This window comes from Schistocerca nitens, chromosome 6 (assembly GCF_023898315.1).
Source record: "Schistocerca nitens isolate TAMUIC-IGC-003100 chromosome 6, iqSchNite1.1, whole genome shotgun sequence".
NCBI lineage: Eukaryota > Metazoa > Arthropoda > Insecta > Orthoptera > Acrididae > Schistocerca > Schistocerca nitens.
Window position 1 is genome coordinate 710113443 of NC_064619.1, and position 948856 is coordinate 711062298.

General features: G+C 43.8%; 2 protein-coding genes, 1 non-coding gene and 2 pseudogenes across 5 annotated transcripts; 4 read left to right on the top strand and 1 right to left on the bottom strand.

Annotated features, from left to right (window-relative positions):
* Positions 1 to 11186: 11186 nt before the first annotated feature.
* Positions 11187 to 132651, top strand: LOC126262435 (dystrophin-like). 3 transcript variants are annotated; one of them, XM_049959079.1, is made up of 11 exons: positions 11187 to 11395; positions 13547 to 13677; positions 50891 to 51098; positions 51336 to 51579; positions 68139 to 68250; positions 69425 to 69591; positions 69852 to 69973; positions 70062 to 70247; positions 70344 to 70458; positions 82985 to 83546; positions 131783 to 132646. In XM_049959079.1, the coding sequence occupies exons 2-11, from the start codon at positions 13548 to 13550 to the stop codon at positions 131905 to 131907; spliced, it is 1971 nt and encodes a 656-aa protein (XP_049815036.1). In that variant the 5' UTR covers positions 11187 to 11395; position 13547; the 3' UTR covers positions 131908 to 132646. The 3 variants fall into 3 exon arrangements, with proteins under 3 accessions (XP_049815036.1, XP_049815037.1, XP_049815038.1); XM_049959080.1 differs by having other exon boundaries at positions 70065 to 70247; XM_049959081.1 differs by lacking the exon at positions 82985 to 83546 and having other exon boundaries at positions 131783 to 132651.
* Positions 132652 to 155427: 22776 nt separating this feature from the next.
* Positions 155428 to 749726, bottom strand: LOC126263583 (hillarin). Its single transcript, XM_049960675.1, has 11 exons — positions 749154 to 749726; positions 272201 to 272317; positions 236774 to 236970; positions 187996 to 188236; positions 187751 to 187833; positions 183933 to 184076; positions 183581 to 183799; positions 171780 to 171988; positions 164123 to 164253; positions 160499 to 160756; positions 155428 to 158075 (listed from the first exon to the last, which is right to left on the bottom strand). Exons 1-11 carry the CDS (start codon positions 749724 to 749726, stop codon positions 157773 to 157775), a joined length of 2475 nt encoding a protein of 824 aa, XP_049816632.1. The 3' UTR covers positions 155428 to 157772.
* Trnas-cga (transfer RNA serine (anticodon CGA)) lies at positions 158560 to 158634 on the top strand. Its single transcript has one exon. It is a non-coding gene; the product is annotated as a tRNA-Ser (tRNA).
* LOC126191895 (5S ribosomal RNA) lies at positions 172161 to 172278 on the top strand (annotated as a pseudogene).
* Positions 749727 to 936506: 186780 nt separating the features above from the next.
* On the top strand, positions 936507 to 936624 carry LOC126263989 (5S ribosomal RNA; annotated as a pseudogene).
* Positions 936625 to 948856: the final 12232 nt, after the last annotated feature.

A 948856-nucleotide genomic window follows, 5' to 3' on the forward strand; every position in this document is an offset into this window, starting at 1 on the left:
TCTACGGTGATCTGGCAGTGGACAAAAGCACGGTGAGTCGTTGGGCAAAGCGTGTGTCAACATCGCTGCAAGGTCAAGCAAGACTGTCTGATCTCCCGCGTGCGGGCCGGCCGTGCACAGCTGTGACTCCTGCAATGGCGGAGCGTGTGAACACACTCGTTCGAGATGATCGACGGATCACCATCAAACAACTCAGTGCTCAACTTGACATCTCTGTTGGTAGTGCTGTCACAATTGTTCACCAGTTGGGATATTCAAAGATTTGTTCCCGCTGGGTCCCTCGTTGTCTAACCGAACACCATAAAGAGCAAAGGAGAACCATCTGTGCGGAATTGCTTGCTCGTCATGTGGCTGAGGGTGACAATTTCTTGTCAAAGATTGTTACAGACGATGAAACATGGGTTCATCACTTCGAACCTGAATCAAAACGGCAATCAATGGAGTGGCGCCACACCCACTCCCCTACCAAGAAAAAGTTTAAAGCCATACCCTCAGCCGGTAAAGTCATGGTTACAGTCTTCTGGGACGCTGAAGGGGTTATTCTGTTCGATGTCCTTCCCCATGGTCAAACGATCAACTCTGAAGTGTATTGTGCTACTCTTCAGAAATTTAAGAAACGACTTCAGCGTGTTCGTAGGCACAAAAATCTAAACGAACTTCTCCTTCTTCATGACAACGCAAGACCTCACACAAGTCTTCGCACCCGAGAGGAGCTCACAAAACTTCAGTGGACTGTTCTTCCTCATGCACCCTACAGCCCCGATCTCGCACCGTCGGATTTCCATATGTTTGGCCCAATGAAGGACGCAATCCATGGGAGGCAATACGCGGATGATGAAGAAGTTATTGATGCAGTACGACGTTGGCTCCGACATCGACCAGTGGAATGGTACCGTGCAGGCATACAGGCCCTCATTTCAAGGTGGCGTAAGGCCGTAGCATTGAATGGAGATTATGTTGAAAAATAGTGTTGTGTAGCTAAAAGATTGGGGAATAACCTGGTGTATTTCAATGCTGAATAAAACAACCCCTGTTTCAGAAAAAAAATGTGTTGCATTACTTATTGAACTGCCCTCGTATTTCAGCACTTTTTCTTCACTTAGGCATCTATTCTTCCAGTAGTTATTTATTTTTTTGTGATTGAGTTCATTTGCACCAATTATATTTATAATTTTTATGATGCTTTTCATAACATCCTTTAATCTGTTATTCAGAATTAGACATTCCAAACTTTCTTGATGCAGTAAGCAGCGAATGGAGAGTAAATTTGTTAATTTTCACCTCCTCTTAACCAGTGATATCACAGGTGGACAGTCATTTGTATACACTAATATTAAATTGGTCGTATGTGAGCCATTATGCTACAAAATATTTGATTGGATCCATAAATTCTCATCCTTTTGTGTGACTGCTCATGCTAAGAAGTCCTCTACTATCATCCTGTCAATTGTGAAGCAACACACGGATAACGAAAAGAGAGCCTTTGAAGGTGTATTCGTTCTGGAGTCACATGCAACACAAACATATTTGCATATATTGTTAATTATTCCCTCTAACATGTATTTTGAAATCTGTTCTGTGTGGCAACATCAAATAAAATCCAAAAGTGTAAGCTTACTTATTTCTGCCAGTATTTGTTTACTGTTTGAAATACATTGAAACGAAGATTGTGAAACTGATATTGTACATTGCTTCATTAATTCACCAGCAGTGAAAGGTTTCATACTTTTTGTGAGAACGTTAGATACCATAATTCATATGATGCTTTCATGACAACTTCAGTTGCCAGCTGCTATTGACATAACATTTAGTTGATGACGAATTGTGGATTCTGGATGAGGTATTTTGCCACCTCTTTCATTTGAATCTAAAGAAGAAACTACTGTGAATAAACTATAATTACTCATGTAGTGGCAAAACCAATTGTATCTCTTCACTTCCACAACCACATTAAGCAAAAGCAGCACCTTCTTTCTATCCACTTATAAAGCAAAATTATTCTTTCCATTTTTCTTGGAAACTTTCTATTCTCTTCACTTATCTTCCACTTATTAAGTGTATTGTACAGTTCACCGTACATTATTTATTTTAATAAAAATAGTCACAGCAATAACGAGTACAAGTACACTTTGAAAATGGAGAATGCTCATAGTACCGAGACATAGTGCACAAATGACACTAATTGACATGACAAAGCTGAGGGTTAAGGGGCTGGGTGCACAGACAGTGCAACCCTGTTCTTGGCGTTTTCTTTGTGCAGCTCTCCCTTGGTATGCCTGTAATGCCACTGAGTCTTTGTGGAGGAGATTCTAACTCAGGTCCTGTCAGCGAGAGCAACTTTAAGAGTTCTCCTGTAATACGAATAATCGGAAAAAATACTTTTCAAGCTATTTATTCAGTGCTTCTTAAAATCGATAATGGGTTCCGAGTAAAAATTACATAATAGGCAAAGTTGATATTCGACTTCAAAATTAGGATAGGAAATTTCGGATGAATGAAAGAAAAGAAAAACACAAGAATAAAGGAACGTAGCAGTTAACATATGAGTGCAACTTTGCATAGTTTTAGATACAATTAAGAAATGAAAAGAACATATTGCGACAGGTGAATGAATTTTAAGTTAAATAAAAGCAGAAAAACTAAAGCAAAATGGCAAAGGTTGAATTTAAATTTGGTGGTGTCACAACAGTCAGTAATGGAAAGATTTCAGTGGGTAACAGTGGCACGCCCTTAATTCCCACAACAATGTCAGCCAAGTAGACAAAGAAATGATGAAACACACATAACTATTGTTAATGTGTTTGTAAGTATAAAGGTCGAGGTTTTGAAATTTATGGCGATATTTTTCCTGTTGTTTCACTTATAAACTATACACACTTTATCAATAACATTTTTTATGAAGTTTACTTGGCCATTAATAAATTTTACCATTGCTAGTTCCTCAATTCTGATACTATAGTCTGATTGTTTGTATCACAGATGGGTATCATACAATTTCACTTTCACTGTACAGTACTGGGCTAAGTGAAAGTACGATCACTGTACACCTATCCGTCAATTCCATTCCATTGACATCTAATGTACAATAATCTATGAACATTAACAACTACACTGGGTTTCTACATGCAAAAAGAGAGAGAGAGAGAGAAATGACGCCACTTGGTCGCCACTCGGTGGCATCACCAAAGTTGCATGTGGTTATAATCAAATACCTGTGGCACCACTTCAGTGATGCCACTTTTAGCAGTGCCACATAGGTTAAAGTTGCTTTAACTTTGTGACGCCACTTTCCTTCTCGCGTTTTTCGACTGCCATCTTGTACCTGAATTTCGAAGTACCATCGTTTTTTTTTTTTTGTTTTTGTGTCAATACTTTTGTCATGCGTATTTCTTACAGTACCTAAAAATGTCTAAAATTATACAGTTTAACGAGCTGTGTGAAGAGCGACTTTGTTTATGAAAACAGAAACGCAAGTGCAACCAATGCAGAAGTTTGAGCAATGCTTGAAATTGTGGATGGTCTCCATTTGTGATTCATTTATTGCAAAAGCTATAATAAACATTTGCAAGGCCTACATTAGACAAAGTGTTAAAATCTTCTAGAAGTGGCTGCAGGTCCACCTGGCATCTAAGAAGATTGATTTCTGAAAATGGTGTAGCAAATGTATAATCCCATTGTAAACAAAATAAATTATATTGAAAACTGGTTTAAGCATGTTTAGAAACAAAATCCTGCATTTAATTTTTTTTAGAAAAATTCTTTATTTCCAATCGTAATAATTATACAAGAATAACCCACCACCTTAATGATTAGTGGGTCCTAATATTCTACAATGTTATGTATAATGGCAGGTACTTCATATTAAAATATTTGCATTTAATTTAAAACATAAGTGAGATAGTGTGAGAAAGTTGGATGAAAATAATTTCATTACAGTGCTTCATCAGTACAAAAAAATATCTTTTTGTGCTGTATAGTAAGTGCCCAGCTATAATGACAACGAAATGGTGTTGCTTAGGATTACATTCCATGTGATGAGTACAAAGCAATGTTGATGACGTGATGTATCTGTTTTTATTTTAAATTATATGTGCCTGGATCAGTGATTACATTTAACAAGACACTCAAAATTTCTGGAACCTAAAGATTTGGGCATTGCAATTATCAAGACAAAATGGTCCGTTTATGTGGTGAGAATATACGATATTTCTGCTGTTTGATCTGTGTGTGAGTAAGCAAGTGTAATTAAGTTGATAGTGAAAAGTGACATGTCGTTCACGGCAACTCACTTAATTCTACAAATGATGAAAATTAATGCAATACTGGCAGTATATTCTGATTCCACTACTGGAAACATAAATGTACTAAATGCCTGTTCATTAAATTTGAGAAAGGAAGTAACAAGGTTTCTGGTGGCAGTATTTGACTGTAACTGTTAATAAAGGCACATCTATAGCAAATCACCAACAAAATTGTAATGTCTTTTTGTGCACATGCAGAAAACATAATTCCAAATTTTGGGCCAGAATATCTTTAGTATTGGTCTTATTTAACTAATGTTTAGCTTTTAAATGAATTTACAGGATTCAACATCCAATACATCACAAAGTAACCCTGAATTTGTACTTCTGAGGATGTGATACTGAAAGGTACTTGTTGATTTAATACGATTTATGGTTGTATAGATCGTGGGAGGAAGCCGCCTGGTAGAATTTTGTACAGAGCATAACTTATTCATATCTCACACTTGGTTCAAGAATCATGAAAGAAGGTTGTATACATGGAAGAACCCTGGATACTAAAAGGTATCAGATAGATTATATAATGGTAAGACAGAGATTTAGGAACCAGGTTTTAAATTGCAAGACATTTCCAGGGGCAGATGTGGACTCTGACCACAATCTCTTGGTTATGAACTGTAGATTAAAACTGAAGAAACTGCAAAAAGGTGGGAATTTAAGGAGATGGGACCTCGATAAACTGAAAGAACCAGAGATTGTGCAGAGTTTCAGGGCGAGCATAAGGGAACAATTGACAGTAATAGAGAAAAGAAGTACAGTAGAAGAAGAATGGGTAGCTTTGAGGGATGAAATAGTGAAGGCAGCAGAGGATCAAATAGGTAAAACGATGAGGGCTAGTAGAAACCCTTGGATAACAGAAGAAATATTGAATTTAATTGATGAAAGGAGAAAATATAAAAATGCAGTAAATGAAGCAGGCAAAAAGGAATACAAACGTCTCAAAAATGAGATCGACAGGAAGTGCAAAATGGCTAAGCAGGGATGGCTAGAGGACAAATGTTAGGATATAGAGGCTTATCTCACTAGGGGTAAGATAGATACTGCTTACAGGAAAGTTAGAGAAAGGAGAACCACTTGCATGAATATCAAGAGCTCAGATGGCAACCCAGTTCTAAGCAAAGAAGGGAAAGCAGAAATGTGGAAGGAGTATATAGAGGGTCTATACAAGGGCGACGTACTTGAGGTCAATATTATGGAAATGGAAGAGGATGTAGATGAAGATGAAATGGGAGATATGATTCTGTGTGAAGAGTTTGACAGAGCACTAAAAGACCTGAGTCGAAACAAGGCCCCAGGAGTAGACAACATTACATTAGAACTACTAACAGCCTTGGGAGAGCCAGTCCTGACAAAACTCTACCATCTGGTGAGCAAGATGTATGAGACAGGCGAAATACCCTCAGACTTCAAGAAGAATATAATAATTCCAATCGCAAAGAAAGCAGGTGTTGACCGATGTGAAAATTACCGAACTATCAGTTTAAGTCACAGCTGCAAAATACTGACGCGAATTCTTTACAGACGAATGGAAAAACTGATAGAAGCCGACCTTGGGGAAGATCAGTTTGGATTCCGTAGAAATGTTGGAACACTTGAAGCAATACTGACCCTACGACTTATATTAGAAGAAAGATTAAGGAAAGGCAAACCTACGTTTCTAGCATTTGTAGACTTAGAGAAAGCTTTTGACAATGTTGATTGGAATACTCTCTTTCAAATTTTAAAGGTTGCAGGGGTAAAATACAGGGAGCGAAAGGCTATTTACAATTTGTACAGAAAGCAGATGGCAGTTATAAGAGTCGAGGGATATGAAAGGGAAACAGTGGTTGGGAAGGGAGTGAGACAGGGTTGTAGCCTATCCCCGATGTTATTCAATCTGTATATTGAGCAAGCAATAAAGGAAACAAAAGAAAAGTTCGGAGTAGGTATTAAATTCCATGGAGAAGAAATAAAAACTTTGAGGTTCGCCGATGACATTGTAATTCTGTCAGAGACAGCAAAGGACTTGGAAGAGCAGCTGAACGGAATGGACAGTGTCTTGAAATGAGGGTACAAGATGAACATCAACAAAAGCAAAACGAGGTTAATGGAAAGTAGTCGAATTAAGTCCGGAGATGCTGAGGGTATTAGATTAGGAAATGAGGCACTTAAAGTAGTAAAGGAGTTTTGCTATTTGGGGAGCAAAATAACCGACTGATGTGTCGGCAGCTGGGCCAACACCTTGTAGATCGAAGTGGCTGAAAGTGCACGCTAAACTAACGCAGACGGGCGTGAAGTACTGGAACATGAGACTTATTAATGAATAAGAAGAAAAGTACGTAGCTGGAATAATATACTTAACTTTATTCTCTTGTTGGAATACATCTCTTGAATAGTAGTAAGCTATAAGCACTTATACAAATGGCGCCTTGCTAGGTAGTAGCTATGGAATAAGCTGAAGGCTATTCTATCAGTCTCTCGGCAAATGAGAGGAAGACTTGGTAGGTCTGGTCGCAAGCTATGTCGTCCGTACAACTGGGGCGAGGTCATGTCCGTGTCTTGTGACCTGCCATGTGGTGGCGCTAGGATTGCGATTACACAGTGGCGACACGCGGGTCCGACATGTACTACAGGACCGCGGCCGATTTAAGTTACCACCTAGCCAGTGTGGTGTCTAGCGGTGACACCACACCGACGATGGTCGAAGTAGAGAGGATATAAAATGTAGACTGGCAATGGCAAGGAAAGAGTTTCTGATGAAGAAAAATTTGTTAACATCGAGTATAGATTTAAATGACAGGAAGTCGTTTCTGAAAGTATTTGTATGGAGCCATGTATGGAAGTGAAACGTGGACGATAAATAGTTTAGACAGGAAGAGAATAGAAGCTTTCGAAATGTGGTGCTACAGAAGAATGCTGAAGATTAGATGGGTAGATCACATAACTAATGAGGAGGTATTGAATAGAATTTGGGAGAAGAGGAGTTTGTGGCACAACTTGACTAGAAGAAGGGATCGGTTGGTAGGACATGTTCTGAGACGTCGAGGAATCACCAATTTAGTATTGGAGGGCAGCGTGAAGGGTAAAGAGATGAATACACTAAGCAGATTCAGAAGGATGTAGGCTGCAGTAGGTACTGGGAGATGAAGAAGCTTGCACAGGATAGAGTAGCATGGAGAGCTGCATCAAACCAGTCTCAGGACTGAAGACCACAACCACAACAACAACAGATCGTGGGAGATGTCTAGATCCTATAATTGACAGATCTTCTGTTCACAGCTCGTGGTCTCGCGGTAGCGTTCTCGCTTCCCGAGCACGGGGTCCCGGGTTCGATTCCCGGCGGGGTCAGGGATTTTTCCTGCCTCGAGATGACTGGATGTTGTTGTGTCGTCTTCATCATCATCATTCATCCCCATTACGGTCGGAGGAAGGCAATGGCAAACCACCTCCACTAGGACCTTGCCTAGTAAGGTGGCGTAGGTCTCCCGCGTCGCTCCCCTACGCTCTGTAAAAGGAGTATGGAACTCATCATCTGAGTATTTAACAGTTTATCGCTCCTGGCCTGTATGAGTATATCAGTATGTTCCCTAATCAGACATCCCAAGCTTTTCTGATATAATTTGGAATCGTTTGTTAACCAGAAGTGCAATAGCTAAATCAGGTTATATCCACAGAAAAATGAATCATTTAAGCCCCGAATTTAAGAGAGAGGTCTTGATCTTACCCTATGCAAGGTAACACTAATTCGGTACAGCCTTAGGATGACAATTACCAGAGCTTTGCATGCAATTGGTACCTTTCTGATTTGTACTACCGATTACAGGTACATAGGATGGGGAAATTGGTAAATGTTAAAAAGCCATTGCAAACTACAATATTTATTAACATTCTCTTCGCCAACTGACATGGGATTTAACAGTAAAAGAATGGAAACTAACTTCATTTAATTGTCCTGTGCACATTCGCAACTGAGTGACAACTAAGTGGAGAAAGACCAGTTTGAGGTGTATTCTGTGCATTGAGGAAATGGATACTACATTTGGAGGGGATCTTAATCAGGCAAACACAAGATGTGCTCCATTAAAGGAAACTATGAGAAACGAAAGTGAAACTTGATACTTCAGCAAAGAAAGCTACAGACAGTGTGATACAAAATGAGGGAAGCAAGTTAGAACCCCGCTAATTAAAGTTTCGGTGGTTAATTACAGAATGGACCATTTTGGAACCAAGTATTTCTGTAAGTAAATACCAGGTGCTCATGTGAACTGAAATAATAATTCTAAACTGTTTGTTATTTAATTATTCTTCACAAGAATAAAGTTGAAATACTATTGATTCTTTCAATTACTCCAGGGTCCACAACTCATTATTAAGCATGCTTACAATTGGGTATTTCTTACCATTTCAGTGTGCTGGTTGTAACAGCTCCATATGGCAGCAACCTCTGCAGACATCCATCACTCATCTGTTGCAAGACTCTGATTTCTGCAACACCAGAAGTTTATCTGAGAACCTCAGCACTGAATGTACTACCAAATACTCCCAACAGTTATCTGACCACGCCCAGCAGTGAAAATATTATTCATAATCTCTATAACATCCCAACTCAATCTGACTGAACTGTATGCAATTATACGAATATTGGACTGCAGCTTCAGCAACCCCCAAACTATCTTGACTGTATTGTTTGTCCCCCCAAAGCTGACATGTTTATCCCTAAAGTTATCTGTCTTCACTCCAGTGACCAAACCGAGATCTCGCCCGCATTTTTTCACAGTCCTCGTCGACCAATTTCTGTCTCACGTTTCTGCGCTATGGTACAGACCAGTCAGACTCCAGAAACAGCACGTAGGAATAAACCTTATTTGGCGCACTTCTGCAGAGAAAAAACTACCAGAAGCTCCTAGAAGCGTCTCTCGAGGATTTGACGAGACAATAAAATGCCTCTCCGTTTCTACATCAGCCACGCCAACCGAGTACGTAGGCTGCATAGCAATGTGCCACTAAACATTCATACAGTTTTCTTAGCTTGTTCTTTCTGCTTTTGTGCCACGAAAGGTAAAGGAAACTCTCTGTGCTCCCTCACTAAGGCAGAGAAGACTCAGCTAAACTTGCATTAAATTTCATTTACCTTATGTCTATGATCACAATTTTTTTGTCATCAGACTACCGGCTTCGGTCTATAATGAACATCTTCAGATTTGTTTTATAAAAACATGTCTTAAATTCTCATTCATTTCAATGAAGTGGCACAAAATTGGAATTTGCTATTCGGAAAGATACTCAAAAATTAAAGTAAAATGCAGGTTATGCGGACACTTCCTCTTGGCATCGGTATTGCTCTACAGAGCTGAAAACAGGAGAAAACATAATATGATCCCAAGTTAAATTAATCAATCGTAAAATCAATGAAAGAGGTACATACACAAAAATTGGAAATACGACAGGCAAACGTCAAATATCGAAGTGTCACTTTTATTCGAGCCAGGACTGTACTTCTGGGTCTTCGTTTATGAGTACTGCTCCCATCATAAGTTTGATAGCACTGTGTTATTTCTGCGTAAAATCCACTTCCATTCTTATTCTTACTAGATCCTTGGCTCAATTCTAACGCCTTAAACCGAATGACGACAGCGAAGTTCTTACGAATAACGGGAACTGAAGCTGTATTGAAAAACACTGTGACTGAATTTTGACAGGTGCGCTTGGAAACAGCAACACACGGTGCCACTGACGTATCAGCCGTCATGCCATGTACTGTGGTGTCACTTTTGTTGTATGTGGGGATACGGCTTTAAGGCCCGTCCACACGCAACGATCTGTCTGTGCAAATGTATGCGCACATCACATCTGCGCAGACAGATCGTTGCGTGTGGACAGAAGATTTGCACCAACCTGAGGTGTGTGCAAACCTGGAAGTTGGAGTTGGAGGTTTGAGCGAAACCTCTCAAATCTGTGGGTTCAAACCACATCTGCGCAGACAAGTTGGAGCGTGTGGACAGGATATCGCCGCAAATCTGGCGCGAAACAGATGTTTGCTCAGTCTGTGTTTGTATTTGTGCGCACAGGGCATTAAAATGGCTGATACTAGTCAGTGTTCTCGAGAGTTTGTTAGTGAATTCATCGAAATATATAGAAATCACCCATGAATGTGAAAGATTAAAAGTAAAGACTATAGTGACCGAGACAAAAAGACAGCACTATACAATGCTCTAATTGAAAAATTGCGGGCAGCTGACGCCTCGGCAAACAGTGAAACAGTAATTAAAAAAAAATTCGTTGCGAACTGTTTACCGAAAAGTTTCGCCCTGCAAATCTCGCAGTAAATTTACGTGAGAAAACTGCTTTCGCTTTAGCAGCCACTGTCTACACCATTTTGACTGCTTTCTTTTTCCTGTGGTTGGTCTGAACGTTTTTTGCAACACACGTTGTGAACACAGACCACAACAGAACTTCCTCCATTTCTATATTTCAAAATAACTGAATTAAATTTTTGACGTTTACGGCGGGCGTAGCCGCTTGCCACTGATATTTCTTTTCTATACCGACAGATGGCGGGCGAGTAGTAGATTGGGGTTTGTGTCGTGTGAACACACCACATTTGCAGCGATCTTTTGCATGTACAGACATCTGCGCCAATGTCTGCGCAGACAGATCGTTGCGTGTGGACCGGGCTTTACTGTGGTGCGTATTTGCTACGATATACTGAAAACAGCGCTTCCCTGTATTTCCTCGTTCTGGATAAATTTTGGCTCCCCTATCTTAGAACTGTTTTATTCTGTATATATGAGGAATTGTCGGAATTAAAAACATTTGCCTTTTTCAATATAGTACTGATCGAAGACGTTTTCGACCAATCGAAGGTAGATAATTGCTGAGACAGTATCTTTGGCGTGTCTTTTTAAATATCTGGATTGCCGCCAATATTTATGAATTTAAATTTTGTTTACTAAATGTTATTGTAATTGTTATTGTGTGTTGTGGGGAGTGCAAATGAGCGAATATATGTTGATTGATATAGTGGAAACTTAAACAACGGATTAAACTTGCAGCCTTGAGTGTAGGAATAAATCGAGGAATACGTTGACAACAGGTGTAGACAGCAAAACAGGAAGGTAATTATTTAATTCTGTTTCAAGATCTCATGAATAGTTCGGTGTTATCTTTTACACCTGTTACATACACATATCAAAAAAGTATAATGAATTCAGATCTGCATTTGAAACACTGTTTTCCATGTAATACACCTGCTGCGTCGTGGCAGTAAGTCGCCAGTTCCTCTTGGACTACACTGTTATTTGCTGGTTGACTTCTCATGACTGTTTACGTATTACAGTATCGGCATATATTTTGTTCATCACAGTCGGTATTATAAACTACTAGAAGTAACTTTCCTCCCCTGTTTCAAGGTGTTTCCGTGTCGTAGGCTTGAGTGTTACAAATTTACGTTGCCTGCAGTTTTTTGTGTGTTTGGACCTCAAAATTTGCGCCTAGTAATTGCAGTGTTTTACAAGAACTCCGCTTTAGAACTTTTCTATAACTTTTCAGCTCTATCACTATGAATTTTTATGGCTGAGCGCTACTTAAGTGTACAAAGCATATTAGAGGAGTAGTAGTACCCGTTGATTACTCTGCGGGTAAGTGCCAGATTGTAGATCCCAGCCGGTCCCGGGTATTTTTCATGCACTTACCACTTTTGTCACCAGCAGAAATGATTTTTTAATATGAAAAATGCCAGGTTTCACTGTTACTTTTGAGTAGGCCTATATGTTGCTTTGTAATGCTCCTATAAATACAACTGTAACTTTGTTAAAAACTCAGAGAAAGATAAAGAGTACACCACCAGCAGTAGATATATGCCTAGTTGTGCTCAAACCAACCATTGGGTTTTGGTCAGCGTAACATATGCTGTAGAGATACCATTCAGTGGAATAGTCTGGTTTAGTTGACTATTCCTTATAGAAAAAGTTACTTCAGTAGCATCAATCCTGACGGTAATTCGAGATTTACATTCCCAAAACCAAAGTTTCCTTTATGTCGGGAAGCACTTAATATTAGTTATTTGTAGCGTACACTCAAGAATGTGTTGCAGGAATCTGTCTAAAGAACTGGCTTTGTACTAACTACTAGTTTTCATGAAACATGTAGGCTATACGTAGTATAATGTAATTTGCCATAAGCAATTTATCTTTCTTTCACACCAAAACGGAGTTCACAGAAAAAATACAATAAATAAGAACAATTGTCATAAAGATTTAAATTCATTTACTTTGAGCGAGAAAGGTGCCCACTTTTCAGAACACACATTTGAATAGCATGCCAGGAATCATAAAGATGCTACCATAAAGTACAGTTTAAGAGGAGACTGAAGGGTTTATTGATCGCAACTTTTTTTACTGCATTAATGAATTTCATTACATATCTGCATGACGGCAAAGGCATCGATAGGTTTAGTTGACTGGAATTTCTTAACAGGATCAATTGATGAATTTATTGTCTATCACGTAACATAGATGCTATGCGATATGACTTTGACACAGCTTGCCTGCAACAAAGCGATGTACACAAGTAAGCCTTGCAAACTGCTTTAGTACAGTGCTTGGCCACAGCACATCTGGAAGTGTTTCATTCACTTTAGTGTGCATATTTTTAACTATTTGTTGTAATCTTTGTAATTAATATGTGAATGAAAAACTATAGTCTAACAGTTAGGCCTATCTGTTCTTTTGTAAATATGCAAGTATTTTAGTTTTTCTAACATGAGCGTTTCCTCGGTGTTAATCTCTGGAATCTTCTGTGTATCCAATTTAATCTAACCCTTCCAGGAAAAATTATCAATGATATGCATTTTTTTTCGGTGTATTGTTTTGAGTAGGCTACAATTTTCATTTTGTCTTCCTGAAAGAATATGCTGGATGTTGGTGTTGTGTTTGTGTTTAAATCATGAGCAATCTTTCTTATTTTAAGACAACATTAAATTATCTGGTCCTGATGTTGTATGAAGGTGGTGACACAGTGTGAATTTTAAGAAAATCTCCCCATTTGCTCTATGATTACATCTATATTATTTAGCCTTATCTTTAGTTTTGCATGTGGTACACTTATGAATAATTTATTGTGAACAAATATTCAATATTAGGGAAGGATAAAAGTGATTTTGGTATTGGCTGTGCAAACGTGAGTACTTGATACAGCTATTAGAGAAAGACTGCTTCATTCTGTTATGCATGGCTACTGCAATTCTCATGCTACACATTTATTTTCAGGATGGGGGATAATCTGGCCTACAAAGACGAATATGATAATTTAATAAGGATGCTGGATGAGTGTAACATTGTTAGGTATACAGCTTATCGCACAGCAGCAAAATTAAGAATTCTTCAAAAGGCACTGAAAGGTAAAAATATATGTTTCACTTGATTAGTGGTTAGAAAGAAGTGAATTTTTTTCAATTAATTTAATGCTGATGGTATATGGAAGTTAATGTGGAATTTAAGGACTCTGGTAGTTAAAATAATTATGACCTTGTTTCTTGTAACATTTATCTAAAGTAAATACTACCTTTCATATATCAAAATTTGAGTTCTGTGAGGGCTGACAGCCTGAAGGACCTCTGTTTGATTCTTATTGGAATGTCATTTCAATTTATGACCTTTCTAAACATTTTCTATTGTTCAGTGACTTCACCTCTTCTTGGAATGTTTTAATTAATAATAATCTGACATATATCACAAAGAATCACTGACATTTGTGTTCCTGCTACAGTATATTCAAGTGTAAAAGAAGAGTTTTATACAACCATGACATTCGTTGGGGATAAATGAAGATACCACCAGTCCGCATTGACCTTTGATGATGTCATCAAGACCCCACAAATTCAAGCTTGTAGAATGTTGTAATCATTTCATCAGTCATTAAAAATGTGAACAGACACAAATAGTGCCAAATAACATTAAACTAATAAAAAAAACTAATAGCTGTGGGAATTAGGGAGGAGGAGATTAGTGTTTAACATCCCGTCGACAACGAGGTCATTAGAGACGGAGCGCAAGCTCGGTTGAGGGAAGGATGGGGAAGGAAATCGGCCGTGCCCTTTCAAAGGAACCATCCCGGCATTTGCCTGAAGCGATTTAGGGAAATCACGGAAAGCCTAAATCAGGATGGCCGGAGACGGGATTGAACCGTCGTCCTCCCGAATGCGAGTCCAGTGTGCCAACCACTCCGTGGGAATTAGGGGTTTGGTTGGCGACAGACTAGGTATATGACAATTGTAATAATTAAGACATACCAAATGAAATATGCAAAAATCAAGAATACGAAATCATCAGTCGAGCATTCAACAAAACCACAATAAAATTATGACCACAATGCCGCAAAGCTCCAAAAATGTAGGTGCTGGAAATTTCACTTTACTTTTACAGCTCGAACAAAGTATAAGATACAACGAACCCACACATACTTCCCTAACCGGCCAACAGAAACTTCACTTGACCTGTATAGCTCAAACAAAATCCATAAACCATACACAACTCGACAAATCTGGTGACTTAATACTTTAGTTGAAGACTGTGGTAACACAAAACAGAAACTCGGATTGTATAACTAATATTAATAATATAATGTCACATAGTGCAGCTAAAACAAATTCCATGGTACCTACTGATCCCAATACAATTAACAATACAAACCAAAGTTCGTAGAAAATTGCTTTAACACCAATTTATTACAAGAAACACACAATTGTGCATGTAAACACAAATACCATATTTACTACAATAAAAAAATAAAACCATACCTACCAACAAAAGTCAGCTGACAAATATGTCTGAACCGTGATTTATTTTGAAAGAATATTCTTAAGAATTTATTTTATTTACTAGCGATTCATCAAGACCATTAACACATTTAATCACACTATGTAAGCATGGAAGTAGTTGCCAGGGAGTAACCGATGAAATCATAAGCAAATTCCTTTTAACAAATGGGAATTATGTTCCCTTTAATAGTGCCTAAAAGCATTTTTTAAAAGAAACAGATTTAAAATTACAATCAGAAAGCACCCTCTAAATATCAAAATTACAATTTATTTAGAGGCAGAAAGAAACAAGTTTTGACTGTATGGGCTTTCAGGCAGAGAACCTTGCCACTCCCTTTTGATACTGCCATAGTCACAACCGCTCACAACAGCCTCTGAAAGACTACACTGGTGCAAATCTGCAACACACCATATTACTTTAAACTAAGAGTTTTAACAATTTACACAAGCACACAAACTATGCACCCCCCCCCCCACCCTCCCCCTGTCGGAGGGATGGAAATAGTACCAAACACTAACAATTAAAATATTAACCTTGCCACTAAAGGTGCAACTTGATTTTAACTTCTACTAAAAGTCTTACATTGAAAGGGTGGCAACTTTGTATACTAAAATGATCATTTAAATAAAAGCCCATGACATGCAATCTTATAAAATTCTACAAGGTTGGCCAAACAATAATTAAGATGCTCTACAGTACACAGATACCGCCTCTCAAGATCATAGGCAATAATATCAAAGTCTCCAAAGATCAAAACATATTTGAGGTATTAGGCCGTTACACTCCAAGCAATAAATTCATTAACACACCAAATCTGGCAAACATGACAGAGGCAGCTACTAATGTACGGTAGATTGATAAGGAATTACTGAACTGCAGATTGCTCTAACCCGCCCCTACTCCACAAGGGAAAAACGGACCACCCAATTTATAAACAACCACCTTCCCGCGGGTGGGCAAACGGAGAAGAATGGTGGGACGACCACAAAGCAAAACGGCTGGTGACCTCGCCAAGAAAACAAGTACAATTTAACAAAAGTAAATCAAACAACATATCACCAATCACTTAACTTCTAATAAACTGCGATTTCTCGAGAAGACCTGGCACAGCACCCCCAAACCGCTCTCCCGAACTGTCCGGTGCCAGCCGCTTCAACAGACACAGGAAGGCGTGCCGATCTGCCATCTCACGGCGTCGCAGCTCACACCGGCCGTGGGTTGACTCCTGTTGCTCTCGTGTCGACCGCAAAGTCACTACCCCTCGCTATATGCTGCAGCCCACTGGACTCACGTGGCGACCTCACATGCGCTGATGCTCAAGACGGACAAGTCATCTTGTGTCTCAGTGCGTGACCGACCAACCGATCGATCCAACCAGTAATGACCATTGCCTGAGCAAACTCGAGCAGACTGGGGGCCTAACACGCAGACTCAGATGCAGGAACAAAGCCCCGACCGGGCGATCACTCGCTGAGTTCTCTTACTGGTGGAGTGGAAAGACTCTCATTTTGCCGGCTTTAAAGGTTGATCCGAACAACAGACATACTAGCACTCAGACACTAACTGCCTAACAAATGCGGACGAGAGAGAGACTAGTAAGCTGGGGACGAGAGACTGACCAACTGGCGAGCTCATAGCGCCCCTTAAATGCACATGAACGGGCAACCTTTCCCACCAGAGGGAGACACCAAAGCTGCGATTGCCACAGCGGCGCCACCGTCAGAAACGGAGGGCGACTGCTTCACACTACGCGCTGCAGCGCGCTCTTCAAAGCAGCAATTTTTACCACAGCTCAATATCCATCAACCTAGTGATAGCAAAAATATGTCATCAACACAGTTTCTTGAATGACCAGCAGAGACTGTCAGGAAACCGTCTGTATAGAGCGCCATATGTTGTCCTGCTGACAGTACCATATACACTGCTCATTCTTTTGAGAAATGCAGCAACTTTAATCAGTCTTACACCTTCTTCACAAACTTGATACTTCACATACTCGTGCAGTGGTTAGCACACTGGACTCGCATTCGGGAGGACGACGGTTCAATCCCGTCTCCGACCATCCTGATTTAGGTTTTCCGTGATTTCCCTAAATCGTTTCAGGCAAATGCCGGGATGGTTCCTTTGAAAGGGCACGGCCGATTTCCTTCCCTCACCCGAGCTGGCGCTCCGTCTCTAATGACCTCGTTGTCGACGGGACGTTAAACACTTCACATACTCAGCAATTAAACTGAACAACTGTAGGAACTGATTCATAGTTGACATGGCATCCCTCATTGTGACATGCAGGGACCTACTCGCGAACTTCAGTGTCCGTAACTAACAAAAAGTGAAATATAAAATTAAATGTCCAACCATAAACAACACACTGCACTAATAATTCCAGCCCCCAAAACACATCTGTTTCCCATAATTGCCAACATTAAAATAACTCATTAATAAACCACCACAAAATCTTCCAATATTATTCTCACAAAGAACACATGTGGAGTCCAGTGAATCCCTAACATCACTTCAAACAATTTATAAGCATGAACATCCCACACTGGAGAGTGGCAGTGCATATTCCCAACATGCCCTCTGCAAACATGGTTTATTCAAATACATCCATCTTAACAGCTGGGAGGGGGTGGGGGAGTTCCACATACTTTGCTTGACCCTATTGGTTGACACAAATTCATATTGCAAAGAATACACATCCATAATCTATGGGTATGGAGAACATTTCTTTGCCAAAGGCACATCATCAAAATGTCTTTGGCACATGCTAAAATAGGAATATATAAAGAAGGCACTGAAGATGGTTGTATACTTGATAGTAGTCCATCAATAGAATGAGAAAATGAAAGTACGGTATTGATCAACTTTACATAATGTTTAAACAATGGAAAATCGAGGATGGAGTAATGACAGCATTATGAAAAGGATAGATTGCTATTCACCATGTAGTGGAAATGTTGGGTAGGAGACAGGTACAACAAAGACACTGCTAAATTGAGACTGAGGCCTCGGCAAACAGTGGTCATTTGTGTGTAAGCGGCAGTCTATCCTTTCATAATATTAACGCGACATTTTTTGTATTTGTAAGCTGCAGAGCAGCGCATGTAGAAGACTAATTCTTTGTGAATATTTAGTTTTTTCAACTCATGATTATTCTAATGATTGATAATAGAAATCAACAAAAGGCTTAACCTGTCCCTGCTACTCTGTCTTGCCGAAACGACCTTGAATGCTGACTCAGTTTCTGTTTATGTAATTGGAACCCAGCAGTGAACACAATGACACAGACCAAAACGTCTGAAGTCTACAGTCCAAAAAGAGTCATTTCAGTGACATTGCTGTTATTGTAGAACAGAATTAATATGAGAAAGGCCAGTCATTCACTGCAATGGACTAAATAAACTGTGGCATCCTCAGTACGCCAATAGGACTTGGACATGCAGTGACATTTTCAATGTACACTCACAGCTCTGTAGGAAAAAGAGAGAGCGAATCAGTGTCCTTGCAGGGAAAGGGAATGGAAATGTGAAAAGTGCTAGTGAATTAAGACTACTGCTTTTTTAGTAATGTATAATGTATCAGTGTGGTCCAAATATAGTTATATTCTTGTGACTGCCTTGCAACGGCCTTGCCGCAGTGGATACACCGGTTCCCGTGAGATCACCAAAGTTAAGCGCTGTCGGGTGTGGTTGGCGCTTGGATGGATGACCATCCAGGCCACGATGCACTGTTGCCATTTTTCGGGGTGCACTCAGCCTTGTGATGCCAATTGAGGAGCTACTTGACCGAATAGTATTGGCTTCGGTCAAGAATACCATCATAACAGCCAGGAGAGCGGTGTGTTGACCCCATGCCCCTCCTATCCGCATCCTCCACTGAGGATGACACGGCGGTTGGATGGTCCCGGTAGGCCACTCGTCGCCTGAAGACGGAGTGCTTGTGACTGCCTTAGACCACATACAAGCAGTCATATATATTGTTTCAAGATAAATGGCATGTTAATTTCAGTTTTAGAAGTGAAAAAATACTGGATCAGTGATCATTTTACATGCAGTTCAAGGGTTCATGAGTAAAATTCTCACTTTTAGTGTTTGACAGTATGTGAATCAAGTACATAATTCTAATTTTCCCTTTGGAAATCCTTAGCCATGACCTTTTTTGTGTGGTATTTTCCCAAAATACTGAAGTACAAACTACTTCACAAAAAAGAAGGTAAAACAAAACTCTTGTCTCATTTTTGTAAACGCTTCCAAAAACTTTTCAAGAAGAACGAGTGCTGTAGAATTTATAAACATTTAATACAGGAAGTTATTCTCAGCATGAAACAGTTTGGATTATGAAAATTCTGTCACATGAATAGTTTCCTTTTGACTTGTGAATACAAGAATCTATCAGTCACAAATTATTACTGTTGAAAATATTTTATGATTTAGCTGAAATCTTTTAATTGTGTGAACCATGATGTGTTTGTGCATAAGTTAAAATACTGTGGAATAACAGACACAACATACTTGTGGTATTAACTGTATCTGCATGACGGATGGTGTATCAGTTCTGTCTTGATCACAGACAATCCTTCTACTACAGTGAAGAGTATCTTAACAGAAACTCTTAGGTTGTTCTTTTTTTCTTTTTCTTTGTAATATAATTAACATTAGAACTTAAGCAAAGCAGTATTTTATAATCTTAAGTCATTTTGTTGTCTTGCACTTAAATAATGTAGATCTTTGACTTATTTCTACATCCCAGAGATTCATCTTTTTGGGTGCCATGAAATACAATTCATGTAATATATTATGGATCAACACTCAGTTTTGCAATACACAAATCCATTCTCTCCCAGCTACTAGTTTCTTACTGAAACACAGTCTGTGAAACAGTGCACACACAACTGCTTTTGTCAGTATTTCATCCACTTGTTCCTCAGAACTTATATGCGTTACATTCATCTGTCTTATATTGTGCAGCTGATGTGTGAAATTGTTCTAAATATCAACATTTTTCAGTCCTACTGTTCAATCAGGAGTATGAATGTCTTGGTGTCTTAAAAGTAGTTGGTTTTACAGATATTCTAAAATCTTCAAGAAGTTACTTAAGCCACAGAAATTGTGTTGCAACTGTTGCTGAAGCAACATGTTCTGCTTGTGTTGGAAAATAGCAAAGTATTTCTATGAGACTGAAGTACATATCTTTTTGCAGGTGTGAGGGCTTTGCTTTTCCAGTTAGAATCAACTCAACAAAGAATAGACATTGAATTCTCCTTTCAGTAGCTATGACGTACATAAATTTTTCATTTGAATTTAGAACAGCAGAGAATGTGACATTCATAGAATGGCAAGAACGGATTATATTGAGCTTTGGATAAAATCACACTAATGTTATAAACTGTTTTTGACAGTGAAATTGTGTAACAGTATTTTTCCTCCTATTTGTTCATTTACATACACCTTTACTATTCATTCAGCTCAGCATTACTTCCAAAATTATTACGTAATTTTTGTATTATTAGTATGTACTAATGTGCCATTTCTTCCTCTTCTTCATTAAGTTGTGTATGCTGATTTCATCTTCCCCGTTTTTTTTTTTTTTTTTTTTTTTTTTTTTTTTTTTTTTTTTTTTTTTTTTTTACCTAATGGCTAGCTGCAGAATAAACTCCTTATGTTTCATATGAGAAAAGGTGATGCTCATCAATATTTTGTGCTCGTAATGTTGGGTCTTTAGCATACATTCTAAAAGAGAACACTCATCATGTCGGTAAACAGCAAAAATAATACAATTTATTTTTTCTAAAAACTAGATTCATGCTAAACTGTACTGAATAAATCTACTAATGATCAAATAACTCATCTTGTCTGGAACAGGAACAAGTTGAGCAACCCCTCAGGGAGCTAACAACTCTTCTGTGGGTATGTCCTTGGTGAGCACAGGGTTCCAAGCTACTGGAGCACCTAAGTCCTTTCCTGTGCTGCCATCTCTCATGTCTTACTATCCTTCCTTCTCTCGCTCTCTTTCTCTTTGTGCCAGTCTTTGGTGTCGACCCCACTATTTCCTTAGTTCTGCCTTCCCTTCTTGGAATATTCTAATGTTTGGAGAGATTCTGGGAATCCAGCCAGTCATCGTAAACTTCATTCCACGATATTTCAACTGGACACCTGTCAGTCATCTACAGGAGAGCCATAAAAGACTTTCTCAGCTCTGCCTTATACAGTACAGTGATAGTACTGCCGCGCATGTGTTATAGGCAGTGTGAAAGAAGGACCACACTGCCCGGCAACAGCGCCCTTGCTAGTGGAACTACAAGGATCAGCTGTCTTCAGCACTGCCGCTCGCCACAGTTGTCGGAGTATTCTGGCATCTTCGTCTGGAGCAAATCTCGGAGATCGTGCTATTCCACACATTATCCAGCTGATAGCTGCTGTGGCGGTTCATTAGATTTTCCATGATGCGTATTTCAATGGAATCCTTTATAACAGAGTTCCAAAAAGGTGTTACTGTGGCCAAAATTAATTTTTTGTCACACTACATAGTATGTCCCAACAAAAACGATAAATTATTGACAAAATTGCCAATTACAATTGTCTTGTATGTGTGTGTTCTGCTGCGTAGATTTTTTATGTATCCAATTTTGTCCATTGAATGTCTGTTGGAGAAACAATGTTCCGCATCTGCAGACTTGCTGGGTTGCAGAAGGCGAGTGCAACGTTTGTGTTCTGTGCAGCGTCCTTCCACTGTGTGTGTTGTTTATCCTATATAGGACATACCACACTGGTAAGGTATTTTGTAAATTCCCACCTTCCACAATAACAAATTATCCTTCACTAATCCCATCTTGTATGAAATCTTAAATGGTGGGTGGAAAATAGCTTCCACCTGAAAATTATGAAGGATTCTTGCTATTTTGGAGGTAATGTTTCCAATGAAGGGAAGGAAAGCTAGGAGCTTTGCTGGCACATTCTCCTCTTTATCCACTTCCTGGTTCATGGTTTTAGCTGAGAATGCCCTGTTAATTTGCAGGGTTGAGAATCCATTGTCTCTGAACACTGTCCTTAAATGTGCAAGCTCTTTAGATAAATTATCTGCATCCGACAATGTACGGGCCCTGTGTACGAGGGTTTTGAGCTTACTCATGGTTTGGGATGGGTGGTGGGAACTTGAGGAGTGCAAGTACAAATCAGTGTAAGTGGGCTTACAGTAAAGAGAATGTCCCAAAGGCTGTCACTCTTCTATCTAACCAAAACATCCAGAAATGGGAGACAACCATCTTTCTCTATTTCCACAATAAATCGAATGTTCTCATGAACGGAGTTAAGATGATGTAAAAACTCCATTAACTTATCCTCTCAGTTGGGCCACACTATGAAAGCATCATCCATGCATCTTAAAAACACAGTTGATTTAGAAACTGCTGATTCAAGTGCTCATTCCTCAAAATCCTCCATAAAAAAGTTAGCCACTAGGGAGACAAGGGGCTGCCCATGGTGACACTGTCAGTCTTCAAAATATTCTTGGTTAAACATAAAGTAGATTGAGGAAAGAGCATGTTGAAACAAACCAGTGATGTGCGGCTGAAACTGTTTACCAATTAGGCCAAGGAATCAGCAAGAGGTACCTTTGTAAAAAGAGATACTACATCAAAACTCAGTAGAAGATCCGAACTACTTAAGTGGAGGTCTGTTGATAAAATTGGCAGAGTTCCATATATGATGTGGAAATTTGCCGACCAATGGTCTCGGCAAGAAAGCAAGATGTTTGGCTAAATCATATATAGGGTGTAAATATTACTCACTATAGGCTGTAAAGGAAGACCTTCTTTGTGCACTTTAGGATTGCCATACAGTCTTGGTGGTACGCTGCCATGAGTTCTTAACCACTTGTGTCTCTGGAGATAACAAGGAAGAATTCAGGAATGTACATGTCTTCTTTTGCACACATGCTGTAGGGTTGTGATTGGCATAGGCGCAATATTGAGTTCTTTACCTGAAACAGGCAGTGTTGCATTGCCCAAATTCTCCTCAGTCATGTTAACAATGGAATGTCGTGCAGTTATTCCCTGTAGCGATGACAGTTGTGGCATATGATCAAATTTTGACATCTGCCAAGAACTTGCATCCATATATACCCAATCAAACTTGGCTGAAGTCACTCCATCGACCTAGTCCCGTGATACAGGAGGAAGAAGTGCTGCACTCTTCATATGTAGATGGAATAGTTTTTCTGAAATGTCATCCAGCCTTTGTCTCGTATAACAGATTCTCTCCTTCACAGTAGCACGACTCACCTTCCCCGTTTTCTTCCATGCAGTGGCCGTCTTAATAAAATGTGTCACTTGGCAAATTTTGGTATAATGTCAGGGTCCCAACATGTCATTAAAAAACTTAAAGAACTTAAAAAGTTTTGCTCTTTTATCACATTCCTTGTCGAAACTTCTTACATGTAAGGCCTTCTCCTCCCTGTAAAGATGTTTGATGTGAAATTTAAAATTTTCCCGGCAACTCAAATGTTCAAAGAGATTCCGCAGTGGCAGCTGGTTCTCACAAACTTCATTCCACAATATTTCGTTAGAGTCACGGTGACGGAAGGACCACACCGCCCGGTGGCAGCGCCCTCATTGGTGGAACTGCAAGGATCAGCTGTCTTCAGTGTTGCCGCTCGCCGTAGTTATCGGAGTATTTGGGTGTCTTCATCTGGAGCAAATCTCTGAGACGGCACGATTCCACGCATTATCCAGCTGGTAGCCACTGTCGTGGTTCATTTTCCGCTTTGGGCTTTCCAACAGATTCTTCTATAATGGAGTCCCAAAAAGGTGTTGCTGGTGTGGGTTGTTTGTCCTATACCACACTGGCAAGGTATTTTGTAAATTACCACTTTCCCCAATACCAAATTATCCTTCACTGATTCCAAAATATCTGAAATCTTAGAAGGTGGGTGGAAAATCACTTTCTCCTGAAAATTATTAAGCACTCTTGCTATTTTGAAGGAAATGTTACCAATGAAGGGAAGAAGAGCTAGGGACTTTCCTGGCATGTTCTCTTTATTCACTTCCCGATTCGTGGTTTTAGCTAAGAATGCTCTCTTAATTTTCCAGGTCGAATATCCATTGTCTCTGAACACTTCCCGTAATGTGCAAGCTCTTTAGGTAATCTATCTGCATCTGACAATGTAAGGGCTCTGTGTACAATGGTTTTGAGCATACTCACGGTTTGAGATGGGTAATGGCAACTTGAGCAGTGTGACTGTATTTACGGTAAACAGAATGTCCCAAAGAGCCGTCACTCTTCAATCTGACCAAAACATCCAGGAATGGGAGACAACCATCTTCTCTAATTCCATAATAAATCGAATGTTCTCATGAATGGAGTTAAGATGATGTAAAAACTCCATTAACTTATCTTCTACATGGGGCCACACTATGAAAGCATCATTCACGTATCTCCAAAAAACAGTTGATTTAGAAACCGCTGATTCAAGTGGTCTTTCCTCAGAATCCTGCATAAAATAGTTCTCCTTTTGTTGAAGTAATTTTTACAATTTTTTCTGTTGTGTACACCAACTGGGGAAGAACACCTTAAAAGTATTTGCTGCATTCAGTGTTGAAAATCATATGCACACAATACCTGCATAGGCTCATATTTCCACTTCAGAGCCAACATGGCAGCCATTCTGATGTGGTAGGGTCATTATGTGCCCTGTCAGTTGAGCCCCTGACAACACAGGGCTCACACTGCGCATGCCTGAACTGCTAGCTCCCCACACATGTCAAGCAGTTGATGCCCAGTCCTTGATCGGAGTAGGTGGCATCAGGGCAAATCTTTTGCATGTGAAACATATTAAATTACAACAAATCAGGGCCATTATGATCTGGTCATCTCATTAGACCTGTATAGAAATTTCAGCCTGGGTAGTTTCAACCATACTGCTTTCCCCTAACCTGGCTATCCCATGGAAAGAGGGACAAGCCAGACAATTAGGAGTGAAACAATCTATTTAATACTTACTATGTACTCAAACTTATGGGGATGCTTCTATTGCAGCAGAGCCATTATTTTTTGTGGGACAGACAGTACATAAATTCGGAGAAGTTGAGTCATTGAGAAAACGGTGCAGTGGTTCGGTATTGATTGTAGCCTCCTCTGCTGCACTTTCTACAGCTCTTCAGGTGTGAACATCTGGGTGACAACAGTAACAATTGCCTCACACAAGACTTTGAATACAGGTGACAGAATCATTTTCCGCCAAAACCTTAGGCTCCAGACAGACAAGGAGCTACAGACTAACCTTAAGTGTCGAGGCGTACATTTTGTCCGATACATGCAAAAAGGTATGAAAGATAATAAAATAAATACAGGTGCCTTTATCGTGGCCTTTGTTGGGAATGTCCTCCCAGAAAAAGTTAGTCATGCTGCACAGGTCTGACATGAAAATATATATCCCACTGCCCATTAGGTGCTTCTGATGCCTGCCCTTTGGTGGTGGTGGTGGTGGTGGTGGTGGTGGTGGTTAGTGTTTAACGTCCCGTCGACAACAAGGTCATTAGGATTGGGAAGGAAATCGGCCGTGCCCTTTCAAAGGAACCATTCCGGCATTTGCCTGAAACGATTTAGGGAAATCACGGAAAACCTAAATCAGGATGGCCGGAGACGGGATTGAACCGTCGTCCTCCCGAATGCGAGTCCAGTGTGCTAACCACTGCGCCACCTCGCTCGGTGCACTTTGGTCATAGGTCATCTCACTGTTTGGTAGGCTGAAAATGTGGTAACTTCGGACAACCGCACCATGAAGATAGTACTTGTGAACAACCACCTTTGTCTATCAGTTGTGCAGAACACTATCCCCTGCGTTCATAATTTTGCCCAATCTTCAAGAAATACAAGAAATCACAGGGATATAAATCTGTTGGCCACTTATATATTGAGGCACACAAAAAAGATGAATGCATACCACCTGTTGGCATGGTTTCCAGTTATGGGGAGGCCCAGCTATCACTCCCACTACCTCAGTTTTTTCACTTCTCCCACTGCCCTCCTCTCTTGCAGTTCCCACAGCCCCCATCCTTGGGAACTACGTCCTGCACCCAGCTGGAGGAGCATTTACCTCCTCCGGCATCTATAGGTAACAGTGCTCCCTTTGGCACTCCCCTCCTTAGAAACCCACAAGCTTGTGGCCCGACAGCAGCCAATGGCTGAAGGAATCATGACCTGTGGGTTCCAGGGTGGCCCACTCTTCATCCATCCCCAAATTTTTCATGTATAGATCTTTGTACTGGCCCCTTCACACCTAACCTTGGATACCTGTTATCTGATCATTCAGTGGAACTGTGATGGCCATTACTATCACCTGCCGGCACTACATCTCCTTATCTCCTCGCATTCTGCAATTTGCATTGCTCTCCAAGAAACATGCTTCACCAATGACAATTCCCCAATGCTGTATGGCGCGTTCTGTCAGAACTATGAGAGGGTATCTGGAGGGGTCTGTATAATGGTTTGTACATGGAAGCAATAGTGCTGCAAGTGCAAATGACCTCAGCAGTGACCATTTGCAACATTTACATATCTTCAGATGGGTCACTTACCTGTAGTTGCCCACCTTAATCCAAACTTTTGACCCACTTTTCTCAAATTTGGGGATTTCAATGCACAGCATATTATTGACGCAAGGGGAAACAAATGGAACAAAATAAAGTTGAATGAAAATGCATACCAACAGACGCATGATGCATGGCTGTTCCTCAGTTTGTGTCTGAAATGCCTAACATAATTGTGTCCATAAAGGATCATGCACTGCTGGTAAAGCTCTTTAACATGAACGGTGACTGTGCACCAGTAGCTCAGCAGAAGTTCCAGTATGAAAGAAGGCATTGGTCCAACCTCTGCCAAGGGTCTGGAGAAAATTATGACATTCGAAAAGACAGGTGCTCTTGAAGTGCAATGTGGCAGAGGGTGAAAACAGTCTGACATCAGCAGAAGATCTGGCAACAGGATTACAGGAAAGGTCAAGTGTTGGTGTGCATACATGCAGTGCAAGGGGAATTGACCGAACATTGAAAATGCTTGTGAGCACTGTGCATAAAGTTCTACAAAACATCCTGCATTACTATCCATTCAAAATTACCCAGATTCGGGAGTTGCTTCATGCTGTCGGTGCCCGTGAGACAAACGTTTGCCCTAGAACTTCATTGTGCAAAGGTGGCTGTGTGGTGTGGGTAAATGGCATTGCGTATTGTAAGGCTGTATTTTTTTCAAGGAGATGAGGAATGCGAGACCTATTACATGTACCATCACTGGTAAACACTATAAGTGTCTTTTTCCCACCAACATCATTCCAGCTCCTCAGCAATGTGGATGTATGAGTAGGATGATTTTTATGCAAGGTGGCACTCCTTCGCAGATGCACAGCCAGTGAAGCAGCTGCTGCAGAGGCATTTCGGAAATGCCAGAACTATCAGCACATTCTGGATATGACCCCGAAGACACTCCGTTCTGTTGTGTAACGTGGTACCTCTCGATTTCAACTTGTTGCAGAATATGGCGGGCTGCATATTGAATGTGCCTTGCACTAGTCTCACAACAGAAAATGATGTCATTTTGCTATTTATGCAATTTTTGGCCTCAGGATAATTAAAAACCGATTCTTTTTGTGTTCGATGTGATACGACCTTGCTGTGTTGGATGGGCTCATCAAACAAACAGTGCCCAAGTTAAAAATTGGAAACGGTCTGTTTCAGGGTCCTAAAGTTTCAGAAAAATGAATGTAGTTACATAGAACCTATGCCATGCTAACTTGAGTTAAGTAGAAACTTAGGTCTTGGTCAGGCACTGAAGCATCATGTATGAACACGTTGTCTGAAAAGCTTTGTTAATTATCACTTGTTGCGAGTTGAAAACTTCTTTGAATATAGAAGAATTGCAGAAATTGTGTTTTGTGGTGGGTTTCAACAACTCTCTTATAGCCCATACCCCTCAGCATTTGGGAAAGAAGTCAGCGATCAAATTTGTGGGACTGCGTAGCAGGACCACAACATCAAGAGAAAACAAGATGATGACTGGGAAATTCGGAAAAGATGGTAACTGTTATTACAGGGAACAAGCAAAGACTTGGCATCTTGCAGTATATCGATCGCTTGGAATCAATCCACAACAAGAAAAACACCTCAGGTTCTAAAGCAGTGGATAACACAGGATATGCTTTTACATTCCATGCAGGTCGGCAACACCATTTGTTACCCAGAACATGTAGTGTTTTTACAGCGGAGCTGATAACCATTAATAGAGCCCTCCACTTTAATAAAGTGGCCTCACTTGACCATGTTTTAGTAAGTAGTGAGTCAATAAAGAGTCTTCAGGCCATTGTCCAATGTTACTATTGTCACCCTGTGGTCTCTGCCATTCATGACCTTCGTGCTGAACTTAGTCATAGTGACTGCTTGGTTGCCTTTCTGAAGGCCTGAAGCCATGTGGTATCCAAGGAAATGGACTGGCCAATCATTTGTTTAGAGGAGTGATTACTTGCACTCAATTTGTTATGTGAATCTCAGTTGCAGACCTGCGGGTGCAAATAAGACCTGTGATGACTCTGCTGCCCCTCCAATAAACTCCGCAAATCAAGGAGACTACTGCTGCATGGTCTTCCTCCCAGACGGAATAGGTCATTGTATGTCATCTCTGGAACACCTCTGCCTTCTGGCCCTCCATGCTGAAATGGCATTCTGAATTATTTGCTTCAAATATTGGCAAACTGTTCACGGATGTTGAACTTTTTCTCTGTTTTCTCCATCCAAGTGGTTTTTATTTTCAGATGTAAGGTTTTAAGCTACCTCCAGGGGAGGAGTGCAATAGTTGGGATTGGGGCATCTCCCGCTGCGATCTGATTCTGGGGAACCCTCATGCCTACCTCCTTGTCAAGCTCGCTGTTTAGATCCAGCCTGTCTCCTTTTCTTCTGCACCCTATTTTCTATTTTAGAGGTAGCACTCTCTTGAATAGGGGGTGCTCTTTAACTCCTTGCCTACACTAGAGCAGGGATGGGATGGTTGCAAGTGGGATGACTACCATCGCATACAGATGCCCGGTGATACCCACCTTCTCCCTTACCTTTCTCTCCTGTTTTTGTTATGATGTTCCAACTGGTATCCATTACATTTTTAGTCTTCTCACTATTACTGTTCTGAATCTGCTGACTAGAAGACATTTTTTGTTCCATAACTATTCTGTCCTCCATCCGTCCAGAAGGGTTTGAATGTGAGGTGGGTCTTTTAAGGCCACTGAATGAGCCTGGGAGACACCTCATCTGTACTGACCTGTACACCAGCCCGATTCATATACTTCTCTGTAAATTCTTTCTCAGTTCTGGTATCATCAATATTGCCTTCAGTGTCTTAGTCTTACCGCTCCTTCAGACTCTTATCATCAGAACATGTACTTCATCGACATCACTAATTCCAAAGGAAATATCACTCGATTGAGGGACTGATGACCTTTCTGTTTAGTCCCTTAACCTCCAATCAGCCAATAACCTGAATGAGACTGGTAAATATACAAATTTAAAATGTGGCTGTAACTTCTTACCTTTCTCAATTTCTACATATTTCTTCATGAGAAAGAGGGGGTCTGAAATGGACAAAAATTGAGATGCTCTCTTGTTTCCCTAATTAGATCCATGAACCATGGACCTAGCTGAGATGGGGTGGCTCGTTATCCTCAGTGATACAGAGCGCTATAATGTAGATGCAATGCCTACAGAGGGCTGTCTGTAGAAAGGAGATTAACCTATGGTTTCTGAAGGAGGGCAGCAGCCCTTTTAGTCATTGCAGGGGCAACAGTCAAGATGATTGTCTGATCTGGCATTGTAACATTAGCCAACATGGCCTTACTATGCTGGCACTGTGAATGACTGAAAGCGAGCCAAACTACAACAGTTATTTTTCCCTAGGCATGCTGTGCTACAGAATGAGTCAATGATGATGACATCCTCAAGTGTTAAACATTCTGGAAGTAAAATAGACCCTCATTTGGATCTCCAGTCAGGGACTGCTTGTAGCCCCCCCTGCGGGTCCGGGGATTAGAATAGGCCCGAGGTATTCCTGCCTGTCGTAAGAGGCGACTAAAAGGAGTCCATCCCCCTCACGGGGGTAGTTAGCGCCTGCGTCCGGAGACGGACGGTTTCACGACCTATAATCGTGGTCTTTTTGGTTTTTCCTTCTCGTTTCTTCCTTCCTTTTGTTGGTTCCTTTCTTTGCTCTTCTCCACTTCACTGTCTTCCTTACTTTTTCCCTTGACTTCTCCTTGCCTTCTTCTCCTTGCCTTCTCCTTGCCTCCTTCTCCTTGCTTTCTCCTTGCCTTCTTCTCCTTGCCTTCTCTGGTCTCCGCCTCGGCGTTTGAGACAGTCTGTCCTCTTTCTCCCTCTCTCTTCTTTTTCCTCTTCTTCCTTCCTCCCTGTGCGTGTCTGAAGGCCGACCCACGCGTTCGCACGCGTAGCCGGTGACGGGGTAACGCGTAAGTCCCCGCCCTGGGTAGACATGTAAGGCACGCGCGTACCCCCTGGTAAAGGCCAGGCCCGGGGAGGGGTGATTGCCTGAGCTGATACCTTCTGACCATGCCGATTGGTCCCTCCGTCTGTTTCTCGGGAGGTGTGACCTGAGGTGTAAACATTCACCTAAGGCGGGAGTGCCCTCTGAGAGGGTCCCCACAAGGAAGGAGCGCGCCATCGGAGACGCTGGCAATCATGGGGGATTCCTCCGCAATGGATTCTACTCCATCGCTTTCGACTTCGACCCACAAACGGAAACGTGACCAGCCAACAGTGACAAAAATACTACCGCCTGCCCCACAGTTCCTCGTAGTTTCTCGATCTGAGGACGGAAAGGATTTTTCCTCTGTCAACCCTTTCGTTATCCAGAAGGGCGTAGATGCCATAGCCGGATCTGTCAAATCCTGTACCAGGTTGCGTAACGGTACCTTATTACTCGAAACTGAGAGCGCCTTTCAGGCACAAAAACTGCTTCGGGCCACACTCCTGTACACATTCCCTGTCCGGGTGGAGGCTCACCGAACTTGGAATTCGTCTCGTGGTGTAGTCTATAGTAGCTCTCTCGACGGATTGACTGACGAGGAGCTTCAATCTTTCCTCGCTGAGCAGGGCGTGACGGCTGTCCATCGGGTCATGAAAAAGGTCAACAATGACCTTGTACCGACCCGGACACTTTTCTTAACCTTCGATAGTGTTAAGCTGCCATCGCGCATCAAGGCGGGCTACGAGGTTATTTCTGTTCGCCCCTATGTCCCGACACCTACGCGCTGCTACCAGTGTCAGCGTTTCAATCACACTCGACAGTCTTGTTCCAATGCGGCTAAATGTGTCACTTGTGGCAGGGATGCCCATGAGGGTGACTGTCCACCTCCGTCTCCTCGTTGTGTGAACTGTCAGGGTGACCATGCCGCATCCTCCCGTGACTGTCCTGTCTATAAGGAAGAACGCTGTATCCAGGAAATTCGAGTCAAAGAGAAAGTGTCCACCTCGGCTGCTCGCAAGCTATTGGCTAGTAGGAAGCCCACGCTGCTTCCAGCGGGGAAATACAGCACTGTCCTCGCCTCTCCTCGGACTACCCGGGAGGTAGCAACCCAGACATGCGATCTGACCTTCAGCACCACGGTCGTCCGTTCGGCCAGTGCTAAGATCGCGCGGTCGACGTCTCCTCTTCGTCCCATCACCCCACAGACACCAGCCCCTTCATCAGCTTCTGCTAAGACGAAGACCCAGAAGTCAGATGCACGGGCCTTCAAGAAGGAACCGTCCCGTGCAGACTTCCTACGTACCTCGACCTCCCAGCCTTCGTCCGGTACTTCCACCAAACGACCATCCAAGAAGGCTAATAGGAAGCACAGTTCTCCTTCTCCGCCACGGCGCATTTCTTCTCCTGCGCCACCCAGCGGTTGCCGCCCCAGGCCGTCATCCCTTTCGCCTGGCCGCACCGCTGGTAGCCGAACATCTGGCCGTTCACCGGCGGAGGAAGCTCCCCCTCCCGGCCATCTTCCCAAGATGGCCGATGAACCTATAGAACCAATGGACGATGACTGTCCGCCTACTGATAGCGGCGGCAGTGCTCGCTCGAAGCCAGGCCCTCAGCGGCCTTCGAGGTGACCCCTTCTCTCATCTTCCTTTTCTTCCGATGGCACTTATTAACTGGAATATTCGCAGCGTTCGCTCCAACCGAGAGGACTTGAAGTTGCTGCTCCGCTCGCATCGTCCGCTCGTCGTAGCCCTCCAGGAAACGAAGCTACGCCCATGCGATCAAATTGCCTTGGCACACTACACCTCTGTGCGTTTTGACCTACCCCCTGTGGTAGGTATCCCAGCTCATGGAGGGGTTATGTTGCTGGTCCGGGATGATATTTACTACGATCCCATCACGTTGCACACCGGCCTGCAGGCAGTTGCCATCCGCATTACTCTCCCCACTTTTACGTTTTCCTTTTGTACCGTTTACGCTCCATCGTCATCTGCCGTTACCAGGGCAGACATGACGCAACTTGTTGCTCAGCTACCTGCACCATTTTTGTTAACTGGAGACTTCAATGCCCACCATCCTCTTTGGGGCTCTCCAGCATCCTGCCCGAGGGGCTCCTTGTTTGCAGACCTTTTCAACCAGCTCAATCTTGTCTGCCTCAATACTGGCGCCCCTACTTTTCTTTCGGACACATCTCATACCTATTCCCATTTAGACCTCTCTATATGTACTCCCCAACTTGCACGCCGGTTTGAGTGGTATGCCCTTGCTGATACATATTCGAGCGACCACTTCCCGTGTATTATCCATCTCCTGCAGCATACTCCCTCTCCGTGCTCCTCTCGTTGGACCATCTCCAAGGCAGACTGGGGGCTCTTCTCTTCCAGGGCGACCTTTCAGGATCAAACCTTCACAAGCTGCGATCGTCAGGTCGCACACCTCACGGAAGTCATTCTCGCTGCTGCTGAATATTCCATCCCTCACCCTACCTCTTCTCCACGTCGCGTACCGGTCCCCTGGTGGACCGCAGCATGTAGGGACGCTTTACGTGCTCGTCGACGTGCTTTACGCACCTTTCAACGCCACCCTACAGTGGCGAATTGTATTAATTATAAACGATTACGTGCTCAGTGTCGTCGTATTATTAAGGAAAGCAAGAAAGCCAGCTGGGCTGCTTTCACCAGCACCTTCAACAGTTCTACTCCTTCTTCTGTTGTCTGGGGTAGCCTGCGCCGGCTATCTGGCACTAAGGTCCACTCCCCAATTTCTGGCTTGAAGGTCGCGAATGAAGTCCTTGTGGCCCCTGAGGCTGTCTCCAATGCCTTCGGCCGCTTTTTCGCCGAGGTTTCGAGCTCCGCTCATTACCACCCTGCCTTCCTCCCCCGCAAACAGGCCGAGGAGGCTAGGCCACGTGACTTCCGCTCCTCGAATTGTGAAAGTTATAATGCCCCATTCACCATGCGGGAACTCGAAACCGCACTTGGCCGATCACGGTCCTCCGCTCCAGGGCCTGATTCTATTCATATTCAGATGCTGAAGAACCTTTCTCCTGAGGGTAAAGGTTTTCTTCTTCGTACATACAATCGCATCTGGATTGAGGGACATGTTCCCGCATGCTGGCGCGAAGTCTATTGTTGTCCCGATTCCTAAGCCGGGGAAGGACAAGCACTTGCCTTCCAGTTATCGACCTATCTCGCTTACCAGCTGTGTCTGTAAAGTGATGGAGCGAATGGTTAACTCTCGATTGGTTTGGCTGCTCGAGTCTCGACGCCTACTTACCAATGTACAATGTGGATTTCGAAGGCGCCGCTCTGCTGTCGACCATCTGGTTACCTTGTCGACCTTCATCATGAATAACTTCTTGCGGAAGCGCCCGACCGCGGCTGTGTTCTTTGATTTGGAGAAGGCTTACGACACCTGTTGGAGGGCGGGCATTCTCCGCACCATGCATACGTGGGGCTTTCGCGGTCGCCTCCCTCTTTTTATTCGTTCCTTTTTAATGGATCGACAGTTTCGGGTACGTGTGGGTTCTGTCCTGTCCGACACCTTTCGCCAGGAGAATGGGGTGCCACAGGGCTCAGTTTTGAGCGTCGCTCTCTTCGCCATCGCGATCAATCCAATAATGGATTGCCTCCCAGCTGATGTATCAGGCTCCCTTTTCGTGGACGATTTTACCATCTATTGCAGCGCGCAGTGTCCACGTGTCTTGGAGCGCTGTCTTCAGCGTTCTCTTGACCGTCTTTACTCCTGGAGTGTCGCCAATGGCTTCCGTTTTTCTGCCGAGAAGACGGTCTGTATTAACTTCTGGCGCTACAAAGAGTTTCTCCCACCGTCCTTACGACTCGGTCCCGTTGCTCTCCCACTCGTGGAGACAATCAAATTTTTAGGCCTTACCTTTGACAGGAAACTTAGCTGGTCTCCACATGTGTCATATTTGGCCGCCCGTTGTACCCGTTCTTTAAATGTCCTCCGTGTTCTCAGTGGTATGTTGTGGGGAGCGGATCGAACCGTCCTACTTCGTCTATATCGGTCGATCGTCCGCTCCAAGCTGGATTATGGGAGCTTCGTATACTCCTCTGCACGGCCATCCATCTTACGCCGCCTCCACTCCATACAACATCGGGGTTTACGACTTGCGATCGGAGCATTTTATACTAGTCCCGTAGAGAGTCTTCATGCTGACGCTGGCGAATTGCCACTCACCTACCGGCGCGATATACTGCTTTGTCGGTATGCCTGTCGGCTACTGTCAATGCCCGACCATCCTTCTTATCGTTCCTTTTTTGACGACTCTCTTGACCTTCAATACGGGTTGTATGTCTCTGCCTTGCTACCCCCTGGAGTTCGCTTTCGTCGCCTCCTTCAACACCTTCATTTTTCACTCCCTGCAACCTTTCGAGTGGGCGAGAGCCGCACGCCACCTTGGCTCCAGGCTCAGGTCCGCGTTCACCTCGACCTCAGCTCGCTCCCAAAAGAGGTCACCCCCGGTTCGGTCTACCACTCCCGTTTTTTGGAACTTCGTTCGAAGTTCAACAACATGACTTTCATTTATACAGATGGCTCTAAGACCAATGACGGGGTCGGGTGTTCCTTTATTGTCGGGGCACAAAGTTTCCAATACCGGCTCCATGGCCATTGTTCGGTCTTCACAGCTGAGCTCTTTGCCCTCTACCAGGCTGTTCTGTACATCTGCCGCCACCGACATTCTGCTTATGTCATCTGCTCAGATTCCCTGAGCGCCATCCAGAGCCTCAGTGATCCGTACCCGGTTCACCCTTTCGTACACCGGATCCAACGCTCTCTTCAGCAGCTGGTGGACGTCGGTACGCCGGTTAGCTTTATGTGGGTTCCTGGCCATGTCGGTATCCCTGGGAACGAAGCTGCAGATGCCGCGGCCAAGGCTGCGGTCCTCCAGCCTCGGACAGCTTCTTGTTGTGTCCCTTCGTCCGATTTTAGCAGGGTCATTTGTCGGCGCGTTGTGTCGCTGTGGCATGCCGATTGGGCAGCACTTACCGACAACAAGCTTCGGGCCTTAAAACCTCTTCCCGTGGCTTGGACGTCCTCCTCACGCCCTTCTCGGCGGGAGGAGGTCGTTTTAGCAAGGTTAAGAATTGGACACTGCCGGTTCAGCCATCACCATCTGCTGACGGCTGCGCCGGCGCCGTTCTGCCCATGTGGGCACTTGCTGACAGTTCGTCACATTTTAATGTCCTGTCCCGATCTTAAAACACTGCGCCTCGATCTTAACCTGCCTACTACTTTAGATGCCATTTTAGCGGATGACCCACGAGCAGCTGCTCGTGTTCTTTGTTTTATCAATTTGACAAACCTCGCTAAGGACATTTGATGATGTTTTTTAATCCTATGCCTGTCAGTCTGTCTTTTATTGTGTTTTCCCTTTTAGTTGTTGTTGTCAACTTGTGCCTCGCGGTGCATTCTTAGAGTAGTCAGGGCGCTAATGACCATTGAAGTTGTGCGCCCGAAAACCACAAAAAAAAAAAAAAAAAAAAAAAAAAAAAAAAAAAAAAAAACAACTGCTTGTAGCATGTTGTCAGCAGAAAAAAAATAGCATTCTATGAGTTGGAACCGGGTGTGTCAGATACAGTGTACTCCTGATTATTCATGTGCGGATTATACGATTTGAGGATTATTCATCCATTAAAAAAAAGTGCAATCTTTTTCTCTAGCAGACAGCAATAAACAACCCACTGCGTGGCAATAAGTGCCAATTCCACTGTTTAAAAACTGCAACATGACAACAGATGGGCGTTTCCGTTGTGGTATAGGTCAGCCTGTTCTGTGTAAATAAGAAACAAACTCAGTTTCCTGATGTTAATCAGCATCTAAGTGTCAGCGAAGCAAGTTCAAAGAAATTTGTAAAAGAAATGACAGAGAAATGAAAGAAACGTGTTGACATTAAAACAAAATGAAGAAATAACAACTGTACAATTAATGAATCTAGCAGGAGGTTTAAGGGTTTTGAAGGTTTCGTTGAAGAAAATTTGAATGAGTGGCTGAAGATCGCACATGTGAACCTGGCTTCCAGTACACAAGTGACACCAAAATTGTGACTGCTGCTCCACTTGAAAACAAAGAAGAGGATAGCGCATGTGAAGTGGGGATGAAGACAGTGACCTTGTCGGTTATTGTACTGCATTGCAACACTTTGATATTCTCATAGATTTTAGTACATTGACATTATTGCTGCTAGAAATATTCGAAATGCTGTGTGAACAAATGGCAACTCCTCTCAGGAGACCAACACCAGACAGTTTTAAGGAATAAAAAAGTCTATTACCTATGCACAGAACTTGGATAAAACTTTCAAACAAAGAATACATGTTTGAAAAAGTCTTGGTTATTTGTGTTTTTCTATTATTTGTGTCTCTTCTCTACCACTTTACCCCAAATAAATGAGAGTATACTGTATTTTAATTGAGTAGATGGACTAGAAAATTTAAAAAAGAAATTGAATAGTTTAAAGTTAGGTTTATTGGGAATTCATGAATTGTGACAGCAGGACTTCTGGTCAGATGTGTGTTAAGTCTGGGTTCGAGTCTCGGTCCACCATAAATTTTCATTGTCATTATTCCATTATACAGCTGATGGTTGTCCATGTTCGCAAATGCGAATATGTTTCATGTCTTTCATAATGGCTGTAATCGATGCAGTGCTTGTTCATTCAGACACGTGTGTCCCCTGAAGTTAGTCAGAACCAAAGTTTGAAAAATGTACAAAGGCGTTCTACCGTATTGTTTCTTTTTGATGCTAGCTGTAATTTACCATCCCAGTGGACAGTAGTGTCAGTAGATTTTTGTATGGGTCCACAGCTGCTGTTAGTTGCTTAAAGGAAAACCTTTTCCTATATAGGCTGTATTTTTATTTTAAAATAAACACTTTATTTAATTTTTTATTTGTTGACATTAGGTCTGTCTGATTGCATCATAAGGCATTTATTTAGGAACACCCCGGATACAGAAAGTGCTTCTCATAATTTCTGATGTAATGTTTCACAATCTGCTTTACTGATGAATAAAGTTCTTAGTTGTTATGCTACACTCTCTGGCCAAAATCTAATGGATGTAATCCTTTTTTTATCCTTTCTTATCCTTAAAGTGGTTCTTTACTTCAGTAGCCATTTTCACTGGGTGTTCCTCTCACGTCCTGTGAATAGAAGTCGTGTTGTGTGAAAAACAGTCAATATTCAGAGCAAGCATTTTGATAGTGGCTATCGCAGGGTGGGTAGTCAGTCACCTTTCTCAACCTTAGGTAGCTTTTTGTAACAGTGTCGTCCTTTTCAACCTTTTTTTTTTTTTTTTTTTTTTGGGGGGGGGGGGGAATAAGTTATCTACTTTCTTCCCAAGTTTTTGTATTTGTGTTCATTCATTTAGCTTTTTGGAATGCTTCAGCGGTGAAATTAGTGAAAATCTATCTTTGAGGAACTACTGAAATTTGAGATAGACGGTCTTTTTTTTATTGTTTTCAAAGTTTTTGTATTTTGCACAACTATTATTAGTGTCCAATATATCTCTATTACAACTGCTTCTAATTTTGTTCCAGATTGTAATTTTGCCATAGAAACAAAACTGCTTTGTGATACCATGTACAATTCTGAAAATAAACTTTTGAGGTGCAAAAATGCAAATTCTGCAGTGACTGGCTTCAAATGACAGGTAGTTTGAAAAATAAAGTCTCTGCATGAGGGGGGGGGGGGGGGGGGGAGTTATTGAAACAGAACTGTTTTCCAATGTGTGTTCTTGCTCTATTAATTTTGAGACAAAAGGGTTTCAGACAGTTTTTAACCACTCACTTTTGACAAAACATAAGTGTGTCACTTGATATTCAATGTGGACCACATCAATTACATTTAGAAATTTCAGATCACACAACTTTCAAGTTCGGTATGTGCACCAGCAATACAGGTGTTAAGTACCAAAGATAGTTCCAGCATTGCTGAATTGATTTGGACAATGAAATCAGATATTTCCAGTTACTCTATGGATTTGTCCAATGTTATTTGTAACTTTTTTAAGAGGATACTGTTCTTGAATATTTTTCACTTTCGTCAAGAAAATGAGATACTTAACTGATGGACTGGCACCATATTTCCAGGAACATAAGTTAAAAGAACTTAGATATTGAGTTTCAAAGACACTGCCAGTATTAAAGATAAAAAAGGATTACAAACAACCATTAGATTTTGGTCAGAGAGTGTCGCATAACAACTAAGAACTTTCTTTATCAGCAAAGCAGACAGTGAAACATTACATAATCAATTATGAGAAGCACTTTCTGAATCCAGGATGTTCCTAAATAAATGCCTTATGATGTAATCAGATGGACCTAACTGTTATAACCTTTAATCACTACGAATTTGCGCGGATATGCAAAAGTAGAAACACTAGCGGGTTACATACTACTAACTCCGTATCCGTCATTCGACTGCCGTGCCGTGACATGCGGCCGGCGCCGTTCATAGCCAGGTGGTGCTCCCGCGCTCGGCCGAGCTTCGGAGCGCCTCTATCGCCGTGTTCGCGTACTGACGTAGCGGCACTTTTAAATGTCGTGGCTCTGTCGCAACACTTTTCCCCCCTGAAAAAAAAAAACTCACTTCCTGGGAGACACGGACAGTGCGGAGACATCCATGGCCTCTTGGGAGGCCCCGAGAAGATCCCGCGGAGAAACACGAGAGTATGGTCGAAAATGTCCAGGACGGAAGCTTGCGCGTGGAACGTGCCTCCTGGACGAGATGATGGGTGAAAACTCCGGAGCAGCATCCATAGGTGTCGTGGACCTGGGGGTGTGCTCCAGCGAGATGGGTCCCGGAGAAGGCGGCGTCGCAACTGGGGCCGGTTCCGGCGTACTCGGAAGCGGTAGCGACGGTGGCTGCAGCAACACGCCCGGAAGATCGGCAGCAGCGACAGGACTGGCTTCTCGGGCTGGTGGAGACGAAAGAAGGGGCGGTGGCACCGGCGTGGCCACCACTCGTGGGCGCATCTGGTCGTAATGGCGAACAACCGTGCCGTCGTCCGTACGTATTTCACAAAGCCGGCGGCCGCGAAGAGCCTGGACCACCCCTGGAATCCATTTAGGGCGAGATCCATACCCCCGTGCCCACACGTCGGTGCAGTAGAGTGCGCGGTTGGCGGCCATGCAAGAGTTCGGGAGGGCTGTGATCACCCAGAGGCGTGAAGCGATAAGAACTCAGAAATTGCAACAGAGCGTCATCTGTGGAAAAATCACTAAGGAATTTTTTCATTTGGCTTTTGAAAGTGCGGACAAGGCGCTCGACCTCCCCATTCGATTTCGGATGGAAGGGCGGTGCTGTAACATGATGAATCCCTTGTCCAGTACAAAAATCACGGAAGGCCTGCGAAGAGAACTGAGGGCCATTGTCCGTGACAATCGTGGATGGAAGACCTTCGAGCGCAAAGATTTTGGACAAAGCCAGCGTCGTCGCTGCAGTGGTGGGCGACGGATATCGAACAACAAACGGAAACTTCGAGAAGGCATCAATCGACAGTAGCCATTAAGTGCCGAGGAAGGGGCCGGCAAAGTCAGCGTGCACCCGTTCCCACGGCTGCGCCGGATCAGGCCACGGAGAGGGCATAGTACGAGGTGCAGCCAGTTGTTGAACACACTGATCACACGCAGCGACCATGTGGGCGATGTCCGAATCAATACTGGGCCAATAAACGTGCCTGCGGGCCAGGGACTTAGTCCGAGAAATCCACCAATGGCCCTCATGCAATAGTTTGAGAACAGCTTTGCGAAGAGAGGCTGGCACCACGACCCGTGGAGATGCGCCATCCGTGGCCAGAAGAACAACACCCTCACGAACAGACAGACGAAGGCGCAAGGCAGGGTAGTTGCGAAGGGGATCCGATGCCCGGCCCTTGGTCCTGTCCGGCCAACCCCGTTGAACAAAACCGATCACCTGACGCAGGACCGGGTCCCGCGCAGTAGCCGACGCGGCCTGCGAACCTGTAAGTGGAAAACCCTCGACCGCACGACGTTCTTCCTCATCAATGTGGAAACAGTAGTTCATCTCGATCGAAAACCGGGTCGGGGCCCATCGGCAAACGCGACAACGCGTCAGCGTTGGCGTGCTGGGCCGTGGGGCGATAGTGAATGTCATAGTGAAAACGAGACAAGTATAAGGCCCAACGTTGCAGGCGGTGAGCTGCCTTATCCGGAAGCGACGCCGAGGGGCTGAACAGAGAGACCAGCGGCTTGTGGTCGGTGATGAGGTGAAACTTAGAACCATACAAAAAAACGCTGAACTTTTTTAGAGCATAAACGATAGCGAGCGCCTCCTTTTCGATTTGAGAGTAACGCCGTTGAGCATCGTTGAGGGTCTTGGAAACGTAGGCGATGGGTCGTTCCGATCCATCCTCATACCGTTGGGCGAGAACAGCCCCCAGGCCATACTGTGACGCGTCAGTCGCCAGAACCAAGTGCTGACCCGGACGGAATGTGGCAAGACAAGGTGCCGACTGCAAATGAGCCTTCAGGCGGACAAAAGCCTGCTCACATTCGACCAACCGAAAGGAACGTTTTTGCGTAACAGCTGATGCAGAGGATGAGCCACTGCCGCCGCGGATGGAATGAATTTGTGATAATAAGAAACCTTGCCGAGAAACGCCTGAAGTTCTTTGACCGTAGACGGCCGGGGTAGAGCGGTAATGGCCGCAACGTGCTGTCGTAGAGGACGTATACCCTCACGGGACAAGTGGAAACCAGGATACACAATGGAGGGTTGGAAAAACTGTGACTTGTCCAGATTGCACTTCAACCCAGCTGAATGCAGGACCCGAAACAGTGAACGCAAATTGCGAAGGTGTTCCTCAGTGGAGGCCCCCGTGACAATAATGTCATCCAGGTAGTTGATGCAGCTGGGAACGGAAGCCGTGAGCTGTTCCAAAAACCGCTGAAAAATGGCTGGCGCGCTAGCGACGCCAAATGGTAACCGCTGGTACTGATACAACCCACAAGGAGTGTTGATGACGAGAAATTCCTTGGAAGACGCATCCAATGGCAACTGATGGTACGCCTCTGGTAAGTCAAGTTTGGAAAAGAACTGGGCCCCAGCGAGCTTGGTAAATAACTCCTCAGGACGGGGAAGAGGATAAGTGTCAATGAGGCTCTGAGCGTTGACAGTGGCTTTAAAGTCACCGCACAACCGCAGACTCCCGTTTGGTTTAGAAACCACCACGATTGGCGATGCCCATTCGCTGGAGGTAACAGGAAGGAGAATCCCTGAAGCTGTTAACCTGTCGATCTCAGCCTTGACAGGCGCACGCAACGCCATCGGAATAGGGTGTGCCCGGAAAAACTTAGGGCGAGCTGTAGGTTTAAGAGTAATGTGGGCTTCAAAATCCTTGGCCCGACCCAGACCAGCAGAGAACACGGACGAGAATTCAGAACACAATCTATCCAGTTGTTGATACGGAATATCCTCAGATATGAGGTGCACATCATCAATGGAGAACCCGAACAACTGGAAAGCATCATAACCGAACAGGTTTTCCGTGCCCGCATGATCCACCACATAAAACGTGAGGGGCCTAACAACAGACTTGTAGGCAGTGGAAGCATCAAACTGGCCAACGATAGGAATTGTCTGCTTATTATAAGTTCGCAGATGTCGCGTAACGGGAGACAATGGAGGGGAGAGCCCAACTCCAAATACGTGCGAGAATTAATGAGAGTTACTGCAGAGCCCGTGTCCACTTGCATGCGAATGTCTTTATCCAGAACACGAACAGTAACAAACAACTTATTTGTTTGAGAAAGCACACAGTTAACATCCATGTCCGATGCCTCGTCCTCGTCGACAGGAACTTTAGGGGACTGACACACAGAAGCAATGTGGCCTTTTTTCCTACATGAATTACACGTGGCCCAACGTTTTGGACACACGGCCCTGTCATGCTGTACGAAACAACGTGGACAAGAAGGAAGTGCGGAACGAACCTGCTTCTGTGGTTGCTGTTTTCGCTGCGAGCGTGGTGGCCCAACGCGACGTTGTTGACGCGAGTGAACCGCCGCCACATCGTCGTTCCCCTGTGAAACAGGCAAATTGTCCGCGTCGAAAGTGGTCTGTACAGCGCCCACATCACACCACGCGTCTATTTGCGCACCAGCAGCGTGAGACACTTCAAAAGATTGAGCGATGCTGAGAACTTCCGACAACGACGGGTTTTGCAGTTGTAAGGCACGTTGCCGAACTTCTTTATCAGGAGCAAGCCGTAGAATAGCGTCCCGAACCATTGAATCAGCATAAGACTCATGATGAGTGTCCGTGACAAACTGACATTTCCTACTCGGACCGTGTAGTTCCGCCGCCCAAGCCCGGTAAGATTGATGGGGCTGTTTACGACACCGGTAGAACGCCACGCGGTCGGCAACGACGTGGGTGTTTTTTCGGTAATAGTTTGACAATAATTCACACATTTCTTGGAAGGACAGAGAGGTAGGTTCCCGCAGAGGGGCTAACTGAGATAGCAGCTGATAGATCCGTGGGGAAATCCAAGATAGAAATAACGACTTACACATAGGAGCGTCGACAACGCCGAAAGCCAAGAAGTGTTGCCGCAAACGCTTCTCATAATCCTCCCAGTCTTCAGCGGCCTCGTCGTAAGGAGGGAACGGAGGCGGAGAAGAGGAAGACAGACGATGAGTAAGCGACGTCGACAACGCCTGAATAGCAGCCGTCAGCTGTGTTTGTTGTTCAATGAGCGCTTGCATAAGCTGTTCCATGTCTGCCCCGACACGAACACCCAAGTCCACAACGCAGGAAAAAAATATCCGACCTCGTCGCCAAAATGTTATAACCTTTAATCACTACGAATTTGCGCGGATATGCAAAAGTAGAAACACTAGCGGGTTACGTACTACTAACTCCGTATCCGTCATTCGACTGCCGTGCCGTGACATGCGGCCGGCGCCGTTCATAGCCAGGTGGTGCTCCCGCGCTCGGCCGAGCTGCGGAGCGCCTCTATCGCCGTGTTCGCGTACTGACGCAGCGGCACTTTTAAATGTCGTGGCACTGTCACAACACTAACATCAATAAAAAAAAATGTTAAAACTTTTAAAGAGTGATGTCCATAACACCCAAGGCAGACAACTTACAATCATCAGAACTTGCAACATTCATACAATACATAATGCCTGTGCAAAGGCTTTGAGTGTTTAGGTGGAGAAGCATCCAAATTTCTGGTCAGTGTTTTACCATTACTTTGACAGTTAACCTGTTAGGGGGGGGGGAGGGGGGGGGATTTGAAGGAATTCAGTTTAAGTTTAACGTTCCCCATCACAAGTTTTTGAAGTATAAAGCTGCAAGATGGCTTGATTTAGCCAACAGGATTTTGGAACAGCGGGATGGAATTCAGTGTTATTTTCTTAAGTATATATATTTGTAAAAAAGAATACTGATAGTGTTCAGTCCAAATCCTGTGATACCATCGTGAATGCTTTTTTAAAAAAATTCTTCAGTGAAAGCAGAATTTCACTTCGTAATTTCATGTGTAGAACTATTCATTAAGTTCGTTGAGTGTTTTCAAGGCCAAACACCTCTTATTAACAAGTTGCATAAAGAAATAGAAATTGTACTTCAAACCTTTTTGGCCTTTGTTTTCAAGGTATCTGCTTTGAGAAAATTTGAAGGTATTTCTGTAGTTCTTCATAATGAACTCTTTACAGTGGATAATATGCTTCCTCTTGAACAGCTAGTTGTTAGCAGGCAAGTAACCAAAGAGCTTAGTAAACTGGAAGAACATGACAAGTTGTGGTTTCTAAAGAATGCCCCAAAAAATTACACTGCAGCTTGCTAACATGTGATGGGAAAAGACATGCTTAACAAGTGCACCACTGCAAAGTTTTGTATTCTTAGACCCCAAAGAAAGAATAAAGAGCAGAAGCTGCAGTGACATGTTAAATGTTGCAAAAATAATGCCATTCATTGTGCTGCAAGATTACTTATTAGACAAGTGGGAGGTTTTACAGCTTGAAGAGGATCACCTAGCTTTAGATAACAAAGGTATTGACAATTTCTGGCAGGAGGATATCTCAAAAAACTCATAACCCATAGAGTTAAAGTAAACAAATATTTCAATACTTGTTAATGGCTCTCTTACATGGAAATGAAGACATAGAGGGAAGCTATACTGTTTCGAAGTACACACTAGGAGAAGACAAGGAAGCGATAGCCAAAAGATTTTTAAACGTGTTTTGACTGTGAGAGATGCTTTGGGACAATACCCCTATTTTCTTTCCGTGCCTATTGACCCACAATTTTTTAAGCTTGGACAGCAAGCAGTATTTATAGGGAAAAATGGGAGAGGAAAAGAAAATTTGAATTAGAAGAAAAGCAAAAACAGGAATAAAACCAAAAGTATTTTGAAGAGGAGATTAAAAACATGTCTGGTATCCTGGCCTGACGAGCTTGGAAGCCCACCAGAACACATGGACCCAGACGACAGCCACTAGGCAGTGCTCATAAAATTTGTGAGCACACTTCAGCACTATGTACAGGCTATGATGCCCATGCCCCCACCCCCCCTCCTCCGCCTCTAATGGTCTTCAGACGACAAGAGACACTGTGGTACTGGGGTGCAAGACTCACAAGTCTCTCGCAGTTGACTCACGTGTTGTGTGCAGCCGATCTTCTTTTCGGGTCAGATGGCTGCGTCGATCTTCACAACTCTTCTTCTCCTAAAACTATAGCTGGTTAAAGGAATTTCAAAATAGACTTCTTTTCTACTCTTGAAATGATTCTGTACTCTCAGGATACTTTTGTTCAACTCTGTTATATTGTCATCTCCACAATAAAACAACAACAAGTTTCACACAAGCGTTCAACTCTCACAAGTCAACCCCCTCCTGGACCATTAGATACTAAGAGATACAATTACAATATGTGTGGTTTAATAACCACTACAAAACGAGTTCTTGCTTCTCGCAAGTCGAAGACCAGAAAATCCAATGTAAATGTCTTTAGTTCCATACATAATTCATTATTCACAACAATACAGTCTTTACACCATCAAAGAATAGAGCGTGCTTGCTCCTTGTACTGGACATACAGCTTCTATGGCACGCGCTGCAAACACTTGCCCGCGCCGATCGACCGTCACTATTGCAGTATTTTCCCAATACACGTCCATCCTGCACACACAAAAAATGGCGGCAAGGTAGACACATCTCCACTCTCTCAACCTCTTACTTAAAATATCGGGTGTTTGAGACGGTGGAAAGCGAAGTGTCTCTAGAACTTACTGCACTCTCATATTGTTCATTGTACTCTTTTTGTTTGGTGCCTAATATTACTGCATCTAGGCTCTCAATTTGGTTCTCTTACCAGACTTCTCATTCTGCTGTGTTGTCTTTGTTGTCCATCCATTGGTGCTGTTGTCTTTCTGTGGTTATCAGCAACTCACAGTTGACGCCATCGTTTGGGTGGCCAGTGTCTCCTGGTCATGTCCGGTTACTATAACACAAATAACATGAAAAAATCAATTGACTATAAGACAGCAGCTCTGAGAAAAGACAAAAGAACACCAACTGTCTAAGGGGGCATGAGAAGAACTTCTCTCTCAAGCATCAGATAAAACAAAGGAAATACTTGAAAAAAGTTATATGAAGGCAGCAAAAGTGCCCCAGGATGTGACTGGTGGAGCAAAAATCATGAAAGTAGAAGAAAGAGTGAAAGGAAGGGAGATGGAAACCATTCAGAAAAATCTTGGGAAAAGAAAATCTGGTATGAATACTTCATTTTTTTTCCAAGATTCCTAAGAAATGGCAATGCAAAAAATATTTTGTTGATCTTGTTCCAGTCTTGAAGCACAGAATATCGTTACTTGAAAAATGTAATGTAGATTATTTTTGTGAATTACAGTCACCAATAATGAATTACCGATACAGGAAGTGCCAATGTACCTGCATATAGTAATAAATTTGTATGAAGGGAAAAATGGCCATACCCCATCCAGGACTATAATACAGAAATTAATTATAGCACCAACCGGCCTTTTTGACAGGGATTATATATATATACACTCCTGGAAATTGAAATAAGAACACCGTGAATTCATTGTCCCAGGAAGGGGAAACTTTATTGACACATTCCTGGGGTCAGATACATCACATGATCACACTGACAGAACCACAGGCACATAGACACAGGCAACAGAGCATGCACAATGTCGGCACTAGTACAGTGTATATTCACCTTTCGCAGCAATGCAGGCTGCTATTCTCCCATGGAGACGATCGTAGAGATGCTGGATGTAGTCCTGTGGAACGGCTTGCCATGCCATTTCCACCTGGCGCCTCAGTTGGACCAGCGTTCGTGCTGGACGTGCAGACTGCGTGAGACGACGCTTCATCCAGTCCCAAACATGCTCAATGGGGGACAGATCCGGAGATCTTGCTGGCCAGGGTAGTTGACTTACACCTTCTAGAGCACGTTGGGTGGCAGGGGATACATGCAGACGTGCATTGTCCTGTTGGAACAGCAAGTTCCCTTGCCGGTCTAGGAATGGTAGAACGATGGGTTCGATGACGGTTTGGATGTACCGTGCACTATTCAGTGTCCCCTCGACGATCACCAGTGGTGTACGGCCAGTGTAAGAGATCGCTCCCCACACCATGATGCCGGGTGTTGGCCCTGTGTGCCTCGGTCGTATGCAGTCCTGATTGTGGCGCTCACCTGCACGGCGCCAAACACGCATACGACCATCATTGGCACCAAGGCAGAAGCGACTCTCATCGCTGAAGACGACACGTCTCCATTCGTCCCTCCATTCACGCCTGTCGCGACACCACTGGAGGCGGGCTGCACGATGTTGGGGCGTGAGCGGAAGACGGCCTAACGGTGTGCGGGACCGTAGCCCAGCTTCATGGAGATGGTTGCGAATGGTCCTCGCCGATACCCCAGGAGCAACAGTGTCCCTAATTTGCTGGGAAGTGGCGGTGCGGTCCCCTACGGCACTGCGTAGGATCCTACGGTCTTGGCGTGCATCCGTGCGCCGCTGCGGTCCGGTCCCAGGTCGACGGGCACGTGCACCTTCCGCCGACCACTGGCGACAACATCGATGTACTGTAGAGACCTCACGCCCCACGCATTGAGCAATTCGGCGGTACGTCCACCCGGCCTCCCGCATGCCCACTATACGCCCTCGCTCAAAGTCCGTCAACTGCACATACGGTTCACGTCCACGCTGTCGCGGCATGCTACCAGTGTTAAAGACTGCGATGGAGCTCCGTATGCCACGGCAAACTGGCTGACACTGACGGCGGCAGTGCACAAATGCTGCGCAGCTAGCGCCATTCGACGGCCAACACCGCGGTTCCTGGTGTATCCGCTGTGCCGTGCGTGTGATCATTGCTTGTACAGCCCTCTCGCAGTGTCCGGAGCAAGTATGGTGGGTCTGACACACCGGTGTCAATGTGTTCTTTTTTCCATTTCCAGGAGTGTACATAAAAAAAGAAAGAAAAATATTGTACCATCTCTGTTTATTGAAATATTTGGCAGATTTTTAAAATGTTTTTCCACCTTGTAATCATAGTTTTCTAATATTTTTCCACTTTTTTCAAGTGGTACCATTGCTCTTCACACTACTATCACGATGTGAACTGATTCCCTGTCATTCACCTTTGATTTATCAAAAGCAGCTGCAAGATTGAGAGTCAATACTGCTTGATGTCATCTTCTATTTTTTTTACATGTAGCAATGAGATTTTTGGAACAGTGTTATCAGTCAGTGTTCATGGAGCTTCCCCAAAATAAAACCACTCTGATTCAAGTCTATTTGAAATTAATGTCACCAATTCAGATAGCTGTTTGGAGGGAAAAAGGGTATTAGATAGATACAGAGGACAGAAAGTTAAATGACCAAAATACAAGTAAAAATATTTAGTAGATTTTTCTTTTAATTTATTTTTAAAAGTATTTATATATAAAATTTATTATACAAATTTATAAAAAATTACTTATCTCATAGTTGGATTTCATATCTGCTTCGCTCTTGCCTCGTTCCAACTGCCTCTACTCACTCAGATGCTCTCCCTGTTTTCTGAAATAGCTGGTAATCGACTCCAAGCATGAACCTTAGCTATCTTTAAACTAATGCTTGACCGAAAACTGTTTATCTTTTTCAATAGTAATGATATTTAAAGCAGTACTAGGTGTTTTGACAAAAATATCAAGTTTATTTAACAAAATCTATTTTATGAATGTTCACCGATATTTCAGCTTTTTTATAGTTACATTAATTTTTTATGCCAAACTAGAGGGTAGCTCAACAAAAAAGTTAAAAATTAAAAAAAGTACTAAGTACAGTTATACTCTATGGCAAAGACTGTAAGGAAGTGGAATTTAAGCTCATATTTCCATGATCAGATACCAAAGGTATCTGTAAGTAAATCCCAGGTGCTAATGTTTGAAATAGAAACTCACATTACTCCTGCATAGACAAGGTATACGTGATAATGGCAGCTGTAAATTCCTTGGTGTCTATTTGGACTCAAACCTCTGATGGAAAAAAACACACTAATATTGTGCGTAGTAATGGCGGCTATGGCCTGTATATTCTCAGCTGGCCCTCCAAAATAGTGCCCACCCCCACCTTGCAAACTGTATTTTCTGTGGCAATCTATATCTTAGCTACTGCTTAGAAATATGAGTTTGTGTTCTAGATGTACACCTTAACAATGTACTGTTGTTACGTAAAAGAGCATTGGGGGTTATACATGGACTAAGTTCTAAAGAATGTTGTAGTAAAGCTTCCATGCAGCACAAATACTTCACAATCTGTTACTTGTAACTCAGTAAGTTAATTACTTTTTCTGTCTGCCAGCACCATGAAGTAACTAAACATAGTGATATATCATTGATCCACAACATCAGGTCCAAATGTAAATACTGCAGAGAAAGGACAAAAATTAAAGATGAGAGACGAGGTACTGGATTCTATTCTTCCTGGACGGTATGGCAGAACAATCTACCAGAGTACCTGCTCAAATCAAGTGCCCCCTTTCCCCCTCCTCCCCCCTCCCCCCCCCCCAAAAAAAAGAATGCTGGTATTCACTTGAATGAATTTTAAAGTGGCGTTTATTAAGAGCTCACTGAGGTAGTGTAGTTAGACATACCAGTAACATCTTTCAAATGTATTTATAAATAAATATGATTAGGGTTTGTTTTATAACCTTTGTAATACTAATGCATGAAAAATTGTATTGAAGTTTGATATATAATATTGATTATTGTAATACTAAGACCCAAATATATGGCATTTGCAAAAGTTAACATATTGGTGAATCCATGCAAAACTGTAACGACACTCATGTTCAGAACAATTTGAATGACTATAGATAAGATGTTCATAGCCACAGGACGTGTGCATTAGTATGTTCTGCAGAAACACTAGCATTACAGTAACCTCATTTTGGCATGTGTCCTGTTGCCTAGTAGGTACAGGGTCCACCATGGGCACTGATAACTTGTTCCATGTGTGATGGCATCAATGCTATAAGGCGCAGATAACATCCTGTGCTAGAGCCACCCATCCTGCATTTGCCTGGTTTCAAAGTTTGTCTGTGATGGTTGGCATTCTGTCATATTGCTGCACTAGTCATTTACACTGTTTCACTCTTGCGCCATAGCCGAGGAGGACACAGATCTGTCCTGGAAAGCCATTCGGATGAGGTGTTGATCTTTTAGGAGGGTGGTCTGGGTTGTGCAGCCTGACCCATCACGTCATGTTTTACGGCCTTCGGTGAACCACTACGCACACACCTGTTGCCCTTCCAAAACACTTCGTCCCACATGAGGAGCTATTTCGCGGATGGCTGCATCACTTTCTCTCATGCCAATGATGTGACCTCTTTCAAACACACTGATTTGATGGTACAGTTTATGCATACATCTGCAAGGCATCCTGCTCTCTTGCTCAAGTCATACTGACCCATTACCTTCAGTTTATAGTGACAAGAGCTGCAGGCACGTTTTACTGGTAGGTGGTATAGCGCCACGGTATCGATGTTGACCTTGAACCAGCAGGCCAACATGGTTCAAATGCTGACCATTTCAGCAGAACATACTAATGTACATGTCCTTTGAATGAGAACATCCTGTCTCTTGTTGTTCCGTTTTTTCTGAAGACGAGTATAAGTAAACACACAGACTAACTTATTTCTTACTGCTGGTGTAATTCTCTCCTGCACCCTACTATATACTTCTTTCATTAGTTTTTAAACAGTATTGGTATTGATAAAATTATCTCTGTTCCAGTGGAAAAATTGACCCTAGATGTCATAGCAAATGTTTTCACCAAGCATTGTCTTCGTGCTACAGAAAATGAAGTGTTTCTTGAACTGCCAGATTTGGAAACATTGGTATCTGATATCTATCTTGCAACAAGAACAGAAAACACTAACAACACAGATGCCAGCCTGTCTTCCCAGTTGGCCATTCATGTGTTGCAAGCAATATATCAGAGGTGAAATCTAAAGTTACATTTTACTGAAAAAAATCTCTTAATTTTTTATTTTTATTTTTTATTTTTTTCCCCCTTCTGACAAATTCAGTAGTGAAATACTTTTATATTTCATATATCCCTGGGGAAAAAGTATTATAAATTCAAAGCCATCTGTTTTTCATTTTGTAAAAATGCAGTAGCAAGTCATAAGTGGTGTGCTAAAAACTAATTTATTTTTACTTTTTGTGCATTTTACAGTGACGGCTGCTGCAGTGTGCAGGTGTTGCTTTTGAAAGTCATCTTTGTTATTTTATGTTCGTCACAAATCCAAGACAAGTACCAGTATCTTTTTCATCAACTCTCAGATCACAACAACTGTGTTTCAAGAAAAAAAATTGACTTGCTCTTGAAAGCAACTGTTAAACTAACAGATTTCCTGTCTGAGCCGTCATATTCCGCACCAAAGCTGATAGAGAACTCTGTTGAAAGTTGCTTTAAACATGTAAGTAATATTTTTTTCCTTCTGAATACTATCTTCAAACATGATTTTGTCTATTTGATTTGAGCTTATGGATTATATATGTAGAGAACAATGAAATACATACAGGATGTCTATCTTAAGAGTTGTCAGGCATATTTTCTCTGGTGTTTCAGCAGATATTTACACTTTTGTTTCTTCAGTGTGTAGCTGGAGTCAGCCCAAATAAATACTGCATCATGTCTTTCATGCAACACGCAATGTCAAAGGAAAATGTCGGTTTGTTTGCCTTTTTGAACAAAATTATTTTTAAAGTGGAATTTTACGTGCACATTCAATAGAGTGGTCCCAAATTATCTAGTGTGATATTCATTTTATCGATATGTATTAGTGGAGACAGTGGAACACAATGAACAAACGGTACTCTAACAGTGAAGGAGCATTACTGCTGCATAGCAGTAACAGTTAGCCCACACCAGAGCGTAGCTCAGTCGCTGCTGAATTCTGATTATTCTTCATGTTTTTACTGTCTCTGTTCACATTGATGAAACAAATATTGCACTAGACCAGGGCCAGTTGTGGCGTGCCAGACTTCACGTGTGCTAAGTATCCAGGCTGTGTGTGGAGTATGGCCCAGCCAGTCTCAGCTTTGCTTGGTCCTCCTCAGAAGTATCTGCCACAATGTGACATTTCATTTAGTATTACAGTGTGGCATTTATTGGTCGGCACAGCTCTCTGAGTTCAGCATAATTGTTCTGTCGGCACAGTTTGCCCTTTGCTGTTTGTTGGGGGCTGAAGGACATCCCAGATCCAGCGGCCATTTCCACGGAAAGAGGCAGTCTAGCAGTTTATCGTCACAGCCCTTTAAAATGAGTACGAATGACAGAAGAGAGTGATGATAATTCTAAATTCGCATAGGCAATGGGTACTGCGAATTTGCTTTGAAAGAACAATACAATACCGTGCAGAAGAATTAAAGATGTAGTTGACAATCAAAGAGCAAAAAATTACAACAATCAACAGTTTAATTTTTTTGAATGTCAAGAATCACTTTGTGGTAAATTTGTAGGTATGGAGCACATGAAGAAATTGGTGGTATGAATAGTAAAAAAAGTTACGGCTACACACATTATTCCATTGTCAGTTGCAACAATTTTCAGTGGAACTGAATGAAGAGTATGGAGACTTCATATATTATTACAGAGTATGTTGATTTATTAAAGGTGCATACCTGGAACAACAATTTGATTTAAAACTCACTATTGTTGAATTTATGAAGAAAAAAGGTGTTTAGGGATGAAAGATAGAACGTACAGAGTGGATTGCAGGCTTCGTATTTTAAGTGGCCTTGTCTGCACACTGTCGACAGTGAGACATTGCAAGGCGACTTCCTTCTGATCTGATGGGGATGCGTTTAAAAAGAAAATCATGTTGTACAAGGACAAAGACAGTCCAGTTCCATAAGCTCACTGGCCTTAAAGAAAACACAATATTTGAAGAATTCATCATAGCCCTGAAAGAATTGCAAGGATAATTTTTTGAAGTTTTTGAGGACACTGTCAATCTTATATCTGTTTTTGAGACTGTTTGCTGTTCCAGTTGAAAGTGTCCCTGTGCATGTTCATACGTAACTGGTTGAGTGCAAGGTAATTCCAGTTTTAATGTCAAATCTTGTAACACTGAAACTGTCCATGATGTCTACATTGCTTTCCTCAGCTAGAATTTCCTTGCCCCCTGTAATGAGATTGTGAAGTTCCACAGTATTTTGTTTAACATATTTCTGTGAAAGACCTTTTATTTGCCATGAAATTAAATAAGTCTCGATTAGATGGCAGCTTGAGTGCAAAACTCTATGAAATTGTCTGCATCTGTCTGAATGCTGACTGTTTGTACCAGATAAAAATTATATTGTCTTTAGTGTACCAAGGATAATTGAGTAATACTGAAAATTTGTTTTTTGTGATCTATGTTGTTCAGAAATGTGAAATATAAAACCCCTTTAAATGCGACATGTTCGCAGTTTTCCACTCTTCCTCCTTCTGGCATTCAGACAGTGTGGCATGGCGGTGAGGAAAATGTGCAGTGAGGCTGAACAGTTCAGCACTTATGTCTGGGCATGCCCCACGAGCTGAAATCTTGGCCACCCCTGCACTAGACTAATTTGGGACTAGTAGTGAAAGTGTGTCTCCATTTGCTTTGTAGAGCTGTCTTTAGTACACCACTGTTTCAGCTTTTTTTAAAGTTATTCTCTGGTTATTGCCATACATACAATAGATGTATACATGTGTATGATTGAAGATGGAAAAAACAAGGTTACATATATTTCTCTAGTGGACTGAATAAAGTTTGACAGAGCAGCAAAAGTGGCCTTTTTTTGTAATTAAATGAACAGTTGTGGAGCACATTGAGAAACTAATAATTTGGGACCGCTCTATTGAATGTGCGCATAAAATTCAGCTTTAAAAATCATTTTGTTTGTAATGGGAAACAAACCAAAGCTTTCCATCGACACTGGGTTTCACATGAAACATGTGCTGAGAAGTATTTGTCTGGACTGACTCCAGCTACACATGATGAAAATGAAGTTGCAAGTATCTGTTGAAACACCGTCAGTAATGCACCTGACTCGTGCCATATGGTGAGCATCTTTGGGAACTTATCCAGTCTTGACTGATGGCTGGGTACAGTTTGGGATTGGGTGAAACGAAGTTCCAGAGCTGGGGGGACAGTGCTGGCTTGCCCCTTACTGTAAATTCTAATGATGCTCCAATGATGAACCTCTCTGCTTAATTCTGCAACATTTTGTGCCACATTAAAACAGGTGTCTATCATTCAAGCCACCATACCACATTCACATGTCCACAGGCGACGTGAAAATTGCACAAATCTGAAGAAATTAGACTGTTGTGTCTTGGTGGCAAACAGCACAACTACATGTCCCTGCCCCAGGTTTGAGCTGTAGAGAACCACATCTATAGAAAGTTTATGCCATTTGAACACATGGCAGTGCATGCATTTCAGCAATGTAGCAGGATTGTTCTTCATGATCAGTCTCACAATATGCTGTCTGCCCTTGCAGACACTGTTCCGCGAAAAATGACGGATACAGCAGCCAGACTGAGCAGCACTTGAAAGAAAAGTTGCCAAAACAGATGTTCAGAAAGACAAAATGGTGGCTGTAGTACCATCTCGCTGTTTTGAACAATGGGACAAGAATGGGTGATGGTGAGATCTGAAAGCTGATGGTTTGTCAAGGATAACAAGAAGAGTTCTTGGCAAGAATTCTGAACTCCAGAACTTGTTCTGCTAAACCACCGATTTCATCACAGACCATCAGAAGAATTTCAGTTAAATAAAAAGTACTCTATTAATGCTTTTAATACAGAGTGAGATTTTCAGAACAGAAATTTTCCAGATAGGTATGGAGCATTTAACTTATGTTACCTCCCTTGTCAGCTGTGACGTTGGTTTCCATCACCACCAATTGATCACTATGAAAGCAGTTAGGAATTCATTTCTATCAATGATGTAGCAGATTTGGCATTGTCTTGGCACTTGACAAGTCGTTAGTACATGACAGATTCCACTATTACAGAATTACCCCACTAGCTACTTCAGAAATAATGAAGAGCTGCTGGTAAATTGCCACCTTGTCTGTATCTTACAATGCAGACATCTTCTTAGTTCTTGTACTGTATGACCCTGCTTTTAGTAACTATACAGCAGGTTTTCCTGCACAGGCATCTTCTGTAAGCAGAAGAAAATACATATTAGAAGGCATATGGTACTACCTGAACCCATAGGATCCTTGTGGAGCTCCATGCACAGGACTTTTCATATACATCATACCATTGTAGATACTGAGCCTGCGACACCCTATCAGCAAGCCACCATGAAGGGCATGGCAGAGGGTGTGCCCCATTGTACCAGTTATTAGGGTTTCTTCCTGTTCCATTCATATATGGAGAGTGGGAAGAATAATTGTTTGAATGCCTCTGTGCATGCTGTAACTATTTCTATCTCATCCTCACAATCCTTATGTTAGCGACACATAGGGGGTCATAGTACATTCCTAGAGTCGTCATGTGAAGCTGGTTCTTGGAACTTTGTTAACAGACTTTGTCAGGATAGTTTATGCCTGTTTTGAAGACCCACAGTAAACAGTCCCATTCTATTCTCATTATTTGTAGATGGTTTCTGAATTTTCTGCCCTTTTTCCAGACTGCTAGCAATCTCACCAAAGTTACAACTACTTTTTAACAAGCATTTGCTATCCTTTGAGCATGTACTAAGAACTGCCTTTTTTAAGTGGTTGTGGCAGATGTCAGTCTTATGCCAAGGTTGGAGCAAAAGGCTGCCTTGGGTCCTCAGGAGTCACAGCGTTTTAGATTTGACCTTTATTTTATTTTATTTTATTTTTATTTTTTTCAAAAAAATAAATAAATTAGAGAAAGCACTTAGTGTCCTTTCTAGATCATTATTTGACAATATTTAGATAATCAGCAAAATACAGATGGACCCAAACAGTGGAACAACTAATGGCTACCCCATAATTTACCCTAGCCTTGTTGTCAGGATTTGTTTGCCAGAAACATTCACAATGTACAGTTCAGAACTACAGTATATGCAAACCTGAGAGCACTGTGATGAATACCCCAGGTTTGACTAATGCATCCAGTACATAAAAGTCACTGAAAATCACAAGTAGGGACAATAAGCTGTGGTTGATGAAACTAGCCACCTGGTCATGTTGTATCTGTTCCTTATTGTAATCGAAACTTGGTTCCCTGTACAACTTTTACCCTCTAAATTTCCCTCTATTGCAACCATACTCCCACCTGTCAGTACTTGCTTTCTTTTTATTGGGATTAGTATATTCTTCGTGAAGACTAAGGATGTTCTCCATGTCCCATATGTCACACATATGAGGCAGAATAATTTTGTCATGGTTGGTTGTCCTAAGGATCTTTATAATGATGAGGGAATGTCAACTACCCCATGTGCCTTATATTTTGACTTATGTATATCAGTGGTCTGTCACAGTGACCCATAGTATTACTTTCCTTATGTCGTCTCCATCCACTTCCTGCTCCCTTTCCATAATACAGCCATCAAACTTAATCATTTATACAGCCCGTCTGTGTATTTATTCCATCTTTCAGCCTTCTGCTTTTTTGCTTCGTGCTGGATTGCTATTTGAACTCTTCATTTTCTTACAGGCTGCATATCATTTCTCCAAAAATTTGTTAAATTTACCCATAGGGGGCATTTATCTTTTCCACAACCATGCATGGTTCTATTGCTGTATGCTGTATCATGCTACTAGTGCATGTGAGTGTGAATGCACCAAGTGTGGTGTTGCCACATGTGCTTGTTTCAGTTGGCCAGCTGCTGGAGGCCACCTGTGGGAGGCATACACACAGCGCTGTCCCCGTAATGCCATCTGCTGGTGACTCGCACGTATATATGCATGGAGCAGCACTGACTGACACTCTCTCTCTCTCTCTCTCTCTCTCTCTCTCTCTCTCTCTCTCTCTCTCTCTCTCTGCATCACGCACACCAGTGTTCTGTGTCTTGTGGAGTCCAGAGAGGGTTATTGTTCAGAGGTTATCATTAAAGTCATATTTGTGTGACTTGGATCGTTTCTGTGTATTAATTGGTTACTACACAGTTGGCAACGTATTTGGAATGGTTTCGTGTTTGCAATCTTTCAATGTGGTTTCATCAGGCTTATTCATTATGGATGCTGTGCTACTGGCCCAGACTGAACAGCTTACTTCGGCTGTAATCACTTTGTCGGCTTCCATTAACAGATAGGGTGCCATTCCACTGGTTATTCCACCCATTTTTCCTCCATATGATGAGTCAGTCAAGGATTGGGAAGCTTACAAAAAAAAGACTCGGATAGTATTTTTTTGCTTTTGGTGTGACAGACTCAAATTTGTGCAAAGCCTTTGTCCTCTCGTGAGTTCCACCTAAAATTTATCAATTACTGTGTCAGCTTGACCCTTTACAAGAACTGGTTGCTCTTACTTTTGATAAAATGTGGGGTTTGTTGTCCATCTACCATCGCAAATGAATGCATATCATAGCGGTGTGACTTGAATTCTTCTAGTGCCACAAGAAACAAAACCAGTCATACAGGGCCTGGGCGGCAGATTTAGCCATAAGTGTCAGTTCGCTACTGATGCCCATAATAATTCTTATGCAGACTCTAATGTCTTCAAAGCAATCGTCTATCTGCCTCCAGACAAGGAACTGCGCCAGAAGGCTTTACTCTGTGAAAAAAAACCTTTGGCAGAAGCTTTCCAAATAGCACCGTCTTTTGAAGTTTCTCAGGCAGCAGTGATCATATTGAAGCATGGGGTGATGTGGCAGTAGTGTCAGAAGATGTGCCCACTAGCGCAACAGGTAGCTTGCACAAGGAAGCAGCAGTGATGGTGGTAAACAAGTGAGCCAATGCCAAGCTGGCCAAAGCCAGACCAAGCAGCCACAACTACCACTACACCAGTGTCAGCATTCTCCGTTTTCATCTTGTCCTTTCTGTTTTGTCCAGCATTAACATTTGGCATGCCCTAAGCACTGGGTTACTTGTAATGCTTGCTGGAAGAAAAGCTACATCACCTCTGTGTTTTTTTTCTCCTTAGGTTGATCAGGATGTTGATGTGGACATAAACTGTTTGACTCTGATGCTTGTGACTTCTCCCAAGTTGTTTATCAACTTAAGTGCTTTTTGCGAAGTTATTGGGCTAAAGATCGACATAGGTGCTGCAGTGACATTACTGAATTCTGAAACCTGGACAATTTACATCATCTGCTTCTTACAAGTCAGTGGTCTGTTCCATTACATTTTTGGTGGTTGCTGATCCCGGCGTTGAGAACTTGTTTGGAAAGGATGCATTTCAGGCCTTTGGATTTTCTGTCACCAATGCAGCTCACCTTGTTTCCGATTAGGTAGCATTTTACCAATTGGAAACACTGTGTGAGGAGTTTTTGGACTTGTTTTCGGAAGGTATAGGGTGTGTTACAAATTACAGGAGTCGCCCAGAAAGGTCAAGTGGAAGCAGAATTGTACAGACTTTAATCTCTAGGGTGGTGCAACCTGTTATGGCTAGGGAATGGTCATCTCCGCTGGTTGTAGTTCGGAAACTTTCGGGGAAACTTTGCATCTGTGGTGACTTCAGTACTACTGTTACCAGGCAGTCGATCATGGATTCGTAACCTGTACCATGCCAGGAGGAACTGTTGGAGAAAATATCGAGTGCCCAGTACTATTTAAAAATTGATTTGTCTGAAACATATCTGTGGGTTTCTGCAGACTTACTCTCACCGAGTTCTGGTTTTGAATACTTCTTTTGGTCTTCATCAGTATTTGTGCCTTCCTTTTGGTGTGGCTAGTGCTCCCGCTACTTTCCAACGATTTTTAGAGCAATTGTTATGCCTTTTCCCAGTTGCATTAATTATCTGGATGATATTGTCACAGGCCCTTCCACAGGCCGTCAATAGAAAAATTTGCACACTTTATTTTCTGTCTTACAGTCTGCAGACTCATGGTGTAACTCGCAAAATCTCTGTTTTTTAACCTTCTGTTGTTTATCTGGGGTTTGAGATCTCGCAGGATGGGGTTTGTTCTTTTCCAGACCACATCTCCACTGTTACGTCTATGCCTCGCCCCTTGTCCATGAAGGAGCTTCAAGCCTTTCTAGGGCAGATAGCCTACTAACATAAATTCCTGCTGGGGAAGCCAAATTGACCCATCTTGTGCGTGTCTTGTTACGCAAGAAAGTACTCTTTTGCTGGAGCCCGGATTGCGAACATGCATTTTAAATGTTGAAATCCAAACTCTCTTGGCCCCTTGTTTAGCTATGTTCTCTCCAAACCAGCACATGGTTTTGGCATCTGGTGCCTCAGTACGGCCTTGACACTGTCCTAGTATACCGATGTGCCAACGGCTCTGAACAACCTTTTGCTTTTGCCTCTAAATCTCATATTCTGTCCCCACAGTGTTACTCTCAGGTGGAAAAAGAGGTTCTTGCCATAGTCTATGCTCTCAATAAATTTCATATTTTTTTTATATGGCTCCAAGTTTCACCTTATTACTGACCATAAATGCTTGGTTTCATTGTTTAACCCTCTTCCTTGCCTGACAATGCAGCATACCACCTATAACACTGGGCGCTGCTCTTGTCTATCTACAATTACAAAATGGATTTTCGACCTATGTCTAAACATGCTAATGTGGACTCCTTGTCCCACCTTCCTTTGGGTCCTGATCTTGACTTTTATCTTGAAGAATTTCTGTGCTTCCATCTTGATACTGAAATGCAGGCTGCAGTCAAGGGTGTTCCAATTGTGAGTTCGTGCTTAGCAGCTGCCATTGCCACCGATCTGGTTCTTTGCCAGGTGGTTCGGTTTGTTGAACAGGGCTGGCCAGTTAAACCACCAGGTCAGGCTATGGATCCCTTGCACAACTGTTTTTCCTTACAGTATCGTCTCTCTGTTTTTGACGGAGTATACGGAAGACTTTTTTCCCAGGGTAGCCATTCCTGCTGCATTTTGGTGCAGGGTTCTGTCTCTTCTCCATCTTGACAATTCGGGAGTTTCATGCGCTAAACATGTTAGCTAGGTAACATGTTTTTTGGCCAGGGATTGATGGTGACATTGTTCATTTTATTACAGCTTGTGAGCAGTGTACCCAAGAACTGGCAGCTCCCAGAGTGTCTCTGTGCCCTTGACTCACTCCGTGCCAGCCATGGACAACACATTTCTATAGGTTTAGCGGGTCGCTTCTTGAATTCCTCTTCGCTCTTGGTTGTGGATGCATTTCCTCAGCTTCTTTACATTCTCCAGTGTGCGTTGACATTGGCTGAGGTCACAATTCGTTTGCTTTCGAGGTTTTTTCCTATTGAGTGGTTGCCGTGTACCTTAGTTTCTGATGATTGGCCCCAGTTAGCTTCCTGTCATGGCACTCATCATGTCACAGTTCCACCCTTCCACCCTCAACTAAATGGCAAGGCAGAACAACTAGTGCGTACATTCGAGCCCAAATCAAAAAGTTTGTTGTGGTTTCCTCGCCAGACAACACCCTTGTCTGTTTTCCGAGCACCTATCGCTTCTTGCCTGTGGTGGAGGAGAGCCCGGCTGAGTTGCTTCATGGCCGGCAGCCATGGCGGGGGGGGGGGGGGGGGCAGCTGCTTCACGCCGGGATTGCCGGAGCCGGGGTGACGGTTTGGTCACCGGTCCAAGTAGATAACAACCACTGTTGCCCACCATCAGGAACCCTGTCTTTGTAACGTCTGTATGGCTGACGGGCTGGTAACATTTATACCACTCATAATCATCTGTCTCACTCATAACAGATTCACCAATAGCCACAGTCAAACTTTAGAATGTGATGCCGCACTTTATTCTGTTTTTCAAGCAAAATTTAGTGCATATTCTTTGATCCATCTTTTTTTGAAAGTAAAAATGCGCCGAGTACTTAAAAATATGTATGACCTTTTTGACTGTCAACGATAAACTAAATATTCAGCTGAAGATGCAAACATACTTCAGGAACACGTGTACCAACAGCACAATAATTTTTTTTAACTGGGTGTGTGAAGACCTCAAAATTAAAAAATTCCCGTTACTTTTTTGTCACACCTCATATGTCGTGAAATCATTGCAACAGCATCGTGTTGCTGAAATACCTGTTCTTGAACTGAGTGCAGTTTTGTAAACCAGTCACTTTTATTTGCATTTCCAAAGTTCCTGTATATTGATGCAACTGAAAATGCAGTCAAATGAAACAACAAGTTTACTTTTGCCAGTCACTGTTTAAATACATCCACAATGTGTTTTGAAGGTTTAAACCTCCATCATCAGATGGATTTACGTAAGTTAGTATGACGAGTGCGTGTTGTGTTACGATTTTGGGGTAGCTTTTGGCACTGTCTCTAATGGCCACTGGCTCCTTACTCTGTCGTAACACATCACATGTAAACTGTCATATAATCTAAACAAAGATGAGATACCATATTCATTTAGGGAATACAATGTTTACATGCGAAGAGTTACAACAAAGAAAGGAGCCTTTGACCACAGGAGACAGTGTCACAAGCTACCTCAGAATCATAATACAACACACACACGTCATACTAACACATGTAAATCCACTTGATGATGGACATTTCAAATGCATTGTGGATATGAATAAACACTGACTGGTAAAAGTAAACTGGTTGTTTAATTCAGTATCGATAACAGTCACGGTAAAGCCTAACCTAAAATGTTCACATTTAAAATGAAAATGGGGTGCTAAATAATTCCAGTTAATTTCCTATGCTACTTATGATTCGGAGCTTTTCTCAAAACTGTGGTGAAGTTGCACATGTTTTGCTCCAAAACCATGAAAAGTGTTTCTGGGGACAAATGTAGCAATGAAAGGCATTTGAAAAAGTTTGGTGTTCTATACAAAACTGACTTTTGAACTGATGGAGTTTGTCAATGAACACATTAATTTTATCACACACATAAATAATCAGTAGATACTTCTCTTGAGATTTTGTATTATTAATGTAAATAACATGCTATATTGGTGAGGGATGCTTTGTGTATGTAATAGGAAAAGACACAGATGAAATGCAATTTGGTTGCCTGCTGAATAGTCTATACTACAGTGTTGGAACAGCCTGTGCTACAGGGTTTGGGGACATTTTAAGTTGACTGTATTCTGATCCACTGAAGAACAATATGCTAGCTGCAAAAGGCTGAAAGTACAAAATATAATATAGAGGACAGATAATGTCATGAGCATAAACAAAACCAAAAAAGAAACAATAAATTGATAAAAAAAAGTCTAGTCACCAAGGAGTGGCAGGTGAACACACATATAAAAGCTATTACAGTATGCTAGCTTTTGGAGCCAGTGGCTCCTTCTGGCAGTAGGGTTGAAGGGGAAGGAAGAGGGTCGAAGGAAAAGGACTGATGAGTCAGGAAAAGGAGTAGAGTTTGGAAAAGTCACCCAGAACCCTGGGTCAGGGGAGACTTACTGGATTGGATGAGAAGGCAAGACTGACTGTTGGGGGGGGGGGGGGGGGGTCACCGGGCAAGATTTGAGAACCCGAGAGCTTAAAGGTGACATTAGCCTACCTTCCACCTTCAATCTATCAGGTGTTCAAATCTCATCCAGTGCAATCCCCAACAGTCAGTCTTTTCTTCTAATCCCATCTGGTAACTCTCCCCTGACCCAGGGTTCTGGCTGACTTTTCAAAACTGTACCCCTTTTCCTAGATCTCACCAGTCCTTTTCCTTCACCTCTCTTACTTCCCCTTCAACCCTTCCGTCAGAAGAAGGATCCACTGGCTCCAAAAGCTATCGTACCGTAATACCTTCTCACTATATAGCGGAAATGGTCAGTCGCAATAGGCACAACAAAAAGACTCACACAAAGCTTTTGGCCATTAAGACCTTTGCCAACAATAGTCACACATACAGGTGCGTGAGTGCGACACACACACACACACACAGAACTGCAGTCTCGGGCAACCGAAAACACACTGCGAGTAGCAGCACCAGTGCATGATGGGAGTGGTGACTGGGTGGGGGTAAGGAGGAGGCTGAGATGGGGAGGGGGAGGGATAGTATGGTGAGGGTGGCAGACAGTGAAGTGCTGCAGGTTAGACAGAGGGCAGGGGAGGGGAGGGGAGGGGGAAGTAATGGAAAAGGAGGGAAATAAAAAGACAGGGTGTGGTGGTGAAATGACGACTGTGTAGTTCTGGAATGGGAACAGGGAAGAGGCTGGATGGGTGAGGACAGTGACTAACAAAGGTTGCGGCCAGGAGGGTTACAGGAACATAGGATGTATTGAAGGGAAAGTTCCCACCTGCACGATTTAGAAAAGCTGGTGTTGGTGGGAAGAATCCATATGGCACAGGTTGTAAAGCAGTTGTAGAAATGAAGGATATTGTGTTTGGCAGCTTGTTCAGCAACAGGGTGGTCCACTTGTTTCTTGGCCACAGTTTGTCGGTGGCCATTCATGCGGACAGACTGCTTGTTGGTTGTCATGCCTACATAGAAAGCAGCACAGTGGTTGCAGCTTAGCTTGTAGACCACATGGTTGGCTTCACAGGTAGCCCTGCCTTTGATTGGATAGGTGATGTTAGTGACTGGAATGGAGGAGTTGGTGGTGAGAGGATGTATGGGACAAGTCTTGCATTCAGGTCTATTACATAGGTATGAGCCACGAGGTTAGGGATTGGGAGCAGGGGTATATTGTGTAGGTTTGGTGGACGGCGGAATACCACTGTGGGAGGTGTAGGAAGGATAGTGGGCAGGACATTTCTCAATTCAGGGCACAATGAGAGGTAATCGAAACCCTGGTGGAGAATGTAATTCAGTTGCTCCAGTCCTGGGTGGTACTGAATTATGAGGGGAATGCTCCTCTGTGGCTGGACAGTGGGACTTTGAGAGGTGGTGGGAGACTGGAAAGATAAGGCATGCAGATTTATTTTTGTACAAGGTTGGAAGGATAATTACGGTCAGTGAAGGCTTTAGTGAGACCCTTGGTATGTTTTGAGATGGACTGCTTGTCACTGCAGATGCGATGACCACGGGTCGCCAGGCTGCACAGAAGGGAGTTCTTGGTATGGAACGGGTGGTAGGTGTCAAATTGAAGGTATTGCTGGTGGTTAGTAGGTTTGATATGGATGGAGGTACTGATGTAGCCATCTTTGAGGTGGTCGCCAGCATCTAGGAAGGTGGCTTGTTGGATTGAGTAGGGTCAAGTGAAGCAAATGGGGGAGAAGTTGTTAAGGTTCTGGAGGAATGTGGGTAGGGTGTCCTCACCTTCGATTCAGATAGCAAAGATGGCATCAGTGAACCTGAACCAGGTGAGGGGTTTAGGATTTTGGGTTTATAGGAAGTATTCCCCTAGATGGCACATTAATAGGTTGGCTTAGGATGGTGCCATGTGGGTGCCCATAGCTGTAACCCGGATTTGTTTGTAGATAATGCGTGACGGCTTTTCTCCGATTCTAACCCAGTGCTGTTTTCCTTTGTTACCATTTTCTTTTACATCACTGTATTCAATGTCTGTCCTTCTTTCTCTGCTTTCCTGTTTTTCTCTTGTTGCCTTACAAACTGCACTGTGCCTACTAACAAATCTGGGGTACGGCTAGGGGCACCTGCATGGCACCATCCGATGCCAACCTACTCATGGGCCATCTAGAGGAATCCTTCCTAAAAACCCAGAATCCTAAACTCCTCACCTGGTTCAGGTTCATTGATGACATTTTTGCTATCTGGATCGAAGCTGAGGACATCCTAGCCACATTCCTCCAGAACCTCAGCAACCTCTCCCCCATCTGCTTCACCTGCTTCTGCTCAACCCAACAAGCCACCTTCCTAGACATGACCTCCACCTCAAAGATGGCTACTTCAATACGTCCATCCATATCAAACTTACTAACCACCAGCCGTGCTTCCACTTTGACACACGCCACCCATTCAATACTAAGAAGTCCCTTCCATACAGCCTAGCCATTCGTGGTTTTCGCATTTGCAGTGACGAGCAGTCCCTCTCGAAATATACCAAGGGTCTCAGTGGAGCCTTCACAATTCGTAATTATCCTCCCAACCTTGTACAAAAACATATCTCCCATGCCTTATCTTTCCAGTCTTCCACCACCCCTCAAAGTCCCACTGTCTGGCCACATAGGAGCATTCCCCTCATAACTCAGTACCATCCAGGACTGGAGCAACTGAATTACGTTCTCCACCAGGGTTTCGATTACCTCTCATCATACCCTGATATGAAAAATGTACTGCCCACTATCCTTCCCATCCGTCCCACAGTAGTATTCTGCCATCCACCGAACCTACACAATATACTTGTCCATCCTTACACAACCCCTGCTCACAATCCCTTACCTCATGGCTCATACCCCTGCAATAGACGTAGATGCAAGACCTGTCCCATACATCCTCCCAACACCACCTACTCCAATCCAGTCACTAACATCATCTATTCCACCAAAGGCAGGACTACCTGTGAAGCCAATCATGTGGTCCACAAACTAAGCTGCAACCACTGTGCTGCATTCTATGTAGGCATGACAGCCAACAAGCTGTCTGTCCACATGAATGGCCACCAACTAACTGTGGCCAAAAAGCAAGTTGACCATCCTCTTGCTGAACGTGCTGCCAGACATGATATCCTTCATTTCTACGACTGCTTCACAGACTGTGCCATATGGCTCCTTCCCACCAACACCAGCTTTTCTAAATTGTGCAGATGGGAACTTTCACTGCAATACATCCTATGTTCCTGTAACCCTCCTGGCCTCAACCTTAGTTACTCACTGTCCTGACCCATTCAGACCCTTCCCTGTTCGTATTCCAGAGTTACACAGCTACCACCACACCCAGTCTTTTAATTTCTCTCCTTTTTCACTACTTCCTCCCCCATCCCCACCTCTCCGCTGCCCTCCCTCTAACCTGCAGCACTTCGCTGTCCGCTATCCCCCACCATAATATCCCTCCCCGTCCCAGCCTCTTCCTTACCCCCCCCTCTCCCCCAGTTGCCACTCCCATCATGTAGTGGTGCTGCTGCTCGCAGTGTGCTTTCAGTTGCCTGAGACTATGTGTGTGTGTGTGTGTGTGTGTGTGTGTTTTTTGTTTTTTGTTGACGAAGGCCTTAATGGCCGAAAGCTTTAATTGTGATAGTCTTTTTGTTGTGCCTATCTGCGACTCAGCATCTCTGCTAACATGGCGAGTAACAACTTCCCTTCTCATAATATTGTTACATCCCATTCTGGATTTTCCATTGTTTGATTGTACTGTAATACCTTTTGTGTGTGCATTCTCCTACCACCACTTGGTTAAGTAGATTTTTTATTTGCCCAACTACATTGTATTTCAAAAATTGATTATTTTTGAGAAAAAATAAATAGCTGTATTTATTACATACCTGTATGCAGACTTAGGAGAGCTATGTGTTTTTGGTACCCATTGTAAATAGTTGACAAACAAGGATGAAGGTCCTTGCAGCAGGTGATATCAGTATAAGTATGAGACAGCTATTGTAGGTCCTCCTCCACTTTTGTTGTTCAAGAACTATGGCAGTAGATTTACTTGTCTATATGAGAATAATAATGGCATTGTCAACTTTGATGAGACATTGTGGGAGACAGATGTCATCCAATTGAGAGTAGTTTATACATATCCAGAATGCCGGGTCTAGAGAGACCTCATTTTAAGGACCTGTTGCCCCATTATTTTTATTTTGACCTGAGCCCATGAGCGATTCTTCCTGTTGAATAACTGTTTTCACAATTTTCTTCAGCCTCTTCCCTATCTTTCCTCATAAAGGATCCTCTACTAATAGAAGATGACATTTTTTGTAACACTGTAAGTGTGTTTCTGCTGTTGCTGCTTAATAAATACTTGTAATATAATTGGGTAGATAAATAATGTACTCACAAAGCAGCGGCAGAACACGTATGTAAAAGAAGTCAGACCTGTGGTTCTGGGTGATGTTTTCAAAATCTACCCCTTTTCCTAGACATGTCCAGTCTTTTTCCTTCACCATTCTTCCTTTCTCTTCAACCGTTCTGCTGGAAGAAGGAGCCTCTGCCTCTGAAAGCTTGAATGATTATAATATTCTTTTATGTGTGTGCTCTGCCACTGGTTGGTGAGTAGATTTTTTTATCCATACAATTACATTACATTGTCAGAAATTGATCATTTTCTTAGTAAATACTTGATACTTGAAAAGAGTATTGTGGCACAAAATGCCAAATCTTCTACCATCCAAATTTCTTGTGAGTCAGGAGCATTTACTTCATCAACAAAGGATAATTGATTTCACTGATATGTTAATTAATGAAAGTGTATTGCGTGAATGACTGCAGTAAATATTTGTTTCAGTACTCTTGGTCTGACTGCTCATTTCCTTGTCCAAGGAGGAATACAGATAGAATATTGGAATTCATGTCAAGTGATGACTACCACTAGTTGATACAGTCTCCAGGCAGAACATGATCTCAGTTGCTGAGAAACTAGTGCTGCAGCAACACAAAGTGTTTTGTGTTTTTCAGTTCTCCAACACAGACTCTGTATTTACAGTATGGGAGGAGTTTCAAAAATTATTATTCCATTTTTTACAAAACACAGTATACTCTGAACAGCCACAGCTGTGGAAATATCTGAGGATGCAGCTATAAGTTATGAAACTGGTTGCTTCAGTAAAGGATGATTAAACAGCTATTGCAGTTCTTCATTTATCAAGATGGACTCCTGTTTTAAAATATTCACTGATCTTCTATTAACAGTGGCCATTAATAATTGGCGTAAGTAGTTTCTAGATAGTTTCTAGAAGCAGATGCTTTAATCCACGGGAAAGTTCATTGTTACCTCAAATTTCAGATCAGCCACAAATAATGTACCCTTTGGTGAATGGAAAAGAATTCTGTTACTAAGAAATATGTAGTTAGTAAGACTGCGTCATGAATCCATTCCAGTTATTTCCATTATTCTGGAAATTATATATGTATATTATTTTTGCTAATAATTTACGTATGATCAATCATTTTTCTTTATAGTGCCAAGGAAGTTTAGGGTTGACTGAGGATTCCTTTATGGAATGGCTGCTATGTGAGCCACAGATACTCATGTGGCATTCTGTGTTATATCGTATGCAATCAGCTGAATTAGGTGAGCTTAACATTTTATTTACATTTCCACTTAATTTCAGTTTAACTTGTGACAAATGTTCACTGCAACAAATACTCTACTTACAAGTAAAGATGTGTCATCTATAATTGTCTTTTGCTGATGGTATTAGAAACTAGTACACAGCCTCAATCGTCATGGTGACCATGTTGGGAAACAGGCTATAGATGTATTTCTCTGCTGTAATTGAACTCTTGTTGTTTGTATTCATAAATATTTTGCCAAACAAGTGTATATTGAAAGTGTTCAAACAATAGCAGTTGTTAGAGATAAATCAGGGTTAGGTCAGCCAGAAGCAGATGCAACCAAAGAGAACTGAGTGTAGTTCTCACTAGTACAGTTGTCATAGAACTTATTGGTGCTCTCTTTGAATATATACAACACATTGGTTTAAGGAGCAGTATTGTTATTGCTTCATTTGTTTCTGAACTATCCTGCATGAGTTTTCTGCTATTTTCTGAAGTTACACAGGCAAGACTGAAAGATTGTCCTGTATCTGTAGTATATTTTGTTCATATATCATATTAAAATGATAAAGGCTTATCTGTGCATAATAAATGTTGTGTCTTCTGATCACTTAAATATTTTGACTGGTGTAGCACATGAGAAAACTGATACAAGTCAAGACAGAAGCTGATGATATTGCAAGGGAGGGATACATTTTTTTGTTAAATTTTATTTTCATCGATGGGAAAATAAACAAGAACAGATGAAGCAGAAATGTTCTGTACTGAGCCGCGCGGGATTAGCCGAGCCGTCTAGGGCGCTGCAGTCATGGACTGTGCGGCTGGCCCCGGCGGAGGTTCGAGTCCTCCCTCGGGCATGGGTGTGTGTGTTTGTCCTTAGGATAATTTAGGTTAAGTAATATGTAAGCTTAGGGACTGATGACCTTAGCAGTTAAGTCCCATAAGATTTCACACACATTTGAACATTTTTTTGTTCTGTACTGAAAAATATACATGTCTATCCATAATGTATATACACACACCATATGATGAGCAGAAGTAAAAAAGCAGCTGGACGAAAACATGCTTATCTTTTTGTTGATTAGTGCTGAAGACTCAGTAATTATTAATTCCTATTGTCCAATGTTTGAATTTAACTTATTATTTTAATTGTGTTACTATCTTCACACATACCTTTCCTTTTTCCCCAGTTTGCCATTACGTCCGTTGTGATGTCTGCAAAGTCTATCCAATAACTGGACTTCGATACACCTGCTTGCATTGTTTCAGCTACAATCAATGTCAAGCGTGTTTTTTTACAGGGAAAGTTAGTAAGAATCATAAGCTGAAACACCCAATACAGGAATACTGCTGTCAGGTAAGATACAGTGGTCCAAGCAAGGGAACAATTTAGTCCCCCCAAGAAAATTGTTCAGATTGTCACCAAATTAACATGTTTATTCTGCAGGAAACTTCCTGCCTTATTGTTGTTGCAGTTATTGGTTTTAAATTGATCTCAATGAATCTGTTGTGTCTTTGTTGTAGAAATTATGTAGAGTCCATTACTTGTATGCCAGAGGCATTTTGAACAGTTATTATCACTGATGGTAGGATTTGTAATTTTTTCCCCCCTATTAGATAACTCCAAAAGAGGCAGCTACTGCCTTTCTAAAAATGCTGAGAAACCGGATTCACAAGGGTTCATCAAAATATTTAACTAATGAGTCTTCTGAATCTGTTAGCTCAGACATGCAGGCTAGGTAAGTATGGAGCTGGCCATTAATGATATAATCCACAAAGTTCATAATTTTAAGATCACAGTTTATTATATTAGTGTCATATTTCCAGTAGTAATTTGAAGAATGGTACAATAACAAGATTCCATCACAGCTATTCTAGAGCTGGAAATTCAGTCTATGTCCTTGATGACATTAATTTGTCTAGACAGACATTCAGTAGCTCAAGATTTATGCAGCAACTGCATCCCCAAAAGGAGCTACAGAATATTATACAGAATCTTGAAGAGCAAGAAAGGTTTGTCAATTCAACTTATAGATGTGTAATGATATGGAATCATAATTCTCGTGATATTTGAGTAATCTAAATAAATGACACCATTCTTTTTTGCAGGAAAATGGAGAGAGAGAAGGAGAAAAAAATGTATAACCAAAAGGAATTCACAACATGTCTACAAGAGCATCAAATGTGGCTTAATTCGCAGATATACAGGCTCAAAATTCTAATGGTTTGTTAATTAAAATTAATCTACAGAGGACGATACTACATATTTTAAATCTTCATAATATAAATGCCTTATGATTATTGTAAACATGAAACATTAATTTAAAAATAGCCATTTGCTTCATATTGAGCAGAAATTAACATATAGTGCATATAAAACTGTTGAATAAATATAAAATCATTAATTACAAATACTCAATATCTCTTTCACTGTAGTTGGGACAGAAAGGATATTATTATTATTATTTTAACCATATAGTGGATATGTTGAGTCACAGAGAGGCACAACAAAAAGACTACTAAACATGTAAGCTTATGTCTAGAAGGCCTTCTTCTAAAACAGACAACATTCATACTCACATCCATGTAAAAGCAGCTCACACACATATGACCACTGCTCTGGCCACCAGGGCCAGACTGCAAGCAACTGCACGTAATGGGAGAATCAATCTAGATGGTGGGGGCAGCTGGGGTGGAAGAGGGAGGGAGAGCTGGGTATGGGTTGGGGACAGTAAAATGCTGTTTGTGAGAGTGGCAGGGATGAATTGGAGAGTGAGTAGGGCAGCAAGATGCAGTCAGGAGATTGGACAGTAGGGGCAGGGGTGTGGGGAGGGGCGGTGGGGGTGGAAAAGGATGGTAGTAATTGGAGTGACGAATGACAGCTAGCTCTAAATGTGGAAAAAATATAAGCTGATGCTGATGAGTAGGAAGAACAAACCTGTAATATATGGCTACATTATTGCTAGTGTCCTGATTGACACAGTCACATTGTTTAAATATCTGTGTGTAATGTTGCAGAGCGATAAGAAATGGAATGTGCGTGTGAGAACTGTAGTAGGGAAGGCGAATGGTCAATTTCTTTTTATCAGGAGAATTTTAGGAAAGAGTGGTCCACTTGTAAAGGAGACCGCATATAGTGCACTAGTGTGACCTATTCTTGAGTGCTGCTCAAGTGTTTGATACCCCTGCCAAATCAGATTGAAGCAGTTCAGAGGTGGTCTGCTAGATTTGTACCAGTAGATTCGAACAGCACTTAAGTGTTATGGAGGTGCTTCAGGAACTCAAATGGGACCCGCTGGAGGGAAGACGACATTATTTTCGAAAAACACTATTGAGAAAATATAGAGAACCAGCAGTTGAAGCTGACTGCCAAATGATTCTACTGCCATCAACATACAGTGCGTGTAAGGACTGTGAAGACAAGATATGAGAAATTGGAACTTGTATGGAGGTGCATAGACAGTTGTTTATCCCTTCTTCTGTTTGGGAGTGGGACAGGAAAGGAAATGACTAGTAGTGATAGAGGGTACCCTCTGACATGCACCATACAGTGGCTTATGGAGTATCTATGTAGATGTAGATGAAGTAAAAAGACCGTGGATGTGCTTGTGGAATAGAAGGCTGTGGAGTGGAACAGGGAATGGGATAGGTGGGTGGAGGACAGTGACTAACGAAGGCTGAGACCCCGAGGGTTATGAGAACATCGGATGTATTGCAGAGAGAGTTTCTACCTGCACAACACTGCTAGTGTTGGTAGGAAGGGACCAAATGGCAAAGACTGTGAAGCAGTCATTAAAATGGAGAATATTGTGTTGGATAGTATGCTCAACAACTGTGTGGTCCAACTGTTTCTTGGCCACAGTTTGTCGGTGGCCGTTCATGCAGACAAACAGCTTTTTGGTTATCATGCCCACGTAGAATGAAACACAGTGGTTGCAGGTTAGCTTGTAGATCACATGACAGGTTTCACAGGTAGCACTGTCTTTGATATAATAGGTGATGCTTTTGGCTGGGCTGGAGTAGGTGTTGATGGGAGGATGTATGGGACAGGTCTCACATCTAAGTTTGTTACAGGGATATGAGCTGAGAGACAAGGAGTTGGGAGCAGAGTTTTTTGTAGGGATGGATGAGGATACTGTGTAGGTTTAGTGGGCGGCAGAATACCTCGGTGGTGGGGGTGAGGAGGATAGTGGGTAGGACACTCCTCATTTCAGGACACAATGAGAGCTAGTTGAAACCTTGGTGGGAAATGTGATTCAGTTGCTCCAGTCCTCGGTGGTACTGTGTCACAAAGGGAATACTCGTCTGTGGCTGGATGGTGGGACTTTTGGAGATGGTGGGTGACAAGAGATCCACAGATCTGTCTCTGTACAAACTTAGGAAGGTAATTATGGTCTGTGAAGACCACAGTGACCCCTTGGTATATTTCAAGAAGGACTGCTTGTCACTGCAAATGTGATGGCTTGTCTGTATGGAAGGGGATGGAATGGGTGGCAGCTGTCAAAGTGGAGGTATTGCTGGTGGTTGGTAGGTTTGATTGCATGGAGGTTGTGATGTAGCTATCTTTGAGGTCAAGGCCAACATCAAGGAAGGTGGTTTGTTTGGTTGAGGAGCACCAGGAGAAACAAATGGGGGAGAAGATGTTGAGGATTTGGAGGAATGTGGATAGGGTGTCCTCACCCTCAATCCCGATCATGAATATGTTGTCAGTGAATCTTAACATGAGTAGGGGTTTGGGATTGTGGGTGAGTGGGAAGAATTCCTCTAGATGGCCCATTAATAGGTTGGCATAGGCTAGTACAATGCGAGTGGGTCCCCATTGCTATACCCCAGATTTGTTTGTAGGTGATGCCTTCAAAGCAGAAGTAACTGTAGGTTAGGACATAGTTGGTCATGGTGACCAGTAAGGAGGCTGTAGATTTGGAATCTATAGTGCGTTGGGAAAGATAGTATTCACTAGCGGCTAGGCCATGAGGATTAGGGATGTTCATATTAAGGAATGAGGCATCAATAGTGATGAGCAAGGCACCGTGCGGTACAGGAACAGGAGACATGGAGAGTCAGTGTAGGAAATGGTTGGTATTTTTTATATAGCAGCGTAGGTTACTGGTGATAGGTAGAAGGTGTTGGTCTACAAGAGCAGAGATTATCTGTGGCGGCACAGTAACTGGTCACAATGGGGTGTCCTGTGTAGTTGGGTTTATGCACTTTAGGAAGCATGTAGAAGGTAGGAGGGTGGGGAGTGGTATGGGTGGGGAGAGAGGTAGACTCGGGGAGAGGTTCTCCGATGGGTCTAAGGATTTGGGAAGAGCCTTGAGATCCTGCTGGATTTCGGAAATGGGGTCAGTGTGGCAGGGTTTGAAGGTGGATGAGCCTAAAAGCTGGTGGAGAACTTCTTCCAGGTAATCCTTGCAGTTCAAAATGACAGTGGTGGAGTCTTTATCAGCAAGTAGGATAATAAAGTGAGGATCAAATTGTAGGTGGTGGATTGTTGTTCTTGTATGTAGTGTGTTTTGGAAGAAAGCCTTCTGGCTGAAAGCTTACGTGTGTAGTAGTCTTACTGTTGTGCCTGTCTGTGACTCGACATCTTTACTATATGGTGAGTAGCAATCTATCCTTCTAATAATATTGTCATTATTCCATCCTGGATTTTCCATTATTTGATTTTGCTTTTCTTCCATTCTGTAACACAGTGCTGTTTTCCTTTGTTACTAGTTTGTAATGCTACTATACTCAGTGACCAACCTTTTCTTTCCCTTCTTTCTTGTGTTCTACATGTCACCTACATGGGGAATGATGGTGAGACAATGTTCGAGGTTAAGAGATTCTGGGAAGTTAACAGGAGTTGATTTGGGGTCAGAGTGAACTGGGTCAGGCAGGATTCAATATTGGTTCCTGAGTGTGATTGGTAGGGTTGGTGGCCAAAAAGTTTTTCCACTGTAGGGGCAAGGAAAAGGAGAAAAGGTCATTAACAAGTCCAGCATGATTGAATTTGCGAGTAGCGTAAAAGGTCAGGCCTTTGGAAAGGATTGACACTTCTGTGGGGCTAAAGCTTTTAGAGAAAAGGTTCATGACTGTGTTTCTGGTCTGTTTAGGCCCTTGATTCTGTATGGTGGTGGGAGGAAGTTTTTGAGTAAAGCATAAATGTAGGAGGTCTGTGAGGCAGGGTTTGTCAGCAGTGAGGGGATGTGGGGGAGATTTGGAGGCTGTTGTAGAGGTGGCGGATAGTGGTGGTCCAAGGCAGGAGTAGGAACAGGGTGGAGAGTTTTTTGAAGTTTCATTGTGCATCTTGTTTTAGTTCCCGAAGGGCATGGGTTTCTGTGTGTGAGATGGGATCCAAGAATTTGGGATTGCACAGCAGGAGAATTTTGTGGGTAGAGAGGAGATACTGTAAGGAGGGAATGGCTTTTCACGACTGTGTTGGTGAGGGTGAAGGACTGGCAGAATCTGAACAGATGGTGGTCATTGTGGAAGGAGGGTTTGCAGCCAGAGATGGGTAATTAGATGGTAAATCTATTTGGGGGGATTCCATGAGCCAAGCAACAATGCAGGAACACTATGTGGGATATGGTTCTGGCTAGGGATAAGGAAACTTTTTGTATTGACACAGATTAAAGGAGCTAGAATCCATTGTGCAAGAAAAAAATACATAAATAATGTAGAAATAATTCTTGTGAGGAATTTTTTTAAATTTTCAAAAATACACGAAAATACATGGAAAAAAATCACAAATAGGATGGCGTGGATGAAGTATGGGGAAACAAGATGAAACCTGAGGAAGTGGGACAATATGGAAAGGCGAAAACGCACTGAAATCGACATGAAAAAACATGAAATCGAAGTTAAAAATAAGTAAAAAGTTTGTAATGTGGGTTACCAGTCCATAGATGAATATGTATGAAAAAGGAGGAAAGCAGATGTGTCAGGTCAGGCCAAATAAGTATGTGTGGACTGCAATGAGAAAGGGGGCTTGGATAGGGGTTGGTAGGATGAGGTACAAGTTCGTGTGGCATGGGGGAACAGAAAATAACATGCAAAAACTTGTGAGAGTTATGCAGGGAGAGTGACCAATTTGAAGGTCTAGCATTAATGATAATGGCAAGAGTAATGTGGGTCATGAGATGTTGCACCAACAATCAGCACCAACTTGTACCATGTGTTGTGCGCAGACAAGTCAGTTGGTACAGTATGGTTCGTAACTAAGGGCATGCAGAGCACTTTGGAAGGTGACATGTGGAACACAGGAAAGCAGAGAAAGAAAAGGAGGGGCACTGAGTATGGTAGCATTAAAAGATAGTAACAAAGGAAACCAGCATTGGGTTATAGGATGGAAGAAAAGCTTTTAAGCAAAATCAAACAATGGAAAAGCCAGAATGGAATAATGACAATATTCTGAAAAGGATAGATTGCTACTCACCATACAACAGAGATGTGAGTCACAGACAGGCACAACAAAATGATACTAAATGCGTAAGCTTTCAGCCAGGCCTTCCAAAACAGCCTACATACAAGAACAGCAATCCACCACCAAAAATCTAATCTCAACCTTATTATCCTACCTGCTGGCAAAGGCTCCACCACTGTTGTCTTGAACTGCAGGGATTACCTGACAGAAGGACTCCACCAGCTATTAGGCTCATCCACCTTCAAACCCTACCACAGTGACAGTTTCAGAAATCCAGCGGGATCTCCAGTCTCTCCCCAAATCCTTAAACCCATCCCAGAACCTCTCCCCAGACTCAACCTCTCTCCTCACCCCTACCACTTCCCGCACTTCTATGTGCTTCCTAAAGTGCAGAAACCCAACTAAACAGGACACCCCAATGTTGCCAGTTACTGCGCCCCCACAGAGAATCTCTACTCTTGTAGACCAACACCTGCTACCTATCACCAGTAATCTACACTGATATATAAAAAATACCAACCATTTCCTCCACAGACTCTCCACGGTACCTGTTCCTTTACTGCACAGTGCCTTGCACATCACTATTGATGCCACATCCCTTAATATGATCATCCCTAATCCTCATAGCCTAGCTGTTGCTGAATACTATCTTTCCCAATGCACTACAGATTCCAAATCTACAGCCTCCTTCCTGGTCGCCATGATCAACTATGTCCTCACCTACAGTTACTTCTGCTTTGAAGGCATCATCTACAAACAAATCTGGGGTATGGCAATGGAGACCCATCTGCATTGTGCTAGCCTATACCAACCTATTTATGGGCCATCTAGAGGAATCCTTCCCAATAACCCACAATCCAAAACCCCTAATCATGTTCAGATTTACTCATGACATATTCATGATCTGGATTGAGGGTGAGAACATCCTATACACATTCCTCCAAAACCTCAACACCTTCTCCCGGTCCTCCTCAACCCAAGAAGCCACCTTCCTCAATGTTGATCTTGACCTCAGAGATGGCTACATCACAACCTCCATGCAATCAAACCAGCAATACCTCCACTTTGACAGCTGCCACCCATTTCATACCCTTCCATACATCCTAGCCACCCATAGCCATCACATCTGCAGTGACAAGCCGTCCCTCTTGAAATATGGTCTTCACAGACCATAATTACCTTCCTAACTTTGTACAGAAACAGATCTCCTGTGGCTTATCTCTCGTCACCCACCATCTCCCAAAGTCCCACCATCTAGCCACAGAGGAGTATTCCCTTTGTGACTCATTACCACCCAGGACTGGAGCAACTGAATCACATTTCCCACCAGGGTTTCGACTACATCTCACCGTGCCCTGAAATTAGGAGTGTGCTACCCACTATCCTCCTCACACCTCCCACAGCAGTATTCCACCGCCCACTAAACCTACACAGTATCCTCATCCTCATCCTATACAACCGCTGCTCCCAACTCCTTGCCTCACATCTCATATCCCTGTAATAGACCTAAATGCAAGACCTGTCCCATACATCCTCCCACTGCCGCCTACTCCAGTGGGGTCATAAGAATCACCTATCCCATTAAAGGCAGTGCTACCTGTGAAACCAATCATGTGATCTACAAGTTAAGCTGCAACTACTGCGCTTCATTCTGCATGGGCATGCCAACCAACAAGCTGTCTGTCCACATGAATGGCCACCAACGAACAACAAACTGTGGCCAAGAAACAGCTGGCCCACCCAGTTGCTGAGCACACTGCCCAACACAACATTCTTTGTTTTAATGACTGCTTCACAGCCTGTACCATATGGATCCTTCCTACCAACACCATCTTTTCTGAACTGTGCAGGTGGGATCTCTCCCTGCAATATATCCTACTTTCTCGTAACCCTCCCGCCCCCAATCTTCGTTAGTCATTGTCCTTCATCCACCTATCCCCTTCTCTGTTCCTACTCCACAACCTTCTATTCCACAAGTGCACCCACAGTCTTTTTACTTCCCTCCGTTTCCGTCCCCCACCTCCACTATCTAAGATCCCGACTCCACTTAGGTGCCCTACGCTCTTTCCACCTTCTCCCTGTATGCTTCCACAAAGAGCACTTTATTGTGTCCCACCTGTACCCTGCTCTTCCTTCCCTTCCCCAATGCTGCTACCCCCACCACTCAGACTGCTTCTCCCATCATGCACAGTTGCTTGTAGTCTGGCTCCGGCAGCCAGAGACAGTGGTCATGTCTTTGTGAGCTGCTTTTGCGTGAATGTGTGTTTGTATGTATGTTGTCTATTTTGGAAGAAGGTTTTCTGGTCGAAAGCCTGTGTTTAGTAGTCTTTTAATTTTGCCTGTCTGCGACCAAACCAAAAACTACTTCCACAATGTTGTTTTACCTTGAATCTACCTCAACAATAAAAAAACCTGTAATGTGGATTTGTTCTACAGGAAACAAAGACTGTCTTAACAAAACTACCTTTCATTTTCACTGTCTCAGCTACCCCTCTTTTAGTGATCTTACAGTGGAACTATAGTACCTGGCTGAACTCGAGCAGTTCATGTCCCTCTTCTCCATCACAGGTCACACTACAAGAATCACAGTTATTGGCTGCTCACTTCCCTATAATCTGAAACTACAACACTTTCAATAACAATCAAACTAACACACGGATGTCTTCAGTGAGTGTTTGCACATTGTTCCATTGCCCACTTCCTCTGTTCAGGAACTACTGAATACCACACTCAATGCCTCAGATGGGTCTAGTGGTCTAGCAGTAAATTGCATGTCTGGAAACTGAGAGGTAGTGGAATCAAATCCTGGTTGGTCCATGTATTTTTTGACTGTTGCATTAGGCAGTGTGACTCATGAAATTGTTATTTATTATTATTATAAGCTTTGCAATGCAGGTGACGTAATATCTATTACATCAGTTGCCCCTCCCTTGATGCTGCTGTGTGATTTGAATACTCACAAGACACAAATAGCAGATGTCAACTAATACAATATCTGCTCTTGGATTTTAACCTTTCTCAGATGAATGCAGGAAATCCAACACATTTTAGTGTCACCCATACAATCAGTTTAACACCCTGTGGCCCAAGTCTTGCATCAGTAATGCAAAGCCATGTCCACAGTGACCAGTGTGACAATGACTATTGTCCAATCATTTTATCAGTACCACATTCTAGATCCCTGATGCTCTACTGCAATGGTCCGTATAAAGGGCAAGTTGGGATGCATACTCATCTGAAGCCTACGACATGATATTCCAAGAAAAGGACATTGATGAAATAATGCAAGAAGCAGCCATTGTGTTTTCCTATGCTGCACAATGCAATATGTTACTCTCCCAGGCCATGTCAACGTAAATTTGTTCCATAGTGGCCTCAATAAATAACTGAGGCCATCAGAAATAGATAAAGAGCATTTACAGCTGCAAAGCAGAGACCTGACTGGATAGCCGCCTGTGCTAGTGTGCCACTTATGTGATTTGAGTAGTGTGGCAGATCCGGTCCTAATCCATCAAGTGGATTAACAATTAGGACCGATGTGCCAGTCAGGCTGGAAGTGTTTTTTAGATTGTTTGTTATGTTCAACTAGATTAATACTGGGCTGGTACCCAGGGGTATACATATTCCACCAGGAGAGGGGGCGATGGGAGGTTTTGACAGGAAGGGCATCCAGCCATCCTCTAACACAAACATTGCCAAATCCAATAATTAAACCTCCTGACCCCACAATGGTATGGGATAAAGCCAGGAAAGGCATTATTTAATCGAATCAATGTAAGGGGAGTGTTGGGAACAATACATTTCTTCAGTGGCAGATGCATACGTATGAACAATAATGTTACGTGCAAATGGGCATTGTTTCCCATCTGAAATGCTCAGAACGTTTTATCAAGGAGTTTCATACCAATTCTAATGACAAAACTGAACAAAAAATGTGGACTTCGAACCATCCTTACTCATAATGGTGCTATTACAAACTAGGAATGTGCTACCACATTGCAAAGGTAGCTCACCGGGAACTGAACCATACACAGTAAAGTGCTTCACTACATTACTGACCATAGCAAAGCATCTTAATGATCCTTGTAAATTTGTGTTCAGTGCGTGTTAAGCCATGCTCTAGGGCATATTTCTGTTTGGTCTCCTAATGCTGAGGTCATGCTCTAGGGCATGTTTCTGTTTGGTCTCCTAATGCTGAGGTCATGCTCTAGGGCATGTTTCTGTTTGGTCTGCTAATGCTGTAGAGATGATCAGAGTTATAAAGACCCAGATACTAACTCCAAACTTGATAGCTGTTTAACATAGGCCACATTCTAATACCAACAGAACAAAAATCAATATTGATTCAAATACTGAGCTCAAAAGCCGATACTTGTATATTGTTTGCACCTGACAAGTTTTCATTTTACGAAAGGACGTACTATATAGTGTGATGACACCACATCATGACTGCGTGGAGGCTTTAGGCAATGTACCCTCTTTTATTAAGAATATCTTAACAGCATTGGCACTTTCAGGCTAGAATGTTAGTAATCAGTGTTTACAAGATAACAGAGTTCCAAAGGTTGCAGTCCTGAAAGCTGATCTCTTTACAATTGCCTTAAACATTATTGCTGCTATCATAGAACCATATCTATCATTTGTCTTTTATGGTAATCTTTGGAAGTCCCCTGCTGAAATATTGAGTCATGCTGCCTCCATAGCTGTCCATAATTGTGAAAGTGTTGCCAGTGCAGGATTTTGTGCACAAACAGACCTTTTGATTACGTTCCATAGATGTTCGATGGAATTAATGTCGGGCAGTCTGGGTGGCCAAATCGTTCACTCAAATTGCCCAGAATGTTCTTCAAACTAATCGCAAACAATTGTAGGCTGGCAACATAGTACATTGTCATCCATAAAAATTCCATCATTGTTTAGGAACATGGAGTCCATGAATGACTGCAAATGGTCTCCAAGTAGCAATTGGCCTAGAGGACCCAGTCTATTATGTGTAAACACAGCCCACACCATTATGGAACCACCACCAGCTTGCACAGTGCCTTGTTGACAACTTGGGTCAATGATTTTGTGGGTTTTCTGCCACACTCAAACCCAACCATCAGCTCTTACCAATTGAAACTGGAATTCATCTGACAAGGCTACAGTTTTCCGGTCATCAAGGTTCCAACCAAAATGGTCATGAGCCGAGGAGAGATGCTGCAGGCACTGTCATGCTGTTAGCAAAGGCCTTCACATTGGTTGTCTGCTGTCAAAGCACTTTAACACCAGATTTCACTGCATTGCCCTAAATGATATGTTTGTCATACATCCCACAGTGATTTCTGTGGTTGTTTCATGCAGTGTGGCTTGTCTGTTAGCACTGACAACTCTATGCAAACATTGCTGCTCTCTGTCCTTAAGTGAAGGCCATCGGCCAGTGCATTGTCCGAGGTGAAAGGTAATGCATGAAATTTGGTATTCTCGGCACACTGTTAATCTTGGAATATTGAATTCCCTAACGATTTCCGAAATGGAATGCCCCACGCGCCTAGCTCCAACAATGATGGCTCTGCCAATGCACTCCCATTTTATACCTTATGTATGTGGTACTACTGCCATAAGTATATGTGCCTATCGCTGTCCCATGACTTTCAGTGGATATAACAATTGTTCGAAGGACAATGAGAAGGTTGGCTAAGCATTTATTGATAAAAATTTTAATATTCAGGTTACTACATGGCAGTTTTAGTAGCCATACTCATAACTCTGACACATTTAAAGAAAACAACTTGCCAAAAATATATTGATATGCATTTATTCTTTCAGTAGTTTAACATGCTGGCTGTCACAAGGCCACTGGAGGCCACAGCAGTGCCTCACATCTGATGCCCCTGCCTGGTGGGGAGACATCCATCACTGTGCATGCTGCAGTCACCATGGTAAAAGTGATTGGCAGCCATTCTCTTGAGTCATTTATTACTCAGTGCCAATCACAGTCTTCCATTCGACCTCCAAAGAGCAGGACCCTTAGTGGTGCTCGTCTGGTCACTGGTCTGTGTAGACGTCATAAGCAACAATCATACTGATGCATTTGTTGAGAAAGTCTCCATGACGGACTCATTGCAGCTCTACCTTGACCTGTGCATGTCCTACATCTTGTTTTACTGATTTTTTAATGTCATTGTGCACCTTTCTAATCAGCAGCATAGCGTGTCAGTGCCAAAGACTCATAGTTTAAGTTAGCAGACATCATTCAACTGAAAAGTAACAGCATTTGGCAGTCCACAAGGTTCCATCTTAGTCCCTTTTCATCATTAACATTGCCATATTCTAAGATCACATTGCAGATGATACAAAATTATATATGATAGCATATAAAAGTCTTCAAAATGACTGTTTTTTTTCTTATATTAATGTATGGCTTATTGCCAATTCTTTCTCATTAGGCTTTGAAAAGACTCACTTTGTGCTGTTCAGAACCTACTAAAGATTTCTACCCAGCATTCATATAAAGTGTGAGTAGTTGCAGATAGAAGATGTTGACTGTGTTAAATTCATGGAATTACAATTTAATAATTATTTTATGTATAAAAAAAAAGGCAAATTCATCTTACAAAATCTGTGAAATTACTAGAAGATGATATGACTGACTAATAATTATCACCAGGAGTCAAAATTTCAGTACTGCCTATAGACTTAATAAAAGTAGAAATATTGTGTTCCTAGTTTTTGGGCTGTTAGTTCCTTCATCAAGGGTTTCAGAAGCTCGAGGAGAGGCTCACATCAGTCAGACTCCAGGATGCAGGGAACCCACTTGTCATGGAGCAAAGAGGAGAAAAAGATGAAAGGTCTTGACTTTTAAAGGGCTATTACGTTTTCATGGAGTAGTACAAAAACTGGCTTCATACAAGTACCCGGGATCATTCTACTTTCCTAGAATTCTATTTGTCATGACCAGAAAAAGTTCTCCATTTTGTACTATGTCTTCATAAATTTTGTTAATTTTTGTGTCAGCACCAATAGTTGCATTTACTGCTGAAGGCACAACTTTCAACAGAAGTTCCATTTATTTTTTGCATGCCTGTTTCCTTACTTATAAGAACGTTGTAAGGGTTCCGCACTATTTTTGTGTTTGCAACAGACACAGAAATTTAACCAGCATATTTATCTCTAAACAAATAAGCAATTTTATAAACTTTTTAATTTATTTCTTGTATATTATTGGTGTATTGTGAAATTTTTATTGAGTATTGCATGAAACTTTTGCTACACCAGTCATTGATTTGTGACACCTCAAAAACAAACTGACAGTTTTTGTGTGTTAGAATACGAAGCTTGATACACATTTTTTCTCTACCTACAGGAATACATCTCTTACATACAGTCTTCGAATGTTCGCCGGCCACTAGCTTGTATTGAAAGCACTCCCATTCTGCCAGCTCAGCATCGATTCTGTAATGTGTTTATGTCATCACAACCAAGCATTGCCAATCTCAGCCCAATTGTAAAGCAAGATAGTGATTTCAACAATGAGTTAAAGAAAATAAACTTCCATTTCTCTGATTTATCTGAAGATTGCCGTCAAGATGAGTTGTCAAATCTAACATCGGTGACATGTCGTCCTCGTGTGCCGAATAACTGTACATACTCAAAGAATACTAGGGTACTGGATGACTGTAGTGTTGAAGGCGACCTCTTGACATCTAGTGAACTGTCTTCTTGGTTGAACAGTCCACGGGTGCTGTCACTGCAGTGTGCACCAATAACAAACTGTACATACAGTGTAACAAATACAGGTGATTTTAGGGAAGAGACGATACAGAATGTACATAGTTTACATGAAAAATGTAAACAAACACCCTCCTGCATTGATGAAATTGTGGAGAGACTTCAGAAGGTTCTTTCATTAAACTTCCATTTTGATGGTATGTATTACAGAAGTGTTTACTTTCTCACACTATTTTATTGGCACTTAAGTTACTGAGAAGTTTAAAAATTTGTGTTCATTAAGTTGATAACTGTTGGAGGCTTGTTTCATGTGCCTAGGGACAAGTTAATGTGTTTAGAACAGCACATCACAGTAATGAATTACATGCACAGCAAACAAACTAAATTTGTTTAATAAATTACTGACACAGATTATGTCTTGACACGAGATAAGATAAGCATAGGCATTGAAGTGAGCTGTGGTAAAGCACCATAGGATGTTGAGATTGGGTGAGATGGTGCATTTAAAACAAGATAGATAAATAGAGAGAGGGGGGGGGAGGGAGACAGAGACGAGAGTTCACATCCTCATCGGGCCATCCAGATGTAGATTTTCACGAATTGTACAACTGATTAAGACGACGACCGGGCTTCATCGGGGCTCCTCATCCCCTGGGTAGGCGGAGTCCTAGTAGGCTGGTCCTACTTTACTTCCAAATCTTCTGTGATTATGTAGCGGTGATGCTTGCTTCTTGTCTTTTCAGTGTTTTCCCTTCTCAAGTTTTCATCTTTGCTGCCTGCTTTGCAGTCAGCTGTGGCGGCCCATGACAGGCGGGTCTTGCTGCTCTCTGTGCAGACGGCGTACGTAGTGCTCTACTGCAACGGCTGCTGGGCAGTCGCCGGCATGGTGGTTATCACTGCCTCTGCAACTCTGCAGTGTTTCGGCCAGGTGTGAGACGTTTTTGATTACTGCAGAGTGTGTAGAGACAACTGCTGTGGCTGGGTGCAACTTGATTGCCAGTGGCTGCTGGTGTGTTGCCACTTCTGTTGCCTCCCATTGATGAGGCTTCCTCCTTGTGTGTTTCTGCCCTGGGGGGATCGAAGTGCAGATCTTCAGGTGCGCCCTATCGAGCATGTCTTCCGTTGCCCCCTTCAGTGGAGGCGGAGGTGGCAGCATTGGTGTTGACCTTGTGTTTGTCAGCTGCCTCGCTGCCTGTGTGCCTGGGTGCGGATGGTGGAGGGAGCGGTTGGCAGTCTTCTGTGTCTGCTGCCCATGTTGGCGAGCAACAGCAGCCTTGATACCTTCACAGCTGCAGTAACTCGCCACATGTGGGCCACCAGACTTTGCACACTTGGGCTTGTGCATCCTTGGTATCGGACAGTTTCTGCCTGCATGGTTGCCTACGCACTTCATACACGCCTCAGGAAAGGAGCAGTGGCGAGCCACGTGGCCCATCCCTTTGTAACGGAAGCACTGCACTATGCTCCTCTTCTGCTTTAGATTTTCAACAGTGACCTTAGTGTTGCTCACCCGTTGCAGCTGGTAGAGCCGCCTGTTCACTGGGGTGTCGGTCATGATCACCAGCAGAGAAGGCAACTCCTTGTGTGTGACTGGGGACTTGACGCGTGTCACATTGCGCACGCCAAAGTCAAGCCATGCCATCTCACCTTTCAGGAGTTCTGGTTCCACCTTCTTGCTTGCACTGTGAATTCTGCAGTCGTCCGCTGCTTCATAAGCTGCAGGAAACCTTTAAAGCCTTTGACCACCTCAGTGACTACGGTAGGCAGCCGTCACTGCAACCGTCCGGTGGTAGTGTCTGAATGGGAGACAGTTGCTTCTTCTTTCGAGTGGCCAGCATGGGCAGCGGCCGTGGTCTCGGTCTGCTGGGGTGCTGCTGGCTCCTCCGACTGCTCGTCTATCGCTTCGTAACAGTTACCAGTAGCCACGGGTGGGGGGGAAGGCATCTTCCTGGGTTTGGCCGCACACCGAGCTGCCTCTTCTTCTGGGGTGCCTTTTTGATGACAGTTGGCGCTGCGGTGATTGGCCGTTTGTGGTGCTTGCCATTCAGGCAAGGCTGCACACTGGCCTCGCTTGGCGTCCTCTCGGCGGCCGGGAATGACATAGTGGGTGCATCGTGCACTATCATGTAATCTTCATCCGTATCGTAGTCCACGGACGGTGGCCAGGTCGTTCTAGACGGCGGGTCAGAGAGACAATCGGATGAGCAAGCTCCTCTGAATGGCGGTCTGCCACACCAGCGTCTCCAGTCGTCATAGGTGGGGGGCCAGATGGGGCTGTCGACCAAGCAGGCTTGGCTGAACGGTGATCCAGCACACCCATTGCTCTGTTCAGTTCCCCTCTGAACTCCAGGTTGCCCATGACATCTCTGCTCACTACTGGAGTGACTACTGATTAAGAGAAATGCAAGATGTGGTTCCTCTGAAAAAGTCATAGCTGATTTCTTCCACCTACTCCTATCCTATTCAAGCTTTTGCTAGATCTCTAATGATCTTGTCATCACCAGTATGTTGCATTCTGATTTCCTTTTCCTTTTTAGAAGATAATGTATACGAAATATTGAATTCATCATATTTATCAAAACAGGTGACCTGATTGTACAGACAGTACAGCAGAACAATTTATCAAGGGAACTTGAGTGAAGATTTGTACTTGTTTCACAATCACATCTCCTCCTCCTCCCCTCCTCATCAGGGGGCTCGCTGCTGTTTGGCAGGTTCGTGCTTGGTTACCATGGGGCCTCATCCTTTGCAGCACCTTTTTCCTTCCATGCTGCATGTCTATCCTCTTACTATTTCCGCATTTTCAATAGCTAACATAAGAACAGTCTCACCACTGTTTTTCGTTCTTTTCTTCCTTTCTTTGTTCACCTTCTTCAATCCTTCCTCTGCTTCTGTGTTTGAAGCTCCTCCTTTTCTTCTGCCTCCCTGTGCTCTCCTGAAGGCCAACCCAAGCATCTGACGTGTAACAGGTGATTGGGTAACACGTAATTGCCAGCCCCGGGTCCACAGGTAGGATTCGCACGTACCCCCTGGTACAGGCCACGCCTAGGGAGTGGTGATTGCCTGAGCTGCTACCTTCCCAAATTGCCGATTGGCCCCTCTGTCAGGTGTTCAGGAGGTGTGAACAGTTACCTAAGACGGATGAGACCCCTCTGAGGGGAGCCCCCAGTTGGAAGGAGCGCACCACTGGAGACGCTGTCAATCATGGGGGATTTTCTTGCAATGAGCCAATCGTGATCTAAGCAGTTCATGTCTATCACATGTAAATGGAATGAAGCATCTGATTCAAAGACCCTACCAGCTGCAACACGGTTCCTCGTGGTTTCATGGAGTGAAGACAGTCGGTCCTTTGCAACGGTAAATCTGTTTCTCATTCAGAAATGCGATTGCCGGCCCTGCGAAATCCTGCTCTCGTGTACACAATGGCACTTTGCTTTTGGAGACTACTTGGATTCTCAAGCACAAGAACTGCTTGCTGCTTCGCTTCTCCATGGATATCCTGTTCGTGTTGAGGCCCATAGAACTCTCGATTCTTCCCATAGTGTTGTTTACACTAGGCTGCTCAATGGGCTGAAAATTGTTCAAATGGCTCTGAGCACTATGGGACTTAACTTCTGAGGTCATCAGTCCCGTACAACTTAGAACTACTTAAACCTAAATAACCTAAAGAAATCACACACATCCATGCCCGAGGCAGAATTCGAACCTGTGACCGGAGTGGTCGCGTGTTTCCAGACTGTAGCGCCTAGAACCTCTCGGCCACACTGGTCGGCTCGATGGGCTGACTGAGGCAGAAATCCAAATGCACCTGTCTGATCAGGGTGTCATTACCGTCCATGGGTTGATGAAGAAGGTCGATGCCCACATGCACTCTTTTTCTCACCTTTGGTGCTTCCATCCGAGATCAAAGCAGGCTATGGAGTTATCACAGTCCGATTGTACATTCTGAACCTGATGCGCTGCTACCAGTGTCATCATTTCAATCACATTGGAATGTCTTGCCGGCACCCAGCCAAATATGTAACCTGTGGTAGGGATGTGCACAAGGGTGATTGTCTGCACCCTCCTCTCCACTGTATCAAGTGCAATGGCGACCGTGCCGCCTCCTCTCGTGGTTGTCCCGTATATCTCGATGAATGGGCTGTCCAGCAGATCTGGACAAAGGAAAAATTGCATTATCTGGTCACTTGCAAGTTATTGGCTAGTTGCAAACCCTGTCTTCTACCAGCTGGCACTTACAGTACTTTTCTTGCTATATCTTGCTCCATGAAGGACATGGCCACACAGGCGTGCAACCTCAAATTCAGCATTGCAGTTGTGACATTGCCCAGTGTCATGGTAGCATCGCCATCTCATCCAGCTGTTCAACAAGCCACCAAACATTTGCCTCCTGGGGCAAAGTCACCTGCTACACAACCAGCAGACAGGAAAGGACAGAAGGAATACTCTCGTGAAGAATTCCTACGTCCCTCCAGCCAGCAAACATCTGAGTCTTCTTCTGCCAACTGGAAAGGCTCCAAGAAGTCAAAGAAAGGCAAACGGTCTTCTCCTTTGCTGACTCAGAGACCCTCTTCTATAATGTCACCATATGATACCCTCGTCCAACCGACCTCATTGTCACTGGTGAGTGCCGCTAACCATTTATGTGCCCTGGACTCCGCAGATCAACAGAGGGAGAATGCCGATACCTCTGTAGATCTCATGGAGCAGCATCCTCCAGCCTCTGCGCCCTGTAGCAGCGAGTCTTTGAAGGCTAGCATTCAGCAGCCACCGAGGTGACATCCCTTCATTTGTTCTTTCCACCTTTCCTCATTATGACTGTCCTTCAATAGAATGTTCATGGCCTTTGATCGAACAAAGAGGATTTAGGGCTACTCTTAGAATCACAGAAACTGCTTGTTCTCTGCCTCCAGGAAACAAAATTGCGTTCTCATGACCGCTTTGAGCTCTCGCATTTCTTTCCAGTCTGATTTGACCATTTCCCCGAGGATGGCATTCTGTCTCATGGGGGAGTCGTGTTGCTCATACGGGATGACGTTCATAGTCAATCCATTTCCCTGACTACCCACCTTCAAGCTGTTGCAGTTCGCCCTTTCCTTCCTCACTTGACCTTTTCTCTTTGTATTGTTTACATCCCTCTGCCATTCTGTATCACAAGGGCAGACTTCCTCCACCCTATTGGGCAGCTACCTCACCCATTTCTGTCGTTCGGTGAGGTTAATGCGTGTCATCCCTTTTGGGGTTGTCCCTGAATCTGTCTGAGAGGTGCCCTCTTGGCTGACCTCAGTCAACTTAACCTCCTATGCCTTAACACAGGAGCACCCACGTTCCTTTCAGACTCCATGCACACCTATTACCATTTGGACCTATCTTTCTGCACTGCCAGCTTCCTCTTCATCTCGAGTGGTCCGTTCTCACTGATGCATATTTGAGTGACCATTTTCTGTGTGCTGTCTGTTTGCTGACTCCTATACTCCACTTATCTGCACACCCAAATGGATGAACATTTCCCCAGTTGTGATGACCAGGTAGAATACCTTAGAAACATTATCCTTACCGTCGCAGAATGTTCCATTCCTCGTACTTCCTCTTTACCACGGTCCCTCGGAGGACTGAGGCATGCCACGATGCAATTCACGTATGGAGACGTGCCTTCCACGTCTTTAACCATTCTCCTACGATGGCAAACTGCATTCATTATAAACAGTTGCATGCACAGTGTCATCGCATTCTTCACAATAGCAAAAAAGCTAGCTGGATTTCATTCATTAGTTCTTTTAACAGTTCCACTCCCTCTTCCTTCATGTGGGCCAGCCTCCGACGGCTATCTGGGACCAAGAAGTGTTTCCCAGTTTCTGGCCTGTCAGCAGCAGACAATGTCATTTGGACCCTATTGCTATCTCCAACACCTCATGCTGCCATTTTGCAGAGATTTCAAGCTCCTCCCACCATCACCCTGCCTTCCTCCATTGGAAACGAGTGGAGGAGTCTCAGACAATAACCTTCTCTTCTCTGAGTCATGAGTGCTACAATGCCATCTTTACAATGATGTAGCTAGATCATGTTCTCACTTCATCCCAATCCTCCACCCCACGGCGAAACAACATTCACATTCAGATGTTGCAGACCTTTATGCTTCATACATACAACCGAATCTACTGGCGTTAAGCCACTGTCATACCTATCCCTAAGCCCGGCAAGGACAAAAACCTTCCTTCTAGCTACCGCCTCATTTCTCTCACCAGCTGTGGTTGCAAGGTGATGGAACGTATGATTCATACCTGGCTGGTATGGTGCCTACAGTCTCGCAATTTACTAACCACTGCACAATGTGGATTTTGAGCATGCCGTTCTGCAGTGACCAACTCGTCCCTTTGTCCACCCATGTCATTAATGGTTTTCTGCGGAAATCCCAGAATATGGCCATGTTTTTTGATTTGAAAAAAGCCTACGACACCTGCTGGAGGACTGGTATCTTCCATACTCTCTACAGGTGTGGCTTCTGTGGCTGCATGCCCCATTTCGTTCAGCAATATTTAAAAGATTTAGTTTTCGAGGTAGGTGTGGATTGTGCCTTGTCATATACCTTTATCCAGGAAACTAGTGTGCATCAGGGTTCCGATTTGCTATCACCATTAACCCTATAATGGCCTGTCTCCTGCCGGGAATCTCCGGCTCCCTTTTTGTTGACAATTTTTCCATATATTGCAGTTCTCTATGGACTTGTCTCATTGAGTGCCGTCTTCAGCGATGTCTTGATTGTCTCACTCATGGAGCATCTACAATAGCTTTCGTTTTTCCACTGATAAAACTGTTTTTATGAATGTTTTGGTGGCACAGTTGTTTTCCTCCACCATCTTTACATCTTGGGTCTGTATGCAGAACCTGACGAACTACCACTGTTGTACTGCTGTGAATTTCTCCTCAGCAGATATGTATGCTGCTTGCCTGCCATGTGTGGCAACCCATCCTATGACTCCTTCTTCGATGATTCCTTTGATCACCAATATGGAGCACATCCGTCTTCTCTGTTACCTCCTGGGGTTCACTTTTGGCTCTTGCTCCGGCAGCTTAACTTCACACTACCAGCAACTTTTCCTTTACCACCTTGGCATCATGGAGTGGCTCATGTTCATCTTGGCCTTCGTTTGCTTCTTAAGGACACAACTCCAGCCTTACCCTATCACCTTCAGTTTCATGAACTTTGCATGAAACTTCACGATATTACCTTTGTGTACATTGATGGCTCTCGGATTGACCTTGGCATCGGGTGTGCCTTCGTCATTGGCACTGATGTTTTTCAGTATCAGCTTCCGGAACACTGCTCAGTATTTACAGCAGAGCTCTTCGCCCTGTATCGGGCCACGCAGTACAACTGGCGACACAAGCTTTTCAATTGCGTCACCTGCTCAGACACTCTCAGTGCCTTTCAAAGCCTCTGTGTGCTGTAAACTGTCCATCCCTTAGTGCTGCCGGTCCAGGAAAGCTGTCACTTGCTCAATCTTGATGGAAATACTTTGATGCTTATGTGGGTTCCTGGTCACATCAGTCTGACGGAAAACGAGGCTGCTGCCAAGGCTGCAGTCCTCGTACCTCAACCCACTAGTTCTCATATTCCCTCAGGTTACCTCTGTGTTGCCGTCTGTCAGCAGGTAGTGCCGTTTTGGTATCACCACTGGTACACCCTTCATGGGAACAAGCTCTGGGTTATTCAGCGTTTCTCAGCAGCTTGGACGACCTCCTCTCAGCCGTCTCGCTGTGAGGAGATCATTTAAGCTAGGTTGCATATCGGGCACTGTCTTTTTAGCCATTGCCATTTGTTAAGTGGCGCTCCCCCGCCACTTAGTGCGCATTGTGCTCATTCTTTGATGGTCCACCATTTCCTGATGGAATGCCCTTTTTTTTAACCACTTGCGCTCTCGTTTGTGTTTGCCATTTGAGTTATCAGCAGTTTTAGTGAACGATGCATTGGCTGTCAACCGCATTTTATTTTTTATCTGTCGCAGTAATATGGCGAAGGCTACTTAATTTTTAGGTCGGTACCTCCGTTTCTCTGTGGCATATTTTATAGACCTTTCTCAACATCCCTGTTTTTAGCTGTCTTCTCTTCCATGGATTGGTATTAATGTGTAGTCGATTTTAACTCCTCTCTTTGTGTTCTACAGTTCTGACATGGACGTGTATGACCTTAGTTGTTTTTGTGCTCTAAAAAAAGACAAAAACAAAAAAAAGTATAATTAAATGTTCCCCTGAGACATTTAAGTCTCTTTTTATTATCTACGATAATGATCAAAGCAGACGGAATGAATTAAAATTTGTGCTGCTGTCAGGTCTCGAACCCAGGTGTTCTTGCTTGCTAGGCAGAAATGCTAACCATTACACTACCACAGCACAATGGTCAACATTGCTGCATGAACTACCTAAGCCGAGTTTGTGTTGGGGAGGGCACTCGGTTTGTGCAGCAATGATGACCATCGTGCTGTGGTAGTGTAATGGTTAGCATTTCCGCCTAGCAAGCAAGAAGACCCGGGTTTGAGTTCCGGCCGCAGCATAAATTTTAATTCATTTCGTCTGCTTCGATCATTATCGTAGATAAAAAGAAAGTATGTTGTGCAGAGAAATCAGTCTAGCTTTCTACCATTTGGTTGTTTACTCATTTATGGGACATCTGCATGCTAGGATAATTGGCACTCTGGCCCAGTACAATTCAAAATTGTTGTTTTTATAGTTTGCTTTATGGAAAGAACTTTGTTATGGGATGAGATTTCTCATACAAAACAAAGAGTTCGATTTATTAGATTATTTACTTTGCAATGTCAGTGGAATGATAGCAGGTAGCATCAGTGGATGCCAATTTTTGACTATTTTTTCTTGACTAAGCCTTCAAAAGTTGTCATTGTGTAAACCAGAATAGTGATAGTGAACCTTCTTTGACATAGTCTGAGAACATGACATTTGTTTATTCTCATATTGACTGTATGGACTATGGACATTAACTTTTGCATAAAATCGCATCCTAAATTTTTATAATTGGGCTTTAAGAATTTGCCTGTGTCTGTAGTTCCAGCAACAAGAAGTAGTAGTAGTAGTAGTAGTAGTAGTAGTAGTACATTTCTATCTGTTGGGTGATAAAGTTATAGATTTGGTGCACCAGCAGATAATCATAAGGATCAATTAAATATTGCATGCAACTGCTCCTCTTATGCTATTATGTACTGTAGTAATAGCTGTAATTATTCATCCAAGAATCATATTACAATGATACAGGATCTTTCAGCTTAATACAACGAGAAACATAAGTCATACAGGGTGAGTCTGGAGGGAAAGTGCTTGCTTTGTGAAGTATTTCTCAGTCGGAATACTTCCACTAGGTCACAAGTAGGTGTAATTAAAATGTGTTTATTTGAACATGTAAACTTCAAACACAGTCTGCTGCTTCTGACGAAATGCAACAAATGAGAAGAAACATTCTCCAGAAATTATTCTTAGTAATTTGAAGGAAAAACCCATCACAAATGATTGTTCTCCAACAAAACTAAAATAGATTCTTGAGAGTGTAGATTATATTCTGCTGACCAATGAAAAGTTTATCTTCAAAACAAAGTACATATTTAAAGTTTTATCTAATGAACAGCACAGCTTGTCCACAGCGCAAAGCCCTAAGGCTCGGAGCACAGGTTATGGGAGCACAACCATCTCGGTGGCGGAGGCAATGTTCGATCCTAGTCGGTGTCCAGACGGTGATGGTACATCATTCACTGGCAGGTTACCCCTGTTGCTATCTTCTGCACCCGCTGGCTGGTTACCAGGAGGTCCTCTGGGGAGCTGAGCCAGATATCGCAGAAGCCAGTTGAATGCAGGGGTTGAGCTAACGATGACCCGCAAAGAATAGATGCATTGTGAGATGAGGCAGCGTTGAAGGCAAAGCTGAGAGACGCGCTACTTTGAGAAATGATTGTATTAGTGATTCTGTACAAAAACTTCATTGGGACGTATGCCCTATTCCAAGTGGTTTTCGAGATAGTACACATTTAATATACATTGTCATTTATTTTTCTGTATTATTTGAACTCTGTCATTGTTTACAATGTACCACAGTAGTGTAGAGGAAGTTCAGAAAACAGTTTGGTATGGGACATTTGTTGTCTATCAAGTTGGGAAACTATCTCAAATTGTCCTACATAAACCACTTAATCTACAGCACCTGCAAGTTGTGTGATATTTTCAGTATTCTTGCACTTTCTTTGAGCAAACTATTAGTCCTAGAGAAATAATGAATAGACATTTCTTGTAGGAAATTGGAGGGTACAGGTTATTCAAGAAAAACTTACAAAAGTGATGTGAAATGTTTTCTAGCTCAGAAACCATTTGAAATAGTTTTTTGTTCGCAGTTAGTAATAATATCATGCCTCAAAGCATGTACCGTTCCTCCTGTCTCATCCTGTACATACATACAAATGACTCCACGAAGCTGAACCATCTAAGATATCATAATTTTGTTTTCATCCAAATTAATTGTGGAAAAGTCCTCACAAAATTATGTATAGTCTCTTTTCATAACTATATTCATTAGAGTTATTGGTATGAACTTCACTTTTTCAAATGAAACTGCACTAATTTCCGCTGCTAGTCTTATAGTTCTAAAAGAGACAAATTCAGTGATGTTTCACTCTGTTCATGTTGTATGCAACTGCCATCTCAGGCTGATGGGGTACTCAAGCTTGAGTGTCTACTTAGAAAAGTGGAATACTGGAGGAAGTTTGATTTAAAAGTGATCTCGCAGGGCAGTCCATTACACAATATTAACACCCAAACCCCAAACTGACCTCATATGGCCAGTCCACCTGAGACGTGTGTGAGTGTGGATGAAAGCAGTAATAGTAACAGACCACATCCTGTGAAAAACTGTTGTCTTTCTACATCCATAAAGCCCTGGAGGGACTTGCAGGGCACCTTAAACACTATCAAGAAGCCACGAAATTGAACACTCCTGATTAACTGCCAAACTACTTGAAGAATATGCTATCAACAGTGAGATACACAAAAATTGTTGGACTAAATTGTTGTAAAGGAGTTTCAGCATTTTGGGCCAATATGGATATAGACATGAAAGAACTCCAACAGGAGTAGGGAAGTGAATGTGTGACTGAAGTTCAGAATTTCATGAAAAGGGTTGATGATGAGCTCCAGAAAGCATCATCCTTTATCGTGATATTCACTATACCAAAGTTGTCTGAATATATTGTGGCAAGCTTTTTTCACTTTAAAGTAACCATGTATACTGTGTGACATAGACCTGGCCTATGACTGGTCACCCAGAGTCTAACACTGTGTCAATTGCAACATGGGACAAATAACATGGCTACCTGCACAATCTGATAACTTTGTAGGCTGCAGCAGTTTCTGGAGGACATCTTAATTTCTGTTAGAGCTGTTGTATGACATCTGCACCCGTGGTCTAGTGGTAAACAGCGTGTCATCTGAATCCAACATCTGGTGGCGAAACCACTTGTTGCCTAAAATTTATAGTGCCTTCTGTCTGAATACTGAAGTCATGAGTGTAATGGTAACACAGCTACAACATATTTCACTTTCTGACACACTGGTAATTACAAGTCTGTCCAATAACATTTGTTTGACAGATTTCTTTGCAGACTGTCTGTTTGTGACACTGCATGTGCCAGAGCTGCCTGGGCTCTGTTAAATGAGACCCGATAGTGACACTGCGCTCCCTCATCCTCTGTTGAAATTGCGAGCTTCCACTCATTGCTCTGGGTAGTATAAAATGCTTTACTGTTGTTGAGTGATACACCACAAAAATGCCCACAATTTGTGTTTCACACTCAATGCCACTGGAAGCAGACAGTCCGTTTTAATTTGATGAGTATTATTATCACACGAATCTGCAAGACATAAGAATGGCACAAAATTAATTATGTAATTTGTGATCTAACCAGAATACCCCACTACAGTGTTTAATATTTTTAATGATGCTTTACATCTTGTTTCATTTCTTTTCAGAAGTGATTCTTCATGCAGTTTTATTTCTCAGGAATTTGTATTTTTTTGTCGAGCAACAGTAACTGTGGTTAATGTCATCGTCCAATTCCTTATGGTAAATATATACAATAAACAGTGTGAATGCCCCACAAGGTGTGCTCTGTAGCAGCACAGTCACACTGCATATTTTGAAGTGCATATATGGATTCATTGAGAACTTAATGGTGACTGAACGTGATATTAAGGTATTCAATTAGGTACAAACCACAAAACTGCCCATTTTAAGCTACCTAGAGTGGAAGGAAGTTGCTAGTGCTAGTGTCAGCAAATGTCTATCGGGGTGCCTAATTTTACTGCAGAGATTTAGCTCACTGGAAATGTGGTAATCAGTATGTTCACTTCACAACTATTCTCGTCCAATGAGATGATCAGAACTCAAATTCATATTGTTGGTGGTAAAGTCGAAGCCCTACAGAGACGTATGTATAGTAGTGATGCTTTGTATTCGTAAAGTGGACATCTGTGACCATTAACACACATCACTAAGTCAAGCTTATGAGAAGTTGTAGCGTGTAACGGTTTTCTTCAGGTATTGGTAAAGAATTTCTTCTAGTAATTTGCAGCTCCATTAAATAAAATGGAAAATAAGACCACTATTCTTGCTCATACACAGTTCTGGATCAAGCAGAAGGTTTATGAATTGTATTTGAAATTGAAAGTCATAAGTGAAACACACACTTGATTACCTAGGATTCCCATGTTAGTATACATAGCTATGTAAAAAAAAAAAAAAAAAAAAAAAAAAAAGCCGAAGAAAACCTAATTTATTGATTTGCATAACTCATTCGGGCAGCAGTGGAACAAAGTTGGCAGTCTTCTATTTACAGTTGTAAAATTATAACAGTAAACTGTGGTTGTGGTCAGAAAATCATAGCTATCTATAGCTGTGGCAGGGTCCATCCTGCATCTGCGTATTAGAGTGTTGAGAAACATACTGTGATATGAATTTATGTGTTGTCACACTGTTAAATTGACAAAAATTGTTGCAGAATTTTGTGTGCATCACAGGCCCCACTTTGTCCTCTTTTCTTATTGGGCTTTTCCTGTTACCCTGAAATCAATGCATAATCTGTGTGACTACATATCCAACATTCCATTCTTTCAAAAATATTGGTACCAAATAGTGATAGGAAAGCTCTTGTGAATGTACCTATGAAATTAATAATCAAAAAATCATAAATGAAGTTTATTGCATTACAGAAGAAGGCTGATGATCAAAAATAAATGAAAATAGGTATATCATTCATTTGTCACAATGCATTTTTAGTGTTCTTAAAATAAGCTTTCCCCTCAAGGTGAACAGGATAAGTGTGCAATTCATTTGTATGTGTAATTTGCTGTCGATCTGAAGCCATCTCTTACACTTGCATCTGGTAGCACAGCTTTACTGAGGGCAGGCTGGAGCAGTCTGTGGACAGCAGTGAGGATACTGTGAACAGTCCTTGATGTTCTCCATATTGCCCATGCAGCTGAGACTGGGCAATATTGCTGATGATGTATGGCATTGCATGAACAGTTCACTCACTTTCAGGATTGATGCTGAGTGATCCTGCTAAATTCTCACAATATTCTATTTTCGTACTGATAAAGTAATCCCTGTAGTCATGGTGTTCATGTGACAGAGAGATCGTAAATTAATTTTTTGAACCTAGGAAAGTCGTTCCATGCTCAAATCTCAACTAATTTTGTATTTCACATCGTGAAAGGCCTACAGAGCTATAGCAGAGAGCTAAAAAAGCAGTGTCATGTTTGCTCCGTGGCACCATGCTCGTGTCATGATCTGAGGCAAGGGTAGTTGCTAGTTGAGACCTTGTTGGAATATCAATGTATTCCATTATTTCTTTTTACTCAGCAAGTCTCCAGAATTCAATTCAGAAACAAGACAATAAGAAAACTTTTGTATTGTGCTGACTGAATGATAATCCTATTTTTTATTTATTTTTGTTTTTAATCATGAGCGTCCTCCTGTAATGTAATAAACTTCATTCATGATTATTTTATTATTAATGTCATGGGTTCATTCACAAGGGCTCTTGTATCACTATTTGGTACCAATGAACATTACCAGTATTCCTGGAACAGTGAAATGCTGGCTGTTTTCCCATACCAAACACACACATTTACCTAACCCAATAAGAAAAGACAGCAATGGGAGGATGGTGATGCATGCAGAACAATGCAATAATTTCTGTTGATGTAACAGCACGATGTCAGATAAAAATTTGCTTCACAGTATATTACTCAACATCTTAATATGTAATATAGACTCTAACAAACCTACAGATAGCTAAGAATTTGTGAGCCCAACCTTAGTTTGCCGTTGGCTCAGCTCCTGGTTTTAGTGTCACAACTGTAAACGGTAGACTAGGTTTGTTAACTTTGTTCCACTGCTGATTGGGTGAGTTATGCAAATCAGTAAATTATGGTTTCTTCGTGCTTTTATGTACATAGCTATGTAAACTAACATAGGAATTCTGGGTAATCAAGTGCTCGTTTCTCTTGTGACTTTCAATTTTGAATACAATTCATAAGCCTTCTGGCAACCTTATGTGAGCAGGAACAGTGGTCTGCCTTACGAATACCAAGCATCAACACACAGAAAAGGTCTTTTGAAAGATCCACAGGAGCCATCAGTGACGTAGATTTGGATTCTTTACATCATTTAGGGACCAAACAAGAGAAGAACATTAGGAAAGCAATGAACAGGCCAGTTACTATGCATGTATATAGATCTCAAGCTGAAACTGCAAATTAGACATTGCTCACATCTACAGTTTAATTTGTATCTTAATGAGTATATGTTTCAGTTTCTTCTCTTCTGGTCTGAATTCTCAAATGAATTGATTATTGTGTGGCATTGGATAGTTAGTTAATTGTATTTCTTATTGATGTCACCCCCATAAACATACTTCTGCTTTCTTGTGGTTGTCATGGAATTCTACTTGTATGGGGCACAACACTGCACACTGATGTATTTGATTTCGAGGTGTGAAGTATCTGATATCATAGTATTTCATGACTTCAAGGGCAAGGTTGATTTCCAGTTATTTTTGTTCCACTGAAATATTCTTTCTTCACAAACTGTCGGTACCAGATTTATATTAGTTGTAATCACAGTGGAAAATTTATACTTCAAAATTTCGTGATGTATGTACGAGTGGAAACCTATCCCTGCATGGCATTTACAGCACCCTTCCATGGTGGAAAGCTTTAAAAATGATGTTAGAAAATATCAGGAGATAGTGCAGCAGAAAAATCAAACATGGTGCCACCTCCCCTCTAAGAGCCTGTATCAGTAGAACAAGCATTTTGCTACATAGATGCCCCTGGTGCAGGTAAGAATTGGCAACATAGCTGCAAATATTTGGCAGCCCTGTGATAGTGCATTTACTTCTGTGTGTAGGCTTGCATTGTTCTGCTAAATTCACTTGGCATTTCCTTCCCACTTTGATGGCTTATACTACATAATCCTCATGTAAGATGAGACACTGAGCCAGAATATTTAATTTTTGGGCACCAGGAATTTCGTACTTCACTCAAGTGACAATTTTTCATATCTTTAACATTGCATTATGAAGTACAGCTACCAATAGTGGTATGAGGGATACTAGTTCTCAGCAGCGTCTCAATAGCTCAGTGGTTCTGCAGATATCTTGTGGTGCAAGGAAAGTGTGTTTTCAGTTCTAATCGTGGTCCAGTGCACTCAAGGTTCTTATTTTTCATTTTACTTGCTACAAGAAATTCTGTAACAAAATCTGAAGTAAACCTTTACACACTAAGCCATCTCATAAGCTCGACTCAGTAATGCGTGTTAATGGTCACAGATGTCTGCCTAATGAATAACAAGCAGCATCTCTATACAGATGTCTCTTTAGGGCTTTGACTTGACCACCAACAATATTAATTTTAGTTTTGTTCATCATGTAGGACCCATATCAGGGTTTCCACAGACTCTGGAAACCAGGGACTATCAGGGAATTTCAAACACGTCAGGGACACGAAAACACTGCAAAAATCTCATTTTTGTCTCAATTGATGAAATGGTTTGTTTACTGAGGTGTCGTGCGTAGTTGCTGGCTGGGTGCAGCTAAGTACATGTGCCACTTCCCTACTCCCTCATTCCTACTGCTTCTCCTCATCCTACCATGCCCCTCAGCTTGCAGTCAGCATCACTTCTTGTGGCTAGCCTAGAAGCTGCTGATGAGAGGTAGGGAAGCATCAGGAGTGGTTTGTTTGGATCTAATTCTAAGAGACTGTAGAGGTAACGGCCGGAGACGGTGATCATGTTTGCCTGAGTTGTGTGTGAGTGATTGTGTGAATGTGTGTGCGCTCTCGTTTTCTGACAAAAGCTAAGGCTGAACATTTAGTTGTGATATTGCGATTGTCTTTTCTACATTCCTGTCTGCGATTCGGCAATCGTCTTTATGGTGAGTTGCTACCTATCCTCACCGTGATCTCATTTCATCAACATGCTGTCTGTGGCTCATGAATAGCTGGTCACACAAATGGATTTCCATGATGGGCCAAAAGTGGAGGTTCTTTCTGCAGGTATCCATAATGGATCGGGCCTACTGATCTGAAGCCATTCGGTTCCCACTAATGTGCAGGCCCTGCCTGTCGAATCTAGTCTCACCGATCTGCCTGCAGGCCGGGTCTATTTGTAGATAATGCAGCGGATTTTCATGGTTTATCCATGGACCAAGGACTGCAGTGCTCCTCAGCAGGCCCTCCAGGGGACTCACGGTTCTTTCGTGAGTTCGTGTGTGGCGCACACGAGGCCCCCAAGCCATTGCCAGTTGGCTGCATTTCCTTCACTCTGTCCTCCCTCCTTATCCTCGCTCCTTCCCCATTGCCCCCTCCTTCCCCTCTCTCGGCGTTCTCATTTTATCGACCTGGCTTTCCGGCTGGTTCCCCCTATTGCTTGCAATTTTGTTCCTTCTGCCTGTTCTTTCACCATTTTTGGGGTTTAGGTCGCCACCTGAGGTTTAACCTCCACATCTAAATTTTCTGTTTTTAGTGTGAGCTATTTGGGATTTGGGGAAGAACTTCCTCCCTAGCATCTACGGTGTGAATTCCTCTTCCCCCTTCCTTCCCCTCTCCCTTCCTTGCTGTAGCCCCCTTCCACCCAGCTAGGTCACTAGCACTTGTAGTCAGTCCATATGGTGGGGATGTTATGTACCCATCTGGCTAACCCCCCTGATAACACCGGAATCACGCTACTGATACCTGAGCTGTCCCCTCCCCATGTATGCCAACGAGTTGTTGCTTTTCTTCTTGGAGCATTGGAGCTCCCAGCAATGGCCACAGTCCCAGTCAGCCCTTGCTGTGGCTGGATGGCGCTCACTGGAAGAGCTACTGATCGGAGTGGGTGGTATCAGGGCACATGCTTGGCACTTGAAGCGTATCAAGCTGCAAAAATCTGGCCATTTTCAAACAGCCGTCTCTTCAAATGGTGAAGGATCATTTAATGTTGCTTCATGTGACCCGGCAGCCTTCCCTCCCCTGGCTATACCGTGGGAGGAGGGCCAGGCTCGCCATCTTGCGATGAAACAGTTTCCTGCTACCTCGTCTATACTGGGACAGATGGGGACACATTCGCCACACAAAGCCATTGTTTTTTTGTGAAGAATATCGATGACAAGTTTGGTGAAGTGGAGTCTCTTAGTAAGATGCGGTCGGGCTCCCTTTTGATCAACGCTTCCTCTGCTGCCCAGTCCGCAGCGATCATCTTCGCAAAGTCCCAGTGTCTATTACTCCTCACCAATCTCTGAATATGGTCCAGGGAGTGACTTTTCATAGGGACCTCATCCTGCAAACTGATGAACTCCGGGCTAATCTGGAGTAATGCATGTTCATTTTGTTTGATGTGTGCACAAGTGTCGCAAGGACAACTGCACCGATACTAGTGCCTTCATTCTGGCTTTCGAGGGGACACCCTATCAGAGAAGGTCAAGGTTATATGTTACAGATGTGATGTGAATCCATGTGTCCCACCACCCATTAGATGCTTTTGGTGCTTCAATTTTGGGTATAGGTCTTCCCACTGTATGGCAGACCCTCTGTGTGGTGACAGTGGACACCCATTCCATGAGGGAAGGCTCCTGTGGTCCACCATCTGTGTGTATCATTGTCATGACTGCCACTCCCCTCACTCACTGGATTGCCTGGCTTACAAAAGAGAAAAAAAGATCCCAGAATATAAGTTTCTGGATCGCCTGTCTTATGCTGAGGCTCGTCAAAAGTATGACACTCCATCCAGTGTCACTATCTTCAACCTTTGCCTCTGTTGCATCTTTTCTTCCTCCTACCTCTTCCTCACCCCAGTTCCGTCCTCCCCTACCCTCCCGTCCGGGAGCCACTCCCCCTCCCTGCCTGAAGAAGAACTGCCCTCCTTCTTCAGCACATGCCAGTGATTGGGCTCCCCCTGGGACCTCCTTCCCTGGCGTCTTTCAGGCCGGAAGCCTCCTATCACCACTCAGCCATGAGACACATTATCTGTGTGCCCCAAGGTCACCTGCTCTCTTTTGGTTCCAGATCTTGCAGACATCTGTACTCCCTTTGTACCCTGCCCTCCACCTTTGAAAGAGAGGAAGAAGGAACGTAAGTCTCAAGACAAGCCCCCCCCTCCCTCCTCCAGTGCCCCCGGAGGTGCCATCTCCCCCATCGCAACCTGAGTCTACATCTACATGGATACTCTGCAAAACACATTTAAGTGCCTGGCAGAGGGTTCATTGAACCTCCTTCACAATTCTCTATTATTCCAATTTCGTATAGCGCACCGAGAGAACAAACACCTATATCTTTCTGTACGAGCTCTGATTCCCCTTATTTTATTGTTGTGATTGTTTCTCCCTATGTAGGTCGGTGTCAACAAAATATTTTCGCATTCGGAGGAGAAAGGTAGTGACTGGAATTTCGTGAGAAGATTCTCTCGCAGCAAAAAACGCCTTGCTTTTAATGATGTCCAGCCCAAATCCTGTATCATTTCAGTGACACTCTCTTCCATATTTCGTGATAATATAAAACGTGCTGTCCTTCTTTGAACTTTTTCGGTGTACTCCATCAGTCCAATCTGGTGAGGACCCAACACCGCGCTGCAGTATTCTAAAAGAGGACAGACAACCATAGTGCAGGCAGTCTCCTTAGTAGATCTGTTACATTTTCTGAGTGTCCTACCAATAAAATGCAGTCTTTGGCTAGCCTTCCCCACAACGTTTTCTATGTGTTCCTTCCAATTTAAGTTGTTTGTAATTGTAACTCCTAGGTATTTAGTTGAATTTACGGCCTTTATATTTGACTGATTTATTGTGTAACCGAAGTTTAACGGATTCTGTTTAGCACTCATGTGGACGACCTCACACTTTCGTTATTTAGAGTCGACTGCCAATTTTCGCATCATTCAGATATCTTTTCTAAATATTTTTGCAATTTGTTTTGATCTTCTGATGACTTTATTAGTCGATAAGTATCAGTGTCATCTGCAAACAACCTAAGAGGTCTGCTCAGATTATCTCCCAAATCGTTTATACAGATAAGGATCAGCAAGTGGCCTATAACACTACCTTGGGGAACTCCAGAAACCACTTCTGTTTTACTCGATGACTTTCCGTCAGTTACTACGAACTGTGACCTCTCTGACAGGAAGTCACAAATCCAGTCACATAACTGAGATGATATTCCATAAGCATGCAATTTCACTATAAGCCGTTTGTGTGGTACAGTATCAAAAGCCTTCTGGAAATCCCGAAATACGGAATCAATCTGAAATCCCTTGTCAGTAGCACTCAACACTTCATGCGAATAAAGAGCTAGTTGTGTTTCGTAAGAACGATATTTTCTAAACCCATATTGACTGTGTGTCAATAGACCGTTTTCTTCGAGGTAATTCATAATGTTCGAACACAATACATGTTCCAGAATCGTGCTGCATATTGATGTTAATGATATGAGCCTGTAATTAAGTGGATTACTCTTACTACCTTTCTTGAATATTGGTGTGAACCGTGCAACTTTCCAGTCTTTGGGTACGGATCTTTCGTCGAGCCAACGGTTGTATATGATTGTCAGGTATGGAGGGAATGCATCAGCATACTCTGAAAGGAACCTAGTTGGTATACAGTCTGGACCAGAAGATTTGCTTTTATTAAGTTATTTAAGTTGCTGTCTGTCTTCTTTTGTGAAGGCATTTTGGAAAGCTTTGTTTAGTAACTCTGCTTGGCAGCACTATCTTCAATAGTATCTCCATTGGTATCGTGCACAGAAGGCATTGATTGTTTCTTGCCACTAACATACTTCACATTTGACCAGAATCTCTTTGGATTTTCTGCCAGGTTTCGAGACAAAGCTTCGTTGTGGAAACTGTTGTAAGCATCTTGCATTGAAGTCAGCACTAAATTTCGAGCTTCTGTAAAAGATTGCCAATCTTGGGGATTTTGTGTCCTTTTAAATTTGGCGTGTTTGTTTTGTTGTTTCTGCAACAGTGTTCTGACCCATTTTGTGTACCAAGGAGGACCAGCTCTCTCATTTGTTAATTAATTTGATATAAATCTCTCAATTGCTGCCGATACTATTTCTCCGAATTCAAGCCAAATTTGGTCTACACTTATATCATTAATTTGGAAGGAGTGCAGATTGTCTCTCAGGAAGGCATCAAGTGAATTTTTATCTACTTTTTTGAGTAGGTATATTTTTCGTTAATTTTTGGAGGATTTTGGGGTTACAATATTCAGTCTCTCTACGACAACCCTGTGTTCACTAATCCCTGTATCCAGTTTGATGCTCGTTATTAACTCAGGATTATTTGTTGCTAAGAGGTCAAGTGTGTTTTCACAACTGTTTACTATTTGTGTGGCCTCCAGAACTAACTGCTAAAAATAATTTTCAGAGAATGCATTTAGCACAATTTTGGATGATGTTTTATATGTACCTCCGGAATTAAACATGTATTTTCGCCACATATCAAGGGTAAATTAAAGTTACCACCAACTATAATTGTATGAGTCAGGTACGTATTTGAAATCAAACTCAAGTTTTCTTTGAACCTTTCAGCAACTGTATCATCTGAATTGGGAGGTCGGTAAAAGGATACAATGATTATTTTATTCCAGTTGCCAACAATGACCTCTGCCCATACTAACTCACAGGAACTACCCACTTCAATTTCGCAACAAGATAAACTACTTCTAACACCAACAAACACACCACCGCCAACCGTGTTTAGCCTATCCTTTCGGAACACCATTAGGTTCTTCACAAAAATTTTGGCTGAGCTTATCTCTGGCTTTAGCCTGCTTTCAATGCCTATAACGATTTGAGCATCAGTGTTTGGAGCTGTGGTACTTTCCCAACACAGTTACAACAATTTACAGCTGTTATACTGGTGGTTCCTGTATCTATGTTCTTCCTGTGTTCGGCCAGCACCCTTTGTGACTGAAGCCCTTATTGTGTTTTCCCGAGAACCTCTAACCTAAAAAACCACCCAGTCCACACCACACAGCCCCTGCTACCCGTGTAGCCACCTCCTGCCTATAGTGGTCACCTGATATATTCAGCAGAGCCCGAAACCCAACTACCCTTTGGCGCAAGTCAAGGAATTTGCAATCTGACATCTTATTTATGTATGTCATCCCAATCTTCACCTACCAGAAATACGACATCTTGCTACCTCCTATTCTGCATTCTGTCTTACTCTTCGAGAAATACACTTCCGTGATGATCACTCGCCAACATTTCATGGTTATCGGGCATTCTGTTGGAACCATGCCGGCCCCAGTGTAGCGTGTAGCAGGGTCTGCACTGTGGTTCGCTCCGATGTCATTAGTGACTGGATTCCCCCTATTTACCAACCTGGAAGCAATAGTGGTTAAACAACTCCAGCAATCACCATTTGCAGTGTCTACCTCCCTCCAGGTAAGCCACTTCCTGTTGAACTGTCTACCTTAATCCAGCAATTCCTGCCTCCATTACTTCTCCTTGGGGACTTAAATGCCCACCACCCATTGTGGTGGTGGTGGTGGTGGGGGGGGGGGGGGGTCACTTCAGCTGGTAGGGGTTTCGTAATTGACCAACTTATTACAGACCTCAATTTGTGTCTCCTCAACTGTAGTTCCCCTACCCACTTCAGCACTGCTCATGGCACCCTTACTGCTATCAATCTCACAATCTCCTCCCCTGCTCTCGTGACTTCCCTACATTGGTCATCCCATGATGAACTTAGTGACCACTTTTCAGTGATTCTATCGTTCCCCTTCTGCCGCCAGGCAGACAGGCCCCCACGTTGGGCATTCTGCAGGCCCAGTTGACCTTTATATATGTCTGCTGTGCACTTAGATACCTTCCTCTCAAATTCTATTGATGCAGTCATCCAAGGCATCTCTGCCATTGTTCTTCGTGCTGCTGGCACTGCTGTCCCCCTATCCATAGGTCCCCCGTGTTGTTGACCGGTAACGTAGTGGACCAATGATGTAGCAGTCGCTGTCCAGGACTGCCGACGGGCACTGCATTGATTTAAACGATATCCTTCACAGGCCAACCTCCTTACTTTTAAGCATTTCTGTTACCTGAAACTTCCTGGCAGATTAAAACTGTGTGCCGGACCGAGACTCGAACTCGGGACGTTTGCCTTTCGCGGGCAAGTGTTCTACCAACTGAGCTACCCAAGCACGACCCTCGACACGTAGGAGACGAGGTACTGGCAGAAGTAAAGCTGTGAGGACGGGGCATGAGTCGTGCTTGGGTAGCTCAGTTGGTAGAGCACTTGCCCGCGAAAAGCAAAGGTCCCAAGTTCAAGTCTCGGTCCGGCACACAGTTTTAATCCACCAGGAAGTTTCATATCAGCGCACACTCCGCTCCAGAGTGAAAATTTCATTCTGGTTTCTGTTACCTTATTAAGTAGAGTGAAAAGAAATCCAGGGAATGCTATGTTTCTTCCCTGGGGACGTATGGCTCTTCATTGCTGGTTTGGTCCAAGCTCTGTAGCCTTCTGGACCTCCAGCAACAGTCAGCTGTCAAGGATCTTAACCTCCAAGGTGCTGTGTGCACTGATCCATTATTCCGTTCAGAACACCTCACGACACGCTTTGTGACGGTATTGGTGTCCTCTTCCTATCCTGCAGCCTTTCTCCAGCATAACAGACGCCCCTCCGCCCCCCCCCCCCCCCCTCTCCTCTGTTTCAAACTGCACCATACTGAGACCTATAATGAACCCTTCACTGAATGAGAATTCTTGCAGGGTCCTACCTCTGCAAGAGACACGGCACCAGGTCTGGATTCCATCCACAACCAGATGATTCAACACTTGGACATTCCCCAGAGGCAACATCTCCTAGGTCTTTAACTGCATTTGGCTCACCGGTACTTTTTCGTCACAATAGCGAGGCAGTATAATTATTCCCATCCTTAAGCGTGGGAAGAACCCAGCGTCTCACAGCAACTACTGCCCAATTAGCCTGACGAATATCCTTTGTAAACCACCCGAGAGGATGATTAGCTTCAGATTACGTTGGGTAATCGAATCTCGGTACCTTCTGTCCCCATATCATTGTGGCTTCCTGGCAGGATGATCTCCAACTTACTATTTACTCAGCTTGGAAACAGTCATCTCATAGGCTTTTACTAACCTCCAGCACCTGGTCGCGGTCTTCTTTGTCCTACATAAGGCATACGACATGGCTTGGTGCCATCACATTTTAGTTACCCACCATGGCTGGGGCGTCCATGGCCCCCTTCCGATTTTTGTCCACGAGTTTTTATCCCACTGGCTCTTCCGGGTTTGAGTTGGCACTTCACTCAGCACCCCTTGGATTCAGGAGAACGGTATTGCACAGCATTCTGTGCTAAGTGTCACACTTTTCTTCATAGCCATCAATGGGCTTGTAACTTGTACTGGGTCTGTGGTTGCCCTGATATTGTACATCGTCAATTTTTGCATCTGGTGAAGCTCCCACTTGGTAGCATCTGCTGAGTGGTGGCTCCATGGTGCCATCCAACGGACCTCTGCTTCCCTTGGCTTCCAGTTTCCTCCCTCCTAAACACAGGTTATGCATTTTTGTCATTGATCCACAGTACACCCCAACACAACTTTATTTAGGTGACCAGCTCCTCAATGTTGTAGCATAGTCCTGTTTCTTGGACCTTATTTTTGATAGCAAGCTGACATGACTGCCCCACATGCACCACCTAAAGACTACATGCATGTGGAAGCTTATGCTCTCCACCTCCTGGCCCACCAATCTTGCGGTGCAGATCGTACCACTCTTCTCCATCTTTACTGTGCTCTGCTCTTGAACAGACTAGATTATGGTAGTCAAGTTTATGGCTCAGTGACTCCTTCCACTTTGCAACTACTTGACCCTGTTCATCATTTTGGGGTGCGTCTGGCCATTGGTCCATTCACACTAGACCTGCTAACAGTCTCCCCGCAGAAGCAGTGTTCTCCCCTCTACACATATGACGTAGCCAACTCCTGGTTTCTTAGGCAATCGCCATTTACCAATTCCCTGACTATCCCATGTAACCTGTTGTCTTTGGAAACGAGGATTGTCTCCCTCTTGACAACAACCCACCAGTTGACATGTGTCTCACTTCCCTCTGTTGGGATCTCCATCTCCAGTCACTGGAATGCACCCCATGTATTTCCCCCCTTAACCCCCTCCTTTCCCCTTGGAGGATGCCTAGGCCACGGATTAGAACCAACCTATTCCAGGGTCCCATTCACAGAGTCCTCCATTTTGTTTCTCAGATCTCCCTCCACGGCATTTTAATTTGTTATGACTCAATGACCAGCCTGCAGGCTATTGACCGATGCTACTCTCATCACCCTTTGGTCTCTGCTATCCATGACCTTCTCTCAGCTCTTGGCCATGCCTCCTGCTCAGTTGTCTTTCTCTGTGTCGCAAGTCATGGGGGCATCCCAGGGAGTGAGCTGGCTGACCGTTCGGTTAGAGGAGCAGATACTTACCCCACTCCCTTTCATGATTCCAGCTGCGGATATGCAGTTCTACGTCAAATCTCTCTTTGCCCAAAAGTGGAATGACATCTGGTGCACTACTGCTCCTAGTAATAAACTCTTCCCAATCAAGGAGTCTACTACAGTTTGGTGCTCTTTCTTCCACTCATCTCGGAAGTAGTTTTATGTCATTTATGCATTGGTCATTCCAGGTTCACCCATTGTTTCCTCCTGTGTAACGAACCACCCCTCACAATGTGGTTGTGGAGCCAGACTGATGGTATCCCACATATTGGTCCTCTTCTTTGGCCCTTTGTACTAAGTATAGTTTTCCCAATTCCTTAATTTTAATATTAGCAGATGATTCACAGATTGTTGAACTGGTCCTCTGTTTCCTCCATGAAAGTGGTTTATATTTCCAGATACAAGGTTTTGCTTTACTCTTGGAGCAGGATCGGGTGGTTGTATTTGGGACCTCTTTTGCATGTCTTCTCGGTCTGGGACCCCATGACCACTCCCCCCATGGAAAGACCACTGTCTTTTTCCAGTTTTTGTATTTGGTCTCACCTCTTATGCCTTTTACTGTGTGTGTGTTTTAACTTCATTATTTTATAATTTGTTTCTCCTGACTGGATCCTCTTTCTTCTGTGATTAACTTCGGAATCAGAGGACTGATGACCTCACTGTTTGGTCCCATAACCCTCTCATTTAATCAATCAATCCTCAGCAAGCCAGACGCCATGGGCAATGGATTTCGGGAACTGCGACTGTCTCACCGCAAGTACATTGGACAGTCTGGTGTTTTATGGACATTTTATTTGTTCTAGTACATCTTGGCACTTAAAAAGTAGTTTCTATGTCAGAAAATATGTACGATAACAAGAAAATTGTGTCAGTCTCTGGTGGTTTGTACATTATGTACTCATATATTTCTTGGAAGAAAAATCACACAATACCTGTAAAATAATAGATATAACACAGTGGGTAATAACCGACAATAACAAACATAGTAAAACCAACATTTTATTGGTGGTCACCTACAGTGTTGGTTTACACAATTCTTCCCTGCCTTATATACTTCTTTCAAGAGGCCTACTTTTTTCTGAGGTTATCTCTGAAATCCATGAAGGTATTTTAAATCAGTCTTGCAACTACAAGGAAATGCATATTTTTGTCACTGAATGTGCTTCTTTCTATTTGAAATAAAGTAACATCAGTGGTCTTAATGAAACATACATACCATTCGGCTTGCTTTCTCCATCTAAAAACAGTTTATTACAAAAGATATTAATGTTAGTACTTAAGATTTTTGCACACATCAGGGAATGCCATGTGCCTTTCTTTCTCTCTTTTAAGATATTTCCTCATTTGCACTATTGTTTCTTGTACTGCCAACTTAAGTCCTAACTTACCCTTGAGATCTCAAAATTTGTCAGGACAAAATGCTAAAACTTGTTTGAAAATGAGAGAAATATCAGGGAATTTCATTTGGGGAAACTTGTGGCAACCCTACTTATGTCACTGGGATAGTTATAAAGTGAACATACTGATGACCATAATTCTGGTGTGTTAATCCTTAGTAAAAAGAAGTTAGGCACCCTGGCAGATGTTTCCTGGCACTAGCATTAGCAACTTCCTTTCACTCTAGGTAGATTAAAAAAATGGGCAATTTTGGTGATTTTGGTACATAATTGAATACTTGAAATATCACTTTCAATCACCATTAAGTTCTCCATGAATCCATACATGGACGTCAAAATATACAGTGTGCTTGCGTTGCTATAGAACATGCAATGCAAGGCTTCCACACAGTTTACTGGATATATTTACCATAAGGAATCAAACATTGGCGTTACACCACAGTTACTCATTGGTGCTTGACTAAAATGTATGAATTTCTGAGGAATAAAACTGCATGAAGAATTGCTTCTGAAAGGAAATGAAATGAGATGTAAAACATTAATAATAACATTAACTAATGTTGTGAGGTATTCTGGTTAGATCACAAATTATATAATTAATTTTGAGCTGTACTCATGTCTTGCAAATTAGTGTAATACAGTACTCATCATATTAAAACATGTCATCTGCTTCCATTGCTTTTGAGTATGAAATACAAATTGTAGGCTTTTTTAAATGGTGCATAACTATAAAACAGCAAAACATTTTATACTATCCAAAACGATGAGCAGTAGCTGGCAATTTTGATAGAGGTTGAGGGTGCACAGCACTGCTGCTTCTGCTACTGCTGCTGCCAGTTCCTAGCTAACAGGTCCTGGGGAGCTCTGGCACATGTGGTGTTCACGGGCTGACAGTATGCTAAGAAATCTCTCACAAAAATGTTACTAGACAGATTTGTCATTATTACTGGTCTGGCAGAAACTGAAATATGTTGTATCTGTGTTACCCTAATACTCATGACTTCGGTATTCAGACAGAATGCATCATAAAAAATTTTGGACAAGTAATGGTCTCGACTCCAAGATGTTGCATTCAGATGACACATGACCTACCACTGATCCAAAGATGTAGATATCGTACAACAGCTCCAACAGAAGACAAGCCTTCCTCTAGGAAGCCGCAGCCTATAGTGTTACCGGATTCTACAGATAGCTAGACAGAGTATTATCAGCATAGCCATATTATTTGCCCCCATGTCACAATTGTCATGGGCTCAGACACTGCAGCGCCATCTACTGGTCATGTTTTGTGTCCAAGAGTGTGCCATAAGAGTCAGGCTATGTGTGGAATATGTGGCTGCTGCCCACAAACTAGATGTTCAACGTACTGCCCCACCCATGAGTGTCAGATGCCCTGAAGTCCATCAGTTTGGAGCAAGGAACATCTTTGTAGAAGACAGAGATTTTTGGCACTCAACGTATCTTATACTCTGACAGGAAGAAGATATTTAGGATTACATAGTCACCCACTTTTGTGAAGTCGCTTGCCTCAGTGTTGCAGTCTGTACAGAATAGTAGTACTGGCATCCAGACTTTTATAGCTGAGCAGAGCGTATCAGCCTGCACTTGTGAATGCAGCTGCTAGCCTCCATCGCTCGTCCAACAGCAAAGCTCTCTTACAGCTGAAATAATTGTAGCTGCAAAACCTAATGTGAGAAATGATAACAGGCTCAGAGCAGACGGAGGTCACCAACAAAATGTTTCTGCTAAAACTACCTTACACTATCCACAAAATCCAGGCTGGAACAAAAAACAGTCCAAAATGATCACATCCGAAGCCATCAGGCCTTGCCACATCGGTCCTGTCGGATGGATCAGACGATGACCATATCATTGATAGTACGGATGTCCTTCGCCTCTGCTCCCCCTCCTCTGCAACCTCCACACTGTGGAAGAAAGGTAGAGGACAACCTCACTGTTAAGATGTGTTCCATACTTCAGTGGAACTGGAATGGGCTTACAACCCATGTGGAGGAACTATGTCTATTAGCTCAGGATAGGCAAATGCTTATCAGTCTTCAGGAGAAAACAAGGTGCTGCGGTATCAGTGCATGTGCGTCACAGGTTGACAATACGTTCCCTCTACCTGCACCCACATGAGGTGCGAAACAAAGAGGCTCTCCTTGACCACTTTACTCAGCTCAGCTCCCCCATTCCCCTTGTCCTCTGTGGTGATTTTAACACACACAGTGTGCTTTGGGGCTCTGCAGGCACCTGCCCCAGAGGTAGAGCAATTGAAAACCTCATGTGCCTGATTGTTGAACATAGGGTGGAGCAAGCACTTTGGAACCATACTAACCCAGTGATGTTGCTGTAAATCCTTGCTGGTGCACTATGAAATGAGCTCTCATACTCTGAAATTGTTTTGCTTTGTGGTCACTCAGTTAAATGACACACACACAACACCACTGATTTAAGTTGTAAATCTTTTCACTTTTATTTAATTTTAAGTACATTCTGCTGATGATCAATTCAGTAACAAATAACGTACGGGAATGCAGCTGAGTGACATCATCAACAAACGCCGATATTTAGGCAGGAGCATTCTCTACTCTTTCCAAGCCATATGCTGTTATGCTTTGAAAATGGCAGGGTGTGCTTATGCCGAAATACCAGCAGTTGTCAATGACTTCACCTGGCTGCATTCCCATAGGTTATTTGAACGTTGTGTACACTGGGAGAAAGTCGGGTCTCACATAGTTCACTAACAGTTCTCTTAATAATATTAATTGTTTATTCCTAAAATAATGGTTATTAACTGAGTTATGACCTCTCTACTTTCTCTAGTGTAAAAACCATTAAATTAAGTTAGTACCACATGTAGTAAGTTTTAACAGTTGCAATATATCCGATACAGATTCAGATATTGAAATCAAATGAAAGCTTTTTACGTTTTGGCCTTTACTGATCATCAAGCCTTGATGCGGAAATATGACTTGAGCTGTATCGAGGCCCTGTTCTTTTTGCATATAAATATTGTTGGAAGTATTCCCGGTTGTGACTTTAATCACAAGATTACTGTATATGAACTTTGTTACTTATAAACTGACAAAATTATTGAAACCTGATAATTAAGCACACCAACATACAGATGTTAACTGGGTAATGGGTAGCCTCAAACTGCCGACGTACAGTCCGATGGGGGTAGATAAAGACAGGCTCATGGCTAGTTGATGAAAATAGAAATTATATTTTGCTTTGTAATAATATGAGTCAAATTTACTGGTGGCGTAATATTGGTAATTCGTGCAATAATTTTGATTACCTTATGTTAGACAACTGGAAAATTGATAGTCAATGAACTATTTGGTTTGCCTGGCCTCTGGGATCTTTAAAACCAACCCTATTCTGAGCTTTTATGCTGGGGCCAGTGAGCCACTGCTTCGCATCAGACAACAACTCCTCATGGTGCAATAAGCCTATAAGACAATGTCCACACCAAACAATCTGCACCCGACAACATATTGTTACTCAGCTACCAGTGGAAAGGCTCATTCATAATGGGCAACAAGCAAAGGTGTTCTGTGGATTCTTGTGAAGGATTGCCTTTTGCAGTTGGGTGTGGCAGGTTTTATAGTTTTACACCAAGGTTGGAGCTGATCTCCACCTTGGCCGTTACAGAGGCCCAGAAAAACATGGTCCAGTCACAAATGGCAGGTGGCAGTGCTAGCAGAGGAGGGCATATTAAGTGTGTTGATGGGACAGTCATTGTTGTATTGTGATTTACGTTACGTCCAAAAGGATGGAAGCATTTCCAAAATGGCTATGTCTGTAAATGGTTCACGTGCCACCATGGTTAAAGTATACCGTGGATGGCAAAATGGCACTATTCAAAACTGGCACTGAGGCTATTATGGTACACCCTGGGCCATAGATGACAGAGGTGAACGATGGATGTGGAGATGTGTCCAAGCAAATAGGTGTGGAACTGCTGAGCAACTGACTGCCCAGATAAAGCAAAGAGCTACCAACAGTGTCTCCTTAAAGATCTTTTGGTGAACGTTGGTGTGTGTGAGCCTCTGCAGCAGGTGCCTTGTTCATGCACTCATGCTGACTGCATTTCTTCAGAGACAAATGCTAAGACAACAGGTGACCTTTCCAGATGAATCACGTTTTATGCTCCATCGGACAAATGGCAAACATCCTGCATCAATCGTCGGATGGGACCAGGCCGTTCCCTAGGTGACAGTGTCATTATTGAAGGCACAGTGGATCAACACAAGTATGCTTCTATCCATGGGGACCGTGTATTACCCTTACAGGCCGTTTGCTTTTCCTCAGCACGATGGCTTCTGTCAGTAGGACAGTGCAACGAGTCACACAGCTCACAGTCTACATCCATGGTTCGAAGAGCACCAGGATAAGTTTACTGTACTCCCCTGACCACCAAACTCCCATTATTTAGTCCGATTTGAGAATCTGTGGGACCACTGAACGAACAGTTCGGGCCATGGATCCTCAGCTGAGAAACCTAGAGTAGCAGGCCATGGCACTGGAGTTGGCATAGCTCCACATCCCTGTTGGTACCGTCCAGAACTTCATTGAATCTCTTCCTGCATGTCTCATAGTAGTCCACGTTGCAGAAGGTGGCTATTCAAGTTTTTGGCATAAGATCGCATTACTGGACAGTGTATTTTAGACTTCTTGAATTACAAGAAAGACTGCACTCCAAATTTTGTGTCTCAGTCTCTGTTTTTTAATGTTTTAGATAGGTAACTCAGTTTTAAAATTGTGTATACTGATGGTTCCAAACCAGGGATTCCCTTGGCTGTTCAGAGGTGTTCACTGAATGGGGGACACTGCAGGAGCCTCCATGAAGATTGCGTTCACCACTCGAACAACAAGCAATCGGGCGTCCCCTGGAAACGACCTAGTCGGCCAATCCTGCAAACACCGGAGCACCAAAACCAAAGATGACAAAACTCTCCGAAGAGACTCAAAAAAGGCCTTTATCAAGACCATCACTAGTGACAACTTCCTGCAATATTGAAGGCTTATCTGTAAATAAAGAAATTTTACTATCTGACATGTGCAAACGAAACAACTGTGATGTTTTAGTGTTACAAGAAACACACAGAGCACCAACTAGCCATAGACCAAAAATACAGGGCATGAAATTAGTCCTCGAGAGACCACACGAAAGGTACGGAAGTGCTATATTTGTGAAACCGAACTTAGACGTATGCTCCTGTGCTCTGACCTGCGAAAAAAATATAGAAATTTTAACTATTGAGCTACATTCATGTACTGTAACATCCGTGTACAAACCACCCAGTGCGAGGTTCAAATTTACGGAGCCTAGAAATTTCCATTCAAAAAACATTAAAGTTGTACTAGGAGATTTTAACTGTCACGGTCTCGCATGGGGTTGTTGTTGTTGTTGTTGTGGTCTTCAGTCCTGAGACTGGTTTGATGCAGCTCTCCATGCAACTCTATCCTGTGCAAGCTTCTTCATCTCCCAGTACCTACTGCAACCTACATCCTTCTGAATCTGCTTAGTGTATGCATCTCTTGGTCTCCCCCTACGATTTTTACCCTCCACGTTGCCCTCCAATACTAAATTGGTGATCCCTTGATGCCTCAGAACATGTCCTACCAACCGATCCCTTCTTCTGGTCAAGTTGTGCCACAAACTCCTCTTCTCCCCAATCCTGTTCAGTACCTCCTCATTAGTTATGTGATCTACCCATTTAATCTTCAGCATTCTTCTGTAGCACCACATTTCGAAAGCTTCTATTCTCTTCTTGTCCAAACTATTTATCGTCCATGTTTCACTTCCATACATGGCTACACTCCATACAAATACTTTCAGAAAAGACTTCCTGACACTTAAATCTATACTCGATGTTAACAAATTTCTCTTCTTCAGAAACGCTTTCCTTGCCATTGCCAGTCTACATTTTATATCCTCTCTACTTCGACCATCATCAGTTATTTTGCTCCCCAAATAGCAAAACTCCTTTACTACTTTAAGTGTCTTCATTTCCTAATCTAATACCCTCAACATCACCCGACTTAATTCGACTACATTCCATTATCCTCGTTTTGCTTTTGTTGATGTTCATCTTATATCCTCCCTTCAAGACACCATCCATTCCATTCAACTGCTCTTCCAAGTCCTTTGCTGTCTCTGACAGAATTACAATGTCATCGGCGAACCTCAAAGTTTTTATTTCTTCTCCATGGATTTTAATACCTACTCCGAATTTTTCTTTTGTTTCCTTTACTGCTTGCTCAATATACAGATTGAATAACATCGGGGAGAGGCTACAACCCTGTCTTACTCCCTTCCCAACCACTGCTTCCCTTTCATGTCCCTCAACTCTTATAACTGCCATCTGGTTTCTGTACAAATTGTAAATAGCCTTTCGCTCCCTGTATTTTACCCCTGCCACCTTTAGAATTTGAAAGAGAGTATTCCAGTCAACATTGTCAAAAGCTTTCTCTAAGTCTACAAATGCTAGAAACGTAGGTTTGCCTTTCCTTAATCTTTCTTCTAAGATAAGTCGTAAGGTCAGTATTGCCTCACGTGTCCCAGTATTTCTACGGAATCCAAAGGGGTTATAAAGAGACAAATGACGATGGCGAAATGCTGGAGACCTGGGCAGACCAGGCTAAACTGAAATTGATACATGACCCAAAGTTGCCTGCATCATTTAACAGCGGAAGATGGAAACGAGGATTTAATCCAGATAACATCTTTGTCTCCGAAAAGGTATCCCTGCAAACTGTAAAGCAAATCGAGGACCCAATTCCAAGATCGCAACACAGAGCAATAACTTGCTGCATTACTGCAGTAATCAAATCAGATGTAATGCCCTTTAAGAGACGCTTCAATTTCAGAAAAGCTCATTGGGAACTTTTTACAAAGGACCTTGATAAGGAGATCTTGGAAATTAAACCAGAGATACAATCATATGAAACTTTTATAGACCTCGTCAAGAAAATCTCTCGACGGCGCATGCCTAGAGGGTGCCGCTGGACTAAATGGTAGCAGCAAGGAAGCTCTGAAAAAGTATGACGAACTATACAATAAGGACCCCTTCTCAGAGGAAACGATCCAGGCAAGTGAGGCACTGATGTCTGGTATCTCCGAAGCGAGAAAGGAAAAGTGGTGCAACCTCCTTCAAGAGACGGACATGAAGCACAGCAGTAGGAAGGCATGGAAACTGGTCAAAAGTCTCAACAACGACCCAACAGAACCACAACCAAATTACAGTGAAGTTACACCCGATCAGATAGCTCACCAACTACTCATGAACGGAAAAACTAAAAGGAAGATCAGGAATGGCAAAATTAAAAGAAAATTGAACGAGGAGATTAGCTTCCTAGCTCGCCCGTTCTTCATTCAGGAGCTACAAGATGCCATCAATGATTTGAAAAACAATAAGGCCGCTGGCCTCGACGATCTGAGATCTGAGCAAATTAAACATTTTGGACCGGGAGTACAAGCATGGATCCTAGAGCTAATGAACAATTACAACAATGCAAATTCCTAAACTGTGGAGGAAAGCTCGGGTTATTGCGTTACTAAAACCAGGGAAAGACCCAGCTGAAGCTAAAAATTTCCGGCCTGTATCACTGCTTTGTCATTTATTTAAAGTGCTGGAGCGAATGGTCCTCAAACGCATAGCTGATTATGTGGACAAAGCCCTCATTAACGAACAAGCTGGATTCCGACCAGGAAAATCATGCTGTGGCCAAATTCTTAATCTCACACAGTACATCAAAGACGGCTATCAGAGAGGAGAAGTAACTGGGGTCGCATTCCTGGATCTCAGTGCTGCACATGACACAGTTAACCATAAGTTGCTTATGCAGAAAGTGTATAATGTCACTAAGGACTACATCCTTTCTATGTTCGTGCAATGTCTGCTACAAAACAGACGCTACTATGTAACCTTACAATCTAAAAACAGCCGTTGGAGGACACAGAAAAATGGACTTGCACAGGGTAGTGTCTTGGCTCCAATATTATTTAACATCTATACCAATGATCTTCCCATCAGCCACCAGACACGAATGTTCATATATGCTGATGATGCAGCAGTGGCCACACAGGATAAAACCTTTGAACAAGTGGAGGAGAATCTCACAGGAGCCTTAACAGAACTTGCTACCTATTACGACGGCAACAATCTCAAACCAAACCCTAGTAAATCTCAAGTATCCGCCTTCCATCTTAGGAACAAACAAGCCAAACGGAAACTCCGAGTCATGTGGCAAGGGGAAGAGCTGAAACATACAAACAGCCCAAAATACCTGGGAGTAACATTGGACAGAGCACTTACTTTTTAGCAGCACTGTCACAACACTAAAAAAAAGGTCTGTGTCAGGAACAACATACTGCGGAAGCTAACAGGTTCATCATGGGGAGCTCAACCACATGTTTTGCGCACCACGGGTCTGGTGCTGAGTATCTCAGCAGCGGCGCCAGTTTGGAGGAACTCTGCTCACACTAAGCAAGTTGACGTCGCCATAAACGAAACTGTACGTATTGCCACAGGATGCCTCAAACCAACTCCCACAGACATCATTTACCCCATCATAGGCATAGCACCATCCACTATCCGCAGACAAGTAGCCGCCGAGATCGAAAGATCAAAACAAAAGAATGATCCTCGACACCCGATGCATATGCACCGAAAACAACGTGTCCGGCTGAAATCCCGCAGGAGTTTCATTGAAACTACTGAAGAGCTCGCCACCAAGCCCGCCGCAAGGCGGCTATCTCTTTGGGAAGAAATGGTGCCACACTCCACAATGGAACTACTTGAGGAGGGATCTGCAGGATTTCAACTACCCTTTACAACTTGGAGGTCATTAAACCGGCTGCGCACTGGAGTAACTGGGTGCAAATCAAACCTATTTAAATGGGGTTACAGTGATGGCGACACGTGTGAATGCGGAGCAATACAGGACTTGGACCACCTACTGATCTGCCCAGATATGTCTTATGACATGCACTAAAGATGATATTTTGAAAGTCAATGACAAAGCAATCTATGTTGCTAATTTCTGGGAAGGGAAGATATAATTGGTGCATCCGGACACGGAAGAAGAAGAACTGAATGTGTCTTTAAGGTTCACCTTCCTCGTGAATGTATTGTGTTTAGCGCAGAGCTCCGTGCATTCCTGAAGGCATTGGGGTAGATGAGGTCAAACAGTTTCTCATCAGCTGTGATTCCGTTAGTGCCCTACACTCATTTCAGCACATGTACCCAGCAGAAAAAATGATCCAGCTAATACATGACCAACTGAACTTCCTTCAACAGTAGGAGAAGCAGGTGTCATTCTGTTGGGTACTGGGGTATGTGGAAATTTAGGCAAATGAACAAGCAGACGAACCTGCTAAGGAGCAATGCAGGGAACATGACGTGACACAATGTACGAGACAGGAAAATTAAAGAGACCTTTGGAGAAAGGAGAACCACTTGCATGAATATCAAGATCTTTGATGGAAACCCAGTTCTAAGCAAAGAAGGGAAAGCAGAAATGTGGAAGGAGTATAGAGGGTCTATACAAGGGCGATGTACTTCAGGACAATATTATGGAAATGGAAGAGGATGTAGATGAAGATGAAATGGGAGATATGATACTGCGTGAAGAGTTTGACAGAGCACTGAAAAACCTGAGTCGAAACAAGGCCCCCGGAGTAGACAACATTCCATTAGAACTACTGACAGCCTTGGGAGAGCCTGTCCTGACAAAACTCTACCATCTGGTGAGCAAGATGTCTGAGACAGGCGAAATACCCTCAGACTTCAAGAACAATATAATAATTCCAATCCCAAAGAAAGCAGGTGTTGACAAATGTGAAAATTACCGAACTATCAGTTTAATAATTCACAGCTGCAAAATACTAACGCGAATTCTTTACAGACGAATGGAAAAACTGATAGAAGCCGCCCTCGGGGAAGATCAGTTTGGATTCCATAGAAATGTTGGAACACGTGAGGCAGTACTGACCCTATGACTTATCTTAAAAGAAAGATTAAGGAAAGGCAAACCTACGTTTCTAGCACTTGTAGACTTAGAGAAAGCTTTTGACCATGTTGATTGGAATACTCTCTTTCAAATTATGAAGGTGGCAGGGGTAAAATACAGGGAGCGAAAGGCTATTTACAATTTGTACAGAAACCAGATGGCAGTTATAAGAGTCGAGGGACATGAAAGGGAAGCAGTGGTTGCGAAGGGAGTGAGACAGGGTTGTAGCCTGTCCCCAATGTTATTCAATCTTTATATTGAGCAAGCAATAAAAGAAACAAAAGAAAAGTTCGGAGTAGGTATTAAAATCCACGGAGAAGAAATAAAAACTTTGAGGTTTGCTGATGACATTGTAATTCTGTCAGAGACAGCAAAGGACTTGGAAGAACAGTTGAACGAAATGGACAGTGTCTTGAAAGGAGGATATAAGATGAACATCAACAAAAGCAAAACGAGGATAATGGAATGTAGTCGAATTAAATCAGGTGATGCTGAGGGAATTAGTTTAGGAAATGAGACGCTTAAAGTAGTAAAGGAGTTTTGCTATTTGGGGAGCAAACTAAGTGATGACGGTCGAAGTAGAGAGGACATAAAATGTAGACTGGCAATGGCAAGGAAAGCGTTTCTGAAGAAGAGAAATTTGTTAACATCGAGTATTGATTTAAATGTCAGGAAGTCGTTTCTGAAAGTAGTTGTATGGAGTGTAGCCATGTATGGAAGTGAAACATGGACGATAAATAGTTTGGATAAGAAAAGAATAGAAGCTTTCGAAATGTGGTGCTACAGAAGAATGCTGAAGATTAGATGGGTAGATCACATAACTAATGAGGAGTTATTGAAAAGAATTGGGGAGAAAAGGAGCTTGTGGCACAAGTTGACTAGAAGAAGGGATCAGTTGATAGGACATGTTCTGAGACATCGAGGGATCCCCAATTTAGTATTGGAGGGCAGCGTAGAGTTTAAAAATCGTAGAGGGAGACCAAGAGATGAGTACACTAAGCAGATTCAGAAGGGTGTAGGTTGCAGTAAGTACTGGGAGATGAAGAAGCTTGCACAGGATAGAATAGCATGGAGAGCTGCATCAAACCAGTCTCAGGACTGAAGACCACAACAACAAAATAAAAGGGGCGTGAAGCAAAGGAATATTTACTAAAAAGAATTACCAAGATCACAGCAGTTAATGTAAATTTAGGAGAGGCACATGTTGTGACACCAGCTTCCATCTCTTCTGAGAAACTGGTGTCAGGAGGGAGAACTCAACAGGCAGGAACCGGGGTTACAACATTTGTTTGGTTATCATCACTTGTCTGGCTAAATTTTCTTCAGCATCTGTGGTCTTAGAATTTCTTTTCAGTAACTATTACTTTTCTTTGTCCCCCCTTTTATTTTCTGATCTTCCCACCCCATGTCTACCACATAATAATGCACTTAGCTTTCCACTCTTAGTGACCCTTGCAGCATGTTCTTTCAGTAGTCTCTGTCTCCCTTATTGTTCTTTCTTTCACCTTTAAGCTCTCAGGTTTTCATATGTCGTCTGGTGCAGGCATCAACAATCATTCTTTCTTTCACAACCCATCCAGGACGTCTCTCCTGATCTGGGGTTCTAGTCAACTTTTCCATAACTCTCCCCATGTACCTAAACCTCACCAGTCTTTTTCCTCCATCCCTCTTCCTCTGCCTTCTACCCTTCTGCCAGAAGGAGCCATTGGCTCTACACGTTTGCACATTTCCATATCCGTTTCATGTGGTTTCTCCTGCCACGACTTGGTGGCTGATTTTTTATGCATCCAATTATCTTGTATTTTCAAACATTGATAATTTTCATTGTAACAAATATTTAACTAGTTGTTTTCATCGTATGATGCAAACAATGTTATATAATGTTTTCTAAATTTTGTTGTTATTTTTTGCAAATACAAGATGCTGCCTTACAAGCAAAATTGCCAATTTGAGGTACGTATTCTACTCACACAGCCACTGGAATGCTTATGTGAGGGCTATTCAGAAAGTAGGGAACGTTTTGGCATTAAAAGAAAGCTAAGTACAAGAAATACATTTTATTATATGCATCTGAAAGAGCAACTGACATTCTACTTTTCCACATAGTCACCAAGCACATTGAGGCACTTATCATAGCAGTGGACAAGCTTTGAAAGACGTTCGTCGTAAAAGTCTGCCGCCTGAGACTTCAGCTGGTGAGTTATGCCCGCCTGGAGTTCTGCGTTGTCATCAAAGCGCTGCGTTGCAAGCGGATGAGGGAAAATTTCCCATTTGAATGAATTAAGGAGTTCTTTAGTGCGGTTTGCCTTAAGAGGTCGGGCATTGTCATGCAAAAACAAAATTTTGGATGTCAGATTTCCTCGACATTTGTTTTGAATTGCTCTTCTATGGCTGTGCAAAGTTTGACAGTACCGGGCAGAATTGGCTGCTCCACGTTCGAGAAAATCAATAAGAGGCACACCTTGCCTATCCCAAGAAACTGTCGCCATCAACTTCCTTACTGACAAGGATTGCAAATATTTTCTTGGTTTTTGTGGGGACCTTTTGTGCCCCCACTCCATGGACTGTAATTTTGTCTCGCAATTGACATGTTTCACCGAGGTCTCATCACCGGTTACGATTTGATCCAGTAATGAATCGCCATGTTTGTGGTAGGCCTCCAGAAATGTCAATGTTGCCCCCATTCGCTCTTCTTTATGGTGCTTTGTAAGCATTTTGGGCACCCATCCTGCACAAAATTTGTGGTAGCCTAGCTTTTGAGTGACAGTTTCAAAAAACAAAGTCCGCGAAACATGTAGAAAAGAAAGCGAAAGCTCCGTTATTGTGAAGTGACGGTTTTCACGAATCGTTTCATCAACTTTAGCAACAAGATTGTCAGTCACAATGCTCGGGTGTCCACTCTTCTCTTCTTCATGAACCTTGGTTCGGCCATTTTTAAACTGAATGCACCATTTCCAGATGGAACATTTACTCATTACATTGTTTCCGTACACTTCGCACAGTTCACGATAAATTTCTATAGGTTTTAGGTTTTTTGTCAATAAAAACCATATCACAGACCGCACCTCACAACTGGTGGAATTTTCAATTGCAGCACACATTTCAAATTCGAATATTGAAAAAACCAGATGCACCGAGATGTTCCTGCTGTCACGGATGGATGCCAACTGAGCTGCCAAGCATGTGCATACTGAAATATATGCAATTGGTGCGCACCTAGCTGCATCAGACGGAAATGTTCCCTACTTTCTGAATAGCCCTCACTGTATTTGTCTTTTTTCCTTATGGTAATACACAAATACTGGTGCTCCACTTTATTTCTATTCATATCAGCAACCAACGTTGTCAGCTGAATTGAATAGAGATTGTCCATTATTTCAGAGCCCAAGAACTACTTCAAAAACTGTTGTCATCTGACACAGTCTAATGTAACAGGGAAATCTATTGTTGAATCTGAAGCAATGTCTTCTTTTATCCATTTGTATACTATGGATGAACTTTTCTTCGATTATTACTTATTTGTCAATATTCAACATACTAGACAAAACATCCAGCACTGTAGGATTAATGTCTTCAACATCAGCACTGACACTTTTTGATTCTATATGTAATTCTTCTATCACCATACCAGATTTCCTAGTAAAGACATACTCACTGTAGTCAGAAACATTGTCACTCCTGCATGCTATGATTCCAGACTCAGAATCTCCTTGTGGATCACCATTAGACAGATACGAAGTTACAGAAAACTTTACAGCGTATTGCCATTTCCTTGTGCCATAAAAGGATTGTGAACCTATTTGCTACTTTAATAACTAACCATAGTTTGGCATTGTTGCCTGTAAGCAAAATCCTTTTTATGACCAACTTGATTCATTTCAGACTGTAGAGTCATAAGATATTTAACATTACAACTCAACTTCTACTACTAAATAAATCCAAAGATGATTGTGAATCAGAAGACACACGAAGTAAAAAGATACTATCTCTAACAAGTGGTACTATTTGTACAGACAGACATGCAAAGATTCTGACTTGGATGCTCGTTGCTAACAAGTTTTGCACCTATGAGTATCAAATGTCTCTGGATCACAGAGAGTAAATGTTGCCTATATGCATTAGTGCCATAGAAAGGGTCAGAGAGTGTATTCAGTTCTCTCAATTACCCCTGATTTCTACGTTGCTTCAGAACATCATTGCCAAGTGTGGGGTGTACTGATAACAAGACAAGTGTTGTAAAGGATTTAAAGTATTGTGAAGTGTTTAGACTACAGCCCAAGATTTTAGGCTGGAGATTTTAAGGTGTTGCAGAGAAACTGGTTCTTCCTTTTTATACCAATGATCAACAAGCTGAGTTGTTGAAATTGCTTCCCCTAGTTTTTTTGCAATTTTTATAGTTTCCTTGAGAGACAGAAATTTTTTTTTTTTTTTTTTTTTTTTTTTTTTTTTTTTTTTTTTTTTTTTGGGGGGGGGGGGGGCCTTGCGCACTCTGTTTTTAATGACTTTGCACCCTTTATCCACATTCATCTCATAAAATTTTAGTATGAGTGCTAAAGATCACACTATTGTGCCCTGTTTTTGCCAGAATCTTGAAGGAAAAATACATGTGAAAAACTGAATTAGTTTGCAATACAGGGAACTGAGCAATAAAGATTGTTAAATAATAACTTTGCATCACGAGTTTAACATTGAGATACACACTTGCCTTGAAAAGTTACAGCAACAAAAAGGAAATCGCAAAATATTGTGGTCATAAATGCTTCCTTAAAATTTGATTTACATCATATAGTGTTTACAATGCCTACCCTATTGCAATACATATCTGCAGTCATTGAAGGAAGTACCTCTCAATAGACTGAAGAAATTCTTTCAATGTCAGTGCACATACTGTTCAGTGTAATGGTTTAAATCCTCTTGGGTCATCAGAACTAGTTCATGGATTTCATCTTTGAGCTTAGCCCATAGAAAAAAGTTCAGTCCCATGAAATCAGGTAAACATTCAGGACAACTGATAACTGAGCAACAGAATTCCATGACTCTCCTGCAGTCCCGCTGGTTAATCTGTTGAAGTGACACAATGCGAACAATACTGGGCTGACTCATTCCAAAGGCATTCATAATGTCTCTGGAACTAGCATGTGGATAACGAGCAACAGTTTCCAGGACATTATTTCATTCATTCTGCTCATTACAGACATGCCCTTTACTCTCTGATTAGTATTCTAGTGCCCTTCAGAGAATAGTTTTTGCACATCTACTGAATTGTCATTCTTGTTGGACACAGTCTACATACTTTTATGCATTCAACCTACTTTTCGTCTGTACCCCTTTTATATTGGTATCAATGTGGTGCAGCTCTGTTTCTTCCTTATCTGAAGTGACATACTCATATTTTAATATTTGGGTATGTCTATACACAACAGCAATTGGTTTCATGCCCAAAACGTATAGCCTAAATTCTAAATATTGGAATTACTGCAAAACTAATAAGCCGATTTTGGAGGGTGAAATGCCATTGAATATGACACTTTAAATACCAAGACACTAGTGCATAAATTACTATAACTCCATTTGAAGAAGAAGTTTAAACCAAAAGAGACTATACTCTGTTTAATGAGGATCTTCGTACTAGTCATCTGGATGAAAAGAGAATTATGGTATCTTAAAACAGTTCCTGAAATACTGGAGGTGAATGGCTTAGCTAAATTACTCTGTATTGATAATTCAGTCTTTATACAAATGTGTTTAATGAAGAGAGGATAGGCTAGTGGCCATATCCTTGGTTAAGGAAGTATCCCAGAATTTACATGAAATGATTCAGCACGGCAGGGCAGAGCATAGGCCTCCATTCTCCCAAACCTGTAGCCAGTGTCTTAACAAACGCAGTTCCTCATTCGGTTACAACTAAAGTGCGATGTAAATACCCTTGCAGACCATCCTGGGCTGTGAACTGGTTTCATCACATTTTAAATTCCACATGTAGATAGTTATGGAGACAAAAGAGACCCCCTTGACCATACAACTTTTGTATTTCCGTAAGGGGTAAAAAGAAGCAGAAAGAGCAGAAAAACTACTTTTTTGGGGGAAAGGGAGTGGGGTGGGGTGAGGGTTGGAACACCAAGCTAAGACGAGAATACATACTACTTTTTATTATTATTTGATGCTGTATTTTCTTGTAAAAATATGAAACTGCTACTTTTCTCAGACTTACAAAATTTAAGCTCTAACTCCATTAGCACAATGGGTATTGCATCAAATGGCAAATGAACTGTACTATCCCATGCTGTCATATGACTGTGTTCCCTCAAACAAAATGTCAACTTACCCGGTCTCTTTATGCATGGTACCAAATATTAAAATCAGTAAGTTTCCATATACTTCAGGAATAATATAAATAGTTTTACTCCAGTAATAAAACTGCCTACAGTCATGGAAATTAGTTTGTTAAAATATGTTCTGTTCAATAACAGATATACACTCCTGGAAATGGAAAAAAGAACACATTGACACCGGTGTGTCAGACCCACCATACTTGCTCCGGACACTGCGAGAGGGCTGTACAAGCAATGATCACACGCACGGCACAGCGGACACACCAGGAACCGCGGTGTTGGCCGTCGAATGGCGCTAGCTGCGCAGCATTTGTGCACCGCCGCCGTCAGTGTCAGCCAGTTTGCCGTGGCATACGGAGCTCCATCGCAGTCTTTAACACTGGTAGCATGCCGCGACAGCGTGGACGTGAACCGTATGTGCAGTTGACGGACTTTGAGCGAGGGCGTATAGTGGGCATGCGGGAGGCCAGGTGGACGTACCGCCGAATTGCTCAACACGTGGGGCGTGAGGTCTCCACAGTACATCGATGTTCTTGCCAGTGGTCGGCGGAAGGTGCACGTGCCCGTCGACCTGGGACCGGACCGCAGCGACGCACGGATGCACGCCAAGACCTTAGGATCCTACGCAGTGCCGTAGGGGACCGCACCGCCACTTCCCAGCAAATTAGGGACACTGTTGCTCCTGGGGTATCGGCGAGGACCATTCGCAACCGTCTCCATGAAGCTGGGCTACGGTCCCGCACACCGTTAGGCCGTCTTCCGCTCACGCCCCAACATCGTGCCGCCCGCCTCCAGTGGTGTCGCGACAGGCGTGAATGGAGGGACGAATGGAGACGTGTCGTCTTCAGCGATGAGAGTCGCTTCTGCCTTGGTGCCAATGATGGTCGTATGCGTGTTTGGCGCCGTGCAGGTGAGCGCCACAATCAGGACTGCATACGACCGAGGCACACAGGGCCAACACCCGGCATCATGGTGTGGGGAGCGATCTCCTACACTGGCCGTACACCACTGGTGATCGTCGAGGGGACACTGAATAGTGCACGGTACATCCAAACCGTCATCGAATCCATCGTTCTACCATTCCTAGACCGGCAAGGGAACTTGCTGTTCCAACAGGACAATGCACGTCCGCATGTATCCCGTGCCACCCAACGTGCTCTAGAAGGTGTAAGTCAAATACCCTGGCCAGCAAGATCTCCGGATCTGTCCCCCATTGAGCATGTTTGGGACTGGATGAAGCGTCGCCTCACACGGTCTGCACGTCCAGCACGAACGCTGGTCCAACTGAGGCGCCAGGTGGAAATGGCATGGCAAGCCGTTCCACAGGACTACATCCAGCATCTCTACGATCGTCTCCATGGGAGAATAGCAGCCTGCACTGCTGCGAAAGGTGGATATACACTGTACTAGTGCCGACATTGTGCATGCTCTGTTGCCTGTGTCTATGTGCCTGTGGTTCTGTCAGTGTGATCATGTGATGTATCTGACCCCAGGAATGTGTCAATAAAGTTTCCCCTTCCTGGGACAATGAATTCACGGTGTTCTTATTTCAATTTCCAGGAGTGTATTATGAACTATAAGCATTAGTCGGGCCGCAGTGCTGGTACAGTGTAGTTGTACACGCTGCACGAGAGCGCGCGTTCACTCGCGTTTGTGTGTGTGTGTGTGTGTGTGTGTGTGTGTGTGTGTGTGTGTCGACACATGCATTGAAAATATTGTTGCATTAAATAAAAGTTATTTGGCTCCTATCCTGGTGCAAGGTTCATTTCAGTTTCAGTGCTTTTGTTCTTAAACAGCTACAAATTTCATCTGATAAAGCTGGGTAGACACCATTCTACAATTAATAAATAAAAAATAAATATGTTTGTGGTCATTGGTGGTGACTATGCCCAGAACCTCAGCAGTGTTATTCAGTGGCGAATAACACTTATGTATGGGATTATTTGCTTGAGAACATCAAATTTTTCCTATTCATCTCAGTCAAATCATCAGTAACCATTGGAACTGATCATTTCATTCCTCAGATACTGTATGGTCTTGCGGTATCTTTTTGAGGGCCTCATATGGCATGCTGTATGATAAAACAGGGATGAAGGCATTAGCTTAGGTTGCTGCACTCTCAGTTTAAGAGCTTACCAGCTTCATCAGAGTTGTATAAATCTAATTAATGCTCCACATACCACATGTGACAGACCATGTAGTACCAACCAGTCATTGGGCCATCCTCTACCAATGGTGAGACATATATGTGGTTTGGAGGAGCCTGGGATCAGCACACTGCTCACCCAGCTATTGTCAGTTTCCCAGATACTAACCACTACTTCTCACTCAAGTAGCTTCTCAGTTGACATCATGTGGCTGAGTGCATCCTGTTACACGCTGCCCACTAAGGAAAAATCCCTGGCAGTACTGGGAATCAAATCCAGGCACAGCAGTGAGACACACTGACTACTGAGCTACGTAGGTGGAAACACGTTACTGAAGGAGCGGATGTACAACAGGGCACGGCTGCAGGTGTGTATTAAAGGAAGGGCATGTGTTGCACTGAGATTAACTTTGAATGTGGGCAGCAATTACTCATCACCTTAACAACATTTGCCTTTTATAGACCACTTCAGACAGGCATTTTACACATATAAAACAGCCTGTCCAGCTGATACTTCTACTATTACCTATTTTCAGAGACCAAGAAAAGTGTAACATTCATGTTCTTCATATCCAAGATAACTGCAATGAGTGAAGTGTGATCTCAATGCAATACGAAATTGTTTTTATGTGAAACGTGTTATTGCAATATGGCCCAACAGCCAGGAATGATGGTTTGGGATGCCACTTCTTTTCATAGCGGAACCCTTTCTGTTGTTATCCGTGGCACCCTTACAGCACAGCAGTTCGTCGATGATGTTCTATGTCCCATTCTGTTGCCCGCCATGGCAAGCCTTCCTGGGCTTACATTTCAGCAAGCCAATGCCTGCCCACACATGGCAAGAGTTTCTGCTGCTTCATGGTTGCCAAACCCTATTTTGGCCACTGAGGTTACTGCATTTCTCCCCAATCAAGAACACTGAAGCATTATGGGCAGGGCCTTCCAACCATCTCAAGATTTGGACAATCTAATGCACCAAGTGGACAGAATTTGGCATGGTATCTGTCAGGAGGACATCCAAAAACTCTATCAATCAATGCCAAGCTGAATAACTGCTTGCATAAGGACCAGGAGTGGACCAACATGTTATTGACTTGCTTAGTTTGTGAAGCTCTTTTTTTCGATAAACCATCCAATTTTTATGGATCTGTAATTATTTGTTTGCCCGTACATGTACGTATTTCCACCCCATATGGATAATTTCTTCATGATGCACTGTTTATTTTGTCTTGGAGTGTACATTCCAGTCAGAGTTTAGAATTTCATTGGTGGCAACATCTGGTTTCAATTAACTTTAGGTCCCTAGTACTCTGTTGGCATTGTTATCGTTTATAAGCAAGACTAGTTCCAGGATATTTCTATAGACACCCCTGCAGTTAACTAATTCTGTGTTAACATTTTCTTTCTCCCAGCTGTTGTGATGAATGCTATTCTGTCTGGAAACAGACTGCATCTTATCAGACCTGTGGAGGGATTTCTCAATCCTGAAAAAATCCACATATGCATGCCACATATACTCTGCTACCCTAGTATCAACTTCCTGTAAGTAGTGAATGACACTACTGTTCTCCACCCAATAACAGGGATGAAGAAATCCACATCCAAGATCATCACAGCCTCTAGTTTAACCCTTTCATTCAGCTCCAAACCCAGAGGACCATTATCATTTCTGGAAACAATGTTGCAAAATGGTCGCTCTGCTTCCTCACTATGGGAAAGGCTAGCTGTCTTTCCCAAATTAGCCATCTGCCTGTAGGAACTGAAGATGGCCTCTGAACTCAGGCAGCAGACATCATTCATGGCGGTAAGAGCCACGATTTGCATCCGGATGCTTTCAGTGCTCTCTGTCATTGCTGGCATTGTCTCCTTCACATCTTGGACGAGACCTCCTCCCATTTCTCCCAGCAAGCAAACGGAGTGGACACTGGCCTTCTTTTCCAACTTGCCCACTATTTCCCTGAGAAGAACCTGCCTAATACTGGAGTTCCTGATGACGAGCAATCCCACCATCTGCACTTGTCCGGACCTCTTGGGAAGATTGTCCACAGTTCCAACAAGTAAGGCGTCCTATGCTGGCTTGGATCTTCTTTCAGCAGTAGACAGTACCTCAAATCTGTTTTTAAGACATAAGGGTACAGCCATACAGCCGGTACCGACTTTCACTTTCTGCACAGGTTTTCACGAACTCATCATTGTTTGCCAGTCATTGTCAGGCAAGTGTCGGCCAGCTGTAATGTGATAGACTCCAAGAGGTATAAAGTATTCGTCCCGTGTGCCACAGTGCCAGTGCATCACAGGGGAGCAGCCATCTGCATAGTACACATCAGGTGCAGTCAGTATTCATCTTTTATCAAGTTTTGTCGAAACCATAAGTAATGTAACACTATGCTGAGAGTTTGAACTCACTCTGTGCAGACACTTACAGCACAGTAAACAGCTACGGTGCACTTTTACTGAGAGTCAGGTAAGAATACTGCTAAACAAACAATGTATACCATCTGGTTCAGAAAGGATAAGCTGTTTCTGTAGTCCACTCTGCTCAGAATGGCACTCAGAGGAAAATAATTAGTGGATATGAAAGATGAAGTGAGTATCTTTGTAAGAAACTTTGCATTAATTTGAAAAACAAGCACATTTGAAGGCATGCGTTGTCTCAGTAGACAGTGCTTAAAGTCATTTCCCTCAATATCACCTATGAATAAGTAAACCATTTATAATTAGAAAATTATTGTTTACTTTCAGTCTTCTCTTTTGTGTTGTCCATTATGTATAAATATTTTTTGTCCTAAATGTTTTCCACACATAAATTCAAATGTTCATGTACCTTACAGTTTATGTATCTTATTCCCTGAAAATCTTAGTTAACATCCTTAACATTTATCTGCTTCTATCTATGATGTTGAAGTGAGGCTCAAGTGAATGGCCTGATTGCTATTCCAGACATATACATCTGCCCCAAAGATCTGGCACTTCCTGACAATTTTTTGTACTTAACATACACCTGTAAAAACTGAAGAGTTATGCTTTCATCCTGTCATCATAATATTAATGGGATGAAAGGAACATCAAATGTTTATTGAGAATGGTGACAAATGCATGCTCCTTTCTTATAAGAATCATAGTCTTTTCATTTTGTTGCAAACTGACAAAATATCTTTAAATAACAGACAGAATGTGCAGTAACTTGTACAGATACAATTCTGACAAGAAGGCTACAACAGATCTTCCATAAGTATACAGATTAGTTAGGAAACATAAAGATCCACCATATATTTTACATAATTTTTCTTGTCTTTCTTGTGTGCTATTGTCTTTCTTGTGTGCTAGTCAAATACCAAGCCAATGATTTTGCTTTTGTATTGGAGCCATTCATTTATAGCCATGCTATAGTTTTTTTCCTGATTTTTAACCATCTCAGCTAGAGTAGCTATAGACTTATTATAAGATTGTCAATGATTAAAGGTCGTTAATTGACTGACAGACCTACTTAATTTATTTTCAGATTCATTTACTTGTAGAGACAACACTCAGTTGGAGAAAGCAGCTACTGAAATTGAAGAGTTACTTGCAACTTTAATCAACAGAATTGAAGAACGAAAGAAGACTACAAATGCAAAAAATGTTTAACATTTGTTTTGGCCTTTTTATTTAATATAAATAAGATTTCAGTCTACCTGAAACAAGGAAGAAGAGTGATTGTGGCACATAAAATAGGGACAGAGCTCCCTAGTAAAATAAAAGTAATCTTTATATAAAAGTGTTAGCCCATACATTACAATGTAACATTTGTTCTGGTTTCTAAGACAAAGAGACCACTACCTAAGCTGCACTGTTCCTGCAAACACAACTGCACATGTATATATGCAACACCTTGGCTCTTAATTGTAAGTAGGAGCAATGAACAGGAATGAGTACATATTACATTATAAATATGTAGCATGCATTGTATTAAAAAAAAAAAGTCAATTGTTGTTGTGGCCATAGTGCAAATAGTCATGTTTACAACCAAAACAGAGACTTAAAAGTCGCTCACTATCATGCTGTACTCAAAATTATAAATGAAGCAAATGTAAAGTCACTCAACAAATACAAACTGAAATTAATTATTTTGCTCATCAAGTGTGAATACTAATATTTGTCCACATATTTTTGTCTTCATTTCATGAAAGGGATAGTCTGGGCAACCAGTTTAACAATTCGTAAGATTCACTGGAAGTGGGACCCATACCAAATAGGGCTAACAGGGAGCATTGGATGGATACAAAAACAGGGCAGCACAAACGGACACAGATTTGTTTCTCATCGAAGAACATCATGGGAATACCTGAATTTGCAGACTGTTGAAGATAATGCCAGGTATCTTGCAAAAGTCTGCTTACAAATTTTTAACAACCAGCATTAAGTGAAGAATCCAGAGATTCTTCCTGCATTCCATATATGATTGGAATGGAAAGAAACCGTAACGTATGGTACCATGTATGGTACCGTCTGCATGCGCTTGACAGTTGTTTGTGGAGTATGCATGTAGATGTAGATAAATTCTTTCAGATTTTAGCTTGAATGGTACTGGTTTTTTGTGGTTGGTGGGGAGGAGGGGGAGGGGGCACTTAGAAGATTAGTGGTCAGTGGATTAGCAGTCACAAGACTAGCGTGGAGAAGGAAATTGTTTGTGTCCATTTCAAAGGACTCATACCAGCATTCACATTAACATTAACTGATATCATATGTGTGTGAGGTAGCTGCCCATTTTCCTGATAGTCACCATCTTCCATTCAGTGGTCATTTCACGTTTTCCCTCTGTGCACCTTGCAGTTGTATTGATGGCTTCTTGCTGTGAGTGTGAAGCAGCCGTTCACACCATTTGGTCTTTGGTAAATTGATGGTGAAGCTGTCACGATGTCTGGTAGACATATGGTACCGGTTACATGATTATTCTTTGTCAGACCTGTTTATCAACATTTTGTGTTTACTGTGATAATTATGGTGCAATATATTATGGCTATTACTTGTAATTAATTTGCACAGATCCATCTCACCATTCAAAACAGCCTGAACAAGCTGGTTATTCTCAAAAAGTTCTGAGAGTAAGTGAACCAAACATCAAAATTTATTTGAAAGACATGATGAATGACATTTTTGATGATAGTGATACTAATCCAGATTATGAGACAGAAAGTGATAATGATACAAATTCAAAACAGGCGCATTTGATGTAAGTAGAAAACAGTCATATCACCTTGATTCCTACTGTTGCGGTAGGGGAAATTGCTTCAAATGGAGAAAATCATAACCACCAACTAGTGTGAGAAAACACAGCATAACATTTTGCTGTGGATTCCTCATCTGCAATTTAGGGCTAATGCCTTTGGCAAGAATCTGAATGTTGAACAAGTATTGGGCCTACATTTTACTCAAGAGATTTTAAATGAGGTTCTACAATGGTCAAGCAATAAAATCAGTAAAATAAAAGTACTATCATATCTTTTGTGTGTGATATTTGATGTTCTTAAGCTGAAGGCTTTTATAGACTTAAAAGCAATTTCCAGATCTGACAACGAATCCATAAACTTTTCTAGTGAGTACCATAAGAAAAGTTTTTTGTTCATATTGAGAACTCTTCAATTTGGAAACAGACGACAGGGAAGAAAGGAAAGAAATAAGATTCAACTGACACAGTATCAAACATTTTTGATAGATTTATTTGGAACTGTCAGCATTGTTACTCTTCTAGCTGTACTGTTCGTAATGGTGAAATGCTTGTGCCCTTCAGCCATCAGTGTTGATTTCGTATGTTCCTGCCAAGAACACTGGTGAAGCATGGGTTAAAGACTGTGTATATGACAGACACCAAGGCTTGTATAACACCTACACTATGAGCTCTAAAACATTTGAAAGTTAATATCAAAATGTGAATTTATACTTAAAATTTTTGAGTAATGGTGTTTCTGTTTTGGAGCCTTGGTTGTTTATGAAAGACAGGCACAGCATAGGATTAATAGTTAAAATTTTTGTATCTAGATTTTTGAGAAACGTAGGATAGTCCTCTTTTTCGGAACATGACTTTCATATTTTCTGTGTTTTCTTTTTGGTTATTAATATTTTGATGTGGTTTCACTTTCACATGTTTGAAAATACATGTTGTAACTAGGTGAGATCAGTAAATGACCAATTTAAAGCACTCTTGTATAGTTTAATAGTAAACTTATGGGGTCTGACAGGCACCACAATACCAGTTAAAGGCTAAATGATTTAGGGAAACCATGGAATACCTAAAACACAATAATGAGTTGACAGATTCGAACCTTGCTCTTCCCAAATGCAAACCCTGGGCCAGTTTACTCAGTGGGTGCTGCAATAGTACTAAAATATTTTTCTTGCAAGAAGCCATGTATTTGATGCACAGAAGGGGGACAATAATTAAATGTGGGCACTATTGTTTGACAATAATGTTGCACATTGTTGCTATGTCAACACCAATTGCCCTGCAGTGTGTGAATAAAGAACTCAACTAAGTATAATACTTATTTTGAGCTCAGGATCTTGGTGCAAGAAAACTGTCTTGCTGATCAGTCATCTCATCTGGTGACTTTTGTAATGGTATATTAGAATCAAAATAATTTTCATGATTGTTGCTTTGCTATCTTTAAGGTACTGCTCTATCAAACTAACAAGATACAGTTTTTGTGTAGAGCTGGTATGTTCATCTGTTGTTCATTGTATCAGAGGAAAAGCTGTCTGATTGCTCATATATGCAGATTGTCAGTTGTGTACTTTTTATTCTTCCACCATGAAGTAGGTAGAAGAGTCCCATTAAAACCTTTGTTGTATTCTTCTTTTTTTATTTTAATACCTCCAGCCTGTAATGCGTAAACATCTTAACTGCATGTTCTGTCCTGTTTTCTGTCAACTCTCAGTCCTCTTCTTTTTCTTCTTCTGATTGTTGGTGATATTGATAATACTAATAGCTGCCACACCTATCTGTGAAGGTTTTCTCTGTGATTGGTCCATTGGATTACACTGAGGTAGAACAAATAACATGTAACCCTTTCCCCTTGAACACAGCTGCGCTTTGTTATGTGATGTGTAGTTTCTGTGAAGCCTTGATTGAACTTGGCTTTATTGGGTAATACACTTTTTACAGGCATTGTTTATAACACTACCATATTTACCCAAGTGTAAGAGGACCCTGAAATAAGTTGACGACATCCTTTTTTCCCTTTAAGAGGCTCCTTGAGAAAAATTTATTTTTAACATACTCTGACTAATCAAAATTACAAACTGTTTTATTGACTTAAAGTATCTGTCTAAGAAGTTAACATCATAACTATTCTAAATTTACGCTATTTAATGACAACATTTTAATAATACAAGGAGAAATAAACTAAACAAAAAGGAATGGTTTACATTAATTTGTGGTGGGTTTTTTATGCTGTTGTCAGTGGTATATTGGTGTCACTATTTTTAATTGTCATCATCCTAATAGCACAACTGTGCAATTTGTATCTTCAGTGTCACAAATGTTTGGCTGTTTCTTCTGAATATGTTGCTGTTTCTTCTGTATATGTTGCTATTTCTGAGGTGTTTACAGTGGTACCTGACAACACAACTGTTTCTTTCCAAATACATATCGGATTTTACTTCTCTCTGACATGAAAATGTTACAATGTTTCTTTCTGCCAAACACATTATTGGCCCAATGCTCACTTATTTGTTGCTTAGAACCAAATAAAATACATATTGATTTGGGTTCAGAATCAAGTATCTAATGTTTTTTAAAGGATATCATTTTTGTCTTTGAATGATACCTTTCCTTAAAAGCATAAATGTTTGTATATGGTACCCATAAATGCACGTATCAGAACTTTTATTGCAAACAAGTTCAATACAAGAAGAGTTTTTAAGATGATAGAATTTAATGGTTCTTTCTCCAGTGTTTCATAGAACTGTCAAACTTTGAGTAGAAAAATAGATCGTTTTAGTGTCTAATGTCTTACTGACGAGCATTCTTCCCACGCAATGTTTGCAAGTGGAACAGGATTTGAGGGATCAGATAGTGGTACCGAAAGTACCCTACGCCACACACCATTAGATGGCTTACAGAGTATGATGTAGATATAGTTTCTCACGTATACCTTGCACCTGTGCCGTGAGAGTCAAATATAAAGTGACTGTCCGAGCAGTGTTGATACTTTATCAAGCGCTTTGGCATATCAAGAAATCTCGAGCCTGTTCAAATTCGAGTATTGTTTCTCCAGCTTTGCCCTTCTGAATTCATCAAAATGAATCTGCACGAAACTGTAGAAGCTAAAGCTTTCTCTGTAAATGTAAGATGACCCCTATCTTCTCTACTAAACTACATATGGCCGAGCGGTTCTAGGCGCTACAGTCTGGAACCGCGCGACCGCTACGATCGCAGGTTCGAATCCTGTCTGGGGCATGAATGTTGTGATGTCCTTAGGTTAGTTAGGTTTAAGTAGTTCTGGGGGACTGATGACCTCAGAAGTTAAGTCCCATAGTGCTCAGAGCGACTTGAATTTTAAACTACATAAAAATGTTGACAGAGCAGGAGCAGTTTAATCTGCGAATATAAGATGACCCCGCATTTTTTGAATGGTGAATTTGGAGAAAAAACCCTGTCTTATAATGGATAAATACGGTTCAGTTCCTTTTGATTGATTCATGTCACAAAATTTATTGCTGCAAGGCATTTGTAACGCAATAAAACTGTGTTGCTGCCAAGAACTGTTTATTTTCTTGCAACTAATATGTTGTAAAGGAATTACATAAAACTATTTTTATGAATATATAGACACCAGTTCAGTACCACAGATTAATGCGTAAAGCATTTGCTGAACAAAAGAAGCTTTACGCTCTTCGTTTATTAGTTTTAGAACAAGTTACCTTTCGTTGTTAACCAGTCCTGGTGTTAAGACGTGTTGTACCATTCCTTACTGGTAAAATTGGTTTAAATAATGAAAGTGATTTTGAAGCAGAGCGATTTCGTCCGTTATGATACCATGGGTCCCAGCTTCTGAAATTCTGGAAAATTATTACTATTATTTTAATTTTAGGCAGAGAATTTAGATGGGGGCGACACTGCTCAACAATAGAGGTACGTGAATGTATTCATCTTTTTCCTTTCGTGGCCGCTAACGTCAATTTCAATATATTTGCCGCGACATTCAGAACCCGCAGTCTTTCTTTTCATGTAATTTCGAAGTCCACGCATTTACGTTCTAAGATAAATAAATGCGTTTAACTGTAATTCTTTTTATCCAGGCCACTGGGGATGATTGCACTCAAAATGTACGTGCCACTATCCCGTTCGTATGTTCGCATACATTTCCTACACAGATTTAACGGGTTTTTCTTTTACCACTCATTCGCGAATGTACGTGCCGTCTTATTTGATGTAGTCAGTTGGCCGTATTCTTTAATAACATTATTTGTAGTATTCAGTGGCTTAGTTTCCACAATTGATCTTTGCCTGTGTCGCAACAGCGCTTCACGCGAAATATTTACTACGCGACATCCACAATAACTTTTATTTCAAAATTTCGACGACCGACTGAATAAAGATTTTTCTAACAATAACATTAGCAAAACATAATAATATAAGAGGACGCGTTACAAATGGCGACAGAGTGCCATGACGTTTGTTAATTTTCAGAAAAATATTGTACAAATTTTAAGTGGAAATATTTAAGTAATTTTTCCCATCCACTATTGCGACTATAACCAATTGTTTCTTTTACATGCTACGCTAACGGCGTATAAGATCACCAAATTTACTAATGAAATCAGCCCATAAAATTCACATACATCCATAAAATAAAAATTTTGAAAAAGGAGGAACTTCTGGAACATCAAAATTTTAACCGACTACTGAGAAAACGACCGGCAAAAGAAAATACGTAAGGTAAGAGCAACAGCACTACTACGCTTTTAGTTGACCGTAAATGTGGGACTGAATAGCATTTTTTCCGACATCCACAGCGTAGCACGCATTTTTTTCAAAATTTCAATTTTTTTAGATGATTTATAGATTGCTGTTAGTAAAATATATGTGAATGCGTCACAAGATGGCGGATCATTTTCATTGATTGCGCGCGTAAAAGTCATTTATCAGTCTACTGTTTTACCAGGGACATATTTTACTACATTGAATTACGCAAAAGAGCGCGAAGTCATCTGAGATTTGTTTACGTGTAGTACGAGCCGCAATAGTAGTGAAGTTCGGCTGCACACTGCTTTACTATTACATACAGCTATGGTTGAATTAAGATCACAAACCAAAACGATGGCTAATTCGTCAGATGAGGAATCAGTTGCTCAACCTATACCTGACACAGAGATAGAAAATATTACCGATACCGCAGTCGCAGCGACTAGTACTCGGTCGCAAGCGACAGACGAAAATATGTCCACTCTAGAAACTGTTCCGGATTCCGCAGATGTACCAGGTCCAGCAGAGCCAGGCATTATGCAGATGTTAAGAACAATAACATTACAGATAGGGAATGTAACAACCCAAATGAATGCACAGGCAGAAAATGTCACAACGCAGATAGAAAATGTCGCAGCACACATAGGGAATGTAACAGACGAAATGAACAAGCTAGACAGTGATGTAAAAACCCTTACTGAAATGCACAATAACCTGACGACACAACTAAAAAGAGAGGTAGCGGCTCAGGTAATAGAAGTGGTGCGGGAAGATCTAAACTGTATGAATCGGGATATTGATAATTTGAAAACCACAGTTAAGGATGTGCCAAACCAGATAAGTTAGTTAACTGAAAATTTCAATGCCATGAGTGTACAGCAAACCGAGCTCAATACAAAAATGTAGGAAGCTGTAAATCAAGTTGAGGGCTTGACAAAACAGCAATTCGAGGACTCTTTAGAAGAAAGAGACACACACATAAACCGTACTCTAGAAACAGAGCTACAAAAAGCAATAAGTAACACAATGGAGCAAGTATACACTACACAAAACACATCTGTAGTTAAACTGCAAACTGACATAGGGCAGATACAGAAAACTTTGACACAGGACTTACCAGGTTGGCAGAATCAAATTGTCGAGCAACTAAACAGGAAACTTGGTACAATGAAAGAACGAAACCAACATGCAGCAGAACAAACAACTTGACAACATACCTACAGGTAAGAGCGATAGTGCGGTCAATGAATATCCTACCCCGAATGTACATGTGTACTCACCAAACTATGAGGTGTACGGTAACCAACGATACCGTGACGAGAGAAGGGAACAACAGATAGCTGAATCCACTTTGTCATCAGTTTTGTTAGAAGAGAGTCTTATGAAACACCGTCAATTCAAAGTGTTTATGCCGAAAAAAAACCATGCATCTGGTAATTTTTATAAAGTCATTCAAAAACGTATTGCCTAAAACGTGGTCGGAACAGCAAAAAATACAATATGTTACGGTTTATATCCAAGGTGATGGAGCGTTATGGGCGATGGAAATGTCAGACATTAGAATAGTTTGAAAACGCGTTTCTTTCAAAGTATTGGTCACATGGCGTTCAAGAGAGATTCAGAAAAGCCTTATTCAACCCTGGACAATATAATCCAAAATTTGGATCACTCCGAAAGTACTTTGAGAAATATTTAAATAAAACAAGATTCTGGGATGAACCAGTGACACACACGGACGTCCTACGCATTCTGAAAGCTAAACTACCGCTAAATATTCGGGAAAGGCTAGTACATGTACCTGAAAGCAATTTGGAGTATTTTCTGTCTGTCTTGGACTTTATTGACTTCATTAATGAAGACGCAAGACAAAGCCACCCCAATCATAATAATTTCCGTAGCAGCGCCAGGCTCAGTGCGGCGTCAAGATTGTAGCGTGCGCGGCTGAGTGACGACCGGCTTTTGTCGATTCCGCCGCACCAGCGCATATGCCAGGCCCGAATTCGGGAGGCAATTTCAATAACTATAATCAAAATTTTAATCTAGGATTAAAAAAAAAGAAATAATGGGGACAGAAACTACTCTGGCTAACCGGAAGTGAAACTAAAATAGGAACGATAACGGAAATCAATGGGGTAACGCTCACAGTAATTTTCAGCCTCAATTTAGCAACAACACGGCTAACCCACAAAATGTGCAGTGGCAGTACCAGATTAGCAATCAACACTATCTGTCCCAAGCTCAAAGTAACATTACGCCTGTAAACTAAGGCCAAAATCATGATCGCAATGTGTAATGAGGTAACAACACGTCGGGGGTGAATATCATAGAAGTGACGAACGAAACACCTACAAACAGTAATAATGGGGCGTTAAACTAAACGTGGCCTCATTATGCTCCCCAGTGTTGGCCATGAATAGTCGTGGGGGCGATCCATGCTACCATGGTAACTACTTGTTAAGATATCAAGATGAAACGGACATGCGTGATTTGTTAACCAATGAGGGAGAACCACAGTTGTATGAAGAGGATGGTATAGTGCAAGCTAGCATACAGGCTATAGTGGGAAAAATACCCTCTCATATCCTTGTGGATAAAGGCGCCGGCCGGAGTGGCCGTGCAGTTTTAGGCGCTACAGTCTGGAACCGGGCGACCGCTACGGTCGCAGGTTCGAATCCTGCCTCGGGCATGAATGTTGTGATGTCCTTAGGTTAATTAGGTTTAATTAGTTCTAAGTTCTAGGCGACTGATGACCTCAGAAGTTAAGTCACATAGTGCTCAGAGCCATTTGAACCATTTTTGAACCGAAGGCATTGTTTAAAGAGATTGACTGCCACAAAGATTTACCGACCTATCCTGTGCAGAACTGCAGGATATTAGGAGCCATAGGTGGTAAATCTAAATTAATTAAGGTACAAACCATGGTCGAAATACAAATTGAAGATATTGTTTTTCAGGCAATTTTTCTAGTAGTGGAAGGACTGACAGAACGGTGTATTTTTTGCTATTTTTTGCATGTATTTCTTAAGGGAAATTGTGCAAAAATTGACCTAAAAACTGGGAAGAGTTATCTGTTTATAAATGGGAAGAACTGTACTGCAGATTTGATAAAAGTCAAAAGCAGTAACGCCAAGCCTTGTCAAGGTATACACATCCAAATTTTAAAATTCATCACCTTTCGACGCCATGACTCGAACAAAATGTGGTGTCTGCAAGTAGAGCAGCACGAATTTGAGGTTAGAATATCAGAATGCACATGAATCTCTCAGCAACAAAAGGACGACCTCAGAAATGTATTGTTACATTATGTACGCGTGTTCGACAAGAAACCTGAAGTTATTAGAACGTATCAATATTGCATGGATGTTCGGCCCCATGACACGTTCCATACTGTGGTCACAAAGAGAGGCAGTGACCCAGGAGATAAAAAGGATGCTTGCATGGAATATTATAGAGACCTCCTTATCGCCTTATTGCTGTCCATTGCTTGCAGTAAAGAAAGCGGATAAATCGGTGAGACTTGTTCTCGATGCCAGGGAAAGCAATAAGATTATAGTTCTAGTAACCACCCGACCTGAAAACCTAGAACAACAATTGCAGCGGTTCCCTGGAGTACAGTTTCTAACTAGTGTGGACCTCCGTAGTTCGTACTGGCAAATTCCCCTATCACCTGAAAGTAGGAAATAAACAGCATTCATATTTGCAGGCAGGTCCTACCAGTATTGCGTTTTGCCCTACAGGTTAAACGTCAGTGCTGGTGTTTTCATCACTACACTCGACACCGTGTTAGGGCCTGACATCTTAGACAAACTCACCGTATATATAGACGTCTTAATAGCAACACCTACTTGAGATGAACATATAGAACTTTTAGACAGGGTGTTACAGAGGTTTTCAGCAGTTGGTGTTACAGCGAACCTTAAGAAATCTAAATTTGTAAGAAAAGACATCAAATTTCTCGGTCACATAATTTCGCCCGCTGGGATAAAGCCTGACCCTGAGAAACTATTAGCGATAAAAAAATTTCCAGCCCCTTGCACAAAGCAACAGCTAAAGGCATTCGTGCCGACCGGGGCGGCCGAGCAGTTCCAGGCGCTACAGCCTGGAACCGCGCGACCGTTATGGTCGCAGGTTCGAATCCTGCCTCGGGCATGGATGTGTGTGATGTCCTTAGGTTACTAAGGTTTAAGTAGTTCTAAGTTCTAGGGGACTGATGACCTGAGAAGTTAAGTCCCATAGTGCACAGAGCCATTTGAACCATTTGAAAGGCATTCGTAGGCTTGTGTTCATTTTTCCGCTGGTTCGTTGCGAACCAATTGCTCAATAGCCCTGTATTATCAGACCTATTAAAGAAGGACAAACTGGACGCAACAGTGCCAAGCTGATTTTGATAGTATAAAACAGGCTTTGGTAAACTCCAATATTTTAGGATATCGTGACATGAGCAAAGATTTTTGTATAGTGGCAGATGCTTCATTTTCGAGATTAGGAGCCTGTCTGTTTCAGCTGGACGAAGGTGGGGGCACAGACAATGTTAAAGTCATTGGTTTTTATAGCCGCACACTGTCAGAATGTGAACGCAGATATTTCACCACACTATTGTGTGGGCATTCAAGAAATTTAATTATTATCTATTTGGCAAACATAAACGAGTCTACAAGGACCACCAGGCGCTAAGCTATTTACTCACATGTAAATTATTACATAATCGCCTTACGCGGTGGGCTTTGTTTTTGCAGTCTTATGGTTTTGAAATAATATATGTGAAGGGCAAAGACAACGTAATCGCTGATGCACTGTCACGGTTACCCTAAGGATTATCCGAGTTTGAAGAGTTTATAGAACAAAACAGAGAATTTAAGGTTGTGCTCACAAAAGACACTAAATTTAGAAAATATTTTTTTAGATATGTGTAACAACATTGCGAAATTGCAGGAAGAAAATGAGCGGTGGAAGAAAGTCAGATTTCAATTAAACAATAACCCACCTGCACCAGTACGACAGCATTACAAGTTGTATAAAGATGTGTTATTGTATAGGAGAAACCTAAGCAGCGATGTATGTTGCGTTTGTGTACCCGAAGCGTGTGAGAAAAGTTTATTTTGGCATACTCATTTCACTTGGGGACACTACGGTGCCCGCAAGTGCTGTAAAAAGTTGAATGTGTACTGCTATTTTCCCAATATGCTTTGACGCACACAACAAATTTTGAAAACTTGTCAAAAGGCTAAGCCTGTCATTCTGAACTCCGAGACAGAGTTACATCCTATTTTACCAAAAAAAAAAATCTCTACAGCTGGTATGCATAGATGCTATGGGTCCTTTACCCTCAGCAAGAGGAGGGGTGAAATATATAATTGGTGTATATGATGTATTTTCAAACTATGTGAAACTGTATACCAGAAAAACAACCGCCACTAAGCCTATTATTAGACGTATGCTAAATGACTACATTCCGTCTGTCGGGAAACCGCAGGTGATCTTATCAGATAATGCAATCAGTTTTACATGCCATGCTTGGAAACAATTTCTAATAGAGCAGAAGGTGAAATAAATTTTGATATCCAAATATAGCCCGCAATCCAACCCAATAGAGTTTTTCGTGAACTGGACAGGTTTATGGGGTCGTATGTAGCCAACAAACCATCTAAATGGATTGAATACTTAAAACGTTTTTGAACAGCTAGTAAATAATCTTCCGATTTACGAAACAACAGTTACACCGTCGGAATTAATATACAATAGGAAAGAAAACAATGAATGGGTTATCCCAGGTCTGGCCATCCTGATTTAGGTTTTCCGTGATTTCCTTAAATAGCTCCAGGCACATGCCGGGATGGTTCCTTTGAAAGGGCACGACCGAGTTCCTTCCCCGTCCTCCCTTAATCCGATGATACCGATGACCTCGCAGTTTGGTCTCTTCCCCCCAAACAACCAAACCAAAACCAATGAATGGGTTAACCCCATCTCATCTGTTCCAAGACAACCTGGAGTTTTAAATGAAAGGGTAAGACAGGTATTGATCTCTATTACAGAACAAGCTCAACGCCGTACGAAACATTTTGACAAACAGCTACATGGTGTTACCAGATTTGTCGTTAGAGAAAAAGTATTACTTAAGACCCATGAGAAATCTTCTCTGTCAGCCAAGAAGAACGCTAAGTGGCAAATAAGATATACTTGTCCGTATATCATTGTACGTATTCCGCATGACGGATGTTATTTACTTGTGTATCCTCACAATGGTAAAATCAGAGGACTCTATGCACACAGAGACTTGAGGAAATTCCACCATGTTTAAGTATCACACTTTATATCTATATATGCACACGAGTGAAATAAGTAAACTATGGTAAAAAACAAGAAATACGATTAGGTTAAACTAGGTATATATTCCTATGTAGCTACATGAATCAGAGCATTTCACTACTTCTGTTTACATTTGTCAGTGATTGTGGACTCAGTACACAAGTAAGCTAGGACATACACATTGATGACTAGCAATGTTAACATAGGGTGTACTTGGGAGGTTGACTGAACAGTTTCTGATCACAGTGGTATTTTAGTTTTAAGTTTATGTACAAAGGATTCTGGAGCGATCAATTAGCACAGACCTCGGAACAAAATTATAAGGTACAGGGTAAGATACAGAAAATATTCGGCTCCCTAAGGTACTTAAGTATACGGTCACGCAAGTACATGCCATGTTGCAGAGTTTTTTTGACGTGTCCACATCACTGGGCTTTATTTATGAATATATCCAGCAAAACGATATTAAATTTTTTGGTGCTCCGATGATGATATGATTTCTGGCTGCTAATGAAAGTTTAGCGTGTTATACACCATACTCACGACAACCAGATCTAAGTAAAGTGCATCCAAAGATAGAGTTTAGGAAAAAAAAGACTAGTGTGATCTTACTGAAATAAAAATGTTTTCGAAATTCAGTATTCAGTTTATTCACCATTGACCACTTACAGCGGAATAGGTCTAAACATTAAATATACAATTAACAATAACTTTACAGTAAAGTTTTTACAATTTAATTCCTTTTCTTTTAGGAATATTCTTATATACTAATGTCAATGCTTATTTCAAAATATTCTGTTATCTTATAAAATGGGTGTTTGAGAAGCCAGTCATAAACCTTATGTTTGAAAATATTATTGGTCAGTGACCGAGCAGATGCTGGAAGTTTATTGAAGAGTTTTAAACTCATTATTTTATGTGATTTTGCAGTCTTTGTGAGTCTGTGTCTTGGTATGTCAAAGTCCAGTTTGCCTCTGGTGTTGTGGGGATGTATGTTCTCTCTGGTCTCGAACTCATTTAAGTTGCTTTTGACATAAAGCAGTGCTGTGTAGATGTATAGATTCACCACAGTTAATATCATGTGCTTGATAAAGAGGGGACTGCAGTCTCCCTTGGGCTTAGCTTTGCTTATTATTCTGATTACTTTTTTTTGAATTTTCAGAATTTCACTGACAAAGCAAGAATGTCCCCATAACAATATGCCGTAGGAAATGTGTGACTGAAAGAGGCCAAAATATACCACCTTTAGATACTCATCAGTGACTACATCTGTCAGTCTCTAGATGAGATAACACACTCTTGCTATTCTCTTGCAGATATGGCTAATGTGTTCCTCCCAGTTTAATTTTGAGTCAATGTGGAATCCTAACAATTTTACTGATTTGCTTTCAACAGCTGTAGTTAAACCCAGTATTAGTTCTTGTGTTTTATCAGGATTACACAGGAGTTCATTAGAAGAAAACCAATCCATTACTAGTTCTAGTTTTTCCTGTGTTGCCTGATGCAGTTCTGTTGTGTCATGGTGTGTATTGAGCAACGTTGTATCATCTGCATAACACACAACTGAATTTGCTCCTACATGGTAAGGTAAGTCATTAACTGCAATGATAAACAGAAAAGGACCTAGGACCGAGCCCTGAGGCACTCCAGTCCGAACTTCCTTCAGTGAGGAGCATCTATTTTTAATTGATACATACTGTCTCCTGTTACTTAAGTATGATTCAATTACATCCAAACATGGTTTATGTATGCCATAAAATTCCAGTTTTGCAAGTAGGGCGTTAGATGGTATGCAGTTGAAGGCTTTGCTAAGATCGCAAAGTACGACTGATACTAGATCCTTATTTTCGAATGCAGTTAACAGCTGGTTAACAACTTCAGTGACAGCAGTAGTGGTGTTTTTACCATGCTGATATGCAAACTGTCTGTTGGAGAGGAGATCATGCTTATCAAAATAGTTATTTAGTTGACTGTACATTACATATTCAAAAACTTTAGAGAAAATTGGGACAATAGAAACTGGTCGATAGTTTTGGGGCAGATGCTTATCTCCCTTTTTAAAGGCTGGTATTACTTTAGCAGTTTTGAGTGCATCTGGGAAAACTCCAGATTCTAAACACATATTAAAAATGAAAGAAAGAGGTTGACAGATAAGGTGTATTATTTTTTTCATTACATAGTTAGAAAACCAATAACAGTCCATACTTTTGGAGTTGGTGAACCTTGCCACAGCTTTTACAATATCCTCTGGGGTGACAACATTCCAGTGGAAAGTATGCATACTATGGGGCACGGCACCAAGATGATCTAGTGCACAAGTGCCATTTTGCTTGATTTTGTTTTTCAGCTCACTCACTGAGGTTAGGAAGTAATTATTTACTTCTTCTGGGACCAGCATTGCATCTTGTGTACGGGTTTGTGAATTATATTGGTTGATGATATCCCATGCTGCTTTACATTTGTTGGGAGCACTTTCAATGTAATGTTCACATGCTTGTTTTTTGGCCAAGGACAGTTTGTCTTTGTAGATTTTTTTACATTTTAGATAGGCTCTATAAGAAGTATTATCTAGCTCAGGTCCTTGATTACAAGAATTTTTATATATTCTGTACACTCTGATCATCTCCTCCCTAGTGAGAGCTAGCTCATCTGTATACCATTTTAGCTGTTTGTTTTTCTGTTTATGCTTAGGGCTACTTTTGATTAATGGTGAGCAGGAGTACCATAACTCTATGAGTATTTCCAGGAATTTTTTAAACACCATTTCACCAGCACCCTTTCCAGGTTGTGTGTTGTATACAAAGTCCCAGTTAACAGATATTCTGTCAATAAATAAATTAATATATTCATCTTTCTGCCCTCTTACCCATGTGGCATTAGACTTGATTCTGACTGATTTGTCTGATTTAGGCAACTGATCACAGGAGAATGTTAAAATCAATGGTTCATGATCAGCTAGGGCTCCACTGGCAAGTCTGACGTCTTACATATCTCTAGAAAAATTTACTATAATATTATCTAAGCACACCTTATCCCGTGTTGGTGTGTAATTTGTACATTGTAAATTTAGTGATCTTAAGATATTAAAAAACGTTCTAGTAACATGTTCATCACTGTTGGCCATTTCAATGTTGAAATCGCCACAGATAATTAGTTTTATGTTAGATTTTAGTATTTTCCTCATAAGCAGCTCAAATCTTTCGAAAAATGTATTTACATCTCCTCCTGGTGATCTATATAGGCTAACAATTATAGTATTCTCTACGTTTAGTCTTATACAGCTAAATTCTCCATCTAGTTCTGCACAGTAAGAGCTAACATCTACTCTAGTAAACATTATACTATTTGAGTGCAAGTACACTGCTGAGGTACGATTTGTAAAAAAAATTAACATATTTTGACTAATCAAAATTATTGATTGTGTACAGTTTAGTAACACAAGGAGAAATAAGATAAAGAAAAAGAAATGATTTACATTACTTTGTGGACTGTTTCCTTTTCTACCATTTTTGCTTAGTAGTCCTGTCATCTGTGATATCAATATTTTTAATCATTAATATCATCATCTTCATCCTCGTAATAACACAGCTGTGAAATGTTTATTTTCATTGTCAAAAATATTTGGCTGTTTCTTCCGAATATGTTGCAACTCTCAGGTTTTGGTTCCGGTTGGACCTGAGGATACTGCAGTTTTTTTTCCGAATATACATCGCATTTCAATTCTATACTGACGTCAGAATTTTACGCCTCGTGCTTCCAGACATAGTTTCCCCTGCTGCCCTCTCATTGGTTGTGTAGAATAACCATTCGCGTCATACAGCACAGTGACTGTCGAGAACATTGCAGCACGAAACACGCGATTCAGTCCGATTCTCAACTTTCGCTCATATCGTGATACAGTGACATCTGTTCGTGCTGTCTCCACGATGGGTCTTGCTGCTGTAATTTATTCTCATGACACAATTACAGTCAGTTCAATATGATTTATTTTGTTTGTTAGACATGTTACTCTGGATTAATTCCCCCTCTTGTATCATTTGAATATCATCATCGTGTTCTAAACCTGATTAAAAGCTGGTAACATGACTTACCTGGTATACTAATATGTATTATCATTATAGTCTTTCATAACCAAATAAAATATTGATCTAGGTTGTAAATCAAGTAATGTTTTTTGAAGGTCAATGGCTTCACTTCTGAATTTTACCTTTCTTTAAAAAAGCAGCATTAATGTTTGTATACGGTCAGCGATGTGTTATGTCACTTGGCAGCCGGCACTGGCGCAGTCACGCACTCGCTAATGGGAATCTCACAGAGTAAAATAATTTTTCACATCTCTTTTCATTCGATTTTGAGCATCTGATTGATGGCTTCCAAGATGATTCAAGAGAGCTAGTATCTGAAATAGTTGAAAATGAATGTAAATTGGTAAAAGGGTTGACAGCAACACTTTCCAATATCCAAAGTTGGCTGTAGATGCTCATCACTAATACTTCCAGCTTACGAACCCGACTACGCTGAATATCTTACGATTTTATGTGGTACTTTAGTTTAAATATATTTAGAGAATACTACGATATAGATAACGAAACTTACCTTATGTTTCCCGAAAAATTTAGTTCAAAGTTGCTGAAGACAACGCAGTCCAGAGAACATTTCGCTTCGCTGAAGCCCGGTTCATTGCATCACATTTGGTTCTTGTAATAAAAAATCTAATGCGTATTATAGCTCTTGTATTTACATACAAATCAATGATTTCCTTTTCAATTTTGGGAAATCTTGATTGTACCAGTGTTGCTAAAGATACCATCACGTGTTTGCAATGTGAAATGTTTGCTCCATGAAAAGAGCAAAAGTAATTTTGAAATCTGATATGTAGAAAACCATTCAGGTGATAGAGAAGTAAGCCCACTTTTTGAAACTACATTTATCCCCTTCAATTTCACTGTTAATTTTGCACTGACATGGCATTTTGCTGTTGCAATTCCAAATGAACTATCAATGTTTTTGCACTTAAGTGCAATGTATCCTGTCAAATATTTTAAGGCATCATGGGTAACGTCTTATTGGAGTTCACTGAATCACGAAGATTGCAGTCTCCAAACAATTCTTATTTATCTGAAATATGGTGATGTGTCAGCGACTTTGTTGCATAACTCACTAGAAGTAAAATTCTTGAATTTGCCCACTATTTCTTCTGCAGAATTTTGGCCTTTGTCCTCTGCAATGGAAGCAAGGGACAAAGGTATATCTGTAGCATTGTCAGTCAGTATTAGTGGGCATATTCTATTTTTCACCTCGGAGGGCTCCAAGACCTTGAATTCTAGAAAAGAAATTTTCGAGACACTCTTGATTTAGTGTGGCAGTCAGGATGTAGGTTGCCGCGGTACTTTTCACATCTGCAAAAAGTCAAATAAGTGAATTTATTGCTGAAAGAAATCCTTTTTGAAATGGGATGACACTATTTTTTTCCCTACTCACATATTTGAGCAAATTTTCCAAAAATATCTTTAAGGAATTTTCCTTACCTCTGAGGTTGAAACCATAACTACTTCTAAGAGGCACTTTCTGATCTTGAGTGTACCTTGAGTTCAACACTGAAAAGTTGTCAGTTAAATGAAGCTTCCTTTGTGATCTTTATGGAGAACATATCGCACAGCTTGGGCAGTGTGACATGGAAATAGCTGTGCAGCCATTCCAACATTCTGACGTGCACGTCTACACACATTCATGTGGGCTTCCGATATGTGATAGGTGGTTGAGAGATCACTTGTCTGGTGCTGCAGATCTTCTATTACAGTCATTGTAAATATGATACCATCAGGCGAGGTGATTCTGTCACCAACAAAGTTATTTCTTAAGAATTTTTGCAAATACAGTATGTTGTAAAAGAAACCTGAATCACATGTAACTGCTACAACACAAACTCCTTCAAGTTCTTTAATGGTTGTCTACAACAAATTTCTTGTCATTGTCACATCAAAGTCATAATTTATTGCCTGCTTCTACTTTGAAATTAAACTTCTTATCATGGCTACTTGAACGTTGTCGTGTGGTCCGAGTATGACATCGTCAGATGAATTATAGCTCACATGACTGTCAATGTTCATTTCATCAAAGCTTAGGGCAGCCATGACCTCATATGGTGTAAACATTGCCGACCTAGTCATAATTAAATGTAATACTTCCTTTAAAATGTGTAGCAGACAATGAGACTGCTTAGTCCTTCCTGAGAGTGTTGATCACCAGGGCAAAAGATGATTCTTTCTTCTTAAGTAAGCACATGCTTTTGATGACAAAGCTATCAAAGTAAAGGCATTTGCAGTTCCTCCGAATTCCACTTTACATATTTTGTTCTCTTCATCAGGTGCCAAATGTGACCTTGGGTGACGCACTGAGGTAGTATAGGCAAAACCTCCTTACTTACTCTTTCTGTATTGTTACTAGTGGAAACAGGTATCATGAGAAGTACACCCAGTTTCTTGGCTTTCTTCATGAGTGTAATTTTTTGCTCTAATAAAGGGTTTCTGCTCTTTACAATAGCCAATTCTAACAAGTCCTTAATTTATTGCTCATTGCTTGTAACAATCAGATCAGAGGAAATTTCCGTGTTAATTGACTTGTCCAGTTTTGTTTAATTGGGAGACAAAACTGTCAATGTTTTGAGGGACCTCTTCCACAGAGCTCTGTTGTTACTACGATCTTCTCTTCCTGTTACATCATCTTCTGTGTGTGTGGAACCCGCAGCACCAGGTTTATTTCCATGCTGACTTCAGCACCTTTTTGTAAGTAAATCCAATGACCCATTTTGCATGTCCCGATTGTTATCCTGTGGACAAAAATATTTGGGACTTATCCTTGCACTTTCAATATTGATCCTGTCTGTTCACATTGAAGTTCTATGCCAAGTCTTTCAGAAACCAATGATAAAGGACACCTTCATTTCTATGCCCAGAGTTACTACACTTAGCACAATACATGTTTTTCATTGTTTCACTCAGAAAATAGTGTGAACAACTCTGAAGATTAGAAAAGATATCACTCCATACCAGAATATGTCATAGGTCATAAACTACACTCAAGGTTGCAAGATCACAGCACTACCAACAATGGCAATGGGTACTGTGAACACTTCATAGTAGCTGCCCAGTGATGTCATGCCTCACGGGATTGGGTGACCAGCAGACATGCTGGAACCCAGGATAGAACCCCTGAGCCAACGCTTCGTCCGTAAATGTATGAAAACACCTATGTAATCTATTAAACAACATAAACATGTTTACCTCAGCAACCATAGTTCAATTAATTTATTTATTTATATCCCATAAATCCAATACTGCGAGACATTCACATAGATGTAGGACGTGTCAGAATTATTACAAATAATACAAAAGGAATACATAAAGGTACCTCTTGCAAGAGGATATCTGGTATAAGACAAAATACACATTAATAGGTACAGAAAAAATTACACTAAAAAAATGGTAGATCTTAATAGCTAAATGAAAGACACAGTAATGTTAACAGTGATTGTGAGTATTGGAATGCACAATAGCACATCAAGTTAGTAAATGAAAAAATCAATTACAGTTAACTCTACTGAAATATTCTTCTACCAAATAGAAGGAATTATCTAATAAATACTGTTTGAGCTGTTGTTTAAATTTGGGAAGCTCGTGGATACGTAATTTCAGTGATGGTGGGAGAGCATTGAACATCTAGCAGCTCATGTAATGGACTCCTTTTTGTACAATAGTAAGGTTTTTTGATTCATAATGGAGGTCCATCTTCCTCCTGGTATTGTGGGTATGGTATGAATCATTGGTTTTGTACAATTGTCCATTTTTACCAATGAAACATAACAGGGGGTAGATATATTGGCATGCAGTTGTCAGTATCCCTAATTTTCTGAAAAGGTTCCTACAAGAATGTCTAGGCTGGACTCCGCTCATTATCCTAATAACTCTCTTTTGGGCAATGAATATTTTTTTTGGATAATGGCTGATTACCCCAGAAAACTATGCCATACACCAATAGTGCATAGAAATAACTGAAATAAGCAGTTTTTGTGGTGTCTCGGTCACATTCAGTGGAAATAATACAAACAGCGAATGTTACTGAGCTGAGTTTTTTGTGGAGGTGCAAAATATGTTCAGACCATTTTAGACTGTTGTCAATGTGTACACCCAGAAACTTGGTTGACTCAACTTGTAGTAACTCACTACCATTCAATGTAATACTTAACTGATCCTCAACTTTTTTCCTTACTTGGAAATGTACAAACTGGGTCATATTAACATTTAGTGATAATCCATTATTTACAAACCAATTACATACTTCACAAAAGACAATACTGGCCGATTCCTCAAGATTAAAGTTGGGAGTTTTGTTGATGAGGACAGAGATGTCGTCAGCAAAAAGAGTAAAGTGAGTTTTAAAGCTAGTACACAAGGGAAGGTCATTGATAAAGATGAGGAAGAGAAGGGGGCCAAGTACAGAGCCCTGAGGAACACCACAGCCAATAGAGCCCCAGCTATAGATGACACAGAGTACCCCTCAGAGGCGTTCAACATGACCTTCTGCTTTCTTCCAGCTAGGTAGGATTTAACCCAAGAGCCAACTGAGCCACTTATACCATAATATTCAGCCTTTGCTAAGAGGAATTCATGATTAACTCTATCAAATGCCTTAGAAAGGTCACAGAAGATACCAACAGGAGACAATTTATTATAAGACTAAGATTTGATGGATGAAGGAAAAAATAGCTTGTTCTGTTGATACACCCTGTTGAAATCCGAACTGGCTACTGTTTAATAACTTATAATGCTTGAGGTGTTTAATAAGTCTTTTCTGAACCAATTTCTCGAGAATTTTAAAAAAGGTTGTTAAAAGGGAGATAGGCCGATAGTTGGTAACATCGGCTTTATCGCCTTTTTTAAAGAGAGGTTTGACAATAGCAAACTTTAGTCTCTCAGGAACAATCCCGCGCTGGATGTATTCATTGAATATGTGGCACAGTATTTTGCTTATCGACTTATAGCACTCCTTCAGTAATCTTGAAGAGATACCATCTATGCCAACAGAATTCTTGCTCTTCATCTCTCTAATTATATTCTCAATTTCATGTACTGTAACAGGAGACACTTTAATCTGCTTGGTTTTTTTCTTAACAGCTTTTTGAAGGGATAACATGGCTTCATTAACAGAACATGTTTCCAGTCTGTACTGCTGACGCCAGAAAGTGCTTGTTAAAAATTTCAGTGATTATTTCAACATTGTCATGAATGGTATCATTTGTTTTAATTTCTATTGTGTTTTCTGCAGCAGGGATTTTACCTGTTTCCCTTTTTATTATGCCCCATATGGTTTTAATTTTGTTGTTAGAGACATCAATTTCTGATTTTATAGAAATACTCTGTGCCCTTCTTAGCACTGTTTTAAGGATAGAGCAGTATAGTTTGTGTTTTTCCTTTCCTACACTATAAGCAGATTTGAGTGAGACATACAGATTCATTTTCCTTTTGCAAGACGTTTTAATGCCCAGTGTTAGCCAGTTTTTATTAGAGTAGGTTTCGCGTTTGGATTTTACAGTCCTTTTAGGAAAGGCTGCTTCTAATAGGCAGATAAATTCATTTAGAAAAGCATTGTACTTGTCATTAACATTGTCAAAGAGCTCCATCTGGTCCCAGTCTACTTCTTGTAGGGAATTACAGAAGCTATTGATAGACTGTGTGTTAATTACTATGAATGTTTTACTGCAGGAGATGTTCTTACAAAGAGGGCTAACATTATCAATTGAAAGCAGTTGACCATCATGGTCTGAGAGCCCATTCAATATACGTTTTACAGTTATGTTTAGAATTCTACTGCTGTCTAAGAAGATGTTGTCAATTCAACTTGTAGAATTATCTGCGATTCTAGTGGGAAAATCTACCAGTGCTGTTAAGCTGAAAGAGTTCATTAAATGTGATAAATCATTTCTTACCATGTTATCTGTAAGAAAGTCAACATTAAAATCACCTACAATTATAACATCTCTTGTTTTTGCAAAGAGATGAGTTAACAGAGATTCTAACTGTTTTAGAAAAATACAGATTTTGCCTGCAGGAGCCCTATAAAATGAAAGAACAGTAATTTCAGAGAAATCAGTACAGATTACAACTCCACAAACCTCACAATGTTGATCAATACAGTATTCACTCAAGTCTAAAGATCTATAAGCTATTTTGTTCTTAACGTATAAATCACCACTCTGCCCTTATCTAAAGAATGTCTAAAGTAAAGAGCTGCTAGGTTATAGTTATTCAGTTGCAGTGTGTCACAACCAAGTTTCATAAAGTGTTCACTAAAACAGATTACATCAGCATTATTAATAAAGTCGTTATCTAAAATGTTAATGGATAGCTCATCTAGTTTACTTAATAAGCCTTGAATGTTCTGATGGTAAACAGCAAATTTATTAGCACTGGCTGGAGATTTGGGGTGGTTGATTGGGTTAGTCTCTCTTAGAGTATTAACATTAGGCTTACTTGGAGGTGTAGTTATGACACAATTTTCCTTTCCTCGTGATGATACCATAAAAAATTCTGTGCATATATAAGACAACACTGTATTTTCGAATGACAAATTTGGGAAAAAATTTTGTTTTACAATCAGGTAAATATGGTAACTGCTCAAGTTGAGCAATACCTCTGGCTTTGGACACCAAAGTTTAATGTAGTAAACATTAAGAAATGCATTTTCCCCACACAGAATAATGGTAATTTTGCCGAGCAATACTTACCACTGTATTCTTGTTCTAAATGTAAGGATGTTAGTGGAGTGGTGTGGTGTGCTGTCATGTTTGTATAAGAAATGTTTAAAATGGAGAATGGAATATTTTTAATAGTCAGCTTTTATTGAAGCAACATGTTACATATAAACAATTAAATAGCCAGAACACACACAGATTTACAACAAACATATTTCATACAAATAATTTTTGTCTTAAAATTAAGAGCTTGGATTTACTTGACTTGATATAATACAATATAATGAATTTCATAATGGTGCTTCTGCAGCTCCATCATGATAGTTTAAAATATTAGCATGATCTGTATAATGACAAGAATGGAACAGTATACATAGATACTATGAAACATTTTGTTTCCCACATACAAGACATCTGATATTTGCATCAAATATTAGTTTCCTGCATAGATACCAGCAGTGATGATATATTAATTGACATGATTTGCCGGCCGAAGTGGCCGTGCGGTTAAAGGCGCTGCAGCCTGGAACCGCGAGACCGCTACGGTCGCAGGTTCGAATCCTGCCTCGGGCATGGATGTTTGTGATGTCATTAGGTTAGTTAGGTTTAACTAGTTCTAAGTTCTAGGGGACTAATGACCTCAGCAGTTGAGTCCCATAGTGCTCAGAACCATTTGAACCATTTTGAACATGATTTGTTGATGACTTGTGTAAATACAGTGTCTCAAAAATAGAACTCGAACATGAGATCGCAGATCTGATCGCCTGTATTTGTTTAGTGAAATGAAAGTGGTATGTAAAGTGTTGCAGTTATGTATATACAGTGCCTGTTTTGTAGGATGGCTGTCCATATATTTATAAATATAAACTTAGTTTTTCAAGTATATCTAATGGATTACATATGTTACATTACTGTAAAACTGAAGTGCGCACACACACATGCATCCAATCTCCTCCTCAACCTCAACCCTGCCCGTTCCCTCTCCCAATTATCACACTTGGAAATGTGATGTTCTCTCTCTCTCTCTCTCTCTCTCTCTCTCTCTCTCTCTCACACACACACACACACACACACACATTTTTAGCTTCCAGATTTCATTCTGTCCAACATCACTGTAATGCCATTAGTTGAGATAAGTGGATAAGTTGTTTGCAAAATGATGTAAAAAATAAAGTTGTCATTCATGCAATATAAATATCGAAAGGAGGGGGGAAGGGGGGAGACTGGTCATGAGTGCTAAAGAAAGTGAAGTGATGGCAGTAGTATGTCACATAACAACAGACAATAACACAAAATAAATAGTTTCATGTACAATATGTGGAACTACTGATAACAGTTCCTGCAGCTGTCAATTTTCATTTCACAAAACTGCTCTGTGCAGGAAAAGAGTATGCAGGAAGAAAATTGTTGGCCCACAAACCTCCCACCCCACCCCCCTCCATAGATATGCACATACACACCTCGACTTTTCATTTCTTTCATATATTTGTACACCATGCAACCAGTCACATTTCTAGAGAAGACGCTACTTTCATCTCCTCATTGAAATTGCTTTTTCCCCTCTTTATATCTGAGACTCGCATCATCATTTGACATTACTGTCTTTATTGAAGGGATTCACTTTAAAAGAAAAAGTGCTATCATGAAAGTGTCATTTAGTACTACCAAGAGGTTTTATTATACAGAAAAATATGTGGTTGCATGTTGAATTGAATGTGAAAACTCAGCCCCACAAATATGAAATAACATTATTATGTATTCTCTTTGCTCAACACATTGTTATAATTACAACAATAAATATCTGTTTCATTGGGTGAATATATGTGGCAAGATTGTGCATGTGGAGTCATTGTGAAAGGTTTATATATACTGGTGGTAAGGTAAACTCATTTTAAAAATATAGATGATGGTATGAATTTTTAAAGCTCATAAGCTAGTACAAAAATATTGTGTGTTAATTATTGTTTCTAATACCACACATCTTTAACACTGATTCATGCACGGTGATTTAATATTGGAGGATTCAGCTTTCTGTAAGGTTTTTAATAAAAACAGTCAATGCATTAGTGCAGACAGTGTCACAGTGAAAGTTAATAGTGATATAAAAAGCAACATTACAGCCATCAACACAACAAGAAATGTAATGGGAGAAAATAGTCAAACTCAGTCATGTGAGCTTGCACTCCTTGTAGATTTGATGTTTTAATTGTGTTAGCTTAATGGCTACTTGACTATGGGGTGTAGTCATCTGTTACAAAGAGCATCTGAATCGTTATCTGCTGCTCTTATATCTGAATACTTGTAGAAGTAATGCTTTAATCTTAACAATAAAATCTTTTAAATGGTATTAGTAACATTTACAACAGTTTTTCTTGCTTTTGGTTAGACAATCTGGTTCATGGCTGTGTATTTCATTTCCATGATAACATTTTTCTGACAAGATCTTGACTGTTTTGATAACACTTGTGTGATGAGTTTTGGCAACCTGCTTCAATTTCTTTTTGATGAATTTATCAGATATTTACAACAGTGTGTCAGAAGATGCTTCTCACCAGTCCCATCCATCTGACTGCCCCCTAATTCACGTGTGTAAATATCGAGACCATACTGACCTTCCTCAGGGAAACTTATATGAAATGTTACTATATCATCATCTGAGACTAAATGAGAAACAAATTTTGCAAGTCTTTTCTCTTCCACACCATTTTTATGCAGAGTTGCCATGAAGTCTGTAAGTGGTCGTGACATCCTGAACTGAAGCTCTAGCTCCCTGCCAGCGAACACCAGAGCATCCTGTTCAAAATAAAACAGAAATTACAGAAATATACAACAGACAACTATTTTATACATGATCTATATGCAGGTTTTGTCCCTCTCTCAAAATTTAAAAATGTGCGCTGATATGAAACTTCCTGGCAGATTAAAACTGTGTGCCCGACCGAGACTCGAACTCGGGACCTTTGCCTTTCGCGGGCAAGTGCTCTACCAACTGAGCTACCGAAGCACGACTCACGCCCGGTCTCACAGCTTTACTTCTGCCAGTATCTCGTCTCCTACCTTCCAACCTTAGGAAGTTTCATATCAGCGCACACTCCGCTGCAGAGTGAAAATCTCATTCTGGAAACATCCCCCAGGCTGTGGCTAAGCCATGTCTCCGCAATATCCTTTCTTTCAGGAGTGCTAGTTCTGCAAGGTTCGCAGGAGAGCTTCTGTAAGTTTGGAAGGTAGGAGACGAGATACTGGCAGAAGTAAAGCTGTGAGACCGGGCGTGAGTCGTGCTTCGGTAGCTCAGTTGGTAGAGCACTTGCCCGCGAAAGGCAAAGGTCCCGAGTTCGAGTCTCGGTCGGGCGCACAGTTTTAATCTGCCAGGAAGTTTGCTTAAAGAATGTTTAAGCTCTCCTACTAAAATATGTCTACTTTTCACATGTCTGACCACACATAGCACAATGCTTTGTAAGCTAATGGTGACTTATTCTCACTCATTATTTACATTTTCTTGTCATGTGGGTTTCTGAATTAGAGGGAAATTGCGAGATTGTAAAGTTAAATATTGAGGATCAATCCCCAGTTGTCTTGTTTTTTTCTGACATGGAAAGAAAAGATAAAGTTTGAAAAACAAGACACAGAAGCGTCTTTAGAGGAAAACTTAGTAATAGACTTCATGAAATATTCGTAACAAATTTTCCCCCTCCAGCTTGGAGAGTGGTTACTTAACAGCAACGAATATGAGGATATATGAGATGTTCTTTCTTAGAATGGTGAGCTGTAAAAGCATAAACTGTATCTGAGTGAATGTTTTAGATTACTGGTAAGAATACTAACAAGATTCAGTTATCATTGGAACTGTGTTCTTTTGGGGTCCACAGCCTCAATGGTTACCATGTATTATTTCTTATCATTGGTTTTTTTCTCAGCAAATAGGGCAGAAAGTTCCACATCTGTCGATAAATTATGGCAAAAAATATTAGCTCCAGTTTTAATTATCTGTGAAAGGTACAATAGTGCATTGCTGTGTGGATTTACTCAGTTATTTATATCTGCTTTTATGTGCTCGATGATTGGGGAAATCAGTCACACTATTCAGTAAACATCAGTTATGATTTCATAACTCAGTTAATCATAAGAGGGCAAGGACAGATTATGGAAAGTAAATAGTGGAGCTTTACTATTTTTGGTCAGTGACATTTTCCAGCACATACTGCGAATAGGATCTTGTACAGGAATGCTACAGGCTATTAAGAAAAATAATTACTCATCATTTAGTGTTACACAGTATATCAGATCCTCCTTCCTATTTCTGTTCATACAAAGAATTATTTGTGCATACACATGACAGGCCAAATGTATATCAGGGTAACACAATTGTCTATGCAATAACTAGAGTTAGGTAGGTTACAGGATATACAGCTTAATTACCAACAGAATACAGCTGCAGAAACATTGTAATAAATATAACTGATAGTACACATTGCATGGTAATTGTATCAAAAGGAAAATTTACCCATAAACTATAAAATTACGAGGAGACAGAATGGCTGGCCGCTACTTTCAGGAGGTAAAATTTCAATATTTCCAACAGATACCATACCTAAGTGCAAAAAAAGTGTCCTAGCTTTTGGAAACATTAGTTCCATCCTCAGGGAAAGTTACAAAGGAGTTTCAGGGTACTAAGGCTCCAGGGGAAGAGTTCCCCACCTGTTTTGAGGAAGAGGAGGGGGACAGTGATTTCTTCTATCGTTATTCATAATTGTTTTTCACTTACCTCTGCTCTGTAAATGTACTACTGCATCCTGACAGCCTCTCCCAGAATCTACATTTCTGATTCTCATGAATTTTCTGTTCACACCCAAAATAACTCTCTAATCAAGCTCTATCTTCAGACTTTTTCTACGGAGGGGGCATCATTTTTAAATGTTTTTTTAGTATGTGAAAATGGTTGTATTTCTTTGAGACCTTTCTGTTGCTTATATTCTCTCAATTCTATATCTCTACTCTGAACACCCCACCCTTTCCCCCTTTCACCCTTTACAATCCTCAAGATTTCCAATTAAGACAAAACTATCATTGATAAAAGAGTAATTTTCAATATGTTGGAAATCTTGTAATAACCCTGAGCTTGTTATAATGTAAGGGTGTTGAATATCACTTGCCTTGAGCTTTGCTCTGCTTTTCTACAGACATTTGTCACCTTTCATAATTATTCTATCTGAACCTACCTGGTGGGTTATTGGCACAAGTCCAAACAGCCGTGTTGCCTTTGTAGGGCCCCATTCACCACTGGCACAGTCTGGCAGAGGGACCATTACTGTCTGCAGTTCTTCACATGCAATCTTGAACTTGCATACACTCTTGAATTTCATGGGTTCACCCGTCAGGTATTCCTTTGGCGTGACTGCATTAGCAAATATATCCAACAGGAATGCTCCACTACAAGGAGCATGTACTCGAAATGCGACAATGTTTCCTACAACAGACTGGAAAACCGCAAGAAGGATTCAAAATTGTGTTTCTGTTCATGTACTTCATTTTTATAAAGCAAAGGTTTAAATTAATTCATGTGTCATTAACATGCCATTAAATTTCATGTGAGTAGTTCCCCACAGCTTATGATACTTCGGGAATGTCATGATCACCACCATAATCCGCTGTTCAAATAAGCAATTTTTATCCCAAAAGCAGCTTATCAGTGAGTCAGTAACATTCTTTAAATTATTAAGATACATAAGGGGGGTTGTATTTAAATAACTAACAAATGTACTCATACAAGTAGTTTTTGTAAGGCTTTAATTGTCACCACAAAAATATAAAGTTACATAATTAAGTTTATTTGTGGGTACATGCCTGCAGTCTTGGCAAACATTAAAATCTTCATGCCACAGTACCATAGCATGGCACTAGAGGACCCAAAACAATATGCACAGCCCATTGATAAAGTGCGGTATCACACAATAATTCATTTGCAGCAGGAGTAGAAAGACTGCAGCTGTGTCAGGCCAAAAACAAACCATGTGGATTGGCCTCATAGAGCTACCTCATTTCTGCTGCAGCTCCCATAAACAGATTACCTCATGATACTCAACTCCTTCAATGGGATGTGCTTTTTGTTTTGATGCATAATGGCATGTGCAATACTGTGGTGTGGAGATTTCAGTGTGTACAGAAACTTCAGACACATACCTGCAAAGAAACAAAAAATTTGTTGTGTTAACTTTATTTTTTGTGGTGATAGTTAATACTTTGACAACACTTTCCCCCTCCTTGCCCTGCCTGTCTTTCCATGTAGCATTCAAACACTTACTTGTAGACCTTCCAAATTTTTACTTACAGGACAGAAACCGTTAGCTAGAGAAATATTGAGCAAAGTATGTTTTAGATAAAAGAGAGCCATCTCAAAAACTGAGTGGCAAGTTTTGTTGTCTTCACAGTTATAACAATATAGAGCTGTTTACTCACCAATGTGTGATTCAGGTATATGTATATGCATTTATGTAATTGTGAAAAGGCACTAAATTTTAATGGAACTAAGTGCTCATTTTATTAATACCACGAGGTGACAAAAGTCATAGGATACCGCCTAATATCGGGCTGAACCTCCTTTTGTTCAGTGCTGTGCAGCAATTCGATGTGGCATGGACTCGACAAGCCCTTGGGAGTCTCCTGCCTCCATAGCCACCCATAGCTGTGAAATAGTTGCCGGTGCAGGACTGTACATGAACTGACCTCTCCATTATGTCCCATAAATGTTCAATGGGATTAATGTTAGGCAATATAGGTTGCCAAATCATTCACTCGAATTGTCCAGAATGTTCTTCAAACCAATTGGGAATAATTGTGGCCTCGTGACATAATGTTTTATCAACCATAAAAATTCCACTGTTGTCTGGGAATGTGACGTATACGAATGGCCTCAGCTTATTCAGCTGGATCGGAGGACCCAGTCCATTCATTGTAAATGCAGTCCACACCATTATGGAGCCACCACAAGCTTGCACAGTGCATTGTTGACAACTTGGGCCTACGGCTTCCTAGAGCCTGCACCACACGCAAACCCTACCACCAGCTCTTACCAACTGAAATCAGGACTCATCTGACCAGGCCACAGTTTTTCAGTTGTCTAGGGTCCAAGCCCAGGGGAGGTGCTGCAGGTGATGTGCTTTTAGCAAAGGCACTCACATCAGAAGTCTGTCGCCATAGCCCATTAATGTCACATTGCTCTAACAGATTTGTTTGTTGATTTCTCCGGTTATTTCGTGCAGTATTGTTTGTCTGTTAGCACTGACAAGTCTTACACAAATGCTGTTGCTCTTGGTCATCAAGTGAAGGCCATTGGTCACTGTATTGTCTGTGGTAAGAGGTAAAGCCTGATATTTGGTATTCCAAGCACACTCTGACAATGTGGATCATGGAATATTGAATTCCTGAACAATTTCTGAAATCAAATGTCCCATGTCTTTAACTCCAATTACCATTCCACGTTCCAAATCTGTTAATTCCCAAGGTGTGATCAAAATCAAGTCAGAAACCTTTTCACATAAATCATCTGAGTACAGATGACAGCTCCACCAATGCACTGCTCTTTCATACCTTGTGTACACGATACTACTACCATCTATATGTGTGCATATCGCTATACCTTGACCTCTGTCGCCCCAGTGTAGTACTCTAGCATACTGCACTAACAGGCAACTGCCGACTGAGCTGTAAGATAATTAGATAATTTATGTAAGAAATACCAGACAACAGATAATTTACTTTTTATCCTACACAGTACCTTAACATCTGCCACTGTCTCCCACTTTGGAAGACTGTGGCAAAGGAAAGGAGTGGAAAATTGCTAAGATGAAAGTCAAATCATAGAAAGCATTAACAGTGAAACATAACTTGCAGTTTAATTCGTAATAAAAGAGTTGTACAACAAAAATAAGTAACTCAAAATTCAATATTTTGAACATGGCTGACTTCAGCAACTGTCAGAAATCAGTAAGTGAATCCATAGCAGCCAACCAGTAGCAACAAAGGGGGTATTATTTGATTTTTGAGCACGGTTTCGATGAATGTAAACTCCTGTATTTATAAAGAAGAAAAGTTTACATCTGTCAAAACTATGGCCAAAGGTGGAGTAAAACCACATTTTGTTGCAGCTGGTTGGCTGCTTTTGATTCATTTGCTAATTAAAAGTTGTCTCGTTTGCATTTTTAACATAATTATAAGCCACTGTTTTAGTCATAGGATGAATTAGCATAAGCAAAGGAATTGTCCTATTAGATTACAAGTTCAATACTTTTCTTTAGGGATTAGACTATGAGAACTTATAATACTAAGAAATAGATAAATTAATCTGCTCACAGTGCTCGATGGCTGTTTGCCACATTTGAACCTCACATAAATAAACACATGAACTTCATGTAATCATTTTGTTAGACTTTTATTTTTGCCCTAAAGCCATCAGTCTTTCATTCTTGTGCTCTCCCAAAGTGATGAGCTATTCAGCAGTTGTGAAATGCCTGATATTTGGTTGACCTTAAGCATGTTAACGCTTGTCCCTTGATGGATAAGTCTGCCACAGATTTTTCACATGCAATAATTATTATGAGCAGATTCTTATAGAATACCAAAGGAAGTGCTACTTCAAAGTACTTCTTACAAACTTCTAATGATATTATGGATGTGAATAAACAATATGAATATTGTTTGATTTCCTTTGTCAAGAAGGAATTGTAGTGTAAATCCCCTTCACTTTGTTCTTCAACATACAGTTTCCCATGTACAATTCCAAATCAGAGCTCCACAAGTTAGTATACAGCTGACAAAAAATATATGATGGTAAGGTCAAAGATTACCTGCATCACAAACCGCTTCAAGCTGACTCCATCAAAACTATCGCCGTCACTATCGTAAAATTTCAAGTTATAGTGGAAAATCAAACTTGACTGCATGTTAGCTGGCATTGCTATTCGTACTGTGGCTGCACCTGAAAAATATTTACTTACTAATTAGAGCTGTATCTTTGATGTTAATTTAGGCAACACATAAATATAAATCTAGGAAAATGAAGTAAGTACTTAATTAAACACAATTTATGATAACTTGATGTACACATCAAGCAGGAAGAAGTACATACTTCACAGTATCAAAGCTAACAGATTCATGAATAATAAGAACACATTGAGAATCTTTGGAGAGTAAAATTTATCCTTCTGTTGGTAAGGAAGATAGGCTGTAAGATGAAATCAACCGGTAAGAGAATACATTTAGCGGTGGATATAAAGAATGATATGCTAATTACCAAATACTACTTGTAGTCTGGAAGCAAATTACAAGGCGACAATATAACTGTAGACTAGAAAGTAAGTGCAGGTGGAAACTACGACTTGGAACATAAAAAAAATGGAAATGAGAGAGAGATAAAATGTTGAAAAGACTGACAAAATATGACTGAGGAAGATAGGTGAAAGTGAGAACAGGAGGCAAAAGGATTAAAAAATTTTGAAAGTACTGAAGAACCAATTCCTATAATAAGGGTTGGAAAAAAGTGATTTTATGGATATTGGTAGAAGATATCTAAATAGCTTGAGTAGTGGAACCAAGTGACAATATTCTTGATTATATATTCCAGTGTGAGTTAACAAAATGGAAACTTAAAGTACTACCAATGTAAACAATAATAACTATAATTTTATGAATATAATAGAGGGAAACATTCCACATGGGAAAAATAATCTAAAAACACAGATGATGTGACTTACCGAACGAAAGTGCTGGCAGGTCGATAGACACACAAACAAACACAAACATACACACGAAATTCAAGCTTTCGCAACAAACTGTTGCCTCATCAGGAAAGATCTTTCCTGATGAGGCAGCAGTTTGTTGCGAAAGCTTGAATTTCGTGTGTATGTTTGTGTATGTTTGTGTTTGTTTGTGTGTCTATCGACCTACCAGCACTTTCGTTCGGTAAGTCACATCATCTGTGTTTTTAGATTAACTATAATTTTAATGAGTTATAATCATAAAATGATGACTGTAGCTTGTAAGTCATATATTGTACATGCTGTAACAAGTAGCCTGTTTCAGTTATGCAAGTTTTCTCAGTGGTAGTGCTGGTCTGTAAAGTATCAGGGAGATGCATTCAGTAGGTTTTCTAACCAACATGGATGATAGCCATGGTGTAAAGAAACCTCTTTACAAATGTATTGTGCATGGAGAGAGGAGTACCTAAATCTAATTAGTGGCAGAGGTCAATGCTAGTAGGTTTGGAAATATTTCGGGCAATGTTGATCTCATTTCAGGGCATGTCTTATGGGAATTATGGTATGCATGTAAAAGACGATTGATTCCAGTCCATGTCATTACTACTCAATGATAGGGATACTGTGTTTATGCTTCATTGATTTGTTACTCGTAATGAGTCCATAAGGACTGGCCATTTTTGATTTCTTCACACTTACAGGGCTTGAAGGTCAATGCCCAGACACCATTTTCCTAAAGCAGTGTAACACAGTTCTTAAAAAAAAATCATCTTTGAAGATTTCCAGTATAAAACATTAGCAAATGTAAGAGTAATTGAATGCATACAACAATAGAGATTGTAATTGTAAAGTCACTAGTTCTAATCTAATATTTGTCTACTTGCTTTTATTTAAATTCCATAAGGAAATGTTATTTAATAAATATGGAAACATAATTTTTAATAAAAATAGCTTGTTTTTATTTTTAATTACCAGAATGAAAACAAATCAAAATTTCATTCAGGCATGAGAAATGCCTTCTTGTCTTCAATAGTATAGTAGAAATAAAAAATTATTTTATTTGGATTTGAAGTTTCATGTTTTTACATAAAATTTTAATTATTTTGAGAATACTTGCATTTTCATACAAATGGTAATTAAAAATATGTCACTTTTAGTTATATAATTATGGTTTCATATTTGTTAAGTAACATTTTCACTTGTTACGAAACACGGAATTAAAAAAACTAAAAGTGAGATTCAAACCAGCAACTTAACACTTACAGTCCTATTATGCTACACATTCACATGCCAGCAACAATATGTCAATAAACCAAAACTGTTTTATATGTAATAGTGCTCACAAATCATTTTTTAGTTCTTTTATATTGCAGTGCTTTAAAAAACTGATGTTCAGATACCAACCTTCAAATCTTGTAAGTATGAAGAGAATCATAGAGACCCACCCAGTCTATAAGGTCTCCTTGTGTGATTGACTGGAATTGTCCACAGACAGGCTTCTTTATAATATGAGTTTCATCTATATAGGTCACCTTGTTGTAGAACCTGCATAACATTGTTCTAGTTCCACATTTTCCAGGTACACCATCAGTAAATTTCTATAATCTGGAGTGGAGTGACGTGAGAGCACAGGCATAATCTGTCAGCTGTCTTGTAAATTCTGATCAGCATTACTGAATGAACATCTCCAAATAATCAATGGAGAGGAATAATGATGATTAAGCCATTTACTCTCTCTCCTCCTTATCAGATGTCTTACATAGCTCTTTTCTCTCTCATCATATTTTGTCTTCTTGCTTTTCTCCACATCTTTTCTTCATTCCTCTCACTTTCATTTGTGCACTGACCCATTCCTGCTCTGATTACAAGTGAGATAACGTAGTGTTTAACACACTAAACTTCTGTTTATGAGAACAAGCTTCAGATCCTTGTTCAACCATCCAAATTTAGGTGTTTTGTTACACTAAATCACTTCACACAAATGTCAGAATGGTTCCTTCGATACACCCTTGCTGATTTCCTTCCCAATCCTTACCAAACCAAGCAAATGCTCAATTCAAAATGACTGTTTCACAGGGGGTATTAAATTCAAACCATTCTTCTTTCCCTCCTTACTCTATCGTATATTTAGTATCTGCCAGCATTCTGTGATTTATTTTAGCAACCAAGTATGATGCACAGACTACCTTTATTTTACAGTTGGTACAATGAAAAATTTAATTCAAATGTTCAACCCAATGTTATATCAATTTCTGTTTTTCTCTCATTTTTTCTAAGCAATATTATATAAATGCTGTTTGTAATGGTGTATAAAACATGATTCCACGTATGTTGCATATCTAATTGTAGCTCATCGGTGCAGATGGATTTGCTGCCTCTTCCACCTTCTTTGCACATCCATTTCTTATCTTCTATGATCTTCTCCAAATAGGTCAATGCTAGATGAGTTGGTTACTTGCCAGAGCTTGTGGTCTTCTTCCAGACCCTCACAAGTATTTCAGGTTATATTTGTGCCCCTTGAAATCTTTTGGAGCTGCTCCTTTTAACACTTCAGAGGAGCACCATGTTATCTCCTGCTTATAATGAGCTCACAGTAGAGGATTGGGGTTGCTTAATATACAGAAAAATGGTAGTTGGGAGTACAAACAGTAGAATGAGTAAAGATAATCTCTTTCTGTGTAGTGGTGGTATTGAGTGACGGGTTGGCATATAAATGAGAATAGACATAGTAGTTTGACTTTTAAACTTTTGCATCAACAAACAAAAACACACAATAAATCTGTGGTGCCATGACTATATAGCTGCTTGTGTGTCTTTGGGCTCTGAAGAACAATGTGAGCTCATGAGCTGAACTACTGTGTTTCATTTATTTTTATATTCCTATCCTCTCATTAATCTCCTCCCTTTACTTAGTTTGGCATTAATTTAAAACTATTCTCTGTCTGCACTTACCTGATTTTCTTTTTCCTGTGTCCTGTTTGTTTTTTTCCTGTTGATTAAAAAAACTGTTTTTAAATCCTAACAATTACTGTGCAACGTCTTTGGTCTCATTGTTTTCAGCCCTGCTGCAGTTTATTGTGTCTGGTAACAAGCCAATCCTTTTCTGTCTCAAATAGTGTGTGTGTGTGTGTGTGTGTGTGTGTGTGTGTGTGTGTGTGTAGAATGTTACAAGATGTGAAATTTCTGCCAGCTGAATGGTGCAGTAATAATGCTGAAAGATGAAAAGGCAAGTGAAGGCACATGTGCCAGCTGCTGTTAAAAAAACGATGGACACTGACAACTGCCACTAGGTTATCAGGTAGAAGTACTGCATCAGAAAAAAAGAAAAAAATAGTAGCAGTATTTTGCCTGGCAGAGAGGAGAATAATATGCAGTTGTGATCAGTCCTTCCCCAAAGAGTTCAGGAGCTATTTATTAAATTAATTTCTTCTATTTTTGCTTAATATGAGAGATTTTCATTTCTCATATACTAGCATTGGACATGTGTCTTCCTGCGCACTGATGAAATTCATTAATGCTATTGACAGGGATTATTACTGATGCTCAATTAAATGATAGGGGTAACACAACAAACTGAAAGTAATTTAAGTGGACACATAGATTTAAATGAAATCCAACAAGCATATTCTTTTTTGAGCCCATACATGGAAAAAATGTAAATGAAGTAATCAGTCAAAAGCAACAGATGGGTACCTCTCACCTATGTGTGCCATGTTAAATCAAACACTGATATTTTTTGTGGAGTCACACCCCTTACACTTCAGTATGTTTATTATGTAAATCCATTTGCAGATTTGTGTTTCCTAGTAGTGGGAAAAATCACTGGAAATTTGTGGTTACTGAAGTTCCTTTGTGATCAACAATCAGAAGTGGAACATAATAGTTCTGCTTAACATTCAGATGTACACATAAAAAATGCAATGCCAGGGCAGTCAAGGCTGCAAAACAGGCTTTCATTTCTAGTACTTGTATTTTTCATATATAAGCATTAGGCCATGGCCTGGAAGCAAGTTTCTGTGGCTAATGTTTTGTCTCCTAATGCTGGAGATGTAATAGGAGGCTTTAAAGTCTCAGATAGTAGTTTCGAACTTAAACTGTGTATTCATATCCATGCAATAGCCAGGCAGTGATGTCATCAGGTCACTTCCTAAGATCATGTAGTTGCACTGAAGTATGTTATGGAGCTTGTAATGTGGAAGGGTCAGCACTGTTTACTTTATTTATCAATGTCACCCCTAACTTGCTTAATTTCAGTTCTCCTTCCTTTCTGCTAAAGTTGTTTTCATACTTTGTAGTTTCTATGGCCTCTGGCCTCTGTGTACATTGTATCATAGTAATGATTGGACCCTGATAAAACTATAGTATCAGAAAGCAAATTTGTTGGCTACAGCCAATTTATTTGTGTTGCCTAGACACAAACTGCCTTAAAAGGAAATGGCTACTCTAACAAAGAGATAAATAAGGCACTACATCCTGAAGGATCTGGAGGCTCTACTGAAACAGAACAAGCTAAAGGAGTTTTCATCACATTCTTGAAAACAGTCACAGATCATGTCAGCAGGGTACTAAAAACCAGTGTTGACACAGTATTCAAGCAGACAAGAAAGTTGCATGAATATTTGAACAGTACAAAGGTTCTATGCTAGCTGCTTGCCACAGGTGGAGTATAACAAATCCCTTGCACATGTAGCTAAAGGAAGCATTAACACCTGGCTAGAGAATAGAAGACAAGTGTCACTGGGGCAAGACACAAACTGGCAGTATAAAATCACAGTCTGGGGCCAGGGAACCACCAAATTCTTCAGTACTATAGATTTGTCAAGGTCCAGTCATTATTATGCTAGAATGTACAGAAGTGCTCTAGAAATTCAAAGGCACAAAAACAACTTAACAGAAAGGAAGAAGGCTTGAAATTACACAAGTTGGTGGCCTTAGTGCTAAATCAAATAACACTAACTCTTTTGCATTACAAGCACCATAACTTACATCAGCACAATCTCAGATAGCGGACTGATGATGATGCAACCTAAACATTGCATAGATACATATAAACAGTTCAGCTTGAGTTTGTTTAAGTTTGACAGTACTGTCTGTCTTAATAGCCTGTGATGATATCTGCAGCATAAGGAGATGAAGCATTGGGTACAGAAACACCTTGTAGTTGGGCCTAATGCCTGAATAACAAAAATTGTGTATATTCTGACCATTACTTATCTTGAGTGCCTACATGTTCTATGCAGAGCAACAAACTCCAAGAGAGTCATACTTCTCCATCCTTCGTAACACTTCTGATCTCTCCAGTGTCTCACGCCTATTATGAGAGGGGCGGGGAGAGACCAACTCGGTGAAAAACACAACCTATTTAATGAACATGGCTCTGAGAATTAACCTACTTTGTATCTATCAACATCATTTTCAAAAATTCTACACCTCTTTTATCTATGACACAAAAGAGAAAAATTATCCAAAAGTAGCCCAATTTTCAGGTATTCTTATGGGCTCATTATCTCATCAAAGAAGAAAACACACAAAGTCACAATTGAAATATAAAGCGTTACAGACTTTTTAATTAAATAAAAATTTAATTACTGCACAATGATTAAAATTAGTTATAGTCAGTTTTACATTTATGAGTGACATCATCCTAAAAGTATGGTATTATAGTTACACACTATTCATACTTAAAGGAATGTGCAATAATATTCTTAATTACATTTTTTCATAGGGTGAAGGACTTTCTACATTTCTGGAATTTTATTTTCCAAATATATGTTAGTGCCATTTTAATTTGCTTTGCAAAATGGGGCTTTGCTCTTGCCTTTACTTGGTGTAGGAAGATACTTTACATATTGTGTTGGCTACTACACTAATTTTATCCTCCAATGAAGTGTGACATTGGGCTGGTGCTACACAAGTGCTATATCAATATTTTACGTCAGGGACAAGGTACTAAACAAGATGTATAGTCTTGTTACTGGTTGTCTTAGACCTATGACATTTGTAAATCTTTACCAAATCACTGGCATAGCACCACCAGATACTTGTCGTCAAGTAACTGTCAGCACAAAGAGAACGAATCACTCTCGTCAGAAAAACCACCTGCTACATGGGCACATTCCGGCAGCCCCAAGGTTTAGATCCAGAAGAAATTTCCTCAAGATCACTCCAGTCTTCCAAACAGCAGCATCTACAGCAAGAAAACAGTTGAGAATAGTCCTGATGGCCTTTCCCTTCAGAATACCTCCCAACTGGGCATGAACAGAATTGGATCAAATGCAAGTCACTCAACCACCTTTGTTCTGGAGTTTAAAGATCCAGGAGTAATGCACAGAAATAGCACTTTCCTGTGGATGCTGCTAACTGTGACTGCAGAGAAACAAGGGCCATGGACCACCTACTGTATTGTCAACTATTCCCTTTCTTCTTGCACTTGTGATGATCTGTTTGTGACACTGGGTGCAATTGAAGTTGTAAGATTTTGATCGGTACTTCTTTCTTTCATTTGTTTGTAATGGTAATTACCATTTATTGTATTTGTTTTTCTTACTAGAATAAAAAATGAGTTTACAGACAGCAGACATTTTTATAGGTGAATGTGTTTACCCCAAATAAAATAAAAATTCTCTGTATCTTTGTAACAAGATAAAAAAAATAGTGACTGTTCAGATTCTATCTCTCCAATATCATATTACTACTACATCACATTTTATTATATACAAAAGGCTTCAGTTATATATATCAGTCTTACCTGTTGCGTCAGTGTACATAACAGCCTTGGTGTTTGTATCAGGGAAATAGAGTCCATATCGAAAGAACAGAGAACGTACAAAAGGTAGTTCTTCAAATTCTTGAAGTGTAATTGGATTTTTTAGTAATTGCCATTCAGCTTGCAATGGAAAGAACTCATAGATGAATTCTCGTGGATCTGTGAGGAAGTAGTGGTCATCATATTCATACCTGAGCAAGAAAGAAATCAAAAATTCATTCAGTCACAGATAATTATTTTCTCACAAAAAGTATCTGAAACTAGTTTGTATTTCACCGCTGCAAGTTTTATGTTTATGACTACTTAACAGAAGCAGAAATGCGACAAACACTCTAAAATAATGAAGTGACATTAACAATAAAAGCCAGCGGCCATGCCGCAGTGATAACACTGCTTCCCGTCAGATCACTGAAGTTAAGCACTGTCGGGCTTGGCTAGGACTTGGATGGGTAACCACCCAGTCTGCCGAGCACTGTTGGCAAGCAGGGTGCACTCAACCCTTGTACGACAAACTGAGGAGTTACTTGATAGAGAAGTAGTGGCTCCGGTCTCTAATCTATTAATAAAAAAAATGAAATGAGCATATGGTGTTGTTGGCTGGGAGGCCCCATTCGGGGAAGTTCGGCCACCAAGTGCAAGTCTTATTTCAGTCAGCACCCCAATGTGTAACTTTCGCACCAATGATTAGGATGAAATGATGATGAGGACAACACACACCCAGCCACTGAATGGAGAAAATCTCCAACCTGGCTGGGAATCGAACCCGGGCCCACTTGCATGGGAGGTGAGCGCGTTACCACCCAGCTAAGCAGGTGGACTAATCTATTAATATTTCTGGGAGAGAGAACTGTACCTAATGCTGTCTGCTCACAGTAGACATAACAGGACACAAAGAAAATTGAAATTCAATATATTTATCCTAATCTGGTGCCTGAAGAGGGGCAGCAGCCTTTTCAGTAGTTGCAGGGGCAACAGTCTGGATGATTGACTGATCTGGCCTTGTAACACTAACCAAAATGGCCTTGCTGTGCTGGTACTGTGAACGGCTGAAAGCAAGGGGAAACTATAGCCATAATTTTTCCCGAGGGCATGCAGCTTTACTGTATGGTTAAATGATGATGGCGTCCTCTTGGGTAAAATATTCCGGAGGTAAAATAGTTCCCCATTTGGATCTCCAGGCGGGGACTACTCAAGAGGACGTCGTTATCAGGAGAAAGAAAACTGGCGTTCTACGGATCGGAGTGTGGAATGTCAGATCCCTTAATCAGGCAGGTAAGTTAGAAAATTTAAAAAGGGAAATGGATAGGTTAAAGTTAGATATAGTGGGAATTAGCGAAGTTCGGTGGCAGGAGAAACAATACTTTTGGTCAGGTGAATACATGGTTATAAATACAAAATCAAATAGGGGTTATGCAGGAGTAGGTTTAATAATGAATAAAAAATAGGAGTGCAGGTAAGCTACTACAAACAGCATAGTGAACGCATTATTGTGGCCAAGATAGACACGAAGCCCACGCCTACTACAGTAGTACAAGTTTATATGCCAACTAGCTCTGCAGATGATGAAGAAATTGAAGAAATGTATGATGAAATAAAAGAAATTATTCAGATAGTGAAGGGAGATGAAAATTTAATAGTCATGGGTGACTGGAATTCGATAGTAGGGAAAGGAGAGAAGGAAACGCAGTAGGTGAATATGGATTGGGGGGAAGAAATGAAAGAGGAAGCCACCTGGTAGAATTTTGCACAGAGAATAACTTAATCATAGCTAACACTTGGTTCAAGAATCATAAAAGAAGATTGTATACATGGAAGAAGCCTGGAGATACTGACAGGTTTCAGATAGATTATACAATAGTAAGACAGAGATTTAGGAACCAGGTTTTAAATTGTAAGACATTTCCAAGGGCAGATGGGGACTCTGACCACATCCTATTGGTTATGAACTGTAGATTAAAACTGAAGAAACTGCAGAAAGGTGGGAATTTAAAGAGATGGGACCTGGATAAACCGACTAAACCAGAGGTTGTACAAAGTTTCAGAGAGAGCATAAGGGAACAACTGACAAGAATGGGGGAAAGAAATACAGTCGAAGAAGAAAGGGTAGCTTTGAGGGATGAAGTAGTGAAGGCAGCAGAGGATCAAGTAGGTAAAAAGATTAGGGCTGGTAGAAATCCTTGGGTGACTGAAGAAATATTGAATTTAATTGATGAAAGAAGAAAATATAAAAATGCAGAAAATGAAGCAGGCAAAAAGGAATACAAACGTCTCAAAAATGAAATCGACAGGAAGTGCAAAATGGCTAAGCAGGCATGGCTAGACGACAAATGTAAGGATGTAGAGGCTTATCTCACTAGGGGTAAGATAGATACTTCCAGAATGAGATTTTCACTCTGCAGCGGAGTGTGCGCTGATATGAAACTTCCTGGCAGATTAAAACTGTGTGCCCGACCGAGACTCGAACTCGGGACCTTTGCCTTTCGCGAGCAAGTGCTCTACCATCTGAGCTACCGAAGCATGACTCACGCCCGGCCTCACAGCTTTACTTCTGCCAGTATCTCGTCTCCTACGTTCCAAACTTTACAGAAGCTCTCCTGCGAACCTTGCAGAACTAGCACTCCTGAAAGAAAGGATATTGCGGAGACATGGCTTAGCCACAGCCTGGGGGATGTTTCCAGAATGAGATTTTCACTCTGCAGCGGAGTGTGCGCTGATATGAAACTTCCTGGCAGATTAAAACTGTCTCGGTTGGGCACACAGTTTTAATCTGCCAGGAAGTTTCATATCAGCGCACACTCCGCTGCAGAGTGAAAATCTCATTCTGGAAACATCCTCCAGGCTGTAGCTAAGCCATGTCTCCGCAATATCCTTTCTTTCAGGAGTGCTAGTTCTGCAAGGTTCGCAGGAGAGCTTCTGTAAAGTTTGGAAGGTAGGAGATGAGATACTGGCAGAAGTAAAGCTGTTAGGCTGGGCGTGAGTCGTGCTTCGGTAGCTCAGATGGTAGAGCACTTGCCCGCGAAAGGCAAAGGTCCCGAGTTCGAGTCTCAGTCGGGCACACAGTTTTAATCTGGCAGGAAGTTTCAAGATAGATACTGCCTACAGGAAAATTAAAGAGACCTTTGGAGAAAAGAAAACCACTTGCATGAATATCAAGAGCTCACATGGAAACCCAGTTCCACGCAAAGAAGGGAAAGCAGAGAGGTGGAAGGAATATATAGAGTGTCTATACAAGGGCGACGTACTTCAGGGCAATATTATGGAAATGGAAGAGGATGCAGATGAAGATGAAATGGGAGATACTGCGTGAAGAGTTTGACAGAGCACTGAAAGACCTAAGTCGAAACAAGGCCCCGGGAGTAGACAACATTCCATTTGAACTACTGACAGCCTTGGGAGAGCCTGTCCTGACAAAACTCTACCATCTGGTGAGCAAGATTTATGAGACACGCAAAATTCCCTCAGACTTCAAGAAGAATATAATAATTCCAATCCCAAAGAAAGCAGGTGTTGACAGATGTGAAAATTACCGAACTATCAGTTTAATAAGTCACAGCTGCAAAATACTAACATGAATTCTTTACAGACGAATGGAAAAAGTGGTAGAAGCTGACCTCGGGGAAGATCAGTTTGGATTTCGTAGAAATATTGGAACATGTGAGGCAATACTGACCCTACAACTTATCTTACAAGCTAGATTAAGAAAAGGCAAACCTAGGTTTCTAGCATTTGGCAAACTTAGGTTTCTAGCATTTGTAGACTTAGAGAAAGCTTTTGACAATGTTGACTGGAATATTCTCTTTCAAATTCTGAAGGTGGCAGAGGTAAAATACAGAGAGCAAAAGGCTATTTACAATTTGTACAGAAACCAGATGGCAGTTGTAAGAGTCGAGGGGCACGAAAGGGAAGCAGTGGTTGGGAAGGGAGTGAGACAGGGTTGTAGCCTCTCCCCAATGTTATTCAATCTGTATATTGAGCTAGCAGTAAAGGAAACAAAAGAAAAATTTGGCATAGGTATTAAAATCCATGGAGAAGAAATAAAAACTTTGAGGTCCGCAGATGACATTGTAATTCTGTCAGAGACAGCAAAGGACTTGGAAGAGCAGTTGAATGGAATGGACAGTGTTTTGAAAGGAGGGTACAAGATGAACATCAACAAAAACAAAACGAGGATAATGAAATGTAGTCGAATTAAATTGGGTGATGCTGAGGGAATTAGATTAGGAAATGAGACGCTTAAAGTAGTAAATGAGTTTTGATATTTGGGGAGCAAAATAACTGATGCTGGTCGAAGTAGAGAGGATATAAAATGTAGACTGGCAATGGCAAGGAAAACGTTTCTGAAGAAGAGAAATTTGTTAACATCGAGTATAGATTTAAGTGTCGGGATGTCGTTTCTGAAAGTATTTGTACGGAGTGTAGCAATGTATGGAAGTGAAACATGGACAATAAATAGTTTGGACAAGAAGAGAATAGAAGCTTTTGAAATGTGGTGCTACAGAAGAACGCTGAAGATTAGATGGGTCGATCACATAACTAATGAGGAGGTACTGAATAGAATTGGGGAGGAGAGGAGTTTGTGACACACCTTGACTAAAATAAGGGATCGGTTGGTAGGACATGTTCTGAGGCATCAAGGGATCACCAATTTAGTATTGGAGGGCAGCGTGAAGGGTAAAAATCATAGAGAGAGACCAAGAGATGAATACACTAAGCAGATTCAGAAGGATGTAGGTTGCCGTATGTACTGGGAGATGAAGCAGCTTGCACAGGATAGAGTAGCATGGAGATCTGCATCAAACCAGTCTCAGGACTGAAAACTGCAACAACAATGACATCTTTAATCTATAAAGCTATTTACGCATTTTTTCCGCAGTTAGCTCCCAAGAATGAAGTTATATCAGAAAATGTGAGTTCTGGTACCCATATTTAATGTGATGTTACATCAGAGCTGTTCAAACTACAGGTAAGAACAGCCCATTTATGTATATTCTTTAATAATGACAGGAACTTGACTTGCTTACCCACGTTTTCCAGTTTATATAACAAATTTATGATATTATTCCCTATTAAATGTCTTACAAGGATTATCCTAAAAGGCAAACATGTGCAAAATTTTTCTGAAGTGCTTTACATTAGATTAATGGATATATAGATCATACTTTCATTTATCATTTATATTTGATCAGCACTGATATATATTTTGTGAGACTTGGCCCCTTAATTCATTCTGCCATTTTGACTTAACGTTTTATTTCTTTCATATGTATAGATTAATTTAAATGGAGCATGGATTGGCAGTAAATCAGTGGCACATGGTCACTCTTTAACTGTACATCCCTACCATGTTTGTCAACATTTTCCCAAGGCAGATTTACTTCACTGTCTACATACACATTTAATCTGACTTCTCTTCTGATACCTGACCTGTAAGAGTAGCTTGGCATAGTCCCTAACGTAATCAAGCAGTGTAATCCCTGTGAGGATGGGCCAAAGTATTAACTTTGTAGTAACGTCTTTCCGGCTCTCTCAGCCAACTTAGAACCATCTCTTAACTTTATAGTCGCCTACCTGTGTATTCCTTTAAATCTGATGATAAGTGAGTCGCTTGGTGCAAAACTGGAACTGTGTGATGGATATAACAAATGTTTCTACCTAAAGGATCGAAATAATTTCTTTGTGCTTTGTTAGAACACATCATATCACTGACAAAAAAAAAAAAAAAAAAAAAAAAAAAAAAAAAAAAAACACTCCAGTTCCAAAGATGCTGCAGGGTCATAAGCCTGCTATCCTCTAAATGTCTGTTACAAATAAACAAATTAATTATCTCCATAGGCAAGGATTAATGGTCTAAGGCAAGGCAAGCCAGTAAAGAAATTTGGAAAATTCCTGTAATTGGATAGGTAAAAAATCTACTCACCACACAAACTTTTGGAGCCAGTGGCTCCTGCTTCTGTCAGAAGGGTTGAAGGGGAAAGAAGACAGGTGAAAGGAAAAGACTCTTGCTTCCCCTTCAACCCCTCTGTCAAAGAAGGAGCCACTGGCTCCAAAAGCTTGCAGATATATTATCCATGCAATTACAGTGTATTTTCAAAACCTGATTATTTTCATTGGTTACAGGTGACTGTATATGTTCGGATGGACATGTGTGAGTGTGTGTGTGCGAGTGTATACCTGTCCCTTTTTCCCCCTAAGGTAAGTCTTTCCGCTCCCGGGATTGGAATGACTCCTTACCCTCTCCCTTAAAACCCACATCCTTTCGACTTTCCCTCTCCTTCCCTCTTTCCTGATGAAGCAACCGTGGGTTGCGAAAGCTTGAAATTTGTGTGTGTGTTTGTGTGTTTTTTATTGTCTCCTGCCGGCCGCGGTGGTCTCGCAGTTCTAGGCGCGCAGTCCGGAACCGTGCGACTGTTACGGTTGCAGGTTCGAATCCTGCCTCGGGCATGGATGTGTGTGAAGTCCTTAGGTTAGTTAGGTTTAAGTAGTTCTAAGTTCTAGGGGACTGATGACCACAGCAGTTGAGTCCCATAGTGCTCAGAGCCATTTGAACCATTTATTGTCTCCTATCAACATACCAATGCTTTCGTTTGGTAAGTTACAGCATCTTTATTTTTAGATATATGATTATTTTCATTGACATTTAAGATACATCATGTGTTACAACTCATTACTTCCTAAAATCTCATTCTACTATAGTCTGATGGGGGAAGTGGACCTTCCCAAAAGAATTGTGCAGCTGCGGTACAGTGACCACAAAATCTGTTGTCCATTTCCTGTCCAGCAGTGTAATGCAACGAGCGGTGATTTACAGTGATTCTATTTGTGTGATTTCAGTTACCAAAGTCAGTCAGTTCAGTTAATATATTTTGTGACACACTTAGTTATCCAGAAGTGATGAATAGGCATACTATAGTGTAAGAAAATGTGCATAATACAAAAAAGAGATATCTTCAGAGTAAAGAGCATTCGGTTGTCTCTAAGATTATTACAGCTTGTTTTAAAGAGTTGGCACAAAAATAACTGAGGGCTAATATTTCCAGTCCCAATCAAAGAGCTGTGATTTATACAGAAGTCAGTCTTGGCGTAAAATGCACTTCAGAAAGGAATGAAAAAATATACCATATGGTTTACTACAATTTCCAAGACAGAGAGCTAAGAAATTTTGGAAGAAATCCATTATTGTAAACAGATTTTGAAAACTAGTAATTTGACAAATGATGGGGGACTTCTGCATAAATAAAAAATACTGTGCCAACTTATTGCAGTAAAACAAAAGTTACATCTTTCTTGGCAGCATTGCATGAAATGGGATTTACCTGAAAGAGACCTCTAAATAAAAGAAAGTTATTGGCAGAGAGAAGTGATGTTATTGACTGGTGATGCAAATACTTGATACAAGTAAGGAAGAGCAAGACCATAAGTTCTTTTATATTTATGAAACTTGCATCGACTGCAAACAGTGTGGCAGAACTGCCAGAAAATAGTGGCAGAACTGCCAGAACAGCATTACTCTTAGCAAATGTTGGCAATACCATGGCATTCAGCAACATGTACAACATTAACAGTGAATATTGGACCCAATACGTGGTTTATTTGTTAGTCTACATCAATGTTATCCTCATCTGCATATTTTCCATAGCATATTATACATTTGTTCCAGTACTTTTTCCAATTCCTGACGCACTTCTAGAACTCTGTCACTGGGATATCGATTTAGTTGTCTCAGTGATGCATTTTTAGTCTCATCTGTGTTTGTAAAAAGATTGCCTTTTGAGTTTTTCTTTATGTTTGGTAGCAAAAATTCACATGGGGCAAGGGCACCATCATAGTGTTGTTTTTGGCCAAAAATTCAAGAAGACACAATGAGGTGTAAGCAGGTGCATTATTGTGGTGCAGAAACCAATAATTGTTCCATGAAAAATCCAAACTATTTGGTATTGTTTCATGCAAATGGCAGTGAACTTATAAGTATAGCATTTCTTATCAAATGATTTACCTTGTGGCAAAAAGTCTGGGTGCACTATGCAGTTAGAATCGAAGAGCACTGCTGAAGCATAACATTCACATCTGGCCACATTTGTTGAGAATTTATTGGTCTTGGCAATCGAGAATGCTACCACTGAGATGACTGAGGTTTAGTTTCAACAAAGTATCCATGAACTCATGTTTTGTCTCCTATAATGACCCGTTCTGTCATCTTCACCTTCTCCAAAACAGCAGTTGTAAACCCATGTTTCACTCATGGTAGACTCACCAAAAGCAATATTCAGTATACCTAAAACTTTCATGCACTTCATTCCATTCTTATAGCAAAATTTAATACAATTGCTCTGATTGATTTTTATGCAAAATAAACAATTGCTGATACCACTAAACTACATGTATTTTTTTTTAACAGCTGACAACAGACTAAATATCCAATATGCCTAATTTTATACAGATACTTTCAGACATGTTTACCAATGTTGTTGTTCTTGTGGTCTTCAGTCCTGAGACTGGTTTGATGCAGCTCTCCATGCTACTCTATCCTGTGCAAGCTTCTTCATCTCCCAGTACCTACTGCAACCTACATCCTTCTGAATCTGCTTGGTGTATTCATCTCTTGGTCTCCCTCTACGATTTTTACCCTCCACGCTGCCCTCCAATGCTAAATTTGTGATCCCTTGATGCCTCAGAACATGTCCTACCAACCGGTCCCTTCTTCTTGTCAAGTTGTGCCACAAACTCCTCTTCTCCCCATTCTATTCAATACCTCCTCATTAGTCATGTGATCTACCCATCTAATTTTCAGCATTCTTCTGTAGCACCACATTTCAAAAGCTTCTATTCTCTTCTTATCCAAACTACTTATCGTCCATGTTTCACTTCCATACATGGCTACACTCCATACAAATACTTTCAGAAACGACTTCCTGACACTTAAATCTATACTCAATGTTAACAAATTTCTCTTCTTCAGAAATGCTTTCCTTGCCATTACCAGTCTACATTTTATATCCTATCTACTTCGACCATCATCAGTTATTTTGCTCCACAAATAGCAAAACTCCTTTACTACTTTAAGTGTGTCATTTCCTAATCTAATTCCCTCAGCATCACCTGACTTAATTCGACTACATTCCATTATCCTCGTTTTGCTTTTGTTGATGTTCATCTTATATCCTCCTTTCAAGACACTTTCCATTCCGTTCAACTGCTCTTCCAAGTCCTTTGCTGTCTCTGACAGAATTACAATGTTTACCAATACAATGACCAAAAATTATATATTCCCCACTACTTTTGAACTCTCCTCCCGTAGCAAGAATTGCTGCATTTCAATGCACCCCATCAAGGAAAACTTCTGCCTCTTAGTGGAAGCACAATGTAGGAATAAGCCTTAAATTCTACAGTGTAACTTCACTATATTGTGTTTAATATCACAGAATATATCCATCTGTTTCTGAGGAGGTAATGGATGTATATGCATTCAGGTGAACAGGCAATCAGTTCTATATTTGTAATAGATACAGGAACACTGACTTATGACTTCTGTTCTTACATTAAAGTAACTTACTCTACAATGTTGTCCTTGGAAGGGGCCAATTTTCCTCTGTATTCCAGTAGAGTTAACACATTTATCTAAAAATACATGCTGCCTGGATGCATCTGTACACTGATTTAAAGCCCGCACCATGGAAGGCTTGGTACTATGTTGAGAAACAGCATGTAGAAGCACCTTGTGATACAGCTGGGTAGCAGAGTGAGGACTCGCTTGCTCACTCACAAGTTTACCAAAAGACTACACTCTGTGCAGCAATGACTGTTAAGATCATATTTTTCCAAAGTCATGCAAATGGCCTTTTAACAACTGGTAACGAGAAGAATTTTTGGGTACTTCACAATGTAGTTTTTAGTGTCCACTTGTAACAACTGTTGTGTTTAGTCTGGTCTCATTTCAGAATAGTTTTCAACAATGGAACCAAAAATCAAAATGCTACTGTAGTAAATTTCTATCTCAAGTATAGATACATTCTAATGAGTTGGATTTTTTTAAATGACCATACTTATGTTTCATTATTCCTTCTCTCTCTCTCTCTCTCTCTCTCTCTCTCTCTCTCTCTCTCTCTCTCTCTTCATTTTAACTATGGAAGTAATCAGTGGTTTAAAATATAATATGGGTAGGTAAGTAAAAACCTACTCACCAAGTGGTGGCAGGAGAAAAAATACATGAAAGATGTGGAAACACACAAGCTTACGGAGCCCGTGGCTCCTGGCAGAAGGACTGAAGGGAAAGAAAGAGGGGTGAAAGAAAAGGACCAATATGTTTAGGAAATGGAGAGAACTGAGAGTCAAGTGAGATTTACTGGACAGGATGAGCAGGAAGGACTGATGGTTAGTGCCTGACCTGGACAAGATCTGAAAACCTGAGGACTTCAAGATGTTCTCTACAACACAACATCCATGACCTCAGTGCCTGTTTCAACACACGTGCTATCTGCATTCTTCCCCCAAAGACCAGTTTCTCAGAAATCCACAGGTTGGAACTAGTGTTACAACATGTCTTTCACTATTGCTGTCCACCTAGCCTTAATTTACATTATTACTTTCTTTAATTTCCTCTATCTCCACACTTCTTCTCAGTAACTATTCCTGTCTTCATTTCTTTTAGTTTTCTACTTCTTTTATTTCCTGACACATTTATTTTTCCCTGTGCCCCACCTTTACCACTTCTTTCTGCCCTTAATAACTCTCACATGATGCTTAGTCAATAATCTCTGTTTTGCTTATTACACTATATTCCATCTTTAAGCTTGTCCAGTGCAATCCCCAAAAATCAGTGTTTCCTCCTCATCCTGTCTGGTGAGACTCCCCTGACCCAGGGTTCTAGGTGACTTTTTTGAACTCCCCCATTTCCTAAGCCTCTCCAGTCTTTTCTTTCATCCCTGTTCCTCCATATTCAATTCGTCTGCCAGAAAAAAGGAGCCAATAGCTCTGAAAACTTGCATGTTTCTTTAATCTTTGTATGCATTTTCCTACTGCTGCTTGGTGAGTAGAATTTATCGATCCAGTAATATTATGTTTTCAAAAATTGATTATTTCTGTTGTAGTCATGCACGAATTTCTGCTCTTACATTAACTGAAAATTATACTGGCAGGAAGAGCTTCTGATTGCAAAATAAATTAATTACCAAATTGCTAACCAGTGCAAACCCTCCAGCAACAGTACAAACCAGGAAGATAAATATCTGAGAATCTAGGCTTATACTATTTTAATGGACAGAAACATATGTTGACACATTCAATAATCACATAGTCACACTTGGAAATTTGAATATAAGTCGATCTGCAAAATAGTGGTAGCAGTTGTCTTTTTGAGATAGTGTGCAGTTTGAACCACAGTTTTCAGAAAGAGAGACGTATCAGTTAACTAAAATTTCGCAATAATGAAATTTAAATGTATTTTCTCTGTCTTTTCATTAACATATGGAACAAATATTTTCATGATTAACATATTTAGAGAACTGCTGCTGTATCCAACTATTTGCCACTGGCCAACTTCTTCGAAGGCTGGTGTGAAACTGTAATATTGTTTTACCATTTTGTTTGACAGAAACCGTGGTAGCAGCAGTTTCTCCATGTTCTCAAGCTATAGAATGAGTAACCTTTAACTTTTTCTGACAAGCTTCATTTTTAAGATTTGTAATTTACTACAAAATTTTTGGTTATAAATGATGTGTGACAAAATATTAAGCACATTCTTGTTTTTTCTCCATAACTGATATTCCTTTACAAAAACAATACTGTACCTTAAACTGTCAGACTTTCCTTTGCTACCAGCTTTTGGTACTTCCTTGGCATTTACAAGATGCCGGGCTCCCCAGTTACACTGTACAAAACGCCAAGCTCCAGCCACATAAACAGCATTCCAGGAATTTCTGAATCTGTTATCTTCAAATCGAACTCCAGGTTGGTACCCAGCAGATTTTGAATACCCCTTTATGACTACGCAGTGAAGACCAGCATAACTGCAAGACACAAACTTTTTAATTTAGTTTTAATTTCCATTTTTACATAGGTACATAGGTAGAATCCTTGAGTAGTTTGTTTTCTGTTGTACATTATATTCAAAATAAGATTCAAAACAGGAAAACTTCTTGCCTGCAAAGTCGTTTGAAAAGCACATGATAGCTTTCAGTTCCATGCTTTATTCCTCTTAGTAAACCCATAGGTGTATCTCCTCTCAGATTTTCATCAAACTGCATTGTATTCAGATTCTTCACTGTAATCCATCTGAATATTGTCCTGAAAAATAATGTTTTCATTTAGCCTCGTGTGCAGACATGCAAAAATCTCTCTCCCTCTCTCTCTCTCTCTCTCTCTCTCTCTTTCTCTCTCTCATGTATGAGGGTGCATTTAGTAAGCTATATAGAACTGTTTCATAATGATTTAGAAAGTTTTAGTGAGAGAAACATGGAATCTTATTAGAAAATCATGTACAGGCTTGTAATTTATAGTATTATTCACAGAAGATTGGTAACTGACGTCAATATCAACTAAATAAGGAACACAGTAACAGGTTTGGGACAGTATTTACTTACACAAACAAGTTGTAAATGATAAATGTCTGGCAAAAAATGGCCTATCTTACGGTAGTTTAGGCTCTGTAAACTTCAACAAAATGTTTATAGACATGTGTAAAACCCTAAAAAGCAAGGGAAACATACATTCTGATAGGGCTGACAAAGGAAAGATACAAACTGAAAATAAAAATTATAAATACCAAAGAAAGAACGCTCATACAGTGTCATAGTCAACCACAAAAATGTTCTACTGATGCAATGGAATATCAGTGGCTTAACAGCAGAACTTCCAAACCTTAAATACTCTTAAACTGATGAACTTCAAATTCTATAAGTAAATATCAAAACAATCTGTCTAAACAAACTTTGGTTAATAGAAGATTGTATAAAAGTTGTAAAAAACCTTAATAATTTTAGGTAGTTGGCAGCTTCTGTAGAAAAAACAAGTCTCATGGAGTCTCCTGCATTCTTGTTAGTTCATCAATTATAAAGGAAGAGAAAATTTTAATTATTTAAGTGACAAGTGTGTCTGAGAGTTTCTCTGTAGAGTTAAATGATCTGAATGCAGTGATTATTGCAATCTATATAATTCCTGGATGAGCTGTGACAAAAGTGTTCTTAGCTAAATTCCAGTTCCTCCTAACAAAAAAACTTCAGAAAGAAAGTAAGAAAAAAGTTGTGACTGCAGCAACAGGCTTTGACTTAAATGTGTTAGTTGAAAGCAGTGAAATCACAAAATTTTGCGACTTATTCAGAAATCAGATGTCAAGTTGACATTTACCAAAGTTAGTAGGGTAAACAGTAGGTTGGTGTCCTACATTGATAATGTTATGACAAACTACTAACTTGAAAATGAAAATAAGTACTGCTCAGACCTAGGTAATTCAGATCATTCAGCTCTGTTTATCGAGCTCTCACAAGCTTCAGGAAATGTATGTACAAAAGGAATTTCAATAAAAGGAATATGGATTTTTTTCTCAGTGAACTGAGTATTGTGATACATTAGTGCAGTGTCTGTATTTGACAGTGTCTGTAAAGTTTGATACAATGCTCCTTCAGATGTGCATTTGAGAACCACTCCTTACTTCTCCATAAAGTCCAAATAGAATGTGGGACAATGCTTTAAAGTCATTCAACCCTTCCTTAACAGGTTAAAAATGAAGAGTAAATGTAACTCAAAATCGAAACAATTACTTATACTGGAAAACAATTTCCCAAGGAGTCCCACATGGTTCTATACTCTGTTCTTATCTTTTTCTTCTCTACATAAATGACCTACCACTTGGAACAGATGCTGATTCAGTCTTATTTTGCGATGATACATCAGTTCTAATTGCAAATGAATTTCCTGAAAGAAAGTGTCCAAAATACTTAAGAAAACCATGTGTGATGTTCCATCAAAATGGACTAAAACTGAAAGTAACTAAAACCAAAATGATGCATTTTGAAGAAAAATAATTATAACAGATTGAAATAAAAATAATCTGAAATGGTCAGGATATTACAGAGTCAAATCATGTAAAGTTCTTAGACCCAAATCTTGATAAAAATTTAAATTGAAAGTTTTACATAGCCTACTTAGCAAATAAACTGAACAGCTTAGCATTCGCATGACAAGAGCTACAATCATACTTCAAGTCAATTATTTGTTATGGCATAATCTTCTGGGAAATTAAGTAATTGTCATGCAGCTTCTTGTATTACAACAGAAAATAATCAGGAACATGTTTACAAAATTAAAAATATTATCTATTACATCCATTTACATATATGAGATGGTGTTCTTCACATTTAAAAATCAACACACTCTTGACATTTTCCATTTCCACTACAACTATAGCACTTATCACAGAGAGAATTTTAAACTTCTGACACCCTTTTAAAACTCTAGGCCCAGACACGAGAATATGTGGGGTTAAAAACTACAATAAAATAAAAGGCAACAATATATTTAAAATGGATCTTTGTTAATGAAAAATTTCTCTTTGCTCTTGTGGTGTAACAGTGTTGTTGTTCTATTGAAGAATTTATTGAGGACAGTTCCACAATTGGAACAAGGGAATTACATACTCTATTTTTTGCTTACTGGAAACTACAGTATGTATTTGTGCAACAGTATCTCAGAAATGTAAGTATAAAATAATGTAAACTTTTTTATTTCTGTATTGCAAATCTTGACATGTCTCCTAGACATCAAGTCTAAAAATTTGAAAATTGTATGTAACAAGAGGAATAAATCACATTTCACATAATGACATCATTCAGTAATATCTTAACTAAATTGGCACAAGCCCAATGTATGCAGACAATGATTGTGGTTAGGAGGTAACTGAGAACAGAAGATATGACATGAAGGCAAAGTTGTCACCTGTGTTTGGACAGCTTAAAGGACAACAGTATACCTTGCCAGGGGACAGATATGGCCATCCAATCAGTAGTGGCCTAGTGACAGTTCACCAGTCTGCTAAGTTAATGAAACAGGCTTAAAAGGAAATATTAACATGTAGCTCCTATATTTCAGAATGCTATTCATTTGTTGTCAACATTGCAAATAATGAAAATCCTGCACTTAAATCCTCCAAAAATCATGTGGTTTGATGAAAAAGAGAACATAATACATGATAAGACTAGACAGTTTAGATAATGAATATTTTCTGAGCTATGTCAGACCTAATGTACCCCATCTTTTATCTAGAGAGGGGAAGATGTTTAAATGTTGTCGTAAGAGTTGAGTGGCAACTTATGTCAATACTGTTACTCATGAAATTTAATGATACTTGCTGTTGGCCCATCTCTTATAACTTACAGTAAATTTAGGATAGAGCCTCTGTGTATGAGTCATGTGAATTTTCAATGATTTCAATGTTATTTATGTCTTTGATACATGTAACTGGGGCAGGCATTATTTTTTCCTGTATTCCCTGGTGATTGTAAAATATTACTGCATAATCAAATTCTGAAATTTTCTTCATTCCTGTGAGAGATCTGTTAAGCATTTACAGCAACAACCAGTGAAGCTTACAAAGTAAATAGTCAAATTAAATATTTAGAAAATATATTACAGTAACGTAAATAGTTTATCATATGAAACAGTAAATTGCTTCTTAATTTTTTACCCTGATTTTTAGGTCCCAAGAGAGAGAAAATGGAATGGAAAATTTATTAAAAAGCACAATGTTGTTGTCAGTTGCAGTGAATTATGACTACAGTGTTTCCCTATTCTTTCTATTAACTCAGAAAACATTTATCCAGGTAACATTCCACATCTCACAGACACATATCCCACTGAAATACCACCATTACTGTATTAGTAAACATGAGATTACAGAGTGATTTACTCAAATTACTAAACCAACAACGTTATTGAACAAGCCAAGATCCTAACAAATTTTATACCTTGCTTTTTCAATGTCAGATCCACATCGACCAACTAACTGTCTCACCAAGTCTGTGAAAGTCTTCTGGTCTTCTTGTGCAACCTGAAAATAACATTTGTAAATTATTAGCTCCTCAAATATAAGGTTATCAGTAGAACATTACAGCAATTAAATGCAAAGAGGTAGTGACAACATAGTCTTCTTTCCCAATTATATCACATGACTTTAAAATAAGAAAAGAGGAATAACTTAAAAGATACCAACCGATATAGCAATTTGATCAACATCAGCAAACTCCACAGGATCATTGTAAACTTCAAATTTCGAGAGAGCTGGTGGTGCTGGCTGTGGTGCCTGACTGGGGTATGGTAGCAGCACATCATCTGTGTAGCCATCTCCATCATCCAGGTACAGAGACTCTGCCATCATGTACTCACTACGCTTCTCGTTGATCAGCTCCAACATCTCTCTGCTTTGCTTCTCAACCAGAGCTGCTGTCGCTGCCCTGTAACCATCGGCACCATGTTATAAAACTGTATTTGTCATTTGCTTCTTACATAGTGTGGATACAAAAATGATGGGAAAATTTCACAACTTTACTAAATATCAACAAATGTATATGTCCATTATGCACAAACAGGAGTCAGGTCCAACATCAGCAGATCCAGAGATAAAAAATTACACCTGTGTGGGAGTTGTTTGTAGGTGTAAAAGTCCTGTAAATGCAGTGATGGAAAGAAACTGGAGCCATGCAAAGGGACAATGAATGCTTGGAATGCAGGCTTCAAAAATTACTTTGAAAATTAGCAAAAAGTCAAAACACTAAATGTGGCTGTCAGTAGAAAAGGAACAAATTTCATCGTTTGGATTGAAATAGAGGGAGAATATAAATTCAACACATTTGAAGTATCACAACTAAGTATGATACAAGCTAGCTCAGAATACTCATCAGATTGAGGAAGTAGCTGAATTTTCATGCAATCGAGAAAAATTCTATTGAACAGCACAATGTTAGAGATCACACAATTATTGATGGCGAATAGATTATTTGTACCATTCCTCATTTAAAATGAAACAGATAAACTTTCCTGTAAGAGCAAACCATCAAATCTAATAACTCAGAATGAAGTTCATGACACAAGTGAAACAGAAGACCATAAAGCCAAAATAGATTTGAGACTACCCATAATTAAAGTGGCATTAAATTTCCTGTTACTGGTGCACTGAGTACGAAACTACTGGGTTGTAACAACTGCATTTGACTTGTAAGTTTGGTTAGTAACACAAGACAGTAAAAAGTTAATTCTCAAGAGGAGTGATGGCAACAGATCAAATACAACATGAGGTGCAAGTCTGCAATGACATGAAAGAAAGTGAAATGCTGGTAATTCACACTTGGGAAAACTGTCATTTGGAAATGGCAACTGCCTCTTTCTCATATAAAATTATACACCAGTCTGTGAAACGTAAGGACAAAAGTAACTTTTACATGATGTGTAACTGCCAAAGTAACAGCTCAACAAAACTTTCACCATACATAGAAAAAACTGCTACATTATAGTACCAAAGGTAACAGAAAGAAATATGCAATGAGACAAATGGAAATTACACTTTTATTCAAAAACAATGATTATACTGCAGTCATCACAATTTGTGATTGTCCACTGATCATTACAAAACACAGGACAAGGTTCTTAATAGGTTGTGATCACCACAGCCAGCAATGAATGCTTTGCAACAGGCTCCCATGCTGCCCCAAGGTTGGTAAGGAGTTTTCTGGCAAAGCATTTTATTCCTCCACCAGTGTATTGACATGTGCTGGACAGTCTTTGGAGCATGTTGATATACTGCAGTACGTCTCCCCACCACATCCCACACCTGCTCGCTTTTGGGAGAATGGGTAGGCCAGACTGTTCACCGAATATCCTCTCGTACCAAGAGTTCCTTCACCTGTGCTTTTCAGTGCCGTTCGGCATTGTCACCCACAGACTGAAGTCAGGGCTAAATGCACTCCTGAAAAAATGCATGTGGGAAAGGAGTAAAGTGTCACAAAAATGTTGACCAGTGAGTGCTCCATTTCCATAGATTTGGAGGTCAGCCATGCAACCTTATGACTCCCCACGCCATAACAGCTGGGCCACCTAAATGATCACGTTTGACAATACTCGTTGGTGCGTTATGCATTCCTACCTCCCACCACGTAAGAATGCAGCCAGAATCACTACTCAGACTGAATCTACTCTCATGTGATAAGAGCACAAAAGCCTACTTCTAGTTGGTCCAGTCCCCACGCTCTTGGCACAATCGCAAGCCGTGCTTTCCATGTGTGGGTGTCAATGGAATTTACTGGCCACTGAGCAAGTGTTCCTCCACTATGCAATCACCATGCCACTGTGGAACCTGAGATTATGTGCCTTGCAATCATGTTAAGTTTGGCTTCAATTGCACCCACTGTCTGACTTGGATCCCTTCTTACCCATTGCACAATTTAGCTGTCACTGCTACTGTAGTTAACCATGATTGATCACCTCCTCAGACTCTTCTCCTTCAAACAGCAGTGCCTGCATGCGTGTGAAACAATGTAGTGAGCAATAACAAACTCGTAGGTTTCGCTCATCACACTTTATCCTCCTTCCAGTTTCCTAATGATTCTTGTCCGTGTGAGGTCATCCAGTTGTTGCCTGTGGGCCATGTTGTAATGAAGAACACCATCACAGTGCAATGTAGCTGGTCACTGATTGACACATACTGTCTTTTCCTGTTGCTTCAACTGGCTCGTGCTGCACGGCTAGCCACATTTGGCACTGTAGTCACACTGACCTTATGGCCGTGGCATCCAGATTCCTGTGCACAACTGGGAGACATCTGACAACATGTTCCTGCACTTTCATTCATTTTCTCTGACTAGTTAATATATCGTGTTACTTTAACTTGTCTTTAAGATTTGCAGAACAGAGTGTTATATAATAGCTGAAGCTGATACATTCTACACCTGCTATTTATCTTCCTAAACCTGTTTCTGGCTGCCAAAGAAATCCTATATATTTCCAACAAAATATGGCTTTTCAAATCAATTGAGTTGCATGCAGAAGTGCCATTTTTAACACACTCCTTAAACAAGTGGAGAATAGTAGTCCTCACAGTAATTCTTCATAGTGCTGTTCTCTGCATTAATGTATAAAAGGTTACAAACTGTGTGATTAAGCCATTTGGAGACAACATATTGCTTCTGATATTATAATAACAGCATTTGGACAAACAAGGAGGCTCCATATTTTCATGAAGTACTGATAATGAGCATTAATGGTAATGATACTGTGGGCAGAGTAGGAACCATGTACTGAATGTCAAAGTATTGTGTCTGTAACAACTTTACTTGATTTGGTGGAAGTGTAGTCTGTTTTTTTTTTTCAGACATCCTGTTGGGTTGACATCGTAGACATGTGAGAATGACATGATGCGTTTAATTGAACTTCAGGATTCTGTCGCTTAGTGGTTCAACGATCGACGTATTCCGTTTTGCCTCACTAGTCTACTGAGGAGAGTCTTTACCCGGAGTTCGCTCACTGCTCCAGTGCCGCTGACAGATGTTCCATCCCAGTGCCCTTTTTCTGCTTGAGCTATGTCTTTCTAGAATACAGCTAGAACCAGACCACGCTTCTCCCTTCACATCTACCGACGGCCAAGATAGTGATGATGATGTTTGGTTTGTGGGGCGCTGAACTGTGCGGTCATCAGTGCCTGTTCAAAGGCCCAATTTTTACACAGTCAATTGTTTTTCACAATCCAATGTACTCACTGTCACAAATGATGATGATGATGATGATGATGAAATGATGAGGACAACAAAAACACCCAGTCCCCGGGCAGAGAAAATCCCCAACCCGGCCGGGAATCGAACCCGGGACCCCGTGATCCAGAGGCAGCAATGCTAGCCACTAGACGACAAGCTGCAGATGGCCAAGATAGTGTGTGCCTCTCTGCAATCGCGGCTTCTGCCAAATGTGATTGTAGAAAAACATCGCCTCGGTTTGGTGGAATGCTGTGTGGTGAGCAATGCACACTCTAACTCTTGCGTCAGGCAACTTGGTACGTGACGGTTAATGGGGAGAAAGTATGCAAATCGCGTCTCCATTTGACACATCTGGCGGCTTCGCCATTATGTACCACGCGTGGCACGCGAGACGACGATGGCCGTCGACTTGTCAGCGGAGAGGCGAGCTGTGGTTGGCGTTTGGTCTGCCAGATGTTGGCGTTCATTACACGCACGACTCTTGACGGCATCACCGCACAAATACTTCTCTTCCCAGACACGGACTATTTCCCACTAAGACCCACTCAGTGACTTGGATTAGCGGGCACGCTGTCCCCTACCTATTTAGTGGCGATGACAAATCAGCCCTCGATTTCTGGAAATACCTCTACGACCGTCATGTGCAGTTGACAAGAACTCTTAAGTACAAACAATATTTCTCGAACTTTCTCCGAAATGCTTTCTGCAGCACCCCTCGCAGCTGGATCATTCGTGCTAGGAGAAGCTGACATACGTTCCCCTTTTCTCCATTTGACAGAATGATCCCCTCAACTGTTATTCATACACACTTGCGAGAAGACGTGCATCGATCTGATTGGTCGCCACCACATGGGTTTTCTCCCACTGATGTCGAAGGCGATCGCATCTTTGCGAGGACATGCTGATACGATGGAAATGAAGTAACAATAATAGTAATCATAATAATAAAATTTTACCCATCCTTCTATCCTCCTTTCCTGTTTGGTAGTCTGAAGAGAGTCAATACCGATTACCGCCATTCAGTTTCAGTCGGCGCATCTACTCTCATTAGCTACATTGTCGGGTCCGGATTGCGCCTATACTGTTGTCAAACCACATACTATGTAATAAATAGAATTTCTTTTGTCGAAACGATTGTTTCAAGCCACTAATAAGCCATCAAAAATTACTTTTTTTCACTCATCATTCTTCTAACTGATATGATGTGTCGGGTCACAAGTTCCTCTCCTACGCCAACATTTTCATCTCAGAGTAGTAGTTGCAACCTACGTCCTCAATTATTTGCTGAATGTATCTAATCTCTGCGTTCCTCTACAGCTCCGTCTAGTACTATGGAAGATATTCACTGAAGTATTTAACAGATGTCCTATCATCCTGTTCCTTCTTCTTGTCAGTATTTTCCAAATTTTCCTTTCCTCGTCGCTTCTGCGAGTCTCCCCCTTACCTTATCAGTCCACCTAATTTTCAACATTTTTTTGTAGCGTCAAACGTCAAATGCTTTGATTCTCTTCTGTTCCAGTTTTCCCACAGTCCATGTCTCACTATACAGCGCTGTGCTCCAAATATGTGTTCTCAGACATTTCTTCATCAAATTAAGGCATATGCTGGATACCAGTAGAACTGGGAATGTCCTTTTTACCATTGCTAGTCAGCTTTTTATGTCCTTGCTCGGTCCGTCAGGGGCTATTTTGCTTCCTAGGTAGCTGAATTCCTTAACTTCATCTAATTTGTGATCGCCAATTACGATGTTAAGTTTCTGGCTGTTCTCATTTCTGCTACTTTTCATTACTTTCGTCTTCCTTCTGTTTACTCAAAATCCATATTCTATACTCATTAGATTGTTCATTCCATTCAGCAGGTCCTGTAATTATTCTTCACTTTCACTGAGGATAGCAATGTCATCAGCGAATCGTAACACTGATATCGTTTCACCTTGATTTTTAATTCTGCTCTTTAATCTTACTTTTATTTCCGTCATGGCTTCTTTGACACACAGATTGAACAGCAGGGACGAAAGATTACAACCTTGTCTTACATCTTTTTTCATCCAAGCACTTCGTTTTCGGTCTTCCACTCTTATTATCTCTTGGTTCTTCTACGTAGACCTATCCGTGTATCCTTGTAGCTTATCCCTATTTTTCTCAAGATTTCGAACATCTGGCACCATTTTACCACACATAGTCGAATGCTTTTTCCACATTGACAAATCCTATAAATGTGTCTTAATTTTTCTTTAGTCTTGCTTCCGTTATCAACCGCAACGTCAGAACTGCCCCTCTGGTGTGTTTGCCTCTCCTAAAGCCAAACTGATTGTCATCTAACAGATACTCAATTTTCCTTTCCATCAATCTGTATATTAATTTTGTCAGCGACTTGGAAGCATGAGCAATTAATGAGTGTGCGATAATTCTCACAATTGTCAGCTCTTGCAGCTTTGGGAATTGTGCGAATGATGTTTTTCCAAAAGTCTGGTGGTATATCGTCAGTTTCACACATTCTACACACACTTACGTGAATAATTTTTTTGTTTGACTCCGGTTTCTTCAACACGTCATCAGAAATGTCGCCGGCCGTGGTGGCAGTGCGGTTCTAGGCGCTTCAGTCCGGAACCGCGGGACTGCTACGGCCGCAAGTTCGAATCCTGCCTCGGGCATGGATGTGTGTGATGTCCTTAGGTTAGTTAGGTTTAAGTAGTTCTAAGTTCTATGGGACTGATGACCTAAGATGTTAAGTCTCATAGTGCTCAGAGCCATCAGAAATGTCTTTCCCTTCATAGTGGCCCTCAGTGTACTGTCCCCAGCGATCCGCTCTCTCCTCTGCATTTAACAGCGGAATTCCCACTGCATTTTTAATGTTATCGTCCTTGCTTTTAATTTCACCGGAGGTTGTTTTGACTTTTCTATATGCTGAGGCAGCCCCTCCGACCATCATTTCTTTGATTTCTTCACATTTTTTCACGCAGCCACTTCGTCTTAGCTTCCCTGCATTTCCTATTTATTTCACTCCTTAGTGGTATTTCCGTATTCCCGAATTTTCCTAAATATTTTTGTACGTTCTTCTTTTGTCGGTCAACTGCGGTATTTCTTCTGTTACCCACGATTTCTTCGCCATTACGTGCCTTGTACTCACTTTTTTCCCTACAAACTCTGTGACAGCCCTTTTTAGGGATGCCCTATCCTCTTTAATTGAACTGCCTACTGAGCTATTTATTATCGCAGTATCTATAGCTCAGAGAACTTCATGAGTATCTGTATCTATTCATTCCTTAGTACTTTTGTATCCCACTTCTTTGCGCACTGGTCTCTTAAACTTCAGCCTACTCTTCATCATTACCAAATTGTGATCTGAGTTTACATCTGCTCCTGGGTGCACCTTACAATCCAATATCTGATTTCGGAACCTCTGCCTGACAATGATGTAATTTAACTGAAATCTCCCTGTATCTCCCGGCCGTTTCCAAGTATACCCCATACTATTGTGATTTTTGAACAGTATTCGCTATTAACATCTGAAATTTATTGCAGAACTCAAAGAGATGTTCTCCTCTTTCATCCCTACTACCAAACCCACATTTTCCCGTAACCCTTTCTTCTGCCCCTTCCTTCCCCTACAACCGCATTCCAATCCCTCATGACTATTATGTACTGAATTACCCGTTCAATATCCTCATATACTTCCTCTATCTCTTCACCTTCTGCTTGCTACTCACCATGTGTATCTAAACTATTGTTGTCGGTGTTGGTTTGCTGTCGATTCTTATGAGAACAACTTTGACACTGAAATGTTCACAGTCACTTACCTCCCTTCTTGTAACGAATCCCACTCCTGATACGCCATTTTCTGCTGCTGTTGATGTTACCCTATACTCGTCTGACCAAAAATCCTTGTCTCCTTTCCATTTCACTTCACAGACACCTACCACATCTAGACTGAGCCTTTTTAGATTTTCTAGCTTCCCTGCCACTTTCAAACTTCTAACATTCCATGCTCCGACTCGCAGAAAGTTATCATTTCGTTGGTTATTCAATCTTTTTCTCATGGCCACCTCCCCCTTGTCAGACACCTCCCGGAGATCCGAACTGGGGACTAGTCCGGAATCTTTTATCAATGGGGAGATCGTCATGACATTTTACCAATTACGGGCCACATGTCCTATGGATACACATTACGTGTCTTTAACGCAGTGGTTTCCATTGCCTTTTGCATCCTCAAGGCGTTGATCATTGTTGATTCTTCCGCGTTTTACAGGCGCTTTCTGACCTCAAAGGTAAGAGAGTGCCCTGAACCCTCGCCCCCTTTGATAAGGTCGTTGCCAGAATGAGGATGACTTCTTATGCTGGAAGTCTTCGCCCACCATTGCTGATGATTTTTATTTTAAATTTAAGCAGTGGTGCGGTTCGAACCCGGAACCCAGGACGTTTTGATTACTAATAAAAGACGCTACAGCTATGCTCAACCAACACACATACTTTTCGTCATCTAGTCGTCCTAGCTCTCGCCAACATATATACATGGTTACATAAAGCGTAAAACAATTCTGTTCAGGTCCGTGAAAAAAGCGAAAAATCTAGAAAATTGCAATAAACCGTTTACAGCAAGACTTAAATGAAACGTTTTCTGAAAACCTAGAAAACTGAAGCTTTCGTACAAAATCGGCAATGACGTGCTTGCTAGGGACTATGAGCTAGACAAAATCATGTGTATTAGTGTCTTACCTTTCAAACGATCGACGATTGAATACAAAGGCTTTGCTGCGATTCAAACAAGCACACCTACTCTTGTAACAGGACCGCGTCGTGAGCCAAACCAACGATCTGCCGTGTAAAACTTAATAGTCTCTACGCGCGAGTTTGTGTACCAACAATAGCAGATATGGGGAGTGGCAGAAAAAGAGATGAGGGGTTCTGTTCCAGCACTGCTCTGCGAAGGTTCGCCGCCTACCTTGAGTTTAGATCGCGTAAGAAAGCAACTGCGACGAGGGAAACTGCGTAATTTCTCGTCAACAGCGTAACTACTAAACAAACATAAGTTACGGAGCTTTTACCGAGGCTATAGTATTTCACCTTGCGGCAGTCCAATTGCCGTTTAGCCGAATCATAAATAATCATTTCTAGAAATTAAACTTCCTGGCAGATTAAAACTGTGTGCCGGAGCGAGACTCGAACTCGGAACCTTTTCCTGAGCTATGAGGACAGGTCGTGAGTCGTGCTTGGGTAGCTCAGATAGTAGAGCACTTGCCCGCGAAAGGCAAAGGTTCGAGTCTTGGTCCGGCACACAGTTTTAATCTGCCTGGAAGTTTCATATCAGCGCACACTCCGCAATAGAGTGAAAATTTCATTCTGGATTTCTAGAAATGTTTGAGAATTCTGTGATGAATAAAACGTATGTATTGCAGAGCTGCGGGAGATGATGGGGTGGTAGGTGCACAGCCCTTCCCATCTCCCTATTGGACTCTCACGTCCACTTAATGTTTCTGTTGTCCTCTAAGATGCGTCTCATCTTTCTCGCCGACAGCCCCTTGACATGTTCCACACACATCAGCGCAACATGACGAGGAAAATGGTCTGGTATGAATTACTATCTAACGAAAGGTTGGAAGAATCTCCCAGGGTAAGGTCTGACATCGCTGTGATCGTCTCCATGTACTGCAGTACTGCCCTGTAGCTATAAGAGACTACAAAAGGTGTTGAAACTGCTATCCAAGGCAATCTGTCGACAAGCATGTGACCCTCCAATTATGGTCATACACGGCGTGCAACTGTATGATGTACATGAGACCAGTCAGAATTTTGAACTTTCAGGTACCTATCAACAAATGAGAAGAAAAGTATTACTTCAGGTATGTTTTGGTAGTATCGATTTTTCCTTGATTTCAATTCGTTTAGTTCCGTAAATATCAGGTAATGTGGCCAGCACAGATCTCACACTTGGAAGATACTTGAAAGCGATATCTGGTTTTTGTGAATACGAAGAAGGTGGGCTGCTTGTTCAGTACAGGTTGTTTCACAAATCGTTGTTTCAGTTGTATTTTTTTTGCATTTGTTTTAGGAGTGATGAACTTTTTTGAATTTTATATGCAGGTTGTTCCAGTCATAATGGACTAATTTGTAGGGCTAAGGAGAAGCACAAAAGTAGCGAAGTAAATATTTTTACGGACACTAACTAATGTTCAAACAAACATTAGTTTGACGCCTGCGTATTCTACGCGAATAAAGCTTTTTCATATCTGGGTAATCATCATCATCATCATCATCATCATCTTGGACAGTTTCCAGCCACTGGCTGGGTTTGTGTTCCCGACAGACCCAGCCAGTGGCTGGAAACTGTCCAAGATTATGATGATGATGATGATGATGATATCTGGGTAATAAATAATGAAAATAGTCTTATAGAGTCACCATGAAAAATTTAATATGAAAATGTGGCAGGAATAGTAAGTCATGAGAGGTGCTAAGTAATGCAACACATAGTTTTCTGAAAGCAGGATTCCAACACACCATACTATTCACTACTCTTTTTGCTACAAAACCCTGTTTTCAACATAATCTCCGTTTAATGCGACAGCCTTACGCTATCTTACTGGGAGGGCTTTGTGCCCTCATGGGTCGTAGCCATGGTCTTGCTGCATTAGTAAACTCCTCATAATCTACGTACTGCATTCCGCGGTGTGTATTCTTCATTGGGCCAAGGAGATGGAAGCCGGAAGGCGCGAGATCCGGGCTGTGGAGGAAGAGCAGTCTAATGAAGTTTTATGAGCTGTTCTCGGGCGCGCACACTTGTGTGAGATCTTGCTTTGTTACGTAAAAGGAGAAGTTCGTTTACATCTTTGTGGCGACGAACACACTGAAATTGTGTCTTCAGTTTCCTGGGGATAGCACAGTACATTTCAGGAGTTGATCGTTGCACCATGAGCGAGGTCATCAAACAGAATAAGCCCTGCAGAGTCCCTGAAGACGGTCTCCATGGCTTTACCGGTGGAGGGTGCGAATTTGGACTTTTTCTTCGGAAGAGAGATGGTTGGCGCCACTCCATAGATTGCCGTTTTGTTTCCCATTCGTATTGATGAACCTATATGTCACAGACTGTGACTATGGTCGACAAAAAACTTGTCACGGTTAGTCTCGTAACGCGCAACCAATTCAATTCAGCACAGATGGCCCCTCGTTGTTCTTTATTGTCTTCTGTTAGGCGGCGAGGACTCCAACGGGCACACGCCTTTCGAGAAACCCCACTGATGGACGAATGTGTCAGCACTAGTTACAGATACGTCCAGTTGAGAAGCGAGGTGTCTGATTGTGAACCGTCGATCACCTCGAATGAGAGTGCCCGCACGTTGCAGGAGTCGTGCGTGGCCGGCTGGCATGCGGGAGATCCTACAGGTATACTTCAGATCACAGGTGGTTCTGTGATGTTTTGAGGCAGTTTTCGTATCATCACTTGCGTTCACTCATTCAGGTTAGCGTGAACATGAACCAGGAAGTTTATTTCAAAATTCTCGGTGATCAAGTGTTGCTCTTGCTTCTATATCTTCACGATGAGCCTGCTGTGGACACTGGTCTTCCAAGTTCCAAGATGACGTGTTCACAGGGGTTGTACGCATGCAATGATGGGCCAAATCATTTGACCATCTGCTTAGCAGCTTGTCTGTCCTTCTTTGAAACGAAATACAGCAGTGAGTATTAGGGAACCGATAGTTTGTTGGTAGGTTTGTGGAGGAATGTAGCATTAGATGTGTACGCACAGGTCATGTAATTCGGGTAAATAATGGGCCGCTGATTTGCGAACCCGGTGACGGCGCCTGATAGCGACCCAGATGGTTTCAATATGATTTACATCAGACGAATTTGGACGCCGAGACATCAACGCGAGTTCACTACAATGCTCCTCAGAACACTGTAGCACGGTTCTGGCTCCGAGACACGGACAGTTACATTGCTGAAAGATGATATCGCCGTCGGGGAAGACATCAAACATGAAGGGATGCAGCTATCAACGTTTCTTCGATTACTACCACAGGTCCCATGCAAGCTCAGGACAATATCTCGAATAGCATAATACTGGTCTCATCAGCCTTCGTCCCTGGCGCGCTGCACGTTTCGAGTCGCCGTTCACCTCGACGACGGCGTTTGTGGCGACGACCATCGACCTAGTGTAGCAAAAATGTGATTCACCCGAAGAGCTGTCCATTGATCGACAGTCGAATCCCGATGATCCCATTCCCACTGCAATCGTAACTGACGATGTCGTTGGGTCAAAATGTGAACACGTAGGGGAGGTCTGCTGTGAAGCTCCTTGTTCAACAATGTACGATGAACGGTGTGCTCCCAACCACTTGTGGGTGCACCGGCATTGTGCTCTTTCGACAGAGGTGCCGCAGATCTCCATCTATGCTACATTACAGAGCAGACAAGACTCCGAACCCCACGTTCTGTGAAGAATCATGGACGTCCAACCACTCAGCGCCTAGTGGTAGTTTCACTGTCCTTCTACCTCTTTCCGTAGATGTTCACGACAGTAGCACGTGAACATTCGAGCAGCTTTGCCGTTTTAGAGATATTCGTTCACAGGCTCGGCGTAATAATAATCTGCCATTTGTCAAAGTCGCTTATCTCAAAGGATTTCCCCATTTGCAGCCTATAACTTCGTTCCCCTTCGTGTCAGCTCCGCTTACACACTTTTGTTACCGAGTGACGTGCCTGTAACGCCACCAGGCGGCATCCAACGCCGCGGTGGGCACTGGTCATAATTTTCTGACTTTTCGGGGTACGCTGCTGATTAATTAAACACTCAGGCACCCTAGCGCACCTGCCCTGGCCCGCTAAATCACCTCCTCTTAACACGCACAGAAAATATCCGTGACTATTTTGAACTGACGGAGCTACATAGCAGTCTTCATCTACGCAGTTTGGTAGCTCTACCGGTTCTAGTCACCAATGACTGGCTTCAGCTGGGTATGACATACTAGAAGAAACCGATGGGTTCTCTTCTGCCTTGAATTAAGGGCATTATCAAAGCTAGAGTTACATGGTATTAGCGTGATGTCTCCTGACAAAATATTTTTTGTCCGATGTACGTACTACACTGAGGTTATCATGGGATAGTGGTACGCACATATACATATGGTGACAGTATCGCGTACACATGGTATAAAAGAGCAGTACGTTGACGGAGCTGTCATTTGTACTCAGGTGATTCATGTGAAAAGGTTTCCGACGTAATTACGGCCGCACGACGGAAATTAACAGACTTTCAACGCGGAATGGTAGTTGGAGCTAGACACATGTGACATTCCATTTCTGAAATCGCTACAGAATTCAATGTTCCGAAACGCACAGCATCAGGATTGTGCCGAGGATACAAAATTTCAAGCATTACCTCTCACCACCGACAACGCAGTGGCCGACGGCCTTCACTTAACGACCGAGAGCAGCGGCGTTTGTGTAGAGTTATCAGTGCTAACGAACAAGTAACACTACGTAAAATAATCACAGAAATCAATATGGGGCGTATGACGAACGTATCCGTTAGGAGAGTGCGGCGAAGTTTGGCGTTAATGGGCAGCAGACGACCGACGCGAGTGCTTTAGCTAACAGTACATCACCTGCTGCGACACTCCAGGGCTCTGACCGTTATCGGTTGGACCCTAGACGACTGGAAAATCATGGTCTGATGACTGCCGATTTCAGGTGGTAAGAACTGATGGTAGGGTTCGAGTATGGCGCAGACTCCACCAAGCCATGGACCCAAGTTGTCAACAAGGCACTGTGCAAGCTGGTGGTGGGTCCAATATGGTGTGGGCTGTGTTTACAGGGAAGAGGCTGGGTCCTCTGGTCCAACTGAACCGATCATTGACTGACTATTGTTATGTTCGGCTACTTGGAGAAGATCTGCAGCCATTCAAGGTCTTCACGTTCCAAAAAAAACGATGTCATGTCACTGGACCACAATTATTTTCGACTGGTTTGATGAACATTTTAGACAATTCAAGCTCCTGTTTTGTCCACCTGGATCGCCCAACACGAGTCACATCGAACGTTTTTGGGACAAAATCGGGATGTCAGTTGGTGAACAACATCCTGCACTGGCAACACTTCCGCAACTGTCGTTGGCTCTAGAGGCAGCATTGGTTGGTTGGTTGGTTTGGGGAAGGAGACCAGACAGCGAGGTCATCGGTCTCATCGGATTAGGGAAGGACGCGGAAGGAAGTCGGCCGTGCCCTTTGAAAGGAACCATCCCGGCATTTGCCTGGAGCGATTTAGGGAAATCACGGAAAACCTAAATCAGGATGGTCGGACGCGGGATTGAACCGTCGTCCTCCCGAATGCGAGTCCAGTGTCTAACCACTGCGAGAGGCAGCATTACTCAGTATTTCTGCAGGCGACTTCCACCGTCTTGTTGAGTGCATGTCACGTCAAGTTACTGCACTACGACGGGAAAAAGGAGGTTCGACACGATATTAGGAGGTATCCGATGAATTTTGTCACCACAGTGTAATGGAGACGTATTCGCAAACGTTAGATAGTGCTATGTTTCCATTAATAGTGTCTATCGATTCCGCCAGATCAGTTATGTAACGACATTCCCTAGCGGATAAATAACTTGTTCTGTAAGACCGAGACAGGTCGAGCAATAAAGTTTTTTACTGCAGCTGAGACGTCTCGTTAAAATCCCTCTGGATGTACTGCCACGTCATTTTATAAAATACTTACAATGCTATACCAGACATCTCGGCCATCTTGTAGCAGCTACAACACAGCCAAAAATGTATGATTTAATATTTTTAGTATTTTATAAATTGACGCGACAGTACACCCAGGAGGATTGTAATCGCATTGACATTGATTGCGTAGACCCACCTATTTACAGGGCCTGGAGAAAAACATGGAAACGCCGCGAGAGTCACATGTACCGCGAGAAATGCATGTTCGAACATAAACGCAGCTGCTAGCCAAGTCTGCAGGAGCCGCTGTTGTATCTACAGGTGAACAACATCTGTACAATATCCTCAGTACGTTGCGTCTTTTCTACTCAGAACAGAGTTCTGTGCAGAACTTTTTCCAACTCAGTAGGAGATGATACAGCGGCCAATGATAAATATTTTGAGTAGATAGACAGTCTTGGCAGCAAAATAGGCTTTATTATTTAATATTTGGCCAATGACGCATCTCGCCTTGTTTAACGAATCTTCAGATTGGTCTTACAAAGAAATTACAAGCTTTCTTAAATATTTCATGTCCCCGGTTTAGTAATCCGGGTGCATTATACATTGAAGAGCCAAGGAAACTGGTGCACCTGCCTACTGTCGTGTAGGGCCCCCACGAGCAAACAAAAGTGCCGCAACACGACATGGCACGGACTCTACTGATGTCTGAAGTAGTGCTGGAGGGAACTGACACCATGAATTCTGGAGGGCTGTCCGTAAATCCGTAAGAGTACGAGAGGGTGGGGATCTCTTCTGAACAGCACGTTGCAAGGCATCCCAGATATGCTCTATAATGCTGGTAACTTTGGTGGCCAGCGGAAATGTTTAAGCTCAGAAAGGTGATTCTGGTGCTATTCTGGGTGTGGAGTGTCGCATTGTCCTGCTGCAGTCTCACAAGTCCGTTGGAATGCACAATGGACATGAATGAATGCAGGTGATCAGATAGTATGCTTACGTACGTGTCACCTCTCAGAGTCGTATCTAGACGTATCAGGGGTCCCACATCAATCCGACTGCACACGCCCCACGCCATTATAGAATCTCCTACAGCATGAACAGTCCCCTGCTGTCATGCAGGGTTCATGGATTCATGAGGTAGTCTCCATACCCCTACACGTCCATCCGCTCGATACAATTTGAAACGAAACTCGTCCGAAGAGGCAACATGTTTCCAGTCATCAAAAGTCCGATGTCAGTGTTGACGGGCCCAGGCGAGGCGTAAAGCTTTGTGTCGTGTAGTCATCAAGAGTACACAAGAGGGCCTTCGGCTCTGAAAGCCCATATAGATGGTGTTTCGTTGAACGGTTCGCACGCTGACACTTGTTGGAGGTCCAGCATTGAAATATGCAGCAATTTGCGGAAGGGCTGTACTTCTATCGCGCCGAAGGATTCTCTTCAGTCGTCGTTGGTCCCGTTCTTGCAGGATATCTTTGCAGTCACAGCGATGTCAGAGGTTTGACGTTTTACCGGATTCCTGATATTGACGGTACACTCGTGAAATGGTCATACAGGAAATTTCCCACATCATCCCTACCTCGAAGATGCTGTGTCCCATCGTTCGTGCGCCGACTATAACACCACATTCAAACTGAAAAAATGGCTCTGAGCACTATGGGACTTAACATCTACGGTCATCAGTCCCCTATAACTTAGAACTACTTAAACCTAACTAACCTAAGGACAGCACACAACACCCAGTCCATTCAAACTGAATTAAATCTTGATAACCTGCCGTTGTAGCAGCAGTACCCGATCTAACAACTGTGCCAGACACTTGTTGTCTTATACAGACGTTGCCGGCCATAGCGCCGTATTCTGCCTGCTTACATATCTCTGTATTTGAATACGCGTGCCTAAGCCAGTTTCTTTGGCGCTTCATTCCAGATGTATTCCGTTTAATCCACCAAATATTATTTGAGAATGTTCTGTTATACATTTGTTCCCTCCTGCGCTATTACAGTGTATACTTTATACATTTTAAGTTTTAAATCATTACTCATCCTTGCTCATTACATCCCATTTATATAAGCATATTATTTATATTTTTAATAAGGAATTTTATTAGTTTTCCACTGTTTGTTTCTGAAACTCATCTCTACATTTGACTGTTAAGATAACTTTGTCCTAATTCTCCTTCCATGGCGCTATCCGCTGTGATCAGCGCACTGTAGCTATACATTGTTATAGTCCAGTACCGAGTATTAATTTACTCGGCGAGCACATGTACAACGGCATTTGTTACATGTTTACATTTTGAGACGCATTTCTTTAGGCCCGATCTCGTTTTTGGTGTCTCTTGGACTGCGCTATCTACTGTAGAAGGTAATCTACTGCCTCTTTATTTTGCAGTACGTAGCTTACAGGCATAAGCAGTTTACTCGCCTTGAATGTCGTTCTATGTTATGTTTCTTTTTAATAGCGCACAGCGTTAAGTCTGTTAAAACTCGACAGGGGCAACTACCTACTAACGTCTTTTATGTACGAGTATTTTAAATTGATTTCCAGTGTACTCAACACTATTTTATATCAGTAAATCGTTTTAAAATGTTTCTATTGTGCGTGTTGGTTTTACTGATAGGCAAGACTGGCGGCTATTATATCCCATCTGTTTTTATATTGTACGGCACCAAGCAATGATCTTAATATATTGACAACCGTGTTTTCCTGCTAAGACATTTAAATGGACGACAGGATATGTGTTTAGCATCTGCTGTGCCAATAAGTTGTTTTTAATATTTTCCTTGATAGTCCAAAGTTTTACTAAACCGGAGTCATGCGGTTTTTAAGAAAGTTTGTATTTTCTTTATAATCTAATCTGAAGTTGCCTTAAACTAGACGAAATCCGTTATTGACAGAATATAAAATAATAAAGCCTATTTTGCAGCCAAGGCTGTTTTTCTCTTCAACTCAGCGTTCTGTGTAGTTCTGAGTGCATTATCTCGGAGACAAGTTATTTCGAACATATACAAATAGTTGGTTCTTGGGTGCTGGGTGCTTTCGTAAACAAAATAACTGAAATGTTTGGAGTTTCACGAGGTGCCGTATCGAAGATTTATACCGCATACAGGCAAAGCGGTAAGACATTATCCATTAAGTCATAAGGCGGACGAATGTGTGTGCTGCCGGCTGTGGTGGCCGAGCGGTTCTAGGCGCTACAGTCTGGAACCGCGCGACCGCTACGGTTGCAGGTTCGTATCCTGCCTCGGGCATGGGTGTGTGTGATGTCCTTAGGTTAGTTAGGTTTAAGTAGTTCTAAGTTCTCGGGTACTGATGACCTTAGAAGTTAAGTCCCATAGTGCTCAGAGCCATTTGAACCATTTTGAAAGTGTGTACTGAGTGATGGTAACGGAACTCCAAAAGTCAGTGCAGAACTGAATGAAGCATTCGCAAACCCTGCAACCGCCAAATCAACACGAAAGGAGTTCCAGAAGATGGGAACTGCAGGACGAGCTGGTATTCTAAAACCACCCATCAGTGATGCATATCCCCGTAATGGGAAAAGGTGGTGCAGTAGCCATAACACCTGGAGTATGGAGCAAAGGATGCCATTTGATCAGATGAGTCATATTCCACATTTTTTTCCAACTTCTGACCGAATTTACTTCCCAAGAGCCAAACACGGCGAGGATAGTTTGGGCAGCCACACCGTGGTATTCCATGAGCCTCATGGCTGTCACTCTGAAAGGTCGCACTACTACCAAGATTATGTGACCATTCTGGCTGATCAAGTCCATCCTATGGTACAGTGCTTGTTCCCCAATGGTGGTCGGGAGGACGACGGTTCAATCCCGTCTCCGGCCATCCTGATTTAGGTTTTCCGTGATTTCCCTAAATCGTTTCAGGCGAATGCCGAGATGGTTCCTTTGAAAGGGCACGGCCGATTTCTTTCCCAATCCTTCCCCAACCCGAGCTTGCGCTCCGTCTCTAATGACCTCGTTGTCGACGGGACGTTAAACACTAACCACCACCACCACCCAATGGTGGTGCTGTGTTCCCACATGACAGGGCCTATCTTCACACAGCTCACATCGTCCAGAACTGGTTCAAAAATGGTTAAAATGGCTCTGAACACTATGGGACTTAACATCTGAGGTCATCAGTCTCTTAGAACTACATAAACCTAACTAACCTAAGGACATCACACACATCCATACCCGAGGCAGGATTCGAACCTGCGACCGTAGCAGTCGCGCTGTTCCGGGCTGAAGCGCCTAGAAGCGCTCGACCACAGCGGCCGGCCTCCTGGACTGGTTTTGGGAGCTCGAGGATGAGTTTTCGCACCTCCCCTGGCCAGCCCCAGGCACCATATCTCAATGCAATTGAGCTTTCATGGTCTACTGTGGACAGAAGATTGTGTCTCTGCTATCCACTTCCATAATCGTTATACCTGAATCTGTCATTATTTTTCTGGAAGAAAGTTATAAGGTTTCCTTGAAAACCATGCAGAATCTTTATTTATCTATTCCAAGAAGACTGGAAGCTGTTTACAATGCCAACGGATTTCCTACACTGTATTAGGCATGGTAACTTGTTTGTGGCGTTTCCATATTTTTGTCCGTCCCCCGTACATCAGATGTGAGGTGTTCTGTGAAGAAAGATGTCATTTCTCCGATGCTTCATGAGAACCAGTTCTGGGTGCATGTCCATATCTATGTGAGTACGGCTTTTGGAGCACAACGAAATTAGGACATTACAACTCGGCTATCAGACCGCTCTACCAAGTTAGATGTATCGTACGCTGTGTGGCGGAGAACAACACTGATGGTGTAAAGCATTATGACCACCTGTTTAACTGTGTGGAACCGTCTTGGGAACATAATACAGCAGCAGCTCTGGATTTCACAAGTCCTTGGTAGGTTTCTGAAGGTATGTAGTACCAAATGTTTATACGTAGGCCACGCAATTTCCGTAAATAATGTGACGGTGGTTTCTGAGTGTGGAGTTGTCACCCGACAGCGTCCCAGATGTGTTTTTCAGATTCATAACAGGCGAATGTCGTGGCTAAGACATCAATGTGAGTTCACTACCAATCCCCATGCTCCTCAAACCACTGTAGTGCGATTCTAACGGTATCACACTGACAGTTATCCTGCTGGCAGATGATTTCGCCGTCGGGGAAGACATCGAACATGAGGGGATGTGATAGTCGGCAATAATGTTCACATAGTCCAGCTGTGACAGTGCCTCCGATTACTACCAGATGTAGTAAGGATGCCAAGAAGAGTGTCCCCCATAGCATAATAATGCGTCCACGACGCGGTACATACACGGAAGCGCCAAAGAAATTGGCATAGACATGCGTATTCAAATACAGAGATATGTAAACAGGCAGAGTACGGCGCCGCTGTCACAAAAGTGTCTGCCGCAGTTGTTAGATCGATTACTGCTGCTACAATGGCAAGTTATCAGAAATCCGGTAAAACATCAGATCTCCGACATCGCTGCGGCCGGAAAAAGATCCTGCAAGAACGGGATCATGACGTCTGAAGAGAAGCGTTCAACGTGACAGAAGTGCAACCCTTCCGCAAATCGCTCAGATTTCAATGCTGGGCCATTAACAAGTGCCAGCGTGCGAACTATTGAACGAAACCATCCATGTGGGCTTTCGGAACCGAAGGCCCACTAGTGTTCCCTTGATGGCTGCACGACACACAGCTTTACGCCTCGCCTGGGCCCGTCAACACCGACATTGGACTGCTGATGACTGGAAACATGTTGTCTGGTCGCACGAGTCTCATCTCAAGTCGTATCGAGCGGATGGACGTGTACGGGTATTGGACAACCTCATGAATCTATGGACACTACATGCCAGCAGGGGAATGTTCAAGCTGGTGGAGGCTCTGTAATGGTGTGGGGCGCGTGCAGTTGGAGTGATATGAGACCCCTGACACAACTCTGACAGCTGGCACGTACGTAAGCATCCTGTGTGATCACCTGCATCCATTCGTGTCCATTGTTCATTCCGACGGACTAGGGTTATTCCAGCAGGACAGTGCAACACCCCACACGTCCAGGATTGCTAGGAGAGTCTCCAAGAACACTCTTCTGAGTTTAAGCACTTACCCTAGCCACCAAACTCCCCAGACATGAATATTATTGATCACATGTGGGATGCCTTGCAACGTGCTGTTCTCAAGAGATCTCCACACATTTTCGACTGGCGACAAAGCTGGTGATCTGGCGGGCAAGGGTTGAAGGCTGACATCCTTTGACACGAAGAAGGCACGTTCGTGCAGCTACTTGTGGTCGTGCATTGTCTTGCTGAAAAATGGTGTCTGGGGTGCTGTGCAGAAAGGGTATGGCTATAAGTAGGCCACACTGGTCACAGTGCCTGGAAAAGCACCAACTGTGGTTTCTGGTTGTACTCAATAGCACCCCACATCATAAAGCCTTCAGTTGGCGCTGTATGTCTTGTGGGAATGCAGGCACTGTGGTGCCGCTCCCCCTGTTTGCAGTGAACCAAAATGCGGCCATCATTTTCAAACAAACAGTACCTGCATTCGTCCGAAAACACCATTTGACGCCATTCGTGTCGGCAGAAATGTCGTTACATAAACCACTGCCGCCTGGCATGTTGCTGCACATTCATGTCCATTACAATTATCCGGGCTGTTATGCCGTGGTCGGTTGATGAATTCTGTGTCTGGTATGGGAATCGACACAGAATTCATCAACCGACCACGGCATGACAGCGCGGATAATTATAATGGACATGATATTTCCGGCCGTGAAAGTCTACATTTTAGTATCATGCTGCACATTCGTCAAAGGTAGGCAGAGAAGTGGATGACGCGCACGTAAGCTGTGCCGTAATAAACGGCGACGGACTGTCACCCCTCATAGTGTACGACGAGTTACTCTGTTCCAGGAGGAGGACGCAGATCTGTCCTGCAGTGCCATTCGGATGAGGTGTCGATCTTCTCGGGGGTTGGTCTGGGTGGTGCGGCCTGACCCATCTCGTAGTGTTCTACGCCTTTCCGTAAACCATTCTGCACACACCCGTTGTGCTGCCGAAACGCTTCTTTCCATACGAGCAGCAATTTCCCGGTTGGATGCATCACATTCTCCCATGACAATAATGCAACGTCTTTCAAACTCACTGATTTGATGGTACGGTTCACGCATACGTCTGCGAGGCATCCTACACGGCTGCTGAAGTCACATTGATCCATTACCTTTGGTTTATAGCGATAACGAGAGCCGCAGGCACATTTTATCGGTAGGCGGTGTTACTCCGCAATATCGATGTTGACCGTGAACCCGCGGGTCTACATCGTTCAAATGCTAATCATTTCTGCAGAACATACTGATGTACGTGCCCTGTGAATATGTACATCCTACCTCTAACCGTTCAAGGTGTCCTGTCTTTTTCGAACGTGAGTGTATATTCCTATAGAGGGGAGACGTGTTAATTAAAAGTCGCTTGATCGCTGTCGGCGAATAAGTACGATATCGCAGTGTCTGTGTTGTCGAGAATTACTCTGCACTGTTCCTTCGGAGATGCATGCATGTATTTCATAACGGCTGTAATCGTCGCAGTGCCTGTTCCTTCGGATATGCACATATATCCGAAGGAACACTGCATCGAATTCTGAACAACATAGGCACTGCAATACCGATTAATTCGCCGACACCTGTCAAGAGACTTTCAAGTAACATGTCTCTCCTGTACGGGAATGTACATACTGAATATGGGAGTGCAGGTTGTAGACACTTGGTTGACGACATACGGAAGTATGAGTCTGGCCGTGAATCGTACGTGGATAGCAAAAGCGGTTAAGCCCACCGCTCGGGATAAGCGGGAAATACGGGTTCGACTGCAGGTCCGGCACAAAATTTCAGAGTCGTCATTCCTTTAAACAGCTGATGGTCGTCCATATTCGCAACTGCGAATACATATCATGTATTTCATAACGTCTGTACTCACCGCACTGCCTGTCCCTTCGGACACGCAGGCATGTCCAAAGGGACATTGCATTGCAATTGTGAATAACACAGGCAATGCGATATCGTGTAGCATCAGTTAACATTGCTGCGGACAAGAGACCATCGAGACTGGACCGTGGATGAGTGAAAACGTGTCGTCTGGTCGGATGAATCCCGTGGTGTTGTTGCATCAGGTCGATGGTCATCTCCGGGCATGCTGTCATTGAGGCGAACGGTGCAGTGCTGTGACCCAGTGCCAACTATCGCCGATGAACTTTGTAAACAGGTGAATGCAGCATGGATGGCTACACCACAGGACGCTATTTGCGCCTTACACGCTTCGATACCAGCACGCATGGAACAAATTATCAGGGCCCATGGCGGACCGCGTGCTGTTAGGCAACAGCACACATTGTGAACTGAGGTAACTAAAATGCTAATCATTTCTGCAGTATATGCTAATATACATGTCTTGCGAATATGAACATCCTATATCTAGTCGTTCAAGGTGTTTTGTTTTTCTGGAAATGAGTTTACATAATGAATGTACGAGTGCAAGTTGTAGCCACATGGTTGACGACATAGGAAGGGTCTGGCCGTGAGTTATGAACGGATAGCCAAAGCGGCCAAGGCGACGCTCGTGATAAGCGGGAAATACGAGTTCGAGTCCCGGGGCGACACAAATTTTTACTGTCATCATTCCATTATACAGCTGATGATGTCCGTATTCGCAACTGTGAATACATTTCGTATATTAACTGATACTTCTCATGCTCAATATGGGAACACTAATAGGGGCCATCTGCTGTCGATCCCTATGTTTAACAATGTATGCTGAACGGTATGCTCCGAAACACTTGCACCTGCACCAGCATCCAACTCAGCCGTCAGATATTCCACAGATCGCTGCGTTTACTGCTTTATAGAGTAGGCGAGCCTCAGACCTCCCCGTTCTATGATGACACGTGGATATCCATTGGCCCTCCTCGTGCTTCGACCGTCCTTCAACCAGTATCCATAGATGCGTCGACGACAGTAGTACCAGAACAGCTAAACAATTTCTCCGTTATCGAGTTGTTAGTTCCAAGGCGCCAGGCCGTAACAATCTGGGTTTTGTCAAAGTCGGTTATTCCAGTGGATTTCCCCATTTGCGGGGCCGTATCGTGTCTAGAATCATTCACCACTGGTCTCCGCTCCGCTAAAATGCTGTCCTTACCGCTTCACGAATTCTGTACAGAAGAAGAATGGAAAAACTAGTAGAAGCAGACCACGGGGAAGTTCAGTTTCGGTTCCAGAGAAATGTAGGAACACACGAGGCAATTCTGACCTTGCGAGTTATCTTAGAAGATTGGTTAAGGAAAGGTAAACATACATTTACAGCATTCGCAGACTTCGATAAAGCGTTTGACAATGTTGACTGAGATACTCTCTTTGAAATTCTCAAGGTAGCAGTGGTAAAATACAGGGGGCGAAAAGCTGTTTACAACTTGTACAGAAACCAGACGGCCACTATAACAGTCGAGGGGCATGAAAGTGGGAAATCAGTGTTTGAAAAGGTAGTGACACAGGGTTGTAGCCTGTCCTTCACGTTATTCAATAGGTTCAAGGGTTAACTGAAAAGTAGTGCCTCCACCTTCGTAATTCTTCAACAGTTGGCAGCACTGGTATGCGGCAGGTATTGGCTTGTTCCGTGCCCTCTTCAGCTCCAGTTGGCGGGAAGCCTTAGCATTGAACGGTTGTGTTGTTACAGTGTAAAGTATGGAACCCTGCGCAAACGGTCGGTCAATCTGATTTAAGTAAGGTGCGGTCATTGAATTCTTGACGGCAAAGGAGATTCATCAGAGAATGAAACCAGTTTATGGTGATTGTGTTGATGTGAGTACTGTGCGTCGTTGGGCAAGTAAGTTGAAAGATGTTGAGGCGGGAACATCTGACCTGCGTGATAAACAAAGAGTTGGACGTCCTGTGACAGCAACCACCGAGTTGCACAAGCAAAATGTTGACAGACTGGTTCAGACGATCGTCACATCACTCATAGAGAAACTGCAAGCACAATCCGCATTTCACAACACCATTGTGCTTCTGATGAAAACGCTGAGAGAAATGTGAGACTGTGGTTGCAGAAACAGAGAGTCGACGACTTCTTCCGTGACGGCTTCAAAAAACTTGTTCATCGTTGGCAGAAATGTATCCAATTGTCTGGTGATTATGTGGAAAAGTGAATATTGGTAATTAAAGATCGCATTCTACGGATTAATTCTGGGTTTGATTTATTAAAATATTCCCATCCAAACCCAATTAACGAAGGTGGGGGCATTACTTTTCATTCAACCCTCGTACATTTAATCGGCAGTAAAGGAAACCGCAGAAAAATTTGGTGAAGGCATTAAAGTTCAGCGAGAAGAAATAAAAACTTTGAGGTTTGCAGATGACACTGCAATTCTGTCAGGGACAGCAAAGAACTTGGAAGAGCAGTTTAACGGTATGGACAATGTCCTGAAAGGAGGATATAAGATGAACATCAACAAAAGCAAAACAAGGATAATGGAATGTAGTCGAATCGAATCAGGTGATGCTAAGGGAATCAGATTAGGAAACGAGACACTTAAAGTAGTCGATTAGTTGAGCTATGTGGGCAGCAAAATAACTGATGATGGAGAAGTAGAGAAGATGCAAAATATAGACTGGCAATGGCAAGAAAAGCATTTCTGAAGAAAAGAAATTTGTTAACATCGAATATGGGTTTAGGAGTTGGGAAGCCTTTTCTGAAGGTATTTGTCTGGAGTGTAGCAATGTGTGGGAGTGAAACATGGACGATAAACAGTTTAGATAAAAAGAGAATAGCAGGTTTCGAAGGTGGTGCTGCAGGAGAATGCTGAAGATTAGATTGATCGATCCAGTAACTAATGAGGAAGTAGTGAACAGAATTGGGAAGGCAAGAAATTAGTGGCATAACTCGACCAAAAGAAGGGATCAGTTGATAGGACACATTCTGAGACATCAAGGGACTACCAATTAAGTACTGGAGGGAAGCGCGTGGGGTAAAAATCGTAGAGGGAGACCAAGAGACGAACAGAGTAAGCAGATTCAGAAAGATAGTACTTATTCAGGGATGAAGAGGCTTGTACAGGATAGAGTGGCATGGGCAGCTGCATCAGAACAGTCTTCGGACTGAAGACCACAACAACACCGCATCACGAGCCAGCAACGCCACCAGGAGTGATGGCGAGATGCGTTCATAACGTTCTCATGGATTTATATTTTTGGGACGGGTGTTAGAGTGAATGGAGACTCCGTTGTCCGGTGACTGGCGATGACCCCCGTGACATTCCGACATTCCTGATGCGAGAGGCAGCCGATAGATATGCCCCGTTACGCGTAGCCTGGTGGAGTGAGGACCTTTGTGCTCCAGAGGACAGCATGTGATTACCGCTGGAATGCGCCCACTGACGTCACTAATTCCAGAGGCTCCCAGCCTGCTGCGGCTCCGGCTACAGCTTGCTCCAGTCAATTACTTCTCGAATGAGCAAGTCCCGTTCGTCCAAAACAACTAAGCGGACTCCGCCACGCCCCTAGCTAATAGAAGCCGGCCGGGGCAGATCCGTCTTCGGCGTTACCTGTCGTCTCACGCTTCCGACTGGAGTAAGCGCAAGGTGCGCCTACGTGTTTCGCTCTTACAGGTCCTCCTCCACTTACTTTCTCGGGCGTCGTTTTCCCATTTTCTGCACAATCGCTGTAGTCTGCATCTTCCACTTTGTTGTTTGTGCGAGCAACTACGATGAATACGGTACAACTGGCATTCGGGTCATATCGTCCGGTTAAATATGGCGCGAACGCATAAATATTATGCTGCACCACAGGTCAATATGCTACGGCAACCATTATTTGGCATACACATTCGCGGACTTCACGAACTCTCAACCATATTATCACCTTCGAACCTAGCCTATCGCTCGGGCTACGCTACAGGTCAGTCTGTCACCGTATTCATTTTAGCGACTCGTGTTATTTGCTGTTGTGGTCTTCAGTGTGAGCACTGTTTTGATGTAGCTCTCCACGTTAGTGAATACATTGCGTGCAGGACCGGACCCAGGAGGGGGGGGGGGGGGGGGGGGAACCTGTCCCGGGCGGCAATTTCAGGGAGTGCCAAATTAATATTCTTGAAGAAAAAAACCTTGTTTCATGAAGGGCGTAGCATCCAGCGCACATTGATCTATCGATTATTCATATGATTTTGAAACGCATCCCTGTTGGTTTTTGAACACATTCTCAGTTGATTTCTGAATGAATCAAATTTTTGAATGCGTGCATAACGTACGTGATGTCTCTGCCAGAGGAATCCCCGTCGCATCTAGAAATAAAAGTCTTTCCTATGTATTGTAACGGCATAGTTAAAGTGCCTAGCTCCTTGAGGTGTCTACACGACGTCCGTGTGTGAACACCACATATTATTCTTACTGCTCGCTTTTGTGCAATCAATACTTTCTTTCTAAGTGATGATTTACCGCGGAAAGTTATTCCTCACGACATTACAGAGTGGAAGTGTGCAGAATATCTCGGGAGGTTTATACGTTTATTTCCAAGATTAGGAACTTTACGAAGAGCAAAAGTACCTGAACTTAATTGTTTGAGCTCAGTAATATGCTTCTTCCAGTTTATGTTTCTATCAATATGTACGCCCAAAAATTTGGAGCGTTCTACCCAATATACTGACTCCTGCTTATGTGCTACATCAATTGTTGGCATGATTCAATTTGTTGTCGCGTTTTTCCAAAATTTAGAGAGAATCCGTTTTCAGAGTACCACGTAATAATTATTTGGAAACTATCAATCACTAACTCTTTTGTTGCTTTCTCTCTAATGGGATTCGTTATAACACTAGCAGGTTAACTGATGACTGCGCCGACAGGAAGGGCATACGGCTACAAAGCTAAGATAAAAATAAGTTTGCCAAACTGTGAAAAACAACGGACTTCTTACGAAAATATAGAGTCTAAGAAAGGGAGTTAGTTCCATAGATATTTGAAGTATTGATAATCTCACAGATATTTCTAGAATGAAATTTTCGCTGTGCAGCGGAGTGTGCGCTGATATGAAAGTTCCTGGCGGATTAAAACTGTGTACCGGACTGAGACTCGAACTCGGGACCTTTGCCTTTCGCGGGCAAGTGCTCTACCGAGTTCGAGTCTCGGTCCGGCGCACAGTTTTAATCTGCCAGGACGTTTCACAGATATTTTTACTCTTTTCTGGATAATCATACTGCAAAAGCTGTGGAATATATCATTCTAAGATCTTACGCTTTTTTCCCGAATTTAACCTGTCACTCTTTATAGAAGGACGCTGAATCAAGTTTCCAGGCTAGCAGATGGGACGTTGCGGTACACATATTGGAAAAACCAAACATCGTCGCTACGGCCCTGATGTCGGCTGATAGTGTATGCAGTGCTACATCACGAAACGATGTGTGCATAGTAATGAATGAACTAGCTTCTTACATTGTTAAATAACTCCTTTACAACACAGTACTGTAGGCTAAGTATAAGCCGAGGAAGGTAACACTGAAACAGGCTGGCCTTGTATTCGAGAGAGTGGAGTTTCCAATCTTGATGCGGTCTTCCTGGTTTTTCCGTGGTTTCCCTACATTATTTCACACAAATGACAGGATGGTTCCTACTATAAGGCCACAGCCGATTACCTGTCCCAGCCTTGTAAAATTAGGCATGTAAGCGTGAATTATATTATTTTTGATGTTCTTAAATTGTGGCACCATGACAGCTCTAAAATCCTTACAAAAGTGTTCCACGGGTGAATAAAAAGGTACTGTGCTACTACTAACACGATGTGTTATCACTTCCATCGGTGTCAGCGTCCTCGAAGCTGTTGCAATGTCTGGAACAGATCCCATTGCGATGGTACGAGTAATGAATAACAGCCAGAGTACAGTGACAGCGCAACACAGGACGTGCCGCGGAGCGACACGAATGCAGTGACACAACGGAAAAAGAGCAGTTGAGCAAGCACCAGCAGAGAAACGTGGCCCCACGAAACGAGGATCGTATGTCATCTTCCTGGTTTCTCTCAACGGCCAGCGCCGTTATGCAAACGAAAAATGAAAATACGAGTTTAGACAGAACGTGTACACGCTGTCTGTGAAGAGGGAGAAGTATTTTATTTCGGACGAGTTCCGGTCGCCAGACGCGGCGCCGTGAATGGACGCCAGTGTGCGTCTAAGGCTGGCAGGAGCCCGCATCGGCGCGTGCTTTTTGTCGGCCCGCCTTTAAATCAACGAGCCGGGCAGACGGACAGACGAGGAGGAGGTTTTTGTGAGCGGACGAGGCCGGAGGGTCAGTCGGACGGGCGCTCACCTCATTAGGCCGCAATCTCTGGACTCCGGAGGGCCGGCGCTGAGCACACTCCCGCCTCGCGGCCACCACCGAGATCAACAGCGCTGCAGTGGGAGGGAATGCTGGGAAGCTGTCTCCAAATGTTGGTCGCTGGCGCAGTAACGCTCATTACGTATCTACAGTGAACAGCCAAAGAAACTGGTACACCTGCCTAATATCGTGTACGGTACCAGTGAGCACGCAGAAGTGCTGCAACACGACGTGGCATGGACTCGATTAATGTCTGAAGTAGTGCTGGCACCATGAACCCTGCAGGGCTGTCCATCAAAACATAAGAGTACGAGTAGGTGGATATCTCTTCTGAACAGCACGTTGCAAGGCCTCCCAGATATGCTCAATAATGTTCATATCTGCGGAGTTTGGTGCCAGCGGAAGAGTTTAAACTCAGAACAGCGTTTCTGGAGCCGCTCTGTAGCAATTCTGGACTTGTGAGATGTTTTTGTTTTGCTAGGATTTCCCATTGCTTCCCACCCAGCGAGGTGGCTCAGTGACTAGCACACTGGACTCGCATTCGGGAGGACGACGGTTCAAACACGCGTCCGGCCACCCTGATTTGGGTTTTCCGTGATTTCCCTAAATCGCTTCAGGCAAATGACGGGATGGTACCTTTGAAAGGGCACGGCCGACTTCAAATGGTTCAAATGGCTCTGAGCATTATGGGACTTAACTTCTGAGCTCATCAGTCCCCTAGAACTTAGAACTACTTAAACCTAAGTAACCTAAGTACAGCACACACATCCATGCCCGAGGCAGGATTCGAACCTGCGACCGTAGCGGTCGAGCGGTGCCAGACTGTAGCGCCTAGTACCGCTCGGCCACCCCGGCCGGCACGGCCGACTTCCGTCCACATCCTTCCCTAATCCTATGAGACCGATGACCTGGCTGTTTGGTCCCCTCCCCTGAATCAACCAACCAACCACTGCTTCTCTTTCATGTCATACGACTGCAGTTTGGTTCCTGTGCAATTTGGAGACAGCTTTTCGCTCCCTGCAATTTATCCCTGCTACCTTTAGAATAAAAAAAAGAAATTTTATAGTCGACACTGCTATCAGCTTTCTTGAAATCTGGAAATGCTATAAACTTGTGTTTCTTTAACCTATCTCCTAAGGTAAGCTGTACAGTATCTACTCGCGTGCTTCTGCCTTTCTCCTAGAACCTTTCACTGTTTAAATTGCCTATCGCCGTATCTCCTGTTTGTCTTATTTGGCATGTGCCTCACACATTCGAACAGTACAGGGTATTTATAAAGTCCATGAAACATTTCAAACAAATCGTTACAGATAAACGGACAGAAACAACGTAACAAATGTTGCATTGCTTGAAGATAAACTCTCAACCTTTTTTTATATAAATACAGTGTCTATGAATGTTCGACGTGCCCACCGTTCGTCACGCGGCACACATTTAATCGCTAGTCTGATTCTGCTAACACCTGAGCGAGCATACCAGGTGTTAGGCAAGAACAGCTGCTGCGGTGCGGTGCCGTAACTCTCCGAGATCCTGTGGTAGACGTTGAACACAAGCCGTATATTCTCGATGTACCGTGGTGGCTACTCGAGCAGCATCACGTTTCAAGTTGTGGGATGAGCGACAGTATGCCAGGTGATACCACTGACAGTTCTCTAAGTCAAGAAGAAGGGTCCGTACACATAACACGTTAACTTTCTCCGAATCTCTGTCCTGTTCGACAGTTGCATGTTTATTCTCCGACCCTCTGTGCCTGTGTTCTATTCGGTGAACTTTTCTGAAAGCTGAGAAGTGGTTTCCTCACTGAAGATTAATTTGCTTGCAAAGTTGTCACTCTCAAGGTGGTCCTGCATATCAATGCTTAACCGCTTACGATGGATTTTTCCATGCTATTGGCTGAGGGATGTTCAGAGCTGCACTAGCTCGACTGGTAGACAGCGAGGAACTTCGTAACATCACATCCCTCACACGGTGTAATGTCTGCTCTGACCCTCCCGGTTCTCCGAAATGTTATGCACCGCACAAACAACCATCCTGGTCGAATTACTTGTGCCACTTCACTGTGGTGTTGTAAACAGGTGGTGTCTCTTGTGAAACATACCACGGAAAACTCTTTGATCTATTGGCTGGCAACTGGCTAATTCGAATACACAAGTTTCCTCTTCCTGGTTCGCCGCAATTTTCATGAAATAGTCGGTGGCGCCCCTGTAGGTGATTTTCGAAACTAATTCGCCGGCGCCACATTAAAACATACTCCTATAGTCCTTTATTTTATTATAACAAGTCTTTAGCTTCACAGATTAGACTTTTGCGTTTGTTCACTAATATGGTATTGTAGTTGTGAAAGAGGGAAATTGTACCACCGCTAGGGCGTTATTAAAATTTCGCGTGTTAATGTCCATGAGCCGTGCTGCGGTTCGCGTTGGCGCTGTTTGTAGGTTTCCGCCCTCTGTTGGAGGCCAGACGGTATCGTTTAGTTGGCATGGTTGCGGTTGTTTGTCTTCGTCTCGTGTTGACTGGCTCCACTCGGTTTTGCAAGCGTTGCCTGTCCGCTAGTGGTAGCAGCGGCGGTTATCGGTATGTAGTAACTGTTGCCCTATCTTTGGGGCGACGTCGTTGTTTTTCTGGGTCGTGTGGGTAGGGGGACAGGAGGAGCCAGGTCTGTACAGTGCGGTAACATGCCGGGACCACTGGCAGCACGCATGGACTGCCGGGTGGAAGGACTGTGGTCACCAGGATGAACGACCTCGTCGTAAACCGGATCCAGCAAGCTTTAAGATGAGTGCATTTCAATCCAAGTAGAGAAACCTACACCACTGTGACATCTCGCGAGTCTCCAGTGACTTGGGTTGGTGCTGCTGCTCCTAGTGTCGCTGAGGCGAAGAGCAGCGAGTGGAATGCTTGGGGAAGGCGAATTTTATTAGCTTTCCTCGACTTCTTATTACTATTTACTGCGTTCAACTTGTTACAATTTGTTAAGTTCAACCAGCGGTAATTGTTCTTGCCTTGTGGCCGCTAACGCCCCAGTTACCTGCCCTGGGGGTTAGTGTATGTAATGGCAGTGTACATTTCCTCGTCTTGCCGCTGCTGTCTGGTAGGGCGTGTAGTTTTGGCAGCTTACTTGATTGTACGCCGGCTGCTGGTTCTTCTTCTCTGCTGGAAGTGATTCCTTCCTCGTTCCGGGCACTCTAAAACACAGTATTCTGGGGACGTAGTTCAAAATGGTTCAAATGGCTCTGAGCACTATGGGACTCAACTGCTGTGGTCATCAGTCTCTACAACTTAGAACTACTTAAACCTAACTAACCTAAGAACATCACTCACATCCATGCCCGAGGCAGGATTCGAACCTGCGACCGTAGCGATCACGCAGTTCCAGACTGTAGGGGGACGTACTGCAGACCGCCGGTTCCGCTTTGGCGTATTGATCCATCGTTGCATTTGGTTTATCGGACGTCAGGTAGCTTCAGCAAGATTATCACTAGTCATTCGTTAGACTGCCACTAGTCTGAGTTACCATTTTGTGAAGTGAATGCAACTTTGAGTTGCCTATCTCATTGCTCGCGAAAGTGTTTGTTGCCAGACCTTTTCAGAGGTCGATTCCTGGAGCACTGTCTGTGACCCCCTGGTTCTTTTAAGACGTGTGTTCTAAAAGGAGGTCTGATGGCCAGTATTTCAGTGTAACGCTCCTTTAGCCCACGCCTTCTGCAGGTCTAATGTGCCTCAGTACCCTTTAAGGAACTTATGTACTGCTCCTTGTGTTTTATTATTGTAATATTTATTACAATACCTTGTAATGCCTACATTAAAGGTTATATATATCTAGTTAATAGTTCTGGTCGCCTTCTGGAACAAATCTAGCAGTGTAGTGATCAGTGGACGTTAAGGGTTGAGTTACAAACTTTACCGTCATCTTATTTCACCCGTATGGTGATCAGTTGCTGGTTTTTTTTTTTTTTTTTAAATTAACCTTTGCTTTTGTGTTTGCTGTTTTACAGCAATTTCTAAATTTTTTATATTATTGCCGTTCCTGGCGTGTAAGGCCTTCTGGCCAGATCACAATGGCTTACTTTTAAAACCTTATCTGCTGTATCTGTATTTAATGGTGAGTTGCTAAATTATAACTCACTGAAAACACTATTATTTACACAGTTGTTCACTCCTTCATTAATAACGTGTGGTAATTTTATTTATTGTTGAGTCTGGAATTACTGGTTTAAAATAAATTGTGTGTAACTGTAAAAGGCAACCAATAGTAACTGATTACGGCCCTGTCCACAATCGTAACAGAATCCGGCCTTCTTTTGACTATCAGGTTTCAATCCATTTTCAGTATTTTTATAAATTGTATTTGTCAAAGAAGGAATTTCTATTATGACTAAGGTATTATTAATATGTTGCATATTAATTGTCCAATTTCAGTCTTTTTATAAATGGGACCCAGTCGTTTTACGTATTTCTTAAGTACTGTAGTGTATGTACAGCGGCTCGCCAACCGTGACGTCCCTTATAGCGACGGTTTTGCTCCCCGTCACCTCTGACGCCACCTGTCACATGGCAGTCAGCACTGCAGCCGCCCAACCACTTTCCTGGCACGGTACGGCTCTTCTCGTTCATACTGTGAAATTGTCTTGGTGTGCTACTGGACTGCAGCTTTGTTTGGCCCGTTATTTTTATAGGTTCTCCTATGCCCCGCCGTTTTTAATAACAACTACCGGTTTTAGCTCACTATTTGTTCACGACTTGTGATTGTTGGGAGTGGCTCCAAAGCAGTGAACTTTCGCCGATGACTTGTTAGAAATACACTTGTTGTAGCTGGGATTCACAGTCATAAATTTTTTTGAAGGACATCATCTTTACACCAGTGACTGTCATATATTTTTATTGCACTATTGCAATTTCGGCCTTAGGCCATTATCAGGTGAATTATGGCTTTAAGCCATGTCAACGTAATGTAAGCTGACACATTTATACGTCGTTGTCAATGCTGTTAAATACATGAGGCCTCGCGCCTCAGTAGTGTGTTTACATTTTGCGGCGTGCACTGCAGCTGTAGCGGTTATAAGCTAAGTACTGACAAACTTATTTGTGCTCTGTAATACAGTTACTAAATTTAATAGATTTCAGCTGTGTTGCGTGCCGTTTGTTGCGAAATAACGACTTGATAAACTTTTGTAATCGTTCGCTCGCTGTGTTTTAGCGAGTTTTCAGTGTGTTGAAGTCGTTGGTAATTTTCGTGCTTTAGTTTTCAACTGACGTTTATTATTCTTTCTAGTGAAATATTTCAGTAAAATTTTCATATAGTGTTTTAACTTCGCTTAGTGTTACAGCGGTAGTTTAAATTTTTTGGTTGTAGCTAATAATTTTGTGAAGTTTTGCTGGTATTGGTATCGGCTGTGTTGTAGTAGTATTAATACAAGTAGTTGCTTTCTTAGTAGGCAGAGAATTTCGAGACCATTATTGTTAGTTCTTAAATAGTTCTACTGGTGTAACTGAACTTTGGTAACGTAGACGTATAGTTTTTTTTTCAGTAACTGTAAAATTTACCATGAGTGAAAAGTGTGGGCTCTGTCGTAGGTTTGTGAGTAGTGGATTACGGTGTGGGATTTGTTCAAAGTATTTTCATTGGGGGGAATGCACTGGGGAAGCCAGTGGTCATTTTAGGGAGATCCTCTCCTGGGAATGTAGAATCTGTAGTAGAAACAAGTTAATAGAGGAGCAGGAGCGTAAGATCTGTGCCCTTCAGGTGCAGTTACAATGCGCAAAGGAGGAACTAGATAGGTTGAGGAGGATGAAGGGTGGTGGGGAATGGGAACTGGCAGTTGGCAAGAAGGTAGCTAGGAAGAGAAGGTACTCAGACAGTTTTACTTTGCATACATGCAATAGATACGACCAACTGTCAGAGTTGAGTGGAGAGGAGCCTCGTGTAGCCGTAGATGTAGGTAACTTGCAGCAGTCCTCAGCAATTAGGAGGCCTAGGTTAGTTGCAAAGTCTAGCAGAAAGAAGGTTCTGCTGCTAGGTAGTTCCCACGGAAGAGGTGTGGGCCAGCAGTTGCAGGAAGTGTTGGGGAGTGAGTACCAGGTCACCAGCATTGTGAAGCCTAGTGCAGGGTTGGCTCAGATGACTGAAAGCATAGGGGAGTTATGTAAGAATTTTACGAAAGAGGATCAGGTAGTGATAGTGGGTGGAGCAGGGAACAGTCTCGATAGGGACGGGGAATATAATGTCAGTGGTGACTTGGTTAAGATAGCTACTCAAACTGGTGGCACTAATGTGCATTTCGTGCAACTGTTTCAGCGTCATGATCGGCCTCTCCTTAATGCGGTTGTTAGGCGCGTTAATGTGGGGCTGGGGAGGGCACTGATGGCGGAGGGCATGGATCACATCTCAGTGGTGCCAGTTGGGTCTATCAGCAGATGAGGTTTCACTAGGCATGGCCTGTACCTCAATAGGTATGGGAAGGGGAGGCTGGCTGAGCTTATAGGTGACAGTGTAGTGGGTGGTGGTGGTGGTGGTATCACTCATGGAAAAATTCCTGTAGCAGTTGGTGTTAGAGCTGCACCTTTTTTAGACTGAAGTCAGCTGATAGGTATACCTGCTTAAAGGAAGTGCCTCTAACTAAGGGCTCACCTACAGAGGATGTAATGTTTCCAAGTAGAGAAGGAATTAGCATATTTCATCAAAATATAAGAGGTATTAGAGATAAAGTTAGTGAACTGCTAATAGATGTTAACTCTGAAATTATTGGTATATCAGAGCACCACTTAAATAATTTGATAATTCAGAGGCTTCCTTTACCAGGCTACAGATTAGCTGGCTGTTTCTCAAGGAGTTCCTTGCGGGGTGGGGGAGTGGCTCTGTACGTAAGAAACAGTATTTCATTTGAGTCCATAGACGTATCACGACACTGCACTGAACAGATATTTGAAAGTTGTGCAGCATTAGTTGAATTTAGTGAAACTAAACTTTTAATTGCTGTTGTTTATAGGTCCCCTAACTCCGACATCAGAGCATTTTTGCTTAAGCTAGAGAGGGTTCTTGATTCACTTTGTAGGAAGTACCAGAAAGTATCCAGAATGAGATTTCCACTCTGCAGCGGAGTGTGCGCTGATATGAAACTTCCTGGCAGATTAAAACTGTGTGCCCGACCGAGACTCGAACTCGGGACCTTTGCCTTTCGCGGGCAAGTGCTCTACCAACGAGCTACCGAAGCACGACTCACGCCCGGTACTCACAGCTTTACTTCTGCCAGTACCTCGTCTCCTACCTTCCAAACTTTACAGAAGCTCTCCTGCGAACCTTGCAGAACTAGCACTCCTGAAAGAAAGGATATTGCGGAGACATGGCTTAGCCACAGCCTGGGGGATGTTTCCAGAATGAGATTTCCACTCTGCAGCGGAGTGTGCGCTGATATGAAACTTCCTGGCAGATTAAAACTGTGTGCCCGACCGACACTCGAACTCAGGACCTTTGCCTTTCGCGGGCAAGTGCTTCTGTAAAGTTTGGAAGGTAGGAGACGAGGTACTGGCAGAAGTAAAGCTGTGAGTACCGGGCGTGAGTCGTGCTTCGGTAGCTCAGTTGGTAGAGCACTTGCCCGCGAAAGGCAAAGGTCCCGAGTTCGAGTCTCGGTCGGGCACACAGTTTTAATCTGCCAGGAAGTTTCATATCAGCGCACACTCCGCTGCAGAGTGGAAATCTCATTCTGGAAACATCCCCCAGGCTGTGGCTAAGCCATGTCTCCGCAATTATCCTTTCTTTCAGGAGTGCTAGTTCTGCAAGGTTCGCAGGAGAGCTTCTGTAAAGTTTGGAAGGTAGGAGACGAGGTACTGGCAGAAGTAAAGCTGTGAGTACCGGGCGTGAGTCGTGCTTCGGTAGCTCAGTTGGTAGAGCACTTGCCCGCGAAAGGCAAAGGTCCCGAGTTCGAGTCTCGGTCGGGCACACAGTTTTAATCTGCCAGGAAGTTTCATATCAGCGCACACTCCGCTGCAGAGTGGAAATCTCATTCTGGAAACATCCCCCAGGCTGTGGCTAAGCCATGTCTCCGCAATTATCCTTTCTTTCAGGAGTGCTAGTTCTGCAAGGTTCGCAGGAGAGCTTCTGTAAAGTTTGGAAGGTAGGAGACGAGGTACTGGCAGAAGTAAAGCTGTGAGTACCGGGCGTGAGTCGTGCTTCGGTAGCTCAGTTGGTAGAGCACTTGCCCGCGAAAGGCAAAGGTCCCGAGTTCGAGTCTCGGTCGGGCACACAGTTTTAATCTGCCAGGAAGTTTCATACCAGAAAGTAGTTCTATGTGGTGACTTCAGTATTAATTTTGTACATGATTGTGCAAGAAAAAGGATGTTGGTAGATCTCCTAAATTCATATGATCTGATGCAAACTGTGTTTTTTTCCAACTAGGGTGCAGGGGAACAGTAGCACAGTCATAGACAATATTTTTATTCATTCTTCATTACTAGATTGGCATTCTGTTAGTAAAAGGGTGAATGGCCTTTCAGACCATGATGCACAAATTTTAACACTAAAAGGTTTTTGTACTCTAACTAATGTCGTATTTAATTACAAACTACGTAGGAAAGTTAATCCAACAGCAATAGAGAGTTTTTCAAAACTTGTCAAGGAACAAGAGTGGCAAGATGTTTATAATGCCGATAATATAGATGATAAATACAATGCTTTCCATAACACATTTGTCATGCTCTTTGAGAGTTGCTTTCCATTAGAACATTCTAAACGGGGTACTAGCAGTAATCGACAGCCCGGTTGGCTGACTAGTGGGATAAGATATCATGTAGAACAAAGCGGGAATTATATCAAAATGTTAGAAGCAGTCACAATCAAGTTACAGTAGCCCATTACAAACAGTATTGTAAGGTGCTTAAAAATGTTATTAGCAAGGCTAAAAGTATGTGGTATGCAAACAGAATATCTAATTCACAGGATAAAATTAAAGCCATATGGTCAGTTGTGAAGGAAGTGTCTGGTAAGCAGCACAAGGTTGACGATATAAAGTCAGTTTGCAGTAATAATATTTCTGTTACTGATAAATCAGATATATGTACAGTATTTAACAACCGTTTTCTGAGCATTGCTGGTGAATTAAATAAAAATTTAGTACCTACAGAAATCATATAAATTTCTTAGCAAATGCCTTTCCGAGATTGACGTCTGAAATACTCCTCCGTGATACAGACAAGAGGGAGATTGAGACAATAATCAAATCACTGAAGACTAAGGACTCTCATTGTTATGATGGAGCGTCTAGTAGAATATTAAAGTACTGTGCTGCACGTGTTAGCCCTGTATTTAGCCATATTTGTAATTTTTCCTTTAGGAATGGTCAGTTTCAAAATGGTTCAAATGGCTCTGAGCACTATGGGACTCAACTGATGTGGTCATCAGTCCCCTAGAACTTAGAACTACTTAAACCTAACTAACCTAAGGACATCACACACATCCATGCCCGAGGCAGGATTCGAACCTGCGACCGTAGCAGTCGCACGGTTCCGGACTGCGCGCCTATAACCGCGAGACCACCGCGGCCGGCTCAAATGGTCAGTTTCCTGAGCGATGAAAGTACTCAGTAGTAAAGCCGCTTTATAAAAAGGGAGAAAGGGATAATGTAGATAATTTTAGACCTAATTCTATGCCATCAGTGTTTGCAAAAGTTATCGAAAAGGCTGTGTATGTAAGGTTAATTGATCATTTTATATCACACGATTTGCTATCAAATGTACAGTTCGGCTTTAGAAGTCGTTTGACAACTGAAAATGCTATATTATCTTTTCTCTGTGAGGTACTGGATGGGCTAAACAAAAAGTTTCGAACGCTTGGCGTATTTTTTGATTTAACAAAGGCATTTGACTGTGTTGATCACACAATATTGCTCCAGAAGTTGGACCATTACGGAATAAGGGGAGTAGCTCACAATTGGTTCACCTCTTACTGTAGCAACAGGCAGCAAAAGGTCATTATTCACAATGTTGATAACGGCTGTGATGTGGGATCTGAGTGGGGTACTGTCAAGTGGGGGGTGCCCCAGGGATCAGTGTTGGGGCCGCTCCTGTTGCTTATTTATATAAATGATACGCCCTCTAGTATTATGGGTAACTCTAAAATATTTCTGTTTGCTGATGACACTAGCTTGGTAGTAAAGGATGTTGTGTGCAACATTGACTCGGTTTCAAGTAGAGCAGTACATGACCACAGTTCATGGCTTGTAGAAAATAAACTAACGTTAAATCACAGTAAGACTCAGTTTTTACAGTTCCTAACACACAATTCAACAAAACCTGACGTTTTAATCTCACAGAACGGGCATATGATTAGTGAAACTGAACGGTTCAAATTCCTAAGTGTTCAGATAGATAGTAAGCTGTCGTGGAAAGCCCACGTTCAGGATCTTGTTCAAAGACTTAATACTGCCATTTTCACTATTCGAACGGTATCGAAAGTGAGTGATATTTCGACACTTAAATTAGTGTACTTTGCTTATTTTCGTTCACTTATGTCGTATGGTATTATGTTTTGGGGTAACTCTTCCCATTCTAGAACGATATTTTTGGCTCAGAAACGGGCGGTTTGGGCAATAACTGGTGTGAGTTCACGAACCTCTTGTCGACCTCTTTTCACGAGTCTGGGTATTTTGACAATGGCCTCTCAATATGTATATTCCTTATTGTCGTTTCTTGTTACCAATATTAGTTTATTTCCAACAATAAGCAGCTGTCACTCGGTTAATACTCGGCAGAACTCAAACCTCCATTTGGATCGGACTTCCTTAACTCTTGTGCAAAAAGGTGTGCAGTATACTGCTGCATCCATTTTCAATAAGCTGCCACTCGAATTCAAAAATCTTAGCAGTAATCCACGCGCTTTCAAATCGAAACTGAAGAGTTTCCTCATGAGTCACTCCTATTTTTTCGAGGAGTTCCTTGAAAAATTAAGATGATTCTCATTGTATTACTGATAGCGTTTGTTTAAACTTATGGACTGATTTTCTTTCAGGTTCATGAACATTTATTTTTATCTGTTATTACTTTTTATGTTGTCAGTTCATGTACTGACACGTTCCATGACCTTGGAGATTTGCTCCTCAATTTAGTCCTACGGAACTTGACATTTAAATAAATAAATAAACATTCGTGTCGATGTTACACAGTGCGAACACACGTATACAGATAACATGATCTGTAAATGCACATGTTCGTTAACCCATCACTAGAAAAACATGCATTAGACCAAAGCTGCACACCAGTAGTCTGCAGCTATGGTCTAAAGCATGCGTTTCTAGTGATGGGTTAACGAACATGTGCATTTACAGATCATGTTATCTGTATACGTGTGCTCGCACTGTGTAAAAACGACACGAATGTATTTAACAGGATTGACAACGACGTGCAAATGTGTCAGCTTACGTTACGTTTACATGGCTTAAAGCCGAAATTGCTATAGTGCAACAAAGACATATAACAGTCACTGGAGTAAAGATGATGTCCTTGTTAGAAATAATCTTTGTGAGTACTCTTCACACACGGCTCTATAATGCTGCTTTTCAATAGCTCTTTATTGTTTACACCATTGTTAAGAATTCTTTCTAAAGTAATATTTTCTTATTATTTGTACGTATCATCATGAGGATGAGTCTTCAACTGACGCGAAACCGGACGTGACTTTTAATAAAAAGTATTCTACAGCAAGTGTGGGTCATTTCATTCGAAATGTGGAAATTTGGCTGCAGTTGCCCGCAGTTTAAAACAACATAATTAAAAATGCTTTGAATGTGTGTATTTGCCATTGTGTATCATTTGTTACGTTATATTTACACATTTACCTATACTCAATTTTTAAAAGAGTTTCGTGGACTTTTAATTGCCATGAATTCTAGGATATGCCAGAAGATTGCAAGAGTGGGATCGCGTACCAGACCATATGAAGAGGTGGTCGAGTTTGTCGTCGGCAGCCATTAGGAGCATCAGATGGGCCTTCTAGAACATAATTTGTTGTCGTAATCAGATGGGGCGGTGACCCTCTACAAAGCCACCAGGCAGTCGCCGCCCATCGAGCTTAAGCCTTATCCCGCCATCCCACACGTCAGCCTCCACTGGTGAATCACTACGATACTGCCTCCGAAGCTGCCCCCTGCCGCAAAGGCGGTCAAGAGGCAGCGAGGTTACGGGGGTCGATCTCCGCCCAGGCCGTCACCATTCCCAACAACGCCACCCGCATCCGCCCAGTGATGGTTAGGGTGTGCCAAAGCAACAGAGGTCGAGACCGTTCCGCAGCCCGCGGCAATCACGGACCAGTAGGGAGCGCTGCGCCTACGTCATCCGGAAAGTGCGCCATCCATGTTGCCTTCCCTACATGACGCCGATGTCACTGTCCTGAGTAGTAGTTCTGTCTCACTGAGTCTTCACACAGTTTATGTTCGAGCTGAGCGAGGCTATAATACCAAATGTTCAAATGTGTGTGAAATCTTATTGGACTTAGCTGCTAAGGTCATCAGTCCCTAAGCTTACACGCTACTTATCCTAAATTATCCTAACGACAAACACACACACCCATGCCAGAGGGACGACTCGAACCTCCGCCGGGACCACCCGCACAGTACTAAAGCGCCTAAGACCGCTCGGCTAATCCCGCGCGGCCAGTACCCAGAACAACCACCTCTGGCCGTAGTAACGGTCTTGATACACCTGGACCTTGAGTCAAACAGAGCTTGGATGGCGTGTACAGGTACACCTGCCCGTGCAGCTTCAACACGATACCACAGTTCATCAAGAGTAGTGACTGGCGTATTGTTACGAGCCAGTTGCTCGGCCACCATTGACCAGACGTTTTCAGTTGGTGAGAGATCTGGAGAATGTGTTGGCCAGGGCAGCAGTCGAACATTTTCTGTTTCCAGAAAGGCCCGTACAGGACCTGCAACATGCGGTCGTGCATTATCCTGCTGAAATGTAGGGCTTCTCAGGGATCGAATGAAGGGTAGAGCCACGGGTCGTAACACATCTGAAATGAAACATCCACTGTTCAAAGTGCAAATAAGAGGTGACCGAGACGTATAACCAATGGCACCCCACACCATCACGCCGGGTGATACGCCAGTATGGCGATGACGAATACACGCTTCCAATGTGCGTTCACAGCGATGTCGCCAAACACGGATGCGACCATCATTATGCTGTAAACAGAACCTGGATTCATCCGAAAAAATGACGTTTTGCCATTCGTGCACCCAGGTTCGTCGTTCCGTACACAATCGCAGGAGCTCCTGTCTGTGATGCAAGGTCAAGGGTAACCGCAGCCATGGTCTCCGAGCTGATAGTCGATGCTGCTGCAAATGTCGTCGAACTGTTCGTGCAGATGGTTGTTGCCTTGCAAACCTCCCCATCTGTTGACTCAGGGATCTAGACGTGGCTGCACGATCCGTTACAGCCATGCGGATAAGATGCCTGTCATCTCAACTGCTAGTGATACGAGGCCGTTGGGATCCAGCACGGCGTTCCGTATTACCCTCCTGAGCCCACCGATTCCATATTCTGCTAACAGACATTGAATCTCGACCAACACGAGCAGCAATGTCGCATTACGATAAACCTCAATCGCGATAGGCTACAATCCGAACTTTACCAAAGTCGGAAACGTGATGGTACGCATTTCTCCTCCTTACATGAGTCACCACAACAACGTTTCGCCAGGCAACGCCGGTCAACTGCTGTTTGTGTATGAGAAATCGGTTGGAAACTTTCCTCATGTCAGCACGCTGTAGGTGTCGCCACCGGCGCCAACCTTGTGTGAATGCTCTGAAAAGCTAATCATTTGCATATCACAGCATCTTCTTCCTGTCGGTTAAATTTCGCGTCTGTAGGACGTCATCGTCGTAGTGTAGCAATTTTAATGGCCAGTAGTGTATATGAAAAAACCTACATTAGTTAAAAAGTTATTCAACATGTAAACGTCACTACAGATATTCGGATTTAGGTTATGACGTGTTCGATATGCCTGCCAGCATTGGAGATGACGTGGCGCAGACGAACAGAGAAATTCTGCATGACCCGCTGAAGTGTCGGAATATCGATTCTGAACGGTTGTTTTCAGCTCAGCAATGGTTTAGCGGTTATTGCTCTACACCTTGTCTTTAATACAGCCCCATAAAAAGAAGTCGCATGTGTTCAGATTCGGAGGACATGGCGGTCAATTGACGCCCACACCAGTGGCCCGTATGCGGTTCGCAAAGTGCTCCTCTAGGACATCAAACACTCTCCTGATTCGATGGGGTCCAACTCTGTCTTGCATGAACCACATCTTGCCGAAATCAGGGTCACTTTGGATGATGGGGATGAAATCATATTCCAAAACATTCACGTTCCGTTCGGTAGTCACTGTGCCATCAAGGAATATCGCACCAATTATTTCGCACTGGACATTGCACACCACACTGTCACCCGTAGAGGGTGAAGAGACTTCTCGATCGCGAAATACGGATTCTCAGTCCCCCAAATGCGCCAATTTTGCTTACTGATGAACCCATCCAGATGAAAGTGGGCTCCGTCGCTAAAGCGAACCATACCAATTCCCATCATGTCCCGCGCCTAACCATGCAGTTTGAAGTCCTAATGCAAACCGTTCAGAAATCATGACGGTTTCATTTCATATATTTCAATAATTGCCACCCTCCATGTTTTACGTTGAAACTTTTGTTCCTCTGAGAAGACAAACATAGTTTTAGCTATTGCTTTCCTTACGCCTGTCTGAGATTTCATGGTCGGATCTTTCTTGACCTGTATTGTTCCGGTAAAAAATTTCGGTTTACACGATGTAATTTCTGTCATGTATTACGACCACCTCTTCACAAAGGAACAAATGTTTCAACGTAAAACATACGTTGTTACACATATAAATTTCCAAATTAAAAATAATGAGGTTTCGAAAATGATGAGGGATTCCAGAAAATTACAAATTGCTTTTTAATTTGCAAAGATAGACAAAGTCCTTTGAAAAATCGGAAACAGATTTTTTATTATCCCTCGTGCCTAAAAAGTGAAAGTTAAGTTCAACAGGGACACTTCTAATCTTCATGTTGTGCTAGGCAACTTTTTACCGACACTACAGTTTACGTATCTATAAGAGAGATCGAAAACCGAAATAAACAGAGAACAGGTAGTAATTAGAAACAGACAACAGAAGAAACTTTTTAATTTAGATGTAAACTAGAATGTTGAAATGGAAGTGACATACGAAAAGGTGCATTAATTCCATGATAGGGTCGTAAATTTAACTACGAAGAGCAAAATCTTTTAAATACACAGTTCCAGTGTAACCTGAATTCCACAAGTGACTAATACAACAAAAAATTACTGGCGCGAAGGGAAACTAGTGTGAGATGTCGCGAAATGAGTAAATACGAACAAACCAACACAGCAGTTAAAGTAAGGAACTCAATCGCAAGAGGACTGCACACAACTCGCGAGAACAGAAAGCAGCTGAAAAGTTATTAAGATAAACTAGAATCACAACTAAGGCAATTAAGGGCGCCACGGCAGTCGTAATACACAATAGAAATTACGCCGAGAAAACCGAGAAGTTTTTTACCGGACTGATAGATATCAAGAAAGATCCAACAGGAAACCTCAGATAGACGTAAGAAAAAAATAGATAACAGCATGTTTCTCTTCATTGAAGAACGAAAGTTTAAACGTAAAGTAACGATCCTGCGAATCCTCCAATTACGATCGCAAATGAAGGTGCATAAAGAAAAAAAAGTCTGTACGTCCGATTGTGAGTAGCATTTGTTGCCCTAATTATAAAATAAATAATTGAATTATAAAGATGCGTAAAGACTCCGCTATTACCGGCCCCAAGCCCGGGGAAGGAGGAGAGGGAGGAGTAGCAACCCCGTTGAGAAACCGGGGTCCATCCGGCTCGTACTACCCCGTGAGGGCCCCTGCCTAGGGTTACAGCTGAAACCCGGCCAACAGTCTCGAAGGCGGAAGAGGAAGTTTGATTTAATTCCCAACGGTGGAGAGAGAGGAAGAGCCTCGTGGAATGAACTACGAACAAACAATCAAATTTCGGACTAACAATCCGATCTTATCTTGGAACTGAATTCCTTACTTTGAATGTAATACAAGTAATACAATTGCAACTGAAGTACGGAAAGTCCGAAAACGAATGCACTACTCCAGGTGGTAACTCGAGACAGAAATCCACCACTGCATCAAGCAATGTCTGCGGGACCAAGGGTTATAGGGAGTCCCAACAACTGCAATCAGAAGGTTGAATCGGAGCGACCTTGGAATCCTTCTGAAATAAAATTCAAAAAGAAATTCTTTCTAGGCATTTTAAACGTAAATTCTATAATCAAGACTGGTAAACAAAAAGAACTAGAAATACTTTTAGAGAAAAACAAAACTGCAATTTTAGCAGTTCAAGAAACAAAGTTCCTAGATGAAAATGTTGTTGATACCTTTAACTACAGAATCTTCGAAGGCAAACTAGCAGTCAAAATTATGAATCAGATGCCATTATTGGGTACGTCTTTCCATCTTCATTAAAAGTGTAATAGAGAATGCTACAGAATGTAAATTCACCTCAGAGAGAGTATCTTTCCTGTCAGTTAAATGCAAAAACAACATATACACACTTGTTAACTGCCGTGCACCAATAAATGAAGACATAGGGAAAATCCACAAAAAACAGAGGTTGAAGTAACCATGTATGGAAAAATGGCACTGCCTAAAATCGGTGTTGTGGCAACTGTGGTGCACGATGGGCCATGGATGGGAGGGGTGAACTGCTATGGAGGTGTGTACGGGTGGACAGACCTGCAACTGTTGAGGGATTGATCACCCATATGAACCAAAGGGCTACCAGCAGTGTCTCATCAACGACCGTCCAGCGAACGTTGGTGCATACAGGGTGACTGCTGTTCATTGGTGACAAAGACTGGAATTTTCATGTCAGTACCGCATGTGGACGTCCACTGAGATGAATCTCGTTTTATGAGAGAGATGTCCTTTGGGTCATTGGGGTGTCAAGGCCGGAGGAGGGAGAGTTATGGTCTGGGGAATGTTTTCATGGCACTCCCTGGGCGACCTTGTCATTCTGGAAGGCATAATGGTTCAACACAACTATGCATCTGTCGTTGGAGGGCATGTACACCACTACATTCAGTTTGTTTTTCCTTGGTACATCTATCAGCAGGACAATGCTGTGCTCGCATAAGCTATCACCAGCACACTGGTCGGTGAGGATCGGTTAGTACACGCTGGATCAAGCGTGCCTATCACGAGAGAGGCCAGAGACACACCCACAACAAACACGCTGCCAACGCCCTTTCCACAGCATGTATTTAGCCCGCTGCCACTGACCGGAGGGCCTCACTCAATCATCCAGTTGGCATCTATCAGTTCTGTCACGGAGCGGGTTTAGTTCATCACAGGCTACAACAAAACATAGCGACCAGATTAATGACTACAGTGGGACTAGTTTCCTCACCCAGAACTGTATTTTACTAGCAGCGAGAAACTCAAGTTTGCAGAAGTAAGATTATCGATATTGACATTACATCAGTCTGCAAGAGGACTATTACTGATGAGCTTGCGCCACAAAACATGGACTCTATTCAAGTTAAGTAAATGTTCCACTATATGTAAATAAAGAACCGTGCTAATCCACGTGTGCATTTATATTGTAGAAGGAGGATGCCGGCCACCCATAACAACATCCTCTCCCATGCTTCCTTGTGGTACAAGACTCTACAAGCGAAATGTGTGACGCAGCTTGCAGTGTACGAGCATGGTTCCAAGAGTACCAGGATGGGTTTACCTCACTGCCGTAGACAACAGAGTCTTCGGATTTAAACCCAACCGAGAATCTGCCGCGTCACCTCGATCGGGTTCTTCGCACCATGGATCCTTAAACTACACTCCTGGAAATGGAAAAAAGAACACATTGACACCGGTGTGTCAGACCCACCATACTTGCTCCGGACACTGCGAGAGGGCTGTACAAGCAATGATCACACGCACGGCACAGCGGACACACCAGGACCCGCGGTGTTGGCCGTCGAATGGCGCTAGCTGCGCAGCATTTGTGCACCGCCGCCGTCAGTGTCGGCCAGTTTGCCATGGCATACGGAGCTCCATCGCAGTCTTTAACACTGGTAGCATGCCGCGACAGCGTGGACGTGAACCGTATGTGCAGTTGACGGACTTTGAGCGAGGGCGTATAGTGGGCATGCGGGAGGCCGGGTGGACGTACCGCCGAATTGCTCAACACGTGGGGCGTGAGGTCTCCACAGTACATCGATGTTGTCGCCAGTGATCGGCGGAAGGTGCACGTGCCCGTCGACCTGGGACCGGACCGCAGCGACGCACGGATGCACGCCAAGACCGTAGGATCCTACGCAGTGCCGTAGGGGACCGCACCGCCACTTCCCAGCAAATTAGGGACACTGTTGCTCCTGGGGTATCGGCGAGGACCATTCGCAACCGTCTCCATGAAGCTGGGCTACGGTCCCGCTCACCGTTAGGCCGTCTTCCGCTCACGCCCCAACATCGTGCAGCCCGCCTCCAGTGGTGTCGCGACAGGCGTGAATGGAGGGACGAATGGAGACGTGTCGTCTTCAGCGATGAGAGTCGCTTCTGCCTTGGTGCCAATGATGGTCGTATGCGTGTTTGGCGCCGTGCAGGTGAGCGCTACAATCAGGACTGCATACGACCGAGGCACACAGGGCCAACACCCGGCATCATGGTGTGGGGAGCGATCTCCTACACTGGCCGTACACCACTGGTGATCGTCGAGGGGACACTGAATAGTGCACGGTACATCCAAACCATCATCGAACCCATCGTTCTACCATTCCTAGACCGGCAAGGGATCTTGCTGTTCCAACAGGACAATGCACGTCCGCATGTATCCCGTGCCACCCAACGTGCTCTAGAAGGTGTAAGTCAACTACCCTGGCCAGCAAGATCTCCGGATCTGTCCCCCATTGAGCATGTTTGGGACTGGATAAAGCGTCGTCTCACGCGGTCTGCACGTCCAGCACGAACGCTGGTCCAACTGAGGCGCCAGGTGGAAATGGCATGGCAAGCCGTTCCACAGGACTACATCCAGCATCTCTACGATCGTCTCCATGGGAGAATAGCAGCCTGCATTGCTGCGAAAGGTGGATATACACTGTACTAGTGCCGACATTGTGCATGCTCTGTTGCCTGTGTCTATGTGCCTGTGGTTCTGTCAGTGTGATCATGTGATGTATCTGACCCCAGGAATGTGTCAATAAAGTTTCCCCTTCCTGGGACAATGAATTCACGGTGTTCTTATTTCAATTTCCAGGAGTGTAGAAATCTAGTGCAGCTGGCCACGGCAGCAGATTCGGCATGGCTCCACATCCCTTTCGGTACCTTCCAGATCCTCACTGAATGTCTTACTGCACATCTCGCAGCGACCTACGCTGCAAAAGATGGTTACTCAGGCTTTTGACAGGTGGTCACGTTAATGTGATTGCACAGTGTAGAAGGAATGCGCTATTCCCATCTCTGCATTGCCACAGATAGCACGTAGGTTTCTCCAGTTGTGATGAAGTAGCAGAACATGTGAAGGTCTAGTTGTCTCTTACCACATTAGGAAACGGCACTGAAGTCCTAACAGTTTCGTCAAGCTGATGTCTTCAATTTGGTAATGGAAAGAAACAAGGGAAGACGCCAGTTAAAATTGATGTATAAGTTACAGTGGCTATGCAGAGATGAAGAGGCTTGCACAGGATAGACTAGCATGAAGAGCTGCAGCAAACCATCCTACGGACTGAAGACTATCAGCATGACAAAAATGTCCAAATGTGTGTCAATTCCTAAGGGATCAAACTGCTGAGGTCATCAGTCCCTAGACTTGCACAGTGCTTAAACTAACTTATGATAAGAACAACACACACACCCTTGCCCAACAGAGGACTCGAACCTCCAGTGGGAGTGGACCATGACAAAGCGAAGAGAAATCTACAACAGACAATGGAAACGAAGCAAAGGTGATAAAAAACGGTGAGTATAAGGAAGGGATGAAGGGGACAAGGGAGACCAGCCACCTCCATCCCATCCCATCCCATCCCATCCCATCCCATCCCATCCCATGTCCTACGCTACCCTACCATCCTAGAATCCTCAAAGGAAATTAATCGTCGTCGGGGCATAAATTTTCGGTAGGCACTTCATATAGTCACATATGTGGCACTTGGGTGTGGTGGGCAGTCGTACCTCTCGTGCTCGAGCAGCTTCCTGGTGAGGGACTCCTTCTTCTTGTCGCGGCGCAGCGTCATGTTCTTCTCGAGGTCCTCGCGCTCCTGCTGGTGGCGCAGCGTCAGCACCTTCTGCTCGTCGGGCCGCTTCTTCTTCGTCTGCAGCTCGCGCTCGAACCTGCTCATCAGCCTCTCCAGCTCCTTCTCCCACTCGTCCTGCAAAAGAAACGCGAGCCATCTTCTTACTGCTTTACTGTCCTCTTTGCAGCTACCGTCACATTCAACAGTTATGGCTACAAAACGTGGACTAATTTACGATACTGTAAAGGTACCACGCAAAGTACTTTAGTTTGCCATTCCATACACTTCACTAGTGAAGTACTCGATACCATATCGCGAAAATAGGTACGTTTTACAACCACAGTCAACATTTTTGTCATAAGTTATTTAATATTGTAAGTGTGTAGAAATGTGTCACTGAAATAAAAAATATGACTATTTCCACGTTACAGCACAGCTAATGTCGCGTAAAATTAATGTTTTATACTATGTTCCACAATGCAATAAGAAAACAGTCAAACTAAAATGTGCAGTTCCTACACGAGAGCTTCCGAAAATGTTAACAGTCTAAATAATTTTGTAATGAGCATGAAACTTAATGTTGTTTGGATTTGCTTAAAAACCGTATTTCCTAAAGTTTGTATAAAATACTATTTTTTCTGTATTTTTGTAATGTACATTTTTCATCCTTTCGCAAAACATAATATTTTCCTCAAAGTTTTATGACATGATAACTTTTAACTGAAGGTCTAATGAACTATGAATTTAAACAGTGTTACGAAATTTCTTCATTCTTATAAGTATATAAATAGTGTGGCGGCACTGCCCATTACAGTTCATCTTTGTTTAGGTTTTCACAGTTTTTGTTATGTGTGTGTCTGAGTGCAGGCAGCAACGAGCAAACATCGTACAACTAAATAGAAATCGCGGAAGCGCTGTCACAGGGTACATATCTGAGGAGATCGGGCGCCGAATCGCTATCTGAGGAGTCTTGGTGCTCGGTTTCTATTTGAGGTAGGAATATGGGGTAGAAAGCGTTTTGTTTAACCCCGACCAGTGACCATTTGTACAGCGATTCGAACATCTGTCTTACTGTAGCTATGCTACTCTGGCAGAACGTGCGAATCGATTAATTCCTTTCGCAAAATTGGGGTTAAATCAGTGCTCAGCTAACGGCACCATTTGTGTGTGCACAATTCGCATTTTACCTACAAAAACTGTCTCCGTCATTCGGATTTCACGTCAAAAACAGCCACCCTGAATTAAATCCAGACTAAAGCGAGACTCGTCGTTCAAATTTTGTCCACAGTTGTATCAGACCTTGTTCTAAGATAAGTTTCAATTGTCTGAAAAAATCTTGTTTTGTTTGGATTTACATGCAAAAAACACGTTTTTGTAGTCGCTTTGCGCAAGGGTAGACAAATGGATGAATTCAAAACGAAATTTTTTAATCCTATAATCTTAATCCCTTGGCGTGCACTCAGCATCATGATGCCAATTGAGGAACTACTCGACCGAATAGTAGCCACTTCGGTCAAGAATATCATCATAACGACCGGGAGAGCGGTGTGCTGACTCCATGCCCCTCCTATCCGCATCCTCCGCTGAGGATGACACGGCGGTCGGATGGTCCCGCTATGCCACTCGTGGCCTGACGACGGAGTGTTTTTTTTTATAATCTTAATCCGTTGTCCAGACACGAAGGTTTGAAGTCGAGCTAAATGTAGCGCGTAAAAATCGTTCTTGCCTGAACTGAATCCGCGAAAACAGTTTATAGCTAATACAATAAACAAAAAATGGATTCTAAAAATAAAATTGAAAACTCGCTTCCAAAAATCTAGACTCATTCGGATTTTACGTGCAAAAACACTTTTCTGTGAATATTTTTTTCGGTACCACTTCTGAGTTTCAAACTTGTGAGAATCGTTTCAAATTTTGGAAGAATGTAGACAAATACATGTAGTTAATAGTCGCCCCGTTGTTCCGTGAAACCTTTACCCGTTGCCACGATACAAGCAACACGGTTCGAACGAGAGTAAAAAAGCTTATACTTGACCAGCCGTCGCCCGAGTCAACAAAAATCTACATCGTTGCCAAATTGTAGTGGTCTAATGTCAAAATTGTGGTAAGAGTATTAGTTGTGAACCAGAATCAAAAATGCTCCTATCGTAGCACAAAAATGGCGAACATGTCCTGTGCAGAATCTGGCACCTCCAGAGACATTTAAATCACTAAATCTTGACATATTCGCGCTTTTTTACGAGTTAATCCTGCTACTCACACCGATACTAATCTAACAAGTCAAAAAGCACTAATATGTCAAGATATCTTGGTTTACATGTCTTTGAAGTTGCCAGGTAGGTCGATAAGTTAGTTCCCTACTTTTGTGTCCCGAACTCTGTGTAGGACATATTCGCCTTTTTTGTGCTACGATAGGAGCATTTTTCATTTTGATATTATAAATGAAAAACAAGATTCATCATTTGGCAGAGTGCTCGAAGAAGATCCTGCACGCTAAAAGTATCAGACATTTATTTCAGCGCAGCGCAGAGAGCATCGTCAGCTCAGCAATGAGAAGTTAAGTGTCAACATTGTGACGTACCGCTACAATTTCCATTAGAACCCGTGACAAACTTCTAAAGGTATCTGATGCAAAACAGAAAGTTAATTACATTCTTAGTACTATTTATAGCGATCGTTCACAGGGACTACATAGTCGTAACATGGTATAACAAGTTTTATAATGAAATGCAACGTTATTTTTTTGCTTTCCTGCAGCGTATTTCGTCATGACTTGCCCGGATGGCTGTGCGTGTTTAAAGCGCTGCTTCTGGGGCGGGGAGCAGACTAACGACGAGGTTCGGTGTGCCAGGCAGCCAGGATGTGGTTTTTAGGCAGTTTTCCACATCTCACTACGTGAATACTGGGTTGGTAACCAAGTCCCATCTCCGTTGCACGATTCGAAAACATTTAGAAAACGTTTGCACTCTTTCACATGAATAACACTACACGCAGGCAGTCGGAATACACGTATTTTGTCCAGGGCATCAACAGGGTGACCACAGGAAGAGCATCCCACAACATCTGGAACTAACCATCTCTTCCTAAGCATGCCGACCCTGTGCTTAGCAGGGAGAAAGGAGCAAGAAAAGGAAAAAGAGGTGTATTTTGTCACGAACGAGAATGAGTAACGAATGTATGTCCTGGAACACTATAAATAAGATATTAAAGTGGAAATGAAATAAAGTTAGCTGAAGTAAGAATGCGGGACGACATCCGATGTCACCTGAAATTTTTGTTTTCTGTTTCTTTTTATGGAACTACATTGCTGTGGATTGTCGAGAGCAGGTTTTTTCCGTGCAATGAAAGCGCCCTGTACGAGTAGTGTGTACACTATCTCACAATAGAAATGTGAAGCACCTAGAAGAAATTATTGGATGTCAGTGTAACTTCATACATGTATGACGACACTGGCGGGTATGTAAGTGATTAGGTTTGCAATTGTCTGGAACAAGTAGAACGGCCACCAGAGTGCATTTGTGTTGTTTTTCCAGGTGTGGAGGAGCATATAAATGGTTGGAAAAACGTCAGATATTGAGTGACCACTGAGAAGGACAAACGAACTCGTGTGCCAATGAGCTATCAGCACGGAGTAGAGCTTGACAGTGACACCATGTGGATCTCCATTTGGCTGCCTGGCCCAATCGTGCAATATCCAGATTTGTGGGGCGAGTCCGCAGCTCGTGGTCTAGTTGGATCACGTGCTCCTGGATCACGTGGTCCCGGTTCGATTCCCGGCCAAGTCGGGGATTTTCTCCGCTCGTGGTCTGGGTGTGTGCTATCCTCATCATCTTTTCATCATCATTCAGGAAATGGCATACAAACGTTTGTGGATGTTCACCACTTTTCTTTTTCGTACCCAAAAATTCATTTACAGCAAGTTGCTTGTAATGAATGTCTTGCGTAAACGCACTTTCCGACGGTTTTCCATGGTTCTGCCATCAGTCAGAAGTGTTCGTAACTTCGTACACGTGCAGAACAAACAATAAATTTGAAACACCTAAAACGACAGTTTCTTATGTACCGAGTGTTTGACTGTCATACACTGGTGTCCAAAGTTAGAGCAACGAACCGCTTGTGTCTAATTCACCGTATAATCGTACAAACTGTCAACAGACGTCCGTACAGTCGTCTTCTGCACGGAAAATGGCATTCCGGTCAACGGACAGCCACACCATCGATGACGGCAGGGGACCTATCAAACGGGGTAGTCTTTGACGGGTAGTCCACACCCACAATCGCTGTGTACACAGTCACCGGCGGTGCAGTATTGCACAAAGAAGACGCCTACCAGACTCTACGCGGTACAGAGCCACAAGAAGAATGGAAGCAGGACAGTCGCAAACTGATGAGGCCCGATGGCCTAATGCGAATCGTTCTGGTGTTTCTCGGATGTGGCAACAATTTGTAGAGACCGAAACACTACCCCAAAGATCAGGACAGGGCCAACCACGGGTGATATCAGAAAGAGAGGACCGTTATGTGGATCTAAGGGCTTCGGCAGAGTGGCGTTTATTGATAGAGACCTGCTGTATGTGTACTTCTGATGCGTCTTCACAGAAGGGAACGTCTAGAGTGCAGTCGTCAACAAGACATCTGGGCCGTCGAAGAGTGGGCCAATGTTCTTTTCACAGATTAAACCCGATTTGGTCTGGAGAGTGATTCTCGATGGATTCCCATGTGGAGGGAACGTGGCACACGATTTCGGGACTCAAACATTATAGTGAGAAGGAGCCCTAGTGTTGTGGGCAGGGATTATGTTGACCATATGAACACCTCTTCATGAAACCGTATGGTGAATCGGCAAGGTTTAGCTGGTGTCAGGTATCGTGACCAGATCTTGGGACCTCTTGTGTGGTTGCTGCGAGGTGGTGCGCGCGCAGACTTCTTATTGGTGGACGATAATGGTCGACCTCAGAGATCAAGGGCTGTTGATGTTTTCTTGGAAGATATTGCACGCATGGCGTGGCCTGCTCACTCTCCCGATTTAAATCCCATAGAGCATGTGTGGGATGCTCTAGGAACACGGGTTGCATCACTTCAGCATCCACCAACCACTCTACAAGACTTGCGAGTAGCTCTCCAGGAAGAAAGGGCGTTATTGCCCCAAAGTGAGACTGATGATATTATTCACAGCATGCCTCGTCGTTGTCAGGCCTGCATTTCTGCCAGATGTGGTCACACCCCATTCTGAGCACATAGTTGTCGGGACGTGTGTGCAAATCCGTTAAGTTGAAAAAAAAAAAAAAAAAACGAATAACATTTCTGTTTATACTGTTTTGTGGAAAAATAAACGCAACATTGCAAAATTTCCGTTTGTTGCTTTAATTTTGGACATCAGCGTAGGTACAAATGCGAGGAGTGAATGAAACAAGAAAATAATCGTAAGAAACGTATGTCCGGAAGCAAATATTTTCCCTGGTAATGACCTATGCACAAATACAGTCTTGCCAATGCGACAACACTATTAATGTCTAAAGATACATTTACGCCGCTGCGTCGCTTTGGTCGAAGCTCCTTATGGAGAAGATGCGTATGTGGTTCTTGCATGATTGTGCACTGACACACTTTGATGAGGCTGTTCGGGAGCACGTGCACGAATCTTGTACAACAAGTGTATCGGTCGACTTCGCCAACACCTTGGCCTCCCAGGTCCACCGTCTTAAACGAGTGGATTTTTTTTCTTTTTTTGTCGGGATATCTAAAAGCTTTGGCGTATTCCAGTCCTGCGGATAGTGTCGAACTCCAGGAATGCGCGGCGGATGGTTATCAATACATGCGAAACACGTCTGGGATCTTTGAACATATACGGGCATTGGCGAGGAAACAAGATGAATACTGTCTTCGCATGAACGGTGGCCGAGTGGAACATTTGTTGTAATGTGTCTGTCCACATGCGCATAAGCCGGCCGAAGTGGCCGTGCGGTTAAAGACGCTGCAGTCTGGAACCGCAAGACCGCTGCGGTCGCAGGTTCGAATCCTGCCTTGGGCATGGATGTTTGTGATGTCCTTAGGTTAGTTAGGTTTAACTAGTTCTAAGTTCTAGGGGACTGATGACCTCAGCAGTTGAGTCCCATAGTGCTCAGAGCCATTTGAACCATTTGAACATGCGCATATCTCGTGTCCGGGTTAGAGGTATACACAGACAAATCCTTATAATGAAAGAAATTGATGTTTCATGTTTTTGGGTAAATACTCTCCAACACGTGATTCCCACCATTTCTTGATCAGCGGTGAGTCGCATGGCGTATGCGCGCCAGTGACAAGGCACCGCTATCTCGACATATTGGCGAACTATGCAGTTCCTCAGATGCCTCCTGACGCCACTTTCTTGCACTGTGTTGCCCACCCACCCCCTCCTTCCTCCACCGCCCCCAACACCACTGTTATAGGGATGTTACATCATTTTCCCATGAGACATTTTCTGAAAATTGTATCTGAAGGGAGAACTGAATTGCCGGGGCCCCTCCCTCTCCCAAACTCTCACTCCACTGGATTTCAGTGCGTGGGGTTTATCAAAAACATTGTTTAGAAAACGAAGATTCGAGATCTGGCAGATTTGAGACAATGGGTCTACACCGCAGTAGAGGCTGTGACACCTGTCATGGTTATGAACATGTGGCGAAAACTGGACTACCGTTGCGATATCTGTCAAGCTACAAATGGTGCCCACATTTACCTGTACAAACATGCATAAAAACGTTTGAGGTCTTGGGTGCAACGATGGACAAATAAAGTTATAAACCTTAATAGGTACTGAAATATAAAAAAATGTTTTAGTATAGCCCGGATACCGCATACGTTCTATGGGGGAAAACAATTGATTTAAAAGTCTATTTTAATTAGGATTATTTGCTTCCTTCTCTATCCTCTACTTGACCCTTTCGTTTTAGGGGCATTGTTTATTGTGTGTTAGCTCCCCGAAATGCATACTGGGTAAGTGCAACAGCACTATATGAGCAAAACATTAGCCTATTCCACTGGACAAAGACTTATACAGTAGAAATCTTGACGTTGGCTCAGCAGCAAAATAATCATTGGCCAAATTTCTACGAAGAATTTTATGAAATTTCCCTACAGTCCAAGTGTGATATCGGCGTACCCAGATCTTCCCAAATGAAATTCCATTTGTCTCAACCCCAGCAAGGTAAAATCAATAAATAATAAACACTTCTGGAGAAGTCTGCCCAGTGCTCTTCGAATAGTGAAAAAAATAAACGAAAAGTCCTAGTGGTGATAAAACTTGTGCTAGTTACATCCCTTCTATGTTCAGAGATTGCCGGCCGAAGTGGCCGTGCGGTTAAAGGCGCTGCAGTCTGGAACCGCAAGACCGTTCCGGTCGCAGGTTCGAATCCTGCCTCGGGCATGGATGTTTGTGATGTCCTTAGATTAGTTAGGTTTAACTAGTTCTAAGTTCTAGGGGACTAATGACCTCAGCAGTTGAGTCCCATAGTGCTCAGAGCCATTTGAACCATTTTTTTTGTTCAGAGATTTTGCTCCAAAACCGGAATATGTCTATGAGGACAACAATCGCGCTGCTTGATCTACTCTGTTCACGTGTCACTCACATCCCACATGATGCGAGGAAGCCCTGGGATATCAGGATCGCTAGTTCGGTTGCGTTCGTGTCCATGGCAGTGGAACATGCGTCGTGCGTCCGCCTGTGCTTGAAAATTATCGCTGTTTGCTCGACACGACACGACACGTTACAGACAACGGGCGGTCCTCGTTTGCTGTGTATACAGATAGCTTCTCTCTTTCCACAGCGACACACACTCACACACACACACACACACACACACACACACACACACACACACACACGAGCGGGCGCGAGTGTGTCAGTTCTTCAGAACGAATGGATATTGCTACGGGAGTAAACATTATGACCCACTGTGTCCTGCGATTGAGCAATGCGCATAATGTCGCTTCATAGAAGCTGACTTCAAAAATTAATATGAAAACTACGGCTGACTCGAGAAATGCGCAAAGTGACGAAAACTTGTTTTCGTAAGCTGCAGATTGTTTAGATTGGCAGCCGGCGTTAAGTCATGGAAGTGAACCGATATGCAAGTATCGGGCGGTTGTATGGAATGAGCGCAGTGACGTGTTCCCACATGGGATCTAACAGAATGGCACAAAGCAGCTTTTGTGTTTGGACGTGCCCTCTACTGCACCGTGAGTACAGTTGCACAATTTGTTCGTGTGCCAGCGCGGACTGTGCAACGTGTATACAGGGAACAGTGTACCACTAACAGTAGTGCATCACGACCTAAGAACAGTGATGACAAAAAAGGCATTGAGTCAGTGACAATTGGTTACAACCTGACAAGAATTGCTGCCGTCATTGCATGCTGGTCTATCTCAACATTGAGGAAGGAACTGTATGCAGAGGGTATTTGGAGTCGGGGAGCTTGGTAAAGGTCACTGTTCACAACATTTTTCTTTTAACTTTGGTTTGAAGAGTCGTTAGGCGTCGAGAGCGCGACCATCCAATGAAGGGTTTCACCCGCAGTGAGTGGAGCGTGTATTTTAGGCCGGTGGTGGTTCTGTCATTTTCTGAGGGCGATATTTGTACTATTACTTGGGCCCACTCATTCGTGTTACCGTGAACATGAATAAGGATCCAGAATGAATTTTCTCTCTGCAGCGGAGTGTGCGCTGATTTAAAACTTCCTGGCACATTAAAACTGTGTGCCGGACCGAGTCCCAGGTTAGATTCCCGGCCCGGCATCACAGCTTTAATCTGCCATGAGCCAGGATTTTTATTTCAACATTATCGCTGATCAAGGGGTGCCCTCTCTTCTACATCTTCAGAAAGCGTATGCTATGGACACTCGCGTCTTCTAAGATAGCATCCGCTGCGTTCACAGGCTCCACGTACAGGGATAGAGAAAAATACGGAAACACCAAAAACCCAACAAGTTACCAAGCCTAATACATTGCTCTAAAACCGCTGGCATTCAAAACAGCTTCCACTCGTCTCGCAATGCATATACAGGGTGTCCCATTCATCTTGACCACCCTAAATAACTGTTTGTCCATATGAAAATTACAAAATGCTTCGAGCAAATGTTGGTTAGTCGTCAGGGGGACATAATCAGCATGATTGCCTTCGTTGTAGCTATGTTTTTTACAAAGATATAAACAGCGGTATGACTTTTTTAAATGGCACCCTTAATTTTTTATTCTGTAATTCATTTCCTCTCCTAAAGACCTATTCAAAAATGTATCACAGTGTACCATTCACTGAAACACAACGGTATTAATTACATAACACAACAATGGCGTTGACGCTCCCATCGCTTAGTGCAGGTACTCGGGGTAATGGAACAGATCCACGTGCTGAAGTTGACAGAGGACATAAGTACAATGCACACCCATCATTCCGTCAACCATCGTCAGTTGAAGAGTTGTGTGAGGAGAATGTACACCAATGAAGAGAAGGCAGAAATGCTACTCATCTATGGGGAATGTAAGTTAGCAGAAAAGTAATTGCAATACTGTTTTCTTATGTACGGGCGCATTTAGTACAGTAGTTTAGTCCTTTTAAATACTGTTGTGTAGAGTAGGCATACAGTAAACGCTGTCCTTCCTACAAACTGCATCGACATAACGTTTCTTTTATTGTTGTCGTTATTAAAGGTAGGCGAAATGCTACGCAGGCAGCGGAACTGTACAGAGAGCGATATCCTGACAAGAACCCACCTTCCCGACGGATGTTTTCTCGTCTTGATGCGGCGCTTCAGGAAACGGGAAGTTTCAACCCATGACAACGGAATCGTCGTAGCACTCGCACAGACGAAGCTGCCGAAGTTACTGTTCTCGCTTCCGTTGCTATGAATCCACATGTGAGCACACGACAGCTCGAACACGAGACTGGCATTCCTAAAACCACTGTACATCGTATTCTTACAGGTCACCGGTTCCATCCTTACCATGTACACATACATCAAGAATTGCATGGGAATGATTTCTAAAATCGTGTAAAGTTCTGTCAGTGGGCACAGCAGCAAATCCTCGCCAACCCGAACTTCTTCTCCACTGGTCTGTTTACCGATGAATGTGATGAATGTTCCTTCTGAAACAAAGGAGAGGTAAATACAAGGAACATGCACTATTGGGCCAGCGACAACCCACGGTGGCTTAGGCAGGTGCAACATCAGCGTCAATGGACAGTTAACGTCTGGTGTAGGATGCTTGGTACTACAATTATTGGCCCTTATTTCATTAATGGTAGTCTAAACGGCACAGCGTATGCCAACTTTCTCAGACGAATTCTTCCTCCTCTTCTAGATGAAGTGCCGCTAAGAACCAGACTTCTTATGTGGTATCAATGGTTCAAATGACTCAGAGCACTATGGGACTTAGCTTCCGAGGTCTTCAGTCCCCTAGAACTTAGAACTACTTAAACCTAACTAACCTAAGGACATCACACACATCCATGCCCGAGGCAGGATTCGAACCTGCGACCGTAGCGGTCACGCGGTTCCAGACTGTAGCGCCAAGAACCGCTCGAGCACTCCGGCCGGCCTATGTGGTATCAACTCGATGGATGTCCAGCACATAATGCCTTGTGTGCACGTTGTGTTCTGAACCGAAGGTATCCTGCCAGGTGGATTGGTCGATTTAAATCCTCTGGACTTTTTTCTTTGGGGATACATTAAAGACGTCTATCGCGATATTCCAACTCTAGAGGACATTCACGGTCACCACTTTGAGCACCTTTGAATGTTCTAGTCCTGGGCAATGGTAAAGGAGAGTCAAAGTCAATTTTGCGTTATGTTTTTATTTGGTTTTCATTTGTTTTCTGAGAACTCCAGCAAGTGGACAAGTTTCTGATCCCGGGCTCAAAGTCAATGTCGTGTTATGTCATTAATAACAGTGTGTTTCAGTGAATGGTATACTGTGGTACATTTTTGAATAGGTCTTTAGGAGAGGAAATGAATTACCGAATAAAAAATACAGGGTCCCATTGAAAAAAGTCATACCGCTGTTGACATCTTTGTAAAAAAACAAAGCTACAACGAAGGCAGTCATGCTGATTGATGTACCCCTGACAGCTAGAGAACATTTGCTTGAAACATTTTGTAATTTGCATCTGGACAAACAGTTATTTAGGGTGGTCAAGATAAATGGGGCACCCGGTATTCAGGTCCCATACGGTTTTCAAGGGAATCTTTTACCGTCCTTCTGGAAAAATATTGGCAATTTGTGACAACGATGATTGAGTTGTATGCTATCACCCGCCCTTTTCTCAAAAGGAGACCACAATGGCTCGATAATACTAAGATCTCGCGAGTGTGGTGGTCAGGGGAGACGCGCCAATTCATCCTCACGTTCAGAAACAGTTCTGGACGATGCGAGGTGTGTGTGTAGAGGGACCCTGCCGTCTTGCAACACGCCGCCACTGGCGAACAAATATTGTACCATTGAATGGATCTAATCAGCCAAAAACATCACACCATACTTAGCAGGAATGTGACCTTATAGAGTAAACATGTGGACCATTGAATACCACGATATGGCAGCCAAAATCATCAACGAATCTCCGCCATGTTTCACTCTTGGGACGTAAACATTGCCTGAAGTCGGCAACAGTGTGCAACAGCACTCTTCCGCCCAAATGGCAATCTTCCATTTCTCCATAGTCCAGGTTTCATGGCTCCTGCACCACGTTTTCTTTGGGCCACTACTGAGTGGTTTTGGAACTACTTCACGCCCTGCAATTCCCAGCTTATGGAGCTCCCTTCGCGTTGTTTTGGTGCTGACGGATTCGCGAGTCCGACTCAGTTCTGCAGTGACCTCTGCAGCTGCCGTCCTATTTTTTGTCACAACGCTCTTCAATGGCCGTCTCTCACGATCACTCAACACACACTATCGTCCGCGTTGCGACTTAACGGATGATGTTTCTTCGCTTTGCTTGCATGCGGTACAATCTTCGAACCGGTCCTCTTGAAATACTAAATATTTCGGCTACATTGATGACGGAAGCGCCCACCATATGAATAGCAAAAATTTACCTACGTCCGGCTTCACTTAGCTCCGACATAACACACTGTCAACTGTTCTGAACACAACTGACGCCAGTAACGTACTGAGGCCATGGTACAGGTGAAACACAACAGCGCCACCTGCAGGCTTGGGCAGCACCTTCATTTATGTTTAACCATCCGTTTCTCGCGATCTTTCTATGTTTTTGTGCAACTGCTGTATGTGTTTCCAGTCTGAGAACACACACGGCCCCAATCGCAAATCGGCTGGCCCACTAAAACGCTCGATCTTAATCGTCGAGAAAATATGTGAAATGTTGCAATCAACGTACAGGCAGTTTGGTAGCTCCACTGGATCTAATCGTAAAGGAGTGGCTTCAGCTGCCTATAGTATGTACCTGAAGAAAGTTGTGGGCCTTCTTCTTCGGCGAATTTTCTCCATTTTCAGAAGTAAAGGGGATGTAACACGGTACTACCTTCAGCCCACCTACGGGGGGACGAATTTTTTGTGTTTAGTTACTTTTAAGATACTTTGCCAGTCGAGTATAGTGATATTCCACTCTTTGCCTATGGTGCAGACGGCAGAAGCTAAGAACCATTGTCTACTTTCGCTAACTGTTGCACCTTTGTACTCCTATCAGATTTAAATAAATGATTCAAAAGTCACATTTAAACTAGCTGCAACGTTCGCCACCTCACTGAGGTTTCGTTTTCCTATGATTCAAAACGTATATTTGTGTGAGCCAGTACTGCTATATAGCTAACAATGTGTCTGTCGCATATTATTAAGATACATGTTAAATACTGTAAGTGTTATGGAAGCCATGTGTAGCTATGACGTTAATGCCCACTAACATCGGATGAAATAATCTTTTTGAATGAACGGCAGGCAATCTTGTGAGTAAACATTATGTTGTGGTAATATCCAGCTTTATTTTCTTTTTCACACTATACTACATCGCGTACTGACCAGATGGATAACCGCGCGCGTTAGCGTGCCGCTTCCGGGATCGAATCCGCCCGGCAGATTCGGACGAGGGCCGCTGTGCCTGGATGTTGTTTTCAGGCGCTTTCCACATGTGACTAGGTGAATGCCGGTCTGGTACCCACGTAAGAACACGATTCGCAAACATTTAGAAAAACCTCAAACTACATACAGAGAGCTGGGGTACACACATTCCATCCCCAGGGAAGGAGAAGGGGGAGGGGTAAGGAAGTGCAGGGAGGATATCTGGCCACCCTCTACCACTCACATAGCCAAATCCAGGTTGACATACCGACCCTGTGAAAATACGGTTTAAAGGTACGAAAAGAAGAAGACTACGTCGCATACTAACGGAGTGCCCTTTTAATGAAATGATTTGCTTCTATAACTTGTAGAATACTACCTTGCATAATTCTGATGTCATTTGACAGTCCACTCACTTATTAAGATTGTCGTCAATACTAAATCACAGTTCGAAACCAACAGAAAATTCATAGATAACAGGAGAAATGATTTACACTATCCTACATTCCGCCTTAGTGTGGCACAGAAGGGAGTGGGGTATTCAGCATCAAAATCTTGGTCCAGCTACACAGTGATGTAAAAAAATTCAATAGGTAATGCATCTAAATTGAACAACTGAAAACGCATCTGCTGGACAACTCCTCCTTCCTGGAACATATCCCATTTGTTATCCATCAACGGATTTGGTTTTAACGTGATGGACCTCATCTCACCCTTGACTGAGTGTTCGTCAACATCTAGAGCAGACATTCCCTGAAAAGTGGATAGAAAGTGGAGACACGTTCACCTGATCTCACCCCACTCTATTTTTTCTTATGTTACTAAGTGAGAGGTCTTGTGTACAGGACACCTGTAGAGACGGAAGAGGTTTTCCTGGCAACGAATTTGCGCTACCTGCGACGTTTTTCAAACGGCAGTGGGGATATTGGAACTGGTACGGTAGAACTTTGTGCGACGATGTCATGAATCCACTGATTCTGGGAAAAGCCATTTTGAACGCCTGTTGTAACTGTAGCATGTTGTGAAACTTGTACACGTAACTGTAATTCATTATTACTCTAGCGTAGAATTAGGACTTTCGGTCTCTTTGACATCAAGTTACGTGGTCCGTTGCTAGTTCACCAACAGGGGCGACTATCTGAGGGTATGGGGGGAGGAGGGGGGTGTACTCAGCTGGAATTCTGTACGTTATGATCATGGTTCCGAAGCTGGGGCCCTTGGTTTGAGCGCCGCACGAGGCTAAGGCGGAACTTTAGTACATTTTTTCTTCGAACTTTCGACTCGGTAGTTTCCAGACCAGGGTCCCTTGACTCAAATTGTACGTATATCCTTCTCTATCATCCCTCAGAGTTTGTAACATTATCACATCATCAAGGAATCACCCTGTATACGTTCAGAATGTTGTATTTTTCATTCAGAAATCGTACTATGCTTGTAAAGTTGCTCGTTGCGCACCAAATCATAATGACAGGTCAGAATAATGACCTGTGGAAGATGCTAATAACCAAGCGAAATATGTAGCACTACTATTGTATGAGTGTTACTGCGAAATTTGTAAATACAGGATATTTCCACTTATCTGGATTAATGTGGACCCAAGACTGCACGGATAACAGAAAATACCGATAATCCAAAACACACATTTCTTTAACCGAGTACTGTTTTCTGTCTTTACGAAACATGCTACACGTCACATTTAATAGCCCATGATGTACGTGTTACTCACCGGAAACTGACAACTTACCTACAAAATTATACTTATAACCATTGTACTTCGTATCACGCGCTTTCAGTTCACTTTCGGAAAACATCGCCCAACTTCTTCTGTTTTTGTCCCTCATGACGGACCAACGTATTCCAGTGCCTCGATGTATATGATGACGAGTTCCTCGATCAAGTCGTTTCGCTCTTCTTATCTACCGAGCACACACTGTTCAACTGCTCATCCACTCGCGGATGTTTACGGTATCTACGACCACACAACCAGAAATTTATACCGTACGGTCGGACAGATGGGAACCTGTGTCACATTCCCCACTGCTTGAAGCTATTGTTGTTATCTTCCCGTTGCCCGAGCGTAACGCATTTCGTACATTACATCGAACACCTTGCATTTCCAGAAACTAAGGATGTCTGAATCTCCTTGTCCAGGCTATTTCATGAGACCCGACATGTAATGTTTTACAGTCGCGATCACACCTTGGTTCACTAGTCGTATGAGTGAAATAACAATGTGGAAGGTAGCTCAAAAAAGTGATTCCGTCATTCGAAACAAAGCACATCTTCCGCAAGATAAGGTGCGTTCTGCAGAAAAAAAAAAGCGCAGCATGACCATAAATAGAACGAAGCCTCTCTCTGTCTCTCTGAAGCCTTTCTTTACCAGCAGTATGTCCGGTGATATGCGCTTCAGTCCGAGAGACTTGTCTGCGTATGCATACCCTTCCCGTAAGTCGAGTTCTAACAGCATTGTAAATCCGTCCTGGAAGAAAACTATTCTGTTACGTGTAATTGAAGAAATAACCGCAAAAAACATCAGCTGTGCCTTTTGTTATCCCTAAGCTCCTCGTCTTGAACGGCAATTTCTCGGATCCCATATCGATGTTTAAATCGAGTCAGTCGTCCTGAGAAACCAATAAATTTTCCTTGAATCTTCAGTGTTTCATAGGAGTTTCCTACTTTATTAACATCGTATCTCATACTGGAAGTACTGCAATGCTTGTCTTCGAATCGAGGGTGCAGTTATTCACCCAGTTTCGCGAAACTTGGAAGTTGTTAGGCAATTTCGCTGTGACGGTCCGGATTGGTTGTCACTTCCTTTGCCTAATTTAACAGCTTTCGTTTATTTCTATATAAATCCCTCAGCAAAAATGTCAGTTGCACTTCTATCACCGGTTGCTGCTCTTTTTCATTGGCGCAATTTTCACACTTCTAATTTCCGAATTTTTTATAATGTTTGCAAAGAGGGTGGTTCGCGGGAAGAACGATTGCTGTTAAGTCTCCGTGTGACCCGAAATCTCTCTAATTTTCCCTTCATGGTCCTTTCGCAAGACGTACGTAGTAGGAAGCAATATGTTAGTTGGCCCTTGTCCAAACATATGCTCGCGGAACTTTTAATAGCGAACCACACCGTTATGCACAACTCACCTCTTGCAGCGTCTGCCGCTGGACTTGGCTGAGTATCACTGAGACGCTTTCACGCTTGCTGAATGTACCTGTAACGAAACAAGCTGCCCTTCTTTGACTCTTATCTACTAGCTCTCTCAATCCTGCTGTCTCCTTGGTGGATGGAAAACAAGCCCTGAAAATTCTTCCAATGACTCTTAGTCTGAAATCTTTCTTACCTGCGATTAGTTTTAAGCGGTCGTTTAATTTGAAATCATTCAGTAGTAAGCATACTCCTGCTTCCAGTGATTCTTATGCAAACTTGTAATCAAACGAAACGGGTCTTTCTGCCGATTTATGTGTAATACGTTACATTTCTTTATGCTGAGGGTGAATTGCCCATCGTTTGCAGCTGTTCTGCATTTTGGTATAATTTTTCTAGCGTTGCGTCTTCTCTGTATATAACAGCAAACTTACGACATCTTCTATATAGTGAAACGCAGTGGTACTATAACGATCCCTTAGAATACACCGAAAGCTACTTTTACGTTTCTAGATTTCTCTCCATTGAGAATCACATGCTGTGTTTTGTTTGCTAGAAATGCTTCAATCCAATCATACCGCTGTTCTGATAGTCAGCACCGTGGAATTTTGTTCATTAGGCGGCAAGGGGAATTTCACTGTTAAATGCAGAGGAAGGAGCGGATACGTGGAAAGAATACACTGAAAGGCTCTATGAGACGGAAGATTTGTCTGATGCGATAGAAGAAGAAACAGGAGTCGAGTTAGTTGAGATAGGGGGATCCGGTATCAGAATCAGAATTTAAAAGAACCTTGAGGAACTTAAGGTCAAAAAGGCAGAAGGGATAGATAACATTCCATCAGAATTACTAAAATCATTGAAGGAAGTGGCAACAAACGACTATTCACGTTAGTGCGTAGAATGTATGAGTCTGGCGGCATACCCTCTGACTTTCGGAAAAGCATCATCCACACACTTACGTAGACGGCAACGGCTGACAAGTGCGCGAATTATCGCACAGTCAGCTTAACAGCTCTTGCATCCAAGTTGCTTACAAGAATAATATACAGAAGAATGGAAAAGAAAATTGAGGATGCGCTAGATGACGAGCAGTTTGGCTTTAGGAAAGGTAAAGGCACGAGAGAGGCAATTCTGACGTTGCGATTAATAATGGAAGCAAGACTAAAGAAAAATGAAGACACGTTTATAGGATTTGTCGACCTGGAAAAAGCGTTCGACAATGTAAAATGGTGCAAGATGTTCGAAATTTTGAGAAAAGTAGGGTTAAGCTTTAGGGAGAGACGGTGACAATATGTGCAACAGCCAAGAGCGAATAAGAAGAGTGGACGCCTAAAAACGAAGTGCTCGGATTAAAAAGGGTGTAAGACAACGATGTAGCCTTTCGCCCCTACTGTTCAATCTGTACATCGAGGAAGCGATTATAAAAGTAAAAGAAAGGTTCAGGAGTGGAATTAAAATTGAAGATGAAAGGATATCAATGATACGATTCACTGATGACATTGCCATCCTGAGTGAAAGTGAAGAATAATTACATGATCTGTTGAATGGAATAAACAGTCTAACGAATACAGAATATGGACTGATAGTAAATCGAAGAAAGACTAAAGTAATGAGAAGTAGAATGAGTGAAGACAGCGAGAAACTTAACATCAGGATTGACGGTCACGAAGTAGATGAAATGAGGGAATTCTACTACCTTGGTAGCAAGATAACAAATGACGGACGGAGCAAGGAGGACATCTAAAGCAGACTAGCACTGGCAAAAAGAGCATTTCTGGCCAAGAGAAGTCTACTAATATCAAATATCGGGCTTAATTTGAGGAAGAAATTTCTGAGAATGTACGTCTGCAGTACAGCATTGTATGGCAGTGAAACATGGACTGTGGGAAAACCGGAACGGAAGAGAATCGAATCATCTGAGATGTGCTACAGACGAATGTTGAAAATTAGGTGGACTGATAAGGTAAGGAATGAGGAGGTTCTGCGCAGAATTGGAGAGGAAAGGAATATGTGGAAAACACTGACAAGAAGAAGGGGCAGGATGATAGGACATCCGCTAAGACATCAAGGAATGACTTCCATTGTACTAGAGGGAGCTGTAGAGGGCAAAAACTATAGAGGAAGACAGAGATTGGAATACGTCAAGCAAATAATTGAGGACGTAGGTTGCAAGTGCTACTCTGAGATGAAGAGATTGGCGCAGGAGAGGAATTCGTGGCGGGCCTCATCAGACCATTCAGAAAACTCAGGAACTGTATTTAACACCCTCAGGAAGTTATGTAACTATTTGATCACGTTACATGTATGTTATGTCATTGAAGTGTTCGTCGAAGGCTCTTCATTTATGAAAATGCAGCATATAATTTGACAGTTATAAACATTAAAAATGACAGTACGTCAGCTAATTCACCAAATTGTTTGCTTTAACTTAGCGAAAACTGTATCTCATCTCAATATATTTTCTCGATGTATTTAGGGTGACGTATTTTGCTAGTTCGCGCTGTAAATGCTTCTGTTAATCGATACTATTTGATTTAGCTTGATGTTACCCTGATGTCGACCATGATAGGCTTATAAAACTTGTTTTATCGTTCCGGTACTATCTATGATTATTGTTTCCATTTGACAATAAAAGTATACAAGGAGCAGTGAAACACGCACTCTTTATCTCTGCGGCTTCCGACGGAGTCACCGCCGCCTCTTGCACATCCGGTTCACCTCCATCCAGTCCACGTGTGCCCCTCCCGTGGCAAAGCAATTGTTGAGCTTGAGCGGCGCCCCGTGAAATGAGGTGTGGGCGCGCCCGGCTTCTGGCCCCTCCCCCCGGGCCGTTCTTCTGCCAGCAGGATGTCTCCGGCACTTCCTCAGGCGGCGACCACGCCCTGCAGAGCGGAAGAAGCTTCGCAGGGGCCGCACACGGTTACGGCGAGATCAATTTTGGCACTCGCTGCGAAACACCGCCTCGTTTACTTTGCGTTATTCATTCTTTCGTTTACCGAGTCCGTTCCGCCTTTGGTGGTCTCGAAAGGAACGGCATCCGAACAGTAGTTTGTGCTTCTTTAATTGGTGAATTTACCACTTAGGCCCACGATGCAACTTTATTTTCTTGTCTTTGCTCTGAGTTTGTCCCTTTTCAGTACTCTTTCATACGATAGCCGTGCTGCTGCTTTTGTTCTACCCTCCACATCAGCCGGCCGAAGTGGCCGTGCGGTTAAAGGCGCTGCAGTCTGGAACCGCAAGACCGCTACGGTCGCAGGTTCGAATCCTGCCTCGGGCATGGATGTTTGTGATGTCCTTAGGTTAGTTAGGTTTAACTAGTTCTAAGTTCTAGGGGACTAATGACCTCAGAAGTTGAGTCCCATAATGCTCAGAGCCATTTGAACCCTCCACATCATTTTGGTGTTTGTGGTTCTCTAGAGTTGAAACCCTAGCAAACTTCATTTTCTGCTTCGAAAGACGTCCCGTTACAACATGAGGGCTTCCGAGATGTTGGACCTCTCAGCGTCTCTTTAGTCCACGTCGTGGTAGTCTTCTCGTTCCAGGAGTAATCAAGTATTTGTTCGATAGTCAAGTTTTGTCCATCCATACAAGTGTCCAAGAAATATCAGTCTGCTTTTCCTCATGGTCTGCGAGATTCTCACCACATTCTGGTAGACTCTCGTTTGTTGTTCCAAAATTTCCAGCCTGCCTCAGACTGGACTACAACCATGATTTTTCGTAGGATTCTCCTTCCCGGGATCTCCAACTTCTCTAGCTTGTAGTTCATCGAGAGGCATTCACTGGCGTACAGGCCTTCTGTTTGACCATAGTGTTACAGTGTCTTAGTTTGTTATTCCAGAAGATGCACCATTTGTTGTGAAAGTTTTTAGTCAGCCCGTATGCTGTCTCCATTTTTGAGGTTCCATCCCCAATCGCAGCTTTTTGTAATCCATTTTCTTGTACGGTCTCACAGAGGCACTGGTACTTTAGTTTCTTTACCACAGTAATCTGGCCTACCTCTGTTTCATGTAATTTCGCTCCATATTTGGCCTTCATTACGAATTTGGTTTTTTTCTGTCCAGATTCAGCCGCGTTCTGTTGGCGATCCTTTCTAGTAGGTTGATCTGGATGGTTGCTTCCTCTGGGGCTTCTGAGAGTGTCGCAAAGTCATCCGCAAAGGCCAGGCTTTTATCCTAATTCTTTTATTTTCAAGTTTCGATTTCCAAATTCTCACAGTCTTTTCTAGAATTGAGCTGAACGATAGCGATGGTAGTCCGTCACCGTGTCCCACGTTCGTCTGGATTGTAAAGAGCCAGAACAGCTCTTCGTTGAACTTCACCTTGTTGGTTAGGCCTGTGACGGTCTCTCTGATTACGTACGCCAATTTGGGTTGCATTACGAATTCCCTGATGACCCCATCCAGGATCTTTCTGTCTACCGTGTCAAAAGTCTTTTTGAAGCATACAGAAAACACCACCATTTTACTAGAATTCAGCATTCTGTGACGGATGATTGACTTCGAAATAAGAATTTGCTCGGCGCAAGAGCGGCCTCCCCGAAACCCTCCTCAATACTCCCCGAGTTGTTTATCTCTTACCACTAACTGGGGATTCTACTCGTTTGACATTTTATTAATCAATACTATAGGCATTCTGTGCCACAACTGTTCTTGATCGCGCCTGTGTCCTCGTTTTGTAACCTGCTGCGAAATCTAGAGCCTTTTTTCAGATATCGGGAGGGTGAAGGCTTCCCTATTCATTCTGGAGATGATGAGCCAGTCTTATCATAATCTTCCCAAATGGTTTATGGCCAATTCCTATGAGACTCGCTTAAGACTGCGATTTCCCGAGGACTGGCAGTGTTTTCCAGCACTCGCTGGGAAAAAAAAAAACTTGTAAACGTCTTTCACAGAGTAGTGCAAGCTAAAGATGACCAATGATCAATTTCTGTTCCTGAGGCTAATTGGCTGAAAGGGATAAATGTTAAATAATTTCACGGAACGATTCAGAGCCCTCGACATAGAGGACTGCGCTGGAAGCTCTGGGAGGAGTTGGAAGCCCTGTGGGTGGAAGTGGTGTTTCAATTGTGTGTACGAAGTCGGGAGTGAGTAACCCTCAGTGATCAACAAATCTGTTCTGCCAACACGGAAAGCTTTGGAAAGTGTTCTGCGTGTGTTCCCTTGTAGGAGCATAGAATTCCAATTAATCATTTTCGGTCACGATAGTGAAAATTTCGGTTTTTTTCAAGCTTTCACGTACTCGGTAAACACAGTCGCTGCTGCTGATGATGATGACGACTGTAAATATGAAGGGACTCAGCTACGTGGTTATTAGTCTCTCGATCCTCTAACGACGTCTGAAGATGTAAGTACGTTCTGTACAAGCTATACGAATGGGTAAGTAAGCTACTAAAATTCACCTGTTCGAAGTAATACTAACGTGACTGCACGGCGGCTTGGTATGTGTAGTTATGTTACGTTCAGTATACAGAAACAGGTATTTTGTCGTCCGTAGCGGGTTCAAGTGCGAAGACTCAACAGGGTGGCCCCTCAACACTAAATCGGCGACGAGAGGCCCCTAAGTCGACATATAAAGGTGTTGTCTTTGACTTCTTAAGTAATAGAACCCACTACGTTGTCCTCGATGGCGAGTGTTCATCGGAGGTGAGGGTATCATCTGGAGTGCCCCAGGGAAGTGTGGTAGGTCCGCTGTTGTTTTCTATGTACATAAATGATCTTTTGGATAGGGTGGATAGCAATATGCGGCTGTTTGCTGATGATGCTGTGGTGTACGGGAAGGTGTCGTCGTTGAGTGACTGTAGGAGGATACAAGATGACTTGGACAGGATTTGTGATTGGTGTAAAGAATGGCAGATAACTCTAAATATAGATAAATGTAAATTAATGCAGATGAATAGGAAAAAGAATCCCGTAATGTTTGAATACTCCATTAGTAGTGTAGCGCTTGACGCAGTCACGTCGATTAAATATTTGGGCGTAACATTGCAGAGCGATATGAAGTGGGACAAGTATGTAATGGCAGTTGTGGGGAAGGCGGATAGTCGTCTTCGGTTCATTGGTAGAATTTTGGGAAGATGTGGTTCATCTGTAAAGGAGACCGTATATAAAACACTAATACGACCTATTCTCGAGTACTGCTCGAGCGTTTGGGATCCCTATCAGGTCGGATTGAGGGAGGACATAGAAGCAATTTAGAGGTGGGCTGCTAGATTTGTTACTGGTAGGTTTGATCATCACGCGAGTGTTACGGAAATGCTTCAGGAACTCGGGATGGGAGTCTCTATAGGAAAGGAGGCGTTCTTTTCGTGAATCGCTACTGAGGAAATTTACAGAACCAGCATTTGAGGCTGACTGCAGTACAATTTTACTGCCACCAACTTATATTTCGCGGAAAGACCGCAAAGATAAGATAAGAGAGATTAGGGCTCGTACAGAGGCATATAGGCAGTCATTTTTCCCTCGTTCTGTTTGGGAGTGGAACAGGGAGAGAAGATTCTAGTTGTGGTACGAGGTACCCTCCGCTACGCGCCGTATGGTATGTATATGTAGAATCTTACTGTAATATCGACTCCTTCGTAGAAAGTGAAACACGGCTTACAGCTGTCTCATCATACGCTAGACAGACGGTGTCCTACGACCATTTGACGCCGGAAGTCCTGGGTAGCTACACAGTATTCTTCAGAGACTCATCCCGCAGGCTTCTTCTTGAAGCAGGAGAAATTCTTGTACTATTCAACTCTGACATCTTCGTTACCAAGTCTGATAGACACTGGTGGTGTGTTTGTTGGTCTGTAGTTCTATGGATTGTGTGCAATTTTGCTAGTAGCCTTTCCATTTCTCCTGGATGTGATACTTAAGTCAGGAGTTGGAATATCTAGTTCGAGTGTTTCTGTCCCCGTTGCTCCTTTGGCTACTTTGTCATCCAGCTCATCACCTAGAATGCCGACAGCGATTCACTTGCTAGTTGGAGGTAATTCCACTGGACGAAACGGATATGACCAACAGATCTAATTTTTTTCCGCAGAAATTTGATGTGGACCTCTGATGTGACCTTTGCCAATGGACTTTAAATTGTTATCCTGTTTTATCTTTGTGGAGTTGCTAGAAGCCTTCAGTAGACGGTGTATGAATTGTTAGCGGTGTGCATTTTTTAGTCCAGTGGTCGGATCTTGGAATCTCTGCGAAAGTATGTAGCTACAATGCTTGTAATTACTGCCTTTGAAGTAATGAGAAGTTTAACTTTCACTCTGCTGCGGAGTGTGCGCTGATATGAAACTTCCTGGCAGATTAAAACTGTGTGCCACCTTCCAAACTTCACAGAAGTTGTCCTACGAAGGTAGGAGACGAGACACTTGTAGAAGTGAAGCTGTGACGACGGGGCGTGAGTCGTGATTGGGTAGCTCAGTTGGTAGAGTACTTGCCCGCGAAAGGCAAAGGTCCCGAGTTCGAGTCTCTGTCCGGCACACAGTTTTAATCTGCCAGGAAGTTTCAAGTTTTACTTTTTCTCGGGGACAAAATGCGGCTGATTTAATAATGCTCTAAGCGCTTCTGTAGCGGAGGGTGCTAATGTACGTCTGTGCAACGGCGCTCGACTCTGCGGTAAGTCTGTGCGAATCCCATTGCTGGAAAATTTTCCATCACTAGTATTCAGCCGGAAAGGGGAGGAGAGGTGCTGACGTGAAGTTCTTGATCACCAGTCTTTGTGTCAACGTCCTGGATCATATTCCAAACCTCTCTGCAGCATCTTATGGTGTAAGGGCATGTAATAGTGTTGATGGTGGTTCTTCCGTGGGATGGGGAGGTTAAGCTCGACGGTCCGGTTGGTGCTATTCCAGAAGAGTAGCCTCTGTGCCAGCAACAGGTTTCGCTCTCTTCCTTCCCTTCACCTGTAACAACGCAAACCAGCACTAACCTATAAAAGCACTCATCACTATCATCCACACCTGATACGTCATAACAGGTGGGAGGATGGCAATGGCAAACCACCTCGCTTAGCACCTTGCCAAGAGCGGTTACGCGTGATTGCTGCATATGCTCCCCTACGCTCATTTCTAGAGTATGGGACTTTTTTCACATTTGAATAGTGTGCTGGTGCTTGAGCCGTAGTTGTGTCCGGCTCTTCGTAAAGTGCGCCAGACGGAGTGCTTTCGCTTCGCGTCCAGTGTTTGAGGTGGCGCTTTCGGTTTGGCGCACTGTTCGAATCGCTACCGCCCTCTGGCGGGAGGTGGAGCAAGTGTAGGGTCGCGTGACGATCGCGGAATACGTAGTGAGCGGTGACCGAGAGAGGTGGTGGCGCGAGCGGGGCCCTGCTGTTGGGGGTCGTCAGCTGCTCGCCACGTGCTTTGGCCGACCTCTTGGCTGTCAGGGGCTGACTTACCCGCACGTACGTGGCTTATGAAGCTTAGAAGCCGTGGTGCAGGAGATCAGCACGTGGGGCCGTGTGTCTTCTTATCGGCCGTTGAAACCACTAGCAGCGGTTGGCTCAGACGAGCATAAGGAAGTGCAACGTGATCCAGGCGCTGTGGTGAAGTGTGAGAAAATACACTCCTGGAAATGAAAAAAAGAACACATTGACACCGGTGTGTCAGACCCACCATACTTGCTCCGGACACTGCGAGAGGGCTGTACAAGCAATGATCACACGCACGGCACAGCGGACACACCAGGAACCGCGGTGTTGGCCGTCGAATGGCGCTAGCTGCGCAGCATTTGTGCACCGCCGCCGTCAGTGTCAGCCAGTTTGCCGTGGCATACGGAGCTCCATCGCAGTCTTCAACACTGGTAGCATGCCGCGACAGCGTGGACGTGAACCGTATGTGCAGTTGACGGACTTTGAGCGACGGCGTATAGTGGGCATGCGGGAGGCCGGGTGGACGTACCGCCGAATTGCTCAACACGTGGGGCGTGAGGTCTCCACAGTACATCGATGTTGTCGCCAGTGGTCGGCGGAAGGTGCACGTGCCCGTCGACCTGGGACCGGACCGCAGCGACGCACGGATACACGCCAAGACCGTAGGATCCTACGCAGTGCCGTAGGGGACCGCACCACCACTTCCCAGCAAATTAGGGACACTGTTGCTCCTGGGGTATCGGCGAGGACCATTCGCAACCGTCTCCATGAAGCTGGGCTACGGTCCCGCACACCGTTAGGCCGTCTTCCGCTCACGCCCCAACATCGTGCAGCCCGCCTCCAGTGGTGTCGCGACAGGCGTGAATGGAGGGACGAATGGAGACGTGTCGTCTTCAGCGATGAGAGTCGCTTCTGCCTTGGTGCCAATGATGGTCGTATGCGTGTTTGGCGCCGTGCAGGTGAGCGCCACAATCAGGACTGCATACGACCGAGGCACACAGGGCCAACACCCGGCATCATGGTGTGGGGAGCGATCTCCTACACTGGCCGTACACCACTGGTGATCGTCGAGGGGACACTGAATAGTGTACGGTACATCCAAACCGTCATCGAACCCATCGTTCTACCATTCCTAGACCGGCAAGGGAACTTGCTGTTCCAACAGGACAATGCACGTCCGCATGTATCCCGTGCCACCCAACGTGCTCTAGAAGGTGTAAGTCAACTACCCTGGCCAGCAAGATCTCCGGATCTGTCCCCCATTGAGCATGTTTGGGACTGGATGAAGCGTTGTCTCACGCGGTCTGCACGTCCAGCACGAACGCTGGTCCAACTGAGGCGCCAGGTGGAAATGGCATGGCAAGCCGTTCCACAGGACTACATCCAGCATCTCTACGATCGTCTCCATGGGAGAATAGCAGCCTGCATTGCTGCGAAAGGTGGATATACACTGTACTAGTGCCGACATTGTGCATGCTCTGTTGCCTGTGTCTATGTGGCTGTGGTTCTGTCAGTGTGATCATGTGATGTATCTGACCCCAGTAATGTGTCAATAAAGTTTCCCCTTCCTGGGACTATGAATTCACGGTGTTCTTATTTTAATTTCCAGGAGTGTATATGTATAAGGGGTTTTTCAAGTTATAGTGAAGTGTATGAGTTTCTTCACCAGTGGTTCTGTTGGGGTCTTCCCACTACAGTTTTAGTTTGCCTGTCCGCGGGAATGTGGTAATTGCTTCTTGGTCGGGCCGTTTCATTCACTCCTCGATTGGGTGATTTAGGGTCGGTGTTGTGTGTCTCTGTGGTTCTGAGTCTGTACAGGCACCGCCCTTGCTACATCTTCTGGTTTCAGGTAACTGGGAGAGATGGTGGCTTGTAATGGAAGTTTTGGGGCTGATCTGCTGTGGCCCTGTAGACCACCAATAACTATTCCGACTATTGTCCCCTTTAGACGTGTCACTGCCTCACCGAGATAAGGAAAACTTTTTTTGGGAACTTTCTTTAATGTGAGGTTTGTGTGCTGGCTTTTTCACACTTATCTTGTAACAACTGACAGGTGTAACAAATGTAAGTTATGTAACTGGCGAGAGATAACTATTTTTACTTAGTACAAGCTAGCTACTTAAAATATTTTGGAATTGTTCCGTTATTGATATAACAAGTTTAAAATCTTCTTATTGTTAACGTCAAACCTTCCACTATTCCTTCCATAGAGCTATTTGCTATTTTGTAAAGTTTTTTTAACAGTTGTCTTATATATATATATATATATATATATATATATATATATATATATATATATATATATATATTCAGTCCTGAGACTGGTTTGATGCAGCTCTCCACACTACTCTATCCTGTGCAAGCTTCTTCATCTCCCAGTACCTACTGCAACCTACATCCCTCTGAATCTGTTTAGTGTATTCATCTCTTGGTCTCCCTCTACGATTTTTAGCTTCCACGCTGCCCTCCAATACTAAATTGGTGATCCCTTGATGCCTCAGAACATGTCCTACCAACCGATCCCTTCTTCTAGTCAAGTTGTGCCACAAGCTCCTCTTCTCCCCAATTCTATTCAATACCTCCTCATTAGTTATGTGATCTACCCATCTAATCTTGAGCATTCTTCTGTAGCACCACATTTCGAAAGCTTCTATTCTCTTCTTGTCCAAACTAGTTATCGTCCATGTTTCACTTCCATACATGGCTACACTCCATACAAATACTTTCAGAAACGACTTCCTGACACGTAAATCTATACTCGATGTTAACAAATTTCTGTTCTTCAGAAACACTTTCCTTGCCATTGCCAGTCTACATTTTATATCCTCTCTACTTCGGCCATCATCAGTTATTTTGCTCCCCAAATAGCAAAACTCCTTTACTACTGTAAGTGTCTCATTTTCTAATCTAATCTAATATATATAAAGTTAAAATCTCATTATTGGGAAGTTGTTAACGTCGTACCTTGCAATCTCCTTTTCATAAAGAAAATTTGTCAGCTATTGGAAATTGTTTTTGGAATTGTTTTCTCAAAAAAATGTCACACTTAAAAATTTATTATTCAGAAAGTTTTAAAATAAAAAGGTATCTTTAGCAGTGTGTGTTCTTTCACCAGCACCTCCTGGCCCCTACTTCCACGATAACGCTTTGGAATAACAGGTGTACTTGAGTTGTTGTTTGTGAACCACCCTAATCCGGGTCCGCCAGTTTACGTCTTGTGTAACAATGTCACTTTCCACTTTTCCCGTTCCAGTCACGAGTAGTTTGCGTGAAGAACGGTTGCTGGTAAGCATCCGTGTGCGCTCGAATCTTCCTAATTTTATCTTCATGGCCTTTTCGCCACATGTATCAAGGAGGAAGCAATATATTTGATTCTTCTAGGAACCAAGAGCTTTAACAGTAAACCGCGATGCAGAACGCCTCCCTTGCGGCTTCCGCTATTGCAGTTGGTGGGCGTCTCCGTGGCGCTTTCGCGCTTAGTAAATAAACCTGTGACGAAACGTGCTGTTTTTTCTTTCGAATTTTTCTATTTCCTCTATCAGTTCTATCTGGTATGGTTCCCAGCCTGACCAGCGATATTCATGTATTGGTCGTACGAGTCTCTTGTAAACTGCTTCCTTTGCTGGTGGACTACATTTCCCGAGGATTTTTCCGATGAAACTCACTCTGGCCTCTGCCTTACGCGCCAATAATTTTATGTGGTCGTCCCACTTCAAATCGATCCGTACCCATATTTCTAGATATTTTATGAAAGTTGCTGCTTCCAGTGATTGATCCGCAATCGTGTAGTCATATAATAAAGAGTGTGTGTTGTGAGTGAATTACCTCTCCCTGCACCAATTTGTAGTTTGTCTCACATGCCTCTCATCGCCAAGACTTTGCGCATTCATGCCGCGGTCGCGAGTGTGACATCGCGCGGCACTACGGGAGCTGCATCGATAGACTACAAGAACGCCTCAGGGTAGTGGGTGTCCTTGCACCTAACGTAGAATCCAATGGTTAGAAAATGATTATAACATAAATAGCGGAAACTATAGCAGCCAGCAGGAAAAACACAGCTTATGTACGTTTGTTAGAAGTGGAAAAGAGACAAATTCCTGGTAGGCATATTTGCCCTCCGGTCATCGGCAACAGTAGATTTGAGAGGAGAGATGGGAAAAACGGCGAGAGAGATACTGAGGTGACAGAACACAAGTACAGAAGAGACATGCAGAAAAAGGGGGTTAACTGGCAATGAGAAAATACTGCTTGGCAGTTACAGGGTGACAATTATTGACCAACATGAAAAAAAAAAGTGACTTAGTCACAAACTAGGGCGTGCACACACTTTATTCAACATGTAAACGTCACTACAGATATTCGGATTTAGGTTATGAAATGTTCGATACGCCTGCCATCATTGGCGATGATGTCGCGCAGACGAATAGCGAAATTCTGCATGACTTGCTGAAGTCTCGGAACATCGATGCTGTCAATGACTTCCTGAATGGCTGTTTTCAGCTCAGCATTGGTTTTGGGATTATTGCTGTACACCTTGTCTTTAAAACAGCCCCACAAAAAGGAGTCGCACGTGTTCAGATCCGGAGAATATGGCGGCAGATCGAGGGCCATACCAGTGGTCTCTGGGTACTCCAGAGCCGGAATGCGGTCCCCAAAGTGCTCCTCAGGACATCAAACACTCTCCTGCCAATATGCGGTCCAACTCCGTCTTGCATCAACCACATCAGGTCGAAATCAGGGTAACTTTGGATTACGGGGAGGAAATCATCTTCCAAAACCTTCAAGTTTTGTAGCTTGTTTCAGAAGCGGACAGCTACAACAGAAAATCGTTTTACCGATGGGCACCAGCAGGCACCGTGCCATCAAGGAATATCGCACCGATTATTCCGTGACTGGACACTGCACACTACACAATCACCCGTTGAGGGTGAAGAGACTTCTCGATCGCGAAATGCGGATTCTCAGTCCCCCAAATGCGCTAATTTTGCTTATTGATGGTCCAGTGCAATTGAAAGTGGACTTCGTCGTGGGTTTAGTCGCTAAAGCAAACCATACTAATTGCCATAATCCCCTACTGTCAACCGTGCAGTGCGAACCTCCTAAAGCAAACCGTTTGGAATTTATAACGATTTTATTTCATATAGTTCACTAATTGTCACCCTGTATGTTAATTATAGTTAAAACTTAAATTGTCAAAAGGAAGTGCTTCTTAAGTGCTTCAGCCTTTTCTTAACTACAAGAGTCCATTAAATTTTGCGGAGAGTGAAGGGTAGCTTGTTTCAGAAGCGGACAGCTACAATAGAAAATTGTTTTGCCGATGGGCACAACCAGGCTACTAGACAAATGAGATGTTGTGGTTACGATGGGATGACAGGTAGTAATCTCTGATGCAAAGTACTGGAGGGCATGCCACTGACGAATCAACGAAGTAGACGTCGCATGTCATAGGCACGTAAGTTCTATGGTCAAAACCTTCCTAACTGGGCGTTTGAAACAATGACGTGGCCAGACACAGGGACCGTGTAGATGTAACGCACTCAAGCATTCTTGGTTACCACCAATCGTCTAGAATTTTCACTAATCGTGGGGTGGTGTATTACATCGCTATGTTACAGATTCTGCAGGACGAGTGACTGTACACATTTACGGTCCACAAGCTGTGGAAACACGTTTCGAAACTTCTGGAGAACAAAGAGGCAAGCGGAAGTCTTTCAGTATGTGGCGACAGTATTATCTGTCTATTTTACGTGCTCGTCCAAAGCTCTACCCAAGTCATTCACCTTTTTATGATGAAATACTGGGATACCGTCGATAAGAACAGAAGGCAATTCTTCGTGGCATTCACAGATAATTTCAAATATGATGTTAAATTTACTTGGGCGCAAAACCAGAGGTTCAAACTAATGCCAAGTCCCACCTCAACATTAGCTATAGATTTTTCGTTCGTTTCTGAGATGGCAGTAATTATATCTTCAGGTCTGTCACTTAAAGACAGAGACAACAAATATAGAAATTGTGTTTACGCGATGTCATTGATATGTTTATGGGGCGCACTTCGCAGAAATCGAGTGTGAACATTATATCAGATTCATTCTTTTACGTTCCTGTTTGATTCGAAACACTGTGGCCTGCTCCTGAAACCAGCCTTTTATTACCTGGTGTTGCACCTTTTCTTTCGGTGCCTCCATATAGTCTTGCTTCACGTTGCTAAGAATTTCTGATTGCGTTTATAGATACAGGAAACAAACTGGACGATATCAACGTGCTGTAAAAGCTCTGAAGAATCTAAAGATAAACTAGAATTGCATTAAAATTATGTGTGTGAGAACCAAATAGCATTAGAAACGTACGAGAAAGTAGACGCAAGGGCAACTAGAGGAGTAAGTCAAGCTCGTAATTTACATCACCCGTAGTTAAGATAGAGGTTGCAAGAGAAACTATGTATACAAAATTTTAGAGTGTTTAGAGGTAATAAAAAGAATCACTTTCGTATGAGACAAAAATGTATCAGATACACCGTTCCCCGTTATGGGTCCGTGAAGTTTTTGACACTAGTGATGTTCAGAGACGGTGTTCAAACTGCCGCCTGATGAAGACTGTTTCAGAGGTGTTGCTGAAAATTTCGTCCGTTTACATCAATACACGACTAGCATCTGCGTACTACTGATTCTCTGACAAGCTCAAACAACAAGATGTTTCGCAAATAATGGTTCAAATGGCTCTGAGCACTATGGGGCTTAACTTCTGAGGTCATCAGTCCCCTAGAACTTAGTACTACTTAAACCTAACTAAGCAAAGGACATCACACACATCCATACCCGAGGCAGGATTCGAACCTGCGACCGTAGCGGTCCCGCGGTTCCAGACTGTAGGGCCTAGAACCGCTCGGCCACTCCGGCCGGCCGCAAATAATGACTGCAGCTTCGACCTAACTGCCATTCAGCTCTTCTGGAGCGTCGGTAGCTGTATTTTACACAAAACGCGTCATCTCACCCCCCTCCCCACCTCCCACCCCACAAAAAGAAATCAATACGAGGTCAGAAACATTTCTAAAACAACGTTCAGCACACAGCCGTTCAACACTATCTCTGAACATTACAAACGGCAAAACTTTCATGGACTCGTGGCGTGTAAACGGTGCACCAGAGACATTTTTGTCATATACAAACTGTTTCCATTTTGTTTCTCCTCTAAACCTATTATCCATAAATAATTTTTTACGGCCTAGGTATGTAGAAGATCTAGTTAAAGAATGTGAATCAAAACATACCTTTCGTACTAGAATAAACGGACATTTTTACAACACTGTCAGATCTGACATTAATAGCATTAAATGCATGCTGACATTAATAGCATTAAATACATAAAATGAAAATGACTTGGAATCTTTACGAAAGAAAATTGATAACTTACTATCTCAAGTGTTAAATGTCAGTATTAATTATGACAATAATCAAAGTCATGAATTGTACCCGTCCGAATAACCGAGCGCGTAGAAACACTTCCAGGACACTGCGGTGCGCTCCAATCCCGGATCAAATCTGCTCGGCGGATTAACGACAAGGGCTGGAAGTTGTTTGCAGGCGGTCACCGACATGGGACTAGGTGAATACCGGGCTCGTACACACGTCCTGCCTCAGTAACATGCTTCGCAGACATTTAGAAAACTTTCTACATCTGCATCTGCATCTACATCTGCGCCTTCAAGCCACCGCACTGCGCGTGGCTGAGGGTACCCTGTACTACTACTGGTCATTTGCCCTCCTGTTCCACTCGCAAATAGAGCGAGGGAAAAACAACGCTCTGTATGCCTCCGTATAAGCCCTAATTTCTCGTATCTTATCTTCGTGGTGCTTACGTGTAATGTATGTTGGAGGCAGTGGAATCGTTCGGCAGTCGGCTTCAAACGCCGGTTCTCCAAATTTTCTCAGTAGTGTTTCTCGAAAAGAATGTCGCCTTTCCTATAGGGATTCCCATCTGAGCTCCCGAAGCATCTCCGTAGCACTTATGTGGTGTTCAAACCTACCGGTAACAAATCTAGCAACCCGCCTCTGAATCGCTTCGATGAGTTCTTTCAACCAGACCTGGTACGGATCCCAAAAATTAGAGCAGTACTCAAGAACAGGTCGCACCAGCGTCCTACATGCGGACTCCTTTACATGTGAACCACTTTTTCTTTCTCACATGCCCGTTCCATCTCATATCGCTCTGCAACATTACGCCCCGGTATTTAAACAACTTGACTATGTCAAATAGTACACTAGTAACACTATATCCGGACATCGCAGGTTTGACCTTCCGACTCATCCGCATTAACTTACATTTTTTCCATATTTAGGGCTAACTGCTATTCGTCACACCAAGTCAATTTGTGGTAAGGTCTTATAGGACCAAACTGCTAAGGTCATCAGTCCCTAAGCTTACGCACTACTTAATCTAACTTAAACTAACTTACGCTAAGGACGACACACACACCCATGCCCGAGGGAGGACTCGAACTTCCGACGGGAGGAGCCGCAAGAACCGTGACAAGGCGCGGTACACCAAGTGGAAATTTTGTCTAAGTCGTCTTGTATCTTCCTACCGCCACTCAGCTTCGACACTTGCACGTGAGGTAACACTAGACACAGACATATAGGGTGACGTATAGGGTACACAAATGCCATCACGGGAAGTTGTGTTGGCGTCAAGAAGGGCTACCGGCCACCCACTATCACTAACTTTGCCAAATGCGAAATAACAGGCCGATCCCGTCGAGACACGCGATAAGGTCAGTAAGAGGAAGTCGAATCTGAAGTGATGAACTGTAGACGGAGAAAGGAGCAGAATGTTACCAGGTTGCAAGGGAGAAATCTGGCACGGATAAACGATTTCAGAAACTTGGGGTGCCTACTTATTTCCGGTGTAACATATGAGAGAGACTTCTGCTCTACAATTACTCGGATGAGAGAAGAATTCAATGGAACGTATATTCTGTTGACATCTACGAATATTTATGAAGTAGTACTGAGAAATACGGAGGAGGAACTTGCTTATGTGGAAATAGCTTAAAATAACTCTATAGCTGAATCAGTTGTTTACTACGTCACTCATCTTGTTGTGCTGCTCTAACTGACAGGAAAATAGAAGCAAGATGAAAACGATGAAAGTAACGAGCAGAATTCTCAGAAGACGCCGCTTACATTGGAAAACAAGACGATTAGCTCATGGAGGATTGCCATTAGACCATCCCGCTGCCTACAAACCGTAAGGAGGTGAAGAAGAAAACAGTAAGAAAACCTCCGTGCATTACTTGTAATCTAACAGAGATTTTCTTCAAAGCTTCAGCACTGTTGTGGTCTCTTTTGCCAAGACTTCGCTCAAATCCTTTATGCTTCCCATCTCACTAGTGTAGTTACAGTGAACCGTCAGAAATTACGATTTTTGATGAATGTAAGTGTTTGTTGGACACAAGAAAGCGACTGTCTCTCTAGTTTTCACTTAACAATGAGAGACCTCCACCGATATTTCGCAAGAAGCCTATCAGTGGATGGCGGCGCGTATTCTGTACAATCACTAGTCATTTCTTTCCTTGATCTGTTAGTGAACGATGTAAGCGAAAAATGAATAACTGTACTCCTATCCACGCCCTACCTTATTTTATCTTTCCGAATAATCCCTATGTGAACTATTCGATCTAGAAAATCCATACCACATACAGTTTCTGACTATATTTGCTCAACATTCCGCTAGCAGACAGTCTTCTTTCTTTCAACCATTTCCTTCTAACCATCTGATTATAATTTCAGCATCCTGTCTGAATACTTTACATGTCCTCTGTTAGGCCGATTTGATAGTGATCACAGAAACATATGCAGTGACGAAGAATTATCAGTACCGTAGTTTAATTTTATCTGATACGTTCACCCTCCCTTCATACAGCTGATTTAATCAGTAGTGCTACTTCATACTACCTCACATTACTGTTCCAAAAAAGTGTATTTAGTAACTCCAGAACATTATAACAACTGCATGGTACCGGATTTTTCTTCTATTTATTTGCGTTATATTGTACCTGCCCAGATTTAAAGCGATGTAAAGTTCATTGCAATACGTCGAAGCTTTGTCTAGATTTTGCTGATGTTCGTACTTGCTGAGCGATGATGTTTTCCTGTAGATTACAGTATTTTTAGTGACCGATATGAATGTTCTTTGCTCTTTGTATTAAGACGTATAAATCAAGAAATTAAGGTTGAGTACATGTAGTACAGCTTCTGGTAATATATGATAGATGAACTATTTCGTACCACAATTCGTAAGAACTCTACCTTAGTAGACCTTTTCGTTAACCTTTGCTTCACAGATTTTTACTTAAGTAAACATACGGAAAAATGTATATTTTATTAACGTTTGTTCTTTTGTGTTAAAACGATATATGCAGAAAGTAATCAAAGGATTAGTTAATTCCAAAATGTGGAATATTGTTGTACGTAAACATGTTTTGCAGCTTCTAGCTATTGTTCTGATTGCTCCTCATAGGTATTTACATTCGTAATTCCTGCCAAACATTTGTTCGAATGATTATTATTTTTTATTGGTAATATGCTAATATAATCCACTGTCACGGCATTTCAGTTATCAGGCCTCTCTCTGATGGGAGAATTTAAGAATCTTACTTTCTATAACACGTGTTAAGTTTTCAGTGCAGGTCTTGAACGCCGTATACACGTGACCAGTAGTGCGTTTTGGCTTTATGGGACGCACTCTTTGCCATACGATAGTTAATATACTACTTGAAAAACAAGTATAATCTACAGCAATTCTATTTTTACTTGAATATAAATGAACTTACCCTAAACTCCTCCCGAATCCTCTTGTCTTCCTCTTCCCGCTGGCGGGCAAATTTCCTGTACAGGTCATCCTCTTCTTTGCGGTGCTTCATCTCCAGTTGCGTCTGCTCATCCTTGTCCTGCAAAAAAACAACGAAACAATTATTTACTGCCATGTTACTAAAGACTGCAAGAGTTTTTGTTGTGAATTTTCCTTCAATTACGGTGTGGACACTTGTGTAAGGCATAGATTTCATACATGATTAAAAATGGCAATTTAAAAAGAAATGCTAATGAAAGGAAAACAGAAACGCAATATCTACTAAAACAAGTTTGTTTATCTTATTTTCAAAAATCATCGTTATTTTGTCGACCTTCATGATACATTGTAAGCAGTTGGTGTCGATTCCATAATTATTGCTAAGCTGCAGCAGTAAGACTAGGTGACTTTTTATTACAAGGAAACTTCTACCTCTGCGCCCATTCAGGGATATTTAAACAGATAAATAATATACCAGATCCTATGTACAGCTGCTTATGTTTCCAGTCAAAAGTTCGTTGTAGATTTCTTCAGGGATCGCCTCCGAATGTATTTAAGCATAAATATCTCTCAGATATCTCCTTCAAAACCATTTTTCTTTTACATGAATCATCGATGCGTGATGATTGTGATCACGTTGTTTCCTGAAATGTGCTAAGTTTAAGGATCGGAATGCATACTGTAAAATCACGAGTTTAAAATAAAAGCAACATGTCAACAAACGCACAAAATCAGAACCTACAAGGCAACTATGAAGAACCTGGCATTATTTGGGGCGGAGACGATAAAGCTAGGAAAAAAAAAACTGTGAGTAACAGGAAAAGAAAAGAATAAAATCCTTTCGAAGTCACTAGGGCCAAAAAAGGAGGTGAAAGGTGGGAACAAAGATAAAGGGGAAAGTAGTATTGGAATCTGACGACAATATCACAAGGAATCATACTCACAAGGACAAGATGGAGTTGACTAGAAATACCAGAAGAGCTCGGAAGACAATATTTAGGACGAGAAAGACAGTGGGAACAGAACGGGTTGTTGAACTGAGAACGAACTGATCTGAGATGGCGATTAAGAAAAGGACAACTGGAAGAATAAGTACACACTAACTTATATAGTACCGATAAGTTCCACAGAATGGGATAAGAACACACAGAGGAACATCAGTGGAGCAGACCAAGAAAGACAACATTGAAGGTCTCAGAAGAAGAGCGAGGGAGAGCAAGGAAGAGGGTGAAGAGGTTATGAAAGAAGAGCTAACCCATTCTATGAACGAATCTGCAGTCCTACAGTGGTCATAACAAAGGGAAAGTAAGAGTAAGAAGAAAAAGAAGGGAATGGGTATGGAATAGTTCAGAAAACTGAGTGGATTAATAATGGCAGATCAACTGAAATTCAACTTTCTACCCATTTACAGCACTATTACGGTGACTTAACAAGGTCGGAAGGTATCTATTCAATACATCTTGTTTGAAAAGGTACAGTGAACAGAGACATTAACTTGAGAACGCAATTAAATGTCGGAATTCTAAAATTATGTGTATTCGAGCGCATTTGTAAGTGTGCTATATTAGCTGCACCGGTAATAAATTTTCCTTTGCAGTCATGTTGGTACTATCTATGTGGTACAACGATCTATGTGATACAACAGCAACCAAACCTTATTGAAAGGTATTGTTGCAGTGACAAAATATGTACACTTCATTTCAGCTTATTTAGATCTATTCTCATCACTAAAAAATTAGTATGTTGCGCATCCAGACAACATACCGTCTGACCTACTTTTTTGCTCCTCGTAAAATTGTCACAACAGTGATGTAATTTTGAATGCCAACACTTCTGATAAATAAGTTATTTGTTTCACCAAATAACTTAACATATCCCGGAATCTATTGTCGAAGAGTTGCCTGAATGGATTGCTGACAACGCAAGCCATTCATGAAGAGAAAGAACAGCGGATCAAATAAGGATCCACAAAGCGAACGCTTCCCACGACTCAACGATGACGCAGCCGCAACTCAACCGCTAACACCGTTATAAGCGTCCCTTAGAGACAATGCAACCACTGTGTCTTCGTTCTATTGTTTCTAAAAGATAATTTCGTCTCCTTGAGTGTTCATCCTAAAGGAAGTTAATTAGCTGTATGTGTGAAAGGTTTTATATTTTCCCCGTCGTCAGAACCAGTCGCTGAAAACGCCCTGTCAATCAATGTAAACCTTTTTTAGTAGCGGCTAACGTGTATTCCGAATCTGTTTCCTAATAACATTTATGTAACAGTTCATTTATGTAACAGTTCCGCGAACAGACTGACGCCGCAGCCACGGTGAGCAGTAAAAAAGGAAAGGAAGGCAAATGTCATATGTCAGGATCAAAATATGGCGATGAGTAACGTAAGCAACTATATTAGGTCAACTCTAATCGCATTCGATATTTTCAAACTTCCCATTTCGAAATGAATCCGTCCGAAAGTTGCGTCAGTTCGAATGCGAAGGGAGCAATGACCTGTTGCATCCAGGTTTATTCGTGGAGTCGTGATCTTTACAAATCCATGTTCCCTGTGTTAAAATGCTCTCTCAGCGAATATGACACGATTTATGATAGCTGCCTATAACGACAGCCATGACAGCGAAACACAGCGTGGCAGCCTACACTACTCTGGTTATACTGTGAAAGCGGATCAAGGGGTCGTGGATTTTTGGAGGCTTTGGTGCAAGATGAAAAGGCATGCTGTTCGAACAAATCTGTGACGTGACGGTTACCGAATAATTTTCGGGACTGAACAAGGCATCATTCTAGTGTTTGGTTTTCCCAACTACGCCTCTTTGACCAAATAGACTTTAACCCCCCGTCCCCCCCGTAGCTGAGTGGTCAGCGCGACGGAATGTCAATCCCAAGGGCCCGAATTCGATTCCCGGGCGGGTCGGAGATTTTCTCCGCTCAGGGACTGGGTGTTGTATTGACCTAATCATCATCATTTCATCCCCATCGACGCGCAAGTCGCCGAAGTGACCTCTTTTCGACATCTGCCTTTGGGTCTCATCCTGTCTATCGTTCCGTAATGTTCGCGTTGCCATTGCGTGCAACCTGTCGCAGCTATGGTCTTCTTGCACTCTTCTACCTATATTACCGAAGGACTACAACGGTGCAAGGACATAGTTGCAGCTTCCTATCTATCGACTCACAGAGGCAACAAAAATTTTATTTTCAACATTCCGTATAATTATTTAGAGAATTTCAAAATGTAAAATACTGTTACAATCTACTCATTACGACATATAATCTTACGTTACAGGTTTCAGTTAATAACTGAAGTATTACAATTACAAACTGTATATTTATTGAGACAGTTAAGGGAGGCTAACTGATCGACGCGCAAATAACGCAGAATATATTCTTCGAACATTTGAGAACGAGAACACTTAGCGACTTCCAGCAAAGTACATGTAATTTGAAACTTAATTTATTACTTCTTTACTATAAATCTACTCGCAACACGATTTACAGACCATATCCACGCGTATACGCTTACAAAATTATAGCATTGTACGACGCATAGTTCTGGAGATAAACACTGAGATGTGTGTTCAACCATAACGCTTTTACATGCTTAACGTTATGTATTTAACAGGTGAACTCATTTCTAAAGTAATCAGACGTTTCGAGCTGTTTTATACACGAGCGTTCGACTCATTAAAGAATCGAGGGTGGGGAGTTACTGCTTAAAATCTCGAATAAAGAAGAAAAAAAGGAAATATTAAGGGTAACATTTCGTCAACATCGAGGTGGTAACAGACGGAGAGCAAATTTAGATTAGATTAGGCTGCGGAAGGAAATCAGTTTTCTTCAATTCAAAGGAATCATTCCTGCAGTTGGATTAGCCTTTTTAAGGAAACCACGCAAACGGTAAAACGGGATGTGGACGGATGGAAATTTGAATTCCGGTCCCGTCGCACGCGAGTGCAGTGTCTTAACCACTGCCCTGGAAAGTTCCACCAGGTGTCCTCATAAAAACTGACGCTTCTTCCCGCCGGCTGACACCTTCTTCTGGGCGGCTGTCTACCACCGTTATGTAAAACACCGCCTGGCTTCCCTCTGATACCACTTAGATGAGTGACGAAATCGTCTCGGGATATGAGCCGAATAACAACGCCGTCTTGACGCAACGTTTCCATGTTTTTCTTACCCGTCACACATCGGAGAACCTATAATATTACATTTCATTTATTGAGTCGAATTATATACTTCATATAACCATTTGGATCTTCAAAGCAATTATAGAAAAAAAGTGTGTTAATTTACGAGTTCCTCTCTCAGTCCGGACATATAATATACGGGGAAAAAAAGAAAAAAACGCACCACGAAGGAATATGCGAATAGGACGTAAATTATACACTCCTGGAAATTGAAATAAGAACACCGTGAATTCATTGTCCCAGGAAGGGGAAACTTGATTGACACATTCCTGGGGTCAGATACATCACATGATCACACTGACAGAACCACAGGCACATAGACACAGGCAACAGAGCATGCACAATGTCGGCACTAGTACAGTGTATATCCACCTTTCGCAGCAATGCAGGCTGCTGTTCTCCCATGGAGACGATCGTAGAGATGCTGGATGTAGTCCTGTGGAACGGCTTGCCATGCCATTTCCACCTGGCGCCTCAGTTGGACCAGCGTTCGTGCTGGACGTGCAGACCGCGTGAGACGACGCTTCATCCAGTCCCAAACATGCTCAATGGGGGACAGATCCGATCTTGCTGGCCAGGGTAGTTGACTTACACCTTCTAGAGCACGTTGGGTGGCACGGGATACATGCGGACGTGCATTGTCCTGTTGGAACAGCAAGTTCCCTTGCCGGTCTAGGAATGGTAGAACGATGGGTTCGATGACGGTTTCGATGTACCGTGCACTATTCAGTGTCCCCTCGACGATCACCACTGGTGTACGGCCAGTGTAGGAGATCGCTCCCCACACCATGATGCCGCGTGTTGGCCCTGTGTGCCTCGGTCGTATGCAGTCCTGATTGTGGCGCTCACCTGCACGGCGCCAAACACGCATACGACAATCATTGGCACCAAGGCAGAAGCGACTCTCATCGCTGAAGACGACACGTCTCCATTCGTCCCTCCATTCACGCCTGTCGCGACACCACTGGAGGCGGGCTGCACGATGTTGGGGCGTGAGCGGAAGACGGCCTAACGGTGTGCGGGACCGTAGCCCAGCTTCATGGAGACGGTTGCGAATGGTCCTCGCCGATACCCCAGGAGCAACAGTGTCCCTAATTTGCTGGGAAGTGGCGGTGCGGTCCCCTACGGCACTGCGTAGGATCCTACGGTCTTGGCGTGCATCCGTGCGTCGCTGCGGTCCGGTCCCAGGTCGACGGGCACGTGCACCTTCCGCCGACCACTGGCGACAACATCGATGTACTGTGGAGACCTCACGCCCCACGTGTTGAGCAATCCGGCGGTACGTCCACCCGGCCTCCCGCATGCCCACTATACGCCCTCAACTGCACATACGGTTCACGTCCACGCTGTCGCGGCATGCTACCAGTGTTAAAGACTGCGATGGAGCTCCGTATGCCACGGCAAACTGGCTGACACTGACGGCGGCGGTGCACAAATGCTGCGCAGCTAGCGCCATTCGACGGCCAACACCGCGGTTCCTGGTGTGTCCGCTGTGCCGTGCGTGTGATCATTGCTTGTACAGCCCTCTCGCAGTGTCCGGAGCAAGTATGGTGGGTCTGACACACCGGTGTCAATGTGTTCTTTTTTCCATTTCCAGGAGTGTAGATGTGATGTACATGTAGAGGCAAACAAATGATTACAATTTCAGAAAAATTCGATATTTTATTCAAGAGAAAGAGCTTCACAAATTGAGCAAGTCAATAACCCGTTGACCTACCTCTGGCCCTTATGCAAGCATTTATTCGGCTTGGCATTGATGGATACAGTTGTTGGATGTCCTCCTGAGGGGTATCGTGCCAAATTATGTCCAACTGGTACCTAGGATCGTCAAAATCTCGAGCTGGTTGGAGGGCCCTCACCATAATGCTCCAATTTCACTGACATCGATATGTTGTAGTTCCATGGAACATATTTTGTGTTCAGACATAATGACCATTCTAGACTCTGAGAAGCTCATCTGCAGAAACCAGCACGGTTTTAGGAAACAGCGGTCCTGCGAGACACAGCCGGCCTCTTTGTGCATGATATACAACAGGCACTAGATACCGGCTCCCTGGTTGGTGCCATATTTCTCGACTTTCGAAAGGCGTTCGACTCAGTTCCGCACTGTCGCTTGCTCCAAAAAGTGTGTGCTTACGGCCTATCCGATGACATATGCGGTTGAATAGAAAGTTTTCTAACAGACAGGGTGCAGTATGTCTTCCTGAACGGGGTGCCTTCAACAGAAACAAGCGTAACTTCAGGTGTGCCCCAGGGTAGCGTAATAAGTCCGCTGCTTTTTACGAATTACATAAACAATCTGGTTGATGGTATTGACAGCGGCCTTAGACTGTTTGCCGATGATGCTGTAGTCTACAGGAAAGTTGTGAACAAATCAATGAGGATTTGCAAGAAATAAATGCGTGGTGTAATAACTGGCTGTTATCTCTCAATATTAGTAAGTGTAACCTACTGCGTATAACAAGGCGAAAATCCCCATTAATGTGCGAGTACAAAAGAAATGCCCAGTCTTTGGAAGCGGTAACGTCCATCAAGTTTCTGGGTGTGACTATTCGAAATGATCTCAAATGGAATGATAAAGTTTCTGGGTGTGACTATTCGAAATGATCTCAAATGGAATGATAAAGTTTCTGGGTGTGACTATTCGAAATGATCTCAAATGGAATGATAAAGTTTCTGGGTGTGACTATTCGAAATGATCTCAAATGGAATGATCAAGTAACGGGTAAGGCAAATTCTAGATTGCGGTTTATTGGTACTCGTAGAATCCTGAAGCGAGGCAGTCCTTCAACAAACGAAATTGTTTACAATACGTTAGTTCGTCAAGTCTTAGAGTATTGTTCGTCTGTATGGGACCCTTACCAGTTGAGTCTCATTCAAGAGATTGAAAAGGTCGAAAGAAGAGCGGCAAGATTCGTCACTGGTACATTTAGCCAACGCGATAGGGTTCCAAATCTCATAGAAAGCTTGAAGTGGGATACACTTGCAGATAGACGACGCGCCAAACGGAAGGAGCTGCTCACTAAATTCCGAAATCTGATCTTCGCCGAGGATGTAGAGCATATATTACTACCACCAAGTTTCAAATCGCGCAGTGATCACCATTCAAAGATAAAGGGAAATAAGAACTCGTACTGAGCCGTTCAGACAGTCGTTTTTCCCTCGTGCCATCCGCGAGTGGAACAGAAGGGGGGGGGGGGGAATATGACTTTGGCGCGAATTGAGCCCTCCGCCACACACCGCTTGGTGGCTAGCGGAGTATATATGTAGAAGTAGATGTAGATGTAGAAACGTTCTCAATTGGGGAGAGATGCGGCGACCTTTGTGGATATGGAGGGGTTTGGAAAGCACGAAGACAGTGAGTAGAAACTCGCGCCATGTGCGGGCAGGCACTATCTTGCTGAAATACAGGGTGATTCAAAAAGAATACCACAACTTTAGGAATTTAAAACTCTGCAACGACAAAAGGCAGAGCTAAGCACTATCTGTCGGCGAATTAAGGGAGCTATAAAGTTTCATTTAGTTGTACATTTGTTCGCTTGAGGCGCTGTTGACTAGGCGTCAGCGTCAGTTGATGCTAAGATGGCGACCCCTCAACAGAAAGCTTTTTGTGTTATTGAGTACGGCAGAAGTGAATCGACGACAGTTGTTCAGCGTGCATTTCGAACGAAGTATGGTGTTAAACCTCCTGATAGGTGGTGTATTAAACGTTGGTATAAACAGTTTACAGAGAATGGGTGTTTGTGCAAAGGGAAAAGTTTTTGGTCCCTTTTTCTTCGAAGGTGCTACTGTAACTGGACTACAGTATCTGGAGATGTTAGAGAATTGGCTGTTCCCTCAGCTCGAACAAGAAGCACAACAATTCATATTTCAGCAGGATGGAGCGCCACCACATTGGCACTTATCTGTCCGTAACTACCTGAACGTCAACTACCCGAGGCGATGGATCAGCCGCCAGGCAGCCCGTGACAGAGCACTTCATCACTGGCCTCCAACAAGCCCTGATCTTACCCCCTGCGATTTTTTCTTATGGGGGTATGTTACGGATATGGTGTTTCGGCCACCTCTCCCAGCCACCATTGATGATTTGAAACGAGAAATAACAGCAGCTATCCAAACTGTTACGCCTGATATGCTACAGAGAGTGTGGAACGAGTTGGAGTATCGGGTTGATATTGCTCGTGTGTCTGGAGGGGGCCATATTGAACATCTCTGAACTTGTTTTTGAGTGAAAAAAACCTTTTTAAATACTCTTTGTAATGATGTATAACAGAAGGTTATATTATGTTTCTTTCATTAAATACACATTTTTAAAGTTGTGGTATTCTTTTTGAATCACCCTGTATAAGCTGAGGATGGCTTGTCATGAATGGCAACAAAACGGGGCGTTGGATATCGCCGACGTACCGCTGTGCTGTAAGGCTGCCGCGGATGACACCCAAAGGGGTCCAGCTATGAAATAAAACGACACCCCAGACCATAACTACTGGTTGTCGGGCCGTATGGCGGGCGGCAGTCACGTGATATCCCACCGCTGACACGGACGTTTCCGGTCAAGTCTTCGGAGGTGATCGCGGTTTAATTGAAAGCGGGACTCATCGCTGAAGACAATTCTACTCATGTCGATGAGATTTCAGGCCGAATGCGCCCGACACCACCGCATACTGGCTTGTTGGTGTACGAAGGTCAACTGTAGCCGGCTGTGAGCTCTGGCCACTAGTGAAGCACGAGTTTCACGTCAGATCGATAATAATAATGAATCAGGGGCTTGAAGTCCCTGCCTGTGGCGACTGCTCGGTCCTCTCGTTCTGTCGGTCCTCCAGGCCGACTGCTTCCTCCTTGACGCTGTGCTCGGCCCTGGTTCACCCATTCCTGCCAACATCGTCGCATTGTGGCGTCGCTCTTATTCAAATGACGAGCGATTCGCCGATTACTCGAACCGAGTTAGCCCAACTACACATCCTCTCTCAGTCGCTGACATCTGTGTATATTGTTCACGCGTCTGTCTGCAAGGTGCAGTTACTGCCCAGCTGAGTACAGGGAATAAAATTCGCAAAGGTTCTATGCCCTGGTTATCGACGTGTCCCCTACTTACTATCTTTGGCAGCTGTGCTGCACTGCTGCGTCACACATTCATCCATCGGCCGCCAGAAGTTTCCACTTTTGCGTTCTCCGTCGATACCTACATGAATAGCGATTTGCAACCAATTTGCGTAACTCCCTCGTTGTGAATTCTTTGTTCTTTTTTTTTTATATTTCATACTTCATCTCTTAAGGCAGAGATATTGTTCTCTGTGATGGCGTTTATTCTCCCGTCGACGGCGAGGTTATTGTAAACGGAGTATATAGGGGAAGAAGAAGGAAGGAAATTGCCAGTGCCCTTTTGTAGAAACCCCCCTGGCATTCGCCTTAACGATTTAGGAAAATCACGGTAAACATAGATTTGGATGCCCGGACCAGGATTTCGGTGCTCACGTGATTCCACGAAATCCCGTAGTGTTAAAGCAGCAAGGTTTACGTCGTGGCCTATTTTGAACTCATATGGAGTCTAATTCTAGAGAAAGACGCGTCGCGCTTTTGTATGTAATAACACATCTAGTGATTGGAGACAGTTTGTTATTTTTACGTACTTCAAGTTAAAAAGTATATATTTCCACTTTTCATTTCGTCTTTGGTTTAGAGGTGCGAAGACAGGTTAAAAATCCTTCTCCCTCGTTAAAACTTATGTAATACTTACTTACAAACAAGCACTGGAATAGGCTAATAAGAGATCATAAATCACTGCAGTAACAATACGCTAACGTGGAAATTTAGAGTTATTTGCGCGAGTGTCAATCTTCAAATGCGAGCGTACAAAGCAGGATAACCTGTTTCCTCCACACAATTGCTAGATCACGACTGGTACCTGCACCTAATGAGTTTTATTTTTTACTAGGGAAATAACAGCCTCGGCATGAAGCGTTGGCGCAATTTAAGGTTAAACTGAACTAAAAGAACGAACAAGAAACGCTATGTTTCGTAATCAGCGAATCAGGTAATTTCGTACCAGCTGTATGAGCCTTTCAATCACAACATCCTTGTTTGCGAGGATAATATTCTACAATGTCCCCTTGTCGGTAGACGATTATCATCTCTGATGACTTCACACTACGTTGACTATCTGATCTCAACTATCCGGACAAGCAATGTAATGTGGAAATGACCACCAGATGTCATGAGAGGCGGGGTTGGCAGTATAAAAGGAGGAGGGTAGTGTTGCGTTGCCAGTATGTAAGTACGCTGTTTAGGTTTTTATGTTGGTAACGCCACTTAGTGCTCTGTATGAAAATCGCTGACTGCGCTGTGTGCAGTCTGTGACTGGTTGGACTCATTGTTGGAATATTCGCTTGTGTAGTGTTGGGCAGGTGGATGTGACCAGCACGTAGCGTTGGCCAGTTGGAGGTAAGCCGCCAACAGTGGTGGATGTGGGGAGAGAGATGCCAGAGTTTTGAGAGGTTACTATGAGCCGACGATCTGGACGTGCGTCCGTCAGAAAAAGGAAATTTGTAAGACTGGATGTCATGAACTGATATATATATATATATATATATATATATATATATATATATATATATATAGGGTGAGTCACCTAACGTTACCGCTGGATATATTTCGTAAACCACATCAAATACTGACGAATCGATTCCATAGACCGAACGTGAGGAGAGGGGCTAGTGTAATTGTTTAATACAAACCATACAAAAATGCACGGAAGTATGTTTTTTAACACAAACCTACGTTTTTTTAAATGGAACCACGTTAGTTTTGTTAGCACATCTGAACATATAAACAAATACGTAATCAGTGCCGTTTGTTGCATTGTAAAATGTTAATTACATCCGGAGATATTGTAACCTAAAGTTGACGCTTGAAACCTCCGACGTTCAGTTGCGTGTTGTAACAAACACGGGCCACGGTCGGCGAGCAGCATCTGCAGGGACATGTTTACGATGACGACCGTGTTTACGAGTGTGGCTGTAGTGCACTGTTGTGGTTTGGTCTAGCTGTCGCAGTGCCCGCATGTAGCGCTTGCAGCTATTGTTATTCTGCATTCGTCTCCGCACGCAGACCAACTGTAGTACACCGTGTTACCAGACGTCTGTGATAGTGTAGTGTTTTAGGAACTGTGACCATGGTGTATTCGAACTCTGAAAAGGCGGAGATGATACTCATCTATGGCGAGTGTCGACGAAATGCAGCTGAAGCCTACAGGGTGTATGCAGAACGGTACCCGGACAGAGAGCATCCAACGTGCCGCACATTGCAAAACATCTACCGCCAACTGTATGCAACAGGTATGGTTCAAATGGTTCAAATGGCTCTGAGCACTATGGGACTTAACAGCTGTGGCCATCAGTCCCCTAGAACTTAGAACTACTTAAACCTAACCTAAGGACAGCACACAACACCCAGCCATCACGAGGCAGAGAAAATCCCTGACCCCGCCGGGAATCGAACCCGGGAACCCGGGCGTGGGAAGCGAGAACGCTACCGCACGACCACGAGATGCGGGCGCAACAGGTATGGTCGTAGCACGCAAACGGGTCCGTAACAGGCCCGTCACAGGAGAAGCGGGTGCAGTTGGTGTGTTAGCTGCTGTTGCCATGAACCCACACATGAGTACACGGGACATTGCGAGAGCCGGTGGACTGAGTCAAAGTAGTGTCATGCGCATACTGCATCGTCACCGCTTTCACCCGTTTCATGTGTCGCTACATCAGCAATTACATGGTGATGACTTAAATCATCGAGTGCATTTCTGTCACCAGGCATTAACAGAGAATGCCTTGCAGTTCTACCTGTTTACCGATGAAGCGGGTTTCACAAACCACGGGCCAGTGAATCTACGGAACATGCATTACTTCTCCGTGGACAATCCTCGCTGGCTCAGACAGGTAGAGCGACAGCGACCGTGGACTGTAAATGTATGGTGCGGAATCATTGGCGACCACCTCATTGGTCCTCACTTCATTGCAGGGGCCCAAACAGCTGCAACATACATCGCGTTCCTACAGAATGATCTGCCAACGTTGCTCGAAAATGTCCCACTGGAAACGCGTCGACGTATGTGGTATCAGCATGATGGTGCACCTGCACATTCCGCAATTAACACTAGGCTGACCTATGACAGGCTGTTCGACGGGCCTTTCATAGGACGTGGAGGACGCATAAATTGGCCAGCCCGTTCTCCTGATCTTACACTTCTGGACTTCTGTCTGTGGGTTACGTTAAAGGAGAATGTGTACCGTGATATACCTACAACCCCAGAGGATATGAAACAACGTATTGTGGCAGCCTGCGGCGACATTACACGAGATGTACTGCGGCGTGTACGACATTCATTACACCAGAGATTGCAATTGTGTGCAGCAAATGATGGCCACCAGATTGAACATCTATTGGCCTGACATGTCGCGACACATTCTATTCCACTCTGTAATTGAAAACGGAAACCACGTGTGTACGTGTACCTCTCCCCTCATGGTAATGTACATGTGCGTCAGTGAAAAAGACCAATAGAAAGGTGTTAGCATGTGTACGTAATGTGCTGTTCCAGTCTCTTCTGTACCTAAGGTCCATCACCGTTCCCTTTGGATCCCTACGTAATTCGGTGCTCTCCGATACACACGATCGAACAGCGGAGGAGTGGTACTCAAGCGTCAATTTCAGGTTACAATATCTCCGGATGTAATTAACATTTTACAATGCAACAAACGGCACTGATTACGTATTTGTTTATATGTTCAGATGTGCTAACAAAACTAATGGGGATCCATTTAAAAAAAACGTAGGTTTGTGTTAAAAAACATACTTCCGTGCATTTTTTATGGTTTGTATTAACCAATTACACTAGCCCCTCTCCTCACGTTCGGTCTGTGGAATCTATTCGTCAGTATTTGATGTGGTTTACGAAATATATCCAGCGGTAATGTTAGGTGACTCACCCTGTGTATATATAATGACTTTAGAACACTATTAAGGCAAATACATTGTTTGTTCTCTATCAAAATCTTTCATTTGCTAACTATGCCTATCACTAGTTAGTGCCTTCTGTAGTTACAATCTTTTATTTAGCCGGCAGTATTGGCGTTCGCTGTATTGCAGTAGTTCGAGTAACAAAGATTTTTGGGATATTCATGAAAGGTGTAGGTTATTGTTAGTCAGGGGCATTCTTTTGTAGGGGTTATTTAAAGTCGGATTGCGTTGCGCTAAAAATATTGTGTGTTAGTTTAGTGATGATCAGAATAAGTAAAAAGAGAGAACTGTCTTAGTACGTTCAGTTTTGCTCAGCTGTTTCAGTATCAAGTAACGTAGAAGCTTACCAGCACAGTCATTCTTTACATTCAAAGGGGAAGTTTCAAGTAGAGAAGCAGTATAACTGCAGAACTAGTCCTTCAGGAAAGCTCAGTGACTTCACACATGGACGAGTCATTGGTTGTACCGAATAACAAATCCATCAGGAACATCTTAACCCAGCTAAAGCTGGTCAAGGCGACTGCAGGTGATGCGGCTGTGAAGTGGAAACGAGAGAACAACCGCAGCTACTCCATGACCAGGCAGACCTCATGTTCTGATGAACTGACGAGCAAGGACAGTCGAGCACTGGGAAGGGTGCTTGTAAAAAAATTGCATGAGGTCAGCGGAAGGAACCCAATCGTGAGTTCCAAAGTGCTATAAGCGGTCCAGGTAGCACAGTGACGGGTGTGTAGGGAGTTAAAAACAATGGGGTGCAGTGGTGGAGCAGCTCCTCATAAGCCAAACATTACTGTATCCAGTGCTAAGCGACGCTCAACGTCCGCAGCTCGTGGTCTTGCGGTAGCGTTCTCGCTTCCCGCGCCCGGGGTCCCGGGTTCGATTCCCGGCGGGTTCAGTGATTTTCTCTACCTCGTGATGACTGGGTGTTGTTTGTTCTTCATCATCATTTCATCATCATTGATTAGCAAGTCGCCGAAGTGGCGTCAACTAAAAAGGATTTGCAATACGGCGGCAGAACTTCCCCGCTTGGGGCGTCCCGGCCAACAATGCCAATACGATCATGTCATTTCAGTGACGCTCAACGTGAGCCGGCCGCTGTGGCCGAGCGGTTCTAGGCGCGTCAGTCCGGAACCGCGCTGCTGCTACGGTCGCAGGTTCGAATCCTGTCTTGGGCATGGATGTGTGTGATGTCCTTAGGTTAGTTACGTTTAAGTAGTTCTAATGGACTGATGACCTCAGATATTAAGTCCCATAGTGCTCAGCGACATGTGAACCATTTGTGGTGTGGGGCGGCGGATAATTTATATGATTGCTATATATATGTTTGAATGTAAAATCAGTTCCTATTATTTAGAATGTTATTTATGATGTCTTTCGCCGTTCTCAACACTGGCTCTCTAATTACACTTTAGCAACCAGAAAGTGATTTAACAAAACGTGAATCCTGTAATTAGAATTCCTAGTGCCCACTTCATCTGAGAATACAATTATAGCTGCAGCTTATAGCTCTGAGGAATTAGGAGATTGTCTAGGATTTATAATCAAAAACGATATTCCCAAAATAGTTGAGTGTATTCTGAAAGTCACAATTGAAAAACACAAGTATCCATACAACCTAACTAACAGAGCAGTTCAGAGTCTAATGCGCTGATGCAACTATAAATGTCCGAATTAAATGTTAAAATGAATGCTCGCCATAATTTGATGAAAATATTTCATCAAACGCCACACTAAATAATTGGTAGAATGTCTGTCCCGCGACGGCACGTGAAAATACGACAATACGCAAACTGAAGCTAGATAATGAAAATCATCCCAGAATTAACACTTCACTTGAAAATGATTTCCTGGTTACGCGCATCTCGAGTAACTGAATACGGCATCCGAGGCTGTTTGTAGCAGTGATACCGACACGACGCGACTCCCGACACAGATGGCGTGCTATTCAGCGTCTGGAGAGAACTGGGGCCTTGCTTCCTCGCGCAGCGCTCTTATATATATAAAGCCGCGGTGCGGACGGCCAAGGGAACGCCTGATCAAATCGGCTCTCCCGACTAGCCGCTGTGCTAGTAATGCACCACTTTAAGTTACCTAATAAATCATAGCTTCTCTTGCTGATGGCCGATGAAGTTCTTAATTTAAATGTGCATTCAGCACGCAGTTAAGTATTGATGATAAAATTTTGACGTGGCTAAGTTAAATATTTTGGGCGAGAGAATTAATTTAATTGCACTGCACGCAGTAGATGAGCTCTGAACTGGTTCTTTGGAGATACGCTATCGCTATAATTTTATAGGTATTCAAATAAAACTTTTCACATCTTCATAGTTATAGCGGATCTCCAACCTATTTAAATCTAAACATCCTAGCTTTATTTATTAGCCTACTTAATCTATCTTGCTTCCTTAAGTTTTGAGACGAAAACCAGAAAATCATGAATTTCCACTAAAATCTTAATTTGTGAAATCCAAAGTACTGTTTTTATTATATCATTATGAAAGATGAATTTAAATATAAATTTTGAAGTCTCTAGCTCTTTTCTGTTGCGCCAATGATTTTTACAGAAAACGTCCAAATTTCGAAACTGGCTTAAGTTATCGAACTGATATTCAACACACACTAATTTAGTATTACTCCTGACATGCTAGAAATGTTTCAGGTTATTTGCTCGATTTCTAAAGTATTGCGCAACATTTATGACGTCAGAGCTAGTTACAGCAGACTGGCTGGCACACAATGGAAAGGCTGATATGAATTTACTACAGCGTGAGTAGGCTGCTTCCCTACAGTGGCTACATCCTCACTGTGCGTCTGAGGATGCTACTGCGCAAGCGCAACCTGCCTGCAGCAGACAGTGTTACGTTTCAACCAATAGGGCGGTTCGTTTAGAGAGGCGGCTCGCCTGGGAGCGCAGCACGTTGTGTTGTACAGCCAGCGAGTGAGGGCTGTCTGGCTAGCTGGCCAGCCCCATGTGGGGCGCGACCTTGCCGGGACGTTCACACTGCGGCGCGGCGCGGCGCGAGGCGCAGCTGGCGGGCCACTTAGGCCCGTGTCACGTGAGCGGTTTTCCGGTCAAAATCGACTACTCGGAGCAAGGACGCTCTTACTATAGTATTTAGGGGAGAGGGTAGGGGTACACCGGGCGACATGGAGCGTTTTTAATATTGGAAGAAGTCATAAGACAGTACCAGTTGCGACCCTGTTGAAACCTGCCTGATACCGACTACCGACTTTTAAATCATTTTCTTGGGAGAAAAACGCTTTACTACACTATAAGTTCTCGTTTGACTGAGAGCTGGGGTGGAGTGGGGGAGGGGGGGGGGGGGAGGGGCTGCCCCGTACCTTGCCCTCTGGGTACGGGCGCCGGTGATTCGACTTTCGTGCGCCTTTCGTGCCTCCGTGTAAATCAACAGCCAACCACATCACGAGTGTGTATACGACGTCAATGACCTATAGATTGTCCCGAGTGTGGGATTCTAAACTTCCGACTACGCTGTGCCCATGCGCATGCACAGAAGCTTACTGTGGCGTCGGAACTTAACACGTTCTGGCTGTGCTCACTCTTGTGATACAGGGTGTCTACAAACTCTGGGTACATCGCGAATTCTAATAAATAATAATAAAGCACAAGTATTTTCAACACCATCTCCGTGCTTTTCAATGCATAATTTGATGCGCTTTGCAAGATTAAGGGGAACTCGATGGAACAGGTCTGAATTGCCGTCGACTTTAGCAGACTAACTGGTAATGCGATCTGTCAGGTTGTTTAAATTTGTAACCTTCACAGAGGAAGCTTTCTCTTTCAGCGTACCCCAGAAAAAAAAATCAAACGGAGAAAGGTTTGGCGAACGAGGGGACGACTCCACATCACCTCTTCTCCCAATCCAGTGAGGAAAATTGTCATCCAACCAATCTCAAACAGCTGCTGCAAAAGAGGCAGGGGCACCATCCTGCTGAAACCAGTCCTGAAGTGCCTCACCCTGGTGCTCAGTTTGAGGCATCAATTTGTCTCTCAGATTGTTCAGATGAGTCTCACCCGTTACATGTTTGATCAAAGAAGGGAGATTCTAGCACATGAGCTTTCCACAAACCACACTACACTGTCAGGTTTTGGCGGCACTGTTGTTTGGATGGACTCGTTTATTTATTAATATTCATTAACATTTATAGAATATACAATATTTATTAGAATTTGTTAGCCTTGTCTATGTACACATACTTTGTAGACACCCTGTTTTTTTGTGTTTTCGTTTTATTGTCTTGTTTGCTTTGTTTTAGTGAGACAGAAGAAAACTGGACTAGATTTTGGTATTTTTCCTTCCAGTGTTCTCCTACAAGAGACGAAATATCTGAAAGCAAAAAGGTATTACCGTTTTACAAAGAAAAAGCCTCTGCATAACGCATAAATGACAACGTAGGTAGACAAAAATGATTTGACCAGTAAAATGGCTGAATTATTTGAAGAGAAAAATAAGTTTTGATGTTATTTGGCACTTAGCAAGAAAACAAAACACAGAGGATAAGGTAAAACGGCACTGACTACTGTGTTCTGCATATTGTTCGATGCGACTACTGCTTATATTTTCTAGGTTAAATAAATGTATATGTCTTGAAATGTATGGACACCATTTTTTCTATTCTTTCAGTTCTCAGGAGTGTACATAATTCATAACAGGACCTTTGACAAGGACATCCACTATGAATTTTGCTTTGGTCACTAATGAGTTCTATTATCAGTGGTTGTTCCTACATTTCGTTACTATATTTCGATTTTTTTACGTTAAATGTTCAAATTCAAATGTCTCTGAGCACTGTGGGACTTAACATCTTAGGTCATCAGTCCCCTAGACTTAGAACTACTTAAACCTAACTAACCTAAGGACATCACACACATCCATGCCCGAGGCAGGATTCGGACCTGCGACCGCAGCAGCAGCGCGGTTCCGGACTGACGCGCCTAGAACCACTCAGCCACAACGGCCGGCTACGTTAGAGGATAGTCCCTCATAACCTCTCTTTCATCGTTCAGGATCTTGACTGCCCAGCAAACAGTTCTCGTAACACCCGCGGGTTTGGTACTGACGTGTGAACTAAATTGACCATTCGAGGCAGACGAGATCGCGAGATTAGGCAGTGCAATTAAAACGCCAGGGGCATTTGTCTCGAGTAGCCAACTGAGCCAAGAAAGTCGGCAGTGTAGAAGGGGCCTCAGCCTACCCTAGTCTCTGCTCTTCTCTCTTTCTCAGACTCGTGTCAACAAAGCGGCTGTGGATATCAGGGGAAGAGGACCAATATTTGAGAATCAGGTTTGGTCCAGCTTAGGAAACATGTTGGGCCGACGGACCTAGAAAGTCAATCAACAGTAGCCCCATAGTTAGGGAATGAGCGTAGGGGAGGACATGCAGGAATCTCCGTTCTACGTCTGCATCTACTTCAGTACTCCACAAGTGTGTGGCGGAGGGTGCTACTGGTACGGCTAACTCATCCCCTCTTTCCCTGGTCCATTCGCGAAAAGTTCATGGGTAGAATGATTGTCGATAATCCTCTCTATTAGCTCTAACGTGTTGAATTTTCTCGTTCTGGCCATTTTGCGAGACGTGTGTGGGAGAAGTTAACGTGTTGTCCGACTCTTGCTTCCCCATCTAGGCAGGATCCTTGTGAACGTGCTTTGTCGTTTGTCTTACACCGGCTTGTTATAAAGTGTCAGGTTCGATACGTGTCGTGTGGATGATTGTGATGAGTTCTTATAGACTATAGTGTTGTGTATGTGTTGGCATGGATGAAAGGAAGGGAGAGGGTGAAACACTGTGCCGATACACAGCCTGCTTCTCTCGAAGAGCACCAAGGGCACTGTCGAGACACTGTCGAGACGTTTCGAATTTAATCAAGGACTCTAGCGCAAAGAGTGTTGATCAGGAAACTTTAAGCCACCACGACTCCTCGCGTTGCCGGCCAAATACTGGTAGCCACCTCACAGCAATGCGTCAGCTCATTAAGCAAATACCTAAGAAAAGGAAACCTTTGATTTCGCCCAGTGCTGTTAATTTACACTGATATTATTCTCCATCGGTGTTCGCAGAAATATATCCGTGAGGGCGCAAAAATCTAAATCTCCTGTTTTTGGTATAACTGATTCAATACGTATGTTTTTGGACAGGGTATTGTTAAAGCAAACACGGAAAAAAAGAGCTTCAACGCCAAGATGATTGTAACTGAGTCAGTGAGTTTGAGAACTAAATTTGGCATGACCTACACAGAAAGTATTGTTTCTCGAACGACTGGTAGGTGCCCACTCAATGTTTGTTAGACTCTGATACATTATTTGAGTGTTAGAAAAGTAATATCTGAAGATATTTGTCCGGAATCTATCTGTGTGCGGAAGTGAAACGCGGACAATAGGCAGTTCAGACAACAAGAGAATAGAAGCTTCTAACATGTGGTGCTACAGAAGAATGCTGAACATTAGATTAGTCGATCGAATAAATGAAATAGGCAGTAGTGAATCGAACTGAGGAAAAACGTTTATGGCAGAAGTTGACTAGAAGAAGGGACCATTTGATACTCCGCTCCTGTTTTAGTGTCTGTTTACAAATTCCTTAATGTGCGCTATAAAACGCGCGCTAAAGCGAACGGGAAAAATCAAGTTTGGCTCGACGCACTGACAGCAAGCTACCACGGCGTCGATGCTACGTTACATACCGTGGCAGTCAACAACACGAAAACAAGAAAAAGGTTTTGTGGGTGAAAAATGGTTGAACAAGCGGGAAGAGAGGAGAAGACATTTCTTCTAAAGTAATTTATTTCCGAGGACGAATAGTCAAATCAAATGGTTCAAATGGCTCTGAGCACTATGGGACTTAACTTCTGAGGTCATCAGTCCCCTAGAACTTAGAACTACTTAAACCTAGCTAACCTAAGAACATCACACACATCCATGCCCGAGGCAGGATTCGAACCTCCGACCGTAGCGGTCGCGCGGTTCCAGACTGTAGCGCCTAGAACCGCTCGACCACTCCGTCCGGCGACGAATAGTCTCTTCGAAATTATTTGGGGATGAGCGAGGATAATTATCGAATACTGCGACGCCTTGCCACCCTGTGGAACAGAAATTAACAGTGCACTGTGACGAAAGCAGTTGCTTATTCAGAGAAGCTATCGGGTACTCTGCTGGATCGCATTATGTGTGTGTGTGGGGGGGGGAGGGGGGGAGGAGAGAGAAAAATAAAAATACTTTTGATGTGAAGGGTGGGGGAAAGGGAGAGGAAGGGACGGAGGGAGGGAGGGAGGGAGAGAGAGAGAGAGAAAGAGAAGAGAGAGAAATAAAAATACTTTTGATGTGTAAACATACTAGCAGCACCACTTCACTTCGAGTTCTCAATATGTTTGTCTCGGCAGTACTGTGGTCGCAGAGTTTTTCTTCTTCTTTTTAATGTCGTTCATTGTTGTATGCGACCTAGTTTCTTATAATGTACAGCACATTTCGTTTAGTACTGTATACGTACGTCTCTAATAATCTGATTTTTGACCTCAAAAAAGCCGGCTTACGTCCATATTGTTCGATTAAAACACTCACATGTTCTTTGCACCAAATCACCACATTCAACCACCTTCGTTCTCGAAATCACCTTGTCGGCACACCGCGAGAGTTGCGAAGTGCACGCCTGCAGACCTCTTCATCGTTTGAAAACTCAGCGGCATTCCTGCGACGTCGTACCCGCTTCCACACACCTATGTACACTTCTGTTCGATTCCGTGCAACATGCAGAAGCAGTCTGGGGGTTGCGAGTTTAGACAGACCGCGCAGCTCGCAGTCTCTTGTGCGCGAAAAGGAAGATCTACGTAGGCATTTAAGATGACGCACCGCAACAGTCTAGTAATAACAGTCGCTTCCTGTCAAATCTGAGTGGGTGGATAAGCCTGCTATTGAGGCCTGGCTATCGTTCTCTGGCCCAGCGGCAACGGCTGGTACGGTAGTGGCTACCCCGGGCAGCAGCGCGCCGTTATAACGGGCGATAATTAACGCCACAGCGAAGCGCGCGGGCCGCCACCGCCTACTAAATATTAACCGCACCTTGCTCCCGCCACATACCGGCTCCTGCAGGTACCAACTTCTAGCAGGCAGTTCTCTCTCAGAAGAAACAAGATTTAACAAAGATATACCCAATCCAGAGGGGCAAACATTTTTTCTGATGCTCTGGAGTGAGCTTGCTTTGAAATGTCCGCACCAGTTTAGCCTTCGCTAACTGCGCTTCCGCACTTGTTTCTGTCACCAGAGCGCTACATTCGCTTAAGGGGAAAGGCGTAAAATGCGCGCAAGCCATCAATGGCAGATAGGTACACTACCCATGTCCAGATAGTCATCCATTTCACACGCGTAGACAGATTTTGTAATAATGTCTCGGGGTTCATATCTATTTCGGGGACGAATTGCGCCGTAAATAAATTGGCTACGATTGCACGATTGCAAGTCAAATACCGGAACTGTATATACCCTGCCAATTTTCCCAAATTGGAAATGACATTATGCAACACCGTAAGTAATGTTCGATCGGTTTCGGTCAATGACCGTTTTCGAACACCTACTGTACAAAACGTCACGATTACAGAAAAACCTGAGGCGAAAAGGATGTTCCAGAATTATAGTAAAAATACAAGCAATACTTAAAACTTGGCTTAAGAGCAGGAGTGAAACATGTTGTTGTTGTGGTCTTCAGTCCTGAGACTGGTTTGATGCAGCTCTCCATGCTACTCTATCCTGTGCAAGCTTCTTCATCTCCCAGTACCTACTGCAACCTACATCCTTCTGAATCTGCTTAGTGTATTGATCTCTTGGTCTCCCTCTACGATTTTTACCCTCCACGCTGCCCTCCAATACTAAATTGGTGATCCCTTGATGCCTCAGAACATGTCCCACCAACCGATCCCTTCTTCTAGTCAAGTTATGCCACAAACTTCTCTTCTCCCCAATCCTATTCAATACCTCCTCATTAGTTACGTGATCTACCCACCTTATCTTGAGCATTCTTCTGTAACACCACATTTCGAAAGCTTCTATTCTCTTCTTGTCCAAACTGGTTATCGTCCATGTTTCACTTCCATACATGGCTACACTCCATACAAATACTTTCAGAAACGACTTCCTGACACTTAAATCTATACTCGATGTTAACAAATTTCTCTTCTTCAGAAACGATTTCCTTGCCATTGCCAGTCTACATTTTATATCCTCTCTACTTCGACCATCATCAGTTATTTTACTCCCTAAATAGCAAAACTCCTTTACTACTTTAAGTGTCTCATTTCCTAATCTAATCCCCTCAGCATCACCCGATTTAATTTGACTACATTCCATTATCCTCGTTTTGCTTTTGTTGATGTTCATCTTATATCCTCCTTTCAAGACACTGTCCATTCCGTTCAACTGCTCTTCCAAGTCATTTGCTGTCTCTGACAGAATTACAATGTCATCGGCGAACCTCAAAGTTTTTACTTCTTCTCCATGAATTTTAATACCTACTCCGTTCTTTTGTTTCCTTTACTGCTTGCTCAATATACAGATTGAATAACATCGGGGAGAGGCTACAACCCTGTCTCACTCCTTTCCCAACCACTGCTTCCCTTTCATGCCCCTCGACTCTTATAACTGCCATCTGGTTTCTGTACAAATTGTAAATAGCCTTTCGCTCCCTGTATTTTACCCCTGCTACGTTCAGAATTTGAAAGAGAGTATTCCAGTTAACGTTGTCAAAAGCTTTCTCTAAGTCTACAAAGGCTAGAAACGTAGGTTTGCCTTTTCTTAATCTTTCTTCTAAGATAAGTCGTAAGGTTAGTATTGCCTCACGTGTTCCAACATTTCTACGGAATCCAAACTGATCTTCCCCGAGGTCCGCTTCTACCAGTTTTTCCATTCGTCTGTAAAGAATTCGCGTTAGTATTTTGCAGCTGTGACTTATTAAACTGATAGTTCGGTAATTTTCACATCTGTCAACACCAACTTTCTTTGGTATTGGAATTATTATATTCTTCTTGAAGTCTGTGGGTATTTCGCCAGTCTCATACATATTGCTCACCAGATGGCAGAGTTTTGTCATGACTGGCTCTCCCAAGGCCATCAGTAGTTCTAATGGAATGTTGTCTACTCCCGGGGCCTTGTTTCGACTCAGGTCTTTCAGTGCTCTGTCAAACTCTTCACGCAGTATCTTATCTCCCATTTCATCTTCATCTACATCCTCTTCCACTTCCATAATACTGTCCTCAAGTACATCGCCCTTGTATAAACCCTCTATATACTCCTTCCACCTTTCTGCCTTCTCTTCTTTGCTTAGAACTGGGTTGCCATCTGAGCTCTTGATATTCATACAAGTGGTTCTCTTCTCTCCAAAGGTCTCTTTAATTTTCCTGTAGGCAGTATCTATCTTACCCCTAGTGAGACAAGCCTCTACATCCTTACATTTGTCCTCTAGCCATCCCTGCTTAGCCATTTTGCACTTTCTGTCGATCTCATTTTTGAGACGTTTGTATTCCCTTTGGCCTGCTTCATTTACTGCATTTTTATATTTTCTCCTTTCATCAATTAAATTCAATATTTCTTCTGTTACCCAAGGATTTCTATTAGCCCTCGTCTTTTTACCTACTTGATCCTCCGCTGCCTTCACTACTTCATCCCTCAGAGCTACCCATTCTTCTTCTACTGTATTTCTTTCCCCCATTCCTGTCAATTGTTCCCTTATGCTCTCCCTGAAACTCTCTACAACCTCTGGTTCTTTCAGTTTATCCAGGTCCCATCTCATTAAATTCCCACCTTTTTGCAGTTTCTTCAGTTTCAATCTGCAGTTCATAACCAATAGATTGTGGTCAGAATCCACATCTGCCCCTGGAAATGTCTTACAATTTAAAACCTGGTTCCTAAATCTCTGTCTTACCATTATATAATCTATCTGATACCTTTTAGTATCTCCAGGATTCTTCCAGGTATACAACCTTCTTTTATGATTCTTGAACCAAGTGTTAGCTATGATTAAGTTATGCTCTGTGCAAAATTCTACAAGGCGGCTTCCTCTTTCATTTCTTCCCCCCAATCCATATTCACCTACTATGTTTCCTTCTCTCCCTTTTCCTACTGACGAATTCCAGTCACCCATGACTATTAAATTTTCGTCTCCCTTGACTACCTGAATAATTTCTTTTATCTCGTCATACATTTCATCAATTTCTTCATCATCTGCAGAGCTAGTTGGCATATAAACTTGTACTACTGTAGTAGGCATGGGCTTTGTGTCTATCTTGGCCACAATAATGCGTTCACTATGCTGTTTGTAGTAGCTAACCCGCACTCCTATTTTTTTTATTCATTATTAAACCTACTCCTGCATTACCCCTATTTGATTTTGTATTTATAACCCTGTAATCACCTGACCAAAAGTCTTGTTCCTCCTGCCACCGAACTTCACTAATTCCCACTATATCTAACTTTAACCTCTCCATTTCCCTTTTTAAATTTTCTAACCTACCTGCCCGATTAAGGGATCTGACATTCCACGCTCCGATCCGTAGAATGCCAGTTTTCTTTCTCCTGATAACGACGTCCTCTTGAGTAGTCCCCGCCCGGAGATCCGAATGGGGGACTATTTTACCTCCGGAATATTTTACCCAAGAGGACGCCATCATCATTTAATCATACAGTAAAGCTGCATGTCCTCGGGAAAAATTACGGCTGTAGTTTCGCCTTGCTTTCAGCCGTTCGCAGTACCAGCACAGCAAGGCCGTTTTGGTTAATGTTACAAGGCCAGATCAGTCAATCATCCAGACTGTTGCCCCTGCAATTACTGAAAAGGCTGCTGCCCCCCTTCAGGAACCACATGTTTGTCTGGCCTCTCAACAGATACCCCTCCGTTGTGGTTGTACCTACGGTACGGCCATCTGTATCGCTGAGGCACGCAAGCCTCCCCACCAACGGCAAGGTCCATGGCTCATGGGGGAAGAGAGTGAAACATATAAGTAAGTATTGCTTGTATCATTACAACTATTTTGAAACATTCTTTTCACCTCAAATTTTTCTGCACTTACGACGTTTTACATAGCACGGGCTGGATACTGTGCTTTGAGCGAAATGGTTCGCACATTAGAGAATAGTACAACGAAAAACCAGAAAAGGTTGCAAACTTCACTTTTTTTATTCACCCGATGACTAGATTCGGGCCGGGGCCCATTTTCAAATCATCATAACGCAGGCAAAATTCTGTTTCCGAAAATGCAGAAACCACATCAAAAATGTGAAAACGACCCGTTATAGCGCATCCAGCACGCTGAACGCTCGTGAGCAGCTTATGGTGTTATACAACGTCATTTCTACAGCTTAGTAAAGCTGTAGAACACAATCAACAAAAATGTTCCCAATTTCGATCACCGCTGCTCCACTAGCAGCTCGCCTTGAATTTAACCAGAAAAAATCTGGATCTTATCTCGAACAGCCTCAGAGTCCCGCGAAGGTCGAGATTATCACATGAAGAGTACCATCTCAATTGGAGAATCGTGGAGATCAAATTGAAGGAACTATGCTGCCATTCACCTGACTAAGGGAATTTGTCGGTACGCCACTCCTATGTCTGGGAAGCTAGGAGGTAATCTTGCCCTGAGAAGTTCGAGAAACATTAGGGCACCGAATAGCCACAATGTACTCACACTATTCTCCAACTGTGCTAAAGAATTCGTCTGAAAGTAAGAAATAAAATATATTAGAGACACATATGTGCCTTTGAATGATCCTCTAAACGTAAAGCAATTAGGAGTGCCGATTGAGAACGTAAAGTTCAGAGGTCAATTGTGCAGACTATATAGTCTCCTGTTGTGTGGTCTTGACATATTTCTATCGTGTGTGTCCGAAGATGTAACAAATGGTTCAAATGGCTCGCAGCATTATAGGACTTAACATCGGAGGTCATCAGTCCCCAAGAACTTAGAACTACTTAAACCTAAGTAACCTAAGGACATCACACACATCCATGCCCGAGACAGGATTCGAACCTGCGACCGTAGCAGCAGCGCGATTCCGGACTGAAGCGGCTATAACCGCTCTGCCACCGCAGCGGCGAAGATGTAACAAAATTACAAAAATTTTTCAGTCTCAGAATTTATTCAATAGGAAACCCTCCAAATATCAGGAAAGAAAATGTCCACTCTTAATCGGCACCTCATTTGCTCCAAATGATTTCGAGCATCATTCAAAGACGCGTCAAACGTTTAACATACACTCCTGGAAATGGAAAAAAGAACACATTGACACCGGTGTGTCAGACCCACCATACTTGCTCCGGACACTGCGAGAGGGCTGTACAAGCAATGATCACACGCACGGCACAGCGGACACACCAGGAACCGCGGTGTTGGCCGTCGAATGGCGCTAGCTGCGCAGCATTTGTGCACCGCCGCCGTCAGTGTCAGCCAGTTTGCCGTGGCATACGGAGCTCCATCGCAGTCTTTAACACTGGTAGCATGCCGCGACAGCGTGGACGTGAACCGTATGTGCAGTTGACGGACTTTGAGCGAGGGCGTATAGTGGGCATGCGGGAGGCCGGGTGGACGTACCGCCGAATTGCTCAACACGTGGGGCGTGAGGTCTCCACAGTACATCGATGTTGTCGCCAGTGGTCGGCGGAAGGTGCACGTGCCCGTCGACCTGGGACCGGACCGCAGCGACGCACGGATGCACGCCAAGACCGTAGGATCCTACGCAGTGCCGTAGGGGACCGCACCGCCACTTCCCAGCAAATTAGGGACACTGTTGCTCCTGGGGTATCGGCGAGGACCATTCGCAACCGTCTCCATGAAGCTGGGCTACGGTCCCGCACACCATTAGGTCGTCTTTCGCTCACGCCCCAACATCGTGCAGCCCGCCTCCAGTGGTGTCGCGACAGGCGTGAATGGAGGGACGAATGGAGACGTGTCGTCTTCAGCGATGAGAGTCGCTTCTGCCTTGGTGCCAATGATGGTCGTATGCGTGTTTGGCGCCGTGCAGGTGAGCGCCACAATCAGGACTGCATACGACCGAGGCACACAGGGCCAACACCCGGCATCATGGTGTGGGGAGCGATCTCCTACACTGGCCGTACACCACTGGTGATCGTCGAGGGGACACTGAATAGTGCACGGTACATCCAAACCGTCATCGAACCCATCGTTCTACCATTCCTAGACCGGCAAGGGAACTTGCTGTTCCAACAGGACAATGCACGTCCGCATGTATCCCGTGCCACCCAACGTGCTCTAGAAGGTGTAAGTCAACTACCCTGGCCAGCAAGATCTCCGGATCTGTCCCCCATTGAGCATGTTTGGGACTGGATGAAGCGTCGTCTCACGCGGTCTGCACGTCCAGCACGAACGCTGGTCCAACTGAGGCGCCAGGTGGAAATGGCATGGCAAGCCGTTCCACAGGACTACATCCAGCATCTCTACGATCGTCTCCATGGGAGAATAGCAGCCTGCATTGCTGCGAAAGGTGGATATACACTGTACTAGTGCCGACCTTGTGCATGCTCTGTTGCCTGTGTCTATGTGCCTGTGGTTCTGTCAGTGTGATCATGTGATGTATCTGACCCCAGGAATGTGTCAATAAAGTTTCCCCTTCCTGGGACAATGAATTCACGGTGTTCTTATTTCAATTTCCAGGAGTGTATTTCTTAATTTTAGATAAATCATCTCACAAAACATTTGATCTTTTCTCCTTTTTTTTATTTTCAAGTTTTGTTCTGAAAGCTGTTCTGGAAATGTCGAACTTTGTTCGAAGGAAGGCGTTTTAGAAATGAAATACCACACCAATGCTTTGTAGGAAAAATACGTACGTCTGGATGAGACTATCTTGTTGGCATCTCATTTGCTTTCCTAGCGTCTTCTGCTCTCGAAAATGTCCTAATTGTTAAAATGGCTGCCTTAGAATAAATGTTATAGGAATGTAACTTTTTAAGCGCAGAAGTCTGTGCTTTGAAGAGATGAAATGTTTGACACTTCGTTTACGTAGGTACCAGCAGCTGTTCGTGAAATATTCCAATTTTCCCTCAAATCACTGATCTTTTCTTAATTACCTTGATTACTTGCAAAGCAAGTAAACATCGTTTTGGTAAACTAGACCTCACACTGGTCAATTTAATACTCCATTTTCCCATTTCCCATTTTTCATTTGGCTATGAAAATTCGGAAAAGAAGCCTTTGTCTAATTTATTGGGAGTCAACGGCCTTGCCGCAGTGGATACACCGGTTCCCGTGAGATCACCGGAGTTAAGCACTGTCGGGCGTGGCCGGCGCTTGGATGGGTGACCATCCAGCCGCCATGCGCTGTTGCCATTTTTCGGGGTGCACTGAGCCTCGTGATGCCAATTGAGGAGCTACTCGACCGAATAGTAGCGGCTCCGGTCAAAGAAAACCATCATAACGACTGGGAGAGCGGTGTGCTGACCACACGCCCCTCCTATCCGCATCCTCATCAGAGGATGATACGGCGGTCGGATGGTCCCGATGGACCACTTGTGGCCTGAAGACGGAGTGCTATGTTTTCGTTACAGACATTTGACTAAAGATAAGCTCGCGTAAAGACTAGATTTTGATCTAAATGTCCCACAGGTTTGGTATCGCTCGGTCAAGGTATTGACGGCGTTGACTCCATTTCCGCCAGTATGTGCGTACCTGTACGACGAATATCTATGAAAACAAGAATGGCCTCCACTTTTTTCCACGTCGCAAAACGAGCGAATGTTTCGCTCTCGAAGAGAGACCGTGGACGGCTTAGAGAAGCTCCCGAGAGAGCAGCGCGGCCGACGCACAGTGCTCGAGCCTCGGTCTCTGGAGTGAGTGTCGCGCTTTGACGGCGTCCTTTCCTGCCGCCGCGGCTGAATGACACACTTTGCCGGAGTGGACACCGCCGCTCTCCGGCTCAGCTGCGACACCGGCGGGGCTCCTTTCACATGGGAGGTCGGCCGCGCATCTCGATGCATTTTCCACTCTCTGCGGGCAGTCGCGCGCACTGCAGCTCGGCGATAGTCGCCACATGGTAGCGTATACGTCTCCAGTGGAAGTGGGGCGCAAGACGGGTCACTTGATCCCTTCCCCATTATAGGTGGCCTCTACCTCTAGTCACCCGCCTCGAGATGACTGGGTGTTTGTGTTGTCCTCATCATTCTACCTCAATCAAGACAGTGGCGAGACTGGGCTGAGCGAAGGTTGGGAATTTGTACAGGCACTGATAAGCGAGCAGTTGAGCGCCCCACAAACCAAATATTATCATTATCATCATCATCATCTACCTCATGCCGGCACGGTAGCTCAGCGTGTTCGGTCAGAGAGCTGGTTGGCCTCTGTAATAAAAAAAGCTGAGTGCAAGGATCAACAACGAACTTGAACGGATGTCATGTGACGTCTGTAACGACCAAACACAACGATAAAGAAAAAAAAAAGAAACCTCTAGTTTATTAGGCACAGCATTCACACGAGCCCCCACTAATAACGCAGGCTCCCCAATTCACTACTACCGTGGATATACAGGGTATTCACAAGTAAAACTAAAGAAAAAAGTTCGTATAAACATAGGTCCGCAAATGTTTAGTTACAGAGTTACGGCTAATAAAAGATTTTGCCGGAAATCTAGAAACTTCGCTAATATCAAGCCATCACAAAACAGTGCGTGGTTAAAGTAAATCACGATTTACATTTATTTTGTTGTTATTGATCTGATGAATCTGATAAAACATGTTCCAGACGTGTATCTGCAGTAGTTTTCCAGAACATCCAGAGAAGCAAAGACGTAATTTAATAAAATTTTTAATTCATTAACTACTTGGCCCAAATTGTTTTTTTTTTTTTTAATTCCAGACAGTTGCACGAAGTTTTCAACAGAGGTTGCAGAGAATTTAATTTTGGAAAAATGATGGTAATAACGTTAACTGAAACTGTATGAATGTGTCAGATAATCTGCTTTCATTAATACCATAGCACACGTGAATTCATGTTAAACCTGCCTGTCGAATCTCTGGAACAGTTCTGAAGCGAATGCTTCGGAATCAAAGCAAAGCCACTAGCACTTAACTCCTTGGGCAGTTCGTGGATAATCCAAGACACCACTACCGATAAGAGACTGTGAACACCGACAGACACGAAATATTTTCTGAGAAGAGTCGTTTACTAGATTAGGTACAGCTTCGTCGACCAAACCATAGTACACTGAGGTTACAAAAGTCACAATATAGCTCCCAATATCGTGTCGGACCTCCTTTTCCCCGTCCTAGTGCAGCAACCTTACGTGGTATGCACTCAACAAGTCGTTGGAAGTCCTCTGCAGAAATATTGAGCCGTGCTGCCTCTATAGCCGACCATATTTGTGAAAATGTTGCCGGTGCTGGATTTTCCTCAAGAACTGACCTCCCTCTCGATTATGCCCCACAAATGTTCGGTGGGATTCATGTGCGGCGATCTGGGAGGCCAACTCATTCCCTGGAATTGTTCAGACTGTTCTACAAACCAATCGCGAGAATGCGTCACCCGGCGACACGGCGCATTTTCATCCATAAAAATTCCAGCGTCGTTTGGGAACATGAAGTCCATAAATGGCTACACATGGTCTCCCTGTAGCCGAACATAACCATTTACAGTCAATCATCGGTTCAGTTGGACCAGAGGACCCCGTCCATTCCATGTAAACACATCCCATACCATTATGGGAGCACAACCAGATGTAGCAGTGTCTTGTTGAAGCCGGCCGTTGTAGTCGAGCGGTTCTAGGCGCTTCAGTCCGCAACCGCGCTGCTGCTACGGTCGCAGGTTCGAATCCTGCCTCGGGCATGGATGTGTGTGATGTCCTTCGGTTAGTTAGGTTTAAGTAGTTCTAAGTTCTAGGGGACTGACGACCTCAGAAGTTAAGTCCCATAGTGCTTAGAGCCATTTGAACCATTTTTTTTTGTCTTGTTGACTATGCGAAACTCGAATCCTATCATCAAGTCTTACCTACTGAAATCGGGATTCGTCTGATCAGGTCATGGTTTTCCAGTCGTCTAGGGTCCAACCGATATATTCACGAGCTTAGGAGAGCCACTGCAGGTGGTGATGTACAGTTAGCAAAGGCACTGCTGCCAAATTTTGGTGCACTGTCCAAAGGGATACTTTCGTCGTACGTCCTATACTGATTTTTGCAGTTATTTCACGCAGTGATGCTTGTCTGTTAGCACTACCCAAACGCCGCTTCTCTCGGTCGTCAAGTGAAAGCCGTCGTCTATAGCGTTGCCCGTGGTGAGAGGTAATGCCTGAAATTTGGTATTCTCGGCACACTCTTGAGACGGTGGATCTCGGAATACTGAAGTCCCTAACGATTTCCGAAATGGAATGTCGTATGCGCCTACCTGCAACTACCGTTCCGCGTTCAGAGTTTGTTATTTCCCGTCGTGCGGCTATAATCACGTCGGATACCTTTTCACATGAATCACGTGAGTGGAAATGACAGCTCCGCCAATGGGCTGGCTACACTACACTACCGACATCTGAATACGTGAAGATAGCGTAAGTGTCGAACACTAGCAGTAGGTCCTATCGGTCTCTAGGCTTACACACTACGAAATCTAACTTAAACTAACTTCCTCTAAGGACAACACACACACACACACACACCCATGCCCGCCGGAAGACTCGAACATCCCACGCGGGGAGCCACGCGAACCGTGGCAAGGTGCCCCAGACCGTCGGCTACCTCGCGCGGCATGCAGGTACGAGTTAAATGCCTTGGCGACATCGCATTCACTAGTAGGGCTAACACTTTTTTGTCACCTCAGTGTAAATGAAGCTTGTGTGGAATATGGGATGCAAATAAACACAGCAAAAACAAACAGTATGGTCATCAGTACAAGACGCAGACGGTCCAATATTAAAATAGAACAATCTACCATTAGACAAGTAAGTGCATTTAAATATCTTGGAAGCACAATAACTGAAGGCTTGAGATGTCACCAGGACGTGAAAACTCGAATTGCCATAGCGAAGGAGACATTCAACAGAAAGAGGAGACTCTTACGTGGCAAATTAGATAAAGGTCTAAGGAAAAGGCTTGGCAAATGTTTTGTCTGGAGTGTGGCACTATATGGGGCAGAAACATGGACGCTGAGACGAGAGGATGAAGAAAGGTTAGAAGCATTTGAGATGCGGATGTGGAGGAGAATGGAGAGAATAATATGGATGGAAAGACTTGTAAGACGTCGTGGTCTCCTGACCTTCATTGCTTACATATTCTGCCCTCACAATCATATTCCGCACATCAAGACGATTAATTCGAACCCAAACTCGACAAGATAAAGTCACTGTTGTATGAATTCATGTAAACGATATGCAAATAACCAGTAAATCGCAAATGCGCTCCGAGATTGAAATACTCGAGGCTGGTGTACACACACACATTCAAGACACGATGGTCGCAGGGGCTTTTAGTTCGGGAGACGCAAACCGCACGCCGGGGGGCCGGTCCCTTCGGAGGACGACTCAGACTATCTATGTCGGCCGGTGACCGCCCATAGAGCAGACTGCATTTGCCCAAGGGAAAGGAGGAACGACCCCGTGTTCGGCTTAAAAGCAAATTCCGCTACATTGTGTGGGAGCGCCCAGCCTACGCATTCTTTACAACATAGTATGCAGTTTCAGAGATTTTCACAGGGAGACAGCAAACGCCAAACGCCGATGCTACAGATTTCCGGATTGGTCGCCTTAAACGAAACGCCCCCCGAGCAATGCTGATTGACAGACGATATTCCTGACGCCTTGAGCTGAAGGAGTAATGGAAGAGACCGAAAGATGGACCCCTTCACGTCTGGCATGGAGAGGGGCCGTTCCGTTGTCGCTCTCGGAGCGAGAACACGTAATGAGAGCGTGTGCGCTCGTATGTGTACTCAAAGAGCGAGGAACAAGTCTCTCCTCAGTACTTCACTGGGAGAGCACCTCTGTCAAGAGCGAATCGGAGTGTGGCTCTATATTGAGTCCTTGCGCACTGTGTCCTTGTTCACTGTGTTGGCCGACACACTTATTGGGCGGTGTGAATGGACAGAGTTATAGTTAAACGCCTGCAAGCGAATTTTTGAGTGCCATCGCGGTGGACTGGTTATCTGACTGGAGTACCATGCCAATAGTTAGACTAGGGGCGAATAGGAGTCCTTGACTTCATCAAGGCGTAGGGAGAGTTTGATTGGCGAAGGTCAATCCAGATAGAACGAGAGTTATCTTATTTGTCAGCAGCGAGCGGCGCAGACAGCAGTCATCGCAGCTTACGGTATTGTGCGCTACATCTCTTGCGAGCCCCATATTTCCTCCACAACAGTACACTTCACTGCATTTCACACATGACAGCCTCGACCGTACCTAGCAATATTCTAACGGATAATTATTCAAGTTTAGTAGGCACGGCTCTCAGCCATTCTGCGAAGTCAATAACAATCTTAAACTTTGTACAGAAATTTCATTAGCGAATCCTGTCCTTCAGAGGTAACTTCACATTCCGAAAAGAACCCGGAAATAACTTGTTCAATTCATAACTAAAAGTGCCATTGTGATTTTCTCAGAATTTTTGCAAAATAAATAATTTTCGTTAGTTTCATGTTTTTCTTACACTAACTAGCACTACTCCAGTACCCAAGTATCCCACTAGTTACGTAAGAAATTTTGTGAATTTTTGTGTCATTTCCTTACAGCGGACGACTGCAGAAGATATTTATTGCTGAAAGTTTTTCAGGCATTTCTCTTTAGAACGTTAGGAGCGTCTGTCTGACTTCTTTAGTAGTGTGGGGGTGGAAATTGCATCTTGTGGGAGCCACAGGGTAAAGGGTACATCTCAGATTAATCCGTTGCGCAGAATGACAGAATAGCACCCACACGCTCACAGAGTGAGTAATGAAAGAGTATTGGAAACGGTCGGTGAGAGAAGATGTCTGCTGAAGGCTGGAAGAGAAAGGAAAAATGGCTCTGAGCACTATGCGACTTAACTTCTGAGGTCATCAGTCGCCTAGAACTTAGAACTAATTAAACCTAACTAACCTAAGGACATCACACACATCCATGCCCGAGGCAGGATTCGAACCAGCGACCGTAGCGGTCGCTCGGCTCCAGACTGTAGCGCATAGAACCGCACGGCCACTCCGGCTGGCGAAGAGAAAGGAAAAAGAACTGGTTGGGACATTCATTGAGAAGGGAGTGCATGTTAGCGGATACTTTGGAAGGATTGGTTTGTGGGAGAAGACTGAGAGGGAGGAGGAGATACAAGATGATAGAGGACATAAAGGGAAGAGGAAATTGTGCAGACCTGAAGAGGATGGCAGAAGACTGGACAGCCCGGAGAACTGCCATGTGAAGACCTGCCTTTTGGCAAATCACTGATGACGATGATGATGATGATGAGTGTAAAAGTAAAAATGCATGCCCAAATTTCTAATATCTCGCTATGTCGTGTGAAGTGTCAACTGATTCATACACATACCACCATTTCTCTATGAAATAGGTGCTGACGATTTTGATACCTGGCTTTTACAATAATCTGCATTTAAATATCGTAATTCGGTGACTTCAGAAGTCCGTCTACGGAGCAGAAGTTAGCACAGATGACTGACTTCAATTTGTTTTTAAAAAGTGTTTTCACTGTATCATTAACGGCTGCATAATTTGCTTCTTTCCGTGTGTGTGGCCGCGAGGAGTAGCCGCGCGGTCTCAGCCGCCTTGCTACGGTTCGGGTGGCTACCCCCGTCGGAGGTTCGAGTCCTCCCTCCAGCATGTGTGTGTGTGTGTGTGTGTGTGTGTGTGTGTGTGTGTGTGTGTGTGTGTGTGTGTGTGTGTGTGTCGAAAGTTAGTTTAAGCTAGATTAAGTTGTGCGTAAGCCTAGGGACCGATGATCTCAGCCGTTTGGTCCCACAGGAACTTACCACAAATGTCCGTGTGTGGGAGAGATTCAGTTGGGAACTGCACACTGACACTTGCTAACGTAGCCAGTAAGCCGCAACAGGTAATCGTCGATATTAATCGTTGTGAGGACTAAGTAAATCGCAGCCTCGATCAAATTACTCTGAGACCGAAACACCTTCTTCGCGGAGCCGATGAACCGGGGCCGAGTGCGGGCGTTCGACTTTGTTCCGGCCGCAGTGGGCGTTCCTCCTGGCCGGCCGTTTATATGCGAGCGCGAGTCTGTTGTGATGCGGGGCAGCGCGCTACAAGACTCGTGGGGCACCCGGGGCGATTGTCGGCACCTGTGAAGAGGCCGGCGGTTCCGGCATTCTCCCATTTCATTAGCATCTCCACACACACCGAGGGGCTTTCACAATTTATTCCACCGCTGCTGCGCCCTCTGTCTTTCATATTAGCGACGTCGTATGCAGCGAACCGGTTGTAGGAGAAGGCTCGTGTCCAGGAATGCAATGAAACCGGTCCGGCTTGTCCGAGTGTTCCACCCGTATTTTACTCGAGCAAAGCAAACACAGTTAGCGGGGAAACTGTCTTTGTGACGCTTCGAGAGCGGAAAAAGGTCACTTTACATCTCGTTAACTACTTAGGACATGCGGAGATAGAGTCACTCTTTTGATTTACTATTCCAATAATGAGGCGAGAGTTGTGAACTCAATATCCTCCCTGGGTTATAAATACTTTACATCGTTAATGGTCACGACGATAAACTTGAGCGAGTTATTACGAATAAAATACTGGACTATCAGAAGTTGGCTGCAAGGCATGCGAGAAATCGTCCTGGCGGCTTTCAGTTAGTGAAAGCAGTGTAGGTGTCAAAAGCAGACAATAAAGAGAAGGGTTAAATGTCTTGGCGACATCGCATTCACTAGAACGGCAGGGCTGCCCTTTTGAAAAAGGCTGGTGGGGAGAAGCGGATGGTGCCTATTTGACCAGCCATCTTCAGTTAGTTTGATGATCTAGGAAAATTCAACTCATCCCGAATACATCTACATCATATTCCGCAAGCCACCTAATGGCGTGTGGCGGAGGGTACTTTCTGTACCACTATCTGAGCCCCCAAGCCGTGCTTCACTCGCGAACAGCGAGTGGGAAGGATGAATGTCGGAAAGCCTCTGTGTCTCAGTGTGGCATCGGAATCCGTGATAACCTCACTAGATTTTATCGAATTCTTTACAGCAATAAACACGCCGCCACCACTGTCGACTAACCTATCCTTAAGATAAATATTCCAATCTGAACTTAGGAGGAGGAGGAGGAGATTAGTGTTTAACGTCCCGTCGACAACGAGGTCATTAGAGACGGAGCGCAAGCTCGGGTGAGGGAAGGATGGGGAAGGAAATCGGCCGTGCCCTTTCAAAGGAACCATCCCGGCATTTGCCTGAAGCGATTTAGGGAAATCACGGAAAACCTAAATCAGGATGGCCGGAGACGGGATTGAACCGTCGTCCTCCCGAATGCGAGTCCAGTGTGCTAACCACTGCGCCACCTCGCTCGGTAATCTGAACTTAGTATTTCGTTGTCATTAACTTCCGATTTCAACTGCCCTGCCTCTAATACTATCTGTGCTTTACAACCTTCAGTAAGCGATACTAATTCTGGAGCCGGCCGGTGTGGCCGAGCGGTTCTAGGCGCTTCAGTATGGAACCGCGCCACCACTACGGTCGCAGGTACGAATCCTGCCTCAGGCATGGATGTGGGTGATGTCCTTGGGTTAGTTAGGTTTAAGTAGTTCTAAGTTCTAGGAGACTGATGACCTCAGATGTCAAGTCCCATAGTGCTCAGAGCCATTTGAACCATTTTTGAACTAGTTCTGGAACCTTTCTTTGGATGCTCCTGCAGTTTACTAAAATCATATTAACCTTTTCTATGTGTGACCTTCGACGACGGATGAGCCGGCCGAAGTGGCCGTGCGGTTAAAGGCGCTGCAGTCTGGAACCGCAAGACTGCTACGGTCGCAGGTTCGAATCCTGCCTCGGGCATGGATGTTTGTGATGTCCTTAGGTTAGTTAGGTTTAACTAGTTCTAAGTTCTAGGCGACTAATGACCTCAACAGTTGAGTCCCATAGTGCTCAGAGCCATTTGAACCATTTGAACGACGGATGTTCCCTGAGGATAATGTGGCTAAGTCATCAGACAAATCGTCTTTGATCCCAATCGTCTTGATCCACCTAAAAAAGCCCCATGTGTACGCCACATGTACTCCGCTAACCTAACAGCCGCTTCCTGCGTGTAGTGCATGCCTGATCTATTAAGGGGAATCCTGCCATTCTGTGCCCGACAGTGGAGGTCGAGAAATTCGCTTCCGATACTGTCGCAGAGTCGTCTGAGCCTCTGGTTTAGACCTTCTACTCTGCTCCAAACCAGAGGACCGCGATCAACCCTGGGAACGACGTTCCAAAGAGACGGCTTAGCCAGCACCCCGCTTGCGAGGCCAGTTGCCTTCACCAAATCAACCATCCGCCGAAAGGAGCCGAGGATGCCCTAAGAACCCAAGTGGCAGGCGTCATTCGTGCCGACATGTGCCACCACGTGCAGCGGGTTGCACCCAATGCGCTCAGTAGCTGCCAGCAGGGCCTCTTCCACCTCAAGGGTTTTGATTACCGCACTGCTCGTTTCTCGGGCCACGTAAAACAGCCACCACCAATATCAACGAGATGTTTATACCAGGAAGCACTCTCAGCTATCTTGTATAGTACAGCAGATGAGGACTCCAAGGCACCAGATCCTTAATTCACGACTGAGTGCTGTGCAATATGTGAAAATCTACACTTTCCAGTCACAGCTCGTCGCTATGGGCTAGACAAGTTTGAAGGTGTGTACAGCGAAGGTACAGGACCGTCCCTCCATATTATTCAGTACGAACATTGAGCGCCCAGTGAAGGTAACCGAAGATAAATTTAGGGAGGGAATTAAAGTTCAGGGACTAGAGATAAAAACAAAGTTTGGCAATGACAGAGACAAAAAAGGAGTTGAAGATGAATTGAATGGAATTGTTAGCGTTCTGGACAGAGGTCATACAATGAACGTTAATGAAAGTAAAAGTAACGGAGTGTAGTTAAATTAAGTAACACGATTCTGAAGAAGTCAGATTAGGAAATGAGATACTACAATGATAGACGAGCTTTGTCATTAGGTAAACAAAGTAACTGACGGTAGTCGGAGTAGAGAATGTATGGAAATTGGAATGGAGTTCCACTGCTTCTTGACAAGAGGATATATACAGGGTGGCAATTATTGAACTATATGGAAAAAACGTAAATTATTTACAAACTACGGCGTGCACACACTTTATTCAACATGTAAACGTCACTATAGATACTCGGATTTAGTTTGATATGTTCGATATGCCTGCCATCAAGTGGCGCAGACGAACAGCGAAATTCTGCATGACCCGCTGAAGTGTCGGAACATCGATGTTGTAGATGACCTCCTGAATGGCGTCTTCAGCTCACATTGGTTTTGGGGTTACTGGTGTACACCTTGTCTTTAAAATAGCCCCACAAAAAGGAGTCGCATGTGTTCAGATCCGGAGGATATGCCGGCCAGTCGAGACCCATGCCAGTGGCCTCTGGGTTCTCCAGAGCCAGAATGCTGTCCCGAAAGTGTTCCTCCAGGACGTTAAACAATCACCTGCTTTGATGGGGTCGAACTCCGTCTTGCATGAACCATATCTTGTCGAAATCAGGGCCACTTTGGGTAATAGGTATGAAATCATTTTCCAAAACTTTCACGTACCGTTCGGTAGTCACCGTGTCGTCAAGGAATATCGCACCGATTATTCCGTAACCGGACATCGCGCATCACACAGTCACCCGTTGAGGGTGAAGAGACTTTTCGATCGCGAAATGCGGATTCTTAGTCCTCTAAATGCGCCAATTTTGCTTGTTGACGTACCCATCCAAATGAAGGTGGGCTTCGTCGCTAAGCAATGCGCATACTAATTCCCATCATGCCCCACGGACAATCGTGCAGTTTGAACGTCCTAACGCAAACTGTTCAGAAGTTATGACGATTTATTTCATGTAGTTCAATAATTGTCACCTTGTAAAATGCAGGCAGTCAACAGCAAGAAAAGCGTTTCTGAAAAAGAGGCCTTTGTTGACATCTGATATAAATTTAAATGTTAGGTACTGTGTTCTCCAGGTATTTGTCTTCAGTGCAGCCTTGCACGGAAATGAAACATGAGCGATAGACAGTACATACAAGAAGAGAATAAAGGCTTCTGAAATGTGGCGCTAGAGAACAATGCTGAAAATGAGGTGAGTAGATCGGATAATTAATGAGAAGCTACGGAATGGAATTGGAGAGGATGGAAATTTATGACAATGTGAGCAAAAATAGGGATCGGTTAATAAGAGGCACCCTGAGACATCAAAGAATCATCAATTTGTCAATTGCGGTACATTTGAGGGATAAAACGTATACAGGGAAACTAGGGCTTGACCACAATAAGCAGTTTCAAATGGGTATACGCTGCTGTAGTTACGCAGAGAAGAAGGCGCTTTCACAGGATAGATTAACGTGGCGAACTGTAAAAAACTAGTCTTTTGAGTGAAGACCACAAATGCGAAAATATTCGTTCTGGCTATGTGTTAGATAATGTTATCAGACAAACGTTTAACGAATTGGCGTATCTCATTTTTCTCCCCTTAGTTCTGCCGTATATTATTATTTTGCTGCATATACTTTCCAGTAAATACCTACGATTTACAATCCTGAGACACTAACCACACAGTTAAAATGTTTTTCAGGAACTCACTGTAGTCGGCAGTATTTCATATTTTTTATCTTTGGTGAAAAATCTAAGGGGCATCTGTCTTGTTCATCAAACGGCTGGTTACATATATGCTGATGACTTCTTACCTTCGAAGCGAACAGATTATAATTTATAAATGCGTCGTATAAAACAAAAAAAAATGTGCCGTATTTAGTAGGTTGGTGTATACGTTCGCACCGTTTTTCCCTAAGTCTAATAAACACAACAGATAAATATAACAGAGACTTAAGTCATCAATAATTCTTCCTCACTACTTACAACAGTCTGCCAACGCTGCGGAAACTTTTCGATTCCGCTACTGTAGAAATCACGGGCTTTTTGAGGCGAAGAACTCGTCGATCCATGTGCGGTGCGCATTTTCATCCGCAAAGGAAGTTGCTTGAAGGCTGTTAGATAGACAGCGGAAAAAGTGAAAATCTGAGGGTGCAAGATCAGGTTAAGAACTTGGCAACGGCATGACTTTGCAATCCAACTCCTGTGTAGTGTTTTTTGTCAGTCTAACAGAATGCGGGCAGGCGTCATTGTGGAGTAACATCACTTGAAGTCTTCCTGGTCGTTGTACTTGGACTGTTGACAATAAATGTCAGCAGTGATGATAAAAACTCGAGGAAACAATTCGTAGAACATCACACCTTGCCATTCCACCAGGTGCATCACATTGCCTGTTATGAATACGCGCAGGTCTGTGTACGGGGAGTTGCTGCTTTGTTTGGGCTCATCCATTCCTTTCTTTTCCTTACGTTAGCATAAAGACACCATTTCTGGTCACCACGATACAGCACAGGTATGGTCGGTTTTGTTCACGAGCCAACTGATGACGAGGAAGCAGGGATGCACAGAGGGCCATTCGCTTACTTTCCCATTGCATGCAAGTGTCGCACGATGGTGGAATGATCACGGTTCATCACATTTGTCAGTTCTCGATTACACTGCCGTGGATCATTGTGGATTAATGCATTTAAACGATCTTCATCAAACCTCGAAGGTCTTCCTGTATGTGGAGAACCACTACTGTCAAAACGACTCTTCTGAAAAGGAGAAAACCATTTTCTTGTCTGAGCTGTGGCATTATCTCCAAACACTACACAAATGGTTTTGCGTCTCTCCGCTGCTGTCACCCCTCTACTGAATTCAAACAGGAGGTCACGGCGCAACCGTTCCGATTTCTCCACTGGGCACTCCATTCTCTAGCGTCCACAGCTCCATTCACTGCCTCTAAACGACAAAATGACAGCATGTAAACTCGAATAGCAACAGTGAACTAAAAAATAAAAAATGACAATCGATAAATAAACCCATAGCAACAGGAATACTAACATGCAAAACAAAAACGCTATGAACTTATGCACCAACTTAGTTTCGAGCCGAGATACCCTGCTTGGTGCGAGCAGTCGCCCTCGTAAATACACTCCTGGAAATGGAAAAAAGAACACATTGACACCGGTGTGTCAGACCCACCATACTTGCTCCGGACACTGCGAGAGGGCTGTACAAGCAATGATCACACGCACGGCACAGCGGACACACCAGGAACCGCGGTGTTGGCCGTCGAATGGCGCTAGCTGCGCAGCATTTGTGCACCGCCGCCGTCAGTGTCAGCCAGTTTGCCGTGGCATACGGAGCTCCATCGCAGTCTTTAACACTGGTAGCATGCCGCAACAGCGTGGACGTGAACCGTATGTGCAGTTGACGGACTTTGAGCGACGGCGTATAGTGGGCATGCGGGAGGCCGGGTGGACGTACCGCCGAATTGCTCAACACGTGGGGCGTGAGGTCTCCACAGTACATCGATGTTGTCGCCAGTGGTCGGCGGAAGGTGCACGTGCCCGTCGACCTGGGACCGGACCGCAGCGACGCACGGATGCACGCCAAGACCGTAGGATCCTACGCAGTGCCGTAGGGGACCGCACCGCCACTTCCCAGCAAATTAGGGACACTGTTGCTCCTGGGGTATCGGCGAGGACCATTCGCAACCGTCTCCATGAAGCTGGGCTACGGTCCCGCACACCGTTAGGCCGTCTTCCGCTCACGCCCCAACATCGTGCAGCCCGCCTCCAGTGGTGTCGCGACAGGCGTGAATGGAGGGACGAATGGAGACGTGTCGTCTTCAGCGATGAGAGTCGCTTCTGCCTTGGTGCCAATGATGGTCGTATGCGTGTTTTGCGCCGTGCAGGTCAGCGCCACAATCAGGACTGCATACGACCGAGGCACACAGGGCCAACACCCGGCATCATGGTGTGGGGAGCGATCTCCTACACTGGCCGTACACCACTGGTGATCGTCGAGGGGACACTGAATAGTGCACGGTACATCCAAACCGTCATCGAACCCATCGTTCTACCATTCCTAGACCGGCAAGGGAACTTGCTGTTCCAACAGGACAATGCACGTCGGCATGTATCCCGTGCCACCCAACGTGCTCTAGAAGGTGTAAGTCAACTACCCTGGCCAGCAAGATCTCCGGATCTGTCCCCCATTGAGCATGTTTGGGACTGGATGAAGCGTCGTCTCACGCAGTCTGCACGTCCAGCACGAACGCTGGTCCAACTGAGGCGCCAGGTGGAAATGGCATGGCAAGCCGTTCCACAGGACTACATCCAGCATCTCTACGATCGTCTCCATGGGAGAATAGCAGCCTGCATTGCTGCGAAAGGTGGATATACACTGTACTAGTGCCGACATTGTGCATGCTCTGTTGCCTGTGTCTATGTGCCTGTGGTTCTGTCAGTGTGATCATGTGATGTATCTGACCCCAGGAATGTGTCAATAAAGTTTCCCCTTCCTGGGACAATGAATTCACGGTGTTCTTATTTCAATTTCCAGGAGTGTACTAGTACACTTCGAGAAGAGACTCAATTGTTCAGTCTCACTGACGTCCCCGTCGTATAAACTGATTTGTTTCATTTCAGTGTTTCCATGGATCTGTGGTTCTACGCAGCCTCCCTTTTCACGTATCCCCCCCCCCCCCCTTCCCCAAGCTGTCAGCAGTGTTTCACACGTACCCTATGGGGAGAACCTCTGGTTGTAGTAATCGGAAGTAATACGAGGGAAACTGGAGTGCGGTTGAGAGTTTAGTTCACTTCTGGAGACGTGCCTTTTGTGCCAGGTCGGCACAAGTGTTCATTTGCCACGATATATCCATTACACCGCAGGTTCAGAGCTTTTGAGCGGGTTTGACTGGTATCATCCCCGTGGATTCCATTAATTTCATTTCAGTGAGTTTAATCCCGTTGACATTATCTCGTATGCGGAAGTATCAGCAGTGTCCAAAGTTTCCAGTCAGTTAGGTTCTCTAGAATTCATGCAAAACCAATACTCGCCTTAAGCTTTTGATCATGCGAAATAACGGTAAGAAAGAAAACGTATTACTGTGCTTTAGTCTAATACTAAATAAATATAACATTTCCGCATAAATAGGCGAAGAGATTTGTTCAAGTACGCTACTGGCGGCAAAGCAATGAAGCCGTAAGTATTGTAGAATACTTATGATTAACCATCCTGAGCGACCTAACGCGGAATAACCACATAAAACAGACGGTAGGAAAAGTGGATGCCCGACTGAAAACTCTCGTTCGACTGATTCTTGACTGTCGTCCATCAGTCTGTGACCCTTGCCAAGTCGGGCTAATAGAAGATTCAACGAAGCGCGGTGCGATTCATCACTGGACCATTTACGCGGCGAGAGAATGTTACGGTGATGTTCTACAAACTCCAATGGCAGAAGTAACAACAGAGGCGTTGTCCGTCACCGAGAGGTTTGCTGATGAAATTTCGAGAGCTTACGCTCCAAGAAGTGTCGAGAAACATATTAGGTCCTCGCAAATTCGTCTCGTGCAGTGAAAACGACGAGAAAATAAGATTCGGAGGTTTACCGAGTCAGTCTTCCCTTCTTGCCATTCGCGAATGTAACCGGAAAGGGTGGATGTAACAGTGGTACCAGAATTACCCTCCGCCACACATCGTCTAGTAGTTTGTGGAGCATAGATGTAGATGTAGATGCATGTAGGGTTTAAAACGCGAATGGACAATAAAGAATGTGAAATTTGCCCAGAGGAGGTTTTGCTCAGCGAGACTTAGTGGCGCGAAGCGGAAGGCGCCATTCATTCGTCGCGCCCGGTGTCTTTCGAAATCTGTTTCACTGCGGGTATTGTTTACGATTTTCTGCACCAGTGCTTAGGACCCAAGGCCTGACGACAATCCAGTAACGTGGAAAAGAATACGCCAGCTACCGTTTAATTTCTTTTGGGTCCTTGAAACGGACGCAAAACACACTTCAAAAAAATGGCTCCGAGCACTATGGGACTCAATTGCTGTGGTCATAAGTCCCCTAGAACTTAAAACTACTTAAACGTAACTAACCTAAGGACATCACACACATCCATGCCCGAGGCAGGATTCGAACCTGCGACCGTAGCAGTCGCACGGTTCCGGACTGCGCGCCTAGAACCGCGAGACCACCGCGGCCGGCAAAAAACACACTTCAGTGAGTGTTTCCAGATAACAAACCATCTGCGAGAACGAAGTACGAGGGGCGTACAATAAGCAATTCAACATATTTCTATCTGAAAGCAGGTTGGCTTTATTCGGGACTCCAATACACCACGTTATTTCCTACTCTTTTCGCTACAAAAAGCTCTATTTTTCAACATAACCTCTGTTCATTGTGACGGCCTACACGAACATACTGGAAGGGCGAGTATGCCTGTATGGTACCACTTTACCGGTCGACGTCAGAGTGTAAGTAGGCTGTTTAGGTTTTTATCTTGGTACCGTCACGTAGTGTTCTGTATGAAAATCACTGACTGCGCTGTGTGCAGTCTGTGGCTGGTTGAACTCACTGTTGGAATATTCGCAAGTGTAGTGTTGGGCTGTTGGATGTGAACAACGCGTAGCGTTGGGCAGTTGGAGGTAAGCCGCCAGCAGTGGTGAATGTGGGGAGAGAGATGCTAGAGTTTTGAAGGGTTACTATGAGCGGACGATCTGGACGTGTGTCCGTCAGAAAAAGGAAATTTGTAAGACTGGATGTCATGAACCATTAAGGTAAATACATTGTTTGTTCTCCATCAAAATCTTTCATTCGCTAACTATGCCTATCAGTAGTTAGTGCCTTCAGTAGTTTGAATCTTTTATTTAGCTGGCAGTATTGACGCTCGCTGTATTGCAGTAGTTCGAGTAACGAAGATATTTGTGAGGTAAGTGATTCATGAAAGGTATAGGTTATTGTTAGTCTGGGCCATTCTTTCGTAGGGATTATTGAAAGTCAGATTGTGTTGCGCTAAAATATTGTGTGTCAGCTTAGTGATGATCAGAATAAGTAAAGAGAGAACTGAGTACGTTCAGTTTTGCTCAGCTGTTTGAAAATCAAATAAAGTAAGAGTTTTTACAGCACTGTCGTACTTTACATACAGAGGGGAAGTTTCAAGAGCCACAGTCCTGCTGCATCAACAACCTCCCTATTACCCACGTACTGTTCCACACGGAGTGCATCTTTCATTACGCCAAGCAGACGGAAGGCAGAAAATGCATCATCCGCACTGTAAAGTGGATGAGAAAAAACAGTCCAATGAAGTTTTGTGAGTTCCTCTCGGGTGCGCACACTTTTGTGAAGTCTTGCGCTGTCATAGAAAAGGAGAAGTTCATTTGCATTTTTTGTGGCGACGAACTCGCTGAAGTCGTTTCTTCGATTTCCTGAGGGTAGCGCCATACACTTTCGAGTTGCTAGTAGCACCATGAGGGAGGACATCAAACAGAATAACCTCTTCAGAGTCCCAGAAGACAGTCGTCGGGGTACGCCTTTAGACTTTTTCTTCGGAGGAGAGTTGGTATAGCGCCACACCGTAGACTACCGGTTTGTTTCCCGTTCGAAGTGATGAACCAATGTTTCATCACCGGTGACGATGTTCGACAAAAAATTGTCACGATTAGCTTGGTAATTCACAAGCAATTCCGCACAGATGGTCCTTCGTTCCTCATTATGATCTTCTGTTACGCGGCGAGCAACACAACGGGCACATATCTTTGAGTACTCTGAATAGTGGACAAGTGTGTAAGTATTATGAGCAGAGACGTCCAGTTGTGCAACGAGATCTTTGAAGGTGACCGTTGATCCCCTCGAATGAGTGTCCGCACGTTCCAACATTGCAGGAGTCACAGTTGTGTGTGACCGGCCGACACGCCGGAGACCAGACAGGTTTGTGCGACCATCTTGCGATGATGACAGATGCCTCGCCCAACGACTGCCAGGTCTCCGTAGACATTCTGCAAGCTCCTATGAATATCTGCGATGCTCTGGTTTTCCGCCTAAAGAAACTCAGTGACAGCTGTCTGCCTGGAACGCACCTCCGTTACAGACGCCATTTTGAATGCTACGTATAGCGCTACCACCTACCGGAACTTCATGAAACTATAGAAGCTGAAGCGGGAATATTCCACGATATCCCACAACAAATTACGCATTTTTCCAACCGTCTGTGGCATATTTCCCATACCCAATCTGGGTAGCAATCAAAGTTTATTACAGTATTTACGATAGATTTACAATATTATACAAAAATATTGACTGATTATTCGTGTAGGAGATGCGCAGTTCTATGATGCCGAGTGTGATCTGTCAACAAAAACAAGATCGCGGCAAAGGAATTTTGTTTCACAGTGCTCTTTATGTGAGAAGTAGCATTGCGCTTCTAATGATGTCCTGTGAGAAAGCCATCAAACATAGGAAAAAAAGTAATTTCGATAAAATATAAAGGCAGAGCAGTAGAAATGTTAATGAACTCTGCTGTCATGTTTCAAGACATAATTACTTTGTTTCTAAAATTTGTTTCCTTCTATATTTTAAGTCCATTTTTGATTGTTATTTTGTTTTATTCGTGATTTGTTGATGTCTTTATACGAACTTACAATTACAGTACAAAGCAAGGTACTCCTCACGTAACAGAACTTGCATTTTTTAAGAAATAGATCCGTAACGTAAAACATCTTCTAGAAATGAAAAAGAAATCAGACTGATCCAGAAAGCCGTGTTGACATACAAAATAGTATTTATTAAACTCCTCAAAGAGAAAAAAAGATAAATAAAATTTTAAAAATGATATTTTGGCTGTGATGCCTTATACACTGACGGAAAAAAATCGCAACACCAAGGAGTTGTGCGACATAAACGAAAATTGGTAGGCGTGTTCCTATGTGTGAAAGATTGTGTCTATTCATATTTCGCACCAGTCGCGTAAGAGTGGCGTTAGTACCGCCACTATGAGGATGCAAATTAGGTTTGCTTTAAACACACGCTGTAAAGGTCATGAACGTTAGTTACCTTTGAGATTGGACGTTGTGAGCTAATGTTAGGCAAGAATGCCTTTAAGGGGCTCCGGAAAGGCTCAAAATCATGAAAAGTTCAATTTTTACTTTTTTGCGTTTTCTGAATCTGCAGACTATTACCTTTTAATAGATATATAATTTATTCAATTCCGAAGACTACAACTATTTTTAAATTTTTTTTGAAATGTGTTCTACATGGGCGTGACCCACTGTGGCGCTGTTAAACTGCTGTCAAATGGTGTTATTATTAACGTCCGTGTTCATCAGGTACATTTTAGTGATGTGAGATAAAGTATGTGTTGTGGCTAACCTGTGATGGTTCAATATATATCGCTGGTGTGATTGTCGATTGTTTCATGTTTATTTACTCTGTCGTTATCTCGAAAATATTCGTAATTAATTCTGTTTCTTGAGTCTCTGATTTGTTGAAGTATAATAATGAGTAAAAGTAAAGTTATTAGAAATCCTCTGAAGGCTTTTAAGAAAAGGAGAAATGTTGGAAAGCCAAAGCTATGTGTTATTACTGTAAACAATAAAGACGATGAAAATCCCCAACATAGCTTGTGTCCCAAAGAAGAAGACAGTTGGTGTAAATATAACAAAGGATTGCTAACTGGTGAAGTGTACACTCATAAGCATAGTCTGCCTCATGCAATAATGGAGGTGATAAAACCTATTTTCAGAGACTTAGCAGCACCTGAACTGTTGAAAAAGTGTATTCACGGAAAAACTCAAAACCCCAATGAAAGTGTAAATAGTGTTATACGGTCGAGAATCCCCAAGACTGTATTTGTTGGAATAGAAACACTTCACTTTGGTGTGTATGATGCTGTTGCGACTTTCAATGATGGCAACATTGTAAGGTGCAAGGTATTTAGAAATATGGGAACGAAGATAGGTTCTAACATGGTACGAGCGATGCTTGCTTTAGACAAGGAACGCCTTCGGGCTGCAGACAGGGCTGTAAAGAGTCTAGAAATACAAGCAAGAGTAAACAGGAGGAGGAACAAGAGGAAGCTGGAGGAGGAGTTTGCAGAGGATGAAGATAATCCATCCTATGGACCTGGAATGCACTAAAAAGTTAATCCAATCTTTGTCGCTCGATTCCCAAAACTTTTATTTTCTCATACTAATTACATGTTTTCTAAGGATCTTCCAAACATATTTGTTTCAAACTTTCAGTAAATGTTACACAGTACCTTCTGCATAATTTAACACAGCCTTTTTCCAAAAAACTGTATATTTTTGAATATATAAATAAAAAATTGCAAAAAAATGTTGTGAATTTTCATTACAATTGAAAAAAAATCATCTTTACTAACTGAACTAAAATTTTGTAAAATCCCTGTGTGAAGTTGTAGCCCATATTCCAATAAATAATCTTCCTACCTCAAATACTTTGTGAGGAAAGATGTAATTTATAAGCGTTATTTTAACATTGCAAGTATAGGGCGTTCCGGAGCCCCTTAAGGCGACCAAAACACCATTATCAGCAACTCACTGAGTTTGAATGACGTCGTGATGTAGGGCTACGAAAAGCTGGATGTTCCTGCTGCGATATTGCAGAAACATTTGACAGGATTGCTGGCAACGGTGGTGTCGAGAATGTACGGTCGCAAGACCGGAGTCCGGACGGTCACGTGGCACTACCGAGAGGGAAGACCATCGTGTTCACTGTATGGCTCTGGCGCATCGCGCTGCATCTGCAGCAGCGATTGCAGCAGCTGTTGGTTCCACAGTGCCGCAACGGAACTGTTACAAATCTATTACTTCGTGGGCAGCACCGAAACAGACTCACTCTTACTTGCATTCCAATGACCCCAAACCACCGCCATTTCTTTGGTGTCAAGCGACAGCTCATTGGAGGGCAGGGTGGAGGCCTGTTCTGTTTTCTGATGAACGCTGTTTCTCCCTCGGTGCCAGCGATGACCATGTTCGTTAGGAGGAGGCCAGATGAGGGCCTGCAACCAACCAGTCTGCGTGCTACACACACTGACCCCTCACCTGTAATTATGGTCTGGGTTGCTTTTCCGTATGACATCAGATGCTCTCTTGTGGACCGAGCGAGGTGGCGCAGTGGTTAGCACACTGGACTCGCATTCGGGAGGACGACGGTTCAATCCCGCGTCCGGCCGTCCTGATTTAGGTTTTCCGTGATTTCCCTAAATCGCTCCAGGCAAATGCCGGGATGGTTCCTCTGAAAGGGCACGGCCGACTTCCTTCCCTCTCCTTCCCTAATCCGATGAGACCGATGACCTCGCTGTTTGGTCTCTTCCCCCAAAACCAACCAACCTCTCTTGTGGTTATCCCATGCACCCTGATTGTAAAATTGTACGTCAGAGTGGCGATTCGACCTTTCGTGCTGCAAACACGAACAACTTTCCAGGGGGTGTTTTCCAACAGGATAACGCTCGCAGACATACCGCTTTTGTAACACAAAATATGCTCTACGGAGTGTCGACATGTCGCCGTGGCCTATTCGGCCGCCAGATCTGTCTCCAACCGAGCACACATAGGACATCATTGGACGAGAACTCCAGCGTCATCCAAAAACAGCATTAACCGTCCCTGTTTTGACCGGTTAAGTACTACAGGCACAAAACTCCACGCCACAGAGTGACATCCAACACCTAGACAATGCGTACACGTCGCATGCTTGCATTCAATATTCTGGCGTTTACACCAGCACTTTACATTTGCAGTGATTTATCTCGCGCTTACATTAACCTGTGATCTTGCAATGATAATACTTTAAATATGTTACCTAGACAAATGTATCCCCGAAACTTCGTTTCTCTGCATTAAGTATCATTTGGTGTTGCAATTTTTTTTCCGCCAGTGTATAACAGTGGCTGGTTACAAAACTTCACGTCCGATCATGTTACTGAATTTCTTGCATTAACTTAATGCCAATTCTAAAACGTAGACTGGCATAATAAAAGATCATTAGCATTCGTTTTGAAAGCTATTTTTACTGCTTATTTGCGTAACACGTTTCCTGTAGCCAGTATTCGAACCTTCAAATAACCCTCAATCACCCGATTTTTCTTTAACCACCCCCCCCCCCCAACCTTTAACCTTCACTGAACCGAGACGTTCCTCTTCTCGTCGGTTTCAGACGTTATTGTGCAACCACGCAGCCTTGACAGGAGGGTTAGTAACACTGTAACCGCATGTAACGGTGTGTTGCAGCCGGCAAACTATAAGAGTTTAAGGTGATCTCAGTTCGTAGACAGGACATCTTCTCCACCCACAGATTGCACGTTTTTCACCTTTCTCGGAACAAATAGTAAAATACGACTGTTATTAAGTTGTGCAGCTGGACGACTGGGGTACCACCGTAGGAATTAGTGACGCATGCCAGGTAGCGTACGGCAGCCGTGCTAGTTCTATGTTCGGTATTGGCGGTGGGATCAGTGCGCTACGGCGTCGGACTGTCCCTTCCTACAGATCCGAGGAACCCTCACAGAAACTATTGGGGACTCTGCTTCGGCGCTCTTCTGCAAATGTTAGCACTCGCCTATAAACCGCTGGCCAGAGACGGATCCGCCTCCGCGCCAAGGAAACGTTCTTCTCCTCGTGAACAGTCTCACAACCAAACAACCCAATCTTATACAGCGACAGCCAAAGCCCAAATTTTTTCCGTCGCTTTTCGAAGTGCTCAGTACGCAGTTTAGAAGAATCACACCCAATAATTGCTATACATGAGCAAGAATTCTGTAATTTACTGCCTGAAATGAAATGGCACCCATTACCATAACTCCTGATTGTTGGGCTGCACGGCGGGCAACAGTCTGGTTGGTATTCCACCGCCGTAGGGGGTTTCCAAATGTGTCTTCGATAGACATCAGGGCTCAGTTCGAAGCGGGGCCCATCACTGACGAAAATTCTAGTCCAGTCAAAAAATGTTCAAATGTGCGTGAAATCTTATGGGACTTAACTGCTAAGGTCATCAGTCCCTAAGCTTACACACTACCTAACTTAAATTATCCTAAAGACAAACACACACACCCTGCAACAGCTTTTAAGCACTATGCCTCGTCGACGTGTGTATCGTCACTGCCGGCACCGCATGCCTGTCAACAAACATATTATTAGCCTCGAGAATAAACTTGGAGGAAATGGAACAGCTCAAGCTGGTATATTAAATGAACCTCCGCCGGGACAAACCACACAGTCCATGACTGTAGCGCCCTAGACCGCTCGGCTAATCCCGCACGGCTAGTCCAGTCATATTCTGGGCGAAAGACGGGTCTGGAAATGCCCTGGACAGCGGCAGGATACCAAGCTGACTGTCTTCTGCCACTTGGAGCGACAGCCAGGACTGATAGTCTGGGATCCCAATTCCTTTCATAACAGAACCCCTTTGGATGTCATCCGCAGAACCCTTACAGCACAGCGTTACGTCGATGGCATCCTACTTCCCCTTCATGTCAAGCTATCCTAGGCTCACATTTCTACAAGAATGTACCAACCCAACCAAACCTAATTAATAGCCTGCAAATGAAGTAAATACTGGTGTAATGTCGTTCAGTTCACCGTCCTCAGTCCCCAATAGAAGCGCCTGTACTTTTACCCGTTACACCCTGTACGATGGGTGAATCTTGTTAACAAAAATGTCAAAAATGTTCCTGACCAAAAATTTATATCAAATTTTTACAGGACAGACTAACAAATATTCATTTGATGGCATCCTACTTCCCCTTCATGTCAAGCTATCCTAGGCTCACATTTCTACAAGAATGTACCAACCCAACCAAACCTAATTAATAGCCTGCAGTTGTGCAGCGACCGTAAACCATAAAATTACCAAATGAGCAGCAACCAGTCGCAAGATCATGTTTTCTTTATTTACTTTTGCAAATATATTTCAGCTGATTAACAGCCATCATCGGTGCTTTCAACGTGTTGAAACGTGTGCTGCACACGTTGAAAGCACCGATGATGGCTGTTAATCAGTTGAAATCGATTTGCAAAAGTAAATAAAGAAAATATGATCTGACGACTGGTTGCTGCTCATTTGGTAATTTTAAATATTCATTTGGACATAGGATTTATATTCTTCTTAACAACAATGAAAGGTTTTCCGTTAAGAAAGCACCGACGTGAAATGTGACAGTAGGGCATTTAAACCATTAGAAAAATTGTTTTCCAAATCGAGTACATATTCTTTCTCATTATATATATTTTAAACAAGAATTTTGTTCACAACAATGCGCTGTTTTGTTTTCTTACCCACCGTCGGTTTTATAGAAAACGCAAAGACTGTGTTTATCGCTTATCAGCTTATGGTTGGAATACTACTACCGAATCGGAATTTGCAATAATATTAACCAAGGATCAAGATCAGAGAGAGGGGAATGGGTAGAGGGTCAGAGAAGGGGGGCGAGGTGTAGAGGAAAAGGACAAAGAGAGGGGCTAGGAGGAGATGGACAAAGAGGGGAGGAGGAGGAGGAGATGGTGAGAGAGGAAGTGGAGGTGATGGAAAAAGAGAGGTGGCAGATGACGGACGGAGAGAGGGGGATGAGGTGATGAAGAGAGACGGGGAAGAAGGAGATTAAGACATACATTCAATTCCCATACGTATTTAGCAATTACCAATCATTGCCGAGTTGTGTTTAAAACGACTGTACACCAGATTCCAGGAGCGGGAAAATGGGACGTCTGTGGGTATAGGCAAACACTGCCTTTGCTGGTGATCCCACGATCACCATAGCCAAAAGAAGGCTCATGAATAGACCCCCGTGGGCGTCTTCCAGGTGGTGAGGTGAGTCACTCCACAGCACTTCTCCAGGCTCCAGGAAACAGGTTGCAGCACACCGCGTCGCGTGACAGTGTCAGGGTCTCGGAAGTGAGGGGCGAGTGGTGTGACGTCGTGTGTTCCAGCGGCCGTAACGGGCACGCAGCCCAAGCGAGACGGCCTGCCGGCCAACGCACAGTAGGCGACCACATCCTCGCACGCGGTCGGAGGCCAGAGCTCACGTTGAAACCTCATACTCTTGGCGAAGATGGATACTACACGATAAATGGGATTATTACCTTTCTGAATTTTCAGCTACACATCTACGTTTACGTATCCAACCTTACAAAATGAAGAGTGTAATGTAATAACGTCCGCCTTTTAAAAGCGAGTCTCGCAAACTGTACAGATCAGGAATGTCGGAATGCAGCAAGAGGCCGAAATCCGGAAACGGGTTGCTCGCTGTCGCTATTATCATTTCGCTGCGGTAATCCAGTCTTGTTACATCTGGCAGAGAACTTTCCTTTCTTTGACGCGCAGATTTCGCTTACTCTTTGTCAGCGGTCTTCCTTACTCCCCTCTGTCGAAGGGGCACTGGGTCTTTTTTTTTTTTAGTTGCTCATCTCTGTGTAGTCCGTTTATCACTACCTTCTTCTACAACTACATACATACTCCGCAAGCCACTGTATGGTATGTGGCGGAGGGTACCCTGTACAACTACTTCTCATTTCCTTTTCTGCTCCTCGCAAATATAGCGAGGGAGAAATGCCTGTCCATAAGTCTCCATACGAACCCTAATGTCTCTGATCTTATGTTCATGGTCCTTACGCGAAATATGTGTTGGCGGTAGTAGAATCGTTGTGCAGTCAGCCTTAAATGCTGGTTCTCTAAGTTTCTTCAATAGTGCTCCTCGACAAGAGTATATCTTCTCGTTTTTGAAGCGTCTCCGTAAAACTTTCTTGTTGTTCGAACCTACCGGTAACAAATTTAGCAGCTTGCCTCTGAATTGCACCAATGTCTCCTTTTAATCCGACCCGGCGCGGATCCCAAACACCAACAATGGATCAAAATAGTGTCCTATATGTGGTCACCTTTTCAGACGGACCAAGCCTTCCTAAAATTCTCCCAATAAACAAAAGTCTACCTTTGGCGTTCCGTACCACACAATCCTCAGATGCTCATTCCATTTATTTTATATCGCTTTGCAACTTTACGCCTAGATATTTAATCGACGGGATTGTGTCGAGAAGCACACTAGTAATGCCTTGCTCGAAGATTATGGGTATGTTTTTCCCTACTCTTCTACATTAACTTACATTTTTCTACATTTAGAGCTACCTGCTATTCATCACACCGACTAGAAATTTTATCTATGACATCCTACAGTCGCTCAACGACAACATTTTCCCATATTCCACAGCATCATCAGCAAACAGCCGCAGAATGTTGCTTACCATGCCCGCGTGGTCATTTATGTATACAGAAAATAACAGCGGTCCTATCACACTGCCTTGCGGCACTCCTGATGATACCCTGGTCTCAGATGAATTCTTGACGTCGCGGACAACACAGTAGATTCTGTTACTTAAGAAGTCTTCGAGCCACTCACGTACCTTCTCTTGAGGAAGAGATTCCCGCCACATGCGTCGTAATGAGCTTTCCTTGAGGATGCGGGCTTGCAGCCGGATGATGTCGATACCCTGTCACGATATTTTGACAGACAGCCATACAGCCATTCAGCCATTTTCATATTCCCTACATTGGAGATTTCTGATGCAGTGGCACACGCGCATATGTCTTCACTGGATAAACCGACCTCTTCAGAGTTAAGCGAATATTGCTCCATCTACGGCGCGCAGGCACGTGAACAACGGTGATGTGCATAATTAGTATTAAGTTATCAATATAATAGTAATAGTGATTGCTGCTGGATGCGCCATTATCCATAAAAGCCTGTCTTTTTGAAGGTATCAGAGAAATCACTGGTCCCAAGCTGCATCAAGTAGAAAGCCGCGTCAAGATTAATAAGCTCTTCCGTCAAACGTATTTCCACAGATTCCTTAATAACTGAATCCTACAAGGATTTCCTCGTTGCCATGATTTTGATGGTAAATCCATCGATTTTCCTACAATGTTCCGCTATGGCTGACTTACTGGGCTACGAAAGGCGAGATTGGCCATCATGTTCAGCTCATCTTTTACGCACTGTGAATGCTGTCTGACCAATGTCGGTCTTGCCATATAGACATAGTATTCTTAGACTCTAGCCTTTCGAAAACCCAGATCAGCCTTTCTTGAGCCAAAAAGACCAGAAGTTCTTATATGTGGCAGAAAGGTTACTTTGACATGATGTTCAAGGATTCTGCCTAACTTAGGTGAAATATTGGCCACACAGCTCCATTTCTTCTTTATCTTGTGAATGGTCACGTTTACTCCTCGTTTCAGTCGAATTTTGTAGGGAAGTGACGCCAAAATGACATGTCTTCCATAAATGTCATGCTTGGAGATTCCATGTTGGAGTAACATAACTCGTTGTTTTCGTACTACATCTTGCTTGTTTATAACCGTACGCTGCTTCAGTGCAATGGCACAATGAAGACTTATCACAAAAACGTCACTCTTGGTACGATTCGCTATAGATAAATGTCAATTAATGACGTTTCAACAGTAAAAGACTTCAGGGCATTGTAGGATTAAAGAGCTGTATGTGTTTACTGTAGCGAAGTGAATTGAGGGATGGAATTCCGAAGCTGAAGAAAGCAGATTTGCGTTCTGCTGTATTCTAACATGTTATTTTCATCTTGGCTTTTGTAAAAGAGTCTAGGACTATTTTATTAATTTAATAAAATTATGTTGTGCAATATTCGATGTTTTTACACATCAGAGCACTCTCTCTCTCTCTCAGGAGAGAGTCTGTTCCATTTTATGAGTTCAGTCCGATTAAAAAACGTAAATTGCTTTGCGGTAATGTTTGACTGTTCATTTCCGAATTTACTGCTATTACCGAGAGTGTGGTTAGGTAGGACTCTTAAGAGTGCTGCTTACAGTGCTACGACTGACACGCTTGCTTGTCATGAATAGCACATAACATCAAGGGGAGTAACTATTTTCACCCGAATCTCGATGCGACATATAACCACAAAAGTCGATAGTTCCCGAGAAATGTGCAACGTTATTCTGACGTCACTTCATAGTAGCTATCGTGTGAAACAAACTTCTCCTGTCAACAACGCCATTCGGCTATTTCTTTCTTTCTTTCTTTCTGTCGTATTACGCCGTTACTTTTCCTTTTCGGGACTTGACATTGTCCACAAGGAACCGGTTGGTAAATAGGCGGTGTAACAACCCTTTTGCCAGTACTAAAAGAATCGTAAGAAACCTGTTTCAAAGAGCTTTATAAATGTTGCCAAAAATGTATTGTTCTCACGGAGATAACCTTTAATGTGGGGTGATTACTTTTTAGTGGAACCATTCCATGGCCCCGTTATGACGAGTACTCGGTTTCCATTTGACTGCCCCTCATAGGACCACTGCAACACCTTGGGAATAAGTTCCGGTACACGTGGACGTATTCTGTCAGAAGTGTGGAACATGAGGACGATTGCAGCGAAGTTAGTGTCGCGACTGTTCTGACATGATCAGAAGCAACATCGCGTGGAAATCTGCAGGGGACGTAAACCACTGCTTCAAGACGATTCAAGCTTTCTTTCAAAGGTATTCACGGACAACGAAAGTTGATTTTATGGTTAAGATTCTGTAAACACGCAACAATCGTGGCAGTGAAAGACTCCTCCTCCACTTTTGTCCAAAGAGCTCGACAAGTAATATTAAGTACTATGTGGTCCGTTTTAGATGTTCGGGCGACGACAAGGAGAGGAAAAGTGCAGAATGACAACGGAGTACTCCACCATAAAAATGCACTACGGCTTACGGCATACATTATTCACGAATTTTTTTTATTACAAACGAGACTGAAGTTGTTCCCCACACGGCGTAATCACCTAACTGTGTGTAACATCTTCCTGTTCCACAATATGAAAATCAGGTTGAAGTGACAAAGATTGGATGCTACGGTGCAGATTCAAGGAGTTGCAGAGTTTGCTAAACACCCTATCAAAGAAAGACTTTCAGGATGCCATTGGAAAGTGACAGAAATATTCATAAATGTAGACAACATTTTCTATGGTGTACAGCGACCTTGTGTTGTTGTTGTTGTTGTTGTGGTCTTCAATCCCGAGACTGGTTTGATCCAGCTCTCCATGCTACTCTATCCTGTGCAAGCCTCTTCATCTCCCAATACCTACTGCAGCCTACATCCTTCTGAATCTGCTTAGTGTATTCATCTCTTGGTCTCCCTCTACGATTTTTACCCTCCACGCTGCCCTCCAATACTAAATTGGTGATCCCTTGATGCCTCAGAACACGTCCTACCAACCGATCCCTTCTTCTAGTCAAGTTGTGCCACAAACTCCTCTTCTCCCCAACTCCGTTCAATACCTCCTCATTAGTTATGTGATCTACCCATCTAATCTTGAGCATTCTTCTGTAGCACCACATTTCGAAAGCTTCTATTCTGTTCTTGTCTAAACTATTTATCGTCCATGTTTCACTTCCATACATGGCTACACTCCATACAAATACTTTCAGAAACGACTTCCTGACACTTAAATCAATACTCGATGTTAACAAATTTCTCTTCTTCAGAAACGCTTTCTTTGCCATTGCCAGTCTACATTTTTTATCCTCTCTACTTCGACCATCATCAGTTATTTTTCTCCCCAAATAGCAAAACTCCTTTACTACTTGAAGTGTCTCATTTCCTAATCTAATTCCCTCAGCATCACCCGACTTAATTCGACTACATTCCATTATCCTCGTTTTGCTTTTGTTGGTGTTCATCTTATATCCTCCTTTCGAGACACTGTCCATTCCGTTCAACTGCTCTTTCAAGTCCTTTGCTGTCTCTGACAGAATTACAGTGTCATCTGGGGACCTCAATACTTAGATTAAAACCAACGGTCATCATCGCAATAATATTTGTTTATTTACCGGTTTCGGCTTATGTTAAAGCCATCTTCAGAATCCTTGGCCCCCTATGGCTGGTGTTGGCGGCTCCTCGGTTTTCTCGTGATAGTTTTAACCTGAGTGACAGAAATGTTGTTGAGATCAGTGTATTTTCTCCCATGGGGTGTAGTTTTAAGGCGTTTGGCCAAACCAGGATCTTGGTAAGGAGTAACAAATTTAATACATTTTGGTACTGTTGGTTGCCACGTCCTGTTGGCGTGGAAGCCACGAGTGGGGAATCAGGGTACCCAGCTAGACGTGTCGATTATCACGTCAGTGCTACTGCGAGTACATCTCTCAGACACGCGTTGCACGATGAAGAGGCGTGTCCTGCGTGACCGTGAAGGTCGGCGTGGCCTTGCGAGGCTTCCAGCCTGACGGGACGCCGCTGCGCGCTGTGGAGTGGTTTTTGTAGCAGCAGTCGCGTCGAATGCGCTGGACGCGGGCGTGACGCAATGGTGGCCACGGGCCGGTCGCCAGGTGACTGCGTTTTTATGCCTTTCTGCGCCTCGTCTGTGGCATATAGCAGCCTCGCACCGGAAGTGGAAAACATGTCACCCTGTTTCCAGAATAAATTTTCACCCTGCAGTGAAGTGCGCTGGTTAGAAGCGTACTGGCCGGTTAAAACTACGTGAGGTGCTGGGACTCGAAACAGGGACCTGTTACCCCTTCCCTGTTACCTCAAGCGTACAAATTTTCTCGTACCATTAGCAGTATTATGCTTATAATCGTCTGCTTTCCGGTGTTCAGCCTAGCCGTTGACTCCATTTTGTGCGCAACTAGCTGTACATCGCATTGCTGTGGATCTGTCAGGTTAAATGGGAAAGAAAGCTAACAAGGAAACCTCCCCATCGTACCCCCCATCAGATTTAGTTATAAGTTGGCACAGTGGATAGGCCTTGAAAAACTGAACACAAATCAATCAACAAAACATGAATAAGTTGTGTGAAACTATGAAAAAATAAGCAAAATATACTGAGTAGTCCATGCGTAAGATAGGCAATATCAAGGATAGTGTTAGCTCAGGAGTGCCGTGGTAAGCAGCTGCGGAACGAGAGGGCCTTGGTTCAAGTCTTACCTCGAGTGAAAAGTTTACTTTCTTTATTTTCGCAAAGTCTTGATGTGTCCGTTCGTTCATTGACGTCTCTGTTCACTGTAATAAGTTTAGTGTCTGTGTTTTGCGACCGCACCGCAAAAGCGTGCGATTAGTAGACGAAAGGACGTGCCTCTGCAATGGGAACCGAAAACATTTGATCGCAAGGTCATAGGTCAACCGATTCCTCCACAGGTAAACACGTCTGATATATTCTATTCGACACTGGTGACGGCATGTGCGTCACATGACAGGAATATGTTGTCGACCCACCTAACTTGTACACTTGGCGAATGGGTAAAAAGATTCTTCTACCTTGCCCGATTTAGGTTTTCTTCTGGATGTGATAATCACTCCCAAAAAAGTGATGAAAACATATGAGTTTGACACATAAACTGAAAATAAAAAATTAAACTTTTCACTCGAGGGAAGACTTGAACCAAGGACCTCTCGTTCCGCAGCTGCTCATGCTAACCACATTTTTTTTTTAATCTTATTTTGTTCGCTTTTGTTCGTTGAATCTGCTCGGGGCGGACGTCGTAAGACATCCGTTTAAGTTCGTTGTTGATTGATTAACTCAGTTTTTTTTTTATTACAGAGGGATTTAACCCTCTGACCGAACACGCTGAGCTACCGTACGGGCAACCACTTTACCACGGCGCTCCTGGGCTAACACTATGCTTGATGTTGCTTATCTTGCGCATGGACTACTCAGTTTGTATATTTTGCTTATTTTTTCATCGTTCCACACAACTTCTTCCTGTTTTCTCGACTGATCTGTGTTCAGTTTTTCAAGGCCTATCCACTGTGCCAGCTTATAACTGAATCTGAGGGGGGTGTGATGGGGAGGTTCCCTTGTAAGAGGAAGCACACGTTTCTAATATGCATGGGAACTGGATATACGTCCTAATGTCGTTCTCCCTTCTGTCCGTGCCCGTCTTCTCCTCTTCCCCTCTTTGTGCACATTCTCCTCCTTCCCCCTCTCACTGTACACCTCCCCCTCCCCCCTCTCTCCATGTCCTCGTGCCCCCCCCCCCCTTGTAATTTTCCTCTCGCGCCTCTGTCCATATACTCTTCCCTCCCCTACCTCCCTGATCCTGAGCCTTGCTTATTGTTATTTTGCAAATTCAGATTCTATAGTAATATTCGAAAGCCGATAGGCCAGAAATACAACTTTCCTGTTCTCTGTGAGACCAGCTGCGAGTCAGAAAACAAAACAGCGCACTGTTCTGCACACAATTTATGTTTACAAATAAACACAATGAAAAAGAACACATACATGGGAGAAACAATTTGTATAACGGTTCAAACGCCCCGCTATCGTAGTTAAAATCACCTGCGACAAAGGAAACAGAACTGCACGTGTTTACAATAGAACATTTTCTTTCTCGCAGTCAGTTTTAACAAAAAACATTATTGTTTAAAAGCATGTGTAGTTCCTGTCTGTCTGCATGTTTAACGGACTATTGCTAAAATTTGAAGTAAATCCGTCAAGAACTTCCGAGATATTTTCTAACAACTTTTCACTGTTATATATTTTATACATATGTATTTGTATATTATGGATATCAAATAAAATATGTATCATATATTCGTCCAAATGTTTGTTAGAGTGACGTGTAAAAATTTGAAGTAAATCATTCAAGAACATTTTGACATTTTTGATAGCAACGTTTCCTCTTTCTATATAACATATTTATTTCTACACTCCTGGAAATTGAAATAAGAACACCGTGAATTCATTGTCCCAGGAAGGGGAAACTTTATTGACACATTCCTGGGGTCAGATACATCACATGATCACACTGACAGAACCACAGGCACATAGACACAGGCAACAGAGCATGCACAATGTCGGCACTAGTACAGTGTATATCTACCTTTCGCAGCAATGCAGGCTGCTATTCTCCCATGGAGACGATCGTAGAGATGCTGGATGTAGTCCTGTGGAACGGCTTGCCATGCCATTTCCACCTGGCGCCTCAGTTGGACCAGCGTTCGTGCTGGACGTGCAGACCGCGTGAGACGACGCTTCATCCAGTCCCAAACATGCTCAATGGGGGACAGATCCGGAGATCTTGCTGGCCAGGGTAGTTGACTTACACCTTCTAGAGCACGTTGGGTGGCACGGGATACATGCGGACGTGCTTTGTCCTGTTGGAACAGCAAGTTCCCTTGCCGGTCTAGGAATGGTAGAACGATGGGTTCGATGACGGTTTGGATGTACCGTGCACTATTCAGTGTCCCCTCGACGATCACCAGTGGTGTACGGCCAGTGTAGGAGATCGCTCCCCACACCATGATGCCGGGTGTTGGCTCTGTGTGCCTCGGTCGTATGCAGTCCTGATTGTGGCGCTCACCTGCACGGCGCCAAACACGCATACGACCATCATTGGCACCAAGGCAGAAGCGACTCTCATCGCTGAAGACGACACGTCTCCATTCGTCCCTCCATTCACGCCTGTCGCGACACCACTGGAGGCGGGCTGCACGATGTTGGGGCGTGAGCGGAAGACGGCCTAACGGTGTGCGGGACCGTAGCCCAGCTTCATGGAGACGGTTGCGAATGGTCCTCGCCGATACCCCAGGAGCAACAGTGTCCCTAATTTGCTGGGAAGTGGCGGTGCGGTCCCCTACGGCACTGCGTAGGATCCTACGGTCTTGGCGTGCATCCGTGCGTCGCTGCGGTCCGGTCCCAGGTCGACGGGCACGTGCACCTTCCGCCGACCACTGGCGACAACATCGATGTACTCTGGAGACCTCACGCCCCACGTGTTGAGCAATTCGGCGGTACGTCCACCCGGCCTCCCGCATGCCCACTATACGCCCTCGCTCAAAGTCCGTCAACTGCACATACGGTTCACGTCCACGCTGTCGCGGCATGCTACCAGTGTTAAAGACTGCGATGGAGCTCCGTATGCCACGGCAAACTGGCTGACACTGACGGCGGCGGTGCACAAATGCTGCGCAGCTAGCGCCATTCGACGGCCAACACCGCGGTTCCTGGTGTGTCCGCTGTGCCGTGCGTGTGATCATTGCTTGTACAGCCCTCTCGCAGTGTCCGGAGCAAGTATGGTGGGTCTGACACACCGGTGTCAATGTGTTCTTTTTTCCATTTCCAGGAGTGTATATTCGAAAGTAGGCATCTATGAACGCGCGTATTCGGATCTAATGTTCTATCAAAATTTCAAGTCAACCGACTGACTACTTTTCGAGTTTTGCGAGCACAAACATGTACAAGCTAGATTTATACGTATAATAAGACGTTTCGACGACCGACATGCTAGTCTTCTTCAGGTGCTGCGAGCTGTGCTCTTATACGTATTTGTTGCTTTAACTCCAAGCAAACTTTCTTTTATGTTTAAGTGTGGTTTTTACTGTACCGTCGGATTCAACGGACTTGACAGAACTGTTGCTTTTCTTTATTATTTAGTGGCACGGTTTATCGCACACATTGAAGAAAAAAGTGGACCTGTCTCCCACTTTTTATTGGTTTGCAATCTTTCTGTTTAATCACCTATTTTATTCTTCTTATATGTTGAGCGGCATCATGAGCCTATTTCTTGGATTAAGGAGAGAATTACAGTATGTGTGCATTCCATTCATTTTGTTGTAATAGATTCATCTTTTTTTACAGTGTTTTCATATGTTTACTGGTAGTAGTTTTGATGTTATCCATTTGCAAGGCCTCGTGGATGTCTCATTTTTTCCCAGAAGGAAGCTTTTACAACCACCGGAAAACTTTATCTTGAATTAGTTGCCATCCATTTAGTTTGAAATAGTTGTCATCTATATAGTCGGGTAGTGGAGGCAGTGCTCTGAACTGAGCAGCTATATACAGTAGTAATGCTGGGAGTACTGTTGCTCTATGTGATCGTATTTTGGTTCGATATTTAATTTATTGCTGATGAACAAGACGCCCAATGCCTTAGCGATTTGAAGGCAATTTGATATTTTTTCTATTATGTGATGTATGAAAAATAGTTGACGATACAGACTTATCCTGAGGTATTCTACGCTAACTGGTCAAGTAATAAAACGTGAGCCTGTTTGATACTGCCTGCAGTGCGACAAATCTATTGTGATCACATCTGCTCGGTATCGCCGCGTTACAGCGGCCGCTCAAGTGTAGGTTGCGTGGCGCTGGCCCTACGAAGATACGATTCCGTATCTCTCTCTCTCTCTCTTTTGCAGTCTCGGCTGGTAGTCAGTCAGATTCCTAATCGTCAGTGACTTAAGACCACTGTTTCGAGTTTCCGCGTGATTGTAAGATGGGTAACGACGATTTTGATTGGAGCTGCCACAAATCAGTCAGATGTGGCGGTCAAGTTCTGCAGACTACTACATGGCTAAGTACAGTACAGATCACTGTTTCCGGAGTCATTTGATGATTTACGTGGTACAACCTTATTGATTTCAAGTTTCCAAGGCAGCTTGGTCAAGTTGGTTCAACTTGTCTAAATGATTAACGTTTAACGATCTTTGTTGTTACCTGTGAAAATTCCTAAATTAAAAGTGAAATAAAGGTTTGTGAAATTTGTTTTAATCTAGTTTTTTCTGCCTGGTACCTTCTGCTGACTCATATTCTCACTAGCATCTTCAAGACGATTCATAATTCTTATACACGGTCCAGTTATATTAAGGGGAGGTTTACTATCTTTGGCCCGAAAAAAGCGTGTTCTTTGAGAATATTTTTTCTCGGGATGTGTTATAGATATCAATGTCAAATTTGGTCAAAATGTTTATTGATATTTCCTCTGCATGCTGGAATTTTTTCGACCGGAAATGTCTAAGAACAAAGGCGGAAGTGCTGTCGGAACGAAACAAAATTTCGATGTAGACCACCACGCGCGGTATGTCACAGGTCAGCCGGCTCATCTGAAATCAAAATTTAGTTGACGTTAGCGAAGTATGTAAGATTCTTTAGGAGTTCTACCTCACTTAAGTTCTTTGGACCATAAGAAACAAAATGGCGGCCATTTGAAAAAAAAATAGGGTTTTTTCATCGATTTTCGACCTCGTCGGCCTAGTAAAAATATTTATAGTTGATGGATCGGAATAAAAGTGTTACAACTCCAGGACAATTTAGTTAGCTTTGTCGGAAACAAAGAATCATGCCAATCGGTTCAGTAGATTTGAAGTTACCATACCGCGCGATAAAATAAAGTCATTTCGAGAAAAAACGCATTTGAAGTTTTGACTACATATAAATGCATATTATGCAACGTACGTTCAATCTGCTATTCCGGGTCCATAAACTAGTCCTTCCTCTTCCTCATAGAGGGCGTTCTGCTCGATCTGGGCCATCCTGCGCTACTCCAGAGCCGCTCGTACGGCCGGTGACAGGCGGTTTTCGGCCGCTTGAATCTGGTGGTCGTCCGAATGCTTGGCGAACTGCGTCGAATAGAGTCCCAGGGTCACGTCCATCGTTTTCATGGTCTTCAGAATTGCTGAATACCCTTCGTTAAAGCTGCTCACTGCCAGGAAAGTCGCAATCTCCACAGTCTTCGCACCAGAATGCAAATGCTTGAGGGCTAACTTCGAAACACACGCGTTCAAACTTTCATTTTAATTTTGTGTGTTTCCTCGCAAGCACCGGTACAATAACTCGTCCTCCGAAAGAAAAAGACTGGTGCGTGAAAAAGGCCGATTTCAGGCAGGTGCATTTTTTTGTTCAACCGCGAATAACAAACATTTCCGTTCCGTATTCGGAAAAACCGTTTCAGGGGTGTATTCCAAACACTTTTATGGATCCAAAAATGCAATTTAAAAATCGATTTTTTGAACCAAAAGATAGTAAACCTCCCCTTAATCTGACTACAGCGTATATTCGACGTGAACGTGCAATAACTACTAACAGACAGCAGGTGGCAGGTGGCAGCATCAGCAAAGAAGGTTAAAAAATGGCTCTGAGCACAATGGGACTTAACATCTGTGAACTACTTAAACCTAATTAGGCTAAGGATATCACACACATCCATGCCCGAGGCAGGATTCGAACCTGCGACCGCAGCGGTCACGAGGTTCCAGACTGAAGCGCCTAGAACCGCACGGCCACCCCGGCCGGCGCAAAGGAGGGTACGGTAAGCATGTCCGGAGGACGCGGAAAATAATGTTGTTCTTGAGAAAACGGAGCGATTTATCTGATGTACAAAAGGGTATGATCATTAGTTTCCGGACCAAAGGTGGAACCATTTCCGGAACTGCTAAGACTGTAAACTGTTCGCGTGCCTTTGTGGTTAAGGTATACCACGCATGGCAAAACGGAGCTACGCAAAACCGGTGCCGAGGTAGGTGTGGTGAACCAAGGGCCATAAATGACAGGGGAGGAGGAATGTACGGGCGGATAGACATGCACCTGTTGAGCAACTGACCGCCCAGATGGAACACGGAGCTATCAACTGTGTCTCCTCAACGACATTCAGCGAATATTGATGCGTATGGGTCTCGGCAGCAGGCGCTTGGTTCGTGCACCCATGCTGACTGCTGGTCATCGGCAACGAAGGTTGAAATTTGCACCCAAATACCACAATTGGACGTCCACTGGGTGGAGACAGGTGGCCTTTTCTGATGAATCACGTCTTATGCTCCATCGGACAGATGGCCTGTGGCGTGTACGGCTTGAAACGTCTGGACGCAAACACCCTGCAAGAAGAGCCCAGGCCTGAGGAGGGAGCGTAATGATCTGGAGATCGTTCTCGTGGCATTCCCTGGGTGATCTCGTCATTAGGGGAGGCACGAATAATCAACATAAGTATGCCCTCGGCACGATGGCATCTACCAGCAGGAGAACGCAACGTGTCACACAGCTCGCAGTGTACCTGCGTGGTTCGAAGAGCACCTGGATGAGTTTGCCATACTCCCCTGGACTCGAAACTCTCCAGATTTAAACCCAATACGGATCAGTGGGACCCCTTCAGACCGGCTGTATGCGCCATGGATCCTGAACCGAGAAACCTGGCGCTACTTGCCACGGCACTGTAGTCTCCATGGCTCCACATCCCTGTCGGGACCTTAGAGAACCTCACTGATTTCTCTTCTTGCACGTCTCGCAGAGGCCCACTGAGCAAAAGGTGGTCATTCAGACTTTCGACAGGTGGTCACATTATTGTCTCTAAGGTTCGGTAACTATTTCGATAAGTAGATAGCTTTTATTTTGTCGCTGTCTGGTGTAACTTCATTTAAGCTGCACCATTTAGCAGTAACATGTTGTTTTGTAGGCCAGGCAACCACAACACAACTTCGACTTTTTTTTCCAAAGAAAATTCCGCTGTATGAATGATTTTTATTAAATCTGCGACCGGTTTCGCACCACTTACCGGTGCATCCTCAGGCAATCTGTACAAAAAATAATATAATTAAAAAAACAATGGACGGAGGTTCAGGCACAAGGAGGCTGCAACATGGAATAGTTTCAAGTCATCGGGGGTATATAGCATCGCCTGTGATGATTGTGATTCGGAGTACATAGACCAGACAGGAAGAAGTTTTGACACCCGCTTTAAGGAGCACATCAGCGACCCAGGCTCAAAATGGGTCACCATATCACCGGTATCCAGAACAACATGCGGGTGTTACGCTTAGAAAGTAAGGGCAATACCCTTAATGCTTTGGAAGAGGTTGAAATCTTCAGAGTTCTGAAGAAATCCCCTAGCTCCTCACTTAGTGCCCAGAACGTTCTGAGGCACAAGGGTCTTTTAGAAAATTTTGATTACTTAAACAGGTAACCTTACACCTATAGCTTACTTGTTAGTAGGTTCTGTCCAATATATTTTTATCCACACTCCGGGCCTTAACGCTTTCAGAATTCTTATGGTTTTAGCTAACTGCCCATTTTTTTATATTGGCCACCTACTATGGTACTAGACTTTTTTTAAAAAAATAGACGTAAGGAATTGTTTATCAAATGTTTAGCTCCCGCCCCCCTCTGGCGATTCTCACGTCACTGCGTGAGCGATTTCCGAGTTTCGGCCAGTCAGTCAGGCTGTGTCCGCTTCGCGCGGCTCCTCTCAACTTGCACGGTAAGTTCTGATATGTTTACATGGCCCTAATTCCTCTGTTTGTTCATGCTAATGTTCCGCTCTTCGTCGTTCGTGTTTAGGGAGTTTTATCAGTATCGTATTTTATTTTTATTTTCTAGGTCACTGCCGCTCCCATCATTTAAAAATTTTTTTAAAAAGATTTTTAAATTTTAACTACCGCTTTCACCAGATGACGGCATATTGGACATGAATGGTGGGGATTGGCTACAGGGCAATGTTCAACGTTACTACGTCATAAATAGCGTATGTGAGTACTTTCTTGTTTCATTCAAAAAACTGGCTATTTAAAAGTTTAATTAAGACGCCAGAATTGGGGAATCGAATAGTTTATATGAGCTCTTATTGTATTATTTTTTGTACAGATTGCCTGAGGATGCACCGTTAAGTGGTGCGAAACCGGTCGCAGATTTAATAAAAATCATTCATACAGCCAGTGCGGAATTTTCTTTGGAAAAAAATGGCAGTAAACACGCCTTATTTCTGTATCTTAGCCACAGTTATTGCGTGCTGTCTATTGCAGGCGAATAGTGCTGTGTCGCCTGCAAAATGCATTACGCCGCACCTCTATTTATAGCGGAGTTCGACTCCGGGCGTCCTCTGCGCCCTGTGAAGTTCGTTTGCTTCTCAGAGCCTGCCCTTTTACTACGTGAAACGCAAATTCTATCAGCGTTTTCCAGCGAGAGAGGGCGGGCAACATCTTAATAAACTGAGTGTCTGAGCCAGAAGTCTAGTTGAAATGGGAACCTCCGCCCCGTTTTATTAGGTTATCCGACATCTTCATCTCGATAGCCTCCTTAATTACGCTGTCCCATAAACTTGTCGTTTGCACCACGTAACTGGTCTCGTCGTATTTCATTTCCAGATTATATTCGAGCCAGTGCTCGGCGGCAGCTGATTTGCTTGGTTGTTTTAGTCGTGTTGTGTGTGTGTGTGTGTGTGTGTGTGTGTGTGTGTGCGAAAGTTCTGTGGGCTCTCGTCTCGACCATTCTGATACTCTCTCCCATGTAAGACAAGCCACATTCTCATGGAATCCGGTACACACACAGCTTTCGGGAAACTACACTACTGGCCATTAAAATTGCTACACCAAGAAGAAATGCAGATAATAAACGGGTATTCATTGGACAAATATATTATACTTGAGCCGCGTGTACTTCCATCTTTCCACGGCTCGTTTCCTGAGCGTCGTGTGGAGCCAATATTTTCGGTAATCGACAGTGTTTGGGTGCGATCGGGCTGTAGCATCTCGTTCCTGTCTTTATTGCTTCGCTTCTATTTAGTTTTTTCGCGGTTGTTCAGGGTTGGTCTTTTATGAATCTCTGTCGTTTGAACTTCCACCCGTAGTGTACCTACTATCGATTGCGAGTTCTGTCTTTGGTGTAATTAGAAACTGTAGGTTGGTAACACGACAGACTCACGTGTTTACTGCAGCAGACTCTTTGGCCTGTACTATTTATAGGCGAGCGCGGTCACGCTGGAGGATGTTGTCGCGCAGTGGGCTTCGTGTCTGCTCTGGTGACGTCGACATCCTGCCTTCCGCGTACGGGTGTTGTTATCGAACCCGCACTTCTACCCGTGGAGGAACGCCGGCCTGGTTGGGCCCCTCTGTCCGCTCTTCACTGGTTGTCCGCGGGAGGCGGATGGCAGTCTAATCATCGCCTGCGTCGACGAACAAACTGTAACCAACATGGGGCGGTGGAGCCGCCGTTCGGCGAGGGTTTGAGTCCGGGAGCAGTCTGGGTCGGTGTCTGCCGGGACGACTGGGGACGGCTCAGAATTGTGCACAGCAGTCCCAGACAAACGGCGAAGTGCGCCGAGGGAAAGGAGAAAAGAAGTTAAGTGTGAATGCTTCAAGTTGCTCGTCCTTTGGGATTGAGTTCATCCAGTCGTCTTTCCCGCCTTGTAGCCACCGCTGTGGCAATCCTCTGTTCTGTTCACTGGTGCAATTCTGACATTTCAGATTCCTCCACGCAATGTTGCTAACCGGTGTAGTGGTGTATTTTGGTAGTTATTTGTGTACGTTTGCACTTCTATGTTTTGGTAGTTCGTCCTCCCGCCCTGTGGTTGCAGAATTTCGGGTGGTGAGTTAGTTCGTTGTCTCTCAAGATCTAGTGCTGTATTATTATGGTTAATTCTAGTTCAATCTAGTGTCCTGTTAATCCCTGGGTATATGTGTCCGCCATACTATTTGCGCTGTATTTATTCTAAGTGAGTTGCAGTGACAGTAGTTGGGGTTTCGAGTCCTGTCACGGAGCTGATAAGGGGTCACATCGCTTGTCAGTTGGAGGGTGTTACCTTAGAGGTTTGTTAACATTGGCATGTCAGCGTTGTCTGGTGCTACCGGGACCTAAAGAAGAACATTGTGCTGATTAGGGAATGTTGTTACACGTTCTTGTTTTCATTTCCATACCTGTATTTGTGAAGGCAACTGCATGAAGTACTGTTCTGAAGCTATGCTGGATCTTGCGCTCTTGGGATTTTTGGTTTTCTTTTGATCCCGACTATTTGGGTGTTAGGAATATGGAACTGTGTTGTTAATGTTTGGCTTGAACAGCGGATACGCGGCTAGTTTAGTACGTGTGTAGTGGTATGGCGTCCTCGTGAAGGCGTGCCCGATAGATTGCTATTGCGTCTCCTCAAAGTGTAATTTCCACCTTTCTAAAACCCCCTTGTTAAAAGGGAGGAAGAAAAAAAAAACTTTATAAATACCTTCTATTTGCATTAACTATCTTACCTGTCGCTTAAATAAATATCTACTCAGTGATTAAGCTAATGGGAGCATCTATCCTAAAAGCAACTAGCGCACTTGTGTTATGGTGACCCTCGTGCCTATTTTGGTCCGAAAGATTGTATAAACAGGCTTACATGCTCCGTATCGAACTTCTGATGTTTTTTGAGTGATTGTGGATTATTAAAATTGATTATAGTGCAAACGTTTGTATTTTAACAACCGTGTTTATGAGATATTAATGTGATTGGCTGGAATGTAATAAGAAGTTTTAGGACCATAGGTTGACAGGTAGAAAATTTGAAGCCATGCTGTGTTGTGAATTCATGTATTTACGTTTTATATTGCAATGAGAATTTAAATGTGGTAAACCCACGCTTTGTGACTAGTAATTAATGATTTAAGAGTGCGATCACTTAGCGCTTACTTATGTGTTGTGTTATTATTATTTTTAAAAAATTATAATAGGCGTTTTAGTTTCTTAAATTAAAACCTTTCCAATTCGAAAGTGGTGGTCCTCCCATTTTGGGCAATTGTAAGCATCGAATCAGGATTTGCGTAGTTGGTGTTATGTATTGTATGTTATGAATAAATTATTTATGTGTTAAATCACGTCTGATATGTCAATTCCTTGGCCCCGTCCACACCTTGGTCGTAGTCTTTTAATATTAAATGATCAGACCACCGTTCCAATACTAGAACTGACATGTGATTACATTTTCACGCAATTTGGGTGCATAGATACTGAGAAATCAGTAACCAGAATAACCACCTCTGGCCGTAATAACGGCCTTGATACGCCTAGGCGTTGAGTCAAACAGAGCTTGGATGGTGTGTACAGGCACAGCTGCCCATGCAGCTTCAACACGATACAACAGTTCATCAAGAGTAGTGACTGGCGTATTTTGACGAGCCAGTTGCTCGGCCACCGTTGACCAGACGCTTTCAATTGGTGAGATGTCTGGAGAATCTTCTGGCCAGGGCAGCAGTCGAATATTTTCTGTATCCAGAAAGGCCCGTACAGGACCTGCAACATACGGTCGTGCATTATCCTGCTAAAATGTAGCGTTTCGCAGGGATGGAATGAAGGATAGAGCCACGGGTCGTAACACATCTGAAATGTAACGTCCACTGTTCAATGTGCCGTCAATGCGAACAAGAGGTGACCGAGACGTGTAACCAATGGCACCCCATACCATCACGCCGGGTGATACGGCAGTATGGCGATGACGAATACATGCTTCCAATGTGCGTTCACAGAGATGCCGCCAAACACGGATGTGACCATCATGATGCTGTAAACAGAACCTAGATTCATCCGAAAAAATGACGTTTTGCCATTCGTGCACCCAGGTTCGCCGTTGAGTACACCATCGCAGGCGCTCCTGTCTGTGATGTAGCGTCAAGGGTAACCGCAGCCATTGTCTCTGAGCTGATAGTCCATGCTGCTGCAAACGTCGTCGAACTGTTCGTTCAGATGGTTGTTGTCTTGCAAACGTCCCCATCTGTTGACTCAGGGATCGGGACGTGGCTGCACGATCCGTTACAGCCATGCGGATAAGATGCCTGTCATCTCGACTGCTAGTGATACGAGGCCGTTGGGATCCAGCACGGCGTTCTGTATTACCCTCCTGAACCCACAGACTCCATATTCTGCTAACAGTCATTGGATCTCCACCAACGCGAGCAGCAATGTGGCGATACGATAAACCGCAATCGCGATAGGCTACAATCCGACCTTTATCAAAGTCGGAAACGTGATGGTACGCATTTCTCCTCCTTACACGAGGCATCACAACAACGTTTCACCGTGCAACGCCGGTCAACTGCTGTTTATGTATGAGAATTCAGTTGGAAACTTTCCTCATGTCAGCAAAATGGCTCTGAGCACTATGGGACTTAACAGCTATGGTCATCAGTCCCCTAGAACTGAGAACTACTTAAACCTAACTAACCTAAGGACATCACACAACACCCAGTCATCACGAGGCAGAGAAAATTCCTGACCCCGCCGGGAATCGAACCCGGGAACCCGGGCGCGGGAAGCGAGAACGCTACCGCACGACCACGAGCTGCGGACCCTCATGTCAGCACGTTGTAGGTGTCGCCACCGGCGCCAACCTTGTGTGAATGCTCTGAAAAGCTAATCATTTGCGTATTACAGCATCTTCTTCCTGTCGGTTAATTTTTGCGTCTGTAGCACGTCATCTACGTGGTGTAGCAATTTTAATGGCCAGTAGTGTAGAAATTCTTTAATGTTATATCGCGGTGGACGTGTACCTTCCTGCTCGTACCAGCGGCAGAGGTCCCTTTGCCGATCTTATAATGTAATAAAGGTGTAAGTAGTTATTTTTCCTAATAGAGAATTACACCGAGATGACAAGTGATGGGATAGCTTCTAATATCACGTCGGACCTTCCTTTACTCGGCGAAGTGCATCACCTCCACTGTAAAGAAACTCAACAAGTCGTTGGAAGTCCCCTGCAGAGATACTGAGCCATCTGCCTCTGTAGGCGTCCATAGCTGCCAAAGTATTTCCGACGCACGGTTTTTGTGCATTAAATGACCTTTCGATTACGTCCCATAAACATTCTATGTGATCCATGTCGGGCGATCTGGTTGGCTAAATCATTCGCTCGAACTGTCCAGAATGTTCTTCAAACCAATCGCGAACAACTGTGGCACGGTGACAAGACACTTGTGGGAACGTAAAGTTCGTGAATGGCTGCAAATGAACTCCATCTACCCGAATATAATCACTTCCAGTCAATGACCGGTTCAGTTGGGCAAGAGGAGTCAGTCCATCCCATGTAAGCATAGCCTATACCATAACGGAGTCACCACCAGCTTGCACAGTGCCTTGTTAACAATCGCGGTCCATGGAATCGTGGGTTATGCGCCACACCCGAACCCAGCCATCAGCTCTTACCAACTGAAATCGGGACTCACGTGACCAGGCCACGGTTTTTCCATTCGTCTAGGGTCCAACCGATATGGTCACGAGCTCAGCAGAGGCGCTGCAGAGGATGTTGTGCGGTTAGCAAAGGCACTCGCGTCGGTCATCTGCGGCCGTAGCCGATCAACGTCAAATTTCGCCGCACTGTCCTAACGGATACGTTCGTCGTACGCCTCACATTTATTTCTGCGGTTTTTCAAGCGGTGTTGCTTGTCTGTTCACACCGATACCTCTGCACTAACGCCTCTGCTCTCGGTCGTTAAGTGAAGACCATCGGTCACTGCGTTGCCTGTTTTGACAGATAATACTGAAGGGAAAGCAGAAAGGTGGAAGGAGTATATAGAGGGTCTATACAAGGGCGATGTTCGTGAGGACAATGTTCTAGAAATGGAAGAGAATGTAGACGAAGACGAAAAAGGAGATATGATACTGCGTGAAGAGTTTGATAGAACACTGAAAGACCTAATTCGAAACAAGGCCCCGGGAGTAGACAACATTCCATTAAAACTACTCACAGCCTTGGGGGAGCCAGGCCTAACAAAACTCTAGCATCTAGTGGGCAAGATGTATGAGACAGGCGTACTACCCTCAGACTTCAAGAAGAATATAATAACCCCAATCCCAAAGAAAGCACGTGTTGACAGATGTGAAAATTACCGAACTATCAGTTTAATAAGCCACGGCTGCAAAATACTATCACGAATTCTTTACAGACGATTGGAAAAACTGGTAGAAGCCGTCCTCGGGGAAGATCAGTTTGGATTCCGTAGAAATGTTGGAACACGTGAGGCAGTACTGACCCTACGACTTATCTTAGAAAATAGATTAAGGAAAGGCAAACCTACGTATCTAGCATTTGTAGACTTAGAGAAAGCTTTTGACAATGTTGACTGGAGTACTCTCTTTCAAATTCTGAAGGTGGCAGGGGTAAAATACAGTGAGCGAAAGGCTATTTACAATTTGTACAGGAACCAGATGGCAGTTATAAGAGTCGAGGGGCATGAAAGGGAAGCAGTGATTGGGAAGGGAGTGAGACAGGGCTGTAGCCTCTCCCCGATGTTATTCAATCTGTATATAGAGCAAGCAGTAAAGGAAACAAAAGAAAAATTCGGAGTACGTATTAAAATCCATGGAGAAGAAATAAAAACTTTGAGGTTCGCCGACGACTTTGTAATTCTGTCAGAGACAGCAAAGGACTTGGAAGAGCAGTTGAACGGAATGGACAGTGTCTTGAAAGGAGGATATAAGATGAACATCAACAAAAGCAAAACGAGGATAATGGAATGTAGTCGAATTCAATCGGGTGATGCTGCGGGAATTATATTACGAAATGAGACGCTTAAAGTAGTAAAGGAGTTTTGCTATATGGGGAGCAAAATAATTGATGATGGTCGAAGTAGAGAGGATATAAAATGTAGACTGGCAATGGGAGGGTAAGTGTTTCTGAAGAAGAGAAATTTGTTAACACCGAGTATAGATTTAAGTGTCAGGAAGTCGTTTCTGAAAGCATTTGTATGGAGGTAGCCATGTATGGAAATGAAACGTGGACGATAAATAGTTTAGACAAGAACAGAATAGAAACTTTCGAAATGTGGTGCTACAGAAGAATGCTGTGATTAGATGGGTAGATCACATAACTAACGAGGGGGTATTGAATAGAGTTGGAGAGAAGAGAAATTTGTGGCACAACTTGACTAGAAGAAGGGATAGGTTGGTAGGGCATATGAGTTATGAAGGGATCACAAGTTTACTATTGGAGGACAGAGTGGAGGGTAAAAATCGTAGAGGGAGACGAAGAGCTGAATATATCAAACAGATTCAGAAGGATGTAGGTTGCAGTAGGTACGGGGGGATGAAGAAACTTGCACAGGATGGAGTACATGGAGAGCTGCATCAAACCAGTCTCTGGACTGAAGACCACAACAACAACAACAACAACAACAACAACAACTGATTTTCCTAAGGATTTTCGAAATTCAATGTCCCATGTGTCTAGTTCCAACTACCATTTCGCGTTGACTCTGTTAATTTCTGTTGTGCGAGCGTAATCACGTCGAAATCTTTTCACAAAAATCACCTGAGTACAAATGACTGATCCGCCAATGTACTGCCCTTTTATGCTTCGTGTACCAGATACTACCGCCATATGTACACGTACACGTGCATATTGCTATCCCATGACTTTTTTCTACTCAATGTACAAGGCAGAGAATTTTTTTTCTTAGCTGGCTTCCCTCGTTTGTTGTACTTATCATCAGGGGAAAAAACGCAGTCGGTGCATTATAGAAGAGTCTAGCTTCAAATCTCGTAGAAAACCTACACGTTTTTCTAAAATACGGTTTCCCATGTAACTTTGTTACTTGATCAATTCGGAATTCAATCAAAACAAAAACAAACGGAGAGTTCTAGTTTTACGTGGCGATTACATTATTTAAAGTAACGAAATCTGATCCTTGTTCTAGATACGAACATTATCCTCCGTCGGATAGTTCGGTGCCAGTATCCATGGAAAGTACAGACGTTCGTTGCCTTGGTTGTGGACGGCAGCGGCATTTGCATTAACATATGAACCAGTGCACCAGACGAGAATCCATTGCTGATAGCTGCGCGACCGCATCACGAATTAGGATCGACGTTGTACTCACCAGACGAGCTAAGGCCGTCAGGAACCCTTTGCTGGTAGCTGGGCTACGAGTAAGAACGTAGCCCTCCTCCAGTGGCGTAGCGAAAGAAGTAACTGGCTCGATGAATGGCGCAATGTTTTCTTTAGTGAACGGAACAATTTTCCAGTAATGATCAGTAGCTACTGTACTCTTGCAATAAGGCCCATTCGCCAATAGGGGATATCAGAACAGCGTCCAGTGCCCTCCGCAATCCAGGAAATATCCCTGGACTAGTTATACCAACTGGTGGTAGTAGCGTGAAACAATATCACCGAAATTACATCTGACCACTCTAAGATCGACACTATTTACACTGTACTTAGAGGGGAAGACACTAAATTTGTTTTCCAAGACAGTATTTTCTTGGGATTGTGTTGTACGCAGTGTAAGACTTGTATTAACTATGTCTTGGGCGGTTGGTGCTCTGTAACTTGAAGAAATTGTACATATGTCGTATTTTTACTTAAGAGCCAGAGAAAGACTGCTTTGTCGTGGCATTTTATTCTACCAGGCTAGTTCGTGGCGTTGCCCATCATCAGCGGTATCTGTATTACAGGGAAGACACATATTTCTTATAATAAGTTACTTTCAGTGTATATTGTAGTGTCTTATTCTTACGTAATTTTTCAGTTCATTGTAATTCGAGTTGCATTATATGTGATGTTCTGTAGCGTATCGCTAAGACAGTATTTTGTAATGCAGATGTAATTATAGGATTGCATAGTATATATATATATATATATATATATATATATATATATAAATAATCAGCATAAGAAATTTTTACGAAATATATGCACTTGACATGGCAATTGCTGTACATGCAAATATTAGTTTCGGTATACATCACAACACACACACACACACACACACACACACATATATATATATATATATCAGTTATCTGCTATATTAGCAGGTCCTTTGCCTCTCCATTTTCTGCGATCCATTGCTTCCTTCTTAAGGCTGCTGTATGTTGTACCGTCCATCATGTCATCCAGTATCTGAAATCTCTTCCTTCCTCGCTTCCTTTTCCCTTCTACATAAGCTTCTAAAACTGTTTTTATCAGTCCGTCATTCTTTCTTAATATATGCCCAATCCAATTTCTTTTTCTTCTCTTTATTACATCTAGTAACTGTCTTTTCTCTCCCACTCTTCTCAGTACCTCTTCATTTTTTACTCTGTCCATCCAACTTATTCTTTCCATCTTCCGCCATGTCCAGATCTCAAAAGCCTCCAGCCTTTCTCTGTCTTTTTTCCTCATAGTCCATGTTTCAGCGCCACATAGAAGAACACTCCATACAAGACATTTTATGAGTCTCTTTCTGAGTTCTCTGTCCAGACCGCTGCAGAAGATTCTCCTTTTCTTATAAAACGCCTCTTTTGCCATTGCTATCCTTGTTTTAATTTCTGTGGTGCACTTCCAGTCGGTGTCTATCCTGCTTCCAAGATACTTAAAATTTTGCACCTGTTCTAGTGTTTCTCCATTCAGCACAATTTTTATTTCCTTATTTCCTCCTATTGCCAATACTTTTGTTATATTTGTGTTAATTTTCATTCCATATTTTTTTCCGTTAGTTGCAATGGTGTCCACCAAATCCTGTAATTCTTTTTCCCCTGTGGCTAGAAGGACCATGTCATCAGCAAATCTCAAGCATCCTTCTCTTCTTCCTCCAATTTCTACTCCTTTGTCATCTAATGAGCATTGGTCAATCATATTTTCCAAGTACAGGTTGAAAAGAGTAGGTGATAAACAGCATCCTTATCTTACTTCTTTCCCTAGTCTGATCCAGTTTGTACTTTCTCCTCTCACTTTAACTGAAACTTTTTGATTAAGATATAATGAGTTTATAAGTCTTCTGGTTTTCCAGTCCACTCTCTTTTCCCTCATAATAGTCGCCAGCTTGTCCCAAACCACATTGTCAAATGCCTTTTCTAAATCGATGAAGCACATATATAGGTCTATTCCTTTTTCAATAAACCTTTCTCCCAAGATTCATAGGAGCCCTATTGCATCTCTGGTGCCCGTATTCCGTCTAAAGCCAAACTGCTCCTCGCCGAGATTCTCCTCTATTACTTTTTCAAGTCTTTTATTAATTATTCTTAACATCACTTTGGCTGCATGTGAAATGAGGCTGATTGTCCTGTGCTCGCTGCATTTCTTGGTTCCTTGTTTTTTCGGTAATGGAATCATTACTGTTGTCAAAAAGTCTTCAGGCCATTCACCACTGTCATATATTTTATTACATAACCTCAATATTTCTCTTATTCCATTGTGGTTCAAGCATTTTAGTATTTCTCCCGGTATTGTATCTGTACTGCTTTGCCATTTTTCATTGCAGCAATGGCAGACTTTACTTCTTCCATTATGATGGTCGGTCCTTTCTCTTCATCACTTACACTGTTGTGTGATTCAAGTTCCAAATGGGTTCAAATGGCTCTGAGCACTATGGGACTCAACTGCTGAGGTCATTAGTCCCCTAGAACTTAGAACTAGTTAAACCTAACTAACCTAAGGACATCACACACATCCATGCCCGAGGCAGGATTCGAACCTGCGACCGTAGCGGTCTCGCGGTTCCAGACTGCAGCGCCAGAACCGCGCGGCCACTTCGGCCGGCGATTCAAGTTCCAGAGTTTCTGGTTTGCTATTTGTGTCATATAGCTCTTTTATATATTCTTCCCATCTCTGGAGGACATCGTCACGATCTTTGTACACTATCTCTTCGTCTTTACTCAAAATTTCCATAGTAGCACTTCCTGCTCTGTTTTGTTCCCATGTCATAGTCTTTACTCTGTTGTATAGTAAGTCGTATCTTCCCTTCCTGTCCAGTTCTTCAATTTCATCACATTCCTCTTTTAGCCATTTTTCCTAGCCTACTCTGTTTCTCTTCGCAGTTCATTATTTAACCGTCGGTATATCTTTCTTGCATCTTCAGTGTTCTTGTTTTTCAATTTTCTTCTCTCCTCCATCTTGGAAATCATTTCTTGTGTGACCCATGGTTTTTTTGACATTTTCCCTTTTAAATATCCTATATTTTGCTGTCCTGCTTTAATGATTCCTTCTTTCAGCATGTTCCAGTACTCGTTGGCATTATCAGGTGCTTCTTTGTCTCGTAATGTGCTTAGAAAGTCCCGAGACAGCATTTCTGTAATTTCTTTGTTGGACCTTATCTTCTCTAAATCCCACTTCTTCACCATTGTCGCCTGTTTCAGTTTTTTCATTCTTATTTCTATTTCTGCCATAAGTAAGTTGTGGTCACTATTAATATCTGCACCTGGTAATGTGTGCACCTTCTTGATTCCATTCCTGTATCTTTCTTCTACCAGTATAAAATCGATTTGGTTTCTGTATTTATCCCCTGGTGATTTCCAAGTGTAGAGCCTCCTCTTATGGTTCTTGAACCATGTGTTTGCCGCTATCAGCTGCCTTTCCCTGCAGAAGTCAATTAACCATTCACCTCTGTCATTTCTCTTTCCAAGACCATAACTGCCTACTATGTTTCCCTCTTTCCCTTCTCCCACAATGGCGTTCCAGTCTCCCATTACTATTTTGCAGCATTTTTTATTTTCGTCCATTATTCTCTCTATTACACTGTACGTTTCCTCTACAATTTGGTCATCATGTTCTGAAGTTGGCATATACACCTGGACAATCAGTAAATCTTTTTGTGCTCCTTTCAGCCTTACACCAATAACCCGGTCATTTGCATATTCTACATATTCCACACATTTAGCCAATTCCTTTGTCATCATTCCTACTCCATTAATTCCTTTTACTTCTCCTCCTGAGTAGTAGAATACATATTCATCTGACTGCAACTCTCCATGTCCATTCCATCTTACCTCAGCAACTCCTACGAGGTCCATATGATTCTTTTCCATCTCTCTTTTAAGGTTTTCTAGTTTTCCTGCTTGTAGCAGAGTTCTGACATTCCAGGTACCAATTCTCGTTTTGATTTTTTGCCTCCTTTCAAGTTGTCCCCCCCCCCCGGAGATCCGAATGGGGGACTATTTTACCTCCGGACACTGATTTAACATGAGAGGAAGCCATTTTTTGTGCATAAAATGGAGACTGCATTATGCAGGGAAGATAATCTGCGGTGGTATTCCGTTGCCTTCCGCAGTTCTGGAGGCCGCCCCCTAACATTGGATACAGACGCCTTTTGCAGCCGCCCGCTCCGGGTCAGACGCTGCATGAGAAGTATAGGTTGGAAAATGAAAGACCCCTAGCCCTCGAAACCTAATAGCGTCAGGGTCGGAAAAGAACAAGAGCTGGCCGAGGGTGGCCAGATAGGAAAGATAAAAGTGAGGAGCCTGGCATAAGTACTGTAAGTGGAAGCAATGCCAGTACTCAGCTCGGGGCCCCGTGGTCGCCAGCCACGTATCACTAGATGTGACTCCCTGAGGTGACAATATATATATATATATATATATATATATATATATATATATATATTATCTGTGTTAGCAGGCCAAAGAAGTTGTATTTTCATTAAATGTTCTGACTCAGAACTGCATTTATGATAATCAATAAAGTGTAAACGGCTCAAGTGATCTAATACAAAAAATTAGAAATGTTCACATAGAGGTGAATCCCAAATTTATTTCCTAACATTAACCAACACGCTCACTACGGTACCCGTTAACGGAACTATTGAAATTATCGAATGTAATCTATATGCACATCGTAAAATGTACGCAGTTGAAATTGACGCTCCCCCATAACTATTTTAAGTCCAGGAACCAGCTGTATATACAAGAACGCAGTTTAGCAATGGGAAATTGCTTTCCTCGTACACTAGTCGAAATTTTCTTCATCATATCGAGAAATGTTTTTAAAAAATTGTCCAGAATGCGCTTATAAAATTTAATACTACCGGAAATACGTAGATGATACATTAATTCTGTTTGAAGGAACAGAAAACTAAATAGACATCTTCCACTCACACTGGAAATGCCTACATAAAAATATCAGATTTACAATCGAACCTAACAAGATGATAAAATAAATTTTCTTGTTTTCGAAATCACATGAAACGAAACAATCCACAAGTCAACATCTACGGAAAACAAGTAACCACAGACTGTAATACATAATAGTTCATATAATCCAAAAGCACTCGGAGGAGCATATTTTCTAACGTGTACAGAGAGACTGCAACATCTGAATGAAAGACACTAAGAAGTACAGCAAAAAAGTAATGGTTACAACCCCAACATAGCCGACAAAATTTATAGCTGGAAAGAACACACAAGTGAAAATAAAATAAAAGACAACATTATTTTAGCAGAGACAAATTAGAGCATATTGAAGAAAAATTTCAGATAAAATCAGAGTAGCTCTGCAGAAAAGAAACCTAAAAATAGGCTTACGAACATAGAACACACAGCGATCACAAATTTGTCGTAACATTGAACAATCCTGTAAGCTTGAGCGTTCAGGTGTTTTATAAGTTAAAATACGATAATTGTAAGAAAATGTACATAGGAAAAACTGGAAGAACTTTCAAAACAAGATTTAAAGAACAAGTGGACCTAACTGACACGAACCTGTCTACTTTTACTACAGACTTAAAAGAAGAAAACCACACAGTCAGTTACATGACACTATGCCTATTACTCCTATATATTGCCGAAAAAGGCTGTTTCTAAACATTTTGTTAGAAACAGAAATTTTCACATATGTCACTAAACATCCAGACGTTTTAAACAGATCTAAAAACAAAAATCATCGAAAATTTCGCTCTTATGCTTGAATGAAGATACATTTCTTTGTTCTGCTAATAGGGATAATAATTAGAAGTAGGGTGCGTTGTATGAAGTATACCAAAAGTAATCTTTGCATGTACGGCAATTGCCAATGACACTTACATATATTTCCTAAAAAATCCTTATGCTGAATCCATACATGTATATATAAATCACGTAATCATATTATTATATGAACATTACAAAATATTGTCATTGGGATACGCTAGAGAACATTACATGTTAGGCAAGTCGAATTAAATCTACCGAAAAATCACATATGCATAAAGCACTGCAATATACACTGTAAGTAACTTTTTGTAGGAAATGCGTCATTTATGTAATATAAACACCGTTGGTGATGGACTACACCCGGAACTGAAAAGGTGACGTAAAATACTACCACAAAGCAACTTTTGCCTAACAGTTAATTAATAATATGACGTATATACAACTGCATTAACTACTTCTTCATCCTAGTGAATTCCCACTTTAGCACGATTCACTTTTTAGAATCTTTGAGCACCATTTTTCTCGGCTTTTGATCGGACAGGGTCGATCTATTGACAGCGGCCTGCCATCTCAGCCTATGTCATTCTACCATTGGTTTCCGGATTATCTACAGTTCTAGTGGGAGGCCCTCCCGCCAGGACATCAACCATCTCTTAGTTTTTTCAGTACTGGAAGATTCGGCACATCTCCGCAGTACAGTGGCGTTTGTGACATAATCAAGCACGAGAAGCCATTCTGCCACGACAGCGTACGCATTTCATTACATGAAAATGTCTTCTGATGGTCAATGTTACTACGCAACACTCGGGCCATAATCGGCTACAGGACAAACGACCGTGTCTTATGTCTTAATCTTCAGGTATACTGGCGTTTGCTTGCCACACTGCATCCTGGTGACCTTTTGCCATCAGACGTCAGCTACTTTGATTCCATTCGTTCTGCATTACTGATAGAACTATAGCATAGTAAATAGAACCCTATTTTCCTTAAATGCGCCCACTACTTTACATTTGGTCCTGTGTTTTGGTACGTTCCAGGATTAGGAATTGAAAGTAATCAGTTTTTGCTGTATTCAGTCGGAGACCAAACTGACGGAGGCTGTCATACCACGCCTGACGTTTTCGCTGCAATTCTTCCTTTAAGTAAGCAGAAATGGTGACTTCTTCACGTAAAACTCGCATAATACGTGAAAAAATTTTGTTGTTGTGGAATTATTGCTTTCGCGTCTTCTTTTTCCATTGCTTACTAGCGTATTTCTGGGTGTACATAGTTTAATAGTTTGACAGTACTTTTAATACTTTGATAGTACTTATTTATATACTTACGTATTGTTTTCTATGCTATAACTTTTATTTGTTTCTCTTCTTTGGTAGTACTTCCTGTGTGATCGTCAAAAATCAAAATAACTTATGATGATTACTGGACGGTGCAATATCATGAACATTAACGGTGTCTCAATTATTATTTGGGGGTGAATAGTGAACACAAAGAGCGAAACATGTAACGACTGTCTTTCGGGCACCTATTATGTACATGCGACTTGATCATACACCAGTAAGAGCGAGGAAGGGCTGAATCATCCACTGGTTACGTCACTGACCGCACGAACCGGTCGGCACGCCCCCGTGCGGGACTTTTCTGCAAACTAGGGGCTTACGGGACTCTTAACAGGTTGTGGGGAGACGGCTTTCTATCTGAGTTTCGGATCACACACGAAATGTTGGAGAGCCCTGCGACACGAGACAGACACTCCGAAAGGATGCTAGACGTTGCCAGTCTATGTGAAAATATCAGGAACGTATACCCGACATATTGGGAAGGTGTCATATAACTGAGTAGACATTACACAGGCGTAATCCTTTGTTTTCCTTAAGAGTTTGGACTTTATCAGAACGCAACATTGTCAGCATTGTCAAGAGAACATTACGCCGCCTGGTTTGAGGCGCCATGTCACGGATTGCGCGGCCCCTCCCGCCTGAGGTTCGAGTGCCTCCCTCGAGCATGGGTGTGTGGAAGTATTCCGCTTCTGGCGTTGCCCCTAATTATTCCCAAAAATTCTCCCAATAGGATCCACGATGCTATAGTTTTTTTTTAATTACATGATTATAAATCGGAAACATGTAAAACTGAAAATCCTTAAAAACTTAAAGTTTCAAAAAATGTTACTCAACGGATAAATAAATATAACGTTTTTATATTTCATGTGCTACCTCAGCTAAAAGAATGTTTCTTCAAGAAATGGTGCAACGTGATTTTTCTTGTCCGCCGCCACTGGCGTTTTCTACTTCCAACAACGCCGTGTAATCACTAGAGTACGACCAGCGGACGCTCTCGCAAGAGCCAGGCGGTGTATATTTACACTCCAGCGCCGTCATCACCCGAGAGCGAATATCGTGAGGCAATTAGCAGCGGCCCGATTCGAAACCGGCCGGCCGGCTCAGTGTTGCGGGCGGCGCGCTGCGTTTCTCTCGCGCCCGCAGACCCCCCGTGGAAACGGCAGCGGTGACGTCACCGCACTCGTCTTCCAGGCGTGACGTCCGGGTTTCGAAACTTCCGCCGCCCCGCTCGGCTCGGCTCTGGGGAAGCCGCGTTGCGTCACAAGTTTCCCCGCAGACAACTCACCTGCGGTCGGATATCCAGGCCGGGAAGCTGGACGTCGGGCGAATTCAGGCCGAAGAAAAAGGTCAGGTAAGCCATGCGAGATAGTTTGTTAGCAGGAGAATGACGCACGGTTTCCGGATGGTGGGTCATGTGCTTGCTACAAATATTGCTGGGACTGGGAGTTCACCATCTGTCGTGAAGCTACATCTACGAAGGTTACCCAAAAGGTAATGCATCGCATTTTTTTTCTTCAACAATTCTTTATTGAACATAATGAAAACTACACACACGAAAGAATGGTGTTTCATCTCCACATCATATTTTTCCACGTAATCTCCATCCTGTTCTACGGCCTTCCTCCAGCGCGAAACGGGGGCGTGTATGTCCTGTCGATACCAATCCTTGTCCTGGTGGCGGAGCCAGTGCTTCACTGTGTCAATCACCTCATCCTCCTTAAAATGTCTTCCACGAATGGAGGTCTCTAATGGCCCAAACAAGTGGAAGTCCGAGGAGGCTAGGTCAGGTGTGCCAGCCGTGGATGGTTTCCCCGACCGCTGCAAATCGTGGATCTCCGCCGAACCGCTTTTTGCTGACCTCACTCTCAGTGCCCAGCGACTGGCTGTACTTCTGTCGACAGCAAATGCTCCATAGATTGCACAAGCGTTTGTGAATATTCCCCACAGTTTCTTTCTCTGCAGTGAGAAAGCCAATGACGGCACGTCGCTTGTAACGTACATCACCAACAGACGCCTCTTTGAAAGTGTCCTGCAGCTACGCTGTCTGTCGGAAGTAACGGAAACTTGGAGCACTCACTCAGGAGACTTAAAATAATACATACGTAACGTTTCTCATTCGTAACATTGTTTTTGGCTGAGAAAAAATGCGGTGCATTACTTCCTGGCCAACCCGCTTACTTGCACAGGATGACCCAAAAGCCCGTTAACATTTGAAAATTCAATACTTCACGGAATGTCGTGTGACTTGAGCCTCCCGTCGGGTAGACCATTCGCCGGGTGCAAGTGTTTCAATTTGACGCCATTTCGGCGACTTGCGCGTCGAACTTCACGGAATAATGTAGGCAGACAGTAAAAATTGACAACACATGCTTGAAATGACATACGGGTTTATTGAAACAAAAGGGAAGTGCACACAACGACCAACAGATGGCGCTTCATACGATACGAAAGCAATCATCAGCATAACAGTTGGTTTTTAGCAAAGACGGTGTTTTCTGCGACAAAAGCTTACCATGTCGGCCGTCATTCATCAACAATACCTGTACTCGATGGACAGTTTTGTGAACAGCACCGTATAGCATATCAGTAGGTATGGTGAGAAACTGGCGTCGGATGTTGTCTTTTAGCATCCCTAATGAGGAGGTCGGGCGACTGCGGTAGACTTGCGACTTGAGGTAACCGCACAACCAATAACCACACGCATTGAGGTCTGAGAATCTGAGAGGCCTAGCATGACGGATGTGGCGGCTCAGTACTACGAATGGGAAAACCCGACGTGTACAATCGATACTGTATTTCCGTTCTCAACAACCGGTATTTTTCGGTATTTGTTTGGTTCAAATGGCTCTGAGCACTATGGGACTTAACTGCTGTGGTCATCAGACCCCTAGAACTTAGAACTACTTAAACCTCACTAACCTAAGGACATCACACACACCCATGCCCGAAGCAGGATTCGAACCTGCGACCGCAGCGGTCGTGCGGTTCCAGACTGTAGCGCCTTTAACCGCTCGGCCACTCCGGCCGGCATTTGTTTGGTCTCGGTTGTAACAGTGTTTCTTATTTTTTACTAATAACTGGTAAAAACCCGAAGTATTAATTAACCATAGCAGCAATACTAAAACTTTTGGTTTTTAAATAAACCAATTAAAAAAAGAGTAACTTTTTCGTTAAAATTTTCGTTGCTTTGAAATACTGCGTTGTTACAGAAAATGAGGAAACCATTACTGCTAGTTAAATAACAGTGTCGACAGAAACGAACAACAAACACATGGCATAAGAATGGCGTTGCTGCAAGAGTAGTGTAACGGAGCCCGTTACCGTGTGGCGTGGCAAACATGTGTACAGGCACTGTACGAGACTGGACTATACGGCACTCTCTCGCTGTTGCCGACGAACAGTAAATGTATTACAGAATGGCAACATTTTATGAAGTGCGGTATCAATGCGCAATGCCCCGTTTCCTTTAAAAGGGAGAAAACGTAAAACTCAACAATTCATCCATAGTTTACAACAAAAACAGAAAATACCTTCTGTGTTACCTCTGTGTCCATAACAAGCCTTTATTTGCTTGTGGCTTCTGAAAATGGATAATTAACATGGAAAACGTAGTTCTTGAACCTCAGTTTTCACCCTTTAGTGCTGACTATTCGAAGTGTCCAAATAGTGGTGTGATTCGATTACAAAACGATTTTTCAGAAGAATTTCAAAAAATTGGTATCAGTAGGAGAATACTGGTGATCTTCTGTAGTACGTAATGGACATTTCGGTAACGCCTAATAGATGGCTCTTAGCTATAGTTCATTTACTTGACAACTTCGTATTTTCAAAAATACATTGAGCTTTCATCAAAAATGGCTCTGAGCACTATGGGACTTAACTTCTGAGGTCATAAGTCGCCTAGAACTTAGAACTACTTAAACCTAACTAACCTAAGGACATCACACACATCCATGCCCGAGGCAGGATGCGAACCTGCGACCGTAGCGGTCCCTCGGTTCCAGGCTGTAGCGCCTAGAACCGCTCGGCCACTCCGGCCGGCGAGTTTTCATCCTTTGAATATTGTTTTATAATGAACTGTTGTTTAATTCTATTATTTCTGATATAACGTGTCGAATGTGCATGTGTCACTGTCCGCGCCAAATTGGTGGCGCAACGTGAGTCTTATTTTCGTAGCAGCAATGTAAGGCACTGAGCCACTCAGTCTGATGTTCCTAGCAAGATGTACGTACCAAAGGCTGGAACGCTTTTAATTTTTAACTTGAGCATGTCTGCTCTAAACTTCGACTATTGCTTTCTTCCAAAGTAGCTATACGTAAGAAATCTTTCTATGTTATGACAGTTTTCATCTTGGTTAATGTTTCTGTCAAACTTTTTTCGTATGTATTATTTTATAGGGCTTTTAAATTTTCATTCTGATGAAAACTTCCTTAGAGGTGTGGAAGCCTAGATAACTGTATTAAACAATGACTTGCAACCGTTATTTCTCCACTGAAACTTATGTGCGGTTGCTAAAAGACAGCCGTGTTCAAAACTGTAACTATTCAATCACTTATCATTTTTCGACAAGAGAAGCTAACCGTGGACGGACTAAGTTTTTTTTTTATTTGCTTATTTTATTTTATATTTCGATTCTGTGTCTTGAAACTGAGGGAGTCAAGATTTTTCAAATTTTGTTCGATTTCTGCGATTATTACAGGAAACAATGGGAATAAAAAACCGAAAATCATATTGCAGACACCGGTTATTTTGAGCGGTTTTATAACACTCGGGTTAAACTGGTGCTGAAGAAACTGGTTGTTTCAGCGATAACCCCATCCCTATTCAGTACGCGATCCTCACCAAAAGATGTGCACAAGAGATTTTTCATACATCTAGCAACCAGAATGGGATGAAGCTCCATCCTGCATAAAATTCGTATCTTCCAGCAGGTGTTTATCACCCAGGTTCGAGATGACTTGATTCCCTCTCTCACTACACCTCATTTTAAACACGATTCTCATGAGGCGTCTCTGACTAGTTGCAGTCCAGCACCACGTGTTTTTGCACTAGTTTCTGTTTTCAGTAAAAAACCATGTCATTTCAGGCATGTGTACCAACATTACATTATTGCCTACATTATTGCGGGAATTAGCGCATTTTCAAGTGTTGACGGACTTTTGGGTTACTCTGCACAACGTGAAACGCCTGAAGTTTTTAACTCTTAGGGGGTAGTTACGAAGTCCATGATGTACCTAAAAAAAAAGGTCCGCCAAGAACGACGTAACAAACGATGCATTATGAGAAAGACAGACTCTCAAAGGTTTCTTATATATATCGGCGACTGATGTGGGACTCAAATAGCGCCAGGTCAGCGGACGCTACAGGACCTATCTAGCGAAGCGGCAATAACGAAAGGAACAACCAAGTAACCAATCAGCTGCTTGTCGGTTTACGCATCGGTTCAAGTATTTATTCATTCATTTTAGTGAAACCAGTCTTTGCGAAGAACAGAACTAAAACAATCGTCGCAGACAGGCGCATTCAGTTCTGAGTGGAAACAATCGACCGTTCTGTCGTTGTTAAATCATCATTGTTGACGACAGTTTGTCATTGCCTGTCGTTGCTTTTATCGTCGTTCCCGTATTTACTTTTTACTGAGTGCCAATAAGTAGGTTTTAGGTCAGTTCTTCATCCGTGTTTATGAATAGGATTCTACTCAATAGTGAACTCTGTGGTTCAAATGGCTCTGAGCACTATGGGACTTAACAGCTATGGTCATCAGTCCCCTAGAACTTAGAACTACTTAAACCTAACTAATGGGACTTAACAGCTATGGTCATCAGTCCCCTAGAACTTAGAACTACTTAAACCTAACTAACCTAAGGACATCACACAACACCCAGCCATCACGAGGCAGAGAAAATCCCTGACCCCGCCGGGAATCGAACCCGGGAACCCGGAGTGAACTCTGTGGGACTGGAGGAAATTAGATGATTGGTTAAAAAGTGATCCTCACGAAAATTGAGTGCGATATACAGTATCGGCAAGGATGATTCATATTATGAAATTATATTAAAGAAATTCAAAGAATTAACAAATGATGGTAAGTATTTCCACACACACACACACACACACACACACACACACACACATACTGTACACTTTTAACAAATGACGCTCTATGCTTAAAAGGAAGGTGATTAAGTCACCAAACAATTAAAAACAATCATGCATGTTTTCCACTCACATCGCCTCAACGTTTACCTACATAGAATTATTGATGACGGGCGCAAACAGAGTGAAGAGAGAGGTGTAGCTTGAAGAAATTCAAATAAACAAGGAATTGTTCATTTATTAAAGTATAAATTTACAGTGTAGCAGCAGATATTGACCTTTAAAAAGCACAAAAAATTCACATTTAAAGCCAGAAGTACGGAAAAAAATCATATTTCAGAAAAGAATACATAAATTTTGAATATACTTAATTTATAGAAATATGCTCTCCTTGAAATAAGGGCATTATTTGCGTTTAAAAAAGTTGCCAATCCTAGTCATGTCGATAGAGTTCTCTTAGCAAATAAGAAAGGTCCATATACTGTCTTGTTGGACACGGAACAAAACACTAACTTTGTCGGAATCCCGAACGTATTCGACGGCTTCATATGGGTTCTCTGTCACCCATTAGCGTGTGGTTTCTCTGCATGCTTTTCCGCCATTTTCTGCAACTACAACCAAGCGCAGTAGCCGCGGTCTAAGTAAGTCGCTTGCCACGGTTCGTGCGGCTCCCCCCGTCGGAGGTTCGAGTCCTCCCTCGGGCATGGGTGTGTGTGTGTGTGTGTGTGTGTGTGTGTGTGTGTGTGTGTGTGTGTGTGTCTGTGTGTGTCTGTGTTGTCCTTAGCGTAAGTTAGTTTAAGTTAAGTTATATTACGTATTGTGTAAGCCTAGGGACCGATGACCTCAGCAGTTTGGTCCCATAGGAAGTCACCATAAATTTCCAAAAATTTCTGCAACTACAGTCCCTGGCACCCCTGTCGGCGGTTTTCCAAACTAACTTGCCGACTACAAAGGAAATAAAAGCATTAAAAATTCCTAAGAATTTATTCTTCCTTGCGTTACCTATTGAAATCAGTCATGAACTTTATCATTACCCTCTGTTCAGTGAACGTTTCAAGACATCGAAGCTTGGTTTTCGGAAATGATAAAAGGCAAACGCATCTTCTCGTGTGTGTGATATACGGTACGCCTGTCAAGCGATATAATGAAAGAAGTATTTCTTTTTAAGAAACGAATCTGCCTTTTTTTAATGCATCTATGTATGTATTCATGTTCCACGTCTCCTCCTCAAGCACTGGACCGATTTCAACCAAACATGGTACACACATCTCGTACTGTCTGGAAATAATCTCTGTGGACTAAGAACCACCTACGTATCAAAGGAGTTGGGGTGGGGGTGAAAAAGCAGAGTAGTTCAGGACGCGCCAGTAGCCATGCTTTAGCCAACCAGTATTTGAGGATGAGAGCACGTATAGACTTGGAACAAACATCACAAATAATTTCAAACCTTTATGAAACTTCTTCTTGCTGACGACCCTCAAAAACTAATTAAAGGAAAAAAGTTTATCACTTGTAACATGTTTAGTGCTCATGCAGTAAAAATGTCGCATGAAGTATGACGTTTAAATTTATTACTTGTTTACCACTAACTGTTTTCGCGACACATTTTGCAACAATATTCATATATACCACTGAATGTACCACATAAATTATGTCACTGTGCGACTTATAATTCAGGAGATAAGACGTCGTCATGCAAGACGTTCTAATTTATTACTTCTTTACTTCTAACTTTATTCACAACACATTTCTCAGAGAGTAGACACATATACCACTGTATGTACTAACTGCAAAATTTTATCATTGTACAGCACACAGTTCAGGAGATACTATGTCATAAACATTGAGATGTGTGAAAATGAAACTGCAGGGCGAAATTCGCTATAGGTACAAGCGAAATATGCGTACAAATACGTGTAAAACATGGTTAACATATATATTTGACATATGCATACGTGGGAAAAGCTCATCCTAAACGCTTCCAACGATTTCGACGAAACTTGGTACACATATTAGTTGCAATCAGAAAGAGATATTGTGGAGATAAGAACTACCAGCCTCTTATCTGAATTTTATGGTAATGTGGAGAGAGGAAGCGGAGGAGGAGATAGACAGCGAGGAGAAAGGAGCAGATGGGTGCAGATAGAGGAGGAGGGGGTGGACAGATAGCATGGAGGGGGAAATAGAGAGAGAGAGAGAGAGAGAGAGAGAGAGAGAGAGAGGAGAAGGAGGAGGACGAAATGGACAAAGAAAGGAAAGAGCAGCAGATGGACAGAGAGAGAGGGAACGAGATTACAGGGGGGTTGGGAAGATGGACAGGGAAAGGGGCAAGTAGGAGATTTAGAGGGGGGAGGAAGAAATGGAATTCCTGGGGGGAGCAAAAGACATTTAGAAGGGGAGGAACAAATGGAATCAGTGGGGGAGGAGGAGGAGAAGGTGGAATTGGAGGAGGAGGAAAAGGAGAAAATGGAATGAGAGGGGAGGTGGGGATGGAAGTAGAGGGAGTGGAGGAGATGCAGAGAGGGGGAATGGGTAGCTGAATAGAAGGGGAAGAGCTTACTGACAGAGAAAGGGGGTAGGAAGAGAGGGGCGGAGAGAGAGGAGATTAGTAGAGAATGAGAGGTGGAGGAGGTGGACTGAAAGAGGGGTGGAGGAGATGGAGAAGAAGAGGGAGGAGATGCGTAGAGAGGGGTGGATGGGGAAGACGTACTAATGAAAGAGTGGAATAAACACGTACTCAGATAACGCAGGGTGAGGAACCTAGAATGAAATAACAGTCCCGGTTGTATTCAAGAAAATGCTTGGAAAAAATGTACTCTTACTAGATATTATTTCCGAATCATTCCATGTCGTTCTGAGGTCACGTTTCTAGTTGGCATCCACATGCTACGGTGTGCCTGAGCGTGTATATAAGTTGGTGGCGAGCTACGGTGTGAGTCACACGCAGAACGCTGGACGTCAGCCACCGGACTGTGACGTCCCTTCCGGCAGCGCGTAGCCCCGTGACGTCACGGGGAGCCCGACGCACCGCTATTGCGCACGCACTTCCCCACTGGCTACGCGTCTCGTTGTCTAGATGAGCGTGCGTAGCAGCCTGCTGCGGTGATCGCAGACGAGGCAGATACCACGTAGCAGATGTGCGTTCTGCATTATAAATCACTCACAACGGAACGATTAGTACTTCGAACCCCATACCTTCAATTTGTGTTTCTTTTTCCCAGGCGAATAGTGGAAAGCTGTATTCGACCTTTTATTGTATTCGCGAACTACGTCGACAGAATTTCGAAGGTCCTTCAGCGATATTTTCTGAATATTTTGGTATGGGGGGCTCGTGGTTCCCGGTGGCTCGTTTTGACCTTTTGTTCCTCTTTATCTTTGAATCTGTACTGCACTGAACTGATCAGCAGAACAGTGTAAATGACGAAGGTAAGCGCCGATTGTCTTCTATGGAAATAAACTTCTTCTGTTCTCTCACTGTATTTGCTGTTGACAACGATGGTTCCCACTCCCCTGGATAGGTTTACTGACGAAGAACTGGCACAAAGACCAGCACGATGACACTGTGCTGAGCCGTGCCATCGGCGACGTCACGTCACACTGCTTTTGGTACTCCAATTCAGAAAATCTATCCCTACTGCCCTCATATATGAGAAACTCGAAGAGTTCTTGGAACATCTCAATGGCAGCGACAGTAACGTCCAGTTCACCACGGAGGTAGAAAAAGACAATGCAATGCCCTTCCTCGACGTCCTCGTCTGCCGCAAAGGAAATGCATGCCACTGCCTCTATAGAAGACCCACCCACACCGACTTCTGCTTGCACACCATCAGCCCGTCATTGGACAAGAAAACATTGGTGCATCGTGTAAGAACGATACAGATGTTGATAACCTGCCCCATGAGTGAGCCACATACTCAAGGTCTTCAGGAATAACGGCTATAAAATTCATCTAATAAATGATTTCAAGCAAGAATCACAACAAGAGTACCGACGAGGAACAGGAAACTTGCTCTCTTGCCGTTCTGTGGTTCCATGTCGGACAAGATAAGCCGGCTGCTGAAAAGACGCAAGATCAAATCGATCTTCAGGTCTCCGCCAAAAATCCAACAGTTAAAGACACAGCAGGTGTCAGAACACCTGGGGTCTACAAGATACCTTGCGAGTGTGGCCAGTCTTACGTCATACGAACAGTACGCACTGTGGAACAACACACGAAGCGCATGAAAGATTTTACCACCTACGCTACCGCGAGAAATCTGCTTTGGCTGAGCATGCTTTTAAAGACGGATACCGGATAAAAGTTGACGAAACCCCCCGTCATGGCTCTCGCTAAGGACGTCTGGAACTGTCTGATTAAAGAAGGCCACTGAAATAAAAATCACCGATAATTACACCTTCTGCTGCTTTGGATCATGATGTAATGTCCTCGAAAGGTTTTCAATGGTCACTAGTGGTTCCACTAAACCAGAGAAAACCCTGTGGTCAAATTTCACTCCAAATTGGTGCGTTTACATTTATTGGGGTTGCTGCCCCACGATTTCCTTAGAGAGGGGTTGAATAGTCCGGGGTGTTAGCAGTATCAAATGTTATCAAGAACGTCGTACTGTTGGCTCATCATACGGCGAACTGTAGTTTCCGACCTCGAAATATGTAGTCACACCGTAGCCCTCTGTGCCTCCTCCGAGGCCTTTCTATGTGAGCGGCGGCGTGTGTGAAATATCTTTTTCCTCGGGCACCCGTAACAAAAGCACGCGATTTCAACTTTGGTCGTCGGCGCTTCCGACTTCCATTACAGAGGGGTCAGAAGAAGGGCTGAAGTGTGGGTAACAGGAAGTGTGACGACCTTTCCCTCGTGTGACTCGTCCACGGTGGCGGTGGACAGAATTGAGGTGAAATTTGTTGCCGACGTGACGTCACTAACCCACGTTACATCTCACTTGAACATCTGCGCTGCGGCCTTCTTTTCGCATATGTTGACACCTCGAAGCGTCGCGTAGCCCGAGGGTGAAGTCGCAGGGCGACTTTTGTACCATCATACAGGTAGGTTGTAGGCACGATTGAGGCAAATTTCTATGGCGCAATGGTAAACAATTGCAGCGTTTTGAAAGAAAGATCCTTCCACTGTGATGCGCAGTGTATATCTGAAGTGTCCTTTTCTGCTAGTGTAATCTATTGGAGTGATTTGGGGAATTATCACTACCATTTCTCTGGCATTCCAGATGGTTGCCCTTGCAGAAATTTCGTAGCAGCAGTGGGGAGAGACAGTGTAAAGCGGTCGCTTTACTAACACTGCCGCGACCACCAGATGGGCGGCGTGCAGGCGTGCAGCCCGTTACGGGCGATTAGCGCCGTTTGATGCGACACTGGCGCAGGGGGAGACAGAGCTGCCGTGGGAACAATGGAGCAGGAAGTTGCGGAGCCCAGTGTGTCGCTGCGCGGACCGTGCCGCAGTGCCGCCCGGCTTCTGGAGGCACACTTTGCGGTGTTTCCGCCTTCCCGCGCCTTCCTGCGCGCTGCCACGGTCTCATTGTTGCGGGGAATCTGCCGTGCAGGAGCTGCTGTCAGCCCCGGGAGCTGAGAAAAATCGGCAGCTACCGATCCTCCCTAGCTTCTCACGGGTAACACTAACAAGGGAACCTCCCCATCGCACCCCTCTCAGATTTAGTTATAAATTGACACAGTGGATAGGCCTTGAAAAACTAAACACAGATCAATCGAGAAAACCGGAAGAAGTTGTGTGGAACTATGAAAAAATAAGCAAAATATACAAACTGAGTAGTCCATGTGCAAGATAGGCAACATCAAGGAGAAGACAAGCTGAGGAGCGCCGTGGTCCCGTGGTTAGAGTGAGCAACTGCTAAACGAGAGGTCCTCGGTTCAAGTCCTCCCTCGAGTGAAAATTTTACTTTCTTTATTTTCGCAAAGTTACGATCTGTTCGTTCATTCATTGACGTCTCTGTTCACTGTAATAAGTTTAGTGTCAGTGTTTTGCGACCGCACCGCAAAACCGTGCGATTAGTAGTCGAAAGGACGTGCTTCTCCAATAGGAACCGAAAACATTTGATCGCAAGGTCATAGGTCAACCGATTCCTCCACAGGAAAACACGTCGATATATTCTTTATGACACTGGTGACGGCATGTGCGTCACATGACAGGAATATGTTGTCGACCCACCTAACTTGCACACTTGGCGAATGGGTAAAAAGATTCTTCTACCTTGCCCGATTTAGGTTTTCTTGTGGATGTGATAATCACTCCCAAAAAAGTGATGAAAACATAAGAGTTTGTCACATAAGGTGCGACAAATGAATGCAACAGTTTCACAGTCGCACAGTTTTCCCTGTGCTCTGTCAAAACATATGTTTTTTACGTTTTCAAATGTTTCCGTGCGTAGACCGTCAAATCCTGCATATGTCCAAGCAAATCTGAACATGTCCTGGAATTTTGGAGAGCGAAGTTGATTATGTGTGAGTGCCTGAACTTTGATAATTATCTGAAAGTAAAAAATTAAACTTTTCACCCGAGGGAAGATTTGAACCAAGGACCTGTCGTTCCGCAGCCGCTCACGCTAACCACGGGACCACGGCGCTCGTAAGCTGACACTCTCCTTGATGTTGCCTACCCTGCCCATGGACTACTCAGTTTGTATATTTTGCTTATTTTTTTGATAGTTCCACACAACTTCTTCCTGTTTTCTCGATTGATCTGTGTTCAGTTTTTCAAGGCCTATCCCTGTGCCAACTTATAACTAAATCTGAGGGGGGGTGCGATGGGGAGGTTCCCTTGTAAGTATACGTATTCGTTTACGTATGATTGGTTACGTATCTAGGGATATATACAAGTCTTCCTATTGAATTAGTCTATACAGTAGTGAAAACAATATCAAAATAGCTACAGGTGCGATTAGCCGTTAGAAGCAGACAGAAAATTGTGGCAGGGGATCTTACAATATGCGGGGTATCATATTGCAAACTTTCAGGGACGATGGAAAAGGTTAAATGTATCAGTTTGATAAGAGACCCTGGTCTCGACCGAGTCGAAATGTTATAAGTGGAAGTTGTTCTGGTACCTCCGGCATTGGAAAATATGTAAGAGGTTATCATGGACGTACTGCCCACATTCCTGTTAGGTATCCAACTTGTTATTCGTGAAGGGCGTGCTTACAACATGATCGAGCCCCACCTCACTTTGTGTTGAGGGTTCGTGAACACCTGGATCACACGTTCCCTGACGAGTAGATAATGAGGCTGTCCTGTTTCGTGGTTAGCGTGAACAGCCGATTTGTGCGGCACGTGAAAAGTCTAGGATACGAGACCGAAGACGATCTCCTAGTGAGAATTCTCGCTGACCCGGATCTAGGGAGGAGGCGGGGGGGAGGGGGGGGGGGCGGGGAGGGGGCAAACCGGGGTATCTGCCACAGACGGCAAAATTAGAGGGGCGCCAAATTCATATTCTTGAAGAAAAAAACCTTGTTTCACGAAGCGCCTAACATCCAGTACACGTTTGTCTATCGATTGTTCATACAATTTTGAAACGCATCCCTGCTGGTTTTTTGAACATTTTGAAAACATTTTAAGTTGATTTTAGGGGGAATCCCCGTCGCATTTAGAAATAAAAAGCTATACCGCAAACAAAAGTGGACTGGACTATACGAAATGGGCCGAATAAACTGGAAATGGTGAATGCCAATCGCTGTTGTTTACGTGGTTGACTGGGTGTGCGCACGGTAAACGTTGTTATAATTATTAGCGACATCCATAGATTCAGTCTAGTAGAGTGGAAATAAACGACTAACGGGTAAGAAAGATTACATATTATCTTCTAAGTGTATCCAAGAAAAGTGCACGTCTTCGTGTCTCAGATTAACATTTCAAATGGTTCAAATGGCTCTGAGCACTATGGGACTCAACTGCTGTGGTTATCAGTCCCCTAGAACTTAGAACTACTTAAACCTAACTAACCTAAGGACATCACACACATCCATGCCCGAAGCAGGACTCGAACCTGCGACCGCAGCAGTCGCACGGCTCCGGACTACGCGCCTAGAACCGCGAGACCACCGCGGCCGGCATTAACATTTCATTAAACGTAAGGAACATTCTTTGGCGCCATGTATCTTATGATTTTTAGTTGCAGCATCTGTCACATACAAGTGTGTTTCTCTTTACTACTGATGCTGCAGGAGTGAAATCACATAAAATGCCATAAAACGTTTTTGCTGTCTGATGGTAGCCGTTTCGATTGAAACGGGTCACAATGTTTTATGTTATCAGTAGCTACCTAAAAATTAATTTCTAAAGATAGCTTCAGCTTCATAACAGCTTAGGGAAAAAAAAAGTTACTGGAAAAAGTGAGCTTCAACTAGGAGCAAACCCATTATTCGGTACGTAGAGAAATACGTCAAGTTCGCAAGAGAGTGGAGCATGTACAACCAAATGTTTCATATATATTTTATATAGGGTGTCTCATTTATCTTGACCACCCTAAATGAAACTGTTTGTCTAGATGCAAATTACAAAATGTTTCAAGCAAATGTTCTTTAGCCGTCAGGGGGACATCAATCGGTACGAGCGCTGCTGGCAGGTGGGGTGCACTCAGCCCTAGTGATGCGAACTGAGGAGCAACTTGACTGATTTCTGATTTCGCTTTGTGTACTAAAAACTTCACGAAATTCCTTTGCTTCTTTCTGTAGGTTTTATTTATATTTGAATATTTGCCTAGGAAAACAAAATTATGTAGGTTGCCCTGTGACTTGGGTGCCTACGTATTACATTTTGATTTGTTTATTAAAAAAAAGTCGAGAAAACGGTCGACGGTCGGGTCTTTGTCAGTAACCTAGAACTAAAAGACTGATGACTATGCTGTGTCAATATTTCGATGAAGATCATGAGGTGAGACTTGCTGCACCTCCAGGACATCAGGCTTTAACTCGCTCTTTGGGAACTCCTTCCGAAAGCGAGACGGCAGGTAATGATCGAGAGCGTAGAGGAGGAGATTAGTTTTCAGCGTCTCGTCGACATCGAGGTCGAGATGGAGCACAAGCTCGGACTAGGGAAAGGTGGAGAAGGAAATCGGCCGCGCCCTTTCGAAGGAACCATCCCAGCATTTGCCTTGAGCGATTTAGGGAAATCAAGGAAAACCTGAATCAGGATGGCTGGATGCACGTTTGAACTGTCGTCCTCCCGAATGCGAGTCCAGAGTGCTAACCACTGTGCCACCTCGCTCGGTCGACAGCGTCATTCAGTTATCTCGCTGCTCACAACATACTATAAACAAGCCGTCCGGCCATAGATACTTTGTGCTACGTGTGTGAATTTTCCAGAGTCCTGCGACTACCATTAAAATGGTGCCGCTTTGTTTTGAGTCATCAGCCTTCTGACTCGTTCGATGCTGCCCGCCAGCAATTCCCCTCCTGTGCCAACCTGCTTACCTCAGAGTAACACTTGCGACCTATCTCCTCATTTATTTGCTGGATGTATTCAAATCTCAGGTTTCTTCTACAGTTTTTACCCTCTGCAGCTCCCTTTAGTACCACGGAAGTTACTCCAGGATGTCACGCACAGATTCCCTACCATCCTGTCCCTTCATACTGTCATTGTTTTTCGTATATTCCTTTCCTCGCCGATTCTGCCGCGAACCTCCTCATTCCTTACCTTACCAGTCCTCCCAAGTTTCAAGAATTTTCTATAGAACCACATCTCAAATGCTTCGAGTCTCTTCCTTTCTGGTTTTCCCACAGTCCATGTTTGACTGCCATATAATGCTATGCTCCAAACGTACATTGTCAGAAATTTCTTCCTCAAATTAAAGCCTATGTTTGATACTGGTGGATTTCTCTTGGCCAGAAATGCCCTTTCTGCCAGTGCCAGTTTGCTTTTTATGTCCTACTTGATCCTTCAGTCATGGGTTGTTTTGCTACCTAGGTAGGAGAATTTCTTAATTTCATCTACTTCGTGATCACCTGTTCTAAAGTTAAGTTTCTCGCTGTTCTCATTTCTGCTCCTTCTCATTACTTTCGTCTTTCTCCGATTTACTCTCAGTCCATATTCTGTACTCATTAGACTTTTCCTTCCATTCAGCAGATCCTGTAATTATTTTTCACTTTCACACAGGATAACAATCAGCGAATCTTACCACTGATATTCTTTCATCTTTAATTTTAACCCCACTGTTAAACTTTTATTTTCGTTATTACAGCCCTTTTAGTCTGCGTACTTCGTTATTGCTCTTCCAGTCTAATTGTTCCCTCTTAGTTCTTGTATACAGGGTGTTACAAAAAGGTACGGCCAAACTTTCAGGAAACACACACAACGAAAGAAAATATGTTATGTGGACATGTGTCCGGAAACGCTTACTTTCCATGTTAGAGCTCATTTTATTACTTCTCTTCAAATCACATTAATCATGAAATGGAAACACACAGCAACAGAACGTACCAGCGTGACTTCAAACACTTTGTTACAGGAAATGTTCAAAATGTCCTCCGTTAGCGAGGATACATGCATCCACCCTCCGTCGCATGGAATCCCTGATGCGCTGATGCAGCCCTGGCGAATGGTGTATTGTATCACAGCCGTCCACAATACGAGCACGAAGAGTCTCTACATTTGGTACCGGGGTTGCGTAGACAAGAGCTTTCAAATGTCCCCATAAATGAAAGTCAAGAGGGTTGAGGTCAGCCGGCCGCGGTGGTCTAGCGGTTCTGGCGCTGCAGTCCGGAACCGCGGGACTGCTACGGTCGCAGGTTCGAATCCTGCCTCGGGCATGGGTGTATGTGATGTCCTTAGGTTAGTTAGGTTTAAGTAGTTCTAAGTTCTAGGGGACTTATGACCTAAGATGTTGAGTCCCATAGTGCTCAGAGCCATTTGAGCCATTTTGGTTGAGGTCAGGAGAGCGTGGAGGCCATGGAATTGGTCCGCCTTTACCAATCCATCGGTCACCGAATCTGTTGTTGAGAAGCGTACGAACACTTCGACTGAAATGTGCAGGAGCTCCATCGTGCATGAACCACATGTTGTGTCGTACTTGTAAGGGCACATGTTCTAGCAGCACAGGTAGAGTATCCCGTATGAAATCATGATAACGTGCTCCATTGAGCGTAAGTGGAAGAACATGGGGCCCAATCAAGACATCACCAACAATTCCTGCCCAAACGCTCACAGAAAATCTGTGTTGATGACGTGATTGCACAATTGCGTGCGAATTCTCGTCAGCCCACACATGTTGATTGTGAAAATTTACTATTTGATCACGTTGGAATGAAGCCTCAAGAGAACATTTGCACTGAAATGAGGATTGACACATTGTTGGATGAATCATTCGCAGAAGTGTACCCGTGGAGGCCAATCAGCTGCTGATAGTGCCTGCACACGCTGTACATGGTACGGAAACAACTGGTTCTCCCGTAGCACTCTCCATACACTGACGTGGTCAACGTTACTTTGTACAGCAGCAACTTCTCTGACGCTGACATTAGGGTTATCGTCAACTGCTCGAAGAATTGCCTCGTCCATTGCAGGTGTCCTCGTCGTTCTAGGTCTTCCGCAGTCGCGAGTCATAGGCTGGGATGTTCCGTGCTCCCTAAGACGCCGATCAATTGCTTCGAACGTCTTCCTGTCGGGACACCTTCGTTCTGGCAATCTATCTCGATACACACGTACCGCGCCACGGCTATTGCCTCGTGCTAATCCATACATCAAATGGGCATCTGCCAACTCCGCATTTGTAAACATTGCACTGACTGCAAAACCACGTTCGTGATGAACACTAACCTGTTGATGCTACGTACTGATGTGCTTGATGCTGGTACTGTACAGCAATGAGTCGCATGTCAACACAAGCACCGAAGTCAACATTACCTTCCTTCAATTGGGCCAACTGCCGGTGAATCGAGGAAGTACAGTACACACTGACGAAACTAAAATGAGCTCTAACATGGAAATTAAGCGTTTCCGGACACATGTCAACATAACATCTTTTCTTTCTTTGTGTGTGAGGAATGTTTCCTGAAAGTTTTGGCCGTACCTTTTTGTAACACCCTGTATTACCAGTCTTCTCTTATAGCTTACCCCTATTTTTCTTATAATTTCGAACATCTTGCCCAGTTTTAAACTGTCAAAGGTTTTTTACATGTCAACAAATGGTACTAACGCATCTTGATTTTTCTTTAGTCTTGCTTCCATTATCAACCGCAAAGTCAGAAATGCCTCTACTAATATATAAATTTATCTATTAAGTTTCCTGATTCGTTAAATATTAACACAATCGGCCGGTGATTATTGTCATCGGTTTGTAATTTAGCCTTCGATATGAATACATTTTTGGAAGTATTATTTGTATGAAGTACTGTTCCTCTGTGAGGGTTTGGACAGCACAGCCGCCGAGCACACTGCACGTGTGTGCGGAACATGGCGGAGACGTCTGAGGTTTGCAGCTATATTTTCTCGACATGCTGGTGGCCAGCGGTGATACGATAGTTCCACTCTGTCGTGTCCGGGCGGTGGCCGTTATCAAATTTATCCGTTCGCCGTTCTCGATCATTTCTGAAAATTAGCGTCACCCTCATCAAGAGAGCACCCTGGACGTGTACAATCGTTCGCACTCGTGCCAACTGGAGACAGCTTTGCAGAGTCCTGCAACGAGCATGACACCGCTGCCGCTTCCCCCGCACTTCTCGTCCGAGTAGTCCAGAGGGAGGGCGCGGTTCGTTAGCCCTCTGGCTCCTCGCCTCCGCGCCCCCACCGACCGAAAACGAGTAACGCAATAAACCACGGCCGGGACAGCTGCGCTTTTTTCCCTTCGCTCTGTTTCTACAACTTTTCCGGACGGTTTTTCGGGTGGGCGCGATAGCGGCTGCATGCTAACGATGGACGACGACCTCTCCACCCTTCCCCCACGGTGTATACTCTCTGGGACTGGAATGACACAGAGTTTCCTGTGAATCTCAAACTCATCTCATGCAGTGTTGCGCAACACTGTCCTTGTATTCCAATAGTCACGAATATGTAGTTACAATATCGGGAACGACTGCGGCCACGCTGATCTTCCTGTGTTTCAGTAATATTGAACACGATTAAAACAGTAATAATAGAGGCCGATTTCTATAGCGTTCGTCGAATTCGAGCTGTAGTACTTGATTTATCTGTTCGTAATACGTGATACAGCTACTGAATGAGAGACAGACAATTATGCATCAGTAAACACAGGACTGCTAACACGTTTCTCATTGACGCTGCTGTAGGGCATTTGGCTCTGAGCACTATGGGACTTAACATCTCAGGTCATCAGTCCCCTAGAACTTAGAACTACTTAAACCTAACTAACCTAAGGACATCACACACATCCATGGCCGAGGCAGGATTCGAACCTGCGACCGTAGTGGTCGCGCGGTTCCAGACTGAAGCGCCTAGAACCGCTCGGCCACCAGCGGCCGGCGCTGCTGTAGGCTATTAACATTTAGACGTTAACTGAAAACTATTGTGGAATCTTCTGAGGGAAATAAAAGAAAATTATCTAACAGTTTAGCATCATCTCACAAGACGACGTAGATACGGGCAGATAAACACATTAATTTTGTATTGGCAGTTATTAAAAGAAAATATTTAATTTCACTAAATCTCGACGTTTAAGTAATCGATAGTTCTTCGCTTTCAGAGAATACTGGACACTTTGGATTATGAAAGTGAAATTTACTGCAGGTAATGTGCCTGGATTTTACAACTACGATTTTTGGAAAGTTTTTGTCATTAAGGTGCAGAATCAGGGTTTACGAATTGGTTCTGCTAGATGGTACCACTTAATTGAAGGTTGTTACTGTCTGTGAGGAACGTTAACCAATGAGAAAGCGTTATTCCCAACTAAATCATTCTGAACTTAGACCACTGACTGGATGAAAACTCTCACTTGTTCAGCAAATTTGGAGAGTTGCTTTCAAATTGGGCAATCGAGGAGTAAAAATAGTACGCAGATTATGCCTCAGCTGTAGTTGTGATTGTATACCGGTAATGCTAACATTTGTTAATTTAACCGATAGTTAATCAATCATATGTTCTTGCCATACTTTATATATAGTACAGCTCCAAATGAGAACGTATTATTTAATTTGCATCTCATTGTAGATAAATATATTGAGTTTACAGTACGAAAAATATCTTTTCCCTGCCAGAGCTCGAATGCTTACTAACTTATCATTGGTCCCTGCCGTTTGCAAGTACAATGGACAGTGCAGAGAGGGCAGGTTCTGTTTCGAAGGCTGACGCAGCAGTTCTGTTGTAGATGCCAAGCATTTTCACGATACTATCTGCGAAAACATCGAAACAGTGTTGAACGAGAAACTAGTGCTGCGCCTAACGCTGAAAAGCGACAATCCAGAGACCACTGACACGCTGCCATTAACGTAAGTGTGTAACCTCCTTGCTCTACTTTAAGATCAATATGTGTAATTTATAATGTTTTTGTGTTTTTAGCAGTAACTAACCTGATTTTAAACTGGTATGCTTTTTGTTAAACGCTTTTCTGTCCAACCCATGGTCCGTGGCCGAAGTGGCCGTGCGGTTAAAGGCGCTGCAGCCTGGAACCGCAAGACCGCTACGGTCGCAGGTTCGAATCCTGCCTCGGGCATGGATGTTTGTGATGTCCTTAGGTTAGTTAGGTTTAACTAGATCTAAGTTCTAGGGGACTAATGACCTCAGCAGTTGAGTCCCATAGTGCTCAGAGCCATTTGAACCATTTGAACCATGGTCCGTAACGTGGAACTGTGCATTTGACTGTATTGCACCGTTTGCTACAGGTAGTCTAAAGTAATTGTTTTATGCATAACTAGGAATGTTTAACATTCCATTTGGGAGCATAAATTTATGGCATTAAGGATATTCTGGGTTTCACGATTCATCTTTTGCAGAACACTGATTGAGGGACTGAAACGTGCAAATTTATTTTTTTTTTATTTTTTTATTTTTTATTTTTTATTTTTTTATTTTTTTATTTTTTTGGAAAAGAGACAGGTAAGGGACTGGCGCAGCAATTGCCGAAGCAAATGTGAGAACCCTATTCACGTGACAGTGACTGGTGTGTCGGACGAACATTTTTTTTTTTAAATCCGGGATGCCGATAAGACCCTGATCTAAGTCACCTTGTTTCATCTGCATATTAAGCTATACGAGCAGATCCGATACATACAATTTTCAGTGGCTTAGTACTTCTAATTAACCAACTGATATTTAACTGCAACTGGCAGCAAGCTGGGAAATCGGTACTGGTGGCAAGAAGCAGAGACCCGATTTAAGTCCACCTCACACAGAGGTACGGTTTGCCGCAACGCCGTGGTCACACGGGACGAGGCGGCTAACGTTGACGTGCACGCAGACAGGATATCCCACGTCACGAGAAACAGAGCCGTCGGCACACGGCACGAGGTAGTTGACGTGATTTTGCGTTCTTCGCAATCTCAGCGCTCTCCACTGGTGGTTGTCGGCAAACCATACAGTTTGTTCACAATAATGTAATTTATACGTTAGCTCTATTAAAACGAACATCATCTTTCCCCACCACATGCTAGTCATGTTGTTCTGCCCGAAGTATACACAAACAAAAACTTTAATATCCGTGAACTTGTCATAAGGCGAAAATGAAAGATACATGTCCACTCAAGAAGGTACATGTACTCGCAGGAAGTTCACCAAATCAAAATCACTGCTGAGAGAGCGCACAACTCCATTTACATAACATCAAATATTACAGAAATTATGTACGTCTATTAATTTCTTACGAAACGGCCACAGCCTTTTACAGAATGCGAAAGTGAAAATATATATAGGGACACTATAAATGTAGTGTGTGGACAGTAAGTTGGAAGTGTGTGTCTAACGGGGAGCGTCCCGGACATAAGACCCTGCAGTCGCACTATCCTCTGTGTCCTCGGTGGCTCAGTCGGACAGAGCGTCTGCCATGTAGACAGGAGATCCCGGGTTCGAATCCCGCTCGAGGTACACATTTTCAACTGTCCCCGTTGGCATTTATCAACGCCTGTAAGCAGCTAATGGTCTGGATTTCATTGTAATTTCATATATCACTCGGTCCCATGTCGTAATAACTCGTCTACTAAGCCAGGCTGCAACTCACCTGTTTGAGCAGCCTCCTGTTCTGTATCTTCATCCCCGAAATGTTAATCACATTTAATTATACAACAAATCCTAACAAGGACGACACGTGTTCATAAATTTTAGATGGATCTTTGCATTAAAACGCCTTTCTCTCATTCCACATGAGTTACAACGCGATAATAAATAAATTTGAAAATTGTTTAACCACCAATATGGCGTTTCCCGTCATTTTATTACAACACATCGTACCAATAACTATTCGCTCTCGAGACATTCAACGTGCAACAGCATATATTCATAGGCTATAACGTATAACATAAGACTCATCGCATATGGACTTCTGCTGAATATGAGAGATTCAGTATGGCGTCTTGCTTTCTTCTTGTGACGTAGGGAGCGTTCTTGCTTCCTATTGGTTCTACTTTACGTGGCACGTTGTCGAAATATCGCGGCCTTATTTTGTATTTCATGTGACGAAATTGCTTCTCACGGAGAAACAGCAGGAAGAGATGTCACAAAACTCGTAGAGCGCCACATTCACGTTAGCTAACTCGTTCTGCGTGCCGACGGTTTAAGGCTGCAAAGCGGTGCGCCTAACTGTTTGTTAGTACTGGCTCTCAGGTAGTGTGTGTGTGTGTGTGTGTGAAATCTTATGGGATTTAACTGCTAATGTCATCAGTCCCTAAGCTTACACACTACTTAACCTAAATTATCCTAAGGACGAACACACACCCATGCCCGAGGGAGGACTCGAACCTCCGCCGGGACCAGCCTCACAGTCCATGACTGCAGCGCCGTACACCGCTCGGCTAATCCCGCGCGACCTCAAGGAGTGGAGACGGCTAGATCTAGGGCCGAGACTCTCACACTGTTAATACTTGGCACGACAACCGGCACGCTCGCTAGATTTCATGAATGACAGCGCGTGCAAGCCGGCTGCTCTGCAATCTTTCTTAAACAACTTTCAGAAAAACTACTTGCTAAAAAAAAAAAAAAAAAAAAAAAAACCCTCTGATCTCTCAGTCTCATTCGTCAGCTTCATCATGAACAAACTATCATTTCGTTAATCATTATAGTTATTGTGATATTCCGAAATTAAGGTAAGCCTCTATACTACATTCGAGTAGTCTACACTGAAAAATAGGGTTTACTATGAGTATGCGTTTTGTGTATGTTAAGTCATACACTGCTGCAGGCAAAATGTATTTGACATATTTAATTATTTTTTAAATTTGGGAGGAAAACTATGGCTGAGACATGAGTTTCTCCTGGCGTATACAACTTTCAAATAACTTCCGGGAATTCAGCCAGGTGTTATTTGAAAGATCTATGTCTGTTTCCAAACTCAATACATGGATTGTATGTAATGCACTCAGTTCCACACGCATGCACCAACGGTACAACCGGAATGAAATATTCATTCCTTGTATCTCATATCTCGTATCTCATTTTGGAAAACCATAGCACACAAAGAGGAGAGTGTTTTGCTGTTTGGTTAATATGCGAACCTTTCTTATCTACGGTGATATGGGAGTAGCAACAATTGTTTTTTTTTCTGTGGAATAATGTAATTTTTTAATGGCGATCAAGAATTGCCGCGGGTTCGCAGCAATACAATTAAAGAAATTAGACGTTTATTTTTATACGGAAAATAGGCTTCTTCATAAACGATTGAACTATTCCCCTCTGTTGCTAGTCTAGCAACACACAGTTTCAAGATTCTGTCGCAATTTCAATTGCATTAGAATGCTAATGAGGTGAATATTTGCAAATTCCGCTGTATTTAGGAAAAGAAGTAAATTTTTAAATGTCAGAAAGAGAAGTTTAGGCGTTACTCTAAACTCAGTACTGGTGACACTTATCTGAAGAAAGAAACGAGTAAGAAATCTGGTGAAAATAAGTCGCTGCTTCTGTTGCTATGTCGGCGGAATGCTATACTCTAGTGTATTATTACGAGGAGCGTTGATAAGTAGTGCAACCGGTTTTTTTTTCTTTCGGCGAATTTCGATTGAAAAAATGTGGAGCTTGTGCGACGTCGTGAAATATTCCCGCTTCAGCCCATACAGTTCATGAAGTTTCGATTTGTGGCACCGCTACGCGCAGCCTCCAAAGTGGCGTCTGTAACAGAGGTGCGTTCCAAGTAGACAGCTGTCACTGAGTTTCTTTTGGCGGAAAACCAGAGCATAGCAGATGTTCACAGGTGTCCGCAGAATGTCTTCGGAGACGTGGCAGTGAACAAAAGCACGGTGAAACGCTGGGCGAGACGCCTGTCATCACCACAACAAGTTCGCGCGGACCTGTCCGATATCCTGCGCGCCGGCCGGCGGCAGACAGTTATGACTCCGCCAATGCTGTAACGTGCGGACACTCGCATTCGAGGTGGTCGACGGGTCACAGTCAGAGAACTCACTGTTCGACTGGACGTCTGTCAGTAGTGCTGCCACATCTGTCGGGGTACTCACAGGCGTGTTCTTCTTCACCCACTCGCACCTTCCAATTTCCATCTCTTTGGCCCAATGCGGGAAGCAGTACCTGGATGATGGGGAGGTTGTTGATGCAGTACGACGTTGGCTCCGATGTCGACCAGTAAAGTGATACAGGCTCTCGCAATAATGTGGCGCTGAACGGAGACTATGTTGAAAAATAGAGTTTTGCGTCCAAAAGAGTAGGGAATAATATGGCGTAATGGAACCAGCCTGTTTTCAGAAAAAAATGTCTTGCATTACTTTTTGAACGCCACTCATAATAAAGAATGGCTAGAACTGAGACGTACAGAAGTATTTAATTTCTGAACTGTAAAATATGAATTCGCATGGGTTAGTAAAATTTTCTCGGGCTTCGCGTCAGGTGGTTAGAATCCCACGAGCTTTCGACCGAGCTCTTCTCAGTCATTTTCAAGTGGTAAGACTGACTGCTGTGTCGCCGTGGCCGCGTCGTTATATAGTCGCACTGCTGGCTGTGACGTCACTGGTGCTCTCTTCCTCGCCATATATGGTAATGTTTTCACTCCGCGTACGTCGCGCCCGTTTTAACATCGCGATAGCCGGGTCCGAGACTGCGCTGAGCTGCAAACCCCCTTCCTGGTTGATGGTGTTTTCAGAAGTTTTTATTTCAATAGCTTCTTTTATGACAGTATCCGAAAAACCCTTCATTACGACAGATGTTTCGTCGAATAGAATTCGGTGTCCATTTTGTAAGACGTGTTCTGCCACGGCTGATTTTTCTAGATAACGTACGCGTAAGCACCTCTCGTGTTCCGTCCGGCGTTGCTCCACCGTGCGTACTGTTTGGCCGACGTTGTAACAGCCAAACTGGCATGGTATCTTGTACACTCCAGGCTTTCTAAGCCCTAGATCGTCTTTCACAGGCCTCATGAGCTGACGAATTCTTGTTGGGGGTCTGAACACCGATGAAATGTTATATTTATTCAGGAGCCGGCTAATCTTTCCCGACACTGTACCACAGAAAGGCAAAAACACAAGTTCCTTACTTTCTTCTTCGGTGGTGTTCTCTCCTCTGTTGGTGCGCTTCTTGCGTGTCACACCAGATATAGCTTGTGACACCTGTCCGTTGCTGTACCCCTTTTCCTGGAAGACTTTTCGGAGGTGGCTCAGTTCTAGTGGCAGACTTTCAGCGTCTGAAACGACTTTAGCACGATGGACGAGGGTATTCAGAACGCCACGTTTTTGTGCCGGATGGCATTAATACAATAAGCATGGGCACGACCTTACAGGCTGTGACGTCAGACGGCAACAGTACTCCTTACTGGCCAGCAGAAGCAGCATTCACCGAACCCTACACGGAAAACAGCTCCGGAGCATTCATAGAAAACCGGTTTCTGTCGCACGAGCCAGCATGTACTGTATGTTTACAGAGAATTTTCCCCGTGTCAGAGGGACCTAATTAGCTGGCGTGCGCTGGGCGACCGGCAGGTGGCGGGTGAAAATGACATCCACGCTGCTCGGAGTTTTCCGCTTTCCCGATGCTCAGGACGCACGAGCGCACACGCCGACTCCAGTCGTCTGCGATGTCTCTCTCTCCCCCCTTCCAATCCCTACTCCACCCTTCTACGTCTTCATCCTTCGCTGTTCACCGAGCGTCCCTCCCTCCAGTGCGGGAAGTTGTCCGCCTAAAAACGCGTCCTGCATATTTTTCGGAAACTGGCACCTCATTTCGCCGAAACGGCGCAATCATAGAATCAGCGCACGTCTGTTATCCTTTATAATAGACTGCACTGCCTCCGCTTTCAGGGACAAGGTGCAGTCCTTGCGTCTAGTTATCAAACACACTAGTCAAGACGTGAGCGACTGCAGTACGGCCGAACAAAATCTCTGAGAAAGAGATGGCTTAAGGACACGCAGACGCACGAAGAATGGCACCTCTGTAGACGTGTGCAGTCATAGTCCCCATTAAAAGACACGGCTGAGGTACGACGTGGCAAGTGGTGTACAATGATCAGCCAACTACTTAATAACCGCTATGTCCACCTTGGGGATGGGTAACAGCGACGACGCGTCGTAGGTCCCTGGGGGGAATTGGCTCCACATCTGCACATACAAGTCACCTAATTCCCGTAAATTCCGGGGAAGGGGGGCGAAGAGCTCTGACGACACTATCAGCCACATCACAGACGTGTTCGATCGAGTTCAGATCTGGCGAGTTATCGGGCCAGCACATCAATTGGAACTTGCCACTGTGTTCCTCGAACCACTTCACTACACTCCTGGCCTCGTGACGTGGCGCATTATCTTGCTGAAACATGTCACTGCCGTCAGGTAATATGATCGTCACGAACGAGTGTACTTGGTCTACAACCAGTGTACGGTACTTCTTGCCGTTATGGTGTCTTGCAAGACCCATAGATGCCCACGTGAATGTTCCCCAGAGCATAATGGAGCTGCCGCCAGCTTGTTTCAGTTCCGCAGTACAGTTGTCAAGGAGGTGTTCTCCTGGAAGACAGCGGATTTGGGCACATACATTGGCATGATGAAGAAGTTATCGGGGTTCATCAGACCATGCAACGCTTAGCCATTGCTCCAAAGTCCAATGGCGATGGTCACGTGTCCATTTCAGTAGTAGTTGCCGATGTCGTGGTGTTAACATTGGCACATGCATGCGGCGTCGGCTGCGGAGGCCCATCGTTAGGAGTGTTCGATGCACTGTGTGTTCAGACACACTTGTACTCTGCTCAGCATTAAACTCTGCTGTCAGTTCCGCCACAGCTCGCCACCTGTCCTCTTTTTACCAGTCTGTCCAGCCTACGACGTCAGACATATGTAATGAGGGATGGCAGCCCAACCCTACTACATTCGGACGATGTTGCACCTTGGTTTTCGCCACGCGTTGAAGACACTCACCACAGCACTCCTCGAACGCCCAACATGTCGTGCAGTTTCCGAAATACTCGAGTCGAGTCGAGCCTCTGGGCCATCACAATCTGCTCTCTGTCAAACTCAGATAGAGAAAAATGTAATTATTATGAGGGGCAGTCAGATTAAAACCCACCACAAAGAGACCATGAAATGGCTCCACTCAACAATAATCACCACACGCATTAAGACATTTACCCCACTGTGAGACGAGACGACCAATTCCCATTTCGTACAATGCGCTAGGCACCTGACGGATCCACAACTGCAACCGCTCTTGCACGTCCTCGTCCTACTGAAACCGACGTCCACTCTTGTCTTTCTTGGGTTGCCAAAGATGTGAACATCCCACAGTGATATGTCCGGGCTGTACAGGGCATGTTGCAGTCTTTCCCAGCCAAATCACTGAAACGTTGTCTTCGTCCGATTGGCAGCGTGGGGGCGGGCGTTATCGTGCAACACAACGATTGCTATCGGAGACAGTCATGTGTAGAATCACATCGGTAGGAATCCGGTCGTGCTGCAAGAGTATGCACGCGCCTTCTTGGATCGCCATAATTATTCGCGTGCTCGGCCTGCTCCGCGAACTGGCTACACAGTACACACCTCTCACAGGTGCTGATGGGGTCAGACTTGCCGCGTTTGCCGCCATCTGCTTTGGAATCTCGTACGTCTCATGCTCAACAACAATAGTCCAGTCATTTTTTTAAGGGGTTACGTTCATGAAATTGGTCGAAAATGTCGACTATCAATTTATTTTTATCAGTAGAGGTCATGGACAATAAGTTCCCAAAGTTTCAATGATGAAATCGCATCCAGAGTGCCTGAAATACAATTAAATGCGTGACGCGACTTTCCTGCGACGCCTACTTTTTGAAGCAACACTTCAACATTTGCAGCCTTAGAGGGGTATCAATCCCTACATTCACAAGGAGAGGCTTCCAAATTGTGTAATGAATCTTGTAAAGCCCAATTACAGGTTTCTAGCCGATCCTAAACTTCTAAAAAAGGGTGGTCATGATAAAACACAGAATCGAAATGATTCCCTAATTTCACTCATATGCAAACATTACCCTAAAACCTTATTTTCATGTGCTACAGTTGTCAATGTTGCAACATAATGATGCAGTTCTTGTATCCAATGATGGGAACGTAGGGAGGATGAAGGTATTACAGAGAATGGACTTTAAGATAGGCAATATCATTCAAGACAGCTTGAGAAAGATAGATTTACAGTACCTCTCTGCAGCTGAAAAGAAGAATTGGTAACCGTAAGAAGGCAGAAAACGAGAAACCAGAACAGAAACCTTGAAGTGGAAGAGGACCCTGAGCACAAATATGGGGCGTTCTGAAGAGGTTGCATGAAAAAAAAAAAAAAAAAAAGTTACCCTGAATTTTAAATTGCACATCTGAAAATGATTTTTTTAGGTTTATGTACCTTTTTGCCACAATGCATAAAGGCTAGAATTATGAAATTTTATCCACTTATTTCTATAAGCCGCCAAGAGCAATTTTTGAAATTGTGAGTGTAAGTTGACGTATGGGGCAAAGTGCTTGGAATTTTGCATGAATATTATATTATACTTACAGAATTACAATTTAAAATTATTAAAATTCTCGTATTCGATATATTAAAAAAACCATCATTAGAGAAGGTAATCATAGGAAAGAGACTAAACACAGAAAATTTTGTAGAAATATCCTGAGAAGTTTCTGAGAAAAAGGTACACATATTTTTTTTTAAATAAAAGTTTTAAATTCCATAAAAAGTTAAGTACATGTAGTTCAATGAGCTTAACAGTAAATGTGTTAATTTCTTGTAAATTGTGGTACAAAATGTTACTTCCATCTATTCAAAATTGTGGATTTGGTGCATCTTTTAAACAGAGTTTGTTTTTATGAACGTCCCTCTTAAGATGGTTTTGTAAAGTTTCACTGCTTACGTCTCTCTACAAGTTGGACGGAAAATTATTTCTTGTTTCACTGTTCTTTTCTTGTAACTTCTAACACCCGTGGAGCATTGGCTGTACGACCAGTAATCCGGAACTATGGATTGTTGTTGTCCCATGCTGTGAAAGGCTATCTCGCATTGTGATTTAAATAGACAATATTTCATTACTCGATTCACTTACTGCTTTTTATGTTACGTGTTTGCCGTATTCCCCATACATCCTTTTCCTTAGCTTCATATGGCTGCAACACCTCTTGCAGGTTCGATCTCTGGTGCTGTCACGGTCAGAAGACAGATATTCTGGTAAGACAGTGAAGATGGGAAATCGGTAACAGATAGGGCAGCAAACTCAACTGCTTTATTTTATTTTGTCTTCTGTTTCACTAAGACAAACCACACTAACATCAAGAGCACACACCGCAAATGCATCTATGGCAGTATTACGAGTCGTGTTTAACAACTGCAGATTCAAATCGAGCAACGTATCTGAAATGGTCAGTTGATGCACTACCGCATGCTACTACGTAGCGTTTCACTATTTGAGTACAATGCCGGATAAAGCATTTGCATCATAAATGAAACACGTTCTGCGATCAAGACCGACTGTTAAGCAGGAATAAATACCATCAACAGACACTCTCTATGGGATAGCGGAGAAGTGCTGATTTTAATTTTCAACGCTAGTAGGATTGCTGACGTAGGACCGACCATACTATTTAGGTTCCCAGATATGTTACGACTTGTTACGTAGTAGAAATCAGTACATTCCTGGTAGATTAAAACTGTGTGCCGGACCGAGACTCTCACTCGGGGGCTTTGCCTTTCGCGGGCAAGTGCTCTACCAATTGAGCTACCCAAGCACGACTCACGACCCGTCCTCACAGCTTCAATGCAGAAGAGCTTCTGTGAAGTTTGGAAGGTAGGGGGCGAGGTACTGGCGGAACTGAAGCTGTGAGGACGGGTCGTGAGTCGTGCTTGGGTAGCCCAGTTTTTTTTTTTAAATCTCATTTTGTTCGCTTTTGTCCGTTGCATCTGCTCGGGGCGGACGTCGTAAGACATCCGTTTTAAGTTCTTTGTTGATCGATTAACTCAGCTTTTTTATTACAGAGGGCAGCTAATCCTCTGAACGAACACGCTGAGCTACCGTGCCGGCGCTCAGTTGGTAGAGCACTTACCCGCGAAACGCTAAGGTCCCGAGTTCGAGTCTCGGTCCGGCACACAGTTTTAATCTGTCAGGAAGTTTCATATCGGCGCACATTCCGCTGCAGAGTAAAAATCTCATTCAAGTAAGCAGCAATCTGCGCTGTTTGCTGACGATGTTGTGGCGTCCGGGAAGGTGTCGGCATTAAGTGACTGTACCAGGGTAAAAGATGACTTGCACAAAATTTCTAGTTGGTATGATGAATGGCAGCTAGCTCTAAAAGCAGAAAAATTTAAGTTAATACAGATGAATAGGAAAAACAAACCCAAAATGTTCGAATATGGCATTAGTAGTGTGTTGCTTGACACAGTCACGTCGTTTACATGTCTAGGCGCAACGTGGCACAGCAATATGAAATGGAAAAAGCATGTAAGGATTGTAGTAAGGAAGGTGAATGATCGACTTCGGTTTATTGGGAGAATTTTAGGAAAGTGCGGTTCATCTGTAAAGCAGACCGAACACAGGACACTAATGTGACCCATTATTGAGTACTGCTGGAGTGTTTGGGATCCGCACCAGGTCGGATTAAGGGAAGACGTCGAAGCAATTCGGAGGTGGACTGCTAGCTTTGTTACCGATAGGTTCAAGTGACACGCAAGTATTACGAAAATGCTTCGGAAACTCAAATGGGAATCCCTCGAAGGAAGACGATGCCCTTTCGGCATGGCACCGGTGTTTGAGGCCAACTGCTGAATGATTTTACTGCCGCCAATACACATTTCGTTTAAGGACCATGAAGATGAGACAAGTTAGGGCTGGTACGGAGGATTTTTAGAAAGTCGCTCTTCCGTCGCGAGTGGAATAGGAGAGAAAATGGCTAGCAGTGGTACAACTTCACTTCGCCGTGCAGTGTACGGTGGTTTGCTGAGTGTAGATGTACACTACTGGCCATTAAAAATGCTACACCATGAAGATGACGTGCTACAGATGCGAAATTTAACCGACAGGAACAAGATACTGTGATATGCAAATGATTAGCTTTTCAGAGCATTCACACAAGGTTGGCGCCGGCGGCGACACCTGCAACGTGCTGACATGACGAAAGTTTCCAGCCGGCTTGTCATACACAAACAGCAGTTGAGCGGCACTGCCTCGTCAAATGTTGTTATGATGCCTAGTGTAAGGAGGAGAAATGCGTACCATCACGTTTCCGACTTTGATAAAGGTCGGATTGTAGCCTATCGCGATTGCGGTTTATCGTATCGCGACATTGCTGCTCGCGTTGGTCGACATCCAATGACTGTTAGCAGAATATGGAATCGGTGGATTCAGGAGGGTAATACGGAACGCCGTGCTGGATCCCAACGGCCTCGTATCACTAGCAGTCGAGATGACAGGCATCTTATCCGCATGTCTGTAACGGATCGTGCAGCCACGTCTCGATCCGTTCACACTGGGAAGGTTTGCAAGACACTACCATCTGCACGAACAGTTCGACGACGTTTGCAGCAGCATGGACTATCAGCTCGGAGACCATGGCTGCGGTTACTCTTGACACTGCATCTCAGACAGGAGCGCCTGCGATGCTGTACTCAACGACTAACCTGGGTGCACGAATGGTAAAACGTAATTTTTTTCGGATGGATCCAGATTCTGTTTACAGCATCATGATGGTCGCATCCGTGTTTGGCGACATCGCGGTGAACGCACATTGGAAGCGTGTATTCGTCATCGCCATACTGGCGTATCACCCGGCGTGATGGTATGAGGTGCCATTGGTTACACGTCTCGGTCACCTCTTGTTCACACTGACGGCACTTTGAACAGTGGACGTTACATTTCAGATGTGTTGCGACCCGTGGATCTACCCTTCATTCGATCCCTGCGAAACCCTACATTTCAGCAGGATAATGCACGACTGCATGTTGCAGGTCCTGTACGGTCCTTTCTGGATACAGAAAATGTTCGACTGCTGCCCTGGCCAGCACATTCTCCAGATTTCTCATCAATTGAAAATGTCTGGTCAATGGTGGCCGAGCAACTGACTCGTCACAACTCTTGATGAACTGTGGTATCGTGTTGAAGCTGTATGGGCAGCTGTACCTGTACACGCCATCCAAGCTCTGTTCGACTCAATGGCCAGGCGTATCAAGGCCGTTATTACGGCCAGAGGTTGTTGTTCTGGGTACTGATTTCTCAGGATCTATCTACCGAAATTGCGTGAAAATGATATCACTTGTCAGTTCTAGTATAATATATTTGTCCAATGAATACCGGTCTATCATCTGCATTTCTTCTTGGTGTAGCAATTTTAATGGCCAGTAGTGTAGACAAACTGTACGCCGCCATCTCTCCTTCTATTTTCAACCAAATGATCTCGATAAAAATTCCTTCCACCACCCGGCGTCACAGCTTGCTAGCTCTTGGTCCAGACAGCTGATATTCGTATACCCTTTGAATACTCGGCACGGACGGTGAGCTGGGCTAAGGCAATCGATACAAATTGAAAATACTCGACCGAAACTGACGGTATTCCCGGGCTGCCAACCTTGCCTGACCTCGTTAGCAGGCAGCACAGAGCATGATATGTCATGTGTTTATGTATACGAAAGCAGGCGTGGTGCAAGGAATTGCCACATCAAACAAAACTCAGCACAGCGAATACAAAACAGACTGGCGACTACGGTGCCAGTGTACACTGATCAGACAGAACATTATGAACACCGACATACTATCGACATAATTTCGTCCAGGCGGCAGCAGTGTCAGCTGGCGATGTATTACTGCCGGTCAGACACACGCAAGGTGCATGCAGCGTCAGTGAGCGTGCTGTCCGTGAGTAGAATGTGGAAGGCGCGCGATCTATCTGAGTTTGACCGAGGGCAGATTGTAATGGCCCGGAGGCTCGGCACGAACATTTCGGAAAATTGACGACTTGTCGGGTGGTCGAGGAGTGCTATGGTGAGTGTCTTCGACACGTGGCGAAACCAAGGTGAAACCACATCGAGAGGTCGTGGGGTTGGGCGGCCATCCCGCATTACAGGTGTCGGATGTCGTAGGCTGGGAAGACTGGTAAAACCGGACAGGCGGCGAACTATGGTGGAACTAATATCAAGCTTTAATTCTGGGCAGAGTACAAGTGTGTCTGAACACACTCCTAAGAACCGGCCTCCGCAGCAGACAACCCATGCATGTGGCAGTGTAAACACCACGACATCGGCAACTACGAGTGAAATGGGCACGTCGCCGTCGGCAATCGACGCTGGCGCAGTGGCAGAGCGTTGATTAGTCTGATGAATTCCAATAAATTCTTCATCACGCCGATGGGAGGGCGCCAATCCGTCGTCTTTCACGGGAACAGCTTGTTGGCACCTGTACTGGGGGTCGGAGGCGAGCTGACTCCGGGGAACCTTCACGTGGACATCTATAGGTCCAGGGGAGTTCGTACAAGGCACCATGACAGCCAATGAGTATCGTACACTGGTTGCAGACCACGTGTAACCCTTCATGACGATCATGTTTTCCGATGGCAGTGGCATTTTTCATCAAGATAATGCGGCATGACACAAGGTCAGGTGTGTGGTGGAGTGGTTCGAGGAGTACAGTGGCGAGTTCCAATTGATGTGCAGGCCCCCCAACTCACCAGATCTGAACCCGATCGAACGCATCTGCGATGTGATTGAACGTGGCGTCAGAGGTCATCGCCCTCCCCCCGAAATGTACGGGAATGAGGTGCGTTGTGCGTGCAGAAAGCAACCTACGAAAGCCTCATTGCTTTCATGCCGCGACGCGTCGCCGCTCTTATCCGTAGCAAAGGTGGAGACATCGCCACTAGAAAGGTAGTCGTAATGTTCTGGCGGAATAGTGTACAGTGCACTGCATGTTAATCCAAGACAGGTTCTTGTTGTGGTCTTCAGTACGATGAGTGGTTTGATATGTCTATCTGTGCAAGACTGTCCCTTCTGCAGAAACTGCTGTCTAAACCCATTTCTACCAGTCCACGGTATTTATGCTTTGATCTCCCTCTAAGTTCTTATCACACCACACACACCTGATTTTGTTACCAAATCGACTGCCCGTTAATGCTTCAAGATGTGTCCCGCAGCCCGACTCCTTCTTTTACTCAAATCGGGCCATATAGCTCTGTTCTCACCAAATTCGATTCAGTACTTCTCCCTTGCTTATCTGATCTACCCATGTAATCTTCAGCATTCTTCTTACTACCACATATGAAAAGCCTCTATTGTCTTCTTCTCTGTTCCTTATCTACGTTCCACTTCCGCTAGAGGGTGGTAGCGACCCGAAGGAAGTGATTATCGACTGTACTACTCCCATCTACTTTGAGGATTTGCAGGCCTAATAACGTAAAGAAATTGGACCTATTTACATATTCGCCCAAATATTATACGAGTATTCTTATGGATACAAAATCTACGCTGGTATTGTCACTGATTTTCACTTTATTTTTCGTAAGTCTTCATTTATTGTAAATTGGAAGAATCTGTTATAATGGTTAAGATTTATATAAACATATGTACAAAGTTGTAGTTCATTTTAGCCAGCTGAAAGACATTTAAATTTCTTTTCAAAAATTCTTATGTCCATACGACATTAATATAGCTAGTCTTGTAATGGCAACATTTTTTAGAAGGTTTATTTGAATTTTATATATAGTTCACACATATTAATGTGACAACCGCCTATGTTCGACGTCAGTGAGCAATAACAGACGGTATGTGGCACCACTAGCAGTGGTGGGTATATAAAGAGTGGCAGTGGGTACGCGGCAAACAATGCAGTCCCTGTGGTAGCGCAGAAGCGAAGCGATTTATCTGACAGCCAAAAGGGTACGATAAATCGCTTTCGTGCCATGGGCGGAAGCATTTCCGAAACTGCTAAGTTTGTATACTGTTCGCTTGCCGCCATGCCAAAATGGGGCTATCCAAACCGGCGTCGAGGCAAATGTGGTGCGTCATGGGCCACAGATGACAGGGAGAACGATGGCTACAGTGATGTGTATGGCCGAATGGACGTGCTACTGTAGAATAATTGACGAGATGAACTAAGGTGCTACCAACAGTGTCTCCTCAATGACAGTTCAGCGAAGGTTGCGGCGTACAGTCCTCCACAGCAGACCTGCTTCATGCACCCCTGTTGATTGTTTTTCATCGGCGTCGAAGGCTGGAATTTCGACGCCAGTACCACAATACCGCGACTGGACGTCGACTGAGTGGTGACAGGTGGCTTTATCAGAAGAATCACTTTTTATGCTCCATCGGCGCGAAACATCTGAAACCAAACTCCGTGTAATAACAGTCCGAAGGGTCCAAGACGGAGGAAGGGGCGTTGTGGTGTAGCTAATGTTTCCGTGGCATACCCTGGGTGATTTCGTCATTCTGGAAGACACAGTAGATCAACAAAAGTATGTATCTATACTTGTGGACCTTGTACACTCCTACATGCAGTTTGTTTCTCCTCAGCACGATGGTAACTACCAACAGGACAATGCAACTTGTCACACGGCTCGGAGTGCACATGCGTGGTTCGAAGAGCATCAGGATGATTTTACGATACTCCCCTGGTCACCAAACTATCCGGGTAGAAACCCAGTCGAGAACCTGTGGGACCACCTCTGTCGGGTCTTTCGCGCCATGGAAACCAGGAAATCTCGAGCAGCTGGCCACAGTCGCCATACGAGTAGCTCAACATCCCTGTCGGTACCATCCGGTAGCTCACTGACGGTCTTCCCTACTCTCGCAGCGGTCTGCGGTGCAGAAGGTGGTTAGTCAGGCTTTTGACATGTGCTCACATCATATGCAGGGTGAGTCACTGACTACTGCCACCAATAATAACTCCGAAAGTATGACAGTAGCTGGAAAGTTTGTGGGACAAATGTTGCATGGGACAACGGGGGCCGTAACATGACGTTGGTTTTTTGTTGCTAGGTGGGATCGCTTCAGAGCTATGTAGATCAACTTTTATTTCTTTTTTTTTCTTTTTTTCATTTTGTAATGGGATGCTGTAGTTTGGTACTTATTTTCTGATAGCGGCTATCGAGACGGATCCAGTGATGTGTAACAGTAAGGTCTTTGAAGGTCAACGGAGGTCACAAAGGTGGCATGAACGTCCATTTACAGAAGGTGTTCGAAATGATGACCATTGGTATCAATGCTGTGCTGCAATGATGGATTGAGTGGTATTCCTTATCACTTCGGCACTTATTGAAGTACATGTTCTGACAGTTCCCTCCCGTATATCGTGCAAATAGTAAATATTTGCCGAATACGGCGTATCCATCTAATGCACCATTGACATGTAAACACCATTCGACGGTTTCGCAATACAACTCTAACAGGAACGGTAAGACGAGTATCGTCGAATCAAGCGAATTCGAATGATGTATTCCTTCGAAGAACAAGTCGATATGCTTCTCATTCACGGAGAACGCCAACGAAATTCAGTGAAAGCTAGAGACTTGTACGCTGAAAGATATCCTCAATGTAGTCATCCTGCACGTCGTACATTTAAATATGTATATCATAAATTGAGAAGAACTGGATCTTTAACGCATCGGAAACATATCCGGCAAAGGAAAGTTAGTAAGGAGGATACGGGAATTGTTACTCTTGCCACTGTAGTTCGAGATCCTTACGTTAGTTCGCATCAAACTGCAAGGCAATCTGGCTTGAGCCAGAGTAGTGTTGTTCGTGTTCTGCATCGCCATAAATATCATCCTTACCATATCAGTCTCCACCAAGAAGTAACTGGTACGGATTGTATGCGTCCCATTGAATTGTGCCGATGAGCTCAACTTCAGATTCAGAGGGGTTAAACATTTATTAATTTGATTTTATTTACTGGCGAGGCTACATGCACGAACTATGGAAATGTTAATTTGTATAACATGCATTATTGTGCAACTGAAAATCCATGTTGGCTGCGGCAAGTAGCACACCAAATACCGTGGTCGGTGAATGTGTGGTATGGGATTCTAGTGGACAGAATTCTATGTCGATATTTCGTCGAAGGAAATGTTAATGGTAGGAACTACACCTCATTCCTGCAAGAAACATTGGGTCTGTTATTCGAAGAAATACCTTTAGGAACAAGGAACAGAATGTGGTCTGAACACGATGGCTGTCCGGCACATTTTTCGCTGATGACTAGAAGTGAGTTGCAGACAATTCCCAAACCGTTGGATTGGACGCAGAGGAGATGTGTCGTAGCCGGCTCGTTCGCCAGACTTGACCCCTCTGGATTTTTTCTTGTGGGAATTCGTGAAAGACATTGTTTATCAAGACGTTCCAACTACACCTGAAGATATGCCAGAGAGAATTGTCAGAGCATTTGCTTTGATAAGTGCCGATGTGATAAGGAATACTGCTCAACCCATGATAAGGAGATTGCAGCACTGCATTGATACCAATGGTCATCACTTCGAACACTTTCTGTAAATGGACGTTCATGCCACCTTTGTGACCTTCGTTGACCTTCAAAGACCTTACTGTTACACATCATTTGATTCGTCTCGATAGCCGCTATCAGAAAGTAAGTACCAAACTATAGCATCCCATTTGAAAAAACAAAGTTGACGTTCATATCTCTGAAGCGACCCCACCTAGCAACAAAAAAACCAACGTCATGTTATGGCCCCCGTTGTCCCATGCAACATTTATCCCACAAACTTTTCAGCTCCTATCATACTTCTTGGTGGCAATAGTTAGTGACTCACCCTGTACGTATAAAAAGCTGCGTGTACTCGAAATCTTTTGCAGTTAACAACGCTGGTAGCTTTAAACTTTCGAAGTCGATTTTATTGAATGTTTCGAGTACCCCGAATATGAGGTCCGGACATTGCGCTTCAAATCCTAAAGTATGACAAAAATGGAAGAGATGTGATCTCCATACGAGATGAACCTGCCACTCTCAACGGCGAGGGTCAGAGTCACGTGGGAGTGCGTACAGCAGAAGCTCGCAGGACTCCGGGAGATGACGCGGCGGCCGGCCGGCGACAGGCGGTTGGTTCGCAGCGAGACTGCAGCGGCGCAAGTGTGTCGAGGACGCTGCTGTTCCGTGAAAGTCCTCAATACTGCCAGCTGCTGTCTCTGCTGCCGCCGCCGCGTCGGAAGCGCGCAGCCGGCACCAGACATGGCAGCAGCGGATGCAACGCACGGCGAAACCCCAGGGGGCCGGTTTCGTACATCGCGTTTCGCTAAATCTCGCCGCTGGCGCCTCTCTGCACACACTGCTTGCGATATGGACGCTCGCTGAGATGCTATCTCTTTGGTTATCATCTCTCACGAAAGTCGTTCCGTAGCGGGAACACCATTGTTAAGATAACTTCCCTTGTTGGTGATCTGTTTGGGCATAATGCGTAAGACAGGCACTTCTCTGAATTTTTGATACGCCCTTTCTTCTGTAAAATTACACATTTTTCACATCATTGCCGGCTCATCACCAGATGGAGGCGTTACAGCAACTTTACCTGGACCGTGTGCAACTAGAGGCTGCAGTCGTGATTCTTGTGGAAATAACGAATATTCAGTTACTGGTAAACGTAAATTTATGAAACGAAAAGTTTTTTACTGATATTTCGTGGCACAGGTGCAAAATACTAACGCGAATTCTTTACAGACGAATGGAAAAACTGGTAGAAGCGGACCTCGGGGAAGATCAGTTTGGATTCCGTAGAAATGTTGGAACACGTGAGGCAATACTAACCTTACGACTTATCTTAGAAGAAAGATTAAGAAAAGGCAAACCTACGTTTCTAGCATTTGTAGACTTAGAGAAAGCTTTTGACAACGTTAACTGGAATACTCTCTTTCAAATATTGAAGGTGGCAGGGGTAAAATACAGGGAGCGAAAGGCTATTTACAATTTGTACAGAAACCAGATGGCAGTTATAAGAGTCGAGGGGCATGAAAGGGAAGCAGTGGTTGGGAAAGGAGTGAGACAGGGTTGTAGCCTCTCCCCGATGTTATTCAATCTGTATATTGAGCAAGCAGTAAAGGAAACAAAAGAAAAATTCGGAGTAGGTATTAAAATTCATGGAGAAGAAGTAAAAACATTGAGGTTCGCCGATGACATTGTAATTCTGTCAGAGACAGCAAAGGACTTGGAAGAGCAGTTGAACGGAATGGACAGTGTCTTGAAAGGAGGACATACAGGGTGTTTCAAAAATGACCGGTATATTTGAAACGGCAATAAAAACTAAAGCGATAGAAATACACCGTTTGTTGCAATATGCTTGGGACAACAGTACATTTTCAGGCGGACAAACTTTCGAAATTAGTTACAATTTTCAACAACAGATGGCGCTGCAAGTGATGTGAAAGATATAGAAGACAACGCAGTCTGTGGGTGCGCCATTCTGTACGTCGTCTTTCTGCTGTAAGCGTGTGCTGTTCACAACGTGCAAGTGTGCTGTAGACAACATGGTTTATTCCTTAGAACAGAGGATTTTTCTGGTGTTTGAATTCCACCGTCTAGAACACAGTGTTGTTGCAACAAGACGAAGTTTTCAACGGAGGTTTAATGTAACCAAAGGACCGAAAAGCGATGCAATAAAGGATCTGTTTGAAAAATTTCAACGGACTGGGAACGTGACGGATGAACGTGCTGGAAAGGTAGGGCGACCGCGTACGGCAACCACAGAGGGCAACGCGCAGCTAGTGCAGCAGGTGATCCAACAGCGGCCTCGGGTTTCCGTTCGCCGTGTTGCAGCTGCGGTCCAAATGACGCCAACGTCCACGCATCGTCTCATGCGCCAGAGTTTACACCTCTATCCATACAAAATTCATACGCGGCAACCCCTCAGCGCCGCTACCATTGCTGCACGAGAGACATTCGCTAACGATATAGTGCACAGGATTGATGACGGCGATATGCATGTGGGCAGCATTTGGTTTACTCACGAAGCTTATTTTTACCTGGACGGCTTCGTCAATAAACAGAACTGGCGCATATGGGGAACCGAAAAGCCCCATGTTGCAGTCCCATCGTCCCTGCATCCTCAAAAAGTACTGGTCTGGGCCGCCATGTCTTCCAAAGGAATCATTGGCCCATTTTTCAGATCCGAAACGATTACTGCATCACGCTATCTGGACATTCTTCGTGAATTTGTGGTGGTACAAACTGCCTTAGACGACACTGCGAACACCTCGTGGTTTATGGAAGATGGTGCCCGGCCACATCGCACGGCCGACGTCTTTAATTTCCTGAATGAATATTTCGATGATCGTGTGATTGCTTTGGGCTATCCGAAACATACAGGAGGCGGCGTGGATTGGCCTCCCTATTCGCCAGACATGAACCCCTGTGACTTCTTTCTGTGGGGACACCTGAAAGACCAGGTGTACCGCCAGAATCCAGAAACAATTGAACAGCTGAAGCAGTACATCTCATCTGCTTGTGAAGCCATTCCGCCAGACACGTTGTCAAAGGTTTCGGGTAATTTCATTCAGAGACTACGCCATATTATTGCTACGCATGGTGGATATGTGGAAAATATCGTACTACAGAGTTTCCCAGACCGCAGCGCCATCTGTTGTTGAAAATTGTAACTACTGTAATTTCGAAAGTTTGTCTGCCTGAAAATGTACTGTTGTCCCAAGCATATTGCAACAAACGGTGTATTTCTATCGCTGCTCGTTTAGTTTTTATCGCCGTTTCAAATATACCGGTCATTTTTGAAACACCCTGTAAGATGAACATCAACAAAAGCAAAACGAGGATAATGGAATGTAGTCAAATTAAATCGGGTGATGCTGAGGGGATTAGATTAGGAATTGAGACACTTAAAGTAGTAAAGGAATTTTGCTATTTAGGGAGCAAAATAACTGATGATGGTCGAAGTAGAGAGGATATAAAATGTAGACTGGCAATGGCAAGGAAATCGTTTCTGAAGAAGAGAAATTTGTTAACATCGAGTATAGATTTAAGTGTCAGGAAGTCGTTTCTGAAAGTATTTGTATGGAGTGTATCCATGTATGGAAGTGAAACATGGACGATAACCAGTTTGGAGAAGAAGAGAATAGATGCTTTTGAAATGTGGTGCTACAGAAGAATGCTGAAGATAAGGTGGGTAGATCACGTAACTAATGAGGAGGTATTGAATAGGATTGGGGAGAAGAGAAGTTTGTGGCACGACTAGAAGAAGGGATCGGTTGGTAGGACATGTTTTGAGCCATAAAGGGATCAAAAATTTAGCATTGGAGGGCAGCGTGGAGGATAAAAATCGTAGAGGGAGACCAAGAGATGAATACACTAAGCAGATTCAGAAGGATGTAGGTTGCAGTAGGTACTGGGAGATGAAGAAGCTTGCACAGGTTCAAATGGCTCTGAGCACTATGAGACTTAACATCTATGGTCATCAGTCCCCTAGAACTTAGAACTACTTAAACCTAACTAACCTAAGGACAGCACACAACACCCAGCCATCACGAGGCAGAGAAAATCCCTGACCCCGCCGGGAATCGAACCCGGGCGTGGGAAGCGAGAACGCTACCGCACGACCACGAGATGCAGGCCTTGCACAGGATAGAGTAGCATGGAGAGCTGCATCAAACCAGTCTCAGGACTGAAGACCACAACAACAACAACAACATTTCGTGGCAGATTAAAACTGTGTGCCGGACCGAGACTTGGACTCGGGACCTTTGCCTTTCGCGGGCAAGGTGTCTACCGATGACAGGTAAAGGTCCGGAGTTCGAGTCTCGGTCCTTCACATAATTTGAGTCTGCCACGAAGTTTTATATCAGCGCAGACTCCGCACACAGTGAAAATTTAATTCTGTCAGGTTTTTTATGGTTTGGACACTTGCATTACACTCCACCGTGGTACCCATGGGAGATACGAAACACTAATGTACATTCTGCGCTTTATAAACACACATCCAGAGTATTTAGCTGCTTTACTCTTGCACACATTTACAGTAAGTAAACACTGGATGTAATTACAAAGATTATGAATGTGACAGATATCACATTTAGCTGTATCGCGATCTTTGACATGCATTACAGAAAGAAAAAAAAATATTTTACTGGTGTAGATAGTGGGTGTAAGCGAACCTTGAAGCTGCAGGTGTGGTTACATGCTGACAATATGTATGTAATATGGATAAAAAAAAAGGACGAACATATAAGAGTGTGTAACTTTAAATAGAGTTATCCAGTAAGTTATAGTGACACAGTTTACCGTCAACTCTGAGTCCTCTCTTTCTTTTTTTTTTTTTTTTTTTTTTTTTTTCCTTTTCAAGCCACTGTGAAGTACCACATATATGGGTTTCTCCCCCTTCCATCCGCGTTTGAAGAATGACTGGTTAACTGCCTCAGCGAGGGCTGCAATTTGTCTCATCCTTTCACCCTCTCCGAGAGCAATATGCAGGTGGTTGTAGTAAATGCCTAGTTTCCTCACTAAGTACTGACTCTTTGAAACATCCCCTTAGAAAAATTACTGTGATGGTAAACCTCTTACGTTATTTGATTTTCAAACAGCTGAGCAAAACTGAACGTGCTCAGATATGGACACACGTCCAGATCGTCCGTTCTCAAAATTCTGCCATCTCTCTCCCCACATCTACCACTGCTGGCGGCTCACCTCCAACTGCGCTACGCTACGCGCTGTTAACAGCCAACTGCCCAACACTACAATAGCGAATATTCCAACAATGCCAACCAGCCACAGATTGCACACAGCACAGTCAGTGATTTTCATACAGAGCGCTACGTGGCGTTACCAACATAAAAACCTAAACAGCCTACTTGCGCGTTTTAAGCAGGCTTTCATGAGAAATCTGGCGTCTATGTCTAAGTCTCTACCAGTTCAGTAGCATCTTTTTTGTGACATACAGGTAACCATTGTTTCACAGTAAATGTCACTGTGGTCTTACAGACACATTTACGGAAAAGAATCTCAACGTCAAAATATAATTAATGTAGAGTAATGAAATTTCCGGAATACATTGTCTAGGTAACCTATTTCTGTTATTAACATTGCAAGATCACAGTTAAATGTGAGCACGAGATAATCCATTGTAAAAGTGAAGTGGTATTACATTAATAACAGGTGTAAGCGCCAGAATGTTGATTGCAACCATGCAAACGTGCATGCATTGTGCTGTACTGGTGTCGGATGGTAATTTGCCGGATGGAGTTCTGTAAATGTGGCGCTTGCTGTTTGTGCATGGAGCTGGAGTTGTCATCCGATGATGTCCCGTATGTGCTCGATTGGAGACTGATCTGGTGGTCGAGCAGGCGAGGGCAACATGTCGACACTCTTCAGATTATACTGAGTTACAACAGCGTTATGTGGGCGAGCGTAATCCTGTTTGAAAAAACCCCCTGGAATGTTGTTCATGAATAGCAGTACAACAGGCTGAATAACCCAACTGACGTACAAATTTGCCGTCAGGGTGTATAGGATGACCACGAGAGCGTTCCTTATTTCATTCGAAATCGCACACCAGACCATAACTTCAGGTGTTGTTCCATTATGTCCAGTACGCAGACAGGTTGGTTGCAGGTCCTCAACGCCCCTCCTCCTAACTAACACACAGCCATCACTGGCACCGAGATAGAACCAGCTTTCTACAGGAAACAACAGACTTTCATCCTTCCCTCCAATGAGCTCTCGCCTGACAGCACTGTAGTAGCAAAAGGGGGTCGTTTGTGGTCGATACAGTACGATGCGTAAGAGTCATACGCCGAACACGACGGTCTTCCCTTCCGATAGTGTCTGTCACGTAGCCCTCCAGTCTTCTCGCGACCGTAAATTCTCATGACTACTGCTGCCAGCAATCACGTACGGTGGCTACATTCCTGACGAGTCTTTCTGCAACATCCAGCTTCTCGTAGCACTATTACACGACCTCTCCAAAGTCAGTGAGGTGTTAATAATGGCGTCTTTGCCGCCTTAAAGGCATTCCTGACTAACATCAACTCACCATGGCCAGTCCCAAAGGTAACTAACGCTCACGACCGTTGCAGCCTTTATTTAAAACAAACCTGATTTGCATACTTTTAGTGGCACTACTAGCGACTGACGCAAAATTTGAATAGACATCTTTCACATGTAGACATACGCTTACCGACTTTCGTTTATGTCGCACAACTACTACTTCTTGGAACTGAGATTTTTTTTTCTGTGAGTGTATTCAGCCAGCAATTGGAGATAAGTAACAGATGTTTAATGCAAGCGAGGAAGCAGCAGCTTTTGTTTTCAGAGCCGCTACTTCGCCCTTGATCAATATTAATAAATTAAGCACAAAACTAGAGCTGGCCTGTTTCTGCTACAGGCTACAATAATAGTACGTTATCAATTAGTTTTATGGGCTTTTTTTAAGTACCCTGCTTAGAAGAATGTCTTGTGAATTTTATTCTGTAATCCAGAAGCCACTTCATGGCCTGTGACAGGGTACAATGTGCACCACAATTTTCTCAGGGTACAATGTGCACCACAATTTTCTTTTCCTCCCTTATTCGAGAATAATCCACGTGGAAAAAGACGTCACCAGCACTTTGTGTGGGATGTCCCATCACCACCACTCTGTATGGGATGTCCCAGAAACAATTTTACAAACTTTGCTATCGAACTCCTTATATCAAATCATGAAAATATTTACAAACTTACGCCTGAAATTCCATTACTTTTGAGTGGTTGCAGAAGGAACATTTTACAACTGATAAGAACAAGTATTTCAGTCTAATAGAGTGTGCCTGCCAATGTATCCAGTTACTTCTACATTATGCAGTGCTTGACACTCCATGTAATTTGATGACAAAGACTCACCTTAAGTTTATTACATTGACCAAAAGATGATAATACTATCACAACTAGTCGTTTAATTTATGTATGTGCATAAGGCACAGTGTATATGTGTGTATGTCTGGGATCTCATCTGAAATCTTTGGAGAGATTTCAACTAAATTTGGCACAGACACAGCAGGTCAAATGGGTATCAGCACTGCAGGGTTTGTAACTTCCTAGCTGCTCTAGGAACACAGATACATGCAAGAAGTCTGTTTTGCAGCCCCTGGCCCATAGGCAGCAATCCACAACAGGTATGTTGTGTGTTAACAGTATCAACCTGCCAAATCAACCTGATTTGCTGTATATCAGGGGCAAGAAAGGGTTTTTCAGGTCCCAACATCTAGTGTGCCCTGCATTACAGAATGTTGTGTTAGAGTATTATCAGCCTGCTTTACCGACCTGCTTTGCATGACAGTCTGTACATCAGGGGCAAATAAATGATTTTAAAGCCTCTGAAGTGTAACCTACATTGCATGTGTTGTGAGAGCAATGTCAGCCTGCTTTATTGAAGAGTATTGTAGGGGCTACATGTGCTGATGAGTATGGCTGGTGACAGGTCGAGATGGAAATAGTGGAGGAGTGGACAGAGTGAGGGGGGCAGGGGGAGATGTATGAGGCAGCTGGAAGTTATGCAGGGGTAGTGGGCAAGTGATAAAGGAAGAGGGGAAGGTGGAGATGCAAACAGGGAGGGGTAGGATGGTATGGTGAGAAGGAGAGGGAGGAAGACATGATCAGAGAGAGGATTTGGAGGAAGACAAAGAAAGGGGAAGGAAGAGAAAGAGACAGACAGAATATGGAGAACATAGAAAGACAGATGTAGGAAAATGAGGTGGACAGACAAAGGGAGGAAGACGTGGACACACAGAAGGGACGAGGGTGTGTGTTTAGTATACATGTGGAACGCATATGCAGGCAAAGCTACAGCGAAAAGGCTTATCATTTAATAAATAAAGCTATATTGCAGCTTCTTGGCAGTGACGTTAATGGTTACAAACGTGGTTCCGTAACTGACTGGGCAACAGAAACCCGCGCTTGCGCGAGACAACACAGCTTAACAGTACAGAAAGCGTGAGCGACCATGCTTGTACTGTGCTTGCGGTGGCCTTACCGTAAATAAGCAACTGTCATCCATTTGTGTAAGCATTATGTGTACCCGCGTAATATCGTTCAGAAATGTGTGGATCTACAACTGTGTTAACAGAAGTGCTCCTCGTGGTAACAGATAGCTGTTCCAATATCTCTTCAGCGCCACCCGCTACTGATACAAAGAACTACCTTCACAATATAAATTTCAATTACAAAAAAGTCATTTACTCCTCCTGAGCATCTTTTAATGGTGCCACAATTGTATAGTGTTACTGGCAATACTTTACGAATGCCAGATTCTGTTATTTTGTACTACTTTCAATCACCCAGTACCTGTTAACATGGCAATAGAACAGGCGCTTCCAGTTAGAAATAATTTTAGTTAGGCACTGCCCAATTGTCTCACAGTAATATGCAGAATACAGCTGCGCTAGTGTACCTGAATCTTTTTTAAGTTATTAAAAACACACGTATATGTTGACATGGATATAAACGTACATTACGTAACTACACTCTTCACTGATCGAATGCGGCGGAATACAACGAGAAAAAAGTTATAGTGTGCAAACAAGTACTTGACAAGCTATTAACTAACGCACTTACTGTACGACGCTATTGAGTATGCAAATGTATCTGCGGTGTAAACGAATATCCAAGCAATAAATGGGAGTGTGAAACTATCATAAAATCAGACCGGTCGGTATGCAAGGGGCACTGGTTGTTAATTCAATTAACGAACTGGCAGTTGGGGTTGGTGGTGGGGGTTGGGAAGGGGGGGGAGGTAGGTAGGAAGGGGGATAACTCATCAGATGACTGTGCGGCACACAGCTGTCCTCTTCGTGCAGCCGCAGAATGCAGTACCTTGATTTGTTGCCGTAGCATAATCCACGGAATAAGTTGCTGGATAGCATTTACCGCCGCATGGAATTTAATTAGAGACATCATTACTGATACGTGGAACTTAGGGAAGGCAGGAAAAGGTGTGGACGGGGCCTAGTCAGTTACCGTTGGTTGCACAGTACACACGTACACTTTATTTAAGGAAATACTTTTAAAAAATTGAATAACAGTAGCTACGCTGACGGCTGAAGGCCTTATTAAGAATAATTCAAATTATTTGTCGGCTGAAGGCCACAAGCAATAGGAATAATTTTTAAACAATTGAGACAATCAGACCAAATAAAGAAGGGAGTGATCCACAGACAGTGCTCCAAGGATCGACCTGAGAAAAGACCCTACACCTGCGTAAGCAGTGAGACAGGCAGCCAAGAGTTATGCTCATTTAACAGGATGGCAACTCAAACTCGGGATAGCTCAAACGCCGGTCAACACACTCGCAAAATCCACCCAAGATGCGATAACCAATACCACGATAGAATAACAGTTAACATCGTCAGATGACAAGCGTTTAATTACACAAGGTGGCTCCACCAAATCCTAGTACGCAGACAACGTTAAGACCAAACTGCCTATTCAAAATCTGACTAGATGCACATGGAACCGCAAAAGACAAGTCCACAAACAACTCAAACAATGCTAAAACGGTCACTATACAGCAACAAGACGAATTCCACGTAGACATGAACGCCAAGAATACAGAAACGTCTAAAGACTACACACACGTCGTCCGAACGACCAAATATCGCTCGTTGCCAATCAAGTCAGGCAAAGGAAACGTCGGAATATAAAACCGCCAACTGACAGCTTGATTGCATGAGGTCACTTCGACGGACGGACACACACACATGCTAAATTTGCACTACTCGAATATAACGATCCATTCAACTTAAAACTCACTGAATCCGGACCTCGACGTGTTCGTGCACTCTCGCGACCACTTCCTTCCATCGGGCAGTGCGTGTATCGCCAGCTCCCTCGGCGAGTACTGGCGCTGTCGGACTTCATTGCTACTCCGTCCCCAACTGAGCTCCGACACACGACGACCCGGAAATACTAGAGGTCGCTCCAAGGATAGTACCGCAGTACTAGCTATCGCTAAACGCCGCTGCTGCCACTTACGGACAGACAAAGCTAGCAAACGTAGTGGCGCCAGTGAACGCACTAAGAAAACGAGAGGTCACAATCCGAATACAGCATGCCAACGTGTCAACGGCACAAACGCGAGCCACAGCACGGCTCAATTACTATGTCTGTCCACGCGCGTGGCAGTTCATATGAACGGTAGTAATCATATCATAAGATGTCAAATAATAAACATTGTTGATCTTTTAGAAGTATCAAGCAATCAGTACCAAACAAAAGAAAGGCAGCACATTTTGTATTATCGCGAAATATGGGAGAGTGTCACAGAAATGATACAGGATTTGGGCTGGACATCATTAAAAGAAAGGCGTTTTTCGTTGCGACAGAATCTTCTCACGGAATTCCAATCACCAACTTTTTCCTCCGAATGCGAAAATATTTTGTTGACACCGACCTATATAAGGAGGAATGATCACCACGATAGAATAAGGGAAATCAGAGCTCGTGCGGAAAGATATAGGTGTTCATTTTTTCCGCGCGCTATACGAGATTGCAATAATACAGAATTGTGAAGGTGGTTCGATGAACCCTCTGCGAGGCACTTAAACGTGATTTGCAGAGTATCCATGTAGATGTAGATGTAGATGTAGATGTAGAAATATGATAAACCAACTGAACGGTATCGACTTTGGAGAGACCACTACGTTGAACGCTTATACAAGTATTTTCGAAACCATTCGTTCAAATTAAATAGCTTCTAAAGAAATATGTTTCGATGAAAAACATATGGCCTCTCAAGTGAGCTTGCAGTGTTAGAGACATTTTGAAACAGTGCTGACGTAAGCTGTTGTCCGTTCTGCTGACTGGGAATGAGTATTACATTCAAATATCCACAATTCGTATGCCCGGGCAAATGTGAATCCATGAGGTATTCGACGTCTTGCTTGTCAGCAGCGATTTGGTGTTAAGCGTGCGCCGGCATTTTCGATAATAGGTTGATTGGACCTTACATTCTTTCATTCCGTCTCAACAGAAAGAGGTATAGCATCTTTGTGGAATGTGTTGCCAGGACTACTGAACGTACCTCTGAAAGAGAAAGGATGCACTTCCAGAAGGATGGGACACCAGCCCACTTCAGCGTTGCTGTCAAGAATCATCTGAAAGCCACGTTCGGGCATCGATAGATCGGCCGAGATTGCCCTGTGGCCTGGCCACCCAGGTCACGTGACCACACGTGTCTGGATTTCTTCCTCTTGGGGAAGCTGCTGCTGTATGGTGTATGGTGTATGAAACCATTGAGGAAAAAGAAGAAGAGCTCATCGCCAGAATTGCCGTCGCTGCTAGTATGGTTGCGGACAGGCCAGAAATCTTCGAACCGACACGACAGTCAATGGTCCGAAGATGTATCGCCAATGGCCGCGCATTCGAGCAGTTCTTGTGAATGCCGCTGCTATAATTAGCTTGCTGAACTACTTCTGTGTAAATCGTCCTAGAATCAGAAGCTGCTATCGGGGATCGTATGTACCGTAACTAAATATGTTTTTGGGTACTCAACCACTTGTATTAATTTGTACGAATAGTGTCGGAACACCCCGTATAACTTCAAAATTTAGCAAAATCAAGAGACAACTGAAACTAGAACTAGTTAACACTACTAATCTGACTGAAGATAAAGAAAAAAGGCAATACTTTGCTCTCATGGACCAGCGGTATCCAAGGAGCAACAACGTATTGTTTGCTTTTATCCTATGGCTTTTTTCTCATCACCAAAACATTGTTCATCAGACGTATCCATACGCCATGGAGGAAGAAAGATTTAGCAAGGCGCTGATATTATAATGAACCTCTGTGATTTTAAGGAATTTAATATCTTGAGAATTATGAGTGTTATCAGGAAAGACATGTAACATAAAATTAAACCAGAGAGTAAGGAATTGCTGGGACCCTTCCCACATTCCCACAGCAGCCGAGAACACACATAAATTCACTTAAAAAATCTAAATCTCCAAAAAATTAGTTGTTGCGAAAGCTCAGATTTTGTGCAAAAATTAAAAAAACGAGAAGTCGTACCAGTAGAGCGTGCAATTATAAAGTGAACGCTGAATAGTAAGGAATACGTCCTATTTCGCCGTTTTGGAGGCACCTTCTCCTCCTCAAATTGACACTCTCCATGCATACACTCCTCGCTCACACAACGTGGTATCGAAAAGTTCTTGAACTACGCATGCCAGTAGGCACAAGAGGCGTGCACCAATTGAACATGGGTATCTCGTGTGATCGGTATCATCAAAAACATTGACCAAATGGGGTACTGCGGAGTGAAGACACTGGACTCGCATTCGTGAGAACAGCGGTTCAAATCTCTTCCACAATAACAATTTACAGGGTTCATGATTTTTCTAAACCGCTCAACGCAAATGCCATCACTGTTTCTCCTAAAAGGATTCGGCCCATCTCCCTCCGCATCCCTCCACAATCGCAGCCTGTGCGCTCTCTCTCTTTCTCTTTCTTTCACCTCTGAGACAACAGGTGGAACATTATCTGTATCTCTCACTGTTGGCGTCTGACACCTCTATCAAGTTCATTACGGTCGACTGCACTCCTGCATAGTAGCTAAGGAAGCAGTACAGCATATCTGAAACAACGCTTTGACATCTCAGCCTTCTCAACAGATCTGTTGATTATTCTGCTCTAGGGTCATCAGCCAGATCACGTTATGTAGAAGGCACTACAATTTATCGAAGCAACTGCTTGACTTTTTCAGGTGGTTCATACTGGCAAGTAACGGATGACAGTGTCCACACTGCGCCAGTCTTCTTAAACCTCCTTTGCACCAAATCGAATTGAAGCGAAGCGAATGAGCATTCGTAAGTAATTCGTCAGTGTCCACTACGATTCGCTTGCAAAAAAAATGGTTCAAATGGCTCTGAGCACTATGGGACTTAACATCTGTGGTCATCAGTCCCCTAGAACGTAGAACTACTTAAACCTATCTAACCTAAGGACAGCACACACATCCATGCCCGAGGCAGGATTCGACCTGCGACCGTAGCGGTCACGCGGTTCCAGACTGAAGCGTCTAGAACCGCACGGCCACACCGGCCGGCTAATTCGCTTGCACGTATGAACAAGCGTTTACACTGGAGAAAACAGAATACGAGAAAAAGAGGATATAGCGTACCAATCCGACAGTCCTAGGGCACTTGTGTTCTGATTTTCCCTTACTTTTACGCTAATAATCGTTACACAGGCTTCATCGATACGACAGTAGCTATATCCACGATGTAAAACTGTGTTATTCACATAAGGTTAGTTTGCATGGCGAGCACGACGATTTTGACAAAGCTGGTATAGGAAAGGAAGAATGTAGACCTAGGCGTCTGAATTTGTAATCATTTGAGAAGAGCTTGAAGGTAGTGCATTTAACATTGAATTGCTGCTCCAGCCATCCTTAGCATTATTCCAAAAACTCTGCACATATCTAGGCTGACGCTTTTCGCTAGCTTGTCATTACAAATGCAGACGAAATTTACAAGCAGGAAACTAACAATTGGTGAGCAACATAACCTGAACGAGGGGTAGCATTTACTCCCTAGTTATTAGCAACTGGAGACATTTACGTTAAAACTGTTTCGGGTTTTAATAGCTGCTACATCTCAGCTAGTTCCAGATGTCTGCAGTGACATATATGCACTTCTAGTATATTTACTAAAGTACATACAAGAAATATGTCACAAAGTATGATAAATGAAATGAGAAGACACATACAATCTTTCACACAAGCTACTTGATAAAATTATCTAATGACTTTGTTACAGGGCAGATGGCGTGATCACGAATAGCTTCTTTTTTATTCGGTTATAACATAAAAAATTTCTGAAATGTGTTCGTCAGACTTGTAGCTGCAGCTACAACGAACGTAAGCAACAAGAACGATCAGGTCTTTCGCATATTTTTAATTTTAATCAGCATAATAGATACAAATTTGTACTTGTATACTTTCAAGTAAATTTATTTTGCGGTTACCTCTTAACAAAAATGAATACAGAGTTTGTACTTATTCACTCCGTTACCGCCTAATGAATTTATCGCCTTTCTGACTTCCCCACCTGGACCGTTAACAGCTTCGGCAATTTTCTGCCAGTCGATTTCTCTTTGTTCGATATTTTCGTCGTGGATCTCTTCGGTCTCACAACCGCCTATGACGACTGTATTCTGTTGCCGGAAACGTTACATTCTCTTGAGACCACTCCACTGCTCACGAAACTCACGCCAACAATAGAAGTTCACTCGTAAAACAGCAGACGAATGTTCTCTATTCTGCTAGCGCCAAAGCGGGGATGACGCGAACTTCCTTTCACGGTTCGTTGAAAGACCGACAATCAGCGGAACACGAGGGAGCGCTTGCGAATGCGAAGCGAACACGGCCGAACGGAACCGCTCGCAGTCGGCTGCCGCTTATCGCCCCCGTAAACGATCAAACGTATTTGACAAAACTGCTCTTATCTATCCACGGATTCGCCAAGCCCATACACGTTCAAACAACGTTTGTCAGTTTAACCCCATTTTCAAGCCGACGCTGTCCGTAATAGTTTTGACAGCTGTGAGAACGGCCACAAATGCAGACAAACCAGTCCTGGCATTAACTCTGGCACTGTGTTTAAAGAAGCAGAAGAAGAAAACACGACTCTGGTTCAGGGAGTGGCTTAAAATGAGAGATTTGCCCATTAATATCTGCTAAAGAAAAAATTACCATCAGAACCCGATGATTATATCAACTTTCTTCGAATGGATAAAGAAATTTTTTTAAAAAAAGGTTGTTAAGGCCCTCATAAATGAACAAACTCTGTCGAGTTCACTCTTATTTAGCCAAGGATGAGTCAAACAACCCCATACACATACCAAGAAAGCTTGTCACTTGAACCTTACTTTTGAAGCAGAGCCGGCCGGAGTTCTAAGCGCTACAGTCTGGAACCGCGTGACCGCTACGGCGCAGGTTCGAATCCTGCCTCGGGCATGGATGTGTGTGATGTCCTTAGGTTAGTTAGGTTTAAGTAGTTCTAAGTTCTAGGGGACTGATGACCTCAGAAGTTAAGTCCCATAGTGCTCAGAGACATTTGAACCATTTTTTTGAAGCAGAAGCTTTCCGACTGCGCTGTATTTTGACGTGTGAATGGATAAAATGCAGATAAAACATTTGTAGTAGCATGGAGAGCTGCCTCAAATCACTCTACGGACTGAAGACCACAAAAACAACACTGACTCTGCCAATGTGTTTAACGAAGAAGAAAACAAGATGCTGGTCCAGGGAACAGTTTAAAATGGGAGAGAAATATAAAACTGAAAACCTGTTAATGGATATGTTACATTCAGAACCTGATCAAATTTTTGCGGATGGACAATTAAACGTTCAGTAACTTGTTTAGCGTTACTTCGCTCTCACATTGAAAAAGTATATTCTGTTCTGCTTATTTCTCTAAGACAGTTCATTAAAATATCACAACATAGGAACTTACAGCCCACATCGTCCGTGGACGAAATGGAGAACTTAAATTTTTTTTTTTGTTCCACTTCCGCTTTTATGTGACTGCATGCGTAAAATATTGAATTTGTTCATAACCTTTTCATGCGTAATACACTGAAGCGCCAAAGAAACTGGTATAGGTGTGCCTATTCAAATAAAGACAAGTGCTTGCCGCAGTAGTTAGATCGGTTGCTGCTGTTATAATGGCAGGTTATCAAGATTTAAATGAATTTGAACGTGATGTTATCGCCGGAGCACGAGCGATGGGACACAACATCACCGAGGAAGCGATGAAGTGGAGATTTTCCCGCACGACTGTTCCACGAGTGGCTCCAAGTACTATGGGACTTAACATCTCAGGTCATCAGTCCCCTAGACTTAGAACTACTTAATCCTAACTAACCTAAGGACATCACACACATCCATGCCCGAGGCAGGATTCGAACCTGCGATCGTAGCAGCAGCGCGGTTCCGGACTGAAGAGCCTAGGACCGCTCGGCCACAGCGGCCGGCTTTCACGAGTGTGCCGTGAATGTCAGGAACCCGGTGAAACATCAAATCACCGACATCACTGCGGCCGGAGAAATATCCTGCAAGAACGGGACCAACGACGACTGAAGAGAATCGTTCAACGTGATAGAAGTGCAACCCTTCCGCAAATTGCTGCAGATTTCAATGCTGGGCCATCAACAAGTGTCAGCATGCGAACCATTCAATGAAACATCATCGATATGGGCTTCCGGGGCCCAAGGCCCACTCGTGTACCCTTGATGACTGCACGACACAAAGCTTTACGCTTCGCCAGGGCCCATCAACATCCACATTGGACTGTTGATAACTGGAAACATGTTGCCTGGCCGGGCGAGTCTCGTTTCAAATTGCATCGAGCGGATGGACGTGTACGGGTATGGAGACAACCTCATGAATCCATGGACCCTGCATGGACCCTGCATGTCAGCAGGGGACTGTTCAAGCTGGTGGAGGCTCTGTTATTGTATGGGGCAAGTGCAGTTCGACTGATATGGGATCTCTAGATACGACTCTGACAGGTGACACGTACGTAATCATCCTGTCTGTTCACCGGCATTCTTTCATGTCCATTTTGAATTCCGACGGACTTTGGCAATTCCAGCAGGACAATGCGACATCCCGCACGTCCAGAATTGTTACAGAGTGGCTCCAGGAAAACTCTTCTGAGTTTAAACACTTCCGCTGGACACCAAACTCCCCATACATGAACATTATTGAGTGTATTTGGGATGCCTTGCAACGTGCTGTTCAGAAGAGACCTTCAACCCCTCGTACTCATACGGATTTATGGACAGCCCTACAGGATTCATGGTGTCACTTCCCTCCAGCACTACTTCAGACACAGTCGAGTTCATGCCACATGGTAATGCGGCACTTCTGCGTGCTCGCGGGGGCCCCTACACGATATTAGGCAGGTGTACCAGTTTCTTTGGCTCTTCAATGTATATGTCTGGGAAAGACCCTATACCTCCACCATTTTGGTAATTGTCAACGCTATTTTGTTTTTATACTTGACCGCAGTTTCCATGGTTGTGGGAACTCACGGCATAATGAGATAAATTGAAATAAAGCAATTTTTCACGAAACATATGCGGTGAAACATCGTCATAAATAACCTTGTCAAACTTTCTGTATAAATAACCTTGTCAAACTTTCTGTCAATCAAATTTTTGGCATACGTCAAGCACAATCTATGCTTGACAAACACGTCAAACAGCACCGTTACCGTCAAATATTTGGCAAGCATAGTTAAATTTGACAAAATGTTTGATCGATTACGGGGGCCTTTACACCAGAGAGAATTGTCGTCCGCTTGTGTGCGCCCCGCTCTACAGGGTACTAAATTGGCCTCGTGCTAAAGTCGGGTAGGCGCGACCGAGTTGCTTCCAGACGAATGAGGGTAGAATGTCCAGAGCCGCCTACGGAAAGGGAGCTGCGGCCTTCTGGCAGCGCTGGGTCGCTCTACAGATTCGCCGTTTGTCACCCTCGGAAGCAGTTTCGGTGCCCTGGAACACGCGCAGAAGGCCACATGTCGACTTCCGGTAGGGGACTGTAGGCACGTTATCGTCATCCGTCTGGAAGCAACTCTGTTGTGCACCGCATGACTTGCGGACTTGTCCATAACAAGAATGTTGCAGTTGTTATCGGGATTAAACACAAATTAACCTCCAGTAGACATGAAAAGTAAACACATGTCTGGCGTGAGGTCAGTCGCTTGACGGCGCGTTTCGGCGCGGGCCCGCCCGTTGCCGGCGCGCCGTAAGGCACGGAAGCTCGCACTGGGGCGTATCGCTTTCCAGTCGGGTGTGCCGCGGCAGTCCTCACAGGGGAAGTGACGCGTCTCCTACAGCCTCTCCTTCCCAAGTGGCTCTTTCCGCCTTCCCGTGGTGCCAGATGTTAAGCTCGGCATTTTTGCCTTGCGACAAAAGGGAGAGCTGCGACCCAACCCGATGCGAAAGCGAAGGGTGCGTGGCACAGGGGGGAGCTGTGTCGAGGGACCGAACATCAGTCCGTTCTGTTCGCAGGGTACAGACCAGCACGTGCTCTGCATGCCGGCGATCTCGTTTGTCGGCGTGGGATCGCGGCGCGAGTCGGCAAGGGTGCTTCGCCGCGCCCCTGGGTAACCGGGGCGTGTTCTGCCAAACCCAGGAGGTGGTGACATTGCCTGGGCTAGGTTATATGGGCCCAGACCGCCGAACGACTGGGGGACCGGCCCGCCACCTGAGTAGGAGTGGGTCCTTGGCCAGGAGGTGGAAACTCGGGCAAGTAGGCGGCGAAGGGCGAGAGGTGCATCCGCCTCTCCAGAGTGCGGGGTGCAGTTGCCGAGGAGCGTCGCGTGAAATCGTCGATGACGGGGACACCGAGGAGGACCAGTGCGCTGGCGACGGCGCGCTGAACCTGGCAGTTCGGAAGTGCCCTTGACCTAGGGGCTAGGTCGGTGGGCGAGCTGCAGAAGTCCCCCCCCCCCCCCCCCATGCCAGAGGAGCCGGTCCGGGGCAAGAGACGGGCTCCCAACCCTTTTTTCATCACTCGTTGAATCATGGCTACAAACGAAACGAGTGATTTGTGTGCGCCTCAACGAGCTTCCGCTGCGCCTGATCCCTCTCCCCAGGACGAGCAGGGACAGGCAGAGAATGAGACAGTCATGCAAAGGTATACCAGAATTACGACGCTCGTGGAGCAACAAATTAAAAACGGCAAGATAAGCCAAGCTGGACTTGCCATCATTAAGAATGAGCTGGCAGCATGGGCTATTGCCCACGCTAAACTAGAAGGTAGGGTCGAAGAACTTGAAAAGGAGAACGATAGGCTAAGGAGGCAACCGGCAAAGACGTGGGCGGCCGTGGCCGCGCAAGCGCCCACTAAGCGCCCACAAAACTCGACCAAAGACACTATAGACAAAATCACAAAAAGAACAGGTACAGCAGTTTTCCTTAGGACACTGCCTGGGCAGGATACAAGTGTTAAGAGAATTCAAGAATTATTTACAAAAACTGTAGACCCTGTAAAAGATAAAATCCGAATCAAAAAAGTTAAACCAAGCAGAAATTCTGTTATAGTTGAAGTTGCCTCTGAGGAAGATAAAGACAAACTGCTGAACAACCAAAAACTGAACTCGGTGGTCAAATGCGAACCACCGAGGAAAAGAAATCCTCTCGTCATACTATATGACGTTCCCACGATAATGACTAATGAAGAACTCCTAGATACAATTAGACAGCAAAATTTTGAAGAAATAAATGAAGAGGAATTTAAGAACTGCTTTAAATTAAAATTTAAGACTGGGCCACGGGGTCGTGATGTTGTTCATCACGTCGCCGAGGTGTCAGCGCAAATGTGGAAGAACATTACAACAATGGGCAGAATATATGTTGGCTTCCATGCCATAAACACAAGGGATTATGTCGTGGTACGTCGTTGCCACAACTGTGGTGACTTGGATCACGTCTTAAGGCTGTGCACCAGGGAGCCGGCGTGCACTAAGTGTGGGGAACATGGTCACAGCCGCAAAGACTGCAAGGCGGCGACAGTCTGCATACCATGCAAGAATAGAGGGAAGAAGTCTTGCGGAGCCACAGGCAGGAATTGCCCGACATACAGAATGTTGGAGCAAAGATTAATCTCCAGAACCGACTATGGTTGAGCCCGGCATACCGAACAGGATGCCAAAGCGAAAGTCCCCGAGCAAAAAGAGGAGGGATGCCATGAGGGCAAACAGATTCAAGGGGTTTTTGAGGTCGCTCTCGGGCATCACTAAAACTGAAACAAAAGATAAGGCCACACAGACCGAATTTCCAACAATGGACATTGGCATACAAACCAATCTTCCCCTCATGGCCGAAACTCTCTCCTCTGGAAGCCGGGGAACAAAGTCGGAACTACACCAACAACGGCAAGGGCATCCTGTGGCTGTGGCAACGCCTAAAGATAGTAATATAAATAAACAACCCATTCAAGAAAACACAGTGACAAGCTCATGTACGAGCTCCACTGCACTAAGTTCACCAATAGTCAGACTGCCACCGGTCGATCCGGTTAGGGTGTACCCCAACTTGGAGTACACTATGCAACTATCCAGACTAGAGCAGCCGGCTACCCTGACCACTGCCTTACGACATGTGGTCCGTGTAGGACATGAAGACGGCAGGAAGATAACCTTCTCGGTTATGGAGGCTGTCGACAGACTCCAGTTAAAATCAGTGAATCTCCCCAACGACTTCGGAGCCTTGCGAGATCTGCTCAAGAAAGTGTTCGAGAGACGAGGTGAGAAATTTGACCTTAACGACATCTACGCACAATCAGCAATAGCACATGGACGAATTGCTTTTGACTGGAGTAAGACCTGGCCACATGACCGAATACATACGTACTTTCCCTAATGACAAAAATAACTATTGGACAGCTCAATACTCATAACAGCAGATTCGTGATGCAAGAGCTCCGAAGGGAGGTGGAGGTGAGGAGACTTGATGTACTCTGTCTACAGGAGCCATACTCCCTGGCTGGAAAAATAGCTTTTACTGCCGCGAGTTGGCAAGTAGTCAGCAGAGGGGATGACCCGAAGGCAGCGATTGTAATCACAAATAGACTCTTGAGAGTCACTACACTCACGCAATTCACAACTAGCCACTGTAACGTAGTGGAGCTACAAATCCCTATGGGAACAATAACTCTCATAAACATGTATTTTCAGTATGGGGACAATATACACTCCTGGAAATTGAAATAAGAACACCGTGAATTCATTGTCCCAGGAAGGGGAAACTTTATTGACACATTCCTGGGGTCAGATACATCACATGATCACACTGACAGAACCACAGGCACATAGACACAGGCAACAGAGCATGCACAATGTCGGCACTAGTACAGTGTATATCCACCTTTCGCAGCAATGCAGGCTGCTATTCTCCCATGGAGACGATCGTAGAGATGCTGGATGTAGTCCTGTGGAACGGCTTGCCATGCCATTTCCACCTGGCGCCTCAGTTGGACCAGCGTTCGTGCTGGACGTGCAGACCGCGTGAGACGACGCTTCATCCAGTCCCAAACATGCTCAATGGGGGACAGATCCGGAGATCTTGCTGGCCAGGGTAGTTGACTTACACCTTCTAGAGCACGTTGGGTGGCACGGGATACATGCGGACGTGCATTGTCCTGTTGGAACAGCAAGTTCCCTTGCCGGTCTAGGAATGGTAGAACGATGGGTTCGATGACGGTTTGGATGTACCGTGCACTATTCAGTGTCCCCTCGACGATCACCAGTGGTGTACGGCCAGTGTAGGAGATCGCTCCCCACACCATGATGCCGGGTGTTGGCGCTGTGTGCCTCGGTCGTATGCAGTCCTGATTGTGGCGCTCACCTGCACGGCGCCAAACACGCATACGACCATCATTGGCACCAAGGCAGAAGCGACTCTCATCGCTGAAGACGACACGTCTCCATTCGTCCCTCCATTCACGCCTGTCGCGACACCACTGGAGGCGGGCTGCACGATGTTGGGGCGTGAGCGGAAGACGGCCTAACGGTGTGCGGGACCGTAGCCCAGCTTCATGGAGACGGTTGCGAATGGTCCTCGCCGATACCCCAGGAGCAACAGTGTCCCTAATTTGCTGGGAAGTGGCGGTGCGGTCCCCTACGGCACTGCGTAGGATCCTACGGTCTTGGCGTGCATCCGTGCGTCGCTGCGGTCCGGTCCCAGGTCGACGGGCACGTGCACCTTCCGCCGACCACTGGCGACAACATCGATGTACTGTGGAGACCTCACGCCCCACGTGTTGAGCAATTCGGCGGTACGTCCACCCGGCCTCCCGCATGCCCACTATACGCCCTCGCTCAAAGTCCGTCAACTGCACATACGGTTCACGTCCACGCTGTCGCGGCATGCTACCAGTGTTAAAGACTGCGATGGAGCTCCGTATGCCACGGCAAACTGGCTGAAACTGACGGCGGCGGTGCACAAATGCTGCGCAGCTAGCGCCATTCGACGGCCAACACCGCGGTTCCTGGTGTGTCCGCTGTGCCGTGCGTGTGATCATTGCTTGTACAGTCCTCTCGCAGTGTCCGGAGCAAGTATGGTGGGTCTGACACACCGGTGTCAATGTGTTCTTTTTTCCATTTCCAGGAGTGTAGAACACTACATAGACCACCTAGCGAGAGTTACCACGGCGTTGCAGGGAAGAAAGGTTGTAATAACAGCTGACATTAATGCCAAATCCCCCCTGTGGTACAGTGGCACGAGAGACGCAAATGGTGAAAAAGTTGAAGAACTTATAATGGCATCACAACTTGTGGTGGCAAACAGGCCTGGCAATCCTCCTACCTACGCTGCAGGAGGGGGACAGGACACAAATATTGACGTTATCCTTGTAACTCCAAATACGGCCAACATTATTCAAAATTGGAGAGTCACAGAGAACGCCACCACAAGCGACCACAATCTGATATCCTTCACCTTGGGAGAAAGAGAGTGCCGCTGGGCCACGGGGTGGGAGGTGCAACTAAATTATAGAAGAGCTGACTGGGAACGCCTAGCTAGGGAGTGTGACATTCCTCCATCACCGGGAGGTGACATGCTTCTGGACATGGACGTGGACCAGAGAGCAGAGGAACTGGTGAATGCAGTGACAAGAGCGGTGAAGGCAGCCGTACCTACAAGGAGGAGGGCCATGGCGGCCTCTCCGTCACCATGGTCTGCTGAACTAGGAGAACTGCGTCAGTCTGTCAGAAGGCTGAGGAGGCACTACCAGCGCAGTGTCGTCTGGCAGGAACGACAAAGGTGGCAGGTGCTATATAGGGAGGAAAAGCGGAAGTTCCAAAAGGAATTACGTGAAGTTAGGATGAGGAGTTGGGAAAACTTTGTGCTCAATCAGCTAGTCACGGATCATGGGGGCTTCCGTATAAGTTAGTGAGAGAAAAAATCCGCTCTCCTCTGGAGCTATCAACAGTCAGGTGCGGGGACAGGATGACGGAGTCCTGGCAGGAGACTGCGGGGGTCCTCCTCCGGTCCCTGTTGCCTGACGACAATGCGGATGGGGAGACAGAGGGGCAGAAGCAGCTCAGAGATGAAGACCAAGAAGTATACGTTAATGAGACGGCTGTCTACCCCTTCTCAGAGGAGGAGGTGGCAACCCATATAAGATCATTGAAGAAAGGAAAAGCACCTGGGCCAGACGGCATTGTGGCGGAGGTGGTGCAGTTTCTGGCGCCTCAGCTGACTGCGCCACTAACACAACTATATAACGAATGCCTCAGACAGGTAAAATGCCCTAAGAGATGGAAAATTGCAAATGTAATAATTATAAAGAAAGGACCAGACAAGGACCCAGCAGAAGTGAAATCTTACAGGCCGATTTGCCTGCTGGATGTATTTGGCAAAATACTGGAGAAACTGCTGGATGACAGATTGACAGCACACCGAGTGTTGTGCGGGGTGAGCGACAGGCAGTTCGGGTTCAGGCCGGGGCGGTCGGCATCCGATGCAATCGCCCTGGCGGTCGAGGTCTGTGGCTCGACCCCACACAAATACGTAGTTGGCATCATGGTTGATATCAGTGGCGCCTTCGACAACCTGTGGTGGCCTTCGCTCTTCTCCTGCTTGCGGGAGAAAGAGTGTCCAGGGCCGCTATATGGTTGCCTGAGGAGCTATTGCAAGGATCGGGAGGTCTGGTTATCATCATCTAGCGAAAGAGTTGGAAAGATAATTACCAAAGGATGTCCACAAGGTTCCGTCTTAGGACCCCTCTTCTGGGACATCCATATGGAGCCTTTATTAGATAGATTACAACAAAGTGATGAGGTGCTAGAGGTGATAGCCTACGCGGATGACCTCCTCCTGTTGGTTGGTGGCCGTAGCCGCGAAGACATTGAACCGAAAATAGAGACAGCATTAGACAAATTACAACAGTGGTGCCACACGACTAAAATGACGATATCGCCCAGTAAATCCACCTACCTATTACTAAAAGGACATCTTATTAGAAATCCGACTGTCAGAATAGACGGTTCACCAGTTCTCCGACGACGCGAGACACCTTGGGAGTTATCATTGATGAGAGGTGGAGTTTCGGAAAACACATTGATACTGTCACTCAGAGAGCCCTTCAGATATTAAATAACCTGATTTCCATAGGCCATAAAAGATTCCATCTTCCTCCACACCTAATTAGACTCTATCACAACAGTAACCTAACCTCAGTTGTGGGCTATGGCTCGGGAGTCTGGGCGCACAGGCTCACGAGGGTTGTGCCCGCCATGGCGGTGAGAAGGGTCCAGAGAAGCATGGTATTAAGAGCTGTGGGAGCCTATAGAACATCTCCAGGGGGGGGGGGCCTATTAGTTATAATGGGGCTCTGCCCTCTGGACATAAAGATAAGAGACAGGCGGCTTGGGACTGGGTCAAGAAGGGAAATTACGAGAAGATTGCGGATATTATGGGTATTAGGGTGGGGGAATAAAGAGAGATAAGGAAAAGAGGGGAGGAGCTCTGGCAGGAAACTTGGGAGGCAGAAGAGGCTGGACGAAGAACCTTCCAGCTTCTACCTGATGTGAGGGAACGACTTGGACCGAAGTTTTTTGAGCCCACAAGAGGTCTGATCCACTTTCTCACTGGCCATGGACCCTACCCGACTTACTTATGTCGATTTGGGAAGAGGGCAACACCAGCGTGCGACTGTGGCGATCCGGAAGGTACACCCGAGCATGTGGTTTACGAATGTCCCCTCTTCAATTATATCGCAAACACACTACGAGACAGACTACCCAACCGAGACACATACCATTTACTCAGACGGGAGGAGACCTTTCAGACCTTAAACACCTTGGCAAACGAGGTATCTCGAAAAGTTCTATATGACTATTTAGGCGAGATACATTAAATAATGACAATTCACCACCGATTGCGTCCAAAAGCCCTATTCCCATGCCGCCTGTGCGCGGACTGGCCGACTACATCTAAGTTGGAATCCGCCGCGTGCAGGACTAGGGGGAATAGGGAACAACCACCGATTATGACACACACCGAATATAACGTAGGTCAAGTTAGTTAGATTGTAGGACTTAGTTATAGGAAATTAAGATAGGGACTGCAGCGAATTCAACATCGAGGCCTGCCCAGTGCCAGGGGCATGCCCTTCGGGGTTAGCTCGAAGAGCAAGGCATACGAAAGTAGGTTTACATCCTCACTGGCACACATGTGACGCTGCAGATTACATATATAAATTAAATTAGTTGTAGGAATTAGGTATAAACAGTATATGTAGATAGTAGATGCCCATTGTTATGTTAATAAATGTAGCTCACATACTAACATTAAACTAGCTGCAAAATTTACATATAAATGTATAACTGTTTAGGACCCACTAATGAATTAAAGAAGTGGGTTGATTTGTATAATTATAATGGTTTAACAATAAAGAATTAAAAAAAACATGTTTGTAACGTCATGGTGCGTGGTTGACAAGGGAGACTTTGAAGGTAGCGTTGTGTTAGTCATCTTGTGTTACATTCATCACTGTACAAGCGGCAAGCGACTCAAGTGCTCGGTGCTTTGCATTTGTGAGATACGTTCTGACATTCGCTACTGCAAGATGCAGTAGTCGTGCCGCTGAGATTGATCACCGATTGTGTCGTGTGTTTGAGGGTGGGGTTATGTGTCATTGTGTTGTGACGGAATGGTGCACAAAATTGAAGGCTGGTCGATCAGTTGCGCATGATGAAACCTTTTCGAGGGTAACATTCAGATGCGTCTGATGAACATGTGTAACATGTTGGCGAAATTGTGCATGGGAGACGTCGCTTCATAATTTCCAAAGTTTCTGAAGGTGTGCTTCAGATTTCAAATACAAGCCTCTAACACTGTTACCGAGGGGTTAGGTCAGCGTAAGTTTTGTGCAAGGTGAGTATCGAAATGCCTAACCGATGTTCGAAAAACTGAATGAATAGGCTCGGCCATGACATTAAGCGCTGCTGTGAAAAGGGGGAAGAATTTGTGAATAGTATCGTGAAAGAACAATACATAGGTGCAGTATGTGAATTCTGAAACTAAGGAACAGTCCAAACAGTGGATGCACAGTCATTCTCCCAATGATTCCCAAAAAATTCAAGTAGACGCTGTCAAACCGGAAAATAAAGGTTATAGCTTTTCGATAACTAAGGAATTTTGACAACAGATTTCGTGAGAATAAAGCGCGACAATACTGTGACAGGGCAGGTTTATTGTGAGATTCTTACAAAACTCCGAAGGTCAGTCCAAAATAAAAGGCGATTACCGATCTAATCATTTTCCTTCGCCACAATGCGTCACCACATACTGCGAATCTACCTCAAAAATCTACCAAACTACTGAGGTCATCGGTCCCTAGACTTGTACACTACTTTAACTTATGTTAAGAACCAACCCATGGCCGATGGAGTACTCGAACCTCCGGCGGGAGCGGCCGCGCAATCCGTAACATGGCGCCTCTAACCGCGCGGCAACTCCGCGGCTTAGCGAGATTAGGAAAGAGGCTGAATTACACGCCAAAAAAGGTCACTTGGTCGTACCGTTAGTGTGTGGTGAACTCCAAAAATCGTATAGTTTCTTCTTTGAACCCAGTAATTGACAAAGAGCGCCTGCTAATACCTGAGTTTATTTACTTGCTTCTCAGAAGTGTCTTGAGCTCTGCCTCTAGATCTTGAAAGTGGCAGCGACTTACCTGGAACAAGAAAGTTACACATCACAAATCAAAAACTTAGACCAGCCTTCAGTCAATATTCAAAAGTTTACAATAATCTCAACACACTGTACATCACAAATTACTAACTTCTACTAGTACTTTAAGGGACTGCTTATTACAAAATGGTTCAAATGGCTCTGAGCACTATGGGACTTAACATCTATGGTCATCAGTCCCCTAGAACTACTTAAACCTAACTAACCTAAGGACAGCACACAACACGAGGCAGAGAAAATCCCTGACCCCGCCGGGAATCGAACCCGGGACCCCGGGCTGCTTATTACACTAACTGCGAATCTACCAAAGGAAAAAAATGTGAGTTTTTACTGGGAGACTTTTCAACATCTTGCACACTTTCCGGACTTGGCACCAAGCGACTCATTTCTCCCTCAGAATGAATGTCTGGCTGACATCTAAGCACTTCAGGAACGACGATGATCTCTCGTAGGCTGTCAACAACTGGCCGAAGCAATAAGCGGCACCATTCTTTGATGGAGGGATAAAGAAACTAGCGTCCCGGTACGAATAATGTTTGAACTGGGGTGGTGAGTATGTGGAGGAGTAACGTCAACATGCAAGAACAAATTATGTAGCACAATTTTTATTTAATTTTTTAATTGCCGTCGGGGGTAATTTATGAACAGCGCCTATGCTTGCAGCAGTGACCATAAACCACCTCCTGACGATGTCGGGCATCTTGTGGTGTTACACCTAGCATGCCCCTCAGCTTCCACTAAGAAACTGAACCCAATGAAGGTGATGCTACTGCGTATAGCCTTGGATATCTCGTTCCTACTTGTAGACGTGATCAAGCAGCCACAGTAAACATGCATTATTCGAAGCTAATGGTTCAAATGGCTATAAGCTCTATGGGACTTAACATCTGAGGTCATCAACCGCCTAGAACTTAGAACTACTTAAACCTAACTAACCTAAGGACATCACACACATCCATGCCCGAGGCAGGATTCGAACCTGCGACTGCAGCAGCAGCAGCGCTGTTCCGGACTGAAGCGCCTAGAACCGCTCGACCACAGCGGCCGGCTATTCGAAGCTCATCACGGGGATGTAAGTAAACAGGAAGGGCAGCACTACTATAATAATAATAGTGGGAAGATGTCAATTTCGAGTTCTTAATTGCGATATATTCTCCATTCCAGATTTAAAACGGAGTAGTCGTCTTTAAAAACTTAAAAAACTCTATTTTTATTTTTTTGTTTAAAATATTCTCTGTGATCTCTTCTTTATCGTAGCGTTCATCCCAATTTCGCCAGACACTCCATTAGCGGTTTACAAAGCGATTTGCAGAAAAGTGTCTCATAGCGCACTCGCTGCATACGTCAGGTTATCGACGAAACTGGTGATCCCTTTTGTTCGACATGGTATCGCTTGACTTGCTGGAACGATGCCTAGGATGTTACACTCAAAATGCCAACAAAGGTTTTAACGCTTGCGTCTAGTCGACGTCTCCGAAAACCACTCGCAGCGGGAAGAAAATAGTCGATATCGCGGCCGCTGTGGCGTTATGTGCTTTCAACGACGGCTTAACAAGTATTATGAAAATTATGAAAGTTCTCTAACTTGGGGTTGGACCATCCTGTTACAACTTTTGCATAAAAGCGGACGAAAAGGGTATCGAGCGAGCAGAGGAGCTGCCAGAGAGGGCCGCAGGACCGTCATGGCAACCAAGAAGAAGGACGACGACCTCCTCTTGGATATAAAAGGACAGCTGTGTGGTCCAGCGACAGCTGACTGGAGGTAGATTTACATTAACTACAAAAAACCTAACCCAAAACTTATAACCCCTTTTTCTCGAAACATTTTTCAAATTGGGGGTGAGGGGGAACATATGATTTTGATTGAATCTTCTATCAGCATAAGTCGCCGTTTTTCAATATCCATTTTCGGTGCCCGCTTTTGTCTCAATATTTTGGGCAAAGAAAATGAAATTTAAAATTTTGTATTTGTGGGGATCCACAGCCTCCAGATGCTTAATAAACGTAAACTTAACCCGAAGTAGGCCGTAATGCGATGTTTATTTAACCGTGCGATTAGCACCTGTAAAACCAACATGAAAAAGCACTACATTCTCTGCATACATCGCCACAACACACCCCACATTAAGATAAAACATAACTGTATAAATTTCTTACTTACATTTGTAACATCTGTGTTTCGTGTGATTTTCAAATCAATCTTAATTACAAGTAAAAAGTAGCCATATTCTGTCATTTTACGAAAGGATCCACGCTACAGCATAGTCTGAACTTTCACCTATGTAACGCATCATAGCAACTGACAGCAGCTGCTAATTTATTGTCGCAGATACATATTCATCCAATGACTTTAAGACTCTTGATAGCACATATGATAGGCACGTTACATATATCGCTGGCGTGCCAGACGTAGTTGATGTCATTTATAAAAACAACCGGTGACCAAAGAATACATTAAGGGCATACAAATGGACATAAAATGTTTTATGCAGTACATGACATATCACCGGACAATTATTTTAAACGTCATATTAACAAACATGTCAGGTACGTACAAAATTCCACAAATGGTTGAAATAGAATACTCCATCAATTGCTGGCGTGCCAGGTATAACGAGTGCATTATATTGTAAGCCATCAATGTCCGAAAGCTATTTCTAGACACACAGAAGGCAGAGCTGATTATTTGTACAGAAAGATAACCCACAGATTTTTTTTGTTTCAAATAACAACCTATAAACAATGCGTGAAAGGGTGGCAACCAAATGTCACCAGCGTTATAAAATTACCAGCATTGGGAACATCAAGTACTTCATGATTTACAGGTGCATGATAGTATCATAATATAAACTACATCAAAAACCATGGGATCGGTTCAATATAAAGACAGATAACGTTGGAAATAACTACGAAAAAGGAGAAAGAAAATAAACATCTCATTACAGCTTACTACGGACCACGTTTACGTTTGTTAAAAAAAAATGAAATTTGTTTCGACACGTCACCATCTTGTTGGAACTTAATATTTTTCTATTACCGTATGCATGCTGATAGAAAATATATCGAAAATGATTTGTAGAAAATTACGTTATTACATGTCGAATAGGAGGGCTTCGAGAATTCCCGGCGGTTGCTAATGTTCTCGCTGCAATGCATCCTTGCACTTGGTGCAGCGGTTCGTGAGAAATAAAACTGTCATCAGATTCAGCATTACTTTTTATTTTACTTGAAAAAAATCACAAAATCACCTTCTTTTAATGCGTTCAAAGAGGGTTACCTCCTTAAGCGCTGAAATCGTGAGGAAAGAGTACAAATGGTTCAAATGGCTCTAAGCACCATGGGGCTTAACTTCTGAGGTCATCAGTCCCCTAGAACTTAGAACTACTTAAACCTAACTAATCTAAGGACATCACACACATCCGTGCCCGAGGCAGGATTCAAACCTGCGACCATAGAGGTCGCGCGGTTCCAGACTGTAGCGCCTAGAACCGCTCGGCCGAAAGAGAGCACTAATGTTCAATGTCTAGTTCACAAGTTATCAGGCATCTGTTGAAATACAAGTTTAAAAATTATAATGAATCAGGCTCCTATAAGGTTGAGAGAGAGATAAATGACAGCAACGAGGATCAACAGAGGAGCATGAGGACGCCTTAGCTAGCCTGTTGGCTGTGGTACCCCGCCGTCGGCGGCTGGCATCGCCCACGAGGTCCTCTGTTGATGGACACGGACGCTTGGTGTAGCCTTCTCCAGGACACCGGAAAAACTGAAGCTGAGCGACCCGCTGTGCGCTGTTTAAAAGCTCGCTCCCAGTAAGGAAATAGCACGCTGTCAGGGTGGGCAGTATTTTCTTAAACGGCCGTTCCCATAAAAGCTAAGTGCGTCTTACCAGCGAGCTCTCTTCTCCACGTCTGTTAGCCTGCCATTACCAGTCGGGACCTAAGCGCCAGCTGCTTCCCACGAACGTATCGCTGCGCTCCTGGCGTCGTCCTTCAAACCACGGAGCTTTTCTGACCACTATTGTCGTGACTACCAGTAATTACAGTTCGAAAGACGTTTGCCTAAAAATTAACCTGCCCAAAAATTACTCATGTGCAGAGGGAATAATGTTAAGTAATGTCCGTCTCTCTCTCTCTCTCTCTCTCTCTCTCTCTCTCTCTCTCTCTCTCTCATCTCCGGGAGAGACAGAAAATCGTGAGGTAAGTACTTGGTGTATTATGCTTACTACCTGAGCCCCCATCTTACTCTGTTACTCGTTCCTGTGAACGGGAACGCGTTATGCATATCTTGGTGCCTCCCGTGTCCATTTAGAAAAGGTAATGATTTTAATATTTTATATTTCTAGTTTTTACTGAGTTTAACGAAGGCGATGTTGGCCTGATATATTCGACGATGCCCTTTGTCCACACTGACTAAAGGATTTTTCTAAGAAATAACAAATAAAGGTATTTTCTGTTTCAATAGTTGATCTGTTTATACGTGCTTACAGGTTATCCAAGTCTGCACAACGCGATCGCGATTTTAAATAGGTGTATTTATTCTCTGTTTAGATAACGTGAAGATGCCTCAATAAGGCGAAACGCGTCGTTGAAAGATAAAAAACTAAAATTGCAACCAAGACTGTTTTTAACCAATACTGTTAAGCACTGGTTTGCTGTATGCCATATATGAATTGGAAGAATTTCTAAGAACTTTTTTATTTTAATTCATAACTTAGTCCATACGTAGGCATGAATGTATGTACGTATGTCCTCATAAACTACCGATTTCAATCACATTTGAAACACATATCACTTACTGCATGGAAAGAATCACTGTGTGGATGAGAACCACCTATCTACCAACGGGTGCGGTGGAGAATACTTCAGACATCCAGTATATGAGAATGAGAGCACTTAGTAACTTGCAACAAATTTTACACATTATTGAGAATCTTTATGAAACACTTGCTCGCTGACAACCCCAAAAAATGATGAAAGGAAAATAAAGTTTATCGCTTCGTTTTCGCTGTTTATGCAATAAAAATTCCTCATGAAACATAACTTGTAAGTTTATTTCTTCTTTACTACTAACTGTATTCACGACACATTTAACAGACGGTATTAACATGTAACTCTCTCTACATGTATACCTCGAAATGTAGCTACAAAAATATATAGTTGTACGACACATAGTTCAGGAAACACGACGCCACAGACATTGACCTACGTCATATGAAACTGCACGGCGAAATTCTTGCGAAAAACGTTGCATATATCTGAAATATGTGAGATGTGCGTGCGCAGGCAAAGCCACAGTTAAAAACCTCATCCTAATCTCCTAGAACGATTTCAACCAAATTTGATATCCATGCTAGTTACAGTCTGGAAAGAAATACTATAGGGGTAAGGTGAACCAGCCTCCTATCCTTATGAGCGTTATAATGTGCACATGGAAGAAGGATAAGGAGATGGACAGACAGTGAGGGCGGGGGGGGGGGGAGAAGGAAGAGATGGGTACAGATAAGGGGAAAGAGGAGACGGACAGAGATGGACAAAGAGAGGGAGAGCAGGAGATAGGCAAAGACAGGGGGAAAGTGACACAGACAGTGGGGGGACAATAAGGCATACAGAAATAGGGCGGAGGTGAAGACGGATGGAGAGGGGGGAGGAGGAGATGGACAGATGAGGGAGGAGGAAATAGACAGAGAGAGGAGGGAGGAGGAGATGGACAGAGAAAGGGGGGAGGAGGGGATGAACCCAGACATCGGGAGAAGGAGAGAAGGTCATAGGCAGAGTGTGGGTGGGTGGAGAAGGTGAACAGAGAGGGGGGAGGGGGGAGAAGATGGACACAGAGGGGGTGAATATGGAGAAAGGGAGAGGCAGGGGGAATGAGTAGATGAACTAATGGAACACTGTCGGAAATTTATTTAATACTGTTACCACGTCGCCTGAATGGTTGCATATAACATTTTTATATTGCAATAATGTGCCACACACGGATGAATTTCATACAAAAGAGAGCGCCTATGTTTAATTGGCGGTTTGATAACTTATTAGTCACTTTCTAACGAAAGGTGCCCCACAAATTTAATTACCATTGGCCCATAGCTAAAAAAAATTCAAAAATAATATTTAAAATTTTCCGCGATCCAGACGAAAGAATGTACAAATTTTTGTTGTCTTGGCTGTGAGAATAGAAGTCTCTGATCGAGTAATATTGCGTTAACTATTTTTCACACTTCTGTGAAAGGGTTTTCACAGTATCGCTGGTATTTAGGGTTTGAAATTTTATTTCTTGTTACTGCATGAAAACGTCAATAACCCTTCTCACTTAAAATGTGGTAATTTCAATGTCCCTTTTCATATGCAACCGTAAGACTAGTTAGCGTTAAGCGTACGAAAAATTATCATCTCAGGGACACATGTAAGTGACTAATTTTTATGGAAGTCCTTTCTTTTTTTTTACTTTAAGAAAAATCGACACTTACATGAGTCGTACCTCAAGCGGACCATCAAGGATACAATTACTTAGCATTATTTCCTCTGTACATGAGTATTCTTAGGCCCAATTAATTTTACGGCAACGTCTTTCTAACTGGCGGCCGTTAGAGAAGCTCCTTGGTTTAAAGGAGGAGGCCAGGAGCGAAGGGATATGTTAATGGGGGACAGCTGGCGGTTAGGACCCGCCAGGTAATGGCAGTCTAACAGACGTGTAGAGTTCCCTCAGAACTCGCTGGTAAGACGGGCGAAACTTTTTACAAGAACGACCGTTTTTACGGTGGAAACAGAAATTCGTGCCTACCGTGATGTCTGGTGTTTTCTTCCTGTGATCACAGGGTCGATAAGCCTCACTTTTGTGGAAGTTGTGGAGCAGGCAACAGGCTACGTCCGCGTCCAGCAAAGAGGGGGATCTCGTGGACAACCGCCAACGGCACAATACTGCGACATGCTACGGACTACAGACTACGAAGACGCGATCGTGCTCCACTGTTGATCCTCATTCCTAGATTTTTGAGTGTCTCTCGCTCGCCTCGGTCTTACAAAAGCTTCACACAATTTTCCCGTTATCAGTTTTAGTCATCAGTCTTCTGAATAGTTTGATGCGGCCACCACGAATTCCTCTGCTGTGCCGACCTCTTCATCTCAGAGTAGCACTTGCAATCTACGTCCTCAATATCTGCTGGATGTATTCCGATCTCTGTCTTCCTCTACAGTTTTTACCCTCTACAGCTCCCACTAGTATCATGGAAGTTACTCCCTGATGTCTTAACAGATGTCCTATTATCCTGTCCCTTCTGCTTGTCAGTGTTTTCCACGTATTCCCTTTCTCTCCGATTCTGCTCATAACTTACCTCGTTCCTTACCTTATCACTCCACCTGATTTTCAGCATTCGTCTGTAGTGCTACATCTCAAATGTTTCGATTCTCTTTTGTTCCGGTTTTCCCACAGACCATGTTTCACTGCCATACAATGCTGTGATGCAGACGTACATTCTCAGCAATTTCTCCTCAAATTAAGGCCTATGTTTGATACCCAGGAAACTTCTCTTGGCCAGGAATGCCCTTCTTACCAGTGTAAATCTTCTTTTGGTGCCCTCATTGCTCCGCCCGTCACTGATTATTTTGCTGACTAGGTAGCAGAATAACTTCATCTACGTCGTGACCATAAATTCTGATGTTAAGTTTCGGGCTGCTCCAGTTTCTGCTATTTCTCATTACTTTTGTCTTTCTTCAGTTTATTCTCAAACCATATTCTGTACTTATTAGAACGTTCATTCCATTCAGAAGATCGTGTAATTCATCTTCACTTTCACTCAGAAAAGCAAGGTCATCAGCGAATCTTATCACTGATTCACCTTGAATTTTAATCTCACTCCAGAACCTTTCTTATATTTCCATCATCGCTTCTTCGACGTGCAGACCGAACAGTAGGGGCGAAACACTACATCCCTGTCTTACACCCTTTTTAATCTGAGCACTTCGTGTTTGGTCGTCCACTCGCATTATTCCCTCTTCGCTCTTGTACATATTGTACATCATCCGTGTCTCCCTGTGGCTTACCTATATTTTTCTCAGAATTTCGAACATCTAGCATCATTTTACATTATCGAACTCTTTTTTCCAGGTCAACAAATCCTATGAACGTGTCTTGCTTTTTCTTTAGTCTTGCTTCCATTATCAACCATAACGCCAGCATTGCCTCTTTGGAGCGTTTACCTTTCCTAAAGCCAAACTCATCGTTATCTAACACACCCACAATTTTCTTTTCCATTCTTCTGTATATTATTCTAGTCAGCAACTTGGATGCATGAGCTGTTAATCTGACTGTGCGATAATTCTCGCACTTGTCAGCTCTTGCCGTCTTCCCAACTGTGTGGATGATGTTTTTCCGAAAGTCAGATGGTATGTTACCAGACTCATACATTCTACACATGAAGGTGAATAGTCGTTTTGTTGCTACTTTCCCCAACGATTTTGGAATACTGAATGATTAAACTACGGGTATTCACATGTCATGGGCTACGCTGCTTCTTAACCCTCCATCCTCACTACTTGGTATAGGTAGGTAGGTGATTCTTATTCTTTCCAGAGAATAGGTGATAATGAGTACGAAGTCTGGTTGAAAGTGGTAAACAGTTCAAGGAGGTTCAAAATGGTTCAACTGGCTCTAAACACTATGGGACAACATCTGAGGTCATCAGTCCCATAGAACTACTTAAACCTAACTAACCTAAGGACATGACACACATCCATGCCCGAGGCAGGATTCGAACCTGCGACCGTAGCAGCAGCGCGGTTCCGGACTGAAACGCCTGGAACCGCTCGTCCACAGCGGCCGGCGATTAAGGAGGAGCTAGTTAGTTAGGTAATGAGATGAGAAACACAAATTTATACAGATATAATACATCAATTTGTATGGATTAAGTTATGAACTAAAATAAGAGATACTTAACTACCGATTTAATGTGTGGCCCAGAGACAAGAGAGAGACGAGCATTAGGGAGGCTTATAAGATAAATGTTGATGGTGTTAGGACAGCAACCAGCCACAAATTTACTTTCAGTTCCTTTATTCAAAGGGTACCGTTACCGGTTTCGAATCGTTGTGATTCATCCTCAGACGGTTTACACGCTTTCTTTATGACATGTGGTGTGTTTTTTACAGATTAACTGTCGTGAAACGGCGGTTTGGAGTGTTTGTTTTCATAGCATTCGTCCAACAGATGTAAATGCATTCCAACTGCATTCTTGTTGTTGCACACGTAAATTGTTCTCACTGAACACTTTAGATTTGTCACTGAGAAGATTTCTAACACGCAACACATGTTTTGATACATACAAAGAAGCTCTCTGTAACACTTTAGATTTGTCACTGAGAAGATTTCTAACACGCAACACATGTTTTGATACATACAAAGAGCTTCTTTGTATGTATCAAAACATGTGTTGCGTGTTAGAAATATTCTCAGTGACAAATCTGAAGTGTTCAGTGAGAACAATTTACGTGTGCAACAATAAGAATGCAGTTGGAATGCATTTACATCTGTTGGACGAATGCTATGAAAACAAACACTCCAAACCGACGTTTCACGACAATTAATCTGTAAAAACCACACCACATGTCATAAAGAAAGCGTGTAAACCGTCTGAGGATGAATCACAACGATTCGAAACCGGTAACGGTACCCTTTGAATAAAGGAACTGAAAGTAAATTTGGGGCTGGTTGCTGTCCTAACACCATCAACATTTGTCTTCAAACAACAGCCACGGTCCCCATCACGTCATCATATGACAAAATTGCTCATAAGATAGGTTACAATGTCGGGCAGTAAGCTAGTTATCTAATAAAATAAATGTAGAGTGACAAGTTGCCTCGTGAACCGGCGCACCGTTCAGTTGTGTTGTCGAATAAAATTGCGAATGAAACTTAATTCGTAAGGGCCCATTCCTTAATTGCGCTCGATTATTTCTTTTCAAATCTCCACTGGTCCGTAAGTAAGGTTTAACGTACAAGATGGCTGAGGTGAACGGAACGGCCCTTCGCTGCTGGCGGGTATACGGCGTCCCTGACGGCAGCGCCTGTCCCCCGCGGGACGTCCTCTTTTTACGCAGCCCGCGGCAGCCACAGGCCAGCGGCCGCTGTCCGACACAAAAAACCGCAGCTTCCGGCGCGCCGGCCGCCTAATTCGCCGCCGCCGACTTAAATGGGGTGGTCGGGCGGCGGCTCACTCCCGCAGCGCCGCTTGTTTACGGAGACAGACGCCGTTACTGCTCCGAGTGCGTGGACAACGTCAGCGACATCTTCACTGCTCGCCTTTGAACTTACAAACCCACAAAAGGTAGCAAATGACGAAATTTTACTTGAATATTTTGTCCATAAAGGACGGAATCATGACGGCTGGCCGCGTGGTGTAGCCGTGCGGTCTGAGGCGCCTTACCACAGTTCGCACGGCTCCCTCCGTCAGAGGTTCGAGTCCTCCCTCGGGCGTGTGTGTGTGTGTGTGTGTCGTCCTTAGCGTAAGTTAGTTTAAGTTAGATTAAGTAGTGCGTAAGCCTGGGGACCGATAAACTCGGCAGTTTGGTCCCATAGTACCTTACCACGAATTTCCATGATAGCTGCAAAAAATTTTCAAATGTGTGTGGAATCTTATGGGACTTAACTGCTACGGTCATCAGTTCCTAAGCTTACACACTACTTAACCTAAATTATCCTACGGACAAACACAGACACCCATGCCCGAGGGAGGACTCGACCCTCCGCCGAGACCAGCCGATGATAGCTGCGGCTGTTGACAAATACAAATGAAACATTGCAGATAAACGGCTTCTGCGTGCTGCACATAATTTTCTTATATTTTACTTGCGCACCTAGACGCGTTCCGCCTTATTCACAAGGCATCTTCAGTGGCTGTCCTGAAATATTACATGATTCTTTTTTCGTTTGCACAAATATGTTATATAGATTCAAGAAAACAGTATGTTTTCGATGCTCTTGAGCCACAGTTACACAGTATTTTTGAAAGTACACGCCGCCATTTGACAGTACATTTCTGTATACTTCTTGTGTACAACCTAGATTTCGGCATTCACGCCGTCATAGTGTGCAATTTTACTGTTAACTGTGCAGGATGACATATACACAGTGTGACGGGACATCCTCCTCTAGCATTATTTTTCTTCAACAGTAGCCGTCGATACCAGTATCATTTTTCGAATTTTGTACAGATCAGTGTTATCTCTGTTGCTTTTCTGAAAACTTTCATATAATTTTATAAACAGTATGTTATATTTCAAGCTAAAATTTATAAAAAAGAGTTACTCAAGTTAATACTTTGGTCTCGATGTTATAATCGTTAAGTACAAGTTCTGAATACACAGATAAAAATTATTTTTTTTAAGAAACATTTGAAATTACGAACTATTGGCACACTTAAAATTTCTGTTAGTAATTACTCACTAATGTGCTGGTTACTATATTTATTTCTGGATTCATTTATGAAATAATTCTCAAATTTTTCATAAAAGACTTTGCTTATTGTGGGCAATAGTTCCAAGTAGAAAGAAGGGGGTAGATTACAAGAGTTCAACACATTTGCTTAATATAAACGGTGCAAAATTGTAATGTTAAGCAAATGTGTTGGACTGTGTATTTTGTCATCATGCACAGTTCACAGCAAAATGATGTTAACGGCCTAAGCACATTGCACACGATGACGGTATGAAAGGCGAAATCAATATATAGTCAAATGGCGGTATAGTCTTTAAAAATAAATAAATAAGACAGTTCATGCAAGTTTTTATACTAAAATGGAACCGTTCTTACTGATCACCGTCTAGGCTACTACCTCTAAGCCCAATAGCTTTCTCTCATGTGGAAAACTGGTTGAAAGGCAGTTTTTCTAGTTGCTGCTCTCTTTCCGGAACATAGCACTGTAACTGCTTTTTCTGTGTCCAGAGTGTCATTCGCTTTTGTAAGTGTTGGCTACCTTCTCATTTTTTTTCTTTCGATCGTTTTCGTTTGACTGTGTGTGTGTGTGTGTGTGTGTGTGTGTGTGTGTGTAGTGCGCAGGCGTACGACAATATGAGTGTGTGTCTATATGATTTTTATTTTCATTTATTTAGTTTGTTATTCTTCTTCTTAATTTTATTTCTTTTTACACAATTAGGAAAGGAATGGGAATTGTGATCATCTGTTGGGGCTCCTATCTGTCATACACTGACTAATCACATTAATGTGACCACCTGTCATAGGCCTGAATAACCACATTCGCAGCACGCACCCCTGCGAGACGTGCAAGTACAGTGTCAGCGAGCCTCTGGAAGGTGCCGACACGGATGTTTAGCCATTGCCAACTCCACAGCAGCGTCCAGCTGCGTAAGATTTCTCGGTTGAGGACCCATGGCGCGTCCCGCATTGTCGATTGGGTTTAAATCCATAGAGTTTGCTGGCCAAGGGAGTACGGTAAACTCATCCCAGTGCTATTCGAAATACGCACGGAGACTGCGAGCTCCTGGTGGATGCCGTCGTGCCGAGGAAAAACAAACTGCATCTACGGGTGGTCATGATCCCCAAGGATAGATGTACACTTGTGTTGACTCATTGTCAGGGACGATTCTAGAACTCAGTCAAGGGGGGGGGGGGCTAATGGGAGAGGGCGGAGGGGGTTTGGGGGAATGGAATATCGCTAAACAAAAGGAAAGTTGGGGTCCTCCACCGACAAACTGGTAAAATTTGGTGTTGCTTAAAGTAGTTTTTGGTGTTTTGGAGCTCACGGTAAAAAATGTGCATTAATAAATGATAAGACGCTCATTTTAAGTTAAATGATATTTATTGCTTTAGATAGTAAGCTGTTTGTCGCTCTTAGTCTTTTGTTAAAATGTGTTTGCGATACATTTCAACCAATATTGTTACATAATTACAAAAAAAAGATTCAATCTGTTGGAGTAATATATTCGCTGGTTTCTGAAGTCATTTTATCCAGTGTAATGTGATACTCCATTGGGGGGTGGGGGTGGGGGGATGGGAGAGGGAAGGCTACAGCCCCCATAGCCCCCCCCCCCCCCCCGCCTTGCCACAGCCCCTGTTCATTGTGCCTTCCAAAATGAGGAGATCACCCGGGGAACACCACGAAAACATTCTACAGTGTAAGTAGGCTGTTTAGGTTTTTTTATTGGTAACGCCACCTCTGTATGAAAATCGCTGGCTGTGCTGTGTGCAGTCTGTGGCTGCTTTGCATTGTTGTAATACTCGCCATTGTAGTGTTAGGCAGCTGGCTGGGAACAGCGCGTAGCGTTGCCCAGTTGGAGGTGAGCCGCCAGCAGTGGTGGATGTGGGGAGAGAGATGGCGGAGTTTTGAAATTTGTCATGAACTGCTATATATATATATATATATATATATATATATATATATATATATGATGACTATTAAGGTAAATACAACGTTTGTTCTCTATTAATATCTTTCATTTGCTAACTATCCCTATCAGTAGATAGAGCCTTCCATAGTTTGAATCTTTTATTTAGCTGGCAGTAGTGGCGCTTGCCGTATTGCAGTAGTGGGAGTAACCAAGATTTTTGTGAGGTAAGTGATTTTTGCGTTGCGCTAAAAAAAAAATATTGTGTGTCAGTTAAAGCACAGTCGTGTAAAATTGTTCAAAAAGGGGACGTTTCAACAGGACATAACGCTCCCTCCTCCAGCCTGCATCCTTCCTAAGATTACTGCAGTGTTAGCTTTCAGAAGTTTCACGCCGTTCACGCCAGTGGCTCATCTGAAAAGGCCACCCCTCGCCCTTAGTGGATGTATAGTTGCGACACTGTCGTGCAAATTCCAGCCTCCGTCGCCAGTGAACAACAGTCAGCATGGGTGCATGAGACAGGTACCTTCTGTGGACGCCCATGCCCAGCAAAGTTCGCTGGAAGTTCGTTGACGGGAGACTGTCGGTACCCGTTGGTTCATATGGCCGGTCAGGTGCTCAACAGGTGCACGTCCATTCGCACGTACCCGTCTCCGCAGCTGTCTTTCACCACTGCCATCTATGCCCCGTTTGTGCCACTGCATGTGTTCCCTCGCCTACACGTACAACAGAAGCATGCCCTCTCTGCACACGGGACGCTTGCTCACGCCTAAATGCATATTTACATTGAGGGACAGCACAAGTAGTAAGCAACAAGCACGTGGAATTTTATCACCGACATGTTACACGGTGTGCATAGGTAACTCAAATCTAAATGATCTATAAAAGAAAAAAGTTTGTCTTCAATAGGATAATTTTAGTTTGGAGCGTACCCTGACCGTTACATATTTCAATTGACGTGGGTAATGTAAATAAAATTCTGTTTCTTGAAACACGATATAACTCTCGGTTTTGGAAGTCATAATTTAAGACGGATATTTTTCCTTATGTTATTACAGCTGCAGCGAATAGCTGGTTTTTATAATAACCGGCAAGAACCTACCCACGACATGAGGCAGCGATTGGGGAGCTGTTGTTAGTACAGGCGTCACAATTATTACTAATAGGTTGGTGCATAACTTCATAGCGTTTTTGTTTTGCATGTTGGTATTGCCGTTGCTGTGGGTTCATATATCGATTGTAATTTTTTATTTGTAGTTCACTGTTCCTACCTGAGTTTACATATCGTTATTTCGTCGTTTGGTGATGTGAGTATAGCCGTGGACGCTAAAATAGGGTGTGCCAAGTGGAGAAGTCGGAACATTTCCGGCATATTATTTAGTTGGAGTTCAATAGAGGGGTTACAGCAGCGGAGGCAGCCAGAAACAAGTGCGCCGTGTATGCGGATAGTTCCATTGGACAGAGCACGCAAGAAAACGGTTTTCTCTTTTTAAGGGGACATTGTATGTCCTATGCCGCCAATGTTAAATTATCGAAATTTGTAACCCATTATCTTGGAAACTTTTTAAGACACCAACTTACAGTTTTCTATAATTATTGAATGCAACTTTCTAGATCCACTGAACTAGAATTATTACTAAAATTTTATTGTGGGGCACGTTATTCTTTTTTTATTTGACACTCAATTTTTCGAAAGAATTTTGTAAATGAATGAACATAAAAACAAAACAACTCAGAATATTTTAATTATTCTAGTTCCACATGTGTTGAATCTCACACTTGGCATGCTGTGAAAATTTCATGTCACTACCATCAGTACTTTTTTTAGAAAACGGGTCATTTATTGCAAAAAATGTAATTCAGAGATACTGAGGTTTAAAACTTTTTTTATTACAAGTTCTTATACAGACTTACGTTTCTGTGTCTTTTATGCACTACAATTGCCCTGGCCCATAGTCTGTGTCTTCTACAGTGTCGCAACAGCCCAGTACTTGCCTCCTCCTTTTCTTTCTTGCTTCTTTTGTCATTTTATGAGCAGCTAACTCTGCTTCAAGTACACGAAGCTCATCCAGTTCTCGCTGTCCTTTAGCTGTGCTCTGTCCAAATCTTACCCCTAGCTTCTCCAGAACCTTAAGTCTTTCATAGTTCCCACCATTAAAACTTATTACAGCATCAGACACTGCTAACTTTGGAGTCACAAGGCCAACAAATACATTTTAGGCACACGGCACGACACAACATTATTGAAGGACTCATTCACGTTCTGGGTCTTCCCACGTAAACACTTCTTTAGTCGCTCAAGATTTGCCAAATCTCTGTAACTAGGTTTCGTTGCATCCATTCCTGCCAAAGGAAGATAATGTTTATGTGTAAATTCTTGCAGGGTGCCAAAAAATTCAGCTTCCCTATATTTACACCAAGTGTTTGGTGAAGGTTGACACAAACCATGACATGGCTTTTCATCGGTTGATATTCCATGAAAGAAAGTCTCTCATTACCCGCAAATTTGCGTTTCTTGAATTTACTTGTACGCTTAGTCATTTTATTTGAGTATATAAAGCAATAGAAGTTAGCTTACTACAAAAATAGCCGATAATCACACTACTTTTAATGAAAACTAGAATCAGAAACAAAGGACTGATTTGAAACTTCCTGGCAGATTAAAACTGTGTGCCCGACCGAGACTCGAATTCGGGACCTTTGCCTTTCGCGGGCAAGTGCTCTGCCATCTGAGCTACCGAAGCACGACTCACGCCCGGTCCCGGAGTCGTGCTTCGGTAGCTCAGCTGGTAGAGCACTTGCCCGCGAAAGGCAAAGGTCCCGAGTTCGAGTCTCGGTCGGGCACACAGTTTTAATTTGCCAGGAAGTTTCATATCAGCGCACACTCCGCTGCAGAGTGAAAATCTCATTCTGAAAGGACTGATTTGTTTACTCGTAATGCCAACTTCTGAGACGTAGCAGTAGGCACAAAACAAAGCCATTCACAGCCTTCTAGACTGTATAGTTTCCAATATATGCCTGCTCAACTGTGGCTGTATAGGCGTAGCCGCGAAATTTGAGAGTCACACGTCAACATTCAAAATATTATTTGAAGGTCTCACAATTGTCTGATTTTAATGTATTATATACCAAAATTTTCAGTAAAGTCCAAAGTGCATTATGGAGTAGAAAACAGAAAATGTCAAATTTCCAACGAATTTCACGTACAATGTCCCCTTAAGGAGAATCGTTTTGACATCAGTTACTCTCCAAGTTCAGGACGATGAAGCTCGTTTAATCGCACTGATCCACAATGATCTACTATGTTGTTCTCGAGTACGGGCAAATGTAATGAACTGCGATACTTCCACCGCCGTGCGACATTTGTATGCAATGGTGGAGGTTCAGAAATCTTGTGTATGAGTACCGCATGCTCTAAGCCAAATTACAAAAATCACCAGGTGGCCATATGTGCATCTCTGCTTGCTCGTCGTCAACTAACTCGTGAACAGCACCGACCATTCCTACCTTGTATCGTTAGTGGTGACGAGAAATGGTATCTTCGTGCTAACGTGAGGAACGGTTGAGCCAAAACAAAGCAGCAGCTACCCTTGCAAAGACCCGCCCGAACCCACAAAAGGCAATGTTCTGCATGTGGCGGCGCAACCACAGTATGGTGCACTACTAATTGCTTCCCCGAGGTGCAACGATCACTGCTGACATTTACTGTCAACAACAGAGGCGTCTTGGAGACGCAATCCAAGAACCACGGGCAGGAAGATGCTACTCCACGATAACACCCGCTCGTTAGACTCAAAAACACTGTACACGAGTTGGGGTGGTTCAAAATGGCTCTAAGCACTATGGGACTTAACTTCTGAGGTCATCAGTCCCCTTGAACTTAGAACTACTTAAACCTAACTAACCTAAGGACATCACACACACCCATGCCCGAGGCAGGATTCGAACCTGCGACCGTAGCGGTCGCGCGGTTCCAGGCTGTAGCGCCTAGAACGGCTCGGCCACTGCGGCCGGCTTTTGGGGTGGGAAGTCATTCCGCAACCTCCTCGTTCATCTGATCTTGCATCCTTGTATTTTCACCTTTTCCGGTCTCTGTCGAACGATGTTCAAGTAACTTCCTTTCCGAATGAAAATGCGCTCCGAATACGGATGGATGAGTACTTCGCCCCAAAACCACGTGACCTCTGCAGTCGCGGAATCGAAAAGTTACGGCAGCGTTGGGAGACTGTTATAAACAGTGAAGCAGAATATATTCATGATGACTAAACTCTCTGTTATGAGTATCTGTTGTGTTTATTAAACTTATGGAAAAACGCTACGAGCTTATGCACCAACCCAAACGTTAGTATCCGTCACGTGTTATCCCTTTCTTCGATCTTTTTCGTCTCTGACAGGCGAAGCAGGCTGTTTTCCTTTCATGGGGACGGGGGAGAGGTAGGGGCAGATAGCCTCCCTGCCCCGCGGTAGATACTCCCTTTATGACCTGTTTCAGCTATGATTTCGGGATTTACAACCACGATCGCTGTTGCAGCATAATTAGATTCGTAACACGGAGACGTGTTACGAAGCTTCTTATACTTCAACACTGATTTCAGTGCTCACTGAAAAATAAAACTAGCGTCCGTTGTCACGCACAATGATGTAAGAAACAAAAAACTATCAAAGTTACGTTTCTTGAAATAAACACGCCTGATGGGGGAGACGTAATTCTCCCCAAAAGTACATTGTGAAGTTAAATAACGAACTAGTTACAGTTATTTCTGTTTTGCTGTTGAAAATATGTTCGTTACGAAATGTTTCCCACACCGACGCAACTGGTTCTCGTGACGGAAGCGCTGCAGCGCCCCTCACACCCGCGCCTGTGGGTGGTCTCGCTCCCGCAACCCCTATTAAAGCGTCCACCCGGCTTCCTCCCCTTTGCTTTGTTTGTCCTTCACTTAAGAACGGCCGTTGGTAGCGGGCGCGCCGACCTGTGAACCCGGTGCAGCTGAAATGTAGTTCGGCTACACACTAATTCAACTGAAGAGTGTAAACAGGATCTAAGCTAGACTGCGGTTGGTGGTTTCGCGGTGACTAGCGAGACAGTTTTGAGATTTCACGACTATTGTTCAGGGTACACTCGCTACTAGTCTTATACACTCCTGGAAATTGAAATAAGAACACCGTGAATTCATTGTCCCAGGAAGGGGAAACTTTATTGACACATTCCTGGGGTCAGATACATCACATGATCACACTGACAGAACCACAGGCACATAGACACAGGCAACAGAGCATGCACAATGTCGGCACTAGTACAGTGTATATCCACCTTTCGCAGCAATGCAGGCTGCTATTCTCCCATGGAGACGATCGTAGAGATGCTGGATGTAGTCCTGTGGAACGACTTGCCATGCCATTTCCACCTGGCGCCTCAGTTGGACCAGCGTTCGTGCTGGACGTGCAGACCGCGTGAGACGACGCTTCATCCAGTCCCAAACATGCTCAATGGGGGACAGATCCGGAGATCTTGCTGGCCAGGGTAGTTGACTTACACCTTCTAGAGCACGTTGGGTGGCACGGGATACATGCGGACGTGCATTGTCCTGTTGGAACAGCAAGTTCCCTTGCCGGTCTAGGAATGGTAGAACGATGGGTTCGATGACGGTTTGGATGTACCGTGCACTATTCAGTGTCCCCTCGACGATCACCAGTGGTGTACGGCCAGTGTAGGAGATCGCTCCCCACACCATGATGCCGGGTGTTGGCCCTGTGTGCGTCGGTCGTATGCAGTCCTGATTGTGGCGCTCACCTGCACGGCGCCAAACACGCATACGACCATCATTGGCACCAAGGCAGAAGCGACTCTCATCGCTGAAGACGACACGTCTCCATTCGTCCCTCCATTCACGCCTGTCGCGACACCACTGGAGGCGGGCTGCACGATGTTGGGGCGTGAGCGGAAGACGGCCTAACGGTGTGCGGGACCGTAGCCCAGCTGCATGGAGACGGTTGGGAATGGTCCTCGCCGATACCCCAGGAGCAACAGTGTCCCTAATTTGCTGGGAAGTGGCGGTGCATCCGTGCGTCGCTGCGGTCCGGTCCCAGGTCGACGGGCACGTGCACCTTCCGCCGACCACTGCCGACAACATCGATGTACTGTGGAGACCTCACGCCCCACGTGTTGAGCAATTCGGCGGTACGTCCACCCGGCCTCCCGCATGCCCACTATACGCCCTCGCTCAAAGTCCGTCAACTGCACATACGGTTCACGTCCACGCTGTCGCGGCATGCTACCAGTGTTAAAGACTGCGATGGAGCTCCGTATGCCACGGCAAACTGGCTGACACTGACGGCGGCGGTGCCAAAATGCTGCGCAGCTAGCGCCATTCGACGGCCAACACCGCGGTTCCTGGTGTGTCCGCTGTGCCGTGCGTGTGATCATTGATTGTACAGCCCTCTCGCAGTGTCCGGAGCAAGTATGGTGGGTCTGACACACCGGTGTCAATGTGTTCTTTTTTCCATTTCCAGGAGTCTATATTAAACGTTCCACCTTTGTTCAAACTAATGTTGTACTGATAAATTAGTCTCTGTATGTGTGTGGCGGGCGGGATGCAAGTTCTGTCTCAGATCATCTTTCTTCCCTCGGAGAAGGGGGGGGGGCGGGTGTGAGAGAAGGGGGGCGTAGCTAACCCACCGTACTCAGTCGCTGGGCACGCGCCAACTTCGAGCTAGCGACATCTGCAAAACTTCGTCGATAACAGCTACATTTTCATATAATAAGTATCGGTCAAATAGTTCCCATTCGAAGGCCGCACATTCCAGAATCGGAATGCCCCGCCAATCAGACAAAGTCGCCGTGAGCACAGCGGCAAACATCCGCAGATGCACGGAGTTGGAGGTACCCATTTGGTAGAACATCGTGTTCGCTGCGTGAAGAAGTCTGTAGCCGCCTACTGCACATCCCCATCCGTCAGGGTCTTTTTTAGGGTACCGAAGACGTGATAATCGCCTGGGCAGATATCAGGACTATAGGGCGGGTGCTCGTGTGTCTCCCACATGTGTTGGCGCTACTTCAGCGATACGACACTTGCGATACGGGGACGTGCGTTATCGTGATGTCGCAACATCTCTTGGCGCACTGTTCCACAAAGGAGATTTTCGGTCGCGCCGACCTGTGTACCCGGTGCAGCTGAAATGTAGTTCGGCTACACACTAATTCAACTGAAGAGTGTAACCAGGATCTAAGCTAGACTGCGGTTGCTGGTAACTCAGTTTCGCGGTGACTAGCGAGACAGTTTTGAGATTTCACGACTATTGTTCAGGGTACACTCGCTACTAGTCTTATATATTAAATGTTCCACCTTTGTTCAAACTAATGTTGCACTGATAAATTTGTCTGTGTATGTGTGTGGCCATGCTTTTATCAAATTCTTTGGGGATGGTTTTGCTGTACTTTTTAACTTCTTGGATCATGCGACTCTTCTCTCGAAATTTTCACGTCAGAGGGTTTCTTGTGCAGCGAGCGGCATTCTGTTCGGTATCGTGCGCAGTGGCGTTGTCACCTCTTCGAGAGTGGCGCCCAGGGTCGTGCGGTGGCTCCCCGCGAGTTGCCGCGATTGATGCGAACTGTGACAGTAGGCGCAGAGGCAGTCGGCTGTAGTGTGTCTAAGGCTGCGCTCACCAACAATGGTCGACAGACAGCATCGCCAGAGGCCGCCCCAAAGCATCCGCCAATAGCGTTGTCATAGTGCGTCAGATCTCCTTCGTCAGTTTTTGCAGGTTCAAAGGAGGTTAAGTTAGAATCTGTTCTGTGCACGAAGTAGGTTAGATTCTAACCTCATGGAGTAGGATGGATATCACGACGCCTCTGTTCTTGGATACGAGTGCTGCATAGTGGCTTCTGCTACTAAAGAGACGCCAAATACATGCGAATGAATTTTCCTGTTTCGTAAAAAACAAGCCTGGTACCATACACTCTGTCCTCAGTTATCGTAATAACCAGACGAGTTTTACGAATACATGAGACGACGGGAGGGACGTTCTGTTACATACTGGAGATAATTCGTGGTGACCCTGAAAAGCCAGTTATAAACACTCTGTTTCGCTGTATTTGCTTAAAGTAGTGCAGACGTATGTCGATTATCCTTCAATGGCTGGAGTTTAGCACACGATCTAAAAGCAAACATAATCAGTTGCTTAAGATACTCTGATAACCTACAGCACTTAAAAGTGGAAAAACATACCGTACACCAGAATGAAATTTTCACTCTTCACCGGAGTGTGCGCTGATTTGAAACTTCCAGGCAGGTTAAAACTGTATGCCGGACCGAGACCCGAACTCGGTACCTTTGCCTTTCGCGGGAAAGTGCTCTCCATCGACTGAGCTACCCAAGCACGATTCACGACCCGTCCTCACAATTTTACTTCTGCCACTACCTCGTCTGCTACGTTCCAAACTTCACAGTTCTCCGGCGAAATTTAAATATTCACTATGAAACTTCCTGGCAGATTAAAACTGTGTACCGGACCGGCTCACGACGCGCAGGAGACGAGGTAATGGCGGAAGTAAAATTGTGAGGATGGGTCGTGAACCGTGCTTTGGTAGCTCAGTTGGTAGAGCACTTTCCCGCGAAAGGCAAAGGTGCTGAGTTCGAGTCTCATTCCGGAACACAGTTTTAATCTGCCAGGATGTTTCTTACCGTACACCGCATTTGCAAACCACTTCATATTTACAGAATCACTACCCTGCTGGCATAAAACGCCAGTGAGCAGTAAAAATAATTTGTAGACAACTAATGACAACCTACCACAAAAAATATCCAGGACAGTGGCCATCCGGATGTAAGATACGCCACCCTTTTCACTTGACCAAATTATTTTTTGGGGCTCTAATCTGTGCCTAAAATTTGCAATGAAGATTTTGTCTATTTGTGGATTCGAATAAAACTGCGACTTCACTCCATAGATCCCAAGCTATATCGCGATTATATTTTTATCTTCAGGATGCCACGAACTCACTCTTTCTTGGACTAAGCTTATTAGTTTGTCACGCTCCCTATTTCGTGTGCAAGAACGTCGGTCGATTAGACCGAAGAAAACAAACTGATCTGAATTTCACCGATTGTCGTCCGAAGTCTGTACGTTCGGAAGATAAGATCGGCTATAGTGTGACTGCGCACGTAGAAGCGTACTTATTTGAAAGGATGAACTGTCTCCGGCCGATGTCGGTCGTCGGCAGAATCCACCGATATCGGAGCTACTGTGACCGCAGCACAAGGCGGCAGTTACTTGTGTAGCAGCGTGGTCCGGCTTGCCACTGCTAGAGGCACGTGTGACTCTAAGGTCTCTATTGGCATCCTGAAGAGCAGATCAATCGATTGTGTGCTATTTTGGAATTATGTGGAGCGGACTCTTGTGGAACATGTAATGAATGGGTGACATTGTGGCAGGCTATTGTGGGAATCCAGTCAATTATTCTTACTCTCTGGTATCCTGTCGCTATAGTGTTAATTCTATATGGTCTAGAGAGCTAAGTTAGGTCCCGGTAGCTCTCTTCTACCGAGTCCTCCAGATAGCGGTGAGAATTTTTGTACTAACTATAATGTTTTCGTGCCCTAGTTACGTTTATTCTCATGTCAATGTTTGAACAGTGCTGTGATTTCAAGTTGGTCGCGTTTTGTTAACATTCAGATCAATACAAAATTGTTGAGGCTTTCGTGGCCACTTGTTGACAAACTGCCTATTGGCTTCTGTCTCGGGTTCTTCGGCCGACGTTCATCTAATGATTTTTCTGACGTTTCGCCAGCACGAGTGGCTGGCATTGTCAAAGCTTCACCCTCCATTGCCGGTGGTGAACTGGAGCCGAGCTCGCGGGCGCAGACTATATGTACCTGGCGCGCCAACGTCCGAGGGCTTCTCCGCGGTCATTTCCGGTGCGGTTCTCCTCTTGCTACCTGCGACGGTCGTTCGCTGCAGTACGGGAAGCCAGGATCCGTTTACCTTAAGGCTTTCCTCTTTCTTGTTCAAACTGTTCGCGTGTTTTTGTATTTCTACAGCTTCTCTGAACAAGCGCGTGTGATAGTGCTTCTCTACAGCCAGAACTTCCGTGTCGGCGAATTTTATTACGTGGTCGGTCTCATTCACTGCGTGTTCTGCCACGGCCGATTTCTCCACCTGCCCCAACCTGCAATGTCGCTTATGCTCCTTGATCCTGGTGTTAATGGATCGTCCAGTCATGCCGACATAAACTTTTCCGCATGTGCATGGTATGCGGTATATTCACGACATTGCAAGTGGGTCTCTTTTCTCCTTCGCCGATCTAACTCTTTGATCTTCCTTGTCGGTTTGAAGATCGTCTTTACGCCATGTTTGCGCAATATACGGCCGATTCTGTCCGTCACTCTGGGAATGTATGGCAGAAAGGCCGTACCCGACATTTCTTTTTCTGGTTCCTTACTTCGCCGAGTGTTTGGCTCAGTTACACTTCTAATATAATTTGTGGAGTACCCATTGCTCCTCAGGACAGTTTCCACGTGTTGCATTTCTCGTTTGAGGTGTTGCGGCTCACATATTCGTCCTCTCGTTACGAGCGTACTAATCATGCCCCTTTTCTGGCTCAGGTGGTGGTTTGACAGTTTGTGCAGGTATCGGTCCGTGTGAGTCGGTTTCCGATACACGCTGTGTCCCAGGTTTTCGCCGTCCCTTGTGACCAGCACATCTAGAAATGGCAGTTTCTTGTCCTTTTCTACTTCCATGGTAAATGTTATGTTGGCATGGAGGCTGTTTAAGTGTCTTAGGAAGTCACCGAGCTGTTCTTCACCATGGCTCCACACCACGAAAGTATCATCGACGTACCTGTACCACACCTTAGGTTTGCAAGTCGCCGAGTCCAGTGCCTGTGCTTCGAATTGTTCCATGAAGAAGTTGGCCACCACTGGACTGAGAGGACTACCCATGGCGACGCCTTCCAGCTGTTCGTAGAAGTCGCCATTCCACGTGAAATAGCTCGTGGTGAGACATGCATGGAAGAGCTTTCTGATGTCTAGCGGGAAAATGGAGTATATTGGTACTGCCTGCCGATAAGGGGAATGCGACCGTCGTAATGAAGACCGAAGATTATGAGCAAAAGATCCGAGACCTATTAGATCCGACGACGTACCGAAAACTAAGCGCAGATCCGACGCAACGTATCACACGGAATACGAATCGATTGATCAAGGCGTCTTCTCTGCCGGCGGACATACAGAGAAACCTGCGCAACACAGAAGCCCTACCACCTCGGCTGTATGGATTACCCAAGATCCATAAGAACAACGTTCCACTGAGACCGATCGTTAGCGTTCCTGGATCACCGACATATAAACTGGCAAAACACTTGGCCTCTCTGCTCCAACCACACGAGGGGAAGACCGACACATACATTAAGGACTCAGGACATTTCACTGAGAAGCTGAAGAAACTGAAACTTGCACCAAACGACATCCTGGTCAGCTTTGATGTTGTTTCGTTATTTACGAAAGTGCCACTCAGTGACGCTCTGGGGCACATCGGTTCCATTTTCCCGCTAGACATCAGAAAGCTCTTCCATGCATGTCTCACCACGAGCTATTTCACGTGGAATGGCGATTTCTACGAACAGCTGGAAGGCGTCGCCATGGGTAGTCCTCTCAGTCCAGTGGTGGCCAACTTCTTCATGGAACAATTCGAAGCACAGGCACTGGACTCGGCGACTTGCAAACCTAAGGTGTGGTACAGGTACGTCGATGATACTTTCGTGGTGTGGAGCCATGGTGAAGAACAGCTCGGTGACTTCCTAAGACACTTGAACAGCCTCCATGCCAACATAACATTTACCATGGAAGTGGAAAAGGACAAGAAACTGCCCGCGAGCTCGGCTCCAGTTCACCACCGGCAATGGAGGGTGAAGCTTTGACAATGCCAGCCACTCGTGCTGGCGAAACGTCAGAAAAATCATTAGATGAACGTCGGCCGAAGAACCCGAGACAGAAGCCAATAGGCAGTTTGTCATTCAGATCAATAGCTACTCCACGCAATGTGGGTATCTGGGCCATCCCTTATGTCTTAGTTATGTTGGTTGCTTCTGGCAACAAATCTGTGTTTCTGGTATTCCTACCCAAATGTTCTTCCTTGTTAACGCATTGTAAAGGCCACCTTGATGACCGCTGTTTCGTTAAGAACCCCGAACGTGCCAGTTGATATTGGGGTTTGTACCTGTGTGTTATTTGGAGCCAGGCTCTTAAGTAATTTGGGTTTTAATTTGTCGTGTTGTAAGACAGTCAATATTTTAATTTGTCATGTTGTAAGCTAGTCAGTGGTAGTTATTAGATGGTGTTAGTTACAAAAAATGTTAAAACATGTGTGAAATCTTATGGGACTTAACTGCTAAGGTCATCACTCCCTAAGCTTGCACACTACTTAACCTAAATCATCCTAAGGACAAACACAGACACCCATGCCCCGAGGGAGGACTCGAGCCTCTCCCGGGACGAGTCGCACAGTCCATGACTGCAACGTCCCAGACCGCTCGGCTAATCCCGCGCGGCTGTTAGTTACAGAAGATCGCTATTTGATTCTAAACTATCAATACTCTTTTCTTGGAATCAGCACTGTTTTTAATAAGACGCGTCAGCTTCTATATGTGGAGACTGTTTGAAAAGGCTGTGCGCCTGAGATTTACGTTATTTCATATTTGTACGTTCAAGCTTTAAATTTTAAAGTGTTCATTATCGGATGTAATGTAATTATTGTTGCTCTTTTTAAAATCTGTTCACTGCAGTGAACTTCGCTATAACGCCTTTTACGAATTTTAACAATTTATATGGTGATTGCAAGTTCATTGTTCTGGAATTGGATGACGTGAAAATTGGCGTATGCGCAGCTGAGTTTTCTGTCTCAGGCATCAGTTTGTATAGTCGTTACCTAAGCTCTCTGAAACTGATGTCAATTTTGAAAGCCTCTTTTTCCTGAGTTACAGTCAGTGTGTAAATCTCGTAATTTGAGCTTGATTTCATGTGCGTTGTCATAAAACTGTTAAGCTGTTATTCTTGTAGCATGGTGTTATTAGAAACTGTAATATGAAGTAAGAGTATGTGGCATTTAATTGCGAAGGAATACTTAGTTTCGAGCTTTAATATTAAAATCCAAACTTTACTTAATAAATTACTTTTTGGTAAAATTTGTAAAGTAATTTCGGCCCAGCACCTTACACTTCCTCCCCGCTCCTACCACTACAGCATTCCCGTCCTTTAAACACTCTTTGAAACTCTGAAGACTTAGATTTAAACAAAACTAGAGACTTACTCCGGCTTTACACGGGTAACATTTACAAGGAGGTCACACGGCAATCGGATCTTCGTAATTTTTTTTATATTTGTGATACGTGAAGTTGAGAACTCAAACATCAATACTTTTAACGCAGTTAAACGCAACCCTCAAATATTGTCGAGGAAAGCGTCTTTAGTAGACTAAAGTGGTTCGGTGAACCATCTGTCAGGCACTTAACTGTAAATTTCGGAGTAAGCATGTAGATAGAAAGTAAGGTAATATTTTAGGCAGGTTGCGTGGGTTTGTGGTAGAATGATCGCCTGCAATATGAGGGCGGGAGCGGGGGTGAAGGGAGGCGTGGTTTCGATTCCAGCCTGATTTTTCCGTTCTCTTCAAGTACATACGTCATTTAAATATAATATTCATCAAATATATGTCAGTTAACACATATCTACAAGGGTCGTTCCGGAAGTAATGCGTCCTATTTTTTTGTGGTGAGTTGGATATCCGCGTCAGATGTCTAATGCTTGAACCTTCCTCTTTTCATTTTCAGGTGTTTCCGTTGTTCTGCGGTAATTGGCGCCAGCAGAGGAGTGTTCCAAAATGGAGTCTGATATGGATGCGCCTATAAAACAGCGATGCGTGATTGAATTCCTCCCCGCTGAAGAAATTGCTCCGATTGAAGTCCATCGACGTTTGCTACAGGTGTGCGGAGACCATACAATAGACGTGAACAATGTGAGGCGATGGGTACGACATTTTCAAGGTGGTGAAAATGGTGTGCATGACAAGGCACGACCCAGTCGACCCAGCACAGCTGTCATCCCCCGCAATGAAGAGCGTCTTGATCAACTTGTCTATTCTGATCGGCGGATAATTACCATGGAATTGTGTGCAAAGCTGAATATCGGCTGTAGCGCCTTGGAAACAATGTTGGAACATGTCGTTTATCACAGTCTGTGCGAGATGGGTCCCACGGCTTTGATGTATCAAGGATGTGCCACGAGTAGCTCCGTTCTGGGAAAACCGGCTCTAACTCTCTCGTGTGCGACGAAGTGTTGATAACACGGGTCGCCGTCGACTGTAGCGAGTTTTAACAACAATCGTAAGGGCCATGGTGTAGCATATCATTCGCACAACCGCCACTGAACCACAACAAAGACTAAGGAGACGGGAACGAGTTGGACGACAACTGGTGACCAGACACAGTCCCCGCAGTCCCACTCCTTGCTTTGGGATAGAGCTGTGTACTTCTGCTAACACCATGGCACACCACAGGACACAGGGATTAGCATTTACAAGCCGTCGGTAGAAAACGTACACGATAGTCCAGTTGTTGCCAGTTTGTCAACAGAGATTTTCGAACAACGGGCACTCCAGGAAAACAAATCAGTTGTATCGCTATGCGGTTGGTACTTTTGCAGTATGTACCCACTTGCACAGAAGACCTGAATGTTTACTGGTTCAAAAATGGTTGAAATGGCTCTGAGCACTATGGGACTTAACTTCTGAGGTCATCAGTCCCCTAGAACTTAGAACTACTTAACCCTAACTAACCTAAGGACATCACACACATCCATGCCCGAGGCAGGATTCGAACCTGCGACCGTAGCGGTCGTGCGGTTCCAGACTGTAGCGCCTACAACCGCTCGGCCACCCATACCGGCTGTTTACTGGTACATAGAAAATACCGTTAACCCAAAAATTCAACTTACCATCGAGAAAGTGTGCACTGGATAGCTTCATCCCTATGTTGTTGTTGTGGTCTTCAGTCCTGAGACTGGTTTGATGCAGCTCTCCATGCTACTCTATCCTGTGCAAGCTCCTTCATCTCCCAGTACCTACTGCAACCTACATCCTTCTGAATCTGCTTAGTGTATTCATCTCTTGGTCTCCCTCTACGATTTTTACCCTCCACGTTGCCCTCCAATACTAAATTGGTGATCCCTCGATGTCTCAGAACATGTCCTACTAACCGATCTCTTCTTCTAGTCAAGTTGTGCCACAAGCTCCTCTTCTCCCCAATTCTATTCAATACCTCCTCATTAGTTATGTGATCCACCCATCTAATCTTCAGCATTCTTCTGTAGCACCACATTTCGAAAGCTTCTATTCTCTTCTTGTCTAAGCTATTTATCGTCCACGTTTCACTTCCATACATGGCTACGCTCCATACAAATACTTTCAGAAACGACTTCCTGACACTTAAATCTATACTCGATGTTAACAAATTTTTCTTCTTCAGAAACGCTTTCATTGCCATTGCCAGCCTTCATTTTATATCCTCTCTACTTCGACCACCATCAGTTATTTTGCTCCCCAAATAACAAAACTCATTTACTACTTTAAGTGTCTCACTTCCTAATCTAATTCCCTCAGCATCACCCGACTTAATTCGACTACATTCCATTATCCTCGTTTTTGCTTTTGTTGATATTCATCTTATACCCTCTTTTCAAGACACTGTCCATTCCGTTCAACTGCTCTTTCAAGTCTTTTGCTGTCTCTGACAGAATTACAATGTCATCGGCGAACCTCAAAGTTTTTATTTCTTCTCCATGGATTTTAATACCTACTCCAAATTTTTCTTTTGTTTCCTTTACTGCTTGCTCAATATATAGATTGAATAACATCGGGGAAAGGCTACAACCCTGTCTCACTCCCTTCCCAACCACTGCTTCCCTTTCATGCCCCTCGACTCTTATAACTGCCATCTGGTTTTTGTACAAATTGTAAATAACCTTTCGCTCCCTGTATTTGACCCCTGCCACCGTCAGAATTTGAAAGGGAGTATTCCAATCAACATTGTCAAAAGCTTTCTCTAAGTCTACAAATGCTAGAAACGTAGGTTTGCCTTTCCTTAATCTTTCTTGTAAGATAAGTCGTAAGGTCAGTATTGCCTCACGTGTTCCAATATTTCTACGGAATCCAAACTGATCTTCCCCGAGGTCGGCTTCTACCAGTTTTTCCATTCGTCTGTAAAGAATTCGCGTTAGTATTTTGCAGCTGTGGCTTATTAAACTGATAGTTCGGTAATTTTCACATCTGTCAGCACCAGCTTTCTTTGGGATTGGAATTATTATATTCTTCTTGACGTCTGAGGGTATTTCGCCTGTCTCATAAATCTTGCTCACCAGATGGTAGAGTTTTGTCAGGACTGGCTCTCCCAAGGCCATCAGTAGTTCTAATGGAATGTTGTCTACTCCGGGGGGCTTGTTTCGACTCAGGTCCTTCAGTGGTCTGTCAAACTCTTCACGCAGTATCATATCTCCCATTTCATCTTCATCTACATCCTCTTCCATTTTCATAATATTGTCCTCAAGTACATCACCCATGTATAGACCCTCTATATACTCCTTCCACCTTTCTGCTTTCCCTTCTTTGCTTAGAACTGGGTTTCCATCAAAGCTCTTGATATTCATGCAAGTGGTTCTCCTTTCTCCAAAGGTCTCTTTAATTTTCCTGTAGGCAGTATCTATCTTACCCCTAGTGAGATAAGCCTCTACATCCTTACATTTGTCGTCTAGCCATCCCTGCTTAGCCATTTTGCACTTCCTGTCGATATCATTTTTGAGACGTTTGTATTCCTTTTTGTCTGCTTTATTTACTGCATTTTTATATTTTCTCCTTTCATCAATTAAATTCAATATTTCTTCTGTTACCCAAGGGTTTCTTCTAGCCCTCGTCTTTTTACCTATTTGATCCTCTGCTGCCTTCACTATTTCATCCCTCAAAGCTACCCATTCTTCTTCTACTGTATTTCTTTGCCCTATTCCTGTCAATTGTTCCCTTATGCTCTCCCTGAAACTCTGTACCTCTGGTTCTTTCAGTTTATCCAGGTCCCATCTCCTTAAATTCCCACCTTTTTGCAGTTTATTCAATTTTAATCTACATCCCTATATGCACCAGTAATCAGCCTGGCGCACAGATGTTAGGGCGCACAGAAAAACAATACACAAAGATCTAAAAGCCCATTAGGAATTTAACCTTCGTACAAAACGAAAAACAGATATTATGAAAATGTTTTTAGATAGGGAAAATAAAATATGAGAGCCGTTTTACTTACAACGAGAACAGTTTCTTATGTCAACTTCTTAATAAGCAACACTGTGGTGGAACGAGCACTACGGGCAAGAAGAGAGAATTTCAAGGCTAACGAAAAACAGCGGTCGCCAAGCGACGAGTTCTCCTCCCTTTTGTAAACAAGATTTCTGATCGCATCGGAAAAGATTTCACAAAATATGGAGTCCAAACAGTTTTTAAGGTCAGGAGAAAAATAAAAATTTCTTACAACCGCAAAATATGTACGGCATCCACTAGTGACACCTGGTGCGAATAAACTCCGTGAAGTTGAGACCAAGTTAACCGCGTATCTGGACCACGAAAAGAAGTATAAATACTAATATAGCTTAACAAAGGGGAACTGTCGCTTTCGATAAAAATGATTACCCAGTTAATTCTGGAAAATGATGTCTCACAGTTTGTAATGTATACAAAACACATCTCATGGATCACTGAATAATACAATAAACAAAATACTTAATATATCTAGATTGTATTATTCATAAACATAAGAACTTAAAAACAGATCTTTCGGATGTTTTGTTACGTACCTACTGCGTGAAACACTCCATTATCGAACTCTTTAAATTGGTCAGCATGACAACTATAGAGTCTCGAGTCCGCCCACTCCCATTTTATTCATTCGAATACAATGAGCTCCTCGGACGGGCGGATGCTGCATGCGGATGCACACGTCCCATATATGTAACGGCTGCGATCTCCGCCGAGTGCTGACGTAACAAGTCGTACGTTACAACAGGGTTGGCCGCCTGCCTACGCGTTGAAGTCTCCAGCGGCGGGGCAAATGGGCCAAGTTTACGACTCCTAATTTGATACGCTCTCGATCTGATGGAAAAGAGGGGAGGGGAGGGGTGGGGGGTTCGCAGCGTCCAGCGCGAACCCGTGACGTTTGGCCGCAGGCAGCGGCGGCTGCTTATCGCTGCGTGTTTATCTGCTTCCCGCTGTCGTGTAACGCCGCGTGCGTGGCTGGGCTGCTACCCACTCGCACGACCCCAAAAGGAGGAATGCGCCCACGGAGGACTGCCGACCGGTTTAAATGCCAACTGCAGACCGCTGAAACCCCTCGGTTCGTACACGTGACGCTCTTTCGCCATAACACGTTGTCACACACTTTGCGTTCCTAAAAGGCGTGAGTCCACCAGGAAGTTAACTTCCACAACTCAATTGAAAAAGCTACGTCTGCAAGTTCTTTGTTGTGGAAACATCTCTAGCAAGTCGACTTCCGCAAGTCCCGTCAGTTTCCACAAGCTGCTTCCGCAAGTTAGTGCAAACAGTTTCTTGCACTTTGCTGCAATTACTTGCCGAATTTGCGAGTTGCTGTAAGTTCTTCTCTAACTTGCAGAACTTTGGTGTGTTCGATACCAGTACGAAGAAGTCTTTCTCGAACAGGATCATGGCGCAAAGACAGAAGATGGTCAGAAACAAATCATTTGAACCAACAATCATACATTATTGGCCACTTTAAGCGAAAAAGTGCCAAATGAATTTACTGATTACTTTGTTTCATCACAAGGAGGGGTACACTGGCAATGCAGTCGTCTTTAAATTTGAATGGATTTTTTAATAAAAGTAATAAATACTGTTTGTAGAAATATGAAAGTAATTGGAAGCCTGTCTGTTGAACTAGTTCACCGCCTTTTTGTATCCAGCTCCCACAATTGTTTACACAATAGACAAGACATATTCAAAACTTCCACAGTTCGCAGCTCGTGGTCATGCGGTAGCGTTCTTGCTTCCCGCGCCCGGGTTCCCGGGTTCGATTCCCGGCGGGGTCAAGGATTTTCTCTGCCTCGTGATGACTGGGTGTTGTGTGATGTCCTTAGGTTAGTTATGATTAAGTAGTTCTAAGTTCTAGGGGACTGATGACCATAGATGTTAAGTCCCATAGTGCTCAGAGCCATTTGATCCATTTTTGAAAACTTCCACACAACATCTTCAGAAAGCTTTTATTCCGTGCAGAGTGCTCTGATTTTACTTTATTCAACAGTCTTCCCTAAACTTCGTTTTCCTAAATTTTTGCGAGACTGCTACGGTCGCAGTTTCGAATCCTCCCTCGGCCATGGATATGTGTGATGTCCTTAGGTTAGTTAGGTTTAAGTAGTTCTAAGTTCTAGGGGACTGATGACCTCAGATGTTAAATCCCATAATGCTCAGAGCCCTAAATTTTTGTTTTTCATAACTATTTTTCTTTAACAATGTTTGAGCAGTGTAGGGAATTTACCACACGACCTTCATCATTCAAGGACTTCCAATGGAAATAATCAATTACAATCGCTAGTTCCTTAATCCTGTTACGGTATTACGACTTTCTGTCCCTTACACCTCACTTTCGTCGTTCAAGCACCAAACTGTACAGCAGACAGTACTCGCAGCAAACACAGTTTTGGCGCCGACGTGTAAACAAAAATGACCACCAGTGAGAGTCTCGGTACAAGGAAATTGGAAATTTTTTGTGATAAGGTCTTATGGGACCAAACTGCTGAGAGCATGGGTCCCTAAGCCTACACACTACTTAATCTAACTTAAACTAACTTACGCTATGGACAACACACACACACACACACACACACACACACACACACACACACACACACACACACACACATGCCCGAGCCCGAGGGAGGACTCAAACCTCCGACGGGTGGAGCTGCACGGACCCTGACAAGGCGCCCTAGACCGCGCGGCTACCCCGCGCGGCATTGGTACAAGGATAATACGCGGTGTTACAGCACCATTACTAATGTTGTATAAGCTTGTGGTGTCAGCACTGTTTACCTTTTGGAGGATGATATTGTTTGGTATAGCGAAGTCGCAGCGGTAGAAATTTTAGCGAAATTCAGAAGAACTGCAGAGGTTCGACGAGACTTGATGTAGGGGCTGACAAGTGACTCTCTACATAAACGAAAGTATTTATTGCGCATAAATAGGCAAAAAGACCCAGTATTGTATGCTTACACGGCTGCAGAACGATCTCGGGAAGCAGTCACGTCCACGAAATATCTAGGAGAATGCGAACGATAGCATAAAAACTAATAGCAAGCAAGACAGCTGCCAGCTTGAGATTCATTGGAAGAACCCTCAAGAAGTGCTGTCCACCCACAAAGGAGATAGCTTACAGAAATCTCTTCCGACCAATACTTGAATACTACTTGTCAATCTGGGATCCGTATCAGACAAGATTTACAAACAGAGAAGATCGAAATAATAGCAGCATGGAAATGCTTAGCCAACTCCGGAAGCAGATGCTGTGTTCCTAATCACGGTACACCGTTAAAATTCCGAGAGCTAGGCTCCTAGAACAGTCAACAGATATATTGCTTTTTCCTATGTATATTTCACGGTCGGAGGAAGGCAACGGCAAACCACCTCCGTTAGAACCTTGCCTAGTACGGCCGTGCGGGTCTCCCGCATCGTTCCCCTACGCTCTGCCGAGAAGCATGGGGCTTCATCATCATCATCATATCTCACGAAAAGATCATGAAGGTAAAATTAGATTCATGTATAGTCCTACATCTACATGACTACTATGCAATTTACGGAGGGTTCATTGAACCACTATCACACTATTTCTCTGCTGTTCAGTTATTGACCAGCGTATGGGAAAAGTGAACTCTTGAATCTGTCCATAAGAGCTTGGATTTCTCTTACTTTATTTTTAGGATTATTTCCCTATATAGGGTGGTTTCAGTAAAAAACAGGGTGTGGCGCTTAAATCTGGACAAATTTCAATTTCCTGCCACATCGTAGATCCACCGAATGCCATAGGCATCTAGTGAACAGTCATAACCTCAAAATGGCCGACATCTTACGGTCAAGTGCGGAGTACAAACGAAGAGTCGCGATTATCAAAAGTCTTCGCGCTGGACGTTCGCTCACTGAAATAGTTCGATTCTTCAGGTACCTGGGATCAGCTGTTTACGACATTGTGGCCAAGTATAATAGTTGCTCACACGAGCCATTTAGCCCAAAACTGGCTCTCGGATAACGTTGACATTTTCTGGTCAAAGGAGTTCCGGCCCCCGAATAGCCTGGATTTGAAGCCCCTCGGCTACTACATTTGGAGTGTAGTCGAAGAGTTACCAATAAGACAAGGCACCCTAATGTCGTATCTGTATAACCGCTATCGAATATGGGCAGCGCTGTTTGAAAAGCGCATGCTATCACTTCGGGAGGAGATTGGAGACTGTCATTGCGGCTGAAGGGGGTTACATCGAGTAATGTACTCTTGAAAGATATTGCTACTTATATGTAAAAGGATTTTCATTTATATTTTGCTTTAATAAATTTGCTTTTTTAAAAAAGTTCCATTTGTCCCAATTTAAGCGCTGCACCCTGCATATTCGCATTCACATGAGAAAGGTCGAGATTGAAATGTTGTGAACAGATCTGGCCATGACGAAAAATGGCTCTGTCTTAATGATTGCCACCCCACCTCGCATATCACATCGATGGCACTCTGTCTCGTATTTCGCGATGATGCAAAACAAGGTGACCTTTAAACTACACTCCTGGAAGTGGAAAAAAGAACACATTGACACCGGTGTGTCAGACCCACCATACTTGCTCCGGACACTGCGAGAGGGCTGTACAAGCAATGATCACACGCACGGCACAGCGGACACACCAGGAACCGCGGTGTTGGCCGTCGAATGGCGCTAGCTGCGCAGCATTTGTGCACCGCCGCCGTCAGTGTCAGCTAGTTTGCCGTGGCATACGGAGCTCCATCGCAGTCTTTAACACTGGTAGCATGCTGCGACAGCGTGGACGTGAACCGTATGTGCAGTTGACGGACTTTGAGCGAGGGCGTATAGTGGGCATGCGGGAGGCCGGGTGGACGTACCGCCGAATTGCTCAACACGTGGGGCGTGAGGTCTCCACAGTACATCGATGTTGTCGCCAGTGGTCGGCGGAAGGTGCACGTGCCCGTCGACCTGGGACCGGACCGCAGCGACGCACGGATGCACGCCAAGACCGTAGGATCCTACGCAGTGCCGTAGGGGACCGCACCGCCACTCCCCAGCAAATTAGGGACACTGTTGCTCCTGGGGTATCGGCGAGGACCATTCGCAACCGTCTCCATGAAGCTGGGCTACGGTCCCGCACACCGTTAGGCCGTCTTCCGCTCACGCCCCAACATCGTGCAGCCCGCCTCCAGTGGTGTCGCGACAGGCGTGAATGGAGGGACGAATGGAGACGTGTCGTCTTCAGCGATGAGAGTCGCTTCTGCCTTGGTGCCAATGATGGTCGTATGCGTGTTTGGCGCCGTGCAGGTGAGCGCCACAATCAGGACTGCATACGACCGACGCACACAGGGCCAACACCCGGCATCATGGTGTGGGGAGTGATCTCCTACACTGGCCGTACACCACTGGTGATCGTCGAGGGGACACTGAATAGTGCACGGTATATCCAAACCGTCATCGAACCCATCGTTCTACCATTCCTAGACCGGCAAGGGAACTTGCTGTTCCAACAGGACAATGCACGTCCGCATGTATCCCGTGCCACCCAACGTGCTCTAGAAGGTGTAAGTCAACTACCCTGGCCAGCAAGATCTCCGGATCTGTCCCCCATTGAGCATGTTTGGGACTGGATGAAGCGTCGTCTCACGCGGTCTGCACGTCCAGCACGAACGCTGGTCCAACTGAGGCGCCAGGTGGAAATGGCATGGCAAGCCGTTCCACAGGACTACATCCAGCATCTCTACGATCGTCTCCATGGGAGAATAGCAGCCTGCATTGCTGCGAAAGGTGGATATACACTGTACTAGTGCCGACATTGTGCATGCTCTGTTGCCTGTGTCTATGTGCCTGTGGTTCTGTCAGTGTGATCATGTGATGTATCTGACCCCAGGAATGTGTCAATAAAGTTTCTCCTTCCTGGGACAATGAATTCACGGTGCTCTTATTTCAATTTCCAGGAGTGTATTTCGATGTCCATCGAACCTATCTAATCTGGATCCCATACTACACAGCAACACTGTAGCAGAGGACAGACAAACATAGTGCAGGCAGTCTCTTTAGTAGACCTGTTGCACCTTTGAAATGCAGTGTTTGGTTCACATTCCCCACAACATTATCTATGTCAGGGGCCACCAAGACTTCGGCTCAGGAGCCATGTCCTGCACAAGTGCTATAGCGGTCAGCCTCGCTGCACACTTCCCCCACTGCCACAGCACACTGCCTGAGTGCGCGGAGGGGGGTGGAAGGGGAGGGGAAGACTGTGAATGCGCCACATTTAAATGGCAGTGCTATCGCACTGCATACGGCTTGCTTTTATAGTTCACTTTTCTCTAAAACACTAATCAAACACAAAAGAAATGTCCAGTATTATTTAATTATTTGTTGCGCACTGAAGACATCATTTCCACCTGGTACAGACTGTTCGCATACAAACACATGAGGACAATTTCACAGATTGTCACAAGATCGTGATGTAATTAGTTCCATAATAGAAAAAGGTTTCTCATACTAATATGTTGATCGAAATATTCTAGCACTTTCGCAGCCTCATTATGGAGACAAGGAAAGCAGATTTAACGCAAAAGAATTTATTATTAAAACGGGAACTACCTTGCAGATCAATCAATTATATCTGCACATGCAAAGGGGCGCTTCCAACTGAAACGGTCTCGAAAACAGCTCGAAATGCATGTAAGATTGGCAGTGTCCTCGAAATAAGCAGGGAACTTTCCTTGCTGTTCTTTCAAGACCACAATGATTTATTCAAACCACGTGTTTTCTTTAATGGCAGTGAGCTTACGGAACTGGACTATGTTTGTCAAAAAGTATCCCTTCTACAACCCGATTTTCGTTTTAAATGCATGCCCACCAACTCAGAAAGAAATTGTTTCTCATCTTGCAGTGCCTTACTGTGGGCAGTATGCTATCAAGTCTGCAGTCCATTTCGGATTACAAATTTTCGTTCCTGTGCTCCTTTTTTACTTCATAAATTTAACAATGGAGTGTTTGAAATTGAAAAGTCGTTAAAGACATGGCCCCTGACTTAATCAACGTCGTTTACAGTGATAAATAAAGTCTCTATATTCTTCGTTCATTTCCATCGGAAGCTCGGAAGCTGTCGCAACTACCAGTGGAGTAGTTCAGTTATCAGAAGTTGAAAATCAAATGATAAATGATGTAGGTATCTCTGTGATTCGAAAAGTGGAAACTGACCGCTCAGCTTAGGAGGTGGACTCTGAAAACCTAGATATATGGAATCAATTTGAGATCCCCTGCCGGCCGCGGTGGCCGTAGCGGTTCTAGACGCTACAGTCTGGAACAGCGCGACCGCTACGGTCGCAGGTTCGAATCCTGCCTCGGGCATGGATGTGTGTGGTGTCCTTAGATTAGTTAGGTTTAAGTAGTTCTAAGTTCTAGGGGACTGATGACCTAAGAAGTTAAGTCCCTTAGTGCTCAGAGCCATTTGAACCTTTTATGGGATCCCCTGTCGAAAGAACTCACCTCATGAAAATAAAGAGCTAGTTGTGTTGGAAAGAATGATATTTTCTCAATCCGTGCTAACAATATGTCAATGGGTCGTTCTCTTCGACGGAATTCATAACATTCGGACATAGTATGTGCTCCGAAATCCTGCCGGAAATCGTTGTCAACGATATAGGCCTATGATAGCGGATTACACCTATTTCCTTTCTCAGTTACTGGTGTGACTTGCGCAACTTTTCAGTCTGATTTTGTCCATTATAAATGGTTTTTTGAAAGCCTGCCACTGTGAAAAGGAATGGGTTTGTTCATAAATAACTGTTCTGTTACCAGTCATGGTTTTCTTTTATTCATATTTTACACGACGCGTATCGGAAAATGATTCCCATTTTCAAATGTGTTTTCTCTTTGTACTATACTACGTTTACTTAATGTTTCCGATGTGGGGGGGAGAGGGGGTCTGCTTCGTTTTGTTGACTTTACTGGAATATATAAAAAAGGCGCAATTAGTTAGTTACCGATTTTTATATGTAGTTAGAGGGGAAATGTGAAAGAACTTGTACTTACAGTTTGTACTTTAAGTAAGTACTGTAAGTATAAGTTTTTCCAAATTTCGCCACGAACTACATATAAAAATCGACAACTAACTAAGAATTGGGCGCTTTTTTATATTGCACTAAAATCAACGAAACGAAGCAGAACCTCACACATCAGAAACATTACGTAAAAGCACCATAGTACAAAGAGAAAAAACACTTGAAAATGGGAATAATTTCCCGAAACGCGTCATGTAAAATGCGAATAAAAGAAAAACTTGACTGGCAGCAGAAAAGGCATTTATAAGTAAAATCAGTTTTCAGTCTTTACTTGCGAATCTTTTGGCGCGGGAACGGTTGTATGTTTTTGGTAAGTATGGAGCTATTGTCTCAGCATACTCTCAAAGGAATCTTAACTGCTATGCTACCTGCTTTTACTAAGTGACCTGAGCTACTGAACTACATCAATGATAACCACTTTTAAGTTACTAATTTTCACTTGTAGGTTTACCAATAACTGTTCTCCCTACGCACCGTTCGCGACTGGAACAAGAAAAGGAGGAAGTATGACTGGTACACAAACTACCTCCCACTACACACCTCAGGATGGCTTGCTGAGTATAGCTGTAGATATACGTCAGAAGCGCTGCAGTAGACTCACTTGCCACGATTAGTCAGCTGGGGCAAGAAAGTAGCTTGTGTGAAACAGTGGAATGAAGTATCCTTGAAATTGTGCTTAATTATAACTGAGTACTACATCTACATCCATATTCCGCAAGCCCTGTACCAGTATTGATCATTTCCTTTGTTGTCTAACTCGCAATTAGAGCGAGGGACAAACAGCTGGCTCCTTATGAGACCCAATTTCTGGCATCGTATCTTCGTGGTCCTTGTGCGGAATTTATGATGGTGGCAGTAGAATCGTCCTGCAGTCAGTTTCATATGCCGGTTTTTGTCGGTAATGTTCTCCGAAAAGAGTTCCACCTTCACTCCAGGAATTCCGATTTCAGTTTCCGAAAAAATCTCCGTAAAACTTGCTTGTTTTTCGAATCTACCAGTAACAAATGTAGCAGCCCATTTCTGGTTTGCATCCACGTCTTTCTTAAATCTGACTCAATACAGATCCCAAACAATCGAGCAGTACTTAAGAATAGCTCGCACTAGCATTCTATGCCGGCCGGTGTGGCCGTGCGGTTAAAGGCGCTTCAGTCTGGAACCGCGTGACAGCTCCGGTCGCAGGTTCGAATCCTGCCTCGGGCATGGATGTGTGTGATGTCCTTCGGTTAGTTAGGTTTAAGTAGTTCTAAGTTCTAGGGGACTGATGACCACAGATGTTAAGTCCCATAGTGCTCAGAGCCATCACTAGCATCCTATAAACGTTTGCTTTACATATGAACCACAATTTCCCAAAATTTTCCGAATAAACCAAAGTTGACCATTCGCTCTCCCAAAGACAATCCTCATATGCTCGTTCCATTTCATATTTCTTTGCAACGTTACACTCAGACAGTTAAACGACGTGACTGTGTTAAGCAGGGTACTACTAATGTTGCATCCGAACATTACGGATTTGTTTTTCCTACACATCCGTATAAAATTACATTTTTCTACATTTGGAGCTAGCTGCCATTCAGCAGACCAACTAAAAATTTTGTCTGTCATGCTGTATCCTTGTCACTCATCTTCGACACATTCCGCACGCCACAGCATCAACAATAAACAAATGGCCCTGAGCACTATGGGACTTAACATCTGAGGTCATCAGTCCCCTAGAACTTAGAACTACTTAAACCTAACTAACCGAAGGACATTGCACACATCCATGCCCGAGGCAGGACTCGAACCTGCGACCGTATCGGTGGCGCGGTTCCAGACTGAAGCGCCTAGAACCACTCGGCCACAGCGGCCGGCCAACAATAAACAAGCGTAAATTGCTGCCCACCCCGTCGGCGAGATGATTTCTGTATATAGAAAATAATAGCGGTAATACCACACTTCCGTGGTGCACTCCTGATGATACTTGTTTTTATTCCCCGTGTAGTGCCGTGGAAGAGCGTATGTGGAGTTTACAAGGTGTGGAGATTACTAATGGCAACTGAAGTTTTCAATCGCCAATCCCCACGCCCTTTCCCCCCCCCCCCCCCCCAACCCCCACCCCCGTCCCCTACGCCCATGCTTGGAGCTAGGTAGCGGTCCTGAATCGTATCCTGTTCCCGATAAGATGTTTCATCTTCTGGCTAATGTTCATCGCGCAGTATACTGCGCTACATGAGAGGCGTTGTGCACCACAGAGAGATTTACTGTCGAAATTCCGAGAACGCACGTTCGAAGAAGAGAAGAACCAGACAACGTATTACCTCTTCACACATAAATCAAGCGAAATGGGCACAATGGGGGAAAGTCGTTCTCTCCACGCAGCATTCGCTGGTGGAACAGGTAAGGACGGAAATGGTAGTGGTAACAGAAGCACTCTCCGCCATACACTGCAAAGTAGCTTGTGCTGTACAGATGCAGTAAAAAAAAGAAGAAAAAGAGTTTAATTTTTATTGTCAGTCCTGAGACAGGCGAAAACGCTGCAAGATGGTGTAACAAGTAGAATGTATGGTCGTGGTGCAGAAGTTGTTAGTGCCTCGTGCCGTGGATCAGTGGCGGAGCGCGGCCGCTGACTCAGGCGGGGGTCGGGGCCGCATTCCGGCTGCTACGTCACCGGCAGCAGGCAGAGGCCTCTCCCGGCGCAGGCCGCACTCCCCACACCTGCGGTCGGTTTGCGCCGCTCCGCTCCGTTCTGCCGATTTACCGCCCACGTTCTGAGCGCGCCGGCCGTAAAACGTGACGACGACTCCTTCACAGGAAATCCTGCTGGGATGAACCTCCTTTAGGCTCCTCTGGGATGGTCGACGGCAATCACAAAAGAAGGACATCGCCATTACAGGCCTTTACAGTCTTCAAGCAGGCAAGGGAGGAGGCCCTTATTTATTTGCCATTCCGTCACGGTTCCCTTAACGGCTCTTCCACGCCACGACCCCTTGTTCAAATTCCCCGTTGCTTCTTCCTGCTTCTACATAGTTTCTCTGAGGAACATCGAGCGAGACGTCTCATTATCCATTGGATGGGAGGGAGAGCGAAGGGGGAGGGGACGTGAGTCATGACTATCCTCAACATGCGCCCCACACCCACAAAAAAATTAGAAGAACCGTTCAGATTTTTGCATACAATGTGTGAGAAAAAAGCTGAAGCACCCAGGAAACATGGCCGGAGGTCAGCTTAACTCCGTGTACGTGAACATAACTGATTAAGAGTCGAAGTTCTCTGTGGCAGGTAGAACAGCCACCAGGTTGCATAAGTGCTGTACGTGTGCAGTGTTGTTACGAGGCCTGGTAGGGTACTTAAAGGGCGTGAAAGGCGTCGGATGTTGAGTGACCGTTGTGAAAGACACTGAGAAGCTGCACACTCGTGTCAGGCAGCGCTATCAGCATCTGACAAAGTTTTAACGGTGCCCCATTTTGGGTCTAGATTTTGCCAGGCTGGTCGAATCGTGCGGCATCCAGTATTTTGTGGCTTTCTGATGTGACAGCAGCCCAGTGTTGGAGTGCGTGGAAATGTGAGGACAGGCATAATCATCGTCAAGGTTGCGGTGGACCTCGTCTGGACACAACAAGGGAGGCTCGCCGTATTGTGCACCGAGCGCATCTTAACCCCTTCACGTATGCATCTGCCATCCGGGGGCGAGTAATGGACTCCTACAACATTTAGTGTTATCCATCAACATTGATCCGACACTGTCATCAGCTGGACGAGAGAATTACCGTCCCGTGTGTAGGCCACAGTTGACACAACACGAACGGCTGAGTCTGAAGTGGTGGAGTGACCGGGTTCCATGGGCTGTTGATAAATGGTGTCGCATTGTATTCAGCGATGAATGGCGATTCTACATCATCGTCTACATCTACATCCATACTCCGCAAGCCACCTGACGGTGTGTGGTGGGGGGTACCTTGAGTACCTCTATCGGGTCTCCCTTCTATTCCAGTCTCGTATTGTCCGTGGCCGGCCGAAGTGGCCGTGCGGTTAAAGGCGCTGCAGTCTGGAACCGCAAGACCGCTACGGTCGCAGGTTCGAATCCTGCCTCGGGCATGGATGTTTGTGATGTCCTTAGGTTAGTTAGGTTTAACTAGTTCTAAGTTCTAGGGGACTAAAGACCTCAGTAGTTGAGTCCCATAGTGCTCAGAACCATTTGAACCATTTGTCCGTGGAAAGGAAGATTGTCGGCATGCCTCTGTGTGGGCTCAAATCTCTCTAATTTTATCCTCATGGTCTCTTTGCGAGATATACGTAGGAGGGAGCAATATACTGCTTGACTCCTCGGTGAAGGTATGTTCTCGAAACTTCAACAAAAGCCCGTACCGAGCTACTGAGCATCTCTCTTGCAGAGTCTTCCACTGGAGTTTATCTACATCTACATCTACATCTATACTCCGCGAGCCACCTTACGGTGTGTGGCGGAGGGTACTTATTGTACCACTATCTGATCCCCCCTTCCCTGTTCCATTCACGAATTGTGCGTGGGAAGAACGACTGCTTGTAAGTCTCCGTATTTGCTCTAATTTCTCGGATCTTTTAGTTGTGATCATTACGCGAGATATATGTGGGCGGTAGTAATATGTTGCCCATCTCTTCCCGGAATGTGCTCTCTCGTAATTTCGATAATAAACCTCTCCGTATTGCGTAACGCCTTTCTTGAAGTGTCCGCCACTGGAGCTTGTTCAGCATCTCCGTAACGCTCTCGCGCTGACTAAATGTCCCCATGACGAATCGCGCTGCTTTTCGCTGGATCATGTCTATCTCTTCTATTAATCCTATCTGGTACGAATCCCACACCGGTGAGCAGTATTTAAGCAGTGGGCGAACAAGTGTACTGTAACTACTAAATGAGCATGTAACGAAGCGCGCTGCTCTCCGTTGGATCTTCTCTATCTCTTCTATCAACCCTATCTGGTACGAATCCCACACCGGTGAGCAGTATTTAAGCAGTGGGCGAACAAGTGTACTGTAACCTACTTCCTTTGTTTTCGGACTGCATTTCCTTAGGATTCTTCCAATGAATTTCAGTCTGGCATCTGCTTTACCGACGATTAATTTTATATGGTCATTCCATTTTAAATCACTCTTAATGCGTACTCCCAGATAATTTATGGAATTAACTGCTTCTAGTTGCTGACCTGCTATGTTGTAGCTAAATGATAAAGGATCTTTCTTTCTATATATTGGCAGCACATTATACTTGTCTACATTGAGATTCAGTTGCCATTCCCTGCACCATGCGTCAATTCGTTGCAGATCCTCCTGCATTTCAGTACAATTTTCCATTGTTACAACCTCTCGATATACTACAGCATCATCCGCAAAAAGCCTCAGTGAACTTCCGATGTTATCCACAAGGTCATTTATGTATATTGTAAACAGCAACGGTCCCCTGCGGCACACCTTAAATCACTCTTACTTCGAACTGCGGCGAGTATTTGGGGACCTGCGGAGCACTCCCTTCCTGCCATACTTTTCGAGAGAGACAGCGTTGTTACTGCTGGCGTCATGCTTTGGGGGACAATAGGGTACGATTCCAGGTAACAATTCTCAGGGACTGAGGGAACTGTGTTGACACAACGGTACTTCACGGACATGCCTCGTCCTCGTGTGTTACCTCTCTTGCGTCAGTACGGTGGTGTCATTTTTCAGCAGGACAATGTTCACCTACGCGTGGCACGTATCTGATTGAAGTGTCTGCGCGATGTTCAGGAACCGCCGTGACGAGGAAGACCCAGCAGATCTGTCAGATATAGAAAATGTATGGACTTACTCTAATGTCAACTCTGTCCGACTGCCAGTATCCAACATATCAAGGACCATCTCTAACAATTGTGGGACAGCATGCTTCAAGAGAGAAGATACAACGGCTTCATGACATGCGTCCTAGCCGAACCAGCGCAGTCATCCAGACCAAAGATGGTTCCGCGTCATGGCCTCTCAATCCGTGGAATTTAATTTCGTGCCCTGTTCGCCCTCTGGGTGGTTCACTTTTTTTATCAGTCAGTTTCTGTTTCCAAATTCCACACCTGACTTTCGGAGAATAAAGTAGCGTGAAAAGTAGGAGCCCTCAAAATAGGAAGGAATTGTAAAGTTATGTTTAAATGAGGACACTTTACAGTCGCTTGGGTGAAGGTCTGCTCACACAGCTGCGCTTGCGGCCTCACAGGTGACAGGGGTCTTGTAGAGACACACATTTACAAGCTGGCCGGACTCGTTGTCAAGAAGAAATCAGACATAGTTATTGGGTGGTCAATATAACTCCAAGCCATAGTGCTGGCTACGAAAATACTTACTGTTTACTTTTGGCTCTCTTAACGGATGATGTAATCGTTCAGTTTTTCGCCAGTTTTTGTGTCATGATTTATTAAACTCCGTGTAGTTGACTGGACCAAGAAAAATAACTATTTTAAGATATGCTGTATTTTTTTTCATTAATAACTGCAAGACAGCACTACTACAACGGAAAAGGCACCCAATCAACATGTCTCTGACCCCTTTGCAACCTATGACGCTTGCGCCACTGTACAAACACACGCAGTAGTCACTGGAGAGAACTCTGCGAGTAGTGAGGCGAGTTTTATGTTTCTGTAAGTATCCTTCTACGGCAGTATTTGTTTTAAAGTGCTGAAGAACATTTGGCGTTATTCTCGTCCGCGTTTTAAGAATACTTGAAAATGGCTAACGGCCGAAATCAGCTGCTCATAGCGTACATAAAAATCATTCTGTAACATGCAGTTGCCCTCAGTAAATTTGTGGGTGTGGCACCCGAAGTGGAAAAAAAGAACCTACTGCAGTTTAGAGTTCTAAGACACAGGTGCTCGCGTTGTTCTGAATGTCATGACTGTCATGCGCATGTGCAATGAATTAGTTCAGGAGTGCCGTACTCAACAACATGCACGACGACAGAGCCAAGCGACTAGCGCCCGATAGGCTAGACACGTTGTTCCCTCGGCCGTGCAGGATCGTCCAGCCACGGACCACGAGTCAGGAAATGAGCTTGTTTGCAGCAAAACAAGTATCCAGACGGACAGTGCGACGACGTTTGAAGCACCACAGACTGGCGGGGCAACACAGAAAGGAGCGACGACAAAACAGGACACAGTACTCGCAGCAGCATCCGCGTGTGGAGGCTCCGAGGAGCCCGACACCAGGCATGATGGTATGGCGTGCCACTGGGTACACGACAGGACTACCGTGTAATATGGACAGCAGCCGTTACTTTTCTGACCTGTTAAAGGCGGTGGTTTCCGACATCTTAGAGGCACCTGTGACGTTATCTTTCAACAAGACAACGTCTGACTGCATATTGCCCGTGCTGCCTTGAACTACGAGGGCTATTCGGAAAGTAAGTTCCGATAGGTGGCGAAACGGAAATGACAGTGAAAATCCGATGAAGCTTTGTACAGGTGGGTTGGGCAATGTCTTTAGTATGCCAGTCGATCGCGTCACGCTGAGCGCACAGTAAGCACGTAAAGATGTCTAGAACAGTAGAGCCTCACGACAAGTGTGGGTACCGGCGAGGTTTCACCCAATCATGAAAATCCACATAACATACCTACCCTGCATTTCCTTCTTCATGACAATTCTCGGCCGCACGCTCCGAGGGCATTGAGGACGCCCGTGCAACATTTTCGATGGGAAGTGTTTCATCACACACCCGCCATACAGTCCGGACTTTGCGCCCTCCGTTTTTCAACTCTTTCCTCAGATGACAACAATTTGAAACAGACAACGAACTACAAACCAACGTAGGAAACTGGCGGAGAGCACAGACGATTGCTTTCTATGACGAGGGTATTGGAAACTTTGTTCAACACTACGACAAGTGTCTACGTCGGTACGGCGACTATGTGGAGAAGTAGCTGGAAGGTGTAGCAAATTGTTGCAAATAAAACATTTTTGGTTTTGACCGTGGCCTCCATTTCACGACCGATCGGACCTTACTTTCCGAGTATCCCTCGTACATTTAATGTCGTGTGGCTAGGGCTTCCCGTCGGGTAGACCGTTCGCCTGGTGCAGGTCTTTCGAGTTGACGCCACTTCGGCGACCTGCGCGTCGACGGGGATGAAATGATGATGATAAGGACAACACAACACCCAGTCCCTGAGCGGAGAAAATCTCCGACCCAGCCGGAAATCGAACCCGGGCCCTTAGGAGTGACATTCCGTCACGCTGACCACTTAGCTACCGGGAGCCGACAGTCCTCGTACAGAGGTTGTTCGACTGTTGTTCTTTCCAGCAAGTTGTACAGAGCTCTCACTCATTGAAAACAGTTGAATATTGGCTGCGATCACTCACCAGCCAGTACAATCGATTTAACTAGGCGCAGAGTAGAAGCAGTGTGGGATTCATACCTGTATCTGTTACCAAAGCTGAGTTCGACTCTATGCCCAACTGGGTCAGAGTCGCTGTTATTGCCAACAGGTGGCAGCTCTGTGTACTATATGTCGCATCTTGTACACCTTCGAATCACCTACAAGTTTAATCGAGTAATCTTCCGCAATGTATGTGAAATGTCGTTGCTTGCTGTCCTTCCAGGTAGTTTTCAGAGGAGAGGCTGTGATGTCCTCGGGCCGATGCGTCCTTGTGGCAGCCGCCTCTGCACGGGCCACGAATATGAATATGCAGCTGGGCCGGCGAGCGTGCACGTGCTGGCCAGAGGGACCGAGTGTCCCTGACCAGGGCACCACGCCCAGGCTCAACACGCGACCTACACACTGGTTTCAGGGCCCTCTCCGCTGCGCTAAGTATGAAAGACCAGCAGAGAGAAGCTATGCTTGCAATAAAAATGGTGTCTGGCGTGGAAGCAGTCTCTCTCTTCTGCTCTTCAACTTTAATGTGTTGGAAGCAACGAAGGAAATAAATGATAGGTTGAAAAGGTGGATTAAAATACAGTTTTAAAGTTAATCACTGATTATTTGCCGTCATTTGTGAAAGTGAGGAAGACTTACAGGACCTGCAATTAACAGTCTAATACCCTCAGAATACGTACTGAGAGTAAACTAAAGAAAGCTAGAAGTAATGAGAAGCAACAGAAATGAGATTAGTGATAAATCTGACCTCGAAATTGGAGGACATCTAGTGGACGGGACGAAGGAAGCAGACACAAACAGAACGGTCCTGGCCAAAATGAAAGGCTTCATTAACCTGGGAAAAAAGATTCTGACGATGTGCACCTGCAGCACAGAATTATGTAGCAACGACTGCGCGAAAAGTGGGCAGAAGAGAATCTAAGTTTTCAAGATGCGTTGTGACCGAAGGATTTTTAAAATTAAGTGGACTGATGAGCAATGAGGGATTTCTCTGCAGAACCGACGAGGAAATGCAGTTAGGAGAAGGAATAGAGGACAAGATGAGTTTTAGAACATCAGCGAATAACTTTTGTAGCCGAACAGAGCCCTAGAGAGCGAAAGTTGTAGCAAAATTAATAGATTCGAAAATACATCCAACAAGTAATCAAGGACGTTGAGTTCTGTGCTGCCTTCGAGACGACATCCACAGTGTGTGGTAGAGCTTCGGCTACGGAGGCGGATACAGGCAAGGTGTCTGAAACAGACCCGAACAAGAGGAGGAGGTTCGCCCTCAACGAAGAATGAACTCTTGTGGTATATAAAACATCGACATTCCACTTAACATAATTATTCTGGAACATTTGGCCCTCTACACTGTATATAACTCTAGCGTAGTCACTGAAAAGACACAAGAGGAAGAAATTCAAAGCATTAGAAATACGATTATGGCACCATGGTGTAATGTTAAAAGTAAACTCGAAGGTTCATGCATGAATTAAGAGATACTGCACATACTGGAGGAAGGAAGAAGTCTGTAGAAAACAGTGTTTGGAAGGAGGGCACGATAATTATCATTACCATTATCATTACCACTACCACCACCACCATCATTACTACTTCTACATTACTGGCCATTAAAATTGTAACACCAAGAAGAAATGCAGATGATAAACGGGTATTCATTGGACAAATATATTATACTAGAACTGACATGTGATTACATTTTCACGCAATTTGGGTGCATAGATCCTGAGAAATCAGGCCGTAATAACGGCCCTGATACGCCTGGGCATTGAGTCAAACTGAGCTTGGATGGCGTGTACAGGTACAGCTACCCATGCACCTTCAACACGATACCACAGTTCATCAAGAGTAGTGACTGACGTATTGATACGAGCCAGTTTCTTGCCCACCATTGACCAGACGTTTTCAATCGGTGAGAGACATGGAGAATGTACTGGCCACTGCAGCAGTCTAACATTTTCTGTATCCAGAAAGGCACGTACAGGACCTGCAACATGCGGTCGTGCATTATCCTGCTGAAATGTAGGATTTCGCAGGGATCGAATGAAGGGTAGATTCAAAATGGTTCAAATGGCTCTGAGCACTATGGGACTTAACAGCTTTGGTCATCAGTCCCCTAGAACTTAGAACTACTTAAACCTAACTAACCTAAGGACATCACACACATCCATGCCCGAGGCAGGATTCGAACCTGCGACCGTAGCAGTCGCGCAGTTCCGGACTGAGCGCCTAGAACCGCTAGACCACCGCGGCCGGCTGAAGGGTAGAGCCAAGGGTCGTAACACATCTGAAATGTTAACGTCCATTGGTCAAAGTGCCTTCAGTGCGAACAAGAAGTGACCGAGACGTGTAACCAATGGCACCCCATACCATCAACCATCACCCCGGGTGATACGCCAGTATGGCGATGACGAATACACGCTTCCAATGTGCATTCACCGCGATGTCGCCAAACACGGATGCGACCATCATGATGCTATAAACAGAACCTGGATTGAAACTTCCTGGCAGATTAAAACTGTGTGCCCGACCGAGACTCGAACTCGGGACCTTTGCCTTTCGCGGGCAAGTGCTCTACCAACTGAGCTACCGAAGCACGACTCACGCCCGGTACTAACAGCTTTACTTCTGCCAGTATCTCGTCTCCTACCTTCCAAACTTTACAGAAGCTCTCCTGCGAAACTTGCAGAACTAGCACACCTGAAAGAAAGGATATAACGGAGACATGGCGTAGCCACAGCCTGGGGGATGTTTCCAGAATGAGATTTTCACTCTGCAGCGGAGTGTGCGCTGATATGAAACTTCCTGGCAGATTAAAACTGTGTGCCCGACCGAGACTCGAACTCGGGACCTTTGCCTTTCGCGGGCAAGTGCTCTACCAGCAGAAGTAAAGCTGTGAGTACCGGGCGTGAGTCGTGCTTCGGTAGCTCAGTTGGTAGAGCACTTGCCCGCGAAAGGCAAAGGTCCGGAGTTCGAGTCTCGGTCGGGCACACAGTTTTAATCCGCCAGGAAGTTTCATATCAGCGCACACTCCGCTGCAGAGTGAAAATCTCATTCTGGAAACATCCCCCAGGCTGTGGCTAAGCCATGTCTCCGCTATATCCTTTCTTTCAGGAGTGCTAGTTCTGCAAGTTTCGCAGGAGAGCTTCTGTAAAGTTTGGAAGGTAGGAGACGAGATACTGGCGGAAGTAAAGCTGTGAGTACCGGGCGTGAGTCGTGCTTCGGTAGCTCAGTTGGTAGAGCACTTGCCCGCGAAAGGCAAAGGTCCCGAGTTCGAGTCTCGGTCGGGCACACAGCTTTAATCTGCCAGGAAGTTTCATATCAGCGCACACTCCGCTGCAGAGTGAAAATCTCATTCTAGAACCTGGATTCATCCGAAAAAATGACGTTTTTCCATTCGTGCACCCAGGTTCGTCGTTGAGTACACCATCGCAGGCGCTCCTATCTCTGATGCAGCGCCAAGGGTAACCGCAGCCACGGTCTCCGAGCTGATAGTCCATGCTGCTGCAGACGTCGTCGAACTGTTCGTGCAGATGGTTGTTGTCTTGCAAACGTCCCCATCTGTTGACTCAGGGATCGAGACGTGGCTGCACGATCCGTTACAGCCATGCGGATAAGATGCATGTCATATCGACTGATAGTGATACGTGGCCGTTGGGATCCAGCACGGCGTTCCGTATTACCCTCCTGAACCCACCGATTCCATACTGCTAACAGTCATTGGATCTCGACCAACGCGAGCAGCAATGTCGCGATACGATAAACCGCAATCGCTATAGGCTACAACTCGTCCTTTACGTAATGGTACGCATTTCTCCTCCTTACACATCACAGCAACGTTTCACCAGGCAACGGCGGTCAACTGCTGTTTGTATATGAGAAATCGGTTGGAAACTTTCGTCATGTCAGGACGTTGTAGGTGTCGCCACCGGCGCCAACCTTGTGGGAATGCTCTGGAAAGCTAATCATTTGCATATCAGAGTATCTTCTTCCTGTCGGTTAAATTTCGCGTCTGTAGCACGTCATCTTCGTGATGTAGCAATTTCAATGGCCAGCAGTGTACTACTACTACTAATAATAATAATAATAATAATAAATACCAGCTTGGTGAAAGCTATGTCACACCACTTCCGCTGCTTTTGTGTCAAGTTCACTGACTATATTAACAAGGGAATTTTCTTTCGATCTCACGTGGCTGCGCAGACGCCGTTCCGGACCTTTGCACCACAAAAAAGTCTGAGATGATCACCCGGATTCAAACAAGGGACCTCCCCATTGGTAGCCAGAGACACTAACCACCAGACCGCAGAGGGGCTGCACGCCTAATGATGACAGATGTCCTTTTTTACAGGACGCTCACTGTTACTGGCGAAACTACTCACTGGAAAAACGCTGGAGGAAGTGCATTGACCGAAAAGATGACAACGTCGAAAAATACATGCGTTCTGTGTTTAAATGAACGCAGTCTTTCAGAGCCTGATCAGGAAATTTTCTCCCCTTGTTTGACGACGGATCAGGATCGCACTTGTAAGATTTCTCTGCATTTGAGCTCCGTCTATCAGCTTCTAAGACGAAGAATCACATCTTCGTAGCTCGTTGTTTCCCCATATTTATGAAGCCGTATTAATATTCGCTACCTGATATGATTTATGAAATATCTACGCGTAACGTTAAAAAGCAATATGAATTGGAATGAGCGCATAACGACCATAGTATGGGAGACGAATGGTCGACTTCGGTTTATTGGGAGAGTTTTAGGAAAGTGTAGCTCATCTACAAAGGAGACCGCGTATAGAACACTTGTGGGACCATTCTTGAGTACAGCTCGAGTGTCTGGTATCCTTAAAATATCGGATTGATGGATGATGTCGAAGCAATTCAGAAGCGTGCTGCTAGATTTGTTACCGGTAGGTTCCATCAACACGCAAATATTACAGAGATGCTTCGTGAACCCAAATGGGGACCCCTGGTGGTTAGGCAACGTTCTTTTCGAGGAACGCCACTGATAAAATTTAGAGAACCAACATTTGAAGCTGACTGCAAAGCGATTTTAGTGCTGCCTTCATGCGTTTCGCATAAGCAATGCGAAGACAAGGTAAGAGAAATTATAGCTCGTGCGGACGCATACACATATTCGTTTTTGCCGGCTCCATTTGCGAGTGCATTAGGAAAGGAACAGACCAGCAATGGCACATGGTAGCTTCCGCAACACACCATACCATATTATCATATACTTTTGGTATGGGGCAGCTTAGCCTGAAGTACATGACGGACCAATGAGTGAGCGAGTTATCAGAGCTCCTTACTTTATACAGGTTGAGAAAAGTAAAGCGACAAGGAATATATTTTATGCACCTTAAGGTAGGCAACCCAACTTACATTAACACCAGGGCGGCTGCTGCATGTTGGTCTGCCTATCCTAAGGTGCATAAAATATATTCCGGGACCGTTTTATTTTGCCCACCTTGCATTTTACAAGGCGCGTAAACAGGGCTTTGAACACTGATCAGCCAAAACGTTGTGACTAGCTGCTTGTTTGTCCGACTTTGGAACGAAATATATCATTAATACTGCGTATTAGGAATCCGAAAGTTTGTTGGTAGGTTTTTGGAGGTATGTGGCACTAGATGTTTATCCACATGGGGAGCTGATTTGTGTACGCGGTGATGGTGCCCGATAGGGATCCAGATGGGATCCACAGAATTTACTTCAGAATTTGATAGCCGAGACATCAACGTGAGTTCACTGTGATGCTCCTCAAAGCACTGTAGTACGGTTCTGGTTCCGAGACACCGAGAATTATTGTGCTGAAAGATGACATCGCCATTGGCGAAGGCATCGAGCGTGAAGGGATGCAAGTAGTTCGCAGCTGTCACCGTGCCTTCGATTAGTACCGTAGGTCTCATTCAAGCGCAGGGGAATGTTTCCCATAGTATAATATTGCTCCCATCAGCCTCCGTCCGTGGAGCGCTGCACGTTTCGAGCCGCCGTTCACCTCGACGACAGCGGTTGTGGAGATCACCATCTGTCCTGCTTTACAGAGCCGACAAGCCACCGAACACCACACTGTGTGAAGAGTCGTGGACGTCCAGCCATTATCGCCTGGTGGTAGTTTCACTATCCGACCCCTTTCCATAGATGCTCACGGCAGAAGCACGTGAACATTTGACCAGCTTCGCCGTTTTGAGATGTTTACAGACTCTTCCCTTTGTCAAAGCAGCTTATCTCAATGTATTTCCCCATTTGCAGCCCATATCTTCGCAAGGGTAATCTCCCGCCGGCCGGAGTGGCCGAGCGGTTGTAGGCGCCACAGTCTGGAACCGCGTGACCGTACGGTCGCAGGTTCTTATCCTGCCTCGGGCATGGATGTGTGTGATGTCCTTAGGTTAGTTAGGTTTCAGTAGTTCTAAGTTCTTTGGGAGTGATGACCTCAGAAGTTAAATCCCATAGTGCTCAGAGCCATTTGAACCATTTGGTAATCTCTCATCCATGTATGCTCCGTTTACATAACTCTTGCTATCGCGTCACTTCCCCGTAACACCACCATACGGCATCCAACGTCGTGGTGGGTAGTGGTCATAATGTTTTGGCTTTAATCTGTGTGTGTGTAGTTTCGCGCTTAGGTCTATATTAGCCAGTTCATACATCTGATATTGTACGCAGATACGAGATCAGCTCGATCACTCACATGCCCGGTAGTTGTTACATGCCGAACGTTCATGGTATTACTATTTTGTCCCCAGCATATTCTAAACAAGATATCAGTCTTTGGAAGGACACGGGTGCATCCAAACTCTCGTGTATATCATTAAGGGCAAAGAAACACGTCGTATGTTTGACTGGCAAGCTAACAACGCAAGGTAGGCGTCTGTCGCGTGACACACCGCGGACCTGGCTCCGCAGTTCAGCGTCTCTGGAATGCAGGTGGTGTGCGTTAAGAGCAGTTCCCGTTAAACAGCCGACTCCGGCCGCTAGAGGCAACTGCGGGTACAGAGACCCGGCTCACCCTGCGACCCCGTAAATCGTATCGCCTTGCGGCGCCGCCACGCCACCTTGCTAGGAGGCGTGAAGGCTTTCGCCCATTATCCTCTCGCCGGTGAAAATAGTAGGGTCGACAGCGGCAGCGATTCGCGGCAGCATGCCACGAGAAAAGAAGTATACTAGGCGCACTGAAATGTTTATCTTTTGCATATTCAACCAGCTACACAAAGCAGGTAGGAGTAAACGGCGTCGACATTCTGTATGTAAGGACAGATCCCGCAGTGGTTTTCTCTTTCAGAAATTGCTTTCGAATGTTTGTTGTCTGCGAGATTTATCATTCCGTGATATTCCTGCTCAAGTGGGTCTGGGTACCCACGACTGACACGCGACTGTGGAATCGATGACTTCAGGAGAGCCATGCTGAGTGTTACGCACGATCTGAAACTGTCCCATTAACTAGCGCCCGAGAGCGCTCGGTCGCGCCGAATCGCAGAGCCACAACATGTGCCGTGAGTCACGAAATGGGTTTGTTTGTAGTTAGACATGTACCCACACGAGTAATGTGACGTCTGGAACACTGCTAGTTGATTTCGGAGCGCTGGCAAGTTTATCCTGCATCGCCTGTCAAAGCGACAGTGGCGACCCCTATTTAGCCTATTTTGCTAGACTTTACAAATAACCTAAATTGGAACGATCACATAGAGAATATTGTGGGCAGAGCAAACCGCGATTCATTGGCAGACCACTTAGAAGGTTCAACAGGTCTACTAAAGAGACTGCTTACATGACGCTTGTCCGCCCTATTCTGGAATATTGCTGTGCGGTGTGGGATCCGCATCAGGGGGTCTGACGGATGACATCGAAGAAGTTCAAAGAAGTGCGGCTCGTTTTGTACTATCGCGAAATAGGGGAGATAGTGCCACAGACATGATACATGAATTGGAATGGCAATCATTAAAACAAAGGCGTTTTTCGTTGCGACAGGATCTTCTCACGAAATTTCAATCATCAGTTTTCTCCTCCGATTGCTAAAACATTCTGTTGGCACCCACCTACATAGAGAGAAGTGATCATCACGATAAAATGAGAGAAATCAGGGCTCCCACAGAAAAATTTAAAGGGCTCGTTTCCCGCGCGTGCCGTTCGAAAGTGGAACGGTAGAGAGACAGCTTGAAGGCGGCTCATTGAACCCTCTTCCAGGCATTTTATTGTGAATAGCAGAGTAATCACGTAGATGTAGACGTAGATGTAGACTTTCTTCCACTCCATTAGGCCGTCTGGTACAGCAACTGCATGTAGACTACTTGAATTAAAAACAATCTTGGTTGCAACTTATTCTTCTATTAACAATGCGTTTCGCCTTCATCGGCTATCATCAGATTACCTATAGATATAACAAAGTAAGTAAAAGGGTATGTTCGTAGCTTGCATTCTAAGGAATGCTACAACTGATGGTTGTCCGTATTTGCAACTGCGGATACATTTAATGAATAAGGAATTGTTACTGATCTTAAAATTTTCCTTTTACAACATATTAGGAACAATAAAACAGGTGTGTGTTACACTGAAGCGCGCGTCGAGTCAGATGAATCCACTGAAACTTTTTCTTTCTCCAACATTTTAGAAATCATAAAATGACTCTGTGCTAGATGGAAGCACGCATCGAATCGCATTTCGTTCTACACATTCTGCCAGTCTGGTCAAGACAAAATTTATGGCAAACATTACATTCCAATTTGTAAACCCCAGAAGACGCATGGCGATCTTTAGTAGGCCGCTCATTATGTGCGTAATACACTCCTGGAAATGGAAAAAAGAACACATTGACACCGGTGTGTCAGACCCACCATACTTGCTGCGGACACTGCGAGAGGGCTGTACAAGCAATGATCACACGCACGGCACAGCGGACACACCAGGAACCGCGGTGTTGGCCGTCGACTGGCGCTAGCTGCGCAGCATTTGCGCACCGCCGCCGTTAGTGGCAGCCAGTTTGCCGTGGCATACGGAGCTCCATCGCAGTCTTTAACACTGGTAGCATGCCGCGACAGCGTGGACGTGAACCGTATGTGCAGTTGACGGACTTTGAGCGAGGGCGTATAGTGGGCATGCGGGAGGCCGGGTGGACGTACCGCCGAATTGCTCAACACGTGGGGCGTGAGGTCTCCACAGTACATCGATGTTGTCGCCAGTGGTCGGCGGAAGGTGCACGTGCCCGTCGACCTGGGACCGGACCGCAGCGACGCACGGATGCACGCCAAGACCGTAGGATCCTACGCAGTGCCGTAGGGGACCGCACCGCCACTTCCCAGCAAATTAGGGACACTGTTGCTCCTGGGGTATCGGCGAGGACCATTCGCAACCGTCTCCATGAAGCTGGGCTACGGTCCCGCACACCGTTAGGCCGTCTTCCGCTCACGCCCCAACATCGTGCAGCCCGCCTCCAGTGGTGTCGCGACAGGCGTGAATGGAGGGACGAATGGAGACGTGTCGTCTTCAGCGATGAGAGTCGCTTCTGCCTTGGTGCCAATGATGGTCGTATGCGTGTTTGGCGCCGTGCAGGTGAGCGCCACAATCAGGACTGCATACGACCGAGGCACACAGGGCCGACACCCGGCATCATGGTGTGGGGAGCGATCTCCTACACTGGCCGTACACCACTGGTGATCGTCGAGGGGACACTGAATAGTGCACGGTACATCCAAACCGTCATCGAACCCATCATTCTACCATTCCTAGACCGGCAAGGGAACTTGCTGATCCAACAGGACAATGCACGTCCGCATGTATCCCGTGCCACCCAACGTGCTCTAGAAGGTGTAAGTCAACTACCCTGGCCAGCAAGATCTCCGGATCTGTCCCCCATTGAGCATGTTTGGGACTGGATGAAGCGTCGTCTCACGCGGTCTGCACGTCCAGCACGAACGCTGGTCCAACTGAGGCGCCAGATGGAAATGGCATGGCAAGCCGTTCCACAGGACTACATCCAGCATCTCTACGATCGTCTCCATGGGAGAATAGCAGCCTGCATTGCTGCGAAAGGTGGATGTACACTGTACTAGTGCCGACATTGTGCATGCTCTGTTGCCTGTGTCTATGTGCCTGTGGTTCTGTCAGTGTGATCATGTGATGTATCTGACCCCAGGAATGTGTCAATAAAGTTTCCCCTTCCTGGGACAATGAATTCACGGTGTTCTTATTTCAATTTCCAGGAGTGTAGTTCTGAACTTTATTATACGGTGGAAAAGCTATGCGGACCTCGAGATTTTTGAATGACTTAACCAACTAACACACTGCGGACATTGTATGCAAGCATCATTCCATTGCTCGCTTGACGTTCCTGTCATGATGTTATGGCGGCAACTCTGCGTATTATGTTTAAATGTGTACACTTCTTTGTGGGTGAGGTCCTACCATTGCACCTTCCTGCCCTGTGGGTACGACTTTATTAAGGTATGTTTCGCTCAGTTTGAAAATGTGCATTTTACATTCCATCCCACGGTTACATGATATAGTATTAGTTGTTATTGACTAGGTCACCGTCACTAACAAGTCCTTATTCACATCCAGAATCGTGCAATCTAGGATCATACCCTAATTTTATTTTGTTATCCCTAAAGATAATCTGAGGATGCCCCATGAAGGCGAAACGCATTGCTAACAAAAGAATAAGTTCCAACCAAGACTGTTTTTGATTCAAATATAGGAATAGGACTAACTGTGCAATAAATTTAACCGGGTCTTTCAAGAAATGTTTCACTGTTGATCTTCGGAGCAAACGACCATATCATTTGTAGAGCTTCAGCGATATCCTAGAATCCAGAACGTTATGTGATATGCGCTTTGTCATCATTCAGTATTTACTACACTGCGAGAACAATGTACCTGACATGCATACGATGTATGCACGACGTTTGCGATGATTCCATTTACTTTGAACCTCGCATGCGTTGAGTGCAACGGGACCCGCAACGAACACAATAAATTTGTTCAGCTCTGCGTTACTTGTCGATCGGCGGATCCGCTGAAACAGTGAATTACTCTGCCACCAGACAACGGAAGACCTGTGCGCTGTCTTGTGCTATTTTCAGTGTTAGAGTAATTCAAAACGGAGTTTCTAAAAAGAAAATTTACATATGACCAGTCATAATTTTGTCGCAATACGTAGCCTTGACCATTTCGCAAAGGTCACAGGCGACGATTCATAAACCCAGAGAAAATATTACGTTGCTAGACCGCCTGCCGCACTAGTGACACACTAACTGCAACCTGTGTTACGCTTTTTCAGTACGCAGGCTGTTACACAATTGCTGTTATATACCTTTAGTGGTTGAGTAGAAGACTTTGACATAGATTCAATGTGTTGGAATGTACGTCTGGAGGTGGCCGGTTTCCAAGAAAAGCGGCGTAACAGACTTGGCTTTTCAAGCTACGAGGTGCGGCTAGAAAAAAACCGGACTGATGCTGGAAAAAACATTTATTTACAATTATTTACAATTTCATGTTATCTCCTTCAATGTAATCTCCTCCTCGGTCTCTACACCGCTCCATAGGAATTTTCCACTGTTCATAGCAATGCTGCAGATCATCCATACATTACTTCCGTCGCTTTTTTTTTTTTTTACTGCTTCAACAGTCTCAAATCTAGTTCCTTTCAAAGCTGACTTGACTTTAGGGAAAAGAAAAAAGTCACAGGGGGCCAAATCAGGTGAGTAGGGTGGATGATCTAAGATGGGAATGTTGTGTTTTGCCAAAAATGTCTTCACTGACAACGCACTGTGAGCTGGGGCATTGTCTTGGTGAAGGATCCATGACTTTTTTCTCCACAAATCGTTCCGTTTTCTCCGTACTCGCTCACGTAGGGTAGCCAGGACGCTAATGTAGTAATGCTGATTCACTGTTTGTCCCTCTGGTACGCAATCAATGTGCACAATCCCTTTGATGTCAAAAAAAACAATCATCATTGCCTTGAATTTCGATTTTGACATTCGTGATTTTTTTTGTCGTGGAGAACCAGGAGTTTTCCAATGCATCGATTGGCGTTTAGTTTCGGGATCGTAAGTAAAAAACCACGATTCATCGCAAGTAATAACATTTTGTAAGAAGGTGGGATCACTTTCAATATTTTCCAGGATGTCAGAACAAATCATTCTTCGGCGTTCCTCCTGTTCAATTGTGAGACACTTTGGAACCATTTCTGAACACACTTTGTTCATGTTGAAACTTTCATGAAGAATCTGCCTAACACTTTCCTTGTCAACTCCTGTTAACTCAGACACTGCTCTGATTGTTAAACGGCGATCTTGTCGAACAAGTTTACCGATTTTTTCAATGTTTGCATCAGTTTTTGCTGACAATGGTCTGCCAGTGCGAGTGTCATCACTGGTGTCTTCGCGGCCATCTTTAAATCGTTTAAACCACTCAAACACTTGTGTTCACGATAAACAATCATCGCCGTACACCTGTTGTAGCACTACAAACGTTTCACTTGCAGATTTTCCTAGTTTGAAACAAAATTTGATGTTAACACGCTGTTCTTTCTGTACACTCAACATTTTCCGACGCACAGACAAAACGTCAACTACTTAAAACAGACGCCACGGGCAGACTGAGTGCAGGAGGCAGATGAAACTCGAGCAGTAGGCGGAGCGAGAGTCACGTGACAGGCCACGGGACTTTCAGCCTTATTGCATTCGTTTTATTGTTTCACCAGTATTAGTCCGGTTTTTTTCTAGCCACACCTCGTATAACGTTGAAAGTGATTTTTTTTTTTTTTTTTTTTTTGGGATGTTTCCTATATTGAGTGCTTACATGATAGCATCACATACGTTTTGTTTAAGGCACTGTACTCTCTGAGGAAGACTCATTTGCACTGGTTGTGGGTGCGGCAGCAACGATTCACTCTGTTACTAAATGGGATGTTTCAATAATAGAGGGTGTAATTTCGGGTATGTATTCCCAATACGAAGACAATAATAAAGCAGATAACCGGAAATGCTTGGATTCCGAGTTATGTCTTTCAAAACAGTGATATTTCCTGAAAAGTTTTTCTTCCAACAGGTAGTTTTCGAGAGAGAGGATGTTAACAGGGCAGTTAATTCCGAGGCGAAGGGTATATTAGGTGTTGTGTTTGGCTTTTGACATATAATCAGTACAGGAGGTGGCAGAAGTGAACTTCGTACATGGTTAGGCGGACGGCAATGCTGCGCTGGATCGTCGCTTTCCTGAGGACAGGTGCCCACGGCGAAGGTGTCCAGATCGGAAGACATTTAAGCATCTCTATCGCTGTCTTCGTGCTCATGGCAGGTTTACATCTCCCGGTTTGGAGACGGGACGACAAAAATCTACAAATCCAGATGTAGAGAAGGAGAGACTGAATTCTATGCACACGACTCCCTCTACCACCATTCGAAGGTTAGCACTGCATGCTCGTCACACGACTGTTTGGTCACTATTGGGAAAGAACCAGCTGTATCCCTATTATTCGCAACATGTACGGGCCTCTTCACCATCAGATTAGCCTGCACGAGCTACGTTCTGCAGTGGTTCTAGCTTAATATTATTCACAGATGAAGCACAGTTCACGCCAAATGGCATTACAATCAACAGGTATGTGCAAATGAAAACATGCATTCAGTTGTTCCATCTCATCACCTAGTGTGGTTCTCGCTCAACATGTGGGATGGTATCATTAATGATCGGTTACTTGGGTCCCACATACATGTAAACAAATTTTAGAGGCAGGCGTTCACAAACTTTCTGGAAAACACCATAGCTCATGTTTTTGAAGACACTCCACTGATCATTCTTCAACAAGCTCTCTTCTTGCATCATGGCACTCCAGCACACTTTAATCGTAGTGATCGCCGGTACTCGGATCGAATGTTTCCTGATCGATCGATTGGCAGATTTGAACCCTTCTGATTTATGTTTGTGGGACCATTTAAAATCATCCGTAAATTAGTTTCCAGTTCCTAACAAGAAGCCCCTCCGTAATCTAATTGTGGCTTGTTGTGATGAAATACGCAATATTCCTGGAATTTTGGATCGTGTTTCGCAGGGCCACGAGACGTCGATATGAGGCCTGTATTGAAGCAGCAGGTCGAAATCTTGAACGTCTTCTGTAACGACAACTACACGCGGGAAGAAAAACGTTTCGATCAATATCACTCTGACAGAAAGCTTTTGAAGACATACGTGCAATGAACTTTGTTTGTAGTGTACATATGGGGGAACATATGGTGAAACTATGCACAGCCTTTATACAGGGCGACTCACCTAAAATTCGCATCCTTTATTTCGTTTACGGTGCAAGATATCGGAACGAGATTTCCAGCAGATGATAGTACGCAAAAGAACAGGTAATTTTATCGTATGGGTAATATTCTTCACTCTTCCATTAACCGCCGTAATGAATCACGGTTGTCCTTTCTTAATGGGACGGTACTTTTTTGACGACATTCGAAAGCTCTTGACAACATGGGGAGAGTCATATAACGCTTTCTTATGTTATCGGTGAAACTTTTCGCAAAAGTATCCGAGAAACTGAAATGGAAAGACAACGTGGCAGCGACTGGCTATCCGGTGTAAACGCAACCAAATGGGTCGCTACAGTCCGAAACCAATGCTCGTCTGTCTGCCGTGCATCATGGCCCGAGTATATACTGAAGAGCCAAAGAAACTGGTGCACCTGCCTGATATCACGTAGGGCCCCCGTCAGCACGCAGAAGTGCCGCAGCACTGCGTGGCATTGACTCGACTAATATATGAAGTAGTGGTGAAGAAATTGACAGCATGAATCCTGCAGGGCTGTCCATAAATCCGTAAGAGTATGACGGGGTGGAGATCTCTTGTGAACAGCACGTTGCAAGGCATCTCAGATATCCTCAATAATCCAGAATGAGATTTTCACTCTGCAGCGGAGTGTGCGCTGATATGAAACTTCCTGGCACATTAAAACTGTGTTGCCGACCGAGACTCGAACTCGGGACCTTTGCCTTTCGCGGGCAAGTGCTCTACAGAATTAAAGCTGTGAGTGCCGGGCGTGAGTCGTGCTTCGGTAGCTCAGTTGGTAGAGCACTTGCCCGCGAAAGGCAAAGGTCCCGAGTTCGAGTCTCGGTCGGCAACACAGTTTTAATGTGCCAGGAAGTTTCATCATCAATAATGTTCATGTCTGGGGAGTTTAGTGGCCAGCGGAAGTGTTTAAACTCAGAAGAGTGTTCCTGGAGCCACTCTGTAGCAGTTATGGACGTGTGGGGTTTGGCATTGTCCTGCTGGAGTTGCTCAAGTCCGTCGGAACGCACAATGGACATGAATGGATGGAGATGATCAGACAGGCCGCTTACGTACGTGTCACGTGTCAGAGTCGTATCTAGAGGCATCAGGGGTCCCATATCACTTCAATTGTACACGCCCCACACCATTACAGAGCCTCCACAAGCTTGAACATTCCCCTGCTGACATGCAGGGTCCATGGATTCATGAGGTTGTCTCCATACCCGTACATGTCCACCCGTTCAATACAATTTGAAACGAGACTCGTCCGACCATGCAACATGTTTCCAGTCATCAACAATCCAATGTCGGTGTTGACAGACCCAGGCGATGCGTAAAGCTTTGCGTCGTGTAGTCATCAAGGGTACACGAGTGGGCCTTCGGCTCTGAAAGCCCATATCGATGATGTTTCGTTGAATGGTTCGCATGCTGACACTTGTTGATAGCCCGGCACGAGATCTGTAGTAACTTGCAGAAGGGTTGCGCTTCTGTCACGTTGAACGATTCTCATCAGACGTCGTTGGTCCCGGTGTTGCAGGATTTTTTTCAGGCCGCAGCGATGTCAGAGATTTACGGTACACTAATGGAATGGTCGTTCGGGAAAATCTCCACTTCGTCGCTACCTCGGAGATGCTGTGTTGCGTCGCTCGTGCACCGACTGTACACCATGTTCAAACTCACTTAAATCTTGATGACCCGCCACTGTAGCAGCAGTAACCGATCTACACTCCTGGAAATGGAAAAAAGAACACATTGACACCGGTGTGTCAGACCCACCATACTTGCTCCGGACACTGCGAGAGGGCTGTACAAGCAATGATCACACGCACGGCACAGCGGACACACCAGGAACCGCGGTGTTGGCCGTCGAATGGCGCTAGCTGCGCAGCATTTGTGCACCGCCGCCGTCAGTGTCAGCCACTTTGCCGTGGCATACGGAGCTCCATCGCAGTCTTTAACACTGGTAGCATGCCGCGACAGCGTGGACGTGAACCGTATGTGCAGTTGACGGACTTTGAGCGAGGGCGTATAGTGGGCATGCGGGAGGCCGGGTGGACGTACCGCCGAATTGCTCAACACGTGGGGCGTGAGGTCTCCACAGTACATCGATGTTGTCACCAGTGGTCGGCCGAAGGTGCACGTGTCCGTCGACCTGGGACCGGACCGCAGCGACGCACGGATGCACGCCAAGACCGTAGGATCCTACGCAGTGCCGTAGGGGACCGCACCGCCACTTCCCAGCAAATTAGGGACACTGTTGCTCCTGGGGTATCGGCGAGGACCATTCGCAACCGTCTCCATGAAGCTGGGCTACGGTCCCGCACACCGTTAGGCCGTCTTCCGCTCACGCCCCAACATCGTGCAGCCCGCCTCCAGTGGTGTCGCGACAGGCGTGAATGGAGGGACGAATGGAGACGTGTCGTCTTCAGCGATGAGAGTCGCTTCTGCCTTGGTGCCAATGATGGTCGTATGCGTGTTTGGCGCCGTGCAAGTGAGCGCCACAATCAGGACTGCATACGACCGAGGCACACAGGGCCAACACCCGGCATCATGGTGTGGGGAGCGGTCTCCTACACTGGCCGTACACCACTGGTGATCGTCGAGGGGACACTGAATAGTGCACGGTACATCCAAACCGTCATCGAACCCATCGTTCTACCATTCCTAGACCGGCAAGGGAACTTGCTGTTCCAACAGGACAATGCACGTCCGCATGTATCCCGTGCCACCCAACGTGCTCTAGAAGGTGTAAGTCAACTACCCTGGCCAGCAAGATCTCCGGATCTGTCCCCCATTGAGCATGTTTGGGACTGGATGAAGCGTCGTCTCACGCGGTCTGCACGTCCAGCACGAACGCTGGTCCAACTGAGGCGCCAGGTGGAAATGGCATGGCAAGCCGTTCCACAGGACTACATCCAGCATCTCTACGATCGTCTCCATGGGAGAATAGCAGCCTGCATTGCTGCGAAAGGTGGATATACACTGTACTAGTGCCGACATTGTGCATGCTCTGTTGCCTGTGTCTGTGTGCCTGTGGTTCTGTCAGTGTGATCATGTGATGTATCTGACCCCAGGAATGTGTCAATAAAGTTTCCCCTTCCTGGGACAATGAATTCACGGTGTTCTTATTTCAATTTCCAGGAGTGTAACAACTGCGCCAGACACTTGTCTTATACAGTAGTTGGCACCGCAGTGCCGTATTCAGTCCTTTTACATAGCTCTGTATTTGAATGCTAATGCCTATACCAGTTTCTTTGGCACTTCAGTGTATAAATAACACTTACGTGCTGCAATTTTGAGAGCTGGAGGTGGAGCGACTCGTTATTAACTTCACCGCCACTGATAACTTATAACTTTTGACTAGTCACTCTATCGAATATTTAAGTCATTCGACGTTTCGGTAGGTACAAGGAATTCAGCATGAACATTTTATTACACTGCCTAACAAAAGAAGCGAAGCAGGCAGGAGGGGAGGAGAAACGAAATAAAACTTAATGGTCTGGCTTGGTATGTGATTTTATTTCGGTAATATCATACTCTAGTCAAATTTACGAAGACCCTGGCGGTATGAGCCATTTACCAGAATGTCCTTGCATTTCTCGTGGCCTGGATGCGTATACATCCCTTCTGGCGTGGATAAGTACAATAATTCCCTTCGGGAGTGTGTGAAAGCGGTTGAATCCTCTTCTGAGCCAAACTGATCCATAACTGTGGTAACTGGTCCTTGATATCCTTCATGCTCGCACTGCAACAGAGCTGAAGTCTGAGCTGGTCCCATACATGTTTTATCGCGGATAGGTGTGTGGATCTTGCAGCCCATACTTAGTGACTTACTCCTTGGCGCTACAGCCCATGCAGGGCCTTGGCTTCCCGGACAATCTCCGCCCATTCTTCTCTGCTGGCTGCCTTGGCTCTCCATGTTCTAACTGCCATACTTCTCAAGTCCTCCACGTTTTCTAGCCATCAGGTTCTTGGTCTGCTTCTTATACGGCGTCCATGGGGTTTTCCTTTGAAAACTTTCATGACTGCGCTGCTCTCCACCATTATTTCTACATGTCCCAACCAACGTAGTCTATTACTCTTTATTTCTGTCACGATATCTGGTTTGTTGTACAATTCTCTGATCTCCTTATTATTTCTGAATCTCCAAAAACCCCAATGAGTCACTGGACCGTAGATTTTCCTAAGTATCTTCCTTTCCCATCTCAGCAACAACTCCTCATCATTTTGTGTCATTGTCCAGGTCTTCGAACCATACATCACCACAGATCTAACTACTGTACGATACACAGTCAGCTTTAGATTCCATCTAAGGCTCCTTGCTTTAAACAGTTTAACCAGCGCAAAGTAGCTCCTGTTACCAGCTGCATCCCTGCATGTATTTCTTCTCTCACATCATTATTCTCAGTTGCCAGTTATCCAGGACATTTAAAGTTCTCACAGCGTTCATATTCTTTTACGTTCAAAGTCATGATTCGTACTCCTTCACTCTATCTTTTCCTAGATGTTAACACATACTTGGTCTTTGACTGATTAATGCTCCATCTCCGCACCATATCTTTCTTCTTTTTCAAAGTTTTCTTCCAGATTCTGTTTCCTCCTGGATAACAAATCAATATCATCCGCATATGCAGGCTCCCGAGTCACTCTATGAAACAGTGTTCCCCCAGGGTTGTTGCTTTGTGTCCTTTGCATTACGCTCTCCAAGGCGAAAATGGCTCTGAGCACTATGGGACTTAACATCTGAGGTCATCAGTCCCCTAGAACTTAGAACTAATTAAACCTAACTAACCTAAGGACATCACCCACATCCATGCCCGAGGCAGGATTCGAACCTGCGACCGTAGCGGTCGCGCGGTTCCAGACTGTAGAGCCTAGAACCGCTCGGCCACTCCGACCGGCACTCCAAGGCGACATTAAACAGAATAGTGGAGAGCACATCACCCTGCGGCAGTCCTTTGTTAACTTCAAATGCCTTTGATAAAGGGACCTCGATCTTTAGTTTGCATATTGTGCTTCTCAAAGTCATTTGAACCAATCTTATCAGTTTGTTAGTCTTGCAGCCCATGGGACTACCTAAACATCACGCAGTCGCCGAAGATGGTCATTCATCGTGGCGCGGAACCGCGGTTCATCGCTGAAACACTGCGACGCTAGTCATCAGCAGTCGACACTTCCCGGTCACAGCATCGCTCACAACGCTGACGTTCGTGTTGTGGTGTTTGCAGCAGGCTACGCATGGGACGGCGACTGTGGCGCCGACCAGGGAAGTGTCCCGCTCTTCTACCGTGTTGTAGGGGCACGGCGGTGTTACACCTGGCGTCGTGATGTGAGGAGGCATCGGATGTGACTTCACGCCACGGCGGGTAATGACTGAGGAAACGATGGAGGCGTAAGAAAACCGCGTGGTTTCACCGCTGGGCGTCGCAGTTATGACCTCCATCGTAGAGGCGTCAAAAGGAGGGGTGAAATGTGCGTAAGAAGGGCTGTGATGACCTTCCTATCATGTGACACGTCCACAGTGCCATAGGGTAGAATTATGGTGCCAGTGTGACATCGTTAACCCACATTATCCCTCATATGACCTACTGAGCTGCGGCTTTTGGTTCGCATGTGTCGACACCTTGCTGTCTGAAGCTCGCCATGGCAGACAGAGACGGCGGTTATCGCTGAAACCAAAGAAAGTACACAAAATGACCAAGTGCTGTCGCTTCATATGACAAACCGCTCAAAATAACCGTTTCTGGAATAACCAATTTTCAGTTTCTTTATATGTACTATTTCCGATAATAAACATAGAAATCGAACAAAGACTGAAAAATTTTGACCTCTGAGTTTCAACATGCATAGAATCAAATTATTAAATTAAATTGGCAAAGAAAAGCTTACTCCATCCACCATTCACTGTTTTTTTCGAAGAGTGATACGTGGTTGAGTACTAAAAAAAAATTACATCCTATAGATTCCAATTGTTGGAAACTCTGCTCAAAAATCATGTTGTAGTCTGGGATCATACCACTATTTGGGCATTGTATGTATTGTATGTTAACAGGGGACCTAGAAACGACGGAGAGGCTCCGTCCCCGCCGCAGCCGCAGTGGTCCGCAACCCCACGACGACTACCGCAGCCCACTTCACCCCTCCGCCGCCCCACACCGAACCCAGGGTTATTGTGCGGTTCCGCCCCCGTGGGCCCCCCAGGGAACGTCTCACACCAGACGAGTGTAACCCCTACGTTTGCGTGGTAGAGTAATGGTGATGTACGCGTACGTGGAGAACTTGTTTGCGCAGCGGAATAATGGGAAGCAGCCCGCATCCGACGAGGCAGATGGAACGCCTAAAAGCCATCCACAGACTGGCCGGCTCACCGGACCTCCACACAAGTCCGCCGGGTGGATTCGTGCCGGGGACCAGGCGCTCCTTCCCTCTCCGAAAAGCCCTGCGTTACACCGCACGGCTAACCGGGCGGGCATTTGGACATTACAAATAGTCAGTGCTAAAGAATGAAAATTCAAATTTTTCGTGTTAATCTGTCTGGTTTGAAGGCATGCAAGCAGATAAGTCTTTAATTTAATACTGTTACCATAATTTCCTTCCTCTTTTGTCGTTTTATAGAAATGGAAGACAAATCTTGTAAAGCAAATGAAGCATTGTACTCCACTGCTACGTCACTTCGTAGAAATATTTTCAGAGTCGGGTTGCTGCCATTCTGCAATAGAGCTATGTCCGGCGACGACAGGCAGAACCTGCAGTATAGACCAGGTGCGGGAAACTCTTGCACACTGCACGTACGAGCGTAACTCAAGCTACAAAATACGGCAACACTGACGTTATTGCACCACCAATGCCGTGGCAATCCTTACGCCACGTGTTCGTTGCCCGTTTCTGTCGGCATTGTTGTTAAAGTAACACTGATTTCTTTTCGAATTTTGTGTAGTAACACAATGTTTCAAACAAATGCAAATTTTATACGAACAAAAATTGCTCCATTCTTACAAAAGGTTTATTTGAAAATGAATAATTTTAGCGCTGCTGCTATGGTTAATTGATATTTCGGTTATTTTTTACTCAGTTATTAGTAAAAAATTGGAAAAAACGCCTGTTACAACCGTGACGAAATAAATACCGAAAATGCCGCTTATTCAGACCTAAAATACGGGTATCGGTCTTGAGCCAGTTCGCTGGTCGATCATCAGCGATCGGCTTGTTATCTCTGGCGCGTCCCCGGGCATGAGCATCTTTGCGTTTCCGGCTGGGGCGCGCGGGACGGCGAGAGGCAGTCGGTTTGGGGCGGCCGGTGAGACTGGCGGAGTTGTGGGTCGGGCGTAAGCACATATGTGATGTCTGTTACGCTGGGGCTGTTAGCTAATCGTGAAACCCCTGTGGCGGTTACTGGTTGCCTGGAAGGCATTTCATATAAACTGCGCCAAGCCTCGCAGTGAGAGGGGAGTCCGGAGTTGGTGTTGGCCTAGATGTTTGTACAAACTGAGGTGCCTGTGTGAGAAGCACGGCGTGGGCCTGTTGGTTGCTTCGTCCTTCTGGCAGCCACCGCAAGCGGATGTTCGGCCGGAATGTCTACAGTTTGTGGTGAGCATAGTGTGAACAAGTTCTCGTAGGATGTGCTCCCAGCCTGACTCTTAGCCTGTGTTATTTGTGGGTGCCGACCCCTTGTCTGTTACTGCTTCCGGGTGTCCTGTAAGATTTCACAGCAAAACTGTGTTTTTGTGGCATTCTGTGTCTCTGGCTCAGCCTCCGCCTAGAAAGGGGAAAGATTTGTGCCTCAAGTGAAAAAGGGGGGGGGGGGTTCGATTGGACAGCTTTTGGTATTCCTTAATGCTGTAGTTTAAACATATAAAAAACATTGTTCTTTCAGAATAAGGGCCTGTTTCTTTGGGACACTGCAGTTCAAACAGGAGTGGTGGAATGTTAATGAGTATTTGCTATTCGTCAAATGAAGTGTATTTAATGTCATGCAGTTTTCTGGGGCACGCAGCTGTGTTATTGAAGTCATTTTAAAGTGTTCTGTCGGGTGAATGACTGCTCCCCACTTCAGTGTATTCTTTTGAGTAGTATTGTAAGGTTTTTTGGATATTTGTCAGTGGGGTGTATTGATTCAATTTTGTTTTTCTCTTTCTTTAGAATTACGGAGAATTGTTTAGTTTATCTGGTTATTGGCTTAACTCGCGCTTCATGCACTAAATCAGCTGATATTGAAATGTTTTTTTTTTTAAATTTCTGGTTAATGTCAGACAGATTCAAATGTAACTTCATTTATGTTATTTGAAATAAATGTGTTGGATTGACCTTAATGAATTATGTGCAGTCGAAGTAAGGGACCCAGTCCTTCATTAGTGCTGAAGAGTGGCGTGTGGTTCGGGTTGTGAGCCCCATGCTCGGGCCAGGTCTTAAGCGGTCGGTTTGCCCCGTCCCTTTGGCATCGACGAGAATGATGTCGAAGGGCGCGGTGCTCTTATACCATTACAGAGGAAGGTAGCAGGCAGCTGCGAGTTAAATTTCAAAGTTACGCGTCGCTGTGGGAGCCAATTACGCGGTTGTGAGAAAGTGATCGTTTTAATTCTGTCGCGCAGTGCACTTCCTGCCCACAGCGGCGGCCCGGTGTGAGGTTCGCCCGGCGGGCAGCCACGGAGGTGTGTGGCTGCGGCACGCGCCGGCCATCAGCTGCCCACACCCACACACCCACACACCCACACACCCACCCAACCACCCCGCCGTTTGTCACGGCGCGACACGGCTGTGCGTGCGTGCGCTGCGTGATTTACGCGCCCCACAGAGGCTGCCGCAGCGGCGCTTAGTTCCGGCCCTGTGTCCCCCTCTCTGTGTCACTCGGCCACGTCCGTTCAGTGACGCATTGCCGGCCAGCACGCTGTTACACAGCCGCGCGCGATATCCCTCTGTGCTGGGTCCGCCGCGAGCTGCCACTGTCCACTGCGTCCCGTGGTTGCGTCCGCGCTTCATATACGGGGTGACCCAAATGTTTGTTAATATTTGAAAAATGCACCAATTCGTGCAATAAAGTAGGCAGCTTGACTCACATGCCTGAAATAACATGGGGCTTTATTGAAATCAAAAAAGAGTGCAAAAATCGGGCAACAGATAGTGTTGGCCAGCAACTCGCCAGTGATGCTAACTACAGAATCTACATCTACATTTATACTCCGCAAACCACCGAACGGTCTGTGGCGGAGGGCACTTTACGTGCCACTGTCATTACCTTCCTTCCACTCGCGTATCCTTCGCGGGAAGAACGACTGCCGGAAAGCCTCTGTGCGCGTTCGAATTTCTCTAATTTTACATTCGTGATCTCCTCGGGAGGTATAAATAAGGGGAAGCAATATATTCGATACCTCATCCAGAAACGCACCCTCTCGAATCCTGGACAGCAAGCTACACCGCGATGCAGAGCGCCTCTCTTGAAGAGTTTGCCACTTGAGTTTGCTAAACATCTCCGTAACGCTATCACCCTCACCAAATAACCCTGTGACGAAACGCGCCCCTCTTCTTTGGATCTTCTCTATCTCCTCTGTCAACCCGACGTGGTACGGATCCCACACTGATGAGCAACATTCAAGTATAGGTCGAACGAGTGTTTTGTAAGCCACCTTCTTTCTTGATGGACTACATTTTCTAAGGACTCTCCCAATGAATCTCAACCTGACACCCGCCTTACCAACAATTAATTTTATATGATCTTTCCACTTCAAATCGTTCCGTACGCATACTCCCAGATATTTTACAGAAGTAACTGCTACCAGTGTTCGTTCCGCTGTCATATAATCATACAATAAAGGATCCTTCTGTCTATGTATTCGCAATAAACTACATTTGTCTATGTTAAGGGTCAGTTGCCACTCCCTGCACCAAGTGCCTATCCGCTGCAGATCTTCCTGCATTTCGCTGCAATTTTCTAATGCTGCAACTTCTCTGTATACTACAGCATCATCCGCGAAAAGCCACATGGAACTTCCGACACTACCTACTAGGTCATTTATATATATTGTGAAAAGCAATCTGTTACCGATAATCCTGGAACTATTGTGGAAACCCCACAGCGTGCCGAGAAACTCATGGTGTTGTGTGGATTTACCACATCAGTCCGGCTGGGTCGGAGGTTTTCTCCGCTCAGGGACTGGGTATTCTGTTGTCCTAATCATCATCATTTCATCCTCATCGACGCGCAAGTCGCCGAAGTGGAGTCAAATCGAAAGACTTGCACCAGGGAACGGTCTACCCGACGGGAGGCCCTAGTCACATGACATTTACATTTTTACCACATCAATCGTGATCGGACCCTTTTTCTTTGAGGAAATGCGGGATGTTACTTTTCAAACGTGTCACCGTGAGGGTATGAGGTACGCCGATATGTTACAGAATCGCATGATCCCTAGCCTGGCGCATAAACACCTGCTGGAAGATAGGTCGTATGCAGGATGGCGCTTCATCCCATACTGCTACACGACTGAAAGATCTCTTGCGTACATCGTCTGGTAAGGATCGCGTGCTGTATCGCCACTTCCGTCGCGCTTAGCCTCCCACGTCCCAAGACCACAGCCCGCGTAATTGTTGGTTGTGGGGTTACGTGAAGTCAAGTCTACCGCGATCGTCCGACTTTATTTGGGATGCCAAAGTACGACACCCGACTGCAATTTTTCACCACACCTACTTTTATGCTGTACAGTGTTGTTCACAACAGTGTTCCTCTACTACAGGTGTTGCTGTCCAATGACGGCCGACATGTTGACCGTTTGCTATAAAGAGCATCGTTTTTGGTAAAAATCAAGTGTTATGCTAATGACTGCTGTTGTGTCATATGAAGCGCCGTCTCATGGTCATTTCGTGCACTTTCTTTGGTTTCTTACCTCACCACCTACATTATTCCGTGAGGTGCCGGCCGCTGTGACCGAGCGGTTCTAGCCGCTTCAGTCCGGAACCGCGCTGCTGCTTCGGCCGCAGATTCGCATCCTGCCTCGGGCATGGATGTGTGTGATGTCCTTAGGCTGGTTAGGTTTCAGTAGTTCTAAGTCTAGGGGACTGATGACCTCAGACGTTAAGTCCCAGAGTGCCTAGAGCCATTTATTCCGTGAGGTACTGAAATGTCAAAAGTTAACGGACTTCTGTGTCATTGCGCAGATCTCACTATCTCTACTTTGCAGCCCAGTGCAGGATGAACGGTGATTCGAATATGATAAATCAAACGAAATATATGACTGGATAGAAGATTTCTTACGAGGGAGGTCGCAGCTTCTTGTCTTGGATGAGGAGTCATCGACAGATGCCGACTTCACTTCGTGGAAGAGAAGTAAGCTGCATCTGAGGAAACTGTCTTTGATTTCAAATTGCTGTATATAAGCTATTACCTGTGGTCAACAATCACGGAAGGCATCAATGCCAAGAGATGTGGAATGCGTCACAACAAACGAAAGGTGAATATCATGCGGCATTGCAATCTCAAATTCCTACAAGGGATTGGCTTGTTCATTGGGTTCATTTGGGTCGATCAACCATTTTCACCTTCATTCGACTCGGTTTAACCATTCTTCTTTCCCCTACACTTACGCGAAGTCAACATCTGCTATTCCCCCGGATGTGAGTTTAATTCTACTGGAGAAGCCAACATGAAGCACATCATGTTTTCGTGTCCAAATTGGACTGTCAAAGATCACAATTTTTTTTAAAATACCGATGAATATGGACTACCATCTCTCGATGAGCTTCTTGTATTTTGTTTTACTAAAGACATACGCGACTGGAGCAAGATGATACGATAATACGTTGTACCGTGAGAAGTACTTACGCCGTATTCTTCACAGTGGCTTGCAGAGTATGGTAGCATCTCGTCAGTCCAAAAGAAGTTTCGTGACTGGATTCATAAAAAAAAAGCAGATTTTCGGAAAAGAATTAGTGCACCTGGAAAGTCGACGTCGATTTTGATTCGACGATGGCATATGCCGCCTTGGCAGTAATAGATGTACTGATATTGGTTTCAACGTCGTGGGCCGGCAGTTACCGTAGTGGCATAGCTACCAGATCACAATCTGTTTCTACCCCTTAACAGGGAACGCTCACAGCCAGAAGAGTCAGTGTGCTGAAGACATGTGAAACAAGCACGTAAATCTGCCACGGAGACGCACTCGTGCTTCCTGCAGCAAACTGTTTGAAAGGCGTCAAATTGTGGGCTTCCTAGTTTGGCGGGACGGTCTCAGAGAACTGCCACGCAAGCTGGACGAGCTACGTCAGTTGCGCAACAGTGCTGCTAACATTGGTCACGTGAGCATCCTCACACCCATAGGCGAAGTTCTCGACGTCCACGCAGCACAGACGCCCGCCAGGATCGTCGTGTTGTAATGTCAGCAGTGGCGGACCGTACAGCTGCCACAGCACGGATAAGAGGGCCAGTGAGCCCAGACGTGTGAACACGAACTGTTGTGAACCGGTTATTGGGAGTGGGACTACGGGCAGGCGCACATCTCTAGCCCGTCTTCCACTCACGCCACACCATCAACGTTCACGAGTCGACTGTCGTTGTCACGGGATCACTTGGAATCGCTTGCCGTGGTCTTCAGCGATGAAAGCAAATTCTGCCTGCATGCAGGTGATGCTCGTTTGAGCGTACGATGTGGACCTGGTGAATGCTTTCTCGTTGAGTGCATTCGTCCAAGACACACTGGAATCACACAGAGCCTTACGGTCTTGAGTGGGATAAGCCAGAATTCTCGTTCACCTTTGGTATTTCTGGAGGGAACTCTTACCAGCACTCAGTTCGTGCAGTATGCTATTAGACCAGTACTTTTGCCGTTCTTGCAACAGGAAGGTGACGTGTTGTTCCTGCAGGATAATGAACCCTGACACACTGCCCATGACACTCAACCTGCTCTGCAAGTCGTGCAGCAACTTCTGTGGTCAGCACCACCTCAAGACTTTACAATCGAGCAGGTGTGGGGTATGGTGGGATGGGATGTTACTAGTGCGACTCCTCGACCAACAACTTTTATACAACTGCGCGAACAGGTGAAGCAGGCGTGGCATAACATATCTCAAGACAGTATTCACCATCCGTAGCATCGACTGGATGCCAGTGCCTGCATTGCCGCCACTGGTGTAGATGCGATATACCCTAGTCCCTATTCAATTTCATGTATGTGAGCTGGAAGCAAGGTTTTACGTAGATTTCAAAAAAATGGTTCAAATGGCTCTGAGCACTATGGGACTCAACTGCTGAGGTCATTAGTCCCCTAGAACTTAGAACTAGTTAAACCTAACTAACCTAAGGACATCACAAACATCCATGCCCGAGGCAGGATTCGAACCTGCGACCGTAGCGGTCACGCGGTTCCAGACTGAAGCGCCTTTAACCGCACGGCCACTTCGGCCGGCCGTAGATTTCACTATGTGATAATTTCTCCAGTTTTAAGATAAAGAGGATCCCTTGCGTCTGTTCCAGCCACGCAATTTGGTTTACATATTCACATTCATTTTATTCCTCTGGCTCGAACATGTTCGGATAGCTTGCTTTTGTTTCGTTATGAATACATAACCTTCCCACAGTGAACAAATCTAGGTGGTTACCGTGATTAAATGAGCACACACGAAGGGTACAGAATTCTGACGCAACTGTGTGACGCTATAACCGTACAACTACTCTGAGCGAGCGTAAAGTTAACAAGATCAATAATATAGCTAAATTGCGAGTTAACTGAGTTGCTTTTTCTCTCCAGCTAATGTTAGCCGGCCGTGGTGACCGAGCGGTTCTAGGCGCTTCAGTCCGGAACCCTGGTGACTCCTACGGTCGCAGGTTCGAATCCTGCCTCGGGCATGGATGTATGTGATATCCCTATGTTAGTTAGGTTTAAGTAGTTCTACGTTCTAGGAGACTGATGACCTCGGATGTTAAGTCCCATAGTGCTCAGAACCATTTGACCCGTTGAGAGCCATGGAGAGATCAATGCTGGGCTATACAAGAAAGGACAGGAAAAGGGCAGATGACATCCGGTCTGTGACGAAGGTTAATGACATCTTAGAGAGAGTAGGTTCCTTGAAATGGCAGTGGGCTGGCCACGTTGCAAGAAGAAAAGACAACAGATGGACGAAGCTAGTATTGGAGTGGAGTCCGAGAGAGCACCGGAGGCCTAGAGGAAGACCACCAGACAGATGGGACAAAGACATCAAGAAGATCGCTGGTAACACCTGGCAGAGAACTGCCCAAGACCGTCCCACTTGGAGAAGACTTCTGAAAGCCTACCTGAATCCACAACTCGAAGAGGCCACATCATCTAATGATTGAATTGGCTGATGATGATGATGATGATGATGATGAGGTCGTCTACTCTCGTCCAACTGACTTCGCAGTCAGACTCACTTTCGACCTGGATACGTATTTTTAGTTGTGATGAACACTCCCCCTGCCTGTTCGATATACGTTCGACGCTTCGTTAAATATTCCTGATCTTTCTAATTCGGGTTTCATCCAGCTCTCAGTTCCGAGTGTAATTTGAGCCCGACAGCTTTCCTGGAGAGCTGTAAATTCGAGAACTTTGTTACAAATGTTTCGGCACTTACTGTTAAAATTTTGATATTCGAGTTGTCCTTGTACGCAATCTAATTTTGATCTCTGTGTATCGACTAGCGAGCTTCTGCGAAACTACCATCTACTCTTACAAAAAGCTATATGCAGCCTACAAGTACTCTACTATCCAAGTAGCTGCTCCCTCTGTGTGGAGCACCCCTGACTTATCAAGGGCAGTCCTACAACTCTCCGTCCCAAAGCGCAAGTCCAGGGAACTGTAGCCAACACCGTCACAGAATCTCCATAATTCTCTCTCTCCTCCTCCTCCTCCTCCTCATACTGTAGTACAGTCCTGTCTTGCCTGGTACTCCCTCGTCAAATGTTGCACGTATAAAATACACTTTAGCTAGTGTTGGAGCTTATAACGGACTATGGTTACAGTTTTGACTACCTACTGTGCCATGGTTGTTAAGATGGTTAAACAGAAAAACTGTTCATAAAAGGTTCTGTTTGATAATGCTGAAACACAGTTGACGTAAAAGTAGTGATTATTTGCTAATCCACATAACGCTAAATTCATTACGCACAACAGTCTACTATGTACAGCCACTATTGTCCAAACTTACACTTAATTACGGTAAACTACTGTATTTGCTCCGATGCCGCGCGAGTTTGTTTCTTATCCACCCACCCTCTCTGACGTTCTATTCCAGCTCAGTCTACGTCTTTCAGATGTACACATTTCTGTCTGCAATATGAGAGTCAGAAAACTGTTGACTAGCACTATTCACGAATACTATTGTACACTTACCACGTCCACGTTCTACGAACGATCGCTGACGACGACCTTCGCGTATTTACTATCCACAACTCGCAGCTTAAACGCGCCAGAAAGTTTCACGTATTTCTCCACTGGCTTAGAGGTCGATACCAACTAACCATTAGACGAAACAATAAGTAAACGGAAATCGGAAAAGTGAATATACGGGGTGTAGCAGGTGGAATGGTCAGAATTCAGGGATGTGACAGGAAGCACTCAATTTGAAACAAAAAAACTTCATCTTGACATACCCCCTATTCCGAATGGTTTCAGCGACAGAACACCCTTAATTTACATTTTTCTTTGTGCTAGTAACGCGCAAGTTTGTTTCTTACCCACCCACCCTCTCTGACGTTCTATTCTAGCGCAGTCTATCTCGTTGCTTTCAGTCTCTTTGCTCGGGATGTTTAATAGCATAAACTAGCCAGGTGAACGCACAACTGTCCACGGCGCGTCATGAGTGAAGTAGTGGGGGAGGATTGAGAGTGCCTCAGAGGGAACCATCGGTTAATTGCGTTTGTACACGTACCTGCTAAAATGCCACACACCTATATTAATGAGTAACGAGCAGATATTGTTTGTTCACGGCTTTTGCGATGGTAGAGCTCTTGCTGCTGTATAGGGAGACTCTTTCCAAACGTGTTTTCAGCACACTGCGTGAAACAGGTATTCTTTCCAGTTCCCATTTTTCTTCTGAAAGTTTAGGTAAACAACCTGTGCCGGAGGAGCAACACATTATTGAAATGGTGCAGCGTAGTCTTGCTACCAGCACACCGCGACTTTCTACACGTATCAATGCTTAGGGTGAATGTGTTAGAAATACATATGTTTCAACTGATACTTTGAAATACGCATTTTGTAGTGTTTACTAACTGTTGTGCACCTATACATGTGTAAACCTCACAATGTATTGAATATCACAGGAAATAAATAACAATGTACATTAAATTTGTTCTGTCTTGGAAATCAATCGAATCAGAGCTTATGTATGGAATTTTGTGCTTCAATGATCGTTTTTCTCATATCCTTGAATACTGATCATTCCTCTTGGGACGCCCTGTGTATAAAATAATGTCGACTGTGAAGATATGCTCTCCTCACATCTCCCTCATAAAAATCGTGTTCTGGACAAGCATTGACAATGATTCTGGTTCATGATATTCCCCTCATGCACATCGCTAACCCGTTAAAATGTACGTATAGAATTACACCACACTCTCCAGTTGCCTTTTGCTATGAGTCACGTGATGGTGTCAAATCAGGGCAGGGTTTGCAGCGCGTAGTATTACTCCTTTCCGGTCATCTTCCCACCGAAAGGCCCCTCCGAATATCGCAGGCCCACACTTCGCCGTAGCCCGAGTTCCTGGATTCATTCAGCAGTCAACGGTATTCTTCTCTCCGTGGGCGGAGTTTTACGACGGCAACTTCGCCTCTTCACTCCTTTCGGAGTACAATGCGCCCGTCGCAGGAACCGCTACTTCCCGGAGAGGTGGGTTCACGGCTGCCGCAGTTCCCGTACCGAATTCCCGTGCCACCAGAAACTAACACAAGTCACCTCTCTCCTGTGGATCTTACGATGACTACTGGTGTGTAACAGGGGTCAACAGAACGTAAATGCTGACTTACTTGGTTTATCAGAATGGCCGGAGAACATACACTATGTGATCGAAAGTATCCGGGCACCTGGGTCAAAATTTCACAGGAATTCCAAATTGCATCAGGATCCACTGCAAGTGCTATGACAGTTAGGCGGGAGGTGAGAGAACTTGGATTTCATGGTCGAGCGGCTGCTCATAAACCACACATCACGCCGGCAAATGCCAAGCGACGCAAAAACGTTGTGTAGAGTGACGAATCACGGTACACAATTTGGCGATCCGATGACAGGGTGTGCATATGGCGAATGACTGGTGAACGCCATCTGCAGCGTGTGTAGTGCCAACAGTAAAATTCGGAGGCGGTGGGGTTATGGTGTGGTCGTGATTTTCATGGAGGGGGCTTGCTCCCCTTGTTTAGCGGGGCACTATCACAGCACAGGCCTACATTGATGTTTTAAGCACCTTGTTGCTTCCCACTGTTGAAGAGCAATTCGGGAATGGTGATTGCATCTTTCAACACGATTGAGCACCTGTTCATAATGGACGGCCTGTGGCGGAGTGGTTACACGACAATAATATCCCTGTAATGGACTGGCCTGCACAGAGTCCTGACCTGAATCCTATAGAACACCTTTAGGACGTTTTGGAACGCCAGGCCTCACTGACCGACGTAGATACCTCTCCTCAGTGCAGCACTCCGTGAAGAATGAACTGCCAGTCCACAAGAAACCTTCCAGCACCTGACTGAATGTATGCCTGCAAGGGGGCAAGCTGTCACCAAGGCTAAGGGTGGGCCAACACCACATTGAATTCCAGCATTACCGATGGAGGGCGCCACGAACTTTTCATGCAGCCCACACAATGTAACTGTCATGCATTTCCTTCTTCGTGACAATTCCCGGCCGCTCACTGCAGGAGAAATGAGGTCGCTACTGCAGCATTTTCCGATGGGAAATGTTCGATCACCACCATACGGCCCGGACTTCGTTCCTCCTGATTTTCATCTCTGCTCACTTGAACCGGTGACTAAGAAGACAGCATTTTGGAACAGACAACGAACTGCAGGCCAGCGTTTAGAATTCGCAGAAAGCACAGGCGTCTGTCTTCCATGACTAGGGTATTGGGAAGTTGGCACAACGCTACGACGTATGTCTGAGTCGGATCGGCGATTGTGTTGAGAAATAGCTGGAAGATGTAGCTAACTGATCCAAATAAAACATTTTTCATTTTGCGACAGATCGGACCTTATTTTCCGAATAGCCCTCCTATTACATACTTTCTATCGCATAATATATAAATAATTAGTACCTGCTTTACTCGTCCACTGTACAAAAGAAAGGTTTTGGCATAGCACTGGATCGCAATAAATATCTCTGTTCCTTGTCTGTGTGGGTTAGCTGCCTCTCACATTCTAGTACTCAATTGCTCTTCGTAGACGATTGTCTCGAATCGCCTGATCCACTAACTGAACGAATCATTGCTTGACGCTTTCTTCCTTCCCTGACTGCCTGCGACTCCTGAATGTCGATAAATCCTGCTTAAAATTTCCTGCGTCACTGCCACACTTTTCTGCCACGCATGGCAGTTACGTTATGTTGGCTGCATGAAATGAGGCAGAATCACTCAGCGTGAAGAATTCGATTGACAGCACGCGCTTAACACTTGGCGGGAGATTCTGTTGTTCCAGCAATCTTTGTTTGTTCTCAGAACTGAAAAGTGCTACGTGATTTGATCGACGGGCGTACTAGAGACACTGCGCAACACGTCTGTGCAGAACTTCATCGGATTTTCGCTGTGGTTTTGATTTTGCGATCGATCGGACTTGAAATTAAAAGGGCTACACTGCAGCAATCTAAGGATTTTTGGTAGTGACACAGTATGTGAGGAAGAGTAGTCTGTTGACAAATGGCGTCACATCGTCTTCAGCGATGTATATCGGTTCTGCATTATATCGAAGACCGTCGTTGCTGATGTAAAGATGAAGAAACAACATCTTGCACAATCTTTGTGTTATGACATGGGAAGCACGGCCCCAAAGCTAAGGACATCTGCTCCTGGACTGGTGTACCCTGTGGCAAAATATTGCGTTACAGCCTGACTCGTTGATACGCAGCTCGACCAGAATATGCGCATCATCACAAGTGCAATCAGAAATACTCCAACTTGCTGGCTGCCTATCCTCAACCACATACAGTAGCTCCCCCATTTTTGCGCTGTGAAGCTACTCTCATGAGGCAGTTTACAAAAATAGCTGCTAATCCTTACCTCCCTATACATAAGAACTTTCTTGTACTCAGTGGATACAGACTTCGCTCGTGTCACCAACCTCTACAAGGTTCAATATCTTTGGTGGACAACGAAGCAACAACAGCAGACCGATGGGCAGAAATGTGGCACAACATCGCTAACCCAGAACCGCTGAAGATACCCTGCGTCTCATCCAGGCCAGCAGAGTTTGAAGAGCATCGCAACATCCGGTATGCACTCAAGAGAATAAGGACAAATAGTGGAAGATATGCTGACTCGATGTACAAATGGGGATTAACATCGTCCAACTGTCACTGTGGTACAGAATGACAAATTGTTCAACACATCATACGTACGTGGCCAAATCGATCCTTTCCTAACTATTCCTGTTAGCAACTAAGGCATCAGTGGTGTACGTTCAGGAGTTGGACATAAGTCAGTGACCTTATGTGCTGTTTAAATACCGTAAATTTAATCAGCCTATAATCATAACGTTCTTGTTTATGTGTTAAATATCTGTATATGTGTTGTTAAAGAAAAAATGTTCCCATGTGTGATGTGATGCTAGCCATACGCTACGTAAATAATGGTTGGTGAGTATTGTTGCATCGAGGACAGAGGTTACATACGGCCAGTGCTTTGTTGAGGCGCACTACTGTTGACCTATTGTCACGATTTGGGGTGGCGTCTGTGGAAGTTACGCAGAGGCGCCGGGCGGGAACGTAGAATCACTCGCGACATTGGGTCGCCTGACGGACTGATGATTAAGCTCACCGCAAAAATATTACTCACTCCCTTAAAATAGCAGACTGGTCGGTTTGGAGCGCTGTCTATCTTGTAGAACTGGTACCAGGCGGTCATGTGACCCTGCACCGCTGATGTAAGGCGTGGAAACGAAGTTGTAAATGCCAGTCGGGTCGCGCAATCAGCACAGTCAAGTGGTCGCAGCCAAACTGTGACAGAATGACAGAGAGGAGCTAGTGTGTTTGGACGTGAATAACGGTGCCCGATTTGTTGATGTACCAACGCGGACCGTCCACCGTGTTTCACTCGCAGCCATTTAACGAGGTTTACGATCAGTGGGTGTAAAAAAGATCTTAAACGATAGGAACTAAATAAACTCAATGAGAATAGTTTCCGAAAATGACAAGAATTGCTGCTGTCAGTTGATGCAGGATACTTGTCAACGAACGAACACTGCCAGGGGAAATGGTACTTCAGAAAAGGCTATTGCTTACCGAGCAACATAAGGCTGTACGTCTTCAATGAGCCACACAACACAGTGACTGTCAATAAAATTGAGTATTTGACCGCATTGTCAATATGCAAAATTCTTCGACATTTCGACCACTGTTGCAAATGGCCTTCATCATAGTATTTTGTTTACTGCTGAATGATTTTTCCTCCCTTTAGTGTGTCGTGATGTTTTATCATCTTTGACGATCGGTATTTCTGTATTGCATGGTTTGCGAAGAAGGTTGTGATTTTATTTATCAGCATCGGTCACCCAAGGTTTGGGCAGTCTAAAGAGTGCTCGAAACTTGTTACGTGACCAGCGTATTCCTTTAAGGCTTACATGTAAAGCTGTGGAACATCCTTCGTCCTAGGTGATGAGGTTATAGGGGATCGAACAAAATTGCTTTGGGTACTTTCTACTTGTGCCACCGTGGAGGGGCAACTGTGCACACCTTGCCTAGTTGTATTATTCCTCATAGGGCGTCCAATATGCCAAACACTCTTGTGATTTTATTCCTCACTTTTTCGTCAAGGTACTTCTCTACTTCTGTACCCACCAAGGGGCTCCTGTGATGCATCAGAGGCAGCGATTTTGTATTGCCTGTAGGTTCTTTTAATTGGTTTCTCATGTAATCCCCGATGATGTCGAGCCGTCTAGTAGGATCTGTTCCGTTGTGGCGTGGTGGGCTTGTAATTTCGTGCGTTGGTTCCAATTCGGGTTTTTCAGGAATGGGATGAGAGCCACCATCATCCTCCTTGCCGCTGTCTTCTTCTCTCGGATGTGTGTCGTATAAAGCAGCTTTCAGTCGAGATGTGTCCCCCAAGTACTTCACAATATTTGACAATGTGATCGGTTGTTCTAATATCCAGAGCCTACCGTTGACAAACGATTTCCCTTCGTACAGACAGCGGCTGTTGTCTTGATCGGGTTAGTTGTTTTGTTGTCTTTTGCCAACTGTTCCATAAGCTCTCTGTATGAGGTGATCCAGTCGCTTTCCATTGGTAAGGAACGCTGTGTCATCTGCATACAAACAAACAGGCATGTGGCACAGTGGGAATGTTAATACTGAAGTTGAAAAGCAGCGCCGATGAGACAGAGCCTTGCGGTGACTAACCTTGATCTCGAGTTCTGGTCTTCGGTACGAACGTAGAGTCGCTTGTCGTCGAGAAAGCTATCAAAAATCTTGAGATAGCAGTCCGGCAAGGGAGTGGTCTGAAATAATTGCGCTGCATAACTTTATTAGTGGAAGGAACTGTTTTTGTAGGTTGATAGCATATTGACGACGAGGAGGAGGGGTGTTAGACATCTTTTACTGGTGTTTGTTTAATTTCTTGTTATTGGTGGAAGATGTTCTTAATTGGTGTTTGCACTATTTCTTGCCGTTGGCGGGAATAGGCGAATTAGAAACGGGAAGCAGTTACGGCGCAGCGTTGTTCACTTCTTGTCTAGTGCCCGGATAAGGCACCTGCGGCCGCTGTCGTCTCCAGCGCGCCTGGGTAGGTTGCTTTGCCACGGATGTCGTCCCGTGGCGCTGATAATGCTGACGGCGAAGACGCTGGAAGTCTGCACCCGTCTTCTCCATTTATGCTGGCGGGCCGCTTGCCTGTTTCTATCGCCTCTCTGATCTTCCTCCTCAAGGTAAGTGGCTATTTCGCCAGTGCGCCAGATCCTTGAAATATTACCTCTTTGCCACACTCCTCCAACGCTGAATGGGTGTGAGGAGTTACTGAGAAATGCCATTTGCAACAGCGGCCGAAACGTCGGAGAACTTTAGATATTGACAGTGTGGTCACATGCCCTGAAGAATTATATTGACAGTAACAGTGGCCGAGGAAGCCTACGCTTATAACATAGAAACTCTAGAGTACCTGACTGGACGCACCTAGAATGGTCCGAGGCTTCTCCTCTTTTCCAAGATACAGCCAAATGAGGCGATTAACCAACTGTGTCTGGAGAGTGACGGTCAAACTTGAAGTGCTTCTGTGATGTTTTTGGTATGCTTTTCGTACCACGACTCGGATACACTCATTCTTCTAACCATTAACATGAACCAATGTACCAGGATATTCAACCTCGTCGGTGACCAAGTGTTACCATTCCTCTATACCTTCAAATGTGTATGCTGTGGATACTCACGGCTTTCAACATGGCTACAGACGTGTTCACAATGTTTGCATGCATGCGTTCCTGGTTTGACGAAAGCTAAGGTACCCTATAACAGCCGGCCGCTGTAGCCGAGCGGTTCTAGGCGATTCAGTCTGGAAGCGCGCGACCGCTACGGTCGCAGGTTTGAATACTGCCTCAGGCATGGGTGTGTGATGTCCTTAGGTTAGTTAGGTTTAAGTACTTCTAGGGGACTGATGACCTCAGATGTTACGTCCCATAGTGCTCAGAGCCATTTGAACCATTTTTAAACCATATAACACCTCGCTGGACTACTGGACCACCAAACATTAACCCCACGGTTGAAACAGCAGGTGAAACGCAGCCATCGACGGAATTTGGAAGCTCTGCGGGACCTATCAGTGAGTAGCTTGAGCCGGATCCGGCATACCTGAAGGAACTTGTGGACTCTCTTCCTCGCCAAGATGAGGCCATTATGAGCGCTGGAGACTGTGTATAGCACACCACTTCCTGGTGTGACTAGTTTTCTTTCCGATGTGCCCATTCTGTCAGTGGTGCCCGCGGATCGACGTTCGGTAGCCCATCCGTACGACCGGAAAGACATTCCCACAGAGGTGGCCCTCGCGGTTCGTCCGTGCGCGTACTCTGGCGCCGTGGTTTTTTTTTTTTTCCTTTCTTGTTGTTATTACCTGTTGGAGGTGCGGCTACTGTGGTGTGGACCGTCCGGCAATCTCGTGCCATTTTCCGTAATTTCTTTCCTGTGGCCTTGCGGTCGCCGGACCGTAGCAACGTCCGACCCGCGCACTCGACAGCAGACACTATTACAGTTGCCACGAACCGGGGCCCTGACGACGAAGTCAGCACTTTCAAAGCTGGCACAGTCATTCGTAATTATTCGATACGGAATTCAATCTAGAGAGAAATTTTGCGTACGTTAATCACGGGGTGAGAGACCTTCCCCGCCTGGTCCAAAGTAAATGAGAAGTCAGCGAATCGTGTCCTCGAATAGTGTCCTCTCTTTCGTTGACAGCTTTTGGAGATTGGGGTCTCCGCTCCCCAAAGAAAGACGACCTTCATGTGGTCCTTAGGTATGCGAAGTGCTTTGCTTTCTTTCGTGGCTGTCCTTTCGTCTTTACCGGTCATTTCTTCTTCCGCCATTCGCTTTGCAGCTCTATCGAAAGTCGACAAAGACGGAGATTGACTTTTTTCCACAGATGTTTATTACTACACTTCAACGATTCCTGTTCAGATAATTCCCCTCTTGCTTGAACGCACTTTTCACAACGCCTCTGCCAGGTCTCTAACACTTGGTGCAGGCCATTCTTTGTCTGGACCTTGACAAAGTTCTCCAATCGAATGTTCCGAAGCTTTGCCTTTAGTGATGGGAATAAAAAAAGTCACAGGGTGCAAGATAGGGGCCACAAGGCGGATCGGGTACACAAGTAATGTGTTGAACCAGAAAGTACACGACTTGATTTTCAACGTGAGACCGGGCATTGTCATGATTAAACCGCCATGCAGTCCGAGAAGGTTCTGGTCGCTTCCTTGCAATGTGCTTCCTCAGTTTAGTTAATACTGACGTGTAGTACGCTAGCGTAACAGTATCGTAAGAAGGAACAGCATGCTGGTAAATCATTCCATAACAGCCACAAATATGACTGCCATTACTTTCCCAGCAGATGGAACAACTTCCGCCTTTCTTGGACACCCTGGCGATTTCCACACTATGCTAGCTTGTTTTACTTCAGCATCGTAATGATGCAACCATGATTCATGATAGATGTTAATCGATTACAGAAACGCATCCCCTGCATCAGCAGAGAGACGCAGCCATGCCCAAAGGCTATCGTTCGGTAGGCAACAGACGTGGCATAGTACGGGCACAACACGGGTCATTTGGAGATGATCATGCATAATCGTAAAGACATTACTATATGAAATTTTCAAGTACTTCACTGAGGATTCATGATAATATCCGCCGATTCTCACGGGCTATGTTGACTTCAATCATAGCAGAATCCGAAACACCAGGCCCATCTTGATTAACCAAGATAAGTCGGCCATCTCTGAAATGCCTGAATCACATAAACACTGTTCCACGAAGTAGTGCATTTTCTCCGTACGATTTCTGCAGTTTTTCGTACAATCATAAACCTTAAATAAAACTAGAAACAAAGACAATCTCCAAAAAAAGCGTTGTTGCTGCTGTGGTCTTCAGTCCAGAGACTGGTTTGATGCAGCCCTCCATGCTACCCTATCCTGTGCAAGCTTCTTCATTCTCGAAGTACCTACTGCAACCTACATCCTTCTGAATCGGCTTAGTGTATTCATTTCTTGGTCTCCCTCTAGGATTTTTACCCTCCAGGCTGCCCTCCAATACTAAATTGATAATCCCTTGATGCTTCAGAACATGTCCAACCAACCCATCGCTTCTTCTGGTCAAGTTGTGCCACAAACTCCTCTTCTCCCCAATTCTCTTCAGTACCTCCACATTACATACGTGATACACCTCTCTAATCTTCAGCATTCTACTGTAGCACCACATTTCCAAAGCTTCTATTCTCTTCTTGTCAAAACTATTTATCTTCCATGTTTCACTTCCATACATGGCTACACTCCATACAAATACTTTCAGAAACTATTTCCTGACACTTAAATCTATACTCGATGTCAACAAATTTCTCTTCTTCAGAAACGCTTTCCCTGCCATTGCCTGTCTACATTTTATATCCTCTCCCCTTCGACCATCATCAGTTATTTTGCTTCCCAAATAGCAAAACTCATATTCCCGCAGCATCACCCGATTTAATTCGACTACATTCTATTATCGTCGTTTTGCTTTTGTTGATGTTCATCTTATATCCTCTTTTCAAGACATTGTCCATTCCATTCAACTGCTCTTCCAGGTCCTTTGCTGTCTTTGACAGAATTACAATGTCATCGACAAACCTCAAAGTTTTAATTTCTTCTCCATGGATTTTAATCCCTACTCCAAATTTTTCTTTTGTTTCTTTTACTGCTTGTTCAATATACAAATTGAATAACATTGTCGATAGGCTACAACCCTGTCTCACTCCCTACCCAACTACTGCTTTCTTTTCATGACCCTTGACTCTTATAACTGCCATATGGTTTCTGTACAAATTGTAAATAGCCTTTCGCTCTCTGTATTTTACCGCTGCCACCTTCAGAATTCGAAAAAGAGAATATTCCAATCAACATTGTCAAAAGCTATCTCTAAGCCTACAAATGCTAGAAACGTAGGTTTGCCTTTCCTCAATCTTTCTTCTAGGATAAGTCGTAGGGTCAGTATTGCCTCACGTGTTCCAACATTTCTACGGAATCCAAACTGATCTTCCCCGAGGTCGACTTCTATCAGTTTTTCCATTCGTCTGTAAAGAATTCGTGTTAGTATTTTGCAGCTGTGACTTATTAAACTAATAGTTCGGTAATTTTCACATCTGTCAACACCTGCTTTCTTTGGGATTGGTATTATTATATTCTTCTTGACGTCGGAGGGTATTTCGCCTGTCTCATAAATCTTGCTCACCAGATGGTAGAGTTTTGTCAGGGCTGGCTCTCCCAAGGCTATCAGTAGTGCTAATTGAATGTTGTCTACTCCCGGGGCCTTGTTTCGGCTCGGGTCTTTCAGTGCTCTGTCAAACTCGACACGCAATATCACATCTCACATTTCATCTCCATCTACATCCTGTTCCATTTCCATAATATTGCCCTCCAGTACATCGCTCTTGTGTAGACCCTCTATATACTCATTCCACCTTGCTTCCCCTTCTTTGCTTAGAACTGGTTTTTCATCTAAGGTCTTAATATTTATACAAGTTGTTCTCTTTTCTCCAAAGGTCTCTAATTTTCCTGTAGGCAGTATCTATCCTACCCCCAGTGATATATGTCTCTACATCCTTACACTTGTCCTCTGGGCATCACTCATCACTGCTTAGCCATTTTGCACTTCCTATCGATCTCATTTTGGAGATGTTTGTATTCCTTTTTGTCTGCTTCATTTACTGCATTTTTATATTTTCTCCTTTCATTAATTAAAATCAATATCTCTTCTGTTACTCAAGAATTTCTACTTGCCCCCCTCTTTTTACCTACTTGATCCTCTGCTGTCTTCACTGTTTCATCTCTCAAAGCTACCCATTCTTCTTCAGCTGTATTTCTTTCCCCCGTTCTTGTCAATCGATCCCTAATGCTCTCTCTGAAACACTCTACAACCTCTGGTTCTTTCAGTTTATCCATGTCCCATCTCCTTAAATTCCTACCCTTTTGCAGTTTCTTAGTTTTAGCTTACAATTCATAACCAATAAATTGTGGTCAGAGTCCACATCTGTCCCTGGAAATGTCTTGCAATTTAAAACCTGGGTCCTAAATCTCTGTCTTACCATTACATAATCAATCTGAAACCTTCCAGTGTCTCTAGGCTTCTTCCACGTATACAACCTTCTTTCATGTTTCTTAAACCAAGTGTTAGCTATGATCAAGTTATGCTGTGTGTAAAATTCTACCAGGTGGCTTCCTCTTTCATTCCTTAGCCCTAGTCTATACTTTGCCTTCTCTTCCTTTTCCTACTATGGAATTCCAGTCCGCCATGACTGCTAAATTTTCGTCTCCCCTCACTATCTGAATGATTTCTTGTATCTCTTCATACATTTCTTCAATCTCTTCGTCATCTGCGGAGCTAGTTGGCATATAAATTTGCACTACTGTGGTAGGCATGGGCTTCGTGTCTATCTTGGCTGCAATAATGCGTTCACTATGCTGTTCGTAGTAGTTTATCCGCGTTCCTATTTTTTTTTATTCATTATTAAACCTACTCCTGCATTACCCCTGTTTGATTTTGTATTTATAACACTGTATTCACCTGAACAGAAGTCGTGTTCCTCCTGCTACTGAACTTCAATAATTCCCGCTATATCTAACTGTAACCTATCCATTTCCCTTTTAAATTTTCCAACCTACCTGCCCGATTAAGGGATCTGACATTCCACGCTCCGATCCGTAGAACGCCAGTTTTCTTTCATCTGATAAAGACGTCCTCCTGAGTAGCCCCCGTCCAGAGATCCGAATGGGGGACTATTTTACCTCCGGAATATTTTACCCAAGAGGATGCCATCATCATTTAACCATACAGTAAAGCTGCATGCCCTCGGGAAAAATTACGGCTGTAGTTTCCCCTTGCTTTCAGCCGTTCGCAGTACCACAACAGCAAGGCCGTTTTGGTTAGTGTTACAAGGCTAGATCAGTCAATCATGCAGACTGTTGCCCCTGCAACGACTGAAAACGCTGCTGCCCCTCTTCAGGAACCACACGTTTGTCTGGCCTCTCAACAGATACCCCACCGGTGTGGTTGCACCTGCGGTACGGCTATCTGTATCGCTGAGGCACGCTAGCCTCCCCACCAACGGCAAGGTCCATGGTTCATGAAAAATTCAAATAAACACTAGCCTGTGAACGCTCAGACTGATAATCTCAACGTAAAATTAAAAGCAAAGTAGGCACTAATCTAGACCCAAAAAATTATAAAAAAGGAAGCAAGCTTTTTCGTGGCCGTTACAAACCGGCGACGTAGCAGATGTATGGCACCACTCTTCCTGCAGAGTGCCGTGTTTTCGGCGTATAAAGCTAACTGTGCTTGTGAAGTACGAAGTAGGTCCTCTATATAGAGTATATAAGGACAGGATCAAGTGCGGAGCCTTGGGGAACAACAGGCTAGATTCCGCGTCGAGTGACACATGGATGGCTCTCGGGAAAGGTTTTTAGTGCACTGTGAATAAATTGTCTTCCTCTGCGACTAAGCGTTCAGTGTGTCTGATTGCCTGATTTCCCGCTACTGCCAGCGGTTTTCCTTTGGTGCGGTGACTCAGCCTCGCGATGCCAATGGCCCCGAGATCTGCGAAGCCGATAAGGGCCAGCAGTGCGGTGTGCTGATCCCACACCCTCCACACCACATGGTCAAATGATGATGCAGCAGGCTGTCAAAACGGCATGGTCCATGCAGCCGGAACATGTAGCTTCTGACGTAATACTAAAATAATTTTCTAGAGTTGCGAAGGTTGTCCTGTTGCTTCGTGCGAACGTTTATTTTCATTAGCTTGAAAAAGTAGGTTGTGAGTGGTTCTGACAAGTGATAGCACCGAATAGAGGAGGAGCGATGTGTGTTTTTTTTTTAAATTTATTGGCCTTTGGCATTAAGGGGCTCCGGAAAGGCTCAAAATCATGAAAAGTTCAATTTTTACTTTTTTGCGTTTTCTGAATCTGCAGACTACTACCTTTTAATAGATATATAATTTATTCAATTCCGAAGACTACAACTATTTTTAAATTTTTTTTGACATGTGTTCTACATGGGCGTGACCCACTGTGGCGCTGTTAAACTGCTGTCAAATGGTGTTATTATTAACGTCCGTGTTCATCAGGTACATTTTAGTGATCTGAGATAAAGTATGTGTTGTGGCTAACCTGTGATGGTTCAATATACACTCCTGGAAATTGATATAAGAACACCGTGAATTCATTGTCCCAGGAAGGGGAAACTTTATTGACACATTCCTGGGGTCAGATACATCACATGATCACACTGACAGAACCACAGGCACATAGACACAGGCAACAGAGCATGCACAATGTCGGCACTAGTACAGTGTATATCCACCTTTCGCAGCAATGCAGGCTGCTATTCTCCCATGGAGACGATCGTAGAGATGCTGGATGTAGTCCTGTGGAACGGCTTGCCATGCCATTTGCACCTGGCGCCTCAGTTGGACCAGCGTTCGTGCTGGACGTGCAGACCGTGTGAGACGACGCTTCATCCAGTCCCAAACATGCTCAATGGGGGACAGACCCGGAGATCTTGCTGGCCAGGGTAGTTGACTTACAACTTCTAGAGCACGTTGGGTGGCACGGGATACATGCGGACGTGCATTGTCCTGTTGGAACAGCAAGTTCCCTTGCCGGTCTAGGAATGGTAGAACGATGGGTTCGATGACGGTTTGGATGTACCGTGCACTATTCAGTGTCCCCTCGACGATCACCAGTGGTGTACGGCCAGTGTAGGAGATCGCTCCCCACACCATGATGCCGGGTGTTGGCCCTGTGTGCCTCGGTCGAATGCAGTCCTGATTGTGGCGCTCACCTGCACGGCGCCAAACACGCATACGACCATCATTGGCACCAAGGCAGAAGCGACTCTCATCGCTGAAGACGACACGTCTCCATTCGTCCCTCCATTCACGCCTGTCGCGACACCACTGGAGGCGGGCTGCACGATGTTGGGGCGTGAGCGGAAGACGGCCTAACGGTGTGCGGGACCGTAGCCCAGCTTCATGGAGACGGTTGCGAATGGTCCTCGCCGATACCCCAGGAGCAACAGTGTCCCTAATTTGCTGGGAAGTGGCGGTGCGGTCCCCTACGGCACTGCGTAGGATCCTACGGTCTTGGTGTGCATCCGTGCGTCGCTGCGGTCCGGTCCCAGGTCGACGGGCACGTGCACCTTCCGCCGACCACTGGCGACAACATCGATGTACTGTGGAGACCTCACGCCCCACGTGTTGAGCAATTCGGTGGTACGTCCACCCGGCCTCCCGCATGCCCACTATACGCCCTCGCTCAAAGTCCGTCAACTGCACATACGGTTCACGTCCACGCTGTCGCGGCATGCTACCAGTGTTAAAGACTGCGATGGAGCTCCGTATGCCACGGCAAACTGGCTGACACTGACGGCGGCGGTGCACAAATGCTGCGCAGCTAGCGCCATTCGACGGCCAACACCGCGGTTCCTGGTGTGTCCGCTGTGCCGTGCGTGTGATCATTGCTTGTACAGCCCTCTCGCAGTGTCCGGAGCAAGTATGGTGGGTCTGACACACCGGTGTCAATGTGTTCTTTTTTTCCATTTCCAGGAGTGTATATCGCTGGTGTGATTGTCGATTGTTTCATGTTTATTTACTCTGTCGTTATCTCGAAAATATTCGTAATTAATTCTGTTTCTTGAGTCTCTGTTTTGTTGAAGTATAATACTGAGTAAAAGTAAAGTTATTAGAAATCCTCTGAAGGCTTTTAAGAAAAGGAGAAATGTTTGAAAGCCAAAGGTATTTAGAAATATGGGAATGAAGATAGGTTCTAACATGGTACGAGCGATGCTTGCTTTAGACAAGGGACGCCTTCGGGCTGCAGACAGGGCTGTGAAGAGTCTAGAAATACAAGCAAGAGTAAACAGGAGGAGGAACAAGAGGAAGCTGGAGGAGGAGTTTGCAGAGGATGAAGATAATCCATCCTATGGACCTGGAATGCACTTGTCACAGAGTGATGTACTTCTCGCAAGTGAGAGACTGTTTGTTTACTCTTAGGACAATGTATCTTTGACTTGTTATATTGTATGTTCTGTGACTATGTAATAAAGTGTTGTTAGATTGCTAATCGCTGCTCTACTGTGATTCACGACACAAGAGTTTTTGGTGCCGAAACCCGGGACCGAACCAGGGACATTCTGCGTTTCAGATTATATTCTACGGCTATCGTCGCGGACATCACACAAGCTTTCCTTCAATTAACCTTAAACGAAAAGGACAAAGACTTGACCAGATTTTTCTGGTTCAAAATTAGCCAGGATCAAACAGGAAATCTTCAAACGACGGACGAACTAACAGAATACCGTTTTAACAGACTCCCATTCGGCCTGACCTGCAGCCCATTTTTACTTTCTGCAACACTAAGAGAACTTGCCGACAAGTGTATGACAGCATTTCCCACCGTAGCGCCACTTATAAACAAGACTGCATACATGGACGATTTTGTGATCTCAGTAGAAGGTGATAATTTGGTGATAACTATATACTATGAACTTGTAACCCTAATGAAACTGATCAGTCTCCCCTTATCAAAATGGGCTACCAACTGTGAACAACTCCACACTGTCTGGAGGGCAGAAGGGCGAGAACTCCACACACAGACTCAAGTTTTAGGTGTAGACTGGAACACCGCAGGTGACTACTTCTGTATCGACCCTAGCGAAATCATCAGAAGGTCGTCAGAAGAGCCAGCCACCAAACGACTCCTTTTACAATGTACGGCTAAATTCTATGACCCACTCGGACTGTTTTCCCCAGTTTCTCTTGTTGGGAAATTGCTATTTCAGGACACATGGTGCCGAGGAATTGGCTGGGATGAACTTATGCCCTGGGACTTAGGGGCACGATGGCGCACTTGGATATCTAGCTTACCTTCATTGTCACATATACGTGTCCCTAGATGGATAGCTACAGCTCATGGAAGAGACTCTCAGCTGCACGTATGCTGTGACGCCTCGGAAAAGGCATATGGAGCAGCTTTGTACATTCGTACTGTCTTAGATGATGACGTCGTAACCCATTTAGTCTGTAGCAAGAACAGACTTGCTCCTATTAAGAAGGTGACATTGCCTCGACTCGAACTTTTAGCAGCAGTAGTTGGGACCAGACTATTGTGTTACTTTTGCCGCTCAACAGACTTTAAAATTGCCCGTGCGATACTGTGGACGGATTCTACAATAACACTAAGTTGGATTCGCTGTGATCCTAACAGATGGAAGACCTTCGTTTGTAATCGTGTAACTGAGGTACAAACACACACGACTCCCACGCAATGGAAACACTGCCCAGGACCAGACAATCCTGCTGACCACCTCTCACGTGGACTCCTCGGCTACCAAATGAATTCATTGGACATTTGGTGGCATGGGCCGCCTTGGCTTACACGCCCCCCTGAATGCTGGCCAAACAACGATACTCCAACGATGGTACGACTTCCTCCCGAAGAAAAGAGGAAGAAAACGCAGAGCCAAGTTTTGTCGATATCTACGCCAACCAGCCTTTAGAACTTACTTAAATTCAGCTCATACTGGAAGCTCATTCGTATCACAGCATGGACTCTCCGTTTCCTACACAACATTCGTCAGAAGAATAAATCTTCAGGAGAACTTACTGCCACCGAATTATCAGCTGCCAAAATGTATTGGATTCAAGTGGGCCAGAGAGATTCCTTCCCCAACGAATTACATGCACTTCAGAATAACTTACCACTGCCAAGAGAGTCAAAAATCGCACGATACAATCCTTTCCTAGAAGATGGACTGATACGTCTAGGAGGTCGACTGCAGTGCACTAGCCTAAATAGGAAACAAAAACATCCTGTACTCCTTGACGGTTCCCACCACTTCACACAATTGGTTATTCGAGAGACACACATCCGCCTTCATCACTTTGGTGTTCGTTCTGTACTATCCGAACTGCGAACCGAATTTTGGATCCTTAGAGCTCGTCAGGCCATCAAAAGAATCCTACACTCATGCCTCGCCTGCAAGATCTTGAAGAATCCACTAGGGCAACAGATCGAAGCACCGCTGCCACCTGAACGAGTTTCACCTGCCAAACCATTTGCTGTAACCGGAATAGACTTTGCTGGCCCACTATTCATCAAAGTGGGGAAGGAAACGCACAAGTCATATATCACTCTTTTCACATGTGCTACCACACGGTCTGTACACCTCGAACTCTGTACAGACTTGTCAACGGACAAGTTTCTTATGGCACTTCAGCGATTCGCCGGAAGACGCGGACTACCCCACACGATATATACAGATAACGCGAAAACATTCCACGCCACGAATATGGAACTAGCCCAACTTTTGAAGGCATTAATCACCACAAAAACTTATCAGTTCCTCGCCCACTACGGTATTACTTGGAAATTCATTGTCTCCCGGGCGGCTTGGTGGGGAGGATGGTGGGAAAGAATGGTGGGCACTATAAAGCGTTGCCTACGGAAGGTACTGGGACTCGCAAAGCTCACTGAGGAACAACTGAATACCACCTTGATCAGTATTGAATCCGCGGTGAACTCCAGGCCCATCACACCAGGAGATGATTGTGATGCACTCACACCATCCCATTTTCTGGCGGGAGAAAAACTTACGACTATTCCGACGGGACCAGAGCCTTCAGCGAGCACGAATTTAACAAAGGAATTCCGACTGAGACAGCAACTCTGTGACAGTTTTTGGAACCGTTGGGTTAAAGAATACCTATTGGAGCTCCGGAACTACCACGAAGTTAAATGCCCATCGGGACGAGTCATCCCCTTTCGCCCTGGCGACATCGTGCTGATCCAAGAGGACCTTCGTCCGCGACATATGTGGAAGAAGGCCAGGATAGAAAAGGTACTATCAGGAAGAGACGGCAGGGTAAGGACGATAATACTCCGGACACCAGAAGGTCACATCATTAGTCGCCCTGTGCAGCTGGCCGTACCTTTGGAGGTCGACCAGGGTGGGGAGGATGTCACAGAGTGATGTACTTCTCGCAAGTGAGAGACTGTTTGTTTACTCTTAGGACAATGTATCTTTGACTTGTTATATTGTATGTTCTGTGACTATGTAATAAAGTGTTGTTAGATTGCTAATCGCTGCTCTACTGTGATTCACGACAGCACTACAAAGTTAATCCAATCTTTGTCGCTCGATTCCCAAAACTTTTATTTTCTCATACTAATTACATGTTTTCTAAGGATCTTCCAAACATATTTGTTTCAAACTTTCACTAAATGTTACACAGTACCTTCTGCATAATTTAACACAGCCTTTTTCCAAAAAACTGTATATTTTTGAATATATAAATAAAAAATTGCAAAAAAATGTTGTGAATTTTCATTACAATTGAAAAAAATCATCTTTAATAACTGAACTAAAATTTTGTAAAATCCCTGTCTTAAGTTGTAGCCCATATTCCAATAAATAATCTGTAAAACGTTCAACTTCCTACCTCAAATACTTTGTGAGGAAAGATGTAATTTATAAGCGTTATTTTAACATTGCAAGTATAGGGCGTTCCGGAGCCCCTTAACGATTTAGCCAGAAAAGTGAGTAACTGCAGATTTGGTACAGAATATCATACATGAATCATAGGCCTTAGAAATAACATTAATAGGTTAATACATTTGTACATTCACACACTTAATACAGCCCATATATTACAACTTCTTACGGTGGAACCTTTGCGTCTGACTTATAAGTGGATATCCGTCTCCTGCAGACACCAGGCAATACTGACTTAGTGCGTTGTGGGCAGCTGTCGAAACAGGTCCGTCAAAGAATTCCTGCTCTGATCAAGGCCTTAAGAAACTTGCAGGGTTCTGTTCTAACGTGAACCCCTGGCATCACATGACGGAGGTCTGCAATATCAGTTGGGTGGAATTCGCGGTATGGAGACGCCATAAAGATGTGAAGCATAACAGCCGTGACTGTCGGATGCGCGTTACAGTAGTGGTCTGACGTCTGGTTAGCTTCATTCGGGAGCACCAGGTTTTTCGCGCAATACTCGGCTGTACAGGGGCACAACGCCTTCATCGGGAGTGTTGTGCGGTCTCCCAATTCTGTGGCCATCCTTGATTAATCTTTTTCTTCGTGGCAAAAACAAAATCTTTATGTGGAAAGCAAGTGTAGTAAGGGCGGCTATCAATCACAGTTCGTTTCGCCAGGTGATCCGCCATTTCGTTACATGAAATACCAGTGTGTCTCTTGGTCCATAATAAGTGGACACCTTTATGTTAACCTTCACACTGGTAGAGTAACTTAATTACATCGAGTACATGGCGGTTGCCATCTGAGCTCTTGATATTCATACAAGTGGTTCTCTTCTCTCCAAAGGTCTCTTTAATTTTCCTGTAGGCAGTATCTATCTTACCCCTAGTGAGACAAGCCTCTACATCCTTACATTTGTCCTCTAGCCATCCCTGCTTAGCCATTTTACACTTCCTGTCGATATCCTTTTTGCCTGCTTCATTTACTGCATTTTTATATTTTCTCCTTTCATCAATTAAATTCAATATTTCTTCTGTTACCCAAGGATTTCTATTAGCCCTCGTCTTTTTACCTACTTGATCCTCTGCTGCCTTCACTACTTCATCCCTCAGAGCTACCCATTCTTCTTCTACTGTATTTCTTTCCCCCATTCCTGTCAATTGTTCCCTTATGCTCTCCCTGAAACTCTGTACAACCTCTGGTTCTTTCAGTTTATCCAGGTCCCATCTCCTTAAATTCCCACCTTTTTGCAGTTTCTTCAGTTTCAATCTGCAGTTCATAACCAATAGATTGTGGTCAGAATCCACATCTGCCCCTGGAAATGTCTTACAATTTAAAACCTGGTTCCTAAATCTCTGTCTTACCATTATATAATCTATCTGATACCTTTTAGTATCTCCAGGATTCTTCCAGGTATACAACCTTCTTTTATGATTCTTGAACCAAGTGTTAGCTATGATTAAGTTATGCTCTGTGCAAAATTCTACAAGGCGGCTTCCTCTTTCATTTCTTCCCCCCCCCCCCCAATCCATATTCACCTACTATGTTTCCTTCTCTCCCTTTTCCTACTGACGAATTCCAGTCACCCACGACTATTAAATTTTCGTCTCCCTTCACTACCTGAATAATTTCTTTTATCTCGTCATACATTTCATCAATTTCTTCATCATCTGCAGAGCTAGTTGGCATATAAACCTGTACTACTGTAGTAGGCATGGGCTTTGTGTCTATCTTGGCCACAATAATGCGTTCACTATGCTGTTTGTAGTAGCTAACCCGCACTCCTATTTTTTTATTCATTATTAAACCTACTCCTGCATTACCCCTATTTGATTTTGTATTTATAACCCTGTAATCACCTGACCAAAAGTCTTGTTCCTCCTGCCACCGAACTTCACTAATTCCCACTATATCTAACTTTAACCTATCCATTTCCCTTTTAAATTTTCTAACCTACCTGCCCGATTAAGGGATCTGACATTCCACGCTCCGATCCGTAGAATGCCAGTTTTCTTTCTCCTGATAACGACGTCCTCTTGAGTAGTCCCCGCCCGGAGATCCGAATGGGGGACTATTTTACCTCCGGAATATTTTACCCAAGAGGACGCCATCATCATTTAATCATACAGTAAAGCTGCATGTCCTCGCGAAAAATTACGGCTGTAGTTTCCCCTTGCTTTCAGCCGTTCGCAGTACCAGCACAGCAAGGCCGTTTTGGTTAATGTTACAAGGTCAGATTAGTCAATCATCCAGACTGTTGCCCCTGCAACTACTGAAAAGGCTGCTGCCCCTCTTCAGGAACCACATGTTTGTCTGGCCTCTCAATAGATACCCCTCCGTTGTGGTTGCACCTACGGTACGGCCATCTGTATCGCTGAGTCACGCAAGCCTCCCCACAAACGGCAAGGTCCATGGTTCATGGGGGAAGTAAAAATCGTAGAGGGAGACCAAGAGATCAATACACTAAGCAGATTCAGAAGGATGTAGGTTGCAGTAGGTACTGGGAGATGAAGAGGCTTGCACGGCATAGAGTGGCATGGAGAGCTGCATCAAACCAGTCTCAGGACTGAAGACCACAACAACAACAACAACATGGCGGTTAGAGTTGCAGCTCCATTGGTGCTTTTCGAGGTTTTCCAGTGCAGTCTTCGAATCCGAGACAATAAGGATGTCGTCGAACTGGTTTGCCTCGAACTGAAGGCATTCCTTAACTGCAAGAACTTCGGCAGTGAAGATGCTGGATTCCATCGGTAGCTTAAACGTAGCCCAAGATAGTGGATCTTCGCAGAAGTTAAGTAAAGCCGGTGCCGTCTCTCGTCTTGGAGGCGTCAGTGAATATTTTGACCGATGAGGGTCACGTTGATGCAATCAGATGGGAAACGCCAGGAGAAGTAGTGAATCTTCGATTCGACCCTCTGGAGTGATAGAAAATTATGGGCTGTGACTTCAACGTCGGGTCTAGGGGTCATGACTGTAGCGAAGAGGTGGCAAGATAGGCACCTGTCAAGGGCTTTGGCAAAAAGGGACGCGCAAAAACTTGCCGAAAGAAAAAAAAAGACGACTTAAGAATTAACCTGGAGAGGTACGTGAGCTCTCCCACGCTCGTGTTCCCACCTGTCTAAGCGTTTCCCTCGGCTCGAGAGCACGGATGCCGTTGCCTCAGTGTCATTTCGTCAACGCAACGTAAAGGAACGACTACCAGCGAACGGACGTCCACCGCTAACGTGATTTACTAGGCAACGGCGCGCTTCGTCACGCAGTTCATGTTCAACAATAGAGTTCGTGCGGCTAGTTTGTTATAATGTTTCAGGCCTGCAGGGTCTCAAACATTTACGAGCGGGTCTTGAAGCAAAATATAACACGTATGCTGCAATCCAGTTTCTGCAAACTGAGAACTGTAGAGGAACGCGACTGTCGGGGAAGAAATAAGAAATGTGGACAGAATACGTGATTTACTTGCATTGCCCCTCCAGGAAGTAGTTTTCAAATTATTACTCTTTATACCTCAAAACTACATTTCAATACACGCATACGTCCATTCCAGCTATCCTTGGCGCTTGGGCCGTTTGTGACTTTGATCGATACCTCTTTCTCTGTAAAGCTGTTGTGACATTCTACGTCGAAGTAAATTTGGATATAGGTGTTGTACTGGCCAATGAGAAGTTTCAAGTATATGCTTTCGACAAAAGTGAGATGAACAAAAGCGGATGGCGATATTTTATCACAGGAGTTTGACGAATGACAGCCCGCAGTACGAGTAATGTTCTGAAAGTTGTTGTAAATGGAAGAAAGTTGAGACACACAGAACAACAATGAAACACTGAATTCATTACTCTGGACTTACGATCCGAAACAAATGTTTTCAAATGTAAAAGTCGTCCAAATTGCTAAGAAGGGCGTGTGTAATTTTTAACGACGGATCATAACATGAAAGTCATGGGAGTCGTTATCGACACTGCAGCCTGCTCATTCGCCACGAACAGGGGCTACAAATGCCTCAAGCGTTCATTTTGGCATGCATGTCCAAAGAAACATTGCGTCCAAAATAGGAACAATACAGGTACTGCAATATCATACACTCATGCTCATAAATTAAGGATAATTGCAGAATGTGACGCCACACAACGTGGTACTACACAAAACTGGCGCTGATAGCATAGGCACTTAGGGAACACACACGACATAGATCTGTAAGTCCACGGTATTGGTGATAAGTTGAGAAAACCGTCCCGAAAACACATGTGCTACAAAACGCCACTGTTTCCTTTGCATGTACCCCGACATCAATATGGGATATGATCACCATGCACACGTACACAGGCCGCACAATGGGTTCGCATACTCTGGATCAGGTGGTCGAGCAGCTGCTGGGGTATAGCCTCCCATTCTTGCACCAGTGCCTGTCGGAGCTCCTGAAGTGCCCTAGGGGTTTGAAGACGTGCAGTGAAATGTCGACCGAGAGCATCCCAGACGTGCTCGATTGGTTTTAGGTCTGGAGAACAGGCAGGCAATTCCATTCGCCTGATATCTTCTGTTTCAAGGTACTCCTCCACGATGGCAGCTCGGTGGGGCCGTGCGTTATCATCCATCAGGAGGAAGGTGCGACCCACTGCACCACTGAAAAGGCGAACATACTGGCGCAAAATGACGTCCCGATACACCTCACCTTTTACAGTTCCTCTGTTAAACACATGCACGGGTGTACGTGCACCAATCATAATCCCACTAGAAACCACGACCTCCATACAGGTCCCTTTCAAGGGCATTAACGGGTTGGTATCTGGTTCCTGGTTCACGCCAGGTGAAAACCCGGCGAGAATCACCGTTCAGACTATACCTGGATTCGTCCGAGAACATAACCTGGGACCACTGTTCCAATGACCATGTTTCTGACACCAGGCTTTAGGGGCTCGCCGGCCGTGGTGGCCAAGCGGTTAAAGGCGCTACAGTCTGGAACTGCGCGGCCGCTACGGTCGCAGGTTCGAATCCTGCCTCGGGCATGGATGTGTGTGATGTCCTTAGGTTAGTTAGGTTTTAGTAGTTCTAAGTTCTAGGGGACTGATGACCTTAGAAGTTAAGTCCGATAGTGCTCAGAGCCATTTGAACCATTTTTTTAGGGGCTCTTCTGTGACCAGGGGTCATTGGAATGCAGCTTGCAGGTCTCCGGGCGAATAAACCATGACTGTTCAGTCGTCTAAAGACTGTGTGTCCGGAGACAACTGTTCCAGTGGCTGCGGTAAGGTCCCAAGCAAGGCTACCTGCTGTTACTGCGTGGCCGTCTGCGGGCACTGATGGTGAGATATCGGTCTTCTTGTGGTGTTGTACATTGTGAACGTCCCGTGCTGTAGCGCCTGGACACGTTTCCTGTCTGCTGGAATCGTTACCATAATCTTGAGATCACACTTTGTGGCACATGGAGGGCCCGTGCTACGACCTACTGTGTTTGACCAGCCTCCAGTCGCCCTAGTATTCTCCTCCTAACAACGTCATCAATATGTGTTTTTGAGCCATTTTCAACACAGTCACCATTAGCACGTCTGAAAACGTCTGCACACTTACACGCTGCACCGTACTCTGACATGCGTGTGTGGACTGCTGCCAGCGTCACCGAGCGACGACCGCAGGTCAAAGGCACCGCATAGTCATACCCCGAGGTGATTTAAGCCTGCAAACCGCCACCAGAGCGTTGTTCCACCATGTATCAGCATTATCCGTAATTTATGAGCATGACTGTATTCATCCACCGACGCTGGGCAAGCGACTCTCCTGTACGGCACCATACATAATGGAAGTAAGAGTGCAGGGGTCAACACTTGGTTGACGACAGATGGAAGTTTGGGTCTGGCCGTGGAGCGTTCTCGGATAGCCTAACGGTCCGATGACTGCTCGCAATAAGCGAGAAATTCGGGTTTGAATCTCGGTCGCCACAAAGTTTCATTCTCTGTTGGTCCATCATGGCCAGGGGACATCGGCTGGTAAGTAATTGTCAATGTCAATCAAATTCACCAACAGCCATATACTTTAAGATATTTTATTTTATTCTGAAAGCAACCAGTTTCGGCATTTCATTATGCCATCCGCAGGCTCCATACGCCTCTATTCAAACTCAGTTGCTGTCATGCCTTTGTATGAAGCAATTGTATAACGATTGCAACTCACGATATCCAGTGCTTTATGGCGCTAAACGACAAGTTCGTTTATTTGGGTAGAAGCGTATGGGTGCTGGGCATGGCATAATGAAATGCCGAAACTGCTTGCTTTCAGAATAAAACAAAATGAGTATACGGCTGTTGGTGAATTTTATTGACACTGACAACAGTTTTCACTGTCGTCATTGTCTATTATACAGCAGATTGTTGTCCACATTCGCGACTGCGAATAAATTTCATGTATTTGAGCGTTAAAGTCATCCAATGTGCGTAAGCAGCTGTACAATTATGGGCATCTGGCCAAAAATGGGCAGAGACCTAGATTAAAGGCAACAACACACCCATCTCAGCTATGACGCGCAGTGAATCATTTTCGGGGCGTCCAAGTTTCCCATGTGTTTACATTCCCCAGAAAGGCAACAGAGGAGGATACGCGATGCTGCAGGTATTTCGCTGCTACGCAAAAGCCGGACGCTGGAATGTCGCGCATGCGCAGACGGCGCGTTTAAATAGCGGCGTGACATCGCATTGCAGCTGAAGGTCGCCTCGGCGCTTGCGCAACACGCTGTGCTGTGCCGCGGAGCTCGCATCACAGCCCCCTGCAGCCTTATGCAACGCTCCGCTTCTGCATTCTCTTTCATCTGGGTGCAACGCCTTGTCGGCAGCTCCATCGGCATTCGAACTTCACGCCGCATGCCGACTTGTTTACGAGACAGTCTGGCCGACTGCTTCCTGCCACAGCTATGTGGAACGCAGTTGTGAAGCTGTGGCATGAAACACCTAGTCTACATTTCCACAGTATCGCTTCAAAATGTACTTACAGCAGGTTCTGTCAGAGTTGTCCACGGGGTACCATATGTTTTTGTATAGCCACCAAGTCACCCGTGACATCCACATCTACGTCTATAATCCGCAATTCACTTTGCGGGATGTGGCGGAGGCAACTGTGTGTATGTGTCAAGTTTCCTATTTTCCTGTTTCAGTCGCGTATGGTTCACGGGAAGAACAATTGCCGGTAAGCCTCCGTATGGACGGGCGAGCGCGAAGAATTATTCTACGCACGCACACACACACACACACACACACACACACACACACACACACACACACACACACACACATTATCGACACTGTACGAGAATGAATGGGCTCCTAAATAGGGAGTACATCCCATAGAAGATAGCTTGACTGTGAAATAGGCACAGGATCTGAGAACACAACTTAAAAATGGTTCAAATGGCTCAAATGCACTATGGGACTTAACATCTGAGGTCATCAGTCCCCTAGACTTAGAACTACTTAAACCTAACGAACCTAACGGCATCACACACATCCATGCCCAAGCCACGATTCGAACCTGCGACCGTAGAAGCCGCGTGCTTCCGGAATGAAGCGCCTAGAACCGCTCGACCACAGCTGCCGGCAACACAACTTAAAATCTTTTGTTAAGAAATAATGATAATAATAATAATAATAATAATCCCGTGGAGGCCCGGGAAAAGAATAGGCCTCCGGTATCTTCTGCCAGTCGTAAAAGGCGACGAAAAGAACAAACCACTAATAGGGCTAACCCCCCTTTTAGTGTGATTACTTGGTTCAGGACAGAACTAAAGAAGCCTCGGACAAGCGCCGTCATGGTCGGGAACGACGCTTGAACCCTATGCCCGCCCACAATGGTAACGACACTGCTAGCCAACTGGAAAATGATTTAAATCCAAATAGAGGTGTTTTGCAGGATATGCTTCCTGCAACCACCCTAGAAGGAAAACAGAGACAGGGGATGAGATGGTCAGATGAAGTTAATAGACACCTCATGATCTGTTATTACCAAGCAACAAACCTAGGAACCAACACAACTGGATACAGATCACAAGTATACACAACATTTATTACCAGATACCCAGAATTAAAATTTTTAACAGAACAACGACTAGCTGATCAGATCCGTGTGATAATAAAAAATAACAGGATACCCCAGTCAGAATTAGAAAACATCAAACAACAAGTACAACAAATACTGGAACAAAATAATATGCAATCAGAAGAAGAAGAAAATACAGCAATGGACTCAAACACCCCAGAGCAAACAAAGGACAACACGCATCAATTAAACAATCAGAGGAAAACGAAATCTTAAGACAGCTACCAGAACAAGTACAAATAGAACACGAAGTGACACACATGTTAGATATAGAACAAAAATTTCAGCTTACATATATAGAATACAAATACACAAATACAGACATTAGACCATTCTTGCATAGACCGCCAAATAACCCATAAGTCGAAACAACAATAAAAACTATCAACACAATCATACACAACAAAATAAATGAAAATACAACTATGGAAGCGTTACAACTACTGGTTTATATAGGAGCACTCACTACACTAACTATACACACTAGGCAGAGATCAGAACCAAACAATACACAGAAGAAACCCACAAAACCAGCATGCCAACACAGGCTACAGATCAGAATAAAAAAACTGAGAAAAGACATCGGACAGCTAACACAATTTATAAGAAATGAAATGTCAGAAAAAAAAGGAAAAAGGTTAGGTAAAATCTCACAACAAGAAGCGATAGAGCAATTAGATGAAAAGAAGCAGAAATTACAATCATTGGCCAAACGACTTAGTAGATACAAAAAAAGTGAAAATAGAAGGAAACAAAACCAAACATTCAACACAAACCAAAAGAAATTTTACCAGACAATAGATAACACACACATTAAAATAGACAATCCACCAAACATAACAGACATGGAACACTTCTGGAGCAACATATGGTCAAACCCGGTACAACATAAAAGGCATGCACCGTGGATACAAGCAGAAACAGACACATACAAGATGATACCACAAATGCCTGAAGTGATAATTTTGCAACATGCAGTCACCCAAGCAATTAATTCTACTCACAATTGGAAAGCCCCTGGAAAAGATAAAATAGCAAATTTCTGGCTGAAGTAGTTCCCCTCAACACATTCACATCTAACTAAATTATTTAACAGTTACATTGCAGACCCATACACATTCCCTGATACACTTACACATGGAATAACTTATCTAAAACCTAAAGATCAAGCAGACACAGCAAACCCAGCTAAATATCGCCCCATAACATGCCTACCAACAATATACAATATATTAACTTCAGTCATTACACAGAAATTAATGACACATACAACACAGAACAAAATTATAAATGAAGAACAAAAATGCTGTTGCAAAGGAGCACGAGGATGTAAAGAGCAACTGATAATAGATGCAGAGGTGACATATCAAGCTAAAACTAAACAAAGGTCGCTACACTACGCATACATTGATTACCAAAAAGCTTTTGATAGTGTACCCCACTCATGGTTACTACAAATATTGCAAATATACAAAGTAGATCCTAAATTGATACAGTTCCTAAACATAGTGATGAAAAATTGGAAAACCACACTTAATATCCAAACAAATTCAAATAATATCACATCACAGCCAATACAGATTAAGCGTGGAATATTCCAAGGAGACTCATGAAGTCCTTTCTGGTTCTGCCTTGCTCTGAACCCACTATCCAACATGGTAAATAATACAAATTATGGATACAATATTACTGGAACATACCCACGCAAAATCACACATTTGCTATACATGGATGATCTAAAACTACTGGCAGCAACAAATCAACAACTCAACCAATTACTAAAGTTAACAGAAGAAATACACTACTAAGTAGTGTAGTAGAAATACACTACTAAAGATAACAGAAGAAATACAGTAGAAGAAGAATGGGTGGCTCTAAGGGATGAAGTAGTGAAGGCAGCAGACGATCAAGTAGGTAAAAAGACGATGGCTAATAGAAATCCTTGGGTAACAGAAGAAATATTGAATTTAATTGATGAAAGGAGAAAATATAAAAATGCAGTAAATGAAGCAGGCAAAAAGGAATACAAACGTCACAAAAATGAGATCGACAGGAAGTGCAAAATTGCTAAGCAGGGATGGCTAGAGGACAAATTTAAGGATGTAGAGGCTTGTCTCACTAGGGGTAAGATAGATACTGCCTACAGGAAAATTAAAGAGACCTTTGGAGAGAAGAGAACCACTTGTATGAATATTAAGAGCTCAGATGGTAACCCAGTTCTAAGCAAAGAAGGGAAGGCAGAAAGGTGGAAGAAGTATATAGAGGGTTTATACAAGGGCGATGTACTTGAGGACAATATCATGGAAATGGAAGAGGATGTAGATGAAGACGAAATGGGAGATAAGATACTGCGTGAAGAGTTTGACAGAGCATTGAAAGACCTGAGTCGAAACAAGGCCCCGGGAGTAGACAACACTCCATTAGAACTACTGATGACCTTGGGAGAGCCAGTGATGACAAAACTCTACCATCTGGTGAGCAAGATGTATGAGACAGACGAAATACCCTCAGACTTCAAGAAGAATATAATAATTCCAATCCCAAAGAAAGCAGGTGTTGACAGATGTGAAAATTACCAAACTATCAGTTTAATAAGTCACAGCTGCAAAATACTAACGCGAATTCTTTACAGACGAATGGAAAAACTAGTAGAAGCCAACCTTGGGGAAGATCAGTTTGGATTCCGTGGAAATATTGGAACACGTGAGGCAATACTGACCTTAAGACTTATCTTAGAAGAAAGAATAAGGAAAGGTAAACCTACGTTTCTAGCATTTGTAGACTTAGAGAAAGCTTTTGACAATGTTAACTGGAATACTCTCTTTCAAATTCTGAAGGTGGCAGGGGTAAAATACAGGGAGCGAAAGGCTATTTACAATTTGTACAGAAACCAGATGGCAGTTATAAGAGTCGAGGATAATGAAAGGGAAGCAGTGGTTGGGAAAGGAGTGAGACAGGGTTGTAGCCTCTCCCCAATGTTATTCAATCTGTATATTGAGCAAGCAGTAATGGAAACAAAAGAAAAATTCGGAGTAGGTATTAAAATTCATGGAGAAGAAGTAAAAACTTTGAGGTTCGCCGATGACATTGTAATTCTGTCAGAGACAGCAAAGGACTTGGAAGAACAGTTGAACGGAATGGACAGTGTCTTGAAAGGAGGGTATAAGATGAACATCAACAAAAGCAAAACGAGAATAATGGAATGTAGTCGAATTAAAACCGGTGATGCTGAGGGAATTAGATTATAAAATGAGACGCTTAAAGTAGTAAAGGAGTTTTGCTATTTGGGGAGCAAAATAACCGATGATGGACGAAGTAGAGAGGATATAAAATGTAGACTGGCATTGGCAAGGAAAGTGTTTCTGAAGAAGAGAAATTTGTTAACATCGAGTATAGATTTAAGTGTCAGGAAGTCGTTTCTGAAAGTATTTGTATGGAGTGTAGCCATGTATGGAAGTGAAACATGGACGATAAGTAGTTTGGACAAGAAGAGAATAGAAGCTTTCGAAATGTGGTGCTACAGAAGAATGCTGAAGATAAGGTGGGTAGATCACGTAACTAATGAGGAGGTGTTGAATAGGATTGGGGAAAAGAGAAGTTTGTGGCACAACTTGACTAGAAGAAGGGATCGGTTGGTAGGACATGTTTTGAGGCATCAAGGAATCACAAATTTAGCATTGGAGGGCAGCGTGGAGGGTAAAAATCGTAGAGGGAGACCAAAAGATGAATACACTAAGCAGATTCAGAAGGATGTAGGTTGCAGTAAGTACTGGGAGATGAAGAAGCTTGCACAGGATAGAGTAGTATGGAGAGCTGCATCAAACCAGTCTCAGGACTGAAGACCACAACAACAACAACAACAACAACAACAGAAGTATTCAGCAATGATATAAATATGGCTTTTGGAACAGACAAATGTAAGAAAAATAGCATTGTCAAGGGAAAACACACTAATCAAGAAGATTACATTTAGGATAACCACAGCGACTGCATAGAATCGATGGAAAAAACAGATCCCTCTAAATATCTAGGATACAGACAAAAAATAGGAATAGATAATACAAATATTAAAGAAGAACTAAAAGAAAAATATAGACAAAGACTAACAAAAATACTGAAAACAGAATTGACAGCAAGAAACAAGACAAAAGCTATAAATACTTATGCTATACCAATATTGACCTACTCATTTGGAGTAGTGAAATGGAATAACACGGACCTAGAAGCACTCAATACACTTACACGATCACAATGCCACAAATATAGAATACATCACATACATTCAGCAACAGAAAGATTCACATTAAGCAGAAAGGAAGGAGGAAGGGGATTTATCGATATAAAAAACCTACATTATGGACAGGTAGACAATTTAAGAAAATTCTTTCTAGAACGAGCAGAAATTAGCAAAATACACAAAGCAATCACTCATATAAATACATCGGCTACACCACTGCAATTTCATAACCACTTCTACAACCCTTTAGATCACATAACATCAACAGATACGGAGAAAGTAAATTGGAAAAAGAAAACACTACATGGCAAGCACCCGTATCATCTAACACAGCCACACATCGATCAAGACGCATCCAACACATGGCTAAGAAAAGGCAATATATACAGTGAGACGGAAGGATTCATGATTGCAATACAGGATGAAACAATAAACACCAGATATTACAGCAAGCATATTATTAAAGATCCCAATACCACAACATATAAATGCAGACTTTGCAAACAACAAATAGAAACAGTAGATCACATCACAAGCGGATGTACAATACTAGCAAATACAGAATACCCCAGAAGACATGACAATGTAGCAAAAATAATACATCAACAGCTTGCCTTACAACATAAACTTATAAAACAACACGTTCCGACGTACAAGTATGCACCAGAAAATGTACTGGAGAATGATGAATACAAATTGTACTGGAACAGAACCATTATAACAGATAAAACAACACCACATAACAAACCTGACATCATACTCACCAATAAAAAGAAGAAATTAACACAACTAATCGAAATATCCATACCCAATACAACAAATATACAAAAGAAAACAGGAGAAAAAATTGAAAAATACATCCAACTAACTGAGGAAGTCAAGGACATGTGGCATCAGGATAAAGTTGACATTGTACCGCGAATAATCCACCATATCCACAAAAGCGCGTTTTAGGGTGTAAATCTGGCTTAGCTGTACTTCGTGGTGATGCATTCTGAGAGAGTCACTGACTTTTACATTTGGTTCACCGCAGAGGGCCCATTTTTCATCTCCAGTGATCTAACGACCAAAAAAGGAATCTGTGCCGCTGAAGCAATGCGTTGCATGTGACGGATCGGTTAACTTTCTCTTTACCAGTCTACTCTAAATGCTCTTGTAGGTCGATCAAGGTTGTTGGTTAAGCGTTTGACAGTTCCTCGATTTTCTGGTACGGATTAGCTTCCACTTCCGCTCTTAACATGTCATCGGTTACACTTATTGATCGTCCTGAACGATACGAATCGGAAAGATCAAAATTACCGGATTTGAACTTGAAAAAAGAACCTTTGCCATTTACGAACGACTAGTGCACCTGGATAAACAATGCAAATTTTTTGGTAGCAACTGTTGCGCTACTACCCTTGTGAAACTCAAACCGCATACAGTGCCGGATTTATAGCTCTTCTGGTATTTGGCTAGCTATTTCACCACAAACTGCAATGAGGTGATAAATGACGAACGAATATCGACAAGCGCAGAAACGACATTACTTTCCGGTCCCCTTAATTTATTCAAGTATGCGGGGTGTAAACCTTCTTATATTGTATACAGATTCTCTCATAATTATGACAATCAGAAATGATCCCTAATAACAACTTGCTTTACCAGAAGAGCTCCGTCCACTTGCGTATGCATGTGGTAACAGCGGAACATAACATTCACGCTCTCTGTCGACTATTAATCAAGACAGACACAATTCAGAACTGATAGTTAATAATCTTCGTCTGCCACTATGGAAAGGAGAAATACGGGAAGTAGGCACAGATGTTCACTCTACCTTATCTGACTGTAAGATTATCTCAGGCTGAACTTAATCACTGCATTATTATTTTGAAGTTTCATTAAAAGCTTTGCGAATATAATTCCTACCTACAATGGAAGGCTGGAAGCATATGAGATGTTACAACACACACACACACACACACACACACACACACACACACACACACACACAAGCCTAGCATTCGAACCGTCAATAAAGTTATGCAATTGTGCGCGACCTTGCAAAGACACAAGGAAACAATCGAACATGTAGCTGCAATAACACAAGAGCTGACATCAGAATTCTCGTTTTTTTTCTTCTTATAAGATAAAATTAATTGCATGTACAACTCTTAAAATAGCGATAGTAAATACAAGTGTTTTTACAAGTCTAACAGAGCAATAAACAAGACAACACTATCGTCAGGAACCGCAAGTAACTCGCTAAAAACGTAATATAACAGTTTGCAATCTGTATTATAGAAGAATACAAACTTCTCTTGTCTGCAGGTGATAAGTGTGTTCCTAGAGGGATGGACAGTATTAATGGATAATACAGGACCATTCGAAACAATGAAGTTAAGTAAACATGGGCTCTACAATGCATACTTAAAAACCAAGAGCGGTTTTTTATCTTCAGTATTGTGAGACACATGTCTTTTACTGAACGGGTGCGCATAGCTCTTAAGGTATAGAACCCTTGTTTACTGGACTTGTTTTTCTTGTCTTGGTCCATACTACCACCTCTGAAAGTTTGTCGGTGGAGTTCTGGTTTTCCTGTATATAGGCTGTTTCAAAGTCTTTGCGTCAAACGTCTAGGGTTGGCGGATCACGTCTTGGGGAACAACGTCTGGTAGAGAGAAAAATCTTTTCTGACGCTTTTCGACGATGCTAAGGTTCCTTTACTATTTATCGTCCCTCGGATGACGAGAGGTTACTGAACTAAAAGGATCTACTAATCAGGTGTGGTGCATACTACCTTCTCCAAGAAATTGGTGTGACTTTCAACAAGAATACCTTAAGAGTGAGTGTGTCTAAGTTTAGAAAGGTGATTTAGAAGCGAATCAGGAACTTAAATTTTGCTCGGCCTATTTCCTTTCACGCATAGTAGATGACTGGATTATAGGCAACCCACCTTGCATACGCCCAGGGGCATGACCAATACATAAAGAACCCCTAGAGAACATGTTGTCTCTAAGAAAATCTGTTCCGCATGACGCGATCTCCCGCCCATAGAATTTTGATGCAAAGACTTTGAAACACTCTACTTCAGTCACAGGTCGCTCTATTGCCACGCCATCGTCAGACGATCTTTTTAAAAAGAAAGAAAATCCAGGTGAGTAAAATACTGGGACACTAAATTGCAAATCAGACTGACTTCTATACCCAAATATGGTACACACTCGTACTAACTCGTCAACTGAGTCCGCAGCTCGTGGTCTAGTGGCTGGCGAAGCTACCTAAGGATCACGAGGTCCCACGTTCTATTCCCGGACTGGTTGAGCATTTTTCTCTGCCCGGGGACTGGGTGTTTGTGTTGTGCTCATCATTTCATCATCATAATCATTTGTGACAGTGGCTAGATAGGATTGTGAGAAAATTGGAGCGGGTAATAATTGGGACTTTGTACGGGCGCTGATGACCGCGCAGTTGAGCACCCCACAAACCAAACGTCTTCATCGTCAACTGAACAGGCTCACCAGATACATTTACGGTGTGAGCACATCTCCGCACCCGTTCAGTTGATGAGTTCCTAACAGTGGAAACTCACCGTCAACTTAATTTAGCCGCAAAATGGCCCAGTCAATAACTGAACACAGGTAAAGCATGAATGACTGTGAAAAAAGAAGCAAAATAGAAACGGTGAACGATCCAAGTTCAAGATGTGCAGCATCGAGCGAATTGCAACAGTCACGGCGTCGTGGCTGTGTGGTCACGCAGTTGGTCTGCAGAGCGGGAGATGCTGTTCAAATCTCCCTCGCGCCCCCTTTGTTTTTCAGTAAATTATGAACCTTCCGTCCGGTCATTGACGCGTCTGTTTTCCTTCTGTAGTCTTGGCAATTAACATACCATACACTCGTTACAGCATATGACTCATGTGGTAAGAATATATTACCGTCGCAAGTAAATGTGACCAATAGTGACAGCAGGCGAGATGCCGCATAAACCTCTCACAGAAAGGGAAACAACAAACAAACTGGTGTGAACTAAGTTACAACAAAGGAATTCAAGAGTGAAAACTTCCAAAACGGAACTAGCAGTCATAGCATGTGGTACTTTTGTAGCACAAACAGTACGTCTAGATGTTTTTTCCTTATAACTCGCTATTGCAAACAGATGTTACACCATGACACAGACAAAAATCTGAATACAGCAAACAGATATGTCAATACTTCCATGAGCGGACGGACTCTTCATAATTTTGTGGAAAAAAAAAGGGGGGGCATGAGGAGATTTGAACATAAATCAAACACCGTGACCACATAACAACAACGCCGTGGACTCTTCAACTGCCTTGATGTTGGATATCTTGAGCTTAGTCCGTTCATTGTGTCGATTCTGCTTTTGTCAGAGTTCAGTACACCTTCTTCCTGTTTTCACGCTTGATCTGTGTTCAGTTTTTGACGAGCTATCCTCTGAGCCATGTTACCACTCAATCTGAGAGGGGTGCGATGGGGAGTTTCCCTTGTATCGTATCATATCCAGGTATGTATAGTTGTGTATAGAAGTCAATCTGATTTGTAATATCGTACCCTAGTGTTTTAGTATCCCCCGTTTTTTCTTTCTTTTTAAACAGACCGTCTGATGGTGACGTAGTAGTAGGTCAAAATGGTAGTGACCAGAGGTTGAAATATTTAATAAAAAACATAGAAAACGATGAATGTATTTCCCTAAGCCGGTATGCTTAAATCATTTACATATAAGACAACCAACATCAAGTAATTGATAGGCGAGGTGAACGTGACTTGTTATCTGTGTTACGTTCCGAATTAATACAGTGGGCATAAGTTTCAACACAAAAAACTAAACTCCTCCCGAACAGGCCATGACGGTACTGACCGGCCGCCGTGTCATCCTCAGCCCACAGGCGTCACTGGATGCAGATACGGAGGAGCATGTGGTCAGCACACCGCGCTCCCGGCTGTATGTCAGTTTCCGAGGAGTTTCAACACATATGTGTAGTATTTTATGGCCCAGTGGTTTAGTGAGTGTCACAGGCTTTTGCTGTAGATATTAACGTATGCCAATGCAAAATTAACGTAAGATTATCACCCTTCCGCATGTAGGGCTAAGTTCAAGCTAATTTCTTAAGTACCTGTACATGGTGTTACGTCAAAATAATTTTTCAGACCAAATAATAAACAAAAAGCCTCGGTGGATAGAACATAAATTGCTCAAATACGCAGGGTGAATCATCTAAGACTTGCGCGACAAATATTGCGGAAATGGAAAGTACTAGTGATGAGCTGTTTTCACAGAATCGATTGTTAGTCAGGAGCTCGTACTGAAAGCCAATAAACAGATTGTAATAATACTCAGAAAGTGTTTTTTGTCCGACCATACACTTTTTTAAATGGAACAATGCCTATTGACATTAACAAACAAAAAGCGGGGTAAATTCGAATGTCATTGGTGTTTATTGTGGGAGTCTACTGCGAGTTGTTTACGCGATATCGTATTCTGGAAAGTTCCCTCACTGATAGTTGCACAATACCTGTGGTAGTACTCACTAAAGAACAGAAGTATACACACTAGTTTGTAGATTCTGACCATCACAGCGGCAGCGGCAATACACACTTAAAATCAGGTACGGAACAACTGCTGCACACGTGCTAGAATTTCAGGTGAGATGTCCGAGCAGGCTGCAGTAATACTTCGTTGCATAGCATCGGATGTAGTTGGTATGTCCTTGTAGATAGCATCTTTCTGCTTTCTCCTTTCTACAGGAGTCAAATACGGGAAACGGGCCGGCCAAGATACAGGTCCGCTGCGTCCAACCCAACGGTTAGGAAACAATTCGTGAAGACATGCTGTAGTAAGCCTACTTCGTGCACTGTGGGCTGGACAGTCGTGTTGGTACCACAGGTTCTCCCTAGTCTGCAGAGGAACATCTAACATCAGTGGAAGATGGTCCGGTAGGAGACTGCGATACTGGTGAGCGTTTGATGTTGCATCTATGAAATACGGACCTATGACCTGGTGGTTCACTATTCCAGACCACACGTTTACACTCCACCTGACGAAGCCAACAGGGATAGTCAACAGACCAGTAATGCATGTTTCGGCTGCTTACCTGGGCATGATTGGTTCAAATGGCTCTGAGCACTATGGGACTTAACTTCTGAGGTCGTCAGTCCCCTAGAACTTAGAACTACTTAAACCTAACTAACCTAACGACAGCACACAAACAGCCATGCCCGAGGCAGGATTCGAACCTGCGACCGTAGCAGTCGCGCGGTTGTGGACCGAAGCGCCTAGAACCGCTCGGCCACCGCGGCCGGCGCATGATTGGTAATTGTGGCTTTATCATTAATCTCTCCATACACCATGGGCATGTGAACTTTTTCTACATTCGTAAATCCCATCGTCTACTCACGACCTATTGCTTGGACTGCCACACACTAACTGATTAGCAAGTCGCACTGCACTCAAAGAACATACAAGCACACTGCAAGGAAACATAAGAACATCATTCGTAGCACCTACGCAGGCTGAATGACACAAACAAGTGTCGCTGTGGAAAGTTTTCATAATACGACATCTTGTAACGACTCGCACTGGAATGCTGCAACAAACACCACTGACATTCTAATTTCCCCTAATTTTAGTTTGTTAATGTCAGTAGGTAGTGTTCCACTTAGCGTTTGTTTTCACAAAAATACACTTTCTACGTATTATTACTACCTGCTTATTGCCTAACAATACGAGCCGCTGACTGCCAATCCACTCTGTGAAAACGGCACATCAATAGCACTTTCCATTTCCGCAATATCTCGGTGCAAATTTTAGGCGTTTCATCCCGTATATGGAAAGACAAAAACAAGTAAATTGTGTCTTCTATAAGGCGAAAATGTTACCCAATTTTATAACATGTTTACATACTTACTCCCAACAAATCTTTTTAAGGTTCCATGTTACATATTACATCCATGTCTGAGTCTCTATAACATAATAGATCCTCATAATATCAAGAAAGCTTTGATGGAAATATGTAACCGAGCCTTAATCTGGTTTTAATTTCACGTTTATTTTTTGCTGTCTTAGGTGTTTGTTGCATGGTAGTGTTAAGTAGTGTAAATCGACTTCTTTTTCAGTAAATGACCGAACCTACGGAAGATTAAAACTTTTTAATTTCGTACAGGTGACTCTGGTAACATCAGTGTGCACTTCACAGTCTCGGTGCCTTAACTCACTTTCAGCTTCATCAGGCTTTGCTTTCCTCTACATGAATGGATGCATACAGGAACAAAATTTAGCTTTATATTTCAGGGATACGGTCTGTCTCTTTTCCAGTTCCCCGCCCTTGTTGATGTATTTTCTGAATGTAGTCACTATATGGGAGTTTCATTCGTTAGAATTTGCCCTTAGTAACGTTTTCCTTAGCATCTGTGTCGGCTATTTTGATACTTATGATATCCACATTACCACACGAAGTTTACGTGAATGCAGACATATTGGAGAGTGCGGCAAAATTTATCTGTTGTGGAGTTTGCACACAGACAGTAACCGAGTACTGTACGGCGCTCGCTGCAATCGAGAAACTTATGGCAATGAAATTTTTAAGCAACAGGGAAGCTATCACTCTTTCTTTAATGCACTACTTCCGTAATACTAAAGACCTAACTTTGGAAGTTTCATTTACTTGATTCATCTATGCCGTTATGGATGTGGAAAGAAAAATAAGACGATGACAGTTTCCGGAAAAGAATTCTTTGCTCGGCTGTAAGGAAAGCCGAACGGTGTGCTTCGTGCTGGGGTCCGCAACGGCGAAAGCAGTGTTTACTCTGAGCGAGAGACGCACCTGCTCGCCCCGCACGACACCTTTCACGGAACGGCTGACAGGTGGAAAGCGTAAACAGGCTGTCTGCGAAACGAAATACTCTGGCGAACAGCCGTCAGTGTGTGTAAAGCCGCTGAGTTTAGGTTGCTGCAATCGGTTTCCACCAACTTTATGTCACCTATTCGAAACTGTCGACTGGGAGCAAAATTTATTTCTGTCCCAGCGTGACCAGCGGTATGTGGTAATCAGGGGTCATGGTTTATGCCAGGGTTCGTGTGAGCTGTTTGCTCTAAGGAGGTGACTTGACCCCGTCTTTATCGGAGAAAGGTGGCACCAATGACGTGATATTTCGGCTAGCGTTTATTATTCAGTATGTGCTATTGAAGACAGCAAATCGACGGCATCCTCCACAGATTGGAGGGTCTCTCCCCTATCTCAGTTACATAGCTCTTGGAAATTAGCAGTATCATCATCGGCTACCCTTTGGGATCACAAGAAACAACTTGTTTACTGCAGTACCAGCTACTGGGAAAACTTTGTTAAAAATGGTTCAAATGGCTCTAAGCATTATGAGACTTAACATCTGACGTCATCAGTCCCCTAGACTTACAAGGGAACCTCCCCATCGCACCCCCCTCAGATTTAGTTATAAGTTGGCACAGGGATAAGCCTTGAAAAACTGAACACAGATCAATCGAGAAAACAGGAAGAAGTTGTGTGGAACTATGAAAAAAATAAGCAAAATATACAAACTGAGTAGTCCATGCGCAAGGTAGGCAACATCAAGGAGAATATGAGATTACAAGCGCCGTGGTCCCGTGGTTAGCGTAAGCAGCTGCGGAACGAGAGGTCCTTGGTTCAAGCCTTCCCTCGAGTGAAGAGTTTAATTTTTTATTTTCAGACAATTATCAAAGTTCAGGCACTCACAGAGAATCAACTTCGCTCTCCATAATTCCAGGACATGTTCAGATTTGCTCGGACATATGCAGGATTTGACGGTCTACACACGGAAACATTTGAAAACGTAAAAAAAGATATGTTTTGACAGAGCACAGCGAAAACCGTGCGACTGTGAAACTGTTGCATTCATTTGTTGCAGTTTATGTGACAAACTCTTATGTTTTCATCACTTTTTTGGGAGTGATTATCACATCCACAAGATAACCTAAATCGGGCAAGGTAGAAGAATCTTTTTAGTCATTCGCCAGGTGTGCAAGTTAGGTGGGTCGACAACATATTCCTGTCATGTGACGCACATGCCGTCACCAGTGTCGTATAGAATATATCAGACATGTTTTCCTGTGGAGGAATCGGTTGACCTATGACCTTGCGATCAAATGTTTTCGGTTCCTATTGGAGAGGCACGTCCTTTCGTCTACTAATCGCACGGTTTTGCGGTGCGGTCACAAAACAGACACTAAATTTATTACAGTGAACAGAGACGTCAATGAATGAACGGACAGATCGTAGCTTTGCGAAAGTAAAGAAAGTAAAATTTTCACTCGATGGAAGACTCTAACCAAGGACCTCTTGTTCCACAGCTGCTCTCTCTAACCACGGGACCACGGCGCTCCTCAGTTCACTTTGTCCTTCATCTCGCCTATCTTGCACATGACCCACTCAGTTTGTATATTTTGCTTATTTTTTCATGGTTCCACACAACTTCTTCCTGTTTTCTCGATTGATCTGTATTCAGTTTTCCAAGGCCTATCCACTGTGTCAATTTATAACTAAATCTGAGGGGGGTGCGATGGGGAGGTTCCCTTGTTAGAACTACTTAAACCTAACTAACCCAAGGACATCACACACATCCACTGTGTCAATTTATAACTAAATCTGAGGGGGGTGCGATGGGGAGGTTCCCTTGTTAGAACTACTTAAACCTAACTAACCCAAGGACATCAGACACATCCATACCAGAGGCAGGATTCAACCTGTGACCGTAGCAGCAGCGCGGTTCCGGACTGAAGCGCCTAGAATCGCTCTGCTACAGCGGCCGGCACAAAACTTTGTTAGGAACAAATGTTATTATCATATGAGTTACATTTTGTTTCGCAGCTGGACAGGTACTCGTATAAAGTGTAAAGCACTGTACCACACATTGAAGAATTCCTACGCAAACAACGGTTAGTGTCCTCCTACGTGCCTCACTCGCGCTTAGGATGTGTCGTGCATTTTGATCAATAAAGATGCAGTTTGAACATTATGCTGTTAAAACGGGTGCGGAATATTGTCACCAGAAAGTCTTCCTCATCTGTGTGATAAAGTATATTGCATCATCCTAATACCTTTTATAGTACAATATCATCTTCAATCAGTGGATGTTTATGAAGACATTTTGGGTCAAGATGCGAGCCCTATTCGGAGAGCAAGGTCCGATCGGTTGGGAAATGGAAACCACTGTGAAAATCAAGAATGTTTTATTGGCAACAGTTAGCTCCCTCTTCCAACTACTTGTTTACATACTCCCTGCTCCTACTTAGCTATCTGCCATAGTATTGTACCGACTTCCCAATACCCTCGTAATAGAGGACAGCCGCTTGTGCTTTCCACCAATCTTCTGCACTGGTCTACAGCTCGTTGTATGCACCAAAATGTTGTCTTCCTTGTCAGTGGTTCACGTGAGCAGAGATGAAACTCAGGGGGAGCCAATCACAGGCTGTATTATGGACGATTAAACACTTCCCGTCAAAAAAGCAGCAGCAGCGTTTCATTGCCCCTGTAAAGTGCGACCAAGAGCCGCGCGGGATTAGCCGAGAGGTCAGAGGCGCTGCAGTCATGGACTGTGCGGCTGGTCCCGGCGGAGGTTCGAGTCCTCCCTCGGGCATGGGTGTGTGTGTGTTTGTCCTTCCGATAATTTAGGTTAAGTAGTGAGTAAGCTTAGGGACTGATGACCTTAGCAGTTAAGTCCCATAAGATGTCATACACATTTGAACATTTTGAACAGGCGCGACCAAGAACTGTCGTGAAGAAAGAAACGGACGACAGTTATGTTATGTGGGCTGCATGATATCAGGCGAAATCTCTCTCCAAGCCCTCATACCTAGCGGGAGACATTATTTCCTATGCGTTTTTACGCGCTCAGAACTAAAAAGAATGCAGCGACGCGATCGACAGCCATACAAGAGACACTGCCCAATGCATCTGTGCAAAGATTCATCAAATTGTCACTGTGGTTTCCAATTCACACCCGTTCGGACCTTACTTCGAGAACAGCTCTTTTAGTGTAGAAAAACGTCGGTGATTGTGCCACTCTGGTTTTTCCCCAGTTTAATTTCATATAATACATGGGCTGCAAGATATGGTGATGATTTTACAAGAAAACCGGAATCGTTCGTAACACACAAAAAGAACCTTTACATGCAGACAGTGAAAAAACTGTTGTAAAATTTAAGAGAATATCACCAATGTAGCAAATAAATTCGCGATCTTTCTTCTCGTTTCTGAAATCGTGAAACAGGGAAGCGCCTGGCAATTTCTTCGGTGTGCTGAGCAGGACAGAGGATGTTGTTGAAGCAGGCGCCTCCACGGACCGGCCGTACAAGCTGTGCTGTGGAAGCCATCCGGGCGGCGCACCCGAGACACACAATCTGTCACATCCTCCGCAGCCGCGGGCAGCAGCAAGGTACGCCGCTTCTGCACAATGGCCGATGAATTATTCAGCAGCAGCAGCAGCAGCAGCAGCGCGTGGTCACGTGACCTGGGATGGCCGCTCCCAAATGGAGATCGCCAGCCACTGGTCTTCCTTCTGGAAATTCTCCCCGAGTCGCCGCAAAAGAGCGAACGCGGAAACCTGTATTCCCGTGTACAACGTGTTCCAGAGCCTCACTTACCAACTTCGTGGGTGAGTCGGTGAGTCGATCAAAACGAGAGAAAAATTTCACCCCATTTTTTGATGGTGCTGGATCCCTTGTGTTGCAGGTGCCACTTAACTCTACCACAGTTTTACTTGTGCTGGCCGAATGGAAAGCTGGCCCTGGGGTGGAAGAACGTTGGCACTGACCACCGGTTCGACGCCAATCAGTACTGAAGAACGTTTCGTCCTTCCGGGGGAATGACAATGGTTCACATGGCTCTGAGCACTATGGGACTTAACTTATGAGGTCATCAGTCCCCTAGAACTTAGAACTACTTAAACCTAACTAACCTAAGGACATCACACACATCCATGCCCGCTGCAGGATTCGAACCTGCGAACGTAGCGATCGCGCGGTTCCAGACTGTAGCGCCTAGAACCGCTCGGTCACTCCGGCCGGCGGGGAATGACACTGTTTAGTGGTTGTTGAACACCACGAATGCTCACAGTAAACGACACCCCTTGTTCATTGCATATTAACCACACACACACACACACACACACACACACACACACACACACACACAACAGATGTACGAGTTGAGTTCAAAAAGTAAATTACATACTATTACGATAGGCCAAGTAACGTTTATTGAACGCTGTACTACACTGCAAAGTGACACAGGCACTTTTAACATTCCAGAATGAGATTTTCACTCTGCAGCGGAGTGTGCGCTGATATGAAACTTCCTGGCAGATTAAAACTGTGTGCCCGACCGAGACTCGAACTCGAGACCTTTGCCTTTCGCGGGCAAGTGCTCTACCAACTGAGCTACCGAAGCACGACTCACGCCCGGTACTCACAGCTTCGGTAGCTCAGTTGGTAGAGCACTTGCCCGCGAAAGGCAAAGGTCCCGAGTTCGAGTCTCGGTCGGGCACACAGTTTTAATCTGCCAGGAAGTTTCATATCAGCGCACACTCCGCTGCAGAGTGAAAATCTCATTCTGGAAACATCCCCCAGGCTGTGGCTAAGCCATGTCTCCGCAATATCCTTTCTTTCAGGAGTGCTAGTTCTGCAAGGTTCGCAGGAGAGCTTCTGTAAAGTTTGGAAGGTAGGAGACGAGGTACTGGCAGAAGTAAAGCTGTGAGTACCGGGCGTGAGTCGTGCTTCGGTAGCTCAGTTGGTATAGCACTTGCCCGCGAAAGGCAAAGGTCCCGAGTTCGAGTCTCGGTCGGGCCCACAGTTTTAATCTGCCAGGAAGTTTCACTTTTAACATTGTCACCCAGTCTTTGTGAATAACAGTCGGAATGTCCTACCAGACGCTACGGTCGCAGATTCGAATCCTGCCTCGGGCATGGATGTGTGTGATGTCCTTAGGTTAGTTAGGTTTAAGTAGTTCTAAGTTCTAGGGGACTGATGACTATAGACGTTAAGTCCCATAGTGCTCAGAGCCATTTGAACCATTTTTTGTCCTACCAGACGTTCAGTTCCTCGACGATGGTAATCCGCTCCTTGGTCACGGAGTAATTCGACAAAGGCTTTTTGAACGTACTCATCGTTGGAAAACCTTTGTCTTCCTCCCCACCTCAGATACTCTTCCAACTTACCGAAAAGGTGGAATCGCATGGTGCAAGGATCTGGACTTCCCTGCCAGCATAGGCCACGCTTGTGCAACCTTGGTCAAATTGTTGTCAGCATCTCACTGCGGTTGAACGGTATATTGCATTTGGTCGACGTACCGCCAGGTTCTAACAGTGAATGTGTGCGCAGTGCAGACGTACTGCCCACAATAATCTCACTGTCCCGCGTACTTCAACTCTGTAGTACGTTTTCAGTTAGCGCGCCATTCCACTAGACATCTGTGATGCACCTGTGTCTACAGGAAACCTGGAACGTGTAGTCTCTTCTGGCAATGCGTCAGTCTTGTTGCGCAGTGATGTGTACGGTATGTGTAACTTACATACAGAAGTCACCAGTCACCACGTACATGCAGGAAGAAAGCAAGATTAGCGTGCAATGTCAAAAATGGTTCAAATGGCTCTGAGCACTATGGGACTCAACTGCTGTGGTCATTAGTCCCCTAGAACTTAGAACTACTTAAACCTAACTAACCTAAGGACATCACACACATCCATGCCCGAGGCAGGATTCGAACCTGCAACCGTAGCGGTCGCACGGTTCCGGACTGCGCGCCTAGAGCCGCGAGACCACCGCGGCCGGCCGTGCAATGTCACGCTGACACAGAGGATACTAGAGACGGAGCACGCGCCTGCATTACGGTGGTTGGAGAAGGAAACTTGCCGTTTCCTTTTGAAGGGAACCATTCCAGCATTGATCTTTTCAAGAAAATTACAAGAAACGTACATTAGGATGGCCGGACGTGGATGTGAACCGTCCTCGTTCCCAATGCGAGTCCATTGTGCTAATCACTGCGCCACCTCGCTCAGTCCGACGTGCAAGACTTCCAAATGTAGTTTCATTAGAAACATTAGTAGAAGTCTGCGTGAATGCGCATATCCTCAGATATATGTACATCTTCATAAATATTCTACAGACAGCCGGCCGCGGAGGTCTAGCCGTTCTAGGCGCTCAGTTCGGAGCCGCGCGACTGCTACGGTCGCAGGTTCGAGTCCTGCCTCGGTCATGGATGTGTGTGATGTCCTTAGGTTAGTTAGGTTTAAGTAGTTCTAAGTTCTAGGGGACTGATGAGCTGAGACGTTAAGTCCCATAGTGCTCAGAGCCATTTGAACCATTCTACAGACAACTGAAGTCCATGACAGAGGGTACTTCTCATTGTACTACTTGTTATGGCTTCTTCGCGTTACACTCACGTATAGAGCGTCCGACTGACAACTTTTTAAACGCCTATGCGCTCGCTGTACTTAGTTTAATCTTGTCTTAGCAACCATTACGGGATCGATATGTACGGCGTTGTAGTATATCTCTGAATTCATTACTTATAGCTGGTTCTTGATACTTTCGATGTGCGCTTTCTCGGGATAGTTTGTGTCTGCCTTCAAGCTCTGCCAGTTCATTTTCTTCAACTACTTTGCGGACGGAAGCCTGCTCCGATACAAATATTCTGTATCTGCAGATACCGGCAATTATAGTCCGCCTCCTTAGTTGTCTGACAGTCAACACGGTAGCACAGCGTGTTCGGCCAGAGGGCTGGCTGTCCTTTGTAATAAATAAAAGTGAGTCAAGTATTCAACAATGAACTTGATGGGCGTCACTCAGATCAAATGCCGAGAACAGTGAACATTGACGAAGAAAATGAAGGCGACAAAAGATTGGTCAACGTGTCTGACTGCCAGTAGCGGGCCCGGGTTCGATTCCTGGCCGCATCAAGATCTTCTCCGCTCGGGGACTTCCGTGTTGCGTTGTTCTCATCATAATTTCATCGTCATCGACACGCATGTCGCCCAATGTGGCGTCAACTGCAAACACTTGCAACTCGGCGACTGATCTTCCCCCTGGTGTGGACTTCCGCTCATCAACGCCATACGATCATCTCATTTCATTTTTTTGCAATAATAATTACTTTGCTACCTGTCTACCTTCCCGGTTTTCCGCAGAATTACACATATATCCTTGCTTTGTTGTATCAGCAGCTGTATTACCTTTGCGTCATTCTTGTTTCGTCTGCATTAGGAGAGATCACGTCTGTAGTTAGTGTAATTACCAAATCTACCACAAAGCACATGAACACTGTTTTAGGACACTCCATCCACTGCAATCTTCATTTTATTGTCTGACCTCTGCTGCTCATACGACGCAAGAAAATTTCGCTACAAACTCACTGATGCTATTAACGTTTGCTAAATATATATTCCAGTACACAATGTAACACTTACTCCAGTGAAAATGTAACAAATCATCATGATTTAATACTGTGGTGAACTTTTCTTAAATATATATACCAGTACACAATGCAACACTTAATCCAGTGAAAAATGTAGCACATCATCGTGATTTAATACTGTGGTGAACTAACGTGTATTTGATAAACGAACAATACGATTAATATTTAACAGTAAGGAAGATGTGACAACTTACAAGACGACTTGATATGATTTCACAACGTTGATAAAATATTCCGCACAAAATTTCACAAAATCCGTTCAAATAATTGCAACAAAAAGTTAAATGAAGAATATGAGAGACTATGTTGCCTTAAACTATATTCATCACAAGCTGTTCCTAGTCTAAGTAACATAAATTACGAGTCCGAATTCAGCAGGAAAATACAAGCCAGGGGCAAGCATACCGTTAGCGTACCGTGCGGAACGAGCTCAAGTGATTCAGAAAATTGTAATATTCGCGGTTGCACACAAAAGAGTTGCAGATGTGAGTAGCATTTCTCTTACCCGCGCAGACTTCTGAACATTGGAACATGAAGAAAACGGCCTGAAAGACATGCAGGGGGATGGGCGAATGTATGTAAACACCAAAAACACAACACATTGCGAAACCTTATACGGTGAACGAAGTCGGTTGGCATTCAAAACAGCTTCGAGTCGTAATTCATAAATACAGGTCCTGTATGGTTTTCAAGGGAATAAAATAACATTCTTCTTGCAAAATAGTGGTAATTTTAGGTAACAACGATGAAGGTCGATAGCGATCACTTCTGGAGCTTCCTTCGTGTTGGTTTGGTGCTAAGACGGTTCGCGACTGCGACATTCGATTCTGCAATAACTTCTGGAGCTATCCTCCTCGTACTTTTCATCACGATCCTCTGCAATGACCATCTGTCACGATTACTCAACACACACTTTCGACAGCGTTGTGACGTGGCGAATGATGTTTCTCAGTTCTAAATGTGCGGTATAAATTTTCGATTCGATGCGTACTGAAACGCCAAACATTTCGGCTACCTTGTTTACGGAAGCACCCAACATAGAGCACCAACAGTTCGTCGGCCTTGGAATTCGCCTGTCTACGACGCAATGCACTCACAACTGCACAGGAAACTCTCCTGGTCACAGTTGGCGCTTGCAGTGTGTCGTGGACATCGCATCGGTTCCGTTCCTTGTCAAATACAACAGCGCCACCTGCCGGCTTGGCGAGCATCTAGATTTATGTTTAAGCAGGCATTTTCCGTGGTCTTTCCATATTCATCCCATCCCTGTACATCAACAATTTTCATCAATAGCGTCGCTTACGCTCCTCTAAACGGACTCTTACTTTATTGCTAAACGGACGTCAGTGCGTGTGCACTACGGAAGAACCGGTGGGGAGACTTTCGTTTCCTTATCCAAAGAAGGCATTTCGTGCGATGGGGAAAAGAATCTACGTCAGTCCTAGAAAGCGTTCCTTGACGAAAAACGCCATGCGAAAGTCTAGGACACGAAAAGCACAATTAGCGAGCGCCAAAGTGGGGTGGTAGACGAAGGAGTACCTCCCACCCCACCCCCTCCTCTCCCACGCACACATTCTTCCGACAGAAGAGTCATCCAGTGCGTATGTGCCAGACCGTAAATGAAACGAAATGAGCGTATGGCAGAGTTGGCCAGGAGGCCATTTCCGGGGAAGTTCGACCGCCAAGTGCGAGTCTTATTTCAGTCGAGGCCACATTGGGTGACTTGCGCGCCGGTGATGAAGATGAAATGACGGTGAGAACAACACAACATCTAGTCACCGAGCGGAGAGAAGCTCCAACCCGGCACACTGGACTCGCACTCGGGAGGACGACGGTTCACTCCCGCGTCCGGCCATCCTGATTTAGGTTTTCCGTGATTTCCCTAAATCGCTCCAGGCAAATGCCGGGATGGTTCCTTTGAAAGGGCACGGCCGACTTCCTTCCCCGTCCTTCCCTAATCCGATGAGACCGATGACCTCGCTGTCTGGTCTCCTCCCCCAAAACAACCCAACTCCTCCAACCCGGCCGGGAATCGAACCTGGGCCTGCTTGCATGGGTAACGAGCATGTTACCACCCAGCTAAGCAGGCGGACTGCCAGACCGTCTGTATAGAGGTTAAAAACCTCAGTACTCCCAAGAACTAATTTCTATAGACGTGTTTTGTTTTCCGCAGTCGCAGTTATACAAGCGGCATAGGTTACATACCGTCTTTTGTAAAAGTGTTATTTATGTTATACGTGTTCCGCTTTGTAACAATATAGTCTTATTCAGTGTAGTTTTGTTCGTTAAGATGCTGTAGCTTTAGCCTAAGTTCCTGTTTTGTTAATCTGCAAGCAACCTGTACATGTTCAAAGGGCGAAACTGTTCGTAACACAATAAAAGTGCAATTATACAGCTGTGGTTGTTTTTATTCCTAATTAACAATATGGTTCTTCTTGCAAATTTGTCTACCAAGATCTGAAACGGTTTTCATGTTTTCGATTACTAGAATTAAACAGTTTAAAATCACTATTACTGCTCACGAATTTTGTTTCCTATTTCATTTCTAATGTACTTCAATGCGTTCATGTTCGATTTTAGTACACTGAACTACAATGACGCAGAATATTCTCTCTCTCTCTCTCTCTCTCTCTCACTCACTCACTCACTCACACACACACACACACACACACACACACACACACACACACACAGAGAGAGAAAGAGAGAGAAAAAGAGAGAGGGGGGGAATCACTTCATATTTGTGTAGTGTTGGCAGAAGAGCTAACACTGTGTTTCTAGAGGAGGCCGAAATGCACGCGTTTAATTACACGCTGACTGGCGCGAGGTCTGGAACAGTTAAAGGAATTAATAGTAGCAAATAAAGTAAGTAGTTGATATAATACTTAACTTTAATCCACAATTGTAGAACATCGCTCTTGATGATACATGCTTTACATAATAAATATCAATTGAATACGGCGCCTTGCTAGGTCGTAGCAAATGTAGCTGAAGGCTATGCTAACTATCGTCTCGGCAAATGAGAGCGTAATTGTCAGTGAACCATTGCTATGAACGTCGGCTGTACAACTGGGGCGAGTGCTAGTACGTCTCTCTAGACCTGCCGTGTGGTGGCGCTCGGTCTGCGATCACTGACAGTGGCGACACGCGGGTCCGACGTATACTAATGTACCGCGGCCGATTTGAAGGCTACCACCTAGCAAGTGTGGTGTCTGGCGGTGACACCACAATTTGTATTTTTGTTACTTTTTGATTTAAATGCTTTCCATTATTCTAATGTGTACGTGCAATGTCAAATTTGTTGAATAAATTTTGAGAGCAAAAAGTTGGCAATGCGCGAACCTGGTAAACGAAAAGTCACCGGATCGAATTTCGGCCGCACCCATAAAATTTCCAGTTTGCTTTTATCCTAGCCTTCAGCTCTCAATGATTCGAAGATATGCTAGCAATGACAAGTGATTCGGTTTCCGCGTTAAACTATAGCTCCCTTGCTCCCTTTTATCCGGTCTCTGCGAAAGAGCTGTTATGCAGAAAGCGGTAACGATATGAAATGAACTTTTCTAGAACAGCAGCTTAAACGTAAAAGTTCGTTTATAACGTTTTTTAGATTATACAGTGTCTCCTGCAACCTATTTAAATCCAACTTCTGGCTCTGAGAACGGTAGTTTTGTAAACGAAGCCGTGAATCATCAGAAAAAATTTTGCTTGCAGTTCACTTTCCTGCTCTACGGTTAATTATCGAAAATACAAGTTCCTGTTGGTATGAGGTTCAGTGAGAATGCTTGTTGAAGAGCAGAAATGCCCACCTGTGTCATTAAAAGAAATGTGTGCCAGTGAACGTATTTTGCAGCCACAAGTAATTACAAGTGGGGCGGTGTATCTCGTTTCCCGTACCTGTTTCCTGATGACTAGTTCGTTCTATCACCTACCGCAGTTCTCTGAATTACCGCATCAGCACAGATTTCATCTCGTAAAATTGTTGTTGCGATCCAGGTGCTGGCCAACGGCAGGACAGAAGTAATTTATGAAAATCACTAAGAGAAATGCCGCTCATTAACGCAAGTTGGAAACAATTTCTGCTAGGTCTTTATTAACTGAAATCTCTCGTATTTCAGCAGCTGATAGTGAAATTAGTAACGATGTGTGAAACATACATGACAGAGTCCATTATTACAAACAGTCATTACGTAATCTAAGATACTGTATATCAAACAGTATCTACAGTAGAGTACGATAGGCGTACGTACACTAATGTGACTCGCAGAAGTACTGGACTGCTCACCCATAACTTTCGTTTGCGTCGAGACAATACGCATATTTCACGTCTAATTAGAAGACTTGGCTGGTAACAGAAACCGAAGATTACAGCTTATCTTCCGGCAGTCATTCACTTGGCTTAATGGTCTGATGACACACAGTTATTTCCTTTTAATAGCACTACGCGCCTCTGGACGTTCTATCCAGCACTGTTATGTCCCGGTGTTGACTATACTTTGCGGGTAATTTTAGACGTGGCATTACACCCTAAACGTAAAGTGTCTACTCAACTACGGAATAAGCCGCAACTTTTTCCTGAATAATGGCAAGAACAGAAGTTTCTTTGCGAATAGTTTCGAGAGTAGTTCTCACATTTCTGCCACGCTTAAAATGATTCGCTGTCTGCCATTTGCCTATGTCGTCAGTTACATTCACGCATTTATTTCACCGTAATCGCTATTTTCATGACAGGCATTCCAATTTATATGAAAATTTCAGTTCTACAGCAAGCATACGTCAGAACTTAGAAATCTGAATGGACGTGACTGATGTTTAGCAACAAGTATCGTAACAAAAAAGCTGCGTCAGTTTGTTGGTGAGGTATTATAATTTTTCTAACGTGTGATTTTCTTCTTAGTTAGATCACATTACGTGCCGGCCGAGGTGGCCTAGCGGTTCTAGGCGCTTCAGTCTGGAACCGCGCGACCGCTACGGTCGCAGGTTCGAATCCTGCCTCGAGCATGGATGTGTGTGATGCCCTTACGTTAGTTAGGTTTAAGTAGTTCTAAGTTCTAGGGGACTGATGACCTCAGAAGTTAAGTCCCATAATGCTCAGAGCGATTTGAACCATTTTTTTTCACATTACGTGTTGTGTTTTCGAAATGCACCAACTAGTTCCATATGTACAGCTAGAAGCCACCTTTTGCTGTATAATCGGTATTGTCGTTTTATATTAACGTTCTTCTGTTTGAATTTAAGGGGTAACACCACTGTAGAATTTTCAAGAAGGAATTTTTTATTGGCTTAACAGATGCTTCGAACCTTCTAAAACATGAGGCAAAAGGTCTAATCGCTGAAAAGAAGAAGTTGTTCTACGGAATTCCGATCTCATCGTTTAGCGCCTCGGATGACCCGAAACGGCCTCTCTGTTGCAACTCGATACTCCCTGTTGTGTTTGGGCAAAGTCAAAAGCATTTCAAAACATCCATACGTTAGCTAGGCGCCAAAAAGCGTCAGTACGTGTACGGAAAAGGCAATTCTTTCGCTTCGAATCTTGTTTTTTTTTGCGTGCAGTAGTGACTTTTGATAGTTCATTTGTGATCTTACAGTATACAATTTTGTCTTTCAAGGAACAATGAGTAGTAAGATAGCTAGGGAAACATCATGTCCAACGCGGCGTCGAAGCACTATGTCAACAAAGCGTCCAAAGAATAAACATTAGGTCGAAAGCAGTACGGAAGGAGTCAGTGCCTCTGCTAAGAAACTGAAGGACAGGGACCAGGATTTCGATATGAATTACGGATTTAGCTACAGAATTATAAATTTTCTTGCCGTTTTCTCTATTATTCCTCAATACGTGAAATGCAAAACTTGCAAATGCAGGCATCATGTTGCAAGAACCAAGTCGTCGAAGCTTAGGCTTCCAAACTGCTCAGAAGTTTTATAATCTATAAATATCACGTATCAAAATAAAACTGTATCATTCTACATCCCACTGAAGATACCTTCAAGTAAAAATTCGAAACGCGTCTGGGAGAAATAAAATGCAGAGCAGCAAGAAAAAGCGGTTTTTATTTACAAAACATGTGCTGAGAATTTGTTACACCAAGTAGTAAGTACATAACGCATACGTAATCAACTGTCGAATCGTTCTAGCATTGCGCCTCCTTGGAGTAGGGCTAAACTGAATTGCAAAGTTCTGTACGTTCATGGAATTGCCACGACCGATATTTCAATTGTCTATCATAAAACTAGCGGATATGACATCAATCGCAACAGTACGACGGGCCATTCCTGGGATAGCAGATAAATGAGGGAGTTTTCTGAAAGTAGATTTTTTTTTCATTTGTTCTTGTCTATAACACATTTCAAAACAGCACAAAGCATAATTCCAACGATTTTCAATCTTTTTATTTGAAAATGTAGCCACTACATTGAAACACCATTTCAAAGCGAACCACATAAGCGTTTTTCCGACTAGTTAATTTAAACAATATTTATTAACAACTGACTGTCCTTTTTTGGTGAAAATTGATCGCCTTTATTAAAATACTCGCCACTTATATAAAAATCAATATTTCTAAAATCATTTGTGTCATTTTTTTTTTCAGATTGAAATTGGCACTAGTTAAAGAGCACGCGCCAGATCGCCTCAAATTCGACATGTCTCAGGAGAATTGGTACAGTATAACCATTTTGTAATATTTTGTGACAGAAATGTTTTATAATGTACTTAAATATATTCTCAATAAACACCCCAGGTATTATTTCTTTATCGTCGACAAAAAAGAAAAAAAAACGCTTTTTTGGGACTGTTACACCCGTGTTACCTCTCAACAAAAACATATAGCGTGAAATAACTCACAAGATCCTCTTGCTGATTAGCTCTTTGTTCCGTAGATCGCTACGGTTTTGCAGACCGAGATACAATTTTGATCAGTCCGACATTTAGTGTAGCCATGTTACAACTAATATAGAGTTTCATAATAAAATAAACAGGTGTTTCAGTGAGACACAAATGTTGACGGAATAGGTATTTGGCGGCAAACTTCATAAAACCTGCAAGCACTATTAAGATTACAGTTCAACACTTTTTGTTCCTTTAAAGATTCAGGACAAAACCCGTAATCATCAAGTACAATTAAGAAAGGTAGAAGGCCTTGAGGTTCATCTCAGCGAGGAGTTTTGCCGTGTATTCTTTGAGTCAGCCGGTAACAGTTATGTGGACATTCCGATGTGTTTACTCTCTTGGATTTCGTCTCGCTGTCTGCTCTTTATTTTCTCCGAGCTCTCTCTTTAGGCTCTCGCTATTATGTCAGGATTATATAAGTTAATGGAACGCAGTCGACGTGGTGTACCGATTAGGAGTGAAAGTTTAGAGCAGGTGTCTCTATGACAGTCTGAACCATCTGGGCCGCCACCTTCACGCCAGGAATCCTAACGAAACACACACTGTAACTCAAACATATCATGTACTTGTAGGGACTTCCACAACTAAAACTTGGAGAGCAATAAAAATTGGACGAAACAGGAACAAACAAATCCGTTATTCATAAAAGCACTTACGGTCACCTCAACAACAAAAGATATGCCACCAGAAACAGCTACTGGAGGACAGCAACAGCCTAATAAAAACAGTCACGACACTGGTGCGAAAGTAATCACCGTTTGACGGCTGGAGCGACACTAGCGCTCCAAGTGGTGAGAAAGCACAGTCACATGCGTCGCACGGATAATCTTTGTTTATAATTATTTTCTACTTTATGAACGGAATAGTTGTTAAAATTCTACGTTCCATGCGTTACTAAGTTATCAAGAGAAGTCGAATCACACTGATTCAATGACATAAGCTATAGCTCATTCTTGAAGAAATACTTTCGAGTGTGTCTGAAGCAGCTTATTCCGTTGAAAGCAAGAGCATGTAAACACATCTCATACAAGAGAAGCATATATTTATGCTGTTGCCTGTTCTTATTATCATAGACCCTTTTCTTGACGCTCAAAAATTGTTTTATGGAGTCTAATGATTCGCCCATTCCTACACTTCATTCGACTTTCTAATACACGAATCTTTCTGAAAATGTAATTACTTATGCTTCAAAGGCGAATGCGTTGAAGACTCTTGTCGTTTGTGACTCAGATTTAGCAACAATTGCGGATTAGATTTCTTCTGCGTTGGGGAAACAATTTTATTGCTTTTCACGATTTTTTATTGCGTCTGTGTGGTCTTTCTTTAAGTTAGAGATGTGGTGGCTAATTTGGTACGTAAAATAATGTTTACATATACGTGTCCTGCATTTCACAGTCACTGATTTGGCTGAAAGTGTAGCGAACAAAATTGTGCTCTGTTGGATAGATACATGACGTCTTTCTGTAAAAAGTCAGGTTCTCTGGTATTTATTAACAATTTTTTATTGTTAAGGGAAAACAACTTTTTCACTAAATGTCTGTACGTTACAAGAGAACCGTGAAGAAACCGTGCTGTAGCGCGCCGTGTCGTATTTCCAAGTGTCTTTAGAGAATTAAATAATGACAAATATGGGGTTATTTTTATTTATTGTCGACTATTATCGCACTACATACACTTCTCATTGTAAAAACTATGTTACAAGTCCATATAAACGTTGCGACTTGCACTCATTCGATTTAGAAGTGGCACGTGCTGGCCGCTTGGGGCGCTGCTATCGCTTTGGGTAAGAAAAACTAGTGTCGCGACTGTTGGACAGCTGCGATGTGTACAATGTCTGCGGCCTTATTGTAAGTTCTTTGAATTATAGTTGAAGGTCGACTGGCCTTTAAATCTCGTGTATAACTGCGCCTCCATATCCTGGCTCCGAAACGCGCGAAGTGGATATGTGCGCATTGCTTCAAACTTCAAAAAATACACATCGAAGATATCCCAATTCTGCAGTTTTCACACGTGTAACTAACAATTTGTGCCAAGAGGTAAGTCATTAAAGCAGTAAATATTGACAGCATGTTCGACCTTCAGATTAGTTGCAGACAAAACAGACTTTTTCACCGTGCTGCTTACTGGTAACTGAAGCAGTATTTGCGAAATGGATATGAAAACGAACAAAATATTGATATTTGTTAAAAAATGTAGCTGACCTCTAGCGAGAAAGTTAAAAAGTACGTGCTGTCACCCCTTGGCGGCTAATGCTAGTGAGCTCCTGTTCCGCAGCGCGAAATACGAAGCAAATTACTTGCAAAACATCCGAAACATTTACAACGCCACATGCTTTGGTAGTCACATTGGTTGGTAATTTCCAAGAACGATTGCCTATCGAATCGCTGGGTCCAAAAGATACATATCGAACGTGCGATCGTAAAGCGATCATACGACTCTGGCGGGCGTTATGAGTATGTTTACGTTGGTCACTACAGCAACGACAAAAGAAGAGCGTTACAAAAATACTTGTAATTGCAAAGGAGACGACTTACCTCACTCGTCGTCGGTGTTGTCGTCATGTGGCAGTCCATTACGGTGGTCTGGATGGATAATTTCGAAGAGTCGAACCATGTATTCTTCCTGATACTCTTTCGTTTTCCTCACTGTCGGCAATGAAATTGTAACGGTATTTCAGCATCGAAACTGTTCTTACGAAGTTTTACACACTTCGCACCACCATAGTCTACACAGTCCCTTCTTTCCTTGTCCGGTAGTACTCCATATTTGCGACAAAAGTAGAACAATTTTCTGCGCTGGGTAAACATGGAATTAGATTCCTCCATGTGAGAGAATCCGCCGAAGAAACGTCAATAACACCAGACATCCCACTCGCTAACGACATAAATCGTCTGGGTTTCCCTTGCTACTCACAAATAATTCGAGGAGGTATGTAATTTAGAGCAAGTAAGTGAACGACGGAAAACAGATTCCTGATCGCACGTTCGATATGTATCATTTGGACCCAGCGACTTCGATAGGCAATCATTCTTTGAAATTACCCATTGGTTTGTTGCTTCCACGACCTCAGAATTAAACAGAATACATTAACAGTAGATTACAGGTAGGAAGTCGGCGTCTTAGCAAGTGAGGACTGCAGACTCTGTAGAGCGGTCGATCCTACAATATTGGGAAAAACAGCTGTAGACGTCACGGCCTACGTAAGTTCAGAAATTGTGTCCGACTAGTGCTGATCAAGGTATATTGAATGTTAGAGTCGTTTTTTGCAAACAGTTCGATATTTGTCATTGACGTGCGACTGATATATATAGTGAACTAACACATGCGTCTAGCGGGTGTCTGGAGGGAGAACCTAAGGTGCTGGTAGATGTCAGTACTGCGGCTGTCTATGTTCAAACTAAGACATTTTTTTGCATGTGTTATACTGACAGAAATAGAACTAGTGAAGCATGTCGTTACATTGTGGAAGGCATATCACCCTCTCATTTGATCCGGTCATACCTCTTGAATTATTTCAGCAATGGGAAGATACTGAGGGCAACTGTGACATTGAAAAAAGCTAAAGGTTTACTGACTTTGAAGTGCTCGATTACAACAGCCACAGGTTGAACAGTGTCACCTTTAAAAGCAAGTGAAAGATGTATATAATACGTACGTTTTACTTTAAGCTAGCGAGTCGCATTGGTTCGCCATACGACTTGCCTGGCGCAGCGGTATACATTGCGCACACAAACCTTGCTTAGTGCAAACCATATCAAAATCCCTACAGTACTTCCTGAGATTAGTATTCACAAACAGACAGAAAAATCGAGCGGGGCATACTAATTTATAATAAGTACAGATGACCTTTATCCCGTGTCGTCACACGGTCGGCTTTTTAATCCTGGTTTTGCATTGTTAGCTGTGTAGGGTGGTCGGTGCTTTTTTTGTCACCATCCCTTCGCACAGGACCGGAAACTGGGTACTCTGTCTGCTTACGTGTATTGTTATCGACGTGAAAGAGTGAGAACGTTTTCTATATGCTTGCGAATCGTGGAACTGAGGAGAGCCGTAGGTACCAGCCAGATAGTCACGTAATCGGATGTGGGAAACCGCCTAAAAACTAAATCCAGGCTGGCTGGCACACTTGCCCTCGTCGTTAATCCGCTGAGCGGATTCGATAAGGGGCCGATGCGCATCCCCGAATCCCGAAAGCGACGAGCTAACGTGCGCGGCTATTCTGCCGGCTCAGTTAAATGAATGGATCGATGGGGACGAAATCAGTAAAGACGCAACGACGTGAAGTGATACCAGCGCAAATCGTTCAGGTATACAGCAGCAACTCCTCCATTCCCTAATGGTGTTATTCCAACTGATTCAGTGAGAGAACCTCCGTTTGTAGTGTTCGGAAGTAATAAGGGGAAATAGATCTGGAAGGAGTTTTCAAATAGCCTAATGGCTGTTTTCCAATCCAGTGGTCAGGTCTTCGAATATTTTTGAGCGCAGTTAGATCGCTACGTGATACTTACCATTGGTATCGGTGTAGTGATTTGTTGTTGTTGTTGTTGTTGTTGTTGTTGTTGTTGTTGTGGTCTTCAGTCCTGAGACTGGTTTGATGCAGCTCTCCATGCTACTCTATCCTGTGCAAGCTTCTTCATCTCCCAGTGCCTACTGCAACCTACATCCTTCTGAATCTGCGTAGTGTATTCATCTCTTGGTATTCATCTCTTGGTCTCCCCCTACGATTTTTACCCTCCACGCTGCCCTCCAATACTAAATTGGTGATCCCTTGATGCCTCAGAACATGTCCTACCAACCGATCCCTTCTTCTGGTCAAGTTGTGCCACAAACTCCTCTTCTCCCCAATCCTATTCAGTACCTCCTCATTAGTTACGTGATCTACCCATCTAATCTTCAGCATTCTTCTGTAGCACCACATTTCGAAAGCTTCTATTCTCTTCTTGTCCAAACTATTTATCGTCCATATTTCACTTCCATACAAGGTTACAATCCATACAAACACTTTCAGAAAAGACTTCCTGACACTTAAATCTATACTCGATGTTAACAAATTTCTCTTCTTCAGAAACGCTTTCCTTGGCATTTCCAGTCTTCCTTTTATATCCTCTCTACTTCGACCATCATCAGTTATTTTGCTCCCCAAATAGCAAAACTCATTTACTACTTTAAGTGTCTCATTTCCTAATCTAATTCCCTCAGCATCACCCGACTTAATTCGACTACATTCCATTATTCTCGTTTTGCTTTTGTTGATGTTCATCTTATATCCTCCTTTCAAGACACTATCCATTCCGTTCAACTGCTCTTCCAAGTCCTTTGCTGTCTCTGACAGAATTACAATGTCAACGGCGAACCTCAAAGTTTTTATTTCTTCTCCATGGATTTTAATACCTACTCCGAACTTTTCTTTTGTTTCCTTTACTGCTTGCTCAATATACAGATTGAATAACATCGGGGAGAGGCTACAACCCTGTCTTATTCCCTTCCCAACAACTGTTTCCCTTTCATGTCCCTCGACTCTTATAACTGCCATCTGGTTTCTGTACAAATTGTAAATAGCCTTTCGCTCCCTGTATTTTACCCCTGCCACCTTCAGAATCTGAAAGAGAGTATTCCAGTCAACACTGTCAAACGCTTTCTCTAAGTATACAAATGCTAGAAACGTAGGTTTGCCTTTCCTTAATCTTTCTTCTAAGATAAGTCGTAGGGTCAGTATTGCCTCACGTGTTCCAATATTTCTACGGAATCCAAACTGATCTTCTCCGAGGCCGGCTTCTACTAGTTTTTCCATTCGTCTGTAAAGAATGTGTAGTGATTATCTTAGCCCAATGTCTCGGGTCAAGGCGACTCTGACGAACCATACTAAGACGGGTTTACAAGTGTAGTAGTGCCGAAAATCGACTCGACTCCGCCCGTGAACGTATCCTTGATAATCGGTGCTGTCATTTGACTCTGGCGTCAAACAATACTAGAGATGCGTCCGTTAGGGCCACGGACACTATACACGGTGATTCTTGACGTTTAAAAAGTCCCGTAGTGACGTAGATGATGCTGAGACAATGGATTTAGTAAGAGATATATCAGGTCGCAAATCTCTATAAACACCTCAAAAATGGATGAGAAATGTTGAACATGTGACACAGCAGATGACGTACCTCGCTGCGCGTTTAACTGTTGGGCCTGGGTGTGAAGGGATAATTGAGCGATACAATACTTGCATTCCAGCAAACGGCGAAAATTTCGAACACGTTTTGTAAATGTAATCTATTGTAAATGCAGAAGTTACAAAATTACTGTATTGCCCTCGCTGTAAGCAAGTGATAATTATTCTCATTTTCTGTTTCTTTCCTTGTGTCCATTTTTTTTTTGTTTACAGGCATTATTTAGTAAAGAAAACTTAGGTCATTTACTGGTAACGACGCAATTCTGAAGCTTATACTCATTTGCATGTGACGCAATACGGTAGGTTTTTGTTGTACTGTACTTTGCCAATAAGGCAGCGGAGACTGCGAGGTGGGAAAAAAAATAACACATCTTACCTCAATGTAAACACATAATTGTCTAACGCAATTAAAAAGTACTGCCTCCCAGACGCAAGACTCGAACCACGAGCGCCACGCACTAAAGAAGCGCAGAGCCACACCGTCGTGAATATGTGACTGGGTTGGGATGGTTAAGTGCGGCAGACAGACAAGATCAACGGCTGCACGTCATGTGGTGACACCACATGTTCAACATCTGTCATCCACTTTTGGAGTATTTTCCGTCATTTGCGATCCCATGTGTCCTTATATTAAATTACTTGTCTTGGCGTCGTCAAAGTTGCTTCGGAGGTTTTTAAACCACCCTGCAGAGCAGTGATTCCCACGCTGGGTTAATTAAGCCCTGAGGGATAAAAACAAAAGGTGTTGGTTGTGTTTCAGCCACGAAACAAAATCATTTTAAAATACTGATTACATAAGTTAATGATAATTAGTTCTGAAAATTCTAGAATTTACGCGTGAGATAATGTGGGGGAGGTTACAGCTCGCGAATGGAACGCATGAAGAAATTTTTTTTCAAATAGTCCATCCAGTAGACTTCGTACCATGAATCTGGGACAGTAAAATTGAAGCATATATTTGACATATGCTTGGAAAGCTGATGAAAACGCCGTCTCCGAATTGTAGGTAGTTTCCGCGATCGACCAGAAATTTCCAAATTGTCCACTTCGCAACTGATAAACGTACTAATTGACAGTACAACACATCTTCCACACTGCTGTAGGCAGTGATTCCAAGCTTTCTGAGGCCGTTATCCCTGACAGATATTAGCTAGTCCCCCGTCCCCCATCATCAGTATTAACACCTATCTAAACGTTAGAACGAATAGGCCTACGAACTTTGACCACTCGTTTTTAAAATAACGAAAGAAAAATGATAATTAGTTTTTGCGGGTATATATTAAACCACGAACTGATGAGTAAATGAGACAACTGGTGTTGCTTATTTCTAACGACTTTTGTTGACCTGTTTTTTTATGAATGATGAAACAGTTATCAGCGCATCGAGAGTGCTGCCTGCAACTCCTTTTAAAATATCAACATTGACTGATACACTTAACAGAACATGCTTCCTCTGCAGCATTCCTCCCTAGCGACACTTGCAACACCCATACAACAACCACATCCTTCATCGCCATTTACAAGCTGAAATTTGTACGGTATACTTAGGCCTACTGTTAGTAAATCACTTGATTTCTGGCGTTCTTACTTCTAAACTGGCATAAATTCGAGGATTTCAGGCTGCCAATGTTTTGTGCCTGACCACTGTTACTAATAGAAATAATAATAATATTAATAATAATACGAAGAAAGTAAATTGGAAAAAGAAAACACTTCATGGCAAGCACCCGAATCATCTAACACAGCCACACATCGATCAAGACGCATCCAACACATGGCTAAGAAAAGGCAATATATACAGTGAGACAGAAGGATTCATGATTGCAATACAGGATCAAACAATAAACACCAGGTATTACAGCAAGCATATTATTAAAGATCCCAATACCACAACAGATAAATGCAGACTTTGTAAACAACAAATAGAAACAGTAGATCACATCACAAGCGGATGTACAACACTAGCAAATACAGAATACCCCAGAAGACATGACAATGTCGCAAAAATAATACATCAACAGCTTGCCTTACAACATAAACTTATAAAACAACACGTTCCTACATACAAGTATGCACCACAAAATGTACTGGAGAATGATGAATACAAATTATACTGGAACAGAACCATTATAACAGATAAAACAACGCCACATAAAAAACCTGACATCATACTCACCAATAAAAAGAAGAAATTAACACAATTAATCGAAATATCCATACCCAATACAACAAATATACAAAAGAAAACAGGAGAAAAAATTGAAAAATACATCCAACTGGCTGAGGAAGTCAAAGACATATGGCATCAGGATAAAGTTGACATCATACCAATTATACTATCAACTACAGGAGTCATACCACACAATATCCACCAATACATCAATGCAATACAGCTACATCCAAACATATATATATACAATTACAGAAATCCGTAATTATTGATACATGTTCAATTACCCGAAAGTTCCTAAATGCAATATAACATGTACCGTACAGCAAAAAGGAAGTGACGCTTGATAAAGGTCCGCGTCACTCCATTCTTAACCAGACTTAAAAAAAGTCTGAGAAAGTAAAGAAATAATAATAATAATAATACAGGGTAGGCCCTAGAACAGTGTAGTAGTCATAACAAAGCTGATATTAAAGCAATTTTTGGTTTGTTATGAGAACTGCCTAAGACTCGGAGAAGGGTTTTCTTGATATATTTAAGCAAATGTGGTGTATATTTAGCAGTTTACTGTCTTGGATGCATAGTACAAAGTATTTGTGTAGTGGGAGGACAATGTAAGGAAGATATGGTTCACCCATTCGTTTCTCAATCTGTAACCTCCACTACGCTATGTCACGCGTTGAATTGCTGGTCACATATGGAATCAGTGCTACGATTTTACAAAATATTGATTATAGTAATGATGTTTAAACAAAAAATTTGAATTTCGTAACCGAAACACAACTGAACCCATTTGTTTTTACACCTTAGTAAATTACTTTTTATCTCTCAATGGGTAATAAACACCCCACCACCACCCCATTTGCGAACCACAGCTGTAGGGGCTACATAGTATTATTATTGAGAGTGATCAGACACAAATCATTGGCAGTCTTAATCTAGCAACCGAGTGATTCACACAGTAAGTACTAGTGCAGAGATTATAACTAGGTCGATGTTAAATGGGGGTGCAGGATGTGGGTGAAATAGTGTCGCTATGGAGGGGATTGGTGAAGAGGAAGCAAGTTTTTTAAGAACTCTCTACCCTCAAAGCAGAAAATTAGCTTTCTTTTCTGAGAAGCACTTACGATGCACTCAGTACTGCGTCATTATTCTGTAAAAATTGTTTCTTGTTATAAATTAACAGTATCAATTGTCTCACTGACTCACTAGTTCGTGGTTTAATAAAACATCTAAAAAACAAATATCGTTTATTTTTCGTCATTTTCAAAGTCAGAGTGTACAAAGACAATTCAAAAAACTAGTTAGCTGTTCATGTAGCGGGGTGATGGTTGGAAGGAGGGCGAGGTTGAGTAGTAGCTCGTATCTGACTGCACTCAAGGGTAGTGGTCTGAGAAGACTGAGGACCACTGCTCTAGAAAAATAGCGTGGCGCCACGACATGAAAAAGAACGCGATCAAAGAACCTTATGAAGGTGGTGGAAGGAACATTGACCGTTCGTCCTCGCAGTACCAAACGGGGGTGGCGGGTACTTTATGCTCAACTTTTCAAAATATCGTAATCTAGTCATGTACTTTATACCTTAAAAATATGAAAAAAGCGTTTATTGCTCTTAGTAATGTCTTTTACCACATTCGATGATGGTTTTAAATTTTTCAGTAAAACGTGACACAAAAATTTAAGTCTTAGTAGTGAATGTGACTTTTCACAACAAATTTCATATTTACGGTTTCACTTTCAGAACCCTTCTTACACAGCTGTATATCTTTAAAAAATATGGTGTAAATAAAAGTCAACGAGAATTAACGAAATCTGTAATTTTTTAATTTTTTGTTGCAGCGCACGCTGTGAGATATTCGTTTCTATTAGTAGGTTTAAGTTAACGGAGCTTACTCTTGTATAGAGGACTGTAGTAAAGGAGATTTCTGGATTTTCGTCGTTCGCCTGATACGGCTCGGCATTATTTGCCCCCGACCATTACCCAGAGGGATCCTGGAGGCCGGTTCCTGAATACCCCTCATAATACAAAAGCTACAGGGAGAATACTCTGATGAGCCAAAACATTATGATCACCTGCTTAATAACTTGTTTGCCCGACTTTGGAACGAAATACATCACTGATTCATCGTATCAGGGATCCAACAGTTTGTTGGTAGGTTTCTGGAAGTGTGTGCCATTTGTTGTCTACGCACACGTCATGTAATTCGCGTAAATAACTTGTCTGTGATTTGTATACGCAGTAATGGCGTCCGATAGGGACTGAGGTGGATTTGAATCAGTCGAATTTGGTAGCCGAGACATCAACGTGAGTATGCTATAATCCTCCTGAAACCATTGTAGCACGATTCTGACTCCGAGACACGGATAAGTATACTGCTGAAAGATGACATCGCAGTCGGGGAACACATCAAGCATGAAGGGATGCAGCTGGTTCGCAGCTGTCAGCTTGTCTTTGAGTGCTACCACAGACCCCATGCAAACGCAGGAGAATGTCTCCCGTAGCATAATACTTGCACCAGCGTGCGTCCGTTGCGCGCTGCTCGTTTCGAACCGCCGTTTACCTCTATGACGGACGGCGTTTGTGGAGACAACCATCGACCTAGTGTAGCGAAAATGCGATACACCCGAAGATCTGACACGTTTCCACTGATCGACGGTCGGATCCTGATGGTCTGGTGCCCAGTGTAATCGTAATTGACGGTGTCGCTGGGTCAACATGTGAAAACGTACTGGTCTGCTGCACCGCGCTATGTTCAACAATGTACGATAGACAGTGTGCTCCGAAACACTTGTGCGTGTGCCAGCATTGTGCTCTTTCGGTAGAGATGCCACAGATCACAATCTATCCTACATTACAGAGCAGACAAGCGAAGCCTCCGGACCCCACATCCTGTGCAGAGTCGTGGACGTCCAACTACTTAGTGGTGGTAGTTTTACTGCCCTACCTCTTTCCGTAAATGCTCACGACAACAGCACCTGAATATTCGGCCTGCTTCGCCGTTTTCCAGGCCCTGCGTAATATAAGTTATAATCTGTCCTTTCTCAACGGCCTTGCCGCAGTGGATACACCGGTTCCCGTCAGATCACCGACGTTAAGCGCTATCGGGCGTGGCCGACACTTGAATGGGTGACCATCTGGGCCGCCATGCGCTGTTGCCATTTTTCGGGGTGTACTCAGCCTCATGATGCCAATTCAGAAGATACTCGACCAAATAGTAGCGGCTCCGGTCAAAGCTGCCCGCACGCCCCTCACCCTAAGGATGACACGGCGGTCGGATGGTCCCGATGGGCCATTTGTGGCCTGAAGACGGAGTGCTGTCCTTTCTCGAAGTCGCTTATCTCAATGGATTTCTTCATTTTCAGGCCATATCCTTGCAGGGTAATCCCCGTCCGTATCAGATCCGCTTATATACTTTTGTTACCGCGTCACGTGGGCAGTAATAATGTTTTGACTTATCAGCGTAAGTTAGGTGCGAGAATAACGGTTCTCGGGGCCTCCGCGGCTGTTGCCAGCGCCCGTGCGTCTTGCGTACAGCCTGGAGCAGCACCCGCGCCCCCGGAAGCTGGAAGCTGAGAAGCGGCGGCGCGGTGCGGCGTTGCGTCAGAGGAGCGACCCAGCAGGTGGGCTTTCTCTGGGGTAATGACGCCCGCTACGCGGAAACAGCTTTCCCCGGCCCTCAGCGCCGGAAGGAATACCACGGATGCTTGGAGTACAGCCTCTCCGTCGCACCAGCAGCTCTAAGGTTGCGTTAAGGCTGGCGGTGTCTACGAGTCTACGACTCTCCGCTGTGATGTAATGCGACCCCGTGTCACACTGCAACACAGCACACGACACTATAATACTACGTTACCGTTGAATTTATTTATTTTTATTTTTATTGTTTTTTGGGGTCGTCAGTCTTCTGACTGGTTTGATGCGGCTCGCCATGAATTCCTTTTCTGTGCTAACCTCTTCATTTCAGAGTAGCATTTGCAACCTACGTCCTCTATTATTTCCAATCTCTGTCTTCCTCTACAGTTTTTGCGTTCTACAGCTCCCTATAGTACCATGGAAGTCATTCCCTCATGTCTTAACAGATGTCCTATCATTCTGTCCCTTCTCCTTACCAGTGTTTTCCAAATATTCCTTTACTCTCCGATTCTGCGCAGAACCTCGTCATTCCTTACCTTATCAGTCCACCTAATTTCCAACATTCGTCTGTGGCACCACATCTCAGATGCTTCGATTTCCTTCCATTCCGGTTTTCCCACAGTCCATGTTTCACTTCCATACAATACTGTACTCCAGACGCACGCTCTCAGAAATTTCTTCCTCAAATTAAGGCCGTTATTTGATATTAGTAGACTTCTCTTGGCCAGGAATGACCTTTTTGCCATTGCTAGACTGCTTTTGATGTCCTCCTTACTCCGTCGGTCACTACTTATTTTACTGCCTAGGTAGCAGAATTCCTTAACTTGATCTATTTCGTGATCACCAATCCTGCTACTTCTCATACTTTCGTCGTTCTTCAGTTTGCTCTCAGTGCACATTCTGTACTCATTAGAGTGTTCACTCCATTCAGCAGGTCATGTAATTCTTCTTCACTTTTACTCAGTGTGGCAATACCATCAGCGAATCGTTACACTGATATCCTTTCACTTTGAATTTTAATTCCACTCTTGAACCTTTCTTTTATTTCCGCCATTGCTTCCTCGATGTGTACAAATTGAACAGTAGGAGCGAAAGGCTTCATCCTTGTCTTACATCTTTTTTAATACGAGCACTTCGTTCTTGGTCGTCCACTCTTATTATTCCCTCTTGGCTGTTGTACATATTGTATATGACTCTTATGTCCCTGTCCCTATAGCTTACCCCTGTTTTCTCAGAATTTTGAACATCTTGCACCATTGTACATTGTCGAACGCTTTTTCCAGGTCGACAAATCCTATAAACGTGTCTTCATTTTTCTTTAGTCTTGCTTCCATTATTAATCGCAACGTCAGATTTGCCTCTCTCGTGCCTTTACCGTTCCTAAAGCCAAACTGATCGTCATCTAGCGCATCCTCAGTTTTCGTTTCCATTCTTTTGTATAGTATTCTTGTCAGCAACTTGGATGGATAAACTGTTAAGCTGATTGTGCGATAATTCTCGCACTTGTCAGCTCTTTCCGTCTTCGGAATTGTGTGGATGATATTTTTCCTAAAGTCAGATGGTATGTCGCCAGACACATAAATTCTACACACTAACGTGAATACTTAATTTTATTCTTTCTCTCGGAAGTGATTTTTTAAAAATACAAGGGGCGTTCCACATGCAATGCAACACTTTTTTTCTCGCTCAGTTTCGGTTGAAAAGAGTGGAAAGTATGTTGTTGGACATCGTAGACAATCCCACTTCAGTCCTTAATGAAGTTCCAACAGTCGGCGGTGGTAGAAGTAGGCATCAAAATGGCGTCTGTACCAGATGTGCGTTCCAGGCCAAGAGCTGTTACGCGGTTTCTTTTCGCGGTAAAGCAGAGCATCGCAGATATTCTTAAGCTCTTGCAGAATAGCTACAGAGACCTGGCAGTGAACAAAAGCACGGCAAGTCTGTGGACGAAGCGTTTGTCATCAGCGCAGCAAGTTCGCACAAGCCTCTCCGATTTCCCGCGTGCAATGACTCCCGCAATGTTGGAACGTGCACATAGTCTCAATCAAGGTGATCGACGGATCACAATCAAACTCCTCGCTGCTCAACTGGACGTCTCTGTTCGTAGTGATAACACACTCGTCCACGGATTGGGATACTCAAAAGATGTGTGCCCGCTTTGTTCCTCGCTTGCGCATTACGAGGCAGACATTGGCAATATTTTGTCGGACATCGTCACCGGCGATGACACATGGGTTCATCACTTCGAACCGAAGACAAAGCGGCAATCCATGGAGTGGCGCCACACCTCCTTCTTCTCCTCCGTAGCCGGCCGAAGTGGCCGCGCGGTTCTGGCGCTGCAGTCTGGAACCGCGAGACCGCTACGGTCGCAGGTTCGAATCCTGCCTCGGGCATGGATGTGTGTGATGTCCTTAGGTTAGTTAGGTTTAACTAGTTCTAAGTTCTAGGGGACTAATGACCTCAGCAGTTGAGTCCCATAGTGCTCAGAGCCATTCGAACCATTCTCCTCCGTAGAAGAAGTCCAAAGCTGCACTCTCAACGGGTAAAGTCGTGGCGATGGTCTTCTGCTACTCTGAAGGGGCTATTCTGTTTGATGTCCTCCCTCATGGTGCAACGATCAACTCTGAGGTCTGTTGTGCTATCCTCAGGAAACTGAAGAAACGATATCAGCGTGTTCGTCGACACAAAAATGAAAAATACACTCCTGGAAATGGAAAAAAGAACACATTGACACCGGTGTGTCAGACCCACCATACTTGCTCCGGACACTGCGAGAGGGCTGTACAAGCAATGATCACACGCACGGCACAGCGGACACACCAGGAACCGCGGTGTTGGCCGTCGAATGGCGCTAGCTGCGCAGCATTTGTGCACCGCCGCCGTCAGTGTCAGCCAGTTTGCCGTGGCATACGGAGCTCCATCGCAGTCTTTAACACTGGTAGCATGCCGCGACAGCGTGGACGTGAACCGTATGTGCAGTTGACGGACTTTGAGCGAGGGCGTATAGTGGGCATGCGGGAGGCCGGGTGGACGTACCGCCGAATTGCTCAACACGTGGGGCGTGAGGTCTCCACAGTACATCGATGTTGTCGCCAGTGGTCGGCGGAAGGTGCACGTGCCCGTCGACCTGGGACCGGACCGCAGCGACGCACGGATGCACGCCAAGACCGTAGGATCCTACGCAGTGCCGTAGGGGACCGCACCGCCACTTCCCAGCAAATTAGGGACACTGTTGCTCCTGGGGTATCGGCGAGGACCATTCGCAACCGTCTCCATGAAGCTGGGCTACGGTCCCGCACACCGTTAGGCCGTCTTCCGCTCACGCCCCAACATCGTGCAGCCCGCCTCCAGTGGTGTCGCGACAGGCGTGAATGGAGGGACGAATGGAGACGTGTCGTCTTCAGCGATGAGAGTCGTTTCTGCCTTGGTGCCAATGATGGTCGTATGCGTGTTTGGCGCCGTGCAGGTGAGCGCCACAATCAGGACTGCATACGACCGAGGCACACAGGGCCAACACCCGGCGTCATGGTGTGGGGAGCGATCTCCTACACTGGCCGTACACCACTGATGATCGTCGAGGGGACACTGAATAGTGCACGGTACATCCAAACCGTCATCGAACCCATCGTTCTACCATTCCTAGACCGGCAAGGGAACTTGCTGTTCCAACAGGACAATGCACGTCCGCATGTATCCCGTGCCACCCAACGTGCTCTAGAAGGTGTAAGTCAACTACCCTGGCCAGCAAGATCTCCGGATCTGTCCCCCATTGAGCATGTTTGGGACTGGATGAAGCGTCGTCTCACGCGGTCTGCACGTCCAGCACGAACGCTGGTCCAACTGAGGCGCCAGGTGGAAATGGCATGGCAAGCCGTTGCACAGGACTACATCCAGCATCTCTACGATCGTCTCCATGGGAGAATAGCAGCCTGCATTGCTGCGAAAGGTGGATATACACTGTACTAGTGCATGCTCTGTTGCCTGTGTCTATGTGCCTGTGGTTCTGTCAGTGTGATCATGTGATGTATCTGACCCCTGGAATGTGTCAATAAAGCTTCCCCTTCCTGGGACAATGAATTCACGGTGTTCTTATTTCAATTTCCAGGAGTGTAACTAATCCTTCTCGATTACAACGCATGGCCTCAGGTTTGCCCGCCCGGTAGGAGCTCACAGAATTTCATTGGACTGTTTTTCCTCAAGCATCCTAGAGCCCGGATCTTGCACTTTCTGACTTCCATCTGTTTGGCACGATGAAGGCCGCACTCCGTGGGAATCAGTACGTGGACGATGGGAAGGTTATTGATGCAGCACGACGTTGGCTCCGATGTCGACCAGTAGAGGAATGCCATGCGAACATCCAGGCCCTCCCAGTATGGTGGCTTAAGGCCGTGGAACTGAACGGAGATTATGTAGCCAAAAGAGTGGGAAATAATAGGTGTACTGGAATCTTGAATAAAACCAACCTGGTTTCACAAAAATATGTGATGCATTACTTACAAGGGGAGACCGCCAATTGTGAAATTCAGATTCGATTCATACTGCGCATAATAAAAGCTCATGGCCAGAGGTGTAATGTGGCAAAGCACCAAGATGCACTTCTCAGCCATTGTCGAGGAAATCGACAGTTAAAAGAAACCATTGCGGTGAAATACTTTCTACGATTAACAATTTTCTACAGCGTCGTGGCGCAGCGGTAAGCGCTCGGGTTCGTAATCCGAAGGTCGGCGGATCGAATCTCGCGCCATGCAACTTTTTTTTAGTGTTTGATTTTTGTAATTCAAATGTGAATACACACACACACACACACACACACACACATATATATATATATATATATATATATATATATATATATATATATATAATTCCCGGCAAGCAGTTGCAACAATTATGCATATAATAAGTTGTTGAAAGTCGTTTGTCGTGGAAAAACTGGCGACTTCGAACATCATTATGTTTTCCGCAAACAAAGTTGTATTTCACAAATGTTATTAATTGCCTTCATAATGTTAATCACGTATAGTTAACGGAAGACGTGGAAACGATATTCCGAAACGAATACGTATAGCGTAAGTCAAACGTTCGAATTAGAATAGAGACCCCACGAACACAAATTTGCTGTGGCAGGTATGAAATATAAACTCCGCCTTACTCGCTCGTTACACTTGAAGGACAGATGTTGAATGGGCCGAAACGAGCCGCCGCATAACAGCGTAGTTGCCTGCTAACGTCGAAAGAAGGTAGATGCGGTCCCTAGCGCAACTTACAACATCGTCGAAAATCAGTGTGGACGTGAGAGCTTTGGTACACCCTGTTAAACAAACGGAAAAATGGAGGCGGTACAATTGGAGAGCGATCCGCCTTCACCAACATGCATAAGCAATTCATTAATAGTTTGTGTGTGTGTGTGTGTGTGTGTGTGTCTGTGTATAAATTTGAATTACAAAAAAGTAATAATAAAGAAAAGTTGCATGGCGCGTGATTCGATCCGCCGACCTTCGGATTACGAACCCGAGCGCTTAACCGCTGCGCCACGACGCTGTAAAAAATTGTTAATCGTAGAGAGTATTTCACCGCAACGGTTTCTTTTAACTGTCGATTTTCTCGACAACGGCTGAGAAGTGCATCTTGGTGCTTTGCCACATTACACATCTGGCCATGAGCTTTTATTATGCGCAGTATGAATCGAATCTGAATTCCACAATTGGCGGCCTCCTCTTGTTAGTGAAAGCCCCTCTTATTTTTTGTTATGTACGATCATTGTACTTTTGAGTAAAAACAGGAAACTAGATTTGAGAGATGCTCTTTTTATAATAACGAAATATGGGAAATGTCAAAAACAACTTCGTAAACGCACACAACAGACACACTGCCAAAGTCAGGGACTTTTGTTTGCTATAGAGCCACTGCAGCTATCTAAGCGGTTACAGTGAGATCTTTGGAGTGTTCACTTACGATCAAGGAAGCTGCTTACCGTGACTAGAACGTTGAACGACATGTATCTCGGCAGTATAAGGGCAGACACCAGGCTGCCATACAACCGGACAACCCTCCTTGACCATGGTTCGACTGCGTGAAGCTTACTAAACGACATGTCACTGCCATCATTCGAATGTTGCTGGAACACGGGTGTTGCCCCACATTCAAACCGATTAAAAATTCTAGATTCTGGACGATGCTATGAGGATCAGTCCGATGTGGCAGGTTTGAATCATGTAACATTGGCATGCAGTAAATAAAAAGATTCACTAGAAGTATTGTTGCAACGGGTTTTCCCCATAGCCCGTAAATGTAACCTCTCCATTCTACCGATTCGATGCAAATAAATATAACTCATAGCGAAATATTTCAAAGAAGCTGATATACAAATTTGAACTGTAAGTTGCTGTGGTCCAAATATTCTTACGGAATCAGCCGCTTTAGAAAAGTGCGTTATAACTTTGTGTATTTATTTTTAATTAAAAACTTTTATCCGTACAAAAAACTCAGTTTATTGTTCCATTGCGAAATTTTAAATTACGGTAACCTTGTACTATCGTAACTCTTGCTGGCTGTACAGTCAGTGTCCGAAAGCTAAAATAAATCAATAAGTGCATGAATTAAAATGTGCACGAGCTCTGCCAGTAATAAGACTACATGGAGAAGTGACGTAGCTGGATGTGAGTACGAACGCAAAACTTGGGTATGGCTTTGGCGCAGTATATGTGTGTGCAAAACGAGACTATTTAGGGACGGACGACAAGCTCGGGATAGGGATCAGCAGTGCCGGTTACAATGGAACCGTCCCGGCATTTGCCTGGACTCATTTAGGGGAATTGCGGAAAACCCAAATCTGGATAGCCGGACGGGGATTTGAACTGTCAAGAGGAATAAAAGGAAGAGTACTGTTGGACTACGAAAATTGTAACCTTCCCAGTATTAAGTACGTTATATATAAGATCTTTGCAACAAATGCTCGAAAGAAACGTGCTCCTAAAATAGCGTGAACACCTCAAACTATTTTATGAGCATAACATGATGTTACAGGAGCAACGTCGTACATGACATAATCTACTACTAAAAAATAATCCATAAATTAAGTTATAATGCGCTTAATATATCTACAGGTATGACTTGTTTCTACATCAAAATCACAAGTGTCACTAATGTAGCCAGTGTATGATTCTTCCATTTCAGATACTTGAAAATGGCCTAAGGCCGAAATTGTACAATCGTACAGGAAATAAAGAGAATGGCAACTGGCGGCTTCAAGAAATCATTCAAAAATTCATCGCAGCTGCGAACCCTGTAGCATTGACAGTTATTTAAAAGAACTGTTGAAACCACCGAATCTGGTAAGTCATAGTCGGCTAAATTTTTGTCCTTATTTGACTGTATAGCTAATTTTCAGTGTTTTGGGGTAATTTTATCTTGGCTGCCGAATTCCAACGTTGCATGGTATTTTGCTTCGTAGTGACTAACGTTAAGAAATACTGAGAGTGAATGTTAACTATGTGAGAAACGTTGTCCATCAAGTTCGTAAAAGTAACATAATGGTGCATTTGTGTCACTATTACCAGTTACCACGTCACATACTACTCTGTGGGAATTCCAGATACGTGGGTACCGGGAATGACTGCTGAATAAGAATGCCGATATTATTTGTTGACATTGTCGAGTACATACGCAATAAGTTACACATTCGAAAAGCAAAGAAGTAACTGCATCAAGCCAAACTCCAAAAATACAATCCAACTAAAAAAGAAAAAAGTCTGACGAAGCTAATTGCGTACAAAAGATCGGCGCTCGGAGGCGAAGTCTCCAAATAGCAGTTCATCCAGTTTTCGTTGTGTGTATCATCGCTTTAAACAACTCTAAAGCTGTGAGTACCAACTTTCACTTACCTAAATTTTTTGATCCGTGAATACGAGAAATTACTTACGCGCATATAATGACTGACGACATCAATACGTATGCAGATGATTGTTAGGGGAACATGAGCCTGATTATAACTAATTGGTATGAAAAACAGTTGTCTGCTTTAGGACTGGCGACCGAATTACTTCATTGTCTGACTGGAATTTCACTAATATACAAATTGTAATTAATGATGAATTCGACTAACCAATGGAAATGGGGCTTAATAATGATTGTACTTCTTTTCACTCAGTCCTGATTAAGACAGTTTATTCAGTGGCCATATTTGGTATTTGCTGTACACTTTTTCACATAGTTTCGCTCAATTTTCTTCGTAATGGGCGCTTTTCCGATTAATTAGGTACACGTCATCACAGTCGATTGTATCGTATACTGGACGAGGTGGGAAGATTACAATCGTAAATGTTACGAACGGCAGCGACCCAGGAATTAGTAAATTTTTGACAAGATTGTATTATTTGATTACTAGTTTTGATAGATCTGCGTTAATAAAATGTTGCGAACGCACAAAATTCTCATCGAAGGCTGGCAGCGTCGGAAAATGTAAAACATAATAAAGCCTTCAATAGTCGGTCGAGAATGTCGCTCGTGTAAAAGCTGCTTTATGCTACTGATGTCTGTGTCGTTGCAATAGTAATCCTGCTCAGTACGGGAGCAACCGCAGTCAGGCATTCTGTTTACGCAGTCTGCCGAGCGGCCGATGATGCCTGAACGCGTCCTTGCCCGCGTCTCATCTGCCTATCGTGGTAAAAGTACCGCTAAGGAGTCCCGAGGGTCGACATGCTCGAAAATACACTCCTGGAAATGGAAAAAAGAACACATTGACACCGGTGTGTCAGACCCACCATACTTGCTCCGGACACTGCGAGAGGGCTGTACAAGCAATGATCACACGCACGGCACAGCGGACACACCAGGAACCGCGGTGTTGGCCGTCGAATGGCGCTAGCTGCGCAGCATTTGTGCACCGCCGCCGTCAGTGTCAGCCAGTTTGCCGTGGCATACGGAGCTCCATCGCAGTCTTTAACACTGGTAGCATGCCGCGACAGCGTGGACGTGAACCGTATGTGCAGTTGACGGACTTTGAGCGAGGGCGTATAGTGGGCATGCGGGAGGCCGGGTGGACGTACCGCCGAATTGCTCAACACGTGGGGCGTGAGGTCTCCACAGTACATCGATGTTGTCGCCAGTGGTCGGCGGAAGGTGCACGTGCCCGTCGACCTGGGACCGGACCGCAGCGACGCACGGATGCACGCCAAGACCGTAGGATCCTACGCAGTGCCGTAGGGGACCGCACCGCCACTTCCCAGCAAATTAGGGACACTGTTGCTCCTGGGGTATCGGCGAGGACCATTCGCAACCGTCTCCATGAAGCTGGGCTACGGTCCCGCACACCGTTAGGCCGTCTTCCGCTCACGCCCCAACATCGTGCAGCCCGCCTCCAGTGGTGTTGCGACAGGCGTGAATGGAGGGACGAATGGAGACGTGTCGTCTTCAGCGATGAGAGTCGCTTCTGCCTTGGTGCCAATGATGGTCGTATGCGTGTTTGGCGCCGTGCAGGTGAGCGCCACAATCAGGACTGCATACGACCGAGGCACACAGGGCCAACACCCGGCATCATGGTGCGGGGAGCGATCTCCTACACTGGCCGTACACCACTGGTGATCGTCGAGGGGACACTGAATAGTGCACGGAACATCAAAACCGTCATCGAACCCATCGTTCTACCATTCCTAGACCGGCAAGGGAACTTGCTGTTCCAACAGGACAATGCACGTCCGCATGTATCCCGTGCCACCCAACGTGCTCTAGAAGGTGTAAGTCAACTACCCTGGCCAGCAAGATCTCCGGATCTGTCCCCCATTGAGCATGTTTGAGACTGGATGAAGCGTCGTCTCACGCGGTCTGCACGTCCAGCACGAACGCTGGTCCAACTGAGGCGCCAGGTGGAAATGGCATGGCAAGCCGTTCCACAGGACTACATCCAGCATCTCTACGATCGTCTCCATGGGAGAATAGCAGCCTGCATTGCTGCGAAAGGTGGGTATACACTGTACTGGTGCCGACATTGTGCATGCTCCGTTGCCTGTGTCTATGTGCCTGTGGTTCTGTCAGTGTGATCATGTGATGTATCTGACCCCAGGAATGTGTCAATAAAGTTTCCCCTTCCTGGGACAATGAATTCACGGTGTTCTTATTTCAATTTCCGGGAGTGTACGTGACTTTACTACTAGGCGCGGTCGACTCACGTGGCTACGCACCGTTTGGGTCAAACTTGTTTGTCGAACTGGGCTCCCTGACGCCGCTGTCTGGGATCAGTTACCGGAGCCGCGCTGCTTCTACCGACCGACCACGGCTGTCTACATTTCGATGTCGGGACTAAGAACCATCTGCAGATAACATAGATTGCCCGTGCCGTAGCTGCAAGTGGGTCGACGCAGATCCCATCTTGTGCATTACGTATAAATGGTTGTCTTTTAGCGCCATCCCCTTTTGTACTTTTCCAAGCAGCCATTCGTAGTTAAAAAATATGTTTTTATACAATTTTATTAACACAGACCGATATGAAGACAATTAAAATTCACAGAAACTAGTAATCAATCACAAAATCTTTCCGACCAAATATTAACACTAATTCTACAAGTTAGAACTCCCGATCGCTGTACCTTTCATTATGGACGTCTCCACATTTCATCACGATCGAGGATTGTTTGGTAGTTCTTCAAACAAATTTTACAGATCCAGATACAATAAACGATGATCAGTTTCTATCGAGCAGGATCATCTTCAGATCTCTGAAAAGAGTACACATTTTATAGGCAACGTTTCTAACCAATGCCACCATTAGTAAAGAGTAGAGCGACTCATCACCTTGTAGTCTACTCACTGCGAAACCTTAATACAATGTAGAAGCATGAACCAGGGAAAGTCGTATACACAGGCTATTTTTGTTACAGTGCTAAGAAAGATATTCTTGATCACATGTATGAGGTGAATACAAACAGTGACCACCACACAGTAAAAGAACTGAAATAAATGTAGTCAAATATGCTAATGCAAACGTATGTTAAAATATTCTGGATACATGGCCTCGTTAGTCAGTTTAATGCTATGGTAAGATCAAAAACGAAATCATCTAATAAGATATAAGCCGGTGCGTACGGCAGGTTCATGCTTACTTCTTCGACACAAATGAGTTAGGTAAGGTTCGCTGGTAGCTGTTGCAAGAAATTTTGTTTGAAAGAGGTTATTCTAAATAGTTAAAAATTTACATTAATGATAAGATTATAAACGTTTAATTAAACACTAAAAAGACTGAAATATGTTCCAGTGCCGTTTACTGACAAAATTTTATAACAGGTTGAAAAATCAGCGCACACTCCGCTGCAGAGTGAAAATCTCATTCTGGATCTTTAGAAAACTTAAACATTGTATGTTTCGAGGCATATTTTCGTAATGTAGAGTATACGAGGTGTGGCTAGAAAAAAACCGGACTAGTACTGGTGAAACAATAAAACGAATGCAATAAGGCTGAAAGTCGCGTGGCCTGTCACGTGACTCTCGCTCCGCCTACTGCTCGAGTTTCATCTGCCTCCTGCACTCAGTCTACCCGTGGCGTCTGTTTTAAGTAGTTGACGTTTTGTCTGTGCGTCGGAAAATGTTGAGTGTACAGAAAGAACAGCGTGTTAACATCAAATTTTGTTTCAAACTAGGAAAATCTGCAAGTGAAACGTTTGTAATGTTACAACAAGTGTACGGCGATGATTGTTTATCGCGAACACAAGTGTTTGAGTGGTTTAAACGATTTAAAGATGGCCGCGAAGACACCAGTGATGACACTCGCACTGGCAGACCATTGTCAGCAAAAACTGATGCAAACATTGAAAAAATCGGTAAACTTGTTCGACAAGATCGCCGTTTAACAATCAGAGCAGTGTCTGAGTTAACAGGAGTTGACAAGGAAAGTGTTAGGCAGATTCTTCATGAAAGTTTCAACATGAACAAAGTGTGTTCAAAAATGGTTCCAAAGTGTCTCACAATTGAACAGAAGGAACGCAGAAGAATGATTTGTTCTGACATCCTGGAAAACATTGAAAGTGATCCCACCTTCTTACAAAATGTTATTACTTGCGATGAATCGTGGTTTTTTACTTACGATCCCGAAACTAAACGCCAATCGATGCATTGGAAAACTCCTGGTTCTCCACGACACAAAAAAGCACGAATGTCAAAATCGAAATTCAAGGCAATGATGATTGTTTTTTTTTTGACATCAAAGGGATTGTGCACATTGATTGGGTACCAGAGGGACAAACAGTGAATCAGCATTACTACATTAGCGTCCTGGCTACCCTACGTGAGCGAGTACGGAGAAAACGGAACGATTTGTGGAGAAAAAAAGTCATGGATCCTTCACCAAGACAATGCCCCAGCTCACAGTGCGTTGTCAGTGAAGACGTTTTTGGCAAAACACAACATTCCCATCTTAGATCATCCACCCTACTCACCTGATTTGGCCCCCTGTGACTTTTCTTTTCCCTAAAGTCAAGTCAGCTTTGAAAGGAACTAGATTTGAGACTGTTGAAGCAGTAAAAGAAAAAGCGACGGTAGTAATGTATGAACTTACCGAAAATGATCTGCAGCGTTGCTATGAACAGTGGAAAATTCGTATGGAGCGGTGTAGAGACCGAGGAGGAGAGTACATTGAAGGAGATAACATGAAATTGTAAATAATTGTAAATAAATGTTTTTTTCCAGCATCAGTCCGGTTTTTTTCTAGCCGCACCTCGTATATGATCAAGTGTTGTGATCGTTGTCTCGGTCAGATGGGCCTATGGTTTGGAACAAGGTCCAAGGGTGTATACACAACCATATATGCCTTTTTCATGGTATTTGATGAATTATAAACTGGCATGGAAGACAGTATGCCAGTGCTTTGTATCGCACCTAAAGGCAACTTACTTCATAAAAACAAGGACGATAAACCTCTGAACATAATCTTCAATGAACGAAATGAATTCACTCAAAATTTGTATTTTTAATATTTGGTAAGTTGTGACACTGACTGCTCGCGCCAGTGGTGTTATCCCGTTCCAACCAGTTTTTATTTATTTTAGAACTGTGTTTCAAATATGACAGGTTTCCTCGTTTCCATCCACGCGTAGTGAGGTATAATTTGCTTCTGCTTAATCCAGGAGCCAGACATTAGTCTTCTACAACACAGCTTTTCGCAGACCCCTCACAATATGCATTAATAGTTTATTCTATGTTTTAGTATCTTTTGTTTTATGTCTTGTCGAAATATCAGATTTTCTTAAACGATTCGAGATAATCTGTTGCCACTTTGAAGGCCACACAAGTTATTCCTCAGAAAAGCTATTTTAGTTATATATTATCTAAAACAAATGACATGTAAATTTTCATCTACCAAGAATATTTACGTTTTACTTTATTTTTCATGTATTCGTTACAGCGGACAGGCTTACCTAACTCGGTTGTGTCATAGTGGTAGCCATAGTGTGAATGTAACTACTCTACAATTTACCATATTGTACTACTTGATTGAGTACTGTCACAGTGTTAAGTTACTTCACTAGAATTTATAATGTTTAATTATGGCAAGTGATTTAAGGAAACGTGTCTCAGTTGTTTATTATTTGGTTGTCTTTATTTTCACTCAGCTGACATAGCACACGAAGATTATCCTTCTTAACACAATAATACACTCAAGCTTGTGAATGTTCCTTTACGTGTTAAGACTGTATTCCTTTTACTACGTCAAAAATAGAATGCTAATCAAGGTAGAGGAAGAAGCTGAATAACACGCCGAAAAAGTTATCTAGTCGTATAGTTAATGTTTGGTAAACAATGAGAATCGTAAAGAATTTTCTTCTTTGAATCCAGTAGCTGAAAAAGAGCGCATGCAGTTACCTGTGTTTATTTACCTCCTTCTCACAAGTATCTGGTCCCTGCCTATACATCTCCGTGAAAGTGGCAGCGACTTACCTGGAACAAGAAAGTTACACATCACTAATCAAAAACTTAAGCTAGCTTTCAGTCACTGATCAAAGGCTTACAATAATTTCAACACAGTGTACATATGTAATTACTCGCTTCTGCTAGTATTTTACGGGACTGCTTACTACATTACAGACTGTGGATGCTGATATTTGATCTACGTCAGCATTTTGCTGGAGAAATGTTGCAGATTACTAAGGCAGAATGCTGACGCCATCGGTAACATAAAAGAATTAGCATGTTCATTTCGAGAACGAAACGATTTCAGAGGCAAATGGAGATCTGTATGAATTTTTTCATTACTTTTTTGAAATAGGATTGATAAGATGCTAAGTCCCATAGTGCTTAGAGTCATCTGAACCATTTTGAAACTTGTAGGGCGTCGTCATGGGAACATTCCTGACACAATCAGGAGGGAAAGTCGAGGGACAGTATTGACCAGCAACGTCTCTGCCATTTTGTGGACATCATGCCAGGGAGGGTTCAAGCACTGGGTAGAACGTCAAGGCATTGCTTCCAATCAATCTAATCAAGCAAAAAAAAAAAAAAAGTTCAAATGGCTCTAAGCACTGTGGGACTTAACATCTGAGGTCATCAGTCCCCTAGACTTAGAACTACTTAAACCTAACTAACCTAAGGACATCACACACATCCATGCCCGAGGCAAGATTCGAACCTGCGACCGTAGCAGCAGCACGGTTCCGGACTGAAGCGCCTAGAACTGCTCTGCCACATAGGCCAGCTAATCAAGCAAAAGTTTTTGATTTCACAGACAAGCAGAAATGGGTACTTTCGAACAGACCGCATCGGTTTTGGTAAGCCTATTGTTTTTGTTTCACAATAAAATAACATTTTAATCCGTTCATGGTTATTGACGATGACATCCTGGAGACACTCAGCCGAAATCTATATTATTGTTGGACAGGTAAATACTTTCTCAGGCCGCACTTTATTGCTGTTAATTATTTGTTGCAGTATTCACAATCAATTTCGAAACACACATTCCATCATGAGATATATCTGGGAAACCAAACACATCGACAGTATATCGATTCAGTGGAACACATACACGCATGCAGAGTCGATAACCACAGGAATCTTGCAATAGCTTTTTCTCTTTTTGACTAATCCGATGCGTCCCACCACAAATTTCTCTCCTCTAGCCGCTTCATCTTAGAGTATAACTTACACCATACTTCCTTATTTATTTGTTTCATTTATTCCATTCTCTGTCTTCCCCTATAGTTTTTACTTTCTACAGCTCCCTTCAGTGCCATTGAGATTAATGCCTGATGTCTTAACGCATGTCCTACCATCCTGTCCCTTCTCCTTGTCAGTGTTATTCGTATGTTCCTTTCCTCGCCGCTTCTGCGGAGAATCTCCGTATTCCTTATTACTCCACCTGATTTTCAACATCCATCTGCAGCATCGTAGCTCAAACACTTCGATTCTTTTCTGTTCCGGTTTTCCCTGTGTGCACGAATCACTGCCGTACAATGCTGTGCTCCCCAAATGATCATTTCTTTTTGGATCTCTTCACGAATTTCCTGCAACCAGTTCGCCTTGGCTGCCCAGAACTTCCCATTTATTCATTGCTAAGGGCTTTTCATTGCTGTATTTCTGTCTTTCGCAGAGCATTTTTATACTTCCTTCTTGCGTCGCTCAATTGAAGTGTTTCTTCTGTTACCTAAGGTTCTTACCCAGTTATCTACCTTCTACTTATGCTCATCTATCCAACAACTGATCTCCCTTTCTAGAGAAGTCCACGGCTCTTCAGGTGAACTCCCTGTCCTGGTATTTCTTATCCCAGTATCCACATCTTTAGCAATATTCTGATTCTTCTCATCCAACTTATCACTGTATCACGTACCTAAATCACTTGAAGCTATGAGGAAAAAATTTCAATCACGTGAAGCTATGAGGAAAAAATTTCGGTTTTATTCAGTGTTTCCGGCCGGAGTGGCCGAGCGGTTCTAGGCGCTACAGTCTGGAACCGTGCGCCCGCTACGGTCGCAGGTTCGAATCCTGGCTCGGGCATGGATGTGTGTGATGTCCTTAGGTCAGTTAGGTTTAAGTAGTTCTAAGTTCTAGGGGACTGATGACCTCAGAAGTTAAGTCCCATAGTGCTCAGAGCCATTTGAACCATTTTATTAAGGATTCCAATACCATGTTATTCCCCACTCTTTTGGCTACAAAACCCTACTTTTCAACATAATCTCCGTCCAATGCGACCGGACCGTTTTACGTCACTTTACTCGGAGGGCCTGGTACCACCCTACTGGGCGACATTGGAGCCAACGTCTTGCTGCATCAGTAACCTCGCCGTCATCCACGTACGGCTTCTCACGGACTGCCTCCTTCATTGCGTCATACAGATAGAAGTCGGAAGGTGCGAGATCTAGGCTGTGAGATGGGTGAGGAAGAGCAGTCCAGCGAAGTTTTGTGAGAGCTTCTCAAATGCGCGGAGTAGTGTGAGGCCTTGCGTTGTCATGGAGAAGGAGACTTTTGTTTGCACATGCGCGGCGACGAAAACGCTGATGTCGTTTCCTTAGTTTCCTGATGGTAGTACCTCACATTTCAGGGTTGAGGTTTGCGCGATCTTGTTGCGATGATGACAGGCGCTTCGTCCAACGACTCACGTTGATTTTGTTCACTGCCAGGTTTTCCTAGACATTCTGCGGGGCCCTATGAATATCTGCGATACTCTGGTTTTCCGGCAAAAGAAACTCAATGACAACTCTCTGCTTGGAACGCACCTCCGTCACAGACGCCATTTTGACGGATACGTGTAGCGTCGCCACCTATCGGAACTGCATGAAACTATAGGGGTTGAAGCGGGAGTATTCCGCGATGTCACCAACAAATTCCAAAATTGGCCGAGAAAACAAACTGTTGCATTACTTACTGAACGCCCCCCAGCAGTATGGCAGTATGGCAGCATTCTGGTCGTTAGCGACTATCCATGCAAGGACGTATTCCATTGAATCGATATACTGTAAATGTGATTGGTTTCCTAGAAACATGTGATATGCCTATTTCGTAATTCGGTTTTAGAAATAATCTGCGTTACTGAAGAGCAGCCTGTGGAAGTCTACATCTTTCACATAATATTTTGGTAAACATTTTTGGATACAGTGATCAATAGATAATTATATTTTAACTAAAATTCAGTCTTGATCACAACACTAATGTCTCAATAACACAGGTAACCGGTTTCGGTTATGTTTATATAACCATCTTCAGACCTGTGAATTAATTTTAGAAAATACTAGAAACCAAATCATCAATGCTCCTCAATGAACAATTAGATTTTCGCGAAAAATATTTTTACGACCTTTTTGACGAAATTTTAGAATGAAGATGCACCTACTCTGTTGTTGTAAAATATAAGATAATTTACACCCATGGCAAAAGCTATGTATGAAAAATATGCTATACAACATATAAAATTTTTATTAAATTGAAATTGGTTATTATAAAAACTATTAGATCGATGAGTTCTAAATATTTAATCAGCGGTCTCATCAGTTATTCAGACATACACAATGCGGAACGTACTCTTGCCTGCTACCCTACTGCTATAAAGACTGTTACTATGAAAACTACAGTTAAAGTAAGACGATTTTGCAACATCCATCAAAGATGCAATTGTGTTGTAGATGACTCGGTATAATCGATATATACCACAACTCCAAGGACTTTTACATCTTTGATTTAACTGACACTGTAATAGTATTAAGGTTGCCCATAGAGGGCACAGCTATTACACATCGTAGTTTACCGATTTTATCTAAAATATAAATAAGTTTTACACATACTAACTACCTGTTAATCAGACATTTTAAATGAATCAATTTTATGTTATTAGTGTATTTTGTATTTTTATACTTTGACGATAGCGTCATATTATGAACGCTGATTGGCAGTTGTGAAGTAGTGTGAGAGGAAGCTCATGCTCTGCACTCACAACCATCAGTTGACTTCGTAGTAGCTGAGGAGAGCTCCGCCTACAATCCTCCAAGGAAGGCACGGGTATAATAAGTTTTATTTTATATTGTTAAAATTTTGTCGTCATTAGATACTTTTCATTTTATTTTAAGATTGGTTTCTAGTATTTTCTAAAATTAATTCACAGGTCTGAAGATGGTTATATAAGCATAACCGAAACCGGTCACCTATGTTATTGAGACATAAATGTTGTGATCAAGGCTGAACTTTAGTTAAAATATGATTTCACATAATAATTTTCAAGCGGTTTTTTTAAAGTTTCTCTGCATCTAAGCCCAGAAATGTTTGCAGCTCTGTAGATTGTGTACAAATTTGAGAATTTTACTAGAAAGAAAGAGTGTACGTAGCTTCTCCGTTTCCTCTAGCACTGTTAAGGGCGAGGCGTCCGTGTGGCTAGAGACAGGGACGCCATCTCGAACGACGGAGGCGTAGTGTCCTTGCATACGGCGAAGGACGCTGCTGCGGAGTACAGTGTGTGGAGTGTGGTTGAGTAACGGCGACCCACGCGGAACCAGTTTTCGGGGAGGCGTCCCACGGCGCTGTGACGTCACGCGCCGTGCCCGTATTTGGCGGCGTCTGCGGTGCGGCGCGGCGCGGTGCCATGTGATGCGCCGCCAGCCGGCTATACACTATACACGCCAGGGTGCGGTCGCTCCTCTCCACAACGGCGGGGCTGGAGGCGTGTGCACCGTCTGACTGAGCACTCTGTACAGTATGTTGTATACTGCAGTACTTCCAAATAAAAGCTGTGTACCGGGCGGACCTGTATGTGCGCCATCGTACCTCACGCACAGATCTATGCATTCCCACGTTCTCACTGTTATCTTGCGGAGCATCTTGTGACTTACGGTTCGAGGGGCTTCAGTACTTTTGCACAATTCTTTATTAGCCTTCCATCGACAGTGAGTCATATGGGAGTTTATCATTCCCCATAATTAATTGCACAGCAGAATGGCCCCTTGCCACGTGGTGTATGAGAGCTGTGTCGTCAGTTCAACTGTTGTGTCGCTACTACTGTACAATGCGTGTGCAGGTGAGAGAAGGCACAAGATGGAAGTCCGGTGCCGGCACACGGCCTACTCTTCTCGAATAGCACCGAGGAGGCTAGCAGGCGTAACGTTCCCATCCGATGGACGGTATACTGCCAGCTGAGTCACTCTCAATTACTTCACGAGATATTGCCAAAGGTTTAGAATCTAATCCAGGTCAATGGCGCATAGTCTGGCGGACAGCTTTCGTGCACGAGCCACGTAGCAGAACGGAGATGGACCATCAACTCGTGCTGTGTTTCAAGCTGTGTCGGTCAGAGATGACTGTTAGAGTAACGATGAGGCGGTTAAAGTGAAGTCAACGAACTTTTTTCCACTACTGTGACCACTGTTAGAAAGTTAAAAAGACATTTACAAGCTTAGTTTTGGTATTGATTGAAAGTGATGTAACCTCTCTTTCTATTCGCTGCATCATACTTCATATTTGCACACTGGATATTTTTCAAACCGAAGTCTTCAGTAGTCGATGTTACGCCACAGAGGCTCCGAGTACATGCAATGTGATCTTCGGTTGACAGTAGCACTGCCGTTGCCCTTGTAGCATTTAGTATTTCTAGATTTGCGGAAAGCATTTGACTCGGTGTCCCTCTGCAGGCTTTTAACGAAGATACGATCACATGGTATAAGTTCAGATATGAGAGTGGCTCGTAGACTTCTTGAATAATAGTTGTTGCCCTCAACGGCGAGTGTTCATCAGAGACAAGGGTAGCGTCAGTGGTGACAGAATTGCTGTTGTTCCCTATAGACATAAATGGTTTGGCTGACAGGGTGGGCACCAATCTGCACATTTTGCTGATAATGCCGTGTACGGTAAGGAGTCGAAGTTCAATGACTGTAGGAAGATAAAACTTAGTCAGAATTTCCAGTTGGTGTCGTGAATGGCAGCTAGCCCTAAATCTGGAAAAATGTAAGTTAATGCGGCCAGTATTACTAGTGTCCAGATTGACACTGTCAAGTCGTTTAAATATCTGGACGTAACTTGGCAAAGCGTTATGAGGTGGAAGTAGCATGTGCGAACTGTAGTAGGGTAGGCTACTGGTCGAGATGCTGTGGTTTTTTGAATTATGGTTTTGTACAAGTTGAGTTGAAAGGTGTAAAGATATTCAGGGAGTTTGTCGCTGCATTGCCTGCTCGCGCGGAATCACGAGTTAGAGAAAGGAAATTTTTTAGCACCACTTTCTCTTTATTGGTTTGGTTCAGATGCTTTGTCAAGACATGAGTAAATACAGTTATCTGCTGACACAGCTTAGATTCAGAGGTATACTTTCATCACCCCTTTTCTATTTCAGTAACGTTTTATATGGCAGAGTAATATTTCTTTAAATAAGAAATTGATTTTTTGAAGATTGTTGTACGTATTAAGGAATGAGGTTCATAATTCACAATACAGTTTTTGAATGCTTGTCTCTTCTACATTATTGAGTAAGTTCAGTTTCTACCACCGTCTCCTGACGGAAGTTTTATTTTCTAATCGTGTTTTGCCGCATTACCATTGGAGGAACACAGCTGGTCAGGCTTTACGTATGACGTGCTTAGCGCAGTTGCTTTTCCTTGCATTGCAGCTGGATAAAGTTTCCTTTCTTTACATGGTTTGGTGCTGCGCTGCATTTTAATTTTCATCACTAGTTTCCGTTGCCACAAGATAAGTCATTAAATTTTTGTTAGAGCCAGTTTAACATCAATCAGTAAGCAGCAAGATTATTCAGAGTCGTGGGTTGTATTTCAAGACTACCCTCAGGGTCATTTCACAGCTCATTTAATTTGTCAGCCAGCCTTACTGTTAGAGTGCAGTGTTACATATTCGTGTGTGGGTAATTTAGTGTTTCGGATTTTATTTTGTCAGTTTGCATACATAAATTTACAGGGCATTTTCACAGAGGCATTTTCGATATTCTTTCTTTCAAAATTAGATTTGCAATTTTATGCAGAATTTTTACTCTGTTCGTTTTCTGTGTTCGTACTGTGATGTCACGCGTTCTGTGATGTAACTGCAGTCCCTAATACACTATTTCACAGGAGAGCTTTTTTGCTATATTGTACGTTTTCTAACTGTTTTTGATAATAGTTAACTGGAATACAGCTATACAGTTTCAGATATATTCTGCGACTCTTTTTATCATATAGCGTTTCCGTAAGCACACCATTTGCGTCGTGCAGATTCACGTTACAACACAGACACAAACTGAAGTATAGAATATGAAACCAGGTCTCATACACCAAAAAATAAACAAAACAGTTACAAAACAAAGGTAATGAAAAAAATTCAGTGGCTGTCGAGCTTCTGTATAGACAACATGCCAAACATTTCTGTATGATTACTAACACGATTTGAGACTAATTCAGAGATTTTAACTGTTTTGGTTGGCAGGAGAGCCAACACCGTGTTACTAGAAGGAGGCAGAAAGGCACGCGTTTTAGCTCACGCAGGCTGGCGTGAGGTCTGGAACAGGACAAGGAAATTAGAATTTAGAAAAACGGACGTAGCTGGTGGAATACTTAACTTTAATCCGTTAATGAAGAACGTCGGTCTTGACGGTACATGAATCAATATCAATAGTAACTGATAATGGCGCCTTGTTAGGTCGTAGCAAATGACGTAGCTGAAGGCTATGCTAACTATCGTCTCGGCAAATGAGAGCGTATTTTGTCAGTAAACCATCGCTAACAAAGTCGGTTGTACAACTGGGGCGAGTGCTAGGAAGTCTCTCTAGACCTGCCGTGTGGCGGCGCTCGGTCTGCAATCACTGATAGTGGCGATACGCGGGTCCGACGTATACTAAAGCCCGTCTCACACGGAGCAAGGTTCGCTGCAAGTTTGCGAGATGGCGTGCATGCCTGCCGGCTTGCAGGGAAAGGAGCCGGCTATCTTCCATGCCGAAGCTCTCCCACGGTGCAAGATCGGCAGCTAGTTGTGTTGTGATCGGCTGCATGTTGTATCGAACGAAGATGGCTGCTTCAGGTACAGATGTTCAGAGCAAACTGGCATTATTAGCTCTTTTGGTGCTAAACGATGCAGAAATGCACGTTAATGGGAGAAGAAGAAAGAAAGAATGGATGAAAAACTGGTTTAAGAGGAGAAACGCTGGAAATGGTGCGCTCTTCATGCGTCATAAAGAGTTGAGGTTAGTTCGCATAACACCTACTTTTGTTTGAAAAGTATCACCATTTCATTACTATTTGATTTTATAAATATACCAATAATGACTGTTATATACGACTTTATTTTATAGGATAGAAGATCGTACATTCTTTGCAAATTTTATACGAATGGATGTATTGGTATTTTGCTTCTATCACTTCCTTGGACCACTGCAGTGCCATTATTTAATAATTATAAGAACTTCCTAGCGCACCTCACAACAGCAGAAAAGCTGCTATTAACAAAGGCTTCCCGCCCAAGCTTTCCGCGTCTGACGTCACAAACGAAACGCCTCATGATTGGCCAACGCAGGTAGCATGCAGGGAACCTCGCAAGAAAAATAGCACCGGACCTATCCTGGAGATCTTGCAAGGTTCCCAGCAAGGTAGCCCGCTAGCAGACGACGGAGCCCGCAAGGTAGCCGCCGCGCGAGCCAGCAAGGAAACTTACAGCGAATCTTGCTCCGTGTGAGACGGGCTTAACGGACTGCGGCCGATTTAAAGGCTACCACCTAGCAAGTGTGGTGTCTGGCGGTGACACCACATTAACAACCTGTTTTAACTACAGTGTCTTATTCAATCGTATGGAATTTATTCATTTCCTATACAGGGATGAGCCAAAACGTTATGACAATCTGTTTAATAGCGTGTTAGCTGGCCTTTGGAATGCAGTACGATAGCGTGCTAGAGAGTAATGTCTCCGAATTTTCTGAGTAACAAGTCTTAAAGCTTTTTAAATAAGACAGACGTTATTAACATTCTACGTCTTTATTCTTCATGTCTCTCTGCCGCCAGGGGGCTCTAAACCGTAACGTCTAACATGGCAGTATGTAACGTAACTACACTGATCGGACAGAGGACTGTGGCCACCTACCTAATAGCCGGTATGTCCACCTTTGCTACGGATAACAACGGCGACGCGCCTTGGCATGGAAGCTGGCTCGCTGGAGGGAGTTGGTAAAACATGAATTCCCGGGAGGGAGACGATGAGGTTTGACACCACATTCAGTCACATCCCAGATGTGTTCGATCGGGTTCAGATCTGGCGAACACATCGACTGGAACTGCCACTGTGTTCCTCGAACCACTCCATCACACCCCTGACCTTGTGACATGGCGGATTATCTTGCTGAAAAATGCCACTACATCCGCAAACACAATTGTCATGAAGGGGTGTAGGTGGTCTCCAACCAGTGTACGATACCCCTTGGCCGTAGTGGTGCCTTGCACGAGATCCCTTGGACCCATGGATGCCCACGTGAATGTTCCCCACAGCACAAGGAAGTCAGCGCCAGCTTGTCTCTGCCCGGCAGTACACGTGTCAAGGAACCGCTGCCCTGGAAGACGACTGATTCGCGCCCTCCCATCGGCATGATGAAGAATGTATCGGGATTCGTCAGACCATGTAAGACTCTGCCACTCCGCCAACGACCAGAGCCGATGGTCACGTTTCCATTTCAGTCATAGTTGACGATGTCGTGGCGTTAATATTGGGACATGTGTGGGTCGTCAGTTGCGGGGGCCCACGGTTAGGAGTGTTCGGTGCCACTCTGTGTTCAGACTCATTTGTACTCGGCACACAAAAAAAATGGTTCGAATGACACTGAGCACTATGTGACTTAACATCTGAGGTCATCAGTCCCCTAGAACTTAGAACCATTTAAACCTAACTAACCTAAGGACATCACACACATCCATGCCGAGGCAGGATTCGAACCTGCGACCGTAGCGGTCGCGCGGTTCCAGACTGAAGCGCCTAGAACCGCTCGGCCATCCCGGACGGCGAAATATCAATTAAGCGAAGCAACAGTGCTAAAATTTTTCGTTTTTAGATAATCTTTTCTTGAAAAAGAAGTAATTTTATACGTTCTAATAAGTAGATGGGGAAATAACCCTTGGTTCATAATCTTAACCTTCTAATATATATATATATATATACACTCCTGGAAATGGAAAAAAGAACACATTGACACCGGTGTGTCAGACCCACCATACTTGCTCCGGACACTGCGAGAGGGCTGTACAAGCAATGGTCACACGCACGGCACAGCGGACACACCAGGAACCGCGGTGTTGGCCGTCGAATGGCGCTAGCTGCGCAGCATTTGTGCACCGCCGCCGTCAGTGTCAGCCAGTTTGCCGTGGCATACGGAGCTCCATCGCAGTCTTTAACACTGGTAGCATGCCGCGACAGCGTGGACGTGAACCGTATGTGCAGTTGACGGACTTTGAGCGAGGGCGTATAGTGGGCATGCTGGAGGCCGGGTGGACGTACCGCCGAATTGCTCAACACGTGGGGCGTGAGGTCTCCACAGTACATCGATGTTGTCGCCAGTGGTCGGCGGAAGGTGCACGTGCCCGTCGACCTGGGACCGGACCGCAGCGACGCACGGATGCACGCCAAGACCGTAGGATCCTACGCAGTGCCGTAGGGGACCGCACCGCCACTTCCCAGCAAATTAGGGACACTGTTGCTCCTGGGGTATCGACGAGGACCATTCGCAACCGTCTCCATGAAGCTGGGCTACGGTCCCGCACACCGTTAGGCCGTCTTCCGCTCACGCCCCAACATCGTGCAACCCGCCTCCAGTGGTGTCGCGACAGGCGTGAATGGAGGGACGAATGGAGACGTGTCGTCTTCAGCGATGAGAGTCGCTTCTGCCTTGGTGCCAATGATGGTCGTATGCGTGTTTGGCGCCGTGCAGGTGAGCGCCACAATCAGGACTGCATACGACCGAGGCACACAGGGCCAACACCCGGCATCATGGTGTGGGGAGCGATCTCCTACACTGGCCGTACACCACTGGTGATCGTCGAGGGGACACTGAATAGTGCACGGTACATCCAAACCGTCATCGAACCCATCGTTCTACCATTCCTAGACCGGCAAGGGAACTTGCTGTTCCAACAGGACAATGCACGTCCGCATGTATCCCGTGCCACCCAACGTGCTCTAGAAGGTGTAAGTCAACTACCCTGGCCAGCAAGATCTCCGGATCTGTTCCCCATTGAGCATGTTTGGGACTGGATGAAGCGTCGTCTCACGCGGTCTGCACGTCCAGCACGAACGCTGGTCCAACTGAGGCGCCAGGTGGAAATGGCATGGCAAGCCGTTCCACAGGACTACATCCAGCATCTCTACGATCGTCTCCATGGGAGAATAGCAGCCTGCATTGCTGCGAAAGGTGGATATACACTGTACTAGTGCCGACATTGTGCATGCTCTGTTGCCTGTGTCTATGTGCCTGTGGTTCTGTCAGTGTGATCATGTGATGTATCTGACCCCAGGAATGTGTCAATAAAGTTTCCCCTTCCTGGGACAATGAATTCACGGTGTTCTTATTTCAATTTCCAGGAGTATATATATATATATATATATATATATATATATATATATATATAATTTCCGTCTGAGTTATTTCCCCATCTACTTATTAGAAGGTTAAGATTATGAACCAATTCGTTTCCCCATTCTTACCTATCTGAGCGAGAGCTCCGCCTTTTATAATCTCGATGTCGACGGCAAATTAAAGACTACCGCCTTTTTATCACCTGAAATACTGTTCGTGAGTGGATATTAGAAAAGAGTACCTCAAATCGCACGGTAACGTATTGTACCAGACAGCCGATCGAGTAACGGCTACATAAATGAAAAAAAAAAAGCAAGAAGAGTAAGCTGTTCTCCTACGGTATCATTTCATTACGCTGGATCCTGGCAAAGCTGCCACGTCAGAATAAATGTATACTGAAGAGCCAGTGCCACGAGAGGGTAGGAGAAACTTGCTCGCCGCCGCGGCATACAGAGAAACGACGCATAGAGAGTGTGTTGGTCTGCGTGGCGCGTCATCGCATCGCATTGACCCGCCGCGTCGGCAATTACCGCTGGCACGCCACGCAGCCCCGTCTGGCAACAGACTGCTTCCGGACTCCGGTCAACGGCGCCGGGCGTTTAACCCCGCTCTGCTGTCCGAGCTGGTGGCCAAAACACACGTGAATCAAGTGGCCTCACTGCGAACGGTTGTCCACGCTACGCCAGTAAAGCTTGTAAAGTATAGTAGCGGGTCTAGCAGGATTCTTTTTATTCATTTTTTATAGATGTATTGTGTGCATATCATGTGGCCAGTTCTTAATGGATTCATTCGATAATTAATAGTGTAAGCACATGCAGAGCACATGGTACAGGTCACAATATTCTTAAAACTCAGTGCTGATTCTGTAAGTTTTTGTTCTTGTGAGGAAATTCATTACCGAGCGAGGTGGCGCAGTGGTTAGCACACTGGACTCGCATTCTGGAGGACGACGCACCCCTGCCATCCTGATTTAGGTTTTCCGTGATTTTCCTATATCACTTAAGGCAAATGCTGGTGTGGTTCCTTTGAAAGGGCACGGCCGACTTTCTTCCCCATCCTTCGCTAATCCGATGGGACCGATGACCTCGCTGTTTGGTCCCCTTCGTCAAATCAATCAACCAACCAACCAACCAGGAGATTCATTGTACTGGTGGGAGGCTGGTTCACGAAGAAGAAGAAGAAGAAGAAGAAGAAGATGGTATAATAATATGAAGAAGAAGATGATGATATGAAGATAATGATAGTGTTTTGGAGTAGTTCTTAATTAATGATTGCCGGCCGCTGTGGCCGAGCGGTTGTAGGCGCTTCAGTCCGGAACGGAGCTCCTGCTACGGTCGCAAGTACGAACCCTGCCTCGGGCATGGAGGTGTGATGTTCTTAGGTTAGTTAGGTTCAAGTAGTTCTAAGTCTAGGGAACTGATGACCTCAGATGTTAAGTGCCATAGTGCTCAGAGCCATTTGAACCATCTGAATTAATGATTATGTGACTAATGTATCAAACATGAGTTACCTGCTTTAAAGTTTCGTTGACAAGGGTTTTCCTGCTATTAGTTTCCATTTACTCGTTCTGTAAAGCGCACGCTAAAGTGAAGTTAGAAGCGCTACCAAGTGCACACCGGTACTGCACGCAGACACAACAAGCAAGCTATCATGACGTCGAATGCTACAAGGAAACCAGCTATAAATCCTTTTTTCTTTGTGGAGCTGCATTGTATATCATGGCACTGAATAATACGAATAGTAGGAACCGGTCATTATTAGTGGCAACAGGAATAAGCAGACGAAATGAGATAGGAAGGTTGCCATTTCTACGGAGAAACTTTCAGTGGACAAATACTCGTTTCAAAGTAATTTGAGCGTAAACGAGAATGAAGTTGCCACATTCCGCCTTGTTTCCCTTGGAAACAACACTGTCGACGCGACGCGGAAGTTGTGAAGTGCAAAGCAGCAGACGATTTCATCGCTTGAAACGACACCCACGCACTAACGCTTCGGGTTCTATCGGCAACACCGGTGTATCACCGGAATCCCCTTTTACACATACGTATCGACTACCTTTTGTAAAACGTGCTCTGCAGCTCCAATAATTAGAAGAAATCCGTGTTACCACCGTAAGCTGGTTTTGGTGAATAATGCGTTCGGTAGGAAGACCCAGTTTCAAGTCGACCCTACACAACAGAAGAATACCATAAGAAAAAATGAAAGTGTACAATCATTTTATATAAATGACACTCAAACCGTAATATGCATAGAACTGCGTGTAGTTGCTTACCTAGAAATATATTATACTAATAACATCTTGGTAGGTGAAAATAACACCTAAAACGTCTTAGTCAAGTTACCAGTTGTCTTGGTCAAGAAAATTTGCATCAAAGACTGAAAGGAAAAGAGTTTATATGTTGGCATGTGCCTGCACTGCACCAGATGGTGTATAGAAAACGGACATACATTAAATTAATCGGTTAGCAAATAACGCAGGCCGCCTGGATTACAAGATCAGTAATGTCATATTAATTCATTCCCCTTCACAGCTAGGGAAAGTGACTGCATTTATTGTACCATTCAGTGTTGAGTCTTCTTATTTGGGATCTGACATGAGCAGCATTTGTTTCCTTGGAATGAAAAGTCAGTTTTACAGATGATGCGCTCTGAATTTATTCACCATAAAGATCCTAGTCAGTTAGTACATATTTATACAGTTCACACCAAGTATCGATAATCACAGTCCTTACACTCCGCCTTGAGCTCTGTCTCTTCCGCGAACAGACCCGTTACTCTACGGTGCAGCGAGATGCTACTGTTCTCTTGCCGGCCGTGCGTGACTAGGAATGAGAAAAACCGACTGGTTAAAACCGGTACCGATATTTTACTTCCGAATAACCGGTATTTTTCGGTATTTGTTTGGTCTCATTTATAATAGGTCCGTTTTTATTTTTTACTAATAACCCAGTTAAGAAAACGAAATATCAAAAAATGGTTCAAATGGCTCTGAGCACTATGGGACTCAACATCTGAGGTCATCAGTCCCCTAGAACTTAGAACTACTTAAACCTAACTTACCTAAGGACATCACTCACATCCATGCCCGAAGCAGGATTCGAACCTGCGACCGTAGTGGTCGCGCGGTTCCAGACTGAAGCGCCTAGAACCGCTCGGCCACCCCGGACCGCGAAATATCAATTAACCAAAGCAACAGTGCTAAAATTTTTCGTTTTTCGATAATCTTTTATGCGTACAATTTGCGTTATTTTGAAGTAATGTGTTATTACAGAAAATAAGCGATGAGTGTTATTTTAATAAGAACTCCGACAGAAAGAGCAACGAACACATGGCACATGCTGAGTCAATGATGTCATGTTACCGCTTGTCGTGCCTTAAAGTATGCGCGTACGCACTGTGTGTGCATGAGTTGCCCCTACCTGGTTTCTCGCTGTCGTCGCCACACGTTCGTTGTATTGCAAAAAGGCACCAACCCCTGTCTGAAAATACTTTTGCAAAGTGACGAAGCAATGAAGTACAAAGCTTCATTTGCTTTAAAATGTTAAAGATTACTCTGCATTTCTATGATGTAGTGAAAGAGGAAGGAAATCATGGTAATAGTTCATTCAGAGTATACAACAAATATATAAAGTAGCTAATCTGCTTTCTGTGACTGCTTAACTTCTTGTAGCCCTTCAAAACGGACGAATTAAGGGATAAAATAAAGTTCTTCATCACTCCATAGAACTGACTGTTCGTAACGCCTAAATAGTGGTATGATCCCCGATTAAAACAAGATTTAGTAATTTTTTTGTAGTATTCCACCACATATTTGTCGAGCATAGCAGCGAACGGTGGACGGACGAACTTTTCTTTTATTGTCTTTTTAATATTTTGATTTTATGTATTTTGATAACGAGACAGTCAAAAATTTTCAATCTTTGTTCGATTTCTACGTTTATGACAGGAAATAATAGGAACAAAAAACCGAAAGTCTGTTATTTCAGAAACCGGTTATTTTGAGCGGTTTTGAGAGTCAGGGACAAAAAGCGATATAACCGAGAACCGGTTGTTTTAGTGATACCCGCCATCCCTACGCGCAACACTATCGACCTACATTCCACTGACGGCAGTCAAAAATCTTGCAGGTATGGCACGCCACTCAGCGGAGTCGGAAATAACCGAAAAGATAAAAACAGAAAAATGAAAAACAACATCAAAAGTTGAGGTGTGATGATGTAGGGTGCTTACAAGCACCGTACAATCCATGATGTAAGTGTAATCGAGATGAAACGCACATCTAAAGACCCTGACTAGCAGACAGTAGACACGATACATTTACACAAAATAATAAAATGTCTTCTATACTGCAGTCGCGTGTTCTCCACATCGCATAATACAGGTCTTTTATAACTGTACGGCGTACATCAATAGGTATAAGATCTGCTTCAAGCATGGCGAGAGCAATGTTTCAGACATACAGGGTGTTTCAAAAATGACCGGTATATTTGAAACGGCAATAAAAACTAAACGAGCAGCGATAGAAATACACCGTTTGTTGCAATATGCTTGGGACAACAGTACATTTTCAGGCGGACAAACTTTCGAAATTACAGTAGTTACAATTTTCAACAACAGATGGCGCTGCAAGTGATGTGAAAGATATAGAAGACAACGCAGTCTGTGGGTGCGCCATTCTGTACGTCGTCTTTCTGCTGTAAGCGTGTGCTGTTCACAACGTGCAAGTGTGCTGTAGACAACATGGTTTATTCCTTAGAACAGAGGATTTTTCTGGTGTTGGAATTCCACCGCCTAGAACACAGTGTTGTTGCAACAAGACGAAGTTTTCAACGGAGGTTTAATGTAACCAAAGGACCGAAAAGCGATACAATAAAGGATCTGTTTGAAAAATTTCAACGGACTGGGAACGTGACGGATGAACGTGCTGGAAAGGTAGGGCGACCGCGTACGGCAACCACAGAGGGCAACGCGCAGCTAGTGCAGCAGGTGATCCAACAGCGGCCTCGGGTTTCCGTTCGCCGTGTTGCAGCTGCGGTCCAAATGACGCCAACGTCCACGTATCGTCTCATGCGCCAGAGTTTACACCTCTATCCATACAAAATTCAAACGCGGCAACCCCTCAGCGCCGCTACCATTGCTGCACGAGAGACATTCGCTAACGATATAGTGCACAGGATTGATGACGGCGATATGCATGTAGGCAGCATTTGGTTTACTGACGAAGCTTATTTTTACCTGGACGGCTTCGTCAATAAACAGAACTGGCGCATATGGGGAACCTAAAAGCCCCATGTTGCAGCCGGCCGAAGTGGCCGTGCGGTTAAAGGCGCTGCAGTCTGGAACCGCAAGACCGCTACGGTCGCAGGTTCGAATCCTGCCTCGGGCATGGATGTTTGTGATGTCCTTAGGTTAGTTAGGTTTAACTAGTTCTAAGTTCTAGGGGACTAATGACCTCAGCAGTTGAGTCCCATAGTGCTCAGAGCCATTTGAACCAACCCATGTTGCAGTCCCATCGTCCCTGCATCCTCAAAAAGTACTTGTCTGGGCCGCCATTTCTTCCAAAGGAATCATTGGCCCATTTTTCAGATCCGAAACGATTACTGCATCACGCTATCTGGACATTCTTCGTGAATTTGTGGCGGTACAAACTGCCTTAGACGACACTGCGAACACCTCGTGGTTTATGCAAGATGGTGCCCGGCCACATCGCACGGCCGACGTCTTTAATTTCCTGAATGAATATTTCGATGATCGTGTGATTGCTTTGGGCTATCCGAAACATACAGGAGGTGGCGTGGATTGGCCTCCCTATTCGCCAGACATGAACCCCTGTGACTTCTTTCTCTGGGGACACTTGAAAGACCAGGTGTACCGCCAGAATCCAGAAACAATTGAACAGCTGAAGCAGTACATCTCATCTACATGTGAAGCCATTCCGCCAGACACGTTGTCAAAGGTTTCGGGTAATTTAATTCAGAGACTACGCCATATTATTGCTACGCATGGTGGATATGTGGAAAATATCGTACTATAGAGTTTCCCAGACCGCAGCGCCATCTGTTGTTGAAAATTGTAACTACTGTAATTTCGAAAGTTTGTCTGCCTGAAAATGTACTGTTGTCCCAAGCATATTGCAACAAACGGTGTATTTCTATCGCTGCTCGTTTAGTTTTTATTGCCGTTTCAAATATACCGGTCATTTTTGAAACACCCTGTATGTAGTGTGAAATACGGATGAAAAAAACCGTTATGTGGCAGGCATTTCTAGAAAAATGAAGAGGTGCTTTTGAAGGGGGAGCGTCAGCTGCTCAACCAAAATGCAGACAACTACAACCATGTCCTACCCCCAGTCACCCATTGTTGGAAAAATGTTTTGTATGTAAGAGCGAAAATATAAAGAGTAAAAGCATTACCGCCGGCCGCTGTGACCGAGCGGTTCTAGGCGCTTCAGTCCGGAACCGCGCTGCTGCTACGGTCGCAGGTTCGAATCCTGCCTCGGGCATGGATGTCTGTGATGTCCTTAGGTTTAAGTAGTTCTAAGTCTAGGGGACTGATGACCTCAGATATTAAGTCCCACAGTGCTTAGAGCCATTTTAATCATTTTGGAAAGCATTACCAAATTACAGGGTCGTTGATTTATTTTTTCGTAGGCGACAATTACAGCTTTATGACCACGCCGGATATACTTCGTTGCCATTACCTCTATTTCATCGTCCACGACGGAAGCAAACACATTTCAGATATCAACTCCAACACACTGTCGAGGATGTAGGTTACGCGACGGGACGGCTGCTGAAACCGCAAAGCAGATGATGAGGTCAGTTTGTGGACACCCACAAGTTTGCGGGGGGCCAGCCTGCCGCAGCTCGTAAAATCCTGCCGCCCACGCTTCGCCACACCTGTGACGTCTCTCTCTGTCTACCCGAGCAGAGCGAGATGCGCGCACCGCTGGCAGGGAGTCCGTAACGGCGCGTGCTGCTCTGCAGTGCCCCATTCCCAGCCCGCGCGTTTTTTCGCACGCGAGCACTGTTCCGCAGGCGGTTTCCGCTGCTCGGCCGACATTCCGTTACTGTTCTCCCCCAAGGGGAACCGGGCCAAGTGCACCGCCGTATATAACAACAATTAACTCAGGCCGGCTCGCTAATTCAGACAGCTTCCATCATTAAAACTAAGCGGAAGCTAGGCCTACACCGATGCCCCGATAAACAGAAGAAAACAGTCTATACCGAAGGAAGTTGCAACACGCAAAGAGTCCCGTTGCAGAAGGTCTTCGTTCTAATGTTAAGAGACACCAGCTTACCAGGTGTAGAAGTATGAAACCGGAATTTACCTATAGATGTCGCTAGCCGTTAGTGTAGCGCGTGTGAGACCGCGTCTGCAGCGTCATCTGCGTCCTGTAACAGCTGACTACGAATGTCAACACACAGTAACCCAAGTTCCATACATTGGTATCTGTTTCCAACCCGTAAACATACCGAGTTTCGTGCCTGCGAACTACGATTTGCGGACAGCATTGGTTTTCTGTTATCACTTGAAGAAAACTACTGCAGAACCGCTTGTCGAAGATTTCGGCGAACATGCTCTTAGGAAAACACAGTGTTTTGACTGGTTCAAAAAGCTCGGAAGTGATGATTTTGACGTAAGAAACGACGAGTGCTGGAAATCACCGAAAAAGTTCGAAGACAACGAATTGCAGGCCTTACTCGATGGAGATGATAAACTCAACAGGAATTCGCGGAACATTTTAAGGTGACACCCAAAGCAGTTTCTCTACGGATGAAAGGTATGGGAAAGGTGCAGAAAGTCGGAAAATGAGTTCCGTATGAACTGAATGAAAGCAACCAAATCGAAGGACCCGCTTGTGAAATGTTGCTCGCCAGATACAAAAGAAATTCGTTTCTCCGTGGAATAGTGACAGGTGATGAAAATTGGATACATTTTCAGAATCCTAAGTGTCGTAAATCATGGGTGAATCCAGGCAAACCGTCGATATCCACTGCATCACCAAATCGCTTTGGAAAGAAGATAATGCTCTGTGTTTGGTGGAATCAGAAAGGTGTTATTTATTATGAGCCACTAAAACCTGGTGAAATCGTTAACACTCATCGGTGTCAACAGTAAATGATCGTTTGGAATCGAGCATTACGTGAAAAACGACCGGAATATGGAAAAAGCAATGCAAAGTCATATTGCTCCATGACAATGCCCCATTACACACATCAAAACGGGTCAGGTAAACGATCGAGGCGTTCAGTTGGGAAGTACTAGGGCGTGCGGCTTATTCTCAAACACATTATCATCTGTTTGCATCAATGCGACACGCTCTCGCTGAACAACGCTTGAGTTCGTATGAAAAAGTACGAAAATGATTCGCTGACTAGTTCGCTTCAAAATTATTTTTTTATTTTATATTATTTTGAATAAAATATTGTTTAGCAGTTTCAAACAACAGTCGTGTAATTATTGCAACGTAATTCCGGATTCATACTTCTACACCTAGTATTTCACAATACGCTTTGGTCTAGACACCTTTGTCTGTTCCAGTTGCAAGTAGACTGGAGATGATCTTTCCACCTCTTCTTAGGACGCCAAACATTTGAGACGTACATTTGTACATTCATTTAGGTATCCGTTTATTTGACAACCCTTGATCGTGTTCATGCCATTTCTTTCCGTAGTCTTCTACATTGCAAAGTATGCTTTTGATCCCCAGTTCATTTCTTATTTCACTAGTCTTTATCCGATCGACTAGTCAGGAACCAACTAGTGGTCTTAGAGTCTTATCTCTGCTGCTTCAGTCCTCCTCAGTTGACTGGCTGTTATCCCTACATTAGAAATGGTACTGCCATCACACTATAAAATTTTACTGCTTTCTTAAATTTCTACAGCTGAGTGAGATTTAAGGTACCTACCAGCTGTTGAAATTTTTACTGTTTGTATTCTTGATCATTGGATATAACATATCTCACATCCCAGTTATTTAAAAGTATTTATTTGTTCTAGAGGTTTACAATCAATTATTATTTTTGCTCTTAAATTCCCCTTACCATGCAATGGCTTTATGTTAGGTTTATCTTTAGATATCGTCATTTTATAATCATTTGCTACCTTATGCAAGGACCAAATTGTTCTCAATAATTTATCTTCCGAGCCCGCTACGATTATTTGTTCATCTCCGAACAGAAGTGCATTTATAACTTTATTGTTATACTTATAATGGTGCACTAATTTATTCTGCTATGTCTTCGCGGCATCATCTATGTGTATATTACATAACGTGGGTGATAGAGGATACCGTTATCTCACTCCTTACGAGGAGTTTTTTTGTTCTTTGATTCGGCTGTTTGAATTGCACTTATTAGATGGTGACGTAAACCAATTTTTTCTAAAATATCCCATAATTTAACTATGTTAACTTTATCAAAATCTTTCTGATAGTCGACAAAGGTGATTTACGGGGGATGATAATATTCTCTGTGTTTTTCAATAATTTGGCACACAGGAAAAACACTACCCAAGCAAGATCTTCCCATCCGAAATCCACTCTATTCTTCAGTAAGAAACGGTTCCGAAAGACTCTTTGGCATGTTTGTTATTGGTTTCGCACATGTCAGAGATCCAGAGTTCAAAAGAGTAATACTTCGATAACTGTCACATATCTTGCGGTCACGTTTTTTTAAATAATAGTATAACATGTGCTCCTGGTAAACGCTCTGGTACGTTGTAGCAAATTTTCGGTTACTCTTTCCAAATGTTCCCTCCACAAAAAGCATTAAGAACATCCATAGTCAGATTTGTCCAATATCTTTCCGTTCATATCTTCCGTTATTGCACTCATTGCTGTCGCTTTCCGGTGTTGCAGTTCACTCGAGTTCTTGTAAGGGGAGCCACATAGACTGAATCTTTCATAAAGTCCTTTCGTCCTCCCTCCTCCCAAAAAATCATACATTGAAATCAGGAGACGTAGGAAATTCGTAAGTCCCTTATGCTGTAGAAGGTGGGCTGTCGTACTCTCGTTGAAAATCACGCCGCACAGTTGTAGTTGAACTGTAGCTGTTGAAACGGAGAACGAAAAACGCCTTGTATTGCTGTGTTAGCGCCCTCTTGACTTAACGCATCTTGGGTAGTAAAAGATCGAGCGAGCTATCTGCACCAGACAGACGCTGATGAATACAGAAACGGCAACTTACAACCGTTGCCAATGTAAACTTTTAGTTTCGACACGTAAGTTAAAATTCGCCCCAGCTTTCTGTCTTCATTCATGCAGAATATATAATCTTGCGAAATCGGATGAATGTTTTACGAGAATGCAATGCAAAGATTAGACCTTTCCTTTCCATATACAAAAAATTCCTACGAGTAAAAGAAAATGGACATTTAAAGATATTCGAGGACTAAAACGTAGCGAGGCGAACGACTAACAACGCTCACAGTCGAATTTCTAGCCTTGACACTGGACGTCGAGACAGCGTTGCATAATCACCACAGCCAAGGTCAGTGCCGGGAGCTACAGTATCAGGTCACTGACAAACAGGACACGGGCTTCAGTTGCAGCACAGCACAGCACGTGTCTGCTGCAGAGTACTCTACTACCGTAGTATATGAAGCGCATAAACACACGCGAAAAGGGTAAAGGGTTCCCTGGCATCGCACCTCCCCCCCCCCCCCCCCCCCCCCGGGACACTGCGAAGATGGAAACCGACCCTCGCCACCTATGTACAGATAGCACTCCGTTCGGAGTTCATCAGAAACACTGGGTGGAAAGTTGGAGGGTAGTACTAGAGAACCTGGACATCCTACCAAGAGAAGAATCAGTGTCTAGCACAGAGCTACCCTACCCTGTGTGGCGAACTCTGGAGTGGGTGAGGATTGGACTGGCGGACTGCAAGACCAACACGCAGGAATCGGTCGGTTGGTTGGTAGATTTCGGGGAGGGGACCAAACAGCCAGGCCATCGGTCCCGTCGGATTAGGGAAGGATGGGGAAGGAAGTCGACCGTGCCCTTTCAAAGGAACCATCCAAGCGTTTGCCTGTCAGGGCGTTTCCTGTCAGGAAAGTCGCAGTTCGTAGTAATAGACGGCAAATCATCGAGTAAAACTGAAGTGATATCAGGTGTTCCCCAGGGAAGCGTCTTGGGACATCTGCTGTTTCTGATCTACATAAATGACCTGGGTGACAATCTGAGCAGTTCTCTTAGGTTGTTCGCAGATGATGCTGTAATTTAACGTCTAGTAAGGTCATCCGAAGACCAGTATCAGTTGCAAAGCGATTTAGAAAAGATTGCTGTATGGTGTGGCAGGTGGCAGGTGACGCTAAATAACGAAAAGTGTGAGGTGATCCACATGAGTTCCAAACGAAATCCGTTGGAATTCGATTACTCGATAAATATTACAATTCTCAAGGCTGTCAATTAAACTAAGTACCTGGGTGTTAAAATTACGAACAACTTCAGTTGGAAAGACCACATAGATAATATTGTGGGGAAGGCGAGCCAGAGGTTGCGTTTCATTGGCAGGACACTTAGAAGATGCAACAAGTCCACTAAAGAGACAATTACACTACACTCGTTCGTCCTCTGTTAGAATATTGCTGCGCGGTGTGGGATCTTTAGCAGGTGGGATTGACGGAGGATATCGAAAGGGTGCAAAAAAGGGCAGCTCGTTTTGTATTATCACGTAATAGGGGAGAGAGTGTGGCAGATATGATACGCGAGTTGCGATGGAAGTCATTAAAGCAAAGACGTTTTTCGTCGCGGCGAGATCTATTTACGAAATTTCAGTCACCAACTTTCCCTTCGGAAAGCGAAAATATTTTGTTGAGCCCAACCTACATATGTAGGAATGATCATCAAAATAAAATAAGAGATATCAGAGCTCGAACAGAAAGGTTTAGGTGTTCGTTTTTCCCGCGCGCTGTTCGGGAGTGGAATGGTAGAGAGATAGTATGATTGTGGTTCGATGAACCCCCTGCCAAGCACTTAAATGTGAATTGCAGAGTAGTCATGTAGATGTAGATGTAGATGAAGCGATTTAGGGAAATCACGGAAAACCTAAATCAGGATGGCCGGACGCGGGATTGAACCGTCGTCCTCCCGAATGCGAGTCCAGTGTGCTACCCACTGCGCCACCTCACTCGGTGCAGGAATGGGAATGAAGTAAAGGTTCCTGTGTGGATGGGGTGTACCGAGGTGCAACATGCGGGCTACCTGCTGCAGTGCCGCCTGCTGGGTGCCCCATGCACACCAGAAGATATTTTTGAAGTTAAGAACAAGGTCATTTCGCCCGCAGTTTTCTGGAAGAAACACTTGTTTTATCAGAAGCCGAACGCGGTCGCCTAACTAGGCAGCACTGCTCAAAGCTGGTGATAGGATCAGCGAGATCTATTGTAGAATAATGGAATGCTATGACCCATTTGGAGACGGACCCTGAGTGGCAATCAAAGTGGATTTCGCAATGAGCGATATTGTGAAACTAAGTGTGACTTGTTCGAGCGTGAAACGCAGATTACAGCTGACAGCGTCGCGCTGGCTGATTAAATTTTGTCTGATCTCCGGAAGGCGATCGATTTAGTTCCGCACTATGTACTAGTGCACAAGCTTGGTCTGTCAGTTCGTGACGCGTGTTCATATTCGTTCTACTGTAATAGTGCCGTTCTCCAACACAGGGACCCACATTCAACGACAGACTATTCAAACTCTTCTATACCTGCATCCAGTCACGTCTACGGACTAAGGATGACACGGCGGTCAGTGCTGCTGGGTCTTCAGGCCTGTTCCGATGAAGTCTATGTCTGTCTATAGGGGTTTCATTTATTTGTACTTGTGAAGGATCTTCAGTGGCTTGTAATGAAGTTTGTTTTTGTATATAATTTTTGCATTACGCTCTAATAATTACATATCTGTTACTACATTACGGGTTTTTGTTATTATTTTGTTGTTAGATGGAAAGCAACTTTTTCGAGTACAAGTTTAGTTGTATTAGACGAGCCACGTCCGAGAAGGACGAAGAATAAGAAGAAGAAAGAAACTTTGTCCGGTACTGGGACAGGTTTGAGAGGGAGTCAATCTCTTTAGGCACCTACACGTGAGTATCTTCGACAGCTCCCTCATCAGAAATATGTTAGCAACGTGTCAGTTTCCTTGTAAGCGAAACAGACACGTGAAAATCGTACAGCGAAGACTGGAGGTTTAATGTCAAGTTAAGGCGGGGTTTATGTTCTGATGCCTTCTATGGTTTCTACCGACTCATTCGAACAATCGCTGTTCTGTAATTATTTCCAGCAATATCGCACTTTGACGATTGTTGAGTCCTCTGGGCACACTCTGGAGGGTCGCACGTGAACTCTCTGCGGAGTTACTTTGCTCGTGGACAGTTAAACTTACAAACGAAAACAATATGTCAGAAGTAGTTTTTTGGCGCCTGTTATGTAGAGGATTTCTGAGATCTGATGAGAAACTGAAGACGTGAGGTTTCTGAGATTCTTAACTGTGTAGCTACGTTCCTTCGAGAAGAGCACAACGACGACGACAATAAATAAATAAAATAAAATGCATTGCTTCGTCATGATATCTCACGTTGTGTGCCAGTTATATAAAACAATACATACGAACTCAGGTAACTAACTCCAGAGGCATTTGCAACAATAACGTTTCTAAATAAAAATGTGTGTACCGGTAATGCTAAATGCATCTGCGGTCGGTTTTCATCGATTCTAACTTTTATGTAAAAGATGAAAGATTAAAGACAGTTTCTCAATATGACTTCAGGTGAAAAACAGGCACGTGTGAAAGTAGTTAAAAAGCTCTGTTTCTAAATAAATCCGAAATTCTTAAAACTGCAATGAAAGAAATAAAACTGCACTGAATGGGGCCTTAATAGCTTTCTGGAGATATTTTAGCATACGGTAATACATCATTGTAAATCTTTAGCAGCAGAGAATTAATTCGAAGCGACATCTGAGGTAGTTAAGCGTTGGAAAACTAAATTTTGGAGCCATTATTTCGCTACACCGACTAAGAAGCAGTGTATAACGAAAGAAGACAGGAACTAGTAATTAGTATCCCGCAACGCGCCAAGCTAATCCTGAGCATGATTAGAAGGAAGTACTGAGCCAGCAACATCCAAGAATGAAAGTGAAAATACAGCTAATTGGTCTTCTTTCGTTGTGTTCGTGACGCAATACTCGGGTTTATTTCGATGCGTTCATGGTGATAAATACTACAGCTCTGTCGCCGAGGTCGCAACAGCAGACAATACGATAACAATTTCTTGTAATGTTGTTGATGTTTGGTCATAGACATCCGTGACCTAAATAGTATCATCCTTAATATGTACTGAGTCCGGAAGTTTCCTCAAGTAAATCGCATACAGGTGACTGATAGTTATATCCCGGTGAGATACCAGATTGTGGAGCAGAGAATTTTACGTAATGGGTATCCACAGCTCTAGAATTGCATCATAATGAAAAAGTTCGCTGAATGACAAATATTTATTTAATGTGCGTGTGTATATGTGTGTGTGAAATCTTATGGGACTTATTTGCTAAGGTCATCAGTCCCTAAGCTTACACACTGCTTAACCTATATTATCATAAGGACACACACACCCATGCCCGAGCGAGGATTCGAACCTCCGCCGGGATCAGCCGCACAGTCCATGACGGCAGCGCCTTAGAACGCTCGGCTAATCCCACGCGGCAAATATTTATTTACGAAACAACTAGTTTCATGGCGTTAGAGCCACATCTTTAGGGTAACCTTTGTGTATAAACAGGAGCAAAAACGTAGAAAAATCATGTTTTGTGTACACGAAGCTATATATGGAAATTATGTACTCACATTTATTTAAAACATAGCTGAAGCGATAGCCAGTGGTCGACCCAACATTCTCTGTCCAGTTCTAACAAAAAAAGATCAACCATCAAGATGTCGGTAGTCAAGTTAAAACAAGGCAAAATGCAGCGAACATCATTTCGTTAAAGAAAACCTAGAATAAGGATAAAGCGTTGAACTAGATGGATGTAAAAGTATAAAACGAACGATAAGTGTACCCCTTTGGTATTGCTGTATAACATTTTTATTTGTTCCTTTCCCCAATCTTCCTTGGTCGTCTATTTTGTAAGCAGCATTTTCTGCAGATTTGACCTTTGGTATCTACTGTATAGTTAGGCCGGCTCTGCATTTAGGGAGCTATTTTACCACACGAGGTTAACGTACACACCTACACAAATCATTTGGTTTATACCTGTACATCCATCTAATTTGCCGCTTTATCGTTACATCGGCGCAAAAGCTGTGTGTCTTGTGAGTGCTGCTTGTCGTGCAGTTTGGCACCTGAACGCTGAAATTGTGGTTATGAGGAGTCGTCCTTCTTATTTAAAGTCGAAATATAGTAACAGTATTAAGGAACTAGCATTGATAATTAATAAGGTTTACTACCGACCAAGGCAAAATAAATACTAGATGTTCTCGACGTATGTGGTATGGTAAATTCTACACATTGCTGAGAACTAAACACTACAAGATTTGTCGTCTTAAAATTTCAGAACATTTACATTTATTTGCTGGAGAACACAGATACAAACATAAATCAGACAATATTTAGAAGGCAATGCATGGCACCTTTTTGATTTATCCTTGGTATCTTGTTTCCTTCCAAAGCGTCAAATAACATTTAAAAATGCTTTTTCTGCTTAAACAGAGCTAACTTTTACTCTATTGAGACAACTTTAATGAAAAAACGTTCCCCACCTATTTACGTTCGTATTTACGCACAGTGTCTTTTTACTTTCCGGTATTTGTTATCTCGTGTGGTTGAACACTCGTAACAAAGTATCAGGACCTCGTTCAATACTTGCAGTTTATCGCGAAAACAGATCAAACCACAGATTAAAGAAGACACCAAAGCACAAAATCCACCACTATAACACTCCTGAACGTGACAAGTAATTAACTTGTGATGTCGGTGTCCTGTCCAGTTCTTTTTTCCGTATACGCAGTCTTCAGGATATTGAACTTCAGCTCGGCGCAATCAACTTATCATTGACGTCGTCAACCAACTCGAAACGTGGTTGCCGGCTGATACACCCACCATGAATAGAAGATTTTTACCAGAAAGTGCATACCACGCCCGAGCAGACCGGTCGTTCTAATTCGTTATACTTTCTCCTAGAAACATTGTCACTGTAGGAGTTGCCCCAGTAATATTTACAATATCTCTGGAGAAACAGCTCGTCCCTAGTATCGAAAACCTTGTCTGGGGAGAGTGGACCTCCGCACCCTCTCATGGGGTACGAAGTAGCCGTGAATTGCGCAGGCAACCGAAATGCGTGATTCAGCTGCAAAGCGGCAGGACGAGGGGGCTTGCATGCCTGAACGCTCTGCCTGTGCCGTCTGCCCATCTGTTAGCACCTGTTTAGCGTCTTGTTACTGCCCTTAGAGCTGGCCAGACGGGCTTGCGGTGTATCGAGATATTTCAAACTCGCTAGTTCTAGTTTCTTAACGCACACGAACTGTTACAGCGGATAACTGTGGTGCTCGAAATGCACATGTGTTATCAAATACGATTAGGTGTATCGGATCAGATCCTATACAACTAATGGAGAGAGCAGTCTATGCTTCACATGAACAACGTCACTTTTTTTTTTACAGGCTTACACACTTCTTCATATATTTGGATATGTCTTTTTTATTGACACCAGCCTCCGTAGCCGAAGTCGCTAACGTACGTCTGTGCTGTGCCGGTGGACTTGGAGGTAGGCTGGTTCGAAATCTGGTCTCATGAAGTGCGGGAATGTGATACTGTTGATAGTGACCCATCCGTTGAATAGGTACATTAAGCTCTGTGGCCTCCTTGTGTTTTTCGAGAGAAAACCGGCACCGGGTTTCACTGTGTCCCTCCTCTTCATCCACCACAACACAACACAAAACAACACTAAACTGCACGAACACTCGTCACAGCCACCCACACGACACAGATACAGATTGGCATCACATAAGACGTCGGAGGCTGGCAACAGCAAACGACCTCCACTAGGATCTTGCCGTGGACGGCGGTGCAGGATTCCTGCATCAGCTCCATCATCGCTCATTCCCTGAGTATGCGACTGCTTTTTCGTTTGTTATTGATGAAATGCGACCTGGACACCTGAATGGTATAGCAACTGACTGCTTCAATTTGAAGTTGAGTCAGTCTATAGCGGCAAATATTTTTAGTTTCGGTCGATTATCATCATCATCATCATCATCACCACCACCACTCCCACCAACACATTCCGATCGGTCGGTGATAATACAATGGTATCAATACATAATTGTCCGCAGCTCGTGGTCGTGCGGTAGCGTACTCGCTTCCCGCGCCCGGGTTCCCGGGTTCGATTACCCGGCGGGGTCAGGGATTTTCTCTGCCTCGTGATGACTGGGTGTTGTGTGCTGTCCTTAGGTTAGTTAGGTTTAAGTAGTTCTAAGTTCTAGGGGACTCATGACCATAGCTGTTGAGTCCCATAGTGCTCAGAGCCATTTTTTGTTCAATACATAATTCGCCAAGAATTACTAATACTCAAAAAATATTTAATATAGATAACTGATAAAAATTCTTTTTCATTACTTCGGAGACGCACTACAAAAACATTTAAATATGTTAAATGACAGGACTTATTAATGCTCTCTGTAGATATTTTTTCGGCTTTCGCTTTCTTTACACGCACAGGCAACAACAGTTATCAATTCTCTGTAATAACATGAAATAAAAGCGAAGTCGAACAAAATATCTGTACACAAATAACGTTAGTATACGTGGCCCATGACTATACAGGAGTGGCACTTGAGGCTAAAAAATATACGGGGTGCCGCGCGGGATTAGCCGAGCGGTCTAACGATTGGATTGTTTGGGGGAAGAGACCAAACAGCGAGGTCATCGGTCTCATCGGGTTAGGGAAGGAAGGGAAAGGAAATCGGCCGTGCCCTTTCAAAGGAACCATCCCGGCATTTGGCTGTAGCGATTTAGGGAAATCATGGAAAACCCTAATCAGGATGGCCGAACGCGGGATTGAATCGTCGTCCTCCCGAATGCGAGTCCAGTGAGCGGTCTAACGCGCTGCAGTCATGGACTGTGCGGCTGGTCCCGACGGAGGTTCGAGTTCTCCCTCGGGCATGGGTGTGTGTGTTGTCCTTAGGATAATTTGGGTTAAGTAGTGTGTAAGCTTAGGGACTGATGACCTTAGCAGTTAAGTCCCATAAGATTTCACACACATTTGAACATTTTTTTATACGGTGTGACAATTATTGACCTATATCAAATAAAATTGTCATAACTTCTGAACGGCTTGCGTTAGGATGTTCAAACTGCACAGTTGGACGCGGGGCACGATGGGATTTAGCGACGAAGCCCACTTTCATTTGGATGGTTTCAACAATAAGCAAAATTGGCGCATTTGTGGGACTCAGAATCCACATCCACATTTCGCGATCGCAGAACTCTCTTCATCCTCAATGGGTGACTGTGTGATGTGCAATGTCCAGTCTCGGAATAATCGGTGTGTTATTCCTTGATGGCACGGTGACTACCGAACGGTGCGTGAAGGTTTTGGAAGATGATTGCATCTCCGTTATCCGAAGCCACCCCGATTTCAACAAGATGTGGTTCATGTAAGACGGAGCTCGATCCCATCGAAGCAGGAGTGTGTTTGATGCCCTGGAGAAGCACTTTGGGGACCGCATTCTGACTCCACCAGAAGCCACTGGCATGGGCCTCGACTGGCCGCCATATTCTCCGGATCTGAACACAGGCAACTCCTTTTTGTGGGGCTCTATTAAAGACAAGTTGTACAGCATTAACCCCAAAAACCATTGCTGAGCTGAAAACAGCCATTCAGGTCATCGACAGCATCGATATTTCAGCGGGTCATGCAGAATTTCGCTATCCGTCTGCGCCACATCATCGCCAGTGGTGGGAGGCATATCGAACACGTCATAACCTAAATCCGTATATCTGTAGTGACATATTCATCTTTTAGATCTGCCTCTCTTGCCCTTTCTTTCCGCATTTAAATTATAGGATATGGGTCCCGATTTTTTTTTTTTTTCGAACACACTGGTTTTCCTTTTTACCCAAATATCTTTCAGCACCTCTGTGCCATCATCAGTGGGCTTTTGCTTATTGTGAACTGTAAAAAGCGAAAATATTTTAGGCTGTAATTGATTTAACAAAGTGAGGCCTAAAGGAAGGTTTTGTTCGGTTTGCGACTTACCGTGATTTCTGCAGGACCAACTGTATGGCGTCCTGCACTCATAGCTTGTCATCTGCAAACCAAACGATGTAAATGTAAATTTCATGGGCGAGTTAACACATCACTCTATTTTTGAAAACGTTATTTTGGCGTGTCACAATGTTTTGCGTATATATTTGTTGCTACTCACGTTTTGTTCTGACTGATCCTTCTCCTCTTGGATGCCGAGCACACTGCACACGCATATTAATGTACTTTGTGTGTGTGTGTGTTTTTTTTAACGGTCTTAATACTCGGTAAAATTCAGTGCGCAAGATGTTGTTGTGTTTGCTAACACCGTCGGCGTTCATTTGTTCCCGGAGAATTTGGCGCCGAATTTGAATCATGAGAGAGAAAAAGTAAACAAAATTCAAATGCGAAAACTAACAACGGCCGTGAGAGCGTTGAGCTGACCGCATGTCCCCCGCATCCGCATCCGGTGACGCCTAAGGGCTGAAGATGACAGGCGGCCGGTCGGTGCCGTTGGGCCATCAAGGCCTGATCGCGCGGTGTTTGTTTTATGATATACCTTTTCATACGACATTGGAGAAGAGCCTTCGGAGAGTACTTCAACGACGTAACACGCGAGAAACATGAAACAGTAACAAGGTAACACCGCCGCAGATGACAGTCTTGCAGTGCGGAAAGAAGTTCGGGTGTTTACAGACGACTTGCAGAAGCTTCGTGCAGTTATCAGACATATTCGCTTCAAGAGCTTGACTGCTGTATCAAAACGAAGATGGATGAATTTCGTCTTAGGTTTTTCGTGAATACTAACTGTCCTTCCCCATGTATCTCAATGCACATCCTCGTGATGTGAACACAAAGCAAAAAAAAGTACTTCAAATATAAGTTTTATTAACAGAACTCCAAGTTCATTAAACACTGCAGTCCACAGGGCTAAAGAAGATCACTGACAGTTGAGTTGTGGTTGGCGCGGCTACTTCGTCCGTCTGTCTCGACCAATCAGATATCGGGATCTTGTTTACGTTTCTATGATGACACCTCAGTGTTGCCGCAGGTGTATAGACGTCTATTGTATTCAGTCACGTAGCTTCGGGAGCGCCAGCAGCATACTGAGGTGTCAGCTGTCAGGACTCTTCTATCTCAATTCGAAGTGTTGCTACAAGAATACAGTGGTTCCTCTTATACTACAGGTGCAGCCACGGCCGATACTCCATTGTTGTGATTTAATTTTAAGCCCCCTCTCCTCTCTCTCTCTAGGATGCATAATAAACTGAAGCGCCAAAGAAACTGGTACACCTGCCTAATATCGTGTACGACCTCCAAGATCACGCAGAAGTGCCACAACACGACGTGGCATGGGCTCTACTACTGTCTGAAGTAGTGCTGGAGGTATTTGACACCATGAATCCTGCAGGTCTCTCCATAAATACGGAAGAGTACGAGGGGGTGGAGATCTCTTGTGAACAGCACGTTGCAAGGCATCCCAGATATACTCAATAACGTTCATGTCTGGGGAGTTTGGTGGCCAGTGGAAGTGTTTCAACTGAGAAGATTATTCCTGGAGACACTCTGCAGCAATTCTGGACGTGCTGGGTGACGCATTGTCCTGCTGGAATTGCCCAAGTCCGTCGGAATGCACAATGGACATGAATGGATGCAGTTGCTCAGACAGGATACTTACGTACGTGTCACATGTCAGAATCGTATCTACACGTATCAGGGGTCCCATATCACTCCAACTGCACACGACCCACACCATTACAGAGCCGCCACCAGATTGAACAGTCCCCTGCTGACATGCAGGATGCCGGCCGGAGTGGCCGAGCGGTTCTAGGCGCTTCAGTCGAACAGCGCGACTGCTACGGTCGCAGGTTCGAATCCTGCCTAGGGCATGGATGTGTGTGATGTCCTTAGGTTAGTTAGGTTTAAGCAGTTCTAAGTTCTAGGAGACTGATGACATTAGATGTTAAGTCCCATAGTGCTCAGAGCCATTTGAACCATTTGAACATGCAGGGTCCATGAATTCATGAGTCTCCATACCCGTACCCATCCATCGGCTCGATGCAGTTCGAAACGAGACTCGTCCGACCAGCCAATATGTTTCCAGTCATCAACATTCTGTGTCGCTGTTGATGGACGGAAGTGAGGCGTAAAGCTTTGTGGCGTGCAGTCAGCAAGGGTAAACGAGTGGGCCTTCGTCTCCGAAAGCCTATAAAACCGAGGTAACTTAAATGCTGATCATTCCTGCAAAACGTACTAATGTACATGTGCTGTGAATATGAACGTCCTATCTCTAGTCATTCAAGGTGTTCCGTTTTTTCTAAACATGGGTGTGTATTGCACTCAATTTGTGGCTGAACAAGTGCTACGCTGCTGACAACTTGTGGCAGACGCGGCTAGCTGCATACGGAAGCCCGACACTGGAGTGCATCTAAGTACAGTGAATGTTTGCCGGTAGAGCTACCAACAACTTATTGTAATGATCGGCACCAACTCGCAAGTAGAAGAAAACTTGTACTAGAAGACTGATGCCCAGGTGTCTGCCCCTTATAACACCGTTGTGGCGGTGTTCATTGGTCTGCGGCCTGGAGATTCTCCACTTGCCGTTGGTGGGGAGGCTTACGTGCTTCAACGATACAGATAGCCGCACCGTAGGTGCAACCACAACGGAGGGGTATCTGTTGAGAGGCCAGACAAACGTGTGGTTCCTGAAGAGGGGCAGCAGCCTTTTCAGTAGTTGCAGTGGCAACGGTCTGGATGATTGGCTGATCTGGCCTTGTAACAATAACCAAAACGGCCTTGCTGTTCTGGTACTGCGAACGGCTGAAAGCAAGGGGAAACTACAGCCGTAATTTTTCCCGAGGGCATGCAGCTTTACTGTATGATTAAATGTTGATGGCGTCCTCTTGGATAAAATATTCCGGAGGTAAAATAGTCCCCCATTCGGATCTCCGGGCGGGGACTACTCAAGAGGACGTTGTTATCAGGAGAAAGAAAACTGGAGTTCTACGGATCGGAGCGTGGAATGTCAGATCCCTTAATCGGGCAGGTAGGTTAGAAAATTTAAAAAGGGAAATGGATAGGTTAAAGTTAGATATAGTGGGAATTAGTGACGTTCGGTGACAAGAGGAACAAGACTTCCGCTCAGGTGAATACAAGGTTATAAATACAAAATAAAATAGGGGTAATGCAGGAGTAGGTTTAATAATGAATAAAAAAATAGGTGTACGGGTAAGCTACTACAAACAGCATAGTGAACGCATTATTGTGGCCAAGATAGACACGAAGCCCACGCCTACTACAGTAGTACAAGTCTATATGCCAACTAGCTCTGCAGATGACGAAGAAATTGATGAAATGTATGATGAGATAAAAGAAATTATTCAGGTAGTGAAGGGAGACGAAAATTTAATAGTCATGGGTGACTGGAATTCGTCAGTAGGAAAAGGGAGAGAAGGAAACATAGTAGGTGAATATGGATTGGGGGTAAGAAATGAAAGAGGAAGCCGCCTGGTAGAATTTTGCGCAGAGCATAACTTAATCATAGCTAATACTTGGTTTAAGAATCATGAAAGAAGGTTGTATACATGGAAGAACCCTGGAGATACTAAAAGGTATCAGATTATATAATGGTAAGACAGAGATTTAGGAACCAGGTTTTAAATTGTAAGACATTTCCAGGGGCAGATGTGGACTCAACCCCAATCTATTCGTTATGAACTGTAGATTAAAACTGAAGAAACTGCAAAAAGGTGGGAATTTAAGGAGATGGGACCTGGATAAACTGACTAAACCAGAGGTTGTACAGAGTTTCAGGGAGAGCAAAATGGAACAACTGACAGGAATGGGGGAAAGAAATACAGTAGAAGAAGAATGGGTAGCTATGAGGGATGAAATAGTGAAGGCAGCAGAGGATCAAATAGGTAAAAAGACGAGGGCTAGAAGAAACCCTTGGGTAACAGAAGAAATATTGAATTTAATTGATGAAAGGAGAAAATATAAAAATGCAGTAAATGAAGCAGGCAAAAAGGAATACAAACGTCTCAAAAATGAGATCGACAGGAAGTGCAAAATGGCTAAGCAGGGATGGCTAGAGGACAAATGTAAGGATGTGGAGGCTTAGCTCACGAGGGGTAAGATAGATACTGCCTACAGGAAAATTAAAGAGACCTTTGGAGAAAAGAGAGCCACTTGTATGAATATCAAGAGCTCAGATGGAAACCCAGTTCTAAGCAAAGAAGGGAAAGCAGAAAGGTGGAAGGAGTATATAGAGGGTCTATACAAGGGTGATGTACTTGAGGACAATATTATGGAAATGGAAAAGGATGTAGATAAAGATGAAATGGGAGATATGGTACTGCGTGAAGAGTTTGACAGAGCACTGAAAGACCTGAGTCGAAACAAGGCCCCCGGAGTAGACAACATTCCATTAGAACTACTGACGACCTTGGGAGAGCCAGCCCTGACAAAACTATAACATCTGGTGAGCAAGATGTATGAGACAGGCGAAATACCCTCAGACTTCAAGAAGAATATAATAATTCCAATCCCAAAGAAAGCAGGTGTTGACAGATGTGAAAATTACCGAACTATTAGTTTAATAAGTCACAGCTGCAAAATACTAACGCGAATTCTTTACAGACGAATGGAAAAACTGATAGAAGCCGACCTCGGGGAAGATCAGTTTGGATTCCGTAGAAATGTTGGAACACGTGAGGCAATACTGACCCTACGACTTATCTTAGAAGAAATATTAAAGAAAGGCAAACCTACGTTTCTAGCATTTGTAGACTTAGAGAAAGCTTTTGCCAATGTTGATTGGAATACTCTCTTTCAAATTATGAAGGTGGCAGGGGTAAAATACAGAGAGCGAAAGGCTATTTACAAGTTGTACAGAAAGCAGATGGCAGTTATAAGAGTGGAGGGACATGAAAGGGAAGCAGTGGTTGGGAAGGGAGTGAGACAGGTAGCCTCTCCCCAATGTTATTCAATCTGTATATTGAGCAAGCAATAAAGGAAACAAAAGAAAAGTTCGGAGTAGGTATTAAAATCCATTGAGAAGAAATAAAAACTTTGAGGTTCGCCAATGACATCGTAATTCTGTCAGAGACAGCAAAGGACTTGGAAGAGCAGTTGAACGGAATGGATAGTGTCTTGAAAGGAGGGTATAAGATGAACATCAACAAAAGCAAATCGAGGATAATGGAATGTAGTCGAATTAAGTCGGGTGATGCTGAGGGAATTAGATTAGGAAATGACACACGTAAAATAGTAAAGGAGTTTTGCTATGTGGGGAGCAAAATAACTGATGATGGTCGAAGTAGAGAGGATATAAAATGTAGACTGGCAATGGCAAGGAAATCGTTTCTTAAGAAGAGAAATTTGTTAACATCGAGTATAGATTTAAGTGTCAGGAAGTCATTTCTGAAACAATTTGTATGGAGTGTAGCCATGTATGGAAGTGAAACGTGGACGATAAATAGCTTAAAGAAGAGAATAGAAGCTTTCGAAATGTGGTGCTGAAGAAGAATGCTGAAGATTAGATGGGTAGATCACATAACTAATGAGGAGGTATTGAATAGAATTGGGGAGAAGAGAAGGAGCTTGTGGCACAACTTGACTAGAAGGAGGGATCGGTTGGTAGGACATGTTCTGAGACATCGAGGGATCACCAATTTAGTATTGGAGGGCAGCGTGGAGGGTAAAAATCGTAGAGGGAGACCAAGAGATGAATACACAAGCAGATTCAGAAGGATGTAGGCTGCAGTAGGTACTGGGAGATGAAGAAGCTTGCACAGGATAGAGTAGCATGGAGAGCTGCATCAAACCAGCCTCAGGACTGAAGACCACAACAACAACAACTAGAACGTCCAGCCAAAAGGTTTATGGCGTCAGAATACACAGTCCCTGGCACTTGTTGTACACGTGCTTTTATTCTCTCCTGACAACTGTACCATTCCACTCTGCTGACGGCTCAAATGCACAGTGAGGAGGAAGCGGAAGCGCCAGGGCATGCGAAATGGCACGATGCCACAGCCCAGCACGGCACGGCACGGCACAGCTAACTGCATTCCGCATTGTTCCCGTGCATCCGCTGGGAAAGTAACTGCATCTGGGCCGGCCGGCTGCATTCTGCAGTTGGCGGCCGCGTGCGAAAAAACAGGCGGGCCGCCACCTCATCTGTACACTGCCGGACCCGCACTTGCTCTGCTTCATCAACAACACTTGCTCGAGTCGTCTCTCTCGTTCCGGGTGTAAGTATCGCACATTTGCAGTTTGTTGCTGAGCTGGATTGGTACCCTGTCATAAGAGAAAATGTAGCAAAAATGGTGCCCATATTCTAGGCAACCGATCACATACCACGGAACTTCCCGTGATGGGAAGGCTCCAGCGAGAGACACGGCGGTACCGATAGCGAAACCACTGGTGCATACCACGTCGGAGGTGTGTCTGAGCCGAAGACATACTAACGTAATGTTCCTGAAGAGCGGCGGCAGCCTTTTTTGTTGTTACAGGAGCAACTGATCTGGTCTTGATGATATGGCCTTGCTATATTAGTACTACGGGAATGCAAAAGCAAGGAGAAACAACGATGTTCAAAAAATGTTCAAATGTGTGTGAATTCTTAAGGGACCAAACTGCTTAGGTCATCGGTCCCTAGACTTACACACTACTTAAACTAACTTAAACCAAACCCGCACGGTTGGCCGAGCGGTCTAACGCACGGCTTTCCGGAGTGGGAAGGAGCGCCTGGTCCGCGGCACGAATCCGCCCGGCGGATTTGTGTCGAGGTCCGGTGACCCGGCCAGCCTGAGGATGGTTTTTAGGCGTTTTTCCATCTGTCTCGGCGAATGCGGGCTGGTTCCCCTTATTCCGCTTCAGTCACACTATGTCGGCGATTGCTGTGCAAACAAGTTCTCCACGTACGCGTACGCCACCATTACTGTACCACGCAAACATAGGGGTTACACTCGTCTGGTGTGAGATGTTCCCTGCGGGGTCCACGGGGGGCGGAACTCCGTCTAGGCGCCCGGTTAACATACAATACAACTTAAACTAACCTGTTCTAAGAATAACGCGCGCGCGCGCGCACACACACACACACACACACACACACACACACACACACACACACACACACACACACATGCCCGAGGGAGGAGTCGAACCTCCGGCGGGAGGCGCTGCAAACAACGATGTTGTTAATACGATACTGCAGTCCCTATGTTGTTCCGAAGTACAATGCAACGTTCCTACTTACTTGCATGTATGTTCGAAGGGGCCATGCATCGTACTTCGGAACAACACAGGCACTGAAATGCGGTATTTATCCGCCAACACTAGGAACGCGAGTTTCAATTAAAATGTCTCCCGTGTACCGTGATCTACATAATGGATATAAGAGTACGTGCTGTAGACACACGGTTGACGATATATGGAAGTTTGGGGTCCAGGCATGAGCTGCGAAGAAGAAAGATATCATTGTACTGGGCTGTATTGTAAAACTGTACTTTATTCAGCACTACTAGTTCAAGGCATGGCCCATTTCCTAGTGGGTCTAAAAATATAATAACACACTGTAACGAAAAAAAGTGAAAACACAAAACGCAAACGACTACACCAGATGTACTGTTTTTGTGCTCGGATAGTCTAATAGTACGGCGACCGCTCGCGATAAGCGGCAAATCCAGGTTCGGGTCCCGGTCTGGCACAAATTTTCATTTTCGTCATTCCGTTACACAGCTGATGGTTGTTGGTAGTGGCAGCTGTGAACACATTTCATGTGTTGCATCGTTAATGTTCATCGAGGAGGCAGTAACTGAGAAAGAAGTGAAACGTGGTCGCTGGTTAGTCCGCATGTTAATTTACACATAAAGCAAGCAGTATTGGAGAAAATTGGAAACAGAAATTAAGCTTAAGGAGAAGACACGAAAACAATTGTTTGCTGGTGACAGTTTTATTCTGTTAGCGACTGCCACGGACTTGGAAAATAAGTGAGCGAAATGGATGGTACGTAGAAATGATGTTAGAAGATGGTCAACAAAACTAAGCAATGGAATACAGCCGAATTAAATCTGGTGACGCTGGAGTAATTGGATTAGGAAATGAGACGCTGAAAACAGCATGTCAGTTTTGCCATCTGAGCATAAATAACTATATAATAAGCAGACGTATATAAAGCACGCAGGAAATAGTAGGTGGTGGTTGTTGGGATGTTTAAGGGGGACTAAACAGCGAAGGTCATCAGTCCCCTGAAATAGTAGAAAAGACTGTTCTGAAAAGGAGAAATTTATTTACATCTAATACAAATGCGATTGGAAGTCTTTTCCTGAAGTATTCTTTTGTGGTGTAAGTATGTGAAACGTGAAAGAGAACGGTGCAGACAAGGAGAGAACATACGCTTTCGCTACAGAACAATAGTGGAGGTTAGATGGGATAATTAATGAAGAGGTACTGAATCTAATAGGGGTAAGATTGTAAAATTGCACTTTATTCAACATTTCTGTTTCAAGGGACGCCCCATTTCCAAATACCTCTAAAAACACAACAACACATCGTAACGAAAAGAAAGATACAACATAAAACCTATACAATTACACCGGATGTTGTGTCTTTGCAAACCTTATAATTACCTAAAACAGAAGTCGATAAATTGTCTTCGCCTCGTCACACAAAATTCGCGTCATATACGTTTTAATAGTGTGTTAATTGTGTAGTTCTCGCAACCGCTATCACTCCAGACGCTTTGTATTTTACATCATGCACTTTGAGGATCATACTATACACAATTATGGGTGGCACGCGACTTTTGGATGACGAGACAAGATCTATGTACACACATCTGTTTTAGGTAATTATTACATCCAGTGGAAGTGTATAGCTTTTATGTTGTAACTTTCTCTTCATTATGGTGTGCTGTTACATGTTTAGATGCACTTGAAAGTGGGCCATGCCGGAGCCCAGTAGTGCCGAATCATGTGTGGTTTGAAAATACAGTCCTGTGGAATGATATCTTTCTTCAAGTAATATTTAATCATGCAGGGAAGAGAGAGAGAGAGAGAGAGAGAGAGAGAGAGAGAGAGAGAGAGAGAGAGAGAGAGAGAGTGACTTAGTGTAGGGGGGAAACGAGGGAAGAGGGAAGCTTGAAATTGGGTTGCAGAACTTATGCAAAGATGGAGAGTCTTTCACAGGATAAAATAGCGTGGTGAGCTGCATCAAAACGGGGGCAAGTTAACATCTCGCTTATTCAAATGGTTCAAATGGCTCTGAGCACTATAGGACTCAACTGCTGTGGTCATCAGTCCCCTAGAACTTAGAACTACTTAAACCTAACTAACCTAAGGACATCACACACATCCATGCCCGAGGCAGGATTCGAACCTGTAACCGTAGTAGTAGCGCGGCTCCGGACTGGAGCGCCTAGAACCGCACGGCCACCGCGGCCGGCCATCTCGCTGATGTTTACTGCTTGTCATCGATAGTCAGGACGGGATTATTCGTGCTGAACAGAGAGCTGAATTGGCGATACTCATTTGTAAACCATCTATGGTAGAGAAAACGAAAGATCGCGGATTCAGGCCGGGACAAAAAAATGAAACAAAAAGTGAAGGAGCTAGGTTAGTGTCCCGTCGATGTCTGGGTCATTAAATGCAAAGCACTGCCTCACGTAAGGATGGTGGAATGATTTCGGCATTTCTCGTAAGTGATTTAGGGAATCACGTGTGTCTGAAACCTGCTATTCACAAATGCGAGTCTAATGCCTTATCTCTACTGCACATCGCTGGATGTCGTGCAGGGGAACGAGTGACGTATGGCCACGAAGTTCTTTACGACAGCAATTCCGTGTGAAAGGCTCTCAGTTTTAAAGTGGCGTCAGTTGTAAATTATCACTCACCATTTAAAAGGTTGCGCCACCTTCTTCATCAGGTATTAAGCAGGCTACACCCTGCTGTGCAGGCTTTATTGGACGTGCATTATCCCTGCTGCCTTTCGTCGATGACGTCAGTAGTCAGTTTTAATAGCAACTAAGTAATCTGAGTTAATCCCAGAAATGTTGAGTGATAATTCGCATCAGTCACGAGTAGCATATCGAATGCGTGTTATGTAAGCCGACTTTCACTTTGGTTTTTCACGTTCCTTAATCGCTGAACGTTTGATGAACATAATATTGGTTGCGAAAATATCAATATAATTGTTATTTAAAAGGCGAGTTCGTCGGCCCCGAGTACATGAACAGACGGTGAATTTGACGTAAGACACTTGTCTATTATTGAGCTGTTGCAAGAGTGTAGACATCGATACCTCTTGGACCCATTATTATATATGGCTCGGCTATGCCCCATCAGTGGGGACGAGCCACGAGCTCTTATTACCTGCAAGAAAGGCGCGAAGGTGGTCAGTTTGAAGATTCGGCACATTGAGTGAAAGCGTCCGGGGCCCGAAACGTCGGCACGAATAGGGGCGCGATGTATGGGACAGTATATGGCGACCGTACGGAATCTTAATGAGCAATGGATAACTCGAGTTATTGCTGTATACCTTGTCCTTAATATAGACCCACAAAACGGAATCGCGTGTGTTCAGATTCGGATCATACGGCGGCCAATCGAGGCCCGTGCGTGCGTGTGCGTGCGTGTTGATGCACTCAGAATGGAATTTAACTCGACGTAGGTACCTGTTCAGGATATAATAAGCTCAGAGTTAACCAATAACTGTTTGATTTCAAGATCCCTTATCGTCACAGTATGTTCGCTGAGCCAGCTATATTGAAGAGTGGCAGCAGCAGGTCGAGAAGACACGGGCCGGATAGGTAGACGTTTACGGAAGTTAGTACAATTATATGTGTACCTCGAGAGTAGGTGGTCATCAGTCCCCTAGAACTTAGAACTACTTAAACCTAACTAACCTAAGGACATCACACACATCCATGCCCGAGGCGGGATTCGAACCTGCGACCGTAGCAGTCGCGCGGTTCCGGACTGCGCGCCTAGAACCGCTAGACCACCGCGGCCGGCAGGGTACGAATAGCCCGATACCGAATCAATAAGACAGCAGGCAACAGATCAAAAGTCTTAATGAGCCAATGAATAGCTTACAAAATCATCAAACGACGGGGAAGCTTACAGTGTTTCAAAAAGAATCACCCGATTTCACAAGATCATATCTCCTCCTTGAATGAGCCGTGTTGCACTTTTCGTTCGCATCGGTGCAATTCATTTATAACTGTGCGGGGCGATTGTCGTCGAGATTGCGATACCTCACGTTTACGACGTAGTGAGGGGCGTAGAGATCTCATACTGCACCGTAAGCAAATACAGTATGTGTGTCTCCGCTTCCAATAGCTTCGGTGGACTGCGACGCAGCATAGTGATAGCAATGAGTGCAGTAATTCCAGACATGCTCGCAAAAGTACGAGTGTGGTACGAGTTTGACGGCTGCCTGGATGTTAGTCGAGCAACTGGTGCAGGATATATTGAAAATATGTGAAAAGTAAATGCGCCTAAATGTAATTTTAAAAACAGATCTGAACTATTTAAGTTTTCCTTGAGAGATGTGAGTCTCAACTTTATCTACGATAATGATGGAAGCTGAACAAATGTACACTCCTGGAAATGGAAAAAAGAACACATTGACACCGATGTGTCAGACCCACCATACTTGCTCCGGACACTGCGTGAGGGCTGTACAAGCAATGATCACACGCACGGCACAGCGGACACACCAGGAACCGCGGTGTTGGCCGTCGAATGGCGCTAGCTGCGCAGCATTTGTGCACCGCCGCCGTCAGTGTCAGCCAGTTTGCCGTGGCATACGGAGCTCCATCGCAGTCTTTAACACTGGTAGCATGCCGCGACAGCGTGGACGTGAACCGTATGTGCAGTTGACGGACTTTGAGCGAGGGCGTGTAGTGGGCATGCGGGAGGCCGGGTGGACGTACCGCCGAATTGCTCAACACGTGGGGCGTGAGGTCTCCACAGTACATCGATGTTGTCGCCAGTGGTCGGCGGAAGGTGCACGTGCCCGTCGACCTGGGACCGGACCGCAGCGACGCACGGATGCACGCCAAGACCGTAGGATCCTACGCAGTGCCGTAGGGGACCGCACCGCCACTTCCCAGCAAATTAGGGACACTGTTGCTCCTGGGGTATCGGCGAGGACCATTCGCAACCGTCTCCATGAAGCTGGGCTACGGTCCCGCACACCGTTAGGCCGTCTTCCGCTCACGCCCCAACATCGTGCAGCCCGCCTCCAGTGGTGTCGCGACAGGCGTGAATGGAGGGACGAATGGAGACGTGTCGTCTTCAGCGATGAGAGTCGCTTCTGCCTTGGTGCCAATGATGGTCGTATGCGTGTTTGGCGCCGTGCAGGTGAGCGCCACAATCAGGACTGCATACGACCGAGGCACACAGGGCCAACACCCGGCATCATGGTGTGGGGAGCGATCTCCTACACTGGCCGTACACCACTGGTGATCGTCGAGGGGACACTGAATAGTGCACGGTACATCCAAACCGTCATCGAACCCATCGTTCTACCATTCCTAGACCGGCAAGGGAACTTGCTGTTCCAACAGGACAATGCACGTCCGCATGTATCCCGTGCCACCCAACGTGCTCTAGAAGGTGTAAGTCAACTACCCTGGCCAGCAAGATCTCCGGATCTGTCCCCCATTGAGCACGTTTGGGACTGGATGAAGCGTCGTCTCACGCGGTCTGCACGTTCAGCACGAACGCTGGTCCAACTGAGGCGCCAGGTGGAAATGGCATGGCAAGCCGTTCCACAGGACTACATCCAGCATCTCTACGATCGTCTCCATGGGAGAATAGCAGCCTGCATTGCTGCGAAAGGTGGATATACACTGTACTAGTGCCGACATTGTGCATGCTCTGTTGCCTGTGTTTATGTGCCTGTGGTTCTGTCAGTGTGATCATGTGATGTATCTGACCCCAGGAATGTGTCAATAAAGTTTCCCCTTCCTGGGACAATGAATTCACGGTGTTCTTATTTCAATTTCCAGGAGTGTATTATATTATATGAACTTCAATTCACGTGTTCAGCTTTTCCCCTTCTTAAATCGTCACTATTGCCGAGGCTCTGCGGTATTGGAATAGCACCCCAGCTTTGCACGTAATGGGAAAATATTGTCTGTATCTCAAGCGTATATATATATATATATATATATATATATATATATATATATTATTATTACCTCCCCTTTAGGAGAGCGATTGAACTTGAATTCACGATTTTATTTTTGGATGTTTTCCCTCTTCCTCCTCCAGAAACTCTTCATCCTATCAGAATGTTCTTTTTTCCGTTCGTCTGTCCACTTTTTCCCTGGTTCACATCCATGATCTTACTCCGTCACTCTTTGCTGTCTTCGAGATTTTGCATGTCCCTCTGGACCTCCTTTAACTACTGCGTGCTGCATTTAGTCTTTCTTATGATGTCGAGTAGTTTCTTTGCTGTTCTGGTTTTCTCCATCCTGTAGGTGTGTGTGTAGAACTTTACTCGACGTTCCCTGATTTCTTGCGTTATTGTGTTGGTCTCTTTCATCCAAATGCCGTTTTTGCTGACTGCTCCGTAAATCTTCCTATTTATTTTCGTTCCTGTAATCAGAGTTTTGTAATGTCTCAATTTTGCGTCCGTCGAAATGTATATGAGAGAGTGATCATGGATATCAGATCTATTCCAATATCGGAGCGCCTGGGCAATAGTGACGACTTAAGAACGGAAAAATAATCTGAGGCCGTAACCTGAGGTTTGTGTTAGGGAGGGCACTGGATTACGGTAGTCCGTGCAGATGTGTTACTTACACTGCTGCGGTGGTGTAATGGCTAGCACACCTGCCTAGTAAGTAAGGAGACCTGGCTTGATGTCCCAGCAGTGCCACAAATTTTAACTCATTTCTTCAGCTTCCATCATTATCGTATATAATTTGGAAAGTACCTCAACGTTGCATGCGGACACATGCAAGTGATATAACCTTGTACAATTTGATCGTTCTAATGAAAATAAAAACTATGCAGTACTACATCAAGGTAAAATTTATCCTTTCATACAGAAGAAACAGTAATCGGAAATCAGAAATCAGATGCATCATTTTAAACACAGTGTATTAATTTGACCAGAATATGATCCCAATGATCGAAACTGGTTGTCAGTAATGACTACTATCAATAAACCATTGTTTCAGCGGTTAGAGATGAAATTTTTAGAAATGTATGAGATATATACCACGGCTTGCAACGCTACTGTAGTGGCACCTATTAGGAAAGCTATTCCGTACCTAAGTTACACATGTCGTCGTCCCATGTTAAGACCATTGTCAGAAGGGAGCGCATGTTTGCCTGCAGACACTGCACCGTTACGATGCAGACAATAGGTGCATCACAGCGTGCGACTCAAACGGCGCGCCAGCTGGAGACGCACTCCAATTCTGAAGTACGCGGGATAGTACTCTTGTGGGAAAATCGTCTAAATTTTTCAGAGATTCACAGTGAAATTCTGACGGCGTATGGAATAAATCAAATTTCGCGTCAAAACGTATGTAAATAGTGACAACACTTTGAAGAAGGCCGCACAGACGGAGGAGATGCTGATCGGAAAGTCCAGATCTTGCACAACGCGATCTTTTCGGCAAGCTGAAAGAGCATCTGGGGGAGGAGAAGGGAAGAGATTTTCCTAGCATGAGGACGTTCATGGTTCTCTATTGGCTCCATGACCGAGGAGCCGTTTTCTTTCGTCGAGCAAAGGAACGGTTGGTGGAAAGTTCAGAGTATTTCAGGGAATTGGTGACTATGTTGAAAAATAGTATCACGCGTCTGTGTCGCTTTGATGTGTAGTGCAACACTTAATTAAAGCCACTCGACCTGGCGTAATAATGTATAACTTACTTTTTGAAGGCCAAATAAGTACGCCGAGCGAATTTTTCCTCTGTTCCGCCGGCCGGTGTGGCCGAGCGGTTCTACGCGCTTCAGTCTGGAACCGCTCGACCACTACGGTCGCAGGTTCGAATCCTCCCTCGGGCATTGACGTGTGTGATGTCCTTAGGTCAGTTAGGTTTAAGTAGTTCTAAGTTCTAGGGGACTCAGATGTTAAGTCCCATAGTGCTCAGAGCCATTAGAACCATTTTTTTCCTCTCCTTGCTTCACTGTAACACTGTAATCATCTTTGTTACCAGCCTACGTAGCCGAGGTCGCTAGCGCACGCCTGTTCGGTGACGCTCGACTCGTTGACAGCCGGTTGGAATCCTGGTGGTAGAGGATAATTTTACAACCAGTGTTTAGCCGGCAAGGGGAGGAGTGGCGATGGCGTAATATTGCCAGACTTGGTAAGAGTGTCCTGGATTAAATCCCAAGCCTCTTCGCAGTGTCTCATGTAGTGAGGACTTGTGACATTGTCCATGGTTATCCATCCATCGGAACGGGAGACTATGTACGGTAACTCATTGGGCACTGTTCCAGAGGAGTAACCTATTTGACCCGTGGACCATCTTACAACACAGACCTGACAGCACGCTAGACACTCGTCCATTACAGTCAGATTCACTCATGAGATGGACTTACGACAAATATCACACATCGCAAGGAAAGGGACGATTCTGCACGGGGGAAGAAAATCATTTAATATTAGGTGGCTGAACCGTCGCCTCTACTTATCCTAACCAACAATATCAAACGACTATTTCATTATATAAAAAGCTCAAACAACTCGTAATTCATGCTGGATCCAGAGAGCATCTCATTATCAACGTGACTGGTAACGTGTACTGATGACATCGAAGCACATTAACCATGTAGTTGCGTCTCATTCGTGCACATAACTCACGAGAGAATTACAGAGGATACGTCCCTTAAGAAGAAATTATCCCTGCATGACAACTGTCGTCCTGTAACATTGTTACAATCTCTTAAAAAGACACTACTGAGCCACAACGTCATGACCACCAGCTTCATAGCGCGTTGTTCTGCCTTTGGAACGTAATTCGGCAACGATTCTGCGTCGCACTGATTGGACAAGTCCTTGACAGGCTTGTGAAGGCACATGGCACTAGATGTCTTCGCACGGGTGACGCAGTTCCCGTAGATTGGTGTGTGGCCGCAGAGATTACGCCGTACAGCTTCCCGGATACGTTCAATCGGTTACCAATTAGGCGAATGTCTTGGCGACGACATTAGCGAGAATTCACTACTGTGCTCCTGAAACCACTTTTGCATAATTGAGGGCAGTTATGCTGCTGGAGGATACTGTCGCCGTCAGGAAAGACTGGAAACATGAAGGGATTGAGGTGATTCGCAATAACGTTCGCGTAGTCCTCACCTAGCAGGGTGCCTTCAGTGTCTGTCAAGAGCTCCCACGGAAGCCGATTTGAGCACGCACCATTGCACAATATTGCCCTCAACGGACTGCGTCGGTAGGGCTGTGCACGGTTCGAGCATCCGTCCGCCCGGATGACGCCTCATCTGGCCACGACTTCTGCCCAGGTATAACAAGTAACGTGACTCACCCGACTAGGTGATAACAGTCGACTAATCGACCTTCCAGTCGCGATGAACCTGTACCCACTACAATCGTAAACGACGTCGTTGGGATCGCGTAGGGGTCACCTGCTGCCGAGCCCCATGTTCACCAATCTGAGCTGAACGGTTACTCCCAAACACTTGTGCCTGCACCAACATTGTACTGTGTTGCCAGTTCTGCCACAAGTGGCCGCCTATCCTGCTCAGCATATCGGGCAATCCCCAGACTTATACGTACTCCGCTCAGGCGTGGACGTCCACTACATTGTTGCCTATCAAAATGGTTCAAATGGCTCTGAGCACTATGGGACTCAACTGCTGTGGTCATAAGTCACTTAGAACTAGTTAAACCTAACTAACCTAAGGACATCACACACATCCATGCCCGAGGCAGGATTCGAACCTGCGACCGTAGCAGTCGCGCGGTTCCGGACTGCGCGCCTAGAACCGCGAGACCACCGCGGCCGGCGCCTGTTCATCACTTCCCATACGTGCTGACGACAGTGGCAAGGGAACAGCGGACTAACTATGCCGTATCCGTTACGCTCATTCCCAGACATCGACTCATAACAATCAGCTCTTTGCGAAAGACTCTAATCTCAGTGGATTTTCCATTTGCGGCCCACACCGTCGCTAGAGTGGTTCACATTCGTGTATGCTCCGCTCATATGCATTTTCTTAATGGGTAACTTGCCCGCAATGCCATCAGATGAAATCAGTCTCGCGGTGGGCACTGGTCGTAATGTTGTCTACAGCGTTAATGAAATGCTCTGTTGCCCAAAAAAATTCCAATATCTGGAAGCCACGATGTAATAAACGTCAAACTCATAAGAAGTGCACTGCATCAGCATTCAGCGCAATCGTACAAAGCTTGTACGAGTAACGCCATCTACATTCTGTATATAAGGAAACATTACGCAGCGGGTTTCTCAAACAGACTCGCATTTGAACGTTGGCTCTTTCTGAGACGATGTTATGCCTCGTGTAAGGACGACGATAATCTTCTGGCATGTGTGTCGGTAGTGGCCTAGCCAATGGCGATTTACCGTTCCACTACAAGCTGACTCAAGACAGCAATTTACCCATGCTGTATTGACCTACCCAGATAAAGAGGTCTTCCACTGTTGCCCTGGGCAGCACGTTCTCCGGATCTGTCCTCCAGTGAAAGCGTCTATTCATGGATTGCCGACAGACTGACCACCTTTCAACAGGCACTACGATTGATGGTTTCTGGCATATAGTTGCTCAGGAGTATAGCTACTAGTATCTGTCATCCAACCGCAGTTCGACTTGATGCCTAGCCCCATTAGAGCCATTATTGCTGTCTGAGGTGCCAGCTCTGTGTCCTGAGGCACGTATACACTGATCAGCCAGAACTTTACGACCACCGACGTACTGACGATATAAACCCGTCCAGGATATAGCAGCTTCACATTGCGAGAAATGACTGCTAGCCAGATAAATGCCCGGTACATGTTTTGTCTGTGAGTGTACTGTCCGGAAGGAGTGGGGAGACGAGTGATCTATCAGGGTTTGATAGAGGGCAGATTGTGATGGCCCGGAGGCTCAGCACGACCATTTTGGAAACTGCACGACTTGACGCGGGTTCGAGAAGCGCTGTGGTGCGTGTCTTCAACACACATGGCGAAACCACGGTGACACCATGTCCAGATGTCGTGGGAGTGTGCTGCCAACCCTCGGATGTCGTAGACTTGGCAGACTGGTAAAACAGGACAGGCGGCGACCTGTGGCGGAACTAACATCAGACTTTAATACTTGTCGGAATACAAGTGTGGTTGAGCGCACGGTGCACCGAAACGATGGGCCTCCGCAGCCGACGACCCATGCATGTTAACACCACAACACCGACAACTACGACCGAAATGGGCACGTGACCGTCGGCACTGGACGTTGGCCCAGTGGGAGAGCTTTGTACGGTCTGATGAATTCCAATTCCTTCTTCATCATGCCGGTGACAGGCCGCGATCCGTCGTCTTCGAGGGAAACGGTTCCTGTACTGCGACATACTGGTGGCCGCTTCATTATGCTCTGGGGAACATTCACGCGGGCATCCATGGGATTAATGTAGCTGGCGCAAGCCACCGTCTTGGCCAAGCAATATCGCTGTTGGCAGACCACCTACATCTCTTCATGACGATCATGTTTCCCATTTTTCAGCAAGATAATGCTTCATGTCACAAGGCCAGGAGTCTGATGGAGTGGTTCGAGGAACACAGTGGCGAGTTCCAATTGTTATGCTGGCCCCCTACCTTGCCATATCTGCATCCGATCGAACACATTTGGCATGTGATTGAACGTGGCGTCAGAGCCATGGCCCCAACCCCGGTATTTACAGGAATTACGTGACCTGTCTGTGGAGATGTGGTGCGAACTCCTTCCAACGACCTACCAAGGCCCCATTGCTTCCATGCCACGATCCGTCGCCTCTGTTACCCGTGCCAAAGGTGGACATACTAGCTGCTAGCTAGATGGTCACGATGTTGTGGCTGATTAATGTAAATATTGTCATGTATTCTTCCTACAGTTCTGCCAGGGTGATCGTAAATTCACGTTCCAAACTTCAGGGCAGTGAGTAATACTATGAACAGGAACCCATATAAGAAAACGCACCGTTCCCGCTCTACGACGTTTCAATTCACATGTTTAACTTATCCACCTCTGCTTGTCGAATTGAACTAGGCGTGGCGCACTACTATTACTCCGAAACAGAACAGTACTAATGCACTACAACAGCGGCTCGATGTGGCGACCGCCAACGTTATTGCAGACACTGTACCTACGAAGCACGTTTTGGTAAACACTCTCCATGCCACCTTCAGTTTCTAGTGCAGCGGCCATAACTCGTGCCAGCAGATCTTCCTTTATCTGTAAAGAAGTCTCGTAAATTAAATTTAGCTCACGACCATACAAGTAGTAGTCCACAGGAGTTAAATCCGGCGATCGCGGTGGCCACGCGGTTGGACCACCTCAGCCTATTCGTCATTCGCCATATCGTCTGCTATGACGTCTCAGAAGCGCTCGCGAGAAGTGAGTTGGTGCGCTATCATGCTGAAACCACATTTCCTGACGGGCATTCAGTGCCACAGATTCCGAGAACTGGTCCAATACGTTTCATAGGAAGACTGAATATACAGGACCGGTCAGCTTGAGTGGAAGGAGGTATGGCCCAATCACATGGTTGTCCAGAATACCTGCCCACACGTTAATACGAAACCGGTGCTGAATCGCTGAACATGCGTGGCACGAGGTTTTCGTGTGCCCAGACATGGCTATTTCGCGAATTCAGAACACAGGTGCAGGTCTGTCAAGTCGACGTGGAAACAGGGGTGTATCGATACAGAGGTGCAGGAACAACGTGCAGCAGGCAATTCGTTGTGGAAAATCGGCTGTATCCATAGCGTATACGCTTTGTAAGTGGTACGGTTGTAACTGTTGCTCACGCAGGACGTCCCAGATGATATTTTGACTAACACCCACTGTACGTGCAATTGTCAGAGTACTCGTCGAGGGGCTCTCTTCAAAGCGATGCAGTAGATCTTCAAATTCGGCCGTGGAGCACCACAGTCCTGCCTCCTCACAGCGAAGATACCTGTTTCTCGGAGCCGCTGTGTAATTTGGACGTTTGTGTGACGGCGTGCTACGTTGCGGAAAACGTTCGTGATACAGTAAACTTGCAGCTCTTTCGTTACCTCGAGCTTTACCATACAAGGAGAATGTGTGCGTATTTCGAAAATGTGTACCGAAACATGTTTAGTGTATCGGAAAAGCACAGCCATTAAAAAAGGTCTCGCAGCGAGGCAGACATTAAGTGACATCAGGTGAGCTTTTGACGTAATATACATCACCCTGTGTACCCTACTGCATACCAGGACAAACCAACTCAGACTTTTCTCTTTTCTTCAGCAGACGTGGACGCTTTGCAACTCTGAACTGAAACCGTTGCAGAACGGAAGAGGAACGTTTCAGGACACAGGTTGCTGTTCAAAGTGTTATATACTCACTTCTCTGTACAAGTCCGACAACGGGAATTTCCGAACATTCTGTTCTATACATGCTAAATACTTAAATTGCATGATTTGTTATCCCTCGAGGTGTTGCAATTTTAGCTGCAAGCACTATAAGACGAAAGAAATTTCAGACATCTTACTGCAGTGGGGTGTTTGGTGAACTCAACGGCGACAGATGAAAACATGCGCCCAATCGGTAGTCGAACCCTGATTTCCCGCTTTGCACGAGGTCCGAGCACGTCCTCCGTCCGCTGCAGAGTAGCGTCCCCTGTTCATTACTGCACTTGCTCGAAGCCTAACTGTACTCCCGCAAGTGTTCGGATACTGTTGTGTATCTGCACTGACATACCGCAACGCCGTCTGGCGTATACAGGGTGAGTCACCTAACGTTACCGCTGGATATATTTCGTAAACTACATCAAATACTGACGAACCGATTCCACAGACCGAACGTGAGGAGAGGGGCTAGTGTAATACAAACCATACAAAAATGCACGGAAGTATGTTTTTAACACAAACCTACGTTTTTTTTAAATGGAACCCCGTTAGTTTTGTTAGCACATCTGGACATATAAACAAATACGTAATCAGTGCCGTTTGTTGCATTGTAAAATGTTAATTACATCCGGAGATATTGTAACCTACAGTTGACGCTTGAGTACCACTCCTCCGCTGTTCGATCGTTTGTATCGGGGGGCACCGAATTACGTAGGGATCCAAAGGGAACGCTGATGGACCTTAGGTAAAGAAGAGACTGGAACAGCACATTACGTCCACATGCTAACACCTTTTTATTGGTCTTTTTCACTGACGTACATGTACGTTACCATGAGGGGTGAGGTACACGTACATACGTGGTTTCCGTTTTCAATTACGGAGTGGAATAGAGTGTGTCCCGACATGTCAGGCCAATAGATGTTCAATGTGGTGGCCATCATTTGCTGCACACAATTGCAATCTCTGGCGTAATGAATGCCGTACACGCCGCAGTACATCTGGTGTAATGTCGCCGCAGGCTGCCACAATACGTTGTTTCATATCCTCTGGGGTTGTAGGCACATCACGGTACACATTCTACTTTAACGTACCCCACAGAAAGAAGTCCAGAGGCGTTAGATCAGGAGAACGGGCTGGCCAATTTATGCGTCCTCCACGTCCTATGAAACGCCCGTCGAACGTCCTGTCAAGGGTCAGCCTAGTGTTAATTGCGGAATGTGCAGGTGCACCATTATGCTGATACCACATACGTCGACGCGTTTCCAGTGGGACATTTTCGAGCAACGTTGGCAGATCATTCTGTAGAAACGCGATGTATGTTGCAGTGCTCTCCGATACACACGATCGAACAGCGGAGGAGTGGTACTCAAGCGTCAACTTTAGGTTACAATATCTCCGGATGTAATTAACATTTTACAATGCAACAAACGGCACTGATTACATATTTGTTTATATGTTCAGATGTGCTAGCAAAACTAACGTGGTTCCATTTAAAAAAAACGTAGGTTTGTGTTAAAAAACATACTTCCGTGCATTTTTGTACGGTATGTATTAAACAATTACACTAGCCCCTCTCCTCACGTTCGGTCTGTGGATAGGTTCGTCAGTATTTGATGTGGTTTACGAAATATATCCAGCGGTAACGTTAGGTGACTCACCCTGTATATTATATGTGAATGGTGTCTGTTCTTTCGGACATGCAAGTCCGAAAGAACAGACACCAATCATAGACACTAATAAGCCTAAAAATTATGACCAGTGATCACCGAGATGTTCGATGCCGCCTGGTGGAGTTGCGGGCACATGACGTGGTAACAGAAATATGTAAGCTGAGCAGACACTGGCGGAAGATGTGGGCTGCAAATGGGGAAATCCACCGAGGTAAGCGACTTTGACAGAGAGGAGATTATTATTACGCAGAGTCTGTGAACGAGTATCTCAAAAACGGCGAAATTTGTCGAATGTTCATGTGCTACTGTCGTGAGGTATAAGGACAGTGAAAATACCACTAGGCGCTAAATGGTTGGACGTCCACGACTCTTCATGGAACGTGGGGTTCGGAGGCTTGTCTACTGTATGAAGTAGGATAGATTGTGATCTGTGGCATCTCTGTCGAAAGATCACAATGTAGTGCACGTACAATTGGAGTACACCGCTCATCGTCAGTTATCGAACATGGAGCTCCGCAGCAGACCACTGCTACGTGATCACATATTGACCCAACGACATCGTCAGTTACGGCTGCAGTGGCAAAGGACCATCGGGAACCGACCGTCGATCAATGGAAATGTTTCGGGTCTTCGGGAAAATCACATTTAGGCTACACAAGGTCGCTGGTTGTCTCCACAAACGCCGTTATCGAGGTGAACGGCTGCTCGCAGCACGCCACGGACGCAGGCTGGTGGGCGACGTTCTCCTGCGCTTGCATGGGGCCTGTCGTAGTAGTCGACGACGCGCTGACAGCTGCGAACTACTTCCATCCCTTTCTGCTTCATGTCTTCCCCGACGGCGATGCTATCTTTCAGCACTACAACTGTCCATGTCTAGGAGCCAGAACCGTGCTACAGTGGTTTGAGAAACATTATAGCGGCGACTAAATTCGTCTAATGTAAATCCTGTGGAAACCATCTGGGTCGCTATTGGGCACCATCACTGTGTAGTCAAATCTGCGGCCCGTTATTTACACGAATTACATGACCTGCGCGTAGACATCTAGTGTCACATACCTTCACAGACCTACTAACAAACTGTCGGATTCCTCGTACGCAGAATCAGGGACATATTTCGTTGCAAAGACTTACAAACAAGCCACTAAGCAGGTGTTCATAATGTTTTGGCTCATCAGTGCAAATTTACTTTCGTGGTAATCGTTGTCATTTCTGTAGTTGCTGGTAACGCCTGTTTGGGAGGTACCCACCTCTGAAACAGGCGTTACCGACAACTACGGAAATGACAACGATTACCCCAGCGGCCCGTGCGTGGGGTAACCAGTGTGGGACAGTGTAGGCCGCGACGCCACGGGCGTGTAGCACTGCGGCGCAGCCGCGCTGGGGCAGGGGTCGCCGGTTCCAGCCGTGCTGCCACTGGCGGCATTTTGACCGCCGCGGAACCGTTAGCGGCTCTGCCGGAACTGACAGCCAGCTCGCTTCACGGGCCGTGTACCTCGGCAAACCTGCAGCTTTTCACAGTCGCTAAGTATATGGTCGGTGCCCGAGCAGAAACAAAACTTTAGTGTATAAGCACACGCACGGGGAGCGTACAGTGGCTAGAAAGCGCCTTTCCTGACAGTTCGGAAGGTAGCAGGAAAAGGGGGAAGGAAGGAAGAATTGGGTCTAGTGACCCGTCAACAACGGAGTCATTAGAAAGAGAGTACAGCGATTTGGCGATTAGCGATTTGGAGAAGGTACACCGAAGATGCACGAATGCATGTTTGAGGACGAGATTCTAGCATCATCAGTTCGTTAAGAAACCACGAGCTTTAGCCCGAACACTCATCGGCCATTGTCAGATGGTGACTGTCGTGTGTTTGCTGCTTTCGTCCCCATTTGAAGCGAACGCAGTGGTCTTATAACGAAAACACTACCTTATATGACGCTAAACTGGGCACCAGAGATATTACAGTCGTAGCACGGCCATTTAACGACAGCAGCAGCAACCACACGACAGAGTTAGCACTTTACAATGTCAAGGAGTATGTTTTTAACTACTTGACCCGGCTGGAAGCCATATAAAATTTTATCAGTAAAGAAAAACTGGTACAAATATGTAGTTCATTCTAATAATAATTTTATGAAAATTTAAATTGGTGCCTGCAAATGGCATATAATAGTGAAGGTGTGGCGAAACAAGCGCTGTATCATTTGAGGGATACACAGGCGAGCAAGTGTGCCTGGACTTTCCCCAGTTCACGACTACTAGCGGCATGTCACCATAGTTAAAGTTGCTTTTCCAAACTTTGTCAGCATGTGCTTTAGTATATTAATGTTTAAACTCTCACATCTCACACTGTCCAATTGAATATCTTTCCCTAATTACATGGTTTTGCGAAAAATAAGTGGCGCTAAATAATATAGCTAGAAAGTCAAAAACTTGTATGAAGCTTCAGTTCAACATAAAAATAGTAATTACATGACCCCCATTAAGCAACCTCTAATAGTTTTAGAGTAATTTAGTGAAAACTAATCGCATTCAGGAGGACGACGGTTCAATCCCGCGTCCGGCCATCCTGATTTAGGCTTTCCGTGATTTCCCTAAATCATTCCAGGCAAATGCCCGGATGGTTCCTCTGAAAGGGCACGGCCGACTTCCTTCCCTAATCCGATGAGACCGATGACCACGCTGTCTGGTCTCCTTCCCCAAACAACCCAACCCAACCCACTGAAAACTAAATTTCGAACAAAAATGTCCTTATCTGTAGTAGATTAAGTATCTCTTATATTAATGCTAGGAAGTTCTGATTACGGTACGTGATGAAACCTATTAAATAACGGAGCTATAACAAGTTTCAAGGCCTGGATGTAAATAATAACAAATAAAAGGTCTCTTAAAGTTGTAGTTCAGAGGTCATGTTCCACTGTCAGTTCCGTTCTAAAAATTCCACACGGCAAAGTTTAAATGCAGGCGAGCTAAAACTACTTCAGCCAACTTAACTACATTCATACAAAAATTTCGAAAATTCAAAATTAGTACATAACCGTGTTATAAAACATTAGTGCCCGAGAAAGCGGCCATTTAGGTGCTACTACCGGGGCATAGAGCGGATGACAGCAGGTGTTCCTTTGGCCATCCGCTGCGCCCGTATATACTGTAAATACGGCCTGAGAGGCAATACTTCGCACCCAGCTACCGTACGATTCGCGTCATTCACACGCCGGAGTACGCGCTGCCTCGGATGACGTCATAAACAGGTTGTTAATAAACGCATATCTTTAGTAATAATAGAAAGTGAACTCGCTTGGACTGCACACCGTCGTGGATCGTTTAAATTTCTGAAAAGACCAGCCGGCCGTGGTGGCCGAACGGTTCTAGGCGCTTCAGTCCGGAACCGCGATGCTGCTACGGTCGCAGGTTCGATTCCTGCCTCGGGCATGGATGTGTGTGATGTCCTTAGGTTAGTTAGGTTTAAGTAGTTCTAAGTTCTAGGGGACTGATGAGCTGAGACGTTAAGTCCCATAGTGCTCAGAGCCATTTGAACCATTTTTTTTAAAAGACCAGCTACAATACGGTCCGCGTTAGTCAAACGCCTGAGTACGCGCTGCTTCGGATGACGTCACAGTCCGAGTGCAATTAAACTCATGTTTTCGGTACAAATCAAAACTGAACTCACGAGGACTGTACAACGTCCTGGATCGCTTGGATTTTGCGGAAGTAACTAAGTGTGTCGCCAACAATGTTAACAAATCCGCGTGGCAAGTGGTGATAATTATTTTCCACTTTTGTGGCGAGCAATTATTTTGATTATTAGAAGTCAGGGTGAAAGACGATTTACTGGAAACTAGGGGTCACCTCTGAACCGCTCGACGTGCTGTACGGATAAAGACATTTATTAGTAGCCTGATCGTCAGGAATATTACGATATTGTGCGTGCGAAAATTTATCAAATATATCTGTCAATTAGAACTCAAAATCTTCATTTATAATCATAGTTCCGGACCGCGATGAGTAAATAAAGAAAAGAAGCATTCCTTTCAGTGGGCTGGACCAGAATGTGGACTTGCGGACTGGAAACTATGGTTAGTATCTTCTCCATCGTTTTCTGGCTGACCACAGAAATAGTTTCCAGGGTGTAGTAAAAGACGGCGAACATTATTCCAATATTTCCTGTTACTTATGATTTATTATTAACCGCCCCACAAAGGGATCGCTAGGGAACGTGTCCAGAAAAATGAACATGGTTCAATTTCCACATAAACTGGTAGAAATACCGGTACGTATTCTGTGCTTAGAAATACGGAAACAAAAATATTTTATAAAAATTCAAAATAGCGCGATATATTTCTTTGAAAATCTGAATATCTCGTGAACTATATCTGTTAGTGAGTTCCTCGAGCATATGTTGTTTTCTCATTTGCTCTTTTGACGTACTGGTAGGTCGTCCTGTACTGGAATGGATAATTCGATGTTGGGTGACCCATTTTAGTTGTCGTCCAAAGCGAGGAATAATAAGTGATTACTCTTGAGCCGATATTCATTTTTCTGAAAAAAGTATCCATTTTCCGTGAACCTGTATCCAATCATTTTTATCTTTTAAAGTATTTTGGCAACGCATTTCTTGTGCAGTGCAGCAATGATATAATCTACAGACTTCTGCCTCTTACATAGGCCAATTTTCCCAATATACTTATTTTGTGGTAGTTTTTACGACAAAACAAATGTACCTCTTGGCAAGTGAAATAATCATAACCATTTCATCCGAATCTAAAGCTATGTTATTGTTGTGGTCTTCATTCTGGTGGCTGGTTTGATGCAGCTCTTCGTGCTAGTCTATTCTGTGAAAACTTCTGTCCCTCTGAATATCTACTGCAACCTATAAGATTTGAACCCGCCTACCGTCTTCGATCCTTGGCGTACCTCTACAATTTTTACCAACCACACTCCCTTGCTAAACAGATGATTCCTTGAAGCCTCAAGGTGTGACCTATCAACTGATCTCTTCTTTTAGGTAAATTGTACCATAAATTAGTTTTTTCTCCAATTCGCTTCCGTAATTCCCCTTCAATTACTCGATTTGCCCATTTAATCTTCATGATTCTTGTGTAGCGCTACATTTCAAACACTACTGTCTTCTTGTCTGATTTGCTTATCGTTCATGTTCCAATCCTATACAAGGTTAGCAGAACGACTGTCTCAATTAGCTATTGCAGAGTTTTGAATCACTTCTCAGATTTTTTTCTGTATATCAATTTTAATATCTCTCAGTCACTCTTGTATTTGATATATAAATGACAGTTACGTGCAAAATTGTGTTGGTTCTTTTCTGAAGAATAAACAACGCTTCCACAGTAAACTCACAATATTAGCTACGAAATTAATGTTATGAGAGAGAGAGAGAGAGAGAGAGAGCGCACTTCCTCGCAGAGTAAAGTCCATCTGTCGAGTTGGTCAAGTTAGCCTAGTCGGAAGGCGTGCCTGGATTGATCACTGGATAAGAGCAATATCTGAAGGGAAGAATCACCTTCTCATTGTATTCCGACTGGATTCATGTGTACGTTCACCTAAATACTAAAAGATTGTTGTTACCTACTTAGATCACAATTTTCCTACTTTGCAGTTTGAAAAATACTTGCTACGATATTCAAGCCGTTTGTCCGTTTGTTAGCCGTTAAATGGTTCTGCTAACGAATGCCAAATCAACGTCCTTAAAATTCCTGTTCGTCAAGTCGTTTTGGAAAAGAAACAACATTGCGGGCACTAATGCAGTTGCTAACTGTACGGGCCGTTTTTCTTCTGGGAGAAGGCTGTTCAAAAAATGTGTGTGAATTCCTAAGGGACCAAACTGCTTAACTCATCGGTCCATAAACTTAAACACTACTGAAACTAACTTAAACTAACTTATGGCAAGAAAACACTCACACCAATGCCCGAGGGAGGACTCGAACCTCCGGCGGGAGGGGCTGCGCAGTCCGTGACATGACTCCTCAAACCGCGCGGCCACTCCGCTCGGCTTGAGAAGACTGTGACGGGTACACCTTCATATGTTGTAGCTGATGTTATTTCCGTAACGAACTGCTGCTACCGAGAATTTCATCTCCCAACGAGATGGGGCATCGATGTTGGTCGCTAACTAAACGGTGAACTTCGGCATCGCTGGATTCGGCTAGTGGTGAAGTTGATGTGACTCTGTTTCCTTGGCTCTTCAGGTCGCCTGACCTAATAACGCCCTACATGAAATGTGTTTGCAACACTAATAGCAGCCAGACCCAAACTTCAATATGTTCTCAACTATATGTGTGGCTGCGAATCGTGCTCCGATAGACAAGTGGTAAAAATTTTGGAAATTTGTGGTAAGGTCTTATGGGACCAAACTACTGAGCTCATCGATCCCTAGGCTTAGACATTAATTAAACTAAACTAACTTACGCTAAGGACAACACACACGCACACACGCACACACACACCCATCCCCGAGGGAGGACTCCGTCCTCCGACGGGGGAAGCCGCCCGGACCGTGACAAGGCGGCCTAGACCGCGCGGCTATCCCGCGCGGCAGAGGAGTTGTAAGGCGACTGCTCGAGACAAGCTTAAAACCCGGGTTCGACAATCGATCCGGCACAAATTTTCATTGTCATCATCCCATTATACAGCTGATGGTAGCCCATATTCGCAACTGCGAGTACATTTCATGTATTTCAAAACGGCTGTGGTCACCGCGGTATCTGTTCCTTCGACATGTATGCACGTCCGACGGAACTTTACATCGTAATTCGGATTAACACAGGTACTGCAATATCGCAATAAACCCTTGTCGTTTTCTTCTTTGGGGGTGCATTAAGGCCCTCGTTTACTCACCCTCACAGCCAAAAACACTGGAACAGATCAGGGAACTCGTCAATGCTGCTGTGATGACCGCTGTCAGGATTTTGCTACATAAGATATGGAACGAACTGGACTATCGTTTGGCTGTGTGTCATGTGAGCAGAGGGGCACTCATAAAACATATGTAGGGTGCCAAATGCAAACTTGTTGAGTTTACAGATATATTCATGCGTCAATCATATTTGTACAAGTACACAACGGGAAGTATCCCGCGCCATGTACTTCATAGTGGGTAGGAGAGTATGGGGGTAAATGTTGATCCAGATGGTTTCTTTGAATTGGTACGGACGATCTCCTTTGCCATCCATGCCCGAACCGTCTTTAATGGCCTTCTTCACTCTTTCTCCCTTTTTGCGTGCTTAATAGCCGCGACATCTAACAGATGTTCGATGCTAACGTCCCTCCTGTTCTTCCTCTTAACTTGCCACGTTCCTCCAAATATAGACGGCAGAGAGGAACAGCCACGCGCCTACAGGGACTCCTCTGGATTTCACCCGCCAGTTTCCTCTTGTAGTACGCCGGAACAGTGCTTTGCGTTTTCTCCTAGCGCGCGGCCCAAAGGCCGTATGTTCTCCGTGCAAGCGGCGACGGCTACGGGCAGAGTGTAGGAGGCGGGGCGGGGCGGTGCAGAGCGCAGAGCGGCGACCCAGCCGGGGGAAATAAAGTCCTTAGCGGGAGCAGCGGCTAAGCGACCTGGCGCGCCGATAGCGCTCGCTGCCTTTTGAGGAGCGTTTCGCGGCGCACGAGAAGGCCGCGCTTTCACACGGCACCGCGGGCCGCTTGTTGATAGCTGCGTCTCTGATGGTTGCCAAGAGCCGCGACATGGTGAGGCTGAAGTACCAGTCCCGAGCAGTGGTCGATACGACTCGGGCTTTAGCCGCCTGCTTGTCAGTGGTATTCCTTTACCGTACATCAGTTGGGCCCTTTCCATTCGCAAAATAGTAGGCATGCGACTCCAATCGGGCGCCTAGAGTCGTACGACTTGATAGTGCTATGGCCAACCGTCCAGTCTTAACAGCCACTCTCTCTGAACAACTGGCATTACGGTAGTTTTTTTTTTTTAGCTCGAAAAATGAACGATCCATATCTCATCCAATAAGTGCAAAATCATTCACAATTGTGTAACACTAAACACCACTAACGCAAGAACGTTCTATGAATGGAAGCCGTGTGGCTGCTGAAAGTACCGGGTGCTTATGATCAAAGTGCAGCTGTGGAAGCTGCGGGACCGATTTACGCTGAAAAATAGTTAGTTCCAATTTTAGTCACCAGGTTCAAACCACTGTTTGTATATGGAATGAAATCCACGCTGTCATTTGACAAGCCATAATGTGAGTGAACATTATGGCTACCGAGAAGACAGACCGTGCGCTGTTAGTGAAACTGTTTCATGTGAACGACAGCAATTACAGTGCTTCACTGAGAGACTATCGCCGACTGAAAGTTCTGAGGAGGGGTTTGATGTCGTTAAATAGTTTAAGGAAGATGATAAACAAGTACGAAACACGTGTGAGCGTGGTACGACACCTGGAAGAGGAGGGCGTCCTATTACGGCGGAAAGTATTGACGACGTTGCTGTTGCTGCAACTGACCACGCAGCAAGTGCCCCACGAATTGCCAGCGCTCGTGCAGTGTCGTCAGAATTGTCCATCCCACGGTCAACAGTACGGAAAGTTTTACGTCTATTGTAACTCCTACGTGTACAAAATACAAGATCGTGCAGCAGTTGAAACCTCATGATCCGCAGCAACCGTCTGAATTTTCTCTTCGGTTTCTGGTACGGGTCGAAGTTGATGTCTTGGGGTGCGGTAATATTCTACGGGATAACGAAGCACATTTTGCACTACAGGGTTCAGTGAATCCACAGAACAGCCGAACTCGGCGTACTGTTCATGCACGAAGAGCCATTGAACTCGCCGTATGTGAGTCTGCGGTGTGGATTTACAGGCATACTTATTCTCGGTCCCTTCCTCTCTGAAGAGAACACAGGCAGAGGGCCTGTCAGGTGTACCTTGACGGCTCCACGTTATCGAGACGACCTTGTACAGCAAGTGGTTCTGCTTTGGAAGAGCGCAGCTGTGTGGGAGCCATTGTGTTCATGCAAGATCGGGCAACACCTCATCTCGTTCGACGAGTGAAGGACCTGCTTAATGCAACCTTTTACATCTACGTGTACATGGACACTTTGAAAATCACGTTTAAGTGCCTGGCAGAGGGTTCATCGAACCACCTTCACAATTCTCTATTATTCCAGTCTCGCGCGAACACCTATATCTTTCCGTTCGAGCTCTGATTTCCCTTATTTTATCGTGGTGATCGTTCCGCCCTGTGTAGGTCGGTGTCAACAAAATATTTTCGCATTCGGAGGAGAAAGTTGGTGATTGGAATTTCGTGAGAAGATTCCGTCGCAACGAAAAACGCCTTTCTTTTAACGATTTTCAGCCCAAATCCTGTATCTTTTCTGTGACTCTCCCTCACATATTTCGCGATAATACAAAAGGTGCTGCCTTTCTTTGAACTTGTTCGATGTACTCCGTCAGTCCTATCTGGTAAGGATCCCACACCGCGCAGCAGTATTCTGGTTCAAATGGCTCTGAGCACCATGGGACTCAACTGCTGAGGTCATTAGTCCCCTAGAACTTAGAACTACTTAAACCTAACTAACCTAAGGACATCACACACATCCATGCCCGAGGCAGGATTCGAACCTGCAACCGTAGCGGTCTCGCGGTTCCAGACTGTAGTGCCAGAACCGCTCGGCCACCAGCGGCCGGCTAGCAGTATTCTAAAAGAGGCCGGACAAGCGTAGTGTAGGCAGTTTCCTTAGTAGATCTGTTACATTTTCTATGTGTCCTGCCAATAAAACGCAGTCTTTAGTTAGCCTTCCCCACAACATTTTCTATGTGTTCCTTCCAATTTAAGTTGTGCGTAATTGTAATACCTAGGTATTTAGTTGAATTTACGGCTTTTAGATTAGACTGATTTATCGCGTAACCGAAGTTTAACGAGTTCCTTTTAGTACTCATGTGGAAGACCTCACACTTTTGGTTATTTAAGGTCAACTGCCACTTTTCACACCATTCTTCTAAATCGTTTTGCTGTTTTTTAATCTTCTGATGACTTTATTAGTTGATAAACGACAGCGTCATCTGCAAACAACCGAGACGGCTGCTCAGATTGTCTCCCAAATCGTTTATATAGGTAAGGAACAGCAAAGGGCCTTGGCGAACGCCAGAAATCACTTCTGTTTTACTCGATGACTTTCCGTCAATTACTACGAACTGTGACTTCTCTGACAGGAAATCACAGATCCAGTCACATAACTGAGACGATATTCGATAAGTACGCATTTTCACTACGAGCCGAGCATGTTATCTTGCAGGTGCATGTCCTTCAAGCTCGCCTGATCTAAATCCACGTGGCTTTTGGCTCTGGAGGTATCTAAAAAACGCTATTATCACAGACGCCTTACGTCTCTAGCTGATCTGAAGGCCAGTATACAGAAACACGTTGCTCAGATTCCACCGAAACTGCTGCGGGCACCTGCTTATCACGTCGTTTTACGTATGCAGCATCTCGCCGCCATCTCCGGTGCTCATATTGAGCAAATTGTGTAAGCGTCTGTTAATAATAAAATCAATATTATGCCTTTCTCACTTGTTTGATCCTTTTCTGCCCAAGTCCCGTTCCTAATCCATTAAACATGAAAACATTTCTGTACGTCTTTCTTGCATTAACAGCACAAGATTTGCACCTGGTGGCCAAAACTGGACCGGTTCCGTATTAACGCATTAGAATATCTACCAAGTTTCGCTGCCACACGATAATTACAGCCCACATCGGACTTCCGTGCTCAGCTGCATTTTAATTACAACCACCCGGTACCAGCTGCCTAAACCACTTTCTTTTACTTTTCGTTTTCCCCTTAAAGAGAATATAGAGCTTTAGTCGTATTGGTTTCATGTGCCGAGAAATACTACATTCCCTCACGTTAGGCGTCGTCACAGAAGCTTTAGTCGTCTTGGTTTCATGTACCCAGAAATAGTTCGTTCCCTCACGTTAGGTATCGTCTTTATAGTGTCCCTGCCGTTTTAACTTCTTTCTGTCTAATCAGAATCGATCTTCTGTCTGTACGTTGTCCGTGTATTTGCCAGTAAACCAATAGCGACTTATGAGGGATCCTTTTGACTGTCTACTGTCCAACGTAGCTGGGTTCGACGGGTCCCGTTCTTGATGTGGAAGCTTTTCATGGCGAATCGTGAGTTGTCCATTCGCGCTATATTCTCCACAAAATTCCATACGCCTTTTCCACACAACGGAACCACATCGTTCTGCCACGTAATGCAGTTCTTCTGAGCTTTCGCGCATCCAGGTATCGCCTTGGACGTTGGTTCCCAATATTTTCCTCATTATGTGCCATTTCATTTTCTCGTAGGTATTGACAGCGACTGTTAATGATGTCTCAGCTGCCTGTAGGTGGCTGCAATGTTTGTATTTGGTTAAAACGGATTTCGCGATGTAAATATTCCAGCTGACTGTGTAGGCTTTAAGTAAATTTCTGTACACGTTCCGTTGGTCGCTCCCATAGTTTCACCTAAATTCCTGAAATGTTTCACCTGTGTTATGAGTGTTTCCAGGAGTGTGTAGGGCGAGTACATTTAATTCGTTTTCTAGTAAGAGGTTTGGCGGACGGTTTTGAAAGCGATATTGTGAAGATGTTCTGGGCTGTGTATGACTGCAGTAGTAGTCGAGGCAATCAGCGGTAGGGCATCAGCAAAGACGAGCCATTTGATATGGATTTGTGTGATTTTTGTTCCAACATTTATTCCAGGTATTCCTTTCTGACAAGTTTTGACGATCTTATCTGGTACCAGACTGAAAATGAGTAGAGATAATTCTTCATTTAACCTTACGATTCCATTTTTTAAGATGCTTTAACGGCTGTAATTGTGTAAGTCATTTGGATCAGTTGCTTACTAGTCACCCCGTGTTAATGGGATATCGAACAGGCTGGTGCAGCCAATCGAATCTTAGGCTCTTTTAAAATCTACATAAAGATCACTAGGCGAATCGGCGATGTAGAGTCGTCTTGAGGTTCCAGAACTGTATTTCGCACAAGAGGTATTGTCAAAAGCCTTTTATTTGTGTCACAATTTTCTTAAACTTTAGTTATCTGCTCTGTTACTGTAAAAACTTTAGTATTTCCAAAGCCACTCCAAACTGTTAAAGCTCCCATAAACGACCAAACATTTTGGCAAACTTAACTATGTTTGCCAAATATTTGACCATGTTTGTCAGACATAGATCGTGTCTGACGTGTTTGCGAGAAATTGTGATTGACAAAAAGTTTGAAAAGCTCGCGAACGTTGTTTGTGTCTATGTTTCGCCACGTGTCTATAGCGAGCTTATACGACTGTGGAAACTACGATCAAGGATAACAAAAATAGCGCTGACAATTACCAAAATAATAGACGTATCACATCTTTCTCAGTCTACACAGGAAGAGGTTATGAACAAAATCAATATTTTACGCAAGACATACAAGCGGCAGTGAAATGAAATAAAAGACATCGAAATTATCCGTTTGTCCTACGGACGACGTGGAGTACATATTCTCACGTTGTGATATTTTAATGGTCATCAGAGGATCAAGAACAAGAGAGTAAATTTTGGCATGCTTGCGTCTTCTTTTTCAATGTGAGGGCGATGTAACTCTATCAAAATTATTAAACGCGTCTTTGTCTATCCACAGAAACCTGATGTAATCATAGGTTCTGAGTACAACATTTCCATTAACAGGTTTTCATGTGTATATTTACCTCTCATTTTAAACAATTCCCTGGACCAGCGTCTCGTTTACTACTTCTTCTTCAAACAGTGCCAGAGTAAACGCCAGGACTGCTTCTGACAATTCTCACTGCGCCAAAGTCCTCACGAATACCGATAGTGCCGCGCTGTGAAGGCGCGGGGTCTCGGGCGCCTTGCCACGGTTCGCGTGGCTCCCCTCGTCGGATGTTCGAGTCCTCCCTCGGGAATGGGTGTGTGTTGTCCATAGCGTAAGTTAGTTTAAGTTAGATTAAGCAGTGTGTAAGCTTAGGGATCGATGACCTCAGTAGTTTAGTCCCACAAGAACATACCACAAATTTCCAATACCAACAGCGTTAAACTGAGAAACTTCGTTTGCACGTGTATAAATTTGTTTGACAAATCCGCGGCTAGTCAAGGGCGCCATTGACATACAAGTTTATTCGTTTATGAGGGCCTTTACAACCATGAACATCTCTATCAGCGATTTTTATTGGTTTAAAACGACAAAAGTGTACGTTTCTCCCTTTTACTTCAGGATAGCATCCAGGAGCACACTGGGAAGATGGAAAATACTTTCCGGATTAAAACTATTGGCGTATAATACACTGTAAAGCGTGACTAGCAAAGAGCAAAGAAATTGTGTGAGACCCTTCTTGGTCGCGATTGTATGTAATTGAAAAAAGTTTTTATATTGTTTATGTAGGCATTGTTAAGTCTTCATGAGTTGACAGTTTTGAAGCTTCGATTCGTGCAAGTACATACGGCAGCACAAAATTAACTGTCACTTATCTAGGAGGAAGGGAAACCCGCTCTTTTTGAATTAGCTTTTCAATATTAGATTTTCAGATGATACCTCTCTTCCCTTCTGTATATGTCGTTACGATCATGAACCCCAAAGCCGACGTCGCGAGGTATATGAAAGCGAATGTGATCTCCGATCTTTCCACGCTCCAGCGGCAATTGTCTTCCAGTCACAAAGTTAATTATACTGCATCACAATCACGTTTGGACATTAGTTAGTTTGCGTGATCTGTGTTGTGTTAGCGATCTGTATAACGTTTTAACAGTTGAAACAGCACATTTGCGTTTTTGTGAGGAACAACTAGACAGAGAGCGTGACGTGTACGGCGCTTACTTCCAGGAATAGAGAGCTGCTCTAGAGACGAGCGAGCCGGATTGATGACTGACACGTGCTTCGTCTAGGAATGCGATGCTGACGGGAAATGTCTGCGCCTTTTAAGTAAGACGCACGGAGCGAAAGTACCAAGGTGCATAAACGTCCATTTGGGAAGCGAGATGACGTCAGTTGTTCCGAGACGAATTACATCGAGATTAACTCGCCACGGAAAGAATAATCTACTAAGTGCAATGTAAGATGGAAGTATTTAGGATACGCTAGAAATTTAAGAAGAGATCGACCCGCCAGGGTAGGCGAGAGTGCTAACGCGCTGCTTCCTGGACTCGGGTAGGCGCGCCGGCCCCGGGTCGAATCCGCCCGTCGGATTAACGACGAGGCCCGATGTGCCGGCCAACCTGGATGTGGTTTTTAGGCGGTTTTCCACATCCCGCTAGGTGAATACCGGGCTGGTCCCTATGTTCCGCCTCAGTTACACGGCACGCAGACATCTGAACACATTCGCACTATTCCATGGATTACACTCGACGCAGACAGTTGGGGTACACTTATTCCCCCTTAAACATTAACATGCCAAATCCGATTACTCATGGCTGACCCTGCGTAAATGCGGGACAAGGCTCAAGCGATAGATAGATAGACAGATAGATAGAAATTTAAGAAGTGATCAGTCCACTAAGTGCTGTAATTCCTCATAAGAAAAAGACGTTTCAAGACTCACGGAGGTGACAAAAGTCATCGGATACGGCTATGCTTGTATGCAGACGGCTGTAGTATCGTGTATACAAGGTATAAAAGGGCAGTGCATTGGCGGAGCTGTCTTTGCACTTACGTGATTCACGTGAACAGGTTTCCGACGTCATTGTGGCCGCACGACGGGAGTTAACAGACGTTGAACGCGGAATAGCAGTTGGAGTTGAACGCATGGGACATCTCATTTAGGAATTCTTTAGGGAATTCAATATTCCGAGATCCACTGTGCGGACAAGACTGAGTTTCAGGCGCTACCTCTCACCATGGACAATCCAGTGGCCGACGGTCTTCATTGAACGACTGAGAGCATGAGCGTTTGCGTAGAGTTGTCAGTGCCGACAGCCAAGCGACACTTCGTGAAATAATCGCAGAAATTGAAGTGGGACGTACGACGAACGTACCAGTCAGGACAGTATGGCGAAATCTGGCGTTAATGGGCTGTGGCAGCGAATGCCTTTACTAACAGCACGCTTGCAGCGCCTCTCCTGGGCTCGTGACATACCGGCTGCACCCTACACGGCTGGAGAACCGTGACGCCGTCAGATGAATCCCAACTTCAGTTGGTAAGAGCTGCTAAGATTCGACTGTGGCGCAGACCCCACGAAGCCATGGATCCAAGTTGTGAACAAGGCAATGTGCAAGCTGGTAGTGGCTCGATAGTGGTGTGGACTTTCATGGAATGGATTGGATCTTGTGGTCAAACTGAACCAATCATTGACTGGAAATGGTTGTGTTCGGCCACTTGGGGACCACTTGCAGCCAGTCATGGACTTCACGTTCCCAAACAACGGCGGAATTTTTATGGATGACAATGCGCAATGTCGACGGGCCACAATTGTTCACGATTAATTAGAAGAACGTTCTGGACAAATCGAGCCAATGATTTGTCACCGAGATCGCTCGAGTTGAGTTCCATCGAACATTTATAGGACATAACCGAGAGAGCTTGGAATACGAACAATTTCCTCCTCGAATGCCGTCTTCAGATGTTCAAGGGTGTGACTAGTTGAGTGACTAGCTGAGAATCTCTCCCCCCCCCCCCCCCCCCACACACACACACAAAAAAAGAATTTGAATGAATTGGAATGAGCTTGGATCAGGAGAGCGGGGAGACCAGTGAAGATTGGCATATCTGGAGATACTACAGCCTGGCAACTGATTCAGTAAAGCAGCCACTGAATTACGAAATGTGTTTGCAGTTGCACCATCTTGTCGAAACGATACTGTTCTTGTTGTCCAACTGCTATGTCGAAGTTCTGCTAAGAAGATGGTTTGGAGCATCGTAATGTAGCGCTCGCAGCATGCGAGCGAACCGACCGCTGAGGGCCCTGTATCGCAGGCACTTGTCACTCGGTCGATGAATTCGGGCGTATGTATTGTGCTAACAGGACCAGGTGGTCCTTTCGTTCTTCTTCATTATGGAGCGAGTAGTGTTGACATTACAAGTCTGTCACAAAATAGTGTTGCGGTCTGCAACAGGTTGGCGGTCGGGGAATATTAACATGAAGGTGGTGGTTCGATAATGGTGTGGACTGTGTTTTTAATGGAACAGAATGGATTGGATCTTGTGGTCAAACTGAACGAATCATTGACTGGAAATGGTTGTGTTCGGCTACTTGGGGACCACTTGCAGCCATTCATGGACTTCACGTTCCCAAACAATTACGGAATATTTATGGGTGCCAATGCGCCATGTCAACAGGTCACAATTGTTCACGATTAATTTGAAGAACGTTGCGTCAGCGTGACACATCGTTGTTTACGAAAATTAGGCGGCAAGCGAACGGACAATACTCCGTGTTCGACATTTCAACTAAACTTTTAACTCTAATGGACAAATCGAGAACACCATCCACTCTATAAGGCAAATCGCTGTGCCATATTACTCAGTACAAAAACATGCGCTTTCCGTGACTGATCCTGTACGTACGTCATGCACTTGAGTACGAGAATACGTGCTCCAAATGTATCCCGAAGGTTAGCTGAAAACCGCGACATGAAACTAAAGGTATTATTGTAAAGGTGGTTCGATGAACTATCTGCCACGCACCTAAGTGTGAATTACAGAGTATCGATGTAGATGCGTCATTAGTGTCGTAGTTACCAGTGATCCTAACCCGACGGTATTTTGTCGTACAAGAAAGTTCGACCGTCGAGTGAATACACTTTTTCGCGTCAAAAGTGCGAGCGGAATATTGCACTATCAACGACTCTATAGATATTTGTATCCTCAGTCACACACCGTAAGGTGGTTTTCAGAGCGTAGGTGTGGATTCCACTTGAGGTACCGAGCGAGGTGGCGCAGTGGTTAGCACACTGGACTCGCATTTGGGAGGACGACGGTTCAATCCCGTCTCCGGCCCTCCTGATTTAGGTTTTCCGTGATTTCCCTAAATTGCTTCAGGCAAATGCCGGGATGGTTCCTTTGAAAGGGCACGGCCGATTTCCTTCCCCATCCTTCCCTCACCCGAGCTTGCGCTCCGTCTCTAATGACCTCGTTGTCGACGGGACGTTAAACACGAATCTCCTCCATCTCCTCCTCCACTTGAGGTCTTTCACTGGCCTGACAAAGACCTCGTCGGCGCATCGTCCTGTTGTCCCCGCTCCCCAGTCCTCCAGCCGAGTGCTGGGAGCTGCGATCGGAGCGAAGTGTTGAGACGGGCGGCTGGCAGCGAAGGCCGCTGGGATCTGCAATTCGGCGGCCGAGCAGCGCGCACGGGCTGTGGCCGCTGCAACTGGTTCTGGTAACGGCCGCGCGGGCGCTGCCGGAGACCGCGGACTCGAAGGCGCCACTTCTTCGCCACCGACTCCAGCGCCGTGGCGACGCTTATGCCCTTACGGGGCTGCGCTAATTGCCAGCAAACCTACCCTTTGACGTATCGTCGCGAGTCGTGTTATTGTCGTCTACTGGGAAACGGCAGCTGGGAATCGTAACTCGGCGCCGCGTACAGGGCCAAAGTGCACTAAAAAGACAACTCTGGTTGTGATTTGTAAGCGCTGACAGCTACTTCGTAAAAACTAAAACGGACGTGTGTCATTCTTGCTTCTGTACTTAACGGCGTAATTTACTCGCTTCTGAAGAGCACATAAACAGTCTTTTTACTTGCGCACATACGTCACGTCCAGCCAATGATCACTCACTCACGCTGGCAAACAACTACTTAGAAAGGTTAGAGTTAAGTTTAATAAAATCCGATACAGTTGGCGCTACACCTACGCTCTGAAAACCACCTTACGGTGTGTGACTGAGGATACAAATATCTGTAGAGTCGTTGATAGTGCAATTTTCCGCTCGCACTTTTGACGCGAAAAAGTGTATTCACTCGACGGTCGAACTTTCTTGTACGACAAAATACCGTCGGGTTAGGGTCACTAATAACTACGACACTAATGACGCATCTACATCGATACTCTGTAATTGACACTTAGGTGCGTGGCAGATAGTTCATCGAAACACCTTTACAATAATTCCTTTAGTTTCATGTCGCGGTTTTCGGCTAACCTTCGGGATACATTTCGAGCACGTATTCTCGTACTCAAGTGCATGACGTACGTACAGGATCAGTCACGGAAAGCGCATGTTTTTGTACTGAGTAACAATCGAACCACCTTTACAATAATTCTGTTATTTTAGTCTCGAACAGCGCGAAGAAGAAACGAACATCTACACCTTTCCGTGCGCGCTCTGATTTGCCTTATTTTATTATGATGATCGTTTCTCCCTATGAAAGTCGCCGTCAGCAAAATATTTTCTCATTCGGAGGAGAAAGTTGGTGATTGAAATTTCCTGAGAAAATTCCGCCGCAACCCGAAACACCTTTGTTTTAATGATGAGCAGCCCGACTCCTGTGTCGTGTCCGTGACGCTCTCTCCACATTTTTCGATAATACAAAACGTGCTGCTCTTCTTTGAATTTTCTCGATGCACTACGTTAATCCTACCTAGCAAGGATCCCACACCGCGCAGTGTGGGCGGTCTCTTTAGTAGATCTTTTGCATCATCTAAGTGTTCTGTTAGTGAAGTTTAGTCTTTGGTTCACGTTCCCCACAGCATTTTCTGTGCGTTCCTTCCACTTTAAGTTGTTTATAACTGTAATTCCTAGGTATTTAGTTGAATTTACGGCCTTTAGATTTGATTGATTTGTCGTGTACCCGAAATCTAACGCATTCCTTTTAGCGCTCATATGGGTGACGTCAGACTTTTCATTATTTAGGGTCAACTGCCAATTTTCGTACCAAAAAAATGGTTCAAATGGCCCTGAGCACTATGGGACTCAACTGCTGAGGTCACAAGTCCCCTAGAACTTAGAACTACTTAAACCTAACTAACCTAAGGACAACACACACATCCATGCCCGAGGCAGGATTCGAACCTGCGACCGTAGCGGTCGCGCGGTTCCAGACTGTAGCGCCAGAACCGCTCGGCCACCAGCGGCCGGCAATTTTCGTACCGTACAGATATTTTTTATAATCCGTTTTGGAGTTTGTTTTGATATTCTGATGACTTTACTAGACGATAAATGACAGCATCGTCTGCAGACATCCTAAGACGGCTGCTTAGATTATCTCCTAAGTTGTCTATATAGATCAGGAACAGCAGTGGTCCTATAACGCTACCTTGGGGAACGCTAGAAATCACTTCTGTTTTACTCGACGACTTTCCGTCAATTGCTACGAACTCTGACCTCTCTGACAGGAAAATACGAATCCAGTTCCACAACTGAGACGATATTCCATAAGCCCGCAATTTGATTACAAGCCGCTTGTGAGTAGCCTTCTGCAAATCTAGAAATACGGAATCATTTTGAAATCCCTTGTCAATAGCATTCAGCACTCCGTTTGAGTAAAGAGATAGTCGATTTCACAAGGACAGTGTTTTCTACATCCGTGTCGACTATGTTTCAGACCGTGCTCTTCCAGGTAATTCATAATGTTCCAACAGAGTATATGTTCCAAAACCCTGCTGCATATCGACTTTAATGATATGGGCCTGTAATGTAGTGGATTATTCCTGTTGTCTTTCTTAAATACTGGTGTGACCTGTGCAACTTTCCAGTCTTTGGGTAGTGATCTTTCGTCGAGCGAGCGGTTGTATATGATTGTTAAGTATGAGCCTATTGCATCTGCATACTCCGAAACAAACCTGATTAGTATACAGTGTAGACCTGAAGAGTTGCTTTTATTAAGTGATTTAAGTTGCTTTACTACTCAGAGGTTATCTACTTCTATGTTATTCATAATCAGTTCTGGGGTCCTAAACGGATAGATCGTATCTGGATGTGGGTGTCATGCAGTATTTTCTTTTTTCATTTTGACAGTGACGGCGTCGTACCTGTGTAGGTGCAAGCCCGATGATTGTTGTAAATTAGCTTTGTGTAAAGTAGCCTGGAAGCGTGTTCAGCAAGAACACTGATTCGTGTGTCACTGTGAAGTACTTGCGGAACACTATTAGGAATCAGAGTAAGACAACAAAATATTCGCGGGAATATAAGGGAAAATCGGTATTAAACAGAAATTTACCAAATAATGAAATTATCTCGTAAATATGCGCGGAATTACACAAAACGCACGTCGGTGGAAAGCTCACGTCGAAAATGAATGCAAAAAACCTAAAAAGTACTGTGCCGAGCAAATGCAAGAGTTACGCCGGCGTCGAAAGAAATGAAAAAAAAAGGCGCAAAGTGATTACTTAGCCGACCTATTGCGTTTATCACTGCGCAGTGTTATATCGAAGTCACCGAAGCTCATGACTGTACGCCTGTGATCCGCTTCAGGCGGTTGTCTATTTTATGAAACGTGGCACAGGTGATCATGCTGACCTCGTCGACGATGCTGTTACGCTCACCGTTAAACATCCCTCGATACACTTGCTCGAGTTCATGAGCCCACTGACCCTTGCTGCATATTATGAAGTTGTGATTGATCTATTCTACACCACCTGTCAAAGCTCTGAATTCCAACTTTCTGCAGCGCCGACGTGCAGGAAGAAAGCCACTGAGGTTCTGGAAAGTGGCAACAGGGATGTTGAGCCAGGCAGACTCTACTGTCTTGACCAACTGCGCTAGGTTTCTCGGTTGAGGATCCATGGTGCGAACAGCCCGATCGAGGTCGTTACACAGATGGTTAGGTTTAAATCCGAGCAGTCTGGTGGCCATGGAATATGGCCTCTTCGAGCCACGCATGTGCACTGTGAGCCGCGTATCACGTCGCATGGTCTTGTCGACAGATGCCATCGTGCCCAGGAAAAACGAACTGCATGTAGGGGTGGACATTATACCCAAGAATAAACGCATACTTGTGTTGATCCATTGTGCCTTACTCCATGACGAGATCACCAAATGATTGCCCCGAAAATATTCCCAAAATCATACCGCCTCTCCTGGTTGCAGAGTGTTTGCTTTCAGACGTTTCACACCTTACACTCCAAGGACAATCTGCCCGATGGAGAACGTGATTCGTCTGGAGAGTCCACCTATCACCACTCAGTGGACGTCCAGTTGCGGCTTTGCCATGCCATTTTCAGCCTTCGTTTACGATGAACAGTGGTCATCATTGGTGTATGAACGAGGCTCCTGTTACGGAGCCCCACACGCATCAATATCCGCTAAATGTTCGTTGAGGAGACACTGTTGATAGTCCGTTGGTTCATCTGGGCTGTCAGTTGCTCAACAGCTGTACGTCTATTCGCCTTGTCCCTGGTTTTGGATAGCGCAGTTTCTTATGCACGGTATACTTTAACCATGGCGGCACGGGGACGGTTTATAAATGCTTCCTCCCTTGCTCCAAAAGCCAGTTTTTATGCCCTTTTGGACATCAGGTAAATCGCTACGTTTCCGGATTACGAGGAGGACTGCACTTTCCCCCTCCACCCCCCGACATCTTCATATACCCACCACTGCTAGTGCTGCCACCTGCTGTCTGTGAGTGGTTATTGCACGTTGACTTCGAACACTGGCGATGGTCACATTAATATGACTGGGCTGTGTACAACTATTATACCACTATGTTTAAATATCATATTAAATATACTGACAGTGAAATTACGTATCAATACGAAATACTTGATATGATTTTGCGAGAAATCTCTGGTGCGAATCATAAACACACACTCAGAATTTTATGTTGTCAAGTGTAATACGTATGAAGGGTTTTCTTCCACTGGTTTATGGAGCATGTAACGACACGTGCGTTACTACCTCCACAAATTTCTAAACATCAATTCTCATTTCAGTCACATATGTAAGAACGAGCGCCCCCCCCCCCCCCCAATCGATGTCATTGAGACAGAGAAGATGCTCGCGGCATTTGCCTGGAGCGACTTTGGAAAATCACGGAGAACCGAAATCTGGATGGCCGGACGCGTATTTCAACCGTCGTCCTCCCGAATGCGAGTCCAGTGTACTACCACTGCGCAACCCCGCTCAGTCCTGTTGGTTGGAGCTAAATACCTCAGTTCAGCTGTACGAATTAGGTAGCATTTACAACAGAGGCACAAAACTGCTCACTGTCATGGCTACAAATATTAAGGATTTTTATTACAAGTGTTGTGAATTCGTTCACAGGACGCTACCATGCGAAGTGTTTTATAAAGCCAAGCTTCCTCGTGTGTGTAGTTTTGTTTGAATAATTGTTGTATTAATTAATGTCCTTGGTTTTACATGTTTCATTCACTAAGTAGTGAGTGCATCCCGATCCTGTTTCCACGTGCTAAAGTCTGCTCACCTTTCACCGTCATCAAAGCAGAAGCTAGTACCAGATAAATTAATATGTTCAGTACTCGACAAATGCAGTGGATTTACATCAATAACAAACCATCTCTATGTGACAGGTGTACGACGTGCCGTGAAACAGACAACGAAGCTGACTTCATAAGGTAACAAGTTGAATTCGACATTGTTCAGCAGATGATTCCTGTGAAAACAGTTTTTTTTTCAGTACATCTGACGAAGCTGAACTATTAATTACGTGAAGTTTGCATTTCAATGACACGTTCAGTTAACTCATTCATTTCATGGTAAGTATCGTAAAGCAAACTATTTAAAAACCATCATTTGTAAACTGGAATGTTGCTTACGCTAATACTCAAAAAATCAACATCCACAGTGGCCGCTGTATCTTCTATGCAATGCAATTTAGCTATGTACGTACTTACTGCGGAAGATTTATACAAATGTCCTTTATCACTTTGTGTGTTACATGTTAACACTGCATGCGAATGTACATTCCGATAGCCAGAATTATTCCAGTTAATGTGTCCCGTTTGTTGCGTTTGTTCCTAGTCCCAAGACATCTCGAAGTTAGAATAAAATTGTCAGTGGAGATAACAGGCCGTCCACTTATCAGATTATAACTTCAATGTATTATTTCAATTGCAGTGGCTCAGATACATCACCTTGTCGTTAGGTATATAGTGCAACTTCGATTATCGAGTATCTACTACACGCGATCTTTGCTATTTCAGTCAGATGTCTCTCGGTTAAATGAGTGTCATTCGTAATGAGGACATGACTAATTATGTGAAACGAGGCGGTGCCACGGCTGAAATGCCTCTGTGCACGCAATAATTATTAGTGTAAGTACGTGTTCGCACTTTCCATGGCAGCAATGTGTGGGGGCTGAGTAATATGTCTGGATTCCTCTCTTAATACTGGTTCTTGACACTATGTAAGTAGGACTTCGCGCGATAATTGGCGCAAATTTTCAAGCGACTGGCATTTCATGTTTTCCACGTCTCGGTGACGCTCTCGTGCGAGAGAGAAACACAACTGCAGCAATTCGTGCTAGCCTTCTTTGTTTGCGTCCAGTATCTCCTGTTGGTCCTACTCACAAGGGAACCTCTCCATCGCAACCCCCTCACATTTAGTTATAAGTTGGCACAGTGGATAGGCCTTGAAAAACTGAACACTGATCAATCGAGAAAACAGGAAGAAGTTGTGTGGAACTATGAAAAAAAAGCAAAATAAACACAGTCAGTAGTCCGTGTGGAAGATAGGCAACATCAAGGACTTCTTGAGCACAGCAGTGCCGTGGCCCCGTGGTTAGCGTGAGCAGCTGCGGAACGAGAGGTCCTTGGTTCAAGTCTTCCCTCAAGCGAAAAGTTTGTTTTCATTTTCAGACAATTATCAAAGTTCAGGCACTCACACATAATCAACTTCGCTCTCCAAAATTCCAGGACATGTTCAGATTTGCTTGGACATATGCAGGATTTTACGGTCTACACACGGAAAAATTTGAAAACGTTAAAAACATATGTTTTGACAGAGCACAGGGAAAACTGTGCGACTGTGAAACTATTGCATTCATTTGTTGCAGTTTATGTGACACACTCTTATGTTTTCATCAATTTTTTGGAAGTGATTATCACATCCACAAGAAAACCTAAATGGGACAAGGTAGAAGAATCTTTTTACCCATTCGCCAAGTGTACAAGATAGGTGGGTTCTTAACATATTCCTGTCATGTGACGCACATGCCGTCACCAGTGTCGTATAGAATATATCAGACGTGTTTTCCTGTGGACGAATCGGTTGACCTACGATCATGCGACCAAATGTTTTCGGTTCCCATTGGAGAGGCACGTCCTTTCGTCTACTAATCGCACGGTTTTGCGATGCGGCTGCAAAACACAGACACTAAACTTATTACAGTGAACAGAGACGTCAATGAAGAACGGACAGATCATAACTTTGCGAAAATAAAGACAATAAATTTATCACTCGCGGGAAGATTTGAATCAAGGACCTCTCGCTCCGCACTTGCTCACGCTAATCACGGGACCACGGCGCTCTTAAGCTTGCACTCTCCTCGATGTTGCCTATGTTGCGCATGGACTACTCAGTTTGTATATTTTGCTTATTTTTTTCATAGTTCCACACAACTTCTTCCTGTTTTCTCGATTGATCTGTGTTCAGTTTTTCAAGGCCTATCCACTGTGCCAAATTATAACTAAATCTGAGAGGGGTGCGATGGGGAGGTTCCCTTGTCAGTAAGCGAGCCACACACTACAGGAAAATTCTAGGATGGGTCGCACGGTTGTTTTATAAGAAATCTCCTTTGCAGACGATTGCGTTTTCCATGTATCCTACCAATGAACCGAAGTCTGCACCCTGTTTGCCCTAGGGTTGCTCTCTACCAAACCTACAGGTCGGTAGTTTTGGTACATCACATAAATAATGCAATAAATGGTAGTATTACCAGTAGCATTGGCAAGGAAAGAAACGTAAATGAGTGTGTAAGAGAGAAACTGGGAGTCGACGACTTTTCATTCTTTGTTTCCTTATTTGTTATGCACACAATTTGGACTACACATCATTCAATATTAATCCTCTGTGTATTTTGTATAAGTAACAAAAATTAATCGATTGTGTAACTTCTGCGATTTTATTTAACCAAAACAGTTACTTTTGATGCAAGTATAGTTTACATGCACAAATATAAAAAAATGTATATTATTATTGTTGTTATTTTGTACTCAATTGAACGCAATTCATCATGATCAAATGCAAGAGTTTCCTGTTACTACTGATAAATACCACAGTTGTTTATGAATAACATTTTTTATATATGGTTCGACGAAGCACTGAAACGATATTTGATATATTTCTGTTTTGTGTTTTTTTTTTAATTTTACCTTTTTGTTGAAGAAATTACCTGTTCTAGCGCTATATGATAAACCTGTACAAATTAACAATTTTCGAATAAAACCTGGGTTAAACTTTGACAATGCCAATTTTGCTATAAATACTGTTTATCTTTAAGTACAGACAGGAAAATAACTATCTAGAACAAAAATGTTCCGTAGGTTATCCGGCGCTTTATATATCCTCACACAGATTCTAGACGGTTGACTCCTTCCAGCTTTTAGGAGAATCTAGTGAGGCACTGGTCCCATACACAAATAAAGTGATAATTCTCAGGTAGCCCCTTATACGAATACAACACACCTAACCCACAGGTAACGTGGCTGATCAAAGCTACCAGGAAAGCTACTTATAACTAAATCTGAGGGGGGTGCGATGGGGAGGTTCCCTTGTGAGCAACTGTCCGCCCAGTTGAATCAAGGGATTACTAGCAACGTCTCCTCAACGAGCGCTCAGCGAACGTTGCTGCATACGAGCCTCGGCAGGAAGCTCCTGGCTCATGCACTCATGCTGACTGCTGTACATCGGTGACGAAGGCTGAAATTTGCGCACCAGCACCGTAACTGGACGTAGACCAAATGGCGACAGGTGGCTTTTACAGATGAATCACGTTTTATGCTCCATCGTACAGATGGAAATTGGCATGTACGGCCCTGCAACAATCGTAGCAAGGGTCCAGGCCCAAGGAGGGAGCGTTATGATCTGGAGAATGGTTTCGTGGCATTCCCTGGATGACCTCGTCATTCTGGAAGGGACAATGGATTAACATCTAGCCTTGAGGTCCACCATTCGTTCAGGTCCACTATACGTGTTGTTTGCTTTACCTCGGCACGATGGCATTCACCAGCAAGACAGTGCAACGTGACACCCAGCTCGCAGAATACGTGGGTGTTGGAAGATCACCAGGATAAGTTTACCGTGCTCCCTTGAACATCAAACCCGCCAAGATTTAAACCGGATCAGGAATCTGTGAGACCTCCTCGAACGGGCTTGTCGTGCCATGGATCTTCAACTGTGAAGCGTAGCACAACTGACCACGGCACTGGGGTCGTCATGCTCCACATCCCTGACTCACCTCCTGCACCGCCGCGCTGAAAAACGGCTATTAAGGCTTTTGACAGCTCGTCACATTAGTTTGACTGGAACGTGTAGTTGTGACAGCTCTCCTCAAGAAATAATTTAATAATGGAGGGAAGGGCGGGATGTAGCGGGGATCCAAAGTTTGACTGTACTAAACTGGCTCAAATGGATGTAGGGTGCGATAGTTATGGTAAAATGACGGGATCAGCGCAAGGTTCGGACAGAAAGCCACAGCAATTCTAACATTTCCGTAGGGTACGCTGGATTATTGGGTGACTGTTACCGTTGTAGCACCCAATTTTCGGTTAAATCTTTTTATTTTCTGCGTATGTCTGACATGACTTAAGATCATTCAAAATAACCGGTTTCTGAAATAACCGATTTTCGGTTTTCTAGTTCTGTTATTTTCTTTTATATACGTAGAAATCGAAGAAAGATTGAAAAATTTTGACTCTCTCACTTTCAATATACGAATAATGAAATAAAAGTTAGTCCGTCCACTATTCACTGCGTTTCTCGAAATGTTATAATGGGTTGAACAGAACAAAAAAATCATCAGTATTCTCCTACTGATTCTAATTTCTTTTAATTCTGCTCAAAATCATGTTGTAATCGTGGATGATACCACCATTTTCCCACTGCAAACAGTGTCGAAGGTGAAAACTGAGGTTTGTTTTGCGTGTTAGTCTGTCCGTTTGTAAGTGCTTCAGACAGATATAGGCATATGTTTTACACTAAGGCAAAAGATCAGCTGCTTTCTATTTTTATTGTATACTGTGAATGAATTTCTTTTAAGTTTTTAATGTATTACTGTTACCATGTTTACCGGCCGTTGTGGCCGAGCGGTTCTAGGCGCTTCAGTCCGGAAGCGCGCGAATGCTACGGTCGCAGGTTCGAATCCTGCCTCGGGCATGGATGTGTGTGATGTCCTTTGGTTAGTTAGGTTTAAGTAGTTCTAAGTTCTAGGGGATGACCTCAGATGTTAACTCCCATAGTGCTCGGAGCCATTTGAACAATTTTTGTTACCATGTTTACTTTCTCTTTTATTACTTCACAGAATTGGCACGCAGATTTTCAGTCTTTTAAAGCAAATGAAGCACTGTACTTCATTGCTACGTCATTTCGTACAAATATTTCCAGACTAGGATTGGTGCCATTCTGCAGTACAACGGATGTCCGGTGACCACAGCGAGAAACGACCGTATAGACCAGGTGGGGGCAAGCCTCGCACACTGCACACACAGGTGTACTTACGCCACGACACACAGTAACAGGGACATAATTGTCTCAGCATTGTTGTAATTTTCATGTCATGTGTTTGTTGCTCGTTTGCATCGACATTGTTATTAAAATAGCACTGACTGCTTTTTCTCATTTTCTGTAACAACGCAATATTTCAAACCAATGCAAGTTTTACGAATAAACGTTACTCCTTTAACAAAAATTATTTAAAAGCGAAAAATTTTAGCACTGCCGCTACGGCTAATTGATGTTTAAGTTTTTTACTTGGTTATCAGGGAAAAATGAGGAAAAAAACACCTCTTATAACAGAGACCAAACAAATACTGAAACATACTGCTTATTGAGAACCAAAATACCGGTATCAGTTTTAACTGATATTTTTTCTCCCATCCCTATGCTGGGTCCATAACCTCACGTGTTAAAACTTAAAACTGGTACGGCACGCAAGAAAGCCTAGAAGCAACGCAACGACCAAGCAAGTAGCTGGCTACTGTGGTGGTGGGGGAAGGCGATCCCCACGGCCCGTGGCGCGAACTGGCCAAGGTCCCCGGCAACAGGTGTGAGCTCCCGACACGCGATACCGATGCGCATCGGCCGATCAAGTTTCCACGCAACTTGCCTACTCCCACACGAGGTTTCCTGCAGCGGCCGCAGCACAAGCTGTTTGTTCCATTAATACGATAAAAAACAGCACCGTTTTAAGAGAAACAAGTTTTTTGTTTGTTTGTGATGTCATATCTCCTGAACTTTAGTGGTGGGAATCACTATAAAGGTACGGATGTTTGCAGGAAAATTAACATTGTCAGTTGGAATACTTCTGCACAATGTACACTCCTGGAAATTGGAATAAGAACACCGTGAATTCATTGTCCCAGGAAGGGGAAACTTTATTGACACATTCCTGGGGTCAGATACATCACATGATCACACTGACAGAACCACAGGCACGTAGACACAGGCAACAGAGCATGCACAATGTCGGCACTAGTACAGTGTATATCCACCTTTCGCAGCAATGCAGGCTGCTATTCTCCCATGGAGACGATCGTAGAGATGCTGGATGTAGTCCTGTGGAACGGCTTGCCATGCCATTTCCACCTGGCGCCTCAGTTGGACCAGCGTTCGTGCTGGACGTGCAGACCGCGTGAGACGACGCTTCATCCAGTCCCAAACATGCTCAATGGGGGACAGATCCGGAGATCTTGCTGGCCAGGGTAGTTGACTTACACCTTGTAGAGCACGTTGGGTGGCACGGGATACATGCGGACGTGCATTGTCCTGTTGGAACAGCAAGTTCCCTTGCCGGTCTAGGAATGGTAGAACGATGGGTTCGATGACGGTTTGGATGTACCGTGCACTATTCAGTGTCCCCTCGACGATCACCAGTGGTGTACGGCCAGTGTAGGAGATCGCTCCCCACACCATGATGCCGGGTGTTGGCCCTGTGTGCCTCGGTCGTATGCAGTCCTGATTGTGGCGCTCACCTGCACGGCGCCAAACACGCATACGACCATCATTGGCACCAAGGCAGAAGCGACTCTCATCGCTGAAGACGACACGTCTCCATTCGTCCCTCCATTCACGCCTGTCGCGACACCACTGGAGGCGGGCTGCACGATGTTGGGGCGTGAGCGGAAGACGGCCTAACGGTGTGCGGGACCGTAGCCCAGCTTCATGGAGACGGTTGCGAATGGTCCTCGCCGATACCCCAGGAGCAACAGTGTCCCTAATTTGCTGGGAAGTGGCGGTGCGGTCCCCTACGGCACTGCGTAGGATCCTACGGTCTTGGCGTGCATCCGTGCGTCGCTGCGGTCCGGTCCCAGGTCGACGGGCACGTGCACCTTCCGCCGACCACTGGCGACAACATCGATGTACTGTGGAGACCTCACGCCCCACGTGTTGAGCAATTCGGCGGTACGTCCACCCGGCCTCCCGCATGCCCACTATACGCCCTCGCTCAAAGTCCGTCAACTGCACATACGGTTCACGTCCACGCTGTCGCGGCATGCTACCAGTGTTAAAGACTGCGATGGAGCTCCGTATGCCACGGCAAACTGGCTGACACTGACGGCGGCGGTGCACAAATGCTGCGCAGCTAGCGCCATTCGACGGCCAACACCGCGGTTCCTGGTGTGTCCGCTGTGCCGTGCGTGTGATCATTGCTTGTACAGCCCTCTCGCAGTGTCCGGAGCAAGTATGGTGGGTCTGACACACCGGTGTCAATGTGTTCTTTTTTCCATTTCCAGGAGTGTATATACAATAGTATGAGAACCAGTATACTAACAAATGCGGTCAAATGGTATCACCTTTGACGTCAGTAGTACAGTAAGGTAACGAATGAGGAGGTTCTTCGCAAAATCGGAGAGGAAAGGAATACAGGATTATTACAAATGATTGAAGCGATTTCACAGCTCTACAATAACTTTATTATTTGAGATATTTTCACAATGCTTTGCACACACATACAAAAACTCAAAGTTTTTTTAGGCATTCACAAATGTTCGATATGTGCCCCTTTAGTGATTCGGCAGACATCAAGCCGATAATCAAGTTCCTCCCACACTCGGCGCAGCATGTGCCCATCAATGAGTTCGAAAGCATTGTTGATACGAGCTCGCAGTTCTGGCACGTTTCTTGGTAGAGGAGGTTTAAACACTGAATCTTTCACATAACCCCACAGAAAGAAATCGCATGGGGTTAAGTCGGGAGAGCGTGGAGGCCATGACATGAATTGCTGATCACGATCTCCACCACGACCGATCCATCGGTTTTCCAATCTCCTGTTTAAGAAATGCCGAACATCATGATGGAAGTGCGGTGGAGCACCGTCCTGTTGAAAGATGAAGTCGGCGCTGTCGGTCTTCAGTTCTGGCATGAGCCAATTTCCGCGGGCTACGCATGAAACTTGCCCGCACGCGTTCAACCGTTTCTTCGCTCACTGCAGGCCGACCCGTTGATTTCCCCTTACAGAGGCATCCAGAAGCTTTAAACTGCGCATACCATCGCCGAATGGAGTTAGCAGTTGGTAGATCTTTGTTGAACTTCGTCCTGAAGAGTCGTTGCACTGTTATGACTGACTGATGTGAGTGCATTTCAAGCACGACATACGCTTTCTCGGCTCCTGTCGCCATTTTGTCTCACTGCGCTCTCGAGCGCTCTGGTGGCAGAAACCTGAAGTGCGGCTTCAGCCGAACAAAACTTTATGAGTTTTTCTACGTATCTGTAGTGTGTCGTGACCATATGTAAATGAATGGAGCTACAGTGAATTTATGAAATCGCTTCAATCATTTGTAATAGCCCCGTATGTGGAAAACACTAGTAAGGAGAACAGGACATCTGTTAAGACATGAAGGAATGACTTCCGTGGTACTAGAGAGAGCCGTAGAGGGCAAAAACTGTAGAGGAAGACAGAGACTGGAATACATCCAGCAAATAACTGAGGACGTAGGTTGCAAGTGCTACTCGGAGATGAAGAGGTTAGCACAGGAGATGAATTCGTGGCGGGCTGCATCAAACCAGTGAGAAGACTGATAAAAAAAAAGAAGAGGTACAGTATATAGAAGAGACATAAGTGAATCAGATGGTGGAAGTCGGTATAGAGACAGGCGGCTTTCTGCGGAGTTTGTGTGTGCGAGCGTGCTTTTACTGCAGATAGGAAACCATTAGTGACACTGCCTGTTGCGTACATGAAGCGCGAATGTGACAATGGCACGCGGAAAACAGAAAGAGCAAAAATCGGGTCCTTAGAAGGAAATGGGACTCAGTAACAAATTATCTCATCGAAACGGTTACTTTTGCGCAAAGCAACGGCCACAAACCATTATTCTTGTCAACATGTTGCTGATTTACAGTTGCTAGTAACTGCCAGGTGTGTAAGAGAAATTTTGTCAAATCACAAACGTCTTGCATTCAAGAAATGACTGCAGAAACCTGTTCCAGTACCAAACAATACAAGTCAACATTCGAGTTTGCTAAAAAACATGTCATGGACTTCAGAATGGAGTAAAGCGATGACACAAACTTTAATTTAGGTGGGCGGATGGATTTCAATACTATTGGCTTGATCTGAGAACAGAGCAGCAGGTAAGAATGAGCAGAAATTTCGGTGGTGGAAGTGTTACGATTTGGGCAGCCTTCTGCAGTAAAGGTAAATCGCGCATTGATTGGCTGAATACTAGAATGAACATCAACACTGAGATGGTGGAGATAGAATTAGAATGTTCTGCTACAAGCAAAAGACGGTTTGAACATAAAAATATCAATCTCTTGCCATGGCCTGCACGTAGCCGAGATTTGAACCTCGTGGAAGACCTTTGGAAAATACGTGCAAGGCATGTTTATTGCAATGGAAAGCAATTTGAGGTCGTATGTGAGCTTAACAGCACGATATGAGAAGACTAGGAGACAACTGCGCTGCAAGAATAACAATCCCTAACAAAATCAATGCCGAAGAGAATCATTGAGGTAATTAGGAAGAAAGGAGTTTGGACAAAGTACTAACAACATAATAATAGAACAGGAGAGTGAGTGCCTTTATATTAGTTTCCATCCAAGAAATGGAAACCCTTATTTTGTTACTCGTGCTATGAAAGAATCTGTGTAATTCTGATATATCTGTTTATGTCTTATACGTATTGACTACTTTCATAATAAATTGGATACAATTATGTTTCAGACATTGTATTATTACTTTCATAGGAACCCTACCTTTACTGATTTCCACTATGCATGTGTTGTAGATTGATATAATTTTGCTGCTACAATCAGTGGTATATATGGATACTGTCTGCAAAGTAAGTTGTAAATAGAGTTAGTGGTAAAGAGAAATAACAAACTAAAACGCCACTCATGAAACTGAAGTTTTAATGCACAAAGCCGAAAACGAAAGCGATAAAAGTATTTCCTTTTATTATTTTGTGTGGCTGATACCTCATGCCCACGTCACAAAATACATATCTTTATCACGAAGGACGACTTTTTATTACTTCTTTACAACTAAATTTATTCGCAAAATATTTTGCAAACAGTAGCACGATATACTACTGAATGTACTTGCAAAATTCTATCATTAACGACACATAGTTCAGGCGTTACGTCATAAACACGGAGGTGCGCGAAAAACCAGCTTTTCTTATAACGATCACAATTCGTTAAGTAATGGGGGTGTGAGGATTATTGACATACGAGTGACACGCAGATAGCAATTAAAACTTTTGTATGTGAAGATGATCATACAGACTAAGACTGTTAGTGGATACACCTTTTTACTTCAGCAGCTGAAGGTCTTCGTCTCAACGTAATTCCAGCAATTTATCACAGCTGTGGAGCACACGCTTGTCAAAAATCTTTCATCCACACCACAGTTCCCTATATTCACTTTAACACCTTGGACAAACAGGTACCCTTTGTCGTGAAATTGTTGATCATGGTAAGCATGAGCTGAGAACATTGATTTTTTTGCGTTTTTCGGGTATAGTGTGAGAGTGGTTAATAATATCGCTACAAGTGCTAACGGGGTAGCACATGTTATAGGCACAGCATTGTGGAACCTCAGTTCACCTCAATGTCGATCGGGAGCGCAGCAGTCGACCTTAGAGAGCACTGGACAGGACGACGAGGAACTGTTTTGGAAATTTGTGGTATGTCCTATGCGACCAAACTGCTGAGGTCATCGGTCCCCAAGCTTACACAATACTTAATTTAACTTAAACTAACTTACGCTAAGGACAACACACACACACCCATGCCTGAGGGTGGACTCGAACCTCCGACGGGGGAAGCCGCGCGAACCGTGACAAGGCGCCCTTGACCGCGCGGCTATCCCGCGCGGCAAAGGAACTGTTATTTGTTCTTTGCGTCAGAAGCAAATCAGCAGCAAGGTGTACGTTACAGTAATTGGCACGACGACGGAACTAATTCCACGAATCAGTGAAGTATTTCACAATATGAAACTTCGTCCCACGTCCTGTCAACTTCGCCAGAGGAGGCTCAGGACGACAACATCTGTTGTGATATTATTTGAACAATTTGGTAATAATATGAGATCTTCGTACAGTTGCTATTATCAATTGTCAAACTTACAGACGCCCTATCGGCATAGTTAAAAAGCCATGTAAAATAATATATCATGTAACAAATTTTATGTGTCATCTATTGACAACTCAAAGTATGTTGATAAAATACTGAAACACTATACAAATTCATGACCCTGCAGTGCAATGTACAGTAACCAAGAAAACCGTTTTCAATTTAAAGCACAATCTAAAATTGTTACTTTTGCCTCTGAGTCATCAATCTAATGACTGGTTCGGTGTGACCCGCCACGAATTCCTTTCGTTGCCAACCTTCTCATCTCAGAGTAGCACTTGCAACCTACGTCCCCAAACTTTCCTATAGATGACCATCAGTTATAGTTTCGATCAGGAGACCACTATCAAGTCGAAGCAAAGCGTAAGCAGCTTGCCAATACAGCATTTCAAGCGAACAGCTTCGATGTGAGTACAAGTATTTGTTCACTTCAGATGTTGTAGTGAGAAACTGGTTACGTTTTGCTTCGGCTTGATAATGGTCTATTGATTGAAACTGTAGCATTGAGCATAAAAATAAACAGCTGATCGTCATCTACAATGAAGTTTCACAATTATTTGACAGCTGTAAAGGCCCGCCTCAACACAAATAAATCGGTCATCTTGCTGCCTAAGTAGCCGAATTCCTAAACGTGGTCTACTTCGTGATCCACAATTCTGGTGTTAAGTTTCCCTCTTTTCTCATTTCTGCTAGTTCTCCTTAGTTTAGTCTTTCTTCGATTTACTCTCAGTCCATATTCTGTACTCATCACACTGTTCATTCCATTCAGTATACCCTTCTTCACTTTCACTGAGGGTAGCAACGTCATTAGCAAATATTATCATTGTTATCCTTTCACCCTGAATTTTAATCCCACTCTTGAACGTTTCTTTTATTTCTGTCATTGCTTTTTCTATGTACAGACTGAATAGTAAAGGCGACAGACTACACTCCTGCCTTACACTCTTCTTAATCCGAGCACTTCGTTCTTGGCCTGCCACTCTTATTATTCCGATTTGGTTCTTGCGCGTATTGTATATTACCGATCTTTCTCTATAGCTTACCCCTACTTTTCTCAGAATTTCGAACATCTTGTACCATTTTACATTTTCAAACGCTTTTTCCAGGTCGAAAGATCCTATGAATGTGTCAGTTTTTTTTTTTTTCAGTCTTGCTTCTATTATTAACGGCAGCGTGAGAACTACCTCTCTGGTGCCTTTTTCAAATTAAGGCCAATATTTGATACTATTATACATATTTTGGCGATTTACGTTCTTTCTCTGTGCTTGTTTCATTGTTTATGCTGGTTAATACTTTGATTCCATTCAACGGGTCTTGAAATCCTTCCTCATTTCCACCGAGCACAGAAGTTTCATCAGACAATCCAACCGTTGATATCGATCCATGCTGACTTAATTCCACTTCTGAACCTTCCTATCAGTTTCTGCGTCTTCGGTGTACCGATTGAACAGTAGAGAAAAAGATTGCATCTGCACCTAACTCCCTATTTAATCAAAGCGCTTATCTCTTAGTATTCTGTTCTAACTACGTTAGTGAAATATAGTTTCTTTGGGCAGTTAAATGTTATATAACATATCATTACTGACTTGCTTAACAGCGATAAGGGGATTTCCCCTTCTGGGACACTTGAAGTCTAAACATCCTGTCTATAAATGTTGTATTTTCTGTATTCCATTTGTAAGGAAAAAGCGAGCAGGCAGACGTAGATGTAGAAAAGGCACGCTGGTTCCCAGTAAACTAATGAAACTGAGACAAGGACGTATACAAGAGACAACATGCGAGGTGAAAGTGAATGGATAGATGTTAGAGGTGAGGACTGGAGTGCGACAGGGACACTGTCTCTCCCTTCTTCTGTTTCATTTGGTACTAGAAAGAGCACTGCCGAAAGTAACAAGCCTATAGGCAGGAACTCAGCTAGGTACAAGCATCAACACCCTTTCCTTAGCAGAGGATATGGTTTGGATGGTAACAGTGTTAATGGACGTAATGAGAGCAGGCTTCAAGATGAATACGGATAAAACAAAATACCTCGGAGTGAGCAGAGAGAACGACGACAGACCTTTAGATGTGGGTGGTAAAATCTTCGAAAGCGTGATAAGGCTTCAAATATCATCGGGCAGTACTCAGTGAAAAAATGGTTCAAATGGCTCTGAGCACTATGGGACTTAACTTCTGAGGTCATCAGTCCCCTAGAACTTAGAACTACTTAAACCTAACTAACCTAAGGACATCACACACATCCATGCCCGAGGCAGGATTCGGACCTGCGACCGTAGCGGCCGCGCGGCTCCAGACTGTAGCGCCTAGAACCGCTCGGCCACCACGGCCGGCTACTCAGTGAAAGAAAAGGTTGGTACTCGTAAAGCTGCTCAAGACATGGATAGTATAGAGATCCACGAAGATTACGATCTACAAGACTATAGTACAAATCCGTGGTCCTGTACGTATCAAAGGCGTGAACTGACCCAAAAGACAGAAAGAAAACTCCTGACATTTTGGAATACTACTCTGAGGCACATTTATCGATCAGTGAAGGTTGGAGACGGCAGGAGAAAAAGAAAAAAAACGCGAAATACATGAGTTGTACAAATCTCTAGACACTGTGGCATTGATTAGAGAGAGGGGACTGAAGTAGTAGGGTACATAATTTGTCGAAAGGGACAGATCGCTAGGCAGGTGGTGGAAGAAGATATCAGAGGCAACAGACCAAGTGGAAGACCACGGCTGAGATAGGCTGACGGTATCAGAGATGATATTAGTACGATAAGACTAACTGGAGAAGAATACGTGGACTGAAGAAGAGCGAGGAGCCTGGCTGACGAGGCGAATGAACGACTGCCTTTCGTGTTGCCAACCTAGTAAGTATGCATTTGTAACTGATGCGAATACTTTGCGGTCCAAGTACACAAATATTCTTGTGCGACTTTGTTACACGCAAGGAGTGAGCGTATCCTAAATGTCATGAAGTCGAACGTGAGGCAATGCCGACGACATTTGTGGAACACCATCACAAAATGGCTTTGAGCTCTATGGGACTCAACATCTTAGGTCATAAGTCCCCTAGAACTTAGAACTACTTAAACCTAACTAACCTAAGGACATCACACACACCCATGCCCGAGGCAGGATTCGAACCTGCGACCGTAGCAGTCCCGCGGTTCCGGACTGCAGCGCCAGAACCGCACGGCCACCGCGGCCGGCAACACCATCACAGGGACAAAACATTATCACTTGACGTACCTACGGTACCAGTTCCATATTTAGCTGCTACCAGTGCGGAGCAAATTAGGATTTAAATAGTTTCGATCCTCGTAAACCACTGCGCGTTGATCTGGAAAATTGTTTCCTTTTTTGCAACGGAGGTGAGCTAAAACGTATCGAACATATGTGTCGCTGCTCCAAAGGCTACGTAATTGGTTTAGCAAGACACGCGGCCGTTGCGTAATGATCCGTGTCCATTCACCGCTGCTCCATTTCTGGTCTGGCGGCCTTGCTCAAGGAGTCGATTTTCCTGCGCCAGAAGTCTCTGATCCTACTGCCGCGCTGGACACTTCACAGTTGTGACTGCCTTCCGAAATAATCTAAATGCGGTAATTAACACACGTGTTAGAGCAGTAATTTGTGCCGGTACTGATGATATAGTGAGAGCGAACAATAAATTTCGGGAACAATTTGGAGACTTCTTACATCTCCATCGACTGTCATACTCTACAAACCACTGTGAAGTGCGTGACAGAGGGTATTTAGCATTGCACCTCGCTTTAGGATCTCTTCCCATTTGCGTATGGATCGCGGGAAAAATGCTTAAATGCATCTGTGTGCGATGTTATTAATCTAATCTTGTCTTCACGGTCCCTGGTTGTCGGAACTTTGTGAGTACGCTTTCACGGATATATGTGTCTGTCTACAAGTGTCACTGTTCACGTTTTCCAGTAATTTCGTAATGCTATCTCTTGGGTCAAACAAACCTGCAATTTGCATATTGTGTGGGTCATCTTATGACTGAAACGGCTTCATTCAAGACTCCAATAACGCAGAGTATACTGTTGTTTTCTCTAAAGTGTATCCAGCGGCAGTCGTTTGAGCCGTTGGGCCACGAACATTACGGAATTAAAAGATACTAGGTGCCTCTTGGAACAATGACGAAACCGAGCCAGGTGGCGCAGTAGTTAGCACACTGGACTGGGAGGACGATGGTTCAAACCCGCGTGCAGCCATCCAGATTTAGGTTTTCCGTGATTTCCCTAAATTACTTCGGGCAAACGCCGGGATGGAGGTTTTCCTTGATGTCTCTGATTCGCTTCAGACAAACGTCGGGATGGTTCCTTTGAAAGGGCACGGCCTACTTCCTTCCCCCATCCTTCCCTAATCCGATGAGACCGATGACCTCGCTGTTTGGTCCCCTCCCCCAAATCAACCAACAAACAAACCAACCGACCAACGACGACGAAGAAAGTACACTACCTGATGAAAAGTATGGATAACATTAGTGGACATTAATATACGATAGGTTCAGCCTTGGTCTTTACGGCAGCTTGAGCCCCGTTGGGGGCACTTTCCATGAGATGTCTGAACGTCTATGGAGGAATGGGAGCCCATTCCTCTTCAAGAGCCGAAACCAGTGAATGTAGTGACAGTCGACGCTTGGATCTGGAGAGAAGCCCCAAAGGTGTTCCATTAGGTTCAGTTCGGGCCTCTGGGTACGCCAGTCCAATTTAGGAATGTTATTACCCACCAAACCAATGAGCGAAAGTTGCTGCTTTATGACAGAGGGTACTGTCATGCTGTTACAGTCATCACCTGCGAACTGTTCCTCCAATGTAAGCAGCACACAATGGTGTAAACTGTGTTCCTATCCCTCCGCATTCAGCGTTTCCTCAAGCGCAGTAAGGGGACGATACAATAACCACGAGAAATACCTTCATACCTTAATAGCACCTCGTCCGCCGTCCATTGTTGGCATGCACATGTTGACAGGTGACGTTATGCTAGCATTCGCCAATCTCAGAACCTTCCTTGGAATTCCGCGATTCATTGCTGCAAATCATTCGTTCCCATTCATCCACTGTCTAGTGATGTCGCTGTTTACATCAGCTCAAGCGTCACTTGTCACTGACTACATAAATATACGACTTATAAGGACATCCTCGACCGCTGTACCCCATTCTTTTAATTCCCCATGCTCAGTCACTCATATAGTTGGACTCATGTTAGCACAAGCGAGTAACTTCTTCGGCCGATTTCATGCGATTTTTAGAGTCATCTTCCACAATACTCTACGTGCTTGCTCATCAGTACAAGATGTCTTCGTGGTCTTGGTTTAGCCATGGTAGTTCCTTCGCGTTTTCACTCCACAATCGCATCACCAAACAGTCATCTTGGAAAGCTTCAGAAGGGCTGAAATGACGCTGATAAATCAGTTACTCAGGTGACGTCATAGTTCTTGCTAAGTCGCGTATTTAAGGCTTGTTGGTTTTGGACGAGTATTTTATGTCCACCAATTTGATGCTGGATAGTATCACGACAGTTCAATAACTCGAAAATTTTCAACTGAAGCCAATTGTAGAAAATGGGAATACAAATTGGTTAAAATCCGTAAGGCATTTGAGTACTTCTATACGCATGAAAGTAAAAAGTGCTAACAGTTTGGAAAAAAGCGGAAGTGGGAGGGACGACTTTCTCACAGGTGACGGAAACGGATGGAGGCCCACATCGAAAAACCCCTCTCTCATTTACGGCGCTCTTCACCGTTTGTAGCTGCAGTTTATGGCGGGTCATGGCCCATCGAACATAGGCCGGTGTGAGGTGAAGCGTACACCATTAAGTTAAGTAGTGGTTTTGACTTTGTACATATGTACTGTTTGTGTTTTCCTTTTCTATTTCGTTTATAAATCTAAAGCTATGGTGTTCTTTTAATCATTGACAAAGGTCTTCTTAGGCACTTGTGGGTTTTATTGTTGTTCTGATGAAGGTTTAGTTATCTACTCCGAAACCTGGGTTAATACTTAACACTAGGTGCTTTTTTCCGCAATCGAGGCGGGTTTTTAGTTTTTTAATATATTAACCAACGATTGCTGACACGCTGCGATGTTGAAGGATCTTAAATTTTCGACTTCCCCTCCTTACGATCGGCGCGCCAGGTTTATCACATCACGTGGTACCCGCTAGAGGGAGAAAGTCTCATACTTCTGCCAGTCATGTAATGACGCAATTCCATTAGCCACCGGACGGTGAGTATTTCTGTAGCCCCTTAGCTAACAGACTGAAACCGAGAGTTGTGTGGAAGCTGTCTGATCGACCATCTTCGGCTGCAGCAGATGATCCGCGGAGTGCGGCGGCAGCAGATCCCGCACGGGGAGGCCGACGCGCGACCCGGGGGCGTGGGAGTGTGTTGCGCGGCGGCGCTGTAGGTCAGAGAGAGCCGCGTCGCCGCAGAGCCACGCCTTCACCTTGGAAGGCCGCCCATGCCCGCCGCCACCTGACCACCGCCCCACCCCGCTCCCCGAGAGTCATCAGCCGCGGCACGACTAGTCGCCGTGTGCCAGCCAGCTTCTGACCTTCCGCCTCATCGAGTTTGCCTTCACTGCTCACGGCGGCTTAACCTGTCGCGAACATGTTTCCGCTATGCTTTACGCTTGCACCAATATCCTATGCGTATTCCTTAGCCATGTTTTCCAAATCAGAAATAAAACCTCATATATACATTATGTTCTATTTCACTATTATTCCAAAAGAATTTCCAACACACAAGTGAAAAATGATCGGCGCACCACAAAGGAATTATCAGAATAGGATGGATATCGGGATATGTGATGTACATTTATAAACAAATAAATTTGTTACTTATAATCCGTCTTGATTGCAAATTTTTTTAAATTCGTATGACCGGTTTCGGTTCATCCAGAACCATCTTCAGACCTGTAACGACAATGATACTAATTTACTATTTCACGAAAGCAAATCTTTTTCATCCTATCTAATCAACATCAAACGTACCAGAGCGTACCTGATATTTCAGTTACAGGAGCAACCCGTCCAAATCCAGCAACTTTCACATGCTGCGTCACATAAAATTGGTTGGCAGAATGCACGTCATTTATATTAATTCTAACACTTCTACCGACAGGTGGCGTCTGGTACGTTTGTTACATTCCATTTGCACATAATGTATTCAGTAGATTTTTTTGATTAAATAATTAAAATCTGTAGATGTCAAGGTTAAAATCTGTACTTATCAAAATTAAAAAACGTAAAATTATCATTTTTGTACGATCTAAAAAACATAGGGCGATTTCTATATCTATGGCGCTGGTGTAGACTTGTTTTCCTCTACGGTCTGCTTCCGTGATTCCCGCCTTTTCGGTGTTGTGCCGCGATCCGGTCAGTTGTCTGACGTCCATCGCCGTGGACAAGAGGGCCGCGCAGGAGGGGCCCCGTCAACGACGCCAGGCGCTGCACGCATTTTCCAGCTTCTCCATCACGCACCATTTCTCATCCCTCGGCCTGGACCTCCACACGCAACAGTTGTCATCTCAGTAAGTCGTCATAAATACTAAAACAGGCGTTGTGATTGAACTCGCATTGCTCGTTGAGGATTAAATCCGGATCTTTATTTTTGTGGGTGTATATTTCAATTTCTTCCAAAATGTTAAGAAACCGTCCCTTATGAGCTCTATGCAGGATGTCTAAATTGTGTTCAATATTCGTGACTGAGTGCTTTGAGGCAGCCATATGCGCCCCAAAAGCTGTTTTGTTTTGAGAGTAGGTGTGCTCCCTGAATCTGGTCTGAAAGTTCTTACCAGTCTGCCCTATATATTGTTTACAGCAGTCATTACATTTGACCTTATATACACCTGAATCCTGAAATTTATTCCTACTATTACATATTTTGTGTAGGAGCTTGAATTTTAACGCGTTATTTGTTCGGAACCCTGCAATCAAGACGGATTATAAGTAACATTATGCAATCACCGATTGCTGCTATCCCATCAGACATTATGTCTGTTTTTGCAAAACATATAAATGATTATAGTTTCGGCAAAATTGGATGACTTATTCGAGAGAAAGAGCTTCACAAATTGAGCATTTCAATAACGCGTTGCTTCACCTCTGGCTCTGATGCAAGAAGTTAATCGGCTTGGCATTGACTGAATGAGTTGCCGCATGTCCTCTTGAGGGATATCGCGCCAAATCCTGACTAGAGATGGGCAAAGTCGTTCATCCTTGAGAACTAGTTCACTGGTCATCGCTCCTTTTTGGGAACCGTTCATTTTCACTCGTTCACCGTTCATTGTGCTTGGAATATGGTTCTTATGAAAAACTGAAAATTAGTAGCTTAGTTGACTGAAGATGGAAGGCGCCAAGAGGGGGCACTTGCCTCCCCCCTGGATTACACAGTTTTTATTCATAACAGAATTCTCACACACTTGAAATTTTCGTGATTCTGCAAAACATCTCGTTTAGCCAACTGTAGCGTAACGTGGCTGATCGCAGTGAAGTAGTATAAGGTGGCGCACGAAAAACCGGCCCCGAGTACAGACTGCTCGCCAATTACGCACGATTTGTTGACCGCTACGAGCAGAATAGATAAACATGTAATAATTAGGCAGTGAAGAAATAACAAGTAAGCTAATGCAAACAACTCCGAAACAACAGATGACGATTGGTAAGCGACAATGAGCAGTCTAGTACTCGGGGCCGATTTTTCGTGCGCCACCCTGCACCACTGAAATAATATTATAGGATTTATCGTATTCTCTGTACAATATGTGACACCAAACACGCGATTACGAAGCGCGGGCTTCATTCGGTTGTAAGTCGGTCTCCCTTCCATAACAATGAACATGCTCTTTTACCTTGGATCAAAAAAAGACGGAAAATGGCCACTCGTGTGTGCCGTGCCGACGTCCTTTGCATGTGTAATAACAAAAAAATGGAAATACGGAAGCGTTCGATCCCGCCCGTCTGCTTTGACCCATGACGTCACAAATATGGCGGAAACAAAAACAAACACACACACTTTCCACAAGAAGCCTAATGACACTAACGGGACAAGCGCGGGAAATGGGGTGTTTTGGGTGGGGGGCAAACTAAATATAAACAAATTTAGACGCCTTCCGTAGCTACAACGTGTAAGTGAAGACAGCCATGCATGAATACCCACCCACCTCCCCAGGGGTCGTAACCTCTGCAACCCATAGAAGATAGAGATGCTTCAGTAGCTGATTAGTGTTTTTTGTCTTTAAAAAAAAATCTCACGGGATAGAACGAACAGATCAGAAAAGTAAATAAAATAAGATAAAACAGAACTGGAGACAGCCACACTCAAACCAAACTCCGCGCCGTCATGACGTCACACACGACAACACCCTTACGTCACGGGTCAAAGCCGACGCGTGGGATCGGACGCTTCTGTCGACCCAAAAAAATTGCCTTTTGACAAGTATTTCTTCCGATGTTTATCGAAATAGTGAAGTAAGCTGATACGCCGTTTTGTTACGTGAAAAGTTGTATGTTTTACATACCACATAATTTTCATGTAGTTTACGTAATTATAAAATACATTTTAATTACCGGTCGTGGACGCTGAATAGAATACGAAAAGACCCAGAAGTTCAGAGTTCAAACATGTTTGAAACAGATCTAGAATGGGCGTGCGAAGCGAACGAAACGAACAACAACTCGATACGGAACTATGAGCAGTCGGCAGTGGAACTGAAACGAGTGGCAACGCGAAGGAGGGCGAGTCCGGCCGAGCGAGACGGAGACCGAGACCGAGAAAGAGACAGAGACGGGAAGGGGACCGAGGCTGGAACGAGAGCGAGACAGAAACAGACACGGGAAGGGGACCGAGGCTGGAACGAGACCGAGACAGAGACAGAGACAGAGACGGGAAGGGGACCGAGGCTGGAACGAGACCGAGACAGAGACAGACACGGGAAGGGGACCGAGGCTGGAACGAGACCGAGACAGAGACAGAGACAGAGACGGGAAGGGGACCGAGGCTGGAACGAGACCGAGACAGAGACAGACACGGGAAGGGGACCGAGGCTGGAACGAGACCGAGACAGAGACAGACACGGGAAGGGGACCGAGGCTGGAACGAGACAGAGACAGAGACGGGAAGGGGACCGAGGCTGGAACGAGACCGAGACAGAGACAGACACGGGAAGGGGACCGAGGCTGGAACGAGACCGAGACAGAGACAGACACGGGAAGGGGACCGAGGCTGGAACGAGACCGAGACAGAGACAGACACGGGAAGGGGACCGAGGCTGGAACGAGACCGAGACAGAGACAGACACGGGAAGGGGACCGAGGCTGGAACGAGACCGAGACAGAGACAGAGACAGAGACAGAGACGGGAAGGGGACCGAGGCTGGAACGAGACCGAGACAGAGACAGACACGGGAAGGGGACCGAGGCTGGAACGAGACCGAGACAGAGACAGACACGGGAAGGGGACCGAGGCTGGAACGAGACAGAGACAGAGACAGAGACGGGAAGGGGACCGAGGCTGGAACGAGACCGAGACAGAGACAGACACGGGAAGGGGACCGAGGCTGGAACGAGACCGAGACAGAGACAGAGACGGGAAGGGGACCGAGGCTGGAACGAGACCGGCCGACGTGCCGTTCGGGAACGAGACCGACCGTTTCCCGTTCCCGGGATTTTGTGGATGTCTGAATTGCAAGATTATCTTAATGTTCGCTGTATCTGTTGTGTTTTAGTACGTAGGCATATTTAACTTTAGTCATTGTTATTGTGTATATATTCTTGTGTTAAGGAGTTTAGTCCCCGTGGCATTTAAGTGCTCTATTTAATTATATTTAAGGTAGTGCTAGAGTTTCTATTTGGCAATCCGCCTAGCCACGACTGATGTCGGTTGCTCGGTCTGTCAGAAATGATGGGTCTATTCCTGAGCTCCGAATTGCCTTATTGATACTAAGGCGGTAGTTCTGCCGGAATCTCATTTGCACAAGTTATCCATTCTTGTGAGCACAAATAAAGCCACCTTTGCCTCCGTAATTTTCGTCCGCTGGCCAGCAAGCTTTGGTTAATGATGAAAAATCGCCAACTGGTCTTCGTCCAACCAAGTGGCTCGTGTTAGACGAGTTCCCTTTCCAGTTAGGATAAATGTTTCCTCCAACTCGTGGAGCCATCCTCTTTCCCGAGCCACGCTGGGTATGAGTTGCCCGAGCGTCTATTGCCGCTCAGTGTTCCAGGAGAATGAAGTAAGAGGTTAATTTTTCTAGTCCATCGTTATGCCCAAGAAGGGCGAATTAGAGTAGTTCTGAACAACCTAAGTATTGTGCACTATTAAGATATTTCTAGGTTTGGAGAAATTGCTGTTTGGTAAAATTTAGCCTTCTGGGTCGGTAATCCGGCGTATTTCACGATCCAACATGTTATAGAACTGAAAGATTTGGTTTTGATACATTTGCTGAGACGTGACTTAATTATTTGCTATTCATGTTAATTGGTTTAAATGAATCTTGTTTAATCTATGATTATAATTCTTAATGAGTGATCGTACTTAACGGTGTAACATTTAATGTATGTCTGATTGTCCCCTATGTCACCTACTAACTTCATTCACAGACTGGAATGTGATCTTTGCTCAAGTTTATGGGACTTTAATAACTGTTGATCTTCATCGTTTATGGTCTTAAATATATGTTTGTTAAAAACGAATGATCATAGATTCCTATTGTTTATTAAGTAATTCTTAAGTTATATAGCAAATCTTACGAGTGCAAATATTCTCTCATTGTTACACTTGCTTGTTCTGTGGTTTGTACTGAAGGGTGTGACAATAAATGCAAAGCGTTGGGGCGAATTAATCGTTTCCCATATCATTACCTTCAAAGATAACTGATTGTTTGTCGATTGTTATTGAAATTGGTTGGGAGAATAGTTTATTGACTGACGCCGTAGAAAGAGTACATCAAGGACCCGGCAACCATCTCGGGAATTTACCGATGTAACGCGTCAGCTGGGCAGAATGTGGCAGATGTCACGTCCAACAACCCCCCCCCCCCCCCCCCCCGCGACCCAATCAACACCAAGCCGAATAGTCGCTTGCATAAGGGTCAGTGGTGGATCAACGCGTCACTGAATTGCGCAGTTTGTGAAGCTGTATCTTCTAAGTAAATCATCCAGTTTTTCTGAAATTGTAACCATTTGTTTATGTGTACATGTGCATGATATCTACCGATTTCCTCCCATTCGGATAATTTCATCATGGTGCGTCGTTTTTGTTTTGTCTTTAGAGTTTTTATGCCAGAGCACTCTCTTTGAGGAGTGAATTCGTTCTATTTTGTGAATGCAGCAGAGTTTGCAATACTTACTGTAGGTGATATTGCATTTAAAAATGAAGTCTTGTATTTGACATGTTCTATTAATTCTCCTACTGGGTCCAGCAGCGGTCTAATAAGAATAATCTTAGGGGTTTAGTAAAACTGATAATAACATAGTTTTTATTTTATGTGGATGAATGTTTAAAATTTGTATCGGAATATCTGTAATTGAAGTTTTAAATTCTCATGTCGTTCCTTTTAGCCTTGTATCATGATCGTGGATACTAAAATTTTTATTTGTGTGTACTACAGACAGAACAACATGGCTAGTAGTATTAGATAAATGGTAAAGTGATTTGCAAGCCAAACCACGTTGGTAACCACGTCTGGAGTACTTCACGTCCCGTCTGAGGACGGCTTTGCGCTATAAGACAGACCGAAAAGTCGAGCCGATTTCCCCACAGACGGGGTACAAGGTACAGACTCCCCCCTCATCCACTGGATCCAACGGATGAGCGCTGCAGTCATGGACTGTGCGGCTGGTCCCGGCGGAGGTTCGAGTCCTCCCTCGGGCATGGGTGTGTGTGTTTGTCCTTAGGATAATTTAGGTTAAGTAGTGTGCAAGCTTAGGGACTGATGACCTTAGCAGTTAATTCCCATAAAATTTCACACACATTTGAATCTAAACGATGGGCATTCACATTAACAGCATTTCAGCATGTGATGAGGTTCGTCACAAAGTGCACCAATGGAAAACACTAAGTCCTCCTGCATTCGTTTGGACACATCCAGTACCGATACAGTGTTAGAGGCGTTGCAGCGAGAAATAAAACAGGTATCCTCGATCGTAGACAATGCGGAGTGGGAAGACCCAGCAGCACATTGCCGAGTGCGTGGGAGCAGCCGTGAGAAGCAGAACGAGGAGAAAGCACGGAGCTGGCGAGCGAACACAGCGGAACAGCTGCTGGCCCCCCGCCCCGCGCCAGATTTACGGCCAGCCGGAAGCGGCGTCGCGCCGCGACACGGGGTGTCCGATCGGCTCTCACTGCGTGCCTGCGTGTGCGTAGAGGCGCGCACGCCTGCGTTCCCGGTTGTCGCAACAGCTCACGCACACGCAGGTGTCGGCCCGGGACCGCGCCCCTGCGCCCACGGAGCACACGGAGCACACTTCTGTCGGGCTGATGCTGCTTCTGCCGAGTTCCCACCAGCTGGGCGTTCACCAGAGGGGAACAGCACACGCGCTGACGTCCCAACAGTTAGGGCTGTTGATAAAATATCGATTTTTTTTTCCAAAAAGCTATTGATATTTATCGACGGTATTCTTTCCCAGACAACGATATATGGATATCGAAATGGCAATATCGAGTCCCGATATTTTTATTTTATATCGTATTCTTTTCGCCATCTTCGCTAAATGTACGAAATTGTTCTTTTGAAATTGCAGTAGAAGATAATTTTACTTTAACACTGAGAATGACTTATTACTTTTTGAGTTGCCATAATGTCCTGTCTCTCTCTTTCACTGTGTGAAGGAAGTGTAGCTGGCACGAAAGTAGTAGTCCGATTACACGGGCGGGGGGGGGGGGGGGGGGGGGGGTGAAGGGGGGGGAGGTAGGGGGGGTGACTGTGTCTATCGAAAAACAATTTTTAACACCACAATGAGATTTTCACTCTGCAGCGGAGTGTGCGCTGATATAGAACTTCCTGGCAGATGAAAACTGTGTGCCGGACCGAGACTCGAACTCGGAACCTTTGCCTTTCGCGGGCAAGTGCTCTACCATTTGAGCTACCCGAGCACGACACACGCCCCGTCCTCACAGCACTTGCCCGCGAAAGGCAAAAGTCCCGAGTTCGAGTCTCGGTCCGGCACACAGTTTTAATCTTCCAGGAAGTTCCATATCAGCGCACACTCCGCTGCAGAGTGAAAATCTCATTCTTGAAACATCCCCCAGGCTGTGGCTAAGCCATGTCTCCGCAATATCCCTTCTTTCAGGAGTGCTATTTCTGTAAGGTTCGCAGGAGAGCTTCTGTGAAGTTTGGAAGGTAGGAGACGAGGTACTGGCAGAAGTAAAGCTGTGAGGACGGGGCGTGAGTCGCGCTCGGGTAGCTCACATGGTAGAGCACTTGCCCGCGAAAGGCAAAGGTCCCGAGTTCGAGTCTCGGTCCGGCACACAGTTTTAATCTGCCAGGAAGTTTCAATTTTTAACGCAACTAGTGTGCTATTTCTTCCCATCGGCATTGTTCAAAAACAATAATCTAAATGACGAGATTGATTTTTGCGGTGGACAGAGACGTGTGAGGGCATATGCTGACTTAATCTGCTCTCAGCACTACCAACAGATACTGCAGCGTTTAACTTCACCACGCAGTTTTGAGGCTAGAGCTACTAGGTCACTGGAGGTTGCAGAACTGAAAAAAAAAAAAAAAAAAAAAAAAAAAACCAGGAAAGCCGACATGAAGTGTTCCAGACAAATCCGATATGTGACGTAAGCGAACGATGGACTCATTGGACACCTTTTATTGTGCCACTTACACTCAGTTACCATTGTTAACAAAGTTGTTGTCATCAAGCGTGAACCTGCACCGTTTTCTTTTCCAGTCTTGCTCTAAAGGGGACAAACAGGCTGTTACCTTTTTGATGTACAGAATATCTAATAATAAATCAATACTGAAATATACAGATCTAAAACCAGCAGTGTATTTACAATGTGCAGCAAATATTTTTGTAGTCTTATACGTCGATATTTTTTTGAGTCGATATATCGATACACTTTCTCGATACATCGAAGGCCGAAATTGACATTTTATTAAGTATCGATGTATCGGATTCCCAATATTTTTAAAAATATCAACAGCCCTACCACCTATTTACTGCCACAGTCCAAACCTCCTTTTTCAGAACATTGTACCTTTTTCTATGGAGTGACCACTGTCTGGTGTGCATGTTCTCAACATCAAGCTGGGCTAGTCACGTGGTACTGGGACGAATGCAGCTTGTCTACAATTTGCGGTAATAGAGACACTTGAATATTACATGTACTCGAATTGTTTTATGTAAGTTTCTGCACGTTTGAGTTTTGGCAATAGCAATGTTGGATTACAGATATGCAATGACGAGGTTCTCCGCAGAACGGGCGAGGAAAAGTGTTTAAGGGAAACACTGCAGGAACAAGGGACAGGATCGCAGGACATCTGTTACGACATCACGGAGTAACTTCCATGGTTTCCAAAATGAAATTTTCAATCTGCAGTGGAATGTATGTTGATATGAAACCTCTGGGTAGATTAAAAATGTGTGCGGGACCGAGACTCGAACTTGAGATTTTTGAATTTCGCGGACAGGTACTCTACCGCCAGTAAAGGCAAATATCTCGAGTTCGAGTCTTGGTCCGGTACACAGTTTAAATCTGCCAGGAAGTTTCATTCAGCGCACACTCTGCTGCAGAGTGAAAATTTCATTCTGACAACATCCCCCGGGCTTTTCTTCCTGGAGTGCTGCCCGCATCTCGTGGTCGTGCGGTAGCGTTCTCGCTTCCCACGCCCGGGTTCGATTCCCGGCGGGGTCAGGGATTTTCTCTGCCTCGTGATGGCTGGGTGTTGTGTGCTGTCCTTAGGTTAGTTAGGTTTAAGTAGTTCTAAGTTCTAGGGGACTTATGACCACAGCAGTTGAGTCCCATAGTGCTCAGAGCCATTTGAACCATTTTGAACCTGGAGTGCTAGTCTTGCAAGTATTGCAAGAGACCTTCTGTAAAGTTTGGTGGGAAGGAAACGAGGTGACGGTGGAAGTAAAGATGTAAGTACTAGTCGTGAGTCATGCTTGGGTAGTTCAGTAGGTAGAGCACTGGACCACGAAAAGCTTTAGTCCAGAGTTCGAATGTCGGTCCGACACACAGTTTTAATTTGCCAGGAAGTTTCAACTTCCGTGGCAACAGAGGGAGCTGTAGAGGGTAAAATCTGTGGAGGGAGACAGAGATTGGAATACATTCAGCAAATAAACGTAGGCTGCAAGTGCTACTCTGAGATGAATATAAAATAAAAAAATAAAGAAAAATAAAATAAAAAGTGGTGCAATTTGTCGTCCAGATATGAGAGATTTTATATGTTGAAAAATATCGAGACACGGTGTATTACAGTCTTGTAGAGATAATTTGTATGATTTTACGGCCTTGTGTTTACGAGACAAGTGCTAGATAAATTTGCAAGTGTGTTTGAGTGCGTTTGAATAAACTACTAGTCAGTGTAAAAATTCTGGTGCTATGTTCATGAGCAGATAAAATTTGTATATGACAGTCTGTTTAATTTTCTCCAATTTATATAGGTTCTCAAACCCTTCTGTGAACCTAAGTATTTCTGTAACGTAATTCAATATGGTTCAAACGGCTCTGAGCACTATGGGACTTAACATCTGAGGTAATCAGTCTCCTAGAACATAGAACTACTTAAATCTAACTAACATAAGGACATCACACACGTCCATGCCCGAGGCAGGATTCGAACTTGCGGCCGTAGCAGTCACGCGGTTCCGAACTGAATCGCCTAGAACCGCTCGGTCACAAAGGCCGAGCGGTAACGTAATTAATTAGAACAGATTCGACAATATGAATAAGTGCAACAGAAAGCCTGAGAAGATATTGTTGACTGTCACTTCTTTTATTATTCCAAAATTCAAACATTGATCTTTCTTTTTTTATTTTGTGTGTGTAGTGTATGGTTTTACTTTTCTGATGAGATAGCGAAAAGTGTTGTAGATATTTTACTTTTCTATAAAAAGCAGGAGGGTAAATAAATAATAACTAAACATAATAATTGACAAGCAGGTGGTGCAAATCGCCTACGGTATTTATTGTAACAATTTCATATTTCCAAATATACTGTTTTTCGTGAAACTTCGGCGCCGTCTACTGTGTCATTCTAACGAAATTTATTAGAAAAGTTATTAGACAATACAAATAAATGCAGTAGAAAACTTAACAAAATATTGTTGGCTGTCACTTCTTATCACGTCACCGAAAAAACTTGAATAAAATGGATTTAAGCTATGATACTGCGGCCAAAGAGCACAGCACCATTGGTCTTCACATATTTTAGCCAGCTTCCTGGTATCACACTCGTAAGATGTCTGTGAAACGAGTATACGATGTTTCACTGTTCTTCTGAAGGTGATCAGTCTGTAGCATCGAAGTAGTAACACTTGACATACGCTAAGCGCTAAAACGCGCCATCCCATTATCACGAGACTTGAGCTTCGAGAGATGTTACGGGCAGAATTCTCGATCTGCGCCTCCTAATGACCACTCCACATTTATCTATGTGACCTTCGCCAGTGATTTCTGTACTGCCCGGCTGTAGATCTCTGGTCTCTTGGCATGGAAGTTCAGCAAGACCGCAATTTTTGCTCTGGTCTCCAAAGTGTTTTTGAATCGACCCGAACTAGTAAAGGGTGCTTTTTCAGCCCTCTTGTATTGAACCGCCGGCCGCGGTGGCCTTGCGGGTCTAGGCGCTTCAGTCCGGAACCGCAGGTTCGAATCCTGCCCCGGGCATGGATTCAAGGGGACTGATGACCTAAGATGTTAAGTCTCACAGTGCTCAGAGTCATTTGAACAATTTTTTTTTTTTTTGTATTGAACCATCCTGTGGCGTGCTTTCATTACTTTATTAACTCATTTCACAGAAAGAGGAATTTATTGCCTTTTCGCTTTTTGTTTCTGCATTTTGTCTGTCACTGAGCTGGGGAAGTTATTAGCCAATGCATTTGCTCAATGACGTCGAATTTCTGCCCCCTGTTCTCTTTGTTCAGTGCTTTTGCTTGCGTACCATCGTCTTGCATGCAGCCTTCTAGTGTATATCTGGTTGATACGACGTTGTGCCGGAAGATGTCTATTTCCTGTATATCTCGAAATTGTGTATAGAAAACCACAACATCAACAGACAATTTCTAACAGTGTGAGATGTTTCGCGACTTTGTCTGTAACCGTAATTTAGTTGTGTGAAAGTAACTCTGAAATATATTTTGCAATGGGTTAGTTATTTTAGGTTTATCCGCCCTCATCTTCAAGCTCCTCTACTGTGGAAATGAATACAATTACGGTACACGTTTTTGAGTAACTCCACTCACAAGTTACACTTGTGCTATCCGCAAAACACAATATATTGCTGCTGTGTGCCTAGTCCCTGTAGATGCTCACTTGTCTTCTGTTGGTCTGGTGCCAAATTTGCAGCCGCGCGGTTCGAGTTTTTCCTCGGGCATGGGTGTGTATGTGTTGTTCCTAGCATAAGTTAGTTTAAGTAGTGTGTAAGTCTAGGGGCCGATGACCTCGGCAGTTTGATCCCTTAGGAATTCACACACACATACACACATCAAATTTGAAATTTGTTTACCATCGCTTACCGTGTATGCGTCTTTTTTCTTTCTTTCTTTCTTTCTTTTTTTTTTTTTTTTTTGTAGTTCCCGAAATAATTTAATGTATTAAATACTATGCCATTGCAAAGTGTAGTACTGTCGTTTATACTCTGTTTTCCTTCCGATAATGACTTCTGTATGTGAGTCTACTTCATTTGGGTAGTCGTTCTGTGCTATTACCATATTGCCCCGAAATAAGCTGTACCTTTTATCAAATTTCACCCTGGAAAAGTTAGGATGCGTCTTATATCCGCTATCCTTTATTTATTTAATTTTGTACCTATCCTTTCTTTAAAAAAATTATGCGCATTTGCAACAATATAACTAGAGCCTGTAACCGAAACATTCGGCAAGGCATTTTACTACTCAACAATGCAAACTTTTACCGATAAGTTATTGGCGTTAACATGGTGTAGGTCTGTCAATAATGTTAAGTTAGCTTATAACTGAGTTTCAGTTGGATATCAGTAAGAAAGTCTTGATTTATGCCATATGAACGACCATTTAGGGCGAAAAGCATCATCAAGCCATGGAATTCGGTGCAGTTACGATGCAACATTCCAACGTACACTTGTGTATTATGCCAGACCCACAACCAACAAAGAGACGTCAATAAAGTATGGACTGAACAAATCAAATATGCGATGTTGAATTACTTCAGAAGAAAAATAGAAGAAGGCAGTTTCAACGAGAAAATCTTTCAGGGTTACCGAAATGTGACAACAAGATAAAGAGGACAAATGGGTCGCCTATCTAACGAGAAATAATCTGACTAGAGGCTTTGGAAACCACTAGCCTTAAACGTGGCACAAGGAGAATTCCGTGTGAGTATTGGCTGGTGCCATCGGTTTATGCGGAGAAACGGCTTTGCTCTCCGACGAAAAACTACAGAAGAACCAACAGATTTCATGGAGAAACTGGTTAAATTGCAGCAATACGTCATCCATTTGCGAAAGTGTCAATGATATTCTTTTCATCAGATTGGCAAAGCTGATGAAACGCTAGTATTTTTTTACATGCTGAGCAACACGACACTAGATATGAAAGGCGCAAAAAGTTCTTGTTAAGTGGAACCAGGAATGGAAAAAAATTGAATAACTGTGATGTCAGTTGTTCTGAAGAGGAAAACAATTCTCAAAGAAACCTTTTCTAAGGACTTAGTGATTCGCTGCCAAGAAAGGGGTTGGATAACAATACATCTGATTGTTGACTGGCTGTCTACTGTTTGGAATCGCAGAGGTGAAGCACTGCTGCTAAAAGAACTGTGCTATTTTTCTACGCTTTTAAGGGTCATCTGACTGCTGAAGTAAAATTTCCGCACAAGAGACAGACCTTGTAATACCAGGAGCAATGGCTTCAAAACTACAAACACTAGATGTGACCATAAACAAGGCGTTCAAGGACAACCTCCGAAAAAAAAGTCTGGTAACATTCTGCGAGAGTGGATGCTTGCATCGTATAATCACAGACCACGATCAAGGTGTTGAAGATATGATGCATATCGAACACCTTGGATTGCAGCGAGGATGACTACGCACTGTGAGAAGAGAATGAAGAAAAGGTTGTGTGTGTGTGTGTGTGTGTGTGTGAGTGTGTAAGTCTGGGGACCGATGACCTAAGCAATTTCGTCCCTTAGGAATACACACACATTTGAACATTGTTTGTTAGAACATGTTAACGGGGTGTACCTCTCGAAATTCATGGGTGCATCTTATACGTGGCAGCGGTTTATTATGGGGCCAATGCGGAAAGTGGTCAGCAAAAGTTGTAGGGCTCTGAGAAGTTGTGAACACATCATTTTAAAGCCTCTACAACTTTACTTGCGTATACTGCCAACAAGAATTGTATGTGAGCTGGTGTATGCCTGATCAGTTGAATATGTCTGTTGGTATTGCTTGTGTTTTGTGTTTTTCTTTTGTGCATTCTGTTGTCTGTTGTATATACCGTGCGGTAATCATTATAGTGGAGCTAATCACGGAGATATAGTATGGGCTGTAATTATCGTATAGCAGCGAAACTTGGTATATATGCTAATACGTTAATGCGGAACCGATTTACACTGGAAAAAATTAGTTCCAATTTTGGCCACCAGGTGCACATATGGCGTGTACAGCATCTCGTCGACATCTCCGGTGCTGATATTGGACACTCTGTGTAGGCGGCGGTTAATAATAAAAAGAACATTACGCTTTTCTCACTTGTTTGACCTTCTGTCCAAGACCTGTTCCCAATCCAGTACATGTGGAAACATTTCTGATATGGCCGAAAGAACAGACACCATTTTGATCCTGCGGCCACTATGAATCAACAGACAGAGGAATGTGTGTGTGAATTCCGAAGTGAGCAAATTGCTGTGGTCATCGGTCACTAGACTTAAACACTACTTAAACTAACTTATGCTAAGAACAACACACACACCCATGCCCGAGGGGGCACTCGAACATCCGGCGGGAGGGGCCCAACAGACATAGAAATTTCACATTAGCTGCCAGAAGGCATTGATTTAAATGTGGGGCTAGTTGAAAATTTGTGGCGGACTATGGTATCTGTTCGTTCGGCCGTTTCTGAAAGAAATGACACACACACACACACACACACACACACACACACACACACACACACACACACACGACTGCAGTCTCGGGCCACTATGGCCTCAGTTGCCTGAGAGTGCAGTCATGTGTGTGTGAGTTGTGTTTGCGCGCGGGCGCCTCTGTGTGTGTGTGTGTGCGTGTGTGTGTGTGTGTGTGTGTGTGTGTTTTTGACGAAGGCCATACTGTCCGAAAGCTTTATCTGCAACAGTGTTTAGGTTCTGCCTATCTGCGACTCAGTATCTCCTCTATATGGTGAGCAGCAACGTTGCTTTTCATAATATTGTTAAATTCCATCCTCGATTTTCCAATATATAGTTTATGACGGTCTTCTATGATCCCTTCAGTGCAGATGCAGACAAACTCCAAATCTTACGGTAATCGGCGAGATGCCGCGAGTAATGAGGCTAACGAGCAGGGCCGCTACATCAGTAGTGTGTGGTATAAATTGAGAATTTGGGTCTGCAGTAGGCGTGCTAGGGTAGTTTGCACACTGTGTCCAGATGCCGTAGTGGTCTGCAGATCTGCCTAGTAAGGAGGAGAGCCGTGTTTCGAATACCAGTCCAGCACAATATTTTAACCTTCTCCATTGATATAAATAAATGGCTACTGACGACTAATGTCTTTAATTGCTTTGGGTCTTGATTTTTAAACGTCTTAGTTCCATTCACAGCGCCATATTTGCACCTGGTGGCCAAAATAGGAACTAATTTTTTTACTAGCGGAAATCGGTTCCGCTTTAACGCATTAGAATATCTACCAGTTTTTCGCTGCCATACGATGATTACAGCCGGCCGTGGTGGCCGAGCGGTTCTAGGCGCTTCAGTCTGAGACCGCGCGTCCGCTACGGTCGCAGGTTCGAATCCTCCCTCGGGCATGGGTGTGTGTGATGTCCTTAGGTTAGTTAGGTCTAAGTAGTTGTAAGTTCTAGGGGACTGATGACCTCAGAAGTTAAGTCCCATAGTGCTCAGAGGCATTTGAACCATTTTTTTTATAATTACAGCAGAACTGGGTCTCTGTGAGCAGCTGCACTTTAACTAGAACCATCCTGTTTTATTTGATATCGCTGTTTCTTTAAAATGTTCACATAATAGGCAACCTCAGGTAGACGACATTTCCATAGAGAGGTCCCCCGCTATACTGTAAAAAACGACGAAAGGTTGACGTCCGCACAGTCAGGGAACCGAGAACAACAACACCCGAGAGGCGGCTAGCCCTATACGGTGGGCACGCTGGGGCTATTGCGCGGTGGGAAAGCATTGACCTTGCTGCTGGAACGCGCACGAGCCGCAGAGCAGAGCAGGGCAGAGCGATGCGCGGAGGCGGCACGGACCGCGCGGCGGAGCGGGGCGAAGCGCCCCCGCGTAGGCAGACCCAGCTGCGGCCGGCGTCAGTGACGTAGAGCCCAGCCGCGGGGGCGGCGAGGGGGGCAGGGACCAGGACGCAGGCGGCGAGTGTTGCGCAACACACACACACACACACGTCCCGGCTTACATCAGAATTGTGCAATGGCAACACAGCTTCATGACGGTGAATGCAATCTAACAGACATCACTAATGGCTCAAATGGCTCTGGCCACTATGGGACTTAAGTTCTGAGGTCATCAGTCCCCTAGAACTTAGAACTACTTAAACCTAACTAACCTAAGGACATCACACACATCCATGCCCGAGGCAGGATTCGAACCTGCGACCGTAGCGGGCGCACGGTTCCAGACTGAAGCGCCTAGCACCGCTCGGCCACTCCGGCCGGCAACAAAGTAGCAATACCAAATGATGCAAACTATACCAGTTGACTACGGACGCCAGTGAATCTAATATATTGTACATACGTAGAAAAAGAAATTCATTACTCTGCAGTTACAATCTTGAAAACAAATTGGTAGAAACAGTAAACACCGTCAAATATCCTGCAGTTTTTATCCGGAGGGATCTTAATTGGAATGACCACATATAACAAACAGTAGGGTGGTCGGTTGGTTGATTTTGGAGAGGGGACCATATAGCGAGATCATCGGTTCCATTGGATGGGGGAAGCATGACGAAGGAAATCGGCCGTTTCCTTTCAAAGGAACCAGCCCGGAATTTGCCTGAAGTGATTTAGGGAAATTACGGAAAACCTAAATCAGGATGGCCGGGCGCAGGTTTGAACTGTCGTCCTCCAGGATGCGAGTCCAGTGTGGTAACCACTGAGCCACCTTGTTCGGTAGAACAGTAGTAAAAGCAGATGCCAGACTGAGTCATAGAAAGAATCTTAAGCAAATTTACTTTATCCACGAAGGAAGTGACATACAATGTGCTAGTTCTTGAGTAGTGAGTACTGTTAATCAAACTTAAAGTCCTATCAAGGAGCATCGTTTGGCCGGCGCGAGAGCGTTACAGAGGTGCTACACAAACTCCAGTGGCAGACACTACAAGAGTGGCGCTGTGCATCGCAGAGAGGCTCAGTATTGAAATTTCGAGAGGATACTTTCTGGGAAAAATCGGACAACACATTACTTATTCTCACATCGTCTCGCGAAATGACAAAACCAGAAAATTCGATAAACTAGAGATCATACAGAGGCTTACCGACAATAATTCTTCCCACACGCCATTCGCGAGTGGAACAGGGAAAGTGTGGCGAACAGCCTGTGGATGGTTTCTAAGGCGGTTTGCCATCTACCTCAACGAATGCGGGCTGGTTCCCCTTATTCCGCCTCAGTTAATGTCGGCGATTGCTGCGCAAACACTATCTCCTCGGACGCGTACACCACACTTACTCTACCACGCAAACACTTGGGGTTACACTCGTCTAGTATGATGCGGCGGTGGGGTGGGTGGACTGCTGTGGCCTGTTGTGGGGCTGTGAACCACTGAGGGCTACGGCGGGACGAAGCCTCTCCCCACGCACACGCACACGCACACGCACACGCACACGCACACGCACACGCACACGCACACGCACACGCACACGCACACGCACACGCACACGCACACGCACACGCACACGCACACGCACACGCACACACGCACGCACACGCACACGCACACGCACACACACACGCACGCACACGCACACACAATGACCTTTGTTCCTTAACAGGTCCAAGAGACACGAATTAAAGCGTCTTTTTAACAATGTACAAAAGACCTAAATACTATACATTATTTCAAATGTAAGAATAATTATGGAAGTTTTTGGCCAGTGCAAAAGATGTACATTTCGTAGCCAAATGAAGGTAAACATAAATAATACTTTACTTCGTTCATCTCCTCCGATTCAATTTTTCCTCCTTCTTGACATACAATGGGTGGAATAATACCAAATCCTGGTAAAATTAGAATGCAAGCTTCTGGGTGCCCAAAGAATCAGAATAGGTGTTGATATAGAATCGGGTCTCCCCCTCCTGCAGGGTCAAAGAATGATTTATTTAGGTGTCGGTCTGTTAATAATATAGTTCTAATGTCTGAAACATGGTTTCCAACCTTGACTCGGTCCCTTCCATTCCAGTGTACTATTACAATACTGGCTTTGCTATCAAGCCCTTTCAGTTCCAGATGATCAACAATGATTTGTTTCAGATCATCGCACATTCCGATGCAGCGGGAAAATTCCCTCTGGAAACAATCCTACAGGCTGTGGCTAAACCATCCTTTCTTCCAGGTTTCGGGAGGACAACGGTTCAAATCGCCGCCCGGCCATTCAAGTTTGTTTCGTGTAGTTTCACTAAGTCGCTTAAGGGGCTCCGGAACGCCCTACACTTGCAATGTTAAAATAACGCTTATAAATTACATCTTTCCTCACAAAGTATTTGAGGTAGGAAGTTGAACTTTTTACAGATTATTTATTGGAATATGGGCTACAACTTAACACAGGGATTTTACAAAATTTTAGTTCAGTTATTAAAGATGATTTTTTTCAATTGTAATGAAAATTCACAACATTTTTTTGCAATTTTTTTGTTTATATATTCAAAAATATACAGTTTTTTGGAAAAAGGCTGTGTTAAATTATGCAGAAGGTACTGTGTAACATTTACTGAAAGTTTGAAACAAATATGTTTGGAAGATCCTTAGAAAACATGTAATTAGTAAGAGAAAATAAAAGTTTTGGGAATCGAGCGACAAAGATTGGATTAACTTTTTAGTGCATTCCAGGTCCATAGGATAGATTATCTTCATCCTCTGCAAACTCCTCCTCCAGCTTCCTCTTGTTCCTCCTCCTGTTTACTCTTGCTTGTATTTCTAGACTCTTTACAGTCCTGTCTGCAGTCCGAAGGCGTTCCTTGTCTAAAGCAAGCATCACTCGTACCATGTGAGAACCTATCTTCATTCCCATATTTCTAAATACCTTGCACCTTACAATGTTGCCATCATTGAAAGTCGCAACAGCATCATACACACCAAAGTGAAGTGTTTCTATTCCAACAAATACAGTCTTGGGGATTCTCGACCAGATAACACTATTTACACTTTCATTGGGGTTTTGAGTTTTTCCGTGAATACACTTTTTCAACAGTTCAGGTGCTGCTAAGTCTCTGAAAATAGGATTTATCACCTCCATTATTGCATGAGGCAGACTATGCTTATGAGTGTACACTTCACCAGTTAGCAATCCCTTGTTATATTTACACCAACTGTCTTCTTCTTTGGGACACAACCTATGTTGGGGATTTTCATCGTCTTTATTGTTTACAGTAATAACACATACCTTTGGCTTTCCAACATTTCTCCTTTTCTTAAAAGCCTTCAGAGGATTTCTAATAACTTTACTTTTACTCATTATTATACTTCAACAAAACAGAGACTCAAGAAACAGAATTAATTACGAATATTTTCGAGATAACGACAGAGTAAATAAACATGAAACAATCGACAATCACACCAGCGATATATATTGAACCATCACAGGTTAGCCACAACACATACTTTATCTCACATCACTAAAATGTACCTGATGAACACGGACGTTAATAATAACACCATTTGACAGCAGTTTAACAGCGCCACAGTGGGTCACGCCCATGTAGAACACATTTCAAAAAAAAATTTAAAAATAGTTGTCTTCGGAATTGAATAAATTATATATCTATTAAAAGGTAATAGTCTGCAGATTCAGAAAACGCAAAAAAGTACAAATTGAACTTTCATGATTTTGAGCCTTTACGGAGCCCCTTAAGGCAAATGCCAGGATGGTTCCGTTCAAAGAAGCAGAGCTTGGACTCCGTCGCTAATGACCTCGTTGTCAACGGGACGTTAAAAACTGCTCTTGCTTCTTCGACAAGTGCTAGTCCCGTAAGGTATTTTGGAGAACTTTTGTGAAGCTTTGAACATAGGAGATGAGGTACTGGAGGAAGAAAAGCTGTTACGGTGGGTCGTGAGTAGCGCTTGCATAGATATGTTCGCAGAGCAGTTGCCCGGGGAAATCAAAGGGTACAGTTTACAGTCCCACTGCCGGCACACGGTTTTAATCTGCGGAAGGATACCATATGGAAATGTAATTTTTGTGTTTTTTGTATTTATAGGAACAACTGAAACATCAGTCTTCCGAGGCGGTTTGATGGAGCTCTCAAAAATTCTCGATGAGATCGACTTGGAAGTTTTCCGAGTATCTTTAAAGCTCTACAGCAAGATCATTTTTCTCTATGGAACAGGCGGCTCTGCGGTGGAATGCTCGCTTACGACGTGGGCGACCTGCGTTCGATTACTGGGCGTCGTGAATTAATAAACACAGATGCATGTTCCGTGAGCATTTCCGCAATGCGTAAAATACACAAAGGCGGAAATAAAATTAATTTGTAATGTTTTTTGGTAATTTAAACAATCTTTATTAAGTCTTTTGCAAGACTGAAGCGCCAAAGAAACTGCTTTAGGTATGAGTATTCAAATACAGAGATATGTAAAAAGGCAGATTATGGCGCTGCGGTCGGCAACGCCTATATGACAAAAAATGTCTGCCACAGTTGTTAGATCGGTTACTGCTGCTACAATGGTAGGTTATAAAGATTTAAGTGAGTTTGAACGTGGTGTTATAGTCGGCGAACGAGCGATGGGACACAGCATCTTGGAGGTAGCGATGAAGTGGGGATTTTCCCGTACGACCATTTCACGAGTGTATCGTGAAAATCAGGAATCCGGTGAAACATCAAATCTCCGACATCGCTGCGGCCGGAAAAAGATCCTGCAAGAAAGGGACCAACGACGATTGAAGAGAATGGCTCAACGTCACAGAAGTGCAACCCTTCCGCAAATTGCTGCAGATTTCAATGCAGGGCCATCAACAACTGTTAGCGTGCGAACCATTCAACGAAACATCATCGATATGGGCTTTCGGAGCCGAAGCCCCCACACGTGTACCCTTCATGACAGCACCACACAGAGCTTTACGCCTCGCTTGGGCCCGTCAACACCGACACTGGACTGTTGATGACTGGAAGCATGTTGCCTGGACGGACGAGTTTCGTTTCAAATTGTATCGACCGGATGGCCGTGTACGGGTACGGAGACAACCTTATGAACCCGTGGACCCTGCATGTCAGCAGGGGACTGTTCAAGCTAGTGGAGGCTCTGTAATGGTGTGGAGCGTGTGCAGTTGGAGTGATATGAGACCCCTGATACATCTAGATACGAGTCTGATAGGTGACATGTACGTAAGGATCCTGTCTGATCACCTGCATCCATTCATGTTCATTTTGCATTCCGACGGACTTGGGCAATTCCAACAGGACAATGCGACGCCCCACACGTCCACAATTGCTAGAGAGTGGCTCCAGGAACGCTCTTCTGAGTTTAAACACTTCCGCTGAATCAAGAAGCTCCTCAACTGGCCTGATAAGGGCTGAGTGCATCCCGCTTGCCAACCGGACGGTGACTCATCCAAGTGCTAGCCAAGCCCGACAGCACGTAACTGCGCTGATCTGACGAGAACCTGTGTTTACCACTGCGGCAAGGCCGCTGGCAGTGGAACATGTACCATTGTTTAAAACCTTTCACCTGCTTGGCATCGAAACAAGGACTCCCACATGGCAAGAAATCTTTTTTTATTTTTTGAGTTATTTTTAAATAAACCAGTTTTTTAATTAAATCCGTCTACATGAATCTAACAATTATAGCTTAAAACGGCAGGCTTCAAAAGTGATAAGAAGTGAAACAGAAGCTTCGTAAGTCGAAGTTTCCCGTTTTATTAAAGTAGACAATAGTTTAAAAAAATAATCTAAAGGCATTATTATCAAAAACTTTTCCATTCAAGCACAGAGCCACACTACATGTCAAAGCTGATCATCCTCACGTAAAGGTGTTAAAGACGCTTGGAAAACTTCAAAGTCGATTTTCTCGAGGATATTTAAGAGTTGCATTGCTTTGGAGGATCGATATTTCATTTCTGAGCTTCACGGACAATAAAAAGGAGAAAATACAAAAAGTCTGGTTGTCGCGTGAAAGAAGAACTTTGAGTGTAAGAAAGACGTGACACATTTGGGGGTGAGAGTTCGAGCTGAGACGGGTAACCTGTGAAAAATTATCGAAACTGGCATATTGCTGACGATGGTTTTAGGGGCGGTTGGTAATTGGTGACAGAAGAAAGGAATAACGGACTTAACGTGCAGACAACAAGGTGGTCCTAGTACCCGCTCGGATTGGGGAAGGATATCGGTTGCGTTCTTTTCGAGGAACTCCGGCTTTTGCCGTAAATGTTTTAGGGATAGCACAAAAAAATGGTCCAAATGGCTCTGAGCACTATGGGACTCAACTGCTGAGATCATTAGTCCCCTAGAACTTAGAACTAGTTAAAGACCTAACTAACCTAAGGACATCACACACATCCATGCCCGAGGCAGGATTCGAACCTGCGACCGTAGCGGGTCTCAGGGATAGCACAGAAAACCTAATTTTGTATGACTGTGTGTTTTATATGTTCGTTCTACTTAACGTCGCTCTGGATAGTTACGCCTAGATATTTTACGGCAAACGCTGTGTCCAGCTGGTTGTCATCAATAGTATAGCTGTACAGTAGTGGATTTATTTTCCTATGTATTCGCAATATCTTACATTTATTTACGTTCAGGCTCAACTGTCAGAGTCTGCACCATTCATCAATTCTCTGCTGGTCATTCTGCAAATTCTTATTGTCTTCTGGCGTTGCTACTTTGGTAAAGACAACTGCATCATCTGCGAATAGCCTTAAAGAGCATCCGACACTTTCTACTAGATCGTTTATATATATTGTAAACAGCAACGATCCTATCACACTTCCCTGTGGTACTCCGGATATTAGCATTACATCTGTCGATTTAGTTCCGTAAGAGCGACGTTTTGAGTTCTATCTGCAAGAAAGTCTTGCATCCAATCGCAGGTCTGCTCCGATACTGCGTAAGCAATGAGGGACGGTGTCAGATGCCTCACTGAAATCAAGGAACACGGCATATATAATACAGTATATATAATATAATATAGTAAGTCATAGTATGCCACACCTTGTGCTCTCGACACAAGACGTTTCGGTTCAAAATGGTTCAAATGGCTCTGAGCACTATGGGACTTAATATCTGTGGTCATCAGTCCCCTAGAACTTAGAACTACTTAAACCTAACTAACCTAAGGACATCACACACATCCATGCCCGAGGCAGGATTCGAACCTGCGACCGTAGCGATCGCGCGGTTCCAGACTGTAGCGCCTAGAACCGCTCGGCCACTCTGGCCGGCCAAAAGACGTTTCGGGATATTATTTGTCATACAGACGTGGAAAACAAATTTTTTTTGTTATTACCTATCAAATGTCATATAAATTGAATAATGTAACCAGTGATGAAAAAAGTAGATTAATAATGAAGTTCGAGCGGGAGGTCCGCAGCTCGTGGTCGTGCGGTAGCGTTCTCGCTTCCCACGCCCGGGTTCCCGGGTTCGATTCCCGGCGGGGTCAGGGATTTTCTCTGCCTCGTGATGACTGGGTGTTGTGTGCTGTCCTTAGGTTAGTTAGGTTTAAGTAGTTCTAAGTTCTAGGGGACTGATGACCATAGATGTTAAGTCCCATAGTGCTCAGAGCCATTTTTTCGAGCGGGAGTCGAACCGACGCACCATACACGTTTCTCTTACGAAGCTCGAACGCTAATCACTTGACCACCACGAACTCTGACGTGCGGTACTAACGCAGAGGTACATAAACGACGTAACAGAAGCATACAACTTCTCTCGTGTTTTTCTCGGAATTGCCAGAGTCGTGCACCTTGCTACTTGGAAAGTATGTTGTTTTAATGGCCTACTAAAGGTGCACAAAGTTTCAAGTAAAGCTGTGATCCGAACGTCGTGGCCTCCCCTTTTCAGTCCAAAACGCCTGTGTTTACGGACAAGAAGAGAATAGAAGCTTTCGAAATGTGGTGCTACAGAAGAATGCTGAAGATAAGGTGGGTAGATCACATAACTAATGAGGAGGTATTGAATAGGATTGGGGAGAAGAGAAGTTTGTGGCACAACTTGACTAGAAGAAGGGATCGGTTGGTAGGACATGTTTTAAGGCATCAAGGGATCACAAATTTAGCATTGGAGGGCAGCGTGGAGGGTAAAAATCGTAGAGGGAGACCAAGAGATCAATACACTAAGCAGATTCAGAAGGATGTAGGTTGCAGTAGGTACTGGGAGTTGAAGCTTGCACAGGATAGAGTAGCATGGAGAGCTGCATCAAACCAGTCTCAGAACTGAAGACCACAACAACAACAACTACGGACCGTGAGGCGACAACCCTGGTAGCGCAGCAGGAGTGTAGAGCGCAAGCGGCGCCGTGTTGACCAGGAGGAGGCAGGCATTGCTGGGCAAGTGTACGGGCCGGACCAACGAGCTCACGCGGTAGCCGCAACGGGCCGTCACCAGCTAGCCCGGGGCCACCTCGCCTCAGCTCAGCTCACACAACCTTCCTGCTGCAGTCCTGCCGGCCAGCGAGGGGGCGCAGCGGGAACGACACCACTCTTCAGGTTCTCTGCGGTTTCCATACATCACTCCACCACTCTGACCACATCTGTAACCGGCAGGCCACAGTACCTGTGCATGGCCGAGTGTAGACTGTGTACCTGCAGCACTGCTCCGGCACGGATATGGAGAGGGGGACAGGAGAGGGTGGGGGGAGGCGTCTGAAATGAGCTGCACGTAATCTCAACTTTTCATAATTTTTATTTGTAGCAGAATTGTACCATCTCACCCAGTTCTCTTCTTTTATTAGATACTGGTTCTAGGATGACCTCTATCTTTGCTCAAAACCCGTGATCCATATAAACATGTTTTATGCTAAAGAATTATTACATTTTTGGAAGACGTAAATCTCCTCTACAAAAATCAACATGTCTGCCGCAAAGAGAGATCTTGCGAAACTCAGCCCACTCTGTTCCTCCATGAGATCCATAGCCCTACAGACAACGGTGCTCACATTGATGCCGTGTTTTTCGACTCCAGGAAGGCATTTGACAACGTCCCGCGCTACCGTTTAGTGATAAAAGTACTAGATTACCGAGTACCGGAATAGATTCGTGACTGGATTCAAGACTTCCTTGCGGATAGAACTGAAGACGTGGCTCTTAACGAAACAAAATCGATAGAGCCGTTATTGTTTACAATGTATATAAATTATCTAGTTGAAAGCGTCGGATGGTCCTGAGACTGTTGTCTGCAACAAAGTAGTAACGCCATATGACAGTATCGACTTGCAAAATGACCTGCAGAGGATTGATGAATGATGCAGGCTCTGGTGGTATGACGCTGAACGTACACACATAGGAAAAGAAATCCAGTACTGTACAACTACACTATTCCCGACAAATTGCGTGAAACGGTATCTACCGAAAAATTTCTAGGAGTGAGTATCCAGAGCGACCTGAAGTGGAATGATCACATAAAAAAAAAATAGTAGGTGGAGCAGATGGCATACAGCTTCATAGGAAGAATCTTAAGGAAATGTAGAAGAATCTTAAGGAAATGTAACTCATCCGCGGAGGAAATGGCTTTACATGGCGCTTTTTCGACCGATACTTGAGTATTGCTCATCAATCTGGGATCCTTGCAACGTAGGACCGACAGAAGAGGTAGAGAAGATCCAACGAAAAGCGGCGCGTATCGTCACGGGATCGTTTCGTCGTCACGAGACCGTTACAGAGATGCTCAGCAAACTTCGGTGGCATACTTTACAAGAGAGGCGTTATGCATCTCTGAGTGGTTTAGTATTGTAATTTCGGGACGAGTCGGTCAGCATTTTAATTCCTCACACACACACACACACGCGCGCACACACACACGCACACACACACACACACACACACACACACACACCTCGCGAAATGACCTCGACGAGAAAACTCGAGAAATTAGAGCTAATACAGTCTCCTACCGACAATCATTCATTCCACGCGCCATTCCCAAGTGAAACAGGGATGGGAGGGGGGGGGGGTCTCAGTTAGTAGTGCCCTAAGTATCCTCCGCACACATCGCCAGGAAGCTTGAGGAGTATTGATGTAGATGTAGACAGAGATCCCGTGTGGCTAGTGATGTGGGTCGCCCAAATAAATGCCCAGTGCGCAGGACATTTATAACTGGGCATTTGCCTGGGAATTTGCCTAACGCACTTTTGAGCGCCCAGAATCTGGGCGTTTATAAAAAAAGTAGAGTTTTTTTTTCTAACATTCCAACTTGCTGTACCAAGGATGAAGGCGTGTTGCTGACAGCTGCTTATTATAAATAATGCCCTTTTTCTTTTTACCAGTTCCACTCTTCACTCTCGATCTCTCCCCCTCATACTGGGACACACACACACACACACACACACACGCACTGCTGTGTAGTGATTGCCGGTAAAAAACATTGTCCTTATGTCACTGCTTTGTAATGTAACACAGTTTATAATACGTGTCAAATCTCTGAATATTATTGAAGAATTATTATTGTCAAAAAAAATTATTACTGAACATATTAAACAGCTGGCATGTGGTTCTTGATGATAAATGTATTCTTAATCATTAAATTGTTTTCAGTATTGTCAGATGTACCCGCAGTTGGTTTCTATTCTGCTCCTTTCTTTATCTACTTCCGCACGATTTCACTGCTGTAAAGATAAAATTGACCTCATCAAAAATGTAAAAAGTTATGTTTACAATCTAGTTTACTTCCCCTAATAACTCTCTCCTAACGCTCAAGCAACTTTTTACAACTTGGTAACCTAACCACTAAAGAAGCAGTATTGCAAAACACCTTTTCCAATACAAAATAACAGCTTAAATTTTTCTTATAAGCGCCGTTTATCAGTTAATCTTTAAAATGCACAAATGACCGGGCATTTAGGAATTTTGGGCATTTGGCCAGGCATTTACCCTGGACAATTGCCTCCAACTCATAAATGCCTAGGCATTTTACATCACTGCCCTTGTCTTCATTAACACGATATTCGCCCGAACGGTTTAGGAAAACCACGGGTAGCCCGAATCGAGAGGGCCACACAGACGGACACATACGGTGCCTGTTGTCGGGGAAGAGGAAGCCGGCGGTTTGTCGGAGCGGCCTGTGCTGCTGCTGCTGCTGCTGCTGCTGGAGACTGGAGAGGAGAGGAGAGGGGAGGGGAGGGCGTCGTGTTTCTCCGCGGCTGGCCGGCGGGCAGGTTTCCATAGCGGGGCGGGCGCGGAATGCGGCGCCGCTTTCAGCCCACTTTCCCCACCCCGCACGCACTCGCCGGCAAACAGTTCTTCACTGCAAAGCGTCGCTACTCACTGCTCACTGCTCATTGAGGCGCGGTTGTGCGGGCCCAGAATGGTCCGCACGGCTGGGCTCTTTGGCAGTTCAGAGCTCAAACGCACTCTTCGCCTCTGAGAGGGGCACCTTCCGGTCTGACCGTCTTCCATTTTGGATTTCGAGGTCGTTGTCGGGACATTAGTTTCCTAAACCACTACTGTACAGTTCACAAGAGTTATTTGATGATATTCACGTTAGATCTGTCTATGCGCAACTGAATAAAAACAAGTAATCAGTTTTCTGAATTACAATTACGTAATAATAACAGTAATAATAATAAAGCAGTTTGTGTTGTGTGAGGGTAGGAATTAAATTGCAAGATAAGATCGGACTGTTAGTTCCAAGTAATTGATTTTCGTGGTTTTCTCCTCTGGGTTCTTCCGATCTCTCTGCCGTTGGAGCGAGATTCTTCATCAGCCTCTGATAACGCTGACCAGGTTTCACCTAGGCATGGGCCCTTACAGGGTACTACCATCCGGAGCCAGATGGAACCACATTTTTATCACGAGCAACAACCAAGTCCACGATCTCTAAGACGTTTCGACGAAGACCAAAAACAGACCTTGCAGTCAAATATATGATTACCTCTCGAACAACGAGACAACCACAACATGCGTTCAAGAAGCCAGCAAAGACCTTGAGAGGTCCATCACATCGGAAGCCCTCATATTAGAACGGAAAATCTCTAAATACAATATCAAATTTAGAAGGGCTAAAGAAGAACTACAAAAAGTGAAAGAGCGTGGATGAAAGAACAAAAGCAACAGCACACTGATTGTATGACGGGATAATGGCAACAGGACAGCGTAGACAAAGAGAACAAAATGAATTTATAGGTAGAACTTCGTAGAAGTCTAGTAATCAAACTGTCTGTCTGGAATCTCTCTAGTAACAGCTCTCGTTTTTAATGTTATTTAAATCCTAATTAATAAACTTACGGAAATTTTATTTAAGACATAGTGAATGATGATTTTCATAAAAATAACATCTTTCTGTTTTCAATTAGTCTGCTGGTCATATGAAAAGAAATTAAAATTTCATACAGACATGTGAAATACATCATTAAATGACAAAATTATACACATCAGTAATACTGTCAACCTTTATACTTCCTTCACAATTTTGCCTTGATCCAATTTCTCTTCATTGAACTCCATACCCGCGGGACGTTAAACACTATTCTATCTTCTTCTTTCCTTGAGTTATAGAATCACATGCAGTTTTACTAAACTTAGGTTCGTAGGAGGAGTTGGGTTCCTAATGCGATGATAGACGGTCCACTCGCATTAACGTGACCACCGCCTGTTCTCCATGTGAAGCTTCAGAACCTCTCACAGACGACAGGTGGCAACGCTATCAACGGATGGCGTATAAAACGAGTTGGCGGAACGCGAAAACAGTGCAGTCGTCGAAAGTCGGTAATGAAGCGACTTAACTGACATCCAAAAGAGCATGACCACTGGCTTTCTGGTCAAGGGCGGAAGCATATCCGGATTTCTAAACTGTTGGCTTGCCGCCGTAGTTAAAGTAGACCATGCACAGCAAAATGGCGCCAGCCAAAACCGGCGACGAGGCGACTCTGGTGCACCGTGGGCCATAGATGACAGCAATTAGAACTATATATTAATATATTCAGCTACTGACAGGCGTTGATATACGAGGGCCGTTCAGAAAGTAACCTCCGGTTGATTTAAAAAAAATACACCAAGTTAAATAAAAATATTTTAATATATACATCTTACAACTACATCTTTGCACTATTTTTCTACATAGTCTCCATAGCGATTGAGCCACTTATCGTATCTCTTCACAAGCTTTGAAATTCCTTCTGCATAAAAATCACCCGCTTGTGCCTGGAGCCAGCCTGTGACCGCATCTTTGAGCTCTTCGTCGTCATCAAACCGCTGTGACCCGAGCCATTTCTTCAAATGCATGAAGAGGTGATAATCACTTGGCGCCAGGTCTGGGCTGTAAGGTGGATGGTTGATAACGTCCCACTTGAAGGACTCAAGAAGGGCCGTTGTTCTGCGAGCAGAGTGAGGACGGGCGTTATCGTGCAAAAAAACGATACCGGAAGTCAGCATACCACGGCGTTTGTTCTGTATAGCCCGTCGTTACTTTTTTATTGTTTCACAGTACACGTCTTGATTAATGGTCGTACCACGTTCCATGAATTCAACCAACAACACCCCTTTGGCATCCCAAAACACCGTTGCCATCAGTTTTCTGGCAGAAAAATCTTGCGAGGCTTTTCTTGGTTTGGTAGGCGAATTTGAATGTGCCCACATCTTTGATTGTTCTTTTGTCTCAGGGTTCACGTACTTAATCCAGGTTTCGTCACCGGTCACGATTCTGTTTAACAATGGTTCTCCTTCGTCCTCATAACGTGACAGAAAGTCTAATGCAGAGGCCATTCTTTGAGTTTTGTGGTGGTCGGTAAGAATTTTGGGCACCCATCGTGCACAGAACTTACGGTAACCCAATCTTGCTGTCACTATCTCGTACAAGACCAGTAGACAACTCCGACATTGAGAAACGTCGATTTTCACGAACTTTTGCATCAACTGTCTGAACGAGTTCGTCAGTCACCAATGATGGTCTACCACTCCTCTCTTCATCATGAACGTTTTCTCGTCCACTTTTAAATAAACGTACCCATTCACGGACAACTCCTTCACTCATAACTCTTGGTCCGTACACGGCACAAAGCTCACGTTGAATAGCTGCTGCAGAATATCCTTTGGCTGTAAAAAACCTTATGACAGCACGCACTTCACATTTGGCGGGGTTTTCTATTTCAGCACACATTTCAAACTGCCACAAAAACTAAACTAGCGCAGGTACGACGTTCACTCGACCACGGCTTGATGCCGACTGACCTGTTGAGTGCGTGAACGCACAGATGGCGTCGCTACTCCCCCCCACAACCCGCACTGTGACCAATCGGAGGTTACTTTCTGAACCGCCCTCGTATATCAACGGGGACAGGTGAAAATGTGTGCCCCGACTGGGACTCGAACCCGGGATCTCCTGCTTACATGGCAGACGCTCTATCCATCTGAGCCACCGAGTGCACACTGTCCCTCCCCAACGCACTCATTACTCGTGGAAGACATTATTAGCAAGTCGTGTAAGAGTTCGGGTAATATGTGTGAAAGAACAGACACCAGTTCTGATAATACCGGTCGTCACCTTCTTCTGTGCGGATGCACACATATTACCAGGACTCTTACGGGACTTGGTAAGAATGTCTTCCACGAGTAATGAGTGTGTTGGGTAGGGACACCACAAATGTAGTGTGTGGACATATAAGGTGAGAATGTGGGTCTCGCGGGAGGCGTGCGCGAGATAGTGCCTGCAGTCGCACTATCCTCTGTGCACTCAGTGGCTCAGATGGATAGAGCTTCTGCCATGTAAGCAGGAGATCCCGGGTTCTAGTACCAGTCGGGGCACACATTTTCACCTGTCCTCGTTGTTATATATCAACGCCCGACAACAAATGAAGGTATTAACATGTAGTTCTGATTTCGTTCTAGGCGGCTGCAGGTCATGGGTGAACGATGGCGAGACTTGTGCGGGGAACAGACATTCAACTGTTCAGCAACTGACTGCCCATGTGAGCCAGTGGGCTCCCAAACTCTCAATGAGCGTTGCTGCGTATGAGCGTCAGCTGCAGGTGCCTGGTTCATGCACACATGCTGACTGTTGTTATTCATCGGTGACGAAGGCTGGAATTTGCAGTCCAATATCGCAACTGGAGTGGCGATAGGTGGCCTTCACATATCATTGGGGTTTCATGGTCCGTCGGACAGATGGCCGTTGGGGGGGGGGGGGGGGGTTCAGCGTGAAATGTCTGAAAGCGAGCGCCGTGCATGCGTTACTCTCTGGGGGGGGATGTTTTCGTGGCAGTCCCCGGGTGATCTCGTCAACTGGAACGCACAGTGGATCAACACAGGTATGCATCGATCCTTGGGGAGAATGTCCACCTCTACATGCAGTTTGTTTTTATTCAGCGCGATGGCATCTACCAGCAGGACAATGCAGCGTGTCACATAGGTTGCAATGTACGTGAGTGGTTCGAAGGGCACCAAGATAAGTTTACCGTACTCTGATGGCCACAAAACTCCGCGGATTAAAACCCAATCTACAATCTGTGGGACCACCTCGGACGAGGAACCTATCGCAGCTGGTGATGGGACTGGAATGGGCATGGCTCCACGTCCCTGACCGTACCTTCCAGAACCTCACTGACTCTCGCACTCTCTTCTAGCAAGTCTCCCAGCAATCCGCGCTGAATAACGTGAATATTCAGGCTTTTGACAGGTGGTCACATTAATATGACTGGACAACGTAATTACACGAAGACTGGCAGATATTGGATGCCTTCTCAAGTTGCCGAGCACCAGAGTAACGTTCATCCCTACATAAACGAAGCATGCCCTCCGTCACCGCTATCTCGGCTTTCTGCAGATCTTTTGTCGTCGTACAAGCGCCGCTGCTTTTGAAATTTTACAAACCTCTACTCCTGCAATACAATTTAACTGCCCTTTAAGGGCTGCAGTTATGTGTTAGTGAGAGAATGACAATAAGGCAAACAGTTACAATTTGAGAAAGAAAGTTTAACCTACGTGACAGCCGGTGAGAGCGCTAAGCTAACTTTGACACTGTCTGCATATAAAATTCTCAACAGAGTAAGGGATTTTTACTCTTGCGTGACCGTCCGCCAGTGAGACATTCCTGCTGCTTAAGTTCTTCAGAGGAGCTGCAGCCCTAATTCCTGCCGATGAAGAAGAACGGTGTAGCATGCAGCCTCGACATTTTCGTGGCAGTGAGACTTGGTCATTGACGACAATTATGGAGGTAATCATCGTAAGCTCGGGATTTTCTCCCGCATCTGATGCAGCAAGTAAACCTAGAACTTTTTTATCCAAGGACTCTGTCGCGAAAGATTTCGTAGCCAACAGTACAGTGCGTTTTAAAGTTCTGTACCACACCTGAAATCCCTTAAAAGTCTCTCAATTCTTTTCGTAAATTGCAGGTTATCTTTTTCTGCAGTGATTATTGTGACTAAGCGAAACTAATTCGTCTGGCCCCTGAAACTGTGAGTTCTTTGCTCTGGGAGAAGGCTCATCAAACTATAACTCATGAAATATTACCTCACTTTATTACATACATGAATCAAATATTTACTTACCTCTGACACCTTTCTTTTGCCACAAGATTACTGGATAACAACCGACAATGACTAGCAAAGATAACTTGATGCACTAAGTAACAAACTATTCTCTTGAAGTGCAGTGTTTGACGTACAGAACAGTTCAAATTCATCTGAAAGTAACTATTCGTTGTCCCCAGACGATGGTGTTGACCACAGGATATTGAGCTAAGTGTGAGGGCGCTGCTCTGCTGACAAGGGAACCTCCCCATCGCACCCCCCTCAGATTTAGTTATAAGTTGGCACAGTGGATAGGCCTTGAAAAGTCGAACACAGATCAATCGAGAAAACAGGAAGAAGTTGTGTGGAACTATGAAAAAAATAAGCAAAATATAAAAACTGAGTAGTCCATGCGCAAGATATGCAATATCAAGGATAGTGCGAGCTCAGGAGCGCCGCGGTCCCGTGGTTAGCGTGAGCAGCTGCGGAACGAGAGGTCCTTGGTTCAAGTCTTGCCTCGACCGAAAAGTTTAATTTTTTATTTTTAGACAATTATTATCTGTCCGTCCGATGCGATGTAACTGCGCCGTAGTATGGGGACGCTACACCTATACAAACATCGAAACACACGTCAGTCGACTACTGCGCACGGAAGAGTGTGTGTTCCTGCTAACGAGACTCCCTGGCTGGCAGTTGACTGTTCGCTACTTTGGACGAGAGTGCATTAAATACGTGAGATGTATTCCGTGGGCAATATGAATCCAGCAAATATAGCTCGCGACTTCAATAACAATCACACGATTTTGCGGTGCGGTCGCAAAACACAGACACTAAACTTATTACAGTGAACAGAGACGTCAATGAACGAACGGACAGATCATAACTTTGCGAAAATAAAGAATATAAACTTCTCACTCGAGGGAAGACTTGAACCAAGGAACTCTCGTTCTGCAGCTGCTCACGCTAACCACGGGACCACAGCGCTCCGTAGCTCACGCTCTCCTTGATGTTGCCTATCTTGCGCATGGACTAATCAGTTTGTACATTTTGCTTATTTTTTTCATAGTTCCACACAACGTCTTCCTGTTTTCTCGATTGATCTGTGTTCAGTTTTTCAAGACCTATCCACTGTGCCAACTTATAACTAAATCTGAAGGGGGTGCGATGGGGAGGTTCCCTTGTGAGATGGAAGACGTACTCTTGAGGAGTGCGTGCCATACGTCGTTGCAGATTCAGTGAGGCCTCGCTAATGTCTGTGGTATCGATTCGCGTTGCCAGCTTTGGCGTGGCATAGCGATCGACCTCTGTACGATAAAGGAACGATCATTCTTTTCAGTAACTTAACTTTTTATACTTGTAAGTTTCGTATTTTACTTATTGTATTTGATTGTGATTACAACTCTTAGACCACGACATAATTTTCCGTATGAGCACTTCCTCCACACCTCTCCCTCCCTCCAACCTTCTCCTCCTCTGATTTAGGAAAAGCTTTGCACCATACTTAATGGAACACGCTCATTGAAATTCGGAAGTTATCAGGGAGTGAAAGACGGTCGATAAACACTACAGATAAGCAACAAACAGAAAAATTTTAAAGTGCGGTGCTATAAAAGACTGCTTACTGTTAAATGAGTAAGTAGTCGAGAAGTACTCCATCAAATCGGTGAAAAAAAATTGTGGCACTACTTGATTAAAAGAAGGGATCGGTTGACAGGACACATCCTTACACACACAGAATAGTTAATCTGATAATGAAAGGAAGTGCAAGGGGGTAAAAACAGTAGAGGAAGATGAAGGCTTTACTACAGTGAGCAGGTTTAAGATGATGTAAGTTACGATAGTTGTGCAGCGAGGAAGACTCTTCCACGCGATAGCCCGATGTGGAGAGCTGCATCAAACCAGTCTTGGGGCCGAAGACCACCACCAGATGAGTAACGTTCGCAAAAAGTACTGTCAACGCCCAGACTACAAGATGGTGCAGTTCTCCAGGGCTACAAGCCGCCAAATGAGCGGTGTTCCGTATCAGCTGCCGCGACTGCTGACAAACGTGGCACCGTGTCCGGTCTTCATAAACGCATAGCGGTCGCTTTCTCCTCATCCATTCGAAAGCGTCGAGAATCGTGCAGCGGCGTATCGCACCGCTAAACGCATCTGCAGCGACGACTGTCGTTCTGCATGCCTCCTCTACCCAACCCAAAACGGTCAACAGTACTGTGCAGTCTTATTTAAATTCTGAATGGTGGGCTTCATATTGTTCCCAAGTTGTGCAGCGACGGCGAACCATAAAATTACCAAATAAGCTGCTACCAGTCGCGAGATCATGTTTTCTTTATTTACTTTTGCAAATCGATATCAACTGATTAACAGCCATTATCGGTGCTTTCAACGTGTATGTTCCCTGAGTAGTAACACTGTCTTAAACAGTGATCACTTTATGTTTCGCGTCTGTTTGAGACAGTGTTATTACTTAGGGAACATACACGTTGAAAGCACCGATAATGGCTGTTAATCAGCTGATATCGATTTGCAAAAGTAAATAAAGAAAACATGATCTTGCGACTGGTAGCTGCTTATTTGGTAATTTTATTTAAATTCATCCTCCACAGTAACATACTTGCTGCTGCTGCTGCTGCACATGCTTTACTTCGCTGTAACAAGAATAGAGATAAATATAGTTGACAGAGTAGTTTCAAGAGCGTAAGAAAATTCACGAAAGAAAACTTAATGAGCGCACTAAGCGAGGTAGATGATGGTCAGGAGTCTTTATGCGGCTATGGAACAACATTAAATACTTTGCGGAAATGGTCGCGTTCAGAGTTTAAAAATGTGATACTTAGAAATCCAATTGTAGGATCATAGTCTAGGACCGATTATTTGGTTGCTACGCATCACTTTCCTATGATTCATCATTTAATTCCTCTAACCGACTCGATGAAACCTTTGCTACGTGTTCATCCGAATCTGTATGAGGTCTCTCTTCATATTTCCTGGACCGCATTATTTTCCTTCCATTTTCTAACTTACTCACCTTGACATTCTATAACCTCTTTCATGTTTTTATAGTTCTGTGCATCCTAGAGTGAATGGTTCAAATGGCTCTGAGCACTATGGGACTCAACTTCTGAGGTCATTAGTCCCCTAGAACTTAGAACTAGTTAAACCTAACTAACCTAAGGACATCACACACATCCATGCCCGAGGCAGGATTCGAACGTGCGACCGTAGCGGTCTCGCGGTTGCAGACTGCAGCGTCTACAACCGCACGGCCACCTAGAGTGAATACTCTTGTTAATTTTTTAATCATTGTACTAGTAGTAGTAAACAAGAAAACCAATAACGAACTCCGAAAGTTTGAAAAACGAAATCGAATCGATGTAGTCGATCTCAGAGATTTTGCCTCAGTGGGTCTGATGTGCAGTTGGCAGTTAATTGCGCTGTAATACACACAGAAGACACAGCATGCCTCGTATTACGCAACGTATTTTAATAGTTTTGATCTACGCAGTAATACTGCGGACACCTACGGACGGTAATTTTATTGCACAACCGGAGATATTGTGCAATATTACGTACTGAACATGGCTCTTTGTTTACAGCAGCTGCCGCTGTTGGAGCAACCTTGCCTGCTTCCGCTTATGACGTCATATGGACAAACACTGCCGTGTTACGGGAGGTGAAGCAAGCATGAGTTTTCGGAATACACACAAGTAAGCTCATCGAACTAAAATATAGACACGTAGCGTTCGGAAGGGCTTGCAGATGGAGTGGAACAAACAGCAGCTGTTTGTCACGAGTGAAGTAAGCCAGCCCCTTGCTGCCGTTCTGTCTGGAGTGAAATCGTGAGCAATGACGTAACACAGGGCCAGACCCTCCCCGCAGCCGGGACTGCTAACACACGCCTGTGGAGTGGCAGGTTCGAATCCTGGTGTCGGAAGGATTTTTCCAACAACAGTGTTTAGCCATTCATGTGATGAGAGGTGGTGGCGCAAAATTTCGTAGTCACCAGATTTTGCACCAATGTCGTATATTAAATTCCATACGTTCCCGTAGCAGCTGATGGAGCATATGCCACTGTTAACTGTGACCCTTCCATTATTGCTGTTCGAGAGGAGTAGGCTGGTTCCGGCACCGGATTTCAGCCTCTGCCTCCTCTCACCATACATCATTACAACACGCTGAGGTGACGAATGTCATGGGATAGCGGTGTGGAAATGTACAGATGGCGGTACATCGCGCACACACAAGGTATAAAAGGACACTGCATTGGCAGAGTTGTCATTTGCACTCAGGTGATTCATGCGTAAAGGTTTCCGACATGAGTATGACCGCACGACATGAACTGACAGATTTTGAACGGGAAATGGTAGTCGAACCTAGACGCATGGGACATTCCATTTCGGAAATCGTTAAGGCATTCAATATTTCGAGATACAGAGAGTCAAGAATGTACCGAGAATACCAAGTTTCAGACATTACCTCTCACCAGGGATAACGCTGTGGCCGATGGCCTTCTATTTAACGACCGAGAACAGCGGCAGTGCGTAGAGATGTCAGTGCTAATAGACAAGCAACACATAGTCAAATAGCATCAGATTTCAATGTGGGACGTACGACGAACGTATCCGTTAGGACAGTGCAGCAGACAGCCGTCGCCAGTGCCTTCGGTAACAACAAGACATCGCCTATAGCGCCTCTCCTGGCTTTGTGACCGTATCGGTTGGACCCTAGAGGATTGGAAAACCATGGCCTGGTCAGAACAGTCCCGATTTCAGTTGGTAAAAGCTGATGATAGGATTCGACTGTGGCATAGACCCAAGTTGTGAACAAGGCATAGTGTAAGATGATGGTGGCTACGCAATGGTTTTTCATTGGATGGACAGGATCCTCTGGATGTTCAGCTACTTCGAGACCATTTGCAGCCGTTCATGGACGTCATGTTCCCAAACAACGATGGACTTTTTATTGATGACAGTGCTCCTTGTCACTGGACAACCATTGTTCGCGACTGGTATGAAAAACATTCTGGACTATTCGACCGTCCGCCATGAATCCCATCAAACATTTATGGGACATAATAGAGAGTTCGTGCACGAAATCCTGCACCGGAAACACTTTCGCAATTATGGACGACTGTATAGGCAGCGTGGCTCAGTATTTCTGCAGGAGACTTCCAACGACTTGCTGAGTCCGTGCCACGTCGAGATGCTGCGCTACGCCTGGCGAAGGGAGGTCCGACACGATATGAGGAGGCATGCCTTGACTTTTGTCACCTCGGTGTGCATTCACATTCACGAAACAGATACATTAAAGACAGGTCACTCCTCTCGCCGAAAGGGTGGCATTGGGCGCGGAGCAGTAAACCGATTACCCGCTTCATCCTACCCATCGGGGTCTCCAAGCCAACATTGCCAGAGGGGAGTCTTTCCTTCACTAGAAGGCCAGTACAGTAGTGGATACATCTACTTCACACGAGCCGGAGAGAGGCCCAGGGCGTGGAAATAATGAGCATTTTACCAGCCGCTAACACTTAGGTCTTGAAAATGGTAATTATACGTGCAAGACCCCCCCATGAACCATGGACCTTGCCGTTGGTGGGGAGGCTTGCGTGCCTCAGCGATACAGATGGCCGTACCGTAGGTGCAACCACAACGGAGGGGTATCTGTTGAGAGGCCAGACAAACATGTGGTTCCTGAAGAGGGGCAGCAGCCTTTTCAGTAGTTGCAGGGGCAACAGTCTGGATGATTGACTGATCTGGCCTTGTAACATTAACCAAAACGGCCTTGCTGTGCTGGTACTGCGAACGGCTGAAAGCAAGGGGAAACTACAGCCGTAATTTTTCCCGAGGACATGCAGCTCTACTGTATGATTAAATGATGATGGCGTCCTCTTGGGTAAAATATTCCGGAGGTAAAATAGTCCCCCATTCGGATCTCCGGGCGGGGACTACTCAAGAGGACGTCGTTATCAGGAGAAAGAAAACTGGCGTTCTACGGATCGGAGCGTGGAATGTCAGATCACTTAATCGGGCAGGTAGGTTAGAAAATTTAAAAAGGGAAATGGATAGGTTAAAGTTAGATATAGTGGGAATTAGTGAAGTTCGGTGGCAGGAGGAACAAGACTTTTGGTCAGGTGATTACAGGGTTATAAATACAAAATCAAATAGGGGTAATGCAGGAGTAGGTTTAATAATGAATAAAAAAATAGGAGTGCGGATTAGCTACTACAAACAGCATAGTGAACGCATTATTGTGGCCAAGATAGACACAAAGCCCATGCCTACTACAGTAGTACAAGTTTATATGCCAACTAGCTCTGCAGATGATGAAGAAATAGATGAAATGTATGACGAGATAAAAGAAATTATTCAGGTAGTGAAGGGAGACGAAAATTTAATAGTCATGGGTGACTGGAATTCGTCAGTAGGAAAAGGGAGAGAAGGAAACATAGTAGGTGAATATGGATTGGGGGGAAGGAATGAAAGAGGAAGCCGCCTTGTAGAATTTTGCACAGAGCATAACTTAATCATAGCTAACACTTGGTTCAAGAATCATGAAAGGAGGCTGTATACATGGAAGAAGCCAGGAGATACTAAAAGGTATCAGATAGATTATATAATGGTAAGACAGAGATTTAGGAACCAGGTTTTAAATTGTAAGACATTTCCTGGGGCAGATGTGGATTCTGACCACAATCTATTGTTTATGAACTGCAGATTGAAACTGAAGAAACTGCAAAAAGGTGGGAATTTAAGGAGATGGGACCTGGATAAACTGAAAGAACCAGAGGTTGTAGAGAGTTTCAGGGAGAGCATAAGGGAACAATTGACAGGAATGGGGGAAAGAAATACAGTAGAAGAAGAATGGGTAGCTCTGAGGGATGAAGTGGTGAAGGCAGCAGACGATCAAGTAGGTAAAAAGACGAGGGCTAATAGAAATCCTTGGGTAACAGAAGAAATATTGAATTTAATTGATGAAAGAAGAAAATATAAAAATGCAGTAAATGAAGCAGGCAAAAAGGAATACAAACGTCTCAAAAATGAGATCGACAGGAAGTGCAAAATGGCTAAGCAGGGATGGCTAGAGGACAAATGTAAGGATGTAGAGGCTTGTCTCACTAGGGGTAAGATAGATACTGCCTACAGGAAAATTAAAGAGACCTTTGGAGAGAAGAGAACCACTTGTATGAATATCAAGAGCTCAGATGGAAACCCAGTTCTAAGCAAAGAAGGGAAGGTAGAAAGGTGGAAGGAGTATATAGAGGGTTTATACAAGGGAGATGTTCTTGAGGACAATATTATGGAAATGGAAGAGGATGTAGATGAAGACGAAATGGGAGATATGATACTGCGTGAAGAGTTTGACAGAGCACTGAAAGACCTGAGTCGAAACAAGGCCCCGGGAGTAGACAACATTCCACTAGAACTACTGATGGCCTCGGGAGAGCCAGTCATGACAAAACTCTACCATCTGGTGAGCACGATGTATGAGACAGGCGAAATACCCTCAGACTTCAAGAAGAATATAATAATTCCAATCCCAAAGAAAGCAGGTGTTGACAGATGTGAAAATTACCGAACTATCAGTTTAATAAGTCACAGCTGCAAAATACTAACGCGAATTCTTTACAGACGAATGGAAAAACTGGTAGAAGCTGACCTCGGGGAAGATCAGTTTGGATTCCGTAGGAATGTTGGAACACGTGAGGCAATACTGACCTTACGACTTATCGTGGAAGAAAGATTAAGAAAAGGCAAACCTACGTTTCTAGCATTTGTAGACTTAGAGAAAGCTTTTGACAATGTTGACTGGAATACTCTCTTTCAAATTCTGAAGGTGGCAGGGGTAAAATACAGGGAGCGAAAGGCTATTTACAATTTGTACAGAAACCAGATGGCAGTTATAAGAGTCGAGGGGCATGAAAGGGAAGCAGTGGTTGGGAAAGGAGTGAGACAGGGTTGTAGCCTCTCCCCGATGTTATTCAATCTGTATATTGAGCAAGCAGTAAAGGAAACAAAAGAAAAATTCGGAGTAGGTATTAAAATTCATGGAGAAGAAGTAAAAACTTTGAGGTTCGCCGATGACATTGTAATTCTGTCAGAGACAGCAAAGGACTTGGAAGAGCAGTTGAACGGAATGGACAGTGTCTTGAAAGGAGGATATAAGATGAACATCAACAAAAGCAAAACGAGGATAATGGAATGTAGTCAAATTAAGTCGGGTGATGCTGAGGGAATTAGATTAGGAAATGAGACACTTAAAGTAGTAAAGGAGTTTTGCTATTTAGGGAGTAAAATAACCGATGATGGTCGAAGTAGAGCGAAATGTGGTGCTACAGAAGAATGCTGAAGATCAGGTGGGTAGATCACGTAACTAATGAGGAGGTATTGAATAGGATTGGAGAGAAGAGAAGTTTGTGGCACAACTTGACTAGAAGAAGGGATCGGTTGGTAGGACATGTTTTGAGGCATCAAGGGATCACAAATTTAGCATTGGAGGGCAGCGTGGAGGGTAAAAATCGTAGAGGGAGACCAAGAGATCAATACACTAAGCAGATTCAGAAGGATGTAGGTTGCAGTAGGTACTGGGAGATGAAGAAGCTTGCACAGGATAGAGTAGCATGGAGAGCTGCATCAAACCAGTCTCAGGACTGAAGACCACAACAACAACAACGTACAAGACGGGACAAACTAAGTGGAACAAGAATTAAGGGTGACTACTGTATAATGCAGGGTGTTTCTAATAATATATACTCTCTTTAATTCACTCTTTTAATTAAAACAGACAAAATATTCAAAAAATGTTCAAATGTGTGTGAAATCTTATGGGTCATCGGTCCCTAAGCTTACACACTACTTAACCTAAATTACCCTAAGGACAAACACACACACACACACACACACACACACACACACACACACACACACACATGCCCGAGGGAGGACTCGAACCTCCGCCGGGACCAGCCGCACAGTCCATGACTGCAGCGCTACAGACAAAATAATGCGTTGTAGGTGGCAATTCAGAAGGCAGTGAAGATCTTAGCAACGCTACCATTTATTGCAGGATTGAAAATAAACGTAATGTTATTGTTTGGAAAACGGAAGTAGGCGCTAAAGACTTACTGGAAAACAGAGCATGTGCGAGAGGCTCGACAGTTTTGGAAAGTGGAATTTGGAACAGTACCACCGTCACGGTTACAATTTCGAGAATCAGAGGAAAGTTTGACGTCGATGGAATGGTCCATTATGCAAAGACACAGCGGAGGAAAGAGACGGTCAAAAGACAACAGAAGTGGTGTTGCAGTGACTCATGTGAACACACATTTGCCCAAAAGGTCTGTAGCAATGTTTTCGTGAGACTGGGACCAGTGAAGTCAGTGTTCGCAGAACTTCGCGGACGCAGAAGATGGAAGCCTTACGTTCCGGCTCTTCTCCTTGCTGTGAACGAGGATAATCCCGATATGTGAATTAAATCTCTAATTCTTGGGTCAGAGGAAGCTACCTTTAAACGCAACGAAACTGCATAATGTCGTGTACAGGGTTAACGAAAATACACCCGTAACTGAAGAAAGGCATGATAATCTACTAGAACGGTCAGTTTCGTGTCGTCTGTCGTCTAGAGGCTTAATCGGGCCGTACTACTTTGAAGCGGCTGTCACACGTCGCTCTTACCTAGAGCGGTTCCAGATGTTAACTTCAGGTCTTAACGTTTTCAGCGGTAAAGATTATTTATTATCTTCAACAGGACAGGGTCCACCTCACTTTCAAGTTGATGTGTGGGACTTTCTTAATAGAGATAGGCTGGACGAAGACGGAAGTGCTGTGGAGTACCCAGCTCGATCACCGGATTTAACGTCTTTAGACTTCCATCTTTGGGATACTGTTAAAAACACAGTGTGTAACACCGCAAAACCATAAACACTAGATGATCTTAGAGACTAAATTGAGCAAGCCTGTGATGCTGTTCGATTAGAAACGATTAAGTGTTACGTCACTCTGTTCTAGTTCGTCGTCGACGATGATTGTCGCGCGGGGTAGCCGCTCGGTCTCTCGGTTCACCAGGCTCACCCCGTCAGAGGTTCGAGTCCTCCCTTGGGCATGTGTGTGTGTGTTGTCCTTAGCGTAAGTTAGCTTAAGTTAGATTGATTAGTGAGTGAGCCTAGGGACCCATGACCTCAGCAGTTTGGTCCCATAGAACCTTACCACAAATTTCGACGATACTTTGCGGTGGAAGGTACTAATTTTGAGGGGGTACTACCTTCAGTTACATCTTAGTTTATATGCCATCATAAACGTTTTCCCTATCTTCTTTAAATAAAGATATATTCGGTTTCAAGGAGCATATATTTTATTTTGGAACCTCACATAGTTAAGCATAGCGGTGTTCGATGTACGTCCAAGGAATACGTGACCTGTGAAGGTTGTAATTCTTCGATTTTGTGTTTTCCACGTAAAAATCTACTCTGAAAAGACTATCTTGATATGGTGTACAGGATATTCTCAAATTCGCACCCAAGCTCTTCACAATGCGAAGTGTCACAGCATTTCAAAACAAATACTCCTCATCAAAAAACATCCCACGATCCCCCGTTTGCGGTAAAAAACCGATAGAAAGAGTACTTGCTTCATTTAGTCACAGGATGTATGTATAGTCACCTCGGTTGCATAAAATTATTGTCCAATTCACCATGGTTTCGTCTGCACTAAGGCAGTCTTCATCAGAATAGAAAATATAATGTCATGTCATTATATTTTATATTCTGATGAAGACTGCCTTAGTGCAGTCGAAACCATGGTCAACTTGACAATTTTATGCAACCGAGGTGGCTATACAGACATCCTGTAACTAAATAACCTGAACCCCAAACAATAAAAATGTTTAAAATTCCATAATTACCAAATCATGAAATATAACGCCACATTCCCCATGAGCGAACCTCATGACCACGGGTCAAATGCTAGGGAGAAGACAGGATTCCCGTTAGAAGAACAGTGTGTACACAGCATGTCCCATACTTGCATCTCCCACCTTCACGTAATACGGGAGAGTCGTTACTGTCCTTGATACATCAGCTTTGGCCTGCGGTATTCACATACGCGAAGCACACGGAAAATGTTGCGAGCAGATAGATAGGTAACAGCGGCCAGCTACTGTGGTGTGGAGTAACTGCAGTAACTGCGGCACTGAAGATGCATCGTGCGCTGACATTTATCCAGGTGATGTCATAACCTACTAATCACATCGTTAAGTTTAGACCTTCAGCAACAAGTCTGCCGCTGTAATTCCTTTACTTTAGCTACGAACGTAACGCTCGCTGTTCTTGGCAGTGCGCTGTGGTTTCTTTACCACTGACGGAAAGTAGGCACTTCGTTTAAACATATGGCTTCGAGAGCCCGAAAGGTTATCAGCCACTCACCCAGAGGGCCTTCTCCTGTAGAACGTTTGGCATCTTTATTCCTGAATCGTGAATGGGTTGCGCTTCAGTGCTAAGATCAGAAGTGGATGACTGCAATGAACAGACTTAATTACACGACGGGTAATTTCAGCAAAATCAGCCGAGGGCCTGGATTTATTCGGCTTTCTGTTTGCTAGCTTTCGAATCAGTGGGAAATTTATGTTAAAAGGTGGAATTTAGGGATCTGAACAACACTTCATTTACAGACTATTTGTGCTGGCGGATACAGGTACACTTAGACAGGAACTACTAAAATACGCACAAAATTTTTTGTATATCATTATTATTATCTGCGATTGTGTGGTATCTAATTAAAAAACAATTACAAATATCTAATCTACCCAGCCTAGGATTCTTACGAAGTAGGATTGACAGAAGAGATAGAAAAGATCCGCGGAAGAGCGGCGCGTTTCCTCTCGGTGCGTGAGTGTTATGGCGGTGCTCAACAATCTCCATTGGCATACGCTACAAGAGAGGCGTTGTCTTTCACAGAGAAGTTTACTATTGAAATTTTGAGAGTACATTGCGGGAAGAGTTGGACAACATATTATTTTCTCCACATAGGTCTCGCGAAGTGATCACAACGAGGAAAAGAGAGGAATTAGAATTCATACAGCGATTTACTTACAATCATTTCTTCTTCCATCATCATAACTGTACCAGAAGTACCTTCCGCCACACACCATAATAGGACTTACGGACTATGGATGTCAATGCCAACAGCTTTGGAAGGGTGTATAGAGTACCCCTGGGTATTTTGTGCTTTAACACTAGCCTAGCTACTTTACATGACGTTTCTGCGAACATGATGTGTTATGTCTTTCTTATTGGAAGGATGTCACATAATACTTCGATAAAATAGGTTGTATGGAGCAATTTCAGCCAAACATGTTGCACGCTGTCAGTTACTAACGATAATGGTAAGACTGCCCTGTCAACTTTGGGGTGGGGATTGGGGGAGCCGGCCGGGGTGGCGGAGTGGTTCTAGGCGCTTCAGTCTGGAACCGCGCGACCGCTACGGTCGCAGGTTCGAATCCTGCCTCGGGCATGGATGTGTGTGATGTCCGTAGGTTAGTTAGGTCTAACTAGTTGACCGAGCGAGGTGGCGCAGTGGTTAGCACACTGGACTCGCATTCGGGAGGACGACGGTTGAATCCCGTCTCCGGCCATCCTGATTTAGGTTTTCCGTGATTTCCCTAAATCGTTTCAGGCAAATGCCGGGATGGTTCCTTTGAAAGGGCACGGCCGATTTCCTTTCCAATCCTTCCCTAACCCGAGCTTGCGCTCCGTCTCTAATGACCTCGTTGTCGACGGGACGTTAACCAGTAACCACCACCACCATCTAACTAGTTCTAAGTTCTAGGCGACTGATGACCTCAGATGTTAAGTCCCATAGTGCTCAGAGCCATTTGAACCATTTGATTGGGGGGAGGGAGGAGGGACCTGGAAAGCCTGACTAAACTCAACCAAACTTTCTTCATATATTACTTTACTGTCAGCAAAAAATACTACGTGGATGAGGCACTCTTACAGTAATTAGAAGTAGAGAAGGGATTACTCGTAAAAATCTGAGTAATTCTGAAAATTTAATCTAATGTAGCGTACACATGATTTTTTGTTGGAAAACAAAAGAATTAACTCAGTAATCACCTATAGTAGATAGGATCTCGGTGCAGTTCACAAACTGCAGACACAATTACACAGTTCTGCGTGACAACTAAGAGAGTAATATGTCATAAAAATGGGAGAGGCTTACCAGATCGAAGATGACAAATGCGAACAAAATAGCCGCGAGTTCCTAAAAGGAAGCTCCAAACAGCATAAAAAACCAAGGTAAAGTCGCAGCTGGGCTGTAGTGGAGGACCGGAAGAATAAGCGCGATGTACTCTCTGCGGAGGTCGGTGACGTCCTGAAAATGACAACTACGAGGAAATGACAGTAGGCTGATTACAAGATGAGAGCTGGGCAGGATGGGGGAGGGTGTCAAGAAAGGCAGAGGCCGCCAGGTCGACGAGCTAAAGGCAGAACAGTCAATAAAACTTGCACTTACTCCAATCAGCACATCGTTCCACTGCTGCACAATAAGCAATAGATGTAAAGTTAGATATGATTTGTTAGAAACGCTGATCGTTGTTATACCAGTAATTTAATCAAGGTACATCATCAGAGGAAAGCCTTAAGAATAGGATTCAGAATTTTCTTCCTTTATTTTCCCGACAACTGCTTTGTAGCTCGTGGGTTCAGTCACCGCAGCGGCAACGCATCGCCGACTACGAAGAGCGTCTGTTTTTCTGCAGACGACAGAGCCAATCGCGCCTCTGAAAATACACCTCCTTTGTTCGCCGCCACGAAATGTTGACGGTGTGAACAGACGAAAAAAGTTCGGAGTGCGGATAGCTTGATGTCTGACTACATGGCATTCATATTGACTCATACGATCATGCAGTCTTTCTCTTTCTCTCTCTCCCTCTATCTCTCTCCATTTATATCATTACTCTGTAGCTCACAAGTGTCTGGCAGAGAGTTCTTGGAACCTACCAATCCACTTCCGAATAGCACGGGGTACAAATCGAAACCTAAATCTTTCGGTGCGACCTCTCATTTGGGTTTTTCTTTACGATCGTCATTTCTCCCTGTGTAGATGCAAGTCAGTGTTCAGAAGAGAAGGATGGTTGAAATTTCTTGGAAAGATCCAGCCGCAACGAAAATCGCGAGTTTCTTTTAATAACTCCTGCCCCACCGCGTTTTTCGTATTCGTGACACACTCTCCCCTGTTTCGGGATAATACAATATAAAACAAAACCAGCTGACCTTTTTTGAACTTTTCCTACGTTTTCCACATATCTTATCTGGTAATAATACCATACCGTGTAAGAATACTCCCGCACAGCACGGGATACGTGATAGCCCCTCGATCGTATCAAGCTGACGCAGACGATGTTCATTTTCTGTTCTGGCAGACTTCAAGAATTTGAAATGGTTTGAATCACGTGTCTATGCATGAGCAGCGCCTATTAGACGGAGGGGGTCCGACAGCCGATGAGTTCCAGTCATTCCACCAGCAAGGAGGTAGACGGCTCGTGTTGTCTGTAGTTTAACCATGCCTAAACGGTCAATACCGCGGTTCGATCGCTTCGGCATAGTTATTTGTGCCAGGAAGGGCTCTCAACAAGAGGTGCGTCCAGGCGTCTCGGAGTGAACCAAAGCGATGTTGTTTGGAAATGGAGGAGATACAGAGAGACAGGAACTGTCGATGACATGCCTCGCTCAGGCCACCCAAGCGTGGCTGCAGTGGATGACCGCTACCTACGGATTATGGCTCTGAGGAACCCTGACAGCAACGCCATCATGTTGAATAATGCTTTTCGTCCAGCCACAGGACGTCGTCTGATGACTCAAACTGTGCGCAATAGGCTGCATGACGTGCAGCTTCACTCTCGACGTCCATGGCGAGGTCCATCTTTACAACCACGACACCATGCAGCGCGGTACAGATGGGTCCAACAACATGCCGAATGGACTGCTCAGGGTCAGCATCACGTTCTCTTCAACGATGAGTGTCGCATTTAGCATTCCAATTTTCTGTACAGGTTCCGGAGCTCTCGGAACTGAGGTGATGCAAAACTTTTTTGATGTGTGTATTTGTTTGCCGCCAGTTTATGCTAGTCCCGTTCTCTATGTGGTCGCAATGCCAGTTTGTGGTTGCACAGAGCAGGAGGCTTTTGTGCGGTCCCAATTTGATGGGTCGCTCTTTCCCTAATCCTCCTAAATGGGAGGTGGTTGGAGAAGACTTGATTGATCTCAAGGGCGAGTAGTTTTCCCGTGAAGGACGCTGCTTTCCAACAAACGCTGCAGAGAAACTTGAAGTCCTGGCAGGAAGCAGCACCTTACAGGAACGGTTTAAGCGGCAGCACGAAACTGTCAACGGAAATGCCTACAGTCTGCTCCTAATTATGACTGGCTGGAACATCTAAATTTTACACAATTGCTGAGTGCTTTTGGGAGTTTGCGGCTTCGAGTACTCTACCGACAGTCCTCGAGGCGTGTAGAAGTCGTATGCCCTCTCGGGCAGAAGTGGTGATTCCGTAGTGTATTTCAGAACTCGAGAGAAGGTGATCATTCATGAGCAAGTGAGTTATTTCTTGTAGTACGGAAAAGAGAATCGGAAAGGGCATGCCCGACCTCTGGCGAGGATTTTGGATTGATTCAGTTCGGTTTTCTAAGTTTGATGTTTATCATTTAGCGAGCGTCCATACGCCCAATAGGCAAACATAGATTTAAGATCTATGAAAACTACGGTTCGGTCGTTTTGGTACAATAAATAAATGTCGCAGTAAATGGTAAGATTTCCGGTAGTGTTGGTGGCACTGGTGGGGAAAGACTCATGAATGAATGTTTGAGAGAGAAACTGGAAGACGACGAATTCTCTTAATTTTTTGTTCGTTTGTTCTGGACATAACTGGAAACGCACGTCTTTCAGTGTTTGTCCATTGTGTATTCTATATCCTTAGAAAATATTAATTGCAGAGAAATAAAAATTAGTTGATAGTGTAACTTCTGCGCTTTTATGTAACCAAAGCAATTAATTTAGATTCAAGTACAGTTTGTTTACACAAACGTAAAAGAAACATATATTATTATTATTTGGTACTCAGTAGACCTTTCTTCATTATGAGCAAAGGCAAGAGATTTCTCTTATTATTGATAAGCGCGAAAATTGGTTCAAGTGGTTCAAATGGCTCTCAGCACTATGGGACTTAACATCTGAGGTCATTAGCCCCCTAGAACTTAGAACTACTTAAACTTGACTAACCTAAGGACGTCACACACATCCATGCCTGGGGCAAGATTCGAACCTGCAACCGTAGCGGTCGCGCGGTTCGAGACTGAAACGCCTAGAACCGCTCGGCCACAACGACCGGCAGCGCGAAAGTTGTTTATGAAAAAAAGAAACATGACAAGCTTGGCAAAGCATCGACGCGACGTTTGATATGTTTTTGTTTGGCATTTTTTAAACTTTCCTTTTTAGATGAAACTGCGTTTGCTAGTGCTATATGATACGTATGCATAGATTTTTTTTTAAAAAACGGTACTATTGTGGTGTCACCGCCAGACACCACACTTGCTAGGTGGTAGCTTAAATCGGCCGCGGTCCATTAGTACATGTCGGACCCGCGTGTCGCCACTGTGTGATCGCAGACCGAGCGCCACCACACGGCAGGTCTCGAGAGACGTACTAGCACTCGCCCCAGTTGTACGACGACGTTGCTAGCGACTAGACTGACGAAGCCTTTCTCTCATTTGCCGAGAGACAGTTAGAATAGCCTTCAGCTAAGTCCATGGCTACGACCTAGCAAGGCGCCATTAACCATTTCAAGACAGAGTCTCATTTGTATCGTCAAGAGCGATGTAAAACTATGATGGATTAAAGTTAAGTATTACAGCAGCTGCGTACTTCTCTTTATAGCATTCATTACGTATCCTGTTTCAGACCTCACGCCCATCTGCGTGAGATTAACGCGTGCCTTTTGGCTACTTCAGTGTGGCGTAGCTGTCTTGTTACGCCACAACAACTATAATATCCCTCTCTCTTACGTTACTATATTCCCCAGGTTATGGAGCCCTTGATGTGTCCTCACTCAGTTTCTAGACGGTTCACTGCATCCAGTTTCCAGGTGAATCTTGTAAGACACTGAGTTCGCACGCAAACAAAGCGATCGAAATAAGGTAACTCCCAAAGGGTATGCAACACATCCAACACAGAGGTAATGCGTTTATGATCTAATCTGACCAAAGGTAACAGGAAAACTATCGTAGTCGACAGTTACTTTTGATGGCCTACAGCAGTTTCAAACTCTAGGCAGACACCTCGATTAGGTTGTGGAGCCAAGTAGATAGCTGGACGGTGGCGTTTAGTGAGGATTTAATTGTAGCCAACGAATTATATTCCTTTCCGTGGAAATTTGAGTGTGATGCTTTTGTGTAACTCTTTCGCTATTGATGCTGAAACGTATTACTGTTTCATTGTTCTTGTTCATATTTTAGGCATAAGTTTCCAAGAGCCAGTTGCCTGTTGGAGGCGGTGTGTGAAATGTTAGCGGCCTATATGTTCAGAGTCCACCTGTCGGATCTGTGAAACTAGAAGTGGTTGGACTGACTTCGGAGCGAGCCAAGGTGAGGCTGACGACCTTTATTTAGACTGCCTATGTGTGTAACGGCGCAGAGAATTAATCCGTGTCCACCAATAAACGATTCCGATTGAATTTGTGAAACAGTACATGGCGTAATTTGTCTCTCACACCGCAAATGGCCGAGAGCGCGTGATTCCGTCCGCGGCAGTCAGTGTGGTTTCGAGCGATGCCCGCAGAAGCCCAGTGCACGGACGAAGTGAACGTGTCACCTTCAATGGTAGAAAACAGAAATATATTCAGATATAAAACTGACGCTATGCACATCTCCTTCTTTAACTTCAGGTTGTAAAGCAAGACCACAAGGCTACAAGGACGTTCAAAACATATTTTTTTCTCGGCAAATTTCAGCCGAAAAGATGCAGAATTTGCTGTGGGACATCGTGGAGTATTCCCTCTTCAGCCCCTATACCGTCAACCCCTATAATGGCTCTACGTAGCCATCAGAATGGCGTCTGCAACAGAGGTGCGTTCCAAGCAGAGGGCTGTCACTGAGTTTCCTTTGGTGGAAAAACCAGGCTATCACAGACATTAATAGGCGCTAGCAGAATGTCTACGAAGTCCTGGACATGCACACAAGCACGGTGAGCCGTTGGGCGAGGCGTCTGTCATCACCGCAAAAGCGTTACGCAAGCCTGTCCGACCTCCCACGCGTCGGCCTGCCGCACACAGTTTTGTTCTCCTGCAATATTGGAATGTGCGGACACTCTCAGTCAAGGCAATCAATCACCTTGTTGCTCAACTGGACGTCTCTGTTGGTAGTGCTAACAGACTCGTCCACCAGCTGGGGGACCCAAAGGTGTGTATCCGCTTGATTCCTCGCCCTCTAACAGAAGACCATAAACAGCAACGAAGGATCATTTGTGAGGAATTGCTGGCGCATTACGAGACTTATCGAACATCGTCACATGTGATTAAACGTGTGTTCACAGCTTCGAAACGGAAACAAAACGGCAATCCATGGAGTGGCACCACAACACTTCTTCCTAAAGAAAAACTTCAAAACTGTTCTCTCAGCAGGTAAACTCATGGTGACGGTCTTCTGGGACACTGAAGGAGTTATTCTGTATAATGTCCTCCCGCACGGTGTAGCGATCAACTCTAAAGTGTATTGTGCTGCCCTCAGGACACAGATGAAACGACTCCAGATTGTTCGTCGCCACAACCTCTACTTTTGTACGACAACGCAAGGCCTCACCTAAGTCTGCGTATCTGAGAGGAGCTCACAGAACTTCATTGAACTGTTCTTCCTCATCCACTCTACAGCTCGGATTTCGCACCTTCTGATTCCCAACTGTTTGACCCAGTGAAGAATGCACTCTGCGGAAAGCAGTGCGTGGATGATGGGGAGGTTATTGATGCAGCAAGACGTTGGCTCCGGCGTCGACCAGGAGAGTGGTGTCATGCGGGTATATAGGCCCTCCTAGTAAGGTAGCGTAAGACCGTCGCATTGAACGGAAATTATGTTGAAAAATAGTTTGTTGCCGAAAGTGCAGCATAACTTATTTACCTACCCTCGTATTAATTAAAGCTTCTCTCACTAGACTGTACTCCTCGGCAGTTAAGGCAGTGTATTCTCGACTAGTTACTGTATTTTCCATCGTTTATAATGGTAAGGACACAAATTATGGAAGCCATTATCCTGAAGAGCTTGCTCATGATTTGCTTATAAAAGGTTATTATATTTGCCTTGACAACTGGTACACTGTTCCAGACTAACGAGTGAGAACACCCATATTATAGGCACAATGCGGCGAAGCAGAGAAGAGTTCCCTGACTTCATAAAAAATGAAATACTAGAGAAGGCTAAATGCGTAACGGTATACAGAAACAAGTTGATGCTGAAGTGAGAGGATGAGAGAGACGTGACCATCGACACATTTTACGGCGATGAATTTCCAGAAGTAAATTCAAAGTACCGCATTGTGAAAAGGCCACATGTCATCGACAGCGATAGGAACATGTGGATAGGTGCGATTTCCGGTTGAAAAGCTACCAGGTGACCAGAAGCAGACTGAAAACAAAATTATCAAAATATTTGTTGCCATTAATTTGACGTTGATTTTTCTATGCATAGTTCTGAGAAAACAACATGGTGGTGAAAAAAGGGGATCAGAATCCATGATTAGCCTCATGGGAAAGTTGGCCGTACTCTCTCCACAACAAGGGTCATCACTGGACACACACCTCGAATACTAATACTGACTCGTCTTCTACCCAGACAGTTTTCACAATTTTTGCCAAGCACCACGAAGAAAATACCAATAAGACGTTGAATACTTTCGAGAAGAGTCCTTCGAAAAAGGACATCTTATTAACGTGCAGAATGTGAAGTTCCTCTGAGCAGCACTCCGTTTTACAAAATTTCAGATAGAAAACGACATCAGGTTATGTGAAAATAAAATACATTTCTCTTGTCTAATATATTCTAATCTAGGCTAATTCTTTTCAGTTTTGGTCAATTGCGTAAAAAAACCAGAAAACCGTCTTGATGGTTGAGCGAGGCACATGGCGAAACTGCGCCAGACGTCGCTAGGGGAAATTTCCCTCTCAGGAAGAGGAGTGTGCACGAAAAATACTCACTTGAGGGGTTAATCACTGAATGAAGAAAAATATCTACATCTGCATACATACTCCACAAGCCAGTACGGCGGAGTGTCTGACAGTCATTCCTTTCCTAGTTCAGTTGCAAATGGAACGAGAGAGAAACGACTGTCTGTATGCCCCGTAGGAGCTTTGATTTTTGTTATCTTGCCCCTTCGCGGTCCTTGCGGAAAAAGTTTGTAAGCGGCAGTAGAATCGTTCAGCAGTCAGTCGCAAATGCCTGTTCTCTAAATGTTTTCAATAGCGTTTCGCGAAAAGAACGTCGTATTACCTGCATGAATTCACAAAGCATCTCGTACTAATCGCGTTCTGATGAAACCTACCGTAAGAAATCTAGCAGCTCGCTTCGGAATTGCTGCTATGTATTCTTGTAATTCGACATGGTTATCCGAAGCATTCGAGGTGTAACGACCGAATCATGGAGGGCTGCCAGAAAAAAAGTCATCCAATTATGAATATTAGCTGTAAGTATTGTAACATAGTTAGGGGTGCAGAGTGCAAGCCGCTTTCGTCAGTCCATTTAGAAGTCATAAGCAATCAGAGGCCACTGATTTCACGGTCACCGATTTCGAATTGAGAGGTGAAAAGCGAAGATCACGGGGTAGATGGCGGAAAGGTGTGGAGCAGTGATTTTGAAAAAGGGAACGAGAAGTGGACCGGAGTGAACGCAGAGAGTTGGTGGGAAAACAGGACAAGGTGGCTAGGCTTATGTCCCAAATAGACCCAGCCTGCAAAACTACTGATTGTTTTAATTTCAAGTTTCACAACGGGTAACAAATGACAAAATAAATATTTTTTCGTCTGATATAATTATAAATTAGGTTTCTGGATTTTTTTCCTTTACTCGTCCCTTGGATGTCGCCAAATTTCATGATTCTAGGTCAACGGGAATTATCCTACAGGTATTGATGAGTGAGTTTGCGAGTATCAAAATGTGGGACCTCAATAGAAGTAGCTGTTTGTTGCAATGACTGAGAAGATTACGTTTATTACATCAGCAAGGACCTATAGGCCTCAGTATGTGACACAAATTTCAACTTCATATGTCTTCCTCTTCCTGAAGAAAAGGGGTCTTAACAGACGGGGCGAAAAGACAAGGAGTCAGATAAGAAATGACAGTAAATTTGCCTCGCGTGATATAACTACAAATTTACAGTTTTCGGATTTATTTTTCTTTGGTTGTACTGTGAAATCTTCCTTTCCACCAAATTGCATGATTCGGCAAAGGGGGAGTACTCTTATAGGTTCCGATGAATGAGTTCCCCAGTATCAAAAAATGTGACATAAATGGCCGTTTCTTTTGACTCCACTGACTTAGAAGCTTCCCTTTTTTACACCGCTAAAGGACTATTTAGAATTTTAAATTTCAAGGGTGGCAGGGATAAAATACAGGGAGCGAAAGGCTATTTACAATTTGTACAGAAACCAGATGCCATTTATAAGAGTCGAGCGGCATGAAAGGGAAGCAGTAGTTGGGAAGGGAGTGAGACAGGGTTTTAGCCTCTCCCCGATGTTATTCAATCTGTATATTGAGCAAGCAGTAAAGGAAACAAAAGAAAAATTCGGAGTAGGTATTAAAATCCATTGAGAAGAAAAAAAAACTTTGAGGTTCGCCGATGACATTGTAATTCTGTCAGAGACAGCAAAGGACTTGGAAGAGCAGTTGAATGGAATGGAGAGCGTCTTGAAGGGAGGATATAAGATGAACATCAACAAAAGCAAAACGAGGCTAATGGAATGTAGTCGAATTAAGTCGGGTGATGCTGAGGGAATTACATTAGGAAATGAGACACTTAAAGTAGTAAAGGAGTTTTGCTATTTGGGGAGGAAAATAACTGATGATGTTCGAAGTAGAGAAGATATAAAATGTAGACTGGCAATGGCAAGGAAAGCGCTTCTGAAGAAGAAAAATTTGTTGACATCGAATATAGATTTAAGTGTCAGGAAGTCCTTTCTGAAAGTATTTGTATGGAGTGTGGCCATGTATGGAAGTGAAACATGGACGATAAGTATTTTTGACAAGAAGAGAATAGAAGCTTTCGAAATGTGGTGCTACAGAAGAATGCTGAAGATTAGATGGGTAGATCACATAACTAATGAGGAGGTATTGAATAGAATAGGGGAGAAGAGAAGTTTGTGGCACAACTTGACCAGAAGAAGGGATCGGTTGGTAGGACATGTCCTGAGGCATCAAGGGATCACAAATTTAGCATTGGAGGGCAGCGTGGAGGGTAAAAATCGTAGAGGGAGACCAAGAGATGGATACACTAAGCAGATTCAGAAGGATGTAGGCTGCAGTAGGTACTGGGAGATGAAGAAGCTTGCACAGGATAGAGTAGCATGGAGAGCTGCATCAAACCAGTCTCTGGACTGAAGACCACAACAACAACGGAGTATAAACCTCATAAACGTATAACGTCTACCCGGTCGTGAGAAAAAGGGTTTTCAACAGTCGGACAGAGAAACTGAAAACAAAGCGGTCTTATAAGGGTTCCGTTTTTACCGATTGAAGCACGGAGCCCTAAAAAAGAAAAAGAAAAAGAAAATCTGTTGTCACCGAGACCAAACAAATACCGAAAAATACCTGTTATTCAGAGCTAAAATATCGGTATAGTTTTTTGCCAGCGCTGGTGGGAGGCGGTGGTTGAGCGGCTGGTGGCGCTGCGCTGGAGCAAGCGGGCCGCGGCGCGGCGCTGTCCGCCGTGTTCCGGGCTGCGGCAGGTTGTCGACCTCGGCGGCAGCGCCCGCTGCGTCTGCCTCGGCCTGTGCCTCTCCGCCGGCAGCCGCCGGGGAATGAGGCCGCGTCTGCCGCCGGCACCTCCGCCTCTCTCAATGAGCGCCGGTGCCGCTCGCTGCTTCTTTCCGTGAATGACGAAAGCTGAGGAATGCCGGCAAGGGGTGTCTCCAGCCTTTTGGGTCAAAGTGAAACGTATGATAGTGGGTCCAGTTGATTATACTGACACAGGGTACTGAGCCGTGCGTGGCTCGTGTTGGTGCCATACCTCATTTGACATCCTATTTTTACTGTACCACCACCTCGTTACGTTAATTTAAATTACTGGTGTCACTCAGTTGCCGCTTTGCCTGCCCGTGAGTGGCAGCAGCGGCGCTTATCGATGTAAGCCGTAGCGTATGATCTTTGTTGACTGCTATTTCTTCCCGGCTGTCGTGTGTTTGGGGTTAGTTCGGATCTGCCAGTGAATTGGGAAGCGCTAACAGTGCAGTTCGGACCTGGCAGTGTTTGACTTAGGACGCGGCTGCAGTGAGGTCCGGACAGGCATGACTCGCCCGATGGTTGCCGATAAATGTCACTTGAGCGCGGACCACCTTGGTTGGTCCTCGGTCGGTCGTGTTGTCGGATGACGTGTACGTTGGCAGGCGATCGCTTATGGGATGCCTGCGTGTGCCGACTCGTCCTTGTTATTGCACAGTCGCTGCCGTTAGTATTGTCTCGTCCTTCGTGAAAGTGTTCGTGAAACTGTGTGTAGCTTGCTCAGTTATTTTAGTGCTGTCTCCGTGCTGGTGTGAATCAGCCAAGAAATCTCCTCGCGGCACAGTGAGCCGGGCCCGCTGGCGGTCTGTACGCAGTGTCGGAATGTGTGGGAGCTGTTCCGATTGCTTCGGCGTTCGTGGCTCACCGACGCAGGACAAAGTTGAGTGGTGATTTAATTACCAAAGCGGTCTGTTCACACTGTGCTCTTCGTTTTCGTGGTTGGCTGTTGGGGGCTATTCCCGTGAGCAACAGCGAGTTTTCGAGTTGGCGAAAGTTTGGCCACCATTCGGTGGAGTTTAACTGTAATTTGGTTATTTGAAGTCCAAGTGCATCAGCGGAATTTTCTGCATTGTGGCCGTTAGCGTTCCGGTTACCTGCCCTAGCCGCTGACGTAAAATTCAGACAGTGTCCTTTCCTCACCGTGTTGTCGTTGTCCAGCTTATGCATGCTTGGTTGTCGGCGGCTACGCCTTTTACGTTTTAGCTTTGGAGTTCCTTGTGTACTGGTCGGGTGGAAAGAAAGTCGTCTTGTCGGTGGGTCTGTTGGCTGTCTCGTGGTTGAGTTGTCAGCGGATCGGATGTAGTTGGGCCGACTACCTGTCTCCCCTAAGCGAACGTTAATATTTCAAGTGCGGACCGAGTCCCGGAAACTTCTGAGCGCCGCTGGCAGTACTGCCTTTTCTTATTGGTGTTTGTGTATTTTAATAGATGACAGCCAATGGTTTGAATTTGTGTGCTTTTCGCTGGGTTTTCAGTAATGGGCCTTCAGCCGTTTTAAAAATTAAAGAGGTTGTGCCCTTAAGCCATAACATCGTGTGACATATTCAGTCCACAGTTAAGCTCGGAAATTTGGGCTGTAATGTTTGGGCAACTAAATAAAGTTATATGTGTTCGAGTGTAACTGACACTCATTTTTGGCCCCTTTCCACAATTCTAACTACCTGTTCTGTCCTGGGGAGTTAACCAGGCGTTTCAGGTTCCAACGGGTGGAAATACCTATTTATTTTGTTGTGGACATACACGGAGTACACCGCATAACAGCAAAGTAGCTCATAGTAACTGTTCAAAGTGACGACCGCCAGTCTGTCATGCGTGGCAGCGGCGCATAAGTTCTGCTTCACTGTCTCAAGATTGCCTGGTGTCTGTTGTATCAAATACAGGCAGTTTGAATCCTAGTAAACATGTGTTCATCCGTTTCTGCTGGGGGGTTTCATACACCGTCTTGACGTAACTCCAGAGAGAAAAGTTCAGAGGTGTGAGATCCGGCGATCGCGCTGGCCGTGGGGCAGAACCTCCAATTCCAATCCGACATGTTTTTCAGGCGCTCGCGGATATTAACATCGAAGTGGGCTGGTGCACCGCCGTGCATCATTTCGCGGTCAACAAGGGGTACAGTATCCAAGAGCTGTGGCAGCACATCTCGCAGGAACACCAGGTAACGTGGACCAGTCAAACAGGAAGGCAGCAAATAAGTTTCTATTAGGCGATCTAGGTGGTCAAGGGTGCACGCTGCGGTATCACACACTGCCTGTTCCAGTGTGCAATAGACAGCCGGGATCCTTGCGAGAGAACGGCAGAACTGCATACGCCGTTGCACTACATCTTGCTTTCAACAATTACTGTGAGCTATGTTGTTGTTATGCGGTCTACGCTGTGTATGTCCATAACACAATAAATATGCACTTCCGACCATTGGTTCCCTATCTGACTATAATCGTTTGTGGACCCAGTATCACCTGTTCCAGCTTTCCACAAAAGGTTTGAGACAACATGTATGGCTTCTCACTGAGAGCTCGTCGGCATCTGGTCTTCTTTTTGGGGTTCACCAGACTTGTGACTAGTTTGATGTGGCCTTCTCCTGTACCCACATTTTCATCTCACGAGGCAGTTCGAGGACATCAGTCTCCTATAGCAGTACGTAGCAGTTCTAAAAAAACACTGTTAAAAGTCGCCTTTGAAAAATATATTTGTGACCGCTGTTAACTACAAATAAACACTAAGACAAAAAAAGAGACGCATCGCAAAGGAGTTACGCGAATTGGTCACAAGCTGATATTCATACAGATACCGACGGAAAATACAGAACTGGAAGCATATGGATGAATTTGTAACGCTGCAGAGCAATTTAACCGCACAGCTAGAAAGGATAGTAGGCAGGGGACATGTCGATACCAGGGCATATGTGAATTTCATTGCATGTCCTCAGTTGGACAGGAACTATGCCTCGCAGACAGACGCGTCAACACTGTACGCAGAAGTCAGCATTTTGAGAGGGGACGTGCGGTTAGGCTTAGAAGAGCCGATTAGAGTAATCGGCGAATCCCTCGACATTTCAATAGGATCGATGGCACTGTTAGACAATGTTGGCAGGATTGGGTCAACCGTGGCCGAACACAACGTAAAGGATCATTAACACTTTGCCGTCCGCACGTCTCGTACAAATACACTCCTGGAAATGGAAAAAAGAACACATTGACACCGGTGTGTCAGACCCACCATACTTGCTCCGGACACTGCGAGAGGGCTGTACAAGCAATGATCACACGCACGGCACAGCGGACACACCAGGAACCGCGGTGTTGGCCGTCGAATGGCGCTAGCTGCGCAGCATTTGTGCACCGCCGCCGTCAGTGTCAGCCAGTTTGCCGTGGCATACGGAGCTCCATCGCAGTCTTTAACACTGGTAGCATGCCGCGACAGCGTGGACGTGAACCGTACGTGCTGTTGACGGACTTTGAGCGAGGGCGTATAGTGGGCATGCGGGAGGCCGGGTGGACGTACCGCCGAATTGCTCAACACGTGGGGCGTGAGGTCTCCACAGTACATCGATGTTGTCGCCAGTGGTCGGCGGAAGGTGCACGTGCCCGTCGACCTGGGACCGGACCGCAGCGACGCACGGATGCACGCCAAGACCGTAGGATCCTACGCAGTGCCGTAGGGGACCGCACCGCCACTTCCCAGCAAATTAGGGACACTGTTGCTCCTGGGGTATCGGCGAGGACCATTCGCAACCGTCTCCATGAAGCTGGGCTACGGTCCCGCACACCGCTAGGCCGTCTTCCGCTCACGCCCCAACATCGTGCAGCCCGCCTCCAGTGGTGTCGCGACAGGCGTGAATGGAGGGACGAATGGAGACGTGTCGTCTTCAGCGATGAGAGTCGCTTCTGCCTTGGTGCCAATGATGGTCGTATGCGTGTTTGGCGCCGTGCAGGTGAGCGCCACAATCAGGACTGCGTACGACCGAGGCACACAGGGCCAACACCCGGCATCATGGTGTGGGGAGCGATCTCCTACACTGGCCGTACACCACTGGTGATCGTCGAGGGGACACTGAATAGTGCACGGTACATCCAAACCGTCATCGAACCCATCGTTCTACCATTCCTAGACCGGCAAGGGAACTTGCTGTTCCAACAGGACAATGCACGTCCGCATGTATCCCGTGCCACCCAAAGTGCTCTAGAAGGTGTAAGTCAACTACCCTGGCCAGCAAGATCTCCGGATCTGTCCCCAATTGAGCATGTTTGGGACTGGATGAAGCGTCGTCTCACGCGGTCTGCACGTCCAGCACGAACGCTGGTCCAACTGAGGCGCCAGGTGGAAATGGCATGGCAAGCCGTTCCACAGGACTACATCCAGCATCTCTACGATCGTCTCCATGGGAGAATAGCAGCCTGCATTGCTGCGAAAGGTGGATATACACTGTACTAGTGCCGACATTGTGCATGCTCTGTTGCCTGTGTCTATGTGCCTGTGGTTCTGTCAGTGTGATCATGTGATGTATCTGACCCCAGGAATGTGTCAATAAAGTTTCCCCTTCCTGGGACAATGAATTCACGGTGTTCTTATTTCAATTTCCAGGAGTGTATATTCGCTTGGCGCCGGCAGCGCTAATTCGGATTACTTGGCTTGTCGCCGGCCGCTTGTCACCTTTCCGTTGATGACGAGCTTCAAACACATTGACCTTTGCGCGCTTTAATTTTTCCGGAAATCCTCTATTTTGCCGTATCGTTCCACAAACTCGAATCTTCTTTTCAAGTAACTTCTCGGCAAGTTCTACACTGTTATAATAATTACCTACGTAGAAGTGATGCCACTTTCCATAAGAAGGTTTCGATAGTTCCATCATTGTTTTTGCTAAAGGTTGTCTAGCGCCGGAAATATCTTGAATGAGGAAATGTATCCCGTACTCGAATAACACAGCATCCGAATGAGTATGCCATAATTGGTAATTTTCGACAGATTGTAAACTTTAAAATATCGTTCCTTCATCAACTGAGATGTTTTGACTTAGATTAAACGTTTCTTTGAACTTTTTGGAAAAATAATCAATTAGGAATTGCACTTTGAAAAGCCGGTCGGCATTATCCGGTTTATTGTTTTTGTCGGAAAAATGTAAAAATGATAATATTTGTCTGAATCGGTTGCGGGACATCGTTTTGCGAAATATCGGTGTGTCTGTCAACGGATTCGTTGACCAGTAATCATCGATCCCAGCTTTTTTTACAATTCCCATAAGGATAGCAACCCCAAACCATTTTCTAAGTTCGGATCACGTAACGTCGACAAATTTGGCATTTTTTAAATCCAGTTTCCTTCTATTGCAATTTTGACTGTAATACTTGTTGGTTTCGTTGCTAATATATTCAAATAGATCGTTCCCAATATATAATTCTACGATATCCTCGACGCTCCGTGTATCTTTGGGAAATATGTGTGGACCCAGAGATCCTTCAAATTTATTATTGGTCTTCAGTAAATCATAGTCTGTCTTCTTCATCTGATTCATCCGAATCAGCTGGCAACAGTAGCGTTCGCCGAATTCTTCTTGGACGTATTTCACGATCTTCCGACGATTCTGCTTCACTTTCATTTTTGGTATCCAATGTCTTCTTCCGAATCGGCCAAGTCGTGCGGAACGTCAGGCAAGACGTCCGCGCATTCATCGTAAGTAATCGTATCGTCTCTTTGGTCAGCCATGATGAAAGTGCGCAAGTACTTATAAAAACAAAAAAGTTGTTGACGTGTGGAACTTATTGTTACCTAAACAAAACACCAACAGAATGAAAAAGATACTAAAGTGCTGTCACCGGCCACTGAGCGATACTATGCACATGACACCACTTTGGTGTCGCCGGCCGTTGACCGCTATTTCGGGCACGGCACCACTGTGGTGTCGCCGGTCAGCAAAGTGTTAATAGGCGGCTCACATAAACAGGACTGAGACAACAGCACCCTCGCGGCAACTGCCATTGACCTATACACATAAATAAGCCAGTTTGCGATGATATCGGTCACAATCAGCCTCGTTGACTGGAGTAGAGTTATCTTTACTGATGAATCCTGCTTCGGACTGAGCCCCGATGGCTAGCGAAGACGTGTCTGGAGACGCCTCGCACGACGGTGCGATACCAGCCTGACTACCGCCTCCCATACAGTCCGACAAACACGACTGACGGTCTGAGGTGCCCATTTCATTTTATGGCAGGACCCCTTTGGATGCCATCCGCGGCACACTCAAAGCACCGCGGTACGTCGACGATATTCTATGGTCCGTTTTGCTGTCCTCCGTGGCAAGCTATCCTGGGCTTATATTTCACCAAGATAATGCCCGCCGGCACATGGCGAGGGGTTCTACGGGTTATCTTCGCGCTTGCCAAACCGTCCCTTGGCGAGCAAGGTCCCTGGATCGCTCCCCAGTTGAGAACATTTAGAGCATTATGGGCAGGACCCTCCAACCAGCTCGCGATTTTGACCATCGAACAGATTTGCACGGCATACGTCAGGGGGACTCTGTCTGTCGAACAACAGCTTCCATAAAGGCCTGAGATGGACCAACGCGTTCCTGACTAATCCAGTTTTCGAAGCTCTTGCTCTTGAATAAATTACCCAATTTTTCTGAAATAATAATCGTGTGTGTCGTTAAATGTGCATCGCATATATAGAGTGTTGTGTCTAGACAAGACAGCCTAGACACAATGAGAAGAAGCCGAAAGGCACGCGCTTAAACTCACGCAGGCTGGCGTGAGGTCTGAAACAGGATACGTAATGAATGCTATAAAGAAAAGTACGTAGCTTCAGGAATACTTAACTTTAATCCACATTTGTAGAACATCGATCTTGATGATACATTAATAGAATCTCAATATCAATTGAATACGGCGCCTTGCTAGGTCGTAGCAAATGTAGCTGAAGGCTATGCTAACTATCGTCTCGGCAAATGAGAGCGAATTTGTCAGTGATCCATCTCTGGCTAAGTCGGCTGTACAACTGGGGCGAGTACTAGTACGTCTCTCTAGACCTGCCGTGTGGTGGCGCTCGGTCTGCAATTACTGACAGTGGCGACACGCGGGTCCAACGTATACTAATGGACCGCGGCCGATTTAAAGGCCACCACCTAGCAAGTGTGGTGTCTGGCGGTGACACCACATAGAGCGCCGTCCCTTTCGCATAATTCATTCGTGGCGGTTTTGTTTTCCTTTTTTTGTACCTTCATTCCTATCACCATGGTAGAGTTTAAGCCAACTAATTTGTAAGTGGTTCGTTCGAATATCGGTGGTAGCAACTTATTTTGTTTAAATTCAGTATTTATCAAAGATATAAATGTTAATTAACGAACGTAGAAACATAATTTTGAATAAAAACAACATCTTTTTGTTTTACTATTACAAATCACACGAAAATAAATTCAAACTTTGTGTATGTGCCTTATTATGAAATGAAAATGTTACATACATCAGTACTGTTCAATTACTAGAAATAGAAAGCATTTTATTTAAAGCCGCCTGGGTAAGTGCGCGCGTTAGCACGCCACTTTTGGGATTAGGGGAGTCGCGCTGGCCCTGGATTGAGTCCGTACGGTGTACTGACGGCGAGGATCGGTGTGCCGGTCAGCCTGGATGGAGTTTTCAGGCCGCTTCGCCTGGGTGAATACCGAGTTAGTGCTCACGTTGCGCTTCGGTAACACAACAGACAAACATTTTGGGAAGAAAAAAACAGCCCCACCCTTTCACATGCGATAACACTGGACGCGAACTGTACACGAACTCCTGCCATCCTATACCACAAACACTACCAAATCCAAAAATTAAAGTGCCGATCCCATTAAGATAAGGTACAGACGCCAGAAAAGAGAAAAAGTATTCCAGTGTATACTTGATGGTTCACATTTTGTACCAAATTTTAATGTAATCAAACTTTATTGTTCCAGAAACGTTTTCATGTCTAAAACATCGATGATGTATATATGCTGACCGAAGAGACATATGAAAATTTGTACGACGGCTGGGTTTCGAACCCGAGTCTCATGCTAACTAGGCAGATACGCTAACGACTCCGCCACCCTGGCACAGTGGCTTTGCACAACTGCGACGACTACCACAGCACGCTTCACTTTTCAACTGAAATTCCCATTCACGCCTCAGTCCATTGGTATTCATTCCAAATTTCAAAATGGTTCAAATGGCTCTGAGCACTATGGGACTCAACTGCTGAGGTTATAAGTCCCCTAGAACTTAGAACTACTTAAACCTAACTAACCTAAGGACAACACACACATCCATGCCCGAGGCAGGATTCGAACCTGCGACCGTAGCGGTCGCGCGGTTCCAGACTGTAGCGCCAGAACCGCTCGGCCACCAGCGGCCGGCCTATTCATTCCAAACTCGAATAGCATGTATTGTGAATACTCGAATTTTCTCACGATTAGTAATTAAAAATAAAACGATACTATTTTTAATAAGAAATTATTATTCAATGTTTGTTAATTAACATCCTCATTTGTTAATAAATATGGAATTTAAATAAAAGCAAAATATGTGGTTTCGAACGAGATTTCAACCAACAACTTCAAGATTACTAGACTTTTAGGCTACGCACTCAGCTACTAGCAATAATGTTAATTACCTCTACATATTTTGTAACTAACACCTGTCACAAATCTAATTTTCAAATATGAACGAAAGATGTTTTGCGCTAACGGTTTCTCACGATTCTTTGAAGTTTTATTTTGGATGTTCCTTGTATGACCGTCTGTAGTTCGCACTCCATGCGTCTACCTCTGTACGACTCAGCATAACTGCAGTTTTGACCCTGTTTTCTTTTTGCAAGTATACATGTCGCTCTCCCCCATAACCTATTGCTTGTATTTTTTCTTAATTTTGAAGGATCCGTTTCACCCGAAATCTTTCTCTATTCATGAAGTTCGTGCAAAAGGCATTGGATAATAGTCTCTGACCGAAACTGGTTCCGCATTAACGCATAAATTAAACAGCAGATTACGGTCTTATACCTTGTCATTTCTAAAACATTTAGAAAAACTTAAAACGCGAAATGTATGTATGGCGTGCGCATATTGTAAAACTAGAAAAACGGCGACAACCGGACAGCAAGTAATAAGACCACATGCTGTTTTAGAAATAATTTCACTCAGAAAACAGTCTACGCCTCTCCTAACTGGAAATCGCTAGCATTCTGCGCTCAGCTTTCATGTTCGTCCCGTAAATATTCTAAACGCAGAGTTACTATGAAAGCATTGCTTACATTTTAATACGAAATACATCACGGACTCAGCAGCGGAACCATAACATTGTGTCGTTTCAAGTATAGTAAAAGGCGTGTGAGACTGTCCGCATCGGAAAGCGTCGCATATTCTGCATTTCTTGCATATGCAAGACGCGACATAAGCTCCTAGCCACTTCTCATGGTGTTGCAAGAATTCGCCAGGGCTTTCCACTAAGGAAGTTGATGTAAAATATGCCTTCCACCGCTGAATCACGTAACGGCCAATAGAAAATCTTGTGGGATACGAAAATAAAGCAGCGTTTTCATCAGCTGCTTTAACGTGTTTTATCAACATATTAACTATGGCCATATTGTATAAGGAGTGCCTAAAAATTTTGTTGATATGGACTGACGTTTTACACTTTACAAGATTTTGCTGAAAAATGAATGAAAGTTTTGAAAACGTCAAAAACGTTACATTAGAACATTCATTGCCATGCCGCTCATCGACCAACGAATGCATTGCATAGCCTGAACGGAAAACAATAGCAAAATAACCTCGATGTAAAGTAGACTCGGCAAGTAACTGAAACGTTACGTTGTTACCGGAACAGATAAATATAATTAACGACGCTTCGACACTTATAATGTACTTGACTTGCCAACTCATTAAAGGCAAGAAACAACTTCTAACAACGGTGCATGTCCGTATTCAGCGGGATGAAGTACCTATTGAGTTGAATCCGAAAGCTAGAATAGCTGTAACTAAAGCATGCACCTAAACTCAGTAGTTCTGGGGTTTTGAAATCGACAGAGCGCCGGAAGTATGCGTCCAGCACTCGTATATCCTATTACAGACTCTTGTTTCATGATTGTATCGCTATCGGTTTCAGTGAGACGTATAATTAAACTTCAGCACTGCGAAACTGCTCGTGAAACTTACTACAAACCGGTCTAAATGGCTTCAGCATTTTGTAAACATGTATCGGAATCGTTGTCCGAATTTGACAGACTTATTTCGTCAATATACTTCATTACATCGTACACGAGTTTGCAGAATGAAACTTTCAGAAGGGGGATGTATTACATCAGGCACAACAGACAACTCGTTAGAAACTTTCAGCTAAAACACTTTTACTATTTTGCGCAAAGATAATAACCCGAAATATAATCTGGCCTGCAATTGGTAAACTCGCGGAAGAGATAGTCATTATCGGTTACTATCCCAGCTTGCCGATCACGATATTGCGTGTCATTAGTTCTCATGTTATACAACGTGATTCTTATTAACGTTTAAAAAATCTGCGAAGCCAAGAAGATGACGCTAAGGCAAGTAATTTAACTTACGACATTTGGGGCCGCGGACTTTGGTAAGTACCCCGAAAGTGGATGAGAAATGTTGAACTGTGACGTCACCAGATGACATATTTCGCCGCGCTTGCAGCAGCTGAGCCTATCGGTCTGTCACGACTGATCATCCCAACACTAGTCAAGTAGTCAAGTATTCACGTCGGTGTGGCTCCGGACCCATGTGCGCGACTTGACTGTATTGCGTCACAAGCAAAAAGTGCGCGACTCTACCGTATTGCGTAACAAGCAAAAATAAGTATACGCTTCCGAATTGCGTTGTTAGCAATAAGTGACCGACGGTTTCCTTATTAAATAATGTGTGTAAACAAAAAAAAAGAAGGGACAAAAGAAAAGAAATACAAAATAAGAACAGTTTTTACTTGGTCACAGAGAAGACAGGACTTCTGTAACTTCCACGTTCACAACACATTACATTTATGAAAGGTGTTCGAAATTTGCACAGTTTGCTCGAATGCAAGTATTGCATCACTCAGTTAACCCTTCGTGCCCAAGTGCATCAGCTACGCTTGCGAAGGGGTATGTCATCTGGTGACGTCAGATGTTCAACGTTTCTCATCTGCTTTTTGGGGTATTTTCCGACATTTGTGGACCCATGTGTTTTGTATTAAATTACTTGTCTTAGTGTCATATTCGTCGCTTCTGGGTTTTCTAAATGTTAATAAGAATCATCCTGTACAAAAACCATCGTGTCACGGGGCCTTTAGGACAGCACAAGCTTCACAGAAAGAGTGTGACACAAACAAACAGTAACGTCCACGCCATTAGGGAAATCACTTGGAACGTACCCGTCGAACGACAAAAAATCATCAAGAGCACAGCCAGAGTGCCTCGCAAGAACATAAATGGGCATGAGCGCCGTAAACAAGAAACTAAGACATTCGTGTCTAGACTTCTTAACTTAAAATGAAGTGGAAACTGCGAGCGATGTGCCAAAGCAACTCAAGAAGGGTAATTCCTTGGAGAAACGAGATTTACATGCAAGATCGGAATATAACTTTTATTATGAGAAGAACAGCTTTCTTCACAAGTGTGTGCACGGTACGTATTCTCGTTTCTTTATGAGTAACTTTCTGTCTAAAGTCATTCTTTCAACACATTATTTACAAAAGGTGAAAATGTAAGTAGTTAGTTTTAGCAGCAGGAAGAGTGAACAGAGGGAAGTTGATGTTATTGTCTAGGCAGTTCAGATGAGATACTGAAGGACACAGAGTGTTGCAGAGCCTCACCGACAAACTATGTGGGATGATACTTCACATGCAAGCACAGATCCTTGAGTGGGCTAGAACAAAAGTAGCATGAAAAAGGTGAGGCGCGAAACTGGCAGGTTCTAGGAAATTACAAGCTACTGCATTTTTAAGACCGAATATGTTTCAGTTGCATTTCAAAATTACTTTGTGTTCCGTGACGACATTATAATAGTTTTCAAGTGTGGTGTTTCGTTGAGGAGAAACTATTTGCGAAAAGCACTGGCGCGAGTGTTCCTGCAGACATCACGGTTCGGACACGAGACTTGGAGAAAGGGTTGCTCGCCCTTCCTGGCGTCGAAGTCTCCGGCTTGAGTAACTGTGTATATTATAGCGGCTGACGTAACCACTCAAAAGTTCACCGCCGCAACACAGTTGGAGACGTCGGCACCGAGCGGCTGCTGCCTGGACGCTGAATGGGGTATAATGCATCTAATGCGGGCGGAAGAAAGATATCCCGCGGATAAAGTGGTAGTAGTTCGCAATGGTATGCAGTATAGATGCAGATGATAGCTTCGGTATCTTGTCAGAGCATCTGAGATTGACTGCTTAAGAAATACCTATTCCTTAGTAAGCATATTATTAAAAAAATGCATTGAGAAAAAGCAATGCACTTTACACACGATTGTTTTCAGATGTATTCTGGCTAAGACGCGGAATGCTCGCCCAGATAGTAACAATTATATCTCAGTTAGCCTACATATTTTACAGAAGCCCCGGTGAAAAAGATAACGGCCTATATTTCGAAAGTCGCAAATTCATATTAGTGTGGTGGCGCTAGACATCTAAGTAGCCGGTTCGAATCCCGGCGGAGGAATAAATTTTCGTCACGATTATTTAGTTGACACCAGAGGATAAGGCACAGCTCCTAATCGCCAAACCGAACCCCAACATCGTACTTTCTACCGTGCCTGTGGAGCATGCGCATGTGAATATGCCTCTAACGATGCGTTCTTTAAGTAGCAATACTTTCAAAATCACTATACTGGCTTTTAGCTGTCCAACTATTTGCCCAATAACTTAATTACATTATTACATATTTTATTCACAACTTTAAGAGCATATTTAAAGAATCTCTAGCCGGCCGCGGTGGCCGTGCGGTTCTAGGCGCTACAGTCCGGAACCGCGTGACTGCTACGGTCGCAGGTTCGAATCCTGTCTCGGGCATGGATGTATGTGATGTCCTTAGGTTAGTTAGGTTTAAGTAGTTCTAAGTTCTAGGGGACTGATGACCTCAGATGTTAAGTCCCATAGTGCTCAGAGCCATTTGAACCATTTTTTTGAAAGAATCTCTTTACGTTGTTGATTACAAGAGGTATTACTTGTTACGGCTGGAAGAGATGGCAAGCTCTGCTGTAAATGACGCTGTGTGGAGTGGGGTGGTAGTAATACTAAACACTGGAATTGGTACTTTAATTTTTGTGAATACAAAAACGTATTGACCATATTCTCCCTGCTGTCAGCAGCGTCTTATACGGTTCATGTACTTTGCTGTAATGTCAAAATTTCTAACTGTACCATTTTTGTCTCCCATTGTGCGCCTGTAATTGAGGCTTTTTTACAATATCAAACAACGTTGTTTCTATTATTATTATTATTATTAATAAACAAGATTCGTCACAATGTAAGAAGTACAGATCGACGTTTGTTAATGTCTGCAGTGAAATGTTTCACGAAAACAGCCGCGGAATATACTAAAAGTAAGGTAGTGTTCGTTCGATGTAGTTCAATTTCAGCGCTGTTAATCGATGGAGCTGCTAGTGCGTTATGCAGAGTGCTTTAGCCATTACCTATAGTTCATCGCTTGGCTATGAGTGGAAAACTATCACTCCAGACAACTATGGCATCAGTCACATCGTATACTTCTTTCCGACGGCTTTCGAGCGCTAATTCAAGTGCCACAACGTCCTTCAAAAATAAATCATAGTTCCTTTAATATGTCTGTAAATAAAAGAGCTACGAGCTCTAACCACATTGCTTCATACTTGCCATTTGAGTACTGTAAGTTGTATGAGAAACTGGTTCTTTGACTTTGACAGTATAAGACAATTAGGGATTCCTACGTCCCTAAAAATATTTAAGCTTCGAGGACATAAGGCGCAACAAATGGCCGCATTAAAGCTGAAGACGGAACCGTAATGAACCGGACACGTTTCAAAAATTGGATGTACAGACGTATACCTGAAATAGTAAGTTATGTATGTCGACAACAAGTATTTGTTAGGTTAGCATAAGAACTAAAGATGTTCTTCAGAAAAATTAGTATAAAGCCTTATGTGGAAAGCCTTTTCCATTTCTCGAAATAATTCGACACCAATCAGAGGTAAGCAAGCAAGTAGCATACCAAACGAAAATGGGAATACGTTAATAAATTCAAGGCATTACTCGGGTCGCACAATCACCAGCATGCTAAAAATCGATCGACTAGATTAAAGAAACAATAAGGTTCATGTTGTGTAGCCTATGAGGGTCGATGCTAATATGATGCGGGAAGGTGCAACGACCTGGCGAACGAGTGAAACGGACGGCCTTCGAGCCATGGACGACGCTGACACCTTGTGCATCCGCGCTTTCTACAAAGGCACTACTTTTTTCGTGTTCATGGGTCTGTAAGTGGGTTGTACCTACACAGCGTTTTTTTTTAATTGTTAACTTCAGTGTCCTACATCTAGATCTCACATCACCAAAATCAATCTCCTCTCTCTCTCTCTCTCTCTCTCTCTCTCTCTCTCTCGCTCGCTCGCTCGCTCGCTCTCTACAGAGACAGACTTGCTGTAAATCTGTGACACTTTTTGAAACGCAGAAATTCGTTCTACGTACAAGATCAGAGTCAAAAGCAAAAAGAAAAACTCGAAGTTCATTCTTTTACTTGTGCCCTGACTTGTAATTTTGTGGTACATCTACCACTATTTGCGCAAAGATAGTCTTAAAAGAGGTCTGAAATACTACACTGCGCATGACAAATTCAGGAACCGCAACACGGATTCGAGCTGTGTTTGCGTGCTACTTAAGTCCTATAGTGAAAATGAAGTTCGCTTAAAGAAGGCGGTGCATCTGAAAGATGGAAAAACGGATCTATTTACAACTGTATTACATTCTATAATTTTTCCTGACTACATTTATATGTACTTTATTGTGTTCAGAACGAAAAATAACTGTATACTAAATTTTAGTTACGGCCGTGTACGTGGCCACACCCCATTATTTAAATTACAGAAAACCACTAGTTTTTTGAAAAACTGGAAAAGTTTAGCTTCCAGCGATTTAGCTTGGGGTAACACTGCTAGTTTCCAACATTTGTAAATAATCAACTTTGCCCCTGTTTATTTTCGCTCTGGTGAGGTGTTTAGTTTACGTCTTACTGAATGTTTGTTGGCTAAGTACCATAGATTTTTGTCAGTGTAGACAGTCATTAGTGTGCAACAAATATTAACAATGCTACAAGTCAATAAATTCTATAACAGAGAGTTCAAGGGTAACTACTTGACAGGTAAGGGGAATTCATACTACTGAGAGCAGCCAATGCGTCAATTCTTTAGGGAAGAAAGTCTCACACGACTCGCCTCCCGATGATTTAGATTTTTGTGTTAACAGTGATGCTGTTTGTCGTGGATGCTAAACCCTTCCTAGTAGATTGTTTTTCAGTTACTTTGACGCAATCTACACCACCATATTACTTGTATTTCTTCACTGTCTTTATGAAAGAAGATGCTTCAATAATAATCGGTAATTGATTACGAAATTATATCACAATACCCCCGGAATTTTACACATAATGATGTATTAAGTGTAGAATTCTATTCCTACGCAGATGTAATTTTTTTAAGCCTTTGTATATTTATTTATGTAAAATTTGTCTCCCTAGTACCCTCATGCACCAAAAATAATAGCCATTTTTTTCTGAAGTATGTAGACATAAGTAATATACATTCGCCAAGGACGCAATAAGTAGTAAGAGGAATGCCAAGAGGAAGCTTGAAGATGAAGAAATGCAGCAGGATGTAGACTACGCTTCAATAATGTTCTGACACACAATTTAATATGACTCAAACCTCAATTTTCAATTTCCTGCAAGTCGTACTTTTCAGAATTTAGGTACACATATCTCCTTAAGTTTGTAAAGCATTTTTATTATAACTTTCAGCTGTCTGTACCTGTCTATACCTGTCTATACCTGTCTAGTAGATGTAAACTTTACTGTAAGTTAAACTAAATTGTAGAGAAACAAAATCCGTTATATGATAAAAATTAAAATATGAGATACAATAATTTTTGTTCTGGTTAATATAGTTAATGTGCGGAAATAAGGGCAAGCATCTCAGACAATATATCATACATATCTAGTAAAAATCTGGTTTCCTTCACATGCCCATTCAGGGATTTACTGTTATCTGAATTTGAAGAAGTATTTTAGCAAATCTTGTGCAGCCCTTTCTTAACTATTGTTTTTTATAAACATTAATACATTCTAAATAGTTAAAAATACTTGCTAGTGGTTTAGAAAGTGCTCTACATTAACTGTGTTAAATTACAAAACTGTAAAACATTTGCAAAAGAAGTAGTCTCTGAAAGAAAGAGGTGCTGACGGACACACAATATGGAGAAGAAAAAGTACCCTGTGTCCTTAAGGTTCTTAATAAGAATTGAGATCTATTCTCTGACTACTCTATTTCTGAGATGTCAGCTTGGCAAGAATTACAGTTTAGACATTATGCCAAACAGCAGTAAATTCTTTAGACCTTGTGACATATCGCAGTAAATTTCTTCGTTGCCCTTTCAGACAAGTATTCTTTTTTACATAGTACGCGAAAGTATTCATTATACCGGGATATTTAAAATAAATACCTAAACGTAATCTGCGTGGGGCTTGGAGTCCAAGTGAGTATGTGTCGGACTATGAACCCTGGGGTTCTGGGTTCCTATGATTTTATTTCTTCTTTCGCTCATCGCTTCTTTCAACTGTGTTAACGTTTTTACCAGTGATAAATGTCCACTGTGTAGTTGGACAGGTCAGATAAAAAGAAGCAGGAAAGGAAGGACATATCAAGTCTAATGCGACTGACCAGTAATGTTCAGTGACGTTTGTTTCGGGTCGAGAACGTCTTTAATCAGACCAACTGCTTCTATACAACATAATTGTCACTGGCTGCTTAAAAGGACACGCTGACTACAAATTCTGTAAGCCATATTCATTGTGCTTCCATTGTGTCAAAGAGGAAATCATCGTTTGTCTGGAACTATACGTGTCTGGAGAATAATGTGACAATATCCCTCCATGGCTTACCGCAATGCGTCAGCTGCTAATCAGTTTCAAATAACATGAATTGCCTTTTAAACCATCTGTGTACTGTATTTATCTGTTTCGAGTAGCGTCACCTGTACTTAATACTGAATAAAAGTTCATTTTCAGACATTAATTTATGTGCAAAAGAAAGCTAGTATCTCGTCTCGGCTGCCAAGATAGACGTGGAAAAAGAGGCTTTCGCAGTTGATAATTAGTACCCATATACGACGCAATATTTTTGGGCGGGTAGTTGACAACGACACTAATGCATTTTATAATCGTGTCTAGCGCCAGATAAGTGCCCTGGGAAACGAATAACCTCTGATAGCGTCTGGCGGGGCGTTGGGGTCAGCACTTGTTTTCCGATGAGGTAGCGTCAGCAGGATCCTGGCTAAAGTACGCGCAAATGAGCCACTCCTATCCCGCGAAAGATACCATAGGCATCAGTTAAATAGCCTATTGCCGCTACGCCGTTTATAAATTCACCTGCGATAAGCCATGCAATGTTTTGTAGTGAAGTTTCTGGAATGGGTATGCCGGCATTGGACTGTCTCTATTGCTGTTTCGCGTAAAAAATAGTACATACGAGGTGTGGCTAGAAAAAAACCGGACTAGTACTGGTGAAACAATAAAACGAATGCAATAAGGCTGAAAGTCGCGTGGCCTGTCACGTGACTCTCGCTCCGCCTACTGCTCGAGTTTCATCTGCCTCCTGCACTCAGTCTGCCCGTGGCGTCTGTTTTAAGTAGTTGACGTTTTGTCTGTGCGTCGGAAAATGTTGAGTGTACAGAAAGAACAGCGTGTTAACATCAAATTTTGTTTCAAACTAGGAAAATCTGCAAGTGAAACGTTTGTAATGTTACAACAAGTGTACGGCGATGATTGTTTATCGCGAACACAAGTGTTTGAGTGGTTTAAACGACTTAAAGATGGCCGCGAAGACACCAGTGATGACACTCGCACTGGCAGACCATTGTCAGCAAAAACTGATGCAAACATTGAAAAAATCGGTAAACTTGTTCGACACTTTCCTTGTCAACTCCTGTTAACTCAGACACTGCTCTGATTGTTAAACGGCGATCTTGTCGAACAAGTTTACCGATTTTTTCAATGTTTGCATCAGTTTTTGCTGAAAATGGTCTGCCAGTGCGAGTGTCATCACTGGTGTCTTCGCGGCCATCTTTAAATCGTTTAAACCACTCAAACACTTGTGTTCGCGATAAACAATCATCGCCGTACACTTGTTGTAACATTACAAACGTTTCACTTGCAGATTTTCCTAGTTTGAAACAAAATTTGATGTTAACACGCTGTTCTTTCTGTACACTCAACATTTTCCGACGCACAGACAAAACGTCAACTACTTAAAACAGACGCCACGGGCAGACTGAGTGCAGGAGGCAGATGAAACTCGAGCAGTAGGCGGAGCGAGAGTCACGTGACAGGCCACGCGACTTTCAGCCTTATTGCATTCGTTTTATTGTTTCACCAGTACTAGTCCGGTTTTTTTCTAGCCACACCTCGTAGAAAAGGTCATGTAATATCAGGAGATGGTAAGGCGTTTTCTGAATCTAGAGGAAGGGCGGAATAATGTGGAATAACGTTCCGTCGAGGAAGAGGTCATTATAGACGCGACAATTTGTGTTGGACGGGAATGTGCAAGAAAATCGGCCCGTCCTTTCCAAAGGAACCATTCTGGCATTCGCTTCAAGCTGTTTAACGAAACCTTTGAAAACCTGATCTCATATGTGCGTTAGCAGCTTCGCCTTTTTACTTATGTCGAGTCTCAATAAAATCGTTTTGGGCATTAGATGTCATTCTATAAAATAATAGTAAAATGCAAAAACCACCGTTTTAAGGGATTTGCAGCTGTCTTTTCAGTGACGAGGCCTAATTATCAAAACGATTTTATTCAATATTGGGGGAGGAAATATACCGTGCTACATCTTTCCTCTGGATTCCAAGTAACGTCGTTATGTTTTTATTCAACTCCCTGGTTTATCATGTAAGAATGGCTTTCAAAACAATGCGCAGTTTATGAAAATACTGACCTATTGCTGTGTTACCGACTGCAATTGAAACGTGGAATGTCTTGTCAAGGTAGCCGTAGCGTCATAGCATCTGTAGAAACAGGTTAGACTACTTTACAGATTCCAGAATATGTTCCTTGAATCGTCTAGTGACACCAAACGCTAGTTTTGCAGAAACAATACTCTGTTTCAAGTCAGTGTCGAAGAAAGTTTTGATTTCTTCTTCCACGAGAGTAAAAACAAGATACCACGCGATTTTACCCACACTCCCACGGACGTGGTTATTACGAAGTCTAATGACAAAAAAGTAACTCTTCATAGACAATATTTAATGGGAGAAAATAAGTACATTTCTTTCTCTACAAACCATAAACGAGTTTATTTACTTAAGATGACGAATGCCAATTTAAGTTCTAGTGGGGGCAGGAATGTTAGTGTCATTGGAGATATGACGTGCAACATAAACGGATTAATGCCACACGGGTTTAACATACGAGACTTTCAAAAAGCGCTCGGTGTTGAATTTAAAATCTTGCCGCAGCGACTTGTGGCGCACGACTTCCTATAACGAGCCCTCTACAAGTGAAGAGCTTGAGTTTGGCCTTTCCCATTCAGTTTCATAGTCATAGTCTATGTTGCAAGCGCCGGTTTTCATACCCATTTCATTCTATCCCACACTGATGAAAAATCCCAACGTATATCTTATCTCCATGTCATAACTACGTATATAGCACCATAATACACAAGTAGGTAGATTATGTTGAGAAACTAGCTGCAGTACGATCTTACAGAGACAACATTACGGTATTACAGGGCTCATTACTTAGTAAACGGCGATTTATACACAACAGGAGCGAGAACTAAATAGATACTATAGAAATATATTATATTTAGTAAATCTTTAGTGAATTATATTAACATTAAAACATTTGTAGGACAGTATTCCATTAAGCATCTAACTTGGGTAAAAATTGTCGGGATTTTAGTGACATATAGTCAACATAAAACGTTAGTTTTGTGGTTACATTAAGGATCTCAAAATTGCTCTTTCCATCTTTTCTGTGGTCGTTCTTTACTTCATTTTTCTATGGATTTGTAATATTATATTATTTCTGACAGCCTATTATCGCCACTTCTCTTTCAACACGATCTAGCCATTTTATGTGATCTAGTTAAATTTTTCCGTGATACTCTTTAGATCTTCCCTTTTCATTCCTTTAGAACACCTTCAAATAAATTATCGTTTTAGTTATCACGTTACGGGAAACCTTATTATGGATGAGCTTTAAACTCATTTCCTTCCGAATGCGAATCCATCTCTCTCTACTCTGCAGCTGTCGTCAGTGGTGTGTTGGCTGGCTGTCACAGAAGATGGCATAGTAATACGCAGTTTATATAATGCGTGATTAAACAGACCATCGACGACGTCGCGCCGATAATAACCGTACATCTGCTGACAGGGAGAAGAAATAAGTTTGCTCACAAAACATATCAACATACATATGGCGAGCGAAAGGAACATTAAGTTCCCTGTGGGGGAAACTCCTGTCCGACACTGCACAACGCCCATTGGTTACTACGTATCCTTAAGCACTTGGTGAAAGTTTGCCTAAGCTTCTGTAGAACAATATTGCGCAAGCGTTTTAAACCCTACACCTGCAGGTTCAACGACTATTTTTGCACTTACAGTGAAGTGACAAAAGTAATGGGATCGCGATATGTACATGTACAGATGTCGGTAATGTAGGGTACAGAAGGCAGAAGATCTCAGTGCATCGGCGGAGCTGTCACTTGGGCTGAGGAGATTCGTGTGGAAAAGTGTCCGACGTGATTGTGGCCGAGCGACGGGAATTAGCAGACTTCGAACGCGGAATGCTAGTTGGAGCTAGGCGTATGGCACATGCCTTTTTGGAAATCGTTAGCGAATTGAATATTCCGAGATCCGCAGCGTCAAGAGTGTGCCGAGAATACAAAATTTCAGGCATTACCTCTCACCACAGACGACGCAGTGGCCGACGGCCTTCACTTAACGACCGAAAGAAGCAGCGTTTGCGTAGAGTTGTCAGTGGTAACAGACAAGCAACGCTGCATGAACTAACCACAGAAATCAATGTGGAACGTACGACGAACGTATCCGTTAGGACAGTGCGGCGAAATTTGGCGTTAATTGTGTATGTCAGCAGACGACCCACGCGAGTGCCTTTGCTAAGAGCACATCACCTGCAGCGTCTCTCCTGGTCCCCTGACCATAGCGGTTGGACTGTAGATGGCTGGAAAACCGTGGCCCGGTGGGATCAGATTTCAGTTGGTAAGAACTGATGGAAGGGTTCGACTGTGGTGCAGACCTCTCAAAACCATGAGCCCAGGTTGTCAGCATGGCATCCTGCAAGATGGTGGTGGCTCTGTAATGGAGTGGGCTGCGTTTACAGGGAATAGGATGGGTCTTCTGGAGCCACTGAACCGATCGTAGACTGGAATTGGTTATGTTCGGCTACTTGGAGACCATTTGCAGCCATTCGTGGCCTTTACAAAATGGTTCAAATGGCTATGAGCACTATGGGACTTAACAGCTATGGTCATCAGTCCCCTAGAACTTAGAACTACTTAAACCTAACTAACCTAAGGACATCACACAACACCCAGCCATCACGAGGCAGAGAAAATCCCTGACCCCGCCGGGAATCGAACCCGGGAACCCTGGCGTGGGAAGCGAGAACGCTACCGCACGACCACGAGACGCGGGCGGCCTTTACATGTTCATAAAAACCGATGTCATGACACCGACTCACAGTTGTTCGTAATTGGTTTGAAGAACATTCTGGACGATTCGAGCGATTGATTTGGCCACCCAGATCGCCCGAAATGAATCCCGTCGAACATTTATGGGACATGATCGAGGTACCAGTTCCAGCGAAACATCCTGCACCGGCAACAATTTCGTAATTATGGGCGGCGATAGAGGCTCAATATTTCTGCATGGGACTTCCAACGACTTGTTGAGTTGGTGCGGTGACAAGGTTGAAACGCAAACATCAGTGTACAATGGTTCAAATGGCTCTGAGCACTATGCGACTTAACTTCTGAGGTCATCAGTCGCCTAAAACTTAGAACTACTTAAACCTAACTAACCTAAGGACATCACACACATCCATGCCCGAGGCAGGATTAGAACCTGCGACCGTAGCGGTCGCTCGGTTCCAGACTGTAGCGCCTAGAACCGCACGGCCACTCCGGCCGGCCATCAGTGTACATTACAGGTGCAGGCAGTCATCAGTCTGGACAAGGTGAGCAGTTTCGTGAGGTGTTTCGCCAGTACTGACTGCTGCTCTTCGCGAATATTGACGCATTAATGGTAAACGCAAAGATCCTCTTTCCACACCGGGGTTGAAGGACATGAATTTCCCACGACCAACCGCGCCACAAATTGATGAAGAGGTTACTGGTGTCATGGCTGAAAATGTTGGACACTATGGAAGACCTTAATGAAGCGCACGACTGTCACGAATTCATGAAGGTGGTTTCTGTATCGCAGTCTAGCCCGCATCTGGATAATCAGGATGTTCCTTTATAAGGAACTCGTTGTGTATTTAAATTGTTACTTAAGTACCGAGCACCTCACTTTATCCTACTGAGGAACACGAAACAGCTGATTCACACACACCATTCGCACGTGACAACTGACACTAGGAAAACAAATATTTGATTAGTCTAGCAAAAACCATTTCTGGCCTTACGTGGGAACAGTGCTACGAATTTCTATTTTCGTGTTCCACGAGTAGCGTTGCATGCAGATGTGGGTAAATGTTTCATGGTCTATGTACGATAAACTTAAATAACATACATGAACATACTCACCCAAAAATGGTTTATAATCTAGTATGTTGTTGTTGGGTTGGCCTTCAGTCCGAAGACTGGTCTGATGCAGCTCTGCATGCTACTTTATCCTGTGCGAGGCTATTTATCTATGAATAACTACTGCTGCTTCCATTGTTTTGAATCTGCTTACTGTATTAATCTCTTGGCCTCCCTCTACGATTTCTACGCCCTACACTATGCCTCAACACTAAATTGGTGATCTCTTGATGTCGCGAATGTGTTCCATCAACCATTCTCTTCTTTTGGTAAGTTGTGCCACTAGTTTCTTGTCTCCCCAATTCTATTCAATACCTTCTCATTAGTTACGTCAGCTACCCATCTATTCCTCAACATTCTTCTGTGACAGCACAAGCTTCCATCCTCTTTTTGTCTCAGCTGTTTGTTGTCCATGTTTTACTTCCATACACGGTTACACTCCTGACAAATACCATCAGAAAAGACTGCCTAACCCTTAAAGTTACATTCGATATTCACAAATTTCCCTTCTTTTGAAGTAATGTCATTGCAATTGTAAGTCGACATTTTGTATGCTGTTTAACTCAGTCACCGTTAGTTATTTTGCTGTCCAAATAGCAGAAATCATTTATTACTTTCGCTTCGTGATACAGATTTTCGGAATTTAGCTTCCATTATTAATTTTGCGGCAAAGTGTGTTTAGATGTGGCGGGAATGTAAACAATAGGCTGCGCTACAGGTCAGTATGTTAACACAGCCTCTATTTGGGCTTCACATTCGTTGGTTTCGCCTGTCACAAGCATACTACCGGATAAACTAGACCACGGGCTACACTTCACATCAGTGTTTCACCACAGCGAAAAATCAGGGGGGAGGCTAATGCCAAACACCAGCCACGCGATGTCGGGGACAGTGACCCTTCTGAGGGGTGGCTACTCACCAGGTAGTAGTCGATGGGCTTTTCGCGGTGCTTGGAGTAGGCGCGCTGCAGCTCGGTGGCCTTGAGCGCGTGCGCGATGTGCAGCGCGCTGGCGTCGAAGCGGCCGTACTGGTAGCTGGAGCCGGGCGGGTCGTGGTGCGCGGGCGACGCGCGCCCGCCGAAGCCCGCCGACGGCCCGTGGCCGTGGCCGGCGCCCTGGTGGCCGTTCAGGTACGGCCGGATGCTGAGCGCGTCCGCGTCGAACGTGCCGCCGCGCCCGCCGCCGCGGATCTGCTCGTTCACGAACGTCGACGACTTGGGCACGTTGAGCGCCGAGCGGATGCCGACCGCCGAGCCGTCCAGGTGGCCCGGGCCGATCTTGGGCACGTGGCTGCTGCAGTACACCTCCTTGTCCTCCTGCCGGTGCTGGTTGTTGTAGTACGTCTTGAGCGTCAGCTTGGTGCCGCACGCCGCGCACTTGAAGCAGCCGCTGTGGAAGAAGGTGAAGTCCTTGAGCGGGCCCACGCGGTCCACCTGGTACACGGTCTGGCCGCAGCGCAGGCACGTGCTCTCGTAGAAGTTCATGCGGTACATGGCGGCGTCGCGGGATCGCACACTCACACGGGGGTTCGCGCGGAAGAGACGGATCGCTCCTACTGCTGCTGGTAGCGGTCGAGTCGCGACTCGGTCAAGCGCAGGCTCTACCTGCCCCGGCGGCGGCCATGTTGACACTACACGTCAGTGCGCGGGCCACCTCCGCACCTGCTGTGCTACCTGCGACGGTGCTGCGCTCTGCGGGCGCGCCGCCGAGGCTGCGGCGGCAGGCAGCGCTACCTGCTGGTGGACGCTGGAAGGTCGCGCCTCGCCTCGCCTCGCACTGCCTTACCGCTCCTTCTAGAGCAGTTATCCCCACTACCTCTCGGCGAATACATCTACATCCATACCTACAAGGGCTGTCTCGCGGTTCGAACAGGAATTTTCTATATAAACACACCCATCTCACATTTCTAATCACGCCTGCGATGGTGTGTAATTCTGTTGCTCTTGGTTTGTGCTCGATGGCGCTTCCAGTCTTGGGGTAGGATTAACATGCCAACGCAGCAAGTAACTGATGTCTTCAGTATTATTGCGTCAGTAGTGTCACACACATATTCGTCAAAACGTCCCCCCCCCCCTCTTATGGGTCCGCGTCCTCCATCGGCTCCTTGCCGCCCTTTCCTCCCCTTCGTTTTTCCTCTCCTTCCCCCCTTTTTAGTTTCCGATCATCTGTCCAGGATCCCCCCACCTGCCCTCGGCTGTGGTATGTCATATTTGCCAACTTTTTTAGTGCAGTCTTCAACTGTTCAGTGTCATTCGTCTTTCGAAAGTGTTGCGAACAGAAATCATGCTGTTGCTGGGTGTGAATTTTATGACTCTTGCGAACAGAAACCAGACTGTCGCCGTGTTTTTTAATTGTCTGCCTATTATTTTACCTGTCCGCTTCATATGTATTTTATTAGCATCATCATCCCTTTGTTTTTATGTTTTCAGTTCCACGATTTTTTCCGCCATGTTCCCATTTAAGTCTCCGATTTTATCGCCTGTCTTCATTGTTTATTATCTTCCTCTTTTTAAAACAAATTCTGTAGGCTGAAGAGCGGCATACTAAGCTGCTGCCAGCCCTCCCCCTTCGGGGGCTGTTGAAACTCAATAAAAAACAATAAAAAAAAGTTAATGTGCGGAAGGTTTTAAATAACGTAACATCCAAGCTAAGAATGAATTACCAAACGGCAGGCGGTGTAGGACAGGATGATTACACTTTCGTAGTGTTTTTGGTGAATCTGATTATTCAGAATTACTAAGTTACATTGTACAGTATAGTGGATGAAGAAAACGACTTCATAGATGATAACGAGATTAATAGTGTTAAACGTTGAAATCCTAGCAGCAGTGGCGCAAACAATACTCCTCAAAGATAAGCTAACAGTTCTTCGTGCCTACGAAGCTTCGCCACAAAAGAAGTCCAATACTGTTAGTACTACAACAAATTTATGGGAAGAACGTCTTATTTGTGATGTTTGTCATACACCTCCACATAAAGTTCCTACCTACAGCTCGTTATTTGCCTTCGGCAAATATGTCTACTGTCAAGAGCATGTTGTTTCATGCAATTTATGGTGCAACCTCATGTACATTGTTAAAGTCCGATAGTCGGCAAACTAAGAGTAACGCAAGCGAAAGATTTCACTATCATATTCGCAGTGATACGCCAAGTTTTTCATTACCAGTGGAACACAAAATTCCTGTTGGTTCGAGCCGTCAAAATTCCTTTGTTAGGGTTGCCATAATTTTTGACAAACCGGGACGTTTATCTTAAACTGACTAAATATGGACGTAATTTAGGAATCAGAAACCGGAACATTTCTCCTAAGCTTAAAGAAAGTGAAAAATGCGAGCAAATTGTCCCTTTTAGTTGCGACCGTAACGACAATCTCAGAAGAGACGAATGGGCACCGCAGACTGCTACCAACGTGACCTCCGGCCCCCATACGTCCAGACAACCAAGAGTAATGATCTGGAGTGCAATTTTGTTTCATAGCAGGACCCCTTTGGTTGTTATCTGCGGCGTCCTTACAGCAAAAAGGTACGTCAACGATTTTCTACGTCCCGTTCTGTTGCTCTTCAATGGAAGTCATCCTGACCGCACATTTCAGCACGTTAGTGCCCGCCCGCACACGGCGAGTGTTTCTGCTATCAGTCTCCATGCTTGCAAAACCTTGCCTTGGCCACAGGTCACCGGATCTCCCCCCAGTTGACAATGTTAGAAGAGTTATGGGCAGCGCCCTCCAACCAGCTCGGAATTTTATCGATCTATAGCCTTGCGAGAGCCAGCCCTGACAAAACTCTACCGCCTGGTAAGCAAGATGTATGAGACAGGCGAAATACCCTCAAACTTCAAGAATAATATAATAATTCTAATTCCAAAGAAAGCAGCGGTTGACAGATGTGAAAATTACCGAACCATCAGTTTAATAAACCACGGGTTCAAAATACTAACACGAATTCCTTACAGACGAATGGAAAAACTGGTAGAAGCCGACCTCGCGGAAGATCAGTTTGGATTCCGTAGAAACGTTGGAACACGTGAGGGAATACTGACCCTACGACTTATTGTAGAAAATAGATTAAGGAAAGGTAAACCTACATTTCTAGCATTTGTAGACTTAGAGAAGGCTTTTTACAATGTTGACTGGAATACTCTCTTTCAAATTCTAAAGGTGGCAGTGGTAAAATACAGGGAGGGAAAGGCTATTTACAATTCGTACAGAAACCAGATGGCAGTTATAAGAGTCGAGGGGCACGAAAGGGAAGCAATGGTTGGGAAGGGAGTGAGACAGGGTTGTAGCCTATCCCCGATGTTATTCAATCTGTATATTGAGCAAGCAGTAAAGGAAACACAAGAAAAATTCGGAGTAGCAATTAAAATCCATGGGGAAGGAATAAAAACATTGAGGTTCGCCGATGACATTGTAATTCTGTCAGAGACAGCAAAGGACTTGGAAGAACAGCTGAACGGAATGGACAGTGTCTTGAAAGGAGGATATAAGATGAACATCAACAAAAGCAAAACGAGAATAATGGAATGTGGTCGAATTAAATCGGGTGATGCTGAGGGAATTAGATTAGAAAATGAGACGCTTAAAGTAGTAAAGGAGTTTTGCTATTTGGGGAGCAAAATAACCGATGGTGGTCGAAGTAGAGAGGATATAAAATGTAGACTTGCAATGGCAAGGAAAGTGTTTCTGAAGAAGAGAAATTTGTTAACATCGAGTATAGATTTAAGTGTCAGGAAGTCGTTTCTGAAAGTATTTTTATGGAGTGTAGTCATGTATGGAAGTGAAACATGGACCATAAATAGTTTAGATAAGAGAATAGAAGCTTTCGAAATGTGGTGCTACAGAAGAATGCTGAAGATTAGATGGGTAGATCACATAACTAATGATGAGGTATTGAATAGGATTGGGGAGAAGAGAAGTTTGTGGCACAACTTGACTAGAAGAGGGGATCGGTTGGTAGGAGATGTTCTGTGGGATCAAGGGATCACCAATTTATTATTGGAGGGCAGCGTGTAGGGTAAAAATCGTAGAGGGAGACCAAGAGATGAGTACACTAAGCAGATTCAGAAGGATGTAGGTTGCAGTAGGTACTGGGAGATGAAGAAGCTTGCACAGGATAGAGTAGCATGGAGAGCTGCGTCAAACCAGTCTCGGGACTGAATACCACAACAACAACAATGCGCCAGTTGGATAGAATCCCTCAGGAGAACATTTAACAAATCTGTCAATCAATACTAAGGTGAATAACTGACTGCATAATGGCCAGAGGTGGACCAACTCGTTATTGACTCGGTCAATTTGTCAAGTTCTTTCTCTTGAACAAATCATCCAATTTTTCTGAAACTGTACGTGTAAATCACGTCTACCGATTTCCGTCCCATTCGGATAATTCCTTCGTGGTGCATGGCCTTTCTTATCTTCGAGTGTTTTAAAAATACTGTCTGCAAGATCATTAACATACAACATGAACAACAATGGTTCCAACACACTTTCTTGGTGCACATCCAAGAAAAGTATTTTCTACGTCTATCAACAACTCTCCATCCAGCATAACGTGCTGCGTCCTCCCTGCCAAGAAATTCTCAATCCATTGTAGTGTGACATATCACTTTGGTGAAGTAATGTTTTGCACAAGCATTTACCTAACCGACGGGATTGTTGATCGCCACCATAAAAAGATTTTTTAATTAATTAATCGGTATATCCTGCTGTTCGGATGTGTTTTTTTAGTTATGTGCATTTATTCTGGAATGGATGGACGCAGCGTATCTGCAAGCCGGGACGACGTAAGAAATATTACTACGTTCGCGGCACCAGCTGGTTGGCACTTTATTCCGTGTCGTCGGGTCCTGCCTTGGAGATACGAGGCGAGCCATGAAGGAGAACGGCAGTGACAATCCCGGTGACGTCACTGGGACAAGAGAAAACTTATCGGTATATTCAACTCCAATCTTTAACTAAGACAGGCCGCTTGGACATAGTCGGCATTAATGTATTTATGATGTTCCTAATAACGAATCAATTTTGCTATGCATGATCATTGTAAATGAGAGTTCAGTATAATATACTTTCTTTATGAGAAACACAGTGTTTATTTCGAGAATTTGGTCACTACACTGTACTTCCAGCAATACCTCCAGCATATTGGGACATGTTGGTGAGTATGAAGAAATAACAAGGTGAGCAAAAATGAATAACAGGAAATCGTAGCTCCCGAGCAAACTTTACCTCGCCGGTCAGTATCACGATAAAGAAGCAACGGAAGATGGTACCACTGAGCCTGGTGCTCACCATTCGACGGGCCTGAACCCACATCTCATTTTGTGCGCGACGCTGTTCACAGTTGTGGCGGGCCCTGGTAGCCATTAGACACTGGCCACCCGGGCAGTTCTTCTTGTGCCACCGAAGTGCGCAGAAGCAATCGTCAGTTTTTGTACCTGCCACACTGCGGAATTGTGTGCCTTGCGATTAACGGATTATGTCATACGTGGCATTTAAGAGGGGCGTTCAATAAGTAATGCAACACGTCTCTTTCTCGATCTATTTCGGTTGAAAAAAATGTAGAAAATTTTTGGAAATTCGTCGTAAGTTCTATGGGACCAAACTGCTGATATCATCGGTCTCTAGGCTTACACACTACTTAACCTAACTTAAACTAACTTACGCTATGGACAACACACACAGCCATGTGAGCCGTGGTAAAAATTGCTGTTTTGAAGAGCGCGCCGCAGTGCGTAGTGTGAAACAGTCGCCCTCCGTTTCTGTCGGTGGCGCCGCTGTGGCAATCGCAGCTTTGGTGTCTCCCTCTGGTAGGAAAGGTTGCCTGTTCACGTGCATTTAAGGGGCGCTATGAGCCCGCCAGTCGGTCAGTCTGGGTGAGTCTGGAGTCAGTCTGGGGTCAGTCTCTCGTCCCCAGCTTGCTAGTCTATCTCTCGTCCGAATTTGTGAGGCAGTGAGTGTCTGTCTGTCGTCCGGAGTGCTAGTATGTCGTTCGCATCAAGGTTGGATCGATCGGTTGGTCAGTCGCGCACTGAGGGACAAGATGACTTGTCCGCCTTGAGCGTCGGCGCATGTGAGGTCGCCACGTGAGTCCAGTGGGCCGCGCCGTATAGCGAGGGGTAGTGGCTTCGCGGCCGACACGAGAGTAACAGGAGTCAAACCACATCGGTCTGGCCGGGGCGAGCTGCGACGCCGTGAGACGAGAGATCGGCGCGCCTTCCTCCGTCCGTTGAAGGGGCTGGCAGCGGACGGTTCGGAAGAGAGATTTGGGGGTACTGCGCCAGGTCTTCTCGAGAAATCGCAGTTTATTAGAAGTTAAGTGATTGGTGGAATGTTGTTTGATTTACTCTTGTTAATTTCTACTTGTTTTCTTGGTGAGGTCACCAGCCGTTTTGTTTTGGAGTCGTCCCACCATTCTTCTCCGTTTTGCCACCCGCGGGAAGGTGGTTATTTATGAATTGGGTGGTCCGTTTTTCCCCTTGTGGAGTAGGGGCGGGTTAGAACAACCTGCGGTTCGGGTTGTTCGGTAATCTCCCTATCAATCTGCTGTACGTTAATAGCTGCCTCTGTCATGTTTGTCGGATTCGGTGTGTTAACGAATTTATTTCTTGTAGTGTAACGGCCTAATTCCTGAAATATGTTTTTACCTTGCCTATCATCTTGAGAGGCGGTATATGCGTACTGTAGAGCATGTTAACTCGTTTGGTGAACCTTGTATAATTTTATATAAGACTGCCCATGGACCTTGCCGTTGGTGGGGAGGCTTGCGTGCCTCAGCGATACAGATGGCCGTACCGTAGGTGCAACCACAACGGAGGGGTATCTGTTGAGAGGCCAGACAAACATGTGGTTCCTGAAGAGGGGCAGCAGCCTTTTCAGTAGTTGCAGGGGCAACAGTCTGGATGATTGACTGATCTGGCCTTGTAACATTAACCAAAACGGCCTTGCTGTGCTGGTACTGCGAACGGCTGAAAGCAAGGGGAAACTACAGCCGTAATTTTTCCCGAGGACATGCAGCTCTACTGTATGATTAAATGACGATGGCGTCCTCTTGGGTAAAATATTCCGGAGGTAAAATAGTCCCCCATTCGGATCTCCGGGCGGGGACTACTCAAGAGGACGTCGTTATCAGGAGAAAGAAAACTGGCGTTCTACGGATCGGAGCGTGGAATGTCAGATCACTTAATCGGGCAGGTAGGTTAGAAAATTTAAAAAGGGAAATGGATAGGTTAAAGTTAGATATAGTGGGAATTAGTGAAGTTCGGTGGCAGGAGGAACAAGACTTTTGGTCAGGTGATTATAGGGTTATAAATACAAAATCAAATAGGGGTAATGCAGGAGTGGGTTTAATAATGAATAAAAAAATAGGAGTGCGGGTTAGCTACTACAAACAGCATAGTGAACGCATTATTGTGGCCAAGATAGACACAAAGCCCATGCCTACTACAGTAGTACAAGTTTATATGCCAACTAGCTCTGCAGATGATGAAGAAATAGATGAAATGTATGACGAGATAAAAGAAATTATTCAGGTAGTGAAGGGAGACGAAAATTTAATAGTCATGGGTGACTGGAATTCGTCAGTAGGAAAAGGGAGAGAAGGAAACATAGTAGGTGAATATGGATTGGGGGGAAGGAATGAAAGAGGAAGCCGCCTTGTAGAATTTTGCACAGAGCATAACTTTACACTTGGTTCAAGAATCATGAAAGGAGGCTGTATACATGGAAGAAGCCAGGAGATACTGACAGGTTTCAGATAGATTATATAATGGTAAGACAGAGATTTAGGAACCAGGTTTTAAACTGTAAGACATTTCCTGGGGCAGATGTGGATTCTGACCACAATCTATTGGTTATGAACTGCAGATTGAAACTGAAGAAACTGCAAAAAGGTGGGAATTTAAGGAGATGGGACCTGGATAAACTGAAAGAACCAGAGGTTGTAGAGAGTTTCAGGGAGAGCATAAGGGAACAATTGACAGGAATGGGGGAAAGAAATACAGTAGAAGAAGAATGGGTAGCTCTGAGGGATGAAGTGGTGAAGGCAGCAGACGATCAAGTAGGTAAAAAGACGAGGGCTAATAGAAATCCTTGGGTAACAGAAGAAATATTGAATTTAATTGATGAAAGGAGAAAATATAAAAATGCAGTAAATGAAGCAGGCAAAAAGGAATACAAACGTCTCAAAAATGAGATCGACAGGAAGTGCAAAATGGCTAAGCAGGGATGGCTAGAGGACAAATGTAAGGATGTAGAGGCTTGTCTCACTAGGGGTAAGATAGATACTGCCTACAGGAAAATTAAAGAGACCTTTGGAGAGAATAGAACCACTTGTATGAATATCAAGAGCTCAGATGGAAACCCAGTTCTAAGCAAAGAAGGGAAGGTAGAAAGGTGGAAGGAGTATATAGAGGGTTTATACAAGGGAGATGTACTTGAGGACAATATTATGGAAATGGAAGAGGATGTAGATGAAGACGAAATGGGAGATAAGATACTGCGTGAAGAGTTTGACAGAGCACTGAAAGACCTGAGTCGAAACAAGGCCCCGGGAGTAGACAACATTCCATTAGAACTACTGATGGCCTCGGGAGAGCCAGTCATGACAAAACTCTACCATCTGGTGAGCACGATGTATGAGACAGGCGAAATACCCTCAGACTTCAAGAAGAATATAATAATTCCAATCCCAAAGAAAGCAGGTGTTGACAAATGTGAAAATTACCGAACTATCAGTTTAATAAGTCACAGCTGCAAAATACTAACGCGAATTCTTTACAGACGAATGGAAAAACTGGTAGAAGCTGACCTCGGGGAAGATCAGTTTGGATTCCGTAGGAATGTTGGAACACGTGAGGCAATACTGACCCTACGACTTATCTTGGAAGAAAGATTAAGAAAAGGCAAACCTACGTTTCTAGCATTTGTAGACTTAGAGAAAGCTTTTGACAATGTTGACTGGAATACTCTCTTTCAAATTCTGAAGGTGGCAGGGGTAAAATACAGGGAGCGAAAGGCTATTTACAATTTGTACAGAAACCAGATGGCAGTTATAAGAGTCGAGGGGCATGAAAGGGAAGCAGTGGTTGGGAAAGGAGTGAGACAGGGTTGTAGCCTCTCCCCGATGTTATTCAATCTGTATATTGAGCAAGCAGTAAAGGAAACAAAAGAAAAATTCGGAGTAGGTATTAAAATTCATGGAGAAGAAGTAAAAACTTTGAGGTTCGCCGATGACATTGTAATTCTGTCAGAGACAGCAAAGGACTTGGAAGAGCAGTTGAACGGAATGGACAGTGTCTTGAAAGGAGGATATAAGATGAACATCAACAAAAGCAAAACGAGGATAATGGAATGTAGTCAAATTAAGTCGGGTGATGCTGAGGGAATTAGATTAGGAAATGAGACACTTAAAGTAGTAAAGGAGTTTTGCTATTTAGGGAGTAAAATAACCGATGATGGTCGAAGTAGAGAGGATATAAAATGTAGACTGGCAATGGCAAGGAAAGCGTTTCTCAAGAAGAGAAATTTGTTAACATCGAGTATAGATTTAGGTGTCAGGAAGTCGTTTCTGAAAGTATTTGTATGGAGTGTAGCCATGTATGGAAGTGAGACATGGACGATAACTAGTTTGGACAAGAAGAGAATAGAAGCTTTCGAAATGTGGTGCTACAGAAGAATGCTGAAGATAAGGTGGGTAGATCACGTAACTAATGAGGAGGTATTGAATAGGATTGGAGAGAAGAGAAGTTTGTGGCACAACTTGACTAGAAGAAGGGATCGGTTGGTAGGACATGTTTTGAGGCATCAAGGGATCACAAATTTAGCATTGGAGGGCAGCGTGGAGGGTAAAAATCGTAGAGGGAGACCAAGAGATCAATACACTAAGCAGATTCAGAAGGATGTAGGTTGCAGTAGGTACTGGGAGATGAAGAAGCTTGCACAGGATAGAGTAGCATGGAGAGCTGCATCAAACCAGTCTCAGGACTGAAGACCACAACAACAACAAGACTGCATTTTATGGGCTTTTATTTAAATGGTCATTTTAGTATATAAAGTTGCCACCCTTCCACCATAAGACTTTTCCTAGAAGTTAAAATCAAGTTGCACCTTCGGTGGCAAGTTAATCTTTTAATTTTAGAGTTTTGTACCATTTCCATCCCTCCTATGAGGTGCATGTGTGAATTGTTAAAACTTTTACTTTAAGGTAATCTGGTGTGGTGCCACTATACATAACCTTCAAAGTAGCGTCTGTAGCAGAAATGCGTTCCACACAGAGAGCTGTTGTAAGACTATGTAAGACATCGTGGTCTCCTGATCTTTATTGCCTACGTATTCCACCCTCACAATCATATTCCGCACATCAAGACGCTACATTCTAACCCAAACTCGATAAGATAAAGTGAATGTTTTAATAATTCATGTAAACGATATGCAAATAACTAGTAAATCGCCAATGCACACCGAGATTGAAATACTCGAGGCTGGCGTACACACATACATTCCAGACATGACGGTCACAGGGGCTTTTAGTTCGGGAGTCGCAAACCGCACACTGGGGGGCTGGTCCCTTCAGAGGGTGACTCGAGCGTCATCTATGTCGGCCGGTGACCGCCCATAGAGCAGACAGCGTTCGCTCGATTGAAAGGAAGAACGACCCCGTGTTCGGCTTAAAAGCAAATTCCGCTACATTGTGTGGGAGCGCCCAGCCTACGCATTCTTTACAAATATAGCGCGCAGTTTCAGAGATTTTCACAGGGAGACAGCAAACGCCACACGCCGATGCTACAGATTTGCAGGTTGGTTGCCTTAAACGAAAAGTCATTCTCCCGTTTTAGAAGAGCAATGCTGATTGGCAGACGATATTTCTGACGCCTTGAGCTGAAGGAGTAATGGAAGAGACCGAAAGATATACCCCTTCACGTCTGGCGTGGAGAGGGGCCGTTCTGTTGTCGCTCTTGGAGCGAGAACACGTAACGAGAGCGTATGTGCTCATACGTGTACTCAAAGAGCGAGGAACAAGTCTCTCCTCAGTACTTCACTGGGAGAGCACCTCTGTCGAGAGCGAATCGGAGTGCGACTGTATACTGAGTCCTTGCGATTAAGCTTTGTTCACTGTGTAGGCCGCCACACTTATTGTGCAGTGTGAACGGTCAGAGTTATAGATAAACGCCTGCGAGCGAATTTTTGAGTGGCATCACGGTGGACTGGTTATCTGGCCTGTGTACCGCGTCAATAGTTAGACTAGGGGGGAATAGGAGTCCTTGACTTCATCAAGGCGTAGGGAGAGTTTCATTGGCGAAGGTCAATCCAAATAGAACGAGAGTTATCTTATTTGTCAGCAGCGAGCGGTGCAGATAGCAGTCATCGCAGCTCAGGGCATTGTGTGCTAAGCTCTTGCGAGCCCCATATTTCCTCCAGAACAATACACTTCACTGCATTTCATACGCGACAGCCTCGACCGTACCTAGCAACATTCTAACGGTTATTATTCAAGTTGAGTAGGCGCGGCTCTCAGCCATTCTGCCAAGTCAATAACAATCTTAAACTTTGTATAGAAATTTCATTAGCGAATTCTGTCCTTAAGAGCTAACTTCACGTTCTGAAAAGAACCCAGAAATAACTTGTTTAGTTCATAACTAAAAGTGCCATAGTGATTTCTCAGAATTTTTGCAAAATAAATAATAGTTTTCGTTAGTTCGGTATTTTTCTTACACTAACTAGCACTACTCCAGTACCCAAGTATCCCACTAGTTACGTAAGAAATGTTGTGAATTTTTGTGTCGTTTCCTTACAGCGGACGACTACAGAAGATATTTATTGCTGAAAGTTTTTTCAGGCATTTCTCTTTAGAACGTTAGGAGCGTCTGTCTGACTCTTGTAGTAGTGTGGGGGTGGAAACTGCATCTTGCAGGAGCCACAGGGTAAAGGGTACATCTCAGATTAATCCGTTGCGCAGAATGACAGTATAGCACCCACACGCTCACAGACTGTCATTGTGTTTATTTTGCGGAAAACCAGAGCATCAAAGATATTAATAGGTGCATGCAGATAGTGTGCGGAGACCTCGCAGTCCGCAGCTCGTGGTCGTGCGGTAGCGTTCTCGCTTCCCGCGCCCGGGTTCCCGGGTTCGATTCCCGGCGGGGTCAGGGATTTTCTCTGCCTCGTGATGACTGGGCGTTGTGTGCTGTCGTTAGGTTTAAGTAGTTCTAAGTTCTAGGGGACTGATGACGATAGATGTTAAGTCCCATAGTGCTCAGAGCCATTTGAACCATAGACCTCGCAGTGACCGGACACACGGTGAACCGTTGGGCTAGGCGTTTGTCATAATCGTAAGAAGGTAGCGCAAACGCGTCCGCTGTCCCATCTATCGGCCAGCCGCAAACAACTGTGTTTCCTGCAATGTGGGGACGTGCGGAGACACTCATTCGAGGCGATCGACGGATCTCGATCAAACACCAAGTTGCACTACTGCGCGACTCTGTTCTGGCAGTGCTGACACACTCGTCCACCAGTTGGCGTACTCAAAGGTGTGTGCGCGCTGGCTTCCTCGCCGCCTACCAGAAGACCATAAGCAGCAATGAAGGACCATCTGCGAGGAATTTTTACGCGTTACGAGGCTGACCGTGACAATTTTTTGTCGAACACCGTCACACGCGATGAACCATGAGTTCATCACTTCGAACCGATAGGTAGTGCCACTATACATAGCCTTCAAAGTAGCGTCTGTAACAGAGATGCGTTCCAAGCAGAGAGCTGTCATTGTGTTTATTTTGCGGAAAACCAGATCCTCAAAGATATTAATAGGTGCATGCAGAGAGTGTGTGGAGACCTCGCAGTGTCTCCCACTTCCTCTCCTCTAAAGAAGAAGTTCAAAGCCACACCCTCAGCCAGTATTGTCATGGCGAGAGTCTTCTGCCACTCTGAAGGGGTTATTCTGATTGATGGTTCAATGATCAAGTCTAAAATGTATTGTACTACCCTCAGGAAACTGAAGAAACGACTTCAGCTTGTTCGTCGTGTGGTGTCACCGCTAGACACCACACTTGCTAGGTGGTAACTTAAATCGGCCGCGGTCCTGTAGTACATGTCGGACCCGCGTGTCGCCACTGTGTATTCGCAAACGTAGCGCCACCACAGGGCAGGTCACAAGACACGGACTTGACCTCGCCCCCAGTTGTACGGACGACATAGCTTGCGACCACACGTATCACGTCTTCCTCTCATTTGCCGAGAGACAGATTAAATAGCCTTCAGCTAGTCCATCGCTACTACCTAGCAAGGCGCCATGTGTATCATTGCTAATTGCTTACTACTATGCAAGAGATGTATTTCAACAAGAACAAGACTACATTAAAGTTAAGTATATTAAAATCTCTCTTCTTTTCTTTATAGTTTTCATCCAGTCTCCTGTTTCAGAATTTACGCCCGTCTGCGTTAGTTTCGCGTGCTTCTAGCCACTCATTGTGTCGAGACCTTAGGGAATCGACACAACAATATTTTGGCGACGAGGATGGGATGCCGCGCCCACGTTGCAGTCTTTGTGTTATACTTGCTCTAATTTGCTTGTGTCATGGCTTCGCCGCATTCTCCAGATGTACTGTCCGAATTTTTTCGCTTGCAGAATCAGCAGACGCAGGCGTTATTGGAAGCCCTTGGACAGCTCGTCCAGGGTCAACGTGCGCTGCAAACCGATGCGGCGGCAGCCGTTTCATCGCTACCGCAGCCACACACCGCTGTCGCACCGCCATTTAGGCCCTTTGAGGCCCATAACGAGAGCTGGACTGAGTGGGCCGATCAGTTCCGGTTCCACCTCACAGCTTATGGAATTCAAGGTAAAGAGCGGCAGCCGTTTTTGCTTTCTTGTGTCGGTGTGTCTACCTACCGGGTGATAGTGAAATTGTTTCCCCGACGCGACGTCGCAACTCTGTCCTACGAAGAAATTTTGTCTGCTTTAGATGCCTATTTCAAAGAAACAGTTAATGTAGTTGCAAAACGGTATACGTTTTTTCGTACAAAACGTACGGCCGGTCAGACTAATAGGGAGTGGGTAGCAACTTTGCAAGGCCTTACTAGAGACTGCGCGTTTGCCTGTGAATGTGGCCTCCCATATTCAGATACTATGGTGCGTGATGCAATTGCACAGAACGTTTCTGATGTTCGCATAAGGGAACAGATTTTGAAGCTAGTTAATCCCTCCCTGCAACAAGTGATAGACATATTGGACAGGCAAGACACACTTGACTTTGCTCAGGAATCATTTGAAACTTCGCCAGCAGTGTGTCACATTAATCGGCCCGCCGGGCCCGCTGCACGGGACGCTAAGCGGCCCTCGCGCCCGACTTCGCAGCGGCAGCCTAGCTTGCAACCACGTGCGCCGCGTAAGCAAGCAAATGCAGTGAAATCTTGCCCGCGGTGTGCCACTAGACATTCGCGTGAAAATTGCCCGTCACGCCAAGCTATTTGCTTTTACTGTCAAAAGAAAGGACATGTACAAAGTGTTTGCCAGAAAAAGCTTCGGTCAGACAATCACACCAATTCCAGGCCCTTTGCTTCGCGCCGGAATCGAACCCAGGACAATCAGGCTCGTGTACCTTCGCCCATGGACATTCATGTAGTTCATGCCCACCCGTCCAGTGACACTTTAGCTAACAGTGACTGTGTTCGTCCCACCCAAAGTGTGCGTCGACGTCGCCGGAAATCCCGTAAAGTCGCAAGTGCTTCTGTACCTGTCTCCGTTCAAATTGCACGAGACAGTCGCTCTTGTCGTCAACAAGACAATAAACTTTTTGTGGACTTAGACTTTGCAGGACAAGTGATACCATTCCAGCTCGATACCGGAGCTGCTGTTTCATTGCTCAATCACGACACGTACAAACAACTGGGCAAACCGCCATTGCGTGCCGCAAATGTTACGTTAACTAGTTACTCAGGACAGCATATACCTGTGTTAGGACAGTGCAGCCTTCTTGCAACATACAAGGGACAGACAAAACTTGTGTCATTTTATGTTCTTCGTTCCTCTAGTGCAGTGAACTTGTTTGGTTTAGATTTGTTTCAATTGTTTAATTTGTCTATAGTGAATCAGGTCCTATCAGTGAATCAGACTGTGCCTTCCGCCAGTGTTTCTAGTCTTTGTGAAGAATTTGCAGACATTTTTGCACCGGGCCTTGGTTGCGCTAAGAACTATGAAGCGCATTTGGAACTGAAAGACAACGCGCAACCGAAATTTTTCAGAGCGCGCAATGTTCCCCACGCATTGCGTGATGAGGTCGCCCGAACATTAGCCGAATTAGAATCTCAAGGTGTCATTGAACGAGTGCAGGCTTCTCTCTGGGCCTCACCCTTAGTAATTTTGCCCAAACCTTCCGGAAAATTGAGACTTTGCGTGGACTTCAAGGCAACTGTGAATCCACAACTTGTGACTGCTACTTTTCCTTTGCCCCGCCCGGAAGATCTTTTTGACAAACTGTGCCCGGGAAAATATTTTTCAAAATTGGACCTAGCAGATGCGTACTTGCAGATACCTGTGGACGAAGACTCCCAGCGCGTCTTAGTGGTAAACACGCATCTTGGCTTGTATCGCTTCAAAAGACTGCCATTCGGGTGTGCATCCGCCCCTGCTTTATTTCAGCAATATTTACAAACTATTTGTGCGTCGGTCCCTACTGCTGCGAACTATCTGGACGATATTGTAATCTCAGGAAAGACAGAAGCAGAACATTTGCAACATCTCCGAACATTATTTCAGGTATTGCGACAAAATGGTCTTCGCTTGAGGAAGGACAAATGTGTGTTCTTTGCTCGGGACTTACCGTACCTGGGCCATGTCCTTAACGCCCAAGGTATACATCCGAGTCCAGAGCACCTTCGTGCCATTCAGGACTTGCCGTCACCGCAGAACTTAAAACAGCTACAGAGTGTGCTGGGTAAGGTAACTTATTATCATCGGTTTGTGCGCAATGCTTCTTCTATTTCAGCTCCGCTTCATCGCTTACGCCGTAAAGGTGTTCCGTTCGTCTGGACAACGGAATGCGAACGCGCCTTTCGCCAGTTGAAATCGGCGTTACTATCAAATACTTGCCTTACGCCATTCGATCCCCGAAAACCCCTTTTGTTGATGGTCGATGCATCGGATTTCGGGATCGGTGCTGTGCTTGCGCACAAGGATGGCTCGCATGATCGCCCTATTGCCTTTGCGTCCAAATTGCTCTCATCTGCGCAAAGCAATTATTCACAAATAGAGAAAGAAGCTTTAGCTCTAGTGTTTGGTGTAACAAAGTTTCACGATTTCTTGTATGGTCGTCATTTTACAATCATCACGGACCACAAGCCTTTGACATCGCTTTTTCATCCGAACAAGCCTGTACCTCCACGTACAGCGCAGAAATTCATTCGCTGGTCTCTTATTCTCTCGCAGTACCGCTACGATATCTTGTATCGGTCCACTGCTAAGCACGGAAACGCTGATGCGTTGTCCCGTTTGCCTGTTGCTGAGGATAAAGCATTCGATTCTTCCGAACTTGCTTGCATGTTCATTGATTCGGAAGCCGATGACGTGGTCGCATCGTTTCCGATTGATTTTCGTCGTGTAGCTACAGCCACAGCTGCTGACCCTGTCCTTGCTCCCGTTTTGCGTTTTGTTGCTACGCAATGGCCCTTGTCAAAGTCACGGATCGAGGATCCTTTGGTTCGCCGTTTTTTTGCTCACAAGGAGAGACTTTTTGTACGACGTGGTGTTTTGTTGTTGCGTTCCGATAATGATCAATCCCGAGTCGTAGTCCCACGTTCGTTACAGTCCTCTGTCTTACGGCTTCTTCACCAAGGACATTGGGGTATAGTGCGAACGAAACAACTTGCTCGACAGCACTGTACTTGGTTCGGAATCGATGCTGCGATTGCGAATATGTGCTCCTCTTGCGTGGCGTGTGCCGAACAACAATCCGCACCGCCGCGGAAATTCTTTGCATGGCCGAAAGCCACTTCCCCTTGGCAACGCTTGCACATAGATTTTGCTGGTCCATTCTGGAATGCTCGATGGTTGGTTGTGGTCGATGCTTTCAGTAATTTTCCTTTTGTTGTCCGGATGTCTTCCACGACGTCTTCTGCCACACTCCAAGCCTTGTCTGCTATCTTTTGCATTGAGGGTCTTCCGCAGACTATTGTTTCCGACAATGGCCCACAATTCTTGTCCGCAGAATTTCAGTCATTCTGCACGGCCAATGGTATTCAACATCTGACATCCGCGCCGTTTTCGCCTCAGTCCAACGGTGCCGCTGAACGATTGGTCCGGACTTTCAAGTCACAGATGTTGAAGTTGACAGAGTCGCATTCTCGGGAGGACGCTTTGTTGCTCTTTTTGTCCTCATATCGCTCTCAGCCCCGCGATGGTCGCTCGCCGGCTGAGTTGCTCCATGGTCGTCCTCATCGAACTCTGATGTCTTTGCTGCATCCGCCACATCAGGTTCCTGTGCAGCGGCAGACTCCTGCTTTTGCTCCTGGCGACGTTGTCTATTATCGCAACTATCGCGGTTCACAGCGTTGGCTCGCAGGGCGCATTCTTCGCTGCCTCGGCCGCGCGATGTATTTGGTTTTGGGGGCCTCTGGTGAGGTGCGTCGGCATCTCAATCAGCTGCGCCTCTGTCGTCGCCTGGGTTCTGCCGCTCCCCGTCTGCTTTCAGCGACGGAGCCGTCAGGTCAGCGCCCTGGGGACCCATCTACTGGCTCGCCTCATCCCCAGGTGTTACCGACGATGCCTTCCATTTTGCCTCATGGCGTCGCGCCGCCGCAGCCGCCGCCGGCGCCGCCAGCAGCGGACGCTTCGCTGCAGCCGCCTCGCGCCTCCCTGGGTCACGCGCCGCCGCTTGCTTCCCGTGACCAGCCGTCCTCCGCCATGGACCTCTTGCCCGCTCCGGACCAGATGTCGTCTTCGCCCGTCGGGTGCTCCGACCACATGGAGGTCGACCCCGCGGCTCCTCTTATATCATTCCGTGCGCAAACACCTCATGTTGACGTGCACCCTGGACTAGGTTTGCAGGCGTTTCCTAGCTCCCCTCGGACCGAATGGCCGGGTGCGGGTGGCACAGCCTCGCCTGTTGTTAGGCTCCCCACCTCATCGCATACGTCAACATGGGGTCCTCCCCACGGCGGGCGGAAGCCTTATCTCACGACCGTTCGCCGATTTGCGGGGGAGGAATGTGGTGTCACCGCTAGACACCACACTTGCTAGGTGGTAACTTAAATCGGCCGCGGTCCTGTAGTACATGTCGGACCCGCGTGTCGCCACTGTGTATTCGCAAACGTAGCGCCACCACAGGGCAGGTCACAAGACACGGACTTGACCTCGCCCCCAGTTGTACGGACGACATAGCTTGCGACCACACGTATCACGTCTTCCTCTCATTTGCCGAGAGACAGATTAAATAGCCTTCAGCTAGTCCATCGCTACTACCTAGCAAGGCGCCATGTGTATCATTGCTAATTGCTTACTACTATGCAAGAGATGTATTTCAACAAGAACAAGACTACATTAAAGTTAAGTATATTAAAATCTCTCTTCTTTTCTTTATAGTTTTCATCCAGTCTCCTGTTTCAGAATTTACGCCCGTCTGCGTTAGTTTCGCGTGCTTCTAGCCACTCATTGTGTCGAGACCTTAGGGAATCGACACAACACGTCGCCACAAAAATGCAAACGAACATTTCGTTCTTCATGAGAAGGCAAGGCCTCCCACAAGTCGTCGCACTCGAGACGAGCTCACAAAACTTCTTTGACTGTTCCTCCTCATCCACTCTGCAGCCTGTGTATCGACTATCTTTTTGACCCAACGTAGGAGGTACACCGCGGGAAGCAGTAAGTGGTTGATGAGGAGGTTACTGAAGCAGTGAAACGTTGGCCCCAACTTCGATCACTCGAGTGGTGCCATGCGGGCGTACAGGCCTTCCCAGTAGGGTGGCGTAAGGCTGTCACACTGAACGATGTTGAAAACCAGAGTTTTGTAGCCAAAAGAGTGGGAAATAATGCAGTGTACTGGAATCCTGAATAAAGGAAACCTGCTTTCAGAAGAAAATGTGTTGCTTCACTTATTGAGGGCTCCCTGTATTATGAACATTGGCATCAGAGCGCGATTGTATTCTTTTATTGCGGTCGTTGTGGGGTATGTGCAGGCTGCCTATCGATGTAGAGCAATCCTGCAGTTATACAAGGGAACGTCATGATTGTGTTGGCTGTTTGTTATTAGTGAAACTAGCAAAGTAGCGAGTGTTGTCACAGCATGGTTGTCCGAACAGCAGTTCAGAGGCAAGTGTTCCGCCGTCTGTTGTCTGGGCGGGGCCCACTGCGAATGCTGTCTCTGAGCGACATGAAGTTGTTAGATTCTGTTAATGTATCTGGGGTTGCTGTCTCTATTTGTTTTATCAAAATTCATCTGTGATGGGAAATTTTAAAAGCTTGTGCACAGGTGTGGGTCGAAAAAGTTGTTGTCGTCGGCTGGATGCGATTGCTTGGATTGTTTCAATCATCCAGCCCTTGGTGGAAATTTTGGCAATCTGTGTGGAATGGTTGTTAAGCACAGGAAGTAACAGTGCGGAATACTTGCCGTGGTTAGTTCCTGGTGGATCTTAAGCAACAGACGCTGTAATGCAAACGATTTATCTGTGGCGTTAGTGCGCTAATCATTGTCTAGTTTCTACCGTAGTTCTATGTGCTTTAAGAATTACTTGTCCCACACTGACCTGTGTGGGAAGAGAGTTCGTAGTTAATGAAAGTAAAATTTGTATCGCACGCGAGTCTCGCCTTGGAATAAACAGGTTAGTGCCGAATAGTCTAAGAAAAATTTAGTATTAATAGCTAGAACCGTGTGCTTAGCGATACTTAATATTAAGCCGATAACTGCCTTAAGTACGCTTTAGAATAAGCATTAGTTGGCTCCTAACTTGAAAGAACGTTATTGGTTCCGGGGTGATAATACCGGAACTTTACTTACTGGAGGAAAAGTGAAGAGGATGTTCGTGAAGTATCCAACCTTATTGACGTTGGACGGCAGTCACTTGTTCTTCTCCTATGCTGACATGTGTTGATTACTGTTCATGTGGCCCTAATGATTTTTTTTTCCTTTCTTTTTGTACGTGGAGCCGCGCGGTCTAGGGCGTCTTGTCACGGTCCGCGCGACTCCCCCCGTCAGAGGTTCGAGTCCTCCCTCGGGCGTGGGTGTGTGTGTTGTCCTTAGCGTATGTTACTTTAAGTTAGGTTATGTAGTGCGTAAGCTAAGGGACCATTGAACTCAGCAGTTTGGTTCCATAAGACATTACCACAAACTTCCAATTTCTGTGTGCGATCGTGTGAGCCGATGGCCAAATTCTGAAATATTGTAATTTAAGGACGCTGTCAATCAAAGTTTGAAATAAGTTATTGCCGGCAGATGTTTTTAGTGTTTTAGAGAATTTGTTGTTTTTTAGGATATTGCAAAATTTTGCCGTGTTTTAAAAGAAATTTTCTAATTCATAGATTCTTTCTGCTTTAAGGCCGCTTCATTCACATCGGTGACGCAACAGTGTCGTGACCGGCCCGTGACTGAATCTGCCCTCCGGCATGTGCCGACGCACTTGAGCGGGCGAGATGGTGAAGTCCTCGGACGACGATCTCATGCTGATTGCTATGATTTTGGATGAAGAAGAAGAAAAACAAGTGAAAAAACGAAAATGGGTCCATCAGACGCAGAGAAATAAAGCAGCACAAGGGGACTTTGCGACTTCGTACAGTGAACTGATGGACGATGGAGCAAAGTTTTATAAATATTTCAGAAGGTCAGAAAATTCATTCAGCTCAGTTGGAAGTTCGTTTGAAAAATTGAAACACTCTCTGGAGAAAAGCCATCTCACCAAAAGAACGGCTCGCCGCTTGCTTGTTGTTGGTTAGTACTGTTGTTGTTGTTGTTGTGGTCTTCAGTCCTGAGACTGGTTTGATGCAGCTCTCCATGCTACTCTATCCTGTGCAAGCTTCTTCATCTCCCAGTACCTACTGCAACCTACATCCTTCTGAATCTGCTTAGTGTATTGATCTCTTGGTCTCCCTCTACGATTTTTACCCTCCACGCTGCCCTCCAATGCTAAATTTGTGATCCCTTGATGCCTCAAAACATGTCCTACCAACCGATCCCTTCTTCTAGTCAAGTTGTGCCACAAACTTCTCTTCTCCCCAATCCTATTCAATACCTCCTCATTAGTTACGTGATCTACCCACCTTATCTTCAGCATTCTTCAGTAGCACCACATTTCGAAAGCTTCTATTCTCTTCTTGTCCAAACTGGTTGTCGTCCATGTTTCACTTTCATACATGGCTACACTCCATACAAATACTTTCAGAAACGACTTCCTGACACTTAAATCTATACTCGATGTTAACAAATTTCTCTTCTTCAGAAACGATTTCCTTGCCATTGCCAGTCTACATTTTATATCCTCTCTACTTCGACCATCATCAGTTATTTTACTCCCTAAATACCAAAACTTCTTTACTACTTTAAGTGTCTCATTTCCTAATCTAATCCCCTCAGCATCATCCGATTTAATTTGACTACATTCCATTATACTCGTTTTGCTTTTGTTGATGTTCATCTTATATCCACCTTTCAAGACACTGTCCATTCCGTTCAACTGCTCTTCCAAGTCCTTTGCTGTCTCTGACAGAATTACAATGTCATCGGCGAACCTCAAAGTTTTTACTTCTTCTCCCTGGATTTTAATACCTACTCCAAATTTTTCTTTTGTTTCCTTTACTGCTTGCTCAATATACAGATTGAATAACATCGGGGAGAGGCTACAACTCTGTCTTACTCCCTTCCCAACCACTGCTTCCCTTTCATGTCCCTCGACTCTTATAACTGCCATCTGGTTTCTGTACAAATTGTAAATAGCCTTTCGCTCCCTGTATTTTACCCCTGCCACCTTCAGAATTTGAAAGAGAGTATTCCAGTTAACGTTGTCAAAAGCTTTCTCTAAGTCTACAAATGCTAGAAACGTAGGTTTGCCTTTTCTTAATCTTTCTTCTAAGATAAGTCGTAAGGTTAGTATTGCCTCACGTGTTCCAACATTTCTACGGAATCCAAACTGATCTTCCCCGAGGTCGGCTTCTACTAGTTTTTCCATTCGTCTGTAAAGAATTCGTGTTAGTATTTTGCAGCTGTGGCTTATTAAACTGATTGTTCGGTAATTCTCACATCTGTCAACACCTGCTTTCTTTGGGATTGGAATTATTATATTCTTCTTGAAGTCTGAAGGTATTTCGCCTGTTTCATACATCTTGCTCACCAGATGGTAGAGTTTTGTCATGACTGGCTCTCCCAAGGCCATCAGTAGTTCTAATGGAATGTTGTCTACTCCCGGGGCCTTGTTTCGACTCAGGTCTTTCAGTGCTCTGTCAAACTCTTCACGCAGTATCTTATCTCCCATTTCATCTACATCCTCTTCCATTTCCATAATATTGTCCTCATAGTACTATATAATATAATTAACACACTTTGACACTTTATTGGTGATTAAATATATGAACTCAACACTCATCATTATTGGCTTCTGGATCATTGCCTTAAGTGTTTTCACGCGTTTCTCTCGATACTAGTTCATTACCGTTAAGATCACGTGTGAAATCTTCGTTTGTAATATCCCTACTGTCTACCTTTTTTCAGACATTTGGCCACAGAAGATACACTAAACACGGATTCATTTAGCTATAACATGGGGTATACTACGGTTCACGAGATCGTACGAGAACCTTGCAAGAGAATTACAAACAATATGCAGGACGAATTGATGCCTACTCTGACAGAAGAAATGTGGAAGAACACCGCTAAGGGTTTTTATGAAATGTGGCATTTTTTCTAACTTCATAGGAGCTTTCAATGGGAAACTGATTGCTATGCAGGCTCCCTCGAACACCGGATCACTATTCGTTAAATACTAAAAGACATTCTCCATAACTTTGTTGGGTCTTGTAAACGCTCATTGTAACTATATTGCTATTTGTGTCGGGGTATAAGGAAAGAAAATGTTACAGCTATAGCCAACACCCTCAAACACGTAGCTGGTTGTATTCGTTGGTGTAAAACCAGAAAAATGTACGTCTGTTCTTCAGTTCGGTGTTCGTGTATTTGGGATTGGGGAAATCATACAATAAAGGATAGTTGCACACTAATTCAATAAGCTTTTCATAGTTCGTGTCAATGACGATAAACTACTGCGCAAAAACGAAACAGCCTGACTATGCCGCAGTCGTGAAGTGAGAAAATATCGACCGCAAGAAATACGGGGATCACGGTACGGCGTCGGCGGTTTGCACTGTAACGGTCGCGCCACGGGCGAGTTTAACACCGACCTTTAAATCGCTAGAACACAACCTTCGAACACGTCGGCGGTAATGGCGGATCGGTCACGGCACTGTGAAGCGATCTTTATGGGGCTATTTAATATTTAAATTTTGCCTTATGGCAAAGGGGTGTGCCAGTTAGGAAGGCCGTGTTATTTGTACAGCTCTGTGTTCCAGAGTAAACTCTTTCTCGCGCTGGGTTGTTTTCCACCGCTGCAGTGGCGCCTTCGCCGCCCACCGGCGATCGGAAAGTGGAGAGCAGACGTCCCGAACACATCATGTGAGAAAAGTGCGAGTCCTCTTTCACGTGATCGATGTTTTTGGAATCCGAGCTGCTTGGCATGGAGGAAGTCATTCTGTTCGAGATATCTCACTACATTTAGGCTGAGAATATGTCCTAAGGTACTACAACAAATAGCTGTCAAGAAGGACACTGGACGATAGTTTTGTGGGTAACTTTTCTACCCTTCTTCAAGGTGAATCTGACCTGTGTTTCCTTTTAATTATTAAGCACAGTTTTTTTTTTGTTCGAGGGATCTATGATAAATTGTAGTTAAAGGAGGGGTTAACTCAACCGCACAATTCGGTTCAGAATCTGATAGGGGTTTCATCAGGCGCTAGAGCTTTGTTCAATTTTAGCAATTTCAGCTGTTCCTCAACACCACCAAGACTAATATCTACTACTTTAGACAGATTTTCATACCAGGGTTGTACCAAGTTGGTGGGGAGATAGGCCCTCACCCCGCCAAGGGCACAGGTACAGAAGGGGCGCAAAACAGAATCAGTTAAAAGAAATGAAGTTTAAAAATTAACCGGAGAAGTTCTTGAGTTTTCCTACCTCTCGTGTTCCCATCCTCAGCCTACCAGAAGAAGTTCAAATGACTCTGAGCACTATGGGACTTAACATCTGAGGTCATCAGTCCCCTAGAACTTAGAACTTCTTAAACCTAACTAAGTTAAGGACATCACACACATCCATGCCCGAGGCAGGATTCGAACCTGCGACCATTGCGGTCGCGCGGTTCCAGACTGAAGCGCCTATAACCGAGAAGAAGTGTTTCCTCTGCTCCGCGTCTGCAAAACGCACGCTGTTCTCACAGTCTCATTTCTACAGTTTCATTTCGCTCAAGTGGCATAAGAAAGAAACCACTTTTACTAACCAGGCGTCTGTCGGTATGCATGCGACAGCATCCATACGAATATGTTCCGAAACGCCGTACATAGGGATTCTCCAGTACTCATAACTCCGGTTCTGTTGGTGATAAAAAGTGTTCTGAATATCCCTTGACCTTGGGACCATTTGTATACCCAACAGAAAGATCGTCTTAGTGTCACTATCTTACAGTACTGTGTCAAAATATGAACATTACACACTTCCTCCTGCTTAGGCAAATGGGGCAATTCGGTTCATTCTTTCTTTATTCGATGTGATCTACGGTGGGCTTGACGAGGCTTACGGAGGCATACCAGTTCATGAGCGGTTCCTCGAAAAACCCCAAAAAAGGATTTTTAACTATATTTCTGCCGTCACTAGTGGACTAAAACCCAGCCGAGGAGTCCAAGATGGTTATCCACAGCTAATGGCTGAACTTTTTACGATATCTTACTAAGATCCCGATGTCGAACAACCTTGAAAATGTTCTTGAAATATTTATCCGTTTCCGAGGTACAGAGGTTCAGAGTTACCCTGCCTGCCCACTTAAAATCCGATCTTACGTTGAGGACAACACATCCACCCACGCCTGAGGGAGAACTCGGACCTCCGACGGAGGGAACCGCGCGGACCGCGAGAAGGCGCCCTAGACCACGCGGCTACCCAGCGCGGGGAAGAGTCAGGTGATTCATGTGAAAAGGTTTCCGACGTGTTTATGGCCACTCGACGGGATGTGAGAGACTTTTAAAGTGGAAAGATAGTCGGTGCTAGACGCATGGAGCATTCCATTTCTGAAATCGTAGGGGAATTCAGTATTCAGAGATCCACAGTGTCAAGAGTGCGCCGAAACTGCCAAATTTCAGGCATTACCTCTCATCATCACAGACGACGCAGTGCCCGGCGACATCCACTTAACGATCGAGCTGTCAGTGCTAACATACACTCCTGGAAATTGAAATAAGAACACCGTGAATTCATTGTCCCAGGAAGGGGAAACTTTATTGACACATTCCTGGGGTCAGATACATCACATGATCACACTGACAGAACCACAGGCACATAGACACAGGCAACAGAGCATGCACAATGTCGGCACTAGTACAGTGTATATCCACCTTTCGCAGCAATGCAGGCTGCTATTCTCCCATGGAGACGATCGTAGAGATGCTGGATGTAGTCCTGTGGAACGGCTTGCCATGCCATTTCCACCTGGTGCCTCAGTTGGACCAGCGTTCGTGCTGGACGTGCAGAGCGCGTGAGACGACGCTTCATCCAGTCCCAAACATGCTCAATGGGGGACAGATCCGGAGATCTTGCTGGCCAGGGTAGTTGACTTACACCTTCTAGAGCACGTTGGGTGGCACGGGATACATGCGGACGTGCATTGTCCTGTTGGAACAGCAAGTTCCCTTGCCGGTCTAGGAATGGTAGAACGATGGGTTCGATGACGGTTTGGATGTACCGTGCAGTATTCAGTGTCCCCTCGACGATCACCAGTGGTGTACGGCCAGTGTAGGAGACCGCTCCCCACACCATGATGCCGGGTGTTGGCCCTGTGTGCCTCGGTCGTATGCAGTCCTGATTGTGGCGCTCACCTGCACGGCGCCAAACACGCATACGACCATCATTGGCACCAAGGCAGAAGCGACTCTCATCGCTGAAGACGACACGTCTCCATTCGTCCCTCCATTCACGCCTGTCGCGACACCACTGGAGGCGGGCTGCACGATGTTGGGGCGTGAACGGAAGACGGCCTAACGGTGTGCGGGACCGTAGCCCAGCTTCATGGAGACGGTTGCGAATGGTCCTCGCCGATACCCCAGGAGCAACAGTGTCCCTAATTTGCTGGGAAGTGGCGGTGCGGTCCCCTACGGCACTGCGTAGGATCCTACGGTCTTGGCGTGCATCCATGAGTCGCTGCGGTCCGGTCCCAGGTCGACGGGCACGTGCACCTTCCGCCGACCACTGGCGACAACATCGATGTACTGTGGAGACCTCACGCCCCACGTGTTGAGCAATTCGGCGGTACGTCCACCCGGCCTCCCGCATTCCCACTATACGCCCTCGCTCAAAGTCCGTCAACTGCACATACGGTTCACGTCCACGCTGTCGCGGCATGCTACCAGTGTTAAAGACAGCGATGGAGCTCCGTATGCCACGGCAATCTGGCTGACACTGACGGCGGCGGTGCACAAATGCTGCGCAGCTAGCGCCATTCGACGGCCAACACCGCGGTTCCTGGTGTGTCCGCTGTGCCGTGCGTGTGATCATTGCTTGTACAGCCCTCCCGCAGTGTCCGGAGCAAGTATGGTGGGTCTGACACACCGGTGTCAATGTGTTCTTTTTTACATTTCCAGGAGTGTAGAAGCAATGCTGCGTGAAAGAACCGCAGAAATCAATGTGGGACGTACGGCGAACTTATCCGTTAGGACAGTGCGGCGAAATCCGGCCTTAATAGGCTGTGGCAGCTGACGACCAACGCGAGTGCCTTAGCTAACAGCACATCATCTACAGCGCCTCTTCTGGGCTCGTGATCTTATCGAGTGGGCTCTAGACGACTGGAAAACCGTGGCCTCATCAGACGAGTCCCAGTTTAAGTTGGAAAGAGCTGATGGTAGTGTTAGAGTGTCGCGCAGTCCTCGCGGCGCCATCGCCCAAGTTGTGAACAATGCACTGTGCAAGCTGCTGGTGGCTTCGTATTGGTGTGGGCCATGTTAACAAGGAGTGGACTGGGTCTGGTCCAACTGAACCTTTTATTCACTGGAAAGGTCATGTTCGGCTACTTGGAGACCATTTCCAGGCGTTCGTGGACTTCATGTTCCCAAATAACGATGGAATTTTTGTGTATGACAATGCGCCATGTCACCGGACCAGAAGTGTCCGTGAATGGTTTGAAGAATATTTTGGACAATTCGGGGGAATGATTTGGCCACCTATTCCCCTGACATGAACTCCATCTAACATTTATGAGACATGAAACTTCCTGGCAGATTAAAACTTTGTGCCGGACCGAGACTCGAACTCGGGACCTTTGCCTTTCGCGGGCAAGCGCTCTACCAACTGAGCTACCCAAGCACGACTCACGCCCCGTCCTCACAGCTTTACTTCCGCCAGTACCTCGTCTCCTACCTTCCAAATTTTACAGAAGCTCTCCTGCGAACCTTGCAGAACTAGCACTCCTGAAAGAAAGGATATTGCGGAGACATAGCTTAGCCACAGCCTGGGGGATGTTTCCAGAATGAGATTTTCACTCTGCAGCGGAGTGTGGGCTGATATGAAACTTCCTGGCAGATCAAAACCGTGTGCCGAACTGAGACTCAAACTCGAGACCTTTGCCTCTCGCGGGGAAGCGCTCTACCAACTGAGCTACCAAAGCACGACTCACGCCCCGTCCTCACAGCTTTACTTCCGCCAGTACCTCGTCTCCTACCTTCCAAATTTTACAGAAGCTCTCCTGCGAACCTTGCAGGACTAGCACTCCTGAAAGAAAGGATATTGCGGAGACATAGCTTAGCCACAGCCTGGGGGATGTTTCCAGAATGAGATTTTCACTCTGCAGCGGAGTGTGGGCTGATATGAAACTTCCTGGCAGATTAAAACTGTGTGCCGAACTGAGACTCGAACGCGGGACCTTTGCCTTTCGCGGGGAAGCGCTCTACCAAACATAACGAGACGCAGTCGAGAGGTCGGTTCGTGCACAAAATGGTGCACCGGTGAGACTTTCGCAAGTATGGATTGCTATAGGGGCAGGGTGGTCCAGTATTTCTGCAGGCGATTTCCAACGACCTGTTGAGTCCATGCCACGTCGAGCTGCTGCACCACCACTACACGCAAAAGGAGGTCCGACATGATACTAGGAAGTATCCCACGACTTTCGTCACCTCAGTGTGTAACATAGTTACATAAAATGACAATTTTTGTCCAATATTTCATTAAATTTCGTTGTTCACAGTATTATTTACCGATTACTGATGACTATGGTATAAACAGTTCATACGGTAAGAGAGAGAGAGACAGAGGGAAAGAAATGTATAATAAAGAACAGAACAGAACAAATCGAAGAGGAAGACTGGTTCAAATGGCTCTGAGGAAAACTGGTTGGGTTCGTATTTAGACATGGGCCGTTGCTGGAAACTGTAGTTGAAGAGATGACGAAAGGCAAAAATTGCAGAGAAATATATAGATACGCCTATGTAAGGCAGATCAATAACTGGTAAAGACTCATTAAGTTATCCCCTCGTTTAGTTTATTTTAGTTTAGCTGTCTTCACTTCCTTATTTCGACCTTTCGTTGCGAAATCCCCTAAACTTACAACTACTTATACCTAACTAACCTAAGGACATCACACACATCCATGCCCGAGGCAGGATTCGAACCTGCGACCGTAGCAGCAGCGCGGTTCCGTACTGAAGCGCCTAGAACCGCTCGGTCACAGCGGCCGGCTAAATCCTTCAGGACCAAAAGGAGTAACAACAGCCTCACAATATTTTCTTGTGAAGTTACCTGTGCAGAGTCAATGACAATTTTAAAATTATAGCATTTAGTTAATATAGCACTAGGAACAGCAACACAACGAGCTGAGCTTGCAGCATTAAAAAGTATTTGACTACAACTCTTTCTAGTTGAATGTCCGGGCAGGTAATGAAACTAGTTTTACAGAAATTATTTCTACTCAACACCTTCCACTTCGTCTGTGGCTCTACAGTCCACTGTGAACCTTGGCCCTTCAACAATTCTCCGCCAATTTTCATGATCCAACACGTGAGCTTTCCATCCCCCACAGCCCATTTTCTGAGGCCCTCCACCACTCCATCTGTCCAACTGGTTCTCGGTCTACTCAGAGTTCTTCGAACCTCTGGATTTCGATCGACTATCCTTTTAGCGACTCATCCATACCACGTATCCTATCATTTCGGTCTGACTGATTTCACAAATCTTCTAATTGGTGGATCTTTAAATAAAACGTACAGCTCATGATTGCACCTTCTCCTCTAACTCCCTCTTCAGAGGTTCGGGCAACGATTGGTCGAAGTGCCTTTCACTCAATGGTATCTAGCAGCGCAAATATCTTTTGGCTGGCTCTGAGCACCATGGGACTTAACATCAGAGGTCATCAGTCCACTAGAACTCAGAACTACTTAAACCTAACTAACCTAAGGACATCACACACATCCATGCCCGAGGCCGGTTCCAGACTGATGCGCCTAGAGCCGCTCGACCACCGCGGCCGGCGCAAATATCTTTTGGTGATAATTACCAAGTTTCTGAGGCAAATGTAAGTAATGGTCTTATAAGTGTTTTATAAATCGTTAATTGGCTGATACGAGTTGTATGCCTTGAAGAAAATAATTTTGCGCTGCAAAATCGACGACTTTCTGGATAGATTGCCTATAGATATTAAACTTTATCGTAGTTTGGCATAGAAGTAAAAATCCAAGTATATTAAGGGTAGCAAGTAATCATACTTTCATTGTGATAATATTATTTCTAAAATGGTTGACATTTGCTGTTAGCGAGTTGTGTCAAGCATTATCCATCAAACACGCTAATAATTAAATTAAGCTACACTCACTATTACCAATTCATCTTATAACATTCTTGGAAGGATGAGCAGGTTTAACATCCGGCTGCCGACATAAAATTTCGAAGCATCACCAGCAATATGCGAAGGCGCATACGGCAGTCACATTCTTTTAGTGTGAAGTTATCATTAGGAAAACGAAACTTCGTTGACGTTGCTAAATAGCTCGTGATATTGCGATAATTTTGCAGCAAACAAGAATATCGAAGCACTTTCTCGGAAGTGAATTTTGTTAATTACATCGCACCTACTTCTGATTGCCGTTTGCTGCGCCATGAGAACGGGCGGATGTTATTTTTCACTTGTTAGTAAAGGTGCACGTCGTAGGTTTGGCAGAACCGCATACAGTTTTGACGAAATTACTTATAATGAACACATCGATATTCCTGTTTCATCGACAAGGCTTCATTTCTACGTAAGATCAGGAAGCTTTGTCCAAAAGCTGACGATAGATTTTTTTGTTTCAGCTGGCCGACAGCTATTTCTGTAACTTTCTCACCTCAAAACGATGACAGTATCTTACTAGAGATGTGATATATTCTCTTTGATTCACACTTAACAACGAAATCAGTGTCGAATTCGGGAAATGTAATGGAAGTTTTACATTGGAAAAACCTTGCTGTTTTCAATAATTCATCAAAGGTAGGATTGTCATTGGTGCTGATGTATTTGGTGACACGACCCTTCAATGAACCGCAGCAGGTGTCTAAGACTTTGAATTCAAAACTTTCTGACAGAAATGAGGCAGCCGCGGGTAGCGCCCACTTGTATAGTAGCGACATGTCCATAGTTTTTAGCCTCTGTAAGATGACCGAACACCCACAAATCGATCACTTCGCATTTGTCTCGAGTCGATCCTCCATTTGTCATTTGGGTCCTTCATCGCGATAGTTGTACTGTACTTGTGACCTTAGACACTTGTACCCTGCCCAGTACGGGATATCGGTTTCCAGAAAAGTGTTAAAAACTGCGCCGGCCGGTGTGGCCGTGCGCTTCTAGGCGCGTCAGTCTGGAACCGCGAGACCGCTCCGGTCGCAGGTTCGAATCCTGCCTCGGGCATGGATGTGTGTGATGTCCTTAGGTTAGTTAGGTTTAAGTAGTTCTAAGTTCTAGGGGACTGGTCACTTTAGAAGTTACGTCCCATAGTGATCAGAGCCATTTGAACCATTTGCTAAAAACTGCTTTTGTTTGTCGCCAATAAGTCAGAGACAAATTTGGTTCTCGAGTCCAACAAAGCGCAAACCAATTAATGGAACATCACCATAATGTGTGCGCAAGAGCCACAAAATTGGGAGATGTCACAGAAGAAGCCTGTTGTTAGGTTGGGCAAAGTTTTGCGACCGTACGTGAAAATGGTGCCGTTTCTCTATACTATCGACTCGTGGGATGCACAAAGCGATCGCTCCTTATACGATGGGTTGTTTCCTTATGAATTCGGAATGACGACGTTTTCATTAAACGTGATTCCCCGAAGTTCTACACCTGTATGTTAACTGACAGGTGAATAATGGCTTACACTAATTACAGAAGTGTCCTATTTTCATCGCACAGCAAAGGGAAATCACAAGTAGAAGTGACGCAGTTAACATACACAGCTTGACCCATAAACAAGCGCAGGTTCCGTCTTCAGAGAAAATGCTCCTGTATGGGTGGTTCGCCGCAAAATTATCGCCAGATCACGAGGTATTGGGCTACCTTAATGAGGATGTTTTCCTGATTATATTCACAATAAAAATGTGACTGTGGCATATGTGACTTAGCACGTTGCGCCTGGTGCTCCGATTTTTGTGCCTTGAATGTTTTTTTTTATTTATTTTTTTTTTTTTAAATGATAGATGTCAATATGAGGAACGCACTTGTTCCATTGAGGCGAAAAAGTAAAAATCCAAGCAAACAGTGAAATACCAGAATGTATATGTTTTTAATTTTCAGTTATCGTTGATTGTCTAAGATTATATAATATTTGTGATGATAAAATCTATAGTTGATAAAATTTGAAACTCTCATTCCTTTTCTCAATAATTCCATTTTATTTCACGATGTCACAAAAAATATCGGTGTCATATACTTCCATGACAGCAAAAGGTAAATTGTATCTGAACATGGGGCGCAAAAATTCTAAGCTGTGGTCATAGAGACACTTTTTAAAGGTTATCCAGTCTCCTAGAGTTTAAGCAGTAGCAGCTACTTTTGGACCTGAGAACCAGGACGTTTTACGAGTCAAAGACGCTACCTCTAGACCACGAGTTCGCTCAGCCAGTACACTGTCAGCTTACGTGGATACACGCTATGCGAGCCGACGGATGAAGTAGCGTTGAAGCCATGGCCATCATTTTCTCGGAAAATATTGACTGTTAGCACCTAAACCAAAATAGTTACCCTTGTTTTTCACCCGTTTTTCACCCTGCTAAGTTTCTGCTGTATCAGACAGCCACCTATGTCTGGTTTCCCTTGTCAGATACACCGTATGCTTCACATCGTGGGGAATTCTGCAATATATCAGTAGTATAAGTCAATAGTAAACATGTAATATATCAGTAGAGCAAGTTAATAGGAAACGACCTTAATCCTGCGCAAAATATAGGATAAAAGGGTGGAATCGATTGAGTTCGTGTTAAAAGTACAACATTTACCCATTTATTGATAACACAAGTAGAATCAAACAATTACAAATTTAATTTGTTCTAAACAGTAAGTTACATTCATTAAATTAATTTAACCTGCATTGCATGCTTCCAGGACTAAATATTACGTCAAAAGCGATAAAAGAACGAATTATAAGACAACATTTATTTTAGTTTAGCAACGTGTTCAGTACGATATAGGATAGAACAACAAGGCGGTGAAGGCATGTTCATAACTATGCTGAGTCCAAAGGAATAAAAAATTTATTGTATATACAATTAAAATCAATTATTGACAGTGAGAAGATAAATACGATTAAGAGCGTCACTTCGCATTTGCGGGAGCCTGCATGTTTGCATATGAATGCCGTTTTTTCATATACTTCGTTACTCGTATGTCAGTCCACCGGCACACATCAGGGACAAGAATAATTGAGAAACTAACATGAAACAGTTCAGTATTAGAAAAGATCATTCGTGCCTTCTGTTAGTAACAAGTACAACATTAACGTATTAATCATAATATACGAAACGTAGCAAGCCACTTGTCCACTGGAAACATACACTTGTTTAAGGTCTGTAAAATCATGCAGCAAAGACGAAACACTGTGTACCACCAGTTTAATACAGTCAACTATTAACACAGTCGTTGGACGCACTGCACGTAGGTAGTCATTAGATAGTGAGTGTTACTCACGGTCGAGACACGTTGTGACCGCCGCCTGTGCTCGATGTCATCGTACAATAATCACTCAGGTCGAGGCAACGAGGAAAACAGTGCAGTAGTTTGTCGTAATGTGGGAACGGAGCGTTTTATCTGACGTCCAAAAGGGTATGATCATTGACATTTGGGCCAAGGGTGGAGGCATTTCCAAAAAGGCTAAGTTTGTAAAGTGTTCCTGTACTGCCATTGTTATAGTATATCTTGCATGGCAAAACGGTGCTATCCAAAACCGTCGCTAAGGCAACTGTGGTTCACCAAGGACCGTAGGTGGCAGGGGTGAGTGAAGGCTGCGGAGATGTGTATTGGAGAACAGACGTGCAACTGAAACTTCCTGGCAGATTAAAACTGTGTGCCGGACTTCGAACTCGGGACCTTTGCCTTTCGCGGGCAAGTGCTCTACCAACTGAGCTACCCGAGCACGACTCACGCCCCCTCCTCACAGCTTTACTTCTGCCAGTATCTCGTCTCCTACCTTCCAAACTTTACAGAAGCTCTCCTGCGAACCTTGCAGAAGTAGCACTCCTGAAAGAAAGGGGTAGCTCAGTTGGTAGAGCACTTGTCCGCGAAAGGCAAAGGTCCCGAGTTCGAGTCTCACTCCGGCATACAGTTTTAATTTGCCAGGAAGTTTCATATCAGCGCACACTCCACTGCAGAGTGAAAATTTCATTCTGGAAACATCCCCCAGGCTGTGGCTAAGCCATATCTCCGCTATATCCTTTCTTTCAGGAGTGCTAGTTCTGCAAGGTTCGCAGGAGAACTTCTGTAAAGTTTGGAAGGTAGGAGACGAGATACTGGCAGAAGTAAAGCTGTGAGGACGGGGCGTGAGTCGTGCTTGGGTAGCTCAGTTGGTAGAGCACTTGCCCGCGAAAGGCAAAGGTCCCGACTTCGAGTCTCGGTCCGGCACAGAGTTTTAATCTGCCAGGAAGTTTCATATCAACCCATACTCCGCTGCAGAATGAAAATTTCATTCTGGAGACGTAAAACTGTTGAGCAACTGAGCGCCCGGATGAATCAAGGAGCTACTAACAGAGTCTGCTCAACGACCGTTCAGTTAACGTTGCTGCGTAAGGTCCGCTGCTGCAGACGCCTGATTCATACACCGATGCTGACTGCCGTTCATCCACGACGGAGGCTGCGATTTGCACGCCAGTACCGCAACTGAACGTTCACTGAAAGGCGACAGGTGCCGTTTTCAGATGAACCACGCTTTATGCTCCATCGGACAGATGGACGTTGGCACGTACGGCGTGAAACGTCTGAAAACAAACAACCTGCAACAATCGATGTAGCGTTATGGTCTAAGTAATGTTTCAGTCAGTCGTATGGAAGGCATTTACCCATCCCTTGGGGGGGCACCATGTACACCCCTATATACAGCTTGCTTTTTCCTTGGCACGATGAAATCTATCAGCAGGAAAAATCTATCACACAGCTCGCAGTGTACGTGCGTGGTTCGAAGAGCACGAGGATGAGTTTACCATATGAACCGTGACTTATTTTCAAATAATATTCTTAAGAATTTATTTTCTTTACTAGCTATTGATCAAGAACATTAACACATTTCATCACACTATGTAAGCGTGGAAGTATTTGCCAGGGAGTAACTGATGAAATCACAACCAAATTCTTTCTAACAGTGAGAATTTTATTCACTGTAATAGCGCCTAAAAGCATTTTTTTTAAAGAAACAGATTTAAAATTACAATCAGAAAGCACCTTCTAAATATCAAGTTACAATTCATTCGTAGGCAGAAAGAAACAAGTTTTGACTGTACGAGCTTTCGGGCAGAGAACCTTGCCGCTCCCTTTTGACAGGTCGTAGATACGACCGCTCACAACAGCCTCTGAAAGACTACACTGGTGCAAATGTGCAACACACCAGATTACTTTAAACTAAAAGTTTTAACAAATTTACACAAGCACACAAACTATGCTCCCCCATAGGAGAGATGGAAATGGTACAAAACACTAACAACTAAAATATTAACTTTGCCACCGAAGGTGCAACTTGATTTTAACTTCTAAGAAAAGTCTTACGGTGAAAGGATGGCAACTTTATATACTAAAATGATTATTTAAATAAAATCCCATGAAATGCAATCTTATATAAAATTCTACAAGGTTGCTCGAGCAAGTTAAAATGCTCTACAGTACACAGATACCGTCTCTCAAGATGATAGACAAGATGAAAACATATTTCAGGAATTAGGCCGTTACATTCAAAGCAATAAATTCGTTAACACACCAAATCCGACAGACATGACAGAGGCAGCTCCAAACGACAGACAGACACTAACTGCCTAATAAATGCGGACGAGAGACAGACGAGCAAGCTGGGGACGAGAGACTGATCAAGAAAACAAGTAGAATTTAACAAGAGTAAATGACACAACATATCACCAATCACTTAACTTCTAATAAACTACGATTTCTCGACAAGACATGGCGCAGCACCCCCAAATTGCTCTCCCGAACCGTCCGCTGCCATCCGTTTCAACGGACGCAGGAAGGCGCGCCGATCTCCCGTCTTACGGCGTCGCAGCTCACACCGACTAGGCCGATTTCATGGGTTGACTCCTGTTGCTCTCGTGTCGACCGCGAAGTCACTACCCCTCCCTATACGGCGCTGCCCACTGGACTCACAGGCGACCTCACATACGGCGACGCTCAAGACGGTCAAGTCATCTTGTGTCTCAGTGCGCGACCGACCAACCGATCGATCCAACCGCCAATGACCATTGCCTGACCAAACTCGAGCAGACTGGTGGCCTAACGCGCAGACTGAGATGCAGGAACTAAGCCCCGACCGGGCTACCACTCGCTGAGTTCCCTTACTGGCGGAATGGAAAGACCCTCATTTTTCTGGCTTTAAAGATTGATCCGAACGAAATACATACTAGCACTCCGGACGACAGACACGAACTGCCTCACAAATGTGGACGAGAGACAGACTAGCAGGCTGGGGACGAGAGACTGACCCAGACTGACCGACTGGAAGCTCATAGCACCCTGTAAATGCACGTGAAGAGGCAATCTTTTCCCCTTTCCCACCAGAGGGAGACACCACCAGAAACGGAGGGTGACTGCTTCACACTACGCGCTACGGCGCGCTCTTCAAAACAGCAATTTTTACCACGGCTCACCATACTCATCTGACCAACCAGCTCCCCGCATTTAAGCTCAATCGAGAATCCATGGGACCACTTCGATCGGGCTGTTCACGCTATAGTTCCCCAACCCAGAAGCGTAGTTGGCCTCTGCAGAGGAGTCGCAATGGCTCCATATCTTTCTCGGTATCTTCCAAGACCTCACTGATTCTCCTCCTGCTCGTCTTGGTTTTGACAGGCGGTCACGTTAATGTGACTGGACAGTGTAGCATCCATCAGATTACAGCACCTGTTGAGAAGCTGCTCTCCGCGACCAGTTATGCAGTATACAGCTCTGTGTGTCCGACGTGCATGGAACATGGACACACTATCAGCAAATCCATACGCCACACAGGTTGCAGCGCCTCAAGACTTCTCGGCTTCGGAGGTCTACAGCAACTCCGCACGTGCGGATGACCACATAGCAACAACCCCGCTCTCAAAGCGTGGCCCGGCTACCGAGCAACCGCCTCTGTCCTCGCGGCTCCGCTCACTGCGCACAGCGCATGGCCAGATAAACACTTCTAAACCAGAGAGACATGCCACAATGAGCAGCGGTGAAGTACAGCAGGTAGAAGGCTAAGTCGAAATAGTGCCCATACTCGGCACAATTCTGTTCTCGAGCACAGGATGAGTTAATTGGCGTTCATAAACATCTTGAAACCCCGGGACTGGCTGTTGTGCTGTCATCATCATCATGATCCTTTCATCCTCATCGACTGCAGGTCGCCGCAGTGGCGTCAAATTGAAAGACCGTAACCCGGCGAACGGTCTGCCCGACGGGGGGCCCTAGTCATACGATAAAACAAATAAATTTATCACTACTTGTCTGCCGGCCAGAGTGCCTCGGGCATGGATGTGTGTGATGTCCTTAAGTTAGGTTTAAGTAGTTATAAGTTCTAGGGGACTGATGACCTCAGAAGTTAAGTCCCTTAGTGCTCAGAGCCATTTGAACTACTTGTCCACTCTACTGCGAAAGGGCTAGGTGTCCTTCCAGGGGAGACAGAGATCAGACAAACTCACGGCATTACAGCCATTCCCTTAATCAACAAGTTCGAGGTGCTGTCTTCCACTGGAAGTTCTGTGTGTTGGGAGCGATGTACGGGAGGGCCCGCGGCACCACTAACGATTTCGTTGCGTGTTGTAAGAATTGTGTATGTGTGTGCGTGGCGGTGCATTTTTGACTGTGCGGCATGGCTGTGTGTGGCGGTCCCGCTGAGGGAAAAGAAAAGCGCCGCTTCCAGTGGTAGTGGCTGGCTGTGGTCGTACAGGAACGGGAAGTATGTGTATGATTTGTTCCACTGGAACTCAAACTGACCATGTGAGACTTACTTCATCTTTTGGGAAACGTGCTGTGTCTCGTGTTAATGGGAGACAAACAAGAGAAGCTCAGACATACGCCGAAAATTGGTATCCATTAGGGATATTGCAGCAACGGATTGGAAGTAACACCAGGTGCACTCAGTAAGTATGCCTGTGGGCTACATTCAACATGTTGGAAAGGCCTCGGCAGCCACTGAGGAAATAGGGTGCAGGTACCTGCAGATTTTGCCGCTCGTTGGAACGAACGATGCCTGTCGTTTGGGGTCTGACTTCATATTTAGTTCATTATAGCGACTGGAAGAGAAGCTTTAGAAGACAGAGTTTGGCCGTAGAATTTCAGTGAAGCTTTGTCCCTAGTAATAGTCGTGGCCTCGTGGTTCTGAGCTGAGCGGAAGAATTGAACCGGATAGCAGGTCAGCAACTGGAAGCAGTTAATTCCATAAATTATCAGGGGATAGGCATTAGGAGTGATTTAAAATGGAATGATCATATGAAGTTGATCGTCGGTAAAGCAGATGCCAGAGTGAAATTCATTGGAAGAATCCTAAGGAAATGCAATCCGAAAACAAAGGAAGTGGGTTACAGTACACTTGTTCGCCCACTGCTTGAATACTGCTCACCGGTGTGGGATCAGTACCGGATAGGGTTGATAGAAGAGGTAGAGAAGATCCAACGGAGAGCAGCGCGCTTCGTTACAGGATCATTTAGTAATCGCGAAAGCGTTAGGGAGATCATAGATAAACTCCAGTGGAAGACTCTGCAGGAGAGACGCTCAGTAGCTCGGTACGGGCTTTTGTTGAAGTTTCGAGAACATACCTTCACCGAGGAGTCAAGCAGTATATTGGTCCCTCCTACGTATATCTCGCGAAGATACCATGAGGATAAAATCAGAGAGATTAGAGCCCACACAGAGGCATACCGACAATCTTTCTTTCCGCGAACAATACGAGACTGGAATAGAAGGGAGAACCGATAGAGGTACTCAAAGTACCCTCTGCCACCCACCGTGAGGTGCCTTGCGGAGTATGGATGTAGATGTAGATGTAGACTTCGGTGGTTCTGTGGCAGGCTAGTCTGCGACTTGTTCGAATTGTAGGGTCCCTATATATGGGTTAAGGTATCCAGTACGCATCAGAGTCTGCTATCCAGCATGCACAGAATATTTTCTTTTTAGATTTGGCGAATCCCCTCCATTCCAGATAACGATAGCTGTAGGAGATCCGGAAGTATCAGTGTAAGATGCAATGAAATGCCCCTCACAGGCGAATGTATTAAAATTATAGTGATTAACTGCCGAAGTACTCGCAGTATATAGAATACTGATTAGAATCCGAAATTGATAGCACTGACATCGGTGTGTGTGTGGGGGGGATTTAAAACGTTACTAATTGGTTTCTCTGAGAGCTTCCCTTTGGAAAATGGGGCGCTGTAAAGCGAAGTAGGACTACGAGGTGCGTTCAATAAGTAATACAGCACGTTTTTTCTTGGTTAGTTTGAACGTCGTTTTATGAAGTTCTGATGCGTGCAGTGCTATATGTAGCCTTAATAATGGCGTCTCTAATGGAGGTGCCTCGAGTTTCTTTTGGCGCTAAACCAGAGCGTGGCAGGTATTCACCAGAACGTCACAGATATTCAAAGAAGCTTGCAGTATGTCTACGCAGACGCGGCAGCGAACAAAAGCACGGTGAGTAGTTGGGCAAGGCGTCTGTCATCATCGCAACATGGTCGCGCATGGCTGTCCGATCTCCGGCGTGCAGCGCGGTCACACACAGCTGTGACTCCTGCAATGCTGGAACGTGCGGACACTCTCATCGACGGATCACAGCCAAACACCTCGCTGCACGACTGTACGTCTCTGTTGGTAGTGCTGACACACTCGTCCACCAGTTGGGTCACTTAAAGGTTTGTGCCCACTGGATACCTCGCCGCCTAACAGCAGACAATAGAGAGCAACGAAGGACCATCTGTGCGGAATTGCTTGCGGGGCTGATTGTCACAATTTTTTGTCGATCTTGATAGGTGGTGAAACATGGGTTCATCACTTCGAACTGGAAACAAAACGGTGATCCATGGAGTGGCGACACACCACCTCTCCTCCGAAGAAAAGTCGAAAACCTCACTCTCAGCTGGTAATAGCGACGATCCTACTGAACTCTGAAGCTATTATTCTGCTTGGTGTGCTCCCTCATACTACAACGATCAACTCTGAAATGTGTTGCACTACGTTCAGGAAATTAAAGAGACGACTTCAGCGTCTTCTTTGCCAGAAAAATGCAAACGAACTTCTCCTTCTTCAAGATAACGCAATGCCTCACACAAGTATGCGCACCCGATGGAAGTTTACAAGACTTCATTAGACTGTTCTTCCTCATCCGCCACAAAGCTCGAATCTCGCACTTTCCGATGTTAACCTGTGTAGCCCAATAAAGGATGTAATGCGCGGGAAGTTGTACGTGGATGATGGGAAGGTAACTGGTGCAAGAAAACGTTGGATTCAGGGTCGACCAGCAGTGTAGTACAATCGGGGCATGCAGGCCCTTCCAGAAAGATGGCATAAGGTTGTCACATCGAAAGGAAGTTATGTTAAAAAATAGCGTTTTTTAGCCTAAAGAGTGGCGAATAATGTGTTGTACTGTAATCCTGAATAAAGCCAACCTGGTTTAAGAAAAAAATATGTTGTGCCCGTTATTGCACGCCCATCATGATTTGGGCCGGCACTCTCAGGCAGCTACAGTTTACTGCTAAGGCAAACGAGTCCTAAGTAGCTTTTGTTACTTAGAGAGGAAAGCTCCACACATAGGATTTCAAGACACAGCAATGACTGCACTATGAGATGCGAAGCTGGACACGATTCCTGTTGATATTCTGGCTGCCGGAACGCGGGGAGATAATTAACAGGCGGCCTAAGTTACCGTCCGTTGAAATTGGGGGCGAGGAATCAGAGCAGCAAGTGGCATGCAGAGAGGATCGCCTCATCTGCGAATATAAGGAGCTCGTTACCCGCGGGCACCGCGTTTTCTCTCTTTAATTCCTCACCTGGCCGTTACGCTCTTCACGATGCTAACGAGGGAGCGGTCAGGCCAACGATGCGATCTCCATGCAGAGGGTAGTGGAATGTTGTTCGACTCTTCTGTGGAGAGGGAATTGGCAAGTCTCCAGCTAAATGTCTACATCTACATCTACATTTATACTCCGCAAGCCACCCAACGGTGTGTGACGGAGGGCAGTTTATGTGCCACTGTCATTACCTCCCTTTCCTGTTTCACTTGCGTATTGTTCGCGGGAAGAACGACTGCCGGAAAACCTCCGTGCGCGCTCGAATCTCTCTAATTTTACATTCGTGATCTCCTCGGGAGGTATAAGTAGGGGGAAGCAATATATTCGACACCTCATCCAGAAACGCACCCTTTCGAAACCTCGACAACAATCTACACCGCGATGCAGAGCGCCTCTCTTGCAGAGTCTGCGACTGGAGTTTGCTAAAAATCTCTGTAACGCTATCACGGTTACCAAATAACCCTGTGACGAAACGCGCCGCTCTTCTTTGGATCTTCTCTATCTCCTCCGCCAATCCGATCTGGTACGGATCCCACACTGTTGAGCAATACTCAAGTATAGGTCGAACGAGTGTTTTGTAAGCCACCTCCTTTCTTGATGGACTACATTTTCTAAGGACTCTCACAATGAATCTCAACCTGGCACCCGCCTTACCAACAATTAATTTTATATATCATTCCACTCCAAATCGTTCCGGACGCATACTCCCAGATATTTTACAGAAGTAACTGCTACCAGTGTTTGTTCCGCTATCATATAATCATACAATACAGGATCCTTCCTTCTATGTATTCGCAACACATTACATTTGTCTATGTTACGGGTCAGTTGCCACTCCCTGCACCAAGTACCTATCCGCTGCATATCTTCCTGCATTTCGCTGCAATTTTCTAATGCTGCAACTTCTCTGTATACTACAGCATCATTCGCGAAAGGCCGCATGGAACTTCCGACACTATCTACTAGGTCATTTATATATATTGTGAAAAGCAATGGTCCCATACCACTCCCCTGTGGTACGCCAGAGGTTACTTTAACGTCTGTAGACGTCTCTCCATTGAGAACAACATGCTGTGTTCTGTTTGCTAAAAACTTTTCAATCCAGTCACACAGCAGGTCTGATATTCCGTAGGCTCTTACTTTATCAGGCGACAGTGCGGAACTGTATCGAACGCCTTCCGGAAGTCAAGGAAAATGGCATCTACCTGGGAGCCTGTATCTAATATTTTCTGGGTCTCATGAACAAATAAAGTGAGTTAGGTCTCACACGATCACTGTTTCCGGAATCCATGTTGATTCCTACAGAGTAGATTCTGGGTTTCCAGAAATGACGTGATACGCGTACAAAAAACATGTTCCAAAATTCTACAACAGATCGATGCCAGAGATATAGGCCTATAGTTTCTGCTCGACGACCCTTCTTGAAAACTGGGACTACCTGTGCTCTTTTCGAATCCTTTGGAACCTTCCGTTCCTCTAGAGACTTGCGGTACACGGCTGTTAGAAGGGGGGCAAGTTCTTTCGCGTACTATGTGTAGAATCGAATTGGTATCCCGTCAGATCCAGTGGACTTTCCTCTGTTGAGTGATTTCAGTTGCTTTTCTATTCCTTGGACACTTATTTCGATGTCAGGCATTTTTTCGTTCGTGCGAAGATTTAGAGAAGGAACTGCAGTGCGGTCTTCCTCTGTGAAACAGCTTTGGAAAAAGGTGTTTAGTATTTCAGCTTTACGCGTGTCATCCTCTGTTTCAATGCCATCATCATCCCAGGGTGTCTCGATATGCTGTTTCGATCCACTTACTGATTTAACGTAAGAACAGAACTTCCTAGGTTTTTTGTCAAGTCGGTACACAGAATTTTACTTTCGAATTCACTGAACGCTTCACGCATAGCCCTCCTAATACTAACTTTGACATCGTTTAGCTTCTGTTTGTCTGAGAGGTTTTGGCTGCGTTTAAACTTGGAGTGAAGCTCTCTTTGCTTTCGCAGTAGTTTCCTAACTTTGTTGCTGAACCGCGGTGGGTTTTTCCCGTCCCTCACAGTTTTACTCGGTACTTACCTGTCTAAAACACATTTTACGATTGCCTTTAACCTTTTTCATAAACATTCAACACTGTCAGTGTCGGAAAAGAAATTTTCGTTTTGATCTGTTAGGTAGTGTGAAATCTGCCTCCTATTGCTCTTGCTAAACAGATAAACCTTCCTCCCTTTTTTATATTACTATTTACTTCCATATTCAGGGATGCTGCAATGGCTTTATGATCACTGATTCCCTGTTCTGCGCTTACAGTCGAAAAGTTCGGGTCTGTTTGTTATCAGTAGGTCCAAGATGTTATCTCCACGAGTCGGTTCTCTGTTTAATTGTTCGAGGTAATTTTCGGATAGTGCACTCAGTATAATTCACTCGATGCTCTGTCCCTACCACCCATCCTAAACATCTGAGTGTCCCAGTCTATAACTGGTAAATTGAAATCTCCACCTAAGACTACAACATGCTGAGGAAATCTATGTGAAATGTGTCCCAGATTTTCTCTCAGTTGTTCTGCCACTAATGTTGCTGAGTCGGGAGGTCGGTAAAAGGAGCCAATTATTAACCTAGCTCGGTTGTTGAGTATAACCTCCACCCATAATAATTCACAGGTAGTATCAACTTCTATTTCACTACAGGATAAACTACTACTAACAGCGACAAACACGCCACCACCGGTTGCATGCATTCTATCCTTTCTGAAGACCGTCTGTGCCTTTGTAAAATTTTCGGCAGAATTTATCTCTGGCTTCGACCAGCTTTCCGTACCAATAACGATTTCAGCTTCGGTGCTTTCTATCAGCGCTTGAAGTTCCGGTACTTTACCAACGCAGCTTCGACAGTTTACAATTACAATACCGATTGCTGCTTGGTCCCAGACTTTGCCCCGCACCCTTTGAGGCTGTTGGCCTTTCTGTACTTGCCCGAGACCATCTGACCTAAAAAACCGCCCAGTCCCCGCCACACAGACCCTGCTACCCGTGTAGCCGCTTGCTGCGTGTAGTGGACTCATCCAGCGGAACCCGAAACCCCACCACCCTATGGCGCAAGTCGAGGAATCTGCAGCCCACACGGTCGCAGAACCGTCTCAGCCTCTGATTCAGACCCTCCACTCGGCTCTGTACCAAAGGTCCGCAGTCAGTCCTGTCGAAGATGCTGCAAATGGTGAGCTCTGCTTTCGTCCCACTAGCGAAACTGGCAGTCTTCACCAAATCAGATAGCCGCCGGAAGCCAGAGAGAATATCCTCCAATCCATAGCGACACACATCATTGGTGCCGACATGAGCGACCACCTGCAGATGGGTGCACCCTGTACCCTTCATGGCATCCGGAAGGACCCTTTCCACATCTGGAATGACTCCCCCCGGTATGCACACGGAGTGCACATTGGTTTTCTTCCCCTGCTTTGCAGCCATATCCCTAAGGGGCCCCATTACGCGCCTGACGTTGGAGCTCCCAACTACCAGTAAGCCCACCCTCTGCGACCGCCCGGATCTTGCAGACTGAGGGGCAACCTCTGGAACAGGACAAGCAGCCATATCTAACCAAAGATCAGTATCAGCCGGAGACAGAGCCTGAAACCGGTTCGTCAGACAAACTGGAGAGGCCTTCCGTTCAGCCCTCAGGAATGTCTTTCGCCCCCTGAAGTAGAAGTGAAAATGAGATGGCGAAATAATTCTGGTGAGAGGAGTTTTGGAATTGTTCTAAAAAGAAAAGCGGGTCTTAGTGTTTATTACACTGCGCCGTGCAGTGTTTAGACTTGTCACCCCAGAAATGAAACCAAACGACGGACGTTATTCACTGAAACAGATGTTCGTTTTCTCATCAGTGGTGATTTGACGCAGCCCGCCGTGATTTACTCCTCTGCCAAATTCTTCATTTCAGAGTAGCGATTTGTGGCCCGTCTTTATGAACTGCTTAATCTTTTAGGAGAGAGTTTCCATTTTAAAGTAATTTTACGTGTATATAATGAAAATGAATGTGTCTTACAGTGACTGATTTATCTACAGTTCCCTGTTCGTCTAAGAGCAACAGGATCCAGCGGTCCCAGGTTTTTTTTTCATTTTTCATGATATATTATCATGTACTATAATGAATCGTTAATGGCTACCTTCGTTATGATTGAGATTGCATCAGAAACCACTTCTGTACCAATGATTGCAAATTTATGGTTCTAATTGGAACAATAATAATTCAAAAGAGTTATTTACATTTCTATATGTATTTCTCCACCTCTTACTTTTCCTGAAGAATTAAAGTTAAATGTACGCATTGTGATTGTACTAGTGGAAGCTAGTGTGGATTTGCATAATACAGTTAATTTATATTCATTTTTAATAGCAATTTCTGGTATCTACTGCTTGTCAGAAACTGCACATAGTTTTCTTACTTTGAAGTTCGATTCTTTAATTTGGTCGCGCTGTCTAGGCTAATCTTTAGTAAAATTTAAGATACAAAAGCCTCACAAAGTACAATAATATGCAAATGGAAACAGGCTTTGAATTCTCCTTAATTATCTTAATAGACTATAACCTATTGATACTGAATGTATATAGAGCCCCTGATGGGAACATCCAAACCTTCAAACACTCCCTCGAAGCACTACTCACAAAAATTCACTCACTAAACAAAAATCTATTAATAAGTGGAGACTTTAATATTGACTTCCTCACACCTGAAAAAAACAAAGATGAATTGTTGAATATTACAAATTCATTCAACCTATCCCCAACTGTAAACACACCAACCAGGATCACAAAAAATTCAAAAACAGCTCTAGATCAGATTTTCATAAACACAGACAAACTACACCACTCAATCTAAGTCATCAGCACAGGTTACAGTGACCATGAATACCAAATACTAACAGCGAATTTAAATTACACAGGACAGTATCCCACAATAACCAAAATGCAAAGGCAATTTAATGATGATAATATAAGGCTTTTTAACTATCTGTTAACGGCTGAAAACTGGGCAGAGGTCTATAAAGAAAATGATGTAAACTACATATTTAATTCCTTCCATGAAACATTTCTCCACCACTTCAATACTGCAGTTCCACTGAAATCCAGGAAAATCGGAAACAAATACACAAACTCATGGGTAACAAAAGGGATAAGGATTTCCAGCCAAAAAAAGCGTGACTTAAAAAATCACATGAAACACCATGACGTCGATGATCAGTTTATGTCATATTGTAAGACCTATTTTGCAATCTACAGAAAAGTTATCCAACAACCAAAACAATTATACAATGATAAATTTATAAAGGAATCTAACAATAAAATGAAAGGCTTGTGGACAGTTGTAAAAAATGAAACAAACAATAAGCAGCAGGTTATAAAGAAAACATTAAAACTAAACCTAAATGATGAAGTCACATCAGATCCCCAAAAAATAGTAAATGGTTTTAATGACTATTTTAGCAAAATAGCAGAAAACCTGATAAAGAACAACTGCTACAGACCAAATACTCAACACCAAACACTAATAGAAACCATACCAGTACAGGCATCAATGTTTCTTCACAAAATCTCCAATACTGAAGTACTTACAGCTATAAAAGGACTAAAGAATAAGTACTCCAGTGGTAGTGACAACATTCCTGATTTAATTGTAAAGAAATGTGGAGAATCCATTGTAGAACCCCTAACCCACATAATAAATGCATCCTTTACAAATGGAGTTTTCCCTGACCTACTAAAGACTTCTAAAATTACCCCACTTTACAAAAAGGGCTCTAAAAATGATGTAGCCAATTACAGGCCCATAGCACAACTCAGCTCATTCTCAAAAATATTTGGAAAATTATTTTACACCAGATTGGAAGACTTTACTAATAAACTATCCTTATTGATAAACACCAGCATGGTTTTAGAAAGCAAAAGACAACTACCACAGCTGTTTATGAGTATCTCAACAAAACCTTAAAAGCACTGGATAATAAGGAAATCACGACTGGTATCTTTTTAGATTTATCCAAAGCCTTTGATGTAATTGACCATAGCATACTCCTTAAGAAATTAGCAAATAAAGGTATAAGAGGAATTGCAAACAAATAGTTAGAATCTTACCTGTCAAACAGATTTCAAAAAGTTGAAATTAATTTTGAAAAAAAGAATACAACCACCCATCGATCTACTGTCCACTCCTCTGACACAATGCCCATTAGATATGGTGTGTCACAAGGCTCAATCCTGGGACCCATACTGTTTCTGCTATACATTGATGATATAAGCACGAAGCTTGCTACAGGACATACAACACTATTTGCTGATGACACAAGTATACTAATAATGGGTATTGATACAGAGGACCACAACCAAAAAATTAAACCGCTTATGTCGTCACTCAGCAAATGGTTCAACGAGAACAAACTGATTATAAACATACAGAAAACAACGTACATCAACTTCAGACTCTCATCCCAAAAACAAGAAACGCCTGATGTAATTCTAAATAACCAAGAGCTTATGTGTGTGGACTCTGTCAAGTTTCTTGGCATATGGCTTGAAGGAAATCTTAAGTGGGAGACTCACACAAATGATATCTCAAAAAAGCTGTCAACTGTGAGTTACATTTTAAGGATACTCAAAAAATCTGTCACAAAATCTGTTCTCATACATGTATATTATGCTTACTTCCATTCTACATTACAGTATGGAATCATATTTTGGGGAAACTGACCTGGAGGTAGATTTATTTTCAAAATGCAAAAACCGGCAATACGCATAATGTGTAATCTAAGACATAACGAATCATGCAGACAACATTTCAAAACAAATGGCATTATGACACTGCCCTCTGCTTACATTTATAATATCGTCTCATTTGTCAAGTCATACCTGTTAAACAATGACTGCACACTAAAATTCAATGGAGATATTCATAACTATGCAACGAGGCAGCAATCTGACCTACATATGATTCAGTCCAGAACTACCTGCTACCAAAAAAGTGTTTTAAATGTTGGGATACAAATGTATAATAATTTACCCAATGAAATCAAAGCAACAAAGAACCCAAGAGCCTTCTCACATAAGTTAAAAAAATATGTCTTGGACCATTGTTTTTATGCAGTTGATCATTTTTTGAAAGGGGTTAAAATGTAAACAATATGATAAATGTTCAATTAGGTCTGAAAATTATATACTGTGCATGTCTATGAAATATACTGGATTATTATATACTGTACATGTCTATGAAATACACTGGACTACTTTACTATTACATTTGTATTGGCTGTTTGTATTTTACCATACAACATTTGTATTTACTGTTTTGTTAAAGATAGCTAACTTCCTCATTGCAAAATAATGTAAAATCAATTTATTAAATATTACCTGTAAATATGTTCCCTTCACCTGTCCAATATCGTATGTACAACCTTACAATTCTATGATTTGTATTAACTGTTTTGTTTAATATAGATAATTTCCTTGCTACAAAATAATGTAAAAATCAATTTGTAAAAATTTCTTGTAAATAGCTCTCTTGACCTATCCAATTTCATATGTACAGCTGTACAATACTGTGATTGCCTGGATCAATTAAAAAAATACAATACAATACAAAACAGATTTTTCCAACGCTGCCACACAAGCCGAAGCTACTCAGTAAATGTGACTTGAGCTCAGACTGTTTTAAGAAGAAGGAATTAACTCTAAATGAGAGTTAAAAAGCATTCCCTATATGCACTTTCTGTTAACAATACAGTGCTTGATTCAGAGATACTGTTTAACTCAGACAATAATGTCTCCAGTTACAATGTACTCGTATTTATAACTGATTCTCACGAAATATCACTGCACACAATAAAACAAAGATTTCATTACCGTGTTGTTGTAAGATAAAGTCAAATGTTAATAGAGGTACGTTGCAAGCTACACACAACGTCTGTTATAACTATTCTACTCTCTGTTTACCCTTACTATTTTTGCCGTCTGCGATTACCCCCAATATCGCAGAAGTTAATCCTTCACGTCTTCCCTGGTATCATTTTGTCCATTCTTCTAGTTGGTGTTTTCCACGCATACTTTTGTTTTCCGATTTTGGCTAGAACCTTTTCAGTTTTTATCTTCTCAGACCATTTTAATTTCAAGACGCTTTTGTAGCACAACACTCCAGTTGCCTGGTTTCCCTCCTCATCTGTCAGTGATAATGGACAGACGACTTGCTGGAAGGGTAGTGCAAAATTGCAATATATCGTATACGATACGCTAGTGCCTCATTACTATTGTTCCGGCGGTTGCAATACTTTTCAAGTAAACCTGAAAACAGAAATCGAATGAATTCAGACACGCGCTGTTAGGGTCATAGTAGGTCGGCACAGCCCGCACGAAAGTGTAGCCGAGATACCGGGGGAACTTAAATGGGAATATTTGCAAGTAAGTCGCCGTTTTTCTCGTGGAACCCTATTGGGTAAATTTATTCCAGGGTAACTTGTGCGAGCAAAAAGGAAGTCCGTTAGGTAGAATCATCTCTCAGTCAGTGAGATGAGGGTATCATTTATCACCCACATTATTTATTACATGTATAGACAACATCGTAAAGACATGGCAGAATAATGTAGTGCATGAATACAACGTTACTAATAAGATTATAAAAACAATCCTGTTCACAGATCATCAAATAATCTTATCGGACTTCGAAGACAAGTTACAAGGAGCAATTTGATCGTTGTGCAAGGCAGAAAATAATTATAATATGATAATATCTTAAGATATAACTAAATAATAGCATTCCATGGTAAGAACCATTTAAGAATAAAACTAATAATGGATGATAAACCGTTAGAACAAATAAATGCTTTTAAATACCTGGGACGTGTGCTCTCATATATTACATACAGTGATCAAGAATTAAAACAGCAAATATTTAAACAGTTAGTAGGTACTAAAAATCGGACCCACCTCAAAAAATTTATGAATGAGACAGTACTAAAATTTTATTATGTGATTGCAGTAACAGCTCCAATGTTAGCTACAAATATTCCGAAGGCCACTAACTGGGTAAAAGCTCATAGATCGAAAAACAGGATGATGGAATTAGAGATGAACAAGGCTTCGAATGCGTACTTTAGAAAATAGAGGATTGCGAAAAGAAACAGGCAAATATTTATGTTAAAGGAAAAGAAATGTTGAGCGTTCTAAGAAGAGATGAAAAGATCAGTTACAGTCTACTTGTAATCAGAACAGGCAATGGTGCCCACACCAAAAGTTGGCAAGTGATGTTAGGAGATGTGCAGAGGCATATAGACAATCATTTTCCCGTCGGTTTATACGCGAATGGAATAGCAAAGGAAACTGCTAGTATTGGTACGATTTACCTCCACCATGCGCTATACAATGACTTAACAAGTATATAAGTAGACATAGATTCATGAAATTTTTAACTATGCCAGTAATTAGCTCGTACCAGTCACTTCTAATATGCGGAATAGGGTGATGAGTTTTGATAATGCGACAACTGTATCGAAAGGAGTGTGACTCGGTGAGTAAATGGTTGAGTACACGCCTACAGATCGGGGTTAACTGGGAAAGAAAATGTCTACAGATCATTAATGGTACATTCGAAAAACTGCTGTTAAGGAAACTAATTTCTCTCCAGAATTAAAGTTCTCATGGTGTGGGCAGTAGTGAAAAGTACTCTCCTACAAATAAGCATCTGCTACGAGGTATGCTGGTCAGGTAGACAGCGCCTGCAGACGTGCGGTTAGGCTACCGGCGCAGCAGGTGCGCGGCCACGTTACATCTACGGCGATCGACAAAGCGTCACGCATGCGTGGGCGGGTTGTAAAGCGCGGACGCAACCACTCACCGGCTGATCGCGACACAACGCTGAACGCAATTTTGTACACACTGTGGAGCTTCCCACGGTCTCTTCAGTGATGTAGCTACGTTTGTGCAATGGGTCACACTGAGTCGTGGAATGGGGTCGCTTCGAACTTTGGAGGAGACCGACGACCACGATATCTACTCTATTGATGTTTGTAATCGCAACACAAAGAAGGCAGGATACAACGAACGCCAAGTTGGAATGAAATGTACTATATGGTGTGAGATGCAAATGATTACTATTCACGCGCGACAAAGTAGACGATAGTGCCATGTGCAGGGTGCTCATTTTAAATGAAGACATTGAAATACCTCGAAAACTACACATCGTGTCAAAAGTAGTTATAGTTCCAATATGTTTGTCTCGGAGGAGGACATCCAACAATACCACACTCGACCCTCCACCCTAACCTGTGCATGAGTGGCGGTGGGCAACATTGAAATCTTCAGTAGGAACCCCCGCTTGTTGTTACAGATTACGATTCTACGGCAAAAACGACACGCTTTCTGTCTGAGGCATTTTCTACGTTTTGCCACATATGGCGCTGTAATCGGAGGAATAGAAATGGATACACAATACTAGTTAAGGATCTGCTACTCAATGGCCCGTGAATATCCAGTGACACGTGGGACCCTACCTCCATATTGTGAAGGTAGGACAGGCCAGAATTTCATACCTTCTAATTGGAAACGTCATTTGCAACGTTGTATTCCTCCAAGATATCGAACAAGGGACTACTCGACTTGCCACCTTGCCCATGTAGCGAACGACGACATATCATAACAGGCAGTACACTGCTCCCGAAGCTTACGGATCGTGCAGACGTAGAACAGGTAGCGGCTCTAAACATTACGATACATGCGCAGCGTTTATTGGCTACACACATACCTATCATTTGGAGAACAGATGTGCAAGTGGACTACGAATTTTGCAACCACAGAAGAAATAATTGAAATGATACCGATTTATGGAGACTGTAGGATAAATGTTGAGGCTATTGTTGCCTTGTATGTCGAATGTATCCCAGAGAAAGCTCACTCTCGTTCGTTCTTTGACAAGGTATGCAGCGTACAGACCGGCAAAAGGAAACGAAGCAAACGTGAAGCAGGAGGAGTTAATGAAATAGCTGTAGTAGCGCCAGTGCACCAAAACCTACGGACAAGCGTCCGGCAATTACACCGGGATTCCAGGAGGTCCGTAAATAGTGTAGTCACAATAGTGCATCATCGTAAGTACCATCCATACCGTTTGTCACTGCATCAAGAACCTCACGGCGCCGATTTCCATAACTGGGTAGCTTTTTGTGAATGGTTATGTCAACAAATCCAAGCGGCTCGTACGTTCTTTGCCGAGGACTGTTTTCCGGCGAGTCAACATTTACATACCATGGTAGCGTTAACCGGCATAACGTGCATTACTGGTGTGTAGTCAATCCCCACTCGTTATGTCACGTTGACCATCAGTGTCCTTGGTCGGTTAACGTATGGTGTGGCGTCAAGGGGAACAAACTCATTGGTCCGTATTTTATCGACGGTACGTTGAATGGACGCAAATGCCGAACGGTTTTGGAACAGGAACAACCGGTTCTACTACAGGATGTTGCCCTAGATGTTTGAATCGTATGTTGTTTCAGAACTATGGTTGCCCAGCGCATTACGCAATTGAAGCACGGAAGGTATAAGATCGTGTGGCGGTGGATCGGCAGAGGTGGCCCTATTAATTGGCACGCTACGTCGCCGGATTTGACGTCGTTGGATGTATTTCTATGGGGATATTTAAAAGATAAGGTGTACCAGCAAGTAGCAACTGGCCGTGAAGACATGGTCGACAGCATCGGAAACACTTGTGCTGCCATTCCCGCAGATGTGTTTCTTTCCTGTGGACGGTCATTTGAAAATCGGATCACTAAGTGTATTGAAGTTGGCGGTAGTACGTTTGAACACTTACTCTAATTGGAAAATTAGATCAGCGTTCGCCTCCACCTACGTCCACATTGGCGCGTCGAGTAGTCCTCTGTTCGATATGTCGGAGGAATACAACGTTGCGAATGGGGTTTCCAATCAGAAGCTACGAAATTCTGGCCTGTCCTATCCTCGCAATGTAGAGGTGGCGTGCCATGTGCCATCGGATATCCAAGGGCTATTGAGTAGCAAGTCGTAAATTACGATTGTGTAACCGTTTGTACTGTATTCCTCCGATTACAGAGCCATCTGTGGCGAAACGAAGCAAATGCTTCAGACAAAACGTGTGTCGCTTTTGCCATAGCTTTTGCCATAGCTTTTGCAATAAAAAACAAGAGTTCCAATTGAAGATTTCAAAGCTACCCACCGCCACCCACCCACGAAATGAGTTGGTAGGTCGAGTGTGGTATCGTTGGATGTCCCCCTCCGAGACAAACTGTTAAATACTTAACGTTAAGCGTGTAAAACTGAGGACTACCTTCCAACAAAGTTTTTTAAATTGTATAAACATTTATACAACCTATATTAAGAACTATTCACATTTTTCTCAAAACTGGACTTTTCTTAATCTATGTGTCGTGCAGCGATATAATTTTTTAGGTTTCTTTAATGACATGTTTGTATACTTTCTGTAGAATTGATAGCGAATAGAGTTAGTAATAATTAAGTTTTATTATATGAACAACGAACATTTAATAAGCGATAAAATGTTTTAATTTCATTGTTTTGTGGAGATTGCAAGGACCCACCACTCGTACGGAACCTCCAGAAATGACTCAGTTTAGCCGTAAAAGTGGTATAACGGGCGTACAGTATAACAGGCCACGTTTCCAACACGAGTTTTGCGATAATTAAGCCAGTCCGTCCTTGATCTGACTTACTGAGCCGCCGCTACGAATTCTTGCTACCTGTTAAATGGAGATTCTCTCGTGGTTTTATGTCCCCTTGCAGAGCCGAAGCAGCGCCGTCGGATTCTGAATGTGCAATACTACTATCTACGTTTTACGTAATGAACCAGTAATAACTTTTTTTGTGCAAATAAAATTTCCAGAGATGCCATTATGATGCGTTTATTTAAGAAACATCGTAACTTGTTCACATTGATTATAAGCTGACTACTAACGGCTCGAGAGGATGGTCTACCACATGACTAGATCGAAAGACTTCCTATCGGCGACTGCCGGCTATGACGCGCCGTGTGTAGCTTGAGCGTGGGATCGGTGTAGTTCTAATTAGTTAGTGAATCTTCGATTGTGCCAAAGTTATTCATTTATTTATTAATATCAACATTTCCTGGCATTGTAAAATTACTGAAAGACAGTATAGGATGTATCAACAAGACTCATCCGATTTTTTAAAAAAAGAACAATTATGTTATTTGAGAGAAGTTCGTGAAGAACGCGCTGTTGGAGAGAGCAGATTTTCCAATTTTTCATGGTTCCCGCTCGGTAGCTACAGTGTGCGCCCACTTCAGTTCTAGTAAAAATGGTGCTGGGACAACAGAAAGCGTTTTGTGTTCTACGTTCTGCGTTTTGCGCAGTGTGCGTCAGTAATAACTGTTCAGCGTGACTTTCGTACTTGGTGTGGTGTGGATCCTCCAACAGCACAGAGCACTAGACGATGGCATGAACAATTCCGAGAAACGAGTTAGTTTGTGTAAAGGCAAATCGCCGGGTTGTCCCCGTGTGTCTGACACAAACGTCGACCGCATCCGCCATAGCTTCACAAGGGGTCCGCCGAAATCCGTTCGCCGTGCAGCTCGACAGCTCAGCATGCCCCCGATGTCCGTCTGGCGTGTGTTGCGTCGACGTTTACACATAAACCGTACAAAATCAGCTACTGCAAGCTCTTCGTGGCGGTGCCAAACAACAACGTGTGGATTTCAGTAATTTCGTTCTTGGCACATGGAGAATGACAGTTTTCTTCCACGCTTAATGTTTATTGACGAAGCAACACTCCATTTAAATGGAATAGTGAAACATCATAATGTGAAAAAAAGGGGTTACGGAACAACCACATGAAGTTGTAAAACACGAGAGGGACTCTGCAAAATTTAACGTGTTATGCGCAGTTTCACGGGAAAAGGTGTACGGTCCATTTTTCTTTGCCGAGAACACTGTTACAGGAAACACAGATCTCGATGTGCTCGAGAACTTTCTTTTCCCACAGTTGGATACTAATTTGAAGGAATTCATTTACCAAAAGTGTGGGGCTCCGACACATTGGCATCTGGAGGTGCGGGAATTTTAAAATCAAAGGATTACTGAACGATAGATCGGTCGCACCGGACCAAATGATTGAGCCTTACATTGCTGGCCCCCAAGGTCACCGGACCTGACTGTATGTGATTATTTCTTGTGGGGGTTTATAAAAGACTCTGTTAATGTGGCTCTATTACCAACAACAATGAAGAACCAACAACAATGAATGAACTGTAGTTTCAGCAATATAGACGTGCCAAATCGGATGATTCTTTTTGATGCACCCTTTGTTTGTGACTAGTGGACTCTCCCTAATGCCTGAGTAGCAAACGCAACTTTTGTTGGCAAATATTTATTAATAAGAATTACTCGATTCGCGTCAGAAAAAAATGTACTATTCCTACGTATCTCTCTGCTGACATCACGAGCGATTTCTGCATCGGCACCTCATCCCAGTGGCTTTGAAAGCGCCAGATGGCCAACCGCCTCTGCTAGCCTGCATGGGAACTTACCGCTCGCTCTTAACTGCACAGGTACCGCAGCACTTACATAATCACTTCATATATGTGAAACAGCAAAACTGCAAATAAAGTAAAATGCGCTCTTATCTGCAAACGAGGGGACCTTACAAACTGGAAGCGAGAAAAAGTTCATGAAAGATTTCATATGACGTTTAAAGTTTGTTGGAAGTCGTTAAGTACTATTATTATCAAGCACTGTATGAGTAGAGTCTCTGTAATTTGGGCTCCATTTAAAAAAAAATCATATCTCCTGTGCTATTTGTCGTTCAATAATATAATTTTTGTAGGTATATTCAGAGATACATGTGAATACTGCCTGGAAAATATGTTGTAAATTGAGTTAGCCGTAAAGGAGTAATAAACTGACATTTTATGGCTGATACTGAAGTTTTACTGCATGAACAGTTAAAATGTAGTGAGTTCTTACTTTTTTCCTTTCATTATTTTTTGATGGGGCTAAACTGACAACGCCAAAAAGTTTCGAAAAGGTTTGAAGTTGCGTGTAAAGTTCGTTGGAAGTGTCTAAGCGCTCTTAGTGTCATATACTGGATGAGTATAGTCTGGGTAGTTTGTGCCCCGTGACTTACGTTGCCTCGTATACATAGTGTCTAACTTTATACTTAGTTTATTGTGTTAAGCCTTAATAACTTGGTAATGAAAACATTCCAGATTTTTTAAATCCGTCAGTAATCATATGAAATGCTGAAAACCGAAAATTTCGCTACCCACGGAAGCCAAGACAGACAACCTGTAACTGCGGGACCACGTGACCAGGTGACCATTTCAGCCGATCAGTAACATCGATATTTTCAGGCATGTTTTACATTAATTCTGCTAAATTACTGCTATTGAAACATGCTCTTTTGTTATGTTGTAACGCAAACCATTACACTACACATTCTCATAGTATTTTACTAAATTGTAATTGACAAAAGCTGTGAACATTACTTTTAAACACACTTTCTGACATTTAATTACACTGAAATATTTCCTTATTAAAGGTGTAGCGTAGGATTTGTGTGGTGTGGTGTCCGGGCTGGTGGTTATGTGAACCTGAGCATAGTTTAGCTATCACAATTATTAAAAAACTAAATACCTCACTCAACAAATTACAATAATAGAATATTTAACACTAATGAAAACTCAAATGTATCTTGCCCATCTCTAGTTCTTGAACATATCCGGTACCAGAACATGACACATAAATAAAAACTCTGAAAGGGGACTGTGCTATTTGCCATATCGATTTTCAAGAGGCTTCGGTCACAATTGTGGAAGAAGTTGTGAATCTGATAAATGTACTCAACATCTGTCGTATCGATATAACCATATTCTTTGTAAGTCAGTTCCTGAGACCACGGATCTTGGTGAGAATGGTTACTTCATTTTGTAGAGAGTAGCAGCAAGTAGTGTGTGTTAGTAAGTTTGGAAATGTACTTGGTTTGAAAAGGATGGAAGCTGGCCTTCCGTGCAGTGGAGGCAGCAGTGCTTAGAAAGGATTTTGCGATGATATGTTTTGATGAAAAATAGTACCTGGGACTGCATTAATGGAAGAATTATGTAAGCCAACGTGTGAGGTAATCCAGTTTTCTGTGTTTGTAATTATGTAGTTTCTTATTGTTAGAATATTGGGTATGATCGACGTTTGATGTAGAAATTTTATGATGCAATATACGGTTTTGTATTATAATTGAAACAAGTGTCAAGGAAAGTAATTGTGCACAGGAAAATTGGAACAAGTGTCAAGGAAAGTAATTTTGCATAAGAAAATTATTAAGAAATATTTTGCTAACATGTCTAGTTGTGAGATTATATATACTGTTGTTCTGGCTTAATCAAATGGTTCAAATGGCTCTGAGCACTATGGGACTTAACTTCTAAGGTCATCAGTCCCCTAGAACTTAGAACTACTTAAACCTAACTAACCTAAGGACAGCACACACATCCATGCCCGAGGCAGGATTCGAACCTGCGACCGTAGCGGTCACGCGGTTCCAGACTGTAGCGCCTTTAACCGCTTGGCCACACCGGCCGGCCTGGCTTAATCAAGCGTACTTTAACTTGGAATCTTGATCTCAATTATCGGTCGTTGAGTTTAGTTCCTCAATTTTCGTTCTTTACCTTTATGAATGTGTTTTGTATACTCGCATTCCACATCGCGAGTTGTGTGCTGCAAAAGCATTTTTATGAAAAGTGTTAAGATGCCGTCTTGCGCTGCGCATCACAAGTACGGTGAATGAAATTTGATTTTTGACAGTTTCATTCATTATCTTAATAGTAACAGGTTGCAGAACAGACGAACGTTCTATTCGCACAGGTAGGCCAACAAATTTAATTTTCATCAAAGTTCATGTCCATTGTAAGGCACAAAAAAATGGCTCTGAGCACTATGGGACTCAACATCTTAGGTCATAAGTCCCCTAGAACTTAGAACTACTTAAACCTAACTAACCTAAGGACATCACACACACCCACGCCCGAGGCGGGATTCGAACCCGCGACCGTAGCAGTCCCGCGGCTCCGGACTGCAGCGCCAGAACCGCTAGACCACCGCGGCCGGCTGTAACGCACAGTGATAGCCAGAGTGTTACTTGTGAAAATAATATATTAGTTCAAAGGTTGAATACCAGTAGAAATCTCAGTGAAGTGTTATCTTATGACTTTTCAACCAGTTTTATCAGAAAGTCAGATGCGTTAAATTTTATGTTCATTTACTGCGAAATTAAATTAACAATTCTGATACAGTCATTGTTTGCAAGACTAAGATAAAAATTAACAATATTCAGGACCAACATTTTGATGTGAGTAATTAGTTTTGCAACCAAATAGCATATGTAAATTTCATCGAAAACGGATTATTTAATGAACTGGCTAGCAGGGATTTCGCATCGTGTAGCGTGACCTCCGCATATTTGCGTTCAAAATTTAATTTTAACAAAGCTCTGTTATCCTACAATGAGATTTACGTATTTCGATATCAAAATAAGTTTCACCATTTTCTCAGATACCAACCCGACATCTGCAAACACAAGTTTAGAAGTTTAACATTAAGCTTTCAACTAATAATAATAATAATGATAATACAACCAAAAGCGCTACATACCTATCTACACTAGGAACAACAGTAATCACACAATTTTCTGCACTTAAATGTACACACAATATTAACCACAGTCTCAGAGTAATAAGATAACTAATTTAAAAAACTCTATTTACGAGAAACGTTAATACACACCTAAAACAAAACTGAATTGCGCACAGTACGTCATCGACTTTCAGTCTCGACCTAACACCGCGGAAAGGAGTCCAACGTTTTTAAGTGAGCCGAGCTTGGAGGCCAAGGAACTGGTCTATCTTTTGATACCCTCTATCCACGGTAATACACATTTAAGGTGCGCTCCGTGCTATACACGGATATCTGCAGGGGCGCCGCTGTGCACGACTCGCAATTTGGAGCAGTGAGGTTCGAATTTTTATGTAGCCTGCGAGTTCAGGTTGACCGACGTCTTCCTAAATGTCTTAAGGAACTGAAATTTTTGAAGGGACAAGGCTGATTTCCTTCCCAATCCAAGTTTGTTTCCCGTCCCTAATGCCTTTATCATTGATTCCTTTTTCCGCAGTGAACGAACTGCTATGCCACCCAAGTGATCAGGCATCGCGTAGCGGAAGAAAAGTTCACATTTCAGGGTAAGGCTGCTTTTAGGATTCTAACAAGCAACAACATCGCCCACGAGGATGAGGTCTGGCAGCGGATAACATTGCTCTTCCATGGTTTACACTTGATTCATTATAGCAGGAGATATGTGGCCGCACCTTGGGCTTAAAAAACGAATTTTCAACACTAGCGGGTGAGTCGCATGACAGTAAAAATATTTCGAATGATAACAATATGCTGCACAGTCTGACGACAGTTGGATTAAAATATCCATTTACTTTGTATTGTTCACTACTGCACAATTTCTGGTGTGCAGCCATTTTAAAGTTTGTATAGTGTAAGCCGTTAAGCGAACATACTTGGGTTACAACATCTGATCGTTCGTTTAGTCATGCAAAAGTTAAAACTCTGTAGGTTGGCATGAAGTCGTGAGCTGTAATTATACGTGGGCCAGTAGTTTTGTACTCTCCTCAGTTGTACGCTGCGTATTCGAAAATAAGGACCATTTGATTATATTTACGTTTTGGCAGTTCCCAACAAAGCAGCACGAATTCAACTTCTTTCGGTGGAAGCAAACAACGGTGGTTTCAAAAATCGTTGTTTTCACCAGTTGCGAAGGGCGTGTTGTCAGTCAGTTTTTCTGAGTAAAAGGACCTACAACTGCTCACATTCATCAGAAGCTGCGCCCCGTCTGTGGTCCTGCAGTAATGACCAAAGGAAAGATTAGACAGTTTTGTGAATACCTTGAAACAGGCTGCAATGGTGACGAGCGTAGTGGCGGGTCCATTATCGAGGCCAAGACATGTTGAAAATAGTGTATCAAAATAACTTTCCTCGTATTTGATGTGTCATCAGAATTCAGCTGCGCGGGAAATTGCTGTCTGGGATAGACCACCTGAGCAAGGCACACCCTCACATCCCCGTCCGTACCAAGGATAAGATTCCGCATTTCCCTTGGTAATATTTTGACAACTACTCTACAGACACGACCTCACATCCAGCGAATATTACCTCGTCTTACACTGAAGCAGTGGATTGCTGGACAATAACTGGAAGGTGACAAGGAACTTACGAACACTGTTGTTACCTGGTTCAATTCCCGGTCGGAAAACTTCTCTGCAGAGGGTTCGAAAGACCATAAGCATCGTTACGAAAAGTGCTTATAAGCGAATATCGATTACATGGTAAAATGATTTGGTTTCCTGGTAACGAAAACCGCTAATAAAAGCTTTTTCAATACAGCGCTCCAAAATTCGTCTAGTGTGATATTCTTTTTACCGGTATGTATTTACAGAGACAGTAAAACATGCTGCTGCCGTACAGAAGCGCTGCTCAGTCGCTGCTGGAGTACTAAGTTATTCTGTCTGTTTTACTGTCCCTCTTAGTACATATGTCCACCCCGATAGCTGCGTGGTCAGCGCGGCGGTCTGTCACCCCAAAGGGGCCCGGGTTCGATTCCAGGCTGGGTCGTTTACTCCGCTCAGGGACTCGGTGTTGTGTTGTCCTCATTATCGTTTCATCATCATCAGTGGAAGGCAAAGGGAAACCACCACTGGGATCACTTCCCTACACGCTCAGGCGGTGGACCTCTCTGACGAGGCTTGTCCCATGACAAGACCTGCCATAAGGATCGCTTTACCGAATAGGCACATAAAATACCGCTTTAAGAGTCATTCACTTCGTAACTGGAACCAAACCGTTACTGGGAGTCGCATGAAAGACGTGATTCCCAGTACCTGTTTGTAGTAACTCCAACTACAAACTGCAAAAACAAAATTGCAAATATCTGCCGAAACAACAGAGAAAATGCACTTGACGACTATTAGGAGAGAAATCCGGCATATAGACTCTTGTTCAGAAGGAATAGAACTCCTTGGACGACTAGAGATAGGACATTCAGATTCATAAGGCATGTACGTTAGTACGTTCTCCAGAAATGATTAGTATTTCAGTCACCTCGGTTCAGCATGAGTCCCGTTGCCTAGAAGGCACACGGTCCGCCATGTGCCTGATAACTTGTTCCATGTGTCATGGCATCGACACGTATAAAGCGCGGATGGTGTAGCCATCGCCGACCTTGGTGGCCACGCGGTTCTAGGCGCTGTAGTCCGGAACCGCGCTACTGCTACGGTCGCAGGTTCGAATCCTGCCTCGGGCATTGATGTGTGTGATGTCCTTAGGTTAGTTAGGTTTAAGTAGTTCTAAGATCTAGGGGACTGATGACCTCAGATGTTAAGTCCCGTAGTGCTCAGAGCCATTTGAACCATTTGGTGTAGCCATCCATGCTGCATTCTCCTGGTTCCAAACTTCATCTGTGGTTATCGGCATTGGGTCACAGTACTGCACCTGTCGTTTCGCTATATCCCACACATTTTTGATTGTAAACAAATCTTGTGATCTGGCGGGCCAGGACAAAAGGCTGACATCTTGCGCCATCAAGAACGCAGGTGTTCCTGCAGCGATATGTAGTCGTGCATTGTCTTGCTGAAAAATGGCGTCTGCGCTGTTGTGCGGAAGGGGTATGGCTACGGGTCGCAGGCTGTCATTCACCTAGGTCACACCGGTCACCGTGGCCTGGGCATGCACCAACTGTGTGCCCGGTAGCATCACACAGTGTAAGGCCTCGCGTTGGCGCTGTATGTCTCGTGCGAATGCACTCACTCTTACGCCTCTCGTCTGTTTGCCGCAAAGCAAAATTATCAAACAAGCGGAACCTGATTCGTCCGAAAACACTATGTGATGTCAGTCCTGTCCACAGTGACATCGCTCCATACACCATTGCCGTCCAGCATGTTTCTGCACATTCGTCAAGGGTAGGCGGAGAAGTGGGCGAGGCTCACGTAACCCGTGACGTAATAAACGGCGACGGACTGTCAGTCCTGATAATGTGTGATGTGTTACACTGTTCCCCTGCTGTGCCAGAGCCGAAGAGGATACAGATCTGTTCCGGAATGCCATTATCGATCTTCTCGGGCGGGGGGGGGGGGGGGAGGTGGGGGGGGGGGCAAGGAGGTGGTCTGGATGTTGCGACCTGGCCCATCTCATCGTGTCCTACGGCCTTTCGTGACCCATTCTGCACACACCCGCTACACTGCTACACTGCCGAAACACTTGGTCTTATACGAATAGCAATTTCCCGTGTGGACGCATCACATTGTCTCATGTCAGTAATGCGCCCTCACTGATTTGACGTTACGGTTCGCTCATGCATGTGCGAGGCATCCTTCACGTCTGCTCGAGTCATACTGGTCTATTATCATCGGTTTACAGCGACAACCAGAGCCGCAGGCACATTTTACCGGTGAGTGATGTTGCGCCGCGAATCGATGTTGCCCTTGAACCTGCGATCCGACATGGTTCAAATGGTAATCATTTCTGCAGAGCATACTAATGTACATGTCCAGCGAATATGAACGTCCTATCTGTAGCCGTTCAAGGTGTTCTCTTTCTTCTGAACGTGAGTGTATACACGGGGTGAACGTTCCTGACGAGAAATGGAAGAAAAAAGATGTAGTGAACATGTGTTCGGAAATGCATGGTTGACACGGTAGATGTCAAGTTCCTCTGACCGTGTGCCGTTGTCTGCTGCCGGCTGCGTGACTGACGCAGCGTACTGCAACCAGCAGGATGGTCCGGTATTCCTGTCGGGAACAAGTCGAGATGGTATCTATGCACAGCCAAGCCGAAGAAACAGTCGAGAGACAGCACAGCTATACCAAAACAAGTACCCCGACAGACACCAGCCACACCACACGACATTTCAAGCCATTTCTTGGCGTTTGTGTCATCATGGGTCCTTTCACACAGACGAACGTGCAGGGAGGCGTCGGACTGCGCGTACATCAGATTTGGAGGACCGGGTTCTACAGGAAATTGAGACAAAGCCTAGGACAAGCTTCAGGCAAGAGGTCAACCAAAATGGTGTAAGCCAAAGTATGTGTGAACGGTTGCATTGCGTCCCATGGAGGCCACTTTGAAGATCTGTTGTAACGTGGATGCGATGCAGCTCTGTACTGTGTTCGGGGACGATTTATTGTCGTTCCAGGCACACCGACCATTTCCGGACTCATGTTCACACGATCTTTTTTCGTCCATTTCCTGTAATGTTGGCAGAAGAGCCAACACCGTTTTGCTAGAGGAGGCCGAAATACACGCGTTCAAAGCTCACGCAGACTGGCGTGAGGTCTGGAACAATTAAAGGAGTTGAGTCTAATAAATAAAGAACGTAGTGGCTTGAATACTTAACTTTAATCCATAATTGTAGAACATCGCTCTTGATGATACATGCCTCACAATATAAATAACAATTGAATACGGCGCCTTGCTAGGTCGTAGCAAATGACGTAGCTGAAGGCTATGCTAACTATCGTCTCGGCAATTGAGAGCGTAATTTGTCAGTGAGCCATTCCTATGAACGTCGGCTGTACAACTGGGGCGAGTGCTAGTAAGTCTCTCGACCTGCCGTGTGGTGGCGCTCGGTCTGCAATCACTGACAGTGGCGACACGCGGATCCGACGTATACTAATGGACCGCGGCCGATTTAAAGGCTACCACCTAGCAAGTGTGGTGTCTGGCGGTGACACCACATTTCCAGTCAGGAATATGTCAGTTTTATTAATGTTCACCCTGTATATATACGACCAAATCACCTTTATTTTTCGAATGCGCCTCGCATATTACGTCACAGCTGTTAAAGAAATACGCGGTGTCGTGGTGTCATGTTTCTAATTTTGAAGTCTGGCCGATCCATTACATTTTAACAATGTATGACAAGACAAACTTTCAGACTACAGCCAAAGTATGTCACCTTGATGGGTTATGATGCACTGACTTCAAAACGGCTACACAGCCGAAACCGCGCAATAGCGATGGCCAGAAAATAAAAGGACATTTTAATGCAAATAACGACAGTCCGTGCGGCAGGCTGAAAGCGTTCAAAAATATGTTATTTTCTATGAGCCCCTTTGCACCTAAGGCAGAAAAAATACATTGTGATGATAATGTTGACGCTGCAAAGCTGTAATAGTGGTGCTGCTGATGTGAGATAACGACGATGCGCGTGATGAAGTTGAAACAATGTTTATCGTAACGGAACTATAAAGAACTAGTTATCACACATTGAAAGGATGGGCAAGCAGAACTAGGGAGAATGGTAGGTCACGGCAGGATATGATTGGGACGGTTAGTAGGATGGGTATGCGTCAGGATGGACTGCAGGATTGGAGAACCCAAGTTGGTTGACCTACCGGCGGGAGAAGCACAGAGGTGCATGGAATGTGAGATGTGGTGTAATGGATCGGCAGGGCACCCGGATTGGAGTTAAGAGGGTACACTGTGAGGTGCTAGGGTCAAGTTTTCTGGTTTGCGTACTGGACTCGAAGGTTCTATATGAAGAGGTGTGGCAGCTAGATAAGCTGGTATAGCGTGCTTCTTAGGGAAAGTAAACGAGGAAGCGAGGAAGAGTGCATACCTGTTGAGCGTTTCAAAAGGATTTGTAAAATTTTTGATGAGCAGAGGTTCAGGCAGCATTATTTTTCGAACTCATCAGAGATTTTTAGTGATGATTATGATAAGAGGATGTAGATCTCAGGTCCAACAAACCGTCTGAGATGTAAGGCATGTTGTAGATCGCAAAGAAAGTGGTTTCTATGACATCTTCTCGAGTAAGGTTATCTCAGTTCTAAGCGACCCCTTTATTTCTGACAATTGATTTCAGTGTACTGTCATCAAAGAATTTATTTCCCTATTACTGCTTGTCATTGGATTAAAAGGTAAATGAATCTTTTTATCAACTTTTCTTCATTTATACGTATAACGTTCTGCAAGTACTCTCGTGTAGTAGACCATGCCGGAATGTCCGACAAGTCTACATTTATATTAAAAAGCAGCCAGTGTGAAGTTACTAGCGCTAATAACCATTCATGATTAGTGCTAAGCTTCTCATACTAATATTTATGTCAATTTCTTCAAGACTGACGAAAAACAATAACTTTGAAGAACTTACCTCTGCTCAGCTGGTCCTTTTGTCTACTACTTTATGCTAAACTCTATCACTGTTATCTGTCTATATGAGATGAGTGTTAAGTAAGGAGATGAACTTCAGGATGTGATTCCCGACAGGGAAAGGAACTTCAGAGTTCATATCCTGCATCAAAACCACTACTACACCTGTTACCTACAACGCGTGTAAAGATGATGTCCAACGGATTGTCCTACATGAGAAAGATTCTGTCGCTAGCTGTTGGAATAGCCACCATTATTATGGGATTCCTCCTGTCAGTTCTCCTCGTCAATTACGCGACCTGTGATGGAGGTGACATCATGAACGTACACAGTGGTCATCTGTGGACCATAGAAAATCTCTTGGGACTGGTTGAATCGTTACATCAGCAACAATTTAGTACCAGTTCTTGGACAAGAATTATTGACGATCACCGACTTGGATCTTCTTTTTTTTACAACGTTTTGACTGACATACTTATCTGGATTCCCGGCGGGGTCAGGGATTTTCTCTGCCTCGTGATGGCTGGGTGTTGTGTGCTGTCCTTAGGTTAGTTAGGTTTAAGTAGTTCTAAGTTCTAGGGGACTGATGACCATAGATGTTAAGTCCCATAGTGCTCAGAGCCATTTGAACCATTTGAACTTATCTGGAATCCTACAGAACATGAACACTCTGCCTCTTTTGCTGCAGTACAACAGGCAATGTGGCCAATGAGTGATGAAATACCAGTCCACTTCCGTATCTCTGTTTGTCAACGCATGAACAACACCATCCCCAGGAAATGGATAGGGCGAGGAGGCACTTACCCCTGTCCACCTCGGTCACCAGACTTTAACCCTCTTAATACTTATTTCCGGGGGCATCCGAAACGTGTTGTGTGAACGGAGTGTCCCTGTAGCCTGTGATGCTATTCGTCTGTATCTTGGAACATTCCAAAAGAGTAAAGCGTTCCATGATCCGTCGTGTGAACGCTTGCATTAAGGCCGGTTCCCACTAGGGCTGCCGCGCGTCAAAACCGCGCGTCAGCGGCGTGGTTGCCATGGAAACGGCGTCAGCGGCACGGCGCGGCGGGCTCTGCGTCGCGGTTTGACCATGTCGAACCGCTTCCGCTGCCGCGTGCCGCGTGCCGCGCTCCAGGTGCGCGCCGCCAATCACAGAACGCGCTGAGCGTGACGTCAGTTACGGCACCCCGGGCACACGAACTTTCGCCGAACCGCTGGCGCGGACGCGGCGGCAGCTATGAAATACTTATCATCCAAGGAAACTATTCGGCAGAAAAATTTGATTCTTGGGCATGTTACAGCCTGATATCTTCTCTCGATAAAGGACCGAATTTCTTTTCGTTATTCGTCGTGGTTACTTGCTGTATCGCATTTACGTAAACCTTTACACGAAATTTTAATGAGTGTGCAGAGGTAAAAACGCATTGCGTGGACTTTGCGTACAGTTCACTTTAGGTAATACATTATTGCGTATGAAATTTAGTCAACATATCGAAATTGTTTTTAAAGCTGAGAGCAGATCGATAGCTATCACCGTTCTCGAGATATTGAATGATATGTCGGCGGACGTGCTGTGCGGTGATCGCGCGCGGGTCGCTCGCGACGCGACCGGTACTTCGTCCTGTTCGTCGTAAACCATGTGGTTGTATCAACCGCAAATTTCGTAAACGGTTCAAGAAATCGAAACGTGTTTTTTTGCAAACGATAACTTGTGAAAAGTCATGTATTTCGTCGCATGATAAATATCCTAAATCTGTTTACCTACCGAGATATGAAAATAACTACAGTTTTTCAGAAGGGATAGATGAATTTTTTTAAACGGCATTTAATAGCATGTGGAATGAGAAGTTAAACCGAAACTAATTTGCTGGTATGTCATAAGATGTAATTTACTAAATATCTACAGCTATTGATTATTTCCTTTGGTAAGTAACAAACTTTTTTTTTCTTTATCCAGTGTACTTTACCGATTCAAGACGCGTTTCGCCTTTTACTTTTACGGCATCTTCGGTGGAATCTAGAATGATTCAGTTTTGTTTTGATATGTGATACTTGCAGATTATAAAACAGTTCACATCTTTTTTTACGTGAATGACTGATTACTTACAGTGAATCGAGATTTTGGCGGACATATACGTTTCCCTTCACCTGGTCACATGCTGGAGGTTGAACTAAAACTTAGATTATGGAACAGAAGCACATTTTCATGTTCGCTCTTTTTTCTTCTGTCACTAGTAGTAGACGTTTTACCGAAAACTCTGATTTGAAGTCGTAACTACAGTGTGTTCACCTCATGTCCCTTCCTGTCTGGTTTGTTTATGTACATGTTGCCAACCCGCTGAATTATATGCTGAAAACTAATGTTTGTTTATTTTTGTTCTCATTATATCTGTATGTGTGTGTGGCTAACCAGTGATAGTTATAGAAAGTTGAAAGTGAATCCAGTAGTTGTCAGACAGTGGTTGAACGATTTGGTGTTCAGCTGATTTCAGTTTTGGTTTAAATGTTTTGTGGAGGAGTGCATGGAAGATTAAATTCACTGCTTACATTAATAGATTATTTAAAATAGTAGAATAGTATTTCAACAGATCATTTTTATCAGAATACTATCACCCAACCCCCTTGTCCTCACTCTTTGACGCCCCATAATACGTCTTGTCAACTAACCCCTATTGTTATCAAAGTTGTGCCGTAATTTCCTCTTCCTCCTCTATTTAATTCCGTACCTCTTCTTTAGTCACATGATCGTCGTATCTAATCTTCAGCATTCTTATTGATCACCACGTTTTGAAAGCGTCCATTGTCTTCTTGACAGAACTGTTCATCGTCCACGTTTCACTTACATACAAGGCTGCACTCCACACAAATACCTTTGTAAATATCCAACCATTAGAATTTATATTCGATGTGAACAAATTTTCTTTTTCATACCGCTTTTCTTGATATTGACAGTCTTCAGTCAGGTTTGCATCTGCACCAAGAAATGCCTTACAATTTAAAATCTGGTTTCGAAAACTCTGTTCCAAATATATATTATTCTTTCGTGATTCTTAAGCAAGGTGCTGGCGATGATTACATTATGCTCTGTGGGAAATTCTATCAGGTGGCTTCCACTTTCATCCCTTCCACCTAGCCTTTGTGTTCTTACTGTTTTCGTGTACCTGCTACCGTATCACATTTTAAATTTTTGTCTCGCTTAACTATCTGAATAATCTCTTTTATCGTACATTGTTTCAATGTGTTAGGAGATAGTGAACAATCATGAACGGTAGTCATGAAATCTGTTTATGTTGAAATGAGAAAACATGAATAATCAAATATGTGAAAGAGTACATTGTACAGAAAGTGAAAAATTGGTATGTCTTCACCCAACTTCGTCTTCATGTAGGTGTAAGATATAGTTATTCAAACACACCGGTCGTTTCGGTGGGTCCCACCCCGTACCTCAGTGGCTGTCCGTCATTGGCTACCGCTGGTGTCTGCCGCTTCCAGATGGGAACGCCAATTCCGCGAGCCGCCGCGTCAAAGCGGAAAACGCTTGCCGCTGCCATTGCCGCACGCCGCTCTGCCGCGCTCTAGTGGGAACCGGCCTTTACATTCCACGACACCCACATTGAACGTCTTTTGTAATTTGGAAGAAATAAATACCACTTAGTTTGTCATGCGAAGTACAAGATCTGGCTGCCCTCTGCAGTAGACATCTTGCAACTATGTATTCATACTTGTATTGATAAGCACTTGCATGTCTCAGAGGAAATGTTGTCAGTCTTCCGTAAGCTAGAGTAGCCTCGTCTTTGCTTCAGAACCGCAAAGGCATGTCTTAAGCACGCTACTTAAACTCTGAGATTCGCCTGCGTATAGTACTGGTTTGCATGGATATCGGTTAACGAGGCCCCACGTGGCTTGTGCGACAAATGAACATTGTTGATTTCCGCCTTCAGCCGCGAACACGCTTTCCTGCTTGTTGGACGTGCCGAACTATTTCGTATAGACGTTTGTCATGTGATACTGAGACAATGAAAAACGTCGGCCAAGACTATGGTGAGAAGATCTCTTCCTTGTGCAGTCTTTGTGTAATTATAGAGCGGTTGGACAACAACATGAAATATGACAAACACAACACACTACCGTGTCTAATATGGTATAGAAAAACCAGTTGGCATTGAAGACAGCTATCAGTTGTCTCGCAATGGATAAATACATGTCCTGTATGGTTTTAAAGGGAATCTTATAGCATCCTCACTGCAAAATAGTGTCAGTTCAGCTAACGAAGATGGAGGTGGATAGAGATCACGCACCCTGCTTTCCAAAGTGGACTACAAAGGCTCAATAATATTGAAATCTAGTGACTGTGGTGGCCAGGTGAGACGCGACAATTGATGGTCGTGCCCACAATACCACTGCTGGGCGATGCTAGCTGTGCGAACCAGAGAACCTGTCGTCTTCGAGCAGAGCATCATCACTGGGGGACATCCATTGTACCAATGGATGCCCCTGAACACCCAAAACGGTCACATAATCTTTGGCAGTAATGCAACCTCGCAGAGTGACCATGGGGCCCATGAAAAACCACGATATGGCTGCCTAAAACATCACCGAACTCCTGTGAGATTTCGCTCTTGGGACGTAACTCGACCAGAATTGGAAACAGTGAGAAACAAGACTCACATGTCCAAATGACTTTCTTCCGTAGGTTCTCAGTCCAAGTTTTATGGCTTCGGCACCGGTCATTTGCATCAATGGTGAGTGGTACTGGTGTTCCAGCTCGGCCTGCAATCCTTGCTTATGGAGCTCCCACCGTGTTGCTTGGTGCTGACAGTGCTCCCGAGTGCGACATTCAGTTCTGCAGTGACTTTTGCAGCTGTCGTCCTCTTCTTTTGGAAAAAAACGACATTTTGTAAATGGAGCCCGCATCTCGTGGTCGTGCGTTAGCGTTCTCGCATCCCACGCCCGGGTTCCCGGGTTCGATTCCCGGCGGGGTCAGGGATTTTCTCTGCCTCGTGATGGCTGGGTGTTGTGTGCTGTCCTTAGGTTAGTTAGGTTTAAGTAGTTCTGAGTTCTAGGGGACTGATGACCGTGGCTGTTAAGTCCCATAGTGCTCAGAGCCATTTGAACCATTTGTAAATGGAGTGAGTGATTGATTATTTTGTAAAATTTTTTTGTTTATTTATAGATGCAATCACATTCTTATGACACAGTCATAACCGGTTTCGACCATACAATGACCATCTTCAGATTCTAAAGGCGGCATACACTGAACACAGGTTCATGCGTTGTCGACGTTTGACACTGTGCTGACCGCGACTAAGACTCACAACGGGTTGAAGACGTTGTGCAGATGCCGTTCGCGGTCAAATACAACAGCGCAAGCAACAGACATGGCTAGCATCTTCATTTATATTCAAGCATGCATCTCCAATTTTTTCTTTGGTTTCACCTACTGCTTGCTCAGTGTATAGATAGCATTGGGGGCATACTACAATCTTCTCACACTCCCTACTCAACCACTCTTTCCCTATCATGCGCTTCAACTCTTATAGGCCTAAATGTCATGTTGTTTTATGTACAGTTTGTAAACAATCTTGCGTTGCCTATATTTTACCACCGATACGTTCAGAATTTTAAAGAGAATATTCCAGTCAATGTTGTCAAAAAGTTTTGTCCAACTCTATAAATGCTACAGACAAATCGCGCAGGTTTTTGCGCAGAAAAATCCTAGCATGAGTATCCGCCTTAAGGGCAGGTTCTCATTCAAAATGGTCGAAAATTCCATTTTTTATTGCATTTTTTAAAGGTATACGTGCCTAGAATGTTTTGCACGAAAAGGTTTTTTTATATCGCGCGATAAAAGAGTCTCTACAGCCCACTGTTTGAAACAGTGTCATGGTCGCCGTGCGACGCTCTCGGCTGGAGACGGCCGGCTCAGGTAGAAAACTTGTCGTCCCGTGACGCACGTTCAAAAACGATATATGTTGCACTATGCATGCAAACATATTCGCCGAAAAATCGGACGAACAACGTTTGCCGGCTGCCGAATGCAGCATATTCTGCTCAGCCAGGTCGGATTTTCTCACTAAGAAGAGGGAATTGTGTTAGAGAAAGGATTGATACACGGTCCTGGAATTACAGACTAAACGTAAGTACCGAAAACACTTTTTTCGGTCAAATTTTGTTCAAGATTGGTTAAAACGTAATGTTTGGTCCGCCATATCGGGTTAGCCATTTTGAATTTAGAAAATCTAACATCGGATATGTGTTCAGCGACGTCAGACATATATAACAACATGTAGTTTGTATGCAAATTGAACTAATAATATATATGAATGTTTCCCCTAAACGTCAAACAGGTTTTTCTCGAGAAACGATTTGTTAAAGCTGTGTACAGCATAAGATAAAAAAGGTTCACCCTATTAACTTCTACCTTTGATCTCCGAAATGTAAACACTTTTCTTGGGAGCTTACACCTGTAATATATGAAGTTTCTTAATATTAACTGTTTTTCGTCATGCCATAAAGAGTGAAAGAAGCAAACAAAAATCGAACTCAAAGTTCGAGTTAGCGCATTGTCATTAAATTTGAGGTATTTTCATTGTGGTTAGGTATAAGTCGTCATAAATTTAATATAGTATCGACTGATGTTATTCAGTTTTGATTTCAGGTAATTGCTGAGGAGCTATACTGCACACAATCTGCATACTTCAAACTCCCAGGCCCTTCATCAAACCATAGTTACGGCCATCATTTTTTGTACTGAAAATCTAAAATAAAGTTCAAAGTATGATCAGGCATAACCCGAAAAAGATCCTTTGTATGTTCAATAATTTCCGGTGTGCAGCCGGATCCCGTGGGCAAAGAAGATGACAGACTGAGATTCATTGGAAAAATCGTAAGGAAATGCAGTCCGAAAACAGAGGAAGTAGGTTGCAGTACTGCTTGAATACTGCTCACCAGTGTGGGATCTGTACCAGATAGGGTTGATAGAAGAGATTGAGAAGATCCAACGGAGAGCAGCGCGCTTCGTTACAGGATCATTTAGTAATCGCGAAAGCGTTACGGAGATGATAGATAAACTTCAGCAGAAGACTCTGCAAGAGAGACGCTCAGTAGCTCGGTACGGGCTTTTGTTGAAGTTTCGAGAACATATCTTGAAACGTCCCCTTAGAAATAATTAATGAATTACTGTGCTGGTAAATCCCTTCCGATATTTGATTTTCAAACAGCTGAGCAAAACTGAACGTACTCAGAGATTTCTGTCTTTACTTATTGTGATGATCACTAAAGTGACACACCATATTCTTAGCGCAACGCAATCTGACTTTCAATAATCCCTACAAATGAGTGGCCCTGATTAACAATAACCTACACCTTTCATGAATCACTTACCTCACAAAAATCTTCGTTACTAGAACTACTGCAATACAGCGAGCGCCAATACTGCCAGCTAAATAAAAGATTCTAACTACTGAAGTCACTAACTACTGATAGGTACAGTTAGCAAATGAAAGATTTTGATAGAGAACAAACAATGTATTTACCTTAATAGTGTTCAAAAGTCTATATATATATATATATATATATATATATATATATATATATATATCAGTTCACGACATCCAGTCTTACAAATTTACTCTCTCTGATGGACACACGTCCAGATCATCCGCTATACCTCTCCCGACATCCACCACTGCTGGCGGCTCACCTCCAACTGTGCAACGCTACGCGCTGTTCACATCCAACTGCCCAACACTACAATAGCGAATATTCCAACAATGACAACCAGCCACAGACTGCACACAGCACAGCCAGTGATTTTGATATAGAGCGCTACGTGGCGTTACCAATATAAAAACCTAAACAGCCTACTTACAACCTTCATCCAGGAGTCAAGCAGTATATTACTCCCTCATACGTATATCTCGCGAAGAGACCATGAGGATAACATTAGAGAGATTTGAGCCCACACAGAGGCATACCGACGATCTTTCTCTCCACGAACAATAGGAGACTGGAATAGAAGGGAGAACCGATAGAGGTACTCAAGGTATCCTCCGCCACACACCGTCAGGTGGCTTGCGGAGTATAGATGTAGATGTAGATCCCGTCGACATTCCGTCACGATACTTCGGCCCAGAGACGACCGGCCATCTTCAGTTGAGTGGACAACTACTGAAGAGCCCGGGTGTATTCAAGGTATCTACGCCGCATCTCGAGCATGCGAAATGTGGTGGCGTCCTTCGGCGCATGAGTCAGGTGGTGACATTCGCGGGACAGCCGAGTTGCGTGTGCTACCCACGGTGGTGGAAGTGAGAGACGATCTAATCATTGAGTATCACTAGTTGCTTATTCACCTGAATAAGGCCGGACGGCTTGGGCTTAAACATCGCGGCAGAATGTCGACAGCACACCCGAAAATTATTAGAAGAAGAAATACGCCGGAAAAATTTCAGGAGTTAGATCCTTTGTATGTCTTTTAAGTGTCTCAAAAGAAATTCCAAACTCTGCTTGTTTTTGCTCATTTGAATGAGATCGTGGTCTTAAGTCCTGAAAACGAGCAGTGCTCGCCGAACACACGGCTATGCCAGTGAGTAGCGCACCCGCGGCCAGACGTACAGCAGGTAGCGCGCCGCCTACTTAGGGGAGTGAATCAGAGCGGAGAGTCAGCGAGAGTGGCCGCCATCCGGGTCAGGAATCCTCTGGGCGGGCCAGCGGGCCGTCTGCAGGCCCAGGGCGGCACGCGCCGAGGCCCGGCCAACAGGAAGCGCCGGCGTGCCGGGCCCCATTCCGACCACCGACTGCCCACATCCACCACTGGCCAGACTCTGCCGCTTACGTGCTCGGTCTGTATCGGGAACACTACCGCATACTCTGGGCGCGCAATATGAAGGGTGTTTCACTATCTACGGTGAGAGGGGGAGGGGGGCACGGGTATTCATTGCGTACCAGTGTCCATTTACCCTTTACCTGTTCCAGTCGCGTATGGTTTTCGGGAGGAAACGATTACTGGAAAACAATCATATAGGCTCGAATCTCTCTATTTTTATCTTCACGATCTCCATTATCTCTTCGGCAGGCATGTGTGACAGGCAGCAATATGCTGAGGAGACAAAAGTTCAAGGGATAGCGATAAGCACATGTACAGATAGCGGTAGTATCGAGTACACGAGGTATAAAATGATAGAGCATTGGTGGAGCTGCCATTTGTACTCAGGCGAGTCATGTGAAAAGGTTTCTGATGTGATTATGGCAGCACGACGGAAACTAACAGACTTCGAACGCGTAATGGTTCAAAATGGCTCTGAGCACTATGGGACTTAACGTCTGAGGTCATCAGTCCCCTAGAACTTAGAACTACTTAAACCTAACTAACCTAAGGACAACACACACACATCCATGCCCGAGGCAGGATTCGAACCTGCGACCGTAGCCGTCGGGCGGTTCCAGACTGAAGCGCCTAGCACCACCGCTCGGCCACATCGCCCGGCGAACGCGTAATGGTAATTGAACTTAGATACGTGTGACTTTCCGTTTCGAAAACGGTAGAATTCAATATTTCAATGATTCCATTTCGCATTTCATCACGGGCTTCAGTATTTCGAGATCCGCTGTGTCAAGAGTGTGCTGGGAATACCAGATTTGAGGCGTTACTTGTCATCGTCGACGACGCAGTGGCTGCGGCTACTTGCGGTAGAGTTGTCAGAGCTAATACACAAGCGACACAGCGTTAAACAACCCTAGAAAAACTGTGAAATTCGGTGAGTGCCATTGCTAACAGCAAGACATCGGCTGCAGCGCCTGTGCTGGGTTCGTGACCGTATCTGTTGGGCCCTCGACTAATGCAAAACCATGGTCTGGTCAGGTGTTACTAAGAGCTGATGACAGGGTTAGACTATGGCGCAGGCCCCGCGAAGGCATGGACCCAAGTTGTCGGTAAGGCACTGTGCAAATTGGTGGTGGCTCTATAACGGTGCTGGATGTGTTTACAAGAAATTCACTGGGTTCTCTGGGCCAGCTACATCGACAGTTCACCGGAACTGGTTATAGGATGCCAAATAAAACGCCTTTCCGCCGGTGTTTGACATCCTCTCTAAACAGCCGAGTCCTAAGTCCGTCTCTGAAAAGATACATTCAGGGGAATAGATATCTTCGGCTACTTGGAGACCATTGTATCCTTCTCTGAAAAGATTGATATACAGGAAAATGGTTATGTTCGGCTACTTGGTGACCATTGCTGCCGTTCATAGACTTCATGTTCTCAAACGGCGGGCTGGCCGTTGTGGACGAGCGGTTGTAGGCGCTTCAGTCTGGAACCGCGCGACCGCTACAGTCGCAGGTTCGAATCCTGCCTCGGGCATAGATGTGTGTGATGTCCTTAGGTTAGTTACGTTCAAAAATGGTTCAAATGGCTCTGAGCACTATGGGACTTAACATCTATGGTCATCAGTCCCCTATAACGTAGAACTACTTAAACCTAACTAACCTAAGGACAGCACACAACACCCAGTCATCACGAGGCAGAGAAAATCCCTGACCCCGCCGGGAATCGAATCCGGGGACCCGGGCGTGGGAAGCGAGAACGCTACCGCACGACCACGAGCTGCGGATGGTTAGTTAGGTTTAAGTAGTTTTAAGTTCTAGGGGACTGATGACCTCAGATGTTAAGTCCAATAGTGCTCAGAGCCATTTGAACCATTTCGACCCAAACTGCGATGGAATTTTTATGGATGAGAATGCGCCATGTCACCGGGCCCAATTCTTCGCGATTGGTTTGAAGAAAATTCTGGACGATTCGAGCGAATCGTTTGGCCACCCAGATCGCCCGACAATGGACATAATCAAGAGGCTAGTTCGTGCGCAAAGTTCTGCACCGGCAACACTATCGCAGTTATGGACGGCAGTAGAGGCAGCGTGGCTTAGTATGTCTGCAGAGGACTTCCAACGACTTGTCGACTTCTGGAGTCCATGCGCTACGCCGGGCAAAAAAGGTTCAACACGATATTAGGAGGAATCCCATGATTTCTGTCGGCTCACTGTATTAGTTTTCTAGGAATGTGTGTTCTCTGAATTTTAGTAGTACGCCGTACCGGGATGCAGAACGCCTCTCCTGCAGCGTCTGCCACTGCAGTTGGCTTTGGCGCTTACTAAATGAGACTACAACGAAACATGCTGCACTTCTTTGGATCTTCTCTATTTCCTCAGTCAATCGTATCTGGTGCAAGTCGCAGACTAACGAGCGGTATTTATGTATTGACCCAATGAGTCTTTTTGTAAGCTACCAACTCTGCTGATGGGCCACATTTCCTGGTGAATCTTACAGAGAATCTCATGATTAACTTTATGCGGTCGTTGCACGTCGCTGTGCAGGCACACTCCTAGATGCTTTCTGGAAATAACTGCTTCCTGTGATTTTCTGCAATTTTGTAATTATACAATAAAGAGTATTTCTTTAAATTTATCCATGTCATATGGATGTTGTTTGAGGTCTGCGACTGTATTATAAGATGATGTGGAATAATTTATACTGCTGCAGTCTCTTTTTACTAATATTTTATCAGCACAATGAATTTCGGTAGCATGATGCCATCATCAGGTGCATTATACAGTTACTTATACATCAGCTGATAGGTTATGTATATTAGCTGTGTGCGCCAGAACTCTGATGTTTGACTTATGTATTCTCCTTCTTTCAATATACATAATGTGTTCCCTTTGTCCTCTTTAGTTATTATAGCGTTATGTTTATTTAGCTTTTTGTTTATATCTCTGAGTGTTCTTCTGTTCTCTTGATGAGCATCATGACTTGTTTATTGTTTGTATAGTTCATTGTTTATGGCTTTCATAGCCTTCTGAGCTATAACTGTCTTTTCGTTATTGTTTAACTTTGCTATATATGTGGCATTTTTTGTTGCAACAATAATATCTTTCATGAGTTTGGGATTTAGTTCAGGTTGTACATTATATTTGAGCCCTTTGTTTAACAAGTTGTTTTCTCTGTCTGTGAATATTATCTCTGTCTGTTTGGTAACTCTATCGTAAAAATAATGTGTGTGCATTGCATTGTTACTTTTGTTATGCCTATGTAATAATGTTAACTTCTTCAAAAACTTCTCCAACATTGAATGTTTATGTCATTGACAGAATAGTTTTCAGTAAGTATCCATGTAGCATTCTCCATATTGCCAATACATCTAGATAAAAATCCTCATCTTCACTACAGGTATATATTACTGTGTTTGAAATTGTAAGTAGTTTACCTTAGATTTTAAAACTCTTTGGAAAGATGTAAACAGATGTTTGTGAAAATGCTAAGTTGTGATTTACCTGTTACTGTGCTCTGTCTGCCAGAAAATGAAATCGCCAACAGAAATGTAAGTAAACATATTAATATATTACCTAATCATGCTATTCACATAATGTACATACTGTGACAAATTTATCCTTCCACATAGCGTTACTTTTCGATTCTTAACCCCACTGGCACACCCACCTAATGTACATAACCTATCAGCTGATGTATAAGTAACTGTAATGCACCTGATGATGGCATCATGCTGCCGAAATGCATTGTGCTTATAAAGTATTAGTAAAAAGTGGCTGCATCAGTATAAATTGTTCCACATAAGGGTATTTCTGTCTGTGTTTTTTCCATATGTTACACTTGTTTATGTTGAGGTTACACCAAGCGTCAATCCTCTGGGGTCTTCCTGCATTTCGCTACGGTTTTCTAGCGCTACGACTTCTGTTTATATAAAAGCATCATCCGCGAAAAGCCTCAGCTACTATGTCATTTATATATACAGCGTGTGTAAAAAAAAAAAAAAGAAAAACCACTTCAACGGCAGGTTTCACCTGTCTCTAAAGTGTTTAGGTTCTTTTTGGAACACTCTTTGTATAGTGAAAAGTACCTTGTGGTACGCCCGTACTTGCGTTTTCGTCCAAAGACTTCTCTCGGTTTAGAATGACATGCTGTGTTTAGTTTGCTAGAAGTTCTTCAATCCAGTGACACAGTTAGTGTGATGATGATGTTTGGTTTGTGGAGCGTCCAATTTTTCCACAATCCAATCTAGCCACTGTCACGAATGATGAGGAAATGGCGAGGACAACACGAACACCCAATCCCCGGGCGGACAAAATCCCAAACCGACCGGGAGTCGAACCCGGGACGCCGCGATCCAGAGGCGGCAACGCTAGCCACTGGACCACGAGCTGCGGACACAGTTGGTGTGGTATTCCGTATGCTTGTATTTTGTTCATCGAACGGTATCCGGAAGTCAAGGAACACGGCATGTAACTGGGCACCAGTATTTACTACTTTATGCATGTCGTGGACAAACAGAGCGAGCTGGGTTTCACATGAGCGTTTTTCTCGGAACGCATTTTGATTTCCACAGAGGAAAGTTTTGGTCTCCATAAATGTCATAATACGCGAGCATAAAACCTGTTGCAAAATTCTATAACAGATCGACGACAGAGATATAGGCCTACAGTTTCGCGCTTTTCTTCGATGACCACCCTTGAAATCGGAAGTTCCCTGCGCTTTTTTCCAACCATTAGGAACACTTCACTTCTCTGAGGACGCACGGTACATAGTTGCTATTATAGGTGCAAAGAAAGGGGCAACTAGAGGACAATGAAATAAGCAAATAATCCTAATAAACATTGATAAGTAAACTACTAGTTGCCCCGATTCGACGTATTCACATGTCAGAACACATAATATCCAAGGCTACGTTTATTTCGAAACTTCGCAAGATAGGAATAAATTAAAAGCTGATAAACTGCCAAAGTTTGATTATATCATCATACAGAATTCTTAATTCTTGGTAAACAGTCTTACGGCAAAAAAGTGTATCGGTCGTGGTCCGCAAATACACTGTCGGAAAAAATAGTACACCGGGAAAGACGACGTAGATTTTGATCCGGTGACGGAATATGCCACCTGGGGGACACTAGACGTGTTTGAACCGTTGATTTAATTTCAAAGAATATTCTTAAAATTTTATTTTATTTACTAGCGATTCATCAGGAACATTAACACATTTAATCACACTATGTGAGCGTGGAAGTAGTTGCCAGGGAGTGACTGATGAAATCATAATCAAATTGCTTTTAACAAATGGGAATTTTATTCCTGAAAGCGTTTTTTTTCTTTTTTTTAAAAAAGAAACAGATTTAAAATTATAAGCAGAAAGCACCCTCTAAATATCAAGCTACAATTTATTCAGGGGTAGAAAGAAACATATTTTTGAGTGTATGAGCTTTCGAGCTGAGAACCTTGCCGCTCCCTTTTGACACGGCCGTTGTCACGACCGCTCACAACAACCTCTGAAAGACTACACTGGTACAAATCTGCAACACACCAGATTGCTTTAAACTAAAACTTTTAACAATTCACACAAGCGCACAAACTATGCACCCCCGTAGGAGAGATGGAAATGGTACAAAACACTAACAACTAATAACTTTGCCACCGAAGGTGCAACTTGATTTTAACTTCTAAGAAAAGTCTTACGGTGGGAGGGTAGTAACTTTATATACTAAAATGACCATTTAAATAAAAGCCCATGAAATGTAATCTTATATAAAATCATACAAGACTGGCCAAACAAGTTAACATGCTCTACAGTACACATATACCGCCTCTCAAGACGATAGGCAAGATCAAAACATATTTCAGGAATTAGGCTGTTACACTTCAAGCAATGAATTCGCCAACACACCGAATTCCACAAATATGACAGAGGCAGCTACTAACGTACGGTAGATTGATAGGGAGATTACCGAACAACCCGAACCGCAGGTTGCTCTAACCAGCCCCTACTCCACAAGAGAAAAACGGGTCACCCAATTCATAAATAACCACCTTCCCGCGAGTGGGCAAACGGAGAATAATGGTGGGACGACCCCAAAACAAAGCGGCTGGTGACCTCACCAAGGAAACAAGTAGAATTTAACAAGTAAATGAAACAACATACCACCAATCAATTAACTTCTAATAAACTGCGATTTCTGGAGAAGACCTGGCGCAGCACCCCCAAATCGATCTCCCAAACCGTCCGCTGCCAGCCGCTTCAACGGACGCAGGAAGGCGCGCCGATCTCCCGTCTCACGCGTCGCAGCTCTCACCGGCCAGACCGGCGTCGTGGGTTGACTCCTGTTGCTCTCGTGTCGGCCACGAAGCAACTACCCCTCGCTATACGCCGCGGCCCACTCGACTCACGTGGCGACCTCACATGTGCCGACGCTCAAGGCGGACAAGTCATCTTGTGTCTCAGTGCGCGAACGACCAACCTATCGATCCAACCGCCAATGGCCGTTGCCTGAGCAACTCGAGCAGACTGGCGGCCTAACGCGCAGACTCAGATGCAGGAACTAAGCCCCGACCGGGCGACCACTCGCTGAGCTCTCTTACTGGCGGAGTGGAAAGAATCTCATTTATCCAGCTTTAAAGATTGAATCGAACGAAAGACAACCTAACACTCCGGACGACAGACAGACAGACACTAACTGCCCCACAAATTTGGACGAGAAAGGGACTAGCAAGCTGGGGACGAGAGTGACCCCAGACTGACTCCAGACTCACCCAGACTGGCCAACTCGCGAGCTCATAGCGCCCCTTTAATGCACGTGAACAGGCAACCTTTCCCCTTTCCCACCAGAGGGAGACACCAAAGCTGCGATTGCCACAGCGGCGCCACCGCCAGGAACGGAGGGCGACTGCTTCACACTACGCGCTGCGGCGCGCTCTTCAAAACATCAATTTTTACCACGGCTCAGTGCTGATGATGGTTTAGAAGACGTCCCAGAACACACAGCGTAGTGGCATAGCTACAAGAGTGCCATCTGAGTTTACCCTATAATAGGTGATGCTCACAGCCAGAAGATTCAGTGTGGTGAAAACGTGTGAAGCAAGCAAGGAACCACGCCACGGAGACGCACTCGTGCTTCCTACAGCCAACTGAGTGTGTTTTAAAGGGGTCGAACTGCGGGCTTCCCAGTGGCGCAATGGCTATTCGGAGAATTGCCACACAAGTTGGACGTGCTGTAGTTCAATTCAGACTCCCGCCAGCAGCAGTGGAAAATTGTACAGCTACCACAGCACAGGGAAGAGGGCTTGTGAGCCCACACGTGTCAGCACTATCCAGTGGGACTATGGGCAAGCACACCTCTAGCCCGTCTTCTACTCATCCTACAGCATCGATGTGCACGGCTGGAGTTCTGCAGTCAGAGGATCGCTTGGAATGGCGTTCCGTGGTCTTCGCAATGAAAGCAGATTCTGCTTGTACGCAAGTGATGGTCGTTTGCGCGTACGACTTAGGCTTCGTGGACGCTGTCTTGCAGAGTGCATTCGTCCAAGACAGACTGGCACCACCCTCAAGTCTTATGATTCGGGGTGCAGTAAGCCACAACTCTCGTTCACGTTTGGCGTTTCTAGAGGGGACGGTAACCAGCGCTCGGTACGTGCAGAATGTTGTTAGACCCGTTCTTTTGCCGTTGTTGCAACAGAAATGTGATGTGTTGTTGCAACAGGATAATGATTGCCCATAAACTGCCGCGAATCTCAGCGTGTTCCGCAAGACGTGAAACAACTACCCTGGCCCCCATGATCTTCAGACTTCTCTCCAATTGGGCTTGTGTGGGATATGATGGGACGACAAGTAGTAACACATACTACTCGTTAACCAACAGCTCTTACACAACTACGTGCCGGCCGAAGTGGCCGTGCGGTTAAAGGCGCTGCAGTCTGGAACGGCAAGACCGCTACGGTTGCAGGTTCGAATCCTGCCTCGGGCATGGATGTGTGTGATGTCCTTAGGTTAGTTAGGTTTAAGTAGTTCTAAGTTCTAGGGGACTGATGACCTCAGAAGTTAAGTCCCATAGTGCTCAGAGCCATTTGAACCATTTTTCCCAGTCCCGAAGAGTGCGCATTAAGAGCGGCTATTGGAAGCCTTATTGTGAGTTTACCTTCGCAGCCTTTCGCGAGATATTTATAGGAAGAAGCAAAATGTTTGTTGACTCTTCAAGGAACGTACATTCCAAGAATTTAAATAGTAAGCCGTACCGACATGTGGCACATCCCTTTCTTAAAATGAGGACTAAATTTATTTAAATATTATTTAAGATTGCCTTCGAGCGCTACTTTTCCGACATTCTGTAGTACGTTCATTTTATAACTTTTCTCATGTGAACCTCTACAATCGGGGTTTGAAAAAAAATCCTCTGGAAAAATTAAGTTACCTGTATAAAAGCCGTAAGTGGGGTCTTACATTTAGCTTGTTACTGTATCAGAAATATTCCACCGCATATAGGACAATTGAGTTAAAAATAGCATTTCCAAGAAATAAATGATCGACTTACCTTCACATAGTGATTTAAGAACTGCACACTACGCAAAGTTATTGAAAATGAACGGACGCACTTCCATGTACATCCACTTTGTAAATAAACCATCGATCACTGAATTAAGAACCTGGCATATTTTCCGAATGAAATTACAGTCACTGCACCTCACTATACTTGAAACTATTAATGGCAACTCAAGGTTGTAAAATACTAACAGGAATTATATGCATAAGAAAGGAAAAACTGATAGAAGTCGGCGAGGATCATTTTGAATTCCGGAGAAAGCAGGAATACGCGAAACAATACTGACCCTACGACTTGTCTCAGAAAATAGGTTAAAGAAAGACAAACCTATGTTTATAGTAATTGTAGACTTAGAGAAAGCTCTTGACAGTGTTAAGTGGAAAACAGTCTCTGAATTTCTCAGAGTAGCAGGGGAAAAATATAGGTAGCGGAAGATTATTTACAAGTTGTACTGAAACCAGACGGCAGTTACCTTAGTCCAAGAACATGAAGGCGAAGCAGTGGAGGGAAAAGGGTATGAGACAGAGTTGCAGCCTATCCCCGATGCTGTTCTCTGTACACTGAGCGAGCAGTGAAGGAAACAAAACAGAAGAAGGAATTAAAATTCAGGGAATTAATTCCCTGAAATTTAATTAAGAATTGGAAAAACGGTTGAAGGGAATGGACAGTGTGTTCAAAGGAGGATATAAGATGAACTTCAACAAAAGCTAAACAAGGCTAATGGAATGTAGCTGAATTAAAGCAGGCGATGCTGAGGAAATTAAGTTAGGGAATGAGACACTAAAATTAGCAGATGAATGTCGCTGCTTGGGCAGCAAAATAACTGTTGATGATCGAAGCAGAGACTGTACAAAATGCAGACTGGTTACAGCACGGAAAGAGACTGGCTGTAGCAGGGAAAGCATTTCTGAAAATGAGGAATTTGTTGACATCGAATATAAATTTAGGTGTCAGAAAGTCTTTTCTGAAGGTATTTTTCTGGACTGCATCCATGTGCGGGAGTGATACGTGCACGATAAACAGAGAGAACAGAAGGTTTTGGAATGTGGTGCTACAGAAGAATGCTGAATATTACATGAGGCGATCGAATAACAAATGAGGACGTACTGAACATAACTGTGGAGCAAAGAAATTTGTGGCACAACTTCAGTAAAATAAGGTATCTGGTAATTGGACACATTCTGAGATCCAAGGAATCATCAGTTTAGTACGGAAGGGGAGTATGTATGTTGGGAGGAGGGGGGGGGGGGCTAAAATTGTACAGGGAGACCAAAAGATGAATACGGTAATTAGGCTGCATTATTATCCGGAGATGTGGCATGCATGGAATTGAGTAGCGTGGAGAACTACATCAAACCAGTCTGCAGAGTGAAAACCACAGCAGCAGCAGCAGCAGCAGCAGCAACAACAACAACTGCAATAGTCCTAGCCTGATGCAGTTATAAACAGGTGAGTCCAGAATGAATATAATTCAAAGACTACCATACAAACAGATTTTCATTGTTTATTACTGAAAAAAATCTGCTGGTAAGTTACGTAATGTGTGTTGTTTCATGGCTATTGTTAAGCGAATCTGCCGCGTAGCCACTGGTTTCCCGGCTACTCCATTTCGCGGTTTTATGTGACGGGCCGTCGGATATTCTTTGCAGTATCACAAAATTACTGTACTGATAAAAAGATATGTTCCTGCTTGTCGCTCTCCTTCCATCACTCAGCAACCGTTTAAGATTGATTATGTTCTCTCTAACATTTGAAATTAAAAATTTAAAGGGATATAAAAAATATGAAAGTTGACCGTTACATCACGCACAATACCTCTCTTGCAATGTCTCCTACTACAGTTGGATGGACATCCCCTTGTCTCTTTTGCATTTACTACATGCACCTTTCTATCTTCTCTATTTACGCTATCAATCCTAACTGATTAACAACTCCACACTCAGTAGCGATAATCGCGTATCGGTCGAACCATTGTCTTGCGAGTTACCTCGTTTGTGGGTGGCCTATGTTCCCTGAGGATTTTTCCAAAGAATCTCAATCTTCCATCTGTCATCTAGTTTCATGTGGTCTTTCCGTTCTCAATCAAACTGTGAGCGTGCTCCTAGGTATTTAACGCGTGTGGCTGTTTGCAGTTTTTCAGTTGTTTTCGCGTCTACATCCACATACACATCCACACACTCCAAGCTATCTTACAACGTACGCCAGAGCGAACTTATACTACCACTGTCATTTCCTCACTTTTGTATCCTATTCGCAGACGATACGGAAGAAAGAAAAATATGAGCCAATGGAAAAATTAATACTGTGGTCAAAACGTCGTGACAAACCAATAGAAATAAAAAAATTACATTTAACCCAATTAATTTAATAAAAATAATGACCAAAGTCATTAGGACAAAGATTTAAAAATGAAAAGTTTCAAAGCACCTTACGAGACTGGAACGCATAATCTTTTACGTGTACAACCTGTACCTTAACCGTTACGCTGCATAACCTGTCTGTTGAATAGCCCATTTTTATAGTTGTAGAGCATCACGCGAAATTCTATTTTTTTTTTTTTCGTCGATTACTCGCAAACGAGGACACACTAGACTGAATAGCTGTAGTGTGTAATACCTGGAATCTCAATCACCATCAGCGTATAATACGGTTTCAAAAAGTCGATCCACCCGCTGGAGACCTCTCCTTGTTAGTATGAAAAATATGTTAACTTATCAAAATTTTGATTCTGAACCGTCTATTAACAGTTCTAAGCAAAATAAATATCACGCCATTTTAGTATGTCAAATATGTCTAACACGGTAAATTCAGTCTAAATATTCTCAGAAGATAAACGTATACATATATGTACTGAAGACATCTTGTTAAACATTGTTTTCGTTAGTAAATGAATTGCATTACTTTTGATATTATTGTGTATGATTTGTAATATCTAAAGCATAATTTACTGTTCTTCTTGAATATTAACGTAATTTTTCAGTAATCAGTCTTTGCAGCACAGAAGCTGCCAGAACTTTTAATATTACATGGCTGACTGAATTTTGTGTGTCATTCATCCATCACGATATCCGAGTTTTTGGTCTTTGTTCTTCACTTCTTTCGGTATGAGTAGGAAGTAGCTCTGACTGGTCTCATTAAGTAGCATTAAGTGCATAATATATGTATATCGGTCTGATTCCGGAGCTCAGGGACGTAGCGATCATGTAATAATATGTGGGCCGATTTTTAGAGAGATTAAAATAAAAATATGCGTATATGTATTTGTCATTTGTATTACTTTTTCAAAGACTTCTCTTTTGTGCCTTTTTCTGTTCTTAATATTGCGGCGTTCCGCGAGTCTGCGATCTAACCAAATGCATGAACCAACAACTACAGAAAAACTGGTGTGATTTTCTAACCTCGCAGACTGCACTGATTGTTCCAAAGCTGAAAAACGCCTGTATCACGGTTTGTTTATGATCCACATTTCCAGCTCTATACTTTCATTAACAAGTGTTCAAAAATGCAAATTAAATATTCATACTTTATGCAAAATAATAATTCCAATCCCAAAGAAAGCAGGTGTTGACAGATGTGAAAATTACCGAACTATCAGTTTAATAAGTCACAGCTGCAAAATACGGACACGAATTATTTACAGACGAATGGAAAAATTGATAGAAGCCGACCTCGGGTAAGATCAGTTTGGATTCCATAGAAATACTGGAACACGTGAGGCAATACTGACTTTACGACTTATCTTAGAAGAAAGATTAAGGAAAGGCAAACCTACGTTTCTAGCATTTGTAGATTTAGAGAAAGCTTTTGACAATGTTGACTGGAATACTCTCTTTCAAATTCTAAAGGTGGCAGGGGTAAAATACAGGGAGCGAAAGGCTATTTACAATTTGTACAGAAAGCAGATGGCATTTATAGAGTCAAGGGGCATGAAAGAGAAGCAGTGGTTGGGAAGGGAGTGAGACAGGGTTGTAGCCTCTTCCCGATGTTATTCAATCTGTATATTGAGCAAGCAGTAAAGGAAACAAAAGAAAAATTTGGAGTAGGTATTAAAATCCAGGGAGAAGAAATAAAAACTTTGACGTTCGCCGATGACATTGTAATTCTGTCAGAGACAGCAAAGGACTTGGAAGAGCAGTTGAATGGAATGGACAGTGTCTTGAATGGAGGATATAAGATGAACATCAACAAAAGCAAACAAGGATAATGGAATGTAGTCGAATTAAGTCGGGTGATGCTGAGGGAATTAGATTAGGAAATGAGACATTTAAAGTAGTAAAGCAGTATTTCTATTTGGGTAGCAAAATAACTGATGATGGTCGAAGTAGAGAGGATATAAAATGTAGACTGGCAATGGCAAGGAAATCGTTTCTGAAGAAGAGAAATTTGTTAACATCGAGTATAGATTTAAGTGTCAGGAAGTCGTTTCTGAAAGTATTTGTATGGAGTGTAGCCATGTATGGAAGTGAAACATGGACAATAAATAGTTTGGACAAGAAGAGAATAGAAGCTTTCGAAATGTGGTGCTACAGAAGAATGCTGAAGATTAGGTGGGTAGATCACGTAACTAATGAGGAGGTACTGAATAGGATTGGGGAGAAGAGAAGTTTGTGGCCCAACTTGACTAGAAGAAGGGATCGGCTGGTAGGACATGTCCTGAGGCATCAAGGGATCACAAATTTAGCATTGGAGGGCAGCGTGGAGGGTAAAAATCGTAGAGGGAGACCAAGAGATGAATACACTAAGCAGATTCAGAAGGATGTAGGTTGCAGTAGGTACTGGGAGATGAAGGAGCTTGCACAGGATAGATTAGCATGGAGAGTTGCATCAAACCAGTCTCAGGACTGAAGACCACAACAACAACAATGCAAAATGGGGGAGTAGTTATTATTCTTATTTCGAGGACGCTACAGATCGTTGGTTGTTTATAAGAGTACTCTGTTCTGTATCATAGAAATAAGTATATTGTTGTTTGGTTTTAACACTGGTGCAAGAATGGAAGCAATATGAATGACTCTTTCCACTGTTTACAGTTTTAAGTACGTAACATACTTCAACAGTAGAGAAAAATATTTCTTAATAACGAAATCTACCATCTCGTCCTTGCAGAATGTCAGCTTTAGAATATTTAGAGAGAATAAAGTGTTACTTCGTAAGAAGATCGCTTACTCCTGGATAATTATGTTACTGTTTCCCGTGATTGATCATCATTCATGTACTCGAACAATAATTTGTCTCCTCGTCTGTTTATGTGCACTACATTACATTTATTTATGTTGGCAGATCTTCCGGCATTTGTATTACTTGCTCTTATTTTCTGGCTTTGAAACTTCCCTAACCACAATATCACCCATGAGCAACCTCGTAGAGTACCTAATGTTATTCGTCAGGTCACTTATGTGTATCTTCCGCCCCATAAAACTCCCTTAACCCACGACCCAAGTTTCTTTCACGTCCGGTGATTTCGTTCGGTTAAGAAGTTCGACGTTCTGTAGCGTCACAGGATGACGCTTCCCAGAACGGGTTCTTAACCTCAATTATATCCTCAAGACACCATCTAAATTCCCACAAAGTGTGTCAGTGTTGTTTCTCGTACGTTGTTATTCATAATTACCTCCGTGTTTTCAGAATACGATTACACGAAAACTGCAAGACACTCAGAAAAAAGGACACATGTAACTGGAGAGTTTTAATTCGTGATACATACTGTGCTACAGTTGCACCAGGGGCAGGCGAGTCAGAACATGTGGACAGGTCACACACTCCGTATTGCCGCATTGTATTAGTTCGCCTCTGCAAATAGTTAAGTCAATGAAGAGATTTCGAAAGTGGGTTTCTGTTGTGCCTTTCTGGCAATTCATGTCAGCGACTTCAATGGCTGACGTTTGCTATGTCACAAACGGTGCCAGCACTAAGCACCTGTAATGTGAGTTAACAGCTTCAAAAGATGCTCTATCCACTGTGTATTATTTCTCTGTGTCTCGTAGTTTTCACGCGGTCGTCTTCTGAAGCCCTGGGAGTATTTATGAATTTTCTCTGGCGTTCGCCAGATACTTAAAATTTCTTTTTTGTAATGTGTAGAAAATGCCGCATTACTATTTCACCGATTGCCCATTTCAGTCCATTTTCACTGGAAGCTCTCATCAGTCATTAGTTCGTCAGTACCACTCTTTATCAAGAACACCCAGACCCAATTCACCATTTAGGTTTCGCACTGTCGCATCAAAAATTAGACAAATGTTTTGGAACCTACGTGCGCATCTAACAACTGAAAGAGTGTTACAAAAGTGTTTTCGTTGTAAGATGACTACGAATCCGACTTGTCAATAGACACTAATATCTGTTGATCACTTACGGCGTGAATCGACTTCACAAGCCCACCATTCGCCCAGAAAGGACAAATTGTCGATAAAATTACGTAACACTGTTCACATACAGTCAGCTCCACAAGAAAGTGTACACCGTTATCTGTATGAAATAAAGACACTATTATAAATATATTATGTCTAGAACTTTGCGTCCGCCCTTTTGCAATAGACGGCAGTAGCGGCAAGTGGGGTTCGGGTGGTTAGTCATAGGTGTAATACAATAAGCTTAGGCATCTGTAAAAATAACGCTATATTTCTCGCCATTTGCGGGAAGTTTTAATTTCCTGCTTTAACATGAAGAAATCTGCGGCTGTGGCTCTTAAAATGCTGGGTAAGACCAATGATGAGGAAACTATTAGTGGAAGAACGTGCAGAGATGTTTTCAACGCCTTAAGAACGGTGATTCTGATGTTGTTGACCGGCATGGCGGTGGCAGACAGAACGTTTTCGTAGCTACTGAAACAGACGAAGACAGTCACAGGACATCATTATCGAAAGCAATTGATGCGTTCGAGTCCAGCACTGAAACACAAACGGCCACGATACAGCGATAGACACGTAACGGCAATTTTGCAGCAGTTCAGTACTCGACCCCATGTCGCAAAACCCGTGAAAATATACATGGAAACGTTGAAATGAGAAGTCCTATCCCTCCTGCCGTATTCTCCATACGTTGCTCTCACTGACTACCACCTTTTTCGATCAGTGGCTTACAGTGTGGCTGACCAGCATTTCCGATCATATGAACACGTGCAAAATTGAATCGATTCATGGATCCCCACAAAGGACGCCCATTTCTTCCGCCACGGGATTCGTATGCTATCCGAAAGATGGGAGAATGTAGTGGCCAGCGATGGGCAATACTATGCGTCATAATTTTTTTTGTAAGTTTTTCACAATAAACCCCCGAACTTCGAGAAAGAACGTCGGAAGCAAAGTTGTAGACCTAGTATGTTTACATGAAAATACATGTTATTGTTAATTGCACAGTTACTAATAGTTAATCCAATTGCTTCTATTGTCGATTGTAGCTTGGAACCTTTGTGACATGCTTTTCACGAGATTTTCTGCATATTCTCTCGGTAAGGATCTGCATATCGTCCTGATTTTATATGATAGCTGCTTCTAAGTACATACTGTCTTTCCTTTAAGCTTCATTTTAATATATGACCAAACATTTGCGATAGGATTTGCATCCAGAGACATTGCAGGCCAATCCATCGTGTTTCCACGATGTACAGACACGCCTGCAATGTTCCGGATCAATGTCCTCTTGAATCATCGGGATTTTCTCTGCCTCGTGATGACTGGGTGTTGTGTGCTGTCCTTAGGTTAGTTAGGTTTAAGTAGTTCTAAGTTCTAGGGGACTGATGACCATAGATGTTAAGTCCCATAGTGCTCAGAGCCATTTGAACCTCTTGAAGCATCCAGTTTGCCTCGTTCGAACCAAACAGCTTCTTAACGGATTTCAGAAGGCAATTTTGATAAACACTGTACATTTTTCAGCTTTCAAATTGGCTGTAAATAAATGCAAATAGACAAAACTACAACCGACAAAACAAAACATTCAACTCACACACTGTTTATCTACACATTGTACAAAAACACATTGAGTCCAGATTCGAGACCACTACCGGAGATGTCGCTGCGGACGTTGCATTTAACATTATGACGTACGTTTTCTTGTGGAACTGGCTGTACTCCTCGGACCATTCATTAGAAACCTTGTTCTGAAATGCCTACCAAGTTCCATCGGCACTTGAATAGTTCGCTGGAAGAAGAGACTGCTGCAGCCTGTTCACGGCTAATAAGGACAGTGCCCCGACGTTTCGCGCCATCAGCAAACACCTGGGAGATCTCTGGCACTCATTCGCCAGCGCCCAGACGCACATCTCGTGTATTGTTATTGCTCCGAGGACAGCATGGTGTGTTCAGGGGCGAGAAAGAATGAAGATAGAGACATGAAATGCTGTCTGATACATGTTGTTGGATTAGCTCAGAACACCAAAGAGCGTCTCACTACTACACTTATGGCGGCCTGCTTATCAAAAGGTGCATAATGGATGTTCTCACATTTTCTGTACACTTTTACACACCCCCGATCCAAGGCGCGCGAAGAGTTCAAGGGTTGTTTGATACGTCTGGTAAAAAAGCAAGAGAAAAAATGTTTGTTCCGTAATCAACTCACCTAACTTACTCGACGTAGTCTCCTTTGAGGGAGTGCACTTGATCCAGCGATCCTCCAGCTTTTTGATCCCAGCGGAAAAATAGGTTCTGTCAAACTCTGCAAAATACTCCTTGACAAAAATTTCTTCCCAGCAAGCAAAAGCTTCAATTTAGGGAACAGGAACAAGTCACTTGGTGAATAAGGTTGGTGAGGAACCGATTCAAAGCCCAATTAACACCCTTTCGCCATTTTTATCGCTGGTGTGCGGGATGGTACATAATCCTGGTGAAAGAGCAATTTTTGCGTGCCAGCCTTGGTCTTTTTTCTGGCAAATCGATTTTCAAACGAGCCAACGATGAGCATAATACAGTCCAATGGTCGTTTTGCCTTTTTCCAAGTAATGTATGACGATAATACCTTGGGATTCCCGAAAGACAGTGGCCATCACCTCACCAACTGATTAAATGGTCTTTATCTTCTGCCGTGTACTTTCACCAGCATTTTCCATTGTTTTGACTGCCGGTTTTGAGTCTGCTGTATAATGATGGATCCAAGTTTGCTCAACAGCCATAGATCGGTGCAAAATGTCTCGCGGATTGCGATCAAACATCGCCAGACATTGTAATGAAATGTTGTGCCGGAGGAGCTTTTAGCCGACTGTGAGCAATCGCGGCACTCACCTTGTACACAGTTTCTTCATGGCGAATTCTCCGTGCAGGATATTATGCACCAGCTCGATTGATATGCCAACAATCTCAGCAATCTCATCAATTTTTATTCGACAGTCCTGCATTACCACTTCATGTACACTCCTGGAAATTGAAATAAGAACACCGTGAAATCATTGTCCCAGGAAGGGGAAACTTTATTGACACATTCCTGGGGTCAGATACATCACATGATCACACTGACAGAACCACAGGCACATAGACACAGGCAACAGAGCATGCACAATGTCGGCACTAGTACAGTGTATATCCACCTTTCGCACCAATGCAGGCTGCTATTCTCCCATGGAGACGATCGTAGAGATGCTGGATGTAGTCCTGTGGAACGGCTTGCCATGCCATTTCCACCTAGCGCCTCAGTTGGACCAGCGTTCGTGCTGGACGTGCAGACCGCGTGACACGACGCTTCATCCAGTCCCAAACATGCTCAATGGGGGACAGATCCGGAGATCTTGCTGGCCAGGGTAGTTGACTTACACCTTCTAGAGCACGTTGGGTGGCACGGGATACATGCGGACGTGCATTGTCCTGTTGGAACAGCAAGTTCCCTTGCCGGTCTAGGAATGGTAGAACGATGGGTTCGATGACGGTTTGGATGTACCGTGCACTATTCAGTGTCCCCTCGACGATCACCAGTGGTGTACGGCCAGTGTAGGAGATCGCTCCCCACACCATGACGCCGGGTGTTGGCCCTGTGTGCCTCGGTCGTATGCAGTCCTGATTGTGGCGCTCACCTGCACGGCGCCAAACACGCATACGACCATCATTGGCACCAAGGCAGAAGCGACTCTCATCGCTGAAGACGACACGTCTCCATTCGTCCCTCCATTCACGCCTGTCGCGACACCACTGGAGGCGGGCTGCACGATGTTGGGGCGTGAGCGGAAGACGGCCTAACGGTGTGCGGGACCGTAGCCCAGCTTCATGGAGACGGTTGCGAATGGTCCTCGCCGATACCCCAGGAGCAACAGTGTCCCTAATTTGCTGGGAAGTGGCGGTGCGGTCCCCTACGGCACTGCGTAGGATCCTACGGTCTTGGCGTGCATCCGTGCGTCGCTGCGGTCCGGTCCCAGGTCGACGGGCACGTGCACCTTCCGCCGACCACTGGCGACAACATCGATGTACTGTGGAGACCTCACGCCCCACGTGTTGAGCAATTCGGCGGTACGTCCACCCGGCCTCCCGCATGCCCACTATACACCCTCGCTCAAAGTCCGTCAACTGCACATACGGTTCACGTCCACGCTGTCGCGGCATGCTACCAGTGTTAAAGACTGCGATGGAGCTCCGTATGCCACGGCAAACTGGCTGACACTGACGGCGGCGGTGCACAAATGCTGCGCAGCTAGCGCCATTCGACGGCCAACACCGCGGTTCCTGGTGTGTCCGCTGTGCCGTGCGTGTGATCATTGCTTGTACAGCCCTCTCACAGTGTCCGGAGCAAGTATGGTGGGTCTGACACACCGGTGTCAATGTGTTCTATTTTCCATTTCCAGGAGTGTATTTTATCACTGATTTCCTTTGTGGTGACCTCAGTTAGATGGCAGAAGCGCACTTCGCTTTCGATGCTTTTCCCACGAAGTTTCACCGGCCGGAGGGGCCGAGCGGTGCTAGGCTCTACAGTCTGGAACCGTGCGACCGCTACGGTCGCAGGTTCGAATCCTGCCTCGGGCATGGATGTGTGTGATGTACGTAGGTTAGTTAGGTTTAAGTAGTTCTCAGTTCTAGGGGACTGATGACCTCAGATGTTAAGTCCCATAGTGCTCAGAGCCATTTGAACCATTTTGAATTTGACACATGCCCATGTTTGCGACTCCGAGATGCCACTCAACAATACATATATTACACTGAAGCGACAAAGAAACTGCTATAGGCATGTGTATTCAAATACAGAGATATGTAAACAGACAGAATACGGCGCTGCGGTCGGCTGCGCCTATATAAGACAAAAAGTGTCTGTCGCAGTTTTTAGATCGGTTACTATTGCAGCAATAGCAGGTTATCAAGATTTAAGTGAGTTAGAATGTGGTGTTATAGTCGGCGAACGAGCGATGGGGTATAGATTCTCCGAGGTGAAATGGGGATTTTCCCGTACGACCATTTCACGAGCGTACTGTGAATATCAGGCGTCTGGTAAAACATCAAATCTTCGACATCGCTGCGCTGGGAAAAAAATCCTCCAAGAACTAAACCAACGACGACTGAAGAGAATTGTTGAGAGTGACAGAAGAGAAACCCTTACGCAGATTGCAGCAGATTTCAATGCTGGGCCATCAACAAGTGTCAGCGTGCGAACCATTGGACGAAACATCATCGATATGGGCTTTCGGAGGCGAAAGCCCACTCGTGCACCCTTGATGACTGCACGAAACATAGCTTTACGCCGTCAACACCGATATTGGACTGTTCATGACAGGAAACGTGTCGTCTGGTCGGAAGAGTCTCGTTTCAAATTGTATCGTGAGCATGGACGTGTACGGGTGTAGAGATAACCTCGTGAATGCATGGACCCTGCATGTCAGCAGGGGACTGTTCAAACTGGAGGAGGCTCTGTAATGCGGTGGGGCGTGTGCAGTTGGAGTGACGTAGGACCCCTGACACGCCTAGATACGACCCTGACAAGTGACACGTACGTAAGCATCCTGTCTTATCACCTGCATACATTCATGTCCATTGTACATTCCGATCTCTTCACAGCGTGAGGATATGCTACGTACACCGGACCACAGGACCAGTCCAGTATTGGGTAAAGGAAGCCAACAGAGTTCCACCACCTCAAGCTCCCCAAAGTAGTCCTTGAGGTTTCTAACAATAGTGCAACGCTCCTTTTTAAAAGAACGTCACCGTTTCTGCTAAGAGTTTTAAACAAATATCTTTGTTTTTATCTTTATCTGTTTGTCATTCCTTTTTAATGTAAACAACAAAGAAAATCAACAGTTTCATATTACGTAAACAACATAAAAATTTATCTTTTTATAGGTATTAAAATTTTTCGCCTTTTTTTAGTCATATTATGTTCGTTACTATTTTTATTGCTAAATCTTCTTTTGGCTGAGGTGTTGCACCGCTTGCATTCTATACTGAATGAAAGAGAGAGAGAGAGAGAAAAAAAAAAGCCAACTGCTTTTGATACACAAGCAGCAAACTTCAAAGCAGTATGGCTGCCAACTATCTGGCCAACTTTACTTACATTTGTGACCTAGGTCGTTGACCTTTTGTAAGGTCATTGACCTGGTGATATTATCATGTGGCCTTTTCTGTTATGTAATAAAGTTAAAGTCACGCCCAATTTTTTTATCACGTCATCAAAAGATGAATGTGGGAAAATCGAAAATTGGCAGGAAAGGTTAAAAATTTAAAGACGGCGGTGAGCGGTAACCTTAATTGCACACACGCTATCAAAGATTACTGTATTTACACATCTGTGTTATTTACCAAAACTAAATAAACGCCTAAAATTACGACTCATCACAAAATTTCTCTATGTAATCTGTCTATCCACTAAAAGATGCTTACGACAGGTACTTTTTTTCCTCATCAGAAAATCTGATCTCTCTGCATTATACTTCACTAAAAATGTTTTTATGTCAAATTTCGTTTATCTCTGTCTTTCTCTCTCTCTTTTATACTCTGCTAATGTTATACCAAAATACTGTAGTATCTCGTCATCATTTTACTTAACGTCAAATACTGTACTGTCTAATCATCAGTAAATTTCATCTCTGTCTTTGTAATACATTACAGAGGGAACGGGAAGGAAAAAAATTCAAGCACAAAAATGCTCCCGGTATAAAATTTATTGCATTTCAAAGAAATTTAGATGCATACTTGGTTGACAATGCACATTTACGCACGACAAGAAATATTTAGAGTTGAAATTGTTACCTTTTTTGACACTACGAAAATTCACTGTGTGACACCTTGTGAAAAAGCCTGGCATTTTTATACGCAATGTTTTCTGCTAGCCACAAACGTTAGTTCGAAACACTACTTTCCAAATCAATTGTGTCTATGTTGTTCATTTTTCCACGATATACAATGCATATGTTGCCATTGCTGAGAAAGTTAAGTTCATATTTACTGATGGCCAAAAATTTTGACGTCGTTTAGGTACACAAGCACAGCTGTTCCAAATTTGGTGTTGACGCATTTTGATCTCAAGATTGAGTGTGTTTGCCCCTATGCCAGTGCTGTGATGTGTATTGCGCTTGCACCATCACCCAGATGCTTCAAGTTCTATAACATGGAAGCAGAGCAATTCATGCTTTCTTCAGTTATAACACATGATTAATAAGGAAAAACACAAATTTTATTAATAGTAGTGTATATTAGATTTACGTTTTTTTTTTTTTTTTTTCCGATGTGGACAGCTTAGCTGCTGATTTTGTTCGGTACTTTCCTGGCGTGCATGGGTTTACTTGCGTGAAGAACGAAATGTTGGAAAGAGCAGACTCACGATTTTTACCTGGTTCCCACTAGGTAGCAGCAGTGTGCACCCTCTTCAGTTCTAGTAAAAGTGGTGTCGGGTCAACAGACAGCATTTTATATTATACGTTTTGCGCAGTGCGGGTTAGTAATACCTGTTCAGCGTGACTCGTCGGTGAAGAGAACGTGATGCCAATCCTCAGCGGTCCATTCGGCATGTTGTTGGGCTCATCTGTACTGCGCTGCATGGTGTCGTGGTTGCAAAGATGCACCTCGACAAGGACGTCGGGAGTGAAGTTGCGCATCGTGCAGCCCATTGCGCACAGTTTGAGCCGTAACACGACGTCCTGTGGCTGCACGAAAAACATGATTCAACATGGTGGCGTTGCTGTCAGCATTATTCCGAGCCATAATCCGTAGGTAGTAGTACTGAAGTAGTAACAACATCGCTTCACTCCGAGACGCCTGGACGCTTCCTTTGTTGAGAGCCCTTCCTGGCACAAAGTAACAATGCGGACGCGATCGAACCTTGGTATTGACCGTCTAGGCATGGTTAAACTACAGACAACACAAGCTGTGTACCTCCTTGCTGGTGGCATGACTGAAACTGATCGGCTGTCGGTCCCCCTCCGTCTAATAGGCGCTGCTCATGCATGGTTGATTACATCTTTGGGCGGGTTTAGTGACATATCTGAACAGTCAAAGGGACTGTGTCCGTGATACAATATCCCCAGTCAACATCTAACTTCAGGAGTTCTAGGAACCTGGGTGATGCAAAACTTTTTTTGATGTTCATACATGGTTCATTCAATAACTATGTGATACAAAGGAGGTTTTACCTGGATGTTGTGCAATCAACAGCATGTTAGCAGAAGACAGTTAGTTGCGAGCTGTACTATGTCTTCACTCTTACTCACCGGACATCCAAACGAAAACTGACAACATAACTCACATTATGCCTCTAATATACAGACCATTGCTGATCGATACATCTCTCACCTGGAGATAAGACTGGTACAACGTTGTTACTGTCATACTGTCAACACCATAGATGGGAATCACATAACTGCGCTGTAAAATCTATATTAACAGATCTAAAGCGTGTTGAGAAATTATCTGCTCCTGAGTGAAACTTACAATGAGAAATAGGAAACAAATGGATCGAGAAATATCTTACAAACTATCGAGTAACTACACTGCATTCGATAATCTAGTGCATTCTGTATCCTAATCTTAGCAGATTCTATATTGCTGATAATCTGTATCTGCTCCACTATTTAAAATCTAGGCTCGCATAAAAATCGATAACAACAATATTTCTGTAACACTGGCTGTCATAGTTGTTACAGTATTGCTGTAACATAGGTTAATTGTTGCAGCAGTTACAGTGTTGCTGCAACAGGGATTAATTGTTGCAGTTGTTACACACAGAGTTGTTATAGCTTTGCTGTAGCATGGATTAATTAGAAGAGTTGTTAAATATTTAGTAGTGTCCAGTAGGAATACCTACTGAGCAAGTTTAGTGTACTTGTGCATGCCACCAACATTGAACTAGGATTGTTACGTGAGTTTTGTGTAATGATGTTTGTTACGCTAAGAGCTAGACTCTAAAATGACATTGGTAACAGAAATGATGCAAATCGAAGCATGTCAAAGTTACTTTCTATACATAAGCACCACAATGGTCTAATTATTAATCAACACCATACGTGGGAATCACATACTTTGACACCTCACGAAACCACTTCGATAATGGCAATACTGATATTTGATTAGCTGTGAACATTTTTGGAAAATATGATGGAGCATTAGTTACGCAGTGATATTTAACCGTATACGCTACAAATAATTGTTAGCAAATTCTCACATCAAAATTGTAAGCTCAACAACCCAGTGCTGGCCGTTGTCTCTCGTTTGCACAGAGTCTAATTTTCTTTTTCGATCGGATATTATATACAGCTTGTCTCCGATATTCAGATGACTGTTTATTCGAACGAAACACTTTTGAGATCCATCACAGGACGCTTAAAACAGACACCACATCTTATGAAACTCAGTTGCAATGACAGAGCTCTGTCTGTGCAGCGTGAGTTACCGCGCTGTATGTCACTTGCCGTATCTTCTGACAGCTGTCCCTTTAAAAGCCTAGCGCCGACACCTGGCGTGAAAATTTAAAAGCCCTGCTGACTGGATACTGCTCATCCTGCATAACATGCAAACTCATGCTACCTACATTAAGCAAATGACCGCTTATTTTTCACTTGTGGTTAATTGACTAGGCTTCACTGCCGGAATAAAATTCATTACTTTCACTTTCTTCCCCCATGAACCATGGACCTTGCCGTTGGTGGGGAGGCTTGCGTGCCTCAGCGATACAGATGGCCGTACCGTAGGTGCAACCACAACGGAGGGGTATCTGTTGAGAGGACAGACAAACATATGGTTCCTGAAGGGGGGCAGCAGCCTTTTCAGTAGTTGCAGGGGCAACAGTCTGGATGATTGACTGATCTGGCCTTGTAACATTAACCAAAACGGCCTTGCTGTGCTGGTACTGCGAACGGCTGAAAGCAAGGGGAAACTACGGCCGTAATTTTAACCGAGGACATGCAGCTCTACTGTATGATTAAATGATGATGGCGTCCTCTTGGGTAAAATATTCCGGAGGTAAAATAGTCCCCCATTCGGATCTCCGGGCGGGGACTACTCAAGAGGATGTCGTTATCAGGAGAAAGAAAACTGGCGTTCTACGGATCGGAGCGTGGAATGTCAGATCCCTTAATCGGGCAGGTAGGTTAGAAAATTTAAAAAGGGAAATGGATAGGTTAAAGTTAGATATAGTGGGAATTAGTGAAGTTCGGTGGCAGGAGGAACAAGACTTTGGTCAGGTGATTACAGGGTTATAAATACAAAATCAAATAGGGGTAATGCAGGAGTAGGTTTAATAATGAATAAAAAAAATAGGAGTGCGGGTTAGCTACTACAAACAGCATAGTGAACGCATTATTGTGGCCAAGATAGACACAAAGCCCATGCCTACTACAGTAGTACAAGTTTATATGCCAACTAGCTCTGCAGATGATGAAGAAATTGATGAAATGTATGACGAGATAAAAGAAATTATTCAGGTAGTGAAGGGAGACGAAAATTTAATAGTCATCGGTGACTGGAATTCGTCAGTAGGAAAAGGGAGAGAAGGAAACATAGTAGGTGAATATGGATTGGGGGGAAGAAATGAAAGAGGAAGCCGCCTTATAGAATGTTGCACAGAGCTAACACTTGGTTCAAGAATCATAAAAGAAGGTTGTATACCTGGAAGAATCCTGGAGATACTAATAGGTATCAGATAGATTATATAATGGTAAGACAGAGATTTAGGAACCAGGTTTTAAATTGTAAGACATTTCCAGGGGCAGATGTGGATTCTGACCACAATCTATTGGTTATGAACTGCAGATTGAAACTGAAGAAACTGCAAAAAGGTGGGAATTTAAGGAGATGGGACCTGGATAAACTGAAAGAACCAGAGGTTGTAGAGAGTTTCAGGGAGAGCATAAGGGAACAATTGACAGGAATGGGGGAAAGAAATACAGTAGAAGAAGAATGGGTAGCTCTGAGGGATGAAGTAGTGAAGGCAGCAGAGGATCAAGTAGGTAAAAAGACGAGGGCTAATAGAAATCCTTGGGTAACAGAAGAAATATTGAATTTAATTGATGAAAGGAGAAAATATAAAAATGCAGTAAATGAAGCAGGCAAAAAGGAATACAAACGTCTCAAAAATGAGATCGACAGGAAGTGCAAAATGGCTAAGCAGGGATGGCTAGAGGACAAATGTAAGGATGTAGAGGCTTGTCTCACTAGGGGTAAGATAGATACTGCCTACAGGAAAATTAAAGAGACCTTTGGAGAGAAGAGAACCACTTGTATGAATATCAAGAGCTCACATGGCAACCCAGTTCTAAGCAAAGAAGGGAAGGCAGAAAGGTGGAAGGAGTATATAGAGGGTTTATACAAGGGCAATGTACTTGACGACAATATTATGGAAATGGAAGAAGATGTAGATGAAGATGAAATGGGAGATAAGATACTGCGTGAAGAGTTTGACAGAGCACTGAAAGACCTGAGTCGAAACAAGGCCCCGGGAGTAGACAACATTCCATTAGAACTACTGATGGCCTTGGGAGAGCCATTCATGACAAAACTCTACCATCTGGTGAGCAAGATGTATGAGACAGGCGAAATACCCACAGACTTCAAGAAGAATATAATAATTCCAATCCCAAAGAAAGCAGGTGTTGACAGATGTGAAAATTACCGAACTATCAGTTTAATAAGTCACAGCTGCAAAATACTAACGCGAATTCTTTACAGACGAATGGAAAAACTGGTAGAAGCGGACCTCGGGGAAGATCAGTTTGGATTCCGTAGAAATGTTGGAACACGTGAGGCAATACTAACCTTACGACTTATCTTAGAAGAAAGATTAAGAAAAGGAAACCTACGTTTCTAGCATTTCTAGACTTAGAGAAAGCTTCTAATTAAAACTCTTTCTTATTATTGTTTTTTTGGTTTTGTTGCTGATGAAAGTCTTTGTGTGTTGAATGCAGCTTGCCGCTAACTTGGTGTAGTGTTTGTCTGTACAGAAGTGTAACTGTCGTCTTTATCGCTCCTTCACTCTCACGCCTGAATCAGTACAGTAAAGTCAGGGCTTCGTGGATTATGATTGGCTGATCCGTAAAAGGACAGACAAACAATTATACTACTGGAGGATTCTAAGTAATTTCTAGAATTACATTCACTCTCTCTCTCTCTCTCTTTCTCTATAATTTATCTGTGTACAATAAAGATATATATTACTTGAGATCAGCCTCGTCGAATCTCTGGTAGAGCCCCTCGTCTTAATATTCAGCGGCAGTTTTGCTAGAAAAGATCTTTACATTTGTTATTATTATTAAGCGCTGCATTCAGTTGGGAAAATCGATCGTTTGAACAATTCGTTCAGTTTACGACAGATCTAATATTTCAGATGTGGACGAAGCCTTTTTGGACGATTTGTAAAACTCATAGATTGCAGGTTCTCTTCGTCACAACTGAAACTTCCCAATTAATTACAGGCCCAGACAATCATCAATGATTCATACAGAGAACTCATTCTTCATTCACTCTGTAATAAAATGTTCACAAACCTGATTTCAGATGAACGGTTTATATTAAATCCTTTGTTGTACAGATTCCGTTTTCGGGTATTTTAAATCTCAGGAGATTTATTTTTACAGGTTTATTATTTCTTTATCTCTCCCACTAGCGGCACAAATTTCTCTTGTTCGCTTTAATGCGAAGAAGAGTACCCAAAAACTTCTTTAACAATCCGATTTTGGAAAAAGTTCCGTTCTCTCTCTCTCTCTATCCCAACTATAATAACCATGGAGCATACATATCTCTACCTCTGTTGTTCCAGAGAATAAACGTACTAGAAAACTACCTTGGCGTCGACGAGCTGTCGGCGCATATCTTACTAGAAAATCTGATCAGATACTTTTTAAACGTAAATAAATATGGATGATTTGATTAATCATTATTAATTAGTGCGTGGTAGAGGGTAATTTTCCGTGGGGATATTACAATGCCCCTCGCAGCGAGCGAAGTTTGTGAGCTCAATTTTGATTCACCGAACACACTTCGCGAGCTATCGATTAATGTGGATAACCCGGAAGTGATGATTGTCAGTCCTCCGACTGAAAAAGAATATTATGTTTGAGACAGACGAAGAAAAGAAATGTGGAAAACAGAAGAAATGAAGAGACAGGTATCGCGGCTGTATTGCTTTTACGTGCATCTCGGTGTTATGTTTGCTGTGCACAACCAAGGAAGATGATCTTTCATAGACTGTTGTCAGGGTCTACCCATTCGGGAACTTTCTTAAGCAGGGAAACCTTGGAAAACCTCTTAAGCTTAGACCCCCAGCCTACGATACATAGGAGATAGGAAAGCCTATAGAAGAACAAAATTAATTTTGACATTTGTCTTTAAAGAAAAGATAGGGATCAATTTGTCTCACAATTTGGAAAAAGGTAGTTTGTGCCTCTAGCAAAAAACTTTTTACAATAAATAACGTGAATTTGCGTTTTACAATCTTGCTCCTAGTACAATATCTTGCGGTGCTAAACTCCCCCGGGTCTTGCATGTCCCCGACGTCCACATTTGTAGTCGGTCTTCTACGCGGCCCCCTTTGTAGTTGATCTTCTACGCGGCCCACAATGGGAAGAGTAGAAGGAACCGGGATACTCGAATTGACATGCAACATTCATTCCCAAAAGAATTAGCAGTGAACAAAAAGGAAACTTTTCCTGTAAGAGAACTGATTAAGTTCCACCGTCCAAGATTCTCCTTTTTGAAAGCAAAATCCTTATGGCTTCATGGATCCTTTTTGTTACGACGCACTTCAATGAATTTAACTCTTAATTAATGATGTTGCCAAAAGCATCATACGATTTACTTTCGTTTGAATACTCCTTTTGACTTTGCCTCCCCACTGGTACTTATAAGTCCAAACGCTTTAACAGATTTTCTATGACTGATTTGTCCTTCGTAATTTGTGGATTCATGTAACTTACTATAGATTTTGGATTCAAATCATCGAATAATGGAAAGTGTAGTTCATTTTATACCCAGACATCATCCATATTTCCTTAAGAAGTCATATACTTTAGCTATCCTCAAAACTTTTTATTCTAAACACATATATTTCTTCGCTTTAGTGCTGAAATGTAAAAGTTATTATCGTTGAGGAATGCGGATTCGCTTCTTTCATTTACTCTCTGATTCATACTGCGTTCATCCATGCTCATCTATGGAAATGGATTTTTCAAACATAATTCCCAAACAAACACAAACCATTAAACAACTATTAATTCTATGAATATTAATAATTTTAAAAACTCTTAACTCCTAATTGTGACACTTATTCCTTTTAAAGTTCAACCTGAATGAGTTTATTCTCGCGCTTGGTGCGAGTCTCTTATAAAGCATATCTGTGTCGTCTCTATCGATTTTAATTCTCGCGCCGACGTCAACTGTTTTGCGCGGGAAATTGTCTTTGCGGCGTTAACTGTCACTCACGATTCACTACCACAACACATCCCTTCACACGTTTATACATCTAAGCGTTCACATGAGATTATATCTGAATATTCACTTTGAACCTTTTTTTGATTATTCATCGTCCTTTTGCGGGAAACATTTCATTTTTCTCGCAGGTCAGTCAGATACTTTATACATCTTGATCACATTAGCAAAGCTAAAGTCCTATGTTCACTCAAACCACAGGTGAAGCCTATCTCCACTATCCTTTTTACAACATCCAATAATAATAATTAGTCACTATTTCTATATTCTATGTCATTGATTAACTATTTCATTTTAAATGTTTTTAACACTACACACACACAGTTTATGGTTATATTTTTTACGAGTGTTCATCTCTGGCACTCGGAACACCATTCCTCCCTATCTCCTATTCTTCATTATATCTTTTTAAGTCATTGTGAGGAAATAACCCTTTTATTTTGTTCGATCCCGTGTATGCTTTTGGCACGACCAACAATAGTGAGCAGTAGGGGTTGTGGAGGGTTCGATCAAACCCCATTTCCACATGCGATCTATTTCTTTTTGAACTTGAGCCTTTAACCTCCAGGGAACAGGATAGAATGTTCGACAATATGTTTCGTGCGGCTTAACGTAGAGATGGCATGTGTATCCTTTAATCACTCCTGGCCTCTCATCAAACACGTTTTCATACACTAATAATAATTCTTTGAGCTGCTTCTTCTGATCTTCAGTGATGCAGTCAGATTCATTTAACTTCTCATACACTAATTGACCGAAATCTCCTTTGACTTGGAACTTATTATTTGCGTGCTGTTTAGAATTCTGTGCAGTCCTGATTACTTGCACACTGATCCCACTATTATATTTTCTGGTAAGGCTTTCTTTTTTCAACAAGTCCAACTCAATTTCTTGTTTATTTATATTTAACCAAATTTTTCCTGTTTTAAAATCTATTCTGCATCCGTATTGACGTAGGCTGTCGACTCCGATAATGCAGTCTACCACCAAATTTTTCACAACAAGGAATGTGCTTAATATTGCTACATTTCCTACTTCTACACTAAGTAGTGACTGCACTTTTACATTCGCCGATCGAGCCCCAACGGCGCCTATTATTCTACAATTTTGAACTGGAAAAATTGGTACTCGTCTTATATTTCTGATCTTGTTGAATAGAGCCTCCGAAATAACATTCGTGGTTGCAGCTGTGTCTAAAACCGCCGTTATAGGTACAGTCTCCAAAATTACTTGCACTTCGGCTACTGCCACCTGTTCCTTATCTTCATCTTTGGGTTCTAAGTCTTCGGTCAATTCATCTGCCAGTAATCTTCCATCATTATACGTCAGCATGGGTACACATATCCTGTTGCCCCTCAACCTATTGTTGACCGCTCCTCCGGGGCACGAGTGGGTCCTTACAAGTTTGTTGGATTTTGATTCGCCTGGTGGTTGACATCGTCCGTCACTCCGGTAATTACCGGTTGATTCGTAGATGTCTGTCCCCACTGATGTTGGTTGTTTGAGTTTATTCCCCCCGGTTGATTCCACTTTCTATTACCGTTATTGTTCCAAGCTTGCGGTCTAAAATTCCTTTCGTTTCCCCATACGGGATTGTATCTTTTCCCATTCCTGTTATTCCTTGGATAGCCCCTCGCAAGACTATTACCGGTATTATTGTTGAGATTTTGATGAGTTTCTCCATTATTTATCGATCTCTGTGCGTTCCCTTGCCTACCATTAGCCGGAGGTTCTATCTCCCTATATTGGAATCTGCTATTACGTGCTTTCTGGCTGTTCTCTTCTATAATGTCTATATGATCTAACGTCGTGAGGAACGACTCCAGGTCTTTATCGTTGCCGTAAATTAATTGATTCCGGATGCTAGTTGGTAATCTTGCCTTAAGTATGTTTATTATGTCTGGCAAAGGCATAGGTCTGTCCCAATATCTTGTTTTATTTATATATTTTTCAAAATATTTCCTAAGGCTTCCCTTCGAAAAAGAGAAAGGCTCGGGGTAGAGCACCTCCTGCCTTAGGCGTTCCTGTACTCCTTCTGACCAGAATTTCGCTAAAAACGCTTTTTCAAAATCTTCATACGTCGAGCAAACAGAAGTCATGTCCGAGGCCCAGATCGCCCCCGAACCTTGTATATACCCAGTAACGAAACTGATCTTCTGCCACTCCGACCAATTTCTGGGTAGCACTCCTCTAAAACTTCGAATAAAAACAATCGGATGGACCCCCCTTTTGTCAGTGTTAAAAATCTGAAATTGCCGATGCTTTATCATTTTTTCTTCGGCATGACAAAGGCTTTCGTAATCTCCATCCGCTAGGACATCACGCGAACAACTAGCTCGTGGCAATTTGATATTCGAGTTACTTACACATGTCGGTATTGTGTGCGAATGTGCAGTAACTGGGTCTATAGTCGCTGACAACTTCTGCTGTCGACCTGTATTCATTTGTTCTGAGCCTTGTTGTGAAACGCGTATCGATTCTTCGATCGTTTGTTTCCAATGCTCGAGATCATCACCTAACTGCTGTCGCACTTCCTCAAGTCCTTTCGCAAACAAATTCTCTTCGTGTTTGGCGCGTAGACTCTGGAATGCTGCTTTAGCATTTTGCTCAACGTTTTCACACATTAGCCTTTTGTTTTCTAATGTGATTTCGGATAATTTACCCGTTAATACATTAATCTGGTGGTCAATAACGTCTTGACGTTCTGTCAGATGTTCCACACTTTCCTTTAGGTTCGTCTGCGTACGTGCCAATTCAGGGAGTTGCGCAATTGCACATGACATGGCATCTTGCTTTTGTACTAACTGCGGAACCATTTCCACCTGTTCGCGTACGGTATCTATCTTAATGGCCACATACTCCTTCATTTCTACACGTACACGTTGAGTAGATTCCTCACATTGAGCTTTAACCAATTCTATTTGTGCAGTTAATTTTCGTTCCGTCTCTTCGGCCTGATCTTTTAGTTCCTTTGTCTTTTCCTCTATCCGCTGCTCTAATTCGGAAAAACTGGCCTGTAAGTGCTGCTTAATCTCAGCTTTCAAATTTTCCTGCCCTTCAGTGACTGAAGCTAATTTTGTGTTAATATCGGTTTTCATATTATTCATACTCTCGGTTATCATTTGCATCTGTCTCATTATAATTACTAATGGATCTAATCCATGTTGCATCCCTGCTGTTACATCTCCAGCCGTGTCTACCGGGCGTTCTATTGCGCTATCTGTAGCGATCGGTTCTACGACACTTCTTACTACCTCATTATCGTCGGTGCTCACAGCTGAAGGCTGTTGCGTGTTGCTCTGCTCTGCTTGACTCATCTTAAACATTGCCCTAGTTAAAACCATATAAATGTTCTACAGTCAAGATTTATATATATCTCCCTCCACACAATAACAGTTTCATATATTACTTATATATTTAAATGCAACTAGGGCAGGTCAAACTACGTCTGGTATGAACACAATTAGTCAATGTTCAAATCTACGTCTACTTCCAGCATACAAGTTTCATATATTACTTATATATTTAAATGCAACTAGGGCAGGTCAAACTACGTCTGGTATGAACACAATTAGTCAATGTTCAAATCTACGTCTACTTCCAGCATACAAGCAAGCTTTAAGTAAAAAAAAATTAATTCAGCTGCGAGTATTTCTTCTCTTTTTTCCAAGTTAGGTTGTCTCGTCGTCGTTCACATGAAACAAAGAACAAAATTATTTTAACAACGTCCAAAAACGTGTCCTGTCACGGATTGGCCATTCTAATTATTACTCTTTCTTATTTACTGTTTTGTGATGTTTTGAATCGTGATGAAAGTCTTTGTGTGTTGAATGCAGCTTGCCGCTAACTTGGTGTAGTGTTTGTCTGTACAGAAGTGTAACTGTCGTCTTTATCGCTCCTTCACTCTCACGCCTGAATCAGTACAGTAAAGTCAGGGCTTCGTGGATTATGATTGGCTGATCCGTAAAAGGACAGACAAACAATTATACTACTGGAGGATTCTAAGTAATTTCTAGAATTACATTCACTCTCTCTCTCTCTCTCTTTCTCTATAATTTATCTGTGTACAATAAAGATATATATTACTTGAGATCAGCCTCGTCGAATCTCTGGTAGAGCCCCTCGTCTTAATATTCAGCGGCAGTTTTGCTAGAAAAGATCTTTACATTTGTTATTATTATTAAGCGCTGCATTCAGTTGGGAAAATCGATCGTTTGAACAATTCGTTCAGTTTACGACAGATCTAATATTTCAGATGTGGACGAAGCCTTTTTGGACGATTTGTAAAACTCATAGATTGCAGGTTCTCTTCGTCACAACTGAAACTTCCCAATTAATTACAGGCCCAGACAATCATCAATGATTCATACAGAGAACTCATTCTTCATTCACTCTGTAATAAAATGTTCACAAACCTGATTTCAGATGAACGGTTTATATTAAATCCTTTGTTGTACAGATTCCGTTTTCGGGTATTTTAAATCTCAGGAGATTTATTTTTACAGGTTTATTATTTCTTTATCTCTCCCACTAGCGGCACAAATTTCTCTTGTTCGCTTTAATGCGAAGAAGAGTACCCAAAAACTTCTTTAACAATCCGATTTTGGAAAAAGTTCCGTTCTCTCTCTCTCTCTATCCCAACTATAATAACCATGGAGCATACGTATCTCTACCTCTGTTGTTCCAGAGAATAAACGTACTAGAAAACTACCTTGGCGTCGACGAGCTGTCGGCGCATATCTTACTAGAAAATCTGATCAGATACTTTTTAAACGTAAATAAATATGGATGATTTGATTAATCATTATTAATTAGTGCGTGGTAGAGGGTAATTTTCCGTGGGGATATTACAAGCTTTTGACAACGTTAACTGGAATACTCTCTTTCAAATTCTGAAGGTGGCAGGGGTAAAATACAAGGAGCGAAAGGGTATTTACAATTTGTACAGAAACCAGATGGCAGTTATAAGAGTCGAGGGACATGAAAGGCAAGCAGTGGTTGGGAAAGGAGTGAGACAGGGTTGTAGCCTCTCCCCGAAGTTATTCAATCTGTATATTGAGCAAGCAGTAAAGGAAACAAAAGAAAAATTCGGAGTAGGTATTAAAATTCATGGAGAAGAAGTAAAAACTTTGTGGTTCGCCGATGAGATTGTAATTCTGTCAGAGACAGCAAAGGACTTGGAAGAGCAGTTGAACGGAATGGACAGTGTCTTGAAAGGAGGATATAAGATGAACATCAACAAAAGCAAAACGAGGATAATGGAATGTAGTCAAATTAAATCGGGTGATGCTGAGGGGATTAGATTAGGAAATGAGACACTTAAAGTAGTAAAGGAGTTTTGCTATTTAGGGAGTAAAATAACTGATGATGGTCGAAGTAGAGAGGATATAAAATGTAGACTGGCAATGGCAAGGAAATCTTTTCAGAAGAAGAGAAATTTGTTAACATCGAGTATAGATTTAAGTGTCAGGAAGTCGTTTCTGAAAGTATTTGTATGGAGTGTAGCTATGTATGGAAGTGAAACATGGACGATAACCAGTTTGGACAAGAAGAGAATAGAAGCTTTCGAAATGTGGTGCTACAGAAGAATGCTGAAGATAAGGTGGGTAGATCACGTAACTAATGAGGAGATATTGAATAGGATTGGGGAGAAGAGAAGTTTGTGGCACAACTTGACTGGAAGAAGGGATCGGTTGGTAGGACATGTTTTGAGGCATCAAGGGATCACAAATTTAGCATTGGAGGGCAGCGTGGAGGGTAAAAATCGTAGAGGGAGACCAAAAGATCAATACCCTAAGCAGATTCAGAAGGATGTAGGTTGCAGTAGGTACTGGGAGACGAAGAAGCTTGCACAGGATAGAGTAGCATGGAGAGCTGCATCAAACCAGTCTCAGGACTGAGGACCACAACAACAACAACACTTTCACTTTTGCATACTAGAAAGCCACATTTCACAGTGAAACTTTCTAGCAGATTAAAACTGTGTGCCGGACCGAGACTCGAACTCGGGACCTTTGCCTTCCGCGGACAAGTGCTCTACCATCTGAGCTATCCAAGCACGACTCACGCCCCGTCCTCACAGCTTTAATTCCGCCAGTACCTCGTCTCCCACCTTGCAAACTTCACAGAAGCTCTCCTGCGAACCTGGAAGGTAGGAGACGAGGTACTGGCGGAAGTAAAGCTGAGAGGAGAGGACGTGAGTCGTGCTTGGGTAGCTCAGATGGTAGAGCACTTGCCCGCGAAAGGCAAAGGTCCCAAGTTCGAGTCTCGGTCCGGTACACAGTTTTAATCTGCCAGAAAGTTTCGTAACACCGCACACTCCGCTGCAGAGTGACAATCTCATTCTCATATTTCACAGTGTTGCTACAGAAAGATGTATGGGCACCTGAGAGTACAATAAATGCTAGAACTACACAGCTGAAAACTGTTTTCTTTATTTTTGCGTTAATCTCTTCAAAGTTTTACGTCCCAACAAAGACTAGCGTAAATTAGCGATCTGTGGGATGTTTAATAAAACATATAACGTGTGTGTGTTGATCAGGCAGCAGCAATCATGAACTTGCTGACAAAACGATTTTGCAGACACCAGCTTGTCTCGGTCATCGAAATACGAAATTTATGCACCGAGAAGCCCTGAACTACATTTTTCTGAGCCAGTGATATATGAGAGATTGTAAAAACATTGACTCGCTAAGTAGTTTTGCAAGCCCCAACTTGTAAGGACTATCGAGATGGTGAACCGCAACACAAAGACTGCAAGTTTAATGCTACCTGAATTTAGTGATGACTGGTATTCAGCTAATGTTATTGATAAGCTGGTAAAAATTTTGAGATCTTTCAAATTAGAGATTCTGGTTGGGCGTTGAAGGAAATGATGTAATTGCGTGTTAACGCTTAAGAAAATAAAGGTATTTATGCAGAACGCAAAACTGCCCAAAATAGTGGCAGCAATAAACGTCCAGTTAAAGGATAATGCGTGTTCCAAGTGGTCAATTTTAGCAGCTTTGTATCCTGTAAATAAGCATGTTGACCGCGAGTCTGAACACTGATTACACGTAAAGAAATAAAATTTGCAAACATACCATTCCTTGCAGATCTAAATTATGTCCACATTTTCGAAAGACAGAACGGACACGTTTCTGTAAATATTTATGGCTTCCAGTATTCAGATTATGAATGGACGGTTGTAGATGATAAAGGAAATTAGGAAGAATTGTCGTTTATCTGGTAATAAATATGCAGCCAGTCGCTTTTTTACGACTGGTTTCATATTTATTACCAGATAAACGATAATTTAAATCACAGTCGCAGTTCGTCATCCACAAGAATTTAGAATTGTACTGTTGTGTATTACAGAACACTGTCTTGAGAGATGTGTGATCGATTAGTGTGGCAGGTTGCTAATACAGATATGTGCCATTTATATTACACTGCTAACTCGTCGAGATTAGTTAGTAGTAGTGAAGTAGTTGTATACATAGTTCCGCGTAGTCAGCGCGTACACAACTTTCCCACTAGAGCGCGCCCCGCTAAGCACAACAGCGCAGGCGCAGCGCTCGTCCGTCTCCGCACTACGAGATGGCGCTGCCTTAGAGACGGACCAAATTCTGCTTCTGCCGATCCGCGTATTAATATGTAACGCAGCTAATGAGATTGCTGCTAACGTAGAACCTTTTCTCCTCGCGGATCACTCTCGCGCAGTGATACCTGAACGCGCGAGGTATTATAACGAGTGTACAGACCTCCGATTAGTCAGTCTGCATCAGTCTATAGTCAAGTTTCAGTCTGAGCCTAATAAGATTATCATATTCCTGTACATAGCCATGAAGTGAAATGTATAGACACTTTGTCAAGTATCAGAGATATGTGAGAATAAGATTAATGTACCAAGACCAAAGGAACTTCAGATTGTCAATTGTAAATAGCATCCAGAACCAAGTTAATTTTATGATTGTTATTATTTTAATAAATGTGTGTGAAAATTAATCAAGTTCTGTTTAAAGTTGGTCACCGTCAATCTGCTACTCTAAGCGTGCAAGTGGCATTTCTATCATCTGACCTAACGGCAGAAGATAAAAGCGCCACGATAAGACCACGAGACATATTGCTGACACTCGCCTACTTCGTTAGAGCGACAAGTCAAATGATATGATGGGGTGTGTATCGAAGGTCTTACAGTACGCACACCACAGAAGTATTAGTCCTTCTCATCGGTATATTGCAGTACGTAAGCCATGTCTGAGCTATTGGGTTGCTGTATAAGTTGGTAGCGGTTTTCTGTAACAACAGATACACATGACATAGACTTTAGTCATACATAGTGTATTCTACTTTACTATTTACAACAGTTGGCCAATGCTTCGGTAACTTTTCGATTCCGTGACTGTAAGAACCACATTTTTTTGAGGCGAAGAACTCGTCATGTTCGGAGAGCCATTTTCATCCGGAAAGGAAGTTCCTCGTTCGATAGAGAGCGGAAATAGTGGGTGAAAATCTGAGGGCGGAAGATCAGGTGAATAAGGGGGGTGTGAAATCGCTCTTCAAGGTAACTCCCGTATAGTGTTTTCGTCAGTCAAGCAGAATGCAGGATGGTGTCATCGTGGAGTAGCATAACTTCATGCTGCCTTCCTGGCCGTTGTTCTTTGATTGCTTCTGCAACACGTCTCAGTTGCTGACAGTAAATGTCACCAGTGATGGTTATAACTCGGGGAAGCAGTTCGTAGTGCACCACATCGTCGCTGTTCCATCAATTATTTTTTGTGAATGCGCGCAGGTCTCTGTATGGGAAGTCGTCGCTTTGTTTGGGCTCAACCATCCCTTTCAGTTTCCCTACGTTAGCATAAGTACATATTTCTCGTCACAGGTAACGACAAACGATGGGAGTGATCGGTGTTGTTCAGGAGCCAGTTGATGACGAGCAAGCAGAGATGTGCCTATGGCCAACCTTCGATTTTCGTGATTTTGACTTAGAGCATGCAGCACTCTCCCACAAGATTTTTGAACCTTCCTCATTCCAGGCAAATGTCACACGATGGTGGAATGACCAAAGTTCATCACATTTGCCAGCTCCCGTGGATCATTGTGGATTAATGCGTTTAAACGACCGTCATCAAACTGCGAAGGCGTTCCTGAGCGTGGAGAGTCACTAATGTCAAAACGACCGTTGTTTATACGAGAAAACCATTTTATTGCCGTGAACAGTCCAATGGCATTATCCTCATATACGGCGCAAATGTTTCTGGCTGCCTCACGCTGCTTTCACCCCCCTCTATTTGACTCAAACAGAAGAATATATCAGAACGTTCCGATTGTTCCACTTGGCACTCTATTTTCTAGCGTTCACAGCTCCACTATCTCAAAATAACAAAATCATAATATGTAACTCAAATTGCAACAATGAGCAACAAATAAAAAATTGCAATCGTTAAATAAACCCATAACAACCGGAATGGCAACATGCAGAACAAAAATGCTACGAATTTATACACGAACATAGTGTTCTTATTCCAAAGAAAAATTGGATGCACGCTCAGTTGACTGCAAACACTTTAAATCAGTAACCAGTTTATTTAACTTTCAGCAACAAACGAAGCTACCGTTTGTGATTTATGTTGATACATCATGCATACTGGAACCAGCAGTTGTAGCAGTGACTGATTCAAATTCCAAGCAGGTACATGTGCATACGCCCTTTAGCATTGCCTGCTGCATACACTGCCGTCCGCGGTGGTCTCGCGGTTCTAGGCGCGCAGTCCGGAACCGTGCGACTGCTACGGTCGCAGGTTCGAATCCTGCCTCGGGCATGGATGTGTGTGATGTCCTTAGGTTAGTTAGGTTTAAGTAGTTCTAAGTTCTAGGGGACTGATGACCTCAGAAGTTAAGTCCCATAGTGCTCAGAGCCATTTGAACCATTTTTTGCTGTATACACTGCGACTGTGGTGATCGATACGTTGAGTTTGAGTTTTAAAGACGGAGCACTTGTACGAACCGGTTCACTGAACAGCTGTGCACAATCGCTCAGACTGTAAACAGATTTTCATAACAAAATTAAAAGATGGAAATGAAGTCTGAGGAAGAATTAGCATTTCGCTCTGGTGAGATTTGCCAGATTTGCGGTGGAGCATTTAAGGAAGTTTATGTAAAACGTAGAGACCACTCCATTTCGCCGGTACATGTGGAGAGTCCTGCTCGTGCCAGCAGGAACGTGATTATAGGCCTAACTATACACTCCTTGTCGTATTCCACATCTTAGCAGTGGGTATTTCGTGATCACGAACCTATGTAAACCAACGATGATAAATTAGAATTTAAGAAAAGTTAAACCAATTCTAGATCGTTTTTCTCTGAGTCCATCTAATGTGGCAAAATATTAAAGTTATAAAAGTTTGTTAGAAGGTGAAACAATAACAGAAGCTCAGTACCAAAGAGCTTGCAGTGTGTGGAAAGTTTTCAATTATAATACACTAGGGGAGTTTTTAGATTTATATTTAAAAACTGATGTGCTGTCCCTTGCTGATGTTTTCAAAAACTTTTGCGGTCCTTGTATTAAAGCGTATTAATTGGATTCTGTACATTGCATTACTTCACCTGGAGTGGTATGGGATGCTGTGTTGAAAATTACTAAAGAGAAGTTGCAGTTTATAACCGATACTGAAGAATTCCAGTTTGGCGAAAGGGGCATTAGATGCGGTATTGTCCATTGTTCTCCCAGACGTGCAGTTTCCAATAACAGACCCATGTTTAATTACGACATCAGAACTGCTGCATATTACATAATTTATCTTGATTTGAATAGTCTTTATAGCTGGGCAATGCTGCAGTCTCTTCCAGAGTCACAGTTTGAATGTTTTCGTTGAGAGAGTGCGAAAACGTTTGACGTAAAAAATGTATCAGACGATTCGAACATAGGATACATGTTAGAAGTAGATCTGAAATAACCCAAAAGTATTCACAATTTATGTTCTGATTTGCCCCTGTGTGCGAAAAAAATGGCGCCACCACCAGAAAGTAAGAAACCAAAGAAATTGTTTGCAACTTTGAATGATAAGAATAACTATGTCGCTTATTACAGAAAATTTAAATAATTAAAAAATGAATTGGTGTTATGAAAAATTCATATTGTTGTTTAGGCAAGCTCCCTGGATAAATCCACACATTGAGATCGGAGGATGAGGAGATAAGTGTTCAGAGACGGCGCACAAGCTCGGATTAGGGAATGATGGGGAAGGAAGTCGGCCGTGTCCTTTCAAAGGATCCATCCCGACATTTGTCTGAAGCGATTTACGGAAATCCACGGAAAAACGTAAATCAGGACGGCCAGACGAGGGTTCGAACCGTCGTCCTTCCGAATGCGAGTCCTGTGTGCTAGCCACTGAGCCACCTCGCTCGGTCACACACTGAGATCGATGAAGAAAACTGCATGAGTGCAACCAATGAGTACGAGAAGAACTTTTTCAAAGTGATGATTAATAGTGTGTTTGGAAAAACCATGAAATTTTGTTACCATTAAACAGGGAAGGCTTAATATAGTCTTCGATAAATCCACTGCAGCTGCAATGGCCGTTTTGGATATTCCGAAAACACTTCTTTCCGACTTCCACGATAAATATACATTAAAACAGTTTCCAGCATACAGTGTAAAACTGTGCTACCCAGACACAGATAGCCTCATATATCACATTAAAACCCCAAATATCTACGAGGATATCATGAATAACGTGCACACAAGGTTCGATACTTCGAGTTTCCCGACAAGTAGCAAATATAATATCTCACTAGTGAATAAGAATGTGGTTGGGTTAATGGAAGATGGACTGAATAATGAAGCTATTGCAGAATTTTTTGGCCTATGAGGAAAAGTGTATGCTCTCGAGATCGAGTCTGGGCACATAATGCACAGAGCAGAAAACATGAAACAGTCTTCAGTAAACAGGTTAACCAGTGATGATTACAGGCATTGTGCCTTGAATTTGGAAGCAAAAATCACTGTGAGATTTTTCGTTCAGTCGAAGCAGTATGTTGTTTCGACTGTTAAACAATATAAACTTTCTTCATCTGATGAGGAAGACAACCGTCACATACTTCCACACAAAATAAATACAGTGGTCTGGGCTCGCTACTACATCACAAATTATGCCCTATTGTAATTTGAGATCCTACGATGTTTGATCGTCGTAGACCTCCCTACTTCGGATTAATCTGAGGAGGTACAAGGAATCAAATCTGAGTTCTTGTGGACCAGACGGAGTGACACTAATTGTTCGGCTACAGAGGCAAGTTCATTTTATTGTACATGTGTGTGAAAGCTTAAAAAAACATTAAATGTGACAACTAATTTAGTGTGTGAAAAACCCTATAATACGTCCATTTGATTTATTTCTTTTGGAAGTACCTTCAGTTTTGTAGGAGACTGAATTTTAAATTGACACATTGTAATGTTGAACAGTTGGTGGAACTATTTCAAATATCTACTCAAATTTTAAGAAATCAGACTTTCTAAAAATTGCTGAAGATCAATTGCGATATATTTGAACGCACAAAAAGTGGTTCAATTTCAGTATAACGAACTGGTTGTAAGGATGCTGGAATTTTTTTGTAGCGTAAAAAATGTGAAAAACATTAACTGTGTGAGAAAATGTAAAAAAAAACAACAGTGAACGTAAAAAAATACACAAGAGATGATCTCCAGCGATTGTTGTTATGTGCTGTTCACAGACGGAAAGTTAACGAGAATCTTTGAGACAGTAATATTAATTGGTTCCCGTGTAACAGCGTGTGAAAGTTTGTGATAATATACAGAGTTAATTGAAAACAAACTACACTTTATTTAAGTAGAGAACAAGTGTTTTGTTTTATAGCTACTTCACTTATAGAAATCTGCAGGAAGAAAGAGGTTCAATGCCGAGGAAGAACAGGGCACAGGATAGTCGGACCCTGAGGGAAATCGCTAGAGTTGCGAGGCTGAATATCTACACCAGCGTAATAAAGGAATGTTAAGATGGGTAGATCACACAACTAATGACGAGGCATTGAATAGAATTGGGGAGAAGAGGAGTTTGTGGCACAACTTGAGTAGAAGAAGGGATCGGTTAGTAGGACATGTTGTGAGGCATCAAGCGATCACCAATTTAGTACTGGAGGGCAGCGTGGAGGGTAAAAATCGTAGAGGGAGACCAAGAGATGAATACACTAAACAGATTCAGAAGGATGTAGGCTGCAGTAGGTACTGGGAGATGAAGAAGCTTGCACATGATAGAGTAGCATGGAGAGCTGCATCAAACCAGTCTCTGGACTGAAGACCACAACAACAACAACAAGATGGCAGTGTTAGATGTAGCTGCATGGAATTATAGGTTCCGAACGATCGTTGCTCAGGCAGCCAAAACATCGCCACAATAGCTAAATACAGCAGTCATCAGCCGTCTAATAAACACTCCAAGATGAATCATCTAACCTGACAATTTCGCAACCGGAATGACTGTTGTCGAAATTATGCACTTTGCGGGCCAAGTCAGAGTCTTTCCATCTAAACCCACCTGTTTTGTGTCTTTTAGCAGATTTGTCACGCAATTTGTCAGACACATGCTCAGGCTGTTTTTCGACATCAAAATCTGGATCTGCATTTAGGGGTACAACGTTTGCCGGTTCAGTAATATTATGAGTGGTTCTGGTGCCGGATTCACCTACAGGCTCACCGGCACCACTCTCTGTCCAACCATAATCACCCGTTTGGGGATGATGATGTTTTCGTCGTCTGATTTAGAAGACTCAGCATCTCATCTCTGTAAGCGCACGCTAAACTGTTGTCATTGCATTCGATAACACGGAAAGCGCACCGCACAGTCTAGATAATGGTACCATGACATCTGAAGAGAATTCAGTATTCAGTTAAATCGTTCGGGTAATTCCTAGTATTAAAACAATTAGCGCGCATACTTGGGCAACAGTCATCTCCGACTGGCTGGCCGGGTAGTAGATGTTATACGTATCTCTATGGCTGTAGCAGGGAATCACTCCACTGAAAATATTTTTAATAGCAAGTCGTATACGTAGGCCTGGAGCACTGAAATGGTAGCGTACATAAACATCTGGAGCAGAAGGGTCTACAGTCCTCAGAGATGTTTCTCAACCAAACGAGCGCTGTAAGTGTGGGCCATTGCTCGGGAGGATAGCTGTCAGGTGGCAGCAGACAGAAGTGTAGTGTTGGGAGCGGAGGGCGACGACCACTGCCGGCTCTGGCTGTTACTCTCCCACGGCGGCGCTCGTGAGAATGCGTCAGGTGAGCAACACAGCACAGCAGCACCCGGCCTCTGCGATATCCCTCCTGTGCTGGCGGAACGGCGGCGCTTTCCGACTGCCGGTACGCTTTCTTGAGATCCACCTCAAGGACATCTCACATCTGATGCACGTATTTGCCTAAAGAGCGAAGCAGACACGGTATTTCGCGGCTGGCTTCAAATGGGTCACACGACGTGCTTTGGATAAGCATGAAAGACACTATCACATTATTTTTCGGGTTCGTATCCATTGTATTGTATACAAGTGTACGGGATATGACGTCACGAGGTATCGATCTTTTCACTTATCATACCAGTATGGAACCGGTTACTTCAGTTTGAAATGTTCATGAGGAAGATTACCAGTTTGATCACTCAAGTTTTCCAAAAGGGTATTTTATAAAATTAACAAATCTGTATGGTTTATCATATCCAAATTAGCTCTGACGCAAATTATATAAACTCACCAGACAAATTTTGGCCAACCCCTTATAGGAGCAAACTAGTCGCTTTGGAGCGCTCTACATGATGTACGAGCCGTACCAGTCCTGTGATCCTCCACCGTCGACGTTAGATACGTCATCTGAGGGTTATGTGTAGGGATACACGTCCCGCTGGCGCATAGGAATCTGTGGAGAGCCAATTTTAAACCGGCCAACTGCGTGTGAGGGTCCGAGGGTGTTGCCGAATTGAGGGGTCTTTGACGGAACCTTTGCCGTTTTACTCAATATCCTACAAGCCCCCCGTGCACAAGCCACATAATGCTTGGAAGAATGAGGCATGAAAAAGCAGAAACATACTTTTCCGCTTCGGATCACGTTCAAATTTCGTCCAGTGGCTTTGAAAGGTCCCTAGTGGTTCCACCCTGAACACCAGAGTAGAAACTACTGCCACTCTACGCTCCAAAGGAGTGTGATCGCATTCAGTGGGTCTGCAGGCTTCTGATGTACTTAACAGAAGGATTAAATCGTACGGGGAGGAGGGGGGGGGGTTGGCGGTCAGCAATGTTAGACGTTTCCAAAAATGACATCCTGTTCCACATCACACTGCAAACTGTCGCTTTCGACTTCGGAAGATGTGGAAGCGAGTGGTTTCTCCCCTTGCGACACCACTTCTGGCATTTTCGTGTAGCTTCAGAGCAGCAGTCTGTCTTAAATGTTTTCCTCGGCCAGCCATAAGAAAACCGTATGATTTCCACATTGTGCGTCGCGTTTTCTGATCTCCGTCACAGAGGCATCAAGAGAAGGGGTAGAGTGCTGGGCGGAATGACCTCCTCCAATCCTGCGTCATCTCCATAATCTGGTTCGGCAGAATTGTGGTGAGATGTGGTGACAGTGTGACATCATTAACCCACAAACCCACCTGACAGCTCTCATGAACTTCTGAGCTCTGGCCTCTTATTTGCACATGTCGACACCTTGCTGTTTAACCAATTCTGACCCTGTGAATGGCGTCGCACGGCGCCGCATTTCTGCATTTTCACAGAAGAAGGTTGTATACAACTTAGAGCCAAATTTCCAACTTCCTGGCAAAATATGAGAAAGAGACGGCGTTTCAATAAAGTGACCCTTTGTTGCGCAGTTCACATCTCCTATAAGGACTGCGAAGACAAGAGAATTCAGGTCCCTTATGGAAATCGTTTTTCCGTAGCTCCATATCTAAGTGAAACTGGGATGGGTGTGAATAACAGTGGTACAAGGTACCCTCGCCATGCACTGTATGGTGGCTGGTGGTGTGTGTATGTAGATGCAACCGCTTAAATTCATTGAGGTTTAAATTTGCCCTAAATAATCATCAGAGTATTCGAAAGAGTCATGTCTTTATATTCCTAACCTGAATTTCCTTATTTTGACCTCTAGTTTGGAATGGCAAAAAAATAAAAAAAAATAAAAAAAATTCTTCTCTTGTCCGCCACATTGACTAGCAAACAAAATATCTTTTACTCAGTTCTGGCGTGCACTCCTGACTATAAACCAGTACCTTTTCAAAACTAGTACATTCCCAGACCCATTTGAAATACTTGGTACCTAACTGAGAATTATTGTTTTAAATCCACTACATTACTATCACTGACAAGTAGCGGCTGTGATGGTCCCGGTCGCTTTGTCTATATTTGTGACATCACATGATCCAGGTAATTGTTTTTGATCTAGATTCTGGCGGACTTTGCTTAAATCACATTATCCAGGTCATTAACCTCTCCCTGACCATGACTTCAACCTTGAACACAATATGTAATCAAATCCCTGCTCTCTCTTCCCCCCCCCCCCTCCCCTCCTCAAGTCCTTCCAGGCAATCACATCGTAATATTAAAACAAAACAACCAATGAAAATCAAAGATCGTGGAAATAGGCAAATTGTGCTAGTGGGAAAATTAAAAACGGGTCACACTCCGTTTTGGATAATATAATAACTGTGAGGTTACAAGCCACACACCTTTCTTTGATGGAAATCAGATGGGAAATCACAGAAATGGTGGAAAATTTAGAAACAAAATTAAAGGTGGTGGTGGTAAACTTGAACTTATGCGTACATACACAACAACTACTTACAAAGTGCTCAAAGTTATCAGAACGTTCTATTTTGCACCATTTACAAAAAATCGTGTAAGCATACTCACACACACACACACACACACACACACACACACACACACACACACACACAATTTGTCTCTCTCTCTCTCCCCCTCTATCTATTCCTCTGTTTTCATCACTTCATCATCATTGACATGCAAGTCGCCCAGTGTGGCGTCAACTGAAAAGACTTGCAGATCGTTGGCCGAACTTCACCAGGTGGCGACTCCCGGCTATTAGTGCTAGTATATTATCATTTCATTCCATTCTCTGTCCGCCCCCGGTACCTGAATGGTCAGCGTGACGGATTGTCAATCCTCTGGGCCCAGGTTCGATTCCCGGCTGGGTCGGGGAGTTTTCTCCGCCCAGGGACTGGGTGTCGTGCTGTCCTCATCATCACCCTATCATCCTCATCGACTGCAGGTCGCCGAATTGGCGTCAAATTGAAAGACCGGCACCCGGCGAACGGCCTGCCCGACGGGGGCCCTAGCCATACGAATAAATAAATAAAATTTCATTCTCTACTAATCTTTATGTTAAAAGCTCTACTATCCCATCATCAGTATGATACAGAATGATTGGGAAGGAAATAAAGACCCATACAAAAAAGCAGTCAATACAAAAGATTTATCATATCCAAAAAGTTGGATGCACACTTGGACGACTGTGCAGGAAAGCTCATTCACATGTATTCGGCGTTTCTGTAATAGCAGAGACCACAATGCAGCAATCGAATCCAAGCACAGAGGCGTCGTGGTATCCAACCCATCTTAAGACCTGAAATCTAACCTACTTCATACATAGAATATACTCTAACCTAACCTAACCTCCTTTGACCCTGCCAAAAACTGTCGAAGGAGATCCGACGTACTATGGCCACGCTGTCGGCCGATGCTAACGGGCGGCCTCTGCCGACGGTGTCTGTCGACCGTTGTCGGTGCGATTGTCAGCGCCTAACCGAATACCACTCTGTCTTGCTAATACCAAGAAAATCAAAGAAGGAGATCGCCCACAGAATGTGTATTGCATGTGCAAAACATGTCGAACGAAGCTACACTAGATACATTTGTATAAAATGTGAACACCTTATTATTTAAGTTTTTTTCCGAAAGGTACCACATTTTGAAGTTATACTGATGTAATAACTTATTTATTTTCCCCCTAATAAAGTACGTTCTTGAGAAAAAGAAGTATTTCACTATGAAGATAAAAAAAATTAATTTGTTCTTTATAATAACGACAGGCTGCTACAGTCGTATACACGGTGTTACAAAAAGCTACGGCCAAACTTTCAGGAAACATTCCTGACACACAAAGAAATAAAATATGTTATGTGGGCATGTGTCCGGAAACGCTTACTTTCCATGTTAGAGCTCATTTTATTACTTCTCTTCAAATCACATTAATCATGAAATGGAAACACACTGAAATGAGGATTGACACATTGTTGGATGAACCATTCGTAGAAGTGTACCCGTGGAGGCCAATCAGCTGCTGATAGTGCCTGCACACGCTGTACATGGTACGGAAACAACTGGTTCTCCCGTAGCACTCTCCATACAGTGGCGTGGTCAACGTTACCTTGTACAGCAGCAACTTCTCTGACGCTGACATTAGGGTTATCGTCAACTGCACGAAGAATTGCCTCGTCCATTGCAGGTGTCCTCGCCGTTCTAGGTCTTCCCCAGTCGCGAGTCATAGGCTGGAATGTTCCGTGCTCCCTAAGAAGCCGATCAATTGCTTCGAACGTCTTCCTGTCGTGACACCTTCGTTCTGGAAATCTGTCTCGATACAAACGTACCGCGCCACGGCTATTGCCCCGTGCTAATCCATACATCAAATGGGCATCTGCCAACTCCGCATTTGTAAACATTGCACTGGCTGCAAAACTACGTTCATGATGAACACTAACCTCGTTGATGCTACGTACTGATGTGCTTGATGCTAGTACTGTAGAGCAATGAGTCGCATGTCAACACAAGCACCGAAGTCAAAATTACCTTCCTTCAATTGGGCCAACTGGCGGTGAATCGAGGAAGTACAGTACATACTGACGAAACTAAAATGAGCTCTAACGTGGAAATTAAGCGTTTCCGGACACATCTTTTCTTAATTTGTGTGTGACGAATGTTTCCTGAAAGTTTGGCCGTACCTTCTTTTAACCCTGTATATAAGCACAACTTAAAAGTAATGTGCACATGGCAGGCGGGCCCCTCAGGGTAAATGCGCAGTGAAAATGTTAAGAAGCCGGGAATTCGCAAAGCACGTTACACATTATTATGAGGAGCGGGAATAAGTTCAAAGGGACAAAGATACATGATACTATTTTTCATCACAATCATCAAGTCTCTGTAAAGAACAGAGGGGCAGTTCTAAGAATCGCTCAGTTCCTCGTCGATTGATGTCCGCTTCTTGGTCGCGGAGTCACTCGAAAACCGCTGTGCGAACGTCCTCATCGTTGGAACATCTCTTTCCCCACATGTTCTCTGGGCTTTCTGAAAAGATGGATACCGCATGGTGCAAGATGTGGACTTCGTGATCAGTATCACCTACATCTGTACGGCCTCGGACAAATTTCTGGCACCATATCACTACGGCTGGACGTGACAGCGTTTTCGTGGTGAATCTGTGTGCAGTTTAGTCGTTTTATCCACAAGAATCGTACTGTCCAGTGTACTTCAACTTCGGAGTACCGTATTTACACGGATCTAGTGCCCACTTTTTTTTTTTACCATACGAAGTACTCAAAATTAGGGTGCGCATAAGATTCGATGGCGCATTAGATTCGAGTACAAACTTGAATCTTTCACCGGTATTTCTTACCCTATGCGATCTGAAGTAGCAAAACATTTATTAAATTCTAGCAAGAAAATATAGGTACAGTATTTGTGAATTTCAGAAAGAAAGACGTAAATCGGGTAAGAGGTTATCGTGTTAAAAGAGCTGGTATAAATGTCCGGTTCTGAATTCTGTTCGCAGACGTCAGAACAAAATCCATTACTGCCACGAGAGGAAATTTTCTTTAGTCGTCGGTTCAAATAGAACGTGTCGTTTTTTATTTGCTCGTTCAAATTTAGACACTGTTCCGTATATTACAACGCATTGTTGTACTTCTCAACATCGTTTCATTATTGTTGACCTACTACAGTTCTTCGCATTGTGTTTGCATTAGGCAGTCACGAAATGGAAGCAAGCAGAGAAGAATAATATCGTATGAAGCTACTTTCAAGCGTAAAGTAATTCTTTATGATGAAAAATATGGTAACAGAAAGGCAGGAAGAGAGTTCATTGTATCTGAGAGTAAAGATCGCTTATGGAAGAAACAGAAATTGGGATTATTTGCAACTACCGCTACTAGAAAAAAACTCAATGGACCTCGCAAAGGAAGACATCCTGACGTTGAAGTAAATGTTTTGGAATTCGTCCGAGAAAGGAGGAAGATTGGCCAACTTGTGACCAGTGACACCATAATAATAGTAATAATAATAATAATAATAATAATAATAATAAAAGCAAAAGAGGTGGCTGTAGCTCTTAATATACCGAAGCAAGTGTTAGTCTAGCCGGGGACGGGTTGATTGCTTTATGAAACGAGCGGGCTTACCTCTGCGACGCCGTACAACAATATGCCAAAAGCTTCCACAGGATTTTGAGAAGAAACTCCTAGAATTTCAGCGGTATGTTGTTATTCTTCGGAAAGAAGAATTTTTCGATGGGCCAAACAGGCAACGCTGATGAGACTCCAATTTGGTTTGATATGCCACGTAATTACACCATTGACGAGAAGGGTACAAAAGAAGTTACCATCAAACCATCTGGGTGCGAAAGACAGCGCGTAGCAGTAATGCTGGTAATCACAGCAGGTGGGAACAAACTTCCCCCTTTTCTAATGTTCAAGCGAAAACAAGCCCCAAGACTCCAAAAAATGAAAAGCTATTCCCTGATGACGTCATCGTTCGGAATCAAGAGAAAGGACGGATGACTGAAACTCTGATGCTTGACTGACTCGGAAACGTGTGGGAACTCCGTCCTGGTGGGCTTTCCTTGCAACCATTAATGACATTTCGTGATGCACTTCGTCGTCATCCCAATGACGACGTAAAAAAAAAAAGATCCACAGCCTACCCAGTGACCTGGAGCAATGACTTCTGCATTACAACCTTTGAAAGGCTCAGGAATAGTACAAAAAATGGTTTTGCGAACCAAATCGTGACATGACTCCGACAGGAAAAATTAAACGTGCTGCACCCTCCATTATTGCGCACTGGGTTTCGGCTGCCTGGAAGCGCATCGAAGCACCAATGATCGTAAAATCATTCGAGAAATTCTATATTTCAAATACTCTGAATGGCAGTGAAGATGATGTGCTCTGGGCCCGCATCTCGTGGTCGTGCGGTAGCGTTCTCGCTTCCCACGCCCGGGTTCCCGGGTTCGATTCCCGGCGGGGTCAGGGATTTTCTCTGCCTCGTGATGGCTGGGTGTTGTGTTCTGTCCTTAGGTTAGTTAGGTTTAAGTAGTTCTAAGTTCTAGGGGACTTATGACCACAGCAGTTGAGTCCCATAGTGCTCAGAGCCATTTTTGATGTGCTCTGGAACGACACTGAGGTTGGCGGGGAAGGAGGAAATTAATCTGTTTCTGATGTAGACTCATCCGAGGATTCCAGTAATGATGACAATAGTGGATAATGATGAGTAACGCCTGTAATTTACAGTATGTTTCTTTGTATGTCATGTAGGTAATCAAATGAGTCGTTCTTTTTTAATAATGAAAATGTCACGTATTACCGTAATGAGTAACTTAAATATAAGTTATTATTGTTTTTTTATAGTTCATATATACATTCACTATTGTTTGAAATGAAGTTAGCATTGTAAAATAAATTTGAACAATACAAAAATATCCTACCAGCGATGTGCCACAATTCCTTTTGATTTCTTTAATTTTTAAAATTGGGTTGTGTGTTACATTTGATGGGGCCTTAGATTCGCTTAAATACGGTACATTTCCAGTCGCAGCGCCATTTGCGTCGCAATTATGACGCACCTGTCATCCGAGCCGCAGCAGAACTGCGTCTGCAGGGGTACTCAGAACTTGTGGTCTCTTCTGACAATGCGTCGTTCTTGCAGCGCAATGGCCTTATTGCTGGGCGACATTTGTAACGTAAAAGTTGCTTGCCACAAATGACAACGTTCAGCACTGAGGCTTAGCGCCTATTGATATCGGAGATCCTGTGAGGAGGCGCGCAGTATGAGTCACCAGTGTTGCCAACTCTAAAAAACCTATGTCGCTAGATTCAATATCAAAAGTCGCTAGAAAGTCGCTAAAACTGGTTTTACTAGGGGTGTGCTGAAAATTTCGTGCTGTGAATGGTGCAATAAGCCAGTGTGTGTGTGTGTGTGTGGGGGAGGGGGGGGTGTAATAAAATATTAATAAAATTTCTCATACGTAATTGCTATATTGTCTTAATTAAATGACGCATCGCTTGCAACAACATACATATAAAATACGCTAACGTTTAGTTAAACATGTTATCATAATTGACGCAACACCTAAATTGTTGTTTCAATAACATTAGTCAAATATACTAGAAATATACAACTATATTTGTAACAAAAGAAAGTAAGAACTCAAATTAGGTTACAAAATATATACATACCGGTATGTGAGCTATTCATCGTCGTCACTCAGAAGATCGAATGACTCTTCTGCTTCATGCTCCGACCGAACTGTAGTTCATGTAGAGGGTTGAACGTCGATCAAAAGATGATGTTGCAGTTCGACTGGTTTTGTCGCAAAAGAATAACTTTTGTTCGTTCCAATAAGCTCCAATACGTCTGACGGTATGTCAGAAGATGCACAATCTTTATTTTGTTTCTTCAGCTGGTCTCTCAATATCATAAAAGCATTAATTGTCTTTAACGATAATCTGTTACGTTGTTTAGTTTTTATGATGTTCATAGAACTGAATATTCTTTCCACTTCGGCATTTGAATGCGGTAGCCATAGAACAGTCATTGCTAGCTGTGAAATCAAAGAAAAAGGATTCTCTCCTGCGGCATTTTTATACTGCAAAACCTCACTCCAAAATAGAATAGTGTTAGTAGTGTTATTCCACGTAATGAAGTTGATATTATGCCAGTCTTGCAGCATACCGTCTATGAAATCGCCACTAAAACCCAATTCTTTGGCTACAGCATTATTTTTATTCACTTTTAGTGTTTCTTCAACATTCAGCATTGACATTTTTTCCAGGATCGTAACGTTACTTGGCAGTCTTTGTTGAATTTCTTTTATGCTATTTGTACGTCTTTTAAAGCATGTTTAAGGTAAATCATGTAAAGATGATTTGAGTCGTCACAATACATCTTGTACAAAAGATCGGCAGTGTAACAATTGTCTTGAAACATGGCAAGTGATAAATGTAGCTTTAGCTCTTCCCACTGCTCCAGGATTCTTGGCATTGCTGGTTCAATTGAAAGCCAACATGTTGCGCAGACCTCCAAAATTTTTAGTGGCTGTTTTCCACAATTTATTGTCTCATAAACCTTTTTATATTCCTCTTGTCTTTTGGGTGAAATGGAGAACCAATTATAGGTTTCCCGTACAAGAAACTATGTTTCTAGGTATGGTATTCACTGAGGCGTGCGAAACTGCAAGCTGAAGAGTGACAAATGCAACGGATCAATACCAAATGCTTCAAACCATATTCTCTCTTGAGTTGTTCGAAAAGCCCATTGTTTATTCCAACCATTGCAGAAGCATTATCTGTGCCAATTCCTACCATATTGGCGATTGGAAGTTTGAGATCTTTCAAAGAATTCACAAGAACAGCAACCATATTTCTTGCATCTGCAGTTTCTACTACAGCGAGTTTGAGAAATGCTGATCTAATGGTTGGTTGGTTTGGGGGAGGAGACCAGACAGCGTGCTCATCGGTCTCATCGGATTAGGGAGGGATGGGGAAGGAAGTCGGCCGTGCCCTTTCAGAGGAACCGTCCCGGCATTAGCCTGGAGTGATTTAGGGAAATCACGGAAAACCTAAATCAGGATGGCCGGACGCGGGATTGAACCGTCGTCCTCCCGAATGCGAGTCCAGTGTCTAACCACTGCGCCACCTCGCTCGGTGCTGATCTAATGGTTTGGTTGTTTACACTATAGTACCGTATAACGATACCTAGAATTTTAGATATTGATACATCTGTGGATTCATCTATTAGTACACTGTATTTTTGGTTACCTATATCTTCAACCAATAATTGTGTAAAATATGGAGCCAAAACTTACGTTATACTGTTGGTGCACTTTGTACGATGTAATTGCATGTTTTTAGCGCCCTCATCATCGGAAAACACCTTCTTGCACAGTATTCCTAAATGATCTACAGCTAAAATAGAGCAATTTTCAGCAATAAATAAAGAAAGGGCGCCTTCCGCTCTGCTTGCTATTCTAACTGTAGTTTTCGGAACAATTTTCACAGATAAGGTGGTTTGTGTTTCTTTTTAAATCAATTTTTTGTTTATGCTTAATAGTTTTCGAATGCTTTCTAATATCACACAATTTAGCGTAAAACTCTGTTGCACATACTTGACATCTTGCTTTGGATAAGTCTCCAACGACTGGTTTCAGCCATCCATTGAATTCAGGTTCTGCTTCCCACGCATCCCGATATTTTTGAGCGTACTGCTTCTTCTTCTGCGGTAAATCCATTATGTAAGCCACCACAACATAAGTTTCACCAATTTATAATCACTGAAAATACATTAAAACTCAGGCGAACTAGAGGACAAGAAACAATCTTCTCACTCGGTAACTCGATATCAGTCCTATTGTTCATTGTTTAAAACGTAATAATGTCTGAGATACCCCCACCGAATTATTCTTGCGTTACCACTGTGCATGTGGTAATAATTTGACTGCGAGTTAACATTTCGAAAAAATAGAGGTTGCTGGACAGAAATGTATTTTATTGTATTCAATATTACGTATGTTTTTTGTCAATTCGAAAAATAAAGGGAGTTCAAAAGTTGAAGAATTATAGATCGATACGCTATCGACGATAACAAGCTAGTGGGTAATGAATAATGAATTGTTCTATAGTCAAGGTTTTCTTACTCTGTAGGCAATTCCAACATTCAGGTTTACTAAATGCTGAACAGTGCTACATGATCTGCTAAGAACTTAATTTAACTTAGTAAATCTAGAACAAAGTCAGTGTAGTACCCATTCTATCGTTAAAATCTTAGTTTTGTTAATGAAAATACTGGCCCAAAATAGTTTTGATTTGTGCTTCAAAGGTCGTCAGTACTCCAAAAGTCGCCAGATTAGTCGCTAAATAATTTTTGTCGCTAAAAAATTTTCTTTTGTCGCTAAGACGAAGGCAAAAGTCGCCATTTCTAGCGACAAAGTCGCCAAATTGGCAACACTGTGAGTCACGCGCAGGACAGGTGGCGTTAGATGTGGGTGTGTATGTAGTTTCTATGCAATCTCATAGATGTCACTAGCTGAGGGAGACTGTTTGAGCTGCAGTCAAAATACTGACATTTTTATTTGCACTTATGTTTGATTAATTTTCTAATTCCTTACTAATTAGTACTATAATTGTGCTTAGTTATGACACTGAATGAGGGTGTGAATGTCAAATACTATTGTATGTAAAATTTTTACACTATACATTGAAATAACTGGTCACGTGAAGAATGTTCGAGAATATCGTGTGTGTTAGCCTTTCGTATCGGGGAATTTGTCATAAACTACTTCGTCAGTTTATTGTACTGGGGAAATGAGATTATGATTTCGTCAAAGTAGTTTTGTTAAGAGGAATTAACTTTACATTTCTGGGTTTTCAAAATTTATTTATGTTAATTTACTGTTCAGATTCAGTGACAAATATTGACTAGCTCTGTATACAGGGTGTTTCAGAAAGGACTTAACAACTTTGAAAATTCTTATAAATTAATTCATAGTACCTACAGAGGTGATTGTAGTGTCAATTTGTAGGGAAAATACATGTTTTGTCTCGCATAGTTGCTAGTGCTGAATCTCACCGTAAGGAGAGCTAGCGGCAGTTGCGTTAAAGATGGCTGTCTTCACTGGACCCGATCTTGCTAGGTGTGTCTTTTGGTTTGAAGAATCAAAGTCAGCGACAACAGTTCAACGTAATTTCCGTACCAAGTACGCTAAAGATTTTCCTAGTACGCCTACAATTTAAGAGTAGCATAAATGTTTTGTAGAAACAGGGTGCTCGGTAAGACATGAGAGATCATCAGGTCGTCCAAGCACATCTGACGACGTCGTTGAGCGAGTGAGACAACGTTTTGTCAACAGCCCTACGAAATCGACCCTGGTGTGCATCTCGCTAACTGCAAAACCCACATACGACTGTTTGGCGTGTGTTGAGAAACAGTTTGTATTTGAAACCATACAGATTGACGATTGTACAAGCAATAAAAGACACTGATCAACTTGCTCGCAAGAACTTCTGTGCGGGTATGTTAAATCGGTTACATGAGGTTGAACATTTCTTGGACAAAATCATCTTTTCTGACAAGTCGACTTTTCGCTTAAGTGACAAGGCTGACACACACAACTGTAGGATTTGGGGCAGTGAAAATCCACATCAAACATTGTAACATGTTCGTGATAGCCCTAAAGCGAACTTTTTTGTGCACTGAGCTAGAACAAAGCGTACGGCCCTTTTTCCCGTTAGAGAACCACCAACAGGATAGTGTAGCTGGATATGTTACAATAATTTTTGATACCACAGATCGATGGGGATTACCAAAAACGAAATGTTTACTTCATGCAAGATGGTGCACCACTCTACTACCTAATATGAAGATGGTTTCTGTGCTTCCGAAAGAACAGATACCATCTTCATATATAGTTAAGGCTAACCGGCCATTACCTTCTTCTTCTGTGCTGCATGCACACGCATTGCCTGAACTCTTACGGCATTCGGTAAGATTGTCTGCCGCGAGTAATGTGTGTAATGGGCAGGGGCACTACGAATGTAGTGTGTGGACATGAAGCTGGGAATGTGAGTCTCACAGGGAGCGTGCAAGGGATAAATCCCTGCAGTCGCACTACCCTCTGTGCCCTCGGAGGCTCAGATGGATAGAGAGTCTGCCATGTAAGCAGGAGATCCCGGGCGGGGCACACATTTTCAACTGTCCCCGTTTTCAACGCCTGTCGACAACTTAGGATCTTTATTTAATTATCATTACACTCTACTACCTACCTGAGGTCCGGAATTTTCTCAGTGACCGCTTTCTAGGTCAATGGATGGGCCGGGATGCGCCAATCGCATGGTCCCCACGTTTCCCAGCCCTGACACCACTCGATTTCTTTTATATGGATTTATTAAGGACATCGTGTTTGTACCTACTGTGCCAGCTTCTTTACCTGAATTTAGAGCAAGAATTTACGCTGCCACCTAGCAAGTTATACCTGCAATGCTACAGCGAGTTTCGCAAGAAATTGACTGCCTTCTTGATAACCAATAGAATCCACAATACATCTTTAGTTTAAGGTAAAAAAAAAAAAACTTGATGTGTTTCCCTGTAGATCCAGCTCTATATCTTCTTTCAATAAATTTATATGAATTTTTAAAGTTATAAAGTCCTTTTTGAAACACCCTGTATATGCGCGGGATTGAGCGAGTTTGATGCTGCTTTCCGAAAGGCTATGACGTTTCTCTGCCGATCAGAAATTAACATATTGGCGCATTTTTTGGGAACTAGAAACATCATTTGTGTAGAGAGATGAGTGGCGTTGGGGCTTGGATCTCATGGTGATCGGACACACTGACATGTGCTCCGATGAAAATTATTAATATTGTAGTATTGCGGTACCAAATTGTTTGGGAAGTGCCGTAGAGTGTGGAAGAGAGTTCGATTTAATGCACGGTGTGAAAGTCAGAGCTTTTAGTGTCGTTTTGAATAACTAAATTCCGCGTGGCGTGTTGGATACTGACGAACACGATCATTTTGTTACGTGAAACTGATTGTAGCAACCTTTGAGAGAGGAATTCCAAAATAATCAGTTTGCAAATTTTCGGTGCAAGATAATTAATATTTACCATAAACTGGCTACAGTTATAAATAATGTGTGTGTGTGGACTTTTCAGACTCTGAACAGCTTAGAGTAAGGCTTGGTAGTGATTGATGTATATGAGCTTACCGTAATCGTGTGAACTTTTACGCACAAAAATGCTATCATTGAACAATTTCTGTCACCGATAAAAGAATTTTTAGTGCGACTTGTGGTTACGAACTGTACAGCTTTTTTCTATGGCTTTTTGCTGCTAAGAACTGAATCTGAATAACTTCCGGGAGGTTTGCGTGTGAGAAAAGATTCACCACAAGGTGAGTGGAACTTTGCAATGCAGCCCATCATCGCAGCATCTACTATTTTACGCATTTTATAACTCGCGAGCACATTGCTAGCATATTCCGTGCCCAGTAATAGACATCTGAAGTGAGGACATTCTTTCGCCAGTCGAGAAGGGAAGGCTGCGACACGTTCTTTGGTGAATAGTCTCTCGGCGAAGCCTTAGCGCGACCTTGCGCCTTTATGTATGGACACGATTCGAATAGGACAGAGGTAGACGGTTGACGAGAGATACCTGTCACGAGATCCTGTTCCACGCTGACTGCATGGCGCTACAAGTGCTGAAACCTTACTTGACGATACTGATGTGACAGTCTGCCATGAGAGTCCTTTCCGCACACGCGCAACGAATTACGAAGAGGTGGAGCATGGCGCGGCACAGCTAACCGTGTTAATTCAGTGCAACGATTTCAGGTTTGCAGCGAGCTATAATGAATGGTAGGATTTAATATGTTTTGTGGTGTGAAATATTGCAACACAATTTGTGTAGTCTGTCCTCCGCAACCATTTTGCTATCTTCAGTTCCACACTCATATGACATAAACTCAAGCAATGTGGAGAACGAAAATGGTGTCTAAAGCATGCAGTATTCATTTTTAGGTTTCAGTACTAATAAAATAAATTAAGAAAAATGTAATGCATTTTAAATTAGAAATTTCTGTATTTAATCATAGACTTAAATAAATCTTACTGGATGGGATTATTCACAACCACATTTAGACGTTAATAATCCATCATAGTGATAGACACACAAGAATAACCACTGGCTTACAAACCAGGGTGTCAGAAATATAGCTTGTTATTATTGGTGTGGCCTTCAGTCCGAAGACTGGTTTGAATTCGCTCTTCAGGCCAATCTATAACTTCCGCAATCTACATCCATCTGAACATGTTTATTGTAGTCAAGCATTGGTTTGCCTCTCTACAAATCTCCATCACTCCGCCCCGCCCCCCCCCCCCCCTCTCTCTCCCTTCCTCCACATACACACACGTAATTCCAACCATTGCCATTGCCATTACACTAGCCAAAGAAACTGGTATAGGCATGCGCATTCAAATATGGAGATATATAAATAGGCAGAATACAGCGGTGCGGTCGGCAACACCTATATGAGACGACAAGTGTCTGGCGCAGTTGTTACATCGGTTACTGCTGCTACAATGGCAGGTTATCAAGATTTCAGTGAGTCTGAACGTGGGGTCATAGTCGGCGAACGAGCAATGGAACGGCACCTCCGAGGTAGCGATGCGGTGGAGATGTTCCCATACGACCATTTCACGAGTGTAACGTGAATATCAGGAGTCCGGTAAAACATCAAATATGGGACACTGCTGCGGCTGGAAAAAGATCCTGCAAGAACGGGACCAACGACGATTGAAGAGAATCGTTCAACGTTACAGAAATGCAACATTTCCGCAAATTGCTGCAGATTTCAATGGTGGGTCATCAACAAATGTCAGCATGGGAACCATTCAACGAAACTTCATCGATATGGGCTTTCAGAGCTGAAGGCCCACTCGTGTATCCTTGCTGAGTGTTAACACCGACTGTTGATTGTAAACAAGTTGCCTGGTCGGCCGAGTCTCGTTTCTAATTGTATAGAGTGGATGGATGTGTACAGGTATGGTGACAACCTTATGAATCTATGGACCCCACATGTCATCAGGCGACTGTTCAAGATGGTGGAGGCTCTGTAATGGTGTCGGAGTGTGCAGCTGGACTGATGTGGGACCCCTGAGACTTCTAGATGCGACAGGTGCCTGATCACCTGTATCCATTCATGTCCATTGTGGGTTCCAACAGACTTGGGCAGTTCCAACAGGACAATGCGACACCCCACACCTTCAGAATTGCTACAGATCAGCTCCAGGAACACTCTTCCCAGTTTAAACACTGCCGCTGGCCACCAAACTTCCCAGAAATGAACATTATTAAGCATATCTGGGATGCCTCGCAACGTATTGTCCAGAAGAGGTCTGCACCCCCTCGTACTCTTCCTGATTCATGGACAGCCCTACAGGATTCATGGTGTCAGTTCCCTCCAGCACTACTTCAGACATTAGTCGATCTCATGCTATGTCACGTTGCTGCACTTGTGCATGCACGCGGGGACACTACACGATGTTACGCAATTTTTTTGACTCTTCAGTGTACATTAAAATTGTAGATTCGTCTTTATTTTTCATTATTTATTAACTGTACCTCTACGTAAAAAACTTTACGTTCCTTTTTTAGGTTTCCGTAGCTCATTCGGTAGAAAAGGAACCGTTAGGATGCTTTCACAGAGGCACTGACAACGATCGTCATCGCCGATGCCAAAGGTGCTCGATAACATCAGCCGATAGCGTGGTCGTTGCGCGTCCGATCTCCTTCGTTAGATTATGGCAGGGTCAAGGTGGTTAGATTCGGTTATAATCTATTTTATGTATGAACTAGGTTAGATTTTAACTTCTTAGCGGAGGATAAATACCACGAAGCCTCTATGCTTGGATACGAGTGCTGCTTAGCGACTTCTGCTGTTAAAGAGACTCCGAATGCATGTGAATGAGCTTTACTGTCTCGTAAAGAACTTGACGAGTACTGAACACACTGTCCTCAGTTATGGGAATCACCGGACAAGTTTTACAGATATATGAGATGGAGAGAGAAACGTTCTGTTACATACTCGAGGAAATTCGTGCTGACCTTGAAAAGCAAGTTATAAACACCCTGGTTGGCTGTATTTATTTAAAGTTGTGCAGAAGTACGTCACTTAACGTTCAATGACTGTCATTTATCATACGAATGAAAGACAAGCTTAAAGTGAGGCATAAGATCCTCTGAAAAGTGGAAATAAATACCGTACACCACATTTGCAAACCACTTCGTATTAACAGTGAGGAGTAATTATAATTCGTAGACAATTGAAACAAAAAGATCCAGTACAGTAGCTATAAGCATATAAGATACGCCACCCTATTCACATTAGCAAATTTTTTGAGTTAAAATCTATGCCTAAAATTTCCAATAAAGATTTTGACTATTTGAAGTTTCGAATACAACTGCGACTCCAGTCCATAGATTCCGAACTAAATCTCGATTATGTTATTTTCACCCTCAGGATGCCTAAAACTCACTCTTCCTTGTGCTAAGCTTTCAGTTTCTCACGTTCCGTATTTCGTGTGCGAGAACGTCAGTCGATCTGCCCGAAGAAAACAAACTGATTTGAATTTCACCGATTGTCGTCCGAAGTCTGTATGTTCGGCAGATAAGATCGGCTCTAGTATGACTTCACAGGTAGCGGCGCACTGATTTGAAAAGATAGGCCGTCTCCGGTCGATGTCGGTCGTCGGCGGAATCTATCGATATCGGAGCCACTGTCACCGCAGCCTTATAGGATCACTTTTTTGTCCGTCTGTATGCCTGTCTGTCTGTCTGTCAGACTGTTCACAAATCTTTTCTTATTTACGAGTTGACGTATCAAGTTGAAATTTATGTCACATATTACGGTACGGTTTCTTGGCGATGTAAATAAATGAAGTAAGTCAATGCAATCAAAAGATACGTCTATTTATGTCACATATTTTGCTACTCGCAGACTAGACATCAAAACCTAGAAGGTACTTCCCGTTGAGCTAAAACCACGAAATTTTCCAAGAGGTAAGGTTTAACGCTACAACCAAAGGAAAAAATCCGGAACGTGTCACTTCTTTGTGTCATTTGTTAGCAGATTGTCTGTCTGTCCGTGTGTTAAGACTCCTCTTTTTCAGGAACGGGTAAACATATCAAGTTGAAATTTACGTCACATGTTGACGTCTACAGTCCTTTGGTGGTGTAGAAATGCTAAACTTCTAAGTTAATGCAATCAAAAGATAAGGCCATTTTTGGTCACATACACTCCTGGAAATGGAAAAAAGAACACATTGACACCGGTGTGTCAGACCCACCATACTTGCTCCGGACACTGCGAGAGGGCTGTACAAGCAATGATCACACGTACGGCACAGCGGACACACCAGGAACCGCGGTGTTGGCCGTCGAATGGCGCTAGCTGCGCAGCATTTGTGCACCGCCGCCGTCAGTGTCAGCCAGTTTGCCGTGGCATACGGAGCTCCATCGCAGTTTTTAACACTGGTAGCATGCCGCGACAGCGTGGACGTGAACCGTATGTGCAGTTGACGGACTTTGAGCGAGGGCGGATAGTGGGCATGCGGGAGGCCGGGTGGACGTACCGCCGAATTGCTCAACACGTGGGGCGTGAGGTCTCCACAGTACATCGATGTTGTCGCCAGTGGTCAGCGGAAGGTGCACGTGCCCGTCGACCTGGGACCGGACCGCAGCGACGCACGGATGCACGCCAAGACCGTAGGATCCTACGCAGTGCCGTAGGGGACCGCACCGCCACTTCCCAGCAAATTAGGGACACTGTTGCTCCTGGGGTATCGGCGAGGACCATTCGCAACCGTCTCCATGAAGCTGGGCTACGGTCCCGCACACCGTTAGGCCGTCTTCCGCTCACGCCCCAACATCGTGCAGCCCGCCTCCAGTGGTGTCGCGACAGGCGTGAATGGAGGGACGAATGGAGACGTGTCGTCTTCAGCGATGAGAGTCGCTTCTGCCTTGGTGCCAATGATGGTCGTATGCGTGTTTGGCGCCGTGCAGGTGAGCGCCACAATCAGGACTGCATACGACCGAGGCACACAGGGCCAACACCCGGCATCATGGTGTGGGGAGCGATCTCCTACACTGGCCGTACACCACTGGTGATCGTCGAGGGGACACTGAATAGTGCACGGTACATCCAAACCGTCATCGAACCCATCGTTCTACCATTCCTAGACCGGCAAGGGAACTTGCTGTTTCAACAGGACAATGCACGTCCGCATGTATCCCGTGCCACCCAACTTGCTCTAGAAGGTGTAAGTCAACTACCCTGGCCAGCACGATCTCCGGATCTGTCCCCCATTTGGGACTGGATGAAGCGTCGTCTCACGCGGTCTGCACGTCCAGCACGAACGCTGGTCCAACTGAGGCGCCAGGTGGAAATGGCATGGCAAGCCGTTCCACAGGACTACATCCAGCATCTCTACGATCGTCTCCATGGGAGAATAGCAGCCTGCATTGCTGCGAAAGGTGGATATACACTGTACTAGTGCCGACATTGTGCATGCTCTGTTGCCTGTGACTATGTGCCTGTGGTTCTGTCAGTGTGTTCATGTGATGTATCTGACCCCAGGAATGTGTCAATAAAGTTTCCCCTTCCTGGGACAATGAATTCACGGTGTTCTTATTTCAATTTCCAGGAGTGTATTTTGATACTCGCAAATTTACTCATCAAAACCTGTAGAGTACTTCTCATTGGACTAGAATAACTAAATTTGGCAAGAGGAAGGCTTCAAATTGCAAATAAATGAAAAAATAAGAAAATAGTTAATTTGTATTTATATCACACGAAAAAATGTATCTTTCGTCATTTGTTATCCGAATTCAAACGTAAAATTAAAACTTTCTCTAAACTCTTGGAATCCCTGGGACCGATATCTTGCTAGTATCAACAGCGGTAAGAGGCAAAAAGGTTCGAGATCCTCGACGCATGGAATGGGGAACTATGTATACGTAGTTGAATTAAATTTGTGCAGAACCCTTAGCGCGCAAGCACTACTCGCTCTCGGACAATTTCTCAGGAAATGTAATTATTTCTGTGTGACATAAAAAATATAATACTTTCCTATGTAAACACTCTACATGTCATCTCTTTTCTGTCATCTGTATAAATAATATCTGTGTAAGTTGAACGCCATTTTACCTGTGTTTGCGACATTCTATTGTCAATGATGTTGGCCTAAGATGCTGAAAATCGGTGTCCAAATATATATAATTTTGCGGAACATTAGCCATTGTTTCGAATTGAATATTGTCATAGTGTTCTGCGAAGCACCGATGTTAAATACAATTAAAAATCGCACCGTCTTCAGGCCACAAGTGGCCCATCGCAGCCATCCGACCGCCGTGTCATCCTCAGCTGAGGATGTGGATAGGAGGGGCGTGTGGTCAGCACACCGGTCTCTCGGTCGTTATGATGGTTTTCTTTGACCGGAGCCGCTACTGTTTGTTCGAGTAGCTCCTCAATTGGCATCACGAGACTGAGTGCATCCTGAAAAATGGCAACAGCGCATGGCGACCCGGATGGTCACCCATCCAAGTGCCGGCCACGTCCGACAGCGCTTAACTTAGGTGACGTAACGGGAACCGGTGTATCTACTGCGGGCAGGCCGTTGCCTAAATGCAGTGAAGGGGGCTTACATTTATATTACAAACAAACTATGTATACGAAGGTACAGGAAGATAGAGAGATACAAGTCAAAGATGGCTCTATCAGTCCTCGACGTCTTCCCCAGCCTGGCCAGTCCGAGAGGGGTGAGCAGCAGTGTGGGACGGGACGGGTGGGTCTGTTGACGCGTGGTGGCCAAAGGACCACAGTGCGTAATTTCCCACGTCGGCCTTGTTGTAATTAGTCAGCGCAGGTTCGCTTCCACAAGTCACGTGGCTAGACATCCTCTTGCAACAGAATTGCTTCACCGACTGTCGGAACGGGGGAGCATTTCTTTTGTCGGTCCTCATCGAAACTCCACGAGTCTCTGTCCATTTTAACGCATGATACGGGCCCTAGCGGTTTTCAAGGTTTGACAAATTTACTTTTATAGTTTAAGCCGCTTTGCTACACCGAGGATACCTACTTCTAAGTTACGCATATTGACAGTTGTTCTAGACTCGAATTCTGCAATATTTACTTCGTCTTGTTTGGTGAAGCAGTTTCGGAGAACTGTGTTTAGTAGCTCGTCTTTAGGGACACTCTCACCAGTGACATTACCATTGTTATCGCGCAGTGAAGGTATTGAATGTGTCTTGCCGCTGACGTACTTTACAAAAGACCAGAATCACTTTGCGTTCGTTTTGTAATGATTTGAGTGACGAGCATGGACAGCGCTTTAGCTGGGCGTGTCACTAACTGAACAAAGCTACAAAAAAAGTCTCCCATGTTACGTGGTTGTTGTAGGATGGCGAATACGGACGCTCCTGTAACACAGTTGAAGAGACAGGCTAAAAAGAGACGCTCTTACGTTGTTGGATTCTTTTTTATCTTTTCTCATCTTTTCTTGCATAATACATGCAATGCATATCATTACGAGAAAAGCGAGAGCCAGTAAATAGCTGTATGCGCCATTCTAGAATTCTGTGTTCCAAAAAGCCGTGTAGAAATCGTAATCTCTTCGTCTAAATATAATAATTTTCATTACTTGCAGAGAATTATTTTCTCGTGACATTACTCGAGGTCGATACCAGACCGTCTATAAAGAGTAGCACCTTCCGCGTGCAATTGGTGTGCTAGTAGCGTACCTAAGAGCTGGACTTGCCACAACTAATAGGCGTGCGGTGGTCGCCGCTCCCACGGCAGCGATGCCTTATGATGGATGACCGGCATTCGTGCCAACTCCCCGACCCGCAGAGCTGCTGGTGTGAGAAGCCGGTTCTTCCCCGGGAGACACGGGGTTACTCCGGCGGACTGCCGAGTTTCCCTGGAGAACACCAGCCGCTCTTCCTCTCTCTCCCAGGGACTATCACGTGATATAGGGTCCACTGTTTTCATCGCTGAATAAATATTTGACTAGTGCAAAAGTTGGTAGCGTTTTTGATTTGCATGTTGGTGTTCCGGTTCCTATGAGTTTATTTGTAGATTGTATTTTTTTTTTTTTTTTTTGTACTTCGCTTCACTATTTGAGTTGACATATTGTCATTTTGTTGTTTGGAGGAGGTAGTGAGTGGAGCTATGGACGCTAGAAAATAGTGTGCCAAGTGGAGAGTCTGGAACATTTCCGAACATTCTTCTGTTTGAGTTAAGTGGAGGGGTGACAGCAGTTGAGGCAGCCAGAAAAATTTGCGTCGTGTGTGGAGATATTGCTATTGTATAGAGCACGGCACGAACATGGTTTTCTCGTTTTATGGAAGGTCGTTTTGACATTAGTGACTACCTGCCTTCCGCATGGAACTCGCCTATCTCTCCACTGACCACTAGTGTTTGACACATACGGTTACTGTTAACAAGTATGGACCTGAATATGATGTTGTAATAACGTCGAAACTACACTCCTGGAAATGGAAAAAAGAACACATTGACACCGGTGTGTCAGACCCACCATACTTGCTCCGGACACTGCGAGAGGGCTGTACAAGCAATGATCACACGCACGGCACAGCGGACACACCAGGAACCGCGGTGTTGGCCGTCGAATGGCGCTAGCTGCGCAGCATTTGTGCACCGCCGCCGTCAGTGTCAGCCAGTTTGCCGTGGCATACGGAGCTCCATCGCAGTCTTTAACACTGGTAGCATGCCGCGACAGCGTGGACGTGAACTGTATGTGCAGTTGACGGACTTTGAGCGAGGGCGTATAGTGGGCATGCGGGAGGCCGGGTGGACGTACCGCCGAATTGCTCAACACGTGGGGCGTGAGGTCTCCACAGTACATCGATGTTGTCGCCAGTGGTCGGCGGAAGGTGCACGTGCCCGTCGACCTGGGACCGGACCGCAGCGACGCACGGATGCACGCCAAGACCGTAGGATCCTACGCAGTGCCGTAGGGGACCGCACCGCCACTTCCCAGCAAATTAGGGACACTGTTGCTCCTGGGGTATCGGCGAGGACCATTCGCAACCGTCTCCATGAAGCTGGGCTACGGTCCCGCACACCGTTAGGCCGTCTTCCGCTCACGCCCCAACATCGTGCAGCCCGCCTCCAGTGGTGTCGTGACAGGCGTGAATGGAGGGACGAATGGAGACGTATCGTCTTCAGCGATGAGAGTCGCTTCTGCCTTGGTGCCAATGATGGTCGTATGCGTGTTTGGCGCCGTGCAGGTGAGCGCCACAATCAGGACTGCATACGACCGAGGCACACAGGGCCAACACCCGGCATCATGGTGTGGGGAGCGATCTCCTACACTGGCCGTACACCACTGGTGATCGTCGAGGGGACACTGAATAGTGCACGGTACATCCAAACCGTCATCGAACCCATCGTTCTACCATTCCTAGACCGGCAAGGGAACTTGCTGTTCCAACAGGACAATGCACGTCCGCATGTATCCCGTGCCACCCAACGTGCTCTAGAAGGTGTAAGTCAACTACCCTGGCCAGCAAGATCTCCGGATCTGTCCCCCATTGAGCATGTTTGGGACTGGATGAAGCGTCGTCTCACGCGGTCTGCACGTCCAGCACGAACGCTGGTCCAACTGAGGCGCCAGGTGGAAATGGCATGGCAAGCCGTTCCACAGGACTACATCCAGCATCTCTACGATCGTCTCCATGGGAGAATAGCAGCCTGCATTGCTGCGAAAGGTGGATATACACTGTACTAGTGCCGGCATTGTTCATGCTCTGTTGCCTGTGTCTATGTGCCTGTGGTTCTGTCAGTGTGATCATGTGATGTATCTGACCCCAGGAATGTGTCAATAAAGTTTCCCCTTCCTGGGACAATGAATTCACGGTGTTCTTATTTCAATTTCCAGGAGTGTAGTTGCCAATAAAACCAACATCTTAATACAGCTGGAGGAATTTCGTCATTGTTTAACAGAATTACATATGCTCATCTCTGCTCGCTCGTCATCTGTCGGCTCGTGAACAACACCGACCATTCCTGTTTGCCATCGTTACTGGTGACGGGAAATGTTATCTTTATGTTAGTATAAGGAAAAGAAGGGAAAGGTACAAAGACATGCGCGCGTCTATAAAAGATAATGTTTTGCTTATGGTGGAGCAGCGACGGTGTGGTGTACTACGAATTGCTTCTCCAAACTGTAACCATCGCTGCTGACACAGTGCAAGAACAACGACCAGGAAGGCTGCGAAAATGGTGCAACTCCACGATATCGCCCTCCCGCATTCTGCTCCACTGACAAAAAACACTATACAGGAGTTGCATTGGGAAGTCATTCCACACTCAGTTTATTCACCTTATCTTGCACCTTCAGATTTTCAGGTTTCCCGCTCTCTGTCGAACAACCATCAAGGAACTTCCTTTCGGGATGAAAATGGCGCTCCGAACGTGGATCGACGAGTTCTGCGCCCCAAAACAACGTGATTTCTTCGGACGCGGGCTCGAAAAATTACCCCAACGTTGGCACACTATTGTAAATAGTGAAGGAGAATGTATTATGGTGATTAAAGGTCTGTTATACAGGGTGTTTCAAAAATGACCGGTATATTTGAAACGGTAATAAAAACTAAACGAGCAGCGATACAAATACACCGTTTGTTGCAATATGCTTGGGACAACAGTACATTTTCAGGCAGACAAACTTTCGAAATTACAGTAGTTACAATTTTCAACAACAGATGGCGCTGCGGTCTGGGAAACTCTATAGTACAATATTTTCCACATATCCACCATGCGTAGCAATAATATGGCGTAGTCTCTGAATGAAATTACCCGAAACCTTTGACAACGTGTCTGGCGGAATGGCTTCACATGCAGATGAGATGTACTGCTTCAGCTGTTCAATTGTTTCCGGATTCTGGCGGTACACCTGGTCTTTCAAGTGTCCCCACAGAAAGAAGTCACAGGGGTTCATGTCTGGCGAATAGGGAGGCCAATCCACGCCGCCTCCTGTATCTTTCGGATAGCCCAAAGCAATCACACGATCATCGAAATATTCATTCAGGAAATTAAAGACGTCGGCCGTGCGATGTGGCCGGGCACCATCTTGCATAAACCACGAGGTGTTCGCAGTGGCGTCTAAGGCAGTTTGTACCGCCACAAATTCACGAAGAATGTCCAGATAGCGTGATGCAGTAATCGTTTCGGATCTGAAAAATGGGCCAATGATTCCTTTGGAAGAAATGGCGGCCCAGACCAGTACTTTTTGAGGATGCAGGGACGATGGGACTGCAACATGGGGCTTTTCGGTTCCCCATATGCGCCAGTTCTGTTTATTGACGAAGCCGTCCAGGTAAAAATAAGCTTCGTCAGTAAACCAAATGCTGCCCACATGCACATCGCCGTCATCAATCCTGTGCACTATATCGTTAGCGAATGTCTCTCGTGCAGCAACGGTAGCGGCGCTGAGGGGTTGCCGCGTTTGAATTTTGTATGGATAGAGGTGTAAACTCTGGCGCATGAGACGATACGTGGACGTTGGCGTCATTTGAACCGCATCTGCAACACGGCGAACGGAAACCCGAGGCCGCTGTTGGATCACCTGCTGCACTAGCTGCGCGTTGCCCTCTGTGGTTGCCGTACGCGGTCGCCCTACCTTTCCAGCACGTTCATCCGTCACGTTCCCAGTCCGTTGAAATTTTTCAAACAGATCGTTTATTGTATCGCTTTTCGGTCCTTTGGTTACATTAAACCTCCGTTGAAAACTTCGTCTTGTTGCAACAACACTGTGTTCTAGGCGGTGGAATTCCAACACCAGAAAAATCCTCTGTTCTAAGGAATAAACCATGTTGTATACAGCACACGTGCACGCTGTGAACAGCACACGCTTACAGCAGAAAGACGACGTACAGAATGGCGCACCCACAGACTGCGTTGTCTTCTATATCTTTCACATCACTTGCAGCGCCATCTGTTGTTGAAAATTGTAACTACTGTAATTTCGAAAGTTTGTCCGCCTGAAAATGTACTGTTGTCCCAAGCATATTGCAACAAACGGTGTATTTGTATCGCTGCTCGTTTAGGTTTTATTGCCGTTTCAAATATACCGGTCATTTTTGAAACACCCTGTATGTATCTGTTGCGTTTACTGTACTTACAGAAAACACTACAAAGTTATACATCAACCTAACAGAATTTACTTTAACTTTGTGGGAAGAGGCTCTTACTGTTGCCACGGTTAGTGTAAGGGGAGGGAACCCGAGATCTCTGTCTGTCTAAGAATTATATAAACTTAGTTCTGTATGTTGTCATATTTTAAGTTTTTGCTTATCGTATTTTCTTAGACAGAGACTTGTGCTTTAATGAGTGTGGAAAAGCATTTAAAAACACTCTCAGGGCGGCCAGCGTTCGAGACCAACGGTCGGTCGTTAATCCGGCGAGCAGATCCTACTTCACCTCTTATCATGCAAGTGTGTCGTGCTGTATTTGGGGATGGTGCTAACGTCAATTGATTGATAAAAGATATGTGTCGAATCGAATCCCAGACGAGTCACAGAGCACGTACATAGTATGATGGTGGTAGGTAAGTTCCGGATCGTTCACACCGGAGCTGCCGAAGAGGCAGCATGGCTCCGTATTTCTGCAGGGAGCTTCCAACGACTTATTGAGTCCATGCTACGTTGAGTTACTGCACTACGCAGGGCAAAAAGGAGATCCGACACGATATTACGAGATATCCCATGACTTTTATCATCTCAAACGGTTCAAATGGCACTGAGCACTATGGGACTTAACATCTGTAGTCATCAGTCCCCTAGAACTTAGAACTACTAAAACCTAACTAACCTATGGACATCACACACATCCATGCCCGAGGCAGGATTCGAACCTGCGACCGTAGCAGCAGCGCGGTTCCGGACTGAAGCGCCTAGAACCGCTCGGCCACAGCGGCCGGCTTTATCATCTTAATGTACAATGAATGATTACATGCATCAAGCTTCTGACGTGCATTTGCTGCTCACTGATGAGCGCGTTATTGTCTGTTGCATGAAGATGTGGTGTCTCTAGTAGAAACTGCGAAAGTATTTCACAAATCATTGTTGACACTGGCGGCAAATACAGGCTGAAACGGGGATACATATATAAACACCGCGAATGGATTCCTATCAGCGAAAGATGAAAAAAATTCGATTTTAACATACAGACCAAAATCTTTTTTTTGAATTATTAAAGAAACTGTAAGTCCAACAACTGAACCTTGTAACCAATAATTAAAACTAATTTTGTTAGATAATAATCGAGTGATCCTTTCAATACAAGGCAAAATGCTGGTGCATTAGTGGTGTGCTTGATACCAGCTGGTTAATGTGTGGCCCATAATTGTAGGTGACTATCTGGTTGGTCCATCTGTTTTCCGAGATCGCCACAGGTGTTACCTTCGAGCACTTTATGCAGAATGTACTACCAGTCTTCCTGCAAATAAATGGAGACAAGTATTTTGTGTTTGAATAAAATATTCTTGAGAGTCCATTAGTGTCAAGAGGTTAAAATGCAATGCATTATCGACAAAGCACTACCTGGTCATTGTCAAGCGGAATGACTGCTGATGGCTGCTGGTACGCCCTTATACAGAGGCGTCAGAAACAGTCTGAAAAGCTTGTAAGGGTGTTGCAGGGCAGGTTGTGCTGAGAAATAATTGAAACAAAAAAATTCGATGCTTTGCGCAATTTACGATTTAATTAGCATTGAAGTTAGCGAACCAGGTCATTACGTGCGCAATCCAAGCAGCCTGCCAAAGACGGTGTTTCCAAATGTGTTCATCGTTTGCTTTTCTGAACACGGAAAAAAAACACCGGAAACCACTGGACGTTAGCGAGCTCGATCCTTGCTACTCCCCAAAGTCCAATTTTTGTATCGCTCTCTTGTCTGGCATGAGGAAACCAAAGGAAGAACGCACTTGGTAACACCATCTGTGGCGGGTCGCTTGAATGTGCCTGCGCAAGGAACTGTCTGGCTACTTTAAATGCCAATTAAATCGGAAATAGTGCAAAGTATCGAATTTTTTCCTTAACAATTATTTCTCAGCGCAACCCATCCTGCAACATCCCATAGGAGCTTTCCTGCACACCCCTACACTCTAGCACCAGTGGTGCCCACGGCAACGTCATATCTACATCTACATTCATACTCCGCAAGCCACCCAACGGTGTGTGGCGGAGGGCACTTTACGTGCCCCTGTCATTACCTCCCTTTCCTGTTCCAGTCGCGTATGGTTCGCGGGAAGAACGACTGCCGGAAAGCCTCCGAACGCACTCGAATCTCTCTAATTTTACATTCGTGATCTCCTCGGGACGTATAAGTAGGGGGAAGCAATATATTCGATACCTCATCCAGAAACGCACCCTCTCGAAACCTGGACAGCAAGCTACACCGCGATGCAGAGCGCCTCTCTTAAAGAGTCTGCCACTTGAGTTTGCTAAACATCTCTGTAACGCTATCACGCTTACCAAATAACCCTGTGACGAAACGCGCCGCTCTTCTTTGGATCTTCCCTATCTCCTCTGTCAACCCACACTGATGAGCAATACTCAAGTACAGGTTGAACGGGTGTTTTGTAAGCCACCTCCTTTGTTGATGGACTACATTTCCTAAAGACTCTCCCAATGAATCTCAACCTGGTACCCGCCTTACCAACAATTAATTTTATATGATCATTCCACTTCAAGTCGTTCCGCACGCATACTCCCAGATATTTTACAGAAGTAACTGCTACCAGTGTTTGTTCCGCTATCGTATAATCATACAATAAAATTTCTCATACAAAATAAATTCTTGATGCAATAATTTACCAACAGCCGTCTGTTACGGTTTTATGAATAATAGCGTACACATATATTCATATATCATGCGTTATTTGAGTAAAACAGGGAAAACTATTAACAACAGCAGGACTAGGCAGAAGCATATGTGCCCTAATGTTACATATAGTTTTAATGACGTACAATATATCTCTTTGAGTCACTTACATAGTTAACATGATACCTGTAAATTGTTAACGCATGTTCTATATTTTTTATAATTTTGTTATATTAGTACATTTCTTTTACTCCTTGTACAGGGGTCTGAAGATGGCATCAATGTAGTGCCGAAACTGGTAGCACATAGAAGTTCATAAAATAAAATAAACTTCAACAAATCACACAGCTGTTGGTAAATTATAGCATCAAGACGTTCATGCTATCCATCGTCCCACGATCCATAATGGATCAACGAAGAAAAAACTCAAAAAAATTGGTTCAAATGGCTCCAAGCACTATGGGACTTGACATCTGAACTACTTAAACCTAACTAACATCACACACATCTATGTCCGAGGCAGGATTCGAACCTGCGACCGTAGCTGCAGCGCGGTTCCGGACTGAAGCGCGTCATATAAGGAGCACCGTTTCAAAACGTATTGCATGCAGCCGAGATTAGAATGTAGACTGATACGTTTTCATCGTAATTGTGGTATGTCCTTTAAAGTAGCTGAGTCAGATCGGGCCATTTTGTATTCTTTGCCACCGTAATGTAGTGCTAAAAAAACATGAATTGGATAAAATCGTGTTATGTAAACCACAGGCGACAGTTCAAAGCGTTTAAGAAATGTTCCCCAGCCTGCACTATTGCCTGCTCTTTTACTGGCAGTTCTCACTATTTTCGTCTTACAGCTCACATTGTGTGGTTGTTTGCATGACTGTACACTTTCGATTAGCATGGAGGGACATTTACCTGTGGGAGTGCTATACAAAGAAAGTAGAATGAGAATTAGTGCTGCGAAAACTAAAAGACGGCGTAAAAAGGTAGCTCAGTAAGTAATAACACCTGATGTATTTTACGAATGATCATTTTCAGTGAAATTTGTGATGTGAGTGCACTGACGTGTTATTCGTTTGGGTAAGTTGGCGGAATTGTATGTTTTTGTACTTTGATTGGGCTTTATTATTTGTAGATATGACTTTGAGAAGATGTATTTCGTTTTAGGCACTTCAACCGAAGTTCACCTCATGTAATTATGAGCCACCTTGTAAACACAAAGGATACAGATTTAAGAGTTGAAGCATCGCAGTATTCTACGTGGCGAAATCAAAAAATAAAGTTAACAGCATACCGAATAAAGTGAAACAGGATCACTGGCTCAGTTATACAGGGTGTATCATAATTAATGGCGTAAACGCATACAATTGAAAGTACACGATACTAGAAGCAAAAAAGTTGCAGTAAACATAGGGTCGAAAATGTATACTTCAAGAGCTACGAGCAATTTTTCATTTTCGATATTGTGAAACAAATATCTTCTACTGCAAGTTCATTCCTTTCCACATTTTGGAAAGTGGTGGAATAGACCAATATAAGAAACAAATGTCCAGCAAACATGTGATGTATAAAGCATATCTTAAACGTTACGAGCACTTAATCATTAGAAGAGTTGTGTTTCAAAGTACCAAAGATAAACAAGTGCTCATAGCTTAAAAATGGCTCTGAGAACGATGGGATTTAACATCTGAGGTCATCAGTCCCCTAGAACTTAGAACTAGTTAAGCCTAACTAACCTAAGGACATCACACAGATTCATGCCCCAGGCAGGCTTCGAACCTGGGTCCGCAGCGGTCGCGCGGCTCCAGACTGAAGCGCCTAGAACCGCTCGGTCACACCGGCCGGCCTGCTCGTAGCTCTTAAGAAATGCATTTTAGAGCACATGTTTATTGAACATTTTTTTCTTGTTTCGGACAATACCACCAGTTCCCAAAATATGGAAAGCAAAGAACTTGCAGTAGAAGATATTTCTTTCACAGCATCGAAGATGAAAAACTGCTCATAGCTCTTAAGGTAAGCATTTTCGACCCTATGTTTACTGAGACTTTTTTGCTTCCTAGTATCGTGTACTTTCAACTGTGTGCGTTTACGCCATTAATTATTATACACACTGTATAAATATAAAAACAAAAAAATGAACGTTTTGAAAGGTGGCTACACTGAGCCACAGCGCCAGAGATCGCGCTAGAGAGTATTGTTCCGCAGCCTCCTCTGGCAGTGATTATTGAGATGTCGTAGTGGGCAGTGCTTGGGGAGAGCTCGTGGTAGTCAGTGCTTGTTAAGAACTCGTAGCAGAGAGTGTTTGTTGAGATGTGCTAGTAGGGAGTGCTTGCTGAGATGTGATACTGAAAAGTTCCTGTTGAGATGTGGTAATAGCGAGTCGGTGTGGAGATATATTGTAATGATTAGAGTGATTTTGGTCAATATATGAAGGTAACGAAACTTGATTTATTTTTCATTATTTAATGTCGTAAATAATGCTTCATTACAGCTTCAGTCAACAAAGCATCTGGCTTGTGTTCTGGGATTAGAGTGTAATTCTGGTTTTCTTGAGTAATTATGGTATTTCTGTTTCCTTTAATTAATTCAGTATAAATGATATTTAAAATTTCTTGTGTTGTTGAAGAAGAACCGTGCCAGATGCGTACGTTGAGTCATACTTTCACACACAGAACAGTTATACTTGTGCTTTGGTTTCGTAGGTTTTATAGTTGCTGGGGACTTAATTAATTAATTGTGTTAATGAAAATTTCCATTTCATTCTTTGTTGTTGTTCTATGCAGTCAGATAGCGAAATAATACTAGTCAGGGCCAACCGTTTACGAGACTTCGTAATCGAACAGACAGCTACTAAACAAAAAATTAAAATTATTTTCATTACATTTAATTAAGCCCCCATGCACGTGGCGACCCTGCCAGGATCGTCCCTTGGAATTCTTCTGATTGTAAAAATAGTGGACAGTAGTATTGTTGTAGTAATTTGTAGTTTAGTAATTGTAGTCTATTTTGCATGTGTAGATTTGGTAATTGTCATTCTTCTAATGGTATTTATTTTGCAAAATTTCATTTCTGTTGTCTTGTCTACGGGTTTGACAATTAGTGCAATTATTTCAATTGTTCGTTAATCGTGTTTGAGGGAAACATTTCGTGTGAATGGTATTGTTGGAGATAAAGTGTCATTGTGGGTAATTTTCATATAGTGACGAGTTTTGTATATTTTGTAAATGATTATGCGATCGATGAAAAAGGCAAAAATGATGGATAGTGAGAATGACGAAATTGTTAACATGGCGAACTCGCCAACAGAGGAAAACAGTATGATGGATAATGAAGTGGAAAACAATGTAATAAGTCGGGAAAATAGTCCGGAACCATTTCAAAATTTTTCTCAATCAGAAAATTCACAGAATCCGAGATTAACGACAGAAGATTCTGGAATAGTATCGAACACAGATAGCTTTACAGCTATGACGAATGAAACTGGTTTTGCGGGAAATGTTAGGGGCGAAAGGAATTTCGAACAAGTTAATACGGAGCAGTTGATGGCTGTAATATTAAATTTGGCATCTGAATTTAAAACACAGATGGGAACAATGGAGCAGTTACGATCTGAATTAAAAACAGATAGGGGAACAATGGAGCAGTTTCGATCTGAATTTAAAACAGAGATAGGAACAATTAAAACAGAGATGGGAACTTTGGGATCTGAATTAAAAACTGATATGGGAACAATGGAAACACAGTTTAGATCTGAATTAAAAACACAGATGGGGACAATGGGAACACGGTTAGACTCACGAATAGGGACATGTTTCAAAAATATGAAAGACGAATTAAAGAAAGAAATCAGAGAAGAAGTACAACCGATTTTGAATTCTCACAATAATAGATTAATTGCAGTAGAGATTAGACAAAGGGAACAGGATAGAGAACAGGAGGAGAGAGATCGCGTGATAGTACAGAAATTTTCAGAGTTAAATTTACAATGTGCACACGATAAGGAAGAAATATTTGAGAGAATCGAGGAAACTGTACCAAATGACAGAATAAATAATCTAACACAACAATATGAACAGTTAACTATCAAATGTGTCAACACTGAAACCCGAGTCGCGACACTTACGGAAGACGTAAATAAACAGAGAGAAAAAATAGGTGACTTATCGGAAAGAGTTGAGGAAATTTCAGATAAATTGACAAATCTTAGTTTACATGGGGACAGAGATTCGGATGATACAGCTCCATTACCATTTGCAGAAACCGAAGAGTACCAGAACATAAATAAGCATGTTGAAAATCAGGGAAAATTTAATGAACGCGTTAAAAGGGAAGTTGAGGCATTACGAAAGCAAGTCAAACAAATTGAAGGCGAAATCGTAGGAAAAGACAGCAGAAGAAATTTAGAATCACAGATAGCGGAGGGCTTTGAAGAAGATGATTTGTTTCATTTACGGGACACAACAAGAGAGCGCCAGGCGCGTGAACTTGACAATAATCGACATTGGGACTGGGACAGACGCAGTAGGCCTTTGTCGCCACGAGGCGAAAACTTTGACTATAAACACTTTTTGACTGTTCGGAAATTTAAGATCTTCCGCAATTCTAAGAATGACATACATCCATGTTCATGGTTAGATCAATTTATGTACGCACTTCCACCAAATTTGCCACTGAGTCACAAACTGAAATTTATGTGCAGCTATTAAAGTCCTCAGGGGATTCGCTACACTAAGTGAATATGTGCCATAGCGTTCACAGGGCCCCGAGCTGTAGTGGTGCTATTTCCCTTTTAGTTTTCTGCACCGCTGCCTACTCTTTCACTACTCTTTGCATCTATAAAAACAATTCTTCTACTATCAATCTATCTAGACAGTAGGTAAAGAATAACCGGATTTGACTGTTTTACCCAAAAGTGACTTTGGAAATTACCGTTTGGACTTACTATATTTTCTGCAGCATTCATTCGTAGTTTAAACGAAATTTTACCTGATCATCTTCGTGACAATATTACTTCATATGTTGACGATATTCTTATTGCTAAACCGAGCGAGGTGGCGCAGTGGTTAGCACACTGGACTCGCATTCGGGAGGACGACGGTTCAATCCCGTCTCCGGCCATCCTGATTTAGGTTTTCCGTGATTTCCCTAAATCGTTTCAGGCAAATGCCGGGATGGTTCCTTTGGAAGGGCACGGCCGCTTTCCTTCCCAATCCTTCCCTAACCCGAGCTTGCGCTCCGTCTCTAATGACCTCGTTGTCGACGGGACGTTAAACACTAACCACCACCACCTTATTGCTAAACGTTCTTGGAGTGAGCACAACACAATTTTGGATTCATTATTACGTATTTTTGCAAGAGTTGGCATTACAGTGAACTTGGAAAAATCTGAATTTGGTCGTTCTCAGGTGAAATATCTCGGTCACATTATATCTACAGAAGGTATTCTTCCTGATCCAGAGAAGGTAGACGCTATTCGTAATTATGCTGTTCCTACCACAAAACGTGATGTTCGTAGTTTCCTTGGTGTCTGTAATTTTCTTAGACGCTTTGTTAGATTGGACAATTTGGCCACACCTCGTTTATGTGAACTATCTGAAAAAAATTCTAATTGGTGTTGGGATGAGGAAGCTCAGTCAGAATTTGAACAACTTCGTGATGCTCTAGTTGCTGCTCCACTTCTTTCACATCCGGATTTATCTAAAGATTTTTGTTTGGCGACGGACTCATCATACAAAGGCCTAGGTGCACATTTATTTAAAGAGATAGAAGAAAACGGCGTTGTAGTACAGAAGACTATTGCATTTGGAAGTCGTGTTCTCTCTAAATCCGAAAAGAATTATTCGATTACAGAACTTGAAGCTTTGGCTGTTGTTTGGGCTTTCACAAAATTTCGCACATTTTTGTTCGGTAGACATACTAAGGTTTACACTGATCATCGAGCTTTGGAATTTCTTATGTCGACAAAATTAACTCATGGCAGATTGTCACGATGGGCGTTGTACCTACAGGAATTTGATTTTAGTATTGTTTACATACAGGGATCTTCAAATATTGTTGCTGATGCTTTATCACGTGCACCTATGGGTTTGAAACAAAGTGCTGAAGAGGACTGCAAGGAAAACCATTACTGTTTGATGTACATTCAAGGTGTTGCGTTTGAGAACTTTATTTCGTCTTCGCTCCAGGACATCGCTAAGGAGCAAAATAAGGATCCAATCTGGAAGGACATTAAGGAGAAGTGGAGGAGAAAGGAAAGCGTAGCGATTAGACAGCATTATTTAGTCCGCAATGACATTCTTTTCAAACGAAAATCGGTCGACAACTCTGTTTGGTTAGTTTGTATTCCTGATGAGTGGGTCAATAAATTGATTTGGTACACACATTTCAGTTATGCGCACTTTGGTCCCAGAAAATGCTTTCATAAATTACGAGAAAATTGCTACTTCAGTAATATGGAAAAACGTATTCGATCTGTTCTTGCCAAATGCAAATTATGTCAAAAGGCTAAGCCGCCAACTGTTTCTCACAGAGCACCGTTGTTTCCTATCATTCCAGCGAAATTAAAGGACATGGCTGCAGTCGATTTGTTCGGTCCAGTGGTTCGTTCTACTAATGGTTTTGCGTACATTTTCGTAGCAGTGGAGTTGACATCAAAATATGTGTGTTTTACACCCTTACGCAAAGCAACAGCTCGTTCAGTATCTAATGCTTTCATCAAACATTTTCTTAAAGAAGTGGGTCATGTTGATAAGGTTATATCAGATAATGGATCACAGTTTCGCTCTAAAATTTGGCTTCGTACTCTACGGCGTCGTAAGATTAAACCAATTTTTATTTCACTTTTTCACCCTCAATCTAATGCTTCAGAGAGATGGATGAAGGAAATCAATAAATTGTGCCGTCTTTATTGTCATCAGAATCACAGAACTTGGGATCAGTATCTTCATATTTTTCGAAACATTCTGAATGAACTTCCTAATGACTCAACTTCTTTACCGCCTCTATTGATATTAAAAGATAAAGTACCAACAAATCGCATTTCTGAAATCGTTCCTTTTCCGCCTTCACGAAAACTGCGGCATTCTGAAGTTGTCAACCTGGCTCTACGAAATATTGCATCTGCGGCTGCTAGAAGAGAGAAATCAGCGAAACGTCCTGGTCGTTTAAAAATTTTGTCAGTTGGTCAAAAGGTGTTAATTAAGTCTCACCGTTTGTCTCATAAAGGAAAAGGCTTGTGTCGCAAATTTTTTCTGCTTTATAACGGTCCATATAGAATTCGCAAAATTATTCATGATAACACTGTTGAAGTAGAAACTCTTAAATCTCGGCGCTCTAAGGGAATACATCATATATCGAACGTAAAAATTTTTGTGGAATGACATACTTTAGAGAAACTAACAGCTACATGTAAACATGCAGAGAGTACAAGGATACCGCGCCGTGTTCCGGCGGCGGCAGATACTCAAAGCAACAGTCAGTCGTTGACCGCAAACAATTACTTCCTACGTCAAGCGCCTACAGCTGATCGAGCGCTCAGTGCGAATGCACTGACAGACGTAAACAAATACACAGTCTAATTTCTCCAACTAAATTCTGTATGAAGCTATGGTGACTTTATAAATTATGTTATTAACGTTCAGTATTTTTCAGGATACGGTTATGTAAAATATTTAAGACCTTCAGGTAAATTCTGTGCGGGTCCGATGTTAAGACGACTTGCTATGAAGAAAATTTCAGGAAGAATGTAATTTAGAAGAAAAAAAGTAATAAACTAAAAAGGGTAACTATTAATTGAGTTTATTTTTCAGGTAACATATTTCCACTTAGGTACGTACTTTAGACGTAATTTGCTGCTTGCGATTACGTGACTCATACTTTGTGCTAAATTTCATGTTCTATGAATTTACTTGTGAAGCGACGTGCTTGTGTACATTTGCTGATTTTGACAATGTTTGATTAATGAACAGGGTTGTTACGTGTGTATATTATGCATCGCTTGGCTGCTATGCTTTTCCACTGATGTCATATTTTTTTATTATGTGCCTGCTGTGCTTATTTATTTAAATTGTAATTGTCAACTGATTAATTGTGCTGACTGTGGTTATGTATGTAGGTTACACTTTGTGATTTATCTGCTTGCGCCTTCATGTTTACTTATTAAGATTACGTATGAACATTTATTTGCTTATGCTGATATGATGATAATGACCTGTTTATTATGTAAGATACATGTTTGCTGCTTTGCGTATGGATTGCATATTTATACATTTCTGTTTGTTGTCATAACTGCTCTTTAATTTGGTATATAGAATACTGATATACGGTGTACGAACATGGAGTTTAGGTCACACCATGGTGTTAATTATAGATTGTTCGCTTGACGGAGACTCGTTATAGGGATTGTGCTGCATCCACTTGTTGACATTCTGTTCTCTACTGGTATATTGTCGCGCTATTGCATGTTTTGCTTACGCTCAGTGCCTTATATTTTTAAGATAAGAAAATGAACTGCTATAATTCTACGAACGACATTGGTACAAGAAACTGCATAGAAGTCACATGAGCTGGAGGTTTTATGGAAGCTGTATAAATTTATCCTAATAGGAAGGAAGCTAACGACATGACATACCAACACTAGGTTAGACCATTGACAGTTATTACACTGCATTTTTCGTGAGTAATTGAAATAGGAAGTGACACTTGACACAAGAAATACTCCACATGTTTGCTTCTGTTTGCCATAATTTTTGAAGTGGTGTACACACTGAAATATCACGATCATTAACACTTCGTAATCGTACTTAATTACTGAGAGTTATTCGAACTAAGTCTGTTAGAGGTCATGTATGCATTTCTTTTATCTAAGGATGGACAAGGAACCAAAATGTATCTTATAATTTATAATGAGTAGAAAATTTGGGTCAGATGGATTACACAGAGGTTGTGTGTGGACACTGTGTCTTCGGATTGTATGGGATGCTGAATTGAAGTTGCACTAGGATTTTGTCTGTACTTGTTCGAGGAGACTGACTAGAGGAAAGAGTTCTTATGGAAGTGACATGATATTGGTGCTGAGGTTTATATGTATTGACGTATTGAAGAGGTATTATTGAAGTATTGAGATTATGTGATGCTGATGATTATTGGAGTTTTGGTGGATAAGAGGTAAAGTAAGTGAGGAGCATTTTTTTTTTTTGTTGGTCTATATGGAACAAGGAGGATGAATATGGCAGACTAGAACACTCAAGTAGAAAGAAGATTGTCTACACACACACTTTGTCAAATCACTAAGCAGTATATACTTTTTTTTGAGAGAAGAAGCATTTGCATATCTTGGCACATTGACAGTTGTTCAGCAACTGTACATTTTGATCTGGCTTGGCAAACATTGGTCTTGACATGATGACTATGACGTTGACTAACTATTATTGACTGTTATACATTGCTGCCACTACTACTTGATACACATGATGAACATAAAATTTTGACAGAATTGCATTTACACAGATAACACTATTCAATTACACAGTAGCACTAATGTGGATGAAAGATGAGTGAGTGTGTTTTGTGTGTTTTCCTTTTATAATCCCAGAGAAGTGATCCCAACCTATCTCCATAAATATTATTTTACTTGTTTGTTGTGGCTTGCACTGACACCCATAAATATTATAGGTTTACTGCTATTTGTGTATTGTAATAGTTAATATGACAACTACCTGATATCATTTGTGCGTTTATTATGATTTGTATGTTTAGTGTAAGAGCATTGATAATAATTTTGTTAATTGTGTGTACATTCAAACTATTGTTCATGACTGAACTATCTCATTAGTAATAGTGAATATTATGGACTGTTACTTGCACTTTTTCTACATGATTGGTGCCACTAGGACATATTTAATTTCTGCTGATGAACAGTGTGATTAGTGAAAGTGAATATTATGGACTGCGGTCAGCACCTGTTCAACATTGCTGGGTGCCACTGATGGACTGCTTCTACTGAAATGATGTCACTTGTTGGTGTCTGCACCTGTTTAACATTGCTGGGTGCCACTGATGGATTGCTTCTACTGAAAAGATGTCACCTGTTGATATCTGCACCTGTTCAACATTGCTGGTGCCACTAATGGAACTGCTTATACTGAAATGATGTCACTTGTTGGTGTCTGCACCTGCTCAACATTGCTGGGTGCCACTGATGGACTGTTTCTACTGAAAAGATGTCACCTGTTGATGTCTGCACCTGCTCAACATTGCTGGGTGCCACTGATGGATTGCTTCTACTGAAAAGATGTCACCTGTTGATATCTGCACCTGTTCAACATTGCTGGTGCCACTAATGGAACTGCTTATACTGAAATGATGTCACTTGTTGGTGTCTGCACCTGCTCAACATTGCTGGGTGCCACTGATGGACTGTTTCTACTGAAAAGATGTCACCTGTTGATGTCTGCACCTGCTCAACATTGCTGGGTGCCACTGATGGACTGCTTCTACCGAAATGATGTCACTTGTTGGTGTCGGCACCTGCTCAACATTGCTGGGTGCCACTGATGGACTGCTTCTACTGAAAAGATGTCACCTGTTGCTGTGTGCACCTGCTCAACATTGCTGGTGCAACTAATGGAACTGCTTATACTGAAATGGTGTTACTTGTTGGTGTCTGCACCTATTCAACATTACTGGGTGCCACTGATGGACTGTTTCTATTGAAATAATGTCACTTGTTGGTTTTTGCACCTGTTGACCATTGCTGGGTGCTACTGCTGGAACTGTCAACTACTTGTTTCTATGGAAAGCGTTTATGTGAATATTTGTATAAACTGATTTTTTGTGTATTACTGTTTGTGAAAAGTTATGAGACCCTTACCTGCACATATTCGTCATTGATGACGCTATTGATTGAACTGTTTAACCACATAATACTTGTGTAAACTATTATGTAAAGTCACATGTATGAAAGAATTTGTATTGCTTACTGTATTCTATATATTAGGTTATTGAAAGGTCAGTGCAAAGCCAAAATTTTATCTAGTTATATGATATTTACGCATTAATATTATCTTTTATTTTTGTCTGTATTTTTTTGACGAATTTGGTGGTATTTTCACCACCAATGCTGGCAAAAATACCATCAAATTCTAGCCCGTGGAGGAAGGGCATATGAAAGGTGGCTACACTGAGCCACAGCGCCAGAGATCGCGCTAGAGAGTATTGTTCCGCAGCCTCCTCTGGCAGTGATTATTGAGATGTCGTAGTGGGCAGTGCTTGGGGAGAGCTCGTGGTAGTCAGTGCTTGTTAAGAACTCGTAGCAGAGAGTGTTTGTTGAGATGTGCTAGTAGGGAGTGCTTGCTGAGATGTGATACTGAAAAGTTCCTGTTGAGATGTGGTAATAGCGAGTCGGTGTGGAGATATATTGTAATGATTAGAGTGATTTTGGTCAATATATGAAGGTAACGAAACTTGATTTATTTTTCATTATTTAATGTCGTAAATAATGCTTCATTACAGCTTCAGTCAACAAAGCATCTGGCTTGTGTTCTGGGATTAGAGTGTAATTCTGGTTTTCTTGAGTAATTATGGTATTTCTGTTTCCTTTAATTAATTCAGTATAAATGATATTTAAAATTTCTTGTGTTGTTGAAGAAGAACCGTGCCAGATGCGTACGTTGAGTCATACTTTCACACACAGAACAGTTATACTTGTGCTTTGGTTTCGTAGGTTTTATAGTTGCTGGGGACTTAATTAATTAATTGTGTTAATGAAAATTTCCATTTCATTCTTTGTTGTTGTTCTATGCAGTCAGATAGCGAAATAATACTAGTCAGGGCCAACCGTTTACGAGACTTCGTAATCGAACAGACAGCTACCAAATCAAAAAATTAAAATTATTTTCATTTCATTTAATTAAGGCCCCATGCAGTTTTCAAAACATATTGCGTGAAAACTTGATTGTATCAAAACGTATTTTGTGCAGTGAAATGGTCCAAAACGTATTAACCTCAGTTTAAAAATTTTAATCGAACTTTTCTGCACTGGGAAATGATTTCAATCTTGACTAATCTAAATGTCTAGGTCCTGCCGTCGAAACGTTTTTTTCTCTACCTATGTCATTATGATATGTGCAAGTAATACGATTTGAAACGATGCTGCTCATATGTGGACACACGTTGACTTGAGTTCAGTGCAGCTGCTTCAACGTCGTGGTTGCAGGATCCCCATTCCGTGCTGAACTGTAGGCCGCTGTCTCTGTTAAGACCGTATCAAGTGATTTTTATTTCAATGGCTTCTTTTATGACACTGCCCGAGAAGCTTTTGTTATAAGCCAAGACAGTGGCGTCGTCAAATTTAATCCGGTGACCGTTTACAAAAACAATGTTCAAATGCGTGTGAAATCGTATGGGACGTAACTGCTAAGGTCATTAGTCCCTAAGCTTACACACTACTTAACCTAAATTATCCTACGGACAAACACACACACCCCCATGCCCGAGAGAGGACTCGAACCACCACCGGGACCATCCGCACAATCCACGATTGCAGCGCCCTAGACCGCTCGGCTAATCCCGCCCGGCTGACCGTTTCCTAGAGCACGCTCAGCTGACCGCGACTTTTAGGGGTGACGTAGGCGGAAAACCCTCCAGTTCTCGGTGAAGGCAGGCCGGCTTGCGATGCTGAGCTGAGGCGGCCCCTGGATGGGTATGGATCCGCCCAGCGTCCAACACGAGAATGAGTCTCTGAGCGGGAGTCACGTTGTACTGCGCGACCCTTCCCTGACGATCGACGGCGGGGCGTTTGTTACCTACGGCGCCGGAAGCGGTATGTCGCGGACACCGTGCTGGCAGCGGTGACTGGGTGATGCGGCGATTGTCCCGGCTCCTGTGGTCACCTGCCGGAGGGTAAGCCGTGCGTGGGAGCGAATGTTGTGGCTCGGCGTGGCTCTGGGAGTCGGCGTCGGCCCGTGTGGCATGAATATGCAGAGCTGGTGGGCAGCAGGGGCAAGCCGCGAGGCCGTGGCAGTCTCTGCGTGAGCGCGAGATGCGTGACTGCTTGTGAGAGCGTGTGTGCGTGGCGCGGCCTTCCGTGAGGACACTCCGAGCGCCGGCAGCGCCGCCCTTGCCTTTTGTTTTTGTTTCTTTTTGTCATCTTTCATTCCTCTCCCAGATCAGGGTTCAAAATACACTCCTGGAAATTGAAATAAGAACACCGTGAATTCATTGTCCCAGGAAGGGGAAAGTTTATTGACACATTCCTGGGGTCAGATACATCACATGATCACACTGACAGAACCACAGGCACATAGTCACAGGCAACAGAGCATGCACAATGTCGGCACTAGTACAGTGTATATCCACCTTTCGCAGCAATGCAGGCTGCTATTCTCCCATGGAGACGATCGTAGAGATGCTGGATGTAGTTCTGTGGAACGGCTTGCCATGCCATTTCCACCTGGCGCCTCAGTTGGACCAGCGTTCGTGCCGGACGTGCAGACCGCGTGAGACGACGCTTCATCCAGTCCCAAACATGCTCAATGGGGGACAGATCCGGAGATCTTGCTGGCCAGGGTAGTTGACTTACACCTTCTAGAGCACGTTGGGTGGCACGGGATACATGCGGACGTGCATTGTCCTGTTGGAACAGCAAGTTCCCTTGCCGGTCTAGGAATGGTAGAACGATGGGTTCGATGGCGGTTTGGATGTACCGTGCACTATTCAGTGTCCCCTCGACGATCACCAGTGGTGTACGGCCAGTGTAGGAGATCGCTCCCCACACCATGATGCCGGGTGTTGGCCCTGTGTGCCTCGGTCGTATGCAGTCCTGATTGTGGCGCTCACGTGCACCGCGCCAAACACGCATACGACCATCATTGGCACCAAGGCAGAAGCGACTCTCATCGCTGAAGATGACACGTCTCCATTCGTCCCTCCATTCACGCCTGTCGCGACACCACTGGAGGCGGGCTGCACGATGTTGGGGCGTGAGCGTAAGACGGCCTAACGGTGTGCGGGACCGTAGCCCAGCTTCATGGAGACGGTTGCGAATGGTCCTCGCCGATACCCCAGGAGCAACAGTGTCCCTAATTTGCTGGGAAGTGGCGGTGCGGTCCCCTACGGCACTGCGTAGGATCCTACGGTCTTGGCGTGCATCCGTGCGTCGCTGCGGTCCGGTCCCAGGTCGACGGGCACGTGCACCTTCCGCCGACCACTGGCGACAACATCGATGTACTGTGGAGACCTCACGCCCCACGTGTTGAGCAATTCGGCGGTACGTCCACCCGGCCTCCCGCTTGCCCACTATACGCCCTCGCTCAAAGTCCGTCAACTGCACATACGATTCACGTCCACGCTGTCGCGGCATGCTACCAGTGTTAAAGACTGCGATGGAGCTCCGTAATCCACGGCAAACTGGCTGACACTGACTGCGGCGGTGCACAAATGCTGCGCAGCTAGCGCCATTCGACGGCCAACACCGCGGTTCCTGGTGTGTCCGCTGTGCCGTGCGTGTGATCATTGCTTGTACAGCCCTCTCGCAGTGTCCGGAGCAAGTATGGTGGGTCTGACACACCGGTGTCAATGTGTTCTTTTTTCCATTTCCAGGAGTGTAGTTCAAATGGCTCTGAGCGCTGTGGGACTTAACATCTCAGGTCATCAGTCCCCTAGAACTCAGAACTACTTAAACCTAACTAACATAAGCACATCACACACATCCATTCCCGAGGTAGGATTCGAACCTGCGACCGTAGCAGTAGCGCGGTTCCAGACTGAAGCGCCTAGAACCGCTCGGCCACACCGGCAGGCCCACATCAGGGGAGGAGGGCACATGGAGAGCCTGTTGCTCTTTGGTGCCTTATACACTGAAGACCCCAAGAAACTGGTACACCTGTCTAATATCGTGGAGGGCCCCGTGAGCACGCGAAAGTGATGCAACACGACGTGGTATGGACTCGATTAAAGTCTGAAGTAGTGCTGGAGGGAACTGACGCCATTAATCCTCCAGGGCTGTCCATAAATCCGTAAGAGTACGAGGGGGTTGGAGATCTTTTCTGAACAGCGCGTCGCAAGGCATCTCAGTTATGCTCAATAATGCTCATGTCTGGGGAGGTTGGTGGCTAGCGGAACTGTTTACTCAGAAGAGTGTTCCTGGAGACATTCTGTAGCAAGTCTGTACGTGTTGTGCTGGACTTGCCCAAGTCCGTCGGAATGCACAATGGACATGAATGGCTGCAGCTGATCAGACAGGATGCTTACGTACCGGTCAACTGTCAGAGTCGTATCATAGGTCCCGCATCACTCCAGATGCACGGCATGGGTGTGTGTGCTGTCGTTGGTTTGAAATAAAGTAGTGTGTAAGCCTAGGGACCGATGACTTTAGCAGTTTGGTCCCATAGGAACTTACCACAAATTTCCAATTTCCAACTGCACGCGCCCCATACCATTACAGAGCCTCCACCAGCTTTAACAGTCCTCTGCTGACATGCAGGATCCACGGATTTATGAGGTTGTCTCCATGCCCGTACACGTCCGTCCGCTCCATACAATTTGAAACGAGACTCGCCCGACTAGGGAACATGTTTCCAGTCATCAACAGTCGTTGTTGACCGGCCCAGGTGAGGCGTAGAGCTTTGTGTCGTGCAGTCATCAAGGGTACACGAGTGGGCCTTCGGCTCCGAAAGCCCATATCGATGATGTTTCGTTGAATCGTTCGCATGCTCAAACTTGATGATGGCCCACATTGAAATCTCACGCTGAACGATTCCTTTCAGTATTCGTTGGACACCTTCTTGCAGGACCTTTTTCCGGCTGCAGCGATGTCGGTGATTTGATGTTTTACGGATTCCTGATATTCACGGTACACTCGTGAAATGGTCGTACGGGAAAATCCCCACTTCATCGCTATGTCCCATCGCTCGTGCGCCGACTACAACAACACGTACAAACTCACTTACATCTTGATAAGCTGTCAGTGTAGCAGCGTTAACCAATCTAAAAAACTGCGACAGGGCAGCAGTGTCGTATCCTGCCTCTTTACATATGTCTGTATTTGAATACGCATGCCTATACCAGTTTCTTTAGCGCTTGAGTGTATTACTTTGTACTATACCGGTTTGTACTCATATCTAATGGCTTCCTTTCGCGTGCTAAAGATGCTGGCATCTGCCCCAGTGCTGAGGGAAACCTCCTAAACCCTCAGCAAGGACCTGTTGAATCTTCTGTTGTTTCTGTCTGTACTATTTATCTTCTTCAACGGTTGTTCAGTGCGTGGTCACTTGTTCAGCTCTGTCTTCTTATTTTTAAGTGTCGTCTTTGTTGTGTCTAGACCATACAGCCTAGACACAATGCTGTAGCCGATAGGGCACGCAATGCTAACGCAGACGGGCGTGAAGTCTGGAACATGAGAACTTATAAATGAATAAGAAGAAAAGTACGTAGATGCTTGTTACTTAACTTTTAATTAGTCCTTGGAATACATCTCTCTTGAATATTAGTAAGCTATAGGCACTGATACAAATAGCGCCTTGCTAGGTGGTCGCCATTTAACTTAGCAGAGGGCTATTCTACTGTCTATCTCTCGGCAAATGAGAGCAAGGCTTAGCACGTCCAATCGCTAGCTATGTTGTCCGTACAACTGGGCTGAGGTCTCCTCAGTCTCTCGAGACCTGCCTTGTGGTGGCGCTAGGTTTGCGATCCCACAGTGGCGACACGCGGGTCCGACATGTACTACAGGATTGCGGCCGATTTAAGTTACCACCTAGCAAGTGTGGTGTCTAGCGGTGACACCACAGTCTTCCTCCTCAGCTTCCTCTTCTAGAAGGTGTTTTATCTTGTCCTCTTATATATCTGTGGTGTTCAAATTTGTTGTTGTTTTTGTATCGGTTGCCTTTATGCAAGTTTTAATGATTATAGACGGACAGGGATACCCGCCGACCGTCGTCTGCTCTGGTCCTTCATTCATCAGGTGTACTCAACGCTCCAGTTTTCCGCGCCGGAACTGTATACTTGTACTGACAGATTTTTTTTTTGTGCACAGTAAAGCCCAGAATAGTACTACGCCTGAATTTAACACTGCTAGCCGGTGAATTTCTGCAGTCAAATTCCTACAACACCGTGGTTTTCGAGGATACATTCGGAACGATCATCGATGTCCACCATTATTCGACTTGGCTTTAGCACGTCTTTTTTCCTCCCTGTCTACGTCGGATTAACATCTACAGTTCTTTAAGAATTTTGAGGGACCTTGCCCTTAGGAAAACAGCTATCGATAAAATTATATTACAATTATGTCAACGAGACAGTCTAGATCACATGAAATTTGTATGCATTTCTTTTGGTTACCGCTTTCGGTCTTTTATCAGACTGTCATCAGATCATCTTTCTACACCTTGGTGACAGCAGGAGCCAGTGGCTTCGACCAGGCTGCTCCGAAAGCACTTGGAAATATATAAAAATGCAAAAATGCATCGCGGCAGTTCAACAATCACTGTACGCTAGCCATTCGAGTTTTGTCAGACAAGGACATGAATCCGCCATCTTATGTTTGTTGCACATGTCTATAGTGTAGGAAATTTCAGTTTGTAAAAATCTAAAATTATGTGTTAAAGCACTATGAGTCATGGATCTCTTATTAAAATTTATGTTCCGAACACGGTTCACAAACACAGAGGGGCCTAGCATTGACCTGCTTACCTTTGCTGGGTACAGCTGTGGTTAGTCTAAAATTTGTAAATTCTTGAAAAATGTGGCAAATTCTCTCTTTACATCTCTTATTCCTTTGACAATAATATTGGCCCTTAAATGCATCCATCTTCTCGCTCGGTTAGCACATGGAACAGAAATTACCATTATTTCAGGCAAAAAGTACATAATTCACATGTACATAAGGTTTCGTTGTATCTGTAAATTCTTTGGATCACTGTTTGGATGCCGCAAATAACTTTCCCCTTCCTATATGCACCTTACATTGTTGAAATGTAAATCTATCTCGAATTGTTATGTAGTAATACTATGGGAACGGAAGTTATATTATTAAAAGTAGTAAACATTTAAATTGTTATTTTGTAGGATCTTTGCCTTTTAGATCGTCGAAGTGAAAATAACACTCCATTATTTAATAATTGTGCATATTATTATATAGTTAAATTCTGAATACACCAGCTTTTGCTATTTATCTCAGTTCGGTTCAATCCAAAGTTACTCAATGGCGCCTCCTCTATGTGTTTGCTTTAGAACAGAGCTGAAATACGCAAAGAAATTCGTCCACTAAGCTACGTAAAAGTATCGGACTTCCTATGTTCATAATGAACAAAGCAGGTTTTCTTTTGCAGATACTGAAATTACGATCGGTCGGAAATGCTAACTGATCATTCGCATTTCCACACGAGCGTCAGATAATACAAAGTCCAAAACTATTTATTAAACTGATTTTAATTCAAAGGGTGACTCAAGGTGTTCAGAATGCTTGAATAAAAACAGGAATTCTTCTATGCTGGTATGATTGAAATAGTGCATTTCATAACTTACAGAACAATTCCATGTATTCGAAGTGAGTGTGTGTGTGTGTGTGTGTGTGTGTGTGTGTGTGTGTGTGTGTGTGAGAGAGAGAGAGAGAGAGAGAGAGAGAGAGAGCATACAGAATCACGAATCGTCATTTTATATCCATTACATAAAAAAACAATGCCGCAGTGATATGACCATAACATAATATTTTCTTTAGATAGGGTTTCATTTCTTTGAGAAATGACTGTTATCTTAGGATCTTTGCCAGTATCTCAAACGCCGCGCGGGATTAGCCGAATGGTCAAGGGCGCTGCAGTCATGGACTGTGCAGCTGGTCCCGGCGGAGGTTCGAGTCCTCCCTCGGGCATGGGGGTGTGTGTTTGTCCTTAGGATAGTTTACGTTAAGTAGTGTGTAAGCTTAGGGACTGATGACCTTAGCAGTTAAGTCCCATAAGATTTCACACACATTTGAACATTTTTTTGAATATCTCAAACACTTAACACATTTTATTTGGCATACGTAATTGTAAAATCGGCTTACAATGGTACTGGCTTAAAATAGCAAAAGGAGCGCCGCAAGTACTCGTGAATATGAGTGTGTTTCTGAGTAGGAAGCTGATGATAGTTTACGTTAGGTAGTGTGTAAGCTTAGGGACTGATGACCCTAGCAGTTAAGTCTCATAAGATTTCACACACATTTGAACATTTTTTTGAATATCTCAAACACTTAACACATTTTATTTGGCATACGTAATTGTAAAATCGGCTTAAAATGGTACTGGCTTAAAATAGCAAAAGGAGCGCCGCAAGTACTCGTGAATATGAGTGTGTTCCTGAGTAGGAAGCTGATGTAAACCACATCTCGTTTTCATGTCCTACATTCGACTATAAACTGTTGGGCTCTTTGAAGACACTGTTGTGTATGGAATACCACCTTCCATAGTCAATCTCTTCTCTTTTATTTACTAAAGACAAGCGCCTTTATAAAGTAACTGCTAATTTCGTCAAGAGTAGTGGGAAAAATCATTAGATTTTCATGGTATGCATATTTCATTTTTATGTCTCCCTTGTGATGAAATTTCCAAAATGGTGTTAATTTATAAATCAAAACCGTTTCATTTACTGTTAATACTAGTTGTTAACAATTTATTGTGAAGGCCACTGTGATAGGTTTGGCTCTTATATCGGTGAATATGCATTTCTGTATTCTCTTCACACAATCTAGAAACTCCTGTATTAGAAATAGCACCAAACAACGAAATTTCATACACCAGACTTTGAAGTCAAGGCAGCCACAGCCTGGATATATCATTTTAAAAAGATAAGGCCGCTTTATTTGTAAGTCCTTTATTTATAGGCACGACCAATTTTGAAGCATTTTAGCTGCATCATCAGGTGCAATAAAATCATGTTCCGATTGAGAATAGAGAATGGGATAACCCAGTGATCGTAGTCAGCATTTTTCGCTAAGTAGCGGACGTCGAACACAAAATAACATAGAACCTATGCCGTGAGTAACAGTATCTGGTGAGCCAGCGTGGCTCTCATATACACAAATCATGATCGAAGCACAGATCGTATATGATTATCTATGGAATAACATGAAATTTGAGCAGCTGGCGGTCGCTTATTTGCCTAAACAGTCCAATCGGAAGAAAGCTACGTATCGCGAAGACCGGTTGGCAAGAGGCTGAACTTACTCCTAGCAAGCGCGTGCAAGCCGCTCAAATTTCAGATCATCCCGCAAATGATCGTATGCGCTCTCATCACTGCTTCGTTGTATGGTAACCCACCTAGCTCAGCAGGTAACTGTCACTCAAGGTATCAGTGGAGCGAGCTACACTGGAACACCAAAGAAACTGGTATAGACATGCGTATTAAAATATAGAGATATTTAAACAGGCAGAATACCGCGCTGCGGTCGGCAACGCCTACGTAAGGCAACAAGTGTCTGGTGCAGTTGTTAGGCCGGTTGCTGCTGCTACAATGGCAGTTTATCCAGATGTAAGTGAGTTTGAACGTGGTGTTACAGTCGGTGCACGATCGATGGGACACAGGATCTCCGAAGTAGTGATGAAGTGGAGATTTTCCCGTACTACCATTTCACGAGTGCACCGTGAATATCAGGAATCCGGTAAAACATCGAATCTCCGACATCGCTGCAGCCAGAAAAAGATCCTGCAAGAACGGGACCAACGACGACTGAAGAGAATTGTTCAACGTGCCAGTAGTGCAACCCTTCCGCAAATTGCTGCTGATTTCAATGCTGGGCCATCAAGAAGTGTCAGTATGCGAACCATTCAACGAAACATCATCGATGTGGGCTTACGGAGCGAAAGACCCACTCGTGTATCCTTGATGAATGCACGACACAAAGCTTTACGTCTCGTCTGGGCCCGCCAACACCGAAATTGGACTGTTGATGACTGGAAACGTGTTCCTTGGTCGGACGAGTCTCGTTTAAAACAGTATCGAGCGGGTGGACGTGTACCCCTCGAAGTCTGTCAATTCCCGTCATGCCGGCATAATCACTTCGGAAACCTTTTCACTTGAATCCCCTGAGTACAAATGGCATCTCCACCAATGTAATGCTCTCTTATACCTCGTGTACGCGATACTATCACTATCTGTACAAGTGCAAATCTGTATCACATGACTTTTGTCACTTCAGTGTATGTTTCTACCTCCACACCTTCTGAGATAAGTGTGCTCCTGCATTTCTCCAGAGCCCAAACTGACCTTCCCTTACACTGTCTTGTTGAAAGGTGTGCCACAGAGGCCTCGAAGTCGGGACACAGCTGTGAGCCTTAACGTATTATTAATGTAACGGCTGCCGTCTAAATTATGCGAACCAGAGGTGATCGGGTCATGTACCATCGGGCACCCCACATCATCACACGCGGTGACCAGCTCGTATGATTATGCAATCTGGCAACGTTTTTTCCCAAGTTGTCCACCCACTTAGACGTCCGTTGACATACTGTGCACTGAACCGCGTGTGGCGTGTTCCCATTCCTGTGTCCAATGTTGTTACATTCACCACCATGCCGCGGTGTCGGGCAAAGCCGTCAACAACAGTCGCCGGACTAACAGTCCATGGAGCTCCAAACGTCGTCGCACTGCCCGTGTGTACAATGTTCTCTCTGCAAACAAGCCCGTTTCCTGTGTGAATCTACGAAACGTGGCTGTGTGATTCTGCACGGTCTAGAGAACATTATTTCTGTTTTATCAGGACCTAGTCTTGTGTGATCCCTCGTGGCACCGACTATGGTCCTGCTGAACACGTCGATCCCGTATTCGCATGCATGTCAGAACCAACGTAAGTAGCAGTACCGCGATATGATAAACCACTTTTCTCCACCGACCAGCAATCTGCTTCTATAGAATTCCGAAACGTGCTGACAAGCGTCTCTCTTTTTAACACGAGTCATAACACAATCTTCTCACACATAAGCAACATGCAAATGTGATTTGTGAATGAGTAACCTGCTGCATTATCTTTCCTTGTATACAGAAGTAAATGGCATTACTTCTACATACTTTTTGCGGAAGTGTTGAAATGATAATCATATCCAGGCATTATCAGTATACTACACTACACTGCCTGAGAAAAAAATTAAGCATCCATTAGCCACGACCATATGTCATGACAAGATGTATCTACACCATAGGTAGGTATGCAAATGAGTGGGATTTGTAAGGTACTCCTTATTTGCATATAAAAGCGCATTTTACTTATTTCCAGTTTTGCTATTTCACATACTTGAAGTGAAAGTATCATCGCTGCAGTACGTACGGAGTAAGGAGCGAGAGGTAAGTTCCAACGCTGGCTAGCAGAGGCAGTTGGCCATCTGGCGCTTTCAGAGGCAATGACATGAGGTGCTGAGGCAGAAATCGCTCGTGACATCAGCAAAGAGATGCATAGAGAAAGTACATTTATTAGGCGCGATCAAGTAGTTGTTGTTAATATATATTTTTGTAAAAAATGTTGTCTTTTGCCACTCAGACATTAGGAGGAGTCTACGGGTCATAAATATTATCTTTCAGTAATTTTACAATGCCAGGAAGCGTTGACATTAATAAATAAATGAATAGCTTTGGCGTAATCGAAGATGTACTATCTTATACGAGCTATATCGATTGTACGCTCGAGCTACAGATTGTGCTCCATAGTCGGAAGTCGTCGATTGGGTGCCTTTCGATCTAGTCATGCGGTAGACCATGCTCTCGTACCGTTAATAGTCAGCTTTAATCAGTGTGAAAAAGTTAATTTTACGGTGTTTCTTAAATAAATCGCACCATAATAGCATCCCGTCTAAAAATTATTGGACAAAAACCTTCTTCCCACTTCATTAAATAAAAGATAGGCAGTAGTACTGCACTTTCAGAATCCGATGGTGCTGCTACAACTCTGCAAGGGGATAGAAAACTAATTGGGCATCTCCTACGCGGCGGCTCACTAAGTCAGTTCAAGGAAGGACTGGCTTAATCATCGCAAAACTCCAGTGGGAAAGAGAGGCCAGTTATAGAGCACTCTCTTATACCACCAACTACGGAGATACCTGCTAAACTGAGACGTTTATGGTGGTTTAGTACGAGCGGGGGGCTCTTACGATCTGAAGTTTTCTTAAAAGACATCATAGTCGCCGTTGACTGTTTAAAATATTTATCGTTACTATTTTCAAGTAACACTGCGAAGTCACATTCTGTCAGAATATAAAACTATCTGACTTAGTGTTACTTGGAAATGGCCATAAGGGCGAAATTTCAATAGTAACGATAAATATTTTAAACAGTCAACGGCGACTATGATGGCTTTTAAGAAATATTACATGACTGTGAACCCCAACCATGAGAAGTTAATGAAATTTTCTGTTGCAAATCGAATGGCTACCAGAATGCATTAGTATTGTTCCTTTCTAGTGATGTTACCAAGCCAGGTAGAGTATGTGAGGGACATGAACAGTATCAGATATAAAGTGATTACTGTGAAGGTCACAGAGATGGCGTGTACTTGCATGAGACAACGCAATCATCACCTGACAGATACTGTAAAGGGCCTCATTGTGGATTATCTTTTGGCTGGCTGGTCGCATCGTGCACTATCCAGATCTGTGGGTTATTCGGATGTGACAATGGACAAATGCTGGACTGCATGCGAACGTGATAGTAGGCTTACTCGTCATCAAGGTTCCGATGAAATATGTGTGACCACCATAAAGAGGGATCACCGTACTGCTCAACAAGCACATCGTAACCCCTCTACATCAGCGCCTGCCAATCGGCGACAACTAATGGACTGTCTCAACATCCTGGTCCATGCTACACCATTGGTCGAAGAATAGCTGCAGCCGGACTATGTAATTATTGTCCCATACACAGGCTACCGTCAGTACCAGGGCCCAAACGGCTGCGTTTGGTGCCGTGACAAGGATGAATGGACAGCTGATGCATGGCACTGCATTGTGTTTGATGGTTGTGCATCAACCCAGAAGACCATATCCGTCGAGTACGGCGGCGACCTGGAGAGGGGCTTTGGAGGCGCACAGCGGTGTTCCTCATGGTTGCCGATAAGAGTTCAATTCATGTCTGGTAGTGACAGAGGGAAGTCATTCGGCACAAGATACGTCACGAACAATCTACGTCCTCTTGTGTAAGCTCTTATGCACCAGGATCGTGGTGCCATTTTTCAACACAACGATGTTCATCGGCATATGGTACGTGTCTCTACGAACATCTGAGTGATGTTGAGGCACTGTTGTGTCCAAAAGATCCTCATATCTGGCCCTGATAGACCGCGTGCGGGACCGGCTCAGACGGCAAACGTGTCCCAGCGCCAGTGTTCAAAGTGTCAAGGTCCAGTTACAACAGCTGACAGCCAACTTGCTCCAGGAAAGGATTCAACGGCATTATGAAGCCCTTCCCATTCGAATTAGTGCAGTCATCTAGACCAGAGGTGGCGCAACCTCATATTGATAATTAGGTTCATACTGCCTTCCTCTTCATAAATTTAATTCGATACTGTAACCATTGAAATAACTTCATTTCCCTCTGACACTGTGAAGTTTAATTTCGTTTCCTCCTTCCCTTACGGGTGCTTCACTTATTTGGAAGGCTGTGTAATTTGGTATTTGTTGAATGTCATCATCATGGTGTTGTAATTTAATGGTCAGTAGTATACAGGGTGATTCAAAAAGAATACCACAACTTTAGGAATTTAAAACTCTGCAACGACAAAAGGCAGAGCTAAGCACTATCTGTCGGCGAATTAAGGGAGCTATAAAGTTTCATTTAGTTGTACGTTTGTTCGCTTGAGGCGCTGTTGACTAGGCGTCAGCGTCAGTTGATGCTAAGATGGCGACCGCTCAGCAGAAAGCTTTTTGTGTTATTGAGTACGGCAGAAGTGAATCGACGACAGTTGTTCAGCATGCATTTCGAACGAAGTATGGTGTTAAACCTCCTGATAGGTGGTGTATTAAACGTTGGTATAAACAATTTACAGAGAATGGGTGTTTGTGCAAAGGGAAAAGTTCTGGACGGCCGAGAACGAGTGATGAAAATGTAGCATGCATCCAGCAAGCATTTGTTCGCAGCCCAGGAAAATCGACTCGCAGAGCTAGCAGAGAGCTGCAAATTCCACAATCAACTGTATGGAGAGTCCTACGGTAAAGGTTAGTTATGAAACCTGAACGTCAACTACCCGTGGTGATGGATCGGCCGCCAGGCAGCCCGTGACAGAGCACTTCATCACTGGCCTCCAAGAAGCCCTGATCTTACCCCCTGCGATTTTTTCTTATGGGGGTATGTTAAGGATATGGTGTTTCGGCCACCTCTCCCAGCCACCATTGATGATTTGAAACGAGAAATAACAGCAGCTATTCAAACTGTTACGCCTGATATGCTACAGAGAGTGTGGAACGAGTTGGAGTATCGGGTTGATATTGCTCGAGTGTCTGGAGGGGGCCATATTGAACATCTCTGAACTTGTTTTTGAGTGAAAAAAAACCTTTTTAAATACTCTTTGTAATGATGTATAACAGAAGGTTATATTATGTTTCTTTCATTAAATACACATTTTTAAAGTTGTGCTATTCTTTTTGAATCACCCTGTATTATCGTGATGAGTGTGCTTTATTATTCTCCAAAAATCTCATCTTCTCTCCAAAATCTTTTCTTCTTTCCAAGTTCTCAGAATATTTGCAAAATTATGATTTTCGATTTGTGTTCTGAATGAATTTATATCCATGAATGTAGACCTTCCCGGCGAATACAGTTGATGAAAAGCTCTCGGATTTCCAGCTGGGTGGCAGTCCTACGAAACTGCGACATTTCCACGAGTGACATACTCATCATCTTCTGGCGAAGCGTGGAGAGTTCGCGCATGCGGTCCTACTTAATATCTGCGTTGTGCTCCCCTCCACCTGGCTCCGAGAGGCTGGGTACAGGGAGAGTGGGGGACGGGGTGGGAGGTGACGTCGCGGTGGTGGGGGTAGCGGGCGCGCCGTTCGCATCTCTTGCAGAGCATTCCGAACTTGTCTCGCGAGAAGGACGGTGGCAGGAGTGCTCTAGACGAATTGCCGCTATCACTGGATTACATGCCGCACTCAGTTGGTACTTCGTCTTCGGAAAATTCGAATATAAAAACTGTCATCCGATCACCGCCGAAGACGAAAAGAGAGTTTGACTCTGCGAAAGACCCACTTAAACACAACGTTTCAGGATTTTACAGCATGACCTGAGAATGCGGTCAACAGTACGTTGGACAAACGCAGCGGATATTTCTAAATGCTGCCATGAACATATCAGGCATGTTCGGCTGTGACAGACGGAGAAATCGGCGTAGCAGAACACAGCATAAGGAAGACCACACATTTGACTTCGAAAAGACCAGGGTGCTCTGCCGAGCTCCGACTATTGGGACAGAGTCCATCGAAATTCGGATTCACGAGGATCTTGTAAATAGAGACGAAGTACAAAACTAAGTGCGTCATGTAATCTAGAGGTAGCAGCAAAAACAAATGGTTCAAATGGCTCTGAGCACTATGGGACTTAACTGCTGTGGTTATCAGTCCCCTAGAACTTAGAACTAATTAAACCTAACTAACCTAAGGACATCACACACATCCATGCCCGGGGCAGGATTCGAACCTTCGACAGTAGCAACCGCGTGGTTCGCGACTGAAGCGCCTAGAACCGCTCGGTCCCCGAGGCGGAGGTAGCTGTTCTTCCTGTAAGTCAAATAATGTCCAGTATAATATCAGTTATTCTGGCAACTAAAAGTATTATGCCGGTCAGGAACGGACACAATGACTCTAACACATTCATATATTGTTTCTCCATCAAGACAACATGTGGAGCATCGCTTGCTCCTTGATTGTTTCCCTCCTCCACCGCCTCCACGTTGGTCAGCCGGGAACTGTGTTCCGCAATACGTGCTGCTACGTGGCATCTCCTGTAATCTTTATTGATGACATGAAACGTATTTTCCACAAAAAGTAATGAAAGCATTTTTCCCCAATTGCCGCCTCTCTTCCGTCACTCAGCAAACGTTTTCGATGGATCAGCCTAGTGTTGAAGTATTTCAGCGAATTATAGACCTATATCACTGACATTCCGTAGAAGTAGCTGCTAAAGAACTAGTAGGATTACGGAAACTAGAACCGAGGAAACCATGGATAACCAAGGAAATATAGACCTTATTGAAGAACGAAACAGGCTGAGGAAAAAAGATTTCGATATGTACACAAGAGTAAAAAATCCAATTACACAGAAATGTAGATTTGAAAAAGAAAAGTGGAATCACGACAAAGATAAGGAAATTCAACAATATCTAAATCAAGGTCAGACTGATAGAGCCTACTCTAAAATTAAATCAATGCAGATAAAACCAAGAACAAAAACGAATATGGTCAAGAATAAAAAACGGTGACCTACTTTTCGAATTAGAGGATGTATGCGAAAGATGGAAAGAGTATATTGAGGAACTATATGAAGGAGAAGAGGGGGAAATTCCGGAAGAAGAGAGCACTATGGATATCGACAAGATAGGGCCGCCTGTATCTAAAGAGGAATTCAACAGTGCCTTGAATGATCTAAGTAATGGCAAAGCGACAGGCACAAATAACATCCCAGCAGAAATACTGAAGGAAATTGGAGAATCAACAAAAGAGTACTTATATAAACTTATTAAAGAGTACTATGAAGATGGAAAAGAACCACCTACAGATTTGCTTAACTTATTAAAGAGTACTATGAAGATGGAAAAGAACCACCTACAGATTTGCTTAACAGCAAAACAGTAATAATCCCAAAAAAGGAAATGCTCTGGACTGTGAGAACTATAGAACTCTCCCCTTACTATCTCACATCTCCCAAATAATGTTAAACATAATAAAAAATCGAATAAAAAAGAAAATTGAGGCAAACCTAGGAGAATACCAATTTGGTTTCAGATCCGGAAAAGGAACTAGAGAGGCAATACTAGCTCTGAGGATGGTATTAGAAAGACGAATTGGAGTTAATAGGAAAACCTATTTGACCTTTATAGATTTACGAAAAGCATTTGACATGGTTAATTGGAAATTGTAATTGCGAACAATGAAGGAAATAAATCTAGATTGGAGGGACAGAAGATTAACCTGGAACCTGTATAAAAGGCAGGAAGCAGAGATAGAAGTGAATAATGTAAAGAAGAAAGCAAAAATAAGGAAGGGAGTAGGGCGAGGATCACCCATTTTCGCCATATTTCTTCAACTTATTTACTGAAAAAAACATTGAAAAATTGAAAAGAATAACCTAAGGAATTAAAATTAACGGGGAATGAATACACTGTATCCGTTTTGCAGATGATATAGTAGTAGTACTTGCTGACTCAGTAAAGGAAATGGAGTTTATGTTGCTAAAATTTGCCAAAATCCTAAGAGAATTTAATCTAAAAATAAATAAGAAGAAAACAAAAACTATGGTAGTAGGGAAGACAAAAAATGGTAAAGTTAATATTAAACTAGAAGATGATGTTCTAGAGCAAGTTGAGAACTTCTGTTATTTGGGGAGCACAGCCACTGACGACAATAAGTGGCGGCAGGAAGGGTATCCGGCCACCCCTTTAAATTACGCTTGCCACATCCGTTGTAACCACACCGACCCTGCGAACATTGCGGGACAAAGGAGCAATTGAAAGAAAGTGAAAGAATCACTGACGACAATATATGTATCGCAGATGTAAAGAGAAGAATAGCCTTGTCAAAGAAAGCTTTCCAAAATAAAAGGAATTTACTAACAGACAATCATATAAGCCTAGAAAGTTGGAAAAAGTTTGCCAAAACTTTTGTCTGGAGTGTCTTAACGTACGGATGTGAAGCGTGGACTCTGGGAAAGGCAGAGAAAAAAGAGACTGGAAGCAATGGAAATGTGGATATGGAGAAGAATGACGAAAACAAGCTGGGTAGATAGAAAAAGTAATGAACAGGTCTTAAGAGAAGTGAATGAGAACAGAACGCTGCTAAATTATATAGGAAGAAGAAAATCAAAAATGATAGTGCACATAATGAGACACAACCAGTTCCTAAAGAATGTACATGAAGGAAAAGTACTAGGAAAAAACCAAGAGGCAGGCCAAGAGCAACGTATTTTAATAACATCAAAGAAATATGGGGATAAAATCGTATGAAGAATTGAAGACGATGAAAGTGGAGAGGGGGACGTGGCTGAATCGACAAGGCATATCCTTCAGTGTATGATGATGATCGCTACCATTGATCAGCCTCTGTAGCCAACGTCTCTAGCGCACGCCTATGCAATGACACTCGACTCGGAAGTAAGCTTGCCAGAAATACACTCCTGGAAATGGAAAAAAGAACACATTGACACCGGTGTGTCAGACCCACCATACTTGCTCCGGACACTGCGAGAGGGCTGTACAAGCAATGATCACACGCACGCCACAGCGGACACACCAGGAACCGCGGTGTTGGCCGTCGAATGGCGCTAGCTGCGCAGCATTTGTGCACCGCCGCCGTCAGTGTCAGCCAGTTTGCCGTGGCATACGGAGCTCCATCGCAGTCTTTAACACTGGTAGCATGCCGCGACAGCGTGGACGTGAACCGTATGTGCAGTTGACGGACTTTGAGCGAGGGCGTATAGTGGGCATGCGGGAGGCCGGGTGGACGTACCGCCGAATTGCTCAACACGTGGGGCGTGAGGTCTCCACAGTACATCGATGTTGTCGCCAGTGGTCGGCGGAAGGTGCACTTGCCCGCGGACCTGGGACCGGACCGCAGCGACGCATGGATGCACGCCAAGACCGTAGGATCCTACGCAGTGCCGTAGGGGACCGCACCGCCACTTCCCAGCAAATTAGGGACACTGTTGCTCCTGGGGTATCGGCGAGGACCATTCGCAACCGTCTCCATGAAGCTGGGCTACGGTCCCGCACACCGTTAGGCCGTCTTCCGCTCACGCCCCAACATCGTGCAGCCCGCCTCCAGTGGTGTCGCGACAGGCGTGAATGGAGGGACGAATGGAGACGTGTCGTCTTCAGCGATGAGAGTCGCTTCTGCCTTGGTGCCAATGATGGTCGTATGCGTGTTTGGCGCCGTGCACGTGAGCGCCACAATCAGGACTGCATACGACCGAGGCACACAGGGCCAACACCCGGCATCATGGTGTGGGGAGCGATCTCCTACACTGGCCGTACACCACTGGTGATCGTCGAGGGGACACTGAATAGTGCACGGTACATCCAAACCGTCATCGAACCCATCGTTCTACCATTCCTAGACCGGCAAGGGAACTTGCTGTTCCAACAGGACAATGCACGTCCGCATGTATCCCGTGCCACCCAACGTGCTCTAGAAGGTGTAAGTCAACTACCCTGGCCAGCAAGATCTCCGGATCTGTCCCCCATTGAGCATGTTTGGGACTGGATGAAGCGTCGTCTCACGCGGTCTGCACGTCCAGCACGAACGCTGGTCCAACTGAGGCGCCAGGTAGAAATGGCATGGCAAGCCGTTCCACAGGACTACATCCAGCATCTCTACGATCGTCTCCATGGGAGAATAGCAGCCTGCATTGCTGCGAAAGGTGGATATACACTGTACTAGTGCCGACATTGTGCATGCTCTGTTGCCTGTGTCTATGTGCCTGTGGTTCTGTCAGTGTGATCATGTGATGTATCTGACCCCAGGAATGTGTCAATAAAGTTTCCCCTTCCTGGGACAATGAATTCACGGTGTTCTTATTTCAATTTCCAGGAGTGTATAATGGATAGCCACCGAGTGAAACCGAAGTGACATCTGGTGTTCCAATTAAGCATTATAGACTCTCTGTTGTTCTCTTCTATATAAACGATTTAAAAGAAATTTGAGCATACATCTCAGATTTTTTGCAACTGATGTAGGTCGTTGGAAGATCCCAATGTATTGCAAAATAATTTAGACATCTGGATGATGAAAGAAGTGGCAGCAGATGTAAACAATAAAGAGTGTGAAGGTCCTCCTCATTAGTTCTAAAAAAATTCCTTTAAATTTCTGTCACACGATAAATCACGCGAAATAGTGCGTCTGTATATTTTTGCCTGTAGTCCCTATCTGGGGAATTCGGCCGCGTGGTAGAAGCCTTTTTACTTGACGACAGTTTGCCGACTTATGAGTCGATGAGGATGAAATGATGATGAGTACAGCGCATACACACGCCCAGTCCCGAGCGGAGAAAGTCCCCGACACGCCCAGTAATCCCTGTGAGAGCCCTGTGGTGAGGAATAAGCAACATTAATCACAAGACCACGTGTTGCTGACCAACACACATTTAAAGATCGTAGATTCAAAAAGTGTCGGCTCGAGAACGTGTTTCGACACAAGCGATTTACCATTTGGCGCCTCCCCCTTCCCTCGTATACTATAATCCGTGGAGTTTGAACTAATATTTATGATAAACCCTGTACTCAAGTTTTGCAGTTTCAACTTGCCGCCCCAAGCGGCCACTTGTGCTGCTTCGGCCTTAAACCGGCCCTGACTAAATACCTAGGGATTACTATTAGTTAAATTACAATTGAATTGGAACCATCGCATTTAAAATGTGAGGAAGGCGAACCAATGATTGCATTTTGTTGATAGGACACCTAGAAGTTACAACAACCCTTGTGGAGTATTGCTGCGCAGTATGGGATCTTTACGAGGTAGGACTGACAAGGGCTGCTCGTTTGCACTATTGCGAAACAGGAGAGAAAGTATAAGGAATACAATAAGTGAGTTGGGACGGCAACCATTATAACAAAGGTGTTTCTCGTTGTGGCGAGATCTTTTGACGAAATTTCAGTCGCCAGCTATCTCCTGCGAATGCCAAAATATTTTGATGAATCTCACCTACATTGGGGGAAAAGACAATCGTAATAGAATGAAAGAAAACAGGACACGCAAGGAAAGATTTAGGTTTTCATTTTTCCAACATGCTACTAGAGAGTGGAATGCTTGAAAAATGTTGTATGGACACTTGGCCAATCATTTAGGTGTGAACTGCAGAGTAGTTGGGTAAACCTGGATGTAGAGTCCACAGTAGAGCAAAAAAACATGTGATTAACACCTGACGAAGTCGACTAGGGAAGTTGTGGAAATTTCATGTAAATAGACAGTAGCAAGTAGGTTGGAAGCACAAATACTTGTAAACCGTGCAGCCAATTGCTATAACTACTGCTGCACGACACTTATTAAATTTAACGTGCCTCGGGAGCTTTAAGTTTTGGACCTCAGTCATTTAAAAACAGCGTGCTGATATTTATAACTAATTTCTTATGCGTATCCACCTTCTCCCATTCAGCAAATGTTATGAAAAGTAGCATAGTTACAACAATTTGCTTGTGGGTGTTTGTTGCTGCCGCGAGAATTTCCGGTCGAATATGAGAGTTTCGATAGTGATTGCAGTAGGCACGCCCCTTCAATACCTGTTTATAATGTTCGCGCGCACCGGTCACACCCATTCCGTACCAGCTTGGATGTTACTGCTCCAGGATAGTCATTCGTTGACAGGGCGTGGATTCCCCGAGTGGGTGGTCCAGCGATGTCCAGAGTTAACTGGTCGGCGACAATTCGTTTAACTGCAGCCCTTGTTTTATGCAACTGTGTGAGTGCCTGCTACGTTTATCGAGGACACCTTGTAATTACTGAAGGCGTTCACTTCTCAGCAATAAGTGTTTCTTGCTTGGCCAGACTCCACACCTGCTGGAAGGCGCCATGAGTAGTCGGTGTCACGACGCCCACTGCTCCCCTCCCACGGAGAGTCCACAGCAAGTGGCTTTATGTTGCGGCAACCCACACCCCGTTATTACCACTTCAAATGTCCGTGTCTCATTACTTGATTCATTCCATTAGCTGCCTTCAGGATTTTGTTATATGTCACAAACACTGATAAGAGTTAGGAGGAGGAGGAGGAGGTTAGTGTTTAACGTCCCGTCGACAACGAGGTCATTAGAGACGGAGCGCAAGCTCGGGTGAGGGAAGGATGGAGAAGGAAATCGGCCGTGCCCTTTCAAAGGAACCATCCCGGCATTTGCCTGACGCGATTTAGGGAAATCACGGAAAACCTAAATCAGGATGGCCGGAGACGGGATTGAACCGTCGTCCTCCCGAATGCGAGTCCAGTGTGCTAACCACTGCGCCACCTCGCTCGGTACTGATAAGAGTTACATAAATGTAATTTCACGGTGGTGTACAAAGTTAAAATTGTAAGACCGTACAGTGTGGTGTCACCGCCAGACACCACACTTGCTAAGTGGTAGCTTTAAATCGGCCGCGGTCCATTAGTACATGTCGGACTCGCGTGTGGCCACTGTCAGTGATCGCAGACCGAGCGCCACCACACGGCAGGTCTCGAAAGACGGACTAGCACTCGCCCCCGTTGTACGGACGACTTAGCTAGCGATGCACACTGACGAAGCCTCGCTCATTTGCAGAGCAGATAGTTAGAATAGCCTTCAGCTAAGTCAATGGCTACGACCTAGCAAGGCGCCATTAGTATTACATTGCATGATCTACAGAGTCTCACTTGTATCGTCTAGAGCGATGTACAACAATGATGGATTAAAGTTAAGTATTCCAACAGCTACGTACTTTTCTTTATAGCATTCATTACGTATCCTGTTTCAGACCTATCTCTAGCCTGCGTGAGTTTAACGCGTGCATTCGGCCTCCTCAACCAAGTAGTGTGCGTAGTGTTGGCTAACTGCTAACACTACATACAGTGTCTAGAAGAGTCAGCCAATATGTTGATTCCTCCTACGGATATCGTTCAAGAAGACCGTGAAGGCAGAGATATACACTGAGGTGACAAAAGACATGTGAGAACGATATGCACTTATGCAGACAGCTGTAGTATTGCGTACCCAAGGCATAAAAGGGCAGTGTATTGGCGGAGCTGCCGTTTATACTCAGGTATTTCATGTGAAAAGTTTCCTACGTGATTACGCCCGCACGGCGGGAATTCAGGCGTTGAACGCGGAATGGTAGTTAGAGCTAGTCGCGTGGGACATTCCATTACAGAAATCGTCAGGAATTCAATATTCTGAGGTCCACAGTGTCAGTTTCATCTCACAAATTTTCAGCCTTTTAAAGCAAATGACGCATTGTATTTCATTGCTACGTCACATCGTAAAAATATTTAACAATTTGTCCATTTTATTTGGACTGTTGAGCTCCGTGGCCGTGGATAATGATATTTTACTATAAAAATACAGCGACCAGCCACTTTTTTAATGCGTTTTATTTATGCCAATTTACTTAAACATAAAAATTTGTCATTACCAGAAATATATGAATTCATTGATCTATTAACACTAGTACTATCACTCAACTACTTTTCTTTTAATAACAAAATGTACTAGCAGAAAGAGGGCCTGGCTATGGGTAGCTGCCTTGCCAGTTTGCTTGCTGATATTTTCATGTATGGAAGTGAAACATGGACGATAAATAGAATAGAAACTTTCGAAATGTGGTGCTACAGAAGAATGCTGAAGATAAGGTGGGTAGATAACGTAACTAATGAGGAGGTATTGAATAGGATTGGGGAGAAGAGAAGTTTGTGGCACAACTTGACTAGAAGAAGGCATCGGTTGGTAGGACATGTTTTGAGGCATCAAGGGATCACAAATTTAGCATTGGAGGGCAGCGTGGAGGGTAAAAATCGTAGAATGAATACACTAAGCAGATTCAGAAGGATGTAGGTTGCAGTAGGTACTGGGAGATGAAGAAGCTTGCACAGGATAGAGTAGCATGGAGAGCTGCATCAAACCAGTCTCAGGACTGAAGACCACAACAACAACAACATTTTCATCAATAACTTAGAATGTAATTTTTTTAAAGAAAACCCCCAGATAGTAAACAAGATAATTTATTACAAAAGGTATGTTGATGATATAGTAATCTTACTTGATGGCACAGCAGAAGAAATGAATAAAATGCATCAAAACATCATCTTCACTGTAGAACACCAAACAGAAGTAGGTTTAAATTTTCCGGATCTCTGTATAAGTAGCTCCAACAACAAACACAAATTTCAAGTAAACAGGAAACCAACATACACAGATAACACAATTAATAAATCATCCTGCCACCCGGATAAACATAAGATGGCTTCATACAGAGCAATGCTAAACAGAATGCACAAAATATTACTAGAACCAGCTGACCAAATAGAAGAACTAAACACCATCAAAGCAATGGCTTACAATGATGGTTACAATCCAAAATTAATAGATGATCTAAACTCTAAGATAAATCCCCACAAAACCAAATACAATAACAAAACAGCATTAAAGAATACCACAACAAAGCCAAAAGAAAAATATGTAAGCTTGCCATTTGTAGGAAAACTCTCATATAAAATAGCAAACCTGTTCCGAGGAACGGATATCAGAATCAGCTATTATACAAATAATAAAATAAAGGACAAAGCTATTCATAACATTAAAAATGATACCAAGCCGTACAATCAATCAGGAATATACAAACTTAACTGCAACTCATGTCCAAAAACATACATAGGCGAAACAGGTAGAAACTTACGTTTTAGAGAACACATTGATGCTCTTCGTTTAAAAAACTTAAATAAATCCACATTTGCCCAACATGTAGCAGAAGAAGAACATCAAGTAACAGACATATCCCATAACCTACACAAGTTCTCCACCTAGCCAACAAAGGAAAAAGAATGAACCTCCTAGAAGAAATCGAAATCTATTCACATAAACATGCATCCCTTTCTGACATACTTAACGTCCAAACAGAGTTACCAAACGGAATATTTCTGAAAAACTTCCACACTCTACTTTTCAAACCACTTACTAAGCACAATCAAGAAATAACAAATCTAATATAAACCCAACAAATGCATGTAATAATATACAACATAAAATATCTTTGATATTTGTAAATGTGTGAATTACTGCTTTGTATAAATGTGTTATGTTAGTTTATTATCTTCAATGCTCCCTAAGTAACCAAAAAAAAAAAAAGAACTTAGTATACATCGTACTTAGAATACTTCTATCACCCAAGTCAGTGTTTAGTAAACAGTAGCTTAGCTAGAACCTCAAAACTTTCGTAAAAAAACATAACTCTGTCCATAGATAAACTGCTTGTATATAAACAAAACTGTCAGTCGACAAGATGGCGGATAACGCAGTGCACCTATGTAAAATACGTGACAAAAAGTGTTTGTGCTGTTACGAAAAAGAAGAAAGGCCAAGAAAAAACAAGGAGAGGAGAATGTAAGTAAAATGAACAACTGATACTGCGTAACCTTAAACTCGCTAAATTGAAGTAAATGATTGGAATCGTTGCTTTTGAACAGGCCAGCTTCAGCAGCCAAACTGCTGTCGATATTTTACAACTGTAGAAACTGAAGATACATGTAATTTGCCAGCTGAAGATGGATGCAAACCCCAAATGCATATTGGCATAAATAAAACGCATTAAAAAAAAGTGTCTGGTCGCTGTGTTTTTTCAGTAAAAATATTTCCAGACTAGGGTTGGTGCCATTCTACAATTCTAATGATGTTCCACGACGACAGCGATAGACCACCGTGTAGAGCAGATGGAGGCATGTCTTGTGTACTGGAGGTACACTCATACCTGAAGCCACTACACGTGGCGACAGGAACATTATTGTCTCAGCAATCCTGTGCCAGTTCTTATGCCATGAGTTTGCTGCTTGTTTTGTTGGCAGTGTGATTAAAAATAGCACTGATAGCTTTTCCCACTTTGTATCATAACGTAACATTTCAGATCATACACATTTTACGAATAAAAATTTGTCTATTTAAAAAAAAACGTTTATTTAGAAACGAAACATTTTAGCACTGCTACTGTGGCTAATTGATATTTCGTTTTTTTACTCGGTAAAAAATATGAAAGAACCACATGTTTTTGCCGAACCCAAGCCAATACCGAAAAATACCGGCAATTCAGTACAAAAATACTGTCATCGGTTTTCACCGGTCGGTTTTTCCCATCTCTATTTTCTGCTGAAGAGCAGCGTCATCAGTAAACAATCTGAGAGTGCTTTGACCTTATCTGATAAATCGTTAGGGTATTTTAAGAACATCGGAGATTTTTTGTTGAACATCCATCGTCCTGTTTAACACACTTCGTTTTGTTAGTAAAAATTTTTGCACTGCACTACATGTGTTTTTCTATTATTATTATTCGGTTGTGAGTGCGCGCATCTGTCAAAACACTGAGACGGTAGCACGGAACTCATGCAGGAATTGATTTTTAAATGCAGGATTTAATATTAAGTAAATTCATGAGAACTCACTTGGGGTACAAGCAGCGATAACAGACCATTTTAAACTGTAGCTGTTATTTCAGCTGAAAGCTTACCACTGTTTTCACCATTAGAATATTATCCCAAATGACGGGTAAACTGCAATATTTGAGAAACATTTGAGGACATATGCACAACACGCTGTTACTTATCTTTCGTGTTGCTTGTCTCCACGACAGTCCACTTTAAGTCCCAGAGTCAACTCGATTTTTGTATACTCGAAGTGTAACTGGCGATTTGTGATTTTCTTATTAATTAGTTTCTTCATTTACAACCAGGTACATTCATTTATTTGCTTTTAACCATAAAATGTTACTTTTAACCCAAAGACAAAACTTTACAACTGATGAAGGTTAAAGACCGACTTGAATAGTGTAGGATACACCCGCTCGCCAGCGATGGCGTAATTTACACAGATGTTTATACAGTTCAGAGATTCATATCGAGTATTTGTAAGAATTCATCTTTACGAGAATTGATTTATATTAGTAATTTAAGTTTTTGAGTATAACTGAGACTGCACAAAGTTCTTCAAATTTATGTTGTGACATAGTTTCAAAGATAAAATATTGCAAAGTTTTTTTCTATTTACTAGCATTTCTATACGCATGTACGCAAAGACTTATATGGAGGAAATGGTGCCGGTACAATCATTTTAAATAAATATTCTTTCCTTGAATTAGCACACATTACAGGTCAAACACTGGCGATATTGCTTTGTTTCGTGAGGGTAGTGACATAGCCCACAAATATCCCAGAAGGTATAACAGCTCTTAAAATATAATGGAAGGCAAAATTGTTTTGATATTTTCAATTTTGAATGGCGAAAAGTACAGTAAAATTGTCTTTCTAAATATCAGTAATATTTACAAGTAAAGGCTGAATATGTTCATACAAAGTGGTACCATGACTGCACAAATCAACCCTGAAAATTCGAGCACCTTACACCTTTCAGTTCCTGACAAAAATGTACCTAAGCACTGAAAAACTCGTAGGTGAAACAATGGCACTTAGAAGCTTTCTTTGTAGTTCACTCACAATTGCCGGCCGGAGTGGCCGAGCGGTTCTAGGCGCTACAGCCTGGAACCGCGCGACCACTACGGTCGCAGGTTCGAATCCTGCCTCGGGCATGGATGTGTGTGATGTCCTTAGGTTAGTTAGGTTTAAGTAGTTCTAAGTTCTAGGGGACTGATGACCGCAGCAGTTAAGTCCCATAGTGCTCAGAGCCGTTTGAACCACTCACAATTATGTTGCGCTGCCTCCAAATAACCAGTCTTCTTTTCGTACTCTTCTCTTGTCTGGTAACTTTCTCTATCTGAGCGATTGAAGCTTCTGCATCTTCAATCCTGCAGAAGTCGATATATTGGCGGGTATGAATTGCAAAAACTCCAGGGTTGAGTCAGTGTTCTTAAATACTTCAATCCTAACCCTACTGTTTTCATTAAAATACAGAACAGCATAAGGCGAAGCTGTACCGATAACACTTATATCATAGAATGATGTTTTTGGGCATCTTAGCCAGACCACGCTAGACTTCAGGACGCTGAACCAAGCTGAGGACCTGAATATAGGCTTAATTGATTCCGTGGTTTCTGGCAGGCAATACTCCTGGCTGTAACACTGTCTCTATTCTCCTTTTGTCCTTGCACCACCCATCTTTCGGACACAAATAGTGGATGGTATGTTTGTTGGTAGAACACATGTGGAAGAACACAGCCCAGACAGAAATTCTCATAGCATCGGCGCTAGCGTTGTTTTCCCTCATTTGTTTTCCAAGATGAAACTGAAAGGGGTTAATTTCTTAATGAGATAGACGACCTTCTTCACCTAATAGTTTACTATCTTCTAGTTTCTTGTCTTTGTCTGCAGCAAATAACGCATTCCAGTTCCAACGCATTTCTCTACGCGCCCCACACTTCCTAATTTTGTCACAAACTGTACACTCAGTTACAGATTTAAAAGACTGAGAGCTCACCTAGACATTGAGTGTGTGTGACACCATATGAAGGGCTTATTTCAATGCTGGTACAAGTCTATTTTTGTTCATATTGAAATACAGAGTCCTAAAGTTAAATGAGCGCTGAAAAATCTGCAGTTGAGATACCAGAAATATTCAAGCATATGGCTTCTTGCTAGAGATGAACCTTTCTTTCTGTTTGTTTGGCTCATTAATTTCAGAAGCATTATAGACAGAAAAGTCGAGGTAATGGACTTGTACTACTATTGAAATAAGCCCTTCATATATGCTGTGTCAGTGCTGGAACATTGTCACAAGAGTAGCTGGTTCCAACACCCCCCTCCCCTCCCAATCCCCCCTACACACACACACACTTGGACCACTCTAATTTTTGTTACATGTTTTCCTTGATTGGCTTCTTCTGCTTCTTCTTCTTTTTCCCTACAGCAAACCCATGACAACACTTGGACATTGCCTCGACATCCATAACTTTGCCTGCTTCCGTACTGACGATAGATGAGACACGATAAAGTGCTGTGTGTCCTCGCTTCATCCATGAGCCATCTACTGAAACAGCAAGATCATTGGCACTTCATTCTTTTATTTCAGCATCTATGCTACAGCGTACATTTCGTTAACATCACGGTTATGCTCTCCTTTTCCACATCACTAACAGACTGCGAAATGAATTTTTTCTCCGTTTTGAATCTTCTAAGAGGTGGCGGCTTATTCATTATACCACACAGAACATTAGACGCGTCCATGCCATTTCCTACACATCTCGTGCCATAAGAGAATTTACAATTATTGTCATAAACACCGTACTCTGTTTTAGTAGACACATCAAAATATAAGAAATGTTCACATACGGTTTTCAGTTCACCAACTAAACATATCTTTAGGCAAGTCAACGAAGGCAAGTTAGAGGAAAAAGTTTGAGTAGCCACAAATCCTTGAACAGTTGTAGGAAGGAGTGTCATGAACAACACACAAAAATGCCAGAAATCCTGACTGGTGGGATCTAAGCGCGCGCGCGCGCGCGCGCGCGTGCGTGTGTGTGTGTGTGTGTGTCTGTGTGTGTGTGTGTGTGTGGGTGGGTTGGTAGGTGTGTAGGAGCGAGGGGGAGAGGTGAAGTAAGGGGCGTTTAAAGCTAATTTTTGTGTTTTTCTTGTAGAGCGCAGAAAACACGCCTTCTAGCGAAAACGTGTACGGTACCATTACAAAATTCAACTACATTAAATTTCGTATATAAAAGGGTCTATTCAGTTTTTTTCTGAGACTAGTAGGTTGCTCGCTGCAGCGGATTGGAAAATCGAGTATTGGTGAAACTATTTTTATGATAATATAAAATTAATGAATGTTGTTAAATGATGCGGGTTAGAACAAATATTAAAAGTGTGTACATGTAAGAACAGTAGAACTGTACTATGGGATTAATTGAGGAGTTTACCCAGGGGGGGGCGAGGCGGCGTAGAAGTACGAGGGAATACAGCCTCCTCCAGACTGAAAAGGAAGGCAGGCGAGACCCCGTGTTAACTACGACGCCACATCACAAGAAGCAATTACGGGGTGTTTCAAAAACTTGTACCGACCCTTACACAGCTGGCGACACAGTGCTCAAATATGGCTGAGTTGTTTACTTCTTGCAGTATCCATTAACCCTACGTGGAATATGGGTTACTAGTAACATTAAGGTAAGAAAAGCATATGGACAATTCTTAAGCAAATATGTCTATAATGTCCTACACACCTAGAGAGGAAATGGATTCTTAGTTATACTCTATAGCAGCTCTAACGTTCTCTTCCCCCTCCCATCCCCCCGTCTCACCATCACCACAAGTTATCCTAACTTTTCAATTTAGATACACTATACCTCCGTAGCATTTTCTGTCCAGTTCTCTTACGTGAGTAGGTCAAAATGACTTCACTGAGCTCGTATATATAGCCAACGGCCTTGCCGCAGTGGTAACACCGGTTCCCGTCAGATCACCGACGTTAAGCGCTGTCGGGCTGGGCTAGCACTTGGATGGGTGAGCATCCGGTCTGCCGAGCGCTGTTGGCAAGCGGGGAGCACTCAGCCCTTGTGAGGCAAACTGAGGAGCTACTTGAGTGAGAAGTAGCGGCTCCGTTCTCGGAAACTGACATACGGCCGGGAGAGCTGACCACATGCCCCTCCATACCCGCATCCAGTGACGCCTATGTGCTGAGGATGACACGGCGGCCGGTTGGTACCCTTGGGCCTTCGTGGCCTGTTCGGGAGGATACAGGGTGTCTCATTTATCTTGACCACCCTAAATAATTGTTTGTCCAGAAGAAAATTACAAAATGTTTCAAGCAAATGTTCTTTAGCCGTCAGGGGGACATCAATCAGCATGATTGCCTTCGTTGTAGCTTTGTTTTTTACAAAGATATGAACAGCGGTATGACTTTTTTAAATGGTACCCTGTATTTTTTATTCGGTACTTCATTTCCTCTTCTAAAGTCCTATTCAAAAATGTATCACAGTGTACCACTCACTGAAACACATCGTTATTAATTACATACCACAACATTGACTTTGAACCCAGGATCACAATCTCGTCCACTTGCTGGAGTTTTCAGACAACAAATGAAAACCAAGTAAAACTATAGCACAAAATTGACTTTGACTCTCCTTTACCACTGTCCAGGAGGAGAACATTCAAAGGTGCTCAAAGTGGTGACCCTGGACACCGGTACATTGGTGCGCTCGTTGAATGAGAGAATTATTTACTGCTTCCAGTGTTGCCTGCTGAAGACAGTTACAAGCAAGCACGATACATTCTGCATGTCCTCTGGAGTCGTTGGAATATCTCGATAGACAGCGTCTTTAATGCATCCACAAAGAAAAAAGTTCAGAGGATTTAAATCAGGAGACCCAGCAAGCCAAGAAACTGTTCCTCCTCGACCAATTCATGTGGCAGGATACCTTCGGTTCAGAACACGGTGTGCACGCAAGGCATTGTGTGCTGGACATCCATCATGTTGTGATGCCGCATAAGATTTCTGGTTCTTAGTGGCATTTCATCCAGTAGAGGAGGAAGAAGTCGTCTGAGGAAGTTGGCAGACGCTGTGCCGTTTAGACTACCATTGTTGAAATAAGGGCCAATAATTGTAGCACCAAGCATCGCACACCAGATGTTAACTCTCCATTGAGGCTGGTGTTCCGCCTTTCTAAGCCATTGTGGGTTGTCGCTGGACCAATAATGCATGTTCCTTGTATTTACCTGTCCTTTGTGTGAGAAGGAACAGTGATCGGTAAATAGAAAATTGGAGAAGAAGTTCGGGTTGGCGAGGATTTGCTGCTGTGCCCACTGACAGAACTGTACACGATTCTGGAAATCATTCCCATGCAATTCTTGAGGTAGGTGTACGTGGTAAGGATGGATTCGGTGACGTGTAAAAATACGATGTACACTGGTTTTAGGAACGCCAGTCTCGTGTTCAAGCTGTCGTCAGGATATCGCTCTCTGTACAGTTCCGCTGCCTGCGTAGCATTTCACCTACCTTCAAGAACAACAACAACAAAATGTTCAAATGTGTGTGAAATATTATGGGACTTAACTGCTAAGGTCATCACTCCCTAAGCTTACACACTACTTAACCTAAATTATCCTAAGGACAAACACACACACCCATGCCCGAGGGAGGACTCGAACCTCCGCCGGGATCAACAGCACAGTCCATGCAACAACAACAACAACAAGAAAAAACGTTATTTCGATGCAGTTTGTAGGAAGGACAGCCTATACTGTATGCCTACTCTGAACAACAGTATTTAAAAGGACTAAACTACTGCACTAAATATAGCCGTACATAAGAAAACAGTATTGCAATTACTGTTCTGCTAACTTACAGTCCCCATAGATGAGTAGCATTTCTACCTTCTCTTCGTTGGTGTACATTCTACTCACACAACTCTTCAACTGACGATGGTTAACGGAATGATGGGTGTGCATTCTACTTATGTTTACATTTGTCCTCTGTCAACGTCAGCACGTGGATGTGTTCCATTACCCCGACTACCTACACTAAGCGCTGGGAGCGTCAACGTCAAAAATGGCTCTGAGCACTATGGGACTTAACAGCTGAGGTCATCAGCCCCCTAGAACTTAGAACTACTTAAACCTAACTAACCTAAGGACATCACACACATCCATGCCCGAGGCAGGATTCGAACCTGCGACCGTAGCGGTCTCGCGGTTCCAGACTGAGAGCGTCAACGTCAGTGTTGTGTTATGTAACTAATAACGTTGTGTTTCAGTGAATGGTACACTGTGATACATTTTCGAACAGGTCTTTAGGAGAGAAAATGAAGTACCGAATAAAAAATACAGGGCGTGGTTTAAAAAAGTGATACTGCTGTTCATATCTTTGTAAAAAAACAAAGCTACAACGAACGCAATCATGCTGATGACGTCCCCCTGACGTCTAAAGAACATGTACTTAAAACATTTTGTAATTTGCATGTCGAAAAACTGTTATTTAGGGCGGTCAGGATAAATGGTAGTCCCTGTATATAAAAGTTATTGTCAGTTTATTGAGTGACTAGTTATTTACAGTTGTCAAGAGAGTTTTCTGTGTAAAATACCTTCCTATAAATAACGACTGAGAAGCCTTTAATTTGTAAGTGTGATGTTGACAGTTTGCTGTGTAGTGTTGGTGGGAAAGAGGTTGGTCTGGTAAACTTGGCATGTTGATGCTGTCTGTCGGTGGCAGGATATTGTAAAGCTGTGTAATTGCGTTGTAGTCACTTGGTGTTGATGGACGGCCAAGAAGTTACTGCACTTCACTCAGCATTAAGTGTGTTCCTGTTACACTGCAGGAATCTCTTGCATTCAGGAAGCGCTGGCACTCGTAGGGTGGCCTGCACTGAGTCGAGCCGCTTGTCACACATCCACAGTGTCTCTTAAACAAGGCGGGTGTGAATATATCTGATGGTACGGTACTGGTCACGTTCAAGTCTAAAGCAGTAATCTGCTGTAATGCATTCCTTGACTTGTGTTAAAATATCTGAAGTTCCATAACATCTAGGTGACCTTCTTCTGTTGCAACGGGAGCCAATTTAAGGGCCCCTTCAGATGTTGGGAGAACTGAGGCTGTGGTGATACATATGATACCTCTCATGCTGTGACAGGTATTCCAGCTATTGTCTGTGGAGACAATGAGAGCGACATTGTCGAATGCATATTAACAGCACGCAACACTTGTCACATATCTTCAGCGTGGTAGACAAATAACAGCTCCAACTGTTGAGCTATTTCACACAATATCGCAGTTAACAGCTACAGATAAGTACTAACTTAGCTCAGTGGAGATACTTTGTCTACTTACGTAAGAAAACGGGAGAAGATATGCTGAGAAGCTATAGCCCGACTGCAAACTGAAACTCGAGCAGTGCTCGTCTTGGGGGCAGTTGCCTTTCCCTGAAGGACGCTACAACTACCGTACTGAATTAACTAATTAACTTCCTCTCTAACAGTGTACAGATCTACATAGAATCAGTCCATACGCATTTTTGGGTTACCGTTATAAATAATTCATTCATATCTGTCTTCCATGCAGTGTTAACGTACTTTTCGAATATTTTACTCTATATTCCTTATTGTATGTCTGTAACTTGGTTAAAGATCTACTTAGTTTCTTACTCGAAATATAGGTTGGGATGCAAATGCAATTAATTATAGGTCATATTTAGATCAATTTTTGGCTGTGCTCGTAAGGATGTGGTTCAGAGGTTTATAACATTGTATGATTACTTATCTTGATCTGAGAGGATTACCTTACATTTTTTTGAATGTTTGTTGGACCGTTGCAATGATTCTTTTAGATGGATTGTGCTGTATATTTGTCATATTGTTGTTTTTGAAGAAGTCTAGTACCTGCTCTACATAATTTTCATGTTTCAGAATAACCACAATATTTCACTTAACTGCTTTCACTGTTATGGCGTTATGTGTTCTCTGATTATTATTTATATTTTAAATACGTACTCACTGTGTGTAGTTCCACTAAAGCATTTTCTGTTTTGAATGCCAACCTTCCTGAGTTTCGCTTCTTTCCATTATATTTAGTTCATCAAATTCCATTCTGTTCTCTTATTGATAATTTTGCCATGTTGTTGTTGTTGTTGTTGTTGTGGTCTTCAGTCATGAGACTGGTTTGATGCAGCTCTCCATGCTACCCTATCCTGTGCAAGTTTCTTCATCTCCCAGTACCTACTGCAACCTACATCCTTCTGAATCTGCTTAGTGTATTGATCTCTTGGTCTCCCTCTACGATTTTTACCTTCCACGCTGCCCTCCAATGCTAAATTTGTGATCCCTTGATACCTCAGAACATGTCCTACCAACCGGTCCCATCTTCTCGTCAAGTTGTGCCACAAATTCCTTTTCTTACCAATTCTATTCAATACCTCCTCATTAGTTATGTGATCTACCCATCTAATCTTCAGCATTCTTCTGTAGCACCACATTTCGAAAGCTTCTATTCTCTTCCTGTCCAAACTATTTATCGTCCATGTTTCGCTTCCATACATGGCTACACTCCATACAAATACTTTCAGAAACGACTTCCTGACACTTAAATCTATACTCGATGTTAACAAATTTCTCTTCTTCAGAAACGCTTTCCTTGCCGTTGCCAGTCTACATTTTATATCTTCTCTACTTCGACCATCATCAGTTATTTTGCTCCCAAAATAGCAAAACTCCTTTACTACTTTAAGTGTCTCATTTCCTAATCTAATTCCCTCAGCATCACCCGATTTAATTCGACTACATTCCATTTTCCTCGTTTTGCGTTTGTTGATGTTCATCTTATATCCTCCTTTCAAGACACTGTCCATTCCATTCAACTGCTGTTCCAAGTCCTTTGCTGTCTCTGACAGAATTGCAATGTCATCGGCGAACCTCAAAGTTTTTATTTCTTCTCCATGGATTTTAATACCTACTCCAAACTTTTCTTTTTTTTCTTTTACTGATTTGCTCAATATACAGATTGAATAACATTGGGGATAGGCTACAACCCTGTCTCACTCCCTTCCCAACCACTGCTTATCTTTCATGTCCCTCGACTCTTATAACTGCCATCTGGTTTCTGTACAAATTGTAAATAACCTTTCGCTCCCTGTCTTTTACCCCTGCCACTTTTAGAATTTGGAAGAGAATATTCCAGTCAACATTGTCAAAAGCTTTCTCTAAGTCTACAAATGCTAGAAACGTTGGTTTGCCTTTCCTTAATCTTCCTTCTAAGATAAGTCGTAAGGTCAGTATTGCCTCACGTGTTCCAATATTTCCATATTGCCATGTCTATTGCAATCTCAGTTGTAGCTATTACGTGTTATAAGGTTGTATTAGCTATATGTGGTTCTGTTATTATATTCAGGACCTTTGCTGAGTAATTCTGTTTCAGTATTTGTAAACTGAATATGAATTAGATTTTTTACACGTTCGAAAAATTTGAATCGTGGCTTGATTCCTTGCTGTGTTTCATGTTTGACATAGGGTCATTGTACTTCAATTAACATATCAGTTTTCTTTTTATGTGTAGTACATATTTCTTGCCTAGTACACCAGATATACTGGTCTAATAACTTGCTGCTTTAACTTGTTGGTGATTTCTTGTTTCACTTACATTTTTGCTCCAAGTCCACTAATATGATTTTGGAATATTTTCAAACATTTGAGCATCACACCGCAGAGAGGAACACCTCCAAAGATATTACAGGTCACAAAAGAGGAATAATTACAGTAAATAGAACAGAACAAACGAAAAATCGTCGAATGGCGCAGCGACGGAGAGTGACACTGCATGTGCATCACTGGAAGAAAAACACACTTCAAAATATTTTCCGTTGAAATACATGAACGAACTTTTCACACAACACAGATGATACAGAGAAAACCCAGGAGATATCAGAACGATGTCCCCTGGTAATACTGTGTTTTCTGGTTTGCGAGATTTAATTACATAAATAGGAATTAAACCTTTCAGAGCTTAAGGTGTTCATCGTGTTCTGAAAGATAAAAACTTCATTATATAGTAGATTTAATGATCAAGATGAACCTCAGGTCACTAAAATTATAAAATGTGTACAATAGTGTGTTTCCATCATTAATGCAATACTGCATCTCCTCATAAAGAGCCTCTGAAATAAAGACTGAATCCTCAAAAAGGTTCACTCTGCTGTGAATCACATATCTAGAAGTGTTCTGCACAGGTAATTTCACCTAAACAGCGAGAACGTCGAACTTCTGCTTCGGGTGGACCCCCATTACAGAAGCCCGTAGAAGACATGATGGGAATTTATACTTATTTATGCAACAATACCTCAGATAACAAGGAAATGTGCATACCAAATTAAAGCTCACATAGGAGTTAATGAACATTTGTTGAGGTCGACAGGCGTATCAAACATTGGCTGTATTGAATCAACACAAACGTACACATTTTCCAGTAAGTTAAATAATATGAGAATTCTAAAATCAGACTAAAAATCACCTTATATGAATGTGGAGCACGGCCTGAAATACGTTCACGTCGACAGTCGTATTGCATACTGGTTGTACTTAAATAAATAAGTATGCGCATAATCACAAGGAAATTAGGAAAGCAGACTGGAATTGACATAGATCAACGTGAAGGATTGCCTGAAACATACGTCCAAATTGACAGGTTTACCGAACTCTCTATTATTGCAATCAATAACTGTTCTTAATCATTGAAAGAACTCCTGTTGATCTTGACATTTGACTAGTGTGGGCGAAGAGTTGTGGGCGACACTATGCTCAATGTGTGTGTGTGTGTGTTTTCTGCTGTCACGCTGGAGTCTGTCAGTAATTGATTGCCTTGTTGCTCGAGAACACTTTCCATTCATCTAAGCGACTGTCTGCCTCGAAGGTCACTTCTTGTCATTATTAGCAGAGTCCCCACGCAAAATACGTACAGTACATGTGATTACGTTGCGTAAAGAACCCCAACACCTGCAAGTCAGTCATTTTCTAGAGCTTGAGATGCAACGTCAACTAATCATAAGTTTTCCTTTACATAACATATTCCCTAAGGGCGTATGCCATTATTTTCTCCCCAGATACAAAATTAACAGCGCCCGAAGAGGTAAGCAGATTAACTAAATTAGTTTGGATTTTTACACAGGTAAATATGGTTATTACTTTTACTACAGGACAATAGGTCGTCTTGATCACATAATCATTTTTACTGATTACCGGTTTTTGTTCTCAGAGAGTCATCGTTAGATCAAAGAAGCCACTGCAAAATGTAGTTCATTCCAAAGTCCAGTACTGCACGAAATACACTTTGATACGAGTACTTTTAAGGTGCATTCACAGGAGCGTGTATCCACAATAGCGTAGCCGTCAATATTGCAGCAATGTGGCAGCTATACATGACAGTATTGTATGGCCGGAGAATATTACTGACGGAACAGACTGTTGCAGGTAATTGCCGGCGTACTGCTGAGGCGCTGTCCATCGACGACGGAGAATTTTTGGTATGGCCCAGCCACATCCGCCTCTGTCCTTGTACGCTTCCCTCTCAGTACCACAATCAGTGTTGGTTCTTCTCTCCATCGCCGACAACACTGCAGTGCCCGTTCACATGAAACAACATTGTTTCGCTTCCAGTAGAAAGCTGGCGGGCGAAAGTTAGAGACACTCTGTTGTCTAAAAGAATGTAGCAGTAGCGAAACTAGACACCCACGAATGCCCTAAATGTGATACGTACATCTACGACTAGAGCTATGCATCCCAGGCAATACTGTACACAGACCGACATCTGAAAAATGATACTCGCGATGCTATTGTCGTAATTGAAGGTCTGCAGTAATGAGCCATGCTTTTATTCCACATAGGTTTCTAAGAGGTCTAGACTTCTTTGGAACTTCAACACGGGTGTTACATGGATAGAAACTTGCCAACTCTCTTATTTTGTTATTACAGCGTTTGTTTACATTATTTTTGACGTATTATAAGTTTGGTCTTAGATTTATCACATTTACGAAATTAACTGTTGTCTCACTGCAGTTGTGAACATTGATAAAATATTAATACAACGGGAACACAGATGAATCGGGAACCATTATAGCAACGTGAGGAACGGTAAATGGGAAATCAGCGTAAAAAATTCCAGCATCGCGCGTGTAGTTTTAATACATTTATTCTTTACTACATAAACACTGAGATGCATGAAAAAATTCCGCGTCATGCATGAAATTTTAACACATTTATTCTTTGCTACTAAGACACTTCCATAGTCGAGTCAAGTTAGGGAAATCAGTGACACGTGGCACCGCTTTGACACCTTTCGACTGCGAAGCGCAAACTGCTGTAGGAGAAAACAATAGCAGCCGGCCGAGGGGGCCGAGCGGTTCTAGGCGCTACAGTCTGGAACCGCACGATCACTGCGGTCGCAGGTTCGAATCCTGCCTCGGGCATGGATGTGTGTGATGTCCTTAGGTTTAAGTATTCCTAAGTTCTAGGGGACTGCTGACCTCAAAAGTTAAGTCCCATAGTACAAAGAGCCATTTGAAAAAGAAAACAATAGCCGCCTATAGAGTTCTGAAGAGGCGTTGGCATAGAAACGTTTACAAGACCGCATTGTAGATACACGAAGCAGCCGCACCTGGCGTACAGAAACCGTATGTTTTTAATACAAAATTGGCAACATGAAACCTGCCGAGTTTGTCAGCTACTTTACTGATACAAACGACTTTGACAAGGGACAGATAGTTTTGATCTAACACCTAGGAACGAGCCTACACGAAATGGCGAAGCAAGTTGATTTACAGCATGCTAATGTGGTGTGAATCTATGGAAATTAGTTGAAGGACGGTGAAATTACGAGTATACAATAAGGTGATGGGCGTTCACTTCTGACCACAGAATGTTAACGTCGGAAGCTTGCCCGCTCTGTAAATTAGAATAGGGGGATATCCTGTGGCAGATCTGACAGCAGAGTACAGTGCTGGTGGCGACAACAGTGTTTAGCATACCCTTCAGCACACATTGTTGAACATGGGACTCCAAGGCAGATGACCCCCTACATGTCTCAAAAAATGGTTCAAATGGCTCTGAGCACTATGGGACTCGACTGCTGTGGTTATCAGTCCCCTAGAACTTAGAACTACTTAAACCTAACTAACCTAAGGACATCACACACATCCATGCCCGAGGCAGGATTCGAACCCGCGACCGTAGCAGTCGCACGGTTCCGGACTGCACGCCTAGAACCGCGAGACCACCGCGGCCGGCCCCCTACATGTCTCCGTGTTGACACAAAGACATCGTCAGTTACGATTGCAATGGCCGTGGGACCATCGAGATTGGACCTTGGATCAATGGAAACGTGTCGCTTTGTCGGGTGAATCACGTTTCTTGTTACGTCAGATCAATTATACACCGTCACCCAGGCAAATGGCTGCTCAGAACATGCACTGCGCCACGGACGCAGGCCGATGGGGGCAGTGTTCTGTTGTATGGGACGTTCATCTGAGCTTCCATTGGACCTGTGGTAGTAACGTAACATACCATGACAAACGGACTACATAAACGAGATTGTGGCCCACCTGCATCCCTTCATACTTGATGTCTTCCGCAGCAGCGATGGTTTTTTCCAGCAGGACAACTTGTAACACCGAAAAAGTAGGATTCATGGCACCTGCTACCAATGTATAATTTTTTTAATTTCATGTAAATATTTGTAATTTAAATGTTTTCTTTTAATAAGTAAGGACATTGCTTCACTGTATGTGTACATTTAGGTAGAAGTCTGTTGACGTTTTATTGTATTTATCTGTGTTTTACTGTGAAACTTATAAGCTCTGTGAAAAATCCAAAGGAATTGTTATTTGCATCGACTAGCAACGATAATAGCAGTGCTTGTGAGTTGTAAAATCTTTGGGTAGGGGGATGTTGCGCAGAGCGCGCGGAGAGAGCGGGAGACGGGTTCCAGCGCTTGTGGTGTGCGGAAGTGTGGTGTTAACGCTCTCGCAGTAGTGAGTACCATTTCGGCGGCATCATGTACGCGCGCCGGCCAGATGACTAGAAGCAGGAGGAAGGACAGTGGACGGGCGGAAGACGCTGTATTAATTACGATTGTCCGTCCCTGTAATTATCCGTGGCCCCACAAGATGCTACCGTCTTCAACAACAGCAGCAGTTCCAGCAATACATTCGTCGTCGGCACGCACTGCACTCAAGTAAGACTGTTCATTGGTAGAAAGTATTAACGGCTAACCCAGCAGCACAACTTAATGTGATTTGATTAATGAACTTTATATAAATAATAATCAGTTACATTCAGGGTGGTTGTGTCCTCATTGTCCCCAGACATTGTTACCAAGGAGGGTCCATGTTCCCTTTTTTCCTGATATGCTAACCGTAGTTTGAGTATCAATGGAAAAAATCCAAATCTAAAGAAAATGCACAAATTAAGAGTGCGGAAGTTTTATTTCTTTTACATATAGCTTAGAGCACATGGCTGTTTGTTTTGGTACGTATTCTAGTATTTAATTCTGTTCAAGTCAGTAAAAAAGGCTCAGTTGTTCAGACAATAATATGTAATCCAATTTGAAAATTAAGTAGCTGCAAAGTAAAAATTGCTTGCCTTTCTCTAAATTTCTTTGATGACGTTATGTTGAGGTCTCTGAAAGTCATTGTTCACGTAACGAAGTTCAGTACTAACATACATTTTAAATGGATATTTTCAAATCATTACTCGACTGCCTTTTTCAAAATTTAATGACAAACTTAACGTAAAAGTGACTTCTCAGTTTTCTTTATCATTATATACTCACTTAAAATTAGTGTCAAGAAACGTGACAACCTTCAGTTGCCACGTCAGTGTTTAATAATAAATGTTTTTCTTTCCCATCATCTTGTACAGGACTTTGGATGTAAATCGCCCTAGTGGGCTGGCGACCGTAATTATTTCCTTTTCGTTCATTAGTCTAACTCTTTTTCTGTCCAGTGTTGTTCGTGAGTGAATGCACAAAATAACTTTCATTTTTTTTAAATTGTAGCCCCATTCGGTTTAATTACTTTTTTATATTTAGTAGACTTTTCTGTCAGAAAGATCGGTTGTACCTATTTATCGGTATTACTTCTTCGGGAAAGATGGCCTTATCCATTTAGAAAAATTCCATTACGTATACACGCGATCCACGGTCATATTTTATATCGCAATCAGGATAGGTCGATTAGTAAGGAGGAGGTTACAAACTGCTCGTGTCACAAGGCTACAATAGTACTACATTGGTTTGAGTATCATCATAGCTAACTCACGTTGATGTCTTGGCCACCAAATTCGCCTAATCTAAGCCCTGTCACTCCTGGGACGCTATCAGGTGTCACCTCTGCACTCACAGAGTACCGGCCGGAATTTACAAGAACTTCTTGACCTGTGCCTAGTCATCTGGTGCCATATACCTATCAAGGACTTGTCGAATCCATGCCAGGAAGAATCGTTGCTGTGTTGCATTCCAAAAGGTGGATGTATACTAAGCAGGTTGTCATAATGCTTTAGCTTGTTAGTGTATCCAGATACACCTACGAAATGCCGAGCTGACCACGAGAGGCGGCACCGCCGCTATAAAAGGAGGCTGGGAGTGTCGTGCTGTCAGTAGAGAAGTAGTGACAGCAGAAGGGGCCATCAGGAGAGCTCACTGGCTTCGAACCTGGACCACTGGGTGTCACCTGAGTGACAAATCCATCAGGGACGTTTCAACCCTTTTAAAGCGCCCCAAGCTGACTGTTGGTGAGGTTACTGTGAAGTAGAGACGCGAAGGAGGAGCCACAGATAAAACATGACCAGGCAGATCTCCTGAACTGATGAATAATGATCATAGAGTACTGCAAAGGGTGGCTGTAAAGAATGGCATGAAATCATCAGAAGGAGTCACTCGTGGATTACAATGTGCTACCGGCAGTCTGGCTATTACAACGACTGTGCATAAGAAGTTAAAAAGAATAGGGTTCAATGGTGGAGCAGCTCCTCATCAGCCACACATTTCCGTAGTCAGTAGCTTGATTTGGGGTGCTGTAAAGAGCGACGTTACTCGACGTCGATTGACTGGAAATGGGTGGTTTGGAGTGATGGATCACACTATATGCTGTACGAATTCGATAGAAGGGTTTGCGTTTGGAGAAAGCCTGGAGGATGTTACCTACCATCATGTGTGGTGTCAACAGTAAAGTACAGAGGAGATGGTGTTATGCTGCAGGGGTGTTTTCCGTGGTTGGGGTGTGGTCCCTTTATTGC

What these genes read in the sequence shown, in the direction of transcription:
- LOC126262435 (XM_049959079.1), top strand. Translation starts at nt 13,548, where the DNA reads ATGGGGGATAATCTGGCCTACAAAGACGAATATGATAATTTAATAAGG. An exon ending in TATGCAATCAGCTGAATTAG is followed by an intron (nt 68,251 to 69,424) that starts GTGAGCTTAACA and finishes CTTTTTCCCCAG; the next exon opens with TTTGCCATTACGTCCGTTGT. An exon ending in ACAGGCTCAAAATTCTAATG is followed by an intron (nt 70,459 to 82,984) that starts GTTTGTTAATTA and finishes CTCTACCTACAG; the next exon opens with GAATACATCTCTTACATACA.
- LOC126263583 (XM_049960675.1), bottom strand. Translation starts at nt 749,726, where the DNA reads ATGTACCGCATGAACTTCTACGAGAGCACGTGCCTGCGCTGCGGCCAG. An exon ending in TCTGACATTGAAAAAGCAAG is followed by an intron (nt 184,077 to 187,750) that starts GTATAAAATTTG and finishes ATTATTTTTCAG; the next exon opens with GACAATATTCAGATGGATTA. An exon ending in TATGTACACTGACGCAACAG is followed by an intron (nt 164,254 to 171,779) that starts GTAAGACTGATA and finishes AATATTTTTCAG; the next exon opens with GTGCAGCCACAGTACGAATA.